Below are 1153433 nucleotides of genomic sequence, written 5' to 3'. Positions count from 1 at the left end.
TGATGGCGGTGTATCAGGATGATCATGTGCCATACAAGCGCGCGTTGAAGTGATGGCGGTGTATCAGGACGAATATGTGCCATACCAGGGCATGTTAAAGTGATGGGGGTGTATCAGGACGATCATGTGCCATGCCAGCGCGTGTTAAAGTGATGGCGGTGTATCAGGAAGATCGTTTGCCATACCAGCACATGTTGAAGTGATGGCGGTTTATCAGGAAGATCATGTGCCATACCAGCGCATGTTGAACTGATGGCGGTGTATCAGGAAGATCATGTGCCATGCAAGCGCATGGTAAACTGATGGCGGTGTATCAGGAAGATCATGTGCCATACCAGCGCATGTTGAAGTGATGGCAGTGTATCAGGGAGATCATGTGCCATACCAGCACATGTTGAAGTGATGGCGGTGTATCAGGAAGATCATGTGCCATGCCAGCATGTGTTGAAGTGACGGCGGTTTATCAGGAAGATCATGTGCTATACCAGCACGTGTTGAAGTGATTGCGGTGTATCGGGAAGATCATGTGCCATACCAGCGCATGTTGAAGTGATGGCGGTGTATCAGGAAGATCATGTGCCATACCAGCGCATGTTGAAGAGATGGCGGTGTATCAGGAAGATCATGTGCCATGCCAGCACATGTTGAAGTGATGGCGGTGTATCAGGAAGATTATGTGCCATGCCAGCGTGTGTTAAACTGATGGCGGTGTATCAGGATGATCATGTGCCATACCAGCGCGCGTTGAAGTGATGGCAGTGTATCAGGACAAATATGTGCCATACCAGGGCATGTTAAAGTGATGGGGGTGTATCAGGACGATCATGTGCCATGCCAGCGCGTGTTGAAGTGATGGCGGTTTATCAGGAAGATCATGTGCCATGCCAGTGCGTGTTGAATGACGGCGGTTTATCAGGAAGATCATGTGCTATACCAGCACGTGTTGAAGTGACGGCGGTGTGTCAGGAAGATTATGTGCCATGCCAGCGTGTGTTAAACTGATGGGGGTGTACCAGGAAGATCACGTGCCATGCCAGCTCATGTTAAACTGATGGCGGTGTATCAGGAAGATCATGTGCCATGCCAGCTCGTGTTGAAGTGATGGGGGTGTATCAGTAAGATCATGTGCCATACCAGAGCATGTTGAAGTGATGGCGGTGTATCAGGAAGATCATGTGCCATGCCAGTGCGTGTTAAACTGATGGCGGTGTATCAGGAAGATCATGTGCCATACCAGGGCGTGTTGAAGTGATGGCGGTGTATCAGGAAGATCATGTGCCATACCAGCGCATGTTGAAGTGATGGCGGTGTATCAGGAAGATCATGTGCCATACCAGCGCATGTTGAACTGATGGCGGTGTATCAGGAAGATCATGTGCCATGCAAGCGCATGGCAAACTGATGGCGGTGTATCAGGAAGATCATGTGCCATACCAGTGCATGTTGAAGTGATGGCAGTGTATCAGGAAGATCATGTGCCATACCAGCACATGTTGAAGTGATGGCAGTGTATCAGGAAGATCATGTGCCATGCCAGCGTGTGTTGAAGTGACGGCGGTTTATCAGGAAGATCATGTGCTATACCAGCGCGTGGTGAAGTGATTGCGGTGTATCAGGAAGATCATGTGCCATGCCAGTGCATGTTGAAGTGATGGCGGTGTATCAGGAAGATCATGTGCCATGCCAGTGCGTGTTAAAATGATGATGATGTATCAGGAAGATCATGTGCCATATCAGGGCATGTTGAAGTGATGGCGGTGTATCAGGAAGATCATGTGCCATACCAGCGCGTGTTGAAGTGATGGCGGTGTATCAGGAAGATCATGTGCCATACCAGCGCATGTTGAAGTGCTGGTGGTGTATCAGGAAGATCATGTGCCATGGAAGCGCGTGTTAAAATGATGGCGGTGTATCAGGAAGATTATGTGCCATACCAGCGCGTGTTGAAGTGATGGCGGTGTATCAGGGAGATCATGTGCCATACCAGCGCATGTTGAAGAGATGGCGGTGTATCAGGAAGATCATGTGCCATGCCAGCACATGTTGAACTGATGGCGGTGTATCAGGATGATCATGTGCCATACCAGCGTGCGTTGAAGTGATGGCGGTGTATCAGGACGAATATGTGCCATACCAGGGCATGTTAAAGTGATGGGGGTGTATCAGGACAATCAAGTGCCATGCCAGCACTTGTTAAAGTGATGGCGGTGTATCAGGAAAATCGTTTGCCATACCAGCACATGTTGAAGTGATGGCGGTATATAAGGAAGATCATGTGCCATGCCAGTGCGTGTTGAATTACGGCGGTTTATCAGGAAGATCAAGTGCTATACCAGCACGTGTTGAAGTGACGGCGGTGTATCAGGAAGTTCATGTGCCATGCCAGCGCATGTTAAACTGATGGCGGTGTATCAGGAAGATCAGGTGCCATGCCAGCGCGTGTTAAACAGATTGCGGTGTATCAGGAATATCATCTGCCATACCAGCGCGTATTGAAGTGATGGGGGTGTATCAGTAAGATCATGTGCCATATCAGAGCATGTTGAAGTGATGGCAGTGTATCAGGAAGATCATGTCCCATACCAGCGCATGTTGAAGTGATGGCGGTGTATAAGGAAGATCATGTGCCATGCCATGCGGTGTATCGGGAAGATCATGCGCCATACCAGCGCGTGTTGAAGTGATGGCGGTGTATCAGGAAGATCATGTGCCATACCAGCGCATGTTGAAGAGATGGCGGTGTATCAGGAAGATCATGTGCCATGCCAGCACATGTTGAAGTGATGGCAGTGTATCAGGAAGATTATGTGCCATGCCAGCGTGTGTTAAACTGATGGCGGTGTATCAGGATGATCATGTGCCATACCAGCGCGCGTTGAAGTGATGGCGGTGTATCAGGACGAATATGTGCCATACCAGGGCATGTTAAAGTGATGGGGGTGTATCAGGACGATCATGTGCCATGCCAGCGCGTGTTGAAGTGATGGCGGTTTATCAGGAAGATCATGTGCCATGCCAGTGCGTGTTGAATGACGGCGGTTTATCAGGAAGATCATGTGCTATACCAGCACGTGTTGAAGTGACGGCGGTGTATCAGGAAGATTATGTGCCATGCCAGCGTGTGTTAAACTGATGGGGGTGTACCAGGAAGATCACGTGCCATGCCAGCTCATGTTAAACTGATGGCGGTGTATCAGGAAGATCATGTGCCATGCCAGCTCGTGTTGAAGTGATGGGGGTGTATCAGTAAGATCATGTGCCATACCAGAGCATGTTGAAGTGATGGCGGTGTATCAGGAAGATCATGTGCCATGCCAGTGCGTGTTAAACTGATGGCGGTGTATCAGGAAGATCATGTGCCATACCAGGGCGTGTTGAAGTGATGGCGGTGTATCAGGAAGATCATGTGCCATACCAGCGCATGTTGAAGTGATGGCGGTGTATCAGGAAGATCATGTGCCATACCAGCGCATGTTGAACTGATGGCGGTGTATCAGGAAGATCATGTGCCATGCAAGCGCATGGCAAACTGATGGCGGTGTATCAGGAAGATCATGTGCCATACCAGTGCATGTTGAAGTGATGGCAGTGTATCAGGAAGATCATGTGCCATACCAGCACATGTTGAAGTGATGGCAGTGTATCAGGAAGATCATGTGCCATGCCAGCGTGTGTTGAAGTGACGGCGGTTTATCAGGAAGATCATGTGCTATACCAGCGCGTGGTGAAGTGATTGCGGTGTATCAGGAAGATCATGTGCCATGCCAGTGCATGTTGAAGTGATGGCGGTGTATCAGGAAGATCATGTGCCATGCCAGTGCGTGTTAAAATGATGATGATGTATCAGGAAGATCATGTGCCATATCAGGGCATGTTGAAGTGATGGCGGTGTATCAGGAAGATCATGTGCCATACCAGCGCGTGTTGAAGTGATGGCGGTGTATCAGGAAGATCATGTGCCATACCAGCGCATGTTGAAGTGCTGGTGGTGTATCAGGAAGATCATGTGCCATGGAAGCGCGTGTTAAAATGATGGCGGTGTATCAGGAAGATTATGTGCCATACCAGCGCGTGTTGAAGTGATGGCGGTGTATCAGGGAGATCATGTGCCATACCAGCGCATGTTGAAGAGATGGCGGTGTATCAGGAAGATCATGTGCCATGCCAGCACATGTTGAAGTGATGGCGGTGTATCAGGAAGATTATGTGCCATGCCAGCGTGTGTTAAACTGATGGCGGTGTATCAGGATGATCATGTGCCATACCAGCGCGCGTTGAAGTGATGGCGGTGTATCAGGACGAATATGTGCCATACCAGGGCATGTTAAAGTGATGGGGGTGTATCAGGACAATCAAGTGCCATGCCAGCACGTGTTAAAGTGATGGCGGTGTATCAGGAAAATCGTTTGCCATACCAGCACATGTTGAAGTGATGGCGGTATATAAGGAAGATCATGTGCCATGCCAGTGCGTGTTGAATTACGGCGGTTTATCAGGAAGATCAAGTGCTATACCAGCACGTGTTGAAGTGACGGCGGTGTATCAGGAAGTTCATGTGCCATGCCAGCGCATGTTAAACTGATGGCGGTGTATCAGGAAGATCAGGTGCCATGCCAGCGCGTGTTAAACAGATTGCGGTGTATCAGGAAGATCATCTGCCATACCAGCGCGTATTGAAGTGATGGGTGTGTATCAGTAAGATCATGTGCCATATCAGAGCATGTTGAAGTGATGGCAGTGTATCAGGAAGATCATGTCCCATACCAGCGCATGTTGAAGTGATGGCGGTGTATAAGGAAGATCATGTGCCATGCCAGTGCGTGTTAAACTGATGGCGTTGTATCAGGAAGATCATGTGCCATACCAGGGCGTGTTGAAGTGATGGCGGTGTATAGGAAGATCATGTGCCATACCAGCGCATGTTGAAGTGATGGCGGTGTATCAGGAAGATCATGTGCCATACCAGCGCATGTTGAACTGATGGCGGTGTATCAGGAAGATCATGTGCCATACCAGCGCGTGTTGAAGTGATGGCAGTGTATCAGGAAGATCATGTGCCATACCAGCACATGTTGAAGTGATGGCGGTGTATCAGGAAGATCATGTGCCATGCCAGTGCGTGTTGTAGTGATGGCAGTGTATCAGGAAGATCATGTGCCATACCAGCACATGTTGAAGTGATGGCGGTGTATCAGGAAGATCATGTGCCATGCCAGCGTGTTATGAAGTGACTGCGGTTTATCAGGAAGATCATGTGCTATACCAGCGCGTGTTGAAGTGATTGCGGTGTATCAGGAAGATCATGTGCCATGCCAGTGCATGTTGAAGTGATTGCGGTGTATCAGGAAGATCATGTGCCATACCAGGGCATGTTGAAGTGATGGCAGTGTATCAGGAAGATCATGTGCCATACCAGTGCATGTTGAAGTGATGGCGGTGTATCAGGAAGATCATGTGCCATACCAGCGCATGTTGAAATGCTGGCGGTGTATCAGGAAGATCATGTGCCATACCAGCGCGTGTTGAAGTGATGGCGGTGTATCAGGAAGATCATGTGCCATACCAGCGCATGTTGAAGTGATGGCGGTGTATCAGGAAGATCATGTGCCATGCCAGCACGTGTTGAAGTGATGGCGGTGTATCAGGAAGATTATGTGCCATGCCAGCGTGTGTTAAACTGATGGCGGTGTATCAGGATGATCATGTGCCATACCAGTGCATGTTGAAGTGATGGCGGTGTATCAGGAAGATCATGTGCCATACCAGCGCGCGTTGAAGTGATGGGGGTGTATCAGGACGAATATGTGCCATACCAGGGCATGTTAAAGTGATGGGGGTGTATCAGGACGATCATGTGCCATGCCAGCGTGTGTTAAAGTGATGGCGGTGTATCAGGAAGATCGTTTGCCATACCAGCACATGCTGAAGTGATGGCGGTTTATCAGGAAGATCATGTGCCATGCCAGTGCGTGTTGAATGACGGCGGTTTATCAGGAAGATCATGTGCTATACCAGCACGTGTTGAAGTGACGGCGGTGTATCAGGAAGATCATGTGCCATGCCAGCGTGTGTTAAACTGATGGGAGTGTACCAGGAAGATCATGTGCCATGCCAGCGCATGTTAAACTGATGGCGGTGTATCAGGAAGATCATGTGCCATGCCAGCGCGTGGTAAACAGATGGCGGTGTATCAGGAAGATCATGTGGCATACCAGCACGTGTTGAAGTGATGGGGGTGTATCAGGAAGATCATGTGCCATACCAGCGCATGTTGAAGTGATAGCGGTGTATCAGGAAGATCATGTGCCATACCAGGGCGTGTTGAAGTAATGGAGGTGTATCAGGAAGATCATGTGCCATACCAGCGCGCGTTGAAGTGATGGCGGTGTATCAGGAAGATCCTGTGCCATACCAGCGCATTTTGAAGTGATGGCAGTGTATCAGGAAGATCATTTGCCATGCAAGCGCATGGTAAACTGATGGCGGTGTATCAGGAAGATCATGTGCCATACCAGCGCGTGTTGAAGTGATGTCGGTGTATCAGGAAGATTATGTGCCATGCCAGCACATGTTGAAGTGATGGCGGTGTGTCAGGAAGATCATGTGCCATGCCAGCGCGTGTTGAAGTGATGGCGGTGTATCAGGAAGATTATGTGCCATACCAGCGTGTGTTCTAGTGATGGTGGTGTATCAGGAAGATCATGTGCCATACTAGGGCGTGTTGAAGTGATGGCAGTGAATCAGGAAGATCATGTGCCATACCAGCGCATGGTGAAGTGATGGCGGTGTATCAGGAAGATCATGTGCCATACCAGTGCATGTTGAAGTGATGTCGGTGTATCAGGAAGATCATGTGCCATGCCAGCGCGTGTTAAACTGATGGCGGTGTATCAGGAAGATCATGTGCCATACCAGCACGTGTTGAAGTGATGTCTGTGTATCAGGAAGATCATGTGCCATGCCAGCGCCTGTTAAACTGATGGCGGTGTATCAGGAAGATCATGTGCCATACCAGCGCGTGATATAGTGATGGTGGTATATCAGGAAGATCATGTGCCATGCCAGCGCGTGTTAAACAGATGCCAGTGTATCAGGAAGATTATGTGCCATACCAGCGCGTGTTATAGTGATGGTGGTGTATCAGGAAGATCATGTGCCATGCCAGCGCGTGTTAAACTGATGGCGGTGTATCAGGAAGATCATGTGCCATGCCAGTGCGTGTTGTAGTGATGGCAGTGTACCAGGAAGATCATGTGCCATATAAGCGCATGTTAAAGTGATGGCGGTGTGTCAGGAAGATCATGTGCCATGCCAGCGTGTGTTAGACTGATGGCGGTGTGTCAGGAAGATCATGTGCCATACCAGCGCATGTTAAACTGATGGCGGTGTATCAGGAAAACCATGTGCCATGCCAGTGCGTGTTGTAGTGATGGCGGTGTATCAGGAAGATCATGTGCCATACCAGGGCGTGTTGAAGTGATGGCCTTGTATCAGGAAGATCATGTGCCATACCAGCGCAAGTTAAAGTGATGGCGGTGTGTCAGGAAGATCATGTGCCATACCAGCACATGTTAAACTGATGGCGGTGTATCAGGAAGATCATGTGCTATGCCAGTGCGTGTTGCAGTGATGGCGGTGTACCAGGAAGATCATGTGCCATACCAGCGCATGTTAAAGTGATGGCGGTGTGTCAGGAGGATCATGTGCCATACCAGCGCATGTTAAACTGATGGCAGTGTATCAGGAAGATCATGTGCCATGCCAGCGTGTGTTGTAGTGATGGCGGTGTGTCAGGAAGATCATCTGCCATACCAGCGCATGTTAAAGTGATGACGGTGTGTCAGGAAGATCATGTGCCATACCAGCGCATGTTAAACTGATGGCGGTGTATCAGGAAGATCATGTGCCATACCAGCGCATGATAAAGTGATGGCGGTGTGTCAGGAGGATCATGTGCCATACCAGCGCATGTTAAACTGATGGCAGTGTATCAGGAAGTTCATGTGCCATGCCAGCGCGTGTTGTAGTGATGGCGGTGTAGCAGGAAGATCATGTGCCATGCAAGCGCGTGTTGTAGTGATGGCCATGGATCATCTTTTGGTGTCTAGGTCATTCCAGAGTACAGACGCAACACGGGCAGGTGCCAACCAGAGTGGATTGGCTGCGTTTTGCCACATGTGTTGGAGGTTACTATCAAAATCATGGGGTTTCCCAAACGTGACAGGAACAGCATTAAGTTGAGCAACGTTGTTACCAAACTGCTTAACGTCTACATGTCTTGGGTGCCATAAATTGTACCCAAGTGACCCTGGTATCACCAGCAGCAACAGCACATCTACCGAGGATCAGGAGGCACACATATTCTATTAATGTCCAGGCCATATGTGTTAACAAGTATTGCTTTACCAATGCCAAAATTCCCTGAGTCTACATCTTCAAGTGCTCAAACATAAACCAACACATAGAAAGTGGGATGTAAGGGCAAGATGGAGTGCTTGGTAAATATTATATATCTGTCCACACATTTTTTTATAATGCATCAATGTACTAGCTAAATAATGCATTAACAACATTAAAATATGTGAATAATGCATTGCCTGCCTTTTTAAACAACAATAAATATGATTATTGCCTTCCTAAATTGAAGGTAATGTATTGAAACGTCTGTGCCAATCTGTTTGATTTTAACCATTTTAGTCAATTTTGCAGACTATTGCAATTTATTGACCTGACAGCTATGACTGTATTGAATATTCAGATGTTGAAGTCTAACAATAGTCTCTAAAAGCAAATATATTAATTTCATAACAGTAATACTTAATAAAATGACGAGTTTTCTATATCATTCTTCATACTGTATTGATATCTAATTCCTATTTTTACATATGACATGCATGTAAAAAATAATTGATAACCTGCTTCTCTTCTACTAACCTGGGCGACCAGGGAGGATGACTCTGTTTGGTCACCAAAAACTTCACCACATGGATCTTACGACACAGTCCATCCTAGAATACTTGCCTTCATTGAGTGGTGCTTTGGTATTTGGAACTATCAAATATGAGGTGTCCTGATGTTTCTGGTGGTCGACCTTTGAGCTTTCCAAAGTCAGACAGTGACATGATAGTAGTATGTTGTACTATTCTTGTGAGAGTGTCTCTGCCTCTGGAGAAAGAATGTCACAGGTGTAACACTGGGGCAGATGAACAAACAGATCCAGGAACAAACAAAGAAAAGTATTCTCAGGGAGGCCACGGAAGGTAAAATATTGTTGATAATTTTTTAGATAAAACATTTTAAAAATATTGATATTACATTATAATAAATAGTCAAATAACCGCATACAAAGTTATTAAAGTGTAACAATGTACATTGTGAAGGAAAATCAATGGTTCTATGTCTGCTTCAAGTCAAAAGCATATTTGGCTTTTTTGACGTTCTGGTGTCGCTATGCGCCACTGGCATATTTATGAGGCCACATAAACCATTTTGATGGCCTTAGAAATATGTACCCCTTTCCTTCAGATAACTGCGTAAAAGGGCGTTCCATGAATGTTGCTGGGGGGCGTTCCGAGCAACATCCATGGCTTTTTGACACTGCCCCAGCTTTACGAGAAATTGTAGGTCTGAGGCAGCGCCAAAAACGTATGCCTCCCCAGGAGAGGCATAAGGGAGGCACAACAAGGAGAAATATCTTTATTTCCCCTCCATTTTTCTCTTTCTATGTGTGCTGCATTCTGCAGCATACATAGAAAGAGGAAAAAGCCTCTTGTGATTGTTTTTGTGCAGGAAGTTTTCCCTCCCTGCACAAAAATATTCATCCCCGCAACGCAGGCACCGTGGTGCAAGGGTGCCTGCGTTGGCGCGTGGCAGCCACTGTGTGCCGGCCCAGGAGAAAAAGATAAGAATGCGCCGCATCTAATAGACACGGCGCACTCCTGCCCTTTTCTTTTGCCGTAGGGCAGTGCAGCAGCAAGGCCTGCTGCACTGCCCTAAGGCAAAAAACTCATAAATGAGGCCCTGAGAACCTACTATGGCTCAGGGCCTCATTTATTGTTTTTTGCCTTAGGAAAGCGCAGCAGGCCTTGATTCTGCGCTACCCTAAGGCAAATGAAAAGGGCAGGAATGCGCCATATCTATTATAGATACAGTGCATTCCTGTCCTTTGCCCATGCACCAGCGCACAATGGGCTGCCGTGCGCCAACGCAGGCACCGTTGCACCATGGTGCAAGGGTGCCTGCGTTGTGGAGATAATTTTTTTGTGCAGGAAGGGAAACCTTCCTGTACAAAAAAACAATCACAAGAGGCCTATTCCTCTTTCTATGTGTGCTGTAAAACGCAGCATACATACAAAGAGGAAAAACAAGGAGAAATAAAACTATTTCTCCTCGTTGTCCCTCTCTTACGCCTCCCCTGGGAATGACTAAGGGCCATATTATCAAGGACGGAGTTAAAATTATCGCCGCTTTAGCGGCAGGAAACTGCCTCTAAAGCGGCGTTAATGGGCTTGATAATATACCCTTGTGAATTCCCATAGAAGCCCTCGCCGCTTTAGCGGCAGTTTCCTGCCGCTAAAGCGGCGATAATTTTAACTACGTCCTTGATAATATGGCCCTTCGTTTTTGGCGCTGCCTCAGACTTACGATTACTCGTAAATCTGGGGCAACATGGGTGTTGCTGGAACTCCCCCAGCAACATCCATTAAATGCCCCTTTCACGCAGTTTTCTGCGTGAAAGGGGCACTTATTTGTTAGGACATGAAAAGCCACAAAATGTGGCTCTCCATGGCCTTATAAATATGCCAGTGGCCACGCCCCAGGAACGTAAACAAAGTGGCGTTCCAGCGGCACAATAGTGCATGTAAAGGTGATGCCGCCAACAAATCACGAGCAATCCAGGCTTGTTGCTGGGGTTAATCTTGCTTTGTCACATTTTTTTGTGTCACAGGATTCACAATTTAATTTGTAATCTTGATCTTTGAAACAGGTGGAGTGCATGCCTTTTAACTGTCTCTTTTTATATTATGTTTAATTTTTATCGATGGTATTGTTTCATAAATGTCATTGTTACAGTTTATGCTGAAACAATAAATGGAGATCATGATGATGAGGATCACTGCTTTTTATACATGTTCAGCTCACAAGCACAGTGAAAAGACAAACATGACAGAAACTGGAAAGCAGACTGTGGGAGTCTTGGTAGGTGCCGGGTTTTTTTTCATGAGAAGGACAGGGAGGCCCTAGAAAAGATACAGATAAGACACATTTCTCAGAGCTAGTCATTTTGTGAATCCTTGCTCACAAGTGCCGATAAGAAAGGGAGGCTGAATACGTCAGAGGTGCCAGTCCAGGGCAGACCTACGTACAGCACGGGCGTACCATACCAAATGGCTGCGATTAACAGCAGAGCGTTTCATTTAAATGCAATATAAATCAGCATTAATCATTAAAGGCAAAACAAGTTCACAATCGTTCCCTTATGTAGGTCTAGTTATATCTAAAAAAATAGATGGTATCACTCTGTTTATTTAATTGGCGCATTCTCCTCCTGCTTTGTTCGCCCTAAGTTGGCAGGGTATGCCCAGACGTGGGTCCCTTGCTCACTTTGCCACTGGATTTAAGCTAGCCTGGCTGATGACGGCTGATTAGCCAGAAAACGGTCCCAGGATGCTTGTTTGCGGTCCAGGGAAGACGTGGCTTGGCAGTTCGGGCTTGACTGTTCCCATGAGGCACAGGGTCAGACTGATTTGCATATGGCCATGTCTGAACTGGGGTGGCGGAGTGAGCTAAAGAATGATGAAGGATTAATCCCAGATCAGTTGACTGGGGGTGAGTGCTTGCAATGTTCAACACTCCGTCCATCATCCCCTTTGGTTTTGCTTTGTTCGCCCTAAGTTGGCAGGGTATGCCGAGACGTGGGTCCTTTGTTCACTTTGCCACTGGATTCAAGCTAGCCTGGCTGATGACGGCTGATTAGCCAGAAACCGGTCCCAGGATGCTTGTTTCCGGTCGTGGGAAGACATGGCTTGGCAGTTCGGGCTGGACTGTTCCCATGAGGCACAGACTCAGACTGATTTGCATATGGCCATGTCTGAACTGGGGTGGCGGAGTGTGCTTGCAATGTTCAACACTCCGTCCATCATCCCCTTTGGTTTTTCTTTGTTCGCCCTAAATTGGCAGGTTATGCCCAGACGTGGGACCCTTACTCACTTTGCCACTGGATTCAAGCTAGCCTGGCTGATGAAGGCAGCGGATCATCTTCGAGAATGAAGAGATGGCAAGACATGTGAAGGTATCACAGCTGAATAGTATTTTTTTATATATCTTTTATTGGAAGGTGAATCATCACAACAGCACAGCACATTTCGATAATCAGTGATGTATAGAGGTTATGCTGTACTTTCCAGCTTTTTTGAAACCGGTCCCAGGATACTTGTTTCCGGTCCAGGGAAGACGTGGCTTGGCAGTTCGGGCTGGACTGTTCCCATGAGGCACAGGGTCAGACTGATTTGCATATGGCCATGTCTGAACTGGGGTGGCGGAGTGAGCTAAAGAATGATGATGGATTAAACCCAGGTCAGTTGACTGGGGGTGAGTGCTTGCAATGTTCAACACTCCGTCCATCATCCTCTTTGGTTTTGCATTCTCCTTCCAGATATCTCCCAAGGTCACGAAAGAGTTTACATCTCTAGGGCAATCTTTAGCAATCATTAATGGATTAGGGAGGCAGTGCAGTTTAACATGTGAAACCATTAATAAAACACACGAAGGACTGTATGAGAATGCAAAAAGAAAGAGTATTGCAAGTATTATTTCCAAGAGTTTCCCCCCATCCTCCAAAGATATGTTCCAGCCAGGAGCAAATTTCTCCTACTAAATGTATCATATTCAATTCTTTAACACTAGCTTTAATCATATCTATTTATTTGTGAATCCTGAGAGAAGTGAAAAGAATATATGCGCAGCACTCAGAGCCTACTATGGCACAGACACCACCCTTTGCAACTACAACCACATCCAAAGCTATTCGCTTTTATAATGACAGTTCGTTCAGCCTCCAGTTGGTCAGAAACTTGTCCAAATGTAACAGCTGATGCAGTTGCCACTTGTTCTACTTCTTGAGGGTTATTTGAACGTCACAGATTACATGACTGACCCCACACATGGGCAAAAGAATGGAAAAGAAGCAAATTGTTTCAGAACTGGCACTGGCTTGATTGAGGAAATGTATTTGAAGTGTGACAGATAGCAGGAATCATGTGTTATATTCTGCATCCGGGTTATTGCGGATGTAAATAATATTAGTGGTCCATTTAAATTTAAAAGGGGGGACACAGGAATCACTTTAAAAGCACTGTCACACTCATTACAGCCCACAAAGATGCCGTCATTGCGTGTCTCCTAAAACATTCCCCAAGATGAATGGGTAAGGCCATGAGGTGTTCATCGGGAAGGTGGAGAAAAGGTCTATGGGGTGTTCCTCGGGGAAAGGAATGCACTCCTCTATGCTGTGGCAATGAAGGTCAAGTCTAAGCATATTTCTTACTTGTAAGAGGCACAGGTGGCATTCACAAGCCCCCTTGGAAGTCAGTGTGCAGGTGAGTGTAAATACAGTAAAATGAAAGATTTAAATCCTGTTAGCAACCCTCCAACAGGTGCACAGAAGTGTTCTCCTGACAGAAGAAATGGCAGATCCTGGGGTGGGCAATGAACTCTGAGTCGTTCTTCTGCACATAAATGCAATTCTCAACTTCGATGAGGTACCACATGGAAATCCCAAACTGTTTGATTTATGTTATGCTTTGCCACACTGGATGCCTGTTCTTGCCATGCTGACAAATCTTACAGTAAGTACAGGAAATACATCAGTCTAGAATACACACATAGTAACCTTGCCATTGGGGGACAATGCAGCTTTACTAGCAGACTGGTCAGCTAATACATTTCTCTGCTACATTTCATTTGCGCTGGATTGGTATACAGTACATTTTACAAATGCTGTCTTCTGTGGGAGCATGAGGGTATTTAACAAATACTGTAGATTCATCCTGTTCTTAATAGACGTCCCTGCTGAGGTGAGGAACCCCTGTGCATCCACAGAAGCCCCAAATCATGGGCAACTCCAAATGCGTACTTGGAATCTGTGAACAGAATTACAATTGGTTCAGCAGCATGGACACATGGCTTAGTCAAGGCACCAAGTTTAGCCACTTAGGCTAAATCGGGTTGGGCAAATGCCGGCTTTCAACAATTTAGTGTAAAGAACATATAGAATAACTAAATACCAGTGCAATATAATCATTTCTTCAAGATAAGCCATCCACAAAATTGGTGAGATCTCTGCTGGGTGTTGGTGTGTCTAGTAGGCCGATTCAGGGCTTTGTCAGGTGTTCAGTAACTGGAAGGCACTCATGTGGCTCACCCTCTTGAGAGATGGGCATTAACAAGGCTGAATTCAGAGTGGAACAACAAAGCAAGGCACTATGAGAGGCAGACATTCATAGGATCTGTTAATGGGAAAATGTATGAGTAGAGTGATCCTGTATTTTGGTGGTGAGCAGAAGAGCAGCAATAAAATTGGGAAGAGCACTGCTCGTGGTGGGCCCAAACACAACTTTTTCAGAAATCTCTACATAGTGGGCAACTACTGCACCAGAACACAGGCAAGGAAGAAGCACCGTGGCTATGGGATCAACATACACGCCGACATTTTGAAACAGGAAAGAGGGAGATAGTAAAAGGAGATTGGGGGAGTTTATTTTCCCCATTGACTAACATTGAAACAGAGGCAATTTTAGATGAGAGAGAGATAAAAGAAAGCCATTTTTGAATCAGGAGTCTCGTGTCTAAATCCGGTCTGCTGGCATGTATGAATAAAGAGCAGAGGAAAAATATGCAATGGACTTTTTCTGAATCCCATGATCCTGCACAAATACTCCTAGAGCAAATCTATTGTGTTTGTGAAAAGACAGCATAAAGTGTTTGTTATAGCGGTTCACCCATGCATTATGACTAGGCTATCCTGTTTTAGGTTTAAACCTATAAAAACGGATAAAACCCCACCGAAAGGGAAATAGCCCTCACCAGTGTAAACATATAAACACTGAAAGAACACCTGCACAACCACAAACTAAATGACATTCAAAGAAAGGAAAAGGAGAGTGAAAGAGTCATTTTCATTTCTTCCTGAAGGGCCTAATACAATGTAACTTTGTTATACAAGGTAGCAGCAAGAAAAACTGGGCTAACATTATTCTGGTTGAATTTTGTTGTTTAGGGATGTCACTAAAATATTGTTTCTTCTTTATTTTGCTTTTTTTCAGTTTTGTGGTCTATGGTCTAAAGATGCAGGATTTAGAAGCATGTTTTAGGTCTTATTTAATTATTTTATAAACCCGTAGAGAATCAGGAAAAATCAAAATCATTTCGGATATTTTGGCTACGTTTGATTCTTCCACTGATAGGTAAAATGGCTGGTTTCATAAGAATCTTTCCCAATATGTGTTATCACATTTACCCACAGAGAGAGAATGGGTGAAACCCTTTGATACATCAGCCCCCTTTTCTAGTGATTCAGTATTGATAGTAGGTGAATTGCCGAACACCCCAGGCTTTATAAATTTAATGCAAGCTGTGGTGACAGGTGTATGTGACAAGAGTGCTGTAACTAAGCATCTGGGATAATGGTGAAAATACGACACAAGACTTTTGGAAAACATTGAATTTAGTTTCACTTTGAATGCTGCTGCAAAATGTTCTTACCAATTTCAACAAAGATTAAAAAGATATTGTTTTTATTTGCAGTGATTTAGCTACATATATGAAAAAGTTGTGTGATGACCTGTCAAAATCACTACCTGAGCTAAAGTGATTCCCTGTAAGAAATCCTTGTCACTTGCTAGATGGTATGCTGAAATCATCTTCACAATCTTCAGAGTTTATGAAGAATGCTATTGACTTTGTTGTCCATTCTGGTGCACTGTTTCGATATGCGCAGGAACTAAAATGCAAATATTTCTCATTTTGTGCATCGTATGGCATCAAAGAAGGAGTCATCCATACTGCGTCATTTAACCAGTGGTTCTCCGTCCTACGGGCCGTGAATGTTATATTATCCATGTGGCGACCGTTTACAGAATTGTTGCTTAGTGATAATGCCAAAGGCAACAAATGTGAGGATCTTCGGTCACATATTGATAGTGATGTGAAAAAACATACACTCCGCTGCATTCTTAGATTTTTACAGGAAAACATGACTGTTGAGTCTGAAAACAGTAAGCACCCTTGCCTATCAAGTGTTCAGCGTAATTGATGTAGATGTGAAACATCTCCTTGAAAGAAGGCTGGGCGACACTTTTATTGACTTTGGCACTGCAACATGTTCCTTGATAGACTGCTAGCCACTTGGTAAGCAAAGAAATGTTGAGGACCAATTCAGGAAATTTTACTTTATAATGCATTAGAAATGGCTTGCAGGGGAGGAGCCTAGCACGCATCCAAGATGGTCGCGTGAGCACAGGGCTCCCCGGACCCTCGCTGCTCCTCGGAACTTATCCTGACTGTGGAAATATGGATTTTTCTGGTCAGTTATGTCCCCTATCTTGGACCCCAACGGTTCTATGTGCATGTTACAAGTACATGTATGTACCCTCCAGTTCCAGTTATGAAGACGCAAACACATGTGCGTCCACCGTCAACATGTCCTCTGTCAGATCCGCCATGAATAGGCCGGATATTCTATTCCTAAGTATGAAAGGCCACCGACTTTATATGGCTCAGTTACTCCATTTTGCAGTCCAGGCAAGTAGGCCCTGATTCTGTCATCAAACTCTTCTTGCCTTCTGCCTCTGAAAGCTCCAGTCTGAGCCTGCATCTGTGACCATGAACTTTGTCTCATTCTCTGCGCGGCTCACGAAGCCTGACATCAGCCCGCTGCCTGCCAAGAACTGTATTTCACCTTCGAATTATCTGCTTCCCCCTCAGCCGATGCATTCCTGCCTAGTAGTTTAAGTAAACATTCTTCCAGTTACCGAGCAAAAGGCCCGGCTTCTCTGCCCTTATGCAAGTAATTCATAGTCCTGTTACCATGGAATATTTCTACCCCCTCGCATTTAGTGTAGACACTTAGACGCTTGTACACGCACGCACAGTCAGTATAGAATAGATTCTGTCCGAGAGTCCTTCTTTTGTGGATAACATAGTTCTTTAAACATAGGATGTTAGATATGATTTGAGATTAGGTTGACTTGACCCCCCAGACTTCTTGTCTCCACATGTAGAGCTAAATGTCAAGTCCCCTTCACCCCCTAGTCGCACGTCAATCACACGTCATACTGCTGCGCGCGCAACTATGCCAAGTATAATCTTATAGATCCACCTATATATGACATCATAACCAATTATGTTTCTGTTTTACTTCTCATTACGCCCATTTTTGGTTACGCAGGCGAATCGTCATTTTCCTTATCAATTGTTACGCCTACTGCATTCGCTTCATTGTAATGTATGATCTATAAAAGTCATTTCATGTCAATAATGTATGTACTTCACTTCCTGAACCTCCGTGGTGATGGAACTTGGAGCAACCGATTATAATCGATCATTGGAATAAAGCCCATTCCGAACCTCTAATACCACGGATTCTGCCTCTCATTTTACTGAGCTATTTTATTATGTTTCTGTATCAAATTAAGTCCCGGTAAAGGAATTTTATTTACCACATGAATGGCGCCCGAACAGGGACACTTTCTCATCTCACGCGCCGGCGGTGAGTTGCAGGCCCGGTCTCCTGCCACAGCTGGACGGACAATAACGCGTACCAGCAGGATTTCCTGTATCTCCCTCCGGTCAAGCGGGGGCGACTGAGGCTGCGATCAACACCCAGACGAGGCGGTGAGAAGTGCGAAGTATCCCGACCAGAGCCTAGCTGAGAGAGCAAGATCCGAGGTATACAGAGGCCCACCAGTTCGAAGTCGAGTCCAGTTTCCGACGAGTCGAGTCGAGTCCAGTCCGGTCCAAGTTCAGTTTCCGAGGCCTTCCGTTTCCGAAGCTACCCGGTGAGTACCATTACTGGGGAGGCATTTCTGACGTGCACATAGGTTGTGCCGGTCAAGACGGGTTTGGGTACACAAATCCGGTCTGCACTGTTTTAGCAGTGTATCTGTACTGTTTAGCAGTATATCAAGTATTCCGAAGTATCTAGTTATTGTCAAGAATTATGCTTGGTGATTAGTTATGCAGACGATCATCATTGTTGTTTCAGTTAAAGGTTTAATGTTAAATGTTAAATGTTTTAAGTACGTTCTGCATATTGTGGTATGAATGACTGTTCATTATCGTGTTTACTGTATTAAGTCTGTTCAAAATCAAGTATCAGGTCAGTTGGTCAAAATCAAGTATAAGGTCAGTTCTCAATATGCCGCTCTTTTCGAAACTAAGACAGATCACTACAAGAAAAGGGGTACTCGAAGAAGCCGTTCCTATTCCTCCTAGGGACACTCCAGGGTACTTCATGTATCATAAACATGGCTTAGACGCTATATTATTTCTTGATTTATGGGTAGATTACACCAAGGAATTACCAGAAAGTCAGAGGTGGCCCACAGCGGGAACCTGGGATGCAGAGTGCATCATGAAAGTCGAGGAAGAGTTATGGAAAAGGAAAGTCAGACAGTCACAGAAAGATGCCGTTGAGTTATGGCGTAAAGAATCTCATAGACGTATGGAAAAAGCACGTAGACAGGAAGAAAAGAATAAAGAGAGTTCAAATAAAGTTCGAGAAAATCTATTAATTGAGGAAGGTATCCGAGTGAAATCAGAACAAGTAGACAGACAAAGAAATGCCCTTATGAATGGTATGTATCCCCTTCTGGCCGAAGGATTACCTAAGGCTACTCCAGAAATACCGAAAGACTTGCCACCCCCATTGTTCCCAATAAAGGTACATCCTAAGGGGCATCCTAGAACCGCAGAAGATGTTTTTCTTTCCTCATATCTAGATGACGCAGCTCCCGAGTATGCTAATTCCGCCCCACATAGACCGCCTGCCAGGGAGGTTCAACGCCAAGATCCAGTATCCCTACAGCAACAGATCGTGACACAAGTTCCGGCAAGCACATCTGTTTCTACATCTGTTCCTACAGCTACTTCTATAGCTGTGTCCACACCTATAGTTGCTGTGTCACGTTCAACGAATCCTTTCACACCCGACACCCCAGACGGGGCTACGGGAGGTGCTACCAACATTTTCTCTACGCCACCCAGAATAAATAAACTTACCTTTCAAGAGTCAGCACATTCACGTACCCCCAAACTCATAAATACCCGTACGCTTAAGGAACTTCTTATAGATTGTAGATATGACCCTGTGCCCGGCAAAGAGGACGAAATGATCCTGGCATCATTGCGTATCAGACGAGCCGCAGTGTATTTAGGGAAGTTACCAGGAATGACTGCGCATCTAGATAAAATATATCATTTTGTCCAAACAGGGCAAGATTCAGAATGTATTAACAGAGCTATGGAATACCAGAAAGTGGAGATACAGGGGGAACTGTTACGTTTCCTCATAAATTGTGTGATCAGAAATGAAGACCGACCGGGGGTAGACCCGGAAGCAATGCAAATTCTTACCAGATGGAGCCAGAATATATCAGAAGGTAGACATGATAAACAAAATTGTATAATAGCCATGTGCCGAAAGATCCGTAAAGAAATAGAACGCCTACACGAAGAAAGATTAGCGGTAGACGAGTTCGAACAAAACGAGGAGGAAGGGTCTGGACTGCCCACAGGACAGTCAGACACCATAGCCTATGTAGGTAGAGGAAGATCTTGTAATAGTAATAGATGTCCTATTGACCCGGTACGTCCGATATGTCCAGATAATAACAGGAATTTCCAAATACCTATAATTAACATCAGGTCTAACGAGCATTCGTTCCAAGCCGCCGACAAACTACTCCGAGAACGAAGGGGTTATCATTTCCTCGATTCTATGGATGAACAAGAATTAGCCAGGTCAGCTGTCCATTGGGTGGACAGTCCCGGAAAATATAGCGATGATACAGTAGCACGCACATTTTTGAATCTCACCCCAGACGAACAGCGGTTAGCTGGGATTTATATGATTCAACAACTCATTATACTATATCGGAGTCAGCATTCGGACCCTGGTCCCTTGCCTGACATATTGACTGAATTGCTTATGAATAAATGGAGAGGTTCAGGTACTAAATTAATTAAAGAAATTCTGGAATCAAGAAAGCAGTATATTCTTTTTGTATGTTCAGACCGTGTCTCATTGCCCATCAAGGAAAGAACCACGTATTACATGGATAGACAGAATCCCTTACGAGAAGTGCACCCAATAAAGGGCGAGGACAACGAGTTCAAGCGCGTATTTGTATATACGCCCATATCGAAAATAGAGTTGTTAGAAATGAAGAAAGTGGTACCCAGTCATGACAAAGATCCAGCGGGGTTTCACCGAGAAATTAAAGACATGTTACTCATGGGAGAGTATACCTATCCCGACATTATGACAATATTAAAGGTATTGATGCCTGCTGGTATTTATGAGAAACTCAAGGAAAAAGAGTGGGAGGTAGGAGACCAAAAGATAGAATGGTCAGTGTTAGAAGCGGAAGAAAAGGCCCGAACTGCAGGAGCAGGACTTGGGGATAAAACTAAAACACTGCCAGGTTTACTAGTACAGGTACTGCCACGTTTATTAACTACGAAAAAGGAAGATTGGGGTACAATTTCAGCCTGTAAACAGAAGCAAGATGAAGACACTAGCGATTACTATGCCCGATTTGAAAAATGTTTTGGTATAAATAGTGGCATAAAAGCAAGTAGCGAATCATACCCACATCTGTTTGTAACAAAATTAGTAGAAAATGCCCTGCCCCAAGTAAAGAATAGAGTATTAAAATTCGAGAGTACCTGGCAAGGTAACACTCCATCACAAATGTTACAAATGTTACAGTACCATCACAATAGAATTAGAGAGGAACAAGAACATGAACACAGACGCATGAAAGACACGAAAATGAAAATGCTAGTTTCCCAGACAGTTCCAGCTGAAGGACATAAAAAGGGTATGACACATTCCGATTCAACAGGACCTGTAAAAGGGACATGCAATTATTGTAAAAAGCCAGGTCATTACGTACACGATTGTCCAGTTTTAAAACATAATATCGCCATAGGTAAAACACAAGAAAGACCACGGCCACTCAGACAAGATCAGAATGAACAAGGAGCTCCGCAGCATGCACAGGCCATGCCAGCCGCACAACAGCCAATACAGTTTGTGCCAGCTGCACCACCGTTGCCCGTTGCTGCCACACAGACAACAACACGACAAATGTATCAGACCGCACAGTATGAATATCCTGAGTATCAGAGATACGCATGAACTAGCCTAGAGAGGGAAGTTGACTTACCCCTTATTGAAATCCCAGTAGATCAAGAAGGACCTTATGTACATAGTGAATTATTAGGTCAAGACAGAAAATTTTTACTCGATACAGGGGCAAGTCGAACAACTATAAAACGTAGTGAAGTTCCAGGGGCACCCCTCTCAGGCTCACAGAATATTTCCCTTGGTTTTTCAGGAAAACCTATTGTTAATGAAGTGTCACAACCTCTGCCACTTACGATAGGACCTTTGACCCGAACTACAGATTTATTGCTTACTAAATCATGTCCAGAAAACTTGTTAGGAATAAAAACCTTGAAAGCTCTAGGAGCTATAATATGTTGTTCTCCGGAAGGAGTAAGGTTGTTTTTACGTGATTTTAAAGGTCACTATGTATCTAGAGACATGGATTCCCGACTGCAGACTTTACCTACACGTCTATGGGCACAAGGCCCTACTGATGTTGGTTGCATGAATATTACACCATATCGAGTCACATTAAAGGCAGGAGTGGTGCTACCACGAATGCGACAATACAAGTTACCACCAGATGCTGTAGTGGCTTTACTACAAATCATTGACGAGCTCATTGCCCAAGGAGTAGTTGTGGAAACAGACTCCAATGTATGTAATTCACCGATAATTCCGATTCTTAAACGAACAGATCCAAAGGCCCCGCCAGTATATCGATTGGTTATTGATCTGCGCAAATTAAACAAGTGCATTATGCCACAATTCCCTGTGGTCCCAGATATCTCGTCATTACTGACAGCCATTGATTCCGAAGCAACATTCTTTACTGTAATTGATCTCAAGAATGCTTTTTTCAGCGTCCCAATAGATCCGGAGAACCAATATTTGTTCGGATTTAGTTTAAATGGACGTAGCTTTAAATTCTCACGCGCACCTCAAGGATTTACAGAAAGCCCCAGCATCTATAGCCAAGCACTGAAACGAGAACTCGATAGTATCCACATGCCAGTTAACACTGCCCTGCTTCAATACGTCGATGATCTGCTGATCACCGCGAGAAGCGAACCGGAATGTGAAAAAGCATCACTGACAGTTTTACATTTTCTTGCCGAAAAGGGGCACAAGGTGTCCCCTTCTAAGCTGCAATTCTGTGTCCAGCGAGTTATTTATCTTGGACACTCGCTGTCCAAGGAGGGAAGGCAGCTTACACCGGACCGCATTCAGTTAATAGCTAACATGCCAATACCCAAGACACAAAAGGAAGTGCGGGCTTTCATAGGCCTCACTTCATATTGTAGGCAGTGGATCCCTCAGTATGCATTTCTAGCAAAATCACTCATTCAGTTGACAACACAGGAGGCAGCCACATCGACTGTTCTCCCTTGGACTCAGGAACATACACAAGCTTTTGAAAGCTTAAAGAAAGCTTTATGTTTTAGCAACGCCATGTTACAGAAAACAGTTTACACTCTTTGTTACAGAACGCGAAGGTACTGCCTTGTCAGTACTCACACAGGAACAAGCAGGAGCACACAAACCATGTGCTTATTTTTCTAGTACATTAGATCCCGTAGCTCAGGCTTTGCCTGCATGCCTAAAATCAGTAGCAGCGACAGCTTTAGCAATCAGACAAAGCGATGCCATAGTGTTAGGACATCCATTGACAGTTCAAGTACCACACGCAGTAGAGGTTCTTGTAAATAGAACGCAAACACAACACTTGACTATAGCGCGACTTACAGGGTACGAACTTACATTGTTTCAGCCACATATAGAAATCAGACGCTGTAACACATTGAATCCTGCCACACTTTTGCCAGTAATCGGAACAGACCCACTAGCTCATGACTGTATTGAAGTTATTACAATCACGACGAAACCCAGACAAGACTTGACAGATGTCCCATTGTCAGATCCAGACCTGACGTTGTATGTAGATGGTTCATGTATGAGAACAAGTACAGGAGAATTAGTGGCCGCTTATGCAGTCACAACAGATACTGAAATCATTGAAACAAATCGCATAAATACTTTGTCAGCTCAAGCCGCAGAGCTCATCGCTCTGACACAAGCCTGTATTCAAGCCACAAATAAAAAAGTCAACATATACACTGATTCACGTTATGCATTCGGAGTTGTACATGACTTCGGCGTGCTGTGGCGAGAGAGAGGTTATTTAACTTCCCACGGTGCCCACATTCAGCACGGACCCCTCATTCATGCCTTATTAGATGCAATACATCTACCCACTGCAATATCAATTATGAAATGTAAGGCCCATACGAAGATTACTGATATCATTTCTCAAGGCAATGATCTAGCCGACAGAACAGCTAAACAGACTGCTCAAACTCAAACCCCCGACATGACAAAGACAATAGTCCCGATGCCGACACATTGCATGACAGTTAAAGATCCTACCCTTGACGTAATTGACATACAGACACATGCTACACCAGACGAAATAAAGAAATGGACTGAATTAGGAGGGATCCAAACGGATCAAGGATGGATGATGAAGGAAAAGTCTGTGTGGTTCCTTCCTGATTCAATGGTCCAAGTTATAATTAACACTATACATAGTCCAGCGCATCTAGGAGAAAAAGCTATGCTAGACAGCATTCAACACATTTGGTTCAATAAACATTTACGAGCAGCAGCCAAACAAAAGGTCCGTACCTGTATGATCTGTTGCCAGTTCAATCCAGGAAAAAGTGTTCCCGTAGAGCAGGGTGGATTTCATCCTCCTAATCACCCTTTTGAAGTGCTCCAGATGGATTATATCCAGATGGAACGATGTCGAGGATTCAAATATGTTCTCGTAGTTGTCTGTGCTCTGTCCCGTTGGACGGAGGCATACCCGGTTTCAGATTACACTGCCCCGACTACTGCCAAACAGTTGGTTCGAGAATTCTTCCCACGATACGGTTTACCACGTGTTGTCTACTCAGATAACGGCCAGCCGTTCTCATCCGAATTAATGAAACATGTTTCACTTCTGTTAGGATATCAGTGGAAATTCCACTGTGTCCGACACCCCGAAGCAGCAGGTCTCGTAGAAAGACATAACCAGATCCTGAAAATCAGATTGTCCAAAATATGCCGAGAAAAAGGTGTCGACTGGGTAGTAGCGTTACCAGTTGCACTCTTTTACATGAGAATGGTAGCACACTCTCGAACAGGGCTATCCCCGTATGAGGTGATCTTCGGCAGACCACCAAATATGTGGGGGACGCCTGTACCACGCAAAATAACTGATGTTGACTGTAATATGCTGACAGATTACTTGGCTTCCTTGATGTCTGCACTACAATCTTGTCGTTCACAGGTAGCTGCAGCCTTTCCCGACAACACGGAGGTGAAACCCCATGACGTAGTTCCGGGTGATCTCGTATTTGTGAGAAATTTCGACCGAAAGACTCAGCTGGAGCCCAGGTGGAAGACACCCAAGTTGGTTCTGCTCACTACAAGGACAGCCGTGAAGATCGAGGGCCGCAAGGGCTGGATTCATTCAAGTCATATCAAGAAATTTCATGGACTATCCTCGGATATAGACATTGTGCCCTGCACTCCCTCACAGACTGATTCAAAACTTCCTTTGGTTGAAAAGACTAAAACCGAACTCTATAAAGTAAAATTGAGGCCTAGGCCGTCGGACGATTTGATTGTTTAAGTCCTCTCCTAGGTGAAGCGGTTGAATCTGTCTCCGACATGTATCCTCTAGACCTGAATCATGGACAGTCGCGAAAAATGATGAAACGACAGGCGTATTGTAAATCACTGCGTAGCCATTGCATAGTGACATTATTAATCTTGTTTTCCTTAAGTCTTTTAATAATTACTGCAAGTATATTGTTGCACATATATTACCCTATTGCCAGAAATGTTTACAATGTTACCGCTGAACATTCTTTTAGTGACCTACCGCCGCATGAATTGTCTTATAGACTTGCGCTGCGCAATAACACTTTCATTAGTATGTTACATCATTCCCATCAGACTAGTAATGCTACTAATTGTTGGGTGTGTGGCCGACTCCCTCTCTATCAGAATTATGAAGGAGTCTTGCCTTTCTTCCCACATCCGTTTACACATAATGGATCCTGTGGAGCATGGTTTAGTTTAATGAATTCCATAGACTCAGACACAGCAGTTTACCAAGATCATTGGGTATGGGGAAACCTGAACCTAGTTTTACTCAAGGTCTGCTACCCTGACAAGGAGGGTCGCCCCAAAAGAACAGGAACTGATCTAGAAAATGAAGTATATGGATTAGGTAATTTTACACCTAATCTCATGATTCTAAATGTCGAATCCGAAGTTGAACTAGTTTTACCCACCATGTCAGTATTCCCAGCGAAGGGCGAATTGTGTGTAAGAAAGGTTGGTTCCATACATATGGGCCATAGTAAATGCACTACTATAGTAGAATTCAGTGATCAAGGCAAATCTTCATTTAGAGCTTCTCGCCACTCCTACTTTATATGTGGTCAGACCGCATATATGCGTCTACCTCTAGATTGGGATGGTACCTGCTACATTGCATTTCTTTTGCCACCTGTTTTCCTAGCTCCTCCTGATTATTACAGAAATATTCATTTAGTACACAACAGAGAGCGGAGAGATCTCCCAATTGTCGATTATACTGAGACGGCATGGGACAAGTATGTAGATTTCAATAAAGGTCTCTTTCCTTATATAGGTACTGTTACTAATAGTAAACTGATACGTAGATTAACTAGAACCCTTGAAGCAGTAGTGAATGAAACTATTTCCGCCCTAGGCAATTTAACAGAAGAGCAGTCTGCTATGCGGATTGTTGTGCTTCAAAATCGTCTTGTCCTTGACGTCATCCTGGCTGATAGGGGCGGAGCTTGTAGGGTCATCGGATCAAGCTGCTGCGTATTCATACCAGAAAATTCGCCATCAGTATATAAAGCCATCACTCGCCTTCATAAGATTGTAAACCAGATACACCAGAACCCAGGCACTTGGACTTGGTCCAGTTGGTTTTGGAGTGTATTATCTACCTTTGGATGGAAGGTCCTGTCTTTCCTAGGTATTGGCCTTCTCATACTATTCAGTTGCTGTCTATGTCTACAATGTGGACCAGCGATCTGTGGTCTGTGTGCCACATCGTGTATTCCACCACCAAGATTTCATTCGTCACGGAAGAAGAAAGAAGAACAAATGATGTTATATGAACAGATCAATGGATTAATGAAGATTGATATCTCTTGACGGGCAAGTAGGGGACAAGGAGGGAATGTGGAAATATGGATTTTTCTGGTCAGTTATGTCCCCTATCTTGGACCCCAACGGTTCTATGTGCATGTTACAAGTACATGTATGTACCCTCCAGTTCCAGTTATGAAGACGCAAACACATGTGCGTCCACCGTCAACATGTCCTCTGTCAGATCCGCCATGAATAGGCCGGATATTCTATTCCTAAGTATGAAAGGCCACCGACTTTATATGGCTCAGTTACTCCATTTTGCAGTCCAGGCAAGTAGGCCCTGATTCTGTCATCAAACTCTTCTTGCCTTCTGCCTCTGAAAGCTCCAGTCTGAGCCTGCATCTGTGACCATGAACTTTGTCTCATTCTCTGCGCGGCTCACGAAGCCTGACATCAGCCCGCTGCCTGCCAAGAACTGTATTTCACCTTCGAATTATCTGCTTCCCCCTCAGCCGATGCATTCCTGCCTAGTAGTTTAAGTAAACATTCTTCCAGTTACCGAGCAAAAGGCCCGGCTTCTCTGCCCTTATGCAAGTAATTCATAGTCCTGTTACCATGGAATATTTCTACCCCCTCGCATTTAGTGTAGACACTTAGACGCTTGTACACGCACGCACAGTCAGTATAGAATAGATTCTGTCCGAGAGTCCTTCTTTTGTGGATAACATAGTTCTTTAAACATAGGATGTTAGATATGATTTGAGATTAGGTTGACTTGACCCCCCAGACTTCTTGTCTCCACATGTAGAGCTAAATGTCAAGTCCCCTTCACCCCCTAGTCGCACGTCAATCACACGTCATACTGCTGCGCGCGCAACTATGCCAAGTATAATCTTATAGATCCACCTATATATGACATCATAACCAATTATGTTTCTGTTTTACTTCTCATTACGCCCATTTTTGGTTACGCAGGCGAATCGTCATTTTCCTTATCAATTGTTACGCCTACTGCATTCGCTTCATTGTAATGTATGATCTATAAAAGTCATTTCATGTCAATAATGTATGTACTTCACTTCCTGAACCTCCGTGGTGATGGAACTTGGAGCAACCGATTATAATCGATCATTGGAATAAAGCCCATTCCGAACCTCTAATACCACGGATTCTGCCTCTCATTTTACTGAGCTATTTTATTATGTTTCTGTATCAAATTAAGTCCCGGTAAAGGAATTTTATTTACCACACTTGGTTGACGAATTCTGGAAGATGAACGTTGGCTGAACCCTAAACTCTTTTCAGAAACCAAATCGGACCTGGGAGACCTGATCTATGGTGGTTTGAACTTTTGAGGCCCAACTGATGGCTGTGCCCATGCGAAGATGAACTGTGGAGCCGGGGCATAGTTGAACAACAACGGCATCGGGGCTGTGCCAGCGGCCGTCTCATCACTTTCGGTTTCACTTTTGGATCTCTGAGGGGCTGGACAGCGGAGTTGCTTTGTGCGGCTGGGTTTTCACTCGGCCTTCGCTTCGTGCCTTTGCCTCCGCCTGAAACCAGTGTGCCCATTGACTTTGATCCTCTCGCACGCCACATTGCGGTCCCTGGTACGGCTCGTGTCGGCTTCGCCGGTGCCACTTTGACGCTTGCTCGGTGGTCCCCTTCGGCGAGCGTGGTTCCACATGGGAGGCAGAGGGGATCCCGAGAGGCGTAAGACCAAGACATCCCTACGTGGGGGACCGGTCCAGACCAACAACATGGACCGCTACACTCATGGTGGGGGGTCCCCTGGGACGGCCGGTGTTCTCCCGGATGACACTGGGGGTGTTCCGTCCGCCCCTCCGGATTTGTCACTGCAGGACATCATGGGCGCCATTAACGGCATCAAGGAGACCATCGCTCAGCAGTACGAGGCCTTGGCCCGTAAAATCGACACGGTGGCCATTGATGTGACGCTAATTCGGGCGGATCTCTCTAAGACCAATGAGAGGGTTCAATCGCTGGATTTGCGGACGTCCACCCTTGGTACGGATGTGTCGGACCTGCAGACTGCTCTCGGCGACCTCAAGTCGGCCAACGACCTGATGGCCCGGCGGCTGGAGGACTTCGAGGGACGGGCTCGACGCAATAACATCCGCGTCATAGGTGTTCCGGAGACCTCCGACAATCGCCCGGTGGATCTTATGGTTGAGGAACTCATCCTCAAACAGCTTGCCCCCGCTGGCCTGAGTAAGTTCTTTGCCGTGGAGCGGGCCCATCGAGTCCCAGGCGGTCGGCCGCGACCGGGAGCTCCCCCGAGGCCTATTGTCGCAAAACTTTTTCACTACAGAGACCGAGATGCGATTCTGCAGGCCTCACGGGTACATGGCCCGGTCCGATATGAGAACTCATCCGTTAACTTTTTCCCGGACTTCACCCAACTTGTCCAGAAACAGCGGATGGGTTTCCAGGGGGTGAAGCGCCGTCTCCGGGACCTGGGTTTTAAGTACTCGATGCTTTTTCCTGCCAGGCTCCGAGTGGAATACGAAGACCGGACTACCTTTTTTGACTGTCCTGCGACCGTGAGTGACTGGCTGGATTCTCTGCCGGACCGGGGTGACCGGCCTGGGCCTTCTGGTGGTACCGAGGGTGGCGGGCCTCCTTCGGAGTGACTTTTGGTCCTTGACTTTGATATTTTGTTTTGTTCGGCTGGGTTCTACTTCTTTTGTACATTTTGTTTAATTATGATCTGTGTTGGGGGCGGGCGGGGACGGGTCCCTTTCCTCCTGCGGGGTCTTTTCGTAGAATGGGGTTTTTAGGGCGACAGGCACACTGCAAGTTGGGGTGGTTTTCTGGACCGCAGGGGTGCAGGGTGGGGGGAGTTGAATTTGGGGGGGGGTTAGTGGGTGGGAGGGGTTGTTTGGATTTGTGTTTTTTGTTTTCAAGGCGAGGTATTGGCTCTGTTTCAGTTTCAGGTGTCGCGCTATTTGCTGGGGGACCCTTGATCTACTGGAGGGGATGGGGGGGGGACGGGTTGAGACTGATGTCTTGGAACGTCAACGGATTGGGGGATCGTATCAAGCGGGGTGTTGTGCTGCAGTATTTGCGTCGTTTGACTCCTGATGTGGTATTCTTACAGGAGACGCATCTGGTTGGTAATGTTTGTCATGCCATGAACAGGGGGGGATACCGACTCGTGGCCCATTCCGGTTTCACCACTGGCTCTAGAGGGGTGGGCATTCTCCTACGATCTTCACTTCCGCTAGAGATCACCAGGGTTGTCCTAGACGATAGAGGGCGCTATGTGGCTCTGACTGGGAGGTGGGAGGGACAGTCCCTTTCCTTGGTTTCGGTTTATGTTCCCCCGGGCCTCCAGAACTCCACTTTCTCAGACTTGGGTCGTATGCTGCTTGAGCTTCCTGACAGTCTTTTGCTTATGGGTGGGGATTTTAATTCGGTTGTTTCGGGTGAGTTGGATCGCCACCCGCCCAGGGCCCTCCCTGCTGCCCAGGCGTGGCTCGGCGGACTCTTGGATACCTTCGGTCTGGTGGATTGTTGGAGGTTAATGCATCCAACACAGTGTCAGTACACATTTCACTCTGGGGCCCATGGGAGTCTCTCCAGATTGGATTATTTTCTTATGCCCGCGGCCCAGACTGCCCGGATTCGAGAGGTAAAGCACTTGGCCCGGGGTATCTCTGATCATTCCCCACTGTGGTTGCTTTTCGACACCGGGATGCGGTCCGCTGGGCGGATCGCCCCTATTAACCCTTGGTACTTGCGAGACCCCAAGATTCGTGATAGCCTTGTTAAGTCGATTGATCAGTATTTTCTCGAGAATGAGGGGTCGGTGTTGTCCTCAGTGTCCCTGTGGGAAGCCTTCAAAACAGTACTCCGCGGGCATGCCCTATCCCAGATAGTGGAGGCTAAGAGGGTTAAGAATGAGGCGGTGGTGAAGCTGGAGACTGAAATATCGGGGCTGGAGGCGGCTTTGGAGACGGGTGTCACTCAGGATGGGCTTCATGCCCTCAGCTTGAAGCAGTTTGAATATAAGTCTCTTGTCACTGACGCTGCCAAGATCATGTATAGGGAGCAACAGGGTAGGTTGTATGATGCCGGGGACAAGGCGGGTAAACTGATTGCTTGGTTGGATAAGAAGGAGAGAGTGAATCGTGTGGTCCCGGAGCTTCGGGTTTCGGATGGAGTGTGTGTGACTAACCCTGGTGAGATTGTGGAGTGTTTTGCTGACCACCTCCGGGCGGTGTACTCCCCGGTGTCTGATAGAGATGAGGATGACTCTCGTCTCTTGCTGCGGGATATTGCCTTGCCCGGCCTATCCGTCGAGGACCGGGAGCAGATGGATGCCTCCCTGTCTGTCGACGAGATTGCTACCGCGATTCGTTCCCTTCGCTCGGGCAAGGCTATGGGCCCCAACGGACTGCCGATTGAACTGTATAAACTACGCCCGGATAAAATCGCGCCCTTCCTCCGTCGTCTGTTTCTGGAGTCGCTCGAGCGGGGTTCCCTTCCCGACGACCAGCGTCTGGCTACTATAGTTGTTATTCCCAAGGACGGTAAGCCAAGAGACCGCTGTGCCTCATATAGGCCTATTTCCCTACTAAATGCCGAACCGAAAATCCTTGCCAAGGTCCTCGCTAATCGCTTGCTGAAAGTTATATGTGATTTGATACATCCGGATCAATGCGGCTTTATCCCTCATCGTAATACCGCTCTCAACTTGCGGCGTCTACATGGCGTCCTCGCTAGGGCGGAGTACTTCTCTGAACCGGCCATATTGGTTTCCTTAGACGCCACGATGGCCTTTGATACCATCGAGTGGCCATTCCTTTGGGCCGTATTGGCGAAGTTTGGCTTTGGGGAGGGATTTATTAGTTGGGTGAAGCTCCTCTATGCTGGTCCAATGGCTCAGGTTGTTGTCAATGGGCGGGTTTCTCGGCCCTTCGCTCTCGGGAGGGGTACTAGGCAGGGGTGCCCGTTGTCCCCTCTGCTCTTTGCTCTCGCCTTGGAACCGCTCGCTGCCTGGCTCCGCTGGGAGCCCTCGATCAGAGGGATCCGGTGGGCCCCGGGCTTCGAGGATCTGGTCTCGTTGTACGCGGATGATATTCTTCTGTACCTCACCTCGCCGCGGAAGTCGCTCAATGTGCTTTTTGATGTCCTTACTTCCTTCGGGAGAAATTCGGGTTTGATAATTAACTGGTCCAAATCTTGCGTGTATCCTATCTCCGGTGGCCTCCCTCTCTTGCCGCCTCGGCTTCCGATCCAAACATCTCAATCCGGCTTTAAATACTTGGGGGTATACGTTTCGTTGGATCCGGCGGTCCGCTACGAGCAGAATCTCCTGTCTCCCCTCCGGCGTTTGAGGGCGGATACGGCTCGGTGGTGTAAGTTGCCCTTGTCTCCACTTGGTCGCGCAGCACTGTTTAAAATGATGTCCCTTCCCAGATTTCTTTACGCACTCCAGAACTCCTTCGATACCATTCCGGCGGCCAACTTTAGGGAAGTGGAGAGTTTGCAGAGGAGACTGGTTTGGGACGGTCGTGCGCGTATCGCTTTGGCAAAGCTGACTCTTCCCTGGTATGACGGGGGCATCGCGCTTCCTGACATTAGAAGGTACTATTGGGCCTCCCAGCTGTCTGCCATTAACCATGCTACGTACGCTCCTGGCTCGAACCCGGCATATGAGATGGATAAATTCCTGCTTCCCGGCGGTAACTACAACAGAGCGCTCTACTCTCGATCTGCCGGCAGGACCCTCACGGGCCCTACTAGGATTGCAGTACGTGTGTGGAAGGCGGCGAATGTAGCTGTGGGCTGGAGTGAGCGGTTAACGTGTGCTACTCCTCTATTCGCCTCAGAGCGCTTGGGAAGCCTCTGGACAACGAAAGGCTTTGAGCACTGGGATACGATCGGCATTAGCAGAGTGGGGGACCTATGGGTTAAAGGCGCGGTTAAATCCTTCGCGGCGCTTCAGAGCGAGTACGAGCTTAGTGAAAGGGAGTTCTTCCGCTATGCCCAGGTTCGGCACGCCCTACTCTCAGTCTTTGGGGAGGGGACCACGGTCCCTGTTTCTTCGCCTCTCGAGGACCGTATACTCGACGGACACGTCCCCGACAGTACTATCTCCCTGATTTATAAAAAACTAATAAATAATCGGGCTGATCTCTTGGTGCGTCTTCGAGAGGCATGGACGGGAGATGGGGTTGAGTTGGACGGCGAGGACTGGCAGTCTGCGCTGTCATCCCCTAAGGAGGTTGCCATCCCGGCCCGTCTCCATCTGGTCCAGCTTAAGATTCTCCATCGTGTCTATGTGACGGGTCCCCGTTTGGTCTCGATGGGGTTTTCTGACGACGGGCTCTGTAAGCGTGGCTGCGGGCTCAGTGCCACCTTTCTCCACATCCTCTGGGAGTGCCGCGAGGTGGCGGAATATTGGCGCCAGGTGCATGATGTTATGAAACGAGTCACTGGGGTCGCTCTGTTGCCGGAGGTGCGCCGATGTGTTCTGAATGTGTGGGAGCCCAATGACTATAATGCGGCCCAGGCTCGGTGGGCGGCCCTTGGGAACATGATCGCAAAGAGAGATATTGCGCAGCTTTGGGGTTCCCAACGGCCTCCCACCGTGTCCGTATGGAAGGAGAACATGGACTGGTGCATGTTCAGGGAAAAGACGGTGTATGTGGCTCGTGGTAAACCGGGGGCGTGGAGTAGAATCTGGGGTCAGTGGAATGTGTATCGAGGGACTATCTGTTCTCCCCCCCTGGTGGATACGTCTGATGTTGCCTTGTCCCCCTGATCCTTGAGGGTTCCTTGCTTAATTTGTTCATCTGAGTATAGATTTGGTTTTCCCGTGGCCCCCCCCTCCCTCTCAGACCCCCTTTTTATTGACCACCCTAGGGTGGTCCTATGTGGAGTTCCTCTGCTGTGGTTAGACGCCCTTTTAATGTTTTTCGCCTTGCTTTTTGTTTTTCTTTACTTTTGTTGATATTTATGTAAAATAGGGTGTATCCTGACTTCCCTTATGTGCAGCCTGATCTCCTGTCATTTAGCGGAGCCCCTGCGGGCCAGTCATTGTTTTTGAACTGCTTGAACATTTCTGAATACTAGCGGCCGGCCCAGGTGGTTGTAGGCCCGTGCTTGTACCCTTTTTCTCTGCACAATAAAATTGAAAAAAAAAAAAAAAAGAAATGGCTTGCAACGATGCTTAGAAATGTCCCTTCACCAACCATGGCATTTGAAGTTAATAAAGCCTCACTGTGGTACTCTGCACAAGTTAGAAATCCCTTCCATGAAGGGGAATTTTCTCTGGGCTTTGAAAAGTAGTGCTTCATTTTTGACTGCTTCAAGAACTCTGAGGGCATATGTGCCCAGTTCAACGCATATGTTGCAGAAGCTGTCACAGAGAATCACAATCTTCAGGTGCACCAGTATTGGCACAGAAAGCTATGTCAGCGGCCAGAGTTAGCCTATTTTGCCATTGCCCGTCTCAAGTGCCAATGTTGAGAGGGACTTTTCACAGATAAAAGTTTACAGGGGAAGGAAAGAGCGAGCGCCCATGACCAAAGACTCACTGAAGAAGTATTGTATGGTGTACTACAGTAAGTTAGATTTGTAAAAATATATTTGGACCTCATATACACTGTACGCACACTGTCTATGTACCATGCACTATCAGTGCAGAAAGAAAGCAATAATAAAAGCAAAACTTTCCATAAACACCGTAAAAACAGTTTCTACTGTTTTTAATGGCGAGGAAAGGTGTAACCACTGATAACCACTGTTTTTAAAAGTTTTGAAATCATTGGAAAACACTGAAAAAAACATACCAGAATTTACCAAAAATAGAAACTGAAAACAGGAAAGCCTAATTATGACCCATCGTAATTCATGAAGCCCACGGAAGTGAAGATGCTACATCGCACATACGTATACTAGTAATTGAACAAACATTTGAACTATTTCAGGGTAGCTCTTGTTGTTTGAACATATAGGGTGTCCTTTAGACCACCCATCTTGTAACTGATTTCACACACTGCCTTATGTGATTTTTCTTTTAGCATTATCCTCTTGGATTCTGTTTGTTGACATTGTTCCTCTGATGATGTGCCCACAACAACTCCACTTCGTCTGGTGCTCTTCAGATTGGGTTCTTGTGTACTTCCTGTTGGAAGTTGACAATGTGTGAAAAGGGTTAATGTTCTTTGTCTCACAGTGGGTGGGGTAGTAGTGCTGGCTCCTATGCTGGTTTTGTTACAACGCCCTCTTTTATTGGGGCAGGATGTTGTTCTTCGATGATTACGTCACTTGCCCTGCCCGTCTCCTCAGACTTCATTTTCTCAAGTGCTCCCCTCTTGCCCCTAATGTGTAAAGATAGGCTGATATATTAGTGTTGTATAAGCTATGTAGTCTCAGGGGCGTGGCTTTTAGGACACATGTAACAATGCTACACATAATTACACCACAATTATTTACTAATGTGGACGTTATGCACCTTTATTACGTGGTTTGGCCCACAGGTGTACAGTTACTTTTGTACTATGTGCTATGCCTGGACTACATGTACCAAGATGTATTACACTAATCGCCGTTTGACAAAACTTGTAATGGATCTGTGAACAGATTCTGCATTTTGCTAATCAATTGTGTGATCGGTTATAATAAAGCATGTGAGTATGGTGTATAACGGGCCTGTAAGCTTGTACCACATTGACATCCTGCAGTTCATACATTTGACTTACCTACTGAACTTGATGTTGTTGTGGATGTAGCTATGATGCTGTTATAGGCTCTGACTGGAGAGCTGACTCAGAGTCCCCCCAGAGCTGTGGGCGATGGTTTGGTACCCGGACCACCATCAGTAGCTGCAGTCTCCAGCCTTCTTGCTGCAATACTTTCTTTAGCGTGCGAAGGGAGGTTGTATCAATGTTTACGAATCTGTTCCATGCTCCTGTTAGTAAACAGCAGTGATGCTCCGTTGAGTAGGGACCATAGCTATCTTTTTGTGGCCTTAGACACTGCCAGATATTTTATCATTTTCATCCACACACTCCTCAGCCAGAGGTTCTAACCCCAGATCTCTGATTCTTCTCTTGTTTCCTGCTACCATCCATCATCCTTGGGGTTCAGGCTTGCCAAGGTGCAGGATCAATGGTGTGACGAAACTTGAGGGGGGCCCCCCTAAAAAGTACATGGAGGTGGCCCCCCATGCTCCGGACTTGCCCAGGAGCTGTCAGGCCAGGGGCCCAATGCCCGTGCACAGTGCCGAAGGGGGACCCTAGAGCTCGGGGGCCTGCCCGCACCATGCAGACTATTGTTACCCCACTGTGCAGGATGGATGAGCACCATAGTTGATTCCACTTGGAATCTTTATCAGTGCCTTTATCTTGTAGCCTACTGCGCTCCTTCAGGCTCATGTCCTCATTAGCTGACGTCATAGGTATGAGACAGAACATTTGCAACTTGTCAATGATAGCAGTTGGACATCACTAGCCTGAAATGGCACACTGTAAGGAATGACTATTTAAGGCCTTGTAATATTTGCACATAGCATGGTATAGATTCTTATTAGTGACTCACTATTGTTGCTAGTAATCACAAAATCCTGTTTTCGGTCCGTAGTTCCATGGAGTTATGGCGGACTGATTACCTGCCATTGCACCAGTTGAATCCATCCGTGTGCATGACTAGGGACGACTGGCGCCCGGCCTTGAAGGACAGTCCTCCTCGTAGTATCACTGCAACTCACCTGGCTCTGAATGAACATGGAGAAACCAACACGTTCCCCAAAAGTTTACAATTATCTGAACTCGCCCAGAAATACCTGAAACGACAGTAAAACTCCCTCGAAAAATCAATGGAATGCAAATGAGAAATGCTTTGTGTGGTGCATAAATTATGGTAACCAGGCAGTGACCTTCTATGCCATGGTCTCCATAAAATCAATGGCGCGGAGGCAGGCGCTGCTCTAAATGAATGAACACAACCACAAACCACCGCAGTGAGTGAAACCGCGCCAGTACCAGCGCTAAGGCGGGATTTAGGCGCAGTGAAGGGAGTTTGAGCAGCGTTAAGGAGTAGATCCCGTGGGCCTCATTTATAAAAAGTGTTGCATCGCTGGTTGAAAACAACAATGCAACACTTTTCATTGCGCCCTCCTTGCGATAACTTGGATGACCTGTTTTTATAGTACTGCGCTCCATGTCGCAAGCATTGACCAGATATGGCAGGTGGTGCATCTGGTAACGGTGGCACGGTTTAACATATTGCTGGAGTGTGTCGCAAAACAGATGCAACTCCATCAATGTGTCATAAAACATGGGCGAGTCCCAATCAAAAGGGCCAGCATCAGTACTTATGCCTGCTGTGTAGCATGTAAAGCGCTCTGATACCTCCGGGTCGAGCCAGCGCTATATAAAACTCTGCAAAAGAGAAAAAAGGCGTAAGGATTTGACACAGTGAACTCCTTGAAGAGGGCAGTGAAATCTCCTAGATTTCCCTGCGTCACTTCTAGGAGGCTTACTTGCGTGGGAACGCCCCCCCTGCATACATTATACCTGATGCAGGCATACATGTGTCGCCGGGATTTACAAAGTAACGCATCTCCCTAGATGCGTCACTTTGTAAATATTGCGCAGGGTGGCACTTTTTTTACACCGCCACAGCCTCACAAAAAGTGACACATCGGCAGCGTAAGGTCTTCATAAATAGGGCTCTGAGTGCTGTATTTGTCTTTGCTTCAGGCCCATTACACGTTTAGCGCAGAGATATCTAAGTTCCTAGGTTCGCAAAGCTGCCTATCTGCAGAACACCTACTGGAGAGGCAACCGACCCACATTTCAATTTGGAATCGGTGGGACAATCCCCTCACAGCTGGCCGCAGTCCCCAAGGAAATACACCACCGTCCTTCGTAATGTGGCATAAGAACCAGGGGCTCTTTCCCTCTATGTAATAAATACACTGTACCCAAAAGTCCACACCTTCTCCCAGCTCGCGGCCAGGGCCTAGAGTGACCTCCCTCTGCACCTGCGCACCTCACCCTCACTACAGGAATTCAGGAAAGGCCTCAAGATCTGGCTGTTAGACTGTGCCTCTGCAGCAACAGCCCTCAGCGCCTGGATACCCTCACGGGTGATGAGCTGCGCTTTACAAATCCTTTTTGAACGGGGTTCAGATGGATGTGCATGTCAGAGGCCTCTTCACATGCATACATGCGCCACATGAAGTCTGTGTAGCTGGGGTACAGGAGATGGGTTAGACGATGTTCCCACTTACCCCCCTCGCTTGAGTGCCTCGCTCTGGGGCTTTAAATTGCTCTGGGATAAGAGTGTGGAATGGGGGCCTGGCATGGCATCTGCGAAGTGGGAGAACAGGTCATTCTTGGCATTAATAAATACCTCAGTACTTTGCAAAGAACCATGAAATAGAAGCAAGACCTTCTTCACTCCCTGTAACTAGGAGAAGAAAATTTGGATTGAGTAATCTAATCATTACTACTCCACAGCATGGCCCAGTGAAGGATTGAGTGTCTGTGATATTTACCAGCCCAGCGTCTGCCCCATGTCATCTTGGCGGGAGAGTTGCACAGCAATAGATTTCGGAGAAATTGAGCACAGAGGCGGCCGGCACAGATCAGGGGGTTGCCAGGTGGGGGGCAGGGGTGGAGGGGAGTCAGGTGATCTGAAATAAGAAAAAACTTGCCTTACTGGCACTTCTCTCCTACGTCACTCCTCCTCGTCTCTCCACGCCGCCAGAACAAGAAGCACATCCTGGCTCCCCAAAGCCAATCACAATGCTGCACTGTAGCTGTGGTTCGGCGCTCAGCAAAGGAATGGGAGCCTGGGCATGCTCTCCACCCAGGCTGTAGTACAGCCTGGGCGTTGAACATATAAAGTGCACATGAGGGGTTTGGCCGGCCTGAGACAGCCGGCCAAACATTCATGCGCACTTACAAAGTGTGCTCACTACTCTCCCCGCTCCTGTCATCAGAGCAGCCCCGCCCCACCCTGCAAAGCTGCCACAGCAGCACATACTAAAATGATAACCACCTTGAGTTATTATCAGGGGCTGCTGCTCCATTAGGGCAAAGAAGCACCAAACCCGTTTTATTATAGTTTTATTTTATTCCCCTGGACCCGCCCCCAAGACTTTGACGAGTCTTGGGGGTGGGTCCAGGGGATGACACTGCGGGTGGGGGAGTGGTGGGCACTCCCTTCACTGCGCATGAGGTGTTTGGCCAGCCATCTCAGGCCGGCCAAACCGGCCAAACCCCTCATGTGCAGTGAAGCTCTATCCAGTCCCAGCTGTATTGCTGGGGCTGGAGAGAACAGGCACAGGCTCCCAGTCTGCCTGGGAGCGCAAGTTGACGGCGCTCCAGCCAAATTCTGAAGCTGCTCTCATGCGAGAGCAGCTTCAGGATTGGACGCAGGGCAGGCTGGGAGCCTGTGCACAGGACCATGAGAAGAATGAAGCGATTTGCGGGAAATAGCCGTGGATGCATGGTAAGTTTATTTTCGTTTTTTGTTGTTTATTTTGCCCCCTCCCCACTGCTACTGGTTATTTTATTTTTCCTTTAGTTCACTGCTGAAAGGCAGTGGGGCGATGCCTCACTGCCTTAGGGGAGGTGCCGCCACTGATTGAGGATGCAATGATTCAGTCCTGCCCTTGAGCGCTTTCTGGTCCAATAGTCTAGATCTTTTAGCACATATCTAAGCCCTTGTAGGAAGGTAGTGGCTTCATGAATGGCTGAGTCAGCTCCTGTGAAAGGATTTTCTGAGCCCATGTATTTAGGCACTTCCCATCCCCTAGCGATAGGGCCATTTATAGGCTATTGCATACTGGTGCCTTCTTGTGGCTGCCAGTTCATGATGCCTTCCGGTGCCATCTTTGGCCTCCAGTTCATGATGGAGACTCAGGTTAAAAATTGTCTGGGTCTTGTTTTTGGCATCCTGAGATCTCTCAGGAAAATCTTACAGATGTTACTGGTATCCACCAGGAAGGTAGTGGTACAGAGCCTAATAAATTTATGTCTAGACTATTGTAACTCCAGCTATTTAAGGAGTCCTAAATATGTGATAAAAAGGCTTCAAGTGGTGCAGAACACCTCTGCAAGAATCCTTCTAAAAAACCCCAAGCACCAATCAGCAAGACCAGCCCTATCAGCTCTATACTGGCTGCCAGTCCAAAGGAGAATTCACTTAAAGGCTCTGTGAATTGCTCATCGGGCCATCACAGGAAAAGGCTCACTCATCATCCGGAACCTACTCACCCCATATGTTCTGGGAAGGTCTCTGCGATTTAGCAATAAGGGACTTCTGACGATGCCCAAGATCAAAGGAGCAAGAAGCGGAGGCAGCTCCTTTGTGTATCTTGTTGCTGGCTCTGGGATGCCCTTCCAGCCTCCCTCAGAAGTCAGCATTCAGAAGCATCCTTCAGAAAATCTTTAAAAACACACCTTTTCAGAAGAGTGGATTTTTAGTCAATTGGTTCATCATGGTAACTCGGTGAGGTTGTTGCAACAAGCGCTGGGTGGCCCGGTCGGATAGCCATGCGATATATAAAAACAACTGAATTGAATTGAATGGATGGCACCATAAAGATGCTGCCTAGAAGTGCCGTAAAATACCATCTGGCCTGGGCTTAGTAAGTTTATCTGGCTTGCGGCCCTTGTTGTGGTAAATGAAATAGTGGAATGCTACACTGTCGTGGTTTGGGGCCTCAGCGCAAAAGAGATGGCAGACCGGCGCTAGGGGACCAGGCACAGATGAGGATGCAGGCTGGCAACCTCAGTATGAATTCCTGCAAGAGGTGGGAATCAAGAAATAAAGAACAGATGCAGCACAGCAACCTGAAACAGAAGAGATCCTTTCAAGACTGCTTTGGGTGAGCATAAAGGCTAAGAATTCTCTGAGTTCTGGTATCCTTGCCATGGCAGGTCACCCGTGCTCCCGTAGGTATAGGTTAGGGGCTCCAATGGAGCCCTTCACCTTGAAGAAGGAGGAACCCAGATTAGTCCTACAGCCTCTGAATTATCTGGGACCGGGTGTTTGCCCGATTTGAAATTCAGCCTGCACATGGGCACCTGCTTAGTGGGAAGCCTACAAACTGTGGGCCTTTCACTAAAGAGGGTAAAGTGGGGCTTCTAGTGCATCCCTTCTGCTACCCCATAATCCCAGTCGAAGAGAGACACTTACCAGGATACCGCACGCCATGCATGAATCAAGGGTAAGTGTGGCCATATCTGTACACCAGACTCCAGAATGAGAACTGTTTGCTGGAATAAATGTTCCATGTTGGATAGCACCGCTCGCACCTGATAATAGACGGGAGGCTCATATTATGCAGTCTCAATATGTGGAACTGAACCATCGCAAAACTTATAATGCTTCCGGTCATAATTCTGCACTGCCACATGCTTATTGTGTCTTTTTTTTTTACCCATCCGAGAGTGCCAGGGAGCTTGTTATCGCTGTAGCCACTGAGGTTCCTCTATCCGTGGCCACAGTTTCAAAAAGAGGAAGATGCTTCTTTTCTTATAGACTTGGACCCTGAACTGTCGAGAAACCCACATTTGTTTACGTTTCTTCCTCATTCTCAGTGACAGTAGCAGTATTTTCAGCATTGTTTTCATTACTCATGATTTCTTTCTTCTCACTTTAGGGAACTGAATACCACAAGCAGTGGCATGCAAATCAGGTAAAGTTATCAGTATATTACAACCATATAGTACAGGATGAAAACAAAGCTTAATTTGTAAAAGAATGAGTGTCAGTGCCCAAAGCTCTGCTCAGAAACCTGTGGCCGGTGCTCATAAATGTCAGCTCACCGAATACCACGGCTGCATAGTCTTGAATGCACCTCATGGCTCTTTAATCCACTACCAGACACTCCCTTCCCCTCTATCTCTCCTTTTCTCCCTTTGTGACGGTTTTGCCATCTTTCTCTTACCTCCTCTTTCTGCTTTGTTGTCTGATTCAAATAAGAGGCGGTCCCTAAAAATGAGCACCGGTGGACCCCACCGGCAAGCACGCGCTGGATAAAACTACTAAAGCAAAACAGTTTTAGTCACAGCTTTCTTTTACATTGAATGCAAAAATAAATATTTGAAAAATAAAAATGGAACAAAGGAAATGAAATTCAAATGTCACCAAAATCTTAAAACAGCCACCCAGGCACAACCTCCTAAAATCTGAGTGTTAACCCTCAACCTCACCCCAGACCACATACTTCGTTTTGAAACAAGTCTCTTTGAAGAAAATAAATAGTTGCAATAGAAATACAAACAAAGTAACTAGCACAAAGTGGTAGAGAACCACGCCCCTCCAAATGTGCACAAATACAAAGAACCACACCCCAAATTTAGACCGAAACTGACAATGCCTTTGCTTGAACCCCTCCCTCAAACTGAAACTGACATCTCTCCTAGCAATAATAAACCAAGTCTCAGATCACTAACAGGACTCCAACAGTCTATGACCCGCAACAGACAAACAGCTACAAAGAAGCACTCCCCAAACAAACACAGTTTCTTCAAACACCAAGATTTGACACATATAGCAGCAATCCGCTCAGACACAACGTATCTCAGCAGAAGTAAAAGAGGAAGTGACTCGTGGGACTGCCCTATTTATAGGGTACCGATGTATTTCTTTTCTGTTTACACTTTCTATCTTGGTGCACAGGATTGTGGGAATTGTAGTTGCGTTTACGTTTTGTGTGAATAAACAGTAAGAAAAGAGGCTTCACATTATTTGCCTTCCTTGTCTTTAATAAAATCAAGAGTCCCCTTCACATCAGGCTAATAGAATATGCAATTTAAGGTCAGAATATATATCTGGGGAAATGTTCAGATTGTGAGGTACATCACTGCTTGTGACCTCATTCACCAGGAGTTTGCTGGTAAAATGCAGATTAGAAATAGGCCAGTAGCTTTCAAGGTACCGTACAACTGTATGCAAAGAGAACAATGGCCTCATGTGGGCTGTTGGACAAAGTTGGGCCACTCTATAGAACCGGACATCAACATTCGAATGTTTGCCATTGTTCACATCTGTTTTCAACCCCCCTTGGGCTATGCAAGGCCTTTGTTTTATTGTTTAGAACATTCTGCCCTCTAGGGGCCGAATGTTTCAATATCCTTATAGCCCTCCGTAAGGTGAAAGGTCCTTGCCTTTGGCTTGGGCCTTTAACGCTGGAGCGGGCCTTAAATTGCCGATATAGCCCACTACAGCAGGCCATAAGGCTATTTTAAGTACAAATTAGTAAAGTAAAAATGAAGAAATAACATTCAACAGCACTCAAAATAACTAGCTGTCGCTTGAAAATGAATTATTCACTAATTATAGTGGAAATTTTTAAGCTGCGATAAAACTCAATGAAAAAAATTGAAAAGTGCTTCTGAAAATGTTCCAAGTGTCAGCCATTGTGTAAAATGACAGTGCCCTGAAGTCAAACGAGTTGGAAAATATGCTGAAAATGACGGGTCCAGTATTACGATTATCAGCAGCCACTTTCAGCATATTTTAAACATGGAGCAGCTATAGAGAATAATGTTGTTTCTGACAGTTACTGCAGAAAACTCCAATGGTACCAAAGGATGTCAGTGACATCAATTATTTTCTGTAAATTAACAAAAGTTATGTGCTTAATTACTAGCTAATTTTGCAATGGTGCCACCTTTATTGGTGATATTGGCATGAATTGGGAAGCCTTTTTGTAGAAATTTAGCAAGGTCAGGTTTTGGGCCTAGCTTGGAAGGGTAACAGCTGAGCAGCAGGACCACGGTGAATGCCTACTGAAGAAAGCGACTACAGGGATATGGCTCGTACAGTGTGGCATGATTGAAGGCTTTAGATAGAGCCGAGAGATACTGCTACTGACAGTCTCCTAGGGTAGTGTGAAGGCAGCGGATCATCTTCGAGAATGAAGAGATGGCAAGACATGTGAAGGTATCACAGCTGAATAGTATTTTTTTATATATATTTTATTGGAAGGTGAATCAGCACAACAGCACACCACATTTCGATAATCAGTGATGTATAGAGGTTATGCTGTACTTTCCAGCTTTTTTGAAACCGGTCCTAGGATGCTTGTTTCCGGTCCAGGTAGGACCTGGCTTGGCAGTTCGGGCTGGACTGTTCCCATGAGGCACAGGGTCAAGATTGATTTGCATATTGCCAGGTCTAAACTGGGGTGGCATGGTGAGCAAAAGAATGATGGATTTAACCCAGATCTCTTGACTGGGGGTGAATGTTTTGATTTGTTCTGCATTTCGTCTATCAATTGTGTGTCTTGTACTTTCCAGCCCGGTGCCCATCCCCAGAAGATCAGGGCCCGATACATGTGGGCAGTCCCAAGCGGGCAGTCCCAAGCCACGGGCACCGGCATCAGGGGAGAGTGGTTTAGTACACAAACTGCCTCTAAAGTTTTTCCATTTCCCCCAAACCATGACCCATTTCCCTGGGCAGCCCCTTACTATGATAACGTCCCTTTCTGCCAGCATGCACTAATCCAAATCTTTTTTCCAGGCCCCCAGTCGGGGCTCTAGGTCGGCCCTCCATTCACGTGCAATGTTACGTTTTGCCACCATCAACCCCACAGTCATGAATATTTGGTTCATACATGCGAGGATTGTGGCCTCCCACACATTGAGCAAACACCATTTTGCCGAGGCCACCCGTTCCCCCCTCACACCTCATTTAAGCAAGAAACCACAGATCACCAATAGTTCTGAATGGGTAGACATTCCCAGATCATATGGAAAAATGTTCCATTCTGATTGCAACCTCGATGACACAGTGGGGAGGTCGCCTTGCCCCTTGCGCCAGGGTGGTGCAGGTGCAGTAACTTCGATGTAGAATGCTTAATTGTACAAGGCAGAATCTGGCCCTAATGGTCACTTATCGTAGGGATGCCAGCGCTTCCTGCTAGTCCTCATCCTCCATACCTCCCAGTCCCACTTCTCTCGTGATAGAACTAATGTATCAGGTCTGTTATGGAACAACTTCTTGTAAGTGAGTGAAATTGCCTTTCTGAGCTTGTGCATGTCAAGGAGGCGATCCTCCAGTGGGGAGGTTTCAGGGAGGTCTTCCCCTTTCTGTATCGCTGCTTGGAGTGCATGGCAGATTTGGAGGTATCTGTATGACTCGGTGGATGCCATGTGGTAATCTCTCTGTTGGTCCAGAATAGTTGTTTGGTCCCACAAAACGATTTAGCTCTAGTCAAAATCTGACTTTGCTCCACACAGTCTCAATGAAGATGACAAGCAAGCCACGTGCAGGGGCGTAGCTTTAGGGGGGTGTTTGGGGTGTCATACCCCTTCATTAATGTGTTTTCTGGTAAATAGTTGGGTACAGGTGCTTCCAGTCAGGTTTGGTGAAGTGTCTGTCATATTTTACCAGGACTTTTTACACACAGACAAAAACGCACACACACTCTCTCCATCTCTTGGCTTAGAAAGTCTTCAAAAATGTTGGCTATTTTACAAAATATTGTGATTTCTGTTACATAGTACCCCTACCACTCAGCATTCCTCTCCTTTTTCACTTCCCGTTATGCCGCTCTCATGCACCCCACTTGTGGTACAATTTATTGTAACATTGAGTTGTTGGAAACTGTGAAGCTCACCCACCCCAGTCATACTGACTACGCCACGCCCCTGGCCAAGTGGCATCTTCTCACTCACATGGTGAACATGGCAGAGGCACAAAGACTCACTTTGAGGGAAGGTAAAAAGAAATGGCAGAATGATACGAGGTAATGGTATATCAAGAAAAGGTACGCCAGGATACAGGTGGCATCAGAGACATGATCTTGGTAGCGGCCGGGATCACATCTCAGTCTCATCCTCACAAAACACAAGGTGAAAACCCATCCTGAAACCCAACTAGTCCACGGTGTGTCTGTTCGAGAGACCACAGCGATGATGCCAGGAAGGAATAGCACAATCGGCCACTAACCACCGCACTCATGCCAAATCCACTCAGGATTTCATGGCTTTGTCTAATCTCTTTCGGAAATACACCCCGGACCGGATTTTCAAAGATTTTGCATGATGTTTGTGTCACATTTATGACACAGACCTGGCGAAAAGACATTTCTGGCAAAAACAAAAAAGTAACGCAAGGCTGCACATTTTGTCATGTGGGTGTTCCATGGGTGGTGCATGACCGTTCCTGTGCATCAACTCACAGTGGAGGTTGATGACATACAAAAATAATGGGGTGCCATACGAACATACATTAAAAAACATTCAAACTTGTCCAGTAGTAATACTTGTTATGTATAGTGCCAAGAAACGGCAGAAGAGCAGCCTCACCCCATGGGAGAGAACACTCACCCCTGCTTATGCACCGCAGTCACTCCTCCAACGTGGTATTATGTAGGGCAATTCACGCGAACGCACGTCGTTCAAGGCAAAAATGCAGGCACGTACGATCAAAAACAAGGTGATAGGGACACAAACAGACATGCATGCACAGGACACACATATAGAGACAAACGCACACAGACACAAAAGTTAATTGGCAAAACCCATAATGTGCACGGGGGGTCGGGGGGGAACCCAATTTCACACTAAAAGTGTCCTAGTCTTCCTTGAGCCCGATGACTACAGATGTGTTAGCAGCACAGAATTTCAAGCACAGCTGGCGTTGCCGCGACTCCGCTAAGGCCAGTAGGGCTGGGAGGTCATTTCCCTCCATAGGAGATCAGCGTCTTTGCGGTGGCACGGCGCCCCCCTTAAAGGCTCCGTTTCCCTGAGGAGTAAAGGAGCAAGAGGGAAGAGTGAGCAAGATCTGAAAACCTCAAATCCTTTCAGAAAGCTTTTGATATTTTAGGAAGCAGCTGACTAATTGGTAAAAGAATGTCACTCCCACTTCCATTAAAACCATGAAAACGTCACACATACGCAGTCTGAAAACTTGGCAGTACAGAGGGAGAAAAGTGGGACGCAGTACAGAGGGAGAAAAGTGGGACGCAGTGGGAGGCAGGAGCCAGGCTCCTCAGACATATGTAAAAATAAATGGTTTTAAAGTGTGAACCAGAGTACCTGCTTGTTTCTGAGAAGTGAAGGTATGCTCCAAATAAACGTATTACGTCACTCTTGTAAAGTGCTGGTACTCTCTCTCACAAAATAAAAAAGTGCCGGTACTCAGTACCAGGCAGCACCGGTCCATTTAAAGCACTGGCTCAAACCAGTAGATGTAGATTGATGCAGCTACCGGGCCTGGAACTCCAGCCAGCCACTGTATCAGCAGCAGTAGGCATGTCTCCATCCTGACATCGCACACATTGTGCTCACTTTAACCCCCGCCATTGCCTGGACCCTTGTCCTCATGGCCATGTCTCTCAAATAGGCAAAGCCCTGCATCTGTGCTGCCCCACCTGGGTCTTATTTACAAGGACAGGCAGGGGACTTGTAAATCTGCCCCTATATTTTTAAGTGCACAAGCATTGAAAGTCAGTTGGATTTGACTGAAACCTCTGCTCACAACCTTGCTGCTGCTCAGGTGGCAACAGCTGGGCGTGTAGGTCTGCACACGAGGACCTACCTCAGTTCATCCCACGATAAGTGTTAAAGTATGTCACAAGGGTCATACATGAGACAGGCCAAAACAAGAGGCCACACATTGTTTTCTGGGGGAGCGCCATGAAATTCTGGTTCACACAGTAAATGCTCCATACAACATCTGGATGGGGGGTCAGAAAGAATCATCAACAGACCTTCAACTGGAGATAGTAAGATACCGTTTTTCCGGAACCAGAACCATCATAGAAGGACAGAGTACTGTGTCACCGTTTGAGCAGACCACATTCAGAAATTATCTCACAGAACTGATTCTGTAAACAAGGTGCTGTGGACTCCCCTCCACGACCCAAGAAAATCCAACTAGACTCGGACCTACAGCCCAGGGAGATGGCATTTAACAATTGTTATAGCCCTCACAGGTGGGCTATAGTGCTATGTTAGTCACAATCTCATTTGGTGAAAATACTCCAGGGCATATTTACAAGCTCCTATCGCCACCAGAACGTCACTTTTAGTGACGGTCCTGTGGGGATATGGCCTTATGTACAAGGGAGAGTGGGTTAACACCATCATGTGAATAAGGGCCCCTTTCACACTATAATTAGCTTGCAAGGGGTGGGCAGTGGGTGTTGCGGTGGGTGTTCCACTGCAACACCCATTGATTTTGACGCTGCCCCATATTTACAAGGGCAGCGTAAACATGGGGCAGGCCCAAAATTAAGACCAGGGTAAACCTGGTCTTAAACCGTCGCAACTGGGAGAAATGTTTCATTTCTCCTCGTTTTTGCTGTTTCCATGTGTGCTGCATAGTGCAGCACCCATAGAAACAGCAAACGGTCATTGACTGTTTATGTGCAGGAAGGTGACCCTTCCTGCACATTTAAAATCAATTTAAATACATGACAATATGCAACTTCTAGCACACATAGAAGTTACAAAACCGCATTTCAAGATTGTTTAGGTGCAGGAAGGGACACCTTCCAGCACATAAACAATCTTCTCCTACAACGCAGGCACCCTTGCAGTATGGTGCAAGGGTGTCTGCATTGACTCTAGGCAGCTACAATTAGAGCCAGTACAGGGGGAAACGCAGGGCTGCATTGTATCCTTGTAAATACGGTGCAGCCCTACGTTTTGGAAGTAGCGGAGTGCGGCATTAAGCCAAGGTGGCTAACACCACTCTCCGCCACTTCCTAGTAAATATTCCCTCAGTGTAGTGGAAACATCTTATTACAAAGCTGTGTTTTTATAGAGTATCTCTTATACCACATCCTTCACAGTATGTTGAAGAACATATTGACTCCTAGTAATGCCGGACACCAGCCAGTGTAAGTGGAGGACATAAAACATAACTGTGAACAGTAGTGCCGCTCGCAGCTGCTGGCTGAGGTGTCTTTGGTTTCTACGGACTTTGCCGGGTGTGGGACTGCGAGGACCAGCAGTCCACACCAACATCAGCTGGTTCCTCTTCCCGCCCCGCCTTCCTGGTGCTTCAAAGTGGCTCGCGGCCCCCGCTGCGCGGGAGCCGCTCGCAGCTGCTGGCTGGGGTGTCTTTGGTTTCTACGGACTTTGCCGGTTGTGGGACTGCGAGGACCAGCAGTCCACACCGACATCAGCTGGTTCCTCTTCCCGCCCCGCCTTCCTGGTGCTTCAAAGCGGCTCGCGGCCCCCGCATCACGGGTGCCGCTCGCAGCTGCTGGCTGAGGTGTCTTTGGTTTCTACGGACTTTGCCGGTTGTGGGACTGCGAGGACCAGCAGTCCACACCGACATCAGCTGGTTCCTCTTCCCGCCCCGCCTTCCTGGTGCTTCAAAGCTTCAAAGCGGCTCGCGGCCCCCGCTTCGCGGGAGCCGCTCGCAGCTGCTGGCTGAGGTGTCTTTGGTTTCTACGGACTTTGCCGGGTGTGGGACTGCGAGGACCAGCAGTCCACACCAACATCAGCTGGTTCCTCTTCCCGCCCCGCCTTCCTGGTGCTTCAAAGCGGCTCGCGGCCCCCGCTTCGCGGGAGCCGCTCGCAGCTGCTGGCTGAGGTGTCTTTGGTTTCTACGGACTTTGCCGGGTGTGGGACTGCGAGGACCAGCAGTCCACACCAACATCAGCTGGTTCCTCTTCCCGCCCCGCCTTCCTGGTGCTTCAAAGTGGCTCGCGGCCCCCGCTTTGCGGGAGCCGCTCGCAGCTGCTGGCTGAGGTGTCTTTGGTTTCTACGGACTTTGCCGGGTGTGGGACTGCGAGGACCAGCAGTCCATACCAACATCAGCTGGTTCCTCTGCCTTCCCCGCCCTTAACGTCACTATACATACAGGCAAAAGCCTTTGCGCGGGACGCGCGCGGGACGTGCCAGTCGAAGCCCGGGCCAAGGGCGGGCCCGTTTGAGCCCGTTCGAGACCTAAGAGACTGGGCTGGGCCACCCCCTGTGCATTTACATTCCGGATGCAGATTGTGAACAATTGAATCCTGCCAGAAGTAGGTAGCACGACAATGGCGGGTGGAATGATTAGAGGTAAAAGCGCTATAGTTGGTACTACTATGGCAGGTACATTGGACAATTTCATTGTTAGAGCTGCTACCCTTCTTGAACGTGAAATTGATCTCACAGAGCGCCGTCTTTCCCTAGACCCTCTTTCTCATAAACGTTCATCTTTGGGCAAAATCGCACTGTCTGCTACACCTAAGGCAAATACAAAGAATCCTACCGCACTTGACTCCACGGTTAATGAGGATGACAGTGATGTTGCCTGCACGGACTTGACTCTGGAAAGCAACCGCGGTAAGGAAGGCAGAACCACCGCTAGGTTTGCAACCACTATGGCAGATATTATGGTCAATGAAACTGAAGGTGTATCCACCAGAGCACAATTACATGCTATTACTGAGGCCACCACCTCTTCCTCGGGTTATAACTTAGGAGCCAAACCAAAACAGAAGCCTGTTCAGCGGGGAAAAAAGGGCAGCCAACCGAGATTGATGAAACCTAAAAATATAAAACTGGCATCTAGTAATTTACCAGGCGCCGCTGACCAATCCCTGACTAAAGTACCTGCAGACCAGGTTGGGAATCTGGACGAGGGTCTTTGCTCAAAAATAGGGGAACTTTTTGCTCTCGCAACTCGCCCTATCCTGGATAGACTTAATTTGATAGAAGAGCGCCTTAAGAAATTTGAACAAATTGCTCTTTCTAATTTCGATCTTAACCAAATGTTGAAGACAGGCTTATTAAGAGAGCCCTCGGAACAGCTTCCCCCTGGTAATCAGGCAAGTAAGCCCACGGGGAAAACTCTCGTGCCCCTGATCCCTTCCTTAGAATCTTTGAAGGGAGTACATCGGGTGAATGGAGAAGATATCTCATGCATTAAAAACCCCACAGATGTTAATGGTCCCAAAAACCTATTTATAAGAGAAAAGCCTCTTCAAAAATTTTCTGATGCTAATGCAAAAGTAAATTGTGGCAGGGCACAGAACCCTAACGAGTTGGAAAATAGTTCTGCTTGCGATAACAATAGAGTTTCCTTGTTACCTAACTTAGATTTACCGCCAGAATCTTCTCCGTATGATATTGTATTGGCAGGGGTTCCTGTCTTGGAAAAAAACACCATCGAAACATACCATGAGTTGAAGAATAAAACAATGCATTGGCTCAATACTAATCGGCCACTACCCCCTTATATACATAGTAAAATCTTGTTTGCCCGGAGAGTCAGGTGGGTGGGTAAGGGGAACAAAGATATACCTGGGGACTGCATTGTTGTTAACTTCAAGGATACACAGGCTGTAAAACATATCCAGCAGGTACGGCCATTGTTGCCTAATACAAGGATTAGGCCACTTCCTCTTGGTTACTTTTATGATTTCAATCAAACTAATAATAGTATGTGGGAAGAGGTAGGGAGGGGTAAAACAAACACTGATTTCCAAAGATGTAGGATGGCCCCAGTTGACCAGGGCTGGCTAGAGGCCTTCCCGAGATCAAATAGATATAGCTGCCTAGATATGGTCGATTGACTGCCCCCAAAACCTATTGCATCCGAAATTACACGGGAGGTGATAATCAATGTCGGGTTAAATCAAGTTTGTGATTATAATGTACCGTCTGATATTTCGCCAGCCCAACTCTCGATTGCTCCTCAGGATAAGTTTGAAAATACCTCCCCTATTATCGAGGATGGAGAGAAAAATATTTATCCTTCATTGTTTGAAACCCCAAAAGGATCCTCTGAAAGAGGGGTTCCCCTTGAAATTTCCAATGTGAGACCATCTAAAGTTGCTGACAGAGTTCCTGATTTTACCCTCCTGACTTGGAATGTCGCATGGCTGTCTGCCAGGTTAGGGGACATAAACTGTATTTCCTTCTTACATCAGTTCTCGATTATATGTTTACAGGAATGTTGGACGATGGACCCTATTCATTTGAACGGATATCGTACCTTTCACACTCCGGCAACTTACACGACAAGAGGGAGAAACAAAGGAGGCCTTTGTACTTATGTATCAAACTGCTTAAAAGAAACCAAAATTTATTTTTCCTCTGTTTCTGCTTTTTACCATATATTGTCAATTACGTTTGGGGGTAAACAAAATATAACCTTGATAAATTTTTATAATAACATCCCGAGAGATGCATGGGCCCCGACACTCAAAGAATTATCTGAGACTCTTAAAAACATGGATGGAAATCAATCACCTGATACTTGTGTGATTTGGACGGGCGATTTTAATTCCTTTCTATGTCCATTTAGTGATCTAAATATCTGTGGGCTGGGAGAGGTTGAGGATGCCCCTTCGGCACATTTTTCCCACACGCTTCTGGGTAACTATCTAAATGAAATACTCTTTTGTTTGGACTTGGGTTTTGTAAACGAACTCTGCTCTCCTCCAGTCCCTTTTAACACCACATTTATAGGAAGGGGTTGTAAATCAATTATTGATTTTATGCTAATATCCAAACGGTATTCTAGGCACATCTGCTCGTTTGAAACATGTGAGATAGCAATGAGCGACCACTTGCCACTCAGTATGTCCTTTATTATTATGGGGGGTAACAGCAAGTCGAATACAACAGTACAAAACTTATATAACTATAGGTTCGGACTTGCTAGGAAGAACGGCTACACCCTAAAATGGGACAAAGTGGAACCTGTGGCCTTTTTAAGAAATGTAATCCGCTCAAAAGAGTTGGAATTTATTACCTGTCTCTCTGAGAACGATGATCCCTCCAATGTCCATGAAGCATTTCTCAGTATCTCTGAAGAAATACGAAAGTTACTTTCAAAACCGCAGAAAACTGGGGCGAGTAGGACAAATAGGTGGTTTGACAGGGAGTGCAGCAAGACCCATGCCTGCTTAATGACACAGCTAAAACGAGACCCCAGGGTCATGGCTGAAGTCAGATCTGCCAGATCTGCCTATCAACGGGCAGTGAAAAATAGGAAAAAACAGATTAAGCAGGAAGCATGGCAGACCTTACAGAAAGCCTGCCAGTTAAAAGATAACATTGCTTTTTGGAGAGCGGTAAATGCTCCCTTTTTTAATGACAATCCAACAGATTCTATTGAGGTAGCCATTACTGAACAGTCTTGGGTGACTTACTTTGAGGAGCTCTATCAAGCTGATACTGTGGTAATCTCAGAGAGGAGGCTGAACTCAACAGGTTAGGAGCCTGTACTTTACCCAATAAATGTTGAATTTTTATTGGAGGATGTCCAGATAGCCATTGACAAGAGTGTGGCCGGGAAGGCCCTGGGCCCAGATGGAATTCCCGTAGACATTTTTAAGGCCAATACTAAGTTATGGGCACCGATTTTAACTAATGTCTTAAACAGCTTTAGCAAAATAGGATTTCCATCCACTTGGCAGGAAGCCATTGTGGTTCCTATTTTTAAGAAAGGTGATCGCAACGAACCAAAATACTATAGACCGATTTCTTTACTGGATTCGCTTATGAAGGTTGCTGGGAGAGTTATACTCAATAAACTGCAATTATGGGCTGAAGATAAGGGTATTCTCTCTCAGTTTCAATATGGTTTTAGGGAAGGTTTGGGAACAACTGAGCAAGGTCTGAATTTAGCACTCCTAGTCGCCAAGTATGTTGAGGCCAAAAATGAAAGCTTATTTCTTACGTTTGTCGATCTAAGCTCGGCCTTTGATTGTCTTAATCATAACAAACTTTGGCAAACAATGCAGGAAATGGGAGTGGACCCAAACCTTCTAATATTTATTAGAGAATTATATCGAGGGGCAAGGTGCCAGGGTACGTTATGGGGATAAGGGGGACTGTACTTCTAAATTTCCAATAGGAAAGGGTGTGAGACAAGGCTGCATATTAGCTCCATTTTTGTTTAATTTATACATTAATTCGGTAGCCTCTCATCTCCAGGAAGATATACAAGATTAACCTAAAATTGGAAACTCTCATATCCCCATTCTTTTATATGCAGATGATGCCGTGATCATGGCCCGGACTCAAGTGGGCCTACAGAGATCGATTAATACATTTTCTGACTACATGGGAACTAGGGGACTTAAGATTAATATAAGTAAAACCTTTAATATGTGTTGTACTAAAAAGAAGATTATTGTTTGTAATTCTTTTCTATCCAACACAAAAATTGAGACCGTAAATACCTTCTCCTATTTGGGGATCAATTTTGAAAAAAAGGGCTCCTGGACAGTAGCAGGTGAAACAAGAAAATTAGCGTTTTCACGAGCAATTGGGGCTGTCAAAAATTTTGCAAACAAGGTGGGAGGACGCCCAGTACCAGCCCTAGTAGACATCTATAAATCTAAATGTGTAACCACGGCGCTTTATGGTGCAGGGATCTGGGGGATAGCAAACAATTCCAGTATACAGCTTTGTCAGAATGCTTTTCTCCGCTATCTACTGGCAGTGCCCGGGTCTACCTCTTCTTATGTATGCCATCAAGAGCTAGGCCTACCATACATCATGGATCTTATTAAAGTGGATCCCATTTTACTGTGGCACAAAGTTTGGTCCTCAAATGAGACAGGTTTGAATAGGGACATAATTAGGGACTGTTTAAGTCTTGATGGGGCTACAAAGATTTCCTGGCTCAAATATATAAAAAATGTCCTTGCGGATATGGGATACCAGGAATTTTTTGATATACCAAATAGTATGGTAGGAAGAAGTTCAAGGAAATGTGCCTGCAATTCTTAGCGGAAAAACGCTGGCAGATAGAAAAATGTAAGAACACTGTTATGGCTAACTACTTACTTACACAAAATCGAGGTATTCAGCCATATCTGACGACATTGCCTAGCTGCTATTCCCGTATGCTATTGACTCGCTTCAGGGTAGATACCTTTTTTAGATTAGTTACCTTCCCTGAAATGAATTGTTGGTCAAAAGAATGAATTCCCTGCCCTTGTGATCTGGTTTCCGCCCAATCCTCCCTTCATTGTATTCTTTTTTGTAAATTTTACTCAGAACCAAGGAAAGGTATTTTACTTCCTGTCTTGAAAAAACTTGGCCTGAGACAATGTAGAGTGGCACTAATCAGATTACAAATGTTAGATGATGAATTTCTCATGCTCGCGGTGTCAATGTTCCTCAAAATCATTATTAGATTTAGGACCTCCATGAACTAGGTCATTTTTAACGAAAAAATCGGTTTGTTACGGATAAATTGTTTATTAATTATGATGTATTATGTATGAACTGTTTTAATGTGTGCTTTTATGGTTTTGTTTTTAAAATCGAATAAAGCTGTTTCTGATTCTGATTCTGATTCAGTAGTGCTGTTTGTGTAGGAAGCAGGCAGGCATGTTTACTGAATTATAGCACAATAAGAAATGATCTTTAATTTGCATGTTTTGGCTGGTGGGCGTTCTGTCAGACTAGTTTGTCTAAAAGCAATTAACACTTTTTTTTAGCTCTATAATAAAAGGCAAACAGATTTATTTCGTGGAAAACATCTCTTAACAGACTCATCAAAACAACACCTACACTTTAATTATCATACGCGACTTATTTATGAATGTAAATGAGAGCACAGCCATGACTCATGAAGTTGTGATTATTACAGTGCAATAAATAGATATGAAATCTGAAAGTAAATGCACAAACAAACATACAAAATGCACTTATGTGAGTATCTACACTAGTTGTTTTTTCCATACAATGACGCCCACACTTCCACATTTGCAAAGGTAAGAGGGAAAGGCCTTGGTGGGCCCATTTGATCACAAGTGGACCAAGTATTTGCAATGCAATAGGTTTTGCATTAACGAGAGTTTGAGCTATTGGCATTGTAAATGACAATGCCTTTAATTTATGTGTTGTTTTAAAAACACATAAATAAAAGGCATTGTCATTTACAATGCCAATAGCTTAACCCCTTGCAAATGCGAGACCTATTGCATTGCAAATGCGTTCAGCACCCGTGCTATAAAAATAAAAATTTTAAAAAGTGTTAGGAGAGAGTGTGTCCTGCCTGCAACAGCAGGCAGGACAAAGCTATGAGAAAATAGTACTCGGAGGCTGTAATTAAAGCCTACCATGTAACAACACACATAACAGATGGTGTCCTAATGGGAGGTTAAAAAATGAGAAAAGGCGGTGCTAAGGAGGGACTACTAAGCCTATTGACCGATGGAAAGGCACAGTTTGCAGTGGACAATGACAGAAGCCAATGACAAATATGGGCGGAGAGTGGCGGAGCTTCAAGCCCATACCTGAATAGAGCATGCCTCACACAGCAGCGCATGCCCTGCCCAGGCTCGACCTAAAAATTAATGTGTAGGTCTGTAATGCAACTGGTGCACCTGTAAACAGGTCTGATACCTTCGGGTCGAGTTTGCGCTATTGAAAACTACAAAAAAAGGTGTTCATCAGAATGATGACTTTATTATTTGGTTGGCTGGCTCAACGTGAGAGGTATTTCCCCTTGAAGGCAGGTGGTCAGGCCATCTCCACACTCAGCCACATTCCTCGCCAGTTATTTCTATTTCACTGTGGTCAACCTGTGGCCAGTCACATATGGTCTGGCACTGCCACAAAATACAAACATATTGGACTGAAATCCTGGAACAACTTCATAGGGTGACGGGATGGAAATTGCCTCTGAAATAAGGACTTGCCTCCTCAGTTTGATTCCTAGAAATCCAAAATGTAAGACGAGCAGACAATTTTTGGTTCTGGGGCTTCCGATTGCCAAGAGGCGAATAGCTATACACTGGTTAACCCGCAGGGACCAAACATAGATAATTGAAAGAAAGACCTGAGGGAACGGGCACTGGCACAAGAGAAGCACAAACTAGAAAAGTCAAAAAGTTACCAGAAGTATTGCTGGCATGGGGGATGATGATTCAGGAGGTATTGGACCAAACCCCACTCTCTCATAAGAGTCACGGGCAGGGAAACACCAGGAAATTAATAATATAAATGGTCAGGAAGTGAGAGTCAGTGATAACTAAAAACATATTTAAGGCATACATTCAAGATATTGGCCAGTCAGGTGACAGGGGGGGGGAAGTTGGGAGTGTCGAGATGATACCAACTAATATATTTAGGTAAGAAATTAAGACTGTGAGCCGTAACCTGCAACAAAGGTTAATAGCATTGTATTATTGGTATTATAGCGTTACATGATCGATTAAAGCCTGTACATGGCTGTTGATTATTTTCTGAAAATTATAAAGAAAGGTGAAAAAAATTGAACACATTTATATGAAAAAACAGCGATCTTGGAGAGGTGGGGGCGGGTAACCAGTGTTGTGTGAGGGGGGGAGGCGACACAGTAAGACGCGTAATGTAAATAGACAGATGCGGTATTGTAAATAAACGTTAAAAAAAGGACTAAAAAGTACAGAAATCAAATTAAAAGCATGCTGGCAAAAAGGGGTAGAAAGTCATTAAGTCAATCCATTATCGGAGGCTTGAATGCACCATTAGTCCCGCCAGACAAATACACATAGAGAGAAGAGCTGTCACTGTGCAGCCACTGAGCGCACCACTGCTCGCTCCCGCGGCAACACTCCATTGGAGTGAACTTTTGAAAAAAAGGTGGGCATACACCCACCATTAACCATTTGCACACCACAATTTTTAAAAGACACCCACAAAAGCCAATCCAAAAGCATGGGACCAGTCAGACCCCAGAAAGTAAATACAACAGATCGCCTGACAACGCAACAGGCTCAGTTCCAGTAATTTTTATCTGGGTGGGCCAAGTGTGCGTTTGGGTGGGCCATTGCGGCCCAATTTATAACAACTCTGACGGTAGACTACAAGCCATAGAGTTACACATGTTACTTCAGAAGCTCTCCCCGGTGAGGGGAACTGGGGCTGCGAGCAGCGTACACAGCATATCGTGGTGTTTTACTCGTCATTGTGTTTTTCTATTGAGCATTTGGAACGCTTTTAAAATTGATTACTTTGTACTACATTGATCCGCTTTTTCTGGGGGGCTTCAAAAAGTTAAGGGGAATTATTTTAGGGAGGCACTCTGACACCTTGACACTTGCAGCAGGCTTTGACCGCCCACATTTGGCACAACCGCTTTTACCGACTCTCGGCGGCGGTGGGCGCCATCTTGAGTCAGGCGGGGACAGCGCTCTAGTCGCGCCGTCCTCCCGCCCTTTTCTCTTTCTATAACATGTGCATGCCGGCCAGACGGCGCAGCGGGCTGGCGCAGCGGGCGCGCCGGACGCGCGCCGAAGCCGCGCCTAAGCCAAGCCCGTCTGCGCCCGTCCGCGACAGGACTGCGCCGGGCGCAGGGCATGCTGCCCAACTAGCCCCTAAAATCAGGTACGACAGCCGAAATTTACTCGCCCTACGTCCTAAAACAGTCAATCACTGCGCTGATTGCCCCCCTACTGATCCCCTCTCCAGCCCCTTCTTATGTTCACATTGCAAATGGGTACCCCCCCTCTTAACCTCGGAAGTACTTGACTCACCTTCCCCTTTAAAGACTAATCCCACTTACTTTAAGGGAGGTCTCATTAATGCTAGATCCCTAGCCTGTCACAGCCAAGACATACTTGATTTAATAACAGGACATGATTTAGATGCTCTTCTTATTACCGAAACTTGGCTCAATGACTCGTCAAATCCCGACCTGGCTACTGCCCTTCCCCCTAATTTCACAATTTTTAGGCGGGACAGACCACTTGGGCGTGGAGGTGGGGTAGCTTTAGCTATTAAAAAAACCTTCCCCTGCCATATATTTGATCTAGGCCACCTCAAAGAAAGTGAGGGCATAGGCTTCTCAATTAAAATTAATGCCGCGACCTCCTTTTCAGGGGGACTCATATACCGCCCTCCTGGGAATGCCACCCCTTTTCTTGAGTCACTAGATGAGGTCTTGGGAGCACTTACACTGCACTATCCCAATTTTACCTTATTAGGAGATATGAATTTGCATTTAGAGTCTTGTATAGACCCCCATGCCATTTCTTTCCAACATTCATTAAATATCTTTGGATTGTCCCAACTTGTCACTGCGGCCACTCATATCGCGGGTCATACCCTTGACGGTATTTGCTCTAATCTTACAACTCTGACCACGTCCCTCCCGATACCTCAAATTTGGACTGACCATTCTTTCATTCCTTTTAATATCAAGACACAAGCCCCCACCTTGTCTAACAAGAAACGCCCCACCCCTCCTTTATAGTGAATTGGAGGAAAGTGTCGGAACATATTAAATTGGCCTCTCAACCCCCACCTAAACCCCCGATACTAACTGGAGACGTAACTGCCGACTCCCATAATTTCCATGCTTGGATTGACCAAATTGTTTTGGAGAATTCCGCACCCAAAAATCAACATGGGAATCAACAAAAAAGAAAACCTAACGCACCTTGGTTTACCCAGGCCCTATCCGATAGCCATCTTCTCTGTCGTAGACTAGAAAGAAAATGGAGAAAAACGTACGATGAGGCTGCAAGAGCGCTTTATGTCCAACAAAGGAAATCATACCTCTCTAACATAAAAAAGGCAAAAAAGGAATATTTCACGAAAGCCATAAATGATGCCCATCAAAAACAAAAAACTATCTTCACTATAGTTAAGTCCTTCACCCATCCCAAAACTCTTGCGCCGGAAATTCCTCCATCGGCAACCTTGTGCAATCAAATCGCTGACTTTTTCGTAGAGAAAATTGTTAATATTCAGAAAGACTTCCCTCCTTCCTTGACCACCTCTTGCAAGGTTACAGACAACCACGGTCTGCTCTCTAGTTTCAAACCTGTTTCCATTCAACAAACGCGTAAGGCAATTTTGGCATGTAAATCAGGAGCCCCCACTGACTCCTGTCCACCTAGCATCCTGCACCATTTGATTGATACAGTGAATCCCTATATTAACACCATCATAAATGAATCTCTCGACTCCGGGATGGTGCCCAATGACTGGAAGAAGGCTATTGTGAAGCCTCTGATGAAGAAGCCAAACAAATCCCCCACTGATCTTACCAATATGCGCCCCATCTCATTACTACCTGTCCTTGGTAAAATCACGGAACAGCTGGTATATGAAGAGTTGAAAACCTTTGTAGAGACTGGTAACATCCTGCATCCGCAGCAGTCGGGATTTCGATCTGGTCACTCCACTGAAACAGCTCTGATCGAACTAGCTGATTCTATCAAGTTCCTGCAGGATGAGGGCAGACAGGCCATCCTCATCCTGCTTGACCTAACAGCAGCGTTCGACACTATCTCGCATGTCATCCTGATCAACAGACTGCGAGAGATCGGCGTGACAGACACAGCTTTGGCATGGGTTAAATCTTTCCTATCTAATAGGTCCCAAACTGTGTCCTTGGGTCCCTATCTATCCAGCGAGAAACCCATAACATCAGGAGTGCCCCAGGGGTCCATATTAAGTCCCCTCTTTTTTAATATCTATATGGCCCCCCTCCTCGCTGTGATAGAATCCCATGGGATCCTCATCACGTCATACGCTGACGACACACAACTTGTCGTTACGATTGACAAAAAGTGTACGAGCGCAGATCTGCGTTTCCAAAATTGTCTTTCCGATGTCTTCCAGTGGCTTAACAACAATCATCTAAGATGCAATAGTGCCAAGACCGAAATCATACTGCTGAGCAAAGATATATCCTTCTGCCCGAAGGACTGGTGGCCCACAGGATCTGAGGCTCCACCTAGCGCTGTACATTCAGCGCGGAACCTGGGCGTGCAATTCGATTCATTCCTCTCTTTCGATGACCACGTCAGGACCACTGCTGGCCGCTGTTTTGGACTCATTAAGTCTTTGAAAAAATTCTTTGACTTCCTCCCCATTGCAGCCCGTAAATCAGTCGCGGTAGCTCTAATACTCTCCCGACTTGATTATTGTAATGGTTTAATGGCGGGAGTAAAAAAGTCCACCCTTAAAAAGCTGCAGAGCACACAACATGCAGCCGCCAGATTGGTGTTGGGACTTCCTAGAAGGTCATCAGCTTCAACGGCGTTGAACACTCTCCATTGGCTACCGTTACACAAAAGGATTCTTTTTAAACTTCTCCTTACTGTTTTTAAAACTATGAAAAACTCAGGGCCCCATTACTTTGCAAAGCGCTTCATACGCTACAACCCTTCGCGAGATCTGAGATCATCTGGTACAAATCTTATTACCATTCCAAGATTCAAATACAAAACCAGGGGTGGGAGGACCTTTACCGTCCTGGCAGCTAGGGCATGGAACAATCTACCTGTCAATCTTAGATTCACCGACAAGGAGAGCACCTTTAGAAAACTCCTAAAGACCTGGGTTTACCAACAATCAGATACCTCTGTATTGGCAGCTATCTAGCTTTAGTCTCCTCACCACGTACCATCTCTTATGTACCCGCTGCTTGCTAACTTAGCGCCAAGATGCTCCTTCCGGAGCATATGTCTGCGCTCTACAAATACCCAAAAATATCAAATATCAAATATCAAAACATGGACTTTGAGTCACCAAAATGCCTGGGGTAGTGGAAATGACATCACAAGAAGTGACATCTTATGACCTTTGACCCTCAATCTTCCTACGAAGTGATATCACATAACCCTTATAACATCACAATAATTGACATTGCTGAAGTTATAATAAAAGCCATAATAAAACATGACTAATACAATAACAGAACGTTGAAAAATGTCTGTTTTAGATACCACTTGTATTAGGGTGCTGACGTTATATATAAAAAGGAGATCATTAATCGTGTTTCTTAGTTTTACATAAAAATTATGTGTTCATCTGAAGAGGATAGTTCCACATTTATTCTTAGATAATTGTCAGACATTTATGATTCCCTTGTGGCTGCTTATGCAATGAGGCATGCACTGCCACTATAGGAATATTATAATGTATGCCACATCTTACAGTATATTACTGTGTGCATCATACACAGACTAAAATACATAAATACCATCAGAATCCACACACAGAAACAGCCGGGTCTGGTGGACTAATGTGTCCACTGCAGGGGCCTGTGTTCGACCTCATAGTCACCGGTTCAAATCTTGGTGGGTAAACTCAGTCTTTCATCCTTCTGAAGTCAATAAAATGAGTACCGTTGGGTAACAATAAACATCTGTCATTCAGTGCCAAGATACCTTTGGGTGAACGGTAATTTTACAAATACGCGTTATGTTGGATAACTGAGGTGCAAAAGGACGCTCATAGCTCGGGGCCCCGGTGCCACTGCACCTGCTGCATCATTGGCAGGTAACACCCTGTCCCCACTGCCCCATACACACTGCCTAGCTGTAGCTTGCCTCCGACATGAGTTACGGTTGCCACATTGCCGTTTTCTTCCAACATGAATATTTTAATGTCTCAGCCAGGGTAAAAATAGAGAAAATCGCCCAAAGTCAGCATTTTGCTCCTTTACAGTGCATACTTAGTACAGTATTTATAAAAACAATGCACTTTAAAATGTGTTCTAGAGGTTCCTTAATTACACCTCACTAGGGTTGCCACCTGGACGATTTTTAGGTCTCGCCTTGCTATCGCGTAAGCGATCGCAAGGCGAGACTATTGTTAAAGGGCATTTCAAAGTGTTCCCAAAAAGCGGATTGCATTGCTAGCACGCGCACAACCACGCGCTTGGTGCCGCCATGCACTCCGCTTTTTGGGAGCACTTCAAAGGGTTCGCTCCCCCGCCCCCAAGCGCGCGCGCGCCACGCTCCGCCGGGCTTGTCTTTTTTTTTTAACTTTAAGCGCGAGGCGCGCGTGCGGCCAATGCTTGTTTTGTTAGGCATTAGTTTTAAAAATGAAGTTAGTGTAGTAATGTCTCTGAAACTGCGTATTAACACAGCCCTATGTTGGTGAATATTATTTGTGTAGCTCTATTGTTATAAATCCGATTTTGTAGTCCAGCTTCAACTCTCCTACAATCATTGTAGGAATCACCGGAACTTAAACATCTACGTTTACCGAAACTTGGCCACACACCATAGTTTGAAAACAAAGAGGAAGGATGCAATCTCCTCCTAAACACAGTCCTCGTGTAGCCCAAAACACCACTCAACAGGTTACTTGATTTATCGCCTTGTAAAAACCCTTGATCTTTGTCCAGCTCTGCCCAGGTCTTCATCCGCATCTTGGAGGGGGAAGGAAGACAGAGTAAAAAGCTCAGTAAAATGCACTTCCAGTCATACGCGCCCCCTCCTCAGCGCCGCTCTAAACAAGTTTTTGCAGGTCGTGTCCTGCGAGAGCTCCTTCAGCAGGCAGGCTACGGGAAACCTGAGCTCCGGCAGTAACGGCGGAGCAACGCTGGCTGCAGGCAGCCACGACTCTCCCCCTCCTCTCAGTTGCTTACACGGACCGACTTAACCGGGGAGTTAGGTTGCCAGACATTGCACGCGGCACGGTGGGGGTGAGCTGAGAGAATCCTGGGCCCCTGGAGGATCCCCGCCCCTTCCCTGCTTCAGAGCCTTCCGTCTGCCAGGCTGGCACGAGTAAGTAACATTTTCGTTAGCGCAGTCTCTGCTTGATAAATGTCTTTGTTTTATAGGTACCTGCTCTTGTCATCGCTTTCACCCCAAAAGCAGTGTGCGGCTAGCTCGGCTCGCAGTGCTGAGCACTGCCTGGTCTTGTCAGCTCCGTTGGTTTTTACCCCAAGATCAGCGAGCGGCTAGCACAATTTTACCGTTCTGTAGCAAACCCTTTATCGAGATCATGGAAAATAAATAGGCTGCTGTAAATCAGGCGCGCAACACCCATTGAACTCAAAGGGCTTCAGTCCCCCCCCCCCCCCCGTCGTGTGTGGCAGCCCGGGATGAGACAACTTCCCGGGCAGACACAAACCGCGCCCGAGCACTTCACAGGTCTTTAAAAAGACCATTTGCGTGTTAATGAGGCCTCGCTGTTGTTTCACCCCTTCTAGAGCCCCTGCAGCTCCACTCTGCCTAGATTCAGCCACCCCCACCCCCGAAATCAGCGCCACTCTGCCTACTGTTTAAAGATTCAGCCCCCCCCCCCCGAAATTTTTGCTTAGCCCCCCCCCCCCCCGAAATTTGGCTCTAGTTGCGCCTCTGCTGTAAATATTGCACGTTTACTGGCTGTAGGTGTCTGGGAGGTTAAATATGGGTTGGGTTTAAAACCAGGTGCTTTCAGTATTTACGGACAGGTGGCTTTGTTACCGCCACCAGCACGTGACTATTTCAATGAGGCCAACAGGATATTTTATTGTTAATGGTCTGGGAAATAAACTTTCAGCGGACTTCCCACTCGCCTCCCATTTCCGCTTCTCATAGGAAACCAGGGGACGTGGAACGCCGAAAGGAAGTTTGAGCATGTGTGTCATGGTGCAGGTTTAGGAAAGAGTCAGGGCCCCAGCTACTGGAAATGCATTGGAAAAGCATTGGCATAGCCAATAGGTCTCGCTTTTAGAACCTTATAAGTGTTTAGCCATGCAACAGTTGATGTTGTTGCACCAAGGATATTGTGCTGCATAACTAAATACTTATAAGGTCCCAAAAGCGAGACCTATTGGCTATGCCAATGCTTGTTTTTACTGGCACGGCAGGTACTATAATGTTCTAGCTGGTACGAAAATTAGCAAAATCACCTAAAGCAAGATTTTTTAGCCCTTCTCTGTACCTAATTCAAAAAGCAAATATAAATGGAAAACACTTTTAAATGGATTCCAGAGCTGCAAACATTCCTGACTAGTAAATATTGTAGAAACAGACGGAAAAGTCATGGTGCAAATGTATACATACAATTGTATTCATAGTTCTATTTAGTATCATGTCCATGCCTGTGCACACTCTTAAAACTACAACAAATAGCTGGTATTTTCTTTTGGAAAGGAAAACGTTACCCCAGATTGATAATTAATGTAAACAAAGTGAAAAAGCATCACAATGTTTGGCCGTCCTCATGTCTACTATGAGGGCCAAGGGTCATATTTGGGTGGGCCTGGCCCACCCGCTAGAACCGCGGCTGCAGCGCTGTAGGTTCGACCGAAAAATGCTCTTTCATGAGTTCCCTATTTCACATCAAATTGCCATTCATCAGTTAACACCATTGCCCAAAAGTCTATCCCATAGCACTCATAACATATTCATTGTAATGGTTCATCGTGCCCTGCTCGGTACTAACCTTCATCCTCTGTGTCAAAGCCCCCAAACACGGGCAATCGGCCTGCAATTTACTCACAAACTGGTCCTGGTTTTAAGCAAGAGGCCCGCTAATCTTGAAAAATCTTACAAGACCAATTCCAATACACCTTGTGGCAAAAATCTTTCAATGTGCTCACTCGTCACAGAAAAACTCCATGCTAACCACCAATCACAGCTCCTCCACGTTAAGCAAGTGTGGGGAAAACGTGTCTGTTCTCCGGTCTGCAACCTGGGCCTGTTCATCAACAGTATTGTCTCACAGTATTGGAATAGCAAAGTGCATCGGTGCACAAATCTTATTGTCTCTCTAATTCATATAACTTATCTCTTTTTTTAGGTCGAGCCTAGCGCAGCGCGCATGCGTTACACAAGGAGATGACCTTTAGAAATCGGTCTGCACTTTTACTCACACTCGTTCTTTTGGTGGCATCCAACTTGCGGGAGCGAGCAGCGGCGCGCAGGGGCAATCTGTTTGTAATTAGCGTGGCCGCTCGCGCTTGTTGACATTTCTCTACTCTCGCTCCCCTGCCTGTGAATCCATGAGGCATTGCATTCCCTCCACACCCCTTGTTTTTAATTTCAGCCCTAGCTGTAATAGTGACATTGTCTTCTACCACAACAATCTGTTTTTTTACCCTGCTTCAATATTTTGTTCGTCTGCCACAGCCAGAACTCCTGAAAGATTAACATCTGCCAATGGGTTGCTGTGCAATTTATGTAGATGTGACACCTCACGCCCCCGGATGAGTGACATCCAATTCCCACGACACTTTGGGTGCTTTCCTTTGGCTGTTACTGCCTAGATGTCTGCCACCCCTAGATGCCCCCCTGAACACCCGACCTTCATTCATCCCAGTATCTGTGAAACCCAGCGTCCTGTATTTGACAGCTCTTCTGCCCTCGCGGATGTGAGTCTCTCTCCTTCAAGACCCCGTCCAACCTCACCATGTCCCCAGGCGCTCTTCTGAGTGATGTCCGGCTGTGCTACTGGCTGGGTTCACCCTGCCCTTTCATCCTTTCGGTGCTCAAGTTATAGTTGTCCTGGCTGCAATGACAGGCAGCCCGAAACTAAAAATTAAACAGTCTCTAAACCTGTGATGGGAACTGAGCTGACCTCAGGCTGGAACTGATGCCAAACAAATAGACGGCGTGTAGGGAAGGACTCTGTGGCAGAAAAATATAAGATTAGAACTGCTATCTAAACGAAGCCAATGCGCATACAACAGCGGACATCTTGGTATGGGGAACTTTAGGTAATTTCTACAGAGGTTCTTCCCAATCCATTTTGGGCGGCCATCCTGGATCTGGGTAGTTTTGCTCATAGTCCGACATCTCAACCGTGGCCATTTTGCAACGGGATTCTTTATCGTTCTTCAGTTGGTGGCGATATTAAATGCTAGAAAGACTATCACCAAGAACATAAGGCATATATACCTGGTTTTGTTGTTGTTTGCAAATCTGAGGGAACTGCTGGAATATATTTTATTTCCATAGCTTTTACATTGCAGCGAGGTGACTTGTCACATGACACCCAGATTAAAAAAAAAAATATTTAAATAAATGACAGTGCTTTATATTAGAGGTCTCTTGGCTCTATTTTTTCCTACCCAGAGCAGGACTTGTAGAGCTAGTTTTATTATCAAAGTCTGCAAGTGCTAGAATTCAAAGAAGTACATCGACGGGGGGAGTTCATCACGCAGGGATTTGGGAAACTTGGCTGAGCTGGCATTACGGCAGCACATCACACATGGACCTGGGAAACTTAGCTGGGCTGATAGGTGCCTGATTCACGTGCACACAAACAATTTTTGAAAAGGTAAGTACCTGTGTGCCTGTCCAGAACATTGCACCCATGAAAACATTTTAGAAGAGGAAAGTGGGAGAGTTAAAAAAAATAATTGGGAGAATGTATTTCTCCCATTGTCTTGCTATTTCAGCAGAGGCAATTTCAGATGGGAGACAACCAAAATAAAGCAATTGTTTTTCTTAAAAAATCCTGAGTCTCCCTCCTGATTCAAGTCTACTGGTGTATATGATATTGTTACGTAGGCTGTAGCTGTTTGAAATAACAATAACCTATGTAACATTTCCTTCTCAATTTGTGAAAAACCAAAGAATCAAACACTAATCTAGTTTTTGTACATGGCCCCAAACTTTCATTTTGTTGCAATATCCCATCTGAACATCCATGTTTCATCTTCAGTTCGTCACTGCTTTAAGTCTACAATTCTGCATAGGATTTTTTCAGTCAAGTCAGTGTTGGCAAAGCTTTGTTTTTACCAGCGTACTTAAAACAAACATTGGCATAGCCAATAGGTCTCGCCTTTGGGACCTTATAAGTGTTTAGCCATGCAACAGTTGATGTTGTTGCACCAAGGATATTGTGCTGCATAACTAAATACAAATAAGGTCCCAAAAGCGAGACCTATTGGCTATGCCAATGCTTGTTTTAAAAGTGTTAGAGTCACGTAACAATAATAAAGAATGCATAATATCCAATCGGGAGTTCCCTCTCCTTTCCGCTCTCTATATCCAACCATTCGATGTTCAGATAGTAAGAGGCGATTCAGTTTGAAGCCCTGCGTTGCACAAGAAAGCCTAAAGGTCAAACTTATTCCAACCACGACGCGATCATCAGTGCATTCCAGTCTCAAACAACATATTCAAATTGGACAATATCCGGCCAGGAGTTCCCTCTCCGGTCCGCTCTCAAAAGACACCAATCAGAAACTTGGAATGCATAAGGCGTGTATCCCTGAAGCCAAGCTGAACCCGAGAAAGCCTTGCTGTCAAAAATGTACCCTACATATTCAATTAAAAAATGAGTGGCTGTACATACTTTTTCCGACCAGGAAGCGATAATTCCATGTGTTTAGTTCCAAACAAAATATTACGCTATGTCCTGCCGGGAGTTCCCTCTCCGGTCTGCTCTCAAAATTCACCAATCAGAAGATTGGTATGCAATAGGCATGTGTGCGTGAAGCCCTGTGGCACCTGAGAAAGCCTCACTGTCAATTCGGACCCCGCCATGTTAGCAGACCCAAAAGCAGGCACCACACATATTAAATTAAACAAGCATTTGCAATGCAATAGGACTCACATTTACGTGAGACCTATTGCATTGGAAACGGGAGTGCGAGCAGACAGGAACGGGAGTGAGGGGAGCGAGAAGTCACGGACTGCGGGGGTGGGGTATGGGCGTAAACAGGGAAGAAAATAGTATTAGAGTAAAGGGGCCAGTGGCCATGGAAGGATACAAATTAGGACATGGCTGTCATGAAGAGGGACTAACAAGCCTAAAACCAATGGGAAGGCAGCATTTAGGACCTAAGCCAATGAAAAAGATGGGCAGTGAGTGGGCGGAGCTTCCATAAAGCCTTCACACTATATTGAATACTGCATGCCTCGCAAAGCGAGCGGCACATGCGCTGCAAGGTTAGGCTCGACCTAAGAATTAATCCATGCACAGTTACTAATGGCTCCTTTCTGTGTCCAAGAGAGCAAATTTGCATTTCATGCATGCTCGTATGACAGAATGCCTGAATGCACAATGAATAATGGGTGTTATGTGGTGTAAAAGAGCAAATCCGGGACCCCTGTTTAAACCAAGGCACCCTTTACGCTGCTTCCCTTTCTGCGTCTTTTTGCGCCATACGACTGAATCTGCCTGAAACGGCATTTAGACCATACAGTGCAAAACACAGGCGGTCTTTTGAACTGCATGGGGCTAACTGTTATTGGCCCAAAGATATGCCACTCATGGTGCCACTGTTCACTTTGCTGTTATGATGTTGCTTCCAATGCGTCAAGCCCAATTTTCTTGAATTGGCTCATTTGGGACCACTTTTGTGTGGAGAGGTTCACGCTACACATCAGGCAGTGGAGCATCATCTACCTTGGCTTTAGGACACCTCCATTTGGCACCCGGCGTCCTCCTCCCGGAGTTTTGGTCCATTATCCTGAGGATATGATAATTTGGGCTAATTTTTGGGTTACCCCTTGAGTCTTTTCCAAGGTCCATTTTTTTCTCGGGCTGCATTACATCTTGAACCCTGATGATGATCCTGTTATCTTCTTAGGGATTGAAAAGTCGACTGAAATCGTGGACCATTTTATATATTGTTGTTGATTAGCCAAGAACAGGCTGCTCTATTCTTGTTTTTAGATACACACTTTTTATCTCTATTGCACTATTGTCACATGTGTGTATCTCCAATGAGAGGTCACCGAGTACGTTTTACACTCATACCCACTGCACCGTTACACAATTATTTTATAAAGAATATTTTACCTGATTGTTGTTTGGAAGAGGTAACCATTTGGTTGGTAGCATTGTTGCATTCATATGTCCAGGGGCCATTGTTTTGTATTACAGTGTTTAACCAAGGTACCTGATGACTCTCGGGCTCCACTATTAAGTAGAACCATCGTCGCACCCAAGCATTAAGTAGCATTTCTTTGATGAAGAACCTTACTACTAGCCTCACATCGCCAATGTGAGTCCGTACTCTTTGACCATGTAAGGATACTCGACAGACCTTTTATTTTTTTGAACTTTTAACAGAAGGTCTGTGTAGAGATGGGCACCTCAGGGTTACATGAGTTGCTCACATCAAAGTCTCACAAAATTCGAGCCACAAAAGTACAAAAGTATCTGAGTTTAATGAGCTGCAGCATGGATTCAGTAGACTCAACCTTGCAATGCCTTACAGCATTGCTACTTTGAAAAATCACCAAGAGCAACAATTGATCACTCGCATAAAACTCAGAGTTCTTTATATTAAAATAGGCATAATATAGGGAACTCAAGGTTCCATCAAGTGTCTTATGAACAAAGCTTTCCCTTCTTGGTCTAAATATTGTACAACTACAGGCCTATCTGTGGCCTAAATAAGGTCACAAGCTTCTTCTTAAGGCATCCAAAACAAAATGAGATAGAGCACTACCTTGAATATGGTAGCATGAAACTCTGAAGCCTGTTATGTTTGTCCACACAGGAGACAGCCTGCCATGCAACCATCTGTGGAGCGGTCCCATTGAGTGTAGATGCAAGGCCTGGCGGAGCCCCGCGGCTTCTGTACGGACATTTGCCGTGTAAGGATCCGGGTTCGGATATTGGAACTGTGGCAAGGTTCCTAGGCCTCACCAGTCGCGGTGCGTCCATTGGGGCGTAGGGGCGTAGCCCCACTAGCCACATCGCCCCCTAAATTCGTGCAAGTGAAGCAAATGAAGCAATTTCACAACTCCGCAGTCTCGCGCTGCTGGGACACGCACGCGGCAATCCACTGAAGGGGGAGGAGTGGGGTGGGGCTGCGGCAGCACTCAACACAGTTTGAGTGACAGACTGTCACTGATAGCGGCGAGTGCGCATGTTTGGGTTTGGGCTGTGACCAGCCCGTACATGCGCACTGTGAGCCACTACCATACTCAGTAAGCGAGGGGGGGGGAACCCGAGAGGCCGTCGCAGCTCCCCAGTCTATTAGTGGCGGGCCGTATTCGTGCCCTAGCCAATCCTGGCGCTGCTAATGCAGCATCCTGATTGGCTGCGACTGCGAGTGAGACACTTGCCGCGCAGTCTGAAGTTGTTCCTGCTCCTGACCGGCCCAGACCTGTTCCTGCAATCCTAGTCCGGACCGGCCGAGGAACTGGAGACAGACAGAGGTGGCGCGGGATCGGGATCAGGTACGTTTTTTGTTTTTTATGTTACCCCCCCCTCTCCGAGAATTGCGAGCCGCGATTGATCAGTCCCCTAAAAAACAGACACTCCTGAAACCTAATACGATTCCAAATGCATGACACTTTGCCTTGTTAACCTCTCTGCCAAGCTCTATACCAATACAGTGACAACTGAAAACTCGCAGGCTTAGATCTCCCCACTAATGATGTCATGTATCTGCCAGCAACGTTAATGACGTATTACTAGGAACTGAGAGCGGTCACTGCCTGGTGCATGAGATTCCAGGAATTGGCTGCAACCAATTTGCGAAATAAAAGCTAACACATGTCTGTCCGTGTTTTCAAGGCATTTAAACACGGTGTTATCCTTGTCTCCACACGACACATATAAACAGTGTATTTCACATGCTGGCCTTATAGTCATAACTTCATATCAACTCCAGGATCTCGTGTCGACGTTCGGACTGTCAGCAGCGGCTTTGGCTTTTTGTTGTGTCTTCCCTGTGCCTGTGTTTCCACAGCGACAGAGAGTAAAACGTGGTGCAAGAGTGAAGGCAGCGTTGAATGCTAGCGTCCACAAGATTGCTGAAGGTCACAGTTTGGAAATGGAAACCTGAACGGTTTGGTGGACTTTCCAATTTCTTAATATGTTTGTATGCTTCGTTCGAAATATTTACATATATTAATATTGGAGCTACTCCTCGGTTTCTAGGCCCTGCCAGTGGTGACAAAGGGAGTTAGACATTCAGCAGTTGATCCAGTCACACAGTGTTGATGGAGGTCAGAAGCCAGGCTTAGATCACCGTCCTCCAGTGTCCACATTAAAAATGTATCCACTAAATACTGATCTGCCGTTTGTACTCCACAATATACACAGGCCCTGGGTTTACTATATTTGCTACTTGCTGGGGTACCTGTGCCAACTTTCACAAGAAAATAATATTTTGTGCGGAAAGTTAATGCAAGTGCAGTGAGAAAATTGCTATTGAAGGTGGAGCACTACACCCCCACGTTACCAAAGCAAAGCGGGGGGAGGGTTGAGGGGGGCACAGGGCAGGAGTAACACAAACACGCATAGGTCTTCATGAAAAGCTATGTGTACTAAATAAGCATGACCTACGGGTGAAATTATTTTCCCAAATCCACCCCGGTGCAAGCAAGGGAAAAGCGGAATATCGTGTGACCTTTTTCTGTAAATATTTCATTTTTTATGCAGCTTAACCTTGGGTGGTGTTCCTCTCTTTGAGATTAGAACTGAAGAGTGTAACTCAAGTGTCAGTCTCATGCAAGCCACCGCTGGCTATTCATTTGCGCCATAGGGAAATGCTTAGGTTGTGAATGTGTAATAGTCACTCACACCTGCCTTCGAAATTATAAACAGGTGGCAGTTGAGAGCTCTCGTAGCAGATGCAATAAATTGTATTTAGGATCAAATGTGAATGCAACACAGCACGTGCATCTTTGTTAATGAGACATCCAATTACAAACTAGAACACCAGCATCCTACCCAACAGTAAAAGAGGATGTGGCGCTATGTCTAGAGCTGCCAGCGATGGAGGTGGGAAACAGGGTTCGTTCGAGTCTCGGCGTCGGGTCAGCATTCTGTGATTCTGGCCAACTCACTTTATCTAATTTCTGGTTGCTTGCAGTGTATATGTAGTGGGAGCATGGGATTGTGGTACTGCTATCGACTATCTGTATTTTGAACATGTTTTGAACTCTTCCCTTCATGATCGCCAAAATACTCACCCTTTCTGTATACTTACTAACCACCCGGTCTAAGCTCACTATTCAGTTAGTATATAAACAACAGTTCTTAAAATTCTTAGATAGACTTGAAGATATTTATTGTATTTTCAATGTGAATTGTCATCTGTAGTTCCTCCGATTTTGAATCCCGTTCCTCCCCCCCCCCCCATGATAACTCCTTCGGCATTTGGTGGAGAGTTTTTGAAGAAATTAAAGAAATTAATGTTGGAATTGGCATTTAACTAATGAAAGTCCCTCTTTCTGGGATGAGGCCATAAGCAATTGACCCTCCATTTTGCTGCAGGACAGCTCTGCCGCTATTCAGAGGTTACAATTTGTGGAACTTTGCTTACAGAGTTTATAACTATGTGCTTTTTAGGGAGAAAAGGCAGCTTTGACTTTTTGAAAGTATGCTGTTAGATGGGATGTTTACCCTTATACTTCCCCTTTAAGATAGCATTTTCTTTAACACCAATCGCTACAGAAATTTCTCCTCGAAAGCAGACTGTTGCAGTTTTCCCAGTAGCACGTGTGGTTTTAAAAAAATGCTGAAAATGAGCTTTAAGTGTAGGCATAAGTTTATGCGAGGAAATTAATGTTAAGATTTTATTTATTTGAAAATCGTAGCCTCGAGATGCATTTATTCTGTGCACTCGAATATGGGGTTAGAGGCGGCGCCATCAACCACCCTAGTGCGAGTTGCAAAGTGTATGGACCCAAATTAAACCATTTCCAGCTCAACCCCAGAAGTGTTTGGCTCTACAGAAGCCACTGTCTCTGCTGGTCGATTTTGCCCTGCCGGGCCTTAATTGATGTCTACGTTGCTTGGGGTTCTGCAAGAGATATCCAAATATGAATATAATATTGACGTTTCAAAGTACAACATTTGAAAGAACATGGGACTCCCGTAGGCGGAGTTTAGGGCGAAGATGTAAGTGTGCCATGCAGATGCAGTATTGATAACTGGATAGTTTCGATTACTAGTCTAATAGGGAATGTGTTGGCACAACATAAGCATTTTTCTTCTCGCTAGATGTGGGAAGCAATATTCGAACGAGAGCGCAGCATGTATTAATTCTCATTGCTGTGTGTTGGATTACAGACACTCCCATTTCAACATGCCAGGGGCACGCGCACTCACTTAAGTCTGTGGTATCATTGCACAAAACCAGTTAAAACTATTCAACTTGTGCGAGGTGTCATTTTATTGGTACACCTGCACCTTTAACCTGAGACTTGTTTTTCGTTCATTCAATTCACTTCACGGTTTCCTGGTATTATTTACTGTGCCCTATTGAATGTTTTGCACAGTAGCTGGAAAGAGAAGTTCCTACCAGGGCAACTTCCCTGTTAACAAATTTTAGATTTTCTTAATATTTCAGGTCAGCGCGCCCTGGTGATATTTGCTTCCAGGGAGTATACCGTTTTATTATATTCTGATTAACACCAGCCGCGGTGCGTCCATTGGGGCGTAGGGGCGTAGCCCCACCACTAAGCCACAAGGACAGATGGATATGGAGCCAGCCATCATCACCGCTGATATAATTTAAAAGTTGAAAACTTAAAGTTTGTCTCTCTGCCGCTGGCTGATTCGCGGCTGGCGGCTGCGCTATCCGAACGCGGACGGCGCTGAAGGGGGTGGCCTGGGGGCGGGGCTGCGGCAGCTGGAGTGACAGTCCACTCAGCGCGGCAGTACTGTAGTGAAGTAGTGTGCGCATGTTCATTTTTGGGCAATGCCCCAGCCCTAACATGCGCTCAGTAGCTTGAAGGCTTCCCCGCAGAGCTGCTGCTGGTGAGGGAGAGAGCTGGGAGGGACCCGAGGGTACAGCAGCCCCCTGGGTCTCACATCTATGGGCGAGAAGTAACCATGCCCCCCTAGCCAATCCTGGCACATTGTTGCTGGCTATTAGCGCCAGGATTGGCTGAGCCACTGCGCAGCGCAGCAGTCCGTCAGGTGACTCAGTCACGTCATCGCGCTGCACACGACGACACACACCGCCATCATCACACCTCAGACCTCGTGGTGGCTCGTCGTGCCGGTGTGCTAGCTTGTGGCTGAGTGGCTCGCGCCGGGTCACGAGTTGTGCACTAGTAGCCCTCTGTGCTGGCTGAAGTAAGTTCGCTTATGCTGCTTCAGATTCTTTGACTCAGGTAATTTATGGTGGTCTAAATAATATGTATATTTAAGTGCACGTGATGGGACTGCATTTGGGAGCCAATGTCGCTTTACTTACGTTTTCAAACTCTATACTACTTTCATCTGCTGTGTTCTGAGTACACTCTTAAAAACATCAGGGAGGGAGCGCAGGGGAAAGGCGACGACATCACAGATTTCTGCTTTACAAGACTTGTTGACCGAACCGCTGCGTGTCGACCACGGAGAGGTTATTTGAGATTTAGCAGAAAGCTCACAGCCTGTATTTTTGCTAATCTAACGTATGGCAGAAAGAGAACAGACTCTAATCAAATTAAAACTTGGAATGAGATTTTCAGCACCAGTGTCGAGGCAATTAAATTATTAACATCCCAGGGCATCCTCACACATTCAGTGTGATGACAGTAAATTGTTTTCTGCCCAGAACTGTTTGCTCAGATACTGCATATGTATGTAACATTAACAAATGCTGGTTTTGTTTTAAGTTGAAGCACCATGCCAACTAACGTTTCATTGCTTGACACTCAACACAAATATTCCGAGGGTTCTGGGAGCAGAGATGGGACTCCATTTGAAATCTTCCTTCACAGAGGAGTACCGTGTGCTTTTGGTAATCATAAAGACAGTAAAATCAGGCAGTAACATGGTTTTCCGGCAGCACGACCATGTCGTTCAGACTAGAAATAAATAAAGTAAGTTTGAAGGCTACACTAATATATGCTGCCATTTATAGGCGGCCGCCATTATCTGCCATGTTGCGATTATGCCACAAAAGCAAGCAAGACCTGTTTTTATAATGTATACATTTGAAGCAGCAACGAAGGGCCTTGTAAAGTACAGTCCCAAATCAAAAGCCCCTTCTGTCTGACGGCCCTGTGTAAAATGCATGCTGTCTCTTTAAATTAGTGTCCCCTTTACAATTATGTTTTTCTATTAGATGTTATCTCTGATTTGAGGCTGGCGCTTCCCTAACGGTAGCTAAGGTATCCATTTTAGGGTGCAGCAAAAAGCAACAAAACTTACACAAAATTGCCATTTTCTAAAGCAGGGGTTCAGGAGAGCCGGATCCATCATCACAGATTCAAAATATCTAATTAGTATGTAAATGAGTAGCATTTAGATTAATTCTACCGACATTTATTTTATCCTGAAAATCTGGCGTGGATTTGGCCCTCCTGGAACTATGTTGGACACATCTACTCTTAGAGCTGAGATTTCCATGAGTCTTATAGTCTGAATTCAGCACCTGAGCATAATAGGACAGAATGTATGAAGCTCTGTGGTAATACTGAATAAGCAGCTACCTATGTTATGCCATCTATTAATGTAATAACTGCACTTTCACAATTGCTTTATTAACCTTCCTGCTTTCTCAAATTTGCTTGAAAATGCACGATTTTTCTTCTTTTTTTTCAAAATTTTCTTGGGGGGGTAACCCCCCCAAATCCCCCTTTTGGGGTTTGGGCTCGCTCGCTGCGCTCGCTCGCTACGGTGCTGTATGCTAATTCGTTTGCGCCCCGCCACTTTAAAATCTCACCCACCGCCCCTGGGCGTCACTGCAGCTTCCGGGGGTGTGCCCCATTTATTCTTTGCTTTCATTGTACTTTGTTTGCCTGCCCCTCCAACTTTAATTTACCTACCTGTACTCAGGATTAATTTTTGTTCATTTTCTTGACACTTGGACATTTCATCCCATTCTGATTTTCCACTTCAATCCCCAGATTACCTATTGCTCATCTCATAAATCAATGTTTTTATGAGTAATATATTTTTATATGTGTTTTTTGAGTATGCTTTCCATGCATGAACAGAACCATGATGAGTTTATGAGGGAAGTCAATGTAAATAAAAATGATGGACTTATAGATTCACACAATTCAGTTAGATATACAGTTCAATTCAAAGAAAACACACATATTTGCGTGCTGTCTTGGTGTGTTCGCTGTCTGGATGAGCATAAGTTATCATCGAAGTTCGCTGGCAGCACTCCTGCTAGCCAATCCCAAAATATGGACAACACGCCGAAACCAGCATACTTGTGGCATCTTATCAGGTTTCCCATTATTCGAATTCCAGTAACCCCTGATGAAGGGTTTGTTTTCCCAAAATGCATTGGGCCATTTAAGACATCGGGGGCAGATTAACTAAGATTTAATGCCGTGTTTGCATCACAAAAGGGACGCAAATCGGCACTAAATCTTTTGTTTTGTTTTTCTTTCTAGCGCTAAACTCAAGTTTAGCACTGGAAATAACAGAAAAGTAATGCAAAGCAGTGCATAACGCTGCTTTCCATTAGTTAGCACCAAGGGGGCGTACCATGGGTGGTGCATGGACGTTCCCATGCAACCACCCAAGGTTTCTGATGCTAAACCCAATTTACTAATAAAGGGTAGCCTTTTAGTACAAAACCTATTCTTGATTTACAGAGACATCCTTGCACTATGGTGCAAAGGTGTCTCAGTGGCGCATGGCAGCTAATTTCAGCACCGGAGCTAGGGAGAGGGGAGGAAAGTACCATATTTCAGTAAATTTGGCTTTAACCTTCTCTCTCCTCACGCAGCGCAGCATTTGCGACTGCTGCACTGTGCTGCATGGGAAATTGCTCAATGTGGCCCTGGATTTCATTGAAGTGAATTGACATCCCGACGCGCCTTCCTCCTACACCACCCACAACCAATGGAGATCCTGGAGGCCTAAGCCCCACTAACTTGTTCTAGCTCTCACCCCGGCTCAATCACCTCTACTCCTCCTATACCTTCAGTTTGGGCTGACCTCTGAGGGCTAACACTCAGACCCAACCAAGACCAGTGAACTCAGAACATTGCCGTGATTGTTGATCACATAGTGCCAACAAGAAACAGCTGCTCTTGGCAAAAGCCCAACAGCCTGAAAAGAGCTCAGAGGAGCCATACTCCCGTCCAACTAATACAAACTGACATCTGCCTCCCCATTCTCCCTTAGCCTCTCCACATCAATTTACCTTAAACCACATGGCCCGAACTCCTTCTCCATCATTTTCCCCCCAACCTCTCATCGAAAGCGAAAAGAAACCTCAAACACAGACTGATTAGACAACACCCAGAAACACAAGTCGCAGACATTTACCACTGCTCCTCCAAAGGTCAACTGAAAATCGATCTCATTTTCCATACTGAAAGACCAGATAATTGGAATTCCATTCTCAGATCTCAGCTCCACATATTCAAATCAACCAACACTCCCTACAGATGCAAGCTGACGTTCTCAATCCCCAACCGGCCTATGCTTAAGGGCAACACCTCTGCAACCATCTATTCCAACGGCACAGTCTTGATTTAAGCCAACAATAACAACCTAGATGCATTCGACAGCCTCTTCCCCTTGTTATGAAACGCCCCCTTTCACACTCATCACCCCTGCCCGACCTACTCCCTATCCCCTAACAGACTGACCTGCCAGGAGATCCCACAAACTAATCCCACACCCTTTGCTAACCCCGCCAACCTCTCCCCCCTGGACAACAACCTCCCCTCCATCTTCCCCGCACAAAACACGCGCAATACACTCTTCCTTTCCAATACATACCGGAGGTACGACGCCAAAGAGGCTCTCCATCCCCCTGATGACTGTCACCTACCCCCTCCCTCCCCATACCATCTCCCCCAGCAATCAATTAACGACCCTAACCCGCAGTCTACGACTCCCAACTCCCTATCTCTTCCCACACGCAAGAGGACGCTGGAAGCACGACGCGTTCCCTCACTCCCCTTGCCCACAGCTCCACACAGAGACAACACTGGCAACAAGAACGCCAAAAGCCAACATATCAACGACAAGCTCTCTCCCCCATGGGACGACCCTGCCAAGAACACCCCCACCCCCTCCTCTGAGGAGACGACGCAGCGCCTTGCTCTGCTGGAAAGCCAGCTAGAAACCGTAATACTGGGCCTTTATATTACTAAACCTCACCACATTCCGAAAACCTAGCCAGCGCCTTCACCTGACTCCCACGTTTCCCAAATCTAAACATCAAAGGCCTCCCAAGGCTCTATGTCCCAGTTGGAACTCAACCCCCCTCTCCACCAGTCACAGAGACTCAAAATTACAAGAGATGCAATGTCCACGAGTGAAGAGTTGGATCTTGCCTCCTCCTATGACACTCCCACTACTTTCACCTCAAAATCCAGGATCCAGGTTATCACTGGATTCAGAAGAGACTGCTCCCATCTGAGACCCTTAAGACCCCCTGCCTTCCTCACTAACATTCCCAGGGCCCACCAATGAAGAAACACAAAAACGGGGCGACCTCCACCAAATGCATGCTCATAAACTGCAGATCAGCCACCAAACATGCAACAGAGCTGGCGGAAACCATCCTCACACATGACATAGACATCACGTTTGATTCACTGACAGAATATCGAGGAGAAGAATATCGACCTGCCACAATATCGAGGTAAAAATATCGAGTGACAGAATATCGACTTCCTATCTACAAACAGGTAAGTACAAAAATATTGGATCCTAAATATTGTTGTCAATAATATAGTTTTCTAAAATATCGACATTTTTAAATGTCTTAAAAGTAATATAAAATTTATGAAATAATAAATATAATTAAGTAAACCCTACTGAAAAATAATAATAAAAAAATTTAAAATTAATAAATAATAAATGTCATGTAAAATAATTATATATATTAACTTAATAATATTAAAAAATAATTAATATTTCTAATTAGAAAATATTTAAAGCATAATTTAAAATCTAATTCCATATATATATATATATATATGTATATATATATATATATATATATATATATATATATATATATACATATATATATATATATATATATCCACTTCTTTTGTTTCGCTACGAAGACCCAAGCCGCTTGCAGTGGCGGGCCACGGCGGGAAAGCGACTCCCAATATCCAACAAAATCGTTACGACGTTTTCACAAGAAACGATGCCATGGCCACAGAATTGTCTCAGCGTGTATTTATTTCAGATGGTTTCTGTCACTCTACGCGTTTCGGAGAACACCTCCTTGTTCACGAGTACGAGCGTCAGTGAAACAACTTCATTTAAATTAATCATGTGACACCACAGTGATAAACAGTGAAGACAGAATCTCCATATGCATGGGTTTTAGAGCTGGGAAAACAGACTGTGTTTTCGAAAAAAATTATAAACATGTGCAATGATCGCAAATGAAAGACAAATTCTCACATATAAGTACCGTGAAGACTTAAAATGTAACTCTCGCTAACAACAGTCTAGAAATGCATTTTTCTGAGAAACGTAATTAAATCAGAGCATTAATCATGCCCAAGTGGGCAAACATATTGGTTATTCGAAATAGGCATATGCAATAATCGCAAATAAAGAACAGATTTCAACATGTTGGTATTGCGAAGAATTAAATTATAGCTCTCGCTAAGAACAGTCAAAACATGCATTTTTGAAAACGTAGTTAAATTCAGAACATCAGTCATGCCCAAGTGGGCAAACAGGTCATCTTTGAAAAAATCTTCTATTAGTTATGTTAAACGTAAGTAGTAAAATGAATGAGCGTACTGCTGATAAGTCACGTCCCAGTGGACATACCAATCACGAATCTCTTGTATCTAAGGAATTATTTAGAAAAAAATAGAAAAAACATGTATCCTTGCTAGTAAAGATTAATCATGTCTTCCTTAACGGTATCAGCAAATTCTGCACTTGATAACGAATCAATTCAGTCGTGTCCCACTCTCTTTTAAACCACATTAGAGACCTGTGAAACATAATAAAACAAGGTGCAATTAAACAGAGGAAAAATATTTTGTTGTTTACATAGCTAATTTGTTGTTTAAAAGAAATGAGCACTAAAAACACTTAAAAACTTAGAACAATTGATCTTATTACAGTCAGGCTTGATGTTATTCAGAATTGCACAGTATAATAATTACCCTAAATGAACTGATAACCCTTCGTCCCCATTATGTCCTGATGGTTGCATAGTGTGGTATTTAATAATCATTCTAGACTCAAGTCGTCTCAATTCTTGAGTTCTGTCACCCCCTCTTTCTCTCACGGGGATACTATCTAGAACACAGAAGGACAGTTTAGAATTGTTTTGATTGTGGCAAGCTGTGAAGTGTCTGGCAATGGGGTATTGCTTGTCATTGTTCTTGATATATATATATAAAACTAAACCTATAATATAAATATAAAAATAAATTATATATAATAAGTTAAAAAACTTAAAATTAATATATATATTTTAAATAATATTTTACACTACATTAAATATAACAATGCTGAAAACATTGCATAGCGTAAAGGATAAGATTACTATTTCCACTCCAACGAGTGGTACAGTAGGGAAAATGTTGGATAGTGGGTGGATAAAAATTACTATTCCCTCTCCAGCAAGTGGAACAGTAGAGAAAGTGTTGGATAGCGGGTGGGTAAAAATTACTATTCCCACTCCAGTGAGTGCAACAGTAGGGTAAGTGTTGGATAGCGAAGTAAACATTACAATTCCCACTCCGGTGAGTGCAACAGTAGGGAAAGTGTTGGATAGCGGGTGGGTAAAAAATTACTATTCCCACTCCAGTGAGTGCAACAGTAGGGAAAGACAGTGCCACCATGTGACATACTGTCATAAGTGCCTGTGTTGATAATTAGGTACTGGAGACGAGTACCGGAAAGCACCAGCTCAAATTAGGCACTGACTGGAAGACATCCTGATGTTTGTGGTGGACATTCTCCAGCATCTGGTTGTGTTTTTTCATCATTTGTATTTGTTCCCCCAGTTATGTGTCCATGTGTCCCCACGTGGATGGTGATGGTGTTCATGGACCCTTCCATAGCCTGTAGTCCATGGGGAAAATGTATTAAGAAGTCATGCAAGACAGCACAGCACACAAAGTTTCTGCTCTTCATTGTGTGAAAGGGAGAAATCAAGATAGTGCCATCTTTACTGATAAATTGTGTTTTTTCTATTACCCCAGTGCTGGCGTAATTTAGGCTGCTTTGTACCACGCACATACTCTTGCACCATTGTGCAAGGGTGTCTGCTTGATGGCTAGCACCCATTTGTACTGGAAGGCTAGCTTTCTAGTACAAAAACTGTGCTTTTACATACTTTATAACTTTTCCCACTTTCTGTGTGTGCTGTACAATGCAGAACACATCCAAAGAGTGGTAAATTTGGAGACATTTAAACAATACTCCAACTTTACGCCTGACTCGAGGAAGAGTAATTTTTCGGCGCAATTCACTGTTTACCAATGTTAGTAGACAAGCATGTGTGCCAACTCCTATGGGACCTGCATGGGAAGTGCATGTTTTGTGCTGGATAGTAAATCCTCAAAACCCTTTGCACTGGTTTGTGCCAATGTGGGTGACACTGCACTGGCGCAAAGTAAACCTGGCCCCAAGTATTCTGGTGTCCTGCTGTTAAAAAACTCCTCCTTACAGGCGGCAAGCCTTGGCAGAATCAAACCCCTATGCATGCATGGCTGTCTCACTCCGCCATCTTGGTCTTGACGATGTGAAGGGCGCAATCTTGAGAGGCTGCAACATGGAGGCTGCAGTATGGGAGCAACCCTATTCCTCACCCGGGGAACGCATGTGCTGTTGTGATGAAAAGAACATAAAAGTGAAGAACTTGGGACTCATCGTTGGTGCCAGCAGAGTGTGTGGTGGGGTTTGGTGGTTCATGCACTGCTGGGACAAGCATCTGTGGCCCTGACTCTTAGGATTAAGACTTGCAATCCGGAAGACTGCCTGATGAGGCAGAGAGGTGACCAGCAGAAATATTCTGGCATATGTATCATCCTGCGTGGAGCCAAAAGTCTCCTGGTCTTCTTCAATGGTTGTCTGCTGAGATAGTCGCCTTGCATGAGAAAGGGGTAGTCTCCCCGGTGATTGCACGGCGTCCTCCACTGGGGGATAGGACAGCACGATTGTCAGAAAGGTGCAGCTTCTCCTACATGTGTTAGGCAGAGTTACACCGTAAATCGCAACCATAATGTTACTATTAGTATTTTGAGGCATAGATGTTAGCACATTGTTATTGGATAGTTAAGAGGGGGCGGGTACATATATCACTGCTAGTAGGCATATTTTTAGTTTTTTTGTGAATAGCATCAAATTACTCACAGTGGTAGGCCGGCAATTAAGGGGTATATTTACTAAGTTTTAGCACCGTTTTAGCACCGTCCTTGCATCACAAAGGTGACGCAAAACAACACTAAATCTTTTTTTACTAATCTACTTTCAAGCTCTTTACGCTGAAAATTCACTCAAAAGCGATGCATATTGCTACTTTTCATTACTTAGCGCCAAGGAGGCGTACCATGGGTGGTGTATGGGTGTTCCCATGCAACCACCCAAGGTTTCTGACGCTAAGCCTTATTCACTAAAAAATGCAGACAAGGTTAAGCGTCAAAAAATGCTTTTATTTCCCCTTTCTTTTCCGACTTTGCATGTGTGCTGCACTGTACAGCACCCATACAAAGTGCAAACAAGCATTTGCAATGCAATAGGTCTCGCTTTTATGCGAGTTTAAACTATTGGCAATGTAAATGATAATGCCTTTTATTTATGTTTTAAAAAACTAAAATATTAGGCATTGTCATTTACAATGCCAATAGCTTAAACTTGCGTAAATGCGAGACCTATTGCATTGCAAATGCTTGTTTTGTTTGCAAGCATTTAACACTGCTGTTCTGTAACCTGGTCGATGGAAGTAATTTTTATAAAAGACACATTTGGGTGTGCTCTGAGGCCCTTGCACAGATAGGAACTTTCCCTGACCACGTCTACAGACTAAGAAAAAAGCTTACATCAGCACAACATTTAATCAGAGAGTTTTATTTACTGACTTCATCTATGTCAGTTCTGGTGGGTATTGTGCATTTGTTATGTATATTATGTTATATGCTGCCTGGCATAAAATGCATTCCTCTGCAAAGCACATTTAAAGCAGAATTCAGTAGCATGTAGGTGCTATAGAAACAGTCAATTAAAAGTTGAAGTAGCAGGAATAATAATTACACGATGGTAGGCCAGTGTGGATACTCAAACCTGGTTAACAAAGATAACATTGAGTTACTCTTAACGCCACATTCATTTACATTCACTTACATTCATTTACATTCACTTCCCATGTGCCTCGATAGCCGGCAGCACAGTGCTTACTCAATGAAGTTGCCGTCCTTGGTTTGGCCAAAGTTTAATTTACACACACATAAGCTACACCACCATCAAAAAAAATAGCACAGTGAGTTGAATGCATTGGGTTGGCGTCCTTGGTTCAGCAAGAGCTTTATAAATAGTCCCCTTAGGAGGCAGAAAGGGACTAGGTGTGATAATCAAGAGATGTGGTCTAAAGCTAAATGTCCAGAGCTTGAGTTCGAATCCTAGCTTGCCCTACCCGACCAAAGATTGATCTTGGGCAAATTGGTAAACATCCACCATCTGTACAAAACTAACGGTTGCACTTTTGGCAGAATGTGCTTTACAGACTAAAGGGATCATCTATTTAAGCCACCCAAATATTCAATAGTGCTGACCAGTGGAGGGGACATATGGTTGTGAAACAGTTTGAAATGCATATCACAGGAGCGGGGAAGGGGGGGGGAGTGGTCAGTCACAGATAAAGTGCAATTCACATCTCTGACAGCATTCAAGCTTCAGGGGGGAGGGGGCAGGTGGTAAAGCATGCAGATCCAGAACATATTAAGCAGCAGAGACTAGAGCCCTTTGCGTTTCGAATCTGCGAGTATGTAGGTCGTAGCTTGTGTTAGTGTACACCACACATCCCCAAAAGCGTGCATAGTGTGCAGCATTATGAACATTTTACAAGAAAACATGCAAATACTACTTTTCAACTAAGATGATCTACGGCAGTGAAAGCCGGCAGGCAAATGGCACGGAAGAAGCGGGCATGGCCAGCCAGCTGGTATGGCTGTCGAGCCCCAAGCTCCTTGAGGCGCGCTACAGATATAAGTAGCCGAAATACAGCTACCAGCCCCATGCACAGCCACCTGCCACCGCCCCACAGTCACAAGTTCCAACAACGCTAAATGACGAAGTAGGGGTGGGTGGTAATAGAAAGGAAGGGAGAGGGGGCTTTGGCATTCTCCCGATAATGAATGTTGAAGTGGGAGCAACACAGCTAACATTTCTTGGGCCAAAAATCCCACCAGGGCCGGCTTTAGGGCAGTGCGGATGGTGCGGCCGCACTGGGCGCTGACCTGTGGAGGGGGCGCTGACCTTAGGGGGGCGCTGTGTTTAGGAATAACTTATGATTGGAGAGATGAGGAGCACTTTTGCCTGGTGGTAGTGATAGAATTCGAGAAGGCAGTCATAGGGGTGGGGGGGCGCCAAAAATGATTGTCGCACCGGGCGCCACCAATGCTAAAGCCGGCCCTGAATCCCACAAGATATATTTTAGAGACTAAACAAAATCCTTCACATCTGATGCCTACAGGGAGGTCTTTCCGGGAGGGGTAGTAACAATTGCAACACCCAGCGGTCATGCAAGGCAGAAAGGGGGAGACACTTTAGAATCTGTCGTTTAAGGACAGCCCCTCACTGACTCAAGAAAAAGCTTTTCCATGGAGGTGAACACGGGCGTGTCAACAGTGAATAAAGCGTGAGAATATATATAGCCATTTACTAAAAATTAAGGTCAAATCGAGCAAAAAGACTGAGGTTGCCCTAAACTTGTAGATAACGGAGTCTCTAGGGAAAATAAACGGAGGCTGAGGCGCTTTTGTGCCCTATTATCTTTGCAGTCTTCGATATTCTAATGCCAAGAAGTAGAAACCGAGCTGCACGTGGCCTCATGTCACACAAGTCTCTTTCAGACAGTCCTGGGACTTGGTATACCATGGTTCTCTGCGTTCATGGAACTACATGACCATACCTCCACATGCAAAAACAAAACGACATGTCCCAGAAAGCAAAGTGCCTCTGGCCTAAAACCAGGAATGGCTGCACAAGCGTGTCACACATGGCACGAGTATACCTGGCAGCTGCGTGGGAGGAGCCAGTGGTAAACATGAATTAGTTAGTTTGTCCAGCATGTAACACAGGACCTTGTCCGTAATTGTTTGAGACATGTCGATAAACCTTATGGGTAAATCTGGGTTTCTTTAGTGCTAACAAGAAGTTAGACTAGAGCTGCAGTGGGGCCAGGGAGGGGTAGAGAGCTGACCCATCTTACCAGTAAGGGAGCACTGTTCACGTGTTGCATTTTTTGAAGTCCTTACTTTAAGTCTCGCCAGACCAGCGCAAGCGCTGGGTCAGGCGAGACCTAAAAAGAGTTGAAGTTAACCTAAGCAGTGGCGGCTGGCACAGGTAAGAGCGATGAGGCGGAAGGGTGGGGTGGGGGAAAGTCGACAGGCAACAGGTTAGTTAAAATTAAATAAATAAATAAATAAATAAAAACACTTACCTTGCACTCGCCGCATTGTCGAGTCCGTGATGCGGCGATCGCAAAGTAAGTGCTTTTATTTATTTTTTTATTTAATTTTAACAGACCCATCATCTGACGACTTTTCCCCCCACCCGGCCCCGCCACCGCCTCACCGCTCTTACCTGTGCCGGCCCCCACTGAATCTAAGCATACTATTTTGTACTGGAAGGGTTCTCTTTCAGTACAAATCCGATGCTAAACTCAAACAGACACTCTTGCACTATAGTGCAAAGGTGTGTCTGTGGCGCACAGCAGCATATTTCTGCACCGGCCCTAGGGAGAGGGGGGAGAGTGTCAAAATTCTGTATATATGGCGCTCTCCTGCTCTCCCCTTCTCATGCAGCGCGGCACAGCATTCGCGGCTGCTGCGCTGAGTGGCAAACTGGTAAATCTGGCTCGAAGATGTACCTCCGAGTTGTGCTCTGAGGATTTCATTGATCATTCAGATTCGGGTGTACGTTGTACTTTATTTGGATCATAAACCAAGTTTTCCATGGCTAGTTAATCAACTTTCTATTTAGTGCTTCAGGCAAGCTTCCTTAGTGCTTCTAAGCATGATGATAATGTATAATGCTATTGCCCGACCCAATATTGCACAATATATCAATCTTCGAAGGATGGAAGTGCTCCCCTTGCCCTCCCAGGCTTCAGACTTGAGTGTTGCACTGCCCGCACAAACACCTCTGCACTGAGCCATCCTAACCAGGGACATACCCTTGTTTGTCCTGGAACACGTGACGGTACTGTCTTCCTAATTCCATACATTCAGCAGATTCCTGTTATCTCTGTGCACCCTAAGGATTTAGACAGCAAGCAAGTTATTTTGCAGCAATACTGAATTCTACGGGGAATTCTGGGCCCTCCTGCTGTTTGTGTGGATTTTATTGACTGAACCTGCTGAGAGGTCGATGGCACTGAATGAACAGGGGATGAATTACCAAGAACTCTGAAAGCTGCTCGGTATTTGAGATGCATGCCTTGCCAGGCGTGCTGATATCGACGGTGCAGCAAGTGCAGTGACACCGGGGCTCATGGGCCCTACTTATCATCACTGCATTTTGGGGACCGTGTCACTATTTTTACCGGGGCCTGATTGGTTAGACAGGCACTCGAGCAATGGCCGAGGGGCCGGTTACCGAGTTCAAGCTGTGGGACTGCTTTTTTGGGCAGCCTGGGGGCCGATTTGGGCGTTGTCTGTGCTGTTCAGATGCAGCCAGCGGCCAGCGGCCCAAATGATGCCTGGGTGGCCTTTTATCAACGGGCAGACGTGTCACCTTTCTCTCGCTGGGCCCGCCCATTAATGTATACATAGTGGGGGCAGGGGGGCTGAGCAGAAGTGGCCTCACTGCTTTTCAGGTGTGTTTCACCAGTGTGAACGAATCTGTGCATTTTTTTATCTAAAAAAACATCCCTCTAACCCCCCCCCCCCCCCCCCCCCCTTTCTTTTTATAAAACTTCTCCGAAGCAGAGTTTGCGGAAAGGCATTATACAAATGCGTGCCACTTGTTTTTTTTAGCGTGCCCTGGCCGATTTTTTACCCCAATCCGACCCTGCTTTCTACACCAGTGTGCCTCGCATCTGCTTCTGAAGTTAGGCACCGCAGGACACACTGCAGAGGTATGCTCGACTACAGCAAACTATATCAATGGTGTTAAGCCTGCCCACGCTGTCCAATGATCCCTCCTCGGTCTCAGCCACAGACAGCCTTAGGCGCATGTAGGCAGACATATTGTTCCTCGGCATAAGATAAACCGTAGAGTTGGCTTTGGGTCACACCTTGCTCATTACTGGATGGCTTGGTTGTCAGTCTGAGGTGTCTGCTCTTGATTTGATGGTTTTACTCCCTAGTGTTGTGTTTGCAAAATCCCAGGAGCATTTCGATCTCACAGTGGTCTCACTGGATGAATAGTGTCCTTCCACTGCTGACTTAAGGGGTCTCTTTTACCTTTCAGCACTTCATGTGAGTGCATGTGTGTCCTTGCTCCCTCCCCAGCTTGTTCCTGTGCCCCCGTGTTTCTCTCCTTAACCCCCTTCCCACCACTGATGTTCCCCATTTTAATGTTTTTTTAAAAATGTAACTAACTGCAAATGCAAGGTCGCCAGCCATGTGTGTGTGTATGTGTCATGATGCATGTATTTGCATGTAGAGGACAATTAAAAACACATTTGTAAAGCCATTACCTCTGCCTTTTAGAGTCTAGGCCCATTAGTTTGGCCAGTTCTTGTTCTTGTCATGCCACACAACAGTAAACGCCTGTGATTTAGGCTCCACATGACATGACTTCCTGCGATATCATCACGTGGAAAAGGCCACGTGATGTCATTTCTGGTGTTGTCATCACGTAAAACTGTGACTTGATTCTCAAACCGGGAATTTTTTTTTTTAGTCACAGAATGCTGGCAATTATATACAATGCACTTTAAATCTTAATTCAATCCTGGACTTCATGAATAGTGAGACAACTTGAAACATTTTATTTAGATAAATATTCAGGTGTGGGCGCACACCCAAGGACGGTAACCTGTGCTTTTCTATGAAGAGAAGCCGCTTCCACCCTTCGCCCCAGATGTACGCTCTGTTTATTCGGACCACGCAGGGGGAGCCGGCTTGTCGGTCCTGCTTTGCCCTTCTTGCCCTCTGACCTCTAAAGATGGCGGCCTCCACAGACTGGTTTGTGACAACAATAGGAATGCATGCTACTTCAGGAGTATTCCATTACTCACTATGAAAGCTGGGATTAGGGGTTAGTGAAGATAGTGATTGTACCGGTTTAGCATGTGGAACAGAACAAAAAGCAGTGGGAAATATGTAAGTATAACCACTGCTGAGTAAACCAGAAAGAAGGCAAAAGGTTAAGACATTGTTTCTTCAGCTACATGTCTGTCATTAGCCTGGCGTGAAGGAGAGGCTATTGAAGAACAGCTTTCTTTCTGACAAACCTCTGGCAGTCAGTTTTGTTTTCTTTGGATTAAGCATGTTTTTCGAAACTATCTGAATAATACGGTGTTTTCTGGTGTTAAACACAGTTCTTGAAATTCAGGTTATTGCAAACATAACATGTTTAAACTCTGCCTAGGCAGGCTGCCTCTGCTATTCACCGCCTGATTAAGCACCGTGACCTTCATTTCTTGAAGACCAACAAGCCGCATATTTACAAGTCCCTATCGCCACCACAACGTCACTTTTTTCGACGTTGTGGTGGCGATAGGGGCTTCGCCTTATTCACAAGGTGGCGTTAATGCACTTAACGTGGCTTAATGCCGCCTTGTGAATAAGGCCCCCTTTCACACTATACTTAGGCTGAAAGGGGCGGGCAATGGATGTTGTGGTGGGCGTTACCTCGCAACACCCATTAATTGACGCTGCCCAATATTTACAAGAGTGGCGTAAATATGGGTCTGCGCCAAAATTAAGAACAGGGAAAAGGAGGAGAATTTCACAAAGCGGCGTTAAACCCTATAGCCACCACAGCGCCGAGAAAAGGGACGTTGTGGTGGTGATAAGGACTTGTAAATTTGCGCCTTGTTGATCTTCTCCTCGTCATATTCGTTCCTCTGAGAGCGTACCCGTTCATTCTGAAAACAGGCAACCTATTTTCCAACATTAAATAGATAATTGTTTACTTAGAATTAGAAAAAAATCTTGCCCACCTCCTGTATCCTTATTTTTATACGTTAAGTATTGTCCCCTTATTGGCTATAAAATGCCAGGTGCCAATCTTCAGGTGCCTGGTAGGAGGTTAATAGTAAGAAGACGAGGTGGAGGAGGGGGTGCGAAAAGAGAGGGTGAAGGAATAGAGGGTGTAGGGGTGCTGCAGTGCATCGAGCAGATCATGTTTTAATGCACTAGATTTCACACTGACTCACTGCAGCACTGTGCATTGTTGTCTTGCTTCATAAGGAACTCTAGCAGCTATTGTCCCACTGCTGAGTAAATTCCTGGAGACTTTGGACACTAAGCAGTTACAGGCATGTATGGGTTGACTCAAGATTGTGCTCTTTACCATTCTTCTTCATATTTATGTCCATGTCATAGAATAACAATATCTTTGTTGAACAACATTCAGTGAATCGTTGACGGGGCCATCTTGGAATTCTGGTCATGCTGGATTTGTAATCAGCTTTTCAACTGCTGATCACTTGTCACTTTTCGAGTGACTGGGGTTCAGTAGAAATGGACATCCAAGCCTTGAACATCTCTGAGCAGATCAGTTGACATAATAGAAACCATTTGATTAGCAGCTTCAAATATGTGGGAATTTGCCAATCCTGATTTGAGTGGCTTGAAGGGATAAGAGTTCTTGTTGAATAAACATTCCAAAAACTCTTAGGGCCATATTATCAAGGAACGGCGATAACATTATCGCCGCTCTAGCGGCAGGAAACTGCAGCTAAAGCGGCGATAATGGGCTTGATAATATGCCGCAGAGAATTCCAATAGAAGCCCATGTTGACACCAGAATATGGGCTTTTATTGGAATTATCAAGGGCATTTTATCAAGCCCATTATCGCCGCTTTAGCGGCAGTTTCCTGCCGCCAAAGCGGTGATAATGTTATCGCCGTTCCTTGATAATATGGCCCTACGCTCGAACCCCAATTAATATAGTGCGGAGTCAAAGTGCTAATTTTGCTGTTCAAAAGTGCCATCACTATGCTTCATCCTACTAAACAAACCAGCTTTATAATCCTGGAGATATCTACGCAGTGGTAGGAACTGCTGCACGTTAGGTGTTCCTACTCTGAACTTCATTGCATGCAAATCTGGAATCGTACCCAGAAAAAACTAATGCTGAATGCTCAACTAGATTCAATTAACAGGACACATGGGCAGATATGAACCACGGTGTAAAAAATACTACAACACCATCCTTTTCGTTGTTGACAATATAGCCACACTCCAGGTAAGACTTCAAAACCAAGCTCAGCTGTGGTTCACAGAAGCTTTACAGAACAAGCATTTGCAATGCAATAGGTCTCGCATTTGCAAGAGTTTGAGCTATTGGCATTGTAAATGACAGTGCCTTTTATTTAGGTTTTGAAAACCTGCAAGCGGTGCCTAAACACACACTTTGTACTTATAATCATTGCTTACGAGAAGTAAGGCTGGCAGTAGAAGAGGCGCAGTTACTGCCCGCCTTGCTTCTCGTAAGCAACAACTAGAAGTACAAAGTGTTTAGGCACCGCTTGCAGGTTTTCAAAACATAAATAAAAGGCACTGTCATTTACTATGCCAATAGCTCAAACTCTCTCATATGCGAGACCTATTGCATTGCAAATGCTTGTTTCATTACATGTTTCATGGTAAAGGAGAAGCCAGTGGTACATGCTTTAATGAAATAAACTGCATTTTGGCCATGCAATGCAAGTAAGCAACTTTTGCAAATGCCTGTGTATATTACTTATGTTGGAACATTAGAGCCAGATATTTTGGCTTTGCCCATGCTTATGTTTTGTTGCAAAAGAAGCACGGAAGCCTGGGAGGGATTAGCCAAACTCGAAAGTATGTGCAGATTGGGCCATAATGAAAATGCATCTCTGTGCAGGTTCTGTTGCAACTTTAAATGTTTAAACTTTTTAATAGATGCCTTAGCTTAGACATTGTTCATTTGTCAGTATCCGCGGAATTTCGTAATTAGATGCCACATGAATTCTGATTCTATAGATCTACCTTCCGATTAATTAACATTTTTAAGTTGCTAGTCACTCAATAATTAATCATATAATCATGGTTCATGTTTTTAAAACATTAAATAATATGTATAAATAAAAGTATTAATGTTTAGCTTAGTAGGATGGTGGGGGTGTCTCCCCGCTAATCTGAGAGGCCTGTCTTCGCTGCCGTAATTGTTTTGTGTTTATGGTGTCATGGTGGTTGGCGCAAGTGTGCCTCTTCTCCTTGCAAAGTGTCATTGCTGCCAGTGTATTTCTGCTATAGGTCTGGAGACGAGCCCGTCTCCGAGATCACTGTACAAACTTGCTACTCCAAGAAGTTTTGTGTTTGTTCATGGTGTGTGTCTGCTAGTTTATTTTGTGTCCGAGTATGATTTTGGGTGCGTGTTTGTGACGGTTTAGAGTTATGAGTGTTTGATGTGTGTGTGTTTGATGTGTTTGATCTGTGTGTGTGTTTGTGATGTGTGTGTTTGTGATGTGTGTGATATGTGTATGTGTATGTGTGTTTGATGTGTTTGGTGTGTGTGTTTGATCTGTGTGTGTGTTTGTGATGTGTGTGATATGTGTATGTGTGTGATGTGTGTTTGTGTGTGATGTGTGTTTGGTGTGTGTGTGAGTGTGTGTGTGTTTAATGAGAGGTGTCGGTGCTTGTGTGGAAGTGCCAGTGTTCGGGACGGCTGCTCTTTTGCTGGGGCGTTACAGGGGCAGAGTCGGGGCAGGAGTAGGCTTGACTGTCCTTCAGAGAATGGCGTTAAGCAAGGAACGCCAGGCTTGAGGAGTTGGTTTTACCCTAGTTTATTTATGTAAACATGAGAAGGGGAGGGGATGTGGTCCGTCGGTTGCGCTGCCGACTTTGGTGCAGGAAACCAGGGTTCGAGCCTCAAGGTCGCGTCCACATCCTGTGATTCTGGGCAAATCACTTAATCTCCCTGTGCCTGAATATGTATGTAAATACGGTGCTCATGTACAGCGCTCCAATACCTTCGGGTCGAGTTCGCGCTATATCAAAGATGCAAAAAAAAAAAAAAAAAGTCAACAAACGGTCGGGAGAAGAGCGCGCTGTTTAAACAAAACGCAAACTGATGGAAAGTTCAACAAGCTGAGAACAGCTGTCTGCAGGGCTGCTTATCGCTCTTTGGCAGTGCGAGGGACTCGCCTTTCAACAGCTGGTTGCGTTACATGATAGGCAACAGACAAAGAGATTGTACATGGATTACAGAGCAACATCTGCTAAACAAGCGCACGCGCCTTGCACTGCAGCGGGAGAGAGAGGCGGTGGGTGCACCCGCGAGTGGTGTGCACGCGCTCCGTTTAGGAGTCGGGCAGCAAGCAACACCATAAAACTATTCATACCAGTTATAAATTGTTTCTTCAAGAACTGTCTCTGCAAAAAGCTAGGTCTAAATCTATCAAAACCAGTAAAAACATTTGATAAAACCCTGGACACATCACTGTTAAAGTGTATTTCAACATTAAAAATATTAAACTGCTTTGGGGCCACAATGAGGTTTGAAGCTGCTGTGCCCTAGAATATCTAAATCTAATAGAGCGACAACACTCAGAATACGGTTTATTTGATTGTAGAGGTAAAATAAACAGCCATTGACAAAGCCAACACATCTGGCTTGCACTGTGTGACGAGATCAGCGCACTAACCAGAGGAGAACAGCTGAGAAAGGAGGACGCGTGTGACAGGAGGCAATAGACTGCAGTAAATTGAAAGCAAATTTGTGCGCGTGCTTGGCGGGGGAGCGCATTCCAAGTGGGGGAGCAGACCCTTTGAAGTACGATGCCAAACAGATTGCATGGTGGCACGATGCACGTGATTGTGCGCGTGCTCGCCATGCAATCCGCTTTTGAGAGACCTTTTGGGAGCCCCTTACTAGAGTCTCGCATAGCGATTGCTATCCCAATAGCTAGGCGAGCCCTAAAAAAGGGGAGAAATAAGCAATTCCAAACATGCCTGACGAAAATCAAAATAACTCATACTATACACCAAACTGAGGGGCAGATTTACAAGCCCCTTGCAACACATTTGCGCAGCTGTTGCATCACTTCTGCGACGCAGCGGCGGCGTAAACCATGCGCCATGTTGCAACTTATTTACGACGTGACGCATGTAGGCAAATGCATCACATTGTAATGCACTGCGCCACATGAAACCTGCGTCAGGTTTCATGTGGGCGTTCCATCGCAGGAAAGCTTTGTAAAACTGACTCAGTAGAATCTACAAGATTTCACTGAGTCAGTTTTACGACGCTGCTGCGTCAAATCCTTATGCTTGCTTGAAGCAGGCGTAAGGAGTGACGCACCACGTTAAGTATGGGCGGCCCCTGTGCATTGCTGGAGCTGCGTCGCATTTGCGACACGACTCCAGCAATGCGCCGCCCTTACGCCACAAGATGCGACACGCATCTGCCTATCCTTGCGCTACGGTGCGCCGCATTGTAAATGCGATGCATCCGTGGTGGCTCAAGGAGAGAACTGCATGTCACATTTATTCTGGCGCATCCCTGCTGAATTTCAGAGATGCGTCAGACCTTATTAATATGCCCCTGAAAGTTTTCGAAGAGAAGATAAACAATCAATCCACGTCTCTAAGGCCAACTATATCCAAGAACAAATCAATACCTCCTCAAGGCTGGTTCACATCCTTTATTACAAATTATTAGAAACTGGTGAAGATTGGAAACAGTGCATCTGAAAGAATTACAAAGAAATGTGGTGATATACAGGGTCTGATCCTAGCATACTCACTTTTCAATTTATCACTTGAACCTCTGAACCTATTTGAGCAGCAAAGGTCTCAATACAGCAATATGCAGATGACTCACAAATCTATTTGAAAATGTCTTTCGTTAACATTATAATTTACCGTTCCTGTTTGTCTGAACTTCAAGGGTGGATGATAAACTATTCCCTGATGCTGATTCCACTAAATACAGAGGGGCATATTTACGAGTCCCTTGCTCCACCGCAGCGTCACTTTTTTTGACATCCCGGTGGCGCAGTGTGCTGGCCCATATTTTCAAGGACACGCAAAGCCACCCTGCGTGGCTTTTCATGGCTTTGTAAATATGTGCCGCTTTTCCACTTGTCAGCCCGGAGGGTGCCCCTGGTAGAAACAGCACAGGATAGAGACCCTCAGAATCTGGGGAATCCCCATGCATGGGTGAGCAGAGATAAACAGGGGGCACTGTGGGGGGACTATAAGGGGTTTTTTGTGCACACTAGCAAATATATTGTTTGGGGTTCCCATAGTGATCTGGTGTGCAGGTGTCACAGACATCATCTCCCTTTCTCGGGACTTAGGGACTCCCCAGAGAGTCCCCTAGCCTACTGTGCTCACTGTGACCTCAGAAGGGGAGACAGGGGCTGTGCTTTGATGTGGGGGTCCTACTGCCAACCTTCAGCCCTCCCAGCCTATGTGAAAATCAGGTGGCAGCTTTCTGATTCCTGAACTAGGGGAGGTTGATGGATGACTGGTAGAGGCTGATGGAAGGGATATTGCCATCTGACTGGCGTTATCCCTAGCTCCACCATGTTGGCTGCTGGGTGATGATTGGTGGTTGACTTGGAGGTTGAATGTAAATGCTACTCTATGCGAGCGCTAAAATTGGGGACAAAATTTCAGTGATGATTGACAAATATCTCAAGCTCTTTTTTACAACAGACAGATACCTTCATGTTTGGATAGATTTGAAGGGCATCAAGAATGTAGTATATATTTGGAAATATTGATTATATATCCAGTGATAGCCTCTTCATCCTCATGAGGTCTCATATACCACTTCCACACTCCATTTGCCGCATCTTGTTTTTAGCTGGGTGCACCATGTTGATTGTCAGGAAATCTCAGGCTCTCACCCTCCTAATCTTACTGAACTAGATAAAAAGTTTCTGCACTGGTTACTCATGGACAACAGCATTAAATAAAAAAATTGAGAGCCTGGTTTATAGAGCAATTCATCTAAGGTATCTTCCTAACCTGCTCTCCATATCAGAATGTCAAAAAGTACTAAGAAGCAAATACTCCTTTTTCCAAATAATCCTCAAAACGAAAACATCACAAGCAAAAATCAGCATCTTCTCATGGGCGGCCTGGAACGCTCTGCTCTCTGAGTTAAAAACCTAACCGACTATTACTTCAGGAAGTGTTTTTAGGTTATACCTGAAATACTCATGGCTAGCTTTCACATCATATATTTGACTTATCAATGCATCTCAACCTACAGTGTTAAAGCTACTACAGTATTCTGTTCTTGTTCACTTTGTTCTTATGTATCCGTCTTATGGTCTAATGGTCCTTATCGTCTTATGTATCCTTCTTATGGTCTAGCACAGTAATGCCAGTAAGGTACAGCAGTTCCATATAGGACCACTAAATAAGTAACTAAGGGCCAGATGTATGAACACATTTTCCCGTAGACACAGAATGGGTAAAACTGTTTGATACATCTGGCCCTAAATAAATAAAATAAAGTCTCATAGATAAAATATACTGTTGAGATGCAATAAGTGTCTTGGTCATTATACGGGTTTGCTAGTTATACAAATAAACTAGCCATTCTGCTAAATGTATGGACATTTGACATCCAGATGGGAGGCCTGCTCCGCAATGGGTCTAGTTTGTAGACCCTTAGCTCACCAAATCACATAGTTGTGAAATAGGTTAATCTTGCAACCAAGTTAAGTATTTGCCCACTGATGTATGGCAGGACATTGCTGACTGAAGAGTTAAGTTCACAAGCTTAAGTCTTCAGTAGTGGTGCGTTGATACACTGTCTCATTAAAGAACATCAAATGAGGAGCTTAAGAAACTTTTCAATTAGTCAAAAGTGGCAGTAGTTCAGTTCGACGTTTGATGAGCAGACTGTGGCGGAAAGTACCCAAGTGGTGATCTGTTTACAATGTTTTAGATGGACCAACAAAAACTCCATTTCTATTTTGCAAGCAGGTAGGTTGCGTTTTTTAGCTTAAACAAAGAGTTGAGAAGTTAGAGTGTGCCTTGAAAGCCATCGCACAATTCCTCAGGTTTTGTTATCCACATATGGGTGACGTTGCCAAATCATCCTACGCATTGTCGGGGCATATCATCAAGGCGGCGCTATGAAATTATCGCCGCTTTTGCGTCCGTTTTCGGGTGAAAAGCGGTGATAATGTCATCGCCTTATCAGCAGAGACACGCTATCATGTGTTTTGCTGACTTAGCGCCCGTCACAACAACGCCCCGCTTTGCATCTCTAATGAGGTGCAAAGTGGGCGTTCCGTCCCAAAATAACTGGAGAAATGTCGCTAACCGACATTTCTCCAATTATCAATGGGCACGCTAACCTGCAGAGCAATAAGAAAAGTAGCGCCAACCGCGGTTATCGCTACTTTCCTTACGCCTGCTTTTAGTTTGACTTAGCCATGATATCCAATGGAAGGTGGATATCATGGTGAAGTATGCCCTGCCCTATCAGCAAGCTATCTCCAAACGTTGTGCGATTATCGCTGGATTTCCAGCGATAATCTCACATTTGGCAGCTTGCGCCTGGAATTTTATCGCTTTTGAGATAAGCGCTGCTGATAGCATGCTATCTCAGCGATAAAATTCAGCGCTAGCCGTCGATAATTATCCTCGTGCTAAGCGCTGAGCGATAATTATTGCCGGCCCTTGCTGATATGCCCCATCTTTCTTTGTCTGCATTGGAGACCGTAACATGAGGAAAGGTATCTCATAAGAGAGGTATTCATTGGTGGTATTGATCCTAGCATGCCTCTCACGGCACATGCAGAACTGGTGGTGGTAGTTTTGAAGACAGGGAGGAAAACTTAGGCTAAGAGCAAAAAACCAATTTCATTTAGTTGCTGGTTAAGGTAGTGTTTTGTACATGTGGTTGGTAGAGATGCACGGTGTTTAGTATGATGCCAAAACCTGCTGACTCTGGGGTTGAAAGTCCCTGGCACAGTGTCCCTGTATGAGTCTGCTCCTTATTTTAGCCTTTCTAATGACCTTACATGTTTTCTTGCACAGGCAACTCATATCCATGGTCCCCTGGCAGGCTCTCTGTATGTCTTAGAACAGGCTGCTTAACAGCAATGTACTAGAACCTGCTGGAGGAGCAGGGCCCTCCCAAAGCGAATTACTTACAGCAAGAGTGGCAACTACCCCAGTGTCTACGCCGTGATGGAACAGTGGGCACCATTCTGGTTCATAGTCATCGGGTGTGGCCCTTTTTACCGGAACAATTTGGGGTTGCTGTCTATTGACGCACCCCAGAAACTCTTTGCAGCCTGTATGGCTGTGAACCCCCCTTTCGTGGTAGTGTGAAATGTGTGTCTATGCATGTTGTTGTAAAATATTGTGGTGTACATGAAGATTTGCAGCACCCCAGGTAGGAAGTTGTCTGTTGCCATGTTAAACAGCAGATGTTTTGCTATATCTGTCCTTCCTTGACCCCTCTGTGCCCAAGTACTCTTCACTTCCCCTCTTTGCACAGGCCACTGTAGCCAGGGAGCTGCCTCTCTGAGTTGGATCATTGAATCTCAGTGGAACAGGAAAGGGCCCTCTGTGGTACCTCACTGCAGAAGAGCAGTTTGAGCAGATCAGCCTGTGGCCTGTAAAGAAGCATCAACTCGACAAAGATGGTGACCAATGAACAAAGAAGATGCCTTGACTGCCCAGCACCACCACCTGGGGTCAGCTTTGGCAGAAGAGAGCTATATCCCAGCAACAGTACTTCATTGGCTGCCGGACTGTCGAAGTGAGATCGATTCAACATCTCTGATGATTTCCTGAGCCTAGGCCATAACCATGGAAGCAGAACAGTGTGGCCACTATGTTCATTAATACCTAGACACTGAACTACGCTTTGAGAAAGAAGCACTTGAACCCAATTGGATCACCCCACAAAACATTGCTGCACCAGTTTGAGGGAGGTAGTTGGGCTGACTCCATTTGTCCCTGTCCGTGAATGTAAGTTGTACCTTTGAGCAAGGTACTCATGTTCAGCTTTGACTTGGAAGTGGAAGGTCAGCAGATCACCCAGAGGAATGACTGAACCAGAATGGGCATTCGGCTGCCCTACAGAGCTAGAGACTCGAAGGACTAAAAGAAGACTTGCTATTTGCTGTGATCTGAAGGCAGTAATATAGCCTGTGGGTTATGGGCCTAGTACAGGCAATGAAATTAGGCCACCAAGCCGGTATTAAAATACTGCTATAAATGAGGTGCCCATTACAAAAAATGGGGTTATCCCAAAAAGTCAGGGACCTGGGAATCGAATTAATACAACAAACAATGATCCTGACTCAATAATTAACAACACAGCAGTATGTCATCCCGTTAATTCTTTGTGAAATTTAGAGCTGAAATACATTTAGAAAAGCTCAAGAAACTCAATTTGACATTTCACCATGAAGCGATGCAACATCCATTATTTGATTAAACTATATTTATTTACAACAATTTTTTGATTATATAAAGTTCGGCGCATGGTTGCTCCAGAGGGAACGTGCATAAGGTAAAAGTGCTGAGAGGTGAATGTGTGAAGAGAGAATTATTCAAGGAACAATAGAAGAATTATTAAAAAAATATATACACGGTTTACAATTCACCGTACAAGGTGTCCCGGTCACGTGTCAAAAAATCCAATTACAATTTTCGTGTACAGAATTCAATTCATATTGTGGCACGTTAGGGAAAAGACGTGTACCAGGCTCAATAACAAGGGGGTGTCGACGTTTCGACCCGTCTTAGGGTACAAAGGTGATTTGATGCCTTGACCATGCGGGTCTTCTTCAGGACAACAGGGGAAGAGGGGCAACCTGACGAAGTCCTCAGCTTGACTTAATGGTCTAGTGTGAATCCAGGTGTGACTCAACCATAGATCACTAGTATCAATAATTCAATGACCAGCTTCCTCCGGTTGAGACGCCACGGGAAGCACGCACTGCATTAGAGGCAGAACGGCCAGTGTCCGGAAATGAGAAGCCCAAATTGAATTCCTAACTGAAGGACAGATATACTGCAGAACGGATTGAGTCCGCGTTGCAGTTTCGAGTGTCTGTGAAACATAACCGACAAGACCACTCACATGGTCATTGAATTATTGATACTAGTGATCTATGGTTGAGTCACACCTGGATTCACACTAGACCATTAAGTCAAGCTGAGGACTTCGTCAGGTTGCCCCTCTTCCCCTGTTGTCCTGAAGAAGACCCGCATGGTCAAGGCATCAAATCACCTTTGTACCCTAAGACGGGTCGAAACGTCGACACCCCCTTGTTATTGAGCCTGGTACACGTCTTTTCCCTAACGTGCCACAATATGAATTGAATTCTGTACACGAAAATTGTAATTGGATTTTTTGACACGTGACCGGGACACCTTGTACGGTGAATTGTAAACCGTGTATATATTTTTTTAATAATTCTTCTATTGTTCCTTGAATAATTCTCTCTTCACACATTCACCTCTCAGCACTTTTACCTTATGCACGTTCCCTCTGGAGCAACCATGCGCCGAACTTTATATAATCAAAAAATTGTTGTAAATAAATATCGTTTAATCAAATAATGGATGTTGCATCGCTTCATGGTGAAATGTCAAATTGAGTTTCTTGAGCTTTTCTAAATGTATTTCAGCTCTAAATTTCACAAAGAATTAACGGGATGACATACTGCTGTGTTGTTAATTATTGAGTCAGGATCATTGTTTGTTGTATAAATGAGGTGCAGCATGCCCAAATCACCTATGGACCTCGGTGTCACTGCACCTGCTGCACTAATGCTATTTACAGCTCTCCAAGGGGCACATCATCAAGGGGCGACGATAATATTATCGCCGGTTTTCAGGCGAAAAGCGGCGATAATATTATCGCATTATCATCAAGGGCACGCTAGCGCGTGATTCCTTGACGTATCGCCCCTTTTTCACACGCCATGCCTCGCATCGATAATGAGATGCAAAAGAGGCGTGGCTGTGAAAACAACATGGGATAATATCGCGAAGGCAGCTTCGCGATATTATCAAGGAGGGTAGCGATATATAAAATGGCGTTAAGTATGCCTTAACGCAGGAATTTAACGTCTGTTAAATTTCTGACTAAGGCATACCTAACATGGGGGTGGATTGTGTGGCTAAGACCACAGGCCCTATCATCGAGGATATCACCGTTTTCCACCATGGAAAACGGCGATATCCCAACTATCTCTGGAATTTTTATCGCCTCTGCAATGCGCGTTGTTGATAACGCTCTAACCGGGCGATACATTCCAGAGATAGCCGGCGATAAATATGCAAGCACTAAGCACGCTTTGCGATATTTATCGCAGGCCCTTGATAATATGCCCCCAAGTTCCTCATTCTACTCGTCTTTCCTTCTCACCTCCCTATCTCCAACCCACTCTTCTCTCCTCTCCTTTATCCATTTAATGCTCTTATCTCTATCCTTCCCCTCAGTCTCTCTCTGCCCCTCTTCTGTTGCTCACCTGTCCTCATCTCCTTTCTCCCTTCTCTCCTTATTTCTGATTTCTTTCTCTTCCCTTCCCACTTTGCTCATCTTTCTCTTTCTTGCTTAACCTTATATCCTCCCCCCCTTCTGTCACTTTTCCTGCCCTCCTTCCTGTTCTTTCATCCCTTTTCTCTCTATTCTTTTCCCTTATCATCTCCTCACTCTGACATCTCCCCTTGAAAAGTAAATAGGTACTCTGCCTTGCATGCTGCAGATGTTTGAATTCCACTGATGGACCCAAGGCCAAGCTGCTATAATGAAGACCACTGCGCGATGGAGATGTCCATGAGAGCTGAACCTTGTGATCCCTCTCCTCCCGACCCCAAGGACAATATCATAAAGAGCAGAAGTATTGCAAGTTCTCTCCCATAGAGAAGAATCCAAAGTTTTTTGCCTTGTGCTGGGAGTGGGGTGAAGAAGACAGTGCCCCTGGGATGAACTTCTGCTGCTGTGTGACTTGACTGTTTTCACCCTCCTTCAGATTTAGAACCCTCTTTGTTTATAGGTCACATCTTTGTAGACCTTGCAACAATCACTGGGTGGTCCCCCGATGCTGATCCACTCAACTGTAAAGGTTGAATCATTCCTAGCAGCTAAAGACCGTGGTCTTGCATGAGCCCAATTGTCTTGACCCTGGTGCACACTGCTCGACCCACGACCATCAGCAAAAAAACTTCGACTATGTGTACCTGAGTCCCACAGCCTTTTGATACTTGCTTGACGAAGAAATGCAAGACTTTGCTAAAACAGCTACACAGAATGGTTGCACTCCTATGCTGCATACTATACATTCAGGGCCGGCCCCACTGGGGAGAGTGGGGGTATTGGGATAGAGGGGGGTGCAGCCGAGCTGTTTGCTAGGGCCAGTTTCGGCTAATTTGGTTACAAGGGGACGATATTGCCGGCCTCTGGTAATGAAAACGGTCCCCTAGGGGCCAAAAACTGACCCACACCGTGGCACCCAGTGCCCGCTATGGCCAGTCCAGCCCTCTATACATTGCACATCTACGTACCTGTGTGCCTGAGATACAGCCCTCTTGCTACAAGTGATGTGTATTAGGTACCCTTGCATACCCAAGATAGCCGGATTGTCTTATCCTACATGTGTCTGAGATTCTAGCTTATCTCTCCCTTCAACAGTCAGCCATGACTACTAGCCTCATGGCCCATGAGAGTTTTATAGAGCGCAAACTAGACCCGATCGGGTATCAGAGCGCTTTACATGAGCACCAGTTTCGTTACACAAGGACACATTCATTTGTTTTGTTAGGCACGGGGAGATTAAGTGATTTGCCCAGAATCACAGTATGTTGAGCGTCATTGCCGAGACTCGAACCCGGTTCCCCAGCTTCGAGGTCGACCGCTTTAGCCATAAGGCTACATCCTCTCCCTCTCATCCTCTACTAGCAGGAGTGCTTAGTTTCGGATTTTCTTGAAGAATAGACAATGCTTGTTAGGATTGCCCGGCTATCCCTGAGTTCCCTTGGCTGTCGAGAACTTAGTCATCACACTGCATAATTGCTAGCGGCATGACAATTTCTTACTCAGTTATGTTTCTGCTTTGCAGTGAAGATTTGATTTTTTTTAAATTTAAATATAAATAATTCAAAAAGCATCGCCAGCCGAGCCTAAATAAACATACCACTCTCCTTTCCAGATATGAGAAAAAACTACTGTAAATTGATGCATCTCTCTCTCTCTCTTTTTCTGTCTCTCTCTATATGAATGTGTATATATATATATATATATATATATATATATATATATATATATATATATATATATATATATATATTCCAACCAAACCCGACTTAGATAAAATCGGACACCGACACAGAAGATGCTTTAGCCATCCAGCTTAGGTTTTATTCTTCTTTCACTGACGCGTTTTGGCACAACTGCCTTGCTCACACAAATAGTCGCAAACAAATCCGTTACTTTTAAACAGAAGTCACAAGGTCACATGATCACTTTCCAAATAAACAAGGAAAACAGACTAGTGAGCGCTTCATGTATTGCTATCTCGAAATACAAACATTTGTTTTATAGCACATTGTCTTACTCTCATTTCTCTTATTTTGCTTAATTCCTGTGAATTTCATTCATAATTATAAAAATTAAAAATTTAAAAACACATTTTATAAATTTGAATTGTCCAACAGATTAATGAAAGTGAGATAGAGCAGAGACACTATTTCAAACACAAGTGCATTAAAATGTTTTACAGCAATACAATGTCACTCTCATTGTTCTTTTATACATTCTGTGTTTATATTTGTCACACAAATTGTACTACATTGCTGGTCTCCTGGGCAAGTGCCCCTGCCACGAATCCGATTACTTATTATTTTTGTCTCAATCGGGCACATTACAGAGATTATATCCAGTCAATCTGCTAATAGACCCTTGTCAAAAAAAGTCAAAAAGGAGAGACATGTATTAAAATCTTAATAGGTCATATGCTTATTAAAACAGTTAATATTTATCCTGCTTAACAACGTGCAAATCTCGCTAACATAAAGTGCTAGTGCTTTATTCAGTGCAATAATCGCAACATATAACGTGCAAACATTGCTCAACAAAGTGCTAGTGCCTTCTTATGTGCAAAAATCGCAATTTTTAACAAGGTGCAAGTGCTTCACAATACTTTATTTTAGAAAAAGTAAAATGACTTATTAAAATAGTTTTTTGTGACCTATCACGTCTCAACTAATAAAACAGACACGGGATCTTATTCTGACAGAGACTTTTCAAATATAGATATAGAGGAGACTATCAATTCACTTGTAACTTCTGTAAATTAAAATATTTAAAAATAAAAGCTTAAAAAAGCTAAAATGTTTATAATGGATACCAAACTATACCAAATGTACATGTAAATCTTCCTCAATGTTCAAACCCTGTGGACTTTTTGTATTAAACATCAGTATATATTTTGACTCTAGTTTACGTAGTTTTTTCTCTCTGTCTCCCCCTCTTTGATCCTTGGGGATTTTATCAATAGCAAAATATACCAGTTCATTGGCATTGCCTTTGAGTATTTCATTCATGTGACGTGCTACTACATAGTTCTTATCATTGCTACCAATTGCCCTAAGATGTTGTAGAATGCGTACGTGAACCATGTGGATGGTACTACCTATGTACATCTTTGGGCAAGAGCATCTCAGAATGTAAACATATATATATATATATATTTACATTCACTTTTTAGCTGACATTTACTGCACTGACTTACTTGTTGAAAACTGAAGTCTCAACTGTACTACTATCTATTTTAATCTGTGCTCGCTGTTCTCATGTTGTTTCTGTTCTTGTTTTTCTTTCACTAAGAAGAATAAGTAGACCACAACCACACTTTTAAACCATTATGTACTCACATTCATCAGTGTTATTTGCACATATCGACAATTTACCCTAGGATGACCTTGAACTACTTTTCAATGATATTTGACTTTATTAGGCATACCATTTGCGTGATAGCATATGATTACAACAATATGAGATGCACAACTACCATTAAATCAGGATATTTGTAAAGCATTTTTTCAACTCCCAGATTGTACTACAGAAATGCACATGTAACAATTTACAACGCGCTAGTATTTTGTCTATGTCTATTTGGTCACAGATCCCGTGGGGTAACAGTTCTTATGCACGGTCACTTTAAATTCACGCACAAAATGTATCCATGTTGAGTGAACAAGGCTCGCCCGAGCCGAAACGCGTATCGACGACAAATGGAAAAATAAAAAACATCGCTAGCACCTACTTCGGGTCTGTGTCCATCATTGGCTTCCTGTGCATTTGGAACCCTGCTGGAAAGAAGTCATATTTTAGACCGTTCGAATCCACACGGTCTTACACAGATCCCTTCTCCGTTTTGGTCGGCGTCTTCAGTGGATCAACACTTCCGGGGCAACCCGGTAGTACAACAGTCCGTGAAGGAAACAGACGCCAGACCCCCTAGAACTAGACCACTCGTCCGGATCCTGGATCAACCCATAGGACACCGAGTCGGAGGACAAGGCGAACTCGGAAGAATTCCAGGTAGGACTGTCTGAGTATTCTGGGGTGGAGAAGTGTGCAGTTCAGTGGAGACGACCGCATTAGCGATTCCTTTCTTCACACGATTATTTACACTTTCCGAAATGTCGTCGGACATGGTGCGAGAGAGGGAGGCGGCTGCTACGGAAATGTTTTCCGATACCCCTCAGACCACACGCATCCTTAAACCGCGAGCACAACTGAAACGAACTCAATAAAGTACAAATTCAAAATGCTAGAGAAGAAAATGCGCGCAGAACAAAGCAAGTGGTGGGAGTCACGTTCATTGCAACGATATATCGAAGTGGGGAGAATACCACGAGGCTTGCGTATACTTACTGCTCCCACATATGAAGATCCGAACCCAGATCTCATGCGCGAATGGGCTGAATGTTACCTCGACTCCTCTCGGAAGCTAACACTCATCTTAATAAAATATGCAGATATAGATCGAGCCAGGCTGTTGATTGAAATCGATGAAATCAATGATGATCTTGACAAAATTACCGCTACTGAGGAAACTACCAAACTGCGTAAAGAGATGCTCATAAGGCTCAAGAAAGAGGAAGACAAAATTAAAGAACGCAAAGCTGTGAAATTCATAAGGGACGAAAACGATTATGAATTAGGCCAAATATTTACATTTGCCAAAAAATATGATGCCCTCAGAGTCTCTAGAACTAAAACAACAACAACTTTACCAAAAACTAGAGTGAACACCGAAACGACACAATCGGATCTTAGCTCGGCAGCAGGGAGTGACTCAGAATCGGAAATGCGAGTACTTGAATCCATATCTACACAAAACAAACCCTCCCCAGGAGAAGAATTGAATTTTTTGTGCGAAGAGAGAAGATCAACTCTCAGACCAAGGGCTCAAAAAAACTTTGCAGGACCAACGCCAACTTCAAACGAAGGCAAAGGCGTAAAGCGAATAGAAGACGCCGGCAACAAAAGGAGGGGACGAGGTTATTGGAAACGAAGATAAATATAACCAACAAAAACAACAAAAATGTCATCAACCTTTCCAAAATTGATTTATGCCCTGAGGAGACTGAAATCTTAAGCTTAGGTCTATCTTTCTGCCCAGCGAAAAACTTTGACTACGCCTCCACGAGAATGGATGTCTACAAAGGGGTTAGAAAACTGAAACTAAAGAAATTTCCTATCCTTAGGGGTTCAGAGGAAAGCAACAGTAACCGAACGTCAATAGGTGAACAAGTAAACCTAGAAAACATCAATGAAACAAACCTTTCCCTAACCCAGGAGTTACAAGATTTGTGGGATGGAAGACAAACCCCCAACTCTACACAGAAACCCGACAACGAGACGATAAATATACCAGCTGCAAAGACTGCATTGACTCAATTCAAACCCAAATCCAACTTTAACCCTATCACTATGCATGACTCCATCGATGCATTTCACGAAGCAGTGACAACCAAAATCAAAAGACTTAACAAAACAACTTTGATGGCCAAAAGACAATATCGTGAAAAAGAAATCAAATACAACAATCTCATGACTAAATTAAAACTCAATAAAGAAATTGTGATTCGCAACAGCGATAAAGGAGGCAACATTGTACTATGGGCCCAGGAAGACTACAAAACTGAAGCATTCAGACAATTGAATGACAGAAACTGCTACAGCCGCACCAATACGGCTCATCTCAAATCAACGTACCAGGATTATTATAACAAACTATCATGTTGGAGAAGGAGAGATCTAATTAGCGAAGATGAATATAAATATTTGAGAAAAGACAACCCCATAACACCGTCCATTTATTTCATCCCTAAGATCCACAAGAACATCTCCAACCCTCCAGGACGACCTATCATAACTGCAAAAGAAGGACTCCTTGAAAATACATCCATATATGTTGATTATTTCCTACAGGACTTTGTCAAAAAATTGCCGTCATATGTACGTGACACGAGTGACTTTATAAGGAAAATTCAGGGGTTCAAATGGCAAAATGACTATCTTATGTTGGCACTAGATGTCTCCTCCTTGTATACCAGTATTCGACATCCAGATGGTATTAATGCAATCAGATTTTTTCTGGCACAGCGCGAAGTAGAATTTCTGTCGCACAGTGAAATGTTAATATCCATGATTGAGTTTTGCCTCACAAACAACATTTTCATGTTTAACAATCTCCTGTTTCAACAGATAAGGGGAGTAGCCATGGGGGCCAGCTTTTCCCCAAGTTACGCATGCCTCCACATGGGCTGGTGGGAAAAGCTGGTCCTCAACCTCGACTACCAACACATTGTTGAGAGCAACATCAAAATATGGCTCCGCTACATTGACGATTTATTTATAGTGTGGCAGGGCAGCACAGAAGGAGCACAACAGTTTGTTGACAATCTTAACTGTAATCAACTCAATCTTCACTTTACGGCTACCGTCAGTGACATTACAGTTAATTTCTTGGACACACAGATATATGTGCATAACAATAAACTAGAAACTTGCATATACAGAAAAGAAACAGCTGGTAACTCTATCCTCCATGCTGACAGCTCTCACCCCCAACATCTAGTAAACAGCATCCCATATGGAGAAATGCTACGTTTGAAGCGGGTATGCAGCAACATCACTGATCTGTCTATAGCCCAAGAATCCAGTAAGAATAGATTCCTTGAAAGGGGATACTCACCTAAAATCATAGAACTAGCTATCTCCAAAACTGCGGCTGTGGACAGAAACACTCTACTGCAAGATAAACAATCAGCCAAAAACTCTGAGAGCAACTATGTCACTGATAGGACCAAGCTTAAGGAAGAATTTCGCCTTATCATGGGTTTCAGCAAACAACACAAGGCAATCCACAAAATTATCCAATCATGTTGGCCTTTAGTTTTGTGTGATCCGGTAATAGGACCCCTGCTACCGCAGAGGGTGTCCATTACCTATAGCAAGGCTCCTTCTATGAGGGATTGTCTGGTATCAACTAACCCTGAAATCATGGGAAAAACCTCGTGGCTACAAACACACAAAGGTTTTTTCATATGCAAAACATGCAAAGCATGTATTCATGGAATCAACACGGTGACCTACACTACCCCTTTTTGTCATGTTAAATACAAAATAACCAAGCTTTTAACATGCAAAACTGAATTTGCCATATATGTATTGATGTGCCCTTGTGGACTTAAATACATTGGGAGCACTAAACTCCAGGTTCATAAGCGCATTCTTCAACACCTTCGTGCAATTTCTAATGAAGATAACACATATCCCGTTGCGAGACATTTCAAAAAATTCCATCAATCTAACAATAAAGGTCTCAACTATTATGTTATAGATGCTGTACCCCCTAGCAGAAGAGGTGGAGACCGTGAATACAAACTTAGAAAACTCGAAACAAGATATATATTACAACTAGACACCAAGCACCCTAACGGCCTTAATGTGATGGAAGATTTGTACACTTGCTTATAAATATCATCTATGCAACCCTTTACCCATGTTTGACAGAAATAGTAGTATTATCCTTTGCACATTAGTTACAGGAATTCCAATACATAATCAAACAGGATATTTTATCCTTATTCACTAAATGCTGCTGACATACATCCCTTATCTTAAGATGTTAGAGAATGCAATATATATAATTTATCATGTCTATATTTTATATTTGTAATTTTAATATATTTATATATTTATACATCTATTTATCTAATTTGCACATTCTCTTATTTGTCATCCATCATTTCGATTGGCCATTTAATATGGTTTAACAATGGATATGTACATATCAACATATTTACAACATAGATACCCACTAGGTTGATTACCAATTTTGGTTTCTCGGCCTCACCTATCGGGTAGGACATTGCCTGTTTATCTGTTCACATTACTGCATTTGGCAGCAGAATTGTAAAGGGGTGTCATCTGATTTACTGATTGCATCTTCGCACTGTTTAGGTAGGATGTATACCAGTTGTCGTATGAAATACTTAACCCCAAATAGTGTCATCTTTTTCGTTTTAAACTCTCAACGTATTACATTCTGGTGTGTTGTAATACCAAAGATTTCTAAACTGTATTTTACATTCACTTTTTAGCTGACATTTACTGCACTGACTTACTTGTTGAAAACTGAAGTCTCAACTGTACTACTATCTATTTTAATCTGTGCTCGCTGTTCTCATGTTGTTTCTGTTCTTGTTTTTCTTTCACTAAGAAGAATAAGTAGACCACAACCACACTTTTAAACCATTATGTACTCACATTCATCACTGTTATTTGCATATATCGACAATTCACACTAGGATGACCTTGAACTACTTTTCAATGATATTTGACTTTATTAGGCATACCATTTGCGTGATAGCATATGATTACAACAATATGAGATGCACAACTACCATTAAATCAGGATATTTGTAAAGCATTTTTTCAACTCCCGGATTGTACTACAGAATTGCACATGTAACAATTTACAACGCGCTAGTATTTTGTCTATGTCTATTTGGTCACAGATCACGTGGGGTAACAGTTTCTTATGCACGGTCACTTTAAAATCACGCACAAAATGTATCCATGTTGAGTGAACAAGGCTTGCCCGATTTGAAACTCGTATCGACGACAAATGGAAAAATAAAAAACATCGCTAGCACCTACTTCAGGTCTGTGTCCATCATTGGCTTCCTGTGCATTTGGAACCCTGCTGGAAAGAAGTCATATATATATATATATATATTCACTGAAAAAACCATAGGTTTCACACATGTTATAGTTAGCTGGACATTTTACTGATAAAAAACCAATGAAATTCCCCCGTTATAGTTAGTGCAGGCAACTATAACTCACGCGACCGCAATCTTCTGCTGATGACATATGTGTCTTTATGAAAAAAAAATATTTGTAATATATGTATAGCTAAAAATTTATGGAAGAAGACATGGGCAAATAAGTGTCTAAATACAGTATTAGCATCAGCAGAGGATTGCGGTCGCGTGAGTTATAGTTGCCTGCACTAACTATAACGGAGGAATTTCATTGGTTTTTTATCAGTAAAATGTCCAGCTAACTATAACATGTGTGAAACCTATGGTTTTTTCAGTGAATTTGTACGGTTTTTTAAATGCTAAGTTACTTTACGCCATTCGTGGCGTGCGCGCCCACTTAACGCAGTTCGTTCCGTGCGCGCACGGTGCGCTTCGCGCACCGTGCGCGCACAGTGAGCACGCGGTGCGCTTTGCGCACCGTGCGCCCACTTTACGCAGTTAGTGCCGTGCACGCACGGTGGGCACGCGGTGCGCTACGCGCACCGCGTGCCCACGTTACGCTAGATGGGCCATGTACGCACGATGCGCTTCGCGCACCGTGCGCACATGGAGGACATATGATGCACTTCGTTTTGAAAGGTAATATTTTAATTTTTTACACCTCTTAGATGCCATGCACAAATGGTGCACTTCGGGCACCATTTGCACACGGGGTGGGGAGAGTGTGGATCATTTTTTTTTTTAATATTTTTTTACCGTACGCGTACGGTAAGCGTAATCGGCGAAATTAGCGAAAAAATAAAAATTCCGTTTTTGGCCTTGGGGGATCTTTGGGGACTCCCTCAACATGGCTAGGTGCTTTGGAGCTGTCCAAACAGCCCCTTTACATGTTTTTGTGCTTTGTATTTTAATCCACACTCTCAGTGCGAGAGAGAAAATGGCGGCCGCCGCTTCCTGGTTTCGGCCGATTCGAATGTTTACTAAGATCTAAGACCCAATCAGAATCGCGCTCGCGCACGCCACCGTACGCGTACGGTAAGCGCACCGTAAGCGCACCGTAAGCTGGCTCAGATATATATATTGATTTAAAGGCTATTTTCTCAGAATCTACTGAACAGATTTACACCAAACCTACAAAAGGCACTTCCTTGACCTGAGGACTACCGCCAAATTTCAAGTAATTCTGTTCAGCCGTTCGGGCTGTAGCTGTGTCTAAAGGTCCTATGGAAAAATGCATGGGAAAAACGCGTTTTGGGACCCCCCTTTTATCTCAGCCCCCGCTTGACGAATCCGCCCGAGACTTTCAGGGTAGGAGCGGAGCGTAGCGCCCCACCTATTTTGAAAAATTCGCGAGGATTCGTCGACCGGCGCAAAAGTTATTCAAAATAGAATGTTGCGGATTTCCTATGGAAACGTGGTCCTAACTATAACTACCTACTGGCGACCGCCAGTAGGTAATATATATATATATATTGAAGAAAACGCAGTCCCCAGTGCAATCCCGCACAGACGCGGACACAGACTCTGGATATAGCTGGTGCCAAAATTCAATTTATTAATATGAACGGTGCTTGTCTCTGACGCGATTCGGCCACAAACAGTGGCCTTGACCACATGACATACGCTAACCAGAAACAGGAATTTAAAGGTAAAGTGATGCTTCCTGTGGCGTAAACAGCACTAACAAACATAGAAGTAATACTTATACTGCAAGCGTCTACTTTCCCATCCATGAGGTAAACATCTACAATGGGTTGCATATGGTGGTATGTTATTTATAGCTCTTTTCATGCCACAATTACTTATATAATTATACATAATTTTTTACCATATAGATGGACCCATTATAACATCAAATTGTATACCAACTCTCAAATGTCAAAGATTATACAATGTTCATATATTCATATACATGCCAACATCTAGAATTCTAGCATAAGTATACTGAGACAACTCATATTATGACATATTCCCAAATGATTAAACTGACAATGAATCCTAGCCAAAGTGCAAAATGCATATTGCAATTATTGTAAACTGCATCGTCAGATACTAAAGTGCATTGTGCACACTGGTGCAAGTTATTTAGACTTTAACATCAGTTTATAAAGTGCATAGTGCATATGTTGCTGTCAATATTAAGAAACATATTAAAACAAACCTTGTATGTACACTGTGCAAATATCGCTACACATTGCTCAGATCGACTATCAAACGATGTGTGGCAATTTTATATCAAAGCGCTCACAGCAGCTAATGTCTTGCACAGACAAAATAAAGTGCATAATGCGATCTGATGTTCCATGTATCATCAGGTACTAAAGTGCATAGTGCTTACATCGTTCTAATATTAAAATCATATTAAAAATCATCAAGTATATAACCTGTGCAAACATAGCTATACTTACGGCAAATGTACATATGTACCATTGTGGAAATTTAGTTCGTATCTGAACATTATCTGCGCCATCTTGTCTTTCCCCAAGCGCCACACGCAGAAAACGCGCGACGGCCATTTTAGGCACCATGGTCTCATTGCCGATCGCCAGCGCGTCCCCCAGGCGCTGCAAACATCCCCCGCGCGCCGGCCACCCCTGCTCTCTCATACATGGGCCATAAACCCTCTCCTTCTGCGCGACCCTGCCATGGAACCACATCCCGCGCCTGACCAATACCTCCTTTCATCCCATACATGGTCATACATCCTTTTGATAACCCCCTTCCTCTGCGCCCGATTGTCCGAACCGATCCCAGGCCATCACGTAGCCCTGCGGACACAGTTTATTGCCCCTACTGTAAGGGAAACACCTCACATCAAAGGGATTACAGTAGATCAAGGCCCCCACCCCCTGAGACCCGGCCAGTCGCACACACCCCCGGGCATTGGCGGAATGTCCAGCTGTGTGATAGCCATCTCCTACTGTGGGTGGGGTGGGGACTTCTACTGTAGATATGTGTGGGAACAAGCTTGAAGTGGGGATTCCAAGGATGTCTTTCCGTACATCAAAGTCTCAACAAGAATGTATCACGTGTAATAAAGCAATAAACCTGTGTATAAGAGGCCAGGCCTGACCAATACCTCCTTTCATCCCATACATGGTCATACATCCTTTTGATAACCCCCTTCCTCTGTGCCCGATTGTCCGAACCGATCCCAGGCCATCACCTAGCCCTGCGGACGCAGTTTATTGCCCCTACTGTAAGGGAAACACCTCACATCAGAGGGATTACAGTAGATCAAGGCCCCCACCCCCTGAGACCCGACCAGTCGCACACACCCCCGGGAATTGGCGGAATGTCCAGCTGTGTGATAGCCATCTCCTACTGTGGGTGGGGTGGGGACTTCTACTGTAGATATGTGTGGGAACAAGCTTGAAGTGGGGATTCCAAGGATGTCTTTCCGTACATCAAAGTCTCAACAAGAATGTATCACGTGTAATAAAGCAATAAACCTGTGTATAAGAGGCCAGGCCTCAGAGATGTGGTTAGAGCACCTCGAGACGATACCTTGCTGTCCGATCTGACGTGTTCTGCTCCGACGGAATAAAACTTTGTTTCCCGCCTTCCAGTCTCCGGGGCCTGCCTCTTTTGCTGGTTAATCATCGAATGGTATAAGAGGCGACTACCGCCGGGCAATACTTGAAAGGTTATCGACTGAAACTGCCGCTACCATTTAACACCATGAATACTGAAAGTACCTCTCTCTTGTACCTGTTTATACATGCATCTGTACAAATTAGCAAATAACTGGGCCTATTACATTGTAATATCCATAGACAGAATAATAATCTAATAATAATAAAATATATATATATATATCTATATCGGGACGGTTTCTCCATTAGGGATGCGGGGCTGCGCCCCTCTGAAATTCCTACACATTTACATAACAGCATATTAAATAGATCAATTTATTTAGATATACGATCGTATCTCTAAGTAAATCGATTTATTTAGGGCTGGGCTGTGTGTTTCAGGCTGCCTGCTCCGCCTCGCTCTGAAGCAGGAGACGGAAGCCTGCCAGTTAATCAACTTTTGGAACTGTGATGCAAGAAGCAGGGCTTTCTGTTTTAAAGCCCTTCATTGCCATTGGGTCTATAGTTGCATGCACTCTCTAGGCCAGTGCTGCAATTAGCGTCATGAATTTGGGCGTGGGAGTCTTCATCCCTGCGAGACTTCAGACGTCCGTCATTCAAAGGCATAGATCCCACCCTTTTGTCATACGTGAGAGTGAATGCAAGCACGTTTGATCCGGTGCCTTGTTCTCGGTAATGGTAAGTGTTTGCAAGCTAAAGATGTGTTATGTATATTGTGCTGAGACCCCTCATCACGCTAACCTCCCCCACTGTAAAACCCCAGGCCTTGATTACACGTTGCTGGCCTTGTTAGAAGTGGAGCTGCAGTATTTGTTCCACCGCGAAATGGATCCAAATAACGAGCAGGGTTCGTTCTTGTTCCCTTGTGAAGTTGAACCAAACATCAGAGTCAAGCAAGGTGAGAAATATGTGCTTATAGTGGGCAGTTCTCTGATGTGTGACATTAAAACTGCTCATGGCTTCATGCCCTTAAGTTAACACTGCTGCCAAAAACATGGAATGACTTGCAAACAATGAATGTTAAAAACGTTGAGGCAATGCATTTCAGTGATTTAGGTCCTCTCTTATTTCACATACTTTACTTAAGCTTGCATTCCCCAAGAGTTAGCTATTTAATAATGTTGTTGTTTATCTGTATTGTCTTCTGTGCATGCTTTGAGGCTTGAGCCATGCCAGGTGTTAATGAGGGGATTTGATTGAGCGCACAGGGTAAAAAACCAATGAAATTCCCCCGTTATAGTTAGTTCAGATAACTATAACTCGCGCGACCGCCACTCTATCACAAGGATGATGTCATCAGTGATGTCATGAGTGATGCCACTGACCATGTCATGAGTGATGTAATATGTGAAGTCATGAGCAGGATTGCAGGCGTGCGAGTTATGGTTATCTGAACTAACTATAACGGGGGAATTTCATTGGTTTTTTACGAGTGAAATATCCACCTAACTATAACATGTGTGAAACCTATGGTTTTTTAAGTGAATTTGCAAGGTTTTTTAAATGCTAATTCCTAACTATATTGTGTGTGAAACCTATGGTTTTTTCAGTGAATATATATGTATATATATATATATATATATATATATATATATATATATATATATATTCACTTAAAAAACTATAGGTTTCACACATGTTATAGTTAGCTGGATATTTCACTCGTGAAAAACCATTGAAATTCCCCGTTATAGTTAGTGCAGGCAACTATAACTCACGCGACCGCAATCCTCTGCTGATGACGTCAGATATTTCATCACTGTATTTAGACACTTATTTACCCATATCTTCTTCCATTAATTTTTAGCTATACATATATTACAAATATTTTTTTTTCAGAAAGACACATATGTCATCAGTGATGTAATATCTGACGTCATCAGCAGAGGATTGCGGTCGCGTGAGTTATAGTTGCCTGCACTAACTATAACGGGGGAATTTCAATGGTTTTTCACGAGTGAAATGTCCAGCTAACTATAACATGTGTGAAACCTATGGTTTTTTAAGTGAATTTGCAAGGTTTTTTAAATGTTAATTCCTAACTATAACGTGTGTGAAACCTATGGTTTTTTCAGTGAATTTGTACGTTTTTTTAAATGCTAAGTTATGTATTTATTTATTTTTAAGGTTTTTCACCGTGCGCGCACCGTACGCGCACGGTGCGCTTCACGCACCGTGCGCGCGCTGTGGGCCGCAGTTCGCGGAATTTTTCTGTTTCTACCGTACGCGCACGCTACGCGTACTCCGCGATTTTTCGTAAAAAAATTAAAATAAATTTTGGCCCTTGGGGGTCCTTCTGGGACCCCCTGACAAAGGCTAGGGGGGTCAGGAACTGTCCACCCTGCCCCCTTTTCACGTTCTCCGCCTTTGTTTTTCACCCCCTCAGACTGCGAGAGACAAAATGGCGGCCGACACTTCCTGGTTTCGACCGATTCGAATGTTTACTAAGATCTAACAACCAATCAGAATCGCGCTCGCGCACGGCAGCGTGCGCGTACGGTAAGTTTTACCGTACGCGCACGGTGCGCGCCTATAGATATATATATGCTTTTGAATGATATTTTCTCAGGAAATACTGAACAGATTTACACCAGACCTGCAAAAGGCACATCCCTGACCTGAGGACTACCTCTCTGCCAAATTTCAAGTAATTCTGTTCAGCCGTTCGGGCTGTAGCTTGGACTAAAGGTCCTATGGAAAAATGCATGGAGAAAACGCGTTTTGGGACCCCCCCTTTTTCTCAGCCCCCGCTTGACGAATCCCCCCGAGACTTTCAGGGAAGGAGCGGAGCGGAGCGCCCCACCTATTTTGAAAATTTCGCGAGGATTCGTCAATCGGCGCCAAAGTTATTCCAAATAGAATGTTGCGGATTTCCTATGGAAACACGATCCTAACTATAACTATCTACTGGCGACCGCCAGTAGATAATATATATATATATATTGAGAGAGTAATTGAAGAACTCAAAAATAAGTTCGAAAAGTAAATAAGGCAATACACAAAAGAAAGTATCAAGAGATACAATATTCCAACCTCATGAAGAAGCTAAGTGAGAACAAAGAAATTGTGATCAACAAGGCGGACAAGGGCGGCAACATCGTCCTGTGGCCCAAAGATCAATACTTGGAGGAGGCAAAACGCCACTTGGATGACATTGCATGTTACAGGAAGGCTAGTGTCCAGGATCTAAAGAAAGTCAGAGACACTGAAGCCAGGGGAATCACACAATGGAAACGCCTGGGTTTGCTGACCAAAGATGAGGTGAACATTCTCAAAACTGAATTTCCTATAACACCTGTCCTCTATTTTATACCGAAGGTGCAAGATGAGGTGAACTTTCTCAAAACTGAATTTCCTATAACACCTGTCCTCTATTTTATACCGAAGGTGCACAAAGGCACCATGCCAGACCATGGAAGACCAATTGTTTCAGATAGAAAAAGTTTGTTGGAACCTATGTCCTAATATGTAGACTTCTTTCTGCAGGAATTTGTGGCAGGATTGCCTTCTTTTATTAAGGACACTGGGGATATTTCACGCAAACTGCATAATGTGAAATGGGAGCAAGTCTACTACTTATTACAATGGATATTACATCGCTGTATAGCAGCATCAACCACAGTGATGTAAATAGAGCTGTGAAACACTTCCTGGCTCAACGGTCGATACACCTCTATGAATACAATAAGATGTTAGTCATGATGATTGAGCTTTGTCTCAAAAATAACTATTTTTTGTTCAACAAGGATTTGTTCCAACGAATGAGGGGAGTTGCTATGGGGGCCTGTATTTCCCCCAGCTACGCATGTCTTCATGTGGGCTGGTGGAAAGAGCAGGTCCTGAAGGCGCAGTTCGGAAATTTGTGGAGCAACCATGTGATGCATTGGTGGCGCCACATCGATGTTTGCGTAATCTGGAGGAGTAGTGCATCAACTCTAATGAGCTTAATTTAAAATTTACAGCCCACATCAGTAGTCAGTCTGTCGAATTTTTAGATGTGCACGTATACATTGACAAGCATAAAGTCCAGACAAAACTCCATAGAAAGAGCACAGCTGGAAATTCCATTTTGCACGCTAACAGGTCACATCCCGGGCATCTGATACGGAGTATTCCTTATGGTGAATATTTGCGCATACATAGAATTTGTAGTACAGCTGAAGCTCAAGCTCATTATCAGAGAGAGGCAACTGTGAGATTTATTGCTAGGGGGTACAGAGAGAAGACCTACAAAAAGCTTTGATAAGGGCTAAAGACCACAATAGAGAGGATATATTGTTCCTAGAGCAGGCAATCTATAAATCCACAGCTGACATCACACCCACCCCAGGAATACACCACAAGATATCAGAATGATTACCACATTCAGTAAACAGGAATGTCAAATTAGGCACATTATCAATTCCCAATGGCCCATAGTGTTAACCGACATAACCCTCTACCAGATTCTCCCTGAGAAACCATCACTAACATTTAGATGGGCCCCCTCCATGAGAGATGCATTAGTGAGGAGCAGTCCTGAAGTTACCCAAACTCACAGTTGGCTTTCAACAAAGTCAGGATTCTTTAAATGTAGTTCTTGTAGAGCTTGTAAGATTGGAATCAACACGACTGAGTATTTGACTGCATTTAGCACTACACCAGTGAAAATTAGAGGCCATTTCACCTGCCGCACTGAGTTTGAAGTTTATGTTTTAGAGTGTCCTTGTGGACTCAAATACATAGGGAGAACTAAGCTCCAAGTATGCAATCGAATCCTACAACATCTGAGGGAAGTGGTAAACTCTGACCCTAGCTATCATGTGGCCAGGCATTTTAAACTGGTGCACCAGAACAACATCAACAAACTTAAATAGTTTGAAATTGGGGTGGTCTTTACACCTAGACGAGGGGGCAATAGGGAGAAACTACTGCGTCAGTTGGAGTCAAAGTTCATAACTGAACTTGACACTATAATGCCCAACGGGTTGAACACTAGCTATGAACTCTGCCTCAAAATGGTGGCGGGCTGCCGGCAAGGACGCGACCCTTCGTATTCAATCAATCAATCCTTTTAAGTATTTGTACTGTAATTATCCAAAATTGGCAGCCATGTATTTATTACCTAAGATACACAAAAATAAGGAGGTCCCACCTGGTCGCCCTATTGTTTCTTCAATGTGTAGTATGTTTGAGAGTACTTCGAAGTACATTGACCATTTTCTGAGACCGTATGTACAAGCATTACCATCTTATGTAAAATACAGTGGACACGTTTTGAAATTAATTGAAGGTGTTTGTTGGGAACAGGATATGATGTTACTCACACTGGATGTGAACAGCTTATATACCTGCATACCACATGAGTTAGGCCTTGAGGCCTGCAGGCATTACCTGAAAGATAGATCTGTATGCTTTTTGATGCATACTGAAATGTTGTTGAATATGATGTCAGCATGTCTTAAGAATAACTTTTTCATATTTGATCATGTGATATAGTGTCAGGCCCAGGGAACGGCAATGGGGACCTGCTTCGCCCCCAGCTATGTGGGCTTGTACCTTGGCTGGTGGGAGGAGCAGGTGGTGAAAAACATCAATGCCTTTAATCACCAGGTCGTCCTCTGGGCCCGATACATTGATGACATCTTCTGTATTTGGAAAGGAGATCAAACAGAGGCAATGAAGTTTGTGGATTCCCTCAATGATAACAGTCTGAATTTGAAATGTACCTATACAATAGACAAAAAATCTATAGAGTTTTTAGATGTGTTAGTTGAAGTGAATGGGAACCACTTAGAGAGTAAACTATTCCGCAAAAACACGGCTGGGAATAGCATTTTACATGCCTCAAGTTGTCACCCCTCAAATTTGATTAATAGTATCCCCTATGGGGAACTATTACGGGCCAGACGTAATTGCAGTTCAGAAATGGCCTTCGCAGAAGAAATGAACATAATGAAGAGTAGATTTGAAGAGAGGGGCTACTCACAAAAGGTCATTAGAAAAGCATGTGAAAAAGTCAAAAAAATAAAAAGAGAAGATCTGTTAGTTAGAAAAAATATAACAGATATTGACACGGAACCAATAAGATTTATCACAACCTTCAGCAACCAAGCAAACGACGTTAGAAAATGTCTAAACAAATTTTGGAATGTACTGAGTGTTGATAGCACTTTTGAGAAATGTATGGAGAGTTATCCCAGCATTACATTCCGACGATGTCCAGCACTGGAAGATCTTTTATGTAAAAGTATGCTAACATCCGAGAAGGATCCCCATCTTAAAATCCAGGGGTTCTATAGATGTGCTTCCTGCAAAGCTTGTAGGAATAGCTCTAACTGCAAACAGATAGTACTGTCTAAATCTTTAAAACCATTTGTCATTACCAAACATCTAAGCTGCAAATCTGATTTCTGTATCTATGCCTTGACATGCCATTGTGAACGGGTGTATATTGGCAGCACTATCAACCAGGTTAAACTACGCATTTTAGAACATATGCGAGCAATAACGAATGAAGACAAACAGTATCCTATTGCGAGGCATTTTAAGGAATGCCATAACAAAGACACTAGCCTGTTAAGATATTGTGCCCTCGATAGAATTCCCATCTCCGAACGGGGAGGGAATAGAATTCAAGATTTGCGCAGATTAGAATCAAGATTGATTATAAAATATGAAACTGTGCATCCAGTGGGCATCAATAAAGATGAGGAACTGTCAGTCCACCTTGGTTGAAATTTCTGATCTGACCACCTTAGACTGCTATGTAAATAGAATTATGATGATGTCACGTTGCCTCCTGTGATATGATGTTTATGATGTTTTTTAAAATTTTGGTATAGACCATTTTATTGATGTACATATATGATTTATTTTTCTATAGGAGACGGAGCTTTTGCCAGAGGTTGAGAAAGATGCAGCTTTAGCCATTTGTTGAAGTATTGTAAAAAATGAACTGAATATATGATTTCAATTGATAATGATTTGCCCACTGGGGCTGACAAACAAATTAGAAACTGCGTTGCATGTACACCCACTTGGGTTAAATAGATATGATATGGTTTGAATTACGATGGAAATAACATATGTCATGCAATCAATTGACAATTTGAAGTATTACACCTGTAATTATTATTATTTAAATTTTCATTACACAATTCATTGTAAGTTCAATTGAATATGCTGCAAATTAAGCAAAACGCTGTAAATTAACTGCTAAATTCAGTGTCATTATATCATTTAAAGATGGCGCTTATGCTAGCTATGTGAACCAGGCAGCAATGTAGTCCTTTGTTTATATCGTTTACACACTGTGTACTATATCATGTGACGAGTGTCAACATCGTATCGACCCGTGACCAAGAAACCGGAGGGTTTTGAAACGCGTCGGGAGTTGTTTGCCACAAACTTGATGGAATAAAGCACGCTGTTACAAGCAAATTGGGGCTCGGCGCAATCTTTATGAGAAAAGGATTGATTGATTGAATATATATATATATATATATGTATATATATATATATTCACTGAAAAAACCAAAGGTTTCAGGGGTGTTATAGTTAGGAATTGGCATTTAAAAAACCTTAGAAATTCACTGAAAAAACCATAGGTTTCAGGGGTGTTATAGTTAGCTGGACATTTCACTCGTACAAAACCATTGAAATTCCCCCGTTATAGTTAGTTCAGCTAACTATAACTCGCGCCCCCGCAATGCACTGCTGATGACGTCACATATTACATCACTCATGACATGGTCAGTGACATCACTCATGACATCACTCATGACATCTCAAATGACATCACTGATGACATCACTGATGACATCATCCAGTGTCTGTGTGTTTCTGTAAAGTTTAAATATGTTTATTATATATAGGGAAAGGCATATTGAAGAATGAGTGGGTGTATAAGTGTGTGAATGGATGATTTTGGAGGTGCGTGACTAACTCTATAAGTGAGTGATTAAACGTATCTTACTGAATGCATGGGTTAGTAACTCAACTGTGTGAATGTCTGTATCCGTCTGTCTGTTGGTGTGTAAGTGACTGCATGGGTTTGCAAATAGCTACATGAGTGTCTATATGGGTTATAGATTGTTTGTCTGAGTATCTGTATGGGTGCCTGAGTGTTTGTGTGGGTGGGGTGTGTGTGACTCTGTGCATAGATGTGTGATTGGGTGATTCACTGGGTGCATGGTTTCAATAATTCATCTGTGATGGACTGTATGGGTGGGTGAGTGTGTGTATGGTTGTGTTAGTGAGTGAATGTACATTTCAGTAGTACATGTGTGAGTAGCTACATATGTGAAAGGCACTATATATGTGTGTTGGAGTACATAAATGGCTATAAGTGAGAGTGTGTGGTTGTGAGAGTGGCTGTATGGATGAGTGTGTGCTTGTATCATTGATTGTATAAGAACATAAGAATGTGCTAGTATTTATATGAGTAATTGAGCTGGTGTGTGTAAACTGTATAGGTGAGTAAATGGCAGTGTGATTAATTATTTGCATGACTGAGTAGGTGTGTGAGTACCTCTATGGATGAGTGGTGGTGTGTCAGTGTCTATATAGGTGTATGAGTGCATATGATAGTCCTGTACCGAGTGACCATAAGTATGAGTGACTGTACGGGTGAGTGAGTGGATGGGTGTGTAGACCTAAGAATCAGTAAGTGGGTATGTAGTTATTGGTGTTGGAGTATCAATGGTTTTGAGAATGGCAGTCTGTAATTTAGAGTGGGTGTATCAAAGGTTATATTAGGGTGTGAGAAGATGCATCAAATTATCACATGGATGATGTCATCAGTGATGTCATCAGTGATGTCATTGGAGATGTCATCAGTGATGACATCAGTTATGTCACTGACCATGTCATGAGTGATGTAATATATGACGTTATTAGCAGTGCATTGCGGGGGTGCGAGTTATAGTTAGCTGAACTAACTATAACGGGGGAATTTCAATGGTTTTGTACGAATGAAATGTCCAGCTAACTATAACACCCCTGAAACCTATGGTTTTTTCTGTGAATTTCTAAGGTTTTTTAAATGCTAATTCCTAACTATAACGTGCCTGAAACCTATGGTTTTTTAAGTGAATTTCAAAGGTTTTTTAAATGCTCATTTCTAACTTTAACGTAACTGAAACCTATGGTTTTTTTAAGTGAATTTCAAAGCTTTTTTAAATGCTAGTTTCTAACTATGTCTACAGAGGTAGAACATGTGAAGAAAGAAGTAAAAAAACACAGAAAGAAGAAAAAGAAATGCAGAAAGAAGCTACAGAAGTCCTCAAAGACAAAGAAAAGTGCAGGAAGAAGGAAGACGTGCAGAAAGAACAAACAGAGGAGAAGAAAGACTCTTTGTTGCAAAATAATCCAACTTTTTCAGATGGGTACTGGTGGTAACTGACTCTGACTAATCAGTCCTAGAGCCAGTGCTATGTTAAAAGACACTCAGAATACAGTGAAAACATCTACATACACTAGGGAACACTATGCGCTGGGGTCCCCCTGTGATTAGCATGACCTCCTCTGTAAACCCCTAGTATATAATAGGGCAGGGGGATTAAAACTACCTCTTAAAACGCGCCGCAGGGCGTGTTGCACACGTCACCTCATGCCCCGTCCTCTAACTTCCCCACTGTGTAAACACACCCTGTGGCCATTTTAAGTTGGGAGATTAAGTCCCCTTGAATCCTGAGGGTCCATAGGGTCTAACTAGACCACTAGGTACCTCCAATAAGCGCCACAGGGCTGCGTTGCAGAGAGATGTAAAGAGGGGCACGGCCTAGACCACCTCTCTGCAACGCAGCACAGTGGCGCTTACTGGAAGCACCAGGTCGGCTAGTTGGCCCCCAGGGTCCCTCAGGATTGAAGGTGAATTATTTCCCCAACTTAAAATGCACCACAAGGCGTGTTTGCACACGTTAACTCAGGCCCTGTCCCCTCCCTTCACCACTGTGTAAACACGCCCTGTGGCCGTTTTTAGTTGGGAGATTAAGTTAATTTGAATCTGAGGGTCCCTAGGGTCCAACTAGCCCACTAGGTACCTCCAGTAAGCGCCACAGAGCTGCGTTGCAGAGAGGTGTAAAAAGTGGCATAGCCTGGACCACCTCTTTGCAATGCAGCTCAGTGGCACTTACTGGAAGCACCTAGTGGGCTAGTTAGCCCCCAGCGGCCCTCAGGATTGAAGGGGAATTATTTCCCCAACTTAAAACGCGCCATAGGGCGTGTTTGCACACGTCACCTCAGGCCCCATCACCTCCCTTCCCCACTGTGTAAACACGCCCTGTGACCGTTTTAAGTTGGGAGTTTAAGTCCCCTTTAATCCTGAGGGTCCCTAGGGGCAAAATAGCCCACTAGGTACGTCCAGTAACCGCCATTGCAGAGAGGTGTAAAAAGGGGCACTGCCTGCACCACCTCTCTGCAACGCAGAGCAGTGGCGCTTACTGGAAGCACCTGGTGAGCTAGTTGGCCCCCAGGGTCCCTCAGGATTGAAAGGGAATTATTTCCCCAGCTTAAAACGCGCCACAGGGCGTGTTTGCACACGTCACCTCAGGCCCCGTCCCCTCCCTTCACCACTGTGTAAACGCGCACTGTGGCCGTTCTAAGTTGAGAGATTAAGTCCCCTTGAATCCTAAGGGTCCCTAGGGTCAAACTAGCCCACTAGGTACCTCCAGTAAGTGCCACAGAGCTGCGTTGCAGAGAGGTGTAAAAAGGGGCGTGGCCTCAGAACACCTGTCTGTAACGCAGCTCCCTGGCGCATACTGGAGATACCTGTTGGGCTAGTTGGCCCTCAGGGACCCTCAGTATTGAAGGGGAATTATTTCCCCAACTTACAGCTGGCCAGGGGGCGAGTTTGCAAAGTGCTGCAAGGAGGAGGCGTGGCCTTGGGCGCGATGCCGGTCTTTTATTTATTTATTTATTTTAAGAAGGAGGGCTGTGTGGCCCCCCTTCTTTTTCTAATTTATCGGCCCTGGGGACCCCATCCCCCAGGGCCTGCCCCCTAATTTTTTTTTTGAAATTTTTTTTTTTGGAAGGGGGCCGCGTGGCCCCCCTCTCAAGGCCTTAATCGGCCCCAGGGACCCCAGCCCCTGGGGCATGGCCTTTTTAAAAAAAAATCTTTAGGAGGGGGGCTGCTTTGCCCCCCTCCTCAGACCACTTATGGCCCCGGGGACCCCATCCCCAGAGCCCAGCCTTTGTTTTTTATTATTTTAAAAAAATATATATTTATAGAAACACCTAGGACATGCTGGACAAACCGTATGTACCTATCACCATGACGATTTGCGTGATAATCATTAAAAGGCGACTATGCATACAATGAATCCACGGGGAATGTATTTACACCGCTAGTGAAGCTCTGACGTGTCTGACGCCCTACCGTGCCTAATCCCGGCGCCCCCGCCAGTGGGTTCTCTCCAAGTAGACAACCTTGTCGTTTATTTATACAAACATGGGTAGCTATCGACGGGCACATTTAATACACACGCACAACAAGCCATTCAAAGGGGATTCGACAAAAATTCGACCAAAACTATGCAAGAAACCACCCTCATGGTTAATAAAACACACATCCACCGCCGGATGTGTAATACTTTTTTTATTTTACTCTCTGGAAAGGAGGTGAACCTCACTTGAGAGTCACAGCGTGCTCCTGGCTGAGCCCAATGCTGTGTTACACCCACCGGTGTCCGCCGAGTGCCACACACCTCTGTGTTGTATTCCACCAGATAGTGCGTATGCTATGACACTCTCTAGCCCATGTGCACTGTAACACCACCCCATGAATATGTCATGCCACACTTACCTTCGCACGGGTTATATTGCCCCATCTAACGTGCCTTCCTCTATGCCTATGTTATAACGCACAGCGCTATGCCATACATATTACAATCTGGGATCCATATCTTTGTCATGGTGCATATGCAATGTTACTCTCCCAAGCACATATTTTATATTACAACTTTAAAGACTAGTTAGGTTCCACAACACTGCCCTGTGCATATTACAATCCAAGGTGCATATGGCATAGCACGTGCTAGTGCCTGTGCTATCTCTCGGTCTCCAATGAATCTGTCATTGCGCACAATGTATTGCATATTATATTTCACGCCCCGGTTCATCTTATATCACACTTTTTGGTGCATAGTTTATACCATATACTATATCTAGTTTTCATTTTCAATCGTGCTCTCAGGACTATGTTCTATATAACACTGCGTTCACCTACCCTTTTCACGGGCATTACATTTTGCGATGGGGTGGAGGGTCTGGGGGTGTTTCTGCCAAGTGAGCCCGGAGTCACAGTCACAAACGTCCTCTTCTTCCTGAATAAAAGTGAGATTATGCTGCATACTTGTTCATATTTTAAGTAGTTCGCACAGACACACATTTTAAAAACAATAAAGTTCCTAATACCCACCTTCTCTGAACAGTTAGCTTGCTGCCCCATCCACCTCCTCCCTATCCTCTGTTGTCTGAATCCATGGACTAGCCTCCTCCCTCCTGCCATGCATGGTCTGATGTGCTGCCACTGCCCTCCATTTAGCATAATGTACCAGTCCACTCCTCCTGCCCTCTATTGCCCAATTCTATGCCCCATCATTGACCTCCTGCTTAGCCTCTGTCCTTAGCTTGCTGCCCCTATTCTCCTTCCCCCTGCCCTCCGATGTCTTTGTGCATGCCCCTGCTCCATCCTTTTTGCCCACCATGTTCCATGGACCTGCCACTCCTATCTACTCTGAGTGTTCTGTTGAGCTGCCACTCCCCTCCCACCTGCCTAGTATTATCAGATGACTGTAACCTGCCCCTGCCACCTCCACCCTGCCTGTCCACATGCCATGCCCCTATCCCCTTCCTCCTGTCCTCCATGGTCCATTTTACTGCCACACCCTTCTGCCCTCCCTGGTCTGTTGTTCTGCAACTGCTCCTCCTGCCTGCCCCTCGCGGTCTGTTGTGATGCCCCGTCCCCTGAACTCTCTTTTCTGTGCCCAGGTCCTGACCCTCCCTTCTATCCTCCATGGTCCTTTGTGCATGCCCCTGCACCCTCCTTCTTGCCCATCATAGCCATTGTGCTGTCACTTACCCCCGCTTGCCATGCATGGTCTTCTGTGCTGCCACGGCCCCTCCCACCTTTCCTGTGTGGTCAGCTAGCTGCCCCTGACCCCCTCCCACCTTCCTTCCATGGTCTGTGTGTATGCCATCATAGTCTCACTGTTGCTCTCCATGGTGTGTCTTGTTTCTAGTGCCCATCCTGCCTGACCTCCATGGTCATCTTGCTGCTCCTTCCCTGATCCCTTGCCCCCAGCCCTCTGTTTCCATGTGCAGACCCCTATTCCCTCCCTCCTGGCTTGTCTGTTCCATTGTAATGCCCCTGATCCGTCCCTCCTGCCCTTTATGGTCTGTTATGTTGCAGGTTTCTCTCCTGTCTGTCCATGATGGTCAGCTAGCTACCATTGCCTCTTCCCCTCTGTTCTCTGTTGTCCATGTGCTGGTCCTGTCCCCTCCCTATTACTTTCTATGGATTGCTGTGCTGCACTCCCGTCCCGCATACCCTGTGTGGTGTATTGTGCTGCTGCAAACCCTGATGCTTGCCCTGTAGGGTCAGTTTGGTACACCTCTCCATGTCCCTCCTGTCCTCTGTTATCCGAGTCCATGTCCCTACCCCAATTCCTCCTGCCTTCCATGATCCAATGTACCATACTTACGAACATTTTGAACTTGGTAAGAGGGAGATTTTGAAAAAAACTGGGGTATTGATTTTCCCCTTTGAGTTACATTGAAAAAGAGGAGATTGTAGACAGGAGACAGATCAAATAAAGCCCATTTGAGCTTGAAAACATTGGACGTTTCCTGGCTGAATCGGGTCTGTTGGCATGTATGGTTGTACTACCACTGCCTCTTCCTTCTGCCCACAATGGTCTATTATATTGCCACAGCCTCTCTTGCCAATCCTGTATTGTTGGTTGGTTGCCCCTGCCCCCCTTTCCACTGCCCTCCATAGTCTGTTGTGCTGCCACTGCCCTTCCTGCCTGCCCAGTGTGGTCAAATTGTTGCCTCTGCACCCTCCTACCTGCCTTCAATTTTCAGAGTCCGTGCCCCTGGCCTCTGCCTCTCAACAGTATCCTAATGAACAACTAGATTGCTAACATTCTATATTTATTACAAAAGTGTGGAACGCCTGATGTCATCTTGATGTAATCAAAACTGTAATACCTAGAGCATTTCCTTTAGAAATTACATATATGAGAGGGTCTTATTTGCATCAAAATTATGGTTAGTGCTCTAAATAACTAAAATGAGGTCATATTTTCTGAGTTTTCAAATAGCGACAAAGCACTTTTAAATTATTTGTTATCTTTATTTTTTTTTTATCAAGTTGACCACTTGATTAAATGTTGCAGTTAGGGGAGAGGATGTGGTGTTAGTTCCAGAGCTGCAGACTTTGCAACTGGGGAACCAGGTTGGAGTTTCTGCTTCAGCTCAACATTCTGTGATTCTGGTCAAATCACTTAATCTCCCCATGTCTACAACCAAAATGAATTTGATCTTGTGTGATGTAACCAATGCTCATGTAAAACACTCCAATACCTGACAAGTCTGCACTATATAAAACGGCAAAAACACAGAAAATACGTTTTTTTGCACACTTCTGTCATTGGGCTACATGTGGACTACATCTGGGTGATATTTGTGCTGCATTTGGGCTCTTTTGTCTCTGGTGGACATCTTGGGAGATTTATTTGTTATGAAGTTTCCTAATTTCCTCATTTACTGTAGTCTCCTCAGTAGGAAATGCTTTCAGTTATTTACTTTGATTCCATCAAGAAGGTATTCAGATATGTCACACATTTGCCATAAATTCTGAATGTTAGCAGTCTAGTTGCTCATTAGATCACTGTAGTACAGCTACTGCTCACCACGGAAGTCTGCTGCTGGTATTAAAAGTGCATGTTTCAGTCTGCATGTCAGAATTTTTTTATGAAATAGAAGAGGATTTGAGAAGTCACTCAAAATGTGCCCTAATTTTTCTTTGTTCAGCACTAATCATAATTTCTATGGTAAAATGAACCTCCTCATTGTGTTCCTTTTTAAATTAAATGTTTTAAGTGTTACCCGTTTATTCCAATCAAGATGGCTTCAGGTGTGCCATACTTTTGTCATAAGTAAGACAGTAAGCGCTCTAGTTGTTCTTAAGAACACTCTGGGACATTCTGTCATTGGGCTATACTGGGGCTACATCTGGGTGATATTTGGGCTATATTTGGGCTCTTGTGTCTCTGGTGTCCATCTTGGGAGACTTATTTATTATGAAGTTTCCTAATTTCCTCATCTACTGCAGTCTCCTCAGTAGGAAATACTTTCAGTTTTTTACTTTGGTTCCATCAAGAAGGCATTCAGATTTGCCATAAATTCTGAATGTTAGCACTCTAGTTGCTCATTAGATCGCTGTAGTAAAGCTACTGCTCACCAGGGAAGTCTGCTGCTGGTATTCAAAGTGCATGTTTCAGTCTGCATGTCAGAATTTTTTAATGAAATAGAAGAGGATTTGAGAAGTCACTCAAAATGTGCCCTAATTTTTCTTTCTGCAGCACTAATCATACTTTCTATGGCAAAATGAACCCCCTCATATATATATATATATAACATTTTAAGACTTTAGTTACATTATAAATCATGTGTTGATGGTACCATACTCATTTTAGGAATTGTGGTGTGTTCTAAGGTGATTTAACCATGTGAAAAAGCCTTCTGCTGGGATATCATGAATCATGTTTGAGAGAAAACTATTTTCTCAGGCTTTTCCCACAGAGGTTTGGAAGGTGATCCATAGGCTAAACTGAGAGCATATTTTCTGTAAATTCACATTATTTTTCTCAGTCATGTGAGAATGAAGTCTGACATTCTCAATAAAACATGTACATCCAACAAGGGCAGAGACTGTCAGTTGATTCCTTTGTGTTCTACTGCAGCTTCCCAGAGTGTTCTAAAGAACAACTAGAGCGCTAACAGTCCTACTTATGACAAACGTATGGCACACCTGAAGCCATCTTGATTGGAATGAAATGGTAACTCTTGAAACATTTAACATTGAAACAAGTAAAAAACTGAAAGTATTCCTAATGAGGAGACTGTAGTAAATGAGGAAATTAGAAAACTTCATAACAAATATTCTCCCAAGATGGCAACAAGAGACAAAAGAGCCCAAATGTAGCACAAATATTACCCAGATGTAGCCCAAATATAGCCCAATGACAGAATGTCCCAGAGTGTTCTAAATAGCAACTAGAGCGCTAACAGTCTCTATTATTACAAAAGTATGGCACACCTGAAGCCATTTTTTATTGGAATAAAGTGGTAACACTTAAAACATTTAATTTGCAAAGGAACAAAATGAGGGGGTTCATTTTGCCATAGAAATTATGATTAGTACTGTAGAAAGAAAAAATATGGCACATTTTGATTTCTCAAATCCTCTTCTATCTCATTTAAAAATTCTGACATGCAGACTGAAACATGCACTTTGAATACCAGCAGCAGACTTCCCTGGTGAGCAGTAGCTTTACTACAGTGATCTAATGAGCAACTAGAGTGCTAACATTCAGAATTTATGGCAAATGTGTGACACATCTGAATGCCTTCTTGATGGAACCAAAGTAAACATGCATTGAAAATGCAATAGGTCTCGCCCTCGTTTAAGTTAACCCCTTCAGTGCCCATGACGAGATGGTTTCGTCATGGGCCGCGGTTGCGCTGTGCCCATGATGAGACCATCTCGTCATGAACTCCGCCCGCTAATAGAAAGCCCGGCACAGGGCGGGGAAAGGGCGTGGCACACAAGGGGTTAAAGCAATTCTGTTTGTAATTAGGTGGCTTTTTAGCTTTGCTTTTATTAGTGTTTCTCAAACTTTCATGTACACAACATGCATATGTTTACATATATGTATATGTATGCATGCATTTATATTTGTATTTATATAGATATGCAGATTATATATATGTTTATATATGTATGTATATATATTCAATGAAAAAACCAAAGGTTTCACACATGTTATAGTTAGCTGGACATTTCACTCGTAAAAAACCAATGAAATTCCCCCGTTATAGTTAGTTCAGCTAACTATAACTCGCGCGCCCGCAATGCACTGCTGATGAAGTCACATATTACATCACTCATGACATGGTCAGTGACATCACTCATGACATCACTGATGACATCTCAAATGACATCACTGATGACATCACTGATGACATCATCCAGTGAATGTGTGTTTTTCTGAAAATTAAATATGTTTTATATATGTATATCTCAAGGTCGATGGAAGAATAAATGGGTATATAAGTGTCTAAATGGATGATTTTTTCTTGAAAAATTGATTGTGTAACTGACTGATTAAGTGTATCATAGTGAATACATGGCTTAGTGAGTAATGTTTAAATATTTAAATATCTGTATCAGTCTCTCTCTTTGTGTATAAGTGGCTGCATGGGTTGGTGAGTAGCTACATGGGTGTCTATATAGGTTATTTGTTGGTTTTTTGAGTATCAGTGTCTGATGTCTGTATGGTTTGGTGGGGGGTATTACGTAGTGCATAGGTGCATGAATGAATGACTCAGTCTTTGTATGTGTTGAAGACAGCATGTGTGCAGGACTCTATGGGTGCATGAGTGTGTGCATGGGTGTGTTAGTGAGTGAATGACTGTCTCAATAGTGTCTCTATGAGTAACTACATATGTTTTAAACTAGTATATGTGACTATTGGTGTATATAAGCGAGTATATGTGAGAGTGAGAGATTGAAAGAGTTCCTGTATGAATAAGTATGTGTTTCGTTAAGTGATTGTTTAAAAGACTAAGTATGTGTAAGTTTCCGTAGAAGTAGGTGTGGTGGTGTGTGTATAACTGTATATGCAAGTAAATGGATGTTTGATTCTTTATTAGCATGAGTGACTATGTGTGTGAGTAACTCTATGGATGAGTGGCATTGTGTAACAGGGTGTATAGGTGTATGAGTACATATGATGAGTGAGTACATGAATGAGTGACTGTATAGGGCTGTTGGTGAATGAGTGGATGTGTATGTGGATCTTAGAATTACTGTATAGGTTGTTGTAACCGGTATTGGTATGTCCATTGTTTTTAAAATTAAAATTTCTCTTTTTTTAAGTGTTTGTATCAAAGGTTATATTAGGGGAAGAGGTGGTCTGTCACTCTTACACAAGGATGATGTTATCAGTGATGTCATCAGTGATGTCATTTGAGATGTCATCAGTGATGTCATGAGTGATGTCACTGACCATGTCATGAGTGATGTAATATGTGACGTCATCAGCAGTGCATTGCGGGCGCGCGAGTTATAGTTAGCTGAACTAACTATAACGGGGGAATTTCATTGGTTTTTTACGAGTGAAATGTCCAGCTAACTATAACATGTGTGAAACCTTTGGTTTTTTCATTGAATTTGCAAGGTTTTTTAAATGCTAATTCCTTACTATAACGTGTGTGAAACCTATGGTTTTTTCAGTGAATTTGCAAGGTTTTTTAAATGCTAATCCCTAACTATAATGTTTTTGAAACCTTTGGTTTTTTCAGTGAATTTGTATGGTTTTTTATATGCTAAGTTATGTATTTTTAATTAAAGATATTTTTTTTTATTAAAATAAAATTACTATATATTCATTTATATATTATCTGTATTTTTTTATAAATTATTTTTTTTTTAAATTCAATTAGGATATTTTTTATTTTTTTTAATTTTTTTAATTATTTTATGTCCACTTTTTTTTTTTTTTTATAAATTCATGGGGTGCGCGCTCTGAGCGCGCTCCTAGTACTATTTCGTAAGTTTTTTATGAATTCCGGCGTACGTTATTTACGTGCGCAAATATACTTCATGGTGCGCGCTGGGAGCGCGCACCCAGTACGTATGCGTACGTACGTACGCATGCGTCCTACGCGCTCGACGCGGTTTACTTCCGCATACGCTAAAATTATGCGCAATAACGGTCGCGTATACGCGTGTTCAACGTATGCGCACTAGGTACGTGCATATGACGTATGCACCTGCGCGTTTACGCGTTCGTGCATACGTCATCACGGGGTGCGCGCTCGGAGCTTGCGCAGTGCGCGCACCTCGGGTTTATACATAATAAAACAATATTTCTTATTGGTTATCATTACTTTCAGTTTCTAATTGTTTCAATACCACACCCAATCCCCTCATGGCAAGTCATGTGATCAAGAATCATCACTTTTGATTGGTTTGAAGTACTTTCTGTTCCAGATTCTTCCCAAACCACACCTACTCCCCTCATTATTAGTTCTGATTCCTTTGGAGAAGGAGCTATTCTGTTGTTGAGAGACAATGGCTGAACAGCAACCTACTTCAGACAGTGACCAGGACACTCTTGAGAGGCAGAGGAACAGGAAGCAGAAAGACAGCTTTATATGGCAGTTTTTCTCTTTTCCAGATGGTGAGAAAAAGGTAAATGCACCGAAAGTTACATGTGTACTTTGTAAAAAAGTCTTATCTCGTGGGAATCCTAACAAGAAATATTCTTTTAGCATTCACACTATGTTGAGACATGTTTACAAAATGCATCCAGTAACTTATCGTCGAGCTTCTGGAGAAAACCGTCCACCTGCTCAGCCGACGACATCAGCAGCAGCTCAGCCGAGCACATCTTCGGCAGCTCAGGGGAGCACTTCAGCTGCGATGGTGCCTTCACCTGTTTCTATACCTCTTGTTGGTCCACCTTGTTTGGCGAGGTTGTCTACACGGTGCACTGATTGCGGTTCTCTTATTTCTGTGGGGGAGACCAGTCTTGATCTCCTTCAGAGAAAATTTGATGCGCATCCGTGCACTAGGCCATAGATGTTTTTTCTTTTTTTGCGTTTTTCTCTTCCTGTTTCCCTCCATTAACTCAAGGGCTCTTTTAAGAGCCATTTATAAACTTAACCAAACAAATTTATTTTTTAGAAATTTTTTTTGAAATTTTTTTGAGGTGCGCACCCAAGGTTTTTTTTTTTTTTTTTTTTTTTTTGAGAGACTACAATTAAAAATTGAAAATGTGATTGTAGAGAAGTAGAAAAAAAGGAACCATGATATTGGTGACTTACCATACCCACTCAAAAAAATATTTTTTCATTTATTTTTCTAAAAAATTGCTTTAAAAATGGTTCTAGTTTTCGAAAATTTTCTATATCAATCTGAAAAAAAAGAAAAAAGTATTAATATTTTTTAAAACATTTTATAATACAGTACACATATTTACATATTTATCAAAAAATATTTTTGCCTTATTTTTGCTGTTTTCAGAATATATTGCATTTCACTATAAATTGTGAAAGCAATTGCATTCATCATTTAACAGCGGGCAAAAAAAAAATAACAATCTCAAAGATTGTATTAAAAAAGCCCAGAATCTCTTCTCACTTAAACTTAACATTATAGAAATGCATAATATTCTAAAAAAATATCATCTAAAAACAATACTTATTTATTTAAAATACCGTCTGATATTTTTGTTTCAGAAGTATAATCACAATATTATATCTCAAATAACTCCACAATACATCTGATTCCATTTCCTTTAGGCCAAATAGTAATTTTAAAATTCTTTTTTGATTAAATTCCCAATGGTAATCCAATAAAATTCTAAAGTTAAATTTGTACAGATCTCACCGATTCTCTGTAACATTTTGGTTCCCGAAAGATTTATTAATAATTTAATAGGTCCACAATAGAATTGGTTACTTTTCCGCATGGCCAAATAGTAATTTTAAAATTCTTTTTTGAAAAAATTTCCAATGGCACTCCAATAACATTCCAAAATTTGAATTGTGCAGATGTTACCAATTTTATCTAAATTTTTGGTTTTTGAAAGTTTCATAAAAAATTATAAAAGTCCACATTACAATTGGTTATCTTTCCATTAGGCCAAATGATAATTTAAAAAAATCTTTTTTTTGAAAATTCCAATGGTAATCCAATAAAATGGTAAAATTGTTTTGTCCAGATTTTGCCAAGTCTCTCTAAAATTTAGGTTTCAGGAAGATTAGATAGGAATTTGCTAAATCAAAAGGCAAACATTGCTTAAAAACCAATTGGGAATCATTACACAGTGTCCAGCCTTTCTCACATTTAAGATAAACTGTGTAATGTCCAGAAGTAACAGTAGGTCCTTCATGGAAAATTATTGCAACAGTTACAAAAGTTTTTCCTGAAATTGATAATTGCTGTCCTGTAAACTTCTTTATTAAAGTATCCAATTTTGAACCATCAGCTCTACATCGTTGCATCATTAAAATTACATACTGTCCGTATTCCTTTAAAATTAATGTTGAAAACATGTCAGATTGACACTCACCGCATTGCATGCTATGATTAGCATCTTTAACTAATTTAGCAAAAGTGACTGTTTTACTCTCTGGTAATGTCAAATAAATAAACCTTTCATTATCAACATTAGAGCCACATATATTATAACAGTTTTCACAAGTATGTTCCCATTTATAAGAGAGACCAAATAAAATATCAATTGCAACTTCTTCTTCTTCCAGTACTTGAAGAAAATACATCAAAAATTCATGTGCATCTTGCTGTTCATTTTGAGAAAACTGTGTTCGTCCTGAACATACATCTAAAAGTTTTCTAATTTCAGTAGCACTTTCTATTTGACTTTTATCATTACTCAGCTTATGAAAAAGGAGACTCAGCTCAGAACAGAATCTTTTTCCCTGATTTACTATTATCTGCTCTTGCAAACTTTCAAGATAAAATGCAACATTCAGCACTACATTAGCGTAGCAGTTGACACCAGAGCTATTTTCAAAATGACATCCTACAACCTGTTCTTCATTTTCCTTTTTCTTTTTGCTTGCAATTACATCACTCCTCTTTTTTTTCCTCCTCTCTACATCTTCATTACAGATATTCTCATTTCTCCTTTTACAAGAAACTACATGTTTCTCCAACACAGGATACTGACCTAAATGAGGAGCATAGGTTCTTCTTAATCTATTATACTCCTTTACACAATTTGCATCAGCACTAACTTTTGAGTCATCAAAGTCTATCATGAATAAACCAGATAATGTTTTCACTCGTGACAAAGCTACATAAGCCATACCTTCTTTGAACACAGTTGAACCAATGTTCACAAATGCACAATCTACAGTCAATCCTTGAGACTTGTGAATAGTTACAGCATATGCTAGAGAAAATGGAAACTGCTTTCTACGTACATATAAGTCTTTCACAAGCATGAAACGAACTGAACAACGACAAATATCTTTAACTTCTTCTATCTGATCAAATTTTATTTTTAAACATTCAATTCCATCTTTTTTCTGATAATTAATAAAACCCACAACTCTTCCCATAGCTCCATTAACTAAACCTTTTTCAACATCCAAATTTCTCCTTAAAAATACTCTACAGTTCATGCAAACATATAGATTTTTTTCTAATCCAGCTGTTTTGGAAATGTTCTTCTCTAGTGAATTCAATTTATTTTTCAGTGTGCCTGTTACTGTGACAGTAATTCTTCCATCCTCAATTTTGTCAACTGCTTCCAATTTCCTGATCTCCTCCTTTTCCAATTTCAAAAGCTCCTCATTGAATATTGAGCATTCACGTAGAGTTGGCATTAAGCAGATGACACTTTTGTTTTCTGCAATGTTCTTGTATATCTTCTCTGCAACTATTTCTTCCTTTGGAAATAAATTATGTAGCAGCCGACTCTGTAATGCTTTTGTGCCAGCTTCAGTGAGTAGTCCAATTCTGATATCTTTCAGAATACTTCCATATTCTTCATCGTTTGCTTGTACTCAAAGAAGGACCAAATATTTGTATTACCGATGCTTCCCAATGACTTCTTCGTGTCTTCATGTGTGACAGTATTAAACACTGGTTGTCCTTTAACTGGAGTAAGTTGCAAAAGATCTCCAAAAACTATGACGTGTTTTCCACCAAATAACATGTCATAGTCTGTCTTCAAAATTTGCTGCATTCTTAAATGCACAAAGGCAAGCATTAAGTTTGATACCATGCTCACCTCATCAATAATGAGAACTTTCATCTTCTTCAATACTCTTGAAACTTCCAAGGATGCTTCTCCAGTTAGCTTGTTGTATTGTATTTTGTTCTCATGCTCCACTGGTAACATTAGCAAACGATGTAAAGTGATTCCTTTTATGTTATATGCTGCTAACCCAGTTGGAGCAGTAACCACACAAGACAAAGTAGAATCCGTTTTTTGCTGTAGGTAGCTTCTGATGACTTTTATAAGGAAACTTTTCCCAGTTCCAGCTTGTCCGCTTACATACATCCTGATTGGATGAAATGATGTGCATGAGCACTCTTTTTTTTCATGTTGAAATCCGTGATCAATTTTGCTTCTGATCTCTTCATAAATTTGTTGCTGCTCTTCATTCAGTTGTCTTTCCAAATTTTGTAAGTCTATAAATTCTTCTTGAGCTTGATTCATAGCCGTTTCCACTTCATTCATGGCTATTGATGCTTCATTTTCAACGATTGGTTGTCCTAGAGGATCTTGACTGAGTGTTCCTGAACTTTGGCTGTCTTGAGAACTGTCTCTAGCTACTTCTGCTGCAATTGTAGTTTCCTGTTCAATTTCTTCATTTAACATTTGCAGATAAGTTGTGAATGTACTGCATTGTATGCTGTCTTTGCAAGCATTAAAAGAATCTTCATAGCTTTGAAATTCTCCCAGTAGTTCGTCCTCTGAACGCCATGGTTTAAACAGCTGTAAAAGAGCCAAGTAGTAAAATTCCTTTTTGTCAGTAGTGTCGCAACTCAGCTTCCTGTGATTTATCAAACTTCCTTTTGTTTGCTTCACCAAACATCCTTCCTCACCAATCACTTTATATTTTCCATTGTTGATGTCTTCTGCGGCTTTCCGTGAATAAATGTAGTTCTGCAGCACTTCATAGAGACACATGTTCTCCAGATGTTGACTTCTTTTTGGATAATATGTGTCCAACATGTTTGATTTCAAAATATCTGTACTTTGTGGGTCATTCTCGGCCAAATATTCAATTTCTCCAACAGATTTCAGTACCCGATCTCTCATTGCTGCAAGGCCTAAACTTGCCCAAATTATTCTTCTTGATTTCGAGTAGAGACTTGCAGAAGATAACCTATCTGAACATTCGTAGGATCCAATTTCTCGATGCGATAACATCTTCAAACTGAAACTGTACAGCTTCTTACTGACAGTCTTCTCGTGAGAAATCTCTTCCCACATTTCCTTCAATTCTGTTTTTTCTGATTTCGTAATGTAAGACGTTACATATCGAGCAACAGCAATGGAATTGTCAGCTACATACTGTATATCCATGTTAGCGTTCCACATGGATAAAATGACTGGGTTGTAGTCATTTATATTTTTTGATTCTTCTTTTCTTTTTAGGTTGTAGGTATTCTTAGGTGATTTTCTTGTGATAGTATGTCTCACAGCTGACATAAAACTGTTTACTCTTCCATTTGAAAGAACAGGTCTAGGAAATCCAAATCGACATTTAGTGTAGTATTTATCTTTGCTCTTGTATTTCCGTCGACAGTACTTTCCACACCGATGACTTGGAAACGTAAAACTTGCTCCTTTAACTTTTTCTCTTCTGTGCTTTTTGGTATAGCACATGTTGCATATTCTTCAATGTAAGATAACACTGCTTCATCAGCATCTGTTCCAAACTTTGGGGCATCCTTGATCCACAACAGCATATGAATATGAGGAGCACCTCTTGCCTGGTACTCTTTTCTCCAAAAGAAATCTACAACTTCTCCAAGAGGTGGATTTTTTTTATTGCAGATGAAGGACATCATAGCCTCAATCTATGATTGAAATATCTGCAAACATTAACTGGATCCAATGAGCACAGTTCTCCTGCTGTCTTGTATTCGATGTTTTTAATGTTTGAATTTGCCTCTCGTAGAAAATCCAGTAAATCATCCCAAGCGTACTCGGCACAGCTTAGGGTAAGGAACCATGTTGGTGTTCCTAAATTCCGTAACATGCATTTTAATTCACCATGGCGTCGGTACCAATATTCATTTGTCCCACGCTGACAAGCCATCAGATTGATCAGTTGTGTTTCCAAATGATCATCTCGGTGCTGCACTTTCTCCATAAAATCCTTAGCAGACACATTTTGTAAATGTACTCCACTTTTTAAAATGTGATTTACTGCATAAGACAGTGCAGACAAGTCGCTTTCAAATAAAAGATGGAACAAATAAGGAATACTTTGTCGAAATCTGGGATCTTCAGCATATAGTCTTGTAGTCCGATACTCAGAAGCTGGAATCTGTTCCGGACGTTCATCGTATCGTCCTCCTTTTCCTTTAGGAAACAGCTGGGGAAAACATCGAGCTTCCAAGCTCTCCTCCCATACACTCACGGGAGTTCCTTTTGCTTTCTTCATCTGAAACAGATCAATATTGTCTCCCATAACTTCTTTTGAATGGAGAGGATGTATGCTAAAATGTTCATATATTTCTTCTTCCTTTGACTTGTCCACTTTTTCAATTTGTCCAGTTGGTGTTTCTGTGTCTTCTTGTAAATCTTCTTCTTCTTCTTCTTCTATATAAATTGATTCATACCATTTGTTATTCCTTTTCAAATACAAATTTGCTCTTTGTACTTTCCGCACATCTACCAGCTCCTGCCAAATCTTCTTATTCTTTGTAGGTACACCATTAACCAGAATAATTAATGGTTCAGTTTCCAAAGTATCCGCATCAATAGTTTCCATATTTTTTTTCAAATCCAAGGGCAAATACACCACTCTACCTTTTAAACCTCTCAGTAAATCTGAAGGAGGTAATTTACCAGTTTTGGGCTCCATACGTACTATGGTCTGGAACGGATGAACACATTGAATGAGTATAGACTCATATGTATTTAATTCAGAAAGTTCAGCAGGAATAGCATCCAATTCTAAATTATTATGTACAGCTCTGGTCGGCATTCTATTTTCCTCTAACTTGTTGTAACAGTATTTACAAATACGCTGATCTTCACCCAAATCAAAACAATTTTCAAGAAATATATATGTGGCAAAATCCTTCCACTTATAATTATCTTCATTTTCACTCTTTCTGTAGAGATCAACATTCCTAGTTTGTTTTCTATAATGAGTTCTGCGGCAACAAATACAAGTAAAATTTGGTCTTTCATTAGAGATTATTGCAAATTTTGTTATGTGATCATTAAATGTGTTACTTACAGAGGGTTCTACATTCTCTTCCACTTCTTCCTCATTTACTGTGTCCTTCTCTGCACTGTTTTGTTCAGGACCAAAGTAACAAAACTGAATTTCATCAACAACCTTCTCTACATCTGATACCGTTCCTCGGAACAGAGCCCTATTCAATTCATTTAACTTTATTGCTGGACTTTTTGCAAAATACAACCGTCTCACAAACTTTCTCATTTCAGTATGATGAACAGCCAGCATCCTAAAATGATGGAAAACACTATTACACACTTTTCTAGATAGACAAGCCAGAGAATGACCCTGCAAACCAGTATTCTCTCTCACTCTGCATGGATCCAGACTTTGAAGCACCTTAATCTTCTGTTTTATACTTTTTTTACTATATTCTCTTAGAAACTCACGAAACTTGTCAATAGATTCCTGACGCACAGTGCAAATACTACTACAATTCCAAGTGTACACTGGGGCTTTAGGACGTCTCCCCATAACCTCATCCGCCATCACTTGTACCTCATCTCTTGGAACCATTATCTCCTTCTCCATTATGCAACCATTTGTCACTTCGTAACCACGACCTCTGGTGTCAACTGCATGCAGCAAACTATTACTTTGAAAATAGCTCTCTTCATTAAAAAAAGGTTCACTACTTGAACTATGCATCCACTTTCCTAAAAACACTTTACAAAAGTTTGTTCTGTTCACTACTCTTTTCCTTTTGCTATGTGATTTCAGTACATTAACCATTTTGTCTAATGTACGCATCCTATTCAAAATTAAAATGAATAGTTTCCTTTTTAATTCTAATGCCTTTGCTGCAATGACTTCAATTTCTTTTTTTCTTTTATAAAACTTACTCTTTTGCTTATATTTCTTCACATCCTTTATCAAATTGGACATAACTCTTCTCTGAAACATTTTTCTACGTATCTCTTTAAACGCTGTTTTTCTGTTTATGTAAATCTTTTCAGTTGCAGAAGGTATATTTGCATTAACTAAATTCTCAATTTTTTCCTGTCCTTTTCGTTTCATAACATTCTTTCCAGTACAGACATTTTGTACATTTTTCCTTCTTTTGAATATATTTTTAAGAAATTGTTTTTTCTGCTTACCAGAAGATTTTTTCTTTTTCCCAACATGAGCATCTTCTACTAACTTTGGTCCTCCAGTTGTCTTCAAATATACGTTTTTTTTCTGGGTTTTTTTAACTCTGGATTTTGTAGGCATCTTAAATTTTGTTCACTGCTCTTCAGCAATACCTGAAAAAAACTAAAAAAAAAATCCTTTATTTTATTTAAATATATTACTACATTTCTTTTCACATTAGTCACACAACTAAATTTCTTTGCCAATTTAAAAGCTCACTTACTGCTCTTTTTTTTTGACAAGTAATAATCACTTTTACAGACTGACACATTATGAATCCACTTTTCAGATTTTTTAAAAAGCCCATGTCCAGACTGCTTTTTCAGACCACCACCATATGTATGCTGGGTGACTGCCTACACTCCAGCAAGGGCAACCAGCCTTAGTGATGCTGAATGTATTTGCATTACAGACTGAAACCTCAAACCCCACTCGCTTGTGAATACTGTGCATTATTATACATGGAAAGGAGCTGGGTGTGTGCTAAGAGTCTGCTTCTGCACCAAAAAAACGCTCCCCCTTTTTCCTACTAATGCAACTGTGAAATCACCAGAGCACAACGCAATAAATCTCTGCATGTAATTCCTATTTGCACACAGAGTCATGTTTTCACATTAGTCACAAAACGAAATTTCTTTGCCAATTTCAAAGCACACTTACTGCTCTTTTTTGTTGACAAGTAATAATCACTTTTACAGACTGACACATTATGAATCCACTTTTCAGATTTTTTAAAAAGCCCATGTCCAGACTGCTTTTTCAGACCACCACCATGTGTATGCTGGGTGACTGCCTACACTCCAGCTTGGGCAACCAGCCTTAGTGATGCTGAATGTATTTGCATTACAGACTGAAACCTCAAACCCCTCTCGCTTGTGAATACTGTGCATGATTATACATGGAAAGGAGCTGGGTGTGTGCTAAGAGTCTGCTTCTGCACCAAAAAATCGCTCCCCCTTTTTCCTACTAATGCAACTGTGAAATCACCAGAGCAAAACGCAATAAATCTCTGCCTGTAATTCCTATTTGCACACAGAGTCATGTTTTCACATTAGTCACAAAACGAAATTTCTTTGCCAATTTCAAAGCACACTTACTGCTCTTTTTTTTTGACAAGTAATAATCACTTTTACAGACTGACACATTATGAATCCACTTTTCAGATTTTTTAAAAAGCCCATGTCCAGACTGCTTTTTCAGACCACCACCATGTGTATGCTGGGTGACTGCCTACACTCCAGCAAGGGCAACCAGCCTTAGTGATGCTGAATGTATTTGCATTACAGACTGAAACCTCAAACCCCACTCGCTTGTGAATACTGTGCATGATTATACATGGAAAGGAGCTGGGTGTGTGCTAAGAGTCTGCTTCTGCACCAAAAAATGGTTCCCCCTTTTTCCTACTAATGCAACTGTGAAATCACCAGAGCAAAACGCAATAAATCTCTGCCTGTAATTCCTCTTTGCACACAGAGTCATGTTTTCACATTAGTCACAAAACGAAATTTCTTTGCCAATTTGAAAGCACACTTACTGCTCTTTTTTTTTGACAAGTAATATTCACTTTTACAGACTGACACATTATGAATCCACTTTTCAGATTTTTTAAAAAGCCCATGTCCAGACTGCTTTTTCAGACCACCACCATGTGTATGCTGGGTGACTGCCTACACTCCAGCAAGGGCAACCAGCCTTAGTGATGCTGAATGTATTTGCATTACAGACTGAAACCTCAAACCCCACTCGCTTGTGAATACTGTGCATGATTATACATGGAAAGGAGCTGGGTGTGTGCTAAGAGTCTGCTTCTGCACCAAAAAATGGTTCCCCCTTTTTCCTACTAATGCAACTGTGAAATCACCAGAGCAAAACGCAATAAATCTCTGCCTGTAATTCCTCTTTGCACACAGAGTCATGTTTTCACATTAGTCACAAAACGAAATTTCTTTGCCAATTTGAAAGCACACTTACTGCTCTTTTTTTTTGACAAGTAATATTCACTTTTACAGACTGACACATTATGAATCCACTTTTCAGATTTTTTAAAAAGCCCATGTCCAGACCAATACACCTTAATTTATCGTGAAAACATAGTCCATATTATTTTACATGTTCCTCACATTTAAATTTCTCCCAAAACAGAAAATAATAAACACAACTTCAACAAAAAGAATTACATTTCTATTATTCATTTCTTAATTTACCATATACATCTCCTCTCAAACTCTAACCTCACCTTTAAAATTAGTTAGTTGTGATAGAAATGTGGCACTCAAACAGCAGATTATCAGAGCCAGGACCTCTGTTCTCTACACCTCTCTCCTCTCAGCAGAACCAGATAATGGCAAACTTTCCCTCTCTTTTTCCACACATATACATGTTAATTTCAAATCTCAGTGCTTCCCCCTTTTTTTCAAATGTAATCACACATTTCTATTGGTTGAAAACCAACCCTTTTCCAAAAGTACCCTTCCCCCTACTTGACTTCTGCCTAGTACCCTTCCCCCAACTTGACTTCTGCCTGCTACCATAGCAACAGCTCATGGAACACTGCTGTGTGGAGTTAGGTCGGAAGTTCGCCACACAATGTTTCAATTCCACAGAGCTTGACTTTTCAAACCTTACAGCAAATCCATAGTACTGTTCTTTGGTAACACATTTTTCTGTACCAATACAAAACATGCTTCTATTATTTTACACATACAGCCTAGTTTTTAGTGTAGAATGGTATGAAACAGCCAATCAGTTCTTTTTTTTTATAAAAAAATATGTATGCCTCCATTTCCAAACTGTCTTTCATTTCTTTTTACCATTCTACTGAATTACACCTCCTGAGTGCATCCAGATCTCCTTTGAAGATGTTCACAGTGTGGATTGTAGGACACAGCTATGTCTTCTGGAGTGAAAAATTTGCAGAGAAAAGAGGTATGGTGAGAGACCTTGCTTTGCCAAATGTAGACATCAAATGGATTGGTCAGAGAGGGTTAAAGTGGCACCAATTAATGCCTTTGGTGAAAACCTTTCAACATCTCCCACAGCCTAACCTTATTATTGTGCACTGTGGTGGTAATGATCTAGGCACTTTAACTGGGGTAGGTCTGGAAATGCTTATTAAGGACACCTTTGTGCAATTGATGTCGCTTTTTCCACAAACTGCCTTTGTATATTCTAACATATGCCAAAGGCAAAAGTGGAACTGGTCCAACCAATTTTGTCCGCAGATTGACAAAGCAAGGAAGCACGTCAACAAATCTATTTCTGCTTTCCTCAGAGACTATGGTATGGGTTCCATTTACCACAACAACTTGCGTTACGACATGCAAGACATTTATAGAGGAGATGGTGTGCACTTCAATGATGAAGGGAACAGAGTCTTCCTCTTGAACCTCAGACTCTGCATCGGTACTTACTTGTAGGTACCAAAAAACAAACAATAAACACAAGGGCTCTTTTTAGAGCCACCTTATATCTAAACACTTAAATGCGATTTTTTTAAAATTTGTTTTATTAAGTTTTTTTTCGGGTGCGCGCTGGGTGCGCGCACTCGGCGATATTTTTTAACAAAATATTAATCTTTTTTTTTGCCCTACAAGGTCCTACTTTGACCCCCTTACAATGCCTACTGGGTCTATTTCTACCCACTCTGCCCCCTTTTCAAGTTCTCCCCCTTTGTTTATCACCCCCTCTTTATGCGATAGACAAAATGGCGGCCGCCGCTTCCTGATTTCCACCGATTCGAATGTTTACTAAGATCTAACAACCAATCAGAATTGCGCTCGCGCACGGCGAGGTGCGCGCACCCAGCGCGCACGGAGCGCGCTTAGATATATATATATATTGATTTAAAGGCTATTTTCTCATAATCTACTGAACAGATTTACACCAAACCTACAAAAGGCACTTCCTTGACCTGGGGACTACCTCTCTGCCAAATTTCTAGTAATTCTGTTCAGCCGTTCGGGCTGTAGCCCTGTCTAAAGGTCCTATGGAAAAATGCATGGGGAAAACGCGTTTTGGGACCCCGCTTTTTTCTCAGCCCCCGCTTGACGAATCCCCCCGAGACTTTCAGGGTAGGAGCGGAGCGTAGCGCCCCACCTATTTTGAAAAATTCGCGAGGATTTGTCGACCGGCGCCAAAGTTATTCAAAATAGAATGTTGAGGTTTTCCTATGGAAACGTGGTCCTAACTATAACTACCTACTGGCGACCGCCAGTAGGTAATACACATACATATATATATATATGCATATGCATATATATACGCATATATATGTGCATATGTGTGCGTGTAGAGAGAGGTAGAGAGAGGTAGAGAGGTAGAGGTGTAGAGGTAGAGAGGTAAAGGTAGAGAGGTAGAGGTAGAGAGGTAGAGAGTAGTAGAGAGAGAGGTAGAGAGAGATAGAAAGGAAGAGAGTAGAGGATGAATAATCGAGAGTAGAGAGTGAGTAGTAGAGAGTAGTAGAGAGAGTAGCAGAGAGTGAGTAGTAGAGAGTAGTCGAGTGAGTTGTAGAGAGTGAGTACTAGAGAGTAGTAGAGAGTGAGTAGTACAGAGTAGTAGAGAGTGGGTAGTAGAGAGTGAATAGTAGAGAGGAGTAGAGAGTAGTAGAGTAGTAGAGAGTGAGTAGTAGAGAGTGAGTAGTAGAGAGTAGCAGAGAGAGGGTAGTAGAGAGTAGTAGAAAGTGAGTAGTAGAGTGAGTAGTAGAGAGTAGTAGAGAGAGAGTAGTAGAGAGTGAGTAGTAGAGAGTGAGTAGTAGAGTGCATAGTAGAGAGTAGTAGAGAGTAGTAGAGAGAGAGCAATAGAGAGTGAGTAGCAGATAGAGAGTAGTAGAGAGTGAGTAGTAGAGAGTGAGTAGTAGGGAGTAGTAGAGTAGTAGAGAGTGAGTAGTAGAGAGTGAGTAGTAGAGGGTAGTGGAATAGTAGAGAGTGAGTAGAAGAGTGAGTAGTAGGGAGTAGTAGAGAGAGAGTAGTAGAGAGAGAGTAGTAGAGAGTGAGTAGTAGAGAGTAGTAGAGAGTGAGTAGTAGAGAGAGAGTAGTAGAGTAGTAGAGAGTGAGTAGTAGAGGGTAGTGGAGAGTGAGTAGTAGAGAGTAGTAGAGAGTGAGTAGTAGAGTGAATAGTAGGGAGTAGTAGAGAGTGAGTAGTAGAGAGAGTAGTAGAGAGTGAGTAGTAGAGAGCAAGTAGTAGAGAGTGTGTAGTAGAGAGTGAGTAGTAGAGAGTAGTAGAGAGTGAGTAGTAGAGAAAGTAGTAGAGAGTAGTAGAGTAGTAGAGAGTGAGTAGTAGAGTGAGTAGTAGAGAGTAGTAGAGACTGAGTAGTAGAGAGACAGTAGTAGAGAGTGAGTAGTATAGAGTAGTGGAGTGAGTAGTAGAGAGTGAGTGGTAGAGAGAGAGTAGTAGAGAGTGGGTGGTAGAGGAGTAGAGAGTGAGTGGTAGAGAGTAGTAGAGAGTAGTAGAGTTAGTAGAGAGTGAGTAGTAGAGAGAGGAGTAGAGAGTAGTAGAGTAGTAGAGAGTGAGTAGTAGAGAGTGAGTAGTAGAGAGTGAGTAGTAAAGAGATTATTAGAGAGTAGTAGAGAATGAGTAGTAGAGAGTGAGTAGTAGATGTAGTAGAGTGAGTAGTAAAGAGGGAGTAGTAGAGAGAGAGTAGTAGATAGTGAGTAGTAGAGAAGTAGAGAGTGAGTGATAGAGAGTAGTAGAGTGAGTAGTAGAGAGTGAGTAGTAGAGAGTAGTAGTAGAGAGTAGTAGTAGAGAGTAGTATAGAGTGAGTAGTAGAGAGTAATAGCGAGTAAGTAGTAGAGAGTCAGTAGTTTAATTTAAAAGGAACACAATGAGGGGGTTCATTTTGCCATAGAAATTATGATTAGTGCTGAAAAAAGATAAATTAGGGCACATTTTGATGGACTTCTCAAATCCTCTTCTATTTCATTAAAAAATTCTGACATGCAGACTGAAACATGCACTTTCAATACCAGCAGCAGACTTCCCTGGTGAGCAGTAGCTTTACTACAGTGATCTAATAAGCAACTAGAGTGCTAAAATTAAGAATTTATGGCAAATGTGTGACACATCTGAATGCCTTCTTGATGGAATCAAAGTAAAAACTTGAAAGTATTTCCTACTGAGGAGACTGTAATAAATGAGGAAATTAGGAAACTTCATAACAAATAAGTCTCCCAAGATAGCCACCAGAGACAAAAGAGCCCAAATGTAGCAGAAATATCACCCAGATGTAGCCCAAATATAGCCCAATGACAGAATGTCCCAGAGTGTTCTAAATAACAACTAGAGCGCTAACAGTCTTTATTATTACAAAAGTATGGCACACATGAAGCCATCTTGATTGGAATAAAGTGATAACACTTAAAACATTTAATTTGCAAAGGAACAAAATGAGGGGGTTCATTTTGCCATAGAAATTATGATTAATGCTGCAGAAAGAAAAATTAGGGCACATTTTGACTTCTCAAATCCTCTTCTATTTCATTAAAAAAATTCTGACATGCAGACTGAAACATGCACTTTGAATACCAGCAGCAGACTTCCCTGGTGAGCAGTAGCTTTACTACAGTGATCTAATGAGCAACTAGAGTGCTAACATTCAGAATTTATGGCAAATGTGTGACACATCTGAATGCCTTCTTGATGGAGCAAAGTAAACAAGCATTGAAAATGCAATAGGTCTCGCCCTCGTTTAAGTTAAAGCAATTCTGTTTGTAATTATGTGGCTTTTTAGCTTGCTTGTATTAGTGTTTTTCAAACGTTCATATACATAACATGCATATGTATGCATATATGTTTATGTATATATATGCATGCATTTATATTGGAATTTATATAGATATGCATATTATATATATGTTTATATATGTATGTATATATATACACATACATATATATAAATGCATCTGCATATATATACATATATATATATGTTCACCCAATTTTGCCTCTGGCTCAAGAACGCAACACCATTGGAAGGTAAGTTTATCAAAAACCTTTAATTCCTGAAGCTGCAAATCACGGCTGCTTTATCAATCTCCCCAACACGTTTCGGAGCCACAAACTCCTTCCTCATGGGGCAATTGTTTGGCAAAAGTTCGGAAACAACCACACCTATAATTCACCCAAAATGCATGCGTTCTCCAGTGAAGCATGCTGGTAGATGTAGTCACAATCTTACCCGTAAGTCGGGTCCGTGTTATATTGCCAAACAGTTTGTTCAATGCTTTCCTTCAGATTTACAGCCCTCCAGTGGGACCCATACGTGATGTGACGCTTCTCAGTGTCGAATCCTTCCTTCGCCGCTATACCGATTGTGAAATCACAACCGAGCAGTCCTACTACCGCATTTCAAGTAGGCAGCGCATTCTCCGCGGCTGAGGCCGCCGCGCATTTATTCACCCAATTTTGCCTCTGGCTCAAGAACGCAACACCATCGGAAGGTAAGTTTATCAAAAACCTTTAATTCCTGAAGCTGCAAATCACGGCTGCTTTATCAATCTCCCCGACGCGTTTCGGAGCCACATATATATATATATATATATATATATATATATATATATATATATATATATATATATATATATATATGTGTGCGTGTAGAGAGAGATAGAGAGAGGTAGAGAGGTAGAGGTGTAGAGGTAGAGGTGTAGAGGTGTAGAGGTAGAGAGGTAGAGGTAGAGAGGTAGAAGTAGAGAGGTAGAGAGTCAGAGAGTAGTAGAGAGAGAGGTAGACTGGGGTAGAGAGGTAGAGAGTAGAGAGTGAGTAATAGAGAGTAGAGAGTGAGTAGTAGAAAGTAGTAGAGTGAGTAGTAGAGAGTGAATAGTAGAGAGTGAGTAGTAGAGAGTAGTAGAGAGTGAGTAGTAATGAGTGAGTAGTAGAGAGTGAGTAGTAGAGAGTAGTAGAGAGTAGTAGAGAGTAGTAGAGAGTGAGTAGTAGAGAGTGAGTAGCAGAGAGAGAGTAGTAGAGAGTAGTAGAGAGTGAGTAGTAGAGTGAGTAGTAGAGAGTAGTAGAGAGTGAGTAGTAGAGAGTAGTAGAGAGTGAGTAGTAGAGTGAGTAGTAGTGTAAGTAGTAGAGAGTGAGTAGTAGAGAGTAGTAGTAGAGAGAGTAGTAGAGAGTGAGTGGTAGAGAGTAGTAGAGAGAGTAGCAGAGAGTAGTAGAGAGTGAGTAGTAGAGAGTGAGTAGTAGAGAGTAGTAGGGTAGTAGAGAGAGAGAGTAGTAGAGAGTAGTAGGGTCGTAGAGAGTGAGTAGTAGGGAGTGAGAAGTAGAGAGTAGTGGAGTAGTAGAGAGTGAGTAGTAGAGAGTAGTAATGAGTGAGTAGTAGAGTGAGTAGTAGAGAGTAGTAGAGAGTGAGTAGTAGAGTGAGTAGTAGAGAGTAGCAGAGTGAGTAGAACAGAGCAAGTAGTAGAGAGTGTGTAGTAGAGCGTGAGTAGTAGAGAGTAGTAGAGTGTGAGTAGTAGAGAGAGTAGTAGAGAGTGAGAAGTAGAGAGAGTAGTAGAGAGTAGTAGAGTAGTAGAGAGTGAGTAATAGAGTGAGTAGTTGAGTGTGAGTAGTAGAGAGTGAGTGGTGGAGAGTGAGCAGTAGAGAGTAGTAGAGAGAGGGTAGTAGAGAGTGAGTAGTAGCGAGTGTGTAGTAGAGGGTGAGTAGTAGAGAGAGAGTAGTAGAGAGTGAGTAGTAGAGAGTAGTAGAGTGAGTAGTAGAGAGTGAGTAGTAGAGAGAGTAGTAGAGAGTGAGTAGTAGAGTAGTAGAGAGTGAGTGGTAGAGAGTAGTAGAGAGTAGTAGAGTGAGTAGTAGAGAATAGTAGAGAGTGAGTAGTAGAGAGAGTAGTAGAGAGTAGTAGAATAGTAGAGAGTGAGTAGTAGAGAGTGAGTAGTAGAGAGTAGTAGAGAGCAAGTAGTAGAGAGTGAGTAGTAGAGAGTAAGTAGTGGAGAGTGAGTAGTAGAGAGTAGTAGAGAGCGAGTAGTAGATTGTGAGTAGTAGAGAGTGAGTAGTAGAGAGTGAATAGTAGTGAGTGAGTAGTAGAGAGTGAGTAGTAGAGAGTAGTAGAGTGAGTAGTAGAGAGTGAGTAGTAGAGAGGAGAGTAGTAGAGAGTAGTAGAGAGCGAGTAGTAGAGAGTAGTAGAGTGAGTAGTAGAGAGTAGTAGAGAGTGAGTAGTAGAGGGAGTAGTAGAGAGTAGTAGAGTAGTAGAGTGTGAGTAGTAGAGAGAGAGTAGTAGAGAGTGAATATTAGAGAGTGAGAAGTAGAGAGTGAGTAGTAGAGAGTAGTAGAGTGAGTAGTAGAGAGTGAGTAGTAGAGAGAAAGAGTAGAAGAGAGTAGTAGAGAGTGAGTAATAGAGAGTGAGTAGTAGAGAGCGAGCAGAATAGAGTGAATAGTAGAGAGTGAGTAGTAGAGAGTGAGTAGTAGAGAGTGAGTAGTAAAGAGTGAGTAGTAGAGAGAGAGTAGTAGAGAGTGAATAGTAGAGAGTAGTAGGGAGTGAGTAGTAGAGAGTGAGTGGTAGAGAGTGAGTAGTAGAGAGTAGTAGAGAGTGTGTAATAGAGAGTGAGTAGTAGAGAGAGAGTAGTAGAGAGTAGTCAGTGTCAGTAAGTGTCAGTCAGTCAGAGTCGGTCAGTCAGAGTCGGTCAGTCAGTGTCAGTTAGTCAGTGTCAGTGTCAGTCAGTCAGTGTCAGTCAGTCAGTTAGTGTCAGTCAATCAGTGTCAGTCAGTGTCAGTCAGTGTCAGTCAATCAGTGTCAGTCAGTCAGTCAGTCAGTGTCAGTCAATCAGTGTCTGTCAGTCAGTGTCAGGCAATCAGTGTCAGTCAGTGTCAGTCAGTGTCAATCTGTCATTGTCAGTGAGTCAGTGTCAGTCCGCCAGTGTCAGTTAGAGCAGCTCTGCTGACCTGGTTTTCTGGCTGTAAAGCAGATCTGCTGACCTGGTTCTCTCCCTCTAAAGCAGCTCTGCTGACCTGGTTTCTCTGGCTCTACAGCAGGTCTGCTGACCTGGTTCTCTGGTTCTAGAGCAGTTCTGCTGACCTAGCTTTTAGGCTACAGAGCAGCTCTGCTGATCTGGTTCTCTGGCTCTACAACAGCTCTTCTGACCTGGTTCTCTGGCTCTAAAGCAGCTCTGCTGACCCGGTTCTATGGCTCTAAAGCAGTTCTGCTGACATGGTTCTCTGGCTCTAGAGCAGCTCTGCTGACCTGGTTCTCTGGCTCTAAAGCAACTCTGCTGACCTGGTTCTCTGGCTTTAAAGCAGCTCTGCTGGCCTGGTTCTCTGGCTCTAAAGCAGCTCTGCTGACCTGGTTCTCTCCCTCTAAAGCAGCTCTGCTGACCTGGTTTCTCTGGCTCTACAGTAGCTCTGCTGACCTGGTTCTCTGGCTCTAGAGCAGCTCTGCTGACCTAGTTCTTAGACTCTAGAGCAGCTCTGCTGATCTGGTTCTCTGACTCTACAACAGCTCTGCTGACCTGGTTCTCTGGCTCTAAAGCAGCTCTGCTGACCCGGTTCTATGGCTCAACAGCAGTTCTGCTGAACTGGTTCTCTGGCTCTAGAGCAGCTCTGTTGACCTGGTCCCTTGGCTATAAAGCAGCTCTGCTGACCTGGTTCTCTCGCTCTAAAGCAGCTCTACTGACCTGGTTTCTCTGGCTCTACAGCAGCTCTGCTGACCTGGTTCTCTGGCTCTAGAGCAGCTCTGCTGACCTGGTTCTATAGCTGTAAAGCAGATCTGCTGACCTGGTTCTCTCCCTCTAAAGCAGCTCTGCTGACCTGGTGTCTCTGGCTCTACAGCAGGTCTGCTGACCTGGTTCTCTGGCTCTAGAGCAGTTCTGCTGACCTAGCTCCTGGCTACAGAGCAGCTCTGCTGATCTGGTTCTCTGGCTCTACAACAGCTCTTCTGACCTGGTTCTCTGGCTCTAAAGCAGCTCTGCTGACCCGGTTCTATGGCTCTAAAGCAGTTCTGCTGACATGGTTCTCTGGCTCTAGAGCAGCTCTGCTGATCTGGTTCTCTCCCTCTAGAGCAGCTCTGCTGACCTGGTTCACTCCCACTAAAGCAGCTCTACTGACCTGGTTTCTCTGGCTCTACAGCAGCTCTGCTGACCTGGTTCTCTGGCTCTAGAGCAGCTCTGCTGACCTGGTTCTTAGGCTCTGCAGCAGCTCTGCTGACCTGGTTCTCTGGCTCAAAACCAGCTCTGCTGACCTGGTTCTATGGCTCTAAAGCAGCTCTGCTGACTTGGTTCTCAGGCTCTAGAGCAGCTCTGCTGACCTTGTTCTCTGGCTCTAAAGCAGCTCTGCTGACCTGGTTCTCTGGCTCTAAAGCAGCTCTGCTGGCCTGGTTCTCCGGCTCTAAAGCAGCTCTGCTGACCTGGTCCTCTCCCTCTAAAGCAGCTCTACTGACCTGGTTTCTCTGGCTCGACAGCAGCTCTGCTGACCTGGTTCTCTGGCTCTAGAGCAGCTCTGCTGACCTGGTTCTTAGGCTCTGCAGCAGCTCTGCTGACCTGGTTCTCTGGCTCAAAAGCAGCTCTGCTGACCTGGTTCTTAGGCTCTGCAGCAGCTCTACTGACCTGGTTCTATGGCTCTAAAGCAGCTCTGCTGACTTGGTTCTCTGGCTCTAGAGCAGCTCTGCTGACCTTGTTCTCTGGCTTTAAAGCAGCTCTGCTGACCTGGTTCTCTGGCTCTACAACAGCTCTGCTGACCTGGTTCTCTGACTCTAAAGCAGTTCTGCTGACCCGGTTCTATGGCTCAAAAGCAGTTCTGCTGAACTGGTTCTCTGGCTCTAGAGCAGCTCTGCTGACCTGGTCCCTTGGCTATAAAGGAGCTCTGCTGACCTGGTTCTCTTGTCTAAAGCAGCTCTACTGACCTGGTTTCTCTGGCTCTACAGCAGCTCTGCTGACCTGGTTCTCTGGCTCTAGAGCAGCTCTGCTGACCTGGTTCTATGGCTGTAAAGCAGATCTGCTGACCTGGTTCTCTCCCTCTAAAGCAGCTCTGCTGACCTGGTGTCTCTGGCTCTACAGTAGGTCTGCTGACCTGGTTCTCTGGCTCTAGAGCAGTTCTGCTGACCTAGCTCCTGGCTACAGAGCAGCTCTGCTGATCTGGTTCTCTGGCTCTACAACAGCTCTGCTGACCTGGTTCTATGGCTCTAAAGCAGTTCTGCTGACATGGTTCTCTGGCTCTAGAGCAGCTCTGCTGATCTGGTTCTCTCCCTCTAGAGCAGCTCTGGTGACCTGGTTCAGTCCCACTAAAGCAGCTCTACTGACCTGGTTTCTCTGGCTCTACAGCAGCTCTGCTGACCTGGTTCTCTGGCTCTAGAGCAGCTCTGCTGACCTGGTTCTTAGGCTCTGCAGCAGTTCTGCTGACATGGTTCTCTGGCTCTAGAGCAGCTCTGCTGATCTGGTTCTCTCCCTCTAGAGCAGCTCTGGTGACCTGGTTCACTCCCACTAAAGCAGCTCTACTGACCTGGTTTCTCTGGCTCTACAGCAGCTCTGCTGACCTGGTTCTCTGGCTATAGAGCAGCTTTGCTGACCTGGTTCTTAGGCTCTGCAGCAGCTCTGCTGACCTGGTTTTCTGGCTCTACAGCAGCTCTGCTGACCTGGTTCTATGTCTCTAAAGCAGCTCTGCTGACTTGGTTCTCTGGCTCTAGAGCAGCTCTGCTGATCTGGTTCTCTCCCTCTAGAGCAGCTCTACTGACCTGGTTTCTCTGGCTCTACAGCAGCTCTGCTGACCTGGTTCTCTGGCTCTAGAGCAGCTCTGCTGACCTGGTTCTCTGGCTCTAGAGCAGCTCTGCTGACCTGGTTCTCTGGCTCTAGAGCAGCTCTGCTGACCTGGTTCTCTGGCTCTAAAGCAACTCTGCTGACCTGGTTCTCTGGCTTTAAAGCAGCTCTGCTGGCCTGGTTCTCTGGCTCTAAAGCAGCTCTGCTGACCTGGTTCTCTCCCTCTAAAGCAGCTCTGCTGACCTGGTTTCTCTGGCTCTACAGCAGCTCTGCTGACCTGGTTCTCTGGCTCTAGAGCAGCTCTGCTGACCTAGTTCTGAGGCTCTAGAGCAGCGCTGCTGATCTGGTTCTCTGACTCTACAACAGCTCTGCTGACCTGGTTCTCTGGCTCTAAAGCAGCTCTGCTGACCCGGTTCTATGGCTCAAAAGCAGTTCTGCTGAACTGGTTCTCTGGCTCTAGAGCAGCTCTGCTGACCTGGTCCCTTGGCTCTAAAGCAGCTCTGCTGACCTGGTTCTCTGGCTCTAGAGCAGCTCTGCTGACCTGGTTCTTAGGCTCTGCAGCAGCTCTGCTGACCTGGTTCTCTGGCTCAAAAGCAGCTCTGCTGACCTGGGTCTATGGCTCTAAAGCAGCTCTGCTGACTTGGTTCTCTGGCTCTAGAGCAGCTCTGCTGACCTTGTTCTCTGGCTGTAAAGCAGCTCTGCTGACCTGGTTCTCTGGCTCTAAAGCAGCTCTGCTGGCCTGGTTCTCTGGCTCTAAAGCAGCTCTGCTGACCTGGTCCTCTCCCTCTAAAGCAGCTCTACTGACATGGTTTCTCTGGCTCTACAGCAGCTCTGCTGCCCTGGTTCTCTGGCTCTAGAGCAGCTCTGCTGACCTGGTTCTTAGGCTCTGCAGCAGCTCTGCTGACCTGGTTCTCTGGCTCAAAAGCAGCTCAGCTGACCTGGTTCTTAGGCTCTGCAGCAGCTCTGCTGACCTGGTTCTATGGCTCTAAAGCAGCTCTGCTGACTTGGTTCTCTGGCTCTAGAGCAGCTCTGCTGACCTTGTTCTCTGGCTCTAAAGCAGCTCTGCTGACCTGGTTCTCTGGCTCTACAACAGCTCTGCTGACCTGGTTCTCTGACTTTAAAGCAGTTCTGCTGACCCAGTTCTATGGCTCAAAAGCAGTTCTGCTGAACTGGTTCTCTGGCTCTAGAGCAGCTCTGCTGACCTGGTCCCTTGGCTCTAAAGCAGCTCTGCTGACCTGGTTCTCTCGCTCTAAAGCAGCTCTACTGACCTGGTTTATCTGGCTCTACAGCAGCTCTGCTGGCCTGGTTCTCTGGCTCTAAAGCAGCTCTGCTGACCTGGTTCTCTCTCTCTAAATCAGCTCTGCTGACCTGGTTCTATGCCTCTAGAGCAGCTCTGCTGACCTGGTTCTTAGGCTCCGAAGCAGCTCTGCTGACCCGGTTCTATGACTCCAAAGCAGTTCTGCTTAACTGGTTCTCTGGCTCTAGAGCAGCTCTGCTGACCTGGTCCCTTGGCTCTAAAGCAGCTCTGATGACCTGGTTCTATGACTCCAAAGTAGTTCTGCTGAACTGGTTCTCTGGCTCTAGAGCAGCTCTGCTGACCTGGTCCCTTGGCTCTAAAGCAGCTCTGCTGACCTGGTTCTCTCGCTCTAAAGCAGCTCTACTGACCTGGTTTCTCTGACTCTAGAGCAGCTCTGCTGACCTGGTTCTATGGCTTTAAAGCAGGTCGTCTGACTTGGTTCTCTGGCTCTAGAGCAGCTCTGCTGACCTGGTTCTCTGGGTCTAAAGCAGCTCTGCTGACCTGGTTCTCTGACTCTAAAGCAGCTCTGCTGGCCTGGTTCTCTGGCTCTAAAGCAGCTCTGCTGACCTGGTTCTCTCCCTCTAAAGCAGCTCTGCTGACCTGGTTTCTCTGGCTCTACAGCAGCTCTGCTGACCTGGTTCTCTCCCTCTAAAGCAGCTCTGCTGACCTGGTTTCTCTGGCTCTACAGCAGCTCTGCTGACCTGGTTCTCTGGCTCTAGAGCAGCTCTGCTGACCTAGTTCTTAGGCTCTAGAGCAGCTCTGCTGATCTGGTTCTCTGACTCTACAACAGCTCTGCTGACCTGGTTCTCTGGCTCTAAAGCAGCTCTGCTGACCCGGTTCTATGGCTCAACAGCAGTTCTGCTGAACTGGTTCTCTGGCTCTAGAGCAGCTCTGTTGACCTGGTCCCTTGGCTATAAAGCAGCTCTGCTGACCTGGTTCTCTCGCTTTAAAGCAGCTCTACTGACCTGGTTTCTCTGGCTCTACAGCAGCTCTGCTGACCTGGTTCTCTGGCTCTAGAGCAGCTCTGCTGACCTGGTTCTATGGCTGTAAAGCAGATCTGCTGACCTGGTTCTCTCCCTCTAAAGCAGCTCTGCTGACCTGGTGTCTCTGGCTCTACAGCAGGTCTGCTGACCTGGTTCTCTGGCTCTAGAGCAGTTCTGCTGACCTAGCTCCTGGCTACAGAGCAGCTCTGCTGATCTGGTTCTCTGGCTCTACAACAGCTCTTCTGACCTGGTTCTCTGGCTCTAAAGCAGCTCTGCTGACCCGGTTCTATGGCTCTAAAGCAGTTCTGCTGACATGGTTCTCTGGCTCTAGAGCAGCTCTGCTGATCTGGTTCTCTCCCTCTAGAGCAGCTCTGCTGACCTGGTTCACTCCCACTAAAGCAGCTCTACTGACCTGGTTTCTCTGGCTCTACAGCAGCTCTGCTGACCTGGTTCTCTGGCTCTAGAGCAGCTCTGCTGACCTGGTTCTTAGGCTCTGCAGCAGCTCTGCTGACCTGGTTCTCTGGCTCAAAACCAGCTCTGCTGACCTGGTTCTATGGCTCTAAAGCAGCTCTGCTGACTTGGTTCTCTGGCTCTAGAGCAGCTCTGCTGACCTTGTTCTCTGGCTCTAAAGCAGCTCTGCTGACCTGGTTCTCTGGCTCTAAAGCAGCTCTGCTGGCCTGGTTCTCCGGCTCTAAAGCAGCTCTGCTGACCTGGTCCTCTCCCTCTAAAGCAGCTCTACTGACCTGGTTTCTCTGGCTCTACAGCAGCTCTGCTGACCTGGTTCTCTGGCTCTAGAGCAGCTCTGCTGACCTGGTTCTTAGGCTCTGCAGCAGCTCTGCTGACCTGGTTCTCTGGCTCAAAAGCAGCTCTGCTGACCTGGTTCTATGGCTCTAAAGCAGCTCTGCTGACTTGGTTCTCTGGCTCTAGAGCAGCTCTGCTGACCTTGTTCTCTGGCTGTAAAGCAGCTCTGCTGACCTGGTTCTCTGGCTCTAAAGCAGCTCTGCTGGCCTGGTTCTCTGGCTCTAAAGCAGCTCTGCTGACCTGGTCCTCTCCCTCTAAAGCAGCTCTACTGACCTGGTTTCTCTGGCTCTACAGCAGCTCTGCTGCCCTGGTTCTCTGGCTCTAGAGCAGCTCTGCTGACCTGGTTCTTAGGCTCTGCAGCAGCTCTGCTGACCTGGTTCTCTGGCTCAAAAGCAGCTCAGCTGACCTGGTTCTTAGGCTCTGCAGCAGCTCTGCTGACCTGGTTCTATGGCTCTAAAGCAGCTCTGCTGACTTGGTTCTCTGGCTCTAGAGCAGCTCTGCTGACCTTGTTCTCTGGCTCTAAAGCAGCTCTGCTGACCTGGTTCTCTGGCTCTACAACAGCTCTGCTGACCTGGTTCTCTGACTTTAAAGCAGTTCTGCTGACCCAGTTCTATGGCTCAAAAGCAGTTCTGCTGAACTGGTTCTCTGGCTCTAGAGCAGCTCTGCTGACCTGGTCCCTTGGCTCTAAAGCAGCTCTGCTGACCTGGTTCTCTCGCTCTAAAGCAGCTCTACTGACCTGGTTTATCTGGCTCTACAGCAGCTCTGCTGGCCTGGTTCTCTGGCTCTAAAGCAGCTCTGCTGACCTGGTTCTCTCTCTCTAAATCAGCTCTGCTGACCTGGTTCTATGCCTCTAGAGCAGATCTGCTGACCTGGTTCTTAGGCTCCGAAGCAGCTCTGCTGACCCGGTTCTATGACTCCAAAGCAGTTCTGCTTAACTGGTTCTCTGGCTCTAGAGCAGCTCTGCTGACCTGGTCCCTTGGCTCTAAAGCAGCTCTGATGACCTGGTTCTATGACTCCAAAGCAGTTCTGCTGAACTGGTTCTCTGGCTCTAGAGCAGCTCTGCTGACCTGGTCCCTTGGCTCTAAAGCAGCTCTGCTGACCTGGTTCTCTCGCTCTAAAGCAGCTCTACTGACCTGGTTTCTCTGACTCTAGAGCAGCTCTGCTGACCTGGTTCTATGGCTTTAAAGCAGGTCGTCTGACTTGGTTCTCTGGCTCTAGAGCAGCTCTGCTGACCTGGTTCTCTGGGTCTAAAGCAGCTCTGCTGACCTGGTTCTCTGACTCTAAAGCAGCTCTGCTGGCCTGGTTCTCTGGCTCTAAAGCAGCTCTGCTGACCTGGTTCTCTCCCTCTAAAGCAGCTCTGCTGACCTGGTTTCTCTGGCTCTACAGCAGCTCTGCTGACCTGGTTCTCTCCCTCTAAAGCAGCTCTGCTGACCTGGTTTCTCTGGTGGCTCTACAGCAGCTCTGCTGACCTGGTTCTCTGGTTCTAGAGCAGCTCTGCTGACCTAGTTCTTAGGCTCTAGAGCAGCTCTGCTGATCTGGTTCTCTGACTCTACAACAGCTCTGCTGACCTGGTTCTCTGGCTCTAAAGCAGCTCTGCTGACCCGGTTCTATGGCTCAACAGCAGTTCTGCTGAACTGGTTCTCTGGCTCTAGAGCAGCTCTGTTGACCTGGTCCCTTGGCTATAAAGCAGCTCTGCTGACCTGGTTCTCTCGCTCTAAAGCAGCTCTACTGACCTGGTTTCTCTGGCTCTACAGCAGCTCTGCTGACCTGGTTCTCTGGTTCTAGAGCAGCTCTGCTGACCTGGTTCTATGGCTGTAAAGCAGATCTGCTGACCTGGTTCTCTCCCTCTAAAGCAGCTCTGCTGACCTGGTGTCTCTGGCTCTACAGCAGGTCTGCTGACCTGGTTCTCTGGCTCTAGAGCAGTTCTGCTGACCTAGCTCCTGGCTACAGAGCAGCTCTGCTGATCTGGTTCTCTGGCTCTACAACAGCTCTTCTGACCTGGTTCTCTGGCTCTAAAGCAGCTCTGCTGACCCGGTTCTATGGCTCTAAAGCAGTTCTGCTGACATGGTTCTCTGGCTCTAGAGCAGCTCTGCTGATCTGGTTCTCTCCCTCTAGAGCAGCTCTGCTGACCTGGTTCACTCCCACTAAAGCAGCTCTACTGACCTGGTTTCTCTGGCTCTACAGCAGCTCTGCTGACCTGGTTCTCTGGCTCTAGAGCAGCTCTGCTGACCTGGTTCTTAGGCTCTGCAGCAGCTCTGCTGACCTGGTTCTCTGGCTCAAAACCAGCTCTGCTGACCTGGTTCTATGGCTCTAAAGCAGCTCTGCTGACTTGGTTCTCTGGCTCTAGAGCAGCTCTGCTGACCTTGTTCTCTGGCTCTAAAGCAGCTCTGCTGACCTGGTTCTCTGGCTCTAAAGCAGCTCTGCTGGCCTGGTTCTCCGGCTCTAAAGCAGCTCTGCTGACCTGGTCCTCTCCCTCTAAAGCAGCTCTACTGACCTGGTTTCTCTGGCTCTACAGCAGCTCTGCTGACCTGGTTCTCTGGCTCTAGAGCAGCTCTGCTGACCTGGTTCTTAGGCTCTGCAGCAGCTCTGCTGACCTGGTTCTCTGGCTCAAAAGCAGCTCTGCTGACCTGGTTCTTAGGCTCTGCAGCAGCTCTGCTGACCTGGTTCTATGGCTCTAAAGCAGCTCTGCTGACTTGGTTCTCTGGCTCTAGAGCAGCTCTGCTGACCTTGTTCTCTGGCTTTAAAGCAGCTCTGCTGACCTGGTTCTCTGGCTCTACAACAGCTCTGCTGACCTGGTTCTCTGACTCTAAAGCAGTTCTGCTGACCCGGTTCTATGGCTCAAAAGCAGTTCTGCTGAACTGGTTCTCTGGCTCTAGAGCAGCTCTGCTGACCTGGTCCCTTGGCTATAAAGGAGCTCTGCTGACCTGGTTCTCTTGTCTAAAGCAGCTCTACTGACCTGGTTTCTCTGGCTCTACAGCAGCTCTGCTGACCTGGTTCTCTGGCTCTAGAGCAGCTCTGCTGACCTGGTTCTATGACTGTAAAGCAGATCTGCTGACCTGGTTCTCTCCCTCTAAAGCAGCTCTGCTGACCTGGTGTCTCTGGCTCTACAGCAGGTCTGCTGACCTGGTTCTCTGGCTCTAGAGCAGTTCTGCTGACCTAGCTCCTGGCTACAGAGCAGCTCTGCTGATCTGGTTCTCTGGCTCTACAACAGCTCTTCTGACCTGGTTCTCTGGCTCTAAAGCAGCTCTGCTGACCCGGTTCTATGGCTCTAAAGCAGTTCTGCTGAAATGGTTCTCTGGCTCTAGAGCAGCTCTGGTGACCTGGTTCACTCCCACTAAAGCAGCTCTACTGACCTGGTTTCTCTGGCTCTACAGCAGCTCTGCTGACCTGGTTCTCTGGCTCTAGAACAGCTCTGCTGACCTGGTTCTTAGGCTCTGCAGCAGTTCTGCTGACATGGTTCTCTGGCTCTAGAGCAGCTCTGCTGATCTGGTTCTCTCCCTCTAGAGCAGCTCTGGTGACCTGGTTCACTCCCACTAAAGCAGCTCTACTGACCTGGTTTCTCTGGCTCTACAGCAGCTCTGCTGACCTGGTTCTCTGGCTATAGAGCAGCTTTGCTGACCTGGTTCTTAGGCTCTGCAGCAGCTCTGCTGACCTGGTTTTCTGGCTCTACAGCAGCTCTGCTGACCTGGTTCTATGTCTCTAAAGCAGCTCTGCTGACTTGGTTCTCTGGCTCTAGAGCAGCTCTGCTGATCTGGTTCTCTCCCTCTAGAGCAGCTCTACTGACCTGGTTTCTCTGGCTCTACAGCAGCTCTGCTGACCTGGTTCTCTGGCTCTAGAGCAGCTCTGCTGGCCTGGTTCTCTGGCTCTAGAGCAGCTCTGCTGACCTGGTTCTCTCGCTCTAAAGCAGCTCTACTGACCTGGTTTATCTGGCTCTACAGCAGCTCTGCTGGCCTGGTTCTCTGGCTCTAAAGCAGCTCTGCTGACCTGGTTCTCTCTCTCTAAATCAGCTCTGCTGACCTGGTTCTATGCCTCTAGAGCAGCTCTGCTGACCTGGTTCTTAGGCTCCGAAGCAGCTCTGCTGACCCGGTTCTATGACTCCAAAGCAGTTCTGCTTAACTGGTTCTCTGGCTCTAGAGCAGCTCTGCTGACCTGGTCCCTTGGCTCTAAAGCAGCTCTGATGACCTGGTTCTATGACTCCAAAGTAGTTCTGCTGAACTGGTTCTCTGGCTCTAGAGCAGCTCTGCTGACCTGGTCCCTTGGCTCTAAAGCAGCTCTGCTGACCTGGTTCTCTCGCTCTAAAGCAGCTCTACTGACCTGGTTTCTCTGACTCTAGAGCAGCTCTGCTGACCTGGTTCTATGGCTTTAAAGCAGGTCGTCTGACTTGGTTCTCTGGCTCTAGAGCAGCTCTGCTGACCTGGTTCTCTGGGTCTAAAGCAGCTCTGCTGACCTGGTTCTCTGACTCTAAAGCAGCTCTGCTGGCCTGGTTCTCTGGCTCTAAAGCAGCTCTGCTGACCTGGTTCTCTCCCTCTAAAGCAGCTCTGCTGACCTGGTTTCTCTGGCTCTACAGCAGCTCTGCTGACCTGGTTCTCTCCCTCTAAAGCAGCTCTGCTGACCTGGTTTCTCTGGCTCTACAGCAGCTCTGCTGACCTGGTTCTCTGGCTCTAGAGCAGCTCTGCTGACCTAGTTCTTAGGCTCTAGAGCAGCTCTGCTGATCTGGTTCTCTGACTCTACAACAGCTCTGCTGACCTGGTTCTCTGGCTCTAAAGCAGCTCTGCTGACCCGGTTCTATGGCTCAACAGCAGTTCTGCTGAACTGGTTCTCTGGCTCTAGAGCAGCTCTGTTGACCTGGTCCCTTGGCTATAAAGCAGCTCTGCTGACCTGGTTCTCTCGCTTTAAAGCAGCTCTACTGACCTGGTTTCTCTGGCTCTACAGCAGCTCTGCTGACCTGGTTCTCTGGCTCTAGAGCAGCTCTGCTGACCTGGTTCTATGGCTGTAAAGCAGATCTGCTGACCTGGTTCTCTCCCTCTAAAGCAGCTCTGCTGACCTGGTGTCTCTGGCTCTACAGCAGGTCTGCTGACCTGGTTCTCTGGCTCTAGAGCAGTTCTGCTGACCTAGCTCCTGGCTACAGAGCAGCTCTGCTGATCTGGTTCTCTGGCTCTACAACAGCTCTTCTGACCTGGTTCTCTGGCTCTAAAGCAGCTCTGCTGACCCGGTTCTATGGCTCTAAAGCAGTTCTGCTGACATGGTTCTCTGGCTCTAGAGCAGCTCTGCTGATCTGGTTCTCTCCCTCTAGAGCAGCTCTGCTGACCTGGTTCACTCCCACTAAAGCAGCTCTACTGACCTGGTTTCTCTGGCTCTACAGCAGCTCTGCTGACCTGGTTCTCTGGCTCTAGAGCAGCTCTGCTGACCTGGTTCTTAGGCTCTGCAGCAGCTCTGCTGACCTGGTTCTCTGGCTCAAAACCAGCTCTGCTGACCTGGTTCTATGGCTCTAAAGCAGCTCTGCTGACTTGGTTCTCTGGCTCTAGAGCAGCTCTGCTGACCTTGTTCTCTGGCTCTAAAGCAGCTCTGCTGACCTGGTTCTCTGGCTCTAAAGCAGCTCTGCTGGCCTGGTTCTCCGGCTCTAAAGCAGCTCTGCTGACCTGGTCCTCTCCCTCTAAAGCAGCTCTACTGACCTGGTTTCTCTGGCTCTACAGCAGCTCTGCTGACCTGGTTCTCTGGCTCTAGAGCAGCTCTGCTGACCTGGTTCTTAGGCTCTGCAGCAGCTCTGCTGACCTGGTTCTCTGGCTCAAAAGCAGCTCTGCTGACCTGGTTCTCTGGCTCTAGAGCAGTTCTGCTGACCTAGCTCCTGGCTACAGAGCAGCTCTGCTGATCTGGTTCTCTGGCTCTACAACAGCTCTTCTGACCTGGTTCTCTGGCTCTAAAGCAGTTCTGCTGACATGGTTCTCTGGCTCTAGAGCAGCTCTGCTGATCTGGTTCTCTCCCTCTAGAGCAGCTCTGCTGACCTGGTTCACTCCCACTAAAGCAGCTCTACTGACCTGGTTTCTCTGGCTCTACAGCAGCTCTGCTGACCTGGTTCTCTGGCTCTAGAGCAGCTCTGCTGACCTGGTTCTTAGGCTCTGCAGCAGCTCTGCTGACCTGGTTCTCTGGCTCAAAACCAGCTCTGCTGACCTGGTTCTATGGCTCTAAAGCAGCTCTGCTGACTTGGTTCTCTGGCTCTAGAGCAGCTCTGCTGACCTTGTTCTCTGGCTGTAAAGCAGCTCTGCTGACCTGGTTCTCTGGCTCTAAAGCAGCTCTGCTGGCCTGGTTCTCTGGCTCTAAAGCAGCTCTGCTGACCTGGTCCTCTCCCTCTAAAGCAGCTCTACTGACCTGGTTTCTCTGGCTCTACAGCAGCTCTGCTGACCTGGTTCTTAGGCTCTGCAGCAGCTCTGCTGACCTGGTTCTCTGGCTCAAAAGCAGCTCAGCTGACCTGGTTCTTAGGCTCTGCAGCAGCTCTGCTGACCTGGTTCTATGGCTCTAAAGCAGCTCTGCTGACTTGGTTCTCTGGCTCTAGAGCAGCTCTGCTGACCTTGTTCTCTGGCTCTAAAGCAGCTCTGCTGACCTGGTTCTCTGGCTCTACAACAGCTCTGCTGACCTGGTTCTCTGACTTTAAAGCAGTTCTGCTGACCCAGTTCTATGGCTCAAAAGCAGTTCTGCTGAACTGGTTCTCTGGCTCTAGAGCAGCTCTGCTGACCTGGCCCCTTGGCTCTAAAGCAGCTCTGCTGACCTGGTTCTCTCGCTCTAAAGCAGCTCTACTGACCTGGTTTATCTGGCTCTACAGCAGCTCTGCTGGCCTGGTTCTCTGGCTCTAAAGCAGCTCTGCTGACCTGGTTCTCTCTCTCTAAATCAGCTCTGCTGACCTGGTTCTATGCCTCTAGAGCAGATCTGCTGACCTGGTTCTTAGGCTCCGAAGCAGCTCTGCTGACCCGGTTCTATGACTCCAAAGCAGTTCTGCTTAACTGGTTCTCTGGCTCTAGAGCAGCTCTGCTGACCTGGTCCCTTGGCTCTAAAGCAGCTCTGATGACCTGGTTCTATGACTCCAAAGCAGTTCTGCTGAACTGGTTCTCTGGCTCTAGAGCAGCTCTGCTGACCTGGTCCCTTGGCTCTAAAGCAGCTCTGCTGACCTGGTTCTCTCGCTCTAAAGCAGCTCTACTGACCTGGTTTCTCTGACTCTAGAGCAGCTCTGCTGACCTGGTTCTATGGCTTTAAAGCAGGTCGTCTGACTTGGTTCTCTGGCTCTAGAGCAGCTCTGCTGACCTGGTTCTCTGGGTCTAAAGCAGCTCTGCTGACCTGGTTCTCTGACTCTAAAGCAGCTCTGCTGGCCTGGTTCTCTGGCTCTAAAGCAGCTCTGCTGACCTGGTTCTCTCCCTCTAAAGCAGCTCTGCTGACCTGGTTTCTCTGGCTCTACAGCAGCTCTGCTGACCTGGTTCTCTCCCTCTAAAGCAGCTCTGCTGACCTGGTTTCTCTGGTGGCTCTACAGCAGCTCTGCTGACCTGGTTCTCTGGTTCTAGAGCAGCTCTGCTGACCTAGTTCTTAGGCTCTAGAGCAGCTCTGCTGATCTGGTTCTCTGACTCTACAACAGCTCTGCTGACCTGGTTCTCTGGCTCTAAAGCAGCTCTGCTGACCCGGTTCTATGGCTCAACAGCAGTTCTGCTGAACTGGTTCTCTGGCTCTAGAGCAGCTCTGTTGACCTGGTCCCTTGGCTATAAAGCAGCTCTGCTGACCTGGTTCTCTCGCTCTAAAGCAGCTCTACTGACCTGGTTTCTCTGGCTCTACAGCAGCTCTGCTGACCTGGTTCTCTGGTTCTAGAGCAGCTCTGCTGACCTGGTTCTATGGCTGTAAAGCAGATCTGCTGACCTGGTTCTCTCCCTCTAAAGCAGCTCTGCTGACCTGGTGTCTCTGGCTCTACAGCAGGTCTGCTGACCTGGTTCTCTGGCTCTAGAGAAGTTCTGCTGACCTAGCTCCTGGCTACAGAGCAGCTCTGCTGATCTGGTTCTCTGGCTCTACAACAGCTCTTCTGACCTGGTTCTCTGGCTCTAAAGCAGCTCTGCTGACCCGGTTCTATGGCTCTAAAGCAGTTCTGCTGACATGGTTCTCTGGCTCTAGAGCAGCTCTGCTGATCTGGTTCTCTCCCTCTAGAGCAGCTCTGCTGACCTGGTTCACTCCCACTAAAGCAGCTCTACTGACCTGGTTTCTCTGGCTCTACAGCAGCTCTGCTGACCTGGTTCTCTGGCTCTAGAGCAGCTCTGCTGACCTGGTTCTTAGGCTCTGCAGCAGCTCTGCTGACCTGGTTCTCTGGCTCAAAACCAGCTCTGCTGACCTGGTTCTATGGCTCTAAAGCAGCTCTGCTGACTTGGTTCTCTGGCTCTAGAGCAGCTCTGCTGACCTTGTTCTCTGGCTCTAAAGCAGCTCTGCTGACCTGGTTCTCTGGCTCTAAAGCAGCTCTGCTGGCCTGGTTCTCCGGCTCTAAAGCAGCTCTGCTGACCTGGTCCTCTCCCTCTAAAGCAGCTCTACTGACCTGGTTTCTCTGGCTCTACAGCAGCTCTGCTGACCTGGTTCTCTGGCTCTAGAGCAGCTCTGCTGACCTGGTTCTTAGGCTCTGCAGCAGCTCTGCTGACCTGGTTCTCTGGCTCAAAAGCAGCTCTGCTGACCTGGTTCTTAGGCTCTGCAGCAGCTCTGCTGACCTGGTTCTATGGCTCTAAAGCAGCTCTGCTGACTTGGTTCTCTGGCTCTAGAGCAGCTCTGCTGACCTTGTTCTCTGGCTTTAAAGCAGCTCTGCTGACCTGGTTCTCTGGCTCTACAACAGCTCTGCTGACCTGGTTCTCTGACTCTAAAGCAGTTCTGCTGACCCGGTTCTATGGCTCAAAAGCAGTTCTGCTGAACTGGTTCTCTGGCTCTAGAGCAGCTCTGCTGACCTGGTCCCTTGGCTATAAAGGAGCTCTGCTGACCTGGTTCTCTTGTCTAAAGCAGCTCTACTGACCTGGTTTCTCTGGCTCTACAGCAGCTCTGCTGACCTGGTTCTCTGGCTCTAGAGCAGCTCTGCTGACCTGGTTCTATGACTGTAAAGCAGATCTGCTGACCTGGTTCTCTCCCTCTAAAGCAGCTCTGCTGACCTGGTGTCTCTGGCTCTACAGCAGGTCTGCTGACCTGGTTCTCTGGCTCTAGAGCAGTTCTGCTGACCTAGCTCCTGGCTACAGAGCAGCTCTGCTGATCTGGTTCTCTGGCTCTACAACAGCTCTTCTGACCTGGTTCTCTGGCTCTAAAGCAGCTCTGCTGACCCGGTTCTATGGCTCTAAAGCAGTTCTGCTGAAATGGTTCTCTGGCTCTAGAGCAGCTCTGGTGACCTGGTTCACTCCCACTAAAGCAGCTCTACTGACCTGGTTTCTCTGGCTCTACAGCAGCTCTGCTGACCTGGTTCTCTGGCTCTAGAACAGCTCTGCTGACCTGGTTCTTAGGCTCTGCAGCAGTACTGCTGAAATGGTTCTCTGGCTCTAGAGCAGCTCTGCTGATCTGGTTCTCTCCCTCTAGAGCAGCTCTGGTGACCTGGTTCACTCCCACTAAAGCAGCTCTACTGACCTGGTTTCTCTGGCTCTACAGCAGCTCTGCTGACCTGGTTCTCTGGCTATAGAGCAGCTTTGCTGACCTGGTTCTTAGGCTCTGCAGCAGCTCTGCTGACCTGGTTTTCTGGCTCTACAGCAGCTCTGCTGACCTGGTTCTATGTCTCTAAAGCAGCTCTGCTGACTTGGTTCTCTGGCTCTAGAGCAGCTCTGCTGATCTGGTTCTCTCCCTCTAGAGCAGCTCTACTGACCTGGTTTCTCTGGCTCTACAGCAGCTCTGCTGACCTGGTTCTCTGGCTCTAGAGCAGCTCTGCTGGCCTGGTTCTCTGGCTCTAGAGCAGCTCTGCTGACCTGGTTCTCTGGCTCTAAAGCAACTCTGCTGACCTGGTTCTCTGGCTTTAAAGCAGCTCTGCTGGCCTGGTTCTCTGGCTCTAAAGCAGCTCTGCTGACCTGGTTCTCTCCCTCTAAAGCAGCTCTGCTGACCTGGTTTCTCTGGCTCTACAGCAGCTCTGCTGACCTGGTTCTCTGGCTCTAGAGCAGCTCTGCTGACCTAGTTCTGAGGCTCTAGAGCAGCGCTGCTGATCTGGTTCTCTGACTCTACAACAGCTCTGCTGACCTGGTTCTCTGGCTCTAAAGCAGCTCTGCTGACCCGGTTCTATGGCTCAAAAGCAGTTCTGCTGAACTGGTTCTCTGGCTCTAGAGCAGCTCTGCTGACCTGGTCCCTTGGCTCTAAAGCAGCTCTGCTGACCTGGTTTCTCTGGCTCTAGAGCAGCTCTGCTGACCTGGTTCTTAGGCTCTGCAGCAGCTCTGCTGACCTGGTTCTCTGGCTCAAAAGCAGCTCTGCTGACCTGGTTCTATGGCTCTAAAGCAGCTCTGCTGACTTGGTTCTCTGGCTCTAGAGCAGCTCTGCTGACCTTGTTCTCTGGCTGTAAAGCAGCTCTGCTGACCTGGTTCTCTGGCTCTAAAGCAGCTCTGCTGGCCTGGTTCTCTGGCTCTAAAGCAGCCCTGCTGACCTGGTCCTCTCCCTCTAAAGCAGCTCTACTGACCTGGTTTCTCTGGCTCTACAGCAGCTCTGCTGACCTGGTTCTCTGGCTCTAGAGCAGCTCTGCTGACCTGGTTCTTAGGCTCTGCAGCAGCTCTGCTGACCTGGTTCTCTGGCTCAAAAGCAGCTCAGCTGACCTGGTTCTTAGGCTCTGCAGCAGCTCTGCTGACCTGGTTCTATGGCTCTAAAGCAGCTCTGCTGACTTGGTTCTCTGGCTCTAGAGCAGCTCTGCTGATTTGGTTCTCTGGCTCTACAACAGCTCTGCTGACCTGGTTCTCTGACTTTAAAGCAGTTCTGCTGACCCAGTTCTATGGCTCAAAAGCAGTTCTGCTGAACTGGTTCTCTGGCTCTAGAGCAGCTCTGCTGACCTGGTCCCTTGGCTCTAAAGCAGCTCTGCTGACCTGGTTCTCTCGCTCTAAAGCAGCTCTACTGACCTGGTTTATCTGGCTCTACAGCAGCTCTGCTGGCCTGGTTCTCTGGCTCTAAAGCAGCTCTGCTGACCTGGTTCTCTCTCTCTAAATCAGATCTGCTGACCTGGTTCTATGCCTCTAGAGCAGCTCTGCTGACCTGGTTCTTAGGCTCCGAAGCAGCTCTGCTGACCCGGTTCTATGACTCCAAAGCAGTTCTGCTTAACTGGTTCTCTGGCTCTAGAGCAGCTCTGCTGACCTGGTCCCTTGGCTCTAAAGCAGCTCTGATGACCTGGTTCTATGACTCCAAAGCAGTTCTGCTGAACTGGTTCTCTGGCTCTAGAGCAGCTCTGCTGACCTGATCCCTTGGCTCTAAAGCAGCTCTGCTGACCTGGTTCTCTCGCTCTAAAGCAGCTCTACTGACCTGGTTTCTCTGACTCTAGAGCAGCTCTGCTGACCTGGTTCTATGGCTTTAAAGCAGGTCGTCTGACTTGGTTCTCTGGCTCTAGAGCAGCTCTGCTGACCTGGTTCTCTGGGTCTAAAGCAGCTCTGCTGACCTGGTTCTCTGACTCTAAAGCAGCTCTGCTGGCCTGGTTCTCTGGCTCTAAAGCAGCTCTGCTGACCTGGTTCTCTCCCTCTAAAGCAGCTCTGCTGACCTGGTTTCTCTGGCTCTACAGCAGCTCTGCTGACCTGGTTCTCTGGCTCTAGAGCAGCTCTGCTGACCTAGTTCTTAGGCTCTAGAGCAGCTCTGCTGATCTGGTTCTCTGGCTTTACAACAGCTCTGCTGACCTGGTTCTCTGGCTCTAAAGCAGCTCTGCTGAACCGGTTCTGTGGCTCAAAAGCAGTTCTACTCTACTGAACTGGTTCTATGGCTATAGAGCAGCTCTGCTGACCTGGTCCCTTGGCTCTAAAGCAGCTCTGCTGACCTGGTTCTCTCGCTCTAAAGCAGCTCTACTGACCTGGTTTCTCTGGCTCTACAGCAGCTCTGCTGACCTGGTTCTCTGGCTCTAGAGCAGCTCTGCTGACCTGGTTCTATGGCTCTAAAGCAGGTCTGCTGACCTGGTTCTCTGGTTCTAGAGCAGCTCTGCTGACCTGTTTGTCTGCCTCTAAAGCAACTCTGCTGACCTGGTTCTCTCTCTCAAAATCAGCTCTGCTGACCTGGTTCCCTGGCTCTAAAGCAGCTCTACTGACCTGGTTCTCTGGCTCTAAAGCAGCTCTGCTGGCCTGGTTCTCTGGCTCTAAAGCAGCTCTGCTGACCTGGTTCTCTCCCTCTAAAGCAGTTATGCTGACCTGGTTTCTCTGCCTCTACAGCAGCTCTGCTGACCTGGTTCTCTGGCTCTAGAGCAGCTCTGCTGACCTAATTCTTAGGCTCTAGAGCAGCTCGGCTGATCTGGTTCTCTGGCTCTACAACAGCTCTGCTGACCTGGTTCTCTGGCTCTAAAGCAGCTCTGCTGACCCGGTTCTATGGCTCAAAAGCAGTTCTGCTGAACTGGTTCTCTGGCTCTAGAGCAGCTCTGCTGACCTGGTCCCTTGGCTCTAAAGCAGCTCTGCTGACCTGGTTCTCTTGCTCTAAAGCAGCTCTACTGACCTGGTTTCTCTGGCTCTAGAGCAGCTCTGCTGACCTGGTTCTATGGCTGTAGAGCAGATCTGTTGACCTGGTTCTCTCCCTCTAAAGCAGCTCTGCTGACCTGGTTTCTCTGGCTCTACAGCAGGTCTGCTGACCTGTTTCTCTGGCTCTAGAGACGTTCTGCTGACCTAGCTCTTAGGCTACAGAGCAGTTCTGCTGATCTGGTTCTCTGGCTCTACAACAGCTTTGCTGATCCGGTTCTATGGCTCTAAAGCAGTTCTGCTGACATGGTTCTCTGGCTCTAGAGCAGCTCTGCTGATCTGGTTCTCTCCCTCTAGAGCAGCTCTACTGACCTGGTTTCTCTGGCTCTACAGCAGCTCTGCTGACCTGGTTTTCTGGCTCTAGAGCAGCTCTGCTGACCTGGTTCTTAGGCTCTGCAGCAGCTCTGCTGACCTGGTTCTCTGGCTCAAAAGCAGCTCTGCTGACCTGGTTCTATGGCTCTAAAGCAGCTCTGCTGACTTGGTTCTCTGGCTCTAGAGCAGCTCTGCTGACCTGGTTTTCTGGCTCTAAAACAGCTCTGCTGACCTGGTTCTCTGGCTCTAAAGCAGCTCTGCTGGCCTGGTTCTCTGGCTCTAAAGCAGCTCTGCTAACCTGGTTCTCTCCCTGTAAAGCAGCTCTGCTGACCTGGTTTCTCTGGCTCTACAGCAGCTCTGCTGACCTGGTTCTCTGGCTCAAGAGCAGCTCTGTTGACCTAGTTCTTAGGCTCTAGAGCAGCTCTGCTGATCTGGTTCTCTGGCTCTACAACAGCTCTGCTGACCTGGTTCTCTGTCTCTAAAGCAGCTCTGCTGACCCGGTTCTATGGCTCAAAAGCAGTTCTGCTGAACTGGTTCTCTGGCTCTAGAGCAGCTCTGCTGACCTGGTCCCTTGGCTCTGAAGCAGCTCTGCTGACCTGGTTCTCTCGCTCTGAAGCAGCTCTACTGACCTGGTTTCTCTGGCTCCACAGCAGCTCTGCTGACCTAGTTTTCTGGCTCTAGAGCAGCTCTGCTGACCTGGTTCTATGGCTCTAAAGCAGCTCTGCTGACCTGGTTCTCTGGCTCTAGAGCAGCTCTGCTGCCCTGGTTCTCTGGCTCTAGAGCAGCTCTGCTGATCTGGTTCTCTCCCTCTAGAGCAGCTCTACTGACCTGGTTTCTCTGGCTCTACAGCAGCTCTGCTGACCAGGTTGTCTGGCTCTAGAGCAGCTCTGCTGACCTGGTTCTTAGGCTCTGCAGCAGCTCTGCTGACCTGGTTCTCTGGCTCTAGAGCAGCTCTGCTGCCCTGGTTCTATGGCTCTAAAGCAGCTCTGCTGACTTGGTTCTCTGGCTCTAGAGCAGCTCTGCTGACCTGGTTCTCTGGCTCTAAAAAGCTCTGCTGACCTGGTTCTCTGGCTCTAAAGCAGCTCTGCCGACCTGGTTCTCTCCCTCTAAAGCAGCTCTGCTGACCTGGTTTCTCTGGCTCTACAGCAGCTCTGCTGACCTGGTTCTCTGGCTCTAGAGCAGCTCTGTTGACCTAGTTCTTAGGCTCTAGAGCAGCTCTGCTGACCTGGTTCTCTGGCTCTACAACAGCTCTGCTGACCTTGGTTCGCTGCCTCTAAAGCAGCTCTGCTGACCTGGTTCTATGGCTCTAAAGCAGTTCTGCTGACCTGGTTCTCTCCCTCTAAAGCAGCTCTGCTGACCTGGTTTCTCAGGCTCTACAGCACCGCTGCTGACCTGGTTCTCTGCACTCACGATGCACGCACCCGACTTCGCGAAAATATATTTAAAAATAATATACGTTTATTATAAGTACAAATATGTTATTTTTATGACTATCTTAGATAATCTCTTGCCCTAATATGTATATTAAAGACACATACATATCGTTTTGAAACCTAACATTATTTTGTGGGAGTCGCGCACCCAGCGCACCCCAGCACGTATATGACGTCACGCGGTACCCGCCACCGCGCAAGCATCTCGTACCGTAATGCGCATGTGTCGCAAATGCGCGGGAGCAGAAGTCGCGGACTGGTCGCATACCAATCGCGCACATCACGTAATATTAAATGTATATGATGTAACTGAAAAACATTCAGCCGTAGCACAGCGTACGTGGATCCTTCACGACTTTTCTAAAATAGCGGCTAGAATCCGTGCACCCACCGTGATGTGTACGCTTTGAGTGCGCGACTCCGAAAAAAAAGTGTTGTTCTTTTCAAAAGAAAATAATATAAATATATATTTTTTTTAACTGAAAACAAAAAAATGTATCAATATTTCAGTTTGAATTGGTTTAAAAAAAAATATTTTTGCAATTTTCAGAAAAATATATAATGTTATTTAATGAATAAAATATTTATAAATTAACAGTTAAAAAACTGTAGAAAATCAGTACAAAAAAATAGGTATAACTACTATCACACTTAAAAATTTGCATTTAAAAAACCTTTGAAATTCACTGAAAAAAACCATAGGTTTCAGAGACATTATAGGTAGAAATTAGCATTTAAAAAAGCTTTGAAATTCACTGAAAAAACCATAGGTTTCAGAGACGTTATAGTTAGAAATTAGCATTTAAAAAACCTTTGAAATTCACTGAAAAAAACCATAGGTTTCAGAGACGTTATAGTTTGAAATTAGCATTTAAAAAAGCTTTGAAATTCACTGAAAAAAACATAGGTTTCAGAGACGTTATAGTTAGAAATTAGCATTTAAAAAACCTTAGAAATTCAAATAAAAAAACAGAGGTTTCAGGGGTGTTATAGTTAGCTGGCCATTTCACTCGTACAAAACCATAGAAATTCCTCCGTTATAGTTAGTTCTGCTAACTATAACTCGCGCACCCGCAATGCACTGCTGATGATGTCACATATTGCATCATTCATGACATGGTCAGTGACATCACTGATGACATCTCAAATGACATCACTGATGACATCACTGATTACATCATCCACGTGACAATCTGATACACCTCATCATACCTAGTATAACCTTTCATCACTCACTGTAAAATACAGAGTACCATATTTGAAACCATTGACACACCAATACCAGTTACTACATACCCACTCACTGATTCCTAAGTCTACACACAACTACCCATTCAACAACAGAATCATTTATACATGCAGTCACTAATTAATAGAACACTATCAAATGCACTTATACACATATATAGACATTGACGCATCAGCAGTCATCTTAGTCAGTTATGCAGTCATCCTACTCACTCATGAAAAAAATTAATCACACTTACATTTACTCACTTACACAATTATCCAACAACACCTCATTTATTGAAACACATAGTAACTCATAGTTAATATATTAAAAAATCACCATTGCAATTATACACTCATTCATATAGTTACTCTCACAATCACTGACTCTTACACATACTTATTTATATACAAAAAACTCTCACATACAATGCCTTTAATTTTTTTACTTTGTTGAAGATGTACAACTAAAACATATATTCACTCACCAACACACAAATAAATACACTCAGTCACCCAAACAACTGTTTCCACATGCACTCTTAAAGCTTTACACCTAGTCAATTAACCATTCACACATCTATGCATAGAGTTACACACACCCCATCCAACCACACACAAACTCAGTGTCCCATGCAAATACTCACCCAACTAATCAATACCTAATATACACACTCATGTAGTTAGTGACCAACTGATGCAGCATGTTATACAACAACAGAGACAGTGATGCACACATTCACATAGTTTAGTTACTAATCCATGTATTAAGTGAGACACTTTTAATTACTCACTTTAACAGACAGTCAGACAGCTACTAAATCCTCCATCCAGACAGTTATATATCCACTCAATCTTCAATACAGATTGGTATATATATAATACATATTTAAATTTCAAACTAAACTACATTCACTGGATGATGTCATCAGTGATGTCATTTGAGCTGTCATCAGTGATGTCATCAGTGATGTCACTGACCATGTCATGAATTATGCAATATGTGACATCATCAGCAGTGCATTGCGGGTGCGCGAGTTATAGTTAGCAGAACTAACTATAACAGAGGAAGTCTATGGTTTTGTATGAGTGAAATGGCCAGCTAACTATAACACCCCTGAAACCTATGGTTTTTTCTTTGAATATATATATATATATATATATATATATATATATATATATATATATATATATATATATATATATATATATATATATATATATATATATATATATATATATATATATATATATATATATGTATATATAGATATATATATATATATATGTAGATATAGATATAGAGATATAGAGAGATAGATATATATAAATATAGATAGATAGATAGATAGATAGATAGATAGATAGATAGATAGATAGATAGATAGATAGATAGATAGATATTAATATATTAATTGCCTACTTGTGGTAAGATCTAGTTTCCATAGGAAAAGCATTTTTTGATTTGCAAATACATTTTTCAAAATTAGTTTCCCACTCAATTTAGCTGCTGTGTTGAAAGTTGTGGGGTGCCTGAACCGCTGAATAGAATTACACCAAATTCAACAGAAATCTAGCTCTTGGTCCAGAAAGCGTGCTTTTTGTGATTTGGTGTAAATCCATTAAATAGTTTTTGAATTATTAAAGAAAAAAGAAATGTAGATATCCAGGGATGCGGCCCCTCATCGGGTCCCCTGCAGAGGACCCGCGGCTTCATGTGCAAAAAGCAAGGCTGTGATTGGATACCCTCAACCTGAGAGGAAAGTTGCAGCCGCCATTTTAGATAAGAGGGAATGGTCGTCGATTGTGAGAATTTACAAAATAAATAATAAAAGGGGTTAGGATAGAGGTACCATTACCCCATGTGTGCAATATAGGGCTATGTGAGGGTTGCATGACAGAACCATGCATGCCTATTCAACTCATTCTTTCACAATGAATTACATTGTAAAGACAAGATTGTTAAAGTTATATGTGTAGTAAAGATCCCACCCCAGCCGCCCTGTCCTGAGCCCTAAAATGTGGCCCTCCTGCATTGTCATCTACCCGCCGAAGCCCTATTAACTACCCCGGTCCCCTACCCTAAGCCCTAAAACCCAGCCCCCAGCCTAAAAAAACAACCCTGACCCCAGCACCCCTGCCCTGAGCCCAAAAAACTAACCACCAGCCCTGAAAACGGCCCGTTCTCCCTCTGCCTGGAGTCCTAAAATTTGGCTCACTGCCCTAAAAACGATCCTGACTCCAGCCCCCCGCCCTGAGCCCTAAAATCAGCCCCTACCCCTAAACCCTACCCCCATCTACTGCTGGTCCCAGCCCAACTGACCAAGCTGTGTCCTGGTCCTTCTTTCTTCCGCCATCCTTCCGGTTCCTCTCCCCGCCCATCCGCTCAGACAGCTAGATCACCGACTACCTTAACCATGCATATGCGTGGTTAAGGCAGGTGTTGTTCCGCTTTTGGGGAAATGCCATGCATGCTTAAGCCTGCATTGTAAAGGCCCTTTCCCGTATATGAGGGACCCATGATTGAAAAGAAATTGGCCTATACCTATTTGTTTTCCACACATGTTGATTCGCGGAGCCACCGCGATGCTCAGCGCCAACAAAACAAACACAAGGAGATGATGGGCGGAGCACTGAAACTTTTCAGACATTCACTCCCAGTCACAGATCTGGGAGGAATCCATCATCATTCTTTAGCTCACTTTGCCACCTCAGTTCAGTAATGCTCAGCGTTACTCCCCGTGTAAAATTGCGGCGGATCTGCGAAATTGCCATAAATTAAAAAAATACATCCATTCACTGAGATACTCATACACCCACTTACAGACACCCACTTATAGATCCACAGACACTTCAACACCCATTCACAGACCCACTCACTCACACACTCACTCACACACCCACTCTCATACCCACTCACAGACCCACTCACACACTTATGCACCCACTCACATACTCACCCAGATATGTATGCACCCACTTACGGACCCACTCAGAGTCTCACACCCACTCATACCTCTACTCACAGACCCACTAACATACCCAGACAAAGAGCCACTCAAACTCTGACACACCCACTCACAGACCCACTCAGACACTTATGCACCCAGTCACAGACCTACTCACACACTCTCACACCCAGGCACATACCCATTTACACACCCACTCAGAGACTCACATAGATACTCACAAACCCACTCACAGACCCACTCACACTCTTACACACCCCTTCACAGACCCACACAGATACTCCAACACCCATTTACACATCCACTCACACACCCACTTAGATACTCTTGCAACTGCTCATATATCCATTCAAACACTTATGCTCACTGACCCACTCAGACACTGACATACCCACTCACAGACCCACTCACAGACTCTCACATCCACTTACACACCTACTCACAGACCCACTTACACACTCACAGACCCAGACACAGAACCACTCACACTCTGACACACCCACCCACAGACCCACTTAGCCACTCATATGCCCATTCATAGACTCAGGCAGACACCCAAACACCCACTCAGAGACCCATTCACATACTCACACACCCACTCACAGACCCACTCACACACTGACTCACAGAACCACTCAAACACTTACCCACTCACAGACCCACTCGCTCACATTCACACACCCACTCACACCCTCACAGACCCACACTCACACTCATGCACCCACTCAGACACTCATGCACACTCACTCACATACCCACAAAACCACTCACACACCCATACTGCCACTGACACACTAATACACCCACTCACAGACCCACTCACACACTCACAGACCCAAACACAGAGCCACTTAAACACTCACACACCCATTCACAGACCCAGCCAGAAACTCAAACCACCACTCAGAGACCCATTCACATACTCACACACCCACCCACAGACCCACTCACACTCATACACCCACTCACAGACCCACTTAAACACACACATACTCACAGACCCACTCACTCACATTTACAGACCCACTAACACTCTCACAGACCCACTCACAGACCCACACTCAAGGTCATGCACCCACTCAGACACTCACACACACACCCGCAAAACTACTCACACACCCACTCAAACACCCGTACAGCCACTCACACACCCTCTCTCAAAGGTTACAGAGATGTTATAGTTAGGAAATAAAATGAAAAAAAAACTTTCAAAATTCACAAAAAACCCAGTGGTTACAGGGACATTATAGTTGGGAAATAGATTTTTTTTCAAACCTTAGAAATTCAGTGTCAAAATTAAAGGTTATAGGAACGTTACAGTTAGGAAATAACATTAAAAATTCACTGAAAAAACCAAAGGTTACAGGGCTGTTATAATTAGGCTCAGATTTCACGCATACAAAACCACAGTAATTTAGCAGTTACAGTTACCTGAGCTAACTATAACTGATGCGCCCACAATGCACTGCTTATGACTTCAAATGTGAAATCACTCATGACATGGTCAGTGACATCACTGATGACATCATTCACAGAACCACACACCCACTCACATACCCATACAACCACTCACACACTCACTCATCCATAGAGCCACTGCTACACCCATTTACTCACCCATACAACCACTCACAGAGCCACTCACTTATACAAACACCTACTGGCACAGCCACTTACTCACCTAAACAGCCACTCACACAACCAGTTACTCACACACACAGCTACTCACACACCCACTTATTTACCCATACAGTCACACACACACACACTCACTCACCCACAAAGCCTCTCACAGAGCCACTCACTCACTCATACAGCTACTCACATGCCCACTCACTCACCCATACAGCCACTCACACAGACATGCACTCTCCAATATAGCTACTCATAAAACCACTCATGTACCCATACACCCACTCATTAATCCATACAGCCACTTACACACCCAGACACTCACCCATACAGCCACTCACACAACCATTTAGTCACCCATACAGGTACTCACACACTCACCCACCCACCCATACAGCCACTCACTGACCCATAAAGGTAATCACACACCCAATCACTCACCAAAACAGACATTCACACAGTCACTCACTCATCCATACAACTACTCACACATCCACTTATTAATCCATACAGTCACTCAAATACCCATCCATACTGCCACTCAGACACCCACTCACATGCGGTTACTGGCTGTCATACAGCCACTCACATAATATATGTTAGAAAAAGTATTAATGCACAAAGTACAATAATTTAACTTATGTCGTTGCATAGTATGTATGTTTAACACTCATTAACTTTTAGAAGACAGTCACAGTCACTGGATGATGTCATCAGTGATGTCATTTGAGATGTCATGAGTGATGTCATGAGTGATGTCACTGACCATGTCACGAGTGATGTAATATGTGAGGTCAAAGGCAGTGTATATATATATATATACAAATGCACATGCTGCACAATTTATAGCTACATCCCTTTATATTTAACTGGAGTAGCCAATACCTTCTATTTCGAGTTTACTATCCCAAAATGAGACATAACATGCAAAACTGGTGTTTAGCACCCCAATTCCCAAGCTTTGCCCTTTTGTCTGGCTATTGTCCCTTGATATATTTCAGCAGGTATCGAAAATTATGGCAGTTGTGTTATATAATGCATGCAGTAAATACATCAAACTAGGTTACATACCCCATGCATTAACTTCTACACAAATCACAAATCAGAATTTCAATCCCTGCACACACATGCCTATTTGTGTAGAGACTTGTATGTATTTGTCTAGACACAATCATGGCCTTGTTTTGCACATTGGAATAGAAGTGGTCCCAGAGTATACATAAAGATTGATAGAGATCAACAAAAGGAAAAATTGCAACAATTTTAAGACAAAACCATCGTGTTATTTAATCACACTAGGAACAGGCATATAAATGCATAAAGTAAATCACACTATTTACAAATGTGCAGGGTGCCACGGGGAAGGGGAGGGAGTGAAGAATTGGGTAGGGTAGTAGAATAAGTGACTTAAACAAGTTCAAAGCAATGGTACAAATCAATTGTTGGGCACCTTAGTGTCGTGCCAAATATTCAAGAGTCATTCATTGACAAAATCAAATATTATTGCCAGGAGGCCATATACAAGTGAAAGTTCACAGTGCTCGACGCACTATTGAGGGTACTGGCATGATGGGATGTCGACGTTTCGACCCCTCTTCAAAGGTAGGTAGGTTAAATCCTTACAGGTGGGGTCTTCCTCAGGACAAAGAGGATGGTGAACCGGGGAAGGTAGGCACCTATGCAAAGATATGGGTGGGAGTTAAAAAAGGAATAGTGCCAAGCGGAAATTCAACTGTAGGACTGGATAATGATATGACTGCCGTAATTACCAGAAAAAGGGAGGACATCAAGTCAGTGACAGCTTGGCATCTGGGCACAGAAGGCTCAAAAAGTCAGGTGGGAGTGAAAGTCACCTAAAAATTAATTTAAAAGCGACAGTAAGGTCAACAATGCAGTTGGTTTTAAAAGCGGGAGGTGGGTGATGACTCCAAATAAATCTAAACTCACGTGTATTTTTTGAAAAAAGGGAGAAATAGAATACTCCATCAAAAACACACCGCTGTGTAATCGGTATGTAGGGTGAGACGAATCACCGAGGAAACAGCCTCTAAAAACAAATGGAGAAAGCGTTCTATAAATGAGTGAAACAATAGGTGGTCCTACAATAGAGAAATACAGAGCTAACAGGACCAGGTCACCCACATTATCATCCGTATACTAAGATGTCAGAAAGCGGGACTAACAAGTCCAGTCAAATAGCAAAACTGAGAAAATGTATAATTAATGAGTCGAATCCAGCAGGACTAGCTTATACCCAAAAAGTAAACAAAAAGGCGATTAATCGTGTTGTGCCCGAGGACTAATTAACCGGACTGAAGTTTGACCAGAAGCACGTACAGGTGAAAAACCATAGCAATAATGAATAAGGCAAAAAATGACTATGAGTGAAACGGGGGACTAAACATATGGACAGGGACAAAAATCTGGGTCAAATTAATCAAAGTAAACGGAGTGTCTTCCAAATAGTTCCCTTACCTTGAGACGGCGTGCAAGACTGAACTCGCTCGACTCTACCGGCTAACTGAGGACGCGGAGCGGCTCCCAGATAAGGAGAACGCTGGAACCGCGTGACGTTAAACCGGGTGCAGCAGCAGGATGCTGCCAATAACTGGAGAATAGAAGAAAGACCATTCGAGTAGTTCAAATGCGAGGTTAGAAGATAGAAGGTGGGTAAATGAAATCCCGGACAAAATAAATAGAGTAAATAGGATAATGTCAGATTAAATGTGTTAATGAATATCATTTAATAGAATGCAAGACTGAAAGGGCCTCGTCGGGGCCCGGGGGATCAAACTAATCAACGGATTGGGGTTGAGATGGTGAAATATGCACGTAGGGGATCACGTAAAAGTAATGAGAAAGGATCTCATTGATTTACAAACGATTATGCACTTTTGGATTGCAAAATTACATATAATAAAGAGCATACAGTAAAACTCGTGATCAATTGAGAAAACACATAAATGAAATGACTGTTATACAATGAATGCATTGGTTCGAAGCGTCTCAAGGTTGAAAAATGACACATTAAACCGGCACAGCATATTAATGACAAAGGCAACCAATGGTTGTTAAAACAGACATATGAGCTCATATCGGTCAACATTTTCAGATGAGGATGCAAGAGAAATAGAAGGTGATTAGATAGAAAAAAGGCGTCAATTGGTCATGTCGATACATGTGAATGGATACAAGCTTGCTGGATATGACAAAGTATGGTTCCAGTGGGAAAAGAACAATCAAAAAATGCATGTGCATAATACGTACATTGGTCAAAAAAGGCTCATGGTCAACATCATACAATGTCTCAGAAATAACGTTAACCACAGGTTAGAAAATGGGCTGGGGAGAACAGAGCAAAAAAGAACCTTGTTCATGAGCTACCGAGGGTAGCTAATTGGGCATTACTCGGGTCTTGCTCATTTAAACCAGTTAGAATCGTGTCAAAGCGGATCATCATTTTTGACTCTCTAATAAGCAGGATAGAGGATATATTACCTCCCCGAGGTCCCAGTTCTGTCTTTTCCAAAACAATCCATTTCATTTCTTCGGGGTGGTGTCCCAGTTGGTGATAGTGATCGACTAAGGGTGCACCTGTCACATTACATCTGATTCGACTTTGGTGTTGAAGGATTCTGGCCTTGACTTTCTGCTGTGTCTGGCCAATATATAGTCGGTCACATGGACACAGGATCCCATAGATGACGTTGCTAGAATTGCAGTTGGTATGTGATTGTAATGTAATGGTCTGATGCTTGTATTCAAATTTCTTTGATTGCATAGTTGTGGGGCATGCTTTACACGAACCACACTTGAAGTGACCTATGATTGGTGGTAAACTCCAGAGTGACCGAATCGTTGGTTCAACCGGGTCCTCAAGGAAGGAATGCACCACATGGTCCTTAATGCTCATTGCTTTCTTAAAAGAATGCATCGGTGGGTCAGGTTGGTCAATCTCCGTGGATATAATGTTCCAGTGTTTATTGATGATCTTTTTCACTGCATTACTGCGTGTGGAGAATGTTGTAACACATATCATTTTGTTATTTTGACGTGATGTATTGGGATGTTTGGGTGAGAGCAGAGTGTCCCGTGGGTTGTACCATGCCCTCTTCCGGGCCCTCTTAACCAGGCGTTTTGGGTAACCTCTTAGTATTAACCTGGCTGTTAGGTTCTCAGATTCTGTAGTGTAGTCCGATCGTTTCGTGCAGTTCCTGCGGATCCGCAGGAACTGTCCCACTGGGAGATTGTCGCGCAAGCCGCGCGGGTGGTGGCTACTGTATCTCAGTAGCGAATTTCTTTCCGTTGGCTTCCTATATAGGGTAGTAAGAAGTTTATCATCTTCGTGGAAGATTTTTAAATCGAGGAAGGGTATCTCCTGATTGCTGGACTGCATGGTGAACTGAATGTTAGGGTCGCACTGGTTTAGCCATTGGTGGAACAAATTGAGTTGGATAGTCTCACCATTCCAAATCATCAATATATCGTCAATATATCTCTTCCAAGTGTTGACATGGCACACAGGCACTCGTGAAAGAGACAGGAGAAGGATGAGCAAGAGCAGCAGTACTAACGAGAAGAAGGCCTAGTGGTCCCCCGTAAAGGGCGACATCTCCAGGAAGTCTGGCTTTCCTTTTGACTCCTGGCTAAAATATTTAAAGAAGCTTGCTGCAGTGAGAAAAACAACCAAAAAAACAGGTTGTTTTTTGGCAAAAGTGCTCCCATGAGATAATGAATTTGAAGTGCCATGTTTCAATGTACTTTTGAGATGTACAATATTCTCTCATGTATTGCAATGCAAGTCCGCTGCAGGAGGAGTACTGACCAAACAGCCATTGTGAAAAGAAGAGCCTTCCAAGGTTTCTGGTAATTTAAGTAGATTTATTCACAGTTCAACATCCCAGCAAGAGACAGCTTCATCATCTCATTCAACCCTTCAGTAACTGGCCATCCTCGGAACCTTCATTCTTTTACATTCCCCTTGTAGCTAAGTAACCACTCCATGACATCAGCTTTAGATATCTCTACACATAGCTTGAGATGAGCAAGAAGTAAATGTATCCTCTCAGGCAATCATAGTCCCCTCTCCTGAGTCGGTGGATAGACGAGAGGCTTCTTCTTTCTGTGGAATGTCCGGAAGGCATAAGGACTCCCCACAAGTGAACTACCTCAACTTGAAATGAAAGTTGCAAATGTGAATTTATTTTATATTTAATAAAATGTGACATAAACAAAGAGTACCTACCAATATCGGGCACATCTTTAAAAGCAATGAATAAAGTTTTGCTTTTATATATTGTGATCTTTATGAGATTAAAACAACTCAGAAGAGTGCGGGAAAAAAAGAAATAGGGGCAATATTTACAAGCCCCGTTGTGTCGCTTTTACACCTCGCAATATGGTGCAAAAGCGACGAAACTCAAAAACGAGCGGGCATATGTACACTTTTGACGATGCCCCAGTGGTGCAATGCCCTGCTTCATTTTTATAATGCTGCGCTAAACCACTTTGCGTTGCATAACACTGCATTGTAAATTTAGTACCCTATCACACAGTTTTCTGCACCAAAGGAGCGTCCAATGTGTGCTTCTGTGAGCATTCCACTGCAAAACCCATTGCTTTTGATGCTGCCCTAGATTAACAAGGATGTAAATCTGAGACAGCTCCAAAAACTAACGCCACTGCTAAGCAGGCGTCAGAGTGGTGCAACAAGCAGAATTACTTTTATTTCTCCTCGTTTTTAGCTCTTTCTATGTGTGCTGCATTCTGCACGACACATGGAAGGAGCATAACCTCTTAAATGATTGTTTATGTGCAGGAAGGAGCATAACCAATCATTAAAGGCATTTTGCTTCGCAGACACCCTTGCAACATCGGGCAAGGGTGTCTGGTTTGGCGCTAGAAAGCCTTTTAAGCACCAGCGCAAGGGAAAACACAGGTGAACGCTGTATTCTTGTGAATACGGCGCATCCCTGCATTTCTTAAATAACGCAGGGGCATATCATCAAGGACCGGCGATAATTATCGCTACGGGCACTTAGCGCTAGGATAATTATCGCCGGGTAACGTGGAATTTTATCGCTGAGATAGCGTGCTATTAGCAAGGCTTATCTCAAAAGCGATAAAATTCCAAGCGCTAACTGCCAAATGTGAGATTATCGCTGGAAATCTCACATAGCTTGTTGATAGGGCAGGGCAGACTTAGCCATGATATCCACCTTACATAGGATATCATGGCTAAGTCCGTTTTGAAGCAGGCGTAAGGAAAGTAGCGATAACAGAGGTTATTGCTACTTTGCTTGTCGCTCTGCAGGTTAGCGTGCCCATTGATAATTGGAGAAATGTCGCTTAGACATTTCTCCAGTTATGTCAGGGCAGGAACGCCCACTTTGTATCTCATTAGAGATGCAAAGATGGGCGTTGGGGGAAAGGGTGATAATGCAAGGATTCACGCGATATCGTGACCTTGCTGATTAGGCGATAAAATGATCGCCGTTTTTTGTCCAAAAACGGACGCAAAAGCGGCGATAATTTTATATCGCCTCCTTGATGATATGCCCCGCAGTTCGGCACTGCTGAATTGCTTACAGCGCTGCGCTGTGTGTTTTCTTTGTAAATAAGCCCCTAGATTTATAAATATTCCCCTAAGTGTTATTGATTATGACTGAAATGGTCTTTTTATTCAGACAGCCTCCTTCGGTTCTTTAATAAAATATGCTGCCGTCTAATTACTGATAACAAAGGCCATTCTTAGCTCTGCTTGTTGCATTTTCTTTATTTTTTTGTTTTTTCCTCTAAGTCTTTTCGATTCTCCCTCTTTTTCAGTGGCTTGGATCTCGATTAAACTTCATTTCTCTTATAAGAAATGTTTCTATATGGCACAATCAGGTGCAGCGCTATGGATAAAGAGCAGGATTCACTTTCACCCATTTTAAGGCACTTTGGAGCATATTATCAAGCACGGCGTTAAAATTATCGCCGCTTTAAAGCGGTGATAATGGGCTTGATAATATGCCGCAGAGAATTCCAATAGAAGACCAGGTTGACACCAGAACCTGGGCTTCTATGGGAATTCTCAAGGGCATATTATCAAGCCCATTATCGCCGCTTTAGTGGCAGTTTTCTGCCGCTAAAGCGGCGATAATTTTAACGCCGTTTCTTGATAATATCCCTCTTTTCGCTCGCTTCCAAGCAAGACAGGCTGAGGTGGTTCTAAGCAATACTCTAATGCGTGGAGGGTGTCCCCAGTGGAGGGGCCCACACATGCCACTGAAAGCAACAAAGCTGACCCATCTGAGAAGCAGGGGCAAATATCACTTTCCATACGGGTGGAAATTCTACCCGGGCATGTACATTTCTCGTAAATCAGTGTACATTTCTCGTATCTGTGTCTTTCTCTTGGCTTCTGTTGGATTTTCTCTGTCTCTCTGTCCCCGTCCTCTTTCTGTCGATGCAGCTAAGCAGTAAAACCCGCCCTTTGAGTTTTTCACGGCGGAGAAAGCAGGCCACCGAGAGTTTTGTACATGTACTGACTTTGCCGCCAGGGCAGCGAGTGTAGTGATCTGATGCAATCTGACAGATGCTGGAAAAGCAGCCATTTCATACCTTGTAGGTTCTGAAAACAAGAGACAGCTCGAGCCGAATGTTCTGCAGAAATGAGGGGGGAGGAAGCTGTAGTGAAGGAGGGTAGGATGTGCACAGGCAGGGTATTCAATCCTGCCTGCATAAAGGTGAATCTAAAAAATGCAAGCTGCTACAAAAAAGACACATGGGCACGTCAGACATGGGTGCTCTGACCTGGGGCCCTGTATACATGGTACCCTGGTTAAGCAAAGGCCATGTGCGCCCACTTTGTGCTCCTCTGGGGGACAATGGTCTTACAGAAGGGTCAGTAGACTCTTGCGCGCCCCCTTCTGTAATACAAATAGCGCTTGCACACATGTAGCATCAGCGCTATCATGAAAGGGCATTTCCTCATTTGCATAGGGGCGTGGTCACATGCAAATTCAGGAATCTCTTTGCTTTTGCGCTGTATTATAGATGCGGGCGCAGATGCAGACAGACCCTTTGAGGGTGCATAGTGACCACACCGTCATCCGCTCCACTCAACACGCATGCACAGACGTCACCCAAGGATTACACTGACACTTTCATTGTGGGTTAAGAACTGCTGCAGGTTTATTTCATACAACATAAGTATGACGATAAATGGGTTATCTTACGGGCGATCCAGGGCAAGCAGCCCCTCGCTGCTCCGCCCGCCTGGTGAGCCAGCACGCACGGTGGGTCGATGCCCGACAGTGCGGCACATATTTATTTTCAGATCATCCACTGGGTCACGTGATCTGTCTCCTACTCCCGCCCCTTTTGACAGGGGCGGAGCGTGTTGTGGCACCCCCCCGGTTTGTGGAAATATGGATTTTTATGGTCGGTTATGTCCCCTATCTTGGACCCCAACGGTTTCATGTATAAGTCACAAGTACATGTATGTTCCCTCCAGTTCCAGTTATGAAGACGCAAACACATGTGCGTCCACCGTCAACATGTCCTCTTTCAGATCCGCCATGAATGGGCCGGATATTCTATTCCTAAATATGAAAGGCCACCGGTTTTATATGGTTCATTTATCCCATTTTACAGTCCAGGCGAGTAGGCCCTGATTCTGCCACCAAGCCTTTTCTGCCTTCTGCTTCTGAAAGCTCCAGTCTGAGCCTGCATCTGTGACCATGAACTTTGTCTTACTCCCTGCGCGGCCAACGGTGCCTGATCCAGCCCGTCGCCTGCCAAAAACTGTATTTCACCTTCGAGATTATCTCCTTCGCTCTTCATCCGATGCATTCCTGTCTAGTAGTTTAGGTAAACATTCTTCCAACTACCGTGCAAAGGGCCAGAAAGCTTTATGTCAAGCACCTGTCCTAGCAACACCATGTTACAGTAAACAGTTTACACTCTTTGTTACAGAACGCGAAGGTACTGCCTTGTCAGTACTCACACAGGAACAAGCAGGAGCACACAAACCATGTGCTTATTTTTCTAGTACATTAGATCCCGTAGCTCAGGCTCTGCCTGCGTGCCTGAAATCAGTGGCAGCGACAGCTTTAGCAATCAGACAAAGCGATGCCATAGTGTTAGGACATCCATTGACAGTACAAGTACCACACGCAGTAGAGGTTCTTGTGAACCGAACGCAAACACAACACTTGACTATAGCGAGACTCACCGGTTACGAACTGACATTGTTTCAGCCACATATAGAAATCAGACGTTGTAATACGTTAAATCCTGCCACACTTTTGCCAGTAAACGGAACAGACCCACTAGCACATGATTGTATTGAAGTTATTACTATCACGACGAAACCCAGACAAGACTTAACAGACGTCCCATTGTCAGATCCAGACCTGACGTTGTATGTAGATGGTTCATGTATGAGAACAAGTACAGGAGAGCTAGTGGCCGCGTATGCAGTCACAACAGACACTGAAGTCATTGAAACATATTGCATAAATACCTTGTCAGCTCAAGCAGCAGAGCTCATCGCTCTGACACAAGCCTGTATTCAAGCCACAAATAAGAAAGTCAACATATACACTGATTCACGTTATGCATTCGGAGTTGTACATGACTTCGGCGTGCTGTGGCGAGAGAGAGGTTATTTAACTTCTCACGGTGCCCACATTCAGCACGGACCCCTCATTCATGCCTTATTAGATGCAATACATCTACCCACTGCAATATCAATTATGAAATGTAAAGCTCATACGAAAGTTACTGATATCATTTCCCAAGGCAATGACCTAGCTGACAGAACAGCTAAACAGACTGCTCAGAATAAAACTCACACATCTGACATGACAAAGACAATAGTTCTGACACCAACACATTGCATGACGGTTAAGGATCCCGCTCTTGACGTAATTGACATACAGACACATGCTACACCAGAAGAAATAAAGAAATGGACTGAATTAGGAGGGATCCAAACCGATCAGGGATGGATGACGAAGGAAAAATCTATATGGTTTCTTCCCGACTCTATGGTCCAAGTTATCATTAATACAATACATAGTCCAGCGCACCTAGGAGAAAAGGCTATGCTAGACAGCATTCAACACATTTGGTTCAACAAACATTTACGAGCAGCAGCTAAACAAAAAGTTCGTACCTGTATGATCTGTTGTCAGTTTAACCCAGGTAAAAGCATTCCCGTAGAACAGGGTGGATTTCAGCCTCCTGATCACCCTTTTGAAGTCCTCCAGATGGATTATATCCAGATGGAACGATGTCGAGGATTCAAATATGTTCTTGTAGTTGTTTGTGCTCTTTCCCGTTGGACAGAAGCATACCCGGTCTCAGATTACACTGCCCCGACTACTGCCAAACAGTTGGTTCGAGAATTCTTCCCACGGTACGGTGTACCACGTGTTGTCTACTCAGATAACGGCCAGCCGTTCTCATCCGAACTAATGAAACACGTTTCACTTTTGTTAGGCTATCAATGGAGATTTCACTGTGTCCGACACCCCGAGGCAGCAGGTCTCGTAGAACGTCATAATCAAACTCTGAAAATTAGATTGTCCAAAATATGTAGACAGAAAGGTGTCGATTGGGTAGTAGCCTTACCAGTTGCACTCTTTTACATGAGAATGGTAGCGCACTCTCGAACAGGGCTATCCCCGTATGAGGTGATCTTCGGTAGACCACCAAATATGTGGGGGACGCCTATACCTCGTAAAATCACTGACGTTGACTGTAATATGCTGACAGATTACCTGGCTTCCTTGATGTCTGCACTACAATCTTGTCATTCACAGGTAGCTGCAGCCTTTCCCGACAACACCGAGGTGAAACCCCATGACGTAGTTCCCGGGGACTTGGTGTTAGTGCGGAATTTTGACCGGAAGACTCAGCTGGATCCTAGGTGGAAATCGCCTCAACTTGTACTGCTCACCACGAGGACAGCCGTGAAGATCGAAGGTCGCAAAGGTTGGATACACTCGAGTCATATCAAGAAATTTTATGGACTACCATCCGATATAGAGACTAAACCCTGTATTTCCTCAAAGACAGACTCAAAGCTCCCCTTGGTTGAGCAATCGAACTCAGAAATCTATAAACTAAAATTGAGGTCCAGTCAGTCAGACAATTTGATTGTTTAAGTCCTCTCCAAGGTGAATCGGTTGAATTTGTCTCTGACATGTATCCTCTGGACCGGAATAGAGAAAGAAATAATCAAATGCAGTTGAAAAAACATGCGTACTGTAAATCACTGCGTAGTCATTGCACAGTGACGCTATTAATTTTGTTTTTCTTATGTCTTTTAATAATCGCTGCAAGTATATTGTTGCACATATATTATCCTATTTCTAAACATGTTTACAATGTTACTGCTGAACATTCTTTTAGTGAATTACCCCCGCATGAGTTGTCATATAGATTTGCGCTGCGCAACAACACTTTTATTAGTATGTTACATCATTCCCATCAGACTAGCAATGCTACAAATTGTTGGATATGTGGCCGACTCCCTCCCTATCAGAACTATAAGGGAGTTTTGCCCCTCTTTCCATATCCATTCACACACAATGGCTCCTGTGGAGCATGGTTTAGTTTAATTAATTCCTTAGATTCAAACTCAGTAGCTTATCAAGACAACTGGGTATGGGGAAACCTGAACTTAGTTTTGCTTAAAGTCTGCTACCCTAACAAGGAGGGACTTCCCAAAAGAACAGGAACTGATCTAGAAAATGAAGTATATGGATTAGGTAATTTTACACTTAACCTCATGATCCTGAACGTTGAATCTGAAGCTACACCAATCTTGTCCACCATGTCCGTATTCCCAGTAAAAGGGGAACTATGTATAAGAAAGAATGGCTCCATACACATGGGCCATAGTAAATGCACCACTGTGATAAAATTCAGTGATCAAGGCAAATCTACATTTAGAGCTTCTCGTCATTCCTACTTTATATGTGGCCAGACCGCATATATACGCCTACCTCTAGATTGGGATGGTACCTGTTACATAGCATTCCTCCTACCACCTGTTTTCTTAGCTCCTCCTGATTATCATAAAAATACTCATTTAGTACACAATAGACAGCAGAGAGATCTCCCAATCGTCGATTACACTGAAACAGCATGGGAAAAATACACAGATTTCAATAAAGGTTTCTTCCCCTATATAGGTACAGTCACTAATAGTAAGTTGATACGTAGATTAACCAGAACCCTTGAAGCAGTAGTGAACGAAACTATTTCCGCCTTAGGCAATTTAACAGAAGAGCAGTCTGCTATGCGGATTGTTGTGCTTCAGAATCGTCTTGTCCTTGACGTCATCCTGGCCGATAGGGGCGGAGCTTGTAGGGTCATCGGATCAAGTTGTTGCATTTTCATACCAGAAAATTCGCCGTCAGTATATAAAGCCATAACCCGCCTTCATAAGATTGTAAGCCAGATACACCAGAGTCCAGGCACCTGGACTTGGTCCGGTTGGTTCTGGGGCGTGTTGTCAGCCTGGGGATGGAGAATGCTCTCCTTCCTAGGTATTGGCTTTCTCATACTATTCAGTTGCTGCTTATGTCTACAATGTGGGCCAGCGATTTGTGGTCTATGTGCCACCTCGTGTATCCCACATCCAAGTTTTCATTCAAGATCCCGGAAGAAGAAAGAAGAACAAATGATGTTATATGAACAGATCGATGGATTGATGAAGATTGATATCTCCTAAGGGCAAGTAGGGGACAAGGAGGGAATGTGGAAATATGGATTTTTATGGTCGGTTATGTCCCCTATCTTGGACCCCAACGGTTTCATGTATAAGTCACAAGTACATGTATGTTCCCTCCAGTTCCAGTTATGAAGACGCAAACACATGTGCGTCCACCGTCAACATGTCCTCTTTCAGATCCGCCATGAATGGGCCGGATATTCTATTCCTAAATATGAAAGGCCACCGGTTTTATATGGTTCATTTATCCCATTTTACAGTCCAGGCGAGTAGGCCCTGATTCTGCCACCAAGCCTTTTCTGCCTTCTGCTTCTGAAAGCTCCAGTCTGAGCCTGCATCTGTGACCATGAACTTTGTCTTACTCCCTGCGCGGCCAACGGTGCCTGATCCAGCCCGTCGCCTGCCAAAAACTGTATTTCACCTTCGAGATTATCTCCTTCGCTCTTCATCCGATGCATTCCTGTCTAGTAGTTTAGGTAAACATTCTTCCAACTACCGTGCAAAGGGCCAGGCCTCGCTGCCCTCATGCAAGTAATTCATAGCCCTGTTACCATGGAATATTCCTACCCCCTCGCATCTAGTGTAGACACTTAGACGCTTGTACACGCACTAACAGTCAGTATAGTCAGTATAGAATAAGATTCTATCCTAAGAGACCTTTCCTTTTGGATAACACAGTTCTTTAAACATAGGATATTAGATATGATTTGGGATTAGGTTGACATAACCCCAGACTTTTGTCTCCACATGTAGAGCTAAATGTCAAGTCCCATTCTCCCCCTAGTTGCACGTCAAATCACACGTCATGCTGCTGCTGCGCGCATCTCTGCCAAGTATTTTTGCTGACATTGCGAAATTCTTTCATGGAACCACCCATTTGTGACATCATACCTAATGACGTTCTTTAGTTACGCCTAGTTACACCCATTTTAGTTACGCATGTATGCCTTTATCTCTGTTATCAACTGTTACGCCTCCTGCATCTGTTTCACTGTAATGCCTCTTCTATAAAAATGATTACCTGTCAATAATGTATTGTTCCTTCCTTCCTGAACTTTCGTGGTGATGGAATAGAAGGCCCATAATTCGAATTATGTTCCTTTGTATAGGAATAAAGCCCGTTCTGAATCTCTAATACCACGGATTCTGCCTCTTATTTTATTGAGCTATTCTTATTAATTTTCCGCATCAAATTAAGTCCCGGTAATTAAATTATTTACCACATATATGGCGCCCGAACAGGGACACTTTCTCATCTCACGCGCCGGAGGTGCGTTGCAGACCCGGTCTCCTGTCACAGCTGGACGGACAACAACGCGTACCCACAGGATTTCCTGTATCTCCCTCCTGCCGAGCGGGGGTAACTGAGGCTGCGATCAACACCCAGACGAGGCGGTGAGAAGTGCGAAGTATCCCGACCAGAGCCTAGCTGAGAGAGCAAGATCCGAGGTATACAGAGGCCCCCCAGGTTCCGAAGTTCCGAAGTTTCGAGTCGAGTCCAGTCTGGTCCAAGTCCAGTTCAGTTCAGTTCCGAGGCCTTCCGTTCCGAGCTACCCGGTGAGTACCATTGCCGGGGAGGCGTTCTGACGTGCACATAGGTTGTGCCGGTCAAGACGGGTTTGGGTACACAAATCCGGTCTGCACTGTTTCAGCAGTGTATCTGTACTGTTTAGCAGTATATCTAGTATGTCTAGTATATAATTCAGAATTACCTAGTTAGTGCCGAGTATTATGCTTAGTGACTAGTTCCCTAAATGGCCATCATTGTTGTTCATTAAATGTTAAATGTTAAATGTTTTAAATACGTTCTGCATATTGTGGTGTGAATGACTGTTCATTATTGTGTTTTGTTGTATTAAACGTGTTCAAAATTAGGTATCAGATCAGTTCTCAATATGCCGCTCTTTTCGAAATTAAGACAGATCAAAACTAGAAAAGGGGTACTCGAAGAAGCTGTTCCCATTCCTCCTAGGGACACTCCAGGGTACTTCATGTATCATAAACATGGCCTAGACGCCATATTATTTCTTGATTTATGGGTAGACTACACCAAGGAATTACCAGAAAGTCAGAGGTGGCCCGCAGCTGGGACCTGGGATGCAGATTGCATCATGAAAGTAGAGGAAGAATTATGGAAAAAGAAAGCTAGACAATCACAGAAAGATGCCATTGAATTATGGCGTAAAGAATCGTATAGACGTACAGAAAAAGCACGCAGACAGGAAGAGAAGAGTAAGGAGAATTCAAATAAAGTCCGAGAAAATCTATTAATTGAAGAAGGTACCCGAGCAAAAGCAGAACAAGTAGACAGACAAAGAAATGCCCTTATGAATGGTATGTATCCTCTTCTGGCCGAAGGGTTACCTAAGGCTACTCCGGAGATACCCAAAGACTTGCCACCCCCATTGTTTCCGATAAAAGCACATCCCAAAGGGCATCCCAGAACCGCAGAAGATGTTTTCCTTTCCTCTTATTTAGACGACGCAGCTCCCGAGTATGCTAATACTGCACCACATAGACTGCCTGCCGAGGGGGTTCAACGCCAAGACCCTCCGTCTGTACCTCCGCAACAACAAACTCCGACACAAGTTCCGGCAAGCACATCTGTTTCTACAGCTGTACCCACACCTATGGTTGCTATATCACGTTCAACGAATCCTTTCACATCCAGCACCCCAGGCGGTGCTACAGGAGGTACAACAAACATTTTTTCCACGCCACCCAGAGTAAATAAACTTTCCTTTCAAGAATTAGCTCACCAACGTACGCCCAAACTAGTAACTCCCGACATGCTTAAGGAACTTCTAGTAGATTGTAGATATGACCCTGTGCCCGGCAAAGAGGATGAAATGCTGCTGGCCTCATTACGTATCCGACGAGCTGCAATATATTTAGGGAGGCTACCAGGAATGACTACACATTTAGAAAATATATACCACTTTGTCCAGTCAGGGCGAGATTCTGAAAGTATTAATAGAGCCATGGAGTACCAGAAAGTGGAGATACAGGGGGAACTGTTACGTTTCCTCATAAATTGTGTGATCAGAAATCAAGACCGACCAGGGGTAAATCCGGAAGAAATGCAAATTCTTACCACATGGAGTCGGAATATATCAGAGGGGAGACATGATAAACTACTAAGTATAGTAGCTATGTGCCGAAAGATCCGCAAAGAAGTAGAACGAATACACGAAGAGAGATTAGAGGTAGACCAGCCTGAACAAAACGAGGAGGAGGAAGAATTAGAACTGCCCACAGGACAGTTAGAAACAATGGCCTATGTAGGTAGAGGAAGATCTTGTAATAATACTAGATGCTTTACTGATCCGATACGTCCGATACGTCCAGAAAATAACAGAAATTTCCAAACCCCTATAATAAATATAAGGTCCCCCGAACATTCGTTCCAAGCCGCTGACAAATTACTCCGAGAACGAAGGGGTTATCATATACTCGATTCTATGGACGAACAAGAATTAGCCAGGTCAGCCGTTCACTGGGTTGACAGTCCCGGAAAATATAGTGATGATACACTAGCACACACGTTTTTGAACCTCACCCCAGATGAACAGCGTTTAGCTGGTATCTACATGATTCAACAACTCCTTATATTATATAAAAGCCAACACTCCGATCCTGGTCCCTTACCTGATATATTGACTGAATTACTCACGAATAAATGGAGAGGTTCAGGTACTGAGTTAATTAGAGAAATACTAGAATACAGAAAGCAGTACATTCTTTTTGTATGCCCCGAACATGTCTCACTGCCCATCAAGGAAAGAACGACGTATTATATGGATAGACAGAATCCCTTACGCGAAGTTCACCCGATAAAAGGTGATGACAATCAGTTTAAACGTGTGTTTGTATACACACCCATATCTAAAATGGAACTATTAGAAATGAAGAAAGTGGTACCCAGTCATGACAAAGACCCAGCGGGTTACCACCGTGAAATTAAAGACATGTTGCTCATGGGAGAGTATACCTATCCCGACATTATGAAAATATTAAAGGTATTAATGCCTGCGGGCATTTATGAAAAACTCAAAGAAAAGGATTGGGAGGTGGGAGACCAAAAGATAGATTGGACAGCATTAGAAAACGAAGAAACAGCTCGAGGTCCAGGTTTAGGGCTTGGGGAAAAGACCAAAATACTACCAGGTTTATTAGTACAGGTACTGCCACGTTTATTAACTACGAAAAAGGAAGACTGGGGTGCAATCTCAGCCTGTAAACAAAAGCAAGATGAAGACACTAGTGACTTTTATGCCCGATTCGAAAAATGTTTTGGTATAAATAGTGGAATAAAAGCAAGTAGCGAATCTTATCCACATCTGTTTGTGACAAAATTAGTTGAAAATGCCCTGCCCCAAGTTAAGAATAGAGTATTGAAATTCGAGAGTACCTGGCAAGGTAACACTCCGTCACAAATGTTACAAATGCTACAGTACCATCACAATAGAATTAGAGAGGAACAAGAACATGAACAAAGACGCATGAAAGACACGAAAATGAAAATGCTAGTTTCCCAGACAGTTCCAGCTGACGGTCATAAAAAGGGTATGACACAGTCCAGTGTTTCAGCAGGTTCTGTAAAAGGGACATGCAACTATTGTAAACAGCCAGGTCATTATGTACACGATTGTCCAGTTTTAAAACATAATATCGCCATAGGTAATACAAAAGAAAGACCACGGCCACTTAGACAGGATCAGAACCAACAAGGAGCCCCGCAGCATGCACAGGCCATGCCAGCTCCGCAACAGTCTATGCCAGCTCCACCACCGCAGCCTATTGCTGCCACACCAACAACGACACGACAGATGTACCAGACCGCACAGTATGACTATCCTGATTATCAACGATACTCATGAAACAGCCTAGAGAGGGAAGTTGGCTTACCCCTTATCGAGGTCCCTGTAGATCAAGAAGGACCTTATGTACACAGTGAACTATTAGGCCAGGATAGAAAATTTTTACTTGATACAAGGGCAAGCCGAACAACCATAAAACGTAGTGAAGTTCCAGGGGCACCCCTCTCAGGCTCACAGAATATTTCCCTTGGTTTTTCAGGAAAACCTATCATTAACGAAGTATCACAGCCTCTTCCACTTACGATTGGTCCCTTGACACGAACTACAGATTTATTGCTTACTAAATCATGTCCAGAAAACCTGTTAGGTATAAAAACACTAAAAGCTCTAGGAGCTATAATATGTTGTTCTCCGGAAGGAGTACGACTGTTTTTACGTGACTTTAAAGGTCACTATGTGTCCCGAGACATGGATCACCGACTGCAGACTTTACCCACACATTTATGGGCACAAGGCCCTACAGATGTTGGTTGCATGAACATTACACCATATCGAGTCACACTAAAGACAGGAGTGGTACTACCACGTATGCGACAATACAAGTTACCACCAGATGCTGTATTGGCTTTACTGCAAATCATTGACGAGCTTATTACCCAAGGAGTGGTTGTGGAAACCGACTCCAATGTATGTAATTCCCCGATAATTCCGATCCTTAAACGAACTGATCCTAAAGCCCCGCCAGTATATCGATTGGTTATTGATCTGCGCGAATTAAATAAATGTATTGTACCACAATACCCCGTAGTTCCAGACATTTCTTCATTACTGACAGCCATTGATTCCGAAGCAACATTCTTTACTGTAATTGATCTCAAGAATGCCTTTTTCAGCGTCCCAATAGATCCGGAAAGCCAATACTTGTTCGGATTTAGTTTAAATGGACGAAGCTTTAAATTCACACGCGCACCTCAAGGATTCACAGAAAGCCCCAGCATCTATAGCCAAGCACTGAAACGAGAACTTGACAGTATCCACATGCCAGTCAACACTGCCCTGCTTCAATATGTCGATGATCTGCTGATCACCGCTAGAAGCGAACCTGAATGTGAAAAAGCTTCACTGACGGTTTTACAATTTTTGGCCGAAAAGGGGCACAAGGTGTCCCCTTCTAAGCTGCAATTCTGTGTCCAGCGAGTTGTTTACCTTGGGCACTCGCTGTCCAAGGAGGGAAGGCAGCTTACGTCAGATCGCATCCAGTTAATTGCTAACATGCCAATACCCAAGACACAAAAGGAGGTACGGGCTTTTATAGGCCTCACTTCATATTGTAGGCAGTGGATCCCTCAGTATGCATTTCTAGCAAAACCACTTATTCAGTTGACAACACAGGAGGCGGCCACATCGACTGTCCTCCCTTGGACTCAGGAACATACACACGCCTTTGAAAACCTAAAGAAAGCTTTATGTCAAGCACCTGTCCTAGCAACACCATGTTACAGTAAACAGTTTACACTCTTTGTTACAGAACGCGAAGGTACTGCCTTGTCAGTACTCACACAGGAACAAGCAGGAGCACACAAACCATGTGCTTATTTTTCTAGTACATTAGATCCCGTAGCTCAGGCTCTGCCTGCGTGCCTGAAATCAGTGGCAGCGACAGCTTTAGCAATCAGACAAAGCGATGCCATAGTGTTAGGACATCCATTGACAGTACAAGTACCACACGCAGTAGAGGTTCTTGTGAACCGAACGCAAACACAACACTTGACTATAGCGAGACTCACCGGTTACGAACTGACATTGTTTCAGCCACATATAGAAATCAGACGTTGTAATACGTTAAATCCTGCCACACTTTTGCCAGTAAACGGAACAGACCCACTAGCACATGATTGTATTGAAGTTATTACTATCACGACGAAACCCAGACAAGACTTAACAGACGTCCCATTGTCAGATCCAGACCTGACGTTGTATGTAGATGGTTCATGTATGAGAACAAGTACAGGAGAGCTAGTGGCCGCGTATGCAGTCACAACAGACACTGAAGTCATTGAAACATATTGCATAAATACCTTGTCAGCTCAAGCAGCAGAGCTCATCGCTCTGACACAAGCCTGTATTCAAGCCACAAATAAGAAAGTCAACATATACACTGATTCACGTTATGCATTCGGAGTTGTACATGACTTCGGCGTGCTGTGGCGAGAGAGAGGTTATTTAACTTCTCACGGTGCCCACATTCAGCACGGACCCCTCATTCATGCCTTATTAGATGCAATACATCTACCCACTGCAATATCAATTATGAAATGTAAAGCTCATACGAAAGTTACTGATATCATTTCCCAAGGCAATGACCTAGCTGACAGAACAGCTAAACAGACTGCTCAGAATAAAACTCACACATCTGACATGACAAAGACAATAGTTCTGACACCAACACATTGCATGACGGTTAAGGATCCCGCTCTTGACGTAATTGACATACAGACACATGCTACACCAGAAGAAATAAAGAAATGGACTGAATTAGGAGGGATCCAAACCGATCAGGGATGGATGACGAAGGAAAAATCTATATGGTTTCTTCCCGACTCTATGGTCCAAGTTATCATTAATACAATACATAGTCCAGCGCACCTAGGAGAAAAGGCTATGCTAGACAGCATTCAACACATTTGGTTCAACAAACATTTACGAGCAGCAGCTAAACAAAAAGTTCGTACCTGTATGATCTGTTGTCAGTTTAACCCAGGTAAAAGCATTCCCGTAGAACAGGGTGGATTTCAGCCTCCTGATCACCCTTTTGAAGTCCTCCAGATGGATTATATCCAGATGGAACGATGTCGAGGATTCAAATATGTTCTTGTAGTTGTTTGTGCTCTTTCCCGTTGGACAGAAGCATACCCGGTCTCAGATTACACTGCCCCGACTACTGCCAAACAGTTGGTTCGAGAATTCTTCCCACGGTACGGTGTACCACGTGTTGTCTACTCAGATAACGGCCAGCCGTTCTCATCCGAACTAATGAAACACGTTTCACTTTTGTTAGGCTATCAATGGAGATTTCACTGTGTCCGACACCCCGAGGCAGCAGGTCTCGTAGAACGTCATAATCAAACTCTGAAAATTAGATTGTCCAAAATATGTAGACAGAAAGGTGTCGATTGGGTAGTAGCCTTACCAGTTGCACTCTTTTACATGAGAATGGTAGCGCACTCTCGAACAGGGCTATCCCCGTATGAGGTGATCTTCGGTAGACCACCAAATATGTGGGGGACGCCTATACCTCGTAAAATCACTGACGTTGACTGTAATATGCTGACAGATTACCTGGCTTCCTTGATGTCTGCACTACAATCTTGTCATTCACAGGTAGCTGCAGCCTTTCCCGACAACACCGAGGTGAAACCCCATGACGTAGTTCCCGGGGACTTGGTGTTAGTGCGGAATTTTGACCGGAAGACTCAGCTGGATCCTAGGTGGAAATCGCCTCAACTTGTACTGCTCACCACGAGGACAGCCGTGAAGATCGAAGGTCGCAAAGGTTGGATACACTCGAGTCATATCAAGAAATTTTATGGACTACCATCCGATATAGAGACTAAACCCTGTATTTCCTCAAAGACAGACTCAAAGCTCCCCTTGGTTGAGCAATCGAACTCAGAAATCTATAAACTAAAATTGAGGTCCAGTCAGTCAGACAATTTGATTGTTTAAGTCCTCTCCAAGGTGAATCGGTTGAATTTGTCTCTGACATGTATCCTCTGGACCGGAATAGAGAAAGAAATAATCAAATGCAGTTGAAAAAACATGCGTACTGTAAATCACTGCGTAGTCATTGCACAGTGACGCTATTAATTTTGTTTTTCTTATGTCTTTTAATAATCGCTGCAAGTATATTGTTGCACATATATTATCCTATTTCTAAACATGTTTACAATGTTACTGCTGAACATTCTTTTAGTGAATTACCCCCGCATGAGTTGTCATATAGATTTGCGCTGCGCAACAACACTTTTATTAGTATGTTACATCATTCCCATCAGACTAGCAATGCTACAAATTGTTGGATATGTGGCCGACTCCCTCCCTATCAGAACTATAAGGGAGTTTTGCCCCTCTTTCCATATCCATTCACACACAATGGCTCCTGTGGAGCATGGTTTAGTTTAATTAATTCCTTAGATTCAAACTCAGTAGCTTATCAAGACAACTGGGTATGGGGAAACCTGAACTTAGTTTTGCTTAAAGTCTGCTACCCTAACAAGGAGGGACTTCCCAAAAGAACAGGAACTGATCTAGAAAATGAAGTATATGGATTAGGTAATTTTACACTTAACCTCATGATCCTGAACGTTGAATCTGAAGCTACACCAATCTTGTCCACCATGTCCGTATTCCCAGTAAAAGGGGAACTATGTATAAGAAAGAATGGCTCCATACACATGGGCCATAGTAAATGCACCACTGTGATAAAATTCAGTGATCAAGGCAAATCTACATTTAGAGCTTCTCGTCATTCCTACTTTATATGTGGCCAGACCGCATATATACGCCTACCTCTAGATTGGGATGGTACCTGTTACATAGCATTCCTCCTACCACCTGTTTTCTTAGCTCCTCCTGATTATCATAGAAATACTCATTTAGTACACAATAGACAGCAGAGAGATCTCCCAATCGTCGATTACACTGAAACAGCATGGGAAAAATACACAGATTTCAATAAAGGTTTCTTCCCCTATATAGGTACAGTCACTAATAGTAAGTTGATACGTAGATTAACCAGAACCCTTGAAGCAGTAGTGAACGAAACTATTTCCGCCTTAGGCAATTTAACAGAAGAGCAGTCTGCTATGCGGATTGTTGTGCTTCAGAATCGTCTTGTCCTTGACGTCATCCTGGCCGATAGGGGCGGAGCTTGTAGGGTCATCGGATCAAGTTGTTGCATTTTCATACCAGAAAATTCGCCGTCAGTATATAAAGCCATAACCCGCCTTCATAAGATTGTAAGCCAGATACACCAGAGTCCAGGCACCTGGACTTGGTCCGGTTGGTTCTGGGGCGTGTTGTCAGCCTGGGGATGGAGAATGCTCTCCTTCCTAGGTATTGGCTTTCTCATACTATTCAGTTGCTGCTTATGTCTACAATGTGGGCCAGCGATTTGTGGTCTATGTGCCACCTCGTGTATCCCACATCCAAGTTTTCATTCAAGATCCCGGAAGAAGAAAGAAGAACAAATGATGTTATATGAACAGATCGATGGATTGATGAAGATTGATATCTCCTAAGGGCAAGTAGGGGACAAGGAGGGAATGTGGAAAGGTGGATTTTTATGGTCGGTTATGTCCCCTATCTTGGACCCCAACGGTTTCATGTATAAGTCACAAGTACATGTATGTTCCCTCCAGTTCCAGTTATGAAGACGCAAACACATGTGCGTCCACCGTCAACATGTCCTCTTTCAGATCCGCCATGAATGGGCCGGATATTCTATTCCTAAATATGAAAGGCCACCGGTTTTATATGGTTCATTTATCCCATTTTACAGTCCAGGCGAGTAGGCCCTGATTCTGCCACCAAGCCTTTTCTGCCTTCTGCTTCTGAAAGCTCCAGTCTGAGCCTGCATCTGTGACCATGAACTTTGTCTTACTCCCTGCGCGGCCAACGGTGCCTGATCCAGCCCGTCGCCTGCCAAAAACTGTATTTCACCTTCGAGATTATCTCCTTCGCTCTTCATCCGATGCATTCCTGTCTAGTAGTTTAGGTAAACATTCTTCCAACTACCGTGCAAAGGGCCAGGCCTCGCTGCCCTCATGCAAGTAATTCATAGCCCTGTTACCATGGAATATTCCTACCCCCTCGCATCTAGTGTAGACACTTAGACGCTTGTACACGCACTAACAGTCAGTATAGTCAGTATAGAATAAGATTCTATCCTAAGAGACCTTTCCTTTTGGATAACACAGTTCTTTAAACATAGGATATTAGATATGATTTGGGATTAGGTTGACATAACCCCAGACTTTTGTCTCCACATGTAGAGCTAAATGTCAAGTCCCATTCTCCCCCTAGTTGCACGTCAAATCACACGTCATGCTGCTGCTGCGCGCATCTCTGCCAAGTATTTTTGCTGACATTGCGAAATTCTTTCATGGAACCACCCATTTGTGACATCATACCTAATGACGTTCTTTAGTTACGCCTAGTTACACCCATTTTAGTTACGCATGTATGCCTTTATCTCTGTTATCAACTGTTACGCCTCCTGCATCTGTTTCACTGTAATGCCTCTTCTATAAAAATGATTACCTGTCAATAATGTATTGTTCCTTCCTTCCTGAACTTTCGTGGTGATGGAATAGAAGGCCCATAATTCGAATTATGTTCCTTTGTATAGGAATAAAGCCCGTTCTGAATCTCTAATACCACGGATTCTGCCTCTTATTTTATTGAGCTATTCTTATTAATTTTCCGCATCAAATTAAGTCCCGGTAATTAAATTATTTACCACAGGTTGGTCAGGCCCCCCAACCGCCCGTAGGACTAACGGGGCGCCGTCGCGGTCTTCCCAGAACCCCCTTCGGCTCCTGGACCTTGGCTCGGGCACCCTTACTGTGCCGGACAGGGGTACCCTTACTGTACCGCCTGTCGCAGAGGTACCCTTACTGCACCCGTCTGCCTCCAGATCGCCCTGTAACTCCGCCACAGCTCTGGGGAGGCTACCGTCGCTGCCAGAGCCCCCCCTTCCACCATAGGTGCTACTGATGTCCTTTCCTTGCTAGCGCCTCTTGCACGTCCAGCAGGAACACGTCCATCCCTACCCTGGACAGGTGCACCCCATCCTTCTCGTAGTACCCCTCCACCTTCTCTTGGATCAATGCATGTCTGATGAAGCCCATGCCCCTGCGCTCCATGAATTTTTGCATGGACCTATTGACCCTTCTACGTGACCGCTCTACTGCTGCCGGGGACCTGGCCCCCCTCCAATTCCTGCGGGGTACAATTTCAGACCACCACACTTCGCATGACCCCCCAGCCTGGCTAATGGCTGGCAAGTCAGTTTGCATGGACATGAGCAGAGCCCTCCTTCCCCTGGAAACAAGGTCATTTCCCCCAAGGTGTAAGATAATAATGGAGGGCTGAACCCCCCCAGCAGCCAAACGCTGTTCAATTATGCCCCGGGCTTCATTCCATTTCATCCCCGGGGAGCCGAACCACACGAACTGTGTGTTAGCAAAATTCTGCGACCAGTTCCTGTGTGCTGCCCAGCGTTCCAGCCTCGTGATGTAGGAGTGTCCCATCAACCAAACCTGGTGACCTGTTAATGAAACGATGAAGCGGCTTTTAGGTAGTTGTATCTTTATTTGCACACCAAATTAGATATGTTCATCCAAAAGGAAACCAGGGTGGGAAAACACGGAACTGCACATGCAGCATCAAGGGCGAACATACCTCTTAAAACAATCGGACTCCCATCGCCCCACCCCCTTCACACCCTCCGGGCCCAGGCCGGCTTTTGCCGCTGAAGTGGCAGCGCCAATTCGGAAGGAGTGCGAGGAGAATCTGCGCCCACTCCCTGATAAGCCAGCCTTGTCAAGGGTGGCACCCAGAATACGGTCGAACTGAAACCTGGTGAGGGGGGACCCATCTGCATGAATCAGGAAGGGGCCCGGGGCCGCTGGGCGTAAGGCCAGGTATTCCCTGACCGTGTGGACCGGGCAGTACCTGTTGTCCCCCAAGGCTTGTAGAACAATTGTCTTCCCCCTCCCCGCCTGGTCTGTCTTGGATTTGCGAATGCGGAGCTCCAGCGATACATTAAGTGCCACATCCGCGATACCCAGCGCTGTGCCAGACAGGTCAACCTTCGCTTTTGCCACTAGCTCGCTAACCCTAAAAGCGCCAAAGAATGCCAGGCAGAATGCCGTTGAAAACAGCCTTGCTTCGAACGGGGAGAAAGTAATCAGGGGTACCGTGTCCAGGATGAGCTGTAGGTCCATGAATTCAATGGGTGCCCTGGTATCAGGTTGTCTAACCTCCTCCCTGGCCCAGCCCTTCAGGGCCGCCCTAATCTTGGATGACCCCATTGGGTCGACACCCCCATCTAACTTGGCGTCATGGCGCACGGCTGCCAGGTGACCACAAATCCAAGAGTGTGATCTGCCGTTCTCCTTGGCCCACACCACAAAGGTCTCTACCTGATCCTCGCTCCCCAAGGCTAAGCAACCCTGCGCCTCCATTACTGCTCTGAACGTCGCTAGCTGTGAGCCGTACTTCCTCCGCGTCGCCGGCGCCAGGGACCTCTCCCCCATCCTCCTCAGTCTTTCCCCCACTGAAGCAGGCGCCAAAGGTGGTCCGGGAATGGTGTCACCTCCGCCCTTGCCCGCGGCCAGGCCTCTCGAAACCGAAGCCACTGAAAGCGAGAAAGAGCGTCATCTGCCACATTCCGTACACCCGCGATGTGCCGCGCCCTAAACTCAATGTTGCTGCGCAGACCCTCTTTGACTAACTCCCTCAGCAGACTCAGGACTAGCGGGCACGAGGCAGTAAGGCCGTTGATGGCGTGCACCACCGCCATGTTGTCTGACCAGAAGACTACCTTCATGTTGCTTAGGGTGGCCCGCCATAAATGCAGCGCTACAAGAATTGGAAAGAGTTCCAACACTGCAATGTTCTGTGTCACCTTCTTTCTACGCCATGCATTAGGCCACCTCATAGCGCACCACTCTTCACCCAGGATCACGCCAAAACCTTCCCTTCCAGACGCATCAGAAAACAAGCAAAGCTCCTGGCTGGCTATCCACGGGGCCCTCCAAATTACCGTCCCATTAAAACCAATGAGGAATTCTGCCCACATGGCTAGATCCGCCTTCAAGCCGGCGGTCAATCGTACAAAATGGTGCTTCTGAGTTACATTTGCCGTGGCCCCTGCCAGCCTCCTTGAGAATACCCTGCCCGCTGGAATCAACCCGGATGCAAAGTTCAATATGCCAACCAAGCTCTGGACAGCCCCTAGGGTCGCTTTGTCCTTGCCCAACAGCGCCTGGATGTCCTGCAACAAGCCCTGAACCTTCTCGGCGGGGAGCCTCGATTCGCCTTTCACCTTGTCTAGCTCCACACCTAAAAAGGTCAAGACCTGAGCCGGCCCCTCGGTCTTACCTGGGGCAAGGGGAACTCCTAGGAACTCTGCCAGCTCCTCAAAGCGACTCAGGCCTACCGCACACTCGTCTGTCCCATCCGGACCAAAAAACAAGAAGTCATCCAGGTAGTGGGTCACCTGCGTGATCCCGTGAAGGTCCCCCAAGGCCCACTGAAGGAACGAGCTGAAGGCTTCGAAGTAGGCGCAGGAGACTGCGCAACCCATTGGCATGCAGCAATCATAGAAGAACTGCCCCGCCCACTTGAAGCCTAGCAGATGCTGACTAGCTGGATGCACCGGCAGCAGGCGGAATGCGGACTCAATGTCCGCCTTCGCCAGCCACGCCCCCTTCCCTACTCTCCTGACCATGTCAATGGCCATGTCCAGGGAGCAGTATGCCACAGAACAAATCCCCTCGTCCAGCCAGTGGTTCACAGAATTCCCCTCGGGGTACGATAGGTGGTGAATTAAGCGGTAGGCACCCTGCTGTTTTTTCGGTACCACTCTCAGCGGTGACACCAAGAAATGGTCCATGGGCGGGCTGCTGAATGGCCCCGCAACCCTTCCTGCTGACAACTCCTTTCGTACCTTTTGATCCACCACCCCGGGCATATCCCTTGCTGACTTCAGGTTCCGTGCATCCCTGGACTCCAACGGTCCCTTTTAGGGAATCCTAAAACCATCAATAAACCCACCCGCCAGTAGGGCCCTGTCCTGCACCAGTGGATAGCGCCTAATCAGCGGGATGAAATTTTTTAGGATGATGGGGGAAGGGCCCTTCGCGGGGCTGTGGCTCTGTGCAGTGAGCCCAGGGACGCAGGGGGCGGTGGCGTTGGTGGGGAGGCATGGCGGGGGGGTGGTACACGTGTGGTCTCATTGCCGTTGTGAGTCTGTCCTGTTGGGTGTGGCAGGCTGTGGCGCGCCCTGGCTGGGGGGGCAAGCAGTAGCAGGGTGTTGTGCGCCGCACTTGCTGCAGCTGTGTGAGAATTTGCATGACCTTCCCCAAGTGCAGTTTCCCCCGTTGTAAAGGCGGCATGTGCCTGAATTGAAGCGCTTGCCCTGCCGCTGCCCCCGCCCCCTGCCCCCACGAAATGGCTGCTTGAAGGGGCGCCTGGGAAACTGATCCTTTTTTCTGTCGTCTGCCTCCCCTTGTCCCTTATATGCCTGATCCTTCCTATCCCGTGTGGGTCGGCACATGTGTTCTACCCAAAGTTGAATCTCCTTCTGATCCCACCCCAGGTCCGGGCATATGGCCATTCTTTTTCGGAAGTCCTGGCCGTAATAGAACCAGCCCAACCCCCCAGAGAGCCTCGCCTCTTCTTGGATCGTGCTGGCATAATGCATTAGGGCCTCGCTCTGTTCAGGAAATTTTTGCACTACTACCGCCGCCAATATGTTGAATGCTGACGTCCAATTCTCAATTGTCTTGTCAGGCCATCGCTGATATCTGACCCTTTCCTCTTCCTTACGCCCCATCTTTCTTGTGTCCACCCCTGCCGACCCGTGCATCAGTAGTGTTAGTATGTCTATGTACTCTCGCCTCCATATCCCTTCCTTAGCGGCCTGCGGTACCAACCATGCTAGGGAGCAGCGGCCTGATGCCAATGGCGCTTGGGTGACAAGGGGTCTGGGAACCTGGCCCATGCCCTCCCCTACTGACACAGCGCACCCTGATGCCACGGTGGGCGTCGGCTCAGCAGCAACGGAGGTGGTGGGCGTACCCGTCGCCGGCGGGGGTGGTAGGGAAGCCAACGCGCTAGACGTGGATGTACTCGCTGCAATACTTGCGGTGGGACCTGCGTTCCCTGAAAGTGAGAACCCCGGGGCTCCCCCAGGCTCACCATTACGCTGTTCCACGGCCGTACTCTGACCAGCCCAGACTTGGAGCACGGGTGCCTGGGCTGGTGCGGGCCCCGTCGCTGTGGGCAACTGTGGCGGTGCAGCTAAAGCGTCCAAGCGGCTCTGAAAGACGGACATGAGGCTAAGCATGTGGTCCATGGCTTTGCCCATCTGGGCCATGTCCGTGATTCCTGAGGCAGAGTCGTGCACCGGCGGTGTTGCAACTGCCGGGAGGAGGGTACGTGGTGCGGTCGCTTGCCGTTTCCTGGCCGGCGGGGCCTCGGGCATGTCTTTAGATGTGGGCTTACGCACCCTCGTGGACCTCCAGGGCTCTGACCCCGAAGGGCCTTGGACGCCCTCGGATGGGGGGGGGGTTACGACCACGCCCGAATCTTCGAGCCTGTGACCCTCGAGGAAACCTTGGGCCCACGCCGTGCCCTTCTCACGGGCGAACGCCATAAAGTCCGCCCACACCCCTTCTTGCGGTGCGCTCGACTGCGTCTCCTCGACCGACGTCTCCTGGGAGAACAGTGGACCCGGTGTCCCGATATCCTCCATGGCGGGTGGGCTACTCTGAAGTCACTGCTAGCGAGCGTCCCCCTTGCGCCTTCCCCTCGGTCCCTGCCCCTACGTTTGCGGGCTGTCCCTCACCGGATCTGTAGATGGGGAAAGGAACGGAGTTAGAACGATGGGAGAAACAATACACTAAATAAACCAACAACCACATAGACGCTAACCCAACACACTCATGCGCAGCGTTGCCTATGTCCAACCGAGTTGGAAATCTGCCTTCTTATGGCACTACGACAACAGCATCTGTGAGAGCCCAGATAATCACCGTAAATGACCTACCCAGCCCCTTGCCCTGGCATAGCCAGGAAAACCTTGCGCGTGAAAATGCAGAAATGATGCATGAAAACTCATGCAAATACAGCCCTTGGCGCCCCTGGTCACTGCTCAACGAGATCAATATTCCCCCAACACTAAATTCGCCCTGGTGCCTAGCAGGCTCAAGCATTTTCTGCTAAATAGTCCCAATATTGCACACTACTTAACGCTCTGTCCGCGCGAAGGCCACGAGATTATACCGCTACCCGCGCATCGCCTGGCATTACACGCCGCTGCCGAAAAGCTCGGGCGTCACCTGCGCTGATCTGAAGATCCGGTTAGCCGTGATCCGATCCCGTGACCGACCGGTCCGTGAACGCGCCACATCGCTCGGTGGCCCGTGAAGACATAGCGGGAAGAGAGAGCATTCTTTTTCGTTGCAGATTGTTATATAGCGCGCACACAACCCGCCGTAATGGAGCGCTACATGATCACCGTATTTACATTACACCTTCAGGTACAGAGGGAGTTACTGGCCTTCGCCGTTCGCATTTGGCGGGGAAGAGAGCATTCTCCTTTTGCTGCGTTATTATATTTAGCGCGAACCCCACCCGCCGGTATTGGAGCGCTCACACGATCAACGTATTTACATTACCAGATCAGGTAGGGGGGGGTGTTACGTTATTGCCCATACGCACACGATGTGGACGCAAGGTCCGAACTGATACACAACCCCCCGCGACCCGCCCCGTAGCGGGGGAAAATGTTTGCATATTTATATAGTGCGACTCGACCCGAAGGTATCGGAGCGCTCTACATGAGCACCGTAATGCGGACGCGACCTCGAGGCTCAAACACTGGTTTCCTGCAACAAAGTCGGTAGTTTATGCCGGCGGACCACATTCCTCTCCCAGCCCGCACTCTACCCCCAAGTCCTCCTGCGGCCCGGCAGGGGCCCGACTCGCGCCATAGCCCCCATTCCTTCCAGTCCCGGGTGCAACCTTCTACACGAAGCGTTACTTGGGAAACCGCCCGAGGCACAGCGCTAACTATTGCGCGCCGGCGAGAACCTTTTCAGCGAGAGCCTTGGTACCGTAATAAATGTGCAATCAAACACGAGGCCACACAGAGTCTAATCGTACAACAGCCACCACACGCCGTACTAATGCAGCACGAGCGGCCCTCTCGGTTGGCAGTGCCATAGAGGGAACGAAAGACTAACACCGGTGCACCATGAACACGAAGCCCAGACAAGATGGCCGCTACACCCGTACAACGGCCCGAACGCACGTGGCCGCAAACAACACACTCGCAACCTGCCTGCCCATCCGGTAATGGACCTCCCCGATAGCCTGCCACCCCGCAGTCGCACAACGAAGATGCCCCCCCAGCGACACCCGCAACGCCCCGCAGGGACGCGGGTGCTGCTTGCGCCCCCCACACCCATGGCCATCCATGCCACAGGGCCCCGTCCACCTGGTCATGCCCAGGGACAGGGCCGGGGTGGGAGAGGTTAGCAAGACTCACCGAAAATTAGATGGTATCCCGAGTATCCCGAGGAGCACGACGACATTGAGGGGGGGGGGGGGGCGATCGTAGTAACGTGGTGCAGACGGCAGTGAATACGCGTGTCCAGGCAGGAGCGGTGCGCAGGAAGCAGAGGAGGAACTGGGCGAGAGGGACGCCTAAGTAGGGGGGGGGCTAGCCTCGCCCCCCCTATCGGCCCGCCTCCTACCGGCACACTCATTGGGAGATCCCCTCCCTGGGCGCGGCCTCGCTCGCGAGGCGGAACAGGGGGAGGGGGAAGGCTGCGACGGGCGGCCACTAGAAAGCTGCCCTGCTGATGTCCCACTGCGTGGGACGCGGGCAGCGGCACTCTCATCGTGTCACAAAAAGGTGGCACACTATCAGTGCTTGGAGGCAGCCCACTGGAGGGAGAAATGGGGGTCCCATGGACCCCACAGACATCTCCCTGAAGGCGGGCGCAGTCCCCCTTTCCATAAAATGGCCCCTGATCTGTGCGGCGGCGCACCCTGTCACAATGAAGGCGCTTGCACCTGCACTGGAAATAGATCATTCATTGTGATAAGGCACGCAGATCCGGTCTACACCTGGCATATCCAGTTAAAGCTGCAATGCGGTGCAGACCATCTATGGAGCCTTCTGACTTAGACTGCTTCTGGTATATTATACCATTTTTAGCAGGGTCATTTTTATTTCACAGAAGGGTCTGCAGATGCTTGTGTAGTGACATCAGTAAAACTCATTGGACTGACGCAAAAATACAGCATGCCCAATGGAAGTGAGCGCTCCTTAATTTGCAATGCAAATGGGGGAATGCCTTTGAACATGCACCTGTGCCATGCTCAGTGTCATCATGAGGAATTTGAGGCCTGGACAAGACATACTTTGGGGGCCCCTGTTTGGAAAAATTAGAATTTTATTGCCAAATTCCTGCTAATTTACACACACATGATGCCAATATTATTAAATTATATGTTAAACTTTGTTGAACTATGTCTTGCCTATGACCCTAGAAATTAAACCTGGACGTAGTACTACTCTACGCTCGCTACTACGCACTACGCGAATTGCACGTAGCACAGTGCAAAAACGCACGAAGCACAGTGCAAAAACGCACTACGCGAATTGCACGTAGCACAGTGCAAAAACGCGTAGCGTAGCGGGCATTTTTTGCTTGCTCGCAGTCCTCAACGTCAAGTTGGTGACCGCGGGCGAAATCAACATCCCGGCGAGACTTTTTCCTCATTCGCGATCAGCAAATCAAGTTGCCGATCGCGAGTGTGGAAAATAAACCTCCCGGCTGGGAGGTCAGGTTTCTCATTGCGAGTGGTCGCGTATGCTCACGACCGCTCCCGATGAGAAACTACCAGTCTGCGTTGAGAAAGCTGCAGCTCGAGTACAAATCTACTCGAGCGGCAGAAAACGACTGCTTGCACTGTGCAAGATGCCGTTTGCAATGATTGCACAGTGCGGACAAGCATCCGGCACTGTGCAATCCGTGCGAACAGCATTTCCCTACTGCACTGAGCAGTCCGCGTAGCTATGCATAGCGTGCGTAGTGCGAAGTGCACTTCGCGTAGCTGCGCATAGCGCTACTACACCCAGGGTTAAATCCTTAAGTTGACGATAGGTAGAGAGAGACAGAGTCAGAGAGGTTTAGATAACAAAATATAGTAGACAAAGGTAAAATAGAGAGAAAGTTCGCTTTGCAAAGGGGGCCCTTGGAAGGTGTGAGCCCTGGGCAGTTGCACACTTGACCCATGCCTTAAATGTCTCTGCGTATATTACAAACACATGTGCTTGCTCTAAGGACCAAGGCCAGATTTAGTAAGATTTTGAATTAAGTTTACCTGGCTTTGCATGGAATTTGATCCTACAAGTAACTCAAGACAGCGAATCTCACTTCATTGCGTTACCTTGCATCGGGGAGACTTTACGTGGATGGAGCATAGGCTTTTCCATACTGTTGGACTTGACCCTTTTTGCAGGGTCATCCCAGAACTTTTTGCCTTCCGCCTGCATTTCTTCTGACCTGTTATTGGTGGTTTTATGACTCTGGGCACTTTATCACTGTTGATCAGTGCTAAAACTTGGTAGGATTGGTCTAAATCTGTTTGGCATATTGAATTTACCTGTTAGTCCCTAGTAGAGTGGTACCCCATATACCCAGGACCAGTAAATTAAATGCTACTGGTGGGCTTGCAGCGCTGCTTGTGTCACCCACCTAAGTAGCCTTTCAAACCTGTCTCAGGACTCTGTCCCTGTTGAACCTGCACATGCAGTTTACTGTCGCTGTGACGTGGCATATAAAGTGGTTGCCACATCTGTAACTCCCCTTTTACTACATATCAGTCACCCCTAAGGTAGGCCCTAGCTAGCCCTATTGGCAGGGTGAGGTGTAGGTAAAAGGTAGGACATGTGCCTTAACTGTGTGCATGTCATGGTAGTGAGAAACAGCCTATATTGGGGCATGTCAGCAAGACAATTATCGGCGCTTTAGCGGCCGTTTTTGGCCAGAAAGCGGTGATAATGGTATCGCCCTATTAGCAAGGTCACGCTATCTCGTGAACCCTTGCCTCAGCGCCCTTTCCCTTAACGCCCAGCTTTGCATCTCTAATGAGATGCAAAGTGGGCTTTCCTCCCCAGAATAACGAGAGAAATGTCGCTAAGCGACATTTCTCCTATTATCAAGCCTCACGCTAAATTGCAGAGTGATAAGAAAAGTAGCGCTAACCTCGGTTATCGCTACTTTCCTTACGCCTGCTTTTCATCTGACTTAGCCATGATATCCTATGGAAGGTGGATATCATGGCTAAGTCTGTCCCTGCCCTATCAGCAAGCATTCGCCATACGTTGTGCGATTATCGCTGGATTTCCAGCGATAATCGCACATTTGGCAGTTTGCGCCTTGATTTTTATCGCTGTTGAGATGAGCGTTGCTGATAGCATGCTATCTCAGCGATAAAAATCAGCGTTAGCCGGCGATAATTATCCTTGCGCTAAGCGCGCTGAGAGATAATTATCTCCGGTTCTTGCTGATATGCCCCTTGGTTTCTCACTGGTGTGAGGCTGCCCTCTCATAGGTTTGCATTGGGGATTCCCTCATATGTGCTTCAATGGTAATTCCTGACATGAGAGGGGTAGCGTTACCGTGTTTGGTATGTTTGGAATAGTAGTGATAAATCCTGCTTATTGGTAAAAGCAGATTTATTATTACTATTTTAGAAATGCCACTTTTAGAAGTGAACCACGATACGCTCTGAACAGTAGCTTACTTTAAAATATTTTGCAAAAATGATTCCTCATTTTAACGTGAAACAATCTACACAAGAACAATATAAGACGGGTGTATACTTCTTGAAAAACAAATTTATGTGAAAAAATGAAAATATATTGAAGGGTACATAAAATACAGTACATATAAATACAAAGTGACTGAGATTTAGCAGTTTCTTGTAGCAGTTCTTATCTCATTGACACTTTTGTGGTCACCCATTCCATAAGTTATATAAATAAAGAAATTGCAACTAATTATATAGAAAACAATTCTTCTGATGAAAGCAATCACAAAGAAAATGGGTGCAGTTGTCAATGTTTTGGTCTAAGTCTTCGACAACTGCACCCATTTGCTTTGTGATTGTAAAGAGGAGAAGACACAGTGTGGGACGTGTGACCATTAGGCTGCTGGACTGCCAGGAGGAACTACCTTGGGACTGAACTATTCTGGGGGGCTGTTCTACTGCCTATTAGGCTGAGAGAAGGACTACCACTTTGTTCTGAGACCCTTTTGCGTGCCTGCCTGGCTGCGCCCTGCCAGCGTGCTCCCAGTGCTTGGGTTTGAAAGTGCCCCCCCCCCCCTTTTTGTTAGAAGCCAGTCCATATGCCTGCTGCGAGAAAACCCTGGCCAGAGCCCCCAAGTTGCCGAGCAACCAGGACAGGACGGGCAGGCAAAGTGGAAGAACTCCGCTGACTAGTGATTGAGAGGCAGGAAGGTCACGCCTTGCTCCTGCGACGACAAGAAAGCAGCCAGACCAGAATAAGGAGATCGCTCTGTGAGGCCTGCAGCTCTGCGGGTGAGCCAGCTGGGGTCTAGGGGACCTTGGAGGGCTCCCATCTCGCTCGAGTGGGGGGGCAGAGTTGCAGCATCCCTGGCAGCTGCACTGCGTGGCTAAGGGCAGCTGCGGTGAACCAACCGGAGTGTGGGGGATCCAGCGAGGTCTCTTGCCGATAACCGGGATTAATGCCTCTTCCCTCAGATTACGGAGGCACCCGGTGAGAAGTGGTCAGCTTTAGCCGCATTAAGGGAAATACAGGCAGCTGCCGCTTGGTACACCGTTGGAGGTGTTCCTTTGCTCCTGTGACATTGGCAGGGCAAGCCCAGGACGGGCCCCTGCCGCATTTGGTCCTAGCGGCTGCGCCACAAGTTGATGGTCAGCTACACATCACTATTGGAAGCATTTTGGGTTAGAAGACCTCATGGGGTCTCAGAGGCCTACCATTCCTGCATTATTTTAGTCTGGATGTCGGGACTTAGGGCATATGTCGTGTCCTAACGCTCTGAAGTGACTCACTGTTGGGTGGGGGGAATGGAGATCACAATGCGTGTTGGAGTAACAGGAACCGCACCATGAGGGTGATGCCAGAAGTGAATCAGTGCTACAAGAGAGCAGAACTGGGACATATTTTAGTAGACAAAGCTAATTTCTGCTCTCTCCCTTTGATGCAACGCCGTGCAGCAACTTCCCTTGCTGTGTTGCGTCAAAGTTTAGCAAATCTAGCCCCAAATTTAGAGCAGGGTGCTATTGAAAACTCCTCAAGTTGCTTGATGAAATTCTGAAGAAGTACTCAATGGTGGAATGTACTTCACTATATGTATTGCAATGTATAGGAAATTATATGGTATGGTGGAGGAAATGTAGAGAATTCTCCTCCAGATGTTGCATTTTATTCAGAAATTTTAAGACTTTCTATCATCGATGAACAATAATTTGGCCTTAGGTGTCCGACTTTTTGGGGGACCATGGTACAAGCTGGGGATACTGGGTCAAAGCCATAGGGGTGTTGGTTGTTTGCATACTGATACCCCTGGGTCTATGTTAATATGACTCTGCAAACTGGGTCAAGTGTAACCCTCCAGCAATGGCGAGCAATTGCAGGCTTCTCAGAGAGGTAGTGTAGCATCAAGCTCAAAAGGACCCATTACTTACTTTTGGTAACACCTTATCTGGTTGAGACATGATCTAGCCGCAGATTCCTCACCTTTCAATTTCCCAGGCTTCAGACTAGATCCAGAAGATTTTTCTTAGAGCAATACCCTTGCTCACCGTTAGATGGCGTCGATCAGCTTTGCATGACATTATTGGCATCATCTCCGCCCTTGTATCATCCGCATCACCTGTATAACACCACCCGGCGTGCTGACGTCAGTTACTTTCCATGACTTTCCATGCTAAGAGCGCGGAGTAATGGAGTGTACTGAAATTGGTGTGTTTTGAGAAACTAAGGCCCTGAAGGGGAACAGCCTGACCCCAAAACCTGTCCGCAGTGCGGGGAGGATGGGTGGGATCCTGCCAACTAGGACCCCAGTGACCATGCTCTCTCCCCCTAAATTCGATGGCAAGTACTTTGTATAACCCACAATTGACCTACTGATGTACCCCTGTAAGTTCCTAGTATATGGTACTCAGGTACTCAGGGCATTGGCACACCAGGGTTCTCCCATCGGCTGCAGCATATATTATGCCACCCACGGGAACCCATGTAAACTGTGTCTGCAGAGCTGCTATCACAGTCTGCTTGAAAGGGTGCGTGCACCTTTCACTGTAGATATTATGTTTCCCTTATAGCTCAGTCACTGCACTTGAAACCTATGGCACCAGTAAGGTACGCCCTTCAGTCCAAGGGCAGGGTGCATGGTTTTAAGTGTGTGTGTACCCCTGCACAAGCAGAGGTACCCCTACAATCCCCAGACTTCATTCTCTGGGCTTTGTAAGTGAGGGGCAGCCATTGTAAGGTATGTAGCCGACAATGGCAAGTCGAGATGTTCACCTACATAATTGCTGTTCCGAACCTGGTCATGTTTGGTACCAAACATGTTGGAATTATGCAACTACACCGATTCCAGTGTTAGTTCCTTGATACCATGTACTAGGGGGCTCCTTAGAGGACCCCCAATACCTACCAGTATAGCCTTAAAGGGTCTGCCTGCCAGCTCGTGCTGCTGCTGACCCTAGACACTGTTCTTCTCCCCTGCTGATGAGCTTAACTCAGGCAGGGGAAGCTGAACAAAGGATTTCCTATAAAGGGGAGGTGTTGACCACCTCTCCTTTAGAATTAGTTAGGGTGGGGGCACTTCCGAGCGCCACCAGACTGCAGTGAAGGGCTCATTTGGTGCTCCCTCTTGCATAAACCAATTTGGCCCAGTTCAGAAGCCCTTGGCTCCCACTCTGATGCAAAACTCCACAAAGGACAGGGGAGTGTCCACCCCCTTCTCCAGCTCCTCCCTAGGGAGGTGTCCAGAGCTCCTCCAGGTGGCCACTTGATTCTAACATCTTGAATCTTGGCCCTGGGACCACACGACTTGTTAGGCCAGCTGAGTAACGTCCCTGACCTCTCCTGATAGGTGGGTCACTGCAGAAGACATCCTTCCCCCTTTTAGGGTTACTTAAGGGCTCCCCTGAGGGTGGGTCCTTAGATATGTCCAGGACTTCAAGAGTCGTCAAGACCTGTCTGAAGACACTTCAGCTGTTGGACACTGGACCTCTGCTGCTGGATCGAGCCAGGACCAAAGACAAGACTGCGCTTGGTGGGAAGACTCCTGCTGCAACTTCGTCTCTTTGCTTTTCCAAGTTTCTGCAACTCCGTTGCCATGCATCCTCCAAGTCAGCAAGGACTTTGTATGCTTCCAAGCAAGAAGGAATCTCCCTTGGAGTGAAGGAGTCACCTCAACAATGACGATTGGTTTGCTGATCCTGCTGTCCCACAGACACCTCCTGGCTCTTCAACACAGGTGGTGGTTTGTAGACTCCCCAGAGGCCTGCCCAGTCTTCTATGCAAATTGGGAGACTGTAATCCCTCTACAGCCGACCTGGAACACATCCCTGTGCACTGCGTCTGTTTGTCATTACCAAGGCTGGTTGACTGTCCTGCCTGAAGATCTTTGACCTATGAGAATACCCAGCCTCAAGCACTGCACTGCTCCAAGAACGACATTCTGCCTGCATTCTCTGCACCATGGGCCTCCATCTTCTGTGCGCTATTGCGGCTTCCTTGCGACTCCCAATGCCTACTCCCGGAGGGTCTTCCTGGAGTCTCCATTGATTCCTGCTATTTTTCTATTTTTTGGGGCAGATTTATATAGTGCGAACTCGACCCAAAGGTATTGGAGCGTTTTACATGAGCACCAGTTACGTTACACAAGGACACATTAATTTTGTAAACATTTTTTTTGGTAGGCGCGAGGAGATTAAGTGATTTGCCCAGAATCTCAGGATGTGGAGTCGACCCAGAGGCTCGAACCTTGGTTTCCCAGCTCCAAGGCTGGCAGTCTAGGCCGTGGGACCACATCCTCTCCTCTTCTCCTGTTTGCTAAGGGCTGGCCCTGACTAACCCTTGCTGGGTTAGTCCCACAGACCTTGCCGGTCTGCAACCAAGCATCTTTTTCTTCAAACCGCATGGCGGCCACGGACCCACCTGCAGTCTTCAACCATAATGGGACATAATGGGACAGCTTGTGGATGACTCTTGGGCTCCTGCATTGTCACATGGGCTCCACAGCTGCTTCACCAACACCGTCGTGCTACAGCAAATACCTCCGACAAAGGGTGGAATTGTGCTCCTGTTCCTCCTGGACATGGCTGCATGGTTTGGTCTCTGTCTTCTCTGCTTTTAGGTACATCTCGTCCAGAATCCATGTTTGGGTTCCACCGTCCTGATCCATGACTCGCTGTAGCCACCAGACTTCCAAGATCCTCCACTGGCGTCAACGGGCGGTTTCGACACCACTTCGCACCTATACCCTTGTCTCCCTGGTGTAGGTATCCTGGTTCTCTTGTTATCCACGGATGGAGTGGCTCTCCAACCTTCCTTGATTCAATTGGTGTCCTCAGGGTCCTTTGGGAAGGGTCCTGAAACAATAAAATACCAACTCCGACTTACCCTGTGTTATCATATGGACGTTTGACCCGGTGTAACCACTCTGCACCCAGGTGCCTTGGGGTCCCTAGCTACTTACCTTTGGTGGTTCTGTGCTTCCCCTGAGCTTCTCCATCCTTGGGTATCAGTCTAATTTTGGAACTTACCTCACATTCCACTTTCTAGTATATGGTTTGGCTCCCCATAGGGGCGCATGTAATTTTCTATGCTACTTTCCTGTTTTTGAAGTATTTCTTATGTGTATTTGATATCTCCGGGTATGAGATATACCAAGTTAGTTCTTGGTTTTTGTTTGAGTAAATAATAAAGTATTTTTGTAAACACGTGTGGTTCTTTCTTGTGTGGAGGCTTACTGACTGACTATTGTGGAAAATGCACCCACTTTAGGCCCTCCTGGATAAGCCTTAGCTGCTCTCCACAGCTACCCCTTGAGAGCATTGGTTATCAGGGACCTAAACACTATAACTAAGGGTTGCCTGAACTCAGTGCACATTACCTCACCATAGGTGTACACTAAATACTGAGCCAGCCTCTTACACTGTGAAGGTAGAACAACAATGTTGTTTTTGAGTCCAGACGGTGGAGTTGCTTCTCTTCTTTGGAGGGGTGTAGAAGGAGTGTAGAAAGTGGACAAGGTGACCAATTGCCCCATGTGGAAAGGTGTTACCACTTTCGGTAAGAAAGAGGACCTAGTGCAAAGCACCAACTTATCAGGGAAGATGGTTCCGTAAGGATGCTTGTATAACAGAGCCTGTCACGCTCCTGGCAGAATCTATGGCCACTAGAAAGGCTGTCTTGATGGTAAGTAGCCGGGGGGGTAGTTTTGCAAAGGTTTGAACAGAGCACACATCAGGAAGGTCCCACTGAGGCATGATGAAAGGGGCCGGAGGAAACATTTTACAAGCCCCCTTAAGAAATCTATTTACAATAGGGGATTTAAATAAAAAGGGTTGGTCTGGCAGCCTCAAGAAGGTAGACAGGGCAGAGAGGTACCCTTTGAGAGTGTCCAGAGCAGAGCCCCGACGGACAAGGGTCAAAATAAAGAGAAACACTTGGAGAGGGAAGGAGAAAAAGATCAATAGATCTTTCTGTACAATATGTTGCAAATTTGTGCCACCGGCAGGCGTACACAGTGTTGGTACAGGGATGCCTGGCTGCCAAAATAACATTACAGACTTCAGGAGGAAGGTCGAATGCTGCCAACTGCTGCTGCTCATTCTCCGCGCAAGAAGGCGTAGAGTTGACAGATTGGGGTGGAGGACCCTCTCCTGCTGCGACAAAAGATCCTCCAAAAGGGGCATTCTGATTGGAGGATCGATGCTCAGTTGGAGAAGCCCAGTATACCAGACTCTCTGTGCCAGTCCAGAGCCACAAGAATAACAAGGGCCTGGTCGCTCCTAATCTTCTTGAGCACTCTGGACAGGAGTGGTATTAAGCGGAAAGGCTCCACTCAAAAAGAAAACTCCAGTGCACAAAACTGCTGTTATTGCATTTTCTCAGCGACACAAACAGATCTAACCAAGGCTCTCCCCACTGCTGAAAGAGACCTTGCGCCACCTCTGGATGGAAAGCCATTCGTGATCTATTAGGCATCAACGGCTGAGTTCGTCCACCCGGGCGTTCAGAGAACCTGCCAGATGTTGAACCACCATGGAAATGCCCTGCTGTTCCAGCCATGTACAGAGACGTAGGGCCTCCTGACAGAGGGTCCACCACCCCACCCTGTTTGTTGCAGTACCACATGGCGGTGGTGTTGTCCATGAACACTTGAACTAGCTTTTCCTTGATTGAAGGAAGAAAGGCTTTCATTGCCAAGCGAATCACTCAAAGCTCCAGCAAGTTGATGTGGAGTCCGGATTCTGCCAGAGACCAGACTCCTTTGATCCTGACTTCTCCCAGAGGGCCACCCCACCTCAAGAGTGACACATCTGTCCCTACTGTGTGGTCTAGTTGGGAAGGGAGAGGGGTCTGCCTCTGACCCAATCGTGGTCTGTTTGCCACCACTGTAGGTCCTGTGCAGTTCTCTCTGAGATCTGAACCATGTCGGAGAGATTCCCCTGATGCTGCACCCACTGGAAATTCAAGTCCCACTGCTGAGCCCGCATATGCACCTGGCATGTGTCACTATCAGGATGCAGAAGACCATGAGGCCCAGCCAACTGTAAACTGTAGGTAGCCCCGATGAGTAGGCAGGATAGGAATGTGAAAATAGGCATTCTGCAAGTCCAATGCAACCATCCAGTCTCCAGACAAGACCTGAGCTTGAGTGAACATCTTGAACTTTCCTTTTTGAGGAAGTAGTTGAGGGCTCGCAGATCTAGAATAGGGCGCAGTGGGAGTAATAGTAGATTTACTACTATTACTTACATGTATGTACATTGATATTTCCCTCAAGATATTCTGACATACAGCTTATTAAATGAGTATTTCCTCCCAAGTACATCATGGCATATGTGGCTAACAAAAGTGTTTGTACTCACAGGGGCATATTTTTGAGAGGCATGCTTTATGTTTGTACCACGCAAAATGGTACATGCGTGATGCAAGCCTCTAAGTCAGATTTGTAAAGCCACGCAAAGCCACATTGCGTGGCTTTAAATGGCTTCATACATTTGGAGTAAGGCAATGCAGCGCAAATCGCTGTGTTGCCTTACTCTGCGCAAGCATTCCATGGGCATTGCGTTGGGTGTTCCCATGGTTTTTTATGCATTCCTAGATTGACCAAACCTGGTAAACCTGGGAATGCGGCAAAAAGATATGCCTCCCCAGGTGAGGTGTAACAAGGCGCAATTAACAAGTTGCTTACCTTTAGTAACGCATTATCTGGCAGAGACTATGGAGTTTATTTAGGAGAGGCTTGTGCCGCCAAAGCGTAACTTTTTTTGACGTTCCGGCAGGGCACACATCATAATTATATCTATGAGGCTACGCAAAGCCACTTTGCCTGCCTTTGCTTGGCTTCATAGATATGGAGTAAGACAAAGCAGTTCAAGTCGCTACGTTGCCTTACTCTGCACCATGGAGACATCCCATGGGCATTGCTGTGGTTTTTCCCATGCAACACCCACGGATTTTGATGCTACCCCAGATTTTCTTAATCACATGAACCTGGGGCAGCGCCAAAACCTTACGTCTCCACAGAGAATGTGTAACGAGGAGAAATATTTTCTGCAGCACACATGAAAAGAGGAAAACACCTCTCTGCATTGTTTTTCTACCCTTCCTGCACAAAACAATTGTGCATGCAATGCAGGCACCCTTGCAGAAAACAAATTTTGCACTGGCACAGGTAGAAAGTGCAGAAATTTCATAAATATGGTGTATTCCTGCCCTTTCACACTGGTGTAGGGCTTGCAGCGCCTCCCTACCCTAATTCCCCATAAATGAGGCCCTATATCTAGCCGCAGATTCATTACCTTTGAATTTCCCCAGGCGTCAGACTGGATCCAAAAGATTTAGTACCCCTGCTCGCTGGTAGGTGGCATCGGTCGGCTTCGCTCAGCAGTCGCTTCCGCACTGGAAATTACGTCCATGTCACATATAAAGGCACCACCTTGGCATGCTGACGTCAGTTACTTTTCACGACTTTTCACACCAGAAGCGCAGAGCCATGAAGTGCACTTGTGTGTCCAAACTAGGGTCCTACAAGGAATCAACCCTGACCCTAGAGATCTGTCCACAGAGCGGGGAGGATGGGTGGGTTGGTAAGGAATTTGCGGTTAGATATCGTCTCTACGAGATAAGGCATTACCGAAGGCAAGTGACTTGTTCATCTGGTAGATACTCCTAGCCTCAGATTCCTTACCTTTGAATAGATACTCAAGCATCCCCAGTGGTTGGTCTGAGGACAAATTTAAACTAGGAAGACCTGCAGGACCAAACGGGTGAAATGCCTGTCCCTGTGTACCTGACTGTCCACTTTGCTGCCTGTCAGATGTCCAGGACTGGGACTCCACATGCTAATGCAGTAGTCGCAGCTTTAGCTCTGGTGAAATTAGTATGTAAGCTTTCAGGAGGCTGCTTCTTTACCAGTGTGTAGCAGATCTTGATGCAGAGAATGACCCATTGAGAGATGGTCTGCTTCTGCGCCCCCTGATGTTTCTTCGCACTAACATACCCCACGAAGAGTTGGTAGTCCACCCCAAACTCTTGTGTGCGGTCAAGATAGAACGACAACACTCTTTTTTGGGTCCAGACGGTGGAGTTGCTCCACTTCCTTATAGTGGTGTGGAGGAGCATAAAAGGTGGGCAAGGTGAAAGATTGGCCCACATGAAATGGTATTACCACTTTCCGCAGCTCCAGTTTGTCCGGATAAACTGATAAGAATGGAGGCATGGAAGATAAAGCCTGCCACGCAATCACCCTCTGAGCCGATGTAATTGCCACAAGAAAGCATGTTTTGATGGCGAGCAGCCTGAGGGGACAATTGTGCAGAGGCTGGAAAGGAGTGCACATCAGTGGAGCAAAGGCGACGCAAAACCTTAATAAATATCACCTAAAAGTACCTATGTTTTTGTTAATGGCATTTGCCCTAATGTGCTGGGAGGACTGGTATTAACATGTCAGTGTGTCTCACCCATGGAAACTGTTACAAGATACTCATAGAGGGAACAGTTGTATGACGAGCCACAGGGGTACACCTGAGCTTCTGGATGAACTTACTAGAGAAACTTGGAAGTAGCATGTCAAGAACCTCCAAAAATTAACTGCTCTCTTTTGCTGAATGTTAACTAGCATGGCACACATGTAAAGAGATGCCCACACTGGTAATGCTTATCGTTGGCGGCAAATGCTGAGTATACTTTTGTGAACTGCATATACACAATGCACTGGACAGACAACTGCTAACATTCTAGCAGGTTGCTATCACCTGATGAATATGACTCATAAAAGTGCCTCTAAAAAGGCATAGCATGCTCCTTTTTTAAGTGATGGTCTTGACTACTTTGTGGACGTTCATGTAATCTTGAGTGCAAGTCCTTGAAAACGCCTTTGACACTCTCTTTTTCATGTTTACACCCCTTCCAGCTCCCACCCTTTCACACCTAACCACATCTTACTCAAAGGTAAGTAGTTAATGTGTAACGCGGACGTTATCCAACTCTGAAACTTTTAGCCTTGTGAATTAAAAGTGAATTATGCATGCTTAAGTCCTACATTTTTTGAAGAATAAATAATGTGTATTTATGGAAAAATAAATCACCCATCTTTAGTAGTCCTCTTTCTGTTGGATACTTTATCTTCTGTAATACCACAATGTAGAGCAACATGGGAAAACAACTAATTATATCCTGCATTTTTAGACTCTAATACAATAAATACCAGGGATCTGATCTAGTATACTGTCCCTGGCAAAACTACCACTAGCGACTACTCATTCACCGTCAGCAATCTGTAATACTGCTAACAAACAATCCCTTTATGTCAAAATGTTTTTATTTGTTTTAGAATTAGAACCATACAAGACAAACATTGGCGGCAGCTTACAGATCAAGAGTTTCAGAGATGTAGAGTACAATGTTCAGTTTGTGTACTAGGACTCGATCTGCAACGATTACTCACTTCATGATACCTGCTGGCCCCGACCGGTCTGGTCCTGTGTCACTACTCAAGAAGCTCACATTGTTGGTCATGTTATTCTTTGGTGCTCAAATCTCCCACCCCCTATGCCACCCCATAACTTAAAAATAAACAAGAGTAAACAAACTATGGTATCACGGTCATAAAAAGAAAAAAGTTCAAGCTTGGTAGTGAGTGAGGACAAATCAATGGGGACCGGGAACGCCCCGAACCTTCGAGGGCCCCCAAGGTAAGAGGTCTCTCGGGAATATTAGATATGGAAGAGATGAAGAGTCCTCAATCTGGATCCACATGCAAACAAGGTTAGTTCCTCCGACAAGTATTCAACCAGGGGGGCCCAGACATAGTCAAACCCCTTCCTCGAGTCCGCTACTATATCCGCCATTCTTTCCATCGCTAGAGCACACCATAACCTGGCACACCATTGCCTAAGGGAGGGGGCCTCCACTTTCTTCCATGCTGCCGCCAATCAAATCTTGGCAGCCCCCAAGCACAGCCACATTACGGAGCGGTCCCCTTGTGTTTGACGTTTCAAGCTGGGGTCCCTAATCCCCAGGAGAGTGTGTTCCATTGTTACTGGAATTGGGTAGCCCAGGATCAACTTGATTTGGGATAATATGTCCTTCCAGAAGGGCTTGATGCATGGGCAGTCCCACCAAATGTGCCTGAAGTCCCCCAGTAGCCCGCAACCCCTCCGACATCTATCTGAGGCTGTAGGGAAGATTGTGTGCAGTTTCTGAGGGTGCAGATATCAATTGTACATACTTTATAGTGAGATTCCCTTAAGAACATGGACCGGTTGTATTTGGGGATGTCCCTAGACAGGGAGTTCCATTGTTTTTCCTCCAATTGAGTGATTAAAACTGAGTCCCAGAACCTTTGGTGCCTAGGAATTGCATGGGGCCCCAGAGCTCGTATGAGTGAGTAAAGGGAGGAGATGGTCCCTTTCGTGGAAGTCCCTGATTATGCAAACTTTTCAATTGGAAGTAATTGCCTAGTAGCGGCTAGCCGAACCTGCGGTTGTTGGACCCAATGTTTAAGCTGTATGTCTTGGTATTTTTCAGAGGGATGGAGTTTAAATTTTTTAGCACAGTCCTCAAAAGTCAATAGCTTACCCTGTTTATAAAGATCAGATATCATGAGGCAGCCGTCCTCCCGCCAACCTTCAAATTGCCCCTCATGAAGCGCCGGAGGAAACTTGGGGTTGAAGTGGATGGGGGTATAAGGAGACGGGAAGGTGGTAAGGAGCATGGATCTGGCAAGTTCATCCCAAACCCTCAGGGTGGTAGCCATGGGGGTGCTAGGATAGGCATTTCATGGTCGATTGTGTTTCTGCTTCCACAAGAGATCCCAAATCGTCCTGCCCACTATTTGTCGATCCATGTGAAACCAGAGTTTTTCAGATTCACGGAGTGACCAGTCAATGATCACTCTGAGTTGAGCCGCTCTGTAATACCCCCAAAAATCCGGTAAGGCCAAACCCCCTTCCCCTCGCGCCTTGGTTAACACTCCATGGGATAATCACACTCTCTGACCCTGCCAGATAAACTTAGTGATAATTTTTTTCAGGTCGATAAAGACAGCCCTTTCTACCGGAATCGGTAGACCCTGGAAAAGATAAACCAGCCTCAGGAGAATGTTCATTTTGATGGCGTTGACTCGCCCAGTCCAGGAGATGTAGCCTGTTCTCTATCTGGCCAGGTCCGCTTTAAGCTGGCGAAGTAAGGGAGGATAATTAGCTCCATAGAGGTGCATTAGCCTAGGAGTGAGTCAGATACCCAGGTATGTGATGTCTTTGTATGTGCTTTGGAAAGGGGACATTGTTTTTATGCTGCACATAGTCTCCTTTGGTAAAGTTAGATTGAGGAGATAGGACTTTGAAAGGTTTACCTTAAACCCCGAGGCTTGTTTGGATGAGGTGAGTTCTGTTTGGATGGCAGGGAGAGAGGACATCGGTTTCGTGATAGGGAGCAGCACGTCATCTGCAAAGGGAGAGATCTCGTGCACATCTGTTCTGAACGGGACCCCACCAATGCTAGGATTGGTCCGGATGAGTTCCGCTAGGGGCTCAATGCTGAGAGCAAAAAGCAGGGGAGATAGAGGGCAACCCTGCCTAGTTCCCTGGGAGAGATCAAAAGGTTCCAAAGTTACCCCATTTACCAATACTCGGGATCTCGAAGCGGAGTAGTTGGCCCGCACCATACCTATAAGGGTCTCATTGAACCCAAACCACCTCAGTGTTCGAGTCAGAAAGTGCCGATTGACCTGATCAAAGGCCTTCTCCGCATCTAGCAAGAGAAGTGCCGCTGGAATACCTTTCCTATGCACCTTCTCAATAATGTGTACCACCCTCCGTAGATTATCATGTATTTGCCTCCCTTTGATGAAGCCCGCTTGATCTGGCTTAATGAGCAACGGCATGACATGCTCTAAGCGAGTGGCTAATATTTTAGAGTATAACTTGGCGTCTAAGTTTAAGAGCGTGATAGGCCTGGAGGAGGCACAACTTGTGGGATCTTTTCTCGGTTTGGAGATTACGGTAATCAGCGCTTCCCCCATGGAGGGAGTCACCCACCGCGAGGCAGCTATGTCGTTATAAAGTGTCACTAAATGGGGGACAAGCTCCGGCGCGAAGGTACGATAGAAGTGGGCATTTAACCCATCTGGGCCAGGTGCCTTTTGAAGCTTAAGCTTGTCCATCGCCTTTTGGATTTCCTCACTAGAAATAGGTCTGCTTAGATCTTCATTCGTGGAAGCAGGTACATGAGGCAGAGCAGGAGCCTCTAGGTATTGGTCCTGATCCTCAGCCTCCGATGAGTCAGCGGTATACATGGAGCGATAAAAGTCCCCAAAGGCTCTGGCTTTCCCCTCTTCGCTTTTCTGGGAGACCCCCTTCATATCGACTAAATGCGCGATGTATTCTTTTTCCTGCCTCACTCTAAATTGGCGTGCCAATAGGGCACCAACCTCATTTCCCCCCATAACTTCGGGCTTGCAGGTGCAGGAGAGTTTTTTCCGCCCCATTAGTGTAGATGGCCTGCAGCTTCCCCTTAATCTGCGTGACTTTCCTTAAGGATCGGACCGAGGGGTTGGTCTTGTGATCATTTTTGGCATTTTCAGAGTTCCCCTTCTAGAAACAGTTGTTTTTTTGAGTGTGGTGTCTAGTTCCATGCACTTCCCTCTGATGACTGCCTTGAAGGCGTCCCAATTATTAGCAAGCGAGGTTTGAGCAGGATTGTTAGGGTCAAAGAACTCCGTGATTGCCTTTCTTAATTCGTCCCTGAGAAGACGGTCCCTGCTGAGAAAGTTGGGGAAATACCACCTAGCATGTTTGGTAAGCGGGGCGGGCCAGTCCAATTGTAAGGGGTCGGGGTCCAAGAGGCAACTCGGGTGGAACTGGCATCCTGAGAGTGTGTGAAAAAGGGACTGGCTAATGAATGCATGATTAATCCTGGAGTAGGCCCTGTGCGAAAAGAAGGAAGAATCCTGTGTCCTGGGGTGAAAATATCTCCATGCATCTAGAAGACCTAACACCTGTAGTGCAGCCTTAAGTGATTTTCTAAACACCCCCCCTGTTGTCCTATGTGGGTAGTATCAAGGGATGGGTCCCAAATTGAGGTAAAATCTCCCAGAAACAGTATGTCACCCATGGCAAACACCTCTAGCGAAGCCAGAAATGAGCGCAGGAAGCCGTGTTGCCCTGCATTGGGTGCAAAGATCGTAGCGATGGTGCATAATCTTCTCCTTAATTCACCCCTGACCATTAAGAACCTCCCCGCCTTATCAGCTTTAGAAGCCTGGAGAAGAAATGGGACGGAGGAGTGAAAGAGGAGAGCCACCCCGTTGTGCTTTGAGTGCCGAGGAGGGGAAGATCTGCAGGAAGGCCCTATGCTTCAGTCGTTGCTCATCTCTACGCGGGAGGTGGGTTTCCTGCAGTGCAGCTATTTTTACCTGGTGGTTCAACAGGAATTTCCATATCCGTTGCCTCTTGTTGGGGGAGATAAGGCCCCTCACGTTCCACGTTAAGTAGTTAACCCCCATTATTCAACACGGGACCTTTCAACCTACTCTGCTGAATGTGCCCGTGAAAGCGTTTTTCTCTCCCTCTCCTCCCTCCACCCCCGCAACCAAAAATTTGCATTTAGCACAAACGTAAAGTGATACCAAAACAAGTTTAACAAAAACAAATACAAATACAAACCATAACTTTGAGCTCTGAGGCTCTTAAACTCAGAAGAGAACCTCATCGTGAGCGTTTCCTGGTGCGGATCAATTTCCACCTCCACGGCCCATAGATCATCTACTTGGTGTGGTTCTAGTAATAGCCATCATTCTCTTTAGCTAACAATTATAGCTTCACCCCAGTAAGCCTCAGACCCCTCTCCCCCATCGTGATAGCCAATTTAGGCAGCGACTGTCTTGAGTGGGCCCAGGCCTCCATCGAGCCACCAGGGGCTATTCGGGCAGATCATACTTATGTCCAGTCAACAAGTCTGTGCTTGAGTCAATCTGATGTGTTCTTGCCGCCTCTTTTCTGCTGCAGTCAAGGACCCCCTCCACGTTTCCTCATTCGAGAGTCAGTTCCTGCATCTCCTGCTTCCGTGGGCTGTTTCGGTGCGGGTACTTCTATTCCCAAGATGGATGCTGCTTCCTCCAGCTCTGTACAATGAATGTTCTTATTGTCCAGCCAGGCCAAAAGGATAGGTCAAGCGATATTTCAACTTGCTCTCTCTCAGGGCTTCTGTGACCGGCCTGAACTTCTGGCGACGAGCTAGTGTGGCCTGGGCCACATTTTGGAACAGCGAACAGGACACATTTTGGAACGACACTTTGTCAAGGGCCCGTGCTTTCTGTAGGATCAAATCTTTGGTCTTGAAGGAATTGAATTTCGCTAGCACATCCCTGGGCTTTCTGGAGTCTCCTGGTGATCGCGGCCCCACTCTGTGAACCCTCTCCAACTGGACCTCCGGGCCACCCTCTCCAACTGGACCTCCGGGCCTTTTTCTCCCAGCACCGTCGAGAAAAGACCCATCATATATTATTCCCGGTCTGGGCCATCGCATCCTTCTTCCAGGCCTCTCACATGGATTTTCTCCCGGCGGGAGAGCGATTTTCAAGGTCCTCACACCTGAGTGTCGCGGCCCTCAGTTGATTACGCAGGTCCCCAGAGTGGGCTTCCAACGGCTATATTTGGTCAGCCAGCTCCTGGCATTTTGCCTTAAGGTCCAGGATGTGGGCCCTGATGGAGTCCACATCTGCCTGTAGGGCCACCAATCGACCTCCCATCTCAGCGTTGAATGCATTGAATGAGGCCCCCATATCAGCCTTAATATCATCTTGCAGCTACTTTTTAAACTCCCTCAGCGAGGTCATCAGGTCTTCCCTTGTGAGCGCCATACTTCCGCCGGGCTGGACTGTCCCCTCACTGCTTAGCGACATTTCTCCTATCATGTCAGGTCAGGAACACCCACTTTGCATCTCATTAGAGATGCAAAGCTGGGCGTTAGAAATCCCCACGCTAAAGCAAGGTTTCACGCGTTAGCGTGACCTTGCAAATATAGCGATAAAATTATCGCCGCTTTTCGGCCGAAAACGGCCGCTAAAGCGGCGATCATTTTTTATCGCCTTGTTGTAAATATGCCCCTCTATCCTTACTATGAAAAAGTCTTGTACCACTTCCTAGGCAACATAAAGAAAGATGCGTTATTCAAGAAAGCTTTCTGCAGCAACATATGAATCACGTGTAGCAAATCACATGTGACACCCCAAGCGAAACAAGATTACGTACAAGCTGCTCACTAGCCAAACTAGTACAATGCCCAATAGCAACCAACTAGTTAGCGTAATTCCACTCGCATTTTCTAGGTTTATTGTGGAGACATAATATTCAATATAAATGTCTTACCAGTAATTACCTCTACACTTGAAGAATTAAAAAAAACATACCTGAGTCTCATAGTGGTACAAAAATATGAAACATGGAAGAGAAAAGGATGATCTGAGTCAGCCTAGTTTGAAGAAAGTGCATGTGGCGAACAAGCCTCGGAGATGCAAGAAGTTCACAATGAGAATGCAATTTAGTGGGTGGGAAGCTTGTGAGGTCCACATCTACTGCCAGATGAACAGCACTCTCACCTCTGCAGGGAAGGGTCAGCCTGCACTCTGTCCAGAACTACCCCACTAAACTGAAGATGCTGAGACGGTATCACTGAGGGTTCTTTTATTCAGTGAGACCCCAAAAAATGCATTCTGCAAGGCTTGTATAGGAGGAGGTAAATTCGCAGGAAAGGGGGGGAATCCAATGTTTAAATACTCCGCCTCGAGCATAAAAAATATGCCACAACTGGGTTTCTCCAGTCTCAATTTGCAGATGTATTCAAATATCAAATTTATCATTCCAGAAAGCAATCATTATTCAGAATCAGGGAACTAACACAAGCCAAATCATAAAAATAAATCCTAAATACAAAAGGACCATGTGCGACTAGCCCTCTTTAAATAAAATAAACAGCAGTTCACTTTGTTCTGACAAGAGCAAATAGAAAAGAATAACAATGTGATCAATGTCTCTCTAAAATGCAAATTATTAGCACTTCTATTATGTGAAAAGCTGCAATGCAAACTGTAAGTATATATGTAGTCAAACATGTCTGAAAATATAAGACAACATGTCTAAATATTTAAAGCAAAAATCAAAAACTCATAATGGCCTAATGATGGCAGATTGTTTTATAATGTCTTAGACAAAGACAGTACACTGTTTGATGGCATTACATTACATAAATGTGGTACTAAAATGTTACCTGCACAGCAAACTAATCAAACGACCTACTTGAAAATGATTGTGGAACAGCGATGAGAAATGCAACATAATGCAATGGGCTGTTCTGCACATTCATTACAATATAGCAATAGATGTTTAGCTCATTAACCTTCAAACTAGTTCAAATAAATCCCCTCGGCTAAATGTCAGAGATGTTTCTGATTCATAAATAATAGCTGCTTAGCATCATAAATATTTTGCATCAAACACAACATCATTACATTCTATAGAACTATGTTGTCGTAAAGTTGGCCAAACTAGGACTGAATTGAAATTAGATATGACTTTGTTTTTATTTCTTCTCTCCCCACACCAGCAAATTAGTCAGTGATGACACGTTTTTAGGTCTCGCCTGACCCAGCGCATGCGCTGGTCTGGCGAGACTTTTTGTGAGGGCTTAAAAAAATGCTACCAGGGCCGGCCTAGAGCTACAGTGCATGTGCACGGGCGCGCGCCGCGCTTGATCGCGATTGCGACCACTTTCACTTTCCTGGCCGCACGGCCGCTCTGATGTTCTCCGTGAGGCAATGCAAAACATCTCCTCTGTAAGGTCTCTTACGCTACTTGTATTGCTTAGAATACCTTTGCGCTATCTATGGGTAATCCATAAATTGAGACCACAACACTTCTGCTGCCCCTCGTACAGAAAGTTGAAGAAGCATCCTTGTATTTGCTGAATCCTAACATATTTCTAAATTAGTAATATGGTACATATTTCTGTATAGAGGTATGCACCTTCGGATTAACATTGTGATTGGCTTGCACTTAACATAGAACACACACTTCACCAGAAGATCCACTGTGCTTTGAGCAGGAAACTAAATTACCGTTCGACCGCTCACAATAGTGAGTGAGACTTTGCGCAGCATCAGCACTGGGCTGGCTATCTGAGAGTTTGAGTGGTTTGATGCCCATGGCGCTTTGAGAGCGGTCTGTTTGGTCTCTAGGAGGCTCCATAATAATGCTGTGAACGTCGCACCACTGCCCTGCCCAACCGTACAGACACTTTAGATGCAAGTGTCTCATTTGCTAGTTCTCCCAGAAAGGCTGTACAAGAGTGTTCCCATCCTTCTTAGTGCTGCACTGTATCACTCATCGCTTAATTTCTGCTGTTTTGTTTATACTCACTTTCCAGTGTTCTAAGTGTGATGACTAGGTGTACTTTTATGAACCTGAACCATTTTGCCGACTGTGCACTTTTTTCTGTTAAATGAGAGCACAATTTAAGTCAGGGCTTTGTTTGTTTCTCTGCTGTGCCCACAACAGTAGGCCAGTGTTGCAGTAAACGCCATTGTATCCACTCATTTGCCACTAAATTTCAAAAAGGTGGAACACCTCATCATATTTTTCTGTCATGGCATCCTTGAAAGCTGATACTTTTAAAGCAATTGTTTTTTCCATAATTCAGTAGTCTGACTTAAAAGCAATCAAACCAGTTTGATCTTTTCAGAGAACTGCAGAACCTTCCTTAATATAGTTTAATTACATGAATATCTGTTCTGCAATGGAGGACGATAACGAAAGCTCATTTGATGTAGGCAGGGTTGAGCACCCACCTTATACTAAAAGAGCTTCTAATCCCACTGACCTGAAATTCAGCCAGGGGAGAAACAGTTTGTTTGTAAAGAAATTGGGCATTTTAAGGAGAGCAGGAAGTTGATGTAACTTGTTGTTGCTGAACTCAGTAGAGTTCAAGGTGAATCTCAGTGTAATGCAAGGAGTGGGCTAGTTGTGCACTAGAAGGCGCAAAATTGTTCAACTTCAAGGTCCGATTTATCTAGAAAACTGGTGTACCAAGCTGTGCCACTTTTAACATGAACCTTGAGAATCTGGTCTGTTACAGTGTCCCATAGTCAGATCCACTGATTGGACACGCTCTCATTAGGATATTTGACTTACCTTTGATTGTGTGAGGTGTTGTTTCACAGCTCAACCAAATAATATAGTTTAAATAAAAAATAAAATAGTAAGGCCCGACCTAGTTGTAGTTTAAAAAGTAAGCATTCTGCTAGAGATTAAAATAAACTGCAAGAAAATAATTTCATTCCAAACTCTCTCTTTGAGGCAGCGGTGTTGTGTTGTTACACGTTTGGTTTCTACTGATAAGATCCCTTAGGACAACAGGGCTTTGCTTATAAACAAACACAGCTTTTCAATGCTTGCTTTCTTTAAAACGCTATTGGTGCTATTAGTCTCGGCGTCGGCTTAAGATCCTGTGATTCTGGGCACATCACGTAATCTTCCTATGCCTTAAAAAACACAAATGAATGTGACCATGTGTAATGTAACTGACGCTCATGTATAGTGCTCCACTACATTCAGGTCAAATTTGCGCTATACAAAACTGCGACAGGCACCGAATGTTTTGTTTGTTCTTGTTAATGGTGGGACCTGCGTGCGTGGACTTTTTCTCCCCACTGCCATTTCTACTCTGGACATATGTGTTAGGGTCGTCGACACAAAGGAGCAGAAGTGGGACACTCCGAAGATTACATAATTCTCACCCACAGTACAATGCACAAAGCCGTCATTACATCAAGCGCTGTTGTGGTGTTACACGTTTGTTTTATACTGATAAAACCACTCAGATAACAGGCTTAGCTTATTAACAAACACAGCTTTTCAATGCTTGCTCTCTTTAAAACACTATTGGCGCTATTTATCTCTCCGTCAGCTTACCATCCTGTGTTTCTGAACACATCACGTAATCTTCCCGTGCCTTAAATAGAAAATGAATGTAACTGGTGCTCATGTAGAGAGCCTCCAGTACCTTCAGGTCGAGTTTGCGCTATACAAAACTGCAACAAAGAAAAACAAGCATTGGCATAGCCAATAGGTCTCGCTTTTGGGACCTTATAAGTATTTAATTATGCAGCACAATATCCTTGGTGCAACAACAACAACTGATGCATGGCTAAACACTTATAAGGTCCCAAAGGCGAGACCTATTGGCTATGCCAATGCTTGTTCTTAGTGAATTTAAGAACAAGATTTCCTCCTAAATGTTACTGTTCAAGGGCCTTTCTGATATATCTCTGTAGGTGTATTCATTTCATAAGTATGCTACTGGTTGGTGCATAACTAGATTTGTACTGTCACATCCTGTGAAACAGTGGATTAGTTAGGGTGGATTGAAGTCCACCACAAGTAATAATGTCACTATTCTTGTTAGGTTCAGTAAAGGTTTCAGCAATTTAAACCTGAGCTCAACCCCTGGTAGCTATGGCACAGAGCAGACAAGTTTAACTTAGGAAAATGTGTAAAGCATTTCGAAGTACCAAAACAGTTTAAAAGTAAAATAAAAAATACAGCATAATAAAAATGTATGAAAATAGAGAATATTTTAATTAACAAAAAAAGCCCGAAATGGCAAAAATCCAATAAGGGGAACTAGAGATTTGAATTTCTGAAGTTGTAAATAAAAATAGAACCAAAAAGGGTTAAGGAACAACCACAATCATCTGGTTGTGCAAGACTAGTACCTAGGCATGAGTTACGGCCGACATTGATGGAGCGCAGGTCAGATGTAGAGACCAGGTCGTCCAGGTCAGAAGTTTTATCTTGTGACTTAGGGCCAGATGTAGGTAGTGAATTAGTGATCGCAAACGCCGAAAATCACAGAATTTCCACATTTGCGATCGCTAAAACCCCATGTGAAATGTAGAGGCAGAAAGACCGAATCGCAAAATGAAGAATCGCTAAAACGAATGGAAATAACTTAGCGATTCCTTATTTAGCGAATATGCCACATCGACTCACTATTTAGCTAATCACTAAATAAGGAATCGCTAAATAAAGTCGCAGACCAATGTACATAAAATTGCTAATACCGATTCCATTAAAAATCGCTAAATAAGAGTCGCAAATGACCATTAACTCAAAGCAGGTGGTAACCCGGTACACAGCAAATAAACAGCCCCAGAATGCAACTGCTTGAACACAATGGCGGCCCTCTATGTCATTGCAAGGCGGATAAGGATACAAGCTGCAGATCAAAGGATCTGGAGACGACAGGAACGTGTATACAGACTGCGCATCTCACTATTCCAACTCACAGAGGCAGAAATCCATGAGAGGTACAGGCTTCACCCAACCACCATCCTGGACCTGTACCCACTCCTGGAGCACCAGACACCAAGGGCACACGCAATACCTCCACATGTACAGGTCCTCTGTTGCCTGCTCCTACTAGCATCTGGCAGTTACCAGGGGGTAATAGCTGTGGCTGGTGGTGTCTCACAGAGTTGCCTGTCGCGCTTTTTCAACAAATTCTTGGATGCCATGATGCAAAGGATTCACCACTATATCCGGTTCCCCAGCACACAGGCGGAACTGCACAAGACAAAGATGGACTTTTATCAGAAGGCCCAGTTTCCACATGTAATAGGGTGCATTGATGGGACACATATACCAATCTGCCCCCCCCCCCCTGCTACTGAGTACATCTACCGTAACCGCAAATCAACACATTCAATCAACGTACAGGTCATATGTGATGCATCTCACATCATTACCGACATCGTTGCGAAATTTCCAGGGAGCACGCATGATTCCTATATCTTCAGGAACAGTGGGATCTATACCAGTCTTGCTGGGGGTGAATTTGGAGAAGGATACCTGCTAGGTAAATCCATGTGACACACCCTGATGTATTCCTTTGATGTATCTATTGCTGACTGTGAATAATCTTTCTTCCTCTAACAGCTAGGTGATAGTGCATATGCGGTGCAAGCATTTATCCTGACTCCATACCTCAACCCATCTACCACAAGTGAAAAGAGATTTAATGTTGCACATAAATCTACGCGGAATGTGGTGGAGCGTACATTCGGACTACTGAAAAGCAGGTTCCGCTGCCTCCACAAAAGTGGAGGTGCACGGCAGTACCGGCCTCTGACCTGCTTCAAAATTATAGCAACATGTGCCATGCTGCATAACCTGGCTACAGAAGAAAGGAACACCCGTGGAACTCACTGAACCAGAGGATGAGGGAGAGGATTGTCCACAGCCACAGCCCAGCGCTGCAGGTGTCTCAGCAGCACCAGATGGGAGATACAGACGGGCTGAGATCACACACAACTATTTCTGAGTAAGTAAGTAATGATACAAAGCGAGTAACTACAATAGCGTAACGGTGTTTTATTGACCTTAAGTCAGGCAATAGGACAGCACACTGCCACACCATGATGGCCTCACAGTGCCTCAACAAACCCAGCATGGCATAGATAGATTGGCAACATTCCAAATCCCATCATTATGTCAAAGGGGTTACTTCACCCATCTCCCAATGTCACGGGATGCCTGGTTTTATTTTCTGCACCCACGTGCAGCACTGCAGCATTCACTAGGCACACTGTCCTCCCTAGAGGTCTGTCCTGCGGCTGGTCCGAGCCTTCCACTGTGCCTCCTGAACTCCTGTAATGGGGGAGTGATACTGCTGCAGCTTGTTGCCTCTTCACTTTCACTCCCATCCCCCGATCCTGTGGCAGCGATTTGCGTGGTCTACAGCACCTCCAAGGCACTGGTGACTGTGACCAATACCCTTGTGACGTCACGGCTGCACTTGGCCATCTCTAACTGCATGGCCACCGAGCGCCTGCTCAGGACATGAGTGGCATTGCATAGCCGGTTCACTGCCTTCGTGTACCCATCCATTCTCTGTCTGTCCCTGCGCCTTGCCCCACGTTCGTTTTCCACCTGGCTGCATAACAGTATAACAGCCTCTGACATGTCCCGCATGCCCTTAGCCATGGTGTTGTTGTGGCAGTATATGGCCTCCTTCATGTCACGCATGTTTTTGTTGTTGGCCACCATCTGGCATTGTACTGCCCTCATTGTTTTGCCTTACAGACGCTGCACCTTCAGCATCTTCCCCTCCAGACCTGCAAAGACACTGGACTCCTCTACCTGTGCATCAGGACTGTGTGTCCTTGGTCGTTGTCTTTGGGCACCTGTGTTGCCAAGCTCCATGGGGGACTGTGTTCCTGCTGTGTATCCATTCTCTTCCTGCAGGGTCTGTTGGGCTCCCATGCTCTCCTCCTCTGAGCCCTCCATCTCCTGGAGGCTACCCACTGTATACCTCCTGGCTCTCGGTGGTGATGGTGGTGGTAGTGATGGTAGTGTGACCTCAGCAGGTGACAGGACATCCTCATCCAGTGTGTTGTGCTCCCTGGGTGCCTCTTCTGTCTCCCCTTCTGCAGCCTGGCGCGATGGCTCACCTGTGGATACAGAATGTCCATTTACTCACTTGTCTGGCAGCATTTGCCTTACAATAAATTTAATGACTGCCAATCTAACTGTCTGTCCCCTGCTTGCTTATTTACTGATGTGTGTGACATGCATTTGGGTTCTGTGGACTGACTGCTATGCTATTAGTTGATTGAGACTACATCTCCCATGATGCAATGGTGGTTATTGGCAAAGCATGGACTGGAGTGTGATTCTTGCCTGGGGTTTGGGGTTAGGGAGGGGGGGCACAGCATGCTATGCATGCACCTTACCTTGTCTGTTGGCTCCTGTGGCTGAGCTGTCCACGTCTCCAATGCCACTCATGCTCTCGGGCTGGAGGGTGGACTCCACCATTTGTTCCAAGGGAGTTGATGCAGGCGCAGTTGACATCCCCCCACCTGTCTTTCTGGCTTGTTTGAGCTTGTCAGCCACCCCCTCCTTGGCACGTTTGTGAAGGTCGTACCAGCCCTTCTTAAGTTCCTCTATCGAGCGCTGGGTGACGCCGATGGCATTTATTTTCTGCTGGATCACAAGCCATATTTTTCTTATTTGCGATTCGGGAACGTGCAGTGATTTTTTTCAAACAGCTGGTCATGATCCTTCACCACCCCCTCACTGAACTTGTGTTTTCTCTTCCTCTCTCCAGCATCCTTTCCCTTCTCCTGTGTGTCCATGGTATTTTTGGTGTGTCTCCAAGGTGGTTGCTGTGCAGCTCCTGGGGCTTTGCTTCTGCTCCCTGCCTCTCCCACAGCTTTAGGATCAGTGTAACTGCATGGGTGTGGCCACTTCCTGGTTGTGAGGTCATCAGGAAGCACAGGATTGGCTGATTCACAGATTTGCAATTTTTTTAAATATCGGATTCGATAAATACCGATTCGGTAATGTGTATTCGGTAATAAGGATTCGGTAATAGGAATTCGGTATTTATTTTAGCGGATATTACCGAATCGGTATCTTTTAGCGATTTTTTAGCTACATCGGAAATTGCGAGTTCTTAATAGCGATTTTTACCGAATCGCTATTAAGAACTCGCAATTTGGGTTTTACCTACATATGGCCCATAGTTTCTGAAATGGGAGTCAAAACTCCTCAGTGGGGCAAGGCAGCAGGCTATGGCTGAGATTGGTTCCATGAGGCTGAATAGCTATTGGATGAAGTCCTGGTGAAGCTGTTGACTTTTGGCAGGAGAACTCAGAGAGGAAAAAATTCAAAATTCCAACCCAAGAATGGTCCCTCTGCAGCAAGATACTTCTGACACCTTCGCCTGGTACTTGGGTTCTTCCAGCAGGGCAAGATTGCAAGATGTAGGTGAACAGGGCTCCATGAGGCCAGACACCTACTCCGCGATGTCCCGCTGAAATGGATTTGCTGCAACAGAAAAGCTCCAAGTGGAAGCAACCTGAATCTTTGTCAATACTTCTCCGTCTGGTTGACTTGGCAGGGTTGTCCTGATCTTCTATTGGTTGTTCAGGCAAAAATCCTTGAAAAGGTTTCTAAGTACCAGGTTTTAAGGTGAAGGGTGAGGACTACACTTTTAAACGTATCTAAGGCCCCCGGAACCTTAGGTACACCACTTAGTGTTCAGAACTGACTCCAGTAGAAGCAACCAACAGGGTCCAGGACAGGCCCAATAGAAACTGGTTAGCTGGGCTCTTCAGCGTAGTTGGCTTCTTGCAGCTTTTGTGTCCATGTAGCTTAACAGGCGGTTAGCAAAATGACCCTTGGAGTTCACTTCTCAGTCCTGGTACAAGTGGGGGTAGAGGCATCCCTTAGGGTTCTTGTCATAGGTCACAACAGCAGGTGCAGTCCTTCCTCTGCCTTCCAAAGGTTCAGAGGTGTTCTGAAGATAGTACGGGGCAGGTACATTCATGATGAGTTCCAGCCTGTGGGTGGGGGGAGCTCCTGGCCACCGCCTAATCAATGGGATAAAAGCTTCCAGTGGTGACCCTACCCACTTTTGCAGCATAGCACTTTCTCTCTAAAATCCAAGATGGCCAAACCTTCTTTCCCCCATGCAGAGCTCCCTGTGCCCACCAACTGGTGTGGCTATGATAATGGGCAAACCCTCCACTGTGGTCACTCCAAACCAGTTCTAGGGGCAGCTCCTCTTCTACTGGGATTGTTGCCTTGGCTGACAAGCAGGACAATAGAGGGGGCATGTCCAGGTGTGAGCTACATGTGCATGTGAGGGCAGGCTTTCTTTGAAGTGATTTAACTTCCTGGGCACAGTAAAGATGGCAATTCTGTCAGGTGAAGGTCAGTCCCCTCCCTTTTGTCTCAGCTCTGGGAGCCATTTCATGTCTAATTAAGGAGTTATCCAGCTGCTGAGTGACACTGCACACTGGCTGAAAGACACATTTAGCTCGAGCAGGAAGATTACAACTTTCCAAAAGTGTCATTTTCAAAGTAATAATTTAAAATCAGACTTGATCAGTATGTTGGATTTTAAATTACTATAAAAATGAGTCCTTGAACCATTTCCCTTGCTACTCCCAAACTGAGGTTAAGCTTTATAAAGTGTCACAATGTAACCCAGTGCTTTTCTACGGGAGACCCATCCTTGCCACAGTGAAAAATGACTGTAGAGGGTTTTCACTACCAGGATATGTAAAACCTTAAATATATATGGCATATGTTTTAAATTCCATGCACCCTGCCCTCTGGCCACTTAGGGGGTACCTTAGGTGTGACTTATAGGCATTAAAAAGGAAGGTTTAGGCCTGACATGAGGTTTATTTTGCCAGGTCGATTTGGCAGATTTAAAACTGCGTACCCAGTCTGCAAGGGCAGTCCGGGAAACATGCTTTGCATTGCCACTGTAGTGGTGGCACCATAACTAGGGATGCATTGATAAGTTAAATATGCCAATAAGGAGTGTAGCTAATTTCAACATGTTTTAGGGGTCAGGGCACATGTCTGTTTAGCAGTGTCCCAGTGTGAAGTGTCAGAAAACCAGCAGCATCTGTCCTGAATAAATGGGGGTAACCAGGCAAAAAGATGCATTTTCCTACACTTCCAATGACATTAGGTAAATGATTGACTAATTAGGATATTTATTTGGGAAGGATGGTATTAGGATGATGGTGGGTATCGTTGCATTTTATTCTTTAGTTCGATTTGCTGAACCTCTGTAACATTTTCCTCAGCTTATGTTGACTGATTTGTTACTGTGTATTTTACAAAAAAAGTTGGCTCATGTTGGAGAAGAGCCTGAGTTATTTTCTGAGGTCTAACATATTATCAAACCTCCTGTTGTATTTGGCTGTACCGTATGCTAATTCCCTAGCTCTGATTTATTATGCATTTGACAAATTTTGCCTTCTTTAATGCACTTTAAATCTTTCAATAAACCTTCATGGTTTCTAACGTTTATCTTTTCTTATGAAGGCTTGTTTCAATGACCACACTATTTGTTTTATTGCCAGTTTTGACTTTGTTATGGGAAAATTACCTCATATGTTCTTGAGGTAAACACCGCCCCAATCCTGTGTAGCCACTTTATCGTTAATGTTATCAGATTATCAAATATACTATCAACATAGGAAAGAAAAAAATTATACTTTTTGCAGATTCAGAGACACTGTGGTTGTAGCTGAATTTCATTGTTTTTCGGGAAAGGAAATGAAAATAAATGCTTGTGCAAACCATTTAAACATGTCCTTTCAGTAATGTGGCCTAGTGCAGCCTGATTTTGCTAACTGACCAAACATATTTTGAGAATTTTTTTCCTATGGTAAACAATTTTCAACAATTCCTCCTCTGATAATTGAAAGTTTTCATACCACCAAAATATTACAACTTAGTCATCATTCTTCATCTTGAAGAAGGAACTTCCCTTTGCAATCAGATTGTCGTAGACCGTCACCTTTCTTTCACCAAGAGCAAATTCTTCTTCCATCAATCGTTTCATCGTCTTCTTAATGTTCCTGCAATTACATCTAAACCTCTAATAGAAACTAACCCACAAAACTAAAATATTAAAGAAACACTCATTGTAACTATAAATATTATTGCTATTGAACATCAATCTTCAATAATAAATCCTTGCCTATCCCACCCATCCATGCATCTGTCTTTTCCCAGATTGTAGGTTCTCCTCACAGAGGGAATCTCAGTCACACAATTAGTCATATTATCATAAGTGGGTACAAATGTAACAATCAAATCTATATAAAAATTATCCTCAAGATCTTTCCCAAAATTATTTCTATGTTTCAGATTATGATGTTTAGTATTTATTAAAAATATTGAGCCATTGGTGGTGTTTGGGAGATACCCACCAAGAGGATATGAATATATTAACACATTAATAAGTGCAGTCGAAATAAGAACCATTAAAATTAATTGGAAAGCCAAGCAGATCCTCTTGTTTCTTGAAGACATTTCCTTCATTTTTATAGCCTTTTTTACAAAAAGTAAATCTTCAAAATCAAACTGGCAACGTTTGAAAACGTATGCAGTAATCCAAGTAATCAGTAGTTAGTCTTTCAAAAAACCAAACCAAACAATTAGGAAAATTATAAAAAGAAAAGACAGTCTTTCAGAAATTCAGGACAACGGGTCGTTTTTTCATCAGTAAACGTATTCAGCATTAATAATTTCCCAGTCCATTTACTTTTCACAGTGGTTCTTGGGACACAACCCAATCCTTCTGGTACAAGGCCTTTCAAATCATAGCCAGAGTCAAACGCTAAAGAGTTATTTCTTCTGGATTTGTTCAGGCATGGCATATTCAAAATGGATTCACTTTTCGTACCTGGAAATATTTAGCATAACATCACTTTACCGCAATGTTTGTGGGGAATTTTCTTGATGGTGTCCTTCATGAAAATGTATTGAATCAACTGTTGTAACTATCTGGATGAGTTTTGGGGATAAAGGACCCCATGTTCTCACTAATGTAGAATGGGGGAAAGTGCCTGCATTCAAAACACCGAGATAAGGCCATTGTGTATGCTACTGATACCCCCAAGTCCTCAAAGTTTAAACTTACAGTAATATTCCTCTTTTTTATTTTTTTTGTCCCAGAAAGGCCTGAACCTTTTAAATTGTGACAAAAAAAAGATTGGGATAGTAAAACAAGTGTTTTTACTGCTTCCTTACTCTGCTTGAAAATATAAGGAGCTCAGTCTGACTTATTTCTAAAGAGATGCTCCACATACTTTATGTGGTATGGTATTTCATCAATTTGATCACTTGGTTTTGGGGAAACCCATGGACCTTAATTATGTGTGATCTTCCAGGACAACGTTTGAGCCACATCAACAATATCTACTCCCACATGTAAAAGATGCTTGGAGGCCTCCATGCCACTGGCAACTGCTATCTAACTGTGTGGTACAAATGATCCAGCCAAATCTTGCAGTTTCATTAACCATCTTCTACAAGGAGCAGCATTAACAAGCCAACAGGCAGATTACATTTTTAGTATTCAGGAAAAACCAGGACTGGCTAAGGGAGCGAAATCAGGTCACACCCTGCACTATGGAAAGGGGCATAAGGAAGCTGCAAGGTCCGAGGGATTGTTACTCTACATAGCTCGGTGCGTCCTCCGCCCTAGCACAGAGTCATCAGTCACACTTGTACTTCAAGGAATTGTCCCAAGGCTGGACGAAGCACCAGGGAATAATTCAACCTCTTCTTTTTCTTCTTTCTCTAAATGCTCCTGTGTCACATAACCTGTGTCACAAAGAGAATAACTGTGTTTCCGCAGCTATTATTATTATTATTTAGTAGTTTATAGAGCGCTCAGCTACCTCCAACGGAGGTGTCCCGGCGCTGAAGACAATATCTCGAAAGGGTCAGAGGGAAGTGGAAGGGAGTGGGTAGATTAGATAAGGGAAAAAAGCCAGGTCTTGAGTTTTTTCCGGAATAGAGGCTCTGACGTCAAAAATCTTAGCTCTATAGGAAGCTGGTTCCACAGTTTGGATGTGGCCACTGCAAAGGCCCTTCCTCCCATGCGTGCCAGGCGAAAACGGGGGCAGATCATAAGGCGGAGATGGTTGGATCTGAGGTTTCGTGGTGCTTGTGAGAACTTCACAGCTCAGCACAGCACAGCTCTGGCTAAGTTTCTCAAACAGGTAAGAGACCAGCCAGGCAGGACTTTTCACAGGATGATGTAAAGCTGAAATACCTTTCAGCTCCCTTTCCCTAAGGGACCCAGGGTGCATACTACGGCGAAGCTTGCCGACTTCGAAATCACTGACTGGGCCCAAGCAGGCTCCGACACAGGTACCAGCAGTTTTCAAATCCTTGCAAGACTAAACCCTGTAATGGTTATAATAAAAAGAACAAGAAGGGAAAAAATAGAAATAAATGGAAACATTTACGTTGCCTCTGATACATCGTGTCTCTCGCATGTGAAAAAATATATATCAGTTTCCGTGGGCATAGACGATTACTTTATGAAGTATTTATCAAACCTTTTGCATACATGCTAACATCTTTCAATAGGGAAGAGGGATATTTTGAAAAAGAATATATGGAGACTGGAGTATCCCCATGAACTTTATTTAAAGCAGAGGCAATTCCAGACAGGAGACTGCTCAAATAAAGCCACTTTTGGCTTAAAACATCGTAAGTCTCCTGCCTGACTCGGGTTTATTGGCATGTATGCTCCTGGATAGCAAAGCTTAAATGATTTTCTGGATCCACCCTGACACTTGGAGAAATCACTTATGATCAGGGATCTACGGATTGACAAAGCTACTGCAAAATGAACTGTGGAGTGTGCACTACTGTGTGAAGGTTCTGTTTGGGAATTTGTAAAAAAAAAACATCCTTCTCAATTTCAGATTCCTCACCTTCTCAATTTCATGAGCTATTTGCTCTGTATATCACAACGTAGTGCCATGAAGACCTTCGAAATATACGCCCCTTCTGGATGTGTCTTTTGACCTAACATAACATACCCAAATGAGACTTGCGTACATAATAACCTTTTTACAGTTTAATCTTTTTTCAGTTCAAGCAGCAAATAGTCCCCTTCTCTGGGGGGCTGGACAGAGGGGATGATACTCTTATTTCAGTTGTTCAGTTTTCATGCCAGAGCAGAAGCCAAGGGCTCCCAGAACTGGTTCCAACTGGAGTATGCAAGGAGGGCACCAAATGTGCCCTTCAAAGCAGTCTGGTGGCGCTGGCAAGCGCCCCCCCCATGCAAACACAATACACTAAGGGCCATATGTAGGAAGCCCAATACCGGTCGGTAACGGCCGATTTTCGGTAAAAATCCCGTTACCGACCGGTATTCAGGCTTTTGGTATGTAGGGGGCACATTTCAGGATTCGGTAATTTTACCGAATCGGTAATTTTACCGATTCGGTAAATACCGAATCCTGAAATGAGATGTAGGGGGAGTGTGTGGGTGTTGTGTGGATTCGTTATTTACCACCAACTAAAAGTTGGTGGTAAATGACGAATGGCTTTGAAAAAGCATTTTTTTGCACTTAGAAGTGTGCAACGTGGCAGACATACATGCCATGTGCACACATGCAGGAATCAGGGGTCCAACAGGGTGTCACTGTGACACCCTGCCACCCTTGATTGTGCTCCCCCCATTACCGAATCGGTATTTACCGATTCGGTAATGGTAACTGGCTTCCCATTGATTCCTATGGGCCTCCTGGCCCATAGGAATCAATGGGAAGCCAGTTACCATTACCGAATCGGTAAATACCGATTCTAAAATACCGACCCATTCCGAATCGGTAAATATTACCGATGGATTACCTACATAGCATTTACTACTTCATAAATACCGAATCGGTAAATTCGGTATTTATGAAGTGGTAAATGTTAGGCCACCTACATATGGCCCTTAGTCCTTTTGGGAGGTAGTCACACCTTCTTGCAATAGGAATCCTACTTTCCTTACCTTTCCCTGCTCGAGCTTGGGGAAGCAGCAGGAGGGCAGAATAGTGTCTGTGGTTGGCAGCAGCACTAGCTTGCAGTAAGACCCTGAAAGGCTGTTATCAGTAGTGCAGGGTGGTTCTACCCCAAGGGAGCCCCCCAGTACGTGGCATCCTACTTCCAACACTGGAATCGGTTTTGGGGTATGATTCTAACATGTTTGATTCCAAAGATGACCGGGTTATACTTTTTGAGTGCAGTGGCCTCAGATATATACCTACCATGCACTTATGTATCTGTATATTGATTACTTTTCTTTTAATTCAGCATATCCAACACACTACACTACACTACACTATACCGATTTCAACATATCCTCTATCTCAACTCTGGCTCATCTCAGACCTCATTCTACTACTCTTTCCAATGCACTAGCCTATTTCTCACCCTATACCTCTATCAATATATCCTCCACCTCCACTCTCTCATTCATTCCGTAAAACTACTATGATCCCCACAATAACCCTTTCTAGACTCTTCCCTCCTCTACCTCGCCTTGCATCATCTCATACCTCTTTTAGTATTCAGATCTCCCAAACAAGCCTTTCTAAACCTTTACCTCTGACTCCCCCTCCACCCCCCTTTCACTCATCCCAAACCCACTCCGACTGCTATACACTCAACAAAATAAAAACATTTCTAGGCCCTTCTCTCTTATATCCCTCCTTCCCTCTTCTATCTTACTCTATCCCTCTACTATTTCCTTTCCAATCCAAAAAACAGAATAACATGTCCACCACTCAAATACATTTCATACTTCCCCATACTAACTCCCCTCCACCTCCCCTTTACTCACCCCAAACTCCCTCCTATGGCTATAAACACCCCCCCAGACCCTTCCCTCTCCCTTCTCAATCCAAATAACTAACTAACGTATCCACCACTCAAATTACTTTCATATTTCACTATACTAATTCACCACCAATCCTTTATGGGTCTTGGAGTAGCGTCCTACTCGTCAAAAAGAGCTTCAACACCTCATCAGGGGTAGCAAGCGCCATATAAATGTGAACCTTTTCCCCTCTTCTATTCCTCCACTATCCTTCTCATTTCAAATAACTGACTAATATATGCACCCCTCAATTTTTATATTCCACTATACTAATTCACCACTAATCCTTTATGGGTTCAGGCGTAGCCTGCTAATTGCCAAAGAAGAGCTTTGACGCCTCGTCAGGGGTAGTAAGCACTATATAAATGCAATTACAATACAATGCAATACAATAGTAACAATATGTGATATGAACAAGAGATACCACAAATAAACACACACAACAGATTTTTAGCCTTAATGATTTTTTATTTAAAAATTCATCTTAAATATTATTTAAACATTTCATGCTTCTGAGGTAGAACAAGTGAGCGCTATTTCATAAAATGTGAACATTCTCCATACATTTAATTGCACTCGGTAATAAGTAGCCTAAAAAATAAAGAAAATCTTTTGTACAATATATACCCCTGAGTAAAATCCCTGGACCACCACCCAAACTTGGAATTACAGTTTCATTATTTATTCATGATTGTTCTTCTTGTGTTTTACAGCACTTTTGCCCAGACGTTCATCCTTCTGTGTTAACAAGGACACCAAGGGCTATCAAATCTTGAGAAACATTATATATTGAAATAAATCACATTTTCTAAATATTACATGCAGATCTTTCTCCCTGTTGGCCTGCAGGAGATAAGACTGACACTGTACCAGTACAGAGTAAAAAAAATCCTTCTAATTAGATATGTGTGTCTGCAGCGCACTCCTTTCAGCTCCCTTTGCTCTTGTGTTGACTATCAGACCAGTTGGTACACTTTCTTCTTAATGTGAAGAAGTGACTTAAATCATACCTTACACAGCTCACCCTGTAAACTCTCTTCTAAGAGTGTCAACAGGTTTTGCAAGCCACAGAAACTGAGACACAGATAGCTACTTTTTCTTGAGACCAGAGAATGTGAGTGCTTAATTTGTGCTGGGTGTTGCAGACCATGGGCACTTGCCCACATCAGATTCTGACGGAGAGCAAGAGTGAGATAGACAGAAATGGAAGAAAAAAGGAGGAAGAGAAAAAATGGAAAACAGTGACAAAAATTAACACGGGGTTAAAAATTAACCTGAATGAGCGAGATAAACAAAAAGAGAGTGTAGAGTGGTGCAAGAAAAACAATAAAAATACATTTTTAAGGCACTCAGCTGCCTTGAAGGAGGAATCCTGTTGCTAGCAGAAGGGATCACCCAAACCCTTAAGAAAAGTCCGCATTAAGAAATGTTAATACAAGGATCAAACAGTATGGTTTTCAAACCTTGCCTAAATTGGTTTCAGAAGGGCTGCTTCTCAGAACAAGAGGAAGTTCAATCCACAGCCTGGTTGGCAGGAAGACGAAGAATCTACCTTCTCTTATGGCCTTGTGTATGCGTGGAAGTTGAAAAATTTTAAGATTGTTCGATCCCAAGGATCTCACCTGGGTGTAAAGCTTGGAATGGCACCTACGGTAGAAAGAACCTTTACGATTATATACCATAAATGCAAAGGTGAGAGCCTAACACTGGATCCTTTTATTCACTGGAAGCCAGAGAAGATGGTGCAAATTTCCTGATACCAAAACCCGAGAAGGGATTTTAAGAATCAGCCAGGCAGCAGTGTTCTGAATAGTTTGGAAACACTGAATAAGAAAGTCTGGTAGTCCTAAGGTGCCCCTTCCTGCACAAAACAATCCTGCATGCGTGCAACAGTGCCTGCATTGGTGCTAGTCTGCCAAAGTGGCACCAGCACAAGGAAAAGGGCAGAAATATACCATATTTGGAGAAATACAGCGCATCCCTTTCCATCCCAGTGATGCAGGGCAGGGCAGCAAGGTGACTTTTTCTGCTGCTCTGCGCCACTGTTTTCATAAATATTCCCCATAAACCCTGAATTTATTGTTTTACAAATTGAGCATTGGAGATTGTGGACTAGTTTTCCAACTCATTCATTGTTCAAGTGAGGTGAGGACCTTCTGTAATAGCCAGTGTGCAGGTTAAGATCAATCATATCAAGTTTACTACTAGGGATTGTAAATATAACTTGATACCTTTTCACATAGAAAACTGTAAAAGTGTGGGTGAACTCCTATGACACCCCATGACATACTTTCACAGTTTTGCACCATTTGCAAAACAAGTGTAATATGATGTCTGGAAATGCACATGCAAACTAGTGCAACTGTGATGTGACTTTTTAAGGCTGTATGTTTCCCTGAACAAAATTGCACATACCATAACATTTCTCAAAGTGGGAAGGGCAGCTGAGCGTGCAAAATATTTTTTTTGCTTTCTGTTCATTGGTGGGGGGTTCATTTTTCCCACAGAGGAAGCCTTTCCCGTACACCCTTAGCAAATCTGGGTGTGATCTGTTCACTCTCCGACTCTGGAAGAGAAGCTACTAATCATCTGATCATTTCCATGGTAGGGAAGGGTTAAACTTCAGTTTGTGGAAACCCACAAACTTACTTGTTTGTGTGTGTTTCCCAACTTTGAAGACAAAAAAACCACACCATGTGCCGCCCTCTTCTCACCTCTTGCATGGCGGAGAAATCTGCAGTAGTAAAACAACCATGCCTTTAGGAATCCCTTTCTGAATTCCTGGCAGGAGTAAACCCTGTTACGCAGCATGTTCGGTATGGGCAGCCCCTGAGCATTGCTGGAGTTGCGTCGTGCTTGCGACACGACTCCAGCAATGCGCCGCCCATATGCCATCAGATGCGTCACGCATCTGTTTATCCTTGCGCCATGATGCGCTGCATTGTAAATGCGGCACATCTGTGGTGGCGCAAGGGTAAACTTGCGTGACGCATCTTTCCTGGCGCATCCCTGCTGATTTGCAGGGATGCGCCAGGAAACATAAATCTGCCCCCCTGTGTTTATCTAGACGCAGATTTTGAATACTTCTCAGCGAAGCAAAAGTTCACATCAAAAACAATATAGGGTTAGTTCATTTCGCAAATTTGTGCAGAGAAAGGCAAAAGGCACTCCCTTAAACTGTTAAATGTATGAGACCTTGTACATTGCTAAACAGAATGGTAACTGCAGCCCACTGTCTCTTGGGAATATTCGCAGCATCTTATATTTGATGTTCGTGAAGAAGCTGCAGATGTGATTGTTGTGCCAGTGAAGCACTCACAGAGTAGACCTGTATCAACTCACAGGCTCAAGCAGGCGCCTCTGCATTAACACAAATGCAAACTCAAGTATCCAGCGGGCTTCACGGCTTCGGCAATGGCGTCTTCTTTAGGCTAAAAAACAAAACACACAAACAAATTGTCAAAGCAGTCCTTTGTTTAAAAAATACAGGCGTCGACCAAAACACTGCGGGGCTTATTTACATGCCCCTTTCGCCACCCTTACGTCACTTCTCCCATGTTAAAAACATGGGAGAAGATACACTCATCTCATTGAAGACGCCTGATCCTGTGGTTAGTTCACAGCAGCTCTGCAATGATGTTGCACAATTCTTTAATTCTAAGATTGTGGACATACATTCTGCATTAGAGCATCAAAAGTTAACTCTATCCACCCCCCTGTGTACCTCTGTTACTTCGGTAACATTACCGGAGGAAGTATCTTTAGGGGGCCTGTTTAGTTTTCCGCCCCTTTCCTTACAGGAACTTGAAGTTCTTTTGACTAAGATCAGGTCGGGGTCCCCATTAGACCCTTGCCCTTTGAAACTTCTTAAACAATGTAAGGAGTGTTTCCTCCCCCCCTTACTAGATATTATGAATAGGGCAATGAGGGATGAGATTTTTCCCCCTCAATGGAAGAAAGCGGTAGTAAAACCTCTGTTAAAGAAGGCTACGCTAGACCCAGGGGTTCTTAAAAACGTCCGCCCTATTTCGCTGCTCCCAGCCCCTGCAAAGATGTTGGAAATTCATCTCAACCATCATCTTGCAGCATTTCTGGAAACCTCTGGTCGGCTAGATCACTTGCAGCACGGATTTAGGAGAGAACATAGTACGGAGTCTGCCCTGACTATTGTGCTTGATAACATCCTCACCAGAGTAGACAAGGGTCAGACTACTCTCCTTATCCTGCTGGATCTTTCGGCTGCGTTTGACACCCTGTCTCCCTCAGTCTTAACATCCAGGCTGAGAGAGATAGGGGTTGAGGGGCCCGCACTTAGTTTGCTGGCCTCTTTCCTTAACCAGAGGGAGCAGAGAGTAAAGTTGGGGGAGTTTTTGTCTCCATCCCATCCTGTGATTTGTGGGGTTCCTCAGGGGTCGGCATTAAGTCCGACCCTTTTTAACATCTATATGACCCCACTTGCCAGGCTTATTAGATCGTATGGGATGGAGGTAATCTCCTATGCCGACGACACAGATTCTTCTGTCTTTCGCCCAACCTGACACTCTTGTGGCTTCCAATCTTAGAAATTGCATGGAAGCCATTGCTCAATGGATGACCTGTAATTCCCTGAAGCTCAATGGCGAAAAGACAGAGATTCTTGTGTTTGGAGGAAAGGAGGACTTTTGGTCGGCGGAGTGGTGGCCTATCTCGTTGGGGATGTGCCCGACTCCTACGACCCTGGCTAGAAATTTAGGAGTCATGATTGACCCTACCTTGGGGATGGACCAACAAGTTAAGAGAACTATTTCCACTTGCTGGGGCCTAATAAATATCCTACGGAGGATTAGACATTATCTATCTCCTCAAGCCAGAAAACAGATCGTCTTGGCACTGATAGGCTCCAGATTGGATTATTGTAATGCCCTCTATTTAGGCATTAATAAGGGCTTGCTAACACGATTACAAATGGTGCAGAATGCTGCTGCCAAGTTTGTACTGGACTTGCCCAAACGGCTTCTGCTCAGGCTGCCAGAAGGTCCTTGCATTGGCTCCCAATTGAGGCCAGGATCTCTTTTAAGTCCCTGAGTCTGACATATGGGGCTCTGGCCACTAATAGGTCTGGAGGCTTAAGGGATTTGTTGGTCCCTTATACACCTCCTAGAAATCTTCGTTCGGCCAACAAATTTCTGCTATCAGTTCCCCGAGTTCGTAAAGCCAAATGGGGTGGCAGAGCTTTCTCATCTTTCGCCCCCAGGCTGTGGAACATGCTGCCAGTTGAAATTAAATCTCTTCCCTCCACGCAAGCCTTTAGGAAGGCCCTTAAGACGTGGCTATTTGCCAGGGCCTACCCTTAGTTTTGATCAGTCTTCTTATGAACTCTTTTGGTTAGGCGCCTTGATGCCTTCGGGCTTAGTAGCGCGATTACAAATTATTTTTCATTCATTCATTCATTCATGTCTCCACTGGTGATGCAGGAAATAAAGCAGAGGTCATTCCTCATGCAAGGCCCGGGGTCTGGCTTTGGTGTAGACTTGGCTAGCTAAGCAGCTTGAAGCGCTGAAGAAATGTTGAAGCTAACATGTCACTGACCTGTGCTAACGTAACTGTTGTTACAGATGACTTGTGACTTCTCTGATCGACTGTAGTAAAGGAATGCAGTAGCTGCTCAACTGTAATAAGTTATTCCGTTGATTTCAGCTATCACATCAACATCACAATGCCTCCTTCCTTCCAGGCAGATCAGAAGTCTAAACATGGCCACGTTTTAAACAAGGAACCCGGAAGCTCGCTTTTCCCTTCTTCGGATATGTTTTTGCAGCAGAAAGTAAATATTTATGGTAACATGTTTATTTTTTGATGTAATTATATGAAAGTCAGAATCTGTCTGCATGTTTCTACATTTTCTGAGCAGCAGGGTCTTTTCAATTGAAATTACATTTAACTGATTCTAATACATTTTTGCAACCAGTAACTAAATGCATTTTTTAGGTGTTTAATTTTACACTAAGGATTCTACTTTTATTCTTCATGTCCGCAAACATCCCATCTCTTTCATATGAAAGAGCATCACACAAAGGATTTAAGTGGTTTTGTATCAGGAATAAAGTACCACTTGCTATACATTATAAGGTTATTGCAAGTCAGCTCGGTGTCCCATGACTTTATTAAGAAACTCATCTTTCAGTCTCGGTCTTCCCTATGGTCATGGCGCTCCTCGGTGTCTTGCAATACCCTTGTAATGTAGAACAGGAGGTGCTTTATCCCATAGAAGCAGCACTATGAAGCAGCAAACCCTATGGTCACAGACATTACATTTCCTTATTAGTGTCCTTAGCTCATGCACATGTGCCCTTTGCCTCTTATGAAATGCTAACAAATACAGAAACCACTGCAGCTGCCCCAAACTCTCTAAAAGGGAGGCTAGTCGGATTAGTCACTTGCAGAGCAGATGGTGTCAATGCCAGGTCGCATGGAGTTCTCTTTCCAAGGAAACAGGGGCCTGGTCTTTCCTTCCTTGGGCTGGGTCCAGTTCACACTGGTTGTCAACAAATGCATCCTTGAACAGGGTCGCCTTGAGGATCTTTTTGTCGGCTGGGAGAAAGCTTATCTTAACACAACCCTACTCAAGCATAGGGTTCATTCTCTCATGACACGTATGCAATATGTTTGCACACAACATGGAAACACAGTATGAGTATGAAAGCATTAACCTTAAAAGGTGAGTTACCACTCATCTGTGACAAGTGCTTCTTTTCACTGTGGTGCCAACAAGACAGCTGACTCCACTGTCCCAGAGCTATCATTTATTCATGTATTCATTCTGCTGGTAAAGGCTAATGGGTGCTGCAGTGGGCTTCAGGGCCAGTCTGTTTTGTTCATGATCTCCTGGGCCAAAAAGCTTATTTTAATGTACTTAATTAACCTCCTGTAGGATTTGGTAAACCCTCTCTGAGTCATAAGAACTTCTTACTCACTTTTGATAATGCCTTTTCTGGTAAAAACTCTATCTAACCGCGGGTTCTTCCCTTTTTAAATACCCTCGGGTGTCAGACTGGATCCGCAACATTTTGCATAGCGATTCCCTCTAACGTCAGCAGCTGATGACGTGTGACTTCATGCTACCACATGCCGTTTTGTCGCGTGTGGATGTCGGGATCAGTATATATACATCATCTGGCATCAGTTTAATTGTGTACTCTGTCCGTGCCAACAGATGTTGAGTTTAAAAAAAAAATTATTAAATAGTATGCAGACTTTCAGTGTTGGAATGTTATTATTTCTAGATTGTTATGAGACCACTCCAGAGGACGAGAGGTGGGGGGGGGGGGGGGCGGGGGGGGGGGTGGGGCAGGTAAGGTACCTGCAGTTAAAGTCTCTACCGGAAAAGACACTACTGAGGGTAGGTAACTACGTCTCCTTCTGATAGAGGCTTCCAACCACGGATTCCTCACCTTTTGAATAAATACCAGGAGTGAATGAGGGAAAAGCCAATCCGCCAGACCTGAATATGTAGGCAGTAGTGTTTATTGAACGTGTGGATGAATGTCCACGTAGCAGTCTGGCAGATTTCCATGACTGGCACACCACGCACCAACACTGCGGTAGCAGCCTTCGTTCTGGTAGAATGACCATGCCAGCCTCCTGGAGGCTCCTTCCTCGCTACCCCACACAAGATTTTTATAGATAAAACAAGCCATCTAGAAATGGTCCTCTTCGGCACCATCATGCCCTTTTTCCCTCCAAATGAACCAATAAACAGTTGGTCATCTGATGGAATTTGCGGCTTCTCTCTACATAAAAACTGAGAGCACTTTTAGGATCAAGGCGATGTAGGTACTCTTCTTTCTTTGAGGGGTGAGATGGCACATAAAAGGGGGATAAAGTGATGGATAGACCTGAATAAAAAGGTGTAACCACCTTAGGAAGGACTGCTGTCTTTGTAACAAGGACCAGCTTGTCTGGAAAGGAGACATAAGACGTCACTGCTGATAGAGCCTGAAGTTCACTTACTCATCTTGCCACTGTAATGGCGATGAGGAAAACTGTTTTTAGAGTAAACAACTGCAAAAAACAATTGTGCATTGGCACAAATGGCAAACACATCAGGTAAGTTAATACCAGGTTCAGACCCCATTGTGGCATTACAAATGGGATAGTTGGAAACGTGTCAACCCTTTCAAAAAACGCTTCACAACAGGTGAGATCAGTGCAGCTGTAGGGCAGTGCGACTGGTGCGGCCGCATTGGGTGCTGACCTGGGGAGGGGGCGCTGACCTCAGGGGGGTGCTGTGTTTACCAATAACATACAATTTAAAAACACCATGGCAGAGTTTCTTGAACATCCAGTTTTAAGGCAGCGTTAATATTTCATGAATGCTCTTGTGATTAATGTACCTGCTAGAGATATCAGAGTTTTGTCTAGTAGCAGTTTTGACCCACCATAAATTAGCACAAAGGGCTAATATGCCCGCTGGAAAGAACGTGTATAGCATAAGTCACAGATCTGTATTTTATATGGATAGCTGAGAGGATTACTGCTTTTGTAACAGAGATCCTTTTGTTACTGCAACTCATAAGATTCAATCCTAATAAAGAACAGTGACTATTATGAACTATCATCAAAGAGCTGCATGCAAACTGCATAAATAGGTTAGGAAGCAATGCATTTTTCCCCAGTCTTACATGATCTATTCCTAATGTTGCTGAAAAGGGTTTGTTTGGGTAGATATACATTCTTATTAGTCAAGCCAGCCTTTACCATTGATTTAAAACAAATGAAATGTATGATAGAGAGGGTCAATGGAGTGATGAGGGGCACTTTTGTCCGGTGATAGTGAGGGAATCCAAGGAGGAGGCCATGGTGGACGGGACGCCAAAATGAATTTCGCACGGTCGCCAAATGCACTAAAGCCGACCTGGGTGAGTTGAAAAGAGACGGTTAATCTGGTAAATGTAGAAAGGCCAAAACTAGCTGATAAGTATTCTTTAATTGTAGCCACAGCAAGGCCTTGCTGGGCCAATGATAAACTGAACACAAGAATACCACATTACAAACTTCTCACAGCATCCTGCATAAACAGTTTTGGTAGAAGGAAGCCTGGGTGCTGTGATAACACTAACTACATTACGAGGGAAATCGAAAGCCATCAACTGTTGCTGTTCCATCTTCATGCTTGGAGGTGTACGTTGCGGAACCTCGGGTACAGAATGCGATCCTGCTGCTGTGATAGAAGGTCCTCTCAAAGAGATAGCCAAATTGGAGGGCAGATGCTCATGGCTAGAAGTTCTGAATACCTTACTCTCCTCACCCAATCTGGAGCCACTAGGATGACTTTGGCCCATTCTTTCTTGATCATTTTGAACACTCTGGGCAGAACAGCAAGGGCGGAAAGGGATATAGGAGTCCTGACCCACAATGCAGCTGGAAGGTGTTTCTGAGGGAAGACCACCTTGGAAACTCCAATGCCCAAAAGATGTGACATTGAACTTTCTATGGAGTGGCAAATAAATCGATACAGGGTTCTCTCCTATGTTAGAAGACTCGCTGTGACACCTCCATTTGTGATCCACTAAGCAACGATGACTGATTTTGTCTGACCAGGCATTTAAAGAACCCACCTGGTGTTGTACGATTAGAAAAAATGCCTGGAGCATTCAGCTGCTTCCAGAGGCATAGAGCTTCATGGCACAGGGATCACGACTCCACTTTGCCTTGTTTGCTGCAATGCCACATGGGGGTTGTGTTGTTGGTGAACACCTGCACCCTTCTCCGCTTGATGGACAGGAGGAAGGCCTTCAGAGCTAGGTGAATCACTCGTAACTCCAACAAGTTGATGTGGAGGCGAGCCTTCGCTGGAGACTCTACCTCTCCCAGATTACCTCACCAGCCTGTTATGATACATTGGTCACAACTGTAAGCTCCGGATGGTGTAGGGAGAGAGGTCTGCCACTAGCCCAATTCCAGTCGAGCAGCCACCACTTTTACAGTCTTCTGCAACACCTGTATGAAATCTGACAGATTTCCTTGGTGCTGAGTCCACTAAGACTCAAGATTCTACTGCAGGGCTCACATGTGCCCTCTGGGGTGGTCCACAAGCAGGATGTAGGAAGCCAAGAGCCCAAGAAGCCTCAGAGCTGATCTCACTGAGAACCAGGCTGCATGTTGAAACATCGGGATTAAAGCCCGAATGCCCTGGACTCACAGAGGTAGAGGAATAGTTCTGAAGAGCACCATATCCAGGATGGCTCTTATTGAAAAAAGAAACCATTGTAAAGGAGTTAGGGGTGACTTTGGTACATTGATGGAGAAAACCAACAATGTCAACAGGTTGGCTGTCATCTGGAGATGGTTTGTGATTGTTTGAGGTAAACTCACCTTCAGTAACCAGTAGTCGAGGTAGGGGAAGACTGGTGTTTCCAACCTCCGCAGATGGGCTACTACCACCACCATCACCTTTGTGAACACCCGAGATGCACTAATCAAGCTAAAGGAGAGTGCAGAGACCTGGAAGTCCTCTTGGTCTACCTAAAACCTCAGGTAACAACTGTGGGATTGCCAGATGGGAATGTGGAAGCATGCATCACACAAGTTCAGGGATATCATCTAGTCTCCTGGATCGAGTGCAGAAAAAACTTGAGCCACGTCTTTCTTTGGAATCAGAATGTAACCAGAGAAAAACCAGTCCTGATTTCTAAAACCGACACCCAATCTATTGCTCCCTGTGGCCAAGAGAGATAGAACGTCTCCACTGAGTACAGACAGGTGATCCTCTGTGAGATGTTCCGGTGTAGGTTGCATGTCTGAATGATGTCTCACGACCATGAATGACCTTCTTGTTCATCTAGGAGCAAAACTAGCACAACTTTGAGTTGAGACCTTCACCAAGACACGAAAGGACGACATTGTGTGGATCTTTCTATTATTAATACTACACATCTTGAACCTTGAGGTTTAGGTGATGTTTTGTTTAAAGAAAATACAATTTACTGAGAAAATTTGTAAAAACTTTCAAATGACAGGTGAAACTCCGGATTCACATTGGTTTGCATTGAAAGAAAAGAACTGATGCTAGCCCATGCAGGTAATGTATATATACTGAACCCTATGTCATGTCTGCATGAGACCGAGTGACATCAGGTAGCATGAAGTCGCACAACGCAACCTGCTGACACTGGCGGGAATTGTTATGTATAGGTTTCCGGGCACAGTCTGACACCTGAGGTATTCAAAAGGTGAGGAATATCCTGTTAGAAGTCTCTATCAGAAAATGGGTTTTATGACTCATTCTTAATTGCAATTAGGAAGGTGTCAAAGGAGTGTCCCAACCTATTTGTAGTTTGCAATGAGATGTATCCATAGCTTGCGACTGCAATTTTGGTCACAAACCATTGGAAAGAAACTGTCTCCTCAAAGGAGGTGGTAACTTTTTCACAACAGAGAAGCTGTCTCTGTTGGACAGCTTCCCCTTTGGGGATAGTATTGGGGTCTTGGGGCTGTAGGTAGTAGTCACGGGGACCACTACATGCTCCCCCCGAAGACTTCTCAAATGGGAAACATATTTTTAAAGCAGCACTTGTTCCTTTAAGGAAAATGGCCTGCTTTAAGTGAAATATTTTTTCTTTGGGAATGCAAGCACAAGGATGGTGGTCTGCTTTTCCTCGCAGGTCACATCCCTGTGTTTGTAACCAATCACACAGACGTAGCAAATAGCAACCTTCCTAAAACTTGAGTGCTATGCAGGCTGTCCTGCAAGTGTACATTTTGTGCTGTGACTTATAAGTACATAGGTCACATTGCAAAATGAAAGATAGATTGGAAAAATGACCCAATTCTCTCTGCAGTTAGCATTTCTAAATTACTCTCCTCATGCACTTGTGTGGAAATCAAAATGGCAATGTATTTGTTCTGGCAGGTTCTCCCCCCATGCTTCAACACATTCCTTCACGTTTATGTTTACAATTTGTAGCTTCTCTCCCTATGTACTTCAACTCATGCTGAATTTTCCCAAATGCAGCTGAAACAGGTATTGATGATAGAGATGAAAATGATTGAGATTCATTATTTACTTGGGTGTTCTCACTACAAGGCTTTTTGACTTCTGATGACAGTAGCAGGCATCAACATGTTTACTGGAGTGTTGTGAGTGGAGCAGTCAAACACGTCACATGTTACACAGTCCACAGCTATTGTAACAAAGACTCAGCTTAAACTCCCTGGGGGAAGCATAGATGTGAGATCTAGTTGTGGTATTAGCAACTGAACTTACCACGGCGGAGGCTCTTTCAAGTGATATTACCTATTGGTCTTAGAGTAAGTCAAGAGTGCTGGTTATTGTCCCTCCCTCTCCTTAAGTGCCACTGCATGCCACTCAGGACCATTGGTCAGGTGAGGGCCATTTCTATTCTCCAAACCTAATTCCTCTTGTTTTCATCTACATACTTCTGGGCTGTTGGATGACTGCTTCAAACACTTTTCTGCCTTAGAGCATCATTTCATGTAATAACAGTGAGCCTGATTAAGAGTCTTGGAGAGAAGGCTCTCTGTTGCAAACATGAAGGAGCACTGTGAGACATTGAGTTTCTGGTTGAGGGGGTAAAACCCTTCTCATGAAACGACCAAAATCCTTTTCATAGTGAACTACAAAAAGTAACTAAATTAACCTGTGCTTAACCCTCTGGTAGCTTGGCACAAAGGCAGTTAGGCTTAACTTTCAGGCAATATGTAAGGTATCTATGCAGTAGTTAACCAGTAATAAAGTGATACCACAACACAATAAAAATCCCATTTACAAAAACACATTTTGATAAATTAGTTGATGATAAAGATCCAATCAATAGAACTGGAGTTATGATATTCTAAAGTTTAAATTGCAATATGTTCCCTTAAAGAGCAAAGGGCCAACTGCTGACAACCAGTCTCGCAAAAGTAATGGCCGACTGCTATGGAGTGCGGTTCGGATACACGAAGTGGACTGTGTCCCGTCTTTGCTTACCTTCGAGCTTAGACGAATGTTTGATGCTAAATGTTTGAGCAGGTAAGGTTCAGCAGGGCAAGCCAGCCGGTAGAGTCTGAGGAGGAGACGTTATCATCAGGGAGCTGCTAGACGAAGTTGCAGTGAAGATTCCCATATTCGAACGTAGTCTCTTTTATGGAAGTTTAAAATCTGTAGTGGGACGAGGCTGCATGCTGTAGCTAACAAGGGTTCCACGAGGCCAGATACCCCTTCTGCAAGGTGCCACTGAATAGGATTTGCTGTTGTGCCTGGAAGAATGTAGTGGGAGCTGCCACAAAGTCAGGCTGATCAGCGATGCACCTAGGGCGGATCCGTGAGCTAGTAGGTTCCGGTTTACTCTTGGTTCTGAGAGCCCTTATTGGCAGACATTTTTGTTAGTCCCAGGCTTTGGATTTGGGCTATCTGGGCACCTTTAGCACCACTTTCAATGGCGGCCCAGGACTGGAGTTAAACAACTTGGAGGGTCAGGACTCACTCAGACTAGGTTTAGGTGCATGTTCAGCATGGCTGGAGCCTTCTCTGTCCCTGAAGCTGTGATCAGGAGGACAGCCAAAAATCTTGGGGTCAAGAAGGAAAGCATGCCTCAAGCAGCACGACAGTCCTATTGGAGCAGCAGGGCAGTCCTCTGAAGTACACATCAGGCCCCATGCCGCAAAGCTGTCCTCAGAGTACTTCCGCAGGTCCAGAAGTGAATTTAACATTGAGTCTGAGGGTTCTAATTTTATACCTGTTGTTAGCTTTGAAGCGGAAGAAACGTCTGAAGTTTTCCCCCCACAGAAGTGCCTGTGAGTTCCTGCCTCCCTGCCCTGTTCCCAGGCTGTTTGCATTCACAATAGGTGAGTGTGAAGTTCTTTGTGTATGAGCTGAGGCAGTGTCTTTGAAGCGTAAGTGGGGCTGTGCATAGCTCAGCCCCCATTCTCCTTGGATGGCCCATCTTGTCCACACCCAGTCCCTCTACTGTGTGGCTCTCTGGGAGGAATACACAAAGGCTAACTACACCCGGTCATGTGACTTAGGGAACAGGCTGCAGGCACCGAAAGGCTAGGAAAAGAAAATGCGAACTTTCTAAAAGTCAATATAGCAAGGGGGTTGGATCCATCAACACAGACAAGGTTGGACCACAAATAATTACAAAAAAAATTAAATACTCTGCCTGCATCAATCTAAAGAACCAAATTTATCATATGAACAAGAATTTAATTAACACGATCACATTAATTTATCAACATTTGTTATTCATCACTGTTTTATCTCAAAAAGGATATACACATATCACAAACATCAAAAAGCACATGATTCGACATTACTGGAGCACATTGAACCCACAAAATTGAAAATTACACAACACCAAAACTAAATTGTGCAAACATTAAAATGTTGATTAAATTGTCTGCAACAATACTCCATTCCAGTCCAGTTTATTAAACAAATGTGTACGGAATGAATGTACGTACTTTGTTAGTAAACTAGAGACCAGGGGTTGAAAGTCATTTTTTTAAAGTGAGTAATCCGGTTTCTCAAGGGTTAACTCCACATACATTTGAATTATTTCAACTCGCTAGTTCGAAATGCTGACAAGTTTCAACCCTTTCAGTTTTAGGGTCTCCTCAGTACGTGGAACTGTGGGAAGCTGCAGGAGTAATAACAAAGTGAAAAGAAGTGAGTTACAAAAATCCATGCGGTAGTTGGAATCAAAAAATGTGTGTATTCCACTCTTCTAATATCAATTTATCTTTACTTGGGTTTCTTAGAAATTTTAATCTGTTCCATGAGAGCATTTTCCTCAGTTACCTCATTTATATGCCATGTTGTACCTTAAAATGAAATTGAAAAAGAGGAGTTTGAGGTAGTTCAATTTCCGATCTCGTTCGTATTTAGCCACCATTTTGTGTCTTTCTGCCATTTTGTGTTGCCCTCACTCAGGCGGCACGGTGAACGAAGAGTTGTTTTTCCTTATCCTACTGCAACGTGTCAAATAACCTCCTGCCTCTGTTTATAGCTGGTGTCAGGGTCCGGCCGACTCCACTAATAACAAAGTGAAAAGAAGTGAGTTACAAAAATCCATGCGGTAGTTGGAATCAAAAAATGTGTGTATTCCACTCTTCTAATATCAATTTATCTTTACTTGGGTTTCTTAGAAATTTTAATCTGTTCCATGAGAGCATTTTCCTCAGTTACCTCATTTATATGCCATGTTGTACCTTAAAATGAAATTGAAAAAGAGGAGTTTGAGGTAGTTCAATTTCCGATCTCGTTCGTATTTAGCCACCATTTTGTGTCTTTCTGCCATTTTGTGTTGCCCTCACTCAGGCGGCACGGTGAACGAAGAGTTGTTTTTCCTTATCCTACTGCAACGTGTCAAATAACCTCCTGCCTCTGTTTATAGCTGGTGTCAGGGTCCGGCCGACTCCACTAATCCTCGTCTGGTCTGACTGATCCCTGTTTCAACTATCTGTTGGTTCGCACCATTCTTTCCTGACTTTATCTTATCCTCTGGCCTTCGCTATTCTTTACTCATATTCTCTCATTTCACAACTGTCCTCTAGGCCATACAAATGTGTCCTGCCACCTGCAAGTCGACTTATAAACACTACCACTGATTAACTTGTGGGGAAGGGTGACAAACACTGTTGGGAGAGGGGCTTATTTGAGTTACTTAATATCTTGTTTTCACATTCTTCTCATTGGTTGACCCATTATGCATTGGGAGTGTTCTTTGTGAATATGTATTTTATAAAAGATTGTGCGCCACGAAGTAAAGTGGCAGTCTCCTAAGAACATACAGAGTGTACTTCTGGGACAACTGTACTTAGCTGCAGCTAATAAACTCTATCTTCTACGCCTAACGGAGTGTCCCGTGTCTCTGTTCGACAAAGCAGGTGAACTCAGGAGATTAAGGCGTACCCTGCGCCACCAAGCCCCTAAGGTCTTGGTTCTTCAATTTGCGCCCGAAAGTAGGCCGGCTTCAGAGGTAGCAGTTTTTGCCCGAGGATCGTGAGGAGCCCCGCAGGAAAATTCTGGAGGAATCGCGAACCACATCAAGCGACCCCTGTATGTCGAAGTGGTTCAAAGGTCTTTTGCAGCGCGGTTTCTCCTTTTTGACGGCTGCTGATGACTGATGCCCTGACTGCCGTCCTGATTTGGTCCCTTTGATGATGTTTGGTATCGCGAGACATTAGACGGGCCTCTGTTGGCATAAGAAGACACTTAGTTAAGTATTGGTGGGTAGCTCCCACTATTTTTCTTTTGATTTGGGTCTTTGATTCGGCTATTGCAAAAGCCGAAGCCGAGGGGTGAGTACGTTTGTGCTATAGTATTCGATTTAACCCCTTGATGTTTGTAAACAGTCCAGTGAAATAACGATGCCTGGTCTGAATAGGTTTAAGAAGTTCTGTTGCTTTGGTTGTAATAGTGATTCCCAGCTGGAGGACTCTTGTCCGATTCCACCGGTTGGAACTTCCACCTATGAGCTTTATTCAAAACATGGTGTCGGCCCCATCGCCTTTAATAAGGCATGGATCCGATACACGAAGAACGATGGCGTTCTACAGTGGCCACTAAATGGTAGTTTTGAGCCTGACATATTAGACAATTTGGAAGCGATATTGTTCAAAAGACAAGCCAGGCCGGCAATGTTTGACTCTTTTCGCCTCTGGCGTAAGAAAGCCAAACAGAAAGAAATTAAGCAGGCAAAACGAGATAAGAAAGCACAAAATATGACGATTATACAGGCTGCCCAGCAGTTTAACCTCTTCTGTGCCCATGACGAGATAGTCTCGTCATGGAGCACGGTTGCGCTGTGCCCATGACGAGACTATCTCGTCATGAACCCCACCCACTAATACAACGCCCGGCACAAGAGGGGGAAAGGGCGTGGCACTGAAGGGGTTAAAGATAATGAGATTGATAATGCAATGGAAATTTCAGAGAGACAGCATCGTATGGCAATAGATAGATGCTATCCGGTGTTGCCTAATTCCCCTTCTGATAAAAGTAAGGATCTGGAGGAAGACCCTTTGATGTCTCACCTATTGAGATTGCCTCCACCCTATGTACAAGGTGCTAATACACCCCCGTTGTTACAACCTGTTCAGCTACCTGTTGTCCCCCCACCTGTTCCGGTTCTTCCACAATTGTCTCTTCCGGTATTGCCACCCCCACCTCTCGTGCCACCGATTCCTTTGTCTCCATTTCCTGAACCTCAATCTTCTTTGCCTTCGGCTCCCCTTATAACTGCCAGTTCCTCTCCTGTATCGCCTAATACCCTGTCCCCTGTCCTTATGTCTAATTCTCCTACTGTGCGCAAACGAATATCTGGTTTCTTGTCCCCTTTCTTTGAGACTCTGAACATGTCACCGGCTTTTTCTCGAAGACAGTCTCGTAGTCAACTTCCAGGTTCCGACGGACGGGTGGTATTGGTCTCTCTTGCTCGCAAATGGATCGAGAAGGGTCCCCAGTATAGTGTGAAAGATATCATGGCCACCTTTCATCAGTGGGAGGCGCCCACGCAGATATATGTATTTAATGTTATGTGTAACACTCTCGCTAAAGAATGGGATATGGATTTGAGTTTACTTCCCCAGGGTTTGTTGGATGTTCAGGCTAATTTCGATAAAGGACTCATTTCATTTCATTTCATAAGGCTTTATTCGAACATAAAACAAGTTCATAAAAGCACACAATACAACAAAATTTGTTATAATACAGAGGCAGAAAAATTCATCAAGATAAAACATTTAAAAAAGCATACTTTTCCTAGCATTAATAGATTTGAGAAGAAAAGTAGCCGTATAAAAACATACTACCGGATGATGTAAATTAAAAAGTAAACACATACAATCACGTATTGTTCTGACTTCAAATTTTAAAAACAGGGGTTTCAGATAAGCTATCCGGAGATGTTTATACAATTGACAGAGCAGAAGAAAGTGCACAGTGCTTTGGGAAGTAGAGTTATCACATGGACATGGACCAACAGGATGTAAATTCAGAGAGGGGAAGGCAACAAGGTTGTGGACAACTCCCATTCTAAATCTGGTCAACACAAACCGATGTGCCTTCCAAGTTACTTGAGACAGATATGGTTGAAAGCCCACAACTTCATTTAAATCATGATAAAAGGTATAAGATGAAAGATTGGAGCTGTTCTGATGTCTCTCAATAGCAGCCTGTTGTAAAAAACACTGCTTAAGATCAGATTTAGACAACATATCTGCCCCGTGATGATCCACTAGGATGTCGATGTTAAAGATCACCCGAAAGTTATCAATAACGTACTTCAACCATGGGATCCTTGTAAAGTGGTCCATAGTAAGACAGTCAGAAATGATAGCTCTACACAAAGAGGTCTCTTCTTTAATCCAAATGGAGCGCCATAGGAGCAAGGGTCTAAGGAGAATCAAATCGGATAGATGGTAAATACCCAATTCATTGTGAACTAAGGTATTGGAGACAGAGCTTGGCAGGCACAGAAGTTTTTTCAAAAATACATTCTCCTCAACCTGAAGAGAACCTGCCGGGGCGTAGCCCCATATACCAGCTCCGTACAGAGCAATTGAGACACACCGTGATTGATAAATTTTCAGCATGTCGTTTATCCGCCTGTCTCCCAATTTAGTAGCCATAGTGAAAATACCAAAGGCACTCCTGGCCATTTTAGACCGTACATTCTTGAGTTCATTTGCCCAGGTGTTTTTATTTGAAAAGGTAACCCCCAAATATGAAAAATTATCAACAACCTGAACCTTTTGACCCTCTATAAAAAAGGAGGGCTGTTTCTTTCCAATCCTACGGCCACATTCCATAACATAGGTTTTGGATTTATTTAAAACTAGCTTTCTGCTTTTAATGAATTGCATAAAACCATCCAGCAGCTGTTGAAGACCGTGTGGTGTACGTGAGATTAAAACCGCGTCATCCGCGTAAAGTAACACGGGGACATATTCATTATTGATTTTGGGAGCATCCACTGCCAGAGATTTAAGAAAGAATTCAATCTCGTTGATAAAAAGTATAAAAAGCAATGGGGCTAGCACACAACCCTGACGTATTCCACGCCCAATCTTAAACATGGGTGTACATTCACCTTGTGACCCAAAACGGACACAAGCTCTTAATTTAGAGTATAGGCGGGCTAAGAAGAAGACGATACCCTCTGGGGCCCCCATTTCTAACAACTTTTCCCAGAGAATGCCGTGGTCCACCAGATCAAAGGCACTACTTAGATCCGCAAAGCAGAGGTAAATAGTGCCAGTCTTGGCCAAGGTATATTTACCAACGAGCAGTTCTAAATTTAAACATTGCTCTATCGTTCCACGACCCTTTCTAAAGCCAAACTGGCTCTCGGCTAAGATACCATTTTCTTCAGCCCATTCCTCCAATCTCACCATGAGCACTCGACTCATAACTTTAACAGAAGAGTCCAACAGGGAGATTGGTCGATAATTCTTGGCTTCCCCACGATTGCCTTTCTTGAATATTGGAATTAAGATGGATTCTTCCCAGGTCTGGGGCATCTCATTTCTGACAGCTGCATTAAAAATATTAGTAAGCAGAGGCCCCCAAATTTCTGGGACCAATTTATACACATCAATTGGGACCCCATCTGGGCCTTGTGCTTTCCCCCCTTTACTGTCCCGTATACTATCTAAAACCTCTTGTACCGTAAAATTTAATGGGATGTGCGCCCATTGATTCCCTGAAACTTGAGGTCCACCATCTGAGTGGAAAATTTTTGAAAAATGCGAGATCCATTCTGCCTGCATGACATAGGAAGTTAGTTCTGGAATTTTGTCATCTTTAAGAAATGGGGAATTGACAGTTTTCCAGAACAAGGTACTATTATTCAATTCAGCTGCCTTGGCCAAGTTGTCCCAGGCCTCTTGCCGAAGTTCCTTTTTCCTATTTTTAATGGTTTCGTTGTATCTGGCTCTTAGATCTATAACCAGTCCCTTATCTCTGGGTTTAACTGATAGAGCAGATTTCAGCTCCCTCAGGGCCGAGGTGCAAGCTGAGTTGAACCAACCCCGCGGTTGATCCTCTTTATGTTTGCAGGTACCTGTGAGTTTTAGGTTAATGGCTGCATTAATACTAATAAAATGTTCAATAGGGAGGGGCGTGGCCAAGATGGCGGGGTGAGCGGACGCTTCCTCCCGTAGCTCCTCCGGCCCGGCCAAGCTAGAGCCTTTTTCTTATGCTTTTCTCCCCCCGCTGAGGCTCAGCGCGGGAGAGGAGCGTGGCGGAACATCAGGGGCACACATCGGTGCTGTTTTGGTCCGGATCGCCCCGGGGGAACCCCCCCAAAAGTTCGACCGAGATCAAGGCACGACGACGGCGAGCCCGAGGGGCGGAGCGCATTGGAGAGCTGTCCGGGCGCCTCGGCTGGGCCTGGTGCTGAAAGTTGCGATCTGGAGGGGATCTGGCCCGCCGGTCGACGGTGACTGAAGGAGCCTTGCGGATAGGGGCCCGACGGTGTGGAAGGCTTGGGACGGGTGCCCCGGCACTCGGATTGGTGACGGCGACACCTCGCACTGCGGAGGCCCTGACCCCTAGCCGAGGTACAGCGGACTCTCTGATGGGGTTGGACCATCTGGGCCCCTGTGCGTGACAAACGGGGGCCGGTGGTGGAACTTATTTTACTGCGGGGTGCCTCGGGGGCCCCGGTGGTGTCGCCGGGCCTGGTCGTTTTGGCCTGCTCCGCCCGGCCGCCATTTTGTCCCCGAAGGAGCAGTGGTGGCAGCCTTCGCTGGAGTCCTGGCTGCGGGATGCAGGCGACCCCCGCTACTGCTGGGCTGACTACCGGAGGGATGTGCTGTTGGGACCCCTCCGCTGCGGCCCCCTTGGTTGTCTCACACTAGCTCTTGCGGCTGACGGTGACCGGACTGGGCCGCCATTTTGTCACCTGTGACGCAGCGACTTCACTCGTGGGGGATACCCAGGTCGAGTGCTGGCCGGCGGCTGAGCATCTCTGGGGCGCCTGGATCGGTGCCCGACTGCGGAGCTAGCGATGTCTGGAAAAGGAGGCCCGAAGAAAGGGGACCGTACCCTGCCGGACATGCTTGGCAGGGCCCAGCACTTGCGGGACAGGACGCAGCCCTCACCGGGGCCCTCCCGGGCTCCGGCGGATGTGACTGGAGGGGAGCCACCCGTCACGAGGGCCTTTATGGAGGAACTGTTTAGCTCCCTCAGGGAGGACTTCCAGACACTGAAGCGGGAGGTGGCCAGCGAGGTCCGAGAAGTGCGCAGGGAGGTGGAGGGCCTTGGTGAGCGTGTGGAAGCGGTGGAGACGGAGGGCCAACAGCGATCGGAGGAGATAGTCCACCTCCAGCAGGACGTTCTTCGCCTCCGGGAACAGTGTGTGGAGCTCCAGGCCCACTCTGAGGATCTTGAGAACAGGTCTCGGAGGAACAACATTCGAGTGCGTGGTGTGCCGACTGCAGACGAGGGGTCCGATCTGGGGGGCTACCTGCGGGCCCTGTTTCGAGAGATCCTGGGGGAAGCTGCGGACTTTCCCATCAGCATTGACAGGGCGCATAGGGTTGGCCGGCAGCGCCAGTCATCGGCACCTCCACCGGACATTCTGGCCTTCCTGCCCGACTTTCCACTAAAGGAGCGCATCATGGCGGAGGCCCGCAGGAAACAGCCCCTGACTTTCCGGGATCGGCCGGTGGCGCTTTACCAGGACCTCTCTGCCATCACTCTGCAAAAGCGCAGGTCCTTTAGGATTGCCACTGACTTTCTGCGCGAGCACGAGACGCCGTACTCTTGGGGTCACCCCTTCCGCCTGATTTTTCGGTGGAACGGAGTGTTACACCAGCTACGCTCCTTGCAAGACATTTGTGGGGTTCTGGGGCTCACGGCGGCGGAGGAAGAAGGAGCTACGCCGTCGTGGAGGTCCTCGGAGAGACGGAACCGGCGGAGGTCATCGAGGCGGCGCTCAGCGACCAGTGTGGGGCGCCCGGACTCCCCTACCATCAGAGCGGACATGGCAGACGCCCTGAGGGCGGCGGCCGGGGACTCGACTGGCTCCTCTAGCGTGGCCTTGACGGCCTAATACACACTCCGGGGGGAGATGTCTTTAGCTTCTTTACTTGCTTGGCCCGGGGCGGGGGGGTTGGGGGGGAGCGGTTGGAGGTGAGTGGCTGGACGTCCACTTTGCTCTTTCCTACGGACTTGCCCGTTTTGGGGCTTGACTGAGACTATGGGGTGTTTGAGTTTGGGGGTGGCTAGTTGCCAGGGTTGTGTTTTGGGTGGGGGGGGGGGGGGTTGTTTTGGGGTTGAGAAGGTCCCGTCCGATGTTGTCTATGCCCGCTTTGTTCTGGCTTGTCCTGCGCTGCGGCCTTGCGCGCCCCACCCGTTGATTCCCTGCCCATTGCATGGCGCTCCCGACCCCCGCGAGGAATGCCGGGCCTAAAGGTTGTGACCCTTAATGTTCAGGGTCTGAACAACCCGGTGAAGCGCAGAGCGATCCTGTCGTTGCTGGAGGGGACGCAGGCGGACATTTGCCTTTTGCAGGAGACACACTTATTGCCCCGAGATTGCCACAGGATGCGCTCTGCTAGGTTCCCTACCCAGTTCTTTTCCTCGGCAGCGAACAAGACGGCGGGGGTAGCTATTCTCCTAGCGAGCTCCTTTCGGGGGGAGGTGTTGAATAAGTGTCCTGAACAGAAGGGGAGGCTCCTTGCGTATCGCATGCGCCTGGGAGGCATAGCATTTACGGTCGGCTCCGTGTATAGCCCAAACGATCACCAAGAGCGCTTCCTAGATTCCGCGCTGGTGGATGTCACTGCTTCCCCCGACCGCCACGTTATCTTGGGGGGAGACCTCAACATTGTCTTTGACTCTATGACGGACAGATCGGCGCAGCGCTTCCCACAGACGGGGGAACTGTCCCAGGCTGGGAGGGCCCGGATTGCGGAAATGGGTTTGCACGACCTCTGGCGCTCCATGCACCCCACGGATAGGGACTACTCTTACTTCTCGCACGCACACCGCACCTACTCACGGCTGGACTACCTCCTGGTGAGTGGACCGATGCGTGCCGCTGCCACGGCAGCGGACATCGGGGTCCTGACCCTGTCTGACCACTCCCCAGTCACCGGCGTTTTCCAGTGGACGGCGGCCTCCCCCTCTCGGGGGGTGTGGCGCCTCCGGGACACACTTCTACACAAAAAGTCGGTGGTGCAACGCATCGGGGAGGTCATACAGGACTATCTCACCCACAATAGCAATACTGACACCTCGCAGGCGACACAGTGGGCAGCATTGAAGGCCGTCCTTCGGGGGGAATTCATCTCTATCTCTGCAGCTGAGAATAAGGAGCGGCAACTGAAGAGGGAAGAGCTGACGGCTCAAGTCCGGGAGCTTGGGCAGGTCCACCGCCGTACGGGGGCACCGAGGGTGTGGAGGCAGCTGAAGGCAGCGAGGAAGCTCTTGTCGGCTCTGGATCTTGACAGGGCGGAGTACGCCGCCCTACGTTTGAAGCATGCCTACTACACCGGGGGGGACAGATGTGGCAAGCTCCTAGCACACCGGCTCCGGGTCGCGCAACAACGCAGCGTTGTGAAAGAATTGGTGGGCGCGGACGGGGGGGTTGTCTCCGGGGACGCGGAGGTAGCGGAGTCTTTCCGCGGCTTCTACGAGGCGCTGTATGCTGAGGAGCTCTCCTTGCCACGGGATGCCGACGGCTATTTGGAGTCGGTGACCCTCCCGGTACTGGATCCGGCTCAGGCTGACCACCTGGAGCGGGACATCCATGTTGAGGAAGTGATTTCCGCTATCGCGCGGCTGAAACATGGAAAGGCCCCGGGCCCGGACGGGTACACGTCGCTCTTTTACAAGACTTTTTGCACGGCCGTGGCCCCTGTCCTTACTCGGCTATTTAACTCTTTCGCCGAACCGGGAGCCATCCCTCCGGATCTCCTGAGAGCGACGGTCGCAGTAATCCCGAAACCTGGGAAGGACCGGGCCCTCTGCGGCTCGTACCGACCCATTTCGCTTTTAAATGTCGACCTCAAGTTGTACACGGGGATTCTCGCGTCCAGGCTGAGTCCACACCTCCCCGATCTGGTGGAGGCGGACCAGGCTGGTTTTGTGCCCGGCAGACAGACGGTTGACAACACCAAGAGGGTGACGCATGTTCTGGAGAAGGCCTCAAGGATCTCGGGGGAGCGGATGTTGCTGTCTGTTGATGCGGAGAAGGCCTTCGACAGAGTTCACTGGCCGTATCTTGAGCTGGTCCTCAAGAAACTGGGAATCGGTGATAAGTTCCGCACCATGGTATTTAACTGCTATAAGCATCCTTCAGCGTCGGTGCGGGTCAATGGGTGTAGCTCTGGTGGCTTTGCCATCGAGCGCGGCACGCGGCAGGGCTGCCCTCTTTCGCCGCTCTTATTTGCCCTCTACATGGAGCCGTTTGCTCAGAGGATTCGTAATAATCCGGATGCAGTCGGGGTCCGGATGGGCCAGTACGTTCACACTGTCAGTCTCTACGCGGATGATGTCCTGCTGACTTTGGACGACCCTAGGAGGTCGCTGCCTGCTTGCCTCCGAGAGCTGGACGCTTTTGCGGGGGTGGCCGGCTTCAAAATGAATATGAGCAAGTCGATGGCATTAGACGTGTCCCTGGCTGCGGACACCAGGAGGGATCTTCAGCGGCTCTTTCCCATGCAGTGGTCCTCGTCCACGGTGCCGTATCTGGGGATTCTGCTGGCGCCCACATTACCGGAGATGGTTACGGCCAATTATGCCTCCCTCAGCAGGAAGATCAAGGACGAGCTTGGCCGTTGGAACAAAGGCCTGCTGTCCTGGCTGGGGCGAATCGCGGCGGTCAAGATGACGGTGTTGCCCCAGATACTATATCTTTTTCGGGCCCTTCCGCTCCAACCCCCGGTGGGCTGGATACGACAAATGCAGGCTGACATCTCCCGCTTTGTCTGGCAGGGCCGTAGGCCACGCATGAAGAGGGTCCTCTCCACGCTTGCTCCGGAAGCGGGGGGTCTCGGCATTCCGGACCTCCGTAAGTACTTTCAGGCGGCGCAGCTTCGCTATCTGGTGGAGTGGAGCAGGTGGGAGTCCGATAAACATTGGCTCTTCCAAGACCAAGCAGTGGCGAGCCGCACCTTACAAGAGGTTCCATTCCTGCGCCGCGCGCACCGCCCCCCCAATCTTTACGCTTCCTTTGTTACGCGGGTCCCCCTGCGTGTGTGGGACGCGGTCTGTGAGGCCCGGGGCCTTACCACCTTCCCTTCGCCGCTCACGCCCATTGCGGGCAACCCGGACTTCTCCCCAGGGATGGAGCCGGGGGTTTTCTCCCACTGGGTGCAAGCGGGCTGCAGGGCACTCTTCCAGATCTATGGCCCGGAAGGAGTGGTTCCTTTTCAGCAGCTCCGCCAGGAGTTCGGCCTGACGGAGCTGGACAGATTGCGCTACATGCAAGTCCGGCATTGGGCCCTCCAGCCCCAGGTGCGTGCCACCGCCGCCCGTCCAATTACACCGTATGAGAGGTGGTTGGCTACGCGGACCTCCGACGCTAAATTGATCACCGATCTGTACAAATACCTACAACCTCCGCCGTTTCACTATTACAACCCGGGGAGGGAGCGTTGGCACAGGGAATTGGGTAGGACACTTAGCCACAAGGAATGGGACAAGATTGCGTATCGGGCGCGGCACTCGGCATATCACACGGGCCTTACGGAGACCTTTACTAAGGTGTCCACATACTGGTACTGCACCCCGGAGAGGCTGTATGAAATGCATAAACACACTGACAAGGGGTGCTGGCGGAGCTGCGGGCAGGAAGGTACCCTTACACACATTCTGTGGGATTGCCCAGTGCTGACCGCCTACTGGAGGGAAGTCTTGGACGAGGTGGATAAGCACTTTGAGATAGAGCTGCCGCGACTCCCGGCGTATGTCCTGTTGGGCCTCCCCAATGACCTAATGTATCCACTGAAGTCCCGCAGGGGTAGGCAGATCGCAATCGCGCTGGGGTCTGCGGTTCAGAACATTCTAATCCACTGGCGCACAACCACCGTCCCCTCCATCACCGGTTGGTTGCATAGGCTCTGGCATGTGCTGGGGATGGAGAAGCTGTCGCTGACGGTCGCGGGGGAGATAGACCAATTTGAAGAGCTGTGGCAACCCTTTCTAGCGCTGCTGTCCACTGAATTCCGGGAGCTCACCTGCCCGAGGTATCTTAGGCTTCTTAGGCTGACGCCGCCGGTGACCCCGGCGGACTAGCTTACATGTGAGACGGGGACCCCCCGGGGAGGGGGGGGGGGGGCGCGGGGCTTCCTGGTTAGGATCACTCTGATGCGGGACCATAGGACGGGGGGGGGGGGGGAGTGTTGTTGTTTCGTCACTGGGAGGATGGGGGATGGGAAGGGGGGGGATTGTGTTCTGCTGGGGTGTTGATGGGGGGGGGGTTTTACTGCTTAGATTTGGGGTGTCGGATACGCGTGCGGGGATTCCACAGCTTGTATTTCTAGCTCTCATTTACTGTGTTTTTTCCCCTGACCCACCGCGCTACCTATTGCCAACCCTCTGGAGTTGCACCCTTTTTCTTTGACTGTATTCCATGTATCCTGCCCTCCTATCCCCCTCCCCCATGGTTTGTTTTTGTCTCAATAAAAACGTTTTAAACATAAAATGTTCAATAGAACAAGAAGTACCTAAATTATCTTCAAGGATCGCGGTAATATGTACCAGGGAACTAGTTATGATAGAATCAGACGTGATGTCTGCCTTATCCCCCTTCCATCTGAGTCTAGTACCGTTAGGGCGCTCAGCCTCAATACTATTAATAGTATGGCCAGGGATACTAACATCATCCTTTTCCCACAACTTAGCCTTTACTACCAGGCAGTTATGGTCACTCAGTTGAATATCTATTACTTTTGGAGCCGTAAGCAAGACCTCAAGGCCCGGGGAAATGCAAATAAAATCTATTACAGAATTCGTTCCTCTGCCTATAAAGGTAGGACAAGTATCCCCCTTGGCGTTTTTCTCATTATCCATGATAAACATATTATATGAGGCGAGGAAATTATTTAGGGCATCTCCATAATAATTGTGTTGGAAATGGAGAATCCCGTCCTCGTGAGCGTCCACCAATCCGCAGACGTTAGCCTCAGAGAAAGGGCAAGTGGTAATATTAAAATCCCCTGCGAAGATCATATCGAAGACTACATTAGAGTCCTTGAAAAACTCTTCCAGTGCTTTAGAAAGGTCTTTAACCGGCTGATCCCTGAAGTCGATAAAACGATTATTGTAAAAATTAATTAAAAGAATGTTCCTACCTCCTCTTGTTTGCAGCCATAAAATCTGGGAGTAAGCCCCAACTTGTGCATATTTGATGACTGATAAAGGGGCTTTAACTGAGATCAAAACAAGTAAACCCCCCTTGGCTCTTCCTGATACGGAACCAATAGCGGGAAGCTGGTATGAGTTAAAACCACTGTAGCCTTTAAAATCAGTACACCAAGTTTCCTGTAAACAAATAATGTCAAAAAGATCCAAGAATTCCAACCACCCCAGACTATCTGTTTTTGATCGAATCCCAGCAATATTCCAACTTACAATGTAACAATCAAATGAGGCGTGGGTACCTGTCCCCAAATTTATACCATTGCTACCCTGTTGAGAAGGGACAACATTTAAAGTCTCCTCAGCTAACACAGGGTTACCCGATGTATCTCCCTCCTCAGCTGGGGGCAGACAGACTACAGGGATTTCCGCCTCCAACCCTGATACGCAAATATTAAGGCCTCTTGACAACAAGTCTTGGTTCCCCGAGGGTTCCGTACTGATGGCGGGGGAGCCCGACCTATCCATTGATATGGGGTATTCTGTTGAACCTAAGAGGGCACCCATCTCCTGTCAATCGTTTTGGTCCAACTCACTCAGGCATTGATAACGGTTAACAGTAGCTACCTCGGTGTTTGTCAAACTAAGCCCCTCTTCTCCCCGCATTCTCCCTCCCCCCTGATGCACAGGAAGGTGCTCAATATATTGACTATAGAAAATGCCAAGGGGACGGAGAACGATACTCTGTTCATTACTGGGACGGGACGTAGCACGAATCAGAGCTGTCGTTGCAAGGTGGGGGTTACTAAAATTGATAATAACACAATCACCGGGAAAGTTTTTGGGGGACATTCCAATCCAATTAGTTCTGGTGGTAATCAGAATCTGGTCGGCCATAGCCACAGGAAAGCCGCATTCACGGTTAAGCCATGCCACGGTTTTATTTTTGAGGGAATCATGTGATTCGACAAAGCGATTGGGCCCGTCCTCTCTAATAGCTGGCACGTTGGTCAAGACTGCCACATAGGGTGCGCAATCAGGTGGCAGATTAGGTTGGGGGAGGCAACAGTTATTAAACCTCCCTCTACTTGAAGTCCTATTCATGTTCCCCGTATCATGAGTAACTATATTAGGAGGGGAACCATTAGGGCATGAAGGCCTAGCTGGAGTAGCACTAGATATATCCCCAAGAACGCGTCGTTTTAAGTTACCAGCGAACCCCCGCCGGTCGTTAGTAGGATTGATCCTTCTAGTTGGCTGAGAGGGAGAAATAGAACCCACGCATATTTGTCCAGTGATTAATAAGTCTTTGTGTTCTTGCACATGTTTGCCCGATAAGTCCCCAGTCTCCCCCACCACAGCAATTGGTAAGGAGCTATTATGGGATTTAAGTCCAGATTGAACCAGTTCACCCAGTCTGTTCACTTCCCTAGATACAGCCTCTAGTTTATCTAAGAGCGGTATGATAATTTTATCTAACTTGCTATCAATCATACCGATTAACATCTCGAGCTGATCTGGTGCTAATATCATTTGGGTGGGGTTATCTCCATTATTTAAGCAGGTATGCTCGGGGGAGCCAGCATTAGAGACCGTATTCTTTTTACTTTTGCGGCCCCCCTTTTTGGGTGGAACAAATCTGTTAAGGTGTAACCCTGATCTTAGCACTCTATGTGTTTTGGGGAGTACAGGGGTCGAGACTACAGTAACATTGGGAGACTTGCTAATATCAGAATCCATAAGCAAATCAGTATCGGGCAGGGGAACCAGAGTGGACTCAGTTGCGCATACACCCACCCTCGCTGGGGAAACTGTGGAAGCCGATGCTTGGCTATCATCAGCTGAATGGATCTCAACGGAGACTAATTGGCTCGTAAACTCAGGGCCACAGTTGCTGGTCAGACCTAGGGATAGTCTACGTTCCTTGTTGATTTTGTCTACAACTTTAACTAAATAATTATCTAGTGTAGACACAGTTGAACGAGGGGTCCCAGTAGTTTTAGACATGCTGCCCTAAAATAAAAAACATTAAAAAAAAACAGAGTAATAAAATAAGCTTTATAAAACAATAACTCGCGTTTAAAATAGCGCTTACTATGAAATGATACCACCAATATGAACATAGGATACAAATTAAAAATGGTTATATACCATTGTAAAAAACACCTTAGATTTAAATGCTTATTTGCAAATACTATATTCCTAAGACCTTTAAGTGCAGGGTACGAAGGCCAACTACACACCACAGGAACACGTAAATAACATTCGCCGGCACAGACCTGATTAGCGTAGACCAACACCTCAAAATCCACAGCATACAGCAAGGTGTCAATAAGCCACGGAAATAAATGTCACCCTTGTTACATCGGAGTCTTTAGCGATGTCCGGATATTATCAACTTAGGGGGGTGGCCCGACCCGGCCTCCTCCGGCCCCGGACGGCCACAGACGGTCCCACCCTTGTCCCGGGCTTCTCCCGGTGCCGCCCGCGCGCTGTCCGAGACGCGGGGGTCAAGGTCCGCTAAATAGCGCCTCCGGGCGCGCTGGCGTCGATTTCCGGCCCCAGGGAATCCTGGGAAGTGTAGTTTTTGCTTGCGCTCCCCCCTCACAGCGGCCACTTCTACGAGTGACGGCGGGAGGGAAACTCCGCGGGCACAATGGTCTTGGAGACACCAATAGTTGTGTCTCTATCAGGTAGGATTCGTGCCCAGCCTTCCACCACCTTTCGACTGCGTCCCCCGCTCTGCCGGGGTCAAGGTCCGCTAAATAGCGCCTCCGGGCGTGCTGGCGTCGATTTCCGGCACCAGGGAATCCTGGGAAGTGTAGTTTTTGCTTGCGCTCCCGCCTCACAGCGGCCACCTCTACGAGTGACGGCGGGAGGGAAAAGCCGCGGGCACAATGGTCTTGGAGACACCAATAGTTGTGTCTCTTTCAGGTAGGATTCGTGCCCAGCCTTCCGCCACCTTTCGACTGCGTCCCCCACTCTGCCGGGGTCAAGGTCCGCTAAATAGCGGCTCCGGGCGCGCTGGCGTCGATTTCCGGCGACAGGGAATCCTGGGAAGTGTAGTTTTTGCTTGCGCTCCCCCCTCACAGCGGCCACCTCTACGAGTGACGGCGGGAGGGAAACGCCGCGGGCACAATGGTCTTGGAGACACCAATAGTTGTGTCTCTTTCAGGTAGGATTCGTGCCCAGCCTTCCGCCACCTATCGACTGCGTCTCCCGCTCTGCCGAGGTCAAGGTCCGCTAAATAGCGCCTCCGGGCACGCTGGCGTTTATTTCCGGCCCCAGGGAATCCTGGGAAGTGTAGTTTTTGCTTGCGCTCCCCCCTCACAGCGGCCACCTCTACGAGTGACGGCGGGAGGGAAACGCCGCGGGCACAATGGTCTTGGAGACACCAATAGTTGTGTCTCTTTCAGGTAGGATTCGTGCCCAGCCTTCCGCCACCTTTCGACTGCGTCCCAAGGACTCATTGTGGGTTCTAAAGTTGAGGACGCCGTAAGGACACTTGTGACTTTTAGGTCGTTATTTTATTCACAAACTTTTCTTGATTCGGATCCTGCTGTTCGGCAGACATTGAAACATTACCCAATGAGAGAGGTTCCTCCGATATGGAGGGAAGAGGTTGCGCAAGCAGGTAATAATCCAGCTATTCCCGCTCACTTCCAGCGTATATGGGTACATGAGCACTGGAAGAGATCTGATGTTTGGCCCTCAAACAATCTTTACCGGATCCCCGTAAAAACCCCGCTGGTTACTATAAAGAATTGTCTCAGACTGTTGATGCCTGTATTATGAACTTAGCGGATATTGACATGCGGATGTAAATGTAGTCCCACAAGCGTTATGGGCTCGGATTCGTAGAGAGGATCACGTTCAAGAATTGGGTGGTACATGGATGCTATAACTGCCTCGCATATAGCACAAGTGGGTGGTGCTAAGCCTGATGTTTTGATCACAGAACTCCCTGGTAGGATTATTACTTTAATGAAAACATTGATGCCCGCCTTACGAGTTAATTGGGATAAATTAGCTGCGTGTAAACAGAAGAAACATGAGTGTGTATCCGATTTCTTCACTCGTTTTGAGGAGACGTTTATTGATCACAGTGGTCAGGATATGACTACGGAGGGTGGACAGCGATTATTTGTAGATAAATTCGTATTCAATTTGCTCCCCGAGTTGTCACGTAAGTTAAAAGACTCTGAAAGTTCATGGGCTGTTTCTTCTTCGGCTCAGATATTGGCTACTGCTTAATAGTATGAAAACAGGGACAAAGAGGAAAAAGACAAGCAAGAGAAAAAGACTAAAGAATTCAAAACAAAGGTTCTTCTGCAACAAGCTTATCCTCCTCGCTCTGCTCAGCGCCAGTTTCAACAGCCTCCCCAGTTTCAGAGGGTGTTTCAAAAACCTGAGCCCTATATTCCGCAGCCTTTGTTAGGTCCCAACCAATGCGCCTATTGTAGGGAGGAAGGTCATTTTAAGAATAGCTGCCCGGTTTTATTATAGCGTAATGGAGGACTACCTACTAAACGAGGTCATGGTGGGTCCCAGTTAGCGCCCAGGGGTAGAGGTCGAGGTATGTCGCCCCAGACACAGCGTTCCCCTCCACCTCCACATTCTATGAACAAAATACTCAGTCTACACAGTATTACAATGATGATTACTATGTTGAAGGTGAGAATGACGGTCTTCACGCTAACTAGGACAGCCATAGACAAAGTAAGGGAGTTGTATCGATTCCAGTAGATCAGAATGGGCCTTATGTTAATGTCACTACAATGGGTGTTTCAGAGACATTTCTTTTAGATACTGGTGCGATGAGAAGTTCTATTATTCACTCCAAACTCCCTGGGGCACCTTTGTCTGGCTTAACAAACGTATCCGTAGGATTTTCTGGCGCCCCAGTTCATAGCCCGGTCTCTTGTCCTCTGCCTATTTCAATTGGTTCTTATGATTGGGAAGCTCCGCTTCTTCTAGCGACTGGTTGCGGCGAAAATCTGTTGGGTTTGGATTTATTGAAAAGACTGCATGCAACGATATATTGTTCTCCTTCTGGTGTGCATCTCGTTTTGGGGCAGAAACTGACTTCCCCAATGTATTTGTCTAAATATCAATTATATTGCGCGCAGCTACCCGCAGAGAATTGCTCTCTCTCCCTGCAACACTCTGGGCTACGGGTCCAAATGATGTTGGTTGTCTTGAGATCCCACCCTATGTTGTTACCCTCAAGCCCAATGCTAAATTGCCACGCATCCCTCAATTTAAAATTCCCAATGATGGTGAAAGAGCACTTTTTGCTATTATTTATGATTTGGTTCAGAAGGGTGTGGTCGAGGAGACAAGGGGAAATGTATGCAATAGTCCTGTTCTTCCGGTTCTTAAATGCACTGATCCTTCTCAGCCTCCTGTTTATCGCTTTGTTATTGATCTCCGGGAGGTTAATAAAATTGTTGTACCACAGTTTCCTGTTGCTCCAGATATCACTGCCCTGTTAACTATGATACCTGCCTCGGCAGCTTGGTTTTCTGTTATCGATCTGAAAAATGCTTTCTTCAGCAACCCCATTGCTGAAGAGAGTAGGGATATTTTTGGCTTCTCTTTAGGAGACCGAAGTTTCCGGTTCAAGCGCGCACCCCAAGGCTATTGTGAAAGTCCCTCCATCTATAGCCAAGCTCTGAAATGCCAGCTTGATGCTTTTCCATTGCCTCCAGGTGCTACCCTGATTCAGTATGTGGATGATTTATTAATTGCTGCTGATTCAGAGGATATTTGCAAAAACGTGACTATTGCACTACTGCGTCACTTGTCTGACCTTCACCATAAGGTTTCACCTTCTAAATTACAATATGCCCGCCAGGAGGTTACCTATCTAGGTCATCTCTTGTCGAAGGAGGGAAGGCGACTGACCCCAGAACGTATTCAAGCAATTGCACAAATGTCTGTGCCATCCACACAAAGAGAAGTGCGTGCCTTTCTGGGCATTACCTCTTATTGTAGACAGTGGATTCCAAATTTTTCTTTGTTGGCTAAACCTTTGTTGGCACTCACTTTGAAAGACACACCCCAACCCCTTCCTTGGACTGATGAATGTCAGAAGAGTTTTTCTGATTTACGTGCTGCTCTGTGCTCTGCTCCTGTGGTGGGTACCCCGGATAACAGTAAGCCCTTCACGCTCTATGTCCATGAAAGAGAGGGTTGTGCGTTGTCAGTCTTAACACAACGATTTGGAGACAAGCAGCGGCCATGTGCCTACTTTTCGGATACATTAGATCCAGTAGCAAAGGTATTGCCTAGTTGTCTTAGAGCTACAGCAGCAGCAGCAGCAATTTCTATTCGTCAATCTGCTGGAGTGGTGCTTGATAACACTCTCATTGTCATGGTACCACATGCAGTGGATACCTTGCTAAATAGGACAAAAACGCAGCATCTTACAAGCGCTCGCTTGTCTGGGTATGAACTGACGCTCTTGGCTAGTCACGTGCACATCAAACGATGTAACACTTTAAATCCAGCCACATTGTTACCTCTTCCAGAAGAGAAAGGTATTCAGGAACAACATGATTGTTTTCTCCGTACTGAGGAGGAGACAAAAGGTAGGATTGATTTGAAAGATACACCACTAATGGACCCGGATGGGAACCTATGGGTGGATGGCTCTTGTTTTAAACTCCCTAATGGTGAAACAACTTCAGCTTATGCTGTTACCACCTTGCATACAATTGTGGAGACAGCACGCATCAGACATAATTCAGCTGAACTGATAGCTTTGACCAGAGCATGTGTTTTATCTAAGGGGAAGAGAGTGAATGTATATACCGACAGCCAGTATGCGTTTGGTGTGGCACATAGCTTTGGACGTTTGTGGAAGGAAAGAGGATTCTTTACCTCCCACGGTACCAAAATACAGCATGGCCAGTTGGTAACTGATCTTCTTGAGTCACTTGCTTTGCCTACCCAGATAGCAATCATAAAGTGTGGTGTGCATAAGAGGATTACTGATGATGTTGGTCGTGGGAATGCTTTTGCGGATGAGGTAGCGAAAGAAATAGCCAGAGATGCTATGAGTCACATGTATGTTGCGGGCCCTGCAAATTGGGTCAAGGAAAAAGGAATGCGTGAGGATACAATAGAAAGTGTGAGATCGATTCAAGGAGAGGCTACAGAGAAAGAGTTGAGTAAGTGGAAAGAGAGTACAGGAATGTTAGACGCGATGGGATGTTGGATAGAATTGTCAGAACATCAGCGTTGGCTGTTACCAGATGCCTATGTACTGCCTGTAGTTGCTATGGCACATGGTCCAGCCCACATCAGTGCGAAAGGAATATGTAAGCTTCTGGCTCCAGTGTGGCTGAGCGAAGGGATTCCAAAATGTGCAGGTAATTTAGTGAAGCATTGTATTGTTTGCTTGATGCATAATCCAGGAAAGGAAACCCCAACTCCAGCAGGTCATTTTGCTCCCCCAACATATCCTTTTGAGGTGTTGCAAATTGATTATATTCACATGGAACGATGCAACAATCTCAAATATGTTTTGGTGGTGGTGTGTGCCTTCTCCAGATGGATAGAGGCCTACCCCCTGAAAGACAACACTGCTTTGTCCACTGCCAAAGTTCATCTGAAAGAGTTCTTCCCTAGGTTTGGTTTGCCGCGCATTGTCTGGAGTGACAATGGAAGTGAATTTGTGGGCCAAATTATGAAAAAGGCGTGTGCCGGCCTTGGTATCGTCCAAAAATTCCATGCAGCGAACCATCCCCAATCAGCGGGTTTGGTAGAGTGCTATAACGGCACTCTCAAACTTAAGCTTGCAAAGGTACAGGCTAGCACGGGACTTGCCTGGCCCGATGCTTTACCTTTGGCTCTCCTATCCACTAGAACAGCTGTACATTCTCGTTTGGGACTCAGCCCATACGAGGTTGTTTTTGGGTGCCCAGCTAATGTTTGGGGAGTCCCTCGCCCTAAAAAGTATTCTGACATACAGTATCCAATGCTGATTGATTATTTGCATGACCTCACCACTAAATTACGTGTTCTCCCCCAACAGGTTCGAGACGCTTTACCAGAGGCCCACACAGACCCAGGTCATTCTATCCATCCGGGAGACTGGGTCTGTGTGACAAATTTTCAGAGGACAAGGAATTTGGAGCCTCGTTGGAGGGCGCCTCAACAGGTTCTTCTAGTCACACGTACAGCAGTGAAGGTCGAAGGGAAAAAGAACTGGATCCATGGCGTGCACTGCAAAAAGGTGCCCTTGCCCTTGCCTTTTGACCAGTGGGTCCGTAAGGGTGTAGGTGATTTTGAGGGCGAAAGGGTCCCTCGGTTTGTACCTTTCAGTAGTGCACACCTAGATGGAGCTCGGTCTGAAAAAGAAGATGACGACGTTTTACAAGAAGCAGTACCGCCACATCTTTGATTGAACACTACAGATCCACAGACACTATTTCAGGACCAAACTGTACTGAACAGAACTCGATATAATTTAAGGCCTAGACTGGTCAAGGACACCTGAAATTTTCATCTCTTTTATGACATGTATCATCTGTCCAGGTTGCAGGGTCATGGTAGGAGTCTTGGTTCGTGACCTGTATAGTGGCTAGGCCCCCAGGACTTGCAGTGTCATAGGACGGCTAATAATCACAGCCAGGTGAGTAAGGAAGATTGCTGTGAGCAACAATTTTAGAGGATGGATGTCAAATTGCAGAAGAATAACAAGAAGGAAGAGATGAAAAAGAAATATTGTAAATTAGTGTACAGTCAATGTGGCATAACATTGTGTGTTCTTATGTTTTCTAGTATCTTATTGGCTTGCATAGGTTGGATTGTTCATGTTATGCAGCACAAATCTGTCCCTACTTCTATTTCTTTGCCTTTTCATTCTACTATCTCCCCACATCAATTATATACGCTTCCCCAACATGAACTAATCAGGAGAACAGAATATTTTAACAATTCATTTGTCCAGTTATTGCACCAACACCAATTGGTGTGGACTTATGCATCATACCACCGAAAAAGGGATGCCATATTTAGCCCTTCCATTTTCCTATGAAGGTTCCGCTTGGGCCTATTTTGTAATGTTTTCAAATGCATATCAGAACCGATTTAGACGTCCAGCTGGTTCATATGGTAGTGGACAAGATTTTAGTCATAGTTCTCTAATAAAAGGAATAGTGGCTATGGCTAGAATTGTGGAGAATGGTAAGATTCCCGTTGATGAGAAACGGGCATACGATGCTTGGAACGTGACTCGTTACGCCACTAGCCTTACAGATAGGAGTAGACAGGGAAAATCTCCACCAATTTGGACTGTGCCTCATCGAGGTAACTTTTGTTTACAAATAAATGGCCAGACTACTGACACTGGAAAAGGAAAGAGTGTTTGTTCCCATACGTACATTCACACATCTCAGAATTCACCACCGTTAGTGCCATCCCAGGGCACGTATTTTGTCTGCCACGATAGAGCCTACACGTGGCTACCGACGGATTTTTCAGGAACATGCTATATAGCCTTTCTTCTCCCCCTACATATACTGCTCCTTCGGGACATCACAGAAACAGATATGTAATTCAGTTTCCGATCTCGTTCGTATTTAGCCACCATTTTGTGTCTTTCTGCCATTTTGTGTTGCCCTCACTCAGGCGGCACGCTGAACGAAGAGTTGTTTTTCCTCATCCTACTGCAACGTGTCAAATAACCTCCTGCCTCTGTTTATAGCTGGTGTCAGGGTCCGGCCGACTCCACTAATCCTCGTCTGGTCTGACTGATCCCTGTTTCAACTATCTGTTGGTTCGCACCATTCTTTCCTGACTTTATCTCATCCTCTGGCCTTCGCTATTCTTTACTCGTATTCTCTCATTTCACAACTGTCCTCTATGCCATACAAATGTGTCCTGCCACCTGCAAGTCGACTTATAAACACTACCACTGATTAACTTGTGGGGAAGGGTGACAAACACTGTTGGGAGAGGGGCTTATTTGAGTTACTTAATATCTTGTTTTCACATTCTTCTCATTGGTTGACCCTGTATGCATTGGGAGTGTTCTTTGTGAATATGTATGTTATAAAAGATTGTGCGCCACAAAGTAAAGTGGCAGTCTCCTAAGAACATACCGAGTGTACTTCTGGGACAACTGTACTTAGCTGCAGCTAATAAACTCTATCTTCTACGCCTAACGGAGTGTCTCGTGTCTCTGTTCGACAAAGCAAGTGAACTCAGGAGATTAAGGCGTACCCTGCGCCGCCAGGCCCCTAAGATCTTGGTTCTTCAAGTTAGTCTATTGACCTCCAAAATCTTTTGAATTATATAAAGTGACACCCATCTTTTCCACACAAAGAATTCCTTCCAAAATGTGTGGGCTCCAGTGCACAGTGGCAACGAGGTTGATTTGATTCGAATATCTGCAACTGGGCAAAGAGATTCGATCGGCTTCTTCAGCAATATAGTCTAAGCATTACTAGGGCATAGTTCCTTGCTTGGCTATCCATGAATGGCTTCTGTTGGATGCATGTTGCTCTTATTTTCCAAACGCCTTCATCATGACTGTAACCGGAAGTGACTGTATGCATTCAGTGCACTTTGTAGTATTGGGATTTGTAGTTTCAAATGAGCAGTGAACAAAGACATAATCAATTCTGCTGGCTTGAATTTCAGTGAGGAGAGTTGGAATTAAAGATTAATCGTGTTAAAAAGGCTGTACAGATGTCATAAGTTTTGTCATTCTGACATTTCATTAAGGCCATTAAACATTGTGTTAAATCGTAAGATCACATTTGCCTCGTTTCTGATTAAATAATGCTCCAAATCACCTTCCCTGTGATCAGGATGGATAACTGATAAGATAGTCTATTGGAAATTATTTTCTGTATGCTTTTAGTCTTGAAAATGATTAACGAGCGGAGCCAACATGACTTTATGTAGAATCCTGGATTTGTGCTGTATTATTCGTTGGTGGATTTCTTGATTCGTATTTCCCACATAAAGATTGTGGCAAGGACATACTATTCCATAAACGACATTCTTTGTTTTACAGTTTGAAAAAGATGTATGCTTCCATTATAAATTGTCAAGTGTGAATTCTGGACCTTTAATAGTTTGATCACAGACCATATATTTGCCGCATTTATGGTGCCCTGGTAAGGGGGGTGAATTCCAATGCTCATGTAGTGCACTTATCATCATCTTAGTTGGAGTGTTTGCTCGCACTAACTGTTCACCAATACGTTTGCTTTTCTTTAAGGCAAATAGCAGTTTTTCCAACATGCTGTCTTGATCTTTTCTCTTTTGTCTCTTTTCTCTAACAAGGTCTCACCAGTCTCTAACAAGGTGCACAGGCTCTTCTTAACTAATTTTTGACCAATTTTTGTGGATAGCCTTTTTCCTTCAGTTTCATAGATAATAGTGTGGCATGAGGAAAATAGCCTTCTTTATTCGCACAATTTCGTCTAATTCTTAAAAACTGTCCATATGGCAGGTTGTCTTTTTGGCTGCCTGGATGGTAGCTGGCATAATGTAAAGCCACTGTTCCCTGTCAGTTGGTTTTAGATGCAGATTAGTAATCAATTTGTTCAATTTGAATGTAATCTAATCAGAACTGAGACAAATTTATTCTTGCGATTTAACACAAAAATTGATGGTCTTAACGAAATGTCAGAATTACAAAAACATATGACATCTATACAGCCTGTTTACGCGATTAAACTTTTATTCCAACTCTCCTCGCTGAAATTTAAGCCAGCAGAACTGCTCATGTCTTTGTACACGGTCCTTTGGAACTACAAATCCCGATACTCCAAAGTGCATTGAACGCATATATAAAGGTGACTTCCGGGTACAGTCACAACTACAGCGTTCGAAAAATAGAAGCAACACACATCCAACAGAAGCCATTTATGGACAGCAGAGCACAGAATGCCGCAGTAATTCTTAGAATAGATTGCTGGAGAAGTCGATTGAACTGATTTGCCCAGTTGCAGATATTTGAATCAAATTGGTCACGTTGCCGCTGTGCATGTAGCCCGCAAATGTTAGCAGGTATTCCTTATGTGGGAAAGATGGGTGTCACTTTGTAAAATCCAATTGGTTTTGAGGGTCAATAGACCAACTGCACCTTTCAATTTCATTTTAAGGCAAATCATGGCCTATAAACAAGATAACTGAGGAAAATGCCCCTACAAAAAAAATGAACATTTCTAACAAACTCAAGTAAAGATAAATTGATATTAGAAGAGTGGCGTACACACATTTTTTGTTTGCCACTTACTGCATGGATTTCTGTAACTCACTTCTTTCACTATGTTATTACTCCTGCAGCTTCCCCCAGTGCCACATAATGAGGATAACCTAAAAGTTAGAGGGTCGAAACGCTTCGGCATTTCAAATTAGGGATTTCAAATTTACAAGGAGTTAACCCTTGAGAAACGGGTTTCTCTCTTTAAAAAAATTACGTTCAGCCACTGGTCCAACGAGTTTACTAATGAAGTAGGGAGAATTTATTTGGGACATTCATTCTGTACAAATTTGTTTAATGAACTGAATTGGAATTGTGCAATGCTTCAGACAATTTGATTGAAATTTAAATGTTTGCACAAAGTGGTTTTGTGGAATTTTCAATCAGGTGAATTCAATGTGCACCAGTAATGTCGAATAATTTTCTTTTTATGTGTATGATATGTGTAAATTCTTTTTGAGATAAAATATTGATGAATAAGTGATGCATAACACATTTTGATAAATCAATGTGATCATGTTAATTAAATTCTTAGTCATATGATAAATGTGGCTCTTTAAAGTGATGTAGGCAAGGTATTTCATTTTGTGTTGTAAACTTTCTAAAAGTGCAATTTTCAGAATTTTGACTCAAAATCCAACTTTACCATAAAAGAGGAGTTTAAATTACAATTCGTTGGACACAAACATGAAATTTTTACATGTTCTTAAACAAACGTTATCACTTATTAAACGTAATAGGGTAGCCCAATGTTATCCTATTGGAGAGGTAGGCCTGACAATAGTGAAAAATGAATTTCTGAGTTTTTCACGATCAGGACATGTAAAACTTAAAATACATGTCCACCTTTTTACATAGAATAAACCCTGCGCTATTGGTTGTATAGGGTTGCCAAGGGGTTTATTTTGCCAAGTCAAATTGGCAGTTAAAACTGGTCACAGGCGGAAATGGCAAGCTTGGGACATATTTAAAAGGCTACTTAAGTGGGTGGCACAACAGGTGCTGCAGGCCCATTAGTAGCATTTAATTTACAGGCACTGGGTACATGTAGTATATATTTACTAGGGACTTATAAGTAAATAAAATGTGCCAATTGAGTGTAAGCCAATTTGACCATGTTCATAGGAGAGAGCTCAAGCACTTTAGCACTCTGTAGCTAAGGTAAAGTGCACAGAGTCCTAAGGCCAACAAAAACAAATTCAGCAAAACAGGAGGGGTGCATGCAAAAGGTTATGGGGATGACCCTGCAGAGAAGGCCAAGTCCAACACGTACGCTTTCCATCCAAAGCTTGGTCCACCTACCTCATTTGGAGTTCAGCAGACTGTAAGTATCCAGTTCATGGAGACCCCATTGGCTCCGTAGACGGAATACTTCCTAGTAAGGCACGACAGAGAAGGGGTCGTCGGATGAAGGACTTTACACTGCATGCCCTATTTAGGAAGGACAGTGTAAAGTATTTTTTCCATGTCTGTCACTGACAAAAAACAAGCATTAAAAATGCAATAGGTCTCGCCTTTGATTAAGTTAAAGCCATTTGCTTTGCTAATGGTATTGTATAGCAAAGCAAATGGCTTTAACTTAATAAAATGCGAGACATGATTGGATTTTCAAAAAGTGCGCGTGGTAAATTTAGTTTTTTTGTTTTGTTTTTGCAGTACTGTGTTATATAATGCAAACTTGGGGTATAGTTGTATCACAGATGGACACTTTCATTCATTCTTAGGAACGGGGAAATTATGTGATTTACCCAGAATCACAAGATGTTTGAGTCTCCCGCCAAGACTCAAATCTGGTTTCCCTGCTTCAAAGTCGGCCGTCAAGCCAAACTGCCGGGAGGAATGGAGAATTGGGGAGCTGGAAGAGGGAGTCTCAGACACACACACTCCTAGGGAAGAGGGGCTCCTTACACCAAACATTGCTTAGATGGGCCCTAACAAATTGATTCGGGTAAAACGTAAGAGCAAAGTTACCCAACATTGCTTCGAGTGAGGTTGCAAGAGGGAAGCCTTTTACACAGTCTACATGTTGGGAGTATCACGCCCAATCACTGCTTTAAATTGGAAGAAGGTAACCGTGCTTGCTTCAAGATGACTGAAAGGGCACACGTGCTGTAAAATACCACACACATAAACTGCCTTGCTGGGTAGAAAGAAGAGAACCCCGTCATGCTGCTTGATAGGCTGATGAAAAGCCCCCTCGCACATGAACTTAAGAGCGAGTATGAAGGGTGTCGCTGCTAAACCACTACCACGAAAGAAATTTTAAGTGTAGATCCCCACGTCAACATCACATCGAGAGTGTAAAAGATGCGTTAGTTTGGTTGGATCACGAATTTAGAGAAGGAATTCTTCACGGATGTATCCACCCAACTGTACCCATGTAAAGTGTGATCGGCCATAATGATCAGCAGTGAGGCGCGGCGCACCATGAGTGTTTCATCCTTATAGTGCAGTATAGATTATCCGGAGCCAGAATGGAAGTCCCAGACCGTGCAGAACATAGAGTGTACGCACAAACGTGAAGGTCTTTCTATGACCAGTGTGTGGTCACAGTATATTATCAGCAGAAGGCAATACAGTAAGGCGCATTTGCGGAGCTGAGTGTTCTGTATACGGTAGAATTTTAAGGTTGTAAACTGAGGTGCTTTGGGAGAGCTCTGAGGGAACTGATTATACATATAAACGAAGTTACTGAAGTGAAGCGCCCGAGAAGACCTTTTTATGCCCTACGTGATGCTTATAGTTTGTTCGCCATACGTTGGCAGGGTATGCTCAGACGTGAGTCCCTTGCTCACTTTGCCACTGGATTCAAGCAAGCCTGGCTGAAGACGGCTGAAATGCCAGAAACCGGTCCTAGGAAGCTTGTTTCCGGTCCAGGGAAGGCATGGCTTGGCAGTTCGGGCTGGACTGTTCCCATGAGGCACAGGGTCAGACTGATTTGCATATGGCCATGTCTGAACTGGGGTGGCAGAGTGGGCTAAAGAACGGTGATGGATCAAACCCAGATCTGTTGACTGGGTGTGAGTGTTTGATTGGTTCTGATGCTCCGTCCATCACCACCCTCTTTTGTACCGCTTTATAGTGAAACGAGGCATTATTTATGTGATGTGCATTGACAAAGCAGTGTTAGGATGACCACTTTTTAAATTATTTTTGCGATTTTATATAGCGCAAACTCGACCTGAAGGTATTGGAGCACTTTACATGAGCACCAGTTACGTTACACATTATATAAACAGTATAAAACACTAGTGAACATTGCAAGAGAGAGCCACACTCCGTGTGAGAAATATTGGTATAACTGTAGCAATTAGCAGTGGAGTGAGGTGCATTGGCAGAGCTGCCTGCGATTCCGGTTTTGCAGCAGCAAAATGTACTATCGTCGGTTGCATTGTCCGAGACGGGGGAGGTCGCGGGGGGCGTGTCGGGTAGTGGAGGAGAGGGGTTATGATGGCTGGAGTGTTGGGAGACAGCTGCCTGCCTCTCTCGAGCCCATCCTGGACGTTGCTGCCCTGCACAGGGGGGGGGGGTCGGGCCTGTAACTCCCCCGTCACACGTGCTTACAGTCCGCGCAGAGGGGGCGCTGGGATTCTCAGGCTCGCCCTGCTCCTAGCAGTGAGCCCAGCGGGATCCTGGGGCAGAGTTCTCACCCCCCCTGGCCCCGGTGCGCTGCCTGGGGACTGTGGGAAACAAGCGCTCGCCAGGCAGAGCGCTTTACATGAGCACCAGTTACGTTACACATTATATAAATAGTATAAAACACTAGTGAACATTGCAAGAGAGAGCCACACTCCGTGTGAGAAATATTGGTATAACTGTAGCAATTAGCAGTGGAGTGAGATGCATTGGCGGAGCTGCCTGCGATCCCAGTTTTGCAGCAGCAAAATTTACTATTGTCGGTTGCGTTGTCCAAGATGGGAGAGGTCGCGGGGGGTGTCGGGTAGTGGAGGAGAGGGGTTATGATGGCTGGAGTGCGCGCTCGCCAGGTAGCCACGGTTTAGCGAGATGCAAAAATAAACACGCATCGGAGCTTGTCTTTATGGGGCCATGTGTTTGAAACACATGGCCCCATAAAGATAAGAAACCTTTTGCGACGGGAGGAAGTCAGACGAGCCCGTCCAAGTGGCCCGTCTTAAAAATGGAAAAGTTTACATCACAAAGTGCTCTTTCGCAATGGCTGGCCACCGTTTAGCATAAACGGTGATGCCAGCCAATGGGAAAGAGGGGCGGGCTTGAAGCCCTTTACAGAATTCCCTCAGAATCATTAAATCTCGCCGAGCGAGCTGCGCATGTGCACAGCCACGCCAGCCGAGACCAGCCGAGACCTAACTAGCGGTAAGGGTTAAGAAAAAAACAATAATGACCCCCCACCCTACTAGAAAATTCACCGGCATGATAGAGCCATTTGTTTTTTGTTTTTCAATTTGGGAGTTTGTTTTTGAAATACAAAAAGCTTGAGGAAAGTTTTCCAGCTGAACATCATGGCTGACAGTGCCATCTGTCAAACGCTTCCTACATTGACAGGAACCACCATGACAGTGCAGTATTGTAATCCACCATCCCGATGGAGTTAACGCTAATTGCTAAACTTTGAAAAAGATTCTATTCCAAAGGCAAGCCCGTCTGCGCCCGTCCGCGCTAGACCGGGCCCAAGGGCCAGAACCCCTGACCCCAAAATACCTCGGAGTAGGATTACGTACACTAAAAGGGAGCTACTCACATTATCAAAACCACTGAATTCAGCATGTAAGCATAAGTTAAGTGTAGATAGTAAAACACTGAAGTGCTGGCATTGTCAAACCAACCTAAGGTCAGAGACACAGATTACCAATGATTCTACTTTGCTTATGGCCCTGCTCAACTGCAGATCACTAGCTAAACACAAATATGAAATCAAGAATCTGTTAGATGAGAATACATTGGATGTCCTATTTCTGACAGAAACATGGCTTAATGAGAGCTCCATCCCAGATGTTCTGGACACCATTAATGATGAGTATAGGCTGGTGAGGCAGGACTGAATGGATCAAGCTGGAGGCGGTAACGCCATAATCCACAAAGCCACAATGAAATGTGATGTTAAACAAGCTGACATAGATAATTGTGAAGCTTTTTCATTCATTCTATCTACTATAGATGGTACCACATTAGCCGGGTTTCTAATTTATAGACCACCTGGCCCAGCAACTAAATTTATAGCACGTCTGGAAGATATAATAGTGCAACCAGCACTCAGACATAACAATTTTATGGTGCTTGGTGACTTAAATATTCATTTTGACAATAAGCGTCTCGGAGATCCATGAATCCAGTTGGTCATTTGCTCGGTTAATATCTTTGTCCAATCTGGGTTCCCTCCCTATTAATGCTTGAGAAAAGGAAGTGGAGTTAAAGTCTCAAGCATTAATAGGGAGGGAACCCAGATTGGACAAAGACATTAACAGAGCAAATGACCAACTGGATTCATGGATCTCCGAGACGCTAAGCGAGATAGCACCATGGAGTACGAGGATTCCGAAAAGACATGGTGCTACCGCATTATGGTTTAATAAAGAACTGGCTGAGGCCAAAAAAAAATGTAAAAAGCTTGAACGAACATGGAGGAAGGACTATTGCAACAGGGCCAGAGAAGAGTATAAGTACGAGCTCAAACGATATCACTCACAAATTAAGAAAGTTAGAGGCACATTCTATACAGAAAAAATTGAAGGAGCCAGAAATACCCCTAAGGAATTATTTACCATATTGAAGTCGCTAAGAACGCAGAAAGAGTTTAATGAACAACCTACCTCTAGGGAGAGCTGCGATAAGATAGCTGAGTTCTTTGCCGTTAAGGTAAAGAACATTTACGAGACCTTCCCTATAGAGGCTAGATTAGGTACCAGCACCAATAACTATGACAAAAAACCTTACGTAGAAGGGACGCTGGACGAATTTACTATCCACAATCTAGATGTACTTACTGATATAGCTAGAGGAATAAAATCTGGCTCCCCCGTAGATGCTGCAAGACCAGATATAATAATGGAGGGAGCCAACTCTATTATGCCATATATCTTAGATATTATTTCTCGCTCCTTCCAAGAAGGTCTGGTCCCCGCGAAATGGAAACAGGCTATTGTTAAACCTCTGAAAAAGAAGCCTCAAATCAAGCATACAGTATTAGAAAACCTATGCCCGATTTCTCTATTGCCTTTTGTAGCAAAGATTGCGGAGAAAATAATCAATAAACAATTAGTTGATCACATAAATAAAAATGATCTACTACACCCTTCACAGTCAGGTTTTAGAAGCGCTCACTCAACCGAATCTGCACTACTCCTTGCCACGGAAGCGCTGTGGAAACATGCCGATGAAGGTGATACTGCCGCGCTGATCCTTCTTGATCTCAGTGCGGCTTTTGACACCGTATCACATGAGATATTCCTACAAAGACTGGAAGCATGTGGCATTAGGAATAAGGTCTTGAGTTGGTTGGTGTCCTTCCTATCTGGCCGAAGTTTCAGAGTGGCTCAAAAACCCTACTTATCTAAGAGTATGCCTCTTACTCTGGGGGTCCCTCAGGGCTCAATACTGAGTCCTACTCTTTTTAATCTATATGTAGGTCCCCTAGCTGAGCATGTGGAACAGCATAACGTATCAATTGTTTCATATGCTGATGATACGCAGCTAATTGTTCTGCTATCACAAAATGAGGAGCAGGCAGCCATCCGTTTCGCCAAATGTTTATCAAAAGTTGCGAACTGGATGTCCAACCACTGCCTCAAACTAAATGGAAATAAAACAGAGGTAATGGTTGTGGGCAGATCACCAACCATTTGGTCATCTGCATGGTGGCCAGAATCTTTAGGCCAACTGCCCAACCCGAAAACTGAAGTTAAAAATTTAGGAATATTCCTCGACTCTGAGCTGAACTTCAACAACCAGATTCATAAGTTGCGGGCAAATGCTAAGGAGCTATAAAAATCCTGCGAAAGATTCTTGATCTTCTGCCTTCTAGTGCCAGGAAAACAATTGTTCATGCGACAATAACCTCGCAACTGGATTATGGCAATGTCCTATATCTCGGAGCCACCAAAAGAGGACTAGCCAAACTACAGCGGGTACAAAACACCACTGCAAGACTGGTACTCGGCTTACCTAAAAGAGCAAACTCGGAGAATGCCCTAAAAGAACTGCACTGGTTGCCAGTGGAAAAGAGGGTCACTTTTAAGGCACTGTGCTACAGCCATCGCATCCTCAAGAAATGCGGCCCCAAATATCTTCATTCTCTCCTAATGGAATACACACCTGGTCGGAATCTGCGGTCCCTAGTGAAGGCCTTGGTGAAGGTACCAAGGATATACAAAGCCAGACTAGGAGCCCGCTCCTTCAGGTATCTGGCGGCAAAAACTTGGAACACTCTGCCGATAGCCCTAAGAACAGAGACATCCGAAATAATCTTCCGCAAACAACTAAAAACATGGCTGTACAGCAGGACCGAAATCTCATAGATACATAGCCAGCGCCTCTCTTTTTTGATCAGCTCTTTCTCTCTTCTGTGTCTCAGCGCGGGGACACACCGTTAGGTGTAACCAAGCGCTCTATAAATGGATAAACTAAACTAAACTAAACTAAAAATAACCCCTGTGCACATGCTTTTATCTCTGCCTTACTTATGCAGACCGATATCACCTCCAACACCTCCCCAAGCAAACCACATTGTGTAACATAGAACCAAAGTCAGTAGTGGTCCAGTTTGAGTATTCCCAGTTCCATACGACCCTCGCTTATTCATATCTATGAGACAATAACAACATCAGATGCGCTGAATTCTTAGACCAGGTAACATGGTATACCTACCATAACATGCCATTGTATTGTATTGTATTTGGAACTCGTAAAGCGCAGCTATCACCCAAAGGCCATAACCTAACCTATGCTAAACTAGGGTAAACTAAACTAGCTAAAATGAGCTAAACTTAGCTAACCTAACCTGCCTGGCTGTACAGCGCACAATGTCCCTTTTGCAAAAAAAACGGTGTGCCTAACATAGCAGTACAAGGCATATCGATCCATGTGATAGAATAGGTTTGAAGCGCTATGTGTCTGCTGCACTGTCCTCAGTTTACTCTAAATGCAGATGAGTCTTTCAACCCTCCACCACTAAAGGGCATTCTTACTTATTGGATATTACTGTATTGGGGCAGGGGAGATTAATGCATGTGGGCTGAGAGCTGCTGTGCGGTCTCCTCAAAGATTTATTGATGTGCGGTCCAAGACAATGAATAACGGTGCAATAAGCAAATTGAAAACAAGCCTTCATTTAAAGAAACATTTATAATCAAGGGTTAACTGTGAATCTATGAAAAACCACAGAAGGAAAATGACATGAATTTCTGCACTGTATTGTGGAAATTATTTCTGGGATTTTTCTTAAATGACGAGGAAATGAGAAAAATTAGAAAGGCATGTAGTGCATACAAGATTTATTTCAAAGCAAACTATTTCTATTAGTTTAGCTCTATAGCGATCTTTCATAATAGACCAATTGCCTTTCAGAAGTTAATACTTACAATGTACTGTTTATTATACTATACACATATTGTGAGAAATTGGGTTGTTGGTTGAATCGGGGCTGACCACTTTACAAGTAACAGCCACAATTCCAGTCACAGGAAACCACAAATGTAAAGTAACTAAATTAACCCTCCGGTAGCTTGGCACTAAAGCAGTCAGGTGTAACTTAGAGGTAATGTGTAAAGTATTTATGCAGCACACAAACAGTAATAAAGAGAACACACAACACAAGGAAAATCCCACACCAATTTAGAAAAATAGAGTACATTTTAATAAATTGACACCAAAAATACAAAATCCAATTAGTAGAACCAGAGTTATGAATTTTTAAAGTTTTAAGTATAATCCATCACCTAAAAGATCAAAGCGCAAACTGCGGACATCTAGGTGCGAGAGACCGGGTCAAAATGAAAAAAGCGCTGGTTGGGTACAAAGAAGGGGGCCCGGTCAGCACTTACCTTCGGACTTAGAAGAAATGTAGTCAATAATGTTCTGAGAAGGCAAAGTTCAGCGGGGCAAGGTGATGGTGTTCGAGGAGGGAGCCTTGTTGTCAGGGAGACGGTGGAAGAACTTGCAATGAAGATTTCTACATTTGGACTTAGTCACTTTAAATGAGGTGAGGCATCCAGACCACTGGCATCAGCCTGTCCCTCATACCAGTTATCCATAGCCATAGTCTCTTCTAGGGGGTGTTGGTATCCATTAGGAACCTCATATCCCCTCCATTCATAATACTCACAGGGCTTTTCTTGGAAATAAGGCTCTCTCTCTGACTGTCAGAGTCCGGTCCGCACCAGTGCAGGCGTTGAGCAACGCTGGTCCAGCTCCATATCACGGCCAGGATTTATGATGGAATCGGTCTGCAGATGGGCTTGTGCACTGCCATAAATGGCATCTTTGAAGAGAACGGCAGTGGAGATCATGGAATCGTGACCGGGCTTAGTCCAGATCCAGAAATGGATCCTGAGGGCCTGACCAACGCCGAGGGTGAACTTGCCTGTTGAAGTCAAATCGGGGCCCCTCTTGGACCACTGGTTTAAAGTTTTCAACAAACTGTCAAAGAAATCCAGTTAGAAAATGACTGAGGTGAGCAAAGTCTGCGCTGAAGGCACAGAAAAGACGGAATTGAGGTCAGACCGCTGGGGCGGTGCCTATACAGGCAATGCGAATGTCACTTCCGGAGTGGACAATGCTGATGACACTATGCGGAGCCGAATGACGTAACCTACCAGTGTGTAAGGAACTGCTCATAAAAAGTTTCCAGATCCAGTCTGACACCTGGGGAATATTCTATGGTGAGGAATCTGCAGCTAGATGTGTAAGGCTATTGGAGAATTTGCATCCTCTTTTTTTTTTAATCGCATTTAGATGTTCTTTCCATCTTTCCTTTAGACCCCTTTTGTTAATTCCACATATTGTTTGTGCAGTGACAGGCTAGTAGACAAATGTAATATTTAGAGTTACAGTAGATAAAATGTCTGATTTCAAATTCTTTAGATTTGTCACAATTCCAAAAAGTGTTAGTCTTGTCCTGAACAAATTTACAATATACATTGTGACATCTAAAACAATTCTTTGGTTTCTCAGATACCCAATTATGTTTCCTATCGTCTTCCAAATATCTAACAACAGCACCAGGGCTCAATACGTTTCTGAGTGTCTCTGCTCTGCTAAAGGTTATTTTCGGTTTAATGGATAGATGTTGTGATACTTGGCATGCAGCTGTGACTCAGCTTGATGATACTAAACCTGAGTGTAGGGAATGTAAAATTTGTATGAACTGTATATTAAGCCTTGGTTTCAAGAAATAGTTTTCTAATATGTTAATAAAACCCACATAGGTATGATATTATACAAATAGTTCTACTAGTATTTTATTGCTTATCACCAAAGAAAAACTTTGTTCTACTGAGCATACCAGATGGATTTCTGGCAATCTCTGGGTAGAAAACGGCAGGGCCATTAAGGTCATCTAAATCCAAACTGATAGTGTGGGTCTACAATAAATATGGCAAGCACACTGCATTAAAAGTAAAGCTTAAAGAAAAGTGACAACAAAAAAATGCATTGGAAGCTGTATAGAAATTAGTTGCTAGGAACAAAGGAGTAGGGAAAAATTAAATACCCTCTACTTTGAACTATATTCCTAATAGCATCCAGTGACTGGAGTGAGTGTGCCCCATCTAGAAGTGCTTAGTTCTTCCTGCGAGAATACGAAAAAAGGACAATGTTAAATTTTTTCCCCTCAAAATTCTCTTTATTTTCAGATAACGTCAAAATACAAACAGGCCGACAGGGCACCTCATGTCAAAGTAGGAGTGTTATTTTTAGAAGTACATGGAGGAGGTGACTGTTCCTGTCTAGTTGAACACTGAGACTAGATGGGGGATTAATTCTGCCATGTATGATTTGTAAAAGCGGGCTGTCAGCCCATCATGCCGGGTGATTTATGACATTTAAGGTTTGTTATCGCGTGGCGCACCTCCTCCTCCATGATAGGGCTCCCCAGCATTTCATTTTGAGCAGCGGAGACTCGGGGTAGGGTCACACTATGCAGATACTCTAACTGCGCAGTCATGTTTGTTGCCTCCGCAGTGTATAATGCTTGGTAATATTTTCCAAAGACCTGGGCCTTTTCTGTGTCATGAGTGATAACCTCATCCCGTTCTCCACAGATTTCTCCTATATATTCCTTCTCATTTTTCCCCCTTGTTGTCTTGCCAAATGAGAGCCCACTTTGTTACCTTGCTCGTAGTTCATTCGTTGGAGGCGGAGAAGGGTAAGCTCCATCTGGTTATTATAGATCGAATTTAGTTTCCCCCTCAGTGCCGTAACCTTTTTCTGGTGTGAAATTGTAGAACTGTCCTTGTGAAGGCGCTCTGCAGTCTGAAGCTCTGCCTCCAAAGCATGCAGTTCCTTAATCCTTAATTCATTTAGGGCAGAGTTTAGGACTATGTAATGTCCCCGGAGTACCGCCTTAAAGGCATCCCAATTATTCAGTGGAGAGGTATCCTCAGGCTTGTTATCCTGAAAATAGTCATTTATGGTCTTCTACAGGGAATCACGCAGTAGATCATCTAGAATCAATGACCTTGGGACTCAGGAACACCTGATCAGGTGCATGATCAGAGAGGGCTATGGGGTAAAATGTAGTTGAATTTAAAGCCTTACGTAAAGCATTGCTTACAAAGACGTAGTCTAGTCGAGAGTAGCTTCTATGTAAGTGTGAAAAGAAAGTGTAATCCCGGTCATCTGGGTGTAGTGTGCGCCAAGATGCCCAATTCTCTAAACAACTTTTTTAACGACCCCGAGTCCCATGTATGATTGAAATCTCCCATGACTATTCTCACCCCTTCCGCAAAGTCCCCCAAAATAGAGAGAAATGTGTTCAGGATCATGGCTTAATTGGTTTTGGGTGCATACAGAGTAGCAAATGTGCAGCGGCGTCCCATTATGTGGCCTTTCACCATGATATACCTACCTTCCCTATCTGCCCTGCATCCCTCTGTAGCAAACCGCAAGGATGAGTGAGAAAGGAGAGCCACCCCATTGTGTTTAGAGGGTGCTGAGGATTTGCACATCATTGAATAATGTTTATGTTTCAGGCAGTGTTCCTCAGAGCGATTAAGATAGGTTTCTTGGAGTGCTACTATGTTGTGTCTCTGGTCTGTAATATATTTCCACAATGTCTGTCTTTTGGGGGGGCAGTTAAGCCCCCGTACATTTCATGTTAGTGTAGTAAGAACCATAGTTTACGATGGGATGAAGAACCCTGTTATGATGTAACATTTTGCCATCTACCCACCAAGTCCCGTCAGCTTCCTGGTCTCCGCTAATGATCTTTGAAGAGTTCTCTCCCTGAATTTCTTACTGTTCCTTTTTAGTCGTGAGTAGCTACCCCCATGTACCAAACTAAAAAGATAAAGGAACCACATAATACAAACAAAACAATGAACTTTCTTTCCCCAAAACAGCATTGTGAACACCACGATAACTTTCTGCAGGCGTCTCGGTCCGAACCCGCTAAGGCATTCATGATAAAGATAGTAAAAGAGCTGGAAATGAAGCAAGATAGAAAGATATAAGAAAAAGCGCTAGAGAAGAAGAAAGAACTCGTGGGAGCAGAGTCTCGTTTGGACCTAGTCGTCCCAAATGGAGCCCTCATGGCAGTTAAAGCCTATTAGCTGTCCAGTCTGTCAGTGCAGTTAACTGTGCCTCCCCTCCCCAAAAGGGGAGCTGTCCCAGGGTTCCATGACTGCCGTTTAGTGTAGGGGTGCGGCTTGTCAGCGTTTCTTATGCATCTTCTGATGGTGCTGGGTCCTCTATTGTCTGTCCTCTGTGGGTCCTGGCAAGGAAACCACAGATCTACCACTCTCATGGTTCGTGGCCCACTCCAATCGGGGCGGGAGGCTGAGAATCTGCATCGCTTCCAGGAAGTTGGTGACATGGTGGAGCTTGTTGTGGACCTTAAACGCCAGACCAAAGGGATATGTCCATCTGTACTTGATGTTGTCCTGCCTGACCTTGTCAGTAATTGGCTGGAATTGAATACGTCTCGCCAGCATAGCTGGGGCAATATCCTGGAAAATGGAGCATGACATGCCTTGGAAGGTGACTTTGTTGATTTTCCGTGCTGCTTGGCATGAAGGATTTCTTTTTTCCCCTTGAAGGAGTGTGGCTTCACCAGTACATCTCTAGGACAGCGTATTTCACCCGGTGTGGGGGGGTTCCACCCTATATACTCTCTCAATCTTCACCGTCAGGCAGATCTCCCCGAGTAGCTCAACGAAGAGGCCCTGGACAAAGGCCTCTAGGTCTGGCCCCTCCACCCCCCCCCCCCCCTGCAAATTCCGAATCCGCACGTTGTCTCTTCTTGATCTATTTTCTAAGTCTTTTATTTTTCAGAATTGTGGTCATAAGTTGGTCGTGTAGGAGGTCAACTGTGGTCTCTGAACGATATGTGCGGCTCCAGGTACTGTACTTTGGTTTCCAGATCTAAGGTTCTTGTGCCGACAGCATCAACATCCTTCTGGAGAGTGTTGAGACAGGTGTTGATGTCTGACCTCAGCGCCTTGGGAGAGGAGGCCATGTCTGCCATCAGAGTTTTTTGCAGTTCCTTTTTGAAGTCCTGCAGGGATGTCAAGAGATTTTCCTTGGTGAGGGCCATGGTGTTGGACGTGGGTGGGCCAGGAGACGGGCCCTGAGGCTCTGCTGCGGGGAGGTAGTTGGAGACCCTATTGCTCTAGGCCTTCTTCTGAGCCATAAAGGCTACATGGGACTACTTGATGATTGCACTGCGCCAGAGATACTCTGCAGCTATCCAACTGTGGGCACGTGGCTGGCCCCTCATACATGGTGTCTCCAGAGAGAGATTTTGATCCTGGACACCAGGGCTATCTGAGCTTGTGGGCTTCCCAAGCCCTTAGGTAGGGTGTGCGCAGTTGCAGTTACGCACCTCTTTCACTCCAATCAGGTCCCCGTGAGAGGATATTCAGGGGCACAAGCTACCACCGCTGCTATGGGGGGCTCACGTGCATTGCCTGACCCACAAGCTGCCATCTTAAGGTCAGGCGTCTGCCGGTCGGTCACAGGACTCTCCTCCCGCAGTGACAACTGGTCGCAGGATCCCGCTGCCAGACCCGCACTCACCGCTTGCCAGGGTAGGGAGTTGGCGTGTGGAGGTCCATCCCAGCTCGGAGTGCTTCCAGCTTGAGCCGTGATCGGCCGGGAGCAGCGTAGCCCCTACGTAGATCAGGAAGCCACAGCAGCAGTCCACTGTCCTGGCGGAGGCGAAGATGCTTGTTCCTTGGTAATCCTCAGGAGTACATCCGGTCACAATGGCCATCTGCCTGTCCCCGCCGAGCCACAGGCTTCCTCAATACTTGGGACAGGCCGTTCACCACTGTCGCCGCCCCCCGTCGTCCGCTCAGCGGGGACCATTGATCTTCAGCTCATGGGCCCAGCAGGCCCAGTCTCCCTCACCATCCGACCACATCAAGGGGCATCAGGGCGTCCTCCTCCACGTACACTCTGCCCCCTATCGGTAAGAAGTAAGCTTATTTCAATTTTGTCTCCAATGCTCCCCTTTTAGACATTTATCCAGCTCTGTTTTTGTTAATGCCACGTAGCCCTCGTGGATCACGTCCACACGGCCATCGTTGTTGGTCACGCCCCAATGATACATTTCTACTGAACAATGTTTAAAGAATTTGGCTGAAGAGGATTTACTCATGTGTAATATTAAATCAAACTGGTGTGTAGTACGCTTGGGTCCATCCCTTCATGAGCACTAAGCCACATTTTAAAAATCACAAAAGTGAATCTGCACTCATGAAGCTCGCTAATAAGGCATCTATGTTTTTACATGTGCAAATTGATTTGTGAATTGGGCCCACAATAACAAAGCAATTGTCTCACTAATTTAGGAACATGGAACTTCATAACGATCCTCAACAAAACTGAAAAGAAGGCATATAGTTGTTATTGAGCATCAATGTAGAGGCCTTACAGGTGCATGCATAGCTGTACAGGTCTCACGGGTTCCCTAGCCAGGCAGCAACAACTATAATTGTCTGTGGCAGAACTTTCCTATAAGCCTTCCAAAAAAACATTTAAAAAACATTTAAACAGGACAATTTTCTCTGCTCCAATCTAAGGGGATCATTATGATGGCGGATGGACTTGAGTCCGCCAGCCATCGTAGCGGGCACTGGGTCTGCCTGCCTTTATAGCAGTGGTCTCACAACCCCAATTACGATGCGGCCGCCACCATGGCGGTCGCATTGCCCATACTTTGCATTGTGGCGGGGATGCGTTCACCAACCCCCAACACAATGCAAATACGGAGGTACTTGCATATCCTTACACTACGTGGCAGGCACCTTGCGGTGCCAGCCACATGGTGCAGGGATATGTAGGGGGGCACCATAGGTGCCCCTCAGTGCACTTGTCCCAGGCCCAGTGATAAAGGGGGGCCTGCAATGGCCCCATAAATCCATTTCCGCCTTTCTGTTCGTGGCGGGTTGCCCGCCGCGAAAAGACTCGCGGAAAGGGATATCATAAGCCCAACGGCGGTGGCAGAAAGGACCCGCCGCAATGTTGGCCTATGTTTTCGTTCCACAAGGCGGTCGGAAAAGGACTGCCTTGTGGAACCGTGACGGGTGGTCTTTGCGACCGTCACGCTTCCACATCAATTCCCCCGCATTGTAATATGGAGGGGGGAAATAGCAGTTCGATGGCAGAGGAACCGCCACCCCACGGCTGGCGGTGGCGGACTCTAAGCTATCATAATGAGGCCCTAAGATCCAACATATATCAAGCAATTGAACCATGTATCAGAACCAGACCCCAGCAGTTGGGAAGAGGCCTTGTCTGCCTGAGCTGTTTTTTTCTTGACTTGGATTATTTTCTGGGCAGCACATTGTGACTGCAATGCTTTCTTAACCTGGTATTTCCCTTGCATTGAGAATTTTTTTGCTTCTCATGGTATACCATTCCCTGTCAAAACAAAATGAAAAGGCTCATGTACAGGAGCTGTTTCCTGCAGTTTCAAATTGCTTTTAGATGTGGACTAGAGACAGCTTTAGTTGTCTCACCAGCCTCGGCTAATCATAAAAATTCATAAATAAATAAAAAATGCATATGTATCTACATACACAGAGTGGCTTTTGGTCTGTCCTCTTCATCCATTTGTCTGCTTGAATATCATTCACAATTTGTTTCCATCCACAACACATGGCATTGGGCAATAGGTGCGCTCGCTTCAGCAACTGGCTCTTCTGCACTGTGAATTGTGGTGTTTTTGCCTGATCGTATGTGCACAAAAGCCTAAAAAAAGTGCACTTTGTGGCAGCGAGTCTTGTGGGCGAATACTTTTTCGTTCCATTGTTTATGTTATGTTATGTTAGCTAGTCTTCTAACGCGCACAGCTACTCCGAGGTGTGTCCCGGCGCGAGCAAAGGGAAACTGAAGGCATAACCAAAACTCAAACAAAAAGCTGAGTTTTTAACAATTTTTTGAAAGCTACTGGATCTTCCATACTGCGAGGCGCCAGCGGTAGAGCATTCCAAGCCCGGGCCGCAAGAACGGCCAGGGAGGCACCACCTAGTCGGTGCCGGTGGAAACAAGGAACCTTTGCCAGCCTGAGTGCCGAAGAGCGCAGTAGCCTCCCTGGAACATAAAAGGAGAACCGTTTCTGCAGATAAAGTGGCCCCAGGCAGTGAAGAGCACGGTGGGCAATAGTGAGAGATTTAAACATCACCCGCGCCCTCATAGGAAGCCAATGGAGAGAGCAAAGATAACCTCGCACACTATTCCTTAAGGGAATCTCTCCCAGAAGGCGGGCCGCCGCATTCTGTACCACTTTGAGTTTATTAAGGGAATAGGCCGGGATCCCGGTTTATATTCTTTAGTCATCCGTGTGTCTTTAAACTATTCATTCAGGTTACAGTCATTCAAACTCAATAGTAAATTTTGTTCGAGACAATAAGAATCAAAGACCAAAAAATGGTTTCTAAACCTGTTCTAAGAACACTTACTTTCTACGAAGTACCCATACTGTTCTATAAAAGATTATATGCAAGTGTTAAATTTTTTTTAAATTGCACATTTTTATTGCAAGCATATTGCCACCACGTCTATGCGACATGTTTCCATTTTTCTGTAGCGTATCCTTGAAATAAAATAAAGAACATAGTCAACCATTACACCAGCTTGCCAAAGTCAGACAAGTTGCTTGTTGACTTTTGGGAAAGACAGTGCAGGGTGGCGTTTACCAGGCTACCACCTGGCGAGGCTCAAGCCAGATGAGCTTCAATGTGAACTGGAGTATTGGTCATGTGGGCCAATTGTGGGTTATGACATAAATTATGCAGCTAGATGTTTGTAGGATGCAGACCCTGGAATCAGTAGTGTACTTCCTTCACACGACGGTCAAATAAAGAAGGAAATCACCCCAAAGGAGGTGGATATAAAATGAATTATGTGGGGATGTTAAATTAGTATAGTACAGAGTCCTTCAAAGTGGACAGTATTCCTAAAACTATATTCAAGGTTGATTTTTGCCACAGTGATCTACGACTTCTTTGGTTGATCACATTTATTGTAAATTTGTGTGTCTTTTAGTCACTGTATGACCAATGGCCTAAAACCCAAACCCTCTGTTTAAAATACCCTGGCAAGTTTCTTTAATTAAATATAGGATCAGGTTACCTTTTAAACACTGCTGTGTACAGGACGTGCGCCCCTGTGACCCCACGTTGGTACTGATTGTTCTATTGATCCGTACAGGTTTGTTGCTTAATTACAGAGTTGTTTTTCTTAATGATCACGGTGTGTTCTTTAAGTAATTCCAATGAGTCTGATAATTTAGTTATCACGCTCTGTTGTGCAATGTACTTAAAGGCTCTGTCTTCTTTGGGGAAAATAATATCTTTATTAATTCGTTTACATTCGAGTTTGCATTCAAAAGCCGGACATTAATAAATGCCCCCAAAGAGCTCAGAATTCATTGGAATGGCTGGGTGTCTTTGCCTGACTATACTAGGCCTGTGCAGCAATTACTTCTGGTTTAGATTTTCACCTTGATTTTTTTTAGAAGGATTTGTGTTTTAGCTGTGTTAATGGGTCTTAATTGGCCTCCAATAAATTCTGACTCTTCTCTGGTGAGGAACAGATGATCAGAAAACCTCTGGTTACGTTTGCCTCTTGCCAGCTTAGTCTTTTAACAGGTGGCATAGAGTTGGGCTTTGGACAGCGAATTAATTCAATCCTAGAGATGGCACGGTGCTATCAGAGACGTTATTCTATGTTAATGATAAAGTTTGACCTTCAAGTTTTTAAAATTACCTTTTATATACGAGTTTCAATGGGGAGAGTGAGCGTATCAGGGGCGATTACAGATATGGCACCATAGGAACCATACGGTGGTCCGGGCAGTGCACTTCATTGGGGCGGAAGTATCTTGCCTTATTGTGAGCAGAGGCTTGTGATGCTTGCTGTAAGTTGTATAGCGCTAGGAGCTTCTTGACAGCGGTAGCATAGATGTGGGATGTATTATTCCAAGTGCAGTTTGGGTCTCCTGGGAAGATGTTATATCCATTCAACATTTGCTATTCTGTGACAATAGTCATTGAAACCAAAAATAAAGCCATGAGCGACCTCTGTGGATTGTAGATTATCTGGGAGTATGTGATATAACTGGAGGATGACTTCTAGAACGCTTTTCAGGATTTCAAAGAATCACACTTTAAATTAGATTTTTGAGCAGGACAGGTTGTTCCAGCAGATTAACTCCACCATAGCATCAATCTTTTTTATTTCTTTTTTTATTTATCCACTGTAATACTATAGCCCGACTGGACCAATAAATCAATAATGGCTTGGAATTTAATGTCTAGCCATGACTCTGTGATAAAGAGAAAGCCTACATTATTGTTTGGAGTGGTGTGACTGATGTGCGTTTGGTGAACACTGGCAGATACGCATTGTGGAGACACTTTTTGATTGGCTTGTACGTTGTCAGTGTGAACGGACAATCATCTGGTCTTTGGGGATCGCTCTCCGGTTAAAGAAGCTTCGGCCTCGCGTGGGGTGTGCTTGGAGCAGCCATGATAGCTTAAGGCGTCTCGTTGTCTACACTCATGAAGGCACATTAGGATTGGAGGAGCTCAACGGGTTGAGGTATAACCAAGAGGGCTGAACGAGACGACTTGAGTGTTGGGCCTTTGGTGAATGGATGAACCAGTCATTCTTCATGCAATAAAATGGCAAAACGTCAAGTCGTTACAGGGAACACCTTCAAGCGAGATGATTGATTTGCGTAAAACCAGGCAGAGGCTGTGATCTTTTTTTTTTATTAAGGTAGTACAAATGGAAGCTGTATCATTTAGCAGGATGTCCTGGTAGTGTAAGAAGCTCCAGGTCTTTCTGTGGGGCGTAGAGTATTCTTGCAAAGCAGCGCAGGTCATGGCACAGAATACAATGGCAGGTCTAGAGAGGGGAGACACTGCACTAGAAAGGCATGAAGAGGATTATACCGACCTCAGGAGACTGGCTGCGCCTTCAAATGCCACAAGGGAGTTCATCGAATAGCAGTTTGATAAATGTAGCACAGAGGTGTTTGTGGGAGACTAAGAGAATACGTTTCCAGGAGGTTACTTTGGGGGGTTCAGTGTGAAGAATGACGAGAGTAGTTTAGGGAACCTTATTTAACTCGGGGAACTTCAAAGTGGCGTCCAGAGTTAGCTGTACAGAGCCCGGGTGCATTTAGGACGAGGGCTCATTATAATTCACTTTTCTTTTTATTCCGTTCATTCCACTTTCTTTGGAATTCTTTACATTCCTCTTTCTTTTGAATCCTTTGCATTTCACTTTATTTAATCCTCTCCATTAATTTGCCGACTTTTAGACCTCTTTTTCCCTAGTCACTAGTAAAAACCACGTACTATTTCAATGTGTTGTTTTACATATAAATAATATAACCCGAATAAATATCTGGGTAAATGCAGCATGCTTTGTCTGCAGAGTAATCCGCCGTTAGCCGTGCCTTTATTGCTGTTCAATTGTTTAAAAATATTAATCATTAAAACTACAACCTCTAAATAAATAGGTGTGGGGACGAGCAAAGGTATTCTAGGAATCAGATCAGAATGGGATCTGCTCGTTCTCTCATTTATGATCCTTTCTTGATCACATCTGCCTCGAAAAGGGCCTCATCTGTGCTAGAGCCACGGTCAAATATTGGCACCTGAGCTAGCGTGGGAAGGGGGTTCAAGGGTAAAGGCAGCTTATGCCCTAAGATTTTTTGTTGAGAGACTTTTGTGGAATCCAGAAGTGCGCTGTTTCTGTCACAGTGGGTGACATTTCACAGGAATCAGAGGGCACTTCGCGCGAAGTTGGAAGGTCTCCGCCAAAGACGTTTCAGCACAATAGTGAGAGATGGTGCACGTTACAGCGTAATGGCCCAGAGCACTTCGTGGCCGCTTTATGGGATTTAAAAGGCACTTCCTAGGTAGTCCTGGGGATTCTTACCACCTGTTTCTGACTTCCCATGAGAAATGAACTTTGACAAGACTGATTTTACAACGGTGAATTCTAAGTACATCAGGACACGTATCTCATCAGACGCCCTTCTCGTTCATGCACTGACCCGCCTGCATTCACCCCGGGCCTTTATCGATCCTCTTGGGGTGAAGCTGTCAAGGTAGCTGAATGAGTAAAGAACCCCCTTTATAATCTGCAGGACCAACCCAGCCTTGTATTTCCCCTCTGTGGGTGAAATGTGTCCCATTGATGAGGGTGATGTTATTTAGGGTGCTATACATCTATAATCAATCAATCAATCATAGCATTTGTAAGGCGCACTACTTACCCGTGAGGGTCTAAAGGCGCTGGGGGGTGGGGAATGCTGCTACTGCTCGAAAAACCAGGTCTTGAGGAGTCTTCTGAAGGTTAGCAGGTCTTGGGTCTGCCGTAGGTGGATGGGGAGGGTGTTCCAGGTCTTGGCGGCGAGGTGGGAGAACGATCTGCCGCCGGAGGTCACTCTTCGGATGCGGGGGACTGTGGCGAGGGCAAGGTCGGCGGAGCGGAGCTGTCGGGTGGGGGTGTAGAAGCTGAGTTGTCTGTTGACGTACGCTGGTCTGGTGTTGTGGAGTGCCTTGTGTGCGTGGGTGAGGAGCTTGAAGGTTATCCTCTTGTTGACGGGGAGCCAGTGCAGGTCTCTCAGGTGGGGTGTGATGTGGCTGCAGCGAGGGATGTCGAGGATCAGGCATGCAGAGGCGTTCTGGATGCATTGTAGCCGTTTCAGGAGTTTGGCCGAGGCTCCTGCGTAGAGGGTGTTTCCGTAGTCCAGCCTGCTGCTGACGAGGGCCTGGGTGACCGTTCTTCTCGTTTCGGTGGGGATCCACTTGTAGATCTTGCGGAGCATGCGGAGGCTGTTGAAGCAGGAGGAAGAGATGGCGTTGGCCTGCTTAGTCATGGAGAGGGTGGAGTCGAGGATGACCCCTAGGTTGCGTGCGTGGTCGGCCGGTGTTGGAGCTGTTCTCAGTGCGGTCAGCCACCAGGAGTCATCCCAGGCCAAACGGGTGGATCCAAGGATGAGGACCTCCGTCTTGTCCGAGTTCAGCTTCAGACGGCAGTTCCTCATCCATTCGGGAACGGCCTTCATTCCTTCATGGAGGTTGGTTTTGGCGGTGTGGGGTCCTTGGTGAGGGAGAGGATCAGCTGGGTGTCATCGATGTAGGAGATGATGTTGAGATCGTGCAGTCGGGCGACGTGGGTGAGCGGTGCCATGTAGATGTTGAACAGCGTTGGGCTGAGGGATGAGCCCTGGGGTACACCGCAGATGATCTCGGTGGCTTCGGAGCTGAAGAGAGGGAGGCGCACGCTCTGTGTTCTGCCGGAGAGGAAGGAGGTGATCCAGTCCAGGGCCTTCTCTTGGATCCCGGTGTCGTGGGGGCGTGGGCGTAGTGTGCGGTGGCAGACTGTGTCGAAAGTGGCTGACAGGTCCAGGAGGATGAGGGCCGCGGTTTCTCCGTTGTCTAGTAGGGTCCTGATGTCATCGGTGGCGGTGATGAGGGCCGTTTTGGTGCTGTGGTTGCTGTGGAACTCGGACCGGGACAGGTCCAGGATGCTGTTCTCCTCGAGGTAGCGGGTCAGTTGTTTGTTGACGGTCTTCTTGATGACCTTCGCCGGGAGCAGGGAGATGGGCCGGAAGTTCTTGAGGTCCTTGGGGTCCGCCTTGGGTTTCTTGAGTAAGGTGTTGATATCGGCGTGCTTCCAGCTCTCTGGGAAGGTTGCTGTCTCGAAGGAAATGTTGATGGCTTTCCGGAGATGGGGTGCGATGGCGGTGCTGGCTTTGTTGAAGATGTGGTGTGGGCATTGGTCTGACGGAGATCTGGAGTGGATGGTGTTCATGATCTTGATGGTGTCGTCGTCGTTAATGTTGGTCCAGGAGAGCAGGCGGTTGGTGTGGATGGTGGTCGTGGGGGCGGAGGTCTCAGTGGTTGTCGGGGAGGTCATGGCATTGAAGCTGTCGTGGATGTCTGCGATCTTGCGTTGGAAGAAGGTGGCCAGCGAGTCGCACAGGTCTTTCGAAGGTGGGATGTCGTTGGTGTCGGAGCTGGGGTTGGAGAGTTCCTTCACGATGTTGAAGAGCTCTTTGCTGTTGTGTGCGTTGTTGTCTAGGTGGTCTTTGAAGGAGGCCCTTTTGTCGGATATGATGAGGTGATGGTGTCTGTGGGTGGCATTCTTGTGAGCTGTGTAGCTGTCCGGTGTTCGTTCACGGAGCCAGTTCTTCTCTAGCTTTCGGCAGGTTTGCTTAGAGGCCTGGAGGTCTTCAGTGAACCAGCTGGCTTTCTTGTTGGTGTGGCTGTTGGAGGGTTTCTTGAACGGGGTAAGGGTGTTGGCGCAGTCGTCGATCCACTGTCTGAGGTTGCGGGCGGCGGTGTCGGGGTCGGTGGGGTCGGCGGGTGGGCTCTGGGCGAGGGTGGTGGTTAGCTGGTCTTCGGTGACTTTGCTCCAGCAGCGGCGAGGCATCTGTTGGGTATGGTGGTGCGTGGTGGGTTTCCAGGAGGTGAAGTGGATGCAGCGATGGTCGGCCCAGTGGAGTTCGGTGGTGTGGTTGAAGGAGACGTGGGGGCTTGCGGAGAAGATGGGGTCAAGCGTGTGGCCGGCGGAGTGGGTGGATGTTGTGATGAGTTGTCTGAGTCCGAGGTTGGCTAGGTTGTCGATCAGGGTGGTGGAGTTGGTGTCATTGTTGTTCTCGAGGTGGAAGTTCAGGTCCCCGAGGAGGATGTAGTCTGTGGAGGCGAGGGCGTGTGTGCTGACGAAGTCGGCAATGGAGTCGCTGAACTGTGGTCGGGTTCCGGGGGGTCTGTAGATGAGGGTTCCTCTGAGGGTGGTGTTGGGGTCGGTGTGGATCTGGAAGTGCAGGCGTTCGGCAGTGCTGAGGGTGTCCTCAGTATTGGTCAAGACTCTGAGAGTGTTCCTGTGGACGATGGCGATTCCTTCTCCTACTCCGTTAGTGAGGTCCCTGCAGGTGATCTTGTAGCCTTCCGGGATGGCTATGGCGATGTTGGGTGCCAAGGAGGGGTTCAGCCAGGTCTCCGTCAGGAAGGTGACATCAGGGGAGGTTGAGTCGAGTAGGTCCCAGAGTTCAACGGCGTGTTTGCGGGCGTAGCGGGTGTTGAGAAGAATGCATCTGAGGTAGTTGGCTTCTTTTCTGGTCGGTGGGTTGGCGGGCCGGGTGCTGGTGAAGCTGCAGTTCCGGCAGGAGAAGGGTCCTTGGGTGTGCTTCGGGGCGGCCAGGCAGCAGGTGCGTGATCGTCCGGCATTCAGTGCGTGGAGGGTGCTGGGGTCATAGTGGAAACGGGTGTCATGGCGTTCACGGGGGCCAGGGGTTCTGGTGCTGGGCGCGGTCCAGGCACGGACAGGCGTAGATGAGCTTGCCTTAGGCGTGCCTTCGGCGCGCCAGCGGCGCGCCCGCTGGGCGTGTCCCCTGCGCGGCCGCACAGCGGTCGCCATAAGAAGGGGAGGTGGGAGGGAGGAGCAGCTGGGAGGGGGGAGTGAACGAATGTGCGAGCGGGGGGCGGGGCCGCAGGGGACTTAGCGGCGGGTAACAACGGGCGGAGGGGGCAGGAGGCAAAAGGAAGGAAATTGACAAAATCGGGGCGAAATGAACAGTACAGTAGACAAAATTGGGGAGAAATAAACAGCACAAATAAACAGCACAGTTGGCAAAATCGGGGAGAAATAAACAGCAAAAAACGGGGATTAATGCAGAGCAAAAAGAGAGGAACAAATGACAAACCCAGAGAAGCAGTACGATCAGGCACCTATGGAAGAGGACCTCGAACTCCTGACGGTAGTGGCAGCTGGGGCTCAGGGGGACGGACACACAGGTGGTGCTGTGCGGCATGGGGGAGCGACCTGCCTGGAAGTAATGTATGGAAAAGAACATCATTATTAGTTTGTGTATAGTGGTAAGGGAGGGAAGGGAGACTAGTAAATGTTTGTTTTAAGCCTGAAAAGGAGACTTGAATGGAGAGAACTGCCATCGTTGACGATAACATACATTTCTCAGACTTTTCTTAAAATGGACAGACTCGGTCTCTCTAAAAACCACAGCTTTCAAGGTTAGCAGTATGTGATACCTCTGAGGACATGGGCAGGCAATGATATCTACTTTGTTTCCCAGTCTTAAATGTTCCCACCTGGACATCACAGGGTGGTTGCTGTAGAGCCCGGACACGGCCATCGCTCTCAGTGACACCAGCACTCCAAGATCAGTATGACATCCAGGGGGGAAAGTCTTCACCTGTTTGAAGGGAATAAAGGGGGGTTCGCCTCTCGCTGCAATCAAACCAATACATTTGTGCAGCTTTGGAGCCTACAGGTTGCTTAAGGTCCTCCCGGGGAGGTCCTTTGGTTTTACCACATACGAGCTTAAACTCGTCATGCATGAAAGGACGTGAAACAGTAAGAGAACCCTAACTTCTTAAATTATTGATAGAGTATGACCTACTTTTTCACATTTGTCATAGGAAAGCAAAGCACAAGAGATCGTTTGCCTGATTCACAGAGACATTTATGAACATGAGAAGTAGTTCCACATCAGTACTCCTTTACGTACCGTCTGTGAATCAGCCCAAAAGGTACAACTCTCTATCAGTAAAGTGGAAAGAATGCACAGTTCTTTCCACTTCCAATTGTGTATGAATATGCCTTGAATATTCCCATTTTATTCCCATTTTAGATGTCTAAATTTCAAGCCACAAAGGCTTTTATGAATGTGTGAAAGGGTACTGCAGGAGAACTGACAGAAGAACACACTTGGCGGCATCCTGGCCGTCTTGACTGATTTGTGCTACATTAGCACGGAATTATTTTGGGAGTGCTGGTAAGATTTCAGTGACCAAGTCCCATAAAGCATGGGAGTATGAGTACCTGCCTAGACAGAATGACGGCCGAGGCCAGTGGAGAAAAACATCCTCTTCCCAAATGGCTATGTTCTTTTTGATTCTCTCTCCTGGTGGCTAGTCAGGAAAGAATTGGGATTAACATTCGGGTGGAGGCCCATACCACCATGTTCTCAGGTGTTGGTGCTGTATAATAAAAGCAGTGTCACCCATAGTGGGCCTCTGACGATGTGCCGCCTTTCTGTTTACTGGTGGACCAAAACAGGGTTTGTTCCAAGTACACAGGGCCTCATTGAAGGACAGTAAGGCTTCTGATGAGAAGTGTTTGGACTCTAAACCCTGTGTGAAAACATTATTTTTTACCTCAACGGAAGGTAACTGTAGATGCAAAACTTCTTCTGCCTGTCTGATGACCATGGTGAACGAAGCAGATTCCTTGGTGAAAGGGCCAGAGGGGAGACTGGCCCTGTGTCAGGGGAAGTATACTGTCTACTGGCCTCTTGATGGTCCATATAAAAATTGTTGTCATCATATTAAGGGACAAACTCATGCCCACTATCACCATCACCACTAACAGGTGGTTGGCTCTAGTCAGAGTCCAATCTGAGAAGCTAGCAACAGTAGAGTTTTGTCAGAGTCAGAATGTATTGGAGCTGGACCACGCTGGAACAGTGCCAGAATGCGAGATGAGTTCAGTTTGGAGTCAGACAGAACAATATGATTGATGCCCTCCTCTTGTGTCGGCAGCATCGGCAAGGTTTGAACTGGCAAACAACATCATGCTGGGTGTCGAGTTGGCTCGTAAGCTGGCTCTGATCCTGAAGCGGATTTTAAAACCACAGACGGTGCCTAGAGCACACCCCCAATGGTAACCTGTGGGGCCCAAAGGCACTTCAGAGGTGGCTACTAGAGGGCCAAAGATGCAAAGCATAGCATCCTTGAATGCCTCACTCTGTTGTGGCATTGTCAACCAACCAGGGAATTTGGGGTGCATCGGGAAACAGCTACGGAATCGGCTCCTCAGTATGGGACTGGAAGCAAGACCACGGGGCACCATGAGTTGTCAGAGGGAGAGTGTCGCAGCTGTGATGAGACCGACTTCTTGTGACTTTTTGACTTGGATTTACCCGAAGACTTGGATCGCAACAATGGTATGTCACGTCACAGGACCAACTCTGAGAGTGGGAACAAGCTAGTATCCTTGACTTTGTTCAGAAACTGTGCCTTACGTGACTTCTTGTGGTGTTCAGTGACTTACATATTGGCTTGGTGGTCATAAATCACCTCCAGGTTCAGCAGAGCACACTCCATGAACTACTGAGAGTCATGGCCCAAACCCAGGCACCAGAGGCATACCCCTCCTGCATCTGTCAGTGACATTTATTTGCAACAGTCCCTACAAAGCTTAAAGCCTGTAGTTGTAGGAGGGGATCAGTTCCCTTGCAAACAGGAAATACATTTGCAAATAAGCTTGTCAACTGGCAAGAAAAAAATAGGAGCTAGCTCCATTTCTGCGTATGAATGGCACAGAGGAAAGGAACTGACGTCAGTGGACTAAGGAGGTGACCATATGCGCTCCAGCCATCACTTCCAGGATGAGCAGAGTAGATGTGGAGCCGCACGATGCCATTTACTGGTGCACATGGGGCTAGGCTGAAAACTCTTTCAGAACCAATCTGATATTCTAAAGGCGAGGAATCTGCAGTTAGGAGAAACAATCAGAACATTCATACTGCAATGTATTTGACATACACTATGAAGCCAAATGTTTGCTTCCATAACCTCTTTCAACAGACTTCGGAGGAAACTGTCTTTCGCTAGTGGACAGTCAATAACAATGCCACTTTTCCATAGCAGCATTAATATGCACCACACACCCACAGTTTCTGTCCACTTCTTTCATACAATGCCACCGTCAGGCTGCTCTAAAAGTCCAGTTCCTGCCTCCTCATCGTATCTCTGACCCTTCTGGACAGTCTACCGAAATAGGATCTTTCGTCTTAAGTGATCAATTTATTGCTAATAAATGGAAGGCCAAGGCTGTCCTGTTTGACTACGGAAAACGTAAATAGCCTGCCAAAGACCAAATTAGTTTGCCTGCTTCCCTTTGAAGTAGCTGTACTGGATCCATCATCTCAATAAAGAAGGGCTGACCATCTTTTCGCATGAAGCCAGCCGCAGAAACAAATAATGGGGAGCACCGGGGACCTCTCGACCTGGTCAGTCCTTCCAAACTCCAACTCCCATGTTCCTCTCCCACATTCGCGTGACTTCCTCTCCCAACCCCCGCACACCTGATTTCCTCATTGGACCTCAATGCCATCACATTATGAATTGACCTGGCTATCCCTTTGATGGAGCGTAGATTGTTGAGCGACGTCTACCTCTAGCAGGTCTCTTTACCACGGTATGCACGACTCATATTGGTAAAAGTTAATATGATAATGATTTAAAACATGAACGTGAAGATATTCAACCCCATTGTAAAAGCGTGCAGAGTGCTTGAAAAACCTGATTTATGCTTTGGAATTATAAGAAATTCTGATAAGAATAACCTGAGTAATAAATGTGCAATTTAGACAGAATAATGAATAAGATAGAAGTAAACCGAGATGCACATTAAAACATAAGGTGTTGAAAAATGAAATGAAATATGCATAATCATGCTTAGAGATTACTAGAGAATCAAGGGTTATCGAAAACAAATGCTAAAGTAGCTTGCAGTTCTGAATGTAATAAATGATTTCTGTAACGTGTAGAGAAAACATAAACATTAGAAATGACATGTAAATTATGAGCTTTTGAAATTTATAACTATGAAAAGGTTACCTGGTCAATGTGTGACAATAATTCGAATGTAGTGCATTGCAAATAGGTTTGGTCACAGTGCTATAGTGATTAACGTGACAGTGATTCAGCTAATGTCATGTAGGCCTCAATGTCTTATCCTGCTTGCCTGTGCAAGAATATAAAAAAGGTTATACAGTAAAGATCATTCTGAACGCTGGGAGAACTTTTCGTGAGGCTGCTTTTTAACAAAGGATGCTATTTCCTATCGGACGTTGTATGCAGATACGTAGTAGCCATAGATAGCAAACTCAGGGAGAGTACGCGACTTTGCGACAAAGTATCTAAAAGAAGGTTTCTTGAAACTTCTATTGGAAGGATCAAAGTTTATTGAAAATAAACTAAAGCAATATTCAAATGGATTACTCAACCTTCCTGATTTTTAGATGGTGTATTGATCAGACCATGAGCAGACCATTGAAAGGACCAATGAACATTCAACAATTTGGCTTAAAGAAACATTTGTGGGTGTAAACAGGAGCATTTTGAGGTATAAGGAGCAGGGGGGCTTGCAGACTTTTCTATTCCCTGCATGGTTTGCTGAAGGACTGAATCCTGATTTTCCTTCATGCCAAACTCTGTACTGAACTTTCCGGACTGCGAACTTAAAATCTGCACTTTGTCGGCGGGCAAAGCTAAACAGGGATACACCTTTCGGCTGAAGGGTTTCTGACTCCATCTGTAGCATTGTGCTACACATTTTGACGCACTGAGTTTAAACTTCCTTACTTGGTTTGCATGATTGGAGATCTATCATTTGAATTGCATTATTTTGTATTTTATTTCTCTCCCTTTTTTTTTCACAGGCGAGCCGACGATGTATTCGATCTTTTGTAAGGTGTATTGGGACTACATGTGATTTAATTTGATGCATTAAATCTAACAGCAAATGCATATAATTCTTGTTTCTGTCCACTCAAAAAGAGGCTTAGATACATGTTTCTATTGAACTATCTTTATTGAGTTTGTCTCATTCTTTTCGTCATATTCCTTGTCTCACGATATGTATTTTCATTTGCTTAAGGAATGTTTGAAGCAGATGTTGTAATGAGATTGCCCGACATTCTTTGGGGTCTTGGTCCCTATTAGCTAAGCCAAAGATTTCTCGGATGACCTTGTGTAAGTGGTATTGAACTGAAAGGAGTGTATTGATTATGAGCCCAGATTTGTGATTTTGTATGATTAGATATTGTGATCAAATTTTGCACGCTTTGCGCTGGATCACCTTACTGTACTTAATTTGCTCACTCCATGTGCCTAACGCGTCCAACCCCTACTTTACCTGCCCTGTGGGTTCCTGCTCTGTGCCCTGCCCTCTGTTGCATTATCTTGATTCCATTGCTGTCCTACTGTGCTCCGGATTTCCTGTCTGCCCCTCCCCTTTACCTTGGATCGCCAGATTTCCAGCAATGGGTTTCTTCGATTATTCTCACTAGAAACAGTCAAACCTTGACAGCACTGTGCCACACACACTATAAAAAAGGTGATCTGCATATACATGTTTGCACATACTTTGGATTTGCAGAACAGTCTGATTTTAGTTCAGCATGCTTTCCAGTAAATTTTTGTTCTACAGAGAAGTATTTTCGGATGTATGCCTACGTTTTTTAGTAATAGTTCTGATCTACTGCTTTTCACATGTATTTCAATCGTTCATAGAATAACAATATTTATATTTTAAAGAACTTCTTTAAAATATATGCTGTACCAATTATGGTTGGTCAAATGAGACTTAATACCTGGTTTAAAGATATGTGAATTGGTGGATATAAAATCTACTGTTTCCGATCGGATGAGACGATTCTGCTATTCATGCTACAACGCACTGCACAACTACAGTTGATATACCATAACATGATGGTGGTAATTCTGCCACACTTTTGGGCAGATTTTACAATATTGCCCATCTCTAATTCAGGGTCGTAATGCATTAATTCTGTACACAACGTTATCATTAGTGGTATGATTTGTTCTTAGATCATAAAACTGTACCATCACTGTCTCGAGGCATGGGCCTTGTTCTTCCTACTATGTCCACCGTAACATGGGAACTAGGTTCTGGATTGGGATCCGCAGTATCAGCTGACACTCGACTGCGCCTGAAGAAGGAAAAAAAAAGGGCGAAACGTTACTGAAGTGTGAGTTTACTGTGCCCTCCATTACTATTATATTCCAATTCATTGCCCTTCTCTGACATGCAAACATACATTCAGGTTCTTTAGTACTGCGCTGAAGCACAGTGAGGCAGGGGCACAGGAATGGCAGCAATGTGCGTTGGCAAGGTCCAGGCATGTACAGTAAATATAGCCAGAGTATGGAATGGCAACTGAGGGGCTTCGCGGCTTAACCCATAACCACCTCTCTGAAACCAAAGCCTTCTCTTTGAACTTTTCTGTGTACTTTCACAGAGCAGAAATGTGAAATATCCGAGCTCGCTGTATGATGTATATGTATAGGTTTATATATAGTGAGCACTGAGCCGGCCTGCTGGACCCCTGCCGTGGGACAGCTGCGGACGGAAGCCTGCTGCGGACAACATACTCTTGCTGGGTTCATTTCAGAATGTATTTCTGAGAATGCTATTTGATGCCGGGGAAGAGCGTCGCGTGTCTTTTCACACAACATTCTGGATTATCGTCCTCACAACAACCCTGGGGGCTATGCAGCATGCTTGTGTTTGGAGAACATTGGACTCTTACGTAAATATCTGAATTATGACTGCAGCGTAGGAGTTCACATTCACTGGTGGTATCTAGAAACGGCAGACAGAGCGGTGCTGACAGAGTTTATATGAACAACGTGAGGGTAGAGGGTTGCACGCGTGACAGAAATCAATACTTAATATGTTGTAATACTTTGTACTGGCTGCAGGTTCAGGTGACTCCACCGGAGGTAACGGTTTCATATTCTCAGAATCTATAGGCGCCTACACTCGAGCCATGCTTTATGCTCGTGTGAAATATTATTAAAATGCACAGCTCAGCTGATTCTGATTGTAGTATTCAAGGGGATGGGGGGAGCAGCCTCACGGACATCCATTCTATAAAATGTCCGTGGTGGCGAAAATGACATTTTACAATACCCCTTAACCATTAATGACGTCCCTGGGTTGAGCTCTTGCCCCACCTCTTATTCCACTCTCAGCCTTTCAACGGCCTCCTATTTGACACTAAGGGCTAAGCGCTGTGCAGGCAGTGTAATCCAGGGATCTCCCCTCCTCCGCACCCCACAGACCCCTCTCTCTCTCTTCGAGGGTCCTGCGGCCTGCATGCCTCCTATTAAAGATAAAATATGCTGAGGGCAGGCTTTTCCAATGGGTCGGCCACTAGGTGGCGCTGTATCTAAGCAAGAAATGGACGAACAGAGGAACAGCCTCGGGAACAGTCAGAGACACCTGTTGGTCCAACCCCGCTTTTCACAATATCCGCTTCTATCTCGAGGATCCTGGGTCTTCAGGACGGGCCTTCTCAGGACTGCCTGTCTCCTCTGCCCGGAGAGTGCCCTCGGTAACCCAGGCCTATGGGGCACCTTCCCTGAGGGTGAGACCTTCCTGCCTCGGGTACAGATCCCCTGCACAGTGAAGGGCTCTACCGAGGAGAGGGGGGTGGAGTGGAACACAAAGAAAAAAGGGAGAACAACGGGTGTTGGTGTCAAGGAAATAGGGGTTGTGTGAGCATGGCTCCTGTGTGTGTGTGTGCCTGTGTGTGATGCTTTGTGATGCCCTCTGACTGCGGCTGGGCGAGTACAGTACAGCAATGATCAGGGTTCATGGCCGCCTCATGGTCCTGGGCCTGGTGCCGCTTCACCCGCTGCTCTGGTGTGTGAGTGAGTGAGGCACGGTGTGAAGGGAGGTTGTACTGTTGATGCTCGTGCTGTCCCTGTCTGAGCGACACTTGCTGCGCTGCTGCTTGCGCTGTTCTCTGCTGGTGGCGGAAGCCTGCCTGCTACTGCTGGAGCCTTGAGCCTTTGGAATGATAAGATACTAACCCAGGCCTGTTTTTTGCAAACTTTATGTTCTTATAATAAAGCCCTGCATAAAGAATGAAATGTGAAAACAAAAATACAAGTGCCACAGTGATAGTAAACAACAGCACTGGGTGATCGGATCACAGCAGGCGCGAGGAGCCACTCTTTGTGTGAGAGAAGCTTGCACTGCTCCTCTCCGTGCTGTGCGGACTAGGATTATGGGAGCACTGCTCTATTACTAACTTTGATGTATCTGGTCTATGTCTGCACTTTTTGGAGCTGTTATTGCTGCTGCCACAGTTTCTTTCTTTCTGTTTGCATATAAAGAAGCATGGCGTTACACTGCTGTGTTGCACGTCATCTATGTGAGGGATGCTCGTGTTGGAAAATCCATTGCTGCGGTCTCACTTCTTAGGTCGAATCCTACCAGCCAGACAAGCAGTCTGGTAACAAAGGCCTATTGGGGACATATTGAAAGCTTCCAAAGGAATGCATTGTGCCCATTGCTTACCATTGGCTTTGTGTTTTCTAATTTACATTTGCTTGCTTTCAGTTTGCTTGTTTTATTTATTTTAGGCTGTTCAGTATGTCTTTGGCCCTTCCGTGGAGCATAGCCTGTTTACCACCACTCTGACTGGCTCCTTGCATTCTTCCATGAGTGCTCGCTTTCTGGGAGCCTTTTTTTGCTGATTCATGAGGCACTCCACAAGAGTACATGTTTTTGTAGTTGTCTTCCTTGTATGCTTATTCACAGCAGTAAATGTGCTGTATTTCTTCATAAAGGTCTCTTGCCTCCTGTCTTTCTGCTTGACTGACTCTAGTTATCTCTGTGACTACCAGTTCATTAATCTTGCATGCATGTGAGGAGCAATGTACTGTCTACGAGCTTGTTTATTTTGATCAGTGCTCCTTACTAAGAGCATAACAAACAACCCTCTTCCTAAAGTTCATGCCCTGCTATAGGCCTGGAAGTAGGGTAGTGGGGGTTGCTAAGGTACCCCAAAATACCCATGCTGGAGATCAGAAGTGAATGACTGGTGCTGCCTTTCTTGGTTTAGCAGAGTTTTGTGGTGCTGCACAGCAAGCATGAAAGCGCGCTTGAGCGCACTTGATGCTGGGATCAAGCTTTTGCCTTTGAGGCCCTCCCGACATTGTAGTTCAGAAAGTGCGCTTTCACTATTTGTGAGTTCAGCTGATCAAGCTATCCTGGCTGAAGAGGGGTGAAGCCCCGAAACCGGTCAGCGCGAACGTGGAGACCGAGCAGAGCAGGAGGCATCTCCCACAGACCGGGTACAGAACCACAGAGGCTGCAGCCTGGACAGGGAGCTCCGAGCAGGCACAGGGGCTCTGGGAAGGATCCGGCAGAGAGCGCCGGAGCTAAGACAGGCACTCTGCAGAGACACCCAGCGATATCCCGGAGGCAGTGAACGGCACTTCACAGAGAACCCTGGAGAGACGCCGTGCTTGCAGACCCTTCCCTCAAACGCAGTGAGTTGGACCCGCAGAAATAGTGTGCAGGAGCCTGCAGCAGTCGGGGTCCTGCGGTACGCATGGGGATCCCTGAAGCCCACCGCCCTCGGAAAACCCCTCTACTCCGGAGGCGCCCCTGAGACCGCCGCTCCCATGCCAGTTGAGAGACCAGCGCCATGAGGGGAACGGCTCTTTCCTATGCTAACACAGGACTACAACCCCCAGCTGCCCGAGCGGCCTCCCGTGACTCTTTTGCTTTCGCGCCCAGAGGCATGTTAAAGCTGCCACCAGCCTCCTGCAGCGCAGAGCCAGGAGGAGGCTGGGCTGGGCCATTCCTCTTGGTATTATTTCCAAGGCCCTGTTTCAGGTAATTTGCCCCTGACTTTATTTTTGATAGTTACCGCTGAAATTTACTGCTGACATTTTCCTAGAAAATATAGACTAACGCAGCATGGGAAAACAAAAGCCTGCCCCTACAGTAAAACCAACAACTCTTGATTGTTTTCTGAAGAAGGAGGTGGGTGCCCTAAGCAAAGAGATAGAGGATGCAGAACGCAGACTTTCACTGCCACCGACGACAGAACTAGCGCCGGACACTCACCTCTTGCTCCAAAATAGCGACACTCATTTGGTTTTAGTAGATATTCACCAAGCACCAATAAGCCCCAGCACTACCGTATCTATACAGGGAGAAACACAAAGCTCATGTAACAAGGTAGTAAGTCCTTGCCCTATAGTAGCGGTGCATGACAATTTGACCTTGAATGGAGGCAAGAGGAAACTAACTGAAAGAGTTGGGACTGGTAAAAAGGTTAACACTCAATCACCCAAGACCAAAAGACCCAAACAGGCACAAAGCATCGCCATAGGGAATGCAACTAAACCATTGACCAGGGGACTATTGTATGGGGGACAGTCAGATTTAGATATAATTACTGAGAAATTGAGCAAATTAGTACAGGAGGCTATGGCACCGATATCTGTAAGATTAACTAACATTGAGGAGCAGCTAGCTAGTGTCTGCAAAGCCTTAGGTCCAGTACACAAAATCCCAATATACACTGAAAGTGAGAGAGGTCTGCCTGCAAGGGGGTTAGTTAGAGGTGGCAGAGAAACACAGGGAGTGGGTACATCGGAAGGGACTATCCCCAGCAATGCCCCAGTTATACATAGGACCATCACTCCACATTCCGATTGCATAAGAATGACTGGAACTACTAATATTCCATCTGAGTCGAGTGACAATCGAGCTCTACATGATAATCATATCATGCAGAGCCATAATGTAGGTCACGATGCCCAGCCTCATAGTCTATCCCACCCTAGGGTAAGGAATAGGACACATGTTCTGGATAAAAGGTAGAGACTGACTCTCTAGGGGGGAGTGGGTTAATAAATTGTTTACATCTGCCCGCAGAAAGCACGCCATATACCTTAATATTAGCGGGGGTACCAAGACTGCCTCATAATCAAAAAGAAAGTTGCCAGAGCCTTATAAACAAAGTTGCCCACTGGTGCGCCCCAAAAATTCCCTCTCCCGATAACTGGCTTAGGCACATCATTATGGCTAGGCATGTGAGATGGATTGGTGAAACCAAGAAGAGCATTGACGGGGACTGTGTTGTTCTAAATTTTAATGACACAAACTGCGTCTATCATGCCCTGCACAATATGAAAGATTCACATACTGATCGTATTAGGGCAAGGCCCCTGGGTTTCTTTTATCCTCCTAAGCAATTGATAACACCAGGTCATTGGCCTACGCAAAGAAGACGTCTCCCTGATACTTCAGTGCACCCCTCCATTTTCCATCTTCATAGGTATGAGGCACTTAGGGATCTTAATGAGGTTCTTAATGAGGTGGATTGACTACCTATACAATATAGTGGGTGTATGAGTGATGATAATCAGTACAAGATAAACAGAACCACAATGAGGATCATAAACAAAATTGACCAATGCCCTCTAAATTCACCTGAGGATCTCCACATGAGTGTAGATGATTTAAGAGTTAATAATACGTGTATTTTAACACCATGCATGACGGTTGTAAAAACTATCCACGAAAATGGAGTATCAGGAGAGGGCCTGCTGCTAGCACCTCTGGAAAATACACCAACACTACCAGTCGCAGCAGTAGGTAGGGACACGGGTTATTTCATTCACTCCATTAAGCTAATTTCGTGGAGCATAGCAGGCATTAAGAGTAAAATTACCGAACAGGTTTGGCTGGCCCATATTAGGGATTTTGACGTAATCTGTCTACAGGAGACGTGGTCGTTAGACAGTATAGAACTTAAGGGTTACCAGGCATTTACCGTGCCCGCGACCGCTTCATGCTCGGGGAGGGCAAAGGGAGGCTTTGTAACCCTACTGTCAGTTAGATTTGGGTCCGTAAAAGTTAAGTGCCTAGTATTCACTCAGTGGTTCCAATTAATTATGATTGTCAACATGCTCCAGGAGACAACGCTACTTGTAAACTGGTATTATAATATCTTTGATCCCAAAGATACTCACGTTATGGAAACCTTACGATCTGAAATTGCCATAGCTGCCGGGAAGTGGCAACCTTTATGTATCTTGTGGGTAGGGGATTTTAATTGTACCATGAGCAAATATAGTAATGAAAGAGTATGTGGTATTTGGGATATTGATGATCAACCTTTAGCACATTTTATTCATACCCCCCAGGGAGAGGTACTGAACACTGTCATTGTGGAGAACAATCTGCAAAGTTTAGCCAATGACTACTCTGTAGCTCGGTGTCCAACTTTTATTGGAGGAGGGAGAGAAAGTACCATTGATTTTATGTTTATTTCCTAGTAGTATCTTACCTTAGTATTTGAACCTGAGTTAGTAAGCGAGCATAACCCACTAACAGCGAAATTTAAAGCTATAGCCAAAACAGTAGTGGGTGATAACCGTAGCATTGAATATACCCAGAATAAGGGTGTGAGGATAAACTGGGGGGAAATTAACCTAATTCTATTTTAGGAAGAAATCATTCAATCAAATCATGACTTGATCTTATCTTGCCTAGAACATAACACCTCCCCAGCCACACTAGTACAAAATTTTGAACGGCTCAGTTCCATCGTAGCCAATAAACGTACACGTCAGACTAAGTCCAAACAACACCGGGAGTTTCGTTGGTTCAACGCAGAACGCTCCAGGGCGCACAAGTTCTTAATAAATGCCCTGAAATTAATGCCTTGAGATAGAGAACATATAAAGCAGGCGAGGTTTTTATATAAAACCACTACTAAGGTCAGAAAAGAAGAACTAAGGCACATTACCTAGTAGGACTTGGAGAGGGCTAGTACCCTAAAAGATATGAAAAGTTTCTGGCCAGTTATTAACCGCCCCAGTTTACAGAGGAAGTCGGGAAAGTAGAGTGCAAGATTCTGGGTGATACTTGGGAAACACATTTTACTTCAATTTTTAATCCAAATGGTAGGGAACTAGCTGCAGGGCACGAGGATCCAATAGTCGACATGGGACAAGCAATAGAACTCAGTACCTCACTTACGGTGACAGAGGTGGAGGATGCTCTTTTAAAAGGAATAGGCAGAAAGGCCCCAGGCCCAGATGGAGTCCCACTGGACTTTTTTAAGTTGACTGTAAATCTCTTGGCTCCCCTGTTGACCAACCTGTTTAAATCCATTATTGTTGGACCAATCCCTCTGTCATGGAAAGGGGCTATAGTTGTTCCAGTGTTCAAAAAAGGGAAGAGAGATGACCCCGCCTGCTATAGGCCCATTTCACTAATCGATTCCACAGTGAAGGTACTGGGCAGGGTAATCCTGGCACGTCTGGAGACATGGGCCAGTGGTAGGGGAGGTCATCTCCAAAACGCAATATGGATTTCGTAAAGGATTGGGAACTACAGAACAGTGTCTGAATTTGTCCTTGATCATGGGCAAGTACATAAAGGCAAAGAGTGGCTCTGTTCACCTTGCCTTCATGGACTTGTCAAGTGCCTTTGACACTGTCAATAGGGGGAAACTTTGGGTACTGATGGCAGAGATGGGTTTCGAAAATGCATTAATTCGACTCTTAAAAAGATTACATTCGAACACCTTTGTCTCAATAAGATTTGGCACTCACGGGGAAAGAACAAAACCTATTGCTTCAACTGAAGGAGTGCGCCAAGGGTGCATTTTAGCCCCTTTCCTCTTTTTAGTATACACAAATGGTCTGGAGGATTTCCTGTTGAGGCAGAAAATAGATTTCCCCCAAGTCAAGGGGCAACCGGTTGCGTTATTTTCGTACGCAGACGACACGGATCTTATGTCGTTGACAGCGAACGGCTTACAAATTTCCCTGGACGCCTTTAGAAATTATATGGCGACGTTAGACTTAAAGGTTAACTTTTCAAAGTCTTATATAATGGTCTGTGGCCCAAAACATGCAAAATCCAGGAGTTTTAATGTCAGAGGCAAACCGGTCGAAAGGGTGGAAAACTTTACATATCTAGGAAATAAGTACAGCAGGGATCTTAAATGGGATTTTTTTAATTACAATGAGGGCCCAAAAAAATTATAGAGTAGCGGAGGGGCTTTTTAGGTTTGCTTGTAAGCTAGGTCATAGACCGGTGCCACAGCTTGTTACTCTATATAATGCAAAATGTGCATCGGTGGCATCATACGGGGCAGGAGTTTGGGGTCATCCAAAAAGCCGCTTGTTACAAGTGGTAGAAAATAAATTCATAAAACGCTTATTGATGATCCCAGTCAGTACGGCCACCTCTTTCTCTCATCGAGAGATAGGGTTGGATTACCTGGAGGATCGCATTAGCTCTGCCCCTTTGCTTTTATGGTCTAAAATTTGGTTGAAAGAAGAACTACAGTTTACTAGGGAAATAATGGAAGACTGCCTTAACCTTGATCACTTGATGACTATTCCCTGGTTTCAGTATGCGAAGGAAAGATTTTATGACATTGGGCTGGGTGAGTTTTATGAAAATCCGACACATATCCCCGTAAATGCCAAAGGCATAATCAAGAAGCAATACGGGGACTGGGGACACATGAAACATTTTCAGCAAGAGGCGCCTGGCCCAAAATGTGCCTTTTTGTCTAACCAGCAGTATTATCTAGCATTTTCTACAAGTTGTCAGATGCGTTCTTATTTAACCAGATTACGCCTTGGCACATTGCACTTTTTGCTTGCTTTTCCTAGACAAACTGGGTGGGTGGAAACCCTTAGTTTCTGTCCCTGTGATAATAGTACTCCCCAGAGCACTATGCACCTTACACTCTTTTGCACACTCTATGATGATCCGAGAAGGAGATTTTTGAGACCAATACTAAAAAATATCTCTCCATGTACATACCTAGAGGGATATGAGTGTTTGCAACTATTGGAAAATTCTACAGTTTGTTCTGCAATGATGAGTTTCATTAAAGTAGCACTGGGTATTAGGAGATGATATGGAATGTAGTAATTGAATCGGGCAGGGAAATGAAACGATTTTAGTCTACGGAAATTATAACGTTCTTAGCATATCTAGTGTTTTAAATTCCCAGGCAAAAATTTTCTTTTTTTGGCTTCAAAGATAAATATGGTCTTCTTCTCAAAATGCACGTAGCACTTTAGGTATAATGATAACCTAGCTTGTAATTGAACCTTACATGAATTTTATTATTTCTCACCGTGATAAATTATTTATATCCCATTGTGATGATTTTTGATAAATGCTTTAATGTTTTTATATTTGATGGTATTTTTTTTAGAATGCTTTTATGGTTGTATACTAACCGAATAAAGCTTGTTTTGAATTGAATTGAATGACCAATAAACGGGCCTTTAAATATTGTTTTTATCTTGTCACATTTTCTGTGCATTCAAAGATAGAGGTCAAATGTCAGGCTCTGTCTTCCAGGGGACTTGATGTTTACTTTTCTTTCTCTGACTGCAAAGTGAGAGTATTTATGAGACAATCTTGCTGGACACTGGGGGTGTGAAAGGCAAGGCAGCAGGATATTATTGTGTTCTAGCACACAACAAAAGTTATATGCCAGTAAATGAACTGTACAAATATTTCAGAATATTTATCAGAATTCAGAAAGCACAAATGAAGCACATTTGTTTGTAATTCTGAAGTGTAGTGGAAGCAAATATTTTAATACGATTGAAAAAACTAGTTGATGGAGACTTCCACACAAAATCATTTGTGCTCTGTTTAGTTTTAACAGTAAAAGTGTATGTCTGTGCAAATGTAATGGTCATTTCTATTGAAAATGTGTTGTCTGTAATGGCAGTGCACTACCAACACCATGTCTACTCTACTCCACTCTAGTTCACTTTATACCACTCTACGGTACACTATTCCATTCTACGCCACTTCACTGTACACCACTTTACTCTACGCCACTCCACTCTATGCCACTCCATTCTACACTACTCTACTCCTACTCCACTCTGTGCCACTCCACACTACGTCACTTTACTCTGTGACACTCTATGCTACTCCACTCTACTCCACTTTATACCACTCCACTGTATGATACTCTACTCACCTCTATGCCACTCCATTGTACTCCACGACACTCCACTACAAATTACCCCACGCTACTTTACTCCACTCTACAACACACTACACCATTCTATGCCACTCCATGACACTCTACTCCACTCTACGATACGCCTCTTATATGACACGCCATGCCACTCTACACCACTCTATGCCACTTTACTTCACTCTGTGCCACTCCACTCTATGACACTTTACTCCACGCCTCTCCATGACAGTCCACTCTACGACACTCCACTCTATAACACTTTACCCCATGACACTCAACTCCACTCTATGCCACTCCATGACACTTTACTCCACTCTATGACTCTCCACTCTACGCCACTCCGAGCTACTCTACTCTACTTGACCCCACTGTATTCAACACCACTCTACTCCACGGCACTCCACTGTAGCCCACTCCTCTCCACACCACTCCACTGTTGTACTCTATGACACTCTACACCACTTCACTCTACATCACTCTATTCCACTCTACAACACTCCAATCTATGACACTCTACACCACTCTAAGCCACTCCACTCTACACCACTACACTCTATGCCATTTTACGACACTCCACTCTACGCCTCGCTGAACATCAGCCACACTTGTGTACAACATGGCTGAAACATATGGCTAAAACAGATTGGCAAAGTGAATGCTGGTTTCCTTATGTGTGTAACGGAGGTTGCTCTAAAGCTACCCACACTGTAGTAAGTATGTATTTAAGGAAATCCTGCCTTGCTGCTGGCCTGCGAGATGCATGTGCATGATGAAAGGTGTAGCGCCTGCTGTATGTGTTTGAGGAAGATTGCAACTTGTTCCTGTGCTGTATCTGGTGGGCGTGATGAGTCATTTGCACTACATTTGCTGTACAAGCTTCGTCACGGGGAAGTTTGTCATAGGATATCCAGTTTTGTAATTGATTTATCTCCCATGGAATGCCCCTTTGGACTTGAATATGGACAATTCTAGTAATTAATTCTATGGTGCCTTGGATAAGAACCAGGTCCGAGGCCACGCTTGGGATTTGTAACCGGGGCACCACACACGCTTTTCAGAAGCCTCGTGCCATCTGCGGTGGGTTTTCTGCCGTGGGCGCTCAGGGATAGTAAAGGCAGGGTCAGGAGAAGCAAAGGGCAAGCACGGGTTCCCAGCTGCTACCCCTGAGCTCCCCCTAATTGCCCCATAGTACGGCTGGGCCTGGATTCTGGCCCGTGTTCCTTTTCTGTACAGATGCATTCGATGCATTTACTATAAGTGCAGCATTCATAGCCAGGCACTGCCCGCAGGTCGGCATGCTCTGGCTTCAAGCACACACGTTAGCTTCTCAGCACACAGTAACATTGCTTCCCCCTGCGGTTTACAGTGTGACAGGGCCGGGTGGGTCAGGGCCGTGTTTGCATTTCTAATTACTGTTTGTTTTCCGTTCCCAGCGCAGCCAGAGAAAGTTGTGTGTTTTAGGGCAGCGTCCTCTAAAACGCAAACACTGGGGTGAACATAGTTTGCGTTGTTTTTCATTTTACCATGGCACACCCATGCACATGTGGATGGGCCTGTATCCAAGGTGCAAGGCTGGCTGTGAAGGGGGCCAGAGAGGGCAGTGAACTCACAGCCATACATCTGTTAGTCAGAGCAGGGTCCCTGCTCGTGGGCAACATCGCGGCTTTAGAGGATGTGAGTTCATCTAATGTGTACATCGCTTGCAAGAGGAGTTAAAAACACCAAAAGTACACTGCACGGGCGTGCATTTGAAAGGAATTAAAATGAATTTTATTTACGGCTCTGCACTGCCCATACAGTTACAACGCACCAAACACAACCGCTGTGAGTACAACACCAAACAGTGAGCACCTGTGACTGAACCCGGACACACTCCGCTCCCAGCATCACAGCCCTCAACGCCCGTTCATTTACAGGAAACACACGCGCAATGACGGCCACTCCCCAAATCCATACATATCCGTGGAGAAATCGGCGACGGAGCCTGGAAAATGGAATCAACGCATTAAAGGCCAACGAGACCTGGAGACCAGCTGCCAACCACACACCCGACAGTTTCATTTCGGATAAAAGGTCCAGGAGGTAAGATAAGGGGCACTGCAGCTACACAATGTCTGCAGGCCAACAACAGACACTTCAGCCGCAGGCGGGGAAGGCAGGGAAGACCAGAACGCATCATCAGGCAGCGAAGGAAGGAAAGAGGCGGTAGGACAATAGCTGAGGATTGAAATCACCCGAAAATAGGCTTAAACTCCTGGCCCCAGCCCTTGCACCCCAAATACCTGCTGCAGCCACACCCAGGGCGGTTTCCACTCAAAGTAGAGGCACACACACACACAGAAGACACACACTCTTGAACTTTCTGACCACCTAGAAGTGGCTGTTGAATAACCTCCGGTGCATGACGTGTTCAATCTGTACATTTCTTGCTCGGACGCAGAATGAGTTTGGGGTTCTTGGAGAAAAGTGTGAGTGTGACTGTGTGACTGGGCTCCTTGTGAAGAAGGGTAGCCTGAAATGGAACTTACAGCTGTAGGCTGGAAAGAAGGCCCAGGATGTCCCACTACCGTAAGACCTGGGGACCCTGCCACGCCTTCATCCTATAAAAACGAGATTTGAGGTGAACTTGAATCCGTGAATAGCTGCAATTAACAGAATATATTGATCAACTAAACAGAAAAAGGCAACTGAATGAAGTGTATCCCTGGTTGATGAGCCACACTCAGCAAGATGATTTCGATGCGGTTCATGCAGGAGTTTGGTAGCTCCCTAATGTGATGAGCAGAAGTTACTGAAACCAGAAATAGGAGCATGGAAGGCAGGACTTATCAAGGAAACCTGTGCTACAGGAGCAATGGAGTCTTTTTTAGAGGAGTTGATGAATCAACAGCAAATCTCATGCTATTACGTGGGATTGTCGGGCAGTCTTACTTAGATCTACGCCATTAACATTTGGGAAAGTACAACGCACAAATGCATGGTCAGGGCCGCCTAAACAATGGCTACCATGGGCAAAAAACTTGAGAAGGAAGAGAAAAGTCAACAGAGGATGGGAGAGGGGATATTCCACGGAAGAATCGTCCATTGCAATGCTGATGCAATGGGGGACGTCCCTCAGCGAGAGGGAGCGGGTTCTTCCCTGGTGTCATGTTTACCTTCACTAACAGGTTGTCTTTTTTATCAAAACTTCCAGGCAGGCCACAGAGGGTATACACTACTAAAGCTGGGACAGCAGGTCCTTACTTCAGTTCAGTTTGCTAAGTGCTCTGATTTCTGATAACAAAAGGTCTACACTCTTGGCCTTTGACTCACAGATACTTCATTTATGTATTTTACATTTACTTGATCCATTGTTCTAAGACTAACCAAGGACTTTTTGGATTCTTAAATGAATTATTTTGATCACCATACGTGCTCCATAAAACTCTTGAATTCGCAATATAGCTCTTGCTTTGAAAGATGTCTACAAATCAACATTTCATTTCGAAGTGGACTCTGTTTAACTACCGAGTACATTTTACAAAGAGATGGACTTACACCAAGCTCCCACGATGAGCACCCTAAGAACACATGAACGTAGAGCGTGTAGAGAGATGTGGATGCCAGAATCTACGATCATGATTTAGGTTAGGGCTTTAGATCTCCGGAGGAGTGCAGTACACTGTCAACGTACTCTTTGCCAGGGCCTGAGACGGCTGCCATCTTTTAGAGCTCGTCTGAGCCCCCATTGCCTGTTTGTCCGCTCGCTCCTGGGCTATGAACAGGCGATGCATCTGGTGAGCTGTGGATGATCCGAGAGCTCACTGGCGCATGTAAAGTGGAAACTGGCTGAGGCAAAAGATGGAGGCAGAGGACCGTTGTGCCCCCTCTGGCTTGTTTCTGGTCCATGATAGTGAGTGCAGTGACTGGAGCAGATGGGGTCACTTCCCCAAGTAGGAGACAGGGAGCCGCTTAGAGATTGTTAGGCCCGTCTTTGTGCAGTAGTGAGCTTCAGAGTGCTGTAGCATACCCGGAGCATCGACAGATACCACTGGGACCCAGGAGGAGGCTGGCGGCTGGAGAACTAACCAGAGAATGTTTCTTCTTCCCGACGGCTGACGGGCTGCAGCACACACTACACCAGGGCTGATTCTCAAGCCTGGATCAATGCATTGAGGAAACGACCCCGATGGCAGCCGTAGGTTTCTCTTTTTGACAGATACTTTCCCCTGATTGCATCCCTAACACTGTTAGAGATGCAGAAAGGAGACTAGTAGAGGTGCCCCGTACCCCTTTTTTACCTGGTGTTTCCCGTATTAGTAGTGGCCATGACTGTGCGGAGGAAAGGCACGGATTACTTTTTTGCACCACATAGTCTAGTCCTTAAAGGTTTCTTCTTATAGCCGCATAGGTATTACAGGCATGTAGCCATGGATACCTGAATCTTGAGCGTAGCCTTATTTTGCATATGCGTCGCTCTGTAAGAGCAGTGTGTGCTTCCTCTTACACTCATCAGTAGGTCTTCAGCATACTTACCACAGGGCTTTTCCATATCCACCAAAATGGAAGTTTGATTGGAGTCTGCGTAAGAGTAAATATGGCATGCAGTGCATCATCAAAACTGAGTGATATGCCCTAAAACAAGGAAGGTTCATTCCACCCTGACTGAATAATACCTTCAGTTACTGAATGACAATGAGAGACTTCTTCCTAACCTAGTCATGGAGCTTTAAATTCGTTTTCATAAGTTATGTAATTATTGCAAATACATCTTGTTCGGATGTTGCTCAGAGCATATAGGTACCCAGCTATCCTGACAATATCAACTGTCTTCCAGAAGATGAGAAGTGGTGCAATTCTTTGTTCCACAGCTTGTACATTCCCATACGATCAAGCCAGCAACACATTCTCCCTATGGAACCAACACCAGTCCATCATGGCTGCTGAACAGCCTGCTCTTTCCTGTCTGGTTATTCCTGTATCATTGCTGTTAAAACACCCATGAGCTGTTGCTAATTGAGTGACAACTCCTCCACTTTACTTCTCTGTGTGGTGGTTTATTTGTGCCGAGATTCTTTCCTGCACCACTTTCTTTGCTTTCCCTCCATCTTGGTTTGGGCTGCTCCCGGCTTCCTTTATCATTTGTTGTCGCTTTAATTCCGTAGCTTCTTCTATGATCAAATATCATGTATCTCTTGCCACTACATAGCGCCGCATGACAGATATTGAGCTGTGTCCTGAGAACTGTTAACCCATATTACAGCCTGTCAAGTGCTGTCTTTCATTACTCCGAAGGGGATATTGGCCGTGAATGCATTCTCAATAATTGGATCAGGAAAGCACTAGTATAATCATTGAAATGTCATGCTCGCTCAAGTTATTGGCCATATCCACTATTGTGCATTTCTTAGAGCTTATTGTATTTATAGGTTAAAAGGTAGCATTTATTATTTTTGTTGCTTGTAATAATTCACTTCAAAGCGCAGGACCCATTTCAAATAATTAAATTAGGTCTCCAAGTGAGTGGGACATTTACTTCATTACAGTTTAAAGCTCCTGAGTTATGTTTGGCCCATTGAAGTTATAATGTAGGGTTTCCAATGTTTCAATGTGCCTAGCCTAAGGCCAATCAACAGAGTGGAAGCACCATACGTTTATTAAAAAAATAGATTTTTAGGCTACATGCAATTACTTGCTCGAACATAGAACATACAATTTATTAAAGGACCCAGCCGTCTAAAATTTGAGAATACACAGGATCGGCCCACCCTCCTGTTTTTCCTAGATTGCAGATATTAAGACCTTTCATTCAGTAAAGACAGTATCACTAATTAAAAAATGAAAATCACATATATAGAAGCAGGACACTAGCAGGTTTGCAAACATGTGTAACGGACATTAGACCATATCCATATAGGCCAATAATGACCTTACCAGAAAGATGCCAATTAAAAACACTAAAACACACACTTTTCAACAAACAACATCGTTCTCCGCAGCTGAATGGTTAAATCACTCACAGGGTCGGGGGCATGTTGCTAGGAGCACCTCCCATCTGGCGCGTGTCAGCGGAGCTTCCTGGTCCTGGAAAATAAAAGAAGTCCCTGTTGGATGGTCATGCGCCAGATGGCGTTTGCATGGCTTTCTATGCCTGCTGCTTTCATTCATCAGCTTTGACATATTTAGACAATTTCCTTTTATTTTTAGAAGGCATCTGCAATCTACATCCACATCAAATGCAAAACAAGAACACTGCAGTGTGACAGTTTTTTGAGGCACATGTGAGGTCCCCCCTGTAAGGTAAAATCCCACCAAGCAAGAGGAGCGCGCTGTAGAGAGAGCAGATGCTCATGCTGCATAAAGACGGGCAGATCACTTATTGAAGCTCACATTCCAAAACAGGTTTTCCATGTCGAATCATCAGTCCCCCATGTCTCTGTGCCATCAACTCCAGAACCCCAATGTCTCTTAATCAGCCCACACTAGCCCCTGGATGGACCCTCGTGCTTTCTCATCGGAGTCCCTTGTCTTCATTTCTTCCTACGGCCTACATCTTCCACGTTGCTCCTTATGTTCCCCATCAGATGAGCATGGCTCATTCAAGAGCCTTTGTCTCTTGATCAGGGTACAATCCCCCATATCTCTGTAACCTCCCCACTTCTCTCCAGAGACCTTCCCATGTCTTTCCCTCTGGCCCGATATCTCAGCCTCCCCATGTAGCACCCTTCGCCTTCAGGAACCCATTGAGGTGGGCTTACACCACCGCAGATATATTATAAAGTCATAAAGGATCTCCAGTGCAGGCCATCTCAGTGTCCATTATGCAGCAGGCCGCCATGATCAATGTCACTTTCACTGAAGATAACAGAAATTGTTAGTAGACTACATAAAGGTGCAACCAGAATATCCAAATACTTTCTATTGTGACTGTTTTGTCCACATACCCGCCATCCCCAGGGAATTCTCCATAGTCTAAGAATGAGTTTGGAGTCCTCAGCGGATTCTGGGAGGCCCTTTCAAACCAAGAGTGACCACTATCCGAAGTGAGATATCTAACATACTATCTTAGCGATTGACTTCTTCCTGCATTATGAATTCCACCATTAAAACTGTAGACTTCTCAGCTTTAGTCTTGAGTATTTTGCACCACCAAAATCAAACACTACTTTAAACTTCAGCAAATGTCCTAGATCTCATTTTGATCTGGTTCCTCCAAAGCAACGGATCTTGCTGAATCCAATATAGAACATTATTATTTAGATGTTGATATAAGCACCGGCAAGTCAACTTTCGGCTTTATTTCAGAGGTATGCACCTCAAAGAAGCTCACATGTGCAGTGGTGACACCACAACCAACAAATTCTACATTGAAGTGGACTCAGCATGCCATACCTAAATTATACTTTACTGCAAAACTACACAGTTCTGGCATTACATGGAAACCATTAGTATCCTTGACTGTCATTAGATTGGAATAGGGCGGCAGGTGGGCTGAACCGATGTAGATGTGTGCATAGACAATCTAAGCAGAAGTCTAGATCAAAGTGCAGTGGAATCCTTTTCCTTTTAGACCTTTCTGCGACATTCACATCTTTGCACCATAGGACCTTTCATCGACATCTGCAGAACTGTGAGAATGGAGAAAATGTATTGATATTTCTAATGGATTTTACTCAAGTAGTGCAATTCCATGTCTTAAGCATGAACAGCAGGGCCCCACAAGGGTCTTCACACTCACACCTCTTGTTTAATATCTATGCCTTTGGTCTCCAGTATGATACCTACATAGATGACACACAAATGCCAGTCAGGCTTAAAAACAAGCATCCGCTTAGAAGCTTAATGACCATCTCCGTGCAGTGAACAGCTTGAACACAACAAACTGGCTAAAAACTGAACATGAAGAAAAGGAGGTGATAGAGATACCTGGCTCTTAGATGCCAAATTCTGTCCCTCAAATACGGCAATTGGCCAGGCCTAATAAACAGGAGAAATCCTGGGCTCTCTGACAGATTCCAGGCTTCCACTGGTTCTCATATTTGAGGTAATAGCAAGGTCATGATTTGTACTAGTTAGGATTTTGCATAATTTGTAGCTTTCCACCAAAGCTACTGTGGTCTCAACCAATGTGGCCCCTAGCTTTAACTACAATATTAATCATCATGTGTGTTCTCCTAAAATGGTTTATCTAGCAAGAGCGACAGGTGTTTCCTTGTTTTTTCATTTAAATAATCAGTATCTGCAAAACTGCATTCCAGACACCATTTCAAAAGGTGAGGAAGTATTGCCCACACAATCATTCTAGGCCAACAGACTGTCTCCGGAGGCTCCAGAAAGGAATTTTGCCAAGGTCAACAAAGGCATTTCATAATGTAAGAAGCAGAGACAAGAAACGATACAGTGCCATAACAAGCAAAAAAGTCCCAACATTCAGGATGTTTGAACAAAAATCCTACTCATTACTAGAGTTGGCAAGAACAGAATAAATAGAAGGTAGCCTCTCGATACACCCAGGACGTAGTCCAAACAATGTGCAAATCTAGGCTCCTTATTGGGATTAATACTTAACTCTATAATCCGGTCGCAGAGCGGGGAGGATGGGCGGCTTGATAGAGTCTCTACCAGTTAAGGTGTTACCGAAGAAAAGAAACTTGTTCATCTGATAGAGTCTTCTAGCTGCAGATTTCTTACCTTAGAATAGATACCAAAGCAATACTTCTCCAGAGGTGGGGGCTGTGATACGGTTTACACCAAGAAGCCCCATAGGATGGAATGGGCAAAGTGACTGGCACATCGGGCATGACTTTCTAGGCAATGTGTATAGGGTAACCCAGGTTGCTCCTGACATATATCCAGGACAGTCCGCAAGCTAATGCAGTGGCCTCAGCTTCGGCTCTGGTGGAGTGCGCATGCAAACCAATATAAAGACAAATGGGTCCCCCTGCTACTAAAAAAGTTCCTACGGCAGGGTAAATGTAATCAGTATATAAAGATATTAGGCAAACATTTAACAAGACAAATCTATATCTAAAATTTACCACACGAGACAGAGGGCACAAAAAACAATCGCATCAAAGGTATTACTGTATATGTTCTTTTTATTATTAATATTCAATTCATTCTTTTATAGTAAACAATTATATACAAACTATGCAATCGATATATTCAGACTAAGCATCATGAATTCACATCACACATCCTCATTCATTCAATCTATCACACCCTCTCATGAATCAACAGAATACAGCAACTGAACTTGATAATGTTCCCCATAAAAAATAACAATGATATTGAAATAATCACAAAAAAGCACACTACAAAAGATATACAATATACATTTTCTTGTGGTTTTTTGTTCAAGTTTTCTTAAATTGTCTACGCAAGTTTCGGCAAAACGCCTTCTTCAGGAAGCCACATGATAAGAACCAACAGATGTATCTGCAAACATATTACAACCATATTTAAAAACAAGCCCTTTCTTGTAAATACAGTAGGTTAAAGCCATAGTTTAATTAAATCATGCCGGTTTTTGAATTGAAGGAAGTGACCCGATGAGTATCACCCGGGTCACTCGCGACCACTTCCTTAAAAAATGAAGAGTCGGTTAGACAGTAGAGAATACAAACCAAGTGAGCTTTATTCAGGATACACTCGAGTGGAGTCCGGTCTGACCAGCCTCCTTAGATTGCTGCAGAGGTACTGACTTCAGCAAGCATGTTTCGTGTTCCCGCCGTGTCCCCGCCACCAAAGAACACATGGGACACCAGCTGCCATTCTGCACATCTTTATTATTACATGTCTCGGCACGAACTGCCGGGCTGCCCCCAAGCTCCTCCCCTTCCCTTTCCCGCCATGCCTGACCCTGGGTTACAGACAAGACAGGCATGGTGATACGACATATCCCCCCTTTGTATTTTGAATGTTCTAAGGGTCTGTTTCAGAGTTCTTCAATGAGTCGAGTGTGCTTTCGAACAGTGCTCCGTGGTCAGCTGCTTCGTGGTTGGTTGGAGAGGCGCCTCTCTCTACTGTCACTGGCTCCCCACACTGGTTGGGGTTCTTCATACTTGTTCTCCTCTTGACTTGACACGTCAGTGTCCCAATTGGATTCTCGAGCCCGAGTGTATACTGCAGGGTTGCACTTCTTGAAGTGTGACACATTTCTGGTTGTTCTCTTCATTCCAGATTCAGCCGTAATCATGGTCCATTTCTTTCTGATTACTTGTAGCGGCTGAGCGCAGTAGCGGCTGTCCACCTTGGTTTTCCTTTCCTGCTCCACCAGCACCCAGTCGCCTTCCCAGATGTCAGACGTTTTGGCATGCCTACGGCGGTCAGCATATTCTTTAATTTCTGCTTACTTGGTCCGATCAACTTCTACCAGTGTCTCATGGTCCGAAGTCGTGAACCTGGATTGTGTGACAGCGTCGGTGGCCGGTATCTGGGTGCGTGGAATTTGCCCCAGCATCAGGGTGGCAGGGCATTGGTTGGTAGTGCTGTGCGGCGTAGTCCTGTACGCCCGTAACACTTCGTTTAATGCTGGCTGAATCTCGATGAGCTAGTTCGGCTTGTTGCATTGTCTTTTTTATGGTGGCCATAAATCGCTCGACCATCCCGTTGGCCTGAGGCCACAAAGGGGTGATCTTTCGGTGTTTGAAGTTCAGGTGTCTCGCGAATTCGGCAAAGTCTTGTCCGTTAAATGGTGGTCCATTATTTGTCTTTACCACTGTAGGGATTCCCCATGCAGCAAATGGTTCATCGATGACTGGTATGACGGTGGCCGCTTTGGTGGACAAAATTTGGTGAGCAGTGGGGAATCGAGAATACTCATCCATGATGACAATGATGTACTTCCCTGATTTCAGCGGGCCGAAGAAATCGACAGCCACTTGTTGCCATACGCTGTCTGGCAGGTCTGACATCTGTAGGGGGGCATGTGGTTCTTCTCGCCCCACCAATTGACAGTGTGGGCAGTTTTGTAAGGTGGTCTCTACCATCTGGTCAAGGGAAGGAAAACAGACACGTTCTCGCAGCGCCTTCTTCGTGGCTACTACTCCTCTGTGTCCTTTGTGTGCCAGGCTGACGGTGCCTTGTCTCAACTGGTGGGGGATTACGATACTCCTGTCTCTTAGTAACAGACCATTGGAGCTGATGGAGAGGTCATCCTTGACATATTTCAATGCCATGAGTTCTTGTGTGTTGATGGCGTCATTTGTATTTGATTCTTCCAGGTGTCTCCATGAAATGGTGCGGACATTGTGCATGATGTTTTTTAACGTGGCATCTTTTGCAGAGGCATGTATGATGGCCTCTAGTGGAACGGCAGGTGGGCATGCTTGGTCAATGACAAAATGAATGTGTTCTTGGGGAGGCCGTGATATGTAGTCTGCCAGGTTCTCCACCTTCCCGGGTTTGTGGATGAGGATATATTTGTAGTCTTGCGGACGGATTCTCCACCGTTCGATCCGCGGAGGCATCTTTGCCCAGGGGTTTCCGAAAATGGTTGTCAGAGCCTGGTGATCGGTGATAAGTGTGAAGTGTTTGCCATAGACGAAGAGGTGGAAGTGCTCACATGCCCATACGACCACCAGGCTCTCTTTTTCCGGTTGAGAATATGCTTTTTCCGTGTCGGTGAGACTGCGACTGGCGTATGCAACGATATGGCGTTGATCTTCTTCATCATCGTATTGTGCCAGAATCACGCCTAGCCCAACGGGGCTAGCATCTACAGTGATTTCCGTCTTCCGTTTGGGATTAAAATATGCCAAATTGATGGCTGAGCTTACAGCAGTCTTGATTTCGTTGAACACTTGTTCACATTTAGCTGACCAGTGAAAACTCTGCCCTTGTCGTGTCAGTTCTCGTAGCGGGTAGCTGATGGTTGCATAGTCCTTGATGTACTGGGCACAGTAACTGGTCATGCCCAGGAACGAGCGGATGTCGCTGACATCTTGCGGTTGTGAGGTGTCAGACAGTGCTGATACTTTCTCGGGGTCGGGTCTCATGCCTTCTTTTGAGAAGATGTGGACGTAAAATTTGAGAGTCGATTTATGAAACTCACACTTGTCTTGGTTGAGTGTGAGATTGGTGTTAAGGGGGCGTGGCACACCCAGTCCAGCGCCTTGTTGTGATCTTTCCAAGTCTCTCCAAACACCAGAATATCATCACTGTAGTTGAATGCGTTCGGGATGTGTTGGATTACTCGCCGGACAGCTTCCTGAAAGATCTCAGCCGCTGACGAGATCCCGAAGTTGAAGCGCTTGTATCTGAAGAGCCCTTGGTGTGTAGTAAACGTGGTAATGTACCTCGATTTGTCATGCAGCTCAAATTGGTGATATCTCTTGTTGAGATCTAGTTTTGAGAAAACAGTCGCTCCGTTCAGGCGGGTGATCATGTTGCTGATGTGAGGTCCTGAATGCCACTCCCTTTCGATGGCTGTGTTTGGGGCTCGCATATCAACACACAGGCATACCTTGTTATCTTGGCCTCTCTTGGGCACAACTACTACTGGCGACACCCATGGGGTGGGCCCAATCGAGCGTTCTATGATGTCTGCCCGTAGTAAGTCTTGGAGTTTGTCATCTACCGCTAGCTGTAGGTGGAACGGCACTTTCCTGTGATGCAATGCCACTGGTGTCACTCGCTCATTGATATGCAGTTTGACCTTGAAATGGGCTAAATTTCCTAAACTACTGAATAGCTACGGGAACTTGCTGACGATGTCTGGCGAGTCATCCACTCTCTACAGAATCTCTTCCAGCTTCAAGCGTTCCGCTGTTGGTAAGCTGAGAGGGCAATCATCTGTTTCGGGGCCTTCAATCACGTAAATTTGCACCTGGAATGTCCTGTCTTTGTATGTCAGCATTGTATGAAACTGTCCCAGACACGACAATGGTTCTCTGGACATCCATGTGTAGACTCCTACTGCGGCTGGCTCCAGTTTCGGTTTTGGGTTCATTCTCTGGTACTCGGTGGCGCAAATGTAGTTAAGCAACGCGCCTGTGTCTAGAACAAACTTGGCAGAGTAACTTCCCATCTGAATGTGTAGCCGCAGGTACTTTTTCAGCCTGTCTGGATCTGCCACCATGTATACATACTCGTCACTGTCTTGCGATATCGGGGTAAGTGCGGACGACTCTCCGGACGTCGACCTCTGAGATCGGTATGAGCTGTGTGACTGGGTACTGGACCTCGATGAGCTCGTTGACCGGTCTCTTCTCCCTTGTACAGCTCTGATGTGGTGACGTGACCCTGTACTTTGCTTGGCCGGTCCTGTTTCCTTGAATGGGTTTGGCAGGCAGCTTCAAAGTGGTTATCTTTCCCACATCGATGGCATTGTTGGCCGATGGCTGGACATGGACCCGTGTGAGGGTAGACTTGCCCACACCGATAACACTGTGGCGATTGTCTTCGGGAATGACTGCTTTTGTTGCCACAGCGAGGTGACCTTGCGTGAAGCGATTTCGTGGATCTTCCAGATTATTGATGATCTGGACGATGTCACGTTCAGTGTGAGATTGTACGCGGATAGCTTGGTCTCTTTTTTCCGTTTTACTGGCTTCCATCTTTTTTGCATGCTCTTCCGCGTGGTCGTTTATTCGGGTGAGTTCTTCTATGTCGTCGAGAGAGTAGTGCTTTTTCAGTAGTCAACGGCGTAGCCATTCCGATTGACACCCTTCAATAATGCGTAGGCGAAGTGCGTCTTCCGTGCTGAAATTGTCAAATTCGCAATAGCGAGCCAGGCATTTGAGGCGGGAGATAAAATCACCCATGGGCTCATTTCGCTCTTGTGACTTAAGGTTGAACGTGTAGTGCTCATTGTCGAGGTCCCGTTTGTGAGGGAACTTCCTGTTCAGGGCCTCTCTCACATCATCATAAGATGCAGCATTGGCTGGGGGTAGTTCTTTGATGATTTGTCCAACATCTTTGCCCACTAAATTTTCGTAGTGCGATGAGTTGTTTTCAGGATCTCGGACTTGTGAACCCTTCATGAAATCTTCGAAATCCTCAGGCCAGCTCTTCCATTTGGGGCCCTTGCAGTTTCCAGACATCAGTATAAAGGGCTCGGGAGGACGCAGGAACGATACTCCCATGAGCATCGGCCCAGGCTGTGGGGCGATGTGCGCAGAGCCAGTCGCCGCCGGTTGCGACGAGTCGCGTAGTGTCGTCATGGTAGGGCACGCGTAGCTTCACTCTGTACTTCGGTGAGCCGCAGTGGTGTCTATGGGCCTCAGTCTTGCTTTCGGCGGGCCCTGGGAAGCTTTTCTTGATGTTGCCTGACTTCAAGATGGTCGCTATGCTACGGACCAAGCTTGGTCAAGGGACTGTGCCTGACTTCAAAATGCCCACCGTAATGACTCCTGCCTGCTATCTTCACTGGGCACTTCAATCAGACTTCTCCCAGGCTTCAAACCTGTCCCCGACTTCTCTGAGATCTTGGAGGGCTGTATTAGCGCTCTGGCCGCCACTCACGCTCTCACCTCAATCACGGAAGCACTCTGGCCGCCACTCGCACTCTCGCTGTTGGTGTAAACGCTCCGCTCTTCACTTGCAGTAGCGTGCACTTTCTCGAGTGTGCAGGATAGAGAGGGGTGACTCTCATCCCACCCTCGTCACCAGTTTTCGTGTTCCCACCGTGTCCCCGCCACCAAAGAACACACGGGACAGCAGCTGCCGTTCTACACGTCTTTATTATTACATGTCTCGGCGCGAACTGCCGGGCTTCCCCCAAGCTCCTCCCCTTCCCTTTCCTGCCATGCCTGACCCTGGATTACAGACAGGACAGGCATGGCGATACGACAGCATGGTGTTACAATAAGTAAAACTCAAAACCAATAAAGACCTGTCCTGACCAGAAATTTCCTGTTGGTAGCTGGTGAACAAAGGAGATACAGAAGGATGGGTTTAGATCCTGAGACCGGGCACATGCTATCTCAGCGCCAAGGTCACTCTGCCTGCACCCGCCACTCTAAGGGTGGGACAGGCTAACTTAAGACATACAATGCATAGATAACTCAGCTAACATATTTTTATTCCAACAGAACCAGTGTCCAAACTCTTATATAGTTAAACCAACAGGCAATCACCCAATTTAGTGCAAAACACATGGCATCACCCGATTTTGTGCAAACAAAATGCCATCAGAACCATATAGTGACCACCAATAGCGAACCCAAATGTGAAAGAATCATCACACCCGAAATGTGCGGAACGTAACAAACTCATCTATTGACAATTATGAGACCAGAAAAATATAGATAAAATGACAAAAGAAAAAGGAAGAAAGCCCCAGCAATCAATAGCAACATGGGATTTCTCACAGACCTCCAATGTGATGGTGGAACCACTTAATCAGCCAGAAAACACCAGGTCTGTTCTGGCACAGTAGGCAAGGAACTGAAGGATCAAAATCTTGGAATGTAGAAAAACTGACAATCTGAACTATCACTAGACAATCGATTTGCAACAAAGAATACAAGTTGTGATATGTTGACGACAATCAATTGTCATGAACCATCTCTACACATTCTAAGTCTGCGTGCTCACCAGTAATATTTCCGCTCAATAATTAGGGTGGGACCGGACGACAGACTTCATAAGCATACTCGATGATTTCAATCCAAATAAAGGCAGCGATGTTATGATGGGACCTAGCATAAATAGATAGAGCCCCAAATTAAAAATAAAAATGGTAAAATGTAGAAGATTTAAGAACTAGACCCTCTAATATAGGTGAGAGGAAACAAAACTCACCGATTTAAATTCATAGGCTGTATGTACGCACTGACTGAATGATGACCAATGCGTTATTGAATCGTTTAAATATAATTGTACGGCCGTGTACCAATATTTAAGCCTCTTACATAGATAGGAACACATTGAACATGCTAATTCTAATCCCAATGTGGTTACTTTGCGCACATTTCGGGTTTGATGATTTTTTACATTTGGGTTTCCTACTGGTAGTCACTATATGTTTTTTTCACAAAATCAGGTGATGGCATTTTTTGCACGAAATTGGTTGATTGCCTGTTGGTTTCACTATGTAGGAGTTTGGACACTGATTCACAAATCGTTATGATTATATTAAACTATGGTTTTAACCTTCTGTATTTATGAGTGAGGGCATGTTTTCAAATATGGTTGTATTATGTTTGCTGACACATCTGTTGGTTCTTATCATGTGGCTTCCTGAAGAAGGTGTTTTGCCAAAACGCATGTAGAAAATTTGGGAAAATGTGAACAAAAAGCCACAAGAAGATGTATGTTGTATATCTATTGTAGTGTGCTTCTTTTTTGATTATTTCAATATTATTGTAATTTTTTGATAGGAACATTATCAAGTTCAATTGATGTATTCTGTTGATTCATGAGAGGGTGTGCTGGATCAAATGAATGAGGATGTGTCATGTGAATTCATGATAGTTAGTCTGAATCTATTGATTGCATAGTTTTTACATAATTGTTTACTATAAAAAAATGAATTGAATATTAATCAGGCGTGGCCAGTGCAGGATGGCATGGTAGAGGAGGAGTCGACAGACGACGATGAGGTAAACCTAAATTTAAAAAAACTAAAACCACTTACCTTCAGCTCGCTGCATCACCGACGCGGCAATAAGTTTACCTTGTCGCCGCCTGTCGACTCGCCCACACCCTGCCTCACCACTCTTACCTGCATGGGCCACGCCTGATAGTAATAATAAAAATAATTTATATATTAATACCCTCCATGCGATTGTAGTTTATGCCTTCTGTCTTGTGTAGTAAATTTTAGATGTGGATTTGTCTTGTTACATGCTTTAGTTGCCTAAGATCTTTATATACTGTGCGCGTGCAAACCTGCAGGGGGTTGCTTTTTGGCCAATGCGTAGAAGATATTGAGGCAGAGAACTATCCATTGCGAGATGGTCCGCTACTGTACCGCCTTTCCTTTCTTGGTTCCAACATACTCTACGAAGAGTTGATTTCAACCAGGAAAATGCTCTTTTTGGGCCCAGTCAGTGGAGTCTCTCGTCTTGTTTAGACAGATGAGGCAGACCCCACCCGCCCTGTTTGCTGCATGGTGGTGGTGTTGTCTGTGAACACCTGTACTAGTCTCCTCTGATTGAAGGAAGAAAGGCTTTCAATGCTAACTTGGTCGCCCGAAGCTCCAACAGACTGATGTGGAGCCCGAATTATGCCGCAGACCAGAGTCTTCTGATCTCCACCTCTCCCAGGTGGCCGCCCCAGCCCAGAAGGGACACGTCTGTCATTACAGTCAGCTCTGGTTGGGGAAAAGAGAGGCGTCTGCCACTGACCCAATCGCAGTTTGTCAGCCACCACTGCAGGTCTTCTACAGTTCCCTCTGAGATCTGGATGATGTCGAAGTGATTCCCCTGATGCTTTGCCCACTGGGACTTCAGATCCCAATGTAGATCCCACAGATGCCAACAATGTGTCACAAGCATGATGCAGGAAGCCAAGAGGCCTACCAGTTTCAGGGTCAATCTCACCGAAATCCAAGATAGAGGCTGAAACATCAGAATCATAGCCCAAATATCCTGGATTCGCTGCTCGGGAGGACAGGCCCGACTGCACTGTGTCAAGAACAGCTCTGAGGAAAGAGAGCATCTGGTGTGACTTCAGCACATTGATAGTGAACCCCAGTGAGTGAAGAAGGTTCACCGTAGTCTGGAGTTGGGAGACAACTGCCTGTGGCAATTCCTCCTGCAACAGCCAATCATCGAGGTAGGGGAAGACTGGAAACCCTGACCTCCGGAGATGCGCTGCAAACACCTCCATGACCTTGGTGAATACCCGAGGAGCACTGGTTAGGCGAAGAGAAGCACAGCAAACTAAAAATGTTCTTGGCCCATCGCAAACCGCAGGTCGTGTTTCTGTGCAGGTATGACGGGGAAGTGCAAATATGCTTCCTGCTAGTCCAACGCTACTATCCAGTCTCCCAGGCCCAGGGCAGACAGGACTTGTGCAAGTGTGAGCATCTTGAATTTCTCTTTTTTCAGGAAGAGGTTGAGAATGCAAAGGTCTAGAATAGGACAAAAGCCTCCGTCCATCTTGAGCACCAGAAAGTAGCGGGAAAAACAACCATGACCTACTTCTCATGTCAGGCACCCTCTCTATAGCTCCAAGAGAGCTACCACTTCCTGATGGAGCAAGGAGAGGTGCTCCTCCGTCAGCTTGTCGTACGTAGGTGGCATTGTTGTGTGTCGATTAAGATACCATATATAGGTTTGCTGATTTATGTCCTTATATAGGCACAATTCGCATTGCCCATATTTAGGCATAGAAATCCTACCCTTATTTAGGCATTATCCATGCTAACCAAATACAGGTATGGCCACCTACATCCGTTCATCTACGTCACGAGTTATTGGAAAACCAGACTCTTAAGCCTTTAGGACTTCCCCTTGCTTGGATATTGATTTCTCCAAGAACTCATTTATTATGCATGAACATCTATTCCTTAGGGGTTCATTCATGACGTTCTTCTGCCCGACTTTTACGTCAATACTGGCATTCCTAAACACCTTCAAGGTATAAATATACCTCCCTTACCATGGCAAACCACGGTTCGGCTGCCTACTTGCACGATGCGGCTCGCCACGGCAAGTTCGGAAGGAAGTCAAATCCCCGCCTGACGCACTGACCAGACGCTGTCATCCTCCTCGCAGAGAATCCAGCTCCAGTGTTTCTGACTCCCCTTGCGGGGTGTTAGAGATCGAGACTCGGAAAGAGATTCTAACCCCACTCATTCTAAGGTATGGAGCGGACTAGAACCTAGAGGGACTTTTGGCAAATCTTGGCAAACTATAGCTAAACTAGACTATAGACAAACAGCACCTACTTCTTACCTCGTACTACACTTAGGTTGGGTACACTGTGGTAGAACTAGCTTAAGAATCAGATGAGTATTAACATTTTAGCCTGTGTTATTTATGTATGTATTTTTATGAATATCTGTCATAGCTATAAACCATGCTATTGCAGTATTATTTTATCTTACTGCTAACGCTGTACGTATTATACTTCGCATTCTGTCTTATGATTGTAGCAGTTCATATCTCTTGCACGAGAAATAAACCCTTTTTATTGAAACGCCTGTCTATCTATTTCTGTGTAACTCTGTAGAAACAAAGCATGCACGATTGACTGAGTGAAACTGCTATCTATTGTTTCCACGATTCTGAGATTGTTCAGATTCTAAGGGAAACAAAGTTGTCATGTTTAAGCGGTTGTCAGAAACTAATTCCTTCTTGTTCATTCGAGAAGTTTCTAGTGACCTCTGAGTTAGCTGGCACACACAAGTAATTAAGTTTAATGTACTCGATAGAGACATACTGACCTCAGTCCTATGTCAAAACTATAGTGTATATTATTCCAATGCGCAGGAATATAGGAACTACACTACAGTATAGGAGGAGGGATGGACACAAAGGGGAGGGATTAGCCTCTTTGGACGAGTTGCAATACCCAACGGTCAGATGTTATTGACCTCCAGGGGTGCAGGTGATGGCATACCCTGTCCCCCACTCGATGCCCATACAGTCGGAGGGCAACCTTAAGAGGTTTGGAGCTGCGGCTGCTGGGGGGGGTGGAAGGGGAGGGGAGGTGGTAGACTGGCCCGATTTTGGAATACCTTTCCCACACGGTGTGTGGGAACCAAGTCTTCAGCCACTAAAAGATTGCTAAATTTGCTGGCCATGGTGGCTTGGAGTGTAGAGAAGCATTTGAAAACCCCTTCCATGGCCACAAAAGTGACGGAAGGCAGACTGAGGTTGGTAGGAGGGCCATCGAAAGGCCCAAATTCCTAACCGTAGCTTTACTCTCTTTAAAGCGCTCCAGCTCTGAGTCCACCTTCTCACGGAACAGACAGGAGCCATCAAAGGGCATGTCCATGAGCAAAGCCTGGACATCGCCTGAAAAACCAGTGGAACTCAACCAGGTGCGGCAATTAAGGGCCACAGACAATGAAATTGCTCTGCCCAGCAAGTCTGTCGTGTCAATTTTACATCTTATGGTGAACTTGGCTGCAACCTTCACATCAACAATTGTTTGAAAGAGTATGGCTCGGGCCCTCTCTGAGACCATTGGCAGCACTTGTGCATTGAAGACCCAGATTGGATGGTAGTATCAGCCCAAGAGGCATGTGGTGTTCACTGAACACAGTGCCAGGCTGGCAAAAGAGAACATCTTTTTCCCAACGGTATACAGCCTCTTGAGTTCCCTATCCAGGAAGGGTGGTAGTGAATGCACAAAAGTTGTTTTTGGAAATGAAGGCATGGACCACCAAGCTCTGTGGGGTGGGGTACTGGGTGAGGGAACTGGGATCCCCTAGGGTAGAGCGCTGGCAGCAGGCAATTGTCCTATGCACAAGAGCCCCTGTGCAGGGCTTAGACCAGACCCCGAGTAGGATGCTGGTAAGGGCTTCATTTAATGGGAATACTGGTTTTGTGGCGCAATTGCCAGCTGAAGCACCTCCAACAAGACACTTTCTTGACTACAAATGAGGGTAGCATAAGGTCCAGGACCCCAGCCACCTTCCACACCACCATTGGAAATAGCCATGATGAGTGGGGAGCAGGCCAGTGTATGGGGAGGAGTCCAGTCCACAGGCATCCACCAGATCCTTACACCAGGTGTCCTCGGGATCTTCTAATGTTTGATAACCATAAGGGTCCACACACCTCTCCCACTAATCACCCAATCCAGGCATGTAATATTAATAAGGTGCAGGCTCCAATATGGGGAGTCTGCTTCCATGTGGGTGCCGGACGATGTCTGTCACACTCCGTATCGGAGTCAGGAGTGATGATGGGGGTGGTGACATTGCTGTGCGTTTGTGTCACTGGGGGTGTCAGCACTGGAGTGGGTGCCGGAGAAGGTTGAGATCACTCGATCTGCGCTGCTCTGGATTCGTCAATGGATCTCCGTGGCCCGACTGGTGCACAGGGTGAGCCCACAGACAGAAGAGGACCCAAAGGGGTACCTCCCAGACCTGTGGGGTTCAAGGCACTCCAGAGTACTTGGGCTGTCCAAAGATGAGGTGCATCGCCTTGTAAAATTCTTAAAGTTGGGATGGGATTGCTTCGGCTCCTGGAAATTTAGGGAGGCTCTAGGACAGTCCAGGTGCTGGCTCCACCACAGAGCTAAGACTCAAGTACCAACGGCAGCATAACTCGTTCCGAAGAATTGTGCGGCAAAGTCGAAGTCCTCTTCAACTTTTTCTTTTTGTGGGACTTACCCGACCTCCTTGATGTCTTGAAATGGGACGGTGATAGCCAGGTACAACTTTGCAAAGGAACTTGGGACCTTCCTCATGACTGAGATCTAGAGTGTTGTGGGGTCGTTTGACATCGAGTGGTGAGGATCTTGAGTGATTGCTCCATCAACCCATCTGGATGCATGGTGTGCAATCCGTGCATGTCTTGGCGTTGTGATCTCGCTCAAGACACCAGAGGCAAACCAAGTGCAGGTCCGTCACTAACATCTGTTGGTGACAGGCGCTGCAGGGTTTAGAACCTGCCTTTCTGGTAGACATCATTCACACCAGGAGGCAAATTCTCAAAAATTCTTCGATAAATGGTCATTCAAAAAGTGACTGGGGTTACCTCCCTCCGGATCAGTGCTGATGGGTGCGGGAAAAAAAGATCTGACAGGCACTAAGGTGGCACCTATAATGTCACTTCTAGCACAGCTGACACAGAGGACACCATACAGAGCTGAAAAACGCCACCTATGGGCATGCAGGGGTACTACTATTTCTAAGGAAAGGAATCTGGTCTAGAAGTCCCTATCAGATAAGAGAGAGTCAAGCTTCAGCTCTGATCAGTGAATTGCTTGGATGCAGAAGGGTCAGCTGGGAAATCACAATGATTGAGTCAATTCAGCAAGATGAGTGTGAGACGGATTTAGAACTGTGTTGGATGAAGCTGGAACTATACTACATGATGATAACAAGGAAAGTACGGATGGCTGGTCCCTCTGAGACAAAGCAAATATTTCTTAAATGCAGGAACAAAACAGAATATGATCAAACTCTTTACCTTTTGCTATATAAAACATGCCACAGTTACTCTCCTTCCCTTGTAAATTATATAAATGGCTTTTCTCAGCGTAACCCAATAACAGACTATAAATCAATTACCGCTCCAGGAAACCTTTGAGTAACCGTGGTGCTCTCGAAACACACAAAAGTGACACATTTCTAATTATTTTTTTAGATGAAGGATGATATTATATGCCAGTGATGTTGAAAGACTTCAACAACTGTGTTGGTCCAAATTGATAGGAGGTGACTCCCCTTGTGCACTTGACTCTCCAATGGTAGAAAGTATGAGCAGTCAAGGCATAACCAAGTACATGGTAGTAGGTTTGGAAATCAGGAAGAATTTACACAGTAATCTCCAAAAATGAAACTGAAACATCCTAGTAGAAGCATATATTTATGAAGGAACTAGTCTTTACACGTAGGAAAAATATGTCAGTTTAGAAAACAAACAAGAAAGTGTAGCTTTGTGGGGGGGAAAGGAATCACCCCTCAAATGTACATGTTATGTTATGTTAAGAGATTTTTAAAGCGCACGATTACCACAAGGTGTCTTGGTGCTTTCTGTGGGAACGTAGGTGATGTTTAGAGGTTGAGTAGCCAGGTCTTTATCTCCTTCCTAATATATGTTAGTGAAGGAATTGCTCTGAGATGAGGTGAGAGGCTGTTCCAAAGTTTGATCGTGTTAAGGACTATACCACTACTTACTCAGCAAGACACCTACATTTTAATACCATGGGCATCTATGGATAATAATATCCTGTGGGGGAATATTCATGAGTTCATAGCTGTCCTGAATTTTCCAGTTTTCATAATATGGTTTTGTTTGCAGTCGCTACTCAAGTTAAACAATGTGTCAGTATACCATAATACACCTGTCCTATGCCTAGTTTTTCAGGGCCACTTGCTGCAAGTGGGGAATGCATGTTTGAGGCCAGGAGCTCAAAATCGGTCACAATGATATAAACCCCAAAAATATTTGCAACTCCAAAAACTCTACCAAAAACCCTACCACTCAAAAGTGATTTGGGAGCAGCATCGGATTGGTAATGCCGGCACTCGGGCAATGCCCGAGGGGCAGGTATCCGAATTCCTGCTGTGGGCTGCTTTTTTAGCAGCCTGGGGGGCAATTTGGGCGGTTTCTGTGTTGTTCGATGCCGCCAGCCGCCCAGTGGGTGCCTGAGTGGCCTTTCTGGCGGAGTATGGGTGTCCATTACCTCCCTTTTATCAACGGCAGAGGTGTCACTCCCTTTCTCTCACTGGGCCGGCCAATTAATGTGTAGATATTGACCGGGGGCAGGGTCCTGAGCAGAAGTGGCCTCACATGTTTTGAGGTGTGTTTCACCAGTGTGAGCTAATCCGTGCGTTTTTTAAACCCCCCGTTTTTTTAATACAATTTCGCAGAAGCAGTGGTTTGTGGAAAGGCAATATGCAAATGTGGGCCACTTTTTTTTAGTGTGCCCGGGCCGATTTTTAATCCCAATCCAACCCTGTCTGGGAGTTACGGCTTTAGGAAGCCTAGAGGTCTAAATTTAAAATTCCAGTTTGCAAACAATCGTCTAGCAAAGCTCCAGTGGTCGTTGATGTGGAGGCACTAAACACAGATCAACCGGAGACCAGTTACAGCTTCAGCTCCAAAGTAGCATTGAAGCAGGGGGGCTGCTGATCCCAGAAATATACTAGCACCCACATTAGGCTCCCAGGTATACAAACTTCAGATGCCCATATCTCAGGAATGGCTCGTTGTTGTAGAGATTTTCCATTGACTCCCCGGTTTGCAAAGCACTTGTGTACCTGGGATTTAGGATTAAAGTTCAGGTGTGTCCTTAAATCATGATTTTTGTGCGGTTGTATGACAGAACCCCGCATGCATTTACCATGGATGCCACCGCAGTCAGTATCCCAACTGAGACGTTACTAACTGTTTCTATACCATGAAAGTTATTACAATGACTTACCTTAGGGGAGTGTTGGACTTTGGAATAATATAAATTACTATTCCTACTCCAGTCAGGGTATCAGTAGGGAATTGTTGAACTTGATAATCAACACCAGTCCAACCCACGTTCCCTAAAGCAAGTCGTTGTAACGACCGGCAGGGTAAAGGAGCGGCCGAGTTCTGTGCCAGGGCCGGTTTTCGGCCGATTTTGTTACAGGGCCGATTTTGCAGCTATGCTGCAAAAACGGCCCTGTAACAAAAAACGGCCCCCAGGAGCCCAAAACCGCCCGCCACCCGTGCGGCGGACCGGGGAAATGCCCGGGGCCCGCTGTGGCCAGTCCGGCCCTGGTGGTAACGTTGTGGTCGGGGTAGTGGCTGCGTTGTAAAGGCAGGTCGTGGTTCTGCCTTTGTGGTTAAGGATGTTTCCCTTTGTCTGTAGCTGTAGGGAAAAGAGAGATCTATTCTGATTCTGCGTTTCAAGGTTAAACTGGTTATATTGAACTGCCTAACAAGACAGGTCCAACAGAGCAAAGGCTGTGCCCGCAGACATTAACCCCTTCCCCGCTCATGATGGAACCGTTCCGTCATGAGCCACGGTTGAGCTGTGCTCATGACGGAACGGTTCCGTCATGACACGCCCGTTGGCGGCCGCTCCGCCTACGCGGCGCTGTTTCCCCGCCTGTGCGGGGGGACAATGCAAATGGGCGGAGTCATGACGGAACCGTTCCGTCATGAGCACAGCTCAACTGTGGCTCATGACGGAGCGGCTCCGTCATGAGCACAGGCCCACCGCGCTGCCCCCCTGCCCCCCCCAGCGCTGCAGCGGAATGTCCGCAGCAGCGAAGGGGTTAAAGAAAATAAAAATACGTTTTGCTGAATGTATTTCTAATTTTGATAAAAAATCCATCCCTTACGTCTGCGAGTGGACGAGGTTACGTGCTGAAATACTTCAACCACAAATCCATTGCACCAATTATAAACGAGCATTTCACTCCCAAGGCCGTTCCGTCAGTGCCCTCAAATACCATGAGCAGAGCACTGCTTCCCGCTAGCCCTACAGTAAACTACAGGCACAGTGAAAACAGACACGGTGGTCATAAGCAAGGAGGCCTCATCTCATTTGGCCGCCTAAATATTGACTTAGAGTTCACTTGTAACCCGGCTGGAAAGGGCTCCGAGCGATCTTTGGCTCTGGGAGACCTATTTGCATAGCTGGGTCGTGTTGCATGCTGGGAAAAGGAGACGCAACAGCGATGCGCACATCTGCTTCTAAGCCTCAAAAGCTGCCAATGCAGCAAATTATTAAATCACGCGACGTTACTTAAATGACAGACACACATTCTGAAGGAGATTCTATGGGGCATATTATCAAGCACGGAGTTAAAATTATCGCCGCTTTAGCGGCAGAAAATTGCCGCTAAGGCGGTGATAATGGGCTTGATAATAGGCCCTTGATAATTCCAATAGAAGCCCATGTTGACACCACAACATGGGCTTCTATGGGAATTCTCAAGGGCATATTATCAAGCCCATTATTGCCGCTAAAGCGGCAATAATTTTAACTCTGTTTCTTGATAATATGCCCCTATGTCTTTTATTGCTTTATGTGATTGTTGTTGATAGAACTCTATTGGAATTTAAAGCGAACTGATAGTATTTCTCTTTGGTCATGTATGTGATGGCAAAACACATTGATGCAACTGCACCAAGTGGAACGTCAATCAGAGGAAGCAAGGTTAGGGGCACCAAAAGCTACTTCAAATGGAAGCTCTACGTCCTGATTTACAGAATCCGCAACGACGAAGCATGTGTTGGAAGTTGGAGTTCTGATGAATTTATTTGCCAAGTACATGATCCAAAAAATCCTGTGAATTAAGCATGAGAAGATTTTTTTTTTCATAACCAAATTTTATTAGTTTTAGTATTACAAGGTGTCATACACCAATGAGAAGGTAATATCGTCACACGTGTGTTGGAGAAACCATTACATAATCACAGAGCCGGACTGGCCGTAGCGGGCACCGGGCAATCCCCCGGTGCACCGCTCGGGTGGGGGCCGGTTTTGTGCTCCTGGGGGCCACTTTTCTTACAGGGCCGTTTTTGCAGCATAGCTGCAAAATCGGCCCTGTAACAAAATCAGCTGAAAACCGACCCTTGCAAAGAGCTCGGCGGCAGCCCCAAGCCCTGGGGGGGCCGGCCGAGCACTTTGCCAGGGCCGGTTTTGGTTCCCAGTCCAGCCATGCATAATCACAATCATAAATATCGACATCATTATCCCAGTGGTAGTCAATGGCATGCTCACCACCCACCCCATTTCTTTTTGTGTTTTTGAGGGCAGCGTCTTGCCTCGTATGTTGGTTTCACCTGCGTGCACACCAGTCAACACCCTTTCTCCAGACCACATGAGAGGGTATTCTGGCCATTTGCAGGTGCGGGCGATGTACCTTTTAGCCACTAAGGAAACCACTCCTATAAAGATTCTTTCAGCCCTTGGCCAACCAACTCCCTCCAGAAGACCCAGCAGTGTCACCTGGAAACTCAATTTTATTTTTTGAAAACTCTTTTTATTGGCATTTGTAGTGAAAACATTGGATACATTTTCACATGCGGAATTACAGTAGATATGAGCCCTTGAATCGGAGTGTACAGACGCTGCTTTTATAGTCAGCGGAACTTGCAGGCTTAGAGTGCAATGGTCCCTGCTTTATCTCTGAGTTAGGAACCGGCTACCGAAGCCGATGTCTGGGCCCATCGCACTAGTGTGCGCTGTGGACGCCGCACCGTACGGGGGCTGCTACATGTATCTATATCCCCTGCGTGGGTTATCACATAGGTCGTTGAAGTGCAGCCACCTGATTACTATTAACGAACTGGGGATATGTAAACTGGGGAGTGCAGCATATCTGGGACTATAAGCATTGTGAATCGAACGTCGGAAAGCAGTGTCTTTGCCTGTCACAGTGTTAGGGTGTCGCAGGCGCGGGGAAGGGTCGGGGGAGGGGGTGAAGGCGGGAGTATTGATCCTTTTCCGTGCATGGGCCTAATAAGGTAACAGTTACAGTCTACATTTAGGAACCGCCATGTGCCCGGGACTCCTGCTTGCCGCCTGGAACAGACTCCTGAGTCGCGGAGGCCTCCTAGGAGCCAATCGTTCGCGGGCCCACCGCCGGTACTGTTTCCGGTGCGAAGGAATGCATTAGCATCGCCCAGGGCAGGGAGATCGGGTGTTTGCGATGCCCCCGGGCTTCTTCCGTTCGAAGTAGCGTTTCCTCCGCTTTCCCCCACTTCTTAACTGCCCCCACCCATGCTGCCAGGAGAGGTCCCCCTGGTGCCTTCCAGTGCATAGTAATGCATCGTTTGGCCAGGATAAGCCCCAGGAAAGCAAAACGCCTCTCCACCTTCTTATTCTTGTGCCGCCCATGTATGCCCAAGGCGCTGGCCTCCCATGTGACATGGCAACTCAATTTTATGTGGCGACCCAGCACCTCGGAGACCTCGAGCACCACCCTGTTCCACAAGGACCTGGCCACATGAAAGAAGTCAGCAGCAGGAAAAGAAAATCTTGTGCATGCGACTTGAGTCTTGTAGTCAATTCACTGCAACCACTGAGGGGTCAGGTATGTCGCATGGAGATAGTTAATTTGAATCACTCCTAGACACAAAAAAATCCCCAATTCTCCTGGGGCCAAACAGGCTTCACTACAGTTATCATCGTCAAGCTCCCCCACCCAGTCCTCACACCCTTCAGAGAAGGAGAAAATGATCTGGGGCGTTGATCAAGAGAGATCGATAGGTGGTTGTTATAGCTACCTTACCTAAACTTCCGATCAATATCTTGGCTTTGAGGGGACTATATTTGAGGATCTGGGTCTCAACCTGGAGGTGGACCAATAAAGTGGGATGTAATTGGAAATATCTAATGAACTGCATATGGGAAAGACTGCATTGATCCCGAATTTCCTGATAGGACATTAATCTCCCACCTCGGCGAATGTCCCCTAGGTATTTGATCCTAATGCGGTCCCATCTGGCAAACACCAGAAGACCTGACGCCTGTTTGAGGCAGGTACCCTGCCACAGCAGTGTAATGTCTGTGAGGCGGGGGTTCTAACCAGTAAAATGTAAAGCCGCTCTCCAACAAAGTAGTTTCACCCGGGTACAGGAGGGAGTTGTTAGAGGTATCAGGTTGCCATAAAGTTGGACAAGGATACCCTTGAGAACACCGAGTTGCAACTGGAGTCATATGCCGGATCCTGCCATCCCCCTGTGAACCACTGCTGACCAGGACCAGATGCAACACATGCTAGTAGTTGTAGATATCAGGCATGCCCAGGCTGCCACTGAATGGGGATTTTCGTGCAGATGCAAAGGCCATGTGGCGTCGCCATCCCCGCCCAACAGAAGGCCGTCATTTTCAAAGTCAGGGATCTAGCCCACATCCAAGGGGCTGGATGGGGGAAATTTGTCAGAATATAGAGATATCGGGGAGACACATCATCCTGAAGACAGCAATGCGTCCCATTGGATTGAACGGCAGACTACTTCACCGGCGCAAGTCTCTATCGAAAGCTGATGCCAGGGGGCGAACGTTGAGGGACCAGGCCAAATCCGGGAGGTAGGAGATATGGATACCAAGGTACTTAAAGGTAACTTATGTCGCACTGGTATTTCAGGGCACTAGTACTGCCCAGCAGCATCCCCAGCCATAAAGACGGAGGATATCAGGGCATCTAGGGCCTGAGGACTGTGGAACGTCTAGGAAGACCAGGACATCTTCTACATAAAGAGCAATGTGGCTATCTACACCACCCTCCCATCACCATCCCTGAACACACGAGCATCACACTGCACCAGGCATGCCAAAGGCTCAATTGCGAGAGCAAACAGTAGGGGGACTAGCAGACAACCCTGACGAATGCCTCTGCGTACCAGGAAGGGCTGAGAAAGGACGCCGTTGACGTGGACCTGGGCGGTAGGGGTTTTGTAGAGAAGACCTACAAGTCTGTGGAAGGTGGGGCCAAATCCAGCCTGTTGGAGAATGGCAACAAGAACGGCCATAAAACTATGTTGGAGGAGGGCCAGGGGTAGTTTAGGCAGCTTGCTTGTGAGAGAGCTAATTACAACCTCCTGATATAGCATGAGAAGATTTAATACAACTTCAAACTTTTGACTCATCTGGAGTGCTCAAAAATTATATGTAAAGTTTGCTTTTAGTTCCATGACAACTCCCTATATGCTCACCCTGAAGGTTTTATCTACTTGTTCTAATCACAGCAGGTGGCCTAAGGCAACTTCTGCTCGTCAACTCATGCTATTATGTGGGGAATTCTCCATAGTTCTAAACAGAGCCTTCTTCTGTGAAAAGTCTATGTTAAGCCACTGGTTGCATATATTTCTCTTTTTGAGCAACAGCGTTTTTAGGTCTCGGCTAGCGAAGGCTGCGCTTGCGCAGTCTCGCTCGCGAGATTTAACGTTTTAGGAGTGGGGCTTTAACCCGCCCCTTTTTTCCCTCTTCTCCATTGGCTGGCCTCTTAAATGCTGGTCAGCCATTGGAGAAGAGCTTTGTCTCTCCAAACAAGCCCCGTCTTTTCGGATACGGGGGCGTGTTTTTTCGATTCTTTCGGTCCTCTGGAATGTAAACATTCCAGCCAATGGCAAGAGGAGAGAAAGAAAAACACGCCCCCGAATCCGAAAACGCCGCTGCGTTTCTCCGAGGCATTTCTGCTTGACCTCGGAGAAAGGCGGCGGTGTTCATGGCTTAGCTTAGGGAATTTGTGATGTTTCGGGTTTTTCCATGCCTATTCTATTAACGCGGCCTTTTACCGTTATAATAGTGCGCCGTCTTGCCCGATTCAAAGTCCAGTTAACTGCAGTTGTATTTAATTAATATTTAGATCATGAAAGCTGTTCTAGAATGTTGAATGAGAAAAAGATGTTCGCCAAATAACATGCAAACGTCAGCCTGCGAATAACATATTGGCTGAATGAGATGCTGTCAGTATTACTTAATAAGGTGGGAAATTTGTGAGTCTGGCACATTTCATGTTCCAGTTTGCAAAATATTTAACCCTGAATCGAAGAGCACTCACTAGCTTGTGTCATGGAGCTGTTGTTGCACTCGTGCCACCTATAGCAGCCCTGGTCCGGATCCGAGTTTACACTGCAACCCGTCCACGCATCTCACGAGAACCGCTCTTCCTGTCTCTGAGCCCTGTAGGCTGCCCGCACAGCTCTCGCGAGATCAGCCCGGACCCATCATGGCGGAAGGTATTGCTTGCTTGTTCAGTGTGCGCCAGAGCCGGGTTTCAGGGGGGTGGTGAGAGGGTGCCTGTGGTCCTGTACATGCACCCAACCTCCTGGGGTCACCCGCGTACCATTCCACGGGTGAGCGTCTGGGTTAAAAGCCACCTATTTTACGTGTACTGGTCCACGCCCTGCTGAGGCTGGAGCCGGCTAAGCTGTCATCTCATAAATAGTGCTGCTGAAATTAGTTATCGATATGTCTCTCTCCCAACTTTTACACTTGTGCTTGCATCCTCTCTCCCAGCAAAATACAACTACTTTGCCTTCAGCAAAACCTGAACTTGCCAGTTACAAACCCTGTAGTCTCAGGAGATGATAGTATGGCTTTATTCTTCGTGGTCCGCATTCCGATATTACTATATTTTTGTAAAATCCAAGAGGCATGTTTTGCCTCTGGCAGAATAAACATTGCAGTGTCTCTCACAACAGACTTGTGCACAATGTTTCAGTTGTTTTCGCGTGGCCTTTATTACCTAGGAGGATCACTAAGTGTATTTTTCTAAAACTGTATACTTATGATTGATGTTTAATGTTCTTCCTAGAGAGAGATCGGAGTTTTGTCTAGTGGAAGTTTTGACTCCTGGAAAGGTAGCACATAGGGTTAATGTGCCTGCAGCAAAGAACATGTACCATGCAGATCACAAAGTGCACATAATGTAAATAGGTCAGTGGGCTACTGCGTGTGTGTGTGTAGGTGGCTCTATTTGTGTGTGGGTTGCTCTATGGGAGTGGCTCTGTGGGTGGCTGTGTGTGTGTGTGTGTGTGTGTGTGTGTGTGGCTTTGTGTGTGTGGATGCAAATACAATAGGTCTCGCATTTGAGAGTGATTAAGCTATTGACATTGTAAATAACAATGCCGTTTCATTAAATGTTTTAAAAACAAAAACATAAACAAAAATAATGTCATGAGCAATGCCAATAGCTCTAACTTTAACAATGCCGAGACCGTTGCATTGTAAATGGTTGTTACTTATAGTAGCAACACTCAGATTGTTCACTTTTTTTGTATTAATTAGTATGAGCCTGTAACTATAGCCAAATTGATCTCCTGCCTTACCTCAGAGCTCTTGCGGATACATCAGAACCTTTCAAACGTGAATAGCAGAAAGACAAAAGTGCTGACCTTTTGGCAAGAAGACTTTACTGGAGGGGGGGGCGTGGCCAAGTAATTTGGCCGAGCAGACGTTCCTCTCGGCGCTCCCGCCTCCATAGGAACAATTCTGCCCCTATCCTGCAGAATCCTGGAGGGACTCTTCCCTGGACAGCTTCCCGCTGCACTAGCCCTTTACTGTGGTGAGCCCGTGGCTCCCTGCCAGGGCTCCGGGCTGCTCACTGGTAAAGGAGTGGATGCAGCCCTTACGGTGTGGACTGGTGCCATTTTCTTGCCAGGGGACGAGCGGGCCAGGTGAGCAGGGAATTGATGTCCTTTGCAGGCTCCGACACAGTGATCGGGAGCCTCAGCCAACTCGAGCCCCTGGGGAGTGCCCCTGGAGGGACACTAGAGAAGCGTGACACCGGGGCATTGACGGTGAGGAGATCTGTGGTCGGGAAGCAAGTGACACGAGAGAGGTACGCTTGTCCCAATCTGATGAGATACTGTGGCACCGGTGGACCATGGTGAGGAATCTGGGTACCTCTGCCTTCCAAGACCCTGGAGAGTGCTACCGAAGTGGGGCTAAGTAACGGCGGTGACTCCGTGCATTGGCCTGAAGACTGGATGTGAGGAGGCCAAAGGATGGGGTAGCGAGTGGCACGGGTGAGGTGCGCTCGTCCCCGTCTGAGGCGAGGAGCCCTGAATGAAAGGAAAGACGCAGACTCTGTAAAGCCCTACTGATATGGGTCCCGGGGGAGAGATCCAGCACTGCAATGGAGCAGCTGGCTAAGTCATGCAGTGAGCAGCAGGGAAAAGGCCTATGAATATGGAGGACAGCGCTGCAAAGGGTGGACGATGTTCCAGGGGAGCCTTGTGTGCTTAGACTGTCAGACCTGCCAATTTGAACCCCTAGGAAGGGACCCTGGAGGCGAGGCCGAGGAGGCAGGACAGTCAGCTCACACTCAGCAGCATTTGGAGGTGAGGAGGCCTGTACACGAGGAGGTGTGCGTCACAAGAGGGGTGCGCCTCTTTCCATCCGACACTGGTGATACCTGGCTGCCAACTGGGATAAGCCTGACTGGGGGACGGGCTGGGTCCCATGAAGTGCACGATCCCAAATTGGAGTCCCCTATGGCAACCGCTCTAGGACCTGGTGGGTGCGAATAGTGTGATGCGACGAGGAATGTGTGCTGATTGCTTATTCTGCAAGCAAACGTGACCATGTGTGGTCGGCAACGGTTGCAGTACTGGACCTAGCGGGGATCCCTGCAATGCACCTCCATGAGGCTCGAGGGCCTATAGGACTGATCTGAGAGGCCTGGGCTTGGGGGCTGCGGGACCTCTTCTAGAGACCAAGACGTGCTGTTCTGTTTCTGGGCCCCCTGTGTTTTGATGGGATCCTGTGAAGCCCCCTATTGGTGAGTGGGGGAGTGGTGTTCAAACGGGACTCTTGCACAGGGTCCTCTCTGGTCCATACCTACGTTCTGTGGTTGCTGCACTACCGGGCCCCACAATGGGGAAGGAGAAGGGGAGCAGGTTGGCCCAGACTAATGAAATAATCAATTACGCGCAGCCAGTGCTTCCGGTGGGCCAAGCCCAAAGGGTGGCACAGGCTGGAGGAGGGGAGACACTGGTATGGAAAGCAGCCCCCTCCCAAGCAGATTTGTTAGCAGCGATCCAGAATTCACGGGAAAAGAGGGTCCATAAGATTGACTCTGTCACTATAGATTTTAATCTGTTGCGTTCTGATCTGCACAGGGCATCGGAGCGAGTGACTAACTCAGAGCAAAATGCGAGTGCCCGTGGAAGTCAGTACTCACCGCGACACTGTCATCCATCTACAGAAACAAGCTGTCCGCTTAGATGATCAGATTGAAGTCTCTGAGGGGAGATCCAGCAGAAACAATCTGCGATTTGTGGGGTTCTTGGAGAGAGCAGAAAGTCACTCCACTGAACTTTTCTTGGAAGACTGGATCACTATCATTCTGGTGCCTAAGAGACTCCCTAACTTTTTCACAATTGAAAAAGCACATAGAGCCCTTTGCCGACCGCCAAAACCTGGCCCTCCACGTCGAGCAATAATAGTCTGTTTGTTCAATTTCCAAAATAGGGATACTATCCTGCAAACCATCCGCATCCGAGGACCTTTGTTGTTTGAGGGACATCTATATCCATTTATCCTGACTATACCCAGAGGGTGCAGGACTAGAGGAAAACTTTTCTGTCCGTAAAAAGGTGACTCCGAGATCTCAACTTCAAATATAGCCTCCTGTTCCCAGCAAGATTGAGAGTCAAGTACAAAGGGGAAGTGCTGTTCCTCACGGAGACGGAGGCCAGTGACTAGTTGTATTCCACAGTGAGCTCCTCCGACCGGCTTTTCTCCTTGACGGGGTCATCTCAGCCATCAGCACCGGGTCGGTCTGGGTGCACCTGGAGACAACAGGGACGCTGGACGAACCGAGAGGCTAGCAGAGGACCGTAGAGGATTATGGTCTGCCCCGATGGTACTTTTCAGGTGTAGCCTCCCACGAGCAGTATGAGTACTGGACCAGACTGGGAATGGCTCGGTCCGACCCCTAGGACCAGTTGATGGCTACCTTGTTATGGATGGGCGACGTCCTACCCTCTCGTGAAGCACAAGTTTGTGGGGGAAGGTGGGCGAATTGTTTCAGTCTGTTTTTATCTCTTTTTTGATCTTAAATGGAGTGGTATGGGGCGGCATTCACTCACTCCTGGCTTTTCTAGGTGTGGACAGTGTGAGATGATGGTACTGCCCACGGGGAGGGGGAGTTGAGGGAGGGATATGACTCTCAAGTTGAGTTTCTGTTGGATATGTTGGTTCTACTTTTTTGTCAATGGTCCATGCATGTTGAGCTGACCAGGCCCATCTGTTGGTAGCGTGAATGCAATCGTGTTAGGACTGTATGGAGAGGTGGGCACATGATCTGTGACGTATGACTGCCTCCATGACAAAATTGATTACCTGGAATGTCCGGGTAATATCCAACTTTGAGAAGCACAGGCGTGCGTTTGCTTATTTTAAGCAATATGGAGTGGCTGTTGCATTCCTTCGGAAACACATGTCTGGGGCGATTGCATTCCCTGCCTGAGAAAACGATGGAGTTGGCAAACTTATGTTACTTCGTACTCTGGATATGCGCATGGAACACTTATTTGGGTGGCACCTGGGGTCCTCTTTAGCCATAAGAACAATGTTGTAGACCTATGTTATCCTACATGGTGGTCGGGAGGTTTGTTTTATCTATGTCTATGCCCCAAACACTGACTGGCTTGACTTCTTTCCTGGGATATTGGCAATGGCGTTTCCCTATTTGGACGCTGTGGTGGTGGCATGGGATTTTAACTGTTCTGAATGGGATACTGGACTGGGAACATCCCCTGGCCCACACTAAACCCCGTTTTACTGGGATGCTCCCGGATGTGCTGGATGGTTTTCACCTATGTGATATCTGGCGGGAGCGCCACCCCGGGCAGCGCCTGTTTTTTTGTCATAATCCAGCAACGGGCAAATGTAGTCGATTGGACTATTGCTTTATTTCTCCTGAACCAGCACCCATGGTCCTGGACTTCATCTATTTAACCAGTTACCTCTCGGACCACTCTCCGGTCTTGCAATGACTCGGGGGTATGCCTGGCTGGCCGGCAATCCCTCTGTGATGCCTTGTGGACCCCTGTTACAGCGACGGTCCACTACACTCAGGTACACTACTTTGATGAGAATTGGGGATCTGCATCTTGTAGGGCACTCAACAGAGAGGCAATGAAGGTTGTTCTCCAGGGTGTATCTATAAAAACATCTTACTGGGTCTGACTCCAGTTGGAATGGAACATCTGGGCCCAGGAACTCAAACTGGGCAAGCTAGAGGCTACGCTCCTGTCTTCCCCTCATAGGTTGCCAGATCGGTATGCAACAAAAGAGGCATTACTAGAGGACTGGCACAAGCTTCAGAAGCATATGTACATAGCATATCTGCAATGGCTACATATGGAGGGTGATTGGATGGAAGCCCTAGTGGCCTGCTAGTCCGGCGGGAGTCCCCTGAATCCCCTATCCTGCAGCTTCACACTGACACAGGAGGACAGGTACACATGCAATGAGCAATAAATAAAGTATTCTGTTCCCACCTTAGCAAGGTATATACAGAATGGGGGCACCCCTCGCCAGAGGATCTGCAGAGTTTTCTGGCGGATGTTACACTCATAAGTCTCGATCTGAAATCAGAGAGGCTTTGGATGCCCCGCTTACTAGAAGAGAGATTCTCTCGGGAATTTGACACCTTAAAACTGCAAAAACCTTGGGTAGTGAATGGATTGCCTGGGGAACTTTACCACAAATTTGAGGCAGTGGTGTCTGACTGTATCCTGGAGGTCTAAACAAGGCCCTAGACACTGGCTCTCTGCCAGCCTCCTTGCGGGAGGATCAAGTGATCATGATACTGAAGCCAGGCAGAGAACAATTGCCCACTTCTGTGTACAGGCCGATATCGCTCATAAATATAGATAACAAAATTCTCAGCAGTGTGTTGGTGCGTCTCCTTCCACAGTTGCCACACCTCATACATCCAGATCACTCAGGCTTCATCCCGAAGCTCAGCACCATCCATAATTTGCAAAGCCTGGCCCATGTTCATCATGCCCCACAGCTCTTGACGGATGATTTTGCTTTCACACCCCTTGATCTAGAGCAAGTATTCGATTCCCTAAATTGGACATACATATAGGACGTGATCTGGAAAATAGCTTTGGGCCCTGGGTAAATCCAGTGGGTTAGCCTGCTCTACCCTGTCCATCTGCCAGGGTGAGCTCTTGATCTCTGAGCCCTTTACGCAGAATAGAGGTGTTTTCTCGCCACTCTTGTTTCCGATTGCCATAGAGCTCTCGGCGGAGACCCTGCTACATGATTCATGTAGTCTCCCTCTACCCCAAAGATACTTTGGTATATCTTCGTCAGCCAGACTATTCAGCACCTATTCTAGTTAAGGTTATGCAGGCTTTTTGGGAAATCTTGGGTTTGTGTATGAACCCAGACAAATCTAAGTTGTTCCCACTGGGGAGACTGTTGGGGATGCCGGCTGATCTGACGTCCGTTATCTGGGGGTTCATCTGGCTCACACGACCCTGACATATCTGGAACTTAATGTTGGGAGAGTGGTGGAGGGAGTGTGGCCCTTGGTCAGGTTCTGGAGGGAACTGCCCTTGTCCCAGTGGGGCAGGTTTTATATAGTGAAAATGATAATATTACCATGCTGCCTCTACACCCTACAGAGCACCTTCTACGGGAATCCCAGACATTATTTTCTAACTCTGGACAGCTTGATAGTGGACGTCCTTTGGGGATCCAAACGCAGACAAACTGGACTTGCCACCCTGCAGAGAATGTGGAGTTAACGAGGTCTTCAAGTTCCCCACCTGGAACTTTATTATATGGCGAGTCAGCTGCAGCATGCAATCCATTGGCCGGACGATGCTGACAATTGGGAGAAACAGCTCCTACTGGACACTCACAGTGGGAAATAACTGCCGGTTGTTCTAATGTCTGGCTCTCGAGTCTCCTCCTCATTTCCTTATATTATTCAACAAGTGTCAGCAGTCTGGGAGGGTGCGGTCCGGCGAGTCATCCAGCAGATCCATATGCATCAGATATGCACCTCTGGGCAATACAGTCCTTTTTTTATAGATGTTGGTACGGCGCTGTAGAGACAGGGTGTGAACTTACGGGAGCCCTCTATATTTAGCAGTGTTTCATTACACAGGAGAAAGCTGTAGCTACTTTTTTTCTGGGCATCAGTCAATATCATCAATATATGAAGATTTCGAGCACAGCTTGTGAGATATGGCCGTAATTTCCTGAGGAGCTGCCCAAATCCAGTATTCTAACGGCAATGCTTGAAATGGCTCAGGGCCGCCGGCAGATATCCCATCTTAATCGAGCTCTACGCGACGACCTGCCATGGGCGATGCTTTCTATACAGACCAAGTGGGCCACTCCATTGGGGGAACACCTGCCAGCTAAAGACTGGGTGAAGATCAATGAGGGAGTACGGATGGTCAGTTCCAATGCATGCTCTAAGCTCCTACTATAATATATGGTGCACCAGACTTACCACACTCTGCGGACACTACAAGCAATTTGCAACGCACGCCCAGATGACTGTGCACATTGAAGGGCCCCAACGGCGGACTTTTTCCACATGGTGTGAAATTGCCCATCCCTGGCCTCTTACTGGCAAGATATTCTTGACAATCTCAATGAAGCCTCGGGTTGGGATGTCCAGATGGAGATCCGACAGGTACTGCTGGGACTACTCCCACCCCCTGCAAAGAAAGGATTAAGCAGGAAGGTTATCCTCCTTGGACTAGTCCTAGCGAAGAGGATCATTGCCACAGCTTGGCTCAGTCCGGCACCCCCACTTATATGGTATGGTTGAGGGATGTTTGTGAGGGGGCGACTGTGGAGGAGGTGTGGATGCGACACATTCATAGAGACAATAAACTTGAGGATGATTTGACAGCCTGGTCGGCTATATTATCTGTGTTACGGGAACCATGACACTTGCCCGCGTCTGGAGGGGAGTCTGCATGCTAAACATCTCCGGATCAAGAGGCATGGGTTCGGTGGTGAAATTGATATGAGTACTGGTTAGGAGTCCCAGAGGTAACCATGGGCCAATTGAAGCGTTTTGTTATTCCGTTTATTGTACAGGCCTAACACGAAAGCAGATTGGGGAAGGGGGAAATTGTTATATATTGGCTTTGAGGATTACATAGAATGTAGAATATGAATTTCCTCTTGTAATGTATATTCGGTGAGGTTGATTTTTATGATCTTTTGGGACTCTAATGGTTTCCATGGACCTTACACCTGAGGAACTCGTATTCCCTTTGCATTTCCTTTACTGGGTTCATATATAATCACTGCATATGTATTGATATTTGTGATGCCTATATGGGTACTGACACGGACTGTGAGATGTCGAGATACTTGAGATGGACTCTTTGCGTCATGTATTGTCTATGTGATATCCCTTTAAACCAACAACGTTTAGTGAAAAAAAGGGACTCCATGGAGATGAAGGGCAAACAAAAGTCCAAAAAATAAAAGAAAACTTACTGGACCGTGAATGCATGGTCAGAAATTCTGAGCATCAATTCACAATCTATCCCAGTTGTATGAGAAGCAAGATTGTGATTGATGAAAAACGTTCTTTCAGTCTTCAGATCAGTAGCGTGAAAAGGAATGTGACTTTGAATTGCAAGTCCACATTGACTCCAGAATTGAAATGCCATGTTGTTGCCGGAGTAGAGATCTTCTCTTATCTTAGATTGGATCTTTGTACTGGCCTCTAGAACTACCAAGAACGCTCTTTAGCTAGCCCCTGTGTCTGCAGAATAGGACAGCACAACATGTCACAAACACAAGTCGATGGGAACATATCATTTCTGTTTTAGTTAATTAGAAATGAGGTCTCTAGTTGGCAGTGGTTTGCACCCTGTCCAATTAGGCACCCTCACTCTAGTCAGGGAAGGTAGATTACACACCTAAAATAACCCCTGCTCACACCCTTGGTAGCTTGGCACAGAGCAGTCAGGCTTATCCCAGAGGCAATGCGTAAAGTATTTGTACACACACAAACACACACAGTAACACAGTGAAAACACTACAAAAGAACCCCACACCTGTTTAGAAAAATAGCCAATATTTATCTGAATAAAACAAGACCAAAATGACAATAATCCAACATACACAAGTCAAGATCTGAATTTTCAAAGGTTAAATAAAGTTCAGTTCTTAAAAATCAATGTTTGCACTTGATCAGGACAAAGTAATGAGATGCGTCAAAAATCAAAGATGATGCAAGGCGCAGGTGCGATGAGGTGAGGTGCAGAAAAAGCAGACAATGCGTCGGGTCCTTACTGCTACAGGGGAAGTGAGGCGTCGGTTTCTTACTGCTAGTCGGGTAGGTGATGTGTCGGTTCCTTACTGTCGCAGGGCAGGTGATGCGCCATTTTCGGACACACGGCCTCGGTTCCTTACTGTGGTGCAGTGTTGAAAAAAATGGCACCCAGGCACAATGCGTTGATAGTGTGTTGAAATTCAAGTTGCGCTGCGTCGATTCCACAGCATTGAAGAAGGCACTGTGTTGGACTCAAGGCGATGCGTCATGGACTTCGGTGATGCGGTGCTCGTGACTCACACAGCAGCAGTACTGCAGAGGCACAGTGATGAAAAGCTGGGGCCTATGTTGTAACCTGCGGTGCGTCGAGTTCTGGAGCTGATTCCGAATGACGCTTGGAGTCGATGTATGGATTATGCTTCTTGTTGCACCAGAACTCACCTCCAAGGGCCCAGGACCTGGATTTGGCACCACTTGGCAACACAGGACCCTCAGATAGAGAGCTCAGGTGCTGGTAGATGAATTCTTTGATGCCCTGAGACTTCTTAACAGAGGGCAAGCTCAACTCAAGCCCTTGGAGATCTTTGGAAGCAGATTGTAGAAAGCAAAGTCCAGTCCTTCCACTCCCAGTTCAGAAGCAGCAAGCAGCAGGCCAACACAGCACAGCAAACAACAACGTCAGCTTCTCCAGCTCTTCTTCCTGGCAGAATGTCCTCACCCAGAAGTGTTCTGATCATATGGTGTCACAGGTCCCCAATAGCGGCCGGCACATGTAAGAGCGGTCTTCGGTGGGGCAGGGTGGGGATGGGGTGGTTGGGGGATGGGGAAGACGGCGGGATAAATAACATTAAATTAAAAATATTATAAAAATTAACAAAACCACTTACCTTGCGCTCGCCGCATCGCCGATGTGGCGAGCACAAGGTAAGTGGTTTTAGTTATTTTTTTATTTAATGTTACTTATCCTGTCATCTATCGACTTCCCCGCCCCCAGCTCACCGCTCTTACCTGTGCCTGCCGCCGCTACTGCAGGTGCCATATTTATACTCATTACAGCCTTTGAAGTAGGCAAATTTCATAGGAAAGTCTTTGTAGTGCACAATACCTTGCCTTTCCCTCCCCTGGCTCCAGACACACTACGGGGGTGGAGATGTCTTTATATGAGGACAGGCACCGTCCTATTCAGGTGTCACTGTCAACTCCTCCTACCACTCTAGCTCAGGAAGGCCCATCAGCCTGGTGATGGACCATCAGGATAGAGAGGGCACACATCAGCTCCCTTTGTGTGACTGTCTAGAGTGAATGCACAAACAGCCCAACTGTCATCCTGACCCAGACATGTATTCAGAGGCAGGCAGAGGCACAGAATGGTTAAAGTAACTAAATGCCAACTTTCGAAAAGTAGCATTTACAGACCTGCAATTTAAAAAACAACTTTACTAAAAGACAGGTTTTTTAAGTTGTGTGTCCGGAGACATCAAACTCCAATTTTCTATCAGCTTCCAATTGGCAGATACATGTGTAAGATGTTACAAGGCAGAGCCAATGCTAACCTATGGGAGAAATAGGCCTTGCTGTGATGAAAAACGAAATTGGCAGTATTTCACTACCAGGACATGCAGAACACAACAGTACATGTCCTACCTTTAAAATACACTGCACCTTGCCCATGGGGATACATATTTCAAAAAGAGAAAATGAGATGGAGGAACGAATATTGTAACATTATTGCGGAGGAGTGCCTTTAATTACTCAAGCGTATGGGGTCTGTGTTCCAGTGAATTAAGATTAGAATTATTCTAAAATAAATCACATTCAAAGGTCATTCTATGTTGCAACCATATTTAATTTCTTATATCATTTCTGGTTGGGACTTTTCATTTTCTTTACACATCTTCAACACAACAATTTACATAAACATACAACATATATACAACATCTGTAATATTTCCTAGACCGTCAACTCTTTGTAACAACCAGTGTCCGTACACACAATTCTGTTGCGGTCCACTGTGAGTTAACCCTACTGTACAAGTGAGAGAAAAACACAGTTCCACCTCTACATATTCCTTATATCTGTACAGAATAAGCTATTCGCCACTTTAGTGATCAATGGGTTCCCTCTTATCTGGTGGTCTACGCGTTTCGACTCCTTTATTTGGGTCTCATCAGGACAGGGGTTGAAGGAAAACAATCGTAAGCTGCGGACCGACCAAATTGGACGTTCTTTATGTATGCTAGAGTGTCCACTACCTAGCTCATGATCCAGTTAAAACCTTAAAATCTCCTTTGATGTATGTGTAGAAAAACTAGGATGCGACTTGCCTTTAGTGAGTCAGTATTTACCGTGGTTAAAGTCCCAGGTCATAAATCTTATAGAACTCGGGGGTAAAGAAGACCTTTCTTTTCCAGAGCCACAATAATCCAACCGCGGTCAGCAGAAACGGGAAAAATCACCATCGTATTCTGTGATTCGAGGAACAAATCCTATCAGATAGGGTCACGATGAACCGTAGTGGTAAACTAAGCAGCCGGACGTGGGGATACATAGGGCCTACCTTAGGGATGCCTTACATGTAATAAAAGGGAAGGTTTGGGCCTGGCACGTGGGTGTACTTGCCAGGTCGACATGGCAGTTTAAAAATGAACCCACAGACACTGCAGTAGCAGGTCTGAGACATGTTTGCAGAGCCGCTCATGTGGGTGGCACAATCAGTTCTGCTGGCCCACTAGTAGCATTTGATTTTCAGGCCCTGGGCACAAACAGTGCACTCTACTAGGGACTTACTAGTAAATCAAATATGCCAATCATGGGGAAAATAAATTCCAGTACATTTTAGATAGGGAGCACTTGCACTTTAGCACTGGTCAACAGTGGTAAAGTACCCAGAGTCCTAAGACCTGCAAAAACTAAATGCAGCACATAGTCAAAAACAGGAGGTCAGAGGCAAAAAGACAGGGGAAACGGCCCCAAAGATGCCAGATCTAACATAGTTCAACTTCACTGGTTGCCAATTCATCAACGTATTAAGTGTAAGACCTGCGTTGTATTCTTTTTCAACAAAACGCAGCTTGGGATTGGACCTGGTTTTCTTGCCAACTTGCTGATATGCTCCCTCCAGAAACCCCCATTCTGCAAAGAAACATCCAACGTATGGACGGCCCTTCTGCACTACTCTCTTTGGAATGCTCTCCCGCTCCCCCCAGTGTCCAGAACAATAACTTATCATTAAGAAGATGCTACAAACCATACATTTAGGTGTCACTGTGCTCACCGAATTAGGAAATAGCAAAACATATAACAAGTTATACTACAACAGGATTCATTAATAGGGAAATCTGAGCATACCAGCTCAGATATGCACTTTACTGGCCATTAAGGAACTGACCCGCATTTTATTCCATCAACTAACTACTATTACTAACTACTAATATGTTTATTTTAAATCTGCTAAGTAACAGGCACGTGTATCAACCAGGGACACTAGTATATGATATTTGCTACTTCATGAACTTCATGATCTGAAAGCCTTCTCGATTGAACACCTCCCCCTGAACAGTTCCCTCCTCTCCCGTGCAAAGTTGCCCAGAGTACCTGCTAATGACAGAACTCACTTTGGTCAGCCTCCCCCCTCTCCTGCCTAACGCTCCCACCTGCCCTGAAGAGCGAAGGCCTATCTCGCATCTAACGATATCAATGACTTACTCATTTCTTACTCACTTATCTTAGACACCAACAAGATTACGGAGGAACAAATTCAAGCTATGAACTCTAACCGGTACAGAGAGCCTCCTCACAACCCTAGAGGCTTAAATATTGACAACCTTATGAGAGTGAACATCATACAGTCTCCTCCCACTCATACACCAGTCTAACTTAAATGCGTAACTGCAGGTCAGCCAGCAAACATGCCTCTGATGTATTTGACCTCATCCAACACAATGAGATAGACATCATCTTCCTCACTGAAACTTGGCTCAATCCCGCTTCCACTCCCTTCCTAGACCTCTCAGTGCCTCCTAGCCATGACATAATCCGTCTAGACAGAGCCTTGAAGATGGGTGGTGGCCTAGCTTGTATACATCGGAGCACACTATAGGTCTCCCACTCGAAGTCCTCTATGCCATCCTCATGTGAATACCTTTGTCTCAATATCTTTAGTCACAACCTTCCGGTTTGCAAACTACACACATTTTATCACCCACCTAGGGACAACCTCCCCTTCATCGAGCAATTAATGGAAATCATCTCTGGCAATGTTGATTCCTCTAAGGCCCAAATCCTCGGCGATTTCAACCTTCACTGGTCCAACCTCAATGACCAAGCTATTACATGCCTCAAATCCTTCGTAAATAATCACAAACTGATTCAACACTGTGACCAGCCAGCCCTTAATAAAGGAGAAATTCTGGGCCTCATCATCACCAAAGGTCACACCATCAAACTGGACACCATTTCCCCGTGCGATTGGTCCGATCATCACAGCATCTTCTTTTTTTATCAACATGGAAGTCTCTCTGAGGAAGGCTCAACCAACAAAATCGAAGATTTGGAAAAGGGACCTCAGAAATATTAATACAGCCAATCTGGCATCTCACTGTATATCTGCCCGCTCTCCACAAGCTGACATGACTGAGGTACATGCACTCACTAACTTCTACAACTCTACTATCAATAGCATCATGGATTCCATTGCTCCACTCCAACAAAAAAACGCACCAACTAAAATTTCCAAACCATGGTTCAACAACAACTTAAACACGGAGCGCCGCCACCTTAAGGCAATCGAACGGTCCTGGAAATCGAATCCATCCTCGGACAACTAATAATCCTTAGAACGATAAGGAGCTCCTATAACAAAGAAATCAAGATTGATAAGGCCGACTTCTTCAGATCTTAACTTAATCAAGCCGCTAATCGCCCCAAGAAACTTTTTGGTGAAACAACAATCGGTGGAAACACCAAACAGCTCGGTCTCTGAGGTCAACCCACCTTCATGAGATGATCTGGCTGCCTTCTTTACTGAGAAATACAGACTCATCAATATTGATCTTGACTCCAGGAAGGCGCTTTTGCTAGCCTGGGGGCCTGCGCCCCCCTCGGCCTTATCAGAGAAGATCGAACCGATCAGCCTGAGCACCAAGAACAATGCCTCATGGGGCACCTTCACACCCCTCAGCGAAATAGACGCCAACAAGATTCTTCAGAGAATCAACCCATCAAATCATTTTAGTGACCCGTTACCACCGTCCATCTTCAAAGAACTGAAGGAGGTCGTCACCCCCATCTGGACAAAGATTGTCAATGCGTCTCTTTCGCAAGGTACGATCCCAGATTCCCTAAAAGCTGCTCGGGAAACACCTATCCTAAAAAAGCCTACAGCAGATAATACGGACCTTAACAACTTCCGCCCTATCTCTAACATCCCCACCCTAGCCAAACTCCTAGAAAAATGCGTCCAATCTCACCTGTGTACCCACATCGAGAATTTCCATCTCCTGGACCAACAACAATCTGGCTTCCGGAGTGGGCACGGCTCTCACTCACATTATGGATGACATTTTAAAAATGCTCGACCAAAAAGAATCCTGCCTCCTTATCCTCCTTGACCTTTCCTCAGCGTTTGACTCTGTTAATCACGACAACCTCCTATACATTTTGAAGCACAGGACGGGCCTTCCTGGTTCGGTGCTGCAATGGTTCTCGTCCTTCCTCCACCACAGATCCCAAAGAGTTAAGGCGAACCACTCTCTCTCCCAGCCATCACTAGTATCCAAGGGGGTCCCCCAAAGGTCCGCCCATCCCCCATATTCTTCAATTTGTTCTTGGAACCTTTAGGTAATGCCCTAAATTCTGCCGACATTCTCTTCCATATGTATGCGGATGATACGCAAGTCTATCTGAAAATCTCCTCCCCGAATAACCTCATATCACTCAACTCTACCCTAACAAATACTCAAAACTGGTTAACTGAGAACCGCCTCTTTCTCAACACCACCAAAACAGAATTCCTTCACATTTCTCCCCCGAATCACATCCCCAAGATAGACCTTTGGATGAACCACCTCACTGCCTTCACTGTTCCCCCCTCATTGTTGACTGAGCCAAATCTCTCGGACTCACCCTAGACAAGCATCTGAACATGAAAACTCATATCAGCAATGTGTGTAAGGAAGCTAATCACCTAATGAGGATACTCAGGAATCTCAAACCTTTCCTCCCACAAGCTGACTTCAAGCAAGTGGCCCAAGCGCTTGTTTTGCCGAGGTTAGACTATGGCGGTGCTACGCTCTGTGGCCTCCCCCCCAAATATACCTTGGCCCCACTAAGGGCTTTACTTAATGCGGCGGCCAGACTGGTCATGGGTACCAAAAGAAACAAGCACATCTCCTCAGTCTTAAAATCCCTAAATTGGTTGCCCTATGAAGCAAGAATTCAGCTAAAGATTGCCTGTCTGTCTCACAAAGCCCTCCATTTAAAACCCCCCAGTTATCTGGCACAAAAGCTAGAATTATCCAGAGTGCTAACTCTCTCCACCTGAAACCTCAGATCTTTCGCAAAAAGAGAACGTATCACCGAGCTTTCTCCGGCTCTGCACCAAAGATCTGGAACTCTCTCCCACCGGAAATACGCAAAATCTCCTCCAAGGTTGCCTTCAAATTGGAAGTAAAAAGATTCCTCATAAACAAGTTCCTACCTTAAAAGGATCTCGGATCGTCTGCTCTAATGCTTTGGACTTACACCCTAAGTCCTGCATTTGGTGTTATTCTGCTTTACTAGTCACTAGCTCCCCTCCCAGTTCGCTTTGTTCCTGTTATTATCTTACCCTTTAATGTCCCTTTCGATTGTAACCTTTTGTTTGATACGCATATGTGATTTGTTTGGGTTGGTATTCCTTCTGATGATTGTACTGCAACTATTACCTTCCTCTCACTCAAATTGTAAAGCGCTCTGATATCCTTCGGGATCAGGTTTGTGCTATATAAAAATGTATAAATAAATAAATAAACCCTGTAGTTTCACCAATCAAATCCGCAAAACATGAATTTTGACACAACCCTCCACATTCACACACCACGGGGCAGATTTACAAGCCCCTTGCGACACTTTTACGCCGCCATTGCGCCACTTTTGTGACGCAGCGATATCGTAAACAATGCGCCACGTTGTGACATATTTACAATGTGACGCATCTAGGGAGATGCGTTACGTTGTAAAACCCTGCGATACATTATACCTGCGTCAGGTATAATGTATGAAGGGTGGGCGTTCCGACGTAAGAAAGCCTTGTAAAAGTGACGCAGTGAAATCTACAAGATTTCACTGAGTCACTTTTACGACACCACTGCATCAAAGCATAAGGAGTGATGCAGCACAATAAGTACAAGCCGCCCCTGAGCATTGCTGGAGTTGCGTCGTGCTTGCGACACGACTCCAGCAATGCGCTGCCCTTACGACAAAAGATGTGACACACATCTGTCTATCCTTGTGCCACGGTGCGCTGCATTGTAAATGCAATGCATCCGTGGTGGCTCAAAGGTATATTTACATGTCGCATCTTAACTGGCGCATCCCTGCTAAAATGCAGAGATGCGCCAGTTCTTGTAAATCTGCCCCCACATTCTCACTCACCGCTGACCACACATCTCCGAAAGTCGTATCAAATTCCGGCCCGAACCACTTTGAAAAATGCTGTCATGCCATACTAATCTCAGACTGTACACTATATAAACAACCAGAAACAATAACAATGTCAAATGCGCCACAAACCCTTAGGGTATGGTTGAGCTCTACAAATGAATAAAATAAATAAATAAGAATTGCCTAGCAAAACGCAATCCTTTTGAGGGGACGACAGACTTGGAAGCAGACACTGCCATCCTGTGATGTGCTGGAACAGGTTCATCACATAGCTGTACAATATGTTGCTTCAGACAACCATTTTTATTTATACTTAAAACAACCCCATGTCATGCCCTATGCGCAATTTCTTTTACTAGAACTTCTGAGGATGTGTACAGTTATTGCCCTGTGACTCCTTTTAAAGTGAGACAAGGCCACCCCTTCCTTCATAGACCTACAATCTTAAGGGCCTTATTTATGAAAACTGTTGCATCGCTGTGTGAAAGCAGCGATGCGTCACTTCTCAGTGAGCCCGCCTTACGACATTATGGATGCGTCATATTTACTGAATGACGTATCATGTCGCAAGGAGTTACAGATACGTTAGTATTTCTGACGTATCTGTAGGTGTAAAAGTGACGCATTGCTGGAGTGTGTTACGAAAGTGACACAACTCCAGCAATGTGTCCTTTCACATGGGGAAAGCCCCATGTGAAAGGGGCTGCGTCAGTCTTACACCTGCTGTGAGGCAGGCTTAAGATATTGACACATTTGGGTCCTTAAAGTGGCACAGTGAAATCTAGTAGATTTCACTGCGTCACTTCTAGGAGGCTTACTTGCGTGGAAACGCCCCCCTGCATACATTATACCAGACATAGGTATAATGTAGCGCAGGGGTTTACAAAGTGACGCACTTTGTAAATAGGACGCAACAGGGGGCATGTTTTATGCCGCTGATGCGTCACAGAAAGTGACACAACGGAAGCGCAAAACTGTCGCAATTGTCGTAAATAAGGCCCTTAGGGGCAGATTTACAAGCCCCTTGCGCCACCCGTACGTCACTTTTCCCATGTTAAAAACGACGCTAAAGTGGCGCAAGGGGTTTGTAAATAAGCCCCTAAATCTCCTTTAGTGCGAAGCACGCCTGGCCCCTGCTCCTCCAATCACAATAGTGTGTTCGAGCACCTCTTTCTCGGCAGTTCATGAATGAGGCCAGAGTGGAGCTCGGACAACAGGCCACGCAGGGGCCAGTTTTTTGTCAATCTCAGGGATCGGAATTATGAGTATAGCAGAGTTTCTCGCACCCGGTTGTTACTGGGTGTATTAAATTCCATATTCCACATGCCCCGATTTTCCCCACATAGATTTCAGCAGGTCACAACCTGCTGAAATATAAAGGAAGAAAAAGATTAGCAAATACAGAGACGTGAATTTCGGTGCAGAAAGCGCCAGGATCCGCATTTTCTGTCGGATTTTTAAAGCAAAATTCACAATAGACGGAATCTATTGGATGGAATCAATTCTAATCCCTGCAGTATTGCATTATATCGGATGCGATAAATATTGCATACCTCTCAGGGTCACGTGCAATCGTGGCCGTGGTCAAAATAAAAAGGAGACGTCACTGCAAAGGGCCGAGAAAGGGACGCTTTCCTCTCAGAGTTGTCAGGCTCGCTAATAAGTTAGTTCCAGCAAACCACTGAGGGGGAAGGACCAATGTTTCATTCATAAAACGCCTAGGCGATGCCGTGGTGGTTTCCATAGCAAAGGGCTGTGGTGTATCATTGAAAAAGATGTGTCTGGCTCCCCTGTCATGCCTGCTGTGCACTTGTCGTGCTTGGACACTGGTGTCTTTATGTGAGGGACACAGCTCATCAGATTGTCTGCTTGGTCTGTGGTTTGTGTTTGGTCAATAGAGTCCTATGCGGGTTGTGTTGACCTAACCAGGCACAATAAGCCATAGACACATAGGCCCCTGGAGCCTTCACAGGGCGGCTGGTTACCAGGGCGTGAAGGCGGTGGCAGGAGCTGTCGAATCAGCGCTTCCACATTTTCTAACTTCTGGTTCAGCTGAGATATTTCGGATTTTTGTTCCTGTTGACTTCTCATCAGCTTTGTCATCATTATGAAGCTGTCTTGCTGAGCGATGGTTTCTCTGTGAAAACAAACGACAGAATATTTCATATCAAACGAGATGCAGAACAAGAAATAAAGCCATGTGTGCACTTGGCACCGCCAAGCTCCTGTTGAAGTTATTTTTAAAAGCAATTTCAGGTTTCAAATTCCAGTGGTAAAATCAATGAATGCCACAGTGATAACAGATCGTGATACAGATAATGGCAGTGCTTTCTAGCCCAAACAGTGCCGTTTTTACAGGATTATTGCTTTTGACTCAACAGACTATTCTGCCTCAGTGTATAAAAAGTCTGCCGAGACACAACCCACACACAGCACAACACAGCACCAAAATAGCTGCACGGTGGCGTTCTCACACTGCATAAGCACAATCCCTTCAGCCTGCTTCATCAGAAAAGCGTCAACAGTGCCAGGTCTGGATGCCTCCTTCGTGCAAAGCTGTGACATTAAACGGTTATAACTCCAATGTGCTTCTTTTTATCCTGGCCCTTTAATGGGTTTTAACATACTGATATGGTTATCATGGCAATGTTTCCGTTTCTGATCTTACAAGCTTTTCTGGTAGAAAACTAGTCAAGATCTCATGCCAGTTTTGTTATATATAAGAATTTAAAAACCTCCTATTGTGTAAATGATGATCTATAAACTGTGGCGTAAAATGTGGTTGAGCCAGGGTTGGTCAGGCTAGTGCAGGCTCATGTGGCCTGAAGTAAATGACCTATGTTGTCCCTTACTGAAGTATTGTATATTTTTGTCGGACCTGCATCCATCTTGTGAATTGGTGTGCACCTTGGAACTTGGTAGGAACAAAGCCAAATTGTAAACTGATTGACAAAGTCAGTGCTGTGAATTTCGTGCCCTAAGTGCGCCGGGTATGCTAAGAAGTGGGTCCCGGGCTCACTGTGCCACTGGATTCAAGCTAGCCTGGCTGATGAGGGGTAATGCCCCGAAACCAGTCTCAGGATGCTTGTTTCCGGTCACCATGTCTTTGACTGCTTCTTCAATAAAGCAGTTTTTTTCTCAATAGGAAAATGGGATGCATATTTTAAGAGCAGGCAGTGGTCCTTGGGACCACTGCCTGCTCTTAAAAAACATTTTCGCTGCTAATCACAAAGTGGAAGAGGTTCCCTGGAGATCCCTTCCCGTTTCCAACTGGGTCACTACCAATTTGAAATTGGTGGTAAATGCAATTGTTTTGCAACTGCATTTGAAAAACAATCTTGCATCTCCCTGCGACTCGCTATTAAGAAGGACGCCCTTTGCACGCCTTTTCCTAATAGCGACTCGCAAAGCTATTTTCCGAGTCGGTATCAGGTTATCACCTTGCAAAATAGGTGTGGAACATGCTACAACTCTTAGCGGTTGCAAACGGGCCAATTTCCCATTTGCGTCCTCTAAAACAACCATTTGATTTTGAGAGACTCTAATTGCGATTTTGCGACTCACAATTAGAGACTCGCAAAATCAAATGTACTAATGTGTCTGGAACACATTTAGCGATTTCCAGATGGGTCACAAACGAACCTGCGCCACAAGGCACTTTGAAAAATGCAGTTTTATGCATTTTTCAAAGTATGCACATCAACTTCAAATTGATGTTAATTAGTGTTTCCTAAATGCACAGTTCGCATTTAGGAAAGGCTTCTTGCATGTGCATTAGGGAATCACAAACTGTGATTCCCTATTTGCATTCGCTATTTATGTAATCACAAGAAATTGCGACTTCAAAAACTTTCATGCATAGCAAAAGGCCATTTTGCGATCGCGAACGGCCGATTTTTGCGAATCGCACTGTTTGCGATCCCAAAATTGCTTGATGCATGTGCCCCTAAGTTATGAAATGACTTTTCCCTGCATGCCCTGAATCGGAAAGGAAGAGGAACTTTGTTTTATTTATTTTTTAAATTAGTAAACAAATTTAGCTAGTGTTGACCCACTCCAATGAGCAGCAGAGAGCTTTACAATGAATTAACAGAAAATATAATGAAGACAATAGCGAGTCGTACTACCTATACTGTAACAAAGTGACAACCCTTCACAATTAGTGTAGTTTACCAAGGGAGGTAGTAGAGTTTAGGCTAATGAGAGTTAATGAAGAGAACACACACTCTTCCCATAGGACTTAAAAAATAGGTCTTCAGATTGCTTCTGAATGAAAGCAGGGATTAATTTGACCTGTAATCTTCAAGTAGAGAGTTCCAGAATCTAGGTAACCATTGGAAAAGGCCCTTTCTAAGGTGTTTTCCCTCATCTTTTTGCTGTTCTCCTTCCCAGTTTTCTGTTGCTCTGGATGCTAGCCTTAGGACTTGGGGGCATTTGGCACTGCTGTACAGTGTCAAAGCACTGTGCTTATCATATACATACTGTGGAGCAGTGTATACTTGATTTGTTGATTCGAGTTAGCTCTGAGTCCCTTGACTCGGGGTAAGACCTATACCAGGGGCATGTATCTCAAATGTGCCTCCGTGCACCTGCCGTACTGGTTGTGCCATCCATGGAGCTAGCTCATCGATTTAGCCACAGGTTACTGTTACTCGATTTGGCATTTACAAAGTTGTGTGCCAAGGTTTTGCAGGTCTCATGCTATATCAGAGTTCTCCCTGATGATGGGGTGCAGTGTGTGGAAGAGGCTGGGCAGGTGTGCGTATGTATTACCTGCATAAGTCATGAATGACACTGGGTAGTGGTACGATGGGGTCTGCTTCTCGTCCTGGATTAGCATGAGGGGATGTAGAGAAAGGCAGTCTAGCATCATCTCCCACAGGCAGAGTAGCAACAGTATGATGTTTGGTATTGATGAGTTCGTAATGGCGTATCCTCTCCGGTAGTGGGAGTGGGTGTGACATTACAGTGATGGAAATGTCACTTTGAGAAAGTGGGCATTTTAATGTGCATGGCTCTGTGTGCCTGGAGGCTTGTCTCCTAATTCACAACTGGGTGTTAGGGGACAGCCACATCTGTACATTACTGAGATAGGACCATAAAATAGGGGATCACGGGGAAATGCGGACCTCTGACTCTGAGGGGCATTTCTGGGATAGTTATGTTGGGGTGGAATTGGGGCCTGCATTCCCCGAGGAGGAGTCTTGGCCTCACTAAAGATTGTGATCAAACCTCTCGGGGTAGGATGGCAGGTAGGACAAAATTAAGAGAGGGCCTGTGGATTTCAAAAATGGCCTTTAGAATTGATTGTATCTGCAAAGGCCATGGAAGGTATAACTACTGGGGCTTCGGCCTCCGGAAGAAGAGACACGTTTGCATTTAGAACCATACTACGCTGATTCGATACTGGGACATTGACATGAGTAATCATTAAGGCAGGAGGGACTGCAACTGGACCATACACAGACTTGTGGTGGCTTGGAGCTTGTCATGCTCCAAGAAGGAGACGATCTTGCATGGATTTTGCATGGATGTTGCTGGCCTACAATTAGTGGCAACTGTCATGGCCTGGGTCTCTAAGTACTTTCTGAGGGCTAGTGAGCTGGCCTCCTGTCCATGAGATCCCAGGGACACAAAGGACCTCACTGACTCCAAAACATTGTAAGGACTGCACTGGGTGCGGCGTAGACGAGTGGAAGTGAGTGTGGTTGGGACAAGGACTGTCCTGACATACACCATAATCTTACTGTGCAAGAGGAGTGTGTGCGCAAAGATCAGCAGCCATGTGATGTGGAGAGACATGAGGAGTTAAAGGAGTGCAGGGTCCGAGGGGCCTGTGCTCGCTTGTGCTCTGGAGTGTGTGGTGTTCGAGGGGTACTGGGGCAAAACTGAGCCTGGAGCTGAGGCTGTCCAGATCGGGAGGATGACAGTGCCTGACATTGCGGCCTCTGTTCAAGTCTGTTGGCTTCCTCTCCCTGGACTCATGCCACAGGGTACTTTGTTTTGGAAAACATTGTGACGAGACCCAAGTGGTTTCATGTGTCTTGTGGGCACCTGCAGCTGAATGCCGGGGGTCTACGTCAGGTCACACCTTCGCCTAAGGGGAAGACATTGCTTCAGATGGGGAGTGCACCTGCTTCCTGGGTCACAACCTTTGGAAATGAAATGAAATACCAGTATTTGTAAAGCGCACAGCTACCTCCGAAGTGGTGTCCCGGCCCTGGGGGCCCTCGGGAAGATTAAGCAAGCTATTGCCCAGAGTCACATGGTGCTGGGCTAACCTCCCTCCGGCACCGGGGCTCGAACCGTGAACCCCGTAGTCCGGAGTCAGGCACCCTGGCCGCTGCGCCACACCTCTTTTGTCTACAGGGGATAGCGATCCCACCCTCGCGCAGGTGCCATTAGGCACTTGCAGGTTTAATCCAGATGGACGAAACCAAGTAACAGTTTCTTTCTGTGTTAGGTGGTTCCGACTGTCTGGTCAAAATGGTACCAGAAGGGGCAACATGTTTTGCTGGCCGATATAGTTGCAAGACTGAGGGGCTGAGCCACGAGGCATAGTTAGAGACTAGTGACTTCCTGCAATGGACACGAGGTGAGCAGCGGTTACGAGGTCTCTACGGACTGGATGTGGAGACTTGCTGCACGAAAACCAATAGAACAGGAAGCCAAACATGGCCATATATTGTGCTGCACCCAGACAGACTAAATTGAAGAATGAATAGAGTCTGCTGACTCAAATCGTGATCTAGAGTCCTGATGATGTCTGCTTGGACGAAACGTGTTGGCTGGGCTGAACTAACTACTTGTGATGAATAATATTGATAGAATAAATATTCGGAATGAAATGAAACGCAAGAGTCCCATGTGATTATTTGAATGGAATAAGTTATGGAATACAAATTACTACTCTTGGAATCTTGGAAAGAAAAATTATTGATTGATTGGGACATGCTCCTTTTCTTCGAAAGCAGTACTGAACAAGCGAAAACCTGGTTAAGTGCTTATTTTTCCTTACGTTTGCGAGCTCCTGCATCAGGTGAGATTTGTTGCTTGTGCTTCTTCCTTCCTTCTCCTCTGAATAACAATTTGTCTTTAAACTAGGTGATTCCGCTGAAAGCAAAGTGCTTTATAGATTGAGCATCTTATCTTAAAAAGGATTCTGTATTCCAGGGGGAATCAGTGGAGATGTCAGACAGATAGTGGGTCCTATATTAAGATTTCTTTGCCCCTCTGATGACATCAGGTTATTCATCATTGCGCACTGGTTCCATGCAATGTGCTGCTCCAAAGCTAATGATCGTACGTCTTCAGTATCGGAGGAGGATGGAAGGTGCGCAGGATCTGGGCACTGCATGGAAAGAAGCCTCACTTCTTAGACGGGTGCATTTTGTGAAACAACAAGTAGAGTCTGCGGGTCTAAACCAATCACTCAAAAGAAAAGAAGCGACAAGTCAACACGTTCAAAAATGAAAGAAGTCCTCACAAAGAGTGCCAAGTCCCATCACCCACCGAAGTGGCATGCTTCATCATCTGGGACCTCCCATAACTACACCTGGTGTAGTTATAGAGCTACTACTCCTTCGATTACTGTAACAAGGAGGAGCTCAGGGATGTTTTGATTCCTGTAGTTGGGAGGATGGATTATCTCAGACTGAAAAAAGCTGTCATAAGTGTGGTGAATCTAGATGCAGTGTGTGGAATAGAAAAGTGGTTTAAAATTGATCATCATTGGAAAATAAATTTTATTCTGTATCCAATGACACCAAACTAAAAACAGCAGAAATTGTGAGGGGAACGCGTCCACAAACGTTATAGGGCCGCGCCCTCGTGGGTCAACATGTTTCAGCCAACCTGTGTCTACCCAATGACTGTGGCTTTCATCAGGACCAAAAGGTAACACTACTGCAAAAAATGTGAGTAAGTGATAAGTGAGATAAAAGGAACAATACAACCTACCAAAGTACCTACTTATCTGTGGATATGTGGCACCGTAGTGTTGTAACTTAATCACCTGGAGGCAAAACAAAATAATAATACATGAATGTGCTGAACATATCTACTACGTTTTCTTTGACCTAATACAAATGTCTCATACATAAACATTTGTCAAGCGTACAGACTGCATTGTCTTCTTACCCGCAAAAAGTCAGGGATGCACCTACACTCCTGGTTACAACTCAGGGCGTGAGGCAACGCTCTAGAAGACAAGAAGAGGGGGAGAAAGAACTAGCTAATGCCATAAACAGCAGAAGACGGTATATTCAACTGTGTAAGCAAAAAGCTGTGTGACTATGAAAACAAAAAAACCAATGTACAGACAAAGGTATGTTGACTGACTACAAAATAGATCAAACCATGCTACTACTGTACTGGAAAACAGATTGACAGATTAACCAAGATCTTTAGCAAGCATGTCCATAACATAAAAGCTCATGAAGTTACTGACATCAAAGGAATGTCGAAGCATGCATCTGAGTACAATCAAAAATGACTCTAAGCCCAGTCTCTAGGATAGAGTTTAGTAAAGAGACCAAGCGGTTGTGTACCGATGTCCAGAGAGCAGGCTTACCTGTCCGTCGTTACCCCGGACCTTCTTCCTGGTTGTACCGAGCGTAACCGGAGCCTCGTAAGCCTGCTCTTCATCTGTATTACGCTCCGGACATCGAACCAATCATCGTGCAGAGGCGCGATGACGCAACACGTACCCTGAACGTGCGTGTAAAACGCAAAGGATGTTGGGGAATGTGGTTTTAGCAATGATATAGCGCGCTCGTAGCCTGAGTTACGTGATAACTAGAACAAAAGTATCTCTAGAGAATAAAATCACGGTCCCATATGTCCCCGTTATTGGAAACAACACCCTGATCTCCAATTTTGTATCACATGAAATTAAATGATTATTAGGGGGAACAAGACATTGCCAGGTTAAATGAGGGTGCACATGCGTTCGAAATAGACGCGTCTGAAATGTGGCAATTCAGAGGAGAACGAGGTTCTGCAAGCACTCTGAGTTTGGTTACAGTGGACGTATAACCTCCTGTGTATATCTAATCGTGGAGTCATGTTACGGACACGTATCTATAGGAATGTCCAAGGAATTGACTCGTTTAGCCCTGTCGTATCGCTTCTGAGTGTAAAAACCCAGCGTTGCTCCTTTCTGAACAGGAAAGTGGACACATCCACAGGGTGTTAATCTTAGTGATCGCTCTGTTTTTTGGGCGCGTGTGTACTAGTGTGACTTTGCAACTCTAGAGACCTTTCACCTGTGGCTCAATGAACAGAATTCCTTCCTCAATTTCACCATGGAAGCGAGCAAACTGAGTTTACCATTCCTAGACCTTCTCATCTTTCCAACTGCCAACGGACTAGGAAGTGAGCTGTATACCAAACCTATGGCAAGGAATTCTCTCCTGTCATACGAAAGTTTCCACCCTAAATCACTCAGGTCCGGCTTACCATTTGGGCAATTTCTCCGTTTGAGACGTAACTGCACTGACACAGACAAGTTCAGAGAGCATGCTGACGTTCTCTCGAAGAATTTAAGGGCCAGGCAGTACCCTTCGAAATTGATCAAACAATCATACAAGCGGGCTAGCAACAATGATCGTGATGCCTTATTAGAACCATCTGTACCCAAGGCTCCGCTGGACAGATTGACATGTGTCCAGACGTTCAGCACTCACTCTAACCAACTACAGAAAATCATACGGAAAAACTGGCGCATTTTAAATGTGGGACAGGCACATCTTAGCCCTCCGCTTTTTTCGTTCAAGAGAAGTGCGAATCTGCGAGACACACTAGTACACACGCGCCCAAAAAACAGAGCGATCACTAAGATTAACACCCTGTGGAATTTGCCACCTGTTCAAGGGCATCATGCATGTGGCAATTGTGCAGTATGCCCCAACACCAGACATACTACAGAAGTAGACATAGGGACAGACAAACCCTGGAGGCAGATCAAACATACCAACTGCAACAGTGGGAGGGTAATCTATTTGATCACTTGTCCATGCGATTTGAGGTACGTGGGTATGACCACTAGAAAGGTCAAACTCAGGATAATGGAACACAAAAGTACCATTAGATGTCAAAGGCAGGCAACCCGCATGACCAGACACTTTGTGGAATTCAAACATAGTCCTGACGACATTAGGTGGACGATTATAGAACAACCCTTCATTCCGTCCCATATAACTGATGTGTCCACTTTCCTGTTCAGAAAGGAGCAACGCTGGGTTTTTACACTCAGAAGCGATACGACAGGGCTAAACGAGTCAATTCCTTGGACTTCGTTATAACACTACAGGGTCCAAGCCTATTCTGCTGACATTGGGGTCTTTCCTCCTTGGCTCCTGGCCTCGGTCAAGTTTCCCGATACAACATATTAGTGGAATAAACATAACATCTCAAGTTGTATCGATTGGTACTTTAGTCATGGAATAGAAGTCTGGGATATTGTCACAACCCATTCCAACCCTTTTCATTGCGCCATTACTCTAATTGTACAACATCTTCACAGCTAGAGAGACACTCCTTTGCTTGACAGCCAGTGATTTACTCGGACATTCCTATAGATACGTGTCCGTAACATGACTCCACGATTAGATATACACAGGAGGTTATACGTCCACTGTAACCAAACTCAGAGTGCTTGCAGAACCTCGTTCTCCTCTGAATTGCCACATTTCAGACGCGTCTATTTCGAACGCATGTGCACCCTCATTTAACCTGGCAATGTCTTGTTCCCCCTAATAATCATTTAATTTCATGTGATACAAAATTGGAGATCAGGGTGTTGTTTCCAATAACGGGGACATATGGGACCGTGATTTTATTCTCTAGAGATACTTTTGTTCTAGTTATCACGTAACTCAGGCTACGAGCGCGCTATATCATTGCTAAAACCACATTCCCCAACATCCTTTGCGTTTTACACGCACGTTCAGGGTACGTGTTGCGTCATCGCGCCTCTGCACGATGATTGGTTCGATGTCCGGAGCGTAATACAGATGAAGAGCAGGCTTACGAGGCTCCGGTTACGCTCGGTACAACCAGGAAGAAGGTCCGGGGTAACGACGGACAGGTAAGCCTGCTCTCTGGACATCGGTACACAACCGCTTGGTCTCTTTACTAAACTCTATCCTAGAGACTGGGCTTAGAGTCATTTTTGATTGTACTCAGATGCATGCTTCGACATTCCTTTGATGTCAGTAACTTCATGAGCTTTTATGTTATGGACATGCTTGCTAAAGATCTTGGTTAATCTGTCAATCTGTTTTCCAGTACAGTAGTAGCATGGTTTGATCTATTTTGTAGTCAGTCAACATACCTTTGTCTGTACATTGGTTTTTTTATTTTCATAGTCACACAGCTTTTTGCTTACACAGTTGAATATACCGTCTTCTGCTGTTTATGGCATTAGCTAGTTCTTTCTCCCCCTCTTCTTGTCTTCTAGAGCGTTGCCTCACGCCCTGAGTTGTAACCAGGAGTGTAGGTGCATCCCTGACTTTTTGCGGGTAAGAAGACAATGCAGTCTGTACGCTTGACAAATGTTTATGTATGAGACATTTGTATTAGGTCAAAGAAAACGTAGTAGATATGTTCAGCACATTCATGTATTATTATTTTGTTTTGCCTCCAGGTGATTAAGTTACAACACTACGGTGCCACATATCCACAGATAAGTAGGTACTTTGGTAGGTTGTATTGTTCCTTTTATCTCACTTATCACTTACTCACATTTTTTGCAGTAGTGTTACCTTTTGGTCCTGATGAAAGCCACAGGCATTGGGTAGACACAGGTTGGCTGAAACATGTTGACCCACGAGGGCGCGGCCCTATAACGTTTGTGGACGCGTTCCCCTCACAATTTCTGCTGTTTTTAGTTTGGTGTCATTGGATACAGAATAAAATTTATTTTCCAATGATGATCAATTTTAAACCACTTTTCTATTCCACACACTGCATCTAGATTCACCACACTTATGACAGCTTTTTTCAGTCTGAGATAATCCATCCTCCCAACTACAGGAATCAAAACATCCCTGAGCTCCTCCTTGTTACAGTAATCGAAGGAGTAGTAGCTCTATAACTACACCAGGTGTAGTTATGGGAGGTCCCAGATGATAAAGCATGCCACTTCGGTGGGTGATGGGACTTGGCACTCTTTGTGAGGACTTCTTTCATTTTTGAACGTGCTGACTTGTCGCTTCTTTTCTTTTGAGTGATTGGTTTAGACCCGCAGACTCTACTTGTTGTGTTGATTCAAGTGATTTGGGGATTTGTCTGCGCAGGTCTTTAAAAATTCCCTCAGACCCTATGACCAGTTGTTTTGTATTGGCATTTTGTGAAACACCTGAGTAAAGACAAAGACTAACTTTCCGATGAGCCCACAGGACTTTCACATGAGCTGTCGAAGGTGGCGACCATCTTGAAGCACAGAGTATAAATTCCTCGTGTTTCACAGCATTCTTGATAGGCAGTTGTGACACGTACTTGTAGCAGCCAGGCTTGTTGTTGGAATCCTATTATCTGTTCTTCTGTGACATTGACCAGACATCTGCAAACTAGAGGAGTATCTTGCAAGAATGAACATGATTTCTCATTTCACAATGAGTCATACAAAGGACTGTGAACTCAATAGGACCTGTTTGTTTCACAAGAGTCATCTAGGCTTATGAAGCCTAGTGCAGTGCTTACTCCACAAGGAATAATTTGTGTGGGCTATGATCTATTACAAACTCATATGAAAGTATATTACAACTGTAAGAAATGTGATTATTATTTGGGGTGGGTGATTACCCACCTCAAGGAATAATCAGGGTGAACCCTTAAAGTCCTTAATTAACCTGAGCTCAACCCCCAAGCAGTTTTGCTACATAGAAGACAGCCTTAACTTAGGGCACATGTCTTCATATTTTTTGCTCTGAGCCCTCCCTTCACAAGCAAAATATTTTGAAGTTGAGTCCATCCCTTCCTCCAAAACTTTACGGCAAGGATTGGGAGAGCTGAGAGGGCGGCTGAGCACAGGGGGTTGGGCTGTATGAGATACTATTATGGGTACTTATTCTATAGTTCATATCCTATATTAAATGTAAGAGTTGGACAAGTTACGTACCTTTGGTAATGCCTTATCTGGAAGAGACATGATCTAGCCGCAGATTCCTTATCTTTGAATTTCCCAGGCATCAGACTGGATCCGGAAGATTTTTCTCCGAGCAATAACCTTGTGTGCCAGTAGGTGGTGTCGTTCAGCTACGTGTGACGTCGTCTGCATCCTCTCCACCGTTGTGACGTCTGCGCCACCTATATAGGCACCACCTTGGTGCACTGACGTCACTTACTTTCACGACTTTCCACTCCAGAAGCACAAAGCCATGAAGTGTATAGACATTGGTGTGTTTTGAACTATGGCCCAGAAATTTAACAGCCCTGACCGTAAAAACCTGTCCGCATTGCGGGGAGGACGGGTGGGTTGATAAGGAATCTGTGAGTTCTCCAAAGCAGGTAATTCCTTGAAGGATCCCAGAGTCCAGATAGTCCTTTGTTGTTTGGGATTTTCTACAACAGAAGTATTGTTGTATGTTTTCCAGTTGACACCCTTCAATGGAAAGCAAGCACAAAACAATCCCTAATTTTGAAGGCAGGTTTTGTTGGTAAATAAGTTTATTGTAATCGTTAGGGTTATTTAGTTACCATATCAAAAATGTGTTGTATTTCATCTCAGAAGAAAGGCAGAGTTTCAAATTGTAATAGGGAACGGAAATACTGAGAGTTGGCAAATATATAATAATCAACACCAAGTTAAAACATCAGTGTTCAAACTGTAGTTACACTAAAGCTCAATTTTGCTTTTTGCACTTCAACTCTCCAGTAATGCAGATTAAGACCAGATGTGTGACAATATCTAATGTCTCTGTAGCACTTTTTCACCCAGTCCCCATTCTTTCTGCATACATCCACACCGCATCATGGATTTGGCAAATTGTAGAAAATAGCCTTGCCTCAGAAGCATTTGGATTTCCAGGTTTGTGCATTCTGACAATCAAGCCGCACAGCTGTTTGAAAGATGGCTCTGAGGAGGCTGGAGCATTTTTTGTTAGAACTGTGAGTAGACCTCACATAGTTGTGAGAGACCACTGCTTGTACAGTGGTACTGAAACATACATGCAGAATACATAGTTTCAGTTTCCTTGGAAAGTAGAACAGACATTGGCCACTTTGAGGATGTGCGTTGCTATGGTGATAGTCTCATGAATAGTGAAACGCGAAAGCACAAGGGGCCAAAATTGCAATGAGGACCATGTCATTTAGAGCTAGAAACCAGTCCTGGACATGGGGTGGGGTGTGATTTGTGAGTGAAGTGAGAGAATGAAGAACTCGGTGTTGCTAGAGCAAAGTATGAGCGAGAATGTCCAAACATATGTTTTAGGGCCTTAATGTCCATTGGGTCAGAAATGCTAAAGTTAAGTTGGATGTTGATGGCGAACTTCATTCTTGCTTTCTCTATGTGAAGCATGGAGCTCAGATGCTCCATATGCAAAGTGAACAGAAGTGGAGATACATTTGGCCCTTAGGGCATGCCACCGTTAAATGATTGTTCTGAGATCTAAAACTGTCAGATTTTCACATTGTGGTGCGATGAAGGATTGGAACCATGTCAGACTAGTGCGTCCATTCCCATTTTGTATGAGAGTAGGTTCAAGAAGTGTGTAATGGTCAATAGTACTGAGTGTTGCTGCTAAGTGAATAGTGGCAATTAGAGCAATACCCAAATGTTGGTATGTGGGCGAGGGTTGTGGATTTCAAGTTGTATGGAGGCAACATTTTCTAGACTTTTTCTAAAGAACAGTAATTTGGAAACTCATCTTAGATTTATAGAGGTTATTGAGGCCTGGCTTTTGTTTTTTCAACAGTGATCTGTCTAGCTTTTGGAGATGAAGGAAAAACGAATTCACTAATAGGGCGTTAATAATATTGAGAATTAAGGGAGCAATGTCCTGTGCACAGAATTTTAGCAGGATAATTTGATGAGGTTTCCAAGTCAAGTTCTTTAAATGTTTTTTTTTTTTTTTTTTTTTTTTTTTTTTTTTAAGTTTTGAAAAACCTTTATTGAGACATTACGATACACAGCAAAGAGCCAACAACCCATCGGGCCGGCCGCGAAAAACACATTTGGATGAATATCTGATCACACAGCCCTATGCCGTCAACCCGGAGGTACGGCGGCGTTACGGAGTGCTCGGGTATCGTGAGGTAAGGAAGAGCGTTGTTTGTCTCAGACTTAGCAAACAATCACGGCATAAGGCAGATTGCCAGGAGGTATACAGTGCAGGAACTTACCAACTCCCCCCCCCCCCCCCCCCGAACCGTCGATCAGCACTGCGTTTTCATGAAGTTCTTTAAATGTTGACCATTTAGGTACATTTCTTTGAGGGTTGGCTGGCGAGCTCGAAGTTGTAGATTTTCTTTTTATATCATTTAGCATTTTTGGTATCTTTCCAATAATAAGTTATCATTATTATTTTCTCTTGTGGTAGAGCTGTGCGTTCTTGCTACAGTTGTGGAATGTATGCAGTCTCTGCCTCTTTTAAAAGGTGTTCTCAGGCGTTTTGGGCCTTCCCTTATCTGTTTTATGTTTTTTAAGAGTTTGGCCTTAATAGGAAGTATCAGGTCTTTCTGAGTTTTTCTTTGCTTTTTCCACATATCAAGAGAGTTGGGTTTGAAGTTTTCTCCAAATGATTACACGTTTTCTACTTCCTCTTTTAAAGACATTCAAGGCTTAGTTGTGCCATGGAAGTGAAAAATGTTCTCTGCTAGTCTTGTAGGGCGAGTCTGTTGATTGAGTTTAGTACTGACTCGAGTGCAATCCTTTCTCAGGTCTTCTGTGGAGCTACAATTAGGAGATGATGTTGAAAGGGTTTTGAATTATTTGGAGAGTTGCTATATTATGATTTATTTCATACATTTTATGTGTACTGATAGAGTGTTATTATAGAATGTTAAGTGGTCCAACTAGTCGATTCTGATTAGAGCCTCAACCTTTTTAGGATTCAGGGTGGTATTATATGGTCTTGTATGTTGCCCGTGTTATGGATTTACATTGCTGTCAGTTCAGATGTCAAGTAGATTGCAGATTTCTTTTAATGTTAGCGAGTGGGGAATATCCCAGTGTATGTTGAAATCCCCTAGAAAGATGTTGGAATAGTGTGTATGCATGACAGTGGCCAGATGGCTGAAACATTTGAAGAATTTGGGCTCTTATCCCGGAGGGGCATAGATGCACGCGGAAGCAGTAAGTGATTCTGCTTTGGATTAATGTTATCAAGAGGAGTTCCAGTGAAAAGAATAATGGGGACTGCTATGCAAGGCATGTTTTTCCTGTAAATGATGTTTACAGATCAAAACTGAAATACATTCTATTCGGTCTGTCTTTCTGAATGAGGGCAAAGTTTTCTAAAACAAGGATATGGAATAAGGTTTAGGACTTTAGTGTGAATCAAGTTTCTGTGATGAATGGGAGGTCTTTTGAGTGAGCTGGGATGAGGTCTTGAGTTTCAGAATTGTGGACTTTAGTGGCTCTTTTTTTTAAAATGTGTTTATTGGCATTTTCAAAAGAAGATACACAAACACAAACAACATAACAAGCCAGTGTATAAGCAATGTATGTCCAGGAATGAAATCTGCACATTCTGTTCACTGCAAACGTTGTACAAAATGTGCCTTTATCACTAATACTAAGCAAGTGTACAGGACCACTTCAATGCGATGCCAATCAAGAAATAATCATATGAGGGACTTTTTTTTTTTACATATCTAGAGACTCGACTTATATCACATGCACTTCCATCAGGGTAGCTACATGGAGAGACAGGTGTAGCGATTTATGGTGGCCCATCGGGTGACCCTGTGTGAGTCAATGTGTCCCCGTCTGACCCCTGTCGCTCCCGGGCCCAAGTGATGAATGGTTCCCAAATGTCCCTATGTCTGGAAGTGGGGGGCATTAGTTCCCAAAATGTGGTGAGTTGGGAGTGACCATACGCGATGTCCCTGATCAACTCGTTAATGGAGGCACCCTCCTACTCCCCCCAGTGCACGGCTACCAGACCCTTTGCAAACAGGAGCATTAGGGCTTGTACTTTACGTGTCTTAGGTTGCGTATCCTTAACATAACTCAGGAAACCCAGCAGGGGAGTGGGAGACAGAGATGTACCAATGATCTGGTTAATCAGCGCGAAAATTGTGGACCAGAATGATGTTAGCCTTGGGCAGTCCCATGCCATATGTAAGAAGGAGGCGGGTTTGAGCCCGCAGCGCCAGCAGCTATGGTCATCCCTCAGTCCCATGCGATGTAGGAATACAGTCGTCCTGTAAAATCTGTGGAGGAATTTGAAGCGAATCAGGTGAAGCCTATAATTTGGGGACAATTCGGTGAGATGGCGGCAACAGTACGCCCACTGATCTTCAATAAGCGGAGCTGGAAGCTTCGCGTTCCATCCCTGTAATGCTCCGGGCTGCACCAGTGGGGCCGTGTTTTGCATATGTGTGTAAAGGCGTGTGACAAGTCTACGGGGTGAGGGTGAGTTTAACAGGTTCTCTAATGCGGACAGTGGTGGAGGGGATACCGGAAAACCGTCATGCAAGGAACGGCAGGCAGCGCGTAGCTTATGATATAACGAGAGTTCAGCAAAGGGCACTGTGTGACCCTCGTCTGCATTCGGGGGGGATCTAAATGTGTTCTCCGGGTATAGATCTGCACACGTGCGGAGGTTCATTTTTTGCGCCATTGTTTTACTAATACCGTCCCTTAAATTTGGTAACATAGGGTTATGTGCTAACGATATCGAAGGGGCATACAAAACGGGAGCACCCGCCCGCTTCCGCAGTTCATCCCACGCCCAGCGTAGGGTCTCCGAGGTGTCTATGCCGTCTCAAGGGTGGCAGTGTGGCTGGTACAGCGCCACGTGAATAGGGACAGGTGCAACTGTGTCGTCTCCACTGCCACGTGAGGCTGGAAGGGCGTCGGGTGAACCCAATGGTGAAGGAACTGAGCCTGAGCACACAAGGCATTTAATTGCATGTCGGGAGCACCCATACCACCTTGTGCCAACGGGAGTGTAAGCAGCTCCCATGATACTCTAGCCTGCCCACCTGCCCACACCAGAGAAACCAGCAGAGATCTAAGGGTCTTGAAAAAGGAGTGTGTGAGGGGGGATCGGGATATTAGCAAATAAATAAAGACATTTTGGTAATATAACCATTTTTGCTAGGGTTATTTTCCCTGCTAGAGACAGCGGGAGTTTAGCCCATAGTTGTACCTTCTCCTCCAACCAGGCAATAGCACGTCCGTAGTTTAAGGTCCATACCTCCTGCAGGCTACAGCTGATCCAGATGCCCAAATATTTGACCGTATCGGCCTCCCATCTCAAGGGGAACTCAGAGGTCACTGGGGCTGTTATCCATTAATGGCAACATGACGGACTTAGCCCAGTTGATTGCGACACCAGCCAACCCACCGAATCTAACAAATTCTTGCAAGAGGGGGGTCTAGATTTGCCACGGGGTCAGTGATATATAATGTGACATCGTCAGCATATAGCAAGATGAGGAGGCTTCTGGTACTAAATCCAATCCCCCTGGCCGTATGGTGCTGCCTGATGCGTGCAGCAAGGGGTTCCATCACAATCGTGAAAAGCAGGGGGGACAGGGGACATCCCTGCTGTGTGCCACATGAAATAGGGAAGGGTTCCGACAGGAGGCCGTTCACTTTGATCCGAGCAGTGGGTTTGGTGTATAACAATTGAATAAGATTGATAAAAAGTGGCCAAAACCCATGCAGGTTAAAATAGCAAATAAGTATGGCCATTCGAGCGTATTGAATGCTTTAGTAGCATCAAGAAAAACTGCAGCAGCCTGTATGTCTGGATGGAGGTAATGCGACACTGAAAAGACATTCCTGAGGTTATGGGAAGTAGACCGCCCAGGGATGAATCCCAATTGGTCGGGACGTGTGATAAGGGGAAGCAGGGGTTGCAATCTATTGGCTTTCAATTTGGCCAACATTTTAACATCTACATTTATTAATGACAACGGCCGATATGAATCAAGTTCGGTCTCAGGATTCCTGTGTTTTAACAGAGTAATTATAATTGCCTCACGCATAGTTGGCGGTAATATGGCAGTAAATCGGGCTTCCTCATATAGTGCCAACAAATGTGGCGCTAGTTCTTCCACGTAAGCCTTACAAAAGGCGGTGGTTAGGCCATCAGACCCAGGGGCCTTGTCTAGGGGTAAACTTCGTATGACCTGTGAGACATCCTCTACAGTAAACGGGAAGTCCATGTAGTCTCTGTACCGTTGACTAAACCAGATTAACTCCAAAGAGTCGAGGAAGGATTGCATTCCCTCTGGGCATGTCTCCTGGGTGGCAGTGTAGAGTCCAGAATAGAACGAAGAGAATTAGTCTAGGATACCCGCCTGCCCCTGGTAACCAACTCAGTGATGTAGGTGGTCGAATGAGGAGCACGAATAATACTAGCCAATGTTTTGCCTGGCCTATCGCCCTCTCCATACCTCCGCGCCTTGGCATATTTCCCGAGCAACTTGACCCCCAGCTGCACCTCCTCGTCGTAATCGATCAGTTTGGCCTTTAAGAGAGCCAGGGCATTGAGGTCATTGGAAGAATAGAACTGTGTTTCCAGTCCTCTGATTTGAGACTCAAGAGAGGCAAGTGTGCCCCGTATGGCTTTTAACACTCCCGCTTGGCGGGCAATACACTGACCTCCAATGACCACCTTAAATGCTTCCCAAAGGGTGGCTGCAGTGTCGACTGAACCGGAGTTGAGGGTGAAGTAGTCGGTGATATCTGTCCTTATTTCTTCCTTGAAAGCCTCGTCTAATAGGATATTTGGTGGGAGACGCCAAGAGAATATGCGTGGAGGGGACTCGGGAAGTGTCAATTTCAACAGACATGGGGCATGATCCGACAGGGATCTCGGCAGATGAATTACCTCAGTTGCCCAGATGGCCACATTGCGAGAAACCAACAAGTGCTTTCCCTGAGCTCAGGGTGTCTATAGCACCAGATATCAACCAGGTCTCCATCTGAGATTATAGCATTTAGAGCTGCACTTGCTGAAGGATGAAGGGTCCGGGCCGCCCTCCTCCTGTCCAGGTCATCATCCAATATAGCATTAAAATCCCCTCCCCCAGATAACGGCACTGCAACCGGTCACCCTGACTCTAGGCCAGATATCCTGGAAGAAGCTAGGGGAGTCCACATTTGGGCCGTATAGCGCGACTATCGCAACTGAAGTCCTACCCAATGTTCCCAATATGATAAGAAATCTTCCCTCGGGATTCCTGTGCAGGTCCTCCTCCCTCCAGTCCAAGCCCCGCCTAACCAACACCGCTACCCCTCGGGAATAATTGGAATATATGGAGGAGTATACGTGGCTCCACCTGTTATGTTTCAGCCATGGGGAAGGCACGGCATTGAGGTGGGTCTCCTGTAGTAAACATATGTCTATGTTGTGCCTCAATAGGTAAGCATGTACAAGTCTAGATTTCCTACAATCATTCAGCCCCCTAATGTTCCACGTGAGAAAATGCAGTGGCAGCGTGATGGCACATAGTGTAAAGTGTAAGTGAGCAACGAGGCACGGGCAGCATAGCGTAATCCTAGATCAATCGGTGCAGTCAACAAAGTAGCAGGCAGTTATACTGGCTACAAACACAAGAACAATCCCCGCCTCCAACCCTCCGCGCACTCCAACCCCCCCCAATCAGGTTGTAGAAAACCCCTCAACATCATAAGAAAACAGTCAGCAAAAGGGAAACCTCCCATAGGGGCGCAGAACCGCAAGCGTACTAACCTGACTAAACAGGGTGGCCGAGAAACTGCTTAACAGCTTAACCAACAGTACAAATGAGACAAACATAACATCCACATATCATATCATTGACCGGAGAGGCCTGTGCATAGAATATAATGCAGCTCGGCCCTATGCGGACCAACCCATCCCCTGTCCACCATAAGGTCTGTCGAGTCCACCCCAAGGGCCCACAGAATATGCGACTGGCTGCTTCCAGTGGGAAGGAGTACAAAATAAAACTAGGACACAACAATCAGTCCCCAACAGAGCTAGAACCCACATTGTTCCCTCCCCCGGCAATATAGAGCAAGGCATCTCGAACATAAACTTCAATTAGTGCAGCGGCCCATCAGTCGTTATCACTTAGCCTGGCCTCGGCCGCAGACCTGTTGCCCTGTTTGTTCCTCCCAGATATACTTGCACCTGGCACTGGGTACAACAATGCCTACTGACATGGGCTTCAGGTAATAGGGGAACAAAACACGATTAGGATAGGTGAACTGGTATTAGCTTTCCTTCCTGAGTGGAGACGCAGAAGTGTAGGAAAATCACTGGTTATTATAAACAGTATATAGCACAATTATTAAACACAAGTCTATCGAACCACATGGTGACAAGGAACCAAAGAAATATTATCTTCAGAGGGCAGATTTACACCAAGTCATTAACAAAAATCTTAAAGCACACTGAAGGAAAGTAACAGAGGGGAAATCCCCACAAAACTGGAACCTGATGGTGAAAGTGAAGAAGACAACAAAGGTGGACAAAGAGGGGAAAGGCTGACTGTGAAATATTTGTCAAGCAATAAAACTGACTGAACGTGCACGCCTGCTTCTAACATGGTCTCAGCCTCCAAAGACCTGAAAGAGGAAGCAAGCCTATTCTCCCTATCCTCGATAGCTCTACCAACGGCCATATTGGAGTGGTGGGAGAACACCTTATGACATCTTCTCATGGATGTCGACAAGTGCAGCTTAAGATGGCCTCATACTTGGGATACAGCACCTGTATATCCAGTTCTGTGTTTACCATGCCCCCGAAAGATAATGGCTGTTGAGCCAACCGCCACCTTAAGAGCTGCTGTTGGGTGGTGAGTTTAGCCGAACTGCTGAGATAACCCTTTGGGTGTGACATACAGGAAGTCTTTAAGGCCCTAGATGTCAAGAGTCATTAACCTAGGTCTCTGATCTGCTGCCGTAGCCATGACATGAGCACTGCTAGTCCCCTGGTTTGTCGTCAGTCACCCACAAAGGATTCAAAGTGGGCGACCACACGACAACAAAGAGAAGGGAAAAGGAGGGTTTGAGAGAGACTGGCAGAACACCTTCTGAATCTACTCCTACTGTGGTGTCTTTTGTTTTGTCTTGTGAGAGTCCTGCTCTAATCCTTTACACTTTGAGACACAAGCACCAATTATCAACTTCCTGTTCTCTCATGACTATTCTCTGGGTATTTGACACTGGGCTGGATTTGTCTTAAAACTTTCTTGGAGTCTCTTGTTCTCTCTCTCTTCACAGAGCCTTAACCAAACCAAGTCCTATGGTCTTCGCTGGTAACAGTTCTGAATATTGTTTCTGTTTAAGTGTACGAATCAAAATTGTTCGCAAGTTTGTGAATCACAAGATATCCTGTTTTCCTTCCAAGGCTGTTCCTGTTCCAAAGTCAACTTGCTCATTCCCGTAGAGTTCACTCCAGCTGATTCTACGTTGATTTCAATTACTTCCCTCCTGCACTTTTACTTCAAGCTCAGTACTCTTCCTGAAGGTATAGGATGCACGCAGTGCCCAAGGCACCAACCTGATTATTGGTTACATGGTCTCTTTTCTGGAGTTTCTGCTGCTGACGACGATCCTTGAATGCTGTCCCCTGATCTTGTACGGGTACTTTAGTTGGTATTTGACTTCCTGGCTGATGTGAAGGTCTTTTCCCAGCTGATAATTCTGCTCCTTGTGCTCTCACTCTGCAGGCAAGCAAAGAATCAAGCTTGACTGCGATTTTTAATGAAGCTACTTCCTAAGCATCCGTTGTACTTTCGCAGCGCACAAGATCTGTGGTACATTCGCGATCCTCAGAAGTAGACTCATGACCAAGATGTAAATACTTGAAGATGGACACTAAAGGATATGGGAAAGTGGTCAGGGCATACAATGCAGGTAACACGGAAAACTGCAACTGGGTGCTAATGCTGGGAAAACACTGTGGACCCTACAGCCGGACACAGGGTCAACAGGAGAGGAGAGGAGAGCTGTACACTATTGAAAAAACACTATGGCCACCGCGACCAGGCTGGGTGTGACGCCAGCTATAACACAGTGGCATAAGTCTGTGAATAATACAGTAGAAAAGGGTTTTACATACTAAACTCTCTAACAAATGCAATACACAGGAGTCTTACATTGTGAACTCTGACACATACAATAGGAATGTGTTTTATGTGGTGAACTCTCTTGTAAACAGAAGAGGGGCTTTACATGGGTACAAATTTGTGGATCAGGAAAGGTTATAGAGGTCAGTTTTTCATTTTTTACATTTGCAATTTTATATTTACTATTTAGTTGTGTGTGAATGAAAGTAGTTTTTATTTAAAAAAAGTGAAACTGCTGGTTTTACATTGATATATATTAATTGTCATTAGGTGCTTTGTGGAGTTCCAATTTTCTAATCAACACAACCAAATACAGTACGGATCGATACCCAGGGTTAACAGTGCCACTGCTTACCTGTCTCTGCCAACGAGGAGACATGGCCAACTTCTTGGGTTGAACCAGCTGGTGCCTGGTATGGGGACCACTTAAGCAGTTAGAAGCCCATTTTGCTTGTTTTGGGTCATGTGGAGTGCCTTTCTCCTGCATTTTGCAAGGTGTTTTGTGAGTTTGGTCCAAGAGCTGCACTGGGAACCTTTGGAAACAGTCCAGTTCACTGTACGTGGCCACACCTCAACAGGAACACTACTTGGACCGGCACCCACCTCCTTCCGATGCTAAGTCAGAAAAAGATTTAGCTTTTAGGGATCCTCGACATATTTACTTATTTTAGCCCATCATAAGCTTAACTCCGCAATCATAACCCAACGTAAAATGTTTTGGTTCCTTATCAACTGCTGTTTGAGACTAAGTATGAACACAGCTCTGTTTACTGAGTTAATACGCCTCCACATAGCTAGCTCCAATTTGATATGAGGTTGACTCCCTTTGGAGAATGGACCACTCAGTTATTCATTTATTTGTCTTCACTGACAAAGATGGAACACATAGTCAAGAAAGGTACTCTTTGAGTTGTACTGAACCCTAAAGATTTGTAATGATTAACCCTTTACGCATAGTGTCCATCATTACTTAGAAATAGTTCTGTACATTTTCATCAATTTCTCCATCCAGTCAGTCACTTTTGCATTTTTTTTCCTGGTTTCATTATCTTAATATATTTAAATGCTGTTTGATTTAATTGTAATAGGGCTACATCAGTGCAGTTCTCTACTAACTTATTTGAGTTAACATATTTTCTGAAGGGAGCTATTATCCTCCCCTGTTGTCAACATTATGAGATTTGGTAACTTCAGGGAAGCCAGTGCTCTAGTTTGTTCATATTTTATGTGAGTCAGATTTTGGCAGGAGTCCAGAGCTAACAAAAATACGCTCTGATACAATGAGGTTTCTGAGCAGGTACAATAAAGACACCTATTCACTCTTCAGGTTCAGGTATCTGCAGAAGCAGGATCATGTTCCAAAGCTCATCACAGCTTATCAGCTCCGTCCATCTACTGACACACTCAAGCTGTCATTGAAGTAACATTCCACGGACTAGAACATTACGATCACATAATACATTCTATACATTGAGCACTGCAAGATTAAGCATTCCCACACAGACCACACAGAATGCACACACAGCACACTGACACTAAAAGAGATTATTTCTTATTCACTGATGTAACCTACTATTCGTCCCTCAATTACTACTGCATAATAACATATTGTTGAACTTGTGTAAGCCCTTTCAATACAATAGATCTGGTCTGTCTCTGCCATGTCTACTCTGAACACCACAAAGGACGACTGAAAAAGATTTGGGCCTCCACACTGTTCAAAGCTGATGTGTGAACCACTTTGCCAAAAGCTGTTGCCTATAGAAGAGCTAGTGGCTTTGCCAACACAATACCGATGAACTTTTTAACATCATTAAGGAATTCTCCAACTCTACTGCCAGTGATAACATCATCATACCCTCACAGGAGCTGTGCGACAACCTCGCCCACTTCTTCCACAACAAGATAGCAACCATATACAGAAACATCGAACCCCAACCCACACCTATGGACTTCCTCAACAGACCCGCCACCACCGTAACCGACACGAACCACACACTGACCACCTGGAACATCCTCTCCACCCAGGACACCACCTCCATCATGAAATCCACGCACCTATGGACCGTCACCTCAATGGAATTCCAAATGGCCCTCAAAGACCTGGCTGTTCAAATACCCCTCAGGGGCCATTAAGCAACTGGATACTCTATTGGATGATTAGCCGCGCTTTAAAAATCCTGATTGATTGAATGACTATGTTTTAGCAATGTTGTACACCAGAGTGGCTGCTGGTCAGTATGGCTAAAATTTACGGGGGTAAAGGAGAGTGGCGTGGAGGAGAGTGTCATAGAGTGGCTTGGAGTGGCGTACAGTAGAGAGGTGTGGAGAGGAGTGAAGTGGAGTGTCATTGAGTAGTGTACAGTTTTGTAGAGTGTGGAGGAGGGAGTGGAGTGTTCATAGAGTGGAAAGGCATGGAGATGAGTGGCGTAGAGTGGAGTACAGTATCCGAGTTGAGTAGAGTGTCGTACAATGGAGTGGTGTAGAGTGGAGTGGCATAGAGGGTGTTGAGTAGAGTCTTGTAGAGTGGCGTAGAGTGGAGCAGATTGTCATAGAGTGGAGTGGCATGGAGTGGAGTAGAATGGTGCAGTTGGTCATAGAATAGAGTGGTGTAAAGTGGCATGGAGTTGCATAGAGGGAGTTGTGTTGAGCACAGTAGCAGCCCGTGCAGGTAAGAGCGGTGGGGCGGTGCGGCCGGAATTTCGACAGACGACGACGAGGGAATATCATTTATTTATTTAATTGTCACTCGTGGTCATCTGTTGAATCCCCCCCCATCCGGTCCCATCGTACCACCGCTCTTACCTGTAAGGGCCGCTGCTGGTACAGCGTCATAGAGTGGAGTAGTGTCCTAGAATGGTATAGAGTGGAGTAAAGTGTCAGTGGAGCAGAGTTTAATGGAGTAGAGCATCATAGAGTGGAGTATTGTGGAGTAGGGTGTCACAGAGTGAAGTGGAGTAGAGTGCCTAGAGCGAAGTGACGTAAAGTACAGCGGTGTAGAGTAGATTGACAAAGAGTGCATTGGTTTTGAGCAAAGTGGTGTAGAGTGCATTGGCATAGAGCACAGTGACGTGGAGTAGTGTATAGTGCAGTGGCATAGAGTATAGCAGTGCAGAGTAGATTGCAGTGAGGTCGAGTGCAATTAAGTGGAGTGGCGAAGAGTAAAATAAAGTGGTATAGAGTGGAGTGCTGTAGAGTAGAGTGGGGTAGTGCAGGGTAGAGTGAAGAGTGCAGTGGCATAGAGTGCAGTAGAGTGGCATAGAGTTGAGAAGTGCAGAGCAGAGTGCAGTGGCATTGAGTGCCGTGGCATAGAGTGCAGTCATGCAGAGTAGAGTGTCAGAGTTCAGGGTTGGAAAGTGCAAGGTCATTGAGTGGTGCAGCGTAGAATAGAGTGGCATAAAGTGCAGTGTCATAGAATAGACTGTTTCAGAGTAGAATGAAGTGGCATAAAGTGGAGTGGTCTAAAGTAGCGGAGTAGACTGCAGTGGCAGCGTAGATTGTTTCAGAGTAGACTGAGTACAGTGTCATAGAGTGTAGATTAGAGTGGCAGGAGTGGATTGGTGTAGAGTTTAGTGGTGTAGAGTGGCATAAAGCAGAATGGCAGAGAGTGCAGAGTATACTGCCGCAGAGTGCAGTGGTGTATAGTAGAGTGGCGTGGAGTACATTGGCGTAGAGTGCAGTGGCACAGAGTACAGTGGCGTAGGGTACAGTGGCATAGAGTGGCATAGAGTACAGTGGTGCAGAGTGATTTGGTGCAGAGTAGTTTGGACCAGAGTGCACTGGTTTTGAGTAAAGTGGTGTAGAGTGCAGTGGCATGCAGGGCAGTGTTGCAGAATAGGATGGCATAGAGTGGAGTGGCGCGAAGTGGTGTAGAGTGCAGTGGCAAAGACTGCAGTGGTACATAGTAGAGTAGCGTGGGGTAGAGTGCATAGGCACAGAATGGATTGGTGTAGAGAGGCACAGAGTGGAGTGGTGCAGAGTAGAGTGTAGCGACACTGTGTGGAGTGAAGTGGAATGGCACAGAGTAGAGTGCAGTAGGGTAATGTGGAGTACGCATGGTATAGTAGTGTACTGCTATTACAGACAATACATCCTCACTTGAAATTACAATTACATTTGCCCTCACATACAATTTTACTGATACAAGTATACTGCGCACAAACAATAATGTGTGGAAATGTCATCAACCAATGTATTAATATGACTGTCAGCACAGTTCATTTACAGACATTTAAATTTTGTTGTGTGCTAGAAAAAAAAATACCATTGTACAGCTTTCCTCAAGCAGACCCCAGTAGCCAGCATGATTGCCAGATAAATCCTCTCATTTCAAAGTTAGAGAAAGAAAACTAAACAACAAGCTCCCTGGAAGACACAGCTTGACATTTGACCGCTGTCTTTGAATGCAAAGCAAATGTGACAAGAAGACAAGAACAAGATTTAGAGGCCTGTTTACAGAAAGCGAGTTAGTGGAAGAATACAGTAAACAAGGTTTGGGCAACTGAAGGGCCAAACTCGAGCTGGACAGCCTGAAGAAAATAAAGCCAGCAAATAGAAAGTAAAAAAATGTGGGTTACAAACCACAAAGCCGATGGTAAGCAACGGACAGAATGCATTCGTTGGTCAACTTTCTGAATGTCTCCACGATGTCTTTAGCAAACCAGACAGCAGTGCTGTCTGGTAGGCTGCAACCTAAACATGTTTATAAAAGCATTAGAGTGGACGGAAGACACATACTGACCAACAACTGCGACTCTCGTTTTTTTCAGGGGCAGTTAAACATAGGTCTAGATTAATCCTTTGAAAATAAACAAGCAACAAAATCTCACACCCCTTTGAGCCCGATTCTCCTTCAGGGAACCAATATTTATTGCACTTCCACCACAGTCCTTTGTGTTGTCTTGAGAATGCTATTCTCAGCTCCATTCTAGAGCTACACTGGTTGTAATGACTAGGGGCCCGATTCACAAAAGTAATCTGAGACAAAATCCTAACTTTACGACTTTCGGTATTCACAAAAGGCATCTAGGAGAAGTAAAGTTAGGATTCCTAACTTTACTACTCGTAAACTGAGACAAAATCCTAACTTTACGACTTTCGGTATTCACAAAAGGCATTTAGGAGTAGTAAAGTCAGGATTCCTAACTTTACTACTCGTAAACTGAGATAAAATCCTAACTTTACGACTTTTGGTATTCACAAAAGGCATTTAGGAGTAGTAAAGTTAAGATTAGGAGTCGTAAAGTTAGGAATCCTAACTTTACTACTCCTAAATGCCTTTTGTGAATACCGAAAGTCGTAATATTCGGATTTTGTCTCAGATTACTTTTGTGAATCGGGCCCAAGATTCGTAGGATAACAGTTAGACCTGTAGCAGCTACCTGTTTATGGGGTGCCTTATAATGAAGATTCTGTTTTTACCTTTGTGTGTTTTTGTTAATGGTCTTTACATCTTCAAAGAGCTCTAAGTTAGCACACTTCTCAAAAGGACTTTTAGCATCAATGATACATGCGCCCAACACGTTCACAATGTAACAGAACCATTACTATTAGTGACAATTATGAAGTGATTCAACACTCTTTAAGTGTATTGCACTACATGAAAACAAAGTTAACGGGAAAATGTGAACCCCCTAATAGAGTCATTGCACCGAGGGCATCATTTTGGAGGAGTATTTACATCACAGGTGTTCTAATTCATACTACCTTGGCCAAGACAAGAATGATACACAAAATAGCAAGACACAGGGTATTGTGACACTGAGACTGGAGAAGGTTGACATTGGATGTAAGAATTTTCTCTGAACCGATGGCAATCACTGGATCTGTCTACAGAAGGTAGAATCTGATGTAGCATTAATCATTTTGATGAAAAACATATTTCTTGTCTTGATATAATCCAAGACCTGCTCCCAGAATGAAGTTCAATCAACAGTGAGGTGCAATATGTTTCACCCATTCCACTTGTTCAATTCTGTTTCAAAAATAGTTCCTGTCTAACCTTGCTTGTGTATCATACAGCAGCCATGCTAGCATGAGCAGGCGCAAACCACTGAACATAACATCATTGATATACAACGTCTTGACTTGCTTGTTGGAGGGGCATTTCACAGTGCATGAGGACCAATTAGCCTTTAAGGTACATCACAGATAGCCCATTAATCACTGTTTGCTGCAGGAACAGATGCCCTTGCTTCTGGCCTTCACCACATCTGATTCCTCACCTCAATATGCAACATGTAGAACCTTCTGGTGCGAATAAACAGAAATGCACAAGAATCTCCTAGGAAACAGATATCCCCAACCACTATGCAGCAGCCACATTGGAGCACTGACGGGCTGAGACCCTGAAATACGAGCCAGGTAAAGATGTACGGCTGATACAAGGTTGGAAGCTGAGGCAGGATACTAATAGAATGACAGCTGAAGTGTGAGAATACAAACTGAAAGCCCGCAAGATGAGGAACCAAGCCTTAGTCAGAAGTGGCAGACCCACAGAAGGAGGGCTGGTACACCCAGAAACTGAAGAATGCATAAACTACTGGACAACCTGAACATTGCTTGCAAAGTGATAGTGCCAGGAGACACTGTGAAAATTACAAAGATGGTACAGAAGGATTTGCCGGTTTGAAGTAGGTTTAAGGAGGCAGTCAATGTGGTATACACATGTCTGTCAGAGGAGTGGATACATTCACAAATGTGGAATGGTCTGTTCTGGTAAGGGAACGTGCACGGTGAAGGCTCGGGAGATAATTAACCGAGACTCAAACCCCACTTCATTTTTTTAATCCTTCCCAGTCCTTACTTAAGGTGCCTTAGGAGGAGGAATTGCAGGTGAACACAAGTGATTTATTTTCCAACAATGAGGGTTTGCTTACCATCGTAAACATGTAGACCACAAGAGACACATAGGTTCTGCACCTGCCAAGAGATATTCTTTCTTTCAAATATTTTTTGTCAGATTTCAAAATAGTTGAATATATTGCCAAATAATCTATGATAGCATTAGAGCAGTGGATTATGAAGATATTCACAGCAAGGAGAAGAAATGGGATCCAATGGACACCTTGGACACAGCTCAATAAACTGGACTTTGCAGATCACATCGCCCTACTCTCCCATACCCATCTGCAGATGCAAGATAAGACCAACAATAGGGCTGCAACATCCACAGGGGATAAACTAAGATCCTGAAGGCTAACATGGCCAGCGAAAATGCAGTGGTCATGCTCTGGAAGAGGTTGAGCCCTTCACTTACCTGGGCAGGGTAATAGACAAGCAGGATCGCACTGATGTGGATGTCAAGGCAAGAATTGGCAAAGCAAAGGCTGCCTTCATTCAGTTAAAGAAGTTTGGAGCTCCACGGTCCTAATACTGCAAACCAAGATCAGGTTTTTTAACACCAATGTAAAATCGGTCCTTCTGTATGGACAATAGTGACCACCACCAACAAAGTCCAGACCTTCATCAACACCTGTCTGAGGAACATCATCCAAATCCACTGGCCAAACACCATCTGCAACAATGACCTATGGCAGCATCCTTTCCAGCTCGCTACTCATGAAGAAATCATGAAAACACTCTGGTGCTAGATAGGTCACAACCTCCACAAGCTCACATCAAACACCATCAAAGAAGCCCTGACCTGGAACTCTCAAGGGAAAAGGAAAAGAGGAAGGCCAAAGAGATGGGTTACACCTGTAGTCAGAATGAAAGAAAAGCCCAGGACAGAGATGGCTGGAGAGTCCTGGTTGATGGCCTATACCCCAGAAAAGGTAGTAGGTATACATAAGTAAGCATTAGAGCAGGATCCTGAACTTGATACTCCAATTATCCATACTATAACAGGTCGAAGCTTGAAGAACTGAACTTGTTTTAAAACTCTATCATGAGGAAAGTGGGCGGGACATCAAACAGCAATTGGTAACTAAGTTGTAAACATGTTACTTAGGGGATACTATCAGTTAATAATAGGAACCAAATGGAAAATGGTTTAGCCTTTAATCCTCACACTATGTAGCGTTTCTCCTTTGGACACTGTGAATGTGATTTTGCAGCTTCAACATCACCAAAGACAAGCAGACATCTTGACTTCGAGTAATACTTTTAGTTCCTGAGGGTAGGCCACCAACTACAGTGACACCAGATCCATAAACACATTCAATGTTCCTGCAATTTCCTTCTCCTGTATCAGGACTGATATCTGGTAAAAATCATTACTTTAGTAATAATACAAAATCAAGAATCTTTTCCCTCCCGCCCTCATTCCATAGTGTGACAAAGTGCCCATGTATGTATGTGGAATTTAAGTAACGTGAACCTAGCAGAAAGGCAACGGACCACTATGCAGTCAAAGACACAGTCAACATGTGATAGGACGGGTAGTTGGTTTGTTACTGCATCATGATGTAGTAATTTTTAAAAAGGTGAACCTCCAGCTCACTTCTAAATTGGAACAGGGTCCGGGAGTCCTGATAATTAGGGGGATTTTGTTTCATATCCTGCATGCATAGTATTTGAAGGCCTATTGCCTTGTTTTTTCTTTCTTACACTTCTGCATATCCAGACTGATGGTGTCCTGGCTGTTACCGTGCTGAGAGTCACCAGTGGCAGTGAGCTTTAGTCAGGTAGCTAGGCATGCTAGTTGCGGTGGCTTTGTAGATGATGTAGCTAAATCTGTAGATAGTGTGCGCTGACAGGGGAGATAATGTAGTTCCATCAACATAGGAGTGATGTGATCTTCTTTCTGTAGGCCCTTAATGAGGGATGCTACAGCATGTATGATGCCCTTAGAAGGGGACAGGCCAGAGTCTGAGAGACTGTGGAGCAGTGCATTGCAATTATCCAGATGCAAGAGTACAAGGGTTTAGGAGTAATTGTTTCACTTACTTAAGTAGAGAAAGCTGGTGCTGGTCGTCGTGGTTTTGTTGCTGATGTGTTCCTTGATGGTGAGATCGGTGTCCAGGGTGAAGCTGAGTGACTTGACATTTGAAGGCCCAGGCTCTCCTCGGACTGTCTTGTCTCGTAGTGGACGGGTTCATTGCATTCTTCAGCATTATGGGCATTGACCCTCTGAATTCAGCCCCTTATTCAAGCCAAGGCCACCTTGTGACTTTCCAGTTACCATACGTCAGCCTCTCTACTTTGTCTTCTGGTTGAATGATACATTTTACTGCACACTTCTGGAACGCTACTGAGGAGTCCACACTGAGCCTGCCCTTGATGTCATTGAGTTTCTGAACTTCCTAACTTATTTGTTTATTTATATTCCTTATGTTTGTATTTTTTTAGTAACGTCTTTCAGTGAAGTCATTTCAGCCTTTTCACTTTTTGAGAGACCCTACATTTGTGTGCTGTAAACATCTGAGTTGTCTTGTCCTCGGCTCTCCCGTGACGAGTACATGGGAGGAAGAAGTTCTCAGATAGATCCATGCATTCATTCTGATTTGTGGCACGTCCCTTGGTCCTTGGGAAGCTTTTTTGCTTGGTTGATCCATTTGCATGAGGGGCTGAGTAAAAGCTTCACAGAGTTGTTGCTCTTACTGGCTGGCAAACATTATGGCCTCTGCTTGGAGTACCCAAGTTAATTCCCATTGGTGCAACCAAGACAGAAACTCTGCACCTTATTGCTAGTAGGCAGGCTTAATGGGGGTTCCCTATCTGTTCTCCCAGGACTGTTGAAAAGCACTGGACATGCTCTTCAGTCACACCAACATGCACTTGGAAAAAGGATGCACCTCCATCAACCATCACCTGTCATCCTTCCCATTGCTCTGCTTGCGGCTCTAGAAGACCCAAACAACCTTAGATGGAAACCTAGGGGTTTTGCACGCACAAAAAGAGTCTCTATTATGGAAAGAACCAGGATGAGCAGAGTCCATCTTGCCCTCTGTTTTGGTGGGGTCCTAGTCCATTTCATGAATTCAGAATTAACCTAGCTCTGTGAACTGTCTCTTACCTCCAAGAAATACTGCTGACAGTGCATTACTACCCACAGCGCTCAAGAGAATCACAACTTCTACAGAATGTGTTAGATGTGGTTGAAATTGAAAAATAAAAGGCAACAACAAAATATATTCCAATTACGCCCAACAATGTGACCAAAACACTATTCAATCAAGCCAACTTTATTCAAACTTTATTCATTTATTCACTGTCGAAAGAGAACAATATATGAGTATGACATACATTCAATAAAACAGGTTATTGTGCAAATATGGAAAAGTGTGACGATGCAAAACAATCCTAACTTAAAATATCTTAAAGAACATTTAAAAAAACTTAAATATACTGTAACACTATCTTTCATTTGTGGGAGATAGATACAAGAATAGAATGTCACTGGCTTTGGACTCATTACAATGACAAAAGGGCGGATTTAAATATTTGTACGACACTATCCAAGATAAGTGATTGTGAAAATAATATTATTCAAATCTTGTATTCCATTATTACAAAGTGGACTTACATGTTGATCATTGGGATGCCGCTCCAAGCTCCTACTACTGCCATTGGAAATCTGTCTTCTTTCAATAAAACATAGTTCTTCTAATACGATGTTCGGAGGCCATCAATATCTATGGTTGTATCTTCCCCAAAATGGCCGTTGTTCAAAGGGTTACAACTTTTCAAAGTAGTGAAATGTAATTAATCCAACTTAAAAATAATAATGGAAACTAGTTTTTTTTGGGCACAAACTTCAAGGGGCTATAGTTGCACGTTTTTAAATAATCAAGTGGAATTTCCAATGTGACTAGTGCTATAATCCAATTATCTTTGAAAACACTTAAATTGTTAATTTCCCCAAACATTTGGTTCTTTAAAATCCATCCTAAAGAACCTGCTCTGGAATGCAAAATGTTAAACCCTCACGGAACTGCGGCAGCACAAAACAAGACAAACACTCAAACCCAAGTTTTAACCGCAACCCTTGATCTGGTATTTGACGCAGCGTAATAAATGAGCGAAGTATTTTCCCCTCCTTTTTCTGTACAAAATTCCAATATTTATGAGGAATTTATTCTGTCCCATAGAACAGAGTTGGTGATATTTTGGCCATATAAATTCTGATAAGATGTTTGAAATGCCTTTTATCAAATAATTTAGAAAAATGTATAGATGTCACCACTATGTGCGAGGGCTTTCGAGTTTACGCAATATGAAACTTAACATCTAGATTCTGTGAGAACATTCTGCCAAAAACTTTACTTTTATGCACTTAGACATTTAGATTTTCCAGAATATTTGTGAAATGCGTACACGTTTCTTTGTAAACCAATGGGGGTCAAATATAATAAAATTTAAATATTGGCATACAAAAGTGGATGGCAGTTAAAATGTCCTAACTTAGGTGAGAAGTTATTAATGGAGCAGAGAAGGGTTGATAAGTTTCTTAAGTAGAAAGAAAAATGTACGGTAGCCAAAATACAACCCTGTTTTAGGCCATTTATAGTTGGAATTGGCTCAGAAAGCCCCGTCCCCCCAACAGCACTAAATATTTCAAACTAAACACAGGGTTTGTTTAGCTAGCTCGGGATTTGTAAAGGTGAACTTCAAGCCCTGTATATTTTTGTCGCAATATTGAAAATTCTACATGTATTTTGCAGAAAGAAGGATTTCACCACTTGCATGCCTCTTGGAATTAGACAAGGCAGGTTTGGAAATCACATACTACATCTACTATGTCTATATATATATATATATATACTAAATCACACATCTACTATGACCCTTTCCTTTCTTTAAGGCGAATTATGTCCAGTTTGGAAGTAACTGCTATTTTTCAAGTTTAGCGAAAAGGCCAGTCATATTCAAGAACCATATATATAGATAGAAATTGCTGTTGGGAAGTAGTTAAACGATTCCTATGATGTATCGCCTTTGTCGCCCATGTCTAATAATTTTCCTCCTCCCCCTGTGAATCAGGGGGGGGGGTACCTTCAATGTAAAACCTGTAAGTTTATTCTGACTACAGATGATAGTGAGAGGTATCATTGATTCCTTTGACAAAGATAATGCTCCACTGAAATGTAGGGTGCCAGAGACAGCCTCATCTAATATTAATCTACAATAAATAAGCTCCAAGAAAGGTGTACTTTCAAGCAATCCCAGAAAGAGAGGCTTGACCAGTGTTTAATAAAAACAGGACAAAGTAAGTGCAAAGAAAAGTAGGAATAAAGGAAAAAAGAAAATACATAGAGATTAAATGATAAAGTTCAAGAGGGGCTCAAATTGAATCACCATTGAAGCAGCAAGCTGCACCCTAGCTGCCTTCTCCTTACCCCTAAACCTCGGTGACAGATCACCTGACAATCTCGAGGACCTTATTTCTAGAGGTGGAAGGGGTTACTTCTCCAACAGCTTTTTCGTAATAAAAAAAGTATGAGTGCCCGCACAACCCGGATTCCGGGTCGGGAGGATCGACTCGGGGCTTACACAGGGCTTCCGGGTAGTTAAATTAGCTAGATCGATCTTTCGGCACAGAACGCTCAACCTTAAATCTCATTCACGGTCGCGACAACAACTAGGACTGGTATAGGCCCGAACCGGACTTTGGTGCATCTCGACTGGAGAAGTCACTCATTTAAGTTCAGTAGCAGGTGATAAACATTCTAATAAGAATGACAGACAAGGGTTGCAGGTTCAAAGCTTTACATAAAGAATTATAGTCAGGTTACTGAATGTATGCAATAAGAGAATTTAGCAGCAACGCATATGTCATAAGTACTAAGAACTCGGTACAGTTCTAAGTGAATTCCGGCATAGATTCACCTTCTAAGAGTGGGGGAAAGTTATCTCTTTCCCATTAAAATGTATATCCTTCTATAGGACTTTAGACCAAGACAGTCAGACATTCTACATTGGTACGCGTTTCTCAGGACATGCACCGACGGGGAACAAGCAATAAGAAACATTTTACTACAGAATATATTTCAGGATTCTCTCATGGTAGCACCATATTGAAGGTGTGGACATTCTCACAGTTAGTTCGGCAGTCCAATGGATGCATTGCATGCCCACAGCCTGGGGCATTTTAAGTGTCCTTGGTGCACAGCAGAGAGGTTTGGGAACAGCATCACTGTATTAGTGTAAGTCTTACAACTTTTTATTTGGAATCAAAGAACCAACAATAACATGTGATCTTAGTGGCGTCAGTACAAGATGGAGGACATTGTAAACACAATTCAAGTTAGCATAAGCCAAAATTACGATGCATTTACGTTGAAAGGATATCAGCTCCCACAACTCCTATTGGAGCACCGACGAATTGGGGTTCACTCCTGCAGCAAGGGTATTATGAAGTTCACCCCGTTGTTGTAAACCACAATGGTTACAGGCCAAAGACCGGACCTAGCAGCAAAAACAAATTCCAGTGAACTCCATCATCGATCCGAAGGTCCGCAGGGATCCACATGGGGAACCGTGCAAGGTCAGGGTCAGCGGGCCTGATTGCGGCGGCAGGCTGATGAGCAGAGCGAGCAACAATGCACATACAGCATTACAGCTTGGTCGGAGGAGCATGGTACCAATGTGTAAGTTAGAGTGCTCAAAAGTGTGATAACAAAAGATTGCTTGACCCAAAACTCACTGGGGACGTAAATGCAGATTTCTGAATGCACAAAAAGTAGCTGCTGGTTATCTGGTACTGTCATTCAGGTCTTGAATAGGATGGGAGGAATTTCTTAGCAACTGGGACTTGATACAAGCGCATCAGAGAGGGACAAGAAAGCCACACAATTATACAATTAGATATTTGCTCAGAATAGTGTCTAAGAAGCTGGACATGGCCATCAATACACCCAAACTGGTTTGGAAGACCTTTTAAGGAAAAGACTTTTGTTCTTGCAAAAATATGAAACGGGCAGGAGAATACTGGAATATTGCTCAAAAGAGGAGTAATAGGGACAGACTGAGACTGCTCCTAGTCGAAATTCTGTTGCCGTTAGGTGTAACACTAGGTCAAATCTAGCCCTCTAGGTATGATAAGACAACATTCAGAGATGTGTTCTTAATTTTGGAACGCAAACGTCCAGGCTTACAGAATTAACAAGGAGTAAGCAACGTCCAAGATGTTTAAAAGGGGATTGTTTAGTAGGAAGGAATTTCGAAGTAAGAGCTGAAAGCGGAGAGAGTCATGATGCCGACAAGGGTGAGCAGAGTTGTTTCGTGACGGAGGGTGGCATAGCTATGCTTAAGTATTAGAATGCTGTTTACATCACTTTAGTTGTATATTAGAGTAGTAAGGATACCATCTCAGTTTCTGTGGTCCTCTCCAAGAGGGTTTTGGAGAAGCGGGGCAGCCTCCACTTTCCCTGAGGGCTTTAGGGCATGATAGATCACACACCAGAAAGTGCAGTAGGTCTACTTGCTCACTCCTAATTGACTGGCGAGGGGCCACATGGGGCATGTGTCAAAAATAAATGCCGGCCCACTTTGAGATCATTACCATATTGTGCGAGTCCCCTTACCAATATTTTATCTGCAAGTTGAAAGTTTTTCAGTACTGGGGGCAACAGTAATTTAGAAAAGATTCATACTGGACCTGAGTGGGAAATAAGTCCTAAAAAGTCCATGTGGGGGCCTTCCTTTAGTTATTGCACTTAGGGGTGCATGTCTCCCAGAAAACATCCCTTTAGTGTGGCCTGGTAACAATGGGGACTTTGTAGTTACAGGATTGGAGAGAAGTTGGCCACACCTCTTACCACCCACAGGTTGTTGTGTACCATTGTGGAGAAACTGGTGTCTAAACCTAGACCTTGTGCTACTTTAAGGAGTTGTGAAAACCCTGGACGCAGCAGGACGCAGGCCCGGTTCTAGAGGGTGGGCCTTGTGGGCCAGGCCCACCCAAACATTCGGGGAAGGATGTGGACGCGACCCTCAACACAACACTTAACCAGCACTCTTAACCCCCTTTATTCTTCCGATGTAGGCAGCAGTAGAACGAAAGCACCAGCTGGCAGAGTTATATATTTATATGGCGCGAACTCGCCCGGAAGTTATTGGAGTGCTTTACATAACCCCGTATTTACATTACACATTCAGGCACGGGGAGATTTGGAGCGCCCCGCATGAGTGCCGGCTACGTTACACATTCAAGCACGGGGAAGGATGTGGACGCGACCCCGAGGGACGAACTCTGGCTTCCAGCACAAAAGTCGGCAGTCTAGCCGACGGGCAAAGTAATGATATAGCGTGAACTCGCCCGGAAGGTATTGGAGCGCTTTACATGGCCCCGTATTTACATTACACATTCAGGCACGGGGAGATTTGGAGCGCCTTACATGAGTGCCGGTTACGTTACACATTCGGGGAAGGATGTGGACGCGACCCTCAACACAACACTTAACCAGCACTCTTAACCCCCTTTATTCTCCCGATATAGGCAGCAGTAGAACGAAAGCACCAGCTGGCAGAGTTATATATTTATATGGCGCGAACTCGCCCGGAAGGTATTGGAGCGCTTTACATAGCACCGTATTTACCTTACACATTTCGGCACGGGGAGATTTGTAGCGCTTTACATGAGCGCCGGTCACGTTACACATTCAGGCACGGGGAAGGATGTGGACGCTACCCCGAGGGACGAACTCCGGTCTCCAGCACAAAAGTCGGCAGTCTAGTCGACGGCCAAAGCAATGATATAGCGTGAACTCGACCGGAAGGTGTTGGAGCGCGCCACATAGCACCATTTTTTCATTACACATCTCGGCACAGGGAGATTAGTAGCGCCTTACATGAGCGCCGGTTACGTCACCCATTCAGGCACGGGGAAGGATGTGGACGCGACCCCGAGGGACGAACTCTGGATTCCAGCACACGGCGAGGCAGAAAACAGGCACACAGGCAGCATCTGAATACAGAGAGGCTTACTCCCAGAAGAAAACAAGCACACCACTACCTTTCTCCGAGGTGAAAGCAGAAATGCTTCGGAGAAAGGCAGCTGCGTTTTCGGATTCGCGGGCGTGTTTTTCTCGAACAACACGCCCAGAGAAAAATCGACACAAAACACGCCCCCGAATCCAAAAAGGACGGGGCTTGTTTGCGACCCCGAGGGACGAACTCTGGCTTCCAGCACAAAAGTCGGCAGTGTAGCCGACGGACAAAGTAATGATATAGCGTGAACTCGCCCGGAAGGTATTGGAGCGCTTTACATAGCACCGTATTTACCTTACACATTTCGGCACGGGGAGATTTGTAGCGCTTTACATGAGCGCCGGTCACGTAACACATTCAGGCACGGGGAAGGATGTGGACGCTACCCCGAGGGACGAACTCTGGTTTCCAGCACAAAAGTCGGCAGTGTAGCCGACGGACAAAGTAATGATATAGCGTGAACTCGCCCGGAAGGTATTGGAGCGCTTTACATAGCACCGTATTTACCTTACACATTTCGGCATGGGGAGATTTGTAGCGCTTTACATGAGCGCCGGTCACATTACACATTCAGGCACAGGGAAGGATGTGGACACTACCCCGAGGGACGAACTCCGGTCTCCAGCACAAAAGTCGGCAGTCTAGTCGACGGCCAAAGCAATGATATAGCGTGAACTCGACCGGATGGTGTTGGAGCGCGCCACATAGCACCGTTTTTTTATTACACATCTCGGCACAGGGAGATTAGTAGCGCCTTACATGAGCGCCGGTCACGTCACCCATTCAGGCACGGGGAAGGATGTGGACGCGACCCCGAGGGACGAACTCTAGATTCCAGCACACGGCGAGGCAGAAAACAGGCACACAGGCAGCATCTGAATACAGAGAGGCTTACTCCCAGAAGAAAACAAGCACACCACTGCCTTTCTCCGAGGTGAAAGCAGAAATGCCTCGGAGAAAGGCAGCGGCGTTTTCGGATTCGGGGGTGTGTTTTTCTCGAACAACAGATTCGGGGGCGTGTTTTTCTCGAACAACACGCCCAGCGAAAAGTAACAAAAAAACACGCCCCCGAATCCGAAAAGGACGGGGCTTGTTTTGCGAGACAAGCCTCTTCTCCAATGGCTGACCAGCATTTAAGAGGCCAGCCAATGGAGAAGAGGAGAGAAGAGGGGCGGGTTCAAGCCCCTCTTCTCCAAGTCATTAAATCTTGCGAGCGAGACTGCGCAAGCGCAGCCTTCGCTAGCCGAGACCTAAAAACTGTTCAGATAACTGGTGATTAACGATCCTGCTGCAGAGGAACCATTTGTCTGTTGGTAGTTTTTAAATGCAGATAAACTGAATGTTATGGGAATAGCTCAGTGGGTTACTGCCTTTGTCACAGAGATCCTTGTGTTACTTGCAGTTCAGAAGTAACTATCCTAACATAGGACAGTGACCTATGAACTGTCATCAAAGAGCTGCATACAAACTTCGCTTTTTTGTGCTGTGATATAGTTAGAATTTCTCCATTCTTTCATTATTCTAATGTTACTAAAAGAGTGTGTTTGGGCAGTTATACAATTTTATCTGTAAAGCCAAACCCCAACCACTGGAGTACTCTTTAAATCCTGAGTTTGTGCTTCTCCAGACCAAACCCTCGTAAAATATATTGTCCACCAGTATGGATGACGTGATTTCTACATCTTGTAATCCTCATTGGTTTATGTGACATTCTGTGTGGACTGATTTATTGTCTCTGTATAATATGTGCATGGTGTAAAGTACAGTGACACCCTACACTGATATGAGTAGCGCTATACAACAAATGAAATGCATATGAGAGAGGGGCAACGGAGAGATGAGGGGCACTGGAGGAGGGTGGCAGTGAGGGAATCCGAGGAGGAGGTCACGGGGTGGGGGAAACTACAGAGAGATGAGGGGTACTGGTGGAGGGTGGCAGTGAGGAAATCCGAGGAGGAGGTGATGGGGTTGGGGAACTACAGAGAGATGAGGAGCACTTGTGGAGGGTGGCAGTGAGCAAATCTGAGGAGGAGGTCATGGGGTGGGGAGGCTATGGAGAAAGGAGGGGCACTAGTGGAGGGTGGCAGTGAGGGAAGCCGAGGAGGAGGTTATGGGGTGGGGGGAACTACAGAGAGATGAGGGACACTAGTTGAGGGTGGCAGTGAGGGAGTCCAAGGAGGAGGTCACGGGTGGGGGGAACTACGGAGAGATGAGGGGCACTGGTGGAGGGTGACAGTGCGGAATTCCGAGGAGGAGGTCATGGGGTGGGAGGGCTATGGAGAATTGAGGGGCACTAGTGGAGGGTGGCAGTGAGGGAAGCCGAGGAGGAGGTCATGGGGTGGGGGAATGCCAGAGAGATGAGGGGCACTAGTGGAGGGTGGCAGTGAGAGAATCCGATTAGGAGGGAACAGGTGGGGGGAACTACGGAGAGATAAGGGGCACTGGTGGAGGTAGCAGTGAGGGAATCGGAGGAGGTCATGAGGTAGGGGGAACTACAGAGAGATGAGGGGCACTAGTGGAGGGTGTCAGTGAGGGAATTCGAAGAGGGGGTCATGGGGTGGGGGGGAACTACAGAGAGATGAGGGGCACTGGTGGAGGATGGCAGTGAGGGAAGTCGAGGAGGAGGTCATGGGGTGGGGGGGACTACAGAGAGATGAGGGGCACTAGTGGAGGGTGTCAGTGAGGGAATTCGAAGAGGGGGTCATGGGGTGGGGGGGAACTACAGAGAGATGAGGGGCACTGGTGGAGGATGGTAGTTAGGGAGTCTGAGGAGGAGGCCATGAGGGGGGGTGTCTCCGGAGAGATGAAGGGCACTGTTGGAGGGTGGTAGTAAAGTTATCTACAGAGAAAGAGGCCAAAGAAGAGGTCAAAAAGACTTTTGCACCAGCACTAAAGCCACCCCTGTCATGGCCTTTCTGTTTTCGTTTATTTAATTAACAGTTAGGTGATTAGGACAACTGTGCAGCATACTTTAACATGCATGCTAATTACATTTACTGCTATATTCAATGTTTCAAGTTTGAAGGTGATTTTACTATTGTTTTTTACTGGGAATAATAAAAGTGGCTCTGAAGGTGGCTGATATGGGCCTGGGGCCCAAGGTCAGCTGTGAGATAAGGTGTAATGGAGAGGGGTGGTAGAAAAGTGGATAATCAAGCCTGTAAGGGTCAGGGGTCAGGTGGAGGTAGTAATGAAGAGGGTTTCTCCCTGAAGGCTCGCACAAAGGGAGCCCAAGTAGAGTCACTTGCTAGATACTCCCACCTTAGAAACCTCCACTTCGCATCAAAGGGACATTACATGGAAGAAAAGCACTTTTTGAGAGTGATAACATTTAGAAAGAGACTTGGAAAAGAGTGCGTTTTACTGGGCCTTGTAAGACGAAGGAGAGATAAAAGGAGGGCCCAGAAGCAGGCCTGGCTAGATATACAAGCGATAAATCGGGCCAGCAGTGGCCCACCTGAATGTACCCTTGGCCCACCCAAATAAAAATTCCTGGAGCCGGGACTGAGCAGGAGGCACCGATAAGTCAGTAAAGCTTTCAGAAGAGAAATATGTGTGATGTTGCATGGTGCTGTAAATATGCCTATATGTTTGAACATTGTTGAAGGCCATATTTTATTAAGATAAACGGCAGAAATGTTTTGCTATGAGTCAGATCTGTTCATTCAATAAGTGAGACAGTTTTCGCAACCAAAGGGCTGTCTTGGTGTGCACCATCCACTTCAAAGCGGGCATTGTAGAGAAGGCCCAGTGCCCTTCTCAAGGCACCCATGCCATCGAACCATTTCGGTGTCTGTGTCCAGCTACATTCAGCGTGTGTGGGAAAACACTTGAAAGGCTGCGTTATACAGTTAGTGTCTCCAAGGTAAACTGTCTGCACCGTCTCCTAGCACCTGATATGTGTACAATGTATAGAAAAGACGCATGCCACTAGTAACATGTTTATTGCCGCCACATGATAATTACAAGCAGAGTAAAAAGAGACATCAAAATGCCTGTGCTAAATGAGATGACCAGCGCGCGCCGTCTTAGTTTCCACAGTTTTTTTTGAGTTTGCATTCATTTACCTCCGGGGTGTGTCCCCCTTCCTTGCTGTCTTGGGCTCGCCGGATTCTCCGCTCCCTTCAGCGCTTCCTCTCTCTCGGATGCCTGATAATTCATTCTTCGCTCCTTTTCCCCTTACTAAGAGCATAAGTTCATCCAGCTCTTCCTATAAATAGAAACAGTTTACTCTTGATGCTGAGAAGACAGTTGCCTGGAAACAGTAAAATAAAGCAAGACAGCTCTACCCAGGTAAGAAGTCTATATAAACAAATAGTATATCACATTCCCATGGCCTAGAAGCCTGAAAGATGCAAAGAACAGAGGGGCATATCAACAAGGGCTTTATCTCTGCTTTTTTGGCTTTAAAAGCCAAAAAAGCAGAGATAAAACTAGCACCCTATCAACAACAGGGTGCTAACATGCAAATTTGCATGTTAGCACCCATTTACTCTACGCTTCCCCTTGCATCTCTAATGAGATGCAAAGGGGGCGTTCCAGAGTAAAATAATAGGAGAAATGTCGCTAAGCGACATTTCTCCTATTATCAAGAATATCGCTAACCCTGTTAGAGACAAAAAAAGCAGCGCTAACCGCGGTTAACGCTGCTTTTTTACGTCTGGTATTTTTCTGACTTAGCCATGATATCCTATGGAAGGAGGATATCATGGCTAAGTTTGTCTGTCCCTATCAACAAGCTAACGTGAGATTATCGCTGGGTTTCCAGCGATAATCTCACGTTAGCCACTTAGCGTGAGGATTTTTATCGCTATTGAGATAAGCGTTGCTAATAGCATGCTATCTCAGTGATAAAAATCAACGCTAGCCGGCGATAATTATCCTAGCGCTAAGTGCGCTTAGCGATAATTATCGCCGGTTGTTGTTGATATGCCCCCATGATACATATCCGTACGCTGCAAAAAAGAGCATGACGTCCATAAAAGTGCCCTCAGTCAGGAAAAAGCACTTGCAAAGGCACGAACTATGGGCCAAATGTACTGAGAACATTTGCAAAAAGTGTTCTCAAAATGCACACCGCTTTTTTGCGAACAAACTCTGATTTTGTGAAGCCACCTAATAGGTGATGAAGCACTATCACCATTTGCCGGGGGTCGCAGAAGAACCTGCCTTATGAAATTGAGGTAAGCAGATCGCAATTGCCAACACACAAGAATTGTGGCCAGCAAGTTCCACGCAGACCACCATCCCTTTGTTTGCATTTACCAATGGGAACCTTTTTTTTTTTTAAAGCAGCCCCGATTTGTTAAAGGAACCGATTTAGAAAAATAAAAAAATAATTTTGGAAAACATCAGGGAGAATAGGCAGGGGTCCTATGGACCACAGCCTTCGTTCCCCGAGGCTGCCAACACGATACAGAAGAGATGACATGGAGACCCTATATCCTTTGCAAATCAGCTACCACCTCCTTTGAGATGTCGGTAACTGTTCAAATATTTGCAACCAGAATTGAAGGCGAAAACCATTGTTACATTGCAGACCGAACCGTAATTTTCAAACTTGTAAAATGGGTTTTGTATATAGGAAATAGTAATTTTGCAGCGTGAAACCCAGTGATTTTGTCAATTGCAGGGTTTTTAATGGGAAAATCCTTCCAGACCTCAGGTCTATAGTTCTTGAAAATGTGGTAAACTGATAGAATACAGAGTAAAACAGATATAATACAAACCTGAAAGGGTGGTTTGTAGAGGCCCCGGACATGACACGACTACTTACCGGAAATCTAAATTACTGCGCTTCCTTGTTATAGTCCTAGCCAACTATGGGTGAGCGCTGCTTGGAGATCTCACAGCCCTGCTTTGGCTTCTTCAAAAAGTAAAAAATATGACACCCTGAAGTCTTCTTACAATGAAGTGTTAGTGAGATGGAGAGGGAATGTTGCTGCTTGTTAATGTTTTGGCATACAGGCACATTTACACCACAAGTAGAAAACTCATGATTTGGGTATTCAAGTAATGACTGCATCCTATATTGACTCTCTACAAAGTGGATCATTCTAAAGATGAGTGTAAACAAGCATTTGCAATGCAATAGGTCTCGCATTTACTAGAGTTTGAGCTATTGGCATTGTAAATGACAATGCCTTTTATTTACTTGTTGATTTTTAAAACATAAATAAAATGCATTATTATTTACAATGCCAATAGCTTAAACTCTCACAAATGCGAGACCTATTGCATTGCAAATGCTTGTTTAAACGACTCACGTATAGACAATTACCAGTACACAGCCGGGAGCAGGAGTGTGATCCAGGCAAATAAAAACACCTCCCAAGCTGCAGCTTCTGACAAACTTGGATGGCCGTAGACAATGTGAGACTGGCTTCTGCTGGTACTTTAATTGCATAACACAAGAAGGATGCAGGTTTTTCTGCTCCAGTATTTAAAAAAAATCATTGTTGCTTCTTCCTGCAAACGATCAACTCATGGAAAGTTATCATCAATTCTACGCACAATCACAGCTCAAGGAAAGGTTAGACTCCAGCGAGACTTTGCCTCATAAGCTGCTCTGCCATTTTCAAAGCCCATTTAATTGTGAGCGCTGGGATACCTCGGGGGAGGGAGGGGCGGGAGAGAGCGCTCTGCTGGAAAAGGAAAGAAAAAAAACATACAAAGTAGAAATGTCAACTCAGCAGTTCGTCCCAGTATTAGCCACACTTGAAAATTGCCAAATCTTTAAGTAAAAAAACGGTATGGAAGCAAACAAAGGATGAGCAATTGTCACATGTGGGGCTTGAAGAGTCCAATATCTAAAGAGTTTTGAGAATGAAAATCCGTGAGAACTAAGTGGAGTTGACATTTAACAGCTGAGCCCCTTCTGGGCTGCATTGAAAGGATATTGAAAAATCTATAAACAAAGCCATGGGGCCCACATGGAGTGTGTGCTTCACATAGGTATGTGTCACGTAGCACAGCATAATCACTGCAGCACAATAGCCTTTAGAGGCAAAGTAAACAGCAAATATGTTTGGAGGAACGAAACACACATTTTCTGTGGTTTGCAATGCCGATTACACACATTTGATAACTGATAAAGGAACTTGAATCAAATACTACGAGAGTCATTGGCTTGAACCTTACATTGCAGAATCCCGCTAAATCATTAATGATTAACTAATGTGGAACAAGCGGCCGCGAAAGTGAAAGTGATCGCGATCAAACATCAAAGCGGCCCCGAAAGTGAAAGCAAATGGTGTGCAGGCTGCCAAATGGTGCGCGCGCCCGGCGCACATGCACTGTATATGGAGGCCTGAAAGCACTCGTTTGCACTTCCAGATCCCCCATTTACAAAAGCCCTCGCGAGGGCAGCGCTAAAGCGCTGGCTCAGGCGAGACCTAAAAAGGACTTACTAATGCTCTTGGGTGCAGAATGCAGATTCATGCCACCTACAGGTCATTGACTGCTTTACCTCTCTAAATAATAGATCTTTCTTAATAAACACTTCACTATCATACATTCCCTAAAAAGCAATTTTGAACTGTTGGAAATTTGCCCTTTCTAAGGGGTCAACCCAGATTTTTCTCCTTTTTACGGACCCTATTTTTGCAGGCTATCAAACTCTGTGCACCTTACCTCTGCTAATCAGTTTTAAAGTGCTTGTGCTCCTCCTTTCAACAATGTAAAATTGGTATACTCCTGATTGGCATATTTCATTTACTCATAAATCTCTAATATATGGTACAAAGTGCTCCAAGGCTTGTAAACTAAATGCTACTAGTGGCTGCAATATTCATTGTGCAACCCAATGCAGTAACACAGTAAAACCTGTCTCCAGGCCTACCATTGTAGCCTGGCTGTGCAATTTTAAAACCACAAATTGGACCTGTAACATTAACCCATTTTGACAAGCCTAAACCTTCCTTTTAAATATTAATTCATCACTCCTAACTAGGCCTCATTGCCCATAAGGCAGGGTGCATGGTATTTGAAAGTAGGACAAGTAAAAGTTTAATGTTTAACATGCCCTTACACTAAAATGGTACTAAACGCTATTTTTACCATAGCGGGGTCAGCTGTTCCGTAGGACAGCATTGGGATACAATATTAAGTTTAATAAATGTTATCTCTGGCTACGGCAAAGCTACAAATTTAATTTTGGGACTTTCTGAAATGCCCATCCCAAGTCCAATGCACTGGTAATAAATTGGGAAAGATGGCTTTTATAAAGTTATCTTTGCCCTTTCTGAAGTCCCTGGAAGCTAAATCTGAATTCGGCTCTGCCCCTTCTGCCAGCCAGTAACTGGCATTTAACTAGGTCTGAACTCGCCGCCAGGAGCAAACAATATGTTAACATGAATGGGCAGAGATGACCCATCTGAAACTGACAGAATATGCAGGGTGGGACTGGGAGGATCCTTTGTAACATTAAACTGTCAAATCCTGCTTGAATGTCACATACTGCTTGACAGGTGTGCTGGGGTTTTTCAAATGACATCTGGGGCACTACAAACAGGCTGCCCCTGTCACAGGCACATGTTAACTGACAGGACCCTTCTTTTGTCCCCAATCATAGTAGGCCTCTTTTTGACATTACAGTGTCAAATACTGTTTGACGTGTCTGCTGGGTTTGCAAATAACATTTGTGGTGCTCTTCAAGGCTGAAACAATTCATGTGTATCCTCTCTCTGGCGACCAAAAACGATATGTTCTTCCATCAGACTTCTTTCTCAGAGTTTGTTGTGGGCACAGGGCCTGCTGCAAACTGGATTTTAGTTTTAGATATGGAGTACCTAGTATTGCTATAGAACACCCACATCCCTCAGAGCCCAAGCTTAGTTCGGCTGAAGAGTTCAACAATCTTGAACATGCGCAAACTGGGTAGGGTTAGCCCTGGGGACCTTTACCCCATTGCTTAGGGCATCCCCAGGGCCAATCCACCCACTAGCCCGTGCAAGGCATAAATGTGGTATCTCAAGGCACCCACCTCAGAACACTCCATAACCTCCAGACAATCAGAAGAAGACTGAACCTGTTGTCAGAGACCTGAGAAGAGTCGAGTAGACCGGACCTGCTCTTCCTATTGTGTCCAGAACAAAGAAGTGGACTCCAAGGGTCATAAGGCTGACCTCCTGTTCAAGCTACACGGATACAACAAGCTACAAGAGGCCTTCAACAGCATCTACCTAGCTGACCAGTTGCAACCGGATCTGGACTGGACTTTCCTGTTGTCCTCTGCCTGCCATCTTGTGAGTCTTTAAGTGGTTCCCCTAAGGTCCTCTGGGGGCTTTACAACTGTACTCCTTTGATGGAGTGGGACTTAAAGGACTAAAGCCAGAAGGTAATATCTTTCGCTCATGGCTAACCATGTTGGTGTTTCCGACCAGCGTCAAATTGCTCTTTTGTCCCATTCCACTGAAACCATTGTCAATCATTAGCACGTTGTGCTTTTTGGGGCTATTTCTACTTAAACTTAAAAAATTTATATCTCTATATTCTTGTCATTTTAGTGTAATGTTGTTTATGAAATTCTACTCTATTTTTCTAATTCGTTTTTAGATTTTTATTGTTTGAATTTCTACTTATTACTGTTTTAGTACTGCATGAATATTTTACATATTGCCTCTAAGTTAAGTCTGTCTCCTCTGTGCCATAACTACCAGGGGGTTGTCCTCAGATTTATTTAGTGACTTTAGTGGTTCATCCTGACAAGATTTCTGATTATTACTTGAGGTGGGCACTTACCCCCCCCCCTCACCTGATAACCCAATTTCTTACTTGAGCAATCTTGCAACAAAAGTGTAAATCAACATTTCACTATTTACATAAACTGTAGTAATAGTCATAATGGCACTTACCATCTTGTTTGCCAGGAAAATGTAGTTATTAAGCATTCTGATACAGAATGTAATTATTATTAACAAAGTTGTAAAAGTGGTGAGATACACGTTACGATGAAAATTACTCATTTAATAGTATGTTTTGTCCTGTAACTGCAAGCAAGAACAATTTTTGTTACAGCCAGTGAGAAAAGAAAAATCAGGACGCAAGTGGGTGATTCTACATACCCTTTTCTAGGCCTCTTCCACCATGGTAGCCAAATCTGCTTTACACAATTGCATCAAATCCTCACCAGATGAGGAGTAGAAGGAAAATATCTCCTATTCTGTCTTTTCTTTGAGTACTATTGTGAGTACCTGTCCATGCACACAGGTAGATTTGTTATTCTACTAGTGATAAGATTTACGCTTATGCTTTCCTCCAGACTGTATCTAGTCGGGGTTCTGATGTTCTCCATGCTTGTTGTGTCAATCGCTGTGATCTAGTTTGAAAGCCCTGCCGCCATGACAGAGTCAGGCAGAGAAACTGGTGCCAGAGCATTCCCCCAACCCATAAACATGGCTCACCCCCCCCCCAGAGTGCACATGGGAATCAGTACTTTTGCCAGCACTTTATCAAAAGTAACATCAGTGCCTGACATTGCTAAAGGCCACACTTCGGTGATTCGCTGCACATCAGGGCACCCATACCAATATTCCTGCAAGGAAAGAGCCTTTCACATCGGTAACAATGGTTCACATTTCATCCTGTTGGTGGCCAACCTAAGCCCTTCTTTGTTATCCAATCACAAATTTACTTCAAGAAGCATAGCATAAACTCAAACACAGCACACCAAAAAGCATGAAAAGAGAAGAAAAAAATGCGTTTAAAACTCAATTAAGGGTAATATCTCTAAAATAAACTACAAATAGCCTGAAGATTATTCATTTTAATCTTACACTCATGATTCCATATTGACCAGAGGCGTTAAATCATTCAACTGAGAATCGACATTTGGCTTGGTCTTTCAAAGGTGCATGACTGCTTTTTGGGCATTAAGCAGAAAACATAATCCAGAAGCAGCAAAGGTAAAAAAAGAGATTACATAAATTACACTTAGTACTATGTCTAGTATTAGTCACGTAATACAACTTACATAGTATATTAAAAAACTTACATGCGGAGACATCCTCTTCTTCTATTTTTCTTTTAGGGGGAGTTCTGCGCCCTGGTGGCTGAAGTCTCCACACACTACATGTACGTTTTTGTAGTAAATGTGAGAGATATCTAGAGGAGTGTCTGTAAAATGGGAAATATTTACTACTAAATGGGAGGGAATTTAATAGGGGTTAGAAGGGGTCTAGGACAGGGTAAGGAATGTGTTAGAAATTGAGTTTCTGGTTGGAGGTGTATGCACCCTGTCTAAGCAGGAACCACAATCCTATTCAGGGTAAGTGTAGTACACACTAAACGTTTACCTGTGCTCACCCTCTGACAGCTTGGCACAAAGCAGTCAAGCTAAATAAAAGAGGCAATGTGTAAAGTATTTGTGCACACACACACACACCGTGACATAGTGAAAACACCACAAATGTATTCCACACCAGTTTAGAAAAATATCCATTATTTATCTGAGTAAAACAAGATAAAAATGACAAAAATCCAACATACACAAGTTATGAATTTTGCAAGATTAAATCAAAATGCAGTGCTTCGAAATCAATAGCTTCAACTAGGGCAATCTGGTTGCACTTGACGGGGACAAATCCAAAAGTTCAGTACAACCATGAGGGATTACAGGCCAGACACAGGAGTCATGCAGTTCTGCTGACAGTACCTTGGATGCATCGGAAATTGAAGACGATGCAAGGTGCAGTGGAGGTGAGGCGTTGTGGATGCAGGAGATGTGTAGGTTCCTAATGGCGGTGCAAGGTCGTTCAGGGTTTGATGCTCGGAGATGATGCGGTGCATAGAGGAGGTGATGCGTCAGTTGATGGTGCAAGGCCTTTTCAATCCAGAAGACGGCACAACATCGATGTTCAGAGCGCGATGCGCCTATTCCTCAGTGTTGATGTAGAAGTGCTGGACTGAAGGCCCTGCGTCTATTGGAGCCACATAGGGCCGGTACTGCGTTGGAGTTGGAACGGTGCGTCACAGACTTCAGTGGGTGTAGACCATGGTTTCAGTGCAGGCAGCGATGATACGTCGATTTCGCAGGGAAGCACTTGTTTCAAAGTGACTCTTTGGAATCAATGCATGGGTTTCTTGGTTGCAGGACCAACGCTCACTTCCAAGGGCCCAGGAGTGGATTTGGCACCACTCGGAAGAGCAGGACTCACAGCAGAGGAGCCCAAGTGCTGATTGCAAGATGCAGGTGAAATCTTTGTTTTCCCTGAGACTTCAGCAACAGGAGGCAAGCCCAAACCTGCCCTTGAGAACCTTTAGATGCAGGATGTAGAGAGTAAAGTCCAGTCCTCTCACTCCCAGGAAAGAAGCAGCAGGCAGCAGACCAACATAGCAAAACAAGCAGCAAAGTGGCAGTCCTTCCTGGCAGCACAACAGCTCTTTTTCCGGGCAGAATGTCTACATTCCAGAAGTGTTCTCAGTATAGGGTGTCAGAGATCCAGTACATATACCCATTTTAGCCTTTGAAGTGGGGAGACTCAAAAGAATTGCACTAGCACAGAACCCTGCCATTCCTGGCCCTGGCTCCGGATACACTATAGGGGAGTGCGCAGCTTTTTGTGTTGGGACAGACACAGCCCTAGTCAGGTGCAAGTGTCAGCTTCTTCCATCACTCTGGCTCAGGAAGACACATCAGCCTGGAAAACAGTTAAGTATTCAAGGGATTGAGGCAATAAGCTACCGCACCTTTCATCACAGTGCGGGACAATTTATTAAATACTTAGTATGGTGCATAGAACCAGAAGTTCAACCCCCTTTCAACTTCTAATGGAGAATACTCCAAAATTTGAGTAGATATTTAGCAATTCAGCACCCTAAATTTAGACAAAGCTTGTCACTTGTATTTGAATAGGAGTTCAGCAAAAATTCTCACAAATAATTAGTACATGCAATACATATTCTTTGCAACACACAATAACCTTTAGACGTCTTTTGTTGAAAATTCTTAATTCATTTTCTTCCTTTGATAATGGACTTAAAACTGTAGCCAATGCGTTTCATCCTCACAGACTTCTTCAGGGCTCTTTTAAAAAACCTTCCTATTTGGGAATACTATACTACTGCATCTGTAGTTCTTCCGTAATTTATTTGTAAAACCAACAGGAAAAGTCCTCAGTAATCCTTGTGTGAAGTCATACTTCCAGAGTATTCATAATTGTTTCCAAATGTCCAAGATTTGTATGACAGATGAAGTCCTATTGGTGAAGGACAGAGTTCATGTATTCCTAGTACAGGTAACATCCCGCGGTCTGGCTTAGAGTAATTCCCAATATTGGACATTTGGACATAATTAAGAATACTCTTGAAATATGACTTCACACATTTAACCTGTTGCACCGCCTCCTGAAAGAAACTAAGAAGAATGCCCTAGCTGACCAAATTGAAGCCGGCACAAGCCACCGCAATGAACTCTTCGGCATCATGAAGGAGTTCTCCAATCCTGCAGCACTGAGAACAACATTACACCCTCCCAGGAACTGTGTAACACCCTTGCTGACTTCTTCCATGACAAGATCTCGGCTATCTATCAAAACTTCAAACTCCAAATCTTCGCCACCGACAGCATCAACCAGCTCACGGACACAAACCCCAAACACCTGCTCATCCACTAGGTCCTCTTAACCAGGCAAGACACTATCCCTATCATGAACACCCATGGACTCCTGCACCTACCACGTCTTCAACCTTGGAAGCAAGACAATTGGCAACGAGCTCAGGAAAGTCCTGAACACCTCCTTCACCGCGACTGACTTCCCTGAGGGCTGGAAAATCACGAAAGTGAGGTCCCTCCTGAAAAAATATCAGCCGAACCAAAGAACTACCGACCCATCTCTCTGCTCCCCTATTCAGCAAAAGTCCTTGAGAAAATGATCAATGAGCAACTCATCCAACAATTAGAAGACCACAACCTCCTGGACCCCTCCCAATCCGGATTTCAAGCTAACCACAACACCAAGATCGCACTGATCGCAGCCACCGATGACATCAGAGCCCTCCTGGATCATGGAGAAATGGCAGCCCTCATCCTTTTTGATCTGTCCACCGCATTTGACACCGTCTCCCACCAAATCCTGATCAACAGACTCCACCACATCGGGATCCAGGGAGACGCCTGCTAATGGATCACCTTTTATCTCACTGGTAGACCCCAAAAGAACCGTCTCCCACTGCTCACCTTGGAGCCCCAAGAAGATCATCTGTGGAGTCCCCCAGGGATCGTCTCTCAAGCCCACCCTCTTCGACACCTACATGACCCCCCTGGCTGACACCTTCAGATCGCACAGACTCAACATCATCCCCTATGCTGACGACACTCAGGTCATCCTTTCACTGTCCAAAGACTCCTCCACCACCAAAGACATCTTCCAAAGATACATGATAAACGTCACAAACTGGATAAAGGACAACTGTATCAAACTCAACAAGGACAAGACAGAAGTTCTCATCTTTAGGAACAACACCTCGCCCATGAACGACGTATGGTGGCCCGTGGAACTTGGACCACTCTCCACCCTAACAAACCATGCCAGCAACCTCGGCATCATCCTGGCTAGCAAGCTAAGCTAGCCATGAAGAAACTAGTCAACGCAGTCTCATCTGCCTGCTTTCACCCACATTGCATAATCAGGTAGCTCCCACTAAACACCAGAAGGACCATCACACAGACCCTCGTCACCAGCAGACTGGACTATGGAAACACACTCAACGTAGGAATCACTACACGCCTCCTGAAGACTCATCCTTGACCTCCCAGAAGGACCCACATCCCACCCCATCTCAAGACACCACACTGGTTCCCGATCCAGAAGAGATGCCAGGGCAAGATGCTGACCCATGCTTACCCACATTTATTTTAGACACATTAGATAAACGAATACTGGTAAAATCTTTGATGCTGAAATTAAGACCTTCAGCACATTGGTTTACAGAAACATTGAAGGAAAGAAAACCAACTGTAGGAAGCTAGAAAGGCAATGGTGTAGGACCTATTCAGAAAAGGATAAGTTACAGTTAAAAACTGCACTAAATAATTAGAAAAGGAAATTAGAAAAGCTAAATAAAGCTACTCTACTAGGACCATCACTGAAGCTGCTAATAGATAGATATTTGAGGTAGTGAAAGAGCTGGAGAATCAAAATTGTGTAAAGCAAAAGATAGAACCATCACATGAACTGTGCAATAATATATCTGATTTTTTAAATAAGAAAATGTAATTGATCATAAAGGTAATAAAAAAGGACATTAATACTCAGGGGCATATTTATAATAACTGACGCATCCCTGCATATCAGCAGGGATGCGCCAGTTATTTTGCGCCCCAGCTCCGCCATCATGGATGCGCCGCATTTATAATGCGGCGCACCATGGGGCAAAAACGGCACAGATGCGTCACGCATCTGTGCCGTAAAAGTGGCGCATTGCTGGAGTTGCGTCGCAAGCGCGACGAAGCTCCAGCAATGCTCTGGGGGGCCCATCTGCACAATGCTGCGTCAATCCTTACGCCTGCTTCAAGCAGGCGCAGGGTTTGCACGCAGCATGGGCTCAAAAGTGACTGAGTGAAATCTTGTAGATTTCACTCAGCCACTTTTAGGAGGCGTTCCTGCGCCGGAACGCCCCCACATGCCCTGGAACGCCTACATGTGGCGCAGGGCTTTACAACGTGACGCATCTCCCAGATGCGTCACGTTGTAAATACCCCGCACCATGGCGCAGGATTTGCGCCGCTGCTGCGTCACAAAAGTGACGCAACGGCGGCGTAAATGAGGCGCAAGTCAAACATAAATCTGCCCCTCGGTTGGGAAATGACCGACTCGGACTCCAGTCAGGCCACTCTCGACCAGGGAGCAAAGTCTCGGCCTCTCCACTCTCTCGTGGGTGGAATCTCCTCCGGTGAGGGGGCCCTGCCCACTGGGAAAACTGGCTTCAGGAAGAGGAGGTCCTCCGGAGCTGCTCCCTCTGTGGTTACTTTGCAACCGGGACTCCAGGCAGTCACACCTCCAACTCCTCAGACCGTACGGCAGATATGGAAAAAGGAAAAATAGGATGCTCCTCCAATGCATTTCCCTTTTTGTGGTCAAAATCAAGGAAGGGGGGAGAGCCGTTCAGGCCCCACACAGCGATCCCCACACATTGGCCAAAAGCACACACTGGTGCCCCACCACAAAAGCGCTCAACACGCAATTGGCTTTCAAAAATAGAAGGGTGACGAAAACTGCGCTCACCCTTCACCTTTGGGCTGAGAACAAAAGCGATCACACATGCTTCTTAGAGGAAGAACACTGGCAGCACCAGCAACAGGGTGCAGGCAGGCAGGCCAGCACAAGGGTTTCTGTAGCCAGAGTGGCTGTCCTTCCCTTAGCCCAACAGGCAGCAGGTCAGCACTTCAGCAATCCAGTCCAATGGTGGTCCATCTGGCCAGGTGCAGTCCACACAGTGTCTTTTTCGTCATGGGGTCACAGCCCCGGTACTTATAGTGCAAAACTCTTTGTTCTGGGGCACTTCACACACTTTTCAGAAGTGCACAACACCACTATTCACGTCCCAAGCCCTGGCTCCAAACACACTACAGGGGGGGTGGAGACAGCATTGGGAAAGTCAGGCACTTTCCTATTCACGTGCAGGTGCAACTCCTCCCACCGCTCTAAATTCAGACCAGGCCTATTCAGGTGCAAGGGAAACTCCTCCCACCCATCTAAATGCAGCCAAGGTCTATTCAGCCCAGCAATGAGTCACCCAGGAAAGGCAGGACTCACATCAACCCCACTTGTGACTGTCTAGAGTAAATGCACATCCCCTTCTCCTGTCAGACTAAACCAGACAATGAATACACATCCAGGCAGGGCACAAAAAGTAATACGCACTCAGAAATGCCTGCTTCTAAAAGTCACATTTCTAAAATAGTAATAACAAATCTGCTTTCATCAATAAGCAGGATTTATCACTACTATTCCAAAAATACCAATCATGGTCAAGCTACCTCTCTCATATTAGAAATTACCACTGAAACATATATCAGGGAATCCCCAATGCAAACCTATGAGAGGGCAGCCTCACAGCAGTGAGAAACCAAATAGGCTGTTTGTCACTTCCAGGACATGCCACACAGTTAAGTCACATGTCCTACCTTCTACCTACACAGCACCCTGCCCATATGGCTAGCTAGGGCCTACCTTAGTAAAAGGGGAGTTTCAGACGTGGCAACCACTCAACAGGCCACGTCAGTGCGCAGTAAACTGCGCACGCAGGCCTTGCAGCGGCAGAGGCCTGAGACAGGTTTGAGAGGCTACTTCGGTGGGTTATGCAAGCAGCGCTACAAGCCCACTAGTAGCATTTAATGTACAGGCCCTGGGTATATGGGATTCCACTGTACAAGGGACTTGCAGGTAAATTAAATATGCCAAACAGGTGTAGCTCAATCTTACCAAGTTTACAAGAGAGAGCACATGCACTTTAGCACTGAACAGCAGTGGTAAAGTGCCCAGAGTCATAAAACCAACAACAACAGGTCAGAAAAAATACAAGAGGAAGGCAAAACGTTTGGGGATAACCCTGCAAAAAGGGACAGTTCCAACAAGCAGTTACAAACACGGTAAGGATGGGGAAAATACCTTTCATATGTTGAGCCGACAGGATTTCATTTCTTTAGTAATAATATTACCACCATTAATTAAAATCCCAGTGAAAGTCAGTTTGTAGGGTAAAGTTCAAAATTCTGAGGATTGTAGATGTTTTATCAACTCACTTCAGGTTTACAGACACTGTTAGATCACTTTAAGCTTCAGCTCCGAAAAATGCATGTTTTCAAATTTGCATAGGAACACTTCCTCTTATCTGATTGGGCTAATGCTGACAGCAATAGTACCTAGGAAGAGCGCTTTTGTATTTTAGAAAAAGCTAGCCAGTTGTATGTATGAGTAGGGATCTTGAAATCTTACACTCCCCTTCTTCTGTTTTCCCTTTCGAAGTTTGCTCCACCACACCCTGGCTCTTTCACATACATCTTGTGAGAGGTCTGCTCAATTTGCCGCATTTCCCTATGACTGTGAAGTGGTGTTGACTAAAACAGGACAACATCTTTTGACGGACACTTGATTTCACCAGTTTTACTCAACTCAGCAAATAATAAGAATAATTAATTAATACTCAATCATTTCACGTGAGTAGGTGTGCACATACATGCACGTAGGAAATTCAATTCATATCATCTTACATATCTTTTTATCGAGGTAAAACTCATGGAGAAATGAAGGACGGCATTTGTTATTCACAGTTAGCGCTTTGTGTGTTCTCCACCGTGATCCTAGTTGAGACGAGAAGGCTGGTGCTGTGCTAGTAGTTAGCTAAGGTTCCCCGGCACACAGTCAACTCTTTCAGCAGAGGGTTTGTGATTGAACTTATGAACATCCATGGGGCTTTGCATCTTTGGACAGACGGGTCGGTCATTGTGGTGATGCCAGGTGGCAGGGTCCTGGTGTGGGCTCTACGCTGGGCATTCCTCGACAAGTTGATTATTCCTGCTGGTTTGAGACCTGTGCGATGCTAAGTGTGGAGAACGACAAAAGGGAAGATTGGCGTTTAGGCGGCAGTAAAGGAGATGTTTTTGGGTTGGCTTACATTAGCCCACATTCCCCTTTAAACAGTAGTCTTTTGAACTATAATCCACAATGCTGCATGGCTTTGATGAAAAAAGCACTGTATAGTGAATCAGAACTCAATGCACTCGAGTGATAATCTGCCGACCCATCATTGCTCTGTTATAATCCTAATGTGCACATCTTTTAAACATCTCATGAACATGCCTCTTAATCATGGTGAATGCAACCTGCTTCTTTTCGCTCAGTTCTGTCCCACCTTACCCTGGTGGGCACGCTAGGGTATAGGCTCTTTTCCACACAGTTCTTCCCTTGGGCCATAGCCCTTCCATACATGAGAAGGCATGGGCGACACAGAGCTGACAATGGCCTAACACTAGATGGCAGCCCATGCTTTTGCTGGTCTTATTTTCTCAAGGACTTTCAAAGAGCCTCACCCACCCACTGCTCCATTCCTCCACCCTTAAGGAGAATAACAGATAACTGTGGGCAGAGTGTAAAGATTTCACACCATGACCTTGGAGAGACACCTTGACTGATGTTATTGGAGTGTGAGGTTGGTTTTGTTTGACTAAGGCATGCTCAAACCGACCAAGCAGAAAACTGCACGGCGAGCTGCCCTCATAAAGCATGCATACACTACCAGCACCGACATGAGCAGCATATGCATTCTGCATGAGATGCGCAGTGACGTGGAACAGCATATGCATTCAGCCGGAGATGTGCATCGGCCTGGAACAGCACCGCGTTCAGGATGAGAGGTGGAGGGAAGATGGCGCTTCCTGGGCTCAGAGTGCAACTCAGGAGAAGGCTTTCTGCATCCCCGGCAGCCAGACTAGAAATCAAAATCACATAAACTCACTCTGCATGCTTTTAAATGAATAGGGGACAACAAGTTTCCATTTTTTTTATCATAACCAGAAGGTGTTCTCAAAATGAACAGCCCAGGCGTTTTGCTAATGAACACAAATGTTTGCCGTCTTTCCTCTGCTGAGAGTGCAGGGGATCCATAAATCCCAATTTGTGCCAAAGTCCTATTATGTCCATAGCCCTGTCATCATTTTATCCTCCCTAGGATGTCGATGTTCACGGGAAGGGACTCGGCAGGTGAAATAACTGTTTTTAAACATAACAATCATCTATGAGGGTTTTTATGCACATTTTTTAAATTCACTTATTCATTCAAGAGATCAAACGGGTCCAGGGTTGCTAATTTGCACCCACGTGCTTGTGACAAACCGTATAATAATGGTAATTTGCTTACATAACGCTTCGTGACACATTTCGGCAGCTTCTCTTCTAAGCGCTATAAAAGCAGATATCAGCAATACTCAATTGAAAGGTACTCAATTCTCCAACCTCAGAAGGATTGAATGCTGAGATTCGAATACTTGACAGTAACATCACAACAGGACCAGGTCAATGGGAAGCGTCGATTCACTCAGTCATATTACCAGCAATGACGTATTCTAAGGATATGCAATTTTTCTCCAGCGCATATTTTTGCAATAAAAAACAGTGGGGCAGATTTATGTTCCCTGGCGCATCCCTGCAAATCAGCATGGATGCGCCAGGGAAGATGCGTCATGCAAGTTTGCCCTTGCGCCACCGCAGATGCGCCGCATTTACAATGCGGTGCATCGTGGCGCAAGGACAAGCAGATGCGTGACGTATCTGCCGGTGTAAGGTTGGCGCAGTGCTGAAGTTGTGTCGCAAGCGCGACGCAACTTCAGCACTGTTCCAACCTACCCCATACCTAACATGGTGTGTCAAGCCTTACGCCTGCTTCAAGCAGGCGCAGGGTTTTGACGCATCAGCGTTGGAAAAGTGACTCAGTGAAATCTTATACATTTCACTGAGTCACTTTTCAGGGGCGTTCCTGCAAAGGAACGCCCCCCCTGCGTGGAAACGCCCACATGAAACCTGACGCAGGTTTCATGTGGCGCAGGGCTTTACACCGAGACGCATCTCCATAGATGTGTCACGATGTAAATAGGGCGCAACGTGGCGCAGGGTTTACGCCGCCGCTGCGTCACAAAAGTGACGCAACGGCGGCCTAAAAGTGGCGCAACTGCAACATAGATCTGCCCCAGTGTCTGTGAGGTAAAAATTAAAACGCTGATTTTATTCTGCCCGTGCAAAACAGAGCACTGCACCACAAAAAGAAATAGTCCACATAGCACCCCTGTACAATATGTAACATGCACCTTAGTGCAAACTGGTAGCACCAAGACATTAAGTAATCCGGACCCTGGGGCACTGTACTTTTACACTGAGGTGTGCTGTAGGGCAAGCAGTGCTTAATTTGTAAATAACGTAGTGCCGGGGCTCTCGACAGGAGGACACTAGAGATTGCACCTTCCGTTGCCCCTAGCAGCACCGCCAATGGCAGCACCAACACAATACTAATCATCACACTCTTAAAAGTGTGACAATTCATACTATTACAGGCCCGCAAAGCTATAAGAATGGCTTTGGAGGCAAATACTAATAATTGGAAATTAAAATTGAAATAATAAACAGAAATTGTTGTGCTCTTAACTAAATTGGCAGACATCACTACCATATGGCAGATAGCCATAAGCCCTGGTGCTGACAATTACGTGCCGGTGCTGAGCACCGGAAAGCACCGGCACAAATTAAGCACTGAGGGCAAGATGAAAACGTTTCTTTCTTCATTAAAGCTTTATGTAGTGGAGACTCTATCTAGCTGTAAAATCTTTACCATAAAATATTCCCAGTCGTCAGATTGGATTTTTTTTAGCAATCCCCCTTGCGGCCAGCTGGTGGTGTCGTTCAGCTACGCAAGGCGTCGGTGCCATCCTCCGCACCAGAAGTGACATGCGCAGTGCTTATAAAGGCTCCACCCCAGGCGCTGACCCCAGTTCTTGACTATTTTTTCCACATCGAAGCATGAATTTAAGTTGAGGAGAAATGACTAGTGTGCTTGTGTTGTCCAAAAGAATCTCTGAATGTGAGATGAAAGTTCACAGAACGGGAAAGATGAGAGCATCGGTAAGGAATCTGAGACTCAATAGAGTCTCTACCAGACAAAGCACTACAGAAGGTAAGTAACTTCTTCATCTAATCCAAATTCTTTACAGTAGAATAGTTACCAAAGCAATCTCTCCCTGGAGGTCATTTAAACTAAGAAGTACTGGAGGACCGAACAGGCAAAATGCCATTCTCAGCAGGCTGACTGTCAAGGTTGTAGCGTTTAGCGAACATGTATAGTAATGCCGGCAGAGCTGCATGACAGATGTTCAGGACTGGAACTCTTCTAGTCAATGCAGTGGTTGCGGCTGTAGCTCTGGCAGAGTAAGTTCTTAAACCCTCAGGGGGCTATTTCTTGGCCACTGCATAGCAGATCTTAATACAGAGGATAAGCCATCGAGAGATGGTTCTCTTCTAAACTGACTTTCCTTTCTTTGCCCTTGCAAATCCAATAACAAGTTTGTTGTTCTCCCCAAATTCTTTGGTATAATCAATATAAAACAATACCGCTCTGTTTGGATCCGGGCAGTGGAATCTCTCCCATTCTTTAGAAGGATAGGAAAGGGGGGGAAGGCAGGGGGATTCTCTGCCCGACGTGAAAAGGTGTGACCATCTTTGGTAAAAAGGATACACGAGTTCTAAGCACCAGCGTGTCTGGGAAAAATGAGGTGCACGGAGAATTAACTGAAAGTGCACCCAATCCGCTAACACTCCTGGCAGATGTTATCGCCACGAGGAAGACAGATTTGATTGTTAGGAGCCGTAGAGAGCAGCTCTGCATCAGCTCAAAAGAGGAACACATGAGGAAGGTAAGAACTAAATTCAAGTCCCATGGGGCAACATAATTAAGGTTCCCCGTTTTCCGTTTTTACTGATATTTACAAATAAATACAGACAGAAAACATTTGTTTTCTTGTCTGTATTTATTTTTAAATGTGGATAAAAATGGAAATTGGGTTGCTTTTTGAGTGATTCTAAATACTGTCTGCAAAGACTGCCAGGCCAATAGATGTGTGGATTGATAGGTAAGGAGGTTAAAAAGAAAGGAATTTTAGTAAAGAGGCTTTAACAGCGGTAGATATGCACAAGGTTGTAAATGCAATTTGCATACTTTCATATAAGTGCACTGATTCATCATCTGCAGGTGTTCATAGCACTGAAACCTGGCAGACATTCAAGCATGAGCGTATATTTATTGGTTAAATAAATGTGGAAATATACTGATTTCAGCTTAATTTTTCCACAAAACCCAAAATAAATATGGATAAATACAGACGGAAATGGCAAAAAAATAAATACCATAAAACCGGGAGCCCTAATCATAATTAAGGGCGTGGGAGGACACAAATGCTGCAAACCTTTAAGGAATCTAGACACTATAGGTGTCTTAAACAGGGAAGGTTGATCCAGAAAGGCAGAAATGACAGACAGATATTCTTTCACTGTGCCCAAGGCAAGCCTTGCTGGGCTAAGGATAGAATGAAAAGAAGAACCTCAGACAAGGGTGCAGACAGAGGATCAACTGGCTTACATGTACATCAAGCCACAAACATGTCCCATCAGCAGGCGTAGATGGTTTTGGTAAAAGAACGTCTGGCGGCCAGTATGACATCACATACTTCAGGAGGGAGATCAAACACCTTCAACTGTTGCAGCTCAATCTCCAAGCATGAATGTGGAGGGTAGACAGGGTTTGGGTGCTGTATCCTGCCCTGTTGCTACAACAGATGATCCTCACGAAGGAGCAACCTGACTAGAGGACAGATGCTCATGCTCAGTTCCCAGTCTGGAACCACTAAGATGACTTAGTCCTGGTCTTTTTTGATCTTCTTGAGAACTTTGGACAGAAGTGTTATCGGCAGAAAGACGTGTAGGATTCTCGAGCTCCACTTAAGACAAAATGATTCTCTGAGCAAGATCTGCCTTGGAAACTGCAGCATGCAGAAGTGCTGATATTGTGCGTTCTCTGCAGTGGTGAATAGATCTTACTAAGGCTCTCCCAAATCTCGGAAGAGACCTTGCACCACCTCCAGATGAAGATGCCATTTGTGGTGCGCTAGGAATTGACAGCTGAGTTCATCTGCCCTCAGAGAGCCCACCAGATGCCCTGACATTCCAGCCATGTTCATAGGTGCACAGCTTCCTGATAGAGGATCCTAGACCCCACCCTGCCCCGTTTGTTGTAGTACCACATGGCATGACAGTAGTGTCGTCCATGAACACTTGCACTTGCCTTCCCTTGGTAGAAGGAAGAAAGGCTTTCAATGCCAACTGGATGGCCTGGAGCTTCAGCAGGTTGACGTGAAACCTAGACTCTGATGGAGACCATAGTCTCCTGATCTTCACCTCTACCAGATGGCTGTCCCAACCCAGGAGTGATGCATCTGTCACCACTGTGAGCTCTGGGTGGGGAGGAGAGAGAGGCCTGCTGTTGACCGAATCGTGGTCCATGAGTCACCACTGTAGGTCTTTTGCAGTTCCCTTAGATATCTGGTCGGAGATGTTTTACTGATGCTGCGCCCACTGGGTTTTCAAGTCCCACTGCAGAGCTCGCATATGCTAATGGTCAAGTTTTACCAATAGGATGCACAAGGCAATGAGATACAGCATCCTCAGAGTCAGTCTCATCGAAATCCAGGATAGAGCCTGAAACATCAGAACCTTAGCCTGAATATCCTGGACTCTCTGTTCCAGAGGATAAGCCAGAAACTGCACTGTATCCAGAACAGCTCCAATGAAAAGGAGCTTTTGGAAGGTGCTAGGACCAGGAAAACACTAAGCCTGAAGGATGGCACCATGCACAATGCACCAACAACTATGTTCATGGAGCAGTCCCCACGAGAAAGGGGGTTGTGAAAGTAAGTGAAAAATAAGAGAGTCATCCAATTTCTTCTACGAATTGGGTGTATGCCATCCTACTTCCTTTGTTACCAATCTCCAAGGTTACACCGTTAGTGGAGCTGAGGATCACTTATGTTAAGAGGAAATAGAAAAAGATTATACTCCCATAACTATTACTCTGTCCCACCAGGTCCCACCCAATTCCCACTTCCTGGTTGTGTACCTTGTCTCTATAAGGGATGGAATGTTGAGCTCCTAATGACTTCTTCTGTAGTGGTGTGTCATTAAATAGTGTGGCTGATAATCATGTATCCCCCTCCCAAATGAGGGGCTGTGGTTTTGTTATTCCCTAAAGACACAAGGAGTGAATTAGCCTCAGAGTTAGTTAATCAATGCCATACAACTGTGAGTTCCTTTTTAATCAGTTACCTCTTTTGTGGGCTCTTCATTGTGTCTTGCCAGTTTAAAAAAAACAGAGGGGCACCTTGCCTTCAAGATCTTCTTAGTTCTTCTCTTCTGGTTTAATTGCTGTAGCCTTTTTGTTGTAAATGTGTTAGGCTGCTGCTCTAATCTAAATACTGAAAAAATAACTCTGCATACCATTGTCCAATAAGCTTTTTTTCACTTGCTGTGCTCTTTTTCTTGGCTATCACAAGCTCGTGGTAATTTGTCTTACGGTGCAAGTAATGACTGTCTCTTTTGTTTTCCTGCAGGTGATTTTCTTGCGCAGTAAACATTGATTCCGGATGTCAGGGTGGAAGACAGATGCCACAAATTAGTCAGGTCCGCAGGATCAGGTAAGTCATGACAAGCCTTGAAAAAACAAACAGGACCTCAGGGCAACCATACTCCCTTCTTGGAAAGTCTCAGAGACAAGCACGGGGCACATGCAGAGGCACAGCTTTTGTACACGACTGCACCCTTGATGGTCGCCACTCCCAAAGGCCATGTGAGTAGGAAGGGGTTCCAGGGGCTGTAGGAAAGAGGCCAAAATTAAAAAGGCAATGGATGTAGGAAGGAGGCCAAAATTAAAAGGGCAATGGCAGCGTGGGGTCATGGAGAGCTGTACATCAGGAGTATGAGGAGGTTCTAGATAATGGGAGGAAGAGGGTGGACTGGTTCTAGGGTGACTGGGGACATAACCAGGCAGCACAAACAGCGCAGGCAGAGCAAAATACGACAGTTCTCCCCGCCAAAGGCCAACTGACAGGCTTGGCGGGATGTCTGGCATGAAACGGACGCACCAGAAGAGAGGCATGGACTTAGGCAGCAGGTTTCCAGGACCAATTTTCAGGAGGCCCCCCTTTCCAGTCCAAAAGGTAAAACAGTTGTCATTTGATGCGCTGGAATCCAACATCCAGCGCAACTTGTACTCGGGATGACCATCCACCAAGATGAGAGGAATCGCAGAACCAGAGGAATGATACAGTTTGAGAAGGGAGAAGTGAAACACTGGGTCCCCATTCATGAAAAGTGTTGCATCGCTGCATGAAAGCAGCGATGCAACACTTCTCAGTGCGCCATCCTTGCAATATGATGAATGCGTGATATTTATTGTATGACACATCATGTCACAGGAAATTACAGATATGTCAGTAATACTGGCGTATTTATCGGCGCAAAAGTGGCGCATTGCTGGGGTGTTTCTGAAAACAGACGCAACTCCATCAATGTGTCCTTTCACATGGGGCAAGCCCCATGTGAAAGGGCCCGCATCACCCTTAGGCCTGCCATGAGGCAGGGGTAAGGTTTTGACGCATTGGCGTCCAAGAAGCGGCGCAGTGAAATCTTATAGATTTCACCACGCCACTCCTACAACCCTTTCTTGCGGGACAACGCCCACCCTGCATACATTATACCTGATGCAGGTATAATGTAGCACAGGTGTTTACGAAGTGACCCATCTGCCAAGATGCGTCACTTCGTAAATATGGCGCAACATGGCGCATTATTTATGCCGCTACTGCGTCACAAAAAGTGACGCAAAGGAGGCGCAAAAGTGACGCAGGGGCTCATACATAAAGCCCTGAATGTATTTGGTACTCATCAGGCAAGATCAGCTCAATAGAGACTGGGTTCAGGACTTGGGCGATTAGAAACAGACCTGTAAAGCAAGGCTGAAGCTTTGTGGGCCTGGTTGGCAGAGGTTCTTGGTTGTCAACCATATCTCCTATTGCATAGTCCAGTTTCTTGATACATTTGCGGTCTGCTAGCACTTTCATGATTTTTTTGTAGTGTGTGTAATGTTCTCTTGCTGCTGACTAAATGAGTTTAAGATTATCGTGATGTGATGTTCCTTGACTGTGAGCGGAATCATGTGAGAGAGAGACTGGGAGAGATCGTAAGTGGTATCCCATATTACAAGAGAAAGAGGAAACCCCAATAGCTGAACGTGTGTTATTGTTGTATTCAAATTCTGCTAAGCTATGGGCTTGGACGCAATCACTAGTGAGGGTTTGTAGTTTGCAGAGTAGAAACAGAGATCAATCCCCAAAGATGCACCCAATGTACGCCAAAATCTGAGATTATGGTTGAAGGAATTCCATGTAAACAAACAACATGTTACAGAAGTAAACTGGCTAATTCCATGGCTGTCAGTAGTTTCTGTAGAGGTATAAAGTGAGGTTATTTAGTTTACATATCCACACTTACAAGGATAGTTGCATACCCTTTCATAGTAGGTATGTGGGTAATGAAATCCATACTAAGCATGTGCCAAGAACCTCATGGGATGGGTAATGGGCGTAAAAAGCCAGTAGGTTTTTGTGTACTACTCTGTTCAAAGGTTGTGAGGTATTTGGAGATCTCTTCCTACCAGAATCAGCGCATGCAATTCTGTCTGCTTTTTGTCTCCTCAGGATGTCCCGCTAAGGAGTTGGCATGCTTCCAGTGTATAACTACTTTTTGCAAGTCTGGAGTAGGGGTATACAATAGCCCAGAATGTTAGAACCCTCCCTGTCGGATGGTATTGTCAGGCTTTTTTAACCAACCACTTAGATATAGTTTGTCAAACTTTCCTTGCAGTCTTTCCCAAAAGTCATATACAGTATTAGCTCCTACTATTCTCTCAGGAAATAGAATAGTGGTGGGGTATGGAGGTGGGGGGGGGCACTAATAGAACAGTCTGCAGGATCAGAGGTATTGATATGAGACAAGGTATTGGCCTTGGCCACTTTTGTCCCCAGTTGGTAAGTCATCACAAAATCAAACTCACTAACGAACAGGAACCAATCAATCAATCAATCAGAACTTGCAGATCCCGGCTGAATCGCTTGTGAGGGTCTTGAGGCCCTGGGAGAACATGCTGCCTGTTCCCATATTGGTTGAACATCCAGGTCTTGAGGTTCTTCCTGAACTGCTAGAGCCAACATATCTGACAGGACATCAAGGCCTTGGCAGAGCAAAAGAACTGCAGATTCTTTTGATGAGAGTATATATTTATGGTATGTGGAGCCCCTAATCAGTAAGTTCTCCATTTCTGGAAAGCCATTTTGATAGCTAGGAGTTCGCACTCAGCGATTGAGTGGTTTTGTTCTGGTAATAATTTCCAGGAGAAATACACTATTGGATGCAATTTTTCTGTGTGCTTATCCCTTTGGGAAAGGACTCCAACAATGACTATCTGGGAAGCGCCCATTTCCATGAAATATGATTAGGTTGTGTCTGGTGGTTGAGAATTAGGTGCTTGCCTTTAGTACAGAAAAAAACGTCATCTGCATCTGTGGACCATTTGAAGGGGTTCCCTTCTTTGATAGCTTAGTGATTGGAGCAACTATGTGAGAAAAATGGGTAATAAAACCATGGTAAAAGTTTGCAAAGCCTAATAGGCTCTGCACTTTCCCACAGGTTGGAGCTGGCCAGTTTAGAATCGCTTTTATCTTGGTGTCATCCATCTGTGTCCCTTTGTCCGAAATTATGAGAATTATACACAACAAGGGACCTGTTCACAAGGTGATATCAATACTCAAAACCCTAATACACTTGTTGTCATACATTTAGACAATCTGTTAAGCCAGCGGTTATACCATCTGTACCATGATAGTATTGGCAAATTCATCACGCTTTGTATTGGCATAGAAATGGATAGATCTCACCTCTCTGTTCTCTACATACTATAGTGAGAGTAGATGTTTGAGACAGGGGGTTAAATGTAACAAGGACATTTACGCACGTGCTGCCGCCGCCATATGAGACTAATGGCATAATAGGGTAGTGCATGAAACGTTATTAAAATCGTGTTTTGCCAGCATTCACTGCCTTACGATACTTTGCCATGTTTTACAGATACACCAGTGGAAGTGACTTGGAAAGCCAGTGAAAGAGTGATTGAATACACACACACAAGTGCTTGAGGGTAAAGGTATGCCCATGTTGGGCAACATCCCGGTAAATCCTGTGACAAAAATGCGTGGGAGGTTTTTCATATTGAATTACCTTTTTAAATGTGACCAGATGCCAACTAATCATGTTATGTTTTGTATGTCTGTCTGTTTTCTTGTGTCTCCTGTAGGAATTTTAAAATATACAAGTTTTTGTGCAGGGTGGAGTGACTGACCCACTCCCTGAAGAAATTGCTGTGAGTTTTTCTCCTGTGGCAATGAAACATGTCGGCCTTTTAATGAGCAGACACAGCATTGAATAAAGGTTGTTAGTAAGTGTGATTTAGCTCAGTTTTAGATTGGGACTAGGGGAGAAATAGCTTGACTCCTAAATCTCAATTGTGGGGTTGATCCTGTCGCACGAGTTGGTGCACAGACAATCTTTGTTTACACACCCTACCACCTTGTCTTTATGGGTTTTTCTTACTTTTCTTTACACTTTTTGCTTTGGAGCGGTGGTAGCTGATGATGAGATCTTGAGGTAGCAGGCGAGTACCTTCCTGCTTTACCCCCTTGGTGTTACTACCGTGAGGCACCACCAATCCTTTTTCACATTTTTTCCACTTCTTCTCTTTTGAGTTCACTACACTAAGGATAGTTGGAGACACAGGTCACTCTCTTTACAGACAGATTTGAAACCTTTTCTATATTTTGGTGATCCATTCCTTAGTAGTACAGATGGTATAACTGCTGGCTTAACAGATTGTCTAAATGTATGACAACAGGTGTATTAGGGTTTTGAGTATTGATATCACCTTGTGAACAGGTCCCTTGTTGTGTATAATTCTCTGAGTGGGGGATGACCTCTTCTCTGCCCCTAGAGCTCCTTATTGTGTTTGGTACGAAATTATGAGGCCTAAGAGATCTATCTGTGTGGTGTGAAAGGTTAATTTTTCCACTTTGGCATAAAGATGATTCTCTTGAGTTCTTGCAGGACTGCCCTTACATCTCTTATATCAGCTTGGATATTTTTGGAGAAATTCTCATAATACCTCATTGATGAATTACTGAAATGCAGCAGGTGCGTTACAAAGCACAAAATGCATTACACAGTGCTCATAAAGGCTGTACTTGGTGCAGAAGGTAGTTTTCCATTCATCCCCTTCCCGCACGTGGATGAGATTATATGCCCTTTGGACATCCAACTTGGTATATATCGTGTATTGCCTCACCTGATCCGCCAAAAATCAAATAAAGGGAAGACGGTAGCAATGTTTTATTATCACCTTATATATTTAAAGCACAGTAATCAATACATGCTCTTAACCTACCGTTCTTCTTTGTGACAAAAAAGAGTGGAGACGAGACTGGGGAAGTTGAATGTTGAATAAAACCGCAGGATGGCAGCTCATCCAGGTACTGTTTAAGATTATGGGTTGCAGGTTCAAGAAGGGCATACACCCAACCACAAGGTGGGATAGCCCCTGGTTCAAGGTCTGTGTGGCAATCAAAACTCCTATGAGGAGGTAGGGTTGTTGCCATTTTCTTATTGAAAACATCCTGAAAGTCTTGATACTCCAGAGGGAACTCAGCTGCTATCTGAACGCATGAAGTACTGGCAAAGGTTAAAGGTGCTAACCAGTCTGTAGCTAATCTGTAGCAGGTGTGTCGACAAAGCTGAGAATTTAGGATGACTTTATGGAGGGTTCAGTCTATGTTAGGATTATGGGTTTTTAGCCAGGGGACTTCAGAATGCATCCAAAAGTGGGGGTATCGATAAGGTCGAAGCTTAGATTTTCAGAAAGACAGTTGTTACAAAGAAGGTAGAGGGGTTTGGTTTGTAAGGTTACCAGCCCTAATGACAATTCGGACCCATCCACTGCTCAAAGTGACTCTGTGTTATTCTTTTCCACCATCTGTACTTTGAGAGTCTCATAGCAAGAATCAATTCAAGGAAGTTTGTAGTAGCTCTGGAGTCCACCAGAACAGGGAGGGCTTTCCCATCATGAGGAGAGAAGATGGAAGCTACAGTGACCATTGGGTGTCTTGGGGGATTGGTTTGTGGGTTGGATAGGGGCAGGGAGACCTTATTGATATGAGTATTGTGGAGACCAGTCTCCACTTTCCCCAGGCAGTCTAGTTTTCTGAGTCAGTGGGTCGGGCATCGGAGGCAAAACCTATTTTCTTAGGGGCTGGTTTTTTGGGTTTAACTGGACATTCCCTGGTGAAATGTCCTCCCTTGCTCCAATACAAACATAGATTGTTTTTTATTCTCTTGTCTTTTTCTTCTGTGGATAGAGGGTCTTGAAGTCCTCTGATCTGCATGGGTTTTGTTGAGTCAGTACCTTTATCGCAGACTCTTTCTTGTATTCTTGAAAAATAATGTCCGACCAAGAGTTTTCCCCTTTACATTCTCCTAACCTGTGATCCAACCTGACCACAAGATCAATAAAGCTGAAACACTCCTTAGAGGGGTCAACAAATTGATAGAACATCCTTCAACTCATCAGGAAGCTCTCAATAGAAAAGAGTGTGTCTCCTATTCTATGGCTACTGGGTTTCTGAAATCAATCTACTGAATGAAGAAATGAAGGAAAGTAAATCCTTACTCCCTTGTCTCAAATTCAAAAGCTCATTATCATTCGCCTGCATGAAGGTGTGCTGAGCAAACAGCTTTCTCATAGCCTCCTTAAAGCTAGCAAAACTGTACAAGAGTGGATTATTGTTCTCCGCCAAGAGGACAGAGCAGGTAGCAGCATTTCTGGCCAAATAGGAAATCATGAAGCCCACCTTAGGTACATCTCTAGAGGGGAAGGCTGCCGGTTTGCAAAGGAAGTGTAAGTAGCACTGGTCCATGAACAAACTAAATTTAACACTGTCTCCCAAGAAACATTCGGGAGGAGCTAGTGGAACTGGAGTTTGTGTTACCATTATTATAAATATTGCTGTTGGTACTGGATTTGAGTCTGGGAGGAGAAAAGTCCCTGGCAAAGGAGTGACTCCACTTGGAGCGAAGAATTCGGCTGATATTAGGACTTATAAAGGCATTAAGGGTCAGGCTTCTGATCTCCTCCCAAGGAACGGTCCTATATTTGCATATGTTTAGCTCTATATTTAACACTTGATTCTCTTGTGGTACAGTGGCTACCTCTGTCAGGAGAGTCAAAATGGGGTTGGGGTTTCTTTCAAAAGTGCCTGGGTCAAGTCCTAGGTCTCAAGGGCATCTTAGGAGTCCATATGCACCCGAGAAAACCCCGTATTCGTTGGCTTGGCTTCCTGCCAGGACCAGGAAAGCACTAACCTGGATTGTTCCAGGAGTCTGCCGGAGCGAAGCCGAGTCCATGAATACCCCTGAAGGCTGGCACACTGCAACAATTGTGTTCAGGGAGCAGCCAACAAGGGAAAGGGGGTTGAAAAAGAGAAAAAGAAAGTCATCTGACTTCTTCTACAAACTGGGTGGGAACCATGGTCGCTGATCTCCAAGATCACACCATTAGGACAGCAGAGTATCCCTTCTGTTAAGAGGAAGTAGAGGAAAGGTTATACTCCCTAACTATTACCCTGTCCCACCATGTTCCACCCGACCCTTACTTCCCAGGTGTGTACCATGTCTCTATGTTGGGCTCCTAATGGCTTCTTCTGTGGTGGTGTGTCATTAAGTAACATGGCTGATAATCATGTATTTCCCTACCAAATAAGGGTCTGTGGTTTTGTTATTCCCTAAAGACATAAGTAGTGAATTAGCCTCAGGGTTAGTTAACCAATACCATAGTGTGTGTCCCCGTCCACGTTTCAGTTGCCTCTTTTGTGGGCTCTTCACTGCGTTTTGCCAGTTTTTTAAAGGTCAGAGGGGGGCTTGTATTCAGGGTCCTCTTAGTTTCTCTCTTCTGGCTTTCTTGCCGTAGCTTTTTCATTGTGAATGTCGTTTGCTGCTGCTCTAACCTAAATACCTAAAAAATAACTCAGCATACCATTGTCCAACAAGCCTTTTTTTAGTTGCTGTGCTCTTTTTCCTTGCTAGCACAAAAGCACAGTAATTCGCCTTACTGTGCAAGTAATGACTGTCTCTTTTGTTTTCTTGCCGATGTTTGCCTTGAGCAGAAAACACTGACTCCGGATGTCAAGACAGAAGGTAGATACCACAACTGAGTCCAGTCCACAGGATCAGGTAAGTAGTATCAAGCCTTGAAAAAACAAAAAGGACCTTGGGACAAACATGTTGGCAAGTTTGAAAGCCAAGTAGTTGGCACGTTGAGGGGCGCAGCTTTTATACAAGACTGCACCCTTGAAGGTAGCCACTTCCCAAGGCCATGTGAGTAGGCAGGGTTTCCAGGGGCTGTAGGAAGGAGGCCAAAATGAAAAGGGCAATGGCAGTCTGGTTCCATGGAGTGCTGTACTTCAGGAGCAGGAGAAGCGAGACACAACAAGATGTATTCAGGTGTTACTTTGGCATGTTGAATGCGAACCCAGGCAATTGCAGGATGTCCGCCATAGTCTGGAGGTTGGAGGTTGGAAACGACTGCCTGGGGTGAGCCCACCTTCAACAACCAATCATTGAGGTAGGGGATGACTGGAACCCTTGACATTCACTGATGTGCTGCAACAAGCGCCATCACCTTGGTGAACACCTGAGGGGCACTGGTAAGAACAGAGGGAAACATATAAAACTGATAATGCTCCTGGCCCACCGTGAACAGCAGGTAGTGTCTGTGGACAGGCAGGATGTGCATGCGGAAATAAGCATTGTGCATGTCCAAAGCTAACATTCAGTCACCATGGTCGAGGACAGATAAGACTTGGGCCAGGGTGACATCTTTAAGTAATTGAGAAAGCGCAGCTCTAGGATAGGACAGAGGCCTCCATCTTTCTTTGGCACCAGAAAGTAGCAGGAATAGCAACTACAACCTACTTCTGATGCTGGAGCCCTCTTGATGGCTCCTTTGGCTAGAAGGACCAGTACTTCCTGTTTCAAGAGTGCAAGGTGGTCCTCTGTCAGCCGAGTGGGTGGAATGGGAGGGCAGAAACCAGTTGGACAATCTGGAGCACCCACAATACCATTGTTGCCGATGGTATGGGATTCTGCAGCCAACTCTGTGCCATTACTGGATTGAGAACAAACTAAAGAGGCTTTGACTCTGTGGCTGCCGGGGGGCAGTGGACAAGGCGGACCTCTGGCTGTGGGCCCGGCGAGGCTTGTGGGAGCCGCAGCCATGAAAGAAATGAGCCTGCTGGCCGTGGTGGCTAGGAGGGAAAGGATGCAGCTGATAGCCCCTACCGTAGCCATGGAAGGAGCATAAGTCAAAATGCGACTGTCAGGGGGCCACAGAGAGTCTTAGCAACTTAGCAGTAGTCTCCAATCCTTAAATCTCTCTAAGACCAAATTTGTTTAGGCTCCAAAGAGATGAGTTTCATCAAAGGGCATGTCTATGAGTGAGGCTTGGACATCCCCATAAAAGCCAGTTCTCCTCAATCAGGCGTGTAGTCAAAGCACCACTAAAGAAGCAATGGCTCTGCCCAATGAATCGATCGTAACCAACCAGCATCGAATTGTGAAATTTACTGCATCTCGTCAGTCAACAACAGCTTGGGAGAGTATGTCCCGAGTCTCAACTGGGGTCAGAGGCAGCACTTGCCCGACTGTATCCCACACAGTACGGTCCAATAGGCATGCGGTGTTCAGGGACAACAGTGCCAGCCTGGCAGAAGAGAAAATCCTCTTTCAGAAGGTTTTCAGCCTCTTGGATTCCATATTCGGTGGTGTGGTATGGAACACGCCAAGATTGGTTCTTGAAGTTGAGGAATGGACTTTCGAACTCTCAGAGGTAGGGTGACGGGAGAGGGAGGCTGGGCCCCAGGGAGTGGGGCAATGGCAGTGAGCAATGGTCCTGTGCACAAGAGTGCCTGTGCAGGGCTTGGCCCAGGCCCCAAGCAAGATATCAGTGAGGGCTTCATTGAAGGGTAGTAAGGGTTCTAATGAGCATACTACTGATTGAAGCACATCTATCAAAAATTAATTTTGAATTGAATCATGGGCAGCTCTAGGTCCAAGACCTCAGCTGCCCTTTAGGCCACCATCAAAAAAGGAAGCCCCTTCCTAAGTAGCCACTGTGGGAGACGTGAGGAGGCCAGTGTCTGGTGAGGTAACCAGACCACTGGCATCATCCACGTCCTCATACTAGTTCTCATCGGCCATGGACTCTGCTAGGGGGTGAGTGTAGGAATAGGGATCCTCAGATCCCCTCAATTTGTACCTCTGGAACCAATGTTGTGCAATGCCTGTACCAGAGTAGAGAATCGTGATGGGTTCAGCGCCACCAAAGGGTGTCGGCAGCACCTGGAATGGCGATACTGGAATGGTCTCCAGAGAAGGTCCCGAACTCACTGCCAGAGCTGATCCAGATCCTCTAACAGATTCTAAGGGGTCAAATAGCACCAAGGGCAACTCTGCCTGCGGAGCTCCAGTCGCAGACCCTCTGAAACCCTTGGGACCATATGGTGCTCCAGAGGGGTACGTCCTCCCAAGCATGTGTCTCATTGCCTCCTAATACTCTTGGAGCTGGGGGATGAGGGGTCCAGCAGGCTCCAAAGCACAGAGCGGACCTAGCTTCCAATACAGGGTGCACAGAGACCATCTAGGCGCAAGATCAGGATTTGTGGCATAGTTCTCTCACATCGCCTGAAGATTGGAGTGATGTGAAAAAGCAGAAGAGTACTTCGACTTCTTGAACTTCTTTTTGTGGGACTTACCAGAAGAAGTCTTGGAGTCAGTCTAAGACCTACATGTGCGATGTCAGGGGCGATCCTGAGACCTTTCAGACGAATGGGACTTGGAGCGGTGCTGAGGGACGTGATGAGCAGCCGTGGATGGCCTTAGGGTTCATCGTCTTGCACTCCACCGAAGAGTCATAGCCGCTCTCAAGGCACCGCAGGCATACAAAGTTGGGGATCTGTCACCAACATCTGTCGATGACAGGCACCACAAGGTTTAAACCTGTGTTTTTTTTTTCAGCGGCAACTCCGAAAAATGCAAAAAAGACCACTAGTTATAAAGAAAAAGCTTAAAGTCAGTCAAAAAATGACTGAGGGAGCTGTATTCGGATCCCCGCTAATGGCTTGGAAAAGAAGGAACTAACTTCAGCACGCTGGGGTGAAGCCTATATGGGCATCATGCATGTCTCTTCCGGCATGGAAGACACCAACAACGCCACTTGGAAAGGGGCTTTGACTCACTCCACCAATTTGTTGGGAGCCAGAAGTACAAGCTTTAATTGGGCAGAGGTTGTGCACTTCATGCGAAAATGTGCCTCTGTTGGACTACTATTAGAGGGTTTTCCTTCAACTATCATGGCCTCTGTGTTAAAAAGTCAAGGAAGCGTGATGACACAGCGGCTTGCAAGAGGCCCTCTGCACATGCCTTGTTTGTTAATTTTACCACGCTCCATCTATTGATTCGAGATAATATAGGGCTAATCTAAGTTTGAGGGCTTCTTTTGGAAGGTCCTGGCTTGTTACAGGCTTCTTTTCAACGTGGCGTTCCTCCAACCCACAACTGGGTGGAATAAAAATAAGAATTATAATAAATAAATAAATATTCAGATTTGTAGAGCGAGGCTAATCACTCGTGAGGGTATCCAGACGCTGTCCATAGGCACGGGGAGATTAAGTGATGTGTCCAGAATCACAGGATGTTGAACTGACGCCGAGACTCGAACCTGGATCCCCAGTTTTAAAGTCGGCAGCTCTGGCTGTTGCACCACATCTTCTCCCATAGGATCTGAAGAACTGCCACTTGGTATAAGAGGTAAAGCTAGAAACATGCAGACTAAAATATCAAAGTTCTCAGAGGTTGGACTGAGTTGTAAGACACATTAATATTTGACTGTTATCCTGAACAGACTGGCGCGAGGGGCCATGATTGCATAGCTGAAGGCAGATCACTATGAATTTGAGGATAAGTTAAGTAGTAGTACAAAACAAACTATAAATGCCAAGGATCACAATGGGGTTCACGTGGCAAGTTGGATTAATCACAAGAAATCCACTGCTATTTGTCTGATTATTTTAACCTAGACCAAATGGGATGTGTGTTACTGCACATAGCAGCAGAAAACATTGCCTAAAAAGAAGGATTGGGACACCGACGGGTACATTTACAATACGAACTCAGAGAAATATGTGCGAACTAATGCAAAAGAAACACAGCAACATAGCTGAGTGAGGCTGAGACGGGAAAGATAAAAATCTAAGAACAGGTGGTTCTGAGTCTTTTCTGAGTAGCATTTGTGATATAGCAAGTCTGAGTTGTAAAGAGAGGGGATTTCAGGATCTTGGTCCATATGTAAACTAAGCCCTTTAGCGCCTGAATTACTTGTTAGGCTTTAGGAATTTCAACTTGGACAGGGACGTCTGAGCACCACCAGATACATTGCGTTTAGAAGCAAGGTAGACAGGTGTGGTCAAGTGGAGTGCCTATATGGATCAGACAATAAACTTTAAAGTTGATGCTAACACAGCTAGGCAGCCAGTGCAGTTCTTTCAAGGTAGTGTAGATGTACTTCATCTTCCTTAGGTTTGTGATTAGTTAAGCCGCTATGTCCTACATGAAGAAATGATTTGAATGATGTCAATACGGACTAGGGAAGACCAGGGAGTAGTCTGTTGTTTCATTGATGTGTGATAATACAAGGGCCTCAATTGTGAACCAGACATACATAAAAGTGAATAGGGCTGGATTATGAGCAGTAAACTCACCTGGATCAATGCTATTTGCACTTTCATCTTGACATTATCCTTCAATGACTAAAGGGGGGCTGTTGGAAAATCCAGGGATTTAAAACAGGATGAAGGGTGGGAGACAAGACATCTAAGTTCAAAATGGTGGGCCTCTTCTGGAAGATGGACTCAGTGGTCCCTCTTTTTATGAGGGAACACTCAGCTGCTGTTGGATTGAGTTTTATATAGACATGCAGCTATCCATTTTTCAGTGATGTCCAGGGAGGATCTGAGTTTAAGAATGATATTACCTGGCAACACTTTGAGGCAAAGTTGAGTGTCTTGAACATATTGAATTCAATGTTGTGCTAGCCAAGTAGTACTCCCATCCACTACATGTACAAGTTGAACATCTTGATAGTGTGAATGGATGCACATGAAACTCCACAGGGATAGGAAATGATGGAGATATGGAGGATTCTATCTCTACAAAATGATGCCTGGAAGTATAATGTGAACCAAAGCAAAACTGTGTTGGTGACACTCATGTTTAATGAGGTTAAGATTAACAAATAATATATGGCGGAACGAGGTCATCCTTAATAAAGATTGTTTTTAGAGATTGTTGATTGGTATTCAATGATTGTGCTGTCAAGGATTTGAAGGAGTGTCAGGAAGCTGTATGTCATGGGAATATTGGAGGTTTTGGAACATGGATGATGGAGTAGTCAATGTTATATCTGAATGTCTCCATTAAAAAAACAAACTTATTTTTATCAATTATTACTGTGGACACTGGTTAATATTGTTTAGATATCAATCAGAACTTTGTTCAGCTTTCTGTGTAAGTCTCATATGGTTAAACTGCAACTAGTGAGTGTTGTACATTCAGAGTTCAATTTTGCAAATGAAAGAGAATCTACCCTGGTAAACCCACCAATGATATTCACAAACAAAGAGAAACAGGTGTTGGTCCTTACTGATTCTGTGTGACCCATCCGCTGCAGTCTAAATCCTCTACCACCAATCCCTACGCAGGGTCAATAATCATAATAGCCAGATGGTCTTTTTGGGAGAATTAGCTCACCTTGCCTATGTCACTTGTGGGGTGCCTGAGAGAATATCCTCTCTCACAATCTCATCAAAATAACCATGAGATCAGTTTACAAACTCATACAAACATCAGGAATAGGATACCATGTAGATGTGTATAACACTTGGCTCTATCAGGTGCTTCCGGTTGATCCTCAAAAAGCAGGCATGACAACTTGCAACATCTGTAAGTAGGTGAACAGAAGTAAACTTCACCTAAATTTGGGAAAAAAAACAAAGTTCTTCACACCCCGTGCTCCCAAGCACCTTATCAGTCATCTCCTAAAATGCAACAGACTAAAATAGAAGACTAAGAAATCCTAAACTTTAAAAAACAAAAAAAGAGAATTAGAATCAGATTTGACTAGTCATTTTCAATGGAGCCACATTCTAGCAGGCTCACATAGTCTCTTGGCATTTTGCTTCTTCCACATTTCTCCCATAATTAAACTCATAGGCTGCATCTATCCTCTCCGTCTCAGGAAAAACTGCTTACTGCTTACTGGACCACATTGATGGAATGGTGGTGAGGTGGCTACAAATCCTATAAAATGTTGGTCAGACTACGTCCAGGGACCAAAGGGCACACTGGAGCTACTGGCCGCAACAATGATAGTTTCCCATTGGGGTCCTGGGGTCCGTCCTACTATGGCTTTGCAAACAGTGTCAAATACAACCCTTTCCATACTTGACCTTCAGGGTAGTTAAGGAGAGTAGACACAGACTTCTTAAGGAGGTAGTGTGGGGGCCTAAACTAGGAACAGTCAGGTAGCAAATACAATAATGCAATATCCAGCCCAGTACGTATCTTTTATGGAAAATGAAAGAACTTTAATCACGACAAAACTAAATACTATACAAAAAGATGGGAGTGTAAAATTGGTTTGTGAGCAGTTGTGTCTGATAGGGAAGCACTACATCTCCTTCTCCCTATCGATCCTCTCCCTCCCACTGTGGTTGAGTTTCTGTCTCTGAAGTTCCCAAATCTGTATGGGGTAAGTAGATAATTCTAAGCAGTCTCAATTGTTAGCAGAGCGAACTTGGTTCAGTTTTTTTGGACCCATGGTCAAACATTCTTAAGCATACATTGGTCTTGCCTTTGCACATCGGTCTCTGACCTCTTTTGCAAGCTAAGACCTAAGATTACCTGTTTTTACAATAAATAAGGGACACACTGTTACTCTTATTGTGCTGATCCTTTCTTTTTTTCTGGGTCCATGCAGCCTTGTTTGGGGCAGGTTTTGGGGAGCCAACTTGCTGTGCAGGGATCCCATTCTTGTAGTATTTGTCTGGCTTGTTCCCTTTATCTATCAGCTTCCTCTGGGTGCTGAACATGCAAGGAATTGCTGGGCCTCTTGTCCTGCACAGTCTCTTCTTCTGAAGAGCCCAACACCCTCCTTCTCTCTCTCATCAGGCAAGCAGGCTGCAAGGCTCCTTAGGCATATCCTCTGCTCTTCCAGCAGAAAGTGTGGACTTCAAGTGACATCTCCTCACCTCTGGCATACTGGCTTTCAGGAATACACCAGCTCTAGCTACAAAATAGTTCTTCAATTACTCTATTCCTTGGTCAAGAAGAATTTGGGTTTGGAACAAAGTAAGGTGGTTTGGACTCCTTCTTTGCATACAGTTTCCAGATAGGAGATGTGGATCCAGTGTTTAAGACTCCAGAACTGGGTTGGGGTGGTTCTCTTTCTAATATTTGTTTCAGGCAGCTTTCCTTACACAGTCTTTGTGAAAAAATGATGTTTCGCACAGCAGGTAGCAATGGGGTTGGCTTCAAGTAGGAGTACCAAAACACAGACACAATGATGTGTGAGATCTCTACACCTCACTGTCATCAGCCTTCCTGAAGTGGTAATCAGAGACAGACAAAAGGGGTAGGCCTAATCTAGAAACATAGACATAATGCACAAGAGATATTGCAACCAACCCCACCCTTCCACCAATGACAGTGCTCAGGAAGAACTAATCAGCTGACCTTTGCTGTCAAGGACCCATAGAATTTCTAACTGTAGCACTTTCTCCACTCTCTTCACTTCACTGAGTTTCCTACCTCCATTCACAGGAATGCAGGCAACAAGTCTCCACTGTCTGGGGAAGCTATCCTCATCCTTCGTCTTGTGGCGTGTTAAACAAAGGGCATCCAAATTGTATCCCACTGGTTTCAGTACTCACACCCCGCACACAGAGAGTCCTACTATCATATCTGTCCTACACACTACTACACATACATGCACACCTGACATGCTTATGCAATATCAGAGCAAAGTGCTGGGTATCGCCTTTACTCGAGAGGGGTCAGTGGACAGGCTCTCATTGAGACAGAGAAAAAGGTCTATTCTAGTAACATTATAAAATCACAAAGCATAGGACACTGCCGCCTCCGCTTTATGTGACATATCTAGGACACAGCCAGTAGTCCATTGCCTGTTATGAGGACACACTAGGTGTGTACCTTCATGTCAGAGGACACGTCTTGGACCTCACATTGTCAAGGACGGGCACAGGCCTCTGCGCATCCTCTACTTTAGCATGGCGCCAGTGAAGAACCAAAAGTCAGGATATTAGTTCACATGTAGCGAGGCACTCAGGACAAGGGAATGTGCCCTTCTACCACGCAGAATGCTGCGGCCGCACTGACACTGATTACAAGGAAACTCGATTGCATATCTCTATCATATACTTCTAAAAGCAATAACATTAAGGAAAATTGCCAACTGAAAATATTCGCCCTTGTGCACTAAGACTCAATTCTATGGAATTAAAATACTTGGCTACCGTCACTGAGAACTACAACCTACAAACTGCCTCGTGGGCAACTGATAGCGCTATTCACCTGCCCATCAGCCATATCAGCTGATGAAAGCAAACTTTTCCGAATAATAGATCCTGTCTGTTTAACTCTCTCGCCCCAGTTTCAGAAACATCTATGACAGTATACTCTTGAGAAAGGCACAGAAAACCAGGATGATGTGTCAAGTGTTCATGACCCCACCTAAGGTGTGACCTGTTAGTTCATTCAGGCCGAAGCAGTTGTCCTTTATTTTGCACCTCTTGCTCTTCTGTCAAATAGCATCCTTAGCAGATGCCACTAATTTGACCTCTTTAGCAACTTCAAACTTAACTAACACCAATCTACTGTTTGCGTATAACAGAGGGCATATTTCCAAATTATTTTTCTGCTAAATTAAATGATAGCTTATGTGCAACATGGCATTTTAAAGAGGAAGAAGATGTCATATGTGGCAAAATAATAGATATGGAAAGAACAGAGTCATGGGCAAGTTAAATAGTTTTGGTGGGGATCTGGTGTAGTAGACTGGTTAGTGAACCAGCCGTAAGACATATAAAAAGTGTCTTTACAGGTATTGGTTTAATGTAATTTTACAATAACATTTATGAACCATACAATATTTAAGGTTTAGTATATAAGGACCATAACGAAGATACATAGTGTACACTGCCAACTGCAGGCATTACTGAGAGATTTAATGATCATTAAAGGCACCCACAAACGTTGTGGGTACGCAAGTTATTACCAAAGAACACCCACTGAATAGCTTACGAGTACAAACAGAGGCGGGCCACTGCACCAATGACGCTCTCAGTTACAGGCAGGCGGATTCCTCTGAATGCATTTCACCTTGATTGTCATGGTGGATTCCACAAAACCAGTAGTGATTGAGACAATCAGCAGGGTTTCCTTAGCTCCTTTCCAACATAACTCCTAAGCATACTGTACCTTAATCTGAAAGGTGACTTTCTTCAGTTCATTCTCCTGGTCACTCGTGAGGTCATCATCGTAGAAGAGTGTTAGCGGGGAGCAGGCATCTCTAATGTGCCTGTGAAAATGGTCAAGGCTCTTTCTCGTGAGGTTCTCCTCTATCTCCAGCAGGGTGCTGGCCTGCTGCATGGCTGCATTTGCAGTGGCGTTGTCATAGACCCTGTAATAACATGGGAAATAAAACATACACATATTCATAATCATGTCTCATATATCTTAATATGACTGTGGACAGGAAACATCTCCAATAGGGACAGACATTACTCTTCCTGGCTTGACATTCGCAGAAGAAATGATCTTAATATACAACATTATTAGATGCCGCTTTTCATTATGTTTACAACTCAGCACTCCAGATCTAGTCGTACAATGGTGGAACTGAATCACAAATCCTGATTACCAATAGCCAAGAAGACTACTTAAGCAGCCGTGTGTGACAGGCTCCCAAAAGCAGTTATGGTATCCAGAGAGTGACTACTCATAGAAGGATTTCATTCAGGCAGGGGTAAAATAGTAAACCTGTGGCTGCCTCACATCTAGCCGGTGGTGACAATCCCCAAACACTGAGTAGCTTGGTACAGATACTGGCTGGGTTATTAACAAAAGACTTTTAAATGCCATCTAGGCATTTAAAAGTCAAAAAGGGAAGGTTAAAGTCCACCCTGCATTTCACTGAGAGCCGTCTTTGTTCACCTCCTCAAGATACTGGCACCACCTTCCCAAAAAAACACACGCAATATTAATCTCTCACTGGCAGAGTAACGTTTAGTTCTTTTTAGGTTTTTTTCCTGATACTGGATTACATGATAGTGTTTTCAGGGCACCACTGACCCTTTGACTAGTGTACTTGAACACCACCCACACCCTCAAGTGCTCAGGCTATTCCCATTACTATCTCGCCTCTCCCTGTCACACAGATGCTCTCCTTTACAATTACGGTGTGGCCTACTTCTTGGCCCCCAACTGAGGAACACAGCTTGGGAGTAATACACTGTCTTTACCAAGAGAGGAACAAAGTGATCCAATCCGTGATTGTTTTACAGGAGCGAGATGTCAGTTCTATGTGGGCACAAGTGCATTGTAAGGGATTGCATTCGCCTCTAGCTCGTGCTCAACCTGTCCAGGAAATGAGCAGACTTAACTCCACTCTCCTAATAAACTACAGATATCTGAACAAGCGTGCCAACACGATATGAGTTACAATCTATTCTACTGAAGAACAAATAAAGAGGTTCATGTTAGGTGAAATAGGCCCTGCTAGACCTTCTGGACAATGGGGTGGCCCCACATCACTCACTTAAAACACAGACACTCATCAGGCCTAACAGTTCGGCAACACACAACAGATGTTGGATAGTTTGAGTGGGTTCTCATCTGTTTACCTGGGGCTCTTCCACTCACTTGTCTCCATAGACTATCTATTTCTGAGACCCTGCGAATATTTACCTATGAGGGCACCCACTAATTAAGGGAAATTAGATCATCCAATAGTTGAAAAGCGATCAGTTTTGCAGCATAGACATTGGAGACCTGTTGACAATAGGGGAAATGCTTACCCCGCTACTATTTCCAGGAAAAAGGCAAAGGGAAAATTCCAACTCTTGGACATCAAGTTTGGTGCCTGGCAGACTAACACTGCATTCTTCCCAATGTTTGAGCAAAGTCACAGAAAGCACTATTTTAAGACTTCTAGTTTTTCAAAATGGCACCAGGCTATCACAACTGCATGAGCACTAGAGCTGATCTATTGAAATCAGGTTTCTCCTCCTCCCCACTAGGAGAAGAACTGGTCAAACTGGGCCTCTTACCCTGGTGCCCCCTTGGAGTAGACATACCAGCTTGGCTCTGGAAAGGCTACTATCAAAGACAGGCTCGCAGCCAGATCATTGTGTCTGTCAAGTTTGTCAAGTTGTTTCACATTCCCTCTCCTCCTCCTACATTCCTCTGATAAGTGTAGGTTAATGTTCCTATAAATTAAACTCCCTCTGCCTTACTAATGAGAATACCATCTACCCCAAAATAGCGAGAGCTAGAACACACTTCTTCTTGGGCTGTTCTGAAATTGATAAAATTCTACTGAAAGTTGCCACAGTAAACTGTAGCCAAGCATAACCGGTTTGGAGACTGCTAGGGGTTGAGAAAAGATAATTAGCACTCTTAAAGTCTATTACTGCAGAAAAATGACAAATTATACACCGTAGGCAGCTATATCTACTGGGCTTTAAGGGAAAACTGTCAGATCAGCACTTAATGTTAGAAGTGGGTGTAAATGTGTCACAATGGTTTGACTGACATGTGGCCACTGCAGCCGCTGCCGTGATTTAGAGTCTCTTATGTAGGTGGAGTGAGGCCATGCTGCAGCCCACATATGAGGTTTGCCTTTCGTACCACTGGTGCACTATTTGTGCAGTATTACAATAGACTTACCGAAAAGCAAAATATGCCAACTCGAGTAAGCCAATTACTCACCATGTTTTAGGTGTCAGGGTTGATTAGCAGCCTATCAATGTCAGAGTCATACTGAGATATGTTACTCTTCCCACACCAATTAGGTCATGTACGGCACTGCCACCTAAGAAGAACAATGGCAGCAGGTACCCGGATGACATTCACACTCCCAATAATGATGCAGACATGAGTGACCTACATTCTCATTATGTAAGAGGGCCACTATACCAAAACCATCAGCTGAACATTGCATGCACCACCTTCTGCTCCTGGGGTAACACCAATGAATAGTATGACCATTGTGTTATTATATTATTTATTATTTTGAGTTTATTAAGAGCCGCCTGTAGCTTGTAGGTGTAGAAGCGAAAGGCAGTGCTAGACACTATGTTGATGGGAGACCCAGTAGAAGGTTTGCTCCAGGACAATGTCAACACTCCAACCAACCACGGTTCATGTGAGGAAGAAGCCTTTGATTAGGAACCATCAGCCACTGTATAAACAATTGCTTGGAATCGCTCTTAACAATCTGACCGGCCTGGGGTGCATGCAATTCGATAGACGCAAACAAAAGATGTCATGAGTAAGTTGTGCTCATTGTCCAAAGCCTTACCAGAAAGAGTTTGGCAAGCTGTTTGACATTCCCTCTCTTCCCCTTAGATTCAGCAGATAAGGGTAGGTTAATGTTTCGGTAATTAAACCTCCTCTGCCTTCAAATACGAATACCAGCAACCCCCTTTTCACCCCCAAAGGCTTTTGTTGCTCCAGAGAGAGCTAGACAACACTTTTTCTCTGAAACTTTAGGACATCCGTCTCTAGTCTTATGTGTATATTTGGTTTTTCCATGGCAGATTTCGATGTGTGTGGAATGATCTTCCCCACATCATGTGAATCTCAATGTTCGGGGGCCCGAAGGCTTGCAAAGCAGACCTCAGGCTTCTGGACATGATATTGGGCCCTAAGATCTTCATGCCTAAGACCCAATCAGAAAACAGGATTTGCAATTGGCACACTGACTCGTTTGCAAATGAGTATGCAATTTGGTGTATTACAAACTGCATATTCCCAGGATATCCCAAAACAAAACGCTTAATGAACATTAATGACTATTAATTGGGCAGGTAGCAATTTGCGACCCTCTGTGAAAAGCTACGAATGCCGGATTGGTGGCCATCAAGGAAAAGCAAACCACCATTCTTGCTTTTCCATTGCTAAAGCAAAAGGACAACAGTGCTTGTGCTTCCTGCGGCTGCTCAACATGAATCACAAAGAGGAAGCTGTCCCTTTGTGAATCAGGCACCAGTCACTTTGAAGTGCCATTGTCTAATCAATGGTTTCCGACAGCAATTGCAGTTGCAAAGCATTGATACATTCCATTGTGGCTCCCAAACTGCAGAGGATACTGCTTTAATGACCATTCCTATTTGTGATTCATAATCATTCGTACAATTCCTCTTATGAGTCCGAATATGTTTTCTGACTCACAAAAGATACTGTTTACATTTAAAAACACTCTTTTGCAATTGTAAACACTTTGATTTTGCAAATCGCAAAGTTTGCAAGCACAAAATTGCTCTGTACATTGGGTCCACTCAGAGAAATATTCAGGGGTGCAAGAACGCAACACCTCATTGAACAGGAATAATATTTTGAAGGTCAATATTTAGTGAGATAGATATAATGATTCAAGTTGGTTATTAGTGAAGCCGCTTTGTTCTGCAAGATCATCCTTGTTTAGTTGCCTATGTAGATGGAGGTGTGGTAGGCTGATTGGGAGCTAACTACCATGACAACCAGTGGTACTTTCTAGGTTAGGGCTAGCAAAAGGAGGATTCCACAGAGTTAACACACCTATTGCAATAGACAACAAATATGAGTACAAAGAGTTTCTTTGTTCCTCGTTTTTAATTTTCTTTCTTCTTCACATTTCATTTGGTGTTCTTAATACACTTCATAGTCACTTTGGTAACTTCTGTAGCCAATGCCTGTTTCGTCAGTTAGGTACATACACCTCTAACTTCAGCAGGGCTGCTGTCATCAACCATCTATTTTAGAATAAGTAGAATAGTCAAACACAAGTTCTTCAGTATTTCTATGATAGGTTTATAATCAGTTCTTCTTTTTATCATATAGTGTGATCCATAAGCCAGGAGGTAATTGCCTGGTAATGGCCTTTACACAGGCATGGTTGGAGTACTCTCTTTTTGGATGCGCTAAAAAGATAAAGTAATTACCTCCTGGCTTATGGATCACACTATACGACAAAAAGAGAAGCTGATCATAAACTTATCATAGAAATACTGAAAAACTTGTGTTTGACCATTCACATTCTACTTATTATAAAATAGAGGGTTGATGACAGCAGCCCTGATGAAGTCAGAGGTGTATGTACCTAACTGACGAATCACGTGTTGGATTCTGGAGTTACCGAAGTGACTATGAAGTGTATTGAGAACACCAAATGAAATGTGAAGAAGAAAGAAAATAAAAAACGAAGAACAACGAAACTCTTTGTACTCACATATCACAGTTTTTGAATATTGACTGTTTGGGGGTTGCATTTACTTAAAGTTATTGAGGGTCTCTTCAACAATTTGAGAGTGTTGGTGGCCGCTCTTTCCCCTTGGAGCACTGTGATTTCTGAAACTAAGTTGGGAATACTCTGGGTTTGCGCTAGCAATTAACCTTGACACAGTAATTTGTTGTCTATTGCATTTAGGTGTGTTAACCCTGTGGAATCCTCCTTTAGCTAGCCCTAACCTAGAAAGTACCACTGGTTGTCATGGTAGTTAGCTCCGAATTAGTCTACCACACCTCCAACTACATAGGCAACAACGTTTTTGAATATTGGCTTCTCGGGGGGGTGCATTTACCTAATGGAATAGGTATTTGGTAACTACAATCCTGGGATGTGATCCTTCTGCCCAGGCATGAGATGGTCATGCCAGGTCTTATGTATGGGAGAATGATACATCTTCCCAGCAACAGGTCTCAGTGTTCTCACCATTGAGACACACCCAAGCTAATTTGGTTTTAACCAGTGGCAGACATACTTTGAGCAGCCATCAAAATCTTCCTGTGAATGCAGACTTACCATGAAGATCCTCTGCCTCATCTATAAGCACCCATAAGCCGTTGCTCTACTCTGTCTTCGAAACATATAGAGGTTTAATTTTCTTCATTGTACTTTATCGTCAGCTGGTCTGCATCTGGTAGAGGTTTCCACTCAATATTTTAAACTCATTAAAGATGGCAGATGGACAAGTTTATCGTATAGTGTGCTCCATAAGCCAGGAGGTAATTGCCTGGTAATGGCCATTACACACGCATGGTTGGAGGACTCTCCTTTTGGATGCAATTACAAGATACAGGCAATTACCTGCTAACTATAAGCTATAAGCTGTAGAACATTCCCCCATTGATCGGTTATTAGCTTTTCGCAATTGTGGCCTAACGGAAGGTGGTTAAATCTCTACTATTTCAAAACCTGTTATGTTTTTAGATCTGCTTTGCTCATGTGTTTCATGTTCCTGTGTCTGTTGCAAAATGTTCCTGGGTCAGCTTGTGAGATCATAAGCAGTGCATTGTGGAGGCGTAAGTTATAGTTAGCTCAGGTAACCATAACTGCTGATTTTCTATGGTTTTGTAGGACTGAAATCTGAGCCTAACTATAACATTCCTGTAACCTTTGTTTTTTTCATTGAATTTCTAAGTTGTTTCCTAAGTATAACGTCCCTGTCAACTTTGGTTTTTAAGTGAATTTCTAAGGTGTTCTAAATTTTGCTTCCTATCTGTAAACTGTAACCTTTGAGAGTTAGTGTGTGAGTGATTGTGTGAGTGACTGAGTGGGTCTGTGAGTAGGTGTGAGAGTGTCTGAGTGGATCTGTCAGTGGATGTGTGAGTGCCTACGTGTGTGAGTGGGTGTCTAAGTATCTGTGTGGGTTTGTCAGTAGCTGTGTGAGTGACTCAGCTATAAAGGAACCAGACCTGCCCTTTTATCCAACAAGAGTCCACAGTTTTGCACTAAATATCTACCCAAATTGGGTACTTTCTACTGGTTAATTAGTAGGTGCTACCTCCTTGAGTAAAAGTCCAGTATATATTCTACACTACAGCTGCACAATGGAGCAAGACGTAATGTCACCAGTGACCTTATGTACTTTTTGGCAATGTGATTGTTCCTGGTGCGTCTTTATCCAGAAATATGTGATAACATTAATCTCCTATAGAGAAGACAACGAGACTACAGAGAGGTAAATCTCTAACCAAACAAAAGTCTTTCCTCATATTTCTCGATACTAAGAACTCCTCATCAAAATCAGCTGGAAACACACTGGGGGGCGCTTGTTAAATTATCCATCATCCTGACAAATTGCACATTTGTATACTCGTAGTAATTTAAAGGGTGAACCATGGGTCTGCTCTCACCAGGACAGGAAAAAGAAGAATCCACTCGTCACATTCACATGCAGTCACCTCCATAAAGGATTTCAGATCGTCTTTCAATATGGAATTGCTGAGAAAACACACTTGCTTTGCCTTCATCAAGCCCAGGAGTTAGGATCATTTGTCCTGTACAGAAGTTGCGCTTCAACAGGTGCACCTGCTATTTTTATATTTGTAAATGCCGGTGAAATCGTATGGGTGAATTTAAGGTGCTGGTTTCTTGTGTTGATCCACTCACAAAATTCAGTGCATCTCTGTATGTCACCCTGCCAGAAGATGAGTATGTCATCTATATACCTCTTCCACAGTCTCAGGTTAGCTCCGAAGGGGTTGCTCGCATGTTGAATGGTCTCTTGTTCAAATGCCGCCATATACAAACATACCACACTGGGAGCAAAGGTATTCCCCATCGAGCCGGACTGCTCTACCCCGTTGAGACTATGCCCAGCCACAAGCTTATGAGAGAGGTAAGAGGTGCTGGGTATGGCTGGCAAGTGACCGCTGGTCTTTGGGAAGGGTACGTTGACTCTTTTGTTCGGTAAAGCTCTGCACTGTGGCATGACTGGAGTGCTGTGGGCGCTCACAATGCGTCGCACGATTATCTTAGTGTCTGAGCGTGATGTGAGGGCGCCTACAAGCTACACAGGCAGGTCTGGGGCACCCTTTGTTATGTTGAACAAACGTGTCTTGGGTGCCAGTTTCACGACTATGGGCTCACTCCAACCTGAACCATGCCCACTTTTAACTATAAAGCTCTAGAGCCATGGCGTTAGCGACTAAATGAGGTACCTACAAGCTGAATCCCAGTACACTGTTATTTGTTCTTTCCTTTACCCAACAGCGACACTACGTTGAGTGTCCACATACTCCGCTGCGGTCTGATGAAGCAGCACTTGAATCCAAAATAGGTGAGTTGGTTTACGCTCACCATGATGTACAACAACTCTGTCTGGTTACACAGAGGTTTTAAAGTTTTCCTAAAAAATATAAAAGAGGGCACACATAGAACTGGAGATGCATGAAAGCATTGTGTTTTTACCACTTGTATATATACAAAGAGGTTGTGTACGATGTGACACACCTACTGGAATTAATAGGATCATGTAACAGTATTTCTATTTGGGTGTTTTGATCCTTTCTGTTTGTATTCTAGGTTGGCTGCTTTTCTCCAGGGCAATTTCCTACCGTGAGAAGAAGTGGTATGTAGAACCACACCACACACTGTGTAGTTTTAATTTAATCACTTGGTCCTGAGGAATCGCCAACTGATCCATTAGGGACATTTACAGGCGAGAAACATGTTGATCGCTAAGGGGTAGAGCGTAATTTTTGTCAGATTAAAACAAAATAGTCGCCCTCCTTTTTCTTTTTACTTTTCAATCAGGTTGTGACCTCTCCAGAATAAAAATAATTATAGAGGATTCCCTTACCTGTTTTAACCTATACACCACATCTACATCTCACTAGGCCACTCACACCCACGGCACCTATACGGCAAGGAACAAAAGATCTCTGATAAAGAGCCCCTTTTTGGGTGCCCGTCGAGCATTGCAGCGCCGACTCGACGAGGAGCAGACCTATATGATGAAGCATGACACCTAGCTTGCTGGGTATGTGAGGGTCCTAGTTCTGAAAGGAGGTATTCCCCACCTCCCCACAACTCTGAGTACTCACCGGGTGGTCAACTTGCCACCTAGGAACACCATACCTCTCTAGTCTTCTATCTTGTCTGTCCCCCACCTGGCTAAAAGAAGCTGCTTTGCAGGAGCACGCAATTCCGACCTTGATCAGAAGTGTAGTACAGGCACTTTATCCCTGGCTAGCAAGGGTAATATGGTCAGATTTATAATGCTAGCAAATATTTAGGGTCCAGCAAAAGGTAAAAGATATGGGTTAACCATGCAGAAAAAGGAAGATTTCCTGAAATCAACCTTAAATCTTTTGTGACCTCGGTGACGCAAAGGAGCAGAGGAGTCCTTACTGGGCCTGTGGAGCTTTGACATGTGACCTCAGGGTAAGGCCTGAAGAAGAGGCCCTGGAGGCTTGCCTCAGTCATGCATACAGGCCAAATGGAACTCTAACTAGGGTTTTATTTGAATTTGATGCTTTGCATGGGAGTCCTCAGCAGGCTTGTGAAACTATGGTCTAGTTATGGAGGGATTCCTTGGGTTGGTAGGTGGAGATCCACACTGACCAAACTACCAGCTTCACAGATCTCTTGCTGGCTTTTGGTTGACCCATCAGCCTTGCAGCTACATGGGAATTCTATGCCTACCCCAATTCAAAGAAAGCCATACATTGGACACATCCTCAAGTGGGACAGGTTTGGACCCCTCATCGGTCACGACCCTGAGTTCCCTGCAGGTGGCAAGGTAATTGTAGCTTGGTATTTCCCATCTGTGATCACTGGTTGCAAAACGTCCTCTGCTAACATGCTCATCCATTTATTAATAAAGAGATGAACACATTTATGCTCCCTGTGATAATCCTGCCCTTGTACAAGTACCTCAGTAGCTCTAGCTTCCAGACATCAGTGTATTACTGGCTTTCCTGCAGCAGATACTTCTTGACAACTTACACTCTTATGGGATGATGGTAGGATGCAGAAACACCAGGCTTCTCTGTCAAAGCTACTTTTCTGATTGTTGTTGTAGATTCTCACTCCCACTTGATTTATGATACTGTTCAAAATGGGTTATCAGTAATGGTGTTCGCACTTTGGGCCTATGCCTATTCTTACAGCACACTCGGTGCACCCTTAGTTCACTGAGTGCATATCTTAGATCTTTGTTTTTACGCTAACATGACTCCTTTTATGAATTAAACCTCAAAAGTTATAATTGGTAACTATGAATTTATATCTATACGTATTTTACAATCCATACCCTGGTGGGGTGGGTTTGTTGACATTAAATTGCTTATTTCATCACCAAAATGCCTTTTCTATCTCTACGGCAGAATGCACATAGGGGGTTGCAGGAATTCTGGCACCTGCTGTTACTAACAGATGTGCATCCTTAATTTCCAGCTTAGATGCTGGGTTGGATTATTAAACTGATATGGGCTCACTCTCCCTTTATCACTTGAACTGTAAATTTATCAACTGGTGCTTTCTTGTACCTTGATTGATTGCGCCATTTTCCATCATCTTACCACTATCTCAACATATGATCAAGTACGTTTAACTACTGACACACATCACATACCTTGCTTCTAAAAATGTACCCTGTACTCTTAGCTCATTCTCCTCCATATATTGTCTCTAATATTCTCAAGGTATGAAACATCTATGTATAGCTACTCCTACTCAAAGAGTCTTATACAATTTTTTCCCACTACCCTTCTTTTATTCTTGTGTCTGGTCATGGTAAGAGTTGCAAGCTTTATTCATCCCACTTGACCAGCCAGAGAGAGCACATTGATCAACCTATACACAAGCCATTAAAAAGTCATTATATACATGTCAACAGATCACTTTTTCACATATTTTCAACCCTCCACCTTTTACAAATTCTGAAAATACACCGATGTCAATGTAGGTGGGTGGGGTGATGAGATGAAGCAGTTGAAGTTTGGAATATATTGCCTCTAATGTCAAGCTTGGTTGAAAGCAATCCCATTGTTGATAGTTACCCTGGTACAAGCCAGCATGATCTAATTAAAACAAACCTACTGATGAACCTGTAAGTGTTTGCTCACAGATTTGCAATTTTGGAAAGATTTTCAAGAAAACAAATGTGATTGGGACATCATTTAACATTTTCACAGGACAATATTTATTTTTGAATCGATCTACATATACTGACATATTAATTTTTCAGCAGGAAGTCATCAAATCAATGAATGCATGGGATGAACCTGTACCACAAGCTCCCTTTGCCCTCTGAATCAAATTTCCCACTCTTATTCTGTGTTGGAAAACAATTACACAGCCCTTTGATAACTTCTCATTAGACCCAACAACTTTGGACATTTACCATGCCTTCCTTATTATTTGCCGTTAAGGAATTTATGCCTAATCTTATCATTGATGACTGGCACCTAAATGTTCCCAAACTGCATCTGACTATAACAACATTGCACACTCTTTTCCCTTTTTATAATCATTTCAACATACAGATGTATTGATTTGTAATGGAAAACAAAAGAGTGATAGGGGAAAGGCTTGATTTATTCTTAACCATTGGTAATCACTTGAGTCACACTCCAGAACATATTTTTTGCCCTCCATGCCACTCAGACACAAACAAGAGATACGCAAATGAACCTTTGTCCTGCTCCAGTAGGAACACTAGACCAGTTATTGCCTAGTCAGGTCTTGTCAATTAAGTATACCCTTCACCCTGTGGCACAGTAACTTACAAACACGATTGAGTACCTTCAGGACCTCTATAAATGAATGAAATAAAATGAAAGGGCACTTATATAGCGCACTGATTCTCCAAGGAGTGTCCTGGCGCTTTGCACCTCTGGTGTCCATGGCCCAATATGGTCTTAACAGCTATTCCTGATTTAAAAGCCATCCTTTCAGTTTATTTCTTAATTGAGAGGTGGCTGTAGTTGTCTGTAGCTCAAGAGGCTATGATAGAAGCTCTAAAAAAGAGAAGGACATGCCTACGACCCTAGACCACTGTGTCCTAGTTGTTTTGGCTAAGAAGAAAAATTGGCTGATCGAAGTCAACTAGAAGGATGATAGAAACCGATCCTTGTCCTGAACTACCCTGCGCCAGTCTGATAAATGGCCCTGTCAAGGGTTTTAAACAGAATCCTCTTTTCAACCGGGAGCCAGTGCAAAGCCCACAGGTGATGAGAAATGTGTGCTCTCAGAGGCAACCCCAACAGAGTATGGGCTGCTTCGTTTTAGACCACCTGCAATTTATTAATCAGATAATCAGGGAGACCCAAATGCAAGGCATTACCGTAGTCTAGCCTTGATCTTATTAGAGCTTACTAGAACCCTCAGCAGTCCAAAGCAAGTCCCCACCACCATATTCACCTGAGGTAGGAATGAGAGACAGTCATCAAATATGATGTCTAGATTCTTCATTGATTTAACCTAACTCCCAGGAGGTGGGCATCCACAGGCCAAAAGGACTGCCAAGAAACAGTGGCCTGTACAGCAAAGAAAAGCAGCTCTGTCTTTTTTGCATTGCATTTAAGCTGATGGCAGTCAGGCAAGTTCTGATCATTTCACCAGGGAACCCTGCATCCCTATCCCATGAAAACAATAGCTGGGTGTCATCAGCATAAGAGATTATTTTAGTTTCCAAGGCCTAGGCAAGTATGGCAAGTGGTGTAAGGTAGATATTAAATGAAGTAGGGCTCAAGGCAAAGCCCTGTGGCACTCCAACTAGCAATTCATGAGACCCTGACAAGAATGGGGGGTGGGGGGTCCCGCCTCTTGACCACGCTCTTCAAGGAACAAACACAGCCAGTCCAGAGCATGACCTACAATTCCAATGGACTGGATCCGGGCTAGGAGTGTGGCATGGGGTACCGTATCGAAGGCCTCTGAAAGACCTAACATGATCAGCACTGCCTTTCCCCCACAAACTAAAGTACCCCTGATGTAATCTGCCACATCAACTAGCGCAGTCAAATGAGACATACACACTTTCCCCAAAGTTTCACTGTTGTCAATTATTACTCACCTTATCATCTCTTCTGTAATACAGCCCAACTTTCATTGCCCAAGCACATTTTGAGAAACAGTACCTACGAAATTGTTAATTATATTTTTATTTTTCTGTTCCTCCCAACACAATGGTTGTTGCTGCTAATCCACACATTTTGTAATATTCCCACCTGCTTAAATATTTTTTTGCAACATCAATGACAAGATAAATATGTACCTTTGAAAGGCATCCGAAAGTAGTGCTATCAGTAAATTAATGCAGAGAATAGCTGAAACTCCAAGGAAGGTTCCACACAGTATGTAAGCCATAACTGGATCCTTATCGTACATGTCGTCAAAGCCGTAGTCATCCACAAGAGTGATACGAAAGACATTAAACATCAGCTGCGGGACTGTCTCCATTTTGGTTACATTTCCTGTTTATAAGTAAAGATGATGCCAGAAATTTAGTAAACCTCAAAGTTCAATTTTGTTAACATTAGTCAATTCAGGTATCACTGATAAGCTGAAAAGTGAAAGAAATATATATTTGGAAGATATCATATTTAGTCAAGGTACAGGGGAAGTATGTTGAGTGCTTGCATAACAAGTGGACAAAGAGATGCTCCACTTCGCTGAAAGATGTGGACATTTGATACAGGATGGAAGGGGTGAGTCCTTAGAATGAGATTGAAGAATATATTATTTACATTAGAAGCACCACAAATGAAGGCACATTAAAAGCAAGAGATGAGAGCATTCGCTCACAATTAACATTTATTTGAAGTTCACATTGTTACACTAGGTATATGCAGAGTTTTTCCCACCAATAAATGGTGTATGGGTAGTATATATGATCGAGTCATTTGCCTGCAGCCAGACTCTGCGACAAGTCAGTACACATTGAAAGAGGTGAGGCAAGGTTTGATGCGGGGCCTGGCTTTTTCCCAGTTCCTGCGCCCAGCGGACACATCATAACACTGCGAGCAGTGGGCACAGTAGTGCAAGGAACTGCGCGGGGCTGACCACAGGCCAGACTGGCCCCATTTCCAGAACCTGTTGCACAGCAATGCAGTATAGCAAGGGAAGATCCTGAACACTTACTGAAAAAACTTTTGATTAAGACAGGTTCTGGTCACCTTTGTTCATTAGGCATTATTGGATTTTCGAACAAACCTCAGATATTTACTCAGAAACACAGCACAGTCTCATAGCAAAACCTAAAAAGTACATACATTTTCCAGTTATCATATGGTACACAACCCACAAATAGGGACCCTCCCTAGCATTCTCTGCTCATGACCATCACACAAAATATAACTGAAGACATCTCTAGTGACATCATTGATGTGGTCATTCATGAAATCACATCAATTTAAAAATCACTGTGTGAATAAGTACAATGACTGCAGAGTGTGTGCACGTAAAGCAAGCACAAGAATGAATGAAACCAACATTGAATGCCTCTAAGAAGGGTTAAATAACCAACACCTCAGAGAGGGTTTGAGATCTTAGAGCATGCATGAGGAATTCAGTGCTTGTATTACATGTTCTAGTAAAGAATGGATACAATACAGGAGGTAAGGGGAAGGACCTCATTTAGTAATTTAAGTATGCACAACATGCATAATGCGTACCTTGCACAAGTGTACTCTACGTACACAAGATGTGGGAAGATAGTAAAACGAAAAAGGATGATGGGCTCGAAACGTCTTTGTATTATGTACTAGACAGTGCAAGAGTTTAAGTGCTTGTCCATTGATAATATGGGCAAAGGTAGTTGACGCAACACTTTCTGTGGAGCAGTCTGTTGCGCTTCATCTCCTGACTCTTCTGCACCTCAGCACATGCTAGGCTGTTGGGATGCAAAGCCCTCTAGTGCTTCCACATCCCGCTGGATTCCATTGAATATTGTCTTGTACCTGGTTGCATAAAGTGCACATAACCTCCTGCCTGCTTTTTTTGGACAGCTGGAAGATCGAAAAACTGCTACACCACTGATTATTTCTTTAGCCTTGGTTGTTGTGGTTCTGCAGAAGAGGATTGAATTACAATAGTTTCTTGATCTTCTGATGTTGCACCTGTGATAGTCCTGGTGGATGAGGTGCTTGTGTTTCCAGGTGACTATTTCTGTTCGAGGCCATGATGATCTTGAAATGCATTTACACCAAACTGCCTCTCTTAAACTCTAATCGGGTAATGGTGGTCCGGGTTAGGCAGTTTCGAAAGGCAGTGGGCTTGTTTTTAGAGAGGTGTTTCCTGAGTGCCCAATCAAATGGCTGCTTTTATTTTTGACCTCTGATAGTTGCCATAGTACCCCCATAGGACAATACAGCCACTGAAAGAGTGCTGTAGGTTTTACTACTTGTTATGCGTTCCGTGGGAGGACAGCGAGACCTGGAACTTGTAAAAATGTCGTTTTTACTTCTAAAGGATCATTTTATTTCAACTCTGAGCTCAGGGGTTTCCTCACAGGCACAGATAGGAAAGACATCTTCCAGTTTTTTGTGAAATGTCTGCGTTTTCAGGAGTCCAGTACCACAATACCCTGAAATGATACCCTGGTACCTGTGACTCACAGTAGATCTTTTTGTGGTTGGTTGTATCATCATCTTTATTCATCTCCAAGACGTTCCCACCTCATTACTCTCATTAAGGATTTGGACTTCATAAAGTTCCCATCTAGTGTGCTCTGCTCTGTTTTTTGTAGTCGTTTTAAATTTTTAGTACCAATAAATATAGTTAGAAGTAATTATGGCATTAAGAGGAGACGTACGCAAAGATAAGGTGCATCCGAAAGAAGAAGTAGAGGAGAGAACCACTACGCAATCTATTGTGTGGAGGTTATTCTCTACCCCAAAGGAGAAAAGAAGGTACATGCCAAATTTGTAACTTGCAATTTATGTAAGAGAGATTGCAGTCATATTTTTTCAGGATTTCCAGAATGCTTAAACATGCATTCCTGCCAATTCAGCACAGTAAAAGGAGACACAATGAAGCGGAGGGGACATCCACATCTTCTGCATCTCTCCAGAGTCTCCAAGCAGGAAATGCTCTTCTAGCAAATGATCTTAGTGTGTAAAAGAGGGAAATAAATTGCTCCAACACAAGGACTGGACTGTGGGAAATGTATTGCCTGTCGGAGGGCCACAGTTTGTGACTAACAGGTGGCTGACTATGAAGGCATTTTCCCCAAAAAATGTTTTACTCAAGTTGTGATACCTGCATTCTTCTTATTTTTCAGTTAATCCCTCAATATTTGGAAAGCTAAAAACACACAAAGGTTCTTAGGAAAACCATATTTCTTGGTTAATAGATAGAAAACATAGTTTTGTTTGTTGTAAGTAATTGGGTTATTGGTTGAGGGAGTGAAGACCCTTCCCAAGCAACAATCTTAGTTCTCATCAGGGTCAACCACAAAAGTAACTAAATTAACCTGGGCTTAACTGATAGGCACTGTGTTAAGTATTTATGCAGCACACAAACAGTAATAAAGTGACAACACAGCATAAGAAAGATCCCAAACCAATTTAGAAAAATAGAGTAAATATAAAAAATATATATTTCACCAAAATCATATCAGTAGAACTAGAGTTCTGAATTTTTAAAGTTTTAGTGAAAAATAGTTCTTAAAAGATTAAAGTGCCAACCATAGATATCTGGTCAGAAGAAACCAGGGCAAAGTCACAAGTTAAGGCGGACCCCGATGGAGTGTGTGTAGGATACATGATGTAGATCGGGCCCGTCTTGGCTTATGTTCGGACTTAGCCACCATCCACCTTTCCTCCGCCCATCGGGTGTTCCAAGTAGGCCATATATCCCTGTGATATCTGGCACTTGAGGACCTTGATAGTCAGGCCTGTCTGTTGCAGGGCTTGAAGCACCCCCTGGTGGAGGTGAAGCATGTGGTCCTCCCAGCTGGAACTGAACACTGCAATGTCAGCCAAGTAGGCAGCACTGAAATCCTCCATCCCAGCCAGGATCCTGGTAACCAACCTCTGGACGGTGGCAGGGGCATTCCTTAACCAACAGGACATAGCCCTAAGGAAGTGGCCTTCTGGGGTGGAAAATGCAAACATCTCCTTAGCCCCCTCGGTTAGGGTAACTGCCAGTACCCAGATGTTAAGTCAAAAGAAATTGGCAGCTCCAACCAATTTATGAGCTCATTAGCTGGGGAGATGGGGTGAGCATCAGTCTTTGTGACTGAGTTGAGCCTTGTGTAGTCCACACAGAACCAAAGTTGTGGGGCAGCATCCAGTGGGGCAGCTTTTGGAACCAGCACAACTGGGCTGGACTACGAGCTACTGAAGTTCTCAATCACTCCTAAATCCAGCATCTAGGACACTTCTACCTTGATGCTAGCCCTCACCTTATCAGACAGCCTTTACATTTTTTTTCACAGGCATGCTGTCCTCAGTGTCAGTATCAAGGGCACACAGATTAGTGAGCCAAGGGGTCCCATCCCTCCTTTACAAGACCAAGAGGTCCCCTAACAGGGTGGCCATACAGGAATTCAAAGGGACTGAACCTGCAGCACCTCCCTGTAGGCAAAAAGAAGGCATGGTAAGAGGATTTCCCATTTCCGCCTCAAAGGCTCTGACAGGTCTATAACTACGTCTTTAAGGCTCTCATTAAACCTCTTAACAAGCTAATTGGTCTGAGGATGACAGGGAGTGGAGAACCACTAAGTTACTCTACACTCATCCCACTCTGACTTCATGTAGACTAACATGAAGTTTCTGCCCCTGTCTGACACTACTTTTGGGGAACCCCAACTGGGTAAAAATCCCCATCAGGGCTCTAGTCACTTCAGGTGCATCCACAGAGGGCAGCAGGCTAGGCACAGCAAAGCAGGAGTCCAGCAGAGTGACAGCCCTTTCAACAGCACAGCAATCCTTCTTCTTGTCAGAGTGTACTGAGTTGGGGGAGTCCAGCAGAGTGACAGTCCTTTCAACAGCACAGCAATCCTTCTTCTTGTCAGAGTGTCCTGAGTTGGGGTGACGGGGCTCCAGTACTTATACCCAGTTGTGCGTTTGAAGTGGGGGAGACTTCAGAAAGAGGCCTTTGAAGTACACAAGGTCCCTGCTCTTCCTGTCCTGGTTCCAGACTCACTACTGGGGGATATGCAGCTCTTTGTGTGCGGTCAGGCACATCCCTATTCAGGTGCAAGTGCCAGCTCCTCACTCCCATCCAGTCCAGGAAGACCCATCAGTCTGGTAATGGATCATCAAGAAGTGAATGGCCCATCAAGCACACCTCAGCTCCCTTTGTGTGTGACTGTCTAGAGGGAATGCCCAAAGTCTAGCTGTCACCTACCCCTAATGTGTATTCAGAGACAGGCAGAGGCACAGGAGGATTAAAGTAAAGAAATTGCAACTTTCTAAAGGTTGATCAACAATATAAATACCAAATACAGACTATCCATTGATACATTCACTTGTTTGTTTCGTGGATGTGCACATTAATTACTGCAACCACTTTTCATTTTTTCTTAATTTTAAATATACACAAATAATTTTTGTGTGTAAAAACAAATAGACAAGTGACCTACATACATGAAATACGATGCCAACAAACCTTCCCTTCAAATTAATAAGCCACAAAACATTAAAACAAAATCACAGTTCAGACATGTGAAAACATCAACAAGCAGTTAACACCTATGTTTAAACATATGGAAACACTTGTATCCTAGTTCTGAATTGAATAGCCCACTGAGAGCCACACTGATTACAACATTCCTAATTCCATCAGTTGGGCAAAACCAGAAGCGTTACAAAACAATTTATAATCAATGGCTGATGGCAGGGATATATTCTTTACACCAATTACACATAATCATGCTCCCTTTGCACCAGTCATACCTTCGCAACACGCTCTCTGATGTGCAACACTCACTGCATGTTTCGAACCTTGCTTAATTTGGGGGTTCTCCTCAGGACACAGAAAAACTGAAGACTATAAAAGATAAATGTGCTGTGTTTTACTGATTCATAATTTCTGTGTGTGGGATTGACTTAAATGTCTGTGATCTAAACTATTTACCTTATTTTTACTACAGAACCAGTAGTATGGTTCCCCCAATCTTCTCTCTGTGTGTATGTCCCAATACTTTCTATCAAACAAATGCAGAGGTTTTACTAACTGACTGTGTTGGAAAAGTCTTAAGAAGTGAAGGTTCATTTGAACAAAGTTCTATGCACTCAGTTAAATATGGTAATGTCCAGCCAACTTGGCAGTGGTGGGCTACATCCTTCTGGGAGAATTGATTTACAGGAGATCTGCGAATACATACAGTGCAAGAAGCAGAAACATAGAATGGTATTATGAATACTATTTTATGTTTCTGCTTTTTGCACTGCGAGAAAGAAGAAGGGTTTGGTTGGGGGCGGGCGGGTGGGCGGTCCTGCTGCAGGGCAGGGAAGGAGTGGCTTACCCACAATTGTGGGCGCTGACTGTTTGGTCGGCCCCAGGGCCGACCAAACCAGTCATACGTACTCTCCTGTTTTCTCCATGTAGGTTGCATGCAGCCTGTATGGAGAAAATGGCCTCCCCATTAACGCCTGTGTGATCGGCGTCCCTGCCAATCACAACACTGCCATTGCAGCATTGTGATTGGCTTAGAGGAGGAGAGGGAGGCTGCCTGCTTCCTGGGACTCGGAGCAGAGAGAGGAGACGTGACGCGGAATCAGAGGCGAAGGTAAGTTTAACGGTAGCTGGCAACATTTCAAATGACTGCATTGTACACTCTTGATACACTGATGTCCCATATTAACAAGCAAGGAAGTACAATTACGTGCTTTCCAAAGTTTCCATAAAGTCATTCTAATCTGGCTGAGAGCAGCACTCCTCTACAATGTAATGAGGACAAAATTAGACTTCATTGTTGCGAGACTTGGCTGCTATCTCGTAGTTTGCATGTATGCATGAACTGAGTTATTTTATTTCTTACATGCCAAACACAGAATGCTTACTGCTCTCCATGTTTTGAAAATCTTCCTCTAGGCAGTCAACCCCTCATCAAGAACTCTTTGTAGTCAATGAATTCCCTTGAAACCAAAAGAGATTTGTGGATTCCTCTCTTTGAAACAATGGTGTCTAAAATCACAGTAAAGGCCACACATTTAATTTCCAAGTGCCCTGCTTACTTTGTTAGGCTGAATATCTTTGCAAGACTTTCCAAGCTCTGTTTGAAACATAATTTGATCTGTTTCCGTGGGGCTGGGTCACTCATATTTGAAAAATCACCTGTCTGTTATGTTATGTTATGTTATGTTAATGGTTTTTGTACCGCGCACAGCTGCCCCAGCAAAGGGGCGTCCTGGCGCCAAGAAAGGTGAACACAACATCACAAAATGCAGCAAAGTCAGTTAATGTTGTTAAAAAGGAGCGTTTTGATGACACATCTGTCTCCTGCCAGGTGCTAGTTCTGGCCAACTAGTTCTGTGAGGCATGTCTAATCTCAATTGGTTGTCTTTTTTTGACTTCCCAACGGCATTATGAGACATGTAGTATGTATACCCCAGTCAGTAATATTGAATTAAAAAAAATATAATCCTCAGTATAACTTTATAAAGAGTGAAGCAGTCCACGGAGCCGTTCTCTATAGCCAACAGGCTTACCTCCTGTATCTGATCTGTACTTTCTTCGTATTCAGATGAATGATGTGGGAGCACATTTATATTTCTTCAAGATTCCAGAGCGCTCTTCTTAGACCTGGAACGTAATCATCCTGACATATCGATCAAGCAGAATTGTTTGCTTGCACTCTTCTTGATCTATAAACTTTAAATCACTCGGATACCCTCGGTGGTCATGTTCGCTCTATATAAAACTTTCAAAATAAATACAAATAAAATAAATAAATAAGAATATTTGCCTCCCTCATAAGTTTCTCATAACTTTTGTAGTTCATTCATCTCATTCAAACCCTTTCTTACTGTATTGAACCGTAATAAAAGTTAAGCCTCTTTTCACATCAGTCGCCTCTCCAGGTCACCTTCTCTTGGGTCTGGTGATACAAGTGCCAACACTGTCCAAGAGAAATAATTTTCAGAGCAGTGATTCTCTATGAAATGTTTGACTTGTGGTGCATTAGGAATTTTGCACCTTATGAGAGACTTGTGATGTATGATTCTCTGGCTGACTTCTTGGTTGGTCTTCCCTATATAAAGTTTGTTGCAAGAACATTCGATTGCATGCATATATTATGTGGGGGCTAGGTCACTCATATTTGAAAAATCCTCTGTTTAGCGCCGTACACCGGAGAAGGCATTTCAAATCAAAACTAACAAGCAAGAAACTGGCAAATCTTTTTAGGAAGAGGCTGCCAAAAAGGTAGAGGGGGGAACAGATATGCCAATCAGCCATGGGAAATGACCACCCGGCGGCAATATTACAAAAATCAGTAGTATCTTCCAATCTCTCTAAGAGACCTCTCTCGGAAGCAGAAGAGAACATCTTGAGCAAAGGGCTGTCCTTCGTTCTAAAGAAGCACACAAATATTGAGATTTTGAAAGCTGAATTGTTGGAATTTTGCAGAAAAATACGACTTAAGGCCTTCTGATTAGAACACGATCCCCCTCAAAATAATGAAATTTCGGGATTAAGGAACATGTTAAGTTTTTGTCCACTGCCAAAAATGATTCCAAAAGTTGTGCTTATTTTTTTACTAATGCCCCACTAGTCAAACATTTTGGTGCCGATTCCGATCCTGTAAAACCCGGGTACAAATGGTCATACGGAGCGTTTTCTCCGTACGACTCGTACCCGGGAATTCCACCGTACAAACCAGCAAGTACGATTCGTACAGAAATACCATTTCCGTACGAATCGTAAAAAACACCGTATGGCAAAAAAATACATACAATTCCGATCCTGGACAGCGCGTACGTGACGTCCGCACGGAGTCAGGCAGCGTTTTACGGACCAGCAAGTACGATTCGTACCCACAGCACTCCGCACGGCTATATTTTTACGGGAGCCAAAAAGTGCCGGAAAAGCTAAGTACGCCACGATGCACGAGGAAAAGGGGGCCCGCTACGTGACATACACGCCATCACCCACATCGTACGTGTCATCATGTACGGTGCGTACCCCAACATTGCATATGTACGGACCGTACCTCCAGCCCCGTATATATGCGCCGTACCCCCACCCCAGCCCCGTATGTACGTGCCGTACACCCACCCCAGCCCCGTATGTACGCACCATACCCCCAGCCCCGTATGTACGCGCCGCACCCCCAGCTCCTTATGTACACGCCGTACCCCCAGCCCCGTATGTATGCGCCGCACCCCCAGCCCCGTATGTACGCGCCATACCCCCAGCCCCGTATATAAGCGCCATACCCCCCAGTGTGTAGCGCAGGGGGTACGGCGCGTACATACGGGGCTGGGGGTACGGCGCGTACATACAGGGCTGGGGGTACAGCACGTACCCCGGGTACACAAAGTTTGCTCTGTACGGGATGTTTTCCATACGCTTGTGTATTCGGAACGCCGGTACGGATCGGACTTGTGCGCTCGGACTTCAGTTTTACGACTCGTAAGTAAAACTGTCCGGGGACGTCTCGTAGACTTTTCCCGAGGCGATTCGTATGTATTTTTCCCGTACGAATCGTACTTCACCGTTTGTACGGTACTTGTACGATTCGTACGTAAAAAAATACGGATACAAGTCGTACGGGAAAAAAAAATACAGGATCGGAATCGGCACCTTTATAGAGAATCACTGCTCTGAAAATTATTTCTATTGGACAGTGTTGGTACTTGTATCACCAGACCCAAGAGGAGGTGACCTGGAGAAACGACCTTTAACTACGGTTCAATACAGTAACAGAGGGTTTGAATAAACTCCATGAGGGAAGCAAACATTCTGCTTGGTCCAGGCGTCAGGATGATTAAGTTCGAGGTCTAGGGAGAGAGCTCCGGAATCTTGAATAAACATTAATGTGCCCCTACATCAGTCATATGAATACCAAGAAAGTACAGACAGGATACCCCCATTGTAAGTCCATTGGCTATTGAGAATAACTCTGCGGACTGCTTCACCCTGTTCATAAAGTTATACAGAAAATTCAAAATGTTATTAAAAATAAATTCTCGATATTACTGACTTCAGTCTACATGTCCCATAATGCCGTTGGGCAGTCACAAAAAGACAACCTGTTGGGTTTGGACATACCTCACAAAGCTGATTAGCTTGAACTCGTAACTGGCAGGAGACAGGGGATTTTTCAAATATGAGTCACCCAGCCCCAAGGAAACCGATCGAATATCATTTGAAACACAGCCTGGAAAGTCTTGCGACGATATTCCACCTAACCAAGAAAGCAGTGTACTTGGGAATTAAATGTTTGGAGTTTACTGTGATGTTAGACACCATTGTTTCAAAGAGAGGAATCAACAAATCCCTTTTGGTTTCAGGAAGAATTAATTGGCTGAAAAATAATTTTTGATGAAGGGTTGACTGCCTAAACAAAGATTTTCAAAACTTAGAGAGCAGTAAGCATTCTCTGTTTGGCGTCTGTAAGAAATAAAATCAGTCAGTTCATGCATGCATGCAAATTACGAGATAGCAGCCAAGTCTCCCAACAATTAAGCCTAATTATGTATTCGTTATATTGTAGAGGAGTGCCACTCTGAGCCAAACTAGAGTTACTTTACAGAAACTTTGAAAAGCACGTCATTGTACTTCCTCGCTTGTTAATATGGGACATCAGTGTATCAAGAGTGTACAATGCAGTGATTTGAAATGTTGCCAGCTGCCGTCGGCATCAGTAGTTATTGAGAAGTTTAGGGCTTTTATTACATAAAATAATTTACCCGCTTGAACACAGGGTGGCCATTGCCACATGTATTCGCAGATCTCCTGTAAATCAATTCTACAAGAAGGATGTAGCCCACCACTGCCAAGTTGGCTGGACATTCCCATATTTAACTGAGTGCATGGAACTTTGCTCAAATGAACCTTCACTACTTAAGACTATTTCAACACAGTCAGTTAATTAAACCTCTGCATTTGTTTTATAGAAACTATTGAGACATACACACAGAAAGAAGCCTGGGAGAACCATACTACTGGTTGTGTAGTACAAATAGGTAAACAGTTTAAATTAACAGACATTTATATCAACAGCCCACACAGAAATTATGTCACTAAACAACAGTACTTCTTTCTTTTATAGTATCCAGTTGTTCTGTGTCCTGAGGAGAACCCCCACATTAACAAGGTTCAAAATGTGTTGACAGTGTTGCACACCAGAGAGCCTGTTGTAAAGATATCACTGGTGCACAGGGAGCATGATTATGTGTAAATTGTGTAAAGACTATGGGCCTCATGTAGGTAGCCAAATACCGGTCGGTAACGGCCGATTTTCGGTAAATATGCCGTTACCGACCGGTATTCAGACAAGTGAGATGTAGGAGTCCAAAAACCACTTTTCGGTAAATATGAGGCGGTAAATACCGATTCATAGCTACCGAATTCTAAAATACCGATTCATATTTACCGTATACATTATTAACGAATCGGTAAATATGAAGTGGTAAATATGAAGTGGTAAAAATTGAAAATGACATGTAGGAGCAGTCGGTAATTAAGAAATCCAGGAAAATCGGTAAATAAGAGTCGGTAATTAACACGGATGGAAAGCAGGTGGTAACCATCAACAATGCACATAAGCAATCCCAAAATGCAACAGCGTGGACAACATGGCCGCCATGTATGTCATTGCAAGGCGCCTACGTCTACAGGCAGCAGGACTGAGGGTGTGGCGACGGGAGGAACAAATCTACAGACAGCGCATCACACTATTCCAGCTGACTGATGCAGAGATACATGAGAGGTACAGGCTACACCCCGAAACCATCATGGACTTAATCAGGGACCTTCACCCACTCCTGGACCAGCCAATAAGAAGGGCGCACGCCATACCCCCACATGTGCAGGTGCTCTGCAGCCTACATCTGTTGGCATCCGGCAGTTATCAGGTGGTGATAGCTGCGGTGGGTGGGGTATCCCAGAGTTGCCTGTCACGTTTCTTCAGGAAGTTCCTGGATGCCATGATGCAGAGAATGCACCACTACATCAGCTTCCCAAACACACAGGCTGCACTGCAGAAAACAAAAACAGACTTTTATCACATGGCACAGTTCCCCCATGTCATCGGCTGTATTGATGGTACACACATCCCAATCTGTCCTCCAGCTGACACAGAGCACATCTACAGGAACAGGAAGTCCACCCACTCCATCAATGTGCAGGTGATCTGTGATGCAGGGAACATCATCACGGATATTGTTGCAAAGTTTCCTGGGAGCACCCACGACTCTTACATCTTCCAGAATAGTGGGATCTACACACGACTGAGAGCCGGAGAATTCGGAGAGGGATACCTGCTGGGTAAGTAACAGTGACGCCCCTTGAAACCTGCAAATCAGAGTGTATAGAGGCATGTAACTGATGGTTCCCTTTTACTCATCCAGGCGACAGTGCATATGCATGCCGTTAATTCATCCTCACTCCCTACCTACACCCAGCAACCCAGAGTGAGAGACGATACAACGTGGCCCACAAATCTACACGCAATGTGGTGGAGCGCACGTTTGGACTACTGAAGAGCAGGTTCCGCTGCCTCCACAAGAGCGGAGGCGCACGCCAGTACAAACCCATCACCTGCTGCAAGATAATTGCCACTTGTGCAATGCTGCACAACCTTGCCACGAAAAAAGGTACAGATGTGGAACTAACATATTTTGAGGACAACGAGGATGAGTCAGGCCAGCCAGAGGGCAGCGCAGCTAGAGTGCCAACTGCAATTGATGGGAGAGAGAGACGGGCAGAGATCACATGCAACTATTTCTGAGTAAGTGAGGGGACACAGCGAGTCGTGAGAAGTCATGACGTAGTTTAATGTGGCACCACGCCATGAACACATGAACAGGCCAATCTGGCAATATGCCATCTATACAATGAGTATGTCCAGGGTTACGTCACCCAATGGCAAGTGGATAAGCAGGGCCACATCAATGTTTGCGCATACGCGCTGCAGTGGTGGATTGCACGGCCTGTGCATCCTCACTAGAGCCAACCCCAAGCCGCCTGCTGCTCCTGCGTGCTTCGGGGACGGGGGGTGTGATGCTGCTGCTGGTGTCGATGCTCTCCGCAGCATCCCCTGCAGCAGTTGTCGACGCCTGACTTGTCAATAGCACCCCTAGTGCACTTGTCACCTGCACCATCCCCCGTGACAGGTCGCTGCAGCACTGTGTTAGGCCCTCCTGCATCGTCACAGAGCGCCGGCAAAGTAGGGAAGTCGCAGTTGCCAGACGGTTGAGTGCCCTGCTGGTAGTGTCCCTTCTCTGGCGTTCCCGGTGCCGTGCTTCGATGTCAGCATCTAATTTGCTGCACAACTGCTGGATTGACTGGGACATGTCCCGAATGCCCGCAGCCATGCCGCCAATGTTTGTGTCCATGTTGACTAAGCTTGTCCTCATCACCCGCATGTGCCTCTGGACTGACATTACTGCCTTTGATTGCAGGCGCTGTTGCTTCAACATTTGGCCCTCGAGCCCCAAGAAGACACCATGGCCGTCAGTGGGTGCTGGTGGACTCTGGACACGCGACCTGCGGCGCCCTCTTGCTCCCGTCTGTGCTGCCTGTGATGTGTGGGGCACAGTGGGATGGCTCCCTTCCTGGGGCCCGGTGCGGTCTTCTGGGCCCATGCTGTCATCTGACGAGGTGTCTAAGGCTCGTAGCCTGGCTGCTGGACGCCTCCTCATTCTCACACCTGCAAGCGGAGATGTGGCCGGTGAATCGAACATGAGTGGCGATGCTGGCTCTGGTGGTGGTGATGCTGGCTCTCGGTGAGGTGATGCTGGCTCTGTGTGCGGCGAGGCTGGCTGCGTAGGTGGTGCGGCTGCAAGTGGGCCTGCTCCCTGGTCTGCACTCGTGCTGGCTAGAGGTGATTTTTGTGGCCGGTGTGCCGTCTCCCCTGCAGCATGCCCTGTACTGCATGATGTCACATCTGTGGACAGAAAAACAACATTGGCTCAGTGTCCCCGAAGGGCTGCATTGCAAGCGTCACAATAAATCATTTCACATTCCAATCTGTCCTCTGTCTCCTTGTGCCTCGAGTGCGTGACATGCCTTGTTGCCCTGTGACATTTACGTCATGGTTAGTGTTGCCCTGACTACATCTCCCGGAATGCATTGCCTGTCTGCACTGACACGTGTGGACTGCAGTGTGATTCTCGTGTCACAATGGGGGATGTGGGATAGGGGTAGGGGCGGCTACATTGCTGTGCTTTCGTCTTACCTTGGTGTGTTGCGGCTCTGGCAGAGCTGTCGGCGTCCCCAAGACCCACGACGCTCTCTTGCTCGAGTGTGGCCGCCACCAGCTCCTCCAGTTCGGTGAGGGCAGGTGCCCTGTTGGTTCCACCTCCGGTCTGGCTGGCCTCCTTCTGGATGTCGCCCATCTTCCTCTTGGTCACAATCCTCAGGTCATACCAGCGCTTTTTGAGGACCTCAATTTCCCTGTGGGTCACTCCCACAGCATTGACCTGCGCCTGGATGGCCAGCCATATGTTGCGCTTTTCGGCCTCAGGCACTTGCAGGGATTGCCTCCCAAACAGCTTCTGGTGCTGCTTCACCACCTCCTCCACCAGCACCTGGAGTTCCTTGGGGCTGAATTTGAGCTTCCTCCTCCTTTCCCCTCCGTCTTTCTGTGTGCTCTGGCTGGACATGCTGTTCGTTTCCCGCTCGCACATGCAACTGCTCCCTGCCTCTCCTCTGCACTCCGAGCCTCTCCAGGGTCGGCTAATTATGTACACCTGCCTGGGTGTGGCCACTTCGGCTAATTGTGTACACCTGCCTGGGTGTGGGCAGTTCCTGGTTGGGTGGGCTGTCGTTGCACAGGATTAGCTGTTTCGTCAAGTCATGTGCTGTTATTTACCGAATCCGTACGTACCGATTCGGTAGATACCACCTCGGTATTTTCCGATTCGGTAGATACCACCTCGGTATTTTCCAATTCGGTAATTATCACCTCGGTATTTACCGAATCGGTGAATTCCGATTCGTATTTACCGACTGTTACCGAATCGGTAACTGTTACCGAATTTTTACCTACATGTAACTTACCGATTCTAATTTACCGATTCGGTACGGCTCGGTATTTAAGAACCGGTAAAATTTATTTACCTACATGAGGCCCTTAATCCCTACCTTAAGTCATTGATTCTCAATTATTTTTGTAACGCTTCTGGTTTTACCCAACTGATACAATTGTTTCCATATGTTTACACACAGGTGTTAACAGGTTGTTGATTTCTTCTAAATCATTATTTTTGTAACGCTTCTGGTTTTACCCAACTGATACAATTGTTTCCATATGTTTACACACAGGTGTTAACAGGTTGTTGATTTCTTCTAAATCATGATTTTCGTTTCATGTTTTGGGCTTTATTTAAAAAAAAGTTTGTTGGCATCGTAATTCATGTATGTAGGCCAACTGTCTATGAGTTTTTACACACAAAAATGATTGGTAAATATTTCAATTAAGAAAAAATAACTGGTAGTCGTAGTAATTAATGAAACAAGTGAATGTATCAAAGTATCGTCAAATCTGGAATTTATATTGTTGTTCAATTTTTTTAGTGGCCTAGCCTTGCTGATGCAATATTGGCCCAAACAATGTTTTTCTTTTAAAACTTTCTAAAAGTGGCATTTTCAGTCTTACAATTTAAAATCAGACTTTACCAAAATTTCTGATTTTAAATTGGGAGTCCAGAGACACCAAACTCGAAATATCCATCTTGTCCCAATTGGAAATTACACTTGTCAGATGTAATAAGGTACTCCCAATGTTAACCTATAGGGAAGCTGTACATTGGAGTAGTAAAAAAATTATTTACTAGTGTTTCACTACCAGGACATGTAAAACTTAAAAGTACATGTCCTACTTTTTAAATAAACTGCACCCTGCCCTTGGGGCTGTCTAGGGCCAACCTTAGAGGTGACTTATATGCATTAAACAGGAAGGATTGGGCCTGGCAAGTGGGTTATCTTGCCTGGCAAACATGGCAGTTTGAAACTGCACACGCAGACTCTATAATGGCAGGCCTGAGACATGTTTAAAGGGTGACTGAGTTGGGTGGCCCAATCAGTGCTGCAGGCCTACTAGTAGCATTTAATTTACAGGCCCTGGGCACATGCAGTGCACTTTACTAGGGACTTATAAATATATTAAATATGCTAATTGTGGATATGCAAATGTTACCATGTTTTAGGAAAAGAGCATCTGCACTTTAGCACAGGTCAGCAGTGGTAAAGAGCCCAGAATCCTAAAGCCAGCAAAAATGAAGTCAGCAAAACAGGAGGTAAGAAGGAAAAAAGTCAGGGAAAACCACACCAAAGATGCCTGGAAGCTGTAATGCACTCCAATCACCTGGCTGCGCCACCTCCATCAACCGTGCTTAAGACTGGGGCAACAAAGAGGTGCAGCCCTGCAGTAACCTGCATGCGGTCAGCATGGGTGGGAGAGAGAATTCTGGTACCCATGCCATTACAAAATACGGTCAGTCGGAAAGGGAACCAGATGAGCAGCATAAGAGTGGGCTACCCATGATGTCCCACAAAAAGGCAGTACACTAGGTGCAGCATCATAGGCACAGGGTCACCTGGACCCTTAAAGAAAAGAAGTGCATGGCATGAGGTAGCACTTTAAAAACAGAGGAAACACCCTCAGGGGATGAGGGGGAAAGCCGCTTATAAAATATTCTAGGCTGGGGCCAAGGAGAACACCATAAGCCCCTCCTCATGTTGCTTATTTGTGGTGCCATAGGTGAAGCGGCACACCACCAACATTGGATGTAGTGTGTTTGGTGGACTGCCAGAGGATAAGCAGCCGCATCTGAACATTTCCCAAAAAGTTACCCTAAGTGTCTCTTGGGGCTGCACTTATGCCTTGGGGGGAGATTCTCATTTGTTTCAAGGTGTTCCTTGAACCTGTGTTTTTACAGGGGTCCGGGATGTGGGACCCCTAAAGCTGTAGTTGTAGCATGTTAAAAGTAGAAGAGAGACTCAAGTAAATCAAACGAACAATGCTTTATTAACGAGGAAACATTAATAATGCAATGCCATTTGGTTTAAACAAGGTCATTAAAAAGGTTTCATTGATAAGCACAAAGTTCGTAGTCAAGCATTACATGTGTTAGTGATGGCTACTGACACATTTTTTAAATGCTTTATTGACAACAAAAAGGTTAACAGTGAGTCATGATTGGCTTTAATGAGGGTAATTGTAAAATGTTTCACCCCTATTGTTTTAAACAATGTTTTTGCTTTTGCTAATGTGGCTGCACCCTGACAAATCCCATAGGCCTGCAAGTTTGATAACAACACCACTTATATTGTGTCTAGTGCAGGTTGAGTTTATTGTGGTTACAGGGGTTAGGATGCACTACGGGTGTAACTTTATGAGAGGGTCTTCCTAGGTATTTCCATGTTAATGATGGTAGATATTTGTAGACCCCCAGGGCATGCCGGGGGTTTCTTGAGAACTCTTGATGCCTCCATAGCATCGTTAGCCCCTAGATTTAAACACTTCTTGGTCCTTGGGGTTGGGGATTTTAATATCCATTTAGACAACCAGGAGAGCGCCGATGCTTCTTCTTTACTGGAGTCAATGAAAACATTGAATCTCTGCTCGTATGTGACATCCCAGACTCACATTAAGGGACATACTCCAGACCAAATTTTTACGAACTCCGCTATCCAAATTGATGCTCCCCTACCCCTGCCTTGGTCGGACCATTTCCTGATTAGTTTCAAGATCCAGAAACTTTTCAAACCGCGACAGTCCCAGGTGAGGCAGGCATCGACTTCCTCCAGACCACTGCATAAAATTACGCCAGAAGCTTTCAAAGAGGAATTAGCCAGGCACCCCCTGGTGTTATGTGGGAACATAGAAAGGGATGTGGAGTCTAGAAAGTTGGGTCAGTTTTGGCACTAGAACTTTAGCCCCCCTGACTATATGCCCAGCAAGATCGGTAAGAAGGTCTGCACCGTGGTTTAATGCCACTTTGCTGCAGGCAAAGAAAGACTGTAAACATCTAGAAAGAGTTTGGAGGAGAGACTTTAGTAAGGAAAAGAAAGAAAAATAAAAGCAAACAATAAGAATTAATCATAGAATGATACAGGAGGAAAAGAAGTCTTTTTCACTCGAAAAATTGAATGTGCTGGGAATAAAAGTCGAGAACTTTTCAACAAAGTGAAAAGTTTCTCGTCACTCAATGCGGGAGCTAACCATCCCTCCTTTACCGCGGATTGGATCAATCAGTTAGCTAGCTTTTTCTATTCTAAAATAACAGAGATCCAATCCTCTTTTGCATTGTTGGATGGATCAGTCAATAGGGATTCCTCCTTTGTAAACTGTCAAACCATGATAGGAAAGGTTTCTCTTTCTTACTTTTCCCCGAACACTTTAGAATCTTTTTTAATAATAATGAAGGGCCTGAAGTCTAGTTCCCCGTCTGACCCATGCCCGGCCAAATTTCTGGCCAAGATGGCAGAGATACTGAACCCAACAGTAAAAACCATCCTGAATCTGTCTTTGAGCTCTGGTCAGGTACCCGAGATATGGAAAAGTGCAAAAGTGATTCCGTTACTGAAGAAACCCTCTGCAGATCAGACTATACTTTCCAACTATAGACCTATCTCCCTTCTCTCATTCTTTGCTAAAACGCTGGAAAAATATGTACATTCGGTAGTTTCCAACTTTGCTGAAACTAATGACCTCCTTCATGCAAGTCAATCAGGGTTCCGCTCTAACTTCAGCACGGAGACGGCTTTATTTGAGGTCTCTGAGACCATCAAAGAAACCCTTGATAAGGGAGGAAAAGCTGTCTTGATTCTTCTTGATCTTTCGGCAGCTTTCGACACCATGCCCCATGATCGCCTGCTGCAGAGGTTGCAGCAGTGTGGTTTTGGCGGCACGGTGCTGAAATGGTTTGCCTCCTTTTTAAAGGGCAGAAAGCAGGAGGTTTGGTCTCCTCCCTTTACCGCAAGGATCCCGCTCCTAAATGTGGGGATCCCTCAGGGCTCTATTTTGAGCCCTGTATTATTTAACCTGTATATGTCCCCCCTTGCAAAGTTGGCGGAGGCAGGAGAAGCACAGATTATATCCTATGCGGACGACACTCAGTTGTTGTTCACTTGTAGGAAGGGTGAAGACTTTAATGATCAGAAGATTAGAGACTGCCTGGCTGAAGTGTTCCTCTGGTTTCAATCCCACCAACTCAAATGTAATCCGGAGAAATCTGAGATCATTTTCTTCAGCTCCCCTCCGTTGGACATTTGAAAACATTGGTGGCCTGACGAAATGTCGCCACCTCAGACGGCTGTTAACATGGTTAAAAATCTGGGGGTGAAAATGGATGATATGTTATCAATGAAAACACAAGTTCAGACTGTGACTGGTACTTGTTTTGGTTTATTAAAAATGATCAGGAAATTTCTCTATCTCCTGTCAATGACACATAGAAAGGTGGTTGTGCAGGCCCTCATTACCTCTAGATTGGATTATGTTAACCCTCTGTATCTTAGCATACCGGAGGGCTTACTGAACAAACTTCAGGTCGTGCAGAACTCTACGGCCAGAGCGGTCCTGAAGTTAGAAGCCAGAGAACGGATTTCTCCCCATTTGAAGAAATTACACTGGCTCCCGGTTCGGTGCAGGATTCTTTTCAAAGCACTAACCCTTGCTTTTAAAGCTTTGTACGGCTTAGGGGCTCATTACTTGCGTAAAAGAATTCTTTATTACATCCCGCGCAGATCGCTTAGATCAGCCCATCAACATTTGATCTCGGCGCCAAGGTTCTGTAGAGCACGCTGTGGAGGACGGTCTTTCCAGGTGCAAGTAGCCCGTGCTTGGAATACTCTGCCTCTCCCCCTGAGACAGACTACCTCCCTTCTGGAGTTCAGAAAGCAATTAAAAACCTGGATGTTTCAACAGCTAATCTATTCCGCTACCTCTCAGTTTAATTGTCTGGTTGCACAGTCTTTGCCTATGTCTTTACTGTCATAGCGCTGGGACACTCTGTCAAGTAGCTGTGCGCTCTATAAATCCCTGTTTAACATAACATAGATTATTGTATAGTAATCAGAAGTGTGTGTGCGCTAAAGCCAGCCAGTGTTTTATAAGAAATAAACAGTGGCTGGATGATGATTTATGAGTGTTACAGTTATTTATCAACCGGGGATACTAGCCAACACCACCTCACCTAAGTAAGTATTGGACTGCTCTGCTTTGGTACCCTGAGAGAATCAAGAGGCACAATGGGGTACTATGTTCACTATAAAGAGAAAGTTGCAGACTTATTACTTGTGAAGAAGTCACATGCTGTGCAACTTAGTTTTTCAACCTAATGTTTGCTACTCATTTATGCTACTCATTTATCGTCCACTTGGTTAACATGCCGAGTTTTTCCAGGCTTTTTAGGCAATATTTCTAATCCTAATCTCCATGTGAGCAATGTATTAATTGCTGGTGATTTTAAGATTAAGATTGGTGATTCTCTGACACAATGGCTTCTCATCACATCACTCTGAAACTTAAATCCTATATATTGTGTTTCTTTCTACACTCATAAAGAAGGACATGTTTATATTTTGGATCACATATTCACTACTTATCAGTTGGTGTCTGATATAAATAAATTCCCTGTATTTATGAATGTAAACCAGTAATTCACAAACAGAATCCTGGGAGGCCCAAATGGATGTAATACTGTGTATTTGTCTGTCATGGCAGAGAAATACTTGGTAGCAGATCCCACGAAAGAAGTGGGAAGTTGTTGAAACAGTATGTGAGTCACATTATAAAAGGCAAACCCACCTACATCCGCCTGGTTGTTGCCTGTACTGCCATTCATCAAGCATTTCTATAATTCTGAATGAGTGTTTTGAAGTGTGTTTCACCTCCCACATTTTAACTAAACCTCCATGGCTCACTTATGACCCTAGATTGCCCTGCTTCTCTTCATCCAGTGCTGTACCACGGTCTGCTCTCCCCTTGAAAGGTTTGGTAAGTCATGCTGGATCTACCAATATTTACTGCCCTCATTATATATGTTTGATAAATGCCCGCTCCCTGACTAAATATGCCATAGAACTTTTAGATTTTATACTGAAAACTGGTCGAGTTAGCTTTTGTAACTAAAGTCTGGCTGTAAGAACATTCTGGCCCCGATATTGCACTTGTTATTCCAAGTGGTGACTTGATTGTACATGTTGATCAGATGCATTGAACTGGTGGTGGGGTGGCAATTATTTAAAACTTCTCTTTACAACTTAACCAGCTTCTCACTCCAAACATTACAATTTCTGACTCTTTGTTTTTAGAATAAACATAGTCTTGGGGGCGTGGCTTCAGTGCGACCTAAGACGGCCGCCTGATTGTCGTCCTCCACACTTCAGCAGAACCCTCGGTGCAGTTTATGCAACCAACTGCAGAATAAGCACCGGGAAAATCACCGCCCTACCATGTGCACCTTCAAGGATCCACACATGGCCAAACATTTCCACAAGTGAACGCTACTACACTCTTTTTTCCCTGAGTTTTAGATAGTTCGCACTTGACCCGAAGGTTTCAAGTATCAGAGCGCTATACATGAGCACAAGTTACGTTAAACAAGGACACATTAATTTTTATTAGTCATGGGGAGATTAAGTGATTTCCCCAGAATCACAGGATGTTGACGTCCCTGCCGAGACTCGAACACAGTTCCCCAGTGTCGAGGTCAGCTGCTCTAGCCATGAGGCCACATACTCTCCCTCTTTCCTATCGGCTTTGCTGTCTGAGAGATCGCGGCCGCCATTTAGTTCCTGCTCCGTTTCCTTTTCACTCTGACGGATTGCCAGTTTGCTTAGTACAAACCTCCACACAGTTTTCTCTTCATGTCGGTCTCTTCCTGTCACATTTTCTATAAATTAGTAATTTCTAAAAATCTGCACTTGCAAATTGGATGCCTGTTTCCACTATCAGCTTTGCTTGACTTTTGTCAAGTAGTGTTAATACTGGTCTACCATTCTTCAACCAGAACATCCATGTGTCTAGCACTCCTCACACTTCCTGATTAAATATGGCGCCCTTCCATAACACTCATGCCTACTTAACAAGCAACTTTACCACAGTATAAACTATTTCAGTTTTCAACATAATAGGCCAACATTGCACTATGAATTGATGTTCCTTCCATCCCTCATAGGATACATTTGAGATTATTACTACATACAGTTAATGTAGAAAATTTGGAAAATATCTTTTCCAAATTACACTCAATTTCTTCATTAGACTCTGATCCCTCGTCTAAGGGTCCTTTGTTGGATAGTTTTGTTTCTTCTTTTGAAATGGGGCATGTAGCTACTGTCCGCTCTACCTCTGCCTCTACAGTCTCAGCCAAAGCTCATTAACCTTCTTCTGCCAAAGCTCATTCACCTTCTTCTGAGAATAAGAGACTTAAGCAGGAGCCCCTGTCATCAGAAAAGCCACCATCTCCGATTTCATTGGAGATCTTGTTGGAAGAAATTCGAGCTCTCTGTCTATTCGTTGAGGAAACCCAGTGGCAGGTGCTACTGGACAGTGGTGGTAGGGCGGGGGGTGGCGTGGGTGAAGAAAAATAACCCTATTTACCTGTGACGGCCGGCTGCCGCCTCTCCTCCGTCATCTTCCTTCTTCCTGTCTCCCCCGGCAGCAGGAAGCACCCGGGCTCCCAGGCTCCCCAGAGCCAATCACAATTCTGCAATGCAGCGTTGTGATTGCTCTGAGCGAAATGGTAGGCTGGGCATGCTCCTCACCAGGCTGTGCATTACAGCCTGGTGGGGAAGATACAAAGTGCTAATGACTATTTGGCTGGCCGAAGAGAAACGGTCAAGCAGTCATGTGCACTTAGGAAGTGCAATCCTCTTCTCCCCCTGCTCTTGCCAGCCCCGCCCGAGAGCCACAGACTGCAATAGGGAAAATAAAATGATAATAATTTATATGTTATTATCATTTTATTTTTACTTTTAGGCAGTGGGGCTACGCTCCTCCAACAAATGCATCCAAAACTTTGATGACAAATGGTCAACTAGAGAGACACCTGTATCTTTAGTGAACAACAAGTTAGTGACTTACATAAGGAAACTAATAAGATTGCAGTTTTGGAAAAGGAGATCCTACACTTAAAGAAACATTTGTAGGACTTGAAAATAAAAACAAGCTATGGCTTATGGCCTCCCTGAGGGCCAGAGGGTGATAATGCTGTTTATTTTTTCGCCTCCTTCCCACCTCAATTATTGCAACTACATCCTTCAACAAATCTCATCATTCAACAGGCATACAGACTGGGACCTCATCTCTCTACTTCTACAACCTCTTCTAAACCTCAAGGCGTCATCATCTTCTTGGAAGTCGCTGACATTTTAAAAGCCAAAACCAAGAAACATATTGTGTAGTCTGGAAGAAAGATTTTTATTTCACAGGATGGATCTACTGTCACTGTAAACTGAAGAAAAGACTCTTTCAGCCCACACATGTTAAAAAATGTGTTCTATATAATGATCCTTACTTTATCCTAAGTGGTGATTATAATCAAATTATGGATTCATTTTTTGACAGACAATCTTCAATTTGATTTTTTTGCTAATAAAATGCACAAACAATTTCTCCCCACTATTCCTCAAAATGCTTTGGTCGACTCTTGGAGACTTTCTAATCCCACCTTCCGACAATACACATTCTATTCTGATACTCATGGTTCCCTTATATGACTAGACTATTACATCTTTAATTAGGCTAATAATGCTATCAGATCATGCCATGGTTGTTGGATTTGGTTACCCCCTCAACCTGATTCTCATAGGCGGGGATTTAATAACTATTTGTTAAAAGAGGCATCATTTTCCACATTATTTACTTCATTTTCCTCTGAATTTTTCTTGATTAACAACACCCTCTCCACTCCCCCCTCTTTGATATGGGACACCTTTAAAACAGCGGCTCGAGGTTTTACTAAAGATAACGTGTCCAAAAACAACAGAACTTGCAAGAAAGAATACCACTCTTTATTATCCTTCATAAAAATACTAGAACAAAATTACTACTCTTCTAATTTAAACACTGATTTTCAAAATGTACTATCTGCAAATTTAAAGATTAATACTCTCTCGACTAATGATGCCTCTTCTATTTTGTTGCGAAGAAATGCTTGCTACTGTTAATCCTTTCTCTCTACCACAGAGGACTGACCTTACCGAACTTCTTACTTCTTCTTCTATCATTTACAAAGTTCTATCATCCTCGTTTCCATCTTAAACCAAATCCAGAGCTGCACTTCTTTGGGAAGGAGACCCTGGTGTGAATTGGGATGTGAATTGGGATGACACTTTTTGGAATAAGGTATGGTCTTGCATTTATAAAGTTTCTAGAGCAGCTAACACCACTTAAACCCTGTTCTTTATTTACCACAGACTTTACTTTACCCCCAATAGTTGTTCAACATTTTCACCATCATCTTCATCTCAATGTTGGTCCTGTAAATTTCCCAAGGCTGACATCATACATGTTATTTTCGTGTCACAATACGCTCTCATTTTGGCATAGTCTGGTCACAAATCAAACAAATAGCACTCCTTCAATATACTATACTTATTGTAGGCACTTTAATGTTTTTTCTCCTACCTTATGAGATTGTAAACTATAAAAACTAATTCTTAGCAAACGCCTTCCAACAAATTGTGATGAACTGGAAATGTTCGTCTGAATTATCATATAAAGGTTGGTGGAACTATGTCTTTAAATTAGATACTATGTATATGTCTCCATGAGCTAATTCTCATAATGCTCAATTGTTATGGTTACCACTAATCTCTTTTCTTAATACTACTGCTAAATATGTGTCATCCACAAGTTATACATTGTCGTAAACTTTCAGCCGCCATGAATATTTTACCTTTCTGTTGTTTCTTATAAACAAAGGTTCTAATTATTCAATGTTATTATTACTTCAATATTGTATTACCTATCAAGTCTTTATATTAAGTATCATTTTGTGAGGATTAATTATTGTTTATAAGGATTGTCTTTCCTTATTATTCCTTACTCCCCCCACCTTTTCACCCCTACTAAAATTATTAAAGACTTTTATAGTTTGCTAAGTTCTATTTTCCAATGTAATAATTTCGGTATAGCTTCTTTTATTTTCAATTGGTTATTTAAATAAAGTCTCTTTAAAAAAAAAGAATTAACATAGTCTGTAAATCAAACGTTTCTTTAAAAATGCTACTCATTTATCGCCCTCTTGGTTAACTTGTCAAATTTATTGAGGCTTTTTTAAACACTATTTCTACTGTTAGTTTCCTTGTAGCACTCTATATATATTAAACAATGAGTTTCGCTCCCCACTCATGATAAAGGCCATATTTTGGATTCTGCTTTAACTACAGCTCAGTTACTGATATCCATACATAGTCCCAATATTAACTAGACTGATCCTTGTGCAGTGGCTTACACTGTGACACTGCACAACCTTCTAACAAGCCACACTTGATCTAGATAGTCTTTTATGAGACAGGATTAGACTAATCTCTCGCCTATATGCATGACAGACACATTGCAAGATTCCAATCATGAGCCAAAGGATACCATGGTTTTGAGTAACCAGCTTCTTTCACTGGTTTATCATTGTTCTGGATAATAATATTTATCTTAACCTCTTAGCTGCTGCGGCTTTTCTCCTCCTAGTGCTGAGCCCCTTGGGGCACTTTGCACTAAAGTCTTCCTCATTTTTTTATCTCCAAATATCTAGTCCAAACTTGCATCCTTTCTTTTGGTGATTCTAAAGGTACTAGTTGGATTCTTTTGGAGGGAAATGAAAAAAGCCTAAATATAGCAACTTTTGTGTGAAAAAATGAGAAAAATATGCTGTGAAATAAAGCATATGTGGGTTTTTTTCTTTATAAAAATGGCATTAACTGGTGATTTTCTGTGCTACAATAAGCATCTTCCCAGTGTTTAGGAACAAGCAGAGTTGTAAAATAAAACCAATTTTCTTTAACCACAGTTTTTGTATTTTTCGAAGTTGTGTTGATTTCTTCCTATTTTTTTGTTGTTTCAACCTACTTGCAGTTTGTGGTGGAAACAATCATGACACTCACAAGCGAACCCTGATAGTGATATATTTCTGAAAACTAGAAAAAAAATCCCATATTTAGCAAGGAGTGATTTGTGTGCATTGCTCATAGAAACAAACTGTTGGATTAAATAATGAATGAGAAAATGAGATCGCAATTTAGGAGTAGTATGGTGGGTGGTGTTAAATACTCCAACTTGACCTCTCGTGTGAGATACTAATATTTTGTGTTCCCACACTTCTACCCATAAAACTAGTACCACATTTGTGTGGCTCTGTGTAGTGCCCATGCCAGGAGATACCCCAAAACGCAGCATGGCGATATCCGATTTTGGCTTGAAAAACTACCCTTTTTGGTGATGTGGGTAAGTGCTAAATTAGGGACCTGCCTCAGCCACCACCCATGGATAACAGGCATTTCTGACAGATAGACTCACGGATTAGTCCAGGGGGGTGGGTTACCTTTTGTCCTGCACAATGCCCTTCAAACCTCAAACTTTGGCAAAAATCACATATTTTCCCCACATCTCTGTGAGGCAAAGTACTGAAATGTCAAAGATCCACAGGATTCCCGCAACTTAGCATTTTCCACTTCTCTTAACAAAAACGATACCCCACTTGTGTGGCAGTGCCTATCGCCTGTGACAGGTAAGACCTCAAAATACCACTTGGAGACATCAATTTTTCCCCATCAAAATCAATCCTTTTTGGTGGTAGCTGCGGAATTCAGGTTAGAGCTCAGCGGCTGCCCAGGAAAATCTGCTAAACCCAGGCATACTTGAAAACTAGACATCCTGACGAGTCCAGTGAGGTGAGACATGTATGGATCTCACAACCTTTTCTTACCTACAGTACCCTGCCAACCTCAAACTTTGGCTAACCTCAAAGTGTACTCTTCTAGTACAAAATACTATGCCTAGACAAACTTTAAAACTTAAAGTTAGGAGAAATAATAGTGCTTTCCCTTATCAACGACTGCTTTAAAATGGCATTATTTTTGGGAACAAAACCCGCCCTACTATTGTATCACCCATTGAACGTCCCCTTGAGGAAGAAAGAAATTTAAGAAAAATCATTTTGCACAGGTTTGCGTCATCTCGGTGATGCCAACCAAGTGAAAATGTTTGAAATCTGGACCTTAGTGCAAAGTTTGGTAGTCACATCTAGTAGGAGAGTAAAGGTTCCCATTATCCACAATCAGATGATTATGAAGTGCCCGAATTACGTACTGTTATGCATTATATAGTCCAAGACTGAGGCAAAGTGAGTTATAGAAAAACCTGGGGTCAATATTATATCCAAAAAGAAAGTAATAAAAGTTGATATTGAATTATTAAAACACCTAGCTAGTACATTTATAGATGTAAAAACTTACCTCCATATATGATCCAGAAGGAGCAAGCATATGGTATATAAAATTCTCCATAGAGGAACAGGAATTTCAGGATGTCAGAAGTGATTATCCCTAGCATCACAATGAAGGGGCCGAGAGCCCTAAAAAGGAAGAAGTTCACATAGGACATTCATGTTCTGCTAGTTTTTTGTCATTAATGAAAGTTATGGTAAGCTCACCAACATGTATTAAATTAATGCTTTACATCTTTTATTTGTGAATATTCACCCAACCCTTTGTATATTAGACTTTTTAAACACTCTAGGCATCATCTTGAGTGTAGAGTATTGTATTTACTCTGTCAGGGCGATGGAGAACAATATTCTGTCACCCTGATGAAGTGTCCGTACCTCGCCTTTAGTGATGTCAGCCAACTCTGTGGACATCTCTAGTCTTTGACAGGAAGCGGAGTCATGGTGGATCTTGTGAATGTGTTAAATGTTTGATGGATTGCACCATCAAACATGACCGTAGTCTATCAAAATGTTAACAAGTTTTTGCTTTGGGACTTTATTTAAAAAAAAAAAAAAGAAAATAATAATCCCCCCACCACAGGAGTTGTCACCGCTTATGGTATGGGGATGGTAGTTATTATTCTTTTTTTTTACTGTCCCTCACTGACAGGTTTTACCTTCTGGTGATGAACAGCAAAAAACTAAAAGCACTCTAAATAAAGCAGACAGTTTTATATCTAAAGCATAATCATTGAATCATTATTCAGAATAAATAGATCCGTAAAAGAAAAGAACAATACATACAGTACATAGTAACATAGCCACAACATACGGTGGTAAAAATATAATGGATTAAACATATAAAATAAGTTACTTGTCTGTGCGCTGTGGTTCTTCAGTATTGAAATCTTTTATAGATTCACATGCTTGAATCTTTCCCGCCGTCATGGTGGGAGTCCCATGGTCACAGTAATAATAGTAATGTTAAAGCATTAGCCTTGACCTCATTGAAAAACAATAGAATTTTGTAACCCATTTACATAGTTTTAAAACATCCAAACTTCAGCTAATTAGAGCTGAGACCCTGGAACACTAATCCCCTGCAGAGCCACCATACCTTAGATTTCGAGCACGAGTGTAAACTAACTACAATTGAGGTAGCAAAAGGTTAGCTGATCGGAGAGAAGTGAATCTCCAAAAGATATCAACATTGGAGAACCGCGGTGTACAGGTAACTCACTTGTTTTTACTCCAGTATTGTAGCTTTTATAGATTCACATGACTGAATCAGACTAGTAAGCAGTATCCAGCACTAATGACTGCGGGAAGGCAGACCATCCCACCATGACATACTACTAAATATGAGTAGCCTGCTAAGTTTTTGTGAAATTGTATAAAATCAGAAGAGACTTATATTAGACATAATTAAATTATAATCAAGTAGTATGACAGAAGAAAAGAAGAGCTGAGAGCAGAACAGTAGCATACGTTATACAAAGAGTCGCCGTAGAGCAGTCTGACCGCTACATCTGATTTACTCCATCCATCAAGTCAGTAATGCTTTGTAACGGTGTAGGAGTTAACCCATGTAGCTGCCTTGCAGGTGTCCGGTAGAGACACTCCTGGAAGAGGGCTGAGGAGGCGGCAGTTTTCCAAGTGAAATGAGCCTTGCCCTTAGCAGGCAGTGGATGTCCTGCCTTTTCATGGCAGAAGAGTATAACTGAGGAGACCTAGCGTGAAATACTAGCCCACGTTAAAGTCTGCCCTTTTCTAGGGGAAGAGAAAGAGATGCGCAACTGAATTGACTTACGGAAAGCATTTGTTCTTTGCAAAGAGAATTTCAAGCAATGCTTAATGTCCAGTGAATGCAAAGCTCTCGCTGCCGTTGACGAAGGATTTGGAAAGAACAAAGGCAGAATCACTGGTTCATTGAGGTAAATTGTTGAAGGCACTTTGGGAATGAATGAGGGATTAGTGCGCAGAATTAGTTTGTCCTCCAGGATTTGAAGGCAAGGCTCCGTAATGGTGAAAGCCTGAATTTCTCTAATACGTCTAGCAGAAGTGATGGCAAGGAGAAAAGTCACCCTCCAAGAAAGGAATTTTAGGACACACTTGTGAATAGGATCGAATGGATACCTCGGGAGTTGTAACAAAACAGTGTTTAGCTGCAAACAAGGACAGCTGGACAGAATTTCGTCTGTACCTGAAGATGAAAGCCAAGTGTACCTTTATGGATGAATGGGAAACGCCTGATTCAGCAAGATGTAGGAGATAAGGTAACAGCTGCTCCAGTGTGCAGGAAAAAGGTTGATACGAATATAAAGCACACCATGCACAGAAGCTCTTCTATTTCACCAAGAAGCATTTAAAGGTAGAAGGAGCTCTAGCTTTGTGAAGGATAGGCTTACATTCTACAGTGATTGTTGGAGCTCTAAACTCAGTGTGGTGAGGAGCCAAGTTGGCAAATGAAGAGTCTGAATCTGTGGATGAACCAGTTGGCCCTGGTTAATGTAGAGGAGATCCCCAGTCGGCTGAAAGTGAATGGGAGAACACTCTGATAGGCAATGCAACTCGGTGAACCAATACTGTTTCGCCCATGCAGGGGCAATGACAATGAACTGGCACAGCTCCAGTTCCATTTTTTGTAGAATCCTTGGGATGAGAGGGATAGGGAGAAATGCGTAAGCAACATCCTTTCCCATGAGAAATGGAAGGCATCTTTCCAAGATCCTGGTTAAGAAACTCTGCTGGCGAAGGAGTTTGTATTTTTTCGAGAGATGTAGCAAACAGATCTAAGATTGGATAACCCTAAGATTTGAAGACACTTTGCAGTTGCCTGTCATTGAGCTCCCACTCGTGACACTGTTTGGTGTCCCTACTGAGGGAGTCAGCACACTCATTTTGCATTCCTGGGGCATGTTCCACTTTTAATGAAATGCTGTTGGCTATCAACCACTCCCATATCAGATGCATGTGGGCTGAGATAACTTGAAACCTTGTTCCACCCTGTTTGAGCAGATAAAACATGGTGGTGGTGTTGCCCGATCTGACTAGGACTTCCGTGGGAGAAAAACGCCGCCTTTAATTCCAGAAGATATATGTCGTACAAAGCTTCCTCTTTCGCAGTGGCGTAGCTAGGCCTTAGGGCGTAGGTAAGACCGGGAGGCGGGTTGCCGAACGCCACCCCCCAAAACTCGTCCCCCCTGAGGTGGACTGCCTTCCTTGCCCCCCCTTGCTACGTCACTGCTCTTAGGACCATTTGCCGTTAATCTCTAGATCCTGAAGGCTCTCCATCCTTCTATGGAGGCATCTGAAGTCATCACCATCTGTGGTGTCGTCTGGAGGAAGAAGAGACCTCAAGAGATGTTGTCCTTGACTCTCCCACAAAACATTGCCAACGTCATTTCTGAAGTTATGAAAATGATGTTGTTGAATGATTCCTGAGATTGAGTCCACTGTGGATCAAGCTGCTCCTGCTGGGGCCTCATGCAAAGGCAGCAATAAGGGATCAACAGGATGCAGGATGACATCATACCTAGCATGGATGTGTATGTCCTTATAGAAACTGACTTCCTTGAAGAGAGCAGGCATGCTATTTTTTGGAGACGTGAAATTCTTTCTTTTGTGGGAAAGGCCTTTGAGAGCCTGTGTTGAGGATCACCCCTGAAAAAAACAGCGACCTGGATGGGATGAAAGATGATTTTTCCTTGTTAGGGCAGAGACCTAGAGACTGAAACAGTTGCTAGCAGGCCTGAGTGGATTTCTTGGCTGTTTGGAAGGATGGAGCTTTGACTAACCAATCGTCAAGGTGGGGGAATACATGGTGACCAGAATGCCGTAGAAAATCTGCCTATGGGGCTATGCACTTGGTAAAGTCTCTGGGGGCTGACTTCAACCTGAAGGATAACACGTTGAATTGATATTGACAACTTGCCACCTCGAACCTGAGAAATCTGCGATGTTTTGGGTGTACAGAAATGAGGAAATATATGTATCCAGGAGATTGAGTGAGGCTAGATAGTCTTCTGCCTCCATGAGAAGCAGGATCTCCTGGAAAAAAAGCATACCGAATGGTTGATTTTTGATTAACTTGTTCAAGAACCTAAGATCCAGTATCTGCTTACATTTCCATGTTTTCTTCTTGATGAGGAAGAAAAGTGAATAGAATCCCAGATTGCACTGATCAAATGGTACCTCTTCTATTGCTTGTTAGTAGAGGATCGATCGTATCTCCCTTTTGAGAATTGGAAGATGATGATGGGATGCCCTCAGTAGAGGAAAATTTAGAGGCTGTTGAACATATTCCAGGGTGTGACCATGCTGGAAAACGTCTAAAACCATTTGTCGGAAATTACGGGCTTCCACTAATTGAAGAATTTGGACAAGGCGGGATCGAATTAAAGTGGAACTGAAGTAAATTGGTTAAATAAAGGTTTTTTAAAAGGAAGTGGAACTGAAGTGCCCGGGACCTGCTGCTTCTCATTGTCTCCTATTGGAATCTTGAGACTAGATCTGTCTGTGTCCTGATGCTCTTGAATACAAAGGCATCGTATTTATCGGTAGGCTTGACCCGAAAAGGATGGTCTATAAGTCTGCTGGGAACTGTTGCTGGAACTGCAGTCTAGAGTGGCACTGATTGCTAACTCTGCCTCGAAAGGGCACAAAGCAATTTAGCCATGTCGGAGTTGGACTTGATAGATTGGAGTGCCTCATCAGGTTTAAAATCGTAAAGAAAACACTCCGCTTGCTTGGCTGGCATAGGAAGGTCGAAGCGTTATTAGGGTCGCTCTAAAAGATCATCAAAGCCTCCAATATCTGCAGGTGGTGAATCAGCAAGTGGCGGGGTAGGAGACAGTGGCACTGGGGCAACATAATGTCCCATTCATCTTCAACATCAAGATCTCCATGCAGCTTACACTCGTCCATTTGTATTTTTATACTCACCTGGTGTGGTTCTTTGTTGTGTGAAAAGCTTACTGACTGACCATATTGGTACATGCACTTGCTTTACACCCCTCCAGAAGCCTTAGCGGCTCTCCACAGCTGCGCTTTGAGGTATCTGGACTTCAGGGACCTAAACACAATCTCTAAGGGTTGCCTGGACTCAATGCACAGTGCCTCGCCATAGGTGAACACTATATACTGAGACAGCCTACAATACATGGCCCTTCACTGGTTCATGAAGCAGCCCCTGTGTTTCATCAAGTATGTCTACTTAAACTCCTCTTCTGACACCACTGACTGACACCCTCAAAACCCATTTGGATCCTTTACTTGCCAGTAAAATTAAAGTCAAAATAGCCACAATTTCCAAGGCTTGGGAGCCTTGAGTGGGCATTGTGTCTCCTGAGGTTTCATCTGTTGTTCTCACTGAAGCACCCTTTAAACCACATTTGATGGATGCAACAGCCTCTTTGGGCACAATTATAAAATAATTTTGATTAGCCAGTGGTGCTCCCCCTGAAAGGTGTACATCTGCTGCACCCTGTGTGAATGTGTACCTGAATGTGTAGCAGGTCAGAGGGGTAACCTGGTCTATAATCTTACCAGGTCAATGTTAGAGTCGGGGATCTCTGGTTGGCGCAAGGTTGCCCTTGTGTCAAGCAGTAACCCTCTCCTCCACGTCAGGGCGCAGGATAACCCCTCGCGAATGACCCTTGCTCACCCTCTAGGTGCGTGGCGTGAGCAGCCAAGGCGATTCCTCAGGCGTTGTTGGTTAAGCACTTACAATCATACACACAGTAAATACATCAATCCCCCCAGAAACGGACACCAGACTTGGATATATATAAAAATACGATTCTTTATGTAAAAATACGGTATATATATCTCAACAGACTTATCACAAGACCAATAACGTTTTCGCTAGGCCACCAGGTTATACAGCAGGCAAATGTTCTTGGTTCGTTGTTTCAAATGGATACTTTGTAGTCTCTTGCAAATGTTACTTGTGGTTCCAGTACTCACAGAGATCGGCTCCTGCGAACGGGGAAATAAGGCGTTGCGGGCCCCGAGCCCGATACTGGAACTTCTTTCGTGATGTGGAGAGTCGGCACAGGTCGGTGCGACTCTCAGCTTGGGAAGTGTTCTTGGGTCCTCAATCAGCAGGTGTGGGCACGTAGGCAGGCGCGGCCAGCGACCCTTTAGCACGGCGGTGCAGGAGGGTCTCCACAGCGGGGGCGGCGCGGCCTGAGATGTCCGGGGATAGCGAAGCGGGGTCACAGGGCACAGTCAGTGCAGCTGGATGACCCGGCGTAGATCACAGTCGTCGGACGGCTTCCGGCGGGAGGGGTGATAGCGCGGTCAGCGCGCTCCAGTAGCAGGCGGTGACAGGGATGCAGGCGGCCTGGCCCGGGGACAGAGAGCGGCTCGGGACGGAGCGGGGCTCTCACGGGTTGGAGGCAGGCGAGCTTCTGAGTGTCACGGCCCTAGGAGGGGCGATGAGGGGCGCAGTCTCTTTTCCAGCGGGATGCACACACGGCTCGAATTGGAGGACGAGCAAGAAGCACAGAGAACCCACTGTTCCTGGGGTTCAGTTCAGGGGGCAAGCTCAGATCAAGCCCTTGGAGAATGTTCAAGCACAAAGTAGCAAAGTCTTTTCAGTAAGTCTCTTCCTCTCCTCTCTCAGCAAGGCAAGCAGCAGGCCAGCTCCTCCGGCGTCTTCTTCTCCTTCTAGTCGGGCAGAGGTCCTTTGTGGTAAACAGGATTCTGATTTCTTAGGAGCCAGGCTCCTACTTTTATACCATGATTCTTTTGTTCTTTAGCGCCAGGGGGCCTAGGCCTGGCTCAGTCCAGTTCTGGAGCACTTTGTTATGGTGACTCTGCTCTTTCCTTTCAGCAGCAGGGCAGAGACATCAGCCGCCCCACAGGGGGTGGCGCCGGCTTTGTGGTGGCAGAGCACAGGTCTATTCAAGAGTCAAGGTGTACTCCTCCCACCCATCCAGGTGTAATCTCTCTACCCACCACCTGGCAGCCAACCTGTCTCTGGGGATTCCCCAACCCTGCTCCTTACTGTTGCCAGGCAGAACACATACACACAGCAGAGGCGGACTGAGATGGTCAGGTCAGTAAATACTAACTTTCTAAAAGTAGTATTTACAAACCCAGGATATTAAAATACACTTGACTACAAGAAGTATTTTATCATCCTGAGTTCAGGCATACCAAACTTGACACTCTACCATGCTCTCTGAGTCCACTGGGGTCACAGCGTTGGCGTGACCCAGGCAGCCCATTCTGGCCTATGGAGAGCAGGTAGCCTTCAATAGTGAAAAACGACAAGGGCTGTAATTCACTACTAAGACATGCCACCCACATCAGGGCATGTCCTACCTTATGCCTTCAATGCACCCCGCCCTTGGGCCTACCAGAGGGGTGGCTGATATGTAGGTAAGGGAAGGTTTAGGGACTGGCAAGTGGGGGCACTTGCGCAGTCAGCGCGACGGTCCCGGACCGCGCACAGGGTCTGCGGTGGCAGACCCTAGACACACTTTACAAAGCCGCTTTCTGTGGGTGGCGCAACCAGCGCTGCAAGCCCACCAGCAGCATTGGCATTCACGAGCCCTGGCACCCCTGGTGCACTCTACTGGGGACTGACAGTGAATCCAATCAACCAATCATGGACATCCATTACAGGTACACTTTACTTAGGGAGCACTTGCACTGCGGCACGGATTAGCCGTGGCGTAGTGCCCTGAGCGGACAACACCAGCAAAACAATCGAGGCACACCATCAAAAAGTGGAAGGGAAACTCACGCCAAGGTGCCAGGTCTAACACGTGTCCCCTCCAGCTGAAATGTGGGGAGAACTACCCTTGCCCAGGGGGTTCCTCGTCACTAAGGCGGAAATACCTGGACAGACCGTCAGCGTTGGCGTGATCTGTACCAGGACGGTGTTCCACCGTAAAGTCCATACCCTGTAGGGAGATGGACCACCTCAACAGTTTCGGGTTTTCACCCCTCATTTGCATCAACCATCTGAGGGGCCTGTGGTCCGTCTGAACCCGGAAGTGAGACCCAAACAAGTAGGGTCTTAGCTTCTTCAGCGCCCAGACCACAGCAAATGCTTCTCGCTCAATTGCACTCCACCTACTTTCCCGTGGAAGTAACCTCCTACTGATGAAGGCTACGGGTTGGTCCCAGCCCTCCTCAGTCATCTGTGAGAGCACAGCCCCTACACCATGCTCTGAAGCGTCTGTCTGGACTAGGAATTCCTTGGAGAAGTCAGGGGCCAGGAGCACGGGCGCCGTGCACATGGCAGTCTTCAGGGTGTCGAAAGCTTTCTGACAGGTGTCAGTCCAAATCACGTTCCTGGGCTGCTTCTTCGAAGTCAGCTCTGTCAAGGGGGCAACGATCGTTCCATAGCCCTTGACAAACCTCCTGTAGTACCCAGTGAGCCCCAGGAAGGCCCTCACTGCGGTCTGCGTCTTGGGGGGTTCCCAAGCCAGGATGGTCTCAATTTTGGGTTGCAAGGGTGCCACCTTGCCACTCCCCACTTGGTGTCCCAAGTACACCACGGAACCCTGCCCGATCTGGCACTTGCTTGCCTTGATCGTGAGGCCTGCTCGGCGCAGCGCCATCAACACTTCCCAGAGGTGGCGCAGGTGTTCGGGCCAGGTGGCACTGAACACTGCGATGTCATCCAGGTAGGCGGCACTGAACGCATCCAGCCCAACCAGTACCTGGTTGACCAACCTCTGAAAGGTGGCAGGGGCATTCTTCATCCCAAAGGGCATGACTCGGAACTGGAAGTGCCCATCTGGTGTAGAGAATGCTGACCTCTCTTTGGCCCCATCGGTCAAGGCGATCTGCCAGTACCCAGACGTTAAATCAAACGTACTGAGGAACCGGGCAGCTCCCAGCCGATCAATGAGCTCGTCAGCTCTGGGGATGGGGTGCGCGTCAGTCTTCGTGACTGAATTGAGTCCTCTGTAGTCCACACAGAACCGGAGTTCAGGTGTGGCTCCCGGCGCAGCAGCCTTTGGGACCAAGACCACGGGGCTGGACCAAGGACTGCTGGAGGACTCAACCACCCCTAGCGCAAGCATTTTGGAGACCTCCTCCTTAATGCAAGCTCTGACCCTGTCAGTTACCCTGTAAGCCTTGTGCTTCACAGGTAAGCTGTCTCCGGTGTCCACATCATGGACGCACCAATCTGTGACACCAGGAACCAGGGAGAATCGGTCGGAAAATTGTCCCAGCAAGTGGCGGCAATCTTCCTGTTGTTCGGGCGTCAGGGTGGGTGAGAGGTTAACTCCATCCACTGACCCATCTTTCTCAGAGGCCACTAAGAGGTCAGGAAGAGGCTCGGTCTCCTCTTCCATTCCATCATCAGTGGCCAGCAGCATGCCCACTTCGGTCCTCTCTAAGTGGGGCTTAAGGCGGTTAACATGTAGGACCCTCAAAGGGTTCCTGGGAGACTGCATGTCCACCAAGTAGGTGATAGGACTTTTGCGCTCCACAACCTCAAATGGACCTGTCCACTTATCCTGAAGTGCACAAGGCTCCACTGGGGCCAAGACCCACACCTTTTGTCCAGGTTGAAGCTCTACCAGAGTGGCATTCCGGTCGTACCACCGCTTCATCTCCTCCTGGCTGGCTTCCAGATTTGCCTCAGCAAGTTGCCTGAAACGCCGAGTCTGGTTTCGGAAGGCCAGCATGTAACTATATACATTCTGGGGAGGTTTCCTGGGAGATTGCTCCCAGCCTTCCTTTACCAAACTCAGAGGTCCTCTTACCGGGTGACCATACAGAAGCTCAAAGGGGCTGAATCCTAGAGACTTCTGTGGCACCTCTCGGTAAGCGAAGAGCAGGCATGGCAAGAGGACGTCCCACTTACGCCTCATTGGACCGTCCAGGCCCATGATCATGCCTTTGAGGGTTCGGTTGAATCTCTCAACCAACCCATTTCCTTGGGGATGGTAAGGAGTGGTGAACTTGTAAGTTACCCCACACTCCTTCCACAGGGATTTCATATATGTGGATATGAAATTGGTCCCCCTGTCGCTCACCACCTCTAGAGGGAATCCCACTCGGGAGAAAATTCCCATCAGTGCCCGTCCCACCACGGGGGCCGTCACTGTCCTCAGAGGGATGGCTTCAGGGTACCGGGTGGCATGGTCCACCAAGACCAGGATGAACCTGTTGCCCAGGGCTGTCTTGGGATCCAGAGGCCCCACAATATCAATACCCACTCGTTGGAATGGCGTACCGACCACAGGGAAAGGTTGCAGAGGAGCCTTGTGCTTCCCTCCGCTCTTACCACTTGCCTGGCAAGTCTGACAGGTTCTGCAGTAGGAATCTGAATTCTTGTGCATTTGGGGCCAGTAAAAGTGGGTGACAAGCCTGTCATAGGTCTTGTCCATCCCCAAATGTCCTGCTAAAGGCACATCATGAGCCAGCCCCAGTAGGAAGGTTCTGAACTTCTGGGGTACCACCAGCACACGGGCTGACCCAGGTTCAGCAGCCTTAGGCTCGGAATACAGGAGGTCACTCTCCCAGTACACGTAGTGTGTTTTGGCCTGAACACCGTTGGCCTGGTCTGCAGCCTGTTGCCGCATACCTACGAGAGAAGGGCATTCTTTCTGCTCCCTGCAGAATTCCTCCCTGGAGGGACCTCCTTCTTGCTGCCAATGGGTCAGCTCAGGCAGATCTCCCAGTTCGGCAATCTGTTCCCCGGTAGGCTCCAGAGCATCCCCCTCAGGGTCTACTTCCTCCTGGGCCGTGGGAACTTCGGGGGCCGGTTTCCCGTGCCTCCTGCGCCTTCTCCCTAAGGCCGGTTCCTGGACCTCTCCCTCAGGCTCCAGGACCCTCTCAACACCCCTACTGGCTGCCATGGACCGGGTGGTCACGCACGCCCAGTCGGGTAGACCCACCATCCTCAGATGCGTGGTCTTCTCCACCTTTTCCCAAGGGGAACTCTCCAGGTCGTTCCCTAGCAGACAATCTACAGGCATGTCAGTTCTCACAGCGACTTGTAGAGTACCAGAGACCTCCCCCCACTCAAAGGGAACTTGAGCCATTGGACAACGACTCTCTACGTTGTCAGCATTGACAACCCTACAGTAGGCATTGGGTACAATTTGCTCTTGAGACACCAGGTGTTGCCTCACCGAGGTCACGCTGGCTCCTGTATCTCTAAGAGCCTCAACCTTCTTTCCATTGATGGTCACCACCTGCCCATATTTCTTAGTGTTAGAGGGCAGGTAGGTTACAGGGACCATCTCACTGTCTCCTAGCGAGACTAGGGTCATCTGCCCGGGACCCCCACCCTCCTGGACTGCTACTTCCTCCCCAAAGTTAACACTAGCTACTTGCCGGGGTGGAGCACCAGTGGGTGCGGTCTTACCAAACAGGCGACACTTAGGATCAGAGGCAATGTGACCCGGATCACCACACTTATAACAATTGAAGGGCCCCTTTGGAACAGGTCTACCTGTCGGGGCCCCGTTCTGCTGCGGGGGTGGGGGAGGCTGAGAACCCTTCTGCGGGTTCCCTTGGGAATTACTTTGGGGGCCTTTTTGGAACCCCTTCTGTTTACCCTTGTCCCCCCCACTCTTCTGCTGGGGACCCTGCCCACCTTTGGCGGAGTCTCCCACTTGACCCTTGTGGACCCTGGTGCTGAGCCAGCGGTCCGCCTCCTCAGCAAGCTTCCTCGGGTTGGACAGCTTGCTATCAATCAGGTGCTGGCGTAGCTCAGGAAAACATTGACTGGACAAGTGCTCCCATGCAATTAAATCAAGCAGCCCTTGATAATCATTCCCTTTGCTACCCTTCACCCAACCATCCAGCGCTCTGCAGAAAAAGGTCACATATTCCACATACGTACTCTCAGGGATCTTCCTGGTCTCCCTGAACCTCTGTCTATATAGCTCAGGAGTTAACCCATACCTGGTCATTAAAGCTTCCTTCATATGGGGGTATGAGGTTTGGAGATCTAAGGGTAAATCTAACAGTGTGTCACGCCCTTCCGCAAGGAACCTTCCCCACAACCCCGCTCCCCAGTCTTTCTCAGGGACCCGGTGTGAGGACATGGCCACCTCGTAGGCCCTAAACCACTGCCCTATGTCATCCTTTCTGAAATACTCCTTTACTACATCTTTGGGGATGTACACCTTGGACTCTACCTGCGCTGGTGGAGTGCTGCCACCAGAAGGAGCGGTGTCCAAACTTTTCGCCTTCAGCTCCAACTCCTTCAATCTGATATCATGATCCATTTGGCGTTGTTGTGCCTCCAGGGCCAACTTCTGCTTTTCCATTTCCATCTGTCCTGCCAACTTTGCCATCTCCATGGCATGCGCCCTGTCTGCTGCCCTGTCTGCCAGCTCCTCTGGCGACCGGACTCTGCTGGGCTCCTCAAGGTTGTCGGGTGGAACGATGTCCCCCGCATTCCGTAGGTCTCGTGACTCCTTCCAGGCTCTCAACGCCTTGGTGTACTGGGGCTTCCTCTTGCATCCAGCATGGGGGACTCTGAATTGTACACTGTAGCCTTTCAATTGCTCCATCGTGTAGCCTTCCAGTCTCTCCCAATCCACCTCATCGATTCCAGAAATCACAGAGAGTGCTCTCCCAGCGGAGTGTGAGCCAGGCATGGTTGCAGTAATGGCAGATGTCTCAACAAAGTTCAACAATTACCAACCTGTGGCTGCGTTATTTGGTCTGCTCTCACTATCTGGTGATTAATAATTCACTGTATGCAAATTATAAGTGCAAATCCGAAATCCCAACCGCTGCCAACAATGTTAGAGTCGGGGATCTCTGGTTGGCGCAAGGTTGCCCTTGTGTCAAGCAGTAACCCTCTCCTCCACGTCAGGGCGCAGGATAACCCCTCGCGAATGACCCTTGCTCACCCTCTAGGTGCGTGGCGTGAGCAGCCAAGGCGATTCCTCAGGCGTTGTTGGTTAAGCACTTACAATCATACACACAGTAAATACATCAATCCCCCCAGAAACGGACACCAGACTTGGATATATATAAAAATACGATTCTTTATGTAAAAATACGGTATATATATCTCAACAGACTTATCACAAGACCAATAACGTTTTCGCTAGGCCACCAGGTTATACAGCAGGCAAATGTTCTTGGTTCGTTGTTTCAAATGGATACTTTGTAGTCTCTTGCAAATGTTACTTGTGGTTCCAGTACTCACAGAGATCGGCTCCTGCGAACGGGGAAATAAGGCGTTGCGGGCCCCGAGCCCGATACTGGAACTTCTTTCGTGATGTGGAGAGTCGGCACAGGTCGGTGCGACTCTCAGCTTGGGAAGTGTTCTTGGGTCCTCAATCAGCAGGTGTGGGCACGTAGGCAGGCGCGGCCAGCGACCCTTTAGCACGGCGGTGCAGGAGGGTCTCCACAGCGGGGGCGGCGCGGCCTGAGATGTCCGGGGATAGCGAAGCGGGGTCACAGGGCACAGTCAGTGCAGCTGGATGACCCGGCGTAGATCACAGTCGTCGGACGGCTTCCGGCGGGAGGGGTGATAGCGCGGTCAGCGCGCTCCAGTAGCAGGCGGTGACAGGGATGCAGGCGGCCTGGCCCGGGGACAGAGAGCGGCTCGGGACGGAGCGGGGCTCTCACGGGTTGGAGGCAGGCGAGCTTCTGAGTGTCACGGCCCTAGGAGGGGCGATGAGGGGCGCAGTCTCTTTTCCAGCGGGATGCACACACGGCTCGAATTGGAGGACGAGCAAGAAGCACAGAGAACCCACTGTTCCTGGGGTTCAGTTCAGGGGGCAAGCTCAGATCAAGCCCTTGGAGAATGTTCAAGCACAAAGTAGCAAAGTCTTTTCAGTAAGTCTCTTCCTCTCCTCTCTCAGCAAGGCAAGCAGCAGGCCAGCTCCTCCGGCGTCTTCTTCTCCTTCTAGTCGGGCAGAGGTCCTTTGTGGTAAACAGGATTCTGATTTCTTAGGAGCCAGGCTCCTACTTTTATACCATGATTCTTTTGTTCTTTAGCGCCAGGGGGCCTAGGCCTGGCTCAGTCCAGTTCTGGAGCACTTTGTTATGGTGACTCTGCTCTTTCCTTTCAGCAGCAGGGCAGAGACATCAGCCGCCCCACAGGGGGTGGCGCCGGCTTTGTGGTGGCAGAGCACAGGTCTATTCAAGAGTCAAGGTGTACTCCTCCCACCCATCCAGGTGTAATCTCTCTACCCACCACCTGGCAGCCAACCTGTCTCTGGGGATTCCCCAACCCTGCTCCTTACTGTTGCCAGGCAGAACACATACACACAGCAGAGGCGGACTGAGATGGTCAGGTCAGTAAATACTAACTTTCTAAAAGTAGTATTTACAAACCCAGGATATTAAAATACACTTGACTACAAGAAGTATTTTATCATCCTGAGTTCAGGCATACCAAACTTGACACTCTACCATGCTCTCTGAGTCCACTGGGGTCACAGCGTTGGCGTGACCCCGGCAGCCCATTCTGGCCTATGGAGAGCAGGTAGCCTTCAATAGTGAAAAACGACAAGGGCTGTAATTCACTACTAAGACATGCCACCCACATCAGGGCATGTCCTACCTTATGCCTTCAATGCACCCTGCCCTTGGGCCTACCAGAGGGGTGGCTGATATGTAGGTAAGGGAAGGTTTAGGGACTGGCAAGTGGGGGCACTTGCGCAGTCAGCGCGACGGTCCCGGACCGCGCACAGGGTCTGCGGTGGCAGACCCTAGACACACTTTACAAAGCCGCTTTCTGTGGGTGGCGCAACCAGCGCTGCAAGCCCACCAGCAGCATTGGCATTCACGAGCCCTGGCACCCCTGGTGCACTCTACTGGGGACTGACAGTGAATCCAATCAACCAATCATGGACATCCATTACAGGTACACTTTACTTAGGGAGCACTTGCACTGCGGCACGGATTAGCCGTGGCGTAGTGCCCTGAGCGGACAACACCAGCAAAACAATCGAGGCACACCATCAAAAAGTGGAAGGGAAACTCACGCCAAGGTGCCAGGTCTAACAGTCAACTTTGAACTTCATACTTGCCCGTAACGGCATTTATCCACATGCTAAGGTACCTCTAAAGTGCTCTCCCTTTGTTGATATCTTGGGGAATGTACATGGCTTGGATAACCCACATATTGAGACCTTTGATCAGCTCCTAAACAAAGTATCACATTGGTTATCCTGCAACTCTAACTTCTCCATGAAAGGCTGTGGTAATATTGTGATGGTGAGGCATGTGGGCTGGATTGGCACATTGGAAAAATCTATGCACAGGGACTGTGTTATCATTAATTTTGGATATCCATGTTTGGCAGAATGAATTCTGAATGAGCATCACCGACCACTTTGTAATGGGTCTGTTACTGTTTTGCCTCAATTTTTTGGGAAAGTTGTCACAAGTCCACCACGTGCTCTGTATTTCCTACCTGCTCCACAGAGGTTTGATGCAAGTATTCCATGCCACAATAGGTTTTCACCTCCAGAAGGTCTTAATGAACTGGACTGACCACTCTAGGGCCCAGCTTAAGCGGCTACACCCCCTTGAGTTTGGCTTTGTCATTTCGTGGTATCTTTATAGTTTCAAGTGTTTCGAACACCAAGTTTGTTTCTTCAAACCTTGCTGGCTTGATGTCAAAACTGGTTTGCCCAGAATGGTGCTATTTCATGGATAGATATGATTTTTATCTTTTCCAGGACAGTTGGGCACTGTCTCCACAATTTCATCCTGGGTGCATCTGCTTTGATCGGGCTGCACAGTCTTCTGGGAACGGATGAATCTCTGTGGGGCTGGCAACCTGGATTAAATGTACTTTACCCTGTGTGTCCAATAATGTTGACTTTGACTATCGAGATGCTATATATCTGGCTGGTCTCTCCTGCATATATAGAAACCGGGGGCTTGTGTAATGTCTAGTCCTGACTATGAAATAAAAGATAAAACAGACTCATCTGCGTCCTAGCCATAAAATGGTGCCCCTTATACACCCAGTAACATGTGAATTTGCAGAATACTTCTAGGTGATATCCATTCCTCCAAATGTAGTCAATGACCTCAACCAGTAGAGGATTTTTTTGTTTGTTGATAAAGTGAAATATGTCTTCAAATAGATGCTGAAAAATCTATAAAAATATGTTGGATCCTTAGAGCACAGTTCTCCGGGGATTAAAAGTTAATTCAAGAAATTCTCAAATGAGCTTTTCTGAAAAAATCATGCAGAGCAGCCCAAGCATACTCTACATAGCTGAGAAGTACTAACAGGGTGGGTGTGTCTAAGTCATGCACCATACTTTCAAATGCCATGGCGATGGAACAAGTCCACATTGACACGCCATGAGATTCTTGAGGATGCATTCAAAAACCTAATCTTTACCATAAGCTTTAGCTACAGAATCTCTAGCTGTCATATTTGCAAATCGTGTACCAGTTTTGACAACATGTGCAACACCATATAACAGCACAGAGAGCTTGCTTTAAAAAAAAAAGGTGAAGAATATATGGAAAATATATTTAGTTTGTCTAAAACATGCATCTTCTAAATATAACCTAGTTGATTTATATTCAGATGCAGGAAACTGTACAGGTTAATCATCATACCAACCACCTTCTCCTGTAGGAAACAGAAGTGGAAAACATTGTGCTTCTAAAGTCTTTCCCCACACACTAGTAAGTTCTTCTTTCGCTTGTTTCAACCTGTTTTGGTGAAGTAGCAGTGCCCGTTTTGGGAGCCACCACTCAGAGTTTCAGAGTTGTTAGGCCTTCCCAAACAACATAATCTCTGTCTTTCCTGTATTCAGCTGGAGGCAGTTTTTTCCGTCATCACAGGAAAATAGGATCTTTTGAGGTCTGTGACTAACTGAACTCCATGAGTTTGTATGGTACGTCCAAATCAATTATTTGGATTAGTTAGGGCCTTGCTTCAATGCGTAAAAGAATATTGAAATATTTTCCTGAGATTGAGTATCTTGATCAGTTTATTCCCGAATGCACAGAATTAGTGAGCACAACACAAACATAATGTACACCTACTATTCCCATTAGTGTGTTCACTTGAAAAGCATGTGTCTGCATGAAGTAGTCCAATTTTATACATGCAGGAACGATGTTTATTTTATTTGATATTTATTTATTTATTTATAGAGCTCCCAAATTAACCCCAAAGGGATACCACCGCGCTGTAGGAAGGACAGCTGTTAGAATAGACCAGGAGCGGACAATTTTGAAGAGCTCGGTCTTATGAAGTTTTCTGAATGAAAAATATTCCAGGCACTTATGGAGATGAATTGGGAGTTGATTCCAGTAGTAGGGAGCTAAGTGGAAGGAAGCTCTCCCTCCCATGCGAGATTTCTTGAAACTGGGAACAAGGAGCAGAGATTTCTTGATCAAAGGCATCTATTCATCTGATATTGGATGATTTTTTCAGCTAGATAACCGGGTCCATTGAAACATGGAGGTTCGCTGTCTCTGGCTTTATGGTTGTTTAGTAAAACACGACAAAGTCTCATCAACCAATGTAAATGAAATGTAGTTGCCAAACTGCTGATAAAAGAGAGTTATTTTACTAAGCTCTTTTGTAACTCTTTAAACCTTGGTTTACTGAGGAAGTACTAATATTGTAAAAGAAAGGGGTTACATAGAGAAAAAAAGGTGCACGCTCTTTGCGAGCACACGTAGTACATAATGCTGGAAAGTTTTACCTGATTGCACGAGCATGCTTCATGATTCGCAGCCAGATAAAGATGATGGTCACAGAAAAGAAGCGCACGTGAGAGATGTGGAGATCACTGTTGTTTTGCTCAACAATATCAGCAATGTGAGTAGCAATTACTATGAGAAGCATAAAATAAACTAGCCAGTCAAACAAATTCCTGTATGAGAGATAAAATATGCACCATTAGTGAATGGCAGTCGTGCAACATATGTACAAACAAAACAACGACTACCAAATTCTCAGTAAGACCAGTGGGTGAACTACCTTACATAGTGGAGTATAAAATTAGGAAACAAGATGAACATTATTCCAGGTAGTTTTGAAGATATGGTTTTCAATATTCTTAGATTCACAAAGCAATTTGCATGCAAACATTAACATGCACTTGCAACTGGCTTCACTTACGAATGCTAATTCAATGTGCACTTGTAAAATAATTTACTCATAAACAGTATAACCCCAGTATGGTGTAATATTACACAAGAGTAAATCCTGTCTCAACTGCAGGGAGTGAGCGGTCTAGGATGTGAATGACTTCAAATCACTGGTAACCATGTGCAAAATAAAACAATGCATTTTTTATTGTGACAAGAAGTGCACATATGCCCCTAGAGCATATGTGCATTTACAGGTGCACTAGGAAATGTATGGTGCCTCCAGGGGGACCTTAAGCCCAGAGGCACCCTTGGCTTTGCATTTCTTAAATAGCAATTTCCTGCTAGGAAATTGCAATTTAGGAAATGTAAACCGTTTCCTATTTCACCCATAGGCGGGAATGCTTGGCATTTCCTATTTGCGATTCCCGAATAGCGATTCCTAATCTGTAGGAATCGCTATTAAGGTATCCGAAATTTTGTAATATCCTTTTGCATTTTTTAAATAGGGATTCCTACGGAGTCGCTATTTAAGAAATACAAATGGGGACCTTAGTACATCTGGTCCAAAATGTGCTGAGAGAGAACTAATTTTTTTTGACAAAGTAATTTTTCAACCATTATTGAACATATTATGTATGTGATGATGTCATAATTATTGATTGCACACCGTATGGTGTGAAAAAACTGAGATTGTGCAGATGCTATTCTAACATATTGCATATTCGCCCTACGATGCAATACTACATATGCATTTTATTTCGTTTTCAATGAAATGTAAAGTTAAACTGTTTGATGCAATAATTGTAAAAGCGCGGAGCTCCTAGTACGTAATTTGTAAGTGTGCAGAACATACGATTGCCCCTATAAGTAGACAAACAAAACTGTTACAAAATGCCATTTGAATTGAACATCCAAATTACTAAAATTCCCATTGATTTCCCATTAAAGGACACAGAAGATAGGTTCCCCAAACAGATATAGAGGATTGATAAGTTTTGCCAAGAGTGGCATTTACACACAAAGGCACACACATGTCCCTAGCCTAAGGAGGGAACATTTGACACAAATATAAGTGAGCATACTAAAACACATTTATAGACTAAATATGCAGGACAAAAGAAAGACAAAGGAGAGACTACCTTAGAACTGTGGCCCATCTTTGAAGAAGCTAAAACCGATAGCCCCACAATGCTGAAAGCGAGCAAAGCATTGACACCTCCCCCACCATATGCAGAGATGGTTGTACTCACACCAGTTCCTCTGAATTAGGATATTCAAATCCAGCAATAGTAGAAGCTGATGAGCCCGCCATCGAGAAGAAGACAGTTAGTTCTAAGCCCGAGAAAACAAAAGCAAGCAAGCCCCAGTCACCGCAGGGCAGTCCAAGTCCCTAGGGAAGGTCCCCAAAAGCTCGACTTCCAATCAAAACGTTCAACACGTGACACCTCAAAGGCAGGTAACAAACACTCCCACTGGGTCAGGTGAGCGTAAACGAGTGTCAGGAAAGTTTGTGGCAGTTCTCGATAGCGACTCAGTGAGCTTGAGAGATGAAGAGAGCTCTAACCTCTGGGAACCAATGATGAGGGTGGGGCTACAGGGTTTTCCCAGGTAGCCGAGGAGAAGACAGAGAGTGAATTTGCAGAATAAGCCAGACCAACAAAAGCAGTGTAGTGTGTAGTTCATAACAAAAGAGACAGACCATACGGCGGGGGAAAGAGAGGCATGAGCTGATGCTTGAGAGAGAAAGGACACACTGCTAGGAGTTAGAGCAAGAGTACAAGACAGCGTGCTTATCACATGAGGGAAGCAGGGCCAGATATAGGTCGAAGGGCTGGGAAGAATCAGAGGTATATGAAAGGCTACTAGCAGGACTCAGAGTCACATTGTCTAGTCGTAAAGGAGAGGGGCTGACTAAGAAATAGGGGAACAAGGCAGACTGGTACTTACTCACCTGCAGGCCACGACACAGGAAAACCAAAACAATACCAGTGCGTGCACACGAAGGGAGCAGCGACGAGGATGTGAACTACTCCCCGCAGTTGCATGACTGAGATAAACTAAAGCTGAGGGAGATAATAGCCAAAATGGAAGGTGAGACTTCTGCACACCCATTTTGTGGCTCATTAGATTGGCAGATTGGACAGAAGAGAGGGACCAAAATGACAGGTCTTGTCCGTGGGAAGAATGTATTGAGCCAGAGGACATGGCAGTAGTGGAGGACTGTATAAGGCATGAAGGAAGAAACCCCAGTTGAGACTTCTTCTACATGCAGTGATGCCTCCCAAGATGGGAGCTCTATGTTGAGAAGAAACCTGTAGAGTCACATAGAATGAGAATGTATATATGTGCCATGAGCCCAGATGGACAGAGGAGTTGAGACCAAAGCTGTTGTCATTTCAGGATGGGTCAGGGAAATGGATTATATGCTTTGATGGAAACACCGCCAGTTTTGCACATAGCGATAGGTGACATTAAGAGCCTGTTAAGCAGCCTCATTGGGGAGACAAACACAGTATTCACTGAAGCTTGAATTTCAGCAATAAGAGGAAGAGGATGAGGGGAGAGGATGTAGCCTTACGGCTAGAGCGGTTGACTTTGAAGCTGGGTAACCAGGTCCGAGTCTCGGCAACAATGCTTAACATCCTGTGATTCTGGGCAAATCACTTAATCTCCCTGTGCCTAATAAAAATGAATGTGTCCTTCTGTAACGAAACTGGTGCTCATGTAAAGCGCTCTGATACCCGATCTCTCAGGCCTAGTTCGCGCTATATAAAACTCTGAAAAAAAAATCACGCTAACAAATACCCAGCAGGACGGGCCGTGTATAATATGTACAGGCACCGATATGGACAGCCCTGAGAGAAATATTCCCTGAGCGTCCAAATATAGGAGAGCTAATGGCAGAAATCATGAAGACAGAGGAAAGCAACAACGATTTCCTAAATAGAATGAGGGAGATTTGGGGGCAGGAAACCAGACAGACATGGGTCAACAAGTACCCACAAGTCAAATTTTTCTATAATATTCTGAAGAAAAGGCTACCCTTTGAGATACAGAGTGGGATGGACAGTGTAGTTGGTTTAGATACCAAACCCTGGCAGGAAATACAAGCTCATATACTCCACTACCATAAGAAAAAGCAAGAAAAGGCGATAGAGAGAAGCATGAGCAGACCCAAAGAGACACTAGTTGACATGAGAGGCATGAGTTGAAGGAGAGTGTACTCGAGGGAGCAGCGATGGCCACAGCTGTGCAGATGGCGTCAGTCACAATGGAGGCTCCACCGCAAAACATTAGAGGGTATTAGTAAAGGCCAGGGAAACTGGCTGCAAACAGACATTAGAGAGTGCTTCTATTGCCATAGGCAGGGTCACCTGGTAGAGACATGCCGGAGAAAGACATACCATAAGCAGCAAAAACAGCAGAGGATAGAGAATCAGGGACAGCTGTCACAAAACTCCATGTGACAGGATATGTTTTTTTTGTGTGGGTTTTTCAAAATATATTTTTGTTCAGTTTTTCATTAATACATCCCAAGAATGGAATAAAAGAGCAAAATCAAAGAACATAAGTATAGTCACATTATCCATACTGCATGTTCCTTATTTACAGGGTCTGCACATACAGTCCAAGTGCGGTTTACATACAACATTTCCGCCCCGAAAAAAAACGGTGGCAAGCATTTAACATTAATACATCAATCAGTCGCAGTCATATCTGGTGGGTTGTCTTATTGGCTAGCAGATATGTTGTGAAAGGTGCCCATATGTCTTTAGGCCTAGATGCTACCGGAAGTTCCTCAGCATACTAAGCCAGCTGATCTTTGCAATACACTTTTTTTTTTTTTTAATGGCATTTATTAAGCGCATGGTTGCACAAGGAACAGTGCGTCCCTGCGCTGACAATCCCACTAACATCTCACGAGCGTAGCTCACGGAGGAGGAGCACTAGGGCCAGGGAAAACTATACTGAGTATGTCTTGGGAAAAAGATGGGTTTTCAACCTTTGTCTGAACCTAATTTCGGACGGTTCCATCCTCAATTCGATGGGTAGGTCATTCCATCCTTTACTGGCAAGGTGTCTGAAGGACCGTCCTCCCATCCTTGCTCTGTGAATCCTAGGAACTACTAATAACATACTGCCCATCGACCTAAGAGGGCGTGAAGGACGGTAAATAGGAAGCAAATCCTGAAGATATGAAGGTGCTTTTATATGAGCTATGCGATGGGTAATGCACATCGTTTTAAATTTAATTCGTTCCTTTATTGGAAGCCAATGCAGGGAACGCAATGCCTGTTTCCCAGAGGCCCTCCTAGGGAGACTCAGGACGAGTCTGGCAGCTGCATTTTGGATGCGTTGCAGCTGCATTAGACCTTTTTTACTGAGTCCACATAGGAGGGAATTCCCATAGTCTAAATGGGAGGTAACCAAGGCATGTACCATTGTTTTTCTGGTACTAGGAGGCAGTAGGTCCAGGATTTTCCTCAGGACCTTCAAAATGCCATAGCATTTACCAGCAACATTGCCACATGATTTGTGTACGCTAGATTAGAGTCAAGGAGTATGCCGAGGTTTTTGACTATGTCTACCGGGACAGGGGCAGAGCCCAGTTCTATGGGCCACCAGGCCGATGTCCAGATGGAAGGACAAGGGCCAACAATAAGAACTTCCGTCTTATTACCATTGAGGCGGAGATAGTTCTGCTTCATCCACCCATCAAGTGCCACCAGGCAAGCCGAGAATTTCTCAGCCTCCACAACTGGATCACGAGACAGGTTGATCACCAGTTGTGTATCGTCTGCATAAGAGACTATGGCAACACCATATGACTCCACCAGTTTGGCAAGGGGTTCCATGTACAGATTGAATAACGTGGGGCTCAAAATCGAGCCCTGTGGAACCCCTTGTCTAAGACATCTTATACTGGATTTACATGGGGGACAATGCACTTGAAATCTCCTGTTTTTAAGAAAGGAAATCAACCACTCATGGGCAGGCCCGGTTATGCCCTTCTCGCTCAGACGGTCCAGTAATACGGAATGTGATACGGTGTCAAACGCCGCACTTAAGTCCAATAGGACCAGTGCGGTCGTGTGACCCTCATCCGCCTGACACCGCAACAGTTCCGTAGAGAGAAGGAGAGCGGTCTCTGTCGAATGTTTGGCTCTAAATCCCGACTGAGACGAGTGGAGGAGCTTATTTTCCACAAAGCTCACCAGTTGTCGGTTAACCAATTTCTCAACTACCTTCGCACAGTAAGGGAGGAGCGAGATAGGTCTAAGATTGTCTAGTTGATTTATGCTAATATGGGCTTTCTTTTTTATCGGGACAACTTGGGCCAATTTCCAGCCGTCCGGAACTAGACATTCTTGGAAGGAAAGGGAGGCCATGTTACCTATGTGCTCCGCTACCTGGGGAAGATGACTGCGAAGAATCCTCGCTGGGACCGCATCTAAGGGAGAGCCAGAGTGAATATCCAATAAGATATTAATTAGCTCCTCTGTTTGGGGGACCACAAACTTCCTCAGTTTGTTCATAACCTGTTTTTCGCAGTTAGAGTTAGGCGAATATGTAGGTTCTGTAATAGTCTGAAAAGATACATAGATCTTTTCTACCTTCCCTATAAAGAAATCTGCAATCTCATTGCATGACTCTGTCGAGGAGGGGACTTCCCCTGAACTTGCTAGCGGGGCGGAGAGTTCCTTCAAAATCATAAATAGCTCTTTAGATGTGTTCTCTGAGCAGTCAATCCTCTTACTATAGTAGTCTCTTTTAGATTTCCTAATCTGTCTATGATAAAACTTTAATTCACTCTTGTAGACTTCCCGTAGTGAAGGGGCGTATTCTACTCTCCATCTACGCTCAAGGGTCTTACATTTGGCTTTAGCGGCTCGCAGCTCAGCAGTAAACCATGGGGCGGATTTCGTGCTCCGAGCCATGGCTTTCTGAGTCCAAGGGGCAACTTTATTCAATGCACTCTCAAACCATTCATCATACATCCTACACGCCTCAATCAAGTTGTCGCTGAGCTTTGGGTATTCCAGTCCTAGGGCTTGACTAAAGACATCGTGACTAAATTTCCTCCAGTCTCTACGCCTAATAGCAGGGGGTTTCTGTAAGGATCCTCTGTTAGGCGGTCTTCTGAGTTTAAAAGGGATCAAATAATGATCTGACCACAGAATCTTAATCGGGGTAGATACGCTTATATCTTCCCAGTTTACAAAGATTGGGTCCAACAAATGCCCTGCTTGGTGGGTGGCACTGTTATCGGCCAACACAAACATAAGAGCTCTCAGCGATTTAATCAGGGTTACAGCCTCTCTGCAATTGACATCATCCAAATGCACATTAAGGTCTCCTACAATCATAAATTTGTTATGGCGTAAAGCAGATTGCGTTAGAGCCTCCAAGAGGCTCTCAATGAACTCGGTCGCCACACCAGGAGGGCGATAGATAAGGTAGCCCTTAATAGTGCAATTAGGGCTAATCGAGATGGAAAAAAGTCCAGCTTCACAGTTATTAATGACAGTCGAGAGTGCATATCAGCTCGATTTTATGGACAATAGCTATCCCCCCCCCCTGACTCCCTCTATTAATTTGAAGAATGTTATAGCCTGATGGAAGGGCCTCAATAATATCAGGGAGGGATAGCTCATCCAACCATGTTTCTGTCAGGAATACCAAATCAGGGTTGTCATCTATCAGCATGTCATATATATTCAAACTATGCCGTTTCAGTGATCGACAGTTCAGCAGAAAGGCAGAAAGTTCGTTACCTTCCTTACACATCTCTTGGTCTCTGAGAATAGTATAGCCGCACCCCTCACACTTCAGAGGCTATTGCTCCATGTGCAGCGTGTGTGCGCATTCAGACTGCAGTACCTTGCGCAGATGTAATAACGCCTGCCTCGTATATGCTATCATCCCACACTGGTCTGAGATGGAATGGCCAGGGGGACGGGCCCTGGGCCGAGTCTGGTGGCGGACGGGCGCAGACGGACTTGCCTTTAGCGCCTTCGGCGTGCCGTCGGCGCGCCCGCTGCGCGCGTCCGCTGCTTAAGTAGGCGCCGGCACAGAAAGACTAGAACGCTACCCACAGTAAAAAGCGCTGGTTATGGTAGGCTCGAGTGTGCAAAAAGATGCAGTTTTACAAGCGTTTTTGTGCAAGGCGCAGTCAGCAGCAATAAAGTTTTAAAAGCAAGTTTAAAAAGCAAGTGGGTCAACTTCAACAATCAGGCAACAATAAAATACAGTTCCCAATTCGTTTCGTTTCTCCACCCCCGAAGCGTCACTCCCAGTCAATGTTAGTTAGTGCGCGGTCGCTTCAGGGTGACGCTTAAGTAGGCGCCGGCACAGAAAGACTAGAACGCTACCCACAGTAAAAAGCGCTGGTTATGGTAGGCTCGAGTGTGCAAAAAGATGCAGTTTTACAAGCGTTTTTGTGCAAGGTGCAGTCAGCAGCAATAAAGTTTTAAAAGCAAGTTTAAAAAGCAAGTGGGTCAACTTTAACAATCAGGCAACAATAAAATACAGTTCCCAATTCGTTTCGTTTCTCCACCCCCGAAGCGTCACTCCCAATCAATGTTAGTTAGTGCGCGGTCGCTTCAGGGTGACGCTTAAGTAGGCGCCGGCACAGAAAGACTAGAACGCTACCCACAGTAAAAAGCGCTGGTTATGGTAGGCTCGAGTGTGCAAAAAGATGCAGTTTTACAAGCGTTTTTGTGCAAGGTGCAGTCAGCAGCAATAAAGTTTTAAAAGCAAGTTTAAAAAGCAAGTGGGTCAACTTCAACAATCAGGCAACAATAAAATACAGTTCCCAATTCGTTTCGTTTCTCCACCCCCGAAGCGTCACTCCCAATCAATGTTAGTTAGTGCGCGGTCGCTTCAGGGTGACGCTTAAGTAGGCGCCGGCACAGAAAGACTAGAACGCTACCCACAGTAAAAAGCGCTGGTTATGGTAGGCTCGAGTGTGCAAAAAGATGCAGTTTTACAAGCGTTTTTGTGCAAGGTGCAGTCAGCAGCAATAAAGTTTTAAAAGCAAGTTTAAAAAGCAAGTGGGTCAACTTCAACAATCAGGCAACAATAAAATACAGTTCCCAATTCGTTTCGTTTCTCCACCCCCGAAGCGTCACTCCCAATCAATGTTAGTTAGTGCACTATGGGCCCCATGCATCAAACTATAAAACGGTCGCAAACGGGCCGATTCTCAGAATCTGCCCCTTTACGACCGGTATTTTTGCATTTGGGATGCATCATCCCATATGCAAAAATCGGTAATTGCGAATACATTTAAGGAATCGCAAATTGCGATTCCTTAAATGCAATGCTGGAAGCAATTTAAAATAGCGATTTCATTATTAAGGTGCATTTTTCAAAGTTACATGCTACACACACACATGCCCTTGGGGTATGTGTATGCCAACATGGGTGCACATTACAATTTCAGGGGTGCAACAGGGTGTCCGTTTGACCCCCTTGCACCCTTGAAATTGCATGTGCAATTTGCGGGTACCAAATGCGTACTCGCAAATTGCGCATGCAATTCCCATTCATTCCTATCGGTGTGTAGGCCCATAGGAATGAATGGGAAGCCATTACTTAATTGCGACTCGCAATTTGCGAGTCGCAATTAAGGAATGTTTAGGAATCGCTATTTTTATATTTATTCCTACATGCATCGGCTTTTGCGTTTCCTTAATAATCGCAATTAAGGAATCGCAAAAGCCTTCCTTGATGCATGTGCCAGTATATCTGTTAACCAGTGATCAAATTTTGTCTCTCTTCTCCCAATTCTGGGCTACCTTCTGTTTCGCCAGTAGTATTGCAATCACAACTAATTTCCTGCACTGTGGTTGCAGTTCCGTGACCAAGCCTAGCAGGCGTACTCACGGGGTACATGGCAACTCTTCCATCACCATATCTGATAACGCCTTTGTGACCTGCACCCAGAACTCCTGTATATTTGCACAGTACCACGCTAGATGCATGAAATCAGCATCTAATGTGCCACACATTATACAGTTAGCAGACTGTCTCAGGCCATATATCTGTGTAACTGCATATATCTGTGTAAAGCTGCTGGATATATTTAAAATGGATGATTCGCAATAGCTGTTAGTCGCCCGGTTAGGATGCAACAAAATTCCCACTCTTTCTCTGTGACTGCATTGTCTAGCACTATGTTCCATCTCTCCATGCTTCTTCTATTTTGTGGGGCAGTCTGTGCTTGCATTGCAACATATACTCGAGTAATTAGCTTCACTTTGGATGGGCTGTCAAGCATGATCTGTAGTGGTTTTAGCGTCTGTGGTGCAGCACGGTGTTGTGGGTTCACTTTTTTCAGGGCTTGTTTCTGCCTCAGATACATAAATGTTCGCATAGGGTTAATGTTAACATGCGTAGAGACGGCCTCTAGTGTAATAAAGGTTCTATCTGTGTATGCATCTCCCATAGTGACAATTCCCATCTCTGTCACCAGTGCCAGTGCCTTAGACTTCTGTGCCACAGAAACACCCGGGTAGTGTGCCAAGGGCAATACAGGGGCAAAAATGGATGTTTTCCCAGCCCATGACAGGAGTGCATGCCAGGCCTTAACTGTGCTACCTGCTGTATTAATTTCATTTCTAGAGCTTAGCCGGTGCATCTGTGGTAACAATGCTGTGAGTGGTCGAGGGTGTTCACTGTCCACCTCTACCGCTATATGGGATAAAAATGGTGGTGAGTAGAACCAGTAGTGGGCAAAGTGAGCTTGCGCACACAGGTAATATAGGTAGAGGTCCGAAGCCCTGAATCCACTATGTGCATATGGCCTAGGGATTACCTCCCAGCTGCAGCGTGGTTGTTTGCCCTTCCACACTAGTTTAACCAGATGGGATTGCAATGCGGTGAAATAGGCTTTTGTCAGGTTTAGGGGGACATTAATGAATAAATATAGAAAATGTAGGAGTACCACCATTTTTATAATTGCCACTCTGTCCACCAGTGTTAAGGGAAGTTTTATCCATCTAGTTACTTGGTCTTCCAGAGCTGATAATGCTCGACCATAATTTTCTTTGAGTACAATGCCTGGGTATCCACACCCTAAGTACGTTACGGACTCTACACACCATTCCAGCAGGAATTCCAGATTGTACGGCACGGTGCAGCTTGTCAGGGAAGATCTAAAAGATTTTGTCCAATTTATACTGAGACCGGAAAGCTTTTCGTATTTAATATATTCCCTTAACAGGGGGCTAAGCTGCTCCTCCGGATTACGAACATAGAGCACCATGTCATCCGCATAGAGTGATCTAGCCAAAGGGCGCAATCTAAATCTCAGTACCGCATCAGCATGTTTCTGCCGCACTCTGCATGCCAAAAGCTCTAATGCAATGGCAAATAGCATGTGGGATAAAGGACACCCCTGCTGCGTTCCCCAACTTATCTGTATGGGTGATGAGTGACGGTTGTTGACTCGCCTTCTAGCAACAGGTTCAGTGTACAATAGCCTTATCCACTGTATGAAAGCTTGTGGCATGCCCATACGATGCAGTACATCAAACATATAACTCCACTGTATTGAGTCAAAGGCCTTAGCTGCATCGAGCAGCACAGCAGCTGCTTTATCTTTAGGATCTAGTTGGTGCAACACAGCATATATCGCTCTCAGGTTATGCGTGGTGGATCATTTTGGGACATATCCCGATTGATCATGGAGAATAAGTGCCAGCATGAGAGGACTCAGCCTGGCCGCTATGATTTTAGCAAGTATCTTTGTATCTATATTTCTTAGTGACAGCAATCTATAAGAATCACATTGTGTCGTGTTCTTACTCGGTTTTAACAATGATATCATTAGTGCCTCTCTCAATGTTGGTGGGAGTTTCTTAGTATCATGGGCTTCTGTATATATTGCATGTAAACGTGGTGCTAGAAGGTCAGCGAACATCTTATAAATTATACTGGGTAGCCCATTGCCCCCTGCCGCCTTGCCATTGGGTAGCGTTTGAATGGCTGCCCTCACCTCATCATCAGTAATAAGTTGTACCAAATATTCATGCTGGCCAGGGGAAAACCAAGCGAGTGCAATTTCGTCCAGATAGGATTCGGTCTCAACTCTTGTGGCTGCCTCACGGGGGCCTTACAACTTTGTATAGTAGTCCATAAACTGTGTGAGTATTTCAGGTGAGCTGTGGCACTTTGTAGCATCTGAAAATTGCAGCTCTGTAATATAAGTTTGTGAACTTGGTGCTTTGATCTTTGAAACCAGGCAACAGCCTTTTACCTTCCCCATATGAACTGGCCACCCGGTACGTAGACATATGTTGTATTTCTTGATCAGCCGTCTCATTGTATTCAGAAATCATGTTCCAGATTTCTGCCAGGGTGTCTGTGTCTTAGGTCTTCTCATATTTCCTTTCTAACCCCTCCAAGGTCTTTTCTAGCGCTTGCATACTAGCACGCAGAGCCCTCAGTACCCCTGCTTGTAGACCAATACATGTCCTGGGTACTGTTGCCTTGAAGGCCTCCCAGAGTGTGCCCGCACTCTCCACAGTGCCCTCATTTTGCAGGAAGCAATGTACAATGGCCTCACAAACTCTGTCTTTAAAGGCAGGGTCCAAGAGCGAGGTGGCCTGCAAATGCCACTTAAAGTCATGTGGGGTATTTGTGGGAATTGCCAGATCCAATACCACTGGCGAGTGTTCTGACAAAGTTCTAGGTAGATGGGCTACTTTTGTCACCCATGTGGATGCCTCCTCAGAAATTAACCAATAATCTAGCCTATTCCAGGTTTTGTGTACTGTGGAGACATGGGTAACCTCGCGGGCAAGGGGGTGTCTCGCCCACCATATATCTAACAGCGAATATGTGTTTATTATTTCCTGTATCACTTGTGCAGACCTTTTTCCCTGCCACTCCGTTATTGCATTTTGGTCTAGATTAGCATCCAGATAAGTGTTTAGGTCCCCACCCCATAGTACTTTTGTGGACTGTAGGGTGTATAGCTTAGACTCCAATTGGCAATAAAAATCAGGGCCATATATGTTTGGCCCATATGTGGTAACAATAGTTATAGGTGAGCCATATAGCGTCCCTTGTATGAGCGCAAAGCGGACCCCTTCATCCAACACGGTATGGGTAAGTATAAAAGGTGTGCCCTTTTTTACCATTATAAGAACCCCCCTGGAGTATGAGGAATAAGAGGGCGCCGCCCTCGGCACCGCCCACACTACTACCACCCCCATGTCTCCAGATTTTGTCAGGTGAGTTTCCTGCAATAATACAATTTGAACGTGGTGCCTGTCAAGGTAGGCAAGAACCTGCCGGATCTTTTTGGGATTGCATAACACCCTGGCATTCCAAGTCAGGAGCCTAAGTTCTTCCACCATTCGTGCTGCTTAAAAATAATAACATATTCGGTTCTAACCCAGTAATTCCTTCCACTCAGTATGTAACGCATATCATCAACATTCCCTGTGCTGTACCGTACATGACAAAAACAACTACCCGCCCCCTCCCACTTAGCATCCCAAACATGCCAAAGACATTCCCTTAGCAGTAGAACAATTAACAGCAATATAAACATTGCACAATACTAACTCTCTCCGAGTTATACAACCTTCCAGGCTTGACCTAAAGGGGTATACCCTTGTGGGAACGGCCAGTGGCCTCAACCAAAACCCTCCCTGTGACAGGATTGGCCGGATTAAATAACTGGGGCAGGCATCCATCTATTGCAGCGTTGAAACCCATTAGGTATGTTCATATACCTACTTACATAAGAAATGCTTTCTCTGTGATGGAGAAATCCACTCCCCCCCCAATGTGTTACACCCCCTCCCGCTAGCATATAACCATGACCAGTCTGCATTATGTCGTAAAAAGTGGCCCTCCTGTGGCATCTTAGTGCCTACTGTGAAAAAACAATATACATTGCACATGAGTCCTACTTGCAGATGTATGTATTACTGCTCATTCTTAGTCCCGCAGTCTGGGCTGCCGCCGTACTCCGCTCCGCTTCAGCCAAATCCCAATGGGAGGCAGCCGAATCAACATTGTTCTCAATTTTTGGACCAAGATATTCTCTGCCTAGGTGTGGGCCTCTCCGCATCGCTCTTTCCACCTTCCCAGACATCAGTCCAGAGGACGCAGTGTCGACAAGCAGTGACTGTTACTACTCCGAGTGTGCAAAGGACTCCGAGCGTGGTGAGCCAGTGCGTTTACGCTGTATTTGCTTCAAGAACACTCATCGGTCCCGTCGTCGTAAAGAACTGCGGTTTGCCCTCATAGGAGATCCTCATGCGCGCAGGATAGAGCACTGCATAGGGGATGTTTGCCATGTGTAGCTTCTTTTTTACTGCAGCAAATTCCTTTCGAGCAGCCTGGACTGTCATAGTGAAGTCTGGGGCAAATACCACTTCATTCCCTTGGTATATGATATTCTGCTTTTATCGCAAGATGGAGTCGCGATTCCGATAATTCAGGATTCGGGCTATAATGGGCCTTGGGGGAACTCCGATGCTGGCTAGTGACCTGTGTGCCCTCTCCACTATTCACACCTGTGATAGGTTTTCTGATCGGAAGATTTCTTTCAGCATTGCTTCCACGTATTCCTCCAGGTGGCCCGTGTTTGTGCTTTCTGGAATCCCCATGATACGGACGTTATAGCACATGAATCATGCCTCCAAATCCTCATTCTTGGCTCTGATCACTTTCAGGATTTTCTCTATCCCCCTGCATTTGCCAGCTGTTTCATGCTATTCATCCTCTACACAGGAGATCCGCTGCTCCGCAATGGTCAGAAGTGCCGCTTGTTTATCTAATTTGACGGCCATGCTATTTTCCCATCAATGGCCTGGAGGCTTTGCTGTATCGATATCTCTACGTCGTGCGTTTCCCTGACTATGCCCCCGTGCATGCGTGGGGTCGATGCAGAGCCACCACATACATTAGGTCCTGGGATTACCCAGCAAGCCTTGCTTCCACCATATGGGCCACCCGCCCAGTGCGACCGGCCTACAGCCTGTCAAGTCTTGCTGATGTTACTCCCCGCGTCTTGGGAGGCTGATGCTTCAATTCCGTGGTCTCACTCTCCAGGTTCAGCCCTCTGGCGGGGCCCCCACCACAGCCTTCTTCCGCTTATTCTCCTTGTCGCTGCACTTGGCATGGAGTAGGACCTCTTGCAATTTCCCCTGTTCCGACCGCAACTCTCTGGGGGAAAGGGCACACAGTCTAGTCCCAATCCCCCTGCCAACTCCAAACCGGGCAGAAGCTACACCCGAAGTCTCAATGGCGCGCCGGTCCTCCTCCCGGAATGTGTGTTGCGCGGCCACCCCTAGCTCACTTGAATGCGCCTTTATTTGTCCACAGTGCCAAAGGACGGGGACTTATACACACAGTTCACCATTTATTGTGCGTTGCCCACCTTTGCTGCTGATCAGGAAGGCAGTGCAGCACAGCACAGTGCGGCTGCCCTTCACCCCTCCACAGATCCTACAGAGCGGTTTGCACCGAGGTCGCGCTCCCCCACAGTGACACTGCCACAGTCTCCCCCACAATGACACCTCCACAGTCTCCCAGGGCTCCGCTGCTTATCACAGCAAGTATCCCATGCAGGCTTACCTGCCACCCGGGATCCACCGCGGCCACGTTTTCATGATTATAACTGGACCCGAGGAGCTACAGTGCAGCTAACAGGCGACCCAGCAGCTCATCCTCGCTCTCCTTTCGCCAACGCTGCACTCCACCATCTTGCCTCCCCGTCTATCCTCGCTTCATGGAATGCAGCTTTCCCGTTCTTACCACTCTCAGGGGCACATCTATGGTCATGTCTTGCCTCCTGTGTACCAGGTCAAAGCTTTACAGGCGCAGATGTCTGCCCATTACACTGATAACTGGCAGATTATAGAACCGGCCGGCTAAGCTGCACTAATGTGTGGCTGCCTTGTGGTGGGCTCTCTGGCGCCCCACAGATAGCTGTGACAGGATACGGTCCCTCCTCAGTACCAAACACAGGGTAACCAGAACATATTATACACTCAGTCGCAGGGAGGTCAGCCGTTCACCACACAACTGCAGCAAGGATCTTGTAATTGACCAAGCACCTGTCAGCGGCAACTACAGATGGGTAATCAAGCACAACAGGGACTGGGGCCACAACCCTGGCTTGGAGGGGTGACAGTGTGGGGAGGTAGCGCCTTCATACAACCACAGAACCAGAATTCACAGCAAAATAGGCCCCACAGTAATAAAGACAGGTGATAATACTCCCAGCAACTTAACCTCCCAGTAGTTCACTTCCGATAATAAAGACAACCAGCCTTCCCTACCTCTGAAAATTGTATCAGACCAGAAAACACTAACAAACAGCACTGGGGGTCCAAAATTGTACTTACGTTCAGGGCTGCTGGGGGCTGTGTCGATTGAGCATCCACATTAACAATATATTCATCCTGCGGGAGCACAGAATAATCAGGTTGCATAAAGTGCCCATGGAAGTGAAGGCCCCACTCTGCTGCTGACCCCCCAGAGTGGGGTTCACTGACCACACCCCAGGGGCATGTCAGTCTGACGATTCTGAAAACTGTTTGAAAAGCAGACACCCAGGTCCCGCAGCCAAAGCCTAATTGGATGCATTCCAATCACCATGCCGGAGGGACCCTAGTTTCGGGAATTATGTCCACACTTAAATGTTTCCTTCATGATGTGTAGTCCCGATAGCACCCCAAATGCTCTAGCCATCCTCGGTGATGGGAACAATGTTCTTCTTCCACCTGGGATGGTAAGGCTCTAAAACTTTACAGGCCGACACACGAGAGTCAAAAAGTAAAGAGGCCTCAGCATAATGATGAGTTTGAGACTCCAGTTGGGGGTTCATGCAACCTTTTACCCTTCCAGAGATCGACAAGATGATCACCAATTTTGTTGGTCAATCAACAATTTCATTAGACTCAACGACTGTGCCCAATTTGAGGACTCAAGAGACCCCAGCCAAAAAGCTAGGGACACCAGACCTACAGGAAACGCAGATAGAAAGTGGGGTGTGGTCCAAGGGAGATGGTGTGCCAGGGATGGAGCTTCCAAGCCTCAATCCATGCTCCAGATGGAACGCAGGGCACCAGCTGCACCCGACTCAAACTCATCTCCATTCCGAGAATAGTCTACTCGTGCAGCTCCAACCTTGCCGGCACAATTAAGGAAAACTGTCTGCCCTGACTTCCGACCCCACTGGGCGGTATGGGGGGACGGGGCCATAAGAGCAGCCTCTGACCCTTTTCCCGTGGGCAAAGCAAACAATGAATTGTGCAACTTAAGGAAACACCCAAACTAAAAAGAAATGCGCCATAAATGTGTCCAAAAAGAAGATTCCAGTTAAAAGGCGAGGTCGAGGTCAACCAAAGGCGGGTATCTGAGGCCACAAGGGCGGTCCATGTAGCACACCACGTGCCGGATCAAGGAGATTCACAAACATTAAAATGGGATTCCAGGGTACATTGCAAGTACCAGTAACACCAAACTGCAACACAGCCCCTTTTCCCCCATTTCCACATTTGCACGCACATGTAGCGAACATACATGGACTAAAAACACAACTCACAGGAAGCGCAAGTGGAAGTAATAGCAAAACAGGTAGACCCTAGCAGTAAAATAGTCCTGGGCCGCATAGCAACCGCGATTGTAAGCATGCACCGGGGAGGGCGTTTTAAAAAAACACTAGTGACGCCCATAGCACTCCTGCTTAAGTCACAATCCTATCCCTCCCTGAATTCTTGGGTTCACTTCAACACTTACCTAACACTGATCTGACCAACCAGAGCCAAAACGTCGGAAGCGAGCCAAAAACACCCAAGTAGGATGGGGTTGCTCAATGGCTTATAAAAAATATCTGTCCGCACAACAGTGCTTATGTTAATCACCCTTGCTCCCCTAATCACTGAAAGACATCTCCAATAGGGGTCACGTTCTGATACCTCACCAGATCCCAACTGATAAGTTGATGGGCTCACACCCCTGTGATGGAATACAAAGCCATTGAGAACAGAGCGTATGCAACTAAGCTAAAGTAACAGTCAACAAAGTACTAATCCAAAACAGGTAGCTGCAAGGACAACGAAGTGCACCAAAGTCGACTTGTCATCAACCCCCATGTTCCAAGGGGAAAGAACATTATGAACTTGCACAATGGAAGGAGGAAAAAACCACGGGCCCTCAGGAAGGGTTCTGATAAACACCCACGGCCCTCAGAGAGGAGGGGAAAAGTGCATGGGTGTGTCTTTTCCAACATGCAATCTAGCCCTTCCATGGCAATATCATCCTAGAAGTATAAACCACAAACTTTCATGAGCTATTGAGAAGTAACACCGCCACCAGAGGAGCAGAGACAACTCCCAGGAAACCCATACGTAGAACTGCATTGTCCAACCCAACAAGATAGAAGCACACAGGGTAGTTGTAAACATAACCCAATACGACACCAACCCAACAGTGCTATACATCCTAATTGAACCCACTGATATCTAAACCAAGCTGGACAGGATGCAAAGGAAGGGCCACATAGGGGAAGATATCATATGGCCCATGATTTCCCGGAGAAAATATTTTTGGAGGTGGCAAAATCCCCAACTCAGTGCACAAACACGTCTGCTCCAGCATCCATCTGTGTACCGAGAGTGGCTCTTAGTGTAACTGGACCGGTCTTATTAAACAACAAGTGGTTTCCCGATATAAAATTCCTATGTAGGGGCGTCCAGCTCGGGGGATAAAATCATTAATGGATAGCATGAGGAAGGGTTGAATGAAAGTCTTACTACCCCATGTCAGGAAATATGGGACACTGAGGTGGCTGGATACACTTGGTTAGAAGGGAAGGGACAACCCTTAATTGTACAAAAACTAACACTGCCTTTCTTATGTTTCGGAGGAAAAGGAATGCTTCCGATGGGGACAAATGCTAACTGCGAAGTGATCTTACACAATCCGGATATGCAGTGGGGCACCTCCATGCTGAAGATTTTTACTGGCAATGCAGCAGGCATTCCTGCACTCAACTTGTTCCTGGATGGAGAGGACTGTGTTCCCTGGTCACCCTGCACAGCCCAACCCTGGTCATTCCTTGAGAAGAGCTATCAGACTTGTACCAGCACCTTTTAAGAAAAAAAGACAACCTTCCTGCACCAAGCTCTTGAAAGGAGAACTGCGGACTATTTTGGCAGGGCTCAATTGAAGAAGAATTTAGACTGTTCATGGAAGCATAGCTGATAGCAGGGGATCAATACCCTTCTTGCCCTGCAAACAAAAGCCAATGCCCACTGCTTACAAACAATGTGGTGGAAGATGCAAAAATGATGAACAGCACTGAGCTCGGCCTCAATTTTATCAGAGAAGAACTGCGATCAATCTGCCTCATGCTAATATAGCACCTATATATACTGGACTTAATGACTGAAATGGAGGGAGGGGTCTTTGCCAAGAATGGAGCGGCCTGGTGTATGTTCATCGCAGAGAATCACATTGAAAATGGAACACTGACGCTTGTCATTCAAGAACTGCACAAACTACAAAGAAACATGCGCGAAGAGGGAGGTGCCCCTGAGCATGAATTGCTTTCGAATTGGTTTTCCGGGCACCCATGATGGATATACGATTTATGCAAATCACTGTTGACAGTTATCCTTATGGTATGTGGGGTTCTACAACTGGGGATCACCTGCTGTAAAAACGCAGTGTTCAAACTTGGAAGATGTTTTCTCCCCTCTCCAGAGGTACCCTAATGGGATCTAGATCTCTTATGAGGCTTTGAAGAACCATGGCTCTCTTACTCTGAAGACGTTCTCTGATGTTTAGTCGTCTGGAGCCATAATAATAACCTCCCCTCTCTATGCAACAAATCTTGCACTGTCTTACTTCATGTTTGGGATGGAGGCAGTATATACAATCCTCGTGTGGATCATCCACATGCACTCTCTTCCTGCCACAGGTCTTACATTGGTGTAAAAAAGTCTGAAGAGGTTGTATCTACTGGATATGTGAGGTGCCCCAGTTGCTGGTGTTTGTGCTTCCTGTGACTAAGGTGCGCAATTGTGGTATCTGCTGAGACAGTAGTTTCAGTAGGTAAGTCCAAGTGACCACCACTGTCAGGGAGTCATTTGTTTATTTTATGGAAATTTATGGGGCCAGTTACATACCAGAGGTAAATCCAGGCACAAAAATACCCAGGCCGAAATAAAGTTTGCATATGAAATGGGGTTGGTACAGTGTGCAATATCAGTGTCCTAAGCTGCACGTGCACCCGCTGAACACATAAATAGTAAAAAATGCATTATAATCTGTGCAAAAAATAAGAAAGGCAATCAACCCTGCTCATTTGTTCCGTTCAAAGTTCATGCATTAACTTGGAGATATTCCATGTTTTATGTTTGAACTTTACACGTCTGGCATGCATAAAAAAGGCCCTTCATGATACAGACCATGACTTGAAGGCAACAGGTCGTGCCAGTCCCATGGGCACCATGGCCTATGACCACAGAATGGGCAATGGGTCCTCTTAACTGGTTGTGTAGCAAAAAGCAGCCATAACTGTCATGAAACGGAGCCTCGTGTTCGGCCTAGGTGCCACTGACCTGTTGCGCTACTGATAGCTGTAATGTCCCTGGTCAATGAGATGTGACCAGGGAATTCCCTTGAGTCTGCTTAAAGGCCAAACACGAAAGCATAACCCTGCAGCCTGGATACTTAATTGTTTCTCTCATTTTCATCACATTGCCGTTCTGCTCTGACTGGTCTTATATTATAACATTTATGATTGAAATGCAAATACTTTTTTTAATTCTCTTACCATAAGTCCTTCATATATGCAGGGCGAGAATCACCCAACTCGTCTATCAGTTGTTGGAGATATACTTTTTCCTAATGGAAAGTCAAATCATAAATACACGAAAAGTGAGCTATATTGCATTTTCAAAAATTCTTCAAGATGTTCGTATAAGAGTCAAATGTCACTTAACAGTTAGCGTTAATATAAATAACAATTTACATAGTTGTTTCCATCAGCATATGTGTACAATTCGATATACGGTTGCAGTGATGTTTATGATTGCAGTTCTACATGCTAATTGAAACGGTTTCTTCTGAAGGAAAGGGCAGCTAAACTAAAGAGCATATTTCTTTAAAAAAACAAAAAAAAAGACTTTGCGAGATGCACACTTTGCGTTACTCACGAAGTTATAACAGATGCGTGTTAGGAGACTTTGCAACTTTCCACCTACATAGATGAGCTTGTTGTCTCACAATCATAACTATTCACTCAATGCACCATCAGATGGGTCCCTTGCTATCTCCACTATGATAGGCAGCTTTGAAACATGTTTATTTTATTTGTATTTTTTAGCAAACGTACAAATCAATGTGTAAGTCGCAGTTTCAATTTCAAAGATTAGGGACCCTCCCCAGTGGACCCTGAAGAAACTCTGTGGTAGACAGAGGGTTGGAGAGCCACCCCACCCATGGATCCTCAAATACCCATATTACTTACACTAGGGAAGCCGGGTGCATAGGTGTGAAGCAGTGTTGGAAACCGCCATCAGGAGAATGCTGCTGCTGGAGAAGGAGAAAGTGTACGGTGGAATCCAAAGGTGGATTCAAGTTGAAGAGTACCTGTAAGCAGAGTGGACAGAGTCTATGTCACTCAGGAGTGACCCAGAGACCAGGAAGACGAATGCCCCCCGATGTTGGGAGTTGCAGGAGATTTGACAGTGACCTTGACTCTGCAGCTGTGAGGACCAGACAATGCTGAGGAAGACCAGGAGCCATGCACAACCTGTCCCACGTTGGATGTGGAGAGTTGAGGGGTCGGTGTCCGTCGGGAGCACCATCAAGCCTTATCAACTGCAAACAACGTGGATGTCGAAAAAGGTGCAATGTCAGGAATAGCAAGGTCCAGGGGACTCACCACAAGCAGGGGAGTCAGGGCAGGCCCGAGCAATCAGGGGACCCCAAAAGAAACAAAGATGACCCTCAAAGGGCCCACAGGCTGGAGGCACTGGAGTCGTAAGAGGACCTTGAGCAGCTCACCAAAATATGCAGGCCACGATGCAGATGATGTGGTGTGGACAAAGATTCTGGTCACTGGAGATGCTTGAGGTTGGGGCTACTTGGAGCCCAAAGATCTTGGTGGAAGTCAACAAGCCTTTGCAATGGCAAGTTTGACGCGTTGCACAGGGGTTTGGTTTCTGCGTCTCCTACGAGGGATACTGGCCTCAATCTTGGTGAGAAGGCAGGGCAGGCCTCGAGAGATATGGAGAAGCACCACTTGTGTTGCTGAGCCTTTCGAAGTCCGTGGGAGCTCAGGATCAGCAGACCGGTCAGCTTAGTTGCCTAGCCTGCAGATGTAGGGCAGTGACTCCTTCACTCCAAGGGAGATTCCTTCAGGTGTCTTGGATGCCCATAGGCCTTGGAAGGTTCCTGCATGGTGCACAGGCACAGATGATGTAGCAGACTGGAAGGGAGAGGAAGTGGAGCCCAAACGAAGTCCAGCGAAGTACAGAGTGCTCAGACGGTAGAAGTTGAAGTGGTGTCTGACTTGAATTGTGTCTCACAACAAATCTAGGGACCTACACCCTGGTAAGCCCTTAAGTAACCTAAGGAAAGGGTTAGGACAATTCAGGGGACCCTTCCAGGGGAGGGTTTGGACAGGGGGAGGAAACTCCCATGTCCTTTGCCCAGTTTCACGTCAGAGCGGGAGCCAACGGCTCCCAGAGCTGGTTTGAACTGAACTATTATCAACAAAAAAAAAAGAGGAGCAATAGAGGGATAATGACCAGGTCGCCCTCCACTCACTGAACCATGCAAAAAGTGACTTGATTATAATGAGCACTATACACTTTCAAAATACCAGGGGCCTTCTTTGTAACCAATCTCTGTCAAAGGCTGGCTCCACCCAATTACCGGTCCTGCCCAGTTTCAAGTGTTCTGTACTCTAAATTTTAAAAGTTTTTCAGCCCACCATACATACTCTCACATCATAAACAGAACCAGTAAAAGCTGTGAGGGGACACAAAGTACCTCGCGTAAGCATCACCAAAGGACCTGCTGGTTGTTACTCACCAGTTTGCTCACATTGTCATCATTGCTAACTTTAATGACCAAAACAGAAAAAAGGTTATTGTGCCCAAGTTTTTATACTTTATGTGAGAGAAGATGAAGAAAGAAACAGAGTGTTGTGTTGATGCTTGTGTCATTCATCAACCAACTGGACCCCGGAACGTGAAAGAAGAAGATTGCTTCTCCAAGCTAAAATGAGTTGTGACTCACTTGCAGTCGTACATACATTATTATTCGCAGTGATTGCACTCAGATTAAAAGAACGGCATGTTTTAGACCATTTCAGTTAGAACGGCCGACATGTTTTATTGCCCAATAATTTTTGGCAATTTCATCTGCGCTCGGGGACCAATCTCCACCCCACCGATGTTTCAACTGCAATTTGTGGTGGTTGACAAACAATATAAAAGAAAGAACCTGCCAAACAAGTAAACACATATTAAAATGGTGTATAATGGCAACTTTGCCAAACTATTTTTGCAGGAAAACATGCATGGTTCTGCCATTATTAACAGGACTCGTACCAGCAACACACTCATAGGGGAGGGCACACACACATTTTAGCCACACTTCCCCATCAGGAAAATAGCAGCCACCGATCATCAGCCGATGTATATACACACCCATACATTCATCATGAGCCCATAGTTATACATAATGCCAGTACCTCAATAGTTCTCACTTGTTCTCCCGACACGCATTGAGTGCCTTTTTCATGTCTTTATATCTATGCTGATGGGAGATATATCACAAATCTAGCCCCAAAGTAATTAGCTCATTTGTCGAGCTTGCTCAGTGCCATTGCGGTCAAGCTGCTGGGAAATCTGTGCAAAGTTTAGCCTGACAGCTACTAACTCTGTTTCCAACACTCTCACAACTCTGTTAAGGTCATGCTGATTTCAAACCTATAACGTTGCGAGTACCTTGCGGGATAACCTTCCCGTGGGGACATTTTTCAGGTACACTAGGAACTGTACAGATACAAGCATGTATATAGAACAATCTGAAAATGTGATGAAACGGCTTGAAAACAGAGCTTACCCGACCAAAGTGCTAAAACGGGCACATAAGAGAGCGCTGAGTATCCCTTGAGAGGCATTGCTGGAAAGAAACAAAAGATTTAATGAAGCCTGTCTACCAGTGGTAACAACCTTTGACCCTCTGTCTACCAAAATCAGGCAGATTATTAGGAAACATTGGTTGTTGCTGGACGCGAGCGAGAAACAAATGCCTCCACCCGGGTTCGCATTTAGAAGGGCATCTAAACAGAGAGACTGGCTGGTCCATACCCATCATATCAAATAGAAAAGGGAATCAGGTATACCATCATGGAACTTCCCATGTGGGAATTGCACTGTTTGTGATCTTACTTAGGCGTCCAAGAAAGTTCAGCTGATGGATGGTAGAACTTGGCATCAAAATAAATTCAGCAACTGTACCACCACAAATGTAATTTACAGACTAACGTGTGCTTGTGTATTGCACTATATTGGCCTCACGTCCCGTAAAGTAAAGGTGAGGATACAAGAACATATTAGCACCCTTAAGGTAGGGAAATTGACTACACGACTGGTCCGGTATTATCAGGAGTTGAAACACAATTTCAGGAACCTGAAATGGACAGTGTTGGAGAGAGTAATGAGAGATGTGCACATCATCAAGGACACGCTGTTCAGGAAGGAGGTGCGTTGGATTTTTATTTTACAAAAGCTGACCAGACGGGCTTGAACGATTACATTGAGTGGAATAAGGTGGGCAGATAGGAACGTGTCCCCTTTGAGACATACCCGAGGTCCCGGCATTGGATAGGCAAGGTTGAGATTTATTTACTAATATGTGTCTGCGCTAACTTAGACAAAGGGTCAGAAAAGTACGAAAAGTGTGAATTGGGTGGGCAGATAGGAACTTGTCCTCTTGGAGATAAACTGGAGGATCTGGTATGGGATGGGCAAGGTAAAGATAGATGTACCAGTATGTGTCTGTGTTAGCTGACCCCAAGTGCTAGCAAAGTAAGAAAAGTGCAAAACTAGGGGCACTGGCATGGAGATCTTTAAATCATGAGAAACACCGCTAAATCAGGAAAGGTTATTTGCGCAGCTTTGTACCCACTTTACCACATTGACCACATTTATCCTGATCTTTAAACTATGAGAAACACCGCTAAATCAGGAAGGGTTATTTGCACAGTATTCCACCACATTTAACCATCTTTATCCTGATCATTCCCTTGGAAAGCACCGCGTAGCACACTGAGGCTACATGCATGGGTGCCGAGAGGTATAGAGTACCGTTGACTACTAAGGTGCCCCTCAAAATGTATACACTTCCATCGCTATATATTTAGATAAACACCCCTTGGTAGTTATATGACTGCCCGGGATTGTCAATAAACTTGACCAACGCAGTGCATTTTTTAAAATAAATACTGTGTACCTAGATGTTTATTTATAAATACTGTGCACGCAGATGTTACTAAACTGTAACCATCTTCGGGGCTTACTGTGCAGCTATTACGGATATCGCCCTATCTGGGAGTATGAACTCCAAGATGGCGCTCGATGAGACCCCCGTTTAACCAGTACGAATGGTGGGCACTGCACAATCTCCCGGTCTCACGGGATTGGCAGGAACAGGCCGTTGAACCAGGCGAGGGGGAGGGCTTCCCACTCTCCTTTGGGGTCACGGTACGTGTATTTCAAGGGGTGCTCTTGGTGTCCTGGACGAGTATGCAGCCCAGACGATCAGTATAGCGGAGATAGTGGGGGTAAGCGGGTGTATGGAAAGGATGTGCCACCCGCTACTTGTTACTCGCAACGTTATAGGTTTGAAAGCAGCATGACCTTAACAGAGTTGTGAGAGTGTGGGGGACAGAGTTAGTAGCTGTGGGGCTAAACATTGCACAGATTTCCCTGCAGCTTGACCGCAATGGCACTGAGCAAGTTTGAGAAACGAGCTAATTACTTTGGGGCCAGATTTGCGATATATCTCTCATCAGCATACATATAAAGACATGAGGATGGCACTCAGTGGGTATCGGGAGAACAAGAGAGAACTATAGAGGTACTGGCATTATGTATAACTAAAGGCTCATGATGAATGTATACATGTATATATCCACAGGCTGACGATCGGTGGCTGTTTTTTTCCTGATGGGGAAGCGTGGCTACAATTTGTCCATGCATGTTTACCTGAAATTTTTTTTGGGGTAAAGTTGCCATTATACACCATTTTAATATGTGTTTACATGTTTGGCACAATCTTTCTTTTATATTGTTTGTCAACCACTACAGATTGAGCTTGAAGCATCAGTGAGGTGGAGATTGGTCCCCGTGCCCAGATGAAATTGCTGAAAATTATTTGGCAGTAAAACATGTCACCCGTTTTCCCCCACATACGTTTATGCTTCTTAGGACAGGTTCTAGCTTCATAAATTGACTTCACCTGGTGGGCACACCAATAGACCCCCCAAGCCACCTCTTAATTTTCGGCAGTTTCTGTTGTTTCCATGCGTGAGCCACATCTCATCTGGCTACCAGGCAAGCCACCCCCAGGAACACACGTTTCGCTATATGGCCTCAAACTTCCTCCAACAGCCCAAGTAGCGCAATCCAAGGCGTCAACTAAGGAGTACGGCCAGGACCGCAGATAGGATTTGACCCAAACTCTCCGAAAAGGGCCTCACATCTGGACATCCCCAGGCCACGTGGAATAAGTCCACAGCAAGAAGTGCACACCGCACGCATATTGCTTGCACATCCAGGAGCGAATGTTGCAAGTGCCTTGGTGTGAGATAGGTCGCATGCAGATAGTTAAATTGCACCATACACAGCCATGTGGAAATCACCTTCTCTCTAGGCACCATGCATGCCTTCCTCCAGTCAGCCTCATCCAAATCTCCCACACAGGACACCTCTGCCGGTCCTTTCCTAGGCTGTCCAGAGTGTGGATCACTAGTGAACGATAAAGTGCTGTAATAACCCCCTTACCGAACTTCCTTTGGAAAATCTTTGCCATCAATTTATTATTTAATTAACTTCCCATACTATATCCTCACAAACCTAGCAGCCCACACTTATAATATAACTAAAATAGATCATTATAACACAATTGACATAGTAATCAATTAAATAATTAGCAATAAGTTAATAATTGTCAATTGATTATTACTTAAATAACCTTCCCACCCTATGCCCCTACAAACCCAGCAGTCAGCACCTAATATAGAACTTGTAAAAATATAATTATTGCACAATTTACATAATTTATGGCCAATTACATAATTAAAAATAAATTAATTGTTAAGTAATTATTACTTAGGGCCTGATTATGAGTTTGGCATCCTGTCTGCTGGACCAACGCTGCGGCGCCCACAAGCTGGCAGCATACCAACCGCCATATTAGGACTCTACTGCTGGGCTGGCGGTGTGTCGCGGCGATGAGACGGCGATGGCATGCTTCGGCTCATAAAGAGAGCCTTAAGCACATGCCGATGCAGCGCCACTTGCATGTCGGGTGCATTTTTTTTTGTATACTGTTTTCATTATTTTGCAAAACAATGCATGGCAGTCATACATCAATTATTAAAATCTGTACCTTACATCATAATATTATTTCTAATGCCCCCACATACTCTTTTGATAAACCATTAGTTCTTTACATTAGTAATATATTATTGTTCACTTCACTGCAGACATCTCAAAGTGCTTGTTTGTGTATTATTATGAGCAGATTGTCAGCTACTTAATTCCAATACTTGATAATGATCCGTATAGTTATCAATAAGTCATAATCAAACACCCTCCCCCCTCCCTCTGCAGCCGGTGTGTCCAAGTTCCTAATCTCATATTTCAGTATTATTATCAGTTCCCTCGCGCCTTGTATCAAGATATTTGGGGGACAATACCTTCCGTTCCTGGTGCACCTCATATTACCCGTTAAAGCACCACAGGGCTATGCCATTAGTTTCATCACGGCTCTTTGAACAATCAAGGGGAACCCATTGGGGCCTCCCTGACAGAGCCCACCTCGGAGTCAGGTTCGGGCGTCTGTAATGCAATTACTAAGGCCTCCCACGCCCTCGCTGCTTTCATCGCATTCTCATTATTAGCTCGTATAGCTTGTTGCAATCTAACTATACTCTCACTCTTAGCCCATTTGAGTAAGTCCGATTTCCACCTCCCTATACTAGGCCCTCGCCTTGATTTCCATTGGGCCGTGATCTCTCTCTTAGCTAGTAGTAGGCCTAGATCGAGAAACTTACTCGTGATTTTTGTTTTGGGAGTATGCGGAAACCAGTGCAACATACAGGTGCCCATGTCAGTGTCTATGTGGCGGTCCGTAACTCCACAAAGCAGTTCGACTACCTCCTCCCAGTATGTTCCTAACTGTCCGCAGCTCCACAGCATGTGATGTAACTCCGCCCCCTCTAAGTTACAGCGTAGGCACTGGGCGGTATCTATCTGAAAATACCGATTAATCTTGGCCGTAGTTAAATAAGCCCTATGTAATATAAAGAAGTGTATTAATTGAAATCTAGCATTCCTAGTACTCTTCCAGGCCCTCCTGATCAGTTGCGCCCATGTTTTTTTCGGTATTTCCTTCCCGAGATCCACCTTCCACTTTCGCTGTAATTCTTGCAATGGCTGCAGGCCTTCCGTGACCAGGCGCTGCCATTACTACATATTGGCACTTCATAGAGGTCCGCGGTTCCGATAGCCCTTCTTTCCAATGATGTTGTATCGCCGAAACCAGGGCTACATGTAGCAAATAATCCCCTCGCGGAAGGTCATACCTGTCCCACAGCGTTTGAAAAGGTAGTAATACCGTGTCTTCATATAAATCTTCCATTACCTGGACACCCATCATCTCCCAGTCTGCCAGTGCCGACCAGTCCCCCCATGCGGGAGGGCAGTACACATGCCCAAAGGAATCTCCGGTGCGTACAGGCGACTAATTCCGGCTCTGCGCTGGCTCCGGTTCCAACATTATCTCAACATCCGTTCCTCAGCAGTGAGTGAGCCAAGGACACAAACGCTGCTGCAATATTATAAATGACAGCACTTGACGTGGAAGCCACCGTCCCTCGGGACCATCTGGGCCCCTAAACTCTCAAGCCACTGCTGGGGTGAGCCACTGCAGCTGAGCCGCCAAATAAAAGAGTTTGAAATCTGGCACCGCCAGACCCCAATCCGCTCTTGGTCTCATCATTATAGGCAAGGCTACCAGCCTTCTGCCGTTTCCCCATAAGAAACCGCTAATCATGGATCTAAGCTGCCTGAAGATTGCCCCCGGTATCCAAAGCGGCAGTGTCCTAAAGTAATATAGCAGACGGGAAATGCCACCATCTTCAGGAGGGTCACCCTGCCGGCTACCGAGAGTGGCAAAGTACACCAAAAAGCCAGGCTTCCTCTCAGTCCTCGTAAGGCCCTGCCCACATTCCCTTCCAGCAAATCAGCTGGTGTATGATATATTTTAGTACCGAGATAGGGTAAGCAATTCGGTTCCCACCGAATTACCGCCACCTGAACAGGGCCAGCCGTTGATGGAGTCACCGGGGAAATACAAGTCTTCCCCAGTTCACCCCCAGCCCCGAAATCCCACCAAACACCTGAAGCAGGCTTGTCGCCCCTTCCAGCGCCTCCCTTGTATTGGCCAGGAAAATAAGTAGATCATCGGCATACAAGGATATATACTGCACGTCTCCGCGCAAGGCCAGTCCCTGGTAGTGCTGCCCCATTCTAGCATGTGTGGCCAACGACTCAATGGCCAACGCAAGCATGTCGGGTGCACTCTTGCCATGCACCATGTTGTACTTAGCACACAATATGTGCATGACATGCTGGCATGGGGTAAATAACAGCAATGGGGTAACCCTGTATCCCTCAGAACCTGGGTGTATATATAGAAAGCTACAGTGGTCCTGTCGGGGGCAAAAAGAGTGAATCAAAGATGCAAACAAATTAAACATTGTACAGAATCAAAAAAGAAGTCAAATTATTTGTAGAGAAAGTGACATGTAAGTTACATGTAGTTGGAACACGACAACACCGACTATTGAATGTTTGGAAACTTCTTATTTTATATGATTTCAAAGGTATATATACACAGAATAATGGAGGCTCTGAAGTGAAAAAATATACAAGTGACATGTAATAAAGTGACTTCAAGTGCTCAGTGTACGTGGTGCAGTGCATATCATATATAAAGCGTGAAAGTATGTACAGTTTAACAAGAACATGAATACAAGATGGTCAGGATGATAAAGAACGCTGTTTCTTGCAGGCAGCACTTTTGCTTCTTAATCTGAGCCAAGAGACTTGTAAAAAGCTGAACCATGTGTTCGTCAACGTTTCAACCCAGACAATGCACTATTTAGAGTTCATAGCGGGTCTTCTTCAGGACAGGGGGGTGGCGAATGACAGCCAGCAAGCATAGGCGACGTGACTCAAGAGCGGAGTCTTTAAGTTAAAGTAGTCCAGTTAGATCTAGTAATCAGTTGCGGGGTGGCCGTTGAGGAAATTTGCCGCCGCGGGTGGGGGTTGTCTGAATCAGATCTCAACTGCTAGCCAGTTTTCAATCCTGGTACTATGTACTCCGTGCCAGGATTAAAAACTGTCTGTCATCCGAAGACCCCTAAATAGTGTATATTTTTTCACTTGACAGCCTCCATTATTCTGTGTATGTATACCTTTGAAATCATATAAAATAAGAAGTTTGCAAACATTCAATAGTCGGTGTTGTCGTGTTCAAACTACATGTAACTTACATGTCACTTTCTCTACAAATAATTTGACCTCTTTTTTGATTCTGTACAATGTTTAATTTGCTTGCATCTTTGATTAACTCTTTTGCTTTAAAGTAATTTTTTCCCACGACTGAACCACTGTAGCTTTCTATATGTTGGCATGGGGGGCACAACATGTGCCCCCAGTCACAATTCCCAATACGCTAAAACGTCCTGGGTCCTGTTTGGGGCCCCTTCTCTGCCTTTCCGCTGACCTTTTCATGGTGGGCCCCCACCATGAAAAGATTGGCGGAAAGGCATGTTGTGATCACCACAGCAGTGCCGGCATCTGCACCATCACCATAGACCTCAGCTTTCTCCACTGCCGCTGCTCCTGGATCTGAGATGCTGGCTGTGGCAGCGATATTGAGGCTGTCCGACCACACTCCCCGTAATCAGGCTGTAGGACCGCCAACGACGGTACAGCTGTCCCAAGACCACCATACTCTTTATAAATAAAAAATTACTAATTATTTGGTAATTAATTAGTCTTAATTGACTACATACCCTGCACCCCTACAAACCTCACATGACTCTACAATGCCATAAATTACTATTAGCAATTAAATTTAAATCACTTAAAATTACAAACTATATTTAAAAATTTTTTTTACAATTATACAAACAATATTTAATATATGAATGAAAACACATAAAGATAATTAATTTCTTTTATTCTTTACAACTATATTCTTGAAAACAATATTAGTTACCTAAAAATTAATTCAATATTCTTGACATTGATATTTCTGCATCATAATATTTTTGTATCACAATATTTTTTTACAATATTTTTGAACTCGATATTTAAAACTTGATCTTTTGTCCAAAGACCATTCTACTATCCACATTAATCTGTGTATGTTTGTTTCAATAATTAGTTTAACGTGGCTCATTTATATACCATATCATTGTTCTTTACAGAAACAATAAAACTGAATAATAATAAAAAAGAAACCTCTCCCCCACTAGTAGTGTCCACAACACTGATTCCATCTCCTGAAACTTTCAGGACTAGTAAGCATCCTTACTTTACTCGATGCTGCCTTGCCTCAGACCATTGCAACGCTACAAGGACTATAAGCCATAAGATTACATACATCAAAGCAACAAGCGAGCATCCTCCAAGTTTCACCTTTGTGTTTTTGTATCTAAATGTTAGGAGGGGTGTTGTGCCCTCTTTGGTACCAACACTCCCACCCTGGCATAGACCACACTTGGTAGCTCTGAAGTGTGATGTCATGTTCGAGTATACTTCAAAGGGGCCTGCCTCTTCCGGCAGTCTGGGCTATACCTGTCCATTTTGTATCATAGTGTTTATTGCTGCACCTCAGAGGCCTTCCTGCCTAGGCCTCGTCCATACAACACTCCCATGCCTTTCTGCATTTCCTTGACATTGCTTCTTACATTTTGTGTACAGGTATGCCTCTCCCTCCCCTCCATACTTTGTGATACTCAATAACCAGCCAACTGTCTGGTCTCCTGGCTTTTAGGAAGGCATTGAAGACTTGGCTTTTCTCCCATTAGTTTGCCCAGGTTTGATACTAGGAGCTAGAGCTGGGATGCTCTCGGCCCTCCATCGCATTGCTATGCTTCTTCTTGCCAAGAACAAAGCCAGGTCCGCAAATCTATTACCTACAATGCACGCCTTGGGTCTTGGGAGTGAGCGATCCAGCATCCAATTAAGGTCCAGATTTTGACTTTTGGGGGTCCCATGGCGGTGCTTCTTTCAAAGACGGTGGTGCATTTGAAAAAGACGCCGCAATTGGACCACACAACAAGGTTTCTGCACGACATGAACTCGAAAAAATATTCTGTGCAGAAACTCGTGTGCATGCACATGGGGCTACATGTTATGCCCCTTGTGTGCATCCACATGCGGAGGAGTCACAAGGCATAACCCCCCTTTGTTACCTCTCCGCCACGGTGTACATGGAGTAAGAACCTCCATAACACTGCCGGCTGAGGGGAAACTCGTAATATGTTTGGCGGGACCAAGCATATTGCGGCCTCTGACCGCAATTCCCTGTTGGCATTGGAGGTCCCCAGGGGTCTGACTGCCCAACGCGTAATGGGGCAGTCAGACCGTGGTGCGGTGGTGGCTAGACCTCCGTCGTCGTGCCCCTGCGAGTCTGGCGGTCCTTGGTCTGGGCCTAAGTGTGGCAACTACTATATTCTAGAATTCTTGCAAATCCTGGCAGCTCCCCATCATGTGTTCAAGACAGGCCACTGTTTCCATGCATCTGGGATATGTCTGCAGGTGTCCTCCGTACATGATTTGCAGTCTTTGGGGGTCAAATAGGTTATGTGTAGGTATTTAAATTGGACAAATTTAAATTTAGTATTCCTAGAAATACGCTCAGGGCTCCCCAAAATCTTACCCACAGATCTCTGTCCAGTAATGTTTCCCACCTCTCCTGAGTCTTTACCAATGGTTTTGTGATTAACTCGATTTATGCTTTATAAAGCCACTTCACGAGGTGACGTGCAGAGCCCAAAGTCATCAGTGTCTGAAGGATGATGTGGGTTTCCGGCTCTCATCTCTTCTCAGACCACCAAATCCTTAAACGTCCTCACCAGAGCATGGTAATTCAAGAACTGGCCAGGGGGCAATTCATATTGTGTTAACAAATCATCTAATGGGATAAACTCTCCGAGTTGGAAGCAATCACTCACTGTGATGAGGCCCGCTGTCGTCCAGTCTGATAGCTGTTGGCTCATGAATGGGGAAAGAGGATCCCCATGTGGTAACCCTATCAACTGTAGGTCAGGAGCATAGAGAGGAGTCCTAGATGTCCTCCTCAGGCATCTCCGCCAGTACTGTAGAGCCACTCTCACTAAAACCCCTGATGTGGGAATGACCACTTTTGGATCGAGCAGTTTCACCAGCAGGAGCCCCTGATGATCAACCAACCCAATGGAACCTAGCATTTTGAGGCTCTTACCATCTAACCACTGGGCCACCCACTGAAGATGGGTGGCCAAATAGCAGAATTTAAAAACGGGGACACCCAAGCCGCTGTCACCCAGAGGCCCTCTGGAGTATTGCCAGTGAGACTCTGTTGTGCCCCAACCCCATCCCATATTAGGTCTCTGAGTGAGGAATCTGAGTGGTTACACAAAGAGCGCAGTATCATGACAGGGAGAGTTACGAGAAAATATAAGAGTCTGGTGAGTATAATCATCTTGGACAAGGAGATGCAAGCCATCACTAGTAGTTTTAGGGATCGCCAGAATTGTACATATGCTCTAAGAGATCGTACCTCCAGTCGGGAGTTACCTTCCTTAAGATCATCCGAAGCATGAAACACCTGGATTCCCAAATATCGAAAGGACCGAGGTAACCAGGTGAGCCCCAATGGTATATTATATGGCTGTGCCGCCGCCGCTGTCATGGGGAAGAGATGAGTTTAATCTTTTTAACCCGAAGTACTGAAAACTAATTTAACAACGTCAAGGCGTTGGCACCTCTCAACCAATTATCTGCTATGTAGAGCAATAAATCGACAGCATATAAAGATATATTATGTTCTTTGCCCTCTAGAACCACCCCATGACCTGTACCCTTAGGTCGATAGAGCTCTGCCAAGGGCTCAGTGGCCAAAGCAAACAAAAGGGGGGACAATGGGCACCCCTGTCTGGTGCCCCGCTGCACTCCATACAAAGCTGAGATGACACCACCTGTCCTGATCCTCGCTGTAGGATTGGTGTATAATAAGCGCACCCGTTTCATCTAGCCATCTCTTAGCCCCATAACTGCATGAAGGAAATCCCATCTTATCGAATTGAAGGCCTTCTCCAGCTTCACTGACGTAACCAAGGCCTCTGGGAAGAGGCCAATATTCTGGTGATAAAGGATATGGTATAACCGGCAGCGGTTCCTAGAAGTGAACGTGTGCAGACTAAATTAATTCTGGTCATCATGAATGAGACCGGGCATGTGGGGAAGCAACTGCATCGCTAATATTTTTCTGAGAATCTTGATATCTGCTTTTAGCATGGAGCGAGGGTGAAATTCATACGGATGCTCTGCAGATGTCTTTGTCTTTAGTTGAATCTGGCAGTGAGCCCATGCGCAGTGATTCAACATATAATGCCTCTAATCTAGGGGCCATGGCAGGAGCAAACGTAGAGTAAAACTCGGCAGGTAATCCGTCTGGTACAGGGGTTTTCTAAACAGCCATTTCTTTGATGGAAAAGCAGATCTCCTGAACCGTCACCGGTCCCCCCAGGTCCTCCTGCAGAGCCAAATCAAGCGTGCACAATGGCAGTGGCGCCAGGAACTACGTTAGGGTCTCCGGTAAAATCGCCTGTTGGTAGAGAGTTTCATAATTATCCTAAAAGGCTGCATTAATAGCCCTGTGCAAGTAAAGTAATGTCCCTTCATCTAAAAAAATCTGGGTTATGGGCGCTCCTCTTGTTTTAGCCAGCCATGCCAAAAGCCTACCCAATCGGCCACCCTCCTCATGGACTCTAGCAAGGTAATCCCATAAGTGACTGCACCGGCGACGGTCTAGCGCAGCATTATATCAACCCACAACTTCTGTGAGTTGTACCTGAATAGCATCAACAGGACCCAGCCTATTACCCTAATCGTACAAGCCGTGTTTGAGAGAAGAGAGCTCTTTATTTCGATCCCTCTTAATCCCCAACAGTCTGCCCCATGCAATGACCTCTCACCACAACTTTGAAAGTGTCCCATTCAACAATGAGATCCATAGCGGTACCCCGATTGAACTGAAAATACTCAGAGATGGTCATTTGCAGAGAATCCTTAAAGCATGCATCTTCAAGAAAGAATGGGTTAAGATAGGACTCATCAGGCGTTTGGCAATGAGGTGAAATGTCAATAGCAATGGGCTATGATCCGATAGTGGGCGCCTTAAATATTTGGTGTGGGTCATTTCTCGGGCCAAGACAGGTCGAGCAAACAAACATTTCCAACCATTTGTGTAGTTCATAAAGATGCAAATAATAAGCACAATCATGTTCCTGTCCGTGGTGCACTCTTCAGATGTTTGTGAGACCCCCAAAATCACAACCAATCCCGGAAGTCTTTCACGCTAGCGCACTAGGTAGGGGAGGTGTGGACCTATATAATGAACATCAGTCACACAGTTAAAATCGCCTCCTAAGGTAAAATCATCCGCTACAAGTAAGGACAAAGGGATGAATAGTGCCTGAAGGAAAGAGATCTGATATAGGTTTGGGGCATATACACTACCCAGTGTGACTTCTCTACCCATTAACCTGCCTTTAACCAAGACATAGCAGCCCTCTGGATTAACAATAGTGTGAGTGGATTCAAAAGGGGTTCTCAGGGGATCCACAGCAACGCCCCCGAGAATAGGAAGAACAAGAGGTTGCATAAAGTTGGCCATACCACCCATGCCACAGGTGGATGGCTTCTTCTGCGATAAGATGGGCCTCCTGCAACATCACAATTTGGGCACCCCAACGGCACAGATATCGGTGAATACTATGTTGTTTGGAGGCAGAACACATTCCATGACTATACTTTTATATTACAATGAAGGTCTCCAATGGCTAGCAACAATATAGGACTTCCGCTCCTCCGCCACCCGATCTCTCATGCATCCCCCAGCAATATCAATGCTATCCATGACCCCTAGGACAAAATAACAACATCCCAACTACAAACTCCCACTCCCAAGGGCAGTCCAGCAATATCTAGCCCCCATACCTGTAAATAAACAGCATTGTTAAAGGAAAGCCACCTTCTGACTCCTAGTAGGGGCAATCCAGGTGGGGGCAGGCAAAATAAAATAAAGAGCCCAGGTACGCACTGGCCCAGCATCTAAGTTGACCTAAGCCAAACCCAGGGCCCCACCATGGTGCTCATCTCATATGTAAATCCCAGGCTTATCCCAACCAGAAATGGACAAATAAGGCAGTAACACTATATGCCCAGGTTCAATCCAGTATCCACAACCACATACCAGGAGCAAGAAAATCATTTGGTGAAGGCATCAAATTAAATCATTCATAGGCTTAGGAGTTATGACCGGAGGGCCCTTTCCACCCAGGGCCAAGCTTCCCAAATCAGAGGCCGCTGAACGATGGTCCAAAGAGGTATCTATGCCAGCCTCAGTCTTCAGTGATGATACCATTTTAAATCTTCAGTGATGATACTATTTTGGCTATGGCTAGTAGTGCGATTCGTCTTCGTCTTCCATATTTGAGGAGGAAGGCCTTCACAGGGAGGTCCTCTTGGTGGGTCATTTAAGCCATTTCTTGGTTCTCTGCCTAGGAGTCCTGGACTTCACCCGGGAGTGCAAGAGCAGTGCACCCGCCTTGTATGTCTCCAACCATGACCACACCGCATCTGGAGCATCACAGAAATAGGTTTTGCCATCTAGCATGATGCCAAGTTTGGCAGGGAACATCAATGAACACTCTATGCTCTCTTCACAGAGAGCTTTCTTGGCTTCACCAAAGGATGAACGCTGTGTCTGCTCTTTGGTGGTAAAGTCCCAGGAACACCAGCACCTTACTGTTTTCAATTTTAAATGGACCATTGGTGCGAGCCCTCTGTAAGATAATGTCTCAGTCCCTATAATGAAGTAACCTCACCACCACCGGCCTGGGGGGGATCTCCCTGGTGCCAAGGGACGAGCTGGCATCCTATGAGCCCTTTCCTGGGTGAAGAATTACTTGAGGTGGTCAGGTTCCATATAAGTTCCTTCAACCTCCTTAGAGAGTCCTATCACTCTAATGTTGTTGCGGCAATTCTGGCCCCCCGCGTCTTAGGCTCTGAGTTCCAAGGTGACACTCTAGCAGTGAGATCTTCCACTTTACAGTCTGTTGATTGTTGTTTGGGGAGAAGTTCCTCTACTGACAATTTCAAGTTTTTGACTCGATCCACTGATTTGTGATATTCTGCCTGAAGTAGGCCCAGCCCTACAGAAACCGCACCAATGTCCTGTTGGAGCGTGGTCTTAGTGTCAGCGATAGTGTCCAAGACTCTGTCCAGGTGAGAGTGGATCGAAGCACCAATGACCTCCCCAATGTCCTTTGACCCCTATGGTGGGAGTGAGGACTCTCATGGTTCCAGCTGCATGGCTCCCTGTTTAGATTTGTTTATAATCACAATCAGCATTATACAGGACCCAAGTGGAGACAATATCCGGCTGGTTCAGTAAATTAGAATGTGACTCTCAACTAACTGGTCTACGTTCAGAATATTTTAGGAGGCCCTTCCACATGATGTTACCTGCAGCGCTGTCTCAGTACTCCGACCCAGGTCCCGACCTCCCACGCCTCCTCCGCCATTTCCTAGAGACCCTGCAGCAATCTCCTCAATCACCAGGCCCACTAGGACCGACCCAGGCCCCGGCTACCCTCGTCGTCTGTAATCTCAGGGAGGTTATAATTAGTGCAGCCGGCAGCCTCCCGCAGTTCCAGGGATACACTTCAGTTCAAGCCAATCCTGATGAAGACAGTAGGTGCCACTTGCCCCTCTTACCGATCTCTGGTGGCAGGCACAAGTCCCAGGGACCACATCCAAACCTGCACCTGAGGTCGATCTCTGCAACAGGTGGCACATGTCAATGTTGACTAGCGTGGGGCACACGCACCACCGCCACGAGAGAGCACAAATCTTCCGCTACACCTTTGAGCCACCAGGCCCAGCCACCTCAGATCCAGAACAGAAGGAGGCCCAGCACAGCTCCCAGGTACAGCGCCTTCCCCCCAAGAGGCCCCACATCAGGGGCAGCAGGCTTCAGGCCGGGATCTATCAAAAGGATTTCATGATACAAAGAAAATCAATGTGCCTGTGCCAGCCATAGCAGACATGTCTCAAAGATGCCCAGTAGCGGCGGGTGCATACCTTTCTGGGCTGTGGTCATCAAGATCATGGAGTTGGCATGACTTGAAAGTAATGAAGCTCATCTATCATACTGTGCTGTGTAACTAAGCCTAGGGAGTTAGCTTTGTTAAGTTAGATTCTCAAGTAGCATCTATTCATGTTTCTTTACAGATAGTAGGGGTGGCCAGGAAAGGGAAAGGTGCCAATACTTGTGAAGGGAGAAGAGGTCACAGAGTGCAGGAACAAGATTACTAGAGCACGGGAGGTGGAGCACAGAAAAGGAGCAAGTGAAGGAGAACAGTGCGGGAACTGGGAATGGAAGGGTGCAGGAAAAGTAGACGAGGAAGAGAAGAGGAGGGTAGTGACCCAACAGAGAAGGGGTACTGAGAATCTGAGGGAAGAAAGAGTTTCTAGGCTAGTAAAGAATAGTGTCTAATAGTAATATAGACTAATAATTGGGGTGGCGAATGCAATTAATTTAGCGCTTGTTTCAAAGGTAATTTATGCTCAAGAAGAGAGCAGTGGCAGAGACCATGTGAGAAGAGAAATAAAGCAGTAGACTGTGGGTCTGAAGGGAAAGAGTGCCAGGAATCCTTATCATTGCTCATATATATTACAATACTTGGAAGATGTTATTCCAGAAAGGGGTAGGTGTGAAGTCCTAGAGTGGTCCAACATAGATGAAATTAATTAGGAGACTTTGGATGAATTAAGCTACATTTATTGGCAAATATAGTAACCCCAGCCACAAATTCCAGTCTCCGTTCTCTCTAACCATCACAATCTCCCTTTTAAACCACAACATTCTAAGTGGAACATCAGTAAAGAACATACCAATATTAATAAGGAAGAGGGGAAAAGGAAGATACCACTTGTATAAAGTTACTAAATGCGACACAAGGCATGCTCTTGTGGTCAGCCAACCAAACAGAAAGCTGGTCTTTGTCTACACTGACCATACTATGCTAGTGCACCAGTGCATTCCAGGACGCCATGTACCACACCAGGTTGAGGAATGACGAACAAAAGAATATTTTCAAAGGCCATTATAAGGCACATGAATTATAGATATAAAATAACTGTTTGAGGTCACTCTCTAAAAGAGCCTTCCGTGAGAGCTATAAAGGATGTCAGCCAGTCATAATTATCTCCCGCCAGTGGACAGTCACAAAAGGCTCTAAGCTGATTCAACTGAAGGCCTCTATCTTGTGACGAGTCACAACCAATGCTGGGGACAAGGACACAATTTCCATGTTTCTGTGGGTTCAAGAATGAAGTCTTATAGTATGTTGTCAATGCTCAGAAAAAGTAAGCTACTCACAAATCATTGGGTGGCACGCAGTGAACTAAGGTACACACCACCACCACAAGTCTGACCTAACAAGTTTGGATTCGTTTGGAGTCACTCACTTCCCAGATGGACATTCGCTTCCAGGTTGACTTTGGCAGCACAAATACTTAAACCCTTAAACCTGATTGAAATGTGCCTGGCAATAATCTGTGTAGTTACATGACCTTCCCAATTGCCGACTAGTTCATCACACAGCCCAGCATTTCATAAACTTTGTCATTTTCCATACATATTGTCATGGATGAGTCAAGCATGTGTGTGCTGAGATCTTTAGAGACACAAGTTTACTTTATCAGGGAAGCCTGCAGTGATTTGATGATCACAAGCTCCCCGAAGCTGAAATGAGGCGTTTAGAAAATGTGCATCTTCCTGTTCCATCACCAAGTAGGAGAGAATCAGGCCAGAGCCAACTAATTCACACATGGTTTACTAATGGGCATGATCGCCTGTGCACACATCAAGCACCCATTGTCCGTCAAGGCATATAAGGCACTAAGGGCCTCATGTAGGTAGCCAAATACCGGTCGGTAACGGCCGATTTTCGGTAAATATGCCGTTACCGACCGGTATTCAGACAAGTGAGATGTAGGAGTCCAAAAACCACTTTTCGGTAAATATGAGGCGGTAAATACCGATTCATATATTCCGAATTCTAAAATACCGATTCAAATTTACCGAATACAAAATTAACGAATCGGTAAACATGAAGTGGTAAATATGAAGTGGTAAAATTTTAAAATGACATGTAGGAGCACTCGGTAATTAAGAAATCCTGTAAATTCGTTAAATAAGAGTCGGTAATTAACACGGATGAAAAGCAGGTGGTAACCATCAACAATGGATAAATGCAAACCCAAAATGCTACAGCGTGGACAACATGGCCGCTATGTACGTCATTGCAAGGCGCCTACGTCTACAGGCAGCAGGACTGAGGGTGTGGCGACGGGAGGAACAAATCTACAGACAGCGCATCACACTATTCCAGCTGACTGATGCAGAGATACATGAGAGGTACAGGCTAGACCCCGAAACCATCATGGACTTAATCAGGGACCTACACCCACGCCTGGACCAGCCAATAAGAAGGGCGCACGCCATACCCCCACATGTGCAGGTGCTCTGCAGCCTACATCTGCTGGCATCCGGCAGTTATCAGGTGGTGATAGCTGCGGTGGGTGGGGTATCCCAGAGTTGCCTGTCACGTTTCTTCAGGAAGTTTCTGGATGCCATGATGCAGAGAATGCACCACTACATCAGCTTCCCCAACACACAGGCTGCACTGCAGAAAACAAAAACAGACTTTTATCACATGGCACAGTTCCCCCATGTCATCGGCTGTATTGATGGTACACACATCCCAATCTGTCCACCAGCTGATACAGAGCACATCTACAGGAACAGGAAGTCCACCCACTCCATCAATGTGCAGGTGATCTGTGATGCAGGGAACATCATCACAGATATTGTTGCAAAGTTTCCTGGGAGCACCCACGACTCTTACATCTTCCAGAATAGTGGGATATACACACGACTGAGTGCCGGAGAATTTGGAGAGGGATACCTGCTAGGTAAGTAACAGTGACGCCCCTTGAAACCTGCAAATCATAGTGTCATGAGGCATGTTACTGATGGTTCCCTTTCACTCATCCAGGCGACAGTGCATATGCATGCCGGTCATTCATCCTCACTCCCTACCTACACCCAGCAACCTAGAGTGAGAGACGATACAACGTGGCACACAAAACAACACGCAATGTGGTGGAGCGCACGTTTGGACTACTGAAGAGCAGGTTCCGCTGCCTGCACAAGAGCGGAGGCGCACGCCAGTACAAACCCATCACCTGCTGCAAGATTATTGCCACTTGTGCAATGCTGCACAACCTTGCCACGAAAAAAGGGACAGATGTGGAACTAACATATCATGAGGACAACGAGGATGAGTCAGGCCAGCCAGAGGGCAATGCAGCTAGAGTGCCAACTGCAATCGATGGGAGAGAGAGACGGGCAGAGATCACAGCCAACTATTTCTGAGTAAGTAAGGGGGCACAGCGAGTTGTGAGAAGTCATGACGTAGTTTTAATGTGGCACCACACCATGAACACATGAACAGGCCAATCTGGCAATATACCATCTATACAAGTAGTATGTCCAGGGTTACGTCACCCAATGGGAAGTGGCAAAGCAGGGCAACATCAATGTTTGCGCATACGCGCTGCAGTGGTGGGTTGCACGGCCTGTGCATCCTCACTAGAGCCAACCCCAAGCCGCCTGCTGCTCCTGCGTGCTTCTGGGACGGGGGGTGTGATGCTGCTGCTGGTGTCGATGCTCTCCGCAGCATCCCCTGCAGCAGTTGTCGACGCCTGACTAGGCAATAGCACCCCTAGTGCACTTGTCACCTGCACCATCCCCCGAGACAGGTCGCTGCAGCACTGTGTGAGGCCCTCCTGCATCGTCACAGAGCGCCGGCACAGTAGAGAAGTCGCAGTTGCCAGACGGTTGAGTGCCCTGCTGGTGGTGTCCCTTCTCTGGCGTTCCCGGCGCCGTGCTTCGATGTCAGCATCTAGTTTGCTGCACAACTGCTGGATAGACTGGGACATGTCCCGAATGCCCGCAGCCATGCCGCTAATGTTAGTGTCCATGTTGACTAATGTTGTCGTCATCACCCGCATGTGCCTCTGGACTGACATGACTGCCTTTGATTGCAGGCGCTGTTGCTTTAACATTTGGCCCTCGAGCCCCAAGAAGACACCATGGCCGTCAGTGGGTGCTGGTGGACTCTGGACACGCGACCTGCGGCGCCCTCTTGCTTCCGTCTGTGCTGCCTGTGAGGTGTGGGGCACAGTGGCATGGCTCCCTTCCTGGGGCCCGGTGCGGTCTTCTGGTCCCATGCTGTCGTCTGACGAGGTGTCTAAGGCTCGTAGCCTGGCTGCTGGACGCCTCCTCATTCTCACGCCTGCAAGCGGGGATGTGGCTGGTGATTCGAACATGAGTGGCGATGCTGGCTCTGGTGGTGGTGATGCTGGCTCTGGGTGAGGTGATGCTGGCTCTGTGTGCGGCGAGGCTGGCTGTGTAGGTGGTGCGGCTGCCAGTGGGCCTGCTCCCTGGTCTGAACATGTGCTGGCTTGCGGCGATATATGTGGCCGGTGTGCCGTCTCTCCTGCAGCATGCCCTGTCCTGCATGGTGTCACATCTGTGGACAGAAATACAACATTGGCTCAGTGTCCCCGAAGGGCTGCATTGCATGCGTCACAATAAATCATTTCACATTCCAATATGTCCCCTGTCTCCTTGTGCCTCGAGTGCGTGACATGCCTTGTTGCCCTGTAACATTTACGTCATGGTTAGTGTTGCCCTGACTACATCTCCCGGAATGCATTGCCTGTCTGCACTGACACGTGTGGACTGCAGTGTGATTCTCGATTCACAATTGGGGGATGTGGGATAGGGGTTGGGGGGGCTACATTGCTGTGCTTTCGTCTTACCTTGGTGTGTTGCGGCTCTGGCAGAGCTGTCGGCGTCCCCAAGTCCCACGACGCTCTCTTGCTCGATTGTGGCCGCCACCAGCTCCTCCAGTTCGGTGAGGGCAGGTGCCCTGTTGGTTCCACCTCCGGTCTGGCTGGCCTCCTTCTGGATGTCGCCCATCTTCCTCTTGGTTACAATCCGGAGGTCATACCAGCGCTTTTTGAGTACCTCAATGTCCCTGTGGGTCACTCCCACAGCATTGACCTGCGCCTGGATGGCCAGCCATATGTTGCGCTTTTCCACCTCAGGCACTTGCAGGGATTGCCTTCCGAACAGCTTGTGGTGCTGCTTCACCACCTCCTCCACCAGCACCTGGAGTTCCTTGGGGCTAAATTTCAGCTTCCTCCTCCTTTCCCCTCCGTCTTTCTGTGTTCTCTGGCTGGACATGCTGTTCGTTTACCCGCTCGCACATGCAACGGCTCCTTGCCTCTCCTCTGCACTCCAAGCCTCTCCAGGGTCGGCTGATTATGTACACCTGCCTGGGTGTGGCCACTTCGGCTAATTTTGTACACCTGCCTGGGTGTGGCCTGTTCCTTGTTGGGTGGGCTGTCGTTGCACTTGATTAGCTGTTTCGTCAAGTCATGTGATTTTCTTTACCGAATCCGTACATGCCGAATCGGTATTTTCCGATTCGGTATATACCACCTCGGTATTTTCCGAGTCGGTATATACCACCTCGGTATTTTCCGAGTCGGTATATACCACCTCGGTATTTTCCGATTCGGTATATACCACCTCGGTATTTACCGATTCGGTCATTTCCGATTCTTAATTACCGAATGTTACCGATTCGGTAACTGTTACCGAATTTTTACCTACATGTAACTTACCGATTCTTATTTACCGATTCGGTACGGCTCGGTATTTTAGAACCGGTAAAATTTATTTACCTACATGAGGCCCTAAGTCTGTTTTACATGGCCACGGCACCATTAAGCCTAATGGCTATAACTCGCCATCAGTAGACAACAATGATTAGACTGAGTCTGCAGCTGTACAGTGCTGCTATTTTGCATGATGTTGGTGCGTGGCTAGTCCTCTGAACATTGTGGATGTCTAATCTGAAACTCCCGGCCCGTTGCTTCCATAATCCATCCCCCTCAACCAGTAACACAATTTCTTACAAAAATACACTTGTAGCGCCACATTTCTCCTTAGTCTAAGGGCACATTGGCCACTGGCTCATGACAGATGGCCTCGTTTACACTCCATGCCCAACTTGGAACTATCATTCGTTGGTTTGGGCAGTGGCTGTTTGCCCCTGCCCCCTGAAATTATCTACGGGAAGCCCAGTTTTGGCTCCCCACTTCTTGGTTGTTAACATTAGGTGTTTGTTACTCCTCCTTCCCACCCTAGACAGTTATGGACCCAAGGGAATTGCAGCTTTCCCTTACCCTTTTGGAAGCTGGAGGGACTACACCCACATAGACTCTGATTGCCCCAACACTACCAAATACTCTTCTGGAACATACGGGGTATGCACACCCCACACCAAATGTTACAGAATACACTCCCTCCTTCAAAAGAAAGGGGTCAAATCGCAGTTCTACAGAAGTCCCACTTGACAAAGGCTGAGGGTGAATATCTTCAAAGGGGTTAGAGGGGGTCAGGTCAACACCACCAACATATGCTAGGGGAGCTTTGATCTGGGTAATGGCCGGCAGACCTCTCAAAGACTTGTCATCTGACATAGATTCAGAGGGCAGATTTGTCATGTTAAAGATCCACCTGGACAGTTCCCCTCTTCTATTGAACAGCGTTTATGCCGTCAACTCCAGGTAGGCTGACTTTTGGCAGGGCCTCTTCGCCTCACTGGCATACTGAGCATACCTCTCCTGGGTGATATGGAGAGACTTCAACAGTGTTTTCGAATTGCAGTTTGACCATTCACACTTCCCTCTTGCTGGTGCCCTGATGGCCGCTAATGCTCGAACTCATATCACCTGGTTGACACACTGGTCACTGCAGGATACCTGGTGACTCCTCAACCCGGGTGTCAGGCGTTACTCATTCTCTTCCTCAGTTTTCTATCTGTATGTTCATTTAGACAGGATAGTTTGCTCCAGAGCTCTCTGCTCACACACATCGCTGACTGTGAGGGCAGAACAGTTTTGGATCACAATCCCCTACTGCTCACCTTGACTTGGAGCAGGAGGACTTCCCCTATACAAACGTCGTGGCTCCAGCCTTCAATGTTGGATGACCCCACATTACAAAGCAGACTGGAGGATCAAATTACTGACAATTTTGCCCATACTGAAAGCTCCACCTCCTCACTGGCTTTGGAATGGTAGGCCTACATAGTGGTTATGAAAGGGACGATTATCTGTTTGGTCACCGGTGAGAGGCAGGCAATTTGTTGTAGTTTGGCTGGTTTTGAGTAACAGGCTCTGGAGGTCAAGCGGGAAGCGGTCGGAGACCCAGAGCTCTGGTTGCACCGCCTACAGCTCCAGGAAGACAGGGCACCACTGCTGGAGCGGCCCCAATGTTTGGAATATAGATTGAATGTGGCCTGTGTGCTCTGAGAGGGTGACAAACTTTGAGGATTATAGGCGTGGCTCACAAACAGAATTGCAGCAGCCACAGACATTGACCCTACACAGATGCAATGGGGAATTGTTTTACTCCTAGCACAACATTCACACAGTTTTCTTTTTACAGAGACCTGCATTGCCTCATTCCCCTAAGGAACATGAGGCGATCAACGTGCCTAACACCGCCCATGATATCAAGGCAACATTCATGGAACTTGCTAGGCACTAGACCCCTGGTACCAACATTCTGCCGGTAGAATTTTGCAAAACCTTTGAGGTCTCTCAAGCTCCGAAACTAACTGCTTTATATGAATCAGCACTAAATGGAGGAACCTGCATTGTTAGTCTCATTACTTAAACCCAACAAAAGCCCTACCAACCCCATCTCTTATTGCCCCATAGCAATCTGATAACAAAGTTTTAAGCAAAATCTTGCTAACCGCATTCAACTAGTGCTTCCACGCTTGATGCATATGAACCAGGTTGCAATATTTCCTTAAATATCAGGACCGTCTATTGCATAATTGAGGAAATGCATCATGCCATAGTGCTTGACTTGGTAAAGGTGTTCAATTCCCTGAACTGGACATACCTGTCTGAGGTCGTGACTGGGTTCGGATTCAGAGCCTACGGTATTCGTCTGATTTTAGTACTGTAGTTGCTACCCTTTGTTTGGATCCACTTGGATGCCCTTGTTTTGGAGCTGCTGTTGGTCTGTAGGGACAAGCTACAAGGGTGTCCCCGCTACCCCTCCTTTTCAGAATTGTGAAAGAGCCACTGGCCACTCATGCTTGGTGGCATCACCCTGTCTAACAGGACCCACACAATTTTACTGTACGCTGACGATGTTCTGTTCTACATCTGAGACCTAGTTGAGGATACCTGAGCGATCGCTGATTTCCTATCAACCTTTGCTTAGTTAGTTATTTGGCTTTCAGGCCAGCTGGACCAAATCACGCTCATTTCCCCAGGTCCTGGCGGTGCACCCGATGGATTTAGTGTCTGTGAGAGCACCTCGTGTGGTGGGAGACTTTGTCTTTCCTCTACTTGGGGATCCAGATTTGCCATGAAGACTGGGATCTCCTGGATGGTAATTTTATGGTGGCAATAACCTCCCCTCATCTGAGGTTACCTTTTGGCAAACGCTTCCACTGTCCCCTCTGGGTTGAATCGCAATCTCAAATATTGTGATATTCCCTTGCCTCTTGTACTATTTCATCAGCCTTCCCCTGGTACTGCACTAACTTTCTTTCCGAGAGCTTAACAAGATGCTCAGTGAGCTCTTTTGATGCAGCTCATACAATCCGATCACCCTGTCCAAGCTGCAACTTCCATCAGAATCAGGGGGCCTGGAGGCTCCCAATTACGATATATTTTACTCAGCTGCCTAGCTGCAGTGGCCAGTCTGCTGGATCTCCGGGTTACACTTGCTGTTGAGAAGGAAGCAGACTCTGGTAGTAATAGCCTCTGGTATCCACCAGACAGTCAGTCCCCCTCGTCTACTGCAGGCAGCCCTGAAGAACCTTGCAAAAAGTTACTGAGTCACCTGGGGCTCCCTCCCTACGCTCTGACATTACCTTTACTGGGCCTCCAGGTGGGGTAAGAACAACTAACTAAACGCAAATTGCAACACTGGGACTAGGTAGGGATCTTTACACTTGAGGATCTTTTCCACGAAGGTCAGCGTCTACGCTTTTACAAGTGACTGAGCAAACGACCCACCGGGGGAAATGTATTACATACGGACCGATTCGTCAAGCCCTGGGTGATCTTGGGAAGCTTGGGGAGTCTGAGCCAGCTATCGACCAGTTCACTAACACCCTATACACTATGGGTTTGTGGCGGAGGCTCATAACTTGACTTTACCAGTCCTTAACGACTCACTACCTGATACCCCTGGAACCCCTCAGGGGCATATGAGAAACATAGATCAGCCACACCCCCAGTGACAAAGAATGAGCTAGAACCATATAATACCCACAGAGGTCTCCTGAAATGCACACTGCCAATTGATAACATTTTACCTTTTCCACAGGGCTTATCTTTCCACAGCCAGGATTCATAGAATTTTCCCAGTGGCCTGACACCTGCGCTCGCTTCAACGCCACAGCGGCCAGGTTTAAGCATGTCCTTTAGTATGGCCCCGAACTTGTGCCTTACTGGGTGGAAGTGACTAGGCCAACACGGGAGGTTGAGTTGGACTCATGGAAGGCAAGTGCCTTGAGTCTCTAAAAACGTTCCAAAACCCCAAAAAGCAACGTCCAGATTCCTAGATCTGACCCTCCTCATAGCTAAACACACTGACACAATGCACTGGACGGGCTGTATGCCCCCACGCTGCGAGCAATGGTGGACAGCCCTTATCCGTTGGGCCGAGGAAGATGCTACAGCCCTGCACAGGGAGGAAGCAAGATGCCTACACCATCGCCCAATAGCCCCCACATAGGAATGGGCTCTTGGGAAGGTTGATCAAACTCTCGGAGGGTCCTTCTCCTCCTCCTTTTGAACCCCCTTCCACAGCCTTTCATTACTGATATTGAAGACATATGAAAAATCACCCCTTCTCCGGGTGTCATTGGTGGCCATACTGGTGTCTGGGCCTCGGAAACACAGAATCATCCTTCCTCGGTTACCTTCCCATGCTCTATTACCCTCCTCCCCCAACCAATTTATCTACAGTTCCACCAGTTCTCGTACAGACCACACTACGCAGCCCATGTTGCAGCAGGCACGGTCCCCCCACTCCTCTGGCATCCTCAAAGGACTTCTGGAAAAGGCGGGTGAGGGATGCGCCTCGGACACTGAAAGGCGATGAGGCGATGACAAGGTATGTTATGTTCACTGTGCTCTAATGCTATGAACCTGTTATCTAAAATTCAATAAAATTTGTATCATTAAAAAAAAACAGTTGCATGATGTTGTTCAGGGTACCTCTGTTGACTAAACATTAAATGAAGAGTAATAAAAACTTAGCAACTCAATAAGGCGATTTCTGTTTAGTAAAGGAGAGACCAGAACCAATGTTTGGGTTCAGTGGCCAATGTTCCCACTTCTGTGTGCTTAAGTAGTTGACAGGCCGTAGGGATCTTTGGGATTTGGGAAAGTTGGTAGCAGTGAATCTACATGGGTTCTAAAGCAAAAGCCAACCTAGTACTAGGTGATAAAGTGGTAATATTTTTAGTATGTAGTGTCAGTTGTTCAATATGGCAGTTATCAGAGGTACTACGCATAAAAAGACACATTTTGCACAGATGGAAGAATATGAATGTATCTTAGTGAGGTGAGTGGCATTTATAGTGTTAAGCAAGAAATGCTGTTTTTAATTGCCAACTCTGCAGTAAGAGCTTTTGCTCTAATAGATAAAAGAGCAGCCTTAGACTGACATTTGCTAACTTAATTGTAACAGTGTCATGTGACTGTTTTCCAGGGTGGCATACACACTTGCTCAGATGTGGGTCCTTTGCTCACTGTGTAACAGGAAGCAAGCTACACCTCACTAACAAGGCCTAACTAGGCCAAAACTGGTATGGGCTTGCTTGTGTCCATGTTAACAACTCTCCCACTACAGTGATTGCCTACACGTTTCCCAAGGCCTGAACACTGACTCTAAATTACCTCCAAGGCTCTATTAGGGGCCTCCTCAGGAAATACTACTGTTTCACCTGACCCCTTTATAATTGCATATTTAATGATATCTTGATTTATGTATGGTTGATTTTGTCTTTTTGTTCTTGTTTTACTAAGATAAACATTGGCTATTTTTCTAAACTGGTGTGGAGTACCTTTGTGATGGTTCACTGTGTGACTGTTTGTACAATTAATTTACATATTGCCTCTGAGATAAGCCTGACTGCTCATGCTAAGCTACCAAGGGGGTGAGGAGGGGTTATCTTAGCGGTGTGACTCCCTTACCCTGACTAGAGCGAGGGTCCTTACTTGAACAGGGTGCAAACCACGGCCAACTAGAGACCCCATTTCTAATCTATGATGAGCACAGCAAACCAATTAAGACTCCTACAGAAAGACAATAGGATGGCTTTACAAGCAGAATTCTTCAAGAAAAGGGAGAGTATGCACTAGGTCTTCTATGGAGAATTACACAGCCCAAGCATGCAGTACAGCCCAATGACAAATTCCAATAGGGCACAGAATCTGGACGATAGCAGGGGGTACCTACTATGGAATTTAGTGCCACACTGTGCTGCATCTAGAGAGGGACATCTCTGAACCAAAATATTGTACTGGAATGATTCATAGACCTGAGAAGACAGGCATCTATCTTCACATCATCATATTTCACCTTGGGGTCAAAATATAGACTGTCCTTCTCTCCAGCCTTAACTATCGCCTTCATTCACCTCTTGTTGGTTGTGCAGCAGGCGGTAAAAAATCCCAGCTCAGCGTTTTTACTGCTCCATGCAAGCATTGTCAGTAATTGCCATGCCAGCTTGTGGCATTGTCTGGCACAGACTACAACCAGCTAAAGGTTATTATAAAATAGCTCAGAAAAGATGGCGAATGCATAAACTGCACTCTCAATCTCAGTCTTCCTTCATCCGTGAACCACAAAAGGCTGTGGTGAAGTCACGTGTCACTGCTATAGCAAGTGACTGCAATATTTACCCACAAGCGATACATGAGGTGTTGTGTAAACCTCAGGGGTCACTTCTGACCACCCTTTAGAGCCACACGCCTCCTGCTCTGCTCTTACCACTTGAGGCTTCTGGAGAAGGCAAACTCTGAACTATCCATGCGGGCAAATGAACAGGGGAGAGCACTGAACAAGTCAAAACTGAATGATTCATCCCTCTTCCAACATCATGGTTGCATACCTCCGGCCACATCGGGTGGCATAGTTGTAAGTCTCTCTCCAGCTCCTGCTGTCGCCAGTCCTTCCATAACTTGAACTTTTTCCTCGATAGATGGATTTCTCTGAATTCCTCCACTAGTTGGTATATTGTGAGCCCCAAGGCTATCACAATCACTATGATTCTCCAGGCATCCTACAGCGAGAAACAATCAAAAGAAAATCAACACCAGCTCACCATGAATTCAGCAGAGGTTTGATGCATTGAAGACAAGAGATGCTCCAGACTCTTCTGATCTACCCAATGCATCATGCATTTCAACACTTTTGAAGGTTTATATTTATTTCTGGTTCTAAGATTATATTGATTCTGTTTGGTTTTGGCTTTTGGGGTTTTGAATAACACAGCGACCTTGTTTGCGATTATTTTGTGCATGGCATTGCCTTCACCGCTGTGGTTTGCCTTTCTCCTTTCGCCCAGGCATGACATGGAGCAAACTGCACACTCTGAACTCGGGAGTCAACACGATGCTACCTATTCAAGTAACAGCAGCTGAGTTTAATACAGGTCAGGCGCAAATTACATTGACCCAGATTTGACACTTTTCCCACTACTCAGCATGAGGCTTGTTTTGCATTATGAGAGAAATCAATAATACTGACTGAAATACTCAAGTTAATGAAAAAGTTCTTACACCTACTGTCTCCCTCTGCAAAAAGAAACCGTCGTTCAGGCTCTTATTACATCAAGACTTGACTATGGCAATGTGCTTTACCTGGGCCTGCTGGACATCTCCCAGAGAGATTGCAAGTGGTGCAGAACATGGCAGCCCGCCTCCGTGTGAATCTGCCTGTGAGAGTGCATAGAGCCAGCATGTGCGAGCTCTGCACTGGCTTCCGATTAGCAAAAGAATTGTGCTCAAGGCGCTGGTGTGGACACCTGGGGCCCCATATCAATCTGGGGCTATGGGGTATATCAACAACAACTAGCGATAATTATCATCGCTAAGCGCACTTAGCGCTAGGATAATTATCGCCGGCTACCGTGGATTTTTATCGCTGAGATAGCGTGCTATTAGAAACATTTATCTCAAAAGCGATAAAAATCCTATCGCTAACTGCCTAACATGAGATTATCGCTGGAAACCCAGCGCTAATCTCACGAAATGTGGCGTTAGCTTGTTGATAGGGCCTCACAAACTTAGCCATGATATCCACCCTCCATAGGATATCATGGCTAAGTCAGTCCTGAAGCAGGCGTAAGGAAAGTAGTGATAACAGGGGTTATCGCTACTTTTCTTGCCGCTATGCTTCATAGCGTGGAGCTTGATGATAGGAGAAATGTTGCTTAGCGAAATTTCTCCTGTCATGTTAGGTCAGGAACGCCCACTTTGCATCTCATTAGAGATGCAAAGCTGGGCGTTAGGAATGCTGACGCTAAAGCAAGGTTTCCCGCGTTAGTGTGACCTTGATAATTAGGCGATAAAATTATCGCTGCTTTTTGGCCGAAACCGGCCGCAAAAGCGGCGATAATTTTCTATCGCCTCGTTGCTGATATGCCCCCAAGTACCTTAGAGACAGGTTCAGCTTCCATTCTCCTACCTGAAATCTGAGATCTGTGAATAATTTAATGGCTGTGAGTCCTAGAATACAGAAGACTAGAACGGGAGGCAGATGTTTGGCTTTTCTGGGTGCCGCTACTTGGAACAAGCTCCCGTTTGATTTGAGTGCCATCTCCAATCAATCAGCCCTTAAAAAAAAGAGGCTGAAAACTTGGCGTTTTAATCAGGTTTGAATGATGATTATCTAACTACTGACCTCTGGCTACAGCACCGGGACACTGTTGAGTAGCTGTGCGCATTATAAGTCTAATTTCATTCATTCATTCAACGCCTAGCACTAACAGCCTCGGTTTCTGTTTGGCACAATGTTTAAGGTAAATATTCATATCACAGTGAAGGGAGAATGTGTCTCATGGTTATAGACGCAAATATAGATTCATATTTTATTAAAGTTACTAAATATTAGATCCTGCATTTGTTTGTGGTCTCGCTATAGACAGCTTTACCTGTATGTTGCAGACAGCCTTGTAATAAGCACTTACACAGAATAGGCTTTGGGTCTCCCCCCTGCTCATAACTGGATGTTATCTTAGTCTATTTCAGTCCCATGATACAGATTTGATGGTTTTCCTCCCTATTCTTCCGTTTGTCCCAGCCATGGAGAATTTAGGTTATGTTGGCGTCCAACTCTTTCTCCCATTTACTTGCCCAATGCGCACCAAAGCTCCGACCAGGAGTGATGCAGCCTCTGTATAAGCTTTGGTACTCACTTGACTGGACCTGACTTTCTATTGTAGATTTTACACATTAAACTAAAGCTGTAACGTTCTCCATAAGAATGATAGGCAACAGCTAAAGTTTAAAAGTTTACTTAAAGAATGTAAATCAGAAATACATAAGCTGGACCATCCATAATTTAGCTTAATAGTACATAAATCATAAGTACAAAGAACTCAGTAAATTTCAATAGAAAATCAAGTATAGATTCCCCTTTTAAGGTGGGGAAAAAGAGGGCTCTGAACAATGATGAAAAAGCAGATCCTTTGTTAAACAAAAAATCTCAGACATTCGCTACACAAGAATATGATTCCCAGGATGTGCAACAATGAGGAACAAGCGAGAAGAAACCATTTACTACAGATTACATTTGGGGATTCTCTCATAATACTATTACATTAGATTCAGTCATTCTCTGGATTTGTGCAGGTAACATAAGTTGAAACAAAGTAAGTAAGACGGCCTGGAACAGCCAGGTTGTTCTTGGTTAAGTACATCACGTTCAGTGTGACTGGGAAAGCTTTGGTCTTTCAAAGTGAAAGCTCACGATTCTTTATTAGAGCATGGAAAACAACAAGCGGTGTTATCCCGTGATGTCCTACAATGCCACATTCAAGATGGAAGAAAGCATAACATTGGCTTACGTTAGCCTAAGCTTGATTTCTAATACGCTAAACACTGCATTAAAAAAAAAAATATCCAAAACACCTACCTCTGATGATTTCTAAATCATCACATTTACATCTTTATTACAACCCAGCTTTAATCAGATTCGGATTCTTTTCTTTGAAGCCTTCCAAATCCTTCATGGTATTATAGAGTTCGAGCTGCATTTCCTCAACTTTTACTTCAATTCTCTTTCTTTTTCTTCCTCTCTACTAACAGCTTCTTTGTTGCATCGGGGCATCTTCACAAGAATGATCGGGAGACGGTTGAAGGGGACAACAGACATCATGGCCACTACCAGGCCAGGGTGGAATGTTAATTCCTCTTATAGAATTGGAGAAATTGAAAACCGGACTTCCCGCCAAATCCGCCAATTGCCGCATGGGAGACTTTTTTTCTCATTAGACCAACGTAAGGACAACAAGAACAATGTTTAAGGCTTCAGAAGGGGAGACGGTGAGCATGAACGAGATTTGGCGCCCCCCAGCTTGATTTCCGGTCTCTGGGAGGACTTCTTACTCGATCTTCTTACGCAGGCGGTCGCGGTCAGACGGCTGCTTCTTGAGTTCTCGAGAGGTAGCAAAATCAATTCTGAAGTAGTTGTTTGAGTAGGTATTCTACCCAAATTGACAGTTCAGGTACTTTATTTTAGTGTAAAACACATTTAAACATTTCTTTTAACAGGAAGGAAGTGCCACAAGGACTCCAACTGTCCAGAAGGCTCCTCCTGCTGCATGGCCATTCCCTTGGTCACTTTTCATTTGGATTAGGAGGGAGAGAATCACTCTCTTTGTCTGTAAAATGCTGTGTCTACCATTGGATTTTAATGTTTGTTTTGTGAGAAGCAGTCGCGGCTCGCAATTTCCGCGGGTGGTGTGCAGGAGGGGTTGCGCGGGGGTTATCCCGCGAGGGTTACCGCGAGGAGGGGGTGGTAAAATAAAAATAAAACATACCTGACCGGGTCCTGTGCCACCTCTGTTCCTGGGCCGTATTCGCGTTTTCCTGCTCCTGAAAAGGAACAGGCATGGTCCCTCCCCCCCTGTAAGCCAATCACAACGCTGCAAAGGCAGTGTTGCGATTGGTGCGGAGTCCAGGACAGCACCAAGCCGGGCACCTGTAGGGAGGCCATTTTCTCTACGCAGGCTGCATGCAGCCTACATAGGGAAAATGTAGAGTGTGCATGACTGCTTTGGTCACGGTACTAAGAGTGGTGCAAGCCACTCCTCCCCAACCCGCCCACCCGCCCACCCCCAAGCAGGCATATCCTCCCGCCCACCCCAATCAGGCATACCCCTGCCTTCTCCTTTCTCGCAGCGCGAGAAGCAGAAAATAAAATGGTATTTAAAATACCATTTTATTTTCTGCTGTTTTCGAACTGCAAGAAAGCAGTGGGGCGGCGCTTCTCTGCCCTAATGGAGGAGCCGCCCCTGGTGAGAAGTCAAGTAAGTTAAATAACTTTTGGATAAGTTTGTTGTTGATCGAGGGCATGCACTAGCATTTTTTTAAACCTTTTTTGTTTTTTCTTAAATTTTTACATTTGATTGTGGGTGGCCTGGAGTTGCAGTAGGGGCCTATTCTATATTAATTTTTTTAGATTGTTCTAAGGGGAAGAAATTCACATTTGTAGGCGGGCTGTGGGCCTGGTTTTAAAGTATTTTTTCTCCATTTTCTTGTGTTTTGAATTTTACACTATTCTACCTGTTTTACTGCCCGGGCCTAGTCTGCCACAAGCCATGGCCAGACAGCACTAGGCATTGTGTGTATTTTGAAAAACTATTTCTGTGCTATATATTTTTTTGAACATCTATTGATTTAGAGATGGCCTTGGATTAAACACAAAATGTTTTTTTTGTATTTTACACGTTCTGCTAAATGTTATAAAGTGTATTTTGGTGGAGTCATTTTTGATGCTTTGGATGTTTGTGACTGGGGAATTTTTAAAGTTGACAATTTCATTTTGGCATTACTGTATTAATGGTAGTGTTTTCTTCTTAGTTTACCATGCCTCTATTCTTTGCTGGCAAAGTAGCCATTCTTATATGGTCAGTGTTTGTGTTTGCCACAGGGAACAATTTTGTCTTTGTTAAAGGCCTACTTTGTTCGCTATGCCATTTGGCAGGGTGGCCATTTTGTGTAGGCAGTCTGCTTTGCCATAGACCTCCATGTGTTCTTTGTTGTCCATGCCTTCTTGCTTGTTGTTATGAACATGTGGCTGGTGGCCATTATGCAAGCCAGTGTGTTAAACCCTTTTCTTCCACTTTAAAGCCATTTTCAAGGAGTATTAATAGAAGAGACCTATGGCTTTTTGTTCATTTTTCCTCATATGAGTTTAATGTGCTTTAGGATCGTAGAAGTATAGCTTTTTATGCATTTTTCCCATTTTCCTTTGCTCTTCCTTGCCTCCCATTTGATTTCTCATAGTCTCTAGGGAGACAGCAGCAATTATTTTTTCAATTATTTGAAGTTTTCCTGCCCCCTCCCTGCAGGTGGGGTCTCATAGGCGCATAACAGCAATAATTTTGGAAGAATTATTCCTTTCCCCCTGCACCCACTGCCTGCCATAGGTGTCTCACAGCAGCAAAAGAAGCATACCATCAATATAGTTTTTTTTAAAGAATTATTCTATTTTCCCCTGCAGCCCCTGTCTGCCATAGCTGTCTCATAGGCCCTAGGCGCACACCAGCAATAATTCTGTTTTTTAGGAATCGTTCTATTTTCCACTGCACCCCCTGTGTGCCATGGGTGTCTCACAGGCTTTAGGTGCACACAAGCAATAATTATTTTTAAGAATGTTTCCATTTCCCCCCACACCAACTGACTGCCTCAGGTGTCTCATAATAGGCCATAAGTACACCGCACGCCATCAATAATGTTTTAAGCATTATTGCATTTTCTCCTGCACCCAATGCCTACCATAGGTGTCTCATAGGCTATATACGCACATCAGCAATATATTTTATTTAAGAATTATTCCATTTTCCCTTGCACCCCATGCCTACCATAGGTGTCTCATCATAGGCATAGGTTCACCGCACATCAAAAATTATTTTGTTACTAATTATTACATTTTTTCCCTGCACCTCTTGGTTGCCACAGGTGTCTAATAGGCCTTCGAGGCACATAAAGTAACCTTTTCAATCTGTATGTTATTTAAATATTATGTCTATGCATGGTTTGAAATGGATACACTATTAAAAAAAATAAACTGTGTTTGAGGTTTCCTCCTTTTGCGCTAAGAACAGTGTCCGTTCACCTTCTTTTAGTTTTTAATAAGCTTGCTTGTTTGACATTCGAGCTTTGCTACAGCGCGCCCTTCATATTAGAGTCACTGGCCTTTTTGTTCGTGCAGCCAATGGCGGCCGCTACAAACAAAGGGTGGTGGGGTGAGTGGAGGGAGCGCGGGAGTGGGAGCACGGGGGTGTTAATAGTAAAAAAAAGAACTTGCCTTAAGCTGCGGGCTGCCTCCAGCGTCGTGACTCCTGTGCTCTTCCTGCTCCCAGCAGACACTGGGAATGCTCCCTGTTCAATCCCCACGCTGCTCTCATGCTTTGAGAGCAGTGCGGGGATTGGCCTAGGCTGGGTGGAAAGACACTCAGCTCAGGAAAGACACTCCGCTCAGGACGGGGTCTGTGCAGTTTCTCTAGCCTGGCTGTACCATACAGCTGAGTTGTAGAGACTTAACTGCACATGTACTTTCCTCTTTCAAATCGTTTAAGGCTTTTCGCTATGGTTCTGTTTTTGTACTATTCAATTGCAAGATGGATTCTTCTTAGTCACTTCTTCACATTTTTGATTTTTGTCACCGCTTTTTTGATCACAGATAAGGTTATTTCATTTCTCATTATTTTCACCACTCCTTTTCTCTCTCTCTTCTGTCAAATGTCTTTGAATATTGTAACAATTTGTCTGCATAATTGGATAATTGCCATATGAGTGACTATCAGAATTGTCTTCTTTTCATTTATTTTTTCATTTTTTCAATATGCTCCTAAAATTGATTTATTTTTCTCCTCTTTTTTCTTTTACTGTTCCTCATTCATTGTTTATACAACATTCTCTGCACCTTTAGAATTAATACTCCTATTTGCTGTGCTTTTTCAAAAATGTTATTAGTTATTGTTAAAAATGGCCCTGATGAAACATGTGTTGGCCTGTGTTGCTTATTTTGCCGATAAAACAAACAAACCTTTTGAGATTTTAAAATACGTCTATGAAGACTTATTGTTTTACTGAGAAGACCTCAATCCCAGTCTATTTTTCTTGCACTAGATACAGGCTTTGAGGGATTAATCCCACAACACTTTGAGGTCATTGAGTCATACCTGTTAAAGAGCCCCTGTATCCCACAACTTCGCAATAGATACACTAGTGTCAATTATTTGTGATTACCTCATTAAATTATATTGTCTGTAAATTCATATTGCAAATACCACGTTTGACTGAATTTTGTTCTTATTTGTTTGCTTTTAGGTGCACAAGAGACATCACACACAATACTGCTAGACAGAAGGCTGGCAGTCACGCCATCTGAGTCCTCTTCTGCTTCCACTTGTGCTGCGAAGTGGCAACTGCTAGAGCTAAGAACTTGAAGATGTCCCCAAAGAAGGGTGTTCATGCCATGGAAGTGGCCAGTGAGGAGAACAAAAAGATTGTCACCACTGGTGTGCTGTCCTTCGCCTTTTCAAAAAACATGATGCACACTCCACTGGGCATCAAAAGGCTGCAAGAAACACTCCTGTATCAATTGCACCACCCCAACCTAAGGCCATGCCCATGTCTCTTAGCGATGCAGCCTCTGCTCTCATGGAAGTAAGCAATGAGTCAGAACTGGATTTAGCTCAGCTGCAAAGTACCTACTCGTTGTAGGAAATTGGACAACAGGAGCTGCAGCAAGCAACACGTCTTCCTGAAGTAGGAGCAGAACAGTAGGTTGAGTATCCTGCAGAGCATGATGTTGCTTTTAAACCCTTGGCGTCCTGATCTTCAGCAAGAAAATGAAAGGGTACTCCACAATCTTCTACCCCTTCTGATGATCCTAACATGGATTGGACCCCAGCCAAAACTCAGATACCTGCCATGAAAGATGAGGGGAAAGGAAAGTTCCTGAAAGCCTTAGAATTATAGAAAGTGACAGTTTTGACGCATCTGCTACTGGACCAGTTGAAAAAGGTGGCACAAAGTTTCTCCTGTGTCAATGAAGAAGCATATTAGTTGGTTCAGGGCATAACACTTTATTTGGCTGCTATTCCAAAGCTGCTAAAAAAGATTGTGTCCTCCAAAGAGCACACATGTGCCACAATACTTCATCCATGGTATAATAAAATATTGCCCACTTTTATTCCACTTTTCAGAAGAGGGTGTTTCACTTTGCAATACTAAGATTGTCAATCAATCAATAAACCTTTATTCGTTTTTTATGGGAAAACCATAAAAGTCAAGCAAACACAATGTAAAATTAGCATCAAGGACTAAAAGAAGGCAATACAGTCAATCCATCATACCACCAAAACTTATATCAAGAGGTAAGCGAAGTCCGGATATAAATTAAAATAACATCATAACAGCCCCCAAAAAAACAGAATAAACAACATGTTGTATCAATCACAATAAAACTGTTCATCAGGGCCCCTTAAAATACAAAATAAATAACAGGGACTATATTAAAAACAATCTCATCAAGACAATAAAACCATCCCTCATGGCCCCATAAAATACGAAACAAATAAGGATTCTCATATCATAACCATAAAACCAACCATCCTGATCCCCATAAAGTGCAAGGTAAATAGCAGGGACTCTAATTAAAAAAAATCTCAAGTCACCACTGAGCCGAGATTTGTCCATGAAGAATTAATCACAACTGGCCCTGAGTCTGTTTGCGGCCCTTAAAAAACATAAGAACACATAATGCAGTATTATTCAAGAATGATTGTAAAAAGATGAAAGCGTGTCTAAGCTGCCTAAAATTAGCATTTTTAAGAATAGGAATAATAAAAGACTTTCTTGGTACCTCATAAAAAGTACAGAACATTAAAAAGTGCATCATGTCCTGTGGAGACTTCCCATTGCAGCCACAGGGTGAAAGGTACTGCCCTTTATGCTGCTCTTCATGTGCCCCACAAGGGTGACAAACAAAATCTGGTCAATAAAAAACAGTTGTGGGTACTTTTAAACCTTAAAAGATAGGGCTACGTAGAGGGCACTGTTTTCAATAAGGAATACACTTGGGCACTGGGCTTCCTCAGCTCTAATTCTTACCTGTCCCAAGTGCACTTTTTACAAAAGTTCTCCTTCACTCAATGATTGTCAACCAATCGAGAAAACTGGAAGAAGAACCACTTGAAGTCAGGGGCCTGGCCAGAAGTTCTGGAGTGCAGTTTCCAACCTCCAGAGAGGCAGTGTTGTTGTCTCACAACCAACACCGTCATCACCAGCAACACCAGCAACAGTAGAATCTGTTTCAACCTCTGCAATGGCTGGGTTTCAAGTGACAGGGCTTAAGTCAAGCGCAGAGGTGAAGACAACTGAGGTTGAGAAAGTGGCTCTGCCAATGACAATCAGAGGATAGTCCAAGACTATCTGGATCCCCCAAAAGAGGTATACCTTGATCAAAACCCACTGATCTATTGATCAGTGGATGACTGCATTGACCCACCCACTACCATGTATTGCATATATAAAACCAATATGGCATTCCATACTTTGCACACTATACGGCTTCCCGAATCCCAATGCACATACTTAAGTATTATCCAACTAGCTGCCACGAAACACATGACAATTATAGTCTGTTGCCAGACACACTTCCCGCAATATACCTCCTACTCTATGCATCTCAAGTCCCCTAGAGCCGCACTAGACATGCTTAGTTTGTTGATTTTTGTTTTTAAATAATTTATTTCTTTATTTTGGTAATTAGTGATGTGTTTCTAGACTGTACTTTCCATGCTAATAGACACAGATTCCTACTGATCTCCCCCGATTCCCCCATTCCCTTGGGATTAATTCAGACTCAAGTGGGACCCGAACTACGGGAAACCCTTTGAGAGAACCCGGAAACCAGGTTCATGGCCACACTAGACAAAATGTAGTTGGAATGACACAGATGAGTAACGAAACCAAACTGACAACTGATGTGCAGAACACAATGCAGTGGGACAATGTATGGACAAATACATGTCAATATTTGTGGATACTGCTATCAGATGATTAGACTATCTTTGAGTTCCTAACGAATTGTTAACATGTGAAAAAGACTTGAGGTATGATATTATTTGCCTGAATAAACAACCAAATGCCAATTTGTTTTTAAAAGTCAACATATAGCATCAATAGAAGAACAGTTATATATTTGGTGTCTGGAATACGTTGCCGCATTTGACATTTATGGAGTGGATCAGTGTGCTACAAGAAGCCTCCATTCACTTAAAGGACACAAAGACAATGTCTCCAATCCCTATCCTCCTGTTTTTTCATTCCCTAACTGGAGGGCCAGTAAAGATCATTATACAAGACTGTCCTTGAGTGTATCGCTTCCATTGTAAAAGAGATACTATAGGCAAATGTGCACCACGTGTGGAACAGGTAACTACTGCACCAATATTGACTGATTGATGATTCCTGTGGTGGCTGGGAGGGTGTTGTAAATAATTTATAAACTTGATTTTTAATGCTTGAGATCCAGGGGCTGATTCTGCCTGAATGCTTGCTTTGCTTTCACATTTTACTATAATTACTTACATGGTCCTTTCATGAACTTCTTTGTTTTTTCAGGTTCTTCAGAGACCAGTCAGTTTAGTTACCAAAAACTACAGAAAATGCTAAAATTCTTTTACTTTTCTTGTTCATCAACACTACAGGCCTATCTCATTCAGGTCGGGTCAGGACAACTACAACAGCCAGAAGAAGGATGTTAGAACCAATGCCTATTTCTTCAAGGGGAATCAACATGACTCAATCAATCAATTAATCAGGGGCTGGTAAAGAGCAGCTACTAACCCGTGAGGGTCTCAAGGCGCTGGGGTGGGGGCTGCTGGTCCTTCTGGGTGTAGGATCATTCGAAGAGCCAGGTCTTGAGGTCCTTCGTGAATTGGGTCAGTGACGCAGATTGTCTGAGGTGGAGGGGCAGGGTGTTCCAGGTCTTGGCGTCGAGGTAGGAGAAGGATCTTCCTCCAGTTTTGGTCGTGTGGATCCTGGGGACGGAGGCTAGAGCGAGTTGGGCAAAATGGAGTTGTCTGGCGGGTACGTGGGATGTGAGGCTTTGTTCAGGTATGCTGGTCCTTCGTCATGGAGAGCTTTGCAGGCATATGTGAGGAGCTTAAGGGTGATTCTCTTGTCGACTGGGAGCCAGTGGAGTTGTCGGAGGAGTTGCGTGATGGAGATGTGGTGGGGGATGTCAAGGAACAGTCTGACTGTGGTGCTTTGAACGTTCTTTTTTTGTGTGCAGATTTAGATTCTGTATATAGCTTTCCCGATTTAGGCCCTTATATAGGTACAATTCACATTGCCCTTATATGGACATAGAAATCCTGCCCTTATTTAGACATTGTCCGTACAAACCAAATACAGGCAAGGCCACCTACATCTGTCCATCCACGTCACAACGTATTCTTGGAAAACCAGACCCTTAAGCCTTTAGGAATTTCCCTCAGCTTGAATATTGATTTCTTCAAGAACTCATTAAGTATGCATGAACATCTATTCCTTAGGGTTTCATTCATGACGTTCCTCTGCCTGACTTTTACGTCAATACTGGCATTCCTAGACATCTTCAAGGTATAAATATACCAGCACTTGCCCTGGCAAATTGCGGTTCCCGGAGAACTATGCGGTTCGCCACGGCAAGTACGGAAGGAGATCGAGTTTCAGCCTGATGCACTGACGCTGCCATCCTCCTCGCAGAGAATCTAGCTCCAGTGCTCTCTGACTTCCCTTGCGGGGGGTTAGACTATCGAGTCCAGAAAAGAGATTCCAACCCCTCTCATTCTCAGGTATGGAGCTGACTAGAACTTAGAGAAACTTTTGGCAACTCTTTGGCTAAACTAAAATATAGCTAGCTATACTTTAGAAACAGCACCTACTTCAAACCTCGTACTGCACTTAGGTTAGGTACACTGGGGTAGAAAAATTTAGAAGAATCAGTTGAGTATCACATTTTAGCATTATGTTATTTATATATGTATTTTGATTAATATATGTCTCAGCTACAAACCATGCTATTGCAGTATTATTTTATCTCACTGCTAACCTTCTACATATTGTATTTCGCAGTCTGTCTTACGATTGTAGCAATTCATATCTCTTGCATGAGAAATAAGACTGTTCAATAAACCCTTTTATCGAAACGCCCGTCTCTCTATTTCTGTGCAAACTCTGTAGAAACGAAGCATGCACGATTGACTGAGTGAAACTGTTATCTATTGTTTCCACGATTCTGAGACTGTTCCAATTCTAAAGGGAAACAAAGTTGTCATGTTTATGCGGTTGACAGAGACTAAGCCCTTCTTGTATATTCGAGAAGTTTCTTGTGACCTCTGAGTTAGCTGGCACACACAAGTAATTAAGTTTAATGTACTCTATAGAGACATACTGACCTCAGTCCCATGTCAAATCTATAGTGTATGTTATTCCAATGCGCAGAGCCAATCAGGGATATAGGAACTACACTACACTGTAGTTTCTTGAGCTGTTTCTGGATGACGCCAGCATAGAGTGCGTTGCTGTAGTTGAGTCTTCTGGTGACTACTGCGTGTGTGACGTCTTTCTGAATTCTGTTGGGATCCATATGAATGTCTTTCGGAGCATACTGTACATTAGTACCACAGCTTTTTCATCAATAACTCCCTGTGCAACCCGCAGCCAAGCCCCACCCTCCTCGTGACCCTGGCCCTGACCCTCCCATCTACAACTCCCAAACCCATCACCATCCCAAATCCAAGGGCCCGCTATCAGAAGGAAGCTCCCCCATCAGCCCCCCATATCCTTTACCCATCACTATGTTGGTGCCCTAGATTAGCACCTGGACTCCAATCATCCATCTGCCCTTGCTTCCATCTACCCTTGCCTCTGTAGAGTTCAGCAAAACAACCAAAAAGTAATGTAGCAGTGCATACAAAACTTCATCAACACATATCAATACATCAACAGCTCTTTAGGTCGCCCTCATTTGAATTTGCTTCAAGAAATCATTCGCCTCTATACCAGTGGAGAATATCCAAAAGCGATCTTTAATAAGAAGTTTTAACTTAGACTGCTGATATATGGCCGCTTGAGCACCAGCTGCTTTAAACAAAGCAATCATGACTTTAAATTAACTCCTACTGCGTGCCGCAGCAGAGGACATACCTGTAACAAGCATTTGCAATGCAATCTGTCTCGCCTTTAGGACCGTATATGTATTTAGCTTTGCAGCACATTAGCCTGGGTGCTGAAACATCTAATGTTCTTGAACATGGAGGGAGAGTAAGCACCAAACTGTGTGACACGCCAGGTATGGGAACACATGGAGAGAAATATTGCCTTTCAGTGGGAAATGGTATAGTCCAAAGCTCTGTTTTAATTACAAAATCAGGGCGTTCAGTGCTCATATCACTAAAAATTCAAGATTTGAAAAAAAATATTATTGTCTATGGGTGCTTGTGGAAGACAATTTTTATGGACTGGAATCTAGAGAATTCTAAAGTGATTCTGGTATTTCACTGACCTCTGTTGGTCATTTTTGATCAAGTAAGTTAAATAGAGGCAGTTGCCAGAAAAATTCAAAAAAGAAAGTATCTCAGCATAAAGCCTTTCTGGTATTTTACTACCTCTACTGATCGTTTTCTATCAAGACAGTTAAATAGAGGCAGTTGAACAAGCAGAAAGCAATTCTGGTATTTTACTGACCTCTACTGGTAGTTTTCTATCAATACAGTTAAATAGAGGCAGTTGAACAGAAATAAAAGCCCCTAGGCAGAAGCAGACAAGTCCTAGGGTAGATCGCCAGAGCCCACAAAGTACATACACATATAAGTATATACAAGAGGTCTCGAATACTCGATCTAAAAATCTGTAGCTTATCCAAGTTTTCCAATACAAACCCCCTTTGTTGAATTGCTTTAGATAGGATATGCTCCTTAACCCTAAAGTCAGAAAAGTTGACTAATATGGTCCGTGGCTGCTTTCGGTTCGAAGGTAGTTGGAAAGGGACCTGATGGGCCTGCATGATAGGCAGGTCTGCAGGGGTATTAATAAGTTCATGCTTTTTTTTACCAAAATCTCAACGAAAGTAGGCCTCTTTACCATCTGGAATACCAACAAATCTAAGATTTGACCATCTTGAATGGTTTTCTAACTTTTGCTCTACGCAAAGAGAGTTTCTTCCCCCATCATCTGCAGCTTTGTGTCGATTGCTCATCATATTCTCTAAATCCGAAACTCTTCGCTCCCCCTTCTCAAATCATTCCGAAATGCAAGTTAGCTTCGGCCCATCTTAGTCATCTGCTCTTGTAAAGATGTAATGGCCAACAGTCATGAATTTTTAGCATCTCTAATTTCGGCTAAAAGGATCGCAAACCAATTATTGGCAGTCATATAGTTTGAAAGAGGGCTTGTGGGCTGGGTATCCATCTTAGACAATGACAGGACCAGAGAGGAAAGTAAAGAGTCCAGAGGCTCAAAAACAGACCCCTCCTTAATGACAGTGACCGTTTCAGCCCTATCTAGCTTTCCCTGCTTTTGGTTACTGTGTAGTGTTTGCTGAATAACTTCGGCTTTACCAGACCCCTCTGTACCCCCATCTCCCACCTTACGGGCATTTATAATTTGCTGCCGCTGTTGAAGAGGCTTAAACATTGGATAACTATGTATTAATGCTACATCAATACCCTCCTCAGACTTTCGGGGTGCCCCTGAGCCTGGACTTGAGGCACCACAGGAGAAGTCCACTGACCAGAGCCACTGTTTGCATATTCTTATATATTAATCTCATTTACTCCCTCCTTAAGAACGACCGACATAGCAATCACCTTTACACCCCTTTAGCTCACAGGGTTCAAAGATATATTCACATCTCGCAGGGGGCCCTCCAATGGCAACATGTAATACACGGTCTAGTCTTTATTAGAATGTACTTGCTTGAGAATGCTTATACATTCCTATTCAATGCTTCCCCTTGAGCTGGCGTTCTGTTCCAAAGCAGTTAGACTGCTTCCTCCTGCTTGGATCGGACCACGTGGTGACGCAGCACATCAGCGTGAGGAGGTCTGTGATGCAACACATCAGCGTGTGGACGTCGGCAGCCATTTTCTTTGGCACAACTGATTGGTTTTCATAGCAACCGACGCGCTTTCTGTTTGAGAGCGCATTTCATGCCCGAAATCTTCAACATTGAACATCGGCGATACACACGCCTACTGTGTATTGCTTCACCCCTCACATCGCGGATCCTCTTCATATTTAAAGGTACTCCTCTGTATTTTACGCTTCATTCACGACGATATACACGCCTGTGGTATATCGCATCTCTCAAAACTCACGCTGTGATGCAACACGTCAACGTGAGGACGTCGGCGGCCATCTTCGTTGTTTTTGGTCCAGTCTCCATAGCAACTGATGCGCTTCTTCGATTAGAGCACAAATGGTTTCCGACGCATGCAGCAACAAGCCACAGCGAGACTAACAGGTGTTGTGTCTCGTTTCACTTCCTGGATTATTTAAGGTACTGTTCTTCATTTTGTCTTTGCTCCACGGCGATATACACGCCTGTTGTATATCGTGCTACACTGATATTTGAACATTAGTGTTCCTCCACGGTGATATACACGCCTTCACCTCACAGTTAATTACTTTTGTAAACTCCTTCAACCTCATCTTTTCCACAGCGATACACAGCTCTCAGCTTACTGTGTTTTGTTTTTGGGGCATTCTCCTCACCTACTATAAATTAGTTGCCCTCTTAACTCCTGTTGTTTTCTGTTTTTCAAATATATTGGGCATATCTAACCTCTTTATTTGTGGGTTTTCTTCTGATTATGGCTGATTCTCACATTTCTGTTGTTCCACCTCCCAATTTCCTGGCACAACCTGGTCCATCTAGTATTCCTTGGGAGGATTGGATCCTCATGTTTGAAAATTATTTAGATGCCCTTGATGGTCAAGACTTTTTAGCCATGAGGAAGAAAGCCCTTCTTATAAGCACATTGGGTAAAGAAGGACAGCAAATTTTTCGCTACCTTCCCCAAGCACTCCAAGCTAACGGCCAAGCTATGCCCGATGAGTATAAAGAGGCCATTTGTAGGTTAGAGGTGAGATATGCCAAAGAGGAGAACTTGATAATGAATGGATACAAATTTTACACCCAACACCGGAAAACAGGGGAGTCTATCGATGAGTTTATATCAAGACTAAGAGAAATGTCAATAAAGTGCAAATTTGGAGCAATGACGGATGAGTTGATTAGAGATCAACTCATCGTCCAATGCAACAACAAGAAAATTCAGGAGCGTCTATGGGCAGAAAAGAACCCCAACCTCAAGACTGCCATTGACCTTGCCAAGGTAGTAGAACAATCCGAAGGCTGCATGAAGGAGTTAGAGAAAAGAAATCTCAATCCTGAAGTGAACGAGATTTCTCTCACTCAACGGCGCATTAAAAATCACTTTTGGTGGCCTGGCCTTGATGCCCAAGTTGTGGATTGGGTTGAGAATTGTTCAATTTGCAAGGAAGGGGAAAAAAGACTCAAGGTGGGTTGCAAATCCAAAAGTGCACATATTGTGAACCCTGGTTTACCCTGGCACAGCATATGACTAGATTTTATCGGTCCCATGGGCGAGTTGCATGAAAGTGACAGGTTTGGGATCGTTGTGGTGGATATTTTTTCCAAATGGCTTGTGGTTGAATTTACTAATGACATTACCACGAGAGAACTATCAAATTCTAGGGTAAACTTTTCAGGGACGAGGGTATCCCGTCCGTTCTTATTACAGATAATGGCACACAGTTGGTCTCTAAAGGAATGCAAACCTTTTTAAAGAATTGTGGAATATCTCACCACCGCACCTCTCTCTATAATCTCCAGGGGAATGGTTTATGTGAGAGGGCCTACAAGGTAGTCAAAGGGATCATTCAAATGGCCTCTACTAATGGTTGTGACGTGCGCAAGATGGTTAATGAGATGCTTTGGGCTTATCGTTCTACTCCACATGTTCTTGGTGATAAGTCTCCTTTTGAATTGATGAGAGGCAGGACCCCTGGCTGTAAACTAGTTCCTCCGTGGATGAAACAGTCACTTTACGTGAGGTTCAATTTCCACCACAGAAACCTGTGAGCATTGGCTGTCGCTTTAACATAGGCGATCAAGTTAAGATCAAAACAGGCAGAATTGAGAGAGCTCTTTCTAAGTTTAAAGGACCTTTCACTGTCAAAAAGGTGCTTGATCATTGTGTCATCTTAAACAATGGTGAGTGTTGGAACTTTCGCCATGTAGCCCTATATCAGAAGAACAGTGGCTATCATGAGCAAAGTGAACATGTAAGTCCTCTCAGCAACAGTGGTTATGTTTTAGCTCAGGATCCAGTGGATGTCACACTTCCTGGAGTTTCAGGTACAGCTCTGGGTGGGGGTGATTCCCTCATTCCCGTAAGTTCTAACCAAATTTCTATCCCTAGCTCAGAGAGCATTGGTTCTTTCCGCTCTCTCAGATGCCGGAAGCCACCTTTGTATCTTAAAGATTTTGTCTCCTAATATGTTTTTTCCTTTGGTCATTCTCTCTCCCCACCCCTTCTCTCCCTCTTTTCTCTTTTCTTCTTTAACGAGTTTTTAATTTTGTTTTTGGAAAAAAAGAAGATGTGTAATACACAGTCTAGTCTTTATTAGAATGTACTTGCTTGAGAATGCTCACACATTCCTATTCGATGTTTCCCCTTGAGCCGGCTTCTGTATTTACCACACAACACCTCAGCATTAAAACAAGAGGGTGACAGTCTCTTCGTGGGACCTTTCTCATGATTAATTCCCCCTAAAATTGCTGAGCGATGCTTATGCTGGGACTCACAGAAACTGATGATGTAGGGGTATGCTGGTATGCTTAATCCAGTATGCAGCCTACAATCCACAACGGTATAAACAGCCTCGTGCAGTAGCCTAAATCAGTCAAAACAGGGGCTTCCAGGCCTCATATCCCTGCCCTGGCCAGCACTCGTAGTCAATTCAGGCACCCAGTCCATGCCAACTAGTCATGGCAAATAGTTCAAGGGACTCAAATCTCTCCCCGCATGTCGGGAGCTGTCTCGCCTCTGGTCATATAAAACAGTCCTCAGGGGTTGAATCGCTCACCACACATTGGGAGCTGCCACTACCTTAAGAGCTTATCAATTAATCTGGGTGCTGGTCAATCCATCTGCATCTGTACAATAGCCAGTGAAATCCTTCTGGTGCCGTCAATAGCAAGCGCCAGCTTCCCTTAATCCGCCGTCCAGCGTTATTCACCCGCCCTGTACTAAGCACCATCTTGGATGTGTGGCATTTATGCCGTGTGGCGAGGGCCAGTGGCAAAAGAGCAAAGTGAGATGGAGTCTTAGCAGTGCATGACGGGGGTGCACTTCCTTTGAACCATTTCTAAATACAATTTCTTGTGTCTCAATTAGAAGTGTGTTTCAGAATGATCCTTTGCCCACTATCGGGGTGTGTTAAAACATTCGCAGAAATTACATTATTGCAATGGGTGCAATTACCACATCTTAATACCTCTTTTCTAGCTTTGTTGTGTGGCCTCATACTATGGGTTTTCAAAATCTTTTAGATTTCTTGACCTTTGGTAGCCAAACAACGATTTTCCGAAATAAAGATCTCCAAAATATGTCTCACTATGTAGAATTTCCACCTCTTAAAAATGATGTTCTTAATTTTTTTTAAACTAGTCGAGAACTTCAAAACAAATGTGAACCTTGTTTGTGACTGTTTGGGATGTTGCACTAACATAGGCTCCCTGCTTTTTGTTTGTAGTATTGTTATAGAATCTTGTATCACCATTTCGGTGTTTCCTCATTTGGTAAACCCCTCAGCATACTCATCTAGAGGTTGTGTGTGCACTCAAGGTTTGTTCAGATGTTATTTGTTTAATGCTCAAGAATTGACAATATGAAAGCTGTCTTTTCAGTGCTGTTGGATGAAAACTGGAATACAACAAACTGTTGTTCATACGAGTACTTTTACGGAACACTCTGGTTTGCAGTGATCCACTCTGTTTATATATTTAAACATCTACAAACGGGATCTTATGTTTTTCTATATAATATGTGAATTTAATGTTAGGATTTCTACTGTTCAACAGAGCAATGTTTTCTTGTAAACCTTGATGAGAACCTGACCACCTTATGAAGATATAATCTATGTATATTAAATACATTTTTAAATGTCGTTTTCACATGTCACTGTTGTAAATGTAATCAGATCCAAATTTGGCCATGACAATATTAGTGCAGGTAGGAGCCCCAGTAAAACCCATTGACATGCTTTTTTTAAAAGAAATAACTTCCGTGTCATTCAAAATAACAAAGATATAAACAAAAATGCAAGAGCTCAATGAGCAACACCTTGTTGGTTTGTAAATCCCTGTGTATCGACAAAGCTCATTCAATAGCCACAATTCCACCCTGATAGGAAATGGCTGTGTACTAAGCATTGACATTTATGGTACATAACCAAATTTCTTCAATTTTATTAGTATCAAACTTGGACAGTTTGTGTAAAAAATAGGTTATATCTTTCACATATAAATGCATGGCCTGTGCAACAAGTTGAAGAAAGTAATCAAGGTATTTCACTAAAGGTTAATGAATGGAGCCAAATGCCGCTACAATCAATCTAAAGGGAGGGTCAAACAGGTTCTTGTGAATGTTTGGGAACATGTAGAGTTTTGGTCTTTCAGCAACAGTCGTCGGCATGAAGTGCTTTGGTTTTTCAGAGAACGCTTCCAGCTCCATGGCCTTATTAAAGATGTCAATCAAGGTTTTCTGGAAGAACTGCATAGGGTCACCCTCCAATTTTATGTAGATTCTCTCATCATTAACATGGGGCCACACTCTGGATTCATAAAAATGTCTGGTCATTACCACCAATCCACCTCTTTTATCTGCTTGCAAATACCATTTGTTTTCATTTTCAGCTAAAGACTTCAATGTATTCCATTCCATTTTAGATAAAGTGGATTGAGTTTTTTGATTAACTTCAGTTTTGTTTAAATCTTGGGATACCAGGGTTTCAAATGTGTCCAATACTTTGTGAGAAATTGACATAAAAGTGTCACTGGATCAAACTATACCTAGCTGACGAGCCCAGAATAAAGGTGGTTTGCTTGTAATCCGGCTGATGGAGGACCTGGCCTGGCACTTCAGATTTGACTGTTCCCACTGGAGCAGGGTAAAGGCTGATTTGCATATGGCTGGATCCAAACTGAGGTGGCATGGTGGGTGAAAAATGGTGGATTGTGATGTGGCATGAGCAATCGCCAGTGGCTGAGATTAATTCAAGCATTCCATCCACCACTGATATGCCCAGATGAGGGTCCAGTGCTCACTGTGCCACTAGAATCAAGCTATACCTGGTGGAAATGAAGCATTCCATCTATCACTTTTTAGGTCTCGCCTGACCCAGTGCATGCGCTGGTCTGGCGAGACTTATTGAGAGGGCTCCAAAAAGTGCTACCAGGCCAGCCTAGAGCTACAGTGCAGGTGCGTGGGCGCGCACGCCGCGCTTAACCGCTTTGATGTTTGATCGCGATCACTTTCTCTTTCGCGGCCGCACGGCTGCTTGGCATAGCCAATAGGTCTCGCTTTTGGGACCTTATAAGTATTTAGTTATGCAACTGTTGCATGGCTAAACACTTATAAGGTCTCAAAGGCGACACCGATTGGCTATGTCAATGCTTGTTTGTATATTTTAGTCACTCCTAGAAGATTGGTATACTAACAGATTTGTTGAGACCTTGGCTGGTGCTTGTTTGGTAGAAATAAATCACATAGAAAAGAGACTGCCACAATCACATAGAAAAACAACAAAGTATATTGATGGGTTTATACAATGCAATAGCAAGTAAAAATGAGAAAGCTCAGAAAGCTGAATTAAGTAGGCCAGCTTTGAAGGGAATCTTTGGGAAAGAATGAAGAGCCCATAGATAACACACAGAAGTTTTACCCTGTACTTAGCAGCAGACAAACAAAGATAGGTACGTTGAAGCTAATCATCATGGAGCACTCAAGAAGCTCCAAAGAGAGTCACCTATGGTAAAAGGTCAGGCCATAACAACCACAACAAATGCACACGGTTACGTCAAATATTTAAGTATTAAATATTCCCTTTCTAACAGACGAAAGCATGATAATTCAGCAAGAGTTTATGATGTACATGGAAAAGTTAAGCCTAAATCATAGGTTTCTGCCCATCAATATTTATAATTCAATTGTGAAGTGTATCAGTGTGAGACATCTGTTAGGTGGTGCAAACAAAATGGAAAACACAGTAACCCTTGTACGTTAGACAAGGAAAACCACTGGCCTACAACAACAGTCACTTAGTTGAACAAACTAGCATTCTTTACTGAGAGTATTCCTAACACCTGGTTCAAAGTCAATGTCTAGTGGCAACTTTAATCCTAGTGTTCCAACTTAGCCTCCTGGTAAATCGTCAAAGGCCAACCGCCAATCTTTGAATTTAAAACATGATCATTTTGGGCCCTTATGATCTGATGAAACTTGGCATGTAGCCAATGTACAAATCTGCACAATATTCTCAATTAGGGTAATGCAATCTAATTATTAAGACATGTTCATATATATAAAGACATCCGTTGAAGTGACATTACATGTACTGACTTTTGCCTGCCCCAAAGGCCTTACTAGAGCTAAGAAACAGGCATCACATAGGCACTATAGATTCATTGTAAGAGTCCATGGGAAAAGCGGTTGCTAAATTTAGGACTACTAAATTGAGAAAAATCCTAATTTTAAGACTTTCGGTATTCACAGAAGGCATTTAGGAGTCCTAAAGTTAGGAGTCCTAACTATACTACTACTAAACTGAGAAAAATCCTCATTTTAAGGCTTTCGGTAGTCACAGAAGGCATTTAGGAGTCCTAAAGTTAGGAGTCCTAACTATACTACTACTAAACTGCGAAAAATCCTAATTTTAAGACTTTCGGTATTCACAGAAGGCATTTAGGGGTCCTAAAGTTAGGACTCCTAACTTCTGTGAATACCGAAATGAGTAAGTGCCTTCTGTGAATACCAAAATGAGTAAGTGCCTTCTGTCAATACCAAAATGGTAGTAAGTTTAGGATTTTGTCTTAAGTTAGTTCTGTGAATCGGGCCCATTGATATTAGTGCGGATGAGCCAATCACATTTTTCTTTGCAAAACATCAAGTGGGATGTCTTCAGAAGACCTTGGACACTGACCAGCTGGGGGAATATTTTCAAAATATTTTTTAAAAGTTGCTAGACCATGTAGCAAGGGTTGTTGATTATACTCATTGCCTCCTTGGACTACCAAAACAAATTATTATTACCCACTTCTGATTTATTTTTAGCCTTTTATATTATCATTACAGGGGAACAATTACCGATAATGCATCTACTGATTATTGCATTTCATTTGCAACTTTGCAAGTAAAGTGTTTGATGCAATTCTTAAAGAAATTGAACTCCAAATCCATGCCTTCTCCACTGCTCTTTCTAAATGTTGAAATCAGTACCAATCTCCTCCTAGAGTAAATCGCTTCTAAATTCTTACCAAAAGTTGATAGTCACTTCCAGTGCTTTGCACACTAAAAGTATTGTTCAGTTCGTCAACAACGCAGGATTAAATGTTTTGAATGGCAGATTTGAAGAAGATCAGCCACCCAAAATCATCATATATTGTAGGGCACTAGTAATGGAATATATTACTCATCCAATTTACAGGTCTCGGAATGTTTTAAGTAATTCCGACAGCGGAGGGTCAGTATTACCCTCAACCAGCTGTATTCTACTGTCTACACTGGAAAACTCCCATGGAGGAGTTTACCTAATGCTGTGTTTATGAAGACCATGGGTCCTCAGAAATACGATAGGATGCAAACCTACAGTTTATATTAGACGCCCTGTGGAACAATGGGGAGGTCGCAATTTTGGATGAATTTTGTGGCCCAGAATGTGGCTTCCCCTTATATTTGTAAGACTTTATTGAGGACCAGTCCTGCTGCAGGTTAGGGTGCGAAAAACCGTCTCCACTTCCAACTTATATCGTATTCGGGGAGGCAACACCATCATATATAAAATACAGGGAAACTGTCATCAAGAGTTAAGAATATTAAAACAACCTAAAGTGTGGAATTATGCAGCACCTTAAAACAGATTCCAGAAACTTGAAAGTTTCATTAATTAAACCAAAGTACAAAGGTGAAGTAGGAGATAAAATGAGAAAATCTTGACAAAAGATGGTTGGTGTTGCACTTTAAAATAAAAAGCCATGACACTGGGAAATTCAGGCTTTAGACTTCTATTAGGCAAAGGTTCTTAAGTAAGTAAAAATTCACCAGTTTGCCGTCTGTTGGGAGCACTTTGGAAATCCTACGATGTTAAATAATTTGTACCCTTGCCAACTCTTGAAGAATATTGCATCATTTAATTCCCAAAGCAGTCCCACTCCCGGAGGAGGAAGTCCACCTCAGAAGGCGAATCAGCTTCATCTGAACCAGAGATCACAAGCACCTCCAAGGATCATACATGAACAGAGGAAAGTTGGCCAAAGACAAAGACTAACCGAAAGAGGCTGTTAAGAGCAACAAAATGACCAAAAACTATGAGAGAGGAGTTAGAGGAAAAGGACCTTGCAGAGCAACCAGATACTGAAGGCGAGAGGTGAGACTTGACTGATTCAAAACAACCTAAAAGAGAGAGGAACATCAACCACAAGTATTCAGGTCCCAATTGGACCTATCTTGCAAGGATTGACATTGAATCTGATGACTGACTGACTGACATTGACAAAAAACCTTGAGCTCTAATTCTACAACACAAGGGGCTCAATTTATGCAGGCCGCTGACTGAAGTCAAAAAAGGGACGAATAACGAGTTAGGGTAACAGTTAGAGGATCTTAGAGCCTTAGGCCTCCAGTTGACGCAGAACAAAAATCCCTATAGCCTTCAAGATAGGGTAGCAACATTAAGGTAGTGATAGAACGATTAGTAGCGTCTTCTGAAGTAACAACTTATTTGCTTGATTTGATTTAAGCTAACAAGGCCCTGCGACGCTGAACAATTCTCCTTGTAGTTTTGGCAGTTGCTCTTTCTGTTTCTGTGCGTGGGGGGATGTTAGATGTCCATCTACCGGGTGGAAATGTTTCTTGTATTCCTGTAAACACAACAATTAAACCTCGTTTTTAGCCAAAAGGTGCATGGAGGTAACATCTAAGATGTTCCTTATACTGAAGGTGTTTAAGCAATAATGTCTACTTTCAAATGTGAGCACCCTGAAGGTGTTTATAGTTATAATGTCTACTTTCAAATGTGAGCACCCTGAAGCTGTTTATAGTTATAATGTTTACTTTCAAATGTTAGCTGAGTATGCGAAAATCATGCAGGTCAAGTTTGTTCCTATCTCCTGGCATCCACAGCTGAGGGAATTGCCTATTTTCATCTACCTTTGTCTTTTTCATGTTCTGTTTTCTTAATATGTTCTATCAACAAAAGTCTATCAAGCCGTTCTATACTGACTATGACAAGCCCTTAGAAAATGTACCAATTGTAAGAGATGTAAATGTGTATTTGTTGTCTCCTAACATGCTTATGATTTCTCAAAGGCGTTTAAACCAAGGGATCAGCATGAGCATATGATGAAATTCTTTATTCCTGTGACTACCACGAGTGCTACTAACCAAAGCATGCAGGACTGAAAAATTGGCAAAGAGGAAAAGTTTTTTGTAGAGGAGCTGAATGGAAGGATATGACTAGATGAAGAGAAAGGGAGCAAGGTTAACAAAGAACACATTATCAAAAAGGGAAAGTACATTTTGAAGGAGCCACCCCTAAGATTGAGGGGAATGAGACTGTCGAGATAGTGGGCTGGAGTGAATGTGAACATAGTTACCTAGAGAAAGGAAGAACCTTTTCTGAATTGGAGATGAGTATCTAGGGGATATATTATGTGTGTGGTAAATCTGCTTATTTACAGTTAACACATAATTGGGTAGGTTGTTGTTATGCATCTTTAGTCTTTCCTAGAAGCTATCATACTAATGAGTTAGATATACCAATGGACCGTTACATAAAAAGGAGTAAGTAAGACTTTAAGCAGATCCTTAGTGCTATCTTTGAAGTATTAATACCCTCAGTAGGAGTTGCATTAAATCATGTTAAGATTAGAAACCTGTCGACCTTAGTAGATGAACTTGCCACTAATACTGCAGGTGCTTCAACTGGCATTAATAAAGAATTGCATGCTATGAGAGCTATGATTATGCATGGCAATAACTGTATTTGAACAGAGAGGTGCCTAGGTATACTGAAATTGCTTTTAACTCCTCTTTTGATTATACTAATTGGTGTTGCATGTTTGATCTTTTTACTAAAGTTTTGCAAAAGAATTTCATAAAGCGAAGGGTTAAATTATGGGTTTAAGAAGCTGTCAGCAACAAGAGGAAGAAAAAGAATTAATGTAAAAGTTGAAGAGGTGCAAAGTGAACTCTACGACAATATAAACGATTTCGGAGAATCGAAAGAAAAGAACCCCAAGTTGATGAAAGCTGTGTTGTAATAAAGATGTAGATGTGATGATTTAGAAATTATTGGCGGTGTTGTTAACATTGTTTTACCTGTTCTCAAGCTTCTAATGCATTTGAAATTGAGCTTGTGCTAACATAAACCGAGATTGTGCTGTCTTCCATTTTGAAATGACATTGCGATACACCACCTGATCGTTGTTGGTGTTGCCTTTGTTCTAATAAAGAATTGTGAGCTTTACACGGAAAGACTGGAGCTTTCCCAGTCTTTGAGGCTAAGATGTACCTCACCAAGGACAACCCACCTGTCCCAGACTGCTTTGCATACAGTGTTACGACTCACACCACCTGAATAGACTCTGAGAACCTCAGAATCAAATGTAATAGTGTTATGAGAGAATCCTCAAATTTATTTTGTAGTAAGATGTTTCTTGTCGCCTGTTCCTCATTGGTGCATATCCTAGGAACCATGTATTTGTGTAGTAATATGTAATTTTTTTTGTCTAAAGTCCTTTAAAAGGACTCGTTTTTCCTCTGCTTAACGGAACCCTTTTTGCAACTCTTAATAGGTTCATCTATGTTGGATTCACTATAGAACTTTACTGAGTTCTTTGTATTTATGATCTGGATCCTTTTGTGCCAACTTTATCAATGATATATTTAATGTATTATGCCTTATTCATTCTTTATATAAACCCTTAAAACGTTGGCCTATGTCTGTCATTCTTACTGAGAATTGTATTGCTTTATTCTTAAATTAAAGCTCCTATGTATCAGAGACGGGTCCGATGGGGAGTACGCTGCCGGTGTGAGCAGTTGGAGCGTTCTTGGTGAGTTCATTGTGCGACGGATTTCCACGCCGACAATGTAGGATCAATTATTGCTTTGATTTGATCAAAGGAAATGCAAAGAGGTTAAGGCAAAAGGCAGAGGTGGTTTGTTCTGAAAGTTCAAACTTTTTCTAAAAAAAGACTGCTTTTTATCAATTGAGCTCTATGTCTCTGCCTCTTTTGTGCCTTTGGTTCATACGAATGTATAGTAAGGGCTTGCATGACTAGCGACAGGTACTAATATTGATAGTGGGTCAGGGGGAAGGAGAAATAGGCTATGGTCTGTAGCAGTAGAAGACCATAGAAGCATTTCCCCTCGTCATTAAGGAGGGCCCCTTTGAGTAAAGGGTTTAAATTAAAACGAATGCAAAATAATGCTGAAAATATGTGCTTGGGTGTCAAATGAAAAAAGAACAATTGATGGACGGAATGCTGAACAATGTCAAACATTCAGTCAAGAGATCTGGGCCTAAATCCATCGTTTATTTGCTCCCCGTGCCATTTCAGTTTAGATCTAACCATATGCAAATCAGTCTTGACCCTGTTCCCCATGGGAACAGTTCAGCCCAAACTGCCAGCCCAGGTCCTCCATGGACTGGAAACAAGCATCCTAGGACCGGTTTCGGGGTATCACCCCTCCTCAGCCAGGTTAGCTTGACTTCATGTGGCATGCAGAGCACGGGACCCACGTCTGGGCATATCCATCCCACTTGGGGTGACAGTTGCAAAAAGAACAACTGATAGACAGAATTCAGAAAAATTTCATACATTCACCCCAGAACAGAGATCTGGGCCTAAATCCATCCTTTTCTTTCTCCCCATGCCATTCCAGTTTAGACCAAGCCATTTGCAAATCAGTCTTGACCCTGGTCCCCATGGGAGCAGTCCAGCTCAAACTGCCAGGCTAGGTCCCCTCCGGAAACAAGCATCCTGGGACCGGTTTCAGGGTATCACCTCTAATCAGCCAGCCTAGATTGACTCTAGTGGCATGGTGAGCATGGTACCCACGTCTGGGCTATACCTGGTCCACTCGGGGTGACAAATGCAAAAAGAATAATTGATGGACGGGATGTTGAACAATGTTAAACGTTCGACCCCAGTACAGAGATCTGGGTCTAAATCCATTGTTTTTTTGCATGACTTGCATATTGCTGGGTCCAAACTGGGGTGGCTTAGTGAGCAAAAGAACAATGGATTAAATCCAGATCTCTTGACTGAGGGTGAGTGGTTGAAAAGTTTAAGCACTCCGTCCATCATCTTCTTGGGTTTGCTAGATGCCAATCACACACAGCAAATGGCTGGCTCTTTTTCACCCACACCAACATCCTTGCTACCTCATGACAGTAGAGCAGTGGCTGGAACAGAAAGTAAACTGTTTACCTTCTGTATTTTCCACACTCTGGCTTTCCCCTTTGGTTCACATGAGCAAGTACTGGCAGTCAACCCAGTGCATGTCTGTTGAGAAGTAAGATACTCAACACATTCCAGTCGTAAGATGCACCTTGTGTGTTAAGCCCATCCATCCCACTGACAATTGTTTTACACACACAATAAGTACAGGATGTTCATCAATGCCTTCCCATTATTCATCAAATGTACATGTGTAATCGGTATACTCCAGTGTTATAATGCAAACTTCTCCTCTTCTGTTATCAAATTGACACTGTGGTTTGCTGTGCTCTGGAGTGTGAATCTGACATTCAGAAGTATTAGGAACCCCACAATGAGGCTAGTGTCACACGTGGTTTATTTATATGTGGTTGCACGGTGGGATAATGCAACCTCTGCCGGGATCTGTGCTTGACCCCCGGGGTAATGTGTTACAGTCACAGAAGCTACCCAGCCTTTCACCCATCAGATTGACAAGATAAGATAAGTTACCTATCTGTTGGGCTACAAAAAACATTTCTTAACTGTCAATAGTGCTAAGGCATCCCTGTGGGTGAAGGTGAGCTCCACAAACACACCTTTTCCGTGACGTCATGTATGTATCAAGCTGTATACCGCTCAAAGCAAGCTGTAAGGCAGAGGAGTGCTCTACATTTCAGGACTTACCTCAGGAAAGACGTAGGGGTTCTCCTCCGACCTCTCTAATCCTGCTGCAATGCCGAGGGCCGTCCAGGAGATGGTAAAGATGAGATTTAAAATCAACTTAATGGCGATGTTCTTCCTATGAGAAGCGCAGAAAGGAAGATGACACGTTAGGGCCGGAAGAGACGGCTGCCCTGGGCCTGGCTGGTGGCTGATAACTGCATCTCACTAAGGAGAGGGTGAAAACTTACCTTCCGAAGCGCCTCCACTTTATCTCAATGAGTTTCTGGATCACAGGATGCATGATAATGTCCAGCTGGTGAGTTTGAACAATCACTTCCAGCTAAAGCATGGAGACAAAAAAGATGAGGATGATAAGACAATAATGAAATCTCGCGATGACAGCTCCAGTTCAAGCACCGCTGCAGATAGCTTGATAAGGCAGGGCAGGCGTTATGCATCAATGCCGTAGCAGCTCCCACGACCCGCGTGAACAAGGCCTCACTGATTTATCTGTCTGCCCTAGTCCCTGTTTATGAAACGTGACGCTGATATGAAACGTTCGATATGATATTACATGCCTTGTGAAAAATGCACGACTCAGCACCTGATGTAAGCAGAGTGGCACCCCCTTCAACTACAGCAGCCTCTGTGTGCATTGCAATCTTAAGATAGGACCGCATATCATGACCTATATTGCCTTATAATGCACGGCATGGACTACACCGGGATAGCACCTGGATATAATATCCATTGACAAAGCCAACAGGTTACATAGCTCAGAGAAAATCCATTCACACATTTACATAAAACATATAAGTACACATATGCAGAGACAAACAAACAAAACATAAAGGCATCCATGTCCATGCATAGCAACACACCTACAGAAATCTATGGCCACACACATCAGTGCACTGACAAAGGCATCGCCAACAAACATTTACAGATGTACAGACATTCTAGGCCTGCGGGCTCCAATGAACACAGGCGGCCTGACTTACAATGGCCACACACAGACTGCACAGAATTATTAGATATACATGTACCCGCTCACACAGGACACAGTCACACAACCAAGTACACAGAACACATGTGGACTCTCTCAGAAACGCACATCACACTATCTGCCAATCCTAGTTGTATACTGCATATACATACAGTCCTAATTACATTTTCCGTTCTAGACATACATTTTGGTGGTTACATTGTGCTTTCAAATTAATATTTATAGATTTTGGATCACAGTAGATAAAGCTCGCACTTTGTTGTACTCTGCTGGTTCATGAGATGTTTTGCTGTGCTTAAGATAGACGATATTTTGCCTCTGATAATACATATCTGCAATGGACTCCAAGGACTGGAAGAGTACTCCCTTAAAAGGAATGCCTTGTTGGTATACACAGGCAACTGCACTGAAATACCATCAAAACAAAACATCTTCAACCAGCTACACATGAATGAAACCAGTAGATGCCTTTTGAAGAATGCTGTGAATAGGAGAAACCCCAATGCTGAAGCACATTGCCATACCCAACAAGCAATGGCAAAGCCGATACGCCTGGAGTTGGCCACCAGCCTTTTGGCTTTGGTAAACCTTACTTTGCTCTCGCATGGTTCTTGCAAACCGTTATTGTTTGTAAGCTGCCATCCCCTTATCTTTGTGTTTACAAAAATGGCTTGAAGTAAAAATATTTTCTTGGTCTCAAAAAAGCACAAATTAAAAGTAGTCCACAGCAGTGAAGGGGACTACTTTGTGTGTGGATGTGTTCTTTGTGAAAGGGTGTATATATGTACACATGGATCACAAGCCCTTAGACGCGGCACCGGACTATGGTGACCCATTTAATTGATGTTTAGAAATATAAATACTGTGGGACAGATTATTGTGTCAAGAAAATTAGGGACAAAAATATTGGGAAGGTAAGCGTATAAAGATAAACAAAGTTTTACAATAAATAGCACCACATGTATGTACCTTGACTACACATATATCTTCAAGGTACGTAGATGTGGAGTTAAGAACAGTAAATCTGTACTTACCTATTTGTACTTACCTTCTTCATATTTTGGTCCCCAATATTTTTGACATAATATTCTGTCCACACAATATTTTTGTTTCCGATATTCTTTCATTGATCCTATTACTACTATACACAAGTGTTCAGTGGGTTTCATTTTTTTGGGCTGAGCAATTGCCCTACTATGTATGCTGCAGTGGGTGGAAGAAAAATGCGAATAACACTAATGGATTACGTCTGGCTGAAAACCACTATAAATACCTATTTTACACATTTTTTTTAATTGACATGTGTTTATTAGGGTTTTTTCATGGAATGCATTACAAATAAGAATCATCGGTATTATCATAAGTTCTTGTACTACGGCACAGCATAACATTAGGGATCTATAGGGAAGTTAGCGTGTGTATGTGCTGTAGTCCGTCAGTGGCTCATATCCCTCGTGGTGTCTTGAGAGACTCGTCTTCCCAGTGGTCGGCTCCGTCTGGCCCCCATGTTCGCCGACCTAGTCGTGTCTACATTTTCGGCCTCGGTCGGGGGACGGTCGCCCCTTCCTATCGAGGTCCGAGCTGCGGTCCCCTCCCTCCTGGATTCCCTGTCATGTCATGTAACTACAAACAACTGTGTTGAAACCGCTAACTGGGGCTCTCGCTGCCTACGGGGCGGCTTGAACAGGGCTCTTGGGTAGGGGAGGGGTCTCGTAACCAGGTAGAGTAGGGGAGGGAGGGAGGTGATGGGGAGAGCATGGGGGGAAGAGGGAGTGCGGGGTCAGCAGACGAGAGAATCTCGTGGTAGATTGGGTATGGACCAGTGGTAGGTGTGTGTGGCGTGTCCCGGGTATCCCTGGGTGGGGGGGGGAGGCGGATCCGCTACCTGACCTTAGGCGGGGGGGTCGGGTTCATACGCGTTCTCGCGTCTAGGCATGTTGTCTGCCTTATGGGTCGCCTGTGTCTCTTGTCGTATCGGGGCCACCGGGGGGGGCCACTGGAGCGTGGGGGGCGGAATGTGTTAGGTCTAGGGTTTCCCCCGTTGCTCCCGTTTGCTTAAAAAGGATGAGGAGCTGAGCCCACTCCATAGATATCGGGTGTTTGCGGGCGCCGTTCGCCTCCTCCTCTCGCAGTAGCTCCTCCTCTGCTGCACCCCACTTGAGCACCGCGCCAACCCATGCCTGGCTGGAGGGCCCCTCCGGGGCCCTCCAGTACATCGCGATGTTCCTCTTCGCGAGTAGAAGGGCCAGGGAAATGAACTTCCCGGATACCTTCGCGGATTTTCTCCTCGGGGTCATCCCCAACGCGCATTCCTCCCATGTGGTGGCGGGCGGGAGGTCGGTCGTCTCCTGAAGGGCTTGGCGTACTCCCCCCCCAGAAACATTGTATGGACGGGCAGGCCCAGAACATATGTTTGAAATCGGCGTCTACTTGGTGGCATCGGGGACATTCGAATCGCGTATCGGGGTAAAACCGGTGGAGCCTGTCCGGGGTGAGGTATGCCCGGTGTAGGATATTAAATTGGATATTTTTAAAACGCGCATTCCTGGACACCTTTTTAGGAGATTCCAGGGCTTTACGCCATTCCGCGTCGTTGAATACTCTGCCGGCGTCGTTTTCCCACGCTTCTCGGAGTTTGTCTAGGGAGACGTCTGTGAGCTCCCGGATCGCTTTATATAGCCAGGTGATGAGGTGGTTGCCCGCCCCCATCCGTAGCACTGTGTGCAGCACCGGGTGTGTCGGTGGTTCCCCATCGCGTGTATGCCAGAATTGGCCGCTACTCTCCAGCAGCTGTCTGTGTGTCAAGAACTGCCCCTGAGGGAGGTCATGCCACTCCACCAGCTGTGCGTACGTCCGCAGTTGTCCCTCTTGGAACAGTGCCTCCATCTCAGTGACCCCGTGCTCCGTCCACACCCGGAGGGCCTCCGCAGTGTAGTATCCGCTCCGTCGGGGGAAGCCCACAAGGGGGAGCAGAGGGGAATATATCGGCTGGCCCCTCGACATGCGGTGTATCCGCATCATGCATCTGCGGGCTATAGCAACCTGGAGCGGGTGTGTACGTGCCGGTTTGGAGCCCGGCATGAGCAGCCGGCGGATCATCGGTAGAGGAAGTTTGCCGCCCTCCGTGATCGTTTCCCCCACCTGTCCCTCCGCCGTCCAGTGTGACAGCCACTGGAGCTGCGCCGCGAGAAAATACGATTCAAAGGATGGCGCTCCCAGGCCGCCAGCGGTCGTGGGGAGGTACAGTGTACGCAGCGCCACCCGGTGGCGACCGCCCCCCCAAATCAGGGTCGTCAGCAACGTGTCTAGCTCCCGGAAGAAAGAACGTGGCGGTATGATGGGGAGATTCGCGAAGTAGTAGAGCATCCTTGGGACCATGATCATTTTTGCCAGAGCGACGCGCCCTATAGGGGCTAACGGCAATGTCTTCCAGAACCCTACCGCCGAACGCAGCCCTGTCAGCGCTCTCCGGTGGTTCCCCTCAAAGAGGTCACTGGGGGAGTGATATAGGCGTACCCCCAAGTATCTGGGGGCCGTCCCGTCCCATCGCAACGCCCGATCGCCCAACGTGATCTCTAGGGGTTCCGTGCGGGCGCCCAAAGGGAAGATGGACGATTTCTCCCAGTTGACCCGGAGTCCCGAGAGTTCCCCGTATTCTCGCAACGTTGCCCAAATGGGCGTGAGGTCTGCCGAGATATCGCGGACATATATCAGGAGGTCGTCCGCATATAGTGACACACAGTGGGTAACGTCCGCTATGGGTATCCCCCATGCGTCCCCCTCCCGTCGTAGTCGTATTGCCAGAGGCTCCATGGCTAGGGCGAAAAGGAGAGGAGAGAGGGGGCATCCCTATCTAGTTCCGCGGGTCACCGGAAACGGCGCCGATATGAGTTTGCCGAGTCGCACTCTGGAGGTGAGGCCGTTGTACAGCAGGTGGGTGTAGGCCAGTAGCGTGGGCCCCACACCTACGAGCCGCAGAACCTCAAAGAGGTACGGCCATAGCAGGGTATCGAACGCCTTCTCCAGGTCCAGGATCAGACATGCCGCCCGGGGATATCGTTCTTTTGTCTGATCCTGAATGTGGAAGAGGCGACGCAAATTATGTGAGGTGTTTCGCCGGGGAACGAATCCACACTGGTCCGAGTGGACCAGTGCGGGAAGAATTTGGCGATAACGATCCGCTAAGATTTTCCCGAGGATCTTGCAGTCCGCGTTCAAAAGTGTTATCGGCCGATAGGACGCCGGGAGCTCGGGGTCTCTATATGGCTTCAAGAAGGTCACTAACATCGACGTCCGCATCGAGTCCGGGAGCATTTGGCGGGTCACCGCCTCTTCGTATATGGAGACCAGCCGCGGCGCTAAGATCATCGCAAACGTGTGGTAGTACTCGACCGGGAATCCATCCATGCCCGGTGCCTTCCCGCGTGCCAGAGCTTTAATCGCTTGTTTCACATCGACCGGTTTGAGTTTCTTGTCGAGATCTTTTCCGATCTCGGGGGGGATCCGGGGTAGAATCAAGCCATCCAGGAATCCGGTAAGGTCTCCCGAGGGCTCGTCCCGGGGGGAGCGGTACAGGGTCGCGTAGTACGTGCGGAAGACGTGTAGGATATCCGTCTGTGTACTTTTGAGTTGCCCGTCCGGGGCCCGGATTTCAGTGATTGGGCGCGACACTGTGTCTTGCTTGGCTAGCCAAGCCAGCAGGAATCCCGCCCTATTCCCCTCCCTATGTGTCCGAGCTGCATATGCTCGAAAGTTATATTTGCGCAGATCTCGCATCGCCGAGGCATGGGAGGATTTGGCCGCTGAAAGTTGCGCCGCAGTGGCGGCTCCTTGGTCTACTCGCCTTGAGAGTTCCGCGAGCCGGGTCTCCGCCCCCTGCAGTGTCCTATCTAGCATTCTTCTGACCCCCACTACCTGTTGAATGCAGTGGCCTCTGGCGCTTACTTTGAACGCATCCCATTCAAACGATCGTGCGGTCGCCGTGTTATCGTTTTGTCTAAAGTGGCCTTGCATAAAGTCCTCTAGGCTTTGGCGGAATACCGGGTCTGTCAGGCATTCTCGGGGCATCCTCCATGTTGGGATTGGGGGGTGTCCACCTGAGGACCGCCGTGTGTGCGTCGTGATCCGACACTACTCTACCTAGGTAGTCCGACTCTTGTACCGAGGATAGGAGCGACGCGGAACATAGGAATCTGTCTAGTCGGACCCTCAGATCGTGTGGGATCGAGTGAAAGGAGTACAGCTTCGTGGTGGGATGGCGTGCTCTCCAAATGTCGGTCAGTCCCCATCTGTCTGCCCAGTTGCGTAGGTCCGTGGCTTGTTTGTATGCTGGCGAGTGGGCCTGTGGCGGGTGTGAACGGTCGAGGTGTGGATCCAGGGTGCAATTGAAATCCCCTCCCAGAAGCCATGGGACCGATGTGTGGGGGGCCAATGTGTGGGTGAGCTTGCCCCAGAAACTCTCCTGCTCTGTGTTAGGGGCATATATACTCCCTATCATCAGTTGTCGGCCCTCTAACAGTCCCGTCAGTAGTGCATAGCGGCCCTCTTTATCCACAAGTCTGTTTTGCTCTTTAAAGGGTACCCCCGGTCTGATCCAGACGAGCGCACCCCTAGCGAACGCTGAGTAGGTCGTGGCACAAATGATGCCTCGCCATTTTCTCTGTAGTCGGTCCACCTCCCCTGCCGTCAGATGTGTTTCTTGTAAGAGTGCTATCTGGGCTTTTTGTCGCTTGATGTATGCATAGACGGAATAACGCTTGCGGGCTGTATGCATCCCCCGAATATTAAGTGTCAGGAATTTTATGTCCGTGTTGGAAGAGTTGTGGGATATGGTGTGGGAGGTCATGTGAATACGTCCTTGTAATAGTGTGGGCCCTTCGGCCGTCTCCCCCGGTCGCACGTCCCCCACCCACCATCCATCTGTGTATTGTCTCGTCTGCGAAGGTTATCCTGTCCGCACTGGGAATGACGGGGAAGGAACATAGGGGATAAGGAAATGAACCGTAACAAGGGTGGGAAACAGTCCCAATGCTGGGGGCACATCGTGCGAAGCGATGCGCCCAAACTGGTTGCCTTGGCGTAGCTTTAGTTCGTAAGCGCGGGGGTGGTGAATCTAGTGGCTGCCGATTCCTGCTCCGGCGGTCATCCGTAAATTATTGAAGTCTATACATGTTCTGCCCAGTGTCGGGCCTCGTGGCTATACTGTTCCTCGTAGTCTGCTGGGCTGGTCGTGCTTGTTTTGTCGCCGACCCGATCCGTGGGTCCCTTGTCAGATGAGCGTGTCCGCGGTCTGGGGGGTCACCACAGGGGGTGTCATCGAGCCCTCCCGTGATCCTGGCGTTGCGCTCTTTTCGTCATCTGAGCTAAAAATGTGAGGGCCTCGCTCCGAGTCCGAGCCCCTATCCTGGGGACTCAGGGTGGCCACCGCCTGGAGCGCCCTCCGTCGTTCCGCGATTATCTGAGTGAGGTCTGGAGAGCTGGCGGTGGTAGTTCCTGTTTGTCGGTTAAGCGGTGTGGAGGACGTCCCACGGGTCCGGCGGCCCGGGCGACCGGGTTTCGTGGGCAGGCGAGGGCCGGGGCCATCTCCAAGTTGTCGTGTGTGCTGCTCCGCCCAGACCGCCGCGGCGCCCGGGTCCGTGAAGAAGTGTGTCTCACCCCCATAGATGATCTTAAGGCGGGCCGGGAACAGGAGCGCATATTGGATGTTCTGCGAGCGTAGGGTACGCTTCACTGCCAGGAAGGTGGCCCGTTGCTGCTGGACTGCACGGGAGTAGTCCGGGAACAGCATAACTTGTTTGTCCTCCAGCTGTAGCCGTCCCCGCTGTCTGGCTGCCCGTAGGATAGCGTCTCTGTCCTGATAATGGAGGAGTTTAAGCAAGAAGGGGCGAGGGGGCATACCCGGTGGCGGTCGGCGAGCCGGTACTCTGTGAGCCCTTTCCACGGAGAAAAACGCGGTGAGTGTGTCTGCGGGTGTGAACGTGGCTATCCAGTCCGTGATGTATTTGACCGGATTGGGCCCTTCAATGCCTTCCGGCAGGTTCATGATGCGGATGTTGCTTCGCCTGGATCGCCCTTCCAAATCATCTGTCTTATTCTCCAATACCTTTACCCTAGCGAGTAGGTCCTGGAGCGTGGTGTCGTGCTTTTGCACCTGCGGTTCCAGTGTTTGGAGAGCGTGCGTGTTGTGCGTCACTTTGTCCGCCAATTTTCTGTGGTCGTCGCGAAGAAGGCCCAGGTCCGATGACAGCTCGCCGAATTTCCCTTCTAGTGCCACTCGTGATTGTTCTATGGCTACCAGGACCTGGTCCAGTTTTCTTGACATGGAGTCATCTGTGACTGACTCCGCGGCGTGGGGGGGTCTCGCCGGTGTCGACTCGGTTGTCCTGGTCTGATGAGAGGCCGGCGGCATCCCCGCCGTTTTTTGACGGCCCATCGTGGGGGGGGGGGAGGGGTCCTTTCGCGTCCGTGAGCACGGCCACTCACCGATGTCCACACGCTGGTTCGTCCGAGAGGTCCGCTCTTCACGCCGTCGTGGCACTTCAGGCGGTCATCCCCGTCGGGTCACGTCTCACCGTCTCGTCGGGAAGTGCACCACCCGTGGTCCTCCTATCCTCTACTCGGTCACGGGGTTGGCGTATGGGGCGTCGCGATCCTGTAGCCCCCGCTGATCCCGCGTCTATGTCGGGGATGTGCGTGCCGGCCTCCTCTGTCTCCGGGTGTTACAACCAGGCCCGTCGAGTCCGCTGGGCCTCTTAAATTCAGGGCCATATGCTGCACGCACCTCCCTATCTGCCAGTCCCGTGGAGGTCGCGCGGCCCGCTCGACAGGACCGGTCCGGCGCCGGCACACGGTCGGGGCGCCCCTCTCTCCCTCGTCGGTGTTCCAGTCCGAGGTTTCCCGATAGGGCCGTGGTTGGGGTCCCTCGTCGCGAGTTCTCTATGCCGGACCACCCCTCGCACCCCCGTCCAGCGCTGCTCCAGCTCCCTCCCTTATATATGGCGCTGGGGGGGGGGGGGCCCTTGGGGTCGCTCCGGTGCCCGCGCCCCGCTCGGGGCTCACCTGCTACGTGGGTCGTCCCGCCCAGTCGTCCTCGTCCTGGCTCGAGTCCCGCCTGGTATCCTCCGGTCGCCGCCACTGAGGGGAAGGGCAGGGGGATCCACGCCGCCTCTCTCTCCCGGAGCCGCTGGGGCTCCCAGATCGACCCTCCGGGTCCCGCCCCTGCCCCGGCCGTGCCGCGCACCCTCCCGGGCGGTCGCGGTCTCCTGTCCGGCCACACACCTCGGCCGAGACGTCACGGGTCACCCCTCTTGTCGCCGTGTCTCTCCGCTCTGTCCGCCATCTTGTGTGAGCCTCATCCGAAGTCACACAGGGAGTCTCTAGCGTCGTTACAGCCTTGACAGCGTAGAGTCAGAGCCGGTCCCGCGGGTCGCCGCTGTTCTTGTACCCGGTGCGTTGTTCTGCAGGGTCGATGGACGCACCGGTATGCAGGGTCGATGGCAGTCCCGTCTATCCACTGCCGCAGGGGGGAAGGGCAGGGAGAGCAGCGTTCCCTCGTCACCCCGCTCTCGGATCCTCCGGGTCCTACTCCTACTTCAGCGCCGCAATGCACCACCACGGGCGGTCGCGACCCCCAGCCAGGTCACATATAGTGTCCGGGACACCGCGGCTCCCTCCTCTCTTCGCCGCCGCGGTCCGCTCCGTCCGCCATCTTATGTGCAGCTTGATCGCGGCCACACACACGGAGCTGTCAGCGCCGTCCCGGCTCCGATCTCGGAGCTCCGGAGACCGTCGGGTGTGTCGCTGCCGCGGTCTGATGCAGTGCGCTCCGTTGCGGGACCGATGAGTGCCCGGGGCAGGTAGGGATAAATGTTTTACGGGCCGCCGAGCAGGAGCCTTAGGAAAAGGAGTCCGCCATCTTGGCTGGCTCGGCCACGCCCCATACCTATTTTACACATAATGTTAATAAAATCAAAATGTCTTTGCACACACCAGACTAGAAAAGCCAATTGTCCAGCGTTCCTTGCCAGCCTCTTGTTTCAGCCAATATTATGTAAATCCTTAATACAAATCGACACAGAGAGTTGAAAAGATAGACAAATTCTGATGCTTGCTAAGAGATACGACATAGAAGAGCACTGAAAGGCAACTAGAAAGCCATACAAGCAGGACATACAAACTAGATTGGTTTACAAGTATAACTGTAGCTCAATAAAAATGTAAACCAGCAGGACAAACAGGAGTGTAATTATGAATGCACTTCATAGAATGTGTTTTTAAAAGAGGATAACTTCACAAAGAACAGTTCAATTGACACATTGGTATGCTGTGAAAAAGCAGCACCCCCTCCCCAGTGCATCTGTTGGCCGTTGGCCGACACTGGAGAGGGCTGAAATGGATCCTGCGGTGCTGTCACTGGGGGAGTCCTTTAATTTTTACAAAGAGCGGGGGAGACGCAGTATTGCTTCTGCGTCAGACCCAGACCCCTCCTGCCCATTCCAGGGGAATCACACAATAAAAAAAAAGTAAATGAATGTACGTAGGGGATCGACCCTCAGCACATGGCTGAACTCCCATTGGAGACCATAATTTCTTTTTCAAATGTGTGTTTTCCCTTCGGAGGGGGGGGCAGATTGCTATATATATATACATATATATATATATATCCAACATTATTCATCCACAGGGAGCTCAGACCTCACCAGGGCGGCCTCGGCGCTTGGGGGCAGGTGACCTCCATTTACATCCAGCAAAACCTTCTACTCCAAAGGAAAAAAAAGGGCGCCGCACACCAGACTTCAGGAGAATCAGGCACTTTCTTTCGCAAGGTGACTGCTTGCTTACTTAAACCTAACGCGTTTCAGCTACTGTGGTAGCCTTGATCACAAGGTGAGCTATCCTCATTGAATTTGCGGCGTAACCACATGACTTTATACGCCCTTGTTGGACTACTAAGTTTTTGCGTAGTCATGACATCCTGCAACTCTCAGAATGCACCTTGAAAGTACAGTCTCACACGTTTTTGTAAATCCATGCAATTCATTTTCCCTTCACTTAATTAATAACCGGGTGCCTTTGGCATAGGACATTTAACATAATAGAGTCCTTTCAGAGTGTTTTAAATGACATGCTCATGACGTAATTCTGCTATCACCAAATCCCCAATTCATTGCAGTACCTATATATCCTGAAATCCACGGAGAAAGGACAGGTGTCCTTTACTCCCTTGCCTCACAGTGTATCCCAAAATACCCGTCTGGACCTCTCCGTGCCTTTTCAGTTTGGAGCACTGTGGGCGGGTCACGCTTCCTCTACAACATCCAACATTATTCAAATGCAGGGAACTCAGGCCCCACCAGGGCGGCCTCAGCGCTTGGGGGCGGATGACCTTCATTTATATCCAGCAAAACCTTCTACTCCAAAGGAAAGAATTGGAGCCGCACACCAGACTTTAGGAGAATCAGGCACTTTATTTCGCAAGGTGACAGCTTGCTTACTTAAACCTAACGCGTTTCAGCTACTGTGGTAGCCTTGATCACAGGTGAGCTATCCTCATTGAATTTGCGGCGTGACCACATGACTTTATATAAATATATATATGCTTTCTCATGTAGTCACTTCACCAACCCGTGATACAGTGGCACCAAGTACTGAAGGACGCCACAGCAGCTCTTTCCAGCAGACTTAATTTTTAGGTCGAGCCTATAGCGGCAGCGCAAGTGCGCTGCTCGCTTTGCGAGGCATGCAGTATTCAGTATGGAGTGGAAGCTGCGTGGAAGCTCTGCCCACTCTCCGCCCATCTTTTTTATTGGCTTAGATCCTAAATGCTGCCTTCCGATTGGTTTTAGGCCTGTTAGTACCTCCTTATGACGGGCATGTTGTCATTTGTATCCTTCCATGGCTTCTGGCCCTTGACTTCGACTGTTGCAGAGTATGTTTTATTTATACTGTGAGCACTATTATCTTCCCGTGCCTCCCCCTCCCGCAGTCCCTGCCTTCTCGGCCCCCCCCACTCCCGTTGTACGTGCCTTCTCGCCCGCCCGCACTCCAGTTTGCAATGCAATAGGTCTCACGTAAATGTGAGTCTTATTGCATTGCAAATGAATTTTATACTGTCCGGTCCATCTTGAGTCAAGATATTAATCTCAAAATAAAATCTTGTTGAACCTACCCACTTCTCTTTCTTTAGGGGTGCTGGTTCCAGTTAATTTTTAATTCTGGTCCATAATTTCTTCAGGTGTAGAGCTAAAAAGCAAGCATCCGTCTTGCTGACCTTCCAATTCGAGTCAGACTTTGAGATTAATACCTTGACTCAAGATGGACGGGACAGTATAAAATTCATTTGCGAATGGTCCTAACTAAATGTGATTGATAAAGGTATTACATTAACCTAAGAAGGCGTTCATAGAAACAGGAGGGTGAGAAATAAAATATAATAAAACAAAGGCCTTCCAAAGAAAATTATAGTGTATAATCCGGCCTTTTTTGAGACTGAGAAAACCAGACGAGAAACCTGTTTAAAAACCTCATTGGAGAAAAATAAAGAGTTTCTACATAAAATAATAGACTTTTAAATATTGAACTATAGTCCTGAAGAAGGTGACGATCCACCTTAGCACCGAAACGCCGCATCAACAGTTGTTCTTCATGTATTCATTGCACATATTGTTTTTCCTTTAAAAATACGATGAGTATTTGATTTTAATAGGTTTTTTAACTTTGTCAATATTAATTGTATGAAACATGTTTTTTGAATAAAATATAATTGATAGTAAATTCCTTTGAATTTGATGTGTGATTTGATATATTTATCTGTAAATTTAGCAACCTGGTAAAAGTTGTCTTATTATATTTTAGTGTATGGCCATGTTTAATTAAACCAACTAACCTAATTTGAGGATTTCATTCTCATGCTCTCAGAGTAGAAGGAGAAGGGAACTTTGTGTTTGTTACAACACCTTGATCATGGGCCTGTGATTAAGGCGTGTCACATGCCGAAACGCATTGGGTTTTTCGGCATAGAGGCAAGATTAACATCTTTTTTGAAGGCGAGTGCACATCCTGCACACTTCTTGCAACAATCAGCGGTGCTCTGAATATGTAATTAGGGTTCCTCAACCCTGAGGTGCACCAGTCCAGGATCCCGGCTCTTTGAGGACTTCGGTGGCTTGTGTGTGTGTTTGTGCATATATGTAATGTGTGATTCCCTACGGGGCCACGACGGTCCCCAGCGAAAACAGATTTCCCAAAAAATGTCAGGGCTCCTCCGAGGGGCCCTGACATTTAAAAATGCTCTAGCTTCCACAAAGCTGAGCAGAATTGCTTTTGGACAGAGGAAGCCTCATGCTAGCAGCTCCCTCTGTCCAAAAGCAATGCCGGCTACCAAAGGCGGAGGGGAGCCGGCAGGGACCGTGGGGGCCTTCAGGCTGGGGTGATATCGGCCCGGGGAAGGGGACCGCACAGGCCCACGATTATCTGAAAAGATTATGAAGGCCTGGCCCGGGGATTGGGTCCCCGGGGATGAAATAGGCCTGGGGAGAGGGGCCGCATGGCCCCCTCAACTTTTTTGATAATATACATGAAGTTCTGGCCCGGAGGATGTAAAAAACAATAAAATAAATAAAGAGCAGGCCCTGGGGGATAGGGTCCCTGGGGGCCTAAATAGGCCCAGGGAAAGCGAGGTCACGTGCTCCCCCCTTAGTTTAGTTTTAAAAAAGGAGAAGAAAAAAGCCAGGTCCCGGGGGATGGGGTCCTCAGGGTCGTAATAGGCCCGGGGAGAGAGGCCGCGCAGCTCCCGTCCCCATTTCATAAAAGACTGGCCTGGGCGATTGGGTCCCAGGGGCCGAAATCAGCCCAGGGAAGGGGGACTGCCTTAACAAACATAAAACAAAATAATAAATAATAAAAATAAAACTCAGGCAAGTCGCTGGAGGCCACGCCCCCTTCACCACCACTTTGCAAACGTGCCTTCTGGTGCAGCGGTGGTTAAGGAATGAAGTCTCCTTGAATGCTGAGGGTCTGTGGGGGCTAAAAAGACCTCTTGTTACCTCCAGTAAGTCCCAGACAGCTGGATTGCTGAGAGGACTTGGAGGCCATGCCCCTTTTCTCCACCACTCTGCAAACGAGCTTCCTGTCGTGCTTCTGGTTGGGGAATGAATTCCACTTTACTCCTGAGGGCCTCAGGACTAAAGTAGACTACTTCCACCAACTAGTAGTGCGCCAGACACCTCCTGCAAGTCCTGCACAGCGGCATTCCGGAGAGCTGGTCGGAGGCCCAGCCTCCTTTCTCCTTTATCTACCACTCTGCAAATGCGATTATTAGTTAAAAAAAAAAAATTACTGAAAAAACAAAAGTTACAGGGACGTTATAGGTAGCAAATAGAATTCATAAACCTTAGAAACGTACACCCCTGCAATGCATTGCTTATAACCTCACATATTACATCACTCATGACATGGTCAGTGACATCACTCATGACATTACTGATGACATCTCAAATGACAACACTGATGACACCATCTATTGAGTGTAAGTATTTAGTAAGAGTTTTTGATAAACATATGTACTACAAAACTTAAAGTAGTATACTAGGTGTACTACTAATGACTGATACTACTTTTAATAAACATCATGTGAGTGGCTGTGTCACTGTATGTACCCTTGTGCGTGTGAGTGTGTGAGTGGCTGTATGGGTGTATAAGTGGTAGTGTAAGTTGGTGTGTGGGTGAGTGAGATGCTATGTGAGTGACTGTATTGGTGAGTGAGTGGGTGTGTCAGTGGTTGTATAGGTGGATGAAGGTGTAAGTGGCTCTATCAGTGGGTAAGTGTGTGTGTGTAGTGGGTGAGGGAGTGGGAGTCTGAATGGCTGTATAAGTAAGTGACTAGATGTGCAAGGGTCTGTATGGGTGAGTGAGAGGCTGTCTGAGTAGGAGTTTTGTTAAGGGACTTCATGGGAGAGTGAGTGTATCGGACAGTGAGTGTCTGTGTGAATGACTGTATGGGCCAGTACAGGTATGTGTGGATTTATATATTTATGCATTTTTATAAAGCGCGGACATTACCCGAAGGTGTCAGAGTGCTGTACAATAGAACCAGTTACGTTACATGAGAGAAATATTACAAAATAGAACGTACAAAAATAGCAGGACACAGAATCACACAGCAGGCAAGAGGAACACAATATCAAACACAGCAAGCAAGGAATGTACAAAAAATAAATAAATATAACAAATTTACAATGACTAACGAACTTCCTGGCGGGGTCTGAGAATGAAGGAATTAGTTCTGAAAGTGTCTTTGGAATGGGGAACAACCTTTACAACGCAACTGTTACAACGCACTACACTTACAACGCATTTTTTACAACGCATAATCCATTACAACGCACTACACTTACAACGCATGACACTACAACGCATTTTTAAAAAATACCTTTACAACGCATACCATTACAACGCCTACCATTACAACGCATAATATTACACTACACTATCCAACACTTACCCTACTGTTGCACCCCCTGGAGTTAGAATAGTAATTTTTACCCCTATGCTATCCAACACTTACCCTACTGTTGCACCCCCTGGAGTTAGAATAGTAATTTTTACCCCTATACTATCCAACACTTACCCTACTGTTGCACCCCCTGGAGTTAGAATAGTAATTTTTACCCCTATACTATCCAACACTTACCCTACTGTTGCACCCCCTGGAGTTAGAATAGTAATTTTTACCCCTATACTATCCAACACTTACCCTACTGTTGCACCCCCTGGAGTTAGAATAGTAATTTTTACCCCTATACTATCCAACACTTACCCTACTGTTGCACCCCCTGGAGTTAGAATAGTAATTTTTACCCCTATACTATCCAACACTTACCCTACTGTTGCACCCCCTGGAGTTAGAATAGTAATTTTTACCCCTATACTATCCAACACTTACCCTACTGTTGCACCCCCTGGAGTTAGAATAGTAATTTTTACCCCTATACTATCCAACACTTACCCTACTGTTGCACCCCCTGGAGTTAGAATAGCAATTTTTACCCCTATACTATCCAACACTTACCCTACTGTTGCACCCCTGGAGTTAGAATAGCAATTTTTACCCCTATACTATCCAACACTTACCCTACTGTTGCACCCCCTGGAGTTAGAATAGCAATTTTTACCCCTATACTATCCAACACTTACCCTACTGTTGCACCCCCTGGAGTTAGAATAGTAATTTTTACCCCTATACTATCCAACACTTACCCTACTGTTGCACCCCCTGGAGTTAGAATAGTAATTTTTACCCCTATACTATCCAACACTTACCCTACTGTTGCACCCCCTGGAGTTAGAAAAGTAATTTTTACCCCTATACTATCTAATACTTACCTTAAATGCAATTAAATATTATGCGTTATAATGGTATGCGTTGTAATGGTAGTTTTTAAAAATGCGTTGTAGTGTCATGCGTTGTAAGTGTAGTGCGTTGTAATGGATTATGCGTTGTAAAAAATGCGTTGTAAGTGCATGCGTTGTAAAAGTGTGCGTTGTAACGTCATACATCCCTTTGGAATAGAAGAGATTTGAGGTCCGCTTTGAAGATCCGGATGGAGGTGGTGGCACGGAGCAAAGGAGGAAGCGAGTTCCAGATTCTCACCGCATTACCTGAGAACGATTGAGCCATCAATGTTTCCCTTTTGAAGGAGGGGGGCTCAAGTAGGAACTTTTCCGCATTCCGAGAAGGTCTCAAGCCTCCGGACAATTTCAGTTTATTTGCCAGATAGCGAGGGGAGGAAGAGTGCAAGGCTTTGTGGGTGATGCAAGCCCAGTGGCGTAACGAAACTTGAGGGGGCCCCCCTGCAAAGCACATGGAGGGGGCCCCCCCTCCCCCGGCGGCGCGGCCCACCATCTACCACTTTGCCCTACCACAGAGAAATCTAGTATATTTTGATTTGAAACCTCCAACATTTAAATGAAATGCTGTGGCAATTACCGGAGGGCGCTGAAACCAGAGGGCGCTGAAATCCTTGTGAGGGTGCACAAATCCTTGTGAGGACATTCGTGGAGCCGTGAGGGGAACGGCGCGCAGAGGACGACTACAACTCCCATCACCCCCTCGCCGGGCGCCGCCAAACTCGTCATCAGGCAGCGCCGGGGAGACACAAAAGGCAGGGAGGAGACCCGCAGCGCGGAACGCGCGCGGGCTGCGCCCGGGCGAAGCCCGGGCCAAGGGCGGGCCCGTCCTTGCCCGTCATCGCCAGGAAGAGGCAGGGCTGGGCCCCTTCTCTAACATACCAGGCTATAGAAATACACCAGAAATCGCTGTTCACTCACCGCTGGGCTCCGGTATAAATATCTACAATGGGAAAGAAGAGCATTGCCGCACCAAGAAGAAAGGGTAAGCAGAAACTACCCGTATCAACCCCCACTACCCCACTGCCTAGCCTGACAGCAATAGACAAAATGCTACAGAAAACCATTGGCGTTGTCGCCACGGCAATCCAGAACACAGAAAGGCGCTTATCGCTCCCACCAAGTTTGCCCCTATTTATGCATCAGGATAATTCATCAGAAAAATCACTGGACTCTCTGTTAGCCACATCCTACGCGGGGCTCCCGGGTGCAGGTACCAATGAGAACTGCACTAATGGAGATACCGCCTCTTGTGGACATTTTTCAATGGATACCAGGCTGTCGTCGACCCCTACCTTGATAGAGCCAAGCATGAATAGGGACCCCTCTCTCTCGGAACCCCTAGGCAATGACCAGATACATACAGCAGGTCTATGCCCTGATTCTGATATATTGGCTATAGATGAGGATCAAAGCATTAGCGTATCTATGCAAACTAGGGGCCAGAAAGCTAAAAGGCAAAAAGCGAAGAGCAAACGGAAGCACAATGAGCCTACATTTGATAAATACAAGGACTGTCAAAAATTATCACGATGGACAGCTGCACCTGTAGAGCCAAATAAGGACAAGGGGGGAAACCAATTTGGCGCACTGGACTCCTCCGTTATAGAAATTAACACCGTGATAGAGAATGAGGGATTTTGGGGGAGACTGGAGACATTGATAACTACTCTTCTGGGACCAATAAACTTACAAGCCCTGAACATTGAAAAGAGATTGAAGGAATTAAGTGATCAAGTTACAAAATTGGGTGTTGGGTCTAACCAAACAACTACGCATAGTTTGGGGGTAACCTTTGCAGATAAACCACAATTAAGTGTAACTAATATGAATAATAAGGGACATATTAATGACCTTTTACCCCCGAAACCAAAACCAAGTACAAGCAAAAACCCACCCAAAACGGATCATTCAGCCAGATCGGCATCTCAATCTAAATTTATCAGGGTTGATACCCCCGTAGGCATGGATAAAAATGTTTCCAAAAGTAATAAGTCACAACCCAGACAAGATAATATTGATGCCTGTAATTCTCCTTTTACGCCCCCAGCTAAATTGGATCAGCCTATCCCACCTATCATGAGACAGATCCCGGCTTGTATTAGCCTACCCCCAGAGTGCGGACCTTATGTCTTGGTTTTATCTAATGTGCCCAAACTAAGGAAAGACCAAGAGGAAAATTTTACCAATCTTAAAAATAGAACCCTCCACTGGCTATCCAAAAATTGTGATTTCCCGATGGAGGGTGCTGGGGAAATTATTCATACCCAAAGAGTGGAGTGGGTGGGCCCGCTGAGAAAAAAGTTTGAGGGGGACTGTATAATTATAAATTTCAGGTCCCCGCAATGGGCGCAATGCACACTAGCAAAAGCCCACAACCCTCACAATGGGAATATAATACTACCCTTCTTCCTCTTGGGTACTTCTATAGGCACCTGAAAGGCCACGGCCATAACCTCGAGATCAATTCCTGGGGATATAGACAGGATATGAATCCCTATAACAGAATCAATAGCCGAAGGCACCAGCAGGATCAATATGCCGATTTTAGGAATGGCCCCCCTTTAGGTAACGCATTCACACCATTGATACACCCGATGCCATATTCAACCTATCCCATCGCGCCCCAGTATATCCCAAGGGAGAGGCCTCACGCAGGGACTAATTTAAACTTTAATACTGCCCAGAATGAGACGAGATATATGTATAATGTCCCTACCTATAATAGGTTTGAACACGCTTTTTCAAACTTAGAAGAACTGGATTGACTGAGGAACAGCACATGTAACATTGAATGTGCAGAGGTAATTGACACAATTGGGGCACTTTCAGATCCCATAGAAACTAATACAACCCGATTAAAGATCACAAAGGTTGCTATCGCCCCATCACCAGTTACTTGTGTGGATATAACAACTTTGCCAACTAATCCCAAGCAGAGTGTAAGGGATAAGTTCCCAGGCATCCCTAGTGGTTCAAACCTGTCCATCTTCAGCTGGAACGTCGCAGGACTAGACTCAAGATTGTCTGACCCCCGATGGGTCCAGCTATTGAATGGTAAAGACATTATCATGTTTCAAGAGACTTGGGCTGTAGGGAATGTGCACCTAGAAGGTTACCATTGTTTTAGTGTGCACGCCTCAAAACCTGCTTTTGGCCGTGCAGTGGGAGGACTTTTTATTGGTATCAGGATTCTGGCGGGAGGCACATTCAAGGATTTATCTGAAGGGAATCCAAATATCCAGGTCATTGAATATAATCGAAAGACTAAGTTCTATTTAATTAATTTTTACAATAATGATTTTTATTCTGTACCGAACAAGAACTATACAGCACTCTCCAACACTTTAGTACACCTTGAATCCATTATAGGTCTAGAAGATAAGTCAGGGGTCCTCATTGGGGGAGATTTTAACGCAAAAATTTTAAGGAAGCACTGGCACAAGGACAATACCCTTTTGGATCAAGCAGAACGAAGGGGAATTGAATTAGCTAAGATATTAAATGAACACATCTTAAGTAATGTTATGGAAGTAAGTCAAACCCCGGGGATGGCCTGCGCCCCTACGTTTAGAGGGAGGGACTCCCGTTCTACCATTGATTTCATTTTCACATCCCCTTACCTAACCAACTGTGTTATAGATTCTGAAGTGGTGGAGTCAACATTTGGAGATCATAATCCCCTCTTAGTTACCTTACACCTGGGTCCAAGCCCGGTATATGCTAACCTAAACGGAGCAAGGGATATCACATTGTTTTGTGGTGGTCTCCGCTTAAAATGGAGGGGAATCGACTGTGCAGCCATACTTGACAGTGTAAAAAATGATCACCAAGAATTAATTGACTCTTGTTTATTATTTGATGGGAACTGTCATAGGATAATCACTGATTTTTGTAAATTATGTGAAACATTTAAGACCGTTTTGTCAGTTCCTTTATCTACTAAAACGAAAGATCCAAGATGGTTTGACTCCGCCTGCTCAATTGCAAATAGGGGATTACGTAGGGCATTAGCGACTAAGCCAAGGAACCCTGCAGAGGTACAGACAGCCAGAAAACATTATAAACAAAAAATAGCTGAAAGGAAGGCTTCCCTACTAACGAAACAGTGGGAATCACTGGTTGTCAGCGCCAACCTAAAGAGTAGCGGCCCATTTTGGGCCGCCATTAGGAAAACGCGTGATATGGGCAAACACCTATCTCCAACCAGTTGTAACATAACTAGCAGCATTTGGGAGGCTCACTTCTCCAAAATATACGCTGCCCCCACTGAGGAGCTAATTATCCCAAATCTGGGACAGTTGCAGAATCCATATATCGATCTTTTTGAGGTAGAAGTAGCCATTAAAGAGAGCCTTGGCAACAAGGCCCCTGGCCCAGATGGATTCCCTATAGATATCATAAAATACAGTCCGGACTTATGGGCACCGATCCTCCACAATGTTTTCAACAGCCTGTCAAAAGCACCCATTCCCAAGATGTGGTCTTCCAGCATTATTGTCCCAATATACAAAAAAGGTGACAGATCAGACCCAGCCAACTATCGCCCAATCTCGCTCTTGGATAACACCTTAAAAATACTTGGGGCGAGTTATCTACAACAGGGTGTTAGTGTGGATAGAAGACTTAGATCTGCTGGATCCGTGTCAGATGGGATTCAGGAGCAGGGTAGGTACGGTCGAGCAGTGTTTGAATTTAAAACTGATAATTGATAAGTATAACGTTGCTCGATCATCTCCAATTTACCTTGCTTTTATGGATCTCTCTTCAGCCTTCGACCTAGTTAATAGATCGAAATTATGGACTATGCTACTTAACTACGGCTTGGATGAGGCTCTTGTACATTTTTTAGCGCATCTTCATACAGACCTCAAAGCACAAGTTAGGATTGGGTCGGGTGGTGAAGTATCTGGACCCATAAGGATTGGTAGGGGGGTTAGACAGGGGTGCGTTTTAGCACCCCTGCTGTTTATCATCTATATTAACGGGATAGCCAAAGCATTAAAATTAGCAACGAAAGATGTGCCAACTATTCAGGGGCTTCCTTTACCAGTTTTATTATACGCAGATGATGCGGTCCTTATGGGCCGCACCCCAAATGCCCTCCGTCTGCTTGTGGAACATTTTGTCCACCATATGGAGGGTTTAGATCTGCGTGTAAATTTTAAAAAGTCTTTTATAATGTCATGTGGGCCTGGGAAACGGAAACTTAACACCATACATATTGGTCCTAATAAATTAGACTCTGTAAATTCTTTTACATACCTAGGGGTGGTTTTCGCTGCGAACGGCTCATGGAGTGGGCATTCTGCCCACGCCATGAGCAAGTTCTCGAAAGCCACCAACTCAATATTGAGTCTCCCACGCCCAAAGAAACTAGGAGCTACTAGTGCTATTTTAAAATTTTTTAGATTACAGTGCATTCCTGCCGCAACTTACGGGGCTGAAGTTTGGGGTTTTGGAAAAAATCCTGGCATTCAACGTGAAGAGAGCCGTTTCTGTAGGAAACTACTGGGTGCCCCAATCTCATCCTCCGAATTCATCTGCCACAAAGAGCTAAATCTTCCCTATATCTGTGATTTCATTAGATCCAGACCAGCTCTATTTTGGCTAAGAATTTTGCGGAACAATGCAGCCACTTTAACTCAAGATATAATCAAAGATTGCCTTAAATGTGATCATGGCCTATTGATTCCTTGGCTAGCCGGAGTTCAAAAAATATTAAGCGCCGTAAATAGAGGCGACCTCTTTTCTGACCCATTAGGAATTGAACCCAAAGATAATGTAGAGGTCAAACAAGCACTTTATGCACTTTTCGATACAGAAAGAATGGGAAGGGAAATATCAAAACCCACTGTAGTAAGATACATGGAGAACGACATGTGTCTGCAACCACTCCCACTCTATCTTACCCTACCCATGTCTAACTGGGAGAGGTCTTTGCTATTCCGTTTAAGGGCTGGTTCTGTAAAATTTTTACTGGGTTTCCCTTTGGGTTACCATCGTTCGACAGAGTATAGTCTTTGCCCGTGCGACGGTATTAGCACACAGAATGAGTTACATTTCCTGTTCTTCTGTAAATTTTATATAAAATATATAAATTGGTTTTTAACACCATATTTTAGAAAGCAGAGACCACTCTCTCTGGAGGAGTCCCGTTCAATGTTACTTTCTCTGGAGACAGATGAATTAATTTTTCGCACCAGCACTTTCTTAAGACTTATCACACGTGTACGTAAAATGATGGAAAATCCCTGATTTGTTGCTGTATCGGTTTTTAATTTTATGAAACTGTATTGAAATATTGTAATAATGAATTATTTTTTATATGTACTTTTATGAATTTTATGAAATTCGAATAAAGGTCTTTTGATTGATTGATTGAAATGAAATGCCTCTATATTGTCTCTCAAAGTTATAATGAGAAAGTGGGAAACACTCTTAACATACAAGCTATGCCATTTCTAACAATACTGTCAAAAGCAGATTATTTAACTGAGGCAGCAAACAGAACAATGCCAAGGAGCGATCCTATTGTCTCAGGAACTGCCTATGGCTGAAGAACAAAGAACAACTATGAAGGGTCTGAAATAGAATTGACAATACCTTGAAACTTTGAAAGATCAACCCAAACCTGCAATTCCATAAAAACTCGACTGACAATATACATGAGAAGTACACAAGCTACAACTCAGTATCCTGCGAAAGTCAAGAGAAATAGACTGGTGAATTATCTGCATGCCACACACTAGCGACTGTCAAGGGTTGTGCATTATAATAACGTGAACTGAGGAAGCAATTTCAATCATAATGTCTTTATTAGTAAGCATTGCAAAACAGGCAGGCAAACAAGGCTGAGGAAGAAAACTGTTTGGATGCTTCAGAACATTGATGCGGATGTTTGTCTGTTTTAATTTATCATTTCTGTAGTGTAAACAATGCTAAATACAAGATTTAAGGTACACGTATTACAGACAAGTGCAAGCAGCACCATAAATAACACTGCATGTAGAAGAAAAAAAAACATATCAGCAAGTACCTAATAACAATCTATACAAACTGTAGTTGGTAAAGCAAAAGAAAAAGTGCAAATACTCTCATACTGCAAAATAGAGCAATCGCCAGTCCAGCAATATACAAAAATCAAGCATGTTTTGTAAAACAATACAACTTTCTTCTTGCATCAATGTGAAAATACTTTCAAAGTGCATGGTAAAAACAAGTCCAGCAGCTTCCCTCACAAGGACTGACATGAACCACCAGACTGGGCCTTACTTCATAACAAACAGAGGCCTCAGACCTCAGTGTGTCAACACTGGCGGTATTTACAATTTACTAAGAGTATAGACAGGCCTGCTAAATTACAGTTTCACCATTGCCTCCAAATGGCTCTATCGTCACGTGTGACACCGCCAGCCAGGCCTGGATTTTAAGCCAACAGCACCTTGCATTCTGGGAGTTGTGCTGTGACCATCTAAGTAAGGGGTTAAACATTCCAGCATGCAAAGTGTTGTTGGATAAAAGCTATGAATGGACACGACATGGTGCCAATGCCACTTGGCAGCTATGTTTTATACAAGCACAAGAGGATGTTTAATTTCCTCAACACAAGCTGCAGAAGTCTGGCGTCAAATAGCAAACACGTTGTGCGGAGAACCCAGAAACGTGCTGTGTTTAGCCCCCCTGTATGGACCGGAGGTGTCATTCTCTAAGAGACCCAGTGGTAAAAGCCCACAGTTGTCTCTAATGCATGTTAGTGCCAGGCAGTGGTCGAAGTGGGGGAAAAAAAGTAGGGGAACTGTGGGAGGAGAATCAGAGGGCGGGAATAACCAATGGATTGGGTCAGTGGGCGGAGTGAGAGGTGTGGCAGAAAGAGCAAAATATCCCAATTTTTAGTATTCGTTTTCCATTTCACTAACCGGTTACAGCTTATTACATTTTTTAATTTAACCAATAGATACACATGTTTATTTAAGGTTAAATATGTGTTATTGACATTAAAATACATTCACAAAGTGGGATACGTTTCCAATCACAGAATGTCCCAAATATCCTTAAAAGTGGAATCGCAAGCCATTTGTCTCCCAGCCATGGAGTTTCTGTCATCAGCACGTCTCCCTTTTTAGGTCTCGACCTTGCTATCGCGTAAGCGATCGCAAAGCGAGACTATAGAAAGCGGGTTTGAAAAGTGCTCCCAAAAAGCGGAATGCATGGCTAGCACGCGCACAATCACGCGCATCGTGCCGCCATGCAATCCGCCTTTTGGGAGCACTTCAAAGGGTCCGCTCCCCCGCCCCCAAGCGCGCGCGCGCCACGCTCCGCCGGGCTTGTCTTGTTTTTCTTTTTTTTTTTTACTTCAAGCGCGAGGCGCGCATGCGGCCAATGCTTGTTCTCCAACTGCTGTCTCTTCCGTCCACTTGACAGAACTAGGCCAGCACATGGGATGACGAACTCTCGCCGTCTTCGTCAGCGCAATCAATGGTGACATCTGCAGGATTACCCGGTCCTGTAATCAGAATTGTGCAGCGACAAAAAACAGCTGCCACAAGCTGAAACCTCTGTATCGCCAGAGCAGCGGGCAATAGGCGCTTCCGCATTCACCTACCATTCCTAGCCCATAACAAACCCAATTTTTCACGCTACTACATGCAGAATTATTCCCCTGTTCACCTCCTACAAATGGCTTAGAAACTCGCGCTACCCATTAATTGCAAGTTATCCCATTTGTGCAGTTATAAACCTATAGCTCATACCATAACCCTCTGACGTGCGCCTTGAGTTGGATAACTAATCCGGGCCGGCGCTAGTCCTGGGCAGTTGCCCAGGGCTCGGCACCGGTACGCCACAGCCAGGACACGGTACACCATCCCTCTGGCTCATATAATCGAGAGCAAAGCGTTGCAGTTGTGCCCACAGGAGGGCCCCAACCCCCATCTTCCCCTGTGCCTCGATGCTGTGGTGTAGCCAGGCGAAACTAGGGTCCCCCCCTCCTATGGTCGCAGTTGAATGAGACGCATTCTACAGGTTTCTCTCTCCTGCAATCAGACCTCATACCCTGCGGCCCATACAGAGGCGCTGCAGGATGCCCAGTGTCCCGCAGTTTAGTGGCCCCAGCAGTTGGAACCCCGCTCAACCTACAAGCAAACCTCACACCTTCAGCCCTTTGTGAGATGTAACAGAGGTGCTTATAGGGGGCTGGGCAGGAGGGTCTGCAAAAGCAGCTTCAGGAGCAGGGCCATCCATAGAGATGCAAACAGCCCTGAATGGTCAGACTGCATGCAAATTACAGAGACCTCGCACATTCCCTTTCTGCCAGGGCCCCGAAAATACTAGAACCGCCCCTTCCCTCTCCTTAAGTGAAGCACTCAGTTTGCCCCTCATTCCCAGAGTCCTACTGTGCTAAGAAAATAATCTCTAGTAAATGCCTTCCTAAAATTTATAAGAATTATCAGGACCAGAAAGGGGTAAACTTTTTTTTTTACTCTTTCTTCCAAACCAAACCTCTACATACAATAGTTACATGTACTCCCAGTCAGGGCCGGCTTTAGCAGTGGTGGCGCCATGTGCGACAATGTTTGTTGGCGCCCCCCTATCCCCCATGACCACCTCGCCACTGATTCCCTCACTACCACTATTTGACAATGCCCCCCAAGTCTCCACAACCATAACTATACTCACTGTGAGGTGGCTTCTGGGCTCTCCAAGAAGTCAATGTTCCTTTCCTCCATGGTTCTGAAGTATGTTATGCTCCTTCTTATGCTTTGTTACTGTTGCCCCTAGTATCCCTACTTATGCTAGACATGTTTCTGCAGCGCCCATTCGGACTTTATCACGGCTTCGGTGTTCTACGGGCAGTCCAGCCTCCTTTCAACCGTGGCTCTCAAGGAAGTTAAGATGCTGTTACTGCTACCTCTCTTATCACTACGCATATTAGACATTGAATACACGCTGCTCTTGCGGCTTCTGGGCGCTATAGAAAGCCCAGCCTCCTCCCCACTATAATCCTATGGTTCTGTCTCAGGGCGGGTGTGATGCTGCGTGTGACTCCGTATTACTGCTCTCTTCTGGTCCATTCATTGGCTGTTGCTTGTGTGACGTACCTCGAGCTGTAGTGTCCGAAGACTGTAACCAAGGAGTTTCATCAATGGTCTGTAAATTCGGGGTCTGTACCTCATTCCATCACCCAGCAGCTGAACTGGTCTGTATACGGTTTCGCTCTGGCCGATGATATATATTACCACTGCGGTTACCACCTCTGTATAGGAATGCCGCGCCATTCTCTTGTGTGCACAGAGTCGCGCGTCCTTCATGAGGCGCTATTTCTTCTCAGAGGACACTCACTCTTCCTGCAGCGGACGCACCTCGAGGCTGGGCCGCATGGTGTCCACGCGATGGAGGGGGTGGGTGGGGCATAGGGAACATACTTAGAACAGCACCACACCACAGAATCTACGGCGGATTTTTGCATTTTTACATACAACACTTTTACACTGTTAGGCCTCGAGGCAAAGCGATTCGCCCAGAATCTCACGATTTTACTCAGGCTACACAGCGCATAGTGCCGCGGCTTCAAGGCGTAAACAAGCATTTGCAATGCACTAGGTCTCGCATTTACGCAATTTTAAGCTATAGGCATTGTAAATGACAATGCCTTTTATTTATGTTTTAAAAACGAAAACAAGAATAAAAGGCATTGGGCCCGATTCACAGAACTAACTTAAGACAAAATCCTAAACTTACTACCATTTTGGTATTCACAGAAGGCACTTACTCATTTTGGTATTCACAGAAGGCACTTACTCATTTTGGTATTCACAGAAGGCACTTACTCATTTCGGTATTCACAGAAGTTAGGAGTCCTAACTTTAGGACTCCTAAATGCCTTCTGTGAATACCGAAAGTCTTAAAATTAGGATTTTTCTCAGTTTAGTAGTAGTATAGTTAGGACTCCTAACTTTAGGACTCCTAAATGCCTTCTGTGAATACCGAAAGTCCTAAAATTAGGATTTTTCTCAATTTAGTAGTCCTAAGTTTAGGACTCCTAACTTTAGGACTCCTAAATGCCTTCTGTGAATACCGAAAGTCTTAAAATTAGGATTTTTCTCAGTTTAGTAGTAGTATAGTTAGGACTCCTAACTTTAGGACTCCTAAATGCCTTCTGTGAATACCGAAAGTCTTAAAATTAGGATTTTTCTCAATTTAGTAGTCCTAAATTTAGATTTAGGACTACTAAATTGAGAAAAATCCTAATTTTAAGACTTTCGGTATTCACAGAAGGCATTTAGGAGTCCTAAAGTTAGGAGTCCTAACTATACTACTACTAAACTGAGAAAAATCCTAACTTTAAGACTTTCGGTATTCACAGAAGGCATTTAGGAGTCCTAAAGTTAGGACTCCTAACTTCTGTGAATACCGAAATGAGTAAGTGCCTTCTGTGAATACCAAAATGAGTAAGTGCCTTCTGTGAATACCAAAATGGTAGTAAGTTTAGGATTTTGTCTTAAGTTAGTTCTGTGAATCGGGCCCCTAGTTATTTGCAAAGTCACTAGCTCAAACTTGCGTAAATGCGAGACCTATTGCATTGCAAATGCTTGTTCCAGAAGAGCAGTTCAAACATGAATGGCAAAATATCCTAGTTTGCAAATGTTTTCCACATAACTATGGCTTTGCTCTTACATGACAGTTAATAGCTCACTGTTCTATGTTAGGATTTTAACTTATTAACAGCAAGTAACAATAGGGTCTCTCTGACAAAAGCAGTAACCCACCGACCTATTCACATTATGTGCACTTTGTGATCTGCATGGCACATGTTCTTAGCAGCATGCACATTACACCTCTACCATTCCTTTTCATGAGTCAAACCTTCCACTAGACAAAACACCATCTCTCTCTACTAAGAACATTAATCACTGGAGTTATCAAAACATTTTTATTGTTGCCCAAAAATGTTGGAGGTCAGGAAGGAGGCAGCAAGTACTTTTAAAATCGTATTATACTTACAAACACGATGCCCCCACCTGAAGTTAGCGCCCGGTGCGATCGCACTGACTTAGAGCCACCCTGCTCAAGGGTCCTGTGACCTCAGTGACAGAGTCACTGCCACTCTATGGTGTGCTGCTTCATAGGTCTGTCCCCAAGACCGGAGGTGAACTTCATGGATAGTGGTGGACAGGCCTTCAAGGTTAATCCACACTTGCCACCGCTAGGGTTCACCTGCTGGTGCTAAGACACCAGGGCCTTTAAGATCTTGCAGCACCTTCTAAGGTGTAGCACAGGAATGTGCGCCCTCAGGAGAGTGGTCTGGGGGCCTGGTCATTAAGGCTGAACCTGGTTCACCAGTTCCACTTCAGCAGCTCTGACCATAGCGCCAAATCCTCTCCCCCACTGAACACCATACTGCCCCACTTAGAGAAACTTGCACTGCACTGACCTGCTATAAACGCCTGGATGTGACTCAATTCTAATTACGCACTAGACAAGAGCAATATGCTGCCTAAAAAAAATTAACAACATCCTAGAAAAAGCCACCTCTCATAGGGAATGCAAGATTAAGTAAAGCATGTTAAATGTAAGCAGGAACAACATGGTTACCTTTTTCCTTTTACACTCATTATTCTGAAATTATTGAGTGCTTTTGCATGAAAAGGTAAGGCCATGACTACAGGGCCCGGAAGGGACCCGTTTCAGTGCCCATTGCTTATATCCTTTCAAAACATAGGCAGTATGGTTTAAAAAGACCACGGGGCATTTCAGCAACAACCGGCGATAATTATCGCTAAGCGCACTTAGCGCTAGGATAATTATCGCCGGCTAGCGTGGATTTTTAGCGCTGAGATAGCGTGCTATTAGCACCGCTTATCTCAAAAGCGATAAAAATCCTAGCTCTAACTGCCTAACGTGAGATTATTGCTGGAAACCCAGCGATAATCTCACGAAATGTGGCGTTAGGTTGTTGATCGGGACTCACAAACTTAGCCTTGATATCCTCCTTCCATAGGATATCATGGCTAAGTCAGTCCTGAAGCAGGTGTAAGGAAAGTAGCGATAACAGGGGTTATCGCTACTTTTCCTGCCGCTATGCTTCATAGCGTGGGGCTTGATGATAGGAGAAATGTCGCTTAGCGACATTTCTCCTGTCATGTCAGGTCAGGAACGCCCACTTTGCATCTCATTAGAGATGCAAAGCTGGGCGTTAAGATTTTGTGCGCTAAAGCAAGGTTTCACACGTTAGCGTGACCTTGCTAATTAGGCGATAAAATTATCGCCACTTTTCGGCCGAAAACGGCCGCAAAAGCGGCGATAATTTTCTATCGCCTCGTTGCTGATATGCCCCCCAATTCGTAAACACACAGTGGCTGTACACATTTTGTTTTCCAATTCACCCATCAAGCAGGTATTTCAGTACCTCCAGGCAAGGTGCACTTTCCCACACAGGGATAACTTGGGGGCATATTAACCAGGGCCGGCGATAAATATCGCAAAGCGCGCTTAGCGCTTGCATATTTATCGCCGGCTATCTCTGGAATTTATCGCCCGGTTTGCGCGTTAACAACGCGCATCGCCGAGGCGATAAAAATTCCAGAGATAGTTGGGATATCGCCGTTTTCCATGGTGGAAAACGGCGATATCCTAGATGATAGGGCCTGTGGTCTTAGCCACAAAATCCACCCCCCATGTTAACTATGCCTTAGTCAGGAATTTAACAGACGTTAAATTCCTGCGTTAAGGCATACTTAACGCGATTTTAAAAATCGCTACCCTCCCTTGTTAATATCGCGAAGCTGCCTTCGCGATATTTTCCCAAGGGAGTCTTGTCAGGCACGCCTCCTTTGCATCTCATTAGCGATGCGATCGGAGGCGTGCTGGAAACGGGCGCTATGTCAGCAAGACACACGATAGCGTGTCTTTGCTGATAAGGCGATGAAATTATCGCCGCTTTTCGCCCGAAAAACGGACGCAAAAGCGGCGATAATTTCATATCGCCGCCTTGTTAATATGCCCCTATGTTGTTCAAAGAGAGAGGCGAAAACAATTGTAGCGCTTCACTGGGAAACACTGTAAAGTGGCGCTAATGTGTTTAGGTGTGAATAAATCAATCTGGCCACCTTGCAACCACTCTCTCTTGCTTTAATTAGTTATTTTTCACATTTGGAATGTTTTATTTCTCTCCACCCCGAGGCTGCACTTGTGTCAGAAAAAGACAACGTTTTCAGCAAAAATGTTTGTCTTTTTTTGGATCCATTTCACAGGGGGCAAATAAACGAAAGGAGAAAAGAGAGGTTTATACCCGTTTCTTGAAGCCTCGGTTTTCACTAACTGAGGAGCGAGACAGAAAGAGTGGGAAGACTCGGAGGCGTACAGGCCATCACCGTGGTGTGCGCGTACAGTTTAATTTATTGGGACTTGGGGAGGCCGTGCGCGCAGAAGCATCATTTGCGAAGCCTGAAGAGGCTTGCTCGCAGGCGTGCCGTCTCCCTTAGCTGAGAGTGAGGGGGCCCCTGGTGCGTGGGGCCCCCCCGCACCGCGGGGGCTGCGGGGGCCTGTGTTACGCCCCTGTGCAAGCCGTTTTATAAATAGCTCTAGCCTCGATGGGAAGCCATCGGAGAGAAGACAGGATAGGAGTGATGTGGTCACTTCGTTTGGACCCTGAAATGAAGCGAGCTGCTGAATGGAGGACGGATTTAAGGGGGGAGAGGTGAGATTTGGGAAGGCCAGTCAGAAGAGAATTACAATAATCCAGTCTAGAGAGAACTAGAGATTTGACCAAGGTTTTTAGGTCTTTCTCCAGGAAGAACCGACGAATCCCCCGCAGAAGGCGCAGCTGATAACGTGCGTTCTTGGCAATGGAGTTGATGTGTGAGATTAGGTTGAGTCTTTTGTCAAGTATGACACCTAGGGATTTAGCGCAGTCGACAATGATGGGTTTACTGTTGAGTAAATTCAGCTGATCCATCCAGGATTGAACAGGGGGTGGGGAGAGAGAGGTAGAAAGGAGGAGGAATTCAGTTTTGGAGGGATTGAGAATGAGTTGGTGAACTAACATCCAGTTGTGAATAGAGTTGAGAGTAGAGTTGAATAGTGAGAGATCTTGAGAGGAAGACACCTTGAGGTAGATTTGGGTGTCATATGCATAGAGATGGTAGAGGATTCCAGATTTGCTTAGGAGGTTCCCTAATGGTTCCAGATAGAGATTAAACAGAGTGGGTGCAAGGATGGAACCTTGAGGGACGCCTTGACCAATCACCAGTGGAGACGAGAGACTGTTCGCAATCTTGATCATTTGGGATCTGTCCGAGAGGAATGAGGCAAACCATTTAAGCACTGTGCCTTCCACGCCCATTCTCTGTTAAAGAGTGTTAAGGAGGGTGTTGTGATTAACAGTGTCAAAGGCTGCAGATAGGTCAAGAAGAATAAGAAGGCACGATTTCCCCAAATCGAATATATGCAGCGCATCATCGATCACTCGCAGCAGGGCTGTTTCAGTGCTGCAATTTTGAATAAAACCAGACTGGAACACGTCAAGGAGATTATTGTCCATAATGTGTTGGGAAAGTTGTTTTGCAACACATTTTTCTGTGATCTTTGAAAGAAAAGGGAGATTGGTGATGGGGCGGAAGTTATTGAGGTTGTTCGCATCTGCTGAGGTTTTTTTTAGAAGGTGGGTAACCTGTCCTATTTTGAGGACAGCTGGGAGGAATCCTTGACTGAGGAAGAGTTTAACTAGCCTGGTCCAATAAGAGAGAGTATTGGTATAGAAATCAATGGCAATGACACTAGGTATGGGGTCAGAAGAATAGTTGGAGGGTTTGGTTTCGAGGATGCATTTGAGGAGGTCAGCTTCCGAGATGGCGGCAAAGTTCTGCCAAGTGACTAAGGATTTTCGCTCCTCAATGGGGGTGGGGTGGGTGACCTGATCCACCAGTGATTTGACCTTTTCCTCAAAGAATATAGCGAATTCAGTTGCTTTCTTTGAAGCTTCCTCAGGTTTGATGGTTTGGGGAGAACAGTTTGGGTTTTTGATGAGGTCGAAAAGTTTTTTGGGTCTGTTTTTAGCTGAGTCAAAGAGGGATCTGAAATGTGATGCTTTTTCATGGAAGATGTGCATGTGGTATTTGGATCTTGCTGAACATAAAAGAGAGAGATTGGAGGTGGATGGAGATTGTCTCCAATGTTTCTCCAAGATTCTAAGGTTTTTCCTTTCGTCATAGAGAGCTTTATCGAACCAAGGTGCTGAGGGGGTGGGTCTTTTCCTTTTGCTTTGGAGTGGAGCGACATTGTCGATTTCGACTGCAAGGATTGAGAGGCAATGGGGAGTGAGATCGTTAACATCCGCGTTAGGGTCTAGACTAGGAAGTGAACGCATATCAGAAGCACACAGAGTTTTTAGTGTTGCGGAACCAGGTAGAAGCCCTTTTAGGTTGGCCGAGAGTAATAATGTGCGAGAGGTGGAAACGGAAGAGAATGAGAAAATGGTCTGACCAGTCTACATGGATAGGGGGAGCAATGGTAAGCCGGTCTCGTTTAGAAATAACAAGGGCCAGAATTGAGCCCTTGGCGTGTGTAATTTCCGAGCAGTGTTGGACAAGATCGTTAGCTGAGAGAAAGGTTGCAAGCTTGTTGGCAGCCGAGTCTTCCACGGATCCCCAGTGGAGATTGAAGTCACCTAGGAAGATCTGCCTGTCGCTTTGTGAATATTGGTCACTAATGAAGTCGGTGAGTTCTTCCATGAAAGAAGAGCAGTTACCCGGCGGGTGGTAGATGGCATGGAACCTGAAGGGTGAGCCGTGGTGAACTTGAAATTCTAGGGATAGGCATTCGAATGTGCGGAAGAAGATGGAGGGAAAGGCTTTAATTTGAAGGGAGTTTCTGGAGATAATCGCAACACCTCTCCCGATCTTGTCTGTTCTGTCGTGGTCTGGTGGTGTGAGTGAGTACATGAGGGCTTCTATGGGTGAGTGAGTGAATGGCAGTGTTAAGAGGGTGAAGGGGTGAGCAAGTGGGTGTGTGACTTTGTAGGTAAATTGGTGGGTATGTGAGTAGCTGAATCGGTGAGTGTGTTGTTATGTGGCTAGCTGTATGGGTGAGTAACTGGTTGTATGAGTGGCTGTATGGGTGAGTGAGTGAGTAGGTATGTGAGTGCCTCTATGGAGGAGTGAATGGGTGTGTGAGTACTGGTATAGGTCTGTGAAAGGTTATGTCAGTGGTTGTATGGGTGTGTGAGTGGGTGTACAAGACATTGTATGGGGGAGTGAGTAGATGTGTGTGTGGTTGTGTGATGATGTAATCAGTGATGTCATTTAAGATGTCATCAGTGATGTCATGAGTGATGTAATATGTGAGGTAATGAGCCGTGCATTGCAGTGGTGTAAGTTATAGTTAGCTCAGGTACCTATAATTGCTGAATTTCACTGGTTTGTATGAGTGGAAACTGAGACGAACTATAAAGTCCCTATAACCTTTGGTTTTTTTGGTGAATTTCCAAGGTTTTTTTATTCCATTACTCAACTTTAACGTCCCTGTAACCTTTTTTGTTGTTGTTTTTCAGTCAATCTCTAAGGTTTTTAAAAATGCTAATTCCTAACTATTACGTCATCGTAACCTTTGTTTTTTTCAGTGAATTTCTATGTTTTTTTAAAGTAGTAATGCCATTTGCAGAGTGGTGGAAAAAGGGGGTGGGCCTCTGAACAGCTCTCAGAAATCCCACTGTGTAGGACTTACAGAAAGTACCAGGAGGGCTTCTTGGCCCCAAAGTCCCTCAGCATACAGGAGGACTTAATTCCTGAACCAGTAGTGAGCCGGAAGATGCGTTTGCAGAGTGGTGGAGAAAGGGGGTGTGGCCTCTGAAGACCTCTTAGCAATCCTGCAGTGTGGAATTTACTGGAGGTAACTGGAGGGGTTATTCTCCCCCAAGAACCCTCAGCAACCAAGGGGACTTCGTGCCCCAACTAGTAGTGCACTAGGAGGCGTGTTTACAGAGTGGTAGAGAAAGGAGGCGGACCATGAAGACCGCTCAGCAATCCCGCAGTGTGGGACTTACTGATGGTAACAGGAGGAATAGTTTGCCCACGAGGGCATCCTTGTGGGCCAACAACTACTTCTGTTACCTCCAGTAAGTCCCAGAGAGTGCGATTGCTTAGAGGTCTTCGAAGGCCACGCTCCCTCAATTGTGTGATTTAGCCTTGGGGAGGTGGTGGTTACCAAGGTTGCGAAGGGGCTGCATTGTTCCCCCCATTGTCTTTGGTTAAAGGCCTGGGTAGGGGCCAGTCCCAGGGCTGCGGGGGAGTTCTCTCCCTGCCCCCTGCATTATGTAAATTGAAAACCCCCAGGGTGTTTGCGAACCCCGGGCTGAAGGGGGGTCTGTGCAGCCCCCCGCTTTGTTTATAGATAAAGCCCCGGGATGGTGGCAATCCCTGGGGTTTGAGGGGTCCGCTTGTCCCCCGCATTATGTAAATTGCACACCCATGGGAAGTGACAGCCCCCGGGCAGATGGGGATGTCTGCGTGGCCCCGCTTTGTTTATAGATGAAGCCCTCGGGAGGTGGCAGTCCCCAGGGTTTAGGGGGGTCTAATAGCCCCTCCATTTAATACAACTATAAGCCCTGGAGAGATGGTGGTACCCAGGACAGTGGGAGAGGTCCGTATGGCTTTCATTTTTTGTTTAAAAAGCTGCAAGGAGGATGTGGTCCCCGGGGCAATATTGAGCCCCAGGAAGGAGGGCCTTTGTGCCCCACCCCCAATTATAAAAAAAAAAATACTCCCGGGACCTGGCTTACCCAGGGCAGATAATGAACAGATCTTGGGACCCGTGCTTCGTTTAAAAAATAATTCGGCCAGATCCACGGATCTCCCTGAAAAGGTTTTTAAAACATTTTTTGGCACCCTGGTGGGTCCCAGTGGGACCATTCCAAGAGGCCTACTGGGTCAGGGTATTTCTACCCTGCCCCCTTTACTTTTAATTTTATATTTTTAGTGGGTCTCGGTTCAACCGAGTCCCAAGATGGCTGCCAACACTTCCTGGTTGAAGATAAACAGATGCCGAGGCACACAAGAAGCAGTCCATAAAGTATATGGGTCAATGACCATAGCAGTAATCAAAAGTAGTCCATTCCAAGTTTTCATTTCTTTTTATTTTCTGATTTGCTTCTTCTCAATATGCTACAACAAGCTGGCAGCCGACACATGTTTCGTCCTATGGACTTTTTCAAGGCTGCAAATAATGTACACATATTTAACACATAGTCAAACATGTTATTAACTTAAAATCAAGAGTTGCGTCCAATATGGACGAACTCATATAGGACCAACACCGTTTCAGAACCATATACCATAAAGATCGAAGATCTCGGTTGACATAGGAAACAGACAGAAACCAAACAACTGGTTCTTGATGTGCCAAGTCATTGAAATATTATAGAAAGGGTGTGCTACCAAGTGTATACCCGAGGCTGGGAACAAAGAGGAGAATATAAAAAGGCTCAAGTCCTGTGTACTTATTTGTGAATCATAGCCAGTTAGCAAATGAGTTAAAATTGTGTCACCATCATGCTCAATTGTACGTGCAAGGTGAGTCCAAGCTTCTCACGGGTACATTTTCTTACCGAACAACAAATGGAAGAATAACTAGCGAGCCGGGAAATCATAAACCGGCAGTCCTATCAAGTATTTGGCTCCATATGTTAATGCTATACAGCAAATCTGTAAGGACGATGGAACAAAAACATAATAATTGATAAAATATAGTAAAATAGGGAGTCCTCACCATTTCCCCTTTGTCTCAATCAAAGAAATATTCTAGAGTATCACCATAATTCAAAGCCAGGTCAAGGCAGTATCACAGGGAAACAACGTATTCCCTAAAGTGAAACACATACAAATCAGCGTCTGGACAACAGATCTTCCCCAGCACAAGCATGACCAGTATTCCTGAATGCATACTCATAATAAGATGACATCGCGGTACCTTATAACATTGATATCTTGTGACCGCATATGTTCCCAAAATTATCATCCATTGGCAAAGCATGTGGAAGACTTTGTTGTATTTACGTCACGGTAAAGCATTTACTCGATAAAAGTACACCGGGAGATGGTCTGTAGACAGTCCATAAACCTGCCACATAAAAGTAGTATCTGGTAGGCAAACTGGTTGACAGCCAATCAAATATCAGTAGCATTTCAGTAGGTTTTTGGGCTACCAGATATCTATATTTTATTAACTTAAATATCTCTGTAACTACTGAACAGATTTGCACCAAATCACAAAAAGCGTGCTTTCTGGACCAAAATCCAGCTTTCAGACAAATTTGGTGTAGTTCCACTCCTCGTTTCGGGCTGTAGTCATCTTCAAAAAATGAAAATTCCCCTTGAACTTAAAATGGGGAAAACACACTTTGTGACCCCTTTTTTCCCTCGGTTCTCGCTTGATGGATCACCCTGTGACTTCCAACTAGGCACCTGATCCAAAAAGGGTAAGTTTTTGAAAATTGATCCTGATACGCTACTTGTTGGCAGAAGAAGTCCACTTCACTCCTGAGGCCCTCAGGAGGTAAAGGGACCTCATTCCCCCACCTGCAGTTTGCGGAGAGGCATGTTTGCAGAGTGGTGGGGAAAGGGGGTGTGGCCTCTGACCACATCTCAGCAACCCCACTGTGTGGGGCTTACTGGAGGTAACAGTAGGTCTTGTTGGCCCCTAAGGACTCTCAGCAGCCAAAGAGACTTCATCCCCTGGGGCATGACCCTTTAATTTTTATTATAAAAAACATGAAGGGGGCATCGCGGCCCCCCTCCCGTGCCAATTTCAGACCCAGGGACCCCATCCCCGGGACCCAGCCTTTTTTTCATAGTTCAAAGGGGAGAGGCCCCCCTACCGAGGGTGATTTCGGGCCCGGGGACCCCATCCTCCAGGGCCAGGCCGTTATATTTTTCTAGGAAAAAAAGTGGAGGTGAGCCGCGCGGCCCTCTCTCCAGGCTGATTTAGGCCCCGGAGACCAAAAACCAAGCCACTTTATTGGAGACCGCGGGGGGGAGCCTGAAGGCCCCCGCTTCCATGCCGGCCCCCAGCCTCCTGCAGGAGCCGGTATTGCTTTGACACAGAGGGAACTGCTAATATGCAGTTCCCTCACTATCAAAGCAATTGTGCTCGCTTTCAACAAGGCAAGAGCATTTTGTATTGAAAGCGAGCACAGTTTGCTGCGTTGGAGGGCGCAAGCCATAGCAAACAGCAATGTATCGGGGGTGGGCACCTCGAGGGCCACCTATGGCTCCAGAAGGGGAGCCAAATGGCCCCCATCCGTCTTCTGTATAGCTCCGGAAAGGTAGTGGTCCCCAAAGCTGGGGGTCCACAAGGGATCCCCCCATTACATTTTTTTAGTCCCGGGGAGGTGAGTCCCCCCTCAGTTCATTAAGTATTTGCCCCAGAGCTTCAAGGGGGTCTAAGGGCCCCCCTACTTCAATTATAAGCCCCAGAGAGGTGGTGGTCTCCGGGGCTGCAGGCGGGCCCAGTGGGCCCACACGCATTCATAATTGAAAGTGCCCCGGGGAAGTGGCAGTCACCGGGGATTTTCCAAAGCCCAAAGAGGGGGGGCCCATGCGTATCCTACCTATATTTAGCATATGCCCCGGGACCTGGACCACCTGGGGGTTAGTCTAAAGCAAGTACGTGAGCGATTGCTTTTTATTATACTTTTTTCCGAAAGTTCGCGATTAATGGAATTTTGAGGCACATTTTATTTGGAAAACAAATGCTTTTAGGCTGTGGCGGGGTCCATGGCTTGGGGGTCAGGGTATTCCTACCCTTCCCCTTTTCTTTATTCTCACTTTTGTTTTTTTGGGGGACTTAGTGAAGCCGAGTTCCAAGATGGCTGCCAACACATCCTGATTGAAGTGTTGGCAGCCAATCAGAGCAGTGCATTTCCCTGCTCGAGCTTGTATTTTTTGGGAAGGCTTTGCGACTAGAGATATCACTATAATTTTCAACTTAGAGATATCACTATCATTTTCAACTTAAATTTCTGAAAAACTACTGAACGGATTTGCACCAAATAACAAAAAGCACAATCAGCGTAACAACATCTACATTTCTGCCAAATTTGGTCTAATTCTGTCTAGCAGTTCCGGCTGTAGGTTTGACAATGTGTTCCTATGGGAATTAACATTACAAACGCACCCTTATTTCGCACCTTTATTTCTTGGTCCTCACTGCACAGATCAACCACAAACTTTCCATGACAAACAGAACCTACTTTTATCACTTTTTTTGGGAAAATTTCATGAAGATTTGGTTAACGACGCCAAAGTTATAGGCAAGTAAAATAATGCTTTCCTATGGAAACTGTGTCCTAGCTATAACTACCAACAAGCGACCGCTAGTAGGTTATATAAATATACCAGTTGTTGCAATAAAACTACTGATTTCAATCCGAGAGTGCTGAGTCCTGTGTTCTGAATGTCAAGATTCCGTTCCCCAGATCAACTCTCCTCAGGATTCTGGCGATGCAATAAGGGTTCCACCTCTCGACACCCCCAACTCCTGCACTAATGGCACGGAAGGTTAGGGTGATCAAGCGAGGGAAGGGAAGGAAGGGAACAGCAGGGAGTAGAACCTGTAAAGCAATAAAAACATATACATACAAAGATTAGCAAAACAAAGTCATATAGACTACTCTCGTAAATTCTCACTAATGGCACTACTCGTGCATTTTCTTGCTACAAACAAACTCCCCTCCAGGAAGAAGCCTCCTTTGCCTCCTTAATAAAGTAATCACTCACACCTGTATGTTCTTTCCGATATACATAGACATACAACCACGCACACACCCCTCTTCCTCACACTCATTTATTCATGGCAAGGCTATCATGAAGGGAAAGACCAGAGCCCCTTATTATGTGTGTACTGGTAGAAACAGAGCTGCCTGAAAGAACTTTAGGAAAAAAAACGGGTTGCTGTGTTCATTGGCCTCACACAGCGTATCATGCAACGGTTCAGAGACACCCTAATTCCTTGAATTATAGATTCCACCCTAAGTCTTTTGAACACGGTTACGTCACCGCGAGCGGAATGCACTTCCCCAATGTACGAAAGAAAGCGTAGCCCACACTCCTCCTGGAGTAATGTCTCGGACCAGGCTTGGAAGTATGTACTGTTCAACTACACCCCATGGGACCAGCGGGCCACCGGGATACTCCAGACATAACAAAGAAAATTACGAGACGCTCCCCGCCTCAAGCAAGGACCACACTTATCTGTTAGGTCCCCTCGGGATTCTCCTGGAACTCTAGAGCCCTGACGTCTTCCGACACAGGAACGGGGTCCAACCCCAGGACGTGCTCCTTAAAAGCGGCAGAGACTGGAACCAGCTTAGTCTCTCTAAGCCACGAAGAAACACCGACGAACTCTCCTCTCCTCCGATCTCCGGAACGAACTCTCACGCCGGAATTACGCACAACGATCCGTGCGAACGTCGCTCCTTATGACAGCGCGACTCCTCCCCTTTTTAGTCCCTGAGCATTCTGGGGCTTGTAGTCCAAGCAGGCGCGCGCTACCCGATCCTTACAGTAGGTCCCCCTCCCACGCGCCTCCTAGACCCAGGCTTGTCCGGGTGTCTCCTATGAAAGGCCCGAATACGAGCCGGGGCATGCACGTTGTCGCGGGGTTCCCAGGAATCCTCTTCTGCTGTGTACCCCTTCCAGGAGATTAGGTACCACAACCGACCCCTCCGATACTTGGAGTCCACAATGCGACGCACTTCATACTCCTGTCCCATCTCCTGATCCATCTCTGGTGGCCGCCTCTTCTGTCCACCCACCGCTGGCTTCAAAAGACTACAATGAAAGACCGGGTGGATCCGAAGAGAGCCCGGAAGTCGCAATTTGTACGCCACTGGATTGATCTTCTTTACCACCTGATAAGGGCCAATAAATCTGGGATGGAACACACTACGCAGTTTGAAGCGTATATTCTTGGTGGACAACCACACCTTGTCCCCTTCTCGGTACTGTGGGCCCTCTGCTCGGTGCCTGTCTGCCCATTGCTTGTAAGTCAACTTGGACTTGAGCAGATGATTCCTTACTGCAGCGTGACCCTTACGGAGCGCTTGCATGTGTGCCTGAACCGAGGGTTGAGTGCTCGATACTTGTGGCACAGCTATTGGCAAGATCCTGGCACTGAAACCATAATTGGCCAAAAAAGGAGAAACACCTATGGAACTGTGCGTCGCGTTGTTATAGGCCAATTCGGCCATCCATAACAGGGCAACCCAAGATTCCCTTGCCTCCTCCGCGTAACATCTCAAATATTTCTTCAACGTTTGGTTCAAACGTTCTGTTTGTCCATCCGTCTGCGGATGGAAGCTGGTGGACACTGCAGATTCAATGTGGAGAGCTCGACACCACCCTTTCCAAAAGCTGGCTATGAATTGGGGGCCTCTGTCTGACACTATAACTCTTGGCACTCCATGTAACCGTACCACATGTTGCAACAATAGTTGCGCTGTTTGGCTTGCTGTAGGCAGATTTTTACATGGAATGAAATGTCCCATCTTGGTCAGACTGTCCACCACCACCAGAACCGCTGCATACCCCTGATCCACCGGAAGTCCGGTAACGAAATCCAGACTGATGGTTTGCCACGGTGCCTGAGGTGTGGGCATGGGAACTAACTTGCCCCTGGGTTTAGATGTATCTGATTTACCTCGGGCACAGTTCTCACAAGACATCACCCATTTCCTAACGTCAGGTACCAGCGAGACCCACCAAAAATAACGTTGTACCAAAAGGGTGGTTTTGTGTATGCCGGGATGCCCGGCTACTGGAGACTCATGACACCACGCAAAAGCCTTTTTCCTCAAAGCCTTTGTAGGTAGATACAATCTTTGATCCAGGAAAGGAAGCCCCTGGCGTATCGACCGTTCAGTATCACGATCAGCCCACCTATTCCAGTTTTCCATACTCTTGTGATCTCTTATGGTATCCAGATATTTCTCAGCCTGTATCCCACAGACCACCTTGGAGGACGGAATGATCGCCGTCTCTGATACTTCGTCTTCCTCTCCGGTGCTTAGCATCCTGGACAGGGAATCCGCCTTCCTATTGTCCGCTCCCGGTCTGAAGGTAATAAAGAAGTTATACTCTTCGAAGAAAAGCATCCATCTCATTTGTCTGGGGGATAGCCGTCTGGCTGTTCTTAGGTACTGCAAATTTCGATGATCGGAGTACACAGTGATCGGAAACCGAGCCCCCCATAAGTAAGGACGCCACTCCTGGAAAGCCTTCTTGATAGATAGTAACTCCTTTTCAGCTATGTTGTAATTTCTTTCTGCGGGGAGAAGTTTCCTGGAGAGATAGGCCACAGGATGCAGCTGTCCAGTGTCCTTGTCCCTTTGTGACAATATGGCCCCAACTGCTTCGTCTGAGGCATCAGCCTCCACTATGAAAGGAGTATCCAACTTAGGATGGCGTAACACGGGGGCTGAAGTAAACGCCGTTTTTAGGACCTCAAAAGCCTTGCCTGCTGCAGGAGTCCAAGCAAACGGCACCCCCTTTCTGAGGAGACGGGTGATAGGAAGGGCCTGTTGCGAGAACCCATGTATGAAGCGTCTGTAATAATTAGCGAAACCCAGAAAGCACTGCGTTTCTCTAACGTTGCTTGGAACCGGCCACTCTTGCACCGCTTGAATCTTTCTTTCTGACATACTCAAACCCTCCGGGCGAAGTATCACCCCCAAGAATTCCACTTCTGTCACACCAAACTCACACTTGCTCAGTTTGCAGAATAATCGCTGCTCTCTCAAAACTCGTAATACTTGATTCACATGTTCTGTGTGACTTCTCACCGAATCCGAAAATATCAGTATATCGTCTATGTAGACCACAACTGTCTTATCCACATATTCCTTTAGCACATCATTTAAGAAGTACTGGAATGCCGCGGGGGCATTGCATAACCCAAACGGCATTACCAAATACTCAAAAAGACCATAGCGGGTCTTGAACGCCGTCTTCCACTCATCCCCTTCGCGCACTCGCACCAAATGATATGCGCCTCTAAGATCTAACCTTGTATATATCTTGGCCTCTCGCACTTGATCCAATAAAACTGGAATGAGAGGCAGTGGATACCTATTGCGAACGGTGTTCTTGTTCAGCATGCGGTAGTCACAACACGCTCTCAACTCCCCATTGGCCTTAGATATAAAAAACAAAGGAGATGCTGCAGGAGATCTGGAAGGACGAATAAACCCTATCTCCAAGAAGTGATCCAGATAAGCCCTGAGGTATTTGGTCTCAGGCTCAGAGAGAGCATAGACTCTACACACCGGAATGGTGGCTCCTTCCACTAAGTCTATTTGACAGTCATATGGCCTGTGGGGTGGTAGCGACTCTGCCTGCGTCTTGCTGAACACCTCGGCAAAACAAGAATATTCAGGAGGAAGGCATACCTCTTTCTCCGCTGCCGTGGCTGCTACGAACGGGCAAGCCAAGACGGACGCCCCCAACCCCCATCCTGGAACCAAATGCTCCTGACACTCCTCCGATAAGAACAGGACCTGTCTCTTTCTCCAGTCTATGGTCGGGTTGTGTACCCGAAACCAGGGCATTCCTAGAATCACCTCATACTGAGGAGCTTCTATGATGTTTAATGCCACTGATTCTATGTGTCTTCCTTCTCCTACTCTGGTAATCAACCTGAGTTGTTCGGTTTGTTCGATGAGGAGGCCGGAGGTGAGTGGTTTTCCATCTACCGCCAGCACTTCCTCTGGAATATTGCGAGACACCTTCCTGAGGTCCAGTTGAGCTACCAACCCCCTGTGTATAAAGTTTCCTGTAGCTCCAGAATCCAACATGGCCTTAATCTGATGAGACTGGTGGTCGTTCTCTAACCACATAACCATCTCTATATGTTTTTCTGTGTCACCCTGATGGGTAGTGGCAAGCGAAGGGATCCTCCAAAGCTGCTCTCCTGTCGCCTCTGTTTTTTCTTGCGATCCTTCATGCGGATCCGGACTCTGGACTGTGGCTATTGTCTTTCTATTCCGGTTATTCCCCCCCAGACGCTTGGGTCGAGAGGGACATTCCCGGACATAATGCCCCTTCTTACCGCAATACATGCAAAGCCCCTGAGTTCTTCTGCTCTCCCTTTCCACTCTGGATAGTGGAGCCCGAATGGCTCCCACCTCCATGGGCTCTGATACCACCGTGTTGCTGGTGGCTTCATTTCTGGGCCTATCACCTCTAAACCTCTCACCACCTCTATCTGCTAGGCGTCCATCCAACCGCAAGGCTAAACTGACCAAATCGTTGCACGTCTGAGGTTGAGGATCTATTCTGGCTATGACATCTTTAAGCTCGTCACATAACCCTTGGTAGAAAAGTGACATCCTCTTTTCTTCGGGCCATGCTGCTTCCGCCACCAACCTATTGAAGGTGGTCAGATACGTCACTAATTCAGTCTTTCCTTGCTTTAAGGTCAAAAGCTCTTTGTCTGCGCTGAATGACGTAGTGCGTCGGTCAAATACCCCCTCCAGGGCTGCTCTAAACTCGTCCCAATCATACAACACATGGTCATTATGTCGTACTAGCGGAACCGCCCAATTTGCTGCGTCGCCCGCCAAATAAGAAATGGCGAATGCCACTCTGGAGTGGTTAGTCGGGAACGAGGACGGCCTACAAGAAAAATGCATCAGGATTTGAGTCAAAAATACCTGTATCTTATGGGGATCCCCAGTGTACCTTTCGGGATTTGCTAACGGAATGGGTGGGGGCACAGTGACCTGAATGGGATTAGGGCCAGTGCTAGCTTCAAAAGGGTTTCGTGACAACCGGTCTACTTTCTCCCGTAAGGCCGCTGTTTCCGTCCTAGACGCCACCAATTCCTGTTGAACCGCCGCTAGTGCTTGTAAAACATCATCCATACTAGTTCCCTAATGTACCCCAAACCAGAACCGGGAGGAGATTTAATACTTGGGTGCGTAATTCTGTCAAGATTCCGTTCCCCAGATCAACTCTCCTCAGGATTCTGGCGATGCAATAAGGGTTCCACCTCTCGACACCCCCAACTCCTGCACTAATGGCACGGAAGGTTAGGGTGATCAAGCGAGGGAAGGGAAGGAAGGGAACAGCAGGGAGTAGAACCTGTAAAGCAATAAAAACATATACATACAAAGATTAGCAAAACAAAGTCATATAGACTACTCTCGTAAATTCTCACTAATGGCACTACTCGTGCATTTTCTTGCTACAAACAAACTCCCCTCCAGGAAGAAGCCTCCTTTGCCTCCTTAATAAAGTAATCACTCACACCTGTATGTTCTTTCCGATATACATAGACATACAACCACGCACACACCCCTCTTCCTCACACTCATTTATTCATGGCAAGGCTATCATGAAGGGAAAGACCAGAGCCCCTTATTATGTGTGTACTGGTAGAAACAGAGCTGCCTGAAAGAACTTTAGGAAAAAAAACGGGTTGCTGTGTTCATTGGCCTCACACAGCGTATCATGCAACGGTTCAGAGACACCCTAATTCCTTGAATTATAGATTCCACCCTAAGTCTTTTGAACACGGTTACGTCACCGCGAGCGGAATGCACTTCCCCAATGTACGAAAGAAAGCGTAGCCCACACTCCTCCTGGAGTAATGTCTCGGACCAGGCTTGGAAGTATGTACTGTTCAACTACACCCCATGGGACCAGCGGGCCACCGGGATACTCCAGACATAACAAAGAAAATTACGAGACGCTCCCCGCCTCAAGCAAGGACCACACTTATCTGTTAGGTCCCCTCGGGATTCTCCTGGAACTCTAGAGCCCTGACGTCTTCCGACACAGGAACGGGGTCCAACCCCAGGACGTGCTCCTTAAAAGCGGCAGAGACTGGAACCAGCTTAGTCTCTCTAAGCCACGAAGAAACACCGACGAACTCTCCTCTCCTCCGATCTCCGGAACGAACTCTCACGCCGGAATTACGCACAACGATCCGTGCGAACGTCGCTCCTTATGACAGCGCGACTCCTCCCCTTTTTAGTCCCTGAGCATTCTGGGGCTTGTAGTCCATGCAGGCGCGCGCTACCCGATCCTTACACTGAAGGAGGAATGGGTTGCTGATATCTCTCTCTCTCTCTCTCTCTCTCTCTCTCTCTCTCTATATATATATATATATATATATATATATATATATATATATATATATATATATATATATATATCCCCACTGACGGTAAATCCATGGAAAATCAGATGCTTCTTAAATTGTCGAAGTGATCATGTAGTCTACATTCTAAAATGCTCTTGCCCTAAGTTATATGTGGCTAGCACCATCCACATGGTTCATGTTCGCAACCTCCAACACATGAGAGCAATTAAAAACAACGATAAAAAGTATCCGGTGGCGCGCCACATAAACGAGATTCATAAAGGTAAACTGCAAGATTGAATTTATTTTGCAGTTGACCAGGTGCCAAAAATGAGAAGGGGTGGCAATAGAGAAAAGAAATTGCGACAACTGGAGTCCAAATACATAAGGTTACTCAATACCAAAATACCGTCGGTATGAACACAGACGAGGATTTACACGTGCATCTAAGCCACTAGCAGTATCCAAAACAGATGGCTTATTTTAATACATGTCCCGCAAATCCACAATTAAATTACAAAAAAAGATGGGCTTGCAGTGTTGAGAAAAAGGTTATAGAATTGAAAGAAATAAGATGATTACAGTACTTGGAGTCTAAATGCAAATATGCTGAGATATTAATATAATGTAATTCATTCTTTTGAGTTGAAGATATGAAGTTCTAAAGATTAATTTGGAATGCACAAGCACTTTCTCTAGATATAAAATGGACTAAAAGAGTTTGAATCGATGATAAATCATGAGTCAACTTCGGTCAGAGCACTTGCACTTTATTATATCATGAACTGCAATGTTATCCAACGTATTGTATTGATTATATTTGCACATTGCACTAGCACTTTGGAATTGACTGTTCATTCGAATAGTGGCTGCTTACTCATGTGTTTTTTCTATCGTCTTTTTATAATTTTTATTGTCATAAATATCTATTCTTGGTGCACTGTTACTTTATCCAAATTGATCTGGTTGTAGAATGTTAAAAGAAATGTTTTACAACAAGAAATTCTTCCAACAGAATGAGAACAAATATAATGTTTTAGAGGTTTTAGTTTTGTATAATATAAAATGTGTATGAATTTTAATATGTATTTTTGTAAGAGATAACTGTACAGGATTTTTGAACCAGTATGCATACTTCAATGGAGCAGTGTGTATTTGGATATAGGCTGTAGGATGAAGTAGACACTTGTCTAAAATCCCCAGCCTATCTAGGAGGGAAGCAAAGAAAAACCTCTTCCTTAAAGCATATTACGCGAACAGAGAATGCAGCGGACTCCAAATATTTGATAAAACATTGTGAATATTATAGAAATTATCTCAATTGTAAAACATGAATTTTGAATGTTTAACACGACATAGATTTCATTAGTTGAATTAAGCACGGTGTGTAATGGAGTCTGTTTTCCATTGCAATGGAAACAGCAAACCACGTGATCGGGGACTTGTTTCTTTTAAAACGAAGGAATGGCAATGGCGTTTATGGTGTGAGCAAGCCTGTGGTCACAGGCGAAATGCATTACCTAAACCGAAGAAAATAAAGAGAATCTCTTTTTAATCGGAATCGAAGTCCTTGTGTTGGTATCCAAGGACTCGAGGGGAACTGGAGCTGGTGGTCATATATATATATATATATATATATATATATATATATATATATATATATATATATATATATATATATATATATATATATATATATATATATATATATATATATATATATATATATATATATATATATATCCCAACAAAACCCTTCTTACTTGTTCAAGAAGGCTCACTGAAACTGGCTGGATCGCTTTCAAAACTGCTTTAATGATGAACAGCACGAAGGCAAGAGGCTACCACAGCCCAACGTTTCTGCTCTTACAAGCCTTGATCACGGGCGGTAACTCTCTGTAACTTTGAACAGCCCACGTGATATCTTCTTATCTTATCAGCGCGGGCCGTATTATCCCACAGAGTGCGCACAGGGAACTGCAAGCAATTTCAAATGAAGACGCCAGCGTTTCAATGTTCGAATGCTGTATTGCGCACATCATATTTTCACCAGTATTACTAGTCCCTTTGCGCATTGAATAAATGTAACAATCTTGCACAGTTCGTGATCTCTATGTTCCACTCACTGCTTTTGAAAGCACTGCCAGCCTGCAAATCCGGATATTCATCCTTCTGCTCCCAGCTCACCTCACTCCGCAACCACGTCACAGGGGGCAAGCAGGTCGAACTTCAAATGTACAATAAACCAGCAAAGTTGCCGAGCAAAGAAAGCCCGAACCTTGAAGGGCGGCCAGTGAATCTGGTGCTCGGCTTCCAGTAATAATCCCAACAAAACCCTTCTTACTTGTTCAAGAAGGCTCACTGACACTGGCTGGATCGCTTTCAAAACTGCTTTAATGATGAACAGCACGAAGGCAAGAGGCTACCACAGCCCAACGTTTCTGCTCTTACAAGCCTTGATCACGGGCGGTAACTCTCTGTAACTTTGAACAGCCCACGTGATATCTTCTTATCTTATCAGCGCGGGCCGTATTATCCCACAGAGTGCGCACAGGGAACTGCAAGCAATTTCAAATGAAGACGCCAGCGTTTCAATGTTCGAATGCTGTATTGCGCACATCATATTTTCACCAGTATTACTAGTCCCTTTGCGCATTGAATAAATGTAACAATCTTGCACAGTTCGTGATCTCTATGTTCCACTCACTGCTTTTGAAAGCACTGCCAGCCTGCAAATCCGGATATTCATCCTTCTGCTCCCAGCTCACCTCACTCCGCAACCACGTCACAGGGGGCAAGCAGGTCGAACTTCAAATGTACAATAAACCAGCAAAGTTGCCGAGCAAAGAAAGCCCGAACCTTGAAGGGCGGCCAGTGAATCTGGTGCTCGGCTTCCAGTAATAATCCCAACAAAACCCTTCTTACTTGTTCAAGAAGGCTCACTGACACTGGCTGGATCGCTTTCAAAACTGCTTTAATGATGAACAGCACGAAGGCAAGAGGCTACCACAGCCCAACGTTTCTGCTCTTACAAGCCTTGATCACGGGCGGTAACTCTCTGTAACTTTGAACAGCCCACGTGATATCTTCTTATCTTATCAGCGCGGGCCGTATTATCCCACAGAGTGCGCACAGGGAACTGCAAGCAATTTCAAATGAAGACGCCAGCGTTTCAATGTTCGAATGCTGTATTGCACACATCATATTTTCACCAGTATTACTAGTCCCTTTGCGCATTGAATAAATGTAACAATCTTGCACAGTTCGTGATCTCTATGTTCCACTCACTGCTTTTGAAAGCACTGCCAGCCTGCAAATCCGGATATTCATCCTTCTGCTCCCAGCTCACCTCACTCCGCAACCACGTCACAGGGGGCAAGCAGGTCGAACTTCAAATGTACAATAAACCAGCAAAGTTGCCGAGCAAAGAAAGCCCGAATGCAATTTGGTTCCGCCGGCATTGGAGACAATAGCGGCAAGGAGCAGGAGGAGGGAGAAGGATTCGAAAGTGCGATCATCGTGCTGTAAAGAACTGTGACTCGTATCTCACCAACAGCCCACCTGGGTTTGAATTTTTGAACTCCAAGTCCCATAATGCTTTTGGATACACTCACCTGAGTCGTGTTCTGTAAATGAAATAAAAGAGGGAATATACCTGGAGTCATGTGTGTGGTGAGCCGCGCACAGCATACCTCTGACGAAGGGCGTTGCCCGAAACGCGTAAGGTGGCGCGGTGAATGCAGAAGCCTTCCCTGAACTACGAGTGCTTCCTGCGAGTGCTTCTCAAACGGGGGCACCCTTTTCTTCTCATATATACGGCCAAGCCCAGGTCGGGAGGAGCACCGCCATGCAGTTTGGTTCCGCCGGCATTGGAGACAATAGCGGCAAGGAGCAGGAGGAGGGAGAAGGATTCGAAAGTGCGATCATCGTGCTGTAAAGAACTGTGACTCGTATCTCACCAACAGCCCACCTGGGTTTGAATTTTTGAACTCCAAGTCCCATAATGCTTTTGGATACACTCACCTGAGTCGTGTTCTGTAAATGAAATAAAAGAGGGAATATACCTGGAGTCATGTGTTTGGTGAGCCGCGCACAGCATACCTCTGACGAAGGGCGTTGCCCGAAACGCGTAAGGTGGCGCCGTGAATGCAGAAGCCTTCCCTGAACTACGAGTGCTTCCTGCGAGTGCTTCTCAAACGGGGGCACCCTTTTCTTCTCATATATACGGCCAAGCCCAGGTCGGGAGGAGCACTGCCATGCAGTTTGGTTCCGCCGGCATTGGAGACAATAGCGGCAAGGAGCAGGAGGAGGGAGAAGGATTCGAAAGTGCGATCATCGTGCTGTAAAGAACTGTGACTCGTATCTCACCAACAGCCCACCTGGGTTTGAATTTTTGAACTCCAAGTCCCATAATGCTTTTGGATACACTCACCTGAGTTGTGTTCTGTAAATGAAATAAAAGAGGGAATATACCTGGAGTCATGTGTTTGGTGAGCCGCGCACAGCATACCTCTGACGAAGGGCGTTGCCCGAAACGCGTAAGGTGGCGCGGTGAATGCAGAAGCCTTCCCTGAACTACGAGTGCTTCCTGCGAGTGCTTCTCAAACGGGGGCACCCTTTTCTTCTCATATATACGGCCAAGCCCAGGTCGGGAGGAGCACCGCCATGCAGTTTGGTTCCGCCGGCATTGGAGACAATAGCGGCAAGGAGCAGGAGGAGGGAGAAGGATTCGAAAGTGCGATCATCGTGCTGTAAAGAATTGTGACTCGTATCTCACCAACAGCCCACCTGGGTTTGAATTTTTGAACTCCAAGTCCCATAATGCTTTTGGATACACTCACCTGAGTCGTGTTCTGTAAATGAAATAAAAGAGGGAATATACCTGGAGTCATGTGTTTGGTGAGCCGCGCACAGCATACCTCTGACGAAGGGCGTTGCCCGAAACGCGTAAGGTGGCGCCGTGAATGCAGAAGCCTTCCCTGAACTACGAGTGCTTCCTGCGAGTGCTTCTCAAACGGGGGCACCCTTTTCTTCTCATATATACGGCCAAGCCCAGGTCGGGAGGAGCACTGCCATGCAGTTTGGTTCCGCCGGCATTGGAGACAATAGCGGCAAGGAGCAGGAGGAGGGAGAAGGATTCGAAAGTGCGATCATCGTGCTGTAAAGAACTGTGACTCGTATCTCACCAACAGCCCACCTGGGTTTGAATTTTTGAACTCCAAGTCCCATAATGCTTTTGGATACACTCACCTGAGTTGTGTTCTGTAAATGAAATAAAAGAGGGAATATACCTGGAGTCATGTGTTTGGTGAGCCGCGCACAGCATACCTCTGACGAAGGGCGTTGCCCGAAACGCGTAAGGTGGCGCGGTGAATGCAGAAGCCTTCCCTGAACTACGAGTGCTTCCTGCGAGTGCTTCTCAAACGGGGGCACCCTTTTCTTCTCATATATACGGCCAAGCCCAGGTCGGGAGGAGCACCGCCATGCAGTTTGGTTCTGCCGGCATTGGAGACAATAGCGGCAAGGAGCAGGAGGAGGGAGAAGGATTCGAAAGTGCGATCATCGTGCTGTAAAGAACTGTGACTCGTATCTCACCAATAGCCCACCTGGGTTTGAATTTTTGAACTCCAAGTCCCATAATGCTTTTGGATACACTCACCTGAGTCGTGTTCTGTAAATGAAATAAAAGAGGGAATATACCTGGAGTCATGTGTTTGGTGAGCCGCGCACAGCATACCTCTGACGAAGGGCGTTGCCCGAAACGCGTAAGGTGGCGCGGTGAATGCAGAAGCCTTCCCTGAACTACGAGTGCTTCCTGCGAGTGCTTCTCAAACGGGGGCAGCCTTTTCTTCTCATATATACGGCCAAGCCCAGGTCGGGAGGAGCACCGCCATGCAGTTTGGTTCCGCCGGCATTGGAGACAATAGCGGCAAGGAGCAGGAGGAGGGAGAAGGATTCGAAAGTGCGATCATCGTGCTGTAAAGAACTGTGACTCGTATCTCACCAACAGCCCACCTGGGTTTGAATTTTTGAACTCCAAGTCCCATAATGCTTTTGGATACACTCACCTGAGTCGTGTTCTGTAAATGAAATAAAAGAGGGAATATACCTGGAGTCATGTGTTTGGTGAGCCGCGCACAGCATACCTCTGACGAAGGGCGTTGCCCGAAACGTGTAAGGTGGCGCGGTGAATGCAGAAGCCTTCCCTGAACTACGAGTGCTTCCTGCGAGTGCTTCTCAAACGGGGGCACCCTTTTCTTCTCATATATACGGCCAAGCCCAGGTCGGGAGGAGCACCGCCATGCAGTTTGGTTCCGCCGGCATTGGAGACAATAGCGGCAAGGAGCAGGAGGAGGGAGAAGGATTCGAAAGTGCGATCATCGTGCTGTAAAGAACTGTGACTCGTATCTCACCAACAGCCCACCTGGGTTTGAATTTTTGAACTCCAAGTCCCATAATGCTTTTGGATACACTCACCTGAGTCGTGTTCTGTAAATGAAATAAAAGAGGGAATATACCTGGAGTCATGTGTTTGGTGAGCCGCGCACAGCATACCTCTGACGAAGGGCGTTGCCCGAAACGCGTAAGGTGGCGCGGTGAATGCAGAAGCCTTCCCTGAACTACGAGTGCTTCCTGCGAGTGCTTCTCAAACGGGGGCACCCTTTTCTTCTCATATATATATATATTCACTGAAAAAACCATAGGTTTCACACACGTTATAGTTAGGAATTAGCATTTAAAAAACCTTGCAAATTCACTGAAAAAAACATCGGTTTCACACATGTTATAGTTAGCTGGACATTTTACTCATAAAAAACCAATGAAATTCCCCCGTTATAGTTAGTGCAGGCAACTATAACTCACGCGACCGCAATCCTCTGCTGATGCTAATACTGTATTTAGACACTTATTTGCCCATGTCTTCTTCCATTAAATTTTAGCTATACATATATTACAAATATTTTTTTTTCATAAAGACACATATGTCATCAGCAGAGGATTGCGGTCGCGTGAGTTATAGTTGCCTGCACTAACTATAACGGGGGAATTTCATTGGTTTTTTATGGCACCGCGCGCCCACTTTACGCAGTTAGTGCGGTGCACGCACGGTGGGCACGCGGTGTGCTACGCGCACCTCGTGCCCATGTTATGCTGGATGGGCCATGTACGCACGATGCGCTTCGCGCACCGTCCGCACACGGAGGACATATTATGCGCTTCGTTGTGAAAGGTAAACTATTAAATGTTCCATTATATTATAAGCCATGCACAATCGGTGCACTGCGGGCACCTTTTGCACATGGGGGGGGAAAATGTGGATAATTTTTTTTTTATAATTAATTTTTACCGTACGCGGTAAAAATAGAATGTTGCGGTTTTCCTATGGAAACAGGGTCCTAACTATAACTACCTACTGGCGACCGCCAGTAGGTAATATATATATATATATATATATATATATATTACCTACTGGCGGTCGCCAGTAGGTAGTTATAGTTAGGACCCTGTTTCCATAGGAAATCCGCAACATTCTATTTGGAATAACTTTGGCGCCGGTCGACGAATCCTCGCGAAATTTTCAAAATAGGTGGGGCGCTACGCTCCGCTCCTACCCTGAAAAAGGGGGGTCCCAAAACGCGTTTTCCCCATGCATTTTTCCATAGGACCTTTAGACACAGCTACAGCCCGAACGGCTGAACAGAATTACTTGAAATTTGGCAGAGAGGTAGCCATAAGGTCAAGGAAGTGCCTTTTGCAGGTCTGGTGTAAATCTGTTCAGTATTTCCTGAGAAAATAGCATTTAAAAGCATATATATATGTGGGCGGAGCCTAACCACACATCTCATCCTGAGATCTGATTGGCTGTCAGCACTTCATCCAAGAAGTGTTGGCAGCCATCTTGGGACCAATATACATGATAGCACCTCATTAAAAAGCATTGCAGTTAATAGAAGGTTTTAAGACTTTAGTTACATTATAAATCATTTGTTGATGGTACCATACTCATTTTAGGAATTGTGGTATGTTCTAAGGTGATTTCACCATGTGAAAAAGCCTTCTGCTGGGATATCATGATTGAGAGAAAAATATTTTCTCATGCTTTTACCACAGAGGTTTGGAAGGTGATCTATAGGCTAAACTGAGAGCTTATTTTCTGTAAATTCACATTATCTTTCTCAGTCATGTGAGAATGAAGTCTGACATTCTCAGTAAAACATGTACATCCAACAAGGGCAGAGACTGTCAGTTGATTCCTTTGTGTTCTACAGCAGCTTCCCAGAGTGTTCCAAAGAACTACTAGAGCGCTAACAGTCCTACTTATGATAAACGTATGGCACACCTGAAGCCATCTTGCTTGGATTAAAGTGGTAACTCTTAAAACATTTAATTTAAAAAAGGAACAAAATGAGGGGGTTCATTTTTCCATTAAAAGTATGATTAGTGCTGCAGAAAGAAAAATTAGGGCACATTTTGAGTGACTTCTCAAATCCTCTTCTATTTCATTAAAAAATTCTGACATGCAGACTGAAACATGCACTTTCAATACCAGCAGCAGTTTTCCCTGGTGAGCAGTAGCTTTACTACAGTGATCTAATGAGCAAAAAGAGTGCTAACATTCTGAATTTATGGCAAATGTGTGACACATCTGAATGCCTTCTTGATGGAATCAAAGTAAAAAACTGAAAGTATTTCCTACTGAGGAGACTGCAGTAAATGAGGAAATTAGGAAACTTCATAACAAATAAGTCTCCCAAGATGGCCACCAGAGACAAAAGAGCCCAAATGTAGCCCAAATATCACCCAGATGTAGCCCAAGTATAGCCCAATGACAGAATGTCCCAGAATGTTCTTAAAAACAACTAGAGCGCTTACTGTCTTCATTATGACAAAAGTATGGCACACCTGAAGCCATCTTGATTGGAATAAACTGGTAACACTTAAAACATTTAATTTAAAAAGGAACACAATGAGGAGGTTCATTTTGCCATAGAAATTATGATTAATGCTGAAGAAAGAAAATGAGGGCACATTTTGAGTGACTTCTCAAATCCTCTTCTATTTCATTAAAAAATTCTGACATGCAGACTGAAACATGCACTTTTAATACCAGGAGCAGACTTCCATGGTGCAGTAGTTTTACTACAGTGATCTAATGAGCAACTAGAGTGCTAACATTCAGAATTTATGGCAAATGTGTGACATATCTGAATACCTTCATGATGGAATCAAAGTAAAAAACTGAAAGCATTTCCTACTGAGGAGACTGCAGTACATGAGGAAATTAGGAAACTTCATAACAAATAAATCTCCCAAGATGGCCACCGGAGACAAAAGAGCCCAAATGTAGCCCAAAATCACCCAGATGTAGCCCAAATATAGCCCAATGACAGAAGTGTGCTAAACACTTATTATTTTGTGTTTTTGCAGTGTTATATAGTGCAGACTTGTCAGGTATTGGAGTGCTTTACATGAGCATTGGTTACATCACACAAGAACAAATTCATTTTGGTTGTAGACATGGGGAGACTAAGTGATTTGACCAGAATCACAGAATGTCGAGCTGAAGCAGAAACTTCAACCTGGTTCCCCAGTTGCAAAGTCTGCAGTTCTGGAAGTAACACCACATCCTCTCCCCTAAGTGCAACATTTAATCAAGTGGTCAACTGGATAAAAAAACATAAAGATAACAAATAATTTAAAAGTGCTTTGTCGCTATTTGAAAACTCAGAAAATATGTCCTTATTTTAGTCTTTTAGAGCACTAACCATAATTTTGATGCCAATAAGACCCTCTCATATATGTAATTTCTAAAGGAAATGCTCTAGGTATTACAGTTTTGATTACATCAAGATGATGTCAGGCGTTCCACACTTTTGTAATAAATATAGAATGTTAGCAATCTAGTTGTTCATTAGGATACTGTTGAGAGGCAGAGGCCAGGGGCACGGACTCTGAAAATTGAAGGCAGGTAGGAGGGTGCAAAGGCAACAATTTAACCACACTGAGCAGGCAGGAAGGGCCGTGGAAGCACAACAGACTATGGAGGGCAGTGGAAAGGGGGGCAGGGGCAACAAACCAACAATACAGGACTTGCAAGAGAGGCTGTTGGAGGGAAGATCTATTACGGGTCAAGGAAGCTAGGGGCGGTCCCCAGATCCCCGGGAGCCACCACAGAACTGAGCAGGAGAGTGAGTCAGGGACAAAAGGGGCACCTTAATTTGAGCCGGGGTGCCTAGGAACGCTTGCTCCAAAAATGAAGAAAACAGACATATGAGACATGGAATTGGAGGCAGAATACAATGGCAGTTTAATGAGAAGATGCAACTTCAAAGAAACCGCAGAATAGAGACATAAAGTACAAAATACAGAATCCAGATAATCATACAGCTGTCATAATATTCTCTGTATCTCAATTAATGTACTGACAGAGAGAGAGAGAAAACACATCTATAAATGCATCATGAGAAACAAGTTACACCAAGGAAAATGTTACCTAGGAACACTCACGTTTACTCTTAGAGCAAGCATTCCTGCAATTACAATACAAAATCTTTTAAATGCAAAAGTAAAGAGAACAATGGTTAAACATAACATGACATTTCATATAGGTAAAATAGAATAAGATACTTCAAGCAAAGCAGAGCAAGACATTTTAAGCAAAGGAAGACAAGAGCTCCCAGCTCTTGGGGAAAACCTGCACTGCCTGTTAACCTACATACAGACGGCGAGGTAGTCCGTCGATATCTGTGGGTGCTCCCTTTTTATATCATTTTGTGGGCTCCTTTGCACGCTACATCTACCTACGTATGCTACCCAAAAGCTTCGTCTGCAGATTTTACCAGACATTTCGTCATTTACCCACTTAATGCTGACAATGGACTGGGTGAAAAGGTCAGTCTCTCAGGCCAATCGCTTATCGTAAGTTCCATAGAGAAAGCAGAAAATAATGGGTATTGTACGGGAATTCAATATATTCATGTATAAAATCTCCTCAGTTCTCCTAACTTGACGCTCTGCGGTTGCCACTTCCTTAAAAGCGGGAAACCTGCCCAGGAAGCAAGTACCAGTCCAGGATGCAGCCTACTGTATGTCGACAGCTTCAGGGGGATGTTGAACTTTGATACCGAGCACGGAGCACTCGGGTAGGGTGGGGGCTACTAGTTTGGATCAGAAGGCCTCGCAGACCTGCCTTCAGACTGCTATACACTAAAATTGCAGAGCTATGGTCAATTTAACAAAGAGGCCTACATATTGAACAGAAGGGCCTACACAGGGGTTTTATGCTGGCTGAGTGGTAAGGATGTCTCAGGATAATTATATAGCAACACAGGACCCGCTGGTCAATTTAATACGACCTACAAATGCAGCTGGCAGGGCAAGGACAAGGGTCTCATACTTCAGGTGTGGACAGAACGGGCCAGGGGCCCCCTGTGATACAAAATCTACCCTCCTTCAAGGCTGTGGCAATGTAATAGACCATTGTGGGCAGAAGGAAGAGGCAATGGTAGTACAACCATACATGCCAACAGACCCGATTCAGCCAGGAAACGTCCAATGTTTTTAAGCTCAAATGGGCTTTATTTGATCTGTCTCCTGTCTACAATATCCTCTTTTTCAATGTAACTCAAAGGGGAAAATCAATACCCCAGTTTTTTTTCAAAATCTCCCTCTTACCAAGTTCAAAATGTTCGCAAGTATGGTACATTGGATCATGGAAGGAAATGGGATAGGGACATGGACTTGGATAACAGAGGACAGGAGGGACATGGAGAGGTGCACCAAACTGACCCTGCAGGGCAGGCATCAGGGTTTGCAGCAGCACAATACACCACACAGGGCATGCAGGACGGGAGTGCAGCACAACAATCCATAGAAAGCAAGAGGGAGGGGACAGGACCATGCACATGGACAACAGAGAACAGAGGGGCAAGAGGCAATGGTAGCTAGCTGACCATAATGGACAGACAGGAGAGAAAGCTGCAGCATAACAGACCATAAAGGGCAGGAGGGACGGATCAGGGGCATTACAATGGAACAGACAAGCCAGGAGGGAGGGAGTAGGGCTGGGGGCAAGGGGGCAGGGCAGGAGCAGCAAGATAGCCATGGAGGTCAGGCAGGATGGGCACTAGAAGCAAGACACACCATGAAGAGCAACAGTGAGACTGTGATGGCATACACACAGACCATGGAGGGAAGGTGGGAGGGGGTCAGGGGCAGCTAACTTACCACACAGGGAAGGTGGGAGGGGCCATGGCAGCACAGAAGACCATGCATGGCAAGTGGGAGGGTTAGTGGCAGCACAATGGCTATGATGGGCAAGAAGGAGGGTGGAGGGGCATGCACAAAGGACGATGGAGGATAGAAGGGAGGGTCAGGACCTGTGCACAGACAAGAAAGTTCAGGGGAAGGGACCTCACAACAGACCACACGGGGCAGGCAGGAGGAGCAGTTGCAGCACAACAGACCAGGGAGGGCAGAAGGGTGTGGCACTACAATGGACCATATAGGACAGGAGGAAGAGGATAGGGGCATGGCATGTGGACAGGCAGGGTGGAGGTGGCAGGGACAGGTTACAGTCATCTGACAATGCTAGGCAGGTGGGAGGGGAGTGGCAGCTCAACAGAACACTCAGAGTAGATAGGAGTGGCAGGTCCATGGGACATGGTGGGCAAAAAGGATGGAGCAGGGGCATGCACAAAGACATCGGAGGGCAGGGGGAAGGAGAATAGGGGCAGCAAGCTAAGCACAGAGTTTAAGCAGGAGGTCAATGATGGGGCATAGAATTGGGCAATGGAGGGCAGGAGGAATGGACTGGTACATCATACTAAATTGAGGGCAGTGGCAGCACATCAGACCATGCATGGCAGGAGGGAGGAGGCTAGTCCATGGATTCACACAACAGAGGATAGGGAGGAAGGGGATGGGGAAGAAAGCTAACTGTTCAGAGAAGGCGGGTATTAGGAACTTTATTGTTTTTAAAACATTGTGTCTGTGCGAACTACTTAAAATATGAACAAGTATGCAGCATAATCTCACTTTTATTCAGGAAGAAGAGGACGTTTGTGACTGTGACTCCGGGCTCACTTGGCAGAAACACCCCCTGACCCTCCACCCCCTATCGCAAAATGTAATGCCCGTGAAAAGGGTAGGTGAACACAGTGTTATATAGAACATAGTCCTGAGAGCACGATTGAAAATGAAAACTAGATATAGTGTATGGTATAAACTATGCACCAAAAAGTGTGATATAAGATGAACCGGGCGTGAAATATAATATGCAATACATTGTGCGCAATGACAGATTCATTGGAGAGCGCGAGATAGCACAGGCACTAGCGCGTGCTATGCGATATGCACCTTGGAGTGTAATATGCACAGGGCAGTGTTGTGTAACCTAACTAGTCTCTAAAGTTGTAATATAAAATATGTGCTGGGGAGTGTAACGTTGCATATGCACTGTGACAAAGATATGGATCCCAGATTGTAATATGTATGGCATAGCACTGTGCGTTATAACATAGGCATCGAGAAAGGCACGTTAGATGGGGCAATATAACCCGTGCGAAGACAAGTGTGGCATGACATATTCACGGGGTGGTGTTACAGTGCACATGGGCTAGAGAGTGTCATAGCATATGCACTAGCTAGTGGAATACAATACAGAGGTGTGTGGCACTCGGCAGGCAATGGTGGGTGTAACACAGCATTGGGCTCTGTCAGGAGCACGCTGTGACTCTCAAGTGATGTTCGTCCCCTTTCCAGAGAGTAAAATAAAAAGTATTACACATCCGGCAGTGGATGTGTGTTTTATTAACCGTGAGGGGGGTTTCTTGCATAGTTTTGGTCGAATTTTTGTCGAATCCCCTTTGAATGGCTTGGTGTGCATGTGTATTAAATGTGCCCGTCAATAGCTACCCATGTTTGTATAAATAAACGACAAGGGTGTCTACCAGGATTAGGCACGGTAGGGCATCAGACATGTCAGAGCTTCACTAGTGGTGTAAATACATTCCACGTGGATTCATTGCATGCATAGTCGCCTTTTAATGAATATCACGCAAATCGTCATGGTGATAGGTACGTACGGTTTGTCCAGCATGTCCTAGGTGTGTCTATAAATATATATTTTTTTAAAATAATAAAAAACAGTGGCCGGCCCTGGGGATTGGGGTCAAAATAATATAATTAGGAGACTGGCCCTGGGGGATGGGGTCATCAGGGCCAATAAATTAGAATAAGAAGGGGAACCAAACAGCCCCCCTTCTTAAAAAACTAAAATAAATAAAAGACTGGCATCGTGCCGGAGGCCATGCCCCCTCCGTGCAGCACTCTGCAAATGCGCCCTCAACAGGCATCTCCAGTATGCGCCAGGGAGCTGCGCTGCAGCCAGGTGTTCTGAGGCCAAGCCCCTTTTTACACCTCTCTGCAACGCAGCTCTGTGGCGCTTACTGGAGGTACCTAGTGGTCTAGTTTGACCCTAGGGACCCTAAGGATTCAAGGGGACTTAATCTCTCAACTTAGAACAGCCACAGGGCGCGTTTACACAGTGGTGAAGGGAGGGGACGGGGCCTGAGGTGACGTGTGCAAACACGCACTATGGCACGTTTTAAATTGGGGATATAATTTCCCTTCAATACTGAGGGCCCCTGGGGGCTAACTAGCCCACCAAGTGCTTCCAGTAAGCGCCACTGAGCTGCATTGCAGAGAGGTGGTCCAGGCCGTGCCACTTTTTACACCTCTCTGCAACGCAGCTCTGTGGCACTTACTGGAGGTACCTAGTGGGCTAGTTGGACCCTAGGGACCCTCAGGATTCAAATGAACTTAATCTCCCAACTAAAAATGGACACAGGGCGTGTTTACACAGTGGTGAATGGAGGGGACGGGGCCTGAGTTAACGTGTGCAAAAACGCCCTGTGGCCTGTTTTAAGAGGTAGTTTTAATCCCCATGCCCTATTATATACTAGGGGCTTACAGAGGAGGTCATGCTAATCACAGGGGGACCCCAACGCATAATGTTCCCTAGTGTATGTAGGTGTTTTCACTGTATTCTAAGTGTCTTTTAACATAGCACTGGCTCTAGGACTGGTTAGTCAGACTCAGTTACCACCAGTATCCGTCTGAAAAAGTTGAGGGTACAGGATGATTTTGCAACAAGGCTTCTTTCTGCTCTTCTTTTTGTTCTTTCTGCACGTTATCCTTCTTCCTGCACTTATCTTCGTATTTGAGGACTTCTGTTGCTTCTTTCTGCACTTCTTTTGTTTCTTTCTGTGCATTTTTTCTTCTTTCTTCACATGTCCTATCTCTGTAGGCATAGTTAGAAATTAGCATTTAAAAAACCTTTGAAATTCACAGAAAAAACCATAGGTTTCAGGCACGTTATAGTTAGGAATTAGCATTTAAAAAACCTCAGAAATTCACTGAAAAAACCATAGGTTTCAAGGGTGTTATAGTTAGCTGGACTTTTCACTTGTACAAAACCATTGAAATTCCCCCGTTATAGTTAGTTCAGCTAACTATAACTCGCGCGCCCGCAATGCACTGCTGATGACGTCACATATTACATCACTCATGACATGGTCAGTGACATCACTCATGACATCACTGATGACATCTCAAATTACATCACTGATGACATCACTGATGACATCATCCTTGTGATAGAGTGGCAGACCTCCTCTCACCCTAATATAACCTTTGATACACACATTCAAAAATAGAGACTAAAATTTTCAAAACAATGGACATACCAATACCAGTTACAACAACCTCTTCAGTAATTCTAAGATCCACATACACATCCACTCATTCACCAACAGTCCTATACAGTCACTCACACATGTACTCACGCATCATATGTACTCATACACCTATACATCCTGTTACACAATGCCACTCATCCATAGAGTTACTCACACACATAGTCACTCATGCTAATAAAGAATCAAACATACATTTACTTGCATATACAGTTATACACACACCACCATACTTACTTCTACGGAAACTTACACATACTTAGTCTTTTAAACAATCACTTATAGAAACACATACTTATTCATACAGGAACTCTTTCAATCTCTCACTCTCACATATACTCACATATATACACCAATAGTCACATATACTAGTTTAAAACATATGTAGTTACTCTTAAGACACTATTGAGACAGTCATTCACTCACTAACACACCCATACACACACTCATCCACCCATACAGTCCTGCACACATGCTGTGTTCAACCCATACAAACAGTAAGTCACTCATTCATGCACCTATGCACTACGTAATACCCCCCACCGAACCATGCAGACACTCAGACTGATACTCAAAAAACCAACTAATAACCTATATAGACACCCATGTAGCTACTCACCAACCCATGCAGCCACTTATACACAAAGTGAGAGACTGATACAGATATTTACATATTTAAACATTACTCACTAAGCCATGTATTCACTATGATACACTTAATCAGTCAGTTACACAATCAATTTTTCAAAAACAAATCATCCATTTAGACACTTATATACCCATTTATTCTTCCATCGACCTTGAGATATACATATATAAAACATATTTAATTTTCAGAAAAACACACATTCACTGGATGATGTCATCAGTGATGTCATCAGTGATGTCATTTGAGATGTCATCAGTGATGTCATGAGTGATGTCACTGACCATGTCATGAGTGATGTAATATGTGACGTCATCAGCAGTGCATTGCGGGCGCGCGAGTTATAGTTAGCTGAACTAACTATAACGGGGGAATTTCAATGGTTTTGTACAAGTGAAAAGTCCAGCTAACTATAACACCCTTGAAACCTATGTTTTTTTCAGTGAATATATATATATATATATATAACCTACTGGCGGTCGCCAGTAGGTAGTTATAGTTAGGACCTATTATCCATAGGAAATCCGCAACATTCTATTTGGAATAACTTTGGCGCCGGTTGATGAATCTTCGTGAAATTTTCAAAACTGGTGGGTCCCCGGTCCGCTCCTATCCTGAAATTCTTGGGGTGATTCGTCAAGCGGGGGTTGAGAAAAAAGGGGGGTCCCAAAACATGTTTTCCCCATGCAGTTTTCCATAGGAACCGTTAATCTCAGCTACAGCCCGAACTGCTTACACCAAATTTGGCAAAAAGGTAGCCCTTGGTTCACACTCGTGCCTTTTGCTTAAATCGTGTAAATCCGTTCAGTAGTTCCTGAGAGAATCAAAAGTAAAATCATAGATATCTCTATGGGCGCAGTGGATCCGCTTAACCTGCCGAGCACGAGCTGTATGCTAATTGGCTGTCAACACTCCAAACCAGGAAGTATTGGCAGCCATCTTGTGCCTCGGTGGAACCGAGGCACAAGAAAACAGAAGAAAAAATGCGCAGAACGCAAAAAGGGGGCTGGGTAGAAACACCCTGACCCCTAGGCCTGCTTAGCGGGTCCCACAAGGACCCCCAGGGACCCCCCCCAATTTTTTTTTTTAAATGAAGCGCGGGCTCCCGTGCTCCGTTGCTAATTTGCCCCCGGGGGGCCAAATCCCGGGGGCTATGCTACTATTGGGTTGGGGGCCCAAAGGGGCCCCCCAGCCCCAGGGACAGCCATCCCCCGGGCTTTATGGAAATATGTGGGGGCTCCATGCCCCCCCAGCCTCGGGGACCACCACCCCCCGGGGCTATGTAAATTGGTGGGAGGGGGGCCGCACGCCCTCCGGAGCCAATGATGGCCCTGGGGACCGTCACCCCCCAGGGCTGGCTCCTGCAGTGTCCCGGGGTGCCCACCCCCAGGACACTGCTGTTTGCTATGGCAGGGCGGGAGCCTGGCGTCTCCCGCCCTGCCATAGCAAACTTAGTGAATTTTGAAAGAGAGAGCAGGGAAACCTGCTCTCTCTTTCAAAATTCAAACCAAACTGCTTTTCCACACGGTGAGTTGCATGTTAGCAGCTCCCCATGTGGAAAAGCAATGCCGGCTCCCGCAGGAGGCAGGGAGCCGGCGGGACCGTGGGGGGATTGGGGACCCCCACAGCCCCCAACGGAGAGGGCCAGCCCCGGGGGATGGGGTCCCCGGGGCTGGTTAAGGCCGCGCGGCCCCCTTCCCAAAGTCTAAATTTTTTAGAAAAAAATTAGGGGGCAGGCCCTGGGGGATGGGGTCCCCAGGGCCAAAAAATGAGTAAAAGAAGGGGCCCCCCTTCTTAAAAATAATAAATGAATAAATACCGGCATCGCGCCGGAGGCCACGCCCCCTCGTTTCAGCACTGTGCACAAGCGCCCCCTGGCACATTTGCGGATGGGGAACGAATTCCCCTTGAATACTGGGGGTCCTTGGGGTCCAACTAGCCCACCAGGAACCTCCAGTATGCGCCAGATGGCTGAGTTGCAGAGAGGTGTTCTGAGGCCACGCCCCTTTTTACACCTCTCTGCAATGCAGCACTGTGGCGCTTAATGGAGGTAGGTGATGTGGTAGTTGCACCCCAGGGACCCTCAGGATTCAAGGGAGGGTAATCCCCCAACTTAAAATGTGCCACGGGGCGCGTTTGCATAGTGGTGAAGGGAGGGGGCGGGGCCTGAGGTGATATGTGTGCAAACACGCCCTGTGGCGCGTTTTAAGTTCAGGAATTAATTACTCTTCAATCCGGCGGGTCCCTGGGGCCCAACTGGCCCACCAGGTACCTCCAGTAAGCGCCACGGAGCTGAGGTGCAGTGTTGGGAAAAAGGGTTGTGGCCTCTGAACACCTCTCTGCAAGGCAGCTCTCTGGCGCATACTGGAGGTACCTGGTGGGCTAGTTGGCCCCCAGGGACCCTCAGGATTAAAGGGGAGTTATTTCCCCAACTTAAAACGCAAGTTGGGGGGCAAGCGAAGCACCTCAGCAGCCCCGGTGACAGCCACTTCCCCGGGGCTTTCAATTTACATAATGCGGGGAGCCATGTTGACCCCCCCAAGCCACAGGGATCACCACTTCCCCGGGGCTTCATCTATAAACAAAGCGGGGGATGAGCAGACCCCCCCGCATCCCCGGGGGTCGGCACCTCCCAGGGGCTTTTAATTTACATAATGCAGGGGGGTGGCGAGGACTCCCCTGCAGCCACGAGGACCGCCACCTCCCCGGGCTTTAATCAAAAACAATGAAGGGGCACCACCATCCCGGGGTTACTCACACAATGAAGGGGTGTGGCGTCCAAAGACCTCTAAGCAATCGGGTTGTTGGAGACTTACTGGAGATAACAGGAGGAGTTGTTGGCCCCCAAGGACATCCTCATGGGTCAACTACTCCTACTGTTACCATCAGTAAGACCCACACTGCGGTATTGCTGAGCAGTCTTTGTGGCCCTCTTTCTTTACCACTCTAAAAACACCCCTCCTGATGTATTACTAGTTAGGGCATGAAGTCCTCTTGGCTGCTGAGGGTTCTTGGGGGTGAATAAACTCTCCAGTTACCTACAGTAAGTCCCACACAGCAGGATTGCTAGGAGGTTTTCGGAGGCCAGGCCCCCTTTCTCCACCACTCTGCAAATGCGTCTCCTGGCACACTACTGGTTGGGGAATGAAGTCCTCTTGTATGCTGAGGGACCTTGGGGGCCAAGAAGCCCTCCTGGTACTTTCTGTAAGTCCTACAAAGCAGGATTCCTGAGAGCTGGTCAGTCGCCCGCCTCCTTTCCCCACCACTCTGCAAATGCCATTACTACTTAAAAAACCATTGAAATTCAGTAAAAAACACAAAGATTACAGGGACATTATAGTTAGGAATTAGCCTTATCAATTCACTGAATAAACCCAGAGGTTACATGGACGATATAGTTAGGAAATAGAATAAAAAGAAAATGTGTAATTCACTGAAAAAAACAAAAGTTATAGGGACGTTATGGTTAGTCTCAGGTTAAAATAAAATAAAATAAATTGATACTTGTATAGCGCACTACTCACCCGCAAGGGTCTCAAGGCGCTTGTACGAATGCCGCTGTGGAACCCATCCTGGCTTTCCCTGTGAGGCATACACTCCTGGGCACCCCCAAGGTGGAGGCCAGGCATCCTTAGCGTTGTGGGGGCCGTTGTGGAGATTAAGCAAGCTATTGCCCAGAGTTGCAGAGTGGGACTCCATGATTGGAATAGGCACTGAGGCGAGAATTATCTCATACAAAACCAGTGAAATTTACCAGTTATAGTTAGCTGAGCAATGCACTGCTTATGACCTCACATATTACATCACTCATGACATGGGCAGTGACATTACTGATAAAATCATCTACAAAATCACTAATGCATCCACTCACACCCTTATAGAACCTTTCATACACCCACTCCCACAACCATTCACAGACCCATACCAGTACTCACTCATTCATAGAGCTACACACACACACATCCACTCACTAACCCATACAGCCACTCATACACCCACTCACTCACTAATACAGCCACTAACAAATTCACTCATAAACCCATACAGCCACTCATATACTGACACACCTACTCACTCACCCAGACAGTCAATCACAAAGCCACTTACCCATAGTTACACACACAACCACTTACTTACTTATACAGATACTAACACATACTCACTCACCTATACAGTCACTGACACAAGCACACACTCACCCATACAGCCACTCTCACATTCACTCACTCACACATAGTCACTCATATACCCCATTACTCACCTATACTGCCTTCCACATACCCAGTTACTCACTCATATACCACTGACACATCCACTCACCTACACAGCCATACACACACTCGCCCATACAGCCCCTCACTCACACATACTCACTAACCCATACAGCCACTGATTCACCCACTCACTCATCCATACAGGCAGTCACACACACACTCCCCCACCCACAGAGACACCTATATGGTACTCAGACAACCAATCAATCATCCGTACAGCCACTCACATGCCCAGTCACACACCCATACAACTACTTAGACAGCAACTGACAGACTGATACAAAATACCCACAAGCAATCACTCACCCATACATTCCCTGAGACACCTAGTCACTCACTTATACAGTCAGCCAGACACCCACTGAATCATCCATACAGGTACTCATACACCCACTGATTCACCAATACACCTTGGTATATATATTGAACACTCATAAACTTTTAAAAAACACTCACATCACTGAGTGATGTCATCAGTGGGGTCATCAGTGATGTTATTTCAGATGTTGTCAGTGATGTCACTGACAATGTCATGTGTGATGTAATATGTGAGTTCATAAGCAGTGCATTGCAGGGGCTCGAGTTATAGTTAGCTCAGCTAACTATAACTGCTGAAGTTCCCTGTTTTTATACGAGTGGAACCTGAGCCTAACTATAACGTCCTTATAACCTTTGGTTCTTTCAGTAAATATACATATATATGTATGTGTATATATATATATATATATATATATATATATATATTGGTTTTTTTCACTAATCTTCTCCCCTTTAGACGTAATTATTCCTCACTTTCCAGCCACATTTACTACTAAAATCTATTCTTATTTTTGCGGAAACTCTGCAGTTGGGTTGGAGATCTCCACAGAAAAGATAGGAGATGTGGAAGCATAACTTCAGTACGTAAACTTGTCGACAGCATTTTGTAGTTGTATTTTAGAACTATTAAATAGACTACAAAGTGTAGTGTGTGGTCATCGACCAGGAGACTGTGAAGATAATTATGAGAAAAGCAAGATTTGCATTTTATCAAACACCACTGTGCATGTATATGCAACGTTGTAGGGAGCAGACAATGAGTTTTCCATACATGAACTTTCCATTGCCCCTTGGCCATGGCAGCAATCATTTTAATGTGTTACATGCAACATGCCCTCAAACATGATATACCAGTATTTTGATATTAAATTTATAATTTTTTCTTTATTTTAATAGTTTTATATAGCGCCAACGTGACTTTTGCGTTGTACAGAGTTTCAGTTAACAGAGTAGTAAAACAGTAATATCACATTCAGTAAAAGTTCTAAATTAACTAAAAATTAGTAATATAGTTCCGTCATTAAAAACAACATATTGTCATAGTTCAGACCAGTGCAAACACCAGGATGTGTGGAGGAGTAGGGGAGTAAAGAAGTTACCGCATGGGAAAGAGCAAAAATAACAGTAGTCGGAGCTAGGTAATCACGTGAGCGCCTAAGGAGACTAAAGTCATGAAATATAGGAAGGAACTTTGTTCATAAGTAGTTCCTTGACTTTTTACTTGAATTATATGATTGAGGGATTCGTTCTGATTTCAGGAGGTAGCGGGTTCCAGATTCTTGGGGCAATCCCAGAGAAGACACAGTTGTTGGTTTTCTTCTTGTGGAATGTTTGAGGTTTCAGAAGAAAGGTGTTGGAGCTTCTGGATGTTCTGGAACCGCCCGAGAGAGCTCGAGCTACTGAGTGAGATAGTGTGATGGAGGGCTTTATGAGTCATGTAGGCAATTTTTAGTTGGATTCTTGCTTTGTAAGGGAGCCAGTTAAGGGATTTAAGATCCGGGGAGATGTGGTTGTATCTTCTTAAGCCAGTGATGAGTCTAGCAGCAGAATTGAGCGGGCCCTTAGAGGAGCAAGTTTGGACATGGGTAGTCCGGATGGTGTTGTACTACCATAATCCAACCTGGGAATCAATAGGGCTTGTACTGCATGCTTGAAGCCGTTGGGGCAGGAAGGAAAGGTTTTAGTTTTCTTAAAATACTCATTTGATGATTTTCTGCTTTTGTGAAGATACTGATGTGCTTCTGCATGTTGAGGTACTTGTCAAGAGTTAAGCCCAGAGATTTTGCAAAGTCAATGATTAGTGGAGTGCAGTTGAGGGCTGCAAGCTCTTTCAGCCATTCTTCAATGACCATTGTCTGGCAGGGTGGGGCGATTAGAAGGAGCTCAGTTTGAGTATTTAGTTTGAGGTGATTGATAAATATCTACTACTCTCATGCTTTCGTTCTCCCAAATAACTGTAATAATTTGACACAGTCGAAAAAAAGTGTAAACGTCTATGAGAAAAATGTAATGCGTAGTAGACAGACAGAATTCCATAGATGGTTCATAAATCAGGTGAGTGCAGTGAACATAGGAGCTGGACAGAAAAGTGCATGAAAATTAAAAAGAAAATTCTCTAAATCCTATGTTTCAGCATTACATTTTGCTTTTCGGCGTTCACCACCGTATTTTTCGGCAAGCTTGAATGGACAAGGAAGTGATGTTCCATACTTCAAGGAATCAATTCTTCACCCTGTCCTAGATACATTTGTGTAGACATCAAATAGAAACAAATTGTGGGAGACGGGGCAGTACTCTATGGATGTGGGGAATGGCTCTAACCTCTGTATGCATCACCAGTGCTATTCATAACTACCCAGCCAGAGAAGGGCAAACAAGAGCGTTATTATTTTAAAAATCAACAATATACTTTGGGTACCATGTATTTTTGAAAGAGACATGTCTTCAAAACACACCTAACCCTCAGTTAAACAACTGTGGAGTAATGTGCCTAATCTAAACATGCAGTTAGTATAGAGGAGTGATACGGAAAATCCTAACATGATAGATTGTGGCAATTCTTCACACACTGTGTAGCCACAATGGTGCCACTCCTGTGTAATACTTACTCTGACATGAATGTGGTAATTCTTGACACATTTTGAGTGCTCAGTGGTGGTGGTGCCCACTCCTGGTGTAAGGTGTGTACTAGCATGTGGTCATTCTTTATATTCTTACTATACTGGGGGCATGTTTGACACAATGTTGCCCAGCCCAGGTTTCGTGCTATCACTAGCCCTATATTGGTAACTAATGTCATCCTGATACCAACATACTGTTGCCTGAGACCTCAGCCTGTATAATTGGTGAAACATATCTGCATCCATCAATGCACGAATTCTCCAATTTCTCCAGCCACCCCTCAAGTCCTCACTTATTCAGCCATGATCCCATCCATCCATGCACTCATCCATCAGTTCAGATGTTGGCTTGTTTTCTTAAATTGGAAGGGTTGGCTCAATGGAAGAATGCATCCACCCCAGAGATCATGTAATCCACAAAAGCTCCTGTTGTGCTGTTATGTTATCCACACATGCACACACAAACTTCCCAAGCAGTGACGAAGCACTTTCACATTACATAACTAGACCTTTTGACCTTGTCAGTGCTTGTGTTTAGAACAGCTAAGACATGTGGAAATCTCCAAATGCCAATGTGCTGTTTTAGGAACATAACAACACTGAATAGTGCCATTTCAGAGGATGGGCTGACAACGTGAAAGGTATTGCTAGCTCCTGTGGTGACAAACTACGATCCACTATAATCCTTGTCGATTCAAAAAATATGTATTGGAAGATTGGATTAAAGAAACATCATAGCTGCATATAAATGATGCACTTACATTACCGAGATTATCAATCTATATCCTATTAATACTTTGCCATGAACTGGTCAGGATGTGAATTTAATATGTTAGTTGTATGTATATGTTAATTTTTCTTCAACATTAAAATTCATAGATTGCCCACTGATTCTTCCATAAGCATTTTATAAATCAGTAAACATATTGGAATAAAAAAGGATATTGTTATAGCGCTGCAATTGGAACGATCACATCAAAGACATGCAATGATTTGCAAAAGTAATTTTTCTCATAGCTACATGTTACTTACTGGGGGCTTCGCTTGGCTGTCTTTCAATTCTAATTTGGAAACAAACATGCACACAAAGAGTTAATGAACTTGCAATGGTCAGGACTTCTATGCAAATAATGACATGTTTGGAAGTTCTTATAATAAAAGCAGAGATTTGAAGATCGATAATGATCATATTTAAGCTTTATAGATTATAATCAAATAAATGCCTAGTCTCTGTTACTTGTGATATAAAACATTAAGAGTAATGTGTATTACTGCCAACCTCCGTCCAAAGGTCTCTAGTGTCTTGACATTGCCAAGCCTTATGACTTACCATCAGAGGTTATCAGTCACCAGAACCTCTTCCCATTATATATGGGATAACACAAGAACAACTGGATACTGCAAGTCAGATAGGAATTCTGTGACTATGTGGATCAGGTTGAAGATGAAGTATTTTAATAAGGTCATAGAGCTCTGAGGTGGCTTGCAAAATCCTTGTCAATCAAGCCCTTTAGCCTCAATGCACATGCTAGGTTTCATGGCTCTAGTATGCCTATGAGCCTGATTTGTAGTACATTTGTACATTTCTTGCACCAAGTAGTAAAGTTTCGATATTGGCAACCAGAAGTAGGATTTTAATAAATTAATGAAGTCAGCAGTGTGCTCATGTATTGTAGCTCTGCTTCAAGGACGTCTCTCATTTCCTTCATGAGAAGGTTCCTGCCACCGACTCATTAGATATGTTTCACTGACACTAACAAGTTTCTGTCACGTTTAGCTCCATAGACTTGTATAGAAGGAAAAGGTGTATAAAGCGTTTAATTTTGCATGCATTTTTGCATTACAAGCTCGAAATGGCCGTTTTGGGGTAGAGCTCTGGTCTGTTGAAATGGCAATTGTCACATGATTCTTTGCTGTGGTGCTTGTTATTTTTGCAATAAACAGATGTTAAACTTTTGGTTGTGTTTTTTTTGTAGGGCTCAGTTCATGGGGAAATCCTGGGGTGGACTAAAGGGGCGGGTTGACTCAGCGCCTGCGAAATGAGATGAGTTGAGACTTAAGTCATAAATATATAACGCTAGCACTTACCAGATGTGCTGTTTGTCACTGGCGGGTCCACTTGCAGAGCTGTAGGTAAACATAGATACAAGCACAGCTGTTAGCCTAAGAGGAGTTTGGCCACATACCTGAAGATGCAGTCTCAGCACTCTATGTTCATACATTTGCAGTTTGCCTTCAACTCTTGGGGAAACGACAATGTTCACTTAAGAGTGCGAAAATAGATCCAGCAGGGTGAGAGACTTGCTAGATTTTCAGAATAACCGCCTACTATATAATGATTGGCAAATATATCTCTTGAAGATATCCTAGAAGTCTGGCATGGCTCTGGCCCTTACAGACGTATGCCAGATACACCTGCTTTATAAAAACAACTGAGCCAGGTTAGCACTGCAGCAGTTTAGAGTCTTTGCAACAATTTGCTGCTTTAAAGTAAATGTTGTTTGGTAGTGTATAGAATGTTGCTCATGAACAGAAAATGACTGCACAGAATACTCTTTGAGCACAGGGTGACTTGGTATCTTGCCATTTCCAACTATACAGATCGTGTGTTGAACTAAGTGCTTAATTTGTGCTGGTGCTTGCAGGTGGGGGCACCAGCATCTTTTTTAGGGGATTGTGATGTATTTTTCATCATCGTACTTTGACTTGGAGCAAAAGAGAGAAAGGGGGAAGTATGAAGGAACACAAATATTCTAAAACTGCAACAAAGGGAGAAATAAGAAATAAAGTGTGAGATAAAGAGACAGCTGGTGAAAGAAATAGACATGAGGTGGAATCTAGACAAGGCAGCCCTGGTAACTCGTGACCCCTCCATTTGGCAATTGTGGGCTCCTAAGAAAAACTGAAATCGATGTACTTAGATTTTTTGTATAGTTTAAGTACTGTTGGACTTGCCAATAGTAAAGTCAATCAAAGTTGTTTTACAGAGAACTGACACGAGCAACTCAGACTCTGTGGTTAAGGTACCACATAATGTACGTTTGGGCAGTGACTGTTGCAGCAGCGGCTGGCGTTAATCACGGGTGAGAGGGCAGGGGTAGCCCGGGGAGGAGTGGTGGGTTAATTTAATAATTTTTAAAAATGTACATGTCCCCCGGCCGGATCCTGCGTTTTCCCGGTGCCTGCTCCTGCTCACCTGCCTCTGGCAGGAACCGGACACGTGCAGCCTCCCTCCCCTCCCTTAAGCCAAAGGTGATGACCTGTTACTGCGACTCCTGAGTGTTCAGAGTGTTGTGTCCTGGGATGCTAATTTACTTGACCCTCTGGAAGGCTAGGACGGCAGGTAAAGCACTATGAGTTAGTCTGGATTTGGGCCCATAGGTACTGATGTGGTATGGTGACTAAGTCCCTACATGCTGACGTCCTGTGATAGGCATAGTTCAGTTTCTAAGCAGAATCCCTGCAACACACTTCTTCGTAGGCACATTATCAGGCCTTAGAACTTTCAGTACAAGGACTTAGCACACTGTGCAATATGTAATTGTGTGTTGTTTTGTTTTCGGTGACAGCTCTGGATGGATAGAACCAACAATTATAACAGGACCAGGGCTCAGGCAAGGCATAAATGGGTCCAATTTATTATATAAACTGTACTAAGCCTTTGTTCAGACAGAATCAATGAATTGTCTAAGGTTGCCCAATGCCTGAATTCTACCCCAGCTGAATTCCAACACTATCCTTTGAAGGACTGCTGCCTGTTACAATACTGACTACCAGAAGACACACACCTGCAATTGAATGGGGAGTTAGACCACTCTAACGTATTCGTGCAGATCCCCACACTCCATGCTTACTAGGGTAGGAAGTTTGGAGTACACTTATATGTATTCATATGTCAATGCACAATGGTTGAATTGTTTATCATCTTCACCACTCTTGTAATGCTGGTTACACTATTTTGTTTTCTTCTATTAATTATTGCAGCACACATATTTCATACAAGAGTCCAATTGCTTCAATAAATATTTGAAATGCCACTCTGTTTACTTCTTGTATCTCCCTTTGGGTATGCCTGAGTTACTGACGAAAGGATAAGATCTGTTTCCACGATTTCCTTGGGGGAATTAGGGTTGTCATGTTCTGAGGTTGTAGATACCATCTGGTGCCCTGTCAGTTTAGGGGTCCGGATGGTGCACTGTGAGCTAGCCAGGAATTAAGTCAACATTTCTGATGGTATGAGTGGACTCAGTCCCACATAGTTCTGAAACTTATGTTGCCTAAATGCACAGTCTTACTGAGAAAGTAGGAACCTTACAACAATACCTAACACCAGCCTTTAAGTGGGGAATTACCTTGCCTACCCCAAAACTGTTTCTGCTCATTTCTTCCCCATCCCTGATCTTGGCTCCAAACTGTTTGGACAGACAAAGTGAAGGGCAAGCCTGGTGTTAGACTTGGCATCTTTTGGCATGTTTCCCCTGAGTATTTGCATTCTGACCTCCAGGTTTTGACTCTGTTTTTGCTGGTGTAAGGTTTCTGTGCACTTTTCGCACTGCTGATCACTGGTAAAGTGCAGGTGCTCCTGTGGTAAAGTGTGTTATGGATTGATGTTTTCACGATTGGATATTTGATTTGCGTGTCAGTCCCTAGTAAAGTGCACTACGGGTGCCGGGGCTTGCGAATCAAATGCTGCTCGTGGGCCTGCAGCACGGATGGTTCCACCCATGTATGCAGCCCAGAAAAAGGTATCTCAGACCTGCCATCGCAGGGTCTGCGCGCAGTTGCGACTGCCATGTTGACTCGGCCCGTGCTTATACTGGCCAGTCACGGAACCTTCCATTTTCTTACATGTCAGGCGCCCCTAAGGTAGGCCCGAGGTACCCCTATGGGCAGGGTGCATTGTATGTGAAAGGCAGGACATGCCCTGGTGTGTGGTGTGTCCTGATAGCGCATGCAGCCAAATTCGCTCTTCACTATTGCAAGGTTAACCCTTCCCCATAGGATGGATCGGGCAGTTTGTTTATAACATCTTATAAACACAACGGGCCCTGGGAAGGAGGTAAGGAAATGAAGTTTAGTATGCCTGAACTCAGAATCTTAAGACGCAGCTTTTAGCGAAGGTGCCCTTTTCATTCTGAGTTCATAAAGGCCACTGTTAGAAAGTGGGTATTATTTTGCTCGATCATCCCGTGTGCCTCTGCTGGAATGTGAATTGCCTGTCTGGGTTTTGGATGACAGAAGGCTGGGGAGGGAGTGTGGCTCCAGATAGTCTACGTGGGTCAGGAAAGGGCTGAATAGACCTGGGATGCGATGGGGGAAGAGGGAGGAGATTTCCTTGCACTTCAAAGGGCCTGGTCTGCCTCTGACAATGCCGTCTCCACCTACCGCCAGGAAATCACACCTGAGAAGGCCAAACTGGTTCTGGCCGGGCACAGACACCCTCTGCCTGAAAGATCAAAGGATTTTTGTGTACAAATACTGGGACCCAGACCCCTGAACTTTAGAACTCATCTGGATCAAGAAGACTGCCAAGCTGAAGAGCCGGAGAAGCTGCAAAAAGGAACGACTGCTTTGCTGGGTGCTTTGCTGGGCTGACCTGCAGTGGCTGCTTCTGTCTTGGGCAGTGAAAGGACTGGACTGGACTTCCTGCGTCCTAATTTGTGAGTCTCTCCAAGGGCTTGAGGTAGAGCTTGCCCGTAGTTCACAAAGTCTCAGGAACAGCAAAAACTTCAAGTTCTTCATCCCGCAGCACTGGGGAGTGTGTGTTTTGTGCTACAACCTGAAGAACGCCAACTCGACGATGTCTACAATGACCCTGCCGCCTCCGTGTCCTGGAGGCACCGCAGAGGTCACCGCCGCACTGTGACCCTGGTCTCACCGACGACGCCTGCTGATGCCATCACCGAGCCGCTGCTCCCACCGCGACCTGTGGGCACCGCACTCCGCACCGCACCGCCTCGCTGCATGCCGAAGCTTGAGCACCACAGAGAGCATGCTGCAACGCTGCACCATGACCCTGGTCTCACCGACGACGCCTGCTGAGGCCATCACCGAGCTGCACTCCGCACTGCCGCGCTACACGGCGGTGCCGTGGCCTTCCTGACGTCGCCACTTCCCGTCAAAATCGACACCGTTGCTTGCACCATGGTTCGAGGGCACCACTCGTAAAGTTACACAACGCACTGCCCTCATCCCACACCGCAGCCTTGGCCCACCGATGCTGGTGCCATCGACTCCCACTCGTCTGCCGACAACAGCGCTTCAGCAATGACGACGACGCTGCTTGCACCGTGACCTGCTAGCAGTGTGACGAGCACCACCTTCATCTCACACCGCGACCCTGGTCTCACTGACGACACCATCTGATGCCGCCACCGAGCCGCCGCTCGCACTACGACCTGGGGGCACCACACACCGCACCACTGCACTTCGCACCGCAGCACCCGACGCCTGCCGGTGCCAGCACTCCTGATCCCATCAGAAAGGAGCTCGACCTACAACAAGAGTGACTTCAAGGGCCCCATCGCCATGCCTTTCTGAAAGGTACTGTTTGCGGGTCCTCCCAACACCGTAGCCAGCCTGCGACCAGCGACCAGCAAGAACTGTTTGGATTTGTTGGCTCACGACGCCGTGATAGCCCTGAACGGAGCTATCGACATCAAGGAACTTTTTTGGAATCTAATTTTGATAACTACAGACCTTTTTTATATAGTATTGTGGATTTGTATCGTCTTTGGTCTTGTTTGAAAGTATATAAAGTTATTGGCTATTTTTCTAAAACTGGTGTGGTGTCCTTTTGTAGTGCTTACACTGTATTACTGTCGGTTGGGTGCAAAACGCTTTACACACTGCCTCTAAGATACGCCTGACTGCTCGTGCCAAGCTAGCAAGGGGGTGAGCAGGGGTTATTTTTCGGAGTGTAACTCCCTTACCCTGACTAGAGTGGAGGTTTCTGTCAGGCTTCGGCACTCACCCTAGCCTACCGGAAATCCCATTTCTAACACCTGGTGTCAGGTTCATTTGTGCTTGCAACTGGCAAAGTCCTTTGAAATGTAATCAAGGCAGGGTCCAATTCCTCTCCAGCCATCCTGCCAGTAAGACCCTTTCCCAGCTACACCAAGGTCCCACTGTTCATTGTCTGGGCCCAATACACATTCAGGATGGGAGAACCATTGACAGGCCCAGGCAGCTGGAAACTCCTATAAAGACTTCAATTACTTTGGGCAGGAAAATGCCAACCTTCTAAAAGTGCCATTTCCAAAAGTGAATTTTAAAATATGATTTTACTGATTTATTTGAGTGTAAATATAATTTCTCTATCTGCTCCCAATCTGAAGTTAGCACTTAATAATTGAAATAAAGTACCCCAGTGTTAGCCAATGGGAGAGAGTGGCCTTACAACAGCGAAAAATGACTTTTCTACTATTAGGACATGTAAAACGTAAACACACATGTCCTACTTTTTAAATACCATGCACCCAGCCCTATGAGCCTCTAGCGTCTACCTTAGGTGTGGCTCATAAGTATTAAAAAGGAAGGTTTAGAACTGGCAAAAGGTTTATTTTGCCAGGTCGAAATCGCAATTTAAAACTACACTACATGTGTGCAGTGGCAGGCCTAAGACATGTTTTAAAAGGCTACTGTAATCGGAAGTACAATGAGTGCTGTTGCCCTCTAGTAGCATTTATTTCACAGGGTCTGGGTCCAGGTAGTACCATTAAGTAGTGACTTACAAGTAAATGAAATGTGGCAATTAGGTGTAGACCAATTTTATGAAGTTTTAGGAGGGGAACTCCAGCACTTTGGAACTGGTTAGACTGATTACGTCGACGTACGGTCTCATTAACTGAACAACAATGTCTTAACTGCATACTGACAGCATACTTTAGTATACAATTCTTGCAATGTGCTTATCTATCGGACTCGATGTTATCACGCAAAATATACATTTAATGCCTCTGCTTCTAGACTGCACTACCTTGTTTTCTTTTCTTATTGACTGCACTTTAGTCCTGTATTTTTCTTGTATAATGAAAATACCTAATACAATATTTTAAAAAATAAACCTGAGTTTAGCAAAGTGTGGTAGTGAAGGCACAAAGTTTGGGGGAATACCTTGCCAAGAATGTCAGGTCTAACAAGAGGTATAAAAGGAGAGTGTGCATAGACCTGTGGTGTGAGTGGATGGCCAGTGAGCAAGAAATAATGTTGAATGTGGGTGAAATGTACACCAAAACCTGTAATGTTAGCAGGTATATGGATGAGAGCCATTGGAAGTCAGCTAGCTATGTTGTGGATGTACACAGCCTCTGCTACACACAGCTGAAGGCCATACCATACAATCACCATACTATCGCAATTACTTCTGATGTGCTCGGCTAAAGGCCATGCACAGCACGTGATGTCGAGGCAAAAGGCCTGGTTGTATGATGTCACAAGTGATGTGTGATGTCACTAGTGATATCATTTATGATGTCATTGTGACATTATTTGAGAGGACATGAGCAGTTCACAGTAGGAGTAGGAATGCATAGCTTTTTAAAGAAAATTACTATTTTTTTCAATTTTTTTATACACTTCTGAGTACTTAACAATACATTTCCGGAAAAAATTGTCAGTGAAAATGTTTGAGCTTTTTATGATATACTGAACCCAGCTTCAACACACACTAACTGTGCACAGCATTTGAATGCCGATTTCCACACTGGAAACCGATGTAAAAGTACATCTGAAAAATACGGAGTGAGTGAGTTTCCAGGGTGGGACAGGTAGGAAACATCCTCATACCTTACCAGGCTGTGGAGGAAGCGGTTTTGTCACCTCAAATAGAACAGAATTGTCTGAATACACATTTTTCAATACTTACTCTGGCACCAAGTCAGCAGATCTAAGTACAAGGCAGTAGGAAGATGCAAGGAAAGCTACAATCTGTATAGATTTCCATGCCTATTCCATTGTATTTTTGCGAATAGCTCCTAAGTCAGACATACAAGTAATTCAAAGGATGAAATATTTGGGGCATGATTAATAAAAAAATAGCTGGAACTTTCTCTCAAGCCCCAAATGGGTAAGCACATAGTAATGCAAATTAACTCCTGGCTTACATCTTAAATTCAGTAGTGAGCATACGGGTAAATGCATCAAAATCAGACTTAGCGATTCCTAAATAGCGATTAATAAGGAATCGCTATTTAGAAATTGCTATCTGCAATGCATGAACCAGTTTGCGAATATTAACCGAATCAGTAATAATCACAAAAGTGAATAGCGATTTCCCAAAAAGAGACGCGCAAATTCCGAAAAAGACCTTTTGCGATTTCGCTATTAGCAAAATCTCAATTTGCGAAATCGCTAATTGCGAAATCGCAAATAGCATGTCGCATTGGAAGCATGCTGATGACATTACAACCAGGAAGTCAGCCAGCCCATGCTTCATTCAGTGCCCAGAGGAAGTGAGAGGAGGAAGCAGAGTGCTAGAGCTGAGCAGATTCACCATCCAACTTTGTTTGCAGCAACTTTCTGTTCACCAGAATGGATCAAACAACATCAGGGGAGAGTGCCACGCCCAGGAAGAGTAAAATGAAATTCAGTGAAAGGGAACTGGAAAACCTCAGTGAGGAGGTGTCCAAGAGCCATGACAAGCTCTTTGGGAAACTTTCACTGAAACGCAGGAATGGCTGCGTATCAAGAGTAAGGTGAATGCTGTGGGTGTCACACACCGCAATATAGATGACCTCAAGAAGAGATGGTACGACCTGCGTAGCCGTGCCAAGGAGCGAATTTCAGAAAGGCTGAAGGAGGCCAGGAGCACTGGAGGGGGACCATCTACAGCTCCAGACAACACAGCCCTGGAGGACCTGGTGGAGGCCACAATCCAGCCAGAAGCAGTGGTGGGAGTGACCCAGGTGGACACATACTGCACGGCTAGTACCACACAAGGTAATATGCATACAACCATACACTTATACTGTTCAATTGTGCACATACCCCAAGTACAACCCCAGTGTACAGGTCAAACTCCAGTCCCTGTTTTCCCTCATACACTGAATGCATTATGGGAGTTGTAGGCATGTCAGTCAAGTGGGCAGTCAAACACAACAGTGGCAAGTAAAACACGCCAACACTGCATGGCACTCAGTGATTGCAGTCAGTGATTTAATGTGAGCCAAGTATGCTTAATGTCACACAACAGTAACCTTAACACAAATTAACATTGCACTATTTCACATCACAGATGCAGCAGAAGGAGACTCTGAAGACAGTGATTGTCTACACATCTTGGAGACTCCTGCAGAAACTGACGTGGAGACACCTGTTGCCCCAGCAAGCACACCCCCGCACCCACAAAACGCAGGGCCCAAGTTCCATCATTGCAGCCCATGGAATCTGAGCTGGCTCCTGCACCCACTCCTGTGACCAGCCAGCCTCGTGTGAACACAACACCTCCACCCCAGGCACAGGTCCGACGAGGACGGAGGCGCAGTTCAAGGGCCTGCATTGCTGCTCAGGATGACCAGGCTCCAAATGTGTGGGGTGGAGTGGAGTCCCAGATGTTGCGAGTGCAGCGCCTGCAAGCAAGACACATGGGGTCAATCCAGCTGCAAATATCAAAATTGGCCAAGAACATCACCCTCATGACAGATAGTGTGCGGGAACTAACCATAGCGGTTGTGGAGGGAAATAGGCAGACCAGCGCAAGCATGCAGGAGCTCACCAGGGTGATGCTTGAGGGACACGGTACACAGAGGAAAAGGCATTCGCAGTGCATGATGTGCATGGCAGCATATACCAGGTCCAACAACAACCTCTGCAACACCACTGCGCTTCTGTCACATCACTCCATGGCCATGCAAATTGATACGGGCAATTGTTGTGGGAATGTGGCCAGGGCCCTTGGACAAGTGACCACTGCCGTGGAACAGATCCAGGCTGCTACTGTTGGTGGCAGCAACGTAACGGGGGAGGAGGGGCGTGAGGAGGCATCCAGCCTTAGCAGTCTGTCGGTGCAGGTGACCACTGCCAGGAGGCGCAGTACCTGCAGCACAACACCTTCTGGTGCACACCAGGGGGATGTTGCCGATGCAGGCGAAAGGCGTTTGGGCGTGCGTGGCAGGAAGCGCAAGACAGACATGTCCTCCTTCATTTACCCATGGTGACGTAACCATGGACAAAACCATGATAGTGATTGAGTTCCAGGTCCCGGAATTGTTTATTTTGCTGTTTTCTCAATGCAATCACTGTTCTATTTACGACAATTCTCTGCATGGCTACACAATACTACATGGGCTCATGTTAGTAAATATTTTCTGTTCGACATTCAAGTGTCTTGTCTTATCATTACATCCCTCAGAAATAATGTTGTGTGATGTCTGCACGTCTCCTTTGCCCTTCTGCTGAGCATGCCCTATCAGCTTGTCAGAGTTGTGCGGGTGGCTGGATGTCCCACTCAGACTCACTGTCGGACACCTCAATGGGTATACCTCTCCTGGTGGCAATATTGTGCAACATGGCACATGCAGCCACGATCTGGCAGCAGGTCTCTGGACGGTACTGGAACGCTCCACCAGTTTTGTGTAGGATGCGAAAGCGACTTTTTAGTAGTCCAAACATGCGTTCAATAACATTCCGTGTGCTGATGTGTGCTGCATTGTACCTCTGCTCATGTGGTGTGGCTGGGTTGAGGTATGGCGTCAATATGTAGTTCCGCACGGCGTATGCGCTGTCACCTACAGGGTGGTAACGTGATAGGGAGCTTTGTGATACCCCTCCAGCTACAGCTGCTACCCCCTGGAAACTGCCTTAGGCAAGTAGGTGCAGGGAACGTAGGACCTGTACATGGGCGGGGATAGCATGGGTCCTACGGGTCTGGCGCTGCATTAGGGGTTCCTATTCTGCTATTAGGTGTAGGTACATTGCACCGTTCAGCCTGTACCTATCGTAGATTTCATCTTCTGTTTGTCCCAGCAATGTGATGCGCACTCTGAAAATCCGCTCCTGTATTCTTCTCCTGGGCTGCTGCATGGATCCTCATCCTCCTTGCCATCACGTACAGCGCTGCCATTGTGAAAAGCTTCAGGGGCCTTCTGGGTCAGTTAGGTTTCTGAGTGGTTGCACCTGTGCCAATTTTTTTTCTCCACTTTACCACCTAATTGTGATTCCCCTTAATCTGCACTTGCAAAATAGCGATTTTCCAGCGATTCGCTAATTGCGAGTTTACATGCATTGGATTGCGACTCTTTATTAGCTATTCGCTATTTGCAGACACTGCTAAGGGACTCGCTAACAAGGATTCGAATTTTCGGTTCTCGTAAAATTTGAGAGTCCTTATTTTAGCGAATCTGTTTGTTTTTCGGTGATTGGGTTCCTGCATTGGGAAGGGCTGAATTGTGCTCGCAAACAGCCTTTTTTTGCGATTCGCAATTTTTGCGAGGCATTTTTTGCTTAATGCATATGCCTGTATGAGTACTAAAAGATTAAGATACAACTACTCACAGCAACATTTTTGTGAGCTGGACCTGAAGAGTAGATTTCGGACTACTTATAACCAAGTTTTGCCTAAAGTAGTAGGTTGTCGGTAACAGGCTGAGGTATTGGCTTTGGCAGTAGTTGTTTGCAATGGCATTAGCTAATGCCAAAACGGCTTCCAGTGCGACATAAGCATACATGGGCTGCATATGGGAATTGGATTTCTATTAAAAAGAAGCAATTTCAAAATGGCTCCTGATGCGTGCACATTTATCATGACATGAGCATCTGTTGGGGCACATATATGCTCTTCAAGCCAGTCCTTGGTGGCTCTCAATGCATTTGTATGTGTGACCATGCATCGTGACACACCATTGGCCATTTTGGCATTTTTAAATTACTATTCCAATGAGGGTTACAACCATTTTAGCACAGTGCAAAAAAATAGATACAGATATGGGAGCGGAACAGGGAAGAAACTCATTAAAGGGAAGCATAGCTGCCAAGGTTTCAGATTGCTTATGACATTTTCATAACATCAGTGTAAATATGAGTGACATTCAACGTCTATGAATGACACTTTCTCCTAAGCCAAATCAAGCAATGAAAATGCGGGAAACACATAAATATCAGAAATAACACCCATTTGAGCAACAAGGAACTCTAAGAAAATCTTAAAACTGCTGGAAAGCACCAGAAACGGACGGACACTAGTACCCTTGTGACCTGATTGTACTGTTGAACAAATGTATCATAGGTGGGCACACCTACAGGCAACTTCCACAAAGCTGTGAAGTTATTATTTAGTGTGAAATGCGGACACACTAATGACCCCTGCTTTGTAAAGTGCAGCTGCCGGGGGTGCCATGCCCACTGGGCTGAAAGGGATTTATCCCACCTCTTGTCAAGTGCCTCAGCCCTGTCTGTGCAGCTTAAGCTTCAAGGTACACACCCAGTGCTTGAGCTACCATGGGCTGGGACAGCACGGATGCTTCCGAGCAGGCAAGTGTACGTACAATAAGTATGTAAACCTTTTTTAGTGTTAACACATATTATAGCAATATTTGAGTCTAATTGGCATCAAAAAGGTACTACTGGCTATTAATTATTTTAATTAGAATTCTTAGGGGCAGATTTTCATAGAAGTCATGCAATGCAGCACAGCAGCCAGAAATGCTGCACTGTGCTGTGTTGTGTGACAGGGAGGAAGCAGGAGAGCACCATATCTATAAAGATATGGCTCTCTCCTCCCCTCTCCCTAGGGCCGGCGTTGATTTTGGCTGCCGTGCGCACACACCTTAGCACCATAGCGCTAAGGTGCATGCCTGAGTCTAACATAGGTTTTGTACAGGAAGGGTACCCTTCCTGTACAAAATACTATGCCTAGAGAAGTCCAAACACTTTTCCCACTTTGTGTATGTGTTGCACATTACAGCACGCATGGAAACTAGGATAATAAAGTAGAAATGAAAACATTTCTCTTCTTAAGATGGTATTAGTTTTTGGCACTAAATCCTGTCTACAATTGTTTGTGCGTCAACAGGCAGGGGTGGTTGCGTGGGAACACCCATGAACCACCCATGTAACACCCCCTTGGTGCTAAGTAACACAATGCAATACTTTACGCTGCGTTGCGTTACTTGTAGGGTACTTTCAAACGCAAAACAGGTTTTGGAAATTAAGGGGCATATTATCAAGACAGACGATAAAATTATCGCCGCTTTAGCGGCAAAAAACTGCTGCCAAAGCGGCGATAATGGGCTTGATAATATGCCCTTGTGCATTCCCATAGAAGCCCTGGTTCACACCAGAACATGGGCTTCTATGGGAATTCTCTGCGGCATATTATCAAGCCCATCATCGCCGCTTTAGCGGCAGTTTTCTGCCGCTAAAGCGGCGATCATTTTAACGCCGTGCTTGATAATATGCCCCTTAGTGTTTGTAATGTTTCGGAGACAAGAGATCTGAGACAGAAATGTTGGCGAATCCACCATAACAAAAAGTAACTAAAACTGCTCCTATGTACTGTAAAAAATAATTCCAAATAATTCCACTTGGTGGCAATATTGCAACATTTATCACAAGTGCTCTAGGCCACAGCAAATTATGCGTTTTAGACACTGACCTCGATTATGAGTTTGGTGGTAAAAACAACTAAACTTGCGCACATAGGTTAAATACCGATTCCACTGGCTTCGCTAAATATCACATGTGCTAAATAACACAGATTATAAGTTTTTATAGCATGTGCTGCGGACTCGTTATTTACTGCATGTGTTAAACACGAATGTGCTATTTAGCGCATGTATTAAAAACCACACTCGAAATGTAGAAAATGCATAAAACAGCAGGAAGTGCCAATTTTCAAACATTGGAAGCTCCTGGAGTGAGGAAATGAATCCCTACAGAACAGAAACAGCCAGATCAACACATAGAGCACCCCGGAAGTGCACCAACAACTCCTTCCTGTGTGGGAGTGCGCAGGCATCCATTTTGTGCGGACACAGCACCGTGAAACAAGACAAACAGAATCCACTGCTATCCTCTGATATCACTCAGGACCCGTTATGAGTGGGTCGATATATTCAGATTTCTACACAAACTCCAGTTTGCGCAGAGCTCTGAAATACGATCTGGGTGGTATTTTCAGAATTATTGCATATGATAAAAATCTCACCTTCCGTTCAATTTCAGCTGGTCAAATCTATCAGAATTTAACTGGGAAAAGATTACAGTATTTACTGTACCTTGCGAATTTTAGAAAGGTAACACCACAATCTGAATGTTCTCCCCCAAAAACTCGTGATAAGTATTATTTATTTATTGTACGCGATAAATACCATACGCAGGTGTATCATTATAGTGCCAATATCGGCAACAGTAGTCAGTTTACATGCAGCACAATACATCAATAAACCACACGACACCTTGTTAGTGGAGAAAATTGCTGCAGGTTTATTTGCATAACAAATATGCCAACATGGTGGGTTATCTTACGGGCGATCCCAGGGCAGGCCAACCCTTATGCCGCCTGCCCGTCTGATAAGCCAAATTACACCATGGCCGTCGCCAATCGGTGTTTACCAATTCTTGGGAGGGGCCACTCCTCCCATCAGTGGACCGCCAGTCCACTCCCTTACTCACGCCCCCCCGAAAAGGTGGGCGGAGCGTTCCAGGCAGCCCCCCGTTGCTCAGACCCACAACCGGCCGTAGGACTAATGGGGCGCCGTAGTTCTTCCAGGGGACAACACTAAGACATCCCTGGGTATCCTTGGCTTAGCACCATACTGTGCTGCTGCATGAAGTACCCCTTGGTAACTTGCAGACTCTGGATCGCCCTGTAACTCCTCCTGCAACACTAAACAATAGGTTAGAAATTGTACCCCCCCCCCCCCCAATCCTCTTCATTGTCCGTCCGCCGGGTACTCGGTGGGGCGGGAAAGGCGAGACGGGCAGCGGACAAGAGGCTGCTCAGTGGGCGGGGGACAGTATATGTACCCCTGTCCCCCCTCCCACTACCGGAAGTGGCCGGCCAGAAGTCCCCCTGGTCCCATGCCCAGGGAAACTAGGAGGCCGACTCCAGTGCCTTCCTGTGGCACTAAGGCGGTCGCCCTGTTGAGGGGCCACTGTGTGGCCCCCCGGGCAGCCTTGACATAGTGCCAATATCGGCAACAGTAGTCAGTTTACATGCAGCACAATACATCAATAAACCACACGACACCTTGTTAGTGGAGAAAATTGCTGCAGGTTTATTTCCATAACAGATATGCCAACATGGTGGGTTATTTTACGGGCAGTCCCAGGGCAGGCCAACCCTTATGCCGCCTGCCCGTCTGATAAGCCAAATTACACCGTGGCCGTCGCCTATCGGTGTTTACCAATTCTTGGGAGGGGCCACCCCTCCCATCAGTGGACCACCAGTCCACTCCCTTACTCACGCCCCCCGAAAAGGTGGGCGGAGCGTTCCAGGCAGCCCCCGGTTGCTCAGACGCACAACCGGCCGTAGGACTAATGGGGCGCCGTAGTTCTTCCAGGGGAACAACACTAAGACATCCCTGGGTATCCTTGGCTTAGCACCATACTGTGCTGCTGCATGAAGTACCCCTTGGTAACTTGCAGACTCTGGATCGCCCTGTAACTCCTCCTGCAACACTAAACAATAGGTTAGAAATTGTACCCCCCCCCAATCCTCTTCATTGTCCGTCCGCCGGGTACGCGGTGGGGCGGGAAAGGCGAGACGGGCAGCGGACAAGAGGCTGCTCAGTGGGCGGGGGACAGTATATGTACCCCTGTCCCCCCTCCCACTACCGGAAGTTGCTGGCCAGGAGTCCCCCTGGTCCCACGCCCAGGGAAACTAGGAGGCCGACTCCAGTGCCTTCCTGTGGCACTAAAGCGGTCGCCCTGTTGAGGGGCCACTGCGTGCCCCCCCGGGCAGCCTTGACATAGTGCCAATATCGGCAACAGGAGTCAGTTTACATGCAGCACAATACATCAATAAACCACACGACACCTTGTTAGTGGAGAAAATTGCTGCAGGTTTATTTGCATAACAGATATGCCAACATGGTGGGTTATTTTACGGGCAATCCCAGGGCAGGCCAACCCTTATGCCACCTGCCCGTCTGATGAGTCAAATTACTCCGTGGCCGCCTCCAATCGGTGTTTACCAATTCTTGGGAGGGGCCATCAGTGGACCACCAGTCCACTCCCTTACTCACGCCCCCCGAAAAGGTGGGCGGAGCGTTCCAGGCAGCCCCCGGTTGCTCAGACCCACAACCAGCCGTAGGACTAACGGGGCGCCGTAGTTCTTCCAGGGGACAACGCTAAGACATCCCTGGGTATCCTTGGCTTAGCACCATACTGTGCTGCTGCATGAAGAACCCCTTGGTAACTTACAGACTCTGGATCGCCCTGTAACTCCTCCACAGCTTTGGGGGTGGCCACCGTCACAATCAGGGCCCCCCCACCAAGGTAGGCCTCTTTACTTACAACATGCTGATACCGGGCCTCTCCCAGGTCCAGCCGAAACAAGTCTTAGCCCATACAGGACCGGAGGCCAGCATGCCCCTTCTGGACAGGTGCCCCCATCCTTTCTAAACTCCCCGTGGATTTTTGACTGATATGACCTGAAACCAATAATTAGGTGTTGGTTCAGTGTTGACATTGCCTGGCTGAAGAGCAATACCTTTGACAAGCCACTCCTGCCAGGAAATGCCAGTGCGGGTGGAGGTAAGAATTGACAAGCCAGCCTTGCTTCCTCTTTCACTCAGTTATCTGAGTCCAGCACTAGTCGAAGTATGTCCATCGCATTCCATCAGTCACCTCCCTGAGTGAAGCCTTGCCCTCCCCAAACTTCTGCTAGTTTACCAGGGAGCAGACAGGACAGAGTGAACCAGAGGGAAACCAAAGTATAAATACCTCTCTTTTTTGAATACTGGGAATGCCAAGTGTTCTTCTAATACTTTGTAGCCCAATTGAGTTTAACCCAGGCGTTTCCCCCAGACATATGGACCATATCGCCCTAGTTGGAAGACAACTTCCACAACCTGCATAGCTGCCAGCCAAGGCGATAGGGCGGGAGAAATTGCACATGTTCTTGTTACTCGACTCAATGGTACTTGGTTCGACGACCTCAAAACTGAACTGCTAGGTGGACCGACCAGGAACTGAACCTGTGACCAGCGGTCAAACCCAAGCCCCTTTCCATTCTGACGCTCCACCTGCCTGTGAACTTGCATCACAGGGCCGACTTTAGGCACCTTAACCCATACCTGGACATGCTGGAGTTGGAGCACACATCGAAACGGCCTGCCAACCGGCTAACCCCTAACGTTGCAGTCCGGCAATTCGCTGACAACTCCCAAAGTAACTTAGCTTACTGAAGCAACTGGTAACATGCCAGCCATAAAATCAATGTAACCTAACTATGACTGCAAAAATGTGCTCTGGTAGATGTCCGTATAAGTGCTCCATCCCCTCCGTCTCAGCACTAACAAGGCAACCCGCACTCACTTGGGAATAGCACACCACCGCACCAGCTGACAGAAAGTGCCTGTTCACGTGTCGCCAACGGCCTTACGTTTTTAACTGACGGTATACCAGGATTACGTTGAAACTTAGCTGGTTCTACAGCTTAGTGCCCGTTGCACCATCACTGGTACGTCTTGGCCTAATCAGATTCTGGCTGCAAGGCTTTATGACATTGCCAGCTCCCATCCCAGGCGAAATAAAAGAAGCTTTCCTGCTACCCCTGTGAGCCGCTGCAGGTGCTGATGATGGACAACTAGCACCGCTAATCTAGACAGGGAGTGGTCCTGAGAAAAGAGGTTGGACCACCACCAGCACCATACCCCGCCTGTGAATTAGTAATGTTTACTTTGCCATCTGCAGTAGTGCAGCCACAATTTGCTGGCATCTAACCTGTGCAGTATCCTCTTCTGTGCAGTCCCCCACATGCTTCCCTGGGCATCTCTGTCTGATGTAAGTGACCTAGGTACAATGTCTCCCTGCCTGGCAGCCTGCCAGTGAAAAATACATCACATACCCCATAAGTACCCTACCTGCCTTTGCGCTTTTGCTAAATTCTTGCCTGGCCTTCCCACCTGCCCAGACATACCCAGCAAAATTGGCTGTACTCGGTCGATTGACCCGACCAGACATCAAACCCACCAGTTTGGGCCAGAAACCTGCCCCCAAACTCTGCGGAAGCAACGAATAAGCATGATATGACAAAAAGGAAGGGGATCACTGGTTGTACTTAAAAATGTCATACTGCCCAACCAGATATGCCCCTCGGAAAGGTACCACAATCGCTTTGGGTTTGAGCCTCACTCAGCACAACCTTTCATCCTGGACCTACCACCAACCTGACGTGTAATTGAGCGCGCTGTAACCTTAGGGGTCTGCTGGCTCTGACAGAGAAGTGACAAGATGATGCATGCTAACCTGCCCCCAAACTCCCAGAACACCCAATGTGCAAGCTAACCACCAATGTTCTGCAAAATTTGCCAACCCATGTAATGTTTACTTCCCCTTGATCGAGATGGGGCAGTCCTGTCCAAAGGAGTATGTATTGAGCCATATGCGTCCTGAAAGTACCAATGAATTGAGTACAACTGAATAATTCATAGTACCTGGTGTTGTTTTTTATTTTTTATTTTTTATTTTAAAAACCTTTATTCATCAAAATCAGGGACACAGCTATTCAGCCGACAACCCGCAGGTTCGGCAGCTTCAAAAGAGCAGTACAAATGAGCGTCCACAGTGCACAGAAAGGAGAAGCAAAAAGGTTCTATTTTAAATAAACACAAACACAAACCAAACCCAAGCAAGGCGAAAAAACACTGAATACACCTGGTGATTGCCCCTCAGGGGAGACCGGACCCCCCTCGTCTATCAGTCACAGTGCTGTGATAAGAGGAAAAGGGGAAAAGCAGAGACTCAATAAGTCAATTACAGAGCTGGAATGAATGCTAAGGAGAGAGCTGCTCCTCGGGGGGATCCGTATCAGGAGCCAGACATATGCCCCCCATATATTGGTTCCACCGCCCCAAATAGCATGCCACTTCCGAGGGCGCCCTCTAGCGCAGTATACTGTCTTTTCCCTAAACATATTCCAGTCCATGTTTTCCTTCCACACAGCCAATGTGGGGGGTCCCGCGGAGCCCCACAGGCGCGCGATGTCTCGCTTAGCCACCATGTTAGCCAGAGTCACCCACTGGGTCTGTGCCTCATCATAATCAGTAGGCCCCCAAACATTCAAGAGACAACACCGCGCCTCCGGCTGCATAACAATGCCCGTCACCTCCCCCATTACCGCATGGACTCTCCTCCAAAATTCCATGATGACGCCACACTCCCAAATGATATGCAGGAAGGTACCCACCATACCACAGCCCCTCCTACATAAGCCCTCCTCAGAAAATCCCATACGCACCAGCCTCGGCCCCGTAACATAGACTCTGTGGAGTATTTTGAGCTGCACCAGCCGCAGACGCGACGGAATCGCGACCTCCTTAGGAGAGGAGACCGCAGACTGCCAGTCCTCGTCATCCAGCTCAAGACCGTCCCTAGTCCATTGATCCCGCAACCCCAATAGCAGGTCAGCCCGAACATTAATCAATTTCTTATAAATAAGAGAGATCGTACTCTCTGGCATATGTCCATCGAGGATCCGGTCCTCCAAGGGAGAGGACTCAGGCACCCTCTCACCTTCTACGAGAACTGACCGCAGGGCATGACGCACCTGGACATAGCGAAAAAACTCGGATTTCCCCAACTCATACTCCTTCTGCAGCTCTTCAAAGGACTTCACCCTACCCTTAATCAGCAAATCTCCAACCCTGGAGATACCGATCAAGTCCCATTTCTCAAATCCTTTTGTATGCCAAAGCTTCCCCAATTTTTCAGAGTCAAACAACGGGGTAGCAAGGGTGAGCCTATCCTTCCAGCCCAGCGAGTCAGTAGCCAACTTCCACACCCGCACCGCCACCCCCGTAGGCCCTGTAAGGGACGAGTCCAGCGACCTCGAGTACAACGCTCTGTGATAATTACCGCCGCGCAACAACCACCGGTCCATGGCGTAGCCGGGGCTGAGCGCCGGACCATAGAAACCATGATTAATCGCGCTCAACTGGGTGGCCCAGTAATAACGTCGAATGTCCGGGAGCGCAATACCCCCGTCGTACCATGGAAGCGTCAACTTAGCAATCGCTATGCGCGGCCTCCCATCCCACAACAGCGAACGTTGGAGGCTTTCGACCTCCCGAAAGTAACTGGCCGGGACCCAATCGTGAGTATTCTGCAAGGCGTAGAGGAATCGGGGAAGAGACATCATTTTGAACAAGGCGGCGCGCCCGAGGAGGGAGAGCGGCATCCTCCGCCAGCCCGCAACATCCCGCCGCAAACGCGCCAGGGGAGGGACCAGGTTCCTCTCATACCGCAAAGTAGAATCAGTGGAGATAAAAATCCCCAGGTACAAGAAACCCTGCTGGGCGATCTGGATCGAACAATTGCGCGGGACAGGTGGAACATCGCCACTCAGAACATACAGGTATGACTTACTCCAATTGATGACAAGACCAGAGTTCTTACCAAAAGATGTCAGAACGTCACAAACCACTATAAGCGAGTTCTTGGGCGAGGCGAGATATAACAGGATATCATCGGAATAGAGCGAGATACGGTCCTCGTGGTCAGGCGACCATCTAAGCCCACGTATATCCGGGTGCCAGCGTATCCACGCCGCCAGCGGTTCGAGAGCAAGGGCGAACAACAAAGGCGACAGGGGGCAACCCTGTCGGGTGCCCCTCCCAAGCTGAAACGGAGTCGACGCCCACCCGTTTACCACAAGACTCGCAAGGGGACCCTCATAGAGCAACCTCACCCAGCTCACAAACCCAGGGCCAAAGCCGAACTTGGCAAGCACAGCCCACAGATATGCCCACTCCACCGTATCAAAAGCCATCGTGGCGTCAAGAGACGCCACAATAGCTGGTTCTCGCAGCGTGCTCGCCCTGGCAATCACTCCATGAAGACGTCTAAGGTTTAACGCAGTGTTACGGTGCGGGATAAAACCCGATTGATCCGGGTGGATCAAATCTCCAAGTACCCGGACCAAGCGGCCCGCCAGGATTTTAGCCAGAATTTTCGGCTCGGCATTAAGGAGTGATATTGGCCGATAGGAGGCACACTTGTCCCGGGGTTTATCGTCCTTGTGTATCACCACAATCGTCGCCAGTCGCTGGTCCAACGGAAGGAACCCCCTCCCCCGCGCATCCACAAACATGGCCCGCAGGTGAGGAGCGACCCTATCCGGGAACAGCTTATACAAGTCAATCGGCAAACCATTTGGGCCGGAGGCCTTGCCCGAGTTCAGCGCGCGGATAGCACCCGCCACCTCATCAACCGTTATATCTCCATTGAGGTCCTCTCTATCTACGTCAGAAAGGCAGGGCAGAGAGATGTCACGCAGAAGGTCACACGAATCCTCAGTTGGCCTATCCGAAACCGAGGCGTAAACCATACGGAAATAATCCGAAAAACACTGTACTATACCCTCGGGATCAACAACCACCTCTCCCCCCTCTTTCGTCCGCTCCGGCACCACTCTATTAACACGTTCTTTTTTATCCAGCCACGCTAGGAGTTTCCCAGCCTTATCACCAACATCATACAAGCGACCCTGTTGTTCCCTACTGAGGGTCTTGGCGGCATTCGCCACCAGGTCCCTATATTCCGCTTGCTTCAAGCTCAGATTATGCAGTGAGGCCGCTGTAACCTCCCCCTCCAGGGCCACCTCTAAAGCCGCGATCTCATCCTCAACCTGTATAACCTCGCCTTCCCTCCGGCGCTTGGCGGCCACTACCAAGGAGAGGGCCTCCCCTCTCAACACGGTCTTAAATGCTTCCCACAATGACACAGCCGAGTCAACGGAGCCCTGATTGTCCTTAAAGTAGTGGTCAACTGCCTTCAGCAGCGCACTACGCATCTTGGGATCACAAAAGTACCAGGGGTTAATAGGAGCAACCCTACCCCCTCCCTCGCGACCGACATCCAGCCGGACCCACACTGGCGAATGATCAGATATACCCCGTGCCATATGCCTAGCCTCCGATACCAATGAGGCATGCGCAGCCAGAGTGAGCAGATAATCAATCCGAGAGAGACTACCATGCGCCCCGGAGTGGAAGGTATATTGGCTCTGCGTGGGATGCCGGAGCCTCCAGCAGTCAACCAAGCCGAGAGTATCTATAAAGTCTGGAAGCCACTTCTGAGCCCCCCCGGTGTCCCTGGGCGGGTACCTATCCAGCAACCCAGAGCCAACAGCATTAAAGTCCCCCCCCACCACTAGCATACCCTCCGGGAGGTCCAACAAGGCCCTACCCAGATCTGCAAACATGGAGGCCTGCAGGGCGGGAGGGACATAAACCGAAACCAACACCAACGTTCTCCCCTCCCACCTCCCCGCCACCGCCACAAACCTCCCCCTATCATCAACAATGGTGGAGTGCACCTCCAAAGGTAGTGAAGCTCTAACCAGGATGCCCACACCCCTGGAGCCTGAGGAGAATCCCGAATGAGCGATGAGTTTGTAACCTTTCCTATTGAGAGCATAGCAAGTATTACCTATGAGGTGTGTCTCCTGCAGTAGGGCCACATCCGGCAAAGACCGTTTCAAGAACTGCAAGACTATCCCCCGCTTAATACGATCTCCCAAGCCATTGACATTCCAGCTAATAATACTTAAGCCCCTACCCCCCATCCCCACACACAAAGAGGCCCACCCCCCACCCGAAGAGCCACCATTGAACAAGCCTGACAACCATTACTACGCCTTGCAAAAACAAACCCCCCAACAACAACCCCAACATTCCAACACCCCCCCCCACCCTGCACCCCTGCTGCAGTTTACAAAGCCCCCCCAACTTGCAGTGTGCCTGTCGCCCTACCAAAACACAAAACTACAAAAAGTACCCTGAGGGAGGAAAGAGCTCCCATCTTCCCCCCACAACCCTCCGTGGTACTGCAATCAGCTACAAGTCATTGTCCGGGACCAAAGCAGGACAGTCCGGCTCCAAAGGCATCAGCCCTGCCCATCCTGGTCACCTTCCACGTCTGTGGCAGCATCCCCACCAGTCCGTCGCCGGGGCAGAGCGTCCAACCAGTCCCCGGCCATGGCAGGCGACTTGAAAAAGAAAGTCCGGTCCTCATACACCACACGTAACCTGGCAGGGAAAAGCATAGCATACTTCAGGTCCCTCTCCCGAAGACGTCTCTTCACCCCAGGAAACTCTGCCTTTGCTTTTGCACCAACTGGGTGAAGTCAGGATAAAAGCTCACTGAGGCGTTCTGAAAAGGGACCGGGCCCGTCACCCGCGATGCTTGCAGGATAGCATCCCCATCTCGGAAGTGAAAGAGCCGGGCGACAATCGGTCTCGGGGGGGCTCCCGCCCTGGGCCTCCCGCCAGGAACTCTGTGAGCCCGCTCAACTGCAAAAAACTTCCCAAGGCCCTTAGGCTTCAGATGGTTAAGCACCAAGTCCTCCACGAGCAGGTCTACGGAGATCTCGCCCGAGGATTCCGGGACCCCAATAATGCGCACGTTGTTACGCCTGGCCCTGCCCTCAAAGTCCTCCAGCCGGCGGGCGGAGAGGTCGTTCTCGGTCCGCAGCTTACGAACTTCGGTCTGAAGTTCCGAGACATCATCAGTGAGGCCAGTGGTCTTGAGATCAAGGGACTTAACCCGCTCATTGGTTTTGCCCAGATCCGCGCAGATCAGGTTGATATCCACCAAGATAGTATCCACTTTATGCGCCAGGGAATCAAACTGTCGCCCAATCGAGGTCTGCATCCCCTCGAGCGCTCCCATGACATCCTGCAACGAGAGCTCCGAGGTCGGGGATGAGTCAGCTTTCTGTGCGTCCAGCGACTGGCCCGAGCCACCAGGCGATCCCTTCTGCTGGGCATAACGGTCCATATTGTTGGATTGGGTATAGGCTCCCCGTCTGGTAGCCTTGGGTTTCGGCCTATCCACCTCTGCTCTACCCGACATTGCTGGCCCAGAGTGATCCGGTGCAGAGAGACGACCCTCTCGCAGTCAGTGGGAACAGGAGAAGCCAGATCTGCAATAGCCAGTCAGAGTAGGGCACAATGCGTCCGGAGGATAGTGAAACATCAGGGTGCACTCCCAGGCCTAGGCAAACAAAGGGCGAGAAAGTGAAAGTGAAAGTACGGCATTCTCCGTCCGCCAATTCACACCTCGCCAGGCCGGTGTTGTTCAATTAGTGGCCGGGCATCCTGCCAACTCCAGCCCCTGGCATCCCTCGGAGGTAGGCCTCAATCTTCCGCCGTGCACAACTCCGGTCACCGGTGGGCGATCCGACCCCGGGCAGCATCAATCGCCTCAGCAATGAGTCATCTACAGGATGCCGTGCATGTATAACAGGATTTAAGACAGGATAATCGACGGAGGGCGCGTGGGTCCCGGGAGCTCAAAGCTCACGCGGCCATCTTGGTCAAGCGCTAGGCTCCTCCCCCCGTACCTGGTGTTTTTAATAACTAATAGCAGGTCTGACAGCATCAACAGGCATCCTCAGCTTACATGGAGTGTTGGATTAAGGGGATCCAGTGAAAAAGAAGATATTACAGCATCCCATCTCACCAATCAGTGTTGGGAACAACTCCTGTTTGTTCTAGTACAATTCGTCCCTGTTAACCTGGCACTGCCTGATGTGTGACCTGGGCACATGGTCCCGTTGCCTGGCGGCCTGCCAGCGAGACAAAAATCAAATACACAATAAGTACCGCTACCTGCCTTCGCTATAATCTTGCCTGGCATTCCTTCATGCCCAGATATACCAAGCGATAATGGCTCTCCTCAGTCAATTGACCCGACCACACTTCAACCCCACAGAGACAAGATGCGGCCTGTAACCTGCCCCAAACTATACGGAATCAACATATATCCAGGATTATGTGCCCGCTTGCCACAAACGTCTGTAAAAGCCTGCCCACCCAACAAGTATTTACTACCCTTTGCTCAAAAGGGGGGTGGGCAGGGAGGGGCAGTCCTGACTGGAGATGTGTGTATTGGAGGACATGTGTCCTGGAGTACCTATCATTTGAGTACAAATGTCACTGCCTCATAGTACCTGGTGTGTTTAATACTAAAAACAGGTCTATCAAATCAATCAGAAAACTACACGCCGTCCATTCGCCCCACGGCACAGGGCGTGTTGACACCCCCCGCATTAAAAAACCATGTGAGACAAACAGGGAGATTAAAGTCAGGCTAACCCCAATCTTACGAGGAAAGACTTACCACACGGCTGTGCCCAAATAACAACCATCCCGCATAAAACAGACACGATGGAAAGACAACAGGAGCCTCACACTCTACACCCGCGAATAACACCGCAAGTAACTAATCGTTTAACAATCAAATCAATAACAACGGACATCCTATCAGCATCTGAAGCCATAACCGTTTCAGAAGTGAACTGGGACGCAAAGGCCTTTAGCATCGGTCCAGACCTCGGCTCCTATGGTGTGAGTGATCTCTGCCCACTTTAGTGTGAGCCGGGCCCCGCGATGCATACTCTCTTCATAGTCGAAAAAGCACACGTAAACCACCCTAGCTGCTCCTTGCCGCTGGGTCATCCTACCCCATGGGCCCCTTCTGAAAGACCCGGGAACATTAAATCACCCTCAACACTTAAGCTTAAAACTTTGCTTAGCATAGGTGCAGAAGGCGATGTGTACACCATCCACCTGATCCCAGACACAGCGGTGAAGAGTCCCAAGAGGACCCGGCGATATAAAAGACACCAACAGAGCCGAGGGAGCCCTGCGCAAGCATCAAGGATTGTTTAAGAGTCAGAACTACTCTGCAGGGCTACCCAGCTTGCTCAAACAAAGACTATGGCATACAGACCGGCCACCAGCACACCGCGCATTACTAGGTGTTCCGCTCGCTGAAAAGCCTGACTGATCACCATTCATAGCGTTAATCTAACGCGCATTGAGAATTACATCTCAATTATACAAATGTAAATGCATGTGAACGCCAAGGTGTTGAAACGTTAAACATGAGCTCCAGTTACATGGCATACTGAGCACATGTCACTGCATCCCTATATTTACTACAAAAGGAGCACCACCTACAACAAGCCCATCTATTGGCTAACCAGCTGAACCAACAGGAGCGGACAAAAACAGGGTCACATGCGCGCGTGCCGTGGGCCCAAACTGGAAAGCAACAGCCATTTTGAAGCCGGACTGGCGATGTACAATCCTTACGCTGGCGGTGAAGCCGACCACCTTCTAGCCGGCTGCGGCTAAGAGCCCCCTCAATGCCTATGAGACCCTGAAGCACAGACCTTCCTTACACCACTAAGGTCTTGGCGCGCTGGCCGTTACTGCGCAACTTGAAAGTGCGTAACACTGCGGCTTCGTTGTCAGGGTTGTAATGGTTACCAGCCCCTCCCCCTGCAGACTTCACTATACTAAAGCAGGATAACCGGAGCAGGCTGGAGATGAGCAAAAGGAGCCTGGGCGATGTGACAGTAACTAATTATGCATGTTTGTTTCTAGGCAGCCCCGTTAGTTCAGACCCACAACCGCCCGTAGGACTAACGGGGCACCGTCATTCATACACCAGGGAGCCTAGTCTGCTGACTCCTGTGCCTTCCTGTAGCACTAAGGCGGCCGCCCAGTTGGAGGGTCAGAAGCCTCCGGGCCAGCCCCATACAACTCTGCCTTCGGACGCTCCGAGTCAAAGAAATAGCAAGCAACTGACAATCCTTAACTTACTCCTGCCGCTCCTGTCTTTACTGCGCACCCTAGCATCAGCAAAGAAGCGTGTCCCCTCCACGCCAGGGGAAGTCATTATATGGACGGTTAAGTTTTTGGCGACTAAATATTGTTAAAATCATTTCAAATTCTCCTAAATCTTAATATCCCGCTTTCAACGTTTGAAAGACACGTGGAGCTATATAAATCTCAAAGCAATTGGGGGTGACCATCCTAAAGAGAGCATGCATGGCATATGTAACTTAAATTAATAACTTTGCCAATTTGTCTGTATTTCATCATAGGACTGAACCGCCCGCACTGCTAATTTGGTGCCCAACTCATGTCATGAGCTCTCCCACCCCCTCAGGGAGTCCAGCCTCACCCAAGGCCACCCACATCCAGTTTGTAGAACATTCAGAGGTCAGCGGACTTCTTCATGACTCTGTATTAAGCATCTCTGACCTGCCTAGGTGTCAGTAGCTTTAAAAGAGACTTGCATATTATTGTCCCTGTTGTCTTCAATGCAATCTTATTTTATAAGAGGGATCTACATTTCATAACTTATGTTAGTTGTCAGTGACTATCAACATCTTGGCTGCTAGGTGATTTGCTGTTAGATCAGACTGTATTTTGTTCTGCAAAACAATAGAACCATCTGCTATCCAGAATGTATGTGCGGTCACCATCATATTGTAGAACTTTAGATGTGAATCGTCACAAAGCTTTACTCAATCTGTCTTCTATACTTGAAGTAAGATTTTACTACCAATAATCCTTTTCAGGTTCCGGAGTAGCGTGCTACTCACTGAAAAAGCGCATTGACGCCTCACCCGAGGTAGTAAACGCTATATAACGGCAAATACAATACATACATCTCTATAGTAGTCCGCTTCATTACCCATAATCTTTTGTGCAGCAGGTGCAGTGGCACCGGAGCCCAGCACCCTGCAGCCCCCCTAGTGAATGCTGTAGTTTACTACCCTAACAGCAGTTACAGGGGCCATTTTCCTTGTTTGCACCAGGGCCCATAACTTCCGTGCTATGCTAAAGGCCCTCCCTGCCACTGAAACTCGCCGCACAAGATGACCACTACCTGGTCCTGGGTTCAGCCACCAGCGCGATGTTGACCCCGTGTGTCCAGCGGGGGACAAAGGATACCGGCCAGCTCAGTACCCAAGGCTCTCTCACAACAGTCAGGCGTCCCTGCATCCAGATAAACAATAAATGCCGCTTGCAGCCACCTTGCCCACTCCATCCTGCCTGCAGGCCTGGCCACGCCCAACCGACATTCCGGTTCACCGAAGAGACCCCAAACTCGCTTTACTGCCCACCGAGGGGGAGCCCGGGATCCCACGTATCACCGATGCCAGCCCCCAGGTCGTGGTGTTATCTACGCTTCCGACCTCTGCACATGTGTCTTCGCTTGTGTGATTATATGTTTCCGGGCTGCAGCCAAACCTATGTTCACCCTACAGCCCAGTGTGTGCTGCTTCTGTACCTGGTAGCAGAGCAAGCGCTGCAGGAGGTCCAAATGATTCCACCACAGCTGTGACTAAACCTGGTCCGGCTCCCTTCCCCCGTGACAATCACATTCAGTCACGCGCACACCCTCTGCTGTCTGTCCCCCGCAGCAAGGCAGCCCACATGGAGGCCTGCCCCCTTTAACCCTCCACAGAAGGGACTTCTGCAGCACTTGCAATGGGCTTGGTATAGTATAACGTGCTAATTCTTCCTGCAATAGTCAGAGTGGCGATGCGATGGCTCTAGAAGGGGTGAAAAACCAAGGAAGCCTCATTAACAAGGGAATGGTCTTATAAAGACCTGTGAAGTACTCGGGCGGCTGTGTGGGTACCTGGGTTGGAGTATGCAATGCCAGCGTTTGCGTTTAAAATGTCCGATCCAGCACACTTCCAAGCCCATACATGAAAGTAACCCGCTTCAAGGCCCCCTTCACCCTATTTTTTGCTCTCATGAAATGTTGGCATGTATGGTCCAAGAGCACCCCGGATCACCAATGTCGCCGCACCCGGTCCAGGCCGACCCCTCCACTGGAGCGTGGCCTATCTTCTCAAGGGTGCAAACATTTCCCATAACTTATGCCCCTCCCGACTGGCGCCCACTGCAGCACGGACCGTGACCGGCGTTGTCGCTGCAAGGGCGGGGGGTGCTGCCTCGCAGCCAGGGAATACTCAGGCTCTGGAACCCGAGCCAGAAAGCCCCGTGGTGGACTCCAGTGCATCGCACCGGAGGAGGTGGAGCTGCGCACTCGCCGCCCTCCCCCCGCATCCTCGAATACACCCGCCCTCCAACCCGGCATCCCAAACCCAGGTAGAAGGGGTCAAAGAGGAGGGTTCTCCCGCCGAGGCAAGCGGTGAAAAAAAGGGAGTCGCAGCAGCCGGGCCGCCTCCCCCCAACCTAGTATGCGTGGTCATTTTCCCAAATTCCTGCCAAGGAAGACCGCAGGGGGGTCACTACCCTCGGCCCTGGATGCAAACAACCCCCACGAGGGAGGGACGGGGCACAGAGAGAGGGGCTCCCCTCCTCACTCTTACTCCGCACCATCGGGCGCACCAGGGAGCCCCAGTGGTAACCAGGGTCGGTACCGGGCAGCGACGGGATAGACGCCGCGAAGACACGGGCCAGGTTCCCAGGGTGCTGTGCCACCCCCCCCCACCACGGCAGACCATTACCTCCGGTTGCTGCTGGGCACAAGAGGCATCGAGTGCCTACTGGGGGGGGTTTGCACCCACAGGATGCTCGTGGGATATCCGTCGCTCCTCGCGATCAGGTCAAGGCTGCGTGGCGAGATGCCATGTGGTGTGAGCCCGACCCCCCCCTGAACAGCCCCCGTCCCAATCCCTCACCACAACCCTGCGGGCCGGGCCTGATAAATTGCTACTGGGACGGGGGTCCCACACGGGCCATGGCCAGTGTGGTGGGACCCAAAGGGGGTGAGGGGGGCAAAAGGGGTAGCACTCACCTCGCTCAATGCACCGAGTCCCGGAGCACCCCACAGCGCGACCAGCAGACGCGTGTCCAGGGTGCAAACGGCGTCCAGGCACAAGGCGAAAAAGGCGAGACGGGCAGCGGTCAAGAGGCTGCTCAGTGGGCGGGGGACAGTATATGTACCCCTGTCCCCCCTCCCACTACCGGAAGTGGCCGGCCGGAAGTCCCCCTGGTCCCACGCCCAGGGAAACTAGGAGGCCGACTCCAGTTCCTTCCTGTGGCACTAAGGCGGCCGCCCTGTTGAGGGGCCACTGCGTGGCCCCCCGGGCAGCCTTGACATTCATAAAGTGTGATAAATAGCACTTAGATTCCTACAGACTCAGAATTATGGTCTTATATATCACAAGCAGAAAACTGCCAGACTCTTCCCTCATAAGCCAAGGCAGGGAAAGGAAGTACTTTCATATTCGGAGGTGGAGGTCCTGGTCAAGGGGGTGGTAATACACCATGGGGGAGATTTACAAAAACGTTGTGCAACGCAATGCAGCTCCCAGCGAGGCTGCGCTGCGTTGTGTTGCGCAACAAAGAGGAAGCAGGAGAGCGCCATATTTTAAAAGTTATGGCTCTCTCCTCCCCTTTAACTTGCACCGGTGCTGATTTCAGCAGCCGTGCGCCATGCACACACCTTAGAGCTGTAGCGCTATGGTATGTGCATGAGTGTAGCATAGTTTTTGTACAGGAAGGGTACCCTTCCTTTACAAAATACTATGCTAGACACGAGGGAAAGCTTTTCCCACTTTGTATGTATGCTGCACAGTACAACATGCATGCAAAGTCGGAAAAGGAAGGAGAAATGAAAGCATTTCTCCTTCCTTGCACGTAGTTGAAAAGGGCACATTTTTCTCACGTTAAACTCAATCTACTGTTTTTAGTAGCTTGGGTGGTTGCATGGGAACACCCATGCACTACCCTTGGCACGCCCCCACGGCACAAAAAAAGATTCACTTTTGTGACGCAAACACAGTGCAAAATCTTAGTAAATCTCCTCCATGACTGTCTAATGTGCCATCTCATGCCAAAGATACCACCTAAAACAAACAAAAACATGCCTGTAGAAGGAGATAATGGACAAAATCAATACTGAATTAACATATCCACATGATGCTGGGAACATTATAAACAGGTTCAAGCCTTGAAATTCGAGATACTTAACTGAGTTGACAAGCACAAGCACTAAAGCATGGCAGTTGGTGGTAGGTAGTTCTACACCTCAGTTCTACCTCTAACAGTGGGAAGAAAAAATTATGACCATCCTCAACATTTCTGGCTAGGAAGATATGAGAGGTCATAAGGTCAGAGGAAACCAAGGTAAGAGAAGGATAAATTACCTACCTGTAATCCTAGTTCACTTCCAGGGGAATACTCATTAAAGTCATAAGCATGTGCGGGGACCACACATATCAAATACATTATATATGTATGTTTAAACCCTTAAAAAGTATGAAGTACTCTAAGACATATATATACTTAATCACATTCACGGATAAAAAAGCCACTGTAACTTTATTGGATTGCTAGTGAACAAGCCTGCAGGACAGGCGAAACGCGTCTAGCATTTTCAGCTGGCATTAAAACTTTGATTTTGCGCACAGACACGGCGTCGATGACTTTTGTTGGAAAAGTTTGGTGAATATATATATATATATATACAGAAAGAACAAAAAGAAGAGCAGAAAGAAGCCTTGTTGCAAAATGCCAGGTTTTATTTAACAGTAATTGTGCACGAGATTTCTCATTTGAATGAAGCACTCTAACTCCCAGGGTGCTGATGGGCGCTCCCACTCCCAGAATGCTGATGATTGCTCAGGCAGCCCTACTCAGGGTGAACATTTAAATATCGGAGGAGGAGCGCTATGCCTGTACCTTCCGTGAAAAGCCCTAGAAGAAGAGACAACTCGAAACGCGTCGGCGAAGACGGCAGGCTGTTTCATGCACCAGCGGATTGAAATTGGTCCGTACTTCTCAATAAAGGCTGGTAACCTTTCTCACTGGTCCGAGTGCTTCTTCAACGGGATACCATTGTTTTGAATATATATACATATATACATATATACATATATACATATATATATATATATATATATATATATATATATATATATATATATATATATATTCACTGAAAAAACCATAGGTTTCAGGGGTGTTATAGTTAGCTGGACTTTTCACTTGTACAAAACCATTGAAATTCCCCCGTTATAGTTAGTTCAGCTAACTATAACTCGCGCGCCCGCAATGCACTGCTGATGACGTCACATATTACATCACTCATGACATGGTCAGTGACATCACTCATGACATCACTGATGACATCTCAAATGACATCACTGATGACATCACTGATGACATCATCCAGTGAATGTGTGTGTTTCTGAAAATTAAATATGTTTTATATATGTATATCTCAAGGTCGATGGAAGAATAAATGGGTATATAAGTGTCTAAATGGATGATTTGTTTTTGAAAAATTGATTGTGTAACTGACTGATTAAGTGTTTCATAGTGAATACATGGCTTAGTGAGTAATGTTTAAATATGTAAATATCTGTATCAGTCTCTCACTTTGTGTATAAGTGGCTGCATGGGTTGGTGAGTAGCTACATGGGTGTTTATATAGGTTATTAGTTGGTTTTATGAGTATCAGTCTGAGTGTCTGCATGGTTCGGTGGGGGTATTACGTAGTGCATAGGTGCATGAATGAATGACTCACTCTTTGTATGTGTTGAAGACAGCATGTGTGCAGGACTCTATGGGTGGATGAGTGAGTGTATGGGTGTGTTAGTGAGTGAATGACTGTCTCAATAGTGTCTTTATGAGTAACTACATATGTTTTAAACTAGTATATGTGACTATTGGTGTATATAAGCGAGTATATGTGACAGTGAGAGATTGAAAGAGTTCCTATATGAATAAGTATGTGTTTCTATAAGTGATTGTTTAAAAGACTAAGTATGTGTAAGTTTCCGTAGAAGTAAGTGTGGTGGTGTGTGTATAACTGTATATGCAAGTAAATGTATGTTTGATTCTTTATTAGCATGAGTGACTATGTGTGTGAGTACCTCTATGGATGAGTGGCATTGTGTAACAGGATGTATAGGTGTATGAGTACATATGATGAGTGAGTACATGTATGAGTGACTGTATAGGACTGTTGGTGAATGAGTGGATGTGTATGTGGATCTTAGAATTACTGTATAGGTTGTTGTAACTGGTATTGGTATGTCCATTGTTTTTAAAATTTTAATTTCTATTTTTGAATGTGTGTATCAAAGGTTATATAAGGGGAAGAGGAGGTCTGCCACTCTATCACAAGGATGATGTCATCAGTGATGTCATCAGTGATGTCATTTGAGATGTCATCAGTGATGTCATGAGTGATGTCACTGACCATGTCATGAGTGATGTAATATGTGACGTCATCAGCAGTGCATTGCGGGCGCGCGAGTTATAGTTAGCTGAACTAACTATAACGGGGGAATTTCAATGGTTTTGTACAAGTGAAAAGTCCAGCTAACTATAACACCCCTGAAACCTATGGTTTTTTCAGTGAATTTCTGAGGTTTTTTAAATGCTAATTCCTAACTATAACGTGCCTGAAACCTATGGTTTTTTCTGTGAATTTCAAAGGTTTTTTAAATGCTAATTTCTAACTATGCCTACAGAGATAGGACATGTGAAGAAAGAAGAAAAAATGCACAGAAAGAAACAAAAGAAGTGCAGAAAGAAGCAACAGAAGTCCTCAAATACGAAGATAAGTGCAGGAAGAAGGATAACGTGCAGAAAGAACAAAAAGAAGAGCAGAAAGAAGCCTTGTTGCAAAATCATCCTGTACCCTCAACTTTTTCAGACGGATACTGGTGGTAACTGAGTCTGACTAACCAGTCCTAGAGCCAGTGCTATGTTAAAAGACACTTAGAATACAGTGAAAACACCTACATACACTAGGGAACATTATGCGTTGGGGTCCCCCTGTGATTAGCATGACCTCCTCTGTAAGCCCCTAGTGTATAATAGGGCATGGGGATTAAAACTACCTCTTAAAACAGGCCACAGGGCGTTTTTGCACACGTTAACTCAGGCCTCGTCCCCTCCCTTCACCACTGTGTAAACACGCCCTGTGTCCATTTTTAGTTGGGAGATTAAGTTCATTTGAATCCTGAGGGTCCCTAGGGTCCAACTAGCCCACTAGGTACCTCCAGTAAGTGCCACAGAGCTGCGTTGCAGAGAGGTGTAAAAAGTGGCACGGCCTGGACCACCTCTCTGCAATGCAGCTCAGTGGCGCTTACTGGAAGCACTTGGTGGGCTAGTTAGCCCCCAGGGGCCCTCAGTATTGAAGGGAAATTATATCCCCAATTTAAAACGTGCCATAGTGCGTGTTTGCACACGTCACCTCAGGCCCCGTCCCCTCCCTTCACCACTGTGTAAACGCGCCCTGTGGCTGTTCTAAGTTGAGAGATTAAGTCCCCCTGAATCCTAAGGGTCCCTAGGGTCAAACTAGACCACTAGGTACCTCCAGTAAGCGCCACAGAGCTGCGTTGCAGAGAGGTGTAAAAAGGGGCTTGGCCTCAGAACACCTGGCTGCAGCGCAGCTCCCTGGCGCATACTGGAGATGCCTGTTGGGGGCGCGTTTGCAGAGTGCTGCACGGAGGGGGCATGGCCTCCGGCACGATGCCAGTCTTTTATTTATTTTAGTTTTTTAAGAAGGGGGGCTGTTTGGTTCCCCTTCTTATTCTAATTTATTGGCCCTGATGACCCCATCCCCCAGGGCCAGTCTCCTAATTATATTTTTTTGACCCCAATCCCCAGGGCCGGCCACTGTTTTTTATTATTTTAAAAAAATATATATTTATAGACACACCTAGGACATGCTGGACAAACCGTACGTACCTATCACCATGACGATTTGCGTGATATTCATTAAAAGGCGACTATGCATGCAATGAATCCACGTGGAATGTATTTACACCACTAGTGAAGCTCTGACATGTCTGATGCCCTACCGTGCCTAATCCTGGTAGACACCCTTGTCGTTTATTTATACAAACATGGGTAGCTATTGACGGGCACATTTAATACACATGCACACCAAGCCATTCAAAGGGGATTCGACAAAAATTCGACCAAAACTATGCAAGAAACCCCCCTCACGGTTAATAAAACACACATCCACTGCCGGATGTGTAATACTTTTTATTTTACTCTCTGGAAAGGGGACGAACATCACTTGAGAGTCACAGCGTGCTCCTGACAGAGCCCAATGCTGTGTTACACCCACCATTGCCTGCCGAGTGCCACACACCTCTGTGTTGTATTCCACTAGCTAGTGCATATGCTATGACACTCTCTAGCCCATGTGCACTGTAACACCACCCCGTGAATATGTCATGCCACACTTGTCTTCGCACGGGTTATATTGCCCCATCTAACGTGCCTTTCTCGATGCCTATGTTATAACGCACAGTGCTATGCCATACATATTACAATCTGGGATCCATATCTTTGTCACAGTGCATATGCAACGTTACACTCCCCAGCACATATTTTATATTACAACTTTAGAGACTAGTTAGGTTACACAACACTGCCCTGTGCATATTACACTCCAAGGCGCATATCGCATAGCACGCGCTAGTGCCTGTGCTATCTCGCGCTCTCCCATGAATCTGTCATTGCGCACAATGTATTGCATATTATATTTCACGCCCGGTTCATCTTATATCACACTTTTTGGTGCATAGTTTATACCATACACTATATCTAGTTTTCATTTTCAATCGTGCTCTCAGGACTATGTTCTATATAACACTGTGTTCACCTACCCTTTTCACGGGCATTACATTTTGCGATAGGGGGTGGAGGGTCAGGGGGTGTTTCTGCCAAGTGAGCCCGGAGTCACAGTCACAAACGTCCTCTTCTTCCTGAATAAAAGTGAGATTATGCTGCATACTTGTTCATATTTTAAGTAGTTCGCACAGACACAATGTTTTAAAAACAATAAAGTTCCTAATACCCGCCTTCTCTGAACAGTTAGCTTGCTGCCCCATCCCCTTCCTCCCTATCCTCTGTTGTGTGAATCCATGGACTAGCCTCCTCCCTCCTGCCATGCATGGTCTGATGTGCTGCCACTGCCCTCAATTTAGTATGATGTACCAGTCCACTCCTCCTGCCCTCCATTGCCCAATTCTATGCCCCATCATTGACCTCCTGCTTAAACTCTGTGCTTAGCTTGCTGCCCCTATTCTCCTTCCCCCTGCCCTCCGATGTCTTTGTGCATGCCCCTGCTCCATCCTTTTTGCCCACCATGTCCCATGGACCTGCCACTCCTATCTACTCTGAGTGTTCTGTTGAGCTGCCACTCCCCTCCCACCTGCCTAGCATTGTCAGATGACTGTAACCTGTCCCTGCCACCTCCACCCTGCCTGTCCACATGCCATGCCCCTATCCTCTTCCTCCTGTCCTACATGGTCCATTGTACTGCCACACCCTTCTGCCCTCCCTGGTCTGCTGTGCTGCAACTGCTCCTCCTGCCTGCCCCGTGTGGTCTGTTGTGAGGTCCCTTCCCCTGAACTTTCTTGTCTGTGCACAGGTCCTGACCCTTCCTTCTATCCTCCATCGTCCTTTGTGCATGCCCCTCCACCCTCCTTCTTGCCCATCATAGCCATTGTGCTGCCACTAACCCTCCCACTTGCCATGCATGGTCTTCTGTGCTGCCATGGCCCCTCCCACCTTCCCTGTGTGGTCAGTTAGCTGCCCCTGACCCCCTCCCACCTTCCCTCCATGGTCTGTGTGTATGCCATCACAGTCTCACTGTTGCTCTTCATGGTGTGTCTTGCTTCTAGTGCCCATCCTGCCTGACCTCCATGGCTATCTTGCTGCTCCTGCCCTGCCCCCTTGCCCCCAGCCCTACTCCCTCCCTCCTGGCTTGTCTGTTCCATTGTAATGCCCCTGATCCGTCCCTCCTGCCCTTTATGGTCTGTTATACTGCAGCTTTCTCTCCTGTCTGTCCATTATGGTCAGCTAGCTACCATTGCCTCTTGCCCCTCTGTTCTCTGTTGTCCATGTGCATGGTCCTGTCCCCTCCCTCTTGCTTTCTATGGATTGTTGTGCTGCACTCCCGTCCTGCATGCCCTGTGTGGTGTATTGTGCTGCTGCAAACCCTGATGCCTGCCCTGCAGGGTCAGTTTGGTGCACCTCTCCATGTCCCTCCTGTCCTCTGTTATCCAAGTCCATGTCCCTATCCCATTTCCTTCCATGATCCAATGTACCATACTTGCGAACATTTTGAACTTGGTAAGAGGGAGATTTTGAAAAAAAACTGGGGTATTGATTTTCCCCTTTGAGTTACATTGAAAAAGAGGATATTGTAGACAGGAGACAGATCATATAAAGCCCATTTGATCTTAAAAACATTGGACGTTTCCTGGCTGAATCGGGTCTGTTGGCATGTATGGTTGTACTACCATTGCCTCTTCCTTCTGCCCACAATGGTCTATTACATTGCCACAGCCTTGAAGGAGGGTAGATTTTGTATCACAGGGGGCCCCTGGCCCGTTCTGTCCACACCTGAAGTATGAGACCCTTGTCCTTGCCCTGCCAGCTGCATTTGTAGGCCGTATTAAATTGACCAGCGGGTCCTGTGTTGCTATATAATTATCCTGAGACATCCTTACCACTCAGCCAGCATAAAACCCCTGTGTAGGCCCTTCTGTTCAATATGTAGGCCTCTTTGTTAAATTGACCATAGCTCTGCAATTTTAGTGTATAGCAGTCTGAAGGCAGGTCTGCGAGGCCTTCTGATCCAAACTAGTAGCCCCCACCCTACCCGAGTGCTCCGTGCTCGGTATCAAAGTTCAACATCCCCCTGAAGCTGTCGACATACAGTAGGCTGCATCCTGGACTGGTACTTGCTTCCTGGGCAGGTTTCCCGCTTTTAAGGAAGTGGCAACCGCAGAGCGTCAAGTTAGGAGAACTGAGGAGATTTTATACATGAATATATTGAATTCCCGTACAATACCCATTATTTTCTGCTTGCTCTATGGAACTTACGATAAGCGATTGGCCTGAGAGACTGACCTTTTCACCCAGTCCATTGTCAGCATTAAGTGGGTAAATGACGAAATGTCTGGTAAAATCTGCAGACGAAGCTTTTGGGTAGCATACGTAGGTAGATGTAGCGTGCAAAGGAGCCCACAAAATGATATAAAAAGGGAGCACCCACAGATATCGACGGACTACCTCGCCGTCTGTATGTAGGTTAACAGGCAGTGCAGGTTTTCCCCAAGAGCTGGGAGCTCTTGTCTTCCTTTGCTTAAAATGTCTTGCTCTGCTTTGCTTGAAGTATCTTATTCTATTTTACCTATATGAAATGTCATGTTATGTTTAACCATTGTTCTCTTTACTTTTGCATTTAAAAGATTTTGTATTGTAATTGCAGGAATGCTTGCTCTAAGAGTAAACGTGAGTGTTCCTAGGTAACATTTTCCTTGGTGTAACTTGTTTCTAATGATGCATTTATAGATGTGTTTTCTCTCTCTCTCTGTCAGTACATTAATTGAGATACAGAGAATATTATGACAGCTGTATGATTATCTGGATTCTGTATTTTGTACTTTATGTCTCTATTCTGCGGTTTCTTTGAAGTTGCATCTTCTCATTAAACTGCCATTGTATTCTGCCTCCAATTCCATGTCTCATATGTCTGTTTTCTTCATTTTTGGAGCAAGCGTTCCTAGGCACCCCGGCTCAAATTAAGGTGCCCCTTTTGTCCCTGACTCACTCTCCTGCTCAGTTCTGTGGTGGCTCCCGGGGATCTGGGGACCGCCCCTAGCTTCCTTGACCCGTAATAGATCTTCCCTCCAACAGCCTCTCTTGCAAGTCCTGTATTGTTGGTTTGTTGCCCCTGCCCCCCTTTCCACTGCCCTCCATAGTCTGTTGTGCTTCCACGGCCCTTCCTGCCTGCTCAGTGTGGTTAAATTGTTGCCTTTGCACCCTCCTACCTGCCTTCAATTTTCAGAGTCCGTGCCCCTGGCCTCTGCCTCTCAACAGTATCCTAATGAACAACTAGATTGCTAACATTCTATATGTATTACAAAAGTGTGGAACGCCTGACATCATCTTGATGTAATCAAAACTGTAATACCTAGAGCATTTCCTTTAGAAATTACATATATGAGAGGGTCTTATTGGCATCAAAATTATGGTTAGTGCTCTAAAAGACTAAAATAAGGACATATTTTCTGAGTTTTCAAATAGCGAGAAAGCACTTTTAAATTATTTGTTACCTTTATGTTTTTTTATCCAGTTGACCACTTGATTAAATGTTGCACTTAGGGGAGAGGATGTGGTGTTACTTCCAGAACTGCAGACTTTGCAACTGGGGAACCAGGTTGAAGTTTCTGCTTCAGCTCGACATTCTGTGATTCTGGTCAAATCACTTAGTCTCCCCATGTCTACAACCAAAATGAATTTGTTCTTGTGTGATGTAACCAATGCTCATGTAAAGCACTCCAATACTTGACAAGTCTGCACTATATAACACTGCAAAAACACAAAATAATAAGTGTTTTGCACACTTCTGTCATTGGGCTATATTTGGGCTACATCTGGGTGATTTTGGGCTACATTTGGGCTCTTCCTTGACCTGAGGACTACCTCTCTGCCAAATTTCTAGTAATTCTGTAGCCCTGTCTAAAGGTCCTATGGAAAAATGCATGGGAAAAACGCGTTTTGGGACCCCCCTTTTATCTCAGCCCCCGCTTGACGAATCCCCCCGAGACTTTCAGGGTAGGAGCGGAGCGTAGCGCCCCACCTATTTTGAGAAATTCGTGAGGATTCGTCGACCGGCGCCAAAGTTATTCAAAATAGAATGTTGCGGATTTCCTATGGAAACAGGGTCCTAACTATAACTACCTACTGGCGACCGCCAGTAGGTAATATATATATATATATATATATTCACTGAAAAAACCATAGGTTTCACACATGTTATAGTTAGCTGGACATTTTACTGATAAAAAACCATTGAAATTCCCCCGTTATAGTTAGTGCAGGCAACTATAACTCACGCGACCGCAATCCTCTGCTGATGCTAATACTGTATTTAGACACTTATTTGCCCATGTCTTCTTCCATTAAATTTTAGCTATACATATATTACAAATATTTTTTTTTCATAAAGACACATATGTCATCAGCAGAGGATTGCGGTCGCGTGAGTTATAGTTGCCTGCACTAACTATAACGGGGGAATTTCAATGGTTTTTTATCAGTAAAATGTCCAGCTAACTATAACATGTGTGAAACCTATGGTTTTTTCAGTGAATTTGCAAGGTTTTTTAAATGCTAATTCCTAACTATAACGTGTGTGAAACCTATGGTTTTTTCAGTGAATTTGTACGGTTTTTTAAATGCTAAGTTACTTTACGCCATTCGTGGCGTGCGCGCCCACTTAACGCAGTTCGTTCCGTGCGCGCACGGTGCGCTTCGCACACCGTGCGCGCACAGTGAGCACGCGGTGCGCTTCGCGCACCGCGCACCCACTTTACGCAGTTAGTGCCGTGCACGCACGGTGGGCACGCGGTGCGCGTAGATGGGCCATGTACGCACGATGCGCATCGCGCACCGTGCGCACATGGAGGACATATTATGCGCTTCTTTGAGAAAGGTAATCTTTTACATTTTCGTTACACAGCATGATACATATGTCATGCACAAATGGTGCCCTTCGGGCAGCATTTGCACACGGGGTAGGGAGAGTATGGATAATTTATTTATTTATTTTTTTTAATTTTTACCGTACTGTAATATCTGACGTCATCAGCAGAGTATTGCGGTCGTGTGAGTTATAGTTGCCTGCACTAACTATAACGGGGGAATTTCAATGGTTTTTCACGAGTGAAATGTCCAGCTAACTATAACATGTGTGAAACCTATGGTTTTTTAAGTGAATTTGCAAGGTTTTTTAAATGCTAATTCCTAACTATAACGTGTGTGAAACCTATGGTTTTTTCAGTGAATTTGTACGGTTTTTTAAATGCTAAGCTATGTATTTTTTTTAATTTTTTTTTTAAGGTTTTTCACCGTGCGCGTACCGTAGAGTAATGGTCTGATTCATATGGAAATCAGAAATGACCTTTGGCAAAAAAACAAGATGTGTTCTCATAGCCATCCTCTTTGGTTGGAAAATCAGATAAGGTTCCTTTGCCCAAAGAGTATGGATTTCACTGACTTTGTATGCAAAGGTGATCACCACTAAATAAAAGCGGTGTTCTAGGTAAGGTGTTGTAGAGACGCTTTGTGAATGGGTTCAAAGGAAGTGCCCATCAATTTGGAGAGACTCACACTAAGCTCCCAGGAAGAAGAGGGTGACCTTACAGGAGGGTAAACCTTATTTAAACCTTCAAGAAAGTCCTTCACTACAGGCATTTGAAAAAAAGAAACTTGTGTGGGTGACTTTGGTAGGTTGTAATAGTCGCCAGATGCACTTTTATAGATGTGAACTGAAGATCGAGTTTGGCTAAGTGTAACAAATAAGGCAAGATCACCTGTTCTTGACCCAGAATAGGGTTATGACCCATGCTGATGCACCATGAGTAGAAACACATCCATTTGAAAGCGTAAGAATTACTAGTAGAAGTCCTCCTAGACTCTTTTAAGATGTCCACACAGTCTGGGAAAAGGCCTAGGTGTCCATATTGCAGGACTTCAGGAGCCATGCTGTCGAGTGCAGGGTGGGAAGGATAGGGTGGAAGACCTTCCCCTCTAGCTTGGAGAGGAGATCCGGTCTGTATGGCAACCTCCTGTGTGGGGTTTCGGACAGGTGAAGAAGGCCCAGATAACACCACTGGTGAGGCCACTTAGGAGAGATCAGTATCATCCTGGTCTTGGCTCTGTAAAACTTGTTGATGACCATGGGGATGAGAGGTATGAGAGGAAAAACGTACAGTAATGTCTCTGACTAGCTGATCAAAAGAGCATTCCCCCACGATCCTGGTTGGGGAAATCTGGATGCGAAGACGTGTCATTTTGCATTTGCTTCATCTGCAAATAGGTCGATATCTGGCATTCCCCACTGTTAGAAAATGTCCTGAGCGACTTTGTCATTTTTAATACCCAGTCGTGTGCTTCGGCGATGTTATTTTATTTATTTATTTATTTTGAAAGTCTTATATAGCGCGAACAAGATCCTTGCGGATATCAGAGCGCTTTACATAACAACAAAACAGTAAGTTGGAACAAACAATAGTGTGCAGGTAACAGTCATATAAAAACAACATTTGGAGCAAGAAATCTTAGGAGGATTAAACAAGTAGAGCATTTTAAACGGGCTCTAAAGAACTCGGGGCAAGGATGGCAATTGTTCATGTAAGTTTTGCCATGAGCAAAGCTTTAACTTCTTTTTTTGAACGATGCGGAATGTTGCGACTGAGGGAGTCAGCTTGCACGTTGAGTGTGCCTGGAAGATGAATTGTTTAGATGGTCAGATCTCTGGTAAGTAGCCACATCCATATGGCTTGAGCCTCCAGAGATAAAGGCTATGACCTGGTTCCTCCCTGCTTGTTCAAATAATGCATTGTGGTTTTATCGTCTGTTTGTACCAAGAGAGAGCATGTGTGAATGTATGGGTAAAAAGACTTGAGTGCGAGATGGATGGCCGAACATGTTGATATGGTACAACTTTTCAGTTTCTGACCACAGTCCTAGAATTTGCCAACGTGGGCTCCCCAGCCATAGAGGGAGGCATCCGTAATGAGTTTCTGTGTGGGAATGTCCTGGTGAAAAGAAACTTCCATTGAGAGATGAAGCCGCTTCATCCACCATCAGATCGAGTCTTTGGCCGTCTGAGAGAGGGTCTCCTTGTATTCCCAGCGGCACGTGAATTGTGACCACTGGTCTTCCAATGCCTGCTGGAGACGCCAGCAAGTGAATAAGTCTGGCATTGGAAATAATGTAGATCCTGTAGGAGAGTAGGATCTGCTTCACATGGGTACCCCCACTTTTTGCTGGTGTTTCACTGTTTTTCGACCTTAGTCTGGCTGTGGCCCTGCTAATCAGGACCACAGCCTAGCTGCTTCCTCTCTCAAATGGTTTCCATGTACATTAGGTACATATCTAATTGGATTCTGGAGTGCATTATAAGCCCCTAGTATATGGTATACTTTGTACCTAGGGCATAGGTACCTCAGAGGCCTACCAGGGACTGAAGCATATATTATGCCACCCCTGGGAAGCACTCCAAAATGACACCACAGGTCTGCTACTGCAGCCTGGGTAAGGGTGCGCTTGCACCCCTTACTTTGGTATAGGCTACCTATATCACTACCCTATACAGACACATATAAACCTATAAGCCACTCCTATGGCAGGCCTTGACAATCCTGAAGGCAGAGTGCTTGGTTGTATGTGAGAGGGTGCCCAAGCATGAGCTGAGCCCCTCTGCAGCTTTCGGAAATACTTCCTTATGGCTGTTCTGTGATACAGCCATACCATATACTCTTAAGTGCATTATAACCTTGCGGTAAATGCTAACTTTGGAATGCTTGCATCAAAACATGTCGTGTTTGGTGTCAAACGCTTTGGAATACTACCCCCCCGCCAGTCCCGGGGGTAGCATTCCACCCTTCTTGAGGGAGAGACATGTTCACACTGGCTAAACCCGGTAGGACTTTCCTGAGCCCTGGCATCACTGAATGGATGCCTCTGCCACAGACATGGGTCTGGCCTCCTGCTGCTGACCGAAACTCCGGCAGGGCAGGCCTGGACAATAGGTTTCCTGTCGAGGGGAGGTGTCTCCACCTCCTCAGACAGGCTGATGTGTATTGGGTCTGGGCGGGAACACTCTCTGGTGCTTTGAAGTCCTGCACTGGGGGTACACTTGGTGTCCCTGTGCATACTCCAGTTCAAACCGGTTGCAGAGGCTACCTGCCCCTGCTCTGGCATGAAACTGGACAAAGGAAATGGGTGTAACCACCCCTCTTTCCTGGCCCACCCATAGGTGGGGCCTTAGAGTTAGTCTATCCCCTAAACTCACTATAAGTATAGGAATCCAGTCCGTAGGACTTTAGATTACCCTGGACGAAACTCTGCAATGTACATCCTGGACCTTCGACTTTCTATCCTGACTAGAAGACTGAAGAGATCTCCCTTGGGGTCAAGGAGTGACTCCCCTGCTTGGCAGGCGCCAAAGAAGCAACTGACAGCTCTGCAATTCTGAAGCTCCCTCCGGACGCAGAAGTCTCTGCATCCCCAGAGGTAGATTTTCAGACTTCCCCGAGGCTACCCTGAGTCCCCAGCAAAGCTGAGGCCCGTGGCTATCGTGGGTGACGTGGAACCGTGACCCCTGGACACCGTGAACTTTTGCAGCAACACTATCTTCCTGGTCCTCTTTGAAGTTGTGCTTTGGGCCCCGAGTAGCCCCAGCCCTGAACACCCCCTGCACCGAAGATTGTTGGCCTCCACTCCACGAGTGACCCATGGGCCAGCTTCCAGTGTGACCGCTCGAGGCTCCTTCACGATCACTAGCCCGTTGGCTAGCAGGTCCCCATGAAGGCGACTCCTTTTCTGATTGGGCTTACCTGGTTGCTCCAGACGTGCCCCGACTTACCCTCGCTGGGTGAGTCCCTCAGACCTTGCTGGTCTGCACCGCAGTCCTTTCTCTGAATTCCAGTGACTTGCCGTTGCCAAGGCTTGTTGGGTCCATTCTGGTCGCCGACACCGCAGCACTCGACAGACTTTGTGGGAAAGCTCGAATCTGGCTCGTGGACTTCGTCGACGCCTCCTGGACCTCGTGGCTGAAGAGTCAAGACACCCATCAACTCACCTGAAGCACCCGACATCTGTGGGCATTGGTCCATCCTGCCCCGGTCGCTGGCTAGTGACCCAGACTCTGTCCCCTCTGCTTTCAGGTTCCTTACATCCTAGATCCGGGCTTGGATCTCTTTGGACACTTCTTCTCTTCACGGCAGCAGCAGTTCTTTGCAGGCTTCCATTGAAATCGACGACGCGACCCGACGCCAAAAGACACCTATGCACCCGGCTTCTCTGGGTGAGGTAACTCGAGTACTCTGGTGCTCTCGTGGGTGCTAGCCCTAGAACTTCTTAAGTCCAAAAGGGTTTGGTCCAGGCTCAATTAGAAGTGTCCCTAATCTTTAAATTTCCAACCGCGAGATTTCCCATAGAAGATAATAGGAACCCACGGTTGTGTTTTCACACTGCATACGGTCCCCGTGGGTCCCCTGTGTCACTACCTTGGGTGGTTCCTTGGGGTCCCAGCGATTCTAGAGGCAATAGGCCTAGTGCCTATTCCAGTCGTGGTTCTTATACCACTTTACCACGTGTATTTGTGCTTTTACTGATGCTTGCTCACTTGTAAACTAAGTACTTCAAACTCCAGTCTCATAAAGAGACTAGAGGGGTGTGTTTTATCTTAAATACATATATTTTGAATATATAGCTGGTGTGGTTGTCTTTTCATTTGATCATTCAAGAGATTATAGACTGGAAAAACAAGCTGCTTTACATTCCTTCAAGACTTAGCCTGAAGGCTGCTCTCCATAGCTACCACTAGGATAGCTTTCACATAAGGTTGTCTTTAACCATGAGGGCGTGGCCAACCGGGCAACATGGCGGACGCGAGCTGCTGAGGCTCCGACCGTAATCCCCTGATGATCCTGGCGATGATCCTGTGAGGGGACAGGACGTGGCGGCGAGACGCGGGCCCAGAGAGAGGAGGCTGCGAGGAGTCCGCGCAGCCCAGCGGGCGGTGATTTCATAGCGCCGGGACCCGGCGCGGCTTGGGAGACGAGGGCGTGCGCGGCGGCCTGCGAGGAGGGGCCGGCCGCTGGAGCCCGCGCTGGCACTTGACGGAGGCCCTGCGACGGTGCCTCGGAGCGGAGAGACCTGCAGGCTGCGCACTGCCGGCGCCTGGGGACGCGACCTGGCGGGAGCCCTGCCGGGTGCTGGGGCATTGCGAGGGGCCCAGAAGAGGCGACACGAGGCGGTACCCAGGACTGCCTGCTAGAGGCCTGCTGCACCCTGTGAGGTGACTGGAGACGGGGCATTGTGGGGCTGTGGCCCGTGAGGACGAAGAGATCCGGACTGTGAGGGGGAGCCTGAGGCCACGAACCGTCGCCGAGAACTGGACAGTACGGTGAGCTGGGGCCGGGGGCCTGTGCCGGTCTCCCTGATGAATGTGAGCCCGCTATGACTGCGACAGCGATGTGAGGTGCGGAAGGCCCTGGCGCCGGGGGGTGATCCACGGTCGCGCCTGCGGCAGGACGTGGGCGCAGGAGCCTGGACTGGAGTGGCCTGGAGCCGGTGCACACTGAGGGACGCCGGGCGGTGAGGGGTACAGCGAGCCCGGAGGACCCGGAGGCCGCGTGCGGGCGGCCGCTGCTGAACCTGAGGCCTGGCATAAACAGGGGCGGACGCCATTCCGCAGGAGGCGCCATCTTAGGTGCGGCTGTGGAAGCGCCTGGTCTGCTGGACGCTGCGGGGGTTGCCGACCGGCACGCAACGGAGCAATCTGGGGCCCCCCTCATGAGACGGTGAGCTGGGGAGTGGAGATTGCGGGAGTGGGACCCCCACCCGTGGGACTGGCTGACGGGGCTGGCACGCCTGGACTGCCTAGCGCCCCAGTGGGCACGAAGACGGCGAGGGCAGAGTGCGTCGGGGGGTGCAGCGATCTGCTAGCGGGCACCGGTCAGGTGTACCTGGCAGGGCTGGAGAGGGCCTAGATTGGAGGACGGCCGGTTGTCGCGCCAGGGACAGGTGCTGTGGTGCGGTGCCCTGAGGGGTGAGAGGTGATTGGTCCCGAGCGCCCCATCTTGGCGGGGGAGCCTTACTGGTGTGCTTCCCTTTGGAGCCTGTCGTCTGAGCGGACTGTGGGGTGCTCTCTGTCCTCCTCCCGGTTGTTCGCGGCCTGGCGACTGTGCCCTCGGAGGCCGAGGAGGACCCCGGCGGCCGCACCGGGCGCCGTGTCGGTGGGTCCGGAGAGCCCACGCCTGGCTGTGGCCGCGACACCTGGGGCCGAATTGTGAATGCTGTCTGCCCAGCAGTACGCAATGGGCCGGCTTCGAGACAAATCGCAGCAGGGACAGCTGCGCGCCGGGAGCCTGGACCCCCCGCAGGGGCGCTCGGAGGGAGGTGCGGAGCCGCAAACGGCGGCCCTCTCCGCCAAAATGGACACCATGCTCGCGGCGGTGGAGAGACTCAGCACCACCCTGGACCAGACACGGGAGTCCCTTGAAACGAGGATCGACAAGGTCGCATCGGACTTCACCCTCCTTCATGCTGACCATCGCAAACTGGCCGAGAGGGTAGCGGCACACGGCCAAACGCTCCAGGAGCTCCCACCTGTTGTCCAGAGCCACAGCGCAGAATTGCAGGATGTGCTGGACCGGGTCCATGCCCTTGAAGACCGGGTGGACGATGCGGAAGGGCGCTCCCGGCGCAACAACATCCGCGCAGTGGGCCTTCCGGAAGGAGTGGAGGGTAGGCACCCGGAGCGCTATGTGGAGACCTGGCTGCGTGATCTCCTGCCCCAAGGGGTACTGTCCCAGCACTTCGTGGTGGAACGGGCACACAGGGTGCCGGCGCAGAAGCCCAAGCCGGGGGCCCGGCCCCGGCCGTTCCTCTTCAGGCTTCTCAACTACCGGGACAGAGATGCAGTTCTGAGTGAAATCAGGAAGTCTGGCGACCTGACAGTGGGCAGTAGCCGAGTCATGTTGTTCCCGGACTACACTGCAGCCGTGTAGCGGCGAAGAAGCAACTACATCTACCACATCGCTGCACTCGCGCTGATACTAGCACAGATTATTTTAATGCTGCCTGGTTTTTGTATTTAGGTTCGTTTTTCTGTTTGATTTTTCCCTGCTTTTAGCCTGCTTGCCTGTAGCCTGCGCCCCTCTCTCCCCTTACCTGCATTTAAAAAACGGCTTTTTCTGCCTGCCAAGCACCACCATTTCGGTGGGTCCGGGTCCTGGGGGTCATTTTGGGTGCCATCTTTGTTTGGGACACCTCAGCCAGCGGCGGCCGCCATCTTGGAGCGGACTCGCACGCTCAGGGCTGATTGGAGAGCCTATTTAAGGCGGGCTTTGGCGCGGTGCTGGTCAGACCATCTACCACATCGCTGCACTCGCGCTGATACTAGCACAGAGTATTTTAATGCTGCCTGGTTTTTGTATTTAGGTTCGTTTTTCTGTTTGATTTTTCCCTGCTTTTAGCCTGCTTGCCTGTAGCCTGCGCCCCTCTCTCCCCTTACCTGCATTTAAAAAACGGCTTTTTCTGCCTGCCAAGCACCACCATTTCGGTGGGTCCGGGTCCTGGGGGTCATTTTGGGCGCCATCTTTGTTTGGGACACCTCAGCCAGCGGCGGCCGCCATCTTGGAGCGGACTCGCACGCTCAGGGCTGATTGGAGAGCCTATTTAAGGCGGGCTTTGGCGCGGTGCTGGTCAGACCATCTACCACATCGCTGCACTCGCGCTGATACTAGCACAGATTATTTTAATGCTGCCTGGTTTTTGTATTTAGGTTCGTTTTTCTGTTTGAATTTTCCCTGCTTTTAGCCTGCTTGCCTGTAGCCTGCGCCCCTCTCTCCCCTTACCTGCATTTAAAAAACGGCTTTTTCTGCCTGCCAAGCACCACCATTTCGGTGGGTCCGGGTCCTGGGGGTCATTTTGGGCGCCATCTTTGTTTGGGACACCTCAGCCAGCGGCGGCCGCCATCTTGGAGCGGACTCGCACGCTCAGGGCTGATTGGAGAGCCTATTTAAGGCGGGCTTTGGCGCGGTGCTGGTCAGACCATCTACCACATCGCTGCACTCGCGCTGATACTAGCACAGAGTATTTTAATGCTGCCTGGTTTTTGTATTTAGGTTCGTTTTTCTGTTTGATTTTTCCCTGCTTTTAGCCTGCTTGCCTGTAGCCTGCGCCCCTCTCTCCCCTTACCTGCATTTAAAAAACGGCTTTTTCTGCCTGCCAAGCACCACCATTTCGGTGGGTCCGGGTCCTGGGGGTCATTTTGGGCGCCATCTTTGTTTGGGACACCTCAGCCAGCGGCGGCCGCCATCTTGGAGCGGACTCGCACGCTCAGGGCTGATTGGAGAGCCTATTTAAGGCGGGCTTTGGCGCGGTGCTGGTCAGACCATCTACCACATCGCTGCACTCGCGCTGATACTAGCACAGAGTATTTTAATGCTGCCTGGTTTTTGTATTTAGGTTCGTTTTTCTGTTTGATTTTTCCCTGCTTTTAGCCTGCTTGCCTGTAGCCTGCGCCCCTCTCTCCCCTTACCTGCATTTAAAAAACGGCTTTTTCTGCCTGCCAAGCACCACCATTTCGGTGGGTCCGGGTCCTGGGGGTCATTTTGGGCGCCATCTTTGTTTGGGACACCTCAGCCAGCGGCGGCCGCCATCTTGGAGCGGACTCGCACGCTCAGGGCTGATTGGAGAGCCTATTTAAAGTCGCTCCCTCACGCGCAGGTGGACGCCTTCGCTTAGCCTGAGTCGTGCCGGAGTCCTGCCCGTCTGCGCCCGTCAGCGTCCCGGAGGCGACGGGGCGGCGGGGGAAGCTGGTCCGGTGACACACTGGCTGAGATGATCTGTTATACCTCTGTGATGTTGCGGGATTTGCGGGGCCTCTCTAGCTCCTGCCGTTCCGTTTTCCCGGGGCGATTTAAGGGTAAATGCCGTTGTCCGTGTTGTGGCTGGACGCCTTTCTGGACCCATGTTAATGTTCCTCGCCCTGCAACGGCTGGCGCACAGCATCTTTGTTTGCTGCTGAATACAAGGTCGGTAGGCTGCCATGCCCTGCATATTTACGATCTCCTTGTTAGGGAAAATCCCCTTTGCCTGCTACTTACCGAAACCTGGTTGGGAGAGGCTTCCAATCCGGATGTCTTCTCAGCCATTCCTCCGGCGTACAATATCTTCCGGCAGGATAGAGTGAAGGGTAGAGGCGGGGGAGTGGCGGTAGTGGTGAAAAAGAGCGTTTCCTGCTCAGTTCTTCCTCTTAATTCCATCGGGAGCGCTGAGTCGCTCGCCTTCACGCTCAGACTGTCCCCGGGCCAGGCCCTGAAGGGGTTGTTGGTCTACAGGCCACCAGGCCCTTTGGGTTCCTTCCTGGAAGATCTGCAGACAGCTGTCTCTGAGTTGGTGCTGACCTCACAGCACTGCGTCATGGCTGGTGATTTCAACCTCCACCTTGACGTAGCGGATGACTCGGATGCGGTCAAACTGTTGGATATTACATCTCCACTGGGATTGTTACCGTTCGTGTCGGGGCCAACCCATGAGAAGGGGCATACCCTGGATCAGGTGTTTTCATCTGTCCCTCTTACGGAGGTTGACACCCTGCCGGTGCTCTGGTCCGATCACAGGCTGATCAGATTTTCGGTGCTGGAGAGTGCGCGGCCGGATAACAGTGCCTCAGTCTTGTCTAGACCGACCTCGAGAGCGCTGCACAGAGTGACACCTGACATGCTGGAACAGGCGCTTCTGGATCACCCATGCCATCTTTCGGGCGATCTGGATAGCGACACTGAGGCTCTGCAGCGGTGGCTCATTGATAGGCTGGACGATCTGGCCCCCAAGGTAGCCCTCCGATCCACGGTGGCACGGCAATCTGCACCATGGTTTACGGAGGCTCTTCGTGTGGCTCGCAGCCAATGTAAGGTGGCCGAGAGGGCCTGGCGACGTTTGTATGATGGGGAGGCTAAACTCGCCTACAAGGCGGTGGTGAAGGCCTACCATCGGGACATTCTGGGAGCTAAGAGGGACTATTTGGCTAGGAGGATCGAGGCATCCGCGAACTCCTGTAAGGAGATCTTCACCATTGTGAAGGAGTTCACGACCCCTAGTTCCCAATCGCCCCCTCTAGTTTCTTCAGATACGTGGGCAGGTGATCTGGCCGGCTTCTTCACTAATAAGATCAAGGCGATTCAGGCCTCCTTTGTGGAAGGACCGGAGGATGGAAGCGGCGTCACCGGGGCTGGGTGCGGATTTCCGCACACACCGACGGCGGTGCTGTCTGATTTTCCTGCTGTTTCCAGCGATGTGTCCAGGCAGCTGTTGGCCAATTTGAAATCTGGCTCGCCACTTGACCCCTGCCCCGCCAAATTTTTGGCTGGGTTGGCGGAGGTGGTGAATCCGCTGGTTAATCCCATCCTCAACGCCTCGCTGAGGGAGGGGAGGGTCCCCAGCTCTTGGAAGAGAGCGATGGTGATCCCCCTCCTAAAGAAACCGGGTCTCGACGTCGAGGTTCTGGCCAATTATAGGCCAATTTCACTTCTTCCAGCCCTCACGAAGATCACGGAAAAACACGTCCACGGTGTCCTGTCGCGCTTTCTGGAAGCTAACAATCTGCTCCATCCATCTCAATCCGGTTTCCGTCCTAATTTTAGTACGGAAACGGCATTGCTAGAGGTCACTGAGATCATCAGGGAGACTCTTGATGTCGGCGGGAGGGCGATGCTGGTCATGTTAGATCTATCGGCGGCCTTCGACACCGTCCCCCACAGGGCGCTCTTAGCGAGGCTTTATGACATCGGCCTTAGGGGGACGGCGCTCAGGTGGTTTACATCCTTCCTTGAAGGCCGCCGCCAGACGGTCTGGGTTTCCCAGAGCTCTGCCGAGATGCCGCCATTGGGAGTTGGGGTTCCACAGGGATCTGTGTTGAGCCCCACGTTGTTTAACATCTTTATGTCCCCTTTGGCGGCCTTGGTGGAAGCATATGGGGCCCAGATCATCTCTTACGCCGACGACACGCAACTCCTCTTCACATGCGGGAAAGACCAGGAGTTTGATGGAGGGAGAATTCGGGACTGTCTTACATTGGTCTTTGACTGGTTCCAACGGAACAGTCTAAGGGCCAACTCGAGCAAGTCCGAGGTTCTGTTTTTTGGTTGCGGTGTCGATCCGGAGTGGCAGCATTGGTGGCCGTCCGACATGAGCCCTCCTGCAGAGTCTTCCTTGGTGGCTAAAAACCTGGGTGTCAAGCTGGACAACCAGCTATCGCTGCGAACACACATTCTGGGTCTGGCTGGCACCTGTTATGGAATTTTGAAAATGCTCCGTAAATTCCTGCCCCTGCTGTCTGAGGAGCACAGGCGTATTACTGTGCAGGCTCTCGTCGGTTCGAGGCTTGATTATGCTAATGCCCTCTTCCTTGGCCTCCCTGATTACCTAGTTCAGCGCCTACAGGTGGTACAGAACTCTGCCGCCCGGGCTATCTTTGGCCTGCGTAGACGAGCCCGAGCTTCCGGGCTGCTTCAGGCGCTACATTGGCTGCCTGTCCGGAAGCGGATCCAGTTTAAATCCCTGACTCTGATGCACAAAGCCCTGTTTGGATCAGGGGCTGGATACCTGCGGCGGAGACTAGCCTTCTATCGACCAGTCCGCTCCTTGCGCTCGGAATCCCTTTACAAAGCGGTGGTCCCTCGGGTGAGGAAGGCCCGCACGGGAGGGCGCTCTTTCAGCTGCAAAGCCCCACAGCTGTGGAACTCGCTTCCTCTTTCGCTGCGCAGCACTGTCAATTTGTTCCAGTTCAGGAAGAGCCTGAAGACCTGGCTTTTTAATCTTTAGGCTGTTCTTATTGCTTCAGTTTCAGTTCTTTTTCTCATTCTTTTGCTGTGTTGTGTTATTTTTATTCTGAGATGCAGGTGGAAAGCGCCGGGACACTCTTTTCGAGTAGCCGTGCGCTATAAAAGAACGCTGTAACATAACATAACATAACATACATGGCAGTGAAGAGGCAACTCCGGGAGCTGGCGCTACCTTACTCCCTGCTGTTCCCGGCCCGCCTCCGAGTGGTGGCGAAAGAGGGGGCCCGTTTCTTCGACTCCCCGGCGGACGTGTGGGACTGGCTGGAGGAGACGGGGCAGTGGACGGGGGCGAGACCCGATGGTCCGGACAGCGAAGGCCGCCCTAAGAGACGATCCAGAAGACGGGGGCGTAACGGGGCACGGCAGTTAGCGCATCCAGGACGAGTGGCGCCTAGCCCAGAAAGAATGCGGATGGAACGGCAGGAGGCACTTGAGGCAGTGGCGACGCTTGGGGCATCGCCTGCCAGTGGGCGAATGGAGACTGGTACACACAGTGCCCCGAGCACGAGTGGGGCGTCGTCCCCGTCCACAGTGGTCTCGGAAGACTTGCTCTTGCCTGTGGTGACCCCACAAACTGCCGACCTAATGGTGTGATCAGCTGTAGCAGTGTTGCGGGCTGGGTGGGGACCATGCAGGTTAGATGGTGCAGAGTGCTTGCAGTGGCGCCGCGCTGGGTGGCCCTGGGGACCCTAGGCCCGGTTGGGGGGGGACAGGGACTGGCGCTGGGAGCGACTGGCCTTGTGGGGGGGGTGGCACATGGCGCGCCCCACTAGATGTCACAGCTGCGGGCTCCCTACGTCGCGCCTTGCGCTGGGTCTGCGCGGCAGTTTGGTCCTTGCCACGATGCTGCCCCTCCTTCTATCAGCGGCGATAGGGGAAGGGAACTGTCACCAAAGAGTAGTTACACTCGCGCGAACCCCATTAGGCACCACCCTGCCATAGCCTAATCTTGCTTCGCATCTCAGAAGTTTGGACGGATGCCCCGTTGGGAATACGCCCCATTTGTTAAATTGTTCATGGTAGTTACACTGTTTGTAGGGCAGCGCATTAACATGCCCCCTCCGCACTATGGCCCGCCTCCCTCCCCCGGCGCGGACGCTTTGCCCCTGGCCCGGCTTGCTCGACTGGCTTCGCAATGGCGCACACTAACATTGTGACCTGGAATATACGGGGCATGCACACGCCGTCCAAGCGGTACTCCATCTTTTCCTACCTACAGCGACATTCCGTTGGGATTGCGCTCCTACAGGAGACGCATATGACCCAGACGGAGCTAGGCAGACTCTCCAGGCGTTGGAGGGGGCGGACTTATGGCACTGTTTACTCGGTGCACGCACGGGGCACGCTGATCTGGGTGCGGGCAGGCGTCCCCTTCGACTGCAAAGAGGTGGTGGTGGACAGGGAAGGCAGATACACGCTTGTGCGAGGGAAGCTGAATGGGCAGGAGATGTTGCTGGGCTCGCTCTACGCGCCTAACGTAGATCAGGCTTCCTTTTTAGTGCACTTGACGCAGCTTCTACATCCTTATGCTGGGCTCCCCTGGATGTTAGGAGGGGACTTCAACATGGTGTTGGATGTCCAGTTAGATAGATCCTTCCCTCCCCTCCGTGCCACGGCGGCAGAGTCCGGTGCCCGGGCGCTGGGAGACTGGCTCACACACTGGTCGCTGCTGGACCTGTGGCGCATACTACACCCGCAGGACTGGATATACTCTTACTATTCGGCAGTTCATGACCTACACGTACGGCTGGATAGGATCGTGGGCTCCCGGTCCTTGCTCCCGCTTATCGAGCAGTCTGAGTACCTGGGGCGGACACACTCCGACCATAACCCCTTGTGGTTTAGGATTGGCTGGGTGGCGGATCGCCCGCCGGTGCCTACCTGGCGACTCCAGCCGAGCGAGCTGGAGGACCCGGAGTTCCGCTCTTCTCTTGGCACGGCTGTGCTGGAATACTTTGACACCAATGAGGGGACGGCGGGTAGCGCCTTGGTGGAATGGGACGCCCATAAGGTGGCCGTTCGGGGGCACTGCCTGGGGGCCCAGTGGAACATACGTAAGGCCCTGTCCGACTCTCTGGCGCGCCTGGAGGACGACCTCCTGCAGTATGAGAGGGAGGGAGAAGGAGGGGGTAGGTACTCCCGTAGCCTGGAGGACCTCCGTGGGAAACACGCGGAGCTCTTGGAGCGGCTCCGTTGCCATAATTATGCAGTGCACACAGCCAGAACACACGCTAGAGCGGACAGGGCAGGCCGCCTGCTGGCCTGGTTGATCCGCCAGGACGACCGTCGGGACCCGGTCGGGGCAATCCGCACGGAAGAGGGGGTGGTAGTGTACACGCAGCATGAAATACATCGGGCCTTCACGGATCACTACAGGCGACTGTACACGGCCAGGGGGACGGGTCCTCGGCACCTCCTTGGGGAGTTTATGGCTTCTGTCCACCTACCAGTGGCCTCCAGGGAACACAACGCAGCGCTCAGTGGGCCCCTTTCCCTGGAGGAAATTGGGGAGGCGATACAGTCCATGGCGTCGGGAAAAACGCCGGGGCCGGACGGACTGCCCGCGGAGTACTACAAGGCATACCGCGAATCTTTAGTGCCGCTGCTGCGAGCGCTCTACAGTAGGGCGCTGGAGGACGGGTCGCTAAAACCCTCCATGCGGGAGGCGTTCCTGGTTTCTCTGCCTAAGCCGGATCGTGACAGCACATCCCGCGGCTCCTACCGACCCCTGGCAATGCTCAACGTGGATTACAAAATCCTAGCAAAGGCACTGGCGGACCGGCTGGCGCCAGTGGTTCCTCATCTGGTGCATCCGGACAAAAACGGGTTTGTCCCTGCGAGGTCCACGTCATTGAACCTTCGGAGATACTTTCGGGTGGCTAGCGAGGCCGTGCACGGGTGGCCCAGAGCGGGGTGCCTTCTTCTTGATTTGGAGAAGGCGTTCGATTGCCTGGAATGGGGCTACCTGTCCACGGTATTGTTGCAGTACGGATTGGACGGGGAATTCCTCAAAATGGTCGACCTGCTCTACAGGAACCCCACGGTCCGTGTCAGGCTGGGCCCCTATGTCTCGGAGGCGGTGCCGGTGGGCCGGGGCACCCGGCAGGGATGCCCTCTGTCCCCGCTGCTGTTCGCCCTGGCGATGGAGCCCCTGGCGGCGGCCATGCGGATGACCCTGGGAGATGGTATACCGTTGGGGGACACGGTTCATCAGGTGTCGCTCTATGCCGATGACCTGTTGGTATACGTCAAGGATGTGGGGTGCATCCCGGAACAGTTGGCCCAGTTGTTGCAGACCTTTGCCACTATCTCGGGGCTCCGCGTAAATGCAGGCAAATCTTGCCTATACGCTTTTAGCGCAGAAACGGAGGACCCGGGTTACCGCCTGAACGGCACGCCAGTTCAATGGCGGGAGGGCACCTTTCGGTACCTGGGGCTGCAAATATACCGCTGCCCGACTGACCTATTTGATGGCAACCTGGGAAGGGCGGTCACGGCGCTCCGGTCGCAGGTGCGTTTTTGGAGCACGCTCCCCCTGGCGACCACAGGCAGGGTGGCACTCACCAAAATGGTTATACTCCCCCGCCTCCTGTACTTCTTTGTTAACCTGCCGACGTATGTCCCCCCCGCCTTTTTCGGAACACTCACTAGGATGTTGCGGGATTTTGTTTGGGGAACCGGGAGACACAGGCTTGCGCTCGCAAATCTATATTTGCCGACGGACAGGGGTGGTCTGGCGGCTCCTTGTTTTGAGCACTATTACCTGGCCGCCCAGCTGCAATGGGTAGCACGATGGTTGGCTGATCGAGGCAGGGGCGACACAGCAACGGCGGAGGCACCCTACTCGCTGGAACGTGTGACCGGTCTCTTTCACCCCCTGGCTGCGGTCAGGGGGCCGCTGCCGCTCCTCCTAGCTGTGGCACATAGGTGCTTCCGGAGGGCACTGTACCTCACTCGCGCGGTCGTTCCATATGCGCCGGCCATCCCCCTGGAGGGCTCCCCCGGAGGCGGAGGGGTGCTTGCGGCCTCTGCATTGGCGGGCTGGTGGGAGGCCGACGTGCACACACTGGGGGACCTATGTAGGGACGGTGAGCTAATACCGTATGAGACTTTGGTGTCGGAGGACGGGCTCCCACCCGGTGGGTTTCTTACACACCGCTCGCTTCTGGCGAGGTTGACCGCTAAATGGGGGAGCATGACTACGGAGCCCCGCCAGCACCTGACCGCGCAATACCTGCACGTCATGGGGAGGGGCGGGCACCTGGTCCGCTGGTTCGCGGCTTTGATGCGGGAGCACGCGGCGATTGATCTGGGCCCACTCCGCGTCAAGTGGGAGCGGGACCTGGGGCGGCCATTCGCCGATAAGGAGTGGGAGAGGGTGCTTAAAGGCCCAGTGCGTATCCCCAGAAATATGCGGTTCCGCCAAATCCAGCTGTTCATAGTGCACAGGGCCTACCTCACCCCCGAGTTGATCAATAGGTACTTTCGCCGTGATGACGCACTCTGCCCGAGATGCGGAGAGCTGGGGGCGGGGTTCTTACACATGCTGTGGAGCTGTCCTGGGTTGAACGCCTATTGGAGAGAGGTCAATAGGCTACTGCAGGGGAGCGTGGGCCGCAACATCCCATTTGACTGGCCCGAGCACATTTTGCACCTCTTCAAGAGACCGCCCAAAGACAAGGTAACGTCCCGATTCATGGACCTGGGGCTCGTAGTTGCAAAGCGCCTCATTACCAAGAGATGGAAGGCACACGACTCGCCACACACGTGGGCATGGAGCTCCTCATTCCAGGCGTGGGCTAGGGCGGAGGGGACGGCCATCCGTAGGGAGGAGACTCTGGGGCTGCGGAGGGAACCTATGGCGGACCGCTGGGAGCAACTACTTGCTGAGCTCCGGCGCTTAGAAGGGGAGGGGCGCACAGACCAGGAGGGGATGGCTGGAAATGCCTGCGCGAGTGACGGCGTGCGATCAGCTGCCCCGTAGATGGGATAGCATAGTCCCTGATGCTTCTGACCCGTAGACAGGGGCGCCTGCGGCCACATGGAGACAACTGCATTTTTAGGGCTGGGGGGGGGGTGGACTTGGGGGGTGGGGGAGGGGGTCGTGGGCGAGAAAGGGGGGGAACTTTCTGTGTACAATTATTCAGGCTGCCACTGTTCTGAGTTTTTCTTTTTGACCAGTTTGCGATTTATTGGTTCTCCATGTCTAAGTTGCTTGGATGGCTCACACTGGTTTGTATGGCTAAGTGGCTGGTGTGTGGTGGCTGCTGCCCCCTTTTAAGAGACAACACTGGAACTGATGAGGCACATGCATCCAGCCCCCGGGCAGGTTGCGACTGGTACATTTCTTGGCTGTGGGGATGTCTGGCTGGCTAGGCCAGACACGGACCGGCGACCCGCATATGTTTATATACTTCTATGTGTAATGTATCCTGTTGAACCACATATGCTTTCTTTGTTGTACCTTAAAAAAAAATTAAAGCAATAAAAACAGATTTGCAAAAAAAAAGGTTGTCTTTAACCATTCACCATAAGGGGTTGTTTGGACTGATACAAGGTGCCCACTAGAACTAGTGGACAGCATATATCAGGCCACCTTCTCACATTGGTGTGCAGCGTGTGGGATTCCAGCTTGCTATTGTTTTACCAGATAATCTCAATTGAATTGATCAACTGAAAACCACTAAAGGTACCTGAGGTACATATAATATCAAGTTTAGCTACAGTAAGTTCTACTGAACTTAGAGTTGTGTGTTAAGGGATAGCACACCCTTTCTACAACTCAAGAGAGTTTAGTAGGCCACACTAGTGTAGGTAGTGCAATACACCACACCACATTAGTAATGTCTAACCAGCCAGGAACCAGTGGGTCTCTACCAGGACCCAGTGAGCTCCTTCCCTATAAATATGAGGATCTCACTTTTGCTCACCTTAGGGCATTATGTTCCATTAGGAAGCTGAAGGCAGGCAAAAGTCCATCAACCCAGCATCTCATGAAGATACTGAAACTGGATGATATCACAGGGCCTAGTGGGCCTGATGATGTAGACAGTGTGGGTGGGGCAGCACCTGAGGGTGGGTCTAGGGGTGGAAACTCCCATGACCCTAATTCTAATGCTGACCAGACTGGTGACAATGACCAGACTCTGGTGAACACAGACCACATGGATGAGGATGAGGAGGATGACAATAATGCCACTTCCTTTGTTCTTTCTGATAGGCCTGACAACAGGGCTGGAAGGGATAGATCTCTGTCAAGGGGATCTATCCAGTCTAACTCCTCTATAGGAACCTCTGTTTCTGCTCACAGAAGGAGGGAAACCTCCCAGGAGAGGAGAGAGAGACTACTGAAGTATGAGCAAGACAAGTTCAACCTCAGAAAGCAGCAGATGGTCTTAGATAGGGAAGCCCTGGAGCTCTACAGAGCTAGTAAAAAGGAGGGACTAGAGTCCCTTGGTGGCAGCAATTTCCCTAGAGATAGGGAGAGGGCTTATGACCATAGAAACCTAAGTAAGATTGTCCGTCCCTACCAGAGTGGGGATGACATCCACAAATGGATAACTGCCTTAGAGAGGGCCTGTAAAGTACAGAAGGTCCCTCAAGGTCAGTGGGCAGCATTCTTATGGCTCTCCTTTGCAGACAAAGGTAGAGACAAGCTCCTCACTGTAAGAGAAGAGGATGCTGATGACTACAAAGTCTTGAAAAGTGCTCTGATAGATGGGTTTGGCCTAACTACTGAAAAATACAGGTTAAAGTTCAGAGACACCCGAAAGGCACAAAATCAGGACTGGGTTGACTTTGTTGACTGTGCTGCTAAGGCTCTGGAAGGTTGGTTATTGGGCAGTAAAGTGTGTGACTTCAAAGGATTGTACAATCTGATAATGAGGGAGCAGATTCGTAATAACTAGCAAAATCAGCTGTTGCACCAGTACCTGGTAGACTCGGATCTGACCTCTCCCCAAGAATTGGGAAAGAAGGCAGACAAATGGGTCAGAACCAGGGTGAGGCAAAAAGTACAGAACCAAGGTAGTGACCCAAAGAAGCAAGATTCCAAAATCTCTGACAAGGGTGGGGACAAGGGTAAAGACCAGAAGTCTTCTCAAGGGCCCCAAAAATCTTCTTCAGGTGGGGATTCACAGGCTAACAAAGGGAAAGGCCAAAAGAAACCTTGGTGCAAAATCTGTAAACAGAAAACTCACTGGACTAGTGACTGCACCAAGGCCAGAGAAAATACTCCAACCACCACCAATGCCCCTAAGGCACCTGCTCCCCCTAGTGCAGTTACATTTGGTGGTGGGAATACACAGAATAAGGGTGTAGTAGGGTTGACCCTGGGTTCTGAAATGGACTCTGGCATAGTCAGAGTACCAACTCAGGCTGTGCTTGTTAGTGATGGGGGCATGGATATGTACCCCTTTGTGAGCCCCAGTAACCTGGGCAAATACAGACAGCAGCCTTTAATTAATGGAGTAGAAGCTTGGGCATTCGGGGACACAGGAGCAAGTGTCACAATGGTGACAAAAGATCTTGTGGATCCTTGGCAGATTATACTTGGTGAAATGTACCAAGTGACCAATGCTAGCAATGTCAGAACAGACCATTCTCTGGCAGTTGTTAACGTCTCCTGGGGAGGGGTAACTGGCCTTAAGAAGGTTGTGGTAAATGCAGAACTACCAGTACAGTGCTTGCTTGGCAATGATCTAGAGACTTGAGCTTGAGCTGAAGTGGAGCTCAGGACACATGCAGAAATGTTAGGGATCCCTGCACATGTCTTTGCTGTGACCAGGTCACAGGCAAAAATGTCAAAATCTGGACAGGCCCTGGATTCTGCAATAATGGACCAGGTGCCTCACAAGAGGAGGAGCAGTAGGGTTAAAGCAGAGCCTTCCCACCTGACTCAGAATGCTGATCAGTATCCTCAGGGAGATGATCTTGAGCCTGAAGAAGGAACTGTCCCAGAGGAGCTTGCACATGACCAGGTTGAGTTCTTGGGGACAGGGGGCCCTTCCAGGTCTGATCTGAGCCAGGAGCAGAAAACATGCCCCTCTCTTGAAACCCTCAGACAGCAGGCTGCTGATGAGGCTGCTGGGAGTGCTAGTGGCACCCGTAAAGTTTATTGGGATGATGGACCCCTATACTCAGAGAGTAGAGACCCTAAGCCTGGTGCATCCAGGAGGTTGGTTATACCTCTGAAGTTTATGGGTTATTGACACTAGCCCATGAAATTCCCCTAGCAGGACACCTAGGCCAGAACAAGACTTGGGACAGAATTGTTCCTCACTTTCACTGGCCCCACATGTCAGAAGACACAAAGGAGTTTTGTCGCTCCTGTGTAGCCTGCCAAGCCAGTGGCAAAGCGGGTGGCACTACAAAGGCCCCCCTGATACCACTACCTGTGGTGGGGTGCCCTTTGAAAGGGTAGGGATTGACATTGTTGGTCCCATGGATCCCCAAACAGCATCGGAGCACAGATTTATACTGGTGGTGGTGGATCATGCCACCAGGTACCCAGAGGCAATTCCCCTCAGGACCACTACAGCACCTGTAGTGGCAAGAGCTCTCTTGATTATGTTCTCAAGAGTAGGGTTTCCTAAGGAGGTAGTATCTGACAGAGAGCAAACTTTATGTCAAGTTACCTAACTGCTATGTGGAAGGAGTGTGGAGTGAACTACAAGTTCACCACACCCTATCACCCACAATGCAATGGTTTAGTTGAGAGATTCAACAAAACCTTAAAGGGCATGATCAAAGGACTCCCAGAGAAGCTTAGGCAAAAATGGGACCTGCTCTTGCCCTGCCTTTTATTTGCATACAGGGAGGTGCCTCAGAAGGGGGTTGGCTACAGCCCATTTGAACTTCTGTTTGGTCACCCTGTCAGGGGTCCATTGTGTTTGGTGAAGGAAGGATGGGAGTTACCTCTCAAGCCGCCAAAGCAAGACATAGTGGACTATGTATTTGGTCTCCGCTCCAGGATGGCTGAGTACATGAAAAAGGCAAACAAAAACGTTGAGGCTAGCCAGGACCTGCAAAAAGCCTGGCATGACCAAAAGGCTGTACTGACTGTTTACCAGCCAGGACAGAAAGTGTGGGTGTTGGAGCCTGTGGTCCCAGCAGCTCTCCAGGACAAGTGGAGTGGACCCCACACTATTGTTGAACAGAAGGGAGAAGTTACTTATTTAGTAGACCTAGGAACTCCCAGGAGTCCCTATAGGGTTCTCCATGTCAACAGGCTGAAGCCATATGTGGACAGGGCTGACATGGGCTTGCTCCTGGCAACTGATGAGGGACAGGAGGAAGAGAGTGACTCACTCCCTGACCTCCTCTCACAGAACCCTGACGATGGGTCAGTTGATGGTGTAGCCTTGGCAGGCAGCCTCACTGCCCAGCAGCAAACTGACTGCAGACAGGTTCTGAATCAGTTCAGACACATGTTCTCACTGACTCCAAGTCAGACTACCTGGTCCACTCATGAAGTGGACACTGGGGACAGTCTGCCTATTAAAAATAAGATTTATAGGCAACCTGACCATGTCAGTAACTGTATCAGGACAGAAGTCCAGAAAATGTTGGATTTAGGTGTTATTGAACCATCAGATAGCCCTTGGGCTAGTCCAGTGGTCCTTGTGCCAAAACCTCACACCAGTGGTGGAGAGAGATGAGGTTTTGTGTGGACTACAGGGGTCTCAATGCAGTCACTAGGACTGATGCCCATCCAATACCACGGGCAGATGAGCTCATAGATACTTTTGCCTCAGCCAAGTAACTCAGCACATTTGACTTGACAGCTGGCTACTAGCAGATCAGACTAGCTGATGATGCAAAGCAAAAAACAGCATTTTCTACCCCTAGTGGGCACTATCAATTTGTGATAATGCCCTTTGGTTGGAATAATGCACCTGCCACTTTCCAAAGGTTGGTGAATGCAGTTCTCACAGGCTTGGAAGCCTTTAGTGCAGCATATCTTGATGATATTGCTGTCTTTAGCTCCACCTGGGAAGATCACCTGGTCCACCTAAGGAATGTTTTGGAGGCCCTGCAAAAAGCAGGCCTAACTATCAAGGCTACTAAGTGCCAAATAGGGCAGAGTCAGGTTGTGTACCTGGGTCACCTTGTAGGTGGAGGCCAAGTTCAACCATTGCAGAGCAAGATCCAGACCATAATGGAATGGACTGCTCCAACTACCCAGACTCAGGTGGGAGCCTTCTTAGGCCTGACTGGGTACTATAGGAGATTTGTCAAAGGGTATGGATCAATAGTGACACCCTTGAATGACTTAACTTCTAAGAAAATGCCCAAAAAGGTTCAGTGGACAGCTGGCTGTCAAAAGGCATTTGATGACCTGAAGCAGGCCATGTGTACTGCTCCCATTCTGCAGAGTCCTGACTACTCCAAGAAGCTCATTGTTCAAACTGATGCATCTAAATTGAGGGTTGGGGCTGTACTGTCACAATTGAATGAAGAAGGTCAGGATCAGCCAGTAGCTTTCATAAGTAGAAGGCTGACCCCTAGAGAGAAACGGAGGTCAGCCATTGAGAGGGAGGCCGTTGCTGTGGTTTGGGCTCTGAAGACGTTGAGGCCATACTTGTTTGGTACTCACTTCCTTGTTCAGACAGACCATAAGTCCCTCTTATGGCTAAAACAAATGAAGGGTGAAAACCCCAAACTGCTTAGGTGGTCCATTTCCCTACAGCGGATGGACTTTACAGTGGAACATAGACCTGGGAGTAACCATGCCAATGCAGATGGACTCTCTAGGTATTTCCACTTAGAACATGAAGACTCAACTGGTCACAGTTAGGTTAATGTCCCTTCGTTTGGGGGGGGGGTTGTGTAGGAGAGTAGAATCTGCTTCACATGGGTACCCCCACTTTTTGCTTGTGTTTCACTGTTTTTTCGACCTTAGTCTGGCTCTGGCCCTGCTAATCAGGACCACAGCCTAGCTTCTTCCTCTCCAAAATGGTTTCCATGTACGTTATGTACTTATCTAATTGGATTCTGGAGTGCCTTATAAGCCCTAGTATATGGTATACCATGTACCTAGGGCATAGGTACCTCAGAGGCCTACCAGGGGCTGCAGCATATATTATGCCACCCCTGGGAAGCACTCCAAAATGACACCACAGGTCTGCTACTGCAGCCTAGGCAAGGGTGTGCTTGCACCCCTTACTGTGGTATCGGCTACCTATATCACTACCCTATACAGACACATATAAACCTATAAGCCACTCCTAGGGCAGACCTTGACAATCCTGAAGGCAGAGTGCTTGGTTTTATGTGAGAGGGTGCCCAAGCATGAGCTGAGCCCCTCTGCAGCTTTCGGAAATACTTCCTTATGGCTGTTCTGTGATACAGCCATACCATATACTCTTAAGTGCATTATAGCCTTGCGGTAAATGCTAACTTTGGGATGGCTGCATCAAAACATGTCATGTTTGGTGTCAAACGCTTTAGAATACTACCCCCCCACCAGTCCTGGCGGCGGGGGTAGCATTCCACCCTTCTAGAGGGAGAGACATGTTCACACTGGCTAAACCCGGTAGGACTTTCCTGAGCCCTGGCTCAATGGTTAGAGCGGCAGACCCTGATGCAGAGGGCTGGCCCGGACCAGGGTTCAATTCCCGCCTCGGCGGGTCTTGGGCTCAATTTCCCCGGACCCGATAATTCTCGCCTCGGTGCCTATTCTAATCATGGGTCTCACTCTGCAACTCTGGGCAATAGCTTGCTTAATCTCCACAACGGCCCCAAAAGCGCTAGGATGCCTGGCTTTCACCTTGGGGGTGCCCATGAGTGGGCACTTCACAGGGAAAGGCCAGGAAGGGTTCCACAGCGGTATGTGCACAGCGCCTGAGAGACCCTTTCGGGGGGTGCGGAGCGCTATATAAATGCACTACATTTACATTTACAAAATGGATGCCTCTGCCACAGACACGGGTCTGGCCTCCTGCTGCTGACCGAAACTCCGGCAGGGGAGGCCTAGACAATAGGTTTCCTGTCGAGGGGAGGTGTCCCCACCTCCCCAAACAGGCTAATGTGTATTGGGGCTGGGCGGGAGCACTCTCTGGTGCTTTGAAGTCCTGCACTGGGGGCACACTTGGTGTCCGTGTGCATACTCCAGTTCAAACCGGTTGCAGGGGCTACCTGCCCCTGCTCTGGCGCGAAACTGGACAAAGGAAATGGGTGTAACCACCCCTCTTTCCTGGCCCACCCATAGGTGGGGCCTCAGAGTTAGTCCATCCCCTAAACTCACTATAAGTATAGGAATCCAGTCCCTAGGACTTTAGATTACCCTGGACGAAACTCTGCAACGTACATCCTGGATCTTCGACGTTCTATCCTGACTAGAAGACTGAAGAGATCTCCCTTGGTGTCAAGGAGTGACTCCCCTGCTTGGCAGGCACCAAAGAAGCAACTGACCAGTCTGCAATTCTGAAGCTCCCGCCGGACGCTGAAGTCTCTGCATCCCCAGAGGTAGATTTCCAGACTTCCTCGAGGCTACCCTGAGTCCCCAGCAAAGCTGAGGCCCGTGGCTATCGTGGGTGATGTGGAACCGTGACCCCTGGACACCGTGAACTCTTGCAGCAACACTATCTTCCTGGCCCTCCTTGAAGTTGTGCTTTGGGCTCCGAGTAGCCCCAGCCTTGAGCACCTCCTGCACCTCCTGCCCCCGAAGATTGTTGGCATCCACTCCACGAGTGACCCGTGGGCCAGCTTCCAGTGCGACCGCTCGAGATCACTAGCCCGTTGGCTAACAGGTCCCCACGAAGGCGACTCTTTTTCTGATTGGGCTTACCTGGTTGCTCCAGACGTGCCCCGACTTACCCTCACTGGGTGAGTCCCTCAGACCTTGCTGGTCTGCACCGCAGTCCTTTCTCTGAATTCCAGTGACTTGCCGTTGCCAAGGCTTGTTGGGTCCATTCTGGTCGCTGACACCGCAGCACTCAACAGACTACATGGGACAGCTCAAATTCGGCTCATGGACTTCGTCGACACCTCCTGGACCTCGGGGCTGAAGAGTCAAGACACCCATCAACTCACCTGAAGCACCCGACATCTGTGGGCATTGGTCCATCCTGCCCTCGGTCACTGGTTAGTGACCCAGACTCTGTCCCCTCTGCTTTCAGGTTCCTTACATCCTAGATCCAGGCTTGGATCTCTTCGGACACTTCTCTTTACGGCAGCAGCAGTTCTTTGCAGGCTTCCATTGAAATGGACGCCGCGACCCGACACCAAAAGACACCTATGCACCCGGCTTCCCTGGGTGAGGTAACTAGAGTACTCCGGTGCTCTCGTGGGTGCTAGCCTTAGAACTTCTTAAGTCCAAAAGGGTTTGGTCCAGGCTCGATTAGAAGTGTCCCTAATCTTTAAATTTCCAACCGCGACATTTCCCATAGAAGATAATAGGAACCCGTGGTTGTGTTTTCACACTACATACGGTCCCCGTGGGTCCCCTGTGTCACTACCTTGGGTGGTTCCTTGGGGTCCCAGCGATTCTAGAGGCAATAGGCCTAGTGCCTATTCCAGTCGTGGTTCTTATACCACTTTACCACGTGTATTTGTGCTTTTACTGATGCTTGCTCACTTGTAAACTAAGTACTTCAAACTCCAGTCTCATAAAGAGACTAGAGGGGTGTGTTTTATCTTAAATACATATATTTTGAATATATACCTGGTGTGGTTGTCTTTTCATTTGATCATTCAAGAGATTATAGACTGGAAAAACAAGCTGCTTTACATTCCTTCAAGACTTAGACTGAAGGCTGCTCTCCATAGCTACCACTAGGATAGCTTTCACATAAGGTTGTCTTTAACCATTCACCATAAGGGGTTGTTTGGACTGATACAAGGTGCCCACTAGAACTAGTGGACAGCATATATCAGGCCACCTTCTCACAGATGCACTATTCCATGGACCCCAGCAGAGAGGCCACCTGCCTGGCTGATGGATAAGGAGTGTGGAGGAGAGTCAGACACTTGTTGTTGATTACCTCTCCGAAGGGTACACTTGCGGTTTCGGTATCCAGGATTGCTCTCAGGTAGTGAATCGCCCGCGTTGGGTATAGAATGGATTTCTTGAAGTTGATTTGTAGTCCCAACAATTGCAGCACTTGTATGCAGGTCTGAAGGTGTTCCTGAATGAGGAGAGGTGAGGAACTTTTGATTAACCAGTCGTCTAAGTACAGGAAGATGAAAAGCTTCCTCCTCCGCAGGTAGGCAGCTACCACCACTATGCACTTGGAGAACATGCTAGGTGATGACTTGAGCCCGAAGGGCAGGACCTTGCATCAGTAGTGCTTGGATTCCACTTTGAACCGCAAGAACTTCCTATGTTTTCTGATAATCAGAATGTAAAAGTAAGCATCTTGTAGATCGATGGCACACAGCCAGTCACCCTGATGGAGTTGGGGGTAGATCGGGTGAAGGGCAAGCATCCTGAACTTCCCCTTGTGGATGAACTTGTTTAAGAGTCTTAAGTCTAGAATGGGTCTGTATCCTTGATTTGGTCCCGTTTCCGTACCAGGAAATGACAGGAGTATATTCCCAGCCCTTGTTGAGAAGTGGGAACCTTTTCAATGGCATCTTTTTGGACCAGAGTGGCTTCTTCGGCCTATAGTAAGTCTTGATGATGACAAGAAGTTCTCCGAGGTGGAACAGCAGGCAGAGGTGACTTGAACCTGATGGGGTAGCCATTCTGAACAATATTCAGTGCCCATTGTCATCTTTTATTCTGCGCCACTCGTCCAGGTGTGTGACAACACTTCACCCCCACTGGAGTGGGTAACGGAGAAAGGAGAAGCGGACTCTCATTGCTTCGCTGGTGTTTTGGCAGATGAGATGAGAAACAACCTTTACAATGCAGTCATTACATCACACTATCTTTACAATGCAGTCTTTACATCGCAACATCCTTTACATCGCATGTGACTACAACGCAGGCATCACATCGCATGTCATTACAACGCATACCATTACAATGCATAGTACCATTACACTATCCGACACTTACCCTACAGTTGCACTCACTGGAGTTAGAATAGTAATTGTTACCCCTACACTATCCAACACTTACCCTACTGTTGCACTCACTGGAGTTAGAATAGTTATTTTTACCCCTACACTATCCAACACTTACCCTACTGTTGCACTCCCTGGAGTTAGAATAGTAATTTTTACACATACACTATCCAACACTTACCTTAAATGCGATGTAATGGTATGCGTTGTAATGGTATGTTGCGATGTAAAAGAATGCATTGTAAAGGATGTTGCGATGCAAAAACTGCGTTGTAAAGGCATGTGTTGTAAATGTATGTGTTGTAACGTCATACATTCGATGAGACTGATGGAATGGCAGCTTCCCTTCCTCGAGCCGGGTGTCGCAGATGGTAGTGTGACCTGGGCTGGTGTTGTTGCTACGTTGCTCAGTGAGGGGCTTGGCCCCTCTGCTAGTAAGGGTGACGATCTTAGGGGCAGAATTAACGCCAAAAGTCCTTGTGCTTCTCAAGCCCTACTGCTTTGAGGGTATATAGTTCAGACTTCATTTTTGGCATTTCGCCGTCCACATGAGTACTGAACAATGAATTTCCGGGGAATGGCAGGTTTAGAATTCTGTGCTGGGCCTCAGGTTTAAGCCCAATAAGTCTTAGCCAGGAGGAGCGTCATGCACAGATTCCAGCTCATTGCTATGTGATAAGGAATGATAGTTACCCAAAATAATAGGTAAAATGAGCCTGGTCATAAAACATTGATTCTATCCAAGTTCTAGCCAAAGGTGTATTGAGTCAGGGTTGTTAAAATACTCTAGAACACCCAATCTAATAAAGGTGCTCTTAACATAGGCTAGCCAGGGAATGTTGTCCATTTTCTTTAGAGCCAAGCAATCCAAAAGGAAATGTTTGGAAAGACTTACCTTGGGAGATTGCCAGATTTGCAACCATAATAACAGTGGGGCAAGTCCCAGGGCATCTTCCAGATAGTTTAAGCCCAATTCTGAGTTGCAGAAAAAGGTGGGTAAGCCTGAAGGGACTATGAGTATGAGTAGTCTGTGCAGAAAAGAATTTTCTAATTTGAGAATTTTGGGTGCAATTGCAGTACACCCACACTCCTCCACCATAGGTAGCAATCAAGGTACATTCAGCTTTATAGCAGGTTATCATCTCCTTCACTGGCCTGTGGCCTAGTTTCGATGCGATGCGAAAAACAGCTTCAGCTGCTCTTGACAATCGATGCCCTCTCATTGTTAACAGTGGTCCCCAAATTAGATACGTATCGAAAGGCAACCCTAAATAATTAAAACTCTCTATTTTAGAAACAGGGGCACCGTCTGTAAAGTGGGTCTTAGTTTTTGTTCACATTAGCCTACAGACCATTTTAAAAGACTTTTGCTGGTTAACATTCAAATCTAGCACAGTCATGAAATTGACAAACCTGTTCAGCACTCTCTGCAGGCTATTTGCAGTCCTAGCTATTAGGACAACATCGTCTGCATACAGTGGGGTTGGGGTATACCGATTGCCCACCCTAGGGATATCTAGTTTCTTCAGTAGCAAGTGTCCTTCAATGCCATTTATATAGATAAGAAACAGAAACGGTGCCAGAGCCCCTGGATGAATGATGTACATTCCCCCCAGAGCCAAAATGAATCTTAGCTGTGGTATCCCAGTGGAGACGACGTAAAATGGCAATTAAAGCCTCTTCTACCCAAAGGGTTTCCACAATGGTCCATAATTTGGAATATTTACTGTGTCAAATGCACATGACAAGTCCGTAAATGTTAAATGCAATGCACCTTTAGTGGCTCTGGTGTACTTTACAATTAGAAGAGAACGGTTCAGACATTGATCAACCAAACCAGAGCCTTGTCTGAAGCCATATCGCACCGCAGAGAAGATGTTTTTGGAAATGGCTCAGTTCTCCAGCCTCGCTAAGAGTACCCAGCCCAGAATCTTAACTGTAGAATCCAATAAGGGTATTGAACAAGAGCAGACTGGGTGGCTCCTATCTCCCTTTTTATAAATTGGAACTATAATAGCTTCTTTCCAAGTGGGGATACAGGGCCAGTTATCACAGCCCTAAAGACGTTCATAAGAAGGGGGGACCATAAGTCAAAAGTTTCTCTGAGGGGACTCCATCAAGGCCTGGAGCTTTACCATATTTGCTATTCTGGCCGCAGCGACATCCTTGAGACTACTCATATAATTAAACTGAAGGCCCAATTCCATATCTTTAGCAGAGGGTGCATTATTATCCTGTTGTAGACAAAGTAGAGTGCAAGGTTTAAATACTTGTGTAAAATGTGCGACCAAAGACTCAGCCGGAATTAAACAATCTATCTTGGAGGGAGGCCCTTCTGTGAATATTGGACAGTTTGCGACATCCCAAAATAGACTCTCGTCCCACAAGTTATCTGCCGCTGTTAAGCCAGACCAAGCAAGGTCTCTAAGCTCCAACTTACTATCTCCCAACACTGCTTTGAAGATCTTGCAATAATCTTCTCCCTATCTTTCGGGACACAATTTAGGGCAACCTTCAACTGTTTATGTGCTTTGCAGCAAGCTGCATTAAACCATTCCTGAGGAGAGACACTAGAAGGTTCTGGAAATTATCAATTGAGAGATTGAGGAGCAAACATTTCCGAAACCCTCTATTATAGAACTTGAGGAAATATCAATCAATAAACAGTTGTTGTCCATGTGATGAGAGGTCTACCCAAACAATACATGTGATTTTATTTTTTTAATGTTATCATTGCGAAAGAATAAGATGGATTTTACCAGCGTTGAAGAGAGGGAAGCAATGTCGTCCTGCTTTTTTATATTTACTAAAGTTGGAAAATGTCTAATGTGTGGGACTTTTGGCCGTTTTTAAAAAAAAGTGTATTGAGAAAAAGGAAAAGTATAACTACCTAAAATTGGATGTAGGTCTGTTTTTAATTCTTGTAGATTGGTAGGATTGAGATCTCTGCACAGATGGAATTAATTATATATATATGTATGAAATTATTCTTTTTTACCCATGTTACTTTTATGATTTTTAATGTGAAAAAAATCGAATAAAGTATATTTTGAACTTTGACACAGATGTTTATTACACCTATATGATCACACTTGCAGACTCCACAAACCTTTTTGGGTCAATGGAATCCCATCTTATCGGGAGACATTTATAAAAGAAAAAGATTATTGGGGCCACTTCCAAGTTATCCTCTGCTTTAAATTGATCAGTGGCAAAATGAGCCACAAGAGGATTATGATAACTTAAACAGTTAGGGAGAATTTTAAATTCTGAAATTAGAAAATTACATATGTTTGAAATCAGCATAAAATCAATGATACTATGTTTTCTACCTCCCAATAAATGTCAGATAGAGCTTTTGGGGAGGGTAAACCACACTCACTCACAAACAGAACATTGTGTTTGAAGCATCCCCATAGTTGGTGCACCTTAAATGAGTCATCACTGTGTTCACATAGATTGCAAATTAAATCACCCGACCACATTAAACAATGCTCTCAATTTTTAAACTTCAAGTTGGCAATCATGTCGTCTAGCCTCGCCACAACATTTGAACAGTGGTGATCAAACAGGTTATGATAAATGTTAATAATAAATAAGTCAACTGAGTGCATTCCGGATAACATTAAAACTTAAAACTAAGGATAAGATGCTAGGGACTCTAATTTAAGGCGGGGATTTTAATGGAGATCAAAATGGCTAATGTTTCCCTTGCCTGTCCACCAGTTGAGGGTAATGAGGGATTCCCGAATGACAAACAAACCATTGATATGGAAATCGTTCAATGTATAATCTCTTGTAGACAAATTAGATCAAAACCTTTTATGTATTCTAACAAGTCTTCATAAGATAACTTGCCACAAACTCCGGCAATATTCCATGAAAATAAGTGCGACATTACAAAATATCTATTGGCTCTTGGTGTTTTATCACCTTCTGGTAGTGAGACCAAGGACCGCCTACTGGGTGCATCACATTCTGATGGAGAGGAGAGTTTGGGATTCAGATTGTGGTGGACGTCAATCGATCTCCTGAAGACTGCTCAAAGGTGAAAAGCAATTATGCAAAGGAATCAAAGCAGCTCGGACTAGAACCACATTTTTTACCTTGCTCTGACCAAAGCCTTCCCTCACCCAACCCAAAAAATGAGTAGGTTTATCGAAAAAGCCCAAAGGGAGAGCCCTAATTCAGCCTTGAGAATTGGCCAGATATTTCAATGCTGCAAGTAATTTACCGGCCAATTCTGGATTTCTGAAGGTTATGACAACACAGTCGCCCGGAGATGATTTTGGTTCTGGCCAACCACGGACACTCACCTTATGGTAAATATCGCAGATGAGAGATCGCCTGCCCAACCTGAGTTTGCCCTGATCTAATGCATTACGTTATATTTTAGGTCCATCCACGTCTCCTTTTTGCTGGTAGTAGAGGAGGAACTTAGTCCAAAATGATAACAAGGGGTGTGGCCTCCGGGGGTAGCATAAATGGGGCTGTTGAAAGTCAGCAGGAGATGAAGCACTACCCTTGTGCATGGAGGGTTGCCAGCTACTGGGGTGTGAGGTTGTACTGGAAAGTAAAGGAACTACTATATCCGCACAATGAAGACTGCTAGATAGATTTGCAGTCAAGGGGCTGGGGCTCCTGAAGCTAATGCCATGACGGAAGAAGTATAATTTGGCCTTGGAGTTGTTTTGTTGACAGAATTTAAAAGGGCTAATTGGACAGGTTTCAAACTTTCTTCATGCTGAACGGCAGTGGGGAGAGAGCAGCTTGCCTTGTCAATCAAAGAGGGTTTGAACGCAGACTTCTTCCTTGGGGTGACCTGTTGCTTACTTCTTCTAATCCTTTTTGGTAGAGGGGACGTTAGCTGAGGTAGAGGTTCTACATTATCCTTGATGGTCACTATTGATCTATTTACAGCCACACAAGTATTGCTAATTTGGCCATTTCCCTGACCCTCACTTCTCCTCTTGTCCGAATTGGTTCTCGTATCACTTATGCACCTAGAGGGAGCTATCGCTCTGTCCTCCTTATCAGCAACAGATGTGCTCACTCCAGAATTCATTAGGGAACTGCAACTTTCTGGAGCACCAATGGCGGTAGACATTGGTAGGGAGAGCCGCTTAACGGCATCACTTCTCCTCAACCAAACCAATTTCTGAGTCCGTGGCCCCCATTACTGAAGTCAAATAGTTGGTAATAGAAGGAGCAAGGGTAGTAACAAAATCCTGGACTGCAGTGCTTTTCGTTTGTCCATGTTCCCCATGTGGACAGTTCTGTAGTCACTGTAATAAGAATGGGAAGGTCTGTTTTAGAGACCTATCTTCTTGTGAGTGGGCCAAAAGGAGTGGCCCAGCCCTGTCATTTCCTGGCAATGATGGGCGAAGACAGCCCACTCTTGACCCGGCGCACCCTATGTTAAGACTACACTGCAACAACTTTGTGTGAGGAAGAAAGAAAGATGGCACAGCCGTACTTGCTGCCAAACCACTGCATGCCTTGCACTTTCCCTACCTAAGAGTCTCCTTCAAACATATCAGGCAGACGGCATTTGGGTTCTTGGGGATAGAGTGTTTGGGGCTGTTCTATGCTAGTCCCGACCTGGCTGTGCAATATCTTCCACACCAATGCAGGGACTCAAGGTAGGGAACAGCCTGACTTTAACTATACCTGCAGCATGCCAGAGTTCAAGCAGTAAAGCCATGATATTGCACAGCCCAATGACCTGGAATAGTATTCAAGATGCTACCAGCTCACTACTACTTGTTTTCATACGCCTCATTTGCAGAAGGAGAGGTGCAGCACCTCCACTTGAAAAAGTGTGATAAACATAAACACACTGATTTACAAAGGGAAAGTGTACAAGTTGTAGACAAATATGATGACACTAAACTGGCTCCGTTGACATATACACGAAAAACCCGTCCGCTCTAGGGGGTTGGGGGGGCATGGGGGGAGGTGAAGGGGGGTGTTGCAGGGGAAAAATAGAGAGTTCATATATTGAAGAATCCTATGTTCTAATTTTAACTTTAACATAGTTATGGCACGGACAAGTTCATCTATTCCATCAGCTGGACTGATACGTTCGTTATGGTTAATTTATTTGCACAAAGAGAGGGATTTGCTGCTATTATATGATCGCACTGCTGGTTTGTCTATTTTGCACAAAGAGAGATTTCTGCTGTTATTATATATCTGCACTGTTTATTTGCCTATTTGCACAGTGAGAGGCTATCTGCTGCCCATCTGCAAATTATTGCACAACCGTACTATCTATTTGTTTATTCGCTTAAAAAGAGGTTCTATTGCTTTCATAGAACTGTACTGCTTATTTGCCTATTTTTTACAAGGAAAGGTTCTGCTGGTATCGTACAACCATACAGCTCATTTGCCTATTTGCTCAGAGAGACGTTCTCTTTCCTTATTGGCGTATTTGCACAAAGTGAGATCCTGCTATTATTATTATACAACTGTACACTTTATCTGCCTATTTGTACAAAGAGCTTATTTGTGGTAGTTCTTGTATGAATATTTATTTGATGTATGTTGCTTAATGCGTATCCGCACAGGCTGAGGTTTAAAATTCCCTTAGCCATATCCATTTGTTACGGCCGCCTTTTCGCATGTTCCATCATTCTCCTCTCAAAGAATCAATAATATGTTGAAGTTTGTTTCTTTTAATACAAATGGTCTTAATAATGTTCAGAAAAAAAATGCTATTGAATGTTGGCTTAAAAATCTAAACCCGGATATCATTTATTTACAAGAGACCCATTATAGAGATCAGGTAGACTCAGATAAAATTTTGAAGAACTGGGCTGGCCAAAGGATATCCTCATCAGCTGGGCTGGCTCAGAGAGGAGTATGCATATTAATAGGAAAACACGTAGGTTTCACCCTGGCTGGTACAGTCATAGACCACAAAGGTAGATGGGCCATCGCACACGGTAAATTAAACAACATAGACATAATTCTTGCTACAATGTATGCACCAATTTTAGATAATTCTTTGCCATTTTTACAGCTGAAGAACGCCATAACAGGGCTCCCTGGGTTAATCTTATGGGGGGGAGACTTCAATTTTCTCCAGAATCCTTCATTGGACTCCTCCAAAAAAGCTCGCCGGCAAAATAAACCCCAAACTGCTTTGGCTATCCAAATTTGTAAATTAGACCTTGATATCATGGATTATTGGCGATTCTCCAATCCTTTTAAACGAGAATATTCATGCCATTCAGCAAAGTATAACTCTGCATCCAGACTAGATTTTTTTTTAACCTCTCATGATTTAGAGCTATATAATTATGTACATCTGTTTAATGCTTTCTCCGATCATGCGGCAGTCTGCATGGAGGTAAAGTTGGGATTGCAAGACATAAGCCCCACTAGAAGATGTTTTTTTAATACTCTAAACCTCCTTGATCCTAAATGGTGTACAGACATTGAAGAATTTATTGATCAGTTGTTTACACAGAATAGAGGTACTGCCCCATTAAGTACGATTTGTGACGCATTCAAGGCTACACTTCGCGGGTTAATAACATCTAAGGAAATACCAAAGCAGAAGGCAAGAAAGGAGGAGAAAATAAAACTTCAAACTGATCTCACGGAGGCAATCCAAGAACACTACAGGGTCAGATCAATGTACTCTGGGCAAAAACTTTACGAGGCTAAGAGCAGGATGAGGGATTTTTATTATGCTCTAGGTGAAACTAATAGTAATCTCTATGCCCAGAAGATCTATGAGGAGAGCGAATACACAGGAAAGCTCTTGGCCTGGCAAGCCAAAGAAAAGCAGGCTCGTAATAGAATAGATCAATTAATCAACCCCATCACTAAATTGTATGCTAAGACCACAGCCTCTATTGGCGAGTTGTTTTTAAAACACTATGAGGGAGTCTATCAAGCGACCGAAGGGGCCTCCTCTGTTTCCATCGGGGAGTTCATTGAGCAACTGATAATACCGAAATTAGATGATGGGGGCAAGAAATGCCTCACAGAGGACTTCTCACTGTTAGAATTAGATGAGGTCATTAGCTCCATCCCCAACGGTAAGGCTAACGGTGATGATGGTCTTCCGATTGAATTTTTTTTAAAATTTAGAGGAACCCTACTTAAAGAATTTTTACTTTTACTAAATGACCTACTCCAAGGTGGCTCCCCGCCAGACTCTTTCCATTCAGCTGTGGTTATTAGCATTCTAAAAAAAGGAAAGGACAAGGAGAATATAAATTCATATAGACCCATAAGTCTCCTAAATACAGATTATAAAATTTTTACAAAACTTTTAGCAAACCGATTGAATAAAATAGTGGGATGTCTGGTAGCTAACGGCCAGTGTGGTTTTATTGCAGGCAGGCATCTCCATTCAAACACGAAGTTTGTATTGGAGTCACTAGATTTTTTTAAAACGAATAAAGTGAAGGCTCAAATCTGGCTTTTAGATGCGGAGAAGGCTTTCGATCTAGTGTCATGGGACTGCCTTTTTGCTATTTTGTACAGCTTTAATTTCCCGGAGGCTTTTATCATTCTTTTAAAACTTCTTTATACGGACTTTAGGGCACAGATTATCATCAACAATTCACATATTGGGACATGTCTAGTCTCTAGAGGCACGCGACAAGGTTGTCCCCTGTCGCCAATTTTATTCGCGTTATTCATTGAACCTTTGGCAATTGCGATTAGGAAAATACGGCCCGACACAGTCCCAGTAGCTGGCATGACTAATATAAAATTATATGCCGATGATATTGCCCTCTTTTTAGACTCTAAACCCTCGAGTCAATTGAAAATTTAAATTTTTTTCTCAGATTTCCAAAAACTAGGGGGTTATAAAATGAATGTTAATAAGACGGAAATTATTCTAGTAAACTGCACTGTAGACACTTTAATACCAGAATTCAGGCAGATATACAATCCATCCCCAAAGAGGTATTTGGGAATATTTATATCGGATAATTTGGAAGACCTGTTTTTATTGAACTTTTCACCTCTACTAAAAAAGGTTGGGTCTCTTTTAGATCGTTGGAATTTATTACCCCTGACCTTAATGGGCCGAGCAGCATTAATACGAATGTCGGTTTTACCTCTTTTTAATTTTTTGTTTGATGCCGCACCTTGTGCAATCCAGGTCTCCTTTTTTAATAAAGTGGACGCCCTGATCTCCTCTTTTCTCTGGGCTAAAAAATCCCCTAGGCTTGCACACGACACTTTATACCTTCCTTTCGCACAAGGAGGGTTGTCTCTTCCAAATATTAGAGAATATTATTTTGCTTCCTGTGCACACCATAGTTTTAAGTTTTTCTTTTCAGACACTAACGTAGCAGACAATTTTTTTATGAAGAAGATGCTGTCAGAAGTCAAAATAATTGATCCAATTAGAATCACAAAAGATCCAAAGAAAGTTCGTTACAAGTTCCTTCAGTGGATTTTCAAACAGAAAACTCAGTTTTTGAAATTTTACTCTATTCCTAGAATAAGTAATACAACGGATTTGAACAACTTTAACTTTGGAGAAGAGGGAGGTATGGATAGTAAAATATCAAATCTATGGAAAGAAAATGGCTTTGTGAAGATTGAAGACTTCCTCACCGGAAATAGGTGGAAGTCATGGGATGAAATCTCCAGGCAGGTACATCATTCTTATTCCACCTTGAATTGGTCTTTCTGTATGTTTAATCTAAGGCTTAGAGAGTTGGATATAGGAAATCTATACCATAAAGAAAGTATCTCGACAGCTTTGAATAACAAAATTCAAAAAAAGATGTGTATCTGGATTAAAGTATTAAAAGAGGACAAAGGGCAGGTATTCCCCAGTAGGATCATTGAGAGGTGGGAAAAGAGGGAAAATATTGAAATCAACAAGCTAGAATGGGATAAGATTAATAAATGTAATAAAACAATTTTCCGCGGTGCGAATTCTAGACGCATGCAATTTTACAATAAATGGCTGATTTATAGAACTCCCTCCTATCTCCATAGTATCTTCCCCCTAGTTGCTGATAAATGTTTCCGGTGCGAGGAGAAAGGGAACTGGAAACATATTGTCTGGGAATGTCCTAAAATCCAGCCATTTTGGAAGGAAATTGAAAAATACCTCTCCCTTGAGCTCAAAGCCACTGTAATATTTGACGACTTAATTCCTGTATTAGGCTCCTCTGTGAACCATACTCCATATGATGAGTCCCTTTTCATAGCCTCTTTAATAGCCAAATCCCTTATTTTGCAGTCCTGGAAAAACAATCAAGTACCAACTTTTCAGGCTTGGAAGGCTAAATTATTGCGAACATAGGGCAGGGAAAGAAAATACGCATTGAGATCAGGGACACTTAAGAAATATGAGAAGTTTTGGAGCGTGTTTGAAACATAGTCTTTTCTATTGTATTGTCTGACAGCATTCAATTTTAATTATATTATCTTAACTAATAGTCGGCTAGACTGTTTCTCATAATGCATTTTGCACTTTACAATTGCACATTGCACTTTATAATTAAGATCTGAATTGTTGAAACTCGTTTTTTTAAAAAAAAAAAATGTATAATCCAGCTCCAAATTGATGAAATTTGAAAATGTTTTTGTGCCTACGTGCCTTGTACCGAATTAATTTTATTACAATTATGTTCTGTATCGTGTATTCTGTTTTTATGAACTCTCAATAAAAAGAATTTAAAAAAAAATATATGATGTCACTAAACTGGCTCCGTTGACATATGCACGAAAAACTCAGAAAACTGCTAATTTCTGTGACTCCATCTAGCTTTGTTATGTTCATTGTATATACACGATCTTCCTAGCTTCATATCAAATGGTCGGGTTTCCAACCAACCATCGGTGGTCGCCCTTTAACTTGTCTGCTCTATGCAGATGATATTGCAATTCTTGAGCTTAGCGGCACTTCAACAATATGTGGACCTGCATTACCTGAAGATTAATTCATCAAAAAGTAACATTTTATGTTTTCAGGGGAAGACAGCATGCACAAATTTTACCTTTTCATGGCATTCGGGCTCTCAAAAATTGGAAAGGGTTAGATCATTTTGCTACCTAGGAAAAATTATGTTTAGCTCCCTTAGTGATTAAGATCATATTTCAAACAATGTGGGTAAAGGCCAAGGTGCTAGGTGCATTTTGCAATGCTGTAGGTAGGAGACATTTTTCCCACGTTCTTGCTGTATACCAGGCCAAGATCCCTCCCACCTTATTGTATGTGGTGGAGCTAACAGACGTGGCAAGATTTCGTTTGAGGATAAGACCAAAGGTCAAATTCTAAGACGATTATCCTCATGTAATACTTTAGAGACGGCTGCTGCTTCAAGACTAGAATTTAGGATTAAAAGTTCATTTGCACCAGGTTTGGTGGGAGTGGTACAATGGACTTCTTGCCTGATGAGAAGTGGCATTTCCTCACTAAGGGGCTCATTATGATGGCGGAAGGACCGCCACCGCCGGGCCGGCGGTGGCGGTCCTTCCACCATCACACAGGAAATTCTCACCGCCATATTAGGATGGCAGTGAGAATCCCAATGTGTCCGCGGTGGACTGAAAGTCCGTCCACCAAGGTTCCGCAAGGCGGTCTTTTCCCGCCCGCCTTGCGAGACCAGGACACAGGGCAGCACAAGGCACCACCGTAGGGATTACAGAATCCCTTTCCGCCTGACTTTTTGCGGCGGTTATCCCGCCGCAATAAGACAGACGGAGGCTGGATTCAGGGGCCCGTTGTGGACCCCTCTGTGTTGGGGGGTGCACTGGAGGGTACCCATGGTACCCCCCTGCATTTCCATGCACCAAGTGACAGGCACCGCGTAGTGCCTGCCACATAGTGCAGGGAAAAGCAGTGCAAGCAATTTTAACATTGCGTACGGTGCTGCAGCCAGAAGCACTGTCCGCAATGGTAAAAGCCCAGGATGCGCCGCCAGTGTTTTAGAAACTTTAAGTATGCTCTCGAACAATTTGAGTTAGCCAAAAATCTGTTATTTTCTTTATCACTGCCTAAAACAAGCTTCTGTAAATTTAAATTAATGCCTGGACACCAATTTTTGTTGTAAAAAAAGAAAGAGGTATGACTTATTAGTGAAATCTACTATTATGAAAAGTCCGCAACCATATTTGCAATGTAATTTGTCACATGGGGTTAGGCGCTTTTGCATTTTAATGAGATTAGATATACTTCTGTTAAATCTTTTAATTTCTAAATGTTTATAAACCTCAAATGATTATAATCTGTGTCAAAATGGTATCCAGCATTTGAAATATGTTGTATTTGTCTGTCCTGCCTTGCTATTATGTCACCATAAGCTGTTGAGACCTCTTTTCTTGAAGTTTTGTGCCCAAACAACAGGTGAGGACATCCAATTGTTATATAACCCCGCAAATGAAATGTTTTGTTTCCAAGTTTTTTTTAACCTCTTTTTAATCCTTTTTAAATCTGTATTGAAAGTTTTGATATGAATTTTTGGTCCTTTGATTTATTAGTCCAATTGTTTAGAAGGAGGGTAGTACCCTAATTTGTTTTTATGACTTTACGCCTATGAATTATACATTTGTATTTTTTTGTCACATGTGGACCTCTTAGGAGTTCCAAAGCATGAAATAATCTTGAATCTTGACATCACCTTGCCCTTCCATTGGGAACATTGCCGTTCCAAACTCCAAATCTACAACTAGGGAAAATCTATGGTACTTCTAGATTCTTCACAGTTTTAAGTTCCATCTGTAGCTGCAAATAGACACAGGTTCTGAATCCGTGAATGTGGTTGTCTTTTGCTCAGACAGATGTTCCTTTGTGTGCACCAAAGTAGAATTTAGCTGTACAAAAAGGTAGTGAGTAACTATATCACATGGTAAGAACACCACACCCACTACATCAATCTACCACTAAGCTGAAAGGTAAATATATACAGGCTTATTTATTAGCTTTGTGAAGCAGTGCAGCGCTGCAAATCTCCGGACTTGCTGCGCTGCACCGCCTGGCAGTGAAAGGGCAGGAATGCTTCTAATTTAATGGACTACAGCGCATTCCTGTCTTTTCCTATGCACTGGTGCACAATGGTCTGCCTAGCACCAACGCAGGCACCCTTGCACCATGGTGCAAGGGTGCTTGCGTTGCAAGCAGGATTGTTTTTGTGGAGAAAGGGACACCCTCCTGCAGAAGAACAATCCTGGGAGGCACATTCCTCTTTCTATGCATGCTGCCTTCTGCAGCATGCATGGAAGGAGGAAGAAACAAGGAGAAATAGAGATATTTCTCTTTGTTAGACCTTTCCTGGGAAGATGTAAGATTTCCAGGTTTACAAGTTCTTGTAAATCCATGGGAGTTCGGTGGGAACACCCCCGCAATGCTCATGGGATGCCTTCCCAGGGCAGAGAAACGCAACACAGGGATTTGCGCTGCGTTGCGTTACTCGAGATATTTAGAGCCACACAAAGTGGCTCTGCGTGGTTTCGAAAATCTCTCTTAAGTTTTGCATCGCTCTTGCAACACGTTGCGTGGTGCAAGAGCAAAGCAAACAGCCTCATAAATAGGCCCCATAGTTACTATTCTTTATTCCACCTATACTCACTTCCCAAATTGAGTATGGGTGGATTTCAGAATGATACATATATATTTAGCATACATATGTTTCTCTCTCCACATAGTGTCATACATTTTACAAAAACTGCTGTGATTCTGCCTAAAGAGATCCACGTTTGACAGCCCCTGTAGTGTGGTAGATTCGTAAGGTGACGTAGCCACTCAGCAGAGTGAGAGTTAGTTTAATTCTGAAACCACAGTTTTACTTTTCATGCCAGTAATATTCTGTCAGACATTCTGGAGTTCTTTCTAAACCGAAAGGCCAATGTCAACATTTAAAAGAGGAATCTGCGTAGTAAGAAGAGGGTGATGAATACCCTGGTGCCGGTGGAGAGTGTCTGCTGAGTGTGGATTACAGAGATCAAGGGTTTTCGCCTGTAGTATTGCGCCCCTGGTTCTTCCTTTCCCCAGTTCTTTTTAGACAAGAGAAATTGATAAACGCTTAAAAGTAAAATTGTACATGCAATGGCAGAATCCCGAAATGCACAAAAAAATTCTAGGTTTGAGTATGTGACTTTTTAGGCTAAATAAAAGCAGTTGAAAATTGACAATCACAAGTTTTATAGTACTTTTCGAACTAACAAACAATGTTATTTGAACTTACCTAAAACTTGTGGTTCCAAAACGTTTATGTGGAAGTATTGTTTCCTGTTGGCGCGATCTTTTACGTGTAACTGGTCCAGTGCCAGAGAAGCCTAAAGAAAAGGACATAATTATTGAAAATGTCACACACTTATATGGTGGATAGAGCTATAAAACTTGTGTTCAATTTAGTTAAATTCATACAAGTTACACATACATTTCACGATACTAAAACACCTTTCTGAGAGCAGTGTTGGGCGAAAGGAGAAGGCTGAAAGTACAATGTAGCCTTTTTAGGTCGAGCTTAGACAGCGCTTGCGCTGTCTGCAAGACATGTTGTATTGTATTCTATGTGTATTAAAAAATTAACTGCTTTCTATTGGCTGTTGGCTGTGCCATTCACAAATGTAGCCTTTGTATTGGTGTTGGGTTGTAAAAGTCCCTCCCTTCTCTCCTTCTGGCGATTTCTCTTAGTGAGTATTTAGTTTGGCCATCACACTGTGTAGCGTGTGATGGCGCCTGTTTACAGAGACATGCATCTGTTAGCAATTATCCTTATCGTAACTGCAGTCTGACTTCCATTCTGACCTGAAGAAGCTCTGTGGCTTTGTTTCTGTTTCAGCGTGCATCTGTTAGCAATTATCCTTATCTTAACTGCAGTTTCACTTCATTTCCAACCTAAAAAAGCCCTGTGCCTTTGTTTATGCTTTAACGTGCATCTGTTATGAATTATCCTGATGGTAACTGCATTGTGACTTATATTCCAACAGTCAAACTTAAAAATGAAATTAAAAAACCACGGAGCATTTTATTTTACTAATATTAAACATTGTGTATTATTAATTAAATAATACAGTAGAGTGTTTTTAGTTTCCTTTTCTGTTGAAGTTGCTGGGGTTTGTTTTCCATTTCGCCAGCGGACATGGGCAAAGACCCTGGAGTCATGTAAGGTATGACTGGAAGTAAATCACAGTGCATATGAACTTGTTTCGGCACCAGCTTTTTAGAGCTAATGATGGTGAGCACCGGCAGGAGCTGGGCCAATTAAAGCTGGTGTTATTAAAAAATACTTTAGAGCATTTTTAGTTTCTTTTTCTGTTGACGTTGTCGGGGTTTGTTTTCCGTTTTGCCAGCGGACATGGGCAGAGATGCCGGAGTCATATAAGGTGTGGCTGGAAGTAAATCGCAGTGCATATGCACTTTTTAGAGCTAACGACCCAGGCCAATTAAAGCTGGTGTTATTAAAAAAAGTTAAAGCATTTTTAGTTTCCTTTTCTGTTGACATTGTCGGGGTTTGTTTTCCGTTTTGCCAGTGGACATGGGCAGAGATGCTGGAGTCATGTAAGGTGTGGCTGGAAGTAAATCTCAGTCCATATGCAGTTGTTTTGGCACCAGCTTTTTAGAGCTAACAATGGTGAGCACTGGCAGGACCAAGCCCAATTAAAGCTGTGTCTGTTGGTGTGATTAATACAACTATACCAAACAGTCAAACTTAAAAATAATATAAAAAAAACACAGAGCATTTTATTTTACTAATATTAAGCATTGCGTGTTATTAAAAAATACAGTAGATAATTTATTTTTTTCCTTTTCTGTTGACGTTGTCGGGGTTTGTTTTCTGTTACCACTGCTCTTAAATACTCTCACTGCTGTTTACTACTTTTTATATACTAAACTCCAGTATACGGCGAGACCTATTGGCACTGCCAATGCTTTTTTAAGTCTTGCATTAGCCAAAATCCTTTGATTTTACCAAAATAATTTGTAGAATATACTTAAATAAAGGGGCTTGCAGCCACCTATCTTCATCCATTGGTTTGTTCTTGTGTCAATCACATTTTGCTTCTGCCCTCCATATAGCATTGAGGCAATGGGTCAGCCTAGTTCAGCCACTGGATAACTTCACTTTGAGTGACTGCATTTAGCCCTTTCACAAGGAGCACTTCCTTTCTGTGCCAGTGCTTTTGTTTTTCCTTTTTATTACTTTAGTGTTGCCTACGTTTGTAGAGCCTGATGTGATAGTAGGACTCTCTCTACCAGATGAGAGCACAGGACATATTCAAGCTTTCTCATTTCCTGTCTCCTACCAATGCTCTTGTAAATTCCTTTTGATAAAGCCTTTGTTTGTGTGACTGCTGTTCTCCACACCTTACCAGCAGCTCACATGATTTCTAAATATTTGCTAAAGAGGGTGCTTTGCAAACCTTCCTGTCTGCCATCACTGCTTTCTTTCTTTCTTGGTTTCTTTCCTTCCTTCTTTCTTTCTATGTTTGCTTCTGTCGTTCCATCTTTGCTTCTTTCTTTTCTTATTTGCTTTCCTGTTTCACTCTCTCTTTCCTTCTTGTCACCCTCTCTATTTTTGTCTTTCTTCCATCCTTTCTTTCTCACCTTCTTTCTTTTATTATCACCTCTTTTAAGAAAGGCTAGAGGCTGCCAATCGGCTGCTAATCCCAGACCGATTTAGGGGCATATCAACAAGGCGGCGATACAAAATTATTGCCGCTAAAAGCGGCGATAATGGGCTTGAAAGTATGCCGCAGAGAATTGCAATAGAAGTCCATGTTCTGGTGTGAACATGGGCTTCTATTGAAATTCTCTGCGGCATATTATCAAGCCCATTTTCGCTACTTTATCGGCAGTTTCCTGCCGCTAAAGCGGCGATAATTTTAATGCCGTCCTTGATAATATGCCCCTTAGTTTGTAAGGCTTTATGTATAAACTAAGAAGAATAAAATAATTCTCCACAAGTCACAACAAAGAGCCTCCGAGGGACATAAATAAGAAGTTGTCTGTAGATATCATAATCTTGAAAAACCAATACAAATTAATTGGGAGAAACATGAAGAAGATGGAGTTTGGTCACAGTAACGTAACTGTTTGCTCACAGGTAGGCAAATATGCAATTGGTTGTGGCAGGAGTGTCCAACGTTGGTCCAAGATGACTAGATGTGCAACACATTTTTAATGGAACTACTGGCTGTGTCGAAAAGTCCCTGAGAAATCAATTGTATGTGAATTTAACCCAAACAAATATCCTGACAATCTGGCATGGACCCCGTCCATGTGACCTAAAGCTACATTATGTACCTGCCCTTTTCTGGGTATTTTCAGATAGATTTCCCAAGTCCCTACAGTTGGGGATATAGCCAACCTTCTGGGGACATGTGCCTCCCACTACTCTGTGTGGCCATACATATTAGAGGGAGCTATGCTTGAATGACAGCAGACATATCAGAATATGCATAGATTATAAGGGGCCTACCCCATCCCTGGATCCTTCACTCACACATGCAAGATTATATTAGAGGGCGCTTCGAAAATGCTAATCTAGCGTAGAACATGTGGATTACAATTACATGGTAAGGTATAGTCTTTTTTATATTTCTGCTATTGATTTAAAAAACAACAGCTTAATCTATAGCTTCACATAAGCTCCCAACCCCCTCTATTCCCGCGACCTCCGACCCCCCAACAAGGAGCATGTCATAGCAGTTACATTTGTTATGATTCGTTTCGTTTAGGTATAGTCTTTTAATGTTTAATTCACTTAACAAAATTCCCACGGAGGAACACTTACTTATGCTGCACATAGACCTAATAACAAACAATGGTGATATTAGGTGATAAACAATTGGCTCCTACACAATGTATCTGCATGGACAACTTGGTAGTAGGAGGCTGTCATAGCACCCCTTTTAATGACAGGGCTCCAAGACACTGAGCCCAATAGGAGTTTAACAGGTGCACTCTGCCAGTCCTCATCTACACACAGCAACACGTTGCCATGTCATTGATTCTAGGCGATCACATTATGTTGGGACAAAAATATGTAACCTCAACCATTCATGGGGGGAGGAAGAACGTCCGATACATATCTGGGAGCCGTGCCTGTCTAAAAACATCTTCATGCCAATAAGTCAGTGGCCCAGCGAAAGTAACTGGGTTACTGGTTGATGGGGGTAAAACCCTACTCAAGCAGCAACCACAATCCCTGTCAGGATGAAGTCACGAGCAAATGCTAAAATAACCTGTGCTCATCCCTCTTGTAAATTGGCACAGAGCAGTCAGCCTTAAATTAGAGGCAATGTGTAAAGTATTCATGCACCACTTCAAACAGTAATAAAGTGATAATAAATTGAAACACAACACAAGAAAAATCCCACACCAATTAGAAAAAGAGAGTAACAATTTAAAAATGATGGATTCATAAGTTCAGGCTGATTGTGCTGGAGCGTGGGCCAGCTACAGGGGTCTAGTTAGATCCAATGCACAATGTACCCTAAATGGTTTTTTACATTTTTGTTTTTAGAGTGTTATATAGCGCGTACTAGACCCGAGACATCGGGTATCAGAACGATTTACATGAGCACCAGTTTTGTTACAGAAGGACACATTCATTTTTTAGTTAGGCACAGGGAGGTTAAGTGATTTGCCCAGAATCCCAGGATGTTGAGCGTCGTTGCCGAGACTTGAACCCGCTTCCCCAGCTTCGAGGTCGACCGCTCTAGCCGTAAGGCTACATCCTCAGCAAATCCTGGTTGCAGAGCATTGCAAGGTCCTGCATCAAGGACGTGTTGCGTAGCTGAGGCAATGTAAAATCTTAGTGTGGAGATGCAATACGCAGAGTCAGTTCCAGGGAGCTACAAGTCTGCAATGCGAGGTCCCGTGTCATTGTCGAGGAGGCCGTCGATGAGTGGCTTGCCTTGTGAAGTCCTGCTTTGAAGATGCATCGTGCACTAGCAGTTCTGATGGAGTTGCGGGCTTGCGAGGCAGAGTCCATAGTCGTTGTCGAGGATGCCATCAACAAGAGGCTTGCAAGGACCTGTGTCAAAGATGCGTCATGCAGCAGCAATTCCGATGGGATTGTGGGCTGTGATGCGAAGTCTGAGTCGGGGTTGCATCGAACAGCGGGTCTGATGCAGATTTGTTAGGAGGTGATTAGTTGCGCAGTGGCTCAGATGCAGAGTTTCTTTGGAGATAATGTGTCATGCTGCATTGGTTCTGCTGAGACCACAGTTGGACTTGCAGAGTAGATTCAGGCCCACTTCCAAAGGTCAAGGCCTGGGGTGGCAACACGTGGGAGAGCAGGACTCACAGCAGGCAGAGTGCAGGTACTGGGTTCAGAGTGGAGGAAGGCTTTTCTGTTCCTGAGGCTTCTGAGCAGGAGGCCAGCCCACAAGCCCATGGAGACAAGATGCAGGTCCAGTCCTTCTCACTCAGGAGGAGGGCAGCAGGACAGTACAGCAGGGCAGGAGAGTGGAAGACCTTCTTGCAGCAAGCAGCACAGCAGTCCGTCTTCTGAGTCTTCCACAGATCCAGATGTGTACTGAAGAGTTGAGTCTAGGGTCTAATATTTATACCTAGTGCCCACTTTGAAGTAAGAGAACGTTCTGGAGCTTTCCCCACAGGGGTGACTTGAATTTCCTGCTTTCTGCCCTGGCCCCAGATTGTATGGGGTCAGAATAAACCAGTGTCAGCCGATTTGTGGGTGTGCTCAGGCAGAGCCTTTGAGATGTGCAAGTGTGGTAAGTGACAGCACATCCCTGCCACCAAGTCAGAGATAGCCCATCCTTCTAACACCTATGGCCATTTGTCTCACTGTCTGGGAATAATACACAAAGAACAACTGCCAGCTTCACTTAGTCATGTGACTCTGGGACAGGCTGCAGACACCAAATGATTAGGATAAGAAAATGCCAACTTTCTCAAAGTATGGGGGAGGGGCCAAGCTGCCAACCACGATGGCAGCGTAGCTCTGCACCCCCGCCGTTCTCCCCACAATCCGAGCCATGCACAGGACTATAGACCGCATCCCTACAGTGGAACCGATGCAGTGGAGTACTGCAACATCGGCATAACCCAGCTGAGTAGAAAAATAGTGGGCGTGAGGATGCAGCTGACCCATGTGCTGGAGTGGTTGAAGGGCAGCACAGGCCCGGAATGAAGATCCTGCGGAGCTGAGGGCTGCACAAGCAGAGCTGAATCCAGGCATCTGGGTCGAGGAGTGCCTGGAGTGGAGAGACTCGTGGAGCCTGCCGGAGTCCTAGATCGACGGCTCCAGGACCTGGGAGATGGCGGAATCTGTGTGCGCTGCTGCGGGAGGCAGACCCGGAGGAGACCGAAGCATCCCAGCGGCTGACGCAGTGTGAAGGAACCCAGGCGGGCCGGAGGAAACACTAAGCCCAACCGGCACCAAGTAAGACTGGCCCGCTTCACCCCCATAGGCCCCGTGGCGACAGGGGCCATGGAAGAGCCTGGGGGACGGCCATCCAGCTGCGGCAGGCTGGTACAGGGCCAGGCGGGCCTCATCCATTTGGCTTCCCTGCTCTTCTCCCTTATTGAGAGAGACTCGGCCTCCCCCCTGTGTTAGCCTACTGGTAGCGTGGCAGATCCTGAAAAGAGCAGGCATCTACAAGGACCACTGCACTGAACCTTCCGCCGGGAAACGCACTGCTGACTTTACATCTGTGGCCCGCCCGCCAGTGGCAGAAGCAACACCTGTGCCCTGTGACTGCCCTGTGATGGTCGCTCTCGCGGACCCTCCATGCAGGAACCGACTGCAGATAAATTAACTGTAGGGTCAACACGACACCACTGTTCAGTGGGGGACCACATCCACAGCCTAGGCGCCTCCCCTCTCCCGCTGGCAGGCTTTAGATTGTGGGAGCACATGTAACTCACACTCCGCCGACCAGGCTGGCAGAGAATTGTCACCACAGCACCCTGCAAGAACAGCAGAGACTGGTAAGCCCCAGGCGTCACCCCGCTCAATACCCAGCCGCATCCCTGATTGCTGACAGTGATGGTCTGTGGAGATCCAAAACAGTGCAGGCTGAATTTCAAAACCTAAAGGCGCTGGGGAGGGACCTGAAATGGTGGAGGGAGGAACTATACTGGATACCCACGCTGCAGCTCCGGTTGGGGCAGAGGCCCTTATGGTGGAGCTGAGGGCAGGCTTCAATGCCCTGGACACTCATTTTGATGTCTTAGACAAACAACTGAATTCACTGGGGGCACGCCTGGACCAGCATGAGGGCCGACTTGATACAGCAGAGGGAAGGATTTCTGATCTGGAGGATGGCTCAGCCCAGACTACAAAATGGCTTGAGTGCATGGAAAAGCTTCTAAACACGGTTGCAATGAAAAACAAGGATTTGGAAGCCAGAAGCAGACATAAAAACATCCGTATTTTGGGCATTCCAGAGACCATGAACACAGGCCATCTAGATGGACTCGTGGAACAACTCTTGACCGAGTTATTCATCTGGGACGCCATTACGCCCACCTTCATGGTTGAGAAGGCCCATTGCACCCTAGGGCCACGCCCCGACCCAGGCAGCCCTCCGCGCCCGCTTATCGCCTGGCTACTGAAGTTCAGGGACAGAGACACGGCACTGCACCTGGTGAGAGAAAAAAAACCCTCAATTGGCAAGGATCATCAGTCTCCCTTTACCCAGATTTTAAAACCATGATCCAGGATGCTTGTCTCAAATTCATTGGAGTTAAGGCAACGCTCCGTAAACTAGGCCTTAAATATGTGATACTATATCCAGCACAACTGAGAGTGGAAGTTAACGGTAAGTCACAAATCTAAGAAACCCCGGCTAAGGTGCAGGGGGTTTGTCGAACATATTCTGCGGCGTGGGGGTCGCGTCAGCCCACATCTCTGAACCGATCGCCTCCGTATTCCAATTCTGGTGCTAGCGTGGACCTATACTCTGCAAATTAGCATCTCGCCCTTACCCAGCTCAGAAGCTACGCCATCGTGACACACCGCATAGAATCACAACACAGCAGGACTTCTCCAGTGCCAGCTAAGCCACACTAACATATTGCATAACAGTTCGAACTGTGCATTGACATTGAGTTATATTTTCTCCTTTACAGGGTGAGGGGAGCCGGTGTAGTGTCGCAGGCCCCCAAGTGTGTACACACCTGATTGTTAGAGCATTAGGTTTATGCTTTCAAGTTTTGTAGTATAGCATATGCTGTTGGGAATGGGATTTCCCCGTAGAATTGGGAATAGGGATGGCTGGGGGCAGGGAGATGGGAGGGGTTTGCACTTTTAGATTGATATTCATTCTATCGCTGATCAGCATGTTGCAGGTACTGCACAATTGCTATTAACACAGGACACCCCATATTCCTTAGTGCAGCAATGACAGCAGACGGCAGGATCCACCCCATGCAGATCTCACACTAGCGACATGGAACATACGCGGGTTCAACAATACGCGTACGGGCAAACAAGTAATGCATTATCTACAGCGGCATCAAATAGACATTGCCTTTTTGCATGAAATGCATTTGGCCCCTGCCTTACGCACCACCCTTGCTGCAACATGGGGTCCCCATCGTTACTTCGCAGGGTATAGCACATATGCCGGATGGGTCTCTATACTTGTCCACAAGCGTGTCCCTTTCAAGATGATAGAGGTGCGGGCAGATGCGGAGGGATGCTAATTGCTGGTGAAAGGCTGCCTATTAGAGTACACCATACTTCTAGTCAACATATACGCCCCAAACTAGACATCCCAGAGTTTTACCTGGATCTACAAGCCAGATCGACAAAATGAAAGTAGACCATATTTGCATGGGGGGCGACCTTAACCTACTGCTGGATCCCTATCATGATAGTACAGCTACCACCTCTTATACCAAACCAAGATCTAGACATATGCTGGCAGAACTTAGGGAAGCACATCACTTAATGGACGCGAGGTACCACAAGCACCCCACACAGGCAGCCTACACACACTATTCAGCACAACATGACACCTGGACTCGCCTGGACTACTGGCTTCGCGCACCCCACCTGACACAACGGATCGACTCTATACAACACTTACCACGCACCCTATCCGATCACTCGCCAGTTATCCTGCAACTGATCAACGATTCCTCTGCGAACCCTTTACAGAGGAGGAAACAATCCAGGCCATAGATGCCATGGATGGGACGAAGGCACCCGGTCTTGACAGGTTCTCAGGCTGCTTTTAGAAGACATATAAGCACCTGCTTGCCCTGTATCTGTTAGAGATTTATCGCGAAGCAATGGAGAGATGTGTCCTTCCGCCTAAACTCCGAGAAGCAGTTATAATATTGCTTCCCAAACCAGGCAAAGACCCATTTGACTCGCTGGAGTGGCCGTTCTTACAGGCCACACTGTGCAGGATGGGGCTCCGACTAGGATTTACTACACTTATTAGGCTGTTATATACAGCGCCCACGGCATGCATACACTTGAACAGAATGCTGACATCATCTCTTTTTCCAACACAGGGCACATGGCGGGGATGCCCCCTGTACCCCCTACTGTTTGTGATAGCACTGGACCCACTGGTGCATCACTTGCAGGAACGACATCTTCATAGAGGGTTGCAATTTAAAACTGGCCCACTTCTAATCACGCTCTGCGCAGATGACATTATTATCTATGTACGACACCCAAATAACAACCTGGGCCCGGTACTGAGAGAGGTGATCCGCTATGGAGCCTTGTCAGGGCTTCACATAAACTGGGGAAAATCAGAGATCTGCCCCCTGCCCCCTGTAGCACAGATGCTGAATTACCACTGGGGTGGTGAAACGACTGGTCCAATACCTAGGGATATACATTCATAAAGACTTGGATCAAATAATAAGGCTCAATTATGGTCCAGTGTTGGGAAAACTGTCTGTCCGGATCGTGCGGTGGATGAAACTACCTCTAACCATGGCAGGCCGCATCGCCATGATCGAAATGGTATTACTGCCTCAGATCCTGTATCTGTTCCACAACATCCCGATCCCTCTGACTAACACGTTTTTTGCAACGCTTCGCACATTAATATTACGATTTATAAGGGGGGAGCCCAGAATCAGCTGGGACACCCTGACTCTACCGTATGAGTGAGGTGGCTTCGGGGTACCCAACTTTCACATCTAATATCTAGTGGCCCAGTGCAGCTTTACATGACATTGGTACCACCTGGATGCTAGGATAATGTATGCCAGACCGGAGGCGGATCTTGTTGACCCTCTCCCGCTGGTGGCGGTCCGGCCGGTTAGAATTCCGCACGACTTGCATGACATCCAGACAGTTCCAACGACAAGCTGGGTCTGGAATAGATTGATGCAAGCAACGGGAGGCCACTTATTGTACTCATCCTCTCTTCCTCTAGCTGCGAGTACCTGGCTACCCATCATGCAGGAAATCCTTTTAAAACGTACCCTATCCAAGTTCTCTTTGAATACCATTGGTGACCTGTTCCCTAATGGGCATGTAGTCTCCCGGACAGAAGATGTACACGTCCGGGATGCAACCATGAGGAATCAAATTGTTCTGAGTCCAATGCAGCGAGCGCTCAGAGCCCAGATCCCTAGCTATCCTCTTGAGCCGGAAGAGTTCCCACCTCTGACATTACTTATTACAGAAACGAGCGATGATCACTTGTAATGTAAACTGTACAAACCGAGGGGGGACAGTACCTTGGTTACCCACTTACTGATTTTCAATGGCATCACTACTGTATGCTAACTGGCATGGCATCCCTTGATCATCGTCACAAACTACTCAATTTACATTTTTTATGGCCTGCTTAGATTTCGCCAACCGAAGTCCATCGAATAGACCCCTCCCACCCCCACACTCGTCCCAAATGTCACGCCCCATCCGACGATTTAGCCTACATGACATGGACCTGCAAGAAACTGGCTAAATACTGGAGTGGAGGGCCATCTTTATAGAACTATCACACATGATCCAAATCACACCCTCTACTGACCCACTGCTGGCGCTCTTTGGGTTTGTACACAATATCCCGAAAACAATGCGCCGATTCGTGGTCATAGCTCTAATGCTCGTTAAAGGGAAGGTGGCCATACATTGCGGAAGGAGACACCCACCGGGTAAAAGGCATCGCTTAACAGCTTGATATGTTGCAACACAAACAGTGAACTCTATGCGCATTTGCAGCCACTAACATCCAGGCCATGCAACATATGGCAGCCACTCCATACATATTTACTTGAACTATCTGACCCAACAGACACACAACTTGAACAATAAAGAATGATGACAGAGCCCAGATGCAAGGGATAGACATGGCGCCAACAGCCGAACAATGTGTAATTATGGCTGGATTTGGAACTCTTGTTAAGATCACACTCTGTTAATATAACCTGCCGTCGCTTGATTATACCACTGTATGCAAAAGGGATGGCATATAATGATCAACATGTGATAAAAGATTGATAAGAATGTACGGTACATTATTTGCTACAATGGAAAAATAAAGTTATTAAAAAAAAGAACTTTCTAAAAGTATTAAACATGGGTGAACCCCCATAGATTATTTCATAATTTATCACAGATCACGTCAATTAATCCGTATCTGTAATAGCCAGTGATGGCATTTTATTCTTTCTTAAACCTGTGTCCACTCGGCTCACAAACATCTATATTTTGTGCAAATCACTACACCATCCCTTTACACGAAAAAAGATCTGGCAACTATCTAAAGGCTTTTCACTTGGTTGAATATCTTTAACTTCAGACACCACCCTTGATGCACTCTATACTTTGCGACAGACAAATTATACACTTGTAACAATTTCATATATACATCACATTGGAAAAAACTTTTTCAGAACATTACTGTATGGTAAAATGTAATGACTTTACATTCATACGTGTCCAACATATAAAAACATATTTTTGTATTCATTGTGAAGAAGTGTCCAACAATAATAATCATTGAGGTTACACATTTCCATCAGCTGCGGACATCCTATTCTATCCTCAGAGTTAAGGTCACAAAAGTACCATGAGGCCCTTAGTGGTCGGAGTTCATTCTAATGGTCATAGAGGTATCAATACTCTCTTTGCCTTCTGTCTGTTACTTGTCTCCTTTTCCTAGGGAATGACTGTCTCCTGGACTCAATAATGTGTACGCTAACAAATTTCGACCATCTTATGGGGTCTGGATAATTCTGCCAAAAGTCTTCATCAGGACAGAAAATGTACGTGTGAGGGACACATAAGAAGAGTGCCAAACTGGGGGAGCTTCCCCTTCATGGATTATTGGCAGGGTCAACAGCGCCAGGCGTCTTCCTTTGTGCCTACGGCATAGAAAATTCAGTAGCTGCTTTATTCATTTCGGTGCCCGGATGTGTGGAAATGCAGTCCTTGTCCATTTTAGAGTCTGGTTTCCTGGCTGTAACCCCATGTCAGCCATGCCATTTTGAACATGACAGGCTCCCACACGAGACTTATACCGAGATGGGCAACACGCCGAATCAAGGACGAAGTTCGCCGCATATGAAGTGACATTATATCCAGGGACTGACAGCAACTAATTCAGAAGTCCAAAAAATAATTTCTTCTCATCTTGATGATTTTATGCCAATATCATCTCAAAAGTGAGGCTCAACTGTCACAATAGATATCACTTTCCCAGTTTAACTACTAACCTGTGGTGTGGTTTCCACCTCCCAGGAAGGGAGCTTTACATATTAAGTCATTATTATGTACAATACATTGTTTTAACCACAATACAATACTAGCAAAGGCTAATACAACAAGAGATTGCAATATGAAAATCCCAAACATTACGACTTGAATGCAAATCCATCACTGGGTGATAGACCTGTCAACCTTAGGGGCCCGATTCACAGAACTAACTTAAGACAAAATCCTAAACTTACTACTTTTGGTATTCACAGAAGTTAGGATTTTGTCTTAAGTTTGTCTTAAGACAAACTTAAGACAGACTTAAGACAGACTTAAGACAAACTTAAGACAGACCTAAGACAGACTTAAGTTATAATTTTGTCTTAAGTCTGTCTTAAGTCTGTCTTAAGTCTGTCTTAAGTCTGTCTTAAGTTTGTCTTAAGGCAAACTTAAGACAAAATCCTAACTTCTGTGAATACCAAAAGTAGTAAGTTTAGGATTTTGTCTTCAGTTAGTTCTGTGAATCGGCCCCTAGGTTATCTGCATGCGTCCTATTTTTACTGATCCATTTCTGTTGGCCTTAGGACTCTGCACTATTACCACTTTTAACCAGTACTAAACTGCATGTGGGTCTTCTGAAAGAAACTTTTGTATAGTATGATGGCAGTATTGACAAAGTAATACAGGAACTTAGGGAGGACCACCATTTTAATGAGACCTATCCTCCCTGCCACTGTGAGAAGAAGCTTAAGCCAGCTGTATATTTGATCTGCAAGCTGTCAAAATGCTTGGTCATAATTGAGCCTAGCGATGTCCTCTACATTCATCCTTATCCACACACCTGAGTATTTTATAGGGGTCTCGCACCACTCCAGCGTAAATTCGAGGTCAACCTTACCCGTGCCTTGTATGAGAAGAGATACTGTTGACTTGTTCCAGTTTATTTCAATGCCTGACAAGCCATGGAATCTGATGAACTCCCCGAGAATGGGATTAAGGCTATTTTGGGGCCTTTTAATGTATAGTGTTATGTCGTCTGCATATAGGGATATTATTAGGGGCCTTTCGCTGCATGCCAATGCATGTTGGGCGTTGTGATGCCAGTGATAAGTCATTCTTAAGAAAATATTTATTATAATTTGTGGTGCCTCAAAAAACTACTATAGCTTATAGTTCAGTGAAGGAGTTAACTGCTCTTTTGTAGTGCACCAGGCTCTGGCTTTCCATTTTCCTGAATACCTCACACTGGCTTTTTTAACATGCGTTACATCCAAGATTAACTTGGGTGGGAAAGGAACCTCAACTGTCTTTGTACACGCTGATTCAGCACCCCACATGGAACTCTACTACCTATGAGCACAGGCACTCTTTGCACACTGTTGGGTCACCCACAGAAATGTGTAGCCCACTTAGCAATCAAATAGGATGTAGTCCTGCCCCACTTGCTGCAGCAATGCTGACACAACAATCAGGGAGGGGATCTGAGATAAATACAGTTCATTGTACTGGAAAGTTCCCCCTGCTGTACTACCCAGATATCCCCCTGCCACTGCACACTCGCTTACAAATGTTACATCAGGCAAAGTCGATAACCCAACTGCACACTCTGGACATCATAAAGTGGGGAGATCTGTATGAGGATGGCCAATATGCTACACTAAACACGTTCAGAGCACATGCTAAGCAGAGGCGGTTACTCCATTATGGCAGGAACGTCCCACCCAAACTCCTCCCCACCCCCACCAGGAAATGAACACCTTGGAAAAATAAAATGATAATAAAACAAGTTTATTATCATTTCATTTTTCTTCACAGAGCCTTCAGGGAGCCATCTTGGGGGCGGGGCCATCCATTGTGACGACTGACGAGGGGCATGGAGGAGGAGTGGTGGGCACTGCTGTCAGTGTGAATGTCGGTTGGGCCAGTCATCTTAGGGCGGCCGAACCAATGTACACACTGAGATGTCTCCAATCCGAGCTGCGTTGAGTTGGAGACAGCTGGCACAGGCCTCCAGTCTCTCTGGGAGTGCAAATCCAAGGCACGCAGGCCAATCCCAGCATTTCTCTCATGCCGCTCAGTGTGTCTGGATTGGCCATAGGAGAGTCTGGGAGCCTCAGCCTGTGATGCAGTGGAACCAAAAGAGTGCCGAGGAGGCAAGTGGTATTGTTATTGTACACGCCCTTAAATGCGCTGCCACCCCTTGCCCTGCGCCCTCCCCGCACTGCCCCACCACTTTTCCCTGGCACCGGGTGCTCCGCTGAGCCCACTTCGCTAGCTATATTTCTCTTTCACAGGCTTAAGTCCATTAGCAAATAAATCACTTCAGATTTCCACCAGGAGCCAACACAGTTCACGCCATTGCAACTTGCCATGGACGCTCACATGCCCAAAAGCTCATCAACAAACTTTACAGAGAGATGCAGTAGGTGATGCCTGCACGACCCTCCTCTGCTAGAGGAGGGGAAGAGAAAGACCTCAAGACACCCATACTTGATGCAATGTGGGAGTTCTGCTGCGCCCAAACATGAGAGCTCTTACCCAGTTGTCGACTTAAACTGATACACTACTGGTTCTTGCACTGCGTATATTACACGCCAGCAACACTATATAAATGGGGACTGAGGGAAGTGAACAACTGTAAATATGCTGAGTGCCCAAGGTAGATTTCCTTCATGTAGCATGGGAATGTGGAGGTATTCAAAGGTTCTAGCCAACAGTGGGGCACACCCAACAACCGATATTAGGCTTACCCATCGAAGTGACACTGCAAATGGCACTTATGAGATGGGTAATGGACATGCCTAGTGCCCACAGGAAGTTCATAGCACTGCCACTGCTGCTAGCCAAGAGCCTTGTGTTAAGGAATTGAAGTACAGGGCAAATCCCAACTAAAAAAGGATGGCTAGCTGAATTGACTTATTGCAATGTTCGGAATTTATGCAGAATTATTGCTGGTAACATCCCACTCATGGGATATATAGGCACCTGTTCGGGGGTTCATGTTTGCGGCAGAAGATGAGAAGTCTCAGTCCAGTAATCTTGACGACAACACATGAACTGGACTGTACTAATGGATGGAAGGGTGGTGGGACTGCATGCCAATTGGGCATTATATTGACTCTGAAACATTTTGTTCGCTATTGTGCTACGTTATCTTGGATGTCTGACTAACTCTGAAAAAAGTAAATAAATAAACAAGCATTTACAATGTAATCAGTCTCGGTCTATGTATTTAGCTTTGCAGCACATTACTCTGGGTGCTGAAACATCTACTGTTCTTTAACATGGAGGGAAGGTAAGCATCAAACTGCGTGACACGCCAGGTATGGGAACACATGGAGAGAAATATTGCCTTTCATTGGGAAATGGTGTAGTCCAAAGTTGTGTTTTTAATATAAAATCAGGGCCTTCGGTGGTCATATCTTTGAAAATACAAGATTTGGAAAAAAATATTATTGTCTATGGGTGCTTGTTGAAGACAATTTCTATGGACTGGAATCTAGATAATGCTAAAGTGATTCCTGTATTTTAACTGACCTCTGATGGGCGTTTTCTATCAAGAAAGTTAAATCGAGGCAGTTGCCAGAAAAATTTAAAAAAGAAAGTCCCTCAGCAGAAAGCAATTCTGGAATTTTACTGAGCTCTACTGGTTGTTTTCTATCAAGACAGTTAAATAGAGGCAGTTGAACGGTAATAAAAAGTCCCTGAACGGAAGCAGACAAGTCCTAGGGATGATCTCCAGAGCCTACAAAGCATAAGTATAAACCAAAGTATATACAAGAGGTCTCGAATGCTCGACCTAAATAGAATGACTCTTATCAATATAAAAACTTTATTTATTTTATTTGTTTCATATTTTGTTTCTACAATACAGCCAATAAGATAATTTCCTTCACTTCAGACTTCAATATATAACCCTTGACGTTCCAATGGCACATAATAACTGTTACTGACAAAGTTTACAGTACCTATGAATAGTGATATATACATAGCAAAACTCACATTTTCAAAGATTTTGGTTTCAGACAACACGTTTCGCATTGTCCTATCACTTTTTCAAGGCTTTCAGAAGAATTGGACCATTAGAAATTCAAACCGGCATGGGACTCCTCATCATCAAGACTTCAACCGTACCCAGAGCACATGCGTGCTGAGTGAACTGAGTTGAGAACCAGTTCCTTGATTGATTGAAGATTCATTTATATTGGGTGATGGAAGTTACCATACTCGAATAACTAGTATTCATGATGTTACAACAGATTTTTAATTTATTTTGTTAATAGGCTTTGCACGTGCTCTGGTTATATTTGAAGTCTTTTTCATAAGAAGTCCCAGACTCGCCAAACTTTGTCACAAACATATTGGGGCAGATTTACTATAACTGGTGCATCCCTGCATATCAGCAGGGATGCGCCAGTTATTGTGCGTCACGGCTCCGCCACCATGGATGCGCCGCATTTATAATGCGGCACACCATGGAGAAAAAACAGACAGATGCGTGACGCTTCTGCTGCTGTAAAGGCGGCGCATTGCTGGAGTTGCGTCGCAAGCACGACGCAGCTCCAGCAAGGCTCCGAGGTGCCCTACCTTTGAAATGCTGCGTCAATCCTTACGCCTGCTTCAAGCAGGCGCAGGGTTTTGACGCAGCATGGGCTTAAAAGTGACTGTGTGAAATCTACTTCTGGCGCAGGGCTTTACAACGTGACGCATCTCCCAGATGCGTCACGTTGTAAATACCCCGCAGCATGGCGCTGGCTTTGCGCCACCGCTGCGTCACAAAAGTGACGCAATGGCGGCGTAAATGAAGCGCAAGGGGTTTGTAAATCTGCCTCATTGTATTCTAAACCATTGGAGCATCAGAGGTTATAGAAGGACACGCCTAGTCCCCACATTACGTTTGGTGTGAAGGAGATGGCTTGATTGATTGGCTGTATTGTGAAAAGTAAATATTAGAAAATTAAGTAAATAACTTTTTTTGTAACAATAAGAGTCGTTCTTAAATAACTATAGATTCTAATTGGTGGTGCCCTCTATGAGTAAGTATGCTCTAATGTGTTTCTTTCTCATCGTTCTTGGCTACTGTCGCTTCATGTTTCCATTGATTTCAACGTTATGCACATTTTGCTTCAGTAGGGCGCCATACCAACCCTGAAATGCATAGAGAATTGCAGGTCTGAAGAATAAACATGTATACATTTGATTAGTATGAACTCATCTAAATTGTGGAGTGTAATAATGCTTTAGTAAAAACACTGGTGCGCATTTGAACCAACAAACAGCTTGAATCATTCAGAGAAAATGTTGATTTACTGTTGAACATCGGTGATGATTATACCACTAACCAGTGCAAGCTGACTCACCTGATAGGAGTCTAATACTTTTCGTTCATTGATTCAGTTCAGATCATTGACCAGTAATCCTGCCGCAGAGCGTGGCTCAACATTTGTCTACCTTTTTGAAATCTAATGAACTTTTATGACCTAGGTGGGCATCTAGGTGAACTAGGCTTTCAACTTAGGGTTACAAGCCCCTATCGCCACAGGAACGTCACTTTTAGTGACATTCCTGTGGCAATATGTGCTTCGCCTTATTTACAAGGCATCGCTAAGCCACTTAACGTGGCTCAATGCTGCCTTGCAAATAAGCCCCCCTTTCACTCTGTACTTAGCGTGAAAGAGGGGCGGGTAATGGGTGTCGCGGTGGGCGTTCCACTGCAACACCCATTGATGTTGACACTGCCCCCTACCAGGGCAGCGTAAATTGGAGGCAGCACCAAAATTAAGACCAGGGAAAACCTGGTCGTAAACAGGCAAAACGAGGAGAAATGCTTTATTTCTCCTCGTTTTTTCTATGTGTTCTGCCTTGTGCAGCACACATAGAAACAGTAAAAGGCCAATGATTGTTTATGTGCAGGAAGGTGACCCTTCCTGCACATAAACAATCTTTAAAAAAAAAAAAAAAAAAAATTGTAACTTCTATGTGTGCTGTATTAAGCAGCACACATAGAAGTGACAAAACGCCAATAATGATTGTTTATGTGCAAGAAGGGAGACCTTCCTGTACATGAACAATCTTTCCCTCAACGCAGACATACATGTAATGTAATGTAACTTGAACTTATATAGCGCGAAAACTGTTACCCTACGGGTATCCTGGCGCTGCGACTTACCCTGTTGTCAGTGAGCATAAAGATAACCTATTCGCCGGTTTGGAACATGGACAATCTTCCCCTCAACGCAGACACCCTTGCACTATGGTGCAAGGGTGGCGCTAAGCTGCTAAATGTAGCTCCAGCGCAGGGGGAAACACAGGCTGCACCGTATTCTTGTAAATATGGTGCAGGTCTGCGTTTCTGGAGTGGCTGATAGTGTCAGTAAGCCAGAAAGACTACCGCTGCACTCCCCCACTTCATTGTAAATAAGCCCCAAGGAGTTTTAAACAAGCTGCGCATAGTTAATTACATGCAGAAACGAATTCTGATGCCTCTCTCATGGAAGCAGTGATTCAGGTGGAGAATTCCAGTCGCCTTCCTCCAGAATTTAAACCCGATTACTAACATGCCTGAACATATTTCATGAAATAAAATACCTACACAAGTAGCGCTATCGGCTAGCAGACACAGCACATAGTCTCCTGTATGTTAGTGGTGTTTGCTTGCTCACTTAAGGGACAGCTCAATGTGATTAAAAAAAAAACGTAGCTTACATCAACCAAAACCTTGTAACTGAAGCTAAACTAAAGAAAAGTGAGCAGCAGTGTGGACTAGGGAGGGGCTTGTATATTGTGGACAGATTAATAATTAATTGTTGATTATGATGGCGGTCAGAAAAGCATTCCAACCACTGCTGGTACCGCGGCAAAACCGGCGGTCAGATTAGGATGCACTGCCTGAAAATTCCTACCGCGGCAGACGGATTCCACGATACTCTGCTTGGAACGTTCGTAAAAGCTGAAAATCTGTCCGCGGTGGTCGGAATTGCTGCGGAAAGACCCAAAACCGCCGTTCGACCAGCGGTCAGGAACGCGTGGAGGTGTCCGGGATTCGATTTTCGCTCTCCGCAGTAGTGCTTCCGCCATCTCCCAATGGCTGGATTCTCCACTGCGGTTTGATGGGCTGTTTGTCTTAAGTCTGTCTTAAGTCTGTCATACGTTTGGCTTAAGACAAACTTAAGACAAAATCCTAACTTCTGTGAATACCAAAAGTAGTAAGTTTAGGATTTTGTCTTAAGTTAGTTCTGTGAATCAGGCCCTCAGTATTCCCACCTTTACAGTCTCTGTCCCGTCTTTTCCCAGTGCCTGATTTCAAATGCTTGTGTTGATAATATCAGTAATAATAATAATATACAATACAGTAATATTACTAAGCTTCAGGAGGACTTGGGTCTATATGCTTTGATTTCCATCCTACTTAAAGTCGTCACATGAATGATGTCAGAGAGACTCACTGTTGTCTCAAGAATTGAAGTCTATCTAAATGGGGGTATCATGACATTAGTGTTTTCACTGATGGTCCATTTAATATGGGTCCATAAAAGCAGAATATGAACGTAGTAGAAGACAGTAGTAGAATATAATTTAAAATACTTATTATTACATTTTCCTTTTTCAAATGATGTTTGATTGTGGAGGAAAGCAGCTTCTATCACTTCATAACGTATGCAAATTATTTGCTATTTTTACTTGTTTAAAAACACAGAACCAATCGCAACCTCAAGATAAAGAGACCCAACTACAAAGAGAAATAACTAGATAGAAGTGTGAACTAGAGAATCACTTTCCAGAATTCCTAAACTTAATCTCCAAAGAATTATTTTACTTACCACTGGTGGCATATTTGATACTAGCAGTGTTAGACATGATAGACCAGAGCTGTCGTAAACACTTGCATCTGAATTAACACTTAACAGAAGACGAGCTGATTCGCTGCGATCTGTAAAAGAAAATGGAAATTTCCATCAATGTGCAAATTTGCTGAAACAAACAAGCACCTCTTAAAATAACTGTGTGTGTAAACAGGAGAACACATTATCAATGCATAACAGCTATCCCTGGAGATAGTGTAGGACGTACCAAGCAAGGGAAGCTGACGGCAAAAAAACCACACCTGTCCCGATTCACAAACGGCCTCCGCACTCGCATAGAGGCACCCTCAGGGAACAGCATAATCACTGCGGAACCCCAATGGATCGGGGACAACCCCCCTGGTGTAGCGTACTATAGGGGCCTAGACTGTGACGTGGGAGCCCCACGAGGTGGGAGAACGCACGGGGTGGGGCACGAGGCCCAGAACTGCAGGTGCTCGGCAGGGTTGCACCCGTTTCTGAGGGAGTCCGCCTGCCGCCGGCAACCCAGACAAAGAGATTGGCTCGATGTGGGGGAGCGCCAATAGGGGAGAGATACTGCCGACCTGGAGATGCTGTCCGGGGCATTACATTCTCAGGACCCGGAGGTCACACGGTGGGGTGGGGTACCAGCGTTGTCGCAGGGCTCTCACGGATTTTCAAGAGTTGTGCTCTGTTGAACCTAAGAGGATGGGCAAAACCAGAGCGAAACAAACAGTGGTGATCCCGGAGCAGGACGAGGACTCACGGGAGCAGTCACAGGGCAGTCTAGAAGCGCAGCTACAAATGGACCCCATCAGTAACTATCCAAGATCCTGGAGGTCATCTCAGATACCAAGACAACACGACACCAGGATATTAGAATGGTATTGGTGGGCCTGGTACTCCTCCGGGCAGAACACCAGAAGTTGAATGACAGGGTGAAGGTGGTGGAGACAGGTCTTGAGGAGCTGACTCCAGCGTAGAAGGTTTTGACCCAACAGGTGGCGGAACTTACAGATAGGGTTCGGACCCTGGAGCACAGAGCTGAAGATGGGGAGGGCTGTAGCCTGCAGAACAATATCCCGATTTTGGGTGTTCCAGAGGGGGTTGAGAACAGAAACATAGTGGCATACCTGGAGCCTTGGCTCCGTGAAGTGGTGGCCCCTGGGGCCTTGATGCAGTTCTTCACACTTGAGAGGGCACACCGGGGGCCGGCACGCCCGCGAGTGCCAGGACACCCCCCACGGCAGTTGCTGTCATGTTTCTGCATTACAGGGACAGAGTCATTTTGCTACAGAAGGCCTGTGCAAATGGTCCCTATATAGTAAATAATAGTAAGGTTTCAATGTTCCCGGATTACACCCTCGAAGTTCAGCTGAAGCGCGCCTTGTTCCTGGTGGTTAAGAAAGCCCTGTGGGAGGAGGGCCTCCAATACTCCCTCATGTTCCCTGCATGCCTTTGTGTGGTCCTTCTTGGCAAGACTCACTTCTGGGATGACTCTAGGTAAGCTTGGGATTGGATCAAGGCATTCTGAACTGAAACCCCCAGAACACACAGGGACAACCTCCCACAATTGAAGGCTGAAAGCCCAGAAAGAGATCTAAATGGAGGTCTGAATGTACTCTCCCAAAGAAACAAAGTCCCTCACAGACTGAGCATGAGCGAACAGCAGATCTGCAGGCGGTCGCCGAGATTGTCTGCGACGGTGGCCCCTCATTGGAGGCTGGGTCGTCATCCTTCAAGGGAACCAGGGGCTCGGACTTGGACTCTTCTGATGGGGCCAGCCTTGACCGACCTACAGTGATGGCCAAAACAGCAGACAAGATTATCTAGCTGGGCCCTGCCTGGACGCTCTGCTGGGGCCGATACTGCCCTGAAATGTGATGCAGCCACAAGGCTGGAGGACTATGGGGGCCAGTGCCGGAGGCACCGCACTGCAGGCGCCATACCAGGAAACACTAATTCGCCTGCCAGAGCGCATCACTCTTCGCGGCCACGATCCCCCCGTAGGCTCTTACCGTGGCTGGTCTGGACCTACATTAAACTTGAGAGATCCATCCATGGTTTGGGCAGATGGCCGTTGCCGGTATGCTCTGGTACTGGGGAGTTGTTGACTGTTTGTTGTTTTTTTTAAAGTTTATTTTGTTCAAGTTTCCAAGACAGGTTGGGACATGCTTTCTACTTACCCTGGGGACTAGGGATAAGGTGGGGGTCACGGGAGGGGGGAGGACCAGAATCACTTAAAACAAATATGTCGCATCATGAGCTGAAACTCCTTACTTGGAACATCAGGGGGATGGGGTCAATGTCCCAATGCCACAACATTTATAACTACTTGAAAAGATGGCGTGTGCTGATAGCCCTCCTGCAGGAGATACATCTTCTTCAGGGGGAAGTAGATAGACTGCGCAGGCGATGGAGAGGGCCGATATTTGCCACCACACATTCAGCGTTTGCCCGTGGGGCACTTGTGTGGGTCAGACCAGGGGTACCCTTTCAGGCAACTTGCACCATAATTGATAAAGAGGGAAGATATGTACTGCTAATGGTCCCCCTACCCAAGCCGCCCTGCCCAGATGCTGGAGTGAGGGATTTTAGACCTTTATCCATGCTCAACACGGATTTCAAAATATTGAGTAAAATCTTGCCGTCCCGGCTGCTCCCACACATGCAATGCCTAATGCACAGAGACCAAATGGGTTTATCCCTTCGCTCAACACCTCGTACAACTTGCGGAGACTGTACTTCGTACCCTACCACCAGGAGTTGAGGTCTCTGCCACAGGCTGCATTCCTTTCAGTCGACCTCGAAAAGGCATTCAACACCGTGAGCTGGACTTACCTGTTCGAGGTCATGAAGAGACAAGGATTAGGACCGGGATGGTGGAAGTGGGTTCAGCTGTTGTATGCCCACCCCACAGAGCGGGTCAGGACGGGTAAAAACATCTCCCCACAATATGCGATAATGCGTGGCACCTGTCAGGGATGCCCCTTATCTCCACTCCTGTTCACGCTGGTGATTGAGCCCCTAGCAGTGCTCTTCCGTCAAGGGGGTGCCAGATTCGGATTGATAGTGGGCGGCAAGACCCACACCATCTTGTTATACGCAGACAACCTACTGAGCTACCTAAACGATGTGAGGGGTAGGGGGGAGACGGCTGTCAGGCTTCTCGATGCCTTCGGGACTATGTCGGGCCTGCGGGTCAATAAACGTTAAATGTATCTGTTTCCAGTGGCGGGACCATTCCCAAGGCCACAGGAACTCCGCCCTGATCTTAACTGGGCTCCCGGCACATTAAAGTACCTGGGCATCAGAATCTATCACTCCCTGGAGGACTTGAAGGAGGGCAAGCTTGACAGGGCGACCCGGTCACTCTGATCCAGCGTGACCTTCTGGGGCACTCTGCGCCTTCCCATAATGGCTAGGGTATCATTGACTAAGATGGTCATGCTACCTCGCCTATTATATTTCTTTACTAACCTACCAATACTTATGCCTGCGGCTTGGTTTCACCCACTCAATGTACTGGTACAGGACCTCATTTGGGAAGGGTGGGAGATGGAGAGTGTCACTAAAGACTCTGCGGCACCCTATGAGTGAGTGGGTCTAGGGGTGTCAGACTTCAAGGTTTATCAACTAGCTGTATAACTACAATGGGTGGCCAGCAACCCCACCAGCTGCCGGCAAAACTCCTCTGCCGGAGGACTAAGGTCCCTTATAACACAACCCTCAGACTACTGCTCTGCAGCAATGGAAATATTGCATGTCTACACTACCGGACACCCCGCGATATTCCCCGGCGCTACCACTAGTAGGATTACCATATGGGGAGCCCCAGTCGATTCTAACGGCCGAGCAATTGACCAAGGTTGGGATTGAGACCGTGGGAGGCTGTTACCAAGACAGAACTTTACTGTAGTTTGGGGAACTGGTTGACGGGTGTGGACTCCCGTCAGGGCAGTTTCTTGTGTATGAAGTGCTGGTTCGGGCATTTGGGAGACTGTGCTGAGCGGCTCGGGAGGAGCCAGAGACCCACGCTGTAATTCACTTTCTGATTACCCTGAGAACGGCAGGCCACCAAATCAAGTGGTTTTATAGAGCACTGCTTGATGCTTCCCTGACCCCACTCTCATGCTTAAGGGACAGATGGGAGAGGCCTCTAGATATAAACCTCACTGACTCAGATTGGAGTAGGGCATTGGAGTCCACCAGGAAAATCTAACGCAACACTCGACTAAAACATATCCAATTCAACTTCCTTCACATGACCTACATGACCCCTCACCGACTCTTTGCTGCTTTTTGGGTGGAGCCGCGGGGCTGCCCAAAGTGTGGGCAGCTGGACGCAGACTTTCTGCACATGCCCTGGAGTTGTGATAGGCTGCAGGTCTTTTGGCAGCCAGTGCTCTCCAAAATTAACTTCGCAATCGGGCGGGCCTTGGAGGTAACAGCAGCAACATGTCTGCTTAGACTATGCCCCGCCCGCCTAAAGGGAAGTGGGCAACCTGTTCATAGACCTGGTCTTGGCGCGGGCACGGAGATGTATAGCAGTGACATGGAAACAGACTTCGGGCCACAGATTAACATTTGGATGCAGGAGGGGACTAAGTGGGCTGGTGCTGAGGCAGGGCATGGCACAGAGAGGAATTGAAGGGCCTATACCAACACCTGATTGCTGACCTCTGTAAGGATGCCTTATACATCTGGGAGCACCCGAGACATACTAATAGCTCTGATGTTGACAGTGAAACCCCTATGCACTGACTGGTATCTCTCCCCTCCCTCCCCAAGAGTGAAGTACTATAACAGCACACAATTGCACATGGTGCGCCCCATAATGGGGCATACCTGAATTATGAGGGGGCCCTCAAGTTTCTTCTATTGCTCCCCACCTGAGCTATTGTTATTCTTAACCTTTTTTACTAGTTCATGTACTGTCCGTTCTCAGTATGTTACATTTTTCTATAAGATCATTATATGGCAGTATAACACTCCCTACCCGGTCGTACTAACCACAGAAGGGGAAAGCACATCACTTTCTATATTAACATAAACACGAAGACATACGTGTTGGCACAACCATTACCTTCACCGACTCCAATGGGAATAACTCTGTTGCACCAAGCGGAGTATCTGCATACAATCATTGTTGGATGTTGATATGTGCAAAGATTGTAAATTTAATAACCTTGTGTGCTGTATATTAAGTGCAAACCGGAGTGATAATATTGGAAAATATTTACTTTGTGATGCATACCATGCTAACAAAATGCCAATAAACATATTTTCAACAAAAAAAAACACTAGTGCCTATCACAAAATTCTCAGAGGGAAATATTCCAGAAGATAATTTTTAAACTGCTTTTTGTAATTTTGCTAAGTAGGCATGTGTAGGAAAGTGGTTTCTTATTTGGGGTGGAAAAGTTTCTGCCTCAAAGGACAAGGCGACCACCTGCTAGATGTCACACAAATTAAATAAAGTAAACCTGTGCTCAATCTCTGGCAATATGACTCAAAGCAGTAAGCCTTAAATCAAAGGCATTGTGTAAAGTACTTAACCCCTTCGCCGCGGCAGGAATTCCGCCGCGGCGCTGGGGGGGGGTTTGGGGGCAGCGCGGTGGCGCTGTGCTCGTGACGGAACCGCTCCGTCACGAGCCACGGTTGAGCTGTGCTCATGACGGAGTGGTTCCGTCACGTCTCCGCCCACTGCGCTAATCGCCCGCACAGGCGGGGAATTAGCGCCGTGTGGGCGGAGCAGCGGCCAACGGCCGCAGCATGACGGAACCACTCCGTCATGAGCACAGCGCAACCGTGGCTCATGACGGAGTGGTTCCGTCATGAGCAGGGAAGGGGTTAAGCAGTGCATAAATTACATTACAAATCAAACTAGAAACATTTTTCAACCAACTTTTCGAATAAAGAGAAGCATTTTATGAGTAAAATAAGACCAAAACAACAGAAAAACATAAGGGAAACCAGAAATATAATTTTTAAAGGTTAAGTGAAAAAGCACTAAGTGAAAAAACACTGGGAATAAATCACCGAATGAAAGTCAATAGTTGCGTAGACCTGCACCAAGTTGTAATTTCAAGCTGACCACGATGGAGCCCGTGTCGGATACACCAAGTGGATTGGTCCGAGACAAATCTGAAGTCAAATCCAGTGCTACGAAGATGCATTTCAGATACTTCTTCCGGCAGGTTCTGCTGAAGCTCTAGAGCTCTGGATGATTTTTTTAAAAATGTTTCCAAACTTTCATCTTTTGCCCAAAAACCACAATATTACATGTCAAAGGCCCCATGACCACATTTCCCAACGGTTGGAAACAGGCCAAACAAATTCCTTTTCTAAAAAAGCCATCAGCAGATAAATCCAACCTTTCTAACTTTTGACCAATCTCTCTGCTGCCAGCCTTTGACAAGATTTTAGAGGAGCTGGTCAATGAGCAACTCTCTGCTTTTTTAGCGCAGAACAATTTGTTACACCTCTCACAGTCTGGGCTTTAGCACTGAGACCACTTTGTTGGATGTGGCAGACACTATTAAGCTAGCGGTGGATCAGGGGAAGCAGGTGGCCCTGATTCTTCTTGATCTATTCGCAGCTTTCGACACGATCATGCATACCATTCTCCTACAGCCCCTCTGTGGCGTGGCATAGGTGTATGTGGAACTGTATTGGCCTGTTTCCGCTCCTTTTTAGTAGGTAGATCTTAATCTGTATGTATCTGTATCCATTTACCTCAGGATCTAAAGCTCCGGGCTTTGGGGTTCCTCAAGGGTCTGCATTGAGCCCTACATTATTGAAAGTGTATATGATCCCATTGGTGACCCTGGTAGAATCCTACGGCATACAAATAGTTTCTTACACCAATTATACGCAATTGCTCCTGACCCAGGATAAAAATGCCCCAAATGCAATGAACAATTTCAAGGCTTGCTCGTTTGCAGTGTTTCAATGGATAATAAATAGTTGCCTAAAATAAAATGCCAGTAAAATGAAAATCCTGCTCTTCGAGATTCTCCCACCCAGCTGGGATAATGACATCTAGCCAAATGGTGTTCCGCGCCCACCAGCCCCAGCGGCTCAAATTCTAGGGGTAAAATTTGATAACTCTCATTCCTTTGTCCCCTAGGCGGCTGTTGTAGTAGGTTCCCTCTATCGCTGCTGGAAACAGTGATCTAAGCCCTGATCACCTGAAGGCTCTAGGCCAATTCACTATATTGGGGTCTTCTGGTCTATCTCCTGAAGGGACGACAGCTGGTTCAAAACGCTGTTCCATGGTTTCTGTTACGAATCTTTAGGAGAGTCTGCATCCAACCTTATCTGAAAGAATTACACTGGCTTCCTATCAAGGAACGTGTGAGGTTTAAAGGATTGGTCATGACATGCAGAGGTTTTTATCATTCTGGCCCTCAGGGCCTAGCAAATAGAGTTCTTCCCTATCAACCTTCCAGGTCACTCCGGTCCTCCAATTCCCTGTTGGTAGTGATTCCTTAATTGAAAAGGAAAAAGCGGGGTAGCAGTTCCTATTCTTACCTCGCTGCAAGGGATTGGAATGCCCTTCTGCAACAGCTCCGGGCCACAGAACACAGCCAGGCTTTTAAGTGAGTCCTCAAAACTTGGCTGCGTGAGTTCGCTTTCTTATCCACAATTCATAATGGGATCAGTCTTACATCTAGGGATGGGACACTCATTGAGTAGCTGACGTGCTTCACAAATCTCTCAGATAGATAGATAGGGGAACACATTTAGAGTTTCTTATGATGCCAGACAGAGGCCAAAAGCGAAGTTAAGTCCAAGTCCAGTTGCCACTGGTCCACTGGGAGTCTTCACAGGAACATCCTCTTCAGCTGTTTTATGTTTCTTGAGCCACCCAGGAGATCAGCCTTATGATCCTTAAAGCTCTTTCTGTCCTTGGATTTCAAGGGGAAGGGGGTCCAACCTCCTCTTTACCTTTTCACAAATCGCATATGCCAAGTGCAGCAGATTCAGTCTGCCTGGTATTCTTTTGCAAGTCCAGCAGTGTTCTGAGTAAGGCTGGGTGAGGGTCCAGCTTTGTAGGATTACCAGCCTGATGTTGCGGAATGTCCTAAAATACTCTGTAAGAAACTGGGTTACTAGCTGACTGGGGTGTGAGTCCTGGTCAAGCAGAAACCACAAGCTGTGTCAAGGTGAGGCACAAGCCAACCCGAAGTTAACCTGTGCTCAAACCTCTGCTAGCCTGGCATAGACCAGTCAGGCTTAATTCAGAGGCAAGGTGTAAAGTATTTGTGCAACACTTCACACAGTAATAAAGTGAAAACACCACACAAAAAGAATCCCACACTATAATAGAAAAGGTAGAGCAATTTTAATAAATAAAACAAGAACACAAAGACAAAAATCCAATCAGTAGAACCAGAAATATGCCATTTTCAGTGAATATATCTAGCAAGAAAACACTAAGCGCCACTTGTGGATATCTGGTCGCACCAGACTAGGACAATGGCACCCCAAGGATCATTGCTCAGCCCCACGCTCTTCAACATCTACATGGCCCTCCTCGCCGCCATCGTCAGACAGCATGGGCTCAGCATTGTATCCTACGCCGACGACACCCAGCTCATTCTCTCACTCATGAAGAATCCAGAAGACACCAGACTCTGCTTCCAGGAAGGAATGAAGAACGTGGCAGCCTGGATGAAGGACAGCTGCTTGAAGCTCAACTCAGAGAAGACTGAGGTCCTCATCCTTGGACCCTGCACCTCCGCCTGGAACAACACCTGGTGGCCCTCTGCCCTCGGGAATCCATCCACCCCTACAGGCCACGCGCGTAACCTTGGCATCATCCTCGACTCCTCCTTCTCCATGAACCGCCAGATAAACGCCATCGCTTCCACTAGCTTCAACTGCCTGCGCATCCTCTGTAAGACCTTCAAATGGATCCCTTTCGACTGCAGAAGGACCGTCACCCAGGTGCTCATAACCAACAGACTGGACTACGGCAATGCCCTATACTCCGTAATCAATAGAGCTCCTCTACACAGACTCCAAACCATCCAGAACGTCGCAGCCAGACTCGTCCTCGGGACACCGCGTCACGAACACATGACCCAATACCTATGAGACCTCCACTGGCTCTCCGTTGAGAAGAGGGTCACCTTCAAACTCCTCACCCACGCCTACAGAGCCCTCCACAACATTGGACCCAAATACCTCAACGAGAGAGTATCCTTCCACGTACCCAAGAGGAAACTCCGCTCCGCCGACCTCGCCCTGGCGAGGTCCCGCGCATTGTCAGAAACAAAACAGGCGGAAGAGCCTTCTCCTACATCACAGCCAGGACCTGGAACTAGCTCCCTGTGAACATCAGACACTCCCCGACCCTAAACACGTTCAGGAAGGACCTCAAGACCTGGCTCTTTGACTGATCCGGAGGTGCAACCACCCCCTCCCTAGCGCCTTGAGACCCTCTCGGGTGAGTAGAGTGCTTTATAAACCCCTTATTGATTGATTGAATGGCACAAGTTCAGGCTGATCGTGATGGAGTGTGGGCCATCTACAGGGACCCAGTTAGGCCCGCTGAACAAAGTACTTTAAATGCTGGTTTGCGGAGCATTGCGATGGTCAGTGTCATGCAGTCAAAGCGATGCACCAATTGCGAGGTGCAGTGATGCTGTGATGCGAGGTCCTACTTCATCATCAAAGATCCATTTGATGAGGGCTAGCGATGCAAAGTCTGATGTCGAGGATCGCAGCGCAGTGGGGGTCAATGCGTCGGTTACAAGGAGCTGCGAGGCTGGGATGTGGCTTCCACCGTTGTCAAGGCTGCCATCAACAAGGACTGCGAGAACCTCTGCATCGCGCAGTGGTGTTTCATGTGAGGCTGTGTGAGTTGCAAGGGTGATGCAGGTCTTTTCAATGAGAAAGATCCATGCAGCAGCAGCGATGCATTGACTCTGCTTAGGATTGTGCTGCGCAGCAGAGGAGATGCAGCAGTTCTGCTGGGTCCACAGGCACTAGCAAAGCACCTTAGGTCCAATTCCAAGGCTTAGGGACCGGTGTAGCATCACTTGACAAGGTAAACTCACAGTTGGCAGAGAGCAGGTGCTGGGGTTCAGGGTTGTTGGAGCTATCTATACCTGAGGCTCAAGTCAGGAGGCCAGCCAACAAGCCCCTGGAGTCACTCTGGTCGTCCTGCGTTCAACAGATGCAGGTCCAGTCCTTCTCACCCAGGCAAGAGTGCAGCAGGCAGCAGGTCAGCACAGTAGGGCAGCAATCCTTCAGAGCAGGAGTCCAGCAGAGTGGAAGTCTTTTCAGCGCCACACCAGTCCTCCTTCCTTGCAGAGTATCCACAGGTCCAGAACTGTAATTAAGAGTTGGTGCCTGGTAAATGTATACCCAGTGCCTACTTTGAAGTAGGAGAAGCTTCTAGAGGTTTCCACCCACCCAAGGAGTCAGGCATCCATTTTCTCTGTGTCCTGGCCCCAGCCTGTCTGGGGTCACAATAGACCAGTGACAAGCCCTTTGTGAGAGTGCTCAGGCAGAGCCTTTGTGATGTGCAAGTGTGGTAGGAGACAGCTCCTTCCCCTTGTTAAGTCAGAGTGGCCAATCCTGCCAACACCTATCTTCCCTTTGTCTCACTGTCTGGGACCAATACACAAAGACCAACTGCCAGCTACACCTAGTCATGTGACCCAGGAACAGGCAGAAGGCACCACAAATTTAGGAAAAGAAAATGCCAACTTTCTAAAAGTGGCATCTTCAGAATTCTGATTGAAAATCCGACGTTACCATTATAGAGGGCTTTTAATTACAATTCTTTAGACACCAAACTCAACCTGTCTACCTGGTCCCAATCGGAAGTTACAGCTTATTAAATGTCATGAAATAACCCCAATGTTATCCTATGGGGGGAGGTAGGCCTTGCAGTAGTGAAAAACTAATTTAAAGGTTTTTCAATAACAGGACATGTAAAACTTAAAGAAGATGTCCTACTTTTTAAATACACTACTGGCTTATAGGTATTAAAAAAGAAGGTTTGGGCAGGCAAAAGTTTTATTTTGCCAGGTTAAAATGGCAGTATACAACTCCACACATAGGCTACAATGCGTTGCCTGAAACATGTTTAAAGGGCTTCTTAAGTGGGGGCACAATCAGTGCTGCAGGTCCACTAGTGGCATTTAATTTACAGGCAATGGGTAAATGTAGCACCACATTACTAGGGACAGACAAGTAAATTAACTATGCCAATTGGGTATAAGCCAATTCTACCATGTTTTAAGGAGATGCACATTAGCACTGGTTAGCAGTGGTAAAGTACACAGAGTCCTAATGCCAACAAAAACGAATGCAGCAAAATAGGAGGAGTGAAGGCAAAAAAGTCGGGGATGACCCTTCAGAAAGGGCTAAGTACAACACACTCCTAGTTGCTCTCTGACCAATGGAGTAAATGTTTCTAGGCCCTGGCCTACCTTCTTTTTTCAGTAGTTTGTGTTTACTTTACTGCAAACAGGCACAAAAATGCAATGTGTCATGGCAATTCCAAGATGGTCAAATGCTTCAGTCACACTAAATTTGGGCTCTGAGTGATGGGGGTGTGAAGTGGAGAGTAAAATGCAAATTACTAGTGCCTTCCCATATCCAACACTAAACCGGATCAGAAACAGGAGTTGGACTCACAACATAAAATGAGACAAAGTTCTAGTAAGACCAAACAGCGTGTTTTAGTAAACAGACAGGGCTACACAAGAATTGTGAGCTCAGCCTATTTGATCCCTTTCAAGGATGTAAAAGTTTTACATGCGCCTCAGCCACGCTTGCAATGCAGGATTTGATACTTGTGCCAATGGGAGGAGTCGCAGGAGCGTCCTTCCTGAATATTGTGCTGAGCTCAAACAAGTCCTCGTTGCCTATTCAGATCAACCTGTCAATCAAAGTGGACTATTGTGTGGCTCCTGGAAGGAATTTCACACCTCATCACAGGCAGGGCAGTATTATTACCTGTAATATCCAGACCCCGGTGCGTATCTATCCTTAGGTGAATGGCTGAGGGGATGATTTGATGTAATTGTGACTATAAGCTCACCTTGACCACTGGTGAATCCATGAAGCAATACAGTTGCCAAAATAATTTTGCAAAAGCAGTGAATACCAAGTAGGTATAATCACTTTCTTACATGTTGCATGCAGAGTATTTGAGGGTTATCAGCGCCAACATAACTGCAGGAGTGGTATCAAGGAGGTAGATCCTTGGTCCTGATGAAAAGCCATGGGGATGGCTTGAATCATGTCGAACCTTAGGAAGGCAGACACATAGTTATCCACTCCTTCCTTTCCCCATTTTTAATCATACCGACTAGAGGCCAGAATAAATAATAATATACCTACTAGGAAGGCATTTCTAAAGTTTTTCCACATAAAGTACACTCCCCCCATTCCTACTTTGTCATAATTTTACACCGTAAAAATACATCTATAAGTGCTCCAGTGTAATTAGTTCGTCGCAGCGCGGTGGGTTCCGCAGCAGAACGGGATGGACCTGATGATGAAGCAAAGGGCAACCCTGGTGGGTGAGGGTTCTATAAGAAAACAAGTGTGTTTTCTTCACCTTGTGGAGGGTTAGTCCGTAGCAAACTGCTTGGCTCCTTTTTAGGTTTTGCCTGCACAGCTTGTGAAATCTCTTATATGTAATTAATCTTAAAAGGGGGCTCTTATCAGTTCCCATTGCCGATTTACTGTGTTCATTTCATTTTGTATTTAACTTTTTATTTTGTTAACTTCCCCTGGCTGCGTGCATTTATGAAACTTCTACTAAAACTGTTCACATTGCTTAAACCCCATTCACTGTCAAGTTAAGATCTCTTTCCAAGGAAAAGGCAGACAGTTTCTAACAGTATGCTGGAATGCTTGCTTTTTATTACTTAGTTATGTAAAGCAGATGCTTTAGCCTTAGAACATTTGTGGCATTTCCTATTCATGCCTCAGTACCTTTCTTTGCACTTTGTAGGCATTATCAGATTGATTTTTTCAACTTAATCTATGTGGTCATTAACATCAAATTTTGAAAGTTGTGATAAACATTGCAAGTTGAACATCAAGGTAATATACAATAGCTATGCTATATTTTACTACTAAACAGACAGCCACAAGTTTAGTTACCTTGCAGGCAACAGGGTCATGATTTGAATGTGCCGCAGGTGCAGTAGCGCCGAACCCAAAAGTTGTCAGAACTCCTCTAAACACATAATATTGCTATATTTGGCTACTAAACAGACAGTCACAATAGCAGATACCTTACAGTTCAAAGGGATTTGATTTGAATGGTGCAGCAGGTGCAGTGGCACCTGGGCCAAAAGCTCTTCGGACCCCACTAAACTCAGGTTATTGCTAAAATGTTAAACTAAACAGGCAGTCACAAGTGCAGTTACCTTGCAGACAACAGGGTTGTGATGTCAATGATGCAGCAGGAGCAGTGGCACCAGTCCCAAATGTTGTCAGAACTCCTCTAAACTCCTATTATTACAACTAAACAGGCAGTCACAAGTGCAGGTATCTAGTACAGCAGGAGCGGTGGCACCGGGACAAAAAGCTCCAGGCCCCCCACTAAACCTAGATTATTACTATATTTTACAACTAAACAGGCAGTCACAAGTGCAGTTATCTTTCAGGCACTAGGGTCATGATTTGAATGGTGCAGTAGCTGCAGTGGCACTGGGCCAAAGGTTCTCAGAACTCCTCTAAATACCTAGTATTGCTATTTTTTACTACCAAACAGACAGTTACAGTTGCGGTTACCTTGCAGTTGAAAGGGGCTTGATTTAAATGGTGCAGCAGGTGCCACGGCACCGGGACTAAAGTTGTCATAACTTCACTAAATACCAAATATTGCTATATTTTACCACTGAACAGGCAGTCACAAGTGCAGTTAGCGTGCATACAACAGGGTTATTATTTGAATGGTGCAGCAGGTGCAGTGTCACCGGGCCCAAAAGTTGTCATAACTCCACTAAACACCACATATTGTTATATTTTAAAACTAAACAGGCAGTCATAAGTGCAGTTATCTAGCAAGCACTAGAGTCATGATTTCAAAAGTGCAGAAGATTCAGTGTGCCCGGGACCAAAAGCTCGAGGCACCCCACTGAATACCTAATATTGCTATATTTTATTCCTAGACAGGCAACCACAATTGCAGTTACCTTGCAGTTAAAAGGGACTGGATTTGAATGGTGTAGCAGGTGCTGTGCCACTGGGGACAAAAGCTCTAGCAACCCCAATAAAGCCAGATTATTACTCAATTTTACTACTAAACAAGGCAGCCACAAGTGCATTTGTCTAGCCAGCAATAGAGTCATGATTTGGATGGTGCAGCAGGTGCAGTAGCACCAGGACCAAAAGCTCTAGGCACCCCACTAAACACCTAATATTGCTGTATTGTACTACTGAACAACCAGTTAACCCCTTCGCCGCGGCAGGAATTCCGCCGCGGCGCTGGGGGGGGTTTGGGGGCAGCGCGGTGGCGCTGTGCTCGTGACGGAACCGCTCCGTCACGAGCCACGGTTGAGCTGTGCTCATGACGGAGTGGTTCCGTCACGTCTCCGCCCACTGCGCTAATCGCCCGCACAGGCGGGGAATTAGCGCCGCGTGGGCGGAGCGGCGGCCAACGGCCGCAGCATGACGGAACCACTCCGTCATGGGCACAGCGCAACCGTGGCTCATGACGGAGTGGTTCCGTCATGAGCAGGGAAGAGGTTAAAAGGCAAATTACCTTGCACACACCTAGGTCATGATTTGAATGGTGCAGCAGGTGCAGTGGCAGCAGGCCCAAAATTTGTCATGACCTCCTCGAAACACCTAATATTGCTATGACATACTACAATACACTGACATAAAGGCAGACACAATTGCAGTTATCTTGTAGGTAAAAGGGATTTGATTTGAATGGTGCAGCAGGTGCAGTGGCACTGGAGCCAAAATCTCTAGCAACCCCAATACAGCCATATTATTGCTAAACTTTACTACTAAACAGGTAGTCACAAGTGCAGTTGTCTAGCAGGCACTGGGGCCATGATTTCAATGGTGCTGCAGGTGCTGTGGCACCAGGGCAAAAGGTTGCCAGAACCCCTCTAAACACCAAATATTGCTATATTCAACTACCCCACAAGCAGTCACAAGTGTAGTTACCTTGCAGGCCCTAGGGTCATGATTTCAATGGTGCAGCAGGTGCAGTGACACCGGGCTCAAAATTTGTCATGGCCTCCTCGAAACACCTAACTTTGGTATATTATACTACTATACACTACTATACAGGAAGACACAATTGCAGCTATCTTGCAGTTAAAAGTGGTTTGATTTGAATGGTGCCGGAGGTGCAGTGGCACCGGGGGCAGAAGCTCTAGGGTTCCCACTAAACACAGAACATTGTAAGACACTAAGTTAGTCATGACACAGAACAATGGCAAGCATATATGGAAGGTAGCAGTGCAAAGCAGACATAATACAATACATGAGCAGTGTAGCATCAAGTTTAGGCAGCACATTGTACCCTCCCAAGGCACAGAGTAAAAGAACACAGTGCACAGTCTATCCCAGCATGTCGCATAGGCTATCTACATACCTCTGGGCCTGGTACGTTAATGCAATGTAATATGCCACACCATATTAAATATTGTAACATTTAACTACAAAATAAGCAGTCACAAGTATAGTTACATTGCAGGCACTGGGCTCATGACTTCAATAGCGCAGCCGGTGCATTGACAGCGAGGCCCAATGCTCTAGGAACCCCTCTAAACACTAAATATTGCAATATTTTACTAATAAACAGGCAGTCACAAGTGCTGTTACCTTACAGGCAATAAGGTCATGATTTGAAATGTGCAGCAGGTGCAGTGGCACCGAGGACAAAAGTAGTCATAGCTTCTCAAAATACCAAATATTGCTATAATTTACTACTAAACAGGCAGTTACAAATGCAGTTATCTTGCTGGCACAAGGGGCATGATTTGAATGGTGCAGCAGGTGCAGTGGCACCAGGCCAAAAAGTTGTCAGAACTCCTCTAAACACATAGTATTGCCTTTACATCAACTAATTCTATTATATCCCACTTTCATTTCCTTTTTCAAAATGTTGCTATTACTTACCCACACAATGCCACTAGTAACAACACACTATATTGCCTTTTTGTGCATAAACAATCTTAATATTTTAATACACTTTCTGTAACTTATATTGTACAACTACTCAGTACGCTACAACTTACAACAAAAAACAGCTCATTATTAACCACATAGTCGAAACATAATGCATTTACTAATGCTTGTTGTTTCTGTTGTCTATATTCAGACATACAATCATTGAAGTAGAGTAGGGATGCAATTTTCTCATCACAGTACACAGTGATGTCACAAGGGAATAGCAGGAAGAACATTAGATGTGCATTGTATATAGTAATTCTAGACGTCTATTCATAATAACGAAATTGATGAGATGCTTTTAGTTGACAGTCCAGTTCTTTCCTGTCTCTTACCCAGCTCAGCTGACAGTTGCAGGGGTGTGCGCTCCTTATAATCTCTAGCAGTGATGTCAGCGTCATACTTCAGTAACATCTTCAGCGCCTCTACCGCATCATACTTGGCCGCATAATGTATAGGAGCTTGCTTCCCACGTGTAGTAGTTGCGCTGATTGCAGCTGAAAGAGAAAAAATAATAATTAAAGTTTGTATATTCCAGCTATAACGCTCCTATCTCACAGCCTGATTTAGTGGTGGGTAATAATGGGGCAGCTGCCAAAGGTTAGTTGCTGTCCCATCCACCCCTCTCTCGCCTTCCTTCCCTGACTCGTTTATAAATCAGGGTGGGAGGTTGGTTTTCTTGATGACGTAGCCCCCACCAGCTCTGCCATTGGGTAAACCCTCACGCAGAGCATCCACAGGTGTACTTTGCAGACAGCGTTATGTAGTCCGGGCCTTGCAGTGTCATGCACACCTGCTTAGGTCCTGTCTGGGATCAGCAGCGGTCACGAACATGAAAAATGTCAAAAAGTGCTTGAGGATAGGGGTGAAACCTCCCAGCACATGTGGGACAGTTTATTTGCTTAATTTCCAAACACAGACCTATTGGGGCATGTAGTCAGAAAATAAAAACGTGCTGACATTTCCCTCATGCTGTCACTGCATTGTAGACCAGTCGCCACCTTTATTAGGTCTCGCATAGCGTTGCAGCGCAACGCGCTGTTCGCTTTGCGAGGCATGCAGTATACATTATAGTGGGGGGAAGCTCCGCCCACTTTCCATCCATGTTTTTCATTGGCTTAAATCGGAAATGCTGCATTCTGATTTATTTTCGGCTTGTTTGTCTCTCCTCCTCACGGCCATGTCGTCATTTATATCCTTCCATTGCTATCGGCCCCTTTTCTTTACAAACTCTTTTGTTCCTCTGCGTCCCCATCCCTTAACTTCTCTGCCCATCACCACCCCCCGCCCCACTCCTGATCATGCCTTCTTGGACGCCCCCACGTTTGTTTATAATGCAATAGGTCTCTCGTAATATGAGTCCTATTGCATTTATAAATGCTTTTTTTCTCCTGGGATTGGCTGGCTGAGTCTCACACTTTATTTTGCCTGACCTGTCCAGATGACTATGTTACTCATGCGTCCAGCAGCCGCCTATACAGATGCTGCTGCACACGAAGAGGAAGGTGTTTACCAGGACCCAGGCAGAGCAGGAAGAGAAGGACTCTGCACCTGAACACCCACAGCTGCAGCCTCTTCAGCAGCGCCGGCGGTCACATAGTGACATGGGAGAGGTACAGACGACCCATCCCACTCTTCGCCTCAGTCTCCTTAGAACAGCAGGCCCTCCAACCCCCAGAATTCAAGTTTCTTTGTCTGTCTGCTTGCCTTTGCGTGCGTTTCCTTTTGCAAGCCCCCTGCTGCTTCTGGTTGTAATTCGAGGCATGTTAAGCAGTGCTTCCTTCACAATCCCTTGTGTTTCAAAATGTCGCACTTCCAAGATAGCTTCAGGTATGCTTCATGAACATGCATTTAGCATGTGTGTTGTTGGTGGGAAGGAATGTACCACCAGGCTCCGTATGAGGTGCATATATGCTATGGGGCTTCGGAGGAGGTTTAGATATGTACTATGCCTTATTTTCCTGACTCCCCTTCAAATTGTAATTACTACTGTTCGTGGTGTTCTTCAGCTTCGCTGCTGCAGGACAGGTCATCTTCACACTGCCAGTACAAACACACAATCCGAAATATATACACACATTCAAAGCAGCTAGGCAAACAGCCATGCAAACAAAGGAATATGGATGGGCAAACAGGTAGAGTATGCACAGGTGAATAGCTGAATGGATGGATGGATCGATGAAAGGACGAAGGGGCAGATGAATAGATAGATTGTGCTCCAGAAGAGCAAATAGGTGGTGCAATAAAACAGCAAATGTGGTGGGTGAAGAGAAAAAAAGCACGAAAAATGGAGACCATGTGTATTTATTTATTTATGTGAAGTTTTATATAGCGCTGGCCAGACCCGAGGGTATCGGAGCGCTTTACAACAGTCGCATTGCAAAAGACCAAAAATACAAGTAACAAAAATACAGTGAAAGTATCAAGCATGGACAATGAGTTTCAGTAGGTTAAATAACCAAGGGGCAAAGAAGACTTGAGGTGCCTTCGCCGGGTGGGATAGCCTAGGGTTGCGCTCCCATCCAGGGAGTGGTCATCAGCGCTTCTGCGGCTCAAGTCCCTTCGCTAGGGAACGTTCTAGGAAAAGATTTTTGAGCTGTCCTTTGAATTTTGCAAAGGAGGGAATGGTTCTGAAGTGGGGGGAATCGCGTTTCAGAATTTGGGCGTTGCCCGCAAAGGACCGGGCCGCAGTTTTTTGCTTTCGTGCTTTCATCGGTATGAGTAGTAGAGTGTTCGAGCTCCGGAGGTTCCTGGTCTGACCGGCTTTTTTGAGTTTGGAAGCTAGGTATTAAGGTTTGCCTGTGTGAAGAGCTTTGTGGGTGAGGCAAGCTGTTCTGAAACTGGCCCGCAGTTCAACTGGGAGCCATTTTAGTTCCCTGAGTGTAGGTGAGATATCGTCAAATTTCTTCACTCCTGTGGTGATTCTAGCTATTGCATTTATCGTTGTATTGAGGGGAGCAAGGTGTGCCTTTGATGTGCCTGAGAGGGCTGCAATCTCTTAGTCTAATCTAGATAAAACCAGTGATTGGGTGGCTTGTTTAAGGTCCTTGGGTGGGATGAAAGACTTTCTTTTGTTTAGTAGCTTCAGGTTGAGGAAGGCGCTCTTGGCGGAGTTCTTAATGTGTTTGGTTATGTTCAGTTTCGGGTCTAGAGTGAAGCCTAGGGATTTTACTGAGTCCGCCAGGGTGATGTTTCCGTTGAGTGCATCAATCGCATTTAGCCATTCCTCAACTTGGGGATTCTCTTCTTTTTTTGAGATGAGGAGTATTTCAGTCTTGTCTTGATTAAGTTTTAGGTGGTCACTTGACAGCCAGTGTTGGACTTCTCTAAGCGTGTCGTTAAGTCTCTGAATGTCATCACTGGAGTTGGTTTCCAGGTAGATCTGTGTGTCGTCCGCATGCAGGTGGAAGGGGAAATTGGCATTTCTGAGTAGGGTTGTGAGAGGTTCCATGTAAATGTTGAAAAGTTGCAGGGAGAGCATTGAACCTTGGGGACTCCCCTGCAGACAGGATATAGGTCGGACGCAAAAGTTTTGATTTTTATTCTTTGGGTGCGATTGTGGAGGAAGGAGGAGAACCACCTCATCTAGACCTGCCCTTTCTTGAAGCACCTTAATGAGGAGTTTGAGGTCGACCGTATCGAAAGCTGCCGATAGGCCTAGGAGAATGAGCAGGCAGCATTTGTCCACATCCAGTGATTTGTGGATGTCATCAATGACGTTGAGGATTGCGGTTTCCGTGCTGCAGCCCTTTCTGAAACCAGATTGGTGGGCGTCGAGGAGGTTGATGCTATCAAGGTGTTGAGTAAGTTGCAGGAGCACGCCTCTTTCTAGGGTTTTAGATAGGAAAGGTAAGTTAGAGACTGGTCTGAAATTATTCAGATCTTTTGTGTCTAGGCCTGTTTTTTTTAGCAGTGGTGTGACTTGCCCGACTTTGAGACAGTCGGGGACGACTCTGGATCTCAGGGAGCTGTTTATGATCTTGCACCAGAGCGGGGCATGGGAGAGTTTAAGCTTTTTGGTCAGTTATGGGGGAAGAGGATCTAGAGCGTGTGAGGAGGCCTTGGATGTGGAGATCAGGTTGACTAGCTCAGCTTCCTGTATAGGGATGAAAGATTTCCAGGCTTTTGAAGGGGGCTTGAATGTGATGTTTTGGTCCCAGGCGAGATGATCTTGCTGAGGGGAGTGATGTTGATGTCCAGTGAGAGCTCAATCTTGTTGATCTTGTCCTTGAAGAAGTTTGCGAAGTTGTCGCAGAGCTCTTTTGAAGCTTGAACTGAGGAGGTAGCGGATTTGGAGGTTTATTGTCTAATGATGTTAAAGAGCTCCCTAGGCCTGTTTTTAGCGTTATCCAGCGCGGTGCAGAAAAATGAGGTTTTTTCGTTCAGGATGTGTTTTTTATACTTCCAGTGAGCTGCTTTGAGTTGCTCGCAGAGGGTGTCGGAAGGATTACTTCTCCATAGTCTCTCTGTGGGTCTAAGTTGTCTCCTTTAGGAGTTGATGTCAGTGTTAAACCATGATCTTGATGGCGTGCTCCTATTTTTTATTTTATTTCAGGGGGGCTAATTGATCCAGGATGGAGGTCATATTCGAGATGTAATGCGAGGTGAGATCAGTTGTGGAGAGGTGATCAGAGGAGCTGGGGGAGAGCGAGCGTATCCGTTCCTCTAGATCAGCTAGGGGAATCTGCGATAGATTTCTGGACCATTTGGGGGGGTCTTGTGGGGTGGGCTGGAGTAGAGCCTTTTGGTTGATATGGGATAGGAGGTTGTGGTGGTCAGGCCAGTCCATGGGGAGGACGTGGTCGATCGTCACTGTGTCATTTTGAGCGATAATGGTATCTAAGGTTGTTACTTTCTTGTGCATTTCTTCTAAGCAGAATTGGGTCAGATTGTTGTCCTGAAGAAGATTGTTTAGGGTTAGAATTAGCTAATTGTTTTCCTCATTCCAGCTTAGGTTGAGATCACCAAGATTTAGGTTGTTTGAGTCACCGAGTGAGCAATGAGCAATCAGGTCAGACAAGTGTTCCCCGAATGAGGAGGTGTTGCCTGGGGAATGATATAGAAGATGGCAGAGAATTGCTCTGTTGTCATTTGTCTTGATGTTGGCAGTAAGACATACGATGGTGCTATAATTGAATGTGTCCATTTCTACAATGGCAATGTTGTTCTTATGTATGATTGCTATGCCTCCACATCTTTGGTCTTTTCTGTCCTTGTTGATGATAGAGAAGCCTGGGGGCACCATCATATCTAGGCTTGGTGCAGAGAACTCGTTTAGCCATGTCTCGGTGATGAACGCAATGTCTATGTCATGGGAGAGGATGGTTTCTGCTACTTCTGTTGCGTGTTTGGAGGCTGATTCTACAGTTTATGAGCATGCAGTTGGTAATGTGCTCCTCTTTAGTGTGTTTCTTTACGGGGGATCTGGGTATGGCAGTAAGGAGGGCCGGGGGTCTTGGTGAATTCAGGGTGCGGTGGGCCCTTCCGAAACCGGTGATCACTTGGCTTCAGGGGAGGCTGTATGGGGAGAGTCTTAGGCTAAAGATGGCACCGCCGCCTACTTAGAGGACATGGATGCTTTGATTCTTCTAGGTCTCTGGGTTTGGTACTTTGTATTAGTTTCTCTGGGTCTCTGTGTCAGAGTCTCAGGGGTGGTTGGGAGCTCACTCAGGCGTGGCATGTTGTCCAGTCTCAGATGGTTGGAGCTGGTCAGAGATGGAGTCTGTTACGGAGTGAGCCTAGTCTTTCGGGCCAAGTCGAGGTTGTTTAAGATTTCGCTCAGGCCCAGGGTTATCAGTTCTAGCTGTCTTTCTAGAAGGGCTAGACGTTACTCCATGCTTCCCGTGGTGGGGGTAGGGGTGGCTTGGGCAGGGGCATCTCGGGAGGAGGTGGGAATGTCAGTGTTGTAGGGCCTGTTGGTGTGGGTGCTGACCGTATTAGGGACCGTGGGCAGGGAGCACAACCAATTGTCCGCGGCAGGGGTGAAGTGTCTAGAGGTCTGTGATTGCAGGTGAGGATCGTTCGTAGCTTGAGGGTTGGTGTGATCAGGAGGAAGAGGATGAGGGTGGCATTGGGCGGGAGGTTGTAGCTCTTGATTCGTAGGGGTGGGGTGTAGGAGGTGACTTGTGTAGGCAGGGTGGTTGTTCTGGTATCAGGCGTGGGGGTGGTTGATCGCCTCTCCTGGCAGGGAGGACTGACCGGGGGTACAGAGTAGGGCAGGGAGGGAAGGGGCTTGTGCAAGGGGGCGATCCGCAACTAGGGGAAGAAAGAGTCAAAGGCCTCTAGATTCTCATTGTTGGATTGAATCAGAACTGTGCCACTCATGTAAATGGCCACAGAAGTGTTGCCGTTCTGTGTCAAGCGGTTAGTGAGTGAGGCCGTCAGTTTGCAGCTGTGCGAGGTGGTCGTGGTTTTGGAGATGGGTAGCTGTGTTCTGAATGTGGCGCTCCAGTCATCTGGTCTATCTGTGTGGAAGATTAGATCTATTTTTATCTGCCCTTTGGAGGAGCAGTGGTAGATGTCTGCGAAAAGTTTTTCAGTGTGCTGTCTGACCAGTCTGTGTTAAAAGTTTCTTTTCGCTTTTAGTGAGAGGTTGGGGGGAAACTGATCGCGAAGGAGTTCGGGCCATGAGGTTTCAAGTAGGTCGGTACAGGAGGGCCTGTGACAGTTGACTCATCGGGTGCCATTTTCTCTCTGTTTCTTGAATTGATGAGATGTGCGGGGGACCTTGATCAGCTTGTGGACTGGTAGATGGGGGGATGTGGACCCCGCTTGAGGGATCGGCTCTAGTTAGCAGGTCAGGCTAGATCAATTAGTGCATTGGTCTGCTTCCAGACTAGTTGTAGTGGGATGAGGACAGCTCTTCAGAGGTCAGAGCTTGAACGAGGATCGGGCTTGGTCTATCACAGGCAATGCTTCAATGGCTGATGTGGCTTTGGGGAACCTTGGTCGGGGGAGGTCTAGTTAGGCCACTCTCATTGAAGCAGGGAGGTGGGGGTAGATCAGATGATGAATTGTTGGATGGATGGATCTGTCAATGGATGGTTGACTAGTTTTGGCTGTGTGGAAGGCTTCGTATGGATACTTGAATGGATGGATGAATGGCCAAATGAATGATTGCTGGATCACAGGTGGCTGGACTTATAGAGCGGTGGATGGATCATGGATGGATTGACGGACGAATGGATGGATGAATAACTGGATAAATAAATGGATCAATAAATAGATGGATGGAGTGACTAACCAGGCAGAAATGTGGTAGGCTAGTGGAAGGAAGTTTGAACTGATGGATAAACGCACAGACAGTACGAAAGGTTGGAAGGCTCTCTACAGATGAGAATGGAGGTACACAGACATTTTATATTTAATCCAGTCTTCCAGTTTTGATGGCTGAGTTTCTACCTTTCCACATGTCTTGCAGTCTGAAAAGATGCATTAATGTTTAATGACATTATGCAGATGAGCGCTGAAAACAAACAACATGTGTAACGAGAATACACATAGTACGGAACAGGAACGAAAACATCTTCATTATTACGTTCACAAATTCACTCGAACGTTCAGAAAACAACAGGGAGGTTTTTTGTGTTTTCAAATGGCATGAAATAAGGGCGCAACCGTGTGAGCTTTCATCTCTTCCTGTTGTCTTCTCCATTGAACAGAAGAAATACCGGCAGCACCCGTACGCTTTGAAGTTCACCAGCATTAAAGACACCCCTGAGATGATCCAGGCGAGAATTAGTTACAACCAGACGGTGGATGTAAGTCACAACGCATACGTGCTCTAAATTCATGATTAAAGAGAAAAACTGAATTTTCTGTGTAGGCTCTTTGAACAAGACTGTTGTATTGCATTTTTAAAAGCAGCTGCGGAACTTGTATGTCCCCCCCCCCCATTCACAATTAGCACTCAAAAGGGGTGCTATACTCACCCCTGTGATGGCAGCTGCCACCCTGCCTGATTTTAGGCTTCTGCACTAATTTGCTTCCAGTTTGTTTCACGCTTCAAGGATTTCATTCTGGAATAACGGAATCATTTCAGTTTCTTCATTGACACTATCAATGGTGCAGCAGGGGCAGTGGCACCGGGGAACAGGGGCTGGGGGGTTCCTAAGTTTCAAAAAAAGAAGGGAAATCCATAGAGAAAATGACTCTCTTTAAAGGATTTCCCTTCCCCTATAACGCTCACCTGGCATGACGTCATGCCGTAACTTCTCCACTAGTGAGAAGGGAACTGTGAGGGCACGCGCACATGATGTGCCTGCTGTCACTGCAGTGCGGAAAAAACATGGACCGCCTTGCCAGGGCACAAAACAGAGCCCGATAGAGACCCGTTTCGAGACCTCCTTTAACAAGCATTGGCATAGCCAATAGGTCTCGCCTTTAGGACCTTATAAGTGTGCATAACTAAATACTTATAAGGTCCCAAAAGCGAGACCTATTGGCTATGCCAATGCGTGTTTCTGTTTATTACTGCTCTGTAGTAATGGCGGCACCTGTGCTTCAGCTTAAACATCTTAAGCTAAAGTCGGATGCTGAGATTGCTTCAAAAGTAAAGAATTGTTTATTACCTTACTTTTGAAGCAATCTCAGCACCCAACTTTAGCCTAAGATGTTTAAGCTAAAGCATGGGTGCCGCCATTACAACATAGAAGTAATAAACAGAAAAAAAAAGCAACCGCCCGCTTCGAGAAATGACTGCCGTGGCGGGGGAAAAATGCTACCGCCGGCCACAGCTTGCAGTGCATGTGCGCGAGTGGTGTGCGCGCAGCAGTAATCACGCCATATGGCACCTCTGCTCAAGTGCGCGCCTGCGCACATGCACTGCAAGCTGTGGCCGGCGGTAGCATTTTTAGAACCCCTTACTTTAAGTCTCACCAGACCAGCACAAGCGCTGGGTCAGGAGAGACCTAAAAAACTGCCCACTTAAAGCCCTGGTAATGAGGGCCTAACAGTGTGCAAATTCCTTTGTTAGTGCATCCAGCAGCCAAGGAATGTCTTACTCAGATACCGCACAGCATGACGGGCAGAGAACCCCACCCCCTTGTAAATCGGTGCCTAGTTTTTGTGGTTGCTGCTTTTAACCAGCTGGTCCTGTGTCCTCCTGACTATGTACAGTAGAGGTTCCATAACCTGAAAGTAGAGAACAAAGGTCTACTTTGTGTATCTTCTTTGTGCGTAGAGCTTTGCACAGCAAAGGCATGGTAGGTGATGTGCTGCACCACTATTTTAGCAGAAGTCATTCATGTTCTAAATGCCATGAATTTTCCGAAATGTGGAAGGCCTTCTGTAGAGCCCATCTTCAGTTCCTACAGCTATTACGATGCAGGAAAGGATCAGATTTGCTCTCATCCACTATATACGAGCCAAGGGCCAGATGTAGCAAAGGGTTTTACCCATTCTGTGTCTATGGGAAAATGTGTTCATACATATGGCCCCAAGAAACTAATGCCTCAATAGCATTTGTCTATTATTCAATGTTTACCACTGTGGTAATGCAAACCACACCCCTGCCTGCGTTGCTTATGCATCTCTTCCTTACCGCTCTATGGCCCTGTCTTTATGCTCATTGGCCAACCATGGTCACTGGTTTATCCACAGTGGGCAAAGGATGCCCTTTTCACGTCTTTGGGTTTCACCCTTAAATAATGTACTCTCTGCCAAAGAATCACCATGTAGCAGGAATTCTAAGCCTAAAGCACTATGCTGTGTTTCCGAATTGCATGCCGAAATGTATAGGATGTTGACGCACTGCTATTTGGTTTGTATTGCTTTATAGAATCACAAATATTCCTTAGCAAAGGGTTGGTAAAAAGTAGTAAATCGCAAAGTCTGAGTTTCTGCACATGAAAACATTATGATTGTTTTGTTGCTCAGATTATGCCACTATAAAATCATCTCGCATATATGGTTTTCCAGCATAATTTAAGAATAACGAGATGTATAGATTTATGGTCTAAAATCCACATTTCCTTGGCCCTGCACTGAGTAATCTTCACAGAGTGCGAATCCTCACATATCTTACTCCTTCCACATATTTTAAAATATGCTGGTACCTCCTGGACAGTAATAACGTTTATCACACACCCTAACTCTCTTTCCACATGATGTGTGCATACTGCATTCGTTAGAGCATTTCATCCCAAATTCTGAATAACGAACATCGGGGGCCGGGGCATATGGTTGGAGGTGCAGCAAATACATTCTTGAACATTACCTCTAACATGTACTACTTTGTGGATGTTAACCACATTTTCTTCGTATGTTCATGGCCAATTGACTGTCATTTCCCTGGGTAGGCCAAGCTTTTCATGTTTCAGTGAAACTGTGGTGTGCAGAGGCTACCTATACATTGAGTGTACTACCCACACACCTAACCCACTTGCACTCAAAGATCGTCCTTATTTTCTGAGTCATACCTAACTTACACAGGCGTTTTTTGGTGCATATCTGTTTATGACCACCAAGCTTTGCCAGTTTTGTCCTCACAGTGCCTATGTGATGTGCACTTGGACCATGCTCGCCATGGAAAAAGTGGGAGACAGGAGGTAGTGTTTGTCACTAGATCTTGTGTGTATGTAACAAATCACTGCCTCTATTTAACTTTCTTGATAGAAAACGACCTGCAGAGGTCAGTAAAATACCAGAATCGCTTTAGCATTCTCGAGATTCCATTCCATAGAAATTGTCTTCCACGAGCACCCGTAGACAATAATATTTTTTTCAAATCTTGTATTTTCAGTGACATGACCACCGAAGGCCCTGATATTAAAAACAGCTCTTTGGACTATACCATTTCCCGCTGAAAGGCAATATTTCTCTCCATGTGGTCCCATACCTGGCATGTCATGCAGTTTGGTGCGTCCATGTTAAAGAACAGTAGATGTTTCAGCACCCAGGCTAATGTGCTGCATAGCTAAATACATATGAGGTCCAAAAGGCTAGTTTTTCTTCTTTTTATTAAAGCGGCAACCACAAAGTAAGCCAGAGCCGCTTTAGCAGAAGGAAAACCCGCTGAATTTGTGGGAATCTCCAGATCTGGCAGGCCAGGGGGAAGGTGCTTGCCACAGCAACCCGCCATACTCTGAAAGAGTCTCTCCGTGTTCCCTCGACAAAGATAACTATTCCTGTAACAAATCCATTCAATGTATGCACAGCCTCCCCTCTCCCTCCACTGATCTCGCCAAGTAATACTGGTGATGCAAACAATGCATCTCTGTGACCTCTGGCGGTCACTGATACAGTGTACACCCGATACATTCCAGGTACTCCCTTCCCTCATCCTTTGTTTTATTATTCTTAATCAGTGGCTCTGGCTTCCTCCAACCTCTGGGACTGGAAACCTTGCTTCCTTACTGCTGGTCTAGCTGGCATCTAAAAGAAGCTCATCTATCGATGCAACCCGGAACAATGTCTAACAAAAACAACAGCAGACAGACTTCACCTGTACAACTACTTATTGAAAGTGACAGTCAGAAGATGGTTCAAGGTGTATGCATTTCTGGGTGATGGAGCCATTAGGCGACCGGCCGCTTGCAAGAAGACTACGCAAGCGTTTGGCACAAAGGTATTTGATTGGGGTAGAGTATTCCTGGCGCTATATTACACATAGGCACACTTTTCCTGGTTGAGCCACAGAACACCTTTAAATAGGAGTGCCATGCGCAAAAACGAAGAGTGTGCCCTATCACAAATACTGCACTGCTTCAAAGCCGCGCCTTCTTTCACAGTGCAGGAGGCAACCTGACTGCACTTAGAGCAGGGATTAGAGATCCCCCGCCTGCAGGAGTATGTCTATCAATCAATCAATCAATCAATCACAAAATTTGTAAAGCGCACTACATACCCGTGAGGGTTTCAAGGCGCTGGGAGGAGCTGTTACTGGTCGAAGAGCCAGGTCTTGAGTTGTCGCCTGAAAGACAGCAGGTCTTCGGTTTGTCGTAGGTCGAGGGTGAGGGTTTTCCAGGTCTTGGAGGCGTGATGGGAGAAGGACCTGCCTCGGGAAAATGTGGTTCTCCGGATGCGAGGGACCGTGGCCAGGGCGTGGTCGGCGGAGCGGAGGTTCCTGTTGGGTACGTAGAAGGAGAGTCGGCTGTTGAGATAGGCTGGGCCGGTTTTGTGGAGTGCCTTGTGTGCGTGGATCAGGAGTTTGAAGGAGATTCTTTTGTCGACGGGGAGCCAGTGCAGGTTCCTCAGGTAGGGGGTGATGTGGTCGCGGCGCGGGATGTCGAGGATCAGGCGTGCAGAGGCATTCTGGATTCTCTGTAGTCTGCTGATGAGCTTGGACGGGGCTCCAGTGTAGAGGGTGTTTCTGTAGTCGAGTCTGCTGCTGACTAGGGCCTGGGTGACTGTTTTCCTCGTGTTTTTTGGAATCCATCTGTAGATCTTGCGGAGCATGCGGAGGGTGTTGAAACAGGTGGAGGAGTCTGCGTTGACTTGTTTGGTCATGGAGAGTTTTGAGTCGAGGATAACTCCCAGGTTGCGTGCATGGTCGGTGGGGGCCGGGGGGGACCCCAGTGAAGTGGGCCACCAGGAGTCGTCCCAAGCGGAGGGGTTGGGTCCGAGGATGAGGATTTCCGTCTTGTCTGTGTTCAGTTTGAGGCGGCTGTCCTCCATCCAGTCGGCGACGGCCTTCATTCCCTGGTGAAGGTTGGATTTGGCGGTGAGAGGGTCCTTTGTGAGGGAGAGGATCAGCTGAGTGTCGTCGGCGTATGAGATTATGTTGAGGTTGTGCTGTCGGGCGATGCGTGCTAGTGGTGCCATGTAGACGTTGAACAGTGTTGGGCTGAGGGAGGATCCTTGAGGGACGCTACAGATGATCTTGGAGGCCTCTGATCGGAACGGGGGGAGGCGGACTCTCTGTATTCTGCCGGAGAGGAAGGAGGTGGTCCAGTCCAGGGCCTTGTTACGGATCCCTGCGTCGTAAAGGCGTGTGCGTAGTGTGAGGTGGCAGACCGTGTCGAAGGCGGCGTAGAGGTCCAGGAGGATGAGGGCAGCCGTCTTGCCTTTGTCCAGCAGGGTCCTGATGTTGTCTGTGGCGGCGATGAGGGCTGTCTCGGTGCTGTGGTTGCTGCGGAATCCTGATTGGGACGGGTCTAGGATGTTGTTGTCTTCGAGGTGTCGGGTGAGCTGGGTGTTTACTATCTTCTCGATGACTTTAGCTGGGAATGGAAGTAAGGAGATGGGCCTGAAGTTCTTGAGGTCGCTTGGGTCCGCCTTGGGTTTCTTCAGTAGGGCGTTGATCTCTGCATGCTTCCAGATTTCAGGGAAGGTGGCGGTCTCGAAGGGCAGGTTGATGATTCTGTGCAGGTGGGGAGCGGTGGATTTGCTGGCTTTGTTGAAGATGTGGTGCGGGTGAGGGTCGGATGGGGATCCGGAGTGGATTGTTCCCATGGTCTTGATTGTGTCCTCGATGCTTACGTTGGCCCAGGAAGTCAGGGTGTCGTGGGCGGTGGGGTGCGGTGGGATGGGTGCGGTGTGGTTGGCAGGGGTCGTCCAGGGTTTGAAGCTGTCATGGATGTCGGTGATTTTCCGGTGAAAGACCCCCAAACCCCCTCTACATGGCTGCCATCAGGAGCGCACTCACAGTGCACCACTTTTTTTAGCTCACTTTCAGTATTACTCCTAACAGCTTCTTTGCACCCGCATCCATAATACTAAGTGGGAGCAGAGACAAAAACGATTCCCTCATTTGTACGGGGCCACAACCTCATGCACATGTGGGAATGCCCTCTTGAGATAGCACTAGCGTTACATGTGCGCTAGCACTATCAGTATTACAGAAAGTGCCGAACTAGCATCAGCAGCCCCTTCTGTAATGCCAAAGTTGCCCAAGATCACACAAAGAGGGCACACATGCCTGTTGGGTCCCCGGGCCCTTTCTGTGATACGCCCCCCCTTGCTTTGTATTTCACTTGAATGCCTGGCCCCCAGGGCAGTATGAGTTCACGGCTGCCCTGGAGGCAGTGCATTCTTTGTAATAGAATGCAGTTTTCCTGTTTGCGCCACGGCGCATCTTTAAATAGCTGCGCACTGGCGCAAACAGGAACAGTGCTCCCTATGTGTAATTGGGCCCCAGGTGTTTTTCCTTTTTATTACTGGAGCATCATGAGTAAGCTATGACTAGAGTGAATTAAGTATGCTTCCTGTGGCCTGCGAACATTAGGAGAGGAATGTTTTACTTGTTTTCTTTGAACACTTGAGTGCAGAAACTGACCCACCAATTGATTTTTAAAGAGTGTTTATTGTACATTAGCAGAATACCCCGATGGTGCTGATTTGTTTTGGACAAGTTTTCTCTGGCTTCCAATCCCATGTAGATGCACTGAATTGCTCGTTACATTGGATTCCAGGAGCCAAACAGAGTCAGAAGAGTTCTCGTCTACCATCAATGCCACTACTATGGTATGCGAGCAGTACTTTCCATCGGTTAAGATGGGCACCCTCCCTAAAAGTAGAACATTAGACATGGGAGCAGAATTGACTACTCCAGGATGATTTCATAGGGCAAAACCATTACAATGCTCCAGCCCTTGTGCTAGTGCAATACTTGTAAATTACAGATTTTAATTAACGTAGAGTGACCATTGTGTGGATTCTACAGCAGGATATTTGCCAAAACCACACCCCAAGCCAACGGGGAGGCTTGTCTGATTAGCAGACTCTTAGGGGTATACTTTCTAACCAGGTTTGCATTGCAAAAGTGATGCAGATTGACACTATATCTTATTTTACTAGTATACTTTCCAGCACTAAACTTGATTAGCACGGGAAAGCACTCGAAAAGCAGCACATAGCACTGCTTTGCATTACTTAGCACCAAGGGTGTTCCCATCCAACCACCCAAGGTTTCTGACGCTCAGCCCTATCTATTAAAAAAAGTTTAGCATTAGAAATTAGCGCCCACTTCAATCAGGTGCTATCACTGAGAAATGCTTTTATTTTTCCTTACTTTTCCAACACTGCATGTGTGCCACACTGTACAGCACAAATGCAAGGTGGGAAAAGGTTTGAAGTGAGTCTCAGCATAGTATTTTGTACTGGAAGAATATCCTTCCAGTACAAAACCTATGCTAGTCTGATGTAGACACCCTTGCACAATGGTGCAAAGGTGTGTACATGGCGCGTGGCAACACATTTCTGTGGCAGCACTAATGAGAGGGGAGGGGAGTGTCTTATTTCTGTAAATACGGGGCTCTCCTGCTCTCTCCATTTCACGCGCAGCAGAGCATTTGTGGCCGCTGCACTGCGTGAGAAACTAGTAAATCTGGGTCATAGACTCATGGCAGAGTTAGATTACTAAGCACTGTAGCTAAATTCACTTTTGCATTACCAATATCAGATCTATAAAAGATTTACAAACAGCTAGGTTTAGAGGTTAACTTAGATATTTGAAATACGGTCTCTGTCCCCACACCTTCTCTCTCTTTTGCATTTTTAAAAGTCATTTATGTTTACCTAGAATGTGGTAACATTGCTTGTTCAATTTAAGCATATGACTGGAACCCTTGATTTCCAACACCACCACTACTGTTAGATGTCAGATTCCAGATCCTGTTCATCCGAAAGAGCCACCCTGACCTCCTATTCCAGACAACCAAGTCCCACATTAAAATTCTGATAAGGATTAAGGAGCAAGCTGTGCAATTGCAAAAGCATTCTGACCAGCCTCCCACATTGTCCTAGTGCACCATAAATAAACTGGTCAACTTTTCAATGAAAATGAACTTCAACCTGCCCAACCACACACTTTTCCTACTACTATTAATAAGCTAGCAGTGTGTTGGCAAAAACATGACCATTTAAGAACTGTTGCCCCTGAATCAAAGCCATTCACGGTACCTTATCATCAATACAGGTTTCAAACGGTGCCCTTAGTACTTCCTCATGAGATCTGTTCTCATCTAAACACCAAATTTTAATTGTACTCAACCCACCCTGCTTTCTTATACAATTTCCATCCTACACTCTACTTGGCCTCTCCATTAAAAAATAGTCCAAGCTAAACAGCTCTCAATTCTCTCCCTTGCTATGTTCAAGGATTTTGTCAAAACACACCTGACCCAAATAGAAATTCAAAATGATTGACGCTGGGCCCAAATCCCTTGACTGGTTCTGACTGACCTTACATCCCTATGAATGCACACACTCTTTAAACTCTGTGCATAACCTTCTTTAGTCTGCCACCTCACTCACCTTCCATCAGCATCCACCTCTTAGCGTTTGCACCCATACAGCTGTGTTATATGACTAAATAAAAATTGGAAATGTGTGCTTCAACAATTTTGCAATTGATACATTGAAAATGAAGCAGTTAATTAAGTTACTGATTGTAGAAACATGTTTGTGTCAGCATTTGTTCATTAGAATCTGAGATTTCTTGGATTGAGGACTACAGGCACAATTTATCAGCTATATTGCATCCAGAAGAAGTATCATATCCTTGATTGATACATCTGTAAACTAAAGAAAAAGCTACTTACCTTTGGTAACAATGTTTCTGGGGAAAACATAATTTTTCCACCGATTCCTCACTTTAGGAATCAATATTTCAGGATTTATATGGCCCTGCACTGTCCTGACAACCCGTGAAAACCAGTGAGGAGCCATCCTTGACCATGGTAGCCTGTGCCTGAAGAGGGTTGAATCGATGACCCATCCAAAGGCTGGATGGGTACTTGTGCAAGTGAAAATCTGGATGAATTGACTGCAAGATCTCAGAAAAGAATCTCCCTTGATGCCGGAGCCACTGTTTCCTCAGGCACCACTGGACAGCATTCATCTGCCATCTGGCTTGTAGCACAAGCAGTATGTATGAGGCCATGGAGCCATTAGACCAAGAACTGCAGAAACGAGATTTGAGTTTGATTCAGAAGATCAGATTGATCACCCAAATAGTTGTGATCCTCTGAGGAGGAGGAAAGGTCTTCAATTGGGCCATGTCCAGGACCACCCCGATGAAGGTTAGTTTCTGTGCGGGAGAGGGACAGGACTTTGGGCATTAATGGCAAAGCCCAAGATGTGGAGCAGAGACATCATTTGTTGAAGGTGTTGCCTGACTGACACTGCAGACCCTACCTTCACTAGTCAGGTACCCAAGTGGGGAAATATATGGACTCCTTAGCATCACAGTAAAGCTGAAAATAGTCATCTTGAAGGTCAAGGGACTCCAACCAGTCTCATTCAGGACCAGTAAAACTTGGCTCAGGGATGGAATCCTGAACTTGCCTTGTTGAATGAAAAAGTTCAGAAGGCACATTTCCAGGATGGGTCTCAGATCTCCATCCATCTTGGGAACCAATAAGTAAAGGGAATAGAATTCTGTGTCCCTCCGTCCAGAAGCAGTGCCTCAATGGCTCTTTTGTCGAGAATAGCAAGAATTACTGCCTCCATAACTTAGGTGTGTGCCTCTAAACACGTCTCTGTGGGAGGATGGCAATCCATAAGGAAGAACAGGAAGGGCAGGGCATTGCCCTTGCAAATTAGTTGAATGGCCTGGAATCCATCATGATCATGATCACTAGTTGATGGAAAAATGGAATACCCTCTCTTCCATCCAAGGTTGATATTGTGATGGAGGAGTCAAAGAGGTTTTGATGCTGCAGAGCTGGCAGTTGATAGTGGAGACTGCATGTACTGCTGTTGCTGGTGATAGCATTCCCTACATCCACTGCTACCTCAAAAGCAGCAGCATCATTTCTGGGGTGTCTGGACAAGCTGAGAAGATTCTCCCTCCCAGGACTGTGCTGCAGTGGAGTAGCCACATGTTGGACCTAGCCCTTTTGCAGGGTCACCCCCAAACATTTTGCCTTCCTCCTCCTACATTTTGCTGAATTCATTTTCATTGGCTTTAGCACCACTTACACATGAATACGCTGTGTCCTGTCACTACACAAAGGGCTGCATACCCCTCATAGTTAGTCTGGAGCCAAGGCTGGGGAGGTAGGGCATCTCTGCACTTCACAGGCATGCCTCTAGAAGCTTCTCCCCAATTCAAAGGCACAACTGCGTATAAAAAAAGGACCCCAGGCACCAACTCTTCAGTACACTTCTGGACCTGTGGATGCTCTGCCAGGAAGAAGGTCTGCTGTGCTCCTAAAGAGACTGCCACTCTGCTAGATTGCTACTCTGAAGGGGCTGTTGACCTGCTGTACTTACCTGTTTCCCTTTTGCCTGGGGAAGAAGAACTGGACCTGTAACTTCATCTTGAACCCAGGACCCCAGAGTGATTCAAAGGGATAGTCTTCTGTCCTCCTGATCTGAGCTTCAGGGACTTAAAAGGCTTCCCACCAACTCCTGGACCCATCTTCAGTGAGTTCCCGACCCCCAAGTGGTACCTCTCATGTCCTGGAATCTTGGTGTGGCTCTCGAACTCTTGAAATCAAATGTTTGGGCTCTTCATGCACTGCTCACACCTAAAATCAGCACAAGCCACCCACAGCCCATCTCATCGTACAGCAGGACCGCCAACGCGAAGCTCCAGCCCACCCTGCCATCCGCGCCACACAGACCACTGCCTATGACACTCTCTTTGTTGCTGGTGACCCTCTCCAACACGAACGGAACTCTTGCCACAAAAACATGAGAGGGTAAAACTTCAGCTGGACTAATCTGGGACTGTGTCCGGCCTGCGCTCCTTCGCAGTCGGCTTAAACCTGAGTTGGCACTTTATGCTTTAAGGTGCTATTTTTCACTTTATTCTTGAGGAATTCAAACTCCGGTTCTAGTGATTGTAGTTTTGTGGTTTTAATCTTGTTTTATGTATTCAATTCAGCTCTTTTTTCTAAACTAGTGTGTCATCTTTTTGTGTAGTGTTGTCACTGCTTTAACATTTGTAGTGTTGCACAAATACTTTACACATTGCCTCTAAGTTAAGCATGACTGCTCTGTGCCACGCTGCCAGGGAGTTTAGCACATGTTAATTTGGGCTTTGCTTGTGCTGATCCTGACTAGGATTGTGTTTGCAGTTTTACCAGGGCTCACAACCCAGTCAACTAAAAACCTAATTTCTAACACCACAAAACTCTTCTATATTGTTAGTAGAGTTGTAACATTGGGCAGACAAAGCCCAGCACACAAGCTGTAGCTTTAATGTTTTTGAAGAGTTCAGTACATAGAAGAAAGTTGAATGCATCCAAGCATCCAGATGCACCGTCACAGCGGTGTCCATGGACAGAATAATGGAGTACTCTGTATCCAGGCTGCACTTCAAGATCTGTTTGGATGCATCCAATCTGTCAGGGCAATGAACACATTTTACATGTGTTCTATGAAGCTGATCTCTGTGAGTTTTGTCAATTCACACAAAACATGCACATATCAGCCCGGGAGGCAGGCAACATTATCAGTACGCTGAGAAAATATTTAGACAGCTAGACTTTTCAGTGACAGAAAAGAGAAAAGAATACTGTATGTCTTTGGTGTCTGGCTACGTGACTGTGGGATGAAAAATGTTTCTCCCACGCAACCATGAGAAGATCCAAGAGGAAATGGAGACAGACTAATTAGACAGGTGAGGGGTAGGAACTAAACCCTGAGGTTTTATTTCAGGAGAAATACATGTATTGTGATCCTACTAAGAGAAATCAAAAATATTTATTTTTGTAATTTTAATTTCATATTTTAGTCTAGTAAATAATTCACAGCATTTTGTTTCAACAAATCATAAGAAGGTGACACAATATAATAAATTACTTATTAAAAACACATCTTAACTTCTGTACGTACCTCCACTTTTAAGCAAGCAGTCCACCATTTCTGGGTAATTCAGTGCTGCAGCAACATGTAATGGTGTGACGCCAAACCGATCAGCTTTATTAACATCTGCACCTCTTACTATGAGGTACTTGGCTACATCTGGATTCCAATTTTTGGCCACCTGAAACAAGAAGATTCCGTGCTTAACTTTTGGTTCTGTCTCCAGCCTAAATAACATTGTATACTACAGCATGGAGACAGTCACTCTCCACACAATCAACAACACACTCCTTGTTAAGGAGAAAATCTACCCGGGGTGTTTTATGGACTTTTGGGATGAGATATAGAACTGGGAGGACCGGGAATTCCTTATACAATGAATTTAGACTCGTCCGCTGAGATTAATCTCTCCCATTTCCATTGTTGTAGATCTTTCTTTAACGTCTCCCTCGCTTTATTGTAGTCCCTTGTAGTTGTTTTTTTTCATTACACTGTTCGTTGTCTAGTTGTCTCTTTGCTTCCTGAATTTAATCTTTGTTTGGCCATCTCACGATCTTTCCACCTTTGTCTGATTTTTTTTTATTATAATCTCCTGATTTTCTCCTAACTTTTTCATCAGTTTGGCATATTCCAATTTTTTGTATTGTTTGCTCCTTTTCTTGTGTTTCACTTGATGATATGCCGCTGCCCGCGTCCCACGCAGTGGGACATCAGCAGGGCAGCTTTCTAGTGGCCGCCCGTCGCAGCCTTCCCCTCCCCCTTCTTCTGCCTCGAACGCGAGGCCGCGCCCAGGGAGGAGATCTCCCAATGAGTGGGCTGTTAGGAGGCGGGCCGATAGGGGGGCGAGGCTAGCCCCCCCCTACTTAGGCGTCCCTCTCGCCCAGTTCCTCCTCTGCTTCCTGCGCGCCGCTCCTGCCCGGACACGCGTGATGGCTCCGTTTAATCTTTCTGTGCAGGCCGTCGAGTTACGCGTTGTTAGAGGATCGGCGCGTGGTCTTTGATGGACGGTAGCTGAGGGATAGCAGGACTGCGGGTTAAGGAAGTGGAGAGCAGCGGCGTTCCCGTAGAGCCGGAAGTGCGGCGCAGCCTAGAAGGAGGTGATTTGGTGGTGTACTGGTGCGCGGAGGTAAACAGTGCGGGGTTTCTTCGGTTGCGGGCAGGGCGGTCGCAGAGGTAGCCTTAAATTGTTTCGTGGTAAACGGGGTAGGGAGGACTAGATCGGGTGCCCCCCTTTCACGCCGATTGTCCCAGCGGCTGCCCAGTGCGCGATTGATTAAGATAACGCGCGTGGAAAGGATTGTTTGCTTTGGTCACCCTGCACCCTAGTTACCGATCGTTTGCCGTAAATGCGGCGGGGTAGGGTGCAGGGGACGCCGAGTGTGGGTGCGAGGCAGGGGGAGGGGGTATTTGTGGTGCAGGGCTTTCATGCCGCTGGTTTCCTGTGCCGCGCGAGTTCCTGTGCCCCTGCTTCCTGGTCTGGCGTCGGTCACGCGGTTGTGCCCTTGGTCTGGCGCTGTGTTCATTGGGGAGTGCAGGGGAGTGCCGCCTCCCGTCTTTCCCCATACTATGTGGCGCTAGGCCCCAATTTTGGCAGTGTGTGTGTTGTGGGGGTTGAAGGCCCGCGATCGGGCACTGCCTTTGTGGTGTCTTTGGGGATCTCACCCTCATGGTCACCAATCAGAGACGAGATTTGACTCTCAAATTTAGCCTCCTTTAGACTTGCCTGTAGATCATATTTTTCATCAATGCTTTGGGCCAAATGTGTGCTTGAATTAACCGTTTGATAGACATGAGATGCTATGTTAGAAAATTCAGATGATATTCCCACCAATTGTCTCAAAACGTGTGACCGTGGGCACCCAGAAGTTTCTCACAATCCCGAGCCAGCTGACAACATCCAAGTGTATGGCTTTACCATCCCCCAACAGAAAATAAACCCCTTTCGCAAGAGACCAGCATCCCCTCGATGACAGAATATCTTGCACAGCACTATTCACTCACAGGCACGCTGCCCACACGGGGAGTTTAATATGGGGGCGGTAGGTATCCGTCCAGCTATGTTGCTTTAATGTTTGTGCAGTGGCCTGCTCCCTTCAGGGGCCTTTCTGCCTCGATCCAAGACCAGCAAAGGCACACGCTGCGGGTACACAGGGTCCCTTTCACTTCGCTGACGTTGAGCTGCGGTGACTCCGGCAGCCGGATGTAACTCAGCTCCCGAATGGCATCAGAGATCACCATTAACGAGTCAGGCAGAGACGGGAGATTTTAATCTTGAACGACAGCAGCCACGGCGGGAAGGGGAACTTAAGAGGAATTTGTAGGTCTCATTGCTAACTTACAGCTAACTTTAGCTGTGTGGCGCGAGCTCAGGTCATCACACAAGGGCGGTACTTCTTGCCGTTGGAGGTTTCATGCACGGTTGGGAGTGGTGGGACGTGTGCTTTGTCCCCGGCCCAGCTTTGTGTATCGCTATGCTATTATAATTTTGTTGTGGTGTAATGAGCGTCGGGTTGTTGGGCCCTATTGCATTTACAATGCTTGTGTGCAAATGTATTGGTCGAGACTTGCTGTGCTCTGTATTATTGAGGAAATTGTGGAGCATCAGTCATGACTTCAAGAGAGGCTTTTAAAATGGTAATCTGAGGTCACTGCGTCGTTCAGGCGGGAGTGTGCGTCGGTCACTGAAGGAGATGATGCGGGCGCAGGAGGTTATGCTTCGGGCGTTGGAACGCCGTAGTCACATGACCCCTCGGTACACCTCTCCTCAGGGCCGGCTTTAGGGCGGTGCGACCGGTGCCCCCGCACCGGGTGTTGGCTTCCTGGGGGCGCCGTGTTTGAACGTTTATTAAGCTTTTTAAGCACCTGCTGCAGCGTTTCTTTCCCCCGGCAATTGTCAGGCCTCACATAATGTCAAGATAACTCCTGCGGTGAATTATCTTCCTGGAGAGAGATCAGCATTTTGTATAGTTGAGGTTTTGACTTAGGTGAAGTTAGTGCAGAGGGTTAATATGCCTGCTGCAAAGAACGTGTGCTAAGTAGATTACAGAGTGCATATGATGTAAACAGATCAGCAGGTTACTGCTTTCAAAAGGGACATCCTTTGGTTACTTGCAATTTATAACTTAAAGTCCTAATATAGGATAGTGAGCTATCAACTTTCATCCTAGAACTGCATACACACTGCAAAGTATACATTATTAGAACATTGAACAGTGTTGCAAAAAGGGTTAATTTGGCTAGGAATCGATTCTTATTATAAAACAGAACTCCCAACTATGCTGTTTCTTTTTAGACTCTGAGTTTGTGCTTCTCCATACCAAGCAGCCTTAAACTATACTGCCTGCCAATAGGGATGACATGAGTCTCCTACACTTTGAGTCCTTTGGCTCAGGTAACATTTCCTGTACACAGATTCACATGCATATGATTGATTGGCCCGGCGGTTTTTGTGTGAGATGCAAAGTTCTCGGACACCCTACACTGGTAGGAGTGGCGCTATATAACTAATTCAATGCATCTGGGAGTGTGGTTATGGAAACTTGGTCAACTGTTAAAGGGGGCTAGTGAGAGAATCCGTGGGGGAGGCGGCATTGGGGGGGCGCCAACAACATTCTTGCACAGGGCGCCACCATCGCCAACGCCGCAAAAAAAAAACAAAAAAAAAAAAAAACAACGCATTGCTCGTGTAGCTTTCGATATACAAGAACGTATATTTATTTTCCTTATAATCATTATAAACATGATTAAGGTATGCTACTTTAGTAGTTCTTTTTTATGCTTTCTTCTTTTACTTGCTGATGGTGCTTTTCTTAAGACTGTTGTCACTGATTGGCGCTTGTTTCGCACAATGGGTTTAGTTTTACTAATTTATGGCCAATGGTAGCTTTCGTTAGCGAGTTTCGGAATAGCTGTTATTGCAGGACACTAGAAGCGGTTGTGTGTAGGTCCAATTGGGGAAGGTTTTTCTTGTGATACAGGCAAGCTTGCATTGTGGCGCACCAGTGCCAATGGCCTTCGGTATCGGCCCGGCATCATCGTGCATAGGCACGCATTTAATAGGAATAGAAACCCACATTGCTTATGCCCTTATGCAGTGTCTTATGCAGACGCCTGCGCCGCTGGCAATACAGCAGCTTTTCCGTAGGTCCACATGTAGGGCTCCATCTTGTGTTGTCAGTTAAAATAAATTTCGAGGGCCAGCCGTACCTGCGCTACAAGGTCACAAAAGTCGTGAGGCCGCTTCACTCAGCCATGTCCCTGGAACCTTTCAACGCCGTGCCTCTTTTTGTATATCCTTGGGCCGGCCACATATTCCTTCATCTCCAGCATGCTTTGCTGATTAATTGATTAAATGAATAAAGTTGCATGTTCTAGCTCGAACAGAGCAACAGTTACCAATCGCAATGACATGGGTTCACACGCACTGGAGAGCCCCCTTTGCATTTATTCCCTGGTATCTTTGTCCCAAAATGCAGCATTGATTAAGATTATCCGGTACTAGGGGGGAATCGCTTTGGCATTAGTTCCATGCCGGTAGGTACGAAGGGACGAAGTTGTGTCCCAAGTGGTGCAACAAATATGTCAAGGTTCAGCCTAAAACCCAGTCTCAACCATGATGCAATGGTCAGCTTGTGGAAAGGTGTAACACAGAAATTGAGCTACCAATGTTATTATTGTAAGTTCAACGCTTGAGTCAAGAGATGCTGCTGTCTTTCTTCTTTGCCTTGCTATTAGAAAACAGCTGGGGTAAGGTTTCTCTCAAATCAGTCATAGTGGCAGCTTAGTGTATATAGAAAAGTCAGCAGCCTGTGCTGTGATGAGGCAAGTTGTAGGCCTGGGTTTGTGTGTCATACATAACATCTTGAAGGTATTTTTGTGAGTTCCACGCTTAAGTTAAGAGATGCGGCTGCCTTTCATCTTTAGCCTTGCTATTCGGAAACAGCTGGTGTGATATTTTCTGCAACTCAGTCATAGTGGCAGCTCAGTCTATACAGGAAAGGCAGCAGCCTGAGCTGTTTTGAGACATGCGGAAGGCCTGGGTTTGTCTATCATACTTATCATCTTTGAGGTTATTCTCCCTGTTCCACAGGGAGGCCGGTGAAAGCACAGAGTGACATGGTTTCCCGAGACTTAGCCTGACTTGCCGCCCCTGCGACCTTGTGAGGTTTGTTTATGTATTGTATGAAGGTGACAGAGGCTGTCACTGTTGTTTGTTAGGCACCAGGACCAGATGGCATTTAAGTGCATTGTGGGCTGGAAGCTACGGAGCGGGTCCATTTAGTAAGCACAAGGAGCACGGGGGGCGTTTCTAGCTCTAAAAGGAACGTTGAGACAACCCAGTTAAGTTTCAGTGCAAGGCCACATTTGGTGGGGCAATTCCAGGCGTAAAGCATTAAGCCAGACGCCCTGGGAATTAGGCAGGCGTACGATTAGCTAAGAGTTTGTTCGAACTGAGGGAGAGCATATCGACCACAATTAATTGTGGAACCAGAAAATGCTTTACAAAGCAATGCTGTAGATTTCCGGTAGAATGCTGTATGGATAGGCGTCAGGGATAAGGCCATGACCTTTCTGGAAGGGGCATTCTTCTTTGACTTGTGTCGAACTGGGAAAGGAAGTAAGGCGGGCTGGATAACTACCTCTTGCCTGGAGCGATTGTCAAAGTTTTTTCCTTCAGCCAACCTCGGTTAACACCCATCCACTCCAAGCTAATTGTTCATGGTGATATTGGGCCGCATTTACACAGCCCAGTATTTGGCCCCTGGGGTTGTCAGTGTCGTGAATTACTAAATTTCACTGAACTGGAGGTGTGGCCGGGTTTTACACTAGCAGAAGTTTGGGAGTGCAAGCCTCCACCTAGGGGGTGGCTGGCTGAATTTGATGAACTACTTCAAACGTTTCACAGCACTGCACGTGGGAATTAGTGTCGATTACCTGCGCATACTTCAACCAGACACCCGTGAATGGCATGCCCTCATCTTCTTGGTAATAATTGAGAGAGCAGAGAGCGACCATACCTCTTGAATTTTGCACTTAAACTTTCTAGTAATGGAAAGGGCTTAACACCTTCTGAAATAAGCATGAATAGAGATGTGCTGCTCTCCACTGACATTTGACAGGTTAATGGGCAAGGCTAGCGGAAAAGCCAGATGTATTGTCATCATTTAAGGCGGACGTGACCCAGGTATTGGCAAGATAGAGACACTGCCAACTATGAGGATATGAACGAAATCATAACTGGGGCTCACAACAAATTATTTGATAAAATAAGAAGTTTCCTTTTCAAGCCACGATGTCGGTGCCACGAATTACCTATAGCACAGCAACACCGGTATAACAAGGACTGTAGGCAAACCTATTAGCTCCTTTCAGCGGCAATAAAGTCCAAAAGCTAGCTTCTATTCAACAAGCAAGGAAATTGGGTACGCTGTCCCAGTGGAGAGTAAGAAAAGATTGGGACAAACAGCGGGACTAGTATAAGACTCTATCGTCCAATTTAATGTAACTTAATTTGCAAGTAGAAAGGCTAAAACGAGGAGATGTTGCTAAGATATGGGTCAGTTTGTAGTAAACAATAGGATAATACGATGTGAAAGGAAGCAAATTTAGATACCCGTGATGTCAGCTTGTGTTTATATACGTAGGTAAGGTGGTTACCTTCACCCTGCTTATTGTGCTGTAGCTGCTGGGAACACTATTCCAAGCCAGGTAGGCACCTAATTTGGCCAAGTGAAAAATCTTAATAGGATTGCAGGTCCACAAGCGCCTATTTCACCAATGCCTTGTTACCCATGCCATATTTTCCAGCCTGCGAATCAGATTTAGGTGTTGCTCTTCTCGCTCAGCCTTTCCTTGGAGCCAGGGAGGTGGGAAACGTTCACAGATTTGGGTCCTCGAGCTGAGAGATGTATTCTTCGGCAGCTCAGTCAGTCATATTGGCTTTATCCGGAGTCATGATAAAAGAATGCGTCCATTTAGCAGTTACGTTAAAATGTTTTGTCCTGCTAAGAAATCATGCAATCCCCGCAGCAGCAGCAGCAATTCAGGAACCATGACGCTATCTATACATCACCTTTGTAGACAAAGTGGAAATTAAAACCTTCGTGCTAGGATATGAAGGGAATCGATGGATTGACGAATTCAGCTATGATTCAGTTCTGGCTCCATATGTAGGTGCTAGATCTTCCCATAATTACGTTAGGAAGATCTGCAGTGGCATCGCTAAGAAAGCTAGGAACACCAGTCACGTCTAAGCTGAACGGCAGTGGGGCCAAAAGACATCCTTTGTTAGTCTGCCCTGGGCTTCTGAGTAATGTTGCAAATTAATGCCGTATATTTACGGGTTACAGAACAGGACCCATAATTTAGCCCACTAAAAGCTGGCTCGCAGGGGCAGGGCACCTATAACAGCGAAGGGAGGAAGGGGGGCTCTGGCAGCGACGGAAGCCTCCCCAGAGCTGTGGCGGAGTTACAGGGCGATCTGGAGGCAGAAGGGTACAGTAAGGGTACCTCTGCGACAGGCGGTACAGTAAGGGTACCCCTGTCCGGCACAGTAAGGGTGCCCGAGCCAAGGTCCGGGAGCCGAAGGAGGTTCTGGGAAGACCGCGACGGCGCCCCGTTAGTCCTTCGGGCGGTTGGGGGGCCTGACCAACCGGGGGTGTGCCATAACACGCCCCGCCCCTGTCAGAAGGGGCGGGAGTAGGAGACAGATCACGTGACCCAGTGGATGATCTGAAAATATGTGCCGCACTGCCGGGCATCGACCCACCGTGCGTGCTGGCTCACCAGGCGGGCGGAGCAGTGAGGGGCTGCTTGCCCTGGATCGCCCGTAAGATAACCCATTTATCATCATACTTATGTTGTATGAAATAAACCTGCAGCAGTTCTTCACCCACAATGAAAGTGTCAGTGTAATCCTTGGGTGACGTCTGTGCATGCGTGTTGAATGAAGCGGATGACGGTGTGGTCACTATGCCGCTGCCCGCGTCCCACGCAGTGGGACATCAGCAGGGCAGCTTTCTAGTGGCCGCCCGTCGCAGCCTTCCCCTCCCCCTTCTTCTGCCTCGCGCGCGAGGCCGCGCCCAGGGAGGAGATCTCCCAATGAGTGGGCAGTTAGGAGGCGGGCCGATAGGGGGGCGAGGCTAGCCCCCCCCTACTTAGGCGTCCCTCTCGCCCAGTTCCTCCTCTGCTTCCTGCGCGCCGCTCCTGCCCGGACACGCGTATTCCCACCCATTCCGCTTACCCTGCGTGGCAGAGACAGCGCGTTATTGGAATGTTTTTAATGTTTTCTTTTGCATTGCAGGCGGAGTTACAGGGCGATCTGGAGGCAGAAGGGTACAGTAAGGGTACCTCTGCGACAGGCGGTACAGTAAGGGTACCCCTGTCCGGCACAGTAAGGGTGCCCGAGCCAAGGTCCGGGAGCCGAAGGAGGTTCTGGGAAGACCGCGACGGCGCCCCGTTAGTCCTTCGGGCGGTTGGGGGGCCTGACCAACCGGGGGTGTGCCATAACACGCTCCGCCCCTGTCAAAAGGGGCGGGAGTAGGAGACAGATCACGTGACCCAGTGGATGATCTGAAAATATGTGCCGCACTGCCGGGCATCGACCCACCGTGCGTGCTGGCTCACCAGGCGGGCGGAGCAGCGAGGGGCTGCTTGCCCTGGATCGCCCGTAAGATAACCCATTTATCATCATACTTATGTTGTATGAAATAAACCTGCAGCAGTTCTTCACCCACAATGAAAGTGTCAGTGTAATCCTTGGGTGACGTCTGTGCATGCGTGTTGAATGAAGCGGATGACGGTGTGGTCACTATAGTTTTTTGATATCTCCAGTCACTCTTTCATGGAAGATATCCACTGCGTCTTTTGGCATGAGAGGGAGAAAAGTTGATGACGGCTTGAATGGACTACTTCCGGCACCTCTCTGTGATATGTTTATTTGTTGTAATCTTATCTGTGTTGGTTCATCATGCTCAGATTCCGAAGATGGAATTTCGGTTTCAACAGTTAGTTCATGTAGGGTTAGCAGCGTTGGAATATCTGATGCTTTAAGTGATTGTACATCACTTGCCACTGTATCATATGCCGTTTTTGACTGTTCCAAGCCTGTTTTGATGGTAAAACAATTCTTTAGCTTCAGTTTTCGGATGAAGCAGAATACATCAATTCTCGTGTTATTGAAACTACTCTCTGGGCAGTGATCTAGTCCTAGTGATACCAATTGTTGCTCAGCCTTTGTCAGGGAAATCGGCGATAAATTGATTATAGTATTATCGTTTCCTGTTACTTCCTGCGCCATTGGGATTTTTTCTTTGGCTTTGCATTTCCGCCTTTTGCGTCTGTCCCGCCTTCTTGCGTTTTTTCTTTTTCGACTGGCCTCCTTTGATTTCTTGACCTCAGGGTTTGTAATCGCTCTAGGACTAAAAAATCCAATTCTTCCCCAAGGCTCAATTTGGTTTTAGTTACTGCGATATTTGGACTTTCAAATTCTGAACCCGATTCACTTGTTAGTGATACCGCATCAATACTGGAAAGTTCTTCATCATTGTTTACTTTTTGTGTTTCTCTTGTTGTATTACCTCTTGTTTTATCACTGCATTGTTGTCTTTTTACATTGTCAAATTTACACGCGAAAGTGAATATTTCCTTCCTTCCGGATCTTTAATCATCAACTACGTTAAGGTCCGTCAACATGCAAAAGAAGCTGTGGAAGTTTCAGAACCTTTGTAAGGCAAATACGGCCCAAGCTTGGATAATCTAGCCCTCTATGTAATGCAAACTATAACACAATTATTGCTATGAGAAAGAAATCTGGTATTGTGTAACCCACACTCCCTCCGACTCCTGTTGGAAAGCTGGCCAACAGTCACTCGTGTGAGACTACCGGATTATTTACAGATAGGTTTTAGAGCCCGCTCCCTATATGGATAAACATTGTCAGGGCTATTCACAAAGGTAATTTACACTGGTGAGTAAGTTACGCAACTAGGTTTTAAGTTTACATTTACGCTTTTTAGTTGCTTTACTACTTTTGGCTATTCATCATTTACAAGTGTAAAGTTACTTAAAAATGTATACTTACAAGGCTTCTCCCGCAGTCCCAAAAAAGGGGGTTGAGCCAAATTTAACAAATCAAATTGCAGAAAAATGTATCAAAGTCTATGTCTAAGCCTGATAAATTGATATTGTCAGATATACTATGCTAATGGAAAAATAAAAGACATGAATGCCGATCATAATGGTGCCTAGTCATCCCATATGGTATAGTCACTGATACAGAGTGGAAGATCACATTATCTGAAAAATACAGTAAAATAAAAGCATAAATGCCATTTTATAAGGTGGTCGACCATCTAATACAGTATATACTGTTGGCGTTAATGGATGACTCAAGGCAATCCAGACATGAGCATAAATATAAGATAAAAAACCGCAAGTAAAAACATATTTGTATGTTCCATGTTGTTGATAGCTAAAATCACATTTAAATAATCCCAATGAAAGAAAGTGCATATGTGTAAAAAGTGCAAATGTAAATGTAAAGTGCTGAGTGCAAATATGTGCAACATATAGCTGAGTTTTCCTGAATTAAGGATTTCATATGCATGATAAAATAGATTGAATGTAAAAACCTAATAAAAACCCCTGTTGTTAATAAAGTTATCACATTCAAAATATTTGGGAAGTGCTATCTCAAACATTAAAAACACTATGTGTTTTGCGAGGCGAAGTTGTATGCCATCAAGACGGTGAAGGTGTGGTTAAACATGAAAGACGGACTCACCCAATGTAGACAAAATGTGTTAGGCAGGGCTTACATCTTATAAAAAGTTATGCAGGTCTTCCGTGGTGTTGAGTCCAAGTGGGGTCTTACTATTTAATTCCAGTATGTAACGCGTCTCTAGTTGTCTTAAAATACGTTCTCTATTGCCTCCTCGTTTGAATTTCGGGATGGCATCAATAACAAAGTATGTAAAGCAGCTGAGATCATTTTTGTGTACCAATTTGAAATGCCGAGCCACCGGGTAGGTGGCGTAGTTGTTAACGATGGCTCTAAGGTGCTGCAAAATTCGAGCATGTGCCTGAAGTTTGGTGCTACTTATATAGTTGAGGCCACAACTACATGTGAGGACATACACCGCATATTCAGTGCGGCAGTTATAATGACCACCTATTTGGACTGTTGCAGAGCTGAATGGAGTACTGTAGTGAGTCTTGTTGATTCCAAATTTACATGCCCTGCACGATGTGCATTTGAAGAACCCCTTAATAGGTTGCAGCCAAGTCCCCTTTGTTGTATGTTCTGGGTTTTTACTAACCAATTGATTTCTCATTGAGACCGCCCGTCTCAAAGTGATGTTGGGTACAGATGGAAGTCTAGGCACCAAAACCGTATCAGTTTTAAGAATTGGCCAGTTGTTGTTAATAATGGCCCTGAGTTGTTTGTGTTGCCGATTGTAAGTGGTGACTAATCGGGATGTATTGCTTACCAATGGATCAGTGGTTTCAGATATTGCCTCAATTCTCTTGTTTGAACTCAGTAGAGTTTCTCTAGTTTTGAGAGCGGCCTTGGCAGTGGCTTGTTGGAGGATATTGTCACTGTACCCCCTGGCCTTGAATCCAGCCAATGCCTGTTGTGAACATTTAGAGTATTCCTCCTGAGTGCTACAAATGCGTTTGACTCTGAGGAGTTCTCCGTAAGGGATACTCCTGATAAGATGGTTGGGGTGAGAGTTGGAGGCGTGGAGAGTGGCATTACCAGCGGTTGGTTTCCTCTATAAAGTGGATTCCAACCGTTTGTTGGATACATAGATAGTAGTGTCCAAAAATGCGACTTTAGATGGACTGATGTGTGTAGTGAACCTGAGGTTAATGTTGTTGTTGTTAAGTTCTGATATAAATATTTCAACACTGTCCTGGTCACCTTTCCAAACAAAGAACACATCGTCAATGTATCTAAACCAATGTAATACCTTTTGTTCATATGTATTGGCGAAGGTGCCCATGAGAGCCTGTTCCTCCCACCAGCCCACGTGTAAACACACGTAGCTGGGAGAGAAATAGGCTCCCATAGCCATGCCCCGTTTTTGGCGATACACATTGTTGTCAAACATAAAAAAATTATTAAACAGGCACCACTTGACCATTTCCAAAAGCATTATGTTATGATTATAAAAGGCCAAAGGTCTTTTGTCCAAATAGAATTTGATCGCAGTTAAACCAGCATGATGGTCTATGCTGGTATAGAGTGACTCCATGTCCGTCACAACTAGTAGTAAATTGTCCTCCCATTTGATGTTTTGAATTTTGTCCAAAAAGTCATCCGTATCCCTTATATATGACGGGAGTGATTGCCCAATTGGTTGTAGGAAAAAATCTACATATTCTGAAATGTGTTCACTGATACCGCCGATGGCAGAGATAATAGGTCTGCCTGGTGGAGGATACATTTCTTTGTGAATTTTTGGTATTAGATGTAGAGTGGGGATAATGGGAAAATCAATCATCATAAAATTGGCTTCTTGGTTGGAGATGAGTCCTTGCCTTTTCCATCCCATAAGATCTTTTTTGAGGGTGTCTTTAGCTTTTAGATATTCAGCTTGGGTAGTCTTGACATAGCAGTCTTCATTGGATAGTTGTTTCAGGGCTTCTTGAATATATTGCTAACGTGGCCAGATAACCACATTGCCCCCTTTGTCTGATATGTTAACCACAATATCCTTGTTGTTTCTCAATTTACGAATACGTTTCTCATATTGTACATTTTGATATTTGGATCTAGACTTACTGTGGTTAGTTTTGCAGTACAATTTTTTGATGTTGTCTATTATTCTTTCGTGGAAAATGTCTATAGCATCTTTAGGCATCATCGGATAGACTTTAGATTTAGCTTTAAAAGGACTGATGCCAGCACTGGATGTGGTAAGGTTGAGATCAGATAGTCTCTCTTGAGTAGGAGTTTGACTGTTGGGCAATATTCTTTCTGGAAAGTTTTCATTGTCAAGCTCGCTGATGGTGAGCATGGTGGTAGCATCCGACGCCACAAGATTGCCGAGATTGCTGGACGTGGGATTAGTAGAGGTGTTGGTCATTGTAATTTGCGTGTTGCCATTCTTGATATATGTATATGTTTATATATGTGTGTGTGTGTGTATATATATACATGTGTATCACAATAGTACCCTTTCAGACATAGAGTGCTGCATCAATTATGCAAAGAGAAGCAGAGAACCCTGGGTAGTTCCCAAATGTAGGTGGAGAGCGGCCCCTCTATAGAGCACCCTACAACACCAGAGACACTCTGAATTAGCTCACCTCAAATGTCTACTATTCTAATAAAGTTTTTAGGCATAGGATTAGCGCAGTGCCAGCCATGCCGAGATAGAAAGGGACAAAGTCTTTTGCCATTTCTACAGCAAAGTCTTTAAGCATAGGAGTAGCACAGTGCCATCCACGCCGAGATGCAAAATGACAAATGCCTTTATCACTCCAGGCACAGTATTACAGCTTTGGTTTGGTAAAATAACATCCATGCCAGCCTGGAATGAATAAAAGCAAACCCTGACACGTGTTGAGCTATTATTATAGCTCTTCAGAGACGGTGTAGCATTGTCCAGACACAAGGGAGCATGCAATATAAGTCAAAACAATACCCTTTCAGACACAGAAAGCATATGTATATATTCTATAGAACACTGTAGTCTTCTTCATCAGAGGTCACGGCGGCAACCCCAAAAAAAAAGGAGGAATCAGGAGCCAATTGTACGTGAAAAAAAGGGTTCCAGATTTATTATCGAGTGGTGTGCAAACACAGAACCACACATAGGTGCAGGGAAAAATACACTGGTAATGGCCGGCGCATTTCAACTACACACCCTCTACTGGTCGCAACTATGTAGTTATAATTAGGACCTGGTTTCCATAGGAAAAGCGTTTTTTGTTTTGCCAATAATTTTTGTGCCACTCATTTCAGCTGGTGTTTGGAAATTTCAGGGTGATTCGTCAAGCAGGGGCTGAGAAAAAGGGGGGTTTCCAAAATGCGTCTCCCCCATGTAATTTCCCATAGAGATTTTAGACACAACTACAGCCTGAACCGCGGAACAGAATTGCACCAAATTTAGCAGAAAGCTAGATCTTGGTCCAAAAAGAGTACTTTTTGTAATTTGGTGATCAGTAGTTTGGAGTCATTAAAGAAAATATATTTATTTACATCTAGAGATGCGGATCCACTGGGGTGGAGTCGCTGATCCACGTGCCATCAACAATGCAATGATTGGCTGTCCGCAACCTTAGAGAAGGGGAAAGTTGTGGCTGCCATTTCATGCATCTGGGCTTGGCTCCCCGGGGGGTGGAAATAAAATGTAAAAAGGATAAAAAGGGTCAGGTTAGAGGTACTCTGACCCCATGGGACTGATGGAGGGGTTTGTGAGGGACCCCTCATGGAGAAGAAATTATGAAAAAACTGTTTCTCTTTTGCACACACAAGAATCTGCGTATGCACCAAAGTGCTCAGTGTGGCCCCGTGTGAATCCGCAGCGGAACCGCGGATCAAGACCCCATTTAAAAAAACACATGCACCCACTCACTTTCTCATACACCCACACACTCTCTCACACACCCACTCAGACATTGATATACCCATTCACACACCCATACAGTCACTCACACACCCTTTCACACACACATAAGGTCACTGATACATCCACTCAGAGACCCAGAGAACCACTCACACACCCACTCACAGACCCACACAGGCACTCACACAGCCACCTATACACACACCCATACAGCCACTTACACACCCACTGAAACACGTACAGCAAAACCACTTACACCCCACTCACAAACCCATATAGCCACTCACACACCACTCAAAGACCCACAGAGCCACTTACACACCCACTCATATACCCACCATCACACACTCTTTCATACCTGTACACAACGAATCACACATCCACTCACACATCCATACACCCACTCACACACCTGTTTAGTCACTAACACACCATCTCACACACTCATACAGTCACTGGTACATCTACTCAGAGACCCAGAGTACCACTCAGACACCCACTCACAGATGCACACAGCCACTCACATGCCCACTGAAACAGCCTCACACACACCCAAACAGTCAGTCAGACACCCACACAGTCACCTACCCACTCACAAACTCACAGAATCACCTACACACCACACTACCACTCACACACCCACACAGCTACTTACACACCCATTCATTAACCCAGAAAATCACTCACACACACACACACACAACACACACACACACACACACACAGGCACTAGACAGCTACTCACACACCCAGAGAATAACACTCACATCCAGTTACCCACCAACACAGCCATTAACACACATATATACCCCTCACACACCCATATAGTTACTTACACAACTACTCACACACAGGCAGTGATGCAATTATATAAATTGCAATGGGATACATTTGTATTAATGTGTTGTTGTTTTGTATTGAATGTGTGCTTTTGGTTGGAAACAGATCAGCGGTCGCGGATCCGCCCACAACAAAGCAGGCAGACCCCTTATTTGGACGAGGATTCTTGGCAGATCTGCCAATCTCAGTGAGATATTTGAAAAAATAATTTGAAAACAAAAAGATCAAGTGTTTGAGAAAAGGGTTGGCTCTGAAAAGAGCCTTTGTATTTATGGTCTGTAGATGATAACTTCACATGGACCATGATGCAGTCTTTTAAGTTGTTGAGGAACACCATGTTGCCTGTGAAATTGAATCTGTATTTTCGATATATTCCGTCTATGTTGAAGCATAAGTTGTTATGGTATATAGAACCCATATTGTGCTCATGGAGAAATGCACAAACAGCTTTGTTGACATGCTTCCTGGTTTTCTTTATCTGCGGATAAAATTGGGTTGACCACTATCACTTTTGTCTATGGCAAATGAGGGAGAACACCAAGGTAGTATGTAGGGAAAGTGCTATTAATTTACCAAATGCATCTTTCATTAGGATTTACAGTCCTACCCGAGTAATTGTGCCTAGGTCATTGCCACCACAGTGCACAATCATGAGGTCTGGATGCTGGCAACCTGCAATGCGTTCAACCAAAGGCAGCAATCAATGCCACTTTAACCCTCTCTGGCCAACCCAAGTAATGTCTAAATTAGATAAACCTAGGTCCCTGTCAATGCCACTCTTTCTAGCACTCATTCTGGCCCAAAACACAAAACCATGGCCCACAATCCAGACTCTGACCATTTTGGAGACAAGCAGGAATAGCATACAGGAAAATGCTGCAGCAGAATGAGGTAGTTTTGAAGAAGAAAGGCAGATACAATGGAGGACAGCAAGTAAAGTATAAAAGAACATATTTGATTGGAGGGTGGAGATATGCAGGGAACCAAACTTAGGTATTGGCTTTAAGAAAAAGATAACTAACTCTCTGATTGGCTTTGGAAAAATATTAAAGGTAGCGTTGTTTGGATATGCTTGGAATTGCTAACGTCAACCACACCTGCTACAGTTAATGAGAAGTTAGTATGCTGTTTATGGAAAATCTTGTGGACATTTGACCTATTGGTATGCAGCGAGTACAGAAAACATAGCTAATATGCAAACAGCGCTAAAAGAGCACGGGGGAAAGGGAACAAAAGAGACTGCAGTGTGAAACTGAAAAGCAGACTGGTGTACCAACATTGCTCAGTAGGTAGTGTATGTCTTGTAATTGATAATCATTTTACAAAAAGAAATATAAATAAAAAGCATTAACAGCCAATTGTTGAATGCTTTCAAGGGCTTCAGTGTGGATTCACGGAACCACCACGGACAACACAGGAGTCTGTGCTGATCCCGGGGTGGACCCGTGAAAAACATACCAAATTGGGCTTCTTTACAGGAAAAAATAGTGACCATTTAGAACTGGTATAACAAAAATAAAAGATAAAAGGAAGTCTGTGATTTGTTAAGTACAGAAGTATGAGTGAGAGCACAGTGGGAAGGGTAGATATTTTATGTACTTTTCTACTGAGTGTAGAGGAGAATTGCCATATTTTTGACTTCAGATTTGCAGTGGAAAATGGATGTTAACAGGCATTAAAATAAGAGTTGGACAACAGCATGGTATGTTAATTAGGTTTTGCAAAAAAAAAGAATATTAAAAGAAAACTGTGAGTGTATATAAGCTGAAAGAAAATGTGCAGCTTCCAGACACTACAGTAAAAGGCAAAATAGGAGGGAGCTTAGATGAGAACATTAACTAAAAATACAGTGGGCAGCAGATGAGGAAGAGAAATTGTTATATGGAAAATATAGTTATTTTATTAAGCCAGCATGAATGAATATGCTAGAAATTAGATGTTGATGCTTGCTTATAGTATGTAATTTAAAAGCATGTAATGTGGAACCACTCACACAGTCAGGCAGGCACCTCACACACCCAGTTACACTCTCACAAATGTACTTATGTACCCACCACTCATAGAGCCAGACAGTGACTGACACACTCAGTCACATACCCATAGAAACATTCACACACCTATTTACTCACCTCTACAGCTACTCACATGCCTATTTACAAAACCATACAGCTACTCACACACCCAGCCAGACAGTGACAGAGGTAATTACACATCCACTCACACATTCACACAGTACCTATGTATCTACCACTAATAGAACCACTTGTACATAGTTACTTACCCAAAAACACCCACTAACACAGCCAGTTAGTGATCCATACAGCCGCTTGCATACTCATTTAGACAACTATACAGTCACTAACACAGCCAGTCACATACCCACACAGCTACTTATGTATCCAGTGACAGACCCACAGAGGCACTGATACACTCACTCACATATATCCTCAACCAATCACACATGCAGTCACCCACCCATACAGCCACCAATATACCCATTTATACACCCATACTCAGACGCTTTTACACACTGACATAACCACATATGTTGCTGTTCACTTGCTTATAGTAAGTAATCTAATAGTATGCAATCTGAAGTTGAGTGTATTCTATATTTGCTTTTCAGATATCTTCTTGTGTTTAAAGAGGAATGAAGGAATGAACGGGGAGGTAAAAAAAAAATATGACATATTTGTTGACAGTGTCCATAAACTGGGCAACAGATGACATATTTAGTGCAACTGGCATATAACATTTTCAACAATGAGGGACAATGTCTCACAGTTGTGGTGAAACAACGGGGATGGTAAGTTTCTGGTCTGGTGGTAAGGGTCTCACAGATAGTTCAGCTGCTGATGATGATGCACCGCCTTCCCTCATCCTCTGATACGTCCTTGTATGCATAGTTTTTAGGTGTTTCGAAATAGTGGATGTGCCTTGTGAATACTTCTTCACCGTACCTCTTGACAGTTTATTGCTGCATAGATTGCATTGGACAAATTGTGGAAGAAATTTTGTTAGTCCTGAAGGGATAAAGAAATATTTCCAAATGTCGGAGGAATTCTTTGGAGGTGGTAATTCTTCTTCTTCATCCTGCTCTTTCCGTTCTCTTCTATCTTCAGCAGAAAACATCTCAACTTTGAAACTCTCTTCGTATGAAGGAAAGCCAAAATGATGAAGATGTGCTTTTGAGACTGTCTCCAAAGAGATGTGAAACCCATAAAACTGACTTAGGGTGTGGTTTGCAATGTAGATGGGTGGAAACTTATCATATCCAATGTGAAGTTGAGGTTTGGGTGCGTTCCTGGATTTGCAGCAGATTTGTGGTGGCATTGTGGCGGGTCCATAAAATGAATACCAAAAAAGACAAAGACTTGTATTGCATTTATAGTAAGCTTACAGAAGTTATGTTACATTTATTTGTTAATTGTTACGTTTAAAATGTATAAAAAGAATAAATGTGTGAGTAAAATGTATTTATAAACTTATAAAAATGTTTATTACTAAATTGAACTTATTGCTGAAATTGTAGTACAATTGATATAAAACATGGTGAAATTAACTAAATAAAACTACGGTTACAGGGATGGTATAGTTAGGAAATAGAATTTAAAAAACCTTAGAAATTCACTGAAAAAACTGAAGGTTACAGAGTTGTTAGAGTTAGGCTCAGATTTTACATGGACAAAACCATAGAAATTCAGCTGTTACAGTTACCTGAGTTAACTATAGCATAGGCCTCTGCAATGCACTGCTTAGGAACTCATATATTACATCTCTCGTGACATGTACAGTGACATCACTGATGATAGCTCAAATGAAATCACTGATGACATCTTCCAGTGAGTGTGTTTCGTAAAAGTTTCTGAAAGATATATACTAAGCTACTGCAGAAGTTAAATTACAATTTTTTCTTTACTACTAATGAGTAATACTATTTCTGACATATGTCATCTGATATATAGTCCCGTTTTTAAATGGGTGTACTATTTATCAGTGTACTAGTCTTTACACTGACACATGTCCCCTAATGATGTATGTATATAGTAGTGCTTTGCTCCCGATCTTGTGCAGAGATCTGATTGGCTGCCAACACTTCAAACAGGAAGTGTTGGTAGCCATTTTGGGACTGGCTTCAGCCGAGTCCCCAAATAAAATGTAAAAATAAAGAAAAGGGGGCAGCGTAGGAATACCTTGACCCCCCTAGCCTTGGTGCTGACCCCAGGAGGGCAAAAAAACATTTTATTTACATTTGTCCAGCGAAATCATAAATATTTGAGTATTTGCAGCAAACATAAAAAATATTATTTAAGCCCCTGGTGGGGCAGGCCCGCGGGTGGTGGGCAGCTTTAAAATAGGGAGGGGGCACACAGCTCCCTTCCTGTGAATCTTTTGAGACCCAGGGACCACCACCCCCTTGGGACTTTATTAATATATTGAAGGAGAGCTCTGCACCCCCCTCCTGCGGCTCATTGGGTGATCCACTGTACAGACCCTTACATCCACTCACAGACCTATAGTCACTCACAAAGCCACTCACACACCCACACAGCTACTCACACACCCTCATAACGACTCACACAGCCAGTCACACATCCATACAGCCACTCACACACCCATTCACTGACCTATACTGCCACTCACACACCCACCCATTGACCTATACAGCCACTCACACACCCACTCTGAAAAGTTACAGGTTACAGTTAGGAAATACACTTTAAAAAACCTTTGAAATTCACTGAAAAAACAAAAGGTTACCGGGAAGTTATGTTTAGGAAATAGAGTAAAAAAATAGAAATTCACTAAAAAAACTAAAGGTTACAGGGACGTTATAGTTAGGCTCACACTTCACTCATACAAAACCATAGAAATTCAGCAGATATAATTACCTGAACTAACTATAATTTAGCCCCCGCAATGCACTGCTTATGACCTCACATATTACATCAGAGAAAGAGAAAAAATGACAACACATTTGATGGTATTCAACACAATCTATGTTGAGAATCCCTTATCAGGATTATATTTCTAAACTAAGCCTGCCCTGCATCAAAGAGATATACTTCAAGTGTCTAAAAATGGCTTGCACATACCTTGTAAACATAAGATGTTTTTCTAAAATCTGCTTATTGGATGCTGAGTGCCAGGCAAGGCCTTCTAGTGCCTTTATTTTTTATTCTAATGTCAGAGCTCAGATGAGAGGCCAGTAAAAAGTGCTAGCCTTGGAATGCAGCACAGCTTTCCACACCTTCCTTCTCTCAAAAAGCTCCAAGATTACCCTTCCCTATTGTATCTGTGGATTCAGTTTAAATATATTTTTAAACAGTCTTTAAAAGTCAAATCTCATGAAACATTATGGAAAATACTGTAAAAGTGATGTGTAATGCTACTATCAGCAGCTATTAGAATATTCGTACTGTTGCACACCAACTTCAAACCCACAATTTATAATTTGGTCTTCTATATAATATATGAAATAATGCTATACTAACATAATAAAACACACTCTAAATGAATATCCATGGTACCATGCATATATTGAATAATAAACAGAAATATGCACTTATTTATTTCTGAATACATGAATGAAATGGGAGGCCCAAACATGAAATAAATAACACCCCCAGAACGATATAATAACCATATAGTGAATATAAACCAGTGACTTACCTTCAGTAACACTCTTTCTGGTGAATACTTAATCTAACTGCACATTCCTCACCTTTAGACTATCCTGCAGGCGTCAAACTGGATCCGGAAGATTTTTCAGCATGGCCTCTGCATGCTGGTAGGTGCCGATATGCAGCTCCATTTTGACTACGTTCTGCGGTGGGAGTGACGGCTGGAGCTGCATATTAGCTGACGTTAGTTTCTTTCTTGGCAATGTTTGCACCCTTCCGCACGAAGCTTTAAAATGTATCACTGTGCAAATCTCCAATTTAGGACCTTTTTAGATGGAAAAGTGGCCATTCCACAGAATGAGGTGGTGGGAGGGTGGTGAGGAATCGGTGGTTAGATAGTCTTTACCCAACACAGCATTACTAAAGGTAAGTGACTTGTTCTTCTGATGGATACCTCTAACTGTAGATCCTTCACCTTTAGTTTAGATGCGAAAGCAGTTCCTCCCCAGGTGGTGTATGTGCTGGAAGGCTCAGTACGAAAAGTCATGTAGAACAGAACGGCAAAAGTCCTGTTCCCATCAGACCTGAATACCAAGTGATTAGTGCTTCGTGAATGTGTGCACTGAAGCCCACATTGCAGTCTGACAAAAATCTAGGATGGGGCACCACGTGTAAATAAATTGGTAGCAGCGTGGACTCTGGTGGAATGGGTCCTCAGTCCTTCTGGAGTCCTCTTCTTGGCTCGGATGTAGTCGATCTTAATGCAGATGACTATCAACCTAGACAAAGTCCTTTTCTGCATTGCCTTGACTTTGTTAGCCCCAGAGAACCCGCTGATCCAGAGGGGAGGACCAAAACGCACTGTAGCCAGGATGGCTCAGATAAAAGGGGGCCACAAGTAAGACGTCTAGTGGGATTTTGGCACATTGAAAGTGAAGATCAACAATGTTAGCAGGTTAATCATCATCTGGGGGTGGTCCACAACAGGCTGCAGTAATACAACCTTCAACAGCAAGTCGCCATGGTAGGGCAAGACTGGTACACCCGACCTTCAAAGGTACACTACAGCCACTGCCATCACCTTCATGAACACTCATGGGGCACTGGTGAGCCTGAAGAGGAGCACAGCAAACTAAAAATCTTCTAGCTCACCTTGAACCATATATTCATAACCTTGTTCTATTCTGTAAACAATTCTAGGAACTCTTGGGAGTATATGCCTTTATAACAAGTAAAAAACTTGTCTCCAAACTTTTCAGGATCATGCAAATAATATCGTGCAGTTGAATTTCATTGATTATTAGTATCAAATTAAATACATTTGTTTTGAAATTATCTAGGGCTCCCAATGGACAGGATCATGCAATCCTCCCTTTTGTAAAATTAAATATTTCTCTTTGGGCAGTTGACCTGATTATATAAATAGAACATCTCTTCATAATAGAGCATCGCCTCATAAATCACCCTAAGGTTGCGCCCTGAACAGCCCAGAGGGCAGGATGCAGTGTATCAACAAATGTGGACATGTACTTTTAGGTTTTACATGTCCTGGTAGTGAAAAACTCTTACATTCGTTTTTCAGTACTGCAAGGCCTATGGGGGGTGCTACAGCGATGCTCTGGCCAGACTACTCACACTGACAACAGGATCTTTGTGCTACAGTGACGACCATCCACGACACCCAGTCTGCTCTTTGTGCTGCACTGACAACTGTCTGTGACGTTCCTATGCTCCTCGCAACCCCCTTCACCGCGGATGGGACACGTTGCACTGGACAGTGGAACTAACTTGTATCCCACCCATGCTCCATCGCCGGTTGACCTGACCTTGTGACTTTCTCCAGGTCTCGAACACCCAGATAGCTTCGAGTGGCACTTTGGGATTTTTGGTGCTACTTTACACTTAAATCTTTAAAAATTCATAACTCCGCTACTGATGATTGGATTTTTGTTATTTTGGTCTTGATGTATTTATAAAATGTTACTCTAGCTACTTAACTAGATTCCGATTTTTCTTGTTTTGTGTTTTCACTTTATTACAGTATGCAGTGCTGCATAAAAACTTTACACATTGCCTCTAAGTTAGGCCTGACTGCTATGTGCCAAAAGCTACCAGAGAGTTGAGAACAGGTTAATTTGGGGTTTGTTTGTGCTTTACCCTGGCAAGGATTGTGGTTGTTGCTTGATTAGGGTTTCACTCTCACCCCCATGCAGTAACCCAATTTCTCACACCTGGCAAAAGGTTTATTTTGCCATGTCGAAATGGCAGATTAAAACTGCACACACAGGCTGCAATGGCAGGCCTGAGACATGTTGACAAGTGCTATGTAAGTGGGTGTCGCAATAAATGCTGCAGTCCCACATGTTCCTAGGAATTTAAAAATAGTTAGAATAAATAAGAACTCAATCAGTACTTATTTAGGGGACTTGTCCAGCCGGACAGTGGTCATGAATTTACTGGTACATAAAATAGAAAAATTAACAATAACAAAAAGATGCACAAAGTGGGACACAAGCCTGTGTTCTGTATGAACAATGAAGACTGTGCAAGGCAAAGAGACGAAAAACATAGGTTCAGGCAAGGAACACGGTTTGTTGCGAGGAGCGCAAATGGAAAATAAATAAACAAACAATTCACAGAACACCTTTGTGCTTTACAATAAATTATTCTTGGCATATAAGGTGTTTAGAGTGTCGACGGCGTTTCGATCCATTGGGAAAATACAAGGATCATCATCAGGACTACAATTGTTATGCCTGTGGGATGTAACCTGAATAACCGCGGTAACGGTAGAAGGGTCCGGTTGGATCGGCGGAAGAGCCGTGGCTTAATTAATCAAGTCATACGATGTGGATTTACGGTGCTAGGCATTGCAATTGTCGCCAGGGACCGGTGATTAGAATGGCGGCTATTCCTGGGAGGAAGCCGAGCCCGAGTAATGATCGTGATATGGATAACTTCCTGGGAGTTCTCCATAGGGTATTTACAAGTAAATTAAAGATGCCAATTGGGTTAGCACTTCAGCACCGGTTAGCAGTGATAAAGTGCACACAGTCCGAGGGCCAAAAAAAACATAATCAGCAAAAATAGGATGGGTGAAGGCAAAAGGTTAGGGGGAAGACCACACTAAGGCAGACAGGTCTAACACATGATTCCCCAGCTGAAAGTAGGGAGAACTACCCAACCTCCTGGAAGTTTCCCTCACTATGGCAGAAAAACCTGGAGAGACCATCAGCATTGGCGTTGTCTGACCCAGGTCTATGTTCCACCATAAAGTCCATTTCATGTAGGGAGACAGACCACCTCAACAATTTAGTATTCTCACACCTCATCTGCATCCATCACCTAAGAGTCTTGTGGTGGTGTTTCTGAACCCGGAAGTGAGTTCCAAACATGTATTGTATTAGCTTCTTCAGTGTGGAGGACAGCCGCTCCACCTGTTTCAGAGGTAGTAACTCCTATTAATGAATGCTACATGTTGGCCAAGGCCCTCCTCATTTAACTGTGACAATACTGCCTCTGTGCCATGCTCTGAGACATCCATTTGCACAATACATTCCTGGAAAAGTCAGGGGCCTTGAGTCCAGAGGTTGTACATATGGCCTATTTGAGGCAGGCAAAAGCTTTCTGACAAGCCTATGCCCAGATGAACTTCTTTGCCTGCTTCTTCGAAGTCAGCACAGTCAAGGGTGCTACAATTGTGCCATACCCCTTGAAAAATCTCGGGTAATGTCCAGTGTGGCCCAGGAAGGTCCTCACTTTTGTCTGCGTTTTGGTGTCTCTCAGGCCATAATGGTTTCTATATTTGCCTGGAGGGGCTGCATCTTACCACCGCCCACCAGGTATTCCAAGTACACTACAGACTTCATCTCTATCTTGCACTTACTGACCATGATAGTCAAGCCTGCCTACTGCAGAGCCTGGAGCACTTCCTGGAGGTGGAAGAGGAGTCTTTCCAGCTACAACTGAAGATAGCTATGTCATCCAAGTAAGCCGCACTGAAGGCCTCTATCCCAGTTGGGAGCTGAATCACCAACCACTGGAAAGTGGCAGGGGCATTCTTGAGCCCAAAGGGCATTACTTTAGACTGGAAGTGCTCTTCTGGAGTGGAAAAGGCAGATCTATTTTTTGCTCCCTCAGTTATGTTGATCTGCCAGTACCCAGATGTTAGGTAAAATGTGCTGCAGAACTGGGCAGCCCCAACCAATAAAGGAGCTCATCAGCTTGAGAGATGGGGCGAGAATCATTCTTCATGACCCACTTGAGTACCCTGAAGTCCATGCAGAACTGGAGCTCTGGTTTGGACCGGTAGGGTGGCCTTGGGAACCAGCTCTACTGAGATAAACTAGGGACTACCGGAGTGCCCAATCACTCCCAACTCCATTATTTTGGAGACCTCCTTCTTGATACTGGCCCTCATCTTGTCTGACAGTTTTTAGATTTTGTTGTTGACAGGGGAACTGTCACCAGTGTCAACATCATATGTACATAAGTGTCTACGCCCAGGGTTGAGGGAGAACAAAGAGACAAACTACCCCAACAGCTGGCAACAGTCCTACTGTTGCTTTGGGGTCAGGACAGGGGAGAGGTTGCCACACTCCACTGACCCAGTTTTCTCCGTGGATGACAAGAGATTCGGAAGAGGTTCACTCTCCTCCTCTAATTCATCATCCATCGGCAAGTTTTTCTCCATGGATGATAGGAGATTCGGAAAGGTTCACTCTCCTCCTCTACTCCATCATTCCATTTCTGGAGGTCTTAAGGTTCATACGGTAGATGGCCTCCTCTTTCCTCTCAATCACCTCATACAGGCACTGTCTAACGATCCTGGGGGCCCTGGGCTCAACTGGCTGCAGCACCCACACCTTCTGGCCAGGCTTAAACCTGACCAGAGTGGCCTTTTGGTCAAACCCCTGCTTCATCACCTCCTGGCTAGCTTCTAAGTTCTTGGAAGCCTTCTTTCAGAACGTTTGCATTTGGTTGTGTAGGACTAGCATGTAGTTAACCAAATATTGAGGGTCTTTCTGGTGGGCTTGCTCCCACCCCTTCTTCACCAAACCGAGAGGTATCCTCACAAGGTGGCCATAGAGAAGGTCAAAAGAGCTAAACCCTAATCCCTTCTGTGGTACCTTCCTGTATGCAAAGAGCAGGCATGGCAAGAGGACGACCCACTTCCACCTCATGGGCTCAGGGTGGCCTATAATCATGCCGTTTAGGTTCTTGCTGAACCTATCAATAAGCCTGTTAGACTGGGGATGGTAGGGTGTGTAGAACTTGTAGGTGACACACACTCTTTACACATGGGCTTCACGAACGCAGACATTAAGTGGGTACCCCTGTTAGACACCACTTCCTTGGGGAAATCCACTCAGGTAGAAATCCACTGCCGGTGCAGGTATGGTCTTTAGAGGGATGGCTTCTGAATACCTATGGTATGGTCCACCAAAGCCAGGATCCCCCGGTTGCCCAGGGCTGTTTTGGGGACCAAGGACCCAACAGTGTTGATGCCCACCCTCTCAAAGGGGGTGTTAATGACAGGCTGAGTCAGTGGAGTCTTAAGCTCCTTCCCTGTCTTCCCATTGGCCTGACAGGCGAGACAAGTCCAACAAAAAGCATCTGAGGCTATCTTCATCTGAAGCCCATAGAAGTGGGTGACAAGCCTGTCAACGGTCTTGTTCTGCCCCAGATGTCCTACCAGGGGTATCTTGTGAGACAAATCCAGTATCCACATGCTGTACCATACACGGACACCTTAAGCTCACAGTATAGGAGGAGTTCTTCCAGTAAATAAGGTGATATCCAGAGGTGTCACCACTTGCCTGGGCTTCAGCCTGCCTCCTCAGCCCCTCTAGGGTTCAGCAATCTCTCTGCACCTTGCAGAACTTCTACCTGGAGGGCCCACCCTCAACTTGCCATCCAGCAAGCTCAGGCAGCAGGTTTCCTAGAAAGGCAATGACCTTCCTTGTTGGCTCCAGGGCTGCCTCCTCCAGGCCCCATCCACGGGTACTGCAAGAGCCCTTCCCCTTGTTTGCAGCTGCACGAGCCATTCTCCCAGTCTCTCTTGACTCTACTTCTGGGTAGCCATAGACCAAGTGGTCACAAAGACCCACTCAGGCAACCCCAATATTTCCAGGTGCGACTTGAGCTCTGCTTCCTTCTAGCCAGTGTGCTCCAAAGTTATTCCCTAGCAAACAATCCACCGGCATGGCATGGCTCAAAGCTACCTTAAGAGAACCTAAGACCCCCCCCCGCCCCAAGTCAAAGGGGACCAGAGCCACCAGGTAGTGGCTCACACTGTTGTCTGCCATCACAGCTTGGTAAAATGTATCAGGCTTCACCTGCTCTGAGGACACCATATGATACCTGAGAGTAGTCATACTGACTCCTGTGCCTCTCCGAGCCTTCACCTTCTTGGAACTATTGGTAGTCATGTGAACCTTGGGTACGATCTCTCTGTCACCCAGGGATACAAAGGCAACCTCAGCTAACCCCCATCCTGACTGGGACCATCTCCTCCCCAAGAGCTACACTGGCCAATCTCTGAGATTGGCCACCGCTGGGGGGGGGGGGGGTGCCGTCTTAGAGCACTTGGTATCTCCCTTGATGTGCTCATATTAGTAGCATTTGTAGGGTCAAACTTACCAGTATTATCTGTGAAGTGAAGCCTTTTTCCTGGTGGCCAGATTGGGAATGGTTCCCTTTCCCCTGTGAACTACTTTGGGGGCCTTGGTAGAACTCCTTCCTGTTTTTATCTCCCTTCTACTTCTTCTGGTGGAAACCCTGACCACCATTTCGGAATCCTCCCTCCCCCAGATACCTTCTTGTAGACCCTGGTACTGATCTGGCAGGCCACCTCCCTAGCAGGCTCCCTGGGATCAGGGAGCTTACAATCCACAAGGTGTTAATGCAGATCTATAAAACAAAGACTGAACATGTGCTCACTAGCAATCAGGTTCTACAGTCCCTGGTAATCCTTCACTTCACTGCCCTTCACCCAATCATCCAGCGCTTGGCAAAAATGATCCACACAATACACACACATCTGAAGGGGCAGCTTCTGGCTGTCCTAAACTTCTGCCTATACTTTTCCGGGGTCAGCCCATACTTCCTGGTTAAGGCCTCCTTAATGAGTGGATATTTCATCCTGTCCCCTTTCCCTAGAGCTAACAGGGCACCCCTCCCTTCATTGGCAATTTTCCTCCAAAGACAGGCCACCCAATCCTCCTCTGGAACCCGGTTCATCTGTAAGGCAAACTCATAGGTCTCAAACCAGTCATATAGGTCATCCATCACAACAAGGTTAGGAACCAGATCTTTTGGGATATGTATCTTCTTTTCTACAGTGGACACTGGGGTAATGCTGCCACCATTGGTGCTGGACGCAGTTTGTTGGTTTGGATATCCAGCTCTCACAGTCTTGTCTTATGAGCCAAAACTTTTTTCCACAACCAGCTTCTCCTCTATTTTAAGTTTGGCCATTTGTAGCCTGAACTTCCTTCCTGCCTTCCTGTCTACCAGGTCCACTGGTGAAAAGTTCCTTAAAAACACTGCTTCCTTCCCTCACACTGGGCTCTCTTTCAGTGGGCAGGTGGTCTCCCTCCTCTGGGAGAGCCCGCTCAGGGCTTGCAGCAACGCCCTCTTCTGCTCCTAAATAAGGTCCCTCCTCATCAGGATAATCTTTATTAAGATCTTCCTCCTCAGACTCCTCAGGATTGTATTGCATCCTTGTGACCTCCTCATAGGCACAGAGGGCTTTCTGAAGGTCCAGCTTTGTGGCCTTCTTTCCTGCACGCAGTCCCTCTGCCTTCAGAGTTTCTGCAGCTCAGCCCTGCTGAGGCTGTCTACATTGTGCATCTTCATCTCCACAGCATAAGACAGAGAGGTAGGAAACCTACATTTAGAAAAAGGGAAAACAGCCAATTAGAAAAGTAGGGGAATTAAAAAAGGTTAGAATTGGCCCACTATTACATATCTGGGATTTTCAGTGTAACACAAAATCACTGTATGACACTGAACAAACACAAGTCCAAATTCTCACTGCTGAACACCAATGTTAGAAATTGGGTTACTGGTTGTGAAGAGTGGAACCCTACTTAAACAGCAACCACAATCCTTGTAAGGGTGCAGTCACAAGAAAACCCCAAATTAACCTGTGCTTAACCCTCTGGTAGCTTGGCACAAAACAATAAGGATTAACTTAGAGGCACAAACTTAGAAAACTAGAGTAACAGTTAATAAATAATTTAAGACCAACATGAGAAAAATCCAATTAATTGAACCAGAGATATGCAATTTTAAAGATTTAAGTGAATATGGCACCAAGAAGGACAAAGTGCCAACTGTGCTTATCTTGTCATGCCAGACCGGGACAGAGTTGCAAGTTCAGGCCAACTACTATGGAGCCCGGGCTCGCTACAGGCAGCCATTTAGACCCGATTAACAAGAGTACCTAAAATCCTGTTAGCGGAGAATTGCAAGATCCCTCATCGAGGATGTAGCCAAGGTGAAGCGGGGTCCTGTTGGGGAGATGCGTCACACTGACTGGTTTCAAAGAAGTTGCAGGGCCTGTGATGTGAGGTGTAGTCTAGCATTGTTGTTTAGAATGCCGTCGACGAGGGACTTGCAATGCAGAGACCTGTGTTGAGGTTGCGAAGTACAGCGGCGGTTCCAAGAGGGCTGCGATGCAAATTTCCAGCAACAAGGATGAGTCACACAGTGGTTCCGGTATGGAGTTTCTGTGAGGCGCTGCATCACGCTGCTGATTCGATGCAGAGTTTTGGGAGGTGATGCTTTGCTGCTGGGTCAGTTTTACGGGGACCATAGTTGGGCAGGCAGAGCACCATCAAGCCCACTCCCAAGGTTCCAGGTCTGGGGTGGCACCACCTGGGAGTGTAGGACTCACAGCAGACAGAGTCCAGGTGCTGGGTTCAAGGTGATTAAAGCCTTCTTTCCCTGAGATTCTGGTCCCTTAGACAGAACCACAAGCATTTCGTAATTTTGCGATTCGTGAAAAAATCACAAAATCAGCTAAGAAGCGCAATGACTCCAATATGTAGCATTTTGGCTGCCAAAAAACAATTAAAAGGTCTCCCGGTAGACTTCATAGGCATAAAAAAAAGGACTCCCGGCAGACGCCGCGTGGGGCAGCCTTATCTCTGCCGCCAACGTCCTGGCAGCCTGTGCAGAGCGACCCTGTGCTACCGCCGCTGCTCAGACTCACTTCGACTCTAGGAAAAGTTTTGTGATGCACCCCTAGAGTTTAAATAAGTGCCTTGATTAAACAACTAGATTAACATTTACTTCAAAGCCACGTGGAGGCTAATTTTCCTAATTGGCAGACGTGAAAGAAGGGAAGAGTGCACTTCCTACTTAGCAAGCATGCATACAATGCAGGGCACTGGGCAGCAATGAAACAGTTGAACTCTGAAGAGATGTGACAGAAGACTGACGACTATAGAGGTTCTGATTGGTGATGATTGTAATGTCAGCTTTTGTTTCCTGAAATCACCAGGTGTTTGTGTTCACAGTCAGCAACTGAGCTAATCAAAGATCCTGTGACTCAGGTGAACATTTTCGGTTGCTTTGTGGTATTCTAATTCACACTTCCACCTTGGATTTGAGGGGTCAGTTTTTGCTCAGAGTTAGGGCCAGATGTAGGTGGCCAAATAGCGAGCGCTAACGCTGAAATTAGAAGAATTTCAGTGTTGGCGATCGGTATTTGACTGCGAGCAATGTAGGTGAGTTTAAACCTACTAGCAAAATAAGGAATCGCAAAATTGTGATTCCTTATTTTGCTCTTGCATTTAAGGAATCGGAAATTGCGATTCCTTAAATGCAATGTAAGTAGCACAAAAGAAAGTGCACTTTAGCCTTAAGGAATCGCTAATTACCACCAACTTCAAGATGGTAATTTTATTAGGAAAAGATGGGTGATGTGGGAAATGAAAATGTAAAAGGGTGGTGCGTGTGTAGACCCAGTTACTAGTCTACCACACTAATAGGTCAACATGTTTCAGCCTTCTTGCGTTTTATTGAGGCTTTCGTCAGGACCTGGTGTGTTTGTATTAGAGTGATGTATGGAATTTTAAACTTCACTGCACTTGAGCACATGCACGCCCCTCTTTTTGATATCTGGACACTACTGGCAAATCAGTTGGTCTACCTCCAGGCGGAGGACAGCATATATACTACAAAAAAATCTATGATGATGCTGTGACAGTACACCAAGGCGGAGAATCAAGATATACCGCACTCGACCTGTGTACGTATATGAGTTTTTTTTTTAAGGTTACGCAACGATAAAGTCCCTGATTTCACAGGACAAGTGATCCATTCTCCCCCTCCTTGATTTTTTGTACTAGCCATTGGAAGCCGGATGGATCACAGCTTCTTATTCCCTCCCCATTGATTATTACGTATCTAAGCAGCGCACAGCTGTGGGAATTTCAATCACAGTTATAGCTGGAATTCTGTCTAATCACTGTAGAGGATCAACCACAAGTTGTGGTTTACCCGAGACTCACACAGAGAAAAGAAGTGACTTGAACAGTTCGAAGAGAGATGGCGGAGAATCCTGGTTTGAGCTACACAGAGGAGGAAGTAAATGCTATTTTAGCAGAATCTTCACTACTACAAGACAAAGACCTGTGACCACTGCGCCTTTGACGAGGCCGGGTCACCCCTCCTGCCTTCCACGCCTGCCGCTGTCTCCTGCTGCCTGGCAGAGCGACCCAGCCACCGCTGGGCCGCCCGGATCTCCCCTCCTGCTGCCACGCTTGCCCCCTGGTAGAGCCCACCGTCCATAGTTCCCGCCGCTGCCTCCCTGCGGCCCCGCCCACCACCCGTCCATTCGCCGCCCCGCTCCCGCCACCCAGCTGACCCGCCCTCCCAGGCTCCTTACTTAAGGGGTCCGCGGGATAGACTCAGGAGTGACCACTGCGCCTTTGACGAGGCCGGGTCACCCCTCCTGCCTCCCACGCCTGCCATGGTCTCCTGCCTGCTTGGAGTGCTACCCAGCCGCCGCTGGGCCGCCCGGATCACCCCTCCTGCCTTCCACGCCTGCCGCTGTCTCCTGCTGCCTGGCAGAGCGACCCAGCCGCCGCTGGGCCGCCCGGATCTCCCCTCCTGCTGCCACGCTTGCCCCCTGGTAGAGCCCGCCGTCCATAGTTCCCGCCGCTGCCTCCCTGCGGCCCCGCCCACCACCAGCCCATTCGCTGCCCCGCTCCCGCCACCCAGCTGACCCGCCCTCCCAGGCTCCTTACTTAAGGGGTCCGCGGGGTAGACTCAGGAGTGACCACTGCGCCTTTGACGAGGCCGGGTCATCCCTCCTGCCTTCCACGCCTGCCGCTGTCTCCTGCTGCCTGGCAGAGCGACCCAGCCGCCGCTGGGCCGCCCGGATCTCCCCTCCTGCTGCCACGCTTGCCCCCTGGTAGAGCCCGCCGTCCATAGTTCCTGCCGCTGCCTCCCTGCGGCCCCGCCCACCACCAGCCCATTCGCCGCCCCGCTCCCGCCACCCAGCTGACCCGCCCTCCCAGGCTCCTTACTTATGACGCCCCCAGAGCGACCGCGCAGCGGACGCGCGCAGCGGACGCGCGCAGCGGGAGCGCCGACTGAGCGCCGAAGGTGCGCCAAAGGTAAGCCCGTCTGCGCCCATCCGCGCCTGGCCCGCGCCCAGCGCCTGGACCCCTGGCCCCCGCAGACCCCAGCCCACCCGCCAGACGTACGTAGCTGCCACCCTCAACGCACTCAACGCCGGCCGAATCCCAGGATGCTACCGAGCCACCCCGAGACGCACCCACGGACCCTTCTGCTGCAACGCCTGCAAGTTCACCTGCATCCGGACCAGCACTACTCCAGCACCAACCAAGACGAGCAACAGCAGCAGCCACCTGAAATGCATCCTGCTCAACACCCGCTCCGTCCACAGACACGCCATCGAGCTCTGGAACCTGCTCGACACAACCTCACCAGACGTCGCCTTCCTCACGGAAACCTGGATGAACGCCTCTTCAGCGCCCGACATCGCCATCGCCATCCCAGACGGCTACAAGATCATCCGAAGGGACCGCATCAACCAGACCGGAGGAGGCATCGCCATCATCCACAGGAACACCATCCGCATCACGACCAACACCGACGACACCCTCGCACCCGCCGAGCACCTGCACTTCCAGGTCCACATCAACCCCAAGACCACCCTCAGAGGCACCCTCATCTACAGACCCCCGGGACCACGCACACAATTCAGCGAAGACATCGCCGACTTCATCAGCCCGCACGCCCTCCTCTCCGCTGACTACATCCTCCTCGGGGACCTCAACTTCCACCTGGAGAACAACAACGACCGCAACACCACCACCCTGCTGGACAACCTCGCAAACCTGGGACTCAAGCAGCTGGTCACCACCCCCACCCACTACGCCGGACACACACTCGACCCCGTCGTCTCATCCAGCAAGGACATCGCCTTCAGCCACGCCACCGGACTCCACTGGACGGACCACAGCTGCGTCCACTTCAGCTTCAGAAGGACCACGATCCACCACCACCAGCAACAGGTTGCACGCAGAAGCTGGAACAAGATCACAGCCGACCAGCTCGCGACCTCCCTGAGCATGAACCCTCCCACCAGCGCAACGAACCCAAGTCAGGCGGCCACCAACCTCGCGAAGTGGATCAGCAACTGCGCAGACGACCTCGCCCCTCTGAAGACCCCGCCTAGCAGACCCGGCAGCAAGAAAGCCCCATGGTTCACCGACGAACTCAAGAGCTCCAAGAAGAACTGCCGAGCCCTCGAGAGAACATGGCGCAGAGACCCAACACCGGACAACATGACTGCCCTCAAGCTCGCCACCCGAAAGCACCACCAGCTCATCCACGCCACCAAGAAAACCGCATTCAAGGAACGACTGGACAACAACGCACACAACAGCAAGGAACTCTTCAACATCGTTAAAGAGCTCTCCAACCCCAACGCCGGAAACAACGACATCACCCATTCGCAAGACCTCTGCAACTCCCTCGCCTCCTACTTCCACAACAAGATCGCGGACATACACAACAGCTTCAGCACTCAACCGACGCACGCCACGACCGAACCACCGCCCCCCACCACCACCCTCCGTGCCTGGACCCCGATCAGCACCGAAGACACCGTCCGCACGATGAACTCCATCCACTCCGGATCTCCTACCGACCCCTGCCCTCACCACATCTTCAACAAGGCCGACGCTGTCATCGCACCCCACCTGCGGGACATCATCAACACCTCCTTCGACACCGCTACCTTCCCGGAGAGCTGGAAGCACGCCGAACTCAGCGCTCTACTAAAGAAGCCATCAGCCGACCCCACCGACCTCAAGAACTACCGCCCCATCTCGCTGCTCCCGTTTCCTGCAAAAGTCATCGAGAAGACCGTCAACAAGCAGCTGGCCGCCTTCCTCGAGACGAACGGTTCCCTCGACCTCTCGCAGTCTGGCTTCCGGGCCAACCAGAGCACCGAGACCGCCCTGATCGCAGCCACAGATGACATCCGAGCACTGCTTGACAACGGAGAAACAGCAGCCCTCATCCTCCTAGACCTCTCCACGGCCTTCAACACTGTCTGCCACCGTACACTAGTGCAGCGACTCAGCAACGTCGGAATCCAGGAGAAGGCACTGGAGTGGATCATCTCCTTCCTCGCCGGAAGGACACAGAGAGTCCGCCTCCCCCCGTTCAGATCTGAAGCCACCGAAGTCATCTGCGGCGTTCCTCAAGGCTCCTCGCTCAGTCCAACCCTCTTCAACGTCTACATGAGCCCCCTCGCAGACATCGCACGCCAGCACAACCTCAACATCATCTCCTACGCCGACGACACCCAGCTGATTCTCTCCCTCACCAACGACCCCGCCACCGCCAGAGCCAACCTTCACGAAGGGATGAAAGAAGTAGCCGAATGGATGAAGAACAGCCGCCTGAAACTGAATTCGGACAAGACGGAAGTCCTCATCCTGGGATCCTCACCCTCAGCCTGGGACGACTCCTGGTGGCCCCCCGCCCTAGGCAGCGCACCCAAACCAACAGACCACGCACGCAACCTGGGCTTCATCCTGGACTCCTCCCTCTCCATGACCAGACAAGTCAACGCCGTCTCCTCGTCGTGCTTCAACATCCTGCGCATGCTACGTAAGATCTTCCAGTGGATCCCCACCGAGACCAGGAAGACGGTCACCCAGGCCCTCGTCACCAGCCGTCTGGACTACGGCAACTCCCTCTACGCCGGAACCACCGCCAAACTCCACAAGAGACTCCAGCGAATCCAGAACGCCTCAGCACGACTCATCCTCGACATCCCCCGTCGCAGCCACATCTCCGGACACCTGAGAGACCTGCACTGGCTCCCGGTCAACAAGAGAATCACCTTCCGACTCCTCACCCACGCACACAAAGCCCTACACAACCAAGGCCCAGGATACCTCAACAGCCGCCTCAACTTCTACGCTCCCAAACGCCAGCTTCGATCGACCGGCCACGCCCTCGCCACCGTCCCCCGCATCCGAAGAGCCACCACAGGGGGACGGTCCTTCTCCTACCTCGCCGCCAAGACATGGAACTCCCTCCCGACCCACCTCCACCTGACCCAGGACCACCTCGCCTTCAGGAAGCAACTCAAGACCTGGCTGTTCGAGCAGTAGCGGACCCCCCTCCCCAGCGCCTTGAGACCCTATGGGTGAGTAGTGCTTTGATTGATTGATTGATTGACCTGACACAAACCTTGACACAAACCAACTAATGGGATAAACTGACCGAAACAAAGAAAGACCAAGTGAGAACTGCCATTCATGGCATCATAATGAAAGAATATTTACGTGCCAATGCGGCCCCCAAAGGCTTGTGGGTGCAAAATGCTCCACGCATTTTTCTCAAAGACATCGCCTTTCATAAAGACTGGTCCTCCATCTCATGGAAATGCACCAGGGACTACATGGTGCTTATCATAAAAACAGCAATGAGATTAGTAGAAGAATTGACGATAAAGATACAAGTCATCGAAGCCAAACTTAAGACGACAGTTCAAATCTCTGTTTACAAGAAAAGACTAGATGAGATAAATCGAGAAATGTACTAAACTAAAGATTACATCACTCAGAATAAGATTCAGAAACTGAGTAAGGATTTGAAACGTTTTTAATAGAAAAAATGCACCCCTATGCGAAAGAAGATTACGTAGCACCAGATCATGGGGAAGAAGACTCTATGGGAGAATCCTCCAGTAATAATTCTGACTTCAGCAGTGATGAAGGAAATCACCCAAGAAGGGGTCAATACAAATGGAACCAGCGCCAACGAGGATACTTTGATCAACCACAACTCAACCTCCAACCTTATATACCAAACTTTAATGGATGGATGAATCCATACTTTGCTGGACCACAAACCATGGGACCCATGATGAACATGCCTCCCCCTCCTTTTTAGGTCTCGCCTGACCCAGCGCATGCGCTGGTCTGGCGAGACTTATTGAGAGGGCTCCAAAAAGTGCTACCAGGCCAGCCTACAGCTACAGTCCATGTGCGCGGGCGCGCGCGCCGCACTTTACCGCGATGTTTAATCGGGATCACTTTCGTGGCGGCACGGCCGCTATGCATAGCCAATAGGTCTCGCTTTTGGGACCTTATAAGTATTTAGTTATGCAACTGTTGCATGGCTAAACACTTATAAGGTCCCATAGGCGAGACCTATTGGCTATGCCAATGCTTGTTTAGGAAGACGCCCGAATTCACAAAGAGGAAGAAGAAGGGGAGTCATGTGGGACGACCAGGAGAGACAAGTACTCACTCACAGCATGACGAAAGAACAACCCGGGCCCAGCACAACGAGTCACTGGTAATTAACCTCACAGATACAATCCTCATGGCAGACCAAGAGAAAGTTCTGAATAAAGGACTAGGTTTTGTTCCGACACCCCCATTGCATATCTTCAAATTACGATGCAAAATGGCGGAATTCTGTAGGAAAATCAAACTAAAAGCATTCTTCATGCACAGAGAGGAACAAATCTCCGAGAGTGACACCAATTTAAGACCTAAATCGACATTCTGCCCTCCGCATCACACGGTCCCCGTAGAATTCAGTGAACATGACAAGACAGGAGCAGAGAGCTCTGGAGGATTTACGAAAAAATGACAATCTAGTGATCAAACCAGCGGACAAAGGGGGAGCAATTGTCTTACTGAGCAAACAAGGGTACAATGCACAATGATTAGAATTACTCGCTGATCAGAGGTTCTACAAAAAGATCACCATTGATCAAACGACAAGACTAAAAAGGACAATCGATCTAATGGTAGAAAAGGCAGAGGTGAACTGTTGGATTTCCAAACACGAAGCAGATTTCCTCAGAACTAGCTTGCCCAGAGTACCTTATTTCTACTCACTACCAAAAACTCACAAAAATAAAACACCACCACCCGGACGCCCAATCGTCTCAGGGATAGGGTCCGTGCTAGAACCCTTGTCACAATTTGCAGATCAATTTCTTAGACCGTTAGTATAGAGTACCCCAACATACCTCAAAGACACACGGGACCTCCTGAACCAGCTTGAAGGTCAAGCATATGATGAGAGAACCATGTACTTAGTAGGACTTGATGTGGTGAGTCTCTACACAATTCTCCCACAACAGAAAACTCTGGATACCCTTGAGAATATCTTATTCTCTGAAGACTGGAACTACCACACACCAAGACACTTTGTTCTCGAATGTTGCAGATTAGCACTCACAGAGAACTATTTTGAGTATGAAGGGATGCTATTTGATCAATGTCACGGTACTTCCATGGGCAGCACATTTGCCCCGAGTGTGGCCGGGCTTTATGTGAGTACCTTTGAGCAACAGTACATACAAAATCAAAGATACCCTTTCCTCACACGAATACGATTTTGGCGACGTTACATAGATGACGGTATAATGATATGGGATTACTCCCAAGAAACAATTCATGAGTTCCTAACATGGATAAATAGTAGAGTTGAATGTCTGAAGTTTACATGTACATCGGACAAACAACGACTTGATTTTTTAGACATCACGATCTACATTGATAAAAATGTTCTTCAAACAAAGACTTTTTACAAACCCACAGCATGAAACAGCATACTCTCATACAACAGCTTTCACCCTCGCCCCCTTAGGGAAAATCTACCCCATAGCCAATTCTTGGGTCTGAGACGCAATTGTAGCACCATTAAGGACTACAAAGAACAAGCTAAAGACCTGGGAAACAAACTGGAAAAGAGGGACTACCCGGTAAAAACCATCAGAAAATATCAAAAGAGAGCTCGCAATCATGCAAGAGAAAGCTTACTGGAGACAACACCAAGGGAAACACCAGAAGACTTACTAACGTGTGTGATCACATACAGTACATCCACCAACACTGTCAAGAAAATCATTAACCGAAATTGGAGGATCTTAACATCAAACACCTTACAATGGCCTAAACCAAGATTTGCCAACAGAAGAACACGGAATATAAAGGATCACATAGTGCACACAAGACCAGCACTAGTCACTAACAAAGAGAGTCTCACTGCAGCATGGAATTTGAGTCCTATAGTGGGTCATTACCCATGTGGATCATGCACGGTGTTCAAACTGACAACTGTCACGAAGAAACTAGAACTCTCACCAATTTTCACCTGGACCTTATGCCAACACTCGAATTGCAACACCACTCATGTGGTTTACATCATCACATGCCCGTGCAAAAGCAGATACATAGGAATGACATGCCGTAAAATAAAACTACACATAGGTGAACATAAGAGCAACATCAATTGCAAGAGAGCCACCACCAAGATGAGTAAGCACTACATAGAAAACAACCATAGTGCAGATGACCTCAGATGGGTGGTTCTGGAAACAATACACATGAACAACAACAATGTTGAACGAGTCCTCTTCGAGAAAGAACAACTTTGGATCCATCGTCTAAAAATTGATACCGAAGGATTGAACGATAATATTCCGTGGCATACACTAATGTGATGTACAAAACACAGCCGCATTGAATAACAAGCCATCAACAATCCAATAATGGTTATAGATCAGGAATTATGAGATAATCTAAAATCTGAAAAACCAGACCCAACATCAGAAACAGTAACTTGACCACTCCACTATACACACTTCATAAAGAAGAGTTTCTTGACATATTTAAAGAAAGCGAACTTCATAAATTGTTTCAAATGACGCGACTAGAGACAGAACAAGTCACTGACTGGGAAGGATCGGTAAGCGCCCATCGCTAACACCACGAGGCAGGCAAAAAATGCGGTAAGGTAAACGTAACTAAATGTAGTTTCCTGTTACAGACAAGGGTTCCTTCCTCGCTCTCCGGTGCCCTGAGGAAGCCAGATAACGGCATATTTGAAGGTAATAGCGTAATGTGTCATTTTTCATTAGTTTAAAGACAGCACGAGCGCCCCGAAGAGTAGACGCTCCATGTATGATTGAGTTAAACCGCTTTTTAAACAAACACGAATTTGACTTATTGCACCTTTTGTCAAATCGCTCACACTATGCTTATCCTTCGTTCCCATGACAAAACAGCATGAGTGCTTGGATATTTAAACACTTTGACCACAACATTGACGAGCCGATTGAGAAGCATGCGTACCTGTTAATGCATGCCAATGAAACAAATCGCTCACGATGTGTTTATCCTTCGTTCCCATGACGAATCAACATTAGCGTTCGGATATTTAAATACTTTGACCACGACATTGTCGAGCCGATTGAGAAGCATGCGTACTTGTTAATGCATGCCAACGTAACAATGAACCTCATTTGAATTACTTTCCCTCCTTAGTAGCTCTACCCCTTGACTCCCTACCTTCACTCGAACTAGAATTAGCGCACCTACTTTCACCGTAATTTACTTAATGCAGCACAAACAATAATATAAATATTTTGAATACTGCGACAGCAACCTTATTAATCATAGGACAAATTAGTCACTATATTGAAAACATAGGGTATATAAGAATTACCACTAAAGCATTCTTTCTATTTTTGATTTCAGTTTCAGATACGACAGATCTGACCACAAATAAAAAGAAGTGGTAAATTAACCACTCAAATTATGAGGCATAATGAGCTCCTAAACACACCTGGTCCTGACGAAAGCCTCAAGAAAACGCAAGAAGGCTGAAACATTTTGACCTATTAGTGCGGGAGACTAGTAACTGGGTCTACACACGCACCACCCTTTTACATTTTAATTTCCCACATCACCCATCTTTTCCTAATAATTTTTTTTGCATTAGAGTGATGTAGGGAATTTTAAACTTCACTGCACTTGAGCACATGCACGCCACTCTTTTTGATATCTGGACACTACTTGCAAATCAGTTGGTCTACCTCCAGGCGGAGGACAGCATAAATACTACAAAAAACCCTATGATGATGCTGTGACAGTACACCAAGGTGGAGAATCAAGATATACCGCCCTCGACCTGTGTACGTATATGAGGGTTTTTTATAAGGTTACGCAACGATAAAGACCCTGATTTCACAGGTCAAGTGATCCATTCTCCCCCTCCTTGATTTTTTGTACTAGCCATTGGAAGCTAGATGGATCACAGCTTCTTATTCCCTCCCCATTGATTATTACGAACCACTTCGAGTAGGCAGAGTCTGTTTTATCCACTTTTCATATTCCTGTGTTTTCCATGTCCCTTTGTTTTCCCCTTTATTTTTCCCCTTGTTTCCCGGGGCCCTCTGTGTCTCCCAAGTTTCCCATTGTTTTTCTTGTCCCAATTGTTTCCGATCTTCCCTGTGTCTCCCCTTCTCTGCTGTTTTTCCCAGGTCTTCCTTGCCCTTATCCCATATGGTCCACACCTCAGTGTGTGTGCTTGCTATCAGGGACTGGCTCATCTTCAGATCTATGCCCATGTATTTCAGAAACGTAAAACAGGGTGAGCAAAGGGCACCGTATTTAGTCCATGAATTATGTATTGAAGAACACCTTATTTCGGTGCAGCTTGGCCACAGTCATCCAGGTTTCTTCTTGTGTCCCTTTCAGTAAACATATATACCAGTAGACAACATAGTCATATTCACCAGACCAACTGGACACAATCATCCACACACCACCATCCCCAAAAAAAGATCGCAAGCCAGGTACTGCAAAAACATCAATTTATTTTTGTAAATGGTATGCTTCCACAGAAGTTAAACTGCATAATGCGCTTTGTGAAATGTCACTGACCCATAAAGTGGAATACTCTGCTAAAAGTTTCCATTTATTTAAGGCTGAAAAGGAATGATTAAGAGTAAAATAAAGGTTTGCAATAATGCTGCACACTTTGCAAATCTATGCCGCAATATCCTGGGGGGTCTGCTTAGAGTCACTGTGGTGGTCCTAGGTTCAAGATGCAGTTCCAATCCTTCTTACTCAGGCAGGAGGGTAGCAGGGAATCAGTGTGGCAGTCCTTGCAGCACAGCAGTACTTCTTAGTCTTAGTCTTAGACCTAGGGACGTCTTTTGCTCCTGAGGCAGAAGCCGGGAGCTAGTTAGTTTTTTAACCTTTGTAAATTGTTCGTTTCTACTTTTACTTTTAGCGTCAAATTAAACTTTGAAAAAATTAAATTTTACCTGTCTATTGCACATCACGCTCACGAGCATCGGTCTACACCCACATAGCGCAGCACCCTTTGGGGACCTCTTAGCTCCTCGTGACGCTGGTACTCTGGTACCGGGACCTAGAGGGGCCAACTCATTACAGCGGCCATCTTGGGGAGGCCGAGGTTGGCGCGCTAGTTGTTGGGAGGTAGGGCTGGACACGCAGTCAGAAAGCACATAAATTGATACGGTCCACCTACGCGCTAGCGTACGCGTTTGCGGACGCGCCGTGAGCGCCGAAGGAGTGCCTAAGGAAAGCCCGTCTGTGCCCGTCCGTGCCAGGCCGGACCAGGACGGGGCATAGGGACAGAGCAATGGATTCTTCCCCTCCCAAAAACCTCGTCTACAACGGTGAGCGGTTAAAGGCACTTAGAAATGACGAGAGGCTCATTTGCCCGATAGAGGCTTTACCTGAGGACATATGCACCTTCTGCCCCTATTGTAAGCCTGCTAACTCAGGGACAGCGACTAATATCTGTTACACATTTGCCCTGCTCAACTGTAGATCTCTTCCGAGGCACGCCTTGGAGATCCATCTGATCCTAGAGGAACGTGACCCTGATATACTCTTCTTAACTAAGACCTGGCTGACCGAGTCATCAGACCCAGACATAGTCCAGGCTCTCCCGCAAAACTATTCGATCATCAGACAGGATCACCTGACAGGTCGGGGAGGCGGAGTAGCAATTATTCATAAGAACTCTTTCAGATGCAGAACCTATGAAAGCCCACTCTTAGAGTGTGAAAGTCTTGGCTTCTCCATTTCCCTTTCGCCCACGTGTACCTTTTCAGGGATCTTGGTGTATAGACCTCCGGGTGCCCACCATAATTTCTGCCGTAACCTTGTGGACAAAATTTCTCACTCCATCAGCAACTCCCCCAATTTTTCCATTCTGGGCGACCTTAACATCCATCTTGATGAAAGCGATGCTGCTGCCTCGCAATGTTTGCTTGATTCCTTGGGATTAGTACACTTGAAACAAATTGTGACAGAGCCTACACATGTAGCTGGTCACTTATTAGATCATTGTTTCACTAACCTTACGAACTTTGCATGTGAACAGCCCCACTTTGTCCCCTGGTCAGACCACGCCTTACTTTCTTTTATGTGGTCGCCAGAAACAGAACACCACAGAGTTACTCTCTCAAAGAAAGTTGGCCGAGTGTGGTCTAGATTACCAGTCAGGGATTGGGAGACTGCCCTGAAGAGCTGCCCGCCTTCTCTTCACGAGGATCCAGTGGTTGCCAATGAAGCCTTTGACAACTGGCTTAATTTCACCCTAGACGCCACTCTCCCTAAGAAAGAGATGTACCATCGGAAGGGCCACAATAAACAACCATGGTACTCCGAAAAACTCAAGGAACTTAAGCAGGCGTGCAAACGTGCGGAAAGGAAGTGGAGAAAGGATTTCGCACTTGTTACGAAAACTCAATATAAAGCTTCTCTCAGATCCTATAAAAATTTACTAAAATCTACTCAAGCAGCATATTATCAGGGCAAAATCTCAGAAGCAGCTAATGCTCCTAGAGAGATTTTTAAAATCAACCAATCTCTGGTGGTTACGCATAGGACTACCAATCCTGCTCCGGATCCTCAAAAACATTGTGAGGCTCTAGCCGCTTTTTTTGCGTCTAAAGTGTCTAATATTTACTCGAGTTTTGCAACAACTCTACATAGTCCAGATGAAGTGGAGAGTAGCCCTGAAACGCCGGATGTGGTAACCCCTAATTCAGCTGGAGTTCTCAAAGCCTTTCCGCTGCTAGATCAGGCTAATGTCGAAAGGCTCCTTAACCACCTAAAATCGGGCTCTCCTCAGGATGTTGCCCCCCCGACGGTTCTCAAGCAGGTTTCTGAAACAGTATGCCCGGTGATAATGCAGGTCATCAATGCCTCTTTGGCTTCAGGAGTAGTACCCCCCAATTGGAAGAAGGCAAAGGTTCGTGCTATATTAAAAAAACCTAATTTAGACCCGGAAGATCTGGTGAATTATATCTCGCTACTCCCGAGCCTTAGCAAAATAGCCGAAAAACACGTCAACCAGGTTCTTTCCTCATTTGTTGAGTCTTCTGGTGCATTACACGCATCCCAGACTGGATTCAGAGCCAAGCAAGGAACAGAAACTGCACTGGTGGCGGTAGTGGAGGCGACTAGGGTCATTGTGGATGCTGGAGGCTGCGCTGCGGTGGTCCTATTGGACCTCAGCGCAGCCTTCGACACTGTAAATCACTCTCTTCTGTTGCATAGGCTTCGCCATGCAGGGGTCTCCGGATTGGCTCTTAAATGGCTTCACTCCTTTTTATCGGATAGATATTTCTCCGTCTTTGAGGATGAGGTGTCATCAAGCCAGCTGCAACTGAGTCACGCCGTTCCCCAGGGATCATCCCTCAGCCCCACACTGTTTAACATCTATATGAGACCTCTGGCTGAGGTGGTGCTTCCTTGGGGAATTCAGCTTGTCACCTACGCCGATGACACGCAGCTGGTTGTTTCCTTGGTGAGGGACGATACTTTACATCAGGGGATCAACAATCTTACCCCGTGTCTCTCCAATGTCCTTGACTGGATGACCTCGTCTTGCTTAAAGCTAAATGGAGCCAAAACAGACATTATGCTGTTGGGCTATAAAGCCCCAATCAACTTGGACCCGTGGTGGCCACACTGTCTTGGACCCCCTCCAAAGCCTAAGACCAAAATAAAAAGTTTGGGGGTCTGGTTGGACTCTGCCCTGAACTTCCAATATCAGGCTAACAAAGTAGCCGCGACCTGTTATGGGTTGATGAGAGTTCTTAAAAAGGTCCTAGACCTCCTTCCTTTTGAAGCCAGACGTATATTAGTCCAGTCGCTGGTTCTCTCGCGACTGGACTATGCTAATGCTATCTATTTGGGGACCTCAGCAACTACAATAAAAACTTTGCAAGCTGTGCAGAACTGCGCAGCTCGTTTACTTATGAAAGTCCCCAAACGGTCGTCAGCAAAGCCCTCAATTCGATTGCTCCACTGGCTCCAAATCCACGAAAGGATTGTGTTTAAGACTATGGGCCCGATTCACAGAATTAACTTAAGACTAAATCCTAAACTTACTACTTTGTGGTATTCACAGAATGCACTTACTACTTTTGGTATTCACAGAATGCACTTACTACTTATGGTATTCACAGAATGGATTTACGACTACTAACTTTACGTCCGCACTCGGGCCGGAAATTCCGGCCCAGAGGCGGAGCTTCCGGCCCAGAGGCGGAGCTTCCGTCCCAGAGGCGGGGCTTCCGGGCCGGAGGCAGAGCTTCCGGCCCGGAGGTGGAGATTTCGGCCATGGCTAAATCTCCGCCACCGGCCGGAATCCCCACCTCCGGCCTGGAAGCTCCGCCTCTGGGCCGGAAGCTCCGCCTCCGGGCCGGAATTTCCGGCCCGAGTGCAGACGTAAAGTTAGTAGTCGTAAATCCATTCTGTGAATACCATAAGTAGTAAGTGCATTCTGTGAATACCAAAAGTAGTAAGTGCATTCTGTGAATACCACAAAGTAGTAAGTTTAGGATTTAGTCTTAAGTTAATTCTGTGAATCGGGCCCTATGTGTTTGGCACATAAGTCTATTCATAACCTGGGCCCTCCCATTTTGGATCCTTTTTTTCGTCGTTATCATTCGGTTAGATCTCTTAGATCTAACCAACGCAATCTGCTTGTTGTTTCAAAGGTCAGGCTGGCCCGCATGGGCTGCCGTCGACTCTCGGTCCAAGCAGCTAAAGAATGGAATAAACTCCCTGACAACATCAGGCATGAATCAAATTATATCGCCTTCAGGAAGCAACTAAAGACATTTTTGTTTAATAATATCCTTTAATGCTTGGTAATGTCCTTGGGTCTGACAGCGCTGGGATGCTCTAGGGTAGCCATGCGCTATACAAGAAGGTATTCATTCATTCATTCATTCTTTCACAGGTCCAGATGTGTACTGAAGAGTTGGGGTCTGAGGTCCAATATTTATACCCTGGTCCCCACTTGAAGTAGGAGATGTTTCTAGAGGCTTCCACCACCTGACGTGTCAGGCATCCCCTTCCTTCCTGCCCTGGCCCCAGCTTGTCTGGGGACACAATAGACTTGTGACAAACCATTTGTGAGAGTGTTCAGGTAGAGCATTTGTGATGTGCAAATGTGGCAGATGACAGTTCCCCCCCCTCATTTAGCCAGAGTGCTCCATCCTGCGTACATCTATCTAGGAGCAATACACAAAGACCAACTGCCAGCTACACCTAGTCATGTGACCTAGGAACAGGATGCAGGCACCAAGTGGTCAGGACAAGAAAATGCTAACTTCCTAAAAGTGGCATTTTAAGAATTGTGATAAAAAATCCGGTTTTGCCATTAAAGATGGCTTTTAATTACATTTCTTAAGATGCCAAACTTGATCTGTCTTCCTGCTCCCAATTGAAAGTTATCACATATCAAATGTAATAGGCAGTGGCGACAGGCAACAATATTAAGTGATGGGGCGAGCAAACTGAAACTGAGTGACACCAGCAATGCTTTTAGGCTTAGTGCCAAAGCTCTCAATCATGGCTGGTAATAAACAGTGTTTATAATAAGCCACAACGGAAGTTTCTGGAGTTGAGACTGAAGACAGTGTGAGTTTCAGTGGGTCAAAGAGGTGCCACAACCGACTCGAATAAAATGAAATTAAGCACTCAGCCAGGATGCTATAAACAGTCACTAAATCGCTGTCATGCAATACATTAGCATTTTAAAGTTAAACTTTAATCTTAACTTGAAAACGTTAATGTAATGCATATTAGCCATTTAGATTGGGTTTATACTATTTAAATATGTGAAATAAAAATAAATTATTCACTTACCTACTGCCTGCATGTCCTCCGGTCGTAGTGTTGTTCTCCAGTCATCCAGGGCCCTAGAGCTATCTCCCCTGACCTTTCCAGACTTTGCTCTCATGGTTTTAGTCAGCATGAAAGAAGCGCCAGAATTTGTTTGAGCGGGCTGGCTCAGCGCTCTTTCAGACACTGGGGGCCCATACCTTCTCTCCACCCAGTTTTCTAAGACAGCTTGGGTTGGATAATTTTAAAGTGCACGTGAGGCTGGTCATCGCAAGACCACCGGCCAAGGTGACATGCACACTTTAAACTCCTGTCACCACTACTCCATGCAGCCAATCTGCAGCAATGACCCCGCCCTCACAGCTCAGGCTGGCAGAGGAAAAAATAGATTGGGAATAAATTCCATTTATTACCATTTTATGTGTCACTTTTGCTATGCCTGCAGGGGGGCAAAGTGACACTCCTCTGCCCATATGGAGAAGCTGCCGGTTGTAATAAGGTAACCCAATGTTATCCTATGGAAGAGGTAGGCCTCACAGTAGTGAAAAAGAAATTTAGAAGTTTTTCACCACCAGGACATGCAAAACTTAAAAGCACATTTCCCCTCACACACTGTAAAGGGGTGGTTGTATAGCATGACTTATTGTAACACCAACTCAGAATTGTATGCTCAGTTGCAACCCACTGCTTCCCTCCCTCTTGATATCTGGTAGCCATTCTAGTTGTACCTGTTAGAGCAGACGTCAGTGAGCTCACAAACTGACCTAGAGCCCACCGCCACAAAGTAATGTTGTACTTTGGGTATTACTCCTACTATGTATGCTTTCAGGGTTATTGCATGATACGAACTGTTGTGCTGTGACAAAATGTGTATAATTGTGGATCTCTAGATGCTTTGATTGTCTCTGTTGGGAAACAAATCTTTAAATAAATGTTTAAAAAAAAGAAGCACATTTCCCACAGAAGTGACTTATATGTGTTAAAAAAAGGATGGTTTAGGCCTGGCAAAATGTTTATTTAGCCAAGTCGAAATGGCAGATTGATAAAGGCACACGCAGGTTGCAATAGCAGGCCTGAGACAGTAACATTTAATATATAGGCCCAGGGGATATGTAGTACCACTTTTCTAGGGACTTACAAGTAAATTAAACATGCCATCATTCTACCATGTCTAAAGGAAAAGCACAAGCGCTTTAGCACTGGTTAGCAGAGGTAAAGTGCAGAGTCCAAAGGCCAACAAAAAAAAACTGAGATCAGCAAAAATAGGTGGGATGAAGTCAAAACGTTTGGGGGAAGACCACCCTAAGGCTGAAAGGTTTAACAGAGGGTGGTTGCTCCTCTGTGACAATCTTAATCCCTATTCAGAGCTCTGTGGCTTGCAAGCTATGCTCGTACTTTATGAAAACCTTTACATATTTGCATAAATATATAAATATTAACAAACATGCAGAGCAGCATATAGCAGAACTGTTGTATCCCCAAACCATATGTATTACCTCATGTAGTATTGTTTGCCCGTATCGATCAGTCGCATTTAAATTGGCACCTCCTTCTAGAAGACGGTTGAGCTTTTTCCAGTTGATCTGAAACATAGAAATTGTGACTCAAATTCATTCACTGTTCCTTATACCGCTATATATGATTTCTTCATGTTCATATTTCATTATCAACCGACGTTATAAATTAAATCAAAATAAAGTTCAATTGGGTAAGAAAATTCACAAATCAAGGCAACATGTCTGTCAAGAAGCCAAAATAAAGATATGAATTTTTTATAGGGGCCTTGAAAGCACTGGACCCATTGAGCATGGCTGATTTTTTCGATCACACTCTTAGGGTTTACAGAAGCGACAATCCATTGTCCACTACCAAGTATGCTCTACCGTCCTTGCTGACCAGGAGGATCTCCTTTACAATGTCCTCAAGCATTGGAGGCGTCTCAAAAAAGAGCCATGGTTCAAATTGTCTTGCACTTTTTAGGTCAATAGAAGTAGCTGGTTTTGATCTGAACTTCATTCATAGCCTGTGCAGAAGATGGAAAGCTGTTGTTCTATGTTTATAGGAGCCAACCCAACAAACTGACCTAAACCCTATAATTATATCAGGCTGAGATATCTTCAGCCATGCAGGTAGAAGGTATGAGTTAAATAGTTTTAATTTTCTGGTCCAACATTTAATACAAAGGGCTGGGCATATAGAGGGGAGTCAATGACAAATCGCACTCACATAATGGGAGTGACTTGTTGAAATCCCGGATGTACTTGAAGGTCTTAAAACATTTGGTGAAGCCTGCCCCAAGGAGTGAACACTTCAGTTAGAGTGGTGCTCAGGAAAAATGAAATAGTGGTGGAATGGTAGGCAGTACACCCCCAAGAGGAACAGGAGACCAAGCAGATGGACTACTGGCAAGAGGTAGATGCCACCTGCCTGCACCAGATTAACAAGAAGACTCAGCAGAGCCTGCGCTTTATTTTGGAAACCTGCCTGGATTGCTAGTCGTGGTCAGTGTGCTACAGCCTTGGTAGAAGAAACAATGGGAGCAGAGACAAAGGATTTGAGGGGGGATAGTGAGTCTTCCCAGTCTGGCCCGAGAGGATCTTAATGTAAATGACAAGAAGGGGCGTCATTAAACCTGAGGGGTTGGAGACAGACTTTCAGAGGGAAGATGATAGGTGGCTGAGGGGGGAACCAGGACCTGGAGCATGAAGGACCCCCTGCATCGCATGTGATGCAGGGCTCTGTGTTGCATCTCTGGGGAGGAACATCATTCGAATCCATGGAGAATCGGGTCAATAGCTGGGAAAATGCAGGGCTGTTGACATCGTAGAAGTATGAGGCAGCCAATATGGAGACCTTCTGGCATAAATAAGCAAAGAGGAACTTCCCTCATTCAGTTGAAATGCATGAAAAGTAGACCTCTAAATGGCAGGCATATTGGAATGGGGCCCAGATGTCAGTAATGTAATTAGGTAAATATGCAAGAGCTATATTGACAGAGCAACTAAAGTAGGATCAAATAAATACTCTAGCATATGGGGGAATACTGGCAACAGAGCTGCCCTACTGGATTGTGTCAGCACAGGGAAATGCAGAGCAAACAGGGAAGGAAATCCTAGGGTGAATGTGAACATGTGAGAGGACTAAGGGGACTGAAGCAGGGAAATGATGGAATCTACTCACTGACTCAAACCCAGGAGCCATGTATCATACATCATACAACACAGGGGGCGAGATTTAGACTAATGACTGTAAAAACCAGTAAAACCAAAAAAAGCTATTTATATATTTATGAATTTTCTACAGTGCCACTAAGAACTTTAGCTACTTCAGGGTGCTAGGGAAAGAAACCACACAAGAAAATGACAGCAAGTCCAGGTTAGAGTTGGATTCTGGAACTGATCCTGGATCTGGCCAGTTGGGGTTGCTGACTAACTGAAGGCTGTGTTAAAAAGCTGCTCTACATTAAGGGGTTTCCTGACTTGAAGATAGCTAGATAACAATTAGCTGATGCTTGATAGAGTCCAGAGCTTAGGCATTGGACCCCAAGGATCTGTTTCTGTCTTTTTTTGTTTGTTTTTTGAAGGATCATTGTTGGATAAGATGGAAGGAGGCTGATCATAATCTTACAACACGGTGCACATTTTAGAAAATATGACTGATCTTCACCCACGGGCTATCTGTGTGTAAAGAACGAACTATTACATGCAGTTTTGTGTTACACCAGGAACCAGTTGAGAGATTTTTAACTGGCTCAAGATACATACATCTGTTTAGGTTCAAACTCATTCTAGACAGATGGTTCGGTAATCTTTTTGCAGAGAGAGATTTTTCAGGAGACCTCTTGGGATGGATGAAAGTTGACACCTTTTACAAAAGCTTTGTGGCATGAAGAAAATATCTGAACTAAAGATAATTCTTACGTGCATCACTTGTTATGCAGATATATTCTGACTAAATTAAAAGAGCATTTGAAAGAAAGCAATTCAGAAACTCTCATGGACGCCAACTCAACAAAATGCCTGGGGTAACGAAAGTGACATAACCTTTTAACTAGGACACCCTTTTAATGCAGAGTATGTCACAGAAAAGTATGTCACATAGTATTACTTTTCATTCAATAGCTTATCAGGAAGTCCCACCATTGTCAAGATGTATAGGAATAATAGAAGCAGATAAAGTTCTATTTTAGCTACCACTAATATATAAACTAGGGTAGTACTATCACATACCATGAGTATAGCCATACTTTCTCTATCATGTTGCCTTGATATCGCAGGGTTGCAGCAATCATCTATGCTGATGCAACCAGCGCATTCTACACATATGCCAGACATATGCCAAGGGAAGATTCAAATGGCGACACATCATAAAATTCCTAGACTGAGTTTTAGAGGACAAGGCACAGATTCAATTGGATATGCATCGTCCCAAGTGAGCAAGCACTGCCCTCAATGCCCAAATACACCCTCCAGAGCAAGGGTCTATCAGAAGATTCTGTGCCAAGACAACTGTGTAGGGCCTACACAGCCTTCAATGTAAAGTTAACAATTATTGCAAGCTTACATCAGTCATTGATTATATACATCATGTGTAGCTGCAGTGTAAGTAACCTCCCCTCACATGTACAGAATAGATACAGCTAGGCTGCTAGTGGTTGAAGCACTCCTGCTGCTCCTAGAAGAAAGCTAACCTATTGTGCAGGGTTGCCTTGGCATCTCCTACAGAAAACAATCCATGCTTGATTATCAAACTTGGGCCACAAAATATAACAGCATCCAACCTTACACATGATCTTTTGCCATGCTTGCCTTTTTAGCCCCACTTCTGTTACTTGTACTTTTTCTTTCCCATTTTAACCTCATATTTGCTCTCTCTTTTGCTCCAAACTGGCTCCTAGAAAACTCTAGCTGTCCTCTTTGTCTTCAGGTTATACTTGTATGATCATGTTTCAAACCCATCATGGTCCACACAGTCACCTCGAAAGGAAATTCACTAAACAGTTTCAATGAAGATCTCTGCTGCTAGGATGAGTTACATTTGTAGACTCTGCATTGTTGGAAATTATTCCATGAAAAGACACTTAAAAACTTTACTCAGTACACTCCAAATTATTGTATACTGCAGCACACATGCAATGTGTTGCTTTTTTTGAACACATGAATACATTTCCCCTTGTTTACACCTGCTTCAAGTAGGCAGTATCTTTTGATCTTTCCTAGTAGATTAGACTTTGTGTCAAAACCTATGGGTGTTTCACGGATTCTCCCCAGTAACACCCGCCCGCAACACAGCTTGTTTTCTGAGTAAAAGGCACCATTACAGCAGAAAACACCTTTTAGCTTGATAGTGAATATGTGCCACCTCCCATGGGTTTTCATTTCTACAAAGTCTTAGTAAATCTGGTCCTGTTTCCTATGTAATTGATTTAAATGTGTGCCATGTTTTTTCTGCTTGATTACGTTTGAATTTCTGGTTAAGGATTAAAGGCCTAGCGATACACAAAACAATTACAAAAAAGAAATGCAGCCATTTCTCACTTTTTGAAAATGAGCATCCTAATGGATCGGTCACCCTTCCCTTTATTTTCACCCACTTAATTTCAGAATATCCTCAAGAAGTGAGGGCACCTCAAAGAGTTGACAAGCTTCTTACGCACTTCAGACCAGTGGGGTGGAATGTTTATCTGTGTTTAATTTGTATAGTAAATAAGGAATATTAAAGGATTGTGATTAGGCAGCAGTATTTATGAAGCCCTGAAATAAGCACTGAACTTATACAACTTTCAGAACAAAGTAGTGTTTGTGAGTGCCATCCACATCTGAAGCAAAGTCCCCAAGTTCCGACTCCATATAATGTAGGCCCTGACTCTATCTTACATAATAACGGTCGCCATCTTCTCAGATCTAGACAATGGAAGTCGCCACCTTTCAAGATCCATGCAGAATCATTGTTATGTCTGCCATTAGACACAGATGTAGTGTGATCATATCTTTTTAAGAACTGTGAGAGCATCAAGTATTCGATTGATGACACTTGATGCGACATGCTTCTGGGACAAATGTCTACTTTTTTACCATGTGAAGGTTAAATAAGAACAAATACAGACATATAGTCGAAATATTGTTGTCTGAATTGATGTCCTTTTACCTTATTTGTTCATACAGAAACGTCTGGGTTGCACACCTTGATGCGCATAATCTATGTCAGACATTCCTAAACGTATGTCAGCAATTTCAATTTCTGATAAGATTTAGTATGTAAGTGCTACCACTTGACCAGTTGTCAGGAGAGGTCCTTTGCCATGATTATCACGTGAGATTCTGCCAGACATGGTCTCGCCTACTGCCAGCACACTTTGCAGATGCTACATCTCGACTGAAGCCTGAAGCTGATAAAGCCAAGTCCTGGAGTAAGACAGCTACCGCAATGTTTGTTCGCCCTTCGCAGAGAACACTATCTTCACACCTCAGCTGATGAAGACAGCCTTTGCTATCAACAAGGTATTCAACGTGTCTTTTCTCCCTAAGAAACTCTAGACAGCAAGTTGCTCAGCTTTCCATGCTCCCTTCCTCTAGTGCATAGAAATAGGTTTTTGATTTGATTTGGTAATTTAGTGCATAGAAGTAGTCAGTAGGGTGTTATATTTTGAAAGACATTTTAACCATGTTAGAAATGTTTATTTTATTCTTGTTATTTAAAATGTGCCTTTCAGCTGTTTTATATTACGTGCAGTTGTTTTAGATGTGCTGAGAAACAGATTGTTCCTGTTGTAACAAATACTTTTTACTTTAAAAGTTTTCATTCTACTTAGTGCAGTGGGTGTGATATTGTGAATAATGAAATAGGTCTGTTACTGTAACCACTGTGTCCCTAATCCCTTCATAGGGATTGTTAGTAATCCAAAAGCAATAGTTCTGTTTCAGTAACACATTGAGTAGCGTTCTGAGGGGCTACAATAACTAGTCTTTCACATTCATCGTTGGAGCATTGAACCAAGTTCACCTGTGTCATCCATGGGTGGGAAGCACTAGGGCTGGGCAGAACTTGCAGAGTTTCACTCTGCAGAATTCTGTGAAGGTACAGAAAAACTCCAAGAGATTCTTCAGAATTCCACCCACAGGCAGAAAATATGCAGCATGCTCTGCAATTTAGCATTGGTAGCGTGAGCAGCGCTGAAAATCAGTGTGAACGGCACCATGAGTTGCACAAGAGCACGCGGCCATTCGAGTTTATTTTGCTAAGATTGAGTAGAAAATGTACTCAAGCAGCAGCAAATCTACTCAAACAGAAGCCCTCTGGCTGTGGCCATTCTCGAATGCCAACGACCACACGTTAGAAAATCCTGCTAGGGGAGCCACATCTCAAGCATGCTTGCCAGCTCACATATACTGGAGCCTTGTGGGAGAAACATTCTGCCACGCAATGACTGGTGGAATTTGATCTGAACTCAGTATTAAAGAGAAAGGGGGACTGGTCGAAATTCTGCCAATTCTGTGGGAAGAACAGAAGATATTACCCACGTCTAGAAAGCACACCTTGTAGAGCTATGCCAAAGTCACAGCTTACTCAACAGTTGGCACCCAACATGGGGCTTGTATCTTACGGTTACATCTTGAGTAGTTTTTTCAGTATTTTCACACGCCTGAACTATTATTACTTCATTACAGAGATGTCCATAGTACAATAGTTCTCTCCTACAGGGGATAAGGGAGCCCCAATATCCACAGGTTTGGCAAGCTTGACTCATAAAAGGATATACCCTAGTCTGTGGGTTTTCTAATTCTTTGATTCCAATTTTCAATTAAATGCATTCATTAAGGTAGCACCTATTGTGATAGGGGCCAATTATAGGGAAGCGATTACTCAGCATCTAAAAGTTTGAGGTGTCCCCGATGTGGGGCGGGGGAGGTTACTTTTGTAATAGCTGCACATGCAGCGTAAGCCTTCGAGACAGTTTACTAATGAGTTTGAGCCTATCTATGCTGCCCCAGGGCAGTTTCATACCTATAGAGCAGTAGATTCACCTGAACACTATAGGGCTTGCCAAGATTTAGAAATCCCTTTAACTTACCAGGAACACCAAATCTGGTTTTCTCTTCAATTAACAGATCGACAGAGAAATGTCCATTTTGGGCCACTGAGCAATGAAGAGTCTACATGGCAAGCCTTGGCGGGCTAGGCTCCAGTACCTCACCCTAACAACTTAACACATGCTGAAGTGATAGGGGTGTTAAATTATACAGTCGCCCTATACAGAACAGGTGTACAGTTCAGAAAATGTACGTTGAGCTCCAGACCAGCTGTTCCAGCACAACAAACTATTAATCCACAGACTATTAACGCTATCATGGTAAAAGCTCCCACGAATTGTGATAAAATGGCTTTCTGGATTGCTTGCAAGACCAATCAGTTAGAGGCAGTGTATCTATTCACTACCCACCAAGACCAATATAAGATTCTGACTATGGGCTTTATTACGAGTTTGGCGGATGGGATACTCCGTTATAAATGTGACGGATATCCCATCTGCCATGTTACAAGTTCCATAGGATATAATTGAATTGTAATTAGGTGAACGAGATATCCGTCACATTTGCGACAGAGTAACCCTGTTCACCAAACTCAGAATCATGCCCAATGTGTCTTCTTCTTAGAATGGTGCCACACATAGAGTAGAACACTGGCACGCATGGTATGCCTTCATTTGCAGTTCTCCCTGATGTACTTAGACAGGTACAGATGAGCACGGGGCTGTACCAGCTCTGGACTTAGGAATTAAGTTAATGGGATATTCTCAGCAGTGTCATCTATCATCCTAAGCAATAATAAGGGAGAGGCTTCAGTTCTGGCTATACGTCAGAGACTAGAAACAGTTCCGGCTCAGGATCATGAGCGGGAACAACCAAAATTAATTGGTGAAGTTTACACCTCTGTGCGTAGGGTTACCTTGAGTACTCGACCCGTTAAGCCACACCTAAAACCTAAATATTACACTGAGGGTTCTGTTAAAGAAACATCTGCAATGGAAGGGAAGAAAAAACAGAAAGACAATGACAAAAGACGGAGTAGTAAAAGGATTAGACTCAAAAACCCCAATAAAGAAGAAGAAAGTTGTAGGAGTCTCTAAGAAACACGCCGATACAGCTATGAGTTCTCCTGCAAAACAGGACTTGGGCAAGAACACTTCTAGACAGTGCAGCCCAAGTCACAAAAGTGCACCAAATGCTTCAGAATGTTTCTGGATGCAAATCCAGCTGTTGACTTCATACAGAAAGAGACTCCAGGTAAACACATAAATCCTCCTGATAGGATTTACAATCTAAACATACAAATTGAAAGGGACATAACACGTTTTAATAAAGATGCTTTTTGGTCACAAATATTGATACGATATCATGGTAGCGGGAGAAGACTAGCCTTCGATCTTTATTAGAGAAGCACCTCAGGTGGAGAAAGTCATAAGGGTATTCTTCTCTTCCATAGTACCTGAGGATATCAAGGAAATCCCCAGTTAATGGGCTGTGAGACAGGCTCCAGTCTTATACAGAAATCAATCGGGTGGGATAAACATTTTAGCACACATGTCATTCCCCTACATAGCATACCTCAACCACAAGCACAATACCCTTTAAAGCCAAAAGCAAAACGAGGTATAAAAGCAATATTAGATCATTTGAAGCACCAAAGCATGATAGAGCCTTGTCTTTCACCAATGAATATTACCCTTTTTCCTATCTCCAAACCAGACGGCTCCTATAGAATGATCTTAGACTATAGAAATCTTAATTTGCACATATGTGAACCTACGCGATACAAAATGCACATAGCACAGGTTTGGTGACCAAGCTGTGCGGAAAAAAATACAAAACAACCCTGGATATTTCCAATGGGTTCTTTAGTCAAAACATAGTGCCTGAGAGTGAGTATCTAACCCCTTTCAGTTTCGAAGGAGTCCAGTTTTCGGTCCGACATTTGCCCATATGCTATAAGAACAGCCCTGGCTTGTTTTCAGCAAGTATCATGGAGGTCTTACAACTAGAGCCCAAGGTATTGTCATACATTGATGAAATCTATCTTACTGATGAAGATTTATATCTACACCTAACCAGGGTAAACAGAGTGGTGTTCATATTAACATCACATGGTTACAAAATTAATTTTAAGAAATCAATAGTTGCCTACCTGACCATGAACTTGGGATGCAAGTTGGAATACGTGTTATCCAGCTGGGGCAAGGGTCTTGCTCAGGATTTCCTTCAGAAGTCTGTAACTTGCAATCTCCCAACGCACTGAAAAAGTTGCAATTCCTGACGGGATCTCTTAACTTTGGACGTACTTATTTGCCTCACTACTCTGAGAGAGTGAAGCCCTTGAATGACTTGATTTCACCCACATTTTCATCCTAACAATGGCTGAGTGTGCACACTGATATCTTGCAAACTAGGGATAACAAAACCAACCTAATTATCAGAGTCATACCCAGACGGTCTCCACAGCTTACAAGTCTCACTTGTATTCCTTAGCTGAAGTATATTTCGCTTCCATCGAAAAAATCTTAAAGGGTGTGCAAACAGCTATTTTAAAGGAGTTCCTTTTGGTGCAGGGAAAACTTCATTGTTCTTGCTCCCATACCGACACTAGAAGCGGCCACTAAGGCAAGCATTCCTACCAAAATGGGTACAGTGGGCCTCTCCTTTAAGTGCAGTGGATGTGAAGTTTTAGTATGATCCTACTCTTCGTACCCAGGCTTTCCTCCAATATGACATGTTTCAGCCGATAATATCACCCGTGTGGGTCGGTCAGCTTTCTTCAGGACCTTATTTTTGCACAAATCCCTATAAGTGTAACTGCCATTTATCGCCGTGTATATCCATCTTTTTAAAAAAGTTTTAAAGAAAGGGATATAGGGTGCGGGGAGCCGAATAGGTAAAGATTTGGGCACTGCCCTTTGACAAAAGTGTGACTGTAAGGAATGCCCCCCACAGATTAACCCTATGATGTCTTATTGACTGAATAGGCCATCTTAGACCAAAGCAAAAAGGAAAAAGTCAAAAATACTGGTCTGTATGATTTGCGTGCATGCCTTTCTTAAAAACCTTTTTTTAAAAGACGGATATACACTGCGATATAGGCCAGTTACACTGATAGGGATTCACGCAAAAATAAGAGCCTGAAGAAAGCCGAACGACTCACATGGCTGAATCTATTGGCTGAAACATGCCAACCTCAGATGTATAGGGTCCCTCCTCCTCTATGACATTGCACTGTCTTTAACCTTGCCAATGGACCAACCTTTAAATAAGTAGTAGGATCCGGCACGCAATTTTAATTCCTTGTCACAATCCCTAAAACCACATAGCCAAGCAACTCCATTTACAAATGTATTGAGCCCGTCCCCCACACTAGGTGAGCAGGACGAGGGTCCGATGATGAAGCATGCCATAGATGGTACCTGTGGGTGAGGACCTAAAATATATCCCACAAGGGCACAGTGATTTTCACCAATTTATCTGGATGAACAATCCTACATCCAAGTGAGACAATGGCAATGAAACATTCTGTCTTGTGGATAGTAATAGCCTCCAACAAAATAAGGTAGCCCTCCTCAAGTATTGTGTATATTAAATGGGTAGCTGAGGGTAAAACATCACACATACTTCTCACTCCTCCTAATTGTTGTCCCAACAAGGAAATCAACAACATGGAGTACACATATCCAGCTGAATAAAGGTGCTGAAACACTCTAACACACTATATGAAAAATGCTTGGTTATCCGAACTCAACAAGCACTGGAGCCTCACATATCTCACAATGAAAACAAGTGAAACCTGAATTATTGTGCATAACCTGTCCAACTGAAATCATCCTGGACATACAGTTGGAATAGCTCCCAATGGCTTATTTTGCTGTGGAAATGATCATTCAGCCTTTACAATTCCGAGCAATGCATGTGTCCCTTTTAAAATATGCTATTTATGACAGTGCAATATCACCAGGGGCACTTTTCGATGCAGCTCTTGATGAGTGGCTTGACTTATTGTTATCTTGTAAGCCTCCTGAAAATGAGCAGCAATTGCTATTGAGTGCTCAGACGAGCAGCCAATTGCTGCTCGCTAGATAACTAGCAATGAACATGCTCTGTATGCATTCCTTAAAGATCACACATATGCAGCAGGTGTACCTGACAATGTTGACATGTCCTCTGATGAGGAATTGTGAGGCGACCATAAAAAAGAAAACATGGATACCACAAAAGCCTATATATGCAAAGAAGTGAAGAAATGTTTTCCATTAAAAATACTTTTTTAAACTTTTGCTTTTTTATATACACCGCATATGTTTAATCTGGCCTATTCCATATCATCATTTGTATGTTTAATCACCAACACGCATAAAACATTTTAGATAGACTATGACATATATAATCTTCGATCAACTGAAACCAGGTGAGGCTTGAAAGTATTTGTGCCTCACTATACTTACTATATATGCTATTTACATATATGATGTTTTGATTGGTAGAGTGGGCGAGCAGTTAGGCTTATCAAAGCTAAGCATTTGTTGCACTCATGGTGGCAATAAATGAGGCACCCACTCAAGAACAAATCCAAGACCAATTTATAAAAATAATATTGATTTTTATGTACTACTTAAGACCAAGAACTCCATTCTACAGTAAGTACCTTAGAAGTTACAATTTTTAAGAGTTCGGAAAAATATCATTTTTATGCGCAATAATGCACCACTGAAGTCAATGGGGAAAAGCAGAAAAAAGTATATAAAATCATGCAATGCTTTGACAAAGTTCATCTTCTCCTTTTAGGTTGATAGCTAGACCAGGTCCAAAGTTCAAGTAGCAGAAGATCGGGAGCATCCCAGATTCTTCCGGCAGCAGGATGAGGAAGGTGTTTGTAGCTGGTGCGCTACGACAAAGGGGGTCACCTGCAAAGACACTGCATAGGAGAACTTAGAAGTAATTCTGGTGGGTCCCACTGGAGGGAGGAGGTTGCAAGTGTTGCAGGAGCATGGGAGCACAACTGGTTTGTCATTACCGGGGCCAGGTGCAGAGCAGATAGATCATCCGGGTGTCGTGCGTCGAGAAGTCATCGCGGTCAGGAGCAAGCAACTTGGAGAAGCGATTTCGGGACAGCAAGGCCACTCAGGATGTGGGTTTCAGGGGTCTTAATGTCCCTTAGTGGGTGCTCACTTCTGGAATTGTTGGAGTCCGAAATGGACTCTTCGCCTCACTGCTTGCAGTAGGGGGTTGTACCATGGGTATTGGCACAGTGCAGCTCCGGTCGGCCCTGGTGTCTCCAAACTTGGTGAGGAGACAGATCTGACCCTCTGAAGCTGTTGAACCTCCTTTGTTGTGGGTGCTGTGTCGAAATGGTCGGGAAGCAGTACATTGAGCAACTAGACTCAGAGGGATCGGTGCCTGCGGTGTTCAGGGGACTGATACCTTCACTCCAAGGGAGGTTCTTGGTGATTTCTCAAAGTCTGGAGGAGCTCCGGGATTCTTGGAGTCTTCACAGATTCAGGACGACACAGCACACTCCGACTGTCGAGTCCTAGAAGCAGCAGGCATGGTTTGGCACCAATTTCTTCTGCAGTATGGCTTCAGTTCTCAGGCAGCGAGTCTTCTTTGTCCTGGTCTTCTTCTTGTCCATTGAATCTAAGTTTCCAGGTCTAGGGATGCCACCTAAATACTAGGTTTAGGGGCCTTAAAGAAAGTGACAAGTAGTAGCCAATGGACTACCTACCTTTAGGGTGTCTACACCCTCTAAATGACCACTTACTGTGGGAAGAGGCACAGCCTAGGTGTTTTACCCACCATCTCAAGATGGTGGATTCTCAGGAGAGCAGTTCACATTGCCTGCCACACCTTAGTGGTGGTGCCAGCTGAATGTTGACTCTCCTCCTCATCTAACTAATTTTCATTCCTGTCCTCCCGTCAAAAGTGGAGCCGGACAGGGGGGTTGATATCCCCTATTATCTGGGGAGGCCTAGGCAGAACTTCAAAGGCGGCCAATCCTTTGAAGCTTCCCTCTCTGGAAGACCATTCTGGGCTGGAGGAGGTGAGAAGCACCTCACCTCTGCCTAGACAAGGCTTTGTTTCTGGCCTCTGAGGGTGCACAGTCTCACCTCATGAGATCAGATATATGTCTGGTGGTGGCAGGCTGGCTATAACTAGTCAGAGACAACCCCATTGCTTTGTAGGTTTTCTGGGGACCCTTTAGAGTGTCTCCTGTGTCTATTTATTAATAAGTCCCACACTGGCATCAGTTTGGATTTATAAGACAAGCTGTTTGATACAAACATCTTAGGATACAGTGAAGCCATCGTGGAGCTAGGAAACACATAAAACCAAGTATCCAGTCCGTGTACTCTTTATGGCTTTCCTGTGCACAATATTTAAGAATGGCTCATATCTGCTCATGCAGATATGACCACGCATGGGATATAGTGCGCTCTGCCTTAGGGCTGTAAGACCTGCAGTAGGGGTGACTTACCTAAATCTCATGCAGTGTATGAGGGCATAGCACACAGGGCTGTGTGCCATGTCGACTCTTCAGATTTCTCTTCAGCAAGATACACAGCCTGCAAAGCTACAGCCCTAGAGAACCCTCTTCAGTACCTATGCCCTAGGTACCAGCGGTACTATTTACTAGGGACTTACAAGGGTGGCTAAAGTTGTGCCAATCATGGTACAGTTTTAGGCAAGAGATCTGGCATGGGGAACCTGGTTAGCTGGGACCCAATGCATCAAGAAAAAAGTGGGGGCTAACCATGTTAAATGAGGCACTTTCCTACACTAGATATTTGGAAGCATGTATTTCCCTACACGTTAGCTAATTCCCTAAATGTGAGATGCGCCACAATGACCCTATGACATCACATTCAGACGTTCAAGCCGGTGATGATATAAAGTACCTAAGGTCCGACACCATTTTATGCAGGTCCTAACTCCATGTTAGATAATGGAGGTCACCATCTTCTAAATTCTAGACAATGGAAGCCACCATCTTTAACAATTTATGCAGAAGCATTGTCATGTCTGCTATTAGACAAAGATGTCGTCTGACCATATCTTTTATTTTTTTTATTTTTTATTGAGCAGAGCATCGAGAACATGACTTATCAGAAAAGGAATGTAAAACAGGAAAACATCTAAATATCAGCATATGGATAAAATCAGTTCTTAAAAGCACAGCCTCAGAAAATCAAGAACAGCATTATTTACATAAATATCAATCATAAAGCAGCATTAGAAATATCAAACGTTCATTCTTTTAGAGATACTTAAAGTGCTAATGTATAAAAGTGCTAAAGTGCCAGAGTGCTAGGTTGCAGAAATTGCCCAGAGAATCAACCTCCAAATCCCTTGGGCATATACCCCCTATTCCACCAACCTTTACAATTCAAAAGGACCTAAATACTTTATCCAGAAATGGCTATGAACCTGTCTGATTATCTAGACTCCTAAAATATTTCCAGATTTCATTCAACTTTTTGGAAGCACCCACTCTCCTCGCATAAGCTTCCTCAAAAGCCCTAGTCCGCTTCATTTTGTTTAACCACTTCTCATAAGTGGGTACTTCCGTCGACCTCCAGTTCTGGAGAATTAGAGAGAATTAGAGAGCAGGCAACTAGGGAGGAGATTGAAAGAAAAGCCTCCTCTGCTTTTAGCAAATTAGCCCTATCTTTACTTAATCCAAAAAGGGCCACCTCGGCCTCTGGCTGGACCCTCTTCTTAATTGCCCTATTTAAAGCCAGGAAAACCTCGCTCCAAAAGGGCCCTAGTCTAGGACACGTAAAGAAGATATGTAGCCAGACCCCTTCAACTTCCGCCTTGCAACGGAAGCATTTGTTTTCAACTTCTGGGTATTTTTTATTCAGTACTTGAGGTGTAAAGTATGCTAGCCAACGGGATAAAAAGGCCATTCTTTTCAAATTGGCAGGTCTCAGGACCTTACTCCCTAACTGGCATATAACTTGCCATTCTTGACTAGAGAGGGTACATTGCATTTCCCGAATTACTCTTTGTAGATGTTTCTCAACCAGTAGAGGTTGATCATAACTATGCAGGAGACGCTACCAATTACCCACCCTCTTAGCTTTGGTCCAAAAAAGGCTGTCGTCAATTTGGTGGGCGTACTGAAAAAGACCTTTTGTCTATTTAAGAAGTATAAAATCAGTAGATATTCAAAAAAAGCTGGCTTCCTCTGGTCCCTACACCTCGTCAGCACTTCTTGCCAGGTAATTATCCTGTTCTGAATTAAGAAATGCCTTAGTCCTTCAAACCCACAATCCTTCCAAATTCTTAGATGGCTAAATGTGATTTGGAGGTCGAGTTTTTTGTATTCTCCCAATTTAAATAGTGGTACCCGGAAGAGCCAGCATTTTAAAAAAAGGATTGAAGTTTGACAGAGTAATCCTTCCGAGTCTTATATCTCGTCCTTTTGGGTAGTTCATTGTCATGTCTGCCATTAGACAAAGTAAATATAACACTTGATGTCTACTACTTTTCGCCATGTCAAGGTTAAATAAGAACAAATATGGACATATAGCTGAAATAGTTTAGTCCGAATTGTCATCCTTTTACCTTATGTGTTCATAAGGAAAGGTTTGGGATGCAAACCTTGATACACATAAAAAAGTCAGACATGCCTAAACTTATATCAGAAATTCCAATTTCTGATAATATTTAGTATGTAAGGGCTACCACTTGACCACTTGTCAGGAGTGGTCCGTCGCCCAGGTTATCACACGAGAGTCTGCCAGAGATGGTCTCACGTACTACCAGCACACTTTGCAGATGCTACATCTCGCCTGAAGCTGATAAAGCCGAGCCCTGGAGGAAGACCGCTACCGCAGCGTGTGTTTGCCCTTTGCACGGGAACACTGTCTTCACCTCTATGCTGATAAAGAGAGCTTTTGCTGTCAAAGAGGTATGCAGTGCATCTCTTCTCCCTAAGAAACTCTAGAATGCTAGTTGCTCTGCCTTCCATGTTCACTTAATTTAGTGCATAGAAGTAGTCAGTAGGGTGTTATATTTTGAAAGACACTTTAACCATGTTAGAAATGTTCATTTTATTCTTGTTATTTATAATGAGCCTTCCTGCTGTTTTTATAATATTGTTTGTAGTTGCTTTAGATGCACTGAGAAACAGATTGTTCCTGTAGAAATAAATGTTTTTTACTTCTTTCAAGAGCTTTTCACAGTATACATTAAAAATGTACATTTCGTACTTTGATATTCCTAAAAACAATAAAATATATACACGGTTGTTATAAATATGTCAACACTATTACATTACTAGATTTACAACAGAATTTGCAACTGAGTCATTCATCATTACAATTTCAGGCCCGTCTTACCCTTTACAAATCTTACTGATAGCAGGTATTTCCACAGGCTAAAAACCAAGTATGGTGTTGTATCACTCTTTCTTACCCTTAGAGCTTCCTGATATGTCCTAAACCCTAAACTTTTGCATAATGGGTGGATCCATTTCTTCCTTATCTCAACATAGGCTGTGCAAAAAAAAACCTTTATTTTAATGTACTTCAATAAAATGCAGAGTTAAAAAAAACTTGAGCAACCCTACTTGTGTGAGCTCTGAACCCTGTTTGGTAAGCTGTTAGGATGTTACTATTATCTATCCATTCATTCAGTTGTTTTAAAATCTGCCTTGCGTACATTTTCTGCATTACATGTATAAGGCTAATGGGCCTGTAGTTCCCAGGTTCTTATTTACTCCCTTTTTAGGTCAATCTTTGATCGACCTGTTATTATCTCTTCTGTGGGTTTTGGCACACCCCCACCCATTGCCATTGGTTCTTTCTCGTGGCATTCAGAAATGCTGGCTTTCTATTGGTCCACTGACCTCAATTGTCTCAGCGGAGGCGATTTCACTCAGTAATTGTTTTTGTTGGCCATCGCAGCTTCCTCCTCGCACAGCGCAGGATGGCCCTCTCCTCCCAACTGGCTGTTGCATATCAGGTGTTTTTTTTTTGTTGCAGTTTTATCTAGCGCGAAATCGACCAGTAGGTATTGGAGTGCTTTACATGAGCACCAGTGACATTAAACTTGTTTCACTTTTCCACACATCTAATATCCGCTCAAGTATACAAGCATTTCCTAAACTTCTTTAATTTGAGTGTAGCTGCTTTTTTAAATATAAATACTTGTCACATTAATTATTTTACTTTATTCGTTTAGAAATAAACAAATTCTCTTTAAGAAGGTCATTGTACAAGATGGCAGCCATGTGAAATAGTCTTGTTTGAGTCTTTCATCTCTGTCCATGGCAGAAGCCGTCACCTCTAATCTCCTAGCATCCTTCGCTCTAGCAAACCGGTTGCGGTGAGTGTGAGCATTAGTGGTCATTAATTCTTTTGTTTATGCAGGTAGAGGTTATACATTTGACAGCATGTGATTTTGTGACATTCTGCAGCTGGTTTCGGTAGTTCAGGCTGGTGGGGATACTGGGTGGATGAGAAGTGGGGCCCTGCTTTAGACCTGCAAAGTCTTCTGTATTCTCTTTACAGAGTCTTGGATAGCACTGAATTAACACGCATAAATCTTCCACCAAATTGTTGCTTGATTGGCATTTTTATCAGTTGCCCAATGCCAGCGACATAATTTTGTAGCTTAGTTCCCTCTAGGGCGCACATTTCTCTCCAATGCCGCACACTGAAATGCCTCGGGTGCACAGACACACAGGCTGGGAATATGCAGATGTGCAATCCACCTATCCTTCTTTAAAAAAAAATGCCTTTCAGTCCAAAAGCACATGGACACTTCCATTAATGTAAGAATCACATGTATTTATAAAGGACTGTAGGACGCAAATCAGCAGAACTCTTGTTCACTAGCTTTTCGTGCTACACACTCAGTCCCCAACCCTCTGTTTTATTTATTGCTGTGGTGCACGCAAACATTTCTTAAGCAGTGTTGTGCTGCACCTGTCTCCTTTATTACGCACAATGGGTGAAGCAGGAGTCCAAGAGCCGGTGTGCCCTGAAATCTTGGCAACTCTTGGCAAAAGTTAAGGTGAGCCAGGAACGAATTCATAAGAAATCCAAGCAAAAGCTGAAACAAGGCAACAGTTTCTATCGATTCAATAGACTGCTTTTGCTGCAGTAGTGAGCTTCGTTCACCCCTCCTCCCACATCTATTTCTCATCACCCCAAACCCCCTTCTCCTCCTTGCCTGATTGTTGCATTGTGCATTGCATTAGTTTGCATAGCGAACTACCTGATTGTTGCACTACGCATTGCATTATTTTGGCATTACGAACTGTTGGATTGTTGCATAACGAACTGCATTATTTTTACATCACAAAGCGCCTGATTCTTGCATTACAAACTGCATAGCATTGCATTAGGACTGCATTGGATCATTTAGAATAGCTCATTGATACTGCCAGAGCATACAAGGGCTGGATGGCCTAATAACCAGCCAGGAGGAATATTACAAATACGCATATGTTGGATTTTTATTGTGCGGTCTCATCGTATATCTTTTTATATAAACTTATACTTGTTTTTCTATGAAACTAGTGTGGAGTTCTATTGTGGTGTCATCATTGGGCCACTGAGAGTGTGGTTGCAAATACTTTACACATTTGCCTTGAAGATAAGCCTGGCTGCTTGTGCCAAGCTACCGAGGGGGTGAGCATGGGCTATCAGAGAAGGTGTCCTTCCTTTCCCTGACGTGGAAGCGAGGGTCCCTACTTGGCCTAAGGTACCTGCCTCAGCCAACTAGGGAACTCTTGACTGGGACCAACCTGGTCCTTATATCCGCCCCATGCTCAATTGCAGTTGGCAATTAAACATACCTTTTTACCGGTCTGACTCGACCAGTTGTCCACAGATGGCACTTTGCGCTTTTAAGCATTATTTTTTAGTTAAACATTTTTACATTCAAATTGCTGGTTTCTTTACTGAATTTTTCTTGCTTGTGGTGTCATTTTGTTTATTAAAATACCCTTTAGTTCTATAAACTGGAGTGGAATTCTTTATTAGGTTGTGTAACTGTTATGTAATTCTAAATGCTTCACACATTTTATTAAGTGAAGCCTGCCTGCTCTGTGCCATTGCTACCAGAGGTTGAACTCTGGTTTAAATTACTGAAACCTTTACTGGACCTCACAAGAATATTGCAATTGTTACTTGTTGTGGACTCTCATTCAGCTCAACTACTAATCTACTTTCTCACAATGACTGTTACCAATCATTGCAGAGCATTGCAAGAAAGAACAAAAGAGAATGTTGAATCTAAAATTATGTCTTCCAAATTGCAGAACATTCAACAGAATGTTGGAGAATGAAGGAAGAGGGTGGGAAGCCCCAGCAAGGGCAAGGAAGAGTGGGATGCTGCAAGAGGAGGGGCAAAGGAGTGGGCATCAGATGCTGGAGGGTCATGGTTTGCCTGAGATCAGTTGGGGTATAGGAAAATGGATTGCCCTAACACTGCTTCTAATGTGCCCAGTCTTGCCTACCTGCCCGAATTTAACCGGATCATGCAGAACTATCATACTGAATTTCAAGACAACCCAATAGGTTTGAATTCTGCCTTGAATAACCTGATCCCTGCAGATCAGAAAGATTCATATGTCAACACAGCACTTGCTCTATCGATACTGGCCCCAGCTGCCCTGCCTTTAAAACTTGTGAATTACCTTCGTTATTTCTCTCGGGCTTGTACATAGATGCAGTCAGTATTTCACATAAGCGTGTCCCCCACCACATTTCCAACCATGCTTCTATTACCCTAGGCCCCATTGCAGATAAGCATGGCTTCCTGTTACATCCTACCTCACTGGGCAATCTATTGGGTCAGAACATTTTGTGCAAATTCAATTGCATTGTGTTCTGTACACTCAATATTGTCTACCTCATTATACTCGAGCACAGTGAGACTGAGGTGTGGGCTTTATTGCGTGAACCCAATTGTCAATCTGTTGCAAATAGTACAGAAAAGGCCAAAGTTTTAACAGATTTCCTATCTCAGGTGCTTTCAACATTATGTTCCACATAATGGAGTACAAGGCTTCATTGAACTCTGTGAAAATAAAAATCAACCTGCTGAAGCACATATTAGGATCCCTTAAAGCCCAAAAATGATGCATTGATTTGTCTCCTCATCTTTCACTTAATTAAGAAGGGGGATTTGGTATCAATTCCTTGCAGATATAATACTTCCATTCTTCCTGTAAAGAAGGCAGAAAGAGCAATGTGCACATATCTGTCCAAGATTTAAGAGCCATCAATAGTGTGGTTATCCCTAGTTTCCCTGTTGTACCCAATTCTTTCTTGCATCCTGCCAAAAGTCCCTTGCTTTACTGCAGTTGATCTCTGCTCTGCCGTCTTCGCCATACCCATGCACAAAGATAGTCAATTCCTCTTCATACTTCATTTGGTAGATCTCAACGTTTGTGATGAGGATGTGGAGGATATACAGAGAATCCATCAATCTTTTTGCAAGCTTTCAAGAAAGATTTAGACATTGGTCTTTCCTGGGAGCTTTACTTTGGTGCAGTATGTTGCTGATTAATTGCTGGCCTTTGTTACTTTATATCTCTGTATAGCAGCAGTTTTGCATCTCCAAAGTATGTTATCTTGTTGATGAAATCTCCGCCATAGAGTACCACCTGTCAAAAGAATGGATTGAAGCCATTCGTAAGTTGTCCCATCTAGTGACCACATCTCAGATACAAACTTTCTTGGTATGGCTGGGTACTTTAGACAGTGGATCCTGAGGCACGTCAAATGAGAGAACACCCAATGCATAGTGGTCTAGGGAAGCCAAACATGTTTTTATACAAATGAAAAAAGAAAATAAGCTCTTGCCTCTAGACCTGCTTTCGGGCTCCCTGATTGTACCTAACTTTCTACTCCGTATTGCCATAAATGCAATGGTTTTGCCCTTGGGCTGTTGAGGACCTGAAAAAGTATGTAGTTGGGAGGGCGTGTCCAAGATGGCGGCCGTGCGGTAGTGAAGCTACGGGGCTCAGCCGCGCGGGATTGTCGTCTAGCGGTCCCTGGGGAGTGCCTACCCCCAACTCACGGTAGAGCGAGCGGAAAGTGAGCGGAGCAGGCTCACGTAATCGGCGACTCCGGCTGTGGCTGCTGGGGCCGTCCTGAGCGGATATAGCGATTGAGCCGCCGGCGGGACAGCGACAAAAAGGGGCTGCGTAGGCACCAAACCCATGGCGGCCGCAAGGGAGCGGTGACTCGGGCAGACCGGTAACTGAGGTTGCGAGAGCGTGCCTTCCATTCAAACCGGAGGCCTGATAACAGCCCTGCCTCAGGGAGAGACTAAGACCCCAGCGAGCCAGAGAGTGGGGGGCTCCGCGGGGATGGGTGCAGCAGCTACAGGCACCTGTGACACCTGGAAGGGCTTAACACCAGTGGGCAGTGAGCAGACCCCTTTCTACTGGTGCTTCAACTCAATGAAGTGAAGCATGCTGTGACACCAGGTGAGCGGAGGCACTTGGGGCACTCGGGGGCATCAGAGGACCTGATGGGGGCCCCTTGAGAGTGTGGGTGTTGGCGGACAGCCCTGTGGGAAGCCCTAAGATGGCGGACATTTGCTTCGCGAGGCCACGCTGATTTGGAGGGGTACAAGGCTAATCTCCTGGGCCCTGTGGATTTCCGCAGCAGGGGTAGTGCAGAGGGCCCCGGAAAAGAGACGCTCAGGAGGACAAGGGAACGGAAAACACAGGAGAGTGAAGGCGGCCAGCGTGCATCAGTGCAACGGCCTTGGCGGCCCTGCCATTCGAGTCTGCAGCATGGTGGTTTCCGCCCACAGCATCTGAGGAGCTACGCACATTGGTGTGAGACCCACACAGCCGAACGGCGACAGGATACAGCGAGCGAGGGAACAAGGGGAACTGGTGCAGTGAGCTCAGGGACTGCAGAGCCATCGAGGGCCTTACTGAGGTTTACCATACAGGCCTCACCGAACTCTGACCGGTAGGTGCCACGTGGGAGACTGCAAACACCTGCGACAGCTGTCCATTTTCTTTATCTTCTGCGTGGGAGGTCTGACATAGAGGGACCGGTCCTTCATATTTGCGAGATTGCCAGGCACTGCCGTCTTGGTAGCCCTATCCTGAGCTGGGATCGCCCGGAGCGCAGCCTCTACGGTACCTCCCTTGGCCCAGCATGACCACATCACGGTCAATGAAGGCCGTTGCTACCATCAGGGATCTTCTAAGTAATGGCACAGCCAAAAAAGCTGGAGCGCCGCCACCTCCCAGGATGCGGGTGGAGTGAGCTCACCGGCATGACAGGAGGCAGACGAGGACGCCCCAATTACAAGGGGCTTCATGGAAGCGCTCATCGGCACGTTACGGAGTGATATCGCAGCCCTCCGAACAGACATGGCCAACGAAATTAAAGATTTGCGTCATGACATGGGGGTATTGGAGTAGAGGGTGGACTCGGTAGAGCACACAGCAGACTCCAGAGAGGAGGAGATGGAGGAATGACGCAAGGAGATCTTGGAACTTAAGGATCGTAATGCGGACCTCAACCTGCATCTGGAAGACTTGGAAAACAGGTCACGTAGATCAAACATCCAAATTAAAGGGGTGCCTTTACAAGCAGATGCGGGCCCCTAGAGGACTACGTTGTGTGCCTCTACTGACACATCGTGCCGGCCCTGGAGGGTAAGAAACTTCTTCTGGACCAGACGCATAGGGCGGGTGGCCCCTCTATCTCACCAGGTGCGCCACAAGACATTCTGACCTGTCTCCATAACTATAAACAAAAGGAGCTAATTATGGCAGCGGTGTGGGACCAACCACATGTTCTCTTTGAGGGCACCAAAGTCCACTTGTACCAGGACTTGTCAGCCATTACATTACACTCCAGAGATGAAGGGAAATGAGACCTGTGACAGGGAAAAAGGAGTGCAGTACAGGTGGAGCCACCCATTCTGGCTGGTTTTCGCATGGCAGGGCGAGATACGAGTGACACACACACCCTCGGAAATTCTAGGACCAGAACTTGATCAGGAGTCTTCCCCTCAACTCTCCGGCACGCAACTATCAGCTCTGGACTCCAGAAGGCGACACCGCATCAGCAACCCTCCCCTGTCACAACATACAAGGCCCACAAAAACCGAAAGCATCAAGGAACGCTCGGCTTTACTGCAGCAGCTCTCTGAACACCACCAGTCTCCGGAGCAAGACGACGATTAATGATAAACTGCTCAGTCCTTAGCCTTAATGGAGGGGGGACGGGTGGCTCCCCCCGGGACCAATATGTGCTTTTTCCTATCTGACCAGTTGCGGCGGGGGCTGTGAACACCTATTTCTATTCACACCTCCCGCGGACGACCAGCGACATGGACCCTCACTACACACTCGCAAGTTGTGCACCAATTGGTGCTTTTCTTTTACTTCTTGTTCTCGTTGTCATGTTCACTCAATGTTTCTGGTCTCTATCCTTAATCAAACAGGCTCACTCTACACCCGGGTTGGGGTAATGCAGGAGTTGTGGGGGGCTCTCACAGCGACTCTGTCCCCGTTGAACCATGGTGAAGGTACTTAGTTTGAATGTAAGAGGTCTCAATTCACCAGCCAAAAGAATAGCAATCCTCAACCAGCTTAGGGCGGCCCAATGTGATCTATGTCTGTTTTGAAACAGGATTGCTACAGAATGCGGTCAAGATGGTTTGATCGTCAGTACTGGTGCCCTGGCCAGGGGAAAAAGGTGGGGGTCGCGATCCTCGTGGCCACTCACTTCCAAGGGAGGGTTGAAGGGGTACAATCTGAAATTCTGGGGCAGCTCTTGTCCCTGAGGGTGTCTTTAGCACAACATTCACACACTATAGCTTCCCTCTATGCCCCAATAAAAGGCAGGAACCTTTTATCCGTCAGGCACTAGGCGAGGTACTGGCTTCCTTATACTCCAACTTGGTAATAGGAGGTTATTTTAATTTGGTTATGGACGCTACCATAGACTGGTCCCTTCCACGCCCAGGGCCCACAGGGATGTTCTCTCCAAAAGGGGTGAGCTGGCTTGCGGAGGCAGGGCTTATAGATATTTGGAGGGCATTGAATCCGAGTTCCCGGTCCTATATGCCCAAGAGTAGTTCAGGCCACGATTGAGGTGGGAGCTATATCTGACCATGCCCGATCCAGTTATACATAGGCCTCCCGACCTCACATCAAACCAACAGAACATGGTGTCTTAGTCCTAAACTGTTAACTTATGATGCCATGGTAAAGGAAGTGGAGAAGGCCATAGTAGACTATATATCTGTCAATGACACGCCGGGTACCGCGATTACGATGCTTTGGGAGGCACTTAAGGCGGTCGTTAAAGGTGCTTATATCACGATAGCGGGCAAGCTTAACAGGGAGTAACCCTCGAAGCGTGCTGCGCTCGAAGCTAGTGTGAGAGAGCTGAAAGACGAGCATCGACGTGTACACTCACATAAAAACAGACGGCAACTAAATATAGCGTGGAAACAGCTTAGAGCGCTAGATATGGACGCGGCTGCGTACGCTATGCTGTGAACGCGACAGAAGTATTATGTAGGGGGAAACAAGGCCGGGAAGCTGCTGTCCCACAGGCTGAGGGCGCAGGCGCACTCTAGGCGTGTACAGGATATCATAGATGGCAGCAGACACAATCTTGCGAGGGATGAGGATATAGCCGCAGAATTCGGCCGCTTCTACGCTCAATTATGCACAGCGGAGGAGACTCCCCCAGAAACTTGCTCACCGTACATCGAGCAGGCCCCCATAACAAAATTACTGGTCTTTCACGCTGAGCAGTTGGAGAAAGACATAACTGAAAGGGAGGTACTAGATGCAATAGGTCGACTGAAAGTAGAAAAAGCGCCAGGGTTCATAACCGCCTTTTACAAGCAATACGCGTCACCTCTATCTCCCATTTTAGCTCGTCTATATAACTGGGTAGACACATGCCGGGCTTGATAGAGCCTGATCAATCTGGCTTTATACCGGGTCGCACCTGCGGTGATAACACAGCTTTTCACCTACTGGACAAGACTCAGCGTTCACCAGTCCCGACGCTGTTTTTATCCATAGACGCCGAAAAGGCTTTTGATCGTGTGCATTGGCCCTTTCTGCGTAGGATGCTGGAGATAGTCGGCTTCGGACCCAGGTTCCGGCGTTGGGTCGGGGCTGGCTATGCAGATCCAAAAGCACGGGTACGGGTGAATAACACTCAGTCCCCGATCATTCCGGTTGCAAGAGGGACCCGCCAAGGCTGCCCCCTTTCACCACTTTTATTTGCGCTCTATATGGAGCCACTGGCGGAGCGCATCCGACGTCATCCGCAGATTGAGGATGTCTGGATGGGAGGCCAATCCCAAAAAATAGCTCCATACGCAGATGACGTCTTATTGACCATCACCAACCTGAGTCACTCACTGCCTCCTCTCTTAGAAGAACTGGCACGGCTTGGAGAGGTCTCTGGTTTTAAAGTGAATACAGTCAAGACACAAGCCCTGAACATCACAATTTCTCAAGAGGAACAAACTCACTTGGAGTCAGTATTTCCATTTCAATGGTCACAGCAGGGTATTTAATACCTGGGCATTCAAATATTTCCCATGATAGAAAGCTCGATCACACATAATTACACAGCCCTGTTGCGCACTGTGAGATCGCTTATTCAATCATGGCAGTGGGGTCCACTCTGCTGGGTGGGCCACATCGGGGCAATGAAAATGACCCTGCTGCCGAAAATTCTCTACCTTATGCAGGTGATGCTGTTGCCGCCTCCCTCAGCCATTTTGAAGAAGTTGCAGGTTGCTCTTGAAGCCTTCATATGGGCAGGTAAGGGAGCTCGGAAGGCAAAAGAGCGAATATATCTGCCACTTGCCAAGCGGGGACTGGGAATACCAAATCTGACTAAAAATTACCAGGCTGCCCAGCTACGCTATATAGTCGAATGGCAGCGTCTGATGACTGAAAAACACTGGTGCTTCCCGGACTAAGCGGTCGCAGTAATCTATATTTGGAAGATCCCGTGGTGACAACATGAACATCGCCCGCCGGAAGTATACATCTCGCCAGTGGTCAGAGCAACTGTTGGGGTTTGGGCCAAGTATACTCCATTCATCAGCTATCCACGTGTATCTTGCCACTTACGCCGATCATAGGAAATCCAGATTTCCCTCAGGCTGTGCCAGGAAGGCGTTCACGCATTGGCAGGAGGCACAATGTAAGAGTATTGGGGACTTGTTTGATGTACGAGGCCTGTTGGACTTTAATGCTCTCCAACAGGAATTTGGGCTCCCGGACTCGGAGTATTGGCATTATCTAGCGGTCAGACACTGGGTGTCTCTTCCTGCAATTAAGCCACATGCTAGTAGAAGACTATCGTTGTTTGAACGCTGGCTTTTAATCTCAGAAAGATGACTCCCATATTTTGTCTGACATATATTTCTTCTTAAATACCCTGCCTTCTCCAATTCAGACTCCAGCTAGGAAGAGATGAGAGCGGGAATGCGAACGCAGCTTCACAGATAAGGAATTGTTATATATATTGCACTGAGCATGCACCCCCGCCACGCGCACTGCAGGCAAAAGAAACTCTCCTAAAACTAGTACACTACTGATATTACACCCCAGCCCGCTTGGCTCAATGACAGAGGGGGAGGCTGGATGAATGTCACATGGACTGGATCCATAAACTTTGAGATTTATTGGGGATGGAGAAATTGACAGCACCAATAGCCACACTTTACCCAAATTCGGGAAAAGATGGGGAACATGCAATACACATCTCTCGGGAAAATTTCAACTTACATGCCCGATATATTTACGCATACTGCAGATCACGCCATCCATACCCCCAGCTGATCCAGGGGAAAGAGTCATGTCTACAACTTAGCGACTTCAGCACCTGTTGTTTCTTTCTCCAATGTTTGATGTAGATTTGGATTATGTTTCCCCAACCACCTCTACCCTTCCCCCTCCCCTTTTTCCTGGTCTCATAGCTACCGCGCCGGCAAATGGATTTAGGCGCAGGATGATGTAAATTGAATTTACACTTTAATGCTTATTTATCGCCGCTCAATGGATGTAGGTGACAGCTGATGTTCCCTATCCCTTCCCTTTCTGAAATCAATCAAATGTTCCAATCCTAAAAGTATGTAGTTTACTACTGCTCTGCTCTAGACCTTATCATGGATGGGATCCCTTCATGTCTCTGATCTATAGCCACATTTGCCCATCTTTTTGAAGCTACTAAAAATATCGCATTATGTTTCACCCTGATTTTTGATGTGCTCCATGATGTTCTTCTTCTTTACCTCACCACTAAAACACAATACTATTCCATTTCCAGATGTCTCAATATGAAATTGTTTTGTTCTCTGCTTCTCATTTTGTCCATTGCCCCACCCTGAAGCCAAACAGTGAGGAAGGCTAACCTCATGAGTATCTTGTGGTAAGTGACCATGCAACAAATGTTCACCTCATGGATTAATACAAAACTGTGAAATATGTGATTTGTTGATGGTTCAAATGATGAAGGTGTGCTGGTTGTGGGTTATGCTGTATGCACTGTATAGAAAGTTGTTAAAAAGCCACCCTGTGCCCAATATGAGCCTGTATCCTGGCTGAGAAAACAATTGTAACTGTTTCTCACACTCAAAGTACACTTTTTAAGATTACAAACCATGCGCAAATAGGCTAAAAAAAGGTACGTGGTTGAATCTTGGTTGTGAGAAAAGAAGAAATAAAATCCCCAGCCACCTTTAGCCCTCCAGCTTCAACGGTCCTTTTCAGAATCTTTATTCCCTATGACCTATGTCATGATGACACAGGTTCTGACTGACATAGGTAACATTCCACTCTACAGAACAGATAGATCATAGCACATCTCTTCCCCTTAACCCCTTCTGTGCCACGCCCTTTCCCCCTCCTGTGCCGGGCGTTACATTAGTGGGTGGGGTTCATGACGAGATAGTCTCGTCATGGGCACAGCGCGACCGTGCTCCATGACGAGACTATCTCGTCATGGGCACTGAAGAGGTTAAATGCTAGGATATCAATATAATTTGAAGAAGGAAAATGAAACTTATAATAGAAAAATTTACAAATAGGAAAAACTCATACACATTAGCCGATCCAAAGATAAATTGCAAAAAAACTAAAAATATAAACAAGCATGACACTATAATCAACAAAACATTTGTAAACCTTTGCATATTAAAAGAACAGGTAAGAAATGTATCATTTGAATCTCAATTGCACTACTAAAAAATTAAAGCGTACTAAACAAGAATAAGACTATCACAACTAATGTTTCGTATCCATTGATGTGAGTCACCTTAGTTAAGCTTGACCATGCAACATACTTTACCAGAATCTAAAACAGCCACATTTATTTTTACTTTGCATATAATGAATGGTTCCATGAACCTGGAAACTAATTTTCTTACAAATCCAGGTTTCCTAACCATGACCTTGTCATCTTGTAAAAAAAAAATAGGTTTGGAAGAATGTTTGTCTTCATATCTAGCTTTGCACTTTGATACCTCTTACTTCTTCCAATGACTTCATCTTCAGGATGAAGATCATCACCACTATGTTTTTTGCCTAGCTTCATCCACGCCGGATCGAGTTAGGAATTGGGCATTGTTCCTCTAAGAGTGGAAAAAGGAGATTTTAAGGAACCGCTAATAGGTGTCACTTTATCAGCCCACCAGGATTTACACAATACTTCCTTCAATGGAAATGTATTTTCCGCTGCCCTTTGAACACAATTTTTGTTCCTTTGCTTCATCCTTTCCGCTAGCCCATTGGAGAGCTGTCTTCAAATGGACTATGAAAGTCATCCAAAAATATCTTCAGGTCTTGAGAGATCATGTGTACTCCATTGTTGGTCACCAAGTACCATGGTATACCGTCCCTTGTAAATTCTTCCTGAAGAAATCCCAGCACCGTTTTGATGTTGAGCACACTGACATAAATGGTTTCCACCCACTTAGAAGTACAATCCACAAAAAGTAAAACATAACGTTCATTTTGAGAGAGAAGTTCTAATGGTCCCACAAAATCTAATGCCAACTTTGTCCAAGGTTCATTTGGCACATCTAGAGGTAACAATAATGGAGGACAATGTGTTGCTTTACTCTTATCACTATAACCACATGACCAGCAATCCATAACTGCCACTTTTACTTGATGATCCATTCTGGCCACCAATACCAGTGTCTCAACCTCAAATTCCTACCCAGATATCCTTCATGAGACAAATGTATCACTTTCACTTATAATACTATTGGCTGTACCACTGTAGAACCTCTGCCTCACTTCCCCTTAAAAAAACTTAAATCCTCATGGACAATCCAAAAACCCTTTGCTTCCTTGCATAAGTCCTTAATATCAGGTCAACCATTAATGATGTACTCAAATGCTTCCATGAGATTTTTATCTTCATCATAATGCCTGTCCCAATCTTCAGGTGACAAAGCATTCGCTTTGACTCACCCAATAGTGCTAGGCTCCATTTCCTCATTAACACTTGGTATTAGTAACCTGGAACAACAATCAGATGCTTTATTGCTCGCACCAGGAACATATCCTGTCCTGAAATTAAAATCAACCAACCCCACCAACCATCTCTTAATCCTTAGGTTCAAATTTACACTATCTTTGCTTCAAAAAATCTGCACCAGTGGACTATGATCCGTCCTCAGAGTGAAACGAATACCACATGAAAAGAATTTAAAATGATGAACAGCCCATAAGACTGCCATTAACGTTTGTTCAATTACAGAATATCTTTCCTCCGCACCTTTGTTTGAGCAAGACGCACAAGCTAGCACCTTCTCTTCTCCCTCCACCACTTGAAAGAAAACCATTCTTAACCCACATAGACTAGCATCAGTGGATAATAAAGTGTCAAATTGGCCTGGGGTTGGTAAAACAGCAATGCTTTCCTTTATAGCATCAAAAGCTTTGCCACACCCATCATCCCAAACAAATTTTTTTCCTTTCTTAAGTAGAAATCCGAAGGGTAAAGACACACTAGCAAACCCAGGAATGAATTAAAAAAATATTATGCCAGGCCTAGAAATTAACTCACTTGGGGCCATATGTAGGTAAATTACATTTACCGATTCTTAAATACCGAATTTTACCGATTCGGTATTTATGAATCGGTAAATGTAATGTAGGTAAATTATTACCGATTCGGTAAATGTCGGTATTTTAGAATTGGTATTTACCGAATCGGTAATGGCAACTGGCTTCCCATTCATTACTATGGGCCTGGAGGCCCATAGGAATGAATGGGAAGCCAGTTGCCATTACCGATTCAGTAAATACCGAATCGGTAATGGGGGAGGCATCATCATGGGTGGCAGGGTGTCACATTGACACCCTGTTGCACCCCTGATTCGTCCATGTGTGCACATGTGGCGCACATACATGCCCTAAGGGCATGTATGTCTGCCACATTGCACACTTCAAATTGCACAAAAATGCTTTTTTACAGGTATTCGTTATTTACCATCAACTTTTAGTTGGTGGTAAATAACGAATCCCCACACCAACGAGACACTCCCCCTACATATCATTTCAGGATTCGGTATTTACCGAATCGGTAAAATTACCGATTCGGTAATTTTACCGATTCGGTAAATTACCGAATCCTGAAATATGCCCCCTACATAGCAAAAGCCTAAATACTGGTCGGTAACGGGATATTTACCGAAAATCGGCCGTTACCGACCGGTATTTGGCTTCCTACATGTGGCCCTTGATCTTTATTATTAGATGAAGGTGCTTAACTATGCTTTTATCAACAAAGATTTCTCTTGGACTTCAACTCACAAACGGTCTATTCACATTCAACCACATACACCAGATATTATAAATCTATTATTCATTTGAGAACCCCTAAACCAATTATAAACATAGAAAAAATCTAATTTAGGTGTACGTAAAAATATTTTCATTTATTAAAAACTAGATCAATCATATCAATCACAATCTGGAGTATCCAGACAGAAAATAATTTTTTTCATTAAAACCAATTCATACGTATAGCAAATCAAGGTACACAAGAGACAACAACAAGTGACAAATTAAAAAGTCATCATAGATTTGTTAATCCGATTGAATCTGTTACTTTGTGGTCTATCAGACCTTAAAATTAGACCCAAACATCCATCGGATTTAACAGTGGAAATAGAGTGGTGACGTGTTTCGGAGGACCAAATATTTTACGCCACCTTCTTTAGGGCTTTCACAATAAGGGTCCCTTCTAGAATTAACACAGTGTTATAAGTGCCTCATATATTCCACTCTTTCCTCCTAGAAAAATAAGTGCTTAGTTTTGGAGTGGTAAGAAACTTTAAAATCTTCCACTCGGGGATTATCGATTCTGAATTTAAAATATTCTCTGCTTTTCCAGAATATAGATCGCATAAATGTCTGAGCGATCCTATGTCAATGGGGAAAAAGAAGGCCGGCCAATATAAATAGAGGCAGAATGCAGTAGCTCTTAAGGTTTAACACTTCAAATGTTCTGAGGCCAATCAATCCTCCGTTGACTATAATGGGGGTTTCACATCACCCAACACCCAACGCGTGATATTGCGGTGTGTCCTCTCTGGTAGATCATTTAGGCAAATCGACCCGCCGTGTTGAGGACATCTGGTGCTATTCAGCACTAGATGTCCTTCAACACGGCGGGTCGATTGAAGGACGCCGTGTTGAAGGACATCTGGTGCTATTCAGTGGTATCGATGCCCTATGATGGTACCTTTGAACCCACCTATTTCAGCTTGTAAATTTGACCTGCAATTGAATGATGATACTGCTCGGGGCAGGCTCACGCATGTCGACACTTCCTCATCTCGTCAGTTGATGGACAAGGAGACGTCAAAGACCTCTTTGACTTCTTCTTCTTTTTGTCCCTCAACTTAACCAAATGCCCCGAGGACTCGGAGTGGGATGACGACCTTAGACTCCGCAAGTGTTTCTCAGACCTTCCTCTTGACCTGGACCTCAAATGATGAGAAGGCGCACACTGGGCCAAAATGAGCTTGAGGGTTTGCACTAGCAAGGCCTCTGGAATCATGGCGCAGCATTCAGAGCATTACTTCGGGTTGCAGTCCAGACACCACAGGCAGACAAGATGAGTGTCTGATTCAAGCCCTGCGGGGCCAATGACAGGCTCTGCAGCGCTTGAATCCTGCTTTCTTAGATGACATCCTTACTCACCAGAAGGACAAACTTCAAAAGTACTCGACAAAACGTTCAAAATATCCAAACAATGCAGTGCTGGTTGACGCGGAAAGAAAAGAACTGACGTCAGCGTGCCTAGGTCGCGCCTATGTAGATGCTGCAGACGTCACCTCCGGCGCAGCCGATGACAGACGCAGAGCCGAATGACGCCACCTACTGGCGCACAGAGGTACTGCTTATGAAAAGTCTTACCGATCCAGTTTGATGTGTGTGAAATTCAAAATCTGCGTCTAAAAGTCTGTAGCGGATATACACCATTTTCCCTGGGATGAGAACCGATGAGAATCTCGGTATCATCAATGCACATTTGAAAATACACTTTATTGTTAATTTGTGAGGATTATCACATGCCACTTATTGGTCCTTTGCAACGCAAAGTGGTGCCAATAGGTGTATTGATTAACATTTCTTGGTTCTAAAGTGACATTTAAGGATCTTCACTTCCCTCCAAACTGTAAATGAGACCTCAAATTTCTCCAATTGTTTGAAAGGTTCTCCTGGACATTCCTACAGCCCTAAGGTCCTGAGGGTAGGCTTCTTGGCAACAAGCTTCTTTCCAGGCACAGCTTATGGAGGTCTAGTTCACGTTAATGAGCTAGGCCTTCTTGGAGTCAGAAGTCCTTCTGTTTTCTGTAGCAGATAAAAGAGGCCAACCACTTGACCCGTAGGGTGCAATTCCAATCCCTGGATGCCAACAGGAGTCCTAGGGCATTCTTCTATCCAGCAGTCAGACAGAGTCCTAGTTCTTCAATGTGTTTTTTCATGGCCACTATTACGTTCTGATGATAAGGTGGAGAGTGAGTCTTCTCCTGTGTACTAGCCTGTAATTGAAGCATTTCCTACACCCTGTCCATACTACTATCTCAGAGAATTTCCACATCTTTTTTTAGCACCCCTCTCTGAGGTTACTGCAAACCTTATCAGAAACCCTCAACCAAAAACAATATATGCTTCTTCCAGCTTCAGGGTCCTAGTCCCTCCTTCTAGCCACTCCCCTGTAAAAATGAGTTGTCTTTCCCTCTGTCTAGATCAGAACTGGTTACCCATCTGTTGGGGATGTAAACAGAAAGCCTGGGGTGACTCTAGGAATCAATGGTTCCTGACGGCCTCTTTAGGGGGTTTCACTTCAAAGTAAGCATTTCTAACTCTCCTTTTTTTTCCTGCCCATCTTAGAGGTAGATTATCCCTGCTATGGAGGCATTATTAACACCACTCATATCTTCCTGGTGCCAGGTCTTTGTCTGCCTATAAGAAGGTTGATAACCGCCAGCAAGGGATGTGCAGTCATTCTCTAGGGCAGCGAAGTAAGACGTCATTTCTAAAGCTGTTTACCCTCAGGCAGCATAAAGTTTTCAACTATAGTACTAATCTAAATCTACTTTCAAAATTGAACTATTTTTAAATGTTAAAATAAAAAGCCAATTGGCCACTATTTTCCCAAGGTTGGATAGGAAAAAGTGATTTGATTATTAATTAGTCCATTCTGTGAAAATGCAGTGTATCCTTGGCCTGTGTCACTGTATTACTTTTTAAACTACAGCCTAGTCATAATATGATTGTGCTGTCATGAACCATACATTGTTGTCATATTCATGGGTGGTGTAAATATGAAATGCAAATGTCATTTAACCTTCACAACACTTCTGCACCATCTACCATAGCCTTACAGGCAGGGCACAATTCCTAAAAAAAGAAGTGGGGAGACTGACCAAGTTAGGCAGTATGCAAGTGACATCATGGCCCGTGTCATCAAAGCACATGACATCACAACGTGTGAAATTCCACGTCTCATCACAGGAAGGGACCTCAATGGAAGTCATTTTCTGATATGTGTATGTTATAACATATGCCAACTTAAAATGCAATCAAATATGTTTTTTTTAAAAAGATGACTTCCTGCAAAGCATATCATGTGACATGCAGATCACAGATTTTTATTTTATATAGCTAAGTAAGTGGATTACTGCTTTGAACACAGAGATCCTTTTGTTAATTTCCGTTAATAAAATGTCATCCTTTTTAGTAGACCACAGTGACCTATGAAGGTTATTTGACTCCTACACCTTGTAACCATGACTGTCTCATGTAACACATCTTGTACATTAATTTACACACTTAACATGATTTATTTGGAATGGGTAATGTGTATGTTATGTAAAGCGCTCTAACACTCTCCATTAGGATGAGTAGTGCTATAAAAGAAATAAAATAATGCTATTTAAATTGTTACTTGTGTAAATACTGAGACAGTCCAACCCTTCTGACATTCTTACAGTGCATGCACCTATACACAACAAAGTAAAAAGCATGCATCTCTTAAGTTCAGGTGAAGAAATAACAAGCTGTGTGTTTTTGTTCTCTCCCTTGGTGTATTTGCATTTGTGAGGTTCCAGGACACCTCCAGTCCCAAACTCGATCAAAAGGAGGTCTGGTGGTCCCTTAACTTCTGCCTTTATCGTTGCCCAGCTTCAGGTGAAAAAAAGCCCCCTCGCTGCCTGCACGTTGCTGCTGGGAATCGAAAGCAGACAACGTGCAAGAGCTGATGAACATGTCCCGCTGTCTCAAAAATGACACTGGGACAAGTTCAACATATTTCTCTTGGCCCAACTTCTTAGCAGGGGGGACGGTGTCCACCCTGTGAAAAGAGTGGGTGGACGCCGTGTACCCACGTGGAATCCCGACTCGTGCCCTGCTTACAGGAAAGATAAATAAACCAATTATAACCCAGATGACCCTGTGAAAGGCAAACAGATGGAGGAGTTCGAAGGGGGGTTAGTCGCGAAGACCGTTGATGAAATACAATCTTATAAAAGTGGTAATGTTGTTGCAAATATCAAAAATAACCCAAAATCTTTGAGGGCAGAAATGAAGTACCCTGAGGACAGAATGAATATGGCAAAACACGAATCTTAAATTTGCAGGACACAATTAATACCAACCACTTTTGAGGCACTTTCCTTAAGTTGCAATCAGGCTTAGACCTCTCATAATGACCTTAGTCCAGTGGACTCAACTATTTAAGGGTCCTGTTGTGCCCAAATCTGAGGGGAGTAGAGGAACTGTAGTAAGAAAGGCTGCTCTGAAGAAACATGCAGCAGCTGCCTTCCGATTTGACTGGCAACATAGTTACAGCCTGTTACTCTGCATGAGTAACATGCGTAAAAAGTTACGATTCACAGTAACATTCTACAGACCTTGTTGCGGGGATTCTGCACCTACACAGAACTAAGTGCAGGAAAACAGGACCTCTGTATATAGGGTGTACCAACCTATCACCTTAGTACCCAACATCCCAAAATAGACTAGCTATAGTGTCTTATTCGTTCTCCTCCAAAATCACAAAGCTACAAATGATTAGACAATCCAGAACACAACACTCCCGACTCTCACAGGATTCGCGGTAGCAAGACATACCCTTTCGCTCGCTCACTCGTACTTGTCCACAATAAGAATTGGCAGAGTCATTGTAATACTTTAACATTTGTATTTTAACTATTGTGCTCTACAGTACAGTATACGAGCCACTACCAGCAGCAAAATGCATAAACTCAAAACAATTAGCATTGTCACAATTCCATAGAGTACAAAGGGAGTATATAAAAACAGTAGAAAAGGGACTATGGGCCATATGTATCAAAATGTTCTTTTGCGATTCTCAAATAGCGATTTTTTGCGAATCGCTATTTGAGAATCGCAAAACGCTATGTATGTAGGATTTTCAAATAAAATTGCGAATCCTACATATTCCTTAATTGCGAATCGCCTAGAGGCCCATAGGAATGAATGGGAAGACATTCTCAATTGGCGATTCTCAATTATAGAATCGCAAATTGAGAATGCAATTTCAAGGGTACCAGCATGTCAAAAGGACACCCTGTTGCACCCCTGAAATGTGCATGTGTGCACATGTGGCACACATACATGCCCTAAGGGCATGTATGTGCGCTACATGACACTTTGAAAAATGCCAAAAAGTTCATTTTTCAAAGAAATCGCAAATTACCACCAACTTGAAGTTGGTGGTAATTTGCGATTCCTTGGGGCCAAATTGCACTTTTTCTGTGCTTCTTACATTGCATTTAAGGAATCGCAATTTGCGATTCCTTAAAGGAAATCGCAAGTTTTGGGATTCCCTATTTTGAGAGGCAGTTTTTCATTCCTACATACCACTGAGCCCAATTGCGATTGCAAACGTTGAAATTCTGCAATTTCCTCGTGTGCGATCGCAATTCGGAATGATACATATGGCCCTATAATGCCTAACCACCCTTCCCCTTGACTGGAAGAAGTTTATTATATAAAAGAAGATCTCTGGGCTTTGACAGCAGACCCCATACCTTAAAGCCTGGATGTAAGGTTTACATCATAGGTACAGCATACCTCTTATCCATGGAAAGGCTCTCTCCAAATCTGTGTTAAAACAACATGCATCCTCGTAATATCAAAGCACGAGTCCCCAGCTGTGTAGCTGTGTTTAGCATGTTATGTCTAGGTGCTGACCGGAACAGAATAACAAGGGGCATTGTTTATCGACCTTGCACAAAGTGTTCAGACTAAACTCCAGGAACTCAGCAGAGAACGCAGACAGTTCTCATGTGAAAGGCATAAACAGAGTCTTGCAAAAATAAAGTCATGTAGTAAAGTGCGCGAAAGCAGCATCATGGCAGCAAAGCTCATGCTAACTTAGCAATGTCGACAATGACTCAAAGGGCCATACAACACCCTCCCTTTAGTAAGGTCATAGGACATAGACAAAGGAGCAAAACAGAGTTCAAAAGCCAAGCAGAGTTCAAAGCTTTGGAGAAGAAAAAAACACCAAAATAGGGAAAATTTTGAAATAAAAAATCCAACAAAGTGTTGTCTCTGTGATAATGTCATTATGAAGGAGGTGGTAAATCCATCAAAGTACGTGAACTTAAGAATGCATTTCCCTCCAAAAGATCATCCCTATCGTTGGTACAAAAAAGGGATGCCATCCAATCAAGGAGGTCGAAGGAACAAACATGCTCCTCGTAATTTGATGCTTCAAAAAGTATAACTGGACAACTTGCGTGATATTCGATGAAACTCTGATGCAAGAGGTTCTGTGCAGCCTCACAGATATCCCACTCAGCCAATACTTCAAGTGCTGCCGCACGCACCATACGGCCATCCCCAGAACAAGCCTGGTCATGAGTCTCTAAGGGACCCATTAACTGGGTAAAATCCAGGACTGGTCATGTAGCATTGGAGAAGCACAAATCCATAGCCCATTAGAAGGGGCACCGTCAACAGTAGAACACTGGTTGCACACAAGTAAAGTAGGCAAAGCGAAAAGTTAATCCATAACTCATGTCAAGCATTGCTAAGGGCAAGCATCCAAACACCTGTTGCATTCGATCACGGTGCAGTTGCAATTGGCAATTTACCACAAGATGAGCAGCCATTGCGCAGCGGGAACAGAAGAAGCAGGACTCCACCAGCCAACGCCAGCAACAAGGGGAACCCTCAGAAGACGCCAGACAACACAGAATGAACAAAAGCAGACATCACTCCAAACATCGTCTGAAAGGAAGTCAGAAGGCTGGATCCCACATGTTTAAAAAAAATTGCAAGACCCTTAGTGTCAGACGCATTAAATATTTGATGTATAAGCTCCCCAAAGTGAAGTGGGAGGTTGGTGTTCAGAAGGCACTAAATATCGCTACAAATCCTAGCCACCTGTAACTCGAAGGTCTCTCGAGCCAAAGTGAGAGCCACCTCTTGTTGGAATAATAGCGCTTTGAGCCTGCCCAATTTGTTGAAATCTGTTTTCAAAATTGGAATGGAAGGCCAAATGGAACTATCTAGACTCCCATGCGGAGGTGGAAAAAGCACATTGCTACAACAAGTTACACGCTGTGAAACTGATACTAAATACAGGATTCCTGCCTGTAAACCACAGCAGTCTTGGATGTTCAAAATAAGATAACTGCCGTTAGTAAGCAAGGTAAAAGCAGGAATTATTGATGGCACTGGGGTTCCTTTAAAAAACAAACAAGATTAGGCGCTGATACATTACATGCGCCGTGCAATTTAACTTATTTACAAACCAGGGATTGTCCTACTGTGGAATCGCAGTCCTCCCCGGTTAGAAAAACTTCCTTATCCTCCCGCTGACATCTGTAAGTGAAAGGTAGGGACCATAGTTCAGGGAGAAATGCACTGCCCAGTGGTTCAAATCGGCCAATCGGAAAATGTTGCATGCATGATTTAAATTGAAACAGCGAAAAAAGGAGAGAGATAACCCCATGAATTGACCAAACAGCAGAGTCCATTTCCGCTACAGAGAATGGTATAGGGTCCAATTGTTCAATATGCAACAGTGTATATCCAGCATCTTTCATGGACACAAATCTCTGTTTATCAGTCAGATTAAATGGTAGAAACAAAGCAGAAGCATTCAAATAATCCCAAGGGACTTTTCCCATTTTGAGAGTCTGTAACATCCATGCAAACTGCATAACTGATCTTAATTGATTTTGACCATGATACAACACAGATACATCACTCTGAACAAAATCAATAACAGAAGAAACAATATTATCCAATGTATAAATGCATGATAAAAGTGTATTGATGCTATTGTCGACCACGGCAAGGATTTTTTCTTAGTTGGCTTGATCAATTTGGCGCAGACAAAGAGCTGCTTCAATCTGCGAAAGTTTCCAAATTTCATTGTAAGCGGCGTAGATAAACCTCTTAGATCTAGGAGTCCTAGGTCCTAAAATGAAATCAACCAAATAGATGTCACTCGAAAAGAATGTGAGGTGTTGTTTCACTGATGATAAAGTGGAATGTTCCAACCACTGTTGGCATAATTTACCCACCGAGTATGTGGTGACCGAATGTGTAAGTGGCTAACGAGGATCCGGTCTAGTCTGTGTGAAACCAGGTGTTCTATTATTATAACGCAATAGACATGCATTTGAATTTGTTTGCCACACCAACCACCCGAATGAATCAATTTCAGAGACATTGAAGGTCTCATTTTGAAGCAAAGCTTGCATTGCGTCGATAGTATAATTTGTCTGAGCGCGCCAATTGTCATATTCCGCCAAGAACGGAATGGATGAAATATTTGAATTTTTTACCGTGGCCAGGCCGAAACAAGTGGTTTGGTACTCTGTATCAGGGATCAGTCAGGCACGATGCAATGCTTCAGTTCCCTGAACCTGCCATTGTTTAGTGCCCCAGATCGATTTTAAACTAATGGTCTCTTTCGAGTGATCATAATCCTGTGTGGTCAATTTAGTCCTAAAAGAGTTGGAGTAAATTAATTTAGTGTGGGTCAAGATAAATTTGGATTGAGATGACAATTGCAGTTTTAAGAAATAGGATTCCGGATTAGACGTGTCATAATCGGTAAAATATGTGAACTTATCTCTAAGAGTTTTAAAACTCCCTTGTACAGGAGTAGGACAATGTTCCTATTGAGTGTAATTTAGAACTGGTCTTAACGTGTTTGTTTTGGGCAAAAAATGAAGCCCATAATCTTGATAACAGAAGAGATCAGCAAAATTGGCACAGTTTAAATACAAATCTTCAGCCTCAAAAACAGCATAATATTTTAAATCTGAAAATAATGAATGTACTGCTTGCACATTTCAATCATCAGAATGTATGTACCGTGTTACCACATTTCCTAATGAGACGCGAAACACGTATGGCACCCTGAGCACCTCAGTCGGACCGTAAATTTTGAAAGCTACTTTGTCCCAAACGATGCCATCTGCAACCGGGAATGCTGAAGTGTTCATAAGTGTCTGATCACGTTTCATAATATGGGACAATGTGTGAGGTGGCAGAATTCCATCAACCAAGTTCACAGCAGAACGTTCTGGCAAATAATGACCATTGATGAGCAAGAAGAACACTGTCACAAATCCAATTGACATGAAGAGGAAAATCAGGATGAGCACCAACCAAATGTAGGTCCACAGAGGGACCAGGTAAGTCTTTTTGAACCAAGAGAAGAATACACTTAATTTAGTTGGTGGTACTGCCAAATTGGAAGAAGAGGAGGATGAGTCACAAGAGAAGCTGGCATGGTCTCCAAAATAACCGCTTGTACCCATCGGTATTAGAGGTGGGTGGGATGTATCAGCTTGATGTTGTCGAGGATTGCTCGGCACTTCCCTCTGGGACTCATCGGTGCGATATGTATGCTTGACATCTGTAGTGGAAGAGGATGGTGGCTGAACAGGAGAAAGGTCAATAGTAGTTTCCATCTCACCCCCACCGGCACAGGCTTTAGTCGTAGAGGTTGAGGTTACCAGATTCAAAGAAGTAGCGTTGCAGGAAAAAGCAGGTGTCATACTATTCAGAATTGGCCAGACGGTGTAACTTGACATTGTCCACAGAGATGTATCTGTTGTCTTTGCGACCAGGTAAAGGGGATAAAATGACTGTACGAGTACCCTTCAATCCAAGTACTGGAACTGGTGCACGATAAGAGGGACCAAATTCTTTTGTGTTCTCTAGCTTTTCTCATACAGATCTCCAATCTTAGGAAGCCAACCGGCAACCGGAATCAGCAGCGCTGTATCATTGGAAGAGGGTAACTGTTCAGTTGCGTAGCTGTCACGGGTCTTTTGGAGATCCTGTAACACAGTAGAATGATTATCTACGTCAAAGGTTGTGGCTGCTGCCACAACATCTAGACCATCAAGGTCTGGCACAAACATTTTAATGCCAAAGAGCATTTCGTATGGGGTCGCCCACCCAAAGATCTTCTCGGGAGATTACTGAGTGCACGTTGAACACCATACAAATGGGCCAGCCAGTTCCTGCTAGTACCCAAGGGCCAGATTAGGTAAATCTGAAATACCAATTTCTTAATAGCGAATTTTACCGATTCGCTATTAAGAAATCGGTATTTCCTATGTAGGTGAAGATTCGGTAAAAAATACTGAATCCTTAATATTCCTTATTACCGAATCGGTAATTGAGATTCGGTAATAAGGAATACCTACCCATTCATTTCTATGGGCTTGGAGGCCTGTAGGAATGAATGTGAAGACATTCACTATTAGTGATTCAGTATTACCGAATCTCTAATAGCGGGAGCACTTTCAAGGGTGCCAGGGTGTCAAAAGGACACCCTGTTGCACCCCTGAAATGTGCATCTGTGCACATGTGGTGCACATACATGCCCTAAGGGCATGAATGTGTGCCACATAGCACTTAACGAAAACAAAAAAAGTGATTTTTAAAGGAAATCGGTAATTACCACCAACTTGAAGTTGGTGGTAATTACCGATTTCTTAAGGCTCAAAAGCACTCTTTAATGTGCGTCCTACATTGCATTTAAGGAATCTGTATTTACCGATTCCTTATTTACCGATTCCTTACCTACATTAGTAATAGCCAAATACCGGTCGGTAACGCTGAAATTTACCGAATTTCGGCGTTACCGACTGGTATTTAGCCACCTACATCTGGTCACAAGACTCTAGCTGTCAAGGATTGCTTTAAGTCACGGTTCATTCACTCCACAATTGAATTGCCCTCAGGCCTGTATGGAGACAAAAATTGCACCAGTACCCCCATTGACTTCATCGCGTCCTTGCACGCCTTAGAGGTGAACACTGGATCTTGGTCAGAAGGGAAGGTGCCACAGGCAAACATCCAGACAAAGACACCCAGATCCCTGATGACATTTTGAGCGTCAAGACTGCATTTTGGCCAAACCAAAAGAAATCTAGTGCACGAGTCAACTGCAACAAATATATATTTATAAGCAGTATCAGAAGAAAATGGACTGTAGTGATCGAGATATACACAGCCAAATGGTTGATTAGAAATACATAGCTGTGTTTGAGGTGGGCGTGTGACCGTAGACGGTTCAATTTGTTGACAAATATCACAAGCGAGTACATAATTACGGGTCTATTTATATAAACCGCACCACCAATAACGTTGCTGCAAAATCAAGACTTTCGCTGATCAGCAGAAGCCATGCCCTTGTGTGCGACTTTGATCAGAGCAAGTCTGCGGTCCAAGTTGGGAATCAGCCAATCCCCAACTGAAGGAATCTTAGCATAAGGAACTTGTTAGGGAGATATATGATAAGAGTATTTTGAAGTGAAACCCTGAGGATAAGCAGTTCCCTCCCTCGTAGCAGCTACCGCTGCCAGAATATCATTATCTATTTTAGTCATGGACCTTGTAACTGTCGCTACTGAACACGTGACTACTGCAGATTTGGCCGCTTTGTCAGCAAAAGAATTACCAAGAGCATGTGCTCCCACGCGCTGATGGCCAAGAGTATGTATTGCATGTGTGAGGGGCAGACGTTGATTAAGGTCTGCCACTAGAACCCAAAGAGTTTTATACTTACTTGTACTGCCTTTAGAGTCTCCATAGTCATTTTCAGACCAAAAGAACAAGTTGGCATTAAAGACTGAAGACAGTAATAAGAATCGCATATAATAAGAGTATTCACATTAGGATCAGCAAACTCGAGAGGAAGAACAAGAGAACGCAGCTCCGTCAATTGTGCTGTACAGTCCCCAAGTGCTTGAGTATGCACTATGGAGGACTTAAATTATTCATTGACAATTGAACTAGCCACAATAGCGCAAGTCACTGAATAAGCGTGTTTGGAGGCGGTGGCTGGTTGAGCAGAGCCATCGGTGTAAATGACACATTCGTACTTATGTAAAGGAAGCAATGACAACGGAGGAGTATGAACATGTTCATACTGTAAAAACTCCTGTGTCTGTAGGGCAGGGTCAAAGATAAATGTGGCATCTGATGATGTCAAAGAAGTAGCCCATTGTATCAAATGGGGATGTAGAGCCTTGGAGTTGGGTACACTTGACTTAGTCACGGCCTCCAAAGCAGGGAAGGGCGTGACCAAAAGAATGTGTTTACCTTGCGCCAGCGAGCATTCTTTCAGAACCGCCATCTGGACCGCTGTCAAAATGTTTTAAACATTTGAAAAACACATTTCAGCAGCAGTATAAAAATATGATATGTATGCAATAGGTACTGTGTCTCCCTCATTGAACGTCAAGTAAGTGAAACCAACCGCCCCTGAAACTATATGTATCACCAGGTTTGTGATGTTATCACGCGTCAACATGTAGTTAGTTGCAAGCATGTCAGATTGCAAAGAATGTAGGATAGAGGTATGTTCCGGAAGCCAGCTGGCAGAAGAATATGTTGGTTGTATCAACGCATAAATCAATCAATCAATCAAACATTTGTAGAGTGCACTAATCACCCGTGAGGGTCTCAAGGCGCTGTGTGATATGCTGGGCATAATCAGGAATGGATGTCCTCTCGAAATTCAAAAATTTCAGCAAGGACTGAAGCTTCTTCAGTGTAGAAGGGGGTTGCAATTGTGCACATTTATCCAGGAAATGGGGGGCTAACCCCTTACCTTCATTATTGAGCTCATAGCCCAAAAAGAGCACCACCAAATGTGTGATGTGCGATTTTGCAAAATTGAACTTGTATCCATAGTTGGCAAATGATAAAATGATGCGGTCGACTAGGACGAAATGTAGCATAAGTTCATCGTCCGTCAGATATATGTCATCAACATACGAGAACGCATCTAGGTCTATGTCGTGCAACAAAGACACAACACATGCAGCAAATGCCCCGGGGCTGTTTGTATATCCCATAGGCAAAAGCGTAATTTTTTTATGATTTCCGACGGCGGTAAATGCTGTCAAGTCACGACTCTCAGGAGCGAGATTATGACTGTAGAAACCATTGGAAACGTCCAGTGTAGTTTTGTATTTTTAATGAACAAGATGGTTCACCAGTACAGAGCTGAGTGTATTTTGCACTGCCAAAGTGCGACAATAACTATTCAAATTTCGGTAATCAAGCACAATTCGATATGAACCGTCAGGATTTGATGCGGTGAAGAGAGAATTATTCATCGGTGATGTACATGATTCAATAACTCCTTGATACTCTAACTGTGTTAGAATGTCACCAATGTGAGCCTTAGCTTCATGTCCCAATTGGATATTGAGGTGGTGGCTGTGACATAGATTGTAAAGATATCTCATGAGCTGGTGAATCAACATCCCAGCCCACCTGATTACGGTACACTGCTGGGGCTAGGGCCAAAGCCCACTCAGCTGCGAAAGCCGTTGCATGTTCCTGAGGGACGTAAAGCGAAAAACTCAGAAGTATCATGTCCTCCCCTCGAGAAGCGGCTAACACAAAGGGTGGAGGCCAATCTGCCTCTGCTAACAAAATGTCATACAAGGAGATTAGATCCTCCCAGAAAACCACTTAGATTGGACGCGGTATATCACCTTCAATTTGGAAAATAATCTCAGATAGTCTATCCAGGGGGAAATCAGGGTATCTGCTGTTTCTATTGTAATGAAGGTATTAGTTGCTGTCACCTCCACACAGGAATGCAGTGCCTCCCGCACTATGGTAACCTCCGTCGTGCTGTCGAGCAGAGTCACTGCCCATGTCCAGTCCAAGAGTCGGGGTTCTCACCATCTGAGGCTTTTTTGCTGTTAAAGCAGCAACTTTTTTCTTCTGATACAGAGGTCTAAAACGAGGCAGGTCCTCTTGTTTGGCTTTAACGTCAAACTGTTGAGGTTGATCTCATTCCTGTTTTGTGGTGGGACCTTTACCACGATCCTGGCGCTCCCAACCACCGACGCGAGAGTCCGATGTGTCCTGTAAAGAACGAGGAGAGCGCTGATCAGGGACTTGAAATCTATCAGGAGTCTTAATTTTGTCGCGGTCGCGCATGTCATAAGTACGCTCAGAAGACTCAGGTGTTGTGAACCAGCATGCAAACCTTGCTTCTGCATTTGCTGCCCCTGTTTTTTGTTTTTCCAGTTCTTTTTAGGAAAGAACGGGCACCTGTCTTTATCCGACTCAGCTTTTTGTTGAGTTTGGGATTGTGTTTGCATTTGAGTAAAAAGGAGTACAGTCATGGAGGGAGTGCTGAAACACTTCGAATATACCGCCGCAAACACCTTGCCAAGGTGTTACAATCAGCGAGTTCGGGGATTAAGTCTTTAGGCAAACTTATAGTCAGGATCCTGTGTTTTTCTAAAGGAGTGGTATTTGGAAAAACTGCCTCAATTTGCCCAAATTTTTCAGCAAGCCAATAAGGGAATTCATCCTTATTTTGTGGACGCTTGCCCATCACTGAATTAACCATTAGAGGGCTGATGGCCACACCACCAGGTCCAGCTGGTTGCGCAGCAACGCCAGGTGGACCCACCTGAAAGTTGCGCGACATGAACTGTACAACAGCTCTATGCACACATATCAAGGATGTATGTAATACGCGGAGTTCTGCAAGCGTTGCAGTTGTCAGATAACGTGGGTGTGGGGTATACCCAGCCAAAGCGGGCCATGTGGCCCCGTCTATCGACAAAGGGCCTAAACGGACCGGCCTTATTGGGTGAGGAAGGGCGCCATTAAACCAAATTTGGTGTTGCCAAGCTGTGAGCGGAACCTCAAGAGTACTATATGGTCTACAGTCCAGCGGAGTCGCGGTGGCAGTATATGTGTGAAACAAATTGTCTATCCCATTAACTGCCGGAAAGGTGACCCAAGAATAAAACATCTTGAAGCAAAATGCTGGATCCGCTTCCACAGCAAAGATAAGCCCAGCACCCGCATCAGGCACTCCATATTGAGTCAAATATGCCCTGAGTGGTGCGGGGTTAGGAGGCGTAATATTAACCACCATAACCAATAGTTATATAACAACCTATGCGTGGCAACGCAATAACGGGTAAATAAGAAAAAGAAAGACTTTTTAAAATTCAAGCTTGAAAAACCTATTATATATATCACAATATAGGAGGCTACACCGTCACAGCTGTCTCCGGAAACGGAAGTGAGGGGATTGTGGACAAGCACAAGCACTACTCATGAATCTCGCACATAAGAACTAGACCAAACATTGGCGGCGCCATGTTGCGGGGATTCTGCACCTACACAGAACTATGCGCAGGAAAACAGGACCTCAGTGTATAGGGGTGTACCAACCTATCACCTTAGTACCCAAAATCCCAAAACCGACTAGCTATAGTGTCTCATTCGTTCTCCTCCAAAATCACAAAGCTGCAAATGATTAGACAACCCAGAACACAACACTCCCGACTCTCTCAGGAATCGCGATAGCAAGACATACTCTTTCGCTCGCTCACTCGTACTTGTCCACAATAAGAATTGGCAGAGTCACTGTTATAGTTCAAAATGTTTATTTTAACTATCGTGCTCTACAGTACAGTATACAAGACCCTACCAGCAGCAAAATGCTTGAATTCAAAACAATTTGCATTGTTACAATTTCATAGAGTACAAAGGGGAAGTCATGATATACAAATAGTGGAAAAGGGACTATAAGGCCTAACCACGCTCCCCTTGACTGGAAGAAGTTTATTATATGAAAGAAGATCTCTGGGCTTTGACAGCAGACCTCATACCTTAAAGCCTGGATGTAAGGTTTACATCATAGGAACAGCATAGCTCTTCTCCATGGAAAGGCTCTCTCCAAGTATGTGTTAAAACAACATGCATGCCTGTAATATCAAAGCACGAGTCTCCAGCTGTGCAGCTGTGTTTAACATGGTATGTCTAGGTGCTAGGGACTGACCAGAACAGAATAACAAGGGGCATTGTATATCGACCTTGCACAACGTGTTCAGACTAAACTCCAGGAACTCAGCAGAGAATGTGAAAGGCAGACAGTTCTCATGTGAAATGCATAAACAGAGTCTTCCAAAAATAAAGTCTTGTAGTAACGTGCACAAAAGCAGCAGCATCGCAGCAAAGCTCATGCTAACTTAGCAATATCGACAATGACTCTAAGGGCCATACAACAACCTAATATGCATGTCTAATTTGTGCCTCATCTGCTAGCAAACATTGAGTGCCAGGTAGCAGTAAAGAACAATTGTATTTCATGTTACTTTGATGCTTCTGAAAAGCAACCCACACAACAAAGACATCAGTGCTTAAAACTGCACTTGTCTTACCTATAAGCACACACCCAGATGGTTTCTTTTTGTAGTATTTGTAGTATTTTATAGGTTCTAAGTTGCCTTGAGAACATTCAGTTCCCTTATTTGTGGCCAGTCCTTTTTCTAATAATCATTTGTGTACTCTACTAAGGAGCCTGACACCAGTTACCTTGGGTCCTTGTTTTTGTTTTCTGGATATCACTGTGGTACTCCCTGTACAGGCCATGATCCACCAGATTCAATCTTGTCTGGGGAGGCCTTCTTCCTCGGTTGATGGGCTGACCTGAAGGGTATAAAACTAAATCACTGTTGTCTAGCAAGGCTTTCAAGACCTGGGAATGGTTAAAATACCCTTCATACCTAAAATAACTTCCAAGACTAATAATGATTGAGCCATCTTGCTGGATATCATGAGAACATCTTGAATACATGCAAAAACAGAGCAATGGCCTTCAATTTACTTCACTGTACTTTCAGTGTATTTGTTTTGTAGCACAAAATATGGTTATTGACTACCATCATTACTATTGCAGAATTAGTACTATAGGATAAAAAGTCATAATCCTGTGTTAATACAGGTTGGTCTGTTTCTATTGGGAACTCGAGCCCTAGTCCTAGTCTACCTTCACCGCAGTCTGGAGCCTGACAGGAGGTTTGCAGTAGTCTGGAGGTGGGGCACGACTGTCTGGGGCAAGCTCGCCTTCAACAGCCAATTGTGGAGGTAGTGAAAGACTGGATTCCCTGACCTTCAAAGGTGAGCTGCGACTCCTGAGGGGTGCTGGTGAGGCCAAATGGGAGCACAGGAATATGAAAGTGCTCTTGGCCCACTGTGAACCACAGGGAACGTCTGTGGGCAGGTAGGACGGGAATGTGAAAATATGCATCCTGTTCGGCTCCAGGATAGATAGGATTTGAGCAAGCCTGACCATTTTGAATTTTTCCTGTTGGAGGAGGATATTGAGAAGGCGCAGGTTGAGTATAAGATGAAGGTATTCGCCTTTCTTGGGCACCATAGCGTGAGGGGAATAACAACCACAACTTTCTTCTCATGCTGGCACCCTTTCTATAGCTTCCTTGGCCAAGAGAACCAAGCCTTGCTGGCAGAGTATGGAAAGATGGTCCTCCATCAACTGGTCATAAGAAGCGGGTGGAATGGGTGGTGGAGTAGCCACAAAGAGGATGGAGTAGCCCCTTAATTATCAGATACACTTTCTACTGTGAGCTGTTCTATAAGTAAATTGCAACAAACTGCCTTACATTTTAAGTCCAGTGGCAGAATTGGCATAGTCGTTATTATTCTTCTCTCTCTTTCAAATTCCTTACCTGTTAGTCCCCCTGATGAGATCCCAGTGATAAACCTCTAAGTATGTACTTAGCTGTAAAACCAATTTCAGGCATTTTAAATTAAAGAATATATTTACATTGACTGATGGAATCGAAAGATCATCTTAAGGTCTTCGCAATTGCCAAAGGCAATTCAGAATGGATAATTCTTCAAGCATGTTCCGTAGTGGGGAATATGAGATAACCAGGGTAAATGTATACTTTAAACAAGCATAACTCACTTGCATAAGCCTCCTTAATCAGATGTATGAAATATGTATCAGAAAACAATTGATCAGAGTGCCCACAATGTGTCAGGTCATTAAGAAAAGATAAATACCTACTTGTAGATTGCAAAATAGAATAACACGTTACTTACTTTCAGTAATAGCATGCAGGAGACTTCGAGTCCAAGAGAGGTACACCTACTCAGGACCTAGATCCTTTTTGTTCTTGTGGGTGAAAAGGAGGCTAGCTCCCTTATACACTGCATCGAGTTCCAGTTCCACTGAGTAGTGTAAAACTACTGACACCTCTCCATAGTCATTTAACAAGCAGATGAGGATTCTTCCAGCAGCCAGAATGCTATCTTCTCTTGCTCTTTTCTGTTCAGCTCTTTCTCTCAAGTGAGGAAGGAGTTGTTTTAAAGGTAAAACCCTGCTGAGATTGCTCCTCCACACTTTATGCTTATCTTGTACTACATTGTGACCGTATTCATGTCTCACCAAAGAGCCTTACTGTAAAAGCAATCTGACAGGTCCTTTGCCTATGTTACAACTTCTGGACATAGTAGTTCTAAACATTGCCTGAAATTCTCCCTGTCTCTCTCTAGCTCTGTCTGCCTGTTCTCAGCTTTAGGAAAGGAGCTGATTAAAAAGCTCTAAGTGCCCAAAGGTCAAAGCACCTGTTATCCAGAAGACAAAAATCAAGGACAATCAGGTTAAAGAAGCTGAAATGAAAAATTAACTACAACGCCTGATTCATTTCTGAATATAAGCTTTAAAACTGTGAGGTAAACCTTGCTAGAGATTATGGGTAGTTATTGTAACCATAATTCACAGTGGGATTCACAGGTGCTATGCCATCATCTGACAATATGGCTGTAGGATATAGTAGGAACACAGAGCAAATGCATCACAGCTTGACACAGAGAAGGTATTTGAAACAGTATGCAAAAGCTAGCAACTGAAGATGCTGAATCAATATAAGATAACAAAAGTATTCTTAAAATGGGTCAGTTTCTTATCCAAGCACTTGAATGTGACTCTGGTGAAGAATCGTCTGATTTGTAAACAGTTTACCCTGAAAACAAGTTGATGCCTCTCCTCACTAGTCTTCGCCCTAGATCTGCTACTAATCCAATTTAGAAAAGGTCAATGGATCTGTGGAATTATGAAGAGGAAATGGCAGATCAAATTAGTGCAGATGAAAAAAGCCTTTTCAAGCTGAAATATGCTGATAAATCCTTTCCCTTAATAACAACAGTAACAGAAAATTTTGAGAAACTGAGAGAATTAAAGTTAAATAAGCAAAAGCAGGGGGGTCTGGCCTGGACAGCCATCATGGCAGCCACTCTTTAGATCAGCTCCACACTGGAACCCCAGTACACATAAATAATCCTGAACCCTGGCAGCCATTGATCTTTGCTGACTGCCTCCCTGGTACTGTGAGGGAGTGAGGCTACATCCTAACCCACGAGGAGCCCTGCAAGACAATCCGGGTGCCTGATGGTGACCCGGTTCCTGCCGCACAGCCTAGTGATGGGAGACCGAGACCCATTGTGTGGAACAGGGCAGTTGCCCCCCTACGGATTACCTGAGGGGACTGAGCGCTGAGCCCTGACTGCTTCCCTATCCTTGCTACACACTTGTGTCCCTGCGCTGAAGGACCAGTGTTACCCGCGGAGAAGGAGAGGCAAGGCCCTGGCCTAGACTCCACCGGGGCCTTTCACCAGCCCCCAAACTCGGACCATCCACAGGGTGCTGAGGGGAACCTGCACAGCGGGACACTGTATCGCTCCTACCCTTAGGCAGAGGAAGTGATCCTGCCAGGCCGATGCCACCCGTGCTAGGGCTGCTGAGCCTGCATCCGCAGTGGGCTCTGAGTCAGGGTGTATTGCCTGCCCTAATGAATTGAGACTGCCTCTCGGTGGAGCTGTGATGCGGCCTGCGGCACTCCTCCCCTCATGCCTGCACTTCCATGATACACCATTGGGCACCCATGGAGTCACTGGTTGGCCCTTCTCTTTGGCAATGATTGTCCTCTATGACTGGATGTGACCATTGGCCCCTAATGCTGGCTCTGGGGGGAGATTTGGTGGAGCTTGACCTTGTGTTGGGTTGCGGAGCACTTTCATCTGCTCAGACCCCCTCCACCTCTCTGGCTACTAGAAAGAACTATTCCTGCTTGGGTCCATCTTGTGTCCAGGCCCCTGCCCCTGTGGCCCTTGTGGGCCCGTGGCTGACCACTGCTCTTGCTGTGGGGCCCTCTACATGGACGCACTCTGATGCCGCTGGCCTGGCCGTGTGAAAGCTTTGGTGGTGCAATAGGGTCTTGCCTTCCACAGAGGTCCACTCCTGACTTGGCACTCTGGACCTGAAGCCCTTCATTTTGTTCCTTGATCACATACCTTGTAGACGTGTTTTCCTCCGTGACCTCTCCATGTGTGAGATGCTGGGCCTTGGCCCTGTGGACTGGGAGTAACTCAGACCTCCTCTATTAACTCACCTTGGAGCCCGCCTCCTTTTCCCCTTGAAATCGTTGGGCCTTCTTGTCTCTCTCTGTGTTGCCACCTCTTTCAGTGGTGGGCTGAGCAGTCTGACTGCTCGTGGCCTCCCACGTCCAGGAGCCCTGCCTAGAGTAGGAAATCCCAGCAGTTCTGGCTGCTGAACAACTATTCCATTGTCTCCTATATCAACTGCAGTTGGTGACCATCCCATCTGCGAGGTCAGCTGCTCGTGCTGCTGCAATTTCATGGCAAGTGGGCTGACTCCTCTTCACTGTGGGCCTGGAGGTCCGGGGATCTCGCTGTGATGGGCAAAGACAGACCTACTTGCTCTGCTACATTGCAGACTTGTATGGACCAGTGCAATATCTGGCCCACCAGTGGGCCCCTCTGATGGAGCCAGTCTAGTGAACTCACCGCCATTCTTCAGGCCATTCAGAAATGGCAGGCAACAGTTGAGTCAAAAATTGGAGAAGTACAGATGGATGTAGCATTGTTACGTCAAGCTCTCCGGAAGGCCAATGCATGTATCTCTGAAGCTAAATCCTGAGTCACTACAGTTGAGGATGATGTCTCCACTCTCAAAGTTGAGGTCTCTTCTTTGCTCGCCCGTAAGGCAGAACTTTCATAGATGTGCTGAGGTTGCTGAAAATTGCTCTAGGCCAAACAACGTGCGACTAATTAGCATCCCTGAAGGTACGGAGGGCAATGCACCACAACTGGTGGCAAACTTTTTGGAGCACTGTATTAAATCATGGATGACTTCTGAGCGTCTGTTCTCCTGGTTTACAATAGAAAGGGCTAACAGAGCACTGACTCCAAAACCTCCTCCTGGTGCCTCCCCCAAACGATAATCGCTCACATCATTAATTACAGGGATAGAGATGCCATCTTGAGGGAGGCTTCGTCACAGGTGGAATTCCAATGTAGGGAACACCAAAGTGCTCCTTTTCCTTGACTAAACTTGTGTAGTACAGCAGCAATGCAGCTCTTACACAGAGGTCAAGCAAAAGCTTAGGGTCATGGGACAATACCGCCTGCTGTTTCCAGCTACACGCCATGTCCTCCATTCCAATAAACCCAATTTTTCTGTCACAACGGAATCTGCCCGGCACTGGCTTACTGAGGATCAGCCCCTTCACGGGCCCTCCTGAATCCTCAGCACGTCGAGCACCCTCTGCTGGCCTGCAGGATCCGCTGCTGTTGGCTAAACCATGCAGGCATCACAATCGCTTTCGTCGGAGAAGGAGAACGATCAATCCAAGTCATCTTATCGATCTTGCCAGACGTGGCTGTTGTCGTCGGGTTCACTGGCTTCAGACCCTGCCTGTGGGGGAAAGGAGGCCGAACGCAGACTATCCTACAGTCCCCACATCATCAGCCTTGGCAGCTCCTCATACTGACTCTGATTTTTCCTGCAGTCACGCGATTTGACTGGAACTGGATCTCTGGCAGGTGCATGGTTTTGACTCCTTCTAACTATCTTATTTATTCTCTTGGAGAGCTCTCAGATTATCTGTCCAACTGCTTGTTCATTTTCCTGGCAGACGCTTCCACCAACCTAACTTGCAGCTAATGACTCATCCTTTTATTAAGTTGGAGTTCTTCCCTTTGATGTTTCTCTAATGTTGCACAAGTTGTTTTCTTAATGCCTCATTTTTTTAGGGCGAGAAATGCTTCTGGGGTAGAAGTGTGGGGAGGCAGAGTTGGGGGGAAATGTATTCATATGTTGCTGTGGTTTCAGCTCAATAGTATGTATTGCAGGTATTCAAATTTTTCTTTTTCTTTTTTGGGTTTTGACACACATCTTTCTGACAATCTTGACTGTGTTTTCCAGTCATGACTACCTGTGATGCCTTACTGGTGCACTCCCTACTCAGCTGCAGGCCCCTTCTTTACACTGTCCAACGCGAGGGCTCATACTCACCCCTCATAGCAATGACTTTCCCAGTGCTGTCTTGGAATGTAAACGGTCTCCTAGACAGTGTGAAACGTGCTGCAGTTCTCACGTTTGCCCACCCCCACCTTCTTGAGGTACTTTAACTCCCGGAAACTCATCTTAGGGGGAACCGCTGCCCCTTCCTAGCATGTAAGGTATATGATAGAGTCTTTCATGCGGGATACTCCTGTGGGTCCCGAGGGGTTGCTATCCTGTTGCAGCATTCCTTCCCTTTTACGGTCTTCTATGAAACATGTGACTCACACAGCCACTTCATTGTGACAGGTGATCACTTTTGTATGCATTTACGTGCCTCCTGCGTTTCTCAGCACCTGTTCCAAGGACCTCTCTAGACTCCTTTACAATTGAGGAGGTAAGAGATGCTTTTTCTGGCCTGGCGCTGGGAGAACCACAGGGCCAGATGGTTTCCCTATGGAATACTATGCTGCATTCCAGGCGACACTACTCCCCCATCTATTTGTCCTTTACAACAAAGTGTGTCACAGAGGCGCCTTCCCTTCGTAACTGAACACATCCAATATAGTGGTGATCCCTAAGACACAACCTCCCTCCACATCCTGTTCGGACTATCGCCCAATATCGCTCCTCAACAGTGAGGTAAAAAAAAATACCACTATGCTGGCCACCCGACTCAAGCACATCCTTGCAACTTTGATTCACCCGGATCAATGCTGCTTTATACCAACCCATAGCACGAGGCACTGTCTCGGATGGCTTTATGTGGCCCATGCTCACCATCATCATTTGCAACATGACCTTGCCTTACTTTTTATTGATTTCCAAAAAGGCTTTTGATACGGTGGACTGGGTTTTCCTTCAGTTAGTGCTAAGACGGGCCGGCATCTGACCTCGAATTTGTTGCATGGTTGGCGCTGTTTACTCTAACCCTACTGCCTGAGTCCGAATTAACAGGGTCCTTTCTACAATTTTTTCTGTTGGGTGTGGGCCTTGACAAGGCTACCCCCTATCTCCTCTCCTCTTGGCGCTCATCAGTGAGCCATTGGCCCACCTATTCCGTATGGATCCTCAGCTTTAGGGATGGTGGTGGAGTACTTACCAGAAGGATCGCATTGCTTTGTATGCGGATGATGTCCTTTTGTATCTTGCGGATCCCACCACGAGTGGCCCTCACTGTCTTCATTTATTGTGATATTTCGAGGAGTCCTCCGGTCTGAAGATGAACCCCTCTAAATCTGTACTGGTCCCTTTGACCTCCTCCAGAGACTGCTTTGACTGGCAGATGAGCACAGCTTTACGTCGGCTCAGTTTCAAATATTTAGGCTTTTAAGTCTCCATACATTCAGAACTTACATGGACCCCTAACCTACAACCCTTAGTCCGAAGGGCCAAAACAGACCACACTAGGTGGCAATCCTCCCTCTAGATGTTATGGGGCATATAGCTCTCTACACAGAGATGATTGTACCGTGGTTCTTGTAAATCTTTCAGAATGTGCTGCTATGCCTGCCACAGATGTGATTTCAGACCTTGGATAAGATGGCCATAATGTTTCTGTGGCACGGGTCCAGACCCTGTATTGACCTTGCACACTGTCAATGAGGCCTATATGATTGTGACCTGGGAATGAAGAGTATCTATCTTCACTTCCTGACCTTTCGCCTTGTTGTAATTCACATCTGATTTAATGAGGGATGGTCCAACCCTGTCTATCGCCTGGAGCTGTCCCTGTTGGGCTCTGTTCTATGGCTCTCCAATCCCCATCTCCTTGCCTCCAGTGATCAGGCTGGTGTTCTTGACCTGGAGAGCAGTGCATCAACATGTGCAATGAGATGCCAAACTTACACAACAGACACCTCTCTCTAGCATTAAACTTGGTTGAGAGAAGTGGCTGCGCTTCAAGGCTTTAAAACCTGGGACCTTATTGGTATCACCCAACTTGGGGACATCTGGTCGGGGGGACACATATGCTCCTTCCAAGCTCTTCAGACCAACTACATTCTTGCAGACACCCAATTCTATAAATACTTTCAACGTTGACATGCTCTCCATACTTACGTCCCAGTGCCCAAAACTTTGCCCGAGTTAAGTCCCCTCGAGGCCAAAATCCTTAGGGGAATCTTTGGCCGTGGTAGGACCTCTCAGATTTATTGCACCCTGGTCATCATTTCACCAACTATGCTACATCATCTCAGAGCCCGGTGGGAGGATCGGCTGGGTCCCATGGAAGATATCGATTGGAGAGACGCAATGATGGACCCTGAGAACGTACTATCTCAAGACGACTACGGCTGGTCCAAACCTATTATCTCTATTCGGCCTATCTTTTCCCGAGACTTATGCACAGGGCGGGCCTGTCCCAGATGTGGGGTAGATCCAGCAGATTTCTATCATATGGTATTGTCCTGCTCTGTGGTAGCAAACTATTGGACCAAGGTGATACAAGACCTAATGGAAGTTCTTGGTTGGAAGGTTCCACCCTCCCCCCTGCTGAAACTGCTTGGTGCGTTTGAAGGGTCTAAAGGTACGAGAGCTGAACGATCGTTCCTAGGCATGGCTCTCTTGGTTGCTAAGCGTGACATTGCTACTGAATGGATGTCCTCTACCTCTCCCACCCTGTCGGATGGCGGCGAGGAGTTGACTGGTGCGCTCAAAAGGAGAGTGCTGTTTTTGAAGCCAGGGGCTGCCCCCACAAACAAGGGCGGGTTTCAGGGAAGTAGCTAAATCTGCAAATGAATTAGAGTTCTGGTTGAGACCATTTACCACTCTGCTATACCACTTGATTGTCAATGATCTGTGAAGTCGCTGTATTTTCTTATGTACTGTGCTGCTTGTGTGTCCATTGTTCAACTCTTATCACTTTCGTTGGTTAAAATCAAAAACAACTGTTTATCAAACAATATAAGCAATATTAGACCTCCCCTATTGAATAACCTAGTAAAGTACTAGCATGTACACAGTCACCCCTTGAAACAATTCATGGAACTGAAATTCTTGGAAATATTTATAATACCTGGGGTCACAAATTCTTCTACATGCTAATATATCCATGTTAGTATCCCGCAGATTCCAGCAGATTCATGGACATTATAGTATCCATCAGAATCTGTATCCCCAGTATGATAAATAATTCTAGGTATTTCATTGGCGGCAACCTCCCCTTACTTTTTACAATAATGATGAAAATCTGATGAAACTCATTAAGGTAAAACATACCCTCTCTATCACTCCAGGGGAAAATAGTCAATGCATTCATATTACATATTTATAAAGCACGCTTACACTAGAAGGCACCTTGGAACTGAGAGTGCAAAAATTATTATACCAGAAAAGGTTTGTGACTGATACATCCATATACTAATAACTGGGCTGAGAAATCCCCAAATCTTCTTGTACTTTTTTAAAGCATAGTATGCTGTATTTATTTCATATCAAGATATAAGTGACAAAAGAACAGCCAACACGTGTTTTGGCCGTAAGGGTATTTTCAAGGCAAAGAGTCTAATTAGTGATAATCCACACATCACCCTGATAATAAATCATAAATTGAACTAAGACTACCTATGAACTGTGAAGAGACCATGGTTGAGCTTATTATACCTAGACTGGATAAATGCGACAGGAAGACTTTGAATGCCTAACCTGCACTTATAAGCAAGGGCATTATACAAAGCACAAATAGCTATGAATAGAACGGAAGGAAACAATATACCTGTGTGGGTATACCATGAGAAATAAGTTGCTGAAGTTGTTAATGCCCTCTTAATACACTGCTGAGAGTAGAAAAGAGGGGAGCAGTGGAAATGGGAGAACCCAACTCTAGTGGTATAAAATAATGCACAGGAAATGATAAATATGTTCTGGGACAGTAGAATATCTAATGTTGTGCTTGCTAACATTGCAGAAATTCTGCAATGACAGTAAAAGAAATGATAATATTGCGGAAGGTGTGTCAGGTAAAGGGGATGAGACTAGGGGACATGCATGAGAGAGCTATGCAGAAATCGATACCAAGAGTAGAAAATGTTCTCTAGGAATAGATCGTTTTTCCAGATATTTTCACCTGAGATACACGATGGTTGGTATGATACTGGTTGAAAAAGAGAAGAAACTCTGGAGAATAATAGCGATAGCAACTTACTTTTATCTGATATTGTCATGAGCACACCACTGAGGGACCTGAGCACTAAAATGTATGTTGAAGCAAGACCTCGGAATAATCATGGAAGGAAAGTTATGGAAGGACATACCAACCACTGATAAACTTAAGTAAGGAAGGCAATGTTGGGACAGGTCCTATACTGTTCTATACAAATCCTGGTTACTTTTAGAAATGGCCAAAGACTTATGGACAACCTTGAACAAATGTTCAAGTGGGTCTGGATAAAAAACCTCCTATCAACGCATGGTGAAGTCTTGTAAAGTAGTACCACCAGCTATGCATTTCACTTAGCAGATGATGAACTGAAAATACTTGTAGCTGATAAGGGCGCTGGGACCTCATTGGTGGGGCTCGGGGAAGTCCCACTAAAAGGTTGGCCTTTGCACTGGCACCAAGCTTTCAAGCTTAAGTTACCCTGAACCTTTGAAAGTTGGAAATGTCACACAAGTGTACACACACGCACGTACAAACACACACATACCCCATCTTAAGTCAAATCATGGTCTCTGAGAGAGTGATTGCAAAAAGCAAAAGAGCCAAAGTACCATCATGCATGGTCTGGGATTGCATTATGAGACAATTTGAATGTACGTAAAACCATTGATTTTAGATTTCGCGCATGATTTCAGTAAATAGCAACAAATTCAAAGATCGTGGAGCTATGCGTTTGGCAAGCTATCTTAAAGAGGTACATTGAAGAGTGTTTTATATGGGAAGACATATTAACAAAATAACACACTGTGTAACACAATAAGAACTTCAGTACAAAACGAAAATAATAAGAAGTAATAAGAAGACATGGCTGAAAAATAAGGGCAGCAGGAACCAGAGAACAAGTTAATGCCCATGGCCTCACGACCTACAAACATATGGGGTCCCTTTATAGACTAGCTGAAGACACTGCAAGATGACAAAGCCCCCTCCCCAATCCAGGCTAACACTTAAGGATTTTGCTAGTAGAGACTGCATTGGTGTGAATGGGTTGCCAGGTTGCCGTGTTGACAGACCATGCTGACCAGATGTTTGAGTGCGCCCGCCTGCAGGGCACTGTACGGAAATGTCATATGTGCTGGACTGTTAAGATGGAATTGAGAATTAGGCCTTATGAAAGGTCGATATCTGACATTGTAATAGAATGTATTGTTTCCTGACTGTTTTTTTATACTTTGTGTTTACCCATTCGAATCGTCACTCCACCCAATCATATTGACTGTAACTTAGAATGCGACCTGTTGTGTTTCTTGTTTGGAAAATGTCAATAAACACATTTAAAAAAAAAGAAATTGTGTTCCACGAGCACCCATAGACAAAAATATTTTTCAAATCTTGTATTTTCAGTGATGTGACCACCGAAGGCCCTGATTTTATATTAAAAACACAGCTTTGAACTATACCATTTCCAGCTGAAGGGCAATATTTCTCTCCAAGTTTTCCCATACCTGGCTTGCCACACAGTTTGGTGCTTACTTTCCCTCCGTGTTAAAGAACAGTACATGTTTCAGCACCCAGGCTAATGTGCTGCATAGCTAAATACATATAAGGTCCCAAAGTCGAGACTGATTGATTGCAAATGCTTTTTATTGTAGTAGAAGCTTCTTGAACATAACAGTGCTCGATGCACTCGGTTACAGTTTGAGGCCTGGGGAGATAAGGTGATTTTCCCAGTCACATGATTTTTGCTCTCCAGCAGTTTTGAAAAAAGACAACACAAATTGTAACTAGATCCTTTACATTTCTGAGCAGGGTAAACTAGAATCATTGAACTGAGACTCAACATCACAAGTGAATCCTAGATGGCACTTCGCAAATGCTATTATTACTTATTTTGTACCCTGAACCTTTCTTTTCAACATATGTTAATTATATCACGCAAAATAGTACATTAAATTGGCATTAATAATAATCACCTGTCCTTTCTTAGATAAACCGATGAAAAAGTCAATAATTGTCAAGTTGGATCCTTCTGTGGGTACTTGCTGAGGGAGGTGAGGTTGGCCGCCTCCTTCTCCTTGCAGACTAGCTGATAATCCCAAGTAGGTAGATGTACCGGACTGCTCTGCATTGTAAAAAAAAAAAATAACAATATCAACTTATACTAAAATTCATAACATGTAGTAAACATGTAACAAGCATTTTCTTTAGTTTGGAGCAGTATGGCACTTCGCTATTCATACCGAACATAATCGCGTCCTAGAAATTATTTGAGGGCTTTAGGTCAGCCTCTTTTGACCCATGGGCTTCTTTTCCACTGGAAGGTTTAGCCCCTGGCTTGAGTCATTACCTTTTTTCTTTATAATGTGTTTAATTAGTTTTCAAATAGCAAGAAACTATTACTGATTGCCGTTGTCCATGATGCAGAGGGAGCAGCATAGATGTAGTGCGACATATAGTCTGGTGAACATATGCTGGCATTAACAATTTACCGCAATATTGTACTTGGACCTGTACCTGGTGCAGGGTAGTATGCAACAACCCTCACAACTCTGCCTTGTGTCAGACAAGGCACACCCACTTCCCCACAGACCACCAAGCATAAATGTAGCCCACAATATTCTCCAGAAGGGCCCCAGAGCTTGTCACGATTTCTTGGGTAACAGCTTCCCTTATAAATATATTTTGCTGCTGGCATGCATGAGTTCATGTCCTTCTCCCACCTTTCCAACTTGGGGGATCTGTACATTAGGTCTCATTACAATCAAGCCTACATTACACCGTTATTTCATATAGTGTTTTCTCCAGCCTTGCACCTAGAATTTGGAATGTCCTTCCTACTGAGATTAGAGCCCACCCTTCCACTGCCTACTTCAAGAAACAGGCCAAATAGATTTTCTTGAATGATCAGTAACTGCATCATCGTGTTCTCTTGCATGTCCCCGTGTTGACAGACCTGACATTCTTCCCAATTTAGCGTTCTCCATTTATTTTCATGTTTGGTGGTTAATTGTTATTTTACCTGAGGGTCCTCACCCTACATTTTTGTCAATTATTGCTTGTGTCAAATATGTTGTATCAAGTGCATTTTTTCTTGTTTTGCTTAATGTTACTTGAAATATTTTACACCCTAAGAGAAATGTAACTAGTGTTGCCCACTACCGGTCCCGGATCTTGATTCTGTATTCCTTGTGGTGTCACTGTGCTGACCTCTATTGTACGGAGTGTATTCATGCTTTCGCCGTCTGTACAGCGCTCTGATACCCACAAAGGTCATGTTCGTGTTTTATAAAACTTTCTAAATAAAGAAATATATAGCTGAGATCTCATCTTGAAAGCACTTTACAGTAGGAACATCTTTGAACAACAACTTTAATACATTCTAAAAAAACGAAAAAGCCAAAGCCAACCCAATTCGCATATGTTTAAACCTGTATTAAACCCTCTGGCCATGATAAACAATGTCATATGCCATGAATCACAACAAAGCAATCTGGTAGTATGGAGATGTCATGTCTAAAGTTTTAAAACCTTGGCATCATTGAGTGTTGTAAGTATTACTGTTATATTGGGCAGGGGATGCCTGTCCACCCAAATCTTGTCATCAAATCCCTAAGCTCTATGCACATCCTTATGGAATAATTGGGCTTCCTTGCCATAACCACTGGTGACAACCATTTCAAACTCTCCTACTGACTCAATAAACATCACATTAGTTTTCAACTTAAACCTCATAGAAATGGGCACAAGACACACTTGTGCACCAGGAGCGGCTCGTGTCAGGAAAAAGAGGCAGGTGGGGGTAGGAGGGGGAGTAGATGGGGGACGACAGAAAAATAAAAAAGAAATTACCTGCCCCCCACCAGCATCACGCTCTTCTGCTCCTCTTCTCGCAAGTGCAGGCTCCCAGACTGCCTGACAGCCAATCCTGATGCTGCTCTCATGCATGAGCGCAGCTTCAGTATTAACCTGAGCACCGTGAATTAGGGTGTAGAGATGCTGAAGCTTCTACATAGGGCATCGAGGTCCAAAGAATGATCGAAAGAAAAGGAGTTTGAGTTGCCAAAGAGGCCCAGTGTGTCCATGACCATAGAAAACTGGACAGACGGGTTTCTGATATTTGCGAGTGTATATTGTAATAAGTACCCAGTGTGTGTCCTTGTTTAAATACATGGACATGATTGGGAGAGCGCAGGTGACTTACGGGGGTTATGCATGGTCACACTACGATGAGGAGTTCAGAGCCAGGCTGGCATGGGACCCAGAGGCAAAATGGGGTGAGATCAATTCTGACCTGTACCAGCAAACAATGGGGTAAGTCATGTTTGGAAAAACCACATACACGGCCAGTGGGCTTCTTTTAGTCTACTGTCCCTTTCAGAATTGCCCTACCTGGGGGTACACACCAAAGACTGCAAGGAGCATACAAGGGGCCTGTTGGGACTTTAATAAGGGAACCTGCACAAGGGAGTATTGCAGATTTAGGCACGAGTGCTCAAAATGCACAGGACGGAACCCATTGGTGCAATGTTTTAGGCCAGGATACACCAGTCAAGGACACCAAGGGGGCCAGAGTTTTAAGAAATACAGTCCGTTAAGCAAGGACAACTTGGGGTGGGGGCAGGGGTGGCAGAGGAACACAGGGTTACATGGACAAAGACTTGTACACCCATTAGGCAAGACTGTCTGGATGCCTGACTGATACACTACCCACAGGAGAAGGATGTATTGACATTGAGTCATGGTTTCAAAGGAGGGTTTAGCCTGGGATACAAAGGGCCTCGGTCCACAAGATGGGCAGAGAATCTGAGGTCAGTGGCTTCACATGAAGCAGTTGTGTGGGACAAATTGCTCAAAGAGGTTGATGAGGGGCACATGGAGGGCCCTTTCACAGAGTGCCCGATTAAGGACTTGATAATCTCACCTATTGGGGTGGTGTCAAAAAAATATCCAGGACAATATAGGTTGATTCAACACCTGTTGTGGCCTCAAGGCATGTCAGTGAACTAACATCTGATTGCTATTCTTCAGTGGATGTAGCCAGGGGATTGGCGGAAAGGGTGGGCAGAGATGGCAAAACAAAAAATAAAGTCAGCCTTTCGGCTGCTGCCAGTACACCCTGATGATTTTCAGCAGTTAGGCATTCAATTTGATGGAAAAATCTTTATGGATAACGCTTTGCCCATGGGAGGTTCTATAACATGTGCTTTGTTTAAGCGATTTAGTTCCTTCTTACAATGGGTCTTCTCTTGGAAAACCGGTAAAGAGACAGTGACACACTACCTTGATGACTTCTTTCTGGTGGGCCGGCCCGATTCAGCAGACTTTCAGCAACAGCTAACAAGTTTCCAAGAGCTCATGGGGGTACGTGGGGTGCCCCTGGCACCAGAGAAGACACAAAGTCCAAGCACTGTGCTGACATTTCTAGGTATTGAGTTGGATTCTGTGGCTCTGGAGGCACGCCTACCAGCAGATACAAAACTGCGTATGAGATTGTTGATTGACGACATGTTGGCCAGACAAAAGGTGACAGTGAGGACAGTACAAGTGCTAATAGGACACCTGAATTTTGCATGCTGGGTGGTTAGGTCAAGAAGGACATTTTGTAGGAGATTGAGCAGGTCATTTGCGGGTCTTACGTTGCCGCATCATCACATGCTTTTATCGGCAGGAACGAAAGAAGATTTACGTATGTGGCACAGGTTGCTGGAAGAATTCAATGGATCACCATCTTGGCACCAAAAGATTGGGAATAGGATGTCCAGATGTTTTAGGATGCAGCAGAAGCCAGTGGTTTTGAGCTGTATTGGCAGGGTAGGTGGTGCGCTGAGGAGTTGGCATGACACTGGAAGAATTGGGGCAGGAGTATCGCCATTTTGGAGTTGTTTCCTCTATTCTTAGTGGTCATAGTGGTCGCGGTGTGGAACTTAGCGCACAAGAAGGTCTTTTTCAGAGTAGACAACATGGTTGTGGTACATATGGTTAAAAGCAGTCCGCGAGGGAAGAACAGGTCCTTAAGTTGCAGAGGGTATTCATCCTTAGTTGATTGAAGCATGACATTCAATTTCCCGCAAGACAAGTCCATGGTGTGCACAACGACATTGTGGATGCTTTGTCTTGTTCACAGTAAGAGAGGTTCGATGGGCTGGTGACGGAAGCGGACATACGCAAGACGCCGGTGCCTGCAGAGATGTGGCCCATAGAAGACAAAAGATGCTGCAAATGGTGGTAGGGTCATTGGCTGTTTCTATGAGGAGTGTGTATAGTCAGGCATGACAGGAGTTTTTAAAGGGAGGGGCGATAAAGAGGACAGAAACTTGGGTGAGCGAAGAAGATGTTGTACAGTTTATCATGTCTCTGATGGACAAGGGTTTTTGTAAGGTCACCATTGATGCTAAACTGGCAGGGATTACATTTATGGGCAAGTTGTGGTGGGGTTATGCGCCTTCTGTTGGAGAGTTCGGTAGACGCATTCTCGAGGGCTGGGCCAGAGAGGTTGGGCCCGGGCCAAGGATCAGAAGGCCGGTGTCGAAGGAACTTTTAGTTAGGCTACTAACTGTGCTACCAAGGATCTGCAATAGTGAAGAGGAGGCATGGTTATTTTCTGCATTAATGTCATAAATGTATTTTGTAGCTTTCAGAGTTTCAGAGTTGCTGTGGATAAAAGGGGCTGTAGGGTTTGAGTGGAAAAAGTAGAAGTTGGGGGAAGGGAAAGAGGCTTGGTAGGAATAATACTCAAGCACGCTAAGATGGATCAAAGGGGCATTGGGAAAGCAGTGGTAATGGGAGCCAGTGAGATGCCATTGGAATGTACAGCATGTTGGCGGGGTGTCTGGATGGGGGGGTGACAACTGCCCAGCTACTGTGCGTACTGCGAAGAGCTCTGCTGCAGTTGGGGGAAGTACCAGGGGATTTCAGCACTCACTCATTCCAACAGCACCAGCACCAACTACCAATTTAGGAGATACCTCAAGATCTAATCTTAAAATTTGCAGCTGGAACATAAACGGTCTCATGGACAAACTAGAGGACCCCGAAATAATAAATTATTTTAACACCTTCGACTTGATACTCCTACAGGAAACATGGGAGACAAACGAAATATCACTACAAGGCTATACAAGTCAATCACACCCGGCAACCAGTAACTCCCCATTCGGACACAGGTCAGGAGGATTGGCAATATTCGCTTCAATAACAACAATAGGTGAAATAAAAACAATTACAGTAAACCTAACTCCACCAAACGCGATACAGGTATTATCATCAACACTTACATCCAACTCAACCACTAAAGAGCTATACATCGTCAATCTATATATACATCCAAAGCACAGACACTCCGGTTCAACGGAACTCGTCAAAGTACTAACAAAATTAATGGAAGACAGGGACATGGAAAAGACGTTTATAGCAGGCGACTTTAACCTTCATCTCTTTGGCGACAAAACAACAGACGATATGACCAAGGAAATGGACAAAGTTTGGGAAATTCCAAGTCAATCTTTCCCGACCCGAAGCAAACCTACAAAAACAGCTTCCCAACTGTTGAAAGAGCTAGAGCAACTAAACCTGAGAGTACTCAACGGTCGCCACGAAGAGGACATTCCACCGGCACCAACATTCTTCTCCTCAACAACCACCTCATATCTAGACTATATGTTGGTGACTCTTCCACTTTACGAGAAAATAAGTAAATTTAGAATAGGAGAAGGCTCTCAAAGTGACCACCTTCCTTTGGAAGCCAATCTGAGCTTGACTTGTGAAAACAAAGCAGAGGTGCAAAAAAGCCAAACTGGCATAGATTACACAGTAAACTACAGACGAATAAGGTGTAAAACGTCAGATATTGAGAAGTTAGCGGCCAGCGCAAAAGCCATCATACACCTAACACCCAGCCCACATTTTAATTTAACCAACATCTGGGCAAATTTCACACAGACATTGGGAGCTAAACATGGGACTGAACTAAAAACCCACAAAGGACACACCTCACGGTCAACCTTCGGAAAAATAACAACGCCAGAGATAAAAAACATAAAACGAGGTATAACAAAGATCCTCAAGCGACTCCGGAAAGACCCCAACACCGATACCCTACAACAGGAGCTTCGTACTCAAAAAGCTCAATTAAAAAAGAAAATTTGGGCAAGGAAAAGACAACTGAATGAGGACCTCTGGGTAAAAATCGCCTACAGTTCCAAACAAAAGAACAGCTCTAACTTCTGGAAAATAATCCATAATCTTCAGCACCCGGGCCACAAAGGAATAGACTCTAATATATCAGAATCTGACTGGGCCAATTTTCTAGAAGCACACTTCAATACAGTTGCTCTGGAAGAGGAGACCTCCATCGGCGATGATCGGCCTGATGATACGCATCTGAACCTAGAAAAGGTTAGCACATCCATTAAAGTAGAAAATTCACTTTACATGAATAAGTCAACTCACCACCAAGCACAAAAGGAGTTCAGAGAACAACCATCACCATCTGATCTAATAGAGTATAAGGAGGATACCCATTACCCAGAAATAACGGACAGAATCATTTCCCAAATATCTAAAGGTAAAACAGAGGGAGCCCCCGGTCCAAACGGGATACCGCCAATATTGTACAAAAACGATGCAGCATTTTGGAGCAAAATTCTAGCACCAGTCTTCTGTGAAATTAGAACAACAACTATAATTCCACCATCTTGGAAAGGATCAATCATAAGCCCGATCTACAAAAAGGGGGCCAGGAATGATCCCAGAAGCTATCGCCTGATAGCACTTATCGACACCGAGGCGAAATACTATGCGGGCCTAATTCTGGAGGACTTAACAGCTTGGGCAACTGGAAAAAACATCATCACAGTAACCCAAACCGGGTTCCGAAGCGGCCATGGAACTACAACAAACATCATGGCGCTAACCCTCTTGATAGAAGTGGCGAAAACCACCAAAACCTCCCTATTTCTAAGCTTCATCGATTACTCCGCCACCTTCGATAATGTAGACCGGCACAAGCTTTGGCAGAAACTGGATAAATGGGGACTTCCAGGACCGCTTTTACAGCAGTTGGTAGAGCTCCACACCAACACTTGGGTCAGGATCAAACTAGGTTCTGGGAGGCTTCTTTCCAGAAAAATACAGACCAACAAGGGGCTGAAACAAGGCTGCGTCTTGGCCCCAATGTTATTTAATCTTTTTCTAGCAGATCTTCCAAGAGAGCTTACAACAATTACATCTCATGCACCACGGTTGGGCGACATATTATTGTCTAACCTCCTTTACGCCGACGACTTGGTCCTCATTAGCCGGTCCCCTATTGGCCTTCAACATCTTCTAGACAAAACAACCGAATTCTCCAAAGTTAATTCATTAACAATCAACCTAAACAAAACCAAAATAATGACAATAAATTATCATAAAAAAAGGAAATGTCTATGGCGTTTGGATAATCAGAAACTAGAGCAGGTACTAACCTACAAATATTTAGGCATCATATTAGACTGCAATGGATCCTTTAAACAGCAATTAGAAGCCATTCGTCGGAAGGGCACAACCTTCTCCATGTCGATAAAGCCACTCCAGAAAGCCCTTCCAGACCGGTCCCTCGGCCCTCTCTTGCAGGTAATAAAAGCTCGCTTACAACCTATGCTTACCTATGGCTTCGAATCAATGCAAGGCAAAGACGCAACAATATTGGATAACATCATCAGTCGTGCATATAGGGTAATATTCCACCTTACAACTTACTCGTCACCAGCTCAAATTCGCCTAGAGTTCGGCTTACAAAAACAAACAGTGGAGAGAAGAGGCGCATACATAAAAAGCTGGTGGAAAATTAGAAAAGCTGAACAAGGAACACTAAATGCACATCTCTGGATTGAACTGATAAAACGAGACAAATCCCCAGCAAGGACCTATTTAATGGAATCACTGGCCATCTTGGGTCTAACAGAACTGTGGGAATCTCCAACCGATGCCGGTACCTTCAAAAGAGTGGTAACAAAAGTTACCAAGGCGATCTCATTGAAAGAGGACAAGGCAACTTTAGCCAAGAGAGAGCATGGATGGGGAGTTTTGAAAGATTACACAACTCTCAAACCACAACAGTACCTAATAACGGGTCTCACACACAAAACAAAAAATAAGTTCCTTAACCTCCGCCTAGGAAACATACCCATTATGCCACACTTAGCACCCTGGAAGAGGGATAAAACAAAAATTCTTTGCAGACTATGCCTCTCTGGCAAGGAGGACCTAATACACATTATCTGTATTTGTAAAAACCTTTTGGACATAAGGCGTTCCCTGCTCCGGACCCTTTGGAACCAGAGGAGGATAACCAGCTGCAGACAGGCCGTGTTGCTCTGTTTTAACCCCACGGAAACTCAATTAAATTGCAGAACAACAAAAATTTTTGAAATAGTTGCGGACAGACTCAAAGAAAAAACCGGACACCAATAGACTCAAACTAAGACTTTTAAAAAATCTTTTAAAGACCTCATATAAGCTGATATTCTCCTTTTAATCGGTTGTTTTAAATCTAAACTTTTTAACAATGAAACTATGCTATTAAATGTTGTGAGTTTTTATTAACTGTGCAATAAACAAATCTTAAAATCTCACTCATTCCGGATTGGAATAGCAACGGACGCAGCGAAGCTGGCTGGGGCAAAGAGAGAATCATGCATTTGGGGAATTGGGCTTCGGATTGTTATAAAGGATATGTAAAATGCGGGGAAGTGTAACATGTAGTTTTCACACTCACACATGTGTCTTTTCAGGTGCAGTAGCAGGGCCAGAGTCTGCGGGGCTTTCCATTTGGATAGTCGGCCATTCCTTTGTAAAATAGGAAGAACTACATGAGGTGTGAACCTCGGGTTGGATTCTTCATTGCTTAACATACATTGGCACAGGAAAGGTGGTATGAGAAGGCACAAACTAATGCCTTGCTTGAATAATTTGATGCAACAACATTTTTGCCCTAAAGTGTTAATTGTACATCTAGGGGAGAATGACTCATTAGTTTGCAAAGTACTGGCCTCATTAAAACAGATGAAAAGGGATTTGTTGGAGTTCAGTCAGCAATGGTCAGGATGCTTCATCATCTGGACTGAATTTATCCCTAGAAGACAATGGAGGGTGGGCCGAAAGACCCGCTGCTATTGATAAGGCCAGGAGAAAGATAAATAGATAGATAAATAGAGACATGAGGGTTTTCTGTAGGGAGGCAGGTTTCGGCAAGGTAGAGCATCCTGAACTGAAATATGCAGCGGTATATTTTTTCAGAGGGGACGGAGTGCACTTGTCTCACTAAGGGGAGGTAGCTCCACTTGATACAGATAAAGGAGGACAAAATATTGGATATCCGACGGTACCCCAGAGCTTCCTTGTTGGGTGATCGGAAAAGTCTGAATGATTGTTTCTGAATTGTGTCTGGTAGCAAGTTTTTTACATGTTTACAATTTTACTTTATGACTGGGAAAAAGTTACTCTGGGAGCAGGCAATAAGGTTAAGATAGGTGATACTTTGTTAGGTAGCTGTTTAGAGAAGTAGAGAAGAGGTTACAGGGTTAAAGTTCAACAGTTAATGACCGAGTTGGGTTTTTTAAATAGTTGCAGAGATAGGAGAAGTGTGGGGAAACCCTAGGGGTGGGGGAGGAGGATATGCAGGCGAATTAATATATAGCAAGTTGTAGTTTTGTAAGGCAAAGGCCAAGGGTAATGTTTTGTGAGGTGCACTTGTCTTCATAAAGCGGCCTTTGTTTACACATTTAGAGTGTCGGTGGACTGTGCTGCTCCTTTGCGGCCTCCCTGCCACATGACCATCGAAGAATGCAGTGGGAACTGGGAACTCTTACCAAGCAACAGAGAAACACTGTTCATCTTCCCCCCTGTAGCTCCTTCCAAAACTCAGAGGAAAAGTGAGCCACTAGCTGGACCAGTGAGAAACTGAACCCCTCTACAACAACAATATTAAGGAATCCTCCAGACAATAACTTGACCCACACCCATGATGAAAACATGTTATATACCACATTATGTAGAAAAAGACATAGGTGTACCTCATTTCATCCCATACAAATTCTGATGCTCAAGATGAATGCAAACAATAGTGATCTTACACAACCTGAAAGTTGTTTGGTTTGATAAAGTTTGTTTTATGGTTAACACAGTTTATTATTTCAATGCATGAACGAAATCACCTTATCAGTTACAGTAGGAAGTGGCACTCATTCAATAGGCCTAACCGACAAGATTGTGCTGCACTGGGCACTAGACCAATTGAGGCAGCAGGTTCTTTCTGTTGTTTTTCATTCACTTTTGGGATGTCCTTTTTTTGATTGTGCTTTAGTTCCTATTTTTTTCTTTTTAAGAACTCTGAACTCGTCCAAGAAAGTGAGTCAGCTGTTGGGTCAATTTGAGGTACTTGATTCCTCAGTGCCAATCAAGCACTTCATACACAAAGCTCACCTGTCTGATCTTGTTTTTGCATATTAGGTTGTTTTGTCACTGCCATACTGACAGTGTCTCATTACTGAGTAAATGATAGTAGACAGTTAATAGCTGTTAGGCTAACAAGGTGTTGAGGCTTCCCAGTAGTTCCTTAATTTTATTTAATATTGCTTCTTTCTCTTCCCATGCATATTTTATTAATATATGCATCAGAAGGGAGGGGGGTGCCTGAGGTGACATGTGTGCAAACACGCCCTGTGGCCGTTTTAAGTTGGGAGATTAAGTCCCCTTGAATCCTGACGGTCCCTGGGGTCCAACTAGCCAACCAGGTACCTCCAGTAAGCGCCACAGAGCTGCATTGCAGAGAGGTGTAAAAAGGCATCTGGCACTTACTGGAGGTACCTGGTGGGTTAGTTGGTCCCCAGGTGCCCTCAGGATTGAAGAGGAATTAATACCCCAACTTAAAATGCACCACAGGGCGTGTTTGCACACATCACCTCAGGCCCCACCCCCTCCCTTCACCACTGTGCAAACACGCCCGTGGCACGTTTTAAATTGGGGGATTACGTCCCCTTGAATCCTGAGGGTCCCTTGGGTCCAACTAGCCCACCAAGTACCTCCAGTAAGTGCCAGAGGTCTGCATTGCAGAGAGGCGCAAAAAGAGGCATGGCCTGGCCCACCTCTCTGCAACGCAGGCCTCTGGCTCTTACTGGAGGTACCTGGTGGGCTAGGTGTCTAAAGTTTCCTATGGGAAATTGATTTTTTGGCCTCTATATTTTGAATTTCTCAGGAACTACTGAACAGATTTAAACCATTTAACAAAAAGGTCTCTTTCTGAACCAAGGGCAACCTTTTTGCCAAATTTTGTGCAATTCCGTACAGCAGTTCGGGCTGTAGTCGTGTCTAAAGTTTCGTATGGATAATAACATGGAGAAAACATGTTTTGGGACCCCACATTTTTCTCGGCCCTCGCTTGCCAAATCACCCCAAAACTTTCTAGAAAGAAGCTGACCGGAGCGCCCCACTTGTTTTGAAAATTTCGTGATGATTCGTCAACCGGCGCCAAAGTTATTGGGAAAAGAAAAAATGCTTTTTGAATAGAAACAAGGTCCTAACTATAGCTACCTACTGGCGACCGCCAGTAGGTAATATATATCTAAATATATATAAATATAATCTACTGGCTCTCACCAGTAGGTAGTTATAGTTAGGACCATGTTTCTATAGAAAAAGCGATTCTTTTACTTGCCTATATCTTTGGCATGATTTGACGAATCGTAAATTCAAGAGAGAGACCCCTTTACAAGCCAAAGGGATAGGATACTCTTCACAAGTAAAGTGCAAATTCCCTATGGGACTAGTTTATGTGGCATAAACCGTCTATGTACCACAGAACAAATAAAACTTATTTCATAAAAAACCTTAGCTCATGTATCCAAATTAAAACTAACACAAGATCTAAAAATATATTACAATTTTTTTTTCTTATAATTCGAATAAAAAATCATTACATTTATATACAATAACACCAGGAGTTTTTATTCCTCCTGCATTTGCACATTTAAAAACAAATATTCCTTCCTATGACAAATATACACCAATTAACATAGACATCAATATATAAAAAAACACACAAGAGAGAAAATGTAGTTATAGACTACTATCGTTAGTCTTTAGCTGTACACATCCACTATAGCGATAAGTTATGGGTCCGTTTCAACTTCTATTTGTGCAATAACAGGACCGAATTCCAATAGAGATTGTGTATCCCAAGTTGCGTCGACGCGTTTCGATGGGTTTATCCAATCATTTCCATCTTTTTCAAGACAAACAATCTAGTTCTCTCTATGTATTACTTTCTGATTCTTAATCCTTCTCACTCAATTTCAGTTATATCTCTTTTTCCAGAGCCATATGATGATCTTTCAGAAATGATTTTATAAAATACGGAGTTGTCACCTTTTTATCAGCGGTATTTCACCTTATATCCCGTCTCTGTACTTGTTTTAATAAAGGCTCCTGATTTTGCCCCTTAAAATGTTTCTCGTAGGGCTACTTGTTTTCCGCTCTTTTTTTCCCCCATGACACGAGGGACAGTTCTGTCTTATTACCTCTGTGTTGAGCTACTATTGTGCTGCTTACGTCCTGCACCTCTTTCCTCTGTTATCGTAATGGGCTCCCAACGTATACCTGGTGTTATTGTATATAAATGTAATGATTTTTTATTCCAATTAAAAGAGAAAAAAAATTGTAATATATTTTTAGATCTTGTGTTAGTTTTAATTTGGATACATGAGATAAGGTTTTTTATGAAATAATTTTTATTTGTTCTGTGGTACATAGACAGCTTATGCCACATGATTTGACGAATCTTCACAAAATTTTCCAAAAACAAAGTGTCATAGTGAGTCTTGTTGTGCATGGGAAGTTTTGGGATGAGAAAATGTGGGGTTAAAACAAATATTTTCCATGGTAATTCTCATTGGAGCTTTGAATACGAGTACAGCCCAAACTGCTGGACAGAATTACACCAAATTTGGCATAGAGGTAGATTTTGGTTTGCAGAGCACGCTTTCCATTATTTGGTGCAAATCCGTTCAGTAGTTGTTGAGAAATTTAAGGGAAATAAATAAGGATATCTGGGTGGACCCTCTGCACAGATCACATGGTGATATCTGATTGGCAGTCAGCACTTCACCCAGAAAGTGCTGTCAGTCATCTTGGGACCAATATGCATGAGAGCACCCCATTGAAATGCATTGAAGTGAATGGCAGGTTTGAGTGTCACATAAAGGAGAAATCATTTGTTGATGGTACTATACTAATTTTTGGAATTGCGGTGTGTACCAATGTGATTTTACCCTATGAAAAAGCCTTCTGCTGAGAGCACATCAATCATGTTTGAGAAAAAACAGTTTTCTCATAATTGTCTCATAGAGGTTATAGAAGGTGCTCCAGAAACTAAAATGAGAGCATATTTTCTGTAAATTCACACTATGTATAAGAATGAAGTCTGACATTCTCAGTAAAACATGTACTTTCAACAGGAGCAGCCTGTCAGTTGATTCTGTACGTTCTACTGCAGCCTCCCAGCAATGTTGCCCGATTTTGAGACCAATCCCAAGCCCAAAGCTGTCCAAGTACAGGCCCAAATTCAGCACAAAGCAGATCAGTGTCAGCCAAAAACCAGCCCAAAGTTGTAACTTTCAAATCATGTAAAAATAGTCTTCAGAATTTTTTTACATGATCATTTAAAATGTTATTCAATATACATATTGTAGGAGAGGTTTTGGGCGCATGTGCACTTTTTGAATCATGCCTCAATTCTATTCTTAACTACTCATTTTCTATACCAGTCCCCACTGTGATCTATCTTGTACTTCAGCCACAACAGATCCAAGTTTGAACCTGGCATTCATGAATGAAACTCTACAAGAGCAGAAGGTCCACCTTAGTGAAGCTGGAGAACAGAAAACTCAAAGTATTTCAACAGTGTGGCTCCAAAAACATAATACTGAACAGATCTCGCAAAATTAACACCATGTATTGATACACATATTTAGAAATTACCCTTGGGTTAAATTAATTCCAGCATACCTTGTTTGGCAAGGTTTACATTCTATCCATTTGCCCCAACATTCAAACAAAAAAAACACATTTTCAATGATAGTATGGGACAATAGTACAATAGCAGATTTTCTGCTAACCCCCACCCCAAAAAAAAAAAGTACATGCAAATGTGAAGCGATGGTGTGGAAACTTCGAAGATTAGATGTGCCCTGCTGCGAGGGTTGCTGACGTAAGACATGAGACCCACACCCTTTGAGTTAAAATGAACTGAAAAGACCAGAAAAGAGTTAGTCACTTACTGTGGCCAGTTCTGAGACTTGGTTTCAAAGTCGTTCACCATGGTAGCTTACTCTGGTGGTAAAAATTATAGAGGAAATTTGTTGTTGCCTTCATGTTGCCGAGAACACTTGACTAAAGCTCCCATCCTTTGAAAGCCACAGATGGAGCAATCCTGCTACTATAACACTGCTGACCTGGGCAATTTTGAAAGGCTGTGCAGCTCATTTGTAACAATGACCCACTCAGGGCAAAATATTCTGTTCTGCCCCCCCGAATTGGCGGAATTTTGGGGACTAAGTGTCACTCATGTAACACAGCGTTCCAGCCAAGTTACGCCAATCGCTGAATGGCAGAATTGTTTCTTGTATGGGGCTCCAGAACAGTTGGCGAGCCAGATTTGGCAGCCCCTAGCACAATTTCAGGTCACTAGAAGCAAATCCATTGAGATTTTTCTAATTCACACGGTCACGTTCATTCACGTCAGAAGGCTTGAATAGAACATCTACTCAATATGCATCAAAATCAACTTTAGTTATTTAAATAAGAAAGTGTTATCAAACTGCAAGATAAATATGTCCAGTTTTATTGTGCTACTATCAAATTTAGCAATAACAAATAAACTTTGGGTTTGTCATCGATCTATATTGTAGTGCACTGTCAGAAGTATAACTGGTATTAGGTGTAAAAAGAAAATATATATATCAAAGAAAGAAGGTACCATCCCAAAGAAGTAGTTACTTTCCACCCTAGATGCTTTCTATTTGAGCCACAACCTTTAATTCTGTCAGCTTGAGCTTGTGAAACATATAGGCCTTGCATACTCAAACTGTGAGAGCTAAGGTACCAGGAGCTTATAGATTTACGAAAATAGCAGAAAGGACTCTTGGAAATGGTTTTCAGGAGAGAATCTACTATGGCATATTTGGTACAAACATAAAATACAATTACTCTCTTACACCACGCACTAGAGCTAAAAGTGAATCAGATATTAATCTCCAAGCCAAAAGAATATGTTTAGCAGTGTCAGAAAGCTAAGTTAGAGTTTGTAAGACCTACTTGGCATCTTCCAGACCTTTAAGCCCAGAAAAGTTTGCTAATATAAAGGTAATTATAACTATAAGTTTATCTTGGAACATTAGTTCCTCACATGGGCACAGGAAATGTCCTGAAAACCATAAGCTAGACTGGCATGTTTGAAGGTGCTCTCATGTACCATTGAAGTGGGCCAGCCACTGAAATCTTGAACCAGATGCCTTGCTCTGGCTCAGCTTGAGGTCTTTGTATAAAATCGAGAAAACAATGAGCCAAACATTCATGTGGCTTCTGTCTGTCCATCAGGGTAGAGCATGGGTGGCAAAAAGATACAATAAATTCATTTACATTTGAGTGATTAAACCTGGCTTCCTGCTTAACCTAAGTTTGTGGTCTTAGGCAAATGTTGTATTGGCTGATCTTCCTTTTACTTCATTAACACATATGAAATCACCTTCAAATATGTTAGTTCAGAGTACGAGCTGTACAAAACATATTGTGTCTGATGTAAATTGATTGCAATATTGCAATATCTTTAAGAATGTGAGCCATATACATTACTACTGAATCAATGGCACTGTCACCATAGTGGGGGCAGGGAGATGTATGGTTCGATGTTCCTATTTAAAAATTATCACTTTTAATAAGTACCTAAGTAGTGTGGTGATAGTACAGTTCCTGTGTGTGAACTTTTATTTGTAGCCTGGTTTGCCATTCAAAAGCTGTTTGTCAAGTCTTAAATCCAAGTTTCAGTATGCACGTCAAATGTGAGAGGTGCTGTAGGTGTGCTACAAGGCATGTTGGATTGTGCTGAAAGGTGAGAGATGTTAATTTTAGTTCACTAAGTTGCTTGTGCACTTTCATCTCTCTATATTTAGTACTGCATACAGTATGCCATCTCTAACATGTTCAGAAAAACATAAAGCCTCTGTTTCAGCTATTGCAACAGCTACAGAAACACGTACAGATTCAGTCACTCACGAGAAACTATTCATACATACAGCACGATTAAAGGTAGTTGCCGTCGCACCCACGTAGCTCTGTATTGCCTAACACAGGCCCTTACGTATTTCTGCAGCCACTTACATACACATATAGACAGCCATAGAGGTTTTACAGCAGGCAGTTATATACCAGCACATTTACTTGCACTTCTACACTCTCTCAGATATGTAGGAAAGTACTGATACAATCTTCTCAACCATACAGAGAAATAGTATTTCAATATGGTTGATGTCTACTAATGCAGACCCTGTCCGTGCACTTTCACTACAAGCTTCACTTAGCATGATGCTGTTTTGTGCGTAAGCAATTGACAGATGCACTTTTGAGTTTAATGAGTTACTTGAGCACTTGTAGGCCCCTATGTGAAGTACCAAATAGAGTATGCTATTCTAAAGCAACTGATATACATGTTCACAAAAGCATAGGCCCGCTCTGCAATCTCATCCGACAGCTACAGAAGCTCATATACATTCAGTCACTTACTAGAAATGACCAATGCCTGCAGAAGACTCAAAGCTAGTTGCAGTCACATGTTCATAGCTCTCTATTCCCTTAGAGAGCCACTGAAGAACTGTAGCTTCCATGTTAGTTTAAAAAAAAATCTATTTCCGAACTATAATGTCCTTATAACCTTTGTTTTTTCAGTACATTTCAGTTTTTTCCATTCTATTTCCTAACTATAACGTTCCTGTAACCTTTGTGTTTTTAAAATTTTTATTTTTTAACTGTACCTGTAACCTTTGAGAGTGGGTGTGTGAGTGGCTGTATAGGTACGTTAGTGGGTGTGTGAGTCTTTGAGTGGGTGAGTGAGTGGGTCCGTAAGTGTCTGTGTGTATCTGGGAGTGGGTGCGTGAGTCTTGGAGTGGGTCTGAGAATGGTAACATGAGCCGGGTATAAAATTCTGCCATGGTCACACAGTTTTCGGAATTCGACAACTCTGCGTTGTGCAGAGAACGCAGAACTACTGATAAACTCTGCACTTCGCAACATAGCCGAATTTTTTGTGTGCCATTCGTGAGCGTGATTGAGCATGAATAACCACTGCTGAAACCTATATGGCAAGGAGGCCAAGGCCCTTTGCAGAGTGCTTGAGAAAGGGGCGGGCCTCTGATGTCTCAGCAATCCGGCTGTGGGGTACTTGTGGCAACAATAGGGGTTCCTGACCCCCAACGACCCACAGCAGCCAAGAGGACTTTATTCCCCAACCAGTAGTGTGCCAAGAGGCCCCTTTGAGAGTGATTGAGAAAGGAGGAGGGGCCTCCAATGATGTCACAGCAATCCCGCAGTGGGGGGACTTAATTGTGTCAAACAATAGGTGTTCTTGGCCCCCAACGACCCTCTGCAGCCTAGGGGACTTCATCCCCCAGCCAATAGTGCACCAGGAGGTCCCTGTGCAGAGGGGTTGTGAAAGGTAGCAGGTCTCCAACCAGGTTTCAGCAATCTGGCTATGGGGAACTTACTTGTGGCAACAATAGGGGTTCTTGGCCCCCAACGATCCTCAGCAGCTCAGGAGATTTCATCCCCCAACAAGTAGTAGTGCGCCAGGAGGCCCTTGTGCAGAGTGGTTGAGAAAGGAGCTGGGGCCTCCAACGACATCTCAGCAATTCTCAGCAAGCTCATTTCTGAATTTTTGGGAGCTGTCAGGTCCCACCAAGCAAAAGCAAACAGCTACCTCCCAAGGGTGGGCACCTCAAGAGGTAGCAGAAGTCGGCCCTTGGGTGTTGGCAGCAATAAATGGCTTCTTGAGGGGGCCACGCGGCACCTTCCATCGTAAAACTTTGCCCTAGGGAGGTGGCGGTCCGCAGTCCAGGGTTCTGTGATGGACCCCTACATTATTTTTTTTAAGCCCCGGGAAGGTGGCAGCCCCCAAGACTGTGGTGGGTCTGTGCGGGTCCCCCGCATTGATTTTATGTTTTACCTAGGAAGGTGGCTGTCCCTAGGGCTGCAGGAGGGGTGTGGGGTCCACACACACAAACTTATTTGAAACTGTCCCAGGGAGGTGGCGGTCCCCGGGGCTGTGAGGGAGCCACACAGACCCCCGCCACATTTATTTTAACATTTGCTCGGGGGAGGTGGCGTCGGATTTGAGCATGGGGACTGTCAAATCCTCGGAGGATCGGCATTCCTATGTATATAAATGTAAATTTTCCTTAATATTTCCAAACTACTGAACAGATTTATGCCAATTTACAGAAAGATTTCTTCCTGGAGCAACAGCGACCTTTCTGCCAACTTTGATGTAAATCCGTTTGGCAGTTCGGGCTGTAGTCATGTCTAAAATTCCCAAGGTAATTAACATAGGAAACACACTTTTTTTGCCCCTCCCTTTTTCTCGGCATCTGCTTGATGGATCACCCTGGAACTTTCCATGCGCAACAAGAATCACTGGGTCAGGTTTTCTGGAAAATGTTGTGAAGATTCATCAACTGGCACCAAAGATATAGGCAAGTCAAAGAACGCTTTTTCGATGGAAACACGGCTGTAACTATAACTATCTACTGGCGACCACCAGTAGGAGATATATATATATATATATATATATATATATATATATATATACATACATATACATATATATATATAAACCCAGGATGTCCTGATGCTAAGACGCCACTCCACAGAGGATAATTCAATTGACTTTTTTTGGGAAAAACCTGTGCTGGCATTTCAACAATTCAACTCTTCACTCTGACGCGTTTCGAAGCTTCTGCTTCTTAATCATAGGGAAAGCTGGCAGGTACAGGAGCACTCAACACGTATTTACGTTTTTTTCATGCACTCTCAGGTGAGTAAAATTACTTTAGCATGCTGGGTGTTGTAGTGCACAATTCTTCCCCTTCAGTGGGGCCCGTTATCTTACCAGATGCTTTTCTTTCTTTAGAGTTCTTTCTTAGAGTTCAATATTCAACAGCTCTTGGGTGGGCCTCAAAATTACAGTCCGGGTTTAATTATAAATCCTCCATGCTGCAGACAAGTTCAGATTGTTCCAAACTACGCAGTCCTGTATCTCCGTTAGACAGGTATATATATGTCCTCGCACGGAAAGAAGGTGAGCCTCACACGTAACTTGCTGAATTAATTTAACTCAATGCTTGTTGGAACAGCATGGTAGTCCTGACGCGTTTCAGTCTAACATAGACCTTTATCAAAGGTAAGCCTGCAACTCACATACCCCTTGTATACACAGCCAAATGTCCGCAATTATGATTATAGCCTCCGATGGCTCATTTTTATATTGCATTCTGGGGCATGTGGTTCCAACCGGCAGTCTCCTTATGATTCCCTCCAGTGGGCAGTGCTTTTTATGCTGTTTCAAAAAATCACTTTGCTTCATTGATTGTTCACTACTGTTAGCATTCGTTACCCCGCATCCAAACCCATTTTCAAGGTTGGTACAGGTCCAGTAACGAAGCCAGTCTTCGGCGGCACCTCATTGCCCTGAAACGTTTTCACGAGCAGCAACTTTGGTCCAAGACGGGTATTGGTGGCGCTCTTGTTGGTGGTGCGTCGCTCCTCGGCAGGACCACGTCGACAAAACATCAACACAATTCTGCCCGCACGGAAAGAAGGTGAGCTGCACACGTAACTTGCTGAATTAATTTTATTCAATGCTTGTTGGAACAGCATGGCAGTCCTGACGCGTTTCAGTCTATATATATATATATATTTATATATATATATATATATATATACATATAACTACAAAAACCTCCCAAACTTAATAAGCAAGAGAGCTGGAACCCAAGGGCAGGAAACATGTCAACCTTATAATTGATCTGGCCTCTCCGGAAACAGTAACAAACAAAAGAGAGACGTGTTTCATCAGTTCAACTGCCTTTCTCAATCTCACTTATATGCTTATATATATATATATATATATATATATATATATATATATATATATATATATATATATATATATATTTAATTCACTTCGCATGACGCTTTTCGTCGAGGTTGACTTTTTCAAATGCTGTTTAATGTGAAAAAAGGTTTGTCGGCTTGTCAGTGTCTTTTAAGCCTCACAGGGCTCCTCCTTCGCAGTTTCAGCAAGGAAGGACTGCATCGGCAGGCAGTACCTCCTACAAGTTCTTGGCCGCCATCTTTGAGTGTGAATATGGTTGTCATTGTACCCTCGTAGTAATGTTGTCGAGGTAATTGCTCTTATAGTAACTTCCATCTAATGATGGGACATCAAAGATCGCGCTTAGCCACTGCAAATTGCACTCGGGAGTCCCAGTGTTCTTTATACCAGCCCATTCATCAGCCGCTGTGTATGTTACTGGAGAGTCTTGTGTCTGAGGGCACAAATTATAGTAATCTGTGCACTTCCATGTAGTCATGAACCTGTTTCTTGGCAGATACATTGTTCTCTCAATTGCTGCGGTTCCGGCAGCATCATTCAAAACTATCACCAAATGCCACCTATGCTGCTGAACTCCTTCCGTGACGGGTGCCTCCTTCGTGCGGGTAGCATGCACGTGTAAAATGAACCGACAAATTGCCCCTACTTCAAGGAACATATAAGGATCACTCTGGGTCTGCAAGCCTTTAATTCACTTCGCATGACGCGTTTCGTCGTGGTTGACTTTTTCAAATGCTGTTTGATGTGAAAAAAAGGTTTGACGGCTTGTCAGTGTCTTTTAAGCCTCACAGGGCTCCTCCTTCGCAGTTTCAGCAAGGAAGGACTGCATCGGCAGGCAGTACCTCCTACAAGTTCTTGGCCGCCATCTTTGAGTGTGAATATGGTTGTCATTGTACCCTCGTAGTAATGTTGTCGAGGTAATTGCTCTTATAGTAACTTCCATCTAATGATGGGACATCAAAGATCGCGCTTAGCCACTGCAAATTGCATTCGGGAGTCCCATTGTTCTTTATACCAGCCCATTCGTCAGCCGCTGTGTATGTTACTGGAGAGTCTTGTGTCTGAGGGCACAAATTATAGTAATCTGTGCACTTCCATGTAGTCATGAACCTGTTTCTTGGCAGATACATTGTTCTCTCAATTGCGGCGGTTCCGGCAGCATCATTCAAAACTATCACCAAATGCCACCTATGCTGCTGAACTCCTTCCGTGACGGGTGCCTCCTTCGTGCAGGTAAAAGACACTGACAAGCCGACAAACCTTTTTTCACATCAAACAGCATTTGAAAAAGTCAACCTCGACGAAACGCGTCATGCAAAGTGAATTAAAGGCTTGCAGACCCAGAGTGATCCTTATATGTTCCTTGAAGTAGGGGCAATTTGTCGGTTCATTTTACACGTGCATGCTACCTGCACGAAGGAGGCACCCGTCACGGAAGGAGTTCAGCAGCATAGGTGGCATTTGGTGATAGATATATATATATATATATATATATATATATATATATATAAATATATATATATATATGCAGTTAAATTCTTTTCCTCCATGGAACAATTCCAGGAATAAGAGGACGGCACACCAGGAAACGGCACAAAACTTTATTGTGCGCTAGCTTATCAAGGACGACGCGTTTCGGCGTTTGCCTTTGTCAAGTAACTTCCTGCACCGCAAAGCGCCATAGAAATATGTTTACATGGTTTATAGACATAAACAAAATACTATCGTATCGCATTTAGAAACGATTGCTTCGTAATTAATAATGGACTTAAATTCATTCATTTGTTGTCCTTCATGCATTGCCTTAAATTGACCACAATCAGGTAAATTAGGGAAATTATTTTGAATAAATTAAATTAAATTAAATTTAATTTAATTAAAAATACATAATGACTCATATCAATTTAGACATTGCGTTTGCCAATTTGGAGAGGCAGCAGTATCGTCAACGATATTGATCAGAAAATGCATGTGTATGTCATAGTTAATACAGCGCCACACAAATATAGATTTAAACTTACAGCATTAATCATGAGCTGCGGCTGAATGGCAGACATATCGATGTGCAATAATTACAATTTAATCCTATTACCCAAGGTGTTACTATTGTAAGGACCCTGAAATTGCCTATTTGCTGACAGCCTTACGACTTCCTGAAGGCCAATTATTTTAAACGGTCATCCGTTCAGTGGTGGATTTAGGCACGAATTAAATACACTGATATGTTTCTCGCTCACACTTCGCAATACATGGCAGGTGCAGGTTGTATTCTTGGTGAAGCGCTAGGTATAAGGGGAGTGATGGGACAGTGATATGTGTCTAAATAAGTTTATAAGTGTATGAGTGGAAGAGGAAGGGTATCAGGAAATGTCTAGGATGAAGGTGAAAGCCCGTAGGTTTCTAAACGGAGATACCACAATTGTGGTAAATGCTCCTATAATATCCTAAATGGGAATGTGATTACATCCAGTATTATCCTATTTCCCTATCTTAATAAAATGTGTGATTAAAGAAATGAATATTATAAATGTTTTAAAATCCCAACACCAATTCGTTGGGAAAACTATTACTACTCCTGCATTCGAGGAGAGTATAGCAGAGGATTATAGACCTATATGTGTCGCGAGTTCTTCTCCACTGTTTAGTCCTTTCGGTACCTTGCAGTCCAAATCTAGAATAAATCTAGATTCGAGTATTCTTAGATGTTTTTCTCTGTCCCCTCCTCGTATGTGTTTGGGAATTCTCTCAGCCCCAAAGAATCGCAAGCTGCTATTGTCACTGTTGTGGAGTTCCGAGTAATGACGTGCCACCGGAGAGTTATAATCACAGTTTGTGATGGCATGTAAATGTTGTAAGTTTCTCAATTTGAGTGGGAGTTTTGTGCTGCCTACATACTGGAGGCCACATGGGCATTCCAGTACATAGACAGTGAAATCACTGTTGCAATTAATTATGTGTTTTATTGGTCGCTTCTGTTTGGTGCCTGTGGTGTACTCTTTGCAGTTCCTGCCATTGCGATCCGCCTTACACATACCACATGTGGTAAAGCCATTAGGCATTTTCAACCACTGTGATTGGGTATCCTCCATATGATAGCTGTGGACTAGTTTATCTCTTAATGATCTAGCTTTTTTGTATGTTACCTGTGGTCTAGCTCCTACGTGTTCACCAATTATAGGATCTGCTATCAGTAGATTCCAATGTTTCCTCATGATTTTCTCTAATGTCCATGCCCCCCTACTGTACTGTGTTATCATTCTTGGTGCATTGGATTTGTTCCCCTTATCCTCATTCCTCTTGATGGTACTGTTTGATGGTTTGAATAATGTAACATGCTGTTGTAAGTCCTTCACTTTGTTTTTAGCTATCTCCAAAACTTCCTCCTTGTATCCCCTTGCTTTGAAACATGTCAGCATGGTCTGTTGTTCTTTCGAGAAATCAGTGTCAGTGCTGCATGCACGGCGGGCCCTTAGCAATTCCCCATTGGGTATGCTTTGTTTTCAAGGAGCTGGATGGTGACTCGCCGCGTGTAATACTGTGTTGCCTGCCGTCTGCTTACGGAAAAGGCGTGTTGTAATTTTGCCTTCTCTAATTTCAACCGCTATGTCAAGAAATTCACAACAGGACGAACTCATAACATGTGTAAATTGCAAGTTCAGATCATTAGTCCCCAGTCGTTCAATGAATTCCCTAGCCAGATTCTGTGGACCATTCCAAATAAGGAACAGATCGTCAATGTATCTGATCCACACTAATATATGGTCAGTGTACATTTCTAGTTGTTGTGTCCATACTGTTTGTTCTTCCCACCAGCCTAGGAAGAAATTCGCTAGGCTGGGGGCAAAACAAGTACCCATCGCGGTTCCGGACCGTTGTCAGTATACTGACTTTTCGAAAAGAAAGATGTTATTTTGGAGACAAAACAGCATCATCGTCTCTAGGAGTCTCTTTTTTCAATACAACACAAATGCTGTGCACTCACTGTTTCTCTTCAAAGGGACTTAGCCTTATATCCAGAGTTGGGCATACCTTGCAATATGCTGAATGACACATTGGTCCCGTGCCCCTTTGATCAGCCGCCGTCTCAGGCCCCTAAAGACACCAGCAATTTCTCTATTAAGGCTGGCCTAATTAATTGTCGCTCCCTGCCTAAACATTCTCTCGATATCGCCCAGTCTCTGATGGACAATAACTGGGATTTACTTTTTCTAACGGAAACATGGCTGGAGGATGAATCTAATCCGTCTTTATGCCTGGCCATTCCCCCGGAATATAATATCGTATGCGCCAATAGAGCGGGTCGCAATCGGGGAGGTGGAGTAGCTATTATTTATAGATCCCAATGGACGATCTCTTCCTTCCCTTACACACAAATTGAACTGATTGAAGCCCTTCCCTTCTGTATTAAATTAGCTGAACACACCACACTGACAGGGCTACTGGTCTATCGCCCTCCTAAATCTAAGGCTTCCTACTTGGCTACATTTTTGGACTATGTCCTTCAGGCTAGCCTACGCTATGCCAATTTTACCTTACTAGGAGACCTAAATTTACACGCTGAGGACTCTTCTGACAAGCTTTGCCTTAACTTTCTTTCTACTTTAAAAGATGCTGGATTAAGCCAATTGGTTTCTCAACCTACGCACAAAGCTGGTCATACTCTTGATCCTGTTTGCTCGAATTTCTCAAACATCCTGATTGAGGATCCCTATCCGGTGATTTGGTCAGACCACTTTTTTATCCCTTTTGCTATTCAGTTTTGCCAGCATGTGAGACCTAGAATTCCCCCTAAGGCGGTAGGACGTAATTGGAGTAAGATCTCCCCTGACAGTGTTGCCCTACATCTTGTAAATACCACTCCCAAAGACGCCCCTGATTTAGATTCACGTCTGACTAACCTCAACTGCTGGGTCACCTCTGCTATTGACTCGCTCGCTCCTATGCGACCGATTAAAACCTTTCGAGCAGCTCCCTCCGCCCCATGGTACTCCGACGAGCTTCGGAAATATAAATCTTCTTGTAAGCTGTTGGAGCGCCGGTGGAGGTCATCCTATTCTATTGACACAAAACTTAAATATAAACTGGCCCTCAAAGAATACCGTAGGAAAATAATTGAGCATAAAAAACGTTACCTGGAGGAGAAAATTAATAGAGCGCATGGCTCGGCCAGGGAAATTTTTAACACAGTGAAGACTTTCACAGATCCCTTGGCTCTTAAACAGTGTCTTCCAGTCTCTCAGGCCCTTTGCTCCCGCCTCTCTGACTTCTTTGAAGACAAGATCGTGAAGATCTATGACACCTTCCCCAAGAATAATGATCTAGGGAGTGATACGCCTTTACCTGACCGCATAGTGTCTTCTTCCACCTTTTCAGACTTTGAGGCAATCTCACTGGAACACTCACTGATGGAACTGTCTAGATGCCGCTCCGGCTCACCACTTGATCCTTGGCCAGCCAAGCAATATAAATTATTGGCCTCTTTTCTTAATCCCTTCCTCAACTACATCTGGAATGACTCGCTCAAAACCGGAATTTTCCCGGAGTCTTGGAAACATGCCCAACTGGTCCCGATTTTAAAGAAAGCTAATACAGATCCTAATGAGCCGGTGAACTATCGACCCATTTCTCTGCTCCCAGCCCCTGCCAAGGTCCTTGAAAAGCTAGCGCAGCAACAACTGGCAGGTTTTCTTGAATCCCACGGCCTACTTCAGGAATCCCAACATGGTTTTAGAAAGTGCCATAGCACTAAGTCTGCCCTTATAGAAATGGCCGACTCTGTGCGGTGGAAACTGGATGGGGGTTCCAGAGCGGTGCTGGTGCTGCTCGACTTGTCGGCAGCATTCAACACCATCTCTCACCCCATCCTGATTGACCGTCTTCGGTCGAAGGGCATTCAGGGGAATGCCCTGGAGTGGCGGACCTCTTTTTTGTCTAATCGCACCCAGGCAGTCTATACTCATCCTTTTACCTCTGTTAGCCGTACCCTGAAATGGGGTGTCCCTCAAGGCTCGGCTTTGAGCCCACTGTTGTTCAATGTCTATTTTTATCCTCTGGCTGAACTCATTGTTAGGTCGGGCATCATAGCTACTTCCTATGCAGATGATATTCAGCTGCTTTTCTCCTATGAGAGTGCCACGCAGACTACTTTTGATCCTCTGAAGGATTGTCTGCGGGACATTTCAAAATGGATGGACCATAACTGCCTCCGCATGAATGCGGCGAAAACGGAGGTTCTCTTTTTTCATCAACCCTCCCCTCTTGATGCAACTCTCTGGTGGCCTCAGGAACTTAGCCTTCCCCCTGTCCCTAAGGACTCTGTAAAAAATCTAGGGGTCAAGTGGGACTCAAATCTTTCTTTTAGCAACCAAATACAGACCGTTTCAGCCGCTTGTTTTTCCAAGATCAGGATGATTAGGAAATTCATCACCTATCTCCCTAGTGACACCAGGAAAACCATAGTCCAGGCATTGATTACATCTCACCTGGACTATGCGAACGGCCTGTATTTAGGGCTGCCCGCGGGCCTCCTACATCGGCTCCAGACAGTCAAGAATGCGGCTGTTCGGCTGGTCTGCGGGGTTTCCCTACGCACCCATATTTCGCCACATCGCAGAGCATTACATTGGCTACCAATCCATCAAAGAGCTGCATTCAAAGCCATGATTTTAGCCCATCGAGCAACTAGGGGCAGGGGATCGGCCTACCTCTCTGTTAGTATCCGTCCTTACTGTAACTCTCGGAACCTCCGTTCCAACTCCCAACATCTGCTTTCCATACCAAGATTCAGGAAAGCACGTTCTGGAGGTAAAACCTTCCAGGTCTGTGCCACAACTCTCTGGAACGAACTCCCGATCGCAATTAGGATGATCCAGGAAGAATTACCCTTCCGTAAGGCACTAAAAACTTTTCTCTTTTGTTAACCCTCCCAGGACTATCACTCTGCTTTCACTTAGAAGCGCCGGGACACCCCGTTGGGGTAGCTGCGCGCTATATAAAATACACAAAATAAATAAAAATAAAATAAATAAATAGCATTTTGTTGTGTTCCCACTGGTCTATATGTCTGCTCTTTAGAAAATGCATGCATGCTGATACCCCTTTGTGTTGATCAATACAGGTATAGAGCGAGCATACGTCTAAGCTGATCATTAAGTATCCCTCCTCCCATTGTACATCATGAAGTCTGCACAAAAAATCTGAGCTATCTTTACAGTACGATACTAGATTAAGCACATATTTGGACAAAAATGAGTCTAAGAATATAGACGTATTTACAAGTAATCCCCCATTAGATGAAACTATTGGACGCCCTGGTGGTAAAGTGGCATTCTTGTGGATCTTCGGGAGGAAGTATATACAGGGTATGCGTGGTTTATCAGTTCTTAGAAAGTTATATTCATCGATATCAATTAATCCTTGGTGATACCAGTTGCTCAAGAGTCTGTAATAATCCAGGATGGTCTGTTTGTATTGACCCCAATCTATGAGTTCATAGCATGTCTCATCTGTCAGCTGTCTCATCGCTTCTGCTCTATAGTTCTCCATACTCATTACCACAACATTTAAGAATCGGAACAATCTCTGAATCGTGGAAACAATAGATAACAGTTTCACTCAGTCAATCGTGCATGCTTCGTTTCTACAGAGTTGCACAGAAATAGGGAGTCGGGCGTTTCAATAAAAGGGTTTATTGAACAGTCTTATTTCTCATGCAAGAGATATGAATTGCTACAATCGTAAGACAGACTGCGATGTACAATATGTACGAGGTTAGCAGTAAGATAAAATAATACTGCAATAGAATGGTTTGTAGCTATGACATATATTAATCAAAATACATACATAAATAATATAATGCTAAAATGTGATACTCATCTGATGCTTCTAAATTGTTCTACCCCAGTGTACCTAACCTAAGTGCAGTACGAGGTTTGAAGTAGGTGCTGCTTCTAAAGTGTAGCTAGCTATGTTTAAGTTTAGCCAAGAGTTGCCAAAAGTTTCTCTAAGTTCTAGTCAGCTCCATACCTGAGAATGAGAGGGGTTGGAGTCTCTTTTCCGAAATCGATAGTCCAACCCCACGCAAGGGAAGTCAGAGAGCACTAGAGTTGGATTCTCTGCGAGGAGGATGGCAGTGTCAGGTCAGTGCATCAGGCTGGAACTCGATCTCCGAACTTGCCGTGGCAAACCGCGTAGTCTGGGTTGGATCGAATCCTCCAGGAACCGCAATTTGCCAAGGCAAGTGCCGGTACATTTATACCTTGAAGGTGTCTAGGAATGCCACTATTAATGTAAAAGTCGGGCAGAGGAACGTCATGAATGAACCCCTAAGGAATAGATGTTCATGCATACTTAATGAGTTCTTGGAGAAATCAATATTCAAGCTGAGGGAAATTCCCAAAGGCTTAAGGGTCTGGTTTTCCAAGAAGTCGTTGTGACAGTGGATGGACGGATGTAGGTGGCCATGACTGTATTTGGTTTGTATGGACAATGTCTAAATAAGGACTGGATTTCTATGTCCAAAGAAGGCCAATGTGAATTGTACCTATATAAGGGCATACATCGGGAAACCTATATATGGAATCTAAATCTGCACACAACAATACATGCAGTCAACCAACAATATGGCACTCTCATATGCACTCATATACCTATACAGACACTCACACACTGCCACTCATCCATAGAGTTACTCACACACCTAGTCAGTCATGCAAAGAATCAATCACACTCCCATTTACTCACCTATACAGTTATACACACACCACCTCACGTATTCAAACAAATACTAACACATACTTACACTCTTATACAATAAGTAATACAAGCAGACACTCATTCATACAGCAACTCTCACAATCACTCACTCTCACATATAGTCATTTATATGCTCCAACACTCACATATACTGCCTTTTACATATGTAGTTACTCACACATGTACAACCGAGACATCTAAAAACTCACCAACACATTCATACACTCACCCACCCATACAGCCCTGTACAGGTATATTCTTGAACCCATACATCCAGTGAATCACCCGCTCACACATCTATGACCCACCCACCCACACAGACACTCACGTACCCATACAGATACTCAGACAACCAACCAATAACCCATATAGACACTCATGTAGCTACTCCCCAACCCATGCAGCCGCTTACACACCAACTGACAGACTAATACAGACATTCGCACAGTTTAGTCACTAACCTATGCATTCAGTAAGACACGATTAATCACTCACTTATACAGTCAGTCACGCACCTAATAAATCATCCATTCAGACACTTATACACCCACTCATTCTTCAATACAGCTTGGCATATATATATATAAAACATATTTAAACTTTACAGAAACACATAGTCACTGGATGACGTCATCAGTGATGTAATTTGAGATGTCATCATGGACGTCATCAGTGATGTTACTGACCATGTCATGAATGATGTAATATGTGACGTCATCAGAAGTGCATTGCGGGGGCACGAGTTATAGTTAGCTGGACTAACTAAAAAATTTCCCTAGTTTTGTACAAGGGAAATGTCCAACTAACTAAACCTTCCCTGAAATCTGTGTTTTTTTCAATGTATATATATCTATATCTATATCTATATCTATCTCTCTCTCTCTCTATATATATATATATATATGTATTTGAATGAATCAGGTCACAATATAGCTGCTATGTGCATATTTATATAGTACATGTTTGCATTTTTTGCACCTCTGTTGCGTATTTTGCACTCTGTATTTCTTTGCACTTTAAAGGCATATTTTGCACTTCAAAGACTAACAATTTGCGTATTTGCACAGCTAACTTTGTGCACTAAAGTTCTATGGAACCTATATTGTCTGTACATGGTTTCGACCTCAGCTGCTATTATTATCAGTGTATTTGCACTTATAGCTTTTTCTGCATTTGCCTTGTAAACCAGCATATTTCCTTTATGTTTATTATCACAAGTATCACGTGGTCTTAGAGTGTTCTTTAATATAAGGGCCAGTAAAAGCGGCAGTTACTGCATGTGATCAAGGCCATCTGGTGGCCGAAACGCGTAATGGCGTGCTGTGTGGGTGCTGACTCTCATTAAAGACCTTGAAGCACGAGCTGGTGTCCGTGTGCTTCTTCCTCGCCGATTGGAAGTGGGAGACAGCCTCTTTGGATTTTATATATATATATATATATATATATATATATATATATATATATATATATATATATATATATGAAGTAAACAAAATGCCCTGTAGCATTGAGAGAGCACTCGACAGTGCTCTGCCTTCCAGCAATATCACGCAGCTTCACCTCCCAACTCCGCCTTTCATCATCATCTGCCAACGCGTTTCAGGGCCAGAGCCCCTTCTTCCTGGGCGCAAAACACCACACGTGAAGCCTGCATTTTTCATTTCCGGTTTTTATTCAAGCCAAAACCCAACCTCCCGTGGGCGTGTGCTGAAGTCAATGTCCCTCGGTGCTTTATGGGGCATGGAGTCCTAAATGCAGGCAATAATTTGCTTTTAGTAAGTTCATGCGTGGTTTTGCCAATTGCAATTCAATTAAATCCTTCAGTAGGTAGCAGAGCGTGAAGGAAACCTCTGTAAGCGTCTGGAGCACTGTGCCGATTTCAGCTCTGACTCGTTCAGAGCCCCGGCCTCTCCCAGCCAGTGATTGCAATATTCTCCAGCTGGTGATGGTGCTCCCTCCACGACCAGGCTGCCGTGTGAGAATATGAAGTAAACAAAATGCCCTGTAGCATTGAGAGAGCACTCGACAGTGCTCTGCCTTCCAGCAATATCACGCAGCTACACCTCCCAACTCCGCCTTTCATCATCATCTGCCAACGCGTTTCAGGGCCAGAGCCCCTTCTTCCTGGGCGCAAAACACCACACGTGAAGCCTGCATTTTTCATTTCCGGTTTTTATTCAAGCCAAAACCCAACCTCCCGTGGGCGTGTGCCGAAGTCAATGTCCCTCAGTGCTTTATGGGGCATGGAGTCCTAAATGCCGGCAATAATTTGCTTTTAGTAAGTTCATGCGTGGTTTTGCCAATTGCAATTCAATTAAATCCTTTAGTAGGTAGCAGAGCGTGAAGGAAAGCTCTGTAAGCGTCTGGAGCACTGTGCCGATTTCAGCCCTGACTCGTTCAGAGCCCCGGCCTCTCCCAGCCAGTGATTGCAATATTCTCCAGCTGGTGATGGTGCTCTCTCCACGACCAGGCTGCCGTGTGAGAATATGAAGTAAACAAAATGCCCTGTAGCATTGAGAGAGCACTCGACAGTGCTCTGCCTTCCAGCAACATCACGCAGCTTCACCTCCCAACTCCGCCTTTCATCATCATCTGCCAACGCGTTTCAGGGCCAGAGCCCCTTCTTCCTGGGCGCAAAACACCACACGTGAAGCCTGCATTTTTCATTTCCGGTTTTTATTCAAGCCAAAACCCAACCTCCCGTGGGCGTGTGCCGAAGTCAATGTCCCTCAGTGCTTTATGGGGCATGGAGTCCTAAATGCCGGCAATAATTTGCTTTTAGTAAGTTCATGCGTGGTTTTGCCAATTGCAATTCAATTAAATCCTTTAGTAGGTAGCAGAGCCTGAAGGAAAGCTCTGTAAGCGTCTGGAGCACTATGCCGATTTCAGCCCTGACTCGTTCAGAGCCCCGGCCTCTCCCAGCCAGTGATTGCAATATTCTCCAGCTGGTGATGGTGCTCTCTCCACGACCAGGCAGCTGTGTGAGAATATGAAGTAAACAAAATGCCCTGTAGCATTGAGAGAGCACTCGACAGTGCTCTGCCTTCCAGCAATATCACGCAGCTTCACCTCCCAACTCCACCTTTCATCATCATCTGCCAACGCGTTTCAGGGTCAGAGCCCCTTCTTCCTGGGCGCAAAACACCACACGTGAAGCCTGCATTTTTCATTTCCGGTTTTTATTCAAGCCAAAACCCAACCTCCCGTGGGCGTGTGCTGAAGTCAATGTCCCTCGGTGCTTTATGGGGCATGGAGTCCTAAATGCAGGCAATAATTTGCTTTTAGTAAGTTCATGCGTGGTTTTGCCAATTGCAATTCAATTAAATCCTTTAGTAGGTAGCAGAGCGTGAAGGAAAGCTCTGTAAGCGTCTGGAGCACTGTGCCGATTTCAGCCCTAACTCGTTCAAAGCCCCGGCCTCTCCCAGCCAGTGATTGCAATATTCTCCAGCTGGTGATGGTGCTCTCTCCACGACCAGGCTGCCGTGTGAGAATATTAAGTAAACAAAATGCCCTGTAGCATTGAGAGAGCACTCAACAGTGCTCTGCCTTCCAGCAATATCACGCAGCTTCACCTCCCCACTCCGCCTTTCATCATCATCTGCCAACGCGTTTCAGGGCCAGAGCCCCTTCTTCCTGGGCGCTAAACACCACACGTGAAGCCTGCATTTTTCATTTCCGGTTTTTATTCAAGCCAAAACCCAACCTCCCGTGGGCGTGTGCTGAAGTCAATGTCCCTCGGTGCTTTATGGGGCATGGAGTCCTAAATGCAGGCAATAATTTGCTTTTAGTAAGTTCATGCGTGGTTTTGCCAATTGCAATTCAATTAAATCCTTTAGTAGGTAGCAGAGCGTGAAGGAAAGCTCTTTAAGCGTCTGGAGCACTGTGCCGATTTCAGCCCTGACTCGTTCAGAGCCCCGGCCTCTCCCAGCCAGTGATTGCAATATTCTCCAGCTGGTGATGGTGCTCTCTCCACGACCAGGCTGCCGTGTGAGAATATGAAGTAAACAAAATGCCCTGTAGCATTGAGAGAGCACTCGACAGTGCTCTGCCTTCCAGCAATATCACGCAGCTTCACCTCCCCACTCCGCCTTTCATCATCATCTGCCAACGCGTTTCAGGGCCAGAGCCCCTTCTTCCTGGGCGCAAAACACCACACATGAAGCCTGCATTTTTCATTTACGTTTTTTATTCAAGCCAAAACCCAACCTCCCGTGGGTGTGTGCTGAAGTCAATGTCCTTCGGTGCTTTATGGGGCATGGAGTCCTAAATGCAGGCAATAATTTGCTTTTAGTAAGTTCATGCGTGGTTTTGCCAATTGCAATTCAATTAAATCCTTTAGTAGGTAGCAGAGCTTGAAGGAAAGCTCTTTAAGCGTCTGGAGCACTGTGCCGATTTCAGCCCTGACTCGTTCAGAGCCCCGGCCTCTCCCAGCCAGTGATTGCAATATTCTCCAGCTGGTGATGGTGCTCTCTCCACGACCAGGCCGCCGTGTGAGAATATGAAGTAAACAAAATGCCCTGTAGCATTGAGAGAGCACTCAACAGTGCTCTGCCTTCCAGCAATATCACGCAGCTTCACCTCCCAACTCCGCCTTTCATCATCATCTGCCAACGCGTTTCAGGGCCAGAGCCCCTTCTTCCTGGGCACAAAACACCACACGTGAAGCCTGCATTTTTCATTTCCGGTTTTTATTCAAGCCAAAACCCAACCTCCTGTGGGCGTGTGCTGAAGTTAATGTCCCTCGGTGCTTTATGGGGTTATGGAGTCCTAAATGCAGGCAATAATTACAGAGCTTTCCTTCATGCATGAACTTACTAAAAGCAAATTATTGCCTGCATTTAGGACTCCATGCCCCATAAAGCACCGAGGGACATTGACTTCAGCACACGCCCACGGGAGGTTGGGTTTTGGCTTGAATAAAAACCGGAAATGAAAAATGCAGGCTTCACGTGTGGTGTTTTGCGCCCAGGAAGAAGGGGCTCTGGCCCTGAAACGCGTTGGCAGATGATGATGAAAGGCGGAGTTGGGAGGTGAAGCTGCGTGATGTTGCTGGAAGGCAGAGCACTGTCGAGTGCTCTCTCAATGCTACAGGGCATTTTGTTTACTTCATATTCTCACACGGCAGCCTGGTCGTGGAGAGAGCACCATCACCAGCTGGAGAATATTGCAATCACTGGCTGGGAGAGGCCGGGGCTCTGAACGAGTCAGGGCTGAAATCGGCACAGTGCTCCAGACGCTTACAGAGCTTTCCTTCACGCTCTGCTACCTCCTAAAGGATTTAATTGAATTGCAATTGGCAAAACCACGCATGAACTTACTAAAAGCAAATTATTGCCTGCATTTAGGACTTCATGCCCCATAAAGCTCCGAGGGACATTGACTTCAGCACACGCCCACGGGAGGTTGGGTTTTGGCTTGAATAAAAACCGGAAATGAAAAATGCAGGCTTCACGTGTCGTGTTTTGCGCCCAGGAAGAAGGGGCTCTGGCCCTGAAACGCGTTGGCAGATGATGATGAAAGGCGGAGTTGGGAGGTGAAGGTACGTGATATTGCTGGAAGGCAGAGCACTGTCGAGTGCTCTCTCAATGCTACAGGGCATTTTGTTTACTTCATATATATATATATATATATATATATATATGTATGTATATATATAGATATATTATATATCTATATATAGATAGATGGATATATCCTGAAAACAACTGTTTCTACAGATCTGAAACAGACTCTAGCACGCTCGGGATAGCTGAACAGAAGTTAATTTCAGACCAAGCATAACCAGGTAACGCGTTTCGACCGTACAAACGGTCTTTGCCAAACATGTTTTCGCCGCCATTTTTTGGTCCTTTTATATCCATTAAAATTTTTAGAGTGATAGTGCAAATTGTGAGTAAAGTTTCAACAGAATTACATTAACCCCTTCGCCGTGGGGGTAATTCCCCCACAGCGCGGGGGGGGGGCACGCGCGGCGCCACGGTGCTTGTGACGAGCCCAGCTCGTCATGAGGCACAGTGGAGCTGTGCTCATGACGAGCTGAGCTCGTCACGACCCCGCCCACTGATTGATTTCCCCACACAGGCAGGGAATCAATCGCTCGTGGGCGAGCCGCGGCCATTATGATCAGCCCAGCTCGACATGAGCACAGCTCCACTGTGCCTCATGACAAGCTGGGCTCGTCATGAGCATTCAAGCAGATAAAGTGACAGTGCATCCTTTTAACCAAAGTGACATGTGAAAATCATTGCAATAAAGCTTATTCACTTAACTAAATGGCCTATATGCCGAGCAAACAAAGTATTGTCAATAAATATCACATTAAAATTGCATTAAAATCATTGCAATTATTCAAATTCATCATTGTAAAAATTGCATGAAACATGTAAACATGGGACTAAATTATTTGCCCAGTCACTGGCAAATGCCCATTTAACATCATATTTCTGCCTTCGTTGACCCAAACTTCCATGCCTTTGCAATACTTTATGCATACGCATGATAAAATTGCTTTGTGCAATGTCCCTTGGACAATAAAGTGACCAGTGCCTTAGAACAGATATCCTATCATTATCAAAATTCATAATGACATAAAAACATTTCTAAAAAAGGTTCCTATACAGATACAATAAGGACTGACTACAATTAGAATTTCCACTTTTGTTCACTCCTTTCCGCTGTTGCTGGCCAGTGTCTGAACCTTCTATACACGACACTATAGGTCACACACAAGTTAAAAACTAAAGTGCTGTGCAAACACTATGTGCGATAATTCTAATATTATACAATATGAAATACTAAAAATAATAAAAATAACTGGAGTGGATCAAAATGTATAGATTCAACGAATTGCATGTCAACGAAAGAGCTATAGAGGTTTAACCCTAAATACATTCTCTTTCCCTCTGGCTGAACCAACAAATTTACTTATTTACTATGTTACTCCGTTCTCACAGGTGCACATATAAATCTTCCTCTGTATTGTGCCCATTGGGGATCATACTATTAAAGCGCAAAATACATCGGAATTCAAGTTGTATTAGGCATTTTTCTCTATTACCCCCTCTTAATCTTTGTGGTACTTGATTTAATGCAAAAAACCTCAGATCATCTATCTTATTCTCATGACACTGCTGGAAATGTCTGGCCATGGGGTAAGCCTGATCCCTGTTGCTAATTGCCCTAATATGTTGTAGGATCCTTTGATGCACTGGTAAAATAGTGCTACCTATGTACAGTTTAGAACTGCATCTCAAGGCGTATGCTACAAACTGACTCTTGCATGTTAAGGGCTTCAAGATCTGCCATTTCTTATCCGTAAACGGTTCAGGGTACTTCCGTGTGTTCTCTCCGTACCTGCAAGCCTTACACTTATGGCATCTCCTGAAACCCTTGCTTTCACTGAGCCAAGTCCTAGGCGGAGGAATTCCTGGACAGTTTGTTACCAATGCCTGCCACAAGGAACTAGCCTTGCGGAAAGTTTAATATTGGTCCACTCCCCAAATTTTGTCTCAGGAAAGCATCTCCTCGTAGTACATGCCAATATTTCTGCATAATGGATCATATAGTTGTGTGTTGGTTGCTATACCCTGTAATGAAACAAAATTGTGGTTCTGCTTTTTCTTTAGACCTCTTGGCATCAGAAGAGTTGATAAATAATAACTGATTCCTGGGTTTTGCATTAGCTTTCTGCCTTCCTGCTTTTAAAACTGCCTTACTGTCTCCCCGCTGTTCGAACCTCTCATTCAACTCTTCCTGTGCTTGATACAGTTGACTGGGGCAGTTACAGTTTCTTATCATCCTCAGATTCTCAGGGTAAGGGATGCTATTCACCAGTTTGGGAGGATGGAAGCTGCAGGCATGGAGTATTGTATTGCCCGCAGTCTCTTTTCGAAATGTTTTCGTGTTTATTTAGCCCTCCTTTACACACACCGTTAGATCTACAAATTGAACCTCCTCTTTATTTAACTGTGAGGTAAATTTTAAATTCACATCACAAATACCGATTCTCTCAATGAAAGCCTCTGCTGATTGTGTATCCCCTCACCAGATGATAAAAAGATCATCTATATAACGGGTCCAAAGGACCACATTATTGGAAATCTCTCGGGCATACTCAACGGCGAGCACCTGCTCCTCCCACCAGCCCATATGCAAATTAGGATAGCTGGGGGCGAAGCAGGTGCCCATTGCCATCCCCCTCATCTGATGATAAAAATCTTTGACAAACAGCAAGATGTTATTTTTCAGACACCAATTCAGCATTTCAGTGTGTCTGTCTATACATTGTGAGAGGGCGCAAACTCAAATAATGTTGCACCGCCCTCACACCATCCTTATGTGCAATGAGAGGGAGGAGACATCTAGAATTATCATAATAAAATTCTCCTCCCGCTAGATGTCATACACTTTAAAAAAAAAATCGCCTGTGTACTTGATGTAAGATGACAGATCTTTTCCAAAATCTTTGAAGAAAAAATCTAAAAACCTGGAGGTGTTCTCGAATAGGCTACCAATCACTGAAATTATCGGATGACCTGGTGGTCTATTTATACACTTATATACCTGGCTGTCTAACCATTATGTCTGGCCTTGCTTGCAATTCTTTTACTAGTTTCCCATACCCTATATCCCTTGTATGTGTAGTGTTTCTAGCTAGTTGTTCTGTATATAGCCTCTTTAAATCATGAGTAACTAACTCATTGAAGGAATCTATAGAATCTGGAACCATTGTGAGAAATACTGAACGGGGTTTAAAGGGCGTGCTAGCTTTATTATACGCTCTAAAACCTCCATCAATAGGGCATCATCTGTTATTCCACGAGCACCATCGCTTTCCAGATTGTTTATATTGGTAATTTGCAGTTTGGTAGTGTTCTCTTCGCCTTCAGTCGACCGTGGCTCAGCCGGCCTACCCACTGAGAAATACTTGGCAATTCTAAGTGTACGTGTAAATTTAAAAGAATCTATCCTGGTTTGTACATAGTCCATATTCTCGGGGTGCAATAAGAAAGACCACGTGACAATATTTTTGTTTCTTCTGCATTTAATGCTAGGTCAGACAAGTTGATAATTCTGATGTTGTTCTCAATTATTTGTTCTTCTTGTTGCTTGTTTTCATGTTCATTTGTTCCCCTTGTTCTCCTTGACCTGAGTTTCTTCCTCTTCCTCTTCCTCCCCCTCGGACCACTCTTTCTTGTCCCCGTAAGGGCCTTAGATTGATGTGTTGGTCCCACTGCAAAAAACGCAACTCGTCTTCCACAGAGGAGATGTTACCAATTTGCTGTGTCTCCTCATTATCAGTGTCTGCCTCAGTGCTCACCTCAGACTCTGACTCTTCATTCCGTGATACTGCATTACTCATAAGACCAGTGGCCATCTGTTGGCGTCAAATGTTTTTAAACCGCTTTGAAAATGTAAAAATCTGGCCCCTTTGGTAGCCCAGTTTATCCCTTCTGAACTTTGAGGCTTTCCTATCTTTGATGGTCTGCTCGTACTTTTTTATCCTTTCTTGCATCTCCAACTGCAATTTTCTTATGCTGTCCTGTTCCGATAATTTGTTCAGCTGTTCAGAGATACTGTCCCTTTCCTTAAGCAGGGCCTCCCTGTCTATATCTGTGTACTTGATTAAAATTGCCAACATACGCTTCGATGACTCTTTGTGGTTTTGGGCCAACTCCTTTAACATGTCGGGATTTGGATGCCCATATGTGGGTGCAATCAATATGCGCAAGCCCCTAGGGATCCACCCACTTCCAAATAGCATGTGAGCGATTTACTTTCCCACCATTTGGAGGTTTCCCTTTTGATTAACTTCTCCAACGCTTTTAACAATTCTTTATAGTCATTAGTGTTAATGGGCTCACTCTCTTTCCGGGGCCTGGAAATCTCCTCAGTTATTTCTGCATCAATAAACGCCTGCTCTGCTGTGCTCTCTCTCTCTTTGAGCCACTCCATAGTTCATCAACGTGGTCACACAAACTTCTGTTTTCATAAAGCGCCCCGTTACGCAGATAAATATTACTTTCCTCTCTCCCTGCTGTCAATCCTTTACAACCAGCCCACGACTTACTGCTCTCTCCGGACTACGTCCTCCAATCGTGGCTCCTCGGGGGCCTTCGGCAATTGCTCCATTTTTACTTGCTGACAGCAAGGGGGCTCCGCGCTGTCTACCAGGTACAGCGTTCACAGCTTTCCGATCCACACGGTGCTCCAAAGCGGGAGGGCTTGCCGGAATTCGGCACCGGCTGCTGAACTTTAATCTCCTGAAAACTACTGTTTCTACATATATGAAACAGACTCCAGCACGCTCAGGATAGCTGAACAGAAGTTTATTTCAGACCACGCATAACCAGGTAATGCGTTTCGACCGCACAAATGGTCTTTGTCAAACCTCTTTTCGGCGCGAGTTATAGTTAGCTGGACTAACTATAACAGCCAAATTTCTCTGGTTTTTTACAAGTGAAATGTCCAGCTAACTATAACTTTCCTGAAATCTATGTTTTTTCAGTGAATATATAATATATATATATTACCTACTGGTGGTCGCCAGTACGTAGTTATAGTTAGGACCAAGCTTCCATAGGAAAAACATTTTTTGATTTGCTTATAACTTTGGCGGCGTTTGACGAATCTTTATGAGATTTGCACAAAAGATTCTTTTTTCAGATCAGCTCCTATCTTGAAAGTTTGGGGGTGATTCGTCAAGGGGGGGGCTGAGAAAAAAGGGCAGTCCCAAAACATGTTTTCTCCATGCAATTTCCATAGGAAAGTTTTGTTTAAATGGTTTAAATCCGTTCAGTAGTTTTTGAGAAATATCAAAATTTACAGCAATCGATATTTGAGAATCCTGACATCTGATTGGCTGAGGCGTTATGAGCAATAGCCTGCGGCTCATTGGCTATGAACGGTTGAAATTAGGAAGTGTTGGTAGCCTTTTGGTGCCTCAGTTGAAAGAAGTGGGGGGGGGGGAAGAGAAAAATTGTATAAGAGGGTATAGTAGGAACACTGTAGACTTAGTTTAAGCAGTCTGTACGGCGCAGAGGCAGGGAGTTTGAATGTTGCGTAGGCTGTGGAAATCACATCCGCAGAACAACGGTGTGCGGTATTGCAGCAATGTTGCGTTGTCTCTGGAAATCTCGTCTGGAAAACAATGTGCCGTATTGCGGCAAGCAGTGTTTAGGGTGCACACACAGGTAGTGTGTATGTTGCGCAGGCCTTGAAATCCACGTCTGCAAAACAACGATGCGCGGTATTGCGGCAATGTTCAGTAGGCTTGTGGAAATCATATCGGGAAAACAACAATGCGCCGCATTGCGGTCTTCCTTTAATTTAATGCGCAGAATGTTTACTTATAATGCGGTGTTCACTTTTATCATGGATAGTGTCACTTTGTTAGAGGAAATGTAATATTATGTGGGAGGGCGTGTTCTCTCCCTGTGCGCGGTACAAAATTAATGTTTAATTGTCTGAGGTGTTCCAACAACGAGCTTAATGTTCATTGCCTGCGAACCATTGAAAGTAGAAGTGTTGCTAGCCATTCCCTTCCGTGGAGTAGCAGGGACAACTGATTGACTGACATGTTCCAAGCAGGACCTTCCCAAGCTTAATGTTCATTGGCTGTAAACCATTGCAAGTAGAAGTGTTGTCAGCGATTCCCTCACCCTCAGCGGAGTATCATGGACATCTGATTGGGTAACGTGTTCCAAGCAGGACCTTCCCAAGCTTAATGTTCATTGGCTGTGAAGCATTAAAAGTAGAAGTGTTGGCAGCCATTCCCTCCCCCTCTGCGGAACACCATGGACATTTTATTGGCTAAAGGGTTGCGAGTACAAGTTTGCTCCTTATTGGCTGGAAACGGTTCACTGTTGTCAGCCATTTTGTGAGGCACTTCAAAGGAGTACAGGGAAAAAAAGTAGTAGAGGGAAGGGTAGGAACACTATTAACTCTGTACAGTGGTCACAAGGTGGTGGACAGGGACAGTGAAGGTAAAAATAGTTTTTTCTATATTTTAAAGGACATTTATATAATTTGTGAGGGGCCTGCAAATCACGACGGGAAAATAACTTAGTGTGTTGCGGTCTTCTTTTTATTAAGTGGGATTGGGATACTTCCCAGGAGCAATGTTCCCTCTAATTTTTTCCCTCTGTGTGCGGCAGTGGAGGGTCTCTGTGCGCTGCAATCATGGCTATGGGCGCCAGGAACAAAGACTGCGCGCGTGTGTAGCGCCAAATGTCACTCCAAACGTTTACTTTAAAAAGTGAAAAGATTGTGCATTTTCACACATACAGTGCCAGTCTTGCTTGAGAACAAATGGTGCGGCCTGTAGGTTTCTATCATAATCTTATATTTATTGACTCTTAATTGACTTGAATATTGAACAAAAATATCCTACACAATCCAAATGAGTCAAATAATTACAAAAATCAACGATTCGGAGTGGGTGCATTTCATACATGATTAGTAAGTACCAGAATAATCAATATATGACCTATGGAATTAAATATGTGCGTATGTTATTCATTTCACCCGAGTGTTAAGTATTCAGGCCGGGCAAGGGTTTGGGTAGTGTTGAGGCAGGGATGGGCCATTTGTAAAATTACGTTTATTTTTAATCAAATCTTCCTGCTGCAGTTATGTGCACTGAAGTGGCAAGGAACATGACAAAGCCATTGTATCAAGAGACATGAACCTGAACTAATGTAAACCCCAACTTTTTCTGAATGCCAGGTCACTTAGATTCTCCCTGAACACCAACATCACCCTCAAGGAACACAGCTAAGAAAGCAAAGAAAGCCTGGTAACAGGTGCCTCTACTAAAGAAAGATAAACCGTTCTCCCTGAAAACATTTCCAGAACAGCTGTTCAAGCCATTGTAAAAGTGCATCTGGACGGTGGGTGTGCACACTGCAGTGCTTCAGTGACTTTCGGTCAGCAGAGTGAGGGGCCCACACTCCGCTGACCAAAAGTCACTGAACTATACCATTATAGGTTTTATCCCTGCTCCTGTAGGCACATTACAGATTAATACTAGTGCAGGCGAGAAGAGCGCAGGCGCGCGCCACTGGGCATCTGTTCCTTCTTGAAAATGAAAATAAAGGCTCCCTGCTGCTCCACTTTACTCAGTCATTTGTAATTTGGATTTCTTGGAGGTTAATTAAAAGATGTTCCGGCGTCCACAGCAGTCCATGAAATAAAGAGGTCACCAAGCCATCACCGGCGGGGCGGCTGAGGGGAATAGAAGTTTGCTACAAGGGCGGGCATCTCTTAACAGCTTACACCTTGTCCTTTCAATCCTCTGCTTCTCTGGAATGTGCACTCCTCCAGAAATTGTTCTAGGAAACGATGATCATCATCATCATAACAACAATCATAATCCAGTGTTTTTTTTGTTGTGTTTTATTTTTATAGGTGCTCAATGCTGAATGCCGCGTCATGAAATATAGAGACTGCCAGGTCTTGATTATACCTCATTCCTCCTTTGACCACCCTACACTTTTTGTATCTTTATCTACTCTTGCCGGATCTTTCTTTATCTCCGCTTTCTTCCCAATTCACACTACACAGAGGTCACATGCATAATCATGGGCACTGGAGAAAGAAGGGAAAGGTATAGGCAGAAACGGTAGAAAGATAAACAGGGGCCTTTACTTTGTCTCACTACCGCTTTTGAAGGAAGACAGGAGAGGGGCAGAAATCAATACTTAAAAGCCCACAATTAATTGCTTTCGCATCCGCGCTTCACTAACAATAGAGGAGAGCCGGTTTTAAACCACAGCGTGTACTTTCTGAAAGTACACGTTGTGTTTTTAAACTGGTTCTACTCTTTTGTTAGTAATGCGCGGCTTCGAGAGCAATTGTGGGCTTTTGTTTAAGTATTGATGTTAAACACAGCCCGTGAAGGGGCTCTGATTAACATCAATACTTAAACAAAAGCCCACAATCGTCCCTGCACCGCGCTTTACCAACAAGTGCGAACAGCCACATGCCAACAACCCCCCAAGCCCCCCAAGGTCCCAAGCCCCACTTACCTGCACTCCATCCCGACTATTCCTCCGGCACACGCATTTAGAAAGTGGCCGCTTTTCACGCTGCTCGCTTTTTTAAAGCAGCGGCGCGACTCTCTCGCACGATGTCCTGGATGTGTGCACGCTCCACACACAGCAGTGCGTGCTGATGTTGGCAGAGGTGCGCACGCACGCGCGCGCGTACCTTAAAGGGAACGTAGCCCAGGAGCACTATTTACTTAGAATGTAGTGTTTGCTTTTCTGACGGGGAGGTGTGGTTGCACTGCAAAAATTTCAGTCTAGGTTTGAAACAGTTTTTATTAAGCAATCACAAATATGCTTTCTTAGGAAAGTGAAGCTGGATATATTAGAGGGGTGACAAATAAAAATGCAATTCATAAAATATCCCTTAAGCGTGGCCACACCCTGCCTTTTTTTTGTTGCCTATAGTTTGTAAAAGTGTTGCCCTATATTCTTGTTAATATACAAGAAGTGCTACAAGAAACACTCCCGCACTACATCATCTCAGGTCACAACAACAATAACAAATAAAAATCAGTTAAACACAAATGATGTAACATTACATACGCTTTATCAAAATATTAAATGAAGCACTATGTAAACAATTTTTTTTTAGCAACTACTATTTTATAAAACTTTAGCAGTGTTACAAACTATGAGGTAGTAAGTTATCAATGGAAATAACTGTAGTATATGTTGTAAATTTCTCGCACAGATAGATCTCCACCCCCCTTGAACTACCAGAAAGTCACAGTATTAAAAATATACAGGGTGAGTTTATAGTATTCCACAGGAGAACAAGAATAAGGACCACAACAAAAAAATTATTTTTTTTACAATTTCTATTCTGTAGAACTCGGGAAAGTTCTGTCGTAGTGCTTAGAGGTCGCTCACTGCTCCGCTAAGAGATCACCTACTCTTTTAAGAACATATGCGATAGTAGTATAATATACACTACTCATGGTATATATTCTATAGGGAGAAGAAGAATAGGAACCACAACAGAGAAAAAGAGAAATACCAAAATATCATTCAGAAATGTAGGGTTTATCAAAGGCATTCAGTAAGAAAGTATCTATGCAAAAATCTTTTTTTAAAGTGCAATTCTGAAAAATATTCTCACTGTAAAAATATCTGATCAAGTTAGTTATAAAGGTCATTAAGCTGTATTTCAGATGGTTTACTCCTGACGCCAACAAATCTCTAACTCTTGTTGTCTGAAAAAATGACACTGTACTACAATATACAGAGTGTCACTGATGCCAGACAATAGGAAAAGGAAAATAAAGTCATGAACACAAAACAAGATGAAGAACAAAATATTTTCCAGCGGTTAATATGTTCAAAGCTTCTTTTCTCTGGGACTTCGAAATATTTCATCTTCGCGTTGACGGATCATGAACTCCACAGAGGGCAGTATGAATGTGAATATTACAATATACATATTCACACTATATGATCTCAGGGGGGAAACAGAGTAAGAAGCAGAAGCTGCTGACGTTACATATAAATCTTTAGTCTTCGCGCCCATGGGTCACCAACACCTCTGAGGTGAAGTATAGTGACAATATTATAATATACAAAGTCACACTATATGAGCTCAAAGGAGCGAGAAAAGGAACAGTGTTTTCTCTGTTCTGTCTGTTTCTGAATACAAGCTGCTGACGTTACATATAAATGGCAAAAACAATCAATAACACGTTTTTCTAAATACAAATCTTTAAATAATCACAAATAGCTAAGTATTATAAATATCTGCTATGCCCTCATAAAATAACTTACAAATCCGTATTATGTTTTGTTATCGTAAAAGAAGAATCTGACGCTAGAAAACGGAACCTGCATCACAGAATGGGCACACGTAAATAACTCACAAAAACAAAACTAATCGAACAACAGGTGTGGTTTATATACTTTTTGGTTATTGAGTAGTCTATGGAAGGAACATGCGGCTCCGCCCATTTAAATATCACGTTTTACATTTGACACATGCTCACTTTTTCACAGTTTAACTTGTGCACGTGTTGGGAAAAGTTACAAAATGTGAAGCGGTAAAGGTTTCGATTTCGATTCTCACACATATAAGCTCCTTAATGTGTACATAGATTGGAGAGCTTAAAAACTGTTACCTGCCAACCCGTGTCTTCTCCTTTCTCGTGACTAAAAACATCTATTAATTGCCGTAATTGTAAGTAGAAGATGTAAAAAAAATATCGTTCAGAAAAGAAGGAAAAAAAATACGTGCTAATATTTCTCATAACTATTGTTTTAAATTTTAACAAATGCCAGTATTTGTAAAGCGTACAGCTACCTCCAGAGAGGTGTCCTGGCGCTCGGGGCGTCAGAAAGATTAAGCAAGGTATTGTCCACAGTGACATAGTGGTGGGCTAACGTGCTTCCGGAGCCAGGAATCGAACTGTGAACGTTGTTGTTCGAAGTCAGGTATCATAGCTGCTGCGTCACACTTTTTCCACATTTAGATGTTAGTTAGTGCTAATTAAATTTTAAACATTGTTAAATATAACTTATAACACACTACTGTTACAGTTAGTTTTTCCCTTCAAAAAGCATGCAAGTTTAAAATACAAATTTCCTCAAAAACAGTATAGGTTTCAGGGACATTGTAGTTAGAAATTAGTATTTATAAAACCTTTGAAATTCACTGAAAAAAACATAGGTTTTAAAAACTTTATAGTTAGAAATTAGCATTTAAAAAACCTTAGAAATTCACTGAAAAAAACATAGGTTTTAAAAATGTTATAGTTAGAAATGAGCATTTAAAAAACCTTAGAAATTCACTGAAAAAACCACAGGTTTCAGGCACGTTAAAGTTAGTTGGACATTTCACTTGTACAAAACCATAGAAATTCGGCCGTTATAGTTAGTCTAGCTAACTATAACTCGCACCCCTGCAATGCACTGCTGATGACGTCACATATTATATCATTCATGACATGGTCAGTGACATCACTGATGACATCTCAAATGATATCACTGATGACATCATCCATGTCAAAATCTGATGCACCTCCTCACTTTCTAATATAACCTTTGATACACCCACTGTAAAATACAGACTACCATTTTCGAAATCATCGACACACCAATACCAGTTACTATATACGCACTCACTGATTCCTAGGTCTACACACACATCCACTCATTCACCCATACAATCACTCATACATGCAGTCACTCGTCAATTTGTCACTATCCTATGCACTCATACACCTATACAGACACTAACACACCACCACTCATCCAGAGTTACTCACACACCTAGTCAGTCTTGTAAAGAATCAATCACACTTCCATTTACTGACCTATACAGTTATACACACACCACATCACTTTTTCAAACAGATACTAACACATACTTACTTTCTTTTACAATCACTGATACAAGTACACACTCATCCATACAACCACTCTCACAATCTTTGACTCTCATGTATAGTCATTTATATACTCCAACTCTCACATACACTGCCTTTCACATATGCAGTTACTCACACATGTACCACTGAGACATCCATTTACTCACCAACACACCCATGCACACATTCACCCGCCATATAGCTGATTCCACACGCACTCTTGAACTCATACACCCAGTGAATCAATCACTTCACACATCTATGCACAGATTCACACACCTTCTACCCACACACACACACACACTCGGTCTCCCATACAAATACTCAGACAACCAATTAATAACCCATATAGACACTAATGTAGCTACTGACCAACCCATGCAGCAGCTTACAGAACAACAAACAAACTGATACAGACATTCACACAGTTTAGTCACTAATCTATGCATTCACTCAGATACATTTAATTACTCACTTATACAGTCAGTCATGCACCTACTAAATCCTTCATCCAGACACTTATACACCCACTCATTCTTCAATACACCTTGACATATATATAAAACATATTTCAACTTTAAACAAACACACAATGACTGGATGATGTCATCAGTGATGTCATCAGTGAAGTCATTTGAGATGTCATCAGTGATGTCATCAGTGATGTCACTGACCATGTCATGAATAATGGTATATGTGACGTCATCAGCAGTGCATTGCAGGGGCGTGAGTTATAGTTAGCGGAACTAACTATAACGGTCGAATTTCTAAGCGAAATGTCCAACTAACAATAACATGCCTGAAACCTGTGGGTTTTTTCTGTGAATTTCGAAGGTTTTTTAAATGCTAATTTCTAACTATAATGTTTTTAAAACCTATGGTTTTTTCAGTGAATTTGTAAGGTTTTTTAAAGGCTAATTTCTAACTATAACGCTTTTAAAAACTATGTTTTTTTCAGTGAATATATATATATATCTAGCACGCTCGAGATAGCTCAACAGAAGTTTATTTCAGACCACATATTACCAGGTAACGCGTTTCGACCGTACAAACAGTCTTTGTAAAACCTGTTTTCGACGCCATTTTTTTGCCCTTTTATATCCATTTAAATTTTTAAAGTGACAGTGCAAATTGTGAGTAAAGTTTCAACAGAATTACATTAAAGTGACAGTGCCTCCTTTTAACCAAAGTGACATGTGCAAATCATTGCAATAAAGCTTAATCACTTAACCAAATGGCCTATATGCTGAGCAAAAAAAGTATTGTCAATAAATATCACATTAAAATTGCATTAAAATCATTGCGCTTATTCAAATTCATCATTGTACAAATTGCATGAAAGATGTAGACATGGGACTAAATTAATTTGCCCAGTCACTGGTAGGTGCCCATTTAACATCATATTCCTGCCCTCTTTGACCCAAACTTCCAGGTCTTTTGCAATACTTTATGCATAAGCATATTAAAATGGCTTTGTGCAATGTCCCTTGGACAATATTAGTGACCAGTGCCTTAGAACAGATATCCTATCATTATCAAAATTCCTAATGACATAAAAACATTTCTAAAAAATGTTCTTATACAGATACATTAAAGACTGAACTACAATTAGAATTTCCACTATTGTTCACTCCTTCTTGCTGTTTCTGGCCAGTGCCCGTACCTTCTATAGACGACACCATAGGTCACACACAAGTTAAAAACTAAAGTGCTGTGCAAAAACCTATGTGCGATAATTCTAATCTTATACAATATGAAATACTAAAAATAATAAAAATAACTGGAGTGGATCAAAATGTATAGATTCAACGAATTGCATGTCAACGAAAGAGCTATAGCGGTTTAACCCTAAATACATTCTCTTTCCTGAACCAACAAATTTACTCATTTACTATGTTACTCAGTTCTCACAGGTGCACATGTAAATCTTCCTCTGTATTGTGCCCATTGGGGATCTTACTATGAAAGCGCCAAATACATCGGGATTCAAGTTGTATTAGGCATTTTTCTCTATTACCCGCTCTTAATCTTTGTGGTACAAAAAACCTCAGATCATCCAGCTTATTCTCATGATACTGCTGGAAATGTCTAGCCATTGGGTATGCCTGATCCATTGCTAATTGCCCTAATATGTTGTAGGATCCTTTGATGCACTGGTAAAATAGTGCTACCTATGTACAGTTTAGAACAACTACATCTCAAGGCTTATACTACAAACTGACTCTTGCATGTTAAGGGTTTCAAGATCTGCCATTTCTTATCCGTAAACAGTAAGGGTACTTCCGTTGTGTTCTCTCCGTACCTGCAAGCCTTACACTTATGGCATCTCCTGAAACCCTTGCTTTCACTGAGCCAAGTCCTAGGCGGAGGAATTCCTGGACAGTTTGTTACCAATGCCTGCCACAAGGAACTAGCCTTGCGGAAAGTTTAATATTGGTCCACTCCCCAAATTTTGTCTCAGGAAAGCATCTCCTCATAGTACATGCCAATGTTTCTGCATAATGGATCTTATATTTTTTTGGTGGTTGCTATACCCTGTAAAGAAACGGAATTGTGGTTCTGCTTTTTCTTTAGACCCCTTGGCATCAGAAGAGGTGATAAATAATAGCTGATCCCTAGGTTTTGCATTAGCTTTCTACCTTGCTGCTTTTAAAACTGCCTTACTGTATCACCGCTGTTCGAACCTCTCATTCAACTCTTCCTGTGCTTGATACAGTTGACTGGGGCAGCTACAGTTTCTTTTCATCCTCAGATTCTCAGGGTAAGGGATGCTATTCACCAGTTTGGGAGGATGGAAGCTGCAGGCATGGAGTATTGTATTGCCCGCAGTCTCTTTTCGAAATGTTTTCGTGTTTATTTCACCCTCCTTTACACACACCTTTAAATCTAAAAATTGAACCTCCTCTTTATTTAACTGCAAGGTAAATTTTAAATTCAGATCATTAATACCGATTCTCTCAATGAAAGCCTCTGCTGATTGTGTATCCCCTCACCAGATGATAAAAAGATCATCTATATAACCGGTCCAAAGGACCACGCTATCGGACATCTCTCGGGCATACTCAATGGCAAGCACCAGCTCCTCCCACCAGCCCATATGCAAAATAGGATAGCTGGGGCGAAGCAAGTGCCCATTGCCGTTCCCCTCATCTGATGATAAAAATCTTTGTCAAAAATAAAGATGTTATTTTTCAGACACCAATTCAACATGTCTACCAGCATTTCAGAGTGTCTATACATTGTGAGAGGACGCAAACTCAAATAATGCTGCACCACCCTCACACCATCCTTATGTGCAATGCTGGTATAGAGGTAGGAGACATCTAGTGTTATCATAATGAAATTCTCCTGCCACTCGATGTCGTACACTTTTTCAAAAAAATCGCCCTTGTCCTTGATGTAAGATGATAGATTTTTTACAAAATCTTGCAAGAAAAAGTCTAAAAACCTGAAGGTGTTCTCGAATAGGCTACCAACTGCTGAAATTATCGGAGGACCTGTTGGTTTATTTATACTCTTCTATACCTTCGGTATGAGGTACAGTATTGGTGTCACTGGTGAATCAATTTAAAAAAATGTATATTGGGCCTGGGAAATAACATCTGTGAATAGTACCTAGTGATGACAATTTGCAATGCATTCTCTTCTACTCTATGATAGCATTTTCTATCCTTGAGATGTAGCCTTGCTTCTTCCCGGCACATAATGAGAGGCCAAAGGACAATGTTTCTGCCCTTTTCTGCCTGTCTAACCATTATGTCCGACCTTGCTTGCAATTTTTTTACTAGTTTCCCATACCCTATATCCCTTGTATGTGTAGTGTTTCTAGCTAGTTGATCTGTATATAGCCTCCTTAAATCATGAGTAACTAACTCATTGAAGGAATCTATAGACTCTGGAACCATTGGGAGAAATAGTGAATGGGGTTTAAAGGGCGTGCTAGGTTTATAATGCACTCTAAAACCTTGTTCCATCAGTAGGGCATCATCTGTTATTCCACGAGCACTGTCACTTTCCAGACTGTTTAAGTCCCTCAAGTTACTTATATTGGAAATTTGCAGTGTGGTAGTGTTCACTTCGCCTTCAGTCGACCGTGGCTCAGCCAGCCTACCCACTGAGAAATACTTGCCAATTCTAAGTGTACGTGTGAATTTAAAACAATCAATCCTGGTTTGTACATAGTCCATATTCTCGGGGGTACAATAAGAAAGACCACGTGACAATATTTTTGTTTCTTCTGCATTTAATGCTAGGTCAGACAAGTTGATAATTCTGATGTTGTTCTCCATTATGTGTTCTTCTTATTGCTTGATTTCATGTTCACTTGTTCCCCTTGTTCTCCTTGACCTGCGGTTCTTCCTCTTCCTCTTCCTCCCCCTCGGACCACTCTTTCTTGTCCCCGTAAGGGCCTTAGATTGATGTGTTGGTCACACCGCAAACAACGCAACTCGTATTCCTCAGAGGGGATGTTACCAATTTGCTATGTCTCCTCATTTTCAGTGTCGGCCTCAGAGCTCACCTCAGACTCTGACTCTTGATTCCATGATACTGCATTACTCTTAAGACCAGTGGCCAGTGGTGTCAAATGTTTTCAAACCGCTTTGAAAATGTAAAAATCTAGCCCCTCTGGTAGTCCAGTTTATCCCTTCTGAACTTTGTCGCTTTCCTATCTTTGATGGTCTGCTCGTACTTTTTTTATCCTTTCTTGCGTCTCCAACTGCAATTTTCTTATGTTGTCCTGTTCTGATAATCTGTTCAGCTGTTCAGAGAAACTGTCCATTTCCTTAAGCAGGGCCTCCCTGTCTATATCTGTGTACTTGATTAAAATTGCCAACATACGCTTTGATGAATCTGTGTGGTTTTGGGCCCACTCCTTTAACATGTTGGGATTTGGATACCCATATGTGGGTGCAATCAATATGCGCAAGCCTCTAGGGACCCACCCACTTCCAAATAGCGTGTGAGCGATTTACTTTCCCACCATTTGGAGGTTTCCCTTTTGATTAACTTCTCCAACGCTTTTAACAATTCTTTATAGTCATTAGTGTTAATGGGCTCACCCTCTTACCTGGGTCTGGAAATCTCCTTAGTTATTTCTTCATCATTATACGTCTGCTCCGCTACGCTCTCTCTCTTTTTAAGCCACTCCATAATTCATAAACGTGGTCACACAAACTTCTGTTTTCATAAAGCGCCCCATTACGCAGATAAATACTACTTTCCTCTCTCCCCGCTGTCAATCCTTTACAACCAGCCCGCGTGTTACCGCTCTCTCCGGACTATGTCCTCCAATCGTGGCTCCTCGGGGGCCTTCGGCAATTGCTCCGTGTTTACCTGCTGACAGCAGAAGGGCTCCGCGCTGTGTACCAGGTACAGCGTTCACGGCTTCCTGATCCACGCGGTGCTCCAAAGTGGGAGGGCATGCCGGAATTCGGCACCGGCCGACGAACTTTAATCTCCTGAAAACAACTGTTTCTACAGATATGAAACAGACTCCAGCACGCTCAGGATAGCTGAACAGAAGTTTATTTCAGACCACGCATAACTAGGTAACGGGTTTCGACTGTACAAACGGTCTTTGTCAAACCTTTTTTCACCGCCATTTCTTTGTCCTTTTATATCCAATACATTTTTAAACTGACAGTGCAAATTGTGAGTAAAGATTCAACAAAATTATATTAAAGTGACAGTGCATCCTTTTAACCAGGGTGACATGTGCAGATCATTGCAATAAAGCTTTGTCAATAAATATCACATTAAGAAGTTCACAGAAATAACATAGGTTACAAGAACTTTCTGGTTAGGCTTAGATGTCATTTCTTTTTCTACACAGTCACTTACACACCCAATCACTCACCCATGCAGCCTCTCAAAATAGTCACTTGCTCACCCATTCAAGCAGTCACACACTCACTCACACATATCCGTACAACCATTTACATACCCATTCACACATCCATAGAAGCACTCACACATCTGCTCAATCACCCGTACAGCCATTCAAACTCTCAATACAGCCACTCATACACCAACTCACTTAAACAAACAACCACTCAAACAATAACCTACTCACCCATACAGCCACTTATACACCAAGTCACTTAATCATACAGCCATTCAGACACCTACGCGCTCACCCATACAGTCAATACACACCGACTTACCCACCCATAGAGCCACGTACACTGCCACTCACTCACCAATACCGACACTCACACAGCATCTCACTCACCCACACAGCTACTCACACATTCTCTTATACACTCATACGGACACTGACACACCACACAAATAGTTACCAATTGCCGGGTGTTGCTGTCTCAACAGAGAAAACCTCCCCAGAGTTATTCAGCTGATCCCAGACATTATTTCCAAATAGCTAACTAAAATTTTAAATAATATGTTTTCAACTGGTGTATTTCCAACGCTTTGGGAAATGGCCTCAATCCTACCACTCATAAAAAAATCTAACCTGGATACTCAAGATACTACCAACAATCACCCAATATCCAGGATTCCCATTCTGGCCAAATTGGCCGAAAAAGCTATGAATAAACCATTGACAACATTTATCAAGGTAATCAATATTTTAGATGTGACCCAGTTTGGGTTCTGAAATGGTCATAGTACGGAAACAGCGCTTATTGTGGCCACTGAAGAAAAAAGATCTACACTTGATAAGAATAGCAGGGTGGCCCTTATCCTATTGGACCTATTCGCAGCCTTTGATATGGTCAATCATACATGTTTGATTGACCGGCTGAGGAAGCTAGGGATTAAGTATATAGCTTTGGGCCTGTTTCACTCATTTTTGGCCAACAGTATACAATCTGTTGCTTTTGGTAAATTTGAATTTGAGCCAAACACTTTACGCTGTTGTGTTCCAAAGGGCTCATCTCTAGGTCCTATCCTTTTTAATGTATACATTATTCCTTTTGTTACTTTAATTAAATGTAATTAAATCATTCGGGTTTTCATTGGTTTCTTACTCCGACGATACCCAAATAGTAGTATCATTTTCTAAATCAGATCATAAAATAGATGACACCTTGCAAGAATGCATGTCTGCAGTTAGTAACTGGATGGACAATTAATGCCCTAAATTTAACTCTTCCAAAACAGAGGTGATGTTGTTCGGGCATGACACCTCTTTCTGGTCCTCATCATGGTGGCCACAAGATTTAGAGACTCTGCCGGTTCTCAAGAAAAAAGTTTTAAAAAATGGGTGTCACTCTGTATGACATACTTACTTATGAGTAGGATAGGGCTCCAGGTTTATGGTGTTTTTTTATCATTCCCATCTGTATTCACCCATATTTATTTTTTGCCCATTTTAGTGGTATTTATCTATATTTATTTTATGTTTTAAAATAAAATGGAGTCATTAAATGGTATATTTCCACAATTATTTCACTGATAAACATGCACTCTTACTTTGATGCCTGTTGCGTTTTAGAAAAGGAAGCACCCAAATATAACAAAAATCGCAACACTGATAGGTAAATATTAACATTATATACAAATATGTGTTAACATATGACTGTATTTAAGAGAATCTGATCATTGTTTCTACCTGCTTAGCAGTTGGTCTGGAATTCATGAAGAACAACAAAGAGAGTTGCTTACAAGAAGCACAATTTTCAATATTTTTCCACTTTTAAAAATAAATACAGACGGGAAATAGACTGCTTTTTGTCTGCATTTATCCGCAAAAACCAGTAAAAACTGAAAACTGGAAGCCTTTCTTATAAGAATCAGGTGACATGCCATCATCTTCTCTTTCTTTTTAGTTTTAAAAATCATACAAGAGATCTCTCATTTAATTCCATCTGAGCTATTAAAGACAATAGTCATTGCATTGATTCTCTCCCATATTGACTATTGTGAAGGACGGTACATAAATCTTTAAATGGGCCTTTTACCTAAATCACAAATGTTGCAAATTCAGCTGCCAAAATGTTGCTGAGCCTAAACTCCACTCTGTGACTCAGGCTCTCAATGAATTACACTGGCACCCAGTGAACAAAATTCTATTTTTAAAGCCTTTTGCATAGCATTCAAATCCTTGAATGGGAAAGAAGAACTTTAGGTGGTACACTCCAAGAAGAGTGCTCTGCTCAAGTATCACCAGCAACCTGGTGGTCCCCTCCCACAACTTTGTATCTTGGGGAGGTGGCAGTTTAATCGAGGTACTGCCTTACACAGGAACACAATTCCCCTCAATATCGAATCTGCATCAACTCTTATGACTTTTAGGAAATCCCTAAAAACATGGCTATACAGCAATTAGCTAGGGCTCTACTTAGTGTCAGAAGTTAGCGCCAAGACATCTCCGGCCTTATTAGAGCTTTATAAAATTGCAAATCAAATACACACAAAGATACATACAGCTACTCACATACTATATGTTAGATGTAGTGTCAGTCAGTAGTAGTGCACCTAGTATGCTAAACTAACTTTTGTAGTAGGTTAGTGTATATATTTAACACTCATAAAATGTTTTCATAAACTTACACTCACAGGATGATATGGGAGTGGAAATGGGTGTATGATAGGATGGAATCTCTTTAAAAATTTAAACTCACAGGATGATATGGGAGTGGAAATGGGTGTATGATAGGTTGTACGGGGGCGTGAGAGGGTATGTGAGTGGTTCTGTGGATTATGGCATTTGTGATGTCATTTGAGATGGCAACAGTTATGTCACTGAATGTGTCATGAGTGATGTAATATATCAGGTCATAAGCAGTGCATTGCAGGGGCATAAATTATAGTTAGCTAAGCCAACTGTAACTGCTGAATTTCACTGAATTTGTACAAGTGAATTCTAAGCCTAACTATAACCCTGTTTTTTTCAGTTAATTTCTAAGTTTTTTTTCATTCCATTTCTGAACTTTAACGTGCATGTAACCTTTATTTTTTTCAGTGAATGTATATATAAATATAGATGTAGATATATTACCTAATGGCTGTCGCCAGTAGGAAGTTATAGTTAGGACCAAAGTTTACATAGGAAAAGCGTTTTTTGTTTTGCCAATAATCATCACAAAATGTTCACAAAACTTGACCCTTTTAGTTCAGCTGCTGTGTGGAAAGTTTCGGGATGATCCATCAAGTGGGGGCCGAGGAAAAAGGGAGGTCCCAAAAGGCATTTTCCGCATGCTATGTCTATGTGTTTTTTCATTTTTTTAACACGACTACAGCCTGAACTGTTTAACAGAATTGCAGCAAATTTGGTAGAAAGCTAGATGTTGGTCCAGAACTGTGCTCTTTGTGATATGGTGTAAATTCGTTCAGTAGTTTCCGAGATATTTAACTTTAAAATTGAACTTCTGGGAGCCCAACAGCCTACTGAAACCTTACTAAAATTTGACTGGCTGCAACACTTCAACCAGTAACTGTTGGCAGCCATCTTGGGACTTGGTTGAACTGAGTCCCCCCAAAAATTTAAAAAATAAAAATACAAATGCGGCAAGGTAGAAACATCCTGACCCCAAGCCCCTTGGGGGTGTCCCACTCGGACCCCACAGGGCCAAAAAAAGCATTTCTTTAAAAAGAAACTTGCTGGGAACCATGGATCTGGATGAAACGTTTTAATAAAATGAAGCGCGGTATCCCATGCTTCATTTATTTTGGGCCCGTGAGTCTCTGAGTGGGTCTGAGAGTGGGTGCATGAGTGTCTGATTGGGTCCATGAGTCAGTGTATGCTTGTGTCAGTGGGTCTGTGAATGGCTTCATAAGTCTGCGAGTGGGTCTGTCTGTCAGTGCTTCAGTGAGTCTGTGAGTTGGTATATGAGTCTGTGAGTGGATCTCTAAGTGGGTGAGTAACTTTTTATATGACTCTGTGACCACATGCATCAGTATCAGAATAGGTCTGTGAGTAAGTGTATGAGTCTCTGAGTGGGTCGCTGACTGAGTGCATAAGTGACTAAAAAGGTCTGTCAATAAGTCCATCATTCTATGAGTGCTCTCTGAGAGAGTGCATGAGTCTATGAACAGGTGCTGTGACAGAGCATATAACTGTTTTTTTCTTTTTTTTAAAAAAAATATTTTTCTTGAGCACTGCATATATAGTTCACATGTGTACACAGTAAGTGATATGCATTCTGGAAACATTACAAAAGCGCAATTTGGTATGAATTGTGTCCACATGTTGTAACCACTCCGACTTAAAGCAATAGGAGCTCACAGGAAGTACAACATTTCTTACAGCAGTAGTGTACAAACTGGAGGGATAGAAGGGGAGGGAGGGAGTAAGAAACCCAGCCAGGGAGAAGGGAGTGAAAGGGAGGCACCCAGGTAGAGTATGGACAGACATGAGTCCGCCAGCTCCTAACCAACCATACCACTCTCCTGCAGACCATATTGTGATACCACAGGGTCGACTTCCTCCAACGCCTTAAATTGTTCTACTAGGTGTGCTCAGTCCAGTGAAATTGGTCGCTTCCGCTGTCCTCTATTCTCTACTCGGTATAAAGCCTCCCTTTCAGCTACCGCCCATCTGCCCACTTCTTCGCGCCAAGCCCCCACTCGCAGCGCAAGGGTAGACTTCCAGTGTTTTGTTATCATACGTTTTGCCAATATCAGAGCCAACCCTGCAAATCTGCGTAACGACTTTGCTTTTTTAGGGAGAAGGAATAACCCCAAGAGGCAGGCCTCAATGGTATCCCATGGTGTGCGCTCCGTCACCACCTCCAACCCCCGAATAACTTCTGACCAAATCCCCCGCAGTCGTGGACAGTACCATATCATATGTAGGAAATCAGCTTCAGGTGCCTTGCATCGCGGACATGCCACGGACGCCGTGGGGTACATCTTTAGTATCGTTGCTGGGGCAAGGTATGCTTTATGTAGGATAAACAACTGGATCATTTTTAAGTGGCAATTTCGAGAGACTCGCCGGGGATGCTCTAATATTTGTGCCCATTCCCTATCTTCCAAATCCCGCCCCAAGATCAAGTCCCACTTTTGCCTAAGGTGTAGCAGTGGGACATACAAATGCTCTCTCAAGCCGCGGTAAAGCCAGCGCACCAAGTATCGGCCATGTCCCATAATGTATAATGACCTCAGCAATTGGAAAGTTGGGGGTTCCACTCGATCCGTGTACCAATAAGTTCGAATGAAACGCACTACAGCAGCATGCGTAAGAAACAAGGTGTCAAGCACCCAATTGGCACGAGCAAATCCCCAATTGTCTCCACCCCCTCCCGAGTCCACCCCTGTATTTGGATCATCGATAGTACCCCTCGCCTAGTAGGCAGTCCACATAGGGGGATATTCGGGGCGTACGGAGATGGTAACCTAGCTATCCTTTTCGCCTGTGCCCAGTACTGCAATGCAATGTGCAACAAGTAAGGAGGATCCCGCAATCTCTGTGCACCCGGACATAGCTGCGATTGAAGATGCCCTCGTTTTAACAATTCTGAGGAGTACCCAATTTCAAATAAATTCTTACCCGCCAACCAATATGCCAGCTGCTGTAATTGTCCCGCTATATAATATGATTTAAAATCAGGCGCCCCCATACCGCCTACAGTACTGGGCAGCTGTAGCTTAGTTAGCGCCAATCGACGCCTGCCTGCCCCCCATACCAAAAATAATAATAACGTATCAAGCAATTTAAAAATCCAGGCCGGCAGGACCACCGGTAAGTTCACAAAGTAAGAAAGGAGGCGGGGTAGCATAACCATTTTCGACACTGCCACGCGGCCCGCCACCGTCAAAGGCAACGAGGTCCAAAAGGCAATCTGGGAGCGCAGCGAGTTAATGGCATGAACTACATTACCGTCTATGGTATCAGCATTTGATCTATAAATATTATTCCCAGGTATTTAAAAGTGATAGGCTCAACTCGGAAATGAAATTCACCAAATTGTAGTGTAGGAGACGCATTTGTATTATAGAAGGCGAAGGCTACCGATTTAGAAGCATTAAGATCCAAGCCCGATATTTCCCCGAATCTAGAAAAGACCGCAGCTATTAGGTGTTTATCGACCTCCAAGTCACGAAAATATAATAGCATATCATCCGCGTACAAAGATACCGAATGTACCTCTCCACGCAGCGGAATGCCATATGGGACCATAATCTGATGCAGGTACTGTGCAAGAGGCTCAAGGGCCAACACAAATAGCATGGGGGATAAGGGGCAGCCCTGACGAGTACCCTGGGATATTAAATAAGAGGAAGAGATGGTCTTATCCGCCTTAGCATGTGCCATGGGACAAGTGTACAGCAATTTAATCCATGCACAATAGGACGGGGGCAGGCCAAATTTAGACAACACCGCCAGCATATACGGCCAGCTGAGAGTATCAAAAGCTTGGCGCACGTCTAATGACAAGCAGCCAGCAAGAGGGAAAGATTCAGATGCCGCGTGCATCAAAGCATGAAGCCGGCGGATATACAAAGAGGTACTGCGTTGGGGTACGAATCCACAATGGTCCGTATGGATCAAGCGGGTAGGAGTGGAAGGAGTCGCGATGCCAAGATCTTACTGAGTATCTTATATTCTGTATTCAGAATAGAGAGTGGCCTGTAAGAAAGAAGGTCAGTTGGTACCTTGTCTGGTTTCAATAAGGACGTGACGATTGCCTCCATGGTAGTAGGAGGCAAATTCCCACTCTCTAAGGGAGTAGTATAGAGTTGCAACAACCTCGGGATCAATTTATCAGCAAAAGTGGAGTAAAATTCCACTGGAAGGCAGTCGGAGCCTGGCGTCTTATTGCGGGCCAGCGCCTTTATCGCCACCCGAATTTCCGCAGCAGTAATCGGAGCAGCCATCTCCTCGGCCATCGTATCAGAAACCGTAGGAAGCTGAACCTCGGACAGGAAGGAAAGCGTGGGATCCAAGACATCTACACATGGGGCGGCATATAAACGAGCATAATATTCCTGTAACGCAGTATTAATTTTGCCCTGAGATGTAACCAATACATTATTACCCGTATTCACTGCTAGAACTGGAGTAGGACTCAACGTTGGCTGGATCAGTCTTGCCAATAGGGTACCCGCCCTATCCGCCTCAGAGTGTGTACGTTGTGCATAAACATCAAAGTCTAACAGGCGTAGGCGCTCTAACAGCTCTGCATACTTAATCCTAGCAGACTGTAACGGCTCTGCGCCGCCCACACTCCCCTGGGCCGCCACCTCCAGGGCCTGCAACTCCCCCTCCAGATCCGTAATGTCCCTGATCGTTTCCCACCGTGACCCTGCCAGAGTCTCCATGGCAACCCCCGATGTGTCACTTTGAAGGCCTCCCATTCAATAGCCCTGGACGAGGCAGAACCTTCATTTTCCACAAAAAATGTGTCAATAGCTGTAGACAATGCCACCCGATATACCTGGTCTTCTAGTTGTAGAGGCTGCATCCTCCACGTTGGAATAGGAGCTTGGGAGGGGCCCCAGGACAACCGCACTTCGATAGGCTTATGGTCAGATATTGTCTTGCTCAGAAACTCACAATGCGTAATAGCAGAGGAGAGCTCCGGAGAGCAAAGAAACTGATCCAGACGTGTGTGTAACTTATGGGGGTAAGAATTAAAGGAACATTCCCTCATATTCGCATGCATTGCCCTCCAGATGTCTAATAAACCCCAGCTCTGTGCCCAGCGAGTTAATATTACCGCCTGCGCCCTCGCTGCCGTGTTAAGTAAGGGAGGATGGGAACGATCCAGGCCAATGTCAAATACTGCATTTAAATCACCACCCAGTAGCCATGGGACGTGGGACCAGACAGCAAGCGCCCAGGATACCCGCGTAAAGAATGCCTCTTGGTCTGTATTTGGTGCATAGAGGGACCCCAGCACAACCTGTCTACCATCTAATGCTCCCAATAGAAGAACAAACCGGCCCTGATCATCTACTCTGCATTCAGTAAGAGAGACGGGGATGCCCGCCCTAACCCAAATGACAGCCCCCCGGGAAAAGGCCGAATATGCCGTCGCAAAAAATTGACCACGCCATCTCCGTTGCAGCTTCGCAGTTTCAGTGGGGATTAAATGAGTCTTTTGAAAACAAATTATGTGGGCTTTACAGCGATGTAATTGCACAGCGATTCTATGACGTTTAGCTATGGAACCCATACCTCGCACATTCCATGAAACCAAGCTATATGAATTAACAGGAGGCATCATCAAATAGAATAAAGAACCCCCCCGGATCCCAGCCCACTCAATCCCACCCAAACCCCCCTGAACCTCAGACCGGATGTATGTCGTTACAACGCACACTTTTACAACGCATGCACTTACAACGCATTTTTTACAACGCACAATCCATTACAACGCATGACATTACAACGCATGACACTACAACGCATTTTTAAAAACTACCTTTACAACGCATTCCTTTACAACGCATACTACCATTACAACGCATACCATTACAACGCATAATATTAAATTGCATTTAAGGTAAGGATTAGATAGTATAGGGGTAAAAATTACTTTTCTAACTCCAGGGGGTGCAACAGCAGGGTAAGTGCTGGATAGTATAGGGGTAAAAATTACTATTCTAACTCCAGGGGGTGCAACAGTAGGGAAAGTGTTGGATAGTATAGGGGTTAAAATTAATATTCTAACTCCAGGGGGTGCAACAGTAGGGTAAGTGTTGGATAGTATAGGGGTAAAAATTACTATTCTAACTCCAGGGGGTGCAACAGTAGGGCAAGTGTTGGATAGTATAGGGGTAAAAATTACTATTCTAACTCCAGGGGGTGCAACAGTAGGGCAAGTGTTGGATAGTATAGGGGTAAAAATTACTATTCTAACTCCAGGGGGTGCAACAGTAGGGTAAGTGTTGGATAGTATAGGGGTAAAAATTACTATTCTAACTCCAGGGGGTGCAACAGTAGGGTAAGTGTTGGATAGTATAGGGGCAAAAATTACTATTCTAACTCCAGGGGGTGCAACAGTAGGGTAAGTGTTGGATAGTATAGGGGTAAAAATCACTATTCTAACTCCAGGGGGTGCAACAGTAGGGAAAGTGTTGGATAGTATAGGGGTAAAAATTACTATTCTAACTCCAGGGGGTGCAACAGTAGGGTAAGTGTTGGATAGTATAGGGGTAAAAATTACTATTCTAACTCCAGGGGGTGCAACAGTAGGGTAAGTGTTGGATAGTATAGGGGTAAAAATTATTATTCTAACTCCAGGGGGTGCAACAGTAGGGAAAGTGTTGGATAGTATAGGGGTAAAAATTACTATTCTAACTCCAGGGGGTGCAACAGTAGGGAAAGTGTTGGATACTATAGGGGTAAAAATTACTATTCTAACTCCAGGGGGTGCAACAGTAGGGTAAGTGTTGGATAGTATAGTGTAATATTATGCATTGTAATGGTATGCGTTGTAATGGTAGTATGCGTTGTAATGGAATGCGTTGTAAAGGTACTTTTTAAAAATGCGTTGTAGTGTCATGCGTTGTAATGTCATGCGTTGTAATGGATTGTGCGTTGTAAAAAATGCGTTGTAAGTGTAGTGCGTTGTAAAAGTTGCGTTGTAAAGGTTGTTCCCCCCTCAGACCATGCGGCATAGATACAACAAATTCAACAAAGTCCCAATACTGAGTCCAAAGTCCGAACATCGTTCGACCAAACCATGCACACAAAATTAGCATACTTCACATAAAACCAATGCTACCGCCTTTGGGGGAAGGTCGCTAACACCATTAACAGTCGCGTAAAAGCGGTAAGGCACACATGGGAGCGCCCAAAACGTGGCCCGGGCCAGGGACCTATTCATCTGTTCCCACCTGCCATAACGGCGTTCATGTTCTATGATTCAGGCAAAGGCATGTGTAACGAACGATAACTCCTCGATCCGGACAGGAAAACAACAATAGGATAAGCATATCCCACAGAGCATATAACTGTGTTATATCACGTCTTCAGATGTTTATCTTACAAATCTTTATATTTCTCCACAACTACTGAATGGATTTACACCATTTAACAAAACGGGGGCTATCTGAACAGCTACCTTTCTGCCAAATTTTGTGTAATTCCGTTCAGCATTTCGGGCTGTGGCCGTGCCTAAAGTTTCCTATGGAAATTAACATGGGGAAAGACCATTTTGGGACCCCCCTTTTTCTTGTCCCCCACATTGCGGATCATCCCAAAATTTTGAAGACATCACCTGAAGTGAATGGCAAAACTTGGCAAACTTGTTTGGAAAAGTTTGTGAGGATCCATCAAACCGCATCAAAGTTATAGGCAAAACAAAAAAGCTCTCCCTATGGAAACTAGGTCCTAACTATAACTACCTACCTATGCAGTAGGTTTTATATATATATATATATATATATATATATCTAGATGCTCGTTTGCCTTGCCCCCAAGAATGAGCTGCACTCGAACGCTGAACCCAAGGTGGCAAACCTTTAATCAAGAGTGCTGGCAGAAAGAAGTTGGTAGTTTCGATCTGACAGCTACACACGCGATAAGCCTAACACGTTCCGAAGGTGTGTCCTTCTTCCTCAGAGGAGATCGCGATCATAAAGGCGTGCTCGGGTCTGCGTCCTTTAAAGCCCATTATACGCCCCCAGATGGGTGGGTCCAATGTCCCAAGGCATCATGGATATCGTAGTCCCGATAATTAAACCAATGATGGTGCACTAATTTCTGTCCATTTCAAGCCCACAAATGGGGCACCACCAACAGAGTCTGCCTCAATCCCTGGTTGGCGCTCGTCATGACCGGCTTGGCATATATCCTGCCACGTGGCCCCCTCTCTTCGCAGGGTGGTGCAACTCGTTTGCCTTGCCCCCAAGAATGAGCTGCACTCGAACGCTGAACCCAAGGTGGCAAACCTTTAATCAAGAGTGCTGGCAGAATGATGTTGGTAGTTCCGATCTGACAGCTGCAAACGTGACAAGCCTAACGTATTTCGAAGGTGTGTCCTTCTTCCTCAGAGACGATCACGATCACAAATGCGTGCTCGGGTCTGCGTCCTTTAATGCCCATTATACGCCCCCAGATGGGCGGATCTAATGTCTCAAGGCATCATGGATATTGTGGTCCCAATAATTAAACCAATGATGGTGCACTAATTTCTGTCCATTTCAAGCCCACAAATGGGCCGCCACAAACAGTGTCTGCCTCAATCCCTGGTCGGCGCTCCACATGAATGGCTAGGCATATATCCTGCCGCGTGGCCCCCTCTCTTCGCAGGGTGGTGCAACTTGACGGCGGGCCGCCGCCAACAATAGATGCTCATTTGCCTTGCCCCCAAGAATGAGCTGCACTCGAATGCTGAACCCAAGGTGGCAAACCTTTAATCAAGAGTGCTGGATGAATGAAGTTGGGAGTTTCGATCTGACAGCTACAAGCGCGATAAGCCTAACACATTTTGAAGGTGTGTCCTTCTTCCTCAAAGGCGATAGCGATCATAAATGCGTGCTCGGGTCTGCGTCCTTTAATGCCCATTATACGCCCCCAGATGGGCTGGTCTAATGTCCCAAGGCATCATAGATATCGTAGTCCCGATAATTAAACCAATGATGATGCACTAATTTCTGTCTCCTTCCCTGGTGTCACTAGGGATACAGTCTAGACAGAAGAACTGTAGGAGTGCCCTATTAGTCCTATGATGACTTGCAAAGTGGCGTGCCACGGGGTAATTGGCATCATTATTTACAATTGCTCGTTGGTGTTCCAGGACTCTCATTTTTACCAGGTGTATGGTAATGCCCACGTAGCGCAACCTGCATGGGCATTCCAGACAATAAACCACATGAGTTGTGGTACAGGTCATGAATTTAGTTATTTTTCTTTCTTTACGGCAGCCTGGGATCAGATACGAAGTCACTCTTTTACTATTTGTGCATGCTTTGCACTTCTCACATGGAAAGGAACCATGTAGGTCCTGTAGACTGGAACCTGATCTTAATGGGGGAGATGACTCTCCACTAGATGATCTCTTATAGATCGAGATTTTCTAAATGAAATTTTTGGGTAATCTGGGAGTTCCCTTCCCACCACGCTGTCTGATAATAGCATTTTCCAGTTTCTACGCAAGATATTTTTCCTGTGGCATTTGAATAATTTGTGATCAGTCTCAGGTTTCCTGAATCTCTTTCTGTTCTAGATGTATATGTTTCCTGCAGTGGTGTGTCTCTCTTTTTCCCCAACTTTCTGGTGGGCTGTTCTTAGTGTTTTTAGTGAGTAGCCTCTAGTTCTGAAATGTCTCACACTATCCTCAGCTGTCTCCTCATAATCCGATTGTCATGAGCTGTTCCTCTTTATACGGAGTAACTCCCCATAAGGGATGCTCTTTATGAGGTTCACTGGGTGACTACTACGTCCATGTAGAACGGAGTCACCTGCCGTGATTTTCCTATAAAGGACTGTCTGGATGACATTGGAACTTACAAACACTCTCAGATCAAGGAAATTTGCTTCACTGGTACTCATTTCCCCAGGGAATTTGAGATTCAGCTGATTGTCATTAAGGATGAAGATATGAGAGGAGGAGCCTAGCGCGCATCCAAGATGGTCGCGTGAGCACAGGGCTCCCCGGACCCTCTCTGCTCCTCGGAATCTATCCTGAGAATATCCTGACGTGGCTTATGGAATCTGGGAGATAAAGACCAGCTGAGCATATATCTCTTTTCAAAACTCAAATCGGACCTGGGAATCCTGAGTTGTCGCCGTCGGAACTTTTGGGACCCACCCGACGGAGGTGACCGGGGTGAAGGTGACCCGAGGGGCCGGGCTGCAATTGAACAACAGCGGCTTCAGCGCGGTGCCAGTTGCCGATCCACCACTTTCGGTTTCGGTTTTGCACTTCAGGAGACCGGCAGGGGGCTGCGCTCGGGGTGGCGAGGTGCTTCCTGGGCCTCTGAATGAGGTTTTCTTTCACCTGCTACTAGAGTGCCTATCGCCTCGGACCCCCTATACCGACATTTTGTGGTCTTCTTGCTGGTGCCCTTACACCTCTTGATTGGGTGTCCCCTTGAGTGACCGTGTTCACATGGGGGGCAAAGGGGGTCCCGAGGGCCGCAAGACCAAGGCTTCCCTCCGCGGGGGAGCAGTCCAGAGCAATAACATGGACCGATACACCCAGGGCAGGGGGCCCTCTGGCGCTGCTGGCCCCCCCTCGGATACTGCGGAGGGAGGCGCGACCGTCTCTACGGAACTATCCCTGCAGGACATTATGGGCGCCATTGAGGGCATTAGGGAAACTATCGCGACGCAATATGAGGCCCTGGCCCGTAAGATTGACACTGTCGCGATTGATGTCACCCTGATCCGGGCCGACCTCTCCAAAACTAACGAGAGGGTCCAGGCTCTCGACACACGGACCTCCACCCTCGGTGCGGAGGTGTCGGATCTGCGGGCCGCGCTTGGAGACATCAGGGTGGTCAACGATCATATGGCCCGGCGGCTTGAGGACTTCGAGGGACGGGCCCGACGCAACAACATCCGCGTCATAGGTGTACCGGAGTCCTCTGACGGCCGCCCGGTTGACCTCGTGGTCGAGGAACTTATCCTGAAACAGTTGTCCCCGGCTGGCCTAAGTAAGTTCTTTGCCGTGGAGCGGGCCCATCGAGTTCCGGGCGGTCGGCCACGGCCGGGGGCCCCCCCGAGGCCTATCGTGGCCAAACTGTTCTACTACAGGGACCGCGACGCTATTCTGCAGGCCTCACGGACCCACGGCCCGGTTCGTCATGAGAACTCGACCATCAATTTTTATCCGGACTTCACGCAACTGGTCCAGAAACAACGGATGGGATTCCAAGGGGTGAAGCGTCGTCTCCGCGAGCTGGGCCTAAAGTATTCGATGCTCTACCCTGCAAAACTCCGAGTGGAACATGGGGATCGGACAGCCTTTTTTGACTCTCCCGTGGCTGCAAGTGACTGGCTGGACTCTCTGCCGGACGGAGGTGGCCGTCCCGGACCCTCTGCGGGCACCGCGGGTGACGGGTCCCCTTTAGAATGACTTTTGGTCCTTGACTTTGCCGTTTTGCACTGTACAGTCGGGTCTTATTTCACTTGCATATTGTGTTTAACCAGGACCAGTGAGGGGGGCGGGCGGGGACGGGTCCCTTACCTCCTCTGGGGTCTTTTCGTAGAATGGGGTTAGAGGGGCGACAGGCACACTGCAAGTTGGGGGGGTTTTTTGGCCCGCAGGGGTGCAGGGTGGGGGGAGTTGGTCCTGGGGTGGGGTTGGGGGGGAGGTGGGGTTGTTTTGCTGTGTGTTTTTTGTTTACAGGGCGAGGTACTGATTTTTGTCCACATTTGGGAACTGTGCTGCAGGCTGGGGGACCCTTGATCTATTGGGGGGGATGGGGGGGGACGGGTTGAGGCTTATGTCATGGAACGTCAATGGGTTGGGGGACCGTATCAAGCGGGGTGTAGTACTGCAATATTTGCGTCGTTTGACTCCTGATGTGGTGTTTCTCCAGGAGACGCATCTGGTTGGTAATGTTTGTCATGCAATGAACAGGGGGGGATACCGCCTCGTGGCCCATTCTGGTTTCACAACTGGTTCCAGGGGGGTGGGCATTCTCCTGCGAACCTCACTTCCGGTGGAGATCACTAAGATAGTCTCGGATGACAGAGGGCGCTATGTGTGCTTGATTGGGAGGTGGGAGGGGCAGCCCCTTGCCCTGGTTTCAGTTTACGTCCCCCCGGGCCTCCAGAACTCCACCTTCACTGACTTGGGTCGAATGCTGCTTGACCTTCCGGACAGCCTCCTGCTCATGGGCGGGGACTTTAATTCTGTGGTTTCGGGTGAACTGGATCGTCACCCACCAAGGACCCTCCCCGCTGCCCAGACATGGCTGGGTGGGATGCTGGATACCTTCGGCCTGGTGGATAGTTGGAGATTAATGCATCCGACCCAATGTCAATTCACCTTTCACTCGGGGGCGCATGGGAGTCTCTCTAGGTTAGACTACTTCCTTATGCCCGCGGCGCAGACTGGTCGGATTCGTGAGGTCAGGCACCTGGCGCGGGGTATCTCCGACCATTCTCCGCTGTGGCTTCTTTTCGACACCGGGCCGCGGTCTGCAGGGCGGATCGCTCCCATTAACCCATGGTACCTGCGAGACCCTACGACTCGTGACAGCCTGGTCAAGGCTATGGACCAATACTTCCTGGATAACGAGGGGTCGGTGTCGTCTGCAATGTCCCTGTGGGAAGCCTTTAAAACCGTGATCCGCGGACACGCCCTTTCCCAGATAGTGGTGGCTAAGAGGGTCAAGAGTGAGGCAGTGGTGAGGCTGGAGACTGACATCGTGGGGCTGGAGTCGGCCTTGGAGGCGAATGTCACTCCGGACGGGCTTCATGCCCTCAGCCTGAAACAGTTTGAGTATAGGTCCCTGGTCACTGACGCGGCCAAAACTATGTATAGGGAGCAGCAGGGTCGACTGTACGATGCCGGGGACAAGGCGGGAAAGTTGATCGCGTGGCTGGACAGGAAGGAGAGAGTGAATCGTGTGGTCCCGGAGTTGCGTGCTGCGGATGGTGTGTGTGTGACGGAGCCTGACGAGATTGTGGAATGTTTTGCCGACCACCTCCGGGCTGTGTACTCCCCAGTGACTGACAGGGATGAGGACGACTCTCGCCTTCTTTTGAGGGATGTCGCCTTGCCCGGCCTGTCCGTTGAAGACCGTGAGCGGCTGGACGCCCCCTTGTCGGCGGATGAAATAGCGACCGCGATCCGCTCCCTTCGCTCGGGCAAGGCTATGGGTCCCAACGGTCTGCCCATTGAGCTATATAAATTGCGCCCTGACAAGCTTGCGCCCTTCCTCAGTCGCATGTTCCGTGAGTCTCTGGCGGCGGGTTCCCTCCCGGCCGACCAGCGTTTGGCCACGATAGTCGTTATCCCCAAGGAGGACAAGCCGCGAGACCGCTGTACTTCTTACCGGCCTATTTCACTGCTAAATGCGGAGCCTAAGGTCCTGGCGAAAGTCCTTGCCAATCGTCTGTTGAGCGTCGTGTGCGATCTTATTCATCCGGACCAATGCGGATTTATCCCGCATCGTAACACCGCTCTTAACTTGCGGCGTCTTCACGGCGCCCTTGCCAGGGCGGAGTTCCTCTCCGAACCGGCCGTGCTGGTTTCTCTGGATGCCACGATGGCTTTTGACACCATCGAGTGGCCATTCCTCTGGGCTGTCTTGGCTAAATTTGGCTTTGGGGAAGGATTTATTGGCTGGGTGAAGCTTCTTTACACGGGACCCATGGCTCAGGTGGTGGTGAATGGGCGGGTCTCTCGGCCCTTTGCCCTCGGCAGGGGCACGAGGCAGGGATGCCCGTTGTCCCCTTTGCTCTTTGCTCTCGCCCTGGAGCCACTCGCGGCTTGGCTCCGCTGGGAGCCCTCGCTCAGAGGGATCCGGTGGGCCCCGGGCTTTGAGGATCGGGTTTCGCTGTATGCGGACGATATTCTCCTATATCTCACCTCACCGCGGCAGTCGCTCAACGTCCTCTTTGACGTTTTGACTTCCTTTGGGAATAATTCGGGCCTCACGATCAATTGGTCTAAATCCTGCGTCTATCCGATCTCCGGTGGTCCTCCTCTCCTGCCGCCTCGGCTTCCGATCCAGGTATCTCTGAGCGGCTTTAAGTACCTGGGGATATACGTTTCGCTGGACCCGGTGGCTCGCTATGAGCAGAATCTCCTGCGTCCGCTTCGGCGATTGCGGGAGGACACGGCCCGGTGGTGCAGGCTGCCCCTGTCCCCGCTGGGTCGGGCCGCGCTGTTCAAAATGATGTCCCTTCCCAGGTTCCTCTATGCACTCCAGAATTCCTTCGACGTCATCCCAGTGGCCTACTTTCGGGAGGTGGAGAGCCTGCAGAGGAGATTGGTGTGGGACGGGCGGGCGCGTATTGCTCTTGCTAAGCTTACTCTCCCCTGGTACGACGGGGGCATCGCGCTTCCCGACATTCGCAGGTATTATTGGGCCGCGCAGCTTTCGGCCATCAACCATGCCACGTATGCGCCTGGCCTGAATCCGGCGTATGAGATGGACAAGTTCCTGCTTCCCGGCGGGGACTATAACAGGGCGCTTTACTCCCGCTCGGCTGGCCGGACCCTTACGGGTCCTACCAAGATTGCGGTGCGGACCTGGAGGGCTGCCACTGCGGCCACGGGCTGGAGTGAGCGACTGACATGTGCTACTCCTTTGTTTGCCTCCGATCGCCTGGGGAGCCTCTGGACTACGAAGGGGTTTGACCAGTGGGATACGATTGGTATCAGCAAAGTGGGAGACCTGTGGCATAAGGGCGCGGTTAAGACTTTCGCGGCTCTTCAGGCCGAATATGAGCTTACGGACAGGGAGTTCTTCCGCTATGCCCAAGTTCGACACGCCCTGCTTTCAGTCTTTGGAGAGGGGACCAAGATCCCGGTTTCTTCGCCCCTCGAGGACCGCATACTTGACGGACATGTCCCTGACAGTACTATTTCTTTAATTTATAAGAAACTGATTAATCATCGGGCTGACCTCTTGGTGCGCCTTCGGGAGGCTTGGACGGGGGATGGGGTGGAATTGGACGACGAGGACTGGCAGTCTGCACTGTCGTCCCCCAAGGAGGTCGCCATTCCGGCCCGTCTCCGGTTGGTACAGCTTAAGATTCTTCACCGGGTGTATGTGACGGGTCCTCGCTTAGTCTCGATGGGATATTCCGATGATGGGCTCTGTAAGCGGGGTTGTGGGCTCAGCGCCACCTTTCTCCATATCCTGTGGGAGTGCCGCGAGGTGGCGGACTACTGGCGCCGGGTACATACGGTTATGGGACAGGTCACTGGGGTTGTGCTGCTGCCGGAGGTGCGTCGCTGTGTCCTGAATGTGTGGGAGCCCAATGATTATAGCGCAGCTCAGACTCGGTGGGCGGCCCTGGGGAACATGATTGCCAAGAGAGATATAGCGCAGCTTTGGGGTGCCCAGCGGCCGCCCACCGTGTCAGTATGGAAGGAGAATATGGACTGGTGTATGTTCAGGGAGAAGACTGTGTATGTTGCCCGTGGTAAGCCGGGGGCATGGGGCAGAATCTGGGGGCAATGGAATGCATATCGCGGGGGTATCTGTACGCCCCCCCTGGTGGACACCGATATCGCCATGTCCCCCTGACCCTTGACGGTTCCGGGCACCTTATGGAATGACTACATATGGACGTTCGTTTCCCTTGGTCCCCCCCCCCCCGTCCCCAGCCTCCCGGTACTCCTTCCTTTCGCGTGCTGCTTAATGGTCTGAACTGGAGTTCCCCGGAGGAAGCCTGACCTGCACTGTTTGTCTTTATGCCTCGCCTTTTGTTTTTCTTTTAGTTTTTTGTGTTTGTTGGACTTAAGTCTCCTGTTCCTTTAGAACTATCCGGAGTCACTACGGGGCCGAGCCCCGGGAACCGACTGCAGCTTTGATAAATGTATATTTTATTCTGTACTTAGCGGCCGGCCCTGGTGGTTGTAGGCCCGTGCTTGTAATCGAATTATTGTTCAATAAAAACTTTTAAAAAAAAAAAAAAAAAAAAAAAGGATGAAGATATATTGTCTAGCTGATTCCTTTGACCCTCTCCAAATAATGAAGAGATCCTCGATCTATCTCCGACAACAAACCACCTTCTCCCTTGTCGTCCGCCCAGGCCACCTGCTTGTCCCACAAGCCCACGAACAAGTTCGCGTAGCTGGGCGCAAAGCAGGTGCCCATAGCCGTTCCCTGTATCTACCTGTACCTTTGGCCCTGGAAAATAAAAATTTTGTTATTGAGGCAAAATGTAATGAATTCTAATAACATTTCGCTATGCTCCTGGTACCGTATTGTATGACTTTTCAAAAAGCTGTCTATAGCTGTCAGACCATAATTGTGCCTTATGCTGGTATATAAATTACACACATCTAGCGTAATCATTACAAAATCTGATTCCCAGCCTATACCATGAATCTGTTTCAAGAAGTCTTTCGTGTCCTTGGCATAGGAAGACATTTGGGAAACAAACAGGGAGAGAAAATGATCTATGACATGTTCTCTGTCAATCCTTTTGATGACACGATCGGTGACCCCGGTTGTCTGGCAGCATCTTTATGTATTTTGGGCAAGTGGTAGAAAGTCGGGATTCTGGGGTGTTTGTTCTGCAAAAACAAGAACTCCTCTCTTGATAAAATTCCTTTACCATACCATTTCTCAATCAGTTCTGCATACTCCTGAATACTCCTTAAATCACTTTCTTCCGTATTTGGGGCATAGTTTTCCTTGTCTTGCAGCTGTTGTAGGGCTTCTTTGCAGTAATTTTCTCTGGTTTGTAAGACGACATTGCCGCCCTTGTCTGAGGGTTTTATCACTACTGCAGAGTCTTGTTCTAAGTTAAGTAATGCCTTCCTCTGGTTAAATGTGAGGTTCCAATTCATTCTTTTAACTTGTTCTTCCTCCTTACTACACAGTGAGTGAGAAGTTCCTTATTTACGGTTTCGGAAAAGATGTCAATTGCATCAGTTGGCATCTGAGGGCAGAACCTCGAGGATGGTTTAAAAGGACTTATTTCACCTATTTGTGACACACCCAATTCCTGAGCTCTCATGATATTGTTTCTCTCTGGTTATTTCTGTGTTCTCCCCTCATTTCCCAATTCCTCAAGGATTGCCAAAGTGTCCAAATCGTGAATGTTCATTATAACAGGTTCCTGTGATGTCATCGCACCACCTTGTGATATTTGCCCTAGGTTTCTCAATTTGAAAAATTTCAATAATTTGATTTTCCTGATAAACTTAAATAAGTCTATCTGCATTTGTGTATATTCATAGTTATTTGTGGGGCAAAATGGCAGGCCTATCTTCAATACTGACTCATTCATCTGATGTTAGTACTTTTGATGTTAAGTTCACAATTGTTAATTTGTCTTCTAGTCCTTGAGGTTTCTGCCCCTATAGATAGATAGATAGATAGATAGATAGATAGATAGATAGATAGATAGATAGATAGATAGATAGATAGATAGATAGATAGATAGATAGATAGATAGATAGATAGATAGATAGATAGATATAGATATGTATGTATGTATATATGTATATCTATATATGTATCTATATATATGTATATATGTATATATATATGTGTTTGTATATGGGGGGCGTGGCCAAGCAGGCTACCATGGCGGTTGCACCCTGCTAGGGCTCCGAGATCGGGCCAGAAGATCGACCGTTACCAGGCGTTGCTCTTGCCCGTCAACACAGCCCCGGACGCCGGAACGGGTCTGGCATACGACGATGCGGTGATCCGGTGCATAGAAAGGAAGATGAGCAGCGGCGGCGATGAAGAGTGCCGGGCTAGGACTCGTAGCCGCAAGATGGCGGCGGGCGACTCCGGAGGTCCGCACTAGAGGGTGCGGACGAGGACCCTGATATTGGTGTCACCGGCGGCCTTCCCCACGGAGCACACCTGAAGTGACAGCAGCGCCAGGTCAGCAATCTATGGTGGCGAAGTCCCATTGAATCCCCGAGCGCGCGTTCATCATCAGACTTGGTCCGGCGCGCAGACAGTGGGCAGCCATTTTGAAAGCGGCGCGGACCCTACAAAAGGACAGGCTCCGAGAGTGCAGTGGCGCTGCAGTGCTGGCTGGGGACGACACCTCTCCCGTGTGGCATCTAACAACAGCAGTGGCAGCGGTGAGCGTGCGGCTGGTGGGGAGCCCTGGTGTATCCCGGTGAATGGTCGGGGCGCCTGACTCCAAGATGGCGCCCGACTAGTTACCGAGGGGACGGAGCCCGGAGCAAGAGAATGGGGGAGAATAGTACGAACATGTGTGGAATGAACTGCGCTCTCCTCTCATCGGACCTGTGAGGACCCGCTCCACAGAGAAGCACGGGATTGGGCGGCAGCCTGAATATACTTTGGTGGTTGGGCTCCTGCGGCTGCGGACAACGGCCTCCCCATGGTTCGGGGGGGAGAGGCGCGTAGCGGAGTACCCGCTGGACCTAGGGTGCACTGCAGAAGGGCGCAGAAGCACCCAGAGGGGGTGCCGGTCTCTGGTGGCAGCAAGACCGACGACGGAGTGGGCCCCTTATATCCTTGAAGGAGAGGTGCCCCACGCAATCGGCGGACGGGCTCGGCTCACTGAATCACCCCGGTTGCAGCAATGGGGAAACCTAGGGGGACTCAACAAACGGCGGTTCCCGAGACGGCTCCAGAGAAGATGCCTAAGACCCGGACGTGGGTGAGTGCGGCAGAATCACAGGCCGACCCCTCAATCTCCGCCAAGCTGGATCAGGTGCTTGCCGCTATTGAACTTTCCAGAGTCTCGATGGAGGAGCGTCTCGGGACACTAGCGACGGACATTAGCCTTATCCGCGACGAATACCGGAAACTGGCGGATAGAGTGAAAGACGGAGAGAAGAAGATAGCGGACATACAACCAACGATTGGAACGCACCAGAAGACACTGCAGGAGGTGCTGTACCGCCTCACCATCATGGAGGAACGTACGGACGACTTAGAAGGACACTCGAGACACTGCAACATCCGCGTGCTGGGTTTACCCGAAGGAATTGAAGGTACGAACCCCCTGCAATACTTGGAAACTTGGGTGAAATCCTTCACCCCGGAAAAGGACCGCTCAGCATTCTTTTCCATGGAGAGGGCCCACAGGGTCCCGGCCCACAGACCACCTCCGGGGGCGCCCCCAAGGCCAATTTTGGCAAAGTTCCTACACTTTCGGGACAGGGATGCGGTGCTACGCGCGGCACGAGTGGCGGGCACCCTGCAGGTCGACAATCAGCGGATCATGATGTTTCCGTACTATGCAAGAACAGTTCAACAACAACGGTCCTCATTTCTGAATGTGAAACGTCGACTCCGTGAGAACAATATCCAATACTCCCTGCTCTTCCCGGCTCGCCTCAGGGTGATCCACGCCGGTTCCACGGTATTTTTCGCTAACGGAAGCACAGGATTGGGCGAACCTACATTGCACACGACAGTCCAGGACAGAAACCACGAGAGACCCGAACCCCAAGCTGTCACGACTCGGGAGGCGTTCACAGAGGCGCCCACGTGGCGGAGCAAGTGGCGGATCCCGTCCACGTACCCAGGACTCTCCTGATCTGGAGCAGATTGTGAAAGAACGGAGGGAGGCCCTGCAAGCAGTGATCGATCTGCAAGCGTCTTTCCAGGCAGACGACATAGACCGACCTCCGCATATCTTTGCCTCTGAAGGAGAGAATGAAAGTGATGGGACGATGTTGGGGGAGGACTCTGTGATGCCCCCCTCGGTCACCCCTCAGACGGCGGACCTCATCCTTGATGAACAATGTAGGTCTCATGCGAAGTGAGGTGGGACTACCAAGACTGACATGGAGATAAGTACAATTCCACTCCACACACCAACTATAGGCATCCGTGCCGACATTTGACACAGTATGAGCAACATCCATTTTTCCTACTAATGGCCCGATTCGCGTCTGGCCCTGCATGCATGCACCGCCGCCCCCATCATATATTTTTTTCTTTGCACCCCCCTTAATAGGGGACGCAGGTTTGGACGCTTCGGGCCCGATTCACAGAACTAACTTAAGACAAAATCCTAAACTTACTACCATTTTGGTATTCACAGAAGGCACTTACTCATTTTGGTATTCACAGAAGGCACTTACTCATTTCGGTATTCACAGAAGTTAGGAGTCCTAACTTTAGGACTCTTAAATGCCTTCTGTGAATACCGAAAGTCTTAAAATTAGGATTTTTCTCAGTTTAGTAGTAGTATAGTTAGGACTCCTAACTTTAGGACTCCTAAATGCCTTCTGTGAATCCCGAAAGTCTTAAAATTAGGATTTTTCTCAATTTCTCAGGCAGGACACGGATGTCCAGCCCATCACCGAGATACTGGACTCCCAGGGGGTACTGGTGCGTTCCCAGGCAGAGATTCTTGGGGCTTTTTGCGACTACTACGCGGAGATATATAATGACCCTGCCTCTACCCCCGTAGTGGATCGATTCCTAGATCCCTTGACTATCCCAAAAATCTCAAGGACAGATAGGGAGGCTCTGAACATAACGATAACAGCGACAGATGTGATCTGTGCCTTGCATGCCCTAGCCCGCAATAAAGCTCCGGGATTAGATGGGTTCCCACTAGAATACTACACGACATTCTCAGTACACCTGGTCCCTCGATTGGTGGCGATGTTTGCGGCTGCGCTTGAGAAGGGAGAGTTACCGAAATCTATGAGAGAATCAGTACTCGTGACTTTTCTAAAACCGCATCGGGACCCACAGCAAATGGCCTCCTATCGCCCCATATCGCTGCTGTCTGCCGACTACAAACTCCTCGGGAAGATACTTGCAGATAGATACCTACAAATAATACGTCCCTTGGTCCACCTGGATCAGTGTGGATTTATCCCCGGCAGGCGCACATCCCAGAACACACGCCGGGTTTTCCACATCCAAGATCAGGTGCAGGGAATTTACCCACGGGCGGCCTGTCTCATCCTAGATCTCGAGAAGGCTTTTGATTCCCTCACATGGCAGTTTCTTTTTGTGGTCCAGCAGCGGGCGGACATTGGTCCCACCCTCCTCGCATATACGCAACTCCTGTACACTAACCTGACCTCACGAGTGCGCCTGGGCCGCTACATCTCAGCGGAGTTTGGGGTCAAGAGGGGCACGCGGCAGGGATGTCCACTGTCCCCATTACTTTTTGCCCTAGCAGTCGAGCCCCTAGCCATACGACTTCGTCGGGAGGGAGCTCGTTGGGGCATCCCTATAGCAGGCACAGTGCACAGTGTTTCTTTGTACGCTGATGACCTGTTAATATATGTGCGAGAAATCACGGACGACTTGACTCCCCTCTGGGAGACTTTGACGGAATTTACGACGGCCTCTGGCCTACGGGTGAACTGGGATAAGTCCACGATATAACCGCTGCACCCGGGCTTACCCCCTCGGGAGGTTAGACTGGGTACTCAACGAGTGCCCTGGAGTGCGGAGGCCCCTAGGTACCTTGGGATCCGTCTCTATCACTCCTCAACAGATATTTTCGAGGGTAACCATAACAGGGCATTGGCGGGCATTAGAGCTGCAGTCGGATTTTGGAAGAGCCTTCCGCTGGCCCCAATTGGACGAGTGGCATTGGCCAAAATGATCATGGTTCCACGATTGTTATACGTTTTTACCAATCTGCCAGTGATCCCGCCTAGAGCCTTTTTTCGGGACTTGGACTCACTCCTCAGCGCGCTAATTTGGGGATCTACCAGACACAGAATAGCACTGAAAAAATTGCAGTTGCCCACCACACAGGGCGGCCTGGGCGCTCCCTCATTTGAGGCCTACTTTTTGGCAGCACAACTGCAGTGGCTTTCTCACTGGACGGCAGACAGGTACACTGTGGAAACTCATACCATCACAGGGCGGATATCGGTTCCAGAGATCTGCCGCCTTCTGCTCCCCGGCACTAAACCGAAGAGTACGTACCCCCTTCAGGTGGCGGTGGCACGTAAGTGCATGCAAAGAATTCACTGCATGTCCTCGGGGACACCATTGTATTCCCCTTTACTCTCTCTGGTTGGATGGACCAAATGGGAACACTATTACACAAACAGCGTGCTTCATACGTGGACATCTTGTGTCATTACAGAGATGGAGTCCCTTTTTGAGGACGGGCAGCTTAGACCATTCCGCAATCTTGTGGATGAATACGATCTTCCCCCGGGGCAGTTCCTGCTTCACCGCCAACTACTAGATAGCTACCGGCCATACCAAGACCTCGCAAAGGGGGGAACCGCACACGCATCCAGTTCTCCACACGCTTCTACACATGGGAGCGGGGCGCCATCTAACTACAGGGCTCTATAAAGCCATACTAGAACTGACCAATAAACCACTAGAGACCCTGCGGGCCACATGGGAGGCTGAAATTGGGCGCGTGCTTCACGAGAAGGAGTGGGAGAGGGCCCTGGAGTACCCCAAGAAGGTATCTAGAAACGCACGCTTTAAAAACATTCAATATTACATACTCCACAGGGCTTATTTAACACCAGCACGCCTCCAACGTTTCTACCCCGACACGCAGTTCTTTTGCCCCAGATGTCATGCGCAGGATGCAGATTTCCAAAACATGTTCTGGAGCTGTTCTATCATCCAAGTTTTTTGGCAACACATTCACACTGCTCTGGGTGCCCTTACAGGGATTACCTGCATGAACGCATGGGAGGCCAGCGCCCTAGGTATATTTCGCGCACGCAAGCAACACAAGGTGCGGACTCGCTTTCTCTCCCTGGCGGTGCTATTAGCCAAACGCAGCATCGCCATGCACTGGCGTTCCCCCACCGGCCCTCCGCTGGCGGCTTGGGTGGGAGCTACACACAAATGGGCGGCGGCGGAGGAGGAGACATTGCGAGAGGAGGAGGTGAGAGGGGTCCGCAAGAATCCTATCTCCATGGAATGGGCCATGTTATTATATCGTTTCAAGCAGTTAACCCCAGGCGAGGACCCTAAAGACGATACATCCACATTGCCAGCCCTGCAAGTGCAGTCTCAAACCGTGACCCAAACCCTAACCGACCAACCCCGTAATATACCGCTGACATGATCACTTACAAAGCAGCATTCTTGGGTATACTATCACAGTTGCAGGTCGAACCTAAGAGGAGGTGCAATCGCGAGTCATAAAGGCGCCGCACCCATTCGACAGTTTATGCACTCGTCTGCGAGGACCGGATATGAACTTCCATGCCCATCCCCTAGTTTATACCTGTGTTATACCCCAGTTCAAGTGACATAATATATATCAGAGCCCATAGGGTACACACATCGTGATATATTTGATCGTTTGTTTTCCTTGCTGACTCTCCACCAGTCTATGCAGATGATACGTGATGCCGCATATTGTACTATATGGCAGAATTGCTCGATGGATCTGTATAATGTACAGTATATAAAATTTGAAAATGTCAATAAAAATATGTTTAAAAAAAATATATATATGTGTTTGTATATTCACGTTACCTAATCATCCTGATACCAGTCCAGATATGCTTGAAGAGTGGGGGAGAAACAATATGGAATGCTCCCGCACAATGATGTTAATCATCATTCAATATGCCAAAAAGAGTGTAGATGATTTACATATTCAAATAGATGGAATTGAACAACTTATCAAAGCATCAGGAGAGGATGAAGAAAATATAAATAAATTCCGTTTGATAATGGAGAAAAATCTGGATAAACATGAAAATGAAGTTCAAGAAAGAAAGCAACGCAAATTCAAACGCGATGAGTCAGATTATGAAAATGGGACCATCTTGACGTTTGCAAAAAGATTTGACAATCTGAAACAACAATTTGAAAAGACAGTAACTTCACAAGAACCGCCAGAAACCATACCAAGTGAAACGGAATCGGATATAAGTGACAATGAATATCAAGGTATGGCCACAAAGAAGTTCTCTTTTTTAGAGGAGATGAAAATCCTCTATCAAGATCTACAAATTCCACAGACAAGAGGAAGAGGATGGGGGAGAGGGCGAAGCAGAGGACGAGGTCGAGCCCAACACACCTACCGAGAAACCACCGGAAAACCAGAAGAAGCAGAAAAACAAAGATATCAGCTTCGCAATCGGACAATAACAACAACAAAATGAAGACCATGACTAACAACATCAAGGCACCAAATCTAATAATTAACTTGTCTCACCATACATTGTCACCAGCCGAACGCAGTGTACTTAACAAAGGGTTAACCTTCTGTCCAGAAAAACATCAAGACATAGTTGAAACTAAGATAGATGTATACAAATATGTTCGGAAATTAAAACTAAAGAAATTCTTCGAGAAAACAACTTGCAATTCAGGCCAAAGTGCAACAGTTGAAGACATTAATGTGACTCCAAACATGCAAGATTACACCATAGCTGATACTAATGGTCTAATAACGGCTTATGAACTGGCTCATGAAGTTGACCAAGGTGATCTTACAAACATACAAGTATTAGAAGAATTGGGAATCCAAACAGACAATCCTCCAAGGACTAACTTCAAGATGAAATCAACATTTTGTCCAATACTCCATCCGGGTAACCGGATAGAGACTTTCCATGACCTGGTTGTGGCAGAACTGGAGATCATGGAAAATACTAAACATGGCAACAGAAAAGAAAACCTATCAATACAAGAACGTCAAGCCTTAATGAAACTAAAAAACAATCATCAAATTGAAATCAAGCCAGCGGACAAAGGGGGCAACATTGTCTTCCTCAACAAACAGGATTATATTGATGAAGCCATACGCCAACTTAATGATCAGACCAATTACACCAGATTGACGTATAACCCTATTCCAAAAATGATCATAGAAATACAAGAACGACTAATGCAATGGCACAAGAAGGGGCTATTAAGCTTTGGCGAAATGACCTTCTTAACCACAAACAATCCTGTAACACCAACCATATACTTTTTGCCTAAAGTGCACAAAACATTAAATAAACCTCCAGCACGCCCAATAATATCCAGTTGTGGATCCCTATATGAAAACATGGCATCCTATGTGGACCATTTTTTGGCATCCATAGTTCCAACCTTAAGTTCCTACATTAAAGACACAGGGGACTTCTTGAGGATTTTGATAAAAACAGATTGGCACCCCGAATATTTGCTGGTAACTATTAATGTTGTGTCTTTGTACACTTCTATCAATCACAATATTGGGTTAGCTGCCATTGCCTACTTTCTGAAACAGAGACCAATTGGGGACCTACAGCATTCTACTATGCTGCTAGAAATGATCGAACTATGTCTAACCAATAATGTGTTTTTGTTCAATAAACAAATGTACTCCCAGAAACGCGGAACTGCTATGGGAGTTTCCTTCTCTCCAAGCTACGCCAATCTCACCATGGGATGGTGGGAGAAAAACGTGGCTTGGAGAGAGGAAAACGACCCATACACTGCCAACATAGCATTATGGCTGTGTTTTACTGATGATCTCTTTCTCCTTTGGAAGGGATCCAAAGACAAACTGATAGAGTACATAACAATACTAAATCAGAATGATGTTGGTCTAACATTCACCTTTAACATCCAACAGAAGGAAATAGAGTTTTTGGATACTAAGGTATATATAAAATGCAATCAGATACACACTACTCTATTTCGTAAAAAAACAGCTACGAATAGTCTCCTTCATGGAAACAGCTTCCACCCAGAGAACTTAAAAAGAAGCATTCCCTACGGTGAATTTCTAAGGATGAAAAGAAATTGCTCCGAACCGGAAGAAATGGAGGCCAAGTTTGAAGATACCAAAAACCGTTTTCTTCAAAGGGGTTACAAACACAAGGATATCACTAATGGAGAGATTAAAGCTAGACAGAAATCAAGAGCCCAAATTCTAACTTGCAAAGACAAAAGTAAAACTAAAGCATCAAATAATGATTCACCAAGACTCATCTTAACATATTCCAAAGAGAGTTTTAAAATTCGCAAAACAATAATGAAATATTGGAATATAATCAAAAAGGATCCTGATATTGGAACAAAGATAGGAAATCAACCATTGATTTCTTACAGAAAAGCACCTTCAATTCAAGACACACTGGTTCACAGCCACTTTGAGACCAATAAAACAGAGACCTGGCTTCAAAAAAGACAACAAGGATTCACCAAATGCCTGAAATGCAAGGCTTGCAAAGTGGGAAGAAATTTACGAACAATCAAAGACCCCAAAGGCCAAATTTTTTAAATCAAGGGCACTATCACCTGTGAATCCCAATTTGTCATGTATCTGATTGAGTGTTGCTGTGGCAAAAGATATATAGGATCAACAATTTGCCCATTGAAAAAACGTATATTGGAACATATTCAAGCCATTCAGAATAAAGATAACACCTACGCAATAGCAAAGCATATTCAGCAACATCAGGGCAAAACTTGGTTGGATATGAAATATTCAGGCCTAGCATTAACACCAAACCATGAAAGAGGAGGCAATAGAACTCAGAAACTGCGACGATTAGAATCCAAACTCATAATTCGATTCAAAACCAAGAATCCGTTTGGGCTTAATGGAGATGAGGAGATGCATGTACATTTGTAGAACTTTGTACTCACAAGCATAATGAAATCTGAAAACTGTCACATTTCGATTTCTCTCCTCTTCCATTATGTACCATGTTTCCTCAACTTGTTCTTCCTCTTCTTTTTCGCTTTCTTCTTCTTACCTTGTGTTCTCATCTTTTTCTTATAATCTTTCTTTTTCCGTTTCCCCCTCGTTTCTTGTTTCTTTCGCTTCTTCATTTTTTTTTTCCCCTTTTTTTTTCCCCTTCTTCTTTTTGTTGGAGTAAATAGATGTACATGCTAAGTTATTGATACAATACATTTCGTTGTTGATTGGTTTCATTTTTTCATGTAATAATAGGGCACTCAGCCCTTAAAACCATGAGCAACAATACGAGCAGACAATAGCAACAATGCTAAATGCCGTGAATTATGAAATTTAATTTTGCTCATGTTAGGCCACTGAGGCTCAATAATTTAATTTATAATGAATAATATAACATAATCAAATATGAACAATGATTACTGATATGAACCCATACAACTAAATAAATGCTGTTGTAACATTGGATGGACTACTAAGCCCAGAATGCACCATTATCAGCTCATGTGATACTTTGCTATAAAATGAGAAAATCGATAAAGGACTTGTAAAACTACCGTGATGGTGAAGAGCTATGTAGTCAATAAAACATCAAACTGACTACACTGGAGCGAGTGCGGCGTTTTTCTTCAATTGCTTTTGGAATTTTCAACGAGGACGGGTCCTTTCCTCGACGCCGGCACCAGCACAAGTTGTTCCCTTCCTAAGGATAGTATTGTTTGTTATATATATATATATATATATATATATATATATATATATATATATATAAATTACCCACTGGTAGTCGCCATTGAGTAGTTATAGTTAGGTCTGCATTTCCATTGAAAGGAATTTTTTTGGTTTGCTAATAAGTTTGATACCGTTTGACGAATCTTCACAAAACTTTTGTTTAAAGTTCATCCACCTCAGCTACTTCCTGGAAAGTTTCAGGGTGATCCATGAAGCAGGAGGCGAGGAAAAAGGAGTTTCCCAAAACCAAAATTCCCTATGCATTTTCCATAGACTTTTTTGGAACATGATGCCGCAAAAGGATCCGAACGAAATTACACCACATTTGCCAGGAACATAGATCTTGATCTTAATGCAGAAAGAGTGCTTTTTGCGATTTAGTGTCAATCTGTTCAGTAGTTTAAAAAGCATTAAGGTGAAAAAAGTATTTGTATATTTAGACGGTTTGGTTCGTGAGTGCCTTGCAAGAGTCTAGTGGTCGTGCAAATACAAAAATGGAGCTGTTCACCGTCTCGCTCCTGTGAGTCCACTGGGAGCCAGTGCTCTAATTCGCTGGATGTAAGATGAAGAGAAATGTAGCGCCTGCCATTTCAGGACATAAAGACATAAAGACTCATCCCTCTGTCCTGAAAATGAAAACAAAATGAAGTTGTTTAAGTGTACAGGGTAGGGGTACTCTTACCCCCTAAAACCATGTGGGGAGGGTCCAAATTTAAAATAAAATAATATTTTACTGGGTTTCCACAATGCCAGAGTCCTATGGGAGTAATGGGCTTCACTGACCCCACGAGACACCTACTGAATCACAAAAACAAAAACGAAAGGGGGCTGGGCAGCACAGCGGGGTGTTGGCTGTCTACGGGGCGGTTGGTAAAGAAGTGTGACTGAGGTGAAAATGTCTGTGACAACTTAACCTTTTAAACTAAAAAAACACAGAAGTTCACCAATAATAGTTATCTCAAGTAACATGCCCTTGTCATGCACTGCTAACTACGCCACATATTACATCACTCATGACATGCTCTATCACAATATTAATAACTTAATTGCAACAAATGACATCACATCATTGATAAGAACACTGTACATAGTGGGGCACGAATTATAGTTCCTTTAGGGCACGTGTTATTGTTACTTGAGATAATTGTAACTGGTGACGTTTTAGTGTTTTGTTTAGTTTAAAACATTACACTGTTGCAAGGTTTGGGTCAGTTACATTTTAGTATTGAGCAAACCCTTCAGTTGCTGGTTGTCTCTCATGCATATTAGCTATTTGGATTAAAACATAATTAGCTTGTAAAAATCCCCTCCCTTGACATAACCTCCTTCTCCTGTCCTCTGCCACTGGTCCCTATCTTAGATTAATTCATGTTTATCATTGCAGTATTATGTAATGTAATGTAAAGTGCACTTATATAGCGCAGCTGTCACCCCAAGGGTATCCTGGCGCTTAGATTACCAATCAAAGAGAATCAGAGCTAAAATGGTCGAAGGTCTAATCTCTAGGAAATAATCTGGTTTTCAGTTCCCTCCTGAAGCGTGACAAGGTGTTTAATTGTCTGAGCTCCGGTGGTAAGGCATTCCAAAGTCTGGAAGCAGTAGAACTGAAAGATCTGCCCCCCATTCGAGCTTTGTTAACATGGCGAACACAAACCAGATTTGCAGAAAAAGAGCGCAAACATCTAACAGGAGAGTACCAAACAAACATTATTTGTAGTACTTTAGGCCCAGTGTTATATAATGCCTTAAATTGAACTCTTTGTACAATAGGCAGCCAGTATAGGTCCTTTAGGGCCAGAGTGGCAGAGGCTCCATAAGGACGATTTAATGCCAATTTAGCTGCCGTAGTCTGTACTCTTTGTAATTTCTTTGTAAGAGAGGCTGGAGCACCCAAAAGGAGAGCATTACAATAATCTATTCTACTTAAAACAATACTCCGTACCACTAAAGGTCTAATCGGAGTAGGTAAAAACGGGAGAATCTTCAGAAGAGCGCGAAGCAGAGATAAACAAGTATTCACTGTTTCATTCACCTGGGAATCTAGTTGTAAATTGCTATCCAGCAACACTCCTAGATTATGCACTGTATTAGCTCTGGCCAGAAATCTGCTGGGAGGGGACGCTGAATTTTACCTGCAGTACAGCACAGAACTTCAGTTTTTTCCACATTAAATTGTAGGGAGTTCTCCTTCAACCATTCTGCCGTTCTATGCAGACAATTGTGGAATTTTTCCAGAGACACTGCATTGTTGCCTTCAGCAGCGAAGACAAGCTGAGTGTCATCCGCATAGTTAATCACATCAATGTCGAAAGATTTTATTAGAACAATAAGAGGGCGAAGATATAGATTAAACAAAATTGGGCTGATGGCCGAGCCCTGTGGGACCCCCTGTTTGACATCCCTGTTCTGGGAAATGAAAGGTGACATAATCACTGCCTGCTGTCTATTGGAAAGATAAGATTGCAGCCAGTCTCGCGCCCTGCCTACCACACCCAGTTCCTTCAATCTTTCAATCAGAATCCGGTGGTCAACCGTATCGAATGCAGCCGACATGTCAAGCAGCACTAAAAAGGCTGCTTGACCACTGTCAGCCCGCATTCTCAGGTTATCCAAGACTGCTACCAGGGCAGTCTCAGTCCCATGTGCAGGGCAAAACCCAAATTGGACTTCGTCCAGCAACTCGTTGTCTTCAACGTACCTTGAGAGAGATTTTGTCACTATCCTCTCCAAAATCTTAATTGGGTAGGGCAGCAAGGAGATGGGTCTGTAATTAGAGGGACACTGGGGATCCAGTGTAGCCTTTTTTAGCAGAGGAGAGACAACTGCCTTTTTCCAGCAGCCCGGGACTGTCGCGTTGGTTAGAGATTGACAGCAAATATGATATAAATATGGAAAAAGTTCACCACCAAACAGTTTTCAGAACTTGTGTGGGAGTGGGTCCATGGGGAAGCCTGAGGAAATGCCAGCAGCAATTGCATTAAATTCCTCTTGTGTAGGATTCTGGAAGTAATCCAGAACTGACGTGTGTTCCCTATCACGTATGCCACACTTGATTAAAGTAGCATTGCCAGCATACTTGTGTGTATCATCATCCGCAGAGGACTTAAGTCCGGTTAAAATGTTATTGATTTTTTTCTTCAAAAAAGATTGCCAAGTCATCGCATAATTCTTGAGATGCCGGGATTTTAGATTTAGCCCAATCAGGGTTAGATAACCCTCTTACTAAGCTAAATAAAGTTTGAGTTTTATTATCTGAATGTAAAATAGTCTACTTAAGATATTTAGCCTTGGCTTTACTTATCGACTCTTTATAAATGTGAAGCAAGTTTTTTAGAGCCATTTTGTCTGCCTCCAGATAATCCCTCCTCCACTTCCTTTCTGCTTGTTTGCAGCAAGTCTTCATCCGCCTCAGCTCTTCATTGTACCATGGAGCAGATGGCCTTTTACGACTTTTGACTTTCCTCAAAGGTGCTAGCTGATCTAGCGAGTTGGTGATGTGATGGCATAGATTCAGGTAATTCACTTCCACTGAATCATGCACGACATAACTGTCATCAACAAGCAGAGGGAGGTCCGTAAATTTTAATATTTTAGACCACTCTCTGCCGGTTCGAATAACAGACCTATAGGCGTCTTGTTGTTGGCAGTTAACTACTTTCAATGAAAAGAGTACCAGACAATGGTCTTTCCAGCATTGTGGAAGTATTTCCTTTATAGTTGTAGCATTTCCATCAGCAAATATAAGATCAAGCACATGGCCTTTCCGATGGGTAAGGTATAGTACCAGCTGTTGAAGATTAACGTTCTTACAGGCCTGACAGAGCTCTTTAAAAGCTGTATCAAGGGTGACATTCTCCCAGAGATTAAAATCTACGAGGATCAATAGCTTGGAGTGTGAGTGTGATAACTTATATATTGCATCAATCAATTCCTGATAAACCTGAACAGCTCCACCTGGTGGTCTATAACAAAGTAGGCCTGTGCATAAGACACCGCTAGTGTCTTTAAGTGAAAACCCCAAATGATTCAACCCCCGGGATGTCCTCTATACAGAGTTGAGTAATATTCCAGATGTCTTTATAGATAAATCCTACTCCTCCCCCTCTCCCATCCCGCCTAGGTTTATGGCAAATTTTATAACCTGGGGGACAGGCTAACCCAAGCTCAACTTCACTGTCTGCTCGTGTCCAAGTTTCTGTAAGAAACAGGACACCGAGGTTGTTATCATCTAATAGTATAAAAATCTCCATGAAATGTTTAGTCAGAGATCTGACATTAATTAATCCACAATTAAGAGTCCCTAATGCTACTTTCCTAAAATGATTCGTATCGATTTCAATACCGCTTTCATTAATCATGGTCCTGTCCCTCCGAGTATCAAGCCGAACAAGCTCGTCTCTGGAATAGGCCAGACGAAAAGCAGTAGGGGCAACATGGCTGGTGCTGCTCGCTTGCACCGCCTCCATTAAAGTAGGGAAGTGCAGATCAACAACTAGAACGCTACCCAAGATGGCGGTGCTCCGGTGACTCGCTCTCACAGACGAGTACACCAGCACATCAAGGGAGCGAGGAAAAAAGTGACTATGTGCAAAGAAGTAAGTGGTGTCAATGATTAAAAGTATTTTTCTTTAAAAATAATCTTAAAACAACACACACTGCCCAGCTAGTAGAAAAAATAATCATCAATTTCAATATCAAAATTTCGTTTCATCTATCGCAATGAACGCGCTGCGGGTAATCTCGTAGCAGAGCAGTGAATCTTCCACCATGGATGATTATCTGGAAGTAGTAATTGTCTCTTTCTTTTGGCTGTAATTTTAAGAGGACCTTTGAACTCTTGATGATAATGCATGATGAAGATGGAGCATGGGGTATTCCAGATCTCATGGCCCCTCCTTTAAAAAAACTGGTCTGTTGCAGCTTTGCAGATTGCAACACTCACCTTTACTCATGGATTTATGGGCCTGTAATGGGTAATCTTACTCAGATCGGCAGGTTTAGCATGCATTGAAAAGGGAAGAGCACTAGAAAACTAAATTAGATTTTACTTGACTTACATATTTGGCCTAGTGTACATGATTTGGTAGTGGTGGATTAAAATTATAGGGATCATAATCCATTTATTCTTTTTATGAACACCCCCGTTTGATTTTGCGTCCAATATACCTGATATGCCATTTTTAATGCTTATAATAGGAGATGTGTGAAATAGCCTTCAATAGAGGTGAGACCAGATGTGTTCACCAGTGTTTATACCACTTTTGCTGACACCCTTCCCTTTCTTTTTTTAACAACTCTTTTTATTGGCTTTTGAAGTGCAATATTAACCATGAAACATAGCGCTGTCATAATGTTCACACAATATTTATGAACCATTCACCTTCCACCCAATCCCGTCCCCCATTTCTTGCCAGGTGGTCATGTAACACTCTGTGATTATGCCACATCATCTCTACGGCGGTCGAGTACATGACATATTCTCCCCCTATGGCTATTCCACCCATTCAGATTTTTTCCTCATTTTCGGAGGCACCCTTTACCTTCATAAACCACCCTTTTCAGCCATAATGCACCAATACATATATTTTTGCTACACACCCAGTACTGGGGCCTGCCCAGCCCCCAAGTACTCACAATTTTCCACTTTGCCACTATTAGTCCTAATCTCATTCTTCCACCACAGGTATTTTGTCACTATTTTCCACAGTTGCACTGCTATCACTGTCAGGCAGGCCAGCCATTGGGACTATTCTCCCCATATAGAGCTTTATTGTATCCCCATGGCTGTAGTACTTTCCTTTCCATGCAGAACACCAGTTCCGCCTGCAGTGCAAATTCCCATCCATTGACCGTGCTCAGCTGTGCTACCCAGTAGCGATTTTGTATATCAGTCAACGCAATGACTCCATCATATCAGCCCCTTGTTATTTTGGCAACTGCTATCCGGTCCTCCCTCCCACAACAATGAGCAGATCTCCCTTTCACTCACCCTCAAATAGGATGCAGGCACTTCATACGGCATGTTCTGTAGCATATATAGAAAAAAAGCAGTGCCATAATTTTAAACAATGCTGCTTTCCCTAAGAGTGAGAGTGTCAACGACTTCCAATGTTGCACATCTCACTTTAGTCTACTCAAAAGCAGGCTAAAAGTACTATTAAAGAAGAGGTCTGGGTCGGGCAGGACATAGATCCCCAAATAACGGTATCCTGTGTTAGTTAGTGCTGCCACACAATCAGGCTAATTTCCAATGTATTTATTTATTTTGTTATGGAACTCCTTCGGAGGTCCACAAAAACACACCATCAGATTAAAAAAAGACAAACTCTACATACAATACAAAATTATTCCTTATACATTGCTGTAAAAATTCTTATATCAAACATACTGAGAGGTGTGCAAATAGCGCTATAAATACATGATGCAATCAAATAACCGACCAATAAAATTCTTATATTGACATATTGAGAGATGTGCAAATAGTGCTATAAATACATGAAGCAATCAAATGACCAGCCAATCGATATTATGTCATGACAATAGAATTACTATTAAAAAAAAAATCCTAATAAATAGGCAGAAATGTTTTAAAAAATTGATGTATCTTAAAACAAACCATTTCATTCGGAGGGGACAAAACCAAAGATCATGCCTCCTGGGCAGATTGAATATTAAATTTGATAAAAACTGGCTTTAAGAACACTCACCTGGCACTTTGCAGCTTTGAGCATACAAATAAAACATGATCTAGATCATTGATTTTCAGCTGGCACAATTCACAAATTCTCTTCTCTCTAGGTGTTTTATCACAGATACCAGTGACATCTCTTAGAGGCAGCAAATTGAATCTCAGTAGGAGTATCAGCCTTCCAATTCCGTGAGGGATATTCCAAGTTAAATAAGGCTGTGGATTATTCCTCAAAGCACTCCCTCTGACCGCCTCATTACTGGACCTGGACTGGCTTGAGGCTGTGTCTCTCGCCAAACTGATAGGGGATCTAGACTTCTTTAAAAGTTGTTTCAGTACAGATTTAGACATAGGAGAAGTGGAATTCAAACTAAGACCGAATGTATCATTTGCACATACCAAAGACCTAAAAAACGTTGATTATTCTTTTACCGTGTCAAAAATCTCGGTTCTCAGGGCAGCCCTAAGTGTACCCTCCTCCCCCAAAAAGAGGGAGTTACCCCACCTAAGAACCACTGCCAGGGATAAGGTGAAGGACGAGACTACTCCAAATTCAAGGCGCAGTACATTCGGGGCTGCCAAAGAGTTTAAATTGCAAATTTGATGCAGGATCCGTTCTTCCGCCTTATCGAAAGAAAGCCAATAATTCATGTCCAACACCTCGGCAGCATATATTAACGAGGGCGGTAGCCTCAGTAATTCCCCTTAAAGCAGATATAGCAAAGATTTGTGGCAGTTGATGGTGTAGCCAGAGTATCTCCCAAAGATGGTGATGATCTGCATTAATCTGTGTAGGGTGAGCTCCGGATCTTCCACGAATAGCAACACGTCTGCAAATAGGGATTTTTTATCCTCCCACAGCCCATCTCAGTTCAGGACTCTGACTAGCAGGTCTTGACGGATCCAGGCTGCCAAGGGCTCCACAGCCAGGGCAAAAATAAGGGGGCACAGAGGGCATCCCTGTCTGGTATCTCTGCAGACTTAAAATTGCAGAGAGCCCCCCCCATTGACTTTAGCACATGCCATTGAACCGGATTATATAAATCCCACCCATTGTATGAACTGCGGGACAAAGCCAGATTTGTCATGCAACTCCAACATGTAATCTTATTTTGGCATCAAGCTACAGCTCTAGTGCTTTTTCCGAAAGGTTGTCTTTTTGTCCCAATACACCATAAAGGCACCCAAGTTTTAGGGTGGTATTTCGGTGGTGCAAAAATCCCAACTGATCTGGGTAGATTGCTAATTCGATAACCCCAATTAGGTGCAGTGCTAACACTTTGGTCAAGATTTTCACTTTAGCATTTAAGAGTGATATCGGCCTAAGGAGGCGCAGTCCTCAGGCAAATTCTCTTCTTTATGTAGGAGCATGAGGGTGGCCTGCCTCTGGTCTGGTGGTAGTGTACCCTGCTGCTTAATTTCTTTGTACATTTAAGCAGGTGTGGGGCTAGTTGGTTCACTAGCATTATGTAAAATACAATGGGAAACCCGTTTGGCCCCTTGGCGTTCCCAGAGAGAATCTCTCTCATAGCCCTTGCTATGTCCTCCTTGGTAATATCTGCCTCTAGTAGGTCCCAATCCTCTTACGACAGCTGTGGCAAGCTTATGTCATGTAGGAAGGCTCAGGCGTCAGCAGCTATCATGATAACAGCTGGGGAATATAGCAGTGTGTAGTATTCTGTGAAGGCTTCATCTATAGCTCTCTTTCCCGTACTAGGTCCCCTTCCCTCGTTTTGCTATCCAAAACCCATTGCCACGTTTGGTGCCGTTTGTCTAGTCAGGCTAGAAGCTTGCCTGCCTTGTGTCCTACTTCCTAGAGGAGGTAGTTTGCCCTAGCCGCCTCTGTGGCAAGATCTTTATACTGCCTTTGTTTTAGTGCTAAGGCGCAATGCGCCTCTGGTTCATCTGTTGTAGTGAGGCAGTGTTCTTAGGACAGGATGTCTCTCTCTAGCTCTTCCATTTTGGCCCTCTTGTCCTTCTTGCACCCTGCGATAAGGTATATGGCCTGACCCCTAATCACAGTCTTGTATGCATTCCAGAGAGTCTGGGCCAAGTCGACTGAGATCAGGTTTTCATTGAAGTAGTGTTTTGTACTGTTGATAAGGCCCTCTCTTACAAGCCTTTGCTTTAAGTACCAGGGTTTCATTGATCGTACAGCTCCTGGGAACCGATGGTTTGGGGCAAGTACTGCCCATATTGGGGAGTGGTCTGATATTTCCCTCTCTAGGTTTCTGACCTCTGATTAGTGTTGTACCTGTTGTTGGATCATGATAAGGTAAACTGTTTGGGGGAAGCTGCCATGAATGCCTGAGTGAAACATGTAATGTTTTTTCCCGGGGATTGTGTGAGCCATATGTCCATCATCCCATAGGCCGCTAGGGTGTCAGCAAGCATGGAGGGATGTAGAGACCTGGGGTTTGGGTGGCCAACGGTCATGCTCTGTATTTAGTGTTACATTGAAGTCACCCCCAACGAGCAGCAATCCATCTGGGAGCAGAAGCATGATGCTCAAGTCAGGGAGTGCGGAGGCAAACAGGCATAGCAGTACATAGACTGAATATATTTTAAGGACCAGTTCCCCCAATTTCCAGTCAATACTGTATTCCTCTCCTGTGGGTCTGTCCAGTTTGGTTGGACTGTGAGAGGCAGTGATCATCTGGTTAAAATTCATACTCCTCTTGAGCCCGATGTGTAACAAGCATGGACCACCATTCTATATACCTGTCCTTCTAGACCCCAGTATGAGTTACCCATCATGTGCATTTCTAGCAATAGCACCATATCAAGGGCATGTAATTTATGGGTATTGTAAAACTTTTCCTCTATTAATTTTATCCCCGAGCCCATTACCGTACCAGGACAGCATCTTTATCAGGGCTTCTCATGCCTTCTTGCCTGTGTTCCCCGAATCTGAGTTTACCTAGTCTAATGCCTTGATCTCAAATGCCTTTGGGCTCATACAGGTCGGTGTGAGTGACTTTGTTTTGCAGTGGGAAGTGACAGTGCATCTGGACCAATAACAAAGAATAAGCTAAACCAGACATAAACATCCCTTTTGCAATCTCCCCTCCCTGCATGACAGACTTTAAACTGCCCACCCCTGACATTGCAGAGCACCTGTCACCTCAACTAGTATCTAGAACAAGTGGGTCTTGTGGTGAAACCACTACTTCGTCTTTGACCTTGAGTTATCTTCCTAGACTCACGCTATGCACCATTGTCTTACCGATGGTTCATTGGTTGTCTAATCTTGCATCAGACAATTAACATACTACCTTATACAAGTGGCCGGCTAGTTCCACTGTCACCTCTCTCAAAAGACCAGCCTCACAAAGTAGTCCAACATTCTGGGTCGCAGTCTGCATTGTCAAACCAGTCTCCTTCAACCCCCTCACATGTCGTTTCCCGATGAGCCTTCCACTGTGACGATCTCTGGGACGCTTCCTCTCCTCCTGGGTTGGTCCCTGGATTCAGTATCTTGTCCTGTTTCGATTCTGGTTTGCCATTTCATTGTTGTCAAGTCCCCGGTACTCCAGCCGGCATCCAACCGTCAAGCCACGTCTCTGCCTCCTCCGGGGTCCAAAATACTACTACTCTCATGGACTAATTAAGTTCTCTCCCCCTTAGTGTCCTTTTGAGTTCATCAAAGCTGCGGCAAAGTTGCTGAACCCTGAGAGTAAAGACTGGAAATATGTTGATGGTCGCATGTTCATAGAGAAGCAGCGGTCCACAGCGCGCCACTTGGAGGATCACGTCTTGATCTATAAGATTAAATATGTAGGTAATATTAGTAAGTGGTGCTACTGCCAGCCTGGGCGGTGGGCCCGGTACTCTGTGGGCATGCTCTACAGAGAAGGACTTAGATAGACCCTGGGGCTGGAGCATGTTTAGGATAAGTTCCTCCAAGAGTAGATCCACACTAGGGCCTTCCACTCTCTCCAGAATCCCGACCACCCTAATATTCCTCTGTCTGAAACACCTTAAGAGTTGCGATTGAGTTTTCTGTCTCCTTTACTTTTTCCCCCATATTGCAGAAGCCTGCCCGTAGCAGGGTGACCTCTATGTTGACTGTGTCAATCTTTGTTTCCAGGGATCCATGGTCCCCCTGTATGGCCTCCATGATGTTTTTGAGGGTAAGAGTGTCATCCTCTTGTGGGGGTTCTCCTACGAGCTCTTGCCTCTTTCCCTTTGGCACCCCTCGCAATTTCACTGGGACAAATATACTTGTTGAGTTTCATTTGCTTGGAAGTCCTGTTGCCCTTTCCTCCTGTCATCCTGAATGCCAACCTTTCGATGGGCCGCCCTCATTGGCATTATGGTACTCACTGCTGCCAGCTGAGGCCTCTACCGTATGTGGAGCATGCATCACTGCCTTTCGGGTTTCTCACCAGCTGCCTTGGGGCCTTCCACTGCATGTGTCTGTCGCACTCTGTCCACCTCACCCCCTCTGGTTTAGTTATGTGCCTCTGTTTCAGGTCCAGGTCCTCAGCGCCTATTAGATCTGATTATAATGAGGGCTGCATATGATACCTCCCGCCCTCCTGACGCATGGCAACTTGATCTCTGATTGTGTCTCTACAACAGTGTCCCCAGGTCTGTGGGCCTTCAGCTCTCAGCCCCTCCTATGCTCAGGTATGGGTGGTTTGATGGTGGGCTGCAGCCACACCATGGACCCACGTGAGGCTGGGCTTCAGGCCCGTCTCGTTTCTCCTCCAGTCTACTTTTATGTCGAGATGCCCTCGCTATCTCAATCAGCTCTGTTCAGCGGGCCTCCCAGTCTCACCTCTACTTTTCCAAATGTTTCCCTGTCTTTGGTGCTCAGAGGAATGGGGCATGGGGGAGACAATCCTTTAATTCCGTCAAACTCTGAATGTCAGAGCGGTGGGGGCACCCTCCCACTGTCAGAGCGGTGGGGGCACCCTCCCACCTACTCCTCAGGCACCGCAAGCCAAGTGTAGCCTGGGATGCTATTTACTGCCGGCATGGCATTCTTTCACACTGACGTTCGCTTTCTTGGCCACCTCCCCAGTGCTGAGCCGTCTGGAGTCTGTGACTATGCTACCGCACCCCTCCCCTGCAGCCCCCACAATGTCTAGCGGGGGAGGGTATCCAGCTACACTCGAACTCTCAAGAGTATCCGGGGTCCATCTCACCTTTGGGGTCTCCCCCACTACTCTCTTCATTGCCGCCCCGGGTGTGTTCCACTGTTCTGTTGGACTGGTCCCAGCCCCAGTAGGTGCACTTGCTGTCAGTCAGGGAGGGGAGGACGAGGTGTCCCAGTCTCTCTGGCCCCCAGCAACTGGACCCGGCTCTTTAGCCACCAACCGTTTGAAGGCCTCACCCGGGTACTCAGCCTCTTGCGCCATATCTGGTCTTGCTGCAGGGCTCGCTGTGAGAGGACATGGCTCTCCTGGCTGTTGAAGGCCACCCTCAATTCCTGGTCATGTAAGAGCCCCCCAGGGCTCGACGCTTCGCCAATGGTCTCCCTGTGCTACTTCAGCAGGGCACAAAGTCCAGCTCGTATGGGGGAGCAAATAGTAGAACGAATGGTGGGTGATGTAGCAGCCTAGGGGCCGAGCTTCTCTATCAAGCCAGTATCTTGCTAGGCTGTGATCCCCGTCCACTGTTGCTGACACCCTTGAATCTTATATAAATATCCCAGCAACAGAGGTCTCAATAATGAATGTTTACCACATGTTGTTTAATGCACCAAGAGATTACTTTCTTAGGAGCATAAAGCAACAGCCCTTCAAACAAAAAAAGAACATCTTGGTTTGAAAGAAACTGCAAGGAGGTAACATTTTATTTTAGCAATAAAAAGTGGCAATAGGGTTGAGATTCTAGAGTGTAGCAAAGATTATAAATTAGTCCAGATTGTTAGTGAATAAAAGGTGGGCGGAATCATACTGGTGAAGTACTGTTATTGCCCTCGAAAAACCAAGTATACTAGATCTTTCTGTCATGTGTTTACACATGTTTGTCTAAAATCCATGGTCAGGGATGAGATTAACATCCAGTCACAGACCAGGTTTGAACACTTCCCAGATCTCTAATCTATTCCAGCAAGAAGAAGCGACCATATAGATTATTTTAATAGAAGAATCTGTCAGCCTCTTGCTGATCTATGGTCACCAATTTCCTTCACTCTAGAGGAAACTATTACATCTATAGAGTTCATGAAAGCTAGCAAAGTCCCTTGCTTGAATAGGAGCCTTTGGGAACTTATCAATATATGCCTGCCATCTGGAATCCATATTTTTATGTTCTCTCCAATGCAATCCAAGCAAGTGCTAAAATCCCTGACACCTGGAGATGAGCCGAGATCATCCAGATTTTTAAGTAGAGATAATGAAGTGAACTACAGGCTAATTACTTTAATTGACAATATACAAAATCCAATTAGCAGTCAATTATTGGCCAGAGTAAATTAATGTATCATTGACTCACAAGTCTTTCCCATCTAAAGGAGAGGTTTTGACTGCGTATTAGCACCATTGATCAAATTTTTCGTTTTATCTTATTGCCTTGGAAAAGTTTCTTATTCAATCATGATAATTTGAATGCAGCATTTGTGGACCTAAGGGCAACTTTCGATTTGGACTTGTGAGCTAAGCTCTGGAAGGTATTAGGGAGTATAAAGATGCCTGAGAATCTATTAGATCCAACAATTCATCTTTATACTGATAAGCGTGATGTGTTATGTGAGGGGGAAATGGAAAATTACCTGATCCAATCAATATACGGAATGGGGTCCATCACAGCTGTGTACTAGTCCAAAGTCAGTTTATGTTAAATATAAGCATGGTAATAGATATATGCATCAGGGAGAAGGGAAGGTACTTGCCACTCAGCCGCGCATGAGACCTGGTCGCGCTTGGATTACTGGGTGGTCACTAGGGGATTTAGCACATGGCAGACGGGGTGGAACACCTAGCACGCACCTACTCTGACCACTCCTCTGTACTTATGTATATCACCACCAATCCCACACACTCCATATATAAACTGGCGCATGAACCCCACCGTGCTCTTAGACACGGCGTTCCGAGCCGAAATGGAGCAGGAGATGCAAGACTTCTTTTAGCGAAATCTGGGGTCAGTTGAATATGTAACAACGGTGTGGGAGGCATTCGAAGTTACGGTCCAAGGGCTGAGCATTGCAAAGGGTGGAGGGGTACTTAGAGACTTTCGACAGATGATCACTAGATTAGAGAATGAACTCAAGCGAATTGAAGAGGACATATCGCGATCACCGACGATTTCTTCACCCAAAGCAAAGGAAACCAGAGGGACACAGCTTGGAGCCAGGGAGAGTCATATATATAAGCATGGTAATTGAAATGCTCTATTATTGTGTTAATCATTCCCCACAATTAGTCAGCCAGAAATTCACTGCTCTTCTTTGCTGATGACACCTTACTCATCTCAAAAATTCCTATGGGCCTTCAAACATTGCTTAATAGATTCTCACATTTTTGCACTCAGGGTGGATGTGAAATTAACACCTGAAAAACAAAATTCATGGCATTCCATCCACATAGATAATTTAAGGGTAAGCTAATACTGGGTGAGATTCCTCTGGAAGGAGTCAAGCATTTTGATTACTTAGGGATGCGCTTAGCTAATCCATTGTCTTGGGCACCTCAGATTTTAAGACGTCTCTTGACCATCCAGCACAGACCCTCCTCAGTTCTAAATCTACAAAAATCCTTGAACTATCGTCCAGTATCACCAGCACTGAAAACATATTGTGCTAAGGGCTGGGGTGGCTTTGTAAGGTGCAGAGCCTTGGGGCAATGGTAGTTGAATCAATCTTGTTCATAGAAAATGTATAAGAGGACTCCTTAATTTACTCCACAGTGCAACATTTATCCTGGTACATATGAATCCGGGACTTAAGAATGTAGCAGATATAGCAAATCTCAAGCCCTTGCTTTACTTGAGTGAGTCTGCGGTCCAACAAATCCCTAGGTCCTTATAAGAAGGCCTTTGAGGAATTGAGAGAAATACATAAAGTATGTAAACTATAATAGTTGCTTACAGCAAGTCTTCATTCTATAAGTTGGACCACCATGAAGTATGTGATAACCATGAGTACATCTCCACGGAAACAACTGCTATTTTCAAAACTAGATATTGGCTTTAAATACTGCACCATGCACTGTGTTCTCATAAAAGACATGATTTGTGATGTCATAACAATTATTGTAAATAATATTATTTTACATGGTATGACTGACATAATATAAAATAGTATAAGCAGTGCATGGAGAAGGAATGAGCTATAGTTAATGTGGTGTGGCTACAGAGTTGCATACACTGTGTATGGAGGTGCACGAGTTATATTAATTTGAAGGTGACGCGTAAATTATAAATTATAGGTATGAGTATAAGCTTAGAAATTTAAATTATTGTGTACTTTAAATTTTGTTTGTAGTTAAAGCATAAATAAAGAAATATAAATGTAAAGCTGGCCCTTAAAATTGTAAATGTATGGTACAACTATAACTGAAGAATTTCTAATGTTTGTGTATTTTAGTTTGGTTTGTATAAAAACCTCATGGTTGGGGGCCGGTTTTGGGGCCCTGGGGGCCATTTTTGTTACTGGGCCGTTTTTGCAAAATTGGTCCTGTAATAAAATCGGCCGAATACCGGCCCTGGAAAAGAGCTCAGCACTTTGCCAGGGCTGGTTGTGGTTCCCAGTCCGGCACTGGGTTTAATCTTAGTGTTTTTTGATTGAATATATATTCACACACACAGTGTTCTAAGAGCACCTACTAAGTTCTGATGTTAAGGTACTCCTGATGTAGTGACTCCCATTGTAGTGGCCATTACAATCATGTTGGAGGGACTTGTCAATCATAAAGGTTTAATCTGCCTTCATCTGCCATTTCTACTTTGGCTTCACAAAACATTGTTTATTTTATTTTATTTTTAGAATTTTCTATAGCGCGAACAAGACCCAGGGTAGGGTATCAGACCGCTTTACAAGGAAAGCAGAAGTAAGTAAAAAACATTTTGCAAAACAAAAGATCAAACAAAGTATCAAAATATTTCTTAACAAGGTTAGGTAGGTAGCAGCAAACAGCATGTAGCATTAGGAACAAGTTCGAGTGCGCGTCAGTCATAGAGGCAAAAGTGTCATTAAGAGGTTTGAGGAAACAAGTTCGAAGTCGTAGATTGGATCAGTTCCTTGCGGAATTAAGGGAGGAATTTGCTCATCAGGAATGATTTTGCTTCCCTTTTGAATAGGGGTGAAGAGGAGATTTTTCTGATGCGCGGAGGTAGCGAGTACCATATTCTTGGTGCCGCTCCGGTGAATGCTCTGTCAGATGTTTTTTTCTTGCCGAAACGAGAGGGTTTCAGGAGTAGATTGTCAGCGCTCCTAGAATGTCTGTTTCCTCACGATAAGGTAAGTTTTTGGGAAAGGTACTGGGGGTATTGTGTGTAGAGCTTTATGAGTGATGCAAGCCATCTTTAGTTAGATTCTAGCTTCATAGGGTAGCCAGTTGAGCGCCTTCAGGTGTGGCGATATGTTTTCAAATTTCCTAGATCCTGTTAGGAGTCTTGCTGCTGTATTCAGACAGGGCTGTTGAGATTTTGGGAAGCCCCGAGAGGGTAGTACATCCGTGCTCCAACCTTGAAATAACTAAAGCCTGAACTGCAGTTTTGAGGTTCTCGATGAATGGTTTAATTTTTTTTTCTGAGATAACTGAAATGAAAGTGGGCATTTTAAGCTAACAGGTTGATGTGCGCTTGTATGTTAAGGTTCTTATCCAGTGTAATTTTAAGCGATTTTGTGGAGTCAGCGTGCAATTCAGAGCAGTGATCATCTTTGTCCATTCCTTTATCTACATAGAGTTTTTAGGGGGGTGGAGATTAACAGAAATTCCGTTTTTTGTGAGTTTAGCTTGAGGAAGTTGGTTGTTAGCCAGTGGACGGTCTTTTTGAGAGCTTGATTCATCACCTATATCTCTTAAATGGAAGAGATCTTGATGTAAAGTTGAGTGTCGTCTGAGTACATGTGGTAGGAGATATTTGCTTGCTGTAGTAGCTTGGTTAGTGGTTCAACATATAGGTTGAATAGCGTTGGGGATAGGGTTGCGCCTTGTGGTACTCCAAGTTGGTTGGGTGAAGAGGGGGAAGGATTTTTGTTTACCATGAACGTTTGTGTTCTGTTTTCTAGAAAGGATTTGAACCATTGAAGGACCTTGTCAGATAGACCCATCCTGTTTTCCAGTCTTCTTAGAATTTTGTCGTGATTGACCATGTTGAAGGCTGATGAGAGGTCGAGCAGGACTAGTAGGCAGGTTTTGTTCCGGTCAAGTGCAAGCAGGGCGCCGTCATCTACTATATGCAGAATGGCTGTTTCTGTGCTATGGCCGAGTCTGAAGCCCGATTGGCAGTCATTCAGTAGTTTGAAATCCGTGATGTGTTGGTTCAGTTGTTGCTGAATGCATTTTTCCAGGACCTTGGCTAGCATGGGATTGTTGGTTATAGGTCCGAAGTTATAAGGGTCTGAGGTGTTTGCTGTCGTTTTGTTTAGGATAAGGTTGACTTGACCAGTTTCTAGGCAATCCAGGATGTGACCTTGCGCTAGAGAGGCATTGATGATTTTGGTCCAGAGAGGGGAGATGACATGGTGGATGTGGGGAACGCAGTTAGAGGGGACAGGGTAATTGAAGTGGTTGTTGGGTTTGATAGTTGCTAATGTTCTGGAGATGCCACCGAGACCATAACATTTTAAGGTAGACCAGTGAGAGTTATTTTTGGGCAAAGGTAGATCCAGTTATTTAGGATTTTCATCTTGTGTGTTCTTTGGGGTGGCTGAGCTGCTAGCTGCCGCCCTTAGCTCGAGTTGGAGGGAGTTGGTTTTTGCTGTAAAGAATGATGAAAATTCTTCACTACTGAGCTGCGATTTTGAAGTTAAGAGTGAGGTTTTGGCCAATTTGTTAGATTGTTGTTTTAGCAATTCAAAACGTTCCTTCAGTCTATTTCTGGCATTGTCTCGTTCTGATCTGAAAAAGTATTTTTTAGATTGGAGAATACTTTTATTATAGGAGTTTCTAGATTTCCTGAGTAGTTTGAGTTGGAGGGGGAGGGACGTTGTCTCCATTTGTGTTTAGTTAACCTTAGTTTACCTCTCTCTTCATTTAGGGCTCCATTGAACCATGGGTTTTTGTTTTTGTCCGGAATTCTTTTGAGTTTTGGTGCAGCTACTTGGTCGATGAGTTTGGTCATAGTGGAGGTGTAGTGAGCAGTTAGGTCTTTGACGTCTGACATGTTATTGGGAGTAGTGAAAACTTTCTCAGAATCAGAAGCTAGGTTGCTCCAATTGAGGTTTTTCGTTTTTCTTATCCAGTGTTTAGGCTTGACTTGCTGCGAGTAAGTTTTCTTTCTAGTGGAGGGAATTTGAAAGGTAATAGTGTGATGGTCTGACCAATCACAAGGGGTGATCGAGATAGATTCAATAATTTTTTCTTTGGAGATGATCCAGTAAGTGTAGCACCTTTGGATTAAGTGGGCTCTGAGATGGCTTAGGTCAGGGGATGGTCTGTTAGGAAGGTTTTGAGGGCATTGACCTGCTTGTCTAGGGGGTTTTCCCAGTGTAGATTGAAATCGCCAAGGAGTATGTCATTGGAATGAGAAGACAAGTTTGTAGTGATGATTTCCATCAGTTGGTCTGTGAATACTGCGTTCTTACCAGGGGGATGGTAGAGTATATGTAGTTTGTGCGAGTGGTTTTTTGAGGATTTTACGGAGATTCCTAGGTATTCACAAGAGTCCAGGGGATCGGAGTGGAACTTCGAGATGGTGATGTCGGATCGGTGTATGCAGACGATGCCTCCGCCTTTTTGTGAGATCTGTCTATTCTTATGATGTTGTAATTTCGGGGGACTAGAAGGTCTAGGCATGGTGAAGATGAATCAGTGAGCCAGGTTTCCGTGAGGATGGTTATGTCCATTTTCAGGTTTAGGATGAGGGAGGCAGGAGCTATGGTTTGAGGCATTCTCTAAAGACGGCTCGTGATTTTCGGATTTAGGGGAAATTGTTTGAAGGTTATTCGGGTTTATCGTTCTGTGCTTCGGTTGGGAAGTTCTGTTTGGGTTAATGGGGATTGGGAGAATAGAGAATTCTTCCTTGTTTGTGATGGGGCAAGTAGGAGTTTCGTAGAGAAGTAGTAGATTTTGGATTTCCAAATCTGTTAAGTAGTTGGGGAGTTTGCGTGTGCGTAAGTGTTGATTAGTCAGAGGCAGTGGGATAGTATTTATAGCGCTGTTGGCTGCTGCTAGAGAGTTTTGAAGATGATTGAGTTTAGAGAAAGAGTTTTCTGCGAGTTGTAAGATATTTCTAATTTCTAGGATAACATTTTATAGGTTCTGGGAAGTGAGGTTAGTATGGGTTTTGAGTGAATCTAGTTCATATTGGTGAGAGGGTCAGGATGGGCAAGCAGAGAGGGTTGGGGATAGTATTGTTTGGGGGTTCGGTGACTGTGCTGGCCGTGTGGTAGGTTTGAGTGGCTGGGAGAGAGGTAGGAGAGAGTGAGAGGGGTATGCGCTTGCTGGGTGCTTTTTTTGATTTGCTAGAGTTGCCTTGTTGTAGTGAATTTCTTCAGTGGACGGGAAAGGGTTGTGGAAAGGGGAGAGGGTTATGGGGATAGGGGGGATAGGGGTGGTGGCAGAATGTGGAGATAAGGCGGGTCTGAGATTGGGTATTAAGGGAGGGGCGTTGTTGTTGCTTCTGTTGATGGTTCTAGTTAAGGGTGTCAAACATATGAGTTCTGAGGGAGGTGAGTTGTTGATGCTTCTTTCTAAGGATCTAGGTAAGGGTGAGGGTCGCTGAGATTCAGGAGATGTAGGGGTAGAGGGAATAGTAAGGTACTGGGGAACCCTGGGTGGAGTGTTGGTGTGGGTTTTTAGTGTGAGAAAGTAGTTGTCGAATATTTCTAAGTCCTTATTAGCTGCTTGAATAAGAACAGTGCCATTTTTGTAGGAAGTTAAGTTCAGGGTGGCTCTGAGGTTTTGTGCGGGTGTCATTGTAATCCTGGTTCCATAGGGAATATTTTTCTTGTCATGAATAGTTAGAAGCTTTGAGAATGCAGTTCACCATTTGGCCATTTTTCTTGTGGAGAATATGAGGTCATTGATTATTGCACCTTTCTTGGCGTTGAAGGAGGGGTCAAGGAACAGTATTTCAGGGTTTCTTCTGAGAAGGTTGTGTTTGAAGGTTTTAGAGGCATTTTTAGATAGATTGGGGGGATATTGAATGGAGTATGCGCTGTTTCCTGTGGGTCTCAGATGTGATCCGGCCATTCCGTGATATTTCTTGTTCTGGGAGGGGAACAACTGAGGGAGATGGGGGTAAAGTGTGATAGGCTCAGGTCTGCATAGCGGATGCAGAGCTCGGCCTGTATAGTTATGGTGACTTTGGGAAGGAGGGTAAGCTCTCACCTGCGTATTTGCGATGTGAGGAGTTGTGGGGTTGTGTCCTCTGGGGACCAACCCATGGAGGTTAGGTTAGTTCAAGATGGCCGCTTCCTTTATTTGTAGAAGACAGATCCTATTAGCTAGTCCTGTCTCACTTTCCATTAGTGAACTGTCCCGGGGTGGGGTCTTGTCACAGTTTCAATAGGCCTTGTGATGGTTAGCCTATTCTGTCTTGTTTCTCTGGGTAGGCGGATAAGCTCTCAACTGCGTATTTGTGGGGTGAGGAGTCGTGGGGTTAGGTCCTCTGGGGACCAACCCATGGAGAGTAGGTCAGTTCAAGATGGCCGCTTCCTTCACTGTAGAAGACCGATCCTATTAGCTAGTCCTATCTCACTTTCCATTAGTGAACTGTCCTAGGGTGGGATCTTTTCACAATTTCAATATGCCTTGTGTTGGTTGGTCCAATATGACTTGTTTCGTTGTTGGGTGATAGGTACGAGTCACATGATTCTATCTTTTCTAAGACTCTCCCTTGAGTGGTCTTTTCTCCAAGAGTGGTCCGCAAACACAAGAAGCAACAGTCTGTACTTGGTGTAGTAACACAGACAACGGTTGCAAGAGACCAATGCCTATATTTTCCACTTTAACCCACCAGCACACCAAACACAAGCTGCTGCAGCAAGTACTTGTGATCAACATTTGCACTTATGGACACTAGGCAAGTATGAAAAGTTGAAAAGCTTGCAACATATTCTTCCGAAGCTGTGTGAATGGGTATGCAGCATAGTCATGCTGCATTTTGTTGATAAGAAATATTGTACGTGCAATGAGGCAAGGCACGATCCCAGACTGCACGCATAAAAAGGAATAGCAATGCAAAACATGAGTACAATCACGAATAGGTGTGCAACGGCTTTCTTTATGTGCACTAGGCAAGTAGCCATGAATTTAATTTGCAAGAGTAGCTTGCCGATCCCAAACAATCTCCATTTTAAGAACCAGTCACCCAAATGCAGACAACTACCCAAATGGCACACAGTCTACTTTTTCCAGACTGATTGACTAGCTGTGCGCTTCATAAACACCTGTCGTTAGCATTTGACAATCAAGTTCTATCAAACATTAATGATGCAGAAATGCAACTGAGATATGTGCTTACAAATCTAGTCTACCACATGCAGATATCAGACACAAGGTGCAAGCAGCACCAATCCACCAAATAAGAACAATATAAATTATTTGAAACATTTTGTCAATCAATCAAACAAGATTTCTAAAGAGCCAATAGGGTATCCAGGTGCTTGGAGATCCCAGTGGCTGTTTCGAACAGCTAGGTCTTGAGGGCCATTCAGAATTCCGGAAGCGAGTTGATAGTCTGGAGGTGTTTAGGGAGGCTGTTCCAGGACTTTGCTGTGATGTGGGAGAAGGAGCGTCCTCCACTTCTGCTTCAGTAGATGTGGGGAGTATAGGCAAGTGAAAGGCAGGCGGAGTGTAGGCGTCTTGATGGTTGGTGCAAGTTCAGGTGGTGGTTAATGTATGAGGGTCCTTGGTTGTGTAGAGTCTTGTGTGTGTGGGTCAGCATCTTGAATTGGCATCTCTTCTGTACGGGGAGCCAGTTGAGTTGCCTGAGTTAGGGTTTGATGTGGGTTCATCAGGGAAGGGTGAAGATTAGTATGGCTACGATATTCTTGATAGTCTGAAGTCTCTTAGGAGGTGTGAGGCAATCCCTACGAAGAGGGCGTTGCTATAGTCCAGTCGGCTGTTGATGAGGGTCTGTGTCATAGCGCATCTCGTGTGTTGGGGTAGCCACTTGAAGATCTTATATAGCATGCGCAGAGTGAAGAGATAGGATAAGAAGATGGCGTTGATCATGGTGAGCTTGTTGTCAATAATGATTCTGAGGTTTCTGGTGTGGTCGAGGGATTGGTTGCGGGTCCTAGGTCTAATGGTCGCCATGAGACGTTCCATGTTTTGCTGCTGTTGCCAAAGATCAGTACTTCCTTCTTGTCTGTGTTCAGCTGCAGGCCGTTATTCTTCATCCAGTCCGCAACTTTTGTCCTGCATCTGTGGAAGTTGGTTCTGGTGACGGTGGGGTCGTCTGTGAGTGAGAGGATGAGTTGGGTGTCGTCTGTCTAGAAAATTATGATGAGACCGTTGCATCTCATGATGTTGGCCAGCAGGTCATATATGCGATGAAGAGCGTAAGGCTGAGGGATGAGCCCTGGGGGACACAGAAGGTGATCTCCTCAGGTTCAGAGTTGAAATGTGGGAGGTGGATCCTATGGGTTCTTCCGGTGAGGAAGGAGGTGATCCATCTGAGTGTGTCCCCTTGGTTGCCAATGTGGTAGTGTCTTTCGATCAGCGTGTGGTGGGATAAGGTGTTGAAGGCTGCCGAGAGGTCATGGAGGATCGAAGCTGCTGTTTCTCCTCGGTCAGGGATGTCATTGGTGGCTGCGATCAGTGCACTATTAGTGCTGTGATTGCTGTGGAAGCCGGATTGGGAGGTGTTGGGGTGCTGGTTCTGCTCCAGGTGTATCATGAGTTGATTGTTGATGACCTTTTCCAGTACCTTTGCTGAGAATGGGAGCAGACAACTGCCCAAATGGCACACAGTCTACTTTTTCCAGACTGATTGACTAGCTGTGCGCTTCATAAACACCTGTCGTTAGCATTTAACAATCAAGTTCTATCAAACATTAATGATGCAGAAATGCAACTGAGATATGTGCTTACAAATCTAGTCTACCACATGCAGATATCAGACACAAGGTGCAAGCAGCACCAATCCACCAAATAAGAACAATATAAAATATTTGAAACATTTTGTCAATCAATCAAACAAGATTTCTAAAGAGCCAATAGGGTATCCAGGTGCTTGGAGATCCCAGTGGCTGTTTCGAACAGCTAGGTCTTGAGGGCCATTCAGAATTCCGGAAGCGAGTTGATAGTCTGGAGGTGTTTAGGGAGGCTGTTCCAGGGCTTTGCTGTGATGTGGGAGAAGGAGCGTCCGCCGCTTCTGCTTCAGTAGATGTGGGGAGTATAGGCAAGTGAAAGGCAGGCGGAGTGTAGGCGTCTTGATGGTTGGTGCAAGTTCAGGTGGTGGTTAATGTATGAGGGTCCTTGGTTGTGTAGAGTCTTGTGTGTGTGGGTCAGCATCTTGAATTGGCATCTCTTCTGTACGGGGAGCCAGTTGAGTTGCCTGAGTTAGGGTTTGATGTGGGTTCATCAGGGAAGGGTGAAGATTAGTATGGCTACGATATTCTTGATAGTCTGAAGTCTCTTAGGAGGTGTGAGGCAATCCCTACGAAGAGGGCGTTGCTATAGTCCAGTCGGCTGTTGATGAGGGTCTGTGTCATAGCGCATCTCGTGTGTTGGGGTAGCCACTTGAAGATCTTATATAGCATGCGCAGAGTGAAGAGATAGGATAAGAAGATGGCGTTGATCATGGTGAGCTTGTTGTCAATAATGATTCTGAGGTTTCTGGTGTGCTCGAGGGATTGGTTGCGGGTCCTAGGTCTAATGGTCGCCATGAGACGTTCCATGTTTTGCTGCTGTTGCCAAAGATCAGTACTTCCTTCTTGTCTGTGTTCAGCTGCAGGCCGTTATTCTTCATCCAGTCCGCAACTTTTGTCCTGCATCTGTGGAAGTTGGTTCTGGTGACGGTGGGGTCGTCTGTGAGTGAGAGGATGAGTTGGGTGTCGTCTGTCTAGAAAATTATGATGAGACCGTTGCATCTCATGATGTTGGCCAGCAGGTCATATATGCGATGAAGAGCGTAAGGCTGAGGGATGAGCCCTGGGGGACACAGAAGGTGATCTCCTCAGGTTCAGAGTTGAAATGTGGGAGGTGGATCCTATGGGTTCTTCCGGTGAGGAAGGAGGTGATCCATCTGAGTGTGTCCCCTTGGTTGCCAATGTGGTAGTGTCTTTCGATCAGCGTGTGGTGGGATAAGGTGTTGAAGGCTGCCGAGAGGTCATGGAGGATCGAAGCTGCTGTTTCTCCTCGGTCAGGGATGTCATTGGTGGCTGCGATCAGTGCACTATTAGTGCTGTGATTGCTGTGGAAGCCGGATTGGGAGGTGTTGGGGTGCTGGTTCTGCTCCTTCCTTAACAATGTTGAAACGTTCCTTGGTGTTGTTGGCACTGGTTTCAATGTGTGGGACAAGAGCTGTCTTCGTTGTTACCCTCAGCCAGCAGTGGTAGAGGTTGAGGGAGTTCTTGAAGACTGCCCTGTAGGAAGTGTCCTAGCGGGCACGTCATCTCCTCTCCAACTGTTTGTTGTCCTGTTTTGGTATTCTGAGTTCTTCAGCGTAACAGCTGGCCTTTTTGGATGATTTTCTCTGAATGTTGCTCTTGATGGGAATGATGCTGTCTGCACAATTGGTAATTCAGGCGTTGAAGTTTTCCACTACCTATGCGAGGTTGGTGGCGGTAGCAGGATTGGTGGTGTTGAAGGCATTTGCGCAGCTGGTCTCGGAGATTTTGATCCACCCCCGGTTGGACAATCGAGTGAAATTTTGGTCGCTGAGGAAGATGTATTCCTTGGAACATAAGGCAAGGAACGTAATAAATCCTGAAATGGTGTTGCAGAAGTTGGAGCGTGGTCGTGGGGGTCGGTGTGCGAGGGTGCCTCTAGTGGTTGCTTTGTCATCCATGTGGAGCTCGAAGTTGGGATGTTCCTTGGGGGTGTTGGTGTTGTCAGTGGTCTCTTTGTGGATGATGGCTGTTCGGTCTCCCGTCTTGTAGGTGAGGTCCTGGTGAGTGATCTTGTATCTGTTGTGGATCACTGTGGCAAAGTCTGGGGTGAATATGAGGTTGAGCCAGGTCTCAGTGAGGAACATAATGTCGGGTGAGAGGGTGGCGATGAGGTCCCATAATTCAGTGGAATGCTTGCATAATTAGAGTGTGTTGAGTTGAGAAGGGTGTATACGAGTTGGTGTTTTCGTTCAGGTGGTGTTTGTGGTGTATTTGGGGTGGGGCTGGTTGGTGGGCTGGTGTGTGTGTGCAGTGGTATATGAAGTAGCAATGGGTGCAGGTGAAAGATCCTACTGTGGAGTGTTGGTCGGCACGGTGGCAGTGTTTGTGCAGTGTCCAAGGTCGAGTAAGTAGAGCTCAGCGATGGTGTATTTTCAGGAGGTAGGAGGATCAGGCGTTGTGACGCTGGGTGCTGTCCAACTGCAGACGGATGTAGACGGGCTTGCCTTTGGCGCACCTTCTGCGCTATGGCCTGCCTTTAGTAGGTCCCAGGGTGGGCGGGGCTTCTGTTGGCGGGAAGATCAGTGAGTGGGAAAACCCAGTCGGGAAAACCCCAGCAGGAAAACCCAGGCAGCTTTGGATCAGTCTGAAACAAGCGGGAACGGGACACCACAGGCAAATGGCTAACTAGGTGTCCAGGTACCAACTAATGTGGTCGCACTGCACCCTGCATTCAGTAAGTCCTGGGGTGGGCAGGGTTTCTGTTGGTGGGAAGAAAGGTGAGTGGGAAAACCCAGTCGAGAAAACCCCAGTGGGAAAGCCTGGGCAGCTGAGGGGTTCCTGGATCAGTCTGGAGCAAGCAGGAACTGGAGGCTAGGTGTTCAGGTAACTACTCGTCAGTCCCGCCTAAATCTGCTGATTTGGTTCATCTTCATATTCCTAAAATGTCATCTTCATATTCCCAAAAGTTCCAGCACAGAGAGAACCCTGACACAATTTCCACTGAATGAGTTCACCAATGTGTCCTACAAATAGACTCACTAACCGTGAACCATGGTGTAAAGCAGATATGCTCCTCATTTGCCAAACAGGACCACAGTTTTGGGCCCGACACCAAATGTGAACCGCACTCTGCTTGAAATTTGCAAATCACACAGAAATGATTCCAAATGTTCATGATCTGACTCTCCCACGATCAATCTCCAAATGCAGACCAGATCTACAAATATTTAGGGCTAGAAATTGGTTCTGGGTCTGGACTTTGTTTGAATACTGCTGGCTTTCATTTGGCTTATGCGAGGCATTCAAAGTTTTCCACTACTCTCACTAGAAGATGGGCAACATGTGTGTACACACATGCACCATAGCTATCTTAAGGCTGCCGTGCATGAGCATGCATATGCAGCAGCATCTTTTAACTTCTTTTTTATTTATCAATCAAAGACGGCTGACGGTCATTTCAGAATAGCAAATTAAAGTATGCCATGGATGCTGCGAAATGAGAGCGAAGGGAGTGGCTAGAGCAGCGTGCAGCATGGGCTATTACCCATCACTCCTGCCTAAATGTCATGTATATAGTTACTCTTGACAATGACAATGGTGATAGTTGTTTTGGTTGTACACCAGGAATTTTGTGAGAATTTTAAAAAGTCAAATATTTGGTTATAACATTGAAATTACTTATGGGAGCAAGTGTCTGACTTTTTCATCTTACCTTCTGTGAATCTGGCCCTAACAGTCTATTGAGTGAACTGCCTTCCAAGTTAAAAATGTCTTCCCTGCACTTGCTGTTAACACATAATGCCAACACACGTCTCACAAACACACAATCCAACATGATTATAACTGAGCACTTATCATCTGTTTTTGACTTGGTGGTAATGGAAGACGCTCTAGTGTTTCAGGCACATCCGGATGAGAATCCGCTGGTGTTATTTCCTTCGCTACAGTCATGTGTGGTGGAGGAAAATCCACTGTAGGGTTCTCCCCCAAACTTAGTACATCATCCAAGCGTTCTTACACTCTACAGTACCACCTAAATCACAATCAGGCCATGAGACAACTTAAGCAAACAACAAGATGATGGAATGAATCCTTGAATTAATCTAACTAAACCAGAGGTGATCAATAAGTGTCCCATTCTAGACCATCTTTTGTCGTCCCCTATTCCACTCTTAACAGAGAACTACTATATGTAAATCAGCCTTGGTCCTGCTCCAGTTGGAACAGTACAGCCTGAACAACCAGACCAGTCCACCTCCAGACAGGGACATACACAAGCCCAGACCTTTTTCGACTACTCTGTTCTTATCAGTGGGATATAGATTGAGTCATGTGAGAGCAGGGCCAAGATCTAGGCACACTCATTGCACCTGGGGAATCTGCTGTAATGCACAACAGTGTGATGAGTGGGCAGCCACAGTCACATATGCGAACAGATGGCATCATGCAATATTAGTGCTATTGGTAATTTGATTGACAGATTGCTGAAGAGGTTTAGTAAGTTCGGCACTACACGGGTTAAAGTCCCTCGCAAATGTCAACACCGCATTGTTCCTACTGCAACATATTTTTTTTAAAAGCAATCCAATCACAAAAGCACAAAATGCAAAGTTAATTTGCCATTATGACAGAGTACTCACCATTAACTCCAGAAAGGATCCCAAATTCAGATTGGTTTTGTGGACGTCTGTTTGGAGCATAAGGAATAAGTTGTTGGCCGTCTTGCTCCTCTAGGGCAGTGATAGAAACCTGGAAAGAAGAAGTGACATGAATTTCAAACAAAATAATGCCTTGTGGAATGAGTGAAAAAGGGAACCTTAACGAATCAGTTTTCATACAGCATTCTTGAAAATACCCTGCTGTGAATCACTATTTTGCTTAAATACGCTGATGTTGTCATGTGTAAATATAAACGTAATGAGATTTGCACAGTGCACTAAACTTGAAGGCGTCAAAGCGCTAATGCAAGTGAGGAACAGCCGAGGGAGACCAAGGAGCTACACTCACGGAAGAGGGAAGAGAAAAGAGAAAAGAGTCAGGTTTTAAGTTGCTTTTCAAACACCCAAAAAGACTCCAAAAAGATAAACACAGGTAAAGTGTTCCATAATTTAGCAGCCACCACCGAAAAGGAGCAGCCACACCACCTGGCTTTGCAGAATCTTGGGACAGTCACTTTCCTGGGAGAGGATGATCTGAGCGGTCTCTTAGGAGTGTACCACTGGAAAACTGTACTCAAAGGTGCAGGCTCTTGATGGTGAGGAGCCAATTAGACCCTGCAAAGAGCTTTATAAATTACCTGCTTTTTATGTCGAACCTGGGCAGCGCATGCGCTGCCCTGCAAGGCATGCTATATTCGAGTAAGGCCTTGAAGCTCCACCCATATTTTTCATTGGCTTGTGTCGTTGTCCTTTGTAAATGCTGGCTTCTGATTCGTTAATAGGCTTTTTAGTCCCTCCTTAAGTACCACCTTGTCTTCATTTGTAACCTCCCATGAGGACTGGCCCTTTAACTTCTGTTGCTACATGGTATGTCTTATTTTGTCTGTAAGCACTATTTTCTTTAATGAATTTCTCCCACTGCAGGCACGACATGCTTTACTGCAACATTCAGAGCCCCGTGCACGCTTTCACTTTTCAAGCAGCCAGGGACATAGGCGGCCCCCTCTTTGACATGAAAAATGCTGTGCATTTACAAGAATTTGAGCTATTAGCATTGTAAATGACAATGCATTTTATTTATGTAATAATTATCAAAACAGATAAATAAAAGGAATTGTCCTTTACAATGCCAATAGCTTAAACTCTCGCAAAATGCAAGACCTATTGCATTGCAAATGCTTGTTAACTGATAGCCAGAGAAAGGAGTGAATGCCCTCCCTCACCGAGAGATGTTTGGGCACATTCAGGTCCAGCTGAGCTGATGTCAAACTTGTTCAGTTAAGCTCTATATACTGACAGCATAATGAACTGTCTTGAAAGCAAATGCTGAATCCCGTCTAGCGTATATTGTTGCTTATGGTAGATAAAAACAAGGTTTATCAATACATTTTGTCCATAGAACACCAAAGTACATCACACATTGCATAGAATATTGCTTGACAGCCGTTAAAAAGTGAGTTAAGCCAATTGCAACATCTACAAAATACACATTTGCAGATTATATTTTAAAAATCGAGTACTTTATAAAACTTTCTACGGCTATAAAAGGGACAGTTAATTCACACATTCACTATAGAACACGTTGGTAATTGTGGACAGACAGACCCCTTCTCTTGTATGTGCCTTTGAACAAAAGCCAGGAATCTAAATTATTTTCTAACAACCCAGCCCTTCACTTGGTGTCCGGTAAGGTATGAATATAAGAGATAAAATGTTCATTGTCTACAGTATTTAAAGTATTGGAAATAGAGGGGTTCTTTACTAAATGTTCATTATCCAGTCTAAGGTAAGGTTTTTGTGTAATGCTGAGTTTTTATAAGCTGACTTTACTGGAAATTGTTGCCAAGATGTAAGGATGTCCAGTAGGTTGAAATTATTTTTCTGTTGGCTAATCATTTTTCGGTCGAGCCTAAACAGCGCTTGCTGTATTGTATTCTATGTGTATTAAAAAATTAACTACTTTCTATTGGCTGTTGGCTGTGCCATTCAAAAATGTAGCCTTTGTATTGGTGTTGGGTTGTAAAAGTCCCTCCCTTCTCTCCTGGCGATTAGACTTAGTGAGTATTTAGTTTGGCCATCACACTGTGTAGCGTGTTTACAGAGACGTGCATCTGTTAGCAATTATCCTTATCGCAATCTGACTTCCATTCTGACGTAGAGAAGCTCAGTGGCTTTGTTTCTGTTTCAGCGTGCATGTGTTAGCAATTATCCTTATCTTAACTGCAATGTCATTTCAATTCCGACCTAAAAACGCCATGTGCTTTTGTATATGTTTTAACGTGCATCTGTTATATATTATCCTGATGGTATCTGCAGTATGACTTTTATTCCAAGAGTCAAACTTAAAAATGATATTAAAAAACGACGGAGCTTTTTATTTTAATAATATTAAACATTATGTGTAATTAATTAAATAATACGGTAGAGCGTTTTTAGTTTCCTTTTCTGTTGAAGTTGTCGGGGTTTGTTTACTGTTTTGCCAGTGGACATGGGCAGAGATGCTGGAGTCATGTAAGGTGTGGCTGGGAGTAAATCGCAGTGCATATCCACTTGTTTCGGCACCAGCTTTTTAGAGCTAACGATGGTGAGCACCGGCAGTACCCCACCCAGTTAAAGTTGGTGTTATTAAAAAATATGTTACAGCATTTTTAGTTTCTTTTTCTGTTGACGTTGTCGGGGTTTGTTTTCCGTTTTGCCAGCGGACTTGGGCAGAGGTGCTGGAGTCATAGAAGGTGTAGCTGGAAGTAAATCGCAGTGCATATGCACTTTTTAGACCTAATGATGGTGACCACCGGCAGGACCCGGGCCAATTAAAGCTGGTGTAATTAAAAAATACGTTAGAGCATTTTAGTTTCCTTTTCTGTTGAAGTGGTCGGGGTTTGTTTTGCGTTTTGCCAGCGGACATGGGCAGAGTTGCTGGAGTCATGTAAGGTGTGTCTGGAAGTAAATCGCATTGCATATGCACTTGTTTTGGCACCAACCTTTTAGAGCTAACGATGGTGAGCACCGGCAGGACCCGGTCCAATTAAAGCTGGTGTTATTAAAAAATATGTTTCAGCATTTTTAGTTTCTTTTTCTGTTGACGTTGTCGGGGTTTGTTTTCCATTTTGCCAGCAGACATGGGCAGAGATGCTGGAGTCATGTAAGGTGTGGCTGGAAATAAATCGCAGTGCATATGCACTTTTTGGAGCTAACAATGGTGAGCACCCGCAGGACCCGGGCCAATTAAAGCTGGTGTTATTAAAAAATGCATTAGAGCCTTTTTAGTTTCTTTTTCTGTTGACGTTGTCGGGGTTTGTTTTCCGTTTTGCCAGCGGACATGGGCAGAGATGCTGGAGTCATGTAAGGTGTGGATGGAAGTAAATCGCAGTGTATATGCACTTGTTTTGGCATCAGCTTTTTAGAGGTAACGATGATGAGCACCGGCAGGACCCGGGCCAATTAAAGCTAGTGTAATTAAAAAATACATTAGAGCATTTTTAGTTTCTTTTTTCTGTTGACGTTGTCGGGGTTTGTTTTCCGTTTTGCCAGCGGACATGGGCAGAGATGCTGGAGTCATGTAAGGTGTGGCTGGAAGTAAAAGGCAGTGCATATGCATTTTTAGAGCTAACAATGGTGAGCACCAGCAGGACCCGGGCCAATTAAAGCTGGTGTTATTAAAAAATACATTAGAGCATTTTTAGTTTCCTTTTCTGTTGACGTTGTCGGGGTTTGTTTTCCGTTTTGCCAGCGGACATGGGCAGAGATGCTGGAGTCGTATAAGGTGTGGCTGGAAGTAAATCGCAGTGCCTATGCACTTGTTTCGGCACCAGCTTTTTAGAGCTAACAATGGTGAGCATCGGCAGGACCTCGGCCAATTAAAGCTGGTGTTATTGAAAAATACGTTAGAGCAGTTTTTAGGTCTCGCCTGAGCCAGCGCTTTAGCGCTGCTCTGGCGAGAGCTATTGAAAACGGGGATGTGGAAGTGCAAACAGTGCTTTCCAGGCCCCCAACTACAGTGCATGTGCGCCAGGCACGCGCACCATTTGGCAGCCTGCATTTACATTTCGCGGGCGCTTTGATGTTCTCAGTGAGCCGCGCGGCCACTGAGAACATCAAAGCACCCGCGAAAGTGCACACCATTTGCCACCCCCTCCCTTATCCCACTTCCTTACCAGGCCTTGTCTTCATGCAGTTGCTAATTCCATATTCTCGCACTATCTTCATTCACTTCTCGCCTCTCTTTCTCTCCTCGCTTAGCTTCTCTGCCATTTCCTGGCTTTTGTTGTCTGTTACTGTCTGACTTTGCCGTAACTTTCTATCTCCCCTTCTGTCTTACTTTTACTTTCAAACCTTACTTCTCTAAGTCCCTTTCTTTTCTTTCACCTCTCTGGTCTTGTCGTTTCTTTCGCTCCTTAGCCTTGCCTTCCTAAACTCCATCGCCTGGCTCTCTTTCCTTCCCTTTTCTTTAAATCTGCCTTGCGTTGTTTTTCTCTTTTACTCACTTTCTCTTGCTCGCTGCATCTTTTACGCATTTCCTACACTCGTACAGCCATCACTCTCCCATGCTCCCTGTAGCTGACGTACCTCGGTGTATGCATTGGATAACAGGATGTTTAGATGCAGTGACCACATAACGCACAGGTGCCAATAAGGAAGGAGTGACCCTGGGCGCTGCTGCCTGCCGTGTCCAGGCCACGCGTTGTGGTTGGGGGGGTGGGGGCTGGACAACAGGCAATGCACAATGTGCTGCCCTGTCTTCCAAAAGGTGGGAGGGGCTCTTCAGTATTTGTGTGGTCTTTGTGAGAAGTTTATCTTGTTACAGGCACTTACACGGTCTTTGTCATACGTGCAATGTGAGTGAGGAATAATTTAAGGATATGTTCTGATTAATTAGCACCTGTAAATCGCCCACACTGCTATTAGTAAAGCATCGCGGCGCCATTATATAGTGCACAGTATGACTTCCAAGCGTTTACCATAATCACAGTGTGATTTGGCTTTGTTTTCTTGTGGCCAGCTGAACACAAACGCAGCAGGAGACAGTCCTTTGGTGGTCTCACCATGCTCCGCATAGGCCTAAGGACTTTGCTCCCCGTCGCATTGTAAGCCTGGAAGTTTGCTCCAAACTCTCCCATCTATTTGCCTCCCTGCTCAGCAGCTACTCGGCAGCAGTGGACATCCCAAACCAAGGCGCGCAACGCCCATTGGGCTCAAAGGGCTTTAGCCAGCCCCCCCCCCCCAATTCACCCCTGGAATTAATTGCTGTGAAGGGTTTTATAACGGGGAGTCGTGAGTATTCGCGAACCTCTGATCTGGGCTAGCAGTTCGAAGCTGCATGCAGCCACATGCAGCACTGTAGCATCAAGAAAACATGTGCATGTTATACTTGGTTTCCTTCAGAAATCTTCGAGTAATAGTGGACATTTGTATGGTTGCCTGCCAATATAAGAGGGATTGCCGAAGATCGTTTTGATGCCGTGGGACGGAATAAATAAAAGGCTCTATAGCTCATTGGGTTGAGCGTTCACTGATCAGATGTTTATGAAATCTGCAAAGTAGCGCGTGAAAGACGATCTCAAAACTTGGTTGCAATGCGTCAGAAATGATGTCTTTGGGTTTAGTTGTAATAACAATTACTTCTTCACAAATAGTCAATCTTTCGTGTTTTTGGCACTACGTAATCAGTCAGTGCAACACTGCCCCACCCCCTCCACCCAAGGGGATGTGCTTTTCTTTCCTTTTTACTGCTCATTGGTTAGAATGTTCTCTTTTCAGAGATTCTATTGTAGCGCCTGAGAGCCCATCCGCTCCACGGAAAGGACGGGGCCGAAGGAGTGGTGAAATGTAAAACAAGCATTTGCAATGCAATAGGTCTCGCATTTACTCGAGTTTAAGCTATTGGCATTATAAATGACAATGTGTTTTATTTATGTTCCAAAATCAAAACATAAATAAAAGGCATTGTCATTTACAATGCCAACAACTCAAACTCACGTAAATGCGAGACCTATTGCATTGCAAATGCTTGTTGTTTCTTTTTCTGTTGATGTTGTCGGGGTTTGTTTTCCGTTTTGCCAGCCTACATGGGCAGAGATGCTGGAGTCATGTAAGGTGAGGCTGGAAGTAAATCGGAGTGCATATGCACTTTTAGAGCTAACATGGTGAGCACCAGCAGGACCCGGGCCAATTAAAGCTGGTGTTATTGAAAAATATGTTAGAGCATTTTTAGTTTCCTTTTCTGTTGACGTTGTCGGGGTTTGTTTTCTGTTTTGCCAGCGGACATGGGCAGAGATGCTGGAGTCATGTAAGGTGTGGCTGGAAGTAAATCGCAGTGCATATGCACTTTTTAGAGCTAACAATGGTGAGCAGTGGCAGGACCCTGACCAATTAAAGCTGGTGTTATTAAAAAATACTTTAGAGCATTTTTAGTTTTCTTTTCTGTTGACGCTGTCAGGGTTTGTTTTCATTTTGCCAGCGGACATGGGCAGAGATGCTGGAGTCAGGTGTGGCTGGAAGTAAATCGCAGTGCATGTGCACTAGTTTCGGCCCCAGCTTTTTAGAGCTAATGATGGTGAGCACCGGCAGGACCCGGGCCAATTAAAGCTGGTTCTCTTGGGCTCATTAATACAATTATATCAAATAGTCAAACTTAAAAATGATATTACAAAACCACGGAGCATTTTATTTTAGTAATATTAAGCATTTAACGTTATTAAAAAATACTGTAGATGATTTTTTTTCCTTTTCTGTTCACTTTGTCGGGGTTTGTTTTCCGTTTTACCAGCAGACATGGGCAGAGATCCCAGAGTCATGTAAGGTGTGGCTGGCAGTAAATCGCAGTGTATTTGCAGTTGTTTTGGCGCCAGCTTTTTAGAGCTAATAATGGTGAGCAACGGCAGGACCCAGCCCAATTAAAGCTGTGTCTGTTGGTGTGATTAATACAACTATACCAATCAGTCAAACTTAAAAATAATATTAAAAAAACACTGAGCATTTTAATTTACTAATATTAGACATTGCGTGTTATTAAAAAATACGGTAGAACATTTATTTTTTCCTTTTCTGTTGACGGTGTCGGGGTTTGTTTTCCGTTTTGCTACCACTTTCACTGCTCTTTAATACTTTTTACATACTAAACTCCAATATACGGTGAGACCTATTGATACTGCCAATGCTTGTTAGTAATGATGTTGCCCATTGCGTCTCACTACTTTGAACTTCTTCGCAATATAGGTATGAGTTTTTTTCAGGTTTTCATTTGTAGTAAGTTTATTAAAAAATGGTTGCATTCAGCTTCCCCTAAGTAAGAAGTAAGGCTGAGTTCACAAGAGATAAAATTAAATCTTTGTCTCCCTGGTAAGATTTAGGATCCGTTTTTAACAATAGCTCGCTGTCTGCTCCCTTGCAACTATATTATCTAGGTTCAACAACTGTGAGCTATAAAGTGACATGGAGGATATTTTGTTTGCATATGCTTTACGGGGAGGATCTAAAAAGTAGTTCTCATACGTGTGATTTAATTTCACTAAAGCACCTGATGAAAGTGATGATCTAATCTTTAAAGATTTAAAATGTAGGGAGCACCAAAGAGCCCACGGCAAGATGGCCGCACATTAGTGCTGCTCCGCCGGCTGAAAACAAATATCCGCCAATTATCCTGTGACGAAACTGACATCCATGGCTAATTGAAGGGGAAAGGAACTAAGGAAGACATTGCGGATCGTCTGAGCTTGCGTGAGAACCAAGAAGGCTACTACAATCCGCCACATGGCGAAGCGTGCCTGCTGGCAGGAGAAAATGGTGACCGCTTGTTGAGCAGCCTCGGAGTAAGTGAAAGTACTGCCACTGTGACCGCTTGTAGACGAACTGAAAACTGCGATTAGAGTGTTTGGCGGCAGAGGAAGGAGTCAGAATGCCTGCACCATCTTCTTTAATGTACGTGCGACTACCCATGAGCTAAGCCGGAAACCCTGTGGAGACGAGCAGCAGACGAGCGTGGCTCAGCTGGGCTGACTGGAAGCCTTCCCGGTAGACCGACCCAGACTGGTAAGGGAGAACTGCGGGACGGCCTAGGGCACTGCCTGCTCGGTGTCGCACTAATGAAAAGAGTGAATGCTGGAAGCTAGGCAGCGACAGCCGCAAGAGGGTGGGGCCGCCTCCCACGGAGAAGAAGAGAGCGGTGAGCGATAGGACATGCCGGGGGCTGCAGGAAACACTGCGGAGGTAGGACGTGAGGTAGCCCAGGTCAAACAGGATTACTTTAGAAGCAATCCCAGAGTCATTGGATGATCATCCAACTACTCTAGAAGTCATTTTCACATCATCAGACATCATCAAGCTCTTGAAGTCATCAGCAGAGTTTAGAAACTTGAGCTCGATGACTTGTGGATGACTTGAAAATGAGCATCTGATGACTTCACAAGGTGTGACTATTCCTGATGACTTCAGGAGGATTTAAGAATGAGTATGCGATGATTTCACAAGGTGTGACTATTCCTGATGACTTCGGGAAGACTTAAGAATGAGTATGCGATGACTTCACAAGGTGTGACTATTCCTGATGACTTCAGGAGGATTTAAGAATGAGTATGTGATTACTTCATAAGATCCAATTGTGCTTGATGATTTGAAAATAAACATCCAAATCTCCACAAGCATCATTTCTTCTTAACATGATGAAATTTCTCCTTATGTTTTGAGAATGATTATACTTCTAGTGCAAGAGGTAAACACCCATTACAACTAATCTTTTACCACTACTACCATCACCCCGCATACCATCACAATGCAACTACCATTACTCGGCAATGCCATTACAACGCATGGCATTACAATGCATATGCATTTACCACACATGCTTTTACAACGAAATTTGTTGTAAATGCATGAATGGTAGAAGCATATGTGATTTATATGTAAGTATAAGGTATGTATAGGGTTTGGGTTTTGGAGTGTAGGGTTATTTTTTTTGGGGTTCAGGGGTAATTTTAGGGTTAAGGCGTTTGGGGTGCTGGGGTATTTATAGGGTTCAGGGTGGGTTTAGGTTTTGGGGTGTCTGGGTATTTTTAGGGTTCAGGGTGGGTTTAGATTTTGGGGTGCAGGGGTATTTTTAGGGTTCAGGGTGGGTTTAGGTTTTGGGGTGCAGGTTTATTTTTAGTGGTCAGGAGTAATTTTCGGGTTAAGGGCAGGTATGTATTCCGTTTCCGTGCTCTTAATGCTCATCTGCAACAGCTGTAGTTTTTATCTTTTATTCTGAGGCTTAATAAATACCTCGTGTATGTTTCACTTTTTGGCCTTTCTGGTCTAATGGCAAGAGCGTATCTCCAATACGACATGATTTTGTTTGTTTATTTTTATGGAGCTGAACTCGACCCGAAAGTATTGGAACGCTTTTACAAAGCTATGCCCCTGATCAGCCCCTGTGCGGGAGAGGGGGTGGAGTGGAGAGAGGCGCGGGTAGCTGACCCCTGGCTTGAGAGCATCTGACTGGGGGGGGGGGGGGGGGGGGGGCTCTTGAAGTGTCTTTACGCCACTGCTAAGAAGTAAACCACACAGCAGAAGAGGAGCAAATAACGATTTATAGCAACCGGGGATTTGGTGCATGTGTAAAGTTGCGTCCAGTCACCTTATGAACATAAATACACCACATTCTGAAGGCTGGGGCACATTTATGGCCAGGTTGGTTAGTGGCACCTGCTAAACATTGTCAAAATACCGAACGATGGTTTACAAATATACATTGACACATGGGGGTGTTGAGAGTGACCAGTCACATTTGGAGCCTTTCTTGTTTCCTGGTGTAATCTAGGTGTTAGTTTGGAGTACTAGGGGCAGGATTACTCCAGTGCCCCAGGAGCACAGTACAAGCATTTTAAGCGATAAGCACAGTTAAGTTGTATTTTTCCAAATTCTAGGCAGCTGCGTATTTGGACATTTAAAATGTATGCATTCGGTTCCTGTGCTCCTGATGCTCATCTGCAACAGCTGACTTGTAGTTTTCTGAGGCTTAATAAATGCCTTGTGTATGTTTTACTTTTTGGCCCTTCTGGTCTGCATATAATTGCGTTCAAATCGCTTCGGGTCAAGATCTGCTCCATAAAAGTGAAAAACACTTACTCTCCTCCTATTAGAGACTGCTAGTTTCTAATAGCAAGAGGGTATTTCTAATATGACATGATATTGTTTTTTCATTTTAATGGAGCAGAACTCGACCCGAAAGTATTGGAGCGCTTTTACAAAGCTATGCCCCTGATCAGCCCCTGTGTGTGTGGGGGGGGGGAGGCGCGGGTAGCTGGCCCCTGACTTGAGAGCATCTGACTGGGGGGCTGGCTGCAGTGAGGCCCCTCATGTTTCTTTACGCCACTGCTAAGAAGTGAACCACACAGAGCAGAAGATGAGCAAATAAAGATTTATAGGAACCAGGGACTTGGTGCATGTGTAAAGTTGCCTCCAGTCACCTTATGAACATAAATATAAACCACATTCTGAAGGCTGGTGCACATTTATGGCCAGGTTTTAACCCCCGTGGGTGCATACCAGTTAGTGGCTCCTGCTAAACATTGTCCAAATACCGTCTGATGGTTTACAAATGCAAATTAAATCACGAAAAAAAATTGACACGTGGGGGGGGGGGGAGGGACCAGTCACATTTGGAGCCTTTCTTGTTTCCTGGTGTAATCTCGGTGTTGGTTTGGAGCACTAGGGGCAGGATTACTCCAGTGCCCCAGGAGCACAGTACACGCATTTTATACACACTGACTCTTCAGTAATGCACATTTCACACCGTCTTAAGTTGAAGAGGTGCTCATTCATTTGCCTGAGGGTGTGGCCTCGTGCAGACGTGATCCTTTTTTTTGTGTGGATATTTGCACATTCGCCATATTACAAATGGCAGCACGGCCAAGTGTGGTTTAAGTGTGACCTCTTTGATCCACTCTCCTTCAATGGTGTCTCTGTTCAAATGTTGTATTAGAAACACAGTGACGAGTGTTGAAATAAGGGTCCATGCCCAAGTACATCACAAGAAACAACGATACCTGTTTCCTGGCATGTTTTTGGTGGTTTACAGTCAATTGAAGATGCTGCTGATGTAATTTAATGTAACCATCCACCACTAGTACGTCAAATTGCCCTGCACAGGCCCCTACGTTACTCTCAATGCATGATCATGCTTGATAACATTCGGGAAGAGGAAGTGGCATTGGGTACTGTGAAGCCCATAGGGGACCGGTGTACAAGTTATGCTTGAGGTACTTACCCAGAAAAGTTGCAAAGATCGGATGTGCTGTTTTAGTTGCCTATTAAAACCTGGCGATTGGATGGCTCGTGACACGACAGCTTCATGGGTTTACTTTAGAACTCATGGAATTGCAAATAATTCATGGTATTGTATAAAGAAGGCATATTGCATTCAAGAGGCTTGTTTTTGACCAGAAGGTTCATTGAGGAGGTGATCCTCTAAATATTTCCCTACCAGCACATCCATGTTCCTAAACTAAAAGTGGGACCCTGCAAGGGAATACTGGCAGTCAGCTAATGTGCTTGTAACATGGAAATTTTAAGGTGTAATCCAGCCCGTAATGATTTATTAGTGATCCACAGCCACTCTGATTTATTCATTAAATCACCTGGGAGCTATCTACACTTGGCCTGCCGTTGGCATAAAATCCTGCAAGAGTATTTCATAACCATCTTAAAGACCTTATGTAGTCATTGTCTAGTAATCCACGCTCATTCTGTAGTTGTCTTAATATAATCCTAAATAATCTATGCTAATTTTTGAGATCATTAGGGCGCATCTGTATCAAACGATTTTTTATTCGCAAAGGCTGCGAATCGCAAAAACAGCATTTGCGAATAAAAAAATCGCAAAACGGTATGTATGAGCCATGTTTGCATCGCAAAATTAAGGAATCGCTATTTTTGCGATTTCTTATGTTTGCGTAAGAATTTAAGAAATCGCAAATAGCGATTTCTTAAATGATATGTAACGCACCCAAGTTGTGCGAATTATCCTTAAGAAATCGCAAATTACCACCAACTTCTAGTTGGTGGTAATTTACGATTTCTTTGAAAAATGCACTTTTTGGCATTTTACAAAGTGCCACGTGGTGCACATACTGCGCACACATGCTCATTTCAGGGGTGCAACAGGGTGTCATCATGACACCCTTGCACCTTTGAAATTATTCTCAAATTGCGATTAGCAAATTGCGATTCGCAATTTGAGAATTACTTCCCATTCATTCCTATGGGTCTCCTGGCCCATAGAAATGAATGGGAAGGTATTCTTTAATTGCGATTTCGCAATTTGCTAATCGCAATTATGGAATATTTAGAAATTGCTAAATATTTGCGATTTTTTTTTTTTAATACATCCCGTTTTGCGATTCTCAAATAGCGATTCTCAAAAAATCGCTATTTGAGAATCGCAAATTCGGTTGTTGATACATATGCCCATAAATCATCCTGGAGTAATCCACACTCATCCTGAAATTATCATGGAATCATTCCAGAGTAATCAACTTCCATCCTAAAGCGGTAATAGGATCATCCAGGAATAATCCACAATCATCCTTAAATTGTCTGGAGCCCATCGTGGAGTAATTCACACTCATCCTAAAGTTGTCAATTAGTATTCGTGGAGTTGTAGAAGGTAATCACTCCCTGCCAGTGGAAGTCATCAGAACACCATCCTAGAGTAGTTTTTGTGATTACAGTAAGAGTCATCCCATTTAAATATTTCCCCCTATAGGCATACTTCAGGATGGTTTGGGATGACGTCCCCAGATAATTACAGGAATAGCCTGGCTGAAGTCATCGGATGACTTCAGAATGGCTCCAGGATGATCTTCCTTTTTGACCAGGGTAGGCCTAGGAGGAAGACCAGAATAAGACCTCAGGGACAAAGGGAAATGCCAGAAACTACTGCAGATACGTTATGAAAGCACAGGATACACCACACAGATAACATATAAAATAATGGAAGGAGGCAGTAGTGGACCCCAAGTAAACAACACGGGGGGAAGGTGCTGGGATCAGTCAGAACATACCAGGAGAAGGAGACCCTTGAGCTTGGATAATATATAGTGCGCCCAGAGGGTAGTACCAGAGAGCCATAAGGTGAGTCGCGATTATTGCTATACAAAGAGAGAAGAAATCTACCTTCTGAGAGTTTATCTGCCAACAACTAATTGCGGACTGAGGATGAGGTAGGAAGAACTGCTCCTCACATAAGTTGGAATTGAGAGGACATAGGGAAAATGGATATGCAGCAGGCAAAGCTCACATGGCAGCCAAATTAGATAAACAGGGCGCTAGATTGGGTAAGGCAGAGCAGCACATTACAAATGTGGAAGACGGCCTACACACAGCTACCACAAAATGTTCGAGCATGGCAAGAATCCTAGCTGTGATACAGGCTAAAAATGAAGATTTGGGGCCGCGCTCGAGCCAAAACAACCTCCAGATCACTGAAATACCAGAGTCCACCAACACAGGCAAGATGGAACATTATGTCAAAAACATGTTAAGAAAGATCTTTGGTGCAGAACAACTGTCCCACGTCTTCATAGTTGAGAGGGCACATAGATCGCTGATCGTAGGGCCCGCGCCTGGGATGCCATTGCGCCCATTCATAGCCAAACTGCTAAATTATAGGGACTGTGAAATTGGATTAAGACTAGAACACGAGAAGCAGGCCATAATAGATATGGGGAACAGTGTGGCTTTATACCCTGATTTCACTGTGGCAGTCCAGGCTGCACGCAAGGAGTTCCAACAGGTGAAAAAGATACTGTGATCGGAAATAATTCAGTATGCCACACTGTACCCTGCTCGACTGCGCATAGAGGCGGAGGGGAGGAGCAAGATCTTCATTTTGCCTAAAGAGGCTATGTCCTATGCTGAAACACTGATCAAAGAATGTAACAAAATGCTGGCTGTGGATCATGAGGATGGGATTCTAGACAACTGAGGAGCAAAACGGCTGCAGAAAGCTACTGGATCTGTGCTGTCTGAGAAGTATCTTGCGAGTACAATGGCACCTGACAGGAAACAAAATTGACCCAAGTAGCTGAACATGGATGAACTGAGATGGGGAAGGCCGAAATCAGTTGGACAGTGCTACACTATGGTCAGGTACTGGTGGGGGGACATGTACTACCGGCATGAATCCCTTTATATGATGGGAAGCCCAGAACAAGCCGGGGAAAAAGGGCCTTAAATAACGCTCTATAGCAGTATAAAAGCAGCGTAACTATAGCAGTATACAATTTGAAGTTCAGTCACCTCTGCATATCAGGAGGGAACTTAGCCTCTGGTAGCCCCTGGAGGGTATGCCCCAAATGACAGTTAACGTTAACATGTTCCTTGAGTTTAGTCGGGAAGGCTTTGGCATAATTGGGATGCTAAAGTGGGTGGAGGTGGGAGTATTTGTTTTATTCAAGACAACAGTGCAGGCTATCTCACGCACGAAAACCACTGTTCACTGATTTAGAGGATGCGCATTCTACATCATACCCTACTGCCAATTACCAGAATTACATGACAAGCCAAGGAGGAACGATTAGATTCCTGACATGGAACATAAGGGGGTTCAACAACCCCAAGAAAACAAGGTAGGTGATGGCTTATCTCTGCCGCCATAATATACAAATTGCTCTGATACAAGCACCTTATGAAAGCAAATGAGGGAAACATAGGCACCAGACGGGTGATGGTGATGGTAGCCTCATCATACTCCTCATATTCGAGTGAAGTGATCCTCTTAGTAAAGAAAGGGACCTATTTTACACTCACACACTCCAAAACAGATGACATGGGGAGGTTTGTATAAGTACAGGCAATCTGGAGGGCACTATGGTGACCGCTGTTAATACGTATGACCCTTACAAAGATGACCCTGAGTTCTATAATAAGGTCTGGGAATGACTGGAAGCTCTGGAGCCATCGGTGGTGATATGGGGAGAACTAAACACATAATTAGATCCCCAAATAGACTGTGAAATGACCTCAGATTAGCATGGGAAGCAGGCGGCCAGCGCTATCCATGCTATTATGTACACCAGAGGCTTGGTAGATGTATTGAAGACACAAGATCTGGGGAAAAAGTAGGGGACATACATATCGTCAGTACATAACACATGGTTTGACTATTGGATAGTGTTGAGGGAGGCTAGCTCCTGGACAATAACAGTGTCTCATTTGGCTAGAAGGTTGTCTGAACACACTCCGTTCTTGTTAGATATGGCGCTACCCACACAGAATCGACCACCATGTCAGTGGAGACTGCAGCCCTCCTCCCTACTGGACCCCGTGTTTAAAGATAGCATAAGCAGGGCGATACCGCACCTTTGCCAGGAAAACATGGGATCAGTGGAGGAGATGGAGTACTTTGGGAGGCGTTAAAGGTCACCATTCAAGGTGAATGTATGGCAGTTCAGGCTGGGGTTCTCAAGACACTACGCAATAGGTTGAAAAATATTGAAAACACCTTACAGCGACTGGAGCGCAGCTACATGCAGTTACATTCAGGGGACACACTGACTAAAATACAGGAGTGGATGACAGAATATAATGAAGTAGCCGAGCAGGAAGTGCACCATATGTCTAGGCCATGGAGGGCACGGGCATATGGGGAGGGCGGCAGACTAGGTCGAACTTTATCTTCCAAAAAAGCAGAGCCCATGATACAAACACATATAATAGAGACAGAATATGATAACTAGGTGACACTCTATAACACACATGAAATGATATCAACATTCGTGGATTTCTATGCAAAACTCTATGGTCCACTGGCGTGGGTGTCCGATGCTCAGATTGCTGAGTACTTAGATGATATAGCCCTGGCCTGGCTATCCCATGGGCAAAGAGAATACCTACTTGAGAAAGTTAAGGAGGCCATTCAAAGAATACCCAATGGGAAGGCGGCAGGCGGGGATGGACTACGGAGTGAATTCTACAAAACATATACATAGAGCAGCTAGCCCTACATCAGCATGCAATGTATCTGGACGCTTCTGAAAAGAAAAGGCTGCCCCCAACAATCCGTGTGTCCCTCATAGTCACAATATTGAAACCTAGGAAGGCCCCAAATCAATTTGATTCATATCGATCGCTCTCCCTTATAAATATAGACACCAAAATACTGGCAAAAGTTATCGCCACTAGATTGCAGCTGCTCCTGCCGAGTCTGGTACTACCAGATCAGTCGGGGTTTGTCCCTGAGCATCGACCTCACATGATCTGTGAACAATATTTACTATTCTGCACCTACTGGACCCGTAGATGAGAGTTGTGGTAATGTTACTTGACGATGCTACAGCTATCGACTACATACAGAGGGAATACATGTTTACGGTACCAAACCACATGGGTATGCTGCAGGCATTTCTGCAATGAATCAGACTCTTGTATAATAGTCTGATAGCCAGAATACGGGTGAACAAACATATCTTGAATCCTGTCGAAATATGTTGAGGCGCCAGGCAAGGGTGCCCATTTTCACAGATACTATTCGCTATAGCCTTAGAACCATTAGCATGCATACTGTGCCAGAGGCATGCAAGGGCAAACTTGTGATTTAGAACACACCTGATCGCCATTTCGCTATATGCGGATGACATTCTACTCTACATGCGAGACCCAGAACTGAATCTGGCACCTCTTATATGTGAATTTATAAAACATGAGCAATATTCCAGGCTCAGTATAAATTGGGATAAGTCTGCCATAATTTCGCTTACACTGAACACCAACCAGTACGACATGGAATATCATCCCATGTGCTGTGAGGACCCGGTCAGGTATCTAGGGGTGTGGGTGCTCAGGGACCCGGAGATCGTGATCCGGGCAAACTCTGGCAAGGCGATTACGAAACTAACGGAACACGTGGCCAAATGGATCGGATTGCCCTTATCGTTGGCAGACCACATCGCTATTTTTATGAGGGTAATTTTGCCCAAATCTCTATATATGTTTATCAATATACCGATACTGCTACCTGAGGCATTTTTTAAAACAATCGAGTCATCCTTGATAAAACTGGCCTGGGCTGGTAAACAAACAAGATGTAGATTGGACATACTGACAAAACCATATGAGCGGGAGGATTTGAGGCCCCAATTATGGAATTATACTACTTAAGCGCCGAGGCGCAGTTTGCACACTTTTTTACTACCCACACAGCGGTAGAAAGCGACGACACACACCCAGTGCCCCTATCGGCTATCCTGTGGCACAAACGACCAGAGATCGCACGGTCTGAGATAAATACTATACGCTGCACCTCAAGTGCATGGCAGAAGCAAGAGGGCAGGACATGACACGCTTTATGCACCTGCGCTACCCCTCGCGGTCCACCCAGAAGTCTTAGTTTCACATGAACCTCTGACAATGGCCATTCTGGCCAAGGCGGGGCACACTACATTAGGGGACCTATATCTAAATGATCAATTCTTATCACTAGATACGTTCACTGCCCAGCAGCCCCTAACTGCACTGTCCATATTTGTATATGCCAGACTCCGAGCTGCTACATAGGGTGACCAATCGTCCGTAAATTTCACGGACAGTCCGTAAATTGGACCTCACGTCCGTTGTCCGTGAGGATCCTTTTTACGGACGCCTTTTGTCCGTAATTTTAGGCATTTCAGGAAACAGATCTGTTCCCCTGCGAGCGGCCTCAGCTCCCTGATGGAGCCGCCTCGCACTCCTCTGAGTGCAAGAGCAGCTCCACACCGCCCATTGTCATTCTGTGTGGGGCTGATTGCCACATACAGAATGACAATGGGTCAGTCTGGGCTGGCACAGCATGTGGTGGCCTCCTCCTGCCTCGGTCCAGGGCAGGGCATTCTGTCACCTGGAAGTGCAAAAACGTCCATGCTGCTGCTACCTGAGAATCCAGTTAATGAAGGAAGGCAGTGAAAGAAGATCAAAGGAAAGGATTATAGTTATAGTATAGCAGCCATGGTTGCTGCTTTTTACTTTTATGCAACTAACAACCATTGACAAAGCCAATAGTTCTGGCTTGTTGTAGGTGTAACGTTACTTGTTCCAAGTGTAACGTCACTTGCTGTATTATATATCTAGATGCAATTACACAAGCAACAAAAATACCAGTCGGGCGGCACATTATATTAAGCACTGATTTTTAGTTTGTGTTTTAAGCCACGTATTTTATTACATTAAACACCCTTTTGGAGAGACCCCCATAGTTTTTACATCCCACTTAAAGCTCTGGAAACAACACCATGTCAAAGTCGCCCCACGTCCAGGCACTGTGCATCATGCATGACTCATGCCTTCCACTTTTTCAGATTGCCTAAGTGCAGGGGCATAGTGAACCCTGCCCCACCCCACCCCTTGCTTTAGGAACTACAGCGAGGGTGGAGTTCTTGATGGGTCTCATAATTAATGTGAAAAGGTGAGTGAATAAGTAAATGAAGGGATGGGTGGAGGAATGGGTGGATAGATGAGTGAAATGATGGATTGATGGATGAGTGAAAGGATGGATGACGGGTGAGAGAATGGGTGGATGGATGAGTGAAATGGTGGATGGATTGATGAATTGATAAGTGAAAGGGTGAATTGATGAATTGATAAGTGAAAGGGTGAATGGATGGACGGATGAGTGAAAGGGTGGATGTAAGGCTGGATGAGTGAGTGAAAGGGCGGGTAGATGGACAAAAGGATGGATAGATGAGTGAAGGAGTGAAATGGTGGATGGATGAGAAAGGATGGATGAGTGAAAGGATGGATGAATGATAGGTTCAATGGATGGATTCATGAGTGGATGAGTAGATGGATGGGTGGGTGGATGGAAGGATTGATGGCTAAGTGAAAGGGGATTTGAAAGAGAAAGGGGGATGGATAAATGAATGACTGAATGGGTGAATGGGTAGAAGGATGAGTGACTGGATGGATGAATAAGTAAGTGAAAGGATGGCTGGATAGGTAAATGGCTGGATGGATGAGTGAATGGATGGATGGACAGGTGGAAGAGTGGATGGATGAGTGTACGGATGGATAGGGTGAAAGGGTGGATGAATGGATGATGGATGAGTAAAAGGGTGGATTGAGGGATGGATGAGTGAAATGATGGATGGAAGGATACGTGATGGATAGGCTTGTAAATGGATGAATATGGACATGGATGGGCACATAGATGGAAGGACAGAATGAATGGTGAAAGACTGAATGATGGATGAAGTATGATTACACATTGTAAGCCCCATTATCTTAAGCAACATTTCTTATACATTGACACTCACATTTATATGAGTGATTGTCTCTATATAATATGTGTGTGTTGTAACGCACTCCAACACTCTGCCCCACATACTTGGGATGAGTAGCACTATAGAAGAAATTAAATACACGTGAGAGAGGGTCTATGTGAAGATGAGGGGCGCCATTGGAGGGTGGTATCAAGACCGGACTGGCCGAACCGGGCATTGGGCGTTTTCTCTGGGAGCTGGAAAGGTGGGGGCGGTTTCGTTATCACAAAAAGACCTGCACATTTGCTTAAAGCTGCGCGCACACTGACAAACCATGAAGTGCACAATTGTCTCAACCTAATATAAACTTACTTTCACTTGTACTTTAGTAGTTGTCTATTTACTTATTTATATACTATTGTGCAACCTTCTCTGATGTGTCTGTAAAACGTACCTTTTGTCCTGAATTTTGACCTCCTGTCCTGAATTTTTGTCCTGAATTTTGACCCCTTGTCCTGAATTTTTACACTCACTGTCCTGAATTTGCACCCATGTCAGTTGGTCACCCTACTGCTACATGGACATTGTATCCCCAATTTCCGGATGCATCGACACCACTCACGGCATTATATGGGATGCTGACGAGTAACTCGCTGAAAGGTCATATAACCAGATTATACAAGACATCCACTAAAGATAAACAAGAAGGCCCGGGCGGGCGCTAGACAAATAGAACGCCGCACTTGAGATGCCATTGGATAGGAAGACTTGACAAGCATGCTGAGCACTAACAGGATGCCTCACTGCAAATTGCAACCTCAGAATACTTCATTTCAAATTCTTGCAGCAAACATTCTACACCCCCAGCCAACTGTGCAGATATTGATTTAGGGAGAGCTCTAGCTGCATCTGATGCGGCAAAATAGATGCCGACTATATACACTTGGCCTGGCACTGCACTGCTGTATATCATTTTTGGACCAGGGTGGCTGAGATTTTATCAGCAATGGTACTGGAGAAGGTGGAGTGCACTCCACGGCTATGCCTGCTGGCATCAGGCGCAACATTACAGCTGTGCAACCGAAGGCTGGTGGCGATTTCCATGCTGCTAGCTAAAAGACAAGTGGCACTGAGGTTGAAATCTGCTCCTAAGGTCGATCAATGGTTGAGAAATGTTATATATTGCAGGGACCAGCTTAACTCGTATGCTGAGGAACTACCTGCAGCCTCCCGACCAAAGGAAATGTGGGCGCCCAAAACTGCTTACCTGGTTGCACATCCGGATATGTCAGGATAGATAAAATATGAACATATGCACAGAAATGATGTAGGTGGAGGGTGGAAAAAGGGGATGTGGGATGCAACAGTGAACAACTGACGTGGTATGCTACAGGACTCTTCTGATTTGATGGCACAAGTATGCTGCAGTTTATTGCTCTGATTGTTATGTTTACGTTTTATATGAAATGCTGTATTGGTATTAAAAAAATGCATAAGACATTTTTTTAAATTAAATATAAAAAAAAAATATTGTCACTAATTAAATTTCCTTGTAAAAAGAACTTGCTTCCTCCACTATGTTGATATTTAAAAAACATTTGAAGTTGACTTGTTTCATACTAAATATAATTATTTTATTTTTAGAAATATTCCCAGTTAGGAAATGTATTTTCCAATATTTTCCAAAAGCAACAAACTTTCTTTGTAGCCACACAAATTTATAATCAAGCGATAAGGGGTCATCAACATATAAAAGACAGGCTATGTGGATGCCACCCATTTTTTGGGGGTGGGGGAATTGGTTTCCTTCAAAGCAGATGGTAAAATCACTATTAACAGAGCCCACGAGGAATTGTGCAAGCACACATCCTTGGCACAAACATTTTAATATTTCAATTCTTCTTGAGAGTTGCCCCAAGAGATCTGGTTCAACTTGTGCCTTGATGCATGAAGTAGCTGGATAAATAATTATAAACTACTTGGGATCCTCCAAACACTAAATCAAACGTAGTTTGAAAGTCAAAAAAGCAACTACATACTCTTTGATTCATCTCTAATGGTTTGCCTGGATGCAATAAATTACATAAATTACATACGACTTAATCATTTAATTTAATTAATTTTTAAATGATCAGTTAGAATTAAATCTGGGTTAATCTGACTTCAAAACTTGGAGCAAATAAGGAATAGCTTTGACAACAAGTTTTCGGGTTTGAAAGCTTAATTACTTGCAATATACAAAAGAATATGTCTTAAAGATGAATTTAACAAGAAGGCAAACTAGCCAGTCTTGTCCTCTCCAGGCATAGAGCTAGTCATGTAGACGGGTATAATAAAAGTGATGGATGGAATGCATTAATTAATCTGAGCCACTGATTATTACTTGGGCCACATCCCAGTCCATCGTTATTTTGCAAACCATGATACCTCAGTCTGGACTCAGTTATATGCAAATCAGTCTTGACCCTGCTCCAATGGGAACAGTTCAGCCCGAACTGCCAAGCCAGGTCCTCCCTGACCCGGAACACAAGCAACCTAGGAGCGTTTTTGCTTTTGTTATGAGCTCATCAGCCGGGTATAGCTTGGTCCTTGAGAATGGTGTGCACTGGACCCCCTTCTGGACATACCTGTACTACTTAGAGGCCGATTCCGATCCGGGTCGGAAGTACACCGAACGCGATCCGGCCAGAAAAACTACGAGCCGTATGCGTATTTTCTGCCCGACTCGTACAGCTGTACAAGCGAGCCAGTACGATGCGAGCTACATGAAATTCACCGAGCGAGTCGGTCGTAAGCTAACCGTGGCATGCAATGGATGCGATTCATGACCGAGCCAGTACGATGCACGCGTCGGACAGCCTGTGTGAGCCGGCGTGTCCGGCTCGCAAAAGCTCCTGGAGTCGGACTTCAGGGGTCGGCGTCAGACCCCCCGACACCCGCAGCCGTACGACTCGCACACAGGGGGAGACCCATGGGTCTCCCCCACACAGGCATGTATGGCGCGGATGGCACCGACGCGTACCCACTGTAGGGGGCGCACTTGTTTGAGACGTACCCATTCAGTCAATGGGAGCGCATGTACGCGTCATACAACTGGCTCCCATTGACTTTTATCGGAGTCTGACTGAACCGAGTACTCGCTCGGTCGGACTGTAGGGGTCCGGCTCGGTCGGAAAACACTCCGGATCCGACTCGGTCGGAGTGCTTTCGACCCAGATCGGAATCAGCCCCTTGGTGTGGCATACTAAAGTATACAAAAAGTGATGGATGGAATGCTTGTATTAATCTCAGTCACAGGAAATTACTCGTGCCCGCATTCCAGTTTGTTATTTTGCACACCATACCACCTCAGTTTGGATCCAGTCATATACAAATCAGTCTTGACCCTGCTCTATTGGGAACAGTCTAGCTGAATTGCTAAGCAAGGTCCTCTCTGAACCGGAACACAAGCAACCCAGGACCAGTTTTCCCTAGCGATGCGTTCATCAACCGGGTATAGCTTGGTTCCAGTGACAGAGTGTGCTCGGAATCCACGTCTGGGCATACCCATCACACTTAGGGAGATATACTAAATACAAAAAGCAATGGTTGGAATGCTTGAATCAATAATAGCCACTTGGCAGTTTGGTCTGGACTGTTCCTATGAGGAGCAGGGTCAAAGCTGATTTGTTTATGGCTGGGACCAAACAAAGATAGCATGATGGGCGAAAAACGATGGATTAGGATGCGGCGCTGAACAATTGCCAGTGCTTGGGATAACTTCAAGCATTCCATCCATCACCTTGTTGTGGTTGCAGTCTTTAGTCAAGCCGTCACCACCATCCACAATGTTCATGAAAAGTTGCAAGTCTCTGATCAAAATGAAGCTGCCAAATGTATAGCACTTTACCATCTAGATAAACGCCTTCTTGATCTAGTCTCTTCCCTGGGTCACTATTGCAAGCTCTACCCCCATCTCTCCCCTCCCGACTCCTTGAGGACAGGTGAGCATAGCAGCGAGGGCCTGGAAACCAGCTGATGACCAATCAGGAATGCAGTTTATGCAGATGATGATAGTATAAACCGCAAATGACCCTCACAGCATTTCCTAAGGTCGGCTGACATCCTCTCTGTTATCTCTATGCCACAAGCACCTGCATCTCATTTGCAGCTTTAAGGAAATAACGCAGTTGTAGCACTGAGAAAAAGAGAATAACAAGTGGCTTAGCAACTCGCTAATAAGCCAGTGTTGGTAACAGATGTTGGAGGAAGTCAAAGGTCAGAGCAAACTACCTGAAGTTTCAGCAAAGCCACCATGATGCCAACACTCTCACAGCTGCAGCTTCTTGCATTCACCTCTCCTGCCAATAGCATTGGTGTAGGGCATGAGCATGGCTGCCAAGTGAAGAGGAACATTCCGGGCTGGACTAGATAATGCTTGCTTGTTTTGAGGTTGGTATGCTGTGCACGAATAAACTGGAATACCCCACAATGTTTAATGGAACATTGGGTAAAAATGATACTTGAATCTCTAAACCATTAATTTGGTGTCTCAACGGGTTATTTATTTATTTTATTGAGTTATTTTATTTTTATTGGTAATCCAAGGAGAAACTAAGCATTTTAAATATGAAATATATAATATCAACACATAGCAGGTGCTTAAAGTTTGGGTGGTTAAGGTCAAGTGTCAAAAATTGGTGATAGAGCACGTGATGTGTCATAAATTGGTGGCCCACCCTCCCCGCCAAACTCATGGTTTCCGCCCTACATTGAGGGACAGGTGAACCGGAGGTTTTTCACTGATGAGGCGTCAACTGGCGCCACCAGTGAAAACCCTTGACCTGGCGGTCTGACGGAAAGTCACAGTAACAATCGCCCCACACTACTTGGGTCGAGGAAACCATTGCTAGATTTCCCTGCCTAGAATGACATGGAAAGCATGACAGTCCTGTTTAGGGAACTCAAACAATGATCTCGGCAGACAGGGAGAAATATTCCTGCAGTTCAGGAGGCAGATTATTATTTTTTTTTAAATCAAATTCCAGCTTTGGTCATTTGACTTCCAAATATAAAATAAGTTTGTAAAAATGGAACATGCTTTATGAATTCCTCTGTCTTCAAGGCAACTACTGCGCCTGGGTTGCTCTGCAGCTACTGAGCTCCCAGTCAAGTAGGCAAGGATCTCACAATAGGAAATGCAGACCTGTGCAAGGGCAGTGGAGGCTATTGCCTCTGTTGACCTAGGGAGGAGGACTCTCCGACAATCTCAAAATGAGTCTGCTAGTCCTGTGGATCCTTATTTCTATGGTACACCATCTATTAATCTTTATACTACTTGCAAGGTACTTGTCCCTTCAACATACGCTGTAAGGAGCACTTGCTGCCAAGTGAGGGGATGGTAGGTGAATCACAAGGAGAAAGAAAATAAAAGAAACAAAACATTGGGGCTGATTACGATAGTGTAACGATCGCCACTGTCGTGCCGGCAGTGGCGACCGTCACGCCATCGTAACGTGAACTGCCCACTGCCATATTACGACGGCGGTGAGTATTGCGGCGGACGGAAAGTCGGTACCCCGATTTTTAGCCGGTCAGCAATTGTTACGATTGCCGGCCAGGCGGAGCTGGGGCTCGTATATGTTGGCAGTGCCTAGAAGGCACCGCCAGCCATATTATGATCTTGGGATTTCAAGGCCTTTTCATGGCGGCGATCCCGCCATGGGAAGGCTGGCAGGGATTTGCTTTGGGGGCCCATTGTGGGCCTCCAGGAGGGGGGGGCCGAGGGGTGCACTTACATGTCCATGCACAAGGTGGCAGGTACGGCGCAGTGCCTGCCACGTTGTGCATGGAAATACACAACATGGCATTTTACCATTGCACCGGTTGCTGCAGCCTGCAGCACCCGCCACAATGTTAAAATGCCAGATGCGCCCGCCGGGGGGGGGGCCGTCGCATCATTATCAGGGGTGCGGGACTGCCGCATGGCAGGCAGGCGGTCCCGTTCCTGCTAGGATGGCGGGCAGACTCAGGTGATTGCCTCGGGCGATTGCCGGCCGGGCGGAGCTGGGACACCAATATGGTGGCGGCGCCTAGCAGGCACAGCCATCCATATTAGGATGCAGGACATTTGCAGCCCTTCCATGGCGGCGTGGAAGGGCCGGCGGGGATTTGCTTTGGGGGCCCGTTGCGTGCCCCCGAGGGGGTGGGGGGCTGATCTTGGGGGGTACCTAAGGTACCCCCCTACATTTCCATGCACAAGGTAACAGGCACCGCCTGCCACTTTGTGCATGGCAATGCACAACATGTCATTTTAACATTGCGGTGGGTGCTGCAGCCAGCATCACCCGCTGCAATGTTAAAATGGCATATGTGACGGCCGCGGTGGCGGTTGCATCATGATTGGGCTGGCGGCACCGCCACATGGCAGGGGGGCGGTCCCGTCACCGCTAGGGTGGCGGGCGGACTTAGTTACTTTAAAATAATTTATTAACTCTTATCTTTAATTCATTTTTAAACTTTTAAATTATGTAAAAATAAAATATATACATATATCAAATCATTTAAAATTTTAAACAAATCTATAATTAATTAAAACATTGGATAGCGGAATAATTGAATTTACTATTCCAATTCCAATGAATACAACAGTAGGTAAAGTGTTGGATAGCGGAGGGGTAAAAATTACTATTCCCACTCCAAAAAGTGCAACAGTAGGGAAAGTGTTGGATAGCAGAGGGGTAAAATGTACTATTCCCACTCCAGTGTATGCAAAAGTAGGGTAAATGTTGGATAGCGGAAGAATTAAATTTACTATTCCAACTCCAGTGAGTGCAACAGTAGGGAAAATGTTGGATAGCAGAGGGGTAATGATTATTATTCCCACTTCAGTGAGTGAAACAGTAGGGAAAGTATTGGATAGCAGAGGAGTAAAAATTACTTTTCCCACTTCAATGAGTGCAACAGTAGGGAGAGTGTTGGATAGCAGAGGGGTAGAAATTACTATTCCCACTCCAGTGAGTGCAAAAGTAGGGAAAGTGCTGGATAGCGAAGAGGTAAAAAAATACTATTCACACTCCAATGAGTGCAACAGTAGGGAAAGTATTGGATAGCGGACGGATAAAAATTACTATTCCCACTCCAGTGAGTGCAACAGTAGGGAAAGTGTTGGATAGCGGAGGGTTAAAAATGACTATTCCCACTCCAAAGAGTGCAACAGTAGAGAACGTGTTGGATAGCAGAGGGGAATAAATTACCATTCCCACTCCAGTGACTGCAACAGTAGGGAAAGTGCTGGATAGCTGAAAGGGTAAAAATTACTATTCCCACTCCAGTGAGTGCAACAGTAGGGAAAGTGCTGGATAGCGGGTGGGTACAAAATACTAATAACATTTAAACAATTGAAAAAAGTTAAATAATGTTAAAAAAACAATAAACAATATTTAAAAAATATACGGTTAAATATATTAAACATATAAAAAGAACACATATTATAATATGAATTACATATAACAAGAAGGTACAAATATTATATAAATAAATTAATAAATACATGTATAAACATTATTTCTTTAAAAGGAGCAAATATTAACATAAAACAAATTATTTAAAACATAAATGTATTTATTTTATTTCATACCCTATAACACCACACCAATAAAAAAAGACTTCAACATTTTTATTTAAATGTATTTCCATAACTCACATAATTAATAATGAATTCATAAAATATTACTAATAAAAAAAATAATCAACCTTCATTGAGTACACATTCTTTAACACTATAATATCCACAACACACACCTAAAATTACACAATTACCATCATTAATCACTAATTAATTAATTAAAATTAACTAACAACTAATTATTAATTCATCAATTAAAAATAAATGACTTCCCACCCTTTTCACCTATAAACACCACAACACACACCTGAAATGAATTCCACAATTACCATAATTAATTGCCAATAAATTAATTTAAAATAATTAACAACTAAGGGGCCGATTCCGATCCTGGAAAAAAATTCCCCGTACGAATCGTATCTGGGTTTTTTACCATACGAATCGTACAAGTCCCGTACAAACTGGCAAGTACGATTCGTATGTGAAAAGTCCATACGAATCGCATTGGGTAAATTCCCCAACACGTTCTCGGGTCGGAAAAGGTGTCCGACAAGTCCCCGGACATTTTTACGTACGAATCTGAAAACTGAAGACCGAGCGCGCAAGTACGATTCGTACCGTCCGTCCGACTGTACAACCGTATGGTAAAAAGACCGTCCGGAGCGAACTCCTATAGCAACCATGGAGACGTCCAAACAGGTGCCCGGTAAGCGCCGAACACCCCCCAGCCCCCGTATGTACACGCCGTCCCCCCACCAGTCCCCCGTATGTACGCGCCGTCCCCCCCAGCCCCCCGTATGTATGCGCCGTCCCCCCCCAGCCCCCGTATGTATGCGCCGTCCCCCCCAGCCCCCCGTATGTACGCGCCGTCCCCCCCCAGCCCCACGGATGGACGCGCCGTACCCCCAGCCCCCCCGCGGATGGACGCGCCGTACCCCCAGCCCCCCCGCGGATGGACGTGCCGTACCCCCACCTCCGTAGGTACGGTGCGTACCCCCACCCGTGTATGTAAGGCGCGTACCCCCACCCCGTAGGTACGGTGCGGACCCCCACCCGTGTATGTATGGCGCGTACCCCTACCCCCGTAGGTACGGTGCGGACCCCCACCCGTGTATGTACGGCACGTACCCCCACCCCCGTAGGTACGGTGCGGTCCCCCAGCGCATGGGGGTCTGCACTGTACCTACGGGGGTGGTGGTACGCGTCGTACATACACGGGTGGGGGTCCGCACCGTACATACACGGGTGGGGGTCCGCACCGTACATACATGGGTGGGGGTCCGCACCGTACATACACGGGTGGGGGTTCGCACCGTACATACACGGGTGGGGGTCCGCAACGTACCTACAAGGGTGGGGGTACGCGCCGTACCTATGGGGGTGGGGGTACAGCACGTCCATCCGCGGGGGGCTGGGGGTACGGCGCGTCCATCCGCGGGGGGGCTGGGGGTATGGCACATCCATCCGCGGGGGGGCTGGGGGTACGGCACATCCATCCGCGGGGGGCTGGGGGTACGGCGCATCCATCCGCGGGGGGGCTGGGGGTACGGCGCATCCATCCGCGGGGCTGGGGGGGCAGCGCGTACATACGGGGGGCTGGGGGGGGATGGCGCATACAAACGGGGCTGGGGGGGACGGCGCGTACATACGGGGGGCTGGGGGGGGGGCGGCGCGTACATGCGGGGGCTGGGGGGGACGGCGCGTACATACGGGGGGCTGGGGGGGACGGCGCGTACATGCGGGGGGCTGGGGAGGACGGCACGTACATACGGGGGGCTGGGGGGGGGACGGCGCGTACCGGGCCCCCTATTCCGCTCGCATCGCGGCATACTTCGCTTTTCCGGCACTTTTTGAGTGCCGTAAAAATATTGCCGTCCGGACTGCTGTCGGTACGAATCGTACTTGCTGGGACGTAAAAACATGCCTTACTCCGTCCAGACATCACATCCGCGGTGTCCCGGATCACATTCGTATGTATTTTGCTGTCGGTTGGTGTTTATTCCGACTCGTACGGAAATGGTGTTTCCGTACGAATCATACTTGCAAGTTTGTATGGTGTTTTTACCGGGTACGAGTCGGACGGAGAAAACGCTCCGACCGACGGTTCGTACCCGGTTTTTCCAGGATCGGAATCGGCCCCTAATTATTAAATAATTAATAAAAAAATAATTTACACATTTAACACTATAACATCTCAATTAAACAAATATTAATAAATGAAAATTATTAAATAAATGTAATATAATTATATTACTTCCCACCCTATTCCCCGATAAACCCACAACACTCTACGGAACTAAAAACGCAAAATTCAAATAAAAATAAATTAATAAATTCTAAAGTTTTAACACATACAGTAAACATACAAACAATTCTTATACAATAAACACACATCACACACATATAAAATATATACTATAATACATAACATTAATAAAAAAATCGATATTTTTAACAACTATATTTTTGCAAACGATATTAAACACTTCAATATTTTTTTATTTGATATTAATTACCTAAAATCAATATTCTTGACCACGAGAATTTGTCTGTCGATATTCCTGACCCACGATATTTTGACACGATATTTGTGCAATTTGATATTTTTTACACGGCACCATTTAAGGCATCTTTTAAGCTTTGGTTGACACACAACCCATTCACGAAGTCAGGTGAGGCACTGGCCTCTGAGCTTCTGGTGGAGGACAGCCTGCTCTGATAAGGGGACCTAGCTATCTTGCGGAGATCTCTATTAATTTAGTACATATCCACACTGAAGACACTGGTGCTGGGTGGTTGCCAAGTGTTTGCTGTTGTATTGTGGCATTAACAACCGGAGCTTATTAGTAAAACCCTGAATCACTGGATGTGCATGGAGATTTCTTTCTGTTTATCATTGTTTGTTTGCTGGTGTCTTCTATGTCTCACAAGGGGATCCCAGCCACAGAAGTAAAAAAAATGGTTGCCCTGCACTGGTGCTCCACAGAGGACAAGCACATTCTTAATGGCTGATTCTCTGTATTCATCAACAGCTAAATGAGACTTATAACTGAATGTCAGAGTTCTCTGTTTACCTCAGTATCATCATAAACTACTTAATTTGTGACTGTGTAATATGGTCCAATGTTGCATCAAGGGGTTCTGGTGAGGTAATAAGCCATAAGGCTGAAGGTTGAGTGATTTGTTAATGTCACAGAACACCAAAACAGCAATTCAAATCATATTACCTATTACCCATTATACAATTTTTTAGTAAATGTTTTTTGGGGGGGTAGTTGTTTTGAAAAATATGGTTAGATCTGAGATTACACGGAAAAGGCATTTTTGTTTTCCTAATACCTTGTACACAATTTGACAAATCTGAATTAAACTTTTCAAAAAATGTCCATCCAAATTGTGTTTGGTATGGTAAGTTTCCTACAGACACATACGGGGAGTGGGACTTGAGTTTAAAGAAGGGACGTTTCCCATTTTAACTAACATATTTTTGCTTTCCACTAGACTAGAGAAAAGTAAACGCTGAATGGAAGTACACAAATCTTGGTTTGAAAGTAGAAATTTACTGAAGGAAATACCTTTGCTTGGTTTGATGTAAATCCATTCAGTAATTTTAGAGTAATTACCATTTAAAAAGTGTTTTGGAGTAGGTTTGAAAGGCTTCTGGACCATTAGTACCCAGATGGTTTGCAAACCCAGGACTGCAGGCAATTTTTAAAATTGTTTGATTGAATCAAAAAGCGTTTTTCCAGCATCATCCATTTTGGATTCATGGACTCACAGCTCTCTGAATGGCTGACTGAAACAAATACAAATCTGTTGTGGTCACCATTATAGGAACTGGGGGAAAAATGAAGGAGACATAAGGAACAAATACAGAATTCCCATCCACCCTGAGCGCTAGAAATGGGGGTCTAGTTGGCAATGGTTTGCACCTTTGTCCAAGTAGGGACCCTTGCTTCTAGTGTGGTAAATAATTTAATTACCGGGACTTAATTTGATACAGAACATAATAAAAAATAGCTCAATAAATAAGAGGCAGAATCCGTGGTATTAGAGGTTAGGAACGGGCTTTATTCCAATGGACGATTTCGAAATCGTGGACTCCAGGTTCCATCACCACGGAGGCTCAGGAAGTGAAGTACATACATTATTGATAATTAATTACTTTTATACAATAGGCATTATAGTGAAGCAAATGCGAGAGGCGTAACAATTGATAAGGAAGATAACATTATTCATGCGTAATGAAAATGGGCGTGATTGGGCGTAACAAAGGAACGTCATCAGGCATGATGTCATAATGGGGTGGTTCCATGAAAGAATTTCGCAATGTCAGCAGAAATACTTGGCAGAAATGCGCGCACAGCAGCATGACGTGTGATTGACGTGCAGCTAGGGGGTGAAGGGGACTTGACATTTAGCTCTACATGTGGCGACAGATGTCTAGAGGGTCAAGTCAACCTAATCCCAAATCATATCTAACATCCTATGTTTAAAGAACTATGTTATCCAAAAGAGAGGCCTTCTTGGAGTAGAATCTTATTCTATACTGACTATACTGACTGTTAGTGCGTGTACAAGCGTCTAAGTGTCTACACTAGATGCGAGGGCAGAAGTCTTCCATGGTAATAGGGCTATGAATTACTTGTATAAAGACAGAGAAGCCGGGCCTCTGCTCGGTAGCTGGCAGAATGTTTACTTAAACTACTAGACAGGAATGCATTGGATAGGGAACGGAGCAGATAATTTCGAAGGTGAAATACAGTTCTTGGCAGGCAGCAAGCTGATGTCAGGCACTGTGAGCCGCGCAGAGGATGAGACAAAGTTCATGGTCACAGATGCGAGTTCAGACTGGAGCTTTCAGAGGCAGAAAGCAAGAAAAGCTTGATGACAGAATCAGGGCCTACTTGCCTGGACTGTAAAATGGCATAAGTGAACCATATAAAGCCGGTGGCCTTTCGTACTTAGGGATGGAATATCCGGCCCATTCATGGCGGATCTGAAAGAGGACATGTTAACGGTGGACGCACATGTATTTGCGTCTTCATAACTGGAACCGGAGGGAACATACATGTACTTGTAACATGCACATAGAACCGTTGGGGTCCAAGATAGGGGACATAACTGACCAGAAAAATCCATATTTCCACACTAGTCAGGGTAAGGGAGTTATACCCTTAGACAACCCCTGCTCACCCCCTTGTAGCTTGGCACAAGCAGACAGGCTTATCTCAAAAGAAGTGTGTAAAGCATTTATGCACACATACAGTAATACAGTGAAAACACTACAAATGGACACCACACCAGTTTAGAAGATAAGTAATCTTTATCTAAACCAAACAAGGCCAAAACAACAAAAATCTAAAATACATACACTAAGATATCCTCAAAAATAGGTTTTTCACAAAGATAAAGTTTGTAGCAACGAATAACTCCACCTGGAGCTATTACGATGTTGTGACAAATGCAAATTCAAAGTGCGGTGCAGACCGTGAGGTACGTGGTGTCGGTTTGGAGTCTCACGGACCACAAAGAACAGTATCTTGGCAAAACGATGAAAGCAAAGACAGTGCATGGCTTTGGGAGGTGATGCTACATTGACGCCGGTTGGCGTTGGTTCCTTACAACCAAAGGGGAGCTGATGGGTCGGTTCCTTACAACCCCAGGTAAGGTGAAGCCTTGGTTCCTTACTGCTATGCATGGGAGGGGAAGCCTCGGTTTCTTACTGTTGTTGGGGAGGTGAGGGATCGGTTCCTTACTGTTGCCGGGTAGGTGATGTTGCAAAGGTGGCGAGGCATCGGTTCCTTAAGACGGTGTGGTGTCGATGGATTCAGGAAGTCACCCACATCGGGTATCGGCTCAGTGATCATGAAGCACCATTGTCGGTGAAGTCCGGGCTGGCGTGAGAGTCGAGGCGGGGCGTCGTGAGCATCACAAGCTGTGCCCTCAGCTCCGGTGTAGGCAGCGGCCTCGGTGGTGGCTTCGGAGTCGATACGGTATGGCGTCGGCAGGAGTAGGGACTGCAGTGCATGTTGGGGCAGTGCAACGTGCACTTCACGAACGGTTCACAACTTCGGTGTAGATTATGGCGCCGCTCGTTAGCATCGGTGTTGCAATTTACCTCAGTGGCATCTGAAACAGCAGTTCCAGATGCAGGACGGTAGAGGGGATGAAGTCTTGTGTCGTGAGACTTCAGAACAGAAGGCAAGCTCTTCTTCAACCCCTTGGAGATCTTCTTCAAGCAGGATACACAGCAAAATCTTTATCCTCACCTTGGCAGAAACAGCCACTGCAGGCACACCCCAGACAGCACACAACAAAGGCAGTACTTCTCCTTCAGTTTTCTCAGCTCTTCTTTGCCAAAGGTTCCTCTTGAGTACAGAAGTATTCTGAAGTTCTGGGGTCTGGGCTTCAAGATTTAATTTAATTTAATTTAATAACGATTTCTAAAGCGCCTGGTGACCCAAGGGCATCCCCGCGCTATAAGAATTGTGATCCTGTTGAGGGGGAGGGAGAGAGGAGAGACACTTATTGAGGGACTCTATTTCGGGAATTGGTGTGTCTTTAATTTTTTGCGGAATACCAGGTAGTTGGGTTCAAGTCTGAGGGAGCGAGGAAGAGCGTTCCATCCAGCAGCTGCTTGAACGGAGAATCGTCGTCCTCCTGTGCGAGTCCTTTTGAATCTAGGAGTGTTGGCCAGGTTCTCATTCTGGGATCGTAGGGATCTGGGTGCTGTGTAGGGGGTGATCATGTTGCTAAGGATCGCCGGGCCAGATCCGTTGATCAGCTTATGTGTCGTGCACATGGCTTTGAATTGCACCCTTTGGCGCACAGGGAGCCAGTGCAGAGCTTTGAGGGCCGGCTTGGCGGACATTCTGGAGGGGAGGTTGGTGAGCAGGCGTGCTGCAGCGTTCTGTTTCCGCTGGAGTTTCGTCACGGTGGCCTCAGGGGCTCCCAGGTAGACCAAATTGCTGTAGTCTAGGCGAGACAATACCAGTCCCTGGATAAGCAGTTTCCTGGAAGTAGGTGGCAGTAAGGGGAGAATATTGCGGGTCGTGCGCATGAGCCCGAAGCAGGTGCCCGAAGTTTTAGCTGCTTGTGTCTTCATAGAAAGCTCTGGTTCGAGCCACACACGAGTGTCTTAATTTCACGCTTCGGGGGGGGAATTTCCCCGAACACGTCGGGCCAGAGTGCTGGAGGGATGGTCGTCCATTGTTTCCCCAGGAGCATCACCTCCGTCTTTGACCCATTAAGTTTTAATGATGAGTTATTCATCCAATTGTGGATTTCTATGAGACAATTGGTCAGGTTTTCTGGGTGGTCGATCAGTTGGGATAAGGAGACGACCAGCTGAGTGTCGTCAGCATAGCTTACCATTTTTATGTCAAATGGTGTCACTACGTCCTCAAGGGGGGCCATATATGCATTAAAAAGCGTCGGGCTCAGGGAAGAGCCCTGAGGGACACCGCTTGTAAGTGGAAGGGTGGATGAGTGGTGATTGTCGTCCCACACTTGGAACGTGCGTCCTGTGAGGAAGGATTCAATCCAACTGAGTGCCGTCCCGGTGAGTCCTGCATCCACCAGTCGATGTAAAAGGACACGGTGGTTGACTGTGTCGAAGGCTGCGCTCAGATCCAGGAGGATCACTGCCACTGACCCTCCTGAATCCAGTATGCGCCTTGCCTCCTCGATGACGGCAAGAAGGGCGGTGTCTGTGCCATGACCCGGGCGGAATCCAGTCTGGGATTGCCTAAGTACGTTGTTGGTCTCAAAGAACTGAGATAATTGTCCGTTGACCAATTTCTCTGCTACCTTGCTGATACCAGGGAGGAGTGATATAGGTCGGTAATTTGACATGTCTGCTGGGTCGAGCTGGGGTTTTTTTTTAAGCGCCTTTACCACAGCACTCTTCCAGCTGTCCGGGACAGATCCCTGGGCAAGCGAGCTGTTGATAAGTTCCGTGACCGTGGGCACGATGACTGAGGCTACGGTTTTGAGGAACCTGATAGGTGCTGGGTCCAGAGGTGATCCGCTTTTCATTTTCGTCAAGGTTCGTTCTACCTCTAAGCAAGTTACTGGCCGGAATGTCGGCAGTGTGGGGCGTAGATTGCTTTCGGCCTGGTCGAGGGATAAGCGGCTATCCATGTGACTAGGGGGGCCGGGGGGTGGGAGGGAGGCCAGGATACGGGTGATTTTGTCGTTGAAGTAAGTAGCTAGTTCATTACTTCGGTCGACTCTAGGGGTGATGGAGGAGGGAGTGTTGGGTACTTTGAGCAGCTCCTTTACAATTAGGAAGGATTCCCTGGCTGAGTTGGATGATTCTTGTATCCGCTTGTCGTAATGTGAAGCTTTGGCGAGTCTGATGGCCTCTTTGTAGAGCCTGACTCTGTTCTGGTAAGCTTCTTTGTTGGCGTGCTGCCAGTTTCTCCTCCAAAGCCGTTCGGCTTTTTTGCAGTTTTTGCGAAGTAGTCGGAAGTCCGCGGTATACCACGGGGCCGAACCAGGTTTGCCGTTTTTGTCCTCCCTAGTTCTAAGTGGGAGCACTGAGTCCAGGGAGGAGGTGATCCACTCTCTGAATTTTTTGTCGGCGATAGTCGGGTCTTCCGCGTATGCAGGGGTGGTCCTTTTTAGGATCTTGGCCCATTCTTCAGTGGGGAGTCTGGACCAGGTCCTGTCCCTGCTGTAGGTGGGTGGTTTTTGAGGTTTCCTGAAGGTTCCAGGTAGTTGGAAGGAGACTAAGAAGTGGTCTGTCCAAGGAAGGGGAAGAGCCTCCTTCGCTTGCATCGAGGGGGAGCTAGTGAACACCGGGTCCAATAGATGACCCTTGATGTGGGTGGCTCCGGAGTTAAGGAGGCGGATGTCAAGTGCCGCCAGATCTAAGATCAGGTCATTAGCTACCGAGTCTACCGGGTCGTCGAGATGAATGTTCAGGTCACCTGCTATCATGAAGTTCGATAGAGAGTGGGCCTGGGTTGTTACTGAGTCCAGGAGGGAACTAGCGAAGGGACCTGGGGGGCCGGGAGGACGGTACACAAGTATTCCCGTTAGTGAGTTGGTTGGGTTTATCTTGATAATAAACTGAAGACTTTCTGATTCGGGAATCTGCGCATCACTGGTTTTACAGTGAAGATAGTCCCGGTGAATAATGGCGACACCACCACCTCTACCTAGGGGGCGGGGTAGGGACTGAATTAGATAGCCAGGTGGAGTTGCTAGTGCCATGTCTGATTGTGAATGTGGGGCAAGCCACGTTTCCGTGAGGAAAAGGATGTCTATCTCCAGGTCTTCTATAAGATGGTTAATCTGTGTCGCGTGTTTAGGAAGTGAGCGACAGTTTAGTGAAGCGAGTTTGAGGGAGGCGGGCTTGTGAGATTTTGTGGGGAGTGTGAGCTGGGCTGGCTTACAGAGGGAGCAGCGAGTGAAAGGTCCATTTAGATCATGGACATAGTCACAGGAAGAGGTTGGGGGTCTAAGACTTAGTAGCTCTCTACGTGAGTAGCTTACCTTTGGGTTGGCTGTTTTAGGCAGGGGTTCTGGCCCTGGGCCCGGTCATGCGCGGACGGGCGCAGACGGGCTTGCCTTAGGTGCGCCTTCGGCGCGCAAACGGCGCTCCCGCTGCGCTCGTCCGCTGCGCTGGTATGGCCGGCACATTTCTAGTGGGTGTTATGGGCGTGGCCTCGCAGTGGGCGTGGCTTCCGCCTTGGGCGTTTCCCTGTATCAGCGCTGGGGTCGCTGTGTCAGGGGTGGTCAAGGAGGGCTGTGATAGCGCGTGACGGTTAGCGCTTCAATGCAGGTGAGCTTGAGGGTTTTTTAAAATCAAACACCAAAAGAAAATACAGTTTTTAAAATTACAAGTGGGTACAGTCCTCCGGCTTCCGCCTCAGAGGATTACAAAGCAATAATAAGCGGGACGCTTGTTCTCAGCGTTTTGTAGTGGTTAGAAAAGTGGGCGTGGCCTCGCAGTGGGCGTGGCTTCCGCCTTGGGCGTTTCCCTGTATCAGCGCTGGGGTCGCTGTGTCAGGGGTGGTCAAGGAGGTCTGTGATAGCGCGTGACGGTTAGCGCTTCAATGCAGGTGAGCTTGAGGGTTTTTTAAAATCAAACACCAAAAGAAAATTCAGTTTTTAAAATTACAAGTGGGTACAGTCCTCCGGCTTCCGCCTCAGAGGATTACAAAGCAATATTCTATTTCTCTTTGTTCTCTGGTGGCAGAGAGACCCTATGCTAGTCCAAACCAGTTATGTCCTCTCTGGCCCTGCTTCCCAGCAGGAGGTGGAGACAGCATTGTGTAAGGCAGACCAGGCCCATTCAGGTGCAAGGAAATCTCCTCCCCCTACTCTAAATGCAGTTCAGATCTATTCAGCCCCGCCCTGACTCATCCAGGAAAGGCAGGGCACACCTCAATCTCCCCCCCGCCAGTAGCCATCTACAGTGAATGCATATCCCCAGCCCCGGTCTCTCCAAAGCCAGACAGTCAATCCATAACCTAGCAGAGGCACACAGGACGGCTAAGCAAGAAAATACCTACTTTCTAAAAGGGGTATTTTTAAACACACAATATAAAAGTCATCTTTATCAAAAGATGCATTTTTATTTTCGGAGTTCAGGCATACCAAACTTCACCTTTCTATCTTGTCCCAATGGGAAGTTATATTCAGAAGATGTTATAAATAAACTCCCATTCTATCCTATGGGACAGATAGCCTCTCTATAGATGAAAACGAATTACACTGTAGTTCACTATCAGGACATGTCGCACACATCAAGACATGTCCTACCTTTCACATACACTGCACCCCGCCCACAGGGGTACCCTGGGCCTACCTTAGGGGTGACTCACATGTAAGAAAAGGGAAGGTTAGGACCTGGCAAGTGGGTGCACTTGCCAGATTGACATGGCAGTACCAAACTGCGAACAGACACTGCAGTGGCAGGTCTGAGAACCATTTGCAAGACTGCTTGTGTGGGTGGCACAATCAGTGTTGCAGGCCCACTGGCTGTATTTGAATAACAGGCCCTGGGCACACACAGTGCTCTGTACTAGGGACTTAGTAGTATGTCAAACAAGCCAATCATGGAAACACCAATCCATATTCACAATTTACATAGGCAGCACTTGCACTTTGGCACTGATCAGCAGTGGCAAAGTGCCCAAAGCATCTAGACCAGAAAAAATGAGATCCAGCACACAGCAAAAAATACAGAAGGCAGAGGCAAAAGTACAGGGGAAGATCACGCCAAGGATGGCAGGTCTAACACTGACTTAGGTCCAGAGCCCTCTCCTTTCAGACAAAGTTTTTAAAAAGTTAATTTTGCCACAGACATCATAGACCCCCAAGACAAGGTTCACAGACTTCAGTGTGTATTAAAGGTATGTGAACCCACCCATGGGGCCCGTGAACCCACAACAAGAGCTTAGAGTCAGAACCTATTCTGATTTTTGGGACCTTGGTGGGTCTCCCCCAGGATTCGCAGATACAGAACTGCATCCATGAACCCTGTGAGAAGTCCAACAATGGCCCATGGGTCAATGTTGATTCACGAGCACAGACATAGGGGCACAAACACCCCTTCCCAAAAAGGACACCAGCCTCTGTTGTTGGGAGCTCTGTGTCCCACTTTCATGTTTCCTTCATTACAGTGTGCAGCACAACGACTCAGAATGGTGCCCACCAGGTGGACGACATTGGTGCTGCTCCGGGGCAATTCGGACTGCTGCTTCTGCGTGCGGGGGATGGTGTTAGAACATGGAATGAGTCTTGCTTGCTCTTACAAGCTTAAATGTAGTCCTGAGCTGGCAAGCGCCATCTTGGAAGACCTAATATCTCCCAATCCAGGATGACGGCCTGCCACTAATGTCTAACCTTGTCTGCTCAAACTACTATGGTAGCAATAACTTCCATGGCTGTCTTTTTCCTTCCAGATTTAATTTGGGTATATAAGGAGAAGAGGATTACAGGAACTTTGAGTCGCAATTGCTTCTTGAACCTGTGCTTGCACCTAGATTCATTCCTCCCTGCTCTATTTTAACTAGTAATTCCCCTATATTTCTGTCAAGGTATGTTCTGGTTCTTCCTGCTAATTCCAGCCCTTCTGGAGTTCTATTCTAGAGTTTTTTCGTACCATTCCCGTTTCCTCCACCATAAGTGATTTCTTTCCAAAGGCATCCACTGAGTTTATCTCTGTCAGCAGGAAAGTTACAGGAGTGGCGATCAACAGCCTCTTGGTAACACGAAGGCTGTGCACACTGCTGGTTGGCCGGAAGTTAGGCACAGGGCCTTGCTGAAGGCCACGACCAGAAGATGTTATCTGCCTGTGTGTTCCCCAGGCTAAAGGCCAAGCACAACAGAGATTATCCATCCAAAAAGGTTTAGGCACAAAGCTTGACTGAAGGCCAGTGTCAAGACAGCAAGATATTAAGGTTGGAGAGGCCACAGGAATCAAATAACGAGAACATGGCAACTATGGCATCCAGTTTCTCAATGGGGGGGTCCAAGATGGCAAATTTTCTGCATGCTGAGACCTATGCTTCCCAAGTATGATAGGGACAGGTAGCACATACAACAAGCATTGGCATAGCCAATTGGTCTCGCCTTTGGGACCTTGTAAGTAAAAGAAAAAGTGTAAGACTTCACGTTTCCATTTACTGCATCCTAAATACAAAGTAAATGTAAACGTAAAGTCTTATACTTCAGGTTTTTTTTACTTGCAAGGTCCAAAAGGCGAGACCTATTGGCTATGCCAATGCTTGTTTTCTTGTGTGACTGCTGTTAAAAGCCCCACACGAGTGCCTGGTGGGATTGCGAGTCCCCAAACTAGGGCGAGCGCAAATCTCTTTTGTTAATTGAGCATTTCTCACCTTCTCAGTTAACAAAATTAAAGTTCGAAGAATTTTGGAACGTGATTGTTACACGTCACCCAGCCACCTTTACCTCGCTCTAGACCTAGCGGATATGAGCTCCTCTCTTAAACCTTTGTATACATTTGTGCTTGCATCACTTAGTGGCGACCTGGGATGTATTTTTATCCTGCTCCACACAGCCGTACAATAATCCACAGTTTTGCGGTGTTTGCACATTGTGCTGGTGCGAGGCACGGGCACATCACTGACTACCATTGTGCACATTATAAGATGTATGAATGAGGCACCCTTACAGCTCTGTAGGATAGGTGAACGCGGGATTAACCTTGGCAGCAATGCTATTCCTGCCTCCTAACTGTCCCCAGTATTGGCATATATGAAATGCAGAAGGCCGATTCAAAACATTACTGACAACTCATCAAGCCAGTGCCTGAAATGAACTCACTGAAATAAAGCAAATACTAAAAGGTGCTGACCCAAAAACACTTTCAATATTTAATTGTATTATGCAGGCATAAGGTCATGGAACAACTAGAAACCTGTGCCCAGACCTAGGAAGTATGCTTCCAATGCTGCATTATAAATTAGCCCTTGTGTGCTGCAGAACCCAGCTCACAATCACCTTGTAAATTAAACCTTCCCCGTCACGCGTCTCCTTTACAGCGTGCTGAGCGACAGAGGTACAACCTGTGGATACGCTCCAAACATACCAGCCCGCTTGTTTGTCTTAAGTCGTGCTGTGAAGGATGCAATGGTACCTTGCTACATGCTGTGAATCCCACAGAGGCGACTGCAGCGACACGTCGCCCAAGACGAGATAGAGCACTTTTTGGGTAGTATTGTTTTCGGTGTATGGTGCTAGCTGATCGCCTATAGTTCAAAAGTATGTGCTTGTAAACATCTAATTACACCGCCCAGCAAGAACACCCAATGGAAAGCTGTCGTAAACTGCGCGTTTAACCAATTGCAGAAAGGTTTGTATTTAAGATCTACACTATCTACGAAGAAGGTAGATGAAAGCGGTGCATTTTCACAAGTGACTGTTAAATAAGTCTCTCTCTCACCGAGCCGTTCATATCATCGGAAGTTGCTCGTGAAATCTTTCTATGAGAAAAGTCAATTTGGAATTACTTTGTTCATACGAGCGTAAGAGTTTTATTTTGAAAAACAAGAGCTGTTTAATTACTTTGTTCATACGAGTGTAAGAGTTTTATTTTGAAAAACAAGAGCTGTTTTAATGGTTATATGAGACACACTAGTCACCTTGAGCTGCCAGCACGGGGAGGGGAGGGGAGAGAGGAGGGGCCGGCGCCTCCCTTGAGCACACAAAGCGTTTCCCTTGCGGTAGCGAGCCAAGGGCACCATGTGTTTGCAAGTTAATTACAAACATATGGTGCCAAGCTCGCTCCCGCAAGGGAATAGCCAAACGTGCAGGCGTTGCCATTGAAGGCAATGCAACGTGTGCACGTTTTTAAGACAGAAACAGATGCGATTGCTACAGGTCTTTTCCTATGCAGCGCATGCGCGCTGCGTAGGCGAGACCTAAAATCGACTAGGTTAGAAGTGATTGTTCCAGTATAAAAAAAGCAACACAGCACAGCAGTAGGTTGTCTAGGGCGAGACCTAAAATCGACTAGGTTAGAAGTGATTGTTCCAGTATAAAAAAAGCAACACAGCACAGCAGTAGGTTGTCTAGCAACTGTGCATCTTTTTAGGTATCTTGCATTTGTTAAGTCCATCACTAGCCTTCTTCCTGAGAGCATGTTTTGTTTTTTGCCATTCCGTTTAGGTTCCCACCCTCTGTGTCCCCCAACTTCTGCTAGTTTAGCTCCATTTCCTACTCTTGTCACAAATTAAAGATAATAGTGTGACTCCCCAAAAGGAATATTGAAGACAATTCCAACCAATCACTTGTTCCTTCCAACATACTGAATAATAATTTGATGGTTAGGGATCAGGGGAAAATGGAGAAAGGTAAAGACACTGGAGACAATGATTCAGAATGGCTTCAATAGCAGCCTACAATCCCCTCAGAATCATTGATCGGATATCTTCAAGCGAAAGAGAGATGTAGGAGGCTGCCTTAGTATATGATGCACAATTATTTAAGTGTAGCACCCTGCATTAATCCAAACAACCCTTAAGGGATTTTAGTGGTCTTAGTAAACCATAGAAAGGTCTCTAAGTGGTAGCTGTGGAGAGCAGCCTTCAGGCTTAGTCAAGAAGGAGTGTTAAGCAGCTTGTTTTACCCAATCTAATCATGTAGTGTAGGTTAAACGGAAAAGGACCACAAAGTGTAGTTATAAAAATAGGTATATTTATTGCACAATACTCACTAACACATTGGTATATCTCCTACCTGGAGATATTAACACAAATATATAAGATTACTTCAATTGCAAGAGGTAAGTAAGCACAATACACAGTGGTCTCCAGGGGGGAGACCAAACCATACACTAAAGAAGTGGAATACGAACTGCACCCACAGTCAAGACTGGAACTAGGAGACTCAGAAGATCTGGGGACACAAGGAACCACCCGAGGTAAGCACTCAGGAACTCCACGGATGCTGTGTGAATAGTGGAAACACAGCAGCGTACTCAATGCAAGTCAATGGAAAAGTCATGGTTGCAGTCTTAAAGAAGAAGGACCCTTCCCAGTGGACCCTGAAGAAACCATGTCGAAAGTCGAGAACCAAGGGGTCTGTGTCCGGCGGGAGCACCAACAAGCCTTAGCAGCAGCAACAGACGTGGTAAACGATAAAGGAGCCACTTTGAGACTATCAAGGTCCAAGGCACTCACCAATTGAAGGAGAGTCAGAGCAGGCCCCGAGCAAGCAGGGAGCCCACTGAAGTCAAAGACCCTCGAAAGGACCCACAGGCCATAGGCACCGGAGTCACAAGAGGACCTCGAGCAGCTCACCAAAGATGCAGGCCCACGTTGCAGAGGATGTGGTGAGAATGAAGATCTTGGCACGAAGAGATGATGGAGGTTCTTGTAGCCCGGAGATCTCTGGAGTACAGAGACAACAAGCCTTGGCAATGGCAAGTTGACGCGGTGCACAGGGGTTCTGTTCCAGAGGTTTTAACGAGGGATAATGGCCTCAGACTTGCTGAAAGGACAGGTCAGGCCTCGAGGGATTTGCAGAACCACCACCTGTGTTGCTGAGCCTTTCAAAGTCCGCGGGACGTCAGGAGCAGCAGATCGCTCAACTTCGTGGCTGTGCCAGCAGATGCAGTAGCGTGGCTCCTTCACTCCAAGGGAGATTACTTTGGGTGTCCTTGAAGCCTACAGGCCTGGAGAGGAACTTAGAAGAAGCACAAGCACAGACGACGAAGAAGACTTGCAGAACAGTGAGACCAGGAGCAGCAGGAGTCTTCCTTGGTGCAGTCTTGGTTACAGGCAAAGTCCAGCGAAGTCCAGGTGCCCAGACGATCGAAGTTGAAGTGGTTTCGGGTTTGAATCTTGTACCATGACAAAGCTGAAGAGCCACCCACAGGTAAGTCCTTAAGTACCCTAGGGAAAAGGTTGGAACGATTCAGGGGTCCCTCCCAGAGGAGGGGTTGGACCGAGGGGAGGATACTCCCATGTCCTTTGTCCAGTTTCATGCCAGTGCGGGACCCAAGGGCTCCCTGAACTGGCTCAAACTGGATTATGCAAGGAGGGCGTCAAATGTGCCCTTTAAAGCAATTTGGTGGCGCTGGCAAGTGCCCCAACCCAATACACTAAGTCCTGTCTGGGAGGTGGTCACATCTCCCTGTGACAGGAAACCTATTGTTCTTACTTCCCCTGCTCGAGCTCAGCAAAGCAGCAGGAGGGCAGAAACGTGTCTGTGGTCGACAGCAAAACTAGCTTGCTGTTGGACTCTGAAAGGCGTGTACCAGTAATACAGAGGGGAACCCTGGGGGAGCCCCTCAGTACATGGAATCTTACAACCAATACTGGAATTGGTGTTGGGGTAGGATTTCAACATGTTTGATACCAAACATGACCGTTTTCGGTGTAGCCAATGTATAGTTAGACATCTTGTTAATGACTTGATGTCCACTATATGTATGAAATAGCAGACCGCACTTACAAAGCCTGTAGAATTGACTCCGGGGTTAGTAGGAGTGTCCTGCTTATGCAGGGGCACCCTCGCACTTATAACCAAGCACCTTCCCCTCAGGACTGAAGAGCTTGCCATAGGCGTAACTTATAGTTTTTAAGTGTAGGGATAAGGAAACTTATAACTGCTGTGAGAGGTGGAAGCACCAACTCACACAGGCTGCAATGGCAGGCCTGTAGTGACAGTTTAAGTGGACTCCCCTGGGTGGCACAATACATGCTGCAGCCCAGGGGAGACATCTGGTGTACCTATTCCCTGGGTACCTCAGTACTATATACTAGGGACTTAGAAGGGTACGTCAATAGCCAATTGGGAAGGTACCGAAGTACTTACCACTGTCAAATATAGGGAGAAAGCACAGCGAATGGGGTCCTAATTAGCAAGATCTCAGTCAGACTAGTCATACAACAGAATAACACTAGCAAAAAGTGGGGGTAGCCAGGAAAGCAGATCCTACTTTCCTAGAAGAGACATATAGAGAGTGGGACGAGGGGGCAGAGAGAAAAATAAACTGTATGAAACCATGCAATTGAACAACCACATACTATATTAACCAATGGCGTTTGTAGCTTACTTCTAACTCTATCAGGACAAACAGGAGACTACAAAATATTTTAACAGCCTTGTTTTTGTATGTATGTATGTATATATTTATATCTCTACTCCACAACCCTACCTAGAGAGTAATTAGGGGCTGTACACAGAGGGGGTAGAAGAAGACGTGTTGTGATTGTTTACATCAAGCAAGGTTTGGAATAGGTGGGGTATCTTCTGTGAAGGATAACAATGGGAGCTGGGGGCTCCCTTATTGATAACATGAGATACTCCTGGAAGAGTTCAGCTTTCAACTCTTTATTGTAGCAAGAATAATGCAGCAGATCTCATGTGCAAATGGAGTTCCAGATTCTGGGCTCATTATTGGAGTACACTTGGCTCTGGATTATTTTCGCCTTTTTTTGTATTTCTTGACTTGTAGACAGAAACCTATGGAGATGTTCACTTTTCCACCAAGTTGAAGAGGGCACGGTTTGACTGTCATTTCCTTAGATGCCCGTAATCTTGAGGACAATGTGCATATTAAGAGGCGGCAAGTATATCTCCAACAAAAGTTAAACTATATATTGTTATATTTATGTTTTAACGTCAAAAAGATGTCGATTTATGGTGGTGTCAGACCCACCAGTGAACAAGGGCTTACAACCATGTAGGTGAGTGAAATTTAGGGTAGTTTGAATTCTGCTTCAGTGGTCTTAATGTAATAAGGAGAGAACGTTGTTGATTTCTGCATGTCCTTGGCAAATATACCTTTTGAAGTGATTTTGCGTTCGTGTTAAGCTGTAATGTGAATTTTCCAGTTTGATGTTAGTGAGACAGTCCACAATTTAGAGTCGCCTGATGCTGTTGTCGAATAGAGTGAAGTTACGCTTTTCATATGAGTGAACATCATCAACTAATTGGTGAATCATGATTCCATGTTGGCAGGGAGGATGCTCAGATGTTCAGATGTTCCTTTTACTAGTGTATGCTCAATGGAGTGAAACAACTGGTATTTGGGAACACTGGGGGCTTTCATAGCTATTGGAATCTAGAGGTGTCCATCTGACTAAATTTGTATGGATTGGAGAGATATGGAAAAACATATGATTTGTGTTGATGTGGACAGAGTATGCATGAGTTGTTTGTATGAGAGCTCTGTCACTAAAAGCACCCAGAAGGGGATTTATTTAGATACAATGCATGGTTAATTTGGAGGTATGCTGGGGATTTTTCTTGCCCATCTTCTTGCGAAAGAGACTTTTTGCTGGAGTTGCGTTATTCTGTTGAGTGGGGCACATGTGTATGTTTCATGGGGCTGATGTTTGATGACTTTGAAGAGTGATTTGTTTCTAATGCAGGCTTCTGAGGTGTTCCTGTGGAATAAACGTTTTTGGCTGCATTGACGAGATTCCGGTTTGTGAAGTCAAAACATTTTACTTCTTTTCGTTTCTTCTGGGATTATACGTGTTCTCAATTGAAGCTTTTCTTTTTGGCAGGCCTTGAGTGTAAAGTGTTCTAAAAGGTATAGGGGCATATCAGCAACGAGGCAATATAACATTATCGCAGCTTTTGCGTCCGTTTTCGGGCGAAAAGCTGCGATAATTTTATTGCCTAATTAGCAAGGTCACGCTATCGCGTGAAACCTTGCATTAGCGCCCGGAATCTTAACGCCCAGCTTTGCATCTCTACTGAGATGCAAAGTGGGCATTCCTGACCTGACATGACTGGAGAAATGTCGCTTAAGCGATATTTCTCCTAACATCAAGCCCCACGCTATGAAGCATAGCAGCAAGAAAAGTAGCGATAACCCCTATTATCGCTACTTTCCTTATGCATGCTTCAGGACTGACTTAGCCATGATACCCTATGAAAGGTGGATATCATGGCTAAGTATGTGAGGCCCTATCATCAAACTAATGCCAAACTTTGTGAGATTATCGCTGGGTTTCCAGTGATAATCTAACGCTTGGCAGTTAGCGCTAGGATTTTTATCGCTTTTGAGAAAAGCGCTGCTAATAGCACGCTATCTCAGCGATAAAAATCCACGTTAGCCGGCGATAATTATCCTAGCGCTAAGTGCGCTTAGCGATAATTATCGCCGGTTGTTGATGATATGCCCCTTAGTTGGATCGAAGTTTCATTGCAGTATGAATATAAATGTTGCCATTGAACGTATTGTTGAGTTGTGAGGATCTAGGTGTGAGTTGACATTAAGCGTCAGTTTAAAATGTGCTTGATCATGTAAATAGTTCTTGCTTGAATTTTGTTAATTGAGAAGTCACCGGATGAGTGATAACATTGCTTGGCTGGTTAGACCTTTTGGGAGGTTGGTGTGTTGTCGATGGAGAAAAAGATGATGAGGCAGTATGGTCACCCCAGTTTTCCCCAGAATTTGGTAAGGGAACGATAGGAGGTGAACAGTATATTAATGATTTAAACAGGGATGTGTACTGGTTCCCTGATGTGCTACACGGTGTTGAGGGTTTGTAGTAGTTTGTGGGATATGGTTGGGTGGTGGGGACTCTAGAGACGTTTTCGTCACTAATATAAACGCTGTTGATGTCACTTTCCTTATGCCTGCTTCAGGACTGACTTAGCCATGATACCCTATGAAAGGTGGATATCATGGCTAAGTATGTGAGGCCCTATCATCAAACTAATGCCAAACTTCGTGAGATTATCGCTGGGTTTCCATGAGTGTATTGGTTAAGCTGTGACTGGTTTATTCGATTATGGTAGGGTTTTTTTCTTGTTGTCTGTATATCAAGTGGAAGGGGGTTGCTAATGTGGAAGAGATAGGGAAATGGTGGGTGAGGAATTCCATGATTAGAAAGGGAAGGTTAGAGAACTCCTGGTGAGCATCGGGCCATGTTTCAGTGATGGTGACTGTATCTACAGCGAGACTGATAATATTGTCTGTTGTGTCACATATATAGGTGGATGCATGAGTGAGCTCTGATGAGCATTGGGTGTAGTGTTTTCTGATGGTGGCAATGAGTGTAGTTGGGATGAGATTGCTATAGTGGGATAAATGTGTTACTGTTATTTGTGGTGAGAACGAGTGTGAAGACTGCCTGTCTTCGTAAGCTTTCACCTGCACTAAGAAGAGCTTTGTTCCATGGCCCTTGTGGGCCTGACAAATCCAAATAGGAAGTTGCCTCTGTCTTTTTCCACCTTTTGCTTTAGATGACCTGCCAAGCATGCCCTGAGTGTTCTAGGAAATAGAACAGGACCACATACTAACTAACAGGACCATGAGCGGGGACTTTTAATTACGTGCTCTTATTTTAGGCCATTCCAGACTTAGTTTTGGGCACACGCACCTTGGATTGTGCTGGGGTCATGAGGAACCGAGGCCTTGGGATGTGGCCTTTAATTGAATTCTTAGATAATACTTGTCTCTGCCTGACTGAAAATTCACATAAAGTAGAATGCAGTAAAACGTGTGTGCCAAGTACAGCCCAAGGGCGAATAAAGTGTTACTCCTGCACCTGATACCTTGTGATTGATTCATTTGTTTATTATCAAAATAGTAGTGTTGCCATTTATACGTCTAATTTTCATTCAGTTCAAGGTCTTGTGGCTCCTATACACCTGTAGAACCAGTTCTCTCGCCTGTCTTAGACTAACAATGGCCTATGTCACAGGAATCTCACACAAATGGTTGCCATGGTGCTGCACCGCTGAGGCGTCCCGCAGAGCTGCCTGCATTCCTTCTCAATGGATTTATCATAAAGTCTCCCCAGACACAGCTCTGAGAATGGAAGCATATACAATCTATCTTTAGGAATAAAGTATCTCAGGACTGTACCTCTTTAAAGCTCAAATGCCCTAACCCTGCTGTGGTGCATGTTCAATGTTTATGCCTGGCCCTTGAGACGTCAAACTATAATTTTTTTCAAAAATACAATCATATATATCCTTAGAGAGGCTTTGGGCCCGTGGTCTTTGTCAAACTTTGGTCAGTTAAGTTGCCATTCAAATTTTGCTTTCGCCGACCACATTATATATAAAGCATGGGACAATGGGTCAGCCCACTTCAGATATTGGCTCGGCTCATTGCATTTTGTTTGTGAATAATGTGGCGTGTCTGCCTAAAAAGTTATCCACTACTGTGTCCCGCTGGCGGCCCATTCTATTTTTTTTTTTTCACTTTTTTGTTGTTGGCTTTCATATGTTTACTTTTATTCTGAAAGGGCCTCGCTGGCAATTTCCCAACATTGCTAGCAGGACCGACGCTCAGTTTGCTGGAATGCGGCGGTCCTACTTCATGCTGTGCTGGAGCGTGCCAGTTTATTTAAATAAATGTTTTTTTCTATACAAAAGTAATTTCACGTCCAATATGTGCCGTGCCCATCGCAGGAAGAACATTTTAAAATATCTAACTTTGATCATTGCTTTTCGAAACATAAGTCAGTATTCCCGTATTTGCTACTGGCAATTTTTCCAAGTACCTGATAATTACTGAAGTTGCTACATTCTGAGATGGCAGACTCATTTATGATCAGATGGAAGGAGCTCCAGATGCACCGGAATTGTATTTTTTAGGTCTCGCCTAGCGATGCAGCACGAATGTGCTGCCTTCGCTTTGCGAGGCATGCAGTATACACTATAGTGTGGAAGCTTCGTTGAAGCTCCGCCCACTATCCAGCCCATCTCCTTCATTGGCTTAGGTTATAAATGCTGCCTTCCGATTGGTTTTGAGCTTGTTAGTTCCTCCCCATGACAGCCATGTTAGTCATTTGTATCCTTCCATGGCTACTGGCCCCTTCACTGCACAGACTACTTTCTTCATGTCCTTCCCTCCGTCAGTCCGTGACCGCCCCCCTCCCACACACTCAGGGTCGTGCTCATGCCTTCACGCACCGTCACACTCGATTTCCCGTGTGCTGTTTAGCTACCTTCCTCAGCTTCACTTTTTCCTGTTGTGTGCACGTGATCTGCTGTCAGCTGCAGATTCAGTTTCTCTACTGATTGGAGTCCGTGTACAAACACACAAAATCCTATTTAATCATCGATACATCTACGAGCTGTTAACTCTGTAGAAGCTTTTTAGCCTGCACGACGAAAAGGGGCGGAGAGTGAAAGCCGTAGTTTATTACAAAACGGACTCCTTGGGCTTCGGAGATCGTGAAGCCGTCCATTACCAACGGGAGGGGCGAAGCAACATCCTCTGCACCGTGCAGGGCTGCGGAAAAGTGCTGTCTGACCCACCGGCTCCCAATAAGATTCACGGTGTTCAGGTGTGCTGTCTCATTACTCCCTCCTTATGGTTCGGAAGTGCACAGTTGCGCCAGACTGGCATTACCAAACTGCCGGCCCTCGTTTCTCTAGTAACCCTGTAAGCGACCTTCTTTAACTGTTTTATAGTCATTAACGATCTAGCTTCATTAGTGTGACTCTTCGTCTATGGAAGTTTTAAATTTGATATAGCTGAAACTTGGACCAAAGGCATAAGATTTCACATTCTTTAAACACGGGGAAATGTAGTGGTTTTTTTTTTGTGTGCATGTTTTATATAGCGCGAAGTCGACCCGAGGGGATTGGAGCGCTTTACATAGCACCGTATTTACATAACATATTCAGGCACGGAGAGATTAAGTGCTTTGCCCAGAATCACAGGATGTGCCCGCGACCTCGAGGCTCGAACCCTGGTTTCCTGCACCAGAGGCGGCAGCACAGCCGACGGACCACATCCCCTCCCCAAGTGATTAGCCCAAGATCACAGGATGCTGAACCGAGGACTGGACTCAAACGCAAATAGTTCTAAAATCGTCAGCTCTGGCTGTTTGGCCAGATCGTTTCCCTCCTTCACGTCCAGGTCCACTTCCTTCTGTTTTGTGAACCCATGTCTAGATTCTGAATACTTCTTCCTGTCTACGTTTCCTTTTCTTCTATCTTAACTACACTGATCGAATGATCACTCCGCTTTGTTACCACTGTTTTGCTAAGTTTGTGACCTTGACGCCTTCCGTCTCCCTTCAGTAATAGCGTTACCTACACACTCTTATTTTCTATTTTGTATCTATGGTGTGGCCTGTCTGTAATTTGAAGAGAATAGGATGTTTCCACTTTCTGAGGATATTGACTATGCATATTTAAGACAAAAGTTTTACATTTCTAAAACTGCTTGAAAAAGTTCGGTTCTCTTTGTCATAGCGGCACTTTGAATAAGAGTTACCAAGTGGAGTGTGGCGGAATCTCCTTTGCTCCCGGATGTATACATAGAGCCCTCTAGGAGGGTCACGCAAATTGCGCTCAGACCCTGGTTTAAGCACGCACTATTACCTCCATGGACCAAATTGCAGTGGCAGAAGAGTGCAGTAAGAGCAAAACTGCAGGTAGTAAAATACAGTTTTTGTTGTATATTCGTTAGTGCACAGGGCAAATCTTGCAATCCGGCACAAATCCCAAACCAATGCTGAACGTTAGCAGTATTTGCCCAGATATTTTTGCATATGATTAAGCAGACACTTGCAACGGGGCCCGGCCATCAGGCCCCTTAACCCACCCTCTTGCTTTGCATTCATCGTTTTAATGTTCACCTGCTCAGAGACATGTTTGTGCACAGTTGTCGTTTCATGAGACGAAACTCTACAATTTACGGCTGCAGTGTTTGTACATCAGGTTACCCAGGAGACATGCGGGAATTAAATGAAGCATAACAGTTCCCCCAACAATTATATTTTATTGTTTTTTTGAGGTTTGTGTCGGGTATCCATAACAATTGCCGAGGTTGTTTAAGGCATAAGGGAAGGATTAAGGGATTACTCAAAATTCCCATTCCAGTGGTCCTTTGTGGAATTGGATCACGTCTGTTTTCAAGATAAATCATTTTTGCAGCTGCAGCCCTTGTTTAATTCCCTCAGTCGCTGTAAGGGCAGAGCACCTGCTTCAATGTCAGTCGTGTACAAGTGACAGGAGAAGCATTCCAGTTTTACCAGTGGGGACGATGTGAGGAGTAAACAGAAGAGAATCTCGCGCTGCCTGGTGTCTGAGGCAAATTGACCTGTACTCTTTGAGCCCTTGTGAAAATCTGCACAAGATTTACACTTTCTTAAAATAAAGCACCACCCCTCCGACTGTACCGACTTAAACCGTTTTAACTGGCGAAGGCGTAATTCCAAACATATAGCGAGTGTCATTCTTGCAGTTACTAAAGCACTGCCTTCTCCTGAAGTCGGAAGAAAGCACTCAAAACAGTATTTAACTTAACAGGCATAAACTGAAAAACACTTTACTTGACATGGTTCTCTAATATTCTTTGAAGTGTATATGTTTGCCCTAAGGCCTTTACAGACTTAACATTTAGGATATGCTGATTCTGTCAGATCCATTTGTACAACAAGTTATGACTTAATCAAAGGCAAATTATTAGTCATTATTATGCCCATTGAAGGGGGGGGAGGGGGTGTCAAAAATTGTGTACACTAAAGTTGCAAGAAAACAAATAATCTCAGAATCTGAGGATTATTGGGTATATTTATACCTTTAGAGGTGTCCATGTACTTTCATAGTACTGTCCTGCTAATATTAACACAGAATTGCAACAAACATGTAAAAAAATATCACTGCACTGTTGGATTAGTAAGTGGTGATGGTGGTAGGGAAGTGACTTCAGCAGGAGAGACAGTTGGTCTAATGTTTTGTGGGAGATGCAGTGGTCAGGTGGACAATAGTAGCAAAAGTGGGCAATAGGTTGGCCTGACGGCCGGAGTTAGTGCTTAACAAGACGGGGTATTTGATAGCAATGGGCTTTAACTAAAAAGTGACTGCAGGTGGTCCCATGGATAATATGGTGCATAGCTAAATACTTATAAGGTCCCAAAGGCGAGACCGTTGCATTGCAAATGCTTGTTTTTTTAGGTCGAGCATCAGCGCGCATGCGCTGTCTGCAAGACCTATCGTCAACAGCAAAACCACTTTATTTCAGCCTGCCACTTACCATTGGCTCCCTCCTCCGTCGCTCTTTTTTGCTGTATCTTAAGTCGCTCTTGCAGCCGATACCGCCCTTCCGGTCAAGGCTAAGGAGCACCGGCCAACCACGGTCTCCTTACCCTTACTTTGTCTGTTGTTTAGCGAACTTTTTTTGGGAGGGTGCTTGATGCCCGTATTTGTTTCTGCCCTCCCACCACCCTCTGACACAAATGCAGCTCTCCCACACAAATGCATTTTGTAGGACAGTGTTTTTTTTCAGACAGTGTTTGTATTGCTACGTCAGTGAATGTGTATATTCTTATATGCACCAGATAGTGCATGTGTCAGTCGTGTTTATTTATAAAGTTTTATATAGCGCGACCTTGTGCGAACGTCGTTCTGTATTTGGTCAGTCAGAGCTTTTTGTTACTTAGTTTTTGTGTGTGACAGTGTCTCAGGCAATAAGAGCGTGTGTGCCTATGCTTGTTTGTGTCACTGAGTACGTTATTGGCTGTGTTCATTTATGTATGTATGTGCTTTTGTCACAAGAAGTAATAATAATGTGGATGTGTTTTCATGTGTCAGTGGATGTATCAGGAGCTCACATTGATGGGTTGTCCCTGTAACAATTTTTGTCAGTGTTTGTGTCAGTGAGTGTTGAGTATGTGAGTGAGTCGTCAGTCTCATGACAGAGGGAGCTGAGTGAGTGAATATTTACACTAGACACAGTTTTTAAGCTAGTGTGCTAGTGAGCTAAGAATCACCGAATCTGCTTTTGTGTCAGTAAATCCTTGAGAAAGAGCTTGAAATGGAAAAATAGCTTTGTGTTACCTGTTACTTGTGAAACAGGCCTGGACTTTAACCCTGTGGGGATGCGCCAACACGTGGCTGATTCTTCTCAGCTCACTCAGCGCCCTGGCGAGGAGCAGCGGTGTTAGCAGTTCAAGTAGAAGGACTGCCCTCACCAGCAAACCCAGGAGTCACGACAACTCACAGGGACTTAAGCAAAGTAGAAAACTATATGGGAATGCATCCACCATACAGGTGGAAAGAAATGTGCACACAAAGGGTCGTGGTTCCTGTACTGCACAACCTGCATTTCAACTTATTTAGAATCGTTTTAAACCTTGTGTTGAAACGGTGATGTAACTTGTAGTGTGCCCCAAAGGAGTCTCCTCTATCGAATATCACACATTACAATGCAGGGCTTTATCCAGCACCCCTTTACCATGGACATTGCAATGCATTGACCTTTACAATGCACTCTATTCTACGTTTGTGTATTGTTTTGCTAGTAATGCGCAGAAAAACGTAAATTGTAATTGTATTTCTTCCAGACCAATGACAGATCACATTGCCTCTCACTTCCCAGTATTGTCAAGTTTCAAACAAGGACAATATGTTGTTAAAATGACTGAGGGCAGAAAGAGCAGGACAGTCAGCCCTGTCAGTTGTAAGTGCTATATTAATAAATTTACAGTTGACTCTGACTGACCTTACTTTTCAAAGGAGACTGTAAAAATTCCCAAAACATTCAATTGAGATCTGAAAGCTATAAAAGGGAGATACAATGTCTATAGTTTGTGCAGTCACATGTTGCCAAACCTATGACAATTTAAAACCAAATACCCGATTTCATTGAAGTACTTGAATGGCTCAAAGACTCTGAAGACTGCTAATCGATCGTGCATACATTTAAGTCAAGGTGAGCCGGTGTTCCTCAGATCAAGGGAGTAGCAAGAAAATTAAAACACACCCCACTTTCAACCAAAGGTCTTATGGCACTAAGCAGGCAAAGCAAGTCATTGTGACCCTCCCCAGAAAAGCTTGCTTGTCTATTCCACCCAAACATCTACCCATTCTTCTTTTCATCATTCATCCACCTGTTGATATCCACCATTTCATCCATATATTCTGTTATCCATTCAGTCTTTCATCCAACATTCAGTCTGTCACCTTCCGCCCATCCATATCCAAACCTCTTCATCTATTTTTAAACCTATCCATAACACAAACCCTTCCTTTCACTCAGTCATCCATCCTTTCACTCAGCCAACCATCCTTTCACACAGCCATCACCCTTTAACCCATCCATCCATCCATTTACCTTTTTGCTCACACGTCTTTTCACTATCTCATCCATCCACCCTTTCACTTATTCGTCCATCCATTCCCCCATCCACTCACCCATTCACACGTTCACTCAGCCATCCATCTACTCTCCCTTTCACTCATCCATCCATTCCTTAACTCATCCATCCTTACAGCTATTCCTACACTCATCCATCCACCATTCCACTCAGTCATCGATCCATTCGCTCATTGATCCATCCATTTACCCTTTCACTCATCGATCCATCCTTTCACTCACTCATCCATACTTTCTCTCATCTATTCATATTCATCCATCCATACATTCTTTCACTCATCCACCCATCCTTCCTCGTTCATTCTTACAACCTTGCATCAATCATTTTGCTCATTCATCCATGCATGTATCCATCGATCTTTCCACTCACCTGCAATCCACCATTTCACTCACCCATCTATCCATCCATTTTTCTTTTCACTCATCCATCCACCATTTCACTCACTCATCCTTCCATTCATTCACACTTTCACTCATCCATCCTCCCTTTTATCCAGCCATCCCTCTGTCCTCCCTTTCACTCATCCATTTATACTTTCACTCATACGCCCTTACATCATCCTTTCACGCATCATCCATCCATCCATCATCCATTCATCCACTCATTGAACACGTCCATCGCTCCAGCCTTTCACCCATCCTTCCAGTTACTCTTTCATGCATCATCCATCCTTTCACTCATTAATCGATCAATTTTTCACTCATCAGTCCTCCACCCTTTCACACTTCCATTCAACCATCCATTCATTCATTATTTCACTTATTCATCCATGCATGTATCCATCCACCCCTTCACTCACCCACCCATCCACCATTTCACTTATCCATCCAGCCATCCTTTCACTCATTTACCTTCCCACCCTTTCACGCAGCTATGCAGAAATAAAAATAATAAAATTTTCATTAAAAGTAACTTTGCTGTTTTCATTAGGGACAGTGGACACTTAGAAAATGCAGGAGTTTGCTAAAATAACTACTATACAGAGGCAACCCGATTATGTCATTGGTGGGGAAAGAGTTAAATGTTTGCTGCATCCACACAGTTCCACAACACACAATTCAACAGCACACCTCACAATTAAACTCCACAACACAAAAAACATTCCACACCACTACCTCCATAACACAATCCCACTCCACATAATTCCAGTACTCAATACCACATAATTACTATACACATATTCCCACTGCACACCATGTCACATAATTCCACTACACAAATCCACAGAATTCAACGCCACACAATTCCACAACTAACACTTCCAATCCAACCCACATAATTCCACTACACACCACATACATACACACCATAACACATAGATAAAAGACATTGTCATTTACAACGCCAATAGCTCTAACTCAACCAAATGCGAGACCTATTGCATTTTCAATACTTGTTTGGGAAGGCTGACGCCTGTGTGAGTGCTGAAGAAAAGCTTCCCATTCTGTCTCCAGTAAGTCGGGCACTAAGTGCTTTTGTTATTAAAAATATTCACAATAGAATATCTGTTTAAAACAATTATTTGCAAAGTCAGTAGGTCTCGACTTTGGACCTATCAGTTTTGCCACTGCCTTGTGGGATGCTGTATAGCATTGGCAGATGCTGTGCAGCATGGTCCAACAAAACAAGCATTGGAAATGCAATAGGTCTCACATTTGTTGGAGTTGGAGCTATTGGCATTGTAAATGGCAATGTTTTTTACTTCTGTGTTAAGGAGTGTATGTATGTGGTGTGTTGTGCAATTATGTGGGTTTGATTGGATTAGTTAGTTGTGTAACTGTGTGGTGTAGAATTGTGTATAGTGGATTTGTGAATCAGAATTATGTGGCATGGTGTGTTGTGGAATTATGTGGATAGTAATTACGTGTTATTGAGTGTGCTGGAATTATGTGGAGATGGATTGTGTGTTTTGGAGTGTAATTTTGTAGAATTGCATTTTGTGTTGTGGAGTGGAATGTAGTGGAGTTTAATGATGTGGTGAGCTGTTGATGGCTGCCTTCCATAACATAAAAATGCCAATAAAGAATATACTTTTAAAATTACATAATACATGATGTAACCGGCAAACATTATTGTACTTGGTAAAAATATGCGTTCCCCACCTTAATAAAACAAAGAACTCAGTTGTGTGTTTTTTCTGTAGAAATTTGTACAGCATGCTCATTACTTAGCGAGTCACGGGGTGCAGCTGCAAGCGTTGTATAAAAAATAGATGGACTAGGTTTAAGTTAAAGGTAACAATGCACGATTATGTTTTTTTACTTATCTCCTTCCAGTCTTGCTTTTTTCACAAGGAATATATTTTTTTCCTACAAAAAACAATCCCTCATTCTAAATCTCCATAAAACAAGTGTTTAGCTTTCCCTAACACCAAATTTTGCACAGCCAGCATTTGTGAACTCTGGCTTTAGTCTCAAACTCTGAGGTGGATTGACTCATGAAGAATATGTCTAGGTTCACATCCTCCACCCCTCAAGGAATACATATGTTCACACCCCTGCCACTATATCCAGCTCTGTGGAAAAGCATTTACACTGTACTATAGTGCGTAAAATACCGATTATGTGACTATTGGGATCTTGGTTGACAAGCTAAAAATGACTTTTTTGCTCACACAAATAAAGATTTGATGCACAAAAAGTTTCTGAATTGGGCCCACAATAACGACAATTGAGATTTCCAAAAGCCCTTGGGCTCTTGTCCTTCAGTGTAAACTGGTATACATTCTTGCCACAGTTTATATGAGTGTGTATGTCAGTCGCAGCTACGTCTAGATTATTTCACAGCTGCATTTCTGCCAGGAATTTAAGGGCAGAAAAGATTCAGAATACTGCTTGTGTCAGAGTGGACAGGTTATTATTATTATAGGTGCTGGGAAGTGTGAGAGAAAAAGAGAGTGAGGCAGAGAGATTGAGAAAGAAGGACCGCCCCCCCCCCCAACTGATCGTGGATAGAGAGAAGTTTAAGGCCCACCTTTTCACCAAAGTGCAAAGAGGTAAAAAAAAAAAACATGATTATAGGGAATAACTTTTCAGCAATTTTCAATCAGATTCCCCAATTGGCAAAAATTTATGTGTGACAATGTCAGACAGTCTTCCATATAAAGACAGCAACATTAACTCCACTCTAAATAGGCACACTGGAATCTCCATGCTCTCTCAAAACGTAGCCATGGCAGCTGGAAAGGTGGATCCCAAACTTCTCTGCCATAAAATAACTGAAACTAGAAAACTCTAGATTTCATACACTTAGAATCAAAAGATGTTTAGGGAGACCACTCGGTTGCCAGGTAAACCACAAGGATGATTCAGTTAAGGCTTTACTTCACAACCTCAGGAATGACGTTCTTGAAGACATTGACATTCCTTTTGGACTAAATTAAGACGACTCTCCCCTTTTTGCTGGCAGACTCTACCAGTAATTACGACAATTGTGGAATTTGCATTATCTGGACTGAACATGATTTTATGGGGTTTACGGAAGAAGCTCTTATGTTGCAAATCCATCATGTCCCCTTTCGGTTTGTCCACTGAAATATCAACTAGGGTAATTTATAGCCCAGATTGTCTATAGGAGTTGCACTTAAGACAGTACCACTTAAGGGAATTTATTTTTATTTTTAGAATTGGTATTATTCCATTATATTCAAGTCTAAATTGTGCCAGGAGTCTAAAACTTAAAGGTTATTGATGGTGCCTTCTTAAATTCAATTACATTTGTACTCACGTTTTATTGGACTGTTATTTTGAAAATGTTTTGTTGTTACTTAAAACCTACTTTTTTCAATGAAACTCAATACTTTAACACACAATGCTGCAAAAAATGTATTATTCGAAATTAAATCCGTTGAGTCAGCCATTATATTGTCATTATTTTTTTTTTTAACGGAATGTGTAGCAATACTGTTATGAGTTTATGATGTGGGTAATATGTATATTTATGAGAATTAAGGTTTTTATAGTTTTTGAATTGTTGAATACATGATGTTTTAAACACTGTGGTGTTAAATTGACGTTACTTGACTTGCACATTTAGTAGTAGTTCCCAGCATAAAAAACTGAGATGTGGAACTAGTCTTTGCAGACCTGCAGCTGAAGCACAGTGAGGCACAGATGGCAGCGCCTGACTTCCTCCTCCACCATGTCATCCATGTTGGGGAACCACACCGTCTCCCGTAGCCTGGCCTTGGTTTTGGCGGTGCCTTGATGTCCTTGATGTGAGAGCCCGACCAGGTGCTGTCACAGGTTCTTCAGAACGACAATCCGTTGCCCCCGTAGTATGAGGCCGGACCCGCCAACACTGAGTTTGTGTCGTACCCTCCAGAGTTGTTGTCGGGCGTTCTGTTCTTCTGCGGTGAGCAGGGAGAGTCCATCGAGGAAATGATGCCATTGTCCCCTTTCTAGAGTCTCTTTTACTCTTCTCAAGGTGTCATTTTCGTCCGTGGTGTCCGGAAGATCTTCTTTCATCACCACCACCGGGCATGCATTGTCTTACACCATGTTTACGAGGGCCTCTGTGTTGGTGGCTTCTTCTTGTGCTTGTTCACTGCTTTCCATCGTGGGGTGCCTTGACAAAAAATTGGCGGGGTTGTCCGCCCCAGGTCTGTACAGCAGTTGGAATGAGTAGGCCTGCAGTTGGACAGCCCACCCCTCGATTCGTGGTGGAGCTAGGCGTGAGGATCCACTGAACAGCGGCAGGAGGGGTTTGTGGTCAGTTATTACCCAAAAGGGTGACCCAAGAGGTACAAATGGAAGTGCTGGCACACCTATCTTATGGCCAACGCTTCCCACTCTATCTGAGCATATCTGGCTTCCGTCGGGGAAAGCGCTCTGCTTGCGTACGCGTCCTTTGGTGTCTTCCTGCAGCAGGGCTGGCGTCAACCACCAGTTCGATCTTTTTCTTGGGGTGGAAGTAGGCCATGGTTGTCTGATCCAGGAGGGCTTTCTTGATGTTCTGAAATGCCGACTCCTCCCGGGACGTCAACTCCCATGGCGTGCCGGTTATCGTCAGCTGTTTGAGTGGCTCCGATATGGTGGCGAGATTCAGGCTAATTCTCCCACAATGCGTCACCATCCCGAGGAAACTCCATATTTCCGTGGGGTTTCGTGGGACAGAAGCGCTCCTGATGGCTTCAGCCTTGCGTAGGTCTACGCGGAGTCCGTCTCGCGAGAAGACATATCCGAAAAAGTCTATCAATCCTTGATAGAATGCACACTTCTTCTTGTGGAGCGTGAGCCCGCAGTCTGACAGCCTTTGTAGGGTCGACCTCAGCTGGACATGATGGTCCTCCAGGCTCTGGGAAAATATCAGGATGTCGTCACTCAAATTGGTCACTCCTACCAGGCCTGAGAGGGCTTCCTTGATGGTGTTCTGAAACTCCTCTGCGGCGTAAGACACACCGAAGCTGAGCCGGGTGTACCGTCTGAGTCCGACGTGCGTGGAGAACGTAGTGATGTATCTACTTTCTGGCACCAACTCTAATTGGTGGTATCCGGAGTTCAGATCTAATTTTGAGAATCACTGTTCCCGGCTTAAGTCTGCCACGATGTCGTCCGAAGTCTGCCAGTGAGGTGTCGTTCTCTCCGAATGGCTTGATTGGGGAACCTCATGTCAACACACAGTCGAATGGCGCTAGGCTGTTTCAGTTTTGGGGCCACGACCAGTGGGGACACCCATGGGGTGGGCCCAGACACCTTCTCTATGACCCCTAAGAATTCAAGGTTCTGTAGTTCTTTTTCCACCAAGGGGCGAAGGTGAAAAGGGATGCGCCGGTGCCGGAGTGCACTCGGCTGGACAGCGTTGTCAATATGAAGCCTCACCTGGCGTCCTCGAAGCTTGCCTAGAACTTGGAATAGCTGAGGAAACTCGGTCAGGAGGTCCTCTGCATGGGTGTTGTGAACCTGTTTAGACAAAAACACCTGCTCTAAGTCTTCGGCGGTGTGGCACCTGGGCAGTGTCCCTTTCTTTCCTTCCGTCACATGGAATTTGGTCCTTACTGAGTGTTCTGAGCTCGATACTTCGACCTCCATCATCCCGCGGAGAGGTAACGGTTCTGTGCCTCCATAGGTGTAGATTTTGGCGCCGCTGGGTGCCAGGCGTGGTTTGGTCAACAGCGGCTCGTACTGGTCTGAGTCCATTACGTTCTCTAAGGCATATACGGATGTTCCATTGTAGGAGAGTAGGATCTGCTTCACATGTTTATCCCCACTTTTTTCTGGTGTTTCACTGTTTTTCGACTTTAGTCTGGCTGGAACCCTGCTAATCAGGGCCCCAGCCTGGCTGCTTCCTCTCTAAAATGATACCATGTACTTTAGGTACAGTTCAGATTGGATCTGAGGTACCCTTGTAAGCCCCTAGTATATGGTATACTATGTACCCAGGGCATAGGTACTCCAGAGGCCTACCAGGGGCTGAAGCATGTATTAAGCCACCCCTGGAAAGCCACCCAAAATGACACCACAGGTCTACTACTGCAGCCTGGGTAAGGTGGTGCACGCACCCCTTACTGTGATATAGGTTACCTATATCACTATATCTATACACACATATAAACCTATAAGTCACTCCTATGGCAGGCCTTATCAATCCTAAGGCAGAGTGCTTGGTTCTTATGTGAGAGGGTGCCCCTGCATGAGCAGAGCCCCTCTGCAGCGTTCGGATACCCTTCTCTGATGCTGTTTGGTGTCAAACACCTTGGAATCATACCCCCACACCAGTAAGTGGTGTGGGAGTATGATCCCATCCTTCTAGAGGGAGAGACATGACAGCACTGGTATACCCGGTAGAAACTTAATAGAGCCCTGGCATCACAAAATGGATGCTGCAGCCTCAGACACGGATCTGGCCTCCTGCTGCTGACCGAAACTCCGGTAGGGGAGGCCTGGACAATAGGTTTCCTGTCACAGGGAGGTGTAACCACCTCCCAGACAGGCTTATGTGTATTGGGGCTGGGTGGGAGCACTCTCTGAGTGCTTTGAAGTCTTGCACTGGGGGCACATTTGGTGTCCCTGTGCATAGTCCAGCTCAAACCGGTTCAGGGGCTTCCAGCCCTTGCTCTGGTGCGAAACTGGACAAAGGAAATTGGTGTAGCCACCCCTCTTTCCAAACCCTTCCATAGGTGGGTCCCCAGAGTATGTCCAACCCCCTACCTTAGTATAAGTATGGGACCCATGTCCTTAGGACTTTAGATTACCCTGGATGAAACTCTGACACTCGATCCTGGACCTTCGACGCTCTGCTCAAGACCAGAGGACTGAAGAAATCTCCCTTGGGGTCAAGGAGTGACTCCCCTGCTTGGCAGGCACCAACAAAGCAATTTACTGGTCTGCATCATCAAAGCTCCCGCCAGACTCCGAAGTATGTGCAGCCCAGGAAGAGGATTTCCAGACATCTCAGAGGCCGACCCGAGTCCCCAGCAAAGCTGAGACCCGCAGCCCTTGTGAGTAGCATGGAACTGGAACTCCTGGTGACCGTGCATTTCTGCAAGTGCATTAACTTCTCAACGTCTTTTGAAGTAGTCCTTGGGCTGACTTGTAGCCCCTACCTCGAGCACTGAATCCACTGAAGATTGTTGGCCTGGTCATTCCAAGTGACCCGTGGGCTGCCATTTTGTGTTTTGTCTCAAGGTCTGTTTGTGATCGCTGGTCTGTTGACTGGTGGGTCCCTGAGGGGTTAACTTTGTATTTCCTTGAGCTTTACTGGTTGCTCCAGACGTGCCCTGACTATCATCCAAGTGGTGAGTCCCACGGACCTTGCTGGTCTGCACCAAAGCATCTTTCTTGTTTCTGCGTGGGTTGCTGTTGGCAAGGCTTGTTGTATCCAATCCGGGCACCGACACTGCAGCACTCGACATCCTTTGTGGGACAGCTCGAATCCAGCTCCTGGCTGTCCTCGACACCTCCTGGTCCTCGTGGCTGAAGAGTCAAGCTTCGCCTCCTTCACCTGAAATCACCCGACATCAGTTGGCATCTGCTCATTGCCTTCCTGGTCAGTGGCAAGTGACCCAGACTCTGTCCCCTCTGTTTTCAGGTTCTTCTCATCTTCAATCCAGGCTTGGATCTCTTCGGAAACTTCGCATCTTCACGGCAGCAGCACTTCTTCGCCAGCTCCCATTGAAATCGACGACGCGACCCGACGCCAAAAGACACCTATGCACCCGGCTTCCCTGGGTGAGGCAACACGAGTACTCCAGTGCTCCCGTGGGTGCTAGCCCTAGAATTTCCTATGTCCAAAAGGGTTTGGTCCTGACTCATTTCTAAGTGTCCCTAATCTTTAAAAATCTAACCGCGACTTTCCCCATAGAAGATAACGGGAGCTCGCGGCTGTGTTCGCACACTGCACACGGCCTCTGTGGTCCCCTGTGTCACTATCTTGGGTGGTTCCTTGGGGTCCCAGCGATTCTACTGAAGTACTGGGAATTTTAAGCCCAGCGGTGCAGGGGAACACACCCTATGACTTCGGGTTCTTCCTGTTTCAGACCTACAGAAACACAGAGTCTTCTGGGTGAAGTCAAAGATCAGTTTATTGGCTGCAGACCAACTACAGGTATCCTAGAAGTACAACAGCGTGTATGTTCTCAGGAGACTGCTAAAAAATTACAGAAACGGGCTTCTCCTTAAATACAAAATATCCTGCTTCAGGCATACATTCCTAGTTTTATGGCATGGTCATTTGGATGTATACATTTCAAACGAAAAGGCAGAGTCATGATGACCATCCCACATTCCAGTCAAACCAGCCCACAATTATTTACCCAGCAAGGCTCAGATCCCACATCAGATATCGATAGGCCCTAATAAACATGAGCATCTCCTGTTTGGAAAACAAGCCATAAATCAGGAACAGTCAGGTGTGAAAGAGATTAGCTGGAGGCTCGTGTTTAATGTAAAGGCTTTATGGTGTGTCAAGCCCTGATGCTAATCACAGGTGGCCGAGGGACGGGGAGCTCGTGGGACCGGACTGACCTGGGGCAGCGGAGCCAAGCTGCCCAGGTCACAGAAAAGTCAAAGGAAGGCACATGTGCTCTAAAAGGCCCGTATTTGCTTCATGCTATGTAGCCTATGTGAGGGCAACCATAAGATGGCTACCGCTCCAAGATGGAACCCACGTAGTGATGTATAATAACGTATACACAGTGTATTCATAGCTAAAACGTTACACAAAGCACTTGTACATACCGCATTGACCATTCGCGGTTCGCTAATACCGGGATAGACAGGGGTAGGGCCCTGCCTCCTACGCGGTCCCAAATTCTGAAGTACGACAGACCCTCCTTTTGCCCTTACATAGGCAATAACTATACTCATTTCAATCCGAGTCTAGGTCAATATTCACGAAGTAATGGAGATGTTGCTGTAGCATCATCCTATTACTTAGCTCGTCCCTCGATACAAGTTTCCTTACACATAATGTAGCACAGAGGCCACATATCGCAGGAGCACACTGTATGCACAGACAGAACAAGAAAAGGACGGCTAAGATCATTCCAATGACCATCAGAACTTTCCAACCCCAGGCAGATATCAGTTCCCAGAACCACCCCACCAGTGACCAATCTCCTTTATCCACGTGTATGGACTCAGATATTTTATGTAGTTTGGAGATGGCTTGATAAACTGTTGGAGCGTTGTCTGGTATGAAAATGCAACAACTAGATTGGATAACCTTACATACCCCACCGCGGTCTGCAAGTATGACGTCTAGAACCATACGGTTCTGCAAAGTCATGAGGCGATCCGCTTGGAGCTCAGCTGTCAAATTACCAAGGGCACCAGCCGTAACATTAACAGTCGATTCAACCACACGAGTCAGTTGTCTCAGGTTCCTACTATTAACCATAGGTCCCCAAAACGGCAGGAAACCCAAAAAGAAATCTCCCGCTTCCTGACCGGCAGTATCCTCCTTACTAATCACGCCTCTCACAACTCTGGTCTTGTGATAGTCGGAGGCAGCAGTGAATGTTGGCGGTAGCAGATTTGCAATGTAACATGTGCCCGAGAAGTCAGGGGGCAACCATGTATATGCTCGGTCATTGCAGATAAAATATGTACCCTTGGCAGCCAAAAACGCAGGGGAAAACTGTGACGGAAAAGTGTACGTTTCAGTACAGTCACTTCTTCCCAGTTGAGCTCTAGGATTCTGACCATTACCTTGCAAACAGAACCGACCTATGTGGGGTACGACCCAGATTGGGGATGAGATTTTTCGCTGTCTTTCACCCAGACTAATACTATACCCCGTCGCGTTCCACCCTACATAAGCTCTCAATTCTTCTTTGGGAATAGATGAGTATGCATCGATATCTCTGCTCATATCGGCAACTCCTTTCATTAAGGCTTTATTGTTGGTGCTAGGTCTGATGGAACGCGGTTGTCGCGGGGAGTACGCATCTAGAGCAAAGAGAAACATGGTCTGGAATGCCCATGACGATCCATTGTAACTAAACGGCAGCACTAGATAAGGAATACCCTTATTAATGGTATGTGGCATTAAACCACACACCCAGCAATTGGTTGTATTCATGACTAGTTGGTGCTGGTGCAGGAGCTGAATAAACGAGTTATTCACAAACTCTGATCGTCTAGCTTGTTCGTGTTCAGGCAGAGGGTGAAAAGAGTGTGAGGAGACAGTAGGAGGAGGTATAGGCTGTATAGTGGGTGCAATGGGCTCTTGAGAGGAGAAGAATACAAATCCTACAGTAAACTCTACCATACTACATAATATAAACAGGCATAATAATACAAAACGTTTGCTCTTCATTATTTTACACATTCTTGCTTTAAAGTTCATTTCCTCAGCGAGTCTCTCCATCTTGAAAAACTCCATCCTCTAATCGTGCCGCTCGCGGCGGGTGAGTATCTTCTGCTAAGGAGTACGCCTGTCAGTCCAGGGAACGCCCTAGACCAACCAGAACCGTTGACCTAACGTCTTCGGCCTGTACCCCGAAGTCTTGGCACCGCGACCATGCGGCTGAACCCGGATGGTGGTTCGAAAAACAAAAATCAAGAAAGTCCTTCAGATGGGAGAGCTCTGGTTATCAAAAAATAAAAAGGTAAAAGAAAAAGAATATTTATTTGTCCATAGGCCTTGGTCTTAGATTATAGTGGAGACGGCCAGGTACTGTCTGATCTTGAAACAAGAGTTCAGGCTCTGTAGTGTCCAATCGAATTGACGGTGGCACAGCTTCTTGCAAAATATCGTCACTCTGTTGTGCTGAAGTTGTGCCTTTTATGCGTGCATCACTGAACGGCACAAAACGAGGTACAGTGTCTGTTTCAGAGTCAGCGATACCCTCCTGGACCCACTGGTCATACGGCAGAGGCAAAGGGATCCTTTTCACGTGGGCGCCGTGGATCCAGTTCTTCTTCCCCTTTACTCGAACAGCTGATCTTGTAGACAGAAGTACGAGATGAGGGCCGATCCAACGAGGCTCATCGTTGCTTTTGCGCTGGAAATTTTTCACCAAAACCCACGTGCCAGGGTCGATAGGGTGTCCTGGAGCCTCAGAGGCCTGGGGAAGAGTATCGTGCACCTGTTGGTGTAAAACACGTAATTTAGCCGTCAATTCGTACAAGTAATCAAGCAGTACTGGATGTTCGATTTCACTGAATTTTGTCGGTCTTGGCACACCCCATACATTGGCCGGGCGGCCAAAAACGACCTCGTAGGGACTAAGTCCCACTCGTGAATGCACAGTCATTCTGGTGGACAGGAGTGCTAGAGGCAGAGAGTCAGGCCATTTAAGACCTGAGCTCTCTTGGATTTTGGCCAGCTTGAGTTTTAGAGCGCCATTATAGCGCTCTACTAATCCAGCTGATTGGGGTGATTTGCAGCGTGGAATTTCTGCTTAACCCCTAATCCCTCACACACATTCTTCATCACTTGACCCACAAACTCACTCCCATTATCACTCCACACCATTCTTGGCATTCCAAACCTAGGGAAAAATTCCTTCACAAGGGCTTTGGCTGTGGATAGAGCAGTGATGTCTTTTAGGGGATAGGCCTCTATCCATTTTGAGAAAGCGCAAACAACCACCAATACATATTTCAGGTTGTTGCATCTTTCCATGTGGATAAAATCTAGCTGCAAAACTTCAAATGGATATGATGGAGGCGCAAAATGACCAGCTGGAGTTGGGGTTCCCCTACCAGGGTTGTGCTTCAAGCATACCATACAATTCTTGACCACATTCTCTGCACACTTAAGAATTCCAGCATTCTGCCATACTGGAGCCAACAACTTACAGATTCCTTTCATACTGATATGTGCCATCCCATGTGCCATCGTAACCACTGGAAGCACATATGCATCAGGTAACAACCATCGCCTATGTTCTGACAGATCAATCCAACAACCATTCTCATCCAACTTACCCATACTTTCTCTCCACTTGCTCAACTCTTTCTCTGTGGCTTCAGCTTGAAGGGACTTTACACTCTCTATTGTGTTTTCACACATTCCAACATCACCAACCCATCTGGCAGGGCCTGCAACATACATTTGAGTCTTTACATCTTTTGCTGTTTCTTTCGCGGTTTCATCAGCAAACGCGTTACCACGACCAACATCATCAGTGATTTTCTTGTGCGCACTGTATTTCATAATCGCAACTTGTGACGGTAGGGTCAGCGACTCAAGGAGATCATTCACCAACTTGCCATTCTGAATCTTAGCTCCATGCGAAGTCAGGAACCCACGTTCCTTCCACAATCGCCCAAAACTATGAGCCACGCCAAAGGCGTACTGGCTATCCGTATATATGTTCACTTTCATTCCTTCAGACAACACGCATGCTCTTGTAAGGGCAATCAGTTCTGCTGCTTGAGCCGAATTCTGTGGCACACGCGCAGTTTCCACAATCGTGTGCAAAGTCGTGATAGCATATGCAGCAGTCGTATCACCATTTGGAAGCTTAAAACACGAACCATCCACCCATAAGGTACCATCACACTCAGTCAGGGGAGTATCTTTAAGATCTACTCTTCCTTTCGTCTCTTCTTCTGTTCTGAACAGGCAATCATGTTGCTCAATCTCATCTAGGTCTGCTGGAATTGGTAATAGTGTAGCTGGATTCAACGTGTTGCATCTCTTTATGTGTATATGATTTGCTAACAGTGTCAGCTCATAACCAGATAATCGCGCACTAGTTAAGTGTTGTGTCTTGGTCCTGTTTAACAATGTGTCCACAGCATGTGGAACCATAACAATCAATGTATTATCCATTACTAGGCCAGCAGACTGTCGAATAGACATAGCTGCGGCGGCTGTGGCTCTCAGACAACTTGGCAATGCCCTCGCTACCGGGTCCAAGGTTGACGAAAAATATGCGCATGGACGCGGTCTGTCGCCAAAAGGCTGTGTTAACACTGATAATGCGCAACCATATTTCTCATGAACATACAATGTAAAAGGCTTGCTGTAGTCAGGGGTACCCAACACAGGCGCTGAACATAATGCATTACGCAATTCCACAAAACTTTTCTGACACTCTTCAGACCATGGGATAGGATTCGGTGTGTCTTTACATGTTAATGCTAACAAAGGTTTTGCCAACAAGGAAAAATTAGGAATCCAATGCCTACAGTATGAAGTAATGCCCAAGAAAGCACGCACTTCTCTCTGTGTTCTTGGCACACTCAACTGTGTAATGGCTTGAATTCTTTCTGGGGTCAGTTTCCTTCCCTCCTTCGATAAGAGATGACCTAAGTAGGTCACTTCTTGTCGACAATATTGCAGCTTTGAGAGAGACACTTTGTGATGGAAGGCAGACAAATGACGCAACAATGACAAGGTAGCGTTTTTGCAAATCTTTTCAGTATCCGCGGCGATTAGTAAATCGTCAACATACTGAATAAGGATAGCGCCACTCGGTAAAACAAGTGCATCAAGCTGCGCTTTTAAAGCCTGACTGTATATTGATGGACTTTCACAGTAGCCCTGGGCAGCGCGTTTAAAGCGGAAGCTGCGACCTCCTAAACTAAAGCCAAAAATGTCTCTGCTCTTCTCTGCAATTGGGATGCTAAAGAAAGCATTCTTTAGATCGATCACTGAGAACCATGCAGCGGAGGCTGGAATCATGGTTAACAAGGCAGTTATATCAGGGACAACTGGAAACTGTGGCACAACAATCTTATTAACCTCTCTAAGATCAATCACAAATCTGTAAACAGGTGGCTGTGAAGGGTCCATTCGTTTTAAGACAGGTAAAACAGGACTATTGCAAACGTTGCCCCTTGTCTCTTCAATTACACCCTTTTTAATCAAATCACTGACAATTGCTAACAATGCTTTCTGACCTTCATTGGAGATCTTGTACTGGGGAATACGTGGCAATCTGACATTGGCTTTTAAAGTGACCACGTATGGCGGTATTTCCAAAAGACCCACATCATTGGGACCAGTAGCCCAAAGGACATCCGGAAGGGATGACAATTCAGGTGGCATTGCATTTTTAGACAAATACATCGGGGAAATCACTTTCTTGCCTAATGTAAGTTGTACTCCTGAGGGGGAACAATATAGCGTTGCATGCAATCTTTTTAGCAAATCTAAGCCTAGCAAATTTTCACCACAACCTGTCGTTAGGATGAGGGGTGCTTTTAGCTCACAAGGTCCAACAGAAAGTGACATAGGACTAGAAATCGGGTTCCTAACTGGGGCGCCAGAAAAACCTACTGAGACATTCATTTTGCCAGACAAAGGCGCGCCAGGGAGTTTTGAATGCATGATTGAACTCTTTGCAGCACCAGTATCCAGCAGAAAGGGCTCCGTTACATTTGCTGTAGTTACTTTAACATAGGGTCCGCTCTGATCCACTGGCACTGAAACAACTCCCTCTCTCTGTCTACGGCTGTCCTAGTAATCGTTATCTTCTACATTGTCATCTTCTGCATAATAATCATTATTGTAGTACTGAGCTGTATTACCAGTCGCGTTGGCTTGCTGATCAAAGCTATTTATGGTATTTTGAGGAGGAAGAGGACGCGCGTTCTGGGGAACATTTCCACGCCCTCTGCATCTAGGAGCTTGCTGACCACCTCTACCTCTTGCGCCATACGCATTACTGTTACGCTGCATTAATTTAGGGCAACTATATTTAAAATGACCTTCCTCTTTGCAATATGAACATTGGTTGGGACCTACAGGGATTCGTGGTTGATAATACCCATTCATTTGCTGATTATTCTGAAATTGTTGGGGCTGCTGATAGATACCTTGGGTTTGCCTATAATTATTCTGTCCTCCACGTGGTGGATAAGCCTGCTGCAAGAGGACCTTTGTTTTTAGTTCTTTCGTTTTCTTATCTGTTCTATCCTTCTCATCTTTGTCTCTATTCTCATAATACTGTGCAGTAGCCAGTATTTGTGCTGAAGAGGAAACAGCCCAAGAACTTTCTGAGTCTTTTAATTTTTTACACAACTCGGGAAGTAGATTCTGCACAAATTTATCAACAAATAACCGTTGGCCACCTTCAGTGCTCATGTCTTGACCACTGTGGTCGATAAACGTTTCTTCAAACCTGGTGAAGAAATCAGACACTGTCTCATCTTTCTTCTGCTTACATGCGGATAGTTTATCCCAATTTACGCGCATCGCAGGCATTATAGTTTTCATGTAGGTAATAATTCGACCAGGGAGTTCTGCTACTAAAGGGTCAGGTTTCGCGCCACCAACTTGGCCAGCATCTGCAGCAATGATATTAGCCCATGTGTTACCCAATTCTGCAGCGTGATCTACATTACGAACGGATCCCCATAAAGGCTGTGGAACAACATTCCCAAACAACATGTCTATGTCAGCCAGATTCATTACACATGATTCTGCAGTTTGTGATAACTCCTTATAATAACCTGTAGGGTTTTTACGGGGGTCAGGCAATGTCTACTTAAGCGCTAACACCTCAGATCTCTTCCATGGGACATGCACCCAAACACGCTGAAAATGAGCTGGAGCAGCAACAATATTTCTAGCGGCATCAGCCGCAACGGCTTCCTTCCATACCGGAGGGACTTCTCTCATAGGGTATTGTCGCGCTTTTCCATTCTTCCCCACAGGGAATTCCTGTTCGAACAATGATTGTTGACAATCACCATTTCTGAGGGACAGTAAAGTTGCAACTGCTTTATCTACATTGGGGCCCACAATTGTACCTTTTTCAAAATCAAATCGCACTCGACACAATTCCTGTGGGTTTGGGTTTGCACCATTATCCTCCAATTCCTCACAGAGGAATTCACACATTTTATCAAAGACATACCTCTGTTTTGGGGCATCCCATTGGTGAAAAACGTTAACAACTGATTCCACATCATAGAGTGAAGGGAAACCAATCCACCTACGCACCAGATGATCTAACACCTCTTTCTCGTCGGGACGAGGCAGCTGACTGCGCAATTGCTTACGCTGTAAGGCAGGAGTCGCACTAGATGACCCAAAGAGAGGCGACATTAGACTAGTAACTACATTAGCTAGTCGTTGTCGTGCTGAAGGAGAGGTTGAGGCGAAAACGGGGGGATAGACAGAGGGAAGAAAAACAGATTCAGATACAGGTACCTGGGTAGTGTAAGAAGGAGCGCCAGGGGAAGCCGCTGGCGTGCTAGGCAAAGTCGCAGGAAGCGCAGGGGTAACAGGTAGCAAAACTGGCGGCCCTTGAGAGGGCTGCACTGCAGGGATAGGAGCCAGCTGAGGAGGAGCTGGCGGCTGTGGGAAGGCTTGCGGCATATTTACTGGAGGCTGCGCATTTACAAGCTGTGGAGATGCTGTGGCATTTTGCGCATATGGGGGTGGCGAACTTAGCAAATGGGACATTAGGGAATCTTTCTCTTTCTCTTTTGTCTCATCTTGCACAAGGGGTGACAAAACCGGGTAACATTTATCGATCCCTAGTTTGCGCTGTCTGTGCAATTGCTCATTCATTTGTTCCTCCTCATTATCTTTAAATTGCACAGCTGCTTGCATCACTGACATACCTCTCTCTCTCTTATTCCTTTTCGCTAGCTTAATTTCCTTCTGTTTGGCTTCCTTTCGCCATAGGCGGAAAGAATCAAACATCGCCGGCCGGGCTTTCTTTTTAAACAATTTCACTTCCAAATTATCTAAGATTTCTGTATCGAAACTACCATTTTGGGGCCATTTTAAAACACCGTCCTTTCTGGTGTATCGGATCCATACTTCATTATATGCAATGGGGCCCACGCCATGTTTTACATAAAGCTCATAAGTTGGAGTTCCAATTGGAGGAACCGGACATGAATCCTCTAACTGGAAATCCCTTCTACAACTTAAACAAAACCAAGTACCAAATACACTAGCACCAGGCATCTTCGTTCACTAGTCTCGTTCCCAACTTCAAAGGATTATCGATTACGATAGTCTCGAGAATACACGAGTCCTCTGGCTTTGGGGTTTGCAAACTCCAAATCAAAATAATCCCGAAGGATACCAAATTCAAACTGGGAGACGCTCCACTTATACTTAACTGAATATCGATGATCAATGGCGTCACCAGAAGACTCTCTCGGTTGTTTCGCTCTACCAAAAATCGTCAAGGGTCCAAAACAGGGCGATTAATCAGGGCAGCAGTCCTTCGTAGCCGTCGGGACGCGGAGAACCTCGCAGAAAAGACTTTCGGACCACGTCGACATGCAGGGGTCGATGAAGTGGCGGCCTTCCTCCAGAATTTCCACACGAAGCTCCTCACGAACCTCTGGCTTGGACCGGTACCGCTGAAATCGCCCCCAGTTGGGCGCCAACTGAAGTACCGGGAATTTTAAGCCCAGCGGTGCAGGGGAACACACCCTATGACTTCGGGTTCTTCCTGTTTCAGACCTACAGAAACACAGAGTCTTCTGGGTGAAGTCAAAGATCAGTTTATTGGCTGCAGACCAATTACAGGTATCCTAGAAGTACAACAGGGTGTATGTTCTCAGGAGACTGCAAAAAAATTACAGAAACGGGCTTCTCCTTAAATACAAAATATCCTGCTTCAGGCATACATTCCTAGTTTTATGGCATGGTCATTTGGATGTATACATTTCAAACGAAAATGCAGAGTCATGATGACCATCCCACATTCCAGTCAAACCAGCCCACAATTATTTACCCAGCAAGGCTCAGATCCCACATCAGATATCAATAGGCCCCAATAAACATGAGCATCTCCTGTTTGGAAAACAAGCCATAAAGCAGGAACAGTCAGGTGTGAAAGAGATTAGCTGGAGGCTCGTGTTTAATGTAAAGGCTTTATGGTGTGTCAAGCCCTGATGCTAATCACAGGTGGCTGAGGGACGGGGAGCTCGTGGGACCGGACTGACCTGGGGCAGCGGAGCCAAGCTGCCCAGGTCACAGAAAAGTCAAAGGAAGGCACATGTGCTCTAAAAGGCCCGTATTTGCTTCATGCTATGTAGCCTATGTGAGGGCAACCATAAGATGGCCACCGCTCCAAGATGGAACCCACGTAGTGATGTATAATAACGTATACACAGTGCATTCATAGCTAAAACGTTACACAAAGCACTTGTACATACCGCATTGACCATTCGCGGTTCGCTAATACCGGGATAGACAGGGGTAGGGCCCTGCCTCCTACGCGGTCCCAAATTCTGAAGTACGACACTACAGGCTCTAGGCCTTGTGTCTAGTTAAGTCGTGGTTCTTATACCACTATTTTAGTATATGGTTTGGCTCGCCCCTAGGGCCTGACGTGTATTTGTGCTATTTTACTGTGATTATTGAAGTGTAACTTATGTGTTTTGACCTCTAGTCTCATAAAGAGACTAGAAGGGTGTGTTTAGTAATAAATACATATATTTTATATATATACCTGGTGTGTATATCTTTCATTTAGTGACTCAAGAGATTATAGACTGGTAAAACAAGCTGCTTTACTTTCCTTCAAGACTTAGCCTGAAGGCTGCTCTCCATAGCTACTACTAGGACAGCTTTCAATAAAGGTTGTCTTTAACCTATAACCAATAAGGGGCTGTTTGGACGGATACAAGGTGCCCACTAGAACTAGTGGACAGCATATATCAGGCCAACTTCTCACATCCATAGACTGTGATGTTGCACAGTGGGCGTGGGCGTCTCTTTCGTCCTGGCCTTCCAGTGAACAAAATGATGAAGGTGTCGTTGTCATCTTCATAATAAACGGTGGGGCTTTATCTGGGTTGGTCCTCGAGGTTGTCTTGTTTCTTGAGTGTGAGGCATCGAAGGGTCGTTGGGCGCCCTCTTGACGCGCATCCTCGAGATTGCCCTCCCCACTGCGGTAGACATCCAGAGAGATCCCTGGTTGTCAAAGAATCTGGTGTCGCAGGGCGGCCGACTTGCACCCTTGATGATCTGTGCCCTGATCTCCTCATTCTGTTCAATACCGGTCCACCGTTTCCACTTCAGTCTGCCGGGCCTGGCGTAACTTGAACCACACGTAATCGGAGTTCAGTTGCGGGTCGAAGTACCGGTTCAATGCTGCGATGGCTGTGTCGTACTCATGGGCCGCTCCCATATTGGGCAGTGTCTCAAACAGCTCACAGAGCTCGTCACCCCCAAAGTGCATCAGCAGGGAAAGTTTAACCGTCCCGTCGGTCTCTCTGGTCCCAGTAAAATAGTGGTTCAGGCGACCTACCCAGAGCTTTCATGTGGGCGCGGCGGTGGCAGAGTCCACTAGTTGGCTGAACAAGGGTGTTGGTGTGACTGATGCGTGAGAGTACGGTGCCATTGCCGCTTGAGCCTGCTGTTGCGGTGGAGGTGGTGGGTCTCCCATGGCACGCAGCAGCTGGTTCCTTCACGTGGTGGGCGTGACACTGTGGGCAGTACGTGGAGTGTTGGCATGGCCTAGTCCTCTGGGATGGTGGGTCTACTCACTGCTGGTGCCCAACTAGTACACCTCCAGGGTCTTGTGGCGCTCCCTTTTGGGCCTTCTGTACGAGCTGCTATCTGTGAGGCAAGGCCAATTGCCAGTAATATACTGTAGTGGAGCTTGGTCAGGCTGCTGGTGTTAGGCAATAGGTGAATCCGTGGGGCAAGGCCTCTTGCCAGTAATGTACTGTAGTGGAGCTTGGTCAGGCTGCTGGCGTTAGGCAATAGGTGAATCCGTGGGGCAGGGCCTCTTGCCAGTAATGTACTGTAGTGGAGCTTGTGCAGGCTGCTGGTGTCAGGCAATAGGTGAGTGCCTCCCCACTCTGGCACAAGAGTTGGAAAATCCCCCAGTTCTGACAAGCACTTGACAGACCCGGCCTCTGCTTACTTGATTCAGACGCTGGTTGGCAGCAGGGCGAGGGCCGCGTCTGTCTACAACACTTGGATGCCAGCAGGGGACAGGCCTGGTTGTAGGCCTCAGACTCTGTCTCCACGCCACGCCACGGGATGTTCGCGGGCCGGCCCCCGGGTAGTGCAGCACCCCACATGGAGCTCTTCTGCTCCTTTCCAGGACACCTCACTGCACGGCCACCGACCGTGTAGCACGCCGTTGGATTCCACAGCGCACCTCCACCGGGAGTGAGGGAAATCAAAGCGTGGCTGATGGGCTGCCATCACTTTGATCCTCTGGTGGCCCTCAGAGCGGGGCATGGCTCGCCGGGTTGGCGTCTCCACGGAGCAGGGGAAACCGCGAGGGTAACGCTCCCCTCGTTGCCAGTGTAGCCCTGCTAACCAGGTACGCTTCTGGGGCCTGCACAGTGAGCGGTAACCCAAACACCCAGCAGTGGCTTAATTTCAGCCCCAAGGTCACGTGCGACCATTGCCTCATTTATTTATACCCTTGGACCGCGCCCAGTCATGAGGGGTGATGCTAGGATACATTTTGTCGTGGCGGCCGGGTGGCCTCTACTAGGAGGTCCCACAGTTGTTCATGACAGAGAAACTCTGACACACCTACACCTCCCCCCTAGCCGCAATTTGTAAATTGCACACCCCCTAAACTATGGAAGTAGAAGAAAGACTGCAAACAAACGTAACTATTGAAGAAGTCCCTGTGCGTAAACAGGGCTGCCATCTTGGGAAAAATACATGTAAGGTGAATGCTGTTTGTTTCTATGGCCAAAGTGGAGCCATGCACCTACTTTCTGCATATTACATAATTTGAAATATTAGTTATCGAATGGAGTCTGTAATACTTGGGTACCGTAATCATTATTACCCTAGTCCTCGTTAATTACTGCCTGCCAAAAAGGAACTGATTATATGTTGCCGGAACACCATTTCTGTTGATCGGCAATTCTGTTTAATCATTAGTTTCAGGTGTATAATTCTTATTTTATTACTAGTAGCATTTTTAGTATAATCATCTGATTATTAACCATCAATAGTATTAGCGTTTGTGAGTCAGCTCAGCAGTGCATTGTCCCTGGCGGGTACCCCAGGGGCATCTGAATGTTATGGAAATGGGGCCGTGCTGAAATAAAGTGCAGCACTCGGGTAGAGATTCAAACGTGTGCGCGTGGGGGCCCAAGAAGTGGGTGACGGTAATAAAAAAACAGTTAAAATACTCATTGCATCAAAGCGCTGGGCATCCACCTAATATAAGTGCTTGTATCACAAGCAGCCATATGGCAGACGTTCCCGTTCTACCTACTAGCCTAACAGGACAGGCCGGGGCGCGTAATGTGTGTTTGTGCATTTTATAGATGGGACAGGCCACCGCAGCACCTCGCTGCAGGCTGGTAACAGAACACAGGCTAAAAGGTATGCCACGAACACATAGCAATATTGCCCAATAAATACGTGCCTCTATGCCTTATTTATTTCAGTAATCAGGTCTGTGCAGCAAGAATCCAAATGTAACCCGATTTAGAAACAGCACAAAGTGGCTCAGGGTGGAGTGCATGGACTCATGCTGAAAAGTGTCTCAGCATCTACCATGTTTAAAACATGTTGGGACATCTTACTGCTTAAGCAAACCACGGCGGGCGGCCAGCCTTGCACATAAATGATAATGCAAAAGTAATAATGATGAAAGCGATGGTGGCTGTCACATCATAATTGGGGTGGCGGGATCGCAGCATTGCAGGCGGGAGTTCCAGTTACCGGTAGGGTGGCGGGCGGACTAAAGTTCACCTGCCATCCTAATCACCCCCTTAGTGTTCAACCCAAACAAAAACATATATAATAGAAAATGAAAGAATAAATCACATACTTCTGTAATACTTTTTCTAGTAGCAACTCTATGTAACCGCAGACCAAGGGAGTAGCCAGAAAATGTAAATACCCGCCACTTTGAACCCAAACTCTGATGGCACCAAACAAGCGAGACACTGAAGCCCGATGCTCCCTAGAAGTTCTCTCTTGTCTCTTCTATCCAATAATTGATCTATTCATCCTTTCAAACTCTCATCCACCTACTGATATCCACCATTTCACCTTTACATTTTCTCATGCATTCATTCTTTCATCAATCATTCAATCTTTCACTATTCAATCAATCCATTGGCCATTCCATCCATCGATTTGTAAACACATCCATCATCTATGCTTGCATCCATGTATATATCCATCAACCTACACATCCATCATTTGACATATCCCTCTATCAATAAAGCATTTCATACATCAATTGATCCTTTTACCTATTCATTCATCCATCCCCTCTGATTGTCATTTACTTTGCCGTCCAATCTCTCAGATTCCCATATACTATGCCATCCATCCATCCTCTCAAATTACCAATTACTCTGCCATCCTTTCACCCACCCATGCTCTCAGATTTCCATTTTCTCTGCCATACTTTCATCTACCCACCCAACCTCTTAGATTTCCATTTACTCTGCCATTCATCCATCCATCCTCTCAGATCTCCATTTACTATGCAAGCCTTTCAATCCACCCACCTGTCCACTCATCAGCAGATTTCTATTTACTCTGCCATCCTTTCACCCATCGATCCTCTCAGACTTCAAATTTCTCTGCCAATCTTTCATCCATCAATCCATTCATCCATCTTAGATTTCCATTTACTCTGCCATCTATTCATCCACTCATCTAGCCATCATCACACCCACTCATCCACCCTTCCTTTCACCCACTCATCAACCCAACCTTTCACCCACCCACTCATCCATCCATCCTTTCACCCTTCCATACCTTTACCCACTCACCTATCCTTTTACCCACTAACCCTTTCAGCCACTCATCCATCCTTTTACCCACTCATCCATTCTTTTATCCACTCATCCTTTAACCAACACACCCATCCTTGCACCCACACACCCATCCTTTTACCTGCCCATTCTTTCATCCATCCTTTCATCCACTCATCCGTCCATACTTTCTTCCACCAGTCTACAAACTTGTCTTTGTAGAGGGGTGTCATGCAGCAAGGATGGCATCAATAACTTAAAAAGTTGTCAACTGCCACCGCTCAACCTCCATACATGAAGGTAGAGATCATTAAGGGTTGGGTACAATGACCTTTGATGCTGCAGTGACAGAAGATCTTCCAGATGCAGGAGCCTTATCAGAGGACAGATGTTCATGCCTGGGCATTCTGAGTACCACATTCTCCTTGCCCAATCCAGAAACACAAGGATGACTTGGGCTCAGTTTTTCCTGATCTTCCTCATGACTCTGAGCAGGAGAGGCAAAGGCAGAGAGGCATACAGGAGTCTCGTGATCAACTTCATCTAGAATGTCTCTCCAAATGAGAGCCTTCTTGGATAATCTAGTGCACAAATGTTTTTACATTGCATGTTCTCTGTGGTAGCTAAAAAATCTAGCCAGAGTTCTTCCCATTGCTGGAAGATGCCACTTTGGTGTGTAACGATTATTAGTTATTGGCCAGATGCCACTCGCTGAACTGGCCCCCACCTGTGATTTAACAATCCCCCCAGGTGCTTCACAACCATAGAAATGCCCAGCAACAGAGACAAAGTGCCTCCTAGCACTGCACCCAGGATCCCACCATCACTATTGTTGCAGTGCCACATGGCAGTGATGTTGTCCATAAACACCTGAAGCAGCTGCCGTATGAAGGATGGCAGGAAGGTTTTCAACACCAGGTCAATGGCCTGCAACATGCAAGAGGTTGATGTGGAGGCGAATCTCTGCTGGCGACCAGAGTCCTTTGATCTCCACCTCTTCCAAATGACTTTCCCATCCGAGCAGTGAAGCATCTGTCACTACAATCAGCTGTCGGTGACGTAGGGAAAGGAGTCTGCTGCTGGTCCAATTAAAAATGAGACACCACTGCAAGTCTTTGGCAGTCTCTCTGAAACCAGGTTGCCTTGGTGCTGGGTCCACTGAAACCTCTGGCTCCACCTTAGAGCATGCTTATGCTTATGCCAACTGGCATAGTTGACGATTAAAATGCAGGATGCCAGATGGCCCAGAAGCCTCAGAGCCACTCTCACTACAACCCAAGACCTATGCTAAAAGATGAGGATCACAGGGCAACTTTCCTGGAATTACTGAGGTGGAGGGAAGACCCGAAACTGCACCATCTCCTGGATAGCTCTAATGAAAGGGAGTCTCAACAAAATAGTCAAGTGGAACTCTAGCATGTTGATCATGACGGTTCACTGGCAGAAAATCAACGTTAAAAATATAGATCTTAAAAATATCAATAAAAAATAAAGAAAATATCAACTCCCTACACTGAAACAGGTAAATACAAAACTATTGAGAAAAAAAATTGATGTAAGAAATATAGTGGTACAAAATATAAATGTAGATATATATATATATATATATATATATATATATATATAAGCACCAATCCCGCTTCTTAACCAAGAAACAGGTCTGACACAGCTGGGATCATGTGTAATCAGGACTTTAATTCCGCCTTAAAACACAAAGAATATGCGTATCTTCAATAAGTCTTGCACCTGGGATGCGTTTCGGCGACTGCCTTCCTCTTGCCAGTGCTGTGCTTGACTGTGAAATGTTTTTAAATTTCGCGGGGTTTTTTGTATTAATCACGGAGGCTTCCCATTGGAGCAGCGCTGACGTCACAGAAAGGGGGCGTGGATAGTTCCCAAAGTAAATACTTGCCCTCTAACTCTCCTCCGTAATACCCCATTGTGTCCACCTTGCCTGTCGAGAAACCCGTGCAGTCCACATTTGAAGGCTTAAGGTAGGTCCCCTGCCCCAGCGTCTGATAGCGATACGACTCCGTCGTCCATGGAATGCTCGTTCCTCTCTCAGGATGGAAATAGGTGGTTTGCCCTGCTGCTCGCCGATCCTCTCAGCGGTGAATCCACTGCTCTCTCCCCAGTACCTAACCAACATTCAGGTTGGGGGGCCCCGCTAATATGCATCTCTGCATTACACCAACAGCTGTCGGCTACCACGGAGCTCCAAAACGAGCGGCGTACCAGGATATACGGAGTCGACCTCCGCATTTGACATAAGCACCAATCCCGCTTCTTAACCAAGAAACAGGTCTGACACAGCTGGGATCATGTGTAATCAGGACTTTAATTCCGCCTTAAAACACAAAGAATATGCGTATCTTCAATAAGTCTTGCACCTGGGACGCGTTTTGGCGACTGCCTTCCTCTTGCCAGTGCTGTGCTTGACTGTGAAATGTTTTTAAATTTCGCGGGGTTTTTTGTATTAATCACGGAGGCTTCCCATTGGAGCAGCGCTGACGTCACAGAAAGGGGGCGTGGATAGTTCCCAAAGTAAATACTTGCCCTCTAACTCTCCTCCGTAATACCCCATTGTGTCCATCTTGCCTGTCGAGAAACCCGTGCAGTCCACATTTGAAGGCTTAAGGTAGGTCCCCTGCCCCAGCGTCTGATAGCGCTATGACTCCGTCGTCCATGGAATGCTCGTTCCTCTCTCAGGCAGGAAATAGGCGGTTTGCCCTGCTGCTCACCGATCCTCTCAGCGGTGAATCCACTGCTCTCTCCCCAGTACCTAACCAACATTCAGGTTGGGGGGGCGCCGCTAATATGCATCTCTGCATTACACCAACAGCTGTCGGCTACCACGGAGCTCCAAAACGAGAGGCGTGCCAGGATATACGGAGCCGACCTCCGCATTTGACATAAGCACCAATCCCGCTTCTTAACCAAGAAACAGGTCTGACACAGCTGGAATCATGTGTAATCAGGACTTTAATTCCGCCTTAAAACACAAAGAATATGCGTATCTTCAATAAGTCTTGCACCTGGGATGCGTTTCGGTGACTGCCTTCCTCTTGCCAGTGCTGTGCTTGACTGTGAAATGTTTTTAAATTTCGCGGGGTTTTTTGTAATAATCACGGAGACTTCCCATTGGAGCAGCGCTGACGTCACAGAAAGGGGGCGTGGATAGTTCCCAAAGTAAATACTTGCCCTCTAACTCTCCTCCGTAATACCCCATTGTGTCCATCTTGCCTGTCGAGAAACCCGTGCAGTCCACATTTGAAGGCTTAAGGTAGGTCCCCTGCCCCAGCGTCTGATAGCGCTATGACTCCGTCGTCCATGGAATGCTCGTTCCTCTCTCAGGCAGGAAATAGGCGGTTTGCCCTGCTGCTCACCGATCCTCTCAGCGGTGAATCCACTGCTCTCTCCCCAGTACCTAACCAACATTCAGGTTGGGGGGGCGCCGCTAATATGCATCTCTGCATTACACCAACAGCTGTCGGCTACCACGGAGCTCCAAAACGAGAGGCATGCCAGGATATACGGAGCCGACCTCCGCATTTGACATAAGCACCAATCCCGCTTCTTAACCAAGAAACAGGTCTGACACAGCTGGGATCATGTGTAATCAGGACTTTAATTCCGCCTTAAAACACAAAGAATATGCGTATCTTCAATAAGTCTTGCACCTGGGATGCGTTTCGGCGACTGCCTTCCTCTTGCCAGTGCTGTGCTTGACTGTGAAATGTTTTTAAATTTCGCGGGGTTTTTTGTATTAATCACGGAGGCTTCCCATTGGAGCAGCGCTGACGTCACAGAAAGGGGGCGTGGATAGTTCCCAAAGTAAATACTTGCCCTCTAACTCTCCTCCGTAATACCCCATTGTGTCCACCTTGCCTGTCGAGAAACCCGTGCAGTCCACATTTGAAGGCTTAAGGTAGGTCCCCTGCCCCAGCGTCTGATAGCGATACGACTCCGTCGTCCATGGAATGCTCGTTCCTCTCTCAGGATGGAAATAGGTGGTTTGCCCTGCTGCTCGCCGATCCTCTCAGCGGTGAATCCACTGCTCTCTCCCCAGTACCTAACCAACATTCAGGTTGGGGGGCCCCGCTAATATGCATCTCTGCATTACACCAACAGCTGTCGGCTACCACGGAGCTCCAAAACGAGCGGCGTACCAGGATATACGGAGCCGACCTCCGCATTTGACATAAGCACCAATCCCGCTTCTTAACCAAGAAACAGGTCTGACACAGCTGGGATCATGTGTAATCAGGACTTTAATTCCGCCTTAAAACACAAAGAATATGCGTATCTTCAATAAGTCTTGCACCTGGGACGCGTTTCGGCGACTGCCTTCCTCTTGCCAGTGCTGTGCTTGACTGTGAAATGTTTTTAAATTTCGCGGGGTTTTTTGTATTAATCACGGAGGCTTCCCATTGGAGCAGCGCTGACGTCACAGAAAGGGGGCGTGGATAGTTCCCAAAGTAAATACTTGCCCTCTAACTCTCCTCCGTAATACCCCATTGTGTCCATCTTGCCTGTCGAGAAACCCATGCAGTCCACATTTGAAGGCTTAAGGTAGGTCCCCTGCCCCAGCGTCTGATAGCGCTACGACTCCGTCATCCATGGAATGCTCGTTCCTCTCTCAGGCAGGAAATAGGCGGTTTGCCCTGCTGCTCACCGATCCTCTCAGCGGTGAATCCACTGCTCTCTCCCCAGTGCCTAACCAACATTCAGGTTAGGGGGGCGCCGCTAATATGCATCTCTGCATTACACCAACAGCTGTCGGCTACCATGGAGCTCCAAAACGAGAGGCGTGCCAGGATATACGGAGCCGACCTCCGCATTTGACATAAACACCAATCCCGCTTCTTAACCAAGAAAAAGGTCTGACACAGCTGGGATCATGTGTAATCAGGACTTTAATTCCGCCTTAAAACACAACGAATATGCGTATCTTCAATAAGTCTTGCACCTGGGACGCGTTTCGGCGACTGCCTTCCTCTTGCCAGTGCTGTGCTTGACTGTGAAATGTTTTTAAATTTCGCGGAGTTTTTTGTATTAATCACGGAGGCTTCCCATTGGAGGAGCGCTGACGTCACAGAAAGGGGGCGTGGATAGTTCCCAAAGTATATATATATATATATATATATATATATATATATATATATATATATATTCACTTAAAAAACGATAGGTTTCACACATGTTATAGTTAGCTGGACATTTCACTTGTAAAAAACCATTGAAAGTCCCCCGTTATAGTTAGTTCAGATAACTATAACTCGCGCGCCCGCAATCCACTGCTCATGACGTCACATATTACATCACTCATGACATGGTCAGTGGCATCACTCATGACATCACTGATGACATCATCCTTGTGATAGAGTGGCGGTCGCGCGAGTTATAGTTATCTGAACTAACTATAACGGGGGAATTTCAATGGTTTTTTTAGGAGTGAAATGTCCAGCTAACTATAACATGTGTGAAACCTATGGTTTTTTAAGTGAATTTGCAAGGTTTTTTAAATGCTAATTCCTTACTATAACATGTGTGAAACCTATGGTTTTTTAAGTGAATTTGTAAGGTTTTTTAATTGCTAAGTTATGTATGTTTTATTATATTTTTTATATATTTATTTTACAATAAGCTACCTATGTATATAGTTATAGATTGACTGTATCCTCTAATATGGAATGGCTCGTTTAAAATGTTTTTTTTTTTTCAAAGGTTTTTCACCGTGCGCGCAGCACCCTGCGATTTTTTTGAAAAAAAAAACAAAATGTTTTTTTCACCCTTCGGGGTCCTTCAGGGACCCCCTGACAAAGGCTAGGGGGCCAGGAACTCTCTACCCTGCCCTCTTTTCACTTTCTCCACCTTTCTTTTTCACTGTCACACACAAAACACACAAAATGGCGGCCGACACTTCCTGATTTCGACCGATTCGAATGTTAACTGACATGTAACCACCAATCAGAATTACGCTTGCGCACGGTTCGCGCTTATAGATATTTATTTACTTTTAACTGCTATTTTCTCAGGAACTACTGAACAGATTGACACCATATATGCAAAAGGCACATGCCTGACCTGAGGACTACCTCTTTGCCAAATTTCAAGTAATTCTGTTCAGCCGTTCGGGCTGTACCTTCGACTAAAGGTCCTATGGGAAAATGCATGGGGAAAATGCTTTTAGGGACCCCCCTTTTTCCTCTTCCCCCGCTTGACGAATCACCCCGAGACTTTCAGGGTAGGAGCTGAGCGGAGCGCCCCATTAGTTTTGAAAATTTCGCGAGGATTCGTCAACCGGCGCCAAAGTTATTCAAAATAGAATTTTCAGATTTCCTATGGAAACTCGGTCCTAACTATAACTATCTACTGGCGACCGCCAGTAGATAATATATAAAATAATAAATATTAAATATGTTAAATAATAAAATTAATATAAAAAATAAAGTAGATTTAATATACATTTTACTAAATATAACAGATAAGCGTAATTAAAAAAGTTAAACACACATACATAATAATTTATACATATATTTACTTTAAAACAACTAATAAACCTAATTTTAATTTATTTTGTCATTTTAAAATTTACATAAAAATGTACATACATATATATACATGTGCCAATAACATAAAATGTAATAAAAAAAACATTCTATTATAAATTAAAACATTCAAATGTTTAAAAATCTTTAAACTTAAATTTCCAACTCCAGTCAGTGCAACAGTAGGGAAAGTGTTGAATAGCGGAGGGGTACAAATTACTATTCCCATTCCAGTGAGTATAACAGTAGGGATAATGTTGTACAGCGGAGGGGTCAAAAATACTATTCCATCTCCAGTGAGTGCAACAGTAGGGAAAGTTTTGCATAACTGAGAGGTAAAAATTACTATTCCCACTCCAGTGAGTATAACAGTAGGGAAAGTATTGGATAGCGGAGGGGTACAAATTACTATTCCCACTCCAGTGAGTGCAACAGTAGGGAAAGTGTTGGATAGTGACCGGATAAAATGTACTATTCCCACTCTAATCAGTGCAACAATAGGGAAAGTGTTGGATTGCGGAGGCGTAAAAATTGCTATTCCTACACCAGTCAGTGCAACAATAGGGAAATTGTTGGAATGCGGAAGGGTATAAATTACTATCACCCCACTCCATTAATTGTAACAGTAGGGAAAGTGTTGGGTAGTGGACGGTTAAAAATCACTACTCCCACTCCAATGAGTGCAACAATAGGGAAAGTGTTGGATAGCGGAGGGGTAAAAATTATGTTTCCCACTCCGGTGAGTGCAACAGTAGGGAATGTGGTGGATAGTGGTGGAATAAAATGTGTTACTCCAACTCCAATTAGTGCAACAGTAGGGAAAGTGTTGAATTGTGGCAGGGTAACAATTAATATTCTCACTCCAGTCAGTTCAAAATTAAAAACACAGAAAATCTTTACAACAACAACAATATTTGAAAAGCAAAATAAATAAAAAAATATATAAATATGTTAAAAATTAAAATACAAACACATTTAATATTAGGTTTATAAAAAACATATTATAATGTTAAATACATATGACACATACCTACAAATATTATATTAAATTAAAAAAAAAGAATTTCCAGATATTTTTATTTAGGGCCCGATTCACAGAACTAACTTAAGACAAAATCCTAAACTTACTACTTTTGGTATTCACAGATGTTAGGATTCTGTCTTAAGTTTGTCTTAAGACAAACTTAAGACAAACTTAAGACAGACTTAAGACAAACTTAAGACAGACTTAAGACAGACTTAAGACAGACTTAAGTTAGGATTTTGTCTTAAGTTTGTCTTAAGTCTGTCTTAAATCTGTCTTAAGTCTGGCTTAAATTTGTCTTAAGTCTGTCTTAAGTCTGGCTTAAGACAAATTTAAGACAAAATCCTAACTTCTGTGAAAACCAAAAGTAGTAAGTTTAGGATTTTGTCTTAGATTAGTTCTGTGAATCGGCCCCAGCGAAATTATTTTGAAACAAACAAATGAATTATTGCATAAATTACCTTTTTATATTTCCTACCGCATAACCACACAATTCACAACCCATATCTAAATTTAAAAAGATATACTCCCATTATTAACATAATCAATTACCAATTAAGGAAATATTATTAATTTAAAAATAAATTCGAACTCATAAAATGTAATTAACTTCCCACACTTTACCCCTATAGTCCCCACAACCAACAGCTAAAATGAAACTTTAAAAAAAATGAATTACACAATTAAAACTTATGTTCAATTAAAAAACGAATACTATTTAACTCCCTACCCTTTACAACATAAAAGTAAAACCCACACACAATAAAATATAAACAAATACCCTAATTAAATATCAATGCATTAATTTATAATAATGATCAACTAATTATTAATTAATTAAACATACATTACTTGCCTCCCTTTACCCCTATAAACCCCACAACCCGCTCCTAAAATTAATTACACAATTTCCATAACCAATTTTCAATCAATTAATTAATATAAATTAACAACTAATTAATAATTAATAAAAAATTACTTCCTACCCTTTAATCCTATAAACCTCACAACTTGCACCTAAAAAAATGACACAGTTACCATCATTAATTACCAAATAATTAATTCATATTCATTAACAACCAATTAATAATTAATTACAAATAAATTACTTCCCACAATTAACACTATAAAATCTCAATTAAATAAATATTAATAAGTAAAGAATATGATTATAGTTAAATTACTTCCCACCCTATTTCCCTATAAACCCACAACCCGCTACAGAACTAAAAAACGCTAAATTTAATTAAAATGAAATTGATAACTACTAAAAATGTAACACATATAAAAAACATAAACAGTACTTATACAAAAAAAATACATGACATACCTTTAAAATATAAACTAAAATACATAACACTAATTAAAAGATCGATATTTTAAATAACTATATTTTTGCAAACGTTATTAATGACTTCTGTATTTTTTAACCTTAAATTCGATATTCTTGAGCATGATATTTTTGCTGTCGTTATTTCTGTGTCACGATGTTTCCAACTCGATATTTGTGTAAGTCGACATTTCCATCTCGATATTTTGTCTGCATACGATCATGACCCCAAATGATGCCAGAAATTTCACCATCATCTGGAAGTTGTCTACAACTGACTTTGGCAAGCCTGCCTTAAACAGCCAGTTGTCAAGGTTGGGGAAAACTGTGCTTCCCTACCTTCAAAGGCATGCTGTGACCACCGCCATTACTTTCTGAACAGCCAAGAGCCACAGGTGAGGTCAAAGGGGAGCACAGCAAACTGAAATGCTCCTGGCCCACTTTGAACTGAAAGTAATATCTGGGGATTGCAGAACGGGTACATGAAAGCAAGCATCCTGCAGTTCCAAAGCCACCATCCAGTCGCCTGGGTCCAAGGGAGTCAGACCTGGGCCACTGTGAGCATCCTGAATTATTCCTTCCTCAAAAAGGCATTCAAAGGGTAGAGATATAAAATAGTTTGAATGCCTTTATCCTTCTTCAGAATGATTAAATTACGGAAGTAGCAGCAGGTCCATATTTTCTGACAGGACTCGCCCTTTGACCAAAGAGCCTGCACCTCTTGGAACAAGGTGTTCATCTGAGAGATGTTTGAATGTGGTGGAAGGTACAGCAGGTCTAAATGGCATGGCAGGGTACAGCCTCATAGGACGATCTGGAGGACCCACTTGTCGGATGTTATCTCTTGAGACCCTTCTCGGAAATATCTTAATCCTACCTCCCACAGGAGGATTTTGTGCCACCAAGGGCAAACTAAAGTGGCTTTGAGGTGGACACTGGATGGGCAGGAGTCTGGGAAGAGGTTGTCTCTGATGAACTGCGTGTTGTCTGCTTGATCACTGCCCGACCTCAAAAGGACTGGGTTACCTGTTCGGGGGAAGTGGGCTTTGTCATGAGTTGTACGCCAACCCTCTGGAGCCTCAAAAGGGGTGAAACTGTTGAGGATACTGTCTTGCAAAGGTTGAAAGTCCTAGGCAGCGCATTATGGCTCAGCTGTCTTTAAAATGTTCCAACGCCGAGGTGGCCTTAATCTCAAATGGGTGAGGCCCATCTGTGAGGAAAGTGGTTTATAATATGGTGTGGTTGTACAAGCTCTCCATGTGGTAAATGCACAATTCTGTATCAGGTCCACCCCGGTTTGCTTGTAAAACCTTGGCTAAGTCCAGGGTAGCTGTGGCTCAGAGCCCTATCAAAAGAACAAGTGTAAAGCACTTAGAAGTACCAAAACAGTTGAATAAGAAGGAAACATAATAAAAATCCCACACCAATTTATAAAAATAGTTCGCATTTTTATCTTTAAATACACACCTGAATGACAAAAATCCCACTTGAAGGTGCCAGAGATATTAATTTTTAAATAAATAATAGATCACATATTTTCACTTAGTGCAATAAATCATTGTAATAAACAGTTACTTGCAGATCATGGTTACCCACAACATGTAACTTGAGAGCTGATATAATGGCACTTTTGTGGCAACCATCTCCCACAGGGAGCCAGTCACAGGAGCTAATAAGGTCAAGTAGAACAGCAACTTTGCAGTTAAAGCAATATCCAGTCCTTTTTGATGGTCTATGGGTGAAACACCATAGGAATCAATGGAGTGGTCCTGATGCAAGAGATGCAGGATGCTGAAAATGCTCAATGATGCTGAGACGGCAGTCTTCCTATGGCCACCCCTTGGTTCCGGAACACAGTGGAGCAAATTTGGCCTCAAGGATAGGCGTAACTCGAAGTCAGGGTGAAGTCCAGCCAAAAACAGCTGCCACTGATCTACTGGTCTCGGTTTACAGCAAAACCATCAGTTCCCTTTAACTGGTGGTAACTTCCTTGGTCAGTGGCCAAACTGCACTCCGACGACTCTCCCAGGACCAGCAGCCTTGGTGCAACTTTTGAGGGTTGGGAATTGGTCCGTCCAGGGAACAGCCGGGCAGTCCTTCTTCGGTCCTCTCTCCAGTACAGATGTGATCTGAGGTCTAGGTGCTAGGGCTGCCACTTTATGCCCATTTCTTGACTTTGGGGATGTGGTGACTACTAGTCAATGGGATACCATGTTATCTCCAGCCTACTGATGAATTCCAGCAAAGTGTGGCATGCGGCAAGCCCAGAATGCACCATTCTGCCCAGAACCCTTCTCTTGGTGTCTGGCGCGCCCTAGCCCATTCCAAAGGTGTGACTCCCTGGAGCCTATACACGCCCATGGAAATAATGGTTTGGCAACTGCTTCTCCCTCTCTGTCCAAGATGCCAGCATGTCTGCTAAAATGAAAGAGCAGCCCCTCTTATGTGTGCTTACCATTTGCCTTTCAAAGACGACTTCCGCATTGAAGCTCGTTTTTATGCCTCCCAACCAGTTTGGCCTTCCTGACAGGAAGAGGTCACACCTGCTTCTTTGGTAGATCCTTTTTTTTCTTTTTTTAAGAGTCATTCACACCTCCCCCAAGAATGGCAGAAGTCTGTCTTGCCGAGAACTTGTGTGCAGCCATACACGGTCACAGGAAAACTTTGGGCAACAAAGTGGCAACTTTCTAAAGTTGCCATGTGGGCAGAAGTTACATTAAATTCAGCTTCAGCTATAAATGGATTAAATGCAACAATTCTTTTGATAATTAGAAGTACTATATTTAGCAGTTCCATTCAGACGTTAATACTGCTGAGTTGCCAGCATACAACCTTGTGCTCGCTAATGAGGCTACTAGCCTTTCAACAGTGAAAATGACAATGTGTGTGTGTTTTTTACTGTCAGGGCATGAAAAAACACTTTACTTTACTTTTACTTTATTTTGCATTATTTTAATGAATACAAGTGCAAACAGTCATACATTAAAATATGTTATTCCATTAAAATCCCTCTAAAAAACATACATTCTTTAAAAGAAGTTAATTTTGCATTCATATGTTTAAAATGACAACCAAAGTAACACAAGTATTTAAACATCTAAGGCGATAAACGTCTGCACTTTGCCACCACCCATAAAAAGGATCATACAGCTTAACATAAATAGGGATCTGACAGCTGTTAAATAAAGTGCATTGCAGGTCTATATTGGACACATTTGTGTTTGCAAAGAATAGGGACTAAAAAGATTTTCCTTTGAGGACCATAAAATGTACAGAAGAATAAAATATGTAAAGTTGATTGTGCTGCTCTCCCATCACAAGGACATGGCGGTAGATCATTAATCGAGTAAATTTTAGCTGGGAAACCAAACATTAGAGGGATATAATTTAACCGAAATCCAATCATTATATACCGGTGCTGAGGGTTCTGTACAAATGACAAATGCAATTTTAGTATGTCTATGACTGGTGGTAGCAAGCTATAGGTAAGTACAGTAGGTTTTGTTTTATTCTCTTCCCATCTGTGCCCTATGGCTTTTGCTAAAAAGATATTTTTTAGTTTTGTTTTAGGGAAATTGGTACATAGCCTTTAGGTATCAAATAAAGCACAAAGTCCCAATGCAGAGAAAGCATCCTTCACATACTTTATCCAGAGAATCCTCTGAGCATGATCCAGTTTTAAACAGTCCCTCAAGATACTACTTTTGAATATACAGAACCCTGCCTTAGGGCTCGTTAGGCCTGCCTTAGGGTTACATGTATATTAAGGAGGAAGGCTGGGGCTTTGCCATTACTTTAAATGGCAAAGTTGAGTTTGCAGTATAAACCACTCTTCTAGCTAGCAATGGTGCTTTGCTTTGTCACAATCGTGGTGTCACTATAAGTGCTCTAGCCCATAAGGGACACTTTTGCTTACAGACCCTGGGTACCCCTTGTACCATATATGAGAAAGCCAATTAGACATATACCTTGAAAGTGTCAGTGCACTAGCACTGAGACCTGTTTTGCAGGACTCAGTGCACTTGCAGAGTCAAAACAACACAGAACCATCAGTCCAAAAACTTGGGGTGATCCTCTATAAAGAGATATTTCCTTATACCATCGAATGACATGTCCATTAAAGAATCTCGCACATTCCCAGAGAAGCCCATGCTTTGCATCCAAACATGCCGCAGAAGCACCACGCTAGTGCCAACTGTTCTGCCCAAACAGTCAGTAATGTGCTGTCCAGAGTGGATGATATACACGGCATCCTGACCATCCTGGATGTTTGAGCCAAACTGGCCTTAAATTGCTTGGAAGCCAACAGCAAGATCTTGCCAAACATATCCCAATATGGGAATATCTCCACAGCAAGCATCTGGCATTCCCTTAGCAGAGGGCTAGGCTGGTCGAGAAAAACATCCACTTTCCAAAAGTCTCAATTTGTTTAGTGTCAGTCACGAGGAGTCATGGGAAAAAACCCTACTGGTGGAAGCTTGAACCACAAAACTCTCTGGTGGAGGATGCTGCATCAAAAAGTCTCTGTTGCCTTTTGCCAGTTGGTGGCATCTGCCAACCTGCCTATTCACTGGGGCACAGAATAGGGCTTAAACCAAGTGCTCAAATGGGTGTCAGTCAGTACTTCTTCAAATTGAAGTGATGGTTCTGATGAAGTTTGTCCTAGTTGCAAAACCAATGTAAGTACATAGGTTTTGACTGTCATAGGTGGCAGTTGTAAGTTCAAAACATCCGCTAGACATCTCCTTACATAGCAAAGGGGGCACTCTCTTCAGTTAGCAGTCCAGGGGAAAACACAAGCCAGTATTCAAGTTTGAAGGCATCCTTCAAATACAGATATTTATTTTCAATATCACGAGAATGAGGAAAATACTCCCCTTTATTACCACTGTCATCTCCAAAAGCTGGTAGGTTGTGATCAGAGTCTGAACCAAATAGCTGATGGAGCACTCTGGTGTGGCTTTGAGACAAATGCAAGGTTCTGTCTGAGTCAAAATGGACTGGTGCTGAGTGCATCAGTACAGTGCTGAAACACAACTTCAGTCGAAGCTGAGATGGATTTGGCTTAGAGTCGGAGAGGATGATAGAAACGGCGTCATCCTCCCGCAGTGTCAGTGTCAGGGTCAATGTTGCATGGACTGGGATAGATTGTTTGTGTCAGAATATGTTGGCCCAGGCATTGGTGAGGAAATGAGGTTAGCTTTGGTGGCACAGACCGTGCAAATTGCGGACTCCCTGTTGGTATAACAACTGGAGGCCTCTACAGATCCTTAGGGTCCATCGATGGTCCAGAGGGAACCTGAAGGGTGCAGATTATTCACAGTATGGCCTCTCTGAAGACTGCAATCTTTTGTGATGGCTCCAATGGACATGGACACTCAGGGGTCATTGCGATCAGTTGTGGAACTGGCCCTTAGTGGAGTAGCGACAGCAAGACTGTAAAACACCCTGACGTCCTTGCAACTTCTCAGATTGAGAGTGGCCGGACTGGGACAAATCCCACTCGACAATGACCTGTCACAGGAACATCCTCAAGAACATCAACCAGCCCATGATATCGACTTCGAGTGGACTGTCCGAGGCTTGTTTTGATGTTCAGTAACATACATCTTCCCTTCATGTCTCTAAATTGCCTTCTGGTTCATAAAGGAGCCCATACTCCAGAAGCAGACTTCATAGGTGTCTGTTACAGACATCTGTTTGCAACAGTCTCTACAAGGCTTAAACCCTATATCTTTAGGCGGAGACACAGATTCCTAGACACTGGCAAAAAGAATTTTGAAGAAAAAACTCATCAACTGATGAGGAAAAAGTTGGGAGCGCGCTCCGGATCCGCATATGAAGGCACAGAAAGAAAGGAACTGATGGTTTGGTTAGCTTCACATTGCAGAAATACCAAATAGAAATACATATATATTAGCTTGAAACAAAACACCTATCCCATTTGGGTGTGAGTTAATGTGTGCTGTGTACTCATTCAAAGAAAATGCACGTTTTATTGATGTAATTGTCGACTGCACTTTTAAACCTACAGAAGCTCCAAAGGCTTGGACAGTCGTACTTAACATTGATTGTTGGGGAAGATGATGGGCTATATTTAAAAAGATCTCTCATTTCTACAGAAATCTGAACTAAATCTTTAAAACTGTGAAAGCAAAACACTGAACAATCGAGCACAATTCATATTCAGTGCTCTTCCTAACACCCTATGGGCAGGGCCACTGGAATTAGGAGATTCTGCAGCCGCAGCATATTGCACATAATTACTGATTTGCTGCATTTGAAACATAATCCATCATCTTCTGCATAATTTTCAGATTTAAAAAAAAATTCTTCTTGCTTTACCAAATCAAACGTTTCTAAAAACGCTGACACATATAGGCCCTTTGTTGCCAGAGAGAGGTCACCTTTCAGTTGTTGGTTGGTGTACTTAAGTGTAAACCTAATAGTAATGAGGTGAAACCTTTGTCCATACAGTATTAAGATGTATAAATTAACAAAACAATGACATAATACTGTCGCAAAATGAGTTGCATTATGCCTCATAAATTGCCTCTTCTTGCACCATAATTTGATCATCCCCTGCTGCTTAGTTTGATCCTCCCTGGTCACAAAATTCCAGCAGTAAAAAAACAAGAGTAAGACAATATGCCAAATAGCAACTTGGGTAAGTACATGTATTAACAAGTATTGGCATAGCCAATAGGTCTCGCCTTTGGGATCATATAAGTGCTTTGCCTTGCAGCAGATTATCCTGGGTACTGTGCCATCAGGGATTGAAAAGCTACACAATTACTACACACTGGGTCATGCAGTGGGATTCAGGAATACATGCTATCCTCAGGAAACATTTATGGATACATTACAAGGCTTATCAACATACAGATTGAAAGACAAATGCCTTGATACAACTCAACTATATCTCCTAAAGAGGGGAGTGATTTAAATGTGGACTGTGGAGGATGGAATCAGTCCGTAACAATTCAAAATTAGAAAGTTGCCTCCCAGACCATTAATCAAATTCTACTTAATGTAGAAGAAACCAAAACATAGTTCCTTCTGCTGTCATGAAATTGACCTACTATTATTTCTGTCTTTCATACAGGTTGTACACTCCTATATATCACGCCTGCATGTGTACATTTTGTCATTATTCTGAAATGAATCACTGAATCTTTTCATGAATCAAAGCCCCCGGCCCTGCCCTCTGTCCCAGCCCTCAGGGTATAGGAGCACTGAACACAACAACAACAACAAAATGATCCCGTTTGTCAGGTAGAGGGGAAATAATGAATAAACAGAGACGGCATCGGCATCACTTAATCTCTGCACCTAAAAACAAAAAAAATTAACCTGACGTTGTCTAACTGGCGCTTTTGTAAATCGTTTCCATTCCTTTAGTTCAGTTGTATGTGCACTCTATAAAAATGGCCGCAAAAATTAATCTGACATTGTGTAATGTAAGTAGCACTCATGTAAAGTGCTCCAACGCCTTTGGGTCTCTCAAGAGCACATTATATAATAAAAAAATGCCTCACAGTCCCTGGGGAGCTGCCGTGAATGTGCTTTGAAATTAGAGCTCTGAAAGGAAGAGGACGACAGGCAGAGGCAGCAGGCGGGCATGCAATTACATGGGAGGAGGTGGGGGAATAATGCTGCTCCCATTTGTCAGGTAGAGGGAGAATAATAAACAGGGGCAGCATCTGAATCACTTAAACTCCGCACACCTAAAAACAAAAATATTAATCTGAACTTGTGTAATGCAAACTGGCGGTTTTGTAAAGCAGTTCAATACCTTTGGGACAGTCAAGTTCACGCTTTATAAAAATACCCCCAAAAATTAATCTGACATTTTGTAATGTAACTAGCAGTCATGTAAAGCACTCCAACCCCTTTGAGTTGCTCGAGTTCACATTATGTAAACAAGTGGCAGACCCAATGCAACAGGAGTTGCCCAAGCCTTGCCCTTAACTGTGATGCAAGGTTGGACTGCTGAGGGTCTGGTGACTGAGGCTCGCTAAAGCTTTAAGCAGCGAAGCCGTCGCTATTTGAAGTCAGAGAAAATTAAAGCGTTGATTTCAAAAACAGTGTCTGAAGCGTCTGACATTTCATCTCGACATTTGAATGGGTTGGGGAGAGTGACGGGTGCTGAAGCTGAACCAACGAAGACGAGTGAACAGTGACACGAACAGAAATCAAAGAACAAAATAGTCTCCCAAATTAACACAGAAGTGCAATGTTAACAGTAATTAGGGGGTGCTCTGTGGGAGGAAACCAAACACAAAAAGGAGGGACAAAGAGGAAGGATTAACCACTAGCAAGCACGCATTTTTAAATGTCTATCGAAGGGACGAATAAAAAGGTAGTGGGGGAGGCTGTACGCTCACAGAGTGAATGCTGCCTGTCTTTAAGAGACAGTGCATGCACTGCCTAGGCTTGACATGAAAACAGTTGTTCACTATAGACTCATTTTACAGACTATTCTCATTTTTAAGACAAAGCAATTTATCAATACAGTGAACGTAGAACATTAAACATAAAAGCTAGCCCCCTTCGATTCGAAAGAGTTTTAATAAATCCTTACAAAATAAAAAGGTCATAAACCATCAAATGACAAAAAGTGCTCAGTATCCCCAGTGATCACACAGTTAAGTGGAACATTAACTGTGGATTTGCGTGTGTATGTACAAAAGGCAAACAACTAGGGTCAGAATCGCTGGGTATGGGATTCTAAAGTCCAAAGGTCAGTCCTTCATTCATATATGTGATTTGCGCACTGCACCTTCTAAATATCTTGTTGATGCTGTGAATTAAAAGGATCATTTGAACCCCTATTCTGTAAGTGCTGATCCACTTTGATTTTTTTTACTAACCCCCCTAAAATCCACTGGGTTTGATAATAATACATACTTCACTGTTTGACTTTTTCAGGTGTCCTGCTCTGTACTCTGTTCAAGCGATGACCTTTTAATGCACTTAATAGAGTTGAAAAAAAATTGTTGACATTACAGAGAACAGACTAGATTCCCCCTATAGTGAATGAAGTACTAAGCTGGGGAAATTAGACTCTCATATCATTTCATGGTATAATTTCAGTAGCCCTATTTATATGTGAGAGAAATTAAATCAAATGAAAATCCTGTGCTCTTAGCTGGAAAAAAAAGCAAGCAGATTAACAAAACTAGTTAATCACACAACCAAATATGATATACTTTGAAAGATGGGGGAGTAGCCAAACCAGTGGGACATTCATGAAGAAAATAAGGAATTTATTTGATGCAGCCAAGGAGAGTGGCCTTGTAAGCCCCATGTGGTCAGCTGCAGAGATTATTTCTTGCTTGTAGATAAATCCTCTATTATTTAATGATACAACTGGCACTGTTATGAACATCTTTCACTGCTCAGAGAGTGTGATATTGAAATATGTACTTGTAATGTAGGATGCATCATTGCTGTTAGTGGGTATAGTAGCTACAATTGTGTATGTTCATCTTGCTAGATGAGGGCCACCTCTTATTGTTAATTTTGTTAAAATATATTTATTTGTGGGCTTCAACAGTCAGCACACTCCCTCTCGGATGCATCAGAGAGATTTTAAACTTTTAAAGAGAAATATAGGTAGGGGAGGGAGAGAAGAGGGATGAAAAATAGCGAAAACTCATACAAAACAAAAGTATTACTCATTAAAGTAATATTTTAAATTATAGAGCGGACCAATAGGCTTTGCCTATGCTTGTTATACCAAGCAGGGATTTCCTATGCAAGTGAAGGAGGAATGGATGGCATCAGAAAGTCAGTTATTGCAGTGATGTTGCACTGGAAGACAATTAAAATTATTGTGCACTGGTGCAAATTCACAGCACTGGAGAGACACTGCCTGCTGCTCCCTCTCACCCATAAATATTAGTCACCACTGTCGCAGATTTCATTCACTACTCTGTTCAGTGGTAGCAATAAATTCCTAACAATATCACCACTACAGATACTATTAGTAGTACTTGTCAAAGTAATAATACTATTAGCAGACAGTGTAAGTGCCACATTATTCTTCTCCGTTTTTCTACTAGCTGTAGAAGTAATGTTGATTCTGTCAAGTTCTAGTAACAGGTCTAGTAGTAGTACTACTATCAGTGTTAAATGTCCTACTTATATTAGTTGTAGTAGTGCCACAAATAATGCTATTAGTGCTGGTATTATTATTACTCCTACAGGCAGTGGCGGACGGTGACATTTGAAAGTGGTGAGCCGTAAAATGTTTGTCATACTTCAGCATAGCGAGCAAGCGTGGCTCGCGAGTCCGAACAACATAAAGGGGGTTCGGGGGGGTACTCCCCCCGAGAAAATTTTGAAAAAAGAGTGGAAAAATGGTGCATTGTCAAGCAAATTGGAGAAAGCAGAAAGGTTAATAAAGCAATGAAGAAAGTGCAGTTATTACAGTAATTCCTTCCTCTTCCTCTTCCTCTTCATCTTATTGACCTTGTCCTACCCCATCTCACCCCTCTCTGTCTTGTAGTCTCTCACCTTTGCACTTCATATGCTCTTTTCTCTCCCCTGTCTCTTCTTTTGCCCCCCTTCACCATCCCTTTCTACATCCTTTTTTATCTCTACTCCGTTGTCCCCTTTTTCTCTGTTGTCACTATTGTTTTCACTTCCTGTCTCCTCCCCTTTGCCTCCCCTGTTCTCTTCTCTCCCTCTTGCGGTTCATTACACTCTTCCTCCCACGCCTTTTTCTGCGCCCTTTCCCTCCATCTGTCTCTGTTTGCTCTCCCCTTCTCTTGGGCGCATCCCCTCGCATCGTACTTGACAGCAGGATTGGGAGCATTCCTTGTACTTTACTGGCCCTGCCTGGCCTGGGCTCACCGAGGGTGCTGTTATTTTGCCTGTTGCTAGGGTGTGAACTGCACTTTTAAGAGCACATTCCTGGATCCTAATTGAGAATACGTTGAAGCTGATCAGGGCACATGTCTCTTGCTCCTGCTGCATCCATCCATTTGTGCTCTAAGTGAGCAGGAGTGCCCGTATTATATTGTGTGGCACGCGCTACTCCATTCCCAACGCTTTCGGTATTGCAAATCAGTATCTCTCTTTACTTGGCTGCGAGATGGTGACGATGGACTGAGTATGAGGAGAGGAGAGGGAGAGAGTGACCACGAGGTGACAACAGTGAGAACAGATCATGGCAGCCATGACAGGGCCAACTTGGCCCTGTCATGGCTGCCATGATCTGTTCTCACTGTTGTCACCTCGTGGTCACTCTCTCCCTCTCCTCTCCTCTCCTCATACTCAGTCCATCGTCACCATCTCGCGCACCCTCGCTCTCTTCCAATCTCACTCACTGACACTTTCCCGCTTTCACTTTCAGTCTCCCATGGGCCTCTTTCAGGCCTCTCCTCGTCATCGATTTGCACAGATTAAATAAATTGTGTAAATATTGCTGCATCCTGATGACACAGATGTACTTGTGGGATGCTTCTCGGGAGACGGATTATTATTGGAATTCATACTTTCTGAAATCAATCGGTAGAAACGGGGAGGATGCCGCCCTTAGTCGCAGCAAATCGGGAACAGGCTTTCTTGGAAAACGTTGCGCGTCATAACAGTACACCTCTGTCAACTGATCAGCATGAATTATGTAGGATGTTGCTTGCTAAGTGCGACTGTGCGAGTATCAAGCAGGCAGGTCGGAGCACCGAAATATCGCAAGACAGTTATTTTTATCATCCAGCAGAGAATTATCAATTAAAATGCCAGAACGTCCCCAGCAGGTTTATAAAAGGTGGAAAAGATCATCGGGAAGAGGCCAGGCCGGTCTGACAGAGACACCGGGGTCAGTCATGGCGGCGAGAGCAGGAATATTAAGCTACTGTCACTACAGGAAAAAAGCATTACAACTTATACCAACAAGGACAACGCTTCAGGTCTTGATTATAAGGAAACGGAATGTGTCCAGAGCCGACAGCCGTACTCTGGACGCTTTGTGGACAGAAAAACACCAAACTTGTCTCTGAGACGGCAACAGCTTAGACTACCGTCTCTACGACACCAGGGAAGCAGAGGGGCACGGGGTATTAGAGAAATAAAGAAATGGAAGATAAGAATGAAAGGAAGCAACAATGGGGATGAATAAAGCAAGAATGAAATGGAAAGGCGGGTAAATATAAGACCGGTCTTTTGGACAAGCACAAAAGACATTATTAGCTGAAGAATGCGCATTTCTCTGCCTCGTGGCATCCATTCATTGGATGGCAGAGAAAGATTGCACCACCTCAAGACCCAGTGACACCGGTTGCTGAATGTCCGAGTCCGAGACTGTACTGTAATTCAGCAGTTTCCAGGGCGGGGCCTGCTGTTGCTGCAAGCTAGAGTCCCAGTGATGTACACTAATGGCGACACCCTTTGACCTTGACGAGAAGAGCCAAGAGAGTGCCAAAAAACTCTTAAAGAATTAGAATTCAACATTCTCTGTGCTCCCAGCAAGACCTCGGAGGCCCTGACTGACACCCATCGTCCGTCAAAAACAAGAAACAAACTGGTGTCTCTCACAAGTACAGTGCAGCTCAGAGCTGCAGAGAGGCAGAAGAAAACATACATCGTGTGCCTAATAAGTTATCACACAAGGCACGCCAGGGGGATCATGTTGAATTATTAATTTTCACAGTTATTATTTTCTTTTACGCCACACGACGCCCCCCGGGTTCCATTTTACAGCAGGAGCTGATGCGCGTGAGGAGAGAGAGAGGGGTTCTTGTTACATGTATAATAAATAAGGGTCAGGGACTGGGCCTCAGTTGAAGGAGGGCTCGGTGACACATGTGACGCGGTGTTGTACTGTAAACACATTATTACAAAAAAAATACAAAAGCTTAAGCCATACATACTCGAGTCAAAAGAAAACTGACTGACTCGCTGCTGGCTGTTGCACTGTCTGTGTCGTCTGCTCGTCGTCGTGCTCGCTCCACTCGTCGTGACTCCTCGCACCTCGTGGTCGTGTCGTCTCGTATGTGTCGACTCATGTGGCAGGCAGCAGGCACTGGCGCGGTGACGTAGTGCGCCGAACAGCGTAGAGACTGAAATGGCCAATCACTACTGCATGGCTTCACATTGCCGCAGTGTGATTGGCCATACAATACGCGGTGAATAGACTCAGCCAATCCTGGCGCTGCATTACCAGCGCCACTGTGCCAGCAGCGCCAGGATTGGCTTAAGAGCAGGATTAGGCCCTGCCCATAATGAGACCCGGGGGCCTGCGTTAGGAGAAGCACCCTCGGGTCCCAGTCACCACTGTACTACTCAAAATTTCAAAGTGCCACACACACACGTCTGCGCATGTTCGGGCCAGGATTGCAGAATACAGCCCAAAACATGACATGCGCACCATTGCCCACTGCTGTCTGCTGCCTCTGGACTGCTGCGCGCCGCTATCCACGTCAGCGGCAGCCCCGCCCCCTCACACACGTGACACGTCACACCCACAGACTGCAATCTCGGCTGCGAAATACTCAAATTCAACAACAGAAGCTGCCGTGGAGGTGCGTCCATTGGAGGCGTTGGGGCTGTGTCCAGCTTAGTGGGGCAACGCCCCAACACCCCCAATGGACGCACCGCCACTGCCTACAGGTAGTAATGGTGGTACTGTATTAGCAGTAGTAGTAGTGTTAATAGTAATAAAGATGCCTCCTATTGGAAGCAGCAGCAACAGTAGGACTAGTGGCAGGATTTGTGGGTCTCTGCAGCGCCCCCTGATGCAGCGCCCCCTGAGGAAGCTTCCACCACCTCTGCTACCACTTGCATTACAAGTCTTGTTTAGTGACAGTTACAAGCAAGACATTTTGGATATGTGCGTATGTTGGGTTCTATAGCCGGGATTATCAATCCAGCTGTGAATCTGATCCTCAACACTTCGCTGCAGAATGGGCAGGTGCCTGACAGATGGAGGAATGCAAAAATCTCCCTCTATTAAAAAAGCCTCCGGCCAACCCCTTGATAGCCTCAAATTATAGGCCAATATTTTTTTACTCCCCTTCTGATCCAAAGTATTGGAGAAATATGGGAATTTAGTCACCACGGAATATGTGGAAGACAACCATGTGCTCCAACATAGCCAGTCTTGTTTCAGAGCAAACTTTAGTACAGAAACAGCTCTACTGGAGGTGTCTCAGATTATCAAGGAGACATTAGATAAAGGAGGCAAAGCGGTGCTGATTCTGTTGGACCTATCGCGGCCTTTGATACCGTGCACCACGACTGGCTCCTGCAGAGACTTCAGGATTGTGACCTCGGAGGCACGGTACTCAAGTGGTTTTCTTCTTTCCTGAAAGACCGTCAGCAAATGATTTGGTCTCAGCCCTTTGCTGCCCCCATCCTCAGGGCTCGATTCTGAGTTCGACACTCTTGAATTTATATATGGTCCCCCTTGCGCATCTAGCAGAGGCACATGGCGCGACAATAGTATCATATACTACAGATGATACTCAACTGCTGTTTACCTGTGGCAAGGGTGCTGATTTTAGAGGGGATGTGATCAACATCTGCCTGTCAGAGGTGTTCTCCTGGCTACAACGGAACCAATTAAAGTGTAATTCGTAGAAATAAGAGATCATTTTCTTTGGTCCTTCTCCCTGTGAGGTGTGGCGCCAATGATGGCCTTTAGACATGACCCCTCCGCCCCCGCAACCTCAGTAAGGACATTCAAGAACTTAGGGGTCAAGCTGGATGATAATTTATCCATGAAAGCTCAAATCCAAACAGTAGCTGGTTACTGTTTCGGCTTGTCCAAAATGCTAAATCACTTTCTGCCCCTACTTCCGGTCACCCACAGGAAGACGGTGGTCCAGGCTCTGATTGTGTTGAGGCTGGACTACGTGAACGTCCTGTACCTGGGCCTCCCGAAATATTTATTGACAGATCTTCAAGTGGTCCAGAATGCGGTGGCTAGGGCGATTCTCATGTTAGGACCTAGAATGTGGATGTCCTCCCATTTGAAATCCCTGCACTGGCTGCCGGTCCGTAAGAGGATTCGGTTCAAAGCTCTGGTTCTGGCCTTTAAAGCTTTACACGACACTGGCGCCTTTTATATTTGGAAAGAGTTAAGCGTTACATACCGCAAAGAACTCTGAAGTCCTCATTGCAGCAGTAGGTGTCCATCCCCAAGTTCTACCGCACTCGAATAGGCGTCCGCTTCTTCCAAGTGCAGGCCTCGTGTCTATGGAACTGTCTGCCACTGTCACTCAGACAGGTGCAGGATTTACTCACTTCCAAGAAGTGGCTGAAAGCTTCACTTTTCCAGCACTAGCCAATGAGCCGAGTGCTCCGGTAAATATATTGTCAGTTGTCTGTCTTGAGGTCTTTCAGCGCGGGGATACTCTATTGAGTAGCTGTGTGCTCTATAAGTACCAATTTACATTACATAACACCACAATGGGTGAATTTCACCGAGGATTTAGTATGACACCACAGAAAACCCTTCGGCGGAAAAGACCACTTTAACAGATTTTTTTACTTTTTTTTTGTTGTAGTTTTACATAGCACAAACTCGACCTGTTATTTGAGCGCTTGACATGAAAACTATTTACATTACACAAGGACACATTCATGTTTTTTGCAGGCACGGAGAGATTAATTGATTTGCCCAGAATCACAGAATGTTGAGCCAATGCCGAGGCTCGAACTGGGTTCAATAGTGCCAAAGTCAACAGTTCTGCCTGTTACAACTCATCATCGACCCTTCTACACTTCCATAGTGTTTGAATACATTACTTTAGGCTTTTGTTTGAACATTCATAACGCGAAGAGGGCTAAGACCCTAACGGACCTTCTACGGTGGCACCAGTGCCTGATTAAACCCTGTGAAGGACCCCAGGCAATCGAAATGTCAGGGCTGCCAAGCAAATTATATCCTAATACCCAATACACCAGATTTTTTCTGCAGACAGCTGCCAGAATGAGCTTTAAAGAGACAAACTGTTATGTGAATCTGATGCCTCTGATTTATGTACTTTAAGTTGTTAATGGGTACTTTACATTAATACAGTATTTTTTCTATGGTCTTTAATGTAAAGTTTTCGTTTCTTTGAGATAATTAATTTTTTTCTATCTTTTGGAAACAATATTTAAGGAAGTTCGATTGTAATTTTCTTTCAAGATCAAATCAATATTATTTTGATCCATTGTCACGGGCCCCTAAAAGGAGTGGGGCCCATACGCCTGTGTCTACTTTGCTTATTTGGTAATCCGGACCTGCGTGGCGCCTCAAGACTTTGGAACCTCCTAAATTTAAGACAGGACTATCCTCTACGTGCCAACATCAGAAACACGTAAAATCATTCGCTCCCCTCCCACTACTTGAGGTGCACTGTTGCCCCCTGTAATTGATATGACTTGTATAAATGCCAAAAATCAAACTACTGAAAATATATAAGTAAGCAATAAACTGTAGCGAAGATCTTAAAAGCTTCCTACATCACGGACTTTCCAATACTTTACCTGTCCAGATACAAGAATGTTTTCCTAGTAACCAATCTTAATTTATGGTTTTCTCTTTATAAATCATTTCTCATATAATTGATGCATATTGGTCACAGTCTCTGTTAAAACAAACTATATCTTCTTTCTGTACAGGTTCAGTTCCGTAGACCTTTAGTTAACTGTGCTGCGCTCCACGCGGGTGTTTCATGTGGTAGAGGCCAGACGATTGTTCAACAGGAACAGTGCTCACTATAATCAGGGTCTAGCCTGTAAGCTTTTTTATTTTCTCAGTGTGTGTTGTCAACACACACTAGTAGTGCAGCACCCTTGTTTAGAATTGCAACATTGAGCAACATTGAATCTCAGAGTGCGCCTCTATTTCTTATAGATTAGAGGCCGGCGCTGAACATGCTTTTCGAAATGAAATCTTAACATCTCATTTTAAAGAGAAATTATTAATTCTGTAACTGAGCTTAAAACTTAATGTAACAACCTACGATTGTATTTGTGGGTTGTGCTAGATAACCGCACTAACACACTACACACTAGCCCCTTACTAGCTGTGGTATTTATACATTTTAGATGTGTATGCCCCAGCTAAATTACTCCACGTTTAACCCAGTTAGCTTAAAAGTTTGCTTCATACGAGCCCAGCTTTCCATCCTCCACACACGTGTTCTAGTTCCTCCTGTCTTCTGCACTGTTAGCTGCTTCTGCTGTCTGTATGTTTGTTATTGTGCACAGAGAATAAGCACATTAAATAAACTCGACCTCAGGAACGTTGGGTTACTCACAAAGGGAACTCAGGCCCTTTTCCATGGGTCCTACCCCGAGGAATGCAAGAGCTATTTGCAGCCCTTAGAAATTGCCAAGATTCGCATAACGAACAATACAAAATCAAGCTATTATTTATGGTGTGTTTTGTAATTGAACGGACATCCGGCATACTACCTTGACATGGCCTTTCCCCCACATAATGCAGGTTCTATTGCCAGTCAGGGCCTAAAAAATGGCACACCGAACCTCTGGCCTCGCAAAGGGGAATTAGATAAATGACTTGGATGCTATGACAAGTTAATCCATCACAAATAACCAATAATTTGCTTTCAAAGCATTATAGGAAAAATGTAGCCGTTCATATAAGATGTATTTTTAGAATAGTAGTGCTTTTTATTATTCAGGCTAATTTTGATCCTTAGTCCAGCATGAAATAGCAATTTGATGAAGTTGAATTTATGCTGCATTGTTTTATGCTTTGTGTTCTTGTTTAGTTCAGGTTTCTTATTTCCTTCTTTGATTTTATAGTAGACTTGCATGCATTGTGAATATTGAAGTTCTCAGTGAAGGTCATTTTATTGTGCTACCAGTTACTTGTTATCTCCTGTTGCCTCATTATCACTTATAGTTTAATCTACATCTTTTCAACCCTGGGCACCCTGGCACAGACAAGCTTCAGGGCTGGACCTGGAGGCACCGGCAGGCACTGGTGCAGCTGGAATCCGACTACATTTGTTGTAGCACCACCATGCTGCACAGTGCATGGCGAGGGCCACTGCGGCAGTAGGGAAGCTGAGGATGCATGCTTGTGGAGGCGACGGCCGCAGTAACTGACGCGCACAGAATCCATGTCACCAGGGCACAGGAGCCGCCTGTTTGGTGTCGTGTGATGATAACAGTCTGCAAGCACAAAGTAAAGCAAGAGCCTGCCCAGTGCAGTCCCTTTCCTTGGCACTCAGCCTCCACCTCGCCCCTCCTGTCAGTCTTCTGCTGAGTAAAGGATGCCCCCTCGACACCTGGCCTACTGGCTGATATGAGACGCAATACATAACACCGTGGTCTGCTCACACTCTAGCATGCAGAAGAAGCAAGCAATATGGGACTGTGGACTAAAAGCAGCCGTGGCCAAAATGTGTATAGCAGCCCTACACTGTACAGAGGGAGTGAGCTCAGCGAGTGACCTCAATGCTTTCCAATACATTGGGCGCTCACATCCAAGCAGTGTTGGCTGGTGATCTTTCAAAGTGCTGGGAAACAAATATTGGCAATTACTATACACTGCTGAGGAAAAGAACTGTAGCCCCACTGGCTAGGTAATCCTCCCCAGCTACAAACTAGAAATTAGCATAAAAGTGGCACTGCTGGCGACCAGCATAAGCACACTGCTGGACTCAGAAAGGACAGAAGATGGGCTGCACCTCATGTGGACCACTGAAAGAAAGCCTGCACCCAGGAAGACTGCACCCGATGAACCAAGACAGGACTTCAGAGAGAGACGGACTGCTCCTACTGCCAACTTCATTGCTAAAGACCCCAAGGGCTGGACCAGCTCCCACTTCTGCCAAGGACCAGTGAATGGACTCCAAGGACTAGTTGGATAGCCTCCTGTTAATCTTCAGGGACACAAAAGCTAAGCAAACCTGCAAAGTACCCAGCTGGCCAGTAGCCACCAGACTTGCCCTGGACATCTCTGAAGTAGCCCATGAGAATGAGTCCTAGCCCCTCAAGAGTCCTGGACCCTTGGCTGGTGCTAAAGTGTACTATATCTCCCCACAGAACTGCAACTTTCAAGCCACAATCACAAGTCAATGTTTTTGGGCATCGATTCCAAGGCTCACATTTTTTTTGGGATATATTTAAAGATAAAACTATATACTATTTTTATAAATTGGAGTGGGTTTTTATTGTGTTGTGTTTTATACTTATTTAGTGTTTTAATACTGATGAATGCTTAACACTTCTCTTCCTTTCAGTTAAGCCTGACGCGTCTGTGCCACAGCTACTCAAGACTGACTCAGGCATGGCAGCTGCTAGTATTATTAGTGTTGTATCTCAATTTTTTTTATATGTATAATGATTCAACAAAGCAAAAGCTTTCTAATTTAATAAGCTGGGATGCACACATGAGAGCTACTCAGAGGTAGCTGGAGAGCTACAGTAGCTCACGAGCCACTGGTTGGAGACCCTTTATTTAAAGAACCCTAACTGAACTTGACACAGAATAGGGACATTATTACTTGATGAGGCGTCCTTACCACCCCAACTAATAATCTTCTTTTCTCAGAATTGGACACTAAAGTTCTTGGGGAACCTTTGATTCCACTGTTTGGATGCCTTTAAGCTAAGTTCGTTTTTGACTAGCATGCTTTAAAATAAGCCATTTGTCGCCCTCTTTCACCTCAAGAGAAAGTTGTCTATTTTAAAATGTCACTGCTAGCACAGCATTATTTTTAGAAACTACCTTCCCTAACTTGCTCCTCCTCCTCGTGATCCTTTCCTTGTAATTGCCAGGGCCGTGCCCCCTAAAACATATACTGCCAGCAAGCCATGTTGTGGGGTCTAGCAGGCAGCGTAAGTGAAATGAAGACAGCACCAAAAATATGGAGATGAGGAAAGGCATGGAGAAGTAAGCAGTGCCTGGGTAACTGGGGCAGAGAGGACCAAGGACAGGCCAATGGGGGAGACAGGGCAATGAGAATCATGGTACAAAGTGAGTATTCTCCCAACAAAGCAGGGAGGTTATCGAATAAAAAAATATAACATAGTATGTGAAGAGGCTGTGCTCGAAAGGTGGTGGCATTTGGGGAAGGAGCCATTGAAAATAAGGGAGTGGGTTGTATAACTTGGAATTTTGCGTCTGTTTAAAAATAGATAATTTGTTTAGAAAATATCTGAATGTAGACATATTTACATTTGGTATTTTGCTTCATCACTGCATATTAAAATGCTTGTTATTTTAATAATACTACTATAAATTTTCTAGGTTTAAACTTGTTTAGTCTTTTACATGGACATTTTTCTAAAAGCATGCCTTCAGCACTCTACTTGTGTCCTCCACACTTCAGAATATAGCCTAACCAAGGTCTGCTTTATGAAACTCTCTACTTAATGATGTAAGAAAGACCGGAAAACCATGCCACATTACCCTAAAAACTGAGAGGCATCTTTATGAGAGGTTTGCATCATGCTTGCACCACGCAACATGTTACAATCACAACGCGAACCTCTATGACAGATTTATGAAGCTGCACAAAGTCACTTTACGTGGATCTGAGTGGCTTCATAGGATAGGATAGGATAGGATATAGGTTTATAAAGCACTCGTATGCCGTAGCTTCTTGGCGCTGGTAAGTAAGGGGGAGAAAGAGTCAGTCTTAAGCGTAAGCTCCCTGAAATAACCAGGTTTTTAGAGCTTTCCTGAAGCGTTGATGGTTATCTACAGATTTTAAAGAACAGGGGAGCTTGTTCCAGAGTTCTGTGGCACAGTTTGAAAAAGCTCTACCTCCCCATCTAGCTCTCCTAATCCTACTCACCTGAATAAGATTCTGGGTGCTGGACCTTAGGATACGACTGGGGATATAGGGAGACAGTATTTTCTGGATATCCTTGGCTCCACCCCCGAAAACAGCCTTGTGGACCAGGCATAAAGCCTTAAAATCCACACGCTGTTGGACAGGGAGCCAGTGTAGAGTTCTGATTCCCACCGAAACGGATTGGTCTCTGGGGGTATTCAGGAGTAATCTTGCTGCGGCATTCTGCAGCGCCTGCAGCCTACTCAGCTGGGCTTTGTTTATCCCTAACAGTAGGGCATTACAATAGTCCAGTTTGGACAGCAGGAGCGCCACCACCACTGTCTTACGTAACTCTAGCGAAAGAAAAGGAAAGATCCTTCGCAGAGTCTTTATTAAGAAAAAACAAGATGACACAAGATTATTCACATGGGCCGAGAAATTTAACTGACAGTCAAACAGCACGCCCAGGTTTCTCACCTTGGATACGGGGCGGGGACACTCACCGGCCTTGGAGGGCCACCAGGAATCTGGAGTAAGACAAGGCAGCTAAAACAGCTGCATTGCCCTATTCTGCCCTGGTTAGACGTTCCACAGGCATTGCGGTGGGTGTTCCTAGGCAACTCCCATGGATTTTAACGCATTCCCAGATTTACAAGGACTTGTAAACATGGGAATGCGCCAAAATCTTACGATTTCCCAGTGGAGGCGTAATGAGGAGAAATGTCTCCTCGTTTTTTCTTTTTCTGCGTGTGCTACATTCTGCACCAAACATAAAAGGAGGAAAAAGCCTCTCAGGATTGTTTTTGTGCAGGAAGCTACCCCTTTCTGCACAAAACAATCCCGCCTGCAACACAGGCACCGGTGCCTGCGTTGGCGCTAGGCTGCCAAAACGGCACCAGTACAGGGGAAAAGGACTGGAATGCACCATATTGGATAAATAAGGTGACTTCCTGCGCTGCCCTGCACCACATTATTCCTAAATTTGGTCCTGAATACACAGCTTTTTCCTGCTTCACCTAACATATTGGTGACCTTGAACCCAACCTTTGCTTTTATTAATTGTCAATAAACCACCACTTTAGTTTCCTCTTTCCATGTGCGAGTAACTCATCAAGGCTTTTCTTTCTATTTTAGTTGTTGTAGTCTTTAAATTACATTGGGTGAAAATAAATTAGCACCAGCATACAAAGATTGCTTTCACATGGAAATGAGGGGCATATTTAAAAGGAAGTGACAGAGCACAGCGTTAGCCTTCTTGGCTTAATGCCGCGCTTCACCACATCTGAAACGCAGGGCTGTGCCGTATTTACAACGATACAGCGCAGCCCTGCGTTTCTTCCTGCGCTTGCGCTAATTTCAGCTGCCTAGCGCCAACCCAGGCACCCTTGCACCATAGTGCAAGGGTGCCTGCGCTGGGAGGAATTATTGTTTATGTGCAGGAGGGGACGCCTTCTTGCACATGAACAATCAATGGCATTTTGCTGTTTCAATATGTGCTGCACAATGCAGCACACATAGAAACAGCAAAAACGAGGAGAAATAAAGCATTTCTCCTCGTTTCGCCATGTTAAGACCAGGTTTTTTGTTGTTTTAATTTTGGCTTCTCCTGTTTACGCCACCCTTGTAAATAGGGGGCAGCGTCAAAATCATTCGGAGTTGCGGCGGAACGCCCACCTCAACACCCATTGCCCATCTCTTTCATGCTAAGAATAGCATGAAAAGGTGCCTTATTTACAAGACAGTGTTAAGCCACATTAAGTGGCTAAACACTGCCTGGTAAATAAGACAAAGTCTGTATCGCCATAGGAACGTCTTCAAAAGTGACGTTCCTGTGGCAATTGGGGCTATATTCCCTTGAGAGCCATACTAAGTTCGCTATATGTTATTGTAGCAGAACATAATTCTACCGACAAGTTAATGCAGATGTGGCTGAACTTGTAACCAATCAACCAGATGTGATGTGGTGATGTGAGGAGGAAATGAGGCAACAACCACTGTACAGATCTCTCATACGTAAAAATAAGCCATTGTCTTTTTAGAATAACCTCGCACCCACTGTTTCACCTTTCAGTGCTCCACTCAAGAACAGCGCAAACAGGTAAACATTATACTTTGATTTGATACTTATCTGTAGTAGAGTAAAACATGCATTGGTGTTACTTTAGCTTCAAAATCTAAAAAAGTTCACATTACCTCAGGTGCTGTAGTTCTACAATGAGATTGATGAAACACTAAACTACAAGTACCAGAATGCAAGGGAAGAACAAAGCTAAATGATGTGAGATGAGCCAGCGTAAGACCTGTTGAAACCTGGTTTCTCAAATCACTCTAGAGCCAATGGTCCATGCACTAGTAACTTATCCAGGTCAGGAATTGTATTTAAATTCTGGCAGTTCTTGTCCTGATTAAATAATGGGATTAAAAAGGAAGGCAAAGCTGAAAAGCACAGATAAAATCATGGACTGGATAAGCTAAGTACACAAGCACGTGGGAAACTTGAGAGCCCTGATTTCTCGATTACACACTCGCTTTACATCGGCTGTCTGTGGTGTAAAACACAGACGTTTCGCGTACAATGCTGAGTGCTTCACAACTGTTCATTTGCAAAGTTTCACAAGAAGTGATGTCATAAGTATAACCATATTGGAAAGTCCTACCATGTTTGCTCCTCTTCTGTTCTTTCCTTTTGCTCTGGTTTCTTTTTTTTGTAGAAGTAGTATGTTACAAGGAATCCATGTACGTCTTCTTCGTGGTGTGGGCTGCAGCAGAAACGCACCCTCCTGCCCGACAGTTCTCACAAAAGGAGGAACTTGAGCTCTGTCCAGTTTCTTGTGCTTGTACAATTTCCCCTCCAGTTATTTGTCTCCTTAGAAACCACAATGCTCTGTTTAGCCTCCTCTAGGTTTTACCAATGACATTAAACCTTTTACCTGCAGACGCTTGAGCGTTCGCCTGCAGGGCACTGCAAAGGTTGGAACTAAAACTGAAGCTACCGGAAGCCACAGAATCATTTATATGTCACTGAAATCTCATCTTTGCACAAACTATAGAGCCCAACTCGATTGGATCAATCTAAGAACTCTCTAGCCGCCCTAAGGAGAAAAGAATCCTTTTGCTTTAAAGACCTCTCAGCCTCCAGGGGTGCCCCTTGGTGGATGCTTCATCACAGAGTGTCTTCTGTTCTGTTGCGGCATGGGGCATTCTACAACATGCGAGATGCACAGGAGCCCTTTGTTGGAAAAGAAATAGGGTAGTGTGTGGGGTAGGGTTACTCTTTAAGAATACATACTTGGTAGTCCTAACGTTTTAATGTGAGAGCCATCCTGTATGATTAAAAAAGGGAAAAGTTTGAATGTCCCAGGGCTATAGTTACCCCTGCTTCCTCTTAAAGTAAACACATTTCTGCCACGTATGTTCCCAAATGCTTGTGGCTTTCATCAGGACCAATCATACTGCCACCATCCACATCTGTTCCATAGTGCGGACGTAACTGGTGAATGTACCATACATACGTAAATCACACCTAAACCACCTACTTGGTGTCCGTAAATGGGTATATATTAAGGCAATTTATAGTGCTCCATAGGTACATGGAGGAGAGACATGCCTGCTGTCACACAGAATCCAAGCTACACGCCTGGCCTGCTCACCGAAAATACCTCCATCCATGCATGCAGACCTCCGAGGAGGGCTAGCCCTTGCTCTACAGCACCTCTTCACTCCCCCAAATTTGTTTATGGGAAATGAAATCTCATATGCAGGTATACACAGGAGGTGCATAATGATTATCTAGGCAGTTAAATCAAACATTCAAGGTTTACATTTGGAGTAAAATACCTCATTAGCGTTCACGATTTATGCACAACTCTTTCTGGTTTGCAGAAGTCTGGTCCTCTGAAGTTATTGACAAACATGATGGATATGATGAATGGGAAGTGATCCACTCTAGATTCAGTGATGTGTCTGTTAACCTTATCTACATGTACTCAGCTTACGTTCAGGACAGGGAGTGGTGGGTGGACGCTAATGAACATTATGTGCGGTTTAGTTGTAGCTGGACACCAGAACATGCAGTGTGAACCCTCAAGCAGGGATGAGTGATAGAATAAGTAAATCGTTACTATAAGAGAGCTCTCACATGCACGAGCAGCCCACCCAGTCCAGGGATTTCTGCTTGTCATTCTGGGACTTGCAGTCCCCATTAACCCATTAAAGAATGAGGGCCAGAACACAAAGCCGAACGCCTCCGCGAGGAAACCTAGAAAGCGATGGCAAAGTATTAGAATCTGGTGAAGTTTTGGGAACCGCTCACATTTGTGGCAGCTGAGCTGGTCGTTTCGAATGTATTATCGATGCTATAATGATGAACGTCGGATTTCTCCTGGTACTGGTGGTTTGGATAGTAAGGACCGGAATAAGAGACACCATTTAACTGATCTGTGTGTCTGTCCGTGCTGAAAGTATTCATTATAAGTTTTTATATTTTGCAGAGGAATTAAACTTAAACATGTCAACATGTTTGATTTAAAATTCAGTGCTGCAAAGAAGTGCCGGCACTCTCAGAAGTACCGTGCGAAATACTAGTAACAGGCTGGCAACAGAGGGAAGTGCGTGGGAGTTTGCATTGTGAACGTTCGTCACCTATTCTCTGTAATAGGAGGTAGTCCTAAAATGTGTTACCTATAATATTTCGCTTAGCCTGCAATTACCAGACGCGCTAAGTGACAAATTAAGGCAGGACAGAAATATATATTTAGGAAGAATGTGACCATGTACTCTGTTGCCCAGGACACAGATTTTCCTGCTCCAATTAGACGTGTTCTAGTCGTTGGATAATTGTAGGTTTAGGAGAGTTTTTTTACCTTCTGAAAGTAAACAAGCAGCGCGTGCCGCATTCCGTGGGCTCGGGTCCTGTGCTTTGCAGCCAGAGAGCTGGACGGCGCAGCGTTGTGTGGGTGTTCCTGTCTGTTAGTGGGGGTTCTGTCAAACAAAAGCGAAGAGTGAATGAACTGCCTCCCACTGAGGCCCTCGAGGGAGATACAGTGCGTCTTGCAGAAAATGGTGTCGGGAAGCATTATCTCCGCCCTTGACAATGGGAAGGGTATTGGCTACGTCTAGCCGCGGACCGACAGAGATGTAAGAGCGTGCATAGTAATATTAGAAGCTCTCATGTGATGCTGCCGATTTCACCCCTTTATGCCCTCCATCTCTTCCCAAGATTGTAAACAAATAAACCTCTCCATATCACAGATTTCAAGAATCCAATGTCCATGGGTGACTTGCTCAGCCAGTCCATGACTACAATGCATTCTGGGATTTGTAGCCCTTATTTTATGGTGGGATGAATAGGAGCACAAACCTCAGGATGCAAAGCAAGAACCTGGAGCGAATGAACTACTCTTGAGTGGACCAAGGAAACTTTGGAGCTCTGCTTTATGCAGAAGGGAATGCCCATTCTAGCGCAACAAGCGCGTCTCTGTCGAAGTCCCAAAGTTGGAATGAGACCTGAGTAGCGTCCCATGCATTATACAGCTTGGTTTTAGGGTCAGCATGAACCACTGACAAGTGCTGATTTGGGGTGGCCTGATCCTTGTAAGATATTCCTAGGGACAGATTGGCCCCATGCTGACAGGCAACTAGTGTCAAGGATCCTGGGTAGGAAACAGTATGTGGCCAAGCTGTTGTAGGTGAATCTGCCGAAGAATATACATAACATGTTCTAAAAATCGATTTCAGCAAACTTGCTTTCTCGATTTTTTTCCAAATAAATGCTATTCCTTTCTAATCCAAGCCCTGCAGTCCATTTTCCCAATGATCATCCAGATCCGTTCTTACCCTTTTACGGAGGGCACTCCCCAACTCCCACCCTTGTTCTCTTGCGTCTACGCTCTGTGTCTTACCTGCAGAGGAGACATATCTTGCCCTCATTCCTCTATTCTCCTTCATCTCTCTTCATTTACCCAAATTTGGCCTAAAGGAGGTTAGGTATTGGCCACTGTCAGCTACAGTGTTGTCAGGTATACATCCAAAATATTAAGAATGGGGCACTATTATGCCATAGATAGCAAAACTATTGCTAAGAATGCTTCGGGTCGTGCTTTGGATTCCTTTGGGGCTTGAGGCCCATGCTGGGCATCTTTGATCCTCCAACCCGACTGTTGATAGTCCAGGCGACTATTTTATCTAGATTAGATGATGCTAATTCTCTCATGCTAGGCGTCAACAAGGCCGAAGTCACTCGCCTTCTGCGAGTACAGAACGCTGCCGCCAGAGTATTATTGAAGCTCCTCAGAACCAGCTCAGCGTCAGGAGCCTTGCGACGCCTACACTGGCTACCCATTCCTCAAAGGATCCAATTCAAAGCATTATGCCTGACCTTTAAAACCTTAAAACTGTCCTCCCCCGAGATTCTATCTAATCTGCTAGTCCCATACGTACCTACACACCAGTTACGCTCTGCTGAGCAATTCCTAGCAACGATTCCCCGAGTGAAGCGCCCCACAGGGTGGGGCCAGTCATTCCGGTTTCTTGCCGCTAAACTATGGAACTCCCTCCCTGTCCAGATCCGGCGGCTAGACTGTGTGCTGTCATTCGGTAAGGCTATTAAAACCTACCTTTTCCCTACGGTCTATCCCTAGCTTCCTACTGACACTGCTGCAAGCGCCGGGACGCCTCTTCACTGAGGCAGCTGCGCGCTATATATAACTATCTAACATAACATAACAATGGGGCGGAGCCTGCCATCATACCATAGGCAGCGTTGGTGCAGAGCTCCTCCACCGGCTTGTGACTCTCCAGCCCCTTACAAACTCTACATGCATGCAATACCGCAAATTCTGGGGGCCTCTGGATGCTGCCATTCTGGGGGTGATCACAGACTCTGAGACCAGCAAAAGACTGCAATGGAGAGCAAGATGTTGGCCCCACGATACCAGTTTTTTTAAATTTCCTCTTGTCAGGGCGTTGTTTTTGGTTCAGATACATACATTGTCACCTTCCACAACACCCTTTTCATTTGTAAGTCGTTGGTAACAAACTTGGCAACAAGCGCACAAGCTATCCCGTTTACCTTTTACCTGTGAAGGGAAAAGGTCACGTTAGTCAAATATATACATTAAATAACTACATTTACTCCACCTGTCTTGATCTTCCTTCTCCTCTCCCCTGTCACTGTCCGGTTCCTGGGTTTAAGAAAAGGACAAAACAGGCTAGAGGCCCCGCCGGGCCCCTCCACGCCCCCTGGTAAGGGTACAAGGGGACCCCTTTGGGTCATCAGGTGTCGTCGTCTTCATCTGATCCGTCCAGTGCAGTGGAGTCATGCAGGAGGCTGTGGATCATCTTTCAGCACACCAGCATCGATGTCTCCTTCTTCCCTACTAACAGGCATTTTCTGGAAAACAGAAGAGAATCTTTAAAACAGTACAGAAGCCTCCAGCAGTCCTGGAGGTCCCCCAGTGAGTGTGTCCCTGGGAACAGACCATACATCACAGAGTCTGCGTTGATGCATGACAGGTATCCAGGCCCTAAGCTCTGTGCCTAGGTTCTTCAGCAGGTCCTGTGCGTATTTGCACTCCCAGAAGAGATGGTAGGTCATCTCATCTGCGGTGCACCCTCTCAGGCACTACTTGTATCGGTTGAGTCCTCTTGCATGCATGAAGGCTCTCACTGGAAGTCCTCCTTGAATGGCCATCCAGGTGATGTCCTTGTGCTGATTGGTCAGGTGCTTGGAGGCGACGTTCTCCCACACATGGTCCGATGTGGAAGAGGGGAGGGCGCCAATCGGTTCGCTGATGTCCCTTGCACGTCTCTGGCATTGGAAGATCTTCGGAGTCTACGTGGCTGGCGCGCCTCTAGACTGAACTCCTTGACAAACTTCTCCTCTTCTTTGTAGAAGCACAGGGTCTCCCAGTTGTAGGAGCCAGCGCTCACCCACTCTGTCCATCTGAGGTGCCTCCACGTCGGCAACAGGAAGAAGTGTGTCATCAGAAAGCCAGCATGGCTCTCATCTTCGGTCCTCAGGGTGCTCCTCACGCAGTGGCACACGAAGATTCCCCTCAGGATGATGGCAATGTCTGGCACTCCCTTGCCTCTCTTCTCATGGGTCTTGAACATCTCCTCCCTCATCACTTTGTACATCTTTGAGCTCCAGGTGAAGTAAAAGATCATGCTTGTGATGGCCTTGGCCGAACAGGTACGCAATGGCCACACTTGAGCGATATACTGGAGCTCTGGCAGGGTCTCGTTCCGCAGGACCAACGACCTCCCTTCGATCGTCAGCTTCCTGTGTCTTCTCTGCAGCACCTTCTCTGCTGAACCAGACTCGAAGGATCTTCAGGAAGTCCTGCTTGATGGGGAATGGCAGTCGGTCTCTGGTGGGGTTCCAGTGGCCGAAGAGTAGAGTTTCCGACTTGGCGCTGTTGATCTTTGCTCCTGACGCCTTTCCAAACTTGATACAAGTCCTCTCCAGCTCTTTCAAAGATTGACCGGCCGCGCAGAAGACTGAGATATCATCAATATAGAGGGAGCAGTTCACTTCGCCCTTTCTGTTGCTTCCTGGCATCGTCACTTCTCTGATGTTCTTGATCTGTCGCATGCGCCCGGCGAGGGGCTCTTTCACGCAGATGAACAGAAGAGGGGAGAGTAGGCAGGCCTGCCTCTCCCTTGACAGGATGGGCAAGGGGTCGGTTTTCCAGCCATTTACCAACACCGTGCTAGACATATCTCTATACATTGTGGTCACCACCTCACAGAAGAAGTCTCCCAGTCCCAGAGCTCTGAGTTTCCAGTCCATGAACTCATGGGAAACGCGGTCGAATGCCTGTTCCTGATCCAGGCTGACCAAGGCCGTCGGAACCTTGTGGCTCTTGACCTACTCGATCATGTCCTAGACCAGGGCCAGACTGTCTAAGATTTGCCGACCCGGTATCCCACAGGACTGGTCAGAGTGAACTATCTTCACTATTACTTTCTTTAGGCAGTTGGCCATCACCTTCGCAAGTATTTTGTAGTCCACATTAAGGAGTAAGATGGGCCTCCAGTTCTTGAGCTCTTCTCTCTCTCTGATGCCGTCATGCAGGGATTGCGGAATACTGCTCTTGCCCACCAGTTCCTCGCAGAGGTCCAGCAAGTCCGGCCAAATCAGGTCCCACAGTTCGAAATAAAGTTCCACTGGGAAATCGTCATTTCCAGGGGTCTTGCCCCTCTTGGAGGTCGTAGCGGCCAAGTGTAGCTCTTCCAGGGTGAAGGGCACATTCAGGCCCTTTCTCTCTTCTGGACCCAGTATCTTTGCAATGCCCGCAAGGGAACTATTTGCCTAGGCTCTCTCTGATGACTTTGGTCGGAATGAGTGTTACCCAAGACATTAAGCATGGATCGCCACCTCACAAGCTCGGATCCCCACATTCAAAGGTTGGAGGCCCAGCTTGATGATCAGGAGGAGAGGGCCTGTCGAAACAACATTAGAGTTGTTGGTTTGCAAGAGAGAGTAGGGAAAGAGTTCATTATTGGTTTCCTTAAGGACTGCAGGAGGTCATGGCCCCAGAGGGACCACATCCCTCTGGGGCCACGACCCCAGAGGGACCACATCCCAGTTGGAACGTGTGCATAGAGTCCCTGCCAGGCTGCCACGCCACCCCCTGACCAGTGGTTGCCCAGTTTGTTACATTTCCGCAACAGGAACTTCCTCAATCAGCAGGCGCGCAGCCCCTTAACCATGGACAATGCAAGGGTTTCTCTTCATCCAGACTTCACTATCAAGGTTCAGACTTAGAGGGCCTCCTCACCACCATGAACAAGAGGCTTCAAGAGTTGGGTTTGCCTTATACCCTACTGTTCCCTACTCATCTGAGAGTTCAGGCGGAGGACAAGACTCACTTTTTCATGGATCCCGCATCGACGTGGGACTGGCTCAAACTCTTTGACACAACATCCGTGCAGCTGGCCCCATTGGAGCAGCCTAAGCCATGGAGACTACAGCGTGAGCAATCCCGCAGACGAGGGGCACCTGACCAAGTAAACAGCAGGCAGCTGAGGAACAGACAAGGGCGATAGAGGCAGCAGCCTCCTTGGGATCTGGATAAGGCTCACTGCTCCCTGGGTCGCAGTCACGTAGGTGATCTACTTCAAGCTCGGGGAATCCGATGATACCGGGATTGGAGGACATCCTTCTGGGGGTTACCCCAGACACGGCTGATGATCTCATATGACTTCCACCTGCACAGTGGTTGGACATCAAGTGGTTTGGATCATAACTGTGGTATTGTATTAATGGGACTGTTATATATCCTTGCATGATTTGCTTTCTCTTTCATGGGGCTGGGGAACAGCTTGATGAGAGTGGGGAGTCTGTACTACGTGGGACCTTCAATTAGACACACCTCTGGTGGACACTGTTGAGCTGACAAGACTCTTTCCCCAGCAAAACCATCAGTAACAGAACCTATTAGCCCTGGAGGTAGGGTTTTAGCTTGCGGGCCTTTGCCTACTCTCGTTTGGAAAGGATGTGTTAATGTCACAGTCTGGAAAGGGGGTTGCGGGTGTACTGCTGTTTTATTATAATCTTCTTTCTTGATCTTTTTGTTATGGGTATGCTGCTGTGTGAAGTGACTGGCTGGTTGCGCTGCATATGAGTGGTTGGCGGGGAGGATCTGGCACGCTGACCTACAAATGTTAGTACTGACATGGCAGACCAATATTGACTGATTACTTAGAATGCGCAGGGACTGAACACGGTATCAAAACACTATACTGTCCTCGCATATATAAAATGCAGATGGGCGCAAATAGTGTTTTTACAAGAGACTCACCCTGACAGACTCTAATGGTATGGCTCTTCGAAAGAGGTGGAGGGGGCAGCATTATATACAGCCTACTCTGCGTTTGCAGGATGGATCAGGCCTGGACTGCCTTTCCAACTGCATATGGTAATGGTGGACCCTGAGGGGCACTATGTGCTGATAGTTTGTCGACTGGATGGCATGGATGTCGCACTTCTAAATCTTTATGCCTCAAACTCTGACCAGCACCTTTTCTGGATAATCTGATGCCCCTACTGACAGCAGCATTGCCTTACCTGAAGATAATTGGAGGCGATTTTAACTGTGCGGCGGACCCTTACTTAGGCAGGTCTTACCCCCCATGACCGGTGTCCGCTACGCGCAAGTTAGCGGGGTCTTTCCTCAATTGGAGTGGGCCATTGCAGCTCATAGATTGTTGATGGCACGCAATCCTGGGGCCCTGGCCTACTCCTTCCGCTACAGCCTGCACGGATTGGGCGTTCGCTGGGATGTGATACTCTGCTGTGACACGGTGTATGAGCAAGTGGTGGATACAGAGTACTTGGCGTGGATGTATTCAGACCATAACCCCCTTTTCTGTACTTATCGTTGGTTACTCCGCAAGTCCTGTGTTCTGACTCAGCCATCGGATCCCACTCTCTTGGTGGACCAGGCATTTCGGGTCTTGCTCAGAGAGGTGATTCATAATTATTGGCTGGAGAATGTAGGAATGACATAATTACTCTGGGTTGAGTGGGAGGCCCTCAAGGTAGTAGTACGAAGACACTATATCTTCAATAGGCTAGGCGTTCCCACTCAACTGCATGCTGACATCAAGTGGCAGGAAGGGGAACTAAATGGTATGTCCCCAGATTTAGGAGTGTCGGCCAAAGGTAGGGCGCAGCTGCTAGAGGAAAGGGAGAAAATATTCACTCTAGTGGAACGCTTGGAGCAGTACAATTACAAAGCTTTTATTGCGTGGGTCAATTCGGATAGAGATAAGCAGGGGAGAATGTCGGCTTGGCTCCTCTAGGAGGGGACCAGGGGACACACTATCATCCAGATTCCAGGATTCCACTGGCTGGGATGTGTTCTCACAAGAGGAAATTAATGGGGTGTTTACTCAGTATTATCATGAGTTGTATGGTGCTAGTGCAGTAGTTGCAGAAGCAGACATATTGCAGTATATTGTAGATTCTTCCCCTACTGTTTTGGGCTGAAGAAGGAGGAGCACCTTGGGGCCAATATTTCTGGTCAGGAGACGAGCAGTGGGATTAAGGAGTTAGCGCTGTCAAATCCTAAATTCTGATGGGTAACGTATCGAGTTCTATGCTACTTATGCTGCTGCCCTGCCGCCTAAAATGATGAACGTCTTTAATGGGTTGTTGGCGCATTGAGAAAAGACATGATTATATCTTTGCCTAAGAAAGACAAGGAACCTGTACTGGTCGAGTCCTACTGCACCCTTTCTATGCTCAAGGCGGTTTACAAAATTCTGAGCAAGATTCTGGCGAATCAGATCCTGCTTCATGTTGGTAAACTAATACATCCTGATCCGACAAGGTTTGTCCCCATTTTTAGCACCTTTCCCAATATACGCCAATTGATCTATGATTTGGACATGTGTGAGCGCTTCCCACCGGACTCTCTAGTGCTGTCAGCAGATATTAAGAAGGCGTTCTACTCCCTCTGCTGGGAACTCCTCTATACCATCCTACTTGGAATGAGCTTTGGGCTACAATTTGTTAAAATTACCTGGCTGTTTTATACCAAGCCAGTGGCGAGTGTCAGAATTGGGTCAGTGATATTGGATTCCAATCTGGAACAGTGGGGCACCAGGCAGGGCAGCCTGCTCTCCCCACTGTTATTTGCCCTGGCTATGGAGCCATATGCATTAACTGTGCAGCAAGAGAGGCACTACTGAGGGTGCAGATCGCAGAAGATAACCTGTATATCTTGTTATACATGGCTGATATGCTTTTATATATGCGAGGCAAGACCCTGGCCGGGAGGGAGCGTTTATGGCCCTGTTGTAGTTCGGGGAGATGTCAGGTCTTGCAGCCAGTTGGCATAAATCTAGTGCTTACCTGCTTCCTCCTAACACTGTGAAACCATGGGCCTCTTGGGCCACACCAGCGATGCGGTGGGAACAGACTACCATTCGATACTTGGGGGTGACGATATATAGATCAGCGGACTAGCGCTTTGATGGTAATTATGGCAGGGTCCTCGCTTCATTGCGATGCTCAGTCGCCTTTTGGAGCACCCTCCCTCTTACTGTAAGTGGCCGTAGAGCAGTCTCGAAGATGGTGACCCTACTGTGCTTTCTCTACCTGTTTGATGCTCTACCAGTGGAACTCCCAGGATTTTTGTGAAGGAATTATATGGCATCCTCCTGACCCTGAAGGATCGTAATGTGCATTGAGGATCCTCTATGGATGAGGAGGGATTGGCTGCCCCAGACCTTGAACTTTATTATTTGGCTGCACAACTACAGTGGGTGGCCCAATGTTGCTCTTACTTTTGGGGTGCCTTGGACCATGAAAGGCGTAGCCTACCCTCTCTGAATCATTTGACACGGATTTTATTGAAACCAACCCCCACATGGATAGTGCGCGGTGAGAATATACTGATTAGGACAGTGAGGAAGGGGCTAGGTCGCTGCAGAGGACGCGCACAAGGTTCCCTAATGCTTCTAAACCTTCCAGGCTTTGCAATATTGGGATACCTGTTCACAGGGGGCAAAATCACTCCCCTTTGCAGATCTGCGATGTTCATATGATTTTCAGGCTGGGTATTTCCTTAAAATATGGGGCATTGATTGGCAATGTCCATTACTGGTGGGGCTTGGGGTCTGTGGAGCCTCCGGAACATGATTGTCTCCGGAACCTCTCCCTTATAATGGGGACCGGACCTGGCCTTTGGTTTTTTTAGTACACTCACATGCAGGGTTGTCCATAGGGATAACACTATCTCAGATACAGATGAAGTGGACCCTGTAAGCCTGTATAAAAGGATTTGATGTGAGCATTACACCAAGGGCTTTGTGTTTATGGTGACTGTTGAGTGGAGGGCGCCTTTGGGATGTTTCCCTCTTTTGCCCCTCTGTGTAGGTAATAACCAAAATGTTGCCAAGAATGTCCCAAATACATTATGTGATACCCAATAGTATGTTCCAAATGTACCAATTATTGGCTACTATTATCCCAGCTATAGACAAATGCTCTCAAGTTGGTGTCTCCCCATTCGTCCTTGACTCTTGCTGCTGTCTTCCTGTTGTCCCTTGATTCTATATTGGCAAATGGTCTTCGGACTGCCCCACATATATCAAGGATGGAATACTGTTACACTAGGGATAACCAAACCATTGTCAAGAATGCTCTTAGTATATCAATGATGATACAATATCCTGCCAGCCCAAAATATTATACTAAATGGCCATCATATAGCAAGGGTAGCCTGTTATTATGCTAGGAATAACCAAACCATCGTCAACAATGTCCCCAGTACATGAGAAATGGGTCACTATTATGCCAGGGAAATCCAAAACACAGCAAATCAAACAACAAATATAGCACGTATGGGCAACCTTTATGTCAGGGAAATCTATAATACAAATTTGCCGTAAAATGGCAGCACTGCAACATGCTGTGGTCACAATTAAACTGCTAGTCTGCCTGCTAACTCCCCCTTACAGCCAAACTCAAAAGGAAAACTTAAATGTGCACATACACATGGAAACACTCACAAATATGTACACAGTCACTCACAAACAAACCCAATCACTCATACACGATCTTTTACACATACATGTGCACACATTTATTTCATTTCTCGATCCATCACCCCGTCTCACTTACCCACCTTGTGGCACCTGTTGGCTCCTAGTACTTTGAGTCCAAAATGGTTTCCTGTGGATGCTTGCCATCCTTCAATTCAGGAGAAAGTCGGGGCCTTCCTCCTGTGACCAAACATTATGCCTGTGGGAACTGCAGCATCTATCACCAATTAGGGAAAACAAAATAAATTGACATTGGCCTTCGTAAAAATGGCACATTGTGAATTGCACCAAATGTAACACAAATAACTATGTCTATCTCATGGCTTGCCTTTGCCAGTTCCAATATATAAGGATGACAACAAGACCTGTTAAAACAAGGATTCACAAACACTGGAGCACTATTCAGAGTAAACCTGCCACCATAAGAATGACCAATTATACCTGGAACTACAGCATTCCCCTAACGACATGATCTGGATAATATTGGAGTAAGTCTAGGAGCGTTCTTACATTAAAGAATGTTTGTTTTTCAAAGAATAGAGATGGATCTACAAGTTGCAAAAATATGAAAAAGGCCTTAATTATGAGATTCCCTGGTACTTGCTATCCAGAAGATAACCACAGAAAAGATCAGTGGTACATTTTACTCCCAGCATACTACTCCACAAATCCTTGTGGATATTACTGGGGCCCTTAACCTTCATTCGGGCATTTCGTCTGGATGCAAACAGGATAATGTGCACAATGTGACAAGACTACTCACACTTTAAGAACTCTCACCCTGTACTCTTGGTATTCTTTATTCTGAGCCATAGTCTGCCAGATACGGAACACTTCTGTACTAATACAGCATCCTCTTAGTCAAAAAATTATCTCAATGACCATATTCATTAACCTTGCACTTGTAATAACAATATTAATGCTCTTCACAAGCAACCCTTTGACATCAGGACCATACCTGGTGTGTATTAACGATTGAAGGTAATCTTTGCAGAGATATCTTCAGAATTTATCTTCTCATATATGACCATGGGTACTTTCATCTGCACCATTCTACTCTTTAAATTGGCGCCCATCAAATCTTTCCCGATCTTTTGTCATTACATATCATGATAGGAACTCAAGATAGCACATTGAAAGACCCAATTTAGTCTTTCTGAAACGTTTACAGACAGTGCACATTTTTCGCAATGACCCTTTATGAAGGGTCTCAAGATGGCCCCCTTAATTAGTTATCCTGGGATGTTCACTCGAGGGCGCACACAGGTGCAATGTCGCACAATCCCTACGTTTTGTGCCAGTAGTCTGTTTAAATACATGGACACTGCTCTGTTGATCCACATTCGGGATCGGTGAGGCTAACAAGGCAGACAAGAGACTTGTCTATGGCACAGTGGGTAGATCCCATTTCCAGGGACCACTTTAATAAACATTCTTTCTTTTCTTGTGGATAGCCATTCCAGAGGTCACTGTCCCACGTCTTCTCAGGCAGGTTGACCAATTAATGGCTAGGGTGAGCTGCCTTTTAACAGAACTACTTCTTTGTACCATGGCATTACCTGCCGTTTTATCATTGTGTTTAGTGTGCTGTGAAGTTCTCACCATGCCACCAAGCATGCATTTAGTTCGGAAGGGTTTTGGTGCACAACAAATTTGTTTGCATTGGTAACAATGAGAAAAAAATGTCACGAAGACAATTTAATATATATATATATATATATATATATATATATATATATATATATATATATATATATATGCATGTTGTATGGTCGATTTTTATTTTACAGGTCACACAGTTATGGAGTGTTACCTCCTAATTGGAGAGTAACCAAGAGCACTTAGTACAGACACTAAGAATGGACTCCAATCATACAATTGTGGAATGCCCACACGAGTAGATTAGTCATTTCATTCATCGGTCCTGATGAATTGCCACTGCCACCCTTTGGAGCACACACATCAAGAAACATGTCGAGCTTCCAATGAACTTGAGGACCAATGTTATCCTATGAGTTCCCCCTGCTTTTAACCCTAACCAAGTGCAGCCACCTTAAATAAAAGTCACCTGCGTGTCCTTAGTTGACTTTAAATCACAATTTGTCTGTCCAATCTACTTAACTAGACGACCCCTAGTTACCAGGAGGGCTATAGTCTGTGGTCAGGGAAGTTTCCAGACCAGCAGGTGGGAAAAGACCTCTGGCAAAGGGACCCCTCACGGGGCCCTTTGGGCATTGCAGTGCCTGCCCAACGACCCAATGATGAAGCATGCTACCCATGATGAAGCATGCTACCCATGATGAAGCATGCTACCTCAGTGGGTTAGGGTCTGCGTATCCTAAAAAGGAGGCTCCTGTTGACCTGAACAAGGCCCCTCACCAGAATGTGGCCAAAGTGGACCTACGTTATGGAACTGCACACTTTTTGTGAAAACGTTAACAATTTGGGAGGATGAGTGCTAAACTGAAATCCCTCTTATCACCTCCTACAATTTTTCTTGATATTTTTTATTTGCTTAATTTATGGGAGAATTACAAGTAATGCATTTACATACATCATAAAATACCTGTTTGTGCATGTCCTAATTTTGGGGTTGTGTGGGGCTCAGTGATATCACATGATATCACAGATGTCAGAGATTCTATGGCACGTGTGTCTTACTCCTATCACCACTATTCCACAAACGTATAACTCAGTAGGAGGTGGTACCAGCTTTTCTTTTCTCTGCAGTCTTAGGAAAGCTATGAGGGATAACCCCTAAAATATCGGGTAACAGGACAAAGGCATTTGCTGCTGGGCCTCCACGGGGATCAGAGGGTGGTCAGTTGCAGCTGTCAGTTCTCTGCCTCCGAGCCTAAAGAAATTGTAACACCCCCATGAAGCGGGCATTGGCCTGCATGGAACAAGCCAAATTTGAAGTGTACAAGCCTTGGCTGCAGTAGACAGGTGCAGATGACTGCATCACTGGTTAGTACATAGGGTGCATCATATAGAGGCTACTAAATCAGGTGTCACTACACCGAGAGTACATTTATATCACTACTTCACAGATAAATTGTACGTTTTTCGGTACATATATATGTGTACGAGGCATTTTATTTGTATATACGTTTACATTATTTGGCTCGCCCTGCACCCCACCTACTGTGGGCGATCAATCTGGCAGCATACAACCCCTGCTCTGCACAACCTTCGCCCTCTTTTTCTGCCTCTCTCTTGCGCTCTCAGGGGCATATCTACAAGGCAGCAAAAAAAAATTATCGCCGCTTTTGCGGCCGTTGTCGGCCGAAAAACGGCGATAATTTTATCGCTATATCAGCAAGGTCACGCTATCGCGTTAAACCTTGCCTTAGCGCCTGAATTCCGAACGCCCATCTTTGCATCTCTAATGAGATACAAAGTGGGCGTTCCTCCCCAGGATAACGGGAGAAATGTCGCTAAGCGACATTTCTCCTATTATCAAGCCTCACGCAAAGCAGCATAGCGACAAGAAAAGTAGCGATAACCTCTGTTATCGCTACTTTCCTTACGCCTGCTTTGAAACTGACTTAGCCATGATATCCTATGGAAGGTGGATATCATGGCTAAGTATGTGAGGCCCTATCAGCAAGCTATTGCCAAACTTCGTCGGATTATCGCTGGTTTTCCAGCGATAATCTCACGTTAGGCAGTTAGCGCTACGATTTTTATCGCTTTTGAGATAAGCGTTGCTAATAGCATGCTATCTCAGCGATAAAAATCCACGCTAGCCAGCGATAATTATCCTAGCGCGAAGTGCGCTTAGTGATAATTATCGCCGGTTATTGCTGATATGCCCCTCGGTTCCTCTCTATTCCTCTCTCTTTCTCTATGGCTATCTCCAGGGGTGTAGCTTGGACAGTAAGATTGGGGGCGGGGGGGAGATGTGCTTTAGATTTCCCAACAATCATGCAGTTTGAAGGGATTGTGAGGGGTACTTACAAATGAATATTTTATAAAATAACCATTTTTAAGACCTTTAAAACAGACAAGTGAGCGTGTTTTTTGTCTGCATGTGTATGTAAAAATCGCCAGTGAAATCCAACAAACACCTTACCATACCCAACTTAAAGCACCCGTACCCAACTATTTACTGAAGAATACATTTATTGGAGGGTGTAACCCCCCCCCCCTCCTGAAGCTGCCTCCCTGGCTATCCCCCTCCCTGTCATTATTTCCTACCTCTTTCTTTTCCTCAATTCCCCTGCCTCACATTCCTCTGTCTTTCACACCATTTTCTTTACCCTTTGAGGAAATTGTGGACAACTCCACTACTTAGAATAGCAGAAAATCACAACCGAAATTTAATTTGCGAATCACGATTTGCCATTTTAATGGCAGACATATTGAAAAGTCGATTTTCTCAAAAACTACTGCAGCAAATTAAACCACAGTAACAAAAGCATACTTTCTCAGTAAAGTTCTACTTTTATGCCACGCTTGCTGAAAATCCATCATGCTGCTTTTGCTGTAGCAACAAGAAACATTTTCTGTGGAGCTAAAATGGCTTTCATTTAATCTGATACACAGCATCTGGTGAAGGAAAAGTTACTTACCTGCACCAGTTTTTCAGTGCAAGCACTTCAGACATGAATAGTTATGCAGTTCAGGGATTTGCCTGCGAGAGAGCTGTATGGAGACATGGCCATGTTAGGCCAATGGTAGGATAATAAGGCCAGAACAGTGAAGGGAGCAGTGTGGCAGAACGGTCAGTATATGGATGAGTAATTGTATGGATGGATGGAAGTGTTAATATCGGTGAATACAATGTCGATGTATGCCATAAACTATGCATGCATAACAATGTCAAAACAAGTAAAAGCAATGTTGCTGTACGCTATGACAACTGTACGCATAATAATGAGAATGTCAGTAAATATTATATCAATGACCACCATGTTCTATGCACAGGCAACAATGAGCTCATATCATTGCTGTCGAATACACCTATGATGACCTTCATATCAACCCCGATTCAGAGATACGTAGTCAGACAGGCCCTGTGACCCAAACTCAGGCCTACCGATTGATAGGCCATAGGTGGTGTTACACTCAGCCCGAAGACAAACGTGCAACCAGGGAAAACCCTGATCGATCCCACTTATAGGCAGCTACACCACAAACAGTCCCGAGGAAATTGGTCCCATTAAAAAACGTTTGGCAAAAAAGCTCACATTTCCAAAATAACACAAAGTTAGATGCGACATGTAGTTAGGAACACTCAGCCAATCAGGACACAGCATGCACACCACACGTAGTGACCACACACTCCTCATGCCGGTTATCTAGACACTGTGGGCCCGATTCCCAGAATTAACTTAAGACAAAATCCTAAACTTACTACTTTTTGGTATTCACAGAATGCACTTACTACTTTTGGTATTCACAGAATGCACTTACTACTTTTGGTATTCTCAGAATGGATTTACGACTACTAACTTTACGTCCGCACTCGGGCCGGAAATTCCGGCCCGGAGGCGGAGCTTCCGGCCCGGAGGTGGGGATTCCGGCCAGTGGTGGAGATTTAGCCATGGCCAAAATCTCCGCCTCCGGGCCGGAATTTCCGTCCCGAGTGCGGACGTAAAGTTAGTAGTCGTAACGTGCTTCTCAGATGCTTGTGATGGTCAGCAGAGTGGATCAGGATGTCATCGCTGACGTTTATCATCTCTGGAAGCTTGGATAGCATCTCTCGGATAATGTTCTGGAATACCTCTGCCGCTGAAGATATTCTGAATTTCAGTCGCTTTTAACGACGTAGCCACAGGTGGGTGCCAAACGTTGTGATGTAGCGGCTTTCCTCCACTAAAGGTAGCTGATGGTACCCTGCGTTCAGGTCGATTTTTGAGAACCACTTTGACCCGTTGACGTCCGCAATTATGTCTTCCATCGTTGGCGTAAGATGGCGCTCCCTTTTGATGGCCCGGTTGGGCAATCTCATGTCGATGCAGAGGCGTATGGCACCTGGCTGTTTGGGCTTTTCCCCGATAACCATCGGGGACACCCAGGGCGTCTGTCCCGAGACCTTTTTGATTACTCCCTGTTTCTCAAGGACTTTCAGTTCTCTCTCCACCAAATGCCTTAAGTGGAAGGGGACTCACCTGTGTTGCAGCACGATTGGAGCGATGCAGCTTTATGGGGTCACATTTGATGCGTCCAAGTCCTTGGAAGAGTTCCGGGAATTGGTCGAGCAGCTCATCAACCTGATGGGCTTGGGCACTTCTGGCAAATGACACCAGGCCTAGGTCTTCCGCAGTGTGGCTTATTAGGGTGTCTGCTTCGCGATCTATGACATGAATAATGGCGGTGACCTCCTGGTCGCTTGACCTGATCGGGACAGACATTTTCCTTATGAGTGGCAGAGGGGTTTTGCTCCCATAGGCGAATATCTTGGTCCAGGACGGGGTGATTGGCGGTCGAGGTCGGAGGTGCCGATATTGCTGGAGGCCCATCATGTTTACAGATGCTCCTGTATCGATAACCGCCTTTACCTCTGTGCCTGCAATCTTGACTGTGAGGGTGGGTTGTGGCCTTCGGCGACGCTTCAGCTCCCGTGCGAACGAGATCAGGTATGTTTCCCCCTCATCCTCCTCTGTGGATGAATCTTCTGGTCCTTGGTCCCTTTTGGCTTGGCCTTTGTGGCTCCTCCTTTTGGGCAGAGTCAGTTAGGGAAAGTTGTCGTACAGTCCGTGATGGTGGTTTTTTGTCCTCGGGTGTCGCGACCTCGGTTCTGCCTCCTGCACACTGCTGCAAAGTGGTTGGGGATTCCACAATTGGCACAGGTTTAGACTTGCGCGGGGCAATCCTTCGCTGCATGTGGCTCATGCCCACAGTACCTGCACCGCATCTTGGACGCTTCGGGCCTTGCCTTCCTGGGTGTGTCATTTCATGGTCTTGTTCGGTGGGCATCCGCCCGCTCCGTTTTGATGGTCTCTGGTCTTCCTTGTGGCTTATTGAGGGCTTGGTCCATTTTGTTGGCCCTGGCCACTGACAAATCCTGGGTTCTTGCTAAAATGAATCCTCCAGAGCGATTTTTGGCTGGCGCAGGATGAGGCCTCTGAGTGTCTTGTCTCGGCCCCCTTGGATGATCTGGACTCTTACCTCCTTTGGTTGATCATACTCCGAGCACGTGCTGGCTAGTTTACGCAGGCTGGCGTATAACGCATCAATCGATTCCCCTTCCCTTTGGTGGACCTAGCGCAATTTGAAACTGTCAAAGTTTGGATTAAGTTGGGGGTCGAAATGCGCATCTAGTGCCACCACCGCAGCATCGTAGTCTGTGGCAATGCCCGTGTTTGGCAAGTGTTTAAACAGCTTGAATATTTTGTCACTGGCATAGTGGAGAAGTAGCGACCGTCTCACTGCCCTGTCGGTCTCCCTGGTGGCTACGAAATAGTTATGCAGGCGTTCTATCCAGATTTTCCACCTCGGGATGCTGTGGCCGGATATTCCAGTTCACTGAAGGGTGGCAGTACCCCGGTGAGTGCGTGTTGGACTGGTAATCTGGGTGGTGCTTGTGCTTGGTCTTCGTCCCCCATCTTTCCTGTGGGGGGAGTGTTTTTTCTCACTCCCCTCAGCTTTTCTGCTCTCAATATGGCCGTGGCTCCCATATCTGTAGTCCCTTTCCCTTGGTTGGCCGCCTTCTTGCGTTTCTCCTCGGCGTGCTGTGTCTCCACACTTCCTTCCTAATCACGCAGCTTTTGAGTGGTGTAGCTGGTATGCTGTGTGCACTTTTCCTGTCCCTTTTCTTTTTTTTCTTTTTTTTCCTCTCTTGCCCCCTCAGCAATAGGCAGTGTCTCCTCTGTCTTTGATTTTGGGACTGTCCTCCCCACTCTTTCACTGCAGGTGAGGTGTGTCTTTGCTGTGCTCCTCCCCTTTTATTTTATTTTGAGTGGCTATCTGACCTCCTTATACGGCACTGGCTCTCATTGCAGTGGCACCCATTGCTTCCTGGGGCCTGCGTGCTCTTGTGGGGCATCGCTGGGTGCCGATACATGCTCCCTGAGTGTGCGCCCTGGACAGGGGCTCATCTCCCATTTCTGAGGTGAGACAGCCGACGAACTGCAGCATGCTCCTCCCGCAGAGACCACGCCCCTTCTGCAGGTGATGCAGCCGTTATGGAGCAGGGCAGCACGCTGGATGGCAGGAGCATGGTAGTGTCAGGGTGCCTCTTCTGGGCAGCGGGACGCTTGGGCCACCCAGCGGGGCAGCACTCACCCGACAGGCTCTGTTGATGCACCTTTCACATCCTGGGTGACGCAGTGGTCGCGGCACCCCAGTGCGATGAACGTCGCGCACTTCGGTAGCAGGGCTTCACAGGGGCAGTTGTCTGAAACGAGGGTCAAGGCCCCCCTCATCGTGAATGTGCTGTCCTCACTGACACTACAGGTGAGGTGAGGCCTAGTATCACTTTTTGGGCAACCTGAGAATTACTGGACACACACACAGTTGGCTAGTGCCGGAAGAACGCCCCCGAGCCGGTTCTCCCCTTTTATTGATCCCCGCAGGCCACACCTGGCCTGCGGATGACGTGGGCACAGTTCCGGCCAGCGGAACAGAAAACACAGGAACGCTAACCATTACACCCCCCAGCCCACCCTGGGTGCAATGTCCCGGAAACACAGCTAAAAGGTTAACATACATCCTGCTCCAACGTGCTAATTAACACCGAATTCGAACACTCACGCAGTTCCTCCAGACTGCCTCAAGCTTGGCTTATCTATCACCTGACCCCCAGGGCAATGCCTGGGCCTAGAGACTTATCCCAGAGACTTATCCAGTGCATGAGGAGTTGTAGCTCCACAGAATTATCAGGCGATTGCCAAAAGTGGACATAGCTGCTTTTCATTTGGGACAATTTATAAGTGGAGGCAGTGTTCACTCCCGAGAGGCCTCTGCTGATCACGGACTGCAAAACAAAGGGCACTGACATTACCAGATCCCTGGGAGTATGATGGCATCTAATAAAGGGAAGATGGACACCACCATTAAACATATTTTCTATAAGTCGGACACACTAACCAAATCAGCACTGTCCTCCCCAACCAGAGACGGTCAACTGGCCTAAATGAGAGCACTAGCAAAGTTCCTCCCTGATGCTTTCATTAATGGGGGACCTTCCTAGGGGGGTTGAGAGACATCCACTCCCTTAAACAAGACGTTCAGAGATAGGTGTTGGTACCAATACTCTGGAGGAAGTGAATGATGCATGAGAATAAGAACTCGAGTTCTTGAGTCAGGAGGTTGTCTCACTCAAAGATCGCACATATGATTTCCATGCTTTTCTGGAGGATTCTGAAAATGATCACACACAAAAAACATCAGAATTAAAGGCATTCCAAGGTCAGCAGAGAGCAATAATCTGGTGGACTATGTAAAGAGAGTCTTTAGAATTGTCCTCCCGAGTCTAAAAGAGGTGGATATCATCCAATACTGAACCCATCAAATTCTTTCTCGTCACACCAACACCTGGCACCTTACTGTACAATGAGTGCAACAGGGACACTGTGAGGACCGCTATCTCACTATCCCTCAAATAAATCAGCATGGAGAGGGTGGGACACCACACACTCTGGGAAACACTTAAGGTTATTATATGGAGAAAACTTACCTCACTTGCAATGGCCAATAACAAAGAGAAAGCTGACAAGTTTAGACAACTGGAGTGATGAGTACAGGCCCCAGCTAGGCCCGCAGGACACAAGGGTTCGCTCTCCTGTAATGGAATCTATAAGGAAGTTGGCACGGAAACTGCAAAGTACAAAGACAGCATTTATTAACCCTTAAGGGTGGTCCTACAATCCACACAACACTCTTCAGTATTGCATAGAGTAGCACAAAGAACTTGCGTACACGGTCCCCTTTTATACACAGTAGAGGGGCTCATAAGTGGGTGGATACAACATGAGGCAAGGAATGTTACCTTTTATGGACATTTTCGATGCAAGATCAATATGTGGGCGGAGCTGACACACTCCTTGAGCCCGCGAAAACATGGTCAAGCAAGGCTAACTGATAACAGATGTGGTCAAGTCTGGGCATGTGCCAGATGGACAAAGAAGCTATTTATAGACTGTTACTAGGCAGATTACAAGAGCAGCTAACACAGAGGTTGGACTCTTCTCGTGGGGAACACGTGGAAGCATGATAATACAAAATGGAGTCCGAACTTCGGTCAACATAACGGAGAAAACATGCTCTATAAGAGGGGAATTAATGTCTTTAGTAAATGCTTAATCACATCGCTGTCTCAATTTACAACAGACGGCCCTTTCAGCATTTACTGAAGACATCCGGCTTGTTAGGATAATCATCATGTATGTCAATTGTCATCATTTCCTCAACTTCTTTAGCTAAATGTTTCTGGTGAGCAACATTGGCAATAGTTTTCTTATCGGGGATACAAAATGATACACATAATGAGCAGAGTAAAGGACCACATTGAACGCAGATACAGCATGAAAACAGAACCGCTACAATAATGCAGAGACCAGTTAGAACCTTCCATCCCCAAGCAGTAATTAACGCCCAAAACCATCCAGAAAAGGACCAAGTGCCGTTTTCTGTATGGATCTCAGCTGCAATTTTATGCAGTTTATTGATGGCATTATAAACTGATGGCGTATGATCAGGGATAAACACACAACAGCTACTTCCAATAATTTTACATGCTCCTCCTCTATCAGCTAGCATAACGTCTAATACCATACGATTCTGCAATGCAACAATTCTAGTAATTTGCAATTCCTCCGTAAGATTCCCAAGTGCAGCAGCGGTCTGATTTGTCACAGCCTCTACCACTCTTGTTAATCTTCGGATCTTCCTACTGTTCAGGGCAGCTCCAACAAAGAAAAACAGTCCTAAGTTAAAATCAATATACTGTTGCAGACTGGTATCAGTCTGATCTACATCATCAATTGATAAGGTACGTTTATACCTATTTACAGTCACATTATTCAATAATTTCAGATCCTTATGATAAGATGCGGGTGCTAGGAATACAGGAGGTAATAGAAATGATACATAGCATACCCCAGACCACCCAGCCGGCAGACGGTAATAACCTTTATTTCCACACACAAAGTACGTATTATGGGAGGCTAAAAAGGTACTATTGTTCAACCCATCAATATTCAGAACAGTAACACAATCACTAACACCAACAGGAATAAAACCCACACTCTGGACACATAGGTCCGCTTGAGCTTGTCCTACTTGAATCACAAATTTATCCTTTCCTACAGTGTCTCTTGTGTTCGTGAAGATGTAGGGAATGGATTCATTGTCTGGTCGGTACTCTTCCCACTCCCAAATTGTCCCATTCGCTTGTGGATACCCATTTTTGTCTTGATGGCATTCTTTATTGAGTCTGAAGAGCAATCGTCCCACTGTTGGTTTCCGAGTAGCAAAAAGCAAAGTATACCATGCTCTACAAGAGCCATTATGAGAGAAAGGAAGAGGTATAAATGGCGTTCCTCCTTTCTTCTGATGAGCTGGCATCATCCCACATATCCAACAGTTCGTAGCATTCGTAGCAACGTGGGTATGATGCAGCATCTGGATGAAAGTGTTATTCAAATAAGACTGTCGATGCTTCAACTCTTGATACGGTAATGTATAAAAGTAGTGCTCCTCAGGCACCGGAGTTGTCAACACAAGAATCTTCCGAGCGGGTGTTACATCCTCCACGAACCATGTGGTTATCCCAACAATGGCTACTGTCAACATGAACCCTAATGCACAAAGGATTTTCTTTTTCTCCATATCAAAGTAAAAATAAAACCCAATATCTTCCTGAAACTAAAAGTCTGTCAGAACTCTTCCCCTTGGGCAGCGGTTGATTTCTTCACCAGCGGGCCAAGACGGGTGTCGCTACACTAATGCAGGGCTGATCCCCCCCCCTTGCCTCATCGGCTCTCCGTTTCACTAACCCAAGGGCCGTTCTGACAGTATGTCCCGGTACTGGAAAACTCACTTCCTTGGTCGGAGATGATATCGCCTTCCTCCAGGAGTCGCGTGGTCCGGAAAAAGCTCCTCAGTGGCATTTGGCTCCGCAGCACGGCCTGTCTCTGCAGCCAAGATTTCTCGTTGATCGGTCAGCACGGCAGGTTCCACCAATCCGGGCGGCACCTTCCTACAGTGCAGGGAATGGATCCAATTCTTTCTGTTGGAGACTCGCACAGCCGTCCTCGTTGCGAGGAGGACCTGCTCAGGACCCACCCATCTCGGTTCCAAGCTGTTCGTCCTGTCGAAAACTTTCACCATGACATGGTCCCCAGGCCGGAGACCATGTCCTTCACCGGTAGACCGATCAGGGAGCGCCTCTCGGACCTGTTGATGGATAGAAACCAAGTTATCCGTTAACTGTGCCAGATAATCGCTCATCATTACACAGGGTACATCATACACAGCCTTAGGTCTTGGTGGACCCCAAATATTCATTGGGCGTCCGAAAACAATTTCATAAGGTGTAAGGCCAGTTCGAGAGTGTGGTACCGATCTAATTGACAATAACGCCAGTGGCAGAGCGTCTGGCCAAGTCAAAGACGTTGAAGCTTGAATTTTAGCAATCTTAAGCTTCAGTGTACCATTATACTTCTCAACTAGGCCTGCAGACTGAGGGTGAAACACGGCGTGGAACTTCTGAGTGATGCCTAGGCCCTTCAAGACATACTTTATAACATCCGCTACAAAGTGAGGGCCGTTATCACTCCACAGAAGTCTACAGACGCCATATCGAGGGAAGAACTCTTACAGCAGCAACTTCGCAGTAGTCATTGCAGTATTGTCTTTCGTAGGGTACGCTTCAACCCATTTGCTGAAAGCGCAGACCACTACTAGAACATACTTCAGATTGTTACAGCGCTCAAGCTGGATGTAATCCATCTGCAAAACCTCGAAGGGTGCAGTAGGTGTCGCAAACCCTCCTGCTGGAGTTCGAGTGCCCTTTCCTGGGTTATACCTCAGGCAGATCATACAGGTCTGCACCACCCTCTTCGCTGTGCTAGCAATCTCTGGATGCTCCCAAACTTGGGTAAGCAATTTTACAATTGCGGAAGCTCCAACATGTGCTAGCCCATGTGCCATCTGAACCATAGGTTGTACAAAAGCCGTGGGTAATTTCCATCTATCCATCTGCTTATTTCTCCAGCAACCCTCATCATCCAATTCTCCCTCACTAGCCCATTGTTCCCGCTCTTTGTCAGAAGCGGTCCTTTGCATTTCTCGCACTTCCTCCTTCGCATCATGCCATCTTTCCACCTGTGACTTTACTACATACATGGCAGTAGTACCGGGCTGCATCGCAGTCTCCCGTGCTACTCGGTCTGCCAACGCATTCCCTTCTCCAACTTTATCAACTACTTTCCTATGGGCGCTACACTTGACGATGGCAATTTTCTTTGGGTATGTCAATGCAGTTAAAAGATTGTGAACTAACTCTCCATGCATTATCTGTACTCCATGTGACGTTAAAAACCCTCTCTCCTTCCAGAGTAGGCCGAAGTCATGCGCTACTCCGAAGGCATAGCGGCTATCTGTATAAACATTCACACATAGTCCTGTACTGAGCTCACATGCTCGTGTTAATGCTATCAGTTCCGCTGCTTGAGCTGATTTCTGTGGTATGCGTGCTGTCTCCACTATCGTTTGCAACGTGGTAATTGCATACGCTGCTGAAGTCGTACCATCTGGTAGCTTCAGACATGATCCGTCCACCCACAGTTCTCCATCTACATCTGGAAAGGGCGTATCCTGGAGGTCAATACGACCCTTTGTTTGTTCCTCAGTCACGAGAATACAATCATGCGCTTTCCGCGCCTCATGCTGGGTTTCGGGGTATGGCAACAATGTTGCCGGGTTTAACGTTACGCACCTTTTTATCGTAATATGAGGAGCCAAAAGCGTCAACTCATATCCCGTTAAACGGGCGCTGGTCAAATGCTGCGTCTTCGTTTGATTGAGCAGGGCATCGACAGCATGGGGGACTAATACCAACAGCTTATGGGATAACACAATTCCCTCGCTTTGGCGTATTGACACAGCTGTCGCCGCAACCGAGCGAAAACACCCCGGTAATGCTCGGGCGACAGGATCAAGTACAGCCGAAAAATATGCACAAGGGCGCTGCTTATCGCCGTGCATCTGCACTAAAACTGACAATGCACATCCATCTTTCTCATGCACATACAACGAAAAGGGTTTTGCATAATCAGGGGTCCCTAACACTGGTGCTGAACAAAGGGCCTGCCGTAGTTGCTGAAAAGCAGTATCACACTCATCTGACCAAGGGATTGGGATAGGCGTGTCCTTTGTCAAGAGGGCTAACAATGGCTTAGCTATGTGCGAAAACCCCAATATCCACTGTCTACAAAAAGAAACAAGACCCAGAAATGCACGCACATCCTTCTGTGTGGACGGTCTCGGTGTGTCCAAAATTACTTGGATACGATCCGGTGTGAGTGCACGCCCCTCCTTAGACAAAAGGTGACCCAAATAAGTCACCTTTGGTCTACAGAATTGCAACTTCTTCCTAGATACCTTATGATTGTGGGATGCTAAAAAGGAAAGTAAGGATAACGTACTTTTTTCACACAACTCCAGGGTGTCAGCCGCCAGCAAGATGTCATCGACATATTGAATGAGGGCGACACCCTCGAGCAGAGCAAAGGAATCCAATTGTCGTTTCAAAGCCTGACTGTAAATGCTAGGGCTTTCTGTGTAGCCCTGGGGAATCCTACAAAAACGATAAGATCTATTATTGAATGTAAATCCAAAAAGATATCGGCTATCAGGGTGAATAGGAATGGAAAAGAAGGCATTCTTCAAATCAATCACTGAGAACATGGTCGCCGTAGGCGGGACCAAGGTAAGCAACGTCGTGATATCGGAAACCACTGGGTACTGAGGTATCACGATCTTGTTCACTTCTCTCAAATCAATTATAAACCGATAAACTCTGGCATCCGTATCCTTTTTCAGTATGGGAAGGATCGGACTGTTACAAATGTTGTAGGGAACTTCCTCCACTACCCCTACCGCAATCAAATCCTGCACTATCTGTATGAGAGCCTCCTCCCCCTCCTGGGAAATACGGTACTGTGGGAGGCGTGGTAACACCGCCCCCTCCTGGACGCTAATGTGGACCGGTGGAATCACCATTTGTCCCACATCAGTATCCGAAGTTGCCCACAAAGCACGAGGGAGGGTAGCCAACAGCGCATCCTCAGACATCGTACACATCCGTTCTGATCGGGGGTAATTGTCATTCAATATTACCAGTACACCAGCAGGGGAGCAACGGATCGTAGCCCTAAAATGCTTTAACATATCAAGACCCATAATGTTGTCCGGTGTGTACGGGGCAAGCAGAAACGGACAGGGTGCAGAAAAAGAGTCAACTTTAAACATGAGGGGCTGCGAAAGAGGGCTTCGGGAGAGTGTTCCGTCAAACCCTACCGATGTGACCATTAAGCCGGATGGGGGAGCCCCCGGAACCAATTGCTTAGACAGTGCACTACGTGTCGCTCCTGTATCCACTAGGAACTGATCAGTAGAGCCCAAAACCTCAGCCGATACATAAGGGCCCTTCTGATCGACCGGCACCTCAACTGATTCTAACCCCCATCCAACGCATTCCTATGCATGCTGAGAGTCATGGTACCCCGACCGGTCAATCCCTGACGCTTGATACTGATGCTGGCGATCGAAAACATTCGATCTATCTCGGTGCTGCCCAGCAGAGTCAAAACGAGCCTGTTCGTTAGAATTCCCTCTAAAGTTCGAGAAACCCCCTCTACCTCGCGGGCCACCGTGGGTATGCCCCTGACGCGATGCATGCAACACCGGGCAGTCCCTAGCCCAATGACCCGATTGCTTACAATACGCACATTGGTTCCTATTCAAATCAGATCGGCCCGAGGGAGGACCATAAGATCCTCCCCTACCTCTATTACTACCCCGCCGGGGCGGGCCATAGACTTGTGCCAACATCACCTTTGTTTTCAAATCTTTCGATTTCTTTTCCTCCTGGCCCTTTGCTTCTTGCTCCTGACGCTCATAATACTGGGCGATAGTCAGGAGGGCCGTCGGTGTAGCGGAGGACCAAGAACTTTCACTCGCTTTTAGACGGGCCGCAACTGCCGGCAGCAGATTAGCCACATATTTATCCGCAAAAAGGTGGCGTCCCGTATCGTCGGTAAGCGACTGTCCACTAAAATCATGAAACGTCTCCTCAAAGCGCGTAAAGAAGTCCGCAACTGACTCGTCAACTTTCTGTTTACATGCAGCTAACATATTCCAGTCAATCTTTTTAGGGGGGATAATTGTCTTTAGCTTAGCCACAATAGCAGCAGGGAGATCTAAAATATTCTGGGGCGGTTTCTGCGCGGGCTTCCGTTCCCTATCCTCATCCTCAAGGTCAGACCACCGGGCCTTAAAGGCAACTGTATCATCTACTTTTCGGACAGATCGCCACATATCCGGTGGTAGAATAAGGCCAAAGAACAGGTCTATATCTGCTAAGGTCATAACGCAAGAATTCAAGGCCCCCTCGACTTCTTCGTAGAAGGCCGCTGGATTCTTGCGGGGGTCAGGCAACGCATTCTTTAATGCCATAACATCAGCTCTATGCCACGGAGTATAAACCCAATTATACACAAAATATCCCTTAGCATCGGCGGAGGTAATGTCCGAGCTAGTCCCCGCTCCTTTAGGAGGAACATACAAAGGCGCCGCCTCGCGCATTGGCTTAGCATGCACTAGATCGCTCTTATCTGATTGAGAGGTGGATGAGTGGCCTCCTGTAGTACACGAATCCGACTGCGTCTCCTCCCCTGCTCGTTGGCGCGCTTTTTCTTTATGGGCCAGCACCGCGTCCCGCAAGGCGAATAGCCGCCGAGCCGTATCAGAAGCCTTAGAGGGAGAAAAAACACCATCATGTAATGCTTTAGCATCCGATGTCACTTCTTCAGGCTCAAAGACACTAGAATATTTCCGAAAAGCAGCAATCACTTCCTCAGCGAAATGACTCAAAAAATACAATCTCTCTCTATCCTGCCACGACCCCCAGGTATGGAACAATTCATCCACGGACACCTTACCCTTAAGTGCACGGAAAGAGATTTGCCGAAGCTCAGCCATATGCTCAGCCGATAACATGGACCGCGTATCTACCTTACCCGGACTCGGGACAGAATCTTGCGGCCTCGGAGCAGATGCGCCAACATAAGGGGGCGGAGAGCGATCTAGTAAATAAAAATCATCATCAAGATTATGAAGGACAGGATAGAGTGGCTGCCGAACAGCATATTGACCCGAAACTTGCAGCCTACGTTCTTTCTCTTGTCTCTCTGTCTGTTCTCTGTCTTCCCGACGCTTCGCTTCCTGGGCTCGCACATGATCATTCTTCCGTTGTTCTTTATCAAACAGCGCTTTCTCGCGCTTCTCTCGCTCACGCACCTCCTTCACCCACAACCGTACACACTCAAACATATCCTGACGAGTACGCCGCTTACACATACACTGTTCCACATACTCAATCTTACGTATATCAAACGATCCATACAAAGGCCATCGCAACTCAGGATCTTTTTTTGTATATTTCCTCCATACTGTGCTGTACATTATGGAAGAAAGACCATGCTTCACATACATATCCCTATTAGGAGTCCCCTCTGGGGGAGCTGGAGCAGATTCCTCGAGGTTCAACCGGTTCCCAAAACAGCAACACCACTTACGGAGTGCGCTGAAAGCAGGCATGCTCAGAAATAATGCAGAATATGCAATATTATAGAAAAAGTGGCACTTAATCGTTGCGCCGTTCAAAGTTACACAGCTCCGGAGAAATCTCTCCACATTACCTGCCTATATGTGTTGCAACGCATATATTTTCACAAAGACAAATACAAAATATGACTAGTCATCACAAATCAAACTCAAATAGCCAGACCAGGCTTCAAAAACTCGGAGCAAGTACCGTACAACGGTTCTTACCAATCAAGAGTCCAGATTCCAACTGCCAAGGTCCAAAATCGCCCAAACGGCTTTCACGGCAAGACCGACAGAAGAGGTCTCAGTCGAGGACCGGCGCCACCCAGACGGTCAGCTCAGAAGGGAAGGAAGAAAAACCTTGGGATGCCAGGGCTAAGACGCCGCTGGCAGTGATCACGTCCCCGGCCAAATTCCTCACCTTCGTCGCGACCAGTCCTTCGAGCATCCGAGTCGCCGATGAGCCCCACGTGACGGGCGCCAATTGATGAGTACAGGCCCCAGCTAGGCCCGCAGGACACAAGGGTTCGCTCTCCTGTAATGGAATCTATAAGGAAGTTGGCACGGAAACTGCAAAGTACAAAGACAGCATTTATTAACCCTTAAGGGTGGTCCTACAATCCACACAACACTCTTCAGTATTGCATAGAGTAGCACAAAGAACTTGCGTACACGGTCCCCTTTTATACACAGTAGAGGGGCTCATAAGTGGGTGGATACAACATGAGGCAAGGAATGTTACCTTTTATGGACATTTTCGATGCAAGATCAATATGTGGGCGGAGCTGACACACTCCTTGAGCCCGCGAAAACATGGTCAAGCAAGGCTAACTGATAACAGATGTGGTCAAGTCTGGGCATGTGCCAGATGGACAAAGAAGCTATTTATAGACTGTTACTAGGCAGATTACAAGAGCAGCTAACACAGAGGTTGGACTCTTCTCGTGGGGAACACGTGGAAGCATGATAATACAAAATGGAGTCCGAACTTCGGTCAACATAACGGAGAAAACATGCTCTATAAGAGGGGAATTAATGTCTTTAGTAAATGCTTAATCACATCGCTGTCTCAATTTACAACAGGAGGATCTGGTTAGAACACAAGAAAGGGAAAACTAGCATAAGGGGGTAGCTAAGCCATGGTATACACTACAGACATCCCACACCCAGCTAAAGGCTTTAGACACTGACTGCGCTGGATGATTCAGAAATACTATAAGGGACGCCATAGAGATAGAAGGATTTTAGCCTGCAAAGTACGAGCCCATGCAACCAGAAATCGTATACATGCCATACACTATGAGTCAGGTGCTCTGCATAAATTCGATGAGGGGATTGCTCAGGCATTTCATAGCTTTAGTTCTATATTATATGCTGCAGATGCAAAGATAGAATTACTATTAGATGGGTTAGCACTGCTGAAATTGAAGGATTTCCAATCTACCACCCTGGAGAAGTAATTAGGGGTTAGGAGATAATTGTGGGAATCTCACGACTTAAAATACAGAAGTCCTCTGGCCCTGATGGATATACAACCCTGTTCTATAAGACATTCTGCACCCACCTTTACACAACTATTTAATGCCATAGGTGAGACTGAAATAGCGACAAGAACAAGGCATGAAGCAGCTATGACAATCACTCGTATGCCTGGCAAGGATCCGCAGCTCTGCCCTTGATATCTCCCGTTTTCCTTGCTCCATATTAATCCCAGACTGCTGATGCGCATCCTGGCCCTACGCCTGGGTAACTGTATGCACTTGCTAGTTGAGCCGGACCAGGTAGCTTCAACCCGGAATGCAAGTGCTCAGATAATATCAAAAGGATCTTCCTCATATACAAGGTGAGGTTGGCAGAAAAAGAAGTGGTCCTCATGGCAGTTGACACCAATAAGGAGTTTGACCGAGTGCACTGGCCTTTTCTTAGAGT

At 45.6% G+C, this 1153433-nt stretch overlaps 1 protein-coding gene across 1 annotated transcript; it reads right to left on the bottom strand.

Annotated features, from left to right (window-relative positions):
- Nucleotides 1-243502: 243502 nt before the first annotated feature.
- On the bottom strand, nucleotides 243503-1121952 carry LOC146830806 (uncharacterized). Its single transcript, XM_085604967.1, has 23 exons — nucleotides 1121825-1121952; nucleotides 1012040-1012148; nucleotides 902397-902545; nucleotides 843607-843693; nucleotides 795608-795758; nucleotides 776218-776379; nucleotides 759704-759813; nucleotides 739473-739563; nucleotides 659016-659054; nucleotides 657960-657988; nucleotides 588015-588106; nucleotides 587788-587902; nucleotides 559193-559363; nucleotides 529076-529146; nucleotides 508872-509042; nucleotides 491261-491379; nucleotides 463953-464151; nucleotides 451165-451366; nucleotides 412939-413081; nucleotides 371740-371891; nucleotides 328841-328904; nucleotides 312874-312980; nucleotides 243503-246463 (listed from the first exon to the last, which is right to left on the bottom strand). Exons 1-23 carry the CDS (start codon nucleotides 1121825-1121827, stop codon nucleotides 246459-246461), a joined length of 2541 nt encoding a protein of 846 aa, XP_085461093.1. The 5' UTR covers nucleotides 1121828-1121952; the 3' UTR covers nucleotides 243503-246458.
- Between the last annotated feature and the right edge of the window lie 31481 nt (nucleotides 1121953-1153433).

The sequence above is a fragment of the Triturus cristatus genome, chromosome 5_1, assembly GCF_964204655.1.
Source record: "Triturus cristatus chromosome 5_1, aTriCri1.1, whole genome shotgun sequence".
Lineage (NCBI taxonomy): Eukaryota > Metazoa > Chordata > Amphibia > Caudata > Salamandridae > Triturus > Triturus cristatus.
Note: the sequence above shows the minus strand (reverse complement) of the source record. Positions and strands in the feature narration are given on the sequence as shown.

What these genes read in the sequence shown, in the direction of transcription:
- LOC146830806 (XM_085604967.1), bottom strand. An exon ending in TATCAAATATGCCACCAGTG is followed by an intron (nt 739,564 to 759,703) that starts GTAAGTAAAATA and finishes CCTTTTCTTTAG; the next exon opens with GCTTCTCTGGCACTGGACCA. An exon ending in AAGGGGGACACACCCCGGAG is followed by an intron (nt 371,892 to 412,938) that starts GTAAATGAATGC and finishes TTGTTTTCACAG; the next exon opens with AGAAACCATCGCTCAGCAAG.